A 1,070,608-nucleotide genomic window follows, 5' to 3' on the forward strand; every position below is an offset into this window, starting at 1 on the left:
TTCCATTACGAACATGAAATTTGTGCAAAATCATTGGAATCTCCCTTCTGGAATAACCCTGCTCGAGTACTTGCGTAAATATTGTATCAAATCTTAATAGCGTTATGTATAGCGGCACTTATCAATGGTTATTAGAGCTTGTGTAAATATGCACATGCACGCGTGCGGTTGTGTGTTTCGCGATAAGCGGTGTCGCATGCAAAATTGTGCGTACAATTTCGTCAGCGTAATTGAGCATCGCGTCATAATCATTTCCTTCAAAAATGCAAATCACAATTGTTTATTTTGATATGTGAGTTGAGTGATTTGCAAGTGCAAGTTATTTCTCTAATAGCATTTTTAATGTATCGGTACAATTGAGATAAAGTATTCATCGATGAAGTATTACAATTTTTTAATGAAATTTTAATCTTCAACGCGCGATTCGATACTTATTATCTTTATTTGCCAAAGTCTTACGTTCCTATCTTTTATTTGATTTAGAAATGTATGTATTTTGTTACCAAACACGTCTCGGTCTTTGATCAGAAACTGTTATTTTAATTGCTCACCGTTGTAAATGATCGATGGTGAGCAATTAAAAGATTATAAAGACAATTATTGACACTTTGCAATACCAAGTATACACGTACGTTACAAATGCCGTAATTATTTGCACATTTTCTGCTGTTATCGCAGGTTTTCCCCCAGATAATCTGGGCATTGACGTTGGGAAGTTTACTTGCTAACAAAGGTCGCTCGCACGCCGAAAATCTTCACCTTTGTTTCTAACTAATTGCTCACCACAATCTTATCTCAAAATCGCTTTAATGCATAGTGATATTAAATAATTTAACTGATATATTTTCAGTAAGATAACATCTATTCCGAAATGATCAAAAATTGAATTCTGTGATAAGTTGTGCTTTTCGTGGATATTTTTTATTTATTAGAAATTTAACGAATAAAAAATTATTACTTGACAAATTTAAGAAGAAAAGAATTGCTATTTTGAAAGTAAACGCTTTTGCTTCTAGTTTTGCTAAGAAAGTACATTCATTCTTGTATTTAAAATACAATTGTAGATTTTTTCGACCTGTTGTACTAGACGCAAGATTTGAGAAATCTGAGCGACAATAGCGTTTCACCTTCAAAGAAAGAAGACAGCGTATAGTTGACAGAGATTTGAACGGAGGTAGTAGATAATGAACGGTTTATTGTCTTAACGTGAGGCACGCAGTGCGGCACGGCATGACCTCTATAATAACGGAAAAACCCGTGGAATTTCTGTGGAGAAGTTTCTTTTGTGTCGTATTGAGGTCGCACATTCGGCGGCGTCGAATCGATTTCCCGATACTGTAAACGACTGTGAAACGTTTATTGCTGTGCCTTGTCGCTTCAAATAGGAAATGTCGCTGGAATTTCCGGTGAGTTCGCGTCGCACCGCTTTTACCGGGGAGAAGCCACAAAGAAAGTAGCCCGATGACCCCAATGTAACGGCAAACACGAAAGTAGCATCAGTCAATGTTAAATCACGTCTAGAGTGTATTTGCTGGCTCATGCGAGAAAGTTGCGAATATCTGCAAAGTCAAGGTATTGTACTTTGCGCATGCATAAAATTATAATATAAGGTTGATTTAATGATTTCTGATCATCGACGCGATTGCGAGTGTTACGGACAATTAGAATCAATTAACTGTATCACACATACTTCTTCGCATTTGGTATTTGTTGGCTCATTTTACAATATTGCCTCGATTATATGTACAAGAGACATTTTATAAGAAGTTTTTTTGAAACAGAGAACCAAGGCTGTTGCATCTAAAAATATCGGATCATCAAGGTACGCATTCAAAGAACATCAAGGTTCTTGTATTTAAAGAATTATTAGTCTTAAAGAGAGTAAAGAAAAGTAAAACTTGAATCGCGACAGGAAGTGGCAACATCTGGCATCCGATAATTTATAATCTATTTTATGAAATAATATTCGCGCACGTATTCTTCGTATGTTAACAAATTTCAATGCCAGATCACGGCAATAAAAATTGATTAAATTTTTAGAATACGTAAAGTTAAATATGCTAGTGGCCAGACATGTCCCAATCTCTACTTATTAACAAAACAGTTATTAATTAATATTTACAAATATGAAATCTAGAAATAATATTAAAGAAACGTTAGTAACATAAAGTTTTATATAAAAATCATATTAAAGTATTAATATTGTGTAATATTTAATTATATAACAATACAATGAGCTGGTATAAATTAATGAGATTATATAATGTGTACAATTTAGATTGATTCTTAATGATCAATTAATAATCGTAATTTTTTGGTTTTATTTCTATTAAGCAAACTTTAATCTTTAATCTTTATTAATACACGAAGAGATGAAGAAAATAGTATTTTGATAGAAAAAATTGTTTTCAATAATGAGTGACTCCTAAATGTCCAGCTACTGAAATATTTATTTTATATATTTTTATAAGAAAATTGCTTCTAAAGTTGCTATTAATATGAGACGTTTGGTAACGTCGCGGTTATGCCGACAAAAACCCGCGATTGCACGCATCTGTCGCGAGACCACGCAAGATGCGATAAGAGCACTTGCAAACGCGAATTACTAAGAAAGAAAGAAATGTTGATAACGCATGATGGAAAATAATATTACGCAAAAAGCTTTCATCAATTTGAAGCGCGTTGTGATCCGCGCATATCACCTCTCGAAAATGATTGGCGGGGGGATATATATAATTTTCTGTTTTACTGTCACGTTTCGTAGTTCATTTGCTACCCCTTCATGCCGACATCTGATTAAAGGTACAATCTTTATCAGTGTTTTTTAGATTAATTTAAAAATAATAGAACTAAATATTTTTAATATTAAAAATATTAAAAATAATTAAACCACATATTTTTATTCTTCATAATTATAATTAATTCTTATTAATTATTCTTTATAATTATAAAGAATAAAAATGTGTGGTTCAATTATTTTTTATTCTTTTTTTACTGACTATAATTAATTACAATCAAATACGACTTTAAGAAGTTTTTTATTCTGTAAAACCACAGTAAATAAAAAACGGATGTTTTTTTTTTAGCTTTAACAGACTTCTTGTTAGAAATAGCACTGTGAGTATAAAATTTTTTTTTTTCTGTTTTCTAGTTTTTATCTTTTAAACAAGCATGCTAGCAGGAAAACACTGCGTAAATAAAGTTTAATTCATGTTGCCAATAGTTAACAAAGAATGTGGTGTTTTTCTCGCGTTTTTTCTACTAAATTTCCGTTCTCTTGAAGTTTTATCATACCGGGTTTTTCTTCACAATCAATCTGTGGTAAAAACGTACTTTGAGTGAAAGATACGAATTCATACTATTGATATCCAATGGATATTCCCATCTACACTCTATCAGTGCGTATCTGGATGTCAATATCTGATCAGTTCAGCGCTTCTATAAAAGCAGTGGAAGTTAATTGGAGCTTTATTTTCTTCTTTGTATCTCGAGATGAATATTAGAATATATAATTCTGGTATAAGTATATAATATTAGAAAAATATTATCGTTTTCACCTAGAGTTGTGCAATATAAAAATTTGTGTTGCAGTGTAAAACACATTTCGCTAACGGGTTTCATCAAAGCGTTTTCTCTGTGGTTTTTAAGTCTTATCTATAGCATGCGAACACGTCTCGCAGCCATGTAACTGTCCCTGCCCTGGGTTTTCCCGCTACTCTGTCCTCTGCGGGAATTATCGCCTGCTTCATTCTCATTAAATGGTAGTCTCGCACATGCGCATAGAGCTTGGTTTCTAATGACGTATCTAGTTGAGTAAAAAGAGGTGTTGTTCGGCCCTTATGATTTCTTCGAATTTATCTAAAACCTTGAATTGATTCATTTGTCAGATATCTTTAAAAAATCAATAAAAAATATCTGATATCTTTTATAGCAGCAACTCATAGCACGCGATAACACACCACACGCGATAAGAAACGATGCGTTTTCCCGTTATTTATTTCTCGAAATACGGAGTTTCCATGTTACTCAGCCATTGAAGTATACACGTCACTGCACTCGATGCAGTGCACATGCGCGAGAAGCGTGGTTCATTTAGCAACACTAGCTCTCTCTGCGTGTCAGTTCGTTCCGAGTGACGAAACGAGCGAGTTTGTTAGCACTTGTACGACCACGAAACGACGCACGATCCATCACAACGAAATAGACCCACGCTTGTTGCTCATGAGCGACGGAAGTCAATTCAAGTGTCGCGTCTAGTTTCGTAGTGTGTAGTGAACGAAAAGTAGAACGGATTACAGCCAGGCGAAAATATGCCAGTGTCACGGAACGAAAGCGGACAGAGATAGAAGAACGGGCAGATCAAAGTGCGGGACCAGCTGTTTTGCGAAAGGTTATCAGGCGACCGCGCCGAATATAAGTACGCGTCGGCGTGATCGAACGAACGGAAGAAAACGTCGGACGCTCCCAGAGTGTACCGACAATCGATCGAACGTGTTAATCGAGAAACGAGGATAAATCGTAATAACGGTCACGAGAAGCGGAAATTAGAAAGTGTATTTCGAGGAATTGTCGCGCTACGCGAATGCAAATGTAAACGAATTGCGCGAACGAGCGAAGTATAACGAGGTAAAAGGAGTCGAGAAATAAACAGAGTCTCGCCGAGCTGATTGATAGTATAATCAAGCTATTGGCACTGCATCGCATCAGTGTTTTTTTTTTGGCATTAGAATCTCGTACTGCTTAAACGTGCAATAGCGCTCGTTATTGCTGTATTTCATTTTGTATTTTGTGACATTGTGTCCCAGATCTAAGACATATCTATCTAATTAAAAAAAGGAAATTAGCGTTTAATATACAGACGATCTGATCGAGGCACGAAAGGACGAAATCTTATTTTCGGCGGTCAAAATGTGGCATCCGACGAGTAAAACCGACCAAATGGAGAAACATATTACAGAGGACGACAGAAAGCAGCAACAGCGGAAGGAGTGGAAGTGCGACGACGACGAGTACGCGACGGGCAACGTCGATTCCGGATTCCTGTCGAGCGGCAATTTACAAAGCGACGAGATCAGCGACCTGGAGCTGCAACCGCGTCAGGAGGGGCGACAGGGAGAGGGGGAGCAGCGAGTCGCGCCGGGAACGACGTTGATCGCAACGGCATCATCATCGTCGGCAGCGATTGAGGAGGAACCAATGAGGGCGATCGACAGCGGTTTGGATCTTGACCTCACCGAGAGTCTGAGCCAACTCTCCCTGAAGCAAGTCAGTCTGAACCGACTGGACAGTGGCAAACTTTCCGAACCAACGACTCCGAAATTAACACGCGTGACCGGAAATCCGGTATTGGACAACACCAAATTAGAACATGATGAACTTCAACAACAGCAAGGAGACAGCGGCAGCTACGACGAGCGTGCGACCAATGAGGAAGCCTGGCAGCTCTACTACGCGCAGGACGACGATGGTGACACGTGAGTGAATATTCTCTTCATTTATTTAATCCTTTGACTCTGGAGCGAATGCTCCATTTGATACATGTCAGTCAATATAATTCTTTTTGAAGAAAAGATTAATGTTTGTTAATTCAATATTGGTTACCTGATTAATATTAAATTAAATTTAGTGCAATTTTTATATCAACTTTGGACTAGGATCGTGTATTTTTTTTTTTTTTTTTGTCAAAGCTGAACTAGAGAAACAATATTAATACGTTTTTGAAAATTGAAACAAATTACGTAATACAATTTTTTTATTAATTATCTTTGTCATCTAATTAATTCTATCTCTTCATTTCCTGTTTTTAACACCGATAAATTGATGTACCGTTAATTCACAATCATGTTAACGGTTTGTTGCGGCCAGACCGCATTTGCGATCACGCGTCAGGATGCTAACAACAGATCCAGGGTCGAATGTATACTATATAAATGCTAATGTGCGATCCAACTCAATGGGAATATCATACGGGAAGTAGTTAAGATCAGATAGCTATTTTCTTGCAAATACCAATGAGCTCTGTTCACTTTCTTGTTCGAGGCCGCGATTAAAAATTCTGAAGAATCATGAATAAATTCTGCAGAAATGTTTAGCAACTTTGTGTAAATGTTTTTGAAGTTTATACACATCTGCAATGGGAAACTCGTTCCATTTTCCGTAGATATGTTTAGCTCGAATTCTTTGTTATCTCTGTTTGACCTGTTTCACATATTGGAATTTTAATTGGCAAGATTGGACCTAACAAATAGCAATTTCTATTCTTATTTCATTATCGCGAGTTGTTTTTTTATGAGCATGGCGCGAGTACGTTGATTCAAGCGTGAGCATCATTATGCATATCGTCGACGTTGGCATTCACGTAATTAGAGTGATATATACATACGTACGTGCACCTGACTTAAGCACGTTGACCGACTGAAACGAGTTTTATTCTTTGATAAGGATCATCATTCGGGAATTTAGCTGAACAATGATAGTAAATTACAGTGACGCACATGAGAATTTCATTCAAGAGGGGACGCATGAAAGAGATAAAGGAAATAAAAGAAGAAACTATGTAAACACATTAGACAATATGAAAAAATAAATATGAGTCTTCTTTTTTAACTTATTTTGAAAACAAACAGTATGTAATGCAAGATGGTTACTGTATGAACAGAGAGAATATAATGCGAAAATATCAATAATTTAATCGTTCGTTGAATAATATAAATAAAAATATAAAAAGTGCATACAAATATTAACAAACAAAGATGCTGAAAGAATTACCGCTCCATTGACTTTGGCCGTTTATACTTATATAACATTTATTCTTACAGGCAATTGCACATCGCGATCGTTCAGGGCTTTGTGGAAGCTGCGATCTGGTTGATAAACATGGTGCCTGATCCGTGTCTGTTGGACACTCTGAATGACGACTGGCAGTCACCTCTACATCTGGCAGTGTTGACCCATGAGCCGTTGATCGTTAGACGCCTAATATTGGCTGGTGCGGATCCATCTGCGAGGAATTTCCGCGGGAACACGGCTCTCCACTTGGCCTGTGCGAGCGGTGATTTCGCTTGCGCCAAGGCTCTCACCGATCCTTTATCTCTGAAGGAGAGAAAACAGTTGACACCCGAGAAGAAAGTGCCCGTTTTGCCTCAGGACTTGGAGCAACCTAATTATAACGGTGAGTCTAGTCGATGAATGATGACTGGTTTTTTTGAAAAATCGTTATTAGCTTGCGACGAGAAATGGATGGATTATTGTGGAAGATAAAAGACGGAAGTTATTGGGAGAAAATTTAGAACGGTGTCGGGTCAAAGAATTCATTAAGCGCAAGAAGAATTGTTGTTCGCCTTGCCTTGTGCTCTTATGATGTATTTGAATGATACAATAGTTATTTGGAAGTTTGCAACATAATGACTGCGCGCGTGCATTAATCACCGTATAACGCGAAGAAAGATGACCCATGTTCGTGACACAAAGAACGCCGAGGTAGCGTTGGAAAATCCTTACTGCTTTTACTGCGGAGAACAAGTCATGCGCGTAAGACTCGAGTACCGGATAATTACGACTATGGACACGTGGAATCGCGCGAATAATTCTTATGATTTCATCGAGAATTATATATTCTTTATCATTTAGAAGTTTCGTCATTTCATAGAATATCGTAAATATATTTTTTTTAAAAGAAAAAGTTATGTTAATCTCTGATCAAGATAATTTAAATTTGAAAAGTTTGCAACCATATCGAGTATCCTTTTTAAAAATGCAAATAGAAGCGTTACTCTTTATTACATTAAGGACATTTTACTTCCATCTGTTTTAAATTTCATCGGATTTACGTATACAGATTATATTTGCATACATTTGACGCTGTTACGACGACAGGTAGTGATATCAATGTAATTTGCATATATCATGACGTGTATTCACATCAAATTTTGTATGACGTATTTATTGACGCGTTAAATGTTGTTTTGATCTCTTGATTAATCGCATTTATTCGATTTCTGATTATTACGATAATGATGTAGCTTCCTGTGATTATCAATCGATAACGGATATACTTATTAGTACATACGTACTTACTCAGGAAATTCCTATTATTATGTGACGAAAATTCGTGCAAATATATCATAAGAATACTTCAGTCTTATCGAAAAATTTTATGGTAAAACCATGACTTGGCCGGATTCGTCAGAGTTCACTGAATTAACGTTAATGTTCAAAAATGAAAGTTTTTGAAAGCGGAAACAGATAAATGTAAAGACACGAGCCTTTAAAAGTTTATATTTGCAAGAATGTTATATGTCTTATGACAAATGTTTGTCCATGCAATTATCCGTATAATGTGAATTGAGTAAATCTCTTATAAAACTTAAAGCAAAGTTTTGCTGTTTAAATTAAGTTTGTTTACGAAATTTTGTGTAAATTCTGATTTTTAAAACCTATATTCTTTTAATTAATATTTTTTATGTTACTTAAACATTGCTATAATGATTGTATTGATATAATAATTACTATCAATATTCATGACATTTTATAACATTTTTTTTCTAAAAATATTGTTTAAGATAATTTATAGATGCTACATTCTTTCCAAATTGAAGAATGCGATAGAAAAAAAGAGAGCGAGAAGAAAGAAAGAGAAAATCGTTTCCGTCGGCAACAATCGATCGTCACAAAATGTTCGCTGACTTTTTAAAAGTCTTGGAAATCCCGCATAGCGTCATCGGCGCGCGTATTTCGCCGCAAGCTCGCGCGATGCGGATAACGCACTTATGGATGCACGTGCAAAACGTGGCGTAATCGATCACTCGGGATGGTGATCAATTAATCGAATGCGAAATTGCGAACCTATGGTTCAACTTTTACGCACGTGTTAGATAAGATATTCGCATATTTGTTCTACATTTATGATTAAGAGTCGAATGATTACGAGTGAGTGACGAATAATTTCTTAGTACTGTTCTCGTGACCGAGAAATTACTGATTCATTGGGAATAATTTGCATTCCAAAGTCTATTGATCATTTTCTTGCAAATGAACTTTTGATTGGAGATTAAACAAGTGATATTTAATAACTGGCAATAAGTGAAACAACTAACGAATTCTGTGGTGACAATCTAGAGAGAGAGAGAGAGAGAGCGCATTAACTCAAATTAGATAAAATTATTATTCCCAGAATTTTATTGAGTTTTAACTTATCGATGAACATGCAAACACGCGACGTTACTTTTTCTGAAATGAAAAGAAAACATATATTTTACGTATATTTTAGCTTTACTATTCAAGAAGAATCTTGTACGCTTAGCAAAACAAGAGCGAATGTTTTGCGTTTACAATGGAATTCAGCACGATCCTACGCTGGCGTGCGCGCGCGTGTTACATTACGCGGCGCGTCGCGACGCCGTGAGACCGAAGAGAGCGCCAGATGTTTTTGATACTTAAAAATACCTGTAGGACTATTTGCGTGCTGCGATATTCTCGCCTCACCTCTCCACGGCTCGTTCCGTCGGGAAACCCCACAGCGGCGTCGACGTCAGTGGCCTCCGGCTTGGATCTTCACCCTTAAAAAAAATCAATTCGCTTTCATACTTGATCTTTAATCAGAACGATATTTCCAGATTTTATATTGCGTACTTTAAGAAACGTAGAAAAATCTTTTACGTCGCGTCTACCGTTTGCGCTCTTGAGAAGCTATACTTTAAGTTAACAATCTAATTGACATTGACATTCTTAATTGAATGTACATATACATATAAATAGCAAGATTGAGTAACTCTTTCAATGTCATTGTAATTGATCGTGCGCGATAAAAACAGGAGCGACGGTATGTTTTATACAGTTGCGAATAATCGTCACAATCTGCTCGAGATGGGAATATTTTTATTCATAAAGGTGGGACGATATCGACGTAGACGTACACAGCTGTGAAAGTATGCTGCTAAATTCCGCCAATGCGGCTGGTAACGCGGTGCAGTTAATTTTAGCAGTTACTTTGATCGGCGCGAGCCTAGTTTGGACCGCGGAACGCCGGCCAAACTTCCGACGACAATGATTCACTGCGTCTTCCTAGTTCTATGTATATCTTACGACGAGCCGAGACATGTGACTCGGTCGTATCGTTCCAATGTACGTCCCCCTCGTCCCCGACGTACATCAAAAGAGATGATTGAAGACTCGGAAGATTAGATTGAAATCAATTGTTCAATCAGGGGAACTTACGGCAAGTTCTATTAAATGCATTAGTGCGCAGTTGTGCAAATTGAAGCTTGATGGATGCTTTAATCTAACTGTAAAAGTATAACATTTTGAAATGGCCAAGAAATATTTTATTAAGAACAATCCTGATCTTTCGAACTCAATGATATATTATACGTGTGATTTCCCATCAATTTTTTGTATACTTTAATGTGCACTTATGCATCAAATCGAATTTTATGAACAATATAGTATTTCAATGACATATAAAAGAATGAATATGCAAAATTGTCCTGCTATCGCACTCACTGATAGCTTTTTGGTCCGTCTAGATCCGGTTTTCGCTTTTGACATCATTTGGGGATTTCCTAATCTCCCAAATTACAGTAGAAAAAATTATCCTCGCATCCGGTTATTTATCGCACATAACACAATCATTTTTTTATTTTTTTGTTTCAGGAGAAGTATGCTTGCATGTGGCCGCTGTTAATGGACACGTGGACGTGGTGCGACTTCTGTTACGTCACGGCGCCGATCTTAGAACGAAGGAGGGTCTGGCGGGATATACAGCTCTTCATCTCGCAGTGGAGCGCGAGTGTCGGCCGGTGTTTGACTTCCTGCTGCATGAATGTCAGCGCACATCTTGTTTGGATGAGCGGACGTATCGCGGCAGAACAGCCTATCAAATGACTCTGGACATAAACAGCGATTTCGCCAGAGAGGCTCGCAGGGAGCTGGTGCGGTGCGGCGCGACGCCGGAACCGTTGCCGGAGTCAGATTTCGAGAGTAATTCCGATAGCAGCGAGGACGAGGACATGACGAGGTCATCATGGTCGATGGATTACTTACCGGCGATTAAGACGCAAAACGCGGTCGGAGTGACAGTCTAAAATTAGTCTAATCATTGAACATATCCAGACGCTGGAATCGTCGGATTGGAAGAAAACAGGAGAGTACGGGTACTGTATAATGCGCACAAAGACTTATCTCGAATCACATCGATCCATCTACGAATCGCTTTAGTTTATCAGATGAATTAAATAACTACAGTGGATAATATTTGCCAGATAAGATGTATCTTAAGTACTAATGCGTTTGCAAAATTACTCTAATCAGTGAGACAAATTCAGACAAACAAATGTCATGTTAAAGAAGATTAAGTGTTTTTAAATTTGATAAGAATTACATTGATTACAATCTGTAACTTGAATTTTGACGCGCTGGTCGCTCTATGTACTACATGTTAAATCAGATAACTAGAACGAAAAACAATGCTGGATAAGAAAATAAATTGCGTGAATGTGTCGATGTATATGATGAATTAATTTGTATCATCGTATATTGTATTGCCCTTAGTCTTCGACGTGCCTGCGACGTCAGCTTAATCTGCTGGATAGATTAAGATTTATAGTAAAAAAATGAAAAGATTAGAGTTAAGTAAATAAACAAAGTTTATAAGATTAGCTTCAATTCGTGTTATATATGACGCGTGATCAGAGATGTATTTTGAGTCTACAAGTATTACTATTATAATACAGTTCTAGACTGTGTACGCTTTTTAAATCGATACTGGCAGCGAGATACGCAAAGAAACGGAGTAACGGAGACATGGAAATTGTAGACTTCAAAAATGAATTTGCATAGCGATCGACGAATATTCGATCGCCCTCGAATGAAGCGACAACACAGGTTGTTCTGTCGTTCGTTTTTCGCTTAACGCTTTGCAAATACGCATGCAGCATCACAAAGTGTACATTGTAAAAGGCTATAAAAATAAGGCATGCAAAGGACAATATACATTTTACATATTGTACATGCAAATATAAGTGTTCTTACAAATGTTAGTCAAAGAATCTGAGTGTAATCATTTTGAAACGTATGATAACGCGAGAATGAAAATACTTTCACTTAGCCAATGCGGTATCTTTTATGATGTAAATAGAGAATGCGTGTCTATCCGCATTCAACAATCATGAATATTCGTAAAGAACGGTGTTGTAGAATATACTTTGATGAATCAGCGCGCGTGTAAAAATAGATTTTCGATTAGAAAAAAGTATATTCTAACATGCAGTTAGCATGATAGCTGTACAACGTATATGCGTTATTAGCATGACGCTTTAAGCTGAGTTAATGGGCCAGACTGCTGTACAATATATATGCATGTACTTACGTCGTAGCAAATAAAAAGATCCAAAATGGTACGATGTTTATCGACGATGAACATTATTAACTGGATCAGTGTTCATTGTAGTAGTAATATAATTGCTTCCATTGATATACAGTAATACGTTTACTGCTTTGTGTATATAGACATCTTCCGTTAGAATCATAAATATATCATTGTCACGGCATATGAATAACACAAACGATAACGATATCATTATTGTTATATTGTATATATATATAAAGGCTATAATTATTTTTAATATAAAACATGTTAAAAATCTAACACTCTTCATTCTTTATTGTTTTTTGTTCCTTTATTCTTCAATAGATGTCTATTTTGAGATTTTTTTTGTATATATTTATAAATCGCTTTTTTCTCTAAGGAAAATGAATAAAAATTAATAATTTATCACTATTTTTAATATTAGATGCTGTTATTGCGCTAAGTTTCTGCTAAAACAAAACGCACACATCTTTAGGCACATCTTTCGACAAAGATATATTTTTCTATCCGTTTTTTTAAAGTATAAATTTTGATACAAGTGCTCTTTATTAAATTTGTGAAACAAATTTGATTTAAGCAGACATTCCAGGAATATTAGATATTTTAGAATAGAAGCCAGAATTAATTTATCAATATTATATGAATTATTCAGTCAGTGTCTTCCTTTTTCAAGAATTTTTGTATTTACAGGCAAAGAATACTAGAAATGACAGGGAAATCCTCTACGTGGGATTATTTAAAAAACGGAGAATCTAAATAACATAGATAATAGATGAGATAGAATTTCTAAAAACAAGAATGAAACGGTGACCCGAGCACATCTGTCGAGGTCGATGACGTAGCTCATGTATGCGCACGAAAGTCCCGCCCGGAGAGGATTTGTCTCTATCTCGACACTGCGGCACTCATCTGCTCAGTTTGTTCCGAGACGCGGGACGATGAGGTTCGTCGATACTCGCACAACCACGAACGACTGTCACGAAGGATTTTGTCAATTTCGTTCGCTCTCTTCCCGCGACAGAAATCAATTGGAGTGCGGGTCTTTTTGACAAGGATATATTTTTTTCGTGACGCACAACGAATGGCATAAAAGAACGGTTTTGAAGCGCGATACGGTGTAAAAATTCAGGACGTAGAAATTTATCGAACTCAAGGAGAGGAAACGGGACGATTTGAATAAATAAAAAAAATGCAAGTGATACGACGCGAAAGCGGAAAGAGGTAGACCACGAGTACACAGGAAGAAAGAAATCAACGCGATATATATATTTTAATGAGCGAAAACGGTAGGAAACGAGATTATTTCGATTTTCAAGCGACTTAAGAATGTCTCGAGACTCCACGATGCAGTAGCAATAATATTGGAGCATAATGACGAAGATTGAGAGCGATTGAAAGCGATTGTGTTATCGAAAATTCGCGCGAATCTCAGTGCCGCAGTGCCGGTGCATTGCGTCGCGTCGCGGTGTAGCGATCGCATTCCTCAACGCATCGTCTTCTTTTCCCAAACGAGTGCTCGAGGAAGGAACACTTCCGAGGCGTCTTTCTTTGTCGAGGGCCTCGAAAATGTGGCGTTCCTCGGGCAAGACTACTCTAATGGTGGAGCACGTTGTGGAGGACAGCAAGAAGCAGCGCGACGACGACGAGTCCGCAACGGGCAACGTAGATTCTGGATTCCTGTCAGACGGCAATATGCAGCTCAGCGATGAGATCGGCGACTCGGGGTTGCAACAGGAACGGCAGCAGAGCAAAGAGGAGCAGATACCCGCACCGATCACGTCGACGATGACGGGTACAGTCGCATCATTGTCGACAGTGATCGCGGAAGACTCAACGAGGACTATCGACAGCGGCATCGTGGATGTCGATCTCAGCACGGGCCTGAGCCATCTCACTCTGCAACAGAATCTGAATCGGCTCGATCGACCCGGCGGATTAATTCAGACCGAACCGACGAATCTCCTGCTGTCATCCGTGAACGCGAGTCCGACGGCGAATTGCACCGAATTGCAAGATCATAGAAACGCTGTCTCTGCACAACAGAACAGTGGCGAAAAGGCGATTAACGAGGAGTTTTGGCAGTTTTACACGCAGGACGATGATGGTGACACGTGAGTGAACATTTCATTAATGTTTATTAATTATTTGCGATCTCGGAGCCAGCAGACGCGTGCATTAATGCGTGTCAGCCGTTGTTATTGTTCGTTATGCCGTAATAGAATTAGGTTATGGTATCCTTTGTGTTTACTCGCAGGAATAAAAACGCAAGTTGACGTAAAGAATATCTTCTCGCGAAGTATGAATTGCTGAATAAATTTGCTGTATAATTATTATTATTATGCATGAGAATAAATTCTTAGAGGCTACTTGTTGACTAGGAAAACCAAATAGCTGAAAGATAAAATAATACGATATTAACATATATTTGGGATTTTTTACATATATAATTTTTAATAATAATATATTTAATCATAAAGAATCATAGAAAAATTCATATTTGCCGTTTCTAATTTCTTAATATTCCATAAGTTTAAGCACCAATCAAATAATTAAAAGACAAAATAACATGGTATCATGCTTGTATAATTGAGAACAATAATCTTAGTCATAATTTATCACGAAAAAATTTGAACTTGCTTTTTCTAGTTTCTTTTGTTAATATTTGAAATTTAATAAAGATTCATAGAATGAGAATAAAAAAATTTAAGTGATTTTGCCATAACAAAATTACATGTCTTTCGATTATTTAAAATTATATAGCAGTACTAACATTTAGCACTTCTTTCATTCAAATTTTAGACTAAAAATGAAAATTCAGGTATTTTGTCTAAATTTTTTAGTTGCTTCTTATATCATAAAAAATTACGAGAAAAAAACATGAACTTTTTCTATACTGCTCTAATCTCAAAATCCATTATATGATCTAATCGATGAATCTAACAAATAGTCATCTCTAATTTCGTACTATTATCGCGAATTACCTCTTTTTTTTTACAAACTTAATACCGATTCAAGTATGTACATAATTATGCGCAACGTCGATTAGTGGCATTATATAAAAACTACTGACTTATATCTACATTTAATATATGATAATGTTTGACGAACCTTGTTGACCAGTTCAATGAAACAAGTGCTATTCTCTGATAAGAATCATCTTCGAAGAATTCAACTAAACATCAACAACGGTAAATTATACAGTGACGCACATAGAAATTTTAAAAGAGAAATGTCCATTTATTTAGAAACAATATTTTAAGAGAATTTTAAGAAAAAAATTTCAAATTTTAATACATTATAATTTCTTATTAATTTTTTTTAGCCACTTTTGTTGCTATCTAAAAAATTAATACATATTTAGAAAGGATACGAAAACTGAAAAATATAAATAAAAAATGAAATAGTACATTAAAATAATAATCATGCAATATTTTTCTTGGATTAAAGGTTAATAAGCAAGAATCGTGTTACTCCAAATTCCCTTATCGACTCTTTATTTTTCTTACATAACATATTTGTTTATACAGGCAGTTGCACATTGCGATCATGCAGGGCTACGTACAGGCGGCTATCATTCTGATAAGGATAGCACCTCATCCGAGCTGGTTGAACATCCTGAATGACGACTGGGAATCGCCTCTGCACTTAGCAGTGATGATGCACCAGCCTCTGATAATCAGGCCACTGATCCTGGCAGGCGCAGATCCGTCTGTAAGAGACTTCCGTGGGAACACACCTCTTCATCTAGTTTGTGCGAACGGCGATCTAACTTGCGCCAAGGCTCTTACGGATCCATTATCCCCGATGGAGAGAAATCAGTTGTGGCCTGGACAAAAAGTACCCGCTTTACCTCAAAATTTGGAGCAACGCAATTATATCGGTAAATATTCAACAAATATTGCTGAGCTTTTCGAAAAAGTAGTCACTAGTCTGTAGTGAGATAAACGACAGAAACGAAAAAGAGCAAAAGTTCTTTTTAGAGATTAAAAAAAAACTTTATTTTATTAGGGCAGAACAATGTTCGCAACTAAAAGATTTAGCAAGAACAACGAAAAGTTATTCATCCCGTCTCGTGTCTTACGTAATTTAATGTTAATGATACTTACGACTTTTCTTGCAATTACGATAGTTATTTAGAAGGTTACAACATAATAACCGCGCACTAATCATCGTAATGTTAATGCGAGGAAAGATGATCCACGTTCGTGACCGCGTGCACAAAGGACGCTGAGATGGCAGCGGAAAATCCTAACTGCTTTTAGCTTTAGCGTAGGTATAAATCATGTGTATAGCTTACATAGTGAACCGCAACCACTTATGGAACCATGTGGGTTTCCTATGATTTCATCAAGAATTGCGTTTTTTTTACGTCCGCAAGATCCATTGTTTCAAAAAAACATTGCTTCTTTTGCAAAAAAATTGTTGATTTGATGGAAGTAATTTGAATTTCAAAAGTTGTATGTATAGCTATTATACAGATTGTCCTACATCCATGTGTCATATTTTAATGATAATTTTTTTTTAATTCAGAATAATTTTTTTTTGTTGACGTCAAAATGCAAAAAAAACTGAGAACAAAAATTTTCTGCAAAATAAATCTCAGAAGTGAGGAGAAAGATTAAATTCTTCATTGTATTTTAAGTAAACTCGATTTTAATAGAAATCTAATATCCGCAACTAAATTAAGGAGAATTTAAACTGAAAATTTAAATACTGTAAAAGATACATTCGGACTTTTTGTTGTTAGTTAATGAAATGACTAATAACACGATATGTTCTGAAGAATACCACAAAGCCGCAGTTTTTTTTATCCTTGGAATTTTTATATTTGTGGTTGCGCTACACTATTTATTACATACATATTTGAACGTGAATTTTCGTCATAATGACAAGGATTTCCTAAACGGATATGAATACGCTCATTATCCAGTTGCAATCATTAATGGCCACGTTATTTTTATTAAAATTAGAAATTAAATAGAAACGATTATATCAAATATAAGCAGAAGCAACTTATGGAATCAAATCCTTATGCAAAATAGGGCGTTCGAGAGAAGACACGTGTCACTAGTATGCAAATCTTATTGTTTCCATGCACTCGCGAATAAAAATTAGTATACAAAGACATAAAGCTGAATATAATGAATAATTGATTTCAACAAAATTAATTTTTACTTCGACAGATTCTTCGACGAATACGCGATCAATTAAGAATAACTTTAGTTACTCGATTTATTCTTTTATCATATCATTTTTTTAAATCATATTATTTGATTTCTTTTGGAAAATTATACGTCACAAAGAGCGAATGCGTTTCTACGGTGTATATGTGTGGTGTGTGCGAATGCGTATGCAATTCAGAGAAATTTAGCTTTCCTTAAAACGGTCGCGGTTTAGTCACAAGACTTTCCCATTGTCGGACTCTCTTCTTCCCTTCTCCGATCGTCGCACCAGAATTTACCGGGTGGTCGGTGCTTTCCATTTTATCTCTCTAGAGGCAGAAAATCACGATCGGCGGCGGTCGTTCATCGAGAAATGTTCGCAGACCTTTTAAAAGTCTTGGAAATCCCGCATAACGTCATCCGTTGCAAGTTTGCGCGATCCGGATAACGCACGTAAGCACGTCCAATTCTTTTAGATCATTCATTGAATCCGAAGGCAAAATTGCGAGCTTATTAACACAGTTCTTTGCACGGGCGTTTCGTTAGATAATTTGCATATGTTCATCTGAATTTATAATTAAGGATCGATAATTAAGGACAATAACAAAATCTTCATCTCTTTATTTCATAAACAAAGTAATTTTCACGTTTTTTGCTTGCTACCGCGATCGAGAAATTAATGATGATGAATTAATGATGATTCATTCGAAATAATTGTGTTGCATTTATATTTTTTCGAGGAAATCATAACTTCTGAAAATAAATAATTGTTTACATATTCTGTAACAGCGATCTAAACATGCTACGCGCATCAACTGAACTGGAATTAGAACTAAAATTGTTGTTTCTGCAAAAGTAATTTTACTGCGATTTCTTAGCAAGTAATTGCGAGTGCAAATGTGGAACTAACCGACTTACTTGTCAACAGTTTTTATTTTTATTTCCGTCGATGAAGATACGACAATATTTACAAAGCTTATCACATCTCGTCGGTAAAAGCACATGAAATGTTTTCTGAATAGTTCAACGCGAGGAAGAAAGTGCAGATGAAATCTTTTACATTCATGATATGGAATTCGATATGGTTCTATGCTTGCGTGCATACGTGCGTTACATCACGCGGCGTGATGTCGCGACGCGACGTAGTGACAGAAGAGAGAGCGAGCAGATGTTTCTGATATTTAAAAATACCTGTAGGACTATTTGCATGCTGCTCGATATTCCCGCCTCGCCTCGGCTCAGTTGGAAAACCCCACAACGGCGTCGGCAGCAATAGCTTCTGTCGAACTTCCAGCATTAAAAAATTGATCTTTCTTCTTCATTGACTCGCACTATCGTGCTTCGTGTTTTAAGCAAAGGGATTTAAATCTTACACGTTATACGATAGCGTGCATCGTTTAAACTCTTGAAAAGTTTAGATTTATGATTTAAATTAACCATCTCGTTGACATTGATACATCCTAAATCTATAAGTATTTAGATTGAGCAACTCTTTCAGTGTCGTTACAGTCGATCTTATCGTATTTCTATCGATCGTAATAAAAATAAAGGCGACGGTATACCACGCGCGACTATATTTATGAATAATCGTAGCGATCTGTTCAATGAGGATATTTCTGCCAGCAGCGATCGGTCGATATCGACGAAATGTGATGTATATATAAAGTTATGTTGTTAAATTCCGCCAATGCAACTGGTAATGCGGCGCGGTTAATTTTAGCAGTTGCTTTGATCGGCGCGGGCCTAGTTTGGACCGCGGGACGCCGGCAAAATCTCCGACGACAATGATTCACACGTCTTCCTAGTTCTATCTATATCTCACGACAAGTCCAGGCATGTGACTCGGTCCCATCACTCTGACGTGTGCACCCTCGTGTCTTGACCAGGAGAAATGATGGAAAACTCGAAAAATCAGGCGTCAGCCGGCGGTTATCCAGTTGTTCGGGGAAGTCAGTGACATGCGACAAATGTGGGATACCTAGAAAGATATATAAATATAGAGTGTCGCTAGAGTATTCTGTATTATGAATAATAACTTGCACTTGAGAAGCTTTCATTCGCCAAGTTTTCAATTGCTTTTACGCAAGTGACAATTTTAGTCTAATTCCAGCTAAGGTGCTTAGATTGTTTAACAAAACGCATCTTCCAACAATTCATTCGTTAAGCAATTATTCCAGACTTCAGAACTGAAAGTTTTCTTGTTCGGATTACAGGTGAGACTTGCTTACACGTGGCCGCCGCTAACGGACACGTGAACCTGGTGCGTCTTCTGCTGCGCCTCGGCGCCGATCTCGAAGCGAGAGAATGTTTGGCGGGAAGGACTGCTCTTCATATCGCGATGGAGCGTGGATGCCGATCAGTAGTCACTTTCCTGCTGCAAGAATGTAAGCCCAGTCTAGACACGCAGACGTACAACGGTTTAACGGCCTACCAGCTGGCATTGTGCATCGACAGCCAGCTCGCTAGAGAACTGGTGCGATTAGGCGCAAAACCACAACCGCTGCCGGACTCTGATTCCGAGAACAGTGACGACGAGATAACGAACGATGGGAATTACGAAGAAGCAAGTTACTTGCCTGCGATCAAGATGCAAAACGCAGTCGGGGTGAGAGTCTGAAGTGTCATTGACAAGTGGATATGTCGATTAAATTGATGAATGAACAGCAGACATCAGGTGATTGTTGAACAAAATGCATAGAAAGAGAGCGTATTCTATACAATACGCGTACGTAGAAGCACGTATCCTGAGTTGCATTAATGTAACGAGATTATCATAATTCTACGAATTTTAGGCTTAATCATTTTCATCAACGAGGCAAATTTAGCAAGCAATCGCCACCAGAAAATGAAAATCAGATAAAATTCTCTGTCAAATTTGATTACTTTAATCAATGGGAACAAATTTAGACAATTGTCGCCTGAAAATAAGACTCAAGGCAAATGTTTTGCTAAACTTGATCGCGACACAAATTGCAGTTTGAATATTGACACACTTGGGATTAGTCATCATATTCCATTGAGTGCATTAAGATGAAAGATAACAAAAGGGTTGTTAACTGAATGGATAAAGAATTGAATTTTAAATAATTTTAAATAATTACTTTTTTGATACGTGTTATATAATGTGAAATCACTGAAATGTATTTTGAGTCGACGATATTATTTTTATAACGTTATTTTCATCAGCGATATGGGGTAAACGAAAGGGTAAACGAATAACAGAAATTAAAACTTTCAAACACGAACTCATATGCGATTAACGAATAATCGATTCCGAACGAAGCAACGACATGTGAACACGGGCCGTCCTAGTAGTCCTTTTCCCTTATTAACCGTTTATAGCAGGCGAACGTGCCGAAATGTATAGAATATTTCAAAATAATATGAGATATCTTGATAATATAAGAGACAGTTCATATTTCAATACAAATATTGATTTTACGATGTTGATTAAAGAATCCATGTATGAGAGGAAGATGTGATTTGAGGAAGATATGATTATGGAATGTATGATGACGCAAGAATGAGACATGCTCTTAGCGAATGCGGTACTTTTGTGGTGTAAATAAAAAAGTATGTTGTAAAAACAAATTCGCATTCGCCGAACGAATACTCGTGAAGAAGGATCTCTTAACAAATCGTAGGGCAGAGTTAGCGCCCGGTGTAATGTATATTTTAGATCAAAGAAAAGTGCACACATACATCTACAATGTATTGTTGTTCAAGAATGTATTAGCACTCAATCAATTTAGTTAATGTGTTAGATAATTGTATTATATATATATATATATATATATATATATATATATATATATATGTGTGTGTGTGTGTTTATATATTAGCGTAGCGAGAGAAAAGAAGGACCTTAACTGGATCAGTGTTCATTTAGTAATATAAGATTGCTTCCATACAAAAATCCCTTTCAGCATTTCGTGTATATAGTCATCTTCCTTATAAAGTCTATCATTATCAAATATATTAATAATTACAAGCAACGATAATATCATTATTGTTATACTCATATGTAAAAGCTACAATTATTTTTAATAAAAAAACATGTTACAAATTCCACCGTTCTCTATCTTTTTTTCTCTACATTTTTTTCTGCCGATTGTCCGGCATTATTTATCGCACAATGACTACACGAGTCGTATTGCTCGGAGATTGGTCAATACATTCCTATAAGGAAATCTGGAAATTCCGTCGCAAATACGAGATATATAGGTGTAGACAGAGGAAAGAATGTCTTTCAGGTATATATATTGTTCGCATATTTTTCTACATTGTAAAGAATTATATGTCGAGAAATATAACGTAAATTTGTATGCACGATATTTAATATTTTTAATTATTCATCAGAGAAAGATATTTCTCCGTTATAAAAATACATATTTGCAGAGACATTAGAAACTTTTTGTACTTATTAATATAAAAAATATAAGACAGTCTTGGCAGACATAATATTTGCATTCGCGTAAGACGCGAATGAAACGACACAGTTAAATCTAAAACGGCGACGAAAAAATGTAGAGCAAGGACCGTCCGTCGTGTGTTATTTTGAGTTTCGTGTAATGGTCTAGGCATTCCAAGAAGCTCGCGGACTTATTCCTTTTTGAGAGAGTTTCATCCACAGAGGCGGAGAGAAACAGAAGGAGAGAGACAGCCCGCACAAGTTTCGGGATATATTTGGATACCAAAGAAACGACGGCTTTTTCGTCTGAGCGTGTTTCCGAACACACGCGGAATAATTATAGTTGCATACAACTTGGAATTACTTGAAAAAGACGCGCGTCTGTAAAAAATCTTAAATAGATCGATTGCCTCAAGCGAGTTAAAGCAATATAAAGGAACATATATTACCTATTTTTCTCAAATAATTATTATGCTTCATACAAGAATATTTTTCCATCGTCGATTCTTCTTATCTGTTTGTGTCATATCCATCAGGATTTACCAACTTTGCAGCATTTTCCTGATTGTTTCCTTTTGTTTTTCACTTGTAAAAATATAATTAGGGGTTTTCTTTTTAGCAATGTGCAAAATATTCCGTGACCGCAATATCTCTAAAAAGCGAATTGTTTTTGTAATATGGGAAATTCTGATAATTCAAACATATCAAAGCTACAATATATACAATATAAATTTAAAGTTTTTAAATGAGATTAAGATTATATAGATAACGATTATATAGATAACTATAATGTTCACACGCGCAAATACGCGGTGTAATATATTCTTTTTAATTTTGCGCCTAAGCTAACGCCACGATTTGCATCAGATTTTTTTTTCGCATCAGAAGTTTGCAGGGAATCGCAGACATTGTGTGATGCGTAAATCATGTATAAAATTTGCGAGTCTTATCTACGCATGCAAATACGAGATTTGCACACAAACGTTCAATGCCATTTTCGAATATGCTAGAACGTTTGTTTCCATCATTATTTATTCACCTACGTATATGCAAATTATACATGGACAATCGCTAAGCAGCATTCGAGAAGTAGTTACGCGATGAGACTGTGAGGGGCCGCTACTCGTCCGTTTCTAGAGCTTTCTGAAATCTGCGCCGGCACGTATCTGAGTGGCACGCTAGAGAATTACCGAAGATTTCCGCGAGTCATCGTCCAGCAAAGCTTTCATACGAAGAAGACATCGGAAACGTGATAAAAACTAATATTCTCGGCCTGCATAATGAGTGATCAGGTAAGTGGAGCACGGCAGCAGCCATGAATTATCGCGCGCGACTGAGAGACGCGCGGCATCGTGCACGTTGCTTCGCCCTAAAGATAACAATTATTCCTTCGAGATTGTTCCCACTTTTACTTGGAACACGTGTTACTCCAATTACACCAAGCAAATGAAACTGACTCCAATATCGTTACTCAACGATTAATGAAAGAGATTCTACGTTTTTTAAATTAATATTTACGAGACGCATTGTGTATATTATATATTATATCTTTGAAATGTATTGTTTTATAGGTGGCTTTGTTAAAAGACAAAGGAAACGCTGCTTTGCAAGAAGACAAATTCGATGAAGCCATCAAGTGTTACACAGAAGCCATTGCCTTGGACAGTAACAATCATGTACTCTACAGTAACCGTTCGGCAGCATATGCAAAGGCTAAGCAATATCAACTGGCATTGGAAGACGCAGAGAAGACTGTTAACTTGAAATCAGACTGGGCAAAGGGTTATTCACGCAAGGGCAGTGCTCTGGCTTATCTGTGTAGATACGATGAGTCTATCGAGACTTATGAGAAAGGTTTGCAATGTGACCCCAATAATACCCAACTTAAGAACGGTCTGATTGAGGTGAAGGCCCTGAAAAGAGCTTCTATGAGCAATCCCTTTACCGCGCCTGATATTTGGTTGAAGTTAGCCAATGATCCCAGAACAAAAGCATATCTATCAGATCCTGAATATTTGAAGCTGTTACAAGAACTGCGGAACAATCCACAGAGTCTCAGCTGTAGGCTCCAAGACACCAGAGTGCTCACCACCCTTAGTGTACTATTAGGAATGACTGAGCAGGGAGAACCGATGGAAACCGAGCCGATGAAGTCATCAGAACCTTCAAAATCTAAATCGGAAACGAAACCCGAGAAGAAGGAAGAGGATAATCTTCCGCCTGAGAAAAGAAAAGCGTTAGAGGAGAAGAAACTCGGTAACGAGGCTTACAAGAAGAAGTGCTTCGAGGAGGCTCTGGAACACTACAATAAAGCCGTGGAATTAGATTCCACGGAAATCATTTATCTGCTAAACATAGCGGCGGTGTACTTCGAGCAAAAAGAATATGAGAAATGTATCGATCAGTGCAGCAAGGCTATCGAGGTCGGTAGGGAGAACAGGGCGGATTTCAAATTGATAGCGAAAGCGTTCACGAGAATCGGTCATGCTTATAAAAAGATGGAGAACTGGAAGCAGGCCAAGGTTTATTTTGAAAAGGCCATGTCTGAGCACAGAACGCCGCAGGTTAAAACCTTACTTTCAGACATAGATAAAATAATTAGGGAGCAGGAGAGGAAAGCTTACATCGACCCGGTGAAAGCTGAGGAGGAGAAGGAACTGGGAAATCAAAAGTACAAAGATGGCGATTACCCCGCAGCTATAAGGCATTATTCCGAGGCGATCCAGAGAAACCCGGACGATCCCAAGTACTACAGCAACAGAGCGGCGTGTTACACTAAATTGGCGGCGTTCGATCTCGGTTTGAAAGATTGCGAAAAGGTGGTCGAGCTAGATCAGAAATTCATCAAGGGCTGGATTAGAAAAGGAAAGATTCTGCAGGCTATGCAGCAGCAGGGTAAAGCCGTGTCGGCGTACCAGAAGGCACTGGAATTGGATCCACAGAACAGCGAAGCGTTAGAAGGCTATCGTTCCTGCGCTGTGTCCGTTAGTTCCAATCCGGAGGAAGTCAGGAAGAGAGCGATGGCGGATCCGGAGATCCAGACTATATTGCGGGATCCGGCGATGCGGTTGATCTTAGAACAAATGCAAAGCGATCCAAGAGCTTTACAAGAGTAAGTAATACATTTACATAAATTTTACTTACCTCGCTCAATTTTATCACGAAAATGTCGAAGACAGATCGATTTCGTGTTAACTTTTGAACAATCACATTCTGAAAGTAATTCTTTGTTCTCTTATTTTATTCAAGAAAAGATATAGATTATCTCTGTATTATATATATTGTTACTATTAAATGTTTTCTCCGTTTTCCGCAAAATAAGAATTATTATATTTTTGCTCCTATTCTGATGGATTTATTCCTCTTTTGTGACAAAACGCAGATGTTAATAAATTTTTTCCTCTTTACAGCCACCTGAAGAATCCAGATATAGCTGCAAAATTGCAAAAACTTTTGGAATCTGGTCTCATAGCTATCCATTGAAGATGTAAGGAACTGTATACAACATAATTGTAATAAAAAAAAAAAGAACATTTTGCTATCAAGTTCCTTTAATGTTAAGGACATTCGCATTCGTGTATTGCAGATACATTAGCCGTATGGGATACTTATCATCGTGTTGCTCTTAAAATCTGTGTTCAAAGAACCATTCGAAGTAGACGTTACGTTGTACACATGATTCTTTCGTGCAGATGCAGTGGCCTTTAGTGTCATCGATGACTTGCATTACAAGACTTGTTATGGTGATCGTACGTATACCAATTACAAATATATACAGATGTGAAACTCTTTGTGACAAAAATGCAGTGTAATTGTGGAGCTGTGAACTCTTGTGTAATATTTACATAAAAAAAAAAACTTGCTCCAATATCTGAACCGTGAATATCATTACCTTGAGAGTAATAGTGCTACGTTTTAGATAAAAATTGTGTAGAATTATTTGATAGAAATATTAATCATTTATAATAGTAAATTCTCCATGAAATTATTTCTGTATATGTGCACATAATTTTATTTTATCAGTGGCTTAACTATTATTGATTATTAGTTCTTACTGATACTAGTTATATGATGAATGCGAAGTCAAATTAAGGCGCCCAGCAAGTATAATACAAGGAATGCTTCGAATAAACATATATAAACTTCTTTTTAAAGCAAATTTTCTACTTGAGAATATTTATTGTCCTTATTAATACATTCCTTAAATCCAGTTGTTAAACTAATTCAGTTTAAAAATTAATCTGGATAGCAGAATTATTCTAAGACTTTGTCAGAAGGTCGATCCATTCTCAAATCAATGTTGTGCTTCTCATATATTGCTTTTATTCTATAAAATTTTTAAATATAAAAAGAGTTTACACCACAAATTTCTACTGTTATTTTGAAATATTTTATCAAAAATTATATTTTACCCCATAATAAAATTCGTAATGTGTGAGATACATCTTTGACATGTTATAAACTATTATAATCTATGGAGAAGATACTCAAATGTGTATATACTGAATGTAAAATCATCAATGATTATTTTTCTCTCTTTATGCAATTTTATGTGTATCAATAATTTTTGCAAAAATAAAATCATCAATAGAGATCAAAAAATAAACTTAACCGATCGACATGCATATATCACATATATCACGTATATATACATATATCCCGGATTCACAAAAAAGGAAATAATTTTTCTTAATAATTTATGTAGAAGATACTCATATATGTGTATATTAAATGTGTATAGTTTTTGCAAAAATTATCGATAATAAAATCATTAACAAAGATCAAAATAAACTTAACCGATCGACCGATATATATCCGGATTTATATCTTTTCCGGATTCATAAAAAAGGAAATGATTTTTTTTTCCAATGATCAGATATTTTATATAAATAAGATATACTATATATTTAACCATGTGTTGTATCGTCCTCTACGAAATCAGCCGCCTCTTCTCGCGTCACACACTCGACGTGTGAAACTTTATTCCTGAACTTTACTCCGTAGAATTTATTCGCATGATGCAATAATTCCGGTCTGCAAAACAAACATATCTTTATTTTTCACATTACTGTATTATAATGAAAATTTAATCATTTAAAAATAATAAATAATTACCAACTGCTCGTTACAAAATTACTTGTTGCATTATGTTACCTGAATGTCGTGGTGATGAATTGGGCATCTGAACTAAGTTCGTGAATCATATCTGCCACTGCCTTCCTGTGTTGCGCGTCCAACGCTTGATCGATTTCATCAAACAAATAAAACGGAGCAGGATCGCACTTTTGAATCGCAAATATTAGTGCCAATGCCACGAGTGATTTCTGTCCACCGGACAGTTGATTCATCTCTCGCATTTCGGCTCTGTGACCCGTGAATGACACTCTTATACCTGAAAACAATAAATACATAAGTATTTTGCGTCCTATAACATATATATTTACATAAATAAAAAACGTTGCTGTAGTTTAAATTCATTTTTGCTTGCAATAAAATATCTAAACAAGCTTTCTTTCAGTATAGGATACTCAAACTAAAAATTTTATTTCCTTACCAACGCCAATGAATCTGTCGGAATCAGATGGTTCCGCTGTTCCGTCATCCCCTTCATCGCCGTCCGCAGTTTTCATGACTAATTGCGCATGTCCCGAAGGTACAAGTTTCTTGAACACTTCACTGAAATACTTGCTCACCTTAAAGAAAAATATTGCTGCATAAAATTGTGCTTTAAAACATATTATCAAGACAAGTTGTTACATCAGTATTAATTTTCCACGTTTTCTTAAACATCACAAAACAGACATACCTGCTTAAACGTAAACTGTATCGCCTCACATTTGCGTTGTTCGAGCACTGACATAAGTTCTTTTATTTTCTCGTCGCCTCGGTCTAACTCTTCCTTTCGTTTCACTAATCTTTCTTTTTGATCACTGAAGGACATGAACTGATCCAAGGCTTTTTTATTTACATGACTGGAAATAATAATAAATATACGAATAATATAGTTTCTAATTTAATATCTACAATTGTTGATATTTAATTAACTTGCTATTAAAATATGCACCTGTATTTCTTTAGATGATTGTTTGCCTTTTCCATTTCTTTAAAGAGTTGTTTTGTAGACATTGTATTAAATTTAGAATAAGCTTCGTGGCTGGGCAACGCGCCGAGTTCAGTGATTTTCTGTGTACATTCCACTATTTTCTGTTGCAGGATATTTAGCTTGCTTGCTAATTTCTCCAAGTCTTTCGCGTCCGCTTCTATTTTCTCCTGTGCTTCTTTTTCCTTTACCTTCCATTTCTCGACTTCAGAAGATTCCGCTTTTTGCTAAACATACATAAGAGCATGAATCAAGGATTGCTTTCGTTTAAACGTACACAATTGCAGCAAAATATTTGTGAACTTACTTTCTTCATAGCACTGGTCACTTTTTCATTCTGTATTTTGAAGTCCTCGTTTACTTTCACCAATCTCTTTTCGATATCTGCCAATTGGGTTTTCGACGAGTCGAGCTGCCGCTGTCGATCCTCGACTGATATCTCTTGCAAAGCTTGAACTAGCTCATCCTTTCTTCTCACCAAGTTGTTTGTTAATAAATTTTCTAATTTATTCTTTTCTGCTTCTAATTGCATTCGTTTCGCAAACGCTTCTTTGTTGTCCTTCGTTAAGCGCCGTATGTCATCATTTAAAGTATCAACCTACAAAAAGCGATATCATGAGTGAAATTTTAATTAAAATAAAAAATAGCAGATATAGGTTTTTTTTTAAAGACCGATTCAATCACAATTTAATCCCTTTTTTTTATGCACACCTGATGCTGATCGGCGACAGATAGTTGGGCCATAAGTTCTTGATGTAATTCACTCTCTAGACCATCTTTAGTCGCGCGCATTGCCTCTAAACTTGATGTGCACTGTGCAAGACTTCTCTCTTTTGGTGTTCGATATCTTTCTATCGCGCTCAATTCTTCCTTCATAAGACGTATTTCTGCTTTCATTTTGTCATATATATCTCTGTAATATAAAAGATAAATTGTTACTATTTCAATTAAAATAAATAACATATTAGTGATTATACCAATAAAAAATATTGCAATAATCAAATATAGACATTCGTAATAAATAACATTTATAAATCGAAATTATAAATCGCAAATATCACTTACTTAGCTTTGCTATTCCTTGTTTCGGTTCTCTGCATTTCACTAACATAAGAGCTAATATTTTGATCCGCTTTTTTGATGTCGTCTTTAAGTGTTGTCAATTGAGTCTCAAGAGTAGAAATCTGAGCCATTAATTCCGATCTTGTTTTTTGTATTTCAAGACGCGATCTGAGTGTGTTGAAATATCCGCCAGTTAAGGAACCCTTGGATGAAACTTGGTCTCCTTCTAAGGTGACGCAATCTAAACCAGAATCTCGCGCCAAAGTCGTCGCTGCCTCCAGATTGCGGCAAATTAGAGTTTTTCCGAATATATATCTGTATAAAATAACAAGATGATATTAATATAAAATCTATACATCACAAAGTCGCAAGAATTTTTCAATTTAATAATTTGTATTTGTATTTTATTTTCTTACCTTAATGCCTTATCAAATTTAGCATCATAATTCAACTTGTGGATCATAGGTATAGCATCAGAAGTTTTCGGATAATCAATGTTTTTCACGTGAAGTCTATTTAGAGGCATAAAAGTTACCTCGCCCGGCAACCGTTGATTGTTCATTTCTTTCAAAATTTTTGTGCCGAATTTATCGGTTTCCACAATGTGGTGGAACAACCGATTTCCAGCAGTTACTTCGACTGCCATATAAACGCTTTTCTCACAATTGAAATTTTCAATTACAGGTCCGTAATAACTGCTCACTTCATGAGCCATGTCCTGCCGCTGCCTAAAAAATTCAAGATATAATTATTACTTACATATTACATGTGATATTTATTATGATAATGTTATTATCGGTGTATTAGAATTTGAAAAAAGTGCTAAAAGATTTGATTTTAAAACTTTTTATCATGTTAAAAAAATAAGTCTTACCGAAAAGTATCCAACACTTTGCGCACGCTGTCTCTACCATTCAAAATAGGTTTGCCAGCCATAGATCTCAGGCTTTGATCCGCTTTTGCTAAATCTTCCTTTAGACCAGATAAATTTAGTTGCAATACGCTCTCTTGTCGATAGCTGCAATTTGATGTATTTATTTTGTAGGTTTGAAAGATTTTAAAACAACAATCTTAAAAATACGTAAAATTTTAAAGATTGCAATTAATCTAATGTGAATTGAACGCACTGCTCTTTTCGGGTTGCTTGACACTGATCCTTCGCTTTTGTCAACTCATAATATTGTTTATTATGATCATCTATTGATGCACGTTGTCGTTCCATCTCGCGTGAATGATCTTCTATTTTCTTCTCTAGAGCGATCTGTTTCTCTCCATCGCGTTTTAAATCCTCACTGATTTTTTTATGATGTTCTTCTTTATCCTTTATCTGTTTAGTGAGCTGTTTAAGCTCATTTTGTATCCACTTGTCTCTTTCATCCTGTGATAAATAAGTTTCTTTAAAATATTTCACTGTAATGTTTTTCAGACATACAGTTTAAGTTACGAGGAAAAGACAAAAAAGGATCTTTTACATTCTCACATTAATTTAAAAAATGATATTTTTTTCCTTTTTACCTTAGTGGTGAACTGACTGCCACGACCCTGTTTAGCATATAACTCTTTACGTTTCTGCTCTTTTAATTGTAAATCTCGAGTACACTCCTCTTCGACACGTTTCATTTTTTCATACTAAAATCAAACATGTTTTTTATTTAAATATGCTTGTATCTCAAATACATCAAAAGTTTAAATATTTTCTTACCTCTGGCTTAAGAGCCCTTAGCTCGTCTTCCCGAACAGCAATAGTGGCTTTTAACTTTTCAAGTTCTTGTTGAGCACGCTTTTTGCTATCATTATCACCTTTCACTTCCTCCAGTAAATCATTAATAGTTAAAGTCAACTTAGTCTTCTCTTTTAATAATTGCTGCTGCTCCGCACTGCATTACAAATATTTTGATATATCATTCTATTGCCATCTAATAGCATAATGTACACAATAATTTTTTTTTTATATTACCTGAGAGTGTCTCTTTCCTCCTTAGCAGTCTGCACTTCCTTTTTCGCTTCTTTTAGCCTCTTTGTAGCAGTACGTACCATCTCCTGCGCATTTTTTGCTTCTGCTCCTAACCTTGCTTGCTCAGCACCACTATTCGCCCTAGATTCCTCAAGTTCGTCCAATTTTCTCTTATTTTCTTTGAGTTCGCGTTCGTGAATTGTATATTCTAGACAACGACGTTGTTTGTCCCAGCGTTGATATTCTTTCAGTTCCTCTTTTTCTTCCTCCAGTGTCTTCAAACGCTCCTCTGTAATAAAATAATTTTTTATTCATATTTCATTTACCTTTTACATATTTTCTTAATTGTAATCTTTAATTACCGATTGTTCGTAGAAAATCCTCAATTTTCTCTATCTTTCCTTCTGTTTCTTTCAAAATGGACTTTGACTCTTCTCTTCTGTCATCGTACACTCTAGTACCTGCTACTTCTCGTAACAATTTTAATCTCTGTGAATCTGGTGCTGTTGCCATTTGATTTATCTGCAAACAATTATATATATTGTATATTATATATTGTAGATATACAATGAATATACTATTTAAAAATATACACATAAATATAAATATGCTACCTTTCCTTGCTTTACAATATAGTAAGGATTGGACCTGGAGAATCCTGCTGACTCTAATAAATTCATTACATCATTCCTGGTCACTATTTTTTTGTTAAGGAAATATTGATCCTTCTTGGAACCAATTACTCGTCTTAAATAAACCTCATCTTTATCAATCTGTGGAAAAAAAGTAAGATATAATATATAACATTTACAAACATTTTAATTTCAACTGAGATATAGCGATTTTTACCGGTAATCTGCCATCAGCATTGTCAAATATAATCTCCACGTGTGCAGATATAACACGTGGTCCTGTTCCTTCGTGCAGCAGTGCTTGCCTCTGCTCAGGTCTAAGATGTGAGAATTCATCGCTCAAAACAAATTGAATAGCATAAAAGAAGTTACTTTTGCCAGATCCGTTTCTGCCAACTAATAAGAAAATATCCAATTATAACATATAATTATGCTGACTATATATGAACACTTTGCATAATTGAATAAAATTTTCAGATACTTACCTACTACATTATGTTTTGGATCGAAAGGATCAACTACTGTCTGCTCACGATAGGACTTGAATCCTTGAATAATTACCTATTTTGACAGAAATTCATAGCATAAACAAAACACATCATTTCTCTCTGCACTGGTCTCACTAAATTCATCACAAAAATTACAATAGAAAAGTATTGATACTTGAATTAGGATAATAACCCCTAAGATACGACGATAATTTACAATGAGAAGTAATCTACAATTGCATCAAATCTCGATGAAAATTCGTAATTTAAAGATTTCGTTAGGTGTTCGAATAGAAAAACACGGGAAATGTCAGCATGCTAAAGCGTTCCTCAAGAAATAAAGCGCAACATGTGAAAAGATTGCGGTGTCACATAATTTTGCTTCCGATACCTGTTTAATGTACATGATGCGACGAGGAATCAAACAAGCGTGTTCATATTAATGTTATTCAAAGATATAATCGGGAAATGTGAGCACTCTATTATAGAACGCGACGAAAACATTCAACCAATTTGTTAGCAAAACGACATTTGTATGATACCCAAGCTGGCAGATACGAAAAACCCCAGGTTTGAGCGGGAGTTGCTAGTTACAACGGTATGTATAGGCTCATTTTATACCTTATGTCTCATTCACTAAATCCATATCATATTCATTCTATATATCATTTACATCGCCAGATCAAGCTATTTTAAAAATTTAATATGAATATAACACTTGATACGCATAATTAAACGATCAGTATAAATTAGACAGAATAAATAATTCAAAGAATCGAATGTGATTAGAATCGGCATATAGAAAGTACATCTCTAAAATACATATTTCATGAATTATGACATGTTCTATGACATTTTATATAAACTGTACATATTTTGAAAGTGTCAATTAGTGTCAATTCAAATTGAATAGTTTGATTCTCTGCAACGGTTTGGAATTAAGCAAATACTCGGCACGTTAAATAATCTCATCGAAAAAACTGGAGCATATCAGAGCATACAGTATGGAATGTGTTCCATATTATTAATCACTTACAATAAAAGTGAAACGTTTGACACGTATAGTGTTGTATTAAGCATTTGTTGAAAAAGTTCATGTCTCTTGAACAATTTGTTTATTAAGCAACAAATCACAATGGCATCGTGTAGAAGCACGAGAGAAGTTTTACTATCGCTTATAGATGATATTGAGTTAATAGCAAAGTAAGTATTACTTAACATGTAATCAAAGTGTAAAAGTACAAACTAGATGTTGAAGAATTTTTAAAGAAATTTATAATTAACATTCTGATTTATGCTTTCTTAAACTATGTATTGCAACAAATATGTTATTTTCTTTCTTCAGAGAAATGATAGAGAACACAATTGCTCAAAAGCCTCAAAAGCTTTCAAGTACAGAGCATGCTCAGTTAACCGAATTATTGGTAGCCAAGGATAATGAATTAAAGACCACATTGAAACGAGCTGCAGAACAAGCCAAAATCAATTTGAAGATGGAGGGTTTGAAAGCTGAGGTAGAGAGACAAGACCAGGACATTCAGCAATTACAGCGACAGTTGAAGGAAGCAGAACAGATTTTAGCTACTGCAATTTATCAAGCAAAGCAAAAATTACAGTCTATTGCACGTGCCAACAAGAGGCCGGTTCCTTCAGAAGAACTTATTAAATATGCACATAGAATAAGTGCAACCAATGCAATTTGTGCACCATTAACATGGCAGCAAGGTGATCCTAGAAGACCTTATCCCACGGGTATGTATTTGGCATTTATGTTTGAATGGATAGGATTTTTGTGTTATATATGTTTTTCCTTAGCTTAAAAAATATATCTATTAATATATTATTACATAAAATTTATATTTTTTACAGATATTGAAATGAGATTAGGTTATCTAGGACGATTAAGTGATATGCCTTTAAATGGTCAGTTGCTTGGATCACATCCTGTGCCATCTGATTTGCATAGAGCAGGACATCCTGCGGGAGGTAAAAAATAAATATATATATATCATTTTTAATAAGTAGAGCAACAGATTTGATTTTCCATTGCTTTTTCAGAACCACCTGTTTCGCAATCGAATCAGTTTGCTTGGCACCCATCAGGAGATATTCATATGTCTGTTAGTGGACAAGGTAGTGTTGCTGTAAATACACATAAGCAAGAAACTGAGGATGTGGAAGTTATGTCTACAGATTCCTCAAGCAGTTCATCTAGCGATTCTCAGTAAATAAGTATTTTTTTTTATTTTTTTTTTTTTTTTTTTTTTTTTTTTTTTTTTGAGGTTATCTTCTGGTTGGAGGCAATAGTAAATAAGTATAATATAAATACAGGTTATCTTATGACTTATTGAAACTGATTAGCTGTCATTCTTAAACGTACATAGGGAGCAAGAAAAATTAAATATAAGAAAATATAAACCATTAAAATTAGCAAAATTTGGCATTTTGTAATAAACGCTTATTTAATAATAAAAATATTTCCAATTGTTTTTTAGTTTATATGTAAATAAAACTGCAAAATGTCCTTGGAAGATATTTTATTTTTCTTGCTCTTGTTTAAAAATGACAGCTAATTAGTTTCAGCAACTTCTCATGGGATTCCCTGTATATATTAAAAGTATAAATAAATTATATACTAAATAAATTATATTTTAAAGGTATACAATAAATATTACATTGTATTATAACTTTATATTTAAGAAATGTAGAAAATGATTGTATTGTGGAAAGAACTTTTGTCATAATGACATTTTATTAATTTAAATAATAGAAATATATGAATAGTGGCAGATCTACATTTGAGCTTAACATTTTTGTGCAACTCTTTTTAGAAGAAAAAAATTTATAATGAATAATAATGAAAGAAGCGCTTATGCTAAAAGTTATCTCTTAGATATACTTATATGTATAAAATATATAATCAACATAAACTATAATTCATATAACATAATTATTATGTCAACAAAGAAAAATTAAAATATTTTAAATTATTCTTAAATTAAAGTTAAGAAAAAAACTGAAAAATATTATTTAACAAGTGGTTCATCTAGAATTTTAAAAACTTGTCGTTTTGAAGTTAAGGTTTCATTAGCTCAACAATAGATCTGCCTATATATATATATATATATGAGATGTGCTTTATATTTTGACAATATTTTTCACTAAATAGAAGTACATTCCAAAAGAATTTTTGGTATGAAGTTACATAACGTGGCAGAAGTATAATACATCTCAGGATTGGCCTATAACATAAAAAAGAATGTTAAAATAAAACCCATAAACAAAATATTTGTATTTTAATACAGAATTAGAAATTAGTTTCTAAATTTTATACTAACCAGTAGAACTTCTTTGTTGAATTGTGATTTTTGAAATAAAACATTTTCATTAGTAAATGTCAAACCAAATAAATGGCAGTCTGCCTGAACTCTATTTATATCTTTGTAGAATAAAAGTTCTTGTAGTTTTAATCCTGGGAATGTCAACACTTTGCTATTGTAACCAGAACTCATAATTTGTAAAACACATCTGTAATGAGTGATATTTATAATTTAATAGATTAGATTAATTTTATATAATTGGATTAATTATTAATTATCTAGTAATTTTTATTATTATTCAATCATTTTTGCATAAGAATCTTTGTATTATAATAAAACACAGAATAATAAATACCTTCTAAAACTCTGTAGATTACAAAAAGAAGCACAAACCAATAGTGGAGGTAACTGTTGAATAAGTCGACAAACATGGACATAGTTTCTTAGATACCAAGCAAGTGATATCTTTATGGCTAATTTGACTGCTGGTGTATTTCTATTAAAATATATTAAAAATAAAAGTTAATATTAAATTTAGATTTGTATTGCGTAAAGATTTGTAATTTCAATTAATTAACTTTTTAACTTTTTCAATAGAAAACTAACGACTTACTTTAAATCTGGTGAAAGCGCAAGAGCTCTTCTTAAAGCCTCTTGATCTCCAATATGAAGAAGGATGTACAATGCTTCCATTTCTGATCGATTATCGCTTAAAATAAGTTTTTCAAAATCTTTATAGAAGCTTGTGTTATCCGTTGTATTTTTACAATCTCGTTGATCATACAAAACTAGTAGTTGCTTGATGCATTCTAACAAATGTTTATTATTTATTTTTGCATCAAATTGCGAAATGTTTCTTTCACATAATCTAGAAAAAAAACTTGTATGATTTTTTTGAATTCTTAAAGTGTATTTTTGTAATTTGTACCTTTGTGCAGCATAAGTATGAAATCGGACAATTGGTTCTAGAAGGAGGATATTTGCAGTAATATCGATTCTTTGGATCACAGCATCTTGACGTATTGATCTTAATCGATCAAATACAAAATCATATATTAACACCCAATCTAAATCTGTTTGTGTGATTATGCTGGAACATTGTAATATATTCTATATTAAATAATATTTCATAATTATAATCGTTTCATTAAAAATGCAATGTGATATTTTCTAATGGCAATATTTAGCAATAGTAACATATATTGCCATAGATAAATCATTCATTAATTCAAATTAAAATTACTTGGTGAACAAATATCGGATAGTGGATAACAATACATATGGTGGACGCAACAAATCCAGATCTGTCATGGTTTGACCAGCAGCAGAACGACTAAAGCACTTTATGGTTTTGGTAGGATCAGCTTTCGGCTTTCTCATGTGTTTTGTATTTTCATCAATTTCATATCTGTGTAATAAACCTTCCCTTTCTCGCCTAAATAAGAAAATGTAAAAATGTAAACTAGATTTCTTTTTATTTCATATTTTATTATATTTTATGACAATATAAAAATATATTGAAAGGTAAACAACCATATTTTCAATTGTAATTGTAATGAACATTTCTCCTATTATAAGTGAAAAAAGCGGGACGACATATTAATATTAAATGTCCAAATTAAGAAAAAATTAAGATATAAGAATTTTATTGACTAGTTTTTATTTAGAAATTTTTTACAGGAACTTACATCCGTCGTTCTTTTTCTGGACACATTGAAAGACATCTTCCCAATATAGAATCGACAGACATCATTGTATTTATTGTTTATACAAACGTGTGATGATATTACATTATTCGTATTATTATTATGAGTTTATGTTCAAAATAAAAACATTGCTCTTGATCTAATGTTTTGATTTAACCTCCTATACGAATCCGTCAAATTTGTCTCAGATAACACTAGAATCACGCCAGAATGGAAACGCTTTGAAATATATGATTGTGATACTAAAATGGAGACGCGGCCTCGAAACGAGACCAGAAGACAGATACAAAGCAAATACTGTTTTTTTTTCTGTCTTGTTTGTATCGAATCGACAACAAAGACAATATTGCTTGCTTGTTTCTTCGATTTATGTATATCAGAAGATGGAAATTCAGATTTTCATATTTAATTATTACATTACTTATGATTAAATTTTATAAATTAACATTAATTTACTTTTAAGAAGATAAAACAAGACGACGGAAACCATTTCAAAATTTCATAACTTTATAATTAATACTGTTAAAACCAATTAAAATGTACTTTAGACTAGAAATTTAACTTTTAATATTTAATTAACAAATTATTAACAATTGGTATTTTAAATTTTATAACAAAATAACCTTCTGGAAACATGAATAATTTAAGAATTTTATTAGCACTTCAATACTATCAACAGTAGCCTAGAAGCGAAAATAAACATCTAAAGAGATTGAGATTATTCTTAGGAACGGCTCGAAACGCGCCATTTTAGACAGGATTTTAAGAATTTGTTAACAGGAACACATGATGATATAAGAGTTCGCTCGAGTATCAGGCGGGCGGAGGTGTGTCTTAGCGCTCTCTGAGCTCGGCAGAGGGGAGCGTAGGCAGTGGAGAGGTTTCTTCGGATTGGCTGTTGCACTTGCATGGCTGTCAGGGCTTCTAAGGCAACAGCCAATCAAAAGAGAGCTTTAGTCACTCCTCTATATTGCAAACTCAGGGCTAACAGCCAATCCAAAGAGAGCTCTAGTCACTCCTCCATATTGCGAACTCAAGGCCAACAGCCAATCCAAAGAAAGCTTCCCACTGCTTATGCTCCCCTCTGCCGAGCTCAGAGAGCGCTAAGACACACCTCCGCCCGCCTGAGGCTGGCGTCACATAGAACCCGTAATCCGTAATCCGCACCGGAAGTCCGCAAAAGTTACTAGGGATTGCGTCCGTAACGTTACGTATGTTTTTTCTCCTTGTGTCCCATGGAGCCGTAAATACACACGTAACGGTATTACTATTTTTTATTTAACAAATTATAATTGTTTATTTGTATTTTATTCATAAGAAAACTACAGAATATATTATAATTTTAACAAAAATTTTAATTAAATCGTCAAATTTAGTTAAATAAATAAAATTAAAAAAAGCATTACTAGTAATAACTAGTAACTTTTAGTAACTTTTACGGAAATTTCATGGAATTACGGCTCCATGGGACACAAGGAGATAAAACACACGTAACGTTACGGACGCAATCCCTAGTAACTTTTGCGGACTTTCGGTGCGGATTACGGATTACGGGTTCTATGTGACGCCGGCCTGATACTCGAGCGAACTCTTATATCATCATGTGTTCCTGGTAACAAATTCTTAAAATCCTGTCTAAGGTGGCGCGTTTCGGGCTGTTCCAACGGATAACCTCAATCTCTTTAGATGTTTATTTTTGCTTCTAGGTTACTGTTGGTAGTGTTGAAGTGCTAATAAAATTCTTAAATTATTTATATGTTTCTAGAAGGTTAGTTTGTTGTGAAATTTAAAATACCAATTGTTAATAATTTGTTAATTAAATATTAAAAGTCAAATTTCTAACTTTGATAAGATGATTATACGATACTAAAGTACATCTCAATCGGTTTTAACAGTTCTAAAGTTATGAAATTTTTGAAATAGTTTCCGTCGTCTTGTTTTACCTTCTTAAAAATATATTAATGTTAATTAATGTATAAAATTTAATCGGAAGTAATGTAATAATTAGATATTCATGAAGATCCGAATTTCCATCTTTTGATATGCGTAAACGAGCAATATCGTCTTCTTTGCGATTCGATAGAACGAGACAGAAAAACTACATCGCAAAGCGTACATGTAGGCAATTCTCGATTATGTACGTTATTCCTGGTTTATCCCCACTATAGTGTACGCGGAACCGCGTTTTTATTCTGTCATCATAGTATAATAACACTGGCTGACGAATATTGACAGGCATATTTTGATAGGCATCTTGTAACTGAATCTTATAACAGAAATTTTCCACAAAGGGTATTCAAATAGTTCCAAACATTGTCTGAGAATATTATTGATCACAATGAGCACTACGGCGGCAAGGCAGTCTCAAGAAGTCCTGGATCCTTCACCACGCACAAGGCATTCACGTCTTGAGGATCCGTTGGCGATTCCCGCCAATTCGATAACGGGTACGCTTTGTATTCCAAATATAATCGTGTTGCATAATTTTCCTGATTTAGTATATAATCATTATATTTATCATAATTCATTTTTGTCACATCTAATTTATGAATATAATTCAATTATTAATTAATACTGAATTAATTACTCACTATTAATTATTTAAATATTGGACTTTAGTGGATTTTGGCAGCTCTATAATCAATCGTAATTTGTCTGAAAAAACTGTTTTTATTTAGAATTTATTTCCAACAGAAATATATATTGCTTATTTTATCTTGTCTACACATTTCGACTTGATAGATATTGGAAATTGTTTTGGCAGTTTATGTAAAAATGTTTCAGTCGTGACTCCCAATACGGATGTAAGAACGGTACAGAATTGGTTGAATAGACTTCCCGATGGCTGGAATTCACCGCAAAGTCCAGATGAGCTTGTCATTCAAAAAAGAGGTCGACGTAAGTCCATAGTATGGTCACCTGATTTTGACACCTACAAAAGACGCAGTCTGCTTAGGTATAATCTATTAGTATGTGTTTATTGTAAGAAAATTAAAGTTTTTAATTTCTAATAATTTTTTTTGTTTTATCAGCTTGAGTGCTAGAGATCACACACCAGTTAAAAATTCAATAACATCAGACATGACATTTAGAGATTCAGCTAGAAAAAGGCTGTCTCTTACAGATACTCATCAATCTGAGTTTTCTACCCCGAAAAGTAGGAAAATATTATCCTCTGGAATGTCATTAGATACCACAGATACTTCAAGAGGACAATCCAATGATAATTTAGTGAACAGTTTACGAGGTCTCAGTCATGAACAACTTGTACACTTAATCATGGATTTGGTGTACGCGCAAGAAGATGGTACACTATGCAAGAATGAAAAGCTTCGTAATATCCTTTTGAATAAAATGCCAACTGCGGATATTCAGCCATTGATAGATAAATTGGCAATCCTCAGACAGAATGTCTACACTAGCCTTGTATTTGCCTCCAATTTGGATGATAATTCTACATACAGTCGTGCTTACTTACATATGGATGCGTTTCAAGTTTGTACAATTTTTGTTTTGGAAACATTTCAGAAAAATTTTTTTTCTATTTTGGTTACAAGAATTTAATCGCAATTGTTTGTTGAACTATTTGTTAAATCTATGCTTGTATAATTGCTTGTTACAAACTAGTAGTGATTTATTAATTTTTTTTATGTTTGGTTTCCTTAGAAAACTGTGGTTGATCAGGGAAGATTGTTGCAAGAATCTCACCACTGGGCTTCATTGATGCACTATGTATTGGAAGCATGGAAAATCACTAGAGAATTACCGGAATGGAAGAGTGAGGACCCTCATAATAATATCACACATAAATGTTTTAAGGACTTGTCGCAATTTTGTACTGAAGCTATAACAAAGGGGAATTTTGAAACGTCAGTTTTGGAGGAATACATTGAAAGGTATGTAAAGTAGGACCATTTTCAATCTCTGTTTTTTAGTACAACATTACGTAGTAATCAATGAAGTTTGTATCAGGCTTAATGTATAATTGAAGAACTGATGATGTGAATATTATTTTTAGTCTCGAGACCATAGTTGGAGAATGCGAAGATTTTCAAATCTGTTTACAGACGGCAAAAGAAGCAAAAGGAAGCAAATAAGGCTTAGGCCTTCTTTTCTAAACACCACATGTATGAGCTTTATTTTCATATTTATTATGTGATAACTAAACTAATATTGACAAGTATCTATATACAGGGTGACATAAGGTAAAATTTACCAGTGACAAATTTGTTGGACACTTCATTTTTTAGATGGAAAGAAGTTTCGTTTGTCTTTATTACTCCAAATATCTTGAATTATCCTGTATACACATACATAACGTAAAACATATATATTTATCTGATTAATGATTTTTATATGCATATAGACACGCGGATAATAAACACATTAAAACTATTATGTAACGTCCGCCATCTGATGAAATATGTTGATGAAACAAATTATTTTATATATGCCATATTCTTTAAATTCTTCGTTTTAAACTACAGCTTTAAATTAATGTCTTTGTGTTAATCCTTAAATGGGGAAAATATTTTTAATTATTAATAACCGTTACTGGTTTTAAAATACAGAAAATAAGTACAAAAATTAGATTTTTTAGTGAAAATATTTAACTTATACAAATAAAACTGCCACTAAAATTAATTAACATTTAATATTTAATAGTAATAGCGATTCAAGATTAATCTTTCCATTTAAGGATAGCTTTGATAATTTATATATTTGTTAGAATGTAAATATAAGAGTGTAACTTATTGATTTCATTAAAAGTACGTTTTGTCTGGATAATATTTATATAAAAAATGTAATTTTGTTGTAAAATTAACTTTATACGCGTCTGTTTCATGTAAAATAAGTCTGCCACAAAAAGTGTACTTCGGTATATATAGAATCGAAAACATATCTTTATTAAGCAGTTGAGCACTCTTCTATGTTGTTGCACGATGATCTTTCTGTTTATCACAATTTTATATGTGTGTTTAAGAGATTTTGGAGACTATTATATTTGTGAAATATTTTTACATATGAGAAACTATTTTTGTACAATCAATATAATCGTAATTAATATTGTAATGTAATTATATCACGACTATAACATATTTATTGTAAATCGCCTAAAGGGAAATGGATGTAGTGGATGTATTTTTTATTAAAAACAATTTATTTCGTCATAATATATCGTATTTTCTTACATAATATATTCATTATTACTTTCGAAAGGCACATATTTTATTTTGACGAGTAGTCAGAAATCCTCTAAGCGACTCGCGTTCGCATACATCACATGCCTGTACACATCTATTGCAAGAGCACACAATAGCAATGGTACTTAGAAAATTTCTGACAGCGGTATACTCGGTCGAGAGACGATCGTTATCTTGTACATGCCCATCTAAGTACTATATGATGCTTCAGGCATTTATCGAAATGGTAATACGATTGGGCATAATCGAAACGTATCATCAATATTTCTTTACATTTTCCAATATAATTGCACATCGTCGTTTGAAAAGCTATCTCGTACCGTTCATCGTGCGCATTGGCAAGATTACGTTACGCGTCGTTCAGGAACAGCTTCGCAGAATCGGAGATCGAACGAATCCGAAGGCCCTTGACATTTCCCACGCAAACAACATAAACAACGTAACAATATATAATCTGACCTCATCTAAACTTAAGCATTTAGGTGAAGCAAATTAAATGATAAAATTCGCGCTGTCGATGCTCACGCGAATTACAGAATGACCCAGAATCGGTGAAAAATGAACATATAGCATTTGTGAAATTACGAATCGATCATTTTTAATGAAAGTATCGCGCGCGCGCGAGAAGTTATTTTTTTTTACAACTAATCAGATCTCAGTATATTTAACTTCTTAATGACTAAGCCTTAAAAAATAAAATTTTATATAAATACAAAATTTAATTAAAGAGCGAGAAACGCTGTTTGATAAAAGTCGATTCTAAATTTCACAGAAATCACTATCTGTACACTTTTACCAATTGTAGACAATCTATATAATAAACGTTTTTCTTTCTTGAAACAATTATAAGTTGCAATATTCGAGTATAATGCACATTAAATACTCATATAAAAGATTTAACGACTTACAAGTGTGTAAACAGTACACGAAACGTCTCACTAATACTTTAAACTTTCGAATAGAAAGTTAAGTTGAGAATATACGTGCAACTACTATAAACCATGGTAAATGTGGTAAAATCGGATAGTCGAATTGTGCAATGTATATTAAAACATTCTGTTGAAATAATGTGAAAAAGAAAAGATTCATTAAGAAACTAATTACATTGTTCTATGTCTCGGTAATAATTACAGATGAAGTGTGTTTGCGCGATCGTTCAACTCGCGGATTATGGCAAATTGTATTTGTTCGCTGAATAAAATCCACGATAATAAACAAACAATCCTTTTCTTTTAAAAATTATTAAAAAAAATTAATATACTGCAATTAAAAGATTACTACATTGTTAAAAAAATCAAATGGATTCCCGCTTTGCGATATCCATGTTCGCTCGGATGGCAATGGGATGCTATTAAATAACGCTACTAATATGCCTAATGTGTCATATGATAACAATTAACAAGATAAAGCTGCAAATCGAATACTGTAATCGGATATCCTGCGAGCACGAAATTCTTTAGTCAATCGCTTTTGCGGGCTGCACTCTGGGATATAACTGAAACATACAACACAATAAAAATTTATTTTCTGTTTTCTGCATTGTAAAAAAAAATAAAAACAATTTCAAACATATAATATCTGACATACAAAAAGTTTGACATACAAATAGTAAAAAATATTTTGCGTTATAAAATATATATTCCATTACATTTGTATATTTGAAAGTTATTGCGTTTTATTTAAAATTTATTCTTATATTTAAAATATTATGTCTAAAATTTACTTTTTACTATTTAAAACTTCTTTTCATATTTAAAATTTACAGTTTGGCATTCAAATACACATCTATTTCTGAATATTTATAAGAAATATACTTTTTAAAGTACTTTATAATTTTTTATATAATTTAAAAAATATACATTTTTATATTTAACTCTGAGAAAGATTAGAATGATTAATCAATTAATTAATTACCCCTAATAGATTCCGAGGTACATAGCCTTCTTTGTGTCCAAGTTTGCTCCACCACCATTCCCGTTCGTTGTCGTCGCCCTTCCGAAGTACGACTACGGAATCGCCGTTCTTCAGCAAGAGTTCATCTGCGTGTTGCGCTTCGTAATCGAAAACCGCGTAAACTTGACCACTATTTATGATTCCCAACTTCTCTTGGACGCCTATATTAAAGAAAAAGAATTTTCTACATAAATGAAATTGCTATTGTCATCGATTTTAAGATTTGTCACAACGATACTGACTGTACAAATACTCGGAACATCCATCGAAGCCTTCCTCGTCCTCTTCGCATTTCTCCGCGGCGGTCTCGTGATCCGAAAGAGTGGTCGCGAAGATGCACGCACCGTGTTCGACCAAGAATCTCACCATGGACAAATTGTTGCAACTCGCAGCGCAATGTAACGGTGTCCTGTGAAAAATATTTGACTTTAATATTTATTCCAATTAGGAATATACATCTTGCAGATAACTAATCATTTATTTAAAATGATATCTTGCGTTGTAGTATTACATTCTTATGTTTCCTCATTGCAATTTTCCAATTTTTTTTCAATATATCTTTATATAATTAAAATCTCATTTGAAACTATAAAATCTACTCGAAAACAACTAAAGATCATAGATTTTGTTATCTATTCGATTATTCATCAAATTGATCGAATTTTCTTCGCGCAAGAAATAACAGTTATTTAATTTACCATCCATCGCTATCTTGGGCGTTGACATCGCAGCCGAACTCTACGAGGAACTTGACGATCTCAAGGTGACCGGCACATATGGCATTATGCAAGGCGGTAATGCCCTCATCGTTGGCGGAGCTTGGATTGGCGACCTCTTTTGCGGTTTTCTTCACCAGCTCGAGCTCACCCTCGAGACTGGCGTCGAGTAATAGCGCCAATGGGTCAAACGACACCCGTCTCGATAGATTAACCTTGCCTCCGCTATTCCCCGTACTCGATGATTTAAGGTTTCCTTTCTTTCTTCTCATCACTTCCGATATTTTCCCTCCATCTATATCTAATTCGCCTCCGGTGCCTCCGGTCAGCTCCGAGTCGGTTTTCATCTTCGTCGGCTTGTCCTCGATGTTGATGACATTCAGAGCGTCAATGATATCCGCTTCTTCCAATCGCTCGCCGTCACCGATATCCTCGCTGAGAATACTCTTGCAATTGTCTGTGGTGTCGATGTTTTGTTGATGTTGCTGCTGCTGTTGCTCGGTTTGCATGAGATCCGCCGGAATTTCCGTCTCCGGGAATAGGAAGGCCGGGGGCATTTCAATTCGTCGATTTATCGAGACGTGAACATTGGATTTGGCGTATCTCAGCTTTGGCTGCTCCGATATCGGTGCCTTCTTCAAGGTCAATGGTCGAGCCTTGATGAGTTGATGATTGCCCAGTTGTGTCTCCGTGGGAGATTCTGGCGGCTCCGACGTGGGAATCGGCGGTATATCCTCGTCCTTATCCGACCTGCAAGAGATTTTATGATATTGAGTTTGAAAATTAGAAAATTAACCGCATTGTGTTGGCATTCTTTATCACTACGAACATAGATTGACAGCAGCGATTGTTAAATTAATAAATTATTTTATTTTTGTCTGGTTAACAGTACTAACTTAAACAATTTGAATAATAGTTGCACTTTTAATCGCTACTACATCATACAAATCTCGAGAAAACCAAAATAAGAAAATATTAACAATGAAATCGCGTGATAAGAGAAATATTACCTCAGCTAGAACTTACAACTTCGCAACAAAAAGGAAACCAAATATAATTTGTAGCGCCGATATCCCATCCAAAATTTTGTAAATCCAAAACGAATATGCCGAGTCGTTGACGAACTGCATACAAGTTGCAAAAAACATGAACAAGAACCAGGATAAAATTATCCTCCAAGTGTTGCGATTTAATTAAATTGACGGTTAATTTGTCTACCGATATCAATCATTCAACAAACATGTGTTATTAATAGCTTTCTAATTAAGAATTAATTTCCGATTGATCGCGTGCGAAATTGTTGACTGGCGAACAAACGCAAGCATCGCGTGTACCACTGGTGTATACTAATCGGAGAACTCGCGAGCACTAAGAGCAGCACGGACCCACGTCGTCTCCGCGGCATACGATTCTATTTCGGTGTCTATTATTCGAGACTTCGATTCACTGGCCAAATCGATCGCGAACTAATTAACATTTATAATTAACCCAGTAATCTTTTTGTCATTCCGCAGCGCGTGCGAATCGCTTAATGGATTCCTCAGTGATTTCGTAATTTTCGTAAGAAGCGAAACGAAGACGCAGTAGTATAAAAATGAATAGGATTCACAAGCTCGTTACAGACATAAAACTGTGTAATACAAATGATACAATTTCTTGTCTCTCAATAAATAGTTTAAATTCGAATTGAAAATAAATTACTCGTTAGCAATTTTTTATGACGCAAAAATTTTCATAATGTAATTTTTAAGTTATTATTTTATTTATATATATATGTATAAAATATTTTAACTAAACATAAACCACTTTTAGAAATCTCTTTTTCGAAAATTGTTTCTCAATAAAAATATTCAAAAAAATATTTTTATTATTAATAATTGATGAAAAAGTAATCTCAATTTTCAAAGACATATTATATTCTATACTGATAGCTTTTCTAATCGAAAAGTGCAAGAACAATATGAGTTCATAATTTCTAAAAGAAATGGAGATATGTATATTTAGCTTCTTAAAAATAGACTTTAGAAATAAATACTTTAACATTACGACTATCTTTTTATGTGTGAAACTTTAATTTAAAAAGTGTATACAAACCTCGAGTTGAGATTTGTGTTGACCATCTTGCACTCGTTGATTCCCTCGGATGACGGCACATCAATTTTCTCGTGGTGAGTCAGTCTCGGTGGCGGATTCGGTTTGCTCGGTTTCGGTGGCAGCGCCGGTTTCGTCTTGTCCTCTATTCGCAATTCATTAAAAGTTTTCCTCTCACTATTGTCGCTGTTCTTCGTCGTCGGTCTGCTATCGAACTCAAACGGTCTTTCTGTTGTTTTTACAGGCATCTCGAACTTGACGGCCACGTGATCGGCCACATGCTTTGTTGTGGAGTTCTGCTCGTATTTGGCCGGCACCTCGAACTTATTTTGACTGCTCTCGTACTTGTTAGACTCCGATTTGTATTCCGCTTTATACTGGGTGATATTCGAAGGATCGTGTTTGAATGTTGGATTATGATCATATTTAGTTGGCAATCTTCCCTCGTGCTGTTGTTGTTGCTCGTGTTTACCATACTGTTGCGAATTCTGACAACTGGGCTCGTACTTAATATTAAGCAGGTGTTGTTCGTGCTTCGCTTGATTTCCGGTCGGATCGTGCTTGCCGCTCTGTTGCTGAGACTCATACTTGCCCGTGAGATTCTGATCGTATCTAGTCTGTTGCTGTTGCTCGTGCTTGTTGCCGGATGATAACGCGTGCTCGAACTTATCCTGATTCTTGCCCGAGGGCTCGAACTTGGCTTTCTGATTGTTCAGGATCTGATTCTGCTCCTGATTTTGCGCGAGATCGTTGGAATTTGGTAGCTGCGACTGGTTGTACTTCTGAGTGGAATTGCCGAAGCTCGTCGCAGCGATGGTACCGTGAAGATTCGATGAACTCTGCACCTGATAAACAGCTGCCGGTGAAGACGCATGAATGCTCGTCGTCTGATTCGGATATTGCTGCTGCTGTTGGGCGATGGAGTAGCCATGTCTGTAGTTCATTGTTTCCTGATTCCCGATGCCGGCTTGCACCAGCTGCGTGGTGGCCGCTTGCTGCTGATTATTGCCGATGTAATTCTGCGCCGCGTTGTTGTTATGCCCGCGACCCAGCAGACTCAACGTCTGCGGCATCACCGGATGGATCTTCGTCGACGAAGTCTGATAGATCTGCGACTTGACGGAGAAACTCGGCGCCACGCTCGACACCGGTTTCTGATGACCGCTTGCGGTCTGCTGCAGGTTCCGATGCGAATTCTGCGCGGTTTGCGCGATCGAAGGGACGGTCACCCCGACGAGATTCGACGTCGTCGACACGCCGCTAATTCCGGTCACATTGTGCTGCTTCTGCTGAGCACTGCCATTCTGATGTTGCTGCGTCTGCTGCTGTTGCTGCTGCTGATGACCCTGATGAAGACGAAGACCTTGCGACAGATTATCCGGACTGAAGCTGTGCGCGTTGCCGCCCATGAGATTGTTGCTGTTATTATTATTGTTGTTATTGTTGTTGTTGTTGTTATTGTAGTTGCAACTTGATTGGATCGTCGTGGGCTGATTGCCGAGATTTTGATTGTGCTGCTGCTGTTGATTGCTTCCTAATAATTGAGATTGCCCTAAACATTCGGCGACTGTTAGATTCGTGTAAAATCGTGAATTTTATTGATAAAAGAAGAGGCCATTTTATTAAAAAAAAATATATATAGGAAATAAGGAAAATGATTTTGTTATATTAACTTTCAGATAAAAAGAAGCCCTAAGTAATTCAATTTCTTTAATGTCTTAAACGTTTTAATATATTGCTTAATGTGTAAAATTGTACATAGCTGCTTGATATCTCACATAATTATTTTACACTTTAAATAATTTCTTTTTAAAACAACCATTATGTATATAATCATTACATAAGACAAAAATCAATATAGAAACAATTAGATTGACAGAACAAAATAATTTGTTCTGCAATAAAAAATCAATTCTTACAGAACGTTTTTTTTTTTTATATTCAGAATTATTCTTTTAGTATTCTCAATTGACGTCACAAATGTTACATGCGGCTACATATAGTTTTTCAAAGAATAAACGAGATAAATAAATTAAACGTTAATTGACATTATTCAAGAATTGTCAAAAACTCCGCTATTTTCATAAAAAATTAAATTACAAATTATGAAAACATTACACAATTTAACGTTATAACTTAATACAGTGCTTATACGAGACACAGCAAGCACTCACCCTGAATGTGCGATTGCGACTGGCTGTGAACAATTTGGTGTCCATATTGCTGAAAGGTCGGCCGCTGCCCCAGCTGGGAGGCGCTTGCCGAGTGTTGTATCTTGTTTTTGTTCACGTCATCCTCTATGGTCTTGAAGTTCACCGTGAACTTGGTGTTGTACGGCAGTGTCTGGTACTTGGGGTCGTTCTTATTCAAGTTGAAATCGTTGTCGTTCGGTATGTGCGAGTAGGGCTCGATCGCGGCGATGTTGCCGGCCGGTCGCAGCTTGCCGCTATTGTTGAAGCCGTCAAGCTTCGTGTCCGGGAATCCTGTATTGTTGGCGCCGCCGACACCGCGTCCGCCACCACCGCCGCCGGGGCCCAGTTGGTGCGTTAACCGCTGATTCAACGCTCTCTTACGCTGAAGCCGGCTCTGGAGTTGAGCTATCCGCGCATCTATCGATGCCATCTCGGCCTGTCGCTGCGCCAGGGCTTGTCGCTGCTGGGACACCACCTGGTTTTGCTGTTCGTTCATCTTGTTGCGATACTGCACAAAAATTGGAAAATCGTATATTCGCGCATCTCATCTTCGCAATTGTAAACTTAGAAATTAATACAAGTTAAAAATCAGATGTGGTGAAACTATAACAAAGATCAAATTGAAATCTTGTTAAGAAATGATCGTTCTATCCACTTTTGGAATATTCTCAACTATCCCCTGTAGATATCATAATCATTGATGCATTAATTAGCGCACAAGGCTGAAAATGAGCCAATTACGGTGATATTCCCGTGCGAGCCCTTTCACGAACGAAGCCGATTCTCTCGAGACGGCGTAATCGATGACGCGAGCTTACCATAAGCTCCCTCCTGAGCTTCTCCAGCTCAGCGCTGGCCGGTGTGACCAAGTGTCCGTTGCTAGTAGTCCCTGTGAGACCGCCTCCAATGCTGCCGGCGCTTCCACCACCGGCGGGAGCATTCTGACGACCCCGAAGTTCCTCCAGCTGCCGCGTCAGCTCCTCAACCTTCGCCACGGCCAGCGAGAGCTCCTTCTCCTTCTCATTGAATAGGGCTCTAATGCAGTCCAGATCAGAAGCTGCGGAGCAGAAAAAAAATAATGAAAATAAAATAAGAATAAGACAAGAAGAATGAACAATAATGCACAATAAGTCAATGGAATTAAAAAAGAATAATAAGCATAAAAAAATACATTCTGTGGAAGCTATAATAATTTTTATTATTTTTCATGTACGAAAATGATTCAGTAATTGTATATGTTGTTAACTGGTTTTATATATAATTAATTAATACATCGTTAATAATTAATACAATTTGATTAGTAGCTTCAGTTATTTATTATTTAATATATTTTGACGCATAAAATACCCAATCGTTTAAATATTTTTTATATATAATCTCGTATAGTGTGTATTCTATATATAACCTATATTAGATATATATTCAAATAATACTATTTAAAAAAATTTTTATAATATTTAGAACATTGTATACGCACAAAAAATGTCACGGAGGTATATCGAATACTAAATCCGGAACTACTGAAATAAGCGATATCCGTTTACATGACCCGTAGCATTCGATATAATAAATTAGGATTTTCAGGGCTTAGATCCAGCACCGTTGTGAAAACAAGTGCCGGGGGATGACGTCGTATTAACAGGCGCATTACTCATCGCCGGGTGACTTCCCCAATATACTTTCCTAGATTCCATCGCCGTATCTCATCTTGAGCGTCAAGCACAGCGCGGTATCCGCGCCTCGTAATTCGTATCAGATTAGAAAGTTATTGTACGCGCGCGATGGACCACCAAACCAACCACATATTGCTACACGGAACTCCATAATCTCTCGTATTGGCCGTGATCTGCCCTGACCTGGAATTCCATTATCGAATTCTGGATTGGTACCCAGTCTCTCTGGCTACTATCTATCTGCTCAGGAACTACAGCCTTTATGATCTTTCATTATTTCCTGACGATCCTAGCCGCCATCAATCGCGATCGAAATTGTCAACGCAATTCTAACTTATACGAAACCAATCTGCTGATAGATCTCTGTACATTCGACTCGGTGAAATTACCGAAGTTTTGCCGAATGATCTTCTTAGTCAAACAAAATATATTACAGTTGAGTTCTTGAAGAAACAATGATCAAACAAATGGTTCGTAGCATATCATAAATTTCTGTAAATACTTAATAAGAAACCAGCGAAGTAATATATTTAACATTACAAATAATATAAGAAAAATAGATATTTGGAAAAAAATTCTCTTTCAACTTTTGCAAATTTTATTTTATTTCTCATACTGCTATTAAAGTGTAGTTAACGACATAAAGCCAAAAACTGTTATTGTTTGTGCTAACCGCACTGCGAAGATAGCGACTACTCGTGAGTTTTTCAACAGTGAAACAATCTCTTTCGCTACTGAATTAGAAAAAAAAAATGGGAAATCGATTGGAACTCGGTTAACTTTTACTAATTCTGTGATAGAACGACGCTGGGATTTCGAAGCTATGAATTCAAAAACTAATCGGCTTTTGTGTATCAAATAGATAATTTGACTCGACTTCTTTTGTTTATCGACTGCAATCCATTAAATACTATCGATACGCATTTTTGGCAACTGGCATAGATCGAGCAACACGTGTCCAGTTACGTGGCAATGAGTTTGCCGATCGAACAAACAATTAGAACAGTAGAAACGTATACCAAAAATAAAATTCTAGCCTAATATTTAACAAACTCATCACGCTACACGAGCAATTTTGAATTTATTTGTTTAATTTTCGAGAATTGTCTTCGATCTTTTAGAATAGAGATTTATTAAAAGTTTATTTTATTTATAAAAAAATATATATAGAATCAACTATATGTGATGGGAATACGCAAGAAAGTTAATAGTAGATGGTTGATGAGCGTTTTGTGACTGTACAAAAGGGTCAGAGATCGATTCCTCCCGCGTAGTTTAACTTTGACCGAAGTTGAATTTAATTTAGAATCAATTTTGCCAACACCGATTAACTTTAACAGTAGTTCAATTGTCTCTCTATCTCTTTCAGACAGAACGCGAAAATAAGTAGCGAAACAATAGAGTTTCAGTTAAACTGTACTTAAATTTAATAGATGTTGGTGTAATCGATGCTAAATTAAAGAACTAATTATGCCTTGATAGTCTCATCAATTAAAATTAATCCGGATTTAACTTATCATTACCCTCCACTTTTATTTTTAGAAGGAGACAGAGAATCAATTGACCACTATCTTGGTTCACTCAAATATATTGGGGGCTGTGTACGGTATTTTTGAAAAGCGTATAAAATAATAAATATACAAAAAAATGTGTTTCCACAGTCTATTTTATTATTAAAGACGAGATAACTAAAATAATAAAGACCGAAAACCAGTTACGATCACAGTTTCGAGCAAAAACGCTCAACGGAAAAGTGGTTAAACCGCAGTTTAACACGCATTTGTAGGAAACTCGAAGAGATACGATGGAGCTTTCGTATGAAAGCCAATCGCTACTGGTTTTGCAAAATCAAGTGTCTCTCATTATGCATGCCGCCCACCTATTCGCATCACTCGGGAAGGGGGATAACATGTACATAAAGTCCGCAGGGCGAATATATTCGTGGAAGTATCGAGAGAAGCGCGCAAGTTCTCAACTTTTTGGAGAATGTTCCTTGAATTCGTTTCCCAAGAACGTCACGTTCCATCGTTAGTTTATTCAAAGACAGTTTCGGGAACCAAAATGCTCCTTGAGATCTCTTCTTTTGGAAAGCGGGCTTTTGCCTTCGTTCACACTCGTTTCACAATGTTTTTCTCATCTTAAATTTATAATATACTCTTGAATTTACAGCAGACTGTTTCATAATCTCATTTTTAATAACAGGTTCTTTAATTAATTTAAAATCGAATTTTCTGCCTATTAAAAATTGAAAAAAACCAGCTAATAGCTACCGTAATTTTTTTTTGCGCACATTTGCTGTATCCGCTCTTCATTTTCGAATGTTATTGCGCGTTTCATTCATTCTCATTAAAGTTCCATTAGGTATGTGAACATAATAAAGTGAAAATTGCGTACTTTGTCTGCAATGCAAATATCTACCCGCTTCGCTAATAATATCGTGTTTCAGTATTAAGACTAAAAAATATAGCAACGTAAATATTCAAAATAATACATATCGATTCCACAAAAATGTTCTTGCGCTTGTATTTTCACAAAAGAATGTTTATTTTCGTTATTTTTAAAAATTCGAGTTTTCGTATTCGATGCATTTTGCAATCTATTTGCGACGTGCGTGGAAATGTTTTTTAACTATATCCTATATAATCGGCCGCTAAAGTATCCATCTTTCTCCGCTGAAGAGCAATCTACATACGCGTTTTCCATCGATCGACACCCCGCGCGTGCGATCGAACGCGTTCTGTTTTGCACGCGCGAATATGTGTAGGATAAAGCGACGCAATGCGCGGCGTTAAACAATAGATGCATCCACATCGCGCCACGTTGCGTCGCTATAAATGCACGGCAAATGACACGTCACGTCGTCGTCGCATCGGAATTTCGCCCGGCATTCACTCCAACATCGCGATAATATTTAATTTCCCTACGTCAAGCCAGCTAGTCCTCTCTCCCACATACGAACGATATATAAAAAAAGTTACTCTGAACATCGAGAAAAATCCTTTCAAAGCTGCAAAACTTTAAATATTGAAAATGTGAAAACGTTATCCTCCGCATCATAAGACTTGTAACTCGACGAGATTTGACGTTAATCTTTTGAAAGTTTTTCAAACATTTTATCTGGAAATTTTAGCAATCTTATCTAGAAGTTTCAGAATAAAATACAAATTTTTGTAATAACCTAAATGCGTTTATTACATTTTTTTCAATAGCAACATTTTTTAGACACCTATTTCTGTAAATTTATACTTGTTGCGGTTTAATCTCTTTTTTGCCTCAAAAACAGATATAATCCATTGTCTTTTAACTAAAAAAAACTTTTTTGTCCCAGGAATGAATAATTTCATGCGAAATAAAGATTGGTAGAAAAATTTCATGAAAAATTTTTCATTTTATCTCTCACGGTATATTTTTTTATTTTAATCGATTTTGAAATGATGATAAGTTTTACAAAGCTCGAAATCGGGAGACCTGAGAGAGATATGCAAAACTGATCAAATTTGCTAACATCGATGTGCACATAAAATCCAACATCAAACTACGAGAAAATGCGCTATGAAAATGCATATGCGTGGGTTTGCTATGTGTCGGAGACTGGGATTTCAACAGCTGCCTGGCATTTTATCTACGATTTTAAATGTCCGGTGTATGTCCGAAATCTTCACTCAAGTACCAACGTTTTATTCGTGCACAATCTATGTATATTACTTTTGTAATTAAATCACTCGGTATTACATACCTTCCGGTTTTAATCCTTATGGCATTACATATTTTGCAGTAAATTTGTGCAGAGAACTGATTATAAAAATGCCAGGTCTTTTTATCATTTAATTATTCTCCATTCTCATTTCATTAAATGAATAAAATAAATTATTGCAGCTATGCGGAAATATGTATATATAGCCGCGCTTCTTACTTTCTACTTTTTATTATATTTCTATTTTAGTAAAAGTATAATACTATCGAATATATCCTCCGTAAATTAAGAAAAGCAATTAACAAACAAAATATTTTGTGCTACGAAATACATAACGTTAAATAGATAATATAATTTCTTGATATCGTAGTTTTTATATTATTATCTCTTATCGTTTTGTTTAATAAAATATATGGATAAATATAAGGTAATGCTCGTAATACTAAAATATACTCCTAACATTTATGTGCAAAGTTATTATTTAACTGAAAAAATCTCGTTCTCCCTTCAACAAGAGTCTGGGATTCTATCATAAAAATTATATCATGTGTAGTGCGTTCCATTGGGTGTGGTCACATGTATTGCGTGTCAGGGCCAATATCATGTAACATATGTACGCATACAAAAGCTAAAAGGGAGCGTCGCATTTGTTTCGATCAGTCCTCGAATTTCGCATTGAAACTTGCTCGAACAAACGGGATTGACGTTCACATAAACTAGTTCGAGTAAATGTCAAGCAACAATCGAATAAATCGCGCAATCAATGCAATAGATTATTAATTGATTCAATTAATTACGGTTGTTATTATTGCGATATAATTGTTCGCCGCGTCAGCGCTTTCTCATCAGTTTACTCAATAAAATTAATATTTGTTCAAGCGAGAGCATGGTCAGAAAACGCCAGAAACTGCTCGTTCAAGCAGGCTTTTATTAATTTTTTTCCACTGACTAGTTTATTTTTTTCTATATTGACATTTACTTTCGTATGTAAATAATTATATGCGCGATAGTTCGTTCTGTCGATGAACCATGTAATTTCGATGGACAAATAAAGCAAAACAACGAAAGACCGCATTGATTTTGCGTAGCTCGATAGACGAATCACGTTAACGAATTAAGAAGTACTTTCCGTTTCCCGTGCAATTTCCTCCCGCTTGTACGTTTCGGTATTTGTCCGAGAATGATTTACCGGCCGATGCAACCGCGGATGAGTTCTGCGCGATTGCATTCGATATAAGCGACGCGCGCGGTCGGCTCGGGTCAGATCTTTCCAATTTATTTTCCGAGGATGATTCTCAACCATGAATAGCGAGCACGCGAACCATTTTCGAACCGTCGGCTTATATTTGGATTTCATTTATATATCGGCAAAGTACCCCGGGGGCTTGGAATACGCTCGATGTCGCCGATCGTGCCGTATCGAAGATTAATCGCGCTCCCCCAATGTGAAGACAGATAAATCTCCCTTATCGCGTTTACCGAATCGAGATGGATTCCCACCGAAATATCCACCAATCTACATAAATAGATTGGTGGAACGATGATCTTTTTTTTTTTTTTATTACCGTGCTTACTGCAATTTAACGCTTCTCTGTGTTTCGTATTTCAAAGAGAAATAAATTGAAACCAACGAGCATGAGATAATTTTGTGACAAATTGAAAATGTTAGAATAATTTTAATTACATTCTATATTTCTTTCTTAAAAGAGTAATTTTACAACGTTTTTCAATCAAACCCAAGATTCTTAAACATAAAATGTTTTTCATCATATGTTCTTTACTTAAAAATTATATAATATTTCGGATAACAAAAAATATAAAGGTAGCTAAAAAGCGCTGTAAATCTTTTGTAAATACTTTTTACATTTTTGTATTGCATATTAAAATGAATATTTTATACATGTGCGTATACTGCAAGTCAATTCTGCAAGAACGTTCAGACATCGAAAAAGCTTTAGATATGGTTAACTTCGTGCATTGCATACTAAATTAGTTCGCTGCGTGTTTCAAGTCTGTCGGGAAATCCGGTGGAGGTGTATGTTCGCGAAGAGTTTCCTTATTCGAACCGGGAGATTTCTTACCAAATCATTTGAGCTTGCAGCAAATTGCAACAAGTTTTGGCTATTGAAACTTTCAAGACTCTGCGAAAGACAGTATAACACGAGAAAGGTGGTCGGGTGTCGTGATTGTAAATTGAAAGGGTCGAAAAGATTTCTTATAGTTTCACGGTGTAAGAGTTTCATAAAGCTTCCGCGGACTATCGGAAGAAGTTTTATAGATTTTTGACAGAAATATATATCGCTGGTTTGTCGAAAGAATCTTAGGGTCAAGAATCAGGATATTGAAACGTAAATCTACATTCTTTCTGCATTTTCCAAATTTTGTGACGAGCTTGAAAAAGGTCCTCTCATGCGAAGATTTGAACGATTGTCCAAACATTATTTTTTCAGCGGAAAATTAATTGGAAATACTCGTTGTTCTGTTTCCGTTACGTGCTTTTACATGAAAACGATACACGGCGAAGATATCGTATAAAACTGCATACCTTTCAATATCGCACAAATCACAGTATTAACACAAATACAAGAGAAAATAATTGTTAAAAGTAAAATTGTTATTATTTTTATAAACAATTAAAAATTGTAAAGAGTATGCAGAAATGCAAATATTTTTTTCACGCTAAATTCACGTTAAAGATACTTTTACGTTTTTCATTTACAAAGCTTACATCACTTTTGCAGTTGCGTACTTTTTAGACTTCAGACGTCAGAATATTTGAAAACTGTCATCTCTCTCGGGAGAGTGCTATGGATGGATCGTTTTTCCTCTTATTCGCTCGAGCGAGCTCACGGTGTGTTGGTTTATTAAATGAGAAAACGCGACACAGATCCCGGATCATTATAACTTTTTCAGCCAGAGGTGCTGAAGTAGAATCGACGGTTTTGCTGTCGCGTCGATTCATTAAAGAATTTCTGTAACAAAGCGTGTACAGCGGGTTTCACCCTTTCTTTCGGAGCTATTATCGCGGCAGCCGCGTGTCGCATTGCAAATCGCAGCTATCGTTTTACATTGCGTCGCATAGGCGTAACGATCTGAACAATGCTCAATTAACAAGGTATGTACACGTGAGCCAAACCATGCATAGCTTTTACGAATTGCATTGCAGTGTGGCGCGGCGCGTGACGACATGAACGCATCCATCGAATCCACAAAGGCGGATAGATACGAATTGAAATTCAAAAACTTTGAGAATGAACGTTTGAACCATTTCAATTTGCAAAACGAACATTTGGAAAAAAACGTATTCTGTTTCTCCATTAAATTAACAATTTTTTGACACGTATCTGCGTCCCCGAGTAAATTTGATTTGAAAAATCTGCGCCTTTCTTCCACAATTTTCATCATGAACATTAAATCAATTTTTATTTACAACATTACAAATTATCATCTCAAAGAGATAGAGTATCGAATAAAATTATTGTTATGTTAATACTAATTCTTTAATGACCATCGGATTTGTGTGATTCTTTGATTGATGGTTCAAAAGCCACTTCTGTTTATCTCAAAGAGATATTATAGGTAAAAGTAAACTTGTATAATTAAATAAATTTAAATGACACGTATTTTCATTTATGTAATATGTACCAGACAGATATTGAATTTCGAAGGATTAAGAGATATGCGAGAGAATTGTTGATAGACTTACTCAATGTTGCATTGTTGACACGCGACTGGTCGGTCTGCGATCTGAGTAATCGCAGTCGATTCAGCTTGCTCTGTTGCTGGTCCAGTTTATACCTCAATCTGGCGAGTCTGTCCTGCTGTGCTGGCTCCTGCCACAGTAAACAGCGCATAAACGCAATTATTATGAGCATACGGTGAATACGGCTAATGATTTGTATATTCCGAATGGGAACAAAATAAGAAATCAGTTGAATTATCGTGGAAATTGTTCGTGTTTGGGAAACTTATTCAATATTGATAAGAAAACCTTTTAAAAATACAGTATGTGAAGTGAATTTTGATTATTCAGCGTTTATTAATTTTCAATATGTTTACGTGCACGCGTATTCATATTTCAGAGAACGAATCGAATACTAAGAATAAATCGCGAAATTAATTCGTGTCAACTTTGACAAAGTAACAAAGCGAGATGACATGTAATTTCGGAGAACAGATCCACCGGGATCATATGTGACGTCTTCGAGAGCGAGGCTGCTCAGGTCGTGAGTGTCATCGTAACGGTAACTACACAACAATACTACCGGTCTCCCTCACTGTGATCTTCGCAGAACAATACGTGACAATCATTCCGATTATCGGGGTTGATGATATTATAGGGGTGACTCGAAAATAAGCCATCAATTTTACGAACGTATTCTGCGATTTCTCTCTCCTTCGCAAACAGTCGGTGTTTCCATATTTAGAGTTTATTTAGCGACGCGAAAATTTCGCGTGTTGATAAAAATGACGGGAGAGAACAAAACTCACCTGTGCGCCTCGAAGCACGGCTAAGCGGGCCTCTTTCTGCTCCAGGAGGCGCCTTTGCTGAGCGATTTCCCGCTGTTGTCTGGCCGCCATGCTTTCAAGCTCGCTGAGCACCAGCACAGCACCACCCCCGCCCACTGCTAACTGAAACAACAAGATTAAGTGCACGTAAGCATATGAATGTGCCGGTGTGCGTTAATGTAAAGCGAGAACAGTGATGACGAACGCGCGGGCAGATACGAGCGATAAGAGATGCGGAATCGGCAATTAATTATATTGCGAATATCGACTTTTCAATCAAGACCCTTCATTGTTTCCTGACCTTGCACAATGTCGTCCAAGTTTTGCAGAATGCACGTGTCATCGACGGGGTATAAAATAATCATGTGTTGCGATGGTCTCCAATAAATCTTCCGCTGGAAATATTTGTAAAAAAATATGTCGCCAAATTTGTGTCGAATGTGACAGACCAAGTTTTTAGCTTTTTTACTTCCACGTGTTCTATTTATCGAAAGAGTGAAAAATTTAGAAAAAAATGTATGTCGCACCGATGCAACATTAATCCATCATATATTGTATGTTAAAATTTTCTCTCGATGAGTAGAAAATTAAAATAATATCGATTTAAATTTCTGTTTTGAACCTTGCGCGTCATATTTATATACGTAAAGAATAAATTGTTAGCATATCTTTAAAAATAAAACATAGGTACATGTGTTGAAGAATTTAAGTAGACAACTGGAGAACAAACATTTCAACAGCTTCATCTTTCACAGAGATCTAATTTAAAAGCAGTATCTCAATGAGATTAATATTCATGTACTGAAACGAGATTTTCCCGCTTATACCGCACGCGATGAATAATTAACGGTTTACTTGCCAAGAAGTGAAAATCATTTTCATTTCCGAGGTAAGTTTTTCGAGCTACATTGTTCAGGCATTTTATTGAGTATTAGGTGCCTTCTCCAAGTCCCGAAAATCCTTTTTTTTTAAAGTAATATATAAGAATTGTTTTTTCAAAAATCCTTTTCTTCGTATATGAGGGAAGATGATGCGTAATACGACGCAGCGCGCAAATCCCACTGCGTCTCGAGTGAGGAGAGCGCTGGACCGATCGAGAGATGTGTGCGCGTTCGTGCCTCTTTTTGTTTCATCTCCCGTGTACCACCATCTGGAGTGGACCGGCCGCGCCGCGCCCGATACCAGGTAGAATCTCAAGGTCGGTGTGCGGCCCTTCGAATTCCATCGCGACAAGGACTTCGCGTAACCTTCGTACGTCAATGAAAGTGTACCTTGACGACGAAGACGGTCAGCGGCGCGAAATAAATGCGTCAAACGAAACGCGCGCGATGGAAACGTCGTGACATTTTCCGATCGGCTGCCCCCGCAGAGAATCGACCGTTGAGCGTCGGGTTTTTCTTTTGTCGTTCGCGATTTCGTTCCACTTTTTAACATCGATTGAAATAAAATGTATCCATGCAGAGTGCACGCTTGCGTTTATTACATTTTTAGATTTACAAAGTGCAGGGGTATAAAAGCAAAACTCGCGTTCTTCGCTTTCCGATATTTGCAGAGGTTGAAACGGCTTCTGACGTGTACAGCTTTGGATAAATTTGTCCATGCCTTTTCTTACCCGATAATTGAATTGAACGATGTCAAGCACTTTTGATTGTACGTTTATAATTGGAAACAATGTACTGTAAGATAAAAAAAAAAAAAAAAAACACTCGTAATTCAATATCGAGAAAAATATAAAAGACCGTAGGTCTTGCTTTTATATTTCTCGAAACAAACGTATCCGAAGCTACTTCGCGAGTTCGAAAAGTTCACCGTTTATACGGTTTAATGGTCGTGAACAACCGGAAGACTCCGACCATTAGCTGAAAGTCCGGCAAAGTATACGGCTTGAGTGTTGTTCCATATATATTTATATATCGATAACGCCGGGCTATGTTAATGTTAATTATCAACGAAATCTTCGTGCAACTACGTTCTGCAGCGCGCGCGCGCGAATCAGCGGCTTCGAAACAGCATTTACAACGAAAGTATCGCGTTGCTCGAGACAATAACACGACGTACTATGAACGAGGAAGATAATACAAGCGCCTTCGGGGCTCGTCGTTCCAGCTTCTGCCTCTTTTCATTCCGCGTACGCTCTCTCGCGTGACAGTTAATTGTTTCGAACTGGCTGCGCGATCGCGGAGAAGGACTGTAACGAAACAGCGAACAACGCGAGATGTCGGACGTATTGCAATCGCCAAGAGAAATGAAAAGGGAGTCATTTTCCAACGGCTTATGTGACAACAGAACGAGCGACTCGCCGCCGATCCCATTCAATTTCATTATCCTGACTTACCGTTATGACACACAGCGCAGAGAATACAGAACTAACAATAAGAGATATCCATTACTCTTCTTCATCCATTATTAAAGTATATCTTTTGTCCTTTTATATAATTTCAGTAATATAAACATGTATTTTATCGGTAATAAATTCTCAAGAACGATACAACTTCTTACGGCACTAGTCTCAAGTAGTATTTTCAATAAAATACAATTGCAATAACGTTTTGCGTCAAATAATTTCAATCGATTTAATCATCCCCTTGAAAGAAACATTAGGAAAGGAAAAGGTAATCCCGGACCAATAACCAACAGAATTCGTTTCCGTACGTGAATGGGCGGGAAAGTTGCGAAAAGATGTTCCCTCGACGAACACATAAACGAAAAAGAATTTCTCATAGAAACGAATTCTTGTAGGAGCGGATAATCCCTCGGGGGATAATCCACCCGGACGATCCCCCTGCAAAATTAATTTCCAAGAGTCTGAAAACAGGTAGCGCGGAAGAAGCCGTAACGTAATCGGCAGTTTGCTCGCCTCGGCGCGTCGCGGCGGTTGCAGTCAGGCTTTTTTTCGGATGCATTCATTCGCGAAATTAACGAAAGCGTGACTAGTCATTTCTGTATGGAAGATGGAAAGCGACAAGTATAACTGCATAATTAATTAATTTTCCATACGCTCTCTTCTCTTCAAGTTTTCTCTCTTTTCTCGATTATAATTGCATCTTAATATAATTTCCTGCTTACACAATCTCGCAATATCTCAAATTGAGAGAGAAATATTTCATGTTTTTTTATAATCTCGAAGTGTTCCGTAAAATTTTTAAATCATTAAAAAATTCATATTTTACGATAGTGACCACAGTTTATCAAGGGATTAATAAAACTGTGAAGAATATAATAATTGAAACGAGAGCACATACGTGCAAGCCTGTTCTCTTTCAGTTATTCGTTTTCCTACTTTCTGCAATTAAAATAGAACAACGCTGTCGCTTTACAAAAGGAAATAAGAAACAAAAACGAATGTAGAAAGTAGTTAGACTTAAGCATGAAAAGAACGAGCTCGCAATTATACGCTTACGCGACTACGTATGTTAGTACGTGAATGAAGATATAATTATGAGAAATTCTGTGAAATATTTATATCTGACCATCCTTAAAACTGGAATATCTTAGACACGTATACCATATTTTATTTAGACTGGATCAACTACAATTTTCTAACGATGATCTAAACATAAACTACTGATGTATATATTTAAAAAAATATTATAGCGTGTACGTCGGATTTTCAGCAAATTTGCAATATCACTTTTAACCCAATTTTAGTAAAATATTAATATTTCGCAAGAAGAGAAATACTGGATAAAATACTAGGAGATTTAGGTTTTCTTAGCTTATATTTATATTTCTAGTACGTTCTATAATAATGCGCACCGTCAGAATAACAAACATACTTTGTTTACTAAGTTCTACATACTTATTTATACATGTGTAAGCTAACTCCGTGTCGGCAGAGCGAAAAGCGAAACGACGAAGTGCACCGAGTAGAACCTTACCTCGTTGCTTACTTGCCCGCCGTTGCTACATTCCGCCTCTGTGGTGTCCGGAGTAAGTTTTTCCTTTACCGCGACGGACTTGGACTTTCTCTTCGATTTTCCAGGATGAAGCTTCACCGCTACGGTTTTCACCTCAAAGTTTTCCCGCGGATAGACGCACGCCAGCATCCTCGCAATAGCACGAACCAGCAAAACCGCGCGCTCAACCAAGTTCCGCTTCTACACGATTTACGTTAACGCAAAAACCAACGTTGTCGGATGCGTTTTCGTTTGTTCCCCTTCACGTGCTCTCGTGGAAACGCTATAGTGACAGCAGTGGTTTAAAAAGAAACGATACCGCGTTGCGTTGACAAAACTGCGAGATTACATCGTGTTGTTAATCTAGGGCAGTATATCCCGAATTTTTGGGGCGAGGAAAAATTTAGGAGCTACAGATCACTAATGATAATAAAAATTATTTTGAAATTCTCAAGATTTCTTCTAGACAGCAAGAATAAGAAGACCAAATTCACTTTTCTAAGGGTGCGTTCGAGGAGCGCGCTATCAGCGCTATTGTGTCATTCTATCCCTGTTTTATGTCTAATAAGCGATAAAGATAGAATGACGCAAATAGTGCTAATAGCGTTTCCCTGAACGCACCCAAAATGTAAAATATTGAGAATAAAAATATAAGTTAAAAGCTTCGTTTCATTTGTCTCATTCAGAACTTATCTAAATAAATATTACTTCAATTAAAATTTTACGAAAAGATTTTTCAACATCTCAAGAGCATTCTGCCATCAATTTCGTTACTTTTCATATTTCTCGAAAATCGTTTTGCCGATTATATAAATCCGATAATTTTATAATTAAAAGTACTCTTGCAATTAGTAAAATGATAAATGACGCACCGGCGACAACATGAAGCAAATGAATATTATCTTCTATTCTTCGATATAATTCTATATAATTTGTCGTAATATAATTAATTCGTTAATTGGAATGGAAAATTGTTAAAAATACGATATTTCATATTGATTTGATTCATGCTTTTATACGCAATAACTTTCTTTTATAAAAAAGATTATTTGATTTCATGTAATGATATTTTTCATTGACATAATTTTAAAAATTTACAAGATAATTTCTTTAAATAATGTTTCATTTTTTTTTTATATTGAACAATCCAGAGCGGTTGAAAAACTTTGATGGATTCTACTTGAGTCTATCTTCCCTCAGACAATGTTAAGGACACTCTTCTGTATCCTATGTAACATGTAATTGTAAATTCAAATAATAATTTGTGGAAGTGAAGAGCTCTAAGCGACCGCCCATCAATAAATCCGCCATTGAGCGATAGGAGTGTAGTACATTGCTTTCCATTTATAAGCCACTTGACACGGATCGACACGTAACGCTTTAAAGATTCAGGACGATACCGTATCGAGTCGCCCGTAATACACGTAACGCGTATAACTATACGAGGATAAAGATAAATCTATAGAGTATTTCGCCACTATTGTAATAACATTTAACGATAATTTTTTCAGTTAATTTCCGTTAAAGAAATGTTTAAAAAGAAATCATTTATCACAATTTTTCAATCTTTAACGTTATAAATTTTGATATTGACATGAAGAATAACTAACTATTAGCTATCGAATAGCAATAAGTTTTTTTAATTTTTCAATTTTTTTGTATTATTGTATTAATTTTAAACTTGAACTTGCGCAGTAATTATTTTTAATGAAACAACAGCAGCAACAAACTTCCACCAAATGAAGTTTTAATAATATATTCGTTGACAAATTTGGTATTGATTTTTCCGAACTGTCGAGTGAGCAAGGCAACGAGTTTCAGAACTTTTCCAGCTGTTCGAGTTTCAATGTTACGTATTTTAGGAACTACTCTTAAATTAAAATCTTGTTAGAGCAGAACTTACTCGAAGTTCAACAAGAAATAGCTTGATAATTGCATTACTTATAATTAAAAATTAACATGACAACTTCATCACTTCAGCAATTGAGAAAAAATTACCTAGACATTTTCGGTAACTAGACTTTAAGCCACAAAAATCATCTGTCAATCAACTGTGATTCGACAGAAAAGTGGGACACTCTCTTTTACAGATGGAATACATTTCAAAGGAACTTGTAATAGTTATTTCAGTCGGTTATCACTGAACCTTTATAATCTGCTTTCGTTCTCTCTCCCGATATTCATTCTCCTCGATATTCAACGTCAAATAATCTATAACTTTCTTGGTAAAAGGAATGAGCTGACGCCACGTGAAATCGATATAAGGCCGGATTTACGGACTTTTCGCAAAAGATGTGGAATGAAAAATGAGCCGCGTTTGACTGTGCCAGAAAGTTGAAATCTTTTCGGAATCTTTACGATTCGGCGTCTCGTCAAGATTGGCACTGCAGAAGAGAGAGACAACTGCCTCTCTACGCCGCGTCTTGTTGTGACCCGATAATTCTCCGCCCTCGTTCGTAAAGTGGGAATATAAGGCGTGATAATGGGCTCTATCTTAGGAGCCGAAGAACAAAGTTACGTTGACACCGCTTCGTTGAAAGTCACAGGCGAAATTTCGTGACAAATACTGTTAAAATTTCATCAAAATCCTTGTTAAAATTTAATCTACTAACCGTATTATTTTTAAATCTAGACTGTGAAGAGAGAATAAATTGAAAGAGAATTGACATTAAAAATGTATTATTTGATTAATATGTATAGAAATCCTTTCCGCCTTTCTACTCGCGAAAGAATCCAGTAACATTTAATGCAAATACAAAAGAAATGAGTATGCATACTTTATTAATATAAGAATATTTATGCTTTTCAAGAATACATAAATATTAAAAATATTTTAATACGGTTCGAGAGTTAAGGATAATGTTGTATCAATGAAATACGATATGAATCACATTTTGGCCGCAATTGCCGGATTAAGAATCGCGAATGCAATCTATTTATACTTGACTTCAGCTAAGAATAACGGACAGAATAATATATGTCGCTCTTAATTATCTGGTTATATGATCGATTTGTGCTTCTGAAAAGTATCAAAATGCGCAATCAATATGAATTTTATATAAATTTTAATGTTAAGATAAATCTAATAATTAAAATATAGTGATAAAAAATATTTGAAGAACTTATTCAAATGTACCGAAAATACTTGACATTAAAAATTTACATAATTCATCTAAATAAAACGCGTTTTATATATGGGGATTATATTTCTTAACATATATGCGGCAGAGTTTCATATAAAATACAAAGCTGAGTTTCCGAGTACCGCTGCTGCTCCTCTCCCTCCCACCCTCTCGTCTCGAGAAATTTATTAAGGCGGCCAAATATTCTCTTTAGATATAAGCAGCACCGTATATAACATGTGCCTCGCAGGATGGTTAAACGAGTTGCCGCGTTCACGACACGACGCAGCGCAGCGCGACGCGATAACTCGTATACAGGGCGACCAGAAGTGCATATCAATTTATGGAAATTGGGGAACACGCCTCGCCGCGTGGCCGCGTCTTGACGACGGTTTTCCGCAACAGCGCGTGTTGATGGCTATCCAATTTGGCATGCAAAGCTCGGATAGTGGGGCGCGCAAATTAGATTTCGGCGTAATTCGTGAAAACGTCGGCCAAGTCGGTCTTCCCGGGGCGTGACGAAACCGTCGAAATTTAGTTGCGTGTAGGGTCCCCGACCGAGCAGCCTAGATCGTCTTAATGAAAGAAAGAGAAGCGAGGATAAATTGCGCGGGATGTGTCCCCAGAACCGCTGAGCTAGTTTTCCATCCGTGAGTTTCTCGATCCGCTTTAAGCCGATTCTTTCTCAAGTAAAAATTTTATAAAACGATATCTTTTCTCTACTTTAGATTTTTTCTTTCCTTTTAAGTATATGGATATGCACGAGCGCTTTGTCGTTAAATCGAGCGAATTCAACAGGTTTTTATCGGGCCCGATTATTATGCGGTACAGATGCGGCTTACGATGTCGTAATCCGTCAATTTCTATGCTGCGATAACGGTATGGCGAGCAGGATTAAATATAAAAACACCTTAGAGAAAAAGCGCAACCAGCACACGTAATGCGGCGAATATGAAACCGATAAATATGCGAATCGAGAAACGTATAGTACAATTGATGAGAAATTTTTTATTTTTAATTCCCGTCGCTTTTAAATTTCGCACATTCCATTAAACGTGAGAGTATGAAGATAGCTTCTCGCTCTACAAAATATTTTTTTTATATATATGATTTCCACCAGCATACATTTTCTGGAAATTGTACAAACATTGTGGATATAAGACCAACGTTTCGTATGCAACAACGTAATGTTTGACATCCCGCTAGAGTAAATTCGATCTAAGTTAGCAGAACACGAGTAGGACGGGCGTCAGTAGAGCAAGCTGACGAGCGAGCTAAACGAGTTTTTAATTGAAAATGCGATTCGCAGTATTCGCGCGCCGTTGCCACTACGTACGTACTTGTCGACTCGGAATGAATTAGACCGGCGCGGACGGAGTGGATCTTTCGAGCGCCTCTCATCGGCTGTCGACCGTGGAATTTACGATTCGTCTGTTGCACGTGGAAGCCGAGAAGGCCAGGAGAGAACGAACGGTAATTTCGCGGCAGCGGGATGCTTCCAAGGACGTTCCTTGTGGCGACCGAGAGCAAGAGACTAAACAGGAAAATCAGATTCGACGACCGCTACTCGCGCACCATTATCGTCACCTCGGCGATTTCCGAGAAGCATCCAAGAAAACTCGACTATGCGAATTCATAAAAATGCAATCGCACTCTACTTCCAATTCCATTCATGGAAAATCAAAATTTCACAAGTCGTGAAAGAAACAGACCCCGCAAAATGTATAATTCTAATTCTAATAAAATGTCAATTCGTTTGTAACAATGTATAATATGTCGGAAATATTTCGTTGCAAAAATATTTCCCAAAAATATTCTCAACGCTCTTTCTAAATCGCTATATGGCCAATGTTTGGAAAAATAGGTTCGAAAAAAAGTGGGTTAAAGTTTGGAGTACACGTAACGTAGCTTTCACATTTTTTCCGCGGTCGAAGTGATGAAATACGCGTAAAAGCTGCAACTACACAATTACGTAAATTATTTTTTTTTTAAATAGAAGGTTTTTCCTATTTAAAAAAAATTTATTTTATTGGATACAATTGTCACACAGTTTAAATTGTTTTTTCCATTTAACATGTATCACGTTCTATTTTTACATTACTATTTTATTATTTTATTATTTTATTATTTTGATATCGTTATTATTATTATTATAGGTTCTCAAATTTGACATCATTATACCATATTTTTTCTGATTTGTATTTTCCAATTTATTATTTTTAATATTACGATATTAATAGTTTGTGTTATATTCTTAAAATAATTTTTTGATTACGTAGAAGAATATGATAAAGAAATTCAAAGTTAATCTCTTTTGAAATGTTCAATATGCATGCCTTTTTAACACAGTCGGAAAATTTTCTCTTTCAGGATGCAAAATGTGCACGATAAAATGAAATTTTCGTGTGCAAAGAGCGGTCAATTTTGTATCGGGTAAAATCGTCCGACACGATTTTTCCGCAGAAACGGCACGCTCCACAGGGAGACAAACTTGTCTCGTCTCTATTTTCTGGCTCATCAAAGTTGTACGTATCGCGATTCAAGAATGTACTCTTCAGATGAAGGAACAGCGGAAATATAATCTCCGAACGCGGGGTGTGCGTTTCAGTTTCGTTTCCACGAATGTCAGTTTGACTTCGAATTCCGGCGTCGTAGCGGAGTACGCGAACAAGGATACAATTTTAGAGCTTAATTCAATAACGGAATTACGGAAGTTCCGAAAATTTCCGGTTCCCGAGTCGCTCGAGTTTGATTTCTCTCCTTCCTTTCCTCAGACAAATTTTAATGCACCCAGATTACTAATGTATTATTTAAGTCTAATCTGACCAACTACGTTGAATTGTATATAACGTTGAGAAAGAGACGAGATAATTTATATATAATTCTTTTTTATAAGATAAAATAAAGTAGATTAGTTTCTGCGTGCGATAAGATGAATTTATGTTTGATAAAATACACTTTCTTATTTTATCTAGCAAAAACACTTCATATTTTAAAAACCTCCCTCAATATTAATGCTCAAACATGATTCTCAAATACAAATTTACGTAAATGCCGTACTTTACAGCTCTTTACATTCGCTAGAAGAGAGGTTTAATGCTATTTAAGGAATTTTATCATTCAAAGGAGCGATTCCCTTAATTGCTTCGAATAATGTAATACGATCCGCAATTGATACTTATACGTATACGGTATCATTACACGACAGAGCGAGTGAACGAAGATAACGCTTTGCAAAATTGTAACTTCATCGAACTTGATAAAGTTATTTCGATGCTACAATTCCAAGTTCTACATCAAGCTCGAGAGAGCTGTCTACCGCACGGTAACATAATTTGAAATAGCGCAGAGATCAGAGTTCAGTATCTGCGCGTGTATGACAGTAATTTACATCTACGTACAGATTATGCATTCCAAATGTGGTTTAACGCATATAGCTCTGCAATTGAACAGTTTAGAGTAACAGTGGTGTAATCCATTTTTCAAAAATTTGCGAAAATCAAACTTAAATCGAGTAGAATTAAATTTGGATTAAAATAAAAAATAAAAGTTATTCATATAAATCGAAATATTTATGGATAGAAATAAAAAATTGCGTTCAAAAGTCTTGAGAAAGTTAAAGGAAAATTAAATTTAATTTCCTCAGGTTCTCATAAAGAGCCCAGTGTTGCATTGGAACCTTGCAATTGCAAGCTCTTTGCCTTCTTCTCTCCGGTATTTAAATGAAAGTCTTTATCACAGAAAATTGAACATAATTTGTAAATAATGCTGCACTTCTATTTCGAAAATATAAATGCCTATAACGATGCGCTCGCAGTTTTGTCGAAGTAGTTTTAAGATATCTCAAAAAATAACAAAGTTACTCCCTTCGGTAGTTGAAAAATACTGTAGTTTCAAAGTTTTTCAGGTTTGTTTCACACGGAGAAATGCGAAAAGTAAAGAGGTCAAATGACGTCAAGGGACTTGACTTATCTCACAAAATCAACTATCTACTTATCATATAATACAAAACAGTACAATTTTTTATTCTCTAAGATGCAAACAAAATTAAAAAGCGGTTCAAATAAATGCAAGCAAAATAAGTATAAAAAAATTATATTTTTTTAATTTTTTTTCTCTGAGATTTTTTAAACTTTTAATTTATTTGAGAGCCTGAGAATCACAATCTTGCAGCTTATGTCATCGTAAAAAGCAAACGTATAGCGTCCCATTATGACACAAAGCTTAAGAGTAGAAACAAATGATAACAAGCTTTTCCTTTTTAATCCTCGCCGCACTTTTTTTTTTATTGCAACTGATGTTCCTAAGAACTAGTGCTTCGTTACTCACTCAGTATTGCGCTTATACGAAGTCTGCGCGAAGTCGATGAACTTGAAATTCTAAAAATAAATCCATTTCTAAAAGCAATGCGAAAACAACTTGCTATTTTCCTCGGTTCGCCGGAAAATGTCGGTTGCCGCGAATCGATGAATCAATGAATCATGGAACTGAATCACGTTCCATTGATACGGAGATTTTGATCGGCAACTCAACCCACGCGTGAAATTGCGAATAGTGAAGCGTCTCAAAAATCGCAACAGAGTCAATCAAGATTAAATTCACAAAATCTTCGATACACCGGCTACTATCGACCGCGAGAGACACGAAATGTCCCTTCGGAGTATTTCAGAATTTGAGATAATGCCGCGATAAGATCTAATTTGTCCGTCGAAGAGAAAGAAGAAATATCGGAGAGTGGAAATGACGCGCGAAAATTGCGATGGAATCAGCCCGGTCTGCCGTTATTGCCTTCGAGATTGCGAAGCATCGCGCTCCGTTGCCAAGTACAATCGGCGTCAACGCGAACTGTCAATTTTACGGAGCAGAGCGAGAAACGGCGAAGAGAGAAAAACGTCGCAAACACACGGCGTCGCGCTTGTCGACGAACTGCGTGGAATAGCTGGCCGCACCGCGCCGAGCCACACAACGTCGCGCATCGCGCATCGCGCATCACCCCGTTGTCTTACAACCGGCCCCAAATCCGCCGCTGCATCGCGCAGCCCACAACTCACAATGTGTTTCAACACAAAATTTTATATGTATATATATAATTATAAAAAATATATACATTTAAATAAATTGAAATCAGATTAGATCAAGAAACGCGATAGTGTCTCGTGCCAAGTTACATATGTATAACAATATAATAAAAAAGCATTGCATAACTGTTTCAGAAGACTAGAATCTTTTTTTGCCTAACTTTTATCGTCATCTTTTCAATTTTTATCATTATCGTTATTGCAAGCGTCTGTAAGTTTCGTTAACAATACAGTCATAGTTATGTCATTAGTACAGTCCTAGACCGTGATTCTTATCATTGACACAGTATTCATTATCTACTCTTTATACTTCTTTTCATTTGTTGCTTTACTTTTCTCAAATATCTTGAAATTTTTACTAAGTAAATAACTGAAGTTGTATCTCCTAGAGAATAACTTTTTTATGAAAAAATGTATACTCGGTATTATTTAGTTCAAACTTACGAAAAGAAAGTTTCAAATGTCTTGCATATTATCTTTTTTCATTTCATATTTCGGAATTTCGAACGAGAAAATTACGAGACCGTGAAACTAGATATTTAACATTTAAAACATGCAAAATATGAAAAACAGTTCCGCGATTATGATACCATAAATTCACGTGAATATTTTCATATTTTATCTTCCTATTTCTAGAGAGAAGAATTATGTAATCGTTAATATGCAATATGCTTGTTAATTATTATGCAAAGCAAGCATAATATTATGCATGTGAATCATTTCAATAATTATTTTTATTGTACTATTTATTTAGGTTTTTTTCCCTTTTTCCGTACAAAAATAAATCGAAATAAAGTTAAATTAAACAAGCAAGCGTAAATCGTAAAAATCCAACGAGCTTATCTCTGTTTTAACAGGTAAAAGTTATAAAATGCGTTCGTAGGAGTTTGCGACAAAAAAAAGTGATAGCGGGATAATTCAAACAAGGAATATAATCAAGCAAAAAGATAAGCCGCTTTGAAACGATATAATCTAAACGACTATCGGGGAATTTCTTCGCGAGAAGAACGCCGCGGGCAAACGAAACGCATTTCCCGTTTTCGAGCACGTGCTAATTGGATACCTTTGTTGTTCGCCAATAGCGCATATGGCACGGATGTTTTTATTCATGCGAAAGATGGTAATACTGCATACGCGCAAGGTACACACGAGTTGTGCTCGAACAAGTGATGCGAATTAATTATCTACCGCGACACGATTTAGACCTCTCTGCAAATGGTATTCAGCTAGTTATGTAATAACAATTTTTCATTACATTCTCAGCTTATTATACATTAATAATTAATATCATATCAGCAATGAATATTATATCGGACAGTTAATAATTAATGAATTGTTATTATAATGAAGTCTATTATATGAGAAATAATCAATATCGCATGGAGTTCGTCAGTGGCAGTCATGAGAAATTAATCAATCGGTATATTGCTGTAATTTTAATGTCTATTGTTACATATATATATATATATATATATATATATATATATATATAATACATATTATAAAAAATATTGAAATAAAAAATGACACATTGTTAAAAAATTTTGAAATAAAAGACAAAAATGTATTCGATATTATAAGCATAAATATTCTATAATAACTTTTGTGTTAACTTGTGTGTGATTATTAATTTTATTCGAGAAATATAGAACAAGACTTGCATAATTTTCAAAATTTATCAGAAAATTGAGAAACATTTTTCAGACTCAAACAAATGTTCTTTTTGTTTAATTTAAACATTGAATGAGAGAAGTGCTAGAAATGTCAATTTTACTACTTTTATCTGAAAACGATGTGCAAAGGACAGAATAACACAAATATAAAATGGGTTGTACTTCGACACGAAATTTTAAACTCCTGAAATTCAAAGGTTGATCCGAAAGAGAAGTAGTGCTAAAAGCACGCGCACATTTGCCCGGAGCCTGTTAATTATGCGCTCTTTACTTTCTCGCGGCAATTGGAGAGCTGCCACGGCGAGCGTCGCAGGCGACAGAAAGTTCAGACGAAGAATCGCGAGACAGAGGCCAACTTCCGAGTCCTCTCCAATTACCCTGTGCCGACCAGTGGCAGACTTAGCAAATTCGAGAAAGAGAGAAAGAAAGAAAAGGGGAGCAAGAGCAAAAGCGCCTGAAGGTAAAAAATCGATAGTTATAAAACGTTTTTAACTATTTTAAATGCAAGATAATCTCGTATAAATAGTTTCTAATTTTTATAATAAATAATAAATAGAAAATATACAAAATAAGTATATTCTATAATAATTGTAATAATGATTATTATGAATAGCGCAAAATTATGTAAAAGTAAACTAAATTCAAATAAGATATTTATACAACAATGGCATTTTTTATAATAATTATTATTTTAAGAATAACTGCAACCTTTGTATGTAGGGCAATCTTTTTATAAATTAATACTTTTCTAATAATTCTTTTTCTTTTTTCATCTCAATGCTTAAGGTTTTGTGAAAAATATGTCACTACATCCGACTCCGATGCACTCATTCTGTCCTCTTGTCCGTTTTTTACCGATATTCTGCCGGTTTAAATCTACGGGAAATCTAGGAAATACGTATCGTGAAATCAATCACAACAAATCGGTAAATACCTTTTTACATACGGATTAATATTTTCACGCACTGCTTCTTTCCTCGCTGTAACATATTTTGTTGTGTGATTTAAGCAAAAAAAAATTATTCGTGTAGTTAGAAACAAACAATTTAAATAATATTTTGTAATGTAAAACATGTGAGAAAACTACACAGATTCTATTACAAATGTTTATTTTCTTGAACAAAGTTTAGGAAACAATTTTACTTTATTAACGTCTGTTCAAAATTTTAAAGTAAAAAAAAGGTAATAAACAAACGAATAATCGTATGATGCACGTTTAATGCAGATAATTTAATTGGAAATGAAATAACCGCGAAATGACAGTAAGTCTCTTTTGTTCTCTGGTGAAAATTACGTAAAATATACTCGGTTACCGCTTATTTAGTATTAATATCCCCATTATTCTCTAACAATACCATGAAAATTTCGTTTCTGTTCTCTGTTCACTCTTTTGGAATATTCGTGCCGAATGTACGATCAACGTGCGGCCGATAAATCACAATTACGTATAAAGAGCAAGGTCTATCTCATCAACGTCAAAATGATTTATCGATCCGGTGTATCCTTTTTCGGCAAAGTAGTCCGCGCAGAAATTTACTTCCACACAGAGAAACATATGATCCCGTTGCAAATTTATAATCTGACATTTGCATACCGGCATTTTTCTCCACAGTAACGAATGCACTTTTTGCACCTGCGTAAAACCACAAGGACGCGGTAAAATCGAAATATCGTTGCCGGATTACGTTCCGCTTGTGGTCGTCGTATTTCAACCGCGGACCACTCGTTCCTATCGGAAAATCCAGCTCCAAGTAATATGCCGTCCGAAATTAAAAATGTATTGCTTGATATAAGAAGCGTACACATATTTTAATTAATTCATAGCGATGATTGAAATTTCAGCTTATTTTTATTCACGCGAATGTTTTATTTATGAGCGTTTATTAAAAACTGAAGCGCGGAGATATAATGGAACGCGCATGGATAAACGCTTAAGCCGGACGTTATCAGCGATTCTGTTTGTCTTGTGTATTAGGCTACAAAATTATTAACACGAAATTATATTAGAAAGTGCTTTATTATATTCTATACGCGAAATAAATCCCCGCGACCTGCGAATAAGCGCTTCAAAGAAAATGTAATTTTATTTAAAAGCTAGAGACAAGATATATTTCATTACTTTAATGCAACTTCACATTCCAGTTGTTCGCAAGTGTATTAAATAAAAGTGTATTTTAGTTGTCCAGAAATACAGCTTCCAACAAAATCCGAAAGAAAAAAAAAGCAAGAAATGAACCAAGAACGTGAAATCAACCATGATATTTCACGTATATGTACGTACAGAAAGTATTCGCGAAATCTCGTTTTACCGTCGTTCGTACGATTCGTGAGATTCCATCAAAGGGACTTCATTATTTTCTCGGTGCCAACGGAGGATTTTAGAAAAGCCAATGACACGAAATTCTTTACCGTCCTGAGTCTTATTTAATCGAAATCAGTGCGTTACAAACCGGTCATTCAGACAGCACATTGCTCGTGACAAGCGTCGTCGGCAACGTTTTCCTGGCACGGTCGCTTCCGCGACACAAAACAGGACCTATCCAATGCGGACCATATGCTCGAAAGGGACTGGGTGAGTGAGTGAGGGAATTTATCTTGACTTGAGTCGAGTCTCTTCAAGCGCTCAGCAAAAATATACGGGGATATAAATGCCCCATTATAAATATTTAACAGCAGGGATGTTGGATGTTGATTAATTCGGTCGATTAATTAAATGTCGGTTTTCTTTTTACTTAATTACAATTTTCGAACATCGATAAACGATTAATAATTGCAAATAAAAATAGCAAGACTATATGCTTCAACTTTGAATATTTATTAATATTTTATGGCAGGTTTTAAAATTTTGTTAAATTTTAACAGAATTTTAATTTAATTTAATTTTAATTCAATTTGCTGTTTACATTGTGAGATGCTTTTTAGCAATTAGGACATAAATATTGCTAATGCAACGCAGAACACTATTATAATGCTTATTTATTAAATAACGGTAAGCTAAGCGAAGCACTATCAGAGGCATTCGCCATCGTACCGCAATGAACCACTGACTTATTATTCAGCGCTTATCGAACAGGCTTGCGGTCGTCATAGAAACGTGACGGTAACAACGGTAATGTGAAGCGTATGGTGCGAGCTTGAAGCATTTTCGATTTCGATTGCAAGCAAGGTATGCTCAGCTTCATTTTAGGAAAATTTGATAGGAGGGATAGGATGAAACTTGGCATATCGTCGCGATACATAGCGTCAGATATGAAATGGCATTCAGCGTGTGATAACGAACGCGAACATCAGCGTGATGTCGCAATTGATGAAGGCACTAATTGTTCATTGCGGCGTTCGGTGAAATATATAGGGTGTTTCAGAACTGCCATTTTATGAATTGAGCAATTGAAAAAATTGAGAAATATAAATAAGAGCTAGTAAAAATTAAATAATTATTTTAAAAGCTACTTGGAATAATTCCTTCAAAATTGATCAAACGCCAGAGATTGGAGAGTTGAGAAGAACAGCGATCTTTAGCTTAACAGCGATCGTAAGCATTTCTGTAATGATCTGTATGTTGGATAGAATATGCAGTGCACAGCTGAGGACGCGCTCTTTTAAAAGATTGTTTTGCAATCCTGTTAGCTTAACGACACTGTTACTTGCAAATTTTCGGCGCGTGATTAGGAGCGAGAGCATTCTGGCCAAGTTCAATAACGATGGGCCATAATCAGTGTCGAAATCCAGCCGAAGCGAAAGCGAGAATATTGCAATAGCCAAAGTTTCATTAATTGCTAAAGTTTTGGTAAGCCGATTATGAAGAACAATACACCGTGCATGGATATTAAGTTGGTATCGTTGAATAGCCGCGACAGCTAGTTAGAACATTCTTTTTAAAAAATAACAACGAATAATTTATGAACACGTCGTAAAGAATAATATGTGACATTTTGCATTAAATCAAACAGTGACTGATTATTTTTTTACTATATCATTGAATTTATTAATAAAACGATGACATAACTGATCATCAATCAATTAAACGACATTAAAATCAATCATTAATCATAACATCATTTGTTTTCGATTTGCAACCATTGTCATCGGTCATTAGAAATATCGGACAATCGCCGTGAAATCAACGAGCTTCTCGCGCAAGGATGCTTCTATAACATCCGGATTGTATTTTATATAACTTTGAACAAAACTCCTGACCCAGAAAAAAGTTATCCCTTTGCCCGCGCTGGCTTATAACGACCTATGAGCTCGGTCGAGTGAAATTCTGTTGTCAGAAATTATTGCCTGCAATTTTATTATCGGGAAATCTAATTAAACTGAATTCCAAACTTTTACGCCTCGTAATCTCGCGTCTTCTTGCAAATGCTGATGCGCGACGCAGCGCACAGTGTCGCCCGATCGATATAGGTGCGTTGCCTGTGGCCCCGTTCGTCGTTACTCTATTATATCATCGCGTGCATAATAGCGGTAACATTTTCCTGAGTGACGTAAATCCTTGTTAAATTAAAAGGAATTTCGAAAAGAGCAAAACACGTAGAAATTATATCGCGCGAATGATGACATACCGATTAAATAAGACATAAATTTTGAAACTTGAAAATGCACGCTGATTGTACTGTAATGTCTCGGACCATATTCGCTTCGCCTGGAATGACTACTACTATTTCGGTTCCGGCTGCAAGCTACATGCCGAAATCGGAATAAATCCGAAACTCGGCGAATTATCGCTACGTCGCGAAGCGAAACGGAAATCTGATAGACGCGCATTGCCGCCGCGTGCGTATCCACCGTGTAACGCGATCTTCCAATAAGCGGAATATCGCAGTCTCTGTTATGTACTCTTGTAACAATTCGTAGCGCGCAGAGCTCGGCCGTGCGAATAATCACTCTTACGAGCATTCATCAATGCGTCGGAGTTATTTTCGATCGCGAATTGAAACGAGAATCTTGGAGTTACACGTAACTCTACCTCGTAGAGACGCCTGTAATCTTTAACGTCGTACATACTCTTGCTACAAGACAGCAAGATTTTCATCGTAGAATCTATTTGACTTAGCTTATTCTTTGTATACCATTTTCCTTTCCTATACTTTATATACTTTTTCATTAGTTGTTCTCTCTTGCATTGTTAAAAAAATAGCGACACTTTTATATCGAGATCTTTATCTATAAATATATCAACATAAAACCATCGTGATATTGAACGCATTAATAAGAGCCTTTACTCATAAACAGCTCTTTTAAAGCTTTCCAGCTATTACACGGCTTTTAATGATTCCTATAACCGAGCGAGGGAAACTGAAGTTCGAATAACAAATGCCGATAAGCGTGATGAAAACGAAGTCTGGTTAAAGCAAAATCAAATAAAAAGTTGAAACGCCACGGATTGGAGGGGGGATACTCGCAGTCAACGAAACTCCTCTAAGAGCCGACGAAAGCAGCATCGATTCGTCGAAAGCTCTCGATGGATATGCTAACGAGTGAACGAGCGAGCGGGGACTCGTAGAAGCAAAAGTTCGACGAGCTTGACTCGCTTCACAGTACCTCGGATCATCGAGAAAGAATGGAGTTTGCGGAGACGCAATTACTTTACGGAAAATGTTTACCGTGAGTCAAGAAGTGACGCCGATATGTGGCCGCGTAAGACGAGATAATATCTCGTCTGGAAATTGACGATGTCATATATTAAGAATAAACACTGCCTAGATAAACCAGCTGATGTTTGAAGAAGCAAAACTCTAAACAAATATTTAGAAGCTAATTTCGTAATCTCACCTCAAGCGTATTTAGACTTCAAAGACGAAGATATTCTAGATTGAAAAAGAGTGATTCGTATTTCTATACCACGACTCTGTTCCAATTTATACATAATGCTTCTGTTTATTTCAATATAAATTTTTATAATTAATTTTAATAAGTTTACAATACAATATAATTATTTTCATAATGTTAAAAGCTTCAAATTTTAATAAGTTTACAATACAATCATTTTCATAACGTTAAAAACTTGAAATTTTTTAATAATGAAAATTTTATCAAATTTAATATAACTTGAAAATTATTATGTGCCAAAATTTGAAGTATATTTTTGTATATAAAAATTATGTATGCTATTTTTTAATATAATGTATAAGTAATAATCGATTATCAAGTGAGATATTCACTTGGCGAGTACATTTTGCAAACTATTAGTTTTTCCACATTAGCTATTCTTTTACGTACACCAATCTAATAGTGCAAATTTACGAATCTATAATATTGGGTTGATTTTAAGATCTTTTATTACAGCCGAGTGCTCTCGCTTTCTCTTTACGGTGTTTACTCCTTGTATCTATTATTCTTCCCTTCGTACCCTGCCCCTGTTCCGATTTCGATTAAGTTCCAGGCTTTGAGCGAGGTCAGGGTTGAACACAAAGACGTACATGTCCAGAATAAATTTCGACTTCTACGTGGGAAAGTCTCTTACTTTACGATGCACTTATTTTCGAAATGGTTCGTTGAATTGCAACTCAAATGGACTCTCAAATGGAATTGAAGAGTTTTCCGTGAATCTCGATCGAAGAGAATGGAGATCAAATAACGGTCAAGTACTAAATATAATATTCTAAATTGCAACAAGAAACATTCTCAATATCGTGGTTGCAGAAGTACCGATGAAATAATTCAAATTAATCGAAATACTTTTATAAACGATATAAAACGATTGTAGGACTTGAAATAATTTACTCCGCTGTATTAATACTTTAATATTACTTTCGTAATAAAATTTATTACACAGCGACAAAACTTTATATAAACTCAGAATATTGTGCTTTAAATTTATCTATTATTTGATGCCCAATTTTTAATTTTATTCGTTTAATCCCCTACACGAATACTGGGAAAAGCAAAACAGTATTAAAACAGTTATATCTAAAAAAATATTGGTAAAACTACAAAAAGTATAAAACAAAGTCATTACAATTTGCGACGCAGATAAATTTCATTATTCAGTATTTTACGAATTTTCTATTTATTTAGCAGTTCGATCAATTGTTCAAATTTTTTTAACGCACCGTATTCTTATACTGTAAAATATGTTATATTATTTCAATATATTTCGGTTCTCATAATCCACAATATTCTTTCTTTCGGTTACAGAGATTCGATTTTATTTCGCACTTCTAGTGCTTCATCTCCGAGAACCGTGATTCGTTCCATTTATTGTCGAAGATATTATATTTCGCTGGCCAGTTTTTGTTCAAATTGGTACCATTCTATTCCAGGCGAGTTCTCAGAAGAATTTTACTTTCATGCGGTTCACGCGTATGCTTCGTGCATTCATGTGTATTTACAAGCGAGTTTTGTCGTTGCAGCATTACGTAAATTGTTATTTCTACGAAGGGTTTCGAACTCTGACTGTCATTTGCAAGTAGAAACTGTTTATTTATAGTAAACAAGTAGCAGCAAATAACAGAAGCGTAAACTATATGTATAAGGTTCAGAAGCTTTGATTTAAAGCGAATGCACTAAATCCAAACAGTTTCATAAATAATAACCGGGATATATTATATAGAGAGTAATGACAAGTGAAGCATATATATATATTTAGATTTCCCTCAAAGATGAATGAAACAAGTCTTCCGAATAGTAACAAATATTTTTGAAGAGGTCACAAATATACATTATTTATTTAAAATAAAATACCGTATTTAAATAATCACATTTATATTGAATATTGAATAAGATATATAATAATAATAAATGCAAATGTTTTTAAATTAAAATATTAGCTAGCTCTAATCCCGCTGCAGCCACATTGACGACGAAATGAATGAAAGGGGCTTTTGTCTTTTTTTTTTAATCTCTCGTTTCATTTCTCATCCTTCTGCCTACAAAGCTTTAATTGTGTTCGCACGACTGAAACGAGTATATATTTCATGTTAACTTTATTTGGCAAAATTACCACAGATGATTTTTCATTTTGATTTATTCAATTTTATGCTAAGAGAATAGCTTGAATATTGTATGAGTTGTTTCTACATGGTTATAAATAATTCAAAAAGTCGTTTGGATCTTCCTTTAACAGAACCTTGACATCGTATCATTTATTGCTAAAATTTGAAAAAAATAGCAGAAAATACAATATCAATGAAATGTTAATAAAAAAGATTTTTATTTTGACCGTGAATATTTTATTATTCATTAAACGGGTCTATTAGAGAACATTTTGTATAGATCACGGTTTTTGTCCCTGTGACACATAAATCACAGAGCCACGAACTCTGTACATGTTAAGGGTGCGAGATTTTACATTGTTAATTAAGTCCGGCCTATACGTAGTCACGCTCTGACTTGCGATTTATGTGCTACAAGCCGAAATGTATCGGAATTCCCGTATATTCGGAAAGCTCGAAGCGTGAAGCAGAGATGTAAAAGCATGAGTGTAGGTATTTCATAAAAAAATCAGCATATCTAGAATAAGCACCGTCAGCCTTTTCCTTTTATGTATAAAATATATAAAAATCGTAAAGTATGCCACAAAAAATTTTATGTCAGGATCTCGTTTGAATTTTTACGCTGATTGTTAGAAATACAATACAGTACAAGAACAGGACTAAAATAGTACTAGAGTCTGACGTAACTGTTTTTTTGATCGATCTGATGCTAATCTCTTGAGCATAAAAATCGTGACTATGATAGATTAGCATAGAAATAGTACAGAATCGTGTAGCGATAAATAACTTGAATTTCAAATGTAAAGATGTCATAATAAAGTTAGAATTATGAGGCATAAAAATCAATGACACTCCGACTTTTGTGTCAAGACGAGCATAATGTAAGATATGTTCGTCGCCTAGCCGTATTTCGTGTCAGATTGAATCATCGAATTGATCACACGATATCTTAAACGATTTACAGACACATTTTTTACTATCATCTATACGTATATCCTGTCGGCATAATTTATCTCGCAACTGCGAAATTCCTCTTTGTATCCTCTTTAGAGTGTTTGATTAATAGCGGTACTTTGCGAAAATCACATTTAAATTTCTTAAAAGTTTTTTAAAAGAATTAAATAAAAATATATGAAGAATTTTATAATTTTGAAAAACAATTTTGTGTGAAGATAAACTTAAAAAGCGGTAAGTAAAAAATAAAGGTTTAATTGATGTACCTCATATATTCGATGCGCTCTTTTACGAGAAACTAATTATTCTTTTCGCTGGTTTCGCCATTGGTTTACTTAAATTTTACTTTAACCGACTACTTTTCTCTAAAAGTACCACCACAGAAAGTCAATTAAGGTAAGATTAACTGGATGTTGGTGAATCGTAAATTTCTTATTTTTCCAGATCTTGTCTTTAGTTCTATATATTCCGCGTTTTAATAACGATAAATTGATCGTAAACTCGGTAAAGTGTCAAGATCAAACGAGAATAAAAATGACTTTTACTTCAACCTTAATAGCGACGTTAATTAAAAATCGGGGAAGTCATAAAATCCCGGTAAGTTATTAAAATCTTTGAGCTTCTAATCTTTCTCTTGGTTTTTTTCTGTAGAAAAAAAATTTTCTTATTTTCTCGGGTTTTCTAGAAAAAAGATCACTAAATTAATATACAGAATAACCTTTTGCTTACGCACGGACGAATTATCTCGTGTCCTAATTTTGTCTTCTCACTGTGGACGGGATATCTCGTGCTTTTTCCGCGAGCAAAACTACGTTTTGAAATATTTCGTGTACCAAAGAAATAATACAAAAGAAATATATCATAAACAAAAGATGTTATCGTTTTGAAACATTTCACATACAAAAAAAATATTAAAAATTTGGTTTTAGAAAAACTAAAAAAATAGTCTCCTAAAAGACACGTACTCGTTCTAGAAAAAGAAAAATTAATACGCGCTTATTTCTATAAGTATATCACAAAAATTTTCTAAAATTGTAGCAAAATTTCCGGTCTTTTATCTCTCGAAATATGTAGTAACAAACTAAAAATCAACCGACGTTTCTCTCTTGTATATCGGCCAGTAATCCGTTTAGAAACGGTATGATCGAACGGTTATCGGGCGCGCAAGAGCGCTACTACTAACTCCTCCTTCCGACATTACGGACAAATCAATCCTTCGTCGAACGTTCCGCGCTGCTGCTGGCGCGTACGAACCGGAGAGAAACGAGAATGAATATCGACGAGTCCGCGTGCTACGGAAATTGCGCGACGAAAAAGGAAACCGATGAATGAACGAACCAGCGCGACAACGATGAGGAGGCGTATGCATCTGAAGACTATCAGCGAGCGATGATGCGAAAGGGAGAAAGAAAGAAGATAGGGAGAGAAGAGTGAGAAAGAGAGAGAGAGAGAGAGAGAGAGAGAGGGAGAGAGAGAGAGAGAGATGAAAATTCTCGCGAGTTATTCGGACGTGAGGGATATGACGTTGCGATAGGCGCATGAATTTCATTTTCCGCCTTGCGACCTTTTAGCTTATGTGTGTCGAGGCGTGTACTTATATGCATATACGTTGCACGCGAGGGAAACGGGCAGCCAAGGCAAGAGTAAAACGCGATATATCACGATATTCTTTTTCCGCACGCCGCGCATTGCACGTTCATATATATATGTCTGCATCAATCAGACTTGAACATACATTTGGAAATTATTAAAAGAAAAAAAAAAAAAAAAAATAAAAAATGCGATAGCATCTTGCATCAAGTGTATAGTACATAGTATAGGTACGTGCTCGTTTAAATATGAAGAATTTTTCGAAAGGAAATTTTAAAAGATAAATAATTAGATAATTATAATGATAGGCGACATACGGAAAATGCAACGTGCATTCACATTAAAAAAAAAAAAGAAAAAATGCCGTCTCAAACAATTTTTATTCTGAATATTTTATTTAAGATTTTTTAATCGGAATAAATGTAAAATTGCGCAACAAACAGTACATACAAATCCAGTTCAGATGAATGTACCTATGTGAATCTGATACTTAAACTTGAAAAATAATAAACTCGTAAAAAAATATACAACATGAAATCAGAGATATTACGATATTTTTTCGCTTAAATTGTTTACGCACACTTCCATATATGTCCAAATTAATTAGACGGTTGAATATACATACAAAAATAATATGAGAAAATAAATCGATTACTTAACCAAATCGAATATTTCTTTTCGGAAAACCCATTCTCTAAATCTAATACGAAAACATTGCAAGATTTTTGCGAAGATTAACAACATTTATCTAGGAAATTTTCAGTCGCATAAAAGTAAAACCGCGCAAAAATACAGCGGTAAATCACGAAATGAGTGCAGACAATTACGTGCATCTGACATTAAAACAATTTAATTATGTGCAATCCAATATACTAGGGCATTGTCTCACTCGTTGTATGTTGCACATTTGCATATGTCTGCATTAATTAGAGAACCACATATTATTCAAAAATAATATGAGAAAATAATGTCGAGCCCTCGATTAACGAGTGAAAATGTTTTCGAGCAAAAGATACGCAAAACCAGTGAAATTTTCAGAAATTTCATGAAAAAATCTCTATTTCAAATATTTATCTACGGGATTTTTGATCAAGCCAAAAAACAAAGAATTAAATGATAAATCAAAGGATTGGTGTACCTATGTGAGTCTGGCTTTAAAGAGACGTCATATGAAATCAGATGGTGTTTTTTCGCCAATTGTACGTTGCGCATTTGCATACGTCCGCATTAATTACACAGCTGAATACGTATGCGTAAATTATGAGAGAATAAACCTGTTCTCCAATTCACACGGAGGTTTTTTCGAATAAAAATGATAAAAGATTGCGCATTTTTTCTCTCTTTCTCTCGAGAATTTATGCGGCAACCTTTATTTTATTTCCTCAAGAATTTCAATCCTAATTATTTTTTTCAATCCGGTTTTTTCTTTGATTAATTTGAAAAGAAAAAGAACGTCGACCAATTAAAACAACTTTGTCTTCTCAATACTCAATACCACCGCAACCATCTCTTTGTCTAAACAACCTCCAATTCGCTTGGCAACATTTGTGGTTGAAAGGACATCCTGTTGCTCCAGGACACCCTGTATGCGGGTGGTAGTTGTACACATGACACATACAACCAACTGCATTAATTCGTCCGGTACACACGTACTAAATGCGCCGTTCCGCTAGCTACGTTTACTCGACTCGCGCTCATTCGGTGCATCTGCAACGGACGAATTGCATGCACTCGATTGTACACGCGCGCTGGTGTTCACAGCGGCGTAAATCGATGCATCAACGCGACGCCGACACGTCTCACAAAATAAAAGCACTCATTGAGCTCTCACAGTCATTAGCGTGTTGAGTGTTATGGATCTGAGTGCTACCTTACGTGATGAATAGGGTCACCGAGATATTTTGAGTCGAGCAAAGCCGGCCACGTAACTTCCTTAAGAGATATTGAGAACAGTAGTGATACGATTAGGCAGACTTGTAGAATACTACAGACCTGTTATATGCATATTATTATAATAGAGTTCACCGCAACACATTACGCACTATAATGAAATAATAAGATTGTTTTAATATTATTTCATAAATTAAAAAAAAAAAATACCTTTCTAACCGAGCGTTACTTTTATTTAAAATAATATTATAATTGCATGATTTCACACATGAAGCAATGCTTATCAGCATACTTCACAATAAAACTAGGATAAAAAAAAGAAAGAAAAATTGTAACTTTAGTCGCGATCAATAGCGCAATACTCTTCGGCTAAAGAAGGCTAAAGAAGGCTTGAAGGGAGATCATGGCGCAGGAGGAATAGGTCATTTTGTATCTAGTAAGACTACTTGGAGAACTAGAGCTCGTGCTGAAAGCGATAAAGAAGGCGCAAGAGTTTCTAGCTTGGCTGGAGAATCGCGAGAGAGGATTGCACTCTCTTTCCTTCTCGCTTCGCCGCTAGATTTTCCTCTCACGTTGCCTCTCGTTTCCGATCCTCTCACTTGCGTTGTCGTATCCCTTCGATCACCCGTGGGAATACATCTCCTGGCAGATTTTTCCTCTCGTCGCAGGAAAAGGCAACGGATAGATACAACCGCAAACGTGCTATTGTGGACATCGTATCTGCCGAATGTCGACGATGTACGGACGGGCGTGACAAGTGATATCGGACGATTCGAAAAGTACGGTTATAAAAAGAGATACGAGGACACGTGCGGTGGCTAAATCATATGATTGGAAGCAAATATTGGAAATATATCCACGTCAAGTTATGATTACACATCTAATTACAAATAAAAGTTTCTAAAATTCTTAGCGGTTTATATTTAATTGCTATATGCAAACAAATTAAACGAAGCAAAATACACATTTGCAAAATTATAATAAAAAAAATTATATCATAATTTCTTTCTCTTTTGTTGATAAGACAAGTAATATCAAAACTTGTATTTTTTCAAATATATATAATATCTAAATGTTCTTTATATTTGATATAAGAATTTTTCATATTCTAGCACATTTCCTCATTTCTTTCTATAATATTATAAAGAACAGAAGTGAGAAAAAATGTAAAAAAATCTGGGTTAATTTTGTAACTGAGTGTAAAGTCACGATCGATAGACTGAAATACATGATCGATACACCGATCGCGGATTACGCGCGAGAGCAGGAAGCTATCCGCTTCCGGAAACAGGCATTTGCACTTAGGCCTCTCTTGCGGTTCTTCCGTCTCTTTAGCCTCGTTGTATTGCGTCGCGTTACATTGTACGTCGTAAACGTCATTCACGAAACCCCATCTGATGGCAAACGAATGGTGTATGCATACCGATCCAAACAACAGAGAAATTCCTAAAAGATCGGTATGGGCAAAGGCAATACAAACAGCGATGCCACCACACGGTATCAAATAGAAAGCGATACCCATTTGCTATTCAATACAGATGCAGGCAATCCATTGAGATAGGCTTGCTTCCATAAACATTAGTCAGAGTTAATGGATTAGCTGATAAAAGCAAGATCCTTTGTCAATTTTTTTTACAAAAAATTAGAAGATTAGTTAAACTTAAAATTTAACTACCATTGAATTTATTTAATTAAGCCCCTTAATTTTTATAAGAAAAATTGAAATGCTATCTAAATGCATTACAGTCGGATGATTCATATGTCGAAATGTAATTAAAAGTTCTCCAAATATAAAATAAAATGGTAAAAAATATTAATTTTTCGATTTCTAATTGATTTGATTTCTATTGATTTTTGAATATTTCTATTGATTTTTGAATATTTCTATTGATTTTCTTGAACGCAAAGCAAACACGATCGAAAATTCTTTTCTACATTTTCAATTTGGATCAAAAACATGAAAAAATATCATTTTTTCATGTAGAAACTTCTTAATTGTACATGTGCCGTAATTGTGATAGATATACAGACGTCACTCGTACACGTGTAAGCGGCAACGTTAAAGCTTCAAAGAGTTAAAGCTATTGAAGATTACCGCGGACGTGTCCAGCAATGAAATTAGCATACGATCGAATCAGCAGCGCGCTGTCGTCGTTGGCTGATTGTGAGAGCGCAATAGGGGCGTATACGCCTTTGATGTTTAGCGCTGACGTTTAGCGCATACCGAGGCGAATGCGAAAACGATACTCGCGTGACGCTCGGAATCACATCCGCCCATCAATAAGCGACTGCTATAGGCATTTCTATGCATTATGGAATTTCCACGTCTACGCAGGGAGCGGATATAAATATCTAGATAGAATGCTACGATAATACTATAAGCCTACTAGCGAGAAGCACTGGCGGAGGCAAATATCATTAAAATTCACCATCACGTTTCATACTTATTTATTCATTCAAACTTTCTGTCGATTATGCCGAGCTCGCAATTTTATAAAACATTTTATAAGTCGATTAAAAAAATATGTATCTCTTTGAAAAATAAATGCATTAATAAAATTTATTAAATTACTAATTAATTAAATGAGAACTAAATTATTTTATTTTCACCGGATGATATAATTAACTGAAATTGGTGAGAATTATTATATCAACTCGCGTTGCAATTTTTTAATTTATTGTAATATCTTTCGCGTTTAATATTGTTGATTCAATAAAATTCATAATTAAAATATATTTCTATAAAAAGATTACAATCGCGCGCGCGCTTTTAAATTTAAAATTTTTAATTAGTATTATTAAATAGTTAATTTCATGTTTGAAAATATTGAAGCTTGAAAAAATAATGATTAAAATTTTATCTATAAAAAAATTTGTATACTAAAAGTAAGATTTTAGTCGTTAACAGGTTGAGCAAATGCAGTTTCGAGTATTCAGAAATTTGCATCTTTCTTGTAAGCCGACGCGACTGCGATAAAAGGCGGTATATGTCTTACGATTGCAACTGCAATTGTCCGTTTCTAACGTGCTAATGGATGCATTCCATCATGGTTGAACATGGGTCAAAATTACACCCATGGAACTTAACTAACTTGAAATTCGCTGACCGTGGAATAAACCGCTCATGAATTCTGACGTACAATGTTAAGATATTAGTTGGAATTATCATGCTTATATTTACTAGACTATTATTTATTAGCCATTATTTATATTAACGTAATTACCGTTAATAAGTGCTCATTTGCAGAGTCGACAATAAACTGCAGTTCTTTGAACTCTTCAGTTTTTAAATAAATACATTAGATATTGCTTCTAATTATCATTGGTGATAGTATATTGAGAAAAAATAATAGTTTGTATGTCTAGTAATTTAAATTAACAATAAAAATCAAAAAAGTTATATTAATAAAAAAAAATATATATATACATATAACTGAGTATGTTAGTTTTATCGATATTTATAATAATTGCATTAAAATAATACAGAGCTAAATTATAATAATTATAATTTTGTTAATTTTAACATTTGCTTCAAACTTCCTTGAACTTTTTTCACAATGTATCACAATAATTTAACAGTGCATCATTGTTTCATTATTGTTCTACACACATATACATTATCGCTTAAAAGCGAACATGTAGTAAACGAACAAACAACACCGAATGTGAATAAAACATTCATTTCGCGTTTGGTTTCATTTGCTTGTTAGCTGGTGCGCCAAAGAAAATTTCAAATAAACTTGATTTCACCGTTGCTTACTCGTTCGCTCGGCGCGTACACCCATTTTGATACCCGCATATTACAGAATTAGTATACATGTTGGTCAGCGCGATTTACTCCTCGATGCTCACTGTTTTCACGAGAAAGATCAACAAGAGAATGTTCTATACGCATCGAGTAGATTCTACCAGAGAACATTTCCCTTAATTAAGGAGCAATATCGAATATAGGTAGTATCAGCATTATTATCGTGGTTCTTGATATTCGTGATTTCCCATAAATGCATTCGAGCGAGGGCAGTCATTCGGAAGAGGAGATTGAAAGGAAAATCGGAGGTCGTTCATACAAATCCGCCTCCGCGTTATCGAGAAGAGAAATGACAAGAGGAGAGAGATGACAAGTGTCATTAAAAACGTATTTGCTTATCTCGTAGATGTATTGACGATCTTACACGATCATTACGATTCTATGTTTTTTTTTTTTATGGCAATAGAAGTCCTAGAGTTCTATCATATCTCGTTTTACGTTACATTTACTTAACAATGCATGTTAGATAAATAGATTAATGGCAGTAAATAATAAGTAATAAATAAATAAATAGTAAAATAGTAATCTCTCTCTTTTTAAAGGATATTTAGTTTTTCAAGAATATTTAAAATATACAATTTGTATATTATACCTATATAAAAATTATTAACATAAATATTTATTTCTTTTTATATTTTGTCATTTTTTAAAATAAAACTATATTAATAATTTTTTATATCGTTAATATAAATTAACGCAAAATCCCGTCCTCCCATCATCAGTAATGCTAGGATTACACAGTATGAGAATAAAGTAATATCCTGTTAGAGGAACATCCGCTAATTCCTACTAATAGACTCAATCCTGTACACCAAAATTCCATGGCGGTTAACCCCTCGGCTATATACATCTAATGCCTAAAGGCAAAGCAGTGGTTACGCCAGGTGCATCCTTTGACTACGTAACTATGAAGATGCTAGTAGTAGCTATATTCAGATCTGCATCCAATCTCAGTGTGCCCTCGTGTCGTAAGAGCTAAAGATAGAATGAGATAGTAAGTTCGCTTCCATCCGGCTTGAATGCGTTTGATCGAAATGCCATGCGAAACTTAAAAGTGTCAGAGAAGTTAGATACTTTGGATACGGATCTCATCGATAAAGTGCCGATACCGACATTTTATAAATGTATGATCAAAGAGTGCATCATGTGCAGTTCCTAAGAGATTTTCTACATCTACAAACGTATATTTGCGATTCGATGTAAATAAGAGCGTTTTACGCGTCGTTTTCTTTTTTAATATTTCATATAAATTCCAGTAAAAGTATTTTTAAATAAAAGTATTATAAATCTTTCTATATTATGTCCGTGATTTAAGTCTTCTTTTGTAACTCGTATTATTAACTTTTAAATATTATCTAAAAGTATTATATAAAAGTTATAGATAAGATTAAAAATACAGAAAATATATATGAAGGTATATAAAAGTATCCAAAGAAGTTAAGCCGCAAATAATGCGTTCTACAAATATAATATACTAATGATTTCTCTCTTAAACAAGCATATATCTTTGCGGTTTGTTTGGTCAAGCAATATGGAATAATATGGTCCACACTAATACACGAAACATATCCAAATCTCGTTTAAGCGCACTAACAAAACAAATGGGACGCGAGATACGTACAATTTACGGCGACGATGCATGGTGTCTCTATATACGCAACACGAATAAATCCGCTAATTAATACCATGTCGTTAATTGCGATAGTCCGCGGGGAAACGTAGAATGCTCTCATGCCGCGAGAGACACGTCGATTAATATCGATTACATTCGTATCCATTACGACACGTGGCCGATTCGATACCGTAAAATCGTACGAGGCGATAACGAGATCTAATTCTGTCGCGCACTGCATAATGAATAGCGAGTATAACGAGCAATGACTGCTGTCACCTGTCGCCTCTCTGAGAACATATCGTGTTTTCTCACCGATATAGATATGAACACAATTAAATTGCACAGTGATACTTAATTATTTTTGCAATTATCCTAGTTATTAATTAATAATAATTAGGTATGTAATAAATAAATACTTAATGACAATAATTAAAATAATTAAAATAATGAGTAATTAGATATTTATCAGGTTTCGAACTAAACTGCTATGTGTATTAAATATGCCTACTAATGAATAAAAGATTCATAGGCATAACCAAAATAATTGTGTATTTAATGGCTGCAAATTATTATCTATTATTTTGATATATTAGTACGCAAATTTGCGCAATTAAAAATGTTTTCATCAGCAATTTATGCCCCGTGGAATCGCAATTGAAACAGATACACACGAGATGCAGTGTACAAAACTTAAATGTGAATTTTTTAACTGTGTAAAAGCTGAAAACTAGACCTATCAAAAAATAATTTCAAGCTTTTTTTTAATAAATATCTCAATTTTTATATAGGTGCAAATTTTTAAAATCAGCTACATGATCGAATAATGAAATACTGTTAAAGATTTTTCTTGTACTTGAAGCGTGCTTTCTCTTTCATGACACGCAATTTATCATATATAATGCAGAATTCGAACAGAGATTTATCAAAGGCGCGATAAAGCGTGAAAGTTTAATAATAGAAACTTTCCACAATCCATTAAAATTAAAAAGCTTGATAACTTTTAACGAGGGAGAATTCACTGCAATGGAATTTTAATGCAAAGTACAATGTTGAAAAATTAATAGATTGACGGGTATAGCTCAAATAAAGCATTATTCAATTAGTTTATTTCAGTATAAACCACTTGTTAATTGATTTTAATTAATGACTGGCTCAACGTGTTAAGCCCCTTGTGATTTTAAGAAAAAAAGTACATAAAATTAATATCATACTGTTTACAATTTTTAATAAGTTTTTTTTAATTTACTAAATTAAAAAATCGTAAAATATCTTCAGTTTCATAAAATTATGCAAACATTCGCATTTCACTGTGAACATATGCGCTGTCTACACTAGCATATTTATAATCGCGCTTCTGTCTGTATGGCAAGTCATTAAATCGAACTTGCAGTGTATATTGCACATTCCGTTGCATTCAGAGACTCAGTTTACTTTCTCAGCATATTATTCTTTCTCAATTATTACGGAAGAAAACGTAGATGCAAAAAATCGCGAACGCGATCGGAATAATCGTACTCGCGGTATTTCATTACGGGTCAATTATGACAGTAATGTGAGATGTTAAATTTCTCTTCGTTTTTCTGCTTGCTTCTCGTGCCAGTCGCTTTTACCCCGTTCCCCTCTCTCTTTCTCTACTGAGTATTAACCCGGTAGCCTACTTCTTGACGCCAACAGCCCGCAGGCTTTCGAAAATACTTCGTGCGGTTGTTTCCGACACGGCCGCTTTGACGCGAAATGCCGAAAGATAACGATGATAACTATTTTAAAATAATTTTGCTATAAAATAATTTTGACCACCAGATATTTGCACAAAATTGTTACATGGGGGGTATAAAGGCGTAGATTCCAAAAGTTTGCACGCATTCCCACGAATCAAAGTAAACCAAAATAAATCCACAGAAAATTGCTATTTGCTTACCACGTCGGCAGCGTTGCCGGAGCCCTCCCTCATGCCATCCCTGTCCGTGTATCCACCTGAAAAATGATAATTTATTTATAAATGTTATTTCTCGGTGTACACTTGAGAAAGTTTTTAAATATTTAATTTCACGCCAATTTCTTTTAATTAATTGTGGAAATTTCTTTTAATTAATTAAATTTGTATCTTTTTGTAGTATGCGGCATTTAATATGCGGTATTTAAAAATCTTATATTTTAGTAAATCTGCGTTTCAGATTTACTGAATTAACTTTAAATCGATGCGAAACCGACAAGGCACGAATTGGTACGGATTCAGAGCTCTAAAGAATAAAATAAAAAGATTGCAGAAAGATGAAGAAAATACGGCTGAGGACAGAAAAGGCTTGTTATCAGTCGGCTCGTGTACGACACAAATTGTCTGCATTTGGTCAAGTTGCCAGAATAGGCAATAAGCGACAATCGGAAGAGTTGCTGATTGGAATCGTGAAACGATCGATTCTGAGCGTAAAAACTTTTCCATCAGGTTTCTGCTGTAAATCACCTACCAACAACCACTGAAACGGAAAATTCCGTTCGTGCGTTTCATACAACATCTTTCGAATGTAAATACAGCTAATAAAGATAAATGGATTTAGCAGTACTGCCAGCGACGAATAGTAAATCTGATGTTTTTTAAGTTGCACGCTTTTATAATTCCTTGCATTTGATATAAAAAGCCTGTAAAAATTAAATTTACTAGAGCAAATGGAAAGAAAGTAATTAGATGAAACGGATGAAAGAATTAATAAGATATATAAATAATATTAGATAATATTTTCGAGAATTATTGAGATTAGTTCGTGTTAAATAAATTAAGACATTTTACAATCTAATTATTATACTTGAAAATTTTTTTATAATTTGTAATACATCACATAAAGAGTAACATTATTAAATGTAAGGGAAGTAAGGCGAAGGTAAATATATATTAATTTCATAAGTTTTCAATTATACATTACTGTTAACCTTTACACACTGAAATCGATAGCTTTCCATATAAAGGATTAAATTCTCAACTAGCACGCGAGTCGATTTTTCTTCGATTCGCTCGTGAAATGGGGTCTCCAGTGGCGGTATTGTGTATTCTGCTACTATGCCGCTTTCTCGCGAAAGTACACTAACCGAAGAGCGTATATAGTGGCGAAATCGTTCGAATCTCGTATTTTAAAGTATCATAGCATTTAAGATAAAATCAAAATGATAGAATCAATGCTCTAATATTAACGATTAGTAGCCAGGATTGATTGTCAGTTGACAACTACTAATTTCCAATTAAAATATTATCGAATAAGTTTCTTTTTAAGAATGTTAAAAACACGTGAAAGTTTGATATCAATCATTTTTAATGTTGTAACATGTAAGAGAAATTTCCAAAAGTATTATTTCTTATTTTTGTTCCATGCATAGTTTCTTATTTGTCTCATTCTGTTTGCGCGTTTTCTCTTGTTTATTAGCGGCATGTTTTTCGACGGAAGATTGAAAGTTGCCGAAGTCTGCTTCGCCGAAGAACGCCATGCGAAGAACTGTACGCGTGTGTGCATGGTGAGCAGGAAAATTTACTATAAATTGTGTGCCTGATCATCGCGAGTTTACTGCTTCGAGTAAAACCGTAGAATGAACACTGTGTATCTATTTTCAATAAAGCTATGTCTATTTTTAACGAGTAAGTTTTGTCCTATATCATATCTCTTGTATTGCAGAATGTAATAGCGAAATATATAAAATAAATATACTGAAATCTAAAATATAAAGATTTTTGCGATCTTGTTGCATTCACATTTTATTTACTTTTATTTATTTTATGTTTTCTCGCCTGGCGATTGGTATATGTACGATTTTGAACGCAAAATGTTTATCAATGCTTTGATCCCTAATTTATGATATTCACAAATGGGAGCTCATTAAAATTACATTAACCAACTTCGATTAGAACAGCTACAATACAGATTCGAACAAATTGCGTGATCAAACTATTCAAGCGGAACTAATGGTAGAATTGTTTGATCAATTAGTAACGCTCGCAAATCCAACCGCCCAAATCAAAGCATCAAAAACAGTTAACTTGCAATTATTACACAAGTAAGAATAATCAGTGTTTATTTCTTTCAAACGTTTGCAACGTGCGCAACTTTATTTTGTCGTTTTATTATTATTTTGTTTATAATTTCAGACTCGTGTTATTTATATATTTTGCTGGGTCCAAAGATTCAAGCGGTTTAAAGTCCGAGCTCGAAATTCAAAACTGTACGAATTGCTCGATCATCGGAAAACTTGGAGCATTAGCACTTTCGATCTCTGTTTACAATGGCACTGTGGCACTCACCTTTTTTACGAATTGGCAAAATCTTGGCGATCCTCGACGCGCCCGCGTAATCCAGATCTCGATCGAGGACTGCCGTCGTCGATTCAATATTCCGTTTTCCTCGCTCGCGCGCACCGTAACACCGATCCTTTCCGCTCTCCTTTTCCCAAGAGAGAAGGCTCTTTCTCTCTTAGCGGCACGATCCTAACCTCGCACTACACACTAACACAAGCACACGACTAACTGAACACGGACGCGAACGGAAATTCCCATCGATTCCCGTAACGTTGTCGTACTTGTCAAATCTCGACACTTTTGCACCACAGTTACTTAATCGCGACAATCAAAAACCGGAAAATTCAGCATCAATCCCGATCAACTCAATCTTCTTTCTCCGTTTGTCACACCTGGATCACTTAAGAAAGAACACTGAACTGATAATCCAAGCTCACTTCACACTCGTACTATTCATTGGAACTCGCCTCGGGATCGTTCTGAACATAGTTCGAAAGCGCCAAATTTTTGGTTAACTTCAACATCTTTTTTGCGCTGCTACAACTATGAAAAAAAGATATTTCATTATAAATTGATATAAAGATCGAAATCACGTTTCATTGAAGTTGGGTGAAGAATAACGACCGAAATTATTGCGTTGTCGATCCACGCGGCACCGAGTTGAATAAAGGGATTCGCGTACTCTACTACTCTCCTCTCGTTCGTTTTTGCTCGCTGTTTTTACCGAGATCGTTTACCTGTCACTGGCGAGTTCGAACTTTTCGCTCGGCTCGTGCGTATTACTCACGCGTTCGCGCACAGGCTTGCACCGACGGGCCGAAGAGACGCCTCTTTCGTTCGTAGTACGATCACCAGTCGAGTATGTTGCGGCGGCGACTTTGCGGCGGACCCGTCCGTCGACCGACGCGACTCGACGGGACCGGGACGGGACGAGACGCGACCGGAGGGCTTTCTCAAAATCGTCCATACGGCGGCGCGCTGTAGCAACGGCCGCGGGTTTTCTTGTCGTTGCCGCGGTTATAACGGGAGAGACGATGAGAGAAAAAAAACTGGGGGGAAAGAGAGCGAGTGTGCTGTGTACGAGAGCAATAACTACTTTTCAAAAATACCACGCACGCGGACCAATCGCGATACATGCGTACACGGCGATTCGGCGCGGCCGCGATACCACGACGAGCGAGAGCAGGACGGAAGGAGAAGAAACGAAGCCGTTACGCGCGCGCGCGCCTGCCCGCTTGTGCCCGTTCTCACTACGGATATACGTGCATACATACGACGTGCACGCGTGAACGGCCGCGAGAAACGTACGTTACGTTACGCGATAAACACAAATACTCACAAACACATGCACACGTCAGTCGAGTTCGTGATGACGGCGAGGCGCTGGCACGCTCGTCCATACAGACGCACGAAGAACGCGCGAGCGCCCGCGATCGTGTCACCGCTGCAGACGCGTACCGCGTCTCGCTCGCTTTCGCGCACGATAGCGACCAACCGGTGTCGGTCCAGAATAATCGCGCGCGCACACTCAGGCCGCGCCGGATTTACGAATGACCGGCGGCGAAGGGAACGGCAATTCCGAGCTTCGGGGAACAGCGTTACGTCCGGTTGAAATGTGACGCGAGCGAGCGAGCGAGCAAATGAGTGAGCGACCGACCGACCAACCGACCGACCGGCCGAGGTAACTTGAACTGAACGCTAGCGCGCCTACGGTAAACGAGATTAAACCTTCGTGCCGGTGGAGCCGCGGCGACGACCAATATGCGCCGACTTTTACGCAGACCGGCCAATCGGTGTGAAGTCTAACCTGGCGAACGGTTATCCCAGGTGCAGCAGTAAGGCGCCATTGCGTTGGCACATTACCTGCTTGAGGTGAGTGGAGAGGGGAGCGAGGTACGAGACGACGCGCGACGGACGCAGAGAGGGAGAGAGAGACAAAGAGTGTTTGGAGAAACGGCCGAATTACGCCGGACTTGAAAGAATTATATCGAGCACAGTGTTTGTGTTCTTTGCTGATCTTGGCGGTGATAGAAGCACAGCTCGCACCGAAGATATCAACGTCCGATGAAGGACTTCAAAGCGCTGTACATTTTTTTCGATCGTCCGAGACGTCGATATCGGATCGACGTGGGTGTTCCGCTTCTTTCATACACATACGCACGTACACGTATGCACACATACACCAAGCATGGCGACAGCCTATCTTTTAAACGCGCTCAGTATTTAATCTGACAATATGTCGGGAGAAAATAGAACTTGAATAAGAGCGGATTGTACGAAAGTAGATGCAATAATAAAAGGAAATTAAATAAAGAAATGAAATAATTTATATTGCATATCTTAAAAACAAATTGCCTAATAATATTACATGACTATACATGATATATTATATCATTTTATATTGATTATTTAATTTTTAATCTAGTGTTGAGTTCAATTAAATTAGTTTATATATATATATATATGTATATAACATATAGAATATACTCAAGATAATTGCATGTACTGATATAGCAAAGTAATAAATGGAAATAAATAAACGTATAAACTGGGTTACGAGTGCTGTTATTCAATATCTGAATATGTAATTAATAATGGAAATTACTATTAATTAATAATTAAATTCCTACTGAAGAAAACATATCGTATGGCAAAACATAATGAATAAATATTAATTTACCAATATTGACTGTATGCCAATTATTCTGTCACCATGTTTCTCTCACCGCGGTTGAATTAATTTAACAAATCTAAAATAAAGGAGGAAGAGCATTTATCACTCTAAAGCAAGTTTTAGAACAAGAAAAATGACGCCTATCTAAATCAAATGGAAGCGATGAAGCCTCAAGAAATGCGATGCAATAATAGCCACGAAGGCTATGCATAATGAAAGCGATATGGAAAAGAAAGATGAAAAGAGAAGTTACGAATATAATAAATCCCATTTTAGCTACCGTTACGAGTGAATTACTTACGAGAAAAGAAACCGGAATGAAAAGACTTCACATTTGCATTTTTCGCCGTCTTCATATCTATTAAAGAGATAGGATCGAGACGACATAGTGGTTGATAGCATAGGAAATTTATATTTAAAATAACATCTCTCTCGAATAACATTGAACGGCAAGTATGCTAACCGTTTAGACTAACTGCGAACCCGTTGTACACGATTACGCGTGTGCTTATGTTTTCGAATGACCGGTAGATTATCTCGGCTAGGCGCCTGGAGAGCGAAAGAGAGATTATTCGTTCAAGAAGTTGCAAGGTAACGCCGTTAGATCGACGGCATAATTCCCGCAGCAATCGATCTTGAGTTTTACGGCTCGATGCGCCGTAACTCGTTTCTTCATACCGCAATTTCGTAGATTCGATTCTGAAATCTGCTCGTGCAATGCCGATTCTTCCGCAGGGCATTCAATCATTTCTTATCCGAGCGAACGGACTTGGGAAGTCGCTACTCATTGTCGTTGATGTAATATTACTTTAGAATCTAACAGGGGGAAGAATGGCATGTTAAGTCTGAAAAATGTTAAGCTTAAAAATGAGCAATCGATTAAGCCTCTTATTGAATATATATTTTGAATGTAATATTATAGCGTGACACACGCTTAAAGAAATCCGTCTCATGATATTCATTCATAATAGGTCTGACAATTACGTCTATCACCTGCGAATGTTCGTTCTTGAAGCGCGGAAAATTGTGGTTTAACTATTTTAACAGGCACACAGTAGTTTTGGAGTGTAATCTTCAAACAATTGCCCGCAAACATGAGATACGACTGCAGCGGAAATGCTTTCAGTGTTATTCTTGAATTGAAGACAGTACTCGACAACGAAATACAATCTAAACTTTCTACAGGAAGCAATGCGAGTGTCAAACCGGAATAAATTTGGAAAACGGGAAAAACTTCGTCAACTTCAAAATACATTATTTCGTCCGAACTGTTTCATTAAAGATTATCCTACATTCCGAGCTCTTTGAATATGCGCAGCTATATATACATATATATTTTAATAATGCATGACAATGAAGTCGAATGCGAGCCGAATCTTTATACTGTTTAGCATAAACTTAGCATAATTTCACGCCATCAAAGGATAGCATTGCCATAAAAGGGAAAGTGCCGCTTTCTTAATGACATGCCAGTTATATTGTTTCCAGATGTCTACCCTATTGTGTCCCGTTGTGAACTTCCTCGTTCGTGTGCGAAAATTTTAACGCTAAGTGCACATTGAATCGCAGACGATGCTGCGACACGGAGGAAGCAGCAATAGATTTCTGCGTCTCGTTATTTTAAATTAGAGAGAGAGCTCGGAATTCCGAGAACGAGTGCACTAGCGAGTGTGGTACCTGTGTTATTCCTGTATTTATTTCAATCTGCTCACGGATGGATGCTAGATGCTGAAATATTCATTTAGAAGCATATATATTCGTTATATACACACACAGCATGTAACAAAAGTCATGAATTTTCTATTGCACAAAATATTAGAGAAATAGAAAATGGACAAAGAAAAAGTAATGTCGGTCTAAAAATTTCTAACAGAAAAAGCTTTTCCAAGCTGAGTTGAAGTGATGTTAAAAAACAATATATTTCATTTTTCAAAATTCCAAATAAACGCTTTGTCATAATTTTCATTTGAGATTCTTTGTTAACTATCATTGAAATATTTAACATTGAAACTAGAATTAATTTTTCTCAGGACATTAGATTTTACCATAATTCTTATTTGAAAAGTTATACGAAAGCGTTTTCTAATCGTGTTCTAATATTATAGTATTTTGAAAATATCGAGAGCTAACAGTGTAGTAATACGCAAGACCTACTTCGAGTTTCTATCTTATGACATGTTATATGGTGACAAGAACGTATCGCATTCTCGCTACCATCAGCAAAATTTAATGTCCAGCTATCACCTGTCACTTTCCTATCGATCCACTTCGACGCGGCTCATTCAATCGTCGCTAGGTAACGTTTCCATATGTAAAGCGAGAATTACAAGCGGATTGCAATTTATACAGAAGATCGTTATTCATTAAAGATATGTCATCCCACACGATATTCTATAATTAAAAAAAGATTACGTGACAACAAATTTCCGCTCTATCCTTTTGTGCTTTCTAAATATTCATAGATTCAATTTCTACAAAGCTCTGAGATTCTAAGACTCGACTAAGAGGTATCTGCAACACGCGCGATTGAGAGATTAAAGCATCTTTCCGGTGTCTTTACGACGTCAATCGGGGATTTACGAGCATTGCTCATCCGGCAGGTCGGAAGAAACATCTTCCTATTTCCCGAAGCGAATTCGAAACGATGATTGACATAGTGGCGTGTGGAATTTAATTGTAGAGACCAGTCGATTGCTCCTGCGAAGCCCCGCAACTCTTCACTAATTGGATCTGACAGGGGTGATGGAGGGAAGGGGAGGCCGGGGTTGGCCAGTAAATCGAATTAGCAGTTAGCTCGGTTATTTACCAGCATCAGACGATTCTCCGCGAGACACGTTCCGCTCAAGTGATTCTCGAGCTCCCTTGCTGCAGGACAGACGTCCTGCGGTGAAACGAGGCGCGGAATTGATCGGTAAAGACATTGTGCATCTCACGGGACGTGTTGTCTCTTGCTCTTATCCAATAAAAGCATCCCTCGAGCACGATTAGAGAGCAAAGTAAAAAGGAGAAAAAGATATAACATATGATAATGAAGAGACAACGCGAAAAAAATCAAAAAAATCCTCATAATCACGGCATGAAGTCTAAAGATTTTATATCAACTTTAGTGAATTCTTTACTCAATGTATCTAGATATAAATAAGTAAAGATATATGTGTTTTTAATCAAAGGTTTTGAAGAGAAGTCTCTATCCAAATCAAAATAGTTTCTCAATTGCAAATTTAGCCTTTAAAGTTGCTTCATATCCTGGGCGGTTACGAAGAGTTTCCTACGAACAGCACTTAACTGGCAACTATCTACTTGCGGTAAGCATGCCAGATAGTTTTGCCGGAAATTAATTGAGAGTCGCAAAATGCGCTGCGTCGCAGACCGGCGCGATTGAGAAGAAAATTCCGCAAACTTGTTCGTTACAAGTCACCCCCATCGCGATCGATCCAAGAATTCCATATGCATAGTACACATTACTAGCACCGTAGATTATCATCAAAAATATATGCGACATAAATAATTTGAGAAAGTTGTGTTTCCTTATCATAAACTACAAAATCTTGAATCAATCTCTTGCAAAAATACTAACGTAGAATCAGTAGATGAACATTCGATATCAAAATAATCACTGTATTTTTCTCTATATTTCTCTCATATTGTATAAAATTTTCTCAAAATTATAAAAACAATATAACAATACAATCAAAGCTATTATCAGAATTAACGATTATTTACTGATAATCGTGTTATTTTATTTTTTTAAATTTTAGATAATATAATTCTTAAACAAAATAAACGATATTCCCGAGATTTACATTTTATGCAACATTTAAAAAATAAATATAGGAAATAATATTTTCTCTCTTAATATAAAAATAAAACCATCTTTTCTTTCTCTTTTCACGCTTTTACTTCCATTTTAATAAAATTTGCTACATTTTGCGCACTTAAAATGAAATAAGTACACACTCGTGTTTTATAGACGTAAAGACGAAAAAATACAAGCAAATAAAATATAGCTAAAAAGCACACAGCTATCATCTTTAATTTATTTTTACATATTAATGAATGAATTCAAAAAATTAATGCATTGCATAAGTGAAAGAATGACAATTAAATTTGATCAGTATATATTTGCAGATTGTAACACGACCAACAGTTGCAATTTACGAGCATAGTTCTCAATTATCATTATTCCTCCAAAAATTACATTTCCTACTGCTAAAAGAAATGGCGTAAGTTTGAAAACGAATCTCAAACTGGAACTTTTGATAAAAAGAATCGTGGCTAATTTAAATGACGATTAATTACTCAGATTACGCGGCTCTCAGGAAATCGCGCGGCCGTATTTTCGGTTAGTCGCGAGGGAGAAACTTCGGTTGGAGAATAGTCGGAAATGTTCTGGGATTCTTCCCAGGATGACGCGCAATTAAAATAACGAAACACAACAGCTCTCACGTAATTCCTAAAGATCCATCTCTTCCCGCGGTTCGTACATTAATGAAGACATTACACCATGGTCTGTGCTTGACCTCGTATTTAAAAATAAGCAAATAAGAAGGTAAGAATATGAGACACTGTATAATGTAATCTTAACTTTCTACAGAAAAAATACATGTTTTGAATGTGTGATATTTCAAACAATTAGCATAAAATATTTAAAATTGTTCTTTGTAAAATTAAACTATCGCTATTCGAATCTAATTTTATACATGTTAGGTATATTCTAAATCTTTCCTTTACAAAAATCAAATTTTTATGACGCAACCTTAATTCTGCAATCAAAGTAAAAGAAAAAAATGTCAACAATGACAAAAATCATGATGTAATTTAATGTAACAGAATTTATCATCCATAAACAACAAAAGAAGTATTCAGATTCCAATAAATTGTCTTAAACATGTGCGAAATTTCTTTTAGGGAACAGTCACAATATTTTAAATTAATTTTAGATGTTTTATTGCTCGAACAGTATTGTTTTTCATTTTTGTTCAATCTTCAATATTGTAAATGACTATAAATAAAATTTTTCGTTCAAATTCATCTTAAAGTTTATAAGAGAGAAAAGATTTCAAAATAATAATTGCAATTGTAGTGGATGATCTAATAATGCCGGAGCGCATCTGATGCTCTTTGAAATTGTTTCGTAATGAATGAAGATTGTTAAAGCGAAATTGGAACTTTCTAAATAACACAGGATTCCATTTCTCGAATTATGTCTATAAAGTGAGCTTTGTCGCGTAAATTTGTACATGGCTATTTAACGCTGAAACGTAGCAAATTGAAAAAGAGAATTATTTTATAAATTTTTCTGCAATTTTGTTATATAAAATGTTAAAGCGAAATTGGAACTAAAGAGGCAATATATCCGAAAAAAATATCTCTCTAATCTTTTTTGTAACATTCTGTGTTAATTTTTTCTATAACATTAAAAAAATCTCTCTATATAAACTCGAAATAGATTTTTATTATAGAAGGCTAGTCATCAATATTTCACTTAAGAAAAAGAATAGATTACTGTGATTATATGATGCAACATAACGATATAAAATCAATATCAATAAAAAATTATCCATAATTTGAGATAAAATTACATATATCTCTTTTGCATTTTTTTGTATTCTTTATGTGCTTCTAGATATAATGTTTTTAGTACGAAATTCGCACTTCAGAGAGATGAATAAAAATGCTGACACGTGAATTTATAACTTTCGAAATATAAACTACTGAGAATGGAGGGTTTTCTACAAATTAAGTTAAAGATAGGATTTGACACATCGTGTGATGTATAAGCCAACAGAACCATGTCTTTAAAATTTAGTGACAACTATTCGTCTAGGCGCAAAACCGAGAGATATGTGTAATGTATATCATAAAGATAAGCCTGTCGTCAGAACAAATGTGAGTGCAGGTTCCATTGCAAGATATCAGAGCAACTGTATATTCTGTGACCATATACATGATATATACTATGCAACACACGAATGTCTTAACATTGGATGTACGAGATGCATTTGTCTCCCAGTATCTTTTAGAAGTTAAAAATATACATTAAAATTAGATACTCATGTATAATAATCATTTGTAAGTCGCCACAGAAGTAGATAACAAAAAAAATGCAAAAATTAATTTCTTTTATACCGCTTATTAAATCAAATATAAGATTAATGACGAAAATTTTAGAAAATATTTATTTTAATAATAAAATTGCAAGAAGCAATATATTGAAATACGGTTAATTATATTATAAAACAATCATAAAACAAATTATAAAACAACATATACATATCTAATAATAATATATTAATATATTAATTGCATATATTAATTGCATTTTTGTTGCATTTAAATGTGAAAATAACGTTCCGTGAAATATATGAGAATTTTAATCGTTCTAGAAATACAGAAACAGATCATCGATACAAAAATCGCAATATTAGCGTATAATAGCAATTATACACGATGTTTATACATTACAATGAACACAATATTTCCGATAATTTTTCGCACGTGTAAGATTCACTTTTAGATAGTAATATTTATGAAAAATGTCGACCGATTTAAATTCTGCTGTGATATTTTATAAATAACCACTATTGGAAATGTATCGAAGCACGATATTGCGATTTTCGAAGTATCAAAAGCACTGATCGCATATTTCACGCCGTATATATACTTGTTTGTTTTAGTTGTATTTTTCTATTTAAAATAAATATATAACTAATCTTTAGAATTATTTAAGAACAACTAATTTTGTGCAACTAAAACTTTACACAAAACTTCAATACAGATGTAAAATTTGAAATATTTTTATATAAAAAATAATCGAAATAATAAATTATTACGGAAAGTTCAATAATAGTTAATTCAATAATAGAATAATATGTAGGACATACCTGGCGATGATCGTATATCCATTGTATTTTGGTTGCGTTTCAACGAACAAAATAACCTCAGAAGTAAGGAACGAATTAGTAAACATGGAAGAAAGATATTAGTTGAATCTAGAAACAGAAATGAGTTGAATGAGTTGAATTAGAAGATTTGAAAGTTAAAGAATATAGCTCAATTGCAGAATGATGATATGTAAACACACTTGACGATGATTCCGATGATGTAGCCATAGTGTTTTGTTTTTACTTCGCAACAAAATAACCTCACAGATGCGGAAAGATTTTGATTGATTTTGAAGACACAGAAACAAATGATCGAAATGCGAAAACAACATATGATAGCGGCTATACTCAGCATTTATGTTACACCAAACAGTTTATAAAACACTTTCGATCTTTTGAAAGTAAGATTTGTCCCTAAACAAGTAAAATCACGAAAAATACGAAACGATTTGAATGCGATGTTGCAATTGCTGTGACACGATCTGTAACTAATCACCGTTTAAAGAAGCAACGACCCAGTGAGTCAATTAATTGCTATATTCACTAATAATATTCAAAATATTTTAATATTATTTAAATTAAAAATATATTATTTGCGCCAAGATATTATGTTATCGATGATGGAACAGAATTCTTACAATTGAACAGACAGATGTCCACATGAACTGGCATGCCAGTTGTTATCAATAGAGAGTTTAGCAAGTATCGATAAAATCCTTTTTTGCTACCAAGTTGCTCTAAAACATGTCAGATGGTGTTAGACGCGAATAAACAGCTGTAAATAGCTTTCTAACCTGCGAGATTACGCACGTGTTATTGTGGAGGACCTGGGAACTTTGAAAGTTATACATAAATTTATTAAAAAAAAACAGGAAGAATAATTGAATAAAATAAACATACTTGCAAGTCTAGATGTAACTGTGTATGAGATAAGTCTTTGAGTTGGAAGCACTCTAAAAAAAAAAAAAAAATTTGCACGTATTATTGTATTGTGGATTTAATAATGCAAAACTTAAAGAATATTAAGGAAAAAGAACTTCATACATTCTTAAGTGACCTGAGAATATTGAAGCAAAAGGGCGAGTTGGATACCGATGAGAAATTGAAGCAACAAGATGTTAAATGGCGAAATACTTTGGAGTATTGTGTTTTAGAATCATGTATTAGGCATTACAGTAAAGAGGTAATAGTTTATTTATGTTGTAAATAATATACGCTTAAAGAATTTCAGAAATGTTTATGCCAAGTAATAAAGAAATAATTTTGCATATTTTTTTATTGCACAGTGTAGATTGGAGACATTGGCACTTTTGGTGGAATCAAAGAAAAGTACATTATGTTTTACACAAATGGAATTGCATATAATTTGTTTATTTCTAAAATACAATTTGTGTGAAAAGATGGAATTTATACCCTTTGTTAAAAAGGTAATAAAAAATATCAGTATTATGCTTCAACAAAATTTGATTTAAATTAAATTTCTTATTTTTTATAGGCTTTGAAGCGATTGAAAGATAGCTTGGTTGCTATGAAAAGACAACTGGCTCAAGAAACAAAAATGATAAATCGTCTCAAAGAACAAGATATTATTTCCGAAACAATTCAAAATGCTTTGGATTTATCTTATCACAAATCTATGGAAATTGAATCCAATATAAAACATTATACTTTGTTTGTCATAAATTTACGCAAAATTTGCGTGAAAAATTTATATCCTGATGCAACATACAATCGTAGATGCTCCAGTTTACAGATACTTTTACTGGAGCAAGAGCTTCTTTCTGATGAATTCAAAGATATTAAATGGAGAAAAGAGCAAGCTGAAACAATATTTCATTGTTTACTTATGGATACTTATGAACCCAATAAGGAAATGGCATATCAAATATTAAAAACTATAAATCCAACATTGTTGCACTTGGATTTAGAATCCCATGTTCAATTAATAATTAAAGTTGCTCTTGAATTGGATAACAGTATACGACCCATAGACAGCATTACAGCTGCATACATGTTAAAAATTTCCAAGTTGTCTCCTGTTATAAGAAATGTACTCTGTAACTATTGCAATGTAGAAGACAATATTAGTGAGACAATAACACTACATCTAGTGTTGCTGTTATATGGAAAATTGCAAGTACATATATATCAAATATAACATCTAATACTATGAAAACTATGTTTACAATATATAGAATATTTTGTTCTTATTTTCAGAAAGCATTAGTTTTAGCAAAAGAAAATATAGGGATGGCAATTGTCAAGTGTTCCTTATATGGATATTTATTCTGCATAAAGAGCTTGCTTCTTGACTGTAATTTGAGGTAACTAAGACATAATATGTGTTGTATTACTGATTTATATAAAAATTTATTTAATACAAAATTATCTTTGCTTTAGGGATACAGGAACAAACAAATTATGGCAAAATACTATAGCCAATATCATATTATTGTGCTTTGAGTTAAATCATACTGTTTCTATAGTAGTAAATAATTCCTCACCAGAAGGACATTTGCCAATGGATTTAAAAACATTAAGCCTAGACGATGATGTGTCGTATCCTGACAAAGAAATTGTAACACCGCAAATGGTTTTACTTTGTTCTTGGCGTACTGTTAAAGAAGTCAGTCAATTATTTGGATTGTTTGCCACCAAGGCGTCAATACAAAATTGTGAACCTGCAGGCGGATTATTGACAGAGGAACAGGTGAGAGTATTCATACATATATTATATACATATTCATATATTTCCATGGTTAAGTATAACATAATATTTTAATGTATTAACAGATTGAGCACATAATGAGACATTTAGTTTCATTATTATGCGAAACAAAACACAGAGGTGCATTTGAACAGGCCTATGTCGGTTTTCATCAATTATGCACTCGATTATGGCGATTAACAAACACGACTTTAAGCACATTGCCTATACATTGTTTGCATGATATCTTAATAGGTATTACAGGATTAATGCCAGGATATTCTAAACTATGTGCAACAAGAAGAAGTGCAGGTGTTCCATTTATGATACAGGTACGTGGGAAAATTAATAGTAAAATTTTATCGAAAGAAAACTTTGAAATATAATAATAAAGCAAATTTATTCCACATACATAGGCTGTGTTATCTTCAGAACCAAAAATCCATGATAGTTCAAAGTCTGCCTCTCACTCAGTTATGAAAATTTTATTACAATTCTCGGAACTCGAAAATACAGTTAACTTATCGCAAAAAGTGAAAAGCATAATGTACAACAATACAATATTTTCCAAGTACGAGGATGTAATGGATATGATAATAGAAAATGAAAGAGAATGTCATTATGAAGAAATTAAATTTAATATTGGCGAGATAAAAACTCATTCTATGAACATTCTCAGAGCTTTATTTAGACATTCTCAATTAAGAGACATGGTTAAGAATTATATTGCTGATGGTTTGATGGTGGCATTTAAAAATTATGACAATAAAATATGGGCGGTAAGTAGAGCTACAATTTTTATGAAAAATGTTGATATTATTTACGAACTACTTTTTACGCAGAGAATAATATTTAATTGAAATATAGGAACGTAATGCGGCCACGTTATTATTTAGTGCGCTTATAGTCCGAATTTTTGGCGTTCAAAGAACCAAGGATCATATTAATTTAACAACAGATAACAAAATGACAGGGAGGATATTTTTCGAAAGATATCCCAGTCTTCTACCTTTTATCCTGGATGAGTTGCAAACTTTTGTATCAATTAATGATACTATGATAAAATCGAACGTGCAGGCAATTTTATTGTTATTGTCACGATTGTATATTAATTATCATGTTGACGAAACGGATATTGGTTGGAAGGTGTTTATAAACAATTCAATTTTTCTGCTGTTTTTTGTTAAAGATGAACTATATAACGACGACAAGTGTGTTTCCAGATAAATGAATTTGTTAATTTGGTATCTCAGTGTGCTAAAAGCCTTGTATACAAAACGCGTGAACTTGCAGCCAGAGCATTGGTGCCATTATTAACAGAGAATACAGCCTACAGCATTGTAAGGAAATTATTTTTAGTTTCATCTACAGCACGAAATACTCGGATCTCTGCAAATTTGTTGCATGGTTATTTGCTACAGGTAACTTTTAATTAGCTTTTAATTAACTTTTAATTTTGACAGGCAAAATTTAATTAATGTTTGAATATATAATTTAGACATTAGAATAGAGTTTTATGAATGTATTACAAGTTACAAAAATAATTTGAAACAATAATTTAAGTGTCTGTTACTTATATATATAATTTCTGATTTTTAAAATTTTTAGATATTAGAGATCCTGACAAAACTGCCGTCTGTCGACATTCAGCGGTTAAAATCTGACATTACGAATTTTTTAAACGCAACTGATTGGATATTAAAAGATTTAGAAAGAAAAGTCGATGGGTTTGGTTGTTTTCCGATTGCTACTGTATACGTCGATATTCTGCATGAATTATATAATTTAGATAAAGACATGTAAGATAATTATTTTACGGAAGCTATAATAATTGAGATCAATTTATCTAATACAATTTTTATGTTTTTAGGATTGAAAGTTGTAATATACAGAATATATTGTATATATTGCAGCAACATTTAATCGAGACCGATTTGTTAAAACAAGAACCAGGCGAGCAAATGTACAAAATATCTGCAATTAAATTTGTGCTGTGCGTTGACAAATATTCAAATATTTTACAAACAGAGTTTAATGGACAGCGTAAAGCATTTCACATATATTCGCAAATTTTGATTACCCCAGAAGCTCAGATACAAAGCATCGCGTGGACTACCATTTTTGACGTACTAAAGAGAGAACACTGTCAACAACAGAGAAAACTATTGAACACTTATGCTATTCGTACAGTCGCTGATTTTACTGAAAATTTATTTAAATATAATCCTGAATTGCAAGATGCGATTTTCGATTTCTTATATAACGGTTTAATAGACATAAATAAATGTTGTATTGCCGACAAACGTGAAATTTGTAGCTTAGTTATGAAAAACATACATTCACGTGATGCAAGCAATATTTATTCCCAACGTGTTAATTATTTGAGGTTGCTAGGAAAATGTATGGCGACATCAATTCACGAGTTAAAGGTTTGCTCATTACTTTGTTTTTATCTATTATGTTGTATTTTTTGTTTCTTGGTTTTTTATTTTTGTATTTTTATTGTATTTATATCTGTTTTAGGACGAGGAGCTTAATATTGAATATAAAGAGAGCGTTTATAGGAAAGTCTGTGACAGTAGTTGGATTGGTTCGTTAAGTGAAGATTTCAGATCTTCGGTTTTTGACATACTATATGATCTTTTTACTAATGATATTGATCTCGATCATTGCCGTAAGTTTGTATTGAGAATTGCTGCAGTTAACAAAATTATCGATTAATTTAATGATATAATAAAAGAAATATTTTTATAGATCCCATGTTAGATTGGTGGACTATGATGTTACAATTATTGATTGATGATAACGCGGACATTCGACAAGAAGCATCGAAGCTGATTTGCAGGATTAAACCATGCAATGAACTGGAGTGTATCGAAAGTACTTTGCCGGTATTTTTTCAGAAATTTAATGCAACGGTCGCTGATAAATATCCTGAAATTGCGATTAGCGCTCTTCTCTGCTGGAGTGTTTGTTTATTAGGAGAGACAGATTATGAAATGGATGAAACGGATGTAAGTTCTAACATAATGACGAGATATAACGAAAGAAATTTAATTATTAATACTATTGTCTGAATGTTTGTTAATAGGTATTCAACAAATGTAGGAATTACGATGTCTTTGAACCTGTGCAGATATCAATATTATGCTTCGATTTGACGAAATCAATAGTGCAACGATACTCTATTGATAGCGTATTACCACCAGACGTTGTGAGATGGATAAATTACCGTTTACAAATTACCGATTTCTCTGAATTATTGTCTTTCAAAGACATTGTTTGCGATTACAAGAATAACATGCCAACAATCGAAAGAAAGCTGGACGAAATTATAGATCCGACATATAGGGATAAATTATTGCAACTTTTAGCATTCGAAAAATATATGTCATTATTATAGTGTCGAATCTGTGCATTTTGTCACATAATCGATAACTTAATGTTATTTAATTATACGCTTTCTGATAAATACACAAATTTGATAAAATTCAAGTGTTTATTATTTAGAATTGAAGAAAATATCACAGATATATATAAACAAAAAATGCGCACTTTTAAAAAATAGTCTTTTAAAAATTATTATAATAATAAAGTTTCACATTTTTATTTTATCGTGTATTCGATATTTTTCATTTTTTAGAGAAAATTATATTAAACTTGAATAATTATAATTAATAGATTATTTCGCGCTATTTCTAATAAATACTGTTTGAAATTTTAAATAATATGATTGACTGTGATTGGTTCATTGTTTCAAACGCTTCGAGAATAATGCATTTCGGCAGACTTCGGACAGATTATAAATGTAGTGGTTAGCCATGAAAAACACGATGCGAATTCATGATCAAATCGCTTCGCATTTTTTGCTTTTGTTATCGCCTAAAGATGAATTCTGCGAAGAAGATATTATCGAAAGTGTTTCATAAAAAAAGGAGATCCAGCTTAAATACTGAATATAATCATACAAACACCATCCTCACAAAATCAATCAGAATACTGTTCACGTATCTGAGGTTATTTTTTCATCGAAAGCAGCGAAAATATTATCGAAACAATCATCGCCAGGTATGTACATTATTATTCTGTAATTTACAGTATTGTTAATTTTTTTATAATAACGTTTTATTATTTTGATCATTTCTGAAGCTTATAAAAATATTTTAATTTTTATTTCTGCGTCAAATGGTAACTTTATTCAATTTAGTTGCACATATTTATTGTCTTTGTTTTTTCTGCCTCCCGAAAAATTAGTTATAAATATGTAAAAAATGCAATTAAACTACATATGATGTGAAATGCATGATCACTGCAATGCTTTAATTATTTCGGCATTCGCAATATTCGCAGAATCGCAATATCGTGCTTTTTTAATGTTAGTTAATTATGGAACGCATCGTGTCGGATCACAACAGAGTCGTGTTCGAATCGATCCGTATTTCTCGTAATCGTTACCGTCTAAAAGTAAGCTTCAAGAAATTATTATAGATCTAATAGAGCTTTATGTTGTTGTAACAAGATGTCATCACCGGCGACAGCCGAGTCAAACCGAATTCGGTCGAGCAAGGCCGACTTGCGTGCGTATTTCGCGACGCGATGTGCTACCGTACGATTACACCTCGTACTCGTATTTTTTCTATTTTTCGCGCCATCGTATCGTGACCGTCCGCGTTTTGTGCGTGTCGATGCTCATTGTCTGCGTCTAACGGATGACGGCGCGTCGACGCGCCTCCCGCCGACTGTGAGCTACGAAAAACCAGGCGCATACCCTCCCCGCGTTCCGCACACGGTGTACGGTGCCCGTATCGCTGGTGGTGTTCGACAGGAGGAGGCATGGAGTGTATTCAGTGCGCCCGTTTCAAATTGTCACGGGCCGTTACCTCAGCCCCCCTCGCAGCCAGGTGAGTGCGTCTCGTCACGCTTTACTCGGCGGCGCGGCGAAGAATTCTCGCGACCGCGAATCGTAGGTCGTTGTCGTCAGCGACGAATGCTCCGCGCGAGACGGAGGGAAATAGAGACAGAGCTCTGCCTTCCTACTCTATCCTATTCTCTGGTGCTCACCGTTCGGCACCTGACCTACTTGCGCGCGAGCTGTCACCCTACCGTCGGTATTCCGGCTGGCCGGCTAGCCCTTCGGAGCGTGTTCCTCTTTGCTCGGCCTGTCTCGTGCGAATCTTGCGGAAAAAAAAAGCTGGCTTGCTTGTTCGTCGTGCGGTCAGTCGTGCGGAGGGTGAAAAGGGAGTGGGGACGACGAGGTCCACGCGGAGCGACGGGAATACGGAGAGAGCGTAAGAGCGAAGGCACGGCGACGACGAGAGGAAAACGAGTTTGAAAACTAGCACCGATCGACCGCACCAGGTGATTCCCGAAGCGTGTTATTTTCCAAGAACGAATTGTTCAAACGGACTCCGATCGTTCAATCGTCTAACGGCATCTTAACAAACGCTTTTTCTTCACTTTGTCTCGTTTTTATTTTCTGTCTCTCTTTCTCTCTCTCTCTCTCTCTCTCTCTCTCATTCTCTCTTCTTTGATCTTTTCTCTCCTCTCCTCCCATTTGCCTCCTTCTCCCGAGTCTTCTCTTCCTTGGGGAAAAGGTCATCGGTCTCGAATTTATCTTTTGTCCGCTCTTCACGCGCACAGAAGACGTGTTTTCTCTTTCGTCCACTCTCATCTCTCTTTCTTTTATATGACAAACTTCTCGGGTTTCGTTTAACGAATGTCTATGCGAGAAATTTACGAGCGGTTACGGAATCGAACGTGTCGCGTCGCGCCGCCGCGCGTCGTATCGACGTCACGTCGCCGGTGCCGTGACGCTGGTTTTTGCGCTGATTATCGTGAATCTTTTACGGTCCAGTTGAAGCCTTTTTACAACAGCTGATTTTGGTAAACGTTAATGTCGAGAACGATGGGTGCGGATCTACGATAAAAATTACCGTGACAACTCGCAATTGTTTAGCAACGAACATGCAATCGCAGCATTTATCATGTTCGAAGTGCGATGTCGCAAAAATTTTCTGTTGCATTAGGCACTTGTAATGTTTTGAACTTTGCATAATTTAAATGAAAGAATTATTTGTTGATATTTTAAAGAAAGAAAACAAAAACATATTTCAATCTAGAGGATAATTTTGAAAGTACGAAATTATTTTTTTATTAGCAATCTATATGATTATTTTAACTTTTATACTGATATTTATTTTGATTTTCATCTGTTTTAAGTACGTAAATATATACTATGTACTGTTTTCATAATATCATATTCTATCTTAAAATCATAGACTGATTATATAATTTCTCAATTTTCTAAGTTTCGTAAAACTCGATTGTCAAAAAAAAACGTTTGTAAAAAACGTTTGTAAAATATTTCATAAAGTTGAAACTTTCAAAACACTTTACATGCAACCATTCGATCGCAATATTCGTGAATATTCTAGCAATGATATTAATTTCATGTACAATTGATGTGCAACGATATTAATTTCACCTACGTAAAGATATCAATGCTACACTGGTCTCGATTGTCCGGAGGGGCAAAGGGGAGCACAAATGCGAGCAAACCGAAATTTGTCGCGGGCGCAATCGGCGGAACATTCTCGCTCGTGGGAACGTCTCTTGTACATACGTTTCACGTGCCGCCGGTCTATTTGTTTTGCCGCGCCTGCAGCGGCAACTCGCCTCGCGGCAGCGTTATTTCGACAATAACGTTGCTCGGACACGCGATCAGTCGGATAGAAGAACGCGTAATTTATGCAAAATGCGAACAGTGGGCTCGAAGCTGGCCAGTCTGCCGGTTTACCTTGCTTCGTGACCGCCGCTAGTTACGCAATGACAAAACAGCATTTTAACAACGGCAATTGAATATCGTTATAGTTATAACAGAGCCGCGCAAAATTTTTCCTATTATTCGCCCATAATAACAACGCAACGCAATTACATGAAAACGAGTATTTAGATAATTTAAGGTAATTAAATTACGTTAATTAGTTTATTAGTTATTAGGATAATTTCCTATTCGATTTTCTATTAAATTATATAATTTAAATTAGGATTGAACGCGCACGCATTCATAATGATAGATATTTCCATTTCATTGCAGCGAGTAATGTATTCTCGTATATTTCTTATTTTTCAAATATGGAAGTTCACTATGTATGTTAATCGCCGATAAAAGCTTTTATCTTAATAAGCAGTTATGCGAAATATCGTCCCATAACTTTGTGCAATTTTCTTTCGAAGAACTATACTGCGTCACAAGACGTTTGCTCTTTTAATTAATAGATGATTTACTTAATGTTAATTAGAATTATGAAAATTAAGATTTTATAATTAAATTCCAAATATCGTGTTTTCTTTCAATTATAACTGAAAAATAGAAAAACATATTACTGTCAATATTTTGGAAACATAAAAGCGTAATTGATATTGGAACGCTGCTACATCTATCAATTTACTTTTATGTCTACTCTTTTCTTCATTGCGTTATTTTATCGTAGCCATTCTTGTAAGTCATCGCTATTTCATGGAAGCGGATTTTTTTGAATGCCACGATACTTTTATGATCAGCGCCGTCGATGAAAGTCTTCCTCGTAATCTCGGACGAGGCTTTACTTAGAGAGTATGCAAGTGAGCCCTTGGTGATATAAAGGGTGTCTCCTCGTAAGAACCTCTGAGATTGCGGAGGGCTTCCGTCGCGCCTCGTATAACGCGGAAATCGTTCGAAAGTTAATTTGAAATTTATTCATGGACACCATGGGGGATCGTCGAGCACTGCTTGCATGCAGGGTATCCTGTCCTTCGTTTATATGGATAGTTTGACTTTTCCTCAGGGAAAATGTCAAATGTACAGCATTATTCGTTCCCAGTTTTTAATTTTCAATATTCTTGAAACTAATATATTTTCTTGTATCTTTAAAGCTTAGTTTACAAAAATTGCTTGTTTTTAATTCCTTCGTAATTACAAAAAGAACGTCTTTATATGTTTTTGCTGTGGAAAAACCTTTAAATTAGCCAAAAAGTACAATCTTATATTGATCGTTAGCTTTATTTTGACGAGATTGAACTTTTAATATCCTTTAAACGTAAAGGGTAAACGTAAACATTTTTTTTACTTTATAAATCTGGTTGGAAATGTTTGTTCTGCCAAAAACCACATAGATATAAATCACGTAAAGAGATCGTCCGACAAATCAACGACAAGTTCGCGAGAGGTGGTGGACGACCTCGCGACCGTTTAAAGCTAATTCTCAGCGTGTCACATATATGTCATATGTCATGACTCACGAGTCACGACTCATGTTACATCGCGAGTGGCACGCCATAATTCGCGGAAAAAAAGTTAGCATTTGTAATTGCTTTACGTCTTACGGAATTAATCTTCTGAAATGAATTCTACGGTGAAAGGACCAGCACGGTTTTTTGAGCAAGTTTTCTTTTAATTTTTCAAAATTAGTATACTTTGTATACTATATGAGATGATAAAATTTTTTTTGTTTCATTAAATGGAGATTATTTTAAAACGTAGCTATTTTTGAGATTTTTATTTTTGACGATCGCAGTCCTTTTTGCATTAAATCCTCTATTCATGCTCGTCATCTACTTCCTGCGGCGGCTCGCAAAAGGTTGGAATTTTTCACAGCCCGACTCGTCGTCCGTAGTAATTGCAGAACCGGACGGGTTGCACTCACTCCCTCCCTCCATCCGGTTTTTCATTTGGCTCCTTTTAACGTCGACCTTAAAATAAACTTTGTAGCCCTGCGTGCCATCTTTCCGCGTCGCACTTTTCTTGTGCTCTTGAGCCTCTGTCGTTGAAACGTCGGAAACTCTCGGCGATAGACGACTTTGAGCGCGCTATAACTTGAGAGAATAAAATATTCACGAAGCGATACTGCAAGTTTTTCTATGTTTTTTAAATTAAATTTTGCAAACTGTTACATCATTAAGTAAAATTAATTGATTAAATTAAATTTTATATAACTATACTATACAACTATAATGTAGAAAGCTATATAGCGTTATAATTTATACAAGGCATTGAAAGACCCAGATCACAAATTTTACACGATAAAAACCGCAATACCTTCTATCAGCGATTCACATAAAAAAAATAAATGTTCCCATCGTTCGATCGAACCGTTTTTACGATATAGTCGTCCCTTCCTATTTTATCACCGCAGAATCCCATAATATTTCTCAAAAAGGGAATCTCCCTTTTGCACAGGTCACAGCGCAAGGCCGATGTCGCGATTGACGATGACCGTACGAGCGTGTGAGGTAACAAGATGGCAAGGACGAGCAGCCCCTGCTCCTTGAGCGCCGATATTGAGACGAATTCCCGCAGGAAGAACACGAAAACCCGAGGTGGGAAGAAGCTGCCAAATGCACTGAGGATCTTTCGGCAGGAAGAGGAAGTGGGCGGGCAGAAAAAGGTGTCGTAATAAAGACGACGAGCAACGACGACGCATCGCGACGAGCGAAGGACAATGGACGAGATACGCGGCTCGTCGTCGACACGCCGCCTCTCGCAGATTCTCGATCCGATCACGCGACTCGCCAGCGACTTCGGCTCCAACTCGGCACCGTGCAGCCCACGGCTGGGCGCGCGCGTGCACGATGCGAGCAGCGGGTCCACTGCTGCCGCGGGTCAGTCAGGCCCAGCCGTCGCCGGCAACGTTCCAACGTCGTCTCGAGCAAGCCCGAGCGGCACTGCAGCGGGTAGCGGCTCCAGCTCCGGTCCCGATAGTCCGCGATTGTGGCCGCGACAATTTCGACAGGCACCCACGCCACCGCCACGGCCTAGGCATGCTTCCGCCGCTACCACCGCCATCAGCACCGCCAGTACCTCGACTAGCACCTCCGCTAATATCAATAACAACAATAACAACAACAACGCGGGAAGTAGCACCGACAGCGGTGTGCCGTCCTCGGTGGTGCACGCGAGAGACTCGCCCTACGTCAACGTGTCGAATCTGTTCTTCCACAAAGACAAGAGCTTCGCCGAGAGCGCTAGAAGCGCCGGCTACATCGAGCTGCGCGACAAGCCCAAGTGTAGCCCGTACGATTTTACGTCCGAGTCGAGCGGTCACGTGGAGTACGCGGACAAGAGGACGTTTGTAAGTCCGGTTCAGTCGGACTTGGTTTACGACGTCGGAAAAGATCCCGGCGGCCCGCTCTGCAGGGGAAGGTCGAACTATGACCCAGGACCCTCCAGCGGTAGAGGCCACTTTGAGAGAGCGTTTTCGTTTTCGAGCAGGCAACCGCCGGAACAACCGCAGGCACCGCGATTGTACGAACCGGGCAGGTTGTTTGTCGATCCGAGAACCGCTGCTGGCAGCGTCGACGTGAAGAGAGATAAACTAGACATCAGGCCAAGTTACAGTACTTCCAAGAGCTTCGATGGATACACGACGACGGTGGAGGAGCTCAACTGGCAGGAGAGATGTCTGGAGCTGCAACTGGAGCTGCACAGGAGCAGGAGTCAGGCAACCAGAGTGAGGGATATGCTCCGAGAAAAGGTAAGTTTGAGACTCGTCTTTTTGTGAGATTTTACTTTTTAGCTGCAAGTACAAAGAAATTTTTCTCAACTTATAAATAAAATAGAAATGTATATTGTAAATTTTTTACGACATATTGCTCAATTTTATTTCTTTTAATACTAATTAGCATAAAATAATATTTTATATAATTTAATTGCGAAAAATTTAATTGGTCGCTTTCTCAAAATTTTTATTACAAAGGTCTCGAATTTAATTGCACATATACATATGATGTTCGCAGCTGAAGAATTAATTGTTATCTCACAGTTTCTCTAAACAGTGTCAAAAAATGCTGTCGAAACAATTCGAATTGTTTGAGCGTGCTTGTTGAACGAGAAGATAAGAAGCATATCGTTTATCTCGTTTAATCGCCTTGTATTAGCCGTCAAGGGTCGGTCGGAATAGTTAACGAATCTCTCGTCCATGTCGAGAATTTTATCTGATACGCGCGGCATACGTTAAACAAATTACGCGAGACCCAAGTACGTGGTACAGGGAACCGAAACATATATCTCGCCGTCTGGATTTAGTATGCACGGCCACGCGCGCCGATTTAACGCTGTCACCGCAGATAAGGCACATAGAGGCATTACATTGTTCAGGTCCCTGTTCTTGGCACTTCAAAACCCACTACATCGATCATTTAGCGAAACAAACTCTCACAGACAACGCTTAATATCATTTTGAAAAAAAAAAATGCATTCTGCCGCACGCTCTGTTCAGGCTCTTTTGCGCATTAAATAATGACAAATGTAAAAACTAACTCAGATACATTTTGAACATCTTGTGTTTTATATTTTGTCAATAGTTTTTTTAATATTAATATATACATATAAATAAGGTGTGTTTAGAAGAGAGAAAGAGTTGAAAAAATTAAAATTTAGAAAAATCATTCTTAAGTATTTCTTTCTAAGAAAGGACATTTTACATTTTTTAAATCCTATATGAACTAATTTCACAATTGCGACATCTAAGTTATTGAAATTATATTTTGCTACGAATCAAGATGAAAATTCTGATCCTTTTCGGTTCTCGGCTCGCACCGGTTCAATGTTTCCATGATATGACCAGGTTCGTTTATTCGTTAGGTGTATACGTGGTTTAACGCAAACAAACTGCCCAAGAGACGGCAGGACACACGGCGACAGCGGAATGAACGTGTATGGAGTATACGTTGACGAGGATTCAACGTCAGGCCGGAAATTATACGTCCGCCTCGGCGGACACATCGTAATATCAGTGACGGTTTTTTTTTTACGAACTTTTCCACAATACATACCACCCACCCTACTGTCCGCTCGCCACTCGTTGCATAACGGTCGGTTTTATTTCTCACCGGTAGCAAAAAGGATCGGGAGCTAAACGACGGATCGGCAAACCGTATCGCGGAAATGTTCCCGTATCGTAGCGCGCGGTTAGACCGGATGATATTATCCCTTTCCAAACATTTTTTACAGTTGCGTCGCGCGGGAGAGATTTCACGGATAAAAACCTTTCGTTTTTGTTATTGCAGAAGTTCGACAGAGCATGATGTATTGACAGAAGGAAAACTGTTCACGAACCAACAATTGTTGGATGTAGATAATTTTGAGCTTTTTTATTCTGCATTATTTTTATCTTAAAATAATGCATTTTAGATAAAGCGTATTTGAAAATATGTAGTTTAAAATTTCATGTCTAATAAATCGTTTCTTGAGCGATGTTGAAAGGTTTAAACACCTTGAAAGGTGTTTAAAATAAATTGTAATTTAGTGAATATTTGTGCAATGTTAGAATTTTTAATTCTAATTTTGTCTGAGAGTGCCGAAAAATTGGCTTTTGTCTTATCTGTTTTTATGACTAGTGCAAACTGATCTCGTTGTATTTTCTTTTACTGCGTATGCTCTCGCTGAAAGCGAGTTCTGTTTATATTATCGAAGCGGGGAGCCGCGTGCCCTGAACGCATGTAAGATTCAAGACGAAATCCTTGATGTATCTTGGGGCTACCTTTTGCACGGAAGGAATCCCAAATGGATTTATGAGAGAAGGCAATAAGTTTTTCTACCCTCGTAAGCGATAATCTCGTTTTGAATAGTAAACATTTTTTCAATATTAAACGGATTAAGTAGAAATCACAGAAACGCAATTATTTGTGTATTAAATTTGGAGAATATTTCATAGAAAAATTTTAAGCTTAATGAAAATTCACATAAGGTTTAAATTATAAATAATAATTTGAATTTGAAATGATAGAATTATAAATAATAGCAAAATGAGTTTTTTTAGAAAAACGGATGATTATGTTATAATCTAAATAAATTTTGAAGATATATAATGTCGGAAAACTAGTAGAAATGATAATTTTTCTTAATATTTTTCTTTTTTTATTAAAAAAAAGTCGATTACGAATTTGTTTTTGTACATTCCGGTATCAATTTGGTAGAAATAAGGCTTCTCTTTGATCAGAATTGAAATCTGTGGATTGGGTATAAATAGCAGTTGTATATTGAACCGGTCGTGATACCTCATTATCTAGGCAGGCATACAATACATGGTACACCGATGGTGTATATCATTCTATTGAATATACCCGGGTAACATGTACTTGCAGCCTCCACACTTCCGACGTACAACGTGTTCCAGATCTAGTGATTCACCTTTCATCTAATCTTTGAGCGATACGGAGTTGATTGTTCCTTAATGAAAAATTATAATCTATTCCAAAATTCCTGTTTTCAATATTAAATACTAGGTGCGCAACTAAGTTTCCGGGTTTCACACATGAATGGCGCTAACGATACATGTAGTCGATATACATGTCTAAAGTTGTGTTTTTTTATTAACTTGGACATCTGTCAACAATAACCAGTCATAATACCAACACATATTGCAACGCAAAAATATTTTTTCTAACAATAAAGATGTCGAGTTTTGTGCCAAATAAACAGCATTTGCGGGAAGCTTTGCTTTTCTGCTTCAACTTGAAAGAAAATGCAGCTGAAGCACGCCGTTTGCTTGAGAAAGCCTACGGCGAACATGCACAATCGAAAACTACTTGTGAAGATTGGTTTAAACGCTTTAGAAATGGCGATTTCGACACTGAGGACAAGGAGCGCTCCGGAAGACCAAAAACATTTGAGGACGCCGATCTGCAAGCGTTATTGGATGAAAATGATACGCAAACACAAGACAACAACAACTGATAAATTTGAACCATGCATTGCTCGAAAAACGGCCAGAATGGGACACGAGACACGAACGAGTGATATTGCAGCACGACAACGTTCCGTGCCATCGCACTTCCATCGTCCAGGACACCATGAAAACGCTGAAATGGGATCTGCTACCGCACCCGCTGTATTCACCAGACCTGGCCCCTTCCAATTATCACTTGTTCCGGTCGATGGCACATGGCTTAGCTGGGCTACACTTGGCCAATTTCGAAGAAGTGCAAAACTGATTGGATAAATGGTTTCGATGCAAAGACGCGTCGTTTTATCGTCGCGGTATTCATGTATTGCCAGAGAGATGGCAAAAATGTGTAGCTAGCGAGGGACGATACTTTGAATAAACCGTTTTTTGTATTTCTCTTGAAATTTTCCATTTTGCATTGATAAAAAAAAACCCGGAAACTTAATTGCGCACCTAGTAAATATTATTGTGATAATTTGATAAAGTTTGTTTGAAAGAAAATATGCGAAATATAGAGGGTTACTTACTATTTGTTTACATCTTCAAGATTTATTGTGGTTCTCGAAAAGTTCTTCGTTATCAATCACTCCCACACAGCACATATCCGAAGGACGTTCGGGAAACATCCCGAAGATATCGTATTTCTCAAAGATATCTTCGTGATGTCTTCTGGATACGTCTTTTGGATATGTATGCTGTGTGGGCTTGTGAATTATTAAAAATGATTGGTCTTTTGATATTTTCAAAGACAACTGACTCCGAATTTATCAAAGATGCTTAGCTATAGGTAATTGTTAGCTCGGGAACACCGTGTATTAATATCGATTCTTTGCACACGTGTATTCCGTGTATTAATACCGATTCTTTGAATGACATTAAAGGAAATCCGCACGTCAATGAAGATACGAGACCTCAAACGTCAACACTGATTTCAAAGAACGTCTGTCAATGTTGCAACAATTACTTTTCCGCGACAGTTATTTTTCCATGTTCATGTATAAAAGCGTAACTATTTTACCGAGTAGAAACTCGCTCGTGTAAGTAGACGGAGAAAAGTTTTTGCTCTAAATTAAAGTAGCAGATATATGGTCGTAACTGTAAAACATAAAACAAAGTTCAAAAATAGATAATTTTATTTATTACAGGTTTTTTTTTACAAAAATGGACTGAGAGTAAAACATTTCTCTTTTATCTTGTAAATTAAAAGTATGCACAACACTAAATCGTGCTTTTTCTAGTATTTCTGGTACATACGAGACGATAATGAAACCACGAGATTAAAATACGGCGGAAAAATTGTTCCACACAGTAATTACATTAATGAAACGTTTACTATCGACAACCGATTTACAATTAAAACTATTAAAAATTTATATTACGCAACATTGATTACAGCTCTTTCTCCTCTGTGTATCCGTCTGTTTACTGGTGCTCGCGCTAATGAGTTTTCACGTTAATGAAGCTTACGTCCTCTTAGAACCCTCCATCGATTTTGCGTCACGTGTTGCAGAAGCGAGACGAAAAAGAAAGGTTCTTCTTTTCTAGATGTGGTCCCTTTTGAGATACAGTTTCAATCTTCTTCTTACTACCCTCTTTGTTCGAAATTTGTCATTTTATGGATGTCCATCCCTTTTGGGACATGATACTACTTTTTTCTCTAATTTTCCGTATCACTTTTCGCGAGAACTTTTAAAAATTGACGAGAAAGCGCAGGAAACACGCAATAGAAACAAGACAAATAAAGACGGATAGTCGACTCATCTCTCTATCGATACAGACGACGCATACGTTCGAAATCCCATAGGACCTGTGCGAGTCAGACACCGGTTAACATTGCCGTGAAATATCCGCCATTATCTTGATTTGTGCGCCTATCTCGAGTGCGTGCACCATATTTCGACCGGTTAATTCGTTGATTCACTCGCACTGTGCTTGTAGTCTTTAACTTTTCACCCTAATGGATTACTATTGATGGCTCTTGCACGTGCCGCTTTGTATTGATGTGGTGCTAAAACAATCGGTTTCCTCAATCGGATTTAAGATGGTACATTTTCTAAACGTGAGAAAGGAACAAATTCAGAAATATTAGGCATTTTAACTGTGAAAAAAATATTTAGATTTTGATATTTATTACAAGATATCGGTAACATTTATTATTGTGAAGATGAACGTCTTTCCGAATATTTGGGATTCGGTAAAAAATTCAATAAAAATCAATACACGATTTCGGAAATCAGAACGGTATTGTCCCAATCAATTATTGCCCCTGATTCTTGGGTCTAGAATAAACTGCAATCAGCGTGATTTTTCAGAAAATAAGGCATTTATAGAAATCCAATAGAAACGTTATTTACAATCTATTTTTTCTTCGGTTATAAAAGCATTTTGAACAATTTTAGAAATTTTATTTTACATTATTAAAATAATTAACTTTTTTATACAAACTTAAAGTAGTTCTACACGGCATTAAGAAACATTTCTAATCATACAGAACATCCTTTAGAACGATAAATATTTCGTCTGCATTATAAGATGGAGAAATTATAAAGAATACGCGATTGTGTATATTACTTGTATGTATTTATGGGCGAGTATGTGTAGATTTGATAAAGTAGGTAGACAGAGCGAGACAGGGAATTACAATCTACAAAGTTCTCGTTGTAACGGACGTCTGTGTCGGATAGCACAGTGCCAAGAACCACGGACACTGCGCCCAATTAGTAGTTAAGCTTACGCGAAACTTCGACAAAATTCAAGTTTGGAGAATTGGCATCGAGGATTAGGATTTCATATTTTAACGCAGCAGTGGCAAGTTTTTTTGAGCTATAACATCGTTTATAGCTGAAGTTTTAATTAGTAATTTTTATTTAAACGTCAAATTATGTCACGCAATATCTCGGACGTGAATATTGCACAAGTTCTGGCAATGCCTTAGTACATTAGTGTATTAATCTTAGCATATCAGACGACTTAATTGCACGACAACGGTTATTTCGGAGAGCTCGATCCGTTTTATAAACGGCCATGAATTTTAATTAATGCGGTTAATTATGAAAGGTCAAGTAGATTAATTGAGCCGCCAGTTAAATAGGACACAATATAATGATTTCTCGATAATAAGACTGTTATAACTGTTCCACAAATATATACACAGATTAGAAATTGGAGTGTTTCATTAGTTCAGTTATTACAAAATTATTCGGATATGAAAATTATAATCTTGTTACTGAACATTGGATTAGTCGTCTAGAAGTCTAGAGTACATCACTTGACCTCACTTTATCATATTTTATGTACATCTTATTGTGTGCGTAACGTGGGAAAGTCGCGGAAATATAGCGACGCTAATCTAGCGTGGCAATCATATTTAATTGATTGCCGTTCTTTTAGAAGTATAAGTAATTTCAAAAAATAAAAATTTATTTCAAATATATTGACAAATTTATTATTTAAAAATATTGGGCAAAAATTATATTTTATATATTAAACAAAAATAAACAGGCAACTTACAGTTTGATTTATGAAATACATTTTATTTGCGGAATATATTTTTTAACGTTTACGGGTGCATCGAGAAGGCGAGATATGTAATATCTCTATTTCGTTCCATTGTATTCTAAGAACGGCGCCGCGATGCCGGGCCGTTCTGTCTGACTACGAGAAAACTTGGACGTCGCGCTGGAATTGCGTCCGAAAAATAGCAACCCATCGGTTAAACGTAGCTTCCTTGACTTTTTCACGTTAGATTGCGATCCGTTGCATTATCGTTTACGACTGGAAGGACAGGCGAGGTATACACGTAGTAAAAACTAAACCTCTAGCTAGACCCTTGGTAGCAAACTTTTCGATATCTTACAAGATGTTTCTTTGACCAAAGTTGTCCAACAATAAAGTAAAGGAAGCAATACCTATCACAGTGACAAAAAACATCAAAGATTACCCAAAAGTGAACAATCTCCGATCGATTGCGATTTTAATATCTTAACAACCGCTTTATTTTGTAATACGTAATTCAGAGATATAATTAGTCCACAGTTTATATAATTTATATTCATAGAGCTTTAATGAATATATATTCGTATGTTAATTGTTAGATAATATAGTTTAAAATGACGGCAGTAATAAATTTTAGTGATACTTTATATGAGTCATTGGGGACAGAACTACGGTATAAGTAATTCTTCACATCTTGAGAAACACGAGAAAGCGTTTATATGACGGTAGCTAATGTAAATATAATGTAATATATGCTTTATTGCAGTACTGCTTTATGATTTCATAAACAGAATTATTAAATTTCGTATTATCGCGGAAGAATAGTGAGACAAGATTAATACTGTTGTTTGCATCAATTCACACAACGTTTTCTTAGCAAAATTCTTACAATATTTTATTTTTGCTGCAATTTTCTTTAACAGTTTTATTTTATGAAATTTTGACTGCCATATTCGTCCCATTCTTTATTTGATCGCTCGCTCGTCGCCATGGAATCCGGTAAATCCGTCTCGTCAATGTCAAGGTACGCGAGAGTGGGCGCGTTTCGGCGAGAATTGATTAAACCCGGTTTAACCCTTCGTTTGAACCCTCTCGTGCCTCGTAATCGTAAATTGGGGCGGTTCTCGTACTTGTAGCGCTACATCACCCGGCCTGAAAAGCGCCGTCTCTTCCCGAGCGCGATTTTCTTAAACTTAGCGCGTATCTGCTCGCGCGAACGGATTTATACACGGTCATTCGTTTATTTTTAAATTACACTGTCGAACGTTATTGTGCAACTCAACTCGCTGAGCTTACGTAACGAGAATACGTTGAATGGAATCTGAAAATAAGATCTTCTAAAAATCTCAGTGGCGGGGATTGCTTTTGCGGAATAGCAATCTACATCCAATGCCGCGAGTTTTGATACCTCGGGTATACTACATCAGGAAACGGCCGTGGAGTTGGGATTGCGCGGCGCGTAAATCTCAAAGAAAGTGTCTCGCCAGGCAAGGGAGGAAACCGTTTTCACAGTCGCGGGCATATAACGGGAAGGGACAACGGAGGGATCGAGGCACTGAGGGGTTGTTCGACCTGACGTACGATAAAGCTCGCGCGTAACGGGCCGAGACCGTGTTCTACGGATGGACTCTTTTTAACCCGGGAATACGCCGCACGGACACGTTAATATCATTTGCGCGCCATGTCGTTGCTTATTCGGTCGCGACGTCTACCTCGCGCTTGAATATAATAAGTAATTTCGTATTTTAATAACGTTAGGATTTTGTTCGTTCTATCCGCGTGTTGGGATAATATTATTAAGAAAACAGACTTTAATCTTTTATTATATAATTATTTATTATATAATTATATAGTTATTATATAATTTATTATATAATGGTTTTTTTCTCTCTCTTTCTATACCACATTAAAAAACGTAAAATTGTATCTTTTTGTTAAGGAAACAGGTTTTATCGTATTTATTTGATTTGTTGGTCAAAAAATATTTAATCTTACGTTAAATATTTTTTGACCAACAAATCAAATAAATACGATAAAACCTGTTTCCTTAACAAAAAGATACAATTTTACGTTTTTTAATGTGGTATAGAAAGAAAAAAACCATTATATCACTGAAAAAGATGTTTTTCTAAATAAAAAGTTATAGGTATTTGTAATATTTCTTCAAATGAATCAGAAACGAAGTAAGTAGGACAATAGGAAACTGATAAGAAATTTTCAACAATATTTTTCTTGTTTATTCATTTTTTATGTCAATAATCTTTATTTAGATATATTCATTTTTCCTTGCGTTTGAATATAATAACAGAGCTATTTGAACTGACATACGATAACATCAAATTATTGGCTACAATTTTTGACATTTTATTGTCGTGTTAAATCGATAATATCGTTTCCCCGCTTGTAGGATGGCTTTGAAGGATATTCTGTGTTTGCCAACTGTGATAGGTTTTATCGGGCAAATAGGTATTATTCTTTTTTGGAAATTCTTCCTTTTTGCTCGTCATCGAAGCTATTGCTCACTTGGATTTTATTCGCTTTTAGCCAAGGATAATATATCTACAATTCATATTTGTGATCATATTTGATAAAAAGATTTTTAGACTAAGTTTGAAAAGTAATGTCAAAAAGTCATGTTTAAAAAAATGATTTTTATTTTTACATGATTTATTTACATGTGGAAACGAAAGGGTTGAAGGGGGGCGGTCGAATTTTCATGGTGTTTATCACGTGCAACCGTTTTGCAAAGCTGCCGTTGACGTTAAGCGTAGAGAAAAAAAAGAATTTGAAACTTTTCGACAGCCGACACGAGCCTCGGAAATGAAAGGACAGGCTCCGGTGATTAAAAGCCCTTGGGCGGCAATTGATTTTTCTCTCGCATCCATTACGTCCACATCCAGGCGATGTGGACACGGTTTGTCTACAGGGTGTACGAATATCGACGAGGCGGTTGCGCAAATTTATTGCGCAACCATCGTTTATTCAGTGAATTTTAATAATTTCATTCAATTAGCGCAGAGTGTAATGTTTTCGGTGAAAATTGAAAAATACAATTTTGTTCAAAAGCATACAAAGAACAATTTAACATGTTTTTAACGTTAAATTTCTCGGCCACTTTTTTGATATCACTTCCATCGATAACAATGCTCGTAATATATTCTTTAGGCAGCATTTTTCAAATACAATTTAATGTTTATTATATGTTGCGTTTATGTGTGCCTCCTCTTTTTTCGTGCGACATGAAGACTATTTCGATTGGCATATCCGTCGAACCGCACGGCCAACCTAAAGCTCACGTCCGGCCGATCCATTTATCCCTGCAGGGGAAAACAAGGAAGAAAAAAGCTCGTATTTATTGGCTTGCGTCGGGACAGTTACATATTGCAACGTGTATAAGCCGGGCGTGTACAGTTCGTGGATCACGAAGTGCGTTCCACATTGCTAGTTTTCCCGCAAGTTACTCTGTGTGCCACTCAGAGCACATTCGAAAACTTGACGTAAAACAGACATTAAGTTGATGCGAATGTTTCTATATATTTCTCAAATAAAAGTAGACGCCCGAGCGCGACAAAGTATATTTTTAAGCAATTTAAGTATTTCATCAAAACAGAATTATTATTTTATTTAATTAATCATTTTAATGCAGTTTTTCTGTAATTGAATTTCTTCTTTTACGCGCTTTTCTCGTATATTTTCTATATATTTTTTAGAAGAGTAATCTCTCTTCAAATTACTATCTCTGACACTTCCTCTTGTAGCCATTTTTCGATATTATTAAAGTTATTTATCAACGTACAGCGTACTCAAGCGTAGCTTGCACGACAGCCGTACGTTTCTCCGAAGAAAGATCGATATTTTATTTTAACAAATAAGTGGAAAGATCGCGCAAACGAATATCTTTTGTTGGATTTGCAAGTCCAGGAAGCTTGTTCCATTGTATCTTCCGTGAAGCATGCATTTCTCGCAGTTCGTCCCGACTTTTCTATCCATCTTCCTTTCTCTCTCTCTCTCTTCTGCGACTGTTCTCTTTTTTGTCTAGCTACCTCCCTTTGCGTCTACGTATCGTCTGTCGACGCCGTGGAGTGCGACAAAGTAGAATTTCAACACGTGGCACTTTCGCCCTCGCGCGCGCGATAAGAGAGCATTTTCTTTTTTTTTCTTTTTTGGACGAAACTAGAAAAAAGGGAAAAATTGCATCATATAAACATGAAGTAGAAATGAATAATAGAAATAAATAATAATATATGAATAAGAAATGAATAATAGAAATAAATAATAATATATGAATAAGAAATGAATAATTAGGAGTATTTGCAACACCAATTTCAATATTTATTTACAATCGTTATAATAAATAAAAATTATATATTTTGGATAATTATAATAGATAATTATAATAATTATAACTGCGAGCAATAAATTCGAGAAGCAAACTGGAGACATTTTTTGAAATAAAATTATTTGCTGTTAAATGGCAGATATATTAAATAATATTTATGTACTTTCCATAATATCTTATGTTTGTGAAAAATAAGCATTACGTGATAACTTTTCATAATAATAACTTAAAATTTTTATCAACGGAAATGAAAGAGTGTGGAACTCACACGTTGCAGAAGTCTCGAAGTAAAACGAAGGCAGCGCGGAATTCTCTTCGGCGTCGCGAGAATTTATTATGACCACGAATCTCTCGATCCGAATCCAATTTTCGAGATATATGAGGCCACGCACAATTTCCTACGTTTTTCAGATATGCCGGACTGCCTTTCCTCCACTTTCACTTCCGCCGCATTCTTCCCCTTGTTTACCGTTCTATTTGTCTGTCAAAAAATGATATACTGATCCACCGTGGTTTAGGTGGATGGAAGCGATCAGTCAATCTTTCTTCTGTTATTTCTGATACGTAGTGATTCATAAAATTTTTGTGCATCTAAATTGTGCAATGCCACTTTGTATAGATCAGACAGACCATCTGCAATATGAAAACTAATAGGATAACTCTTTTGTTTTATTTTCTTATCATATAAATCGTTTGTGATATATTCAAATATATATAGTTTATTTTTTAACAAAATTAAAATATTAGCAAGAATATATGTCCCAAATGAGATTTTGGCATTGTGACAAGCAGTCACAAGCGTGAATAACTAAGCAATATTTGTAATTTTCTACAATATATGATCTCGGAATCAATCGTATAAAAATATCTCATATATAATAATATTCACTCTTTGATGCACTGCGTTTTTAAACGTATGTGACATTTTTCGCTTTTTAAAGTTTCCTGGTCACTTTAATATAAAATGGATACGTGCAATTATCATGAGCCTCTCTTTGTACGGCGTTGAGAGATTTTAAAAGCTTCCGTTTCAGGTTCGATTAACGCACCCCTTTTGTTTCTTGTCCCAGGCTCCGCGCAGCTGGCCGTTAGTCTCTTTTTTTCTTTATTTTGTGAAAAAAAGTTGATCGTACGAGCAGATTCCATTTAGCTCGGGAAGTTATCTCGAGGAACTTTATCGGTCGACAGAGAGCATGCTCTTTCGCACACTTTGTTTTCCACTTATCTTCGATGGCTTTTTTCTCCGGATGACTATTTTCTGTTGACAGCTGCTTTTAATTTTCCAGTTAATACATAGTTAAAATAGCAGAAGTGTTGCTATTTCGTTCTTCGAAATGTACAACTATTTTTGCGGTGTCTCGAAAGAGAATGCGATATAAATATTTCACGTATCTTTTTACGCGAAAAAATATGATACCGTAATAGACTTGAAAAGCGGTCGCAAAAATGAACGGTGAGTGAACGAGGTACGAGTGAGCGGCAGTCGGAGATTTAATAAATCAAAGCCCTTTCACCGAAGGAGGGGAGGGGGGAGATAAACCGCCGAAATTTAGCAATCGCGCGATTCGAGTGCAGGGAATAAAGAAGAAATTGGCTGACCAAATGGGACCCGCGGGTATCGAAATGGGGGGCGGTTTAAATCGAGATAAGATGAGGAAGTGAGCGAGAGAGGGAGAGAAAAAAATAAGGTGGTCGATGGGCTTTTTATCGAGTGATTTGGTCAAGCGGCTCCCTTCGGAGCGATAAGGGTCGTCGATAGTCGTCGGGACGAGAAGAAGAACCTACGGCCGGGCCTTCCTCTTTCTCTCTTTTCTTAGTCATTACTTCATCTCGCCCTGTTACCTTCTCCGTCTGCCGGGAAACTTTGTGATTTAATTGAAAAGAGATTCATCGTAACTCTATTCGCGCGCGGTACGCTCTTAATCCGTAGTCGGGGAACGACGAGCTAATCTACCGGCCGGTCTTGCGGATTGCTCGATACTCACCGCAACTGAAGAGAATTCCGTTAATAGAAAGTTTTCGCTGTATCGTACGTTGTGTACGATAAACGCTGCAGTTCCGTGTACAATGTTGAACAACTGTGAGTTACGATAACTTTTATCTCTGATTTACATTGTCATTTAACGTATTCTGTTTGCGGTGAAGTTTCTAATGAAATGTATTGTAATTATACGCGAGCAAGAAGAAATAAACTGAAATATTATATTAATCCCTTCGAATCTCGAATTTTAATATATTTTCAACGATTTTTTATGTTTTTGAATTACCTGCACTTATGTAAAAAATATTTATCAAAATTTAAACGTTTTTTTATAAAGTGCAGTGCACTTAAATAAAAATTTTTGACTATGGAAAAAATCGGGAAATACGAGAACTTACTCATCCAAAAGTAGCTTTTTAAAATTTTTATTACATTGATTTTTAAGCTTTAAAATAAATACATGATTAAATTTTCTGCGAGATATTGAAAAACAGAATGTTGGAAAACAGAATAAAAACGTAATATACAAATATCCTACTGTATTTCAATTTTTTTTTTTCGTGAATAGGTATAAAATTTTATTCTGTCATAGGCAAATTTGTTGTGTGACGAATGATGTTGCCAGTTGCGAGTGAGTTGTCGGGACAAGTGTTACTATGACGAAAAACCGAGAGTGAGAATGAAATTCAATGAAGACGTGAGAAAGAAATTTTCCCTCAAAATCTCGGAAGGGGCGACCAAAGACGGGAATTGTTCGGGAGGTGGTACTTCTATTGTTTAACTTGATAAATGAAGTAGTCGGGCGGCTCGGAAGCTCAATGCCGTCGGCCCGGTACACAATGCAACGGCGGCGATATATTGTTCCCAGTTAATTCAATGCCGGAAACTCGCTCTGCCTCGCAGGTAGTAGACGTATAGATGCACGTTTAGTTAAATATACAATATATTTAAGCGAATGCACGGCATACGGACTGTCGCGCCTTTTTTCCTCGTTTTTGCGTCCAATTGTGCAATTCCACGCCTCTCCGATCCGCAATTGTCCGACATTACTATCGTATCGCATTGTGAAATAAATGGCTTTTTCTTTTCAACTATTTTCCTGATTTACTCGATTATGGAGTATTTCGCGGAACTGGAAAGGCTTTATTTTCTAGAAATGGTTATCGAAACAAATTATAGGACTGAGCAAAATTATATTATAAATTCTATTTTTCTGTTCTTTAATTGTGCAATTGTGTGCATACATGCAATGAAAAAATATAGATATACTTTTTCTTAAACATATTGCAACATTTTTAATGAATTAATAGCGTTTTTATCTTACACAAAAGATAGCACCACTATCTCAGATTCGCATTCTAACATATATTAAAGGAATGAAAGAGATGATAGTTTTTATGCGGTGCGAGCGTTTATTGGGTGGAGTGGCTGCAATTACAGCGCGATAAAATCGATTCGATGCGGCGGGATATACTATAAATCGGTGAAAAAAAGAGGAGGCTGAGAGAGGACAGGCAGGAAGTGAGGGCGAGTGCCCTATCATCGTACTTGTACGATCGGGCTTTCCTGCTTACGAGCGACCTTTATGTGGATTAGGTGAGAGAATCGTAAAGTGAAAATCCCCCTCTTTCGTTGGGGCTATTCCCTGCGTGAAGGGTGACGGAATGCCAACCTTCTACAGAGACTTTACCGACTGCGACCTGGACGGAAAACGACCATAAGTTTTTAACCGCCCTCTGAAAAATTCAGTTGCACGAGATTAGGGTTTCCCCTAACTTGTGCGATATCTCAGTCGTTTCACTTCGCCTTTTGTCTCACGACTGCTCTGTAAATGTTTCTATATTTTGCTGTATTATTCACGTACCTTGGTAAGGAACAGAGGATTCGAAGCAGCACAATTTTAGCGGCTTGAATCTTTTCCTTTGCCATAAATGTGAAAAAATGATCCATGTGACGGCAACGTCGCGTTTTTATTATTCAGCCAAGATTGAAACGTTATTGATGTGGCGAGCGCGTGGGAGAAAAGAACTCCTGACCTCACTGAAATTATTCAGGCTTCAATCTCTTGTTCCTCTGTAATTTTACTCGCTACTTTGAGCTAACGAACGAGCGAGCGAGAGGATAAGAGAGGTAATGTAAATTGAGATACGAACGTACGCTCGCACCGGAATATCTTGTATGTAAATGACCGAGATGGAGTGCAGGGTAGAGATAGAACGAAGATTGGGCCATGACGTGCGCGAGTCTCGAGTGTCTTAATATCGCGAGGCAGAGAAGCCGCGCGGAAACTTTGTCTTCATTTTCATCTTCGTCATCGCGGTATCTTCCGAGTGTCTCATTTTCTCAGTTGTATTTACCTCCGACATGGATATTTATAATTTTCGCGTACATAGTACCTCGAAAACAAGAAGAATTTTAATAGAACAGTCGACGTGCAGAATTTCAAATAATAAATTTATGTTTATCTCGGCGAAAGTATTGATATTTTCGACAATTTTCTCGTAATTTCAATAATTTTTGTTATTTTTATATCACAAGCTCGTATGAAACAATTTAAATTTTCTCTTTCTTCTTTAGTAACGAATTCAAAGCTACATAACAAGAGAGCTTTCGAGATAGGCTATGCAGAAGCTTAAGTCTAGCAAGCTCACTTATGAATTTTAAAACCCCATGAATTTCTTTTTCATGAATATGTAGCGTGTAATCTTAATTGTAATTAATACAAAGAAGGGTGGTTTCAAGCTTTTTACATTGCGAGTTATAAGCCTATTTTACATTTGTGTCATGAAGAATGTCTATTTTACATTTATACAAGTATATGTTAGGAACATCGTTGAAAGATAACTGTAATTTTTTTCCAATATTTTATGTATTTTTCTCTTTTCCAGCCACTCTTATTGTTTATCGTTTATTCCTTTTCAACCGGCCTTTCAACGTTACGTATTCTGTCAGAACTTACATTTTAGGATGTGAAATTTATATCTCTGCTCTGTACTTCACTTTAATCTACTCTTCTCTATTAGCGGCGCAGAGCGAGGCTTAAAAGGGCTCGGCAGCGTTTTCCGCGCCGGAGGCTTATTAACTATAAGTGTCTGTTCCCGGTAGTGCTATTTATAAAATTAAGACTAACTTTCGTCTCTTCTAATATACGCGGGACGACTATACTTGCGCCGCGCTTTTTCACTCTCTCGTCGTCAGAGTGGGCGCTTCTTACCGGAAGAGCGCTAGAGCGAAAATAGCATCGAAATATCTAGCGGCGACTACCAACACGCCGCGACGGATTTATGACGATATTGTCAGCGAATGTTATCGGTCGTTGCGTTCGACCACCGCGTACATCATGAGTACGTCATGAGTATCCCTTGCATAACGTATCTGAATTTGAGAGAAAGCAATTCTATACGAACTGAGAGCTATTTTGAAATGCGCGGCCAATCTTAAGCTTGCAGAGATTATGATTTCTTAGCGACGAATTTTCACAAGAGGTTGACATCATTAATATTGCGTGATGAGACTCTTTTATGCGATGTAGATAACGATAAGAGGGTCATTTGGAGGGAATTCTTGGCGGCACAAGAGAACATTATTGGAAGGTACGTGTCGGTAATTATCCACGCGTAGAGTGAATGGTGCGATTCGGGTTTGCGTTCTCCATGCCGTTTATGACAGTGACAAATGGCTTCTTCGACGATTCATCATCTCTCTCCCCTTCGGATAGCCCGAGTTGTGCGTGCTGCCTCTTTGGAGGGACGAGTACCAGATAGCTTTCCCGACTGGTCCTAAGCGTCGTCAGACGCTCTAAGGATTTCTTGGTTTCGCACTTTCACCTTCCGTGTCCTTCAACTTCTCTCGCGATACAGTTTTCGTTGTAGATGTCGAATAATGCATATCTCAGAATACGGATTATCCTGTTTTCTCATTTGAGAATCCCTCAGATGGATTAATTTGTTAAGTCAATAGTTAAATATATCAGCAGTGTTCAAGCTTACATTGCAATTTTTACTAGAAAAAAATACACCAGTTTTCTCTCTTAAAATAATATTTGATGACAAACATATTTTGGTGTGTGCACACAGTGTTATTTTACGTATTTGTTTACGAATAAATAAAAATGATTTATTCGTGTAAGTAGAAAATAGTTGAAAAATATGACATAAAAACTCGAATTAAACTTGAGTAAAAAACAGACATACGTATTTTCGCACTGAATTAATGGCTACGGGCGTACATCTAATCTTCTTTACTCAGATTAGTATGGAGACGAATGATGTGTCATTGGTCGGGCTTACTCGTATATGTTACTCGGCACGTGCCGCGGGCGTCGGGAAATTCTCTCGGGATCCGAAAAATTGAGTCTGTATACATCTAATCGCGGATTTCAACTCTGCTTAGTTTTACACACGAGTGACAGTGTCGTAACCGCCTTTTTCCGTCTTTCCCTGACTGTTTTGAAACTTGTTATCCAAACCTTAACCAAAACTTTTGCTCCCATTAGATTTAATTATTCACGAATTATGCATCATTACGTTGCTTAATCGCAGCTTTAATTATAAAGTAATGTAAAACCTAAATAAAATTTTAATTACAAAGCTCTGAAAGCCCCGGAATAACCCCGATAACAGAAAATGGAATCTCTTCTGTGTCATTAAATTTGCATTTGGAAGGACGAGCTAATGTTGTGGAGTCACTCCGACGCTGTCCCATCTCCGCGGTAACGACGGCAAACATAATCAAGCATATCTTGAAAATAAATCAGCTCGGTTCATCGGCGGAATTTTAATTTTTATTTCGACAGAAATTTAAAACGTGGTTTGGTCAAAATAATATAAATTAAACGATATCAATATTTAGAGTCTTTAAAGAACAATTCTCATTCTGCAACATAGTAATATGTTGAATAATAAAATTACAATAAAGCTTGTTGCAGCTTTCAATCATTTTTACGATAATATTATATATTTTGATATTACTGAATTTTTTAAATTTTACTAATTGCTATTAATATGTTGTACAATATGATCCAAGAGAGTTTGTAAAATTTAGCAGATATTTTTATTAAATTCAAAAATTCAAGATAAAGAATAGAACGGCTAATATAATCATGAAGAAATGTTATATTTAGAGTGCATACACAGGGGGAAGTCGTGCGTATTTGTAAATGTGCGCGTAAATAGACTATTTCCGATTCGGGAAGGATTCCAACGACCTCGATTTTCTCGAGTCCTATCGAGTTCCAAAGATTCTCCCTTTTCCTCCCTTTTTCACCCTTTCTTTCTACCTCCCTCCCGATCTTCCTTCCTTCCTTCCTTCCCGCTTGCAGTTTGGACTACGATAAAAGTCCGTAAAATTAAATATTGATTTTGTTTGTGAGCAACGGCGACGGCACCTTGCCTTCTCGTCTCATCGAAAGAAGATCCTCTGACCCTCCGAGAGTCTGTCGCAGGTTCCAAACCAAAATTCACTTAGGCGAACTTTAAAAGGTTCAGACCAGAGGGAACCCTTCCCTGCCTTTAGAGCGAAGCGATTTAGCTGCTATGTATATCTATCGCATATGCGTGTAGTATCGTATTGAGTATAATATTAGACATATTCGAGAGAGTAGATGTTTTATATATTTATAAAACTAATATTTTCTTGTTAAAATAATATTTTTCTTGTCTAAGTTTAACTTTCTCATTTTTAAATTTAACCATATCATTAATTTATAATGTCCAAAAAATTAACTGTTCACCATTCCACGCCTTATATATTTTGATATTTATTTATATTTTAACAGTTAGTATTTTTGTGCAGCAAAATTTGTACAAAGCATTGGATTTTCGGTGTTGAATAACTCCGTACTCATTTAATTCTAGTTTATTCTCAGTGTCTCTTTTTCTCTGGTTGAAAAGGCATTCCACGAGTCTAGAACATCGCGTTCATTATTGGATTAGCTCGAAGCGCATTGTATATGAAGAACTTTCTCAAACTCCCGCACACTATCGCGATAATGCGATAAGGGCCCTAGAAATTATTACGGTCACTAGGAATTTCGCTAAAATTCTCGGCATAACTACCGGTTCGCAGAGAAGGCACCTGCGTAATGATGCCATGCCGGTGGATTAATTCATTTAGACGGGATCAATTAATCAGGCTAAGAGCATATCGCTTGATGACTTATTTTCGGCAGTCACGTTTCGCTATACTCGGTCTCGTCAAATAATTTATGCGTTAAAAGGAAATATTTGAAATTATATATTGAGGAAATATTTGAGATTATATATATTGAGATTATCGATGCAAAACATGTTTTATTTCGATTGTGATTATTATATATATATATATTCGTGAATGATTCGCGAATAATATGAAAGAGAGAAGCGATGCAAGTTTTATCTTATTTGGAATTGGAATTTGTATAGCGTCATTACGTAATCAACAACGTGTACGTCCACCATTGACACATTGCACGATCGTAGACTGTTAAGTTTCTTCTCGCCTAATGGGTACTTCCTGTGGCACGGATGTGCACATCTTGGACTGGCGAGATGGAACGACAGTAATAAAGACACGGGCGCGGCGAAAATTGTCGTGCTATCGTGAGGGAACCAATCTGCATAGACACATAAATTACTGTCATAATAGAAGTTGGTCATTTGTCTATCTAATGTAACATTATTATAAAAGTGTGCGATATTGCGAATTATCTGTGCGAAGACATGTAAAGTCATTTTTGTTATTTTTTCGCAAAGAAAGTATTTGGAAACAGTGCCATTTTGGAAATACAATTACATAGTTGCGAAATAATTTCTATTAGTGGACGTTAGTTCAAGTTTAATATATTTTCTACATCTAAAAATTTCCTATTTTTTTTTTAAACTTAGATCAATAATTTTATTTAAAGCTTGACTGAGAAATTATTTGCGCGAACTTGATATAATCGCGAGTGTCAGATTTCCGAGTTATTTATATTTGTCGAATATAATTTAACTAGGATCGAAATTTCTCGAATTTGGGATTTGCATACGAGTACTTGCATATCCTTTTACGTCAGGTACGGATGGTATCAGTACCATCACTACCGTGTCGACGACTACGGCGGCGGCGCCGCGGTACGCGCATGTGACGTATGCCACCGACGCAACTCCGGCTTCGCCACTGCCACCGCGACAGACGTGACTTCCCTCAGTGGTCCGTGAAACGCGATCGGAGCGTTTACGTCCTTTCTGTTTCTCTAGTGGATTTGCGATTCGTAATCCTGTGATCCGCGTCACATCGATCCGAAAGCGTCGTGCTTGACAGCCGCGAAAAGATCGCACTTTGCAGTGTATAATGTAAAATTGTAAATTATCAAACTATCAAATTATCAAAGAGATTTTAGGCGGTGAACACTTGTTAGGGAGAATTCGAATTTTTGACGTGGATAAAACACTTGTGTGTGTCAATACTTTATTTTTAAAGTGAAATGTAGGGCGGAGAGCATACATTTGAATATTGGGGCACATTAAATATTTTGCATCACAATTTAACGATCTTCACATATTTTTCAAGAGTAAAAATATAAATATTGACGAATATTAAAAATATTGAAAATTCTCTCGAAGAATATTTGAATTATTGTGTCCTAGCGATTAAATGTATCGTTTTCTTTCTAATTATTTAGTATAAAATACTTCGTTTTTTTATTGTTGTAAAATTATTCTTTTTTGTTTAAGTTGTTTTCATTTAGTTTAATTTTTTTATTAACGATTGGATTGAAATTGTAGCTAAGAAACACTGCTTTTGTCTGTCGTAATTTGATGCAAGAATTTGTATAGTATTAAATGAGGATTGAATCAGACTAATAAGTCTCTTAGATCATGCCACATGTATGTACAATTATCATGTGGGCGATGTACATAATTTGAGAGTTAAGTTGTGCGCACTAAATGGCATTCCTATTATGTAAAAATAGCGCTTTCTACATTATTTTTATCTTAAAGAAAATATAAACTAAAAAAATTATAAAGAATTTTTATTCTGTAAAGTTATGATTTTTTAACTTTTCTCCAAAAATATTTTAATCTTTTAAAATTATTGCAGAATTTTTTAAAAATTGTTTCAATTGAATTAGGAACCGTACACTATGTATTGAATGTAAACTCGACCTAGTTTAGTTTAAAATCGATAAACGCGATTTCAAAACATCAGCCTTAACATAATGCTGCAATTACAATATATATAATAAAATTATCACTTTTGTAATATTATTTTTATTAATTATTATTCATAGGTATATATAGACGGAAAATTATTCTTGTTTTCTCAGAACATATTTTCTTTGTCCTATTAAGAAAACATCATTTCTAGAAGCGGTCGGGTTTGAACGGTGGTGTTAAAGCAATTAGGTGGTATTAGCAGCTTCTTTCTACCAAGACGATGTCAATTAACGGATAAATTAGGCAGGTCGAAACAAGGAATCAAAAGAACTTTCAGTCATGATAACTTCGTTTAATTTAATAAAATTACATACGGGTTACTTCTCAATATTGAATTAATTGATTTTAACATTACGATATTTTCCAATGATAAAATTGACGATTATTTTAAGCATTTTGTGATCATTCTGAATATTTTTTGAATAAACATAAAACAATAATATAATAATTATTATTAATAATTATAAGCTCGTAATAATGAAATATGGCTAATAATAATATAATTAACAACTGAATAAGTGATGAAATTGATAAAACAGAATTAAAATTGAAATCATGAACAATATTTGCACATATAGTTTTGTTTTAGTAAGTGCAGCTAGTGCATGCACGAGAAAAGCGCGCGTATCTTTCACAATCGGAATGCAAATACGATAGCGATTTACGAGCATTACGGCGCACGAACATAGTGTTTCACGCTACAACATTAAATTTAACACTCTGTGAGAATATCTTTGATCGTAAAAAAATTTTATAGTTAGCATTTATGATACCTGATAAGTATTTTTTTCTGTTTTTATGGATATTAAAATGTGACACATCACGCATAGATCGAGTATAATTAATAATTTAATTAAAAAATTATTTAATTATAATGTTAAAAAATGTGTGTTAATTTTTTTTTAAAAGCAACATATTTTATATTGGCAAAAAATAATATAGGTATAGGATATTTCTAGAATGAATGGATAAAATTATAATAATTAGTTCTATAATTCAGAATTGATTGATTTCAATATCGAATTATCGAAGATAATTCTTTCTTACAAATAAAAGAGTTAAATTAATAATAGCATTGTATTCTTAAATTAAAGATAAACTTTACAGAATTTTAATTCCAAGGGATAAATTTTTTTGGTATAATTACACGAAAAAATGTCAAACTTGAAAGATTGCGATAAACGGTGACTTCTCTTGACTTTCTTGTCGATTTACCTCATTAAAATTTGACCCGTTTATTCTAGGACCCTTGTAGAAAGTAATTCCGCATCGTACCGCAATTTACCGAAAGTTTGTCCTAGTTGCGTATAGTACTTTTAAAACTTATGCAGTTAATTTTGGAATCAGAATCTATTCATGTTACTTAATTTATAGCAAATTTACATAATTTTCATCCGAATCTTTATATATCATTGCTTTCACTTAGTACCCTTTGTAATAAAAATATTTTTTGCGTTATTCATTTATCGGGACTACAGCCCTCACTTATCGTTATATTTACTTATTTTGCATTCTTTATTATACTCAAGAGAATTTAATTTTCCAACCGAAATAAATATCTCTTCCCCTTTTTCAACACCAGTTTGTGATATAGGGTGAGGAATAAGGGTGAGCGAAAATTAAAGGTCTTAGAATTAGGAGGGGTGTTAAGAATTTTTATGATAATATAGATTAAAAATTATATTTTTTTTCTTTTTTACACAGAATTTGAATTTATATCATGATTTTTTTAAATAGAACTTATTTATAATCCTAGAAATTAAAGAAATATTTGTCGGCAATAATGTTCTACTTGTTTTTACTGAAAATTTTACTGAATTCTCTTTTAATTTTGAAATTTTCATAAGAAATATTTGTCGGCAATAATATTCTATCTGTTTTTACTGAAAATTTTACTGAACTCTCTTTTAATCTCGAAATTTTCATCTCATCTTGCAGCTCAATGCAAGAATAACATAATTCATAAAGTTGAAATTTCAATATTGACTCAGTAAAAGTATAAATTATAAGGATTAATTATAAATTTTTATATTTTAAAAGTTATGTTAAATTACTTTTTTAGATCTTATATTTTTTTATTCATACTTTGTAAAAATTCGTACTCTGAAATTTTTAATCCACTTTTTCCATTTTTTGACGTAGGTTATTATCGCACCCGACTGTTCAATTAATTGTCGGCTCCATGTCGAGCAAAATGCTTCTTGATTCCACCAAAGAAATTACGTCGCTCTTTGGCCCTTTGATCAAAGCGCTAACCCATATATCCGCTTACGGGAGAGGTAAAAGCCGGCGGTATCTATTCCAGGTGGTATCAGTTGCTAGCATTCAGGTCCGGCCTCTTTTTCAATTAAGCTTTGATCATGGGATATCGGGATATATAGAGCGAGTGTGCGCGTCGTTTCGCCAATGTCGGGGTTTAGAGGTTTAAACGAATGTCACTCAATAAAGGGAGAGACGAGACAGACGCTTGTGAATAGAACAAAGAAAAATCTCGTTGGATCGAAATCATATGTCGTTTGATTCGCGTCAACGCGCTAGGAAGCACTTGAAAGATTCGTCTATCATTTAGCACGTTCGCTTTATCTCCAAGTTTTGTATTTTAATTGAGAAACGTGTTTCCGAAAAGATTTAAATCAATCTTTCATTTATTTAACCATCTATACATCCCTATCTATTCTGTTTTTCTATTTATTTTCTTTTGCATACAGACGCGATGTTCCGAAACCTTGCTTTTCATTTCAAAACTAGATTTCTTCGATAAATTAAATTCGATTTTTTTCAATTATAACATCGAGATGCAAATAATAAAACAACTGAAGCGAACGTTATATCAGTTTTTCGATCATTATTAGGTGACGATTTTCTTCTCTTTTAATTCAAGAAATTATTAATTTTAAATTTGCTTAATTTTCCAATGGTTTCACTTGTTTAATTATTGACATAATATCTGCTACTGATCTGCAGACGGTGCAGTCGCTATAGTCAATATTGAGCGAGCTTATCTCGAACAGAGAAATAAGAGGAGTACCGTGCGAGCGAACAAGCAGTGAGAAATTGTGAAAAGTAACTTTCCGCGTGAACTACTTTCGTTCTTTGATACTGTTCGAGCCTTTATGGGGCGTGATAGCGCGACAGACAAGTTGCTGTCGGTGATCTGTCCTTTATTTGCTTACCAAATATCGGAACGAATCGAACTTTAACGAGAAACGTGAGTATCGAAAGCGGACTACACTCTCTTTCTCTCTCGATGATTGGTACTACCAATGGAAAAAATAAATATTGATCCACCCATCTGCAGCTTGTGAAAATTAGAAGCTGTCTGTAATTCTGACTGATATTAGAATACACATAAAGGAAAAAATTATAGAAAAGCAACATGTATAATAATAGATGTCACCACATCGATGCGTTTTAGTAATTAAATTGTCTCTGTGAAAAAACGGACTTTTTTATTCTCGTAAAATTTATCGTCGTCAAAAGATATAGATGCGATATTTTGTATCTGTCGAATTGGAAAACTTATCACCAATATCTAAAAAAAATATATATGTTTTCATATTTCCTGAAACCAATTCTCTCACAAATTGTTGAAACACACGATAAAGTTTATAAATACAAATTTTTATTTGGATATATTATTTGGATAAAAGAGAACCTTATTTTATCGATTTGTAAAGATCGCTTAAAATACCCCTTAAATCATAACGCTTTGTTGGGTTTAAAATAGATTTTTCTTATTCGTCGCGTGGCTCAATTAGTCGAAAACAGACGTGTCTCTGTATACATTCTCGGAGAACGCACGCATGCATGCACGCACGTCTCTCTTGTATTTTCTTTCTCGATTGTCCATGAAGTGCTGCACCGAACTAACTGCATCGTGAAAGGCGACATACGGCGGCAGGAAACGGCGCGTTTCTTTCTTCTAAAAATCGCGCCTTTCGGAACTCCCAAAGCAAAGACTTAAAAATACTTCACGTCTGAAAATAGTCGTGCGGAGAGCGACGTTCTCGACAGTCCTCGATGACGACGCTGTGTAACGTCTCCAGATCTCTTCTCGCCCCCGCTAAAGGATTAGCCCTTTTTTTTTTGTCGCTTTTCAACGTCTCCTTTTCGGAGAGTCTTTAATCCGCTGTTTCTCAAACCTTTCTTACCGCGACTCACAGGAAACACGTTTCACAATACCACAATATCTAGACAAACACAAAAAAGATTAATAATATAACAATACAAAGCTATTTAAAACAAAAAATATTAATAAATGTAATCAATTAATCGAATGTAATGTTAGGAATATTAGAATAGTTAATTAAACTAAAAAAAATCTAAGATTCAATTAAAAAATGAGCAGATAGTTTTATCAGTAGAAAATAGATATAATTTAGCAAGAAACATTGTTTTACTCAACGATATATTTTTAACTTTCAGAAGACTTGTGTACTAGAATTTAAACATATTTCTATGTAATTTATCTACAGACAATTACTGTGTACTTTTAATTGTGATGTGCAATATTACGCGAAACATAATAACGTAGTTACGAGATAATAAGTTTTGACAATGACATTTATGATGCTCGATGAAATCGTTCTAGCGAACAATTTTCAATAGTGCACGCGAGTACAATCTTTTCATCGAGATCAGTGACTTATTTAAAGTGAATTGATAAATTACTAATGATGCAACCCGTACATACCGAAAACAACAACTCCGCTTTCGACATGGAAGCCTTTGAGGAGATGCTTCGTAAGGTAATGTAATCGTAGTTCTTTTTTGATGTAAATAGATCCTCTTATAAAATGCGACTTGCTGATAGCTGCATGATAAATAAAAAGTCGAACAATATTTTTTAGCCTTCTAAGTCTTTGTAATCATCCAATTTTCTTGAGACGTAAGTTGCAATTGATCGAAAGTTATCAATTTCTGTACGAATTCTGAATATTTTCAAATGTCGCGCAGGTATATTTTATCTGATAGTCTGGATAGTTAATATTGAATTTGAAAAAAATAACAAAATATTGTTTAGTGTAATCGAAATTTAAGATAATAGAAAGATTTTTAGGAGGGAATTTTTAGGGTTTTACAAAATTTAAATTTAAATTTAATTTAAATTTTAATTTAAATAAATGATTATTTTTTATATTTAGGGTATTATAGCGTATATTAGGATATTTGATTTCAAGGATATCTGATGCTAAATATTGAAAAAAATTTGAAAAAATGTCTAATAAAAATTCCTTGCTAATGGAGAGTACTCGAAATTTAAGGACACCTTATATACGTCCACCCGGCTCTCTCGTATGTTTGTTTGTCTGTCTGAACGCAGTGAAATTTTCCCTCAAAGAGGGAAGAATTACGCGAAGCGTCGTAAGCGAAAGAGACCTTCGTCGGGGGAGGAGTGAGTTTTTAACTGCGACTTCCTGTAATGTATTCCGTCAGGCATCGTTGAATGGACCACTTAGCCGAGCGGCCACACTTCGCCACACGTATGAATGTCCGTATATACGTTGCGAATAGGGTTAAAGCGAGCTTTCTAGCGCGTTAATGGCCACCTCAGGCAAACAATCCAAGAAATCTAGAAAATACGTAGAGTAATTTTTCCAACGCTTAAATCAGTATTTTACATAAAAAAGAAAATTGCATCTTAAATAATTATTTAAAGCAAAGAGACATATTTTTGATAGTTTTTACATATATTTAATGAAAAAAATAAGTTATTTTAAAATAAGAGTTTTTTTTTGTTTTTTAAAAGTAATTTTTGATTAGTTTTTTATCAGTCTTGAAAAAGAACGATAATTGGATTTAACTTTTGTTTTACGGATTTATAATTTTGTTCTTTCAAGGATTTACGGATTTAAAATTTCCTTCTTTTCAATTTAAACTCTCTTGAAATGAATTTAATCAGGATCTTAATTGAATTAAATATGATCTCATTTTGATTAATAAGAGAGATTTATCCTGCTTCTTGAGCTGAATTTACTTGACATTTATTGTTAATTCGATTCGGTATGCTAGTGCACACTGATGCACATTAAAGTATCAAGTACTAATTGATGAGAAAATTATGTGCATAACGTAGTAGATTTAGAGATGCTTAATGTAATTTTTTATTGGATTTACATTTTAGTAGAATGTATTAGGCATTTCAGAATATTTTATGTTATTACAATCGAATAGATTAAAATATATAACAGACTTTAATCTGCATTGGTGCGCAATACAGTGCATCCAACCGAATTCGCTGTTAAACATTTACATTAATTCCTTCATTAGCATTCTCTCGTTATAATGCATTGTCTGAGAGAAATTCTTCATCGTTTATTGTTCTTCATACTACTGTCAGGCACAAGTGTCATGAAACAAATGTCAGATGTAAACGTAGCGTACTGCTACGTTTATATCACACCGTCCATTCCATTGTCGTGCACAAGTGTCACCAGTAAATGTCAAATAAAAAGCTACTAGAAAGCTAGGTTTGCATTTTGCGGCTTGACATTTCTATCTCTGACATTTTCTTTTTCGCATTACTATTCTTTTACCACAATACAATGTTATAGTATTACAAAAAATCTCATTCTTCGCTAGTATTTAATCATTGACTCATTCTTGATGAAACTTTAAATTTGTGCAATCTAAAATGACTGCATGGAATAAATAATTGCGCGCGTCACTGTTATTTAACTTCTCACAAATTTTCGTTGCAAAAACTCGCGTTGCTGTATCGCGACCACCCTGTATAACAGGCACGATTTTAAGCCCCCGCGGCGGTACCGTCCATCGACCGCACTCCGGCGCAGTCTTTCACGAATTTTAATGTAAAATGAATTCGCGATATAGCCATAGCGGAAGGGTTACGGAATAATAACTCGGCGCGCGCGTTTTCCGCTCGCGGGATGTATCTATAACTCGCGTACGAAATGCATAATCCAGCAACGCATTTGCATACTAGGATGCGCCGGTAAGCACTGCGCTGTAATGTAAACTAAAGCTTAAATAACGTCGGACACATGTACGTGTTTTTACATGTGTTCGTTTGTAGGCATACACGGCCTCGGTGCTGCGGTAACGCGCGCGACCATTTGCCCGCGAAAATGGAGCAGTTAATTGTCCTTCCGTTACCGTGCAATTACGTTTGTCACACGGGATAATACCGCTTATTGTGCCTGCTGCTACTGCTGTAATTACTTTTGTAATTAAGTATTTCTTCTGCGATGTGCGACTCTTGAACGACAGGCTCGCCTCGTAGCACGAAACTGAATTCTAATTTTATTAATCTATGAATATGATTGATATGCTGACGGATTGTTATGACGTTAATCAGAAAGATTTAAATTTTTCGTGTTGAAGACGAAACTTTTGATTGAGAAATGCTTGGCTTACCGTCAATCAATATTACTTTTTTACTTTGTTAAAAGTAATGCGAGGGAATTCAAGCTCTTTCTAGTGATTGCAAAAAGCTCCGACGACATTCGGTATATTTATATCACTCTCGCAACGGCGATGACAAACTCTTCTTTAGTTCTCATCATCGTTGAATATTTTTGAAATTCAGTTATGCTGAAACGTATCTCGTCGTATTCTTATAAGCTCCGATCTCTGATCTCCGTTCTTTCTGATTCATAACACGCAGCCAGGCATGAATTGATCTTTTTCCAACGGAAGGAAGCTTTCGGCTATATCGACGGCTAAGCGAGAAAATATACAAAAGCAGGGGACTCTCAGTTTTATCCCCGAACAGACATTCGCGAGTTTCCCAACAGGGGCGTGGGAACGATCGGAGGGAAAGCTCTCGGCAGAAAGCTTTTTCGGTCGCGGTTACGGGTCTAAGCGGCTTTCTGCTTGCGGCAAGGATGCGTATTATCGAACCCCTTGTCGCTTACCACGCCTGGTCGAAAAAATATTAATCCTAGCCGTCGAACACACTGATGTCGGAATAGGCGGACTCGATGGGGGGTGAATTTCTCCCGTGAAGACTAAAAGAATAAAAGGAAGTTGAGTGTACCGTTAAATAATTGAACGCTATAGGAATAAAAGCATGCTTTGTCACGACGCAAGTTCTGTAGAAAACGAATTTTTACGAATTTCTGAATAAGGATATATTATTGAACTATTTTTTGTGTTTAAAGAATAATAATTTCTATTTATTTTTAATTAGTTACTTGAACGTAATTATTTTTGCTTACTGGAGATACGTGAACTTTGTGCATTTTTCTCCTCTTTTTTTATAAGGTAGCAAAAATTTTTTCTAAGCTGTACGATTACAACTTATTCGTTAAAATTTGATGTGAAAAGTGTGTTGTGTAAAAATATGCAACAATTCGTTTCGTAATTTTAAAATTATTAACATATAAAATAGATTAATTAAAATTATGGATAAAAGAGTACTATATTTTCATTTTATCTACTGGATATCCAAGTTTCACTTACTGGATATGGCAGACTGCGACATGCTATTATTAAACATGGATGGGTAAGACTTCAGTGCTATACTGGCAAGACGCGAGTGAGGGCAATGACTCTCAATGTGCCAATTGGAAGTTCTTGCGCCTTTCAGCGAACTTTTCCGCACTTTTCACCGGTGACGTACAGCTAAAACGTCGACGGCACGATCTCGCGCTTCCATGTAAGATCGTATGTGTGCGCGCACGAGAAACGACGGCGAACGGTCGCTATCCACCACCTAGCCCTTTCCACCCCTCCCCCCCTCCCCCCCTACCCGGGCCGTGGAGCGTAAAAGGGCAATAAAACACACGGGACGCATCTGGGTTACGAGCTTTACAAGGCACTAGCTTCTTTCTTTATCTCGTACCGGGGCCATCGCTTCGGCCCTAAGCGATTTCTCGAACGTCCGTACTCCACTTCCCTGTAACTTCCGTATAGCGTGTCGCTATCACACTCAGGATCGGATTTTCGGTGACCTCGTAGATTCTGGATACTTCAATTTCGAATTGTAATATGCAATATAGGGGACATAACAAATATAACACCTGGTCACAGGTTTGGTTGCATCGTTTCTCCATTTCATAATTCCCGCGTTTTTTATTTTTTAAAGAAAATTCTGTTTTTCTTTCCAAGCTCCGATAGTTTCTTAGATTTAAGATACTTTTATATCGAAATGCAGGATATAATGGATATGTGACAGATATAGATATATAATTCTTCGCTGTTTTCTACTCTTTACTGTTTCCTGTCTTTGCAAGCTCCAAAAATTTTGCAGCCGCGAGGACGGTGCCTTATAGAAGATCCGAACCTGATCTCACTCTTAGAAACGTTCTCTCGTTTTGTCAGGATGCCTCCCGTTTATTTCTCTCAAACTTCTTTTCTCTTCCTCTCCTCTCATCAATCGCAAGAGAAAGTCGTAAAGTGGTACGATTTGGGCGCCCGTTACTGCGCGCATCAAAACAAGTTCCGAATCACTTGTGTCTTTCTAAGTCACTGGTTTCCAAGTTTTTACGACTGTGCACTCTCAACATACAAACACTTAACCCAAATACATTCAAATGAGCTTATTTTAGCTTATCATATTAAAATGATTTTAGAACCGCGTCGAGAAAATGATATTCTGCTTAAACGTTGAAGCAAAGCGATAAGCAAAAGAAATTTTTTATCAAAGTAAGAAAGTTTTAGGAGTTTAAACAACAGAAGTATCTGTTATATTATTATAAAATAACATGAAGCTTGTAAACTTTGAATAAAAATTGCAGATGTCGAAGCGCAAGAGTTATTACAAATTAAAAGAGAGTAAAAGACTTTGTTTTAATTAGTTGTTTACTCTATTTTAATTTGTAATATCTTTTGCATCCCGACATCCACGCTTTTGCTTTACAGCCTTTTTGCTGTTATTTTTTTTTTATTCTTCAAAAACCATACGTTACACGCTTGTAAACTTCACCTGATAAATTGAGTTAAACCGATCGCGTCAGCATTTGGTGGACAAAAATCATGTCGTGTAAGCAGATTGTAAGGCGACTGTAAGCTGAAAATCACGCACCTTTCTAACGATGATTCAGGTGACGACGGCGACCACGGCAACGATGGTATCCTGTGTACATAGCGCACGTGTACCGGCCGGCTCGGCACTTCTATCGGTCGTCCCGCGTATAAATGTCGCAGTTACACGGATTGCGCTGGGAATTGGACACATAGGCACGCGTTTCGCTCTTGCAGTAGGATGCACTGGCGGGTGCAATAACGATAACGACGATCGTACTAACGCCCGCGACAATGTTACGTGACAATGACAGGCGGCGGCGTTACGACTGCGATAATAAAGAGATATGAGAATTAGCTTGGCCGAACGATCAGACGGTATTCCGTTTCTCCTTTTGAACATCCGGTATCTTACGAATGGAAGGACATGGATTTGTCGGCTAAATATTATATTTTTACACTCAAAATAGTAATTTTGGAAAATATGTTTTGTTTTCTTTTTATAGAATGCTCTTATAAAGTTAAAATATCATATTTTCATTAACACAATAGAAAATATATTAAATTTAAAACACAATATAATAAACGTAAAATTAACGAAATTTGTTAAAGATTATTGGAGTTTAATTGTATAAATGTTATATGTAATTTTAGTCAAAAGATACTCCAAATTATTTATTCCATCTTCTTTTTATTATACATTTTCTAAAATTAACACTTTAAAATTGCTCTTTATCATTCAGTAACAGTTACAAATGGATTCAAATTCGACCAGACGGTTATAATAAGCATGATATTATAATTCATATCTCATAACGATTAATAATGTTGATGGAGTACTAAATAAGGGTTAATATAATGAAATGTGGATCAATGGCGAATCTCAGTTTTGCCATACCGACGTCATTCTCCTCCTTTGCTCATGACCCTTGCGGCGAAACGGTCCGTACGTTTGTACCCCTTTTCTAGGGGTTGGCATAGTTAATATACAAGGCACGGGAGAGCGATCCGGCTTTTCGACCCCAGGATTTCGTTATAAATAAGGGTCGTGCGCTCGCCTCGTTGTACCGCAGAAGAAGAAACGCACGAGGTGCTAACGGTTATACGTCCTCGTCCTCGTCGAGCTAATTCCACCGGCCATTACTCTTCTCGCGTACTGAGAGTAAGTCGAGTACTCGATACAGCGAAATCTCTGCGTAACAGGAAAACGAATTGAATCAAATTGTTGCAAGAAAGAAAAATTAATCAGTTTTGTAAACAGTTTTGTAACAAAATTTTCATCGATAAAAATAATAGACTTTTTGTTTAATTTATTAATAAAAAAATGTTAATATAATCTAATGTAATAATTGACTGTTTGAAATACAAAAAAATTGATGTGCTAGGCGGAAATGTATAAGAGAAAAGATTCGATTAACTTGGCAAATCCTATTGCATCGAAATGATAAATATAATACAGAGAAGTTCACATATCTTGATACGAATAAGAAGCTTATCGGTCTCAAGATTGCTCCTCTTGACAATAAAAAAAGATTAAAAAAGGAACAAGAAGAGCATTTCAACGATTGCGAAGCCAATTTCCGGATTTAAGGATTAGACGGCCGTATCTTTGCAAAATGCATCACGATGATTCGTATCTCTCTTCTCTCTAATTTATGTATTTCCTGCAGGGCTGCCATCGCAACCGTATTTAATAACAATGTAGAAGCGTGTCAAAAGAAAGAAAGAGCGCACAAATCACGTAACCGGAAATAATTTCCACATGTACGTTTTTTTCCTGTCTCCTGAAAAAAGAATAAGTCGGATTTGGCGTTCTTTTTCCTGCCTCGCTTCTTTTTTCTTCTCTGTGCTTTCCGTGATTCTCTTTGCCGCACGCGACAGCATCGGGAGCCGGCCATAAATTTTCCTCGGCACAAAGCGAACGAAATTCAAGAAAGTACCGGCTTCTATGTTTCGCGTCACGCGAGCCACCGATAACATTAACGAGCCAATCCTCGCGACGACGTTCCGACGCGCGCGCACAGAGTCTTCCGACGATCGAAACGTGAAAGGGTGTGTTATCGTTCCACGACTTTCGCCCTCCGTGCTTTATGCGCGGGCCTCGACAAGTTATAAGCAACCCCGCTGGCCATAGAAAAAAGTTATCAACTCATCGCACCCTTCCTTTCCACCCTAAAAAAATGTTTTTTTATGAAATACAACGTTGCGAACATCCCTTCTGCGGCTAAAGTAGTCGTTATTTCATTTCTAAATGGAGTTTCTTTTTTATATCAACGTGTTGAGGATCTAATATTATTATTACATAAAAGTAGTGGAAATTCTAAATTCTGTCAGTATTCGAAAGATTGCGAGTTACGAAGTTAAAGGGCCAAATGCAGGTGAAACACATAATAGAATACGAATAGAAGGTATACAGGTTTCGGCAGGATTAGTTGAACATCTTCCGGTGTCATCTCGGCATCGTAAGAAACGAAATTTACGCACTGACGACAGTTTGAGAGATCCTGGTGGCGCATTTTCCCCGCGGCTGATGTATCAGTCGTTCTCCTTTCGTCGTCCACCTTTCCTCCCCCCTCTCTCTCTCTCTCTCTCTTTCTCCACGTCGCAGATTTCCCTTTCTGGCAGCAGCGTGTCGAGAGTGTAACGTGCCGAGAAACTGCGCGCATTTTCCCCTCCGCATTAGGAGGAACGTTTCTACGTTTCTCTTCAGCTTCTCTCCGCGCTTCTCCCTTTCGTCTCTCGCGCCCTTTGCCTTTTTCTTTTCTCTCCGACACCAGATGCTGCTAACTGCGCCTTTCTTGATGAGATCCCGGCCCCTCGCGCGCCTCGCTGCAGCTCGCGCCTCCTCCTACCGATCCATCTTCCTCGAAAAAGACGAGATCACGCTACACGGCCGCTTTATTCGCCCGAGCGTGCGGAGGAGGAACACGAATTCCTTATATTCGCCGGCTGCTCTTGTTATTGCGGCGGAACTGATGATCACTCGTTGCTTGGTGCTATCACGGCTGAGCAAAGTACCGCGTAAAAACGTATTTCAAAGAAGTTTGTATTTGAGACGCGGAGATAAATTCTAAATTATCAAAAATGTTCCGGGATACATTTAGGCTAATCAATTTTCCTCACAACGTGAATAGCAAATTGGAAACTTTGTTTAGATTAAGCGGTAACGTATGCGCATAGACGACTAGGAAGGTTTACCGCGAAACCTCAAATTTCCGCGCCCTAATTACTCCGTATTGATTAATATTGATAATTCTATGTTATTATTATGAAAAGGCTTATGTTACAATGTAAGCTCAATTACAGCTGCTAAATAGGATTATTAGAAAAAAACAACTTGAAATTAATCAAAGAATCTATTATTAAAATTAAAATTGCGAATCGCGAGACATTCTGCATGTTTTTAATGAGATTTTTGCGCTGAGGAGTCACAGTCGCTGACACAGGCGTATCAATCTCGGTTAGATTAAGCGGATCCTCCCAGTCCGATTTAGCTTTATTACCCATTAAACTGTCATCGAGATATCAGTGTGCATCGTCCATGGACTTAACTGAGTTTGACGAAACTTTCCCTCACGAAATTAGATGACATCGAACTACTTGTGCGTTCGTCGAACTTTCTTGAGAATGTCTTACCCCAAGAATATCGTGAATCTGTCACACGTTACCAAGATATTAAAGGCCCTTATCAGTTGCCTCGATAACACCAGGGGCGGAGAGAGAAACGCTTGCGAATAATTCTCCTTATATTTACGCGAATAAGTTTTTGTCAGCAAAGTTGTTTGTAAAACTTGATAGAAATTTTGCGACTAATTGAATAATGACTAATGAAAGAAAAGCATACGTGTCTCAAAATTATATCACTTGAGACTTTACGTTAATAATACGGGTGGAATTATGGTTAAAGCGATCGTTTATTTCGCCGTGCGTCATTAATCTTACACGAAGTGATCTATCGTTAAAATATGAACCTGCTTTTTGTTCCAGCTTTCTGAACTCGAGCAGCGGGTATTAGAAGCGGAGGGCAGGGCGGATGAAGCGGAAGATAAGGTAAGCAGACATCAATATTGATATTATTGGACTAAAAATATGCACACAAAATACGAGAATGGCAGAGAGATAGACTCGAGTTTTATTTTACTATATTAAATCTAATATCTACATTTATGTCTTTGATCTAATTGCATATTAATGGATAGTACATGTATTTTGTTATATATTTTCTTTACCCAAGTTGATCTCTCTACTCCACCTAGATATATTTAGCGGTACGAGAATAGATTTCGGGGTGGATTCCGGTTCACCCTTATCAATTCTCGTATTCTTTCTTTGGGGTTGTTTACCCCTGTTCTATACCATATACTGGCACAATGTTCTTTTACCGACAACCCGTTTCTAGGACTCCGCGCGTTTCTTACCCTCGTACATCTAGCTTTACCGACGGACACGAAAACATCCCTTCGTAAGGGGTGCAAACCCCACAAGCACGGTTTACCAGCCGGGAGCAACGGCGAACTGCTAAATTTTCGCAACTGATGATATCCTCGGTATAAAATGTAGCGTGAAAATATAACATAAAAATACGCGTGAAGTTAGCCCCCTAATATTAGAAATAATTAAGTTATTTTACATGATTCGATTGTTTGCACATGATTGCACTTCTCTTATTTGCACACCTTTAGTAAAAAAATTATTAAAAAAAAATTTGCGGGGGCTAACTTCACATTCAAAAATGGTCAAATTTCGCGAAAATCTTTTTGCAACGAGCTCAACCCATAGATTTTTATTTGTACATTTCCATACAGTTTGAATTTTCGTTTGCACACCTCTAGAAAAAAAGTTATTTAAAAAAAAATTTGCGGGGGCTAACTTCACATTAAAAAATGATCAAATTTCGCGAAAATCTTTTTGCAAAGAGCTCAATCTATAGATTTTCGTTTGTACATTTACATACAGTTTGAATATTCGTTTGCACATCTCTGGAAAAGGAGTTATTCAAAATGTGAAATTGGCTCCCCAAATTTTTTAAAAATAATTTTTTTGCTAGAGGTGTGCAAACGAAAATAAAAGAAGTGCAATTATGTGCAAACAATGTGCAATCGAATCATGTAAAATAACTTAATTATTTCTAATATTGAGGGGCTAACTTCACGCGTATAACAAAACTCTAAAAAGAACGTAATATATTTTATAATATAGAATAAAATTTTCTATAATTACTTTCTTATTATTTTGTGCAGTATAAAGTTACAAAAATAAGAAATAATATAAATTTTTTAATTAAAAAATATGATATAATGCAGAAAATTCGTAAAATATAAAAATTTAGAATATAAGAAGAAAGTTTAGAAAAATATGAAAGTATCTTTTGATAACGCAGTCATGTGCGATAAAGAAAAGGACGATCCATGTGGATGTCAATATCGGAAACCAAGCAACCTTACAGACATTTGTATCCATGTTTCTCTTTATTATAATTAAAGATTGCATCAGATCGATAATCTATTGAATTAAGTGCGTTAATTCGTTTTTGTAAAACTCCTCTTCAAACTTTTTAATGTTAAATTTTGTCTGCTTGGAGTTTTAAAGCTTGGATCTTGTTTTCAACTATTTATTGCAATGTTAAGGTTTTGAATAACGAAATGGAATAATTTATTAAAATAATACAAAAATTTCTTGTTGGAGAAGAAAAAGAATAAGAAACGGAACAGTGTAAGAAAAATTAAAATTTATTTTAGATAAAATTAGGAGTCCAGCATTGTTTAGGAAATATATTAAAACCAATAATAATTTGATTAACGAAAATTACTTCTCATAATTACACACACACACACACATAAGTATAGTTTTGTTTCTTATTTTACTTGGCAAGTTTTTTAACTTACTAAGATTGATCTCTCTCTCTTCCTACACTTTCTCTACTAATTAAAATCGCGCGTAAAAATGGATAAATGGATAGCTTTGTTACCGATATCACCACGAGAAGGGTGAAATATCGATTAACTGCAGATGCGTCGGTGTCTGTCGGTATCCGTCGGTGTTTCGAGAGAGAGGGGCAGAGAAAGGGTGAAAGTGCGAAAGAGAAGAAGGGAGGAAGTGAAAGAGAGAGAGAGATAGAGCAAGAAAGACCGATAGGAGTAGCAAGATGGCCGTGTGGCCGGCCGGCGAAGTCGTCGTTTTGTTATGACCCCGAAATTCGCGAAACCACGTGTGTATCCGCGACGGTGCATCGCGCGACAACGTTTCCGTCGCCCCGTCTCGAAAGCGATCGCCGATCTGTTGAACGATCTGTGATCCGTTCCGTCCGTTCGCGGTCGAAGGTCGAGGTCGTCTTCCCCGTTTCTGTTCCCGTGCGCGAGGAACTATGGCTCGCAGCAGGTGACATCGATGAAAGGTAATCAATGCAATTTCCACCCAGATCATTTAACGATGATATAATTTTGATAGGTTGAATGTTCACGGTGATATGCACGTGCGAAAATGATATTCGTGTTTATTCATGGCAGTGGAGTCGCGACAATTGACGTGAAAATACAATTTCGCGTATATGTAGTGCCGAAAATCGACTGAAATTGAATCAGGAATTCAAGCCGATGTAATTTCGATTAGTTTAAATTTCGTAACTGTACATGTACGGTAATTATTTTTATATTTATTTGCGACATAATATCTGACACAAAGTATATCCATATTATTGAGAATTAAATTGAATAGAAACAGCGATACAAAGGCGATTTAATTTCACCGAATTTAAGCTTTGATGTCGAAAATGATCCCTATATCTATCCGTGATAATAAATGCGACAGTTTACTATGTCAAATATTATCAGATTTTGTTGTACAAATATGAAAATTATCTCTATGGTTAATTACGAAATGAATGGATTGTACGGAGAAAAATACGGCGGTGAAAAATATCATATTTTATTTTTTAAATCCTGGATTATACTTTTGGATAAGTTCAAATTAAATTATACTGATTGTCATTACGAGAGTTTGGATCTCAGAAAAATATTAGAAGGATATTGAATAGGATGAAAATAACCGAGGCTTAAATGTGCTTTTGCATTGGATTCTTTCAAATTTGCTTTAGTGCTTAGAAATGTAACAATCTGAAAGTAAAGGATGACAAGTCTTATCGTCCCGTATTATAGGTACTGTAACGTATTATAACGAGAGCAACGAGCGGCGCTTGAACACGATATATTGGTTGCGACAGCGACTTAATGAGTCGCATCTCGTGTAGAATTGGCTTACGGCCAGTGCGTGTGCATGAGTAATCCTCACTTCCCGCCGACATCCGTGCGTTTAATAAAACGAAGATGCACTCTCCTCGCAACCTGCGCATTCGGAATAAGATCCTATTTCGCGAAGTTACTTTCGTCAAATAAAATCGAAGAGTAAATAACATAGCAAAGTAGTTCTTATTAAAATCGAATTAGTCATGCAATTTTTGTTTTCGCACACTTTTCTGCGAAGTTACTTTTCTGCACTTTTTTTTTATTAAGACTCATATTTACGAAAAAAAAACGAATAAGTTTGTTTATAGAAAATAATATTTTAATACTCGAAAATACACTGAATTTATAATTTGGAATATACATTAAATTTATATGTACCAAAAATAAACTGGAAAGCATATTTAATCTCAGTTATTATGAAGAATTAAAAAATAATTATTGTTGAGGCTTGGTTCGAAATTAGCGATAGAGAATACGGTATTATGACAGGTGGTTTTAATGCATATGTTTATACATATTTCATGAGAAATTACGTGGTACAGCAAATCCATATTTGTCAAATGACTAATATTGACCAAACGCACCATAACGCATGCACATATTATAACATATTTCGTAAATATGTGTGCAATATGCTGCCGAATGTATTAATAGCGTTTCGCGTTGCAATATACGACAGCTTTGTCGTGTACGAGTCATGGGTATCTTTGCCGAGACGGTTGTGTGGTTTTATTGCAACGCTAGGCGTCGTCGCGTCGGACTGCACCAAAGAAAAAAAATAGTACCTATTTTTTGTTTCTACTTCATTAACTATTTCTTATCACATAAATAATAAGCTGGAAAAGTCTGGAGGGTAATAAAATAGCATTAACGCTAGCTAGAATATTAAGATGTTATTCTTCGAATAAATCGAAATAAATTGATCTTTAAATGATAATTGATAATTAAACGTTTTTATAATAAATATGTTTATTTAGCTTCGCAGGGAGATTTTATAGAAATTAACAAAAATTAATACAACTATTAAATTTTACAAAATAAAAAGTGTAAAATGATGAAATAATTATCATTTTATGATTTCATTTGATTTTTGCGACATGTTGACACTGCAAACGAAATCTATTAAATGTTTGTTGTATGGTTTTGAATGCGGGCTTTGAACGCGAGGGCTTTTGAATATACTGTCAATAACATTATTGATAATCGACATTTTGAAATTGTACGCATATATAATTTTCATGTTCAATAAGAATAATTATTATTAATTACATTCTATCATACCTAAGGTTATTCTGGATCATTGTGAGTGACTCACCCCGTGTACATTCGATATTTAAACACAACTGACTTCGGCTTCCTCGAAGCTGATTGTCGAAGCGCACGAATCGTTTTCGTTTCTCCTTTGTATCTTCTTCCTTTAAGCCTGCGCTAACGGGAGACAAGTGGAGCAAATCGATAATTTTCAGAGTGGTCCCAAGACAGAATGAGAGACACACTCGTGATTCAAGTCTATTCTGATTCGCGTTCCTTCTGTAGTTTGACTTTTCTAAAATTGGTGCAGCCGATGTCGAAGTGTAGTAAATTATTGCGTCGAATATTTTTTCTACAGATTTAACGTGATTATTTAACGTGATACGTCTAATATGTTTCTATAAATTTCATGGGATAATTTTGGCACTTGATTATTTAGAAAAACAACTCTCTCTCTCTCTCTCTCTCTCTCTCTCTCTCTCTCTCGTGTCTCTTCATCTCCCGGCGCGACAGACCTTTTTCGCTCGCGTTACCATTATCGCGAGAAGCTTTTAGGGAGTGAGTTCGCTTCGCCTCAGGGTCATCGGCTTGACCCACGGTGGTTGTACGCTCGTCGCGAGTATATGCATACAAGTAGCATCCACAAATTCTCCCATTGGCCGCGAGCCAACGTGACTCACCGCCTCTAGAAAACCCCCGCGGCTTATGTACTTCGGTGTTCGCTTCGCTTCAGTTCGACGCGATCTTTACCGGCGGATAGACGAGAAACTTTCTCTGTGTGTGCATTTGTTTGTGAAATTCGTCATATTGTTTTTATTTAGTTCTTTTATTTGGATTCGCCGACTTCAGAAAGTTGCGTTTCTCGGCGACGGGGCGTTCTTCGTGAATCAGGAGTATTCTCCAACGGATCAGCGGAACAAGAAAAAGAATTGGAGTTGAAGTTAATAAATCATCTATCATGGCAGCGTTTAATTGGGGTAAGACTCCAACAGCAGCGAGAACTGACGATTTAATTAAAAAAATTTATACATCAAAATATACTATTAACTTTATTTTAAAATAGCTCTATTTTAATTAGAGTTTTATATATTCTACATATAGAATCATTTTATTTATTTATTTTCGGGAATATATCATAAAAAGTAAAATTATTGTTCTAATTTTATAAATAAAAAAGTTTAAAAGACAATCTCGGTAAATGATTATCCTTCTCGTTTTGTTGACATAAAGTCAACTTCGAAGTTCGGAGCGTTTGTCGTGGAGCGTCGATGTGATAGCGACGGGATGTTTTGTGTACGCTCAAACTTCAGAGGAAACCTCAGAAAGCACGACTAAAACGAGAATGGAACCATTATCCCGCCAGGGTAAAAGTCGATTCCCTTCTGCCGGTGAACGCGTGGCGACGCGGCGCGTCGCGTCGCGCGAAGACGACGTCGAGGAGAGGAGATGAAACGTGCGCGAGAAAACAGCCGGCACGAAAGAATCAGAGGGAGTTTGCGACAAGGATGGAGAAAGATCGATATAAGTCGAATAGCACATGCACGACGACGACGACGACGACGACGAGGCACATGCTGGGAAAACATTCGGCGAGAGAGGATTTCCCCGTATTGATTTTCTCTCGAGTCCCCTTTCGGCTAGTCGCCGTGGACGCTTGCTCGCTCTCGCTCTCGCTCTCGCTCGCGAGCGTTTACCCGCGTACATCCGCCGTGCTGTTAAGGCGATATCGATTTTTGACAGCTGCTCTGCGAAACGCTCACAAACCGCGTATATACCGTGTACAAACGCCATACGTAACGTACGTACTGTACCGTAAGAAGGGTTCTCCCCGATACACTCACCCTCTCTTTCTCTCCCCTCGCAACGTAACGCACGCAAACGCAATGTGACATCATACGTGTTTGTGCGAATTCGATCCGCGCGCTTTTCCGGAAAGATCGTTTACTTTATCGTGCGGTGAGAGCGTACGCAAATTCTTGCAAATTGTGATTATTCACCATTAATCCGACGAACTTTGACAGTTTCTTTTGGTGTTTCCTTTTTCGATTATTTCCGATCGACCTTTCGATGGCTGCTTGGTATTACGCGATCATTCATCAACTAGCGTATTCTGATAGCCGTATAGTGTTTCTTGGTTCGTGACATTATTCATTACTATCTAGCAATTTTTTATAATAATTGTTGTCATTATTTAGCGTTGACAATTATTTATGACCGAATTTTCTTTAATAATTATTTGAAATAACTGATGATGTTTTGACTACTTTGCGGTTTAATAATGATTTGAAGTACTTTGATGATTATTTTCCTAGTTTGCGATTTATTAATTAGCTTTTTGTGACAGTCTTTTAGCATTTCTGATTTATGGATTTTCTCCGTTTAAACAAGATCTTTTGATTTAGTATCTTTTTATATCTATTTATGGTCAAGCAAAGTTTTTCGGCTATTATCTGATGTTATTGGAATCTAGTAATGATAAAAATACTTATATTACTAGCGAAATTAGACACTTCTGGATATTATTCGACAGTAGATTAGCAAACGTATGTGAATTTATATATTGATTCGATAGGCAATGGTTACATTTATTGTTTTGATGAGAAAATCTGAAATTGTGACGATTTACAAGATATTTAAAAATTCAAATATATAAATATGTTTTATATTTCCGACATCCACATTGTTATCTAATAATTAAGCAAAGTAAAGCAATTATAATTATTAATAGTAAAATTTAAGAGGGAAGCTAAACTTTAGCGGTGCAAATATTTTATTCTCCATTTAAATAAATTTTATTTTAACAGAAAAATTAGTTGTAAAGATATTTGATTTAAACCCTCGATATTTTTATGAAGAAAAGATCGACGTGCTTTGATCAAAGTTTATAGATGGAAAGCGGCTCGCTAAATTTAGCTAGGACATTCCGGATAATGTCGATAATATTGTGCACGTCCATTAATACTGCATTTGACATCTGTAGGAAACGCGACATGAACATAAACCGTGAATGCTCATTCTCAGTCTCTGTCCGCTTCAGGTACGGATGATGGAGGAGCGGCTGGTGAAGGGTGAATACTGCCTGAGCACATCCGGTGTTGGATCTCCGCCGCATTCGCTACCGTCAACTTCCGGTACGCAGAATGACAAGATCGAGGATGTTCATTGTGCTTGCATATCGAAGCTAGAGACTCAAGTCGAAGAACAGGTAAAATGGAGTTTTTACAGTGTCTGAGAAATCGATGTTTCTTTAAACAATTTAGATATACAAAGTAATAGATATTTTACGTATTAGATTATACAAAATACAAAGTGTTTTAAACTTATCAAAGTGTGAATAGAACGTGAAATAATCCTTAGCAATTATAATTGTCGGAAAAAGTTTTACTATTTGAATAAGTAACTATTTGATCACAATGTTTATCTAATAATATTTATTATGAAGTATTTATATTTAGAATATTTATATAATATCCATTGTTTTTTATAGAAAATTAAAGCATTGCCTTTTGTTTTTACTGAAAAATCGTCGTAATTCACGCGTTATTCTCGCAATGTCTTTTCCTGATACTTGAGATTATGATATCTGCTGATTACTGGAATGGGTGGAATCAAACTGTCTTGTCTTATCAATCAGTCAGCATTGTTTATTCACAGAGGCAATTACGGCTGCAAGACGCTAGGCAGGTGGAAGCGAAAGCAGCGAGGATAAAGGAATGGGTCACTAATAAGTTGAGAGAACTGGAACAGCAGAATCAACATCTGAGAGAGCAGAACAACAAGTGCAACCAGCAGCTCGAGTTGTTGCGCAATCACATTACTAATATCGGACTCAAACCACCTGTAAGCGTTTTGAAATACTACCTAAAATCGACATGTTTTTTTCTTTCTTTTTAACATTAAAATTAATCTATATACATTTTAAAAAATTTTTCTTTAGTTTTGATTTACAATATAATGTTTTATTCGTGATTACTTATTCGGAAAAAAGTACCGGTTTAAAATTGGCTTTATAATAGAATTCTAATACAACTTTAATAGATTTTTTAACGATATATTTTGTGAATTTAGGCGCCCACGAGAGCGTCGCTGTCGCTGGAAGTAGATCCCACCTTACGTATCGATCGTAGACGATCGGAAAGCCTAGAGGGTACCCCGCAAACGGCACCGGAGTGCGTGCAGAACATCGCGGCGGAGCCGCAAGCGAGCACAAAGCACCGGAGACATTTATCTGCTTGCGGCACCATTCAACGAGGAATTGCAACCGCCAATATGGATTCGAGGTAAAGCTTCCTGACGATCCCATGAAACACATTCACGAACAAAATCGCGCCGCGATATATTGCCACGAGGCTAATACTTTTCTCGTTACTCTCACGTTAAACGCAATCGCACGATTCTCGTATTTCGATTCTCCTTGGGAGGCCTCACGACGTAATAGCGGCGCCCGAGTTTTCAAAATGTGGTACCCTGTAACGTCCTGGGACTTCCTGAGGGGATCCGTCAACTCTTCTCTCATTCTATTTTCATTATTGAATTCACTATAGATTTATTGCATCTCATATATTTTTCTCCGTTTGTAATCTTTTTACATTTTTCCATTTATAATAATTTTAAATCGAGTTTAATCACGATATCTCTATTTCACCGAACAATAATATCCTTGGAAGAGATGCGCATACGCACATATATACTTATATGTCTTCTAGAGAACAGTTGAATCGGTTCCGTGATTTATACTTGCCGCTTTTCTTTATTCTTTCTTAGTCTGCTGTCCGAGGAATTAGCCGCGGCGGTGGAGAATCTGGTGATGCTACCGAATATACCCGGTGTTTCGGAGGCGAGCAGAGACAGCGGCAGCTCGGAAGCGTTACATGACTATGCTGAGATATATACACCCAGCCGAGAGGGCATGAACTGGCTGCAGGGAGGTGGACAACCTCGTCCGCCGACCCCGCCATTGCACAGATTTCCCAGTTGGGAGGCAAAAATATATCAGGTAGCGACATTGATCTTGGTTTTTCAAAAATATATACAAGTAAAAGCCCGCATTAAAATTTCGAGATAATTAAACTCTTTCGTATACATTTTATTTTGATTAACTTTTGTATTAATTTGGTTCTAGAAAGATACTGAGATGATTATCGTGATATTTTATAGGTAGCAGACGGTGGCCTTGGCATCGGTCCACCGACGAACGAGGAGTCCGCACCCTCCACAATGACCAACACGAGTTCGTCAAAGCATTCCCAGGCCACAGGACACAATTTGACAGCACATAACTCTCAAGGCTACTGCGATATTTCTGTTCCGGTGTACGCCACAGTCAAAGGTAGATTATAAGAATGCTTGATAAATTTTTGATACCGATATAAAGAAAAAATAAATATACACAAAAATATCAAAAATGTTAGATGTAAAAAATTGTATACATTATTGGTGCAATTAATAGTTGTGATATGACGACCTGTACGAATTTATGAGTTTGTTTGCTTTATGTTTTTCAGGACGTGCCAGTCAAATTAGATCCATGCCTTTCGGTGACAGCTCCGATGACAGTTCTGACGGGGAAGAACATCCGAATCAAACTGAGACCAATACCAGAATTACGAATAGTTCGTCCGATAATACGGATTCCTCTCTCGGTAGCGGAAGCAGTCCTTCAAAAAGTATCAAAACCACCAGTAGTCTCAGCCCAGCAAAAAGAAGTTCCAGCGGCTCGCCTAGTAAAAGCGTAAAACGTGGTGAGTTTAATTGACTTAATTGATTTGTCTTTTATGCTCATTTTAAGATAAAAAGTCTTAAATAACGTTTATATTTTATTACTTACACAAGATTCAAAGATTTAGTGTTTATCAGATTCAAACTTTGTTTATCTTCCATAAAAGGAAAATTTATATATTATAATAAAGAATGATATTTTTATCGGATAAATCGAATGTTCAGAAGAAGAAAAAAATATTGAGTTTTGTGTAAAAAATTTCCGGCACTAAACAACTTTAAATTTGTTTGACTTGCAGATACTTCTCTCGAGTCAGGATTGTCCGAGGATTATGCAATACCTCCGGATGCACTTAGTTCGACATCTCTAGAATCCAGCATGCCTAGTTTGTTGATGCGTGTTTCCGGCGAAAGTCCAAAAAGGCTGGAATCCCTCGAAAAGACGGGTCATCTAGCCAAATTAGGTGGCAAGTTAAAAACTTGGCGAAAGCGATGGTTCGTTCTGAAAAACGGTGTATTAACTTATTGGAAGAGTCAAAATGACGTCAATCGGAAACCTCAAGGCCAAATAATCTTGGACGAAGTCTGCAGGTATGCGCAGCATAAAATAATATTATAATTGAGAGATATACTTGAAGCGAAAATTGCTTAGAGAATTAGATTTACGATTGAAAAATTAGATCTTAATATGAAAAAAGTGCCTGATAAATATCACTTTTGTCTCTTATAAATTCATAGAAACAGTTTTGCGTCATCTTCGTGTATTTTTCAGAATTAATAGAGCCGAAGGTGCGGCCACTTTTGAAATAGCCACCGGTAAGAAGACGTATTATTTGACCGCGGATTGCATCGCTACGATGGAGGATTGGATAAGAGTGCTACAGAATGTACAGAGGCGAAACGCGACGAAACTCCTGCTGAGCAAAGAGGATAACAAGCCGTCGATACAGGGCTGGTTAACAAAAGTAAAGAACGGCCACGCGAAGAAGTGTTGGTGTGTGCTCATCGGCAAGATGTTTCTGTATTTCAAATGCCCCGGTGATACGGTGAGTACATATAAATATATATTCCTATTGACAGATACGATTGGAAAACACAGATTAGAAACGATGAATGAGCGTATGTTTGTTGAGTCAACTTAACAAAGGAATCGACTTGTTTAGTGAGCAAAAACCATTTTTTCAGAATCCAATTGGTCAAATCAACATGAGGGACGCCCGAGTGGAGGAGGTAGAACACGTGTCGGACAGTGACAGCGAAGAGAGAGACGCCGAGTGTCCGCATGAGAGGACGATAGGCATCTTTCCGACGCATCAAGGCCCGACGTACCTGCTGATGCCACACAAACAGGATAAGGATAACTGGCTTTATCACTTGACAGTGGTGTCGGGCGGCGGACCAAGTGCGGGCACACAGTACGAGCAGCTAGTACAAAGACTGATGGAGACTGACGGTGATCCCAGTTGCGTGCTGTGGCGTCATCCCCTGCTGTTACACACAAAAGAGAGCATCACAAGCCCGCTGACCAGCCTGACCTCCGAATCTTTACAGACCGAAGCCATAAAGCTCTTCAAGGTTAATGCGATTTTCTCATTGTTGTTCTTTAAATTATGTGAAATTTTCAACACGTTTTTTTGGATGATAAAACTGACACTTGTTTTCAGCACTCTACAGAAACTTACAACGCTATAATTTCTACACTTTTTTTTCTAGCTCTAGAAATTTTCGAATAATTAGATCGTTATTTTAATTATTAATAATATTTGATAATAAGATTTTTTAGCTACATTTTCTACACTTCTCTTTCGATATCTGTCAAAATATAAATACACATATATCTCATTTTAAATGCAGAGAATGTGGAAGATGCGGCTAAAAGAAACAGGTCATTATCATTAAATCGTTAAGTTGAATTAATCGTTGAAATAATTTTCCGCATTTCTGATCGTGTAGGCCTGTCAACTGTTTATGTCGGTGGCAGTAGAACAAGCAGGTATCGACTACCATGTGGTTCTAGCGCAAAACGCATTGCAGCAATGCCTAGATCAGCCTGAACTTCAGTCTGAATTTATATGCGCACTGGTAAAGCAGACAAGTCGTCACACGCAACATCGTTTGGGCGTACAGGTAAAAAAGGCCGCCAGACTTGTGTCACTGGGTACTGCGCGCGTTGTAAGTCCTGCTTATTGTTTAACAAAACACTCAACCATCCTGTACCATTTTTAAAGTTAAAGCGATAGTAATAGATATTCATCGATCGATCATACGTCGAAACCCGGATGATGGATCTCATCTCATCTCGCATTTTTGAATTGTTTCCGGTATTTGTCCGATATTTCTTTTAAAGCAGAAAATGGTACACTGGGTATGCTTAGTCAAGTATTACGGGTAATTCTTCTGGTCGTGGACACACTGAGTAGTGGTGTAGCGGAAAATGGTTTAACATACAGAATAGCACTCGGTAATATTAAACTGACAAAAAGAAAAAAGAAACGTATCGCTTGTCACCGCAATAATAATACTTGACCAAGTTCAATGACTATTTTTAGTTTTAACAATCATTCACACATTTAATTCTCATTTGCCGCTTTAAGTGTGCTGTCTTTTAGGCTCTCACTCTACTTTTAAATCGCATGCGTTTACAGTTCTTTTGGATATCACGATGGTGTTAAGTTTCGTTTACTTTTTATCATATATTTTTATATTTATACATCATACCCAATCAAGTTACCCTAACGCCCTTCATGCGAGCCGAACATATTTCGACGATATCACAAATAGTAATAACAATCGATGTTTTATCCATCGCATCTGTTAATTCTTATTTTTTCACATTACATTACAAAGTATACCGTAATAATAAAAATGTTCCTAACTAAAATCCGTCAAAATACGTTCTGCGCCCCACACACACACTTGCAGAATGGTATGTTGGTGTACATGAGGACACACACAGAAAGACATTTTTAGATTCTTTTTTCTAATTTTTCATAAGTTTTTTTATAATAGCTGCAATATAGTTACTTCGATATTCTTTGTTTGAATGCTGCTTAGAGATTTAGATTCTTATCATCGGAATAGATTAACAAATTGAATTTATAATCCTTTACCTTTTCAAACGAGAAACACAAGCACATAAAAGGCATTGCAAAAATGTTGTAAAGATGTCTAGAAGCGTCTCTTAGGAATGAAAATCTTAGAGACCTCTTTTAGACCTCTTTTAAACATGTGAGTTTTTATATTGCTTGGATTCCTCTTTTCCTTCAGCTATCCAGTTTTTTCTCAAATTTATTGAAGAAAAAAAACACAAAGTACGTGGACTTATTGTTCCAAATTTTTGCAAATTTACGAGAAAAAAAAGAGCCTCACTTGTCTCATGTAACGTCAACAAACGTAAACGCAACGCTTTACGGCTGGTACGGTAGATTCACGCGGCCTAAAAATCTAAAAGCTTTTCTCATTCACACGTTTTAATTTTTTATGCAATTTCGAAGGTTTATATATATCGAATACGCGTTTTATCTGATTAACATGTAGAGTTGTGCGTTGAAATTTCGATTTCAGTGCTTATCTACTAACCGAAAGAAAAACACGATTAATTCAAATAATATTTATTTTCAATGAGTACAAATTTATAATTAAAGAAAAAAAATCTATATATTTCACGTGAGAAAAATACACGAATCAAAGAAAATTAATAGAGATTTATTCTCCAAAATTATGAATTTCTAATCTTCGAAATATCAAGGGATGATCTTAAGATTTCTTTATTTTCCATTCTTTACTGCTTATTTTAGTTTTACGAAATTACAGCGAGATTTAATAATTTAATTCTTTAAGAGAAAAATACATATTACAGTAATTTATTTGTTTTACTTCACACATTGTACGTTTTATATATTATATTGCTACATTTTATTCTGTAAAAGAAATGAAGAAAACAATTTTAAGAATTTGAGAGAATTAAATAGTTAATTTTTTCAAGTTCTTAAATTATAGATCTCTCTCTCTCTACTATTGCACTTACTTTTTTATTAAAAAAATTATTTAATAGCTTGTACGTAACATGGACGTTAATGTAATGAGGATAAAAAGAGATAAATTGAAACTTAAGCATTTTTTAATTAATTCTCGCTTTTGAAGAACAGAAATTCAATTTTTGGAAGAATTAATATAACATCCATTCGATTTCTTGCAAAGTATAGATAATCGTAATGTAAATATGCGTTACTTATATATTCATATATAAAGAATGAATATTTATAAAATGAGATCAGTGAAATAAGTGTCAATTAAAAGTATTGAAATTACATAACGCGAATATTGAGATGTCTTGTCATTCGTTATCGTTCCGCAATCGTAATAGCGTTATTGAAACGTACTGCGTTTACTTTTTGACGATGAAAAATAGTAAGCTAGACTTGGCTGAGTGTAATATACAGGGACATAGTAGTATGCCAGCATACCATTGCAGCAGCTCCTCCTCTGCGCCACGCAATCGCTCTTCACCTGCGATACGCAAAGTCCCGCGGCAAACGGCAGCGGTGAAAATGCGGACGCGCAATCAACGGCCTCGACTTCTCACAGTCCTCCGCTCACGCAGGGCCACTCGACTTCCACTATCTTGGACTGCAAAACTAATCCCGCGCAGTACGTGCTTATCCAAGGATGGCAACTCCTAGCGCTCGCCGTGTCTCTCTTCCTGCCCAGGAACAACCGGCTATTGTGGTACCTGAAATTGCACCTGCAAAGAAACGCCGACAGCAAGTGAGTGAGAGCTGATTCGGGCGGATCAATCATTGCGGAGAGACAAATACAAAGAAGAAAAGTTTTAGGAAGAAAAGAAATTTCTTATAATTATTTTGCTTTATTGATATATAAATAAGCAAAGAAAGATTTTATAATCGATATGGAAAACTTAGGAATTGGAAGAGTTTTAACTTTTTCTAGAGGAAGATTTATTTCAGATAACGATTAACAATCTTTAATAGATTTTCACTCGTTTTTAGTTTGTATAGACACAATTAAAAAGTTTTAAACTGCAAATGAGTGTTGGAACTTATATTGAAAGTTACATAGAGCTTATAAAAATTATAAAAACCGTATCTTCTTAGCAATGACTGATTCGATTGTAATGTTAGCGCTATTTATCTTGCATCACATTTTACGTTACGTTACATTGTTACACCAGAACGGAATGCGGCAAGTACGCGGCTTACTGCGAAAGAGCCTTGGAAAGAACATTGCAGAACGGTGGTAGAGAGGTGAAGCCCTCGAGGATGGAAGTGCTATCGATACTGATGAAGAATCCGTATCATCACTCATTGCCACACGCCATACCGGTTCACTTTTTGAACGGCACGTATCAGGTCGTAAGCTTCGACGGTAGCACCACGATAGAGGAATTTTTGAATACGCTGAATCAGGAGATCGGCTGTAGGGATGTTCATCAATCCGGCTTCACGCTGTTTAGCGATGATCCGATCGAAAAGGATCTCGAACATTTCATCGATCTGCAAGCGAAGGTTTGTGAAGATTGAAACCGTAAAATAACACAAAAATTATACTGTTAAGATTAATGAAGACAAATTCTATCTAATTAAATCTATATAAAATACCGATAAAAAAGTTTTGTATTCTACTTCAACTGATTCAGTGAATGATTCAAGCTTATATATTTCAGTTATGTGATATTATTTCGAAATGGGAGACTGCGTTACGAGAGAAGGGCTCAGGAAAATTCGAGAACACTAGAGTGATACAATTGACGTACAAATCGCGTTGCTATTGGCGGCAAGCTGCTAAAATGGAAACGGACAAGGAGAGGCTTCTATTATGTTACCAAGTGAATCAACAAGTTGTGCATGGAAAGTTTCCTTTAAACCGTGAGCTTGCCTTCGAATTGGCATCGTTGATGGCACAGGTATGACTTATACGCGTTGGGTACACACGATTTTAAAAATGATTATAAATACTTATATCTTGTACTAATTGCGTGTGCGCTAATTAATTTCGTAGATTGATTTTGGAGAGTACAACAATGACAAAGCCCGCGGTAGCGGCGCTGGAAGTAATCCGCATCATCTCGTACTACAAGCTTTGGACAAATTTTATCCGCTCCGCTATCGAACAAACATTACCACCGATCAATTGAGGTAAATGATCTGTGATAAGCGATATATTAAGACTATTTAGATACTATGTGTTGTATTGTGTTTTTTGCTGTGTTTTAACACATTATTTTTTCTTCATCAGGGAATTGCAGGAGAAGCTGCAGGAGAAGTGGATCGCTTTGAAAGGACGTAGCGTATTGGATTGCGTTCGTATATATCTCACATGCACCAGAAAGTGGCCTTTCTTCGGAGCTACCTTGTATCAAGCAAAGGTAAATAAAGCTGTCACAGATATTACATTAAAGAATAAAGAATAAAGTAAAGAATTACATATAAGAATAAAGTAATTACACGTGATTATGATATAATAATTATGTGATTTGATTTTATTCTAAAATGATTTTTTCAGCTAAAGCAAATTGACACTGTAACCGTTTGGATAGCAGTTTCTGAGGACAGTGTAACGTTGCTCGAGTTACAGACGATGGCGATTATGTGTCGTTACAATTATGCGAACATAGTAACGTTCGGCGGCTGTTTGGACGATTTTATGCTTGTTGCTTGTCCAGACGAGGGTGCGGCCGAACAGAAATTGCTGTTTGCACTTTCTAAACCCAAAGTGCGTATAGTTATTTTATGACATTGACAGCTATAATTGAAGAAATTATTTATTTTATCCGTATTTATTATAACGTTTTCAGATTTTGGAAATAACATTACTAATCGCTGATTATATGAACGCGCTGGGCCACACGTTACCGGGCACTCCGCAAATGAACACTCTAACACGCAATGGATCACACCGATCCATCAAATCGACTCTGAGACCTGCGACTGGTTAGTGAAAAAGAAATTTCTATTTTCTTCACACAAAACATATTGCAAAATTATAGATATAAAACTTTAGGATTGTGTACAAAATTTGGAAAAAAAATTACCGTTAACATAAATGCAATAGTTATCTTTTTGAATTATAAGTGATGAAAAATGATGGATGATGTCAGAATTAACTTAGATGTAAATAGATAACAAATTAAAAGTTAAATAATCTTAAATAATTGATGTTTTACGTAACAAAACGTAGTAATTAAAACTCAATTTTTATTAATATTTTACAAGAATACAGTGCTTATAGAACTTTTTTTCAGGTTCAAGCTGTCTTCCAACTCAACCTGATATATTGAAATCGACGCCTGATCACCAAAGACCTTAAAAGCTGGGCTCGTTAATTTTCGAAAAGACGATTTCGAAAGATGGACATGTTTCTTGGATACACGCGCGGAGATCTGATTACAACGCATATTTTCTTTTGTACAAAGGCAGCGTAAAAGTGCAGTATTAATATCGTACATTGCAACGTGCGGCACATCATTTTTTTTCACAAAATGTAGTCGCAGTCGCATTCAAATCATGTTTGCGTTTACGTCATGTATGCATGTAAATTAGTAATGACTTATAAGACCGTATCTGTGTAAATATACTTAACAATAAGCGCAAGAGCTAACTACGAAAGGTCGTCTAGGTGGCTTAAAAAGCGGTGACTGAAATCGAATCGAATCGAATCGATCTATAACACTGCCTAATTAATGTGCGCGATTACACATCGAATAATTTGATCCCGCGGCAAAGTATCATGCTGAGACTTTTGCTACTGTATTTATATATTAAATTAAAGACAAAACGAGACGCATAAAATATTGCGTAACAGTGACATATTCACGTATTGTGTATATATTAATCAAAGTTACTAAATGTTTAGGAGTATAATGAGTGACACAGCGATGCGTTCCTTTCGAATAAAATTGTCGCGACCTAAGCATACATAACTACATCGTTATTGTCATGTAATTCGTAACGCAATTTTTTTCTCATTTTATTGGTAACAATTTTTATTGCGTTTTTATTGCTTCTGCCAGAATTTTAATTTAATTTTGAAGAGTGGATTAAATTTGTTAGATTTATTTTATTATAATTGATTTATTTTGTTACAAATTTAAATTTAAGTTTAAACTTAGATTTAATTGTGATTATAAATTGGAAGTGAGAATTCAAATTTAGCCAATATTAGATTTGTACTAAAAGTTTAAGTTCAATTGTAAATATATATTTGAATTGAGAATTTGAAACTAGAAAATTTAATCGGTACGCTTGAATAAGGAATTTAAATTTGATCAGGATTTAAAAAAATACTAACTCAAAACTTTTGAAAATTTAACTGATGAAATCTGTATTTTAAAAAATAATTTAAATTTATTTGAAATTAAATTCAGTTTTGATATACGTATTTGAGAAAGAAAGAACTCAAGAAAAGAAAGACACAGACAATTTTATTTTGACAATCATTGCAGGCTGGAATTATTTTATTCTGTTTATTTTTTTACAGAAAGAGAGACTGATTATTTCTTACCTTCGGATGTTCTGTTTTTTTTTGTTTCTTGCATGTACGTGAGGCTACTTTGAAATCGATCACAACTAGTCTCATATCCGATATTTATTTAATGTGTAAGCAACTGCGTTTCTTTTCTTTTGTACAAGGACACGACCAAATAGATGTAATATTGGGAACGTAATTTATTATTTAGTAATTGTCATCGCGTTCCTGCGCATAATACGTGTGCAACACTGTGTATTGAAATATACGTGACGGTTATAGCATTGTCTATATATATATATATATATATAATATATATATAAAGAAGTTTTGTACTCTCGTTCGACGTGTCCTACGTAACTAGCAAACGTCTTCCTTCTAGCGATTACGAATTACGAGTGGGGGTTGAAAGTAGGGCTTTCGTGCAATACGTGCAAAACTTCTGCGGTTTTGTAATTTTCGAGATTACTACGATCGTGTCTGTCCCGAACGAGTAAAACGAGCCCGAATAGGGGACCTCAGTTCGAAGGACCTTTGTAAAATATCCGAGACATCACAAAAATCTCCTGGACAGATTTTTGCGATCTCCATTGGATATTACGTTATCTGGGAATGTGGACGGACTAACGCGCATATACCCGGCTTCATTTAGCGTATTGTGAACGTTCAGAAACCTCAGACTACTACTGAGTGCAGTACAAAGATATGCAAGAACGACATTTTGTCCTTAATTTTTTATATATCGCGATATCGAATGCTATATTATACGGGTGACTAGCACCTGTGATGATTATCATGACGTAGTTGGACGAATCGTACACGTACCACATTCACTCATTCGTGTAAATATCATGAAGTACGGACTTGCGTTTCTAAAGATTAGTAGAATCAAAATAGGCAGCTAGTAATTTACACAATCGAGTTCTATCTGGATCGCATTCTATCGAGCCTATCTCTCGTTTTACATTTGTATTTATTATTTATTCATATGAGCAAAGATGCGAGAGCGAGACAAATGGAAGACATTGTGTACTATTGTACAGAAGAACAAATAAACTGCACATTAATACAAACATATCAACGTTAATAATAATCCCTGAACAGTCTCATTTCGTTTGCAAAAGAATGCTGATAAAATGCAGGAAGAAGGATCAGGTAAGGATTTAGGATAGATATGTAGAGTTTATTATCGATAAAAGAAGAAAGTCCGTTGTAAATTCATATATCCAACATATACTTCTTAGTCATTGATTTATAGTTTGTACAGATGTGTTAATTTATTTTTCAGTCTGTTTTGTCATTGCAGAGATTGAACAATTCGATATTTACTTTTCCCATTGCACACAAAAATATTAATGTTTTAGTCCACTTCTTCTGGCCTCACAGGATGCGTCAACGGAATCACAGATTTCTTTTTTACATCTCTTGACAGCGCTTTTCTCATATCTGAAGACAGAATGTGATATTTATTAATTTTGCACACATAAAAATCTATTTGATTATTCCTCAGGAAAGAAATCTACCGTATGCGTCTTCATCTGGATCTCCGTTATAATATTCCAATACTGTTCTATACACAATGTATCCTAATTGTTGATACATTGCAATGGCCACTTTGTTGCTCACTCTAACAAAGAGATCCACAAAATACGCCTGTTTTCTAATTTCAATAAAAATGAGAAAAAAATTAAACATATTCATATGTGTAACGAAAAGATTATCATTTTACATTTAACTAATAAATAATTCTTTACTTTTCCGATACTTCCTCGAGGAACTTCATCAGCATCGCGGCAAGACCCAATCTTCTGTAGTCAGGAGAAACTGTGAGAGCTGTTACATGACCGTGCCAATTTTCTCCATGACCTTCTGCCTTTCCCATGACTGATATTTTTCATACAAAAACAATGTTAATTGTAAGTCAATGGAAAATCTTTGTTATAAGAATTATATGAACTTACTGTAACCCATGATTTCACCGCTTGGGGATTCTGCCACTTGAATGTATTCAGGCCAATGTGCGAGGTAATGCATATAAAATGAAAGTCCATACTAAGTAGAAATATGAATAATAAAGGAATATACATTGAAAGGTTTAAAAATTAATAAAATGCAATTTGTGATGAATACTTTTCAATTTGTTTAACCTATTAAACCTATTAGTTGAGTTGGTCACATTTGTAGACAATTTTATTATAATTTTTATTATAAATAAAATAATTTTAATGTAATTTTAGCAACAATTGATTTGTTTTTGAAATACTTGAAATATCCACCGAACTCTATATTACAACCAATGAATTAATGATAAAATATTTCTTAGTTATAAGTTAACATTTTTTTTTATTATTTAAAATAAAGGATACTGTTTCTGTGAGTGGATCCAGATTCCTAAAATTAATAAATATAATCTCAATGCTAATAATAAATTATTTTTATCGTTTCATTGGATTTTAGGTTATACGACAAACTTTGTATTAAAAATTACTTACACGTTGTTGAATTTAAACAAATCATTGCATGTAAAAGGCCTGAGTGTCGTCATTTTTTTAAATTGTACAAATGTTTAAATTTTTTCACTTTTTAAAGTAATGTCGGGACTGAATAAGAAATGTCCAAAAAGTGAGTACAGTAAATCTGCAGACTGCAGTGAATGCTAGAATAGAGACGTGGCCCCGCGTAGAATAACGCATACATTCGAGAACCGCGTTTCGGCTAACTCGAATGGTAGAAAAGAGCTGATAATAAAGAAAATCTTTTTATAGAAGAATTGCACCTTTTATTCCTTTTGTTGAATTTTTAATTTTTTGAGTTTTGCTTTATAAAAATTAATAAATGTTGATTATTTGATACATACAATGTCATCACTATAGACTCGTTATTATTTCGCTATAGGCTCTATTTGCCGGTAACAAATATAAAATTAAAAATTACTTTTTCAGGTTTTTATGGAATATAATTATTAAAAACTCAAAAAATTAAAAAAATTTAATAATGAGAACAATAGACATTTTAAAAAAGACATCTTAAAGATGTCCTAAAAATTAAAGACGGACGTTTTTTTTTTTATTTTTAAAACAATTATATAATAAATGAAATGTGATATATATTGTTATTTTTTTTCATATTGATAACTTTATTTTCATATTGAAAACGTTAGTATATATACACATACATATATATATATATATATATATATATATATATATATATATGTTTTTTATATTTTAAGAGAAACGTATATTATAAATTATGTTATAATTTCTTCTAGTAAAAATTAAGGACACAATATAAACTAAAAATAATTTTTATTTATATTGTTGTGAGTTGTAATAACAAATATACCATACACTTTCTTATACTGTAAAAATATACTACGAAAGAAACATATCCAAATAATTTTGTTAGCAACATATCTAAAAGGTAAGAATAAATAATATAAATGCATTAAACTTCTGTTTGTCTAGAAAAAGAAGATTTATAATGTTTATTTTTATTTAAAGTATTGAATATAACAATTACGATACACACGGATGCATGGAAATACCTGAACTCTCAGTTTTGCGTATTATTTACAGCGTTACACGAAACTGGGAACGTAAAAATATTGTATTTTAGGATATGATGATCGAAAAAGTGTGAGATACCGAATTGATTTATATAGAAAAGAAACGTTATTCAAAACACTGCTACTTTTCCTTGCGTTGTGATGTCAGACTGTCGTGCATGGTCGTTACAACGGTTTCTATCAGTTCTGGAATCACTACACCATTAACGTCAATGAAGTTTGCAACGGATTTGGTCACAGTCGTCTCGTTAATGTTGCCTGATGACGCACTCCTAACTGACAATACCAGATTATACTTATCATCATACTTTTTTAAATAAGAACTTGCCTCCCAAACCAAATCAGGGTTGAAACCTGCTGGATCTCTGAAAAGAAAAGATTATGGCATTACAATTTTATAAATTTGTATTTTTAGTTTATACATAAAGAGTTAAATAAAGCTCCCAGATTCTCTCAATCTTACATCTTACACTAAAAATAATTTCTGTATCAAATAAGCAAAGTTTAAAAACTAATAGTTGACAAATTTTAAGTATAAGCATTAAATAGAAATGAAAGTACAAGTATCCTACAAATTGCAGATTATTTGAAATTATAACTTTACCTTTGAACGGCGACCACAAATATGCCTTTCTCTTTGTATGTTGTATATATTGTTAAGAGTCCCATTAAAAAGAAATACATAGAAACACAAGCTATTAGAACAGGTTTTGAAGCAGGGAATGGATATAAATAATCACACAATAATGCTACAATGGCTATTGTAACAGCAATTCCACAGAGCGCCAGTCTTCCATCCAAAAGAGCAAAATTTTCTATGTAATTGTATTTCTTCGTAAGTACTTCCTTGACTGCATCGTCCAAAGCATTCTTCACGGCTGAGCCGTCCCATTTATTGATTTTTATGACCTGCAGAATAAATATCATTTACTTTGTTAAATAAAAAAAATATTTTATCTCAGATTTGTATTACAAAAAATTCTACTATAAAAATATCATTGTATTGTAAAAAATTATACAAGAAAGCTAATGTTTAATCAGAACACAAAATGTGTTTTTAATTAGAACATAAAAATGAAAGATTTTTCTTTGTTAATTTGAAAAGTTGAGAGTAATTTACTTAAAAAATATAATACAGTAAAAACACTATTATACTGCTAGGTTGTTGATCATTTTATTAAAATATAACCGTTTACTAGAGGTACCATACGTGGTATTACAATTGGTCGTTTGACTATTATATTGCTGGTAAAATAAAAATCATACCATTTGGCACAATTATATTCATTGCACTATACATACGGTTCATAAAATAACATTTCAATTGTAAAAATAAACTTACAGAATTATCCACTGCACCCATTGTGACTCTAACCTTACAACAAAACACGTAGCTCTTGAATCCTTTCACAGTACACGTCAACGTCAGTCAAATGGAGCTATGTGCCTGAAAAGGCAAATATAGATGGCGACAGTGTTGTTAAGCGGTTTTTTAGCGACAGATTGAAACTGATGAAAATATAATATTTTTTTATTGACATTGGACTTAGTAACAGAAACTAATATATAAATTTGTGTTTTAATGCTTTACTATGTAAACTTTTATTACGATAATTTGAATTCTTAGTCACATAAATAAATTTTTGTATAGTTTAAAAAGAGTTTTTATAGTTTTCTCAAATATTTCTTCATTAATATTCTTGGATATTATATTATATTAAACCATGCAATCTTTATTTTACATTATCTTATAAATAGCATACATTTACACATACAAATACATAAACAACATTAGATGTACGTATTGCAGTGTAGTCATATTTTTATCCCTCGTCATTGTATATAAAGATACATAAAAAAACGATCAGTCAAGCTTTCAATAAACATACTGCTTTGCTAATGCTCTCAGAAATTTTGCTTTTCGGATATTGGCCGCTTCTCTTTGAATTTCTTCGTTGTTATTAGAATTCAATTCCAATAAGCCAATGACTTTGATCTACAAAATAAAATATTCATATTTATATGCATGTACTATAAAAGTATACACATTTATTATTTAATACTATTAAAGAAAAACAAAAACGCATAAAAAAATCAACTAATTATATAATATTCAATTATTTAGTTTAGTTACTCACCGCAAGTTGTTTCCTATGATGTTCCCCGCGTTTCATATGTAGATGAATGAGATATTCGAGTATTGTTGTATCCCAGATGCAATGATAATATGCGTCCATAGCGTCAGCGGTGGAACAACTCTTCTGATCGCTGGCTGCCATTTTGAACGCTAGAGAATAATCCACTTCCTCTAAAAATTGACACAGTACAGCTGCTTGGGTATAGCACTGTAAATGAGCGCAGCACTTGATCATCCTTCTGTAAACAAGATCATCTATCTGTGTGCGTGGTATGGGCTGACTGAACAGATCGCTGGCTACCATGATGGCCTCCAAATAATACTTCATTGCACTTTCGTAATATGCTAGGACTAGAAAAAAATAACGATATATTTACATACATTCAATATTTGTATATTTGAAATGTTAATATTATATATTTGAAATAACAAAGATATACCGAAATTAAGATCGCCCATTAGTCTCAACCAAGGTACATTACATGGATAATATTTCAGAGCTTGCGTCAGTAGTTGGAATAAAAGTTCTCCAATGTATCTGATGTTGTATGAATTTGCGCTGTAAGCATTAATTTGTGTTAATGAAGTATTAAACACTGTTTGTATACACTAATATTATAATAAACGTACTTTGGTACTCCAGCAGGCCAAAGAGACAAATACTGCGTGTGTAATTCCAGACTCGACTCATCACGCAAAACGTTGCGTAAACGTGCCAGCAATGATATCACCACAGTGAGAACCATAGGTTCTCGTAAGCGACCAAGTGAAACAGCGATATTAGCAGCAATCTCTTTTGACGCACCACCGCTAGAATTTCCGCTGTTACTGTTGCTACTGCTGCTGCTGCTGCTACTGCGTTTCTGTGACTGATCTCTGTTGGGACCAAATGCTGCTAAAACTAAAAAAAAAGACGCGATTTCAATTTTTGATATTTATTATTTCTTGTTTTTTTTCGCATAATATTAAGCTAATTTTTTTAAATAAACTATACTTTTTTTGTTTTTAAAAGAAAATTACGTTTTATTTGAAAATATAAATTTAATAGTTTTAAAGTGTGATATAAATTTTATGAAATAACTTTTTTCTGTATACAAAATTTTTATAAAAGTATATACCCAAATCCCATGCTTCTCGCGGAAATTTACGGGTGCCCTTATACTTAACAATGTCTTGGCAAACGCTGCTAATAGTAGCTGCGAATTCAGTATAATTCCAACGCTTTTCCAAATTAGTAAGATAATCCCATTCAGCCATATTTAGAAGAAAGACCGTACAGTATTCTATTATCTCTTGCCGTGGGAGCAGCTGATCGGATGCTTGTAACGCATCAAGGCACTGTTTACTTCGTGCAATCATACTTTGTATATCACCTGAAATGACATTTATATTCCTATATCAAAAGATTATAAATTCGCCAGATATTTTTAATTCTTTCAAATTCTTTCAAATACGTACAGACATTTGTCGCTGGCCAAACATAACAACACTTCCATATCTCGACAAGCAGACATTCCCAGCTCACTAGCTTGCATAGTTTGAAGATTAGCGAACCACCACTTTTCATATGTTCCTGTAGCTCTTTATCCAATACTTTGAGGAGCTCGATAGCACCGTCAAAATTTTTCGAACTCACCAATTCTCGACTCTTTGCAAGCAGAACGTACGAGTAATCTTGCATAAAACCTCTGGAAAGCGACATTACTATGCTTTGCAAAGGAACGGGTAACTCCCAGCAGCTGTTTAAATGCCACAATGGTTTTATACGCCGTTTTCCATCCAGATGGATCAATGTTTCGCGGATTGCGTGAGAATCATATGATTCTATTAACTTTTGTTCTAATTCAGATACTTCAATCCTCGTGCTTTCTGCAAATTATAATGAAAATAGAATTGTAATGTCAGCATGCAAAGTTATAAAATAAGATTTCTTTTAGTATCTCTTCATTTTAACATTTTTTTCTCCTTTTTTTAAAATATGTTATACGTACGTATGTACAATATAGGTGGTATACCCCAATCATTATATAATAATAAGTTTGGTAACTCTATTTCGCCAGCAGCAGCTATCTCTTGGAAAACAGCAAGTTCCATTTCACTGAATAATGACGAACAAAAAGGATTATCAAGTATTCTTGAAGCAAGCCCTTCTATATTAGCAGTATTTATAAGATAAAGAAGATATCGTGAAATTCTTGTTTTATCCGTAGCCGTTGCTTTTTCCAGAACATTGTCTAAAGCCTGAAACATCGAAGATATTAATACAACAAACAGTTTCAACATACTTAATTTAAGAAAATTATTTTTTGTAGGATAATAAAAATAATAAAAATTTGCTCAAATGTATATTTAAAAAGTTATTTTATTCAAGACAAAAAAATTTAATTTAAAAGTTCTGACAAATTATTTTTCTAATTGTGAAACAGCAAATATATTTAATTAATGAATACTCAAAAATGTGAAATTTCTTTTACCCAGAATAAAACATCCAGACCCTTTATACCAGCTGCCTTAATTTCAGCTACATAATCGCCCAGGATTATATTGTCGTCAAGGATTTTCCTAATTAGATTCAAACACTGTATTTGCAGTAAAAGATCCCGAGCAACTACAAATTTCCTGTTAACTGATCCACCTTGTACGTCCAGTTCCAAATTATCTCTATAAACCTGTGGTATCTCCCTAAAAACATTATCTGCTTGCAAAATCTGCAATATATTCTGCAGATTTTGCATTATATTGTAAATATATATTATTCAAAAAATATATATATATGCCATTTTTTATTCATGCACAAAAGTATACCTACAGTATATTGATCTTTGATAGACGATTGCAAACGTTGTGTAAGACTAGGTGTAATTTCTTCTAACGGCACTTCACATGCCAGACAACAGCCAGCTAAATATTCCTTTTGCACTTTACAGTATATCAATTTTTCTTTGGACTCTAAAGTATTATATAAGTCCTTCGCTTGTTTAATATGACATTTTGCCTCTTGATATTCTTCTCTCAGTAAATGAAACATTGCAAGATCATAATGTATCTAAATATTATAAATACAAATGTTATTCCATTAATTCTAGCAGGTAATAAAATAAAAATATCTGTATCTTGTAAATCTCATACCTGACATTTAAATTCATCTATATTCACCAGGTACATATTTTCCCAATTTTGCTTGATTTCTGTACTGTCCTCAGTCAACATTTGAAAAGTATCAAAGGAGAGAACCTTTGGCTTTATATCAGGCATTTGTAAAATAGTGTTTAGAACACTTACACTGTTTGGTATTTGTGCTTCTAATTTCCTAATAATATCATCTACTACATTCAGAGGTACATAAGTCGACTCTTGAGTACCTGGTCTAATTCAAACATAAAATAATTTTAAGTCATTGCAGAAACATTACGTTATTTCATATTAGAATAAAACTTACATATGAAGCAATTGCTGTTTGGGTTGTTTACTACTCAGAGCTCTACAAATAATCGCTCTTAAAAGCCATCTGTGATACAAGACCAAGGTAAACAGAAGTTGATCAGAAGTCGTTTCTATAAAGAATTCTGGAATTGTAGGTATCTCCACCACAACTTCCCCAGTAATATAAAATAAATCTTGTAGCAATGTCAATTGTATCGGTAGAGGTAGCTTCTTTTCCAATACATCCAAGTCCCATTTGAGATATGCTGCTACTTTCAAGGAAAGTATTTTCAATGCTAAATTTCTGTGAGACCATTTAGTTAAACCATTAGGTTTTACATCATTTGTTTCTGTATCAATTGCTTTGGTTTCTGCCTCCTTTTGATCAGAATTGATTGTCATAAATTTAATTATTAGGTCTGTAGGCGATGGATCTAAAAATCATAAAGTTTTATATAATATAAACAGTACTTTAATGCTATGGGTTATATGCTATATAACAGTACTTCAATGCTATATGAGTAAACTATGAACATTTTATGAAATAATATGTATATGTTATAATTATTCATTTTAATTTTCAATACTTTGTAACTAATGTAATATTTCATATTATTTTTGAAGCCAACAATATATTGGTTTAATATCATTAATATCATTCTGTTTTGTTAATATTATGTTTACCTGGAAAGGGTTTTGACAAATGTTTTTGCAGTAAGGAAGGATTCAATAAAAATTCGAACCACAGTATTGTATCCGGCGAAATCGGTACAGTGCCTGGTCTAAGCAAATCCACATCCATGATAATAATATATTCATTAATATATTCACAATTAATAAAGACACTTTATATTAAAGCACTCATAAGCAACCACAACCAACTCGTGACAAACATAATGCCGACAACTACCAACTGTGCTACCAACAATTAAAATGTTTTAAATTCATAAACTATAAAAAAAAAAATGAACAAAGATTGGATTTCTTCAATGTTTCCAGCCAAATAAATTACTACAAGTTCTCTAGTCAATAGCCAATTAGCACGTTTAATAAATTCTCACGCATAAATTACTAAAGAAACGTAGGGATATTTTGATTCATTTAAAGGAAATATTATTTTGAATTAGTGGCGACACTTGTATGTGACTATCTCAAAAACGATTTAATATTTAAATCGCCACTGTCAAATACGCTAAAACTTGATGCTGAGAAGTAATGCAGTCTTTTGGCGATGATACGCTGCTGGCTTGTATAAGTATTGAAAAGAAGCATGGAATCTTACAAGAACAAAACGGAGATAAAGTACTGCAGGAAGAAAACGATAGTGATTTAGGTAAATATTTTAAACAGAGCTTATTGCTTTCGGAGTTTGTGAACAAGGACGATGATGTCGATAAGTCAAAAGTGTCACGTCCCGCGCACAGTACAAAAAGAAGAGCGGAGGAAAATAAATCAGATTTTGCAAAATATTGCGAGGACATACATTCGAAACCCGATGACGGAAAACATTTTCCTTCAACATCAAGTATTTCAAAAGGGAATAGGATTTTGTCGTCTCGAAAAAGTCAGAATTCTTGTAAAACAAGCAATAAGAATGTTGAAGTGAACTATTTGAAAGAAAAGCATCTTGATATAATTAATAATGTCAAGAACTGCGATAAATCTAGTGATCAGAATCTTTATAAAGATAAGTCTAATGATTTCTTGCAAGTTGCAAGAAATGATAACAGTATTGGAATATCATTGTCAAGTAATAGTACAAATGATAAAGAAAACTCAGATGTTATTTTGTCTCGACCTCTTTGTACTCAAGATCGTTGTAAACTGGCATCATGGAACTTGCCACCAAATATTCTTCAGGTATTATTTTATGATACTTTAATTAATAAATATGTATATTTGCAATATAAAATATATATTGGAAAATATGCATTTTTATATTAAAATTTTTTTTAACTTGACAGTTGTTATCATTTTTCAGAAATACCTTGCTCATGGAGTAGACTGTATGTTTCCATGGCAAATGGAGTGCTTGTCAATTCATCCAGTGATGCAAGAAAGAAAGAATCTTGTATATTCCGCACCTACATCTGCAGGAAAAACTCTTGTTGCTGAAATTTTGCTGATTAAGACTGTAATAGAAAGGAAGAAGAAAGTGATTTTTATTTTACCATTTGTTTCAGTTGTTAGAGAAAAGATGTATTACTTCCAGGTAAAACATGTTGCACTTAAATTGTTATATATTATACTTTAAGACACAAAATATTTCTTATAGTAGTTGATAAATTTGACATGCAGGATTTATTGTCTGACATTGGAATAAGAGTGGAGGGATTTATGGGAGGAATGGCACCATCTGGAGGATTTGCTGCTACACATGTTGCAATAGCCACTATAGAGAAGGCAAATTCTTTGGTGAATCGTTTAATGGAGGAGAATGACTTGAGTAGCTTAGGAGCTGTGATAATAGATGAATTGCATCTACTTGGTGATCCCAATCGTGGTTACCTTTTGGAATTGCTTTTAACAAAATTAAAATACATGACTATTCGGTAAGTTTAATATACATAGGTATATGTATACATATGCCTATTTGATTTGGTAAATTTGCTAACATAATTGCAATATACAAAATAATTAAATCTCTTTTGTAATTTCACGTTTTAGTAATGATGACATCAATATACAGCTGATAGGCATGTCAGCCACATTGCCAAACTTAACTTTGTTAGCCAAATGGCTAAATGCAGAATTATATAAAACTGAATTTCGTCCTATTCCTCTGAATGAATGCTGTAAGGTAAGAGAAGTATACATAAATATGTGAAGATTATTTGCTTAAAAACATCTTGAGATTTTAGATATTTTTTAAATTATATTTTTAAGATAATTTTTACTTCTAGATAGGAGCAAATATATATGACAACAAATTGAATCTTGTCAGAACATTAGCAGAATTAGCAGAATTAGGAACAGATGTAGATAATATTCTACAGCTTTGCATCGAGACGATAAGCTCTGGTCATAGCGTCTTGATTTTCTGTCCTACAAAGAAATGGTGTGAAAAATTAGCAGAGCAAATTGCTACAACTTTCTTCAAGTTAGGTCCGTTTCAACTATTTTTCAATCAAACTTATATAAATGTAGGATTACCCTTTTTATCAATGCTTTTTCTATATTTTGATTTTATTCTTTTATTTTTTTCTGCAACCCTTGTGATTGTAACAATATATCAATTTTCGAGTAGGTTCTGAAAATACAACGCTAGGAGAAATGTTGAAGAAAGAAATCAGCTCTACATTAATCCATGAAACTTTAGAACAATTAAAACGGAGTCCAAGTGGTCTGGACAATATTTTAAAGAACACGATTTCATTTGGCATTGCGTTTCATCATGCTGGACTTACTATGGATGAGCGTGATATCATAGAAGGAGCTTTCAGGTAATGATTATTTCTTTTTATTTATCTAACGTAGATCTTCTGTCGTATTTCAAATTTGGCATTATTATTCCAGAACAGGGTCCTTGAGAGTCCTTATTGCTACGTCAACATTAAGCAGCGGAGTGAACTTACCTGCGCGAAGAGTAATCATAAGATCCCCTTTATTTGGTCGCAGTTTGTTAAATACTTTAGCTTACAAACAGATGATAGGACGTGCAGGCCGCATGGGGAAAGATACTGCAGGTAAAAGAAATTGTCTTCTATACGTGTATATTAGATTTTAAAAATTTGGAAGTTGTTGAAAGATATGAAAAAGAAAAAAATGCATTACATTCTGTTCTTATATAAAATTGTCTCCAAGCTAGATTATCAAAATTAGACTGTTATTATCCCTTAAAAATATAAATAACGATAATTTCAATTTTTCAGGAGAAAGCATATTAATATGCAAGCCAAACGAACGTAATTCAGCTGCATCATTGCTCTCCGCAACTCTGGATCCAATTGAATCTTGTCTCAATGATTCCACTCTGTTAATAAGAGCACTCTTAGAAGCAGTAGCTAGTGAAGTTTTGTATACAGTGGAAGATCTAGAACTGTATATTAGTTGTACTTTGTTAAGCTTGAGCGATGAGTCTGATGTACGGATTTTTTCTAACGAGGCGATGAAATTCCTGTTGGACAATGAATTTTTATTGTAAATACACAATTTAGCTATTACAATTTTCTTCGCGATATTGAATGCCATTTAACAATTGTCTTGGGATTAAGATCAATTTATATAATCTTGCCATTTGCAGATTACAAACTACAGAACGAGAATCTAGATGGATAGCAACGGCCCTTGGGAAAGCATGCTTGGCAGCGTCTGTGCCTCCTAGAGAAGGATTATTTCTGTTTGAAGAACTGCAGAAAGCAAGACGATGTTTTGTTTTGGACACGGAATTGCATGTGATATATTTGGTGACCCCACTGTCTTCCGGATGTCAGATTGGAAATGTCGATTGGATGACGTTTCACGAATTATGGAATACCATGTCGGAAAGCGAGCGCAGAGTTGGGAAACTTGTTGGAGTGGAAGAACGTTTTCTGATGTCGGCTATCAGAGGAATTGTTAAACCTGGAAAATTGGTAATTGCTGTTTGTTAGAGATATTTGCGAAATCTCTTTGTCGAATCAGTGTTCACGCTGGTTCAAAGCATTTCTAATGCGAAAATGCTTTGTATCGCAGTTGAACATACATAGACGATTCTATAGTGCATTAGCGCTGCATGATTTGGTTAAAGAGGTCCCACTTAATGCAGTCTGCAAGAAGTACGGATGTTGTCGCGGAGTATTGCAATCTTTACAACAGTCTGCTGCTACATATGCGGGTAAATTTATAAGATTAATAAAATTAACAATGATAATTTTATTATCGGGGCGACTTTTCATAATAACAATGAATTTCATTTTAGGTATGGTCACACAATTTTGCAAACAGCTAGGGTGGGATTGCATGGAATTATTGGTCAGTCAATTTCAAACAAGATTGCAATTTGGCGTCTGCAGAGAGCTGCTAGATTTGCTGCGTCTACCGATGTTAAATGGGTTGCGAGCAAGAAGTTTGTATAAGCAAGGAATAACATGCGTAGCAGACTTGGCTGTTGCTAATGAACTTAATGTCGAACGTGCGCTCTATAATGCTCTGCCTTTTGAAAGGTACGAATTGTTATTTCTATATAAATTATCTTTCATATATAAGACCTATTTATACGCTATATTTGATTGTAAACGATGCTGTTTTGCTCATCTCACACGAAGATATATAATGTTGAACTAAAAAGTACATATAGTTGTATTTAACATTATATTTAAATATTTATATATGTGTTAGTGAGAAAGAATACGAAGGAGAATATGCACTTGAAGCCGAAAAAAGAAATAAAATAAGGACGGTGTTTGTAACTGGAAGAGATGGCCTCACGCCCCAACAAGCTGCGATTTTATTGGTTCAAGAAGCACGGATGTTAGTTCAGGTTCGTAATTCTCACATTTTATAAGTATCCTTAGTTATTCATTTAAGTAAAATAATGATTACACTTGCAGAAAGAATTAGGACTCGAGCAATTGCAATGGGAGCAAAACGAGCAGTCTTTGCAAGTAAATACACATATTGGAGAAAATATTGAAAATGCGCCCAATACGAAAGTACAAATTCGAACGGAATTGGATATAAAAAATTCAAAATCTCCAAAAATAGAAATATTCATAGAAAACTCAGTACACGAAAAACCTGCCAGTAACGAAAATAAAAAAAATGACAATCCGAGATCTGATACGTGTAAAGAAACCAAGGTTTCCAATAAGAAGAACACGATTGAATCAAACAATCGGGATTTAGATAAAGTTAATTTATCTAAAATTGCAGATGATGATAAAAATTCATCTTTCTTGCTAGATTTAAGTTCTTCTGATATAATAGCGAACGATGAACAATTATATACTCCTAATAAAAAGAAAAACTTGTTTGAAACTGATAGTAAGATAAAGAGAAGTAGCAAATGTTTAAAGAAACTCAGTCTGGAAGTTAATGATGTACCTCCCAAAAAATTAAAGATTTCCAGCCCAAATGAGATAAAAAATAACGATGAGAGTTTAATAGATAAAAACGTAAGCTTATCTATTATAAATATAGATATTAAATCGTCATATTCAATAAGTCCCAATCTGTTTGACGACAGTTTGAATCTTGACTCCCAAATGTGCGACATTCTCGAACAAAATGTTATGGATATCGCGCATTTATCGGGCTTAGAAGATTCTAAGACGTTCGCAAACGAATTGAACACAGCAAATGCGATACAGGTAAACAATGATAAAGATGTACAGAAAAAATGTACAAATCCGAATAGTGATAATGCGCAAATCTGCAAAGAAAATAAGGTGAACAGTGTAGATGCAGCAAATTTACAATCGAAACACAGCGTATTGTCATGGGGCGACGATTCGTGGAATTATTCCGAAGTGTTGCTAAAGCAAATAGCTCAAGATAACGATCAAAATATCAGGAAGGAAGTATGTAAACCGGAAGTTAAAGATGTTGTAAATATAAATGCGCCCACTACGCCAAAAAAAGCGAAAACTTGTGCGCAAAGCGATAATGAAAGGGTGTATAAAACGGATGTTAAAAAATCGACTGCCGCAGTTAATAAGAAGACACTACGGAAATTTAATTTACTGAAAACAGCGGATGTGGAATCTCCCGTGGCAAACGTAATCGTGTTCAGTAACGAACGAAGAATATCAGTGGATTCAAATAAAACCGATTCGGAAGATATCATCGTTAGTTCACAGCACACTGTGGAATCCCCGTTTAGCAATAACAAAAGTCGGACAAGGACGCAGTTGGAGAAAATACGTAAAATGCGTTCTCAAAAACTCACCGAAGATTTCACAACGGAAGTAAATAATTATTTAAACTCTCCTAGTGCGGAAATGCCGAGTGACTTAATGAAAGATAAAACTAAGCAGAAAGTGAAGCCAAAGTTAAAGAATATTTTAACACGAAATCTGTTATTCGCTGCAAATCACAGTGCAGACAGTATTGCGTATGATTCTAAAGACGAGGTAACGATTGATTCGAAAAAATCGATCTCTAGGACGAAACAACGTGAAACAGAGTCGAATATCTGTAGCAAAAGCACGAAATCGAAAATAGAAATCACGCTGCAACCAGATAGCAAAAAAGATTTGAGTGAAACGACAGATTGGAATACGTTGAACATCGTGAAAGTTGCGAACAACAGAGCAACTTTTAATCTGTTCAAACGCGAAGTATTAAAAAAGAGATATATTGCATTGGCCTTGCATTGCGATGTATATGTGAATAGTACGAATAAAATAGGCTCGAAGATTTGTGCTTCCGACACGGGAAAACGAAAGTCCAGACGGTCGGGAAGCTATGCGCACGGAAATAAAGAAATTCGCGGTGTTGCGATATCCTGGGAAAGCAATATTGCGTATTATATCTCATTTAGCAATTCACAAGGTAACAGAAACGTTAAAACTTTTTTATTCATATTTTTTTCTAATCGCAAAGCATTACTTTTTCAGCGTCTTTTTATATTTTAATACAAACAAAGTATTATAATTGCTCCAGAATCAAAGGTTTCTGGGAAAGAACAAATAGCTCTGTTGAAAGAGTTGTTTTCCGATACATCTTTGTACATGAAATGCTTCGCGATAAAGGATATTTATAAACTCTTGTATCAATGCTGTGGAATCTCCGCCAAATGCAGATTTCTTGATCCAATAATCGCACATTGGTTGTATACCAACGATTCCGAAAGAAATTTTAATGAAATGGTAAGCTTTAGCAATATTTTATTGTGTGCAAAATAGTTCAAGAAATATTGAATTTAATAATGTAAATGTGTTCTCGACCCAATATTAATTAATCGTTTTCAACAAAAAGCTTCGTTTTTAATATTGATTATTTCGATTTATAAGTTTACATTAAAATAAATTTTAATTCCAAATTTCTTGACTTGTAATTAAAAAATATTAATCATACATAAATTGCGCTAACGTATTCGTAAAATTTTTGAATAGGTGACACAATACTTTCCCCAAGGAAATTTCATAATGAAACGTACAAATTCTTATTATAATGCGGGACCCGGGATGGATGTGCAAAGTTCTTTACCAGGCGAGTTCAGATCAGCGGCAGAAGCTGTGCTTACATGGCACATGATGGATAATGTTATGAGTAAATTAGAAGAACTTAATCCCGTTCTACTTCATACATTTAGAGGTAATAGAGATTCTATAATAGATGAACATCTTCTCCTCTCGCAGTGCACTCACCGATATTTGTGTTTACTTTCAGAAGTAGAAATGAGAATCGTAACAATTTTAGCTTGTATGGAATTATCAGGCATTGCTGTGAGTTTAAAGTCGTTACAAGAGCTATCATCAGTTATCTCAAACGAAATGCAGTCTTTGGAAACAAAAGCTTACGATTCGGCAGGTAGGAAATTTAATTTCTCATCGTCCAAGGAAGTTGGCCAGGTTCGTATAATTGAACTTAAATTGCGCTGCGTATCTTTTTCATAATATTTAAATTGTTGTATATGTTACAGGTGTTAGGGTTGTATAAAGACAAGAAAGTCAGCACAAGTAAAGCCGTTTTGGAAAAATGTGATCATCCGATATCGAACCTCGTAATTTTATGGCGGAAATTAAGTGCGACAAAAACCAAGGTATAATACTTTGTTCTATTTATGCATAATTTGAGAGAATATTTTTATTAGTATATAATTTATATATATTTGCAATAATATTCTGTATTTATAAAGTTTCTATACAATTACATTTTTTTTTATTTTCAGAAAAAGGTTTAATTTGTGCGAAGATGTAATAGAAAAAATCTAGATAATGTTCTTTTTATGACTAAAATTATATTTTATCTAAACATGGTTTTGCCTACAGATCGTCTATCCTTTATTAAAACTGGCTCAAGGAGACTCTCGTATTCATGGTAATTGTATCACTTGTACAGTGACAGGAAGAGTCTCGATGTACGAACCAAATTTGCAAAATGTACCAAAGGATTTTAGTTGCGCAGATAATAATTTCGTCGTAAGTGTAAGAATGGCGTTTGTGCCGTCTTTGGGTAATATAATGCTGTCCGCTGACTATTGCCAACTCGAATTGCGCCTCTTGACTCACTTTTCTCAAGATTCTGTACTATGCGAAATTATGAGGCAACAAGGTGACATCTTTAAAAGTATCGCTGCAAAATGGAATAATGTAACAGAAGAAAAGGTAATTTTTATAATGATATTAAAATATGATGAGAACATTCGTACACATTATTCTTATTTATATGTTATTTAAATGTTTAGGTAACCAATGAAATGCGTCAACGTACCAAGCAATTATGTTACGGCATGATTTATGGCATGGGAGTGAAGTCACTAGCTGAAAATCTGTGTGTAAGCGAATCCGAAGCTCAAGGCTTCTTAGAATGTTTTATGAACGCGTATCCTGGCATATATAAATGGCTAAACGATGTGCTCGAAGAAGCGCATCGTGATGGATATGTGACGACCTTACTCGGAAGACGCAGAGAGCTTCCGGATTTAAACAGTACAAAATCATCTACCAGAGGTAAATTAATTGTAATATCAAGTATTACAAATGATTTACAAGTGATTTAAAAAATTATGTATCTGTTCGATTTCAGCGCAAGCTGAACGACAAGCTGTAAACACAAAAGTACAAGGCTCCGCAGCAGATATCGTCAAGAAAGCCATGATAAGTATAGAAGACAGAATAAGGTGTAGCTTCTCAGATTCAGCAATGATATTTCCAGAGGTGAATACCACGCGCAAACTGCGAAGCAATTTGCAACAAAGAGGGGGTTATCTAGTTTTACAATTACATGATGAATTATTATATGAAGTAAGTATTACATATCAGAGCCTTTGTCTATCAGTTCGAATCTATTGAAGTTTCAGTTGTTTCAGTTTCCGAATCGTATATATTGTGAGAAATATAATTTTATTATTTTATATATGCTAAATTTATCTGAAATATAATATTAAAATATTACAGATAAATTTTTTAATCCTTTAATATTATTTCAGATAAATTTAGCAGATCTGAAAGAAGTTGCTGCAATAATCAAAGAATCAATGGAAAATGTATGCCAGCTTACCGTGCCATTGCCTGTAAAACTCAGGGTTGGGCCTGCCTGGGGCGATTTAACTGATTATCAATTTTAGCAAAACTATAATCGTAACATTATCATGTCTTTTTAAAATCAATATTTCTATTTTTATACATTTTTAATAATTGAAGTATTTATCGTGTTGAACTATTTATGGATCATGTTAACTTTAAGTAGATATTTTATACATTTATCATTTATATATTTATCTTTTATATTTATGAGAATTGTAAATATTCTAGATTGTTTATTTCAAGTCATATTAGTTATATATTGTTTTTTCATACAATGAATATTTAAAATCGATAGAAAATTATAAATAGTAAATAATTGATCATTATGAAATTGCATATGAAATGTAATTCGGTAATCTTTGATGAAGCACTAATTATCATTCTTAAAGATCGATATTTGAATCACATTATTTTTATATAATCATATTGAAACTTTTAGGATTTGTGTTAATATTTAAAATTAAAAGTGTTTTATTTCTTTATCTTTCATATTTATAAAAATTACAAATGTTTCTAATTATTTATTTTATTGTCTACTATTTACATATATTATGCATATAAGAAATAAAGATTAATATATATGTAATAGAAATCGTAAATAGTTTATATAATGAATTTCCATAGTTTTTGATAAATTTTTATATTTACACTGCAGAGATCAAACTATAATAAATTTTGAATAAAAAAATGTTTATAATATACTTCTTCATATTTTTTTTATTAAACTTCTCTTTTTGAAAATAGTTTTCGAAGATTATACAGTATAAAAAGAAGACTTAAATTACCAGAAAAGAAAACTAAAATTACAAGAAAACGCTTTTAAAAGAATGTACATTCCAATATTAAACTTGATTTATCAAATGTATAGTATCTATAGTGTACTAAACTTTATATCGCTTTATAATAATAAGACGATTATCATTAATGCGACATGATGCAATAACATGATTTTTATTTTATGAGATAATATAAAGTGAAATGTGAATTATTTGTATGAAGATAATGCCAATTGCTTACAAACAATAAATATACTTTTCATGATATAATAATGTTTATTACAACGACTGCCTATCTAGTTAACTATATCTGTACTATATCACATCGCAAGGCGGCGCTAAAGATTGATGCAATTTTGTTACCGCTGTTTGCACTATCTGCTGGAAAGTCTCGTCCTCTTTGCTGGTCACCTCCAAATTCAATAGGTCTATGTGGGCCTTTTTGCCATCAACCGTAACGTAGAGTTTCTCACCCTTGAATATCTTGGGCACGGAATCTTCACCAAACATCTCCTGCAGCATTTCTATAAGACACTCCTTAAAGTGCATCCTGTCCATTTTGGTGGGCGCAGGTAACATTTTCGGCGACTGGTCCATTATCTCGGCCTGCAGTATCGCCGTGAGAACGGAATCGGCATACATATCGTTCACCGGCGTCGCTATCCATTCCATCGTAACGATTTTGCCGTCGATCGTAACGTCGACGTTCTTGAACACCCTCAGCTTCTTGTCGTCTATAACTTCCAGGCTGCCAGCTATTTGTGTTAGCAGATGCTTCAGTACGGGCAACGACGCGGAGAAGTACACGCTCTGCCGCTGTATTACCTGACTCATACTCATGTCCGTGTACTTGGACAGATCGCAGGGAGCCAGCATGTGATAATTGAAGTTCCTCTTCACCAGCACGCCGGACAGTTTTTGCTCTGGTTTAGGAGTCTCCATCGCCAATGTGCCCATCACCTTGGCGGTTTTCTCGCCTCTGAAGTAGAGCTCCACTGCAACTGTATTTCGCGGATTGTGTATTTCCATAGTGGTGCTGGGATCATCCTCATATTCCCGTTGCAACGCCGCTTTCAACCGACCCATCTCGTTCTGCTCGCCATGCACTAGCACCACGTGCGGTGGCTTCAAAGTGCGTATAAATTCCGACGTTTGCTGATAATCTGTGTGAGCTGAGAAAGATATGTAATCGACAGACATCTTTAATGGTAATTTTTGTCCGGACATGGTTGTGATTTCCTCTGGTTCCGACAGAATAGTTTTGGCCAGTGTACCCTCCACACAATAACCAGCAATTATAACCCCATTTTTAGCGTCTGTGCACCAAGACTCAAATAATTCTCTTGATAAACCGCTTTGCATCATACCAGGCGAGGCCATCACCACGCATGGTCCGATATCCTCGAAATGATCTATTCCTTTCAAATTGGATATGTGCTTGAACACAAAGGGATTGTTAATGGCTATTTGGCGTCTGATTTTGTCGTTCATGGCATTTACATATGTTTGATAAACAGCCATACATTTCTTTGCTAAAGAGGAAGCATAATAGATTGGTATTTCGTGCAATTCTGAATGCTGACTCCAATATTCATCTAAAATGAGAAGAAGCTCCTGTGCTCTTCCCAAGGCAAACACAGGTATCAAACATCTGCCACCTCTGTTTACAATCTCATGCACAAGATTTGTAAATCTGCCCTCTCGGTCTTCCCTCTTCTCATGGATGTGGGTGCCATAAGTAGACTCTGTAATTAAAACGTCAGGGTGAATATTTGGAATTTCAGCTGCCATCAAGTGTCTGTCTTCCTGTCGACTAAAGTCTCCGGTGTACAGGATCTTTACACCAGCAATTTCTATCATGAACATAGCGGCGCCCAATACATGGCCTGCATTGTAAGCCCAGAATTTGATACCAAACACATCTTTTTCTTCGTGGAAGTTTATTGTCTCTATCTTGTCCATACTGGTCTCCAGGTCAGATTCTGTATACAGCATCTGTTCAGTAGCTATGTTGCTGACTTTAATGTAATCTGATAGTAGCCAGCGATAAATGGCTTTGGTGGCATGTGTCATGAAGCAACGACCCTTGAAGCTTGTCTTTAGCAAAAACCAGGGCAATGCTCCACAATGATCCAGATGAAAATGAGAAATTAATAGTAAATCGATTTCATCAGCCTCAACCAAGTCAACGAACGGGAGAGCGTCCATTCCCGACAAACCAGGATGTATGCCACAATCTAGCATAATCTTTTTTCCCTTAAATTCTAACATAATGCATGATCTGCCGACTTCTTGACCCGCGCCGAGCGGTCGAATCGATAGCAAATCGCTTTCCTCCGCCGGCACTTGCGCGTCGTTTTTTCTTTTCGTCGACATCTTGTCAAAATAGTTGATTATTTTTTCTAAATTATCCTTACTATCACAAAACTTTGTCAAAATAATGTATTAAACGGCAAGCATTTTTTAAGGTTATGTGTTACCACGCACTCGTCACATAAGGAATATATTAAGGAGAATTTACACTATGCTATGTTACTGGATAACGGATGTTACATGTATAGACAGCAAAAAAATGTATACTTTTCTTGATGAGTTTTGGAACTAAAATCGCATTTTAGTGCGTTTCATTAAAAAAATGTAATTTGCTTGGAAAAGGATTATACAAATATATTGAATGTATTAATTGTGGCCAAAGAATAAAAAATATAATATTTTTTATAATATTTCTAATAATGTTTAAAGAATCTTTATTTGATTTAAATAAATATAACTACTTGAATTTCAAAAGCTTTGGCGCGATGGATTAATGATAATTAATATAAATTCGATCTATCAACATTTTTCTCAAGATTTTTTCCTAAAGACATATTAAGAATATATTTTTCAGAATTTTTTCATTTATTTATCCTCCAAAACATAGATAGCAAAAATTTGTAACAGAAATTTATTCTACTTTAAATTTTTAATAATTCTATATTTAAAATTAAAAAATTGTTAAAAATAAATTCCGCAGTTTTACAATTAATTTTTTTTCTTATTTTTAGTAAAAATAATTTAATCACATGCAATTTTATAAATATAAACAAGCAATACAAAATTAATTTTTGCAATATTTTATAAGTCATAGCAGAAGCTGGAAAGACATTGCAAAAATCCATTTAAAAAAAATCTATTTAAAGTTTTTATTTTATTTTTACTTAGCTTTTCCCACACACAAAGTTTGCTATGTTGTAAAATAAAGCTTTAAGTGTATTTTCTGAAAATAAGATATTTGTTTATATGTCTTTCCCAAATGACAATCCCAATTTGTTCAAATACGGGGTATCGGATATATGAACAAAAATGAAAAAAATGAACTTATTTAAAAACGTACCTCAATACATAAATTTTATTAAGGTATACATATGTTGGTTTATTGATTTTTTTTCTTTTAATGATAATATTATCCTATCTTTATCTGCTTATAACGTAAATTGATACTCAATCGCCAAATCAATTCATTTTGGCCCTATTATAAAATAGAACTGATGTACATATTTACATTATTTACAGCATTCGTTATGAATACGTATATGAATCATTTAACTAAACAATTGCACATGGGACGTCGATGTTGGTTACAAGTGGGCTTCTCAAGCTACCTGGAAATTCCATCATATATCAAATAGTCTTAAAACGAGCAAATTTATTGGAGTGACAAAGGAGATTGAGTTTGCAATCGTAGTAATACATTCATTTTATGAGTGCAAACGATTTATACACGAATTAAGCTTAATTAATTTGACGAATAAATAATAAAAATCATTTAACCCTTTGTGCTTGATTATCTGCAATAAGAATAAAATGTGCAAAGATTGTAATATTACAAAAGATATACTAGAATACACAGGGTGCTGCAAACTGTGTATATGAATATTTTAGGGATAGATTATTATTTCTGAATATGACATCGATTTTTTCCTCCAGTGAATATTTATAATTTCTCCTACTTTAATACAAGATGTTTTAACAATTGTGTAAATGTGTAGATTAGAAAAAATAATCTTTTTTAATCGGTATTCTTAAAGTCTACTCCAAATTAAACAAATAAAATTAATTATCTGCACCTATAAAACTTTGATATTTACAAATTTTTTAATTTTTTTTAGTAGATATAAATATCAATTTTAATTTGACGGTTTTTTAAGGAACTTCAATATTAATTTCTTGAAAAAAATTAAAATATTCACGCTCACTGAAACACCCTGTATATCCTGTATAATATTACACATTATTATAAAAAATTTTTTTTTAAATTTTAGATATTCTGACTTTCTCCCATTTTTTTATTCCTATCAAGTATAGATTTAAGCTGCAAAACGTCCATTCACAAATTACAAATTTTCCCATATAAAGTTATATATAATATTTTGTCCTATCTTAATCGCAATGCGCAATTCCGTTATGAATGAAATCTTGTGATAAAAACTGAATTCGTTTATTAACAATCACACTTTTACTTCCATTTTCATACTGCTCAAATACATTATACATTCTACATCTACTTTAATAATTCGTATATTCATATTACACAGACATCCTTTCCTTATTTTATCATTTTCACATTCAACTTTACTTGTTTTCAACGTGTGATTGTTTTTATCAATGCACAGTCTATATTTTTTTTCTAGAACTAACTAGATATCTTTTGTCAAAATTTATTATGTTTTACGATTTTTTTTTATTATTTTATTCGATTACTTTTCCTATATTAATTGTCAACAAGTTGATAATCTTTGCTGAGCATTGAATTTTATGAGTTCAATAGACTTCAGGAATAACAAAAAGTAAAAATATTTGCACATTTTCGCTACACGAAATATCTGAACAATGACAAAAACACTTCGAGTACAAAGGGTTATTATCCTCTTAAAAGAGATTCCATTATAATACATGTAATATGCTAACTTTTGCACACTGTACCATATTAACATCTTTCAATTTGAGTTATATTAAAACATTCACGAGTAATCCTTACAACTGTACTTCTTATGCTTACTAATCATTCCTTATTGGTCGTCTCTCCCAAAATTAATAATTGGAACTCGTTTTAGTATATTTGATAAACAATTAATATGTACACTAGGCATCATTACTTACACTTTCCATTTAGAATTTTTGTTTTGAATTTAGCTTTGAATTTTTTAATTAACTTTTTAACTAGCCAACAAGATTTTTAGATAGCTCTGGATTTTTTAAATAACAGTCACGATGCGTAAATATTCTTTACATTCAATCCGAAAATGCCTCACTGAAAGTGTAAGGCATTAACAACGCCTAGTATATGATAACATTATTTCACAGACAGCTTTATATCCTCTGTTCAATATTGCTCTCTTACATGATGCTCTCAAACGAAAAGAAATACCTCAATTTTAAATTTAATTCGTTATTTCTGTTTCAAAGACCAAATTATTCTCCATTTTTGTGAATAATATACACAAGTACGCATTTTTGTTTAACTTAACATGTATATCATGTATATTACAAGACATTAGTTTAATTTTGCATTAAACACCAAGATATTGTTATTTTATAATCAAGTTTTAATCTCCGAATTCAAGATAGCTTTTTATTTTGAAAGTATGAATAATGATATTTCACTGAATTTACATTTTCTAACTATTTTGATTTATATTGGAGAGCAATATATGATGAACCAACATCGATCAGTCTTGGAATTATAGTAATCAATAAAATACGGCCTTATATACATTGCAAAATATATAAATATAGAAGAATAACAACTAAGATCCGTAATTATTATATGATAGTTGATATTCGTAATATTAATTCATAGGCCCTTGCGTGTAGAAAATTGAACGCAATTCGATACGAGCCATCTTACACTTACATTGGGCAAATGATGTGCAAAAACTTGCAACACGCACATCTCTCACGTAAAATAGACATTGTAAAAAAATTCTTTACAACCATTGACACGTGAAAGTGCTGCATACCTTTGTAAGTATTAATTGGATTAATTATCTTTATATAATAATTAATTACTACTAGTTGGCAAACATGTTCCTTCATTGCGTAGCCTTCCCATCGCAGGAACTACTCGAGAATCTTTGTGACATATATTATAATAATTAATCTTCATTAAAAATTTGTCATTAGCTTAGATAATTGAAGTCTCAAGTCACTGGACCTACGTAGTATGCAAATGTTCAAAATATAGCATGTAACATAATAAAATCCCAACCCCACAATCAAACTTGCTTGATTACATATGATACAAATATATATATATATAGAGTATATGTATATATATATATATATATATAAATGTATAAAGAACAATTTATATTGAAGTCTTAGATACCTTCGTGAGTTTATGTTTTGCAAAAAAAGAAGAATAAAAGAAAAATAAGAAACAGATTTAAATAAATATAAAATTTTTGAAATTTTTAAACAAATTTTTATAAATGTAGAAATCTTTTCAATAATTTTTTATTCTCATTTCTATATATTTTTTTAAATTGTCAAATAGAAAGACTTATTATGATATATGCGATAAAATGTTTGTAATAAAAAAATCTAAGAATCTAAGAATGAAAGAGTTTCGTGTCGAAATAAACTATAAATCACATTTTAATGTACGTTAAGTATCATACATTTATAACGTATGTTAATAAATTTGTTGGAAATAAAAATACTTTGCACTAATTAATAGAAACCTAATAATGTAACAGAAATTTAATAGTAATTTGATAAAAAAAAAAAAGACTTTAGATAAATTAGTTGTCTAAAGCATAAACAAATAATAAAATTAATAATAACACCCGGTTTATTCTACGTATGGCAATGCTTAAAGTGCTATCGTAAGACACTTTCGGATACATAAAAAATTTATATACTTTTAGTGTAATATAATAATAATAAATATTGTAATATTATAATATATAAATTTTGTAAATTTATATATTATAATATATAAATACAATATTATATTAAAAATGCGGCATATATCAACGCATGCTTATACGAAATCGAATAAAAATATTAATAGTAGACCCAGCACTTCAGACTTAGCACTTGGATACCATTATATACTCATAATCTCTTCATTGTCATTAGCTCTGTGCCTGTTCGTTATATATTTTTCCATGTATCATAAAAACGTGCACTCCTATCGAGTACAATAAAACAGCCAGTTGCACTGCCGTACATCAACCAGCGTTAAAAAATTCTTAACTAAACTTCCGACGTAGTCCCGCCAGCAATTGTAGCTATAATTTAGGAAAAAATAGCAAATCGCTAATAAGTTAGCAGGACTGTCTCGTGTAATTCAAGTGGAACCAAGTTAGCGTTTGAAACCGAGATTGATATCGCGTTGCAATTTCGATGAGTTCAGTTTCTAACATGAAGATGCGATAGGAGAAAGTGTCCACAGCATTAAAAACCGAGCTTGTCGTCATCTTACACCGATCTCAATCCCCGTTAAAGCGTAAAAATATAGTTCAAGTCCCTGAACATTCGCTAAATTCTTGCTGTAAGTACAGCTCGGATAATCATCCGACTAGTCTCCATTGCGACAATGAAAAGGGTCAAACGAACGATGATCTAGTAGTTCCTTATTTAGTTCTCGGTATTTACAGGCTCGCGCGCATGATGAATTCGCACGTGCTTGTTGTGATTCGACTTGGTGCCGCTGGACTTGCCGCAAATGTGACACGTATATGGTCGCGCACCCGAGTGCACTCGTAGATGCTCCTTGAGATAGTACGAGCGATGGAAGGTCTTGTTGCACACGTCGCACGAATACGCCTTGTTCTCTTCATGCTCCTTCACGTGCCGCAGGCAGTTGTACTTCCGGATAAACTGCGCGCCGCAGTAGTTACACGTGTACGGTCTGACGTTCCGATGGGAATTCATGTGAGCAGTATAGTCGCTGTGACGGTAGAACGCCGCGCTGCACTGAGTACATTTGAACGGCTTGGTACTGCGTGCCGCGTGCGTCCACTTGTGCAATTGCAGATTCCACTTGGTGCTAAACGCCTTGGAGCAGACCTGGCATTCGTACGGTCGTTCGCCGTTGTGCACTCTCATATGCACCGCCAATGACGAACGTAAGTAGATGCATTTGCAGATGGGACACTCAACGTTCTCGTTCTCGCGCTGAGCGTCAGGAACAAATCTGCGATTGTGGGCGCGACGCATGTGACGCGTCAGGCTGGCCATGTGGATGAAACGCTCGTTGCAGTACGTGCACGCTTTGGGCTTATCGTCGTGAGTCTCCTTGTGCCAGGCAAGCTTCTTCTTCGTGTGGAACACCTCGCCGCAGTGGCATATGTAGTCTTTGAGCTTCTTTCTGATGTTGAGGTGATGTCTATTCTTGTGCTGCGTGAGATTCGAGTATCTGCGGAAGGTCTCGTTGCACAGACTACACTTCACAGGCGCGTTGCCGGTATGCCCGTTGGTATGCTCGTCCAGTTTCTGCTTCGTGAGGAACGCTTTGTCGCACACGGTGCACGGAAACGGTTTGATGCCCAGATGCCGCTTCATGTGTAGCTTGAAGTTTTGCTTTCGGTAAAAATATTTGCCGCATTGTCCGCACTCCAATGGATGTATCTTTAAATGAGCGTTGAATAACAACACCGACGGAAACTCCTCGTTGCATATCTGACACTTGGTGCCCTCGCGTATGCGCTTATTCACCTCGGCGATGTGCATACGTCGGTGATGTATATGCAAGGATTTCTCGCTGCTGAATCGTTGATTGCATATGGTGCAAGTCACCTCGATATTCGACGGTAACGTCAGATTCTCGCCGATCTTCTGATCGGCCTCAGCCTTCGTCAGACCGTCCGCTCCAGGCTGCGATGGCGGTTGCAGCTGGTGTAGAAGCGGCTGCTGATGGTACATCTGTTGCACGTGAAGACCCGGCACGAATATATCGTCGAACACATTCGCGCGACTGTCCAACAGTTTGATGTCTTTCACTTCCGGCTGATCCAATTGATCTCTACTGCTGCTGGGCGCCTCCTTGTGCACAGTCGTGCTGTGAACTCTGCGTTCCTTTGGGCAATCGAACACTTCGTTACAATGGGAACACTTGAACGTCCGTTTGGTCGGTGTCTTCCGGTCTCGGTCCAAAAACAAACTCGAAGTAAAGTGCGTCGCTAACGATCTACTATCCAACAACGGCCCGCTGATCTCGTTGTCTGAACCTTCTGATTCCTCCCAGCTTTCACGTGCCAGTAGATCGTAAGAGGTCGACATACGTGAAGATTCTTGACCCATGTATAGCTACACAGTAGAAACATAATGTACAGAAATATATACCAAAAATATGAGCCTCCATTCTTGTGCATGCATATTATTCCATCTTTGAATATATGGATTGTAAGAAAAGAATTTATATTCATATTCTTAGATTTACATTACTGTTTAACTTGCGTAAGCTATTCTGGAAAGATTTGTCAGATTTTTATAAGATTAATTTACATACGCGCACGAAAGAGATGTCATAATAAAATAATTATGCAATGAATGTAACATTGCATAATTCGAATATGAGAATTTTAATAAAAATAATAATTTCATAATTATTTAAAAATGACGAAAAAACAAAATTATTTTAATAATTGAAATATATGCAAAATACAACTCAACGTTAAATTTTTAAATAAGTAAAGAAATAAATAACAAAATAAAATAAATTTTTATGTATTATCATATTTTTTAATCGCATGCACATTTGTATTATAAAAAATATAGAAAAATCTGCAGATAGTTATAAATCAAAATATTTATACAATAATATCTTTTTGAATATATAAATAAATTAGATTTAAAGATATAAAAAAAAAATAATCCGTAAATATCAAATCAATACATAACACGAAATGTATGAACAAAGAACGTGTGATACATGAAAAAATTTCTATCGTATATAAAAATATTAAAAGAAAAATAAAGCACACACCTGCCATGCAGATTGCTCCGTGCATCCATTGCTCTCCTGCTCTGATAATTCGCCTCTGGGTGGCATGGTCTCATCGGCGCGCATGTTAATACTCTTCACTTCCTCGTCGATACCTATTGCACCTTCGCTACTCGCCATAGACTGCTGGCTAGTCGCACTCACCGCTTTCTGGGACGAGTCACTTATAAATGTACTAGGAACTAATATTTGTAGTCCATCGAACTCAAAAACGTTTATCGGCCCGGCGTGAGCATCTTCATTTATGTTGAGCAATTCCGTCGATTGCTTCGATATTGACGACTTGGTAGAATGAAAACTTCTGGATTCCGTGCTGGTCGTAGGATTCGATTCGGACAGATTTAGGAGATTTTGCGTTTTAGTGGTCGTCGTCGTCGTCACGGAATATGACTCGTGCATCAAGACGGATGGCTGCGAGTGAATCGCGGGGAATGAACTAACGTGCTCAGTGATCACTGATTGATGATACATGTAACTACTACTCGATTCCTGAACTTTTTCGACATTCGCGCACACCGTTGGGCGCGCTTCCTGGTGCTGATGGTCAGTCTTGATTTTCTCGTCGACCTGAGAACAGTCAATCGGATCTTTCTCCACGTTATTATCTACATTATTATCTATACCGTTGCTGTCCTCGTCATGACTTACGCTATCACTGTCCATGTGACGAAACGAATGCACGGATGTCGGTGAACAGGGTTTGCTGAGGTCCTTCCTAACTCTTAATACAGAAATACCACTGATCGCGGATAACGGCGTGTGCGATCTGGCTTCTGAATTATCACCGCCGTATTTTGCGAAAGGTGTGTGCGGGCTAGGAATCTCCTCGATTTCCATGTCTGCCTCGTCGAGATTATCGTCAAGCTTGTCATCCTCGTCATCGTCTTCGTCCTCGTCATCGTCGTCATCGTCGTCCTGCAGGGTCGTCACGTCGTCGAAGTTGGCGCGATGATACCCGCTGAGATTTTCGCTCGATCCGAGCTCCGATCGCGTGCTGTAACGACGTCCTCCTGTCCTGGTAGCGCTCTTCTTTCTCGCGATGGGAGACGCGGGTGCTGAACAACTCTGCCTATATTTATACAACTGAAGATTCTTTTCTAATATTTTCAATTCGTCATCTAGTTTAGGGCGCTCTGTATTGCATGACAAATAATTACAAGTATTTTCTAATGTTCTCAGTTCATTAGCCACATAATCACTCGGGCACCACATATCATTTTCCTCCTGTATATCAGGCAAGATGTGATCTTTCTCGTTGGCGCCCGGAATTGTAACCACAGTATCGTGAATCACGCTCTCCTCCCTGTCTATCATGGATTTTTCCCTCGGGTCCATTAATTTCTCTTCTTGATTGTTCTGTACACTACTTTCTTTTTGAAGTGAGGCATTATTAAGCTCCGTCTCCATTATGGTTATCAAATTCTCCAACCTTTCCACCGAGTTGAGTTCTGGTTGAGCAGGCTCTTTCAGCGCGTCCACCGCCACTGGATCCCGCAACGATGCAACGCTATTGCTGACACTATTGTTGCGACTTGCGGGTCTTTCATCGCTCATATCCGCTTCAAACTCACAAGACTCAACGTTACTTGTTGCATTAGTTTTTCTACTGGATGCTCTCCCGTATCCTTCTTCCATTATTTGTTGTGTAAATTGTTGTATTTCCGGTTGCTCATATGTTACCGATTTATATTGTAAGTCCACATTTGAAATGTTATTCAATGGCTCCTCATCCTCTAGGTCTGGCAGCACACTCTCTACTTTATCATCATTAGTATTACCTATAGCACAAGTGATTGTGACGGGTCTAGGAACAGCATTGTATTCGTGCTGCACTGTACTTTCACTAGTAGGTGTACCTTGTATCTGTTGTCCTCTATGATCGATTGATAACGCATTGTCGTTGCTCTCTTCTCGCCTGACGGATGTATCCTCAATCTGTAGTAAAGGCGATGCTGGGAGATCTGGAATAACTTGTTCAGGATCAGGCTCATTCTCCGGCAAAATCTCAGGCAGAATCTGTTTCGGCTCAGGACTATTTACAGATACCGTCAGAGTGGTTGTTCTGACATTGTTTTCACCGGCCATAGTGACTACTGGTCGGATCCTGGTCCCGCCTGGGATAGCTGCAACTGGCGAGATCATTTGGACGGTGGGTATTTGCTGCTGTTGATACATACCGTATGGATTGTACAGCATCTGCATCATCTGATTGGCCTGCGGTGCCATCGCGTACTGTGGTATCATCATGGTCCCATTGTTCACAAACTGCTGATAGCTAAACGAGGTGAACTGCGGCGGCATCATGGTATTTATGGGTGGATACTCGAATATAGGTCCTATAGGATATGGGGAATGAGTGGTGATGTGTGCATTCTGTGATACTTGAGGCGTTGCCTGAGCCGTCTGTATAGAGGTAGGAGCCTGAGGTGTAGCGTGTGGTTGCAGCGAAGCTGATAATTGTGTTGTTGCTGGTACAATTTGTTGTTGTTGTTGCTGCTGCGTCTGTAATGAAGAGGCACTGGCTTTGATGAGGGCATCTATAACTTGTTCCTTGGGATGGGTATCCAAGTGCTTCTGCAGACTGATGCCCTCGCGTAGGTACAGGGTGCACACGGGACAGGCCACGGCCCCGACGGGTAACGCCGCACCGTTGAGCTCCATCGTTACCCACGACCCTTAATTAGTTGTTTTTACACGCGTCGCGTATAATTAAGCCTAGCGGAAAAAGCGTTCAACACGTCGACCAGCCGATATAACGAACGGATCTTTCATGCATAGACTTCTTGTCTAAACTTATCGCGATCGCCGCTCGTCGTCGTATCTTTTGCCGTGCGTGCGTCTCTACCCGTTCCGGCAGCGCTCCTCTCTACGTGATGAAACGGAATAATCGTCGCCGGGGTGGCAGTCTCGCGTCACATCTCGTCGCCTATCGGGCACGCGGTCACGCACGTATACGGCACAGCTGCACACTGCTGTGCCCCAAAAATATCGACGTCCATGGCTGTCCCCGTAACGCCTGACGGCCGTACGCGGTGCTGTGTGTGCTGTGTGATGTACTTGAGCAGCGGCGGCGGCACACAATAGCGCGGCGGCGGCACTGGCTCGTCGCCACCAGACAAATCGATATCCTGTTAAATCGCCAGCCAGCCGCCAGCCTCCCCAGCCTGCCTGCGCTTATTAAATTACACCTGCCTGCACGCGGCGCGGTCGACGCACGACGGACGACGCGTGTCGGGACGCGCAGCGCGATCGCTCCGAAGTACACACGACACTCGCGCACGCACACGGGCTGGTCTTTTTCCGCGGCGATTATCGCAACGGCATGTTCCTCGACGGCACAGTCGCAGCCCCAAAAACACAACAGAAAACAGCTACGGGCGATGATAATTCCGCCTGGGAATGAGAGCAACAAGAGCTACCGAAGGATACGGGCGAACATGTGGCGCCTCCTGCTGCTTCGCCACCCATGGTCCTCTACATTCGAACACGATTGCAAGACACCTGCCATTTATATGGTTATCTATAAAAAAATTATAACATTTTTTTCTTCTTGGTACAGTTCGAAATGCGCTAAAATCGCGCAAAGATTGACTTTGCCTTAGAATGCTTAGCATTCCTGTACAAAATAAAACGTTACAGTTTTTTTGCGGACAATTATATCGATACATAAGAGACATTTCTACACGTTGACCCTATGGATCCTTTACATTGCGTCTTTTTGTCCCTAGAAGTCTTTCTATTATTGAATGTCGCAAATATATTGCAACATTCATCCTCTTTTGCATTTCATATTTGAATATAAGGATTAAATTCATAAAAGATAGTTTCACAATAATGATACGTTCCAAATCTAAAAAACCAAGTTTACAGCTTTTTTGCAGGTAAATTATAGGTTACGTTTAACCATAAAAAAGGACGAAGAGTGGTAATAGATATTGAAGTTCTTTACTTGTCAATATTAAACGCCATCTATATATATATTTTATAGAACTTTTGTAACTATAAATCTGTTCTTTTTTGTTTTCTGCTGCATCTGTATTTATAAATAAAATACATATATATAAATATATACATATAAATAATATACAAAAAATAAAAATTTTTAAATTAAAAAAAAAAAAACAACAGGAATTCTAAATAAAAATCTGGAAAGCTATACAATTAATTATAATTTTATGATAAACATTCGTTTAAAATACTGTTTCAAGACAAATAAATAAATTTAAAAAAAATGACCTAGACACTTTTTATACATTAATACATTCTTCATTTATAAATTTATATTATTTATAATTACTATGGTAAAGCTGTAGAATTTTCTTTTTTACCATCAAGAATATGACTAACTTAATACAATATGCAAGAAAGTGATTCAAGAACAGTATTTATAAATAAGATTCTATTTTATAATAAAATATCTAATATTTTTTTCAATTACATACAGAAGCATCTCATAAATATTTTACTACAAGATGTGCAAAGTAAATTATTATTTTATACATCTTTTTATATCTATTTTAGTATTTATATTTACATAGATATAAACTTTTACAGTAATAACTCTAAACAGCTTGCAATTTGTAGTTTTTCTGGTAAGCAATAGTAGCAATTATAAATTATGAGAAAAATTAGCAATATAAATTATATAAGAATTAAAATTAACAATTATAAATATATCTAACAATCTTTGAAACATCTATGTAAGGTAAACTATCACTAAAATAATGACTATACATGTAATAGTCATACCAGCAACTAAAATAAATCCGTCTTGCTTAGCTCTCTGTTCTATAAGTCTCATAGTAGTGTTGGAAAGACCTAAGGTATTACCAATGTCTATCAAGCGTTTATGAGCTCCCTTCAATGTTAATCTTTGAGATCTCAAGTTATCCAAAACACTACTTCCCTGATGTAACAGATCGTCTATGCCGTGAACAGCATTGTTCAAACTATTATTATGTTGCGCTGTATGATCAATTAAAATATCTACATGATCATTAGTAGTAAATTGTCTAGCCAGTAAAGCCTCTCTTTCTGCCTCTTCTCTTTGATGTCGCATCACACGATTACACCATGAATTTAGAGCAGCAGTAAGATGACGACTGTCATATTTCAGCTGGTCTACTCTCATTCTGGCATTTTGCCTCTGCGACACAGGACCTTTGAGACATAGTACATCGAGTCGCTCACAATTGCTAAAGAAAAAGATCAATAAAAAACGTTAAAAAAATTATATACAGTGTACACTGTACGTAAAAAATGATGCAAGTTATGCATATTATTCTGCTTTTAACTACCTGTTGATGAAGTTGATTTTACTCTCTATAGCTTCTTTTATTTCCTGCAAATCCGCATTTGCAGACTTTCTCTCCAATTGAGTGAAAAGATGTTGTGTTTCCTGTACTAATTTATTAGTTTGATGATATAACGTCTCCATATCTTTGTTTTCCTCAAAATTTTTTACCAGTACAGCGACCGAAAACCATAAAAATCATAAAATGCAATAATCCAATGACGTGTACTAACCATAAAACATAAAATATATAGATTCGACACTCTTATGCAAAACAGTAACAGTATGACAAACGTACTGATTGGCTACTTGTATAGAGAATTTCTTAAGATTCTAAAAATTTATTGGTCATTATAATAAGCAGTTTAGTTGTATTTAATAGCCAATGAAATAACGTCTTACAAACTATAATTATAGTTTCAACATTTAAAATTGTTACACAATTTAGATATCTATAATTTCTAAATTAAAATTATTTTAATATTTTTTTCAACACAAAAAAGTATTGCAGTTTATTTACTAATACATTTTTTTCCCATATCTATTAAAATATTTCAATTTTATTTGAATGTCAAATAATTAAAATTAGAATTAACTTGTATTACGATTTTGACACTGAAAATCGTGCCTTGATAGATGCTGCAGCACAATTACTCACAGAACGGCAAGCAGCAAAGACGCTTTCAAATCGTTAATCGTATAATAATTGTTTTTCTCGTAAGTATTACTTTCTACAAGTGATTCTCGTATGTGATAACTTATTGTACATATTTCGTAAAATGTCAGATGTTTGTTGTAACACGCTAGGTATCGTGTACGATTGTTATTATAGGTCGACTGTGATCACGGTTTCGACAATCTGCTCTTTCATATTCAGAGTCCCTTTGGCTTTGCGCATTTCAAGTTATTTTCTGCTAGAAGTGTATGAAAAATGCAATGGCTGGAAAATAATCATCTTCAGGTATGCAAATACTACTTTTATCAATATTTTCTAATATTTCTTGTAACATTTACGTGAAAGAAGTACGCAAAGAAGTACAAACAAAAATATTATTTTGCGAGTTTTACATATTGATAAAGCTGAAACCATCATCATGATATAAAGAATTTTAATAGAGTCCTAATTATTTAATTATTTAATCAAATTGAATTAGTTAAATCAAAAATTGCGAGAAGAGTATAAGCCTAAGCAGAATGGCTGTCTTATAATTTTAAGACAGCCTTAAGTCTTTGCTCGAAGTGACGCACAATACTGTCTTGTGTCTCGAGTCTTAAACGTATATACACCGTGTCACGCTACAAAAAGTACGTGTGATAAACGAATATATATAAAAAAGAACTATATATATACACAACTACTAATAAAAGGTAAATATTTCATAAACATTTATAATATAATATATTTAAATCTGTTAAATATGTAATAACAATTTTATGCATTGCAATGTATTTCAATAAATGAATATAACCTAACTTTTTTATAAAAAGGATTTATTAAAGGTTATACTTATTTATAAATCAAATTTTTGATCCAATATTATATGTTTAAACTTAATTGTATATCTAATTATTATATAATTATTTAATCAAAATTATCTTGTTATTTAAATTGTATTACATGGATTGACAAATTAAATCTATATATCTATAGTATCTAGTACATTAGTATACTTTTTTGTTAATTGTTTCAGTCAATTAAAATGGAAGATCATGAATATTGCGAATCTAACATATGTGAATCATATGTATACAGTCAAGAGATATCAAATGAACAAGAAAATATTGCTATAGAAAAAAAAAATGGTGATGCTTTTCTCATTAAATTATACAGAGAACGCCCATTTTTATACAATAAAAGACATAATGATTTTAAAGACAGAATAATTAAAGATAACGCTTGGAATGAAATGTCTAAAATTATGCTAAATAAAAATTATAGTAAGTTACAAATGTTATTTTTTTTAATAATATATTTTTTATCACATTTTATTGCTAATTTATATTATGGATAAGTAAATATGATAATGGATTTAAGTATCTCAAAATTTTCAGGTAATTTTTATACACCTGAATACTGCCAAACTAGATGTACATCTTTAAGAAATCAATACAATCGTGAGAAACGAATCTTGAATGGTCAATATAAAAGTGGAAGTGCTGCTTCAACTCACAAACTCTTTGTATTTTTTTCCCAATTGTCATTTCTTGACAATTATGTCAGACAGCGAAGGTTTGTAGTTATTATTGCTTAAAAATTTTTTTTTAATAGTATAATATATACTTATATATTTTTATATTTTCAGAACGCATAGTAATATAAAAGCGATTGAAACTTCATCTTCTACATCATCTTCGGAGTTATCAGTCAATATTCCAAAATTTAATGAAGTATTTCATAAAATATCAAGCGATTCTGAAAAAGAAGATAATTCTAATAATGAGGAGAAAAACAAAGAAAATATTCTTAAAAAATTAGATACAAAACCTGTGAAATACAAGAAACGCAAAATAGATGAAACGAAAGAATTTGAAAATATGTTTTCATCAGTTACACAAAAACTTGTCAATGTTTTGGATAACAAATATGAAAATGAAGATGAAGCATTTAGTCGGTTTATCATTGCTCACTTGTCAAATCTTCCACAAACTGAAAAAAATATCAGGAAGAAAATGATAACAGATGCTTTATTTGCTTCATTACAAAAAACGTAATATGTCTGTTATATATTTAACGCGTGATTTTTCTTTTTACATTTATTATTGAAACATTCATTTTATACAAAAGTTTTTCATTTTTTTATATTATCAATAATAATATCAAAAATATTATAAAGATTTTGAGTTTAATTTGCTACTGCCATCAAGACAATACTATAATATTTTTTGTAATTAAAATACAGGGCTTGTTCGTTTTAGCTACACTGGGGCTGCTCTGGTTCTGCTCTACACAGGATAATACAGGACAGATAAATAGTTTGTCTTGTATTATCTTGTTTAGAGCAGACCCAGAGCTGCCCCAGTGCAGCTAAAACGAACAAACCCACAGACTTCCTGAATTTCGAGGGCATTGCAAAGTGATGTGCTTCTCATCTACTGCCCTCACACAATTTGGCACATTCCATCTGTTCCAAAAGCCTTCAGCATAAGACTTCCATTCTTTTTCATTTGGTTGTGTTAAATATATTGGTTCTAATACATTTATTAGAACTTGGCATATTTCTTTAATTAGCATACGCACTGTCGACTCGCCAACTCGAAATGCTAAAGCGATAGATAAGGGAAGATCTCCAGTGGCAAGATATCTAAGAAAAATTTGTTATTATAATATCCACATTATTATTACTATTATTGATTATAATGAAATACTATCAAGATACGTTTCGAGTGAGATAGTTAATTATCTGTTTTAAAATCTACATCTTTTCTATTTGACAATAAGTATGTACAAGTAATAAATACTATTTTAATTTATACGTAACTAGTCTAAGATAATTTTTTAATACCTATTTAAACCCTATTTTTGTTACCTTAATAAAATTTGTATTTAATTGTTTTGAAATAAAAAATTAAAGTTCAAGTACAAAAATTGTTAAACTACCTTAACACTATTAATAGTCTTTGTTCTGCAAAAAGTGCTCGATAGTGGTTTTTTGTTAAATAAGGTTCAGTTAATTGAAGTAGTTTGTTAAATATTGGTAAAGTCATTCTTGTATAACGAAAAAATAAATCTTTATCTTTTTTCAAATTTTGAAAAAGTGTTTCATAATCTCCGTATTTGTACCTTAATTGATTTATAGGTCTTACATGCCATTTTCTTTCATACTTTACATGTCTTTTGCGTTTCAATTTGTATATAAACATCCAAAATAAAACAATCAATAAAAATTGTTTCTTTCTTTGCATTATTTTGCACTAGAAATTTTTCTGTAAAAGATTTAATTTTAACATTATAATTGTGTATGAGGGGGGGGGGGAGGAAAGCGCGCGTGCTGTACAAATATTTATTCCTATAATTATATTAATCAAAATTTATATAAAATAAAAAAAATATAACAGTATGTTCTAATTTTAATTTGTTAAGTTAAAGCATAAAATGTCTTGTTAAACTGTTTAGAAAAAAAATAGTTATATAATTTTAATAACAAAATAATTTAGATTACATATAAAATAATTATATATACATATAATTAGATTTAGACATATAATATTAAATCAAAAATTTGATTTATGAATAAGTATAATCTTTAATAAATACTTTTTATAAAGAAGTTAGGTTATATTCATTTATTGAAATACATTGAAATGCATAAAATTGTTATTACATATTTAACAGATTTATATATATTATATATTATAAATATTATATATTATAAATATTTATAAAATATTCACCTTTTATTAGTAGTTGTATATATATATATTGTTTTTTTTTATATATATTCGTTTATCACACGTACTTTTTGCAGTGTGACACGGTGTATATACGTTTAAGACTCGAGACACAAGACAGTATTGTGCGTCACTTCGAGACAAAGACTTAAGGCTGTCTTAAAATTATAAGACAGCCATTCTGCTTAGCCCCTATCTCGTTAAAATTTTCAGAATGCATTGCATTTCTAAATTATATAGTGCTGACATCTAAAGTTGATAAAATTGATTCAGTAACACTTTAATCTGTCGATATCTTATCAATATTATTAATCATTTTATCAGTCGGTATTGAATATTTTTTTTATTAAAAATAGTGAATTTACCATGTGCGCATCATTGCGTATGATTTTCTGTATTTTATATATCCAAATCACAATAAAAGAATTACAATTCTTTTCTTTAATATTTAGATTTATGTAAATATGAATAGATCTTTTCAATTATTGCGATCAAATCTTAATATTAATGTTGAAATTTCCATAAAATAATTAAATTATTAATATTTATCACTATTAAATGAACCGCGCATAAATGAAATATAAAAATGCAAAAACTAATTGTTTCTAGATGTGTATTTTCATCAAGTATAAAATGTTTATCAACTGTAAATACAACTGACAGGAAGGAAAGTATTAAAATTTCTTGTTATTCTATCTACGTATGTACGCAACTCTTTTAGTACCGTTAGGTACTAAAAATAAAGAATGCTAGAGCAAGCTAGAGATTTTTTTACCTGCGTCTGTAGCGTCGGGTATTTTGATCGGCGTGTATTTCTTTCATATATTATAAACTATATACGATACGATCATTCCGTGTTATTTAATAGCTATTAGTTATCACAAGACAAGGAAATCTTTTAAAGAATAAAAGAAGGAAAGAAAGAAATAACCCTATATAATTTACGATAATCTAATAATAATTATGTGATTAATTAAGCGCAATTCAATTAAGTTTGTACTTTATTGCAAAATTCTTTGATCAATTTGGAATTTATTTTCTGTGATAAAAGTGTTAAAGTTTTGATGATTTTTAAATTAGAAATAAGTAAAATAAAGAAAAATTAATTTCTAAACTTGATGAAAATGTATATCTAAAGACAACTAATTTTGTATAATTCATTTATGCGTGATTTATTCTAACAGTAATAAATATTAATAATTTTATTTTTAATGTAAATGTTATCATTAATATTAAGATTTGATTGCATTATTTGAAGAGATCTATTCATATTTATATTAACTGATCAATAAATTTTACTTTTCAAATAAAGAAAATTAATTAAGAAACATACAACGGGAAGGGAACGAAAAGAATTTACACGAAAGACATTTACAATATGTAATAATCTAATAATAAATTATAAATACATGAAAGCATGTTACAACTATAAATACAAAAGGTGACATGAAAATGAGGAAATATCCGCCTATATCGCATACGTTTACGTTCGAAGTTGCCGTGATTTTTTCTTAGATATGGGCTAGGCGATCGTCGATATTCGGTTCGGAACAGCGAAATTTACGATTACAGTTTTAAATGAACGTATTACACACATCACTCTTGTAATGCGCTGTAGGAACGCTCGTTTAAACGAATTCACGTTGTCTTCGGTCAGGCCGCTTTATAAGGCGCAGCCCCAACGTTCGTTCACATCGACTTTCGGCTGCTGCGCGCATCTCATCATCTACGACAAGATGATGAGCAGGCAGGCAGGCGAGCAGGCGAGAAACGAGATGTGCCCAGGCGAGGGCATCCCGCAAAGCAGTAACGGTACATTACGGACTCATCGGAATTCTCAGTATGTTCTATTCTCGACGTATGCTCGTCCCGATGCAGGTTTTGTTACAAGGTCCGGTTTTCTTCGAGGAGCGCGGTGCAAGCAGGGCAATCGCATCTCTATCGCGCCAGGGTAGAGACTCGTGTGTAACACAAGCGGGACAGGAAGTAGTGCGTCCGCCTTTGCTCTCGTCCTTACGATCATGACCCTTTCTCTCTCTTTCTTTCTCTCTTTCTCTGGGTCAGCAGGCTGAAGTCGACGTTAGTGGCGATAATGACACACTCCCAGTAAACGGAGAACATTTATTCTCGGTATTACTATTACTATAATAGCTACTGTCGTAAGAAATGTCGAAAAAAAAACCGTCTGAAGGTGATTGAAAGACATATTACCGTTGCCAGACGTCTTTATCGTATCTCTTAACATTCTTTCGCGTTCTTTGTTGTATGATTAGCAATTTAACGCGAATCATAATAATCAGTATGCTTATTACCGAAAATTATAAAGGGTTTGTGAAGATAGAAGTGCAATAAATAATTTTAGAACATTATCTGTCCATTAATCGTTGCATTAAGTCAGTTTACATATGTAAATTAATGTTATGGCATTTGACGTTAATTAATTAGGGAATAAGTTCTCGATAAAACTATCGTCGAGAAAACATCATGTTCTTATTTCTTGCAGAGGGAAACATTATTGTCTTTTTTTTACATGTTTTTTATGTAACACGTGATAATCCGAGATTCGGATTTTATGTTGTATTAATATTTTTGGACGATACAAAAATCCGGTTAAGGCGTCAGACGGAATGATAAAAATGTAAGATAAGGACGTCGTAAAAACATTCTAAGATAAAGATGTCGTAAAAATAAATTATGTAGCGACGATCGCTCCTTCGAATGAACCGTACTAATCCTCGGCCGATTCTTTCGATCTTCCCGAAACACGTTTGTCTTATTGCGATATAATAGCCATCGCGCGCAATCGTGATATAACTTTATGACGTAGCGCTTAAAGGAGTCGGTCAGTCCGGTGGATGATGTTCCTCCTGTTGGTGGACACCCAGGCTCATCTGAAGCGCTATTTGCACCTGCTCGAAACCGGCTCGGGGAGGCGGCGAGTCTAGTGAACTCGATCGAATTCCGAGACCGGATTCTGTGAAACGACGCGGCCGTCCACTGCCCCGATTTGTTTTTTCACTTGCCGTCGGAATATGTCCTCCCGAGGCTTTTGGCACGAGAAAGAGAGAAGAATAGGAGCGAATAGGATGCTCGAACCGTGTTTGCATTCAAGCTACTCAGAACAGATTTCGGTAGAAATGTTTTGTGATAAGGATCGATATAATTTGAGCATCATTGTGTTTTCCACTGAAATATCGATAGCTAGCGGTAAAAGAATAGAATATCATTATTTGCCAGATTTACTTTAAACATGAAAGTATATCTTATAAATTATAAACTTAAATAATTTTTACTTCAATTTAATTTTTTAATTTTAATAATAATTTATTATCTGCGGCAGTCTTATCTTCCGTAGTTCGCGTCAGACGACGGATTCTAATCGCGCGGTTTGATGGTTTGTCTAGATCTCATGAATTAATGAAACGTCGCAAATGCAAAACAACGCAAGAGATTGCGATTTGCAACGAAGGATTTGCTAGAAGTATTTCTTTTGAGAAATCTTTATTGCATTTCAATTTATGATAATTAAATCATTATGAACTGATTTTCATAATTGCTGAAACTCAAGCATCTTTATGATGCTTGACTTTCAGCATCTTATCTTCTCAATTTCAAGGTCATATATTTTAAAAAGTTTTAAAATAATGATATAAAGAAAAGTTCTTATTTAAAATATAAAAATTTAACAGTCATCATTATAAAATTAAATTATATTGGACAACCAATTAAAAAAAATTATTATTATGTAGGACGTTATACTTGCTTAAAATTTCTAAATTTTGGAGCTATAAAACGATATTTTTTATAATAATAATAAGTAATAATTATATTACTCGGCGAAATTCATTTCATGCCGTCACACACTTGTCAGATTTCTCCCAAGAAATAGTGCTCTAACCGATGAGATTGCCGAGTCATTCGAGGCCTCTAGCGCCCGAAATCGCTTTATATCAAGACGTCCAGGTAGAACGCGGTGTTTATAGCGCGAGTCCTCTCATTCCGACAAAGAACTATTCGAGATATTTGTGACTTGCGGATTTGACGAACGATTAGAAGCTCGGAACAGCTGGCGGCGGCGCGTCGGTAGACGCACTCGCCGAATTTCTCGGCTTGCAAACGCAACCGCTTTCCACCAGCACGTAATCCTGACCGGTCAAGGTTACCGGACCGAGAGGAATCACCAGAAACAGGTACGGTACGTAGGTCTGCGTGCATTCGCCGTGAACCACGTCGCATTCCTTTGATCTGAAACAACGACCGATGAAAGAGATTCTTGCTGGGTTCGTTCACCGGACAGGAGTTTACACGCGTGTTGTGTCAGTGATTCTGTAGTGCTTGGGATACGTAAGCATGTTGCTGACATAACTTCAAGTATAATACGATGTTCGCAGGATTGCGAAACTTGCAATCTATTCGTATTTATTGCACTTTTCGCAGCGATTATCAAAAGATGATTTTCTATAAGTCACAATTAAATAAAAAAGCGGGAGTTTTTTAAAATTATTTCTCATTCAAATTATTTTTTTGTTTTTATTTAATATATTGTTATTTTAAATTCTGTGATTTTTAAATGTATTTTGATAAATATTTTTTTTCAGTAAAAACTTGTACATATTTTTTTTTGTATCTTCTGCTAATGTTGCGAGAAAATGTAGACTTTAACTAAATTATAATTCAGCACGCGTAAGCCGTTGCTTTGCATAGTGATGTTTTACGCTAACAAAGCTATGCTCGAATTATCTGGGAAGGAATTTCGTGTAAAAAAAAACCTCAAAAAGTAGGTGTATGTCGATCACGAACACACAGTTGTAAACCAGTTTGTCTATTGTGCCGCATTCAAATTAATTCAGTGAATAGGCGGTGCAGGTGAATTTCAATTTAATCCGATGTCCCGTCGCTTTTATAAATTACTGTTCAAAATTTCGTGCAATATATCGCGTTGACAAATAGTGACCACACACCACACGAATACTATTTCCATAAATTAACTGCGAAAATCGTATTATACTTATTGTTAGTCAGGCGTATATATAAGGTGTCTTAAATAAATTTTGAGTCAATCTTTACTTTGGCAAAATTTCTAGGCAAGTTTCTTTGGCAACTTTCTACTTTTAACTGCGGAAATAAAATTGCAAAGAATGCAAAAGCGTGTTATAAATTCTATCGAGAATCTCTGTCGCGATACTTACTCGCAGACTTCGAAGACAACTTGTTGTAGGAGATCAGGGAACTTCTGCACGATCGTTACCGGTTGTCCACTAGTCAGACTAATGCCGTACATAGGCGCCGTGGTATTGTACCTTGTTTTGCAGAGTCTGGCTGGCGAGCCGCAACTTTCCTTCGCGGAAAATGCACGGCCTGAAAACCCAGTGACAATCATTTTGTATAATTTTTAATTCAGTTAATTATTTAATTGGCACTTTTTTCTTATTATGATCTACAATTATAATACGCTCTGCGATATGCAATACTTGATGCCACGCATTACATTTCTGCGCTATATTCATCTTTGCAAAACTAAACTTAACGTAAAACGTGATTGCGATTTATTGACAGTAGAACGTTATAAAACGGTATGGTATGAGAGAAAATCCCGTAACAGTACGGGATTTATGCTGGCTCCTATTGGAATCACAAAGATTAAAACAGCATCTTTTCAAGCATGTAATTCATTATTTGTCATTGCTCTATATTCAAAGATGCAAAAAGTTTTTTACTCAAATTTTAGCCCACTCGTAGACCACGCAGACAAAATAGCAGATACAATTTTTTTGTTATCCAAATAATATTCTTATTTTTATTATCAACAAGATTTTTAAAGAAGAAGTGCACACAATATTTTCATAAACTATATGTTTTTATTTTAAATACCGCTCTTCTTTTCTGAATAAATATAGCTATATATAAAGTTTGTTAGCTCAATGATAAAATAAGCTGCAGTTTTAATGGTCAATTTTGTACTCATTTTTTATGCTTGTGGTTTCGATTCTGACATAAATCCCAATGATTAATGTCATTTTAAGCTGAAAAAAATTCAGGCCAAAAAGAGAGTATCGTCGCTTAACAACTGACGCTGGCGCGAAATTCGCTCTCGAAATCAACGGCCTTCGTCGGATATCCCGAGACGAGTCACGTATGTATGCTCAAAACGACGAGTGGGTCGCCGGTCGGTCCCGTTATGAGCACAACGTGCGATAACTGTATTGGCCGGATAACACGGTGCCTTATTACCGGGTTTGTCGGTGTGCCACCGACCGACTATTATCGAGAGAATCGAGCACCTCGACGCGGCGGACCCCCTGGTCGGAAAAACCGACGCGAATCGTCTCTGCGGTCGCGCGAATTTCGCAGAAACCCCGGCGACCGGTCAGGAAGCACGAAGCGGGCTGGAAGCGGGTTTTCGTGTCATAAGGACAGCTGCATAACTCAAGGCTGCAGGGCAGTGAACAAACCGTGATCGTAAATGATTTACTCGCCGGTAGGTACCTACCAACCTCACGACCGATTGTTCCAATTTTCGTGGGGCCTGCTCGCGGAGCCCCGAGCGCGACCAACACACGGTGTGATCGCTGCAAATTTCTTCGAGGCCTCCGCTTGCGTGGGAACAGGGTCGTTTTATGCGAATATGCAAGTAGGAGTGCGCGCGCTTCACGGATAAATTGCATTTGCAAATATGGTTTTGCGTTTGGCTGAATAGAGTTCTGTAATAGATCCTGGAAGTTGCTGTGCAACGATCAGAATTCTCCTTACAGCTCGCTGTTTCTGCAAATAGTCACGTGACTCTCGAATTCAATTTCAATCTCAATTGAGGATCTGTGTGTTTTTATTTATATTCACGATTCATCTAATTTTACACATTTTAACGCGTATATTAATTTAGTTATTATAAATCTTAATTTTATTCTTAAATAGATTTATATATTATTAACTCTCAATTTTTTTTAAGACAGTTGAAAACGCAAGTAATTCCTTTTAAAGTTAAAGTAAGCAACAAGAAATTTTGTTTTTATTGTTTTTATTAATTTTTTTTATTTTTATATTATTCATATACTCTGTCAAAGTCGCTGGGGCGATCACTAATCTTTCCAGACATTTGTTTTTCTGGGCTTAATAATTCTCATCCTCGATTTGTACGACAAAGATGGGAACGAGTAATTTATTTACTTATATACGCGGAAGTAAAGAGAAGTACGAAGTTGTTATTACATCAATCATTGTTAAACTTCCGTTCATATACTTCATAAACGTCAAGGAGGATGCAGAAGGCATAAGAGGAAACAAAGGTTGCGTATATATGTGTAGAACCGGTTAATGAGAGATTAATGAGACTGCAGGTGGCTTCCAGTGGATCATAACTTAATTGCAGCTTAATTTTCTATCGTGGTACTTTTGAATTAAAGATACATAGAGCAGCGAAATGTTACAGTAGAAAACTAAAGTAAAATAGTTTAAAAAATCATTCTATAGTTAATGTTTTGCGCGGGTTTGCAAGCAACGGGAAAATGCAGGAAACGCAGGAAATTCTTAGATACGAAACTAGTTGTATTTAAGCTCGGGCTTACCGTTCCGGGAGCTTGCGGCGATGGAGTACTCCCCATGGGCTGCTTTGTAGTTGTTTAAAAGCACTTGTCTTGTCAGTTCGGGATTAATCGGCCGTGGCTGATGCGATCGCGCGGTTCGACTACTGCCCGGCCACTGATTCTTAAAGTTCCTCGATATCGCGGCGCTATAAGAACGGTACATATCATCCGTTGTTCTCTGCTCCTAGCCATTAAATCTTTTCCTCTTACATGCTACCGGTCGACAGTTCGAGTACAATCTGATTTTCAAAAGAAAGTTTAACAGTTTCCGATTATACTTGATTCATCCGGGAAAATACTTTCCCGTCAAAAAGATCAATTGAAACAAAAAACAGCGAACTTAAAATTAATCGTGCAAAAGTATTTCAAATCATAAAACATTTTTTAATAAATGTATTTTAATTATACTTAACATCACTTAAAAGAGATAAATATTTCCATTTGGCATAAATTTGGATTTTATGAAAGGAATACATTTATTTATCTAGAATAAATTATTTTATCAATCTTTTCTGTTAAATTAATACAACTAATTGCTGATTTTGCTGTAGAAAATATTAAGTACTCAAACTATTGATCGGTAATACATTGTCAGATAACAGAAATGTATGAAAAACGTTCCAATCTTTCAAATATCTTTTAAACATCTTTTGGATTATGTACTACGTTTGAATTTATTCTAGTTCAAAAATATCAAACTTGCTACTTACGAAGGATACTGCATATTATTCGGTCCTATACAATCATTAGAATCGGTGAATGCGTCGCCCCATGCGTATTTCAGACCTAGACCGTTGCCCTGGCACTTCTTGGCACCGTACGTATACGTAAAGGCCGTGATAAGAAGTAGCAGACCGAGATACCTGGACATCTGAAAGCAAAGAGAGAATGTTGTTGTTTTAGAAATAGAACAACAATAATATTCCTTCAATAAAATTTGCAGACAATTGCGCTTTGTAAGATTAAACACCTGTTTTAAAATTTTAAATCACTGTTGAACAATTACGCATAATCATACGAATAATTACATTACCATGAAATCAATTACAATTACATGTAAAATTAAAAACACATCGTATGCATTTAAACATCATTTCTTAAAACTTAATATAAACCGACGCGAGATACTTATAATTTTCTATTGCCCACTTACATTATGTCTAAAGTGATAGTGCAGTAAAGTTAATGTAGATATTCCACACTAGATATTACGTGTAGATATTTCTAGCATCATTTGCAGCGGCAGACCGCTAACATAACGTAACGTCGTATTAGATAAAGTGATAGTCGCGGGAAGAAGCGCTGTGCCGCGAGCGAAATCTTTTTCTTACCGGAAGGGTATTATTTTCTTGTTAATAAGGATTGATACTGCTGGCAATGAACTCACGCTACGTCAACATGTGTAGGCAGGATAAGCACGCAGAATACGACGGAAGAACGCATGAAGCGGGCGAGCGAGCGGTCTTGGAACCCGAGTTCGCAAGAGGTCAAGAGCAAAAGTAAATGACATATGCAGGTGTGAGCACACTTCACAGCCTGAAAGAAGATTCCGCAACTGTTTCCTGTTTCAAGTGAGTCGCTTTATTTTCAATATATGTATATTATTTAATGTGAATTCTCGAGTGTAATCAGTACATATTCGTATAAGAAATTTATTCGCTCTTCGTGACGTGAAAATTACAAGCATAACTGGTGATAAACAACCACGAAGAATGCAGACAAATTTATACAAATGCTACATTTTAGATAATTAAAAAAAAAGTTAAAAGACGTAGTTAAAAAATTCTTTTTATATAATCAAACTTTTATTTATTGCTTTATTTTTTTAAGACATCATTTGAAAGTGATTAGCTGATCAAGATATCTAGTTCTTTTATGGCCTATAAAATTTTATATATTCCTACTATAATATTCCGTACAAAATTACACTTTTAGAAGTATATATACCTAGTTTCCGCTTGTCTTTGATCATACATTCGCAATTATTGCTATACATCTCTCTAATTAATTCTTTTACGATATGTGCATCTTACGAACAGCGATGAGTAATTTGATGTAACGGATGATTATCGGTTCGCCGGGAAATCATCGGTTCTCGTGAAGCTTGCCATCATTTCGCTCTCGAATTCCGCGTTGAAAGGATTTCCGTTTCGCAAGTGAAGTTTACCGTGAAAAAAATCGCATGGATTAAAATTCTTTTTTTCCCTTTCTCGCCGTCTCGTACGTGGCGCGATAAAAATCGGGACGGTGTGTGCGAGAGAAAGATAGAGAGTGGACGATGACTCGACACGCGAATTAGGAATAACGATGAGCTGCGATCGTATAATTAATGCGTGACTCCCTGTATGCAGTTCGGGGTTTCTAGGTTGCTGGGACCACGTGAAATCCGTTATACGCGCTTATATGCTCACGATGAGTGAAAGCAATCACGCGTTTGAGAAGAAGCTCGTCGTTCGTGAGCACGACGTTGCATTTTGATTGCAATTTTCGCGTACCGGCGCCCGCGTTACCACGCCGAATAATAAGCGGCATTGCTTTCCAACGTTGATGCGAGTCCTCGTCTGGCGAGACTCAATTAACCCTGGCACGGTTAAAAGAAATTGACCGGTCTTACAGATCCGTTTCTTAAAAAAATAACTTATTTAAAAATTAAAAAAAAATTAATCTTTTTTATTTAAGATATCTTTTTAAGATATCACGCAATTAATTTTACTTATCAAGATCTATTAAATAAATTCTCTTTCTTTGACTTCACTTACAAAATGGATACTTCAATAAAATATTATAGTAATTTAAATCAAAAGATATATCTCAGGCTAATTAAAACAAAAGACGTTATTATCTTTTCTTATTCTTATCTCTTGTTTTTATTTTTTTTTTTATAAATTACACAATATGTTTTGTGTAATTTAATTACACAAAAGTAAACTAAATGTATATTTGTAACTCACAAACAAAATATTTTTTTGTATCAAAGTCGTATTAGGTTTTCGTATCGTACCATTGAAATTATATAATTAAAGTTGTATTCGATAAAAATTCCGATGAAGATTATTGCCTTTCGGAGAACGAATTGACTGACATTTGGCTAGCGCTCGGACCACGGTCAACAATGGGAGAGCAAGGAAATCATTAACGGATACCGTCCAAGGTTGGTCAATGGCCGTGACCGCCGAGAGCGCGTACGCGCGCGTGTACACTTGATGTACCTGTTACCTCGGTAAATCCTTGATCCCGGCTTTGATCTTCTCAATCTCTCTTTCTGTACTGTATCGGCGTAATTGTAATGATTTATAAACTCATCGGATTAAGCTTCATTGACGATATTGAGAGAAAATTAGAGCGGAGATGGATGAGACCGTTATGGCCGCGCGATTGAATCACATTGAAAAAGCACTTAAGATGTATCGTTAACGCAAAATTAAGATGAGAAAAAGATAATTGCCGATACGGCTACGTAATAAATTTGCGCAACGGTTAATGGATGATTACTCTCGTTACGGGCAGAAGTTCCCTCGAGTCCGCGCACTTGTGATTACTCTTTCGCTTCGCCCGTTTGCTTTTGACATTACTCGTCCTGGAAACGTAATAACAATTGAACGATCGTCAGATTTCTTTTTGCGGACGCAGAAAAAGCGCAATCGGCGCTCGATTAACGTTACGATTAATCAAAGTCCCGGCGGCGCTTCCTGTAGCGCGATTTATTTCGCGAGTCAGCGCGGCGCGTAAGAATCACGAAGAGAGAAAGAGAGATAGAGAACTAAATCGATCTTGTGATTGAGTCTTCGTTTCAATACCATGCTGCTGTATAACGTTACTTATTCCGCCATCGCGACCTTGCGGTTAATTAAAAGCGTTCTCACGCCGACTAGCGTGTTCTCGGGTCCGCGATGCGGATCGAGCGAATCGCGGGTCTTTTTACGGTCTGTCGCACCGTCTTGGATTTTCGCACGAGAATCACGATAAGACGCGGCGTGTACACGCGATTTGCACCTGGTTCGAATTTACGAAACGGGAAAAACAAATGTACAGATCAGTGAACTATTGAACTGGAAAAGAATTTTTGTGGTCGTCAGTTGGGAAGTCGATATGTTGACAAGCACAAATGTGAAATCATTCTTTTTAATATACTAAATTTTGACGCATATGATAAAAACGCTTTTACGCGAAATCTTTCTCTTATCTATTGAATTAATTAATAATCTACTTCATATATATAAATTGGGCGAATCGGCGAAATACGTCAGTACACACGATTCTTACTTCATTACATTCGATTGTCTCATCTTCGCGCTTTAAGAAAAATGATCGAAGCAAAAATAATTAAGACAATATCAATTATTGCAAATTATGTTTATAAACTTCTCTATTGAAAATTCTCTAAGTGCGTAAATGTCATTTCCTTTTTAAATTCGTTGCGTGAGTAGACAATGAGAAGAGGAAGAGAAGCGACGCGCACGTGGAAATCTGAACTTGAAGCTCGTGATCGACATATCCGCCGGCTCCATGCTGGCGGCGATTTCGGATGGGGATGCTCAGTTATTATATGCAGGCGGCAATTTCTCACGACGTTTTATAATCTTCTCGGTTAGGCATAAATGTATTGTATTGCCGCTAAAATTATAATTGCCTTCTCTCTCTTTCTTGCTCATCACGATATATGGAATAACGCTATAAAATGTATTCTTTCGCCGATACATTGTTTCGGAAGTAGATTATTTTTTTTCCATATATAAATATATGTAGTATTATATAATAGAAACTGTCAATTTATAAAATTTCTTGTTTTTTGTTTATATATTGCATGGATTAGGCTTTGAAAGATAACCGCTAGATATAAATCTTTTTATGGAAAGTAAAATTTTTTATAAATAATGAAATAAACATAAAAATTATTCTTTTCTTCAATCCTTATTTTTTTGTGAGAATTACAGTTGTTTGTGTACTGTTTTATCTTTGATTTATCTATAATTGTTAGAATAACATGCAGAAATAATGTGCAGAAACAAAGCCGTTTTATAGAAAGGAACGTGTAAAATTAATGCGAATGTAAACGACGAGAAATTCTCAAGTCAACACCATACATTTCTATCTTACCGCATGTCCCTTATCAGTAAGGGAATCGGTGCTTACGGTTCAGTTGAAGATATAAGAGACACTATTTTTACTTGTCTGGCTTTGCATAATCAGATACAACACTTCACAATTAAATTTAATTTAATGCTACGCGTTCTGTAAAAGCGTTTTGTATATAATTTTTATATTTTCTTTAAAAAACACTTTGTTTTTAACAGTTATAAGTAAAACAATAATATGTAATTTTAGCTGAACAAAATTAAATGATTCCGCGGAAGAGGTTCCAAAAGAGTTTAAATTCAATATCAAAGTAATGTCAATCCAAATAGCAGCAAAGTGGCTTTTCTATTTGTTTTCAAATCTAAATTCAATTTATATTTATTAATTATTTACTTTTATGCCGAAAAATTATTTAAGAGACTCGATTGCTAACAGTTCTTAAGAGTTGTTCAGGACGAGAATCGAGGAATTTTTCGGCTCTTGCCGGTTTTAAGGAACCGACTTCTTACGGTCCATACACGATGCGTCACCGAATCTAACGGGAACGTTGAATCGTCCAAAATGTCGTTTATAAGTTATACAAGCTGAGCGTTATAGTGTATGTTTACTCATCCTTATGCTCGATAACGGTACACACGTTTCGGTGGTTCATGTCATGAATAAATTATTATAACTGTCTATTGCAAGTGCATTTACATTATATATATATATATATATTAAATACATTTTTAATATGAAATCATAAATGCACACGCACAATTTCAAGAACTAGCAAAAGCAAGAAAATTTAAATTTGTTTCGAATATTTAAATATATTTTATTAGCATTTATTTATTATTAGAGAGATATTGAATAACGTGTGTGTATTAACACAATACCCTTAAAAACTATAATTTTATTAAACTCTGACTTAATGCATTAAATATTTTTATTCATCACTGCTTATATCGATGCATTATAATAGAAAGAATTTTTGATCATTAATATTCTTCGCGGAAAGGGCGAAAGGGTTCGAATTATAACTTCGCAATGGTATACTTTGAGGAAAATCCGCAGCTCGTAGCCGGTATATTCAAACCCTCATACTTCATGATAAACGTCCGAAGCATCACCCGGCACTTAAGTACTCGAACTCAACCGTATAAAGATCACTTTTGAAGCGTTTCAGCGCTTCTCTTTCTATCTGCGCGAGCGCGGAGGAATTTCGCATATCACGAAGGGTGGTTTTGCAACTGTTGACTCGCATGACAGTCTAAACTTTGTTTTAATCTTATACGAATCTGATCCCAAGTAATTTTTCTTTGTCATGAGTCGAATCGTTCTAAGTAAGAGTCTGACAAGAATCGAACGATGGAGTTCGAGTTACAAAAAATAAATTTCAATTCTATTAAAAAAAAAAATATTTTATCTGCTGTTACTTACCGTGAGGAACATTTGTTTCAGATTGCGTTACAAGTCCTTTCTCGGCCCGTCCGGCGACCTCCACGTTACATTAAAATCGATCAAGTCGTCCTCGAGACTGGGTAAGTAAAAAAAAAAAAAATGTCCGAAAAAGGGAATATTTAAATTGGAGCACACGAGTCTCTCTTTTTCTTTTTCAAACACCGTTCATGTCACTGCACCGGATGTCGAGCGGGGTCGAGCACCTCCGTCCTCGCAGGTGGATGTCCAGAGGTTGACTGTAGAATCGTAAGTAACCGCTCTCTCTGTGCTTGGGCAGCGAGTTGGGGCGAAAGAGGGGATCTCTCTCTCTCTCTCTTTTTCTCTTTCTTGTCGGGGATACTGGCCCCTATTCTGTCTCTAAACCTTTTTCCACCTACTAATGAAAAGAGAAGATGATCCAGTGTGAAGGAGGATAGCCTTTATCGTAGAGTCCCCCCTTTTTTTTAGATAAGATTAAATCAGGCAACGACGAGTATGAGAAGTCTTTTTCACAAGGACCAAAAGTCAGGGGTTTTTTAAAAGAATAACTGTCCATCCTATTCAAAGGAAACGACAATCAATTTCAGATTAATTAAAAAAGATATAGATTTTACAATTGATAAAAAAATATTTTCTTACACTAAGCATTTAAAATTTTTATTTTATATTTTTTTGCTATAATATAAAAAACTGCGAGTTCTATTAGGATTTCCCGACATTTTATAACTTTTTTTATACTAGCAATAAAGTAAAATCTCCAAGTTAAAAAGAGAGAGAGAGAGTTGTTTTCAAAGATTGAATAAACATAAGTTTGTTTCAAATTTATTTTTAAAAATTGTGGTAAAGAGAGGCTCGTAATTTTAATTTATACAGACGAGAAAATATAATGATGCAAAGTGCATATTTCTTATTATCGTATTACTATAAATTGTAAAAATTCTGTGAATTTTTTTCACACAAAGGATAATGATGAATTGTCTATAATTATCCTACAAACATTTGTTGTTCTGAATAATATATTGATTATACATTTTTTTGCATGAGTACCGATAATTGATAATCAATCATGTTTCAAAATTTGTTCAGTACTAGAATCAAGTTAATTATTTTGGTTGCTAGTTTTTTATTATTATGTAAAATTGTGTATTTTTAATTAATATCAATTATGAAAATTATAAGAAAAAATTAAGTTTTGTATGGATTGCAAGCTAATTTTAATCTTTCTTCACGCGCGCGTATATAAATTCTGAATTCACAAATTTTTACATTAACCGTAATATAACAATATATAATGCACGTATCAACAGTACAAAAGCTGTTAAATATATTCATAATCAAAAGGGAATGTATTTTTTGACCAAAATTATATTGCATTAAATTATCATCGTTATGTAAGATATAAGAAACGAGTTTTTATTATCAATTTTGAAGTAATTAGCACATGTGTCACAATGCGTTAAAATTAACAATTTTGATATACAGTACATAATTACGGATATTAGCGATTACGAGAATAAGAAACATGTAGTTTTGTCAAAATGTAAACATTACTTGCTAATAACAATGAATTGTTTGCGTTCTTTCTAGTAATAGTAAATTCAGTTGAATGCACGAAATATAAAAATGTTACTGCACATAAAATTACTTAATTAAGAAATATAGCCATGTTTAATATTTATTCTGTCAAATAACTAGTGTTAATTTGTAAATTTAATTCAATGCACATATATTGTATACTATACTTAAGACTTTGTGTTAATTCATATATAATAGTATTTTGTACATGATCGTAAGCATTCAACCGAATCTGCTATATAACTCTCCACACTGCTTTTTTTTAACATTCTGTAAACCATTTTTATTTTATATTTTGATATAAATCGTGATAAGCAGTATATTTAACTTAACATATTATCTAACTGATCTAAATTTAATGTGAAGAATTATGAAATGTGTATGTAAATATAATTGTTTAATCGTCGTCAAATTTAATGGAATTAACACTCATATCTATCTGCCCACCGCGATAGCTACCGCGTTTCTTCTTTTGCTTCTCATGGCGGAATGACTTTCCCTTTGTATACTTCAATACTTGATTAGCTCGTTCTCCCCACGATCCACGTGCACCTTTCTGTCAATCCAGGAAGACGAGATTACATATCATGACAATCAAAGTATATCCTTCAGTAAATGCAATTGCGATTAGTTCCTTACCATTATGTACAAATGTTTAGCGATCATTAATCGTCGAAAGTAATCTTTTTATTTTGAGGAGGTGCCGAAATATCGAAAGACTTCCTCTTATCAAAACCACCCCTAAAACCACCACGATTTCCCCTATCGCCGTCCGCGTTGTTTCCCCACGATTTTCTTGGTCCATCGTTATCTCTATTTCCCCAGGATTTCCTGCCGTCGAAACCGCCTCTACCGCCACGACCACCTCTAAAATCACCGCGACCACCTCTAAAATCACCGCGACCTCTACTTCTATCGCCATCCCTGTTGCCGCCGCTCCAACGATTACCCCTATCGTTATCACCGTCCCTGTCGCCGCCACCGCTCCAACGATTACCCCTATCGTTACCGCCGTCCTTGTCGCCGCCCCCGCCCCCGCTCCAACGATTACCCCTATCGCCATCCCTGTCGCCGCTGTTACTCCAACGCCCGCCGCCACCACCACCGCGTCCGCCTCTAAAACCGCCGCGACCACCCCTGCCACCCCTAAATCCGCCTCTAAATCCACCACCTTGTCTCTTAAAACTATGATTGTTTTCATTGTCATCCTAAAACAAAAGAGAAGAACAGATCAATCGCCCATATTCTTAAAAATATTGTACAGTAGTTAGTTTATTTTATTGTTGTTATTCGTTGTGAATCCTAAATCTTTGCCGAGTGAATGCACGGAAACATGGCCTTAAGGATGGTCTCAAGCATTTATAAAAAGGACGAGTGACCTGTACCTCTCGGACGGTTTCCGAGCATTTACCTTTGCTTCGAAGGAATTGTTAGCCAATTTAGGATCCACTTTGACCTCGTCACTTTTTACGCGTTGGTATGTGCGATTTTGCTTGCTCTAAATAAAAATCATAAGCGATAAGAAAATAATAAAATTTTGTTGCATCGCATAGATGCAATAGTTACATTCAGTAAATTATAATTAGTATTTTAATACGTTCAATGAGCAAATGTGAATATCGCAAATAAATTACAAATATATTTACCAATCATTCTGTCAAGTTTCTTTTCAATTAACGTTCACTTTGAATATTTAAAATACATTTTACAAAATTAACGTACCTTGTTGTCTCCATTAAAACTATTATTAGCTTTCACGAAGTTGCCATAATTATTTTTGGCACCTTTTGCTGGTGTTTCATCGTCATCTGTATGTTTCCTTTTCTGTCCTTTGGCAGGCGTTTGAATCGCTGCTTTCGGTGCTTGTTTCTCTTCGCTAGAGTTACTCTCTTCCGAGCTAGAGGCCTGTTTAGTTGCTGGCTTCGGTTTTTCTTTTTCGGATGAGTCTGAATCAGAATCATCTGAAGATTCTTTCTTAGCAGTTGCTTTTGCTGGTGCTTTTAGTGTGGGTTTCTCAGCTGGTGCTTCGTCTTCCGAATCATCTGAATCTTCACTGGAAGATTCTTGCTTTTTAGGTGCTGGTTTGCTGTTTGCTGCTTTTGGGGTTACTTTTGCCGCTGGTTTTTCATCCTCCTCGGAGTCATCGTCCGAATCATCGCTCGATGATTCTTTTTTCTTCATAGGATTAACTTTGCTCGTCGTGTTTTGTTTTACAACAGCTGGTTTTTTAGCAGGAGATTTATCTTCACTGCTCTCTTCACTGCTATCTTCGCTGGAAGATTCTTTCTTGGCAGGTGTTGTTTTCGTTGCTACTGATGGTTTATTGACAACTGGTTTTTTTGCAGGTTCTTCATCTTCGCTACTTTCTTCTTCGCTCGATGATGATTCTGCATGGACTGCTTGTGTTGGTTTACCTTGCTTTTGTGATTGTAACTTAGAGGTCACAGCTGTTTTTGCAGATGTTTTGCTAACAGGTACAGGTTTTTTAACAGGAGCTTCGTCCTCACTGCTCTCTTCATCCGAGGAAGATTCTTTCTGTTTAGCGGCAACTGGAGTTGGTTTCTTAGTAGGCTGTTCTTCCTCGCTACTATCTTCACTCGAAGATTTTTTTTTAGCAGGTACTGCCTTTGCTGGTATGGATGATTTACTGAGATTTGATTTTGTTTGTACAGATTCTTCTTCATCACTACTTTCCTCGCTCGATGATTCTTGTTTTGTAACTGGCTTTGAAGGAACTGGTTTACTCTGTTTTTGTGGCTGTGTTTTTGCAGCTACTTTTGGTGTAGATGTCTTAACGGCTGGCTGTTTGACTGTTGATTTTTCATCTGATGAATCGTCAGAATCATCGCTAGAGGATTCTTGGTTCTGAGGAGTTGGTTTACCTGCAGGCAGCTTTTTACCAGGTTGAACTACTTTTGAATTTGCCGTTACTGCTTTCAAAGCAACAGCTTTCTTTTTATCATTTGTTTTTGCTTTTTGAGTTTCTTCTTCAGAACTCTCTTCTTCAGAGCTCTCTTTTTGAGCTGCCTTGGCATTTGTCTTTACTTTTTGTAATTGTTTCTGAGCTGGTGTCTCATCATCACTGGAAGAATCTTCCGAGGAAGATTTTGTCACCTGCTTAAGTGGTACAGTTTTAATAACTGATCCCTTGCCATTTACTTGCTGGGTAGAAATATTTGTTTTCTGTGATTCCTCCTCAGTCTCCGAACTCGAATCTGAACTGGACTTTTTACCCGACTTGACTACAGTGACTTTTTTAGGAGCGTGTTTTTGGAAATACAAAAATATTTCAGATAATTGCGGACATCCTTTCGTCAATGCAGGCTGAAACATACAAAATATTAATAAAGCAATTTATCCCTCACATCGATATGTTCGCAAAATCAATTTTATATCGATATAAAATAACTAATTGTATATAATATTTGGAAATTTACATAAATATATATATCTATATATATATATATATACAGAGTGATAAAATATTACTATCACACGTGTATAATAAAATAATCGAGACAAATTACATTCGGCGGCTGCACCCACGTGGTAATGAACATGGCGGCGATTCACCGCGTGGTCGTTATTGGCATAAATTTATAACGTCGCTATTAAAACTTACCGCGTTTGTTTTTTTCTGAAAGACATTCGCCAACGATGTATCCGTTTCCAGTAAATACTGGTGGATGAGACCAGATATGAAATATCTGTCGAGATTACTCATGGTGCCGAACAATAATTGCAGTCGTACGCAATTTAAGATTTCGACTTACGCTACTCTTCGTCTGCTGTGAATCAATCGTAGCTGGTCACAACCTTCTCCTATCTCGCAGGTTAGTGTGCCGGTTTCGAAGCTTCTGTGAACGCAACGCTGCTGTTATTCGGCCGTGGTTCACATAATATTACTAGATAGACTATTAAGCTCTATTTGGACTTGCACAGTCGCATAAGGTCTGTTCTTTATAGCTGAACTGGCTGCACTAGTTCAGAGTTTATCTTTTTCCCTCCATATTGGAAGAAGAAAGATAAACTCTGAACTAGTGCAGCCAGCTCAACTATAAAGAACAGATCTATAATGTACCAAAGAGATCCGCCAATCAAGAACGTAATTATTAAGAATGCAATAGGCCGAATTTCCACTGAGCGCGTCACGCGCGACGTCATCCGCACGTCACGAATTAACCAATCAAAACATCCCATTTTATTGCATTATTTGCCGCGCGAATAAAATGGGATGTTTTGATTGGTTAATTCGTGATGCGGCGGACAACGCGACGCGTGACGCGCTCAGTGGGAATTCGGCCATAGTGTAACATTATTTTCATTGCACACAATTTCTTTGTTATGTGCATTATTCAGCTACACAAGTTTGTCTGAATGGACTTTAATAGAGAGTGCCTGCATTGCTCATGTAAATGTTCATTCGGAGCGCGCGATTGGTCGAATCGGTCAGTCAAATCTTAGCCGTTTTCTTTGAAATTCGCAATCCATTACGCGAAATATCGCCGTTAGTTTTTCCTCGAAAAGTAGTGATTTAATTTTATGGAATTATGACAGAGACACAACAAAAGACCAAGTGTATTACTCTGAAAGGCTCCGCTGAATTGGTTACACAATATCTGCGTAAGTATAATCTTGTCAGTGATAATTAATTTACAAACACTTGTAACCTCTCTGATTGTTATTTCATTGCAGTGTATGGAGTCAACAGTATACTCTATCAACGAGGAATTTATCCACCAGAGACGTTTCAGCCTTCTGAACACTTTGGCTTATACATCTTTAGATCCACGGACGAAAAGATCACATCTTTTTTAGATACTGTTCTGGGACAAATCCAGGAATGGCTTGTGCAACGTAAGGTACGTAAGATCACACTTGTCATAACAAATGTGAACACAAAGGAGGTTTTGGAGAAGTGGGACTTCAAGGTTGATTATGAAGATCAAAAGGCAAATGGAACTGATAGCAATATCAAAGCTGATTTGCCTGAAATGGGAACAAAGGATGTGAAAACTATACAGAAAGAAATACGGGAAGTGATTCGTCAAATCACAGGTAATTCCTAGTTACGTGGAGATTTTAAGCAAATCTGTTTTTCAGATTCTTTTTTTACTGTGTTCGGTTTGTAATATAATATATTCTTGCAGGTACAGTGAGTTTTTTGCCACTTTTGGACTGTTTGTGCTCTTTTGACATACTTACATACACAGTACCTGACTGTAGCATTCCTAATCAGTGGGACGAAACTCAGCCAGTTTTTATTGCAAACAGTCAGGAGGTTCAACTGAGAACATTTTCAACTTCTATACATAAAATGGATACTGTAGTTAGTTACAAAAATATTTGAGGCTTTATATGATTTCTCTCGCAATAAATGTAAATATATAAATTGCATTTTGTCTGCTTATGTGCCACTATTATCAACCACTATTGCCAAAGATTGGTCTTTAATTGTTGCTTATATTGTCTCATAAGAATTAGTGATTGTGAATTATACAACATAATTTTTAAAATATTTATGACACTTTAATTAATATGTAACATTTAAATAACGTATCCATTTTCAATATGTTTTGTACAAATATATTTTTCAAAGAAATAAACCAGTCTTCTTTCTTTTAGACATATGTAAAGTACTCAGAGAAAAAGGAATACAAAATTGTAAATACTATTATACATCAAATTATTTTAATGATATGAATTAAAAACTATAATAATAACATAATAGTATATTTATAGTTACTTTTTGTTCTTATATTAATAATAAACTTTATAAGTTCCATTTTTTCGAGTACTCACCAATTATGAATAATTATAATAAATAATAGAGAAATTATATTTTTTGCATATGTGGAAAAAAGAGATGTATCAGAATTCGTAAAAGGAAGTAATTAAATAGTAAAGAAGTATATGCAGCAAAAATTTTAGCAGATTTATTAAAACATGATTGTTTAGTATACTTAATACAAGAGTTACATTTGCTTATTTGGTAAAGCATGAAATACATCTGAAATAAAAAGCATTTTCATTGATAGATGTTTAATTGTCTAATGTTAATGTTTTTCAGTGTAAGACCTTTTATAAATTTATAATTCTCTTTCTAATTTCAATTATTTCTTAATGATTTCTTGCATTATACCATCTTGGAATCTTATGTTAAACATAAGATTGGAATTATATGTAATTCAAATATAAGAGTTATATTCTTTTAATGTAAGCAAAACATATTGTACAAATACATATTTATAGATCTGAAAGATTAATATAACGTAATCTACCTAGTTTGGATATAAATAAAATGTCTGTAATAAAAATTATCTTGTGCTTTATATGCACTGCTGTTTCTTTACAATATCAATACTTAGTATTTTATCTGATGACAAATCTAAATGAATAAAAATATAATGAATTGTATTTGTTTATGCTTGTGTTATCACAATTATATATATATTTACATAATGAATGCATTATAATTATTATGCATCATTGTGTTTGTAAGCTTTTAGCTTTTAATTTGAATTTTTGTTAGTAGTAAATATAATTATAATATAGTTATTTTAAATAAAATATATTATTAATTAAAACAATTTATTAAAAATAGTTTGTTTATTAAAAATGTTTTATTCAATGTTTTAATCGTGAAACTATCCGTTTGTAATATTGCCATATCAAGAGATACATTTGTATTTCGCGCCATTTTCTTGCAAACGTATTTCGGCGCTGCGTGCGCAACCTAAACAGTTTCATTCCGCGCGTCGTTTCAGAACGTAGAATGCAAATGCTTCGCGAATAATTGCAGTGAATCTTAATCGTATTAATCTGTATTAAATAATGCATAATGAGCGTGAATTTTTATCGGGGGTATTGATTAAAGTGATGCGCGATTGTCGGAACATATTATTTATCACGATTGTTCACGATTAATTGTGTTTCGAAACGGTATGTCGATCATTGTTGACGCGGATTGAAATAGGCAGAGTATACCAGTGAGTACAGATTTTAATATTATAGACGTGCATACAATAATGAGTAAAGCGTGATATATTAGATGCAACATTTAATTAGATGTAACATATTGAAAATTCAGCTCATTGGAAATAAATTAGGTAAAACATGATACACTTACATCTAACAACCTTGACGTGATCGCCAAGACAATCATTATTTGTTTCACTCGTTCTGAGTGCACACACAATATCGAATTAACTACGCAATTTTTAAAGTAATAATAATTTACTATAATTATGTACATGGATGTGTTCTGCACAAAGTGCATTTTATTTGGCATTTTATTTTATGTGATATCTTCAAAATGTATTGTAAATTTATTTATTTATAATTTTTGACTGTGAATTGTATAGATTGATATTTCTTTTGCAGATGTGTGACTGACAACAAAATAAATGCAACCGAGTTTTTTATATTCTTTGATGGGGTTGATACAGAACAATTTAAGGCGAGATCTGTATGGATGAAGTAAACTGCAATATCCTGGCTGGTGAGTATAATTATTTGTTTAAATATGCATAATTATTTACTTATGCATATAATTTTGACATACATACACAATTATAATTTATATAAATTAAATATTTATTAAGATGCTTGAAAATGCCTATTAATTTTATACGCTGCTATAATCTGTATGTTCTTTTGTATTTTACAGATCAACTTTGCAGATCAACAACTCCGCTGCTGCTGCGTATTGTGCCGGTAAGTCAATATGACTTGTGTGTTTTATTCTTTAATAATTATTAAATTTAATATTATATCTTGTCTCATTGTAATTTCTCATAGCAATTTATAATTTTTATTCACTCATAATTTCTAGTTAATGATTGAATTATAATTCATAGTTTAATTTAGCAGAATTCAAATTATACATATCCTAATCTTTGCTAAATAACATTAATTTAAAACAATTATATTATTAAGTTTATTAGTAATAAAAATTTATGTCGATTGAAAAGCTAGACAGTTAAGTTGAAATCTCTACTAAATTAATTTTTGCGAAATGATGCATGATAATTATGGTGCGATATAAATAAACACATAAATCTATTATTATTTACAGATTATTTAAAATATACATAATTATGATAACACATATACATATTTACAATTATGTAATTGTTTTTTATTCAAATAATTAGCATGTATTTTAAAGATTTATTCTTGGGGTGTCGTTAGTTTTACAATTTTTTAAACGAAATTATTAAAATTTACTGCAAAAGCTTTTATACATATATCACGAAAAATGTTTAAAAAGCATTATTTTATTTTTGCAATGTTGTTACAAGTATAAGTATTTTCCATTTATTCGATCATGTATCTAGATAGTTACTATTTGTCGTATTATATTTGGATATATATATGGAAGTAAAAATTTCGATGTGCATCTGTTTTGCCCTATTTTGATCACAGAAATATTTTATGAATTTTTTAATCTTGTACCATTTTAATCTTGCATTATTTTACATTAATCTGTAATTACGATTTTATCGTTTATTTTGCATAATAATTACAGATCATAAATGAATCTTGTTTCTTAACTTAGGGAGAAAGTAAATATTTTGAAACACATAGAGAGCGTAACATTTTTTATTGCATATTGTTCATTAGGCGATATCGTCATAAATGTGGCGTTTTCTCCTCAAAGAGTAGCCAATTATCGGAATAAAAGAGTATCGCATCTTCCATTTATATCTGTCCCGAGCGCGTCTCGGTCTTGTCGATACACGATCGAAGAAGATCGTTCCGGGAAACATCGATGCCTTTATTAGTAATTCGCCGTTACGTCTCTTTTACAATAATTTCGCTATTAACGTTAATACTTCGTGCTGCTAGAATTAGCCATATTAGTTCACAGTGCGTAGTCTCTTTGCTATAAAGACTATCGCGGAACGCAAACGTTCGCTTTACGCGATATTGACTCGGTCCGTTTGGCTCATTTTTGAGACATATGGTACTTTTGAGAAAATAGTACTTTCGAATATTCAAAATCATAAAATATATTCTAGACTCTTGATGTAATTTTATAAACATTTTAGATTTCGATGATTTACCTTTGCAAATGTCAAGTATTCTATATTTATGCGAATAACATCAACAAGTTTTTCATTTTTTTATCTTTAATGAATAATTCAGATTTTTATGATTTAACATAGTTGTCTTATTTTAATATCTATTTTTTCTTAAATTAACATTGTGAAAATGATGTAAAGCCAAGAATTTTTTGGTAGATAAAAATGATACATTTTGCAGGAGATAATTTTTATTTCTAACGTTGCGATGTTTCGCGAATATAATTGTGTACAATTAGACGTTTATAAGATTTCCAACTCGAAATATGTATTCTCTTTCTCCTCAAAAGTACGTGATTTATACCAAAGACGGACGTTACACTCGTAATAATTTTCCGCACTCAAGCCATACGCTTTTTAAATGTGCCCTAGACTAGTTTTACTCCGAATTCGTTTTTATCTCACACACACTGCGAAAGCTGCTGAAAATACGCTGCAGTTTTACAAACGTATTTATCTCGCTGATCCGCAACACCGTAAGAGAGCGACACATCAGACAGTTGACGGTAATCGAATTCGCTAGTTCATGATTCGTTTAAAGTCATTTCGCGATGTAAATTAGCGAGACAAGATATACTTCGTTAGAAAAATTCGTGGAAAAGAAGATATATACGTAACAAAGAAAAAAATCATTTTTTAGCTAATAATCACTGAAGTTCAATGTTACGTAGTAAATGTAGAAGTTACAGTTTAATGAGTAAAATTGATACTGATTGAAAGTGAATTTTAAATAGGATATTAATAATAGTTTTACTATTAGCCTCTTAATTGTCGGAATGTAGTTTTATTCGAATTTTTCTCCAATGACAGCAAAAGTTGTTTGGAGCAATTGCGCAAAAATAAGCTCTCCCTTAATTTTTGTATACTTTTTTTATATATTCTATTTTTGTATATATTCTACTACTTTTATTTCGTGATTCATAATAATTTAAAGTGGCGACATTGTTCACGATAGATAGGTCCTTTTGTCGCAACTTATACGATATAACGGTGCAGCACGGTTCGCGTCTTTAGTAACATTATGCGGTAATTCTTCGCAAATACCGTAGAAACGCGTCTCTAGTAAAAACATTGAAAAATAAACAACGCGAAATAATATACAATATTTTACAGTAGCGCTTAGTATACTAGTGATTGGGCATCGTCCTCGCAGAACGGTGATTCGCGGTGATCATTTGAGAAATAGCTTTGATCGTGTCGTTCGATCGTATTCTTCATACAATCCGGGTTCTACGAGTCACAAATACTCTCTTTCTTTCTCTCTCTCTCTTTCGATTGCAATTTTGATCGAATACGTGAGAGGATAGAAATCGATACTATCGTTAAAGTACTAACATCCCGGTCACTATAATTGATAAAGTAAACATCCATCGTTAATTAATCAATTGCCGATATGATGGACGTATGCGCGTGATGCTCAATCACCGTTCCGCGGTCCCATCCATCTCGTGGACCGAAAATCCATTTTCTTCTTACGTGTAAAATTGCGTTCGATCGCGACGCGGTATTTCGCGCGAAACGTACGCAAAACGGCACGCCGCATTGTCATTTTATTTATACATCTCTACTTAAGTTTATCTTGGACTAACGCTATATCGATTTACGATCATTTTTTTATGCGTAAAATATCATAAAATACATTCTTTCTTTTGTTCACTATTCGCAGACTCGCCGTCTTGTCTCGGTAATCGCGCATTCGTGTCGAGTCAATGTTAAACGAATCATTAAAGAATCTTGAAGAATTTAAGAATTAAATTGATTTAATATTTTGACAAATTAAACTAATATTTTGAATAATATAATATTATATTTCTGAATAGTTATCAAAAATTGTTTTGCGTTTTTTCACAGTATATCACATATGTATTTTTAAAATGTATAAAAATTAAAAATACATTTTATGTTTTTATATATTGTTGAATAACAAAACAAATAATATTGCACCAATTTCATACTATGTTGTAGAAATTGAGAATTATATACAAAAATAATATTTTTCAATGAAGATTTTTAATATTATTTGTGCAGCTTTTATCCATTGGCATTTTCGCTGCAATAAAATCAAAACTCGATTAATATCGACTCGCGTGATATCGATTGTTACGGCAAGTCTTACGATGACTCACGATGACTTTCATACAAATCGTTCGATAGGTACGAGCGACGAAATGAATTCGACGAAAAAGCACGGCGGCACTAGTAAGCTTGCACGGACATCATACGCTACGGCGATCTCTCTTTCTCTTCTTCTTGTTTGAGAGTCCTTTCGGTTTACATAGCTAGAATCGCAAAGTACTTTCCGTTTCTCATCACATGAGAGAACGATTCGGAACACTCTGCTCGTTTGTTCGCCCACAAAACTACCTATACATAATTGTATGTTTCTAAAATGTAAAAAGTAAGCGCATGCGTCCACTCTCGTCGACGGAAGCACGAAACGTGTTCGGTCATTATTTGTACTACCAGCAAATGATAAAAAATATCGCTTTGGAATTTTTTGTTAATTTTTCTCAAAGTATTTTACATCATAATTTTGTGACGATTTATATACTGAAAAGTAAAAATGATAGAAAAAGTGAAGAAAGTTAAATAAGCTATAATTATAAACGTGTGATTGTCAAAATAATTTAACAATTTTTACTCCACCATGAGAAACGTATTTATAATTTAATATCAAAAGAATTTAATATCGGAAAATTTAATTTGTTAAATTTTATTTTTGAATAATTTAATGATGCGCGATATAATTCTATAAAAATAATTTTTAAACAATCGTACGCAGAATGAAAACATGAATTATTATAAGAAATTCTTAGAAATCATTCGCATTCGCTATTACGGTCGCGATGAGGTTGAAAATGTAATTACTCGTCTCTTCTAGCAAAAGCTGCTCTTATGCCAATGTTTATTGCGAGCTTCGTTAATTAAAGTGTACCTGGTTTTACTATTGAGTGGCGACAACGTAACTGGTTGAAAATCGAAAAGCACGGGAGAAACCATGTCATCGTCGTCGTACAATTTCACCATGTCTTCTGTTACTCGCCTTTCACGTTTGTTTGTGTTTTCCGTTCCGCGGGCGGAAAACGAGGAATCGACACGTTTCGATCGCGCGAGAGTCGACGCATTGCGCCGGACGCCTAAAAAAGGAGGTACGAGGGATTATTTTGTACAATTGGGGCACCCTGAACGCGTCATTGAGGCCGGATTTCTTTTCGGCGAAATCTCTTTGGAGCACTTTTTCGCGGTTGACGCAGGTCTTCTCTTAGCGTACAAACATTTGTGACATATCTTCCGGCTTGCATACAAATTTTTCGGCTTTAATATATTCACAATTTTAGTGTCCATTTCTCGAGACTTGAGATGTATGTCTGATACTTTGAATTTTAAAGCTAGTATAACTAAGAAAGATAACTTCAAATCACTGTGGTGAAAATAAAGGAAATACGTGACAAAGATAAAGGAAATATAATATTTCATAATATAATTTCGTAAGCGTAAAGAAATTGAAACGTTTTTTCGCAATATAAATTTGTGGAATATATAAACATATATATATATGAATTAACTATCTCGTTTCGTATTAATCTATAAAATATTCTAAAGCCTAATTAGAATTTGGAACTAAAGTGGTTTATGTAACTGTAAGACACTTTTGCTAATTAATGCTATGTTCCGTTTGTAGATGTTGAAAATTTTGCGTTACTTGTTATTGCTTGTCCGGAAGATATCGCGGTCTCCTCTGCGTAAAACTCTGATCCTGAAAATCCTATTACAGTACTCGAGATCATCCTCGTGAGTCCCTCTTCGTGCGCAATCCCGTAAAATGATATCACGACATCTCTGCTGTACTACGTCGATCTGCGCGTGTGCCCTATGGCATGGTTTTACGACGGCTTTTCTCTCTTATTCCACTTTCCTCTCGCTTACAAATCTCGCCGAAAACGTGAGGTTTGAAACTCTTTGATACACTTTCCCTTCTGTCCTATCACAAATCACAAGCGCGGTTTCGTTCCTCGATCGACTTGTACGACGTGAAATGAATTATTCGGCGAGCTCTGAATTCAATATTTTCATGGAAAAAAGTAATATAAGCAAACATCGAAAATTGATTCATGTATTTTTGTTACTTTTTTCTTACTATTGTCTGAAAATTGGAAAAATGATATAATCCTGGTTGAGAGTATTTTTTTTAGAAGTTATTTTGAAGATCATGATTACTTAGAAATATATATATATATATATATTTGAAGTAGAAAATATTCTACAAGAGAATATTTTAATAGTTGTAGGACATATTTTAGAATGCTACACAAAAAGAATTAATTTAATAATAATCAGACAATTAAAGAATGTGTCCTCAACGATTATAGATTTTGTTAATGTAAGAATTCACATATATGTATCTACGATCAATATCCAGCCGCGGTTTATAATGATTTAATTATGATAATCGTCTTAGTTCAATCAGGATTATAACAATTCTCCAATGAATTATAATGAGTGACAGCAAATTGTTCGTAATACTCTTTTTCACGTTTGCTTTTCGTCGTATCCCATGATTTTTTCTCGTCGAACAGAGGGCCGAAGTTTTTCTTGCAGATGAGGTGGCGAGATGCGTAGAGATTCGTTAGAAGTTTTCTAATCCCGTCTATGGAAGAGGTTGGTTTCTTCCGGCCAATATGCGAATATTCAGTGTGATAGTCTGTAAGCAAACAATAAAATTTATTCAACATGGATGCTTTGTGAAATCGTCTTGGAAACAAAAAGAAAATAATCTTGATTCTCAAACACTCGTTCATATTTTATTCTGTCTTGATCCAAGCCAAAATAAATTCTTTTATATTATTTTAAATATTTTTTCATATATTTGTTAAAGTTCACAACACATATTTTTTGCGTATTTTGTTTAATTTCTTATTCGAGAAATTGAAAAATTTAATAAGATTGAAAACCAAAAATGAGAGGAGAAATAAAGAGCAATTGACTTAATAGAGATTCCAGATATTTTCTGCAGGTAAATTTATCTTTTGATAAATTAATAAGTTTTTTTATCATAAAATATACGAACTAGATATTACTTTAAAGTGATGCGATGAGCGATCAACTTAATATAAAAAGAGTATGATAATAAATTAAGGGGGGAATGCATTTGTGATAACTGTTGGTCATTGTCAAAGTTGCGCCGTTTTGTGCGAACTTGGACAATCTCAGCGGTTTGGCGTGTGTAAAGCACATCGAAGGGGAAGCAGATGATACAGTTTTCCACGAAACTTCCTCTCTTGCCGTAGTATCCGTAATATCGTTTCGATACGGTTGTTGCTCGCGGTATCACGGATAATGGATAAAGCATCGAGAGACCAAAAGGCTTCTTCTCTCGGTGCTTCTTCCGTGCCTCATGTCTGTGTCTACCACACGATCTCCGATTCTTCCTCTTCGTTCGTTGCACTCTTCCGTTTTTCTTACGAGGGCTCGGTAGCTATTCGGTATAATAGACTATCTCCAGTGCAGTCTCCCCCGTCTTGTCATTCAACAAACGAACAACGTCGTGGCGGGTAATAGAATCGACGTGCTCGACGATAATTTATTCTGTTTTTAGCTTTAACAAGAGCGAATGGAAATTTTGTTTTATGGCTCTCGCGTACCGGGTTTTCTTACGAGTCACGTTACACGCGTGATCGGCTATTGCAAATTGCGATTTAATGAATTCAGCGCGATAATTATCCGACAATCTTGCCAAGATTGTGAATTTTGATTGAACTTCAAGCATCTATTTGCGAGCTGTCAAATACAGTCAATATTTTGCCGGCGTTATTATGAAAACAAATGATACATTGACTTCCGATTGATAGCCATATAATTCCATTAATGTTAGTCAGCTATTTTTAATGGTTTATAATTGGTTTCTTGTTTATAAAAATATTTGATAAATTGTTTTTGATAAAATTACGGAAAGTAATTTAGAAAATTTTGGGTATTTTAAAAAATTGCACTCTGTGTAATATTGATTTCATCTGTGGGACAACTAACGCTTCAGATGCAGTTATGTTTATAGATTTTAACAATATAATATAATTACACTAAATAATATTTAGACAAAATGTGGAATAAACAATCCGAGATAACATTTGATTATTACATTTATAATGTTTTTATCGAAATAACCTTATTTAAATAACATTTTCTCGAATTTAAAATAATTTGAAATAAAAGTTAGATCTAAAGTTACATTTATTTTATAGCGTAAAAAAATGACATATTGATTATTATTGTCGTTAAATTTGGTTTCATATTCTATTTCCCGAACTTTTTTTTTAATTAACTTTACTATGAGAAGTAAAGGAAACGCGCTCAATAGTATAAATTATTTGACTTTTGATACTTTATTGAATTTGAAATTAAATTATCTCTATAAAACTTTAGAATGTTGGCAAAATATTAAAATAAAATTTAAAAAATTGCTATTATGGCAACATTTAGAAGAATTTATATATTTTTAAAATTAAAATATTGAATTTTTCATTTGTTTTATTTGAAAAGTTAGAAATTTAGATTTATTTCGAGCACTGAATGTATCTTTGTTCGCTTTGAAGAAGAATGTTTTTCACCAAACTTTCCTCGGATTGCATTCTTCTTGAACAAACTCGCATTACCGTGTGTCCGTCCTCACCTTTGTCGCAATCCAGGACGAAGAGTTCCGGGCACAGAGTTGAAACTTTCCACTGCTTCTATAGACCTTCGTCTCACGGAAAAGGGCACTCAACGCGATGGCTTTCGTCCAGGATAGCTCGCGAAATTTTGACTCACGACGGTCCAGGATGCGGTGTGCGCGAGGATGACGTTGGTCGGCGGCTCGCTTCGTCTCCTGAGGCTCTCCTGTGGCAGGAAGCGGTGGGCAACATTATTCCTGTAGCGCGAAAGGTGCCGCTAATGCCGTCGGCTCCTTCCGGCCTAATTAGCCCGGAACCATTAAGTTTATCTACGAGCATCAGGGTCGCCGGCCTTCCCCGAGGAAACTGTTAGATTGAGGGGCGAGACGCAAGGGGGCAGAGTTCGCTTTTGCTGGGAGCTATGCATTGAATGATTAAGTTCGAGCCCGGAAGTAGCTGAGTCATTGGATATTGGGGGTGTGTTAGACACCGAGTCTACGCGTTTATAAATGAGTGCCTGAATCAGAAACAATATACTTTATTTCAATCGATATCGAGATCTTGATACTACGATTACAAGTTGTAAGATAGAAATTTTCAAAGATATAACAGATGAAAAATATAGATACAATATACAAATGATAAACATAAGATATAAATATTTCGAATTTTAATAAAATAAAATAATTATTTAAAAAAGCTTTCTATTTTTTTTTAAATAAAGCAATTAAGTAGTTGTTTGGATTCATCACTTTTCAATTCTTCACGCTCTTCGAAAGAGAAGGGGTTTAATCGAAGTTAGCGAAGTTAACGAGCCAGTGTCTTGAGAGGATTAACTTTGGGAAATGGTTGGGTCGTTGTAAACTTAATTAACCGCTCTCCCAATTATTTAATTGAGGTAATCAAGTCTTTCTAATGACTTTTTTACCGTATTTACTATTATCGTTCTTTTTCTGTTTCCTGTCTTCTCGAACTCGCCAATTGTTGAAAATTACTAAGCTACATACACTACAAGCTAGAATTAGATAATAGATGTAGTCTGTAGATTTGGTTTTGTCAGTACCTAGCGACGATAATGGGCCTTCCTCTAATTAGAACGGACCATTAAGCTACGATCGTTAGATCCGTCGAGTTCGGTTCTTGCGCCGATTGGTGTCGGAAGGGTCGTACGTTTTATTGATAAATTCTTGAAGCGGTGTGTTTAAATTTTTATTAGCGAATCATTGAGTAATCCAAAAACAAAAAACAGAAATTGAAAATAAATTTGGTAATTATGTTCAAATTGAGTTTAAAAAGTTTATGGAAATCAAACATTTTACATAAATTTAATTTAATTTTTTATTGTATTTTATTATTATTAATGCATTCTATATATTATCACTTATAGGAAAATATTAAATGTTAGTAATTTAATATTTTAGAATAAAAAATATCCGCTAAAAATATTTTATCAAAAATTTGTTCAAATTAATACACATGAAGATCGGTACGTTTATTATATCTTATCTGACAGACGTTTTGATCGATAAGAGTCTAATATAATGTTATCTATGAAGATCGTAAAATCGTCGTCAGAATGTTCGCGGTTGAGAATCATCGGCGAATTGTCTGGCCATCATCGTCGCGTCGGCGAGAATCCGGCCGACGATAATTGATGAAATGAATCACGTTGACATCGACGGCGATCGTTAGCAATGAGCAGGAGAACACGGACCGCGAGCTATCGTTAATCACCAGGTCTGACACATCCGAGCCATCGTTTGTTACTTTCGGAAAAGTTGTGCGGTCGCTTGACGCTTCGAGGCGAGTTATCGATTCTATAGGACAGCGCCGGTCGACTTATGGTTAATTAAAAATTAATGTATTAATTATTATCGCGCTTGGGATACTCTACTTGAAGGTTTTTTATTTCTTCCGTGCCATCGAATATTTATAGACTGAAAAGTTTTGAAGATACAGAGCATTAAATCATAGATAATAACGTTAATGAAAAATAAACTTTAATGAATAAAATAGAATGAGATTACGTTATTAATAAATTCTTATATAATATACAATATTTTTTGATTTCCTATAACTAAATTTTATATATAAATATTATAAGATGTTTATAGTATGTGTACATAAAGCTATACATATGTACATATATATTTTTTTTTAAATAGTTATGTCTTTATTGTTAGAAATTAATGAATTCTTAATAACATAAGGTTTAAATTTTCTTGTTATAAAAAAAATTACATAAAACATCTATATATTTTGTTAGATAATTTTTTAAATAAAAATTGCTTTATCTCTTACAATATGTGGTGCAAATTGAAGTAAAAGAAATTATTATAATTATTGCAAAATGAAATTATTACATAGAATTTGAAAATCTTTAAGGATATTTGGATATTCTTGTAATCATATAATTTTTTAGATTATTATTCAAAATAATGTCTATTTATATTTCAGTTATTTTTGCCTTAAAGTATTTTACAATGATTGATTACAATTTTATGCTTTAGATTTATTCTATTTATTTATTGATTACAATTTTATGCTTTAAACTTATTCTATTTATTTATTGATTAAATTATTAACGACCCTCGGTTTCGGCGAAGTTTCCGGTTGGACTAACGGGCGTGGTAACCAGCACTTGTACCGTGTCTCGAGGCTCTCCCTTGCCTTATCCCGGAAGTTAACAACTATCGGCTTTGTAACCGTGCTTAAGTTAACGCGAGTTTCGCGCGCGTTGAATAGTTTGCAAGTCCATTACAGACGCATTAAGAATATATACATATATCTCTGTATATGCATGTGCATGTCTGAATGCTCACTCACCGTTTCCTTCTCTTCAACTACAAGCGAGGATACGTGATACGCACGCGTGCGATCACTGCAGGGCATGACACAGTCGAGACTGACAAAGCTAACATCTCCATGTGCGATAGCGTGTTGGCGAAAGCTCTAACACTATCGGCTCTTAGAGCTGCTTTCGCCAACTCTCTATGAAAGCTCGATTGACTTTAATCACAATTTAACTGATTCTCCTCCTTTTGCAATTACGGATGTTACAGCATGCTGGATGTAATTAGACATTTCAAAATAAGAAAAATATATTTCACAAGCGGAAACTTAAACGTAAATTTCTTTTTAAGTTATAAATGATTAAAACAAAACATCTTTTTACGATTTTAAGGATTTTATGACTAGGACAAAATTTTTAATCTCAAACCGTCACATGATTTTGATTGTATTTTACATGTATATTTAAACTGAATATTCGGTTATTCAAATTACTAAAATCTTGAAAAAAAAAAAATTATGGAAAAAAAATAGAACCAATAAAATTCTGATTTCTAGCTATTTACTGTGGAAAGAAGAAAATTTACCAAGTCATATTTGACATTAATTGATATTCGTTGAGTAGTTATTCATTAACCAATTTTCTACTTATTCGAGCAAGTTATACGCCTCATGTAATTATGGATTCGATAAGACATGCGCCGGCATTACACGCTATTACACGCGGTAGCGCTTTGCTAACTATAAAGCAGATGTATGCCGCGCGTTATGTATGAACTCACGCACGTTCGCATACGTGGTCAAGCGTACATGCCATCGCATCTATTTAATTAATTTGTAATTCAAGGATTAGGATTCTATTTATGAATAACAATATTATTAAGTTGTAATATAGCTATGTTATAATTTTGTTTTGAACGTTATTAAAATGGAAATGTACTTATCTTTTACAGATGAATTTTTCTACTATTTTGGCGCTAGTGAATCTTCATATTTGTTTCCTGCCCTAATTTCGTTTCGTTTTATAATAAAATGCGCGTCGGGAGTATCGTTAATGCCGAGAGTGTCGTTACAGTTCCGCGCGAGTACAAAACGTTGCATTCTAGCGAATCGTAAGACGAACGCATTTCGCCGAATCATGCGATAAATATTGGGACACGATCGCGCGAATCTCTTTCGAGGGGCGGGGGGCTTTCTTATCGACTTTGGACTCGGCTCGGGGGAGGAAAGGATCGACTTTTATCATGGGATCCCGATTGGGACCCTTTAGTATCAGACGTGCCAACATACACTCAAAAAAATGATCTTGCAATAATAGCTAAAATTTTCTAGGTGTAAAAAATTAACTAAAACAGATAAATGATTAGCAACTGTTGTGATATCGCATATGTAATTACTTAATCAGTTTAGATGACAGAAACAGAATATATATCTGTATTGTTTGTGAACTTTAAAAAGAAAGTTTCTCTAAAGCGCCTATCTATATAAGATCAATCACGTGTTAGATCATGCAATGAATAACATTTAGCAATGGCACCTAAATTTTTCAGAAGCTATTGCTAGAACATTACTGCTATAAATTCTGTATGTGACAAACAATGTTTTCACAGATACGAAAAATAGCGATACATTCTTGTTGCGATATCTAGAAATCTAACTACATCAGCGAAATATTTTTTTGAGTGTATGATACATGATGCATGCGATTATTATGTTACTTTTTGCAATCCCAAAAAAAGCGTAATGTTACTAATGCATGATAGTAACTTTTAAATCACATGAACCGCAGCAAAGAAGTCAGCATGTTTTGACTTGAATCCGTTAGTATTGGCACCGAAATGCTACCTGGTATCCGGTTGACCCCATGATTAACCGCACCTTACGTTCTTCGTCGTTCACCATTCTTAGAAATTTTTTACATATTATTTCAACTAATTAAACTTTTTTTTGTATTCAAAAAATATATTTTTGAAAATTTTAATTCTTTGTTTAGACGTGTGCATAAATAAACGAATATAAAGTTTAATGTGCGCAGTAATTATTTTATAAATATTAATTATTTCAAACGCTAATCTGCATTTATTTTTTTATTTTACAGATCAACTTTGTGCGCGTAATCGGTGCTACAAAATATATTCGTTCCGTCGTATAGTATAACAAAATGCGCGTCGGGAGTGCCGTTAATGCCGAGAGTTATAGCGAATCTATAGATGAACGCATTTTTGCTGTATGACAAATATTGGGACACGATTTTTTTTTACTTTGGGCTTGGCTCGGGGGAGGGAAAGGTTAGGTTTCAATCATAAAATCTCGACTACGGCAAAGGTATCTACTCGGTTCTACATGAAGGCCAATAGAATGGCTACCGAATGCTTTTCAGGTGCCTTGTATCTAGTCGGTTGATTGGATGACTAATCGCACCTCATCTTCTTCGAGCTTACTTTGCCCTCTGTTTTGAGAGAATCGTGCCCTAATTTATAAGTGCGGTCGTCTGAAACGTGGACGGGATTCGCGCGTAACGTCGCATTTTGGACAATTCGGTTCGATTCGCTTGCGACGTCGGGAATGCCGTTTAAAGTAAGTCGCGCGATTTTCGTATTTGGATATGCACGCGAGCAAGGCGTGCGCCGCGAACGCGTGTGAGTTAGTGTGGTGAGTGCCTCGAAGGATTGCTGAGAGGAGGAGGAGGCCTAGGAGGCATCGGGCGACAGCAGAGCAACGATATGGTAAGTAATTTATTGCACAAAATGCTTTTTTAACGGTGGCGGTATAGAAGCGAGCTTAATATAGCGAAGCGTTGAGCTAAGCTTTTTTACTTATCAAAGTTACTTATTATAGTAACGTCAAAATTTTTATTTGAGACAATAAAAATATAAAATATGAATTTAATAGCGCCATAATATTTTATAATTTAAAAATAATATTTTAAAAAGATTTAATTTTTTCGAAATTTAAATTGTTTAAGCTTTAGTCTAATTTTGATAGCGCATTTTGATACGCGCGATATCGGCTATCGCGTGCGAATAATTTATTTCTCACCCGTTGTTTGTGTTTAATTCAATCTTGTTAGGCTTACAAGATATTTGAGATTGTATACTGATAATAAAAATGCAAAAATTAGTGAAATATTAAGTAGAAAAGGTTACAATAAAAATTATTTGCTTGGTTTTAATTCTCGGATATAAAAAATAACATCGCCAGTTGAGAAATTATATCGCAGACTTTCAGTCTTTCTCGGACGACAAGAAACAAACTGTCAATAGCGAAGAGAATTTTTTCACGTAACGCTTATTCCACGAGATTTGTATCTTCCTTCTTTAGGTAATATATAAAGACTTCGTCGTGCTTTTTCGTAGTCGGCTACGCGAAGTGTACCTTTTACGCGAAGCGTTTATGCGACGTGCGTTTCGAGGATACGTAGCCGGAGCTTTCCCGCAAAGAGCTTTCGGCATCGTGCAAGGACTGCTACGAGCTTACCAAAGAGCTCCGCAGAGACATCCGGCTAGCTCCGTATCCCTACGGCCTCTTCTCCTACCGCGCGCAGTTTTCAGCTTTTACCCTTTCTCTTTTTTCTTTACGAAAAACGGTCAGCCGTATCGTTTCCGTCCGACATAGCGCTGTCTAAGGACACCGGGGAGCACTGGACGCTATTGCATGAGATATACAGTTAGATATATATATGTATGTTCTACGTACGTGCTTCGTTCGAACAGTTATCGATATTCGATTGTGATTCTCTCACAAGACTGTGGTGGCCATAAAAGTATATTCGAAGGAACGTAAGGTAACGCGAACTGTGTAAAGAGAGCAAAGATCTATACTCCCTTCATTTTTCCTATGTAATATATATCCTTGCTTGTGGACGACGAAGTAATAAAGTCTGCGCAAACTATCGCAAGCTCAAAGGAGATATAATTACACTTCCAAATTTCTCTTATATAAACTAGGAGAGTCCTAAACAAAATTACTTCCCCCCCCCCCCTTTCTCCATCCCTCACTCGTCGCAGTCACGGCATTGAAGATCATTTTCGCCGAGTCGCGCAACTTCAACTTTAGACATAGCACGTGACTCGTGTCACAAGGACTCAGCTACCCTTCGCCAGGACGATAAATCACGGGGAACCCGTTGAGCCCCTTTATTCGCGCCGCAAAAGCAGCTCCGTCTTCCTCCGTTCATCAGCGAAGTGACGTGGCCGTTGCGGCAACTTTTTGCTGTTATACAGGGTGTCACAAGACCGCATGTTCCTTTAGATAGAAAGATAATAGAAAAGAAACTAAGGAGAATGGTAGTCTTTTTTTATTATTGAGGCAGTAATAAATTTTTCAGTTAAGTTAATCAAATAGCAAGTTAATTTTATCTAGATTTTGCGGAATTATTTAACTTTGCGAATTAAGAAGCTTTGACATCGAGAAGAAACCTTGAAAGTATTAAACTTAGCATTCCAATTAATTTTTACTTGAATTTGTTTTAATAAAGAGCTCAGAGCTACTTGCTCGTCGAGAATTTAACATTGAAAATTGCGGTAAATAACGATTTTCTACTTAAGTAAGACAAGATGCGCTTCGAAGTGGTCGTAAAATCTATATAGTTGAAAGAACATTTAGTCGTTCCGGCACACCCAATATAACGTAATACGCGAAAACGTCGTAGGATTCTTCGCAAAACGCGACTCACGATGGCGTAATAAAGTTGCTTAGAACTTACCTTTGAGAAATGATGGTGGTTCCTGATGATGACTGGCGTCGTCGTCTCGAAACAAGTCGAGGGGATGACGGTGGACAATGGGCGAAACGTAGGGGAATGTCGGAGGAGAGAGATGATGACGGATAGGACGGTTCGAGGGAGTGAAATCGGGAAGAAGTGACGAAGGGCGAGTAGCGACGAGTGTTCGAGACGGTTACGCGAATCGGCGGATGGTGGTAATACGACGGGAGGAGGAAACACGGGAGTTCGCGCGGCAAGAGGAGAGCCCGAGGAGAGCGCGGAGGGCGAAGTCGCGGATGCAGGAACCTGTACGGGAATGGGGAACGGGGGGCGAATGGGTGGGTGAGGCTACAACAAAACAAAACACGATGAATGTCCCGATGTGCAAGCTGCAAGCAGAAAGAACGCCACGAAGATGGATGGTTAGTCCTCGTCCCGTCGGTCTCGCGCGGTCGCGCGCGCTGAATTATCTAGATAAATGCGCTGGGACGTACGACATCGTCCACGAACACCGGATTTACGCTTCGGGGTAATCGTTAAATATTTCCAAATTGGTCGCGAATTCATGAAAGCCGCGAGCGCTCCGCTGTACCGCGAGGGATTTGTTTATTGCTGTTGCGCGTTAGTCTATTGATGGTTTCGCATTTCGTTTTCGAGATAATTCGCGCATTGGAAGCTGGCCGCACGTCGCAAATCAATTCTGTTTTTTGTAATCCGTAAAATGGGGTCAAGCGGGACAGCGGAAGCTATCTCACAAATAGACGACATAATAATTTTAAAATATGATAAAACTAATTAGTTTTTTATAATTATATTCTCAGAAAGTGATTTACTTTTCGACAAAGAAATTTGCAACTTATTGCAAATTATTATCACAGGTATCTATAAAATATAATTAAGAAAAACTATATTTTGGTTATCATTATTTGATTCTTGAGGAATTTTTCTCTTCGACTGAAAACCGATTGCAAATTCAGAATTTATATTTATATAAAGAATAACAATAATGCATCGAAATACTTTTCATAAACAAGTAACTTAGCTAAGCCATAGAAATAGATCAATTTACCTTGACAGTGCCGCTAGATGCGCTAGAAGCGGGCAAGCGTCACGTCCTCGGCGAACGAAGAGAACTTATCCATATCTTGAGTGCGAGCAAGAACAGAAAACAGTCTTCCATTAAGTAACTGACGTGAACTAAATATTGTCTCTGTGAATCTTGAAAAATAACTGAGACATAAAGATTAATTTTTTTACACATGGTACTCATTAACTCAATGAGTGTATGTTTCCTTCGTTTGTAATATGTAAATTTGTAATTTTGCATTTAAAAAATGATATATTAGTGTTTCCAATTGTATCAAATTTTTCTAATTATTTAAAACATTTATAAATTGATTAACATTGATTAACATTAGAAAATGATTTACATATATTTTTTAATCGAATTGATCAAAGATTAAAAAGTCACAATGCCACTATTTTATATACGATTTTTAAGTTGAGTTGAAAAAATTCATGTGCTTGCGAAACTACGAGCTTCTCGTCCTCGTACTACAGCGTCTGATTCCACGGGCTCTTCAAGGTTCTTCACCGACCCTGAAGAGGAACGAATGTGAGGGGAAACGGTCATAGTTCTATTTCTGTCGCTCGTGAATCATACCGCTCGTACCTATCTCGTCTAACGCGTATAAGGCCTTGATACGGCTACGTTAAAAGGTGGATGCTCTCGATAACACGCGCTCTTAACGATGATTTCATAAGCGGATTATTCTTGTAATAACGTTAATCTTATAATAATCCTCTTTCTCGTTTTCTCAGTCTAGTTTAAAATTATGTTATTTGCTACAATAATGCCATATTGAAGAAGAAAAAAATTACAAATTAGTATTTCTTAATTGCGAACATTTTCAAAGAAGAATACATAAAATAAAGTAAATAATATTATGAAAGAGTAATTTTTAGTGATAAACGCGACTTGAAATACAAATAAATTTTAGAAAGTAACAAGAGAGACCTATAGAAATTCTAGAATTTAAAAAACTAACATTAGCTCGCAATATTGCTTGAACCAATGCTATTTGGCCGCTCACACTTTGCAGTTGAATTATTTGATTGAGATATTTTGTTGTAGACATAGTTTGGAAGTGTATTCTCGATGTTTAATTAAACGATCGCGTAACAGCAAGGAATTCGATGGATTACTGTATTTCTGATTAAATGAACATTACAACGGAATTTCGCTGATACACCGCATTGTCCTGATGTGCCAATTACCGGTTACGTAGTAACGATGTACTGACGGCGAAATTTAACTGGACTAACGTGAAATGGAGAATTGTCTACAGAACTTTAACATTCAATAAACTTGCGGATAATAGCGCGCCGATACCGGTATTGTGCCGCAGCAGTCAGCTTGACCACTATTAGCGTCGTTTCGTGAATTTGTGCACCGTCCTGGCTTTACTGCATTAGGATTCATGTGTTTAATCCGCGAATGGGAGGATCGTGCCGACGGTTGCGTTTAGGTGTATTACCGTATCGTTACGGAAATGCAACATAACGAATTATTTCATTGTTTCTCTCGTCAAAACTGATTCAAAATTGAAAATTAGGTAATTTCGAAACATTTTCTTTTTTAAATAAAAAGACAACACTCAGAATACTTGAAACATTTAAAAAATTTCAATAAATTTCTGTACTTTTTTCATTTTCTTTGTTTCTATCTTAATGTTAATAATATTAATGATTTGAATATTAATATTTAGATTAAAACATTTCCATTAGAATAGGTATATTTTTCTATTTTCTTGACTTTTTACAAATTGTAAAGCTCATAGAAGCAATTATTTTACTTCCTGCGTGAATAATTGCTTCAATATTCTTACATTTATAGCAATGTTTTCTGTAATGAACAAAAGTAGAAATATTGTGCCTTTTTCACGCAATTTAATGTGTCATAAACGTCGACAGCGTGAAATAAATGATGTACACATTGTTGCAAACTTTTCTGTACAGCGAGACGTATCGATAATACTCGGTTCTATTCAGTACGCTCAAAGTTATCGACGACTTTAAGAACTTTGCCGAGCCTGTTGATTTCAAAAGACACATTGTACGTGAGCAACGACGACTCCGCTCGAGAGTGAGCATCGAGAAATCGTCGAGGGAGAACATTTATTTTCCGGCTGCGAAGCGCGCGCCTCACGTTACCTTCGAAACACTCCTCTATGTAAATTACTGTCGATACGCGAATGCTTCTTTTTGTTTTACATTCCCTATCTCCCCGTTGTTATCGGAAACCATTGAATTCATGATCGTTTCGCGGACGAGGGTGAAGAGAGAGGGGGGGACAAGCGCGCTCTCGAATGAATAAAAAAGGCAATCGGTGCTGGGGCGCGATGTAAATTCATTACACGTGTATGTCGCGCATTCGTCCGAACGCGTTTGTTTGTAGAATCTAATCAAATATTGTCGCATGCTCATTCGCGCCATTTTTTTATAAAAGTTTTATTGTCGAAGTTGGTGGAAATGCGACGATTCGATCGTATATGACATATGCTTTCTCCATAGTCGATATTCAATATACTGCTTGTATATAAACAATTACATTAACGAACTGATTTTTCGAAAATAAAGATATTGCTTTTAATGCAAAAACGAGTCCCGAAGAATCAAATAATATTGTTCTCTAACTTGTTGTCACAAATAGAATGTAATTATGCTATATAAAATCGGTTTATAGCAATAGCAAACTAATTTTTTCACTGCAATTTTCTTAAAAAGATATAAATAAGTAAACTTTTGTTCTCTCTTTCCCGTATTATGTCAATTTGAGCGGTTTATATTAAATTAAATTATGTTAAATTAAGATTAAATTGAATAAATTTATTAAATTACATTTAGTTAAATTTTAAATCTCTTTTCAGGCTATTAAGACAGTAACATATTAAATTTGTAATTTTTTATCAAATCTTATTGTTAGTTAATTTTGCAAAATAGAATGAAAAATCCCTAAACTAGCAGCATTAGTTCCATATGAACTGCTCTCGATTATGACGTCATTTATTTATCGGGGTCAGGTCGAGGCTGCCGCACTAGTTATGTTACGCAAATGTAACCACTGGGTAGTCGAGGGTTAATATGTTACCGCGGCGTCGCGCATGTTCAGGAACGACAAACTACACTGTGCTCGTGCTCAGACCGAACGAGAAATTGCCGCAATTCCGACGAAGGCGGAATCCTAAGCGCGTAGTAGGCTCGGTAATTCTCCCCGTTTGAGGAAGGTAACGCGAAGGCTTGCCACGGTGGCGTACTAAACACTAGACGCCGGGTATAGCGTATTGGGTTGCTCGGTAATACGTATCGGACTACATTTCACGGTTGATCGAGGCGTCCGGGCACAAGCCGGCAGCGCCATAGACTATTTCCCAAAGGATTTCTAGAGCGATATAATGGGTTTGCCAAGGTATAACGTAGCTGGCTACCTAACTCTATCGTATTACCGGGCCGACCGAGCGCTCTTCCGACCGGAGCTCGACCGACCGTGGCCTCAATCGAGTCCTCACGGGGTGAATTCGTCAACCTGACGCGCTCTCGCGGGCCGTCTCGGAGCAATGAGAAAACGCCGGGTTGAACGCGTTTCTGCGCGGGGTTTGATTTGAAAATTACACTTCCTCGCCACGTACACCTCGGCGATCTCGTACTTCTCGCAGCGATTCTTCCCTCGCTTTTGCCTCGCGATCATCCCCCGGGCGTACATCTTTTCGCTTCCGTCAGGGGCGAAACTTCTCTCTGCCTACCTACATACCTACTTACCTACCTACCTACCCGATCGCTTCTATCTCGCAGGATCTGTGAAAAGGCTTCTTCAGGTCGGGTAAAATTGAAAAGTGGAGCTACGAATCTCGTTTAGATCGTTCCGTGCGATTCGGGTAAGGTCGGCGCCCGCCCGCGCGCGGACGCGCGCGCGTGCTCCCCGTACGCGATTTATCGACTTCCCTTCTTCGCTCCCTCGTTGGGAGCAGCTCGATTTGATCCGAGAAAATCGCATTCTGCGCGAAGTAATAAAACGCGAATGTACTTTTGCTACGAAGAGCGGCTATTAATTATCGCGCCTGATAGTCATCCCTTCCCCTTCCTGCTTTTCACGTTCTTTTTCATTTTGAGGCGTGCTTTTCTGGCGTGTACCTTCGGCAGAGCGTACGGAGACTACGGATGTCACGGGGAGCATTGTGTGAGCATACGAGGTCGCGTATCGAGAGTCTTTTGTTGGTGCTACATAAAGAGGGTAGAAAGGAATGAGAAAGGCTATTGTCTCGGCAGTCGTGCCACTACGAGAACGGAAGTACTTCATGCCCGTATTTCAGGCATTTTTTAATACCACGAGTGACTTGTGCCGCGCTGAGCGCTATTAACCCTTTCAGCCCAGATTATTTCTAAATGTTCAAAATAATGCTGGAACATCTTCCGTGCTTTATTTACTTTATTAATTTTCTGCTATATTATACTACTATAGCCTGCTTAATTTCTCGGATATATTTTATATTTTAGGATTTATTAAATTAATATAACTAGAATTGTTTTTTTTTTTTTTTTTTTTTTATATCGTAAAAATAAGATAAGCTTATTGATTTTTAAAGATTCTTTTCGCAAGCAATTGCCATTTTAACGAACTATCTATTTTGGAGCTTACATTTCTGATAATTTCCATAAATATGTTACTTATTCTGATTTACTATTTTAGGGTATTATTTAGCTAATAATAATTTTAGTTCTACTGTCTTCTTGATATTCACATTCAATAAAATGACAATCGTACTTAAATATAACAAATTTGCCTGTATTTTATCAAATTATTAAAAGATTATTATACTCTATAATTCAATAATTTTTCTTTTTAACTAAATGCGATAAAAATGTCCAAATTTTAACTAAATGCGATTATTAGTAAAACACAAACACACATTTGGCGTATACTTAAGATTCAGTCACGGATATCACTCCGATTTCCGAGAGATTTATTTTATTGCCGGCTATTTAGTCAGCGACGTTCTAAAAGCGATTATTACGGTGCAATACAACTCAATACTCGTAGAGAAATGCGTTCACTCGCTCGCTACGCGCTCGTAGTCTGTCACTTAGGTGGATATCCGGTCTGCCGAATGTCCTGGCAGTTGTTATAGTTTAATGCGTCAGGCGCCGCTATAATGCGGATTCATTGCCGGTGAAAGCAGCGTCGGGTGGGCAGTCGTTCGTGTAAACATCGTGTACGCCGGCTAGCCAGCCAACGAGAAATCCTGCAACCGCGCGTCCGCATACGTTGTATATACGTTTACCGTCTTTCTGTCGGCGGCCCTCTGTCCATTCACTCCAAGGACGTGCGCCCTTATTTCGTCTCAGTTGCCTTTAATGAAAGTCATAAAGCGCGTTCTCGAATTTGCGGCGCGCGTGATGCTGGCGAACTGGCGCCGGAGCGGTGCGAGAAGCCTCGTATTCACGTAGGAAGACGATAGGGTTTCCGCAATAGAATGACCGCATCGAAAAGGCGAGTCAATGTGTCGGCGGTGTTGACGTAATGATCACCGAATGGCGCGAGCTATCCGTACAGCCACTCATGTCTTATGCGCGCGCGCGCGCGAACTGATACAGCTTAATCAGGTAGGCACGCATCTGTTACGCTCCGGTCAAATTCGCACGCTATCAAGTTAATTTATTTATTTATATTAATAATTTTGAATAATTTAGCTTTGCTGCCCCGATTAGCTTGACGAAGATGCTCTTGTTGTTGCATTGTTGGAAGATGCGGGCGTTGCTTGGCCGGGTATATCAGACAAATGCCATTGATAGTGACCACCGTCAGGAGATGTTCACATTGGTATGGCTATGTAGTCTCAATGGAATAATATCTATCTGCCGCGGAATAATATCTCTCGACGGAATAATATCTATATTCGAATAGAACGGATATTCAATTTCGCGCAATGCCAGATTAAACTCAGGTTTATCAGAATAAAGCTACCGGCAAATTATTATTGTAGCGACATATGATGTTACAGTGATAAAACGTCTTCTGTGAGATTTGCCAATGAGAGTTTTTCCAGCGAGAAATCTCTGTTTCGCGATGGTTTAATTGTCTAGGAAAAAAAGCGTAATTGCGGAATTTTTTTTCTTCTTTTATCATTAAAAAAAAAGACGTAAACCGACTGCTCTTTCAGAATGGTGCGTTTAAGAATTTTCACTTTTATATTCAGCCGTAAGTGATTTTCCTCTTTCTTTTCGTATTCTGCGAGAATTCGTGTTCTGGAATACGAAACATAGCACACTCCATTCCATTGCATGTATTATAATGTTAACGTATAATGTTACGAAAGTCTATCGCAACCCGCACTAACTAGAAATAGGGCTTCATGGAACAGCTGATATAGATTTAATAGCCTAAGCTTCATGCGGGATGCATTAGTACTGCGATTACTGCGTAAGGGGAGATTTGTGGTTTATGTATAACTCTCCCATATTATGTGTAACTCCCACGATTATAGAGTTCACGAATGTATTAAATCATTAGTGAATGTTTGCCGTATACATTATCGGGTCCTAGCGTCGACTACGTTGCACGTTGTAGTACAACGCGGCAATGAAAATGCGTCCCTAAATTATTTGTCTTAAAATTTTCAGTCTATGCCCTACAAGAATTATGTCTCTCATAAATTATATTAGGTATATATTTGTCGGAGACAAGTCAAAAAGAGTAGAAGGATATTTAAAGAATCAAATCTTTTCAAAAAGTCTCTTTACTTTTAAACTTTTTGACCTCGTGATGACCTCTAAAATACAGCATATGATATTATCTTTTCGAGATTTCCTGTTAGAAATAGATATCGAGAGATCTTTCTTTCCACCTCTTTCTACTTTCTTGAACAAATTTATCCTTTCCATTTTAATTTTTAAAACAAATTTTTTTATTGTGCTACATTTTTATTATAAAAAACCTCATTTTAGTAATATAAAAATGTATTTAAAAAATTAAGAAGCAAATTAGACTATATATCGTAATCGTTCACAAGAGTTTAAACTTTGAAGAATTTGAAAGTTACGAAATTTTCTGCTATCGAGAAACGCTTCGTTTGGTGTTAAAATTTATAAACGGCGAGTATCGTTAATTCCATCATGGTCTATTCATTGTCGGACAATATTTCTCTCTTCATACATTTTAATTTGGTGACCTTCCATCATACGCGTGCGCGCTTTAATTCATTCCTTTTGTTCCGTGACCGGATTCATCATCTCTCTCTCTCTCTTTTTCTCTCTCTGCCGCTGCTGTCCATATTCAGGCCGCGCAGCGGCGGTCGTGCATTGTTGTATGTACCGATCCTTTGACGGTTTTGCTAAGTGAAGTGCATCAGGTGAGCAATTTGCCGTAATGTGCGCATGCTGCGTTGTGATGAATGTGTACCATTGCATAAATATTTATCCCTATCGAAATGTTCTATCGCGCAATAACATATTTTAATTAGGAATTTTTCAGCGCTTATTTCGCGCTGATACGAAGATGCGTTCTCACGGAGTATCATAATTTTCTCAGATGCGTTACTTCAGTATGCAAACTTTTATGCGATCTCTTGTTCCGCAGTTCTTTTCTCTTCCATTCCATGGTGTTTGCATATCTCATTATTTTAGTGCATTAAATGTCACGACGGTCATCTAATCGATTTATATTTTATTATTCATATAATGTTTTATTATCATATTTTATATACATTTAATATATATATTTCCAAAATTTACTAGATTATACACTTTTTACACACATGAGATGCATAGTAAAAACTGATAAAAGGTTATATATATATTGAGTATATTATTATTTAACATATTTGTGACCCTACATAATCTACGCACGTGTACACAGAAATACATTCCCGCGCAAACGGTAGATTTTCCGCGCGCTCGTAAAAGCCGGCAAAACGCGAGAGCGTCACTGCTCGCATAATCACGGACCTGCGTTACTACCCGCGGCACATTTACGAGCAGCCTCGCCTCTCGGCCGGTGACATAATGTAAAATGAACCAAGATTTATATCGCACTCGGCGTATTTTACGCGTTCGTACGGGGTCGATTGTCCGCCGGCGACCGGTGCTTCGTATCTCGTATCGAGTGCGCGAACGTCCGAATTTGCTCTGTAACGCCGGCTTTGTGCTATTTAATTTTCGTGCGGCACAATTATCCACCGGACATACTCCGCGCACTGTCACTCGTTAAACGTTTACCGTTGCGCGCGGATTCCGCGCGAGATGATCTCTCGCGACGAATGACAGAGCCAAATTATAGAGACGTCATAATAATTTCTCTCACGCTCGAAATGTTAAACGCTTTTGTAAAATCAGATGATATCTGAAATTTATAAAATATACAAGATATTTCTTACTTTTAATTTTAGTATGTTTCTTTGAATCATTCTATGAAATATAGTAAAAATTGATTTTACATTTATTTAATAAACTATAGTTAAAATAAAGTTCATTTTTAGAATGCTATTAATTTCATGTGAAAATCAGCGAAACATGTATATGTTGGGTGACATTAATGTTTGCAGAATTGTTAATAAAGATTCACTAATTAGCCAGTATTGCGCGTATGGAGACGTAAGTGCGAATTCGTGTTTCCATCATTAAGTAATATAATTATATAAATAACCATAACTAGAACAAACTTTCTTGAATTGGAGTGGCAAAGTTGATTTTAAGTTATTATTGATATTGCCAGTAACATTAACTGTAATTTCTGCCCGTTTTCTAATATTTCTTGTCTAGAGATATAAATGAAAATATCACTATTATTGGATAATTACGTATCGTTGGCTATAATAGTTTTGCAAATTGGATCGCCCAAATTTATGGAATTATTGCAATAATGATATGCATTAATAGTACTCGTTAATTATAGTTTCTGTTTTTACTAAGTTTAGGAACATAATTCTGTTTTCACCGTATATGAATTTAGTCCATTTTCATATATTCCTTGCGTAAGGATGTAAATGATAATTCATATGCCTCCTATTTATAATTATGTAAACAACAACAGTATGAATAACAGTTTCATGACTAGAATGGCAGTTACTGAATATTCGTTAGTTATTAAATATCGGATTGTACACAGTATGATTATACACAGTATAATTCGATAAAGTGTATAATCATATTGTGTACAATCCGATATTTAATAATTAACGAATATTCAGTAATAATAGTTTCCGAATATTTCTTATTAAATAGTAGAAGAGGATTCGTGTCATAGTTAATACAGGTTCATAAATAATGATAATGTTGACCGGAATAATCACATGAACCGTGATGCACTTGAGCGTCACTGCGTAATCGCGCTGTAACACTCTCTTGCACCGCTCGGCGTTGATTCTCGCTGCGCCGGCCGGCTCGTCGGGCGGATGACAAAATGCAAAATGGACGAAGATTTGCATCCGAACTGGCTTTGCTTTACGCGCTGCCGGGTGCGTCCGTCGGGGCGTAGGTGGATTCGCGGGGGCGCGCGGAGAATGGCGCAGTGAATCCTCTCGTTCGATTATGCGAACGTCCGTATCGTCACGGATGATGTGCGACGCGGCATAATTTCATGGCTCGCACGAAACCGGGTACAGAGACTCGATAGCTTTGTCGAAAGGGAATGGAACAGCGCGTCGTTGTGCCAATCTCTTCTCGAACTTCCGCCGATATTGATTATTGTACGGGAAATGTAACATCTGTCAAGATACGTGACAAGAGCTGATTGATAAACAAAAATTAATCATAGCGAGAAAAATTTGTTTGAATTTACTTTTTTTGTAGCTTGTGTTTCTAAATTAATTAGTTCAACAGTTGTTTAATAATTATTCTAGTAATAATACATACTGTTATTTCTCGAAAGTATGTCTCAGAAGTTATAATTTATGGTTTAGAATATCCAAGACGTGTTTAAAATATGGGTTGGTTGAAAATAACGTTTACATAAACGTATCTTTTATGTAAATCCTCAGTATTATTCCATCCACGATACAACGCGGGACTCTTGGGGTAACTTTCGGCAACTTCGGGCATTACGCGATATCCGTCCGTTGTTTTATCGAAAGTTTGTCGCGTCAGCGATCCGTGAGGGAAGTTACAATCGGTTCGAAAGAGGGAAACATATCCCATTGCATCTTTCTTGCTGAAAGTCAAACAACGGTTGAGTCGCGGTGTGGCCAAGAGCGAAACTTTTGCGACGATAAATCGATATTCGTTCTTTGAAATGCGGCGGGCAGTATTCATCCACGATGTTTCCCGTGTTCCCTATTAGAGACGCTTCGACCTATCCCCGCGGAAAGTTTCCCGTGCTCTTGGAAATTGACGGAATTTGCGAACGGCGCCGGAGAAGGATGGCTCTCGCCTGTTTTTCTTTCTCCTTACTCCAACTTTGCACCGTGTAGAGAACGGTTCGTTTCCGGCGACTATTTACTTTTAATAATAGCACGAGAAATCGAATGTCGATTTTGAATACCAGGCGTGCTCTTTCTTCTTCGCCAAGATAAGATCGTCTATGTGCGAAATTGAATTTCCAATTCAATTCTCTCTACGGCGTGCGATATCACGCGGCGTATTTTTTTATGCGAGATGTCCACAGATGTATTGCATATATCGTTTTATCTATTGATTTCTTGTTAAGCATTTGATTTAGAAACTCCATTTTTTTTCAACGTAAATTTTCAAGCATTAATGATCTCTGAGTTTAGTTTCACGTAAATTTTTCACAATTTACAAGTTGATTTAATCGTCAAAATGCCGAAGTGTAATCTAGCAACGTGTATAGTTTATGGTTCATAAGTTCGTGTTTATCAAGCAACAACAAGCAACATGATGTATTCACGATGAAGTTTCGCCGAACTGTTCGCCGCATTAGGCGATCTTTTCGCTATTAATGCGATTTTCTACGGCGCCATGTGTGACAGGATAAAGTAAAAAAACTGTTCGCGCGTTTCCCGGGTTTCGCAGAGTCCAAAAAAACATCGCGGACTAACGCCGCTCTCGTGTCATCTCTTGCATCTCCTTTTTCCGAGCAATCGTTTCGTCATCAGTGGGATTTTCTTGAGAATGGGCAGACTGATGCAAATGTATCGTGCTGGATTTTTCAATATCATATGAAAAATTTCGAAAACAGGATTTTGCGCCGGGATTTTCCATTCGATGTCTTTAGTATGGAAATTAGCTTTTGTATTTTTAAAAAATTCTCGTTTTGCATTGGAAACATTTTTTTGCTAAAGCTGAGGATTATTTGTTGCTAAAGTAATAAAAAATTTATAATGATAAAATCAAGAGATATTGTTTCTTAGCAATTAGGAATTTATAAACAAAACTTCGTTGGCTTTTTTTATAAATTAAACATTATTGTTTAAACTATATATTAATTTTATAATGTAAATTTTTTATTTTTTTATTAAACAGTCATCGTGTTATTTATGTGCCATGGTTGTTAACTCTCCCACTTGATCTAATTAATTTTGCGTGATTCTTTATATTTTTTTCCTTATCTTTCGCCCAGATCGCAGGTGAATTATCTTCTGGAATGTTCTCTGTAGGTACAATTATATACATTTTTTAATTTTTAATGATATGTCTAAAGTTCGCGCGCGAATAGAATTACAGACAGAAACTCGAGTTCGATGCAATCTCTCTATAGATAGCATCGTGCGTTCTCGCGTGTGGCGTGTAACGCTTTCATTAGACGAGTTATTATCTGCACCGGATATATTGCGAAACACGTTGAATAGCCTTTGTCACGTAGTTTTCGTTGTGAAGGCTTTCATCGATTTAAAATGTTTTGACGAGCTCGAGTAATAAACGTATTCTATAGTTCGAGTTGAGCGAGTGAAAGGTGGAAAATGTTATAACTGATTCAATTGCAAATTACTTATAATCCAAATAAAAATTTCAATCAAAATTTTTTTAAAACTTTGTATCCGATTATGCGATAGTGGCATGTGACTAGAAATTTATAAAATACCGGCATGAATAAACAACGATCCTCTCGTTAATACGAGGTCAGTCAGTGTTTTTTATCTCGTTTTTATAAAACGCGAAGAAATATGTAAACTCAGCGAAACGAAGCTCGCGTAATGTTTTAATCCGATCACCGTTCGTTTTAGCATAGAGATGTGATGTGATTATTAAATTTGCATATATCACACGCACGCAGTTTTTGCCGAAAGTTTCGAAGTCAAAACATTGATTTCTTCAAATTGGAGAGAATTACTTTTCCAGGAATAGTAGCAAAGCTGAAAAAAGAGCATTCAGAATTTCTCTTTACATTATTATTTTATAAACTCTATCAATTTTATTATCTTAGTTCCAGAGGATATCGGAATATTATAACACGGACGTCTCAGTCAGGACGTCGCAAAATCTAAAAATTTAAAAGTTCAGTGATTCTAAAGTCAAATGAAGTATGATTAAAAAATAAGGCAGACGAAAAAGTTTAAGAGCGGTTTCCGTTCACTAGCATTAATTTCTGGCATCCTTGTCACTTTGACTTTATCATCCCCAACGGGCACTCGATATGTCGATACGACCGATCGAGCTTTGACACGTCATTCGGTGACTTGTTACTCGGACCTCGAACCTAATTTGACAGTGAATACGACGGATAGGAAACTGCACAACAAGACCAACAGAAGTAGAAAGCGATCGTGTGATTAATACGAATGTCAGACATTGAGACGCGCGCACATATATTCAAAATTTAATTTCATTTAGGATCACTTCAATATTTGACGCTAATTAAGGCGTTAATGAAAACTCTCGGAGCGAATAGTCTCACGAAATCCGAAGGCACGCACTTCCTTCTTTCACCCTCTTCCTGCGCGAGAATGCCACTCCCGTCTTTCACTCTTCGTTGCGCGCTTTCGAGTAGATCCGAGAAAGATGGATGATCATGGTACGAGAATCAAGTCTACACGCAATGAGGAACACGTACATGTATATAGAGTGTCCCTGAAAGAGAAAGATTTTTTTTTTTTTTTTTTTTTTTTTTTTTTCATAGAGTTTGCTCAGTGAATATTGAATCAAAATTATATTTTCCAAATTTGATATTAAAAATTAGAATTTTAATTGATTAGGTTTTAAAAGGTAATGAAATGCAAGCAAGGAAAATCAATTTTCAATGAAGAATTTAAAGCGAACATTAGCTTAATAAAAATCTTATAGTTTTGATTACAATAATGTATTGAATCTTTTAATTTTGACGATAATAATAACATTTGTTAAAAGGAAGTTTAACTTGCACTTCAGAAATAGATTTCTATTACTGATTCGAATTCTGCTTGGGACACCCTGTATGAAGATACATCCGACGTTGCGTGCAACTGTTTAGACCGTTAAATAAATCATACAATACCCAAATAGAGATCTTTGTTTTAAGACGAGGGTATATTCAACGAAGTGCTCTTACTCCAACGCGAAGTTGATTACTTAGAGTTGGAAGCGTCGGAAGGAATCTCGAAATAAGGATCTGCTTATGATCGCGCGCGTGGAATGCGAGAGCCCGTCCTATTAACGAAAGTCGAGCGATCGAAGGAAATTCATTTTCAGACATTCCTTTAACTTACTTGGCAGCTTAGATATAATCCATCTCTGGAAATAAATTACGGAGCTGGAGAAAACATGGGCTTTATCCCATTCGAAAATACCGTGCATTTCTATGATATTCGTGAGATGCATTATTTAAGTAATTACGAATAAAGAATACACAGCATAGCTGAGCATAATTTTTGTTTGTTTTGTAATTAACTAGTTGCTAATATTTGCATTACTATGCGACAGCATATACAACATTTACGTTTCTCCAAATTAAATTCTATGCATTCTCTCTCTGCATTTTCTCATATATCTGTTAAGCAGTCGCTTTAGCACACGATCTAATTGTAGAATGAATAATATATTACGAAGGTAGAAAAAAGCAAGAGAAATTTGTACAAATTATTTATGCATAAAAAAAATAGTTCCTTCATTTTATGTATTATATAATAGAAGTTAACGCAAATAACACCGACAGACTTTTTTGTTGTTGTCTTGGCTATCTACGGTCTTTTTAAACAAGGTGTTTCTTTTTTTAAAATAGAAGTTAATTTTTATATTAAAACTTTTTTACGTATAACATTAAGATCATTCTTTTATACATATTTGTTTCCGTTTACTTCGAAATCGAGTGCGTAGCCATGTAGTTCCATTCCACATGTGTTCGGCGTTTTTTGGTGTCTCTTAATGGGCGATTCACTCGCCCCTCGATACTGTTAAATTTCGATTATCGGCGAAGAGTGCGGTGAGGGGGAAAGGGGAAGGCGAAGCTAACACAAGGTTCGTGTATGTATCGTGTGGACGACAGAGCCAACGAGAGCCAGCAATCAATTCTCTTTTGCCAAATTAGTCTGACAATAAAACTCTCTCGATCCCCCTTCTCGTCGCATCTCTCCCTCCGTGCCTTCCCTTCGTGTTGTGTTGCAGGTACACGTAGCAAGATAGCGAAGAGCGCGGGCTGGACGGGGAGGGCTCGAACATTGAAAATTCTCTGTGATTCGGCGGAATTGATTAGTCCACCGCGCCGCTTTCGCGTATTTATGCAGGCCGCCTAGTCGTTACTGCTCGTGATTTCAGTTTGCATACGAGCCGGACTAATGCACGTACAAACGCGGGCGCGAGTCCACCAAATTATTCGCTCGTGACGATTAACAATATCGGGACCAGGCTTATCCTGCGGGACCGACAAGCCCGAAGTCGCCCTCGCCGTCCGGCATTCATCGGTCCCTCGATTCCAAATTGATGGAATGTCATTGGTGGAATGTCGTACGACGCGATCCGGATATCGATCGCGTATGTGAAATGCGTAAAATTTCGTACTCAGGTGTGAGGTAGATTAGTATCAGTTCTAATTTGTAAGTTGCAATATCTAACCTAGGGATATTTGAAAATAAAATTTCGCTATTTAACTTTGTGTTGTTTAAGTGGTAATAAAAAGAGCAGCTTTCACAAAATAATTCTTACTATTTTCTATATATAATTTCGTTATTTTTATATACGTTATTTTTAAATATGCAGTTTTAGAGAAAAGAGTACATAATATAAAGTTCCATTTTAGAGATTTATCAAACTTTACGGAGTAAGTAATTGATTTCACAGACTGTTAGTTTCACTAAATGTACATAATTGCGGACGCCGTTACTTTAAACCGGGCATCATAATGTTACTTTTGGCCGTTTTGCCGATCCCGCTGCGTGACACTATAGTAGAATTATTATTATTATGTACAAAATAGAACAGAACAAGGCTGTCGGATTATTCGCTCGCGGAAATCGACATCCCCAGGTGATCGAATTCCCACCGATGTGTATTGTTTTCGCTTGCGACAGCGCGTCGGTTGATCGAAAATCAACCGTGCACCGGACGCTAGCGATTTGCCGTGCTAAATGTTTACGCGCACTTATTATCGCCACGAGCGAATCATAAATATTGCCGTTAAATCCAGCTGTTTGAAATCCGAGTTCGCTATTGGTAAATCGGATGAATACTTTCTGTCTCGATAAATTGCTGCTATAATCGCAGTTATTATTGCCTCAATCGGTACACAAGGTAACCACTCCGCGAATCAGCAACAAACGAACAGTTAACAACCCCAAACGATTTAATCTCTCTGTGCATCGCATTTTATCAGTATTATTGCGTTAGCGTTTTATAACTGTACGTTAATTATCAGATTAAATTGATGATTCTAATGCAAGAATATTTATCGTGTATAATAATAGCTCCATATGATTGACAAAATTGAGTATATATAAAATATCAATTAATAATTAGCGACAATATGTGAAGCGAAAGGCTTACCACAATCAGATGTTTAGAATGAATAAAATTTAGAACAAATAATTTTACTTTGTAATTTTTTACATATCTTTTAAAAACGTTATTATTTTTTTTGCGAAGTTCACGATATGTGGAACCAAATTTCCGCACTGAAGTCTTTGACTGTTATTTGAGATTTCAAGCTTTCGAACGGAATTGAGAACACTTCTTATGAATTTTGCATAGTCAATATGTAGAGCGCGTAAAATCGAGATCGAATGGAAAGGCAGCGAAGGCAATATTCGCTAGTAAAATCCCCAAGGTATACGTTTAAGTATTCGCAAATTTCGGGCTTTCCAATTGTCTTCGCGCTTAGGGGCGATAGCGGAAAATGTTGGGCTGGCAAGAAGGCGCGGGCGAAATGTCTGAAATCCGATTTAAAGAGGAAAGCGCCATGCGGCAGTATCGTAAGAAAGATCTTCACTGTGTTTCCAATAAAGGCGAACTTAGTTTTCGCGGTGTAGCCAGGTTTTCGTAATCTTCCAGTTGTTGCCCGCCAGCCGGTATCTCGGCTAGTTTGCTCCAATTGATTATTCGTGCGTTATTCTTGTTCACTTCTGCTATTATCTTTCTTTTTTTTACGTGATTTTTTTTTATATGTGTGTGTGCACAATTTGAGCTTTATTAATTAAATACTTTAAGGTATTGATGTTGGATCGAGAGATAAATTGTTGATCGAAATTTTTACATTGATTTCGATAATTATCGTACGATTATTAGATATACAATAGTTTCTATCAGCAATAAAGATTAAAGCATTTAAAATTTATGGCAAATATTTTTTATATATTTATTACAAATATATGATAGAATTTTGTATGTATAAATATATATTAATTTATTTAAAACTATGTAGTTTTAAATGAAGAGTGTCTTAAGTAATAAATTGTTTCTCGTAAATTCTCTTTTTATATTTTGATGAGATTTTCTAAAATATTTTCCGGCTTAGTAAGCTGCTGCAATAGGATTTCGGTTTCGATTGTTATCGAAGACGATATTACGCGGGTATCACCTGAGGTCTCGTGGGTTCCCTTAGGAATTAATCTGTCAAAGGTCAGGTTTAGCTCTCCGTGTAACACCTTCAATGTCCGCTGTCAATTAGTCGAACATATCCGAAGGGCTCGTACCGGGTGTAAAGGCACGTTCGCGTGTCAAGATTCCGTTTTGACGGAAGCTGGGCATGAAAGCCTAGGAAGTACACGGTTAATAATACTGAAGGGCATAAACATCGAATAATTCGCAAAAATTATAAGAATAATTGAATTATTTGAATCATCAAAATACAAAGTTTTTCATGTTTCGACTGATATATGTATAGCTTTTAAAATTTTTTTAATTCGATTTTTTTTCGAGTTTAATTCGAAATTTAATTCCAAAAATTTAATTTGAATTCAATTCCTAGGCTATAATAGAGGCTATTTAACATGTTTATTTAAATAATGAAATTTATAATGAAATTAGTTTAATTAATTTATATTTTTATATTAATTTATATTTTTGTTCGTGCGATATCTAGAAGATTATTTTAAAAGCATCAATTTATTTCTCCGACAGTGAGAGAAATTTCTCCTTTTTTTAGAAATTTTTAACTTTCTGACGTCATTATTTTTATTAAATTTTTAACTAATGGAATTTTGAATGTTCTTTGCGCAGAAATAAACGTAGAAATCTGCTATTGACAAAATGCTTTATTCTCAATGTTTTAAAGATATGAAATCAAACGGAATTCGATCGTGTGGATATTTCAGTGAATAGCATTTATCGTTGATCAAATATAATCATCTCTTTTTCTCTGTTATTATTTTGAATATTATTCGTCGACAAATTTAATCAAATTTCTCGATAATTATCGAGACAATTTATTATCCGCTTATTATTAATTATTATCCGCTTTTACCATGCTTTTCTACCGAGCACTCGACTATTGTTGATATTTTAAATACTCATTGGAACGCATTTTGTATTGTTATCACACGTCGACCGAAATATCGTTAATTTTAGATGCTCATCAATAAATAATCATCCTCAGGAATATTTTATTTTATATTATGTTTATTTAAAGCTATTGTTACTTGAACCTATTTTTATTGCGCTATTATTATTTTTGTCAATTGTTCTGCTTTAATCGTATATCTTTGAAATTCAAATTAATTTAATAAAACACATCCTGGGAAAGAAATCTTCCACGATACTAGATGATCGTCCAGAAAATTATTTTTCTTGCCGCGTCAGACAGCTTTAATATGGTGCACGTGTCGTATTGTCCGCGGTATTCATACGTTTTATTCCTTCCCGCGGCGGACGTTATTGTGTATTTCATAAGAATCGGTAGTGCACAAAAGGTACCACCGTCAAGGGTGTCCAAGGATACGTAATAAAAATACATCGGTTGGATGTAAGAAGAATGAGGAAGCAGACGGCGGATTCGTTCGCATAAAACTAATAGTAAAGCGTACGATAAAATTCTCGACAAAATAGCTTTTCTTTGAATATATTTCTATGATTTTCTCTTTTGGGTGAGATGTAATCGAGTGATCATCTTTGATTTTCGATCAATTTCCAATTTCGCGATTGCAAGGTATTACCATTCCAATTTTTATCTTTATTATACTGAACTTATCTGTTGCACAAAATTTTTATTGGGTTTATATTTAAATTCTTATATTAATTATGTTAATATAATGATTTTCTTTATATTTTAATCACTAATTTATAATTAAATTAAAAAATTTATGCGTACAAATTTTATTTAAAAACTTAAAAATATTATTTTATTTATTTTCCGTAATATTTTGTATCATAACATGAAACTTTTGATAGTATTTTTATTCCAATGAATAGTTTACGTTGTGTGTAATGACGTATAGCTTGCTCATATGTATATGTTAAAAATATCTTGTTCTATATTTTAAATTGCATTTTTTTATTTACGCGTATTGTTTGTGTAGAGATTGTGTTGTCCACTTTACCTACTGCATCATGAATTTTCAACTACGAGTTTCACGTGGTTCGTCCATCACCGCAAAGGATGTCCGATAGCATGACACGTTCGAGAACTTTCCGTCGTCTCACTTCTGATAATCAAAGCTATTCGAGGCAAATGCGCGTAAGCAAAGTTTAGGGTAGGGCAAGTCCGCATTTTCGATAAGTTTCCATCGATAACACGTCCCCGATCCTCCTCAGTACATGTTTCCTCCCCTCCTTTATCCTCTCCTGAAGAAAGTTGCTTCCAGGGCACGAAGTTCGATTAAGAGAAGCGTTTACGAAGATCGCTGTAGCGGCAGTTCGAATTTTATGGGCTGTAGAGGAAGAAAGAGAAAAAGCTTTTTACGACGAGACGAATCCGCGAAATACACGCTAGGGTCGAGAGTGAATATTCGTGTATTCGTCCACAGTTATTTACTGTCCAGTCTGCTCCATGCTACCTTTTTGCTCCTCGGTTTCTCCATTTCTTTCAATCTGTGCTGCATCATATGAAACAGTTTATTTAATTATCTGGCGGCGGAATCGATATGCTACATCGAATGCATTTCTCTTGTTGCAATAAGACTGGTGTATAATTAGTTAATTACGAATAGGTTATTTTAAAATCAGTGATAAATAAAAATTTTATACAGTGTCACTAAATTTGTAAGACTTCAATAAATAAATTTACGAGATTGAGTTCTAGTTTTCCAAAATATCAAGATACATTGAGAGTCTTTGAATTATATATAATATATATAATTAAAAATAAAAAGCTGTTTTAAGTATTTGATTTAATAAGTTAGTTAAAACGTTATTATTATTTCAGTAACATTTTTTGTTTTGAATAATTATTATATTTAGATTGCGTTAGAATAATTTTACTTTTTATTGTTCTTTCTTCTTAAGATATTTTTCGTCAATTTTTTTTACGACTGTGATAGATATCTCCATTACAATATAGTGTTACTTTTCATATTTCCATGTTACGAATTATGCTGCCGTTTTACTTTATCGCCAGTTAAACATAAATAAATGTACATGTTTTTTCCCGCATATTTCCACTCCCATCAATTTTCACCCTTCTAAAAGTTATCCTTTGACGATTTAGAAATTTATGTCATTCCCTTCCGTTTGCGTTATTTACGCATCGCTCCCCAGTTTTCCGCAAGAAAATACTTGTAGAGCTATTTCCTCGAGTAGAGAAGTGACTTGTCCCAAAACGACCCGTTGGAATGCAATAAGATGTTGAAAGAAGCAACGAATCGTCCGTCAAGTATAAAAATTTTTCTTATGTTTTCTTGAAATTCTATCTTATTTTAGTTTTCCTAAAATATTTTTCGCGTCGAAAATTTTGTCTCTGGCGAATTTAATAAGAACGATTAGGACGAAGTAAATAAATATTTTGTAGTAAAAGTAATAACAGTATTATTCATACAAAACAAAGTAGATTTATCTTTGCTCTCATTTTGAAAATGAACATTTTGTTTTCGATTTTCTGCTATAAGTGTTTGGTTCAGTTTCATATAACTCCCATTTGAATACAACCTTTAATGTGTTTGTGATATACTTGTAATTAATTTTCGCTATCACGCGTTTCAACTGTCACACGGTTTCAGATGTCAAGGAGAAAATCCGTCGCATAATTAATATGATGCCGTGTAACGTCGCGAAATGAGCCGTTTGAAAATCGACGGTATTTACGTTATGTAGCTCTAAAATTTTCGCATTATATCATTTTGATGAAAAAAATCGAAACAAAATGCAAATTAATAATACATATAGGTATTAAAACGTAATATAACAAAATAAAAAAAATAAAATACACTTACCTGCTTGGTAACAACGAAAGCTTGAAGAGCGAGACGAAAGCTTTCACCACAATAATATATAATAGAATAGAATGGAGCGTAAGATATTTATTTAAGCAAGATCTTTCAGAAAGAAAGACGACTATATTGAAATCGTACTGTCGTAATTTAAAATATCTCTTTTTTCCGTCTATTTATATATGAACACTATTTTCTCTCCTTTTTTATATTAAAAATATGGCAGTACAAAATATTTTATCACATATTTTATCGAAGAGAAATGTCGTTTGAAATGCATGAGATGAGAAGAAAGAACAGAAATTTTGACTCTTGTTTTAGAATTCAATTTCTCAGATTATACTTTGACCTGTTTTGTCTTGGTATTTATGGAAAATTGAGGCGAAAGACTTCGAGTGCTCTTCTTGCGGATCCAGATGAAAAGCGACGCAAATGAAAAAGTGCAGTAGTGCAGAAAGGTCAACAGAAGATTAACAACAAAGGCAGTTGCCGAGGTGGAGATGACGTTTAATCGTAAATCAATAAAATTAATGAATTAAATAAATAAATTAAAAATGTTTATACACATATTTATATATATATAATATATATAATATAATATAAAACATAAATAGGGTCCCGAGACTGCTGGAGCACAGCGCGCATTCCTCGCTTCTCTCGCGTACACCCGCCGTTTTTTACTTACGCGCGAAAGTCGTCATCGTCGAGGTTTCTGACAGATGAGATCATTATCGTCTCTCGATAGAATTTTTCCGGAATTTCGTCCGACTTGTTTCCACAATTTTCGCCTGCCGCAACATTATTAACATTTCTTTTAATAGGAACACTTGCGAGTTTTTAATTAGAACAAAAATAAATGAGCACTTCATAAATGCTCTACATGTCGTCGGTTTTAAGGGCGAAGAATATTTTTGAGATCGGATTATTAATTCCTCTCAAAAACCTCTCGATCAACTCCGCATCTCCTTCCTCATCGAGATGAGGAGTCACTATCGTTCTCGCGATTTTCTTTCCGACTTTCTCTCTTTCTCTCTTTCTTTTATCTATCTTATATCTCTGCTTTTTAGCTAGTCTAATGCATTACACTACTGTATTTTACATTAAATCGTTTTTGCCCCGTGGTCTCTTTCCCACAACTTGCTTGCTGATTGGCCGAGTTCCGTCTCCTCCTTTCACGGCATTATTCTACGCAATATACGACGAACGCGATTCTTAATTTGCATTTGCGCAAACTTCGGAAATATTGCTCATGGGCATTTTCCGAAATTTTTTCTACTAGAATTTACTTTACAGGTATTTTTGTTGTCTTTGTTTCCATATTCCTAAAACGCAAAAGTAGAAAACTTAAGATCTTTTCTAAACGCGCGCGCTTGTTGCATTATTTTACTTTATATACAGCCGACCTCGTAACCTCCCGATAAAATGTTGCGACAAACATGCAACGGCTATAAGTTTCCTAGACTTCCTGCACGTTCGACGATTTCAATAAAACCTTGCCATGGAACAATAAACTTAAAAACAAAGTCGAAAAAAAAAAAAACTAATTTAAAGCGCAAGCTTAATATACCGAAATTACTTTTCGCGGAGATGTTTCTCCGTTTTCTTTAGATACAATTAACGAGTTTTCGTAAGAAATTTTAAATTTAACACTTTGAGTTAGGAAAACAAGAACTACTCTTTTCACAATTTTTCTTCGTTTTTTTTTCACGCCTTATTTTATGGCGCAGTCTTATTAATTGTCGAGGTTTGATTTTGCCGAGCCACTCAACCTGAACATACGCTGATCATTGTGATTTTAAGAGAAAAGACTTTGGGCCAAAAGAAGGAGTGAAGACCTTTCGCATCGTCCTTGTTCGCCTTCAGGCGACGATCTGTCGCATCAATCCTTGATCGAGACCCTGGGCTCTTTGGTATTGTTCTCCTGTTCGCGAAGACTCCGGAAAAGTGTGCGACACACACCACAGACCCCGGCGCGCTTCCATGTCGTTGTTCTCGACGGCGGTTTTTCACGTAGTCAAACACCGCCATTCGAATCCTCGATAGTTGCTCAAGAGCTCTCCTCCGATGATACGACGTCGAAGAAGAGCATTGGGAGAGCCGAGAGACCGACGCGTCCTCGTTTTTTCTTCCCCCTTTCGCACGCTGACACACGCTCATTTGCACATTCATGATCTCTCACACCGCCACCCATTCTTTCTCTGTCATCTCCATTCTCCCTTTCTCTTGTCGAACAACTTTCCGCGGAAGCGCGAGTGCGTCGCGCAGTGACATTTTCTAGAAGGAAAGTACTGGTAATAGCATTCGAAGAAGATAAAGGGAAACAAGAAAAAGAAGAAGCGGTAAAAGAATAAAAAGAAGTAGTAAAACGAAAGAAATAAAAAAAAAAACAAGAAGAACGAATAAAAAGTAATAGAGAATAAAAAGGAAGATAAGTAAGATAAGTAAAAGAACAAATAAAAAGAAAGAAGAGAGTAGGAGAAGTATGTAAAAGTAACGATTATCGTAAAAATTAAAGAAGGTACGAATGCCCGGTCCGAACTGTTGTGGAACCTGCCCCTATATAATAAAGTACGCAGGACCCGTCCTAATGCCCGAGATCGACGGAACCGAAATTCGTCATTTCTAATTCTCTCTTTCTGTCTCTCTGTCTCTCTCTCCCTTGCTCAATCATCTCGCCCTCGTCATCGTTTCTCCTTCCGTGTCACTAAATCGCCCTATCTTTCTCCGTTCGCACGATTTCCCCTCCCTCTTTGGTCGCGCGTTGGCCCTCTCACGACTCTATCTCGTGGGCTCCAAGTACACCGCAAGGGTATATATAAAAAGGGTCTACTCATGGTTAAAGGGCCCCGCGCGATTATTGCTAGCAGTAGTACGAGGTAGAGAGTCCCAGCTTGCAGGAAAAGGGCACCCTATGTCGGTTATACACACTTCCGGTACTGCTGACGTCCTTCGTCTCACACCGCAGTCCCGTGAAGCCCTCCGCGCATCTGTAACAGAAATCCAGTTAATTAGTCCGGGATCAATTGGTATTAAGCGCGTAACGTAATTAGATTTTGCAAAATCATGAAACGACGAGATACTTAGATACGACTTAGATCACATATAGATATCAAAGATAGAAATTATATACTTATTTTATATAACATATAAAGAATAATATATTTTTTTCAATTTAAACGAAATTTAATTATTCGAAAACTGAAATCTCGAAATATTATATAAATATGCGAAATCAATTTAGAATATAAGCATGTGAATTAGATCAAATCTTCATTTAGGAGAAATGATATTGAATGATATTTAACAATATATTTCAATCGTAGATCTATTTCTTAATCCTTAGAATACGACACTGTCTTCACTAGATAGTGTCGTCACCGTGATGAAATTTATTAGCCTGCCTCGAGATTTTTCTCGAGAGAGCGTGCGAAACGCAAGTTTCTTAATTTAACTAAATGTATGCGTCGCATCAGAATTCTCGCGACGGCGTCTTTCGCGCAACGGCCTGCAAAAGCGCAAGGGAGGCGGACGGAGACGACGAAATAGCGGGGATTTCGAGGAGAGACAGCCCGATGCGTCGTTTCTTTGGAAAAATAATGTTATGCCGTCGTCGTGGCTATTTATAGACGGTGGTTAACTAACCGCGACGAGACGTTTGCGCATTCGAAGCCACCGCGGGATTAAGAGCCCGCTTGTTCGCTCCCGCTCAGTGCCCGGATAAATAAATTATAGCACGACCATTTTTTCCACCGTTCTTTCTCGCGCCTTTTGTTTTTCCTTTGACACGCGAGCCTCTTCCTCGTTGTTTTTTTATTACAAACAATGCATTGTTAATTCCATCATATCGTATTTTCGTCGCGCATCGTCAAATTTTGTGCGCACAAAGAGTTAATGGTGAAGAAAACCGCAATTCGTAAGACGACAGCGAGTATATCACGCTGTCTCATATTAATTTCCTCGGTCCATAAGATTGCGGATTGAGTTTATAAGAGGTAATCTAGTTTAAAGTCGTGTCTAGACGTGCGCGCGAGTAGACGCATAAAATATTCGGTAATAATCGCGGTCATGTGTTGGTAGTACGTGTGCGCCCGGACGCGCGTCGAGCACCCTTAATGCGGTACTGCGGTGGAAGCCCGGAGACAAGTCTACCTCTGCCGTAGTGTCTGGGAGCCCGGCGGCGTGCGATAAAGCGTATTTTTGTCACGACAAATTTGGAGCGTCTGAGACTTGGCGTGTCGTTTTTATTTTGCGAAATCGCACGCATAGGTAAAGCGAGAACGGTGAAGGAAGAAGAGGGCGAGAGGGCAGGAGAACAACGGCGAGAGGGAGGGAGGGAGAGAGGGAAGGAGAGAAAAAGAGGGTGATACACTGTTCCAGAAGCGGCTCCGATGAAAAGAGGGGAAATGCTCCGAGAGCGAATTACGTTCCTCGAGACTGTGTTCCTTTGAGCGTTCGCGCGTGAGCATTTGTCGCGCGCGTACGAACGTCGCGTTTTAGACTGTATTAAAAGAGTGATAGAGGACATAAAGGGTTAACGCGGTAAAGATGCGTAAAGACGGATACAAAGACCGCGACGATGATATTTATCCGCGTTGACGAAGTCCGACAGGGAGGCTTTAGATTCTGTTGGGAATTTTTTTGCGAGCGCGAAGTAGTCGCGGCGTATTGCTCGCGATTCGAGAGTTTTTCAAGATTTAGTTGCCTTAGTCGGGATTTACGAGAGCCTATATTAAATGCACCACCCCTTCTACCCGCCCGCTGAATTTACAGCCGAAGAAACTAAAACAGCGGCGTAGATAGCACAATTTACTGTACCATTCACTTAAACCCATTAACGCGCTCCCGCTAACTTTTCCCCCAACCAGCCGCGAGTAATTGGCTTTCCATTGAGATTTATCGTAATCATGCATACGCCCGATGTACCTCGGGCAACTCTTTCGCGTGCTGCCATAAAACAAACCCGACTCGCAAGTTCGTGAATCGGAACCCACGAAACATTCGCCTATTTGCGAGAATAAGTTAGACAGGACATATACGTAGTAAAGTTGGTGTTGGATGGAAGTAATTTGGACTACTAAAAATTCGGATTGGAAAAAAGGGTTGGCAAACAATGTAATTCAAATAACATTTTCTAACGCATCTGAAGTATTTTAAAATCATTATTTGCCTTCGCGTATTAATATATATTTTCTGAAATAATATTCGAGCTGCGCTCTCTGTGTAATTTCAATGAAAATGAGGAGAAGACCGTGAAAAAATTCATGGGCATCTTTAGAGGTGTTAAGTCGAAAATTTTTCGCATTACCGTATCTAAAGTACTTTTATGGCTCGCGGGCGGAAATAAAATATTCTCGGCAAGAACGGTCCTGGACGGTCGTTATTAAAGATTGGTTTTTCTCGTTGACAAATTTTACAGAGGCGCGATTGCGACGACCAGTAGGTGTCGTGATATACACGGTGCTCGTAAAAAATCGTAAGTTAGCACGATTCGCTAATTCAGTTAGTTCAGTATTGTTGATGGAATCGTAAAAGATTCATCGATTTTCTCGCATAACTGTCCTTCGAATATCAATCAGTTTTTCGGCGACTTTTTATTTTATTGGATTTTTTAGTAAGAAATTATTATCGTCTTTTAAATCCCGTCGTAATCACAGACATCGAAAACCTTTTTCGACGTCGTCATCGGAAACTTTTAGAAATCACTGAAGTTTCAGCGCGAAAAAAACTTGCGAAATGTGACATTACGAAAAACTGGCTTGAATTGAAAATTCAGAACTTTTCTCGGTAGAAAAATGTTTCTCTAACATATTATCTTTTTGAATATATACATTGAATATATGTAATAAATCTAATTTAGCAGATTAAATATGGTAAAGTGATAAGTAGAAATGAAGAGAAATCATCAGTTGTCAATGATTCAATGATTTTATGCTTATTTATATGGCATATTTATTGTATTATTTTATTTATATATATTTATAAAAAAATAATACTGTTATAATATATTTTCTAAAAATACATATATTATTGATTTTCAATCATTATAAAATTGAAATTGCATTTGAATAATTTTTACATTGCTCTCGCTCTATATAGGTTTATTCAATTCAAATAAATATCTCAATATGTCTTTTTGGATTATTTAAAGACATATGATGCAATCAATCAATGAAAGTAGAGATAATATTTTAATGAGACAAATTGCGAAATAAAATATTAGGTAAAAATATTAGGTACAAAAAAATATTAATTAAAATAAACAATACATATAAAACATAGAACTGTTATATAATTTATAGTTAATATAGAATTATCATGTAGCTTTCTAAAATAGTAACAGCTTTAAAATTTGAAGCAGATTTCTAATTTATAACAATTTAATATTTTATTTTAAAAGTTTGAAATAAAATTTTTATTCAAAAGAAGTCCATTTTTAAAATTAAGTAACTGTAAAATAAGATTTTCTTGTTTCTGTTATTACATTTTATTCGGAGCTTTAGATTTTAATATGAAATAACTTTTTCATGAATTTCAAAATATTTTTTATTTAATATAATATTGAAAAAAGATGTCAATTAATAAATATTTATTTTATTTCTGTTTTATATTTCTATTATATGCATTTGTTTTATGTTTTATATTTCCATTCCATGATTTTGTATATGAAGATTCTGTCTCCATTCTTTTCCACTCTTTTTCATAGAAAGAAGGTATGTATTTTCGGTAAAGGAAATGTCATTATTAAATAACATGTTGTATAATTAATCTAAGAGAAATACTGGCTAAGTTAGAGATTTCCAGCCTCGTTGCATTCACTAAAATCGTATGCTAACTACTCTGTTTTAACAATGTACGGTTAAAACGTACAGTACTATACGAAGTTAAGTTAATTTTACAGAAAACGATGCTTTAATTACATTTAAGCATCGCAATGGCACAGTCATGACGAGCGCTGACGAAATGCACGTACATTTGCAGTAATAATTCAAAACGTTTTTCCGCGTAGCGGTACGGATAAAGAATAAACAAACCGGACAAAAAACTAATTAAAACACAGAAAATTCACGAGAAAGGCACGGGAGGTATTCCGGCGGATGCTGTCTTTCCTCGCCAGCCTGAACACGCCCGCTTTTTTTTCTAGGTATTAATTAAAAGTAGCAATTCTGAAGAAAGACGAGTCGCTTTTTCCGAGTTCGGCTTTTAAACGCGTTCTTAAGGAGGCGGCTTTCGTTTTATAATATTTTTTGCCACGACGATGGAATTCTGTAATTACAGTTGTAGTGGTGTTACGTAGGCAATTTTGCTTATCGCAGAATTAAAAGTACTCCTTCGTATGCTGCTCAATCGCGAGATCCGTACACAGACAACCGCGCAGTCGACGTCAGTTTGATTCGCGCAAGTGGAAGCGTTGGGGATGAAAGAAGTGCACGGGGATGGTATTTCGCCACGGTATTAATTTTCGACCGGCGGTAGCGAGTCCAAAAGAAACTTCCTTGTGGTTAACTTAATTCAATAACGCCACTGCCTCGCCTCTGCGAAATGCGAGGAGATAACGCTTTAAACGCGATGCAGCGTTCATGACTGAGAATTTTCGTATTCATATTAAAAAATTAAATTTTCCATATATTCGCGGGATATTATTATCGTGGAATATTCGGTACTTGAATTTAATTCGAATAGGTATATTTACGGATGCGTATAGAAATATATTATCCTTAAATTTATGAAAATGGATATATTTAGTCCGTCAAAAATGTTTATTTATATATTTGCACATAAAATATTTAAGTGCATCAGAAATGAATTATTTAGCGATATAAATGTAGATAGTTATATTGGAGCAATAATATGCTCTATATATTTATTTAATTGTACTTTTCAGATACTTTTCTTCCTCTTTTTCTTGTGCAACCTCGTCATATTAAATTATTTCCGACAGTGAAAAACTTCCTTTCTCGTGCATTTTTTCTCGTGCTCGGTACATTCGAATGTACAGGTCGCACGCTCTCGCGTTCGCGTGCGTTCGAATGCGCAGAATCTTCCCAGCTGTAATATGCCGTACTTTATTTTGGAACAGCGCGCGAGTTACACTTTTTCACTCCCATCTGTGCATTTAGTTCTCGCAAGGTAAACTGGGTTACTTAGTTGCTCGTATAGCAGCTGCATCCGCACCTCTCGCGCATACAAACGCGGTTAAAACAGACCTACTAGATCCTGTTGCACCTGCACCTTTCTCTTCTTTCGTTCTCGGCTTTGTTATCGTCCCCTCCATTTCTTTGCCCCCATTTCCACTTCCATTTATTCTTCCACTTTTTTCTATTTTTATACCGACTTAACCTTGCCTACAAAGTCTCTCCCCCTCCTTTACTCTAAGTGAGAATAAATACGGAAATTATCTTTTTATTTAATTTTCAACGGAGAGCTGGGTTTCATTCATCACTGAAGGCAGCGAAGGATGCGAACCTTGATATCGTTAAAGGGTGCCAGCTGGCGGGACAGGCTACTGTCTGCGAAATTGGGACGTCGAGCGCTGGTGCTCGTTCTCGATCATTTTCCGACGTCGTGTGTCGACTTACTGCCGGTAAGGGTGGAGACAGTTGTAGGGAAGACGGCGGTGGGGAGGCGCACGATATCTCTCCGGTGCAGTCTCGGCCAAGAAGTTCGTGCAGTCTTACCTAAGTCCGATGGAACTTGAATTAGCTCGATTGCAGTCAAGCGATGACCACAAAACTTGATTCGACGCGAGAGGTTTGCGTTGATGAGCGCGCGGTAAACGTTTCCTCGGAATTTAATCTCGCTCGCAGCTTTAATTGAACCGTGTAAGCACATAATAAAGAATTAACCGACATTTTGTTGGATTCTCAATTAACGCAAAGATATATCCCGATTGTTACGAGAAAGAAGTTTACAATTTCTGTTTAATTTGCGTCATCATTCCTTTGGTTTTTAAAATGATATAAATTCCTCACTTTTCATAAAATGCAATGATCGTTTCATGTTTCGAACATATTTAGAGAATTTAATTTCTGAGTGAAATAAATTTTTATCCATCCATCTTTATTTAACATCTTAACTCACGAAACAGTAATGCATTTGCATTTTTTTAATTCCGGAAAGTCGCAGCTGCTGCATAGATTTCGTGCGGCACGCGCGACGATTCCGTAAAGAAAGTTTGCCCCGCACGCCATTCACGTCGAAGCTGTTGATCCTCCTCCAATCAATTAGACGGTCCAATTAATTAAATGCTGGCCTACGAAGGACCTTAAAGCGAGATTTACGCCTCGTACGAGGAACCTTCGAAATCGACACTTTATACAGGAGCTTTATACGTATCGAGAGGCCGCTTGCGCAGTGCCGTGATATATCACGACGTCGAAAAACTTTGCCGTAATTCTCGCTGCACGCTTTCAATAAGAACGCGAGTGGAAGAATTTCGTAGGTGTTCGGAAATAAAAGCACACGAAGCGGAAATAACATCGCGGGGGAGGCATAGGACGTATAAAAGCAAAGGGAGTGAAAATTTTACGGCGTCTGACTTGCGATCGTTTCGAAAGCGCGTTCTCGGCTCGGGCAGGCAACGCTTTTGTCGCGAGCGAAACTGTACGATCTTTCTCTAATTAATTAAAGACTCGTTTAATTAAATTAAATGGCTGGATCTAACCAGTCTGACGATGTAATGAAACTACATGTGTGAGACCAACATGGCGAACGTCTAACGATATATATCTAACGATATATATGATGTACCTTTATGTTTATATTGGAAATATTAGATTGATTAAAATTATTTTGCATCGCTTAATGATTATAATATTTTTATTCATTATAAAAAAATTTTTAATTATCTTACGTATTTTGCTGATGCGCAAGTTGATTCCTAGATAAAAGCTTAATATCAATTAAATAAAGAAAGCGATTAATTAGTCTTATCTGTGCGAACGTTTGAAATTCTCAATCTAACGCGACGAACCAATAGCAAAAGAAGGCATTCATCGCTCGCTACATCGAGAAGCACTTCAATTCGATTGGGTCAACGTGCCGGATAATTTGAGCAACTTTCCGTTCGTGTCTCGCTGAGACGAGCGCAATACTTTGGCGAAGTTTCTTGCAAGCAACTCGTTCTCCTAGCCCTTTACAGCTTCAAACTTCTTCCTCGGGACGCTCTTATAAAATCACGGAATAATTTTCTGCTCGACGACTCGTTTGCGGAGATTCATCGCGTGCCTTTTCTGTTGTTATTGAATATTGTAATGCGTTGAGATCGAACGCGGGTTCACATAATATCGCGTTATTATACGCTGAAGAACTAATTACGACGGTATTTGGCACATCTCGATGATTCTGAAATTTACACAATGGTTTCGAGATATTATGCGCGAGAAACTAAAATTATTTCGCGCGAGAAAGATTGATATCTTTTCTAGATGCTTTTAAGATGCTTTTAAGATGCTTTGTACGCGAAGAGATATTTTCCCGAAATAAAAAAACTAGATATGAAAGAAAATTTTACAGGTTATTTTCAAGTATTTTAGATTTTGTAAATTCAATATTAAGTAACTACATTTGATTATTAGAAATATAAATTTAAAATGTGCAGAGATCAATCGTGGTAAACTACAGCGTAGAATTCCAAGAGCGCATCAAAACTGGATAATCGCTACGAATATTTCGTTTTCACTGCGAAGACGAGCATTTTCAATCTTCCTAAAGTTGTTTACGTGAATGACAGGGTGGTTGCCGTGTTGAATGGGGTAGATGGCAGAGGTGGATTTTTGCCGCGATTACCATTTATTGGCACATCTTGAAAGCTCGTTGCGGCGGTGGGATCGCAGTGCTTGCGTCGGACAGCTCTATTTCCTTAAGCGACGGCTGGGGGTAGTTAGAGGGTGGAAATGTCAGGGAGCGCGCAGGCTGGCTGAGCTCGGGCTCGGCGGACGGTTCTAGGCGAGAGACCCGGCTCAACTTCCGCCTCCACGTGTGTTGGCCACATATGTCACTGAAACTAACTTTTGTGAGCTCTCCGTCACCCAGCCCCCCACCTCTGATCTGGCCATCGTTCTCTTTTGCCCATTCTACCCCTTGAGACTGCCCACCGATCACAGGACGATCGCTCGGATCGCCGTGCGAAACTTTGGTCCTCGCAGTAGTAAAGCTTTTGCAGCGGTGGAAACAATCATTTATCGCACTGTTTTTGCTGTACGATCGGACGGAAATAAATGTAGAACGCTAGCGAAGTCAAAAAGCATTAGGCTGCCCCAAGCGCAACCTTTCTAGTGATCTATGATTAGACTGACATCGAATTTTTTTTATTGTGAGTTTTTTATTGTAATAAAAAAAATCAAGTGATATTATCCGGGATTTATTTTAACATATATCTGGCGAAAAGCATACTTTCTTTTTCACATTTTCAATTAAACTTTATTTCCACAAAAGTTGCATAATACCAAAAAGATATTTAAATGATATTTGCTCATAAAATTTCGGTTAAAAAATGATTGACGTCAAATTTATCTATGAAGAACTATGCTATTAAAGAAAATGCTAGTAAAGCCGGAATAACTTGGCTGATCGCAACTGCGACACACGTGAGATCGTAGATCATCGGTCTTTCGGTGAAACGCGAAACGGCAGAATTGTAGATCACGGATGATGAAATGTTTCCATTCGGAGCAATGCGTTCAACATGAAGACGCGTGCTGCGGTGTAAGAAATAAATCACATGTTTCCACGTGCGCGCGTGTGGAGCGCGCAATGCGCGAGGCAACGTAATTAATTAAGGCGAATCGCTTCGGATTGTTCGCGCGTTTTACACTTGGCACACTGAGTAATGGTGCCGTTGATTAATACATTCTGCAGATGTTACTGCGACGTAAACATTAAGACCCCATCGTGTCTGTAATCGTATTATCCTTAACGCCGGTATTACCAAAAAAGAGACCTACGCGATGCTGATCTCGAAGATGATTACCCAGAAATGAATTTCTCGTTCAATCATTACTTCATGGTTGTCACACCTTCAAACTTTCTATGTTTCTGAGTTTATATGAATAATTATCAAATATATGTCTATCATTTTTCAGAAGTCATGGAAAATGGAATATATTACTAATTCATACATATTAAAAATGCAGTTACAGACCAGATTTCTTTCTTTTTTTTTTATACACACACTTTTTTTCATCAATTTATAGTTAATTTATTTTTAAAAACTGTATTGTATAAAAATCAAATTTTGTACCAAAAATTTAACGCTAACAAAACTAAAATTTAGAAATCTTGAGACAGATTTTATATAGATCATATATTTGATATTATTTCATATTGTTTGATATTTATTTATGCTACATAATTTGTATATACAACACCTGACTGAAAAATTCGAGAAAAGTTAAAATTACGGAATTCTCGAGAGAGGGAAAGTCACATGGAATCAAAGTGATTTCCATACGTTACGAGAATCTCGATTTGGAGAAGGGAAAGGAAGGGATGCGGAGATAGAATTCAGATTGTGTCGTTTTTATTAGGTGCGCCCCAGATCTGTTTTCAACTCTCTTCGCCCCGCAATCCTCGCATATTCTCCCTTATCCGATGATTTTTTTTTCTTTCTTTTTTTTACCGCCGATCACAGCGAAGCGCGCGTAACGCCGATAGTCGGCCGTTATTCGACCATAAATTCCGCAACGGCGTTAACGCGAATATACAGGGTATCGTGCAGCTTCGTACAAAGAGCCGAAGCATCTCTACCCACGTCCCCTTTACGCGACGTCTCTTTCTGTTCCGCGGCGGCAAAGAGCCATTCCTCTTTTGGCTTTGCCATGCTCCTCCGAAATTTATTCCTCCCTCTCGTGGCTCGCAACCCCGTTTCTACCTTCCTGCGACGCACATGTTCGCAAAGCAGAAAAATCTACCCCCGCGCGACTCTCCGTCCGGGTCTCGGTATTATTTCGCGAATAAAAGCCGCTGCGACTAGGTGTAGTATCAAGCGACACCGCGGGCAACGGTGCGGCATTTTACGAGCGAATTGCATTTAATTTATCGTTACTCCGCTAACGACGGCTGTAAAGCATCCCGCACTCGCTTCTTTCTAATTCGGGATTTTCCGTCGCGTACGACAACGCGGTGCATGCGCACGACATTCGCGTCGGTGTGTATCTTCGTTTTTAGCTGGCGCAATGAAGAAGTCTTTTTTTTACGAACGAATTAACCTTACGAACATAACGTGGCGGGTCACGTCGGTACTTCTTGCGTTACTGTATTTCGAATAGGAAAAATCTTACAATTCTATGTTTAACGCAAACAATAATGAATTGTAACAATAATTTTTGAATGTAATGTTATCTTTTTAAATTATTCAACAATACTCATATATTTTTAATTCTATTACATTTTTTAGATTTTACATTAAATTTTAAATTGCGTATATTATGCGCAACAAGTATGCTATATTTTAATTACAAGAAATAAGCCACTTAATATGTTAATAATCTTATTTGTATTCGTATTATTACTTTGACGCTCTGATTTTTTATGTGCTGCGATCCTTGGATCTTATCATCGTTTTGTCTGATATTTATCAATTTTTTAAATAGAACGCGTAAACGTTAAATAGAATACGTAAGAGAGTTGGAACATGAAAGTCCGTAATTTTTATTTTACTTGAAATCCTTTTAATGTTATTCTTTGACTTTTACGAGATTTATTTCATTCTTGTTGTATTTACTTTTGTATTTCAATTATAAAAAAATAACAATTGTGAGATAATATTGCAATTAGCGATTAATAACAATAAATGTGTGCGATATAAAGCGATTACATTATTCCATAACGCTTTTTATATATTCAGTTGACTGCGCTTAATAAAAGTACTACACTGCTACAAGACTATAGTTTAATGTGTATAGAAAAAAAGGCTATTAAGGAACAAATTATTGATTGCGTCATCTGGGACAAACAGATATTATAAATTAATAATATATCATGAAATTTATTATATAATATTTTAATTCGACACATTATTCTAATGTGATTTTAAAGTTAAATGGAGTTTACAAGTAAAACGCAATAATGCAAAGACTGAAAATCTCATTTTTCAAATTTAAGATAGATGGATTTCGATGCATAACATTGAAGTTATACGTCATGAATTTGATTAATTTCCATGAAAGTTCCTTATTACTTTTAAGCTTCGAGGCGGTGAACATGACTTCGTAAGTAATAAAGCGCTGCCATGATATAAAATGAAAGTAAAGGCGCGTGTATCACACAAATCTCGCGTCTCATTCCAAGTTTTAACGTTCCACTGCTTGACCACAATGTGCACAGTTTCGAAGCACGAAAGTTTCGTGAAACACGTCTGTATTTCAGAAAAAGCTTAGAACCGAACATTCAATTTCCGCCGACTATTTTCTATCAGCTTCATGACATTTTGTTCGATATAATTAATATATTAGAACAAGTAAAAAGAGAGATGAAGAGATTTTTATACATTTTTATATTATAAAATAAATTTTTAAATAATATCTTTCAATTTAGTATCGGAAGGAAAATTTCTTCTCGGATTTTTGTCTTTTATTTTTATCAAAAAATCTGAAGAAACCTTCTGATCCATCCAATATAATCTTTAACTAAATGATGACAGATCATGTCAATTTCGAAAATCATATAATAGTTTCCAACGCAAAAAAATTTCTTTACTACTTTCAACTCGCTCCTGTAATATTGCTATAAATCTTTCTTATCGCGCAGAATGCATGCACTCAATACGATGGCAAATATTTTTTGTATTCTTCTTCCGATAGCGCGCGCGCCTCGAGGTGTATTCGATATATTCAATATAGTTTTTCCTGTATATTCGCTCGTAAAAAAGAAGGATGATTTTGCCTTCATGGATACGGGAGTTCTAAGAAAGACATCATTTAATAGCTTTGAAAATATTACTTCGATCTTTGTCCTCTTTTTCCTCCGCTTTTGTTAAGAGCAGAAAATACCGCCCGCGACTGGACGTCGTTAATCCACAGTTATCCCGCGCGATCGTCTCTTTACCGCGTGATTTATATCGCGGATCTTAGCGCCACAGGTGGATTTACACTTCGCTTAGTTTATAAAACCGCTAATTCTGTTCTCCAACCACGTATCTATAAAAAAATGCCATATTCTCGAAATAGTTTTCTCAAAGTTTAATTTTTTATCAGAATTGTCTCACAAGCATTTTTTCTCTGGTTTAAAAAAAAAACACTAAATTCGTCCAACAATCTGTTCTTAAAATATCTGAAATTTCTACGTAACAATCTTATTCTTACGATGCTTTAAATTTGTCGAAACATTTGTGCAATAAAATTGAAAGTATTTAAAAATTAATTAATAATTATTAAGTATTTTTCACATCCTATTCAAGTGGCGACCAATTTTCTATTTCGTTAAAAATAACTATAAATTATGAAACTTATAATAATGAAACGTGTTTTTTTCATTTAATCTTCATGCAAATCTTCATCGTTCAAATGTCTGAAAGGCGTCCCAGTCTTTTCGTCTAGACATGATTTAGACATCCTTTGATCTGACATGCTGTCCGGGAAATTACTCCCGGTCGTCTATTTTCCGCAGTCGGGAATACTGTCGATTGCACGGGAAGCGGCGGGAGAAAAAGCTTATCTATGTGTATTAAATAGCGACCACGAGACGAGGTCATCAACCTGCTTTAACGATACTGCTTGTCGCGTGTACAATATAAGCCATGATGGTGGTAGCAAATATTTACGAACGATGTTTGTTCGCCGCTCGCGTGCGCGTGCGAGCGCGTATGCGTATACGTACGTGTTTCTACGTACATAAAATATATGTGTGCTCGTGTCGCCTACGACAAAATTATCCGACGATGACGACGACGGGGAAGAATATTAAGTTCTGTCGAAGCGGCGGAATAACCACGTCCGCGTTATTAAATATCGCGGATTATATCCGCTCGAGAAATTCGCGAAAGGCTGAAACGCGTTTCGCGCGGCGGCGTTAACTTATTCGAGGTCCGTGCGAATTATAATAATGGTCGTTTTGATGCACGCGAGTAAATAAATACCGCGGCTATCGTTTAGTCATTAATATTTCGTGCGCTGTTTATTCACAGACTTCGTCTATATACGTGATGTCGTCTATTTACTTGAAACATTATAAGTATTTTAATACATTCAACGAAACGATTTTATAAATAATCGTGAATCCTTTCATCGACTGGTTTGTTTTATATAATTAAAATATCGGCTATTTTATATTATGCCAATAACATGAAATTTGACTATCTTCCCATACAGTTGTTTACAGCGGAAATGTAATAATATATTTATTATAGAATTGTAATAATTTATGACGCGGAGTATTCGAATCTTTTTATATTAAATATTGAGTAAACTAAGAAATTCGAAACTGAAATAAACTTTTGTTCCCCAAAATTTTTTATAAACGGAGATTAATGACTTTTTTGTTTTTTTTTAGTTTTAAAAGTTTAATTTTGACATTGAATATCATATGTCATTGTGATCTGTTACATATTAATTTACAATTTCCAGATTTCTTGCACATGTGCTTAAGTAAAATTTATCTTGTTGGTTCTTTCTCTTGAATGCTCGACTGTCTACGTCGACCAGGTGTATCTTTTTGGCGGCGAGATTTTTGGCTCGTGATCAAATTGAATGTTTTGGCTAGCCGGTGGCACGGTACCGCCTTGTCTACCATGCTTACGCGCGACGGATATAAAAAAATTTCGTCGTGCACGCGCTTGCGAACAGCAGGGAAAAGTAAGGGGAACTTATTTTATCTTCGTCCATTGGGACGTGAGGGATGTGCTTATGTCAATCGAGTGCCCTGTATCAACATCTTCATAAATAATCTTTATAATCGTAGATTATAAAGATAAAGTAGACCAAGAGTTGAATCTCTACGTATTTTGATAGCCTAAATAAAGTAAAAATGATTAAAAATATTGTTTTACATTTTATATACATATATATTTTTAAAGAAATTTAGTTTTTTACCAATATATAATATATCATTGACTGATCTTTCTGACGTGCATTATTAAACGCCAATTTGACGTATATAATTGATAAAATTTTCGTATTTTTTTATATTATTTGAATTTAATTTTATATGAAGTATTATTCAGGGAAGAACTAAAAACTGAAAACTAGTTTAACATGTAGATTGTCTTAAATAATTAAAGTAAATTTTAAATTACTGACACTGTTAGTAATTTATGCTAATATCTTTTCAATATCAGAATTAGAATTTCGATTTCTAAATCTGAGTATACACTATTATCAGGAATTTATTTAAACTTGTCATACAGGAAGATATTCTAATTTTGATACAAAAATATCAATTTTCACTATTTTTATATACTCTTGGGCAGTTTGATTTAATTCTTAGTAATATCCCTTTTTGTTATCATTAATATTATTAGTATAACCTCTGAATATATTAACATATTTACATATTATATATTTTATTAGTACATTTGTATCTCAGAAATGCATTGAATGATAGAAACAGACTGATAAATATATTTGCGCTGGGAAACAAACTCATTTAACGTCGAATTTATTATTGAAAATTGGAGGCATGTTCTATTCGTGTCTGTATATGTGAACGAATCTCGAAGTCCCCAGTGACATTTACAAATTTTACGCAGCCCAGAAAAAGAATACTTGATGTTCCACGAAACACGAAATCGGATTCGATACGATTCGTGTCTGCGATAAATTTTTAGTCTGCTCTCTCTACTTTAAGATTCTTTATCCAACATCTTATACTTATTTTTATACGTACGAATCGGGTAATTAAATCTTTTCTAAGTAAATTATTGGATAAATGTAATGATTTTTCTCAGTAGATTTTTAGTAATGTATATGTATTATAAAATTTAACAAATTATATATAAGATAACTTTTTGCACGATTTCATTAATGTTATTCTTTTATACACGTTTTTCAAAGTTAAATTAGTGTTCTGGTAATTTGTTTTAATAAATTTATACTCTAAAGTTTTCGAGCCCGATATCACATATTGGGAATACATTTTCTAATGTTTATATGCTCCGAAAACTTTTTATTGGGTATATGTTTGAGGCTATGGAACTTTTGTTGGTGGAATTTTATTTTTATCCCCGAAAGTTGCCGATACAATGTTCAGCCAGTATAACTTTGCGGAGAGTGGTTTCTATCTCTCATGAACTTAAACGTCGCATAAAAAATAAAAAAGCACGTTGAAATTATTTTTGTTTGCTCTACAAATCTATTCGTGAAAACCGGAGAGTAGTGGCCTGCGAATTTCTTGTTATTCGTGATGGCACTTGCGCGCTCGCTCTGTAAATATAATTGAAGCTATTCGAGAATAGCTTCGAGAGAATCCTTAATATTCGGAATAAATCGAAAACGATGATGATTCGAGCAACGCCATCATCGAGGCAGACGAGACACTTTACACGTATGCTCCACGTGCTCCATATAGGCAAGCAAATCTAGCGAAGTGATCTTGACGTGGTACCGCCTCGATTCTATCATCTGGTGAGAGTATTTCTAAGAGAGCGAAGGGGAGACGAGAGGTTACGAGATTTTGCGCAAGGAAAAACGTGAAAGAAGAAATGAAGCGAATGATAGAAACAAAGAGAGAGGGAGAGAGGGGGGAGGGGTAGAGAGAGAGAGAGGGAGAGGGAGAGAAAAAAGTGAAAAGAAGTTATTTTGTCTTCGCGAGGAGACACGTTCGGAGTGAGCGTCTAGCTCAGCTCCCCTCCGTTTGCCTTCTCGAGACGTGCACCCTGCTCCTCGCGTTCTGCGATCTGCCACCTTGTCGTATATTTTCGTTGTCCGGATCCCCCTTTCTCTTTGTCCCGGCATCTACGAAATACGAAGGCCGATTTGTCGGAGTTTTACGTGTCAAAACGCGTTATCGTATTGGCGACGCGTCTGCGACGGCTGCTACGTCGCTTTCATACCGATTCCGCATCCTCTGCCTGCCTCTCCGTTGTCGAAGTATCGCGAGAAGGGGTGCGTCTGACGTGCCAAAAGTTTCCTCGCATACTCACGTCTGTTTCGCAAAATTTTCTATACACGAAGACTGTCGGTGGAAATACGCTTGGTCCGTTTCGCGTTTAAATTATTACGCTTGCAGAATAACGTAATTGATCATAGCGTGAGTCAGAAGGATTAAAACATTGCTCTTTCGTTTATTATAAAATTCTAATCACATTTCTTAACCGTTCGTAAAGCAAATCCACTTGCCCTATTCCTTTTATGGTGTTTAAGGGGATGCTTCGTAAGCGAATAAGGGGGAATAATTCGATCTGCGAAGGTCGGCGCGTCACGAGTCAACGAAATAGCACTGTAAAGGCGACTAACAACGTTCCACGAGCCGTCAACTCGCCACGCCGGCTCGTTGCGCTTTCACACCTGAGCCATTTCTCGCACGCGGGGCGCGCGTTTAAATAAATCATTATTTCGGTAAAGTGCCGCAATTCTGAATAAAACAGTGCGCCGCGAAGTGCCTGGTTTTAGGTCGGCTTAACGGCGCTAACGGAGCGTACGAAACGGGGACGCGCGTGAGCGCTGGTTTTCGTGGATTAATTAGCCATTCATAAGCCACCGCCGAATCCACCGGCGCCACCTCTTAGAGCATCGCATCGTCGTATATCGAACAGCAGGCTGCTGCTGTTGCACGAAAATCGAAAAAAAGCTAACGGGCTTTGCGATGAATTATTAGGTTGCACCTGGGTTTTCTCTGTGGTCGACCGGCACGGCGGTTAAGTTTTCACGACGGACAGGGATTCGCGTGTAACAAGGTTTCTCTTTCTCTTTCCTTCCTTCCTCTTTAGTCTCTCTCTTTTCCTCTCTAACACACAGCTATGAAAGCTACACAGCGGCAACGGTGGCGGCAGCGGCTGCTTTGTGTGTCCGGGACCACTTTCGGGAACGAGTCGACGAGCGAGCGAAGCCGCCCTTTGCGTCACTCGCTCTCGCGAATAGATGCGGAAAGCAACCGACGGAACATGGGGTTTGGTATTTTGTTGCCGCGGCGCTTTAATGTGGTTCCCGTAAAGGGCCGACGCTCCGACTGGAAGCAGCGGTGACGGCGACAAATATTCGTGCGACAGATATAATCGTTCACGTTGTACGACGATTTGGAGCTTCGGCCGGCTGGGATTAATTAATCCCTTCAAGTCCTCGAAACGCTGTTTATTGGAAAAAATTCTATTTTTCCTTCTGTCGAGAAAAATAATATGTATATATATCATCATTAACATATATATTATCTTTACAATATATATGAATTATGACCAAACCTGACTTGTTATAAATATTTGGATGGAAGATGTGATTTCATGTTTATTACTTTCCATATTTTTAATTTACGTGTGGTATATAATCGATATTTTCTTTCCAACATATTTTGCACGCTTGCATGTCACAAATGGAAAGAAAAATATAATAGATGTAGGTTTGAAAGACTTAGGTTAATCGCCGGTTTAGTAATGGTACACGCGCGCAATTTATAAAAGTACGACGATAAACCTTTCTAAACGAATGAAATCTTATCAGTTGCATCAGGCGCGGTTGGAAGTACATAATGACGCACAATCCTCGTTTTAATGTGTTGTTTCATTGCCATGTCGAGTTATGCCTCTAGTTCGTAGTTCATTTCTTCGCATCCGGCGATAAGTCAGTTACTTTACTGCCCGGGTATTTTTTATAACATACAATACATAGAATTATGGATGCGTGATCGCAATTAGCATTGCTAGATGAGAAAGTACGTTTGAACTGCGCCTGGGGTTGTAACATGTCACGAAGGCAATATTTACACTTTCGATACGAGCGTACTGATAAGATGGGACAGATATTAGTTATTGTCCATATGCCATTGTATCGGTTTCACAATTTTCACTTTGCATTTAATTTTCATACTGCGTAACTTATTCTGACGCTTGAAGTCCATCAATTGCAAAAACAGTATTAAAATTTTATAAATGCTTACAGGTATTTTTACTCGTTTATTGCAGATTATAAAATAATTCTGGATTTTATTAACAAATTTAAAAATACCAAAATTAATTTTGACAACAGAAATCAAAATCTGTCGGAGATTTCAAATATTGAATGACAAATGTTTCTGGATTTCACTAAAAAATGTTTCTGGATTTCACTAAAAAATGTTTCTGGATTTCACTAAAAAATTAAAAAATGTTGAAATTATTTATGTTTCTAAAGTTCAATCCGTAAAATGCTCTACTTTCTGTAGTTTGTAACTTAAAAATTATTAATATTTTGCTATTTTCGCTAAGCAATTAATTCCATTTGGCAAAGACAATATAATATTGTAAAACTCTAAAACAATACTGTAATGTAATTTTATTGCACAGTATAAGATTAATGAGAGAGCTATTATATATACTCTTATTATTACATTTTCACCTATTAATCATTTCACGTCTTAAGCAAGTTAACAATTTACCCGTTTTCACCGTTTAGATCATAATTAACATTTCACTGCAATCACGTTATGAGATGATAAATGATCGATTCTTTAAGAGATCAGAGGAAAATTTTTGTTTGCAGAAATTAGAAAACCACGCGAAGAATTCGGTGCAAGTATACGCGACAGTCGGATGGGGGCTTAATTACAATTTTCATAGAACGGTACCACCGTGTATCCGTGCGCAAAGACCATGCCCACTATATTTCCGGCGTGCAACTGGGCGCAGTTACGCGGTACGCCATAGACACAGTGGGCGGTCGCCTTCGCCGTGCAACTATTTCGTGAGTACTTTCGACCATTACCGTCCGTTTGTACTGGGGTTACCGCACGCCATCCGAGCGTTTATGCATCTACACTTGCAGGCGTAATATTTGTTAGGCGCTAGTGGGACAATATGGATACGTTTAGGTTGAGAATTCACTCACGTCCAAGAGGATATTGCGTTAACATTACAATTTACGATGCGGTGTGTATATGTATTCTACTTATTCGTGTCGTTTAAACTCCTTATTGTTTATTAAAAATCGTTAAAACAAAATAAAATGCAATAATTGCATATTTTAATAAATAGTGCAATATTACAGTATTGCAGAATCTTTTTATTAAGTGGAAATAGACATGTGAATTACGCGACAATCGTACTGTAAAGGGGGTCGGGTAAGCAGGCTGGGCAAGGACGATGCAAGCACTTCGAACCGCTCGTTTGCGACTATTCGATTACAACGGAGCTAGGCTACAAATGGGGCACCGCGGCTCAGGCGTTAAACGCTGCCTGGGCCGACTAAACCGACGATTCGCGGTTTTCCAAGCGATCTTGCACACTACACCGAGGTGAACATCGTAGTAGCACCGGAGTAACGACCGGAGAACGCGAAATACATTTGCAGGGTGAGAGAAAGAGAGGGAAAGGAAGACAGCTCCTGTTCCCGGAATGCGGAATCTTATCGCTCCAATAGCAAACCGTCTGCGGGTGACATGTTGCACTCAGCCGGCTTTGCATTTACATGCATCGGTAACAAATTACCATACCGTGCCGTACATCTTGCCACAAAGATTTTTTATTAGAAAATTGAATTATTTCATAAATTTTCGACATGTCTTTCCAGTTCTAGAATTGGCAGTTTCTCATCGCGACGTCGGTTTGATATGTTCGTGTTAACTCGTTCAACACTTTTAACAATATATCACGAAAAGTAATTTTCCATCTTTAATTGCAATGCTTATTATATATATTCTGTTTAAATATCAGATATTAATTTATTTAACAATACTTTAAATTCTACAAAATTTCAATTTTTAATTTCTCAGATGCGTCTTACAAATTGTGTTACGGTATTTTATGGTTATCGATTTTATTAATATATAATTAAATTGTAAATTACAATAAATGGTCTTGGTAGAATTAACGTGTCATACATTTTCCAAGAACTTTGCCGTCTCTAGAATTTGATTAGTATGTCACACGATGGCAATGTGTCTTCTGTTTTATAGACCATAGAGAACGCTAGCGCGTAATTTATATCTCTCTGGAACTTTATGTCGTGCGCGCTCTATTTTACTCGATGAAACAGATGTAGCGAAAACGTAAGCGAATTCGCGATTCTCCCTTCGTTGCAGATGAGCATGCGCGCGAACGTAGCTGTGCACGTAGAAAATGTATCATACCGAGACATTATGTGCCGTGAGAAGTTTCGGAATAACATTAGAAAATTTTAGTCGCCCGCGTAACTTTCTACAAAGTTACGTTCGCGCACGGCGGGAATGTAGCCGGTAGGATTGCACGCTCAATCTTCCCTCATACACTTTTATTCGATCAGCACGACCGCAGCTTAATCTTCTCAAGAGTTTTCTCGCGCTGAAAACGGAAAGCACAAGTAACGACGGGACATACATTACGAACCATCGTCGTCCCGCACTACATTGTACTTCGCGGGAAATATTTCACATCCGCCGTATATTATCGCTACATCGTCCCTATCACCGCCGTAGAAATAATATCATAAATCCTACGATTCGAGGGAATTCACCGCGGAATTCTACACGTTCCGTTCGAATCTTCTAAAAATAACTATTCTGCTTTTGTAAGTTTGTATCATTATCTAGATTCGGTCTCTCGTTGATATTAATCTGCAATCTTTTCTTCTTTGTAGAATAGAATAAATTACACCGTGCGTGATAATGAGAGGGATAAGATTTAACTGTTTAACTGTTAATATATCGTGTATCGAGAAAAATATTATTTGTGAGAGAAACATGAAATCAAATTTCTGTTCTAATTCCGAAAGTTCTGATTGTTGAATGGAGAAAAGTTTAATTTCGTAATTAAATCTCGTTAAAGTTCCGTTTATTTTTCGGTTGTGTATCTCGCTTGCTTTACATCATCATCACGAAAACGAACGACGCGGACCGATGGACGCGTGCATTATTATACACCGTTGCCTTAATGCACTACGATACACAACGTCACCCGCGTGCTTCTTTATGCGCTGCCCACGGGGAGGAAAGCCGCGCGAAGTTTCATCACGAAGTGTCGCGCGAGCCAGGTTGCCGGGCATTTTCGCATAAAAGCTTCGCGCTTCCCGTTAAAATAATGAGCACCTCAAAAAAGATAACGCTTCTACGCTGCTTCCGCCGCGCTGCCGGCACCAGAGCGCCCATGTAGCGACTGCTTGCAACCGTATCGTACCACTCTGCAGCTGCTACGCTTTGTGCGCGATCTTTTGTACGCGCGTGTGGTGTACGCGCTTCACCCATCCCCGTCATATATGGGCCAGGGTTAGAGAGCTTTTTGAAAGATAAAAGAGAAAAACTCTTTTGTCGACAGATCGGCCGCTTCAACAGCGATATTAAAGCGTTTATTTTTTGTTGCGACCAGTACAGGCATGAAAATAGCATAAAGTCACTAGTGAATGATCGCTTAATTAATAAATTCGAGCATTCGTAAATTTTGTTGAATGAAAATATTTTTGTCGTATACAAACTATTCTGGTATATGCTTAAATGATGAAATTATTTAAATTTTTAACAATCGGCGAATAATTGTTTCCATTTGTGACTGCACAATTGGAAATTGATAATTGAGAGTATAATTATATTATTTCGCTATATAATTATATACTTTTTCTCTTATCGTTTTTTTTAAATTAAAAGTTATTTTTTTATATTTATTATGTAAAATAAGAAATCAAGCGCAATTCTCTTAACAATTTTTTGCACGTTTTCGTATCTTCCGATGGCATCATTGGATTTATTGTCGCGCCTGCACATCCGATCTCAGTACGTTTGGCCGAATTACTATTGGTGATCCGTTTTAAATCTGTCTCTCGACAACTACAAACGTGACGGGTGATTTGATGCACCCCAACAACAGTGCTGTCGTAGCGATTTTGCATAGTGTGTACATACATATATGCAATATATGCATATATGCGAGCCATGTCACTGAATATGCGGATTATATGCATGTGTTCTCTTCATTTTTCTTTTTAAGTAACAGTTTTTAGTAAAAGTAAGTAATGATTTTTAAAATTTCAATAGCTATTAAATTGCTTTCAAAATTTTCACCAGAATCGTATTTAATTGGGTTATGTGTTTTCATTAATTATTTTATTTATATTTAATACATAACCGCATGCTCTTGGCTTGCTTTCACTAATTGGCGTGATTTGAGATATGAAGTTAGCCCCACACTTTAATAAAATTAAAATAATCAAAATTGTACTGCATTGTACTAGTTTTGTACCAAATTGTACCGTAGTTAATTTTTTGAAATCATGCGCGGATTTCCAAAAAATCAAAATTTTTGAATTTTTTGAGTAGCCCCACACTTTTCAAAAAATGATTTTTTCTCGACTGTACTACATTGTACTAGTTGTACCGAACATTGTACCGTTTGAAAAAAATTCCTAACAAATTTGGATTTTGAGAAAAACGAGAAAATCGAAAAATTTTGGACATTACGTAATTACAGCAAATCGGCTATTTTTTAAGATATCGAAACGCGGCCAACGGGGTTCGAAAGAGAATCGTTTGTACTGGTTTGTACCGCTTTGAATTTCGTTTGCACCTTAACCGGACCGGAAGTACCGAATTTTGAAATTTTTAATGATACGTAAATACGGTAACTTGGCTGTTTTTTAAGATATCGAAACGCGGCCAACGGGGTTCGAAAGAGAATCGTTTGTACCGGTTTGTACCGCTTTGAATTTTGTTTGCACCTCAACCGGACCGGAAGTACCGAATTTTGAAATTTTTAACAATACGTAAATACGGTAACTCGGCTGTTTTTCAAAAAATTAACTACGGTACAATTTGGTACAAAACTAGTACAATGCAGTACAATTTCGATTATTTTAATTTTATTAAAGTGTGGGGCTAACTTCATACACATTGATTTGAGGGAGCGCATTTTTTTTTTAAATCTCTACATCGTTCAGAAAGTAAACTATTAAATCTTTCGAGCGTTAACGCTAACTCTAACGACACGTACGACATAATTGCCGCGGTGACAGTTACACAGCATCCTTAATAACCCACGAAAACCAAGAAAAAGGAGGTACACAATGAGAGATGACTGCCGTGGCGGCTGTTCGTTGGGCATAGAGTCGTGGTATGCAGAGGGGTTGCCTCGTCGTCACGGCACATATTTTATACGGCAATTTGGCCGTAAGTGGTAAGAACGTAAAGTTAACAAGTCGCGGGGGTTGGCTAACAGAAACAAACGAGAAACCGGGACTCTCGGCACAGGTGGTGGCGGTGGTGGCGGCACGATGGTGGTGTTGCATCGCGCTGGGTCGAGAAGAGTGGAAGTTGCCTTCGGGGGGTGAGATTTACGAGCGTCGCCGGCCGGTGCGAAAAAGTTTACATTTGCTTGTGTCCCAGTCTCTCTCTCTCCCTCTTTCTCTCTCTCTCTCTCTCTGTACGGCTCGCCGGAAGTAGCCGAGGGGATTGACGGCGTTGCGCGATAAAACACAGTCGCGATAAACTAGATGTTGCGGATTCGCAATACAAGCTTTATGTTTAAGCGTGTCGTGTTTCGATTGAGTCGTGTATTCCTTTGCTTATCTATTCGAATGTGACTTAAGGTGATTTATTATATAGTTATAATAAAATAAAAGATTCAAAGTATTCAGGGATAAAAAAAGTTTGCATAAATTGCACGAAAGGATTTATTTAGTAAGCAATGAAAAATAAAGCGGATAGATTAATTTCCCGAAGTAGAAATAGATGACAATGTTTTAATATTCAAATTATAATTTTGAATGATTTTTGAATGATTTTGAATGATTTTGAATGATTTTTGCTTTTAAACTTTTAATTTAAAGCTTGGTGTTAACGAAATACTTAATGCGTTAAAAATTGAGAAATATACAACAAAATTGTAGCAAACAATATTTCATATTATTCTAAATATTTTTATTGATTATTTATCTTCTATTTTTCTTGAGCAAGAGTTAGTTTGCGTAGCCAACAAATTATAATACATTTTATATTTTCTATTTCTGTACGATTTTCTGTATTCGAAGATGCGACTGCACGAGTTGAGGCAACACAGCTTGCATAGAGCCACAAAAAAGAATATAATGTGTATCTCGTTTGCCTTTAGTTGACCCGGTTTCGCGGTTTAATGCCGTAAAAAACCCGATGAGCTCGCCGAATGCATCATCGCCGCAGTTGAAATTTCTGACAAATCGACACCTCTGTGTGCGTTGCGTAACGAGCACGACCGGACGCGAGTGTTGTGTCCGGCTGAAAAGTCTAGCCGGGGAACATTTCGCGAGCAAACTTTTTTAATTAAATGGATACTCGACTACGTGGCGGTGCCGATCAATTTGATACACGCGACGGGAGGGGTGACGGTCGTCAAGAAATTTAATTTTCGGAAGCACTGGTCATGAACGAAAAAAGCGACGGCGGCAATAAGGTTCCGATCGTTTCAGAAAATTCGCATCGAGGCACAATCCGAACGTTTTGCGCACGTTGGGCCGGCCGTAATATTGAAGTCGACAATCGCCTTAAGGCGGTCTTTAATTTTAAAGGGTAAAATTGCGTATTTCGAGTTCGCTGCGCTCGAACACTTCGTTGCGAGATTGCGCTTAAAATTGCTGAGAAAATATCGGTGTATATGTGAGAAATATAACTGTAGAAGATATTAACCATCTCCTGACGCTAACAAAAAAAAAAAAGGAAGAAGCATTAGCTATAGACTTTATAACAATGAAAGCGCGAAAGGTAGAAAAGTAAGCAACGAATGAAATGACCGAGATAAAAATAAAACAGACATCTTATAAGTAATAAAAGCACAGATTAAAAGGAAGATAAATAGAAACAACATAGAATCGGTGAACCACAAGAGAATTTAGGAAAATGCGAACGGAGATATTCTATCGAACGGTGCAGCGAATGGAGAAAAGAGGGAGGTGAAGACGGGAGTCGAGAGGGATACTTGAGAGAAGAATGGAGGCAAGAACGATGGAAAGAGGAGTCTATAGGAAGTATCTATTCTTCAGAGAGTATTGCGTATATAGGAGACGAGGGAAGGGAGGGAATAAGGAACGTCTAGGTGGAAATAGAAAGAAGTGTCCAGGAGAAACGAGGAGATCGCTCTCCGATGTGTACCGAAAAAAAATAGTGGAGGGAGGGGGGGGTTGAGTTAGATCTCGCGCTTCCTGTCGACTATCGAACCTCCGGAGCAATAGACAGCAAACATTTCGTGAAACCTCATCTAACCTCGCGGTTGCCGATAGCCGTTAACTCATTGGTGGGGGCACAAAGAGGAGTAACAAGAAACGCAAGCTCGATTTCTCGTGCTCTTCCGAGTAGAGACGTCGGTGTGAGCAAAACGTTTTCTCGTCGTTTGCACTTTCTCTGTCTCTTTACAGGATGTTTCAGAATAAACAGATCTAACTTTAATGGTGAATTTCTGGATGAATTTAAAATCGTTCTCTTTTTATCAAAAATATCATTATTATTTGTTGCCAAATTTTTAATATCCCTATAGTTAAATATAAAATTGAAAAATTAATTTCCGTTAAATATAAAAAATTGTGCATATAAATAACTCGAGAACAAAAAGCTTTCTGTTTTCGATATGTGTATTCATATATTCATAAATTATTGATGCGTTGAAAATTTTATTGAAAAATAAACTTCAGATTGCTGAAAAAATCTATAATCATAATTTAATAACTGTAGAATTTTCTCTTTTGAAATAATCAACTTATCCTGAGAAATCCTGTACATCTATTTCTATCTCTATTGTAGCATCAAGCAACTATACATTCGCTTTTCAAGTTGAAGCTGCAATCTCGACTTCTCGATAATTACGAGAACCTACGGTTTTCCGATTTCTCGATAAAGTCGGGCTTTGCAGTCTCTCGAGAAAGAGAAAGAAAGACGATTCCTGATCGCTTTAAGTTAAGAAGTGTATACAGAGTATATGTAGGTTTAGATTAGCAGTGTTACTATTCCTCGTGCGAATAAACACAAATAAAGTTAAATGAAATAAAACGTACTATTGTTGAACGCAATGACTATTGGCTATTTGACATCGTAAGCATTCAATTGAGGAATGATCATGCAAAGCTGATTAAATCCAGTGAGATAAATTTTGTGTGGTAAATTTATAAAATGCGTTGCGTTTAAAATATGAACATGTTTCGTTTGAATTGATGGATTTTTGTATACATATTTTTACAGGATATTACTTAATTTTAAGAGCAATAAGAGGATTTATTTCGCCATTATACTATTTATATCTGTGAATATATAAAATTTGCAATCTGTGCCATATAACATTTCGATTTTCCTTTTTCATTTTACTTTAAAAAATACATTTAAATTATTATATACTTTTTCCAAAGGGTTTTTTTGTAGTTATAATAATTTTTTTATATAATTTTTTTTTTAAATAACAACAAATTTATTATATATTAATAAAAAAAGTTTAGTTCTATTATTTAAAAATTTTATAAAATTTTTATAAAATTAGCTCTATTATTAATAAATTGATAAATTTTATATTATTTTATACAAACATTTAATGATTCAAATTTAATGACTGAAAGGCAATATTTATACTTCATATTTTATTTTTTTCCTCCTAAAATATGATTATAATCAGAAACTTGTGATTATTTTTAATGAAGTACTTCACAGTAATATATTTTAATAATAGTTTGTTTTTGAGAGATATCGGCGGCATAATAAATAAGCGAATAGCAAAGTTAATTATGTGAAATTTATATAACATGACAAATAATGATAATTTGCTTACCTGCATGCCGGTTCACCGACGGTCTCGAAAAATAGACAGGTACCACCGTTCATGCAAAAGTCTCCTGCTATTGGACAGGGCTGCTCCTGCCGTATCCATGTTGTCGCTACAATGAAAAAAGTATAACGTTATTATCATATATCTACAATATCCTCGTTATGAAAGACATGCTGCATGAATCATTGCGAAGAATTTCGCGGCTTTATACCAGTTTTGGAAACGCAGTGAGTCTTTCGATTATTATTACTGTCATTATTAAAAAATGTGTAGATTTAGAAAATGCAATTTAAAAAAATTAATATTATATTATCACATGAAAAGTATATGCAAATTATGCGATGAGCACAAAGCGTAAAAAATTCTTTGCGAATGCAGTTGACTATTTTGCAAACCGAAGTTTGCAGACGCGCGATGCATTTTACATCGTTCGTCCGGTGGCTTATCAGACGTAAAAATTTTAAAAGTTACCAGCGCGTTGTATGTGTCAGCGCGACGTTCGCAACTGGCGAAAAACCGCGTTGCGCGTTTTGCCGTTCGAAGCTGCGGTGAAAATTTTCATTCGTTCTCCGGCTGTTACGTCGCATCTCATAATGCGCATTAGCATGATAAAACGAAGTAAGCCGCGGCAAGATGGAAATTGTACGCGGGTCGCAGATAAAAAATACGCGGATTAAATGCAATAGCACATTTAATAAAACTGGAATACGCATCATCGCTACGCGTAATTAATTATTGTGGACTGTTATCTGTCCGATGTACAGTTTTAATGTTCAAAAATTTTCGCGTTTCGCGTCGCATACACTTGGCTCGTCCGGTCGCATACCGATTTAATTATTAATTTAATTGCAACAAACATTAATTAAAATATCGTTAAACTGCATTTACTGCAGGACAACATGATGCATTTTCGAGGGGGTAGCACATAATATGAGGTTATTCCCTGTAATTGCGTAAAATTTTGTAAAATCATTCGACGCGTGTTACGCAAAATAATAGCAACGTATTGGGGAAACGTTGTGTAATGTAGTTTACTCATTACCGTTCACATACGGTCATTTACATTATCGCCACGTTGCATTACCAACGCTTGAATCACAATGTGATCGCAATTAGGTAGAGATTCTTTATCTACCATCTTTATCTTAAACATTTTGCATTTTTACTCATTTCTCTTTGGATGTAATAGTTAAAAGCAAAATTATTGAATAAAGCGGAGAAAGGTGTTCGTTTTAAATATGCATTTGTATTTGAATTTATTTTAAATAAAAATAACAATAAATGACACCCATTGGAGACATCCGCGTAGTTAATCTGTTATGTGGCATGTATCAAGCTTATCCACAGCGACGTGCGAACGCGAATAAAAGAATTGCATCTGCTTCGGAAGTGCAAGCTGTCGACACAATCGATATATCCCATCTCCTGTCCACCGCGCCACGCCGTGTTGTTGCTTTCGTCAGCACTCTCGCCAAGCGCACTACTCGCTCACGCGAATAAAACGCGCGCTAAAATTTTGCCTCTCATAGGAAAAACGATATTCATAATATTCAAATGCCTCGAGATGCCTCTGTGCAGTTTCATTTCGATTGGACGTGTCTTCTCGCGAAATTAGTCTTTACTATGCAAATGCAGCAGTTGCGAAGAACGAAAACGGTCGGTTTGTGAAGATGTTAAAACATCGTTTGCACGCTCAAAACTTTTCCCGACCTTTGACCACGGTTGCTCCCCTTTTCTCTTTTCCTGTTGCAAAACCGCAGCGTCGGCAACGATCGCTAGACGATGCTGACACGTCATAGCTGCCATCGAATGATCGCTTGAAAACGGAAGATAAGTTTATTACTCAAAAAGATGGCCTGGCTGGAGATCATATACTTGGAACTGATTTGTTGCATTGAATAAAAACAGAGAGCTTTTGTGCATACAAATATTTACAATCTAGATTTATTATTAGATAAAAATCTATCATAAAAAATTTTTTCTCGAAAAATTGAAAATGCAAATTAATATTATTTATATTAAGCGTACTATCGTTCTGTAAGAATTTTATGCCATCGATAGCGTGAAATCTCACAGCTTAATTATGCCGCCAAAAAATATTGCGATGTCACACTTAGCCTGCTACAATTAACCCAATTGGCACCATGCGCAAAAAGTGCATTTTACAAAATTGGTTTCAACCGTCGGGAGCACTACGAAAAAAGCTTCCGCTCGGATTTCCGGAAGTTCAGTCGGCAAAAGTTTGCCCGGTGGTGACCTCAAATGTGCACGTGGAAAGGTATATCCGCTAATTGCAAAAAATCTCCGTCTGCTCGACGAACATATCATATTAAAAACCGCGGGGTAAAACTAAAAAACTGTCTTTGATGGGAATAGAGATGAACGTTAATGCCGTACGTGGAGAGCCTGGTCGTGCGTGAGGCTTTCGCCAAACGTAACGACGAGCTTTCGAAAGCGCCATTATTACAGCCGGATTAGTAGTCCGCCGCCATTCGGTCGGTCCGGTATTATCGTGCTTGTAACTGAAATTTTACTCGAGAGCTTCAGAAAGCATTGCACTAACACTCCTCGATTCTTTCCCGTTGTCCGAGCCTCATCTCTTTTTCGCGCGCGCGTTTCTTCTCGTTAACTCGTTAACGAGTAGAAGACATTTCACAGTGAAAGCTCTTACCGGCTGCCTGGCCAGCTGGTGCACGCGGAAAAGCGTTCTGTTAGGCAAAATTTCAATTTTCTCATCGCCGATATGCCAGCGAAAATGCGCTGCCGTGCATTTGCGCGGGCCAATGTGCAGCTTTACGCAACTCTTCGTGACGGCTTTGGCTCCTCCTTATAATCTTTTGTTGTAATAATATTCACTAATTCCGAATTATGAGAAGAGATGATTATGCTGCTCTTTGTCTCATATTATAATGGGAAATGAGTATTAAGGAAGGCAAATTTTTCGAACAATTTGAGCGAAAATTAGTTTTAAAAATATTTCTATGCAAATCCCTAATAATATCTGGCTGTGAGACAACGTTATTGCTTTTTTGTGTTAAAAAAAAATCTTAAAATTGAAAGTCCTAAAATTTTCAGTAAGTTTCCAAGGTTTCACCTACAAAAATAAATTTACAGCACTTGGAAATTAATCGATCACATACGTGAAACTGTTTGGTGTTAATCAGTAACCGCTTCATGTTAACGTTCAAGCAATTGGGTATCAGGTGCTTTCGCTAATGCGTCTTCACCTCGTAGCAGACTATAGTACAATATCAGCAAAGTGCTTGCGTGCAAAACTAGTATATTCATCACCGTCACCGGTACTGAACGTGTTAACCCTTATCTATGCAATGCGAGTTTGTTGAACTTCTAAAAATTAAACTGAAACCTCCTTCCGAAATAAATTTCTAAACTTGCCAAATTTTTCATTGTACAATCTTTAATTTTATAAAGACAAATTCACATAAGTTTTGATATTCTTATTGTATAAAATATTTATCGTTGGTATATAATATCGATATTGTTACAAAAGTAGTATAAGATAGCTTTTCTTTAAAAACTTATGATATTAGTTTATATTTGGAAAATATATCACGGTAGATAAAAATATAAAAGTAGATTAAAAAAAATTAATTTTAATTGAACGATTGAAGTCTTTGGCAGCCGCGACGAAATGTGTGGAATATAAATGAGGTGGAAAATGCTTCTTGCGATTAATTGCATGCATGTTTTGTTATATTTATTTCGATTATGCCGCGTCCGCCTGCCGGTGGAAGCGTGTTAACCGCGCGTAAATAAATGATGCCGGAAAATTGAATCGGCGCCTGAGTTCGGCGGGCCGGTATTCCGCCGTGGCTATTCTCGGGTTCTCTTTCGAGACTGCATCGAGGCGCCGGTTCAATTTCCTAACGTCATTAGTCATCGCGGCGAATTCGCGCTATCGTGCATTACCGCGACATGATCGTGTATTACCTGCGCCGAGTTTCGGCTTGTCGCGAGTTCGCGCGCGGAAATAAAACGTCATGACCTGCACACGATGACGCGCGCAAAAGCCGTTTGTAATTCGTTGCGACGCGGCCCGTTACATTGCGCGGAATTAGTTTGTAAAGACGCGATTTACAAGAACGCCGACAACGACGGACGATAGGGGAGATTTATGCCTGCGGAAAGAGGGGACGCGCGGCATCGAACGCGGCCGTTGGTATCGATTCGAGGCGATAACATGCAGCTATTTGAATTCGCTTCAGCTCGCGCGACACGGCTTGAAATTCAATGAAAATTCGCCGGCAATAAAACTTCTTGACACTACATATATATGCGGAGGATGGTTCATCAACCCTCGCAAGTGTGCTGTTTCATCACAGTTTCCACCATTTCCCTCGATTCCGTATGATTTCGTATGCGCGCGCCGTGCGCGTCCTTCCCGCGAAAATGGTTCCCCGAATAGCTTCTCGAAATCTGTCGATTTTTTTCTTCACAGTCTACCATTTTTTATTTCCAAATGAGAGAGCAAATGTATTGCCGAGCAATTATAATCTTTTGCGCTTTTCTTTGCGCAACGATATCCGAGCAAGTATCGTCACATCTTGGATTTCAACAGATTCGGCAGAGTCACATTTTTTTTTTTTTTTAATGTCTAGCGATATTGCAAGTCCCCGTAGAAATTGCCAACGTGTCGGCTAGCGTGCGACGCATCGGCGTGCTTTGAAGTTCATCGTTTCGATGGTTCTTGTTTTCGTGAATTTCCGGCTGAGCGAAAATGTTTCATCGGGGCGCCGGATCGCCACCGCCGTCGCACCGGTTGCGCCAACAAAAGCGCGGAAAACGGTTTCAATTCGGAGTGTGCCTGACGCGCGCGGACGACACATTGTTTGGACACTATTATCGTTGTTACATCCATCGGTTTTTTGCAGTTACCTACATGCCGGCGAGTGATCGAGAGGATCTGTCTCGTGACAGAAAACTCTTCAGTTCCAAATATAGACAGATGGCCCGTTTTATCATCTATATAGTATGGTTTGTTTAATTAAATATTACATTTTGAAGGGATAAATCGATTAAAATAAACTCTCCTTTTTTTTTTTTTTTTTTTTTTAATTTTGGACGCCGTGCGAATGACAGGAATTAAATATTAACTACATTACTAAATATTATTAACATTAATAATAAACGGTAATCTTGATTGACTTTATCGACTTTGGTAACATCTAGTAACAATCTCGATTTAGTATAATAATCCTGATGCGCTACTGAGTGTTAAATAGCTCTCTCTCTCTCTCTCTCTCTCTCTCTCTCTCTCTCTCTCTCTCTCTCTCTCTCTCTCTCTCTCTCTCTCTCTCTCTCTCTCTCTCTCTCTCTCTCTCTCTCTCCTCTCTCTCTCTCTCTCTCTCTCTCTCTCTCTCTCTCCAGTCATATTGCTATCATTCACATTGCGTTAATCGAGCAGGCGACAACGATAGTCGGCTTTATATCATCACGTTATTACCTCCCAAATCGTAATCGTAACAAGTATTGGAACGTTATTCCATACGAGAGTAATTTACCTTGACATCGTATCGTATGTTGTGATGAAATTCGCGTCGAGAATGTGTTTAATGTCAGTAGCGTCGCACGATTGTCGTATTTTGATGATTAGTATACGCGTGTAATTAACCAAGTTGTCGCGAGTGTTACGAAGAAGCGAGAAAATAGGAAGAGGCTCGGAAACGTCGGAGCAACTGTGAGCAATAACAAATAATTTATTGTTTATTATTTTTGAGATAAATTAATTGTTTTCAACAACACGTTATCGCTATGTGGTACAGTAGAATAAATACATGTAAAATATGAGATACTCAGGATATTTAATAAAATATTTATGATTATTTCGAATATTTATATAAAAATTAATTTTTTTGGCAATTGTATATTTTTTTATCAAATATTTGATGAAAATGAATAAAGAATTTAATGTTCACAGTAATTATTTTTCAGATATTAATTATGTAACTGCTATAATTTGGTTATTTTGTTTGTATTTTACAGATCCATCGAGCACCATTCGCAATTTTGTTCATCGTTGCTCTTCATCGCTACATATTGGTGAGTGTTAAATTAATTATTTCTGGTTTATATATATAATTGTTTTGACATTATCAATTGAATAACATAATGTGAAAGTTGAGATAACTTTCTGGCGAAAAAAAATAATTCTCTTCAAAATAATCGTTTCGAGATAAGTTGAAATTTTACATCAAATTATTAACCATAATCATTAAACATAATAAAATGGTTTAAGAATTGTAACGTAGTATGAGATAATTTACTATACATACAAGCACGAGTATAAATTTATATCGAGAGTATTCCGCCGTTCTCGTTTGTGAAACGAGGTCGATCGAGCTTTCTGGTTGTGGAAGAAAGTGCGGGGGAAATAGGGAACGCCGCCAATGGTGTTACAACGACGGCGACAAGTTGTGTTACGAAAGGCATGAACAAACGACGACGTGTTTGTTTGTCGCTAAAAAGCGTTAAAAGTCCTGTGTACGCGCGACGGCCTCAAATCGAAACAAACGGGAGCGGAAATGTAGGCGCTTCAGATTCCTGGAGAAGTCGCTTTTGAGGACGCGTCCTTCGCACACACGTTGTAGGCGACGATAACTCGCCGCGGTCTAAGAGAGACGTCGTTTATAAGCACGGAAATGGAACGCGAGAGAAACGGAACGTCGATGTCTGAGTGGAGGAAGAGGCGCGTTTGCTCGCGAAAAAAGCCACCGCGGAAACAACGGAGATACCGGCCTTAAACGTACAATCGCGTGCGCGTTCTATATTCGCGCACGAGTCTGTCTATTCATCCGTGAAACGTCGTTTCTCATCGCGGCTTGGCCGCGAAAGAATTCGCCGCGAAGGCGAACACCGGACGCCGCGGCACGAGAACGCGGTATTGTCTCGGAAGCGTCGGGAAAAACGCGGTCTCGTTCGCACGAATCTCGTTCATTGTGCCGTGAACATCGTCGTGCATGCAAAGAGGCGAAAAACTCACGACGAAGAAAATGTTCATCATTATTTTCCTCCGTAATGATGAGCTTTGTGTACACAAGAAATATGAGATATATAAAAAATTTGAATCGGAGACTATGTTATGATGAAATTCAAATAGATTGATTTAAATAATGTGTTGTAAATTTGGGACATTTATTTTTCCATCTATCACTTTGGATCGTTTTTAATTATGAAGAAATTTGATCGTTATTTTTAATACTTACAATTTTCGTACAAAGAAAGTTGCAGCAGATTTCTTTGAATCATCTATCTTTTTTTCTTTTATTACAGTTAATTATTCATATTTCTCGGCATATAATAAAACTTTTATTGCAGTTTCTTAGCAAGAAATAAACTTAGCAATTATCTTTTTTACCTCTTGTGCATGTGACAGTGCATACAGAGCTTCCGTCGGTTTTTAGGGCGTACATCTGATGTATCCCGGCGAACATTCGGAAACGTAGGTTTGCATTGGGTGCAATGCAAATTTCGCGATGCTATTAGTGCGGGCTGTCAGTTAGGTAATTATTACGCGTGCGTTGTAATTTCAAATGCGATTGTACAGTAGCGTCGTAAATTTCAGCGACGACCATTAATAGTCGATTCGAAATGCGAATTTGAGTCTAGAGCTGCGCTGATGAACCCTAGTTGTTAATTACTCATTTCGGATTTCAAAACTGTCGATAGAAGTGACAGCTGCTGTTGCTCTACTCGAATTTCAATGTGAGAATACAATTTTGTATTTCCTTTTGATTGTGTGTGTGCTAAAATGAAACTGTGGGATATAATTTGCCTGGTAGGAAAATTGCAATTTATTGTGTATATCCATGTAGAAAATAAAGTTAAACTTCATATATAGATTTGCAACTGAACGAAATTCACAATTCACAATAATACGCAAATCAATTCGGATTGTTGCTATTAATCTTATATTTAGCGAACGCTATTCAATCTTTCGTACAGTACCGATGAAATCGTAACAATGTACGGCGATTATTAAAATTTAACAACAGCAATATCATAATTCTAATCGATCACCGATTACGCGGTATTAACTTTAATCGCCCTGTTATGTTCATATTGAATTAACTAATTATAATATATTTAAACAAAGGTGATAATTAAGATAAATATTATTACATTTACGTTATCTCTTTTGTATTCAATATAGCTTAAAGATACGATTTATTCGATCCAAGATAAAACAGATGTATAATAAAAAATATAGCGCAATGTTTGGCAGAAGATTATGAGATTTTGCTCCCGTCGCGGCAATAAAATAAAAGTGAACGATGAATCGAGCAAGATTGAAGGGCTATGAACTCAACGATGGAGAGAGCATATTGGCGCTCCCTGTGCGCGCGCACATTTTGGCCGATGGAATTTTCTCGTTTTTCTCTTAATACTCTTTTTTTCTTTACCGGCCACGTTCATTCCCTCCCCTCGAGCCGACGTATCGACGCCCGAACCGACAATCGATCATACGTCGACGTTCGTCACGCGATTCCACCACCGGCCGAAAACTATCGCAGTCATTAATCTGCCCGATCCTTTCGGCCCTCTCGTATCGCTGTCGATCAAAGGATACGAATTGTCTCTGGCTTTCCAGCCAATAGCTTGGTCAGGTATTTCAATCTTATTTGTAAAAATCGCATATACATGTATATCATTATTAATCCATTATGATTCCATCAGTCATTTAGATATGGTGACTTGACTTAATCGACCGATTTTACGGTATTCACATTCCTATTCTTATATTTTTAAAGTAATATTGTGCGGATGGCTAGTTGATATGCTTTCTTATGAGTCATCTAATGGAATGAGTTTTAATTTATTTCGCAATTGTTTCGCTAATAATAATCGCAGGAAAAATTTGGACTAATGTATTACTAATCAATATATTTATAAGAATTGTGTATGAAATATTTAGTTTTAGAATATTTCAATGGGATTTATTTATTATGAAAAGATGCAAATTTATAGGATTATCGTAAATTGTTATTAATTTTTAGCACTTAAAATATTTTTACTTGATAGTTTTCTTGAACATTAGCAATTAATATTTAAACATATAAGTATTATAAGAGAAATATTCAGTATTTAATACGTTCGGCAATTCGCAGCCGGCTGCTATGAATTTTCCATCCGATCTTTCAGGAATACAAGCGAATACAGACGTCTGACTTGCACCGCAGTAGTGCAGTCCGAAACTTATCAGACATTCAGACTTCGTTCTTCGTAGAACAGCATGCTTTTAATATTTAACCTATGATACTTCGCGAATAGCTATATGACACCTGATACCAACTTGGCATATCGCATTCTTCATATTACATATGTTCCTTTATTTTTGACGGAAATAACGGTGAAAAAAACGGAAATAAAAAATTTAATGTTATATGTCAATTTAAATAATCAGTAGAATAAGTTAGATTATTTTGGAAGATATATCTGCAAAATTTTGTTAAAATTCATAGAATTAATTATTAATTATTAAATGTTTTTAATAATTTAAATACATTTTTATAAAAATTATTTTTACAAAATTAATATAAGTAGGAACTTCTTATATAAAATTTTTATTATAAATTATAAACTTTAATGTTATACAGTTTATAAAGATAATACATCAAGTAATTGGATAAATTTTAAATCTTAGTCGAAAGTGGAAAAGAAAATTAATTCTGCGAAACTTATGCAAAATTAGTTCTTATTTTCGCCAAATAGGAAATATTACTTTTGAGATGTGTTATACTGCGCGACACCATTGCCAGATTAAACGTCTGAGTTCTTCGCCACGGGATCTCACGAGCAAACACTAGTAACTAGCTTCTTGAAGAAACAACTCTATCGTAAAACACTAAGCAAACTTTCGAACGGCGGTTTGACGCCATCAGAGACGTCACCTCCGACCTGATGTGAAAAACTGTTGAATATTGAAGGCGTTGCGCTATATTTTATATTATACGTACGCATATGAGTCATTGCTCGTTATTCTCAATCAATCTTTAATAATAGAAAATTAATATCGAATTTGTTAAGTCTTAGATGTAGTTAGTGAAAAAAGTGATTTATTCAACAAATCGTTCAATAGTTTAGCGAAGTGTATATAAAGATTAAATTTAAACTATCAAAAATCTTATTTCATATTTCCAATATTTTTATTTGTTATATTTATCAAATAGCAAAAAAAAGTATTATTTGCTTCGTTTAAGAAACGAAAGTAAAAAATAATTTCTTGAAAATTTGGAAAAAAATTAGAGTGATAATTTTTTTAATGAAGCAATTAGGAGCGTTCGCTAATCAAGCCAAATACTTGTTCGGGTCGATCGGCGGATGATTGCCATCCGTACTTTCGCGATAACGACGACGATCAAGCCGCGCGAGCAAAAAATTGCGATTTAATTGAGTACCGGCGGTCGCCGAAAAAAAGAGCCCGCGCGATATAGGACAGTTCGTTATGGAATTAAATACTTCCGGTCGAGAGGTTGACGGCCGAAAGAGGGGTCGAGGGATTTTTCGCTCGCATAAAAGGCTAAACCCTCCCGTGCCGGTAGTTTTTCGCCGGTAACATATCGCCGCTACGAGTCGAGTTTATCGAACCGCCACAGCGGGTGTGATTAAATTTAAATTTTTTTGTCCCTTTTTCTCTCTTTTCCTCTCTCTCTCTCTTTCTCTTTCTCTCTTTCTCTCCTGTCGAAGCGAGATTAGTAATAACAAAGTGCACATGTATTTTGTGCGCGGTCCGCTTCTCGTCACGAGCGGCAGCTTAAAACATATTACGGTCATGCAACCGTCTTGAGTGAAGAGGTGGGGGCGATACCTCATCGGTGTTTTGCCGATGAAAATGTAATTTTTTTGATTAAACCGTCGGCGGGCGCGCTGATTTGCCTTCACGACGTCTTCGGTGGAAGACGAATGACCGATCGCGATGCACGAAGCTCGGCCTAATGATGCATGCACTGCATGCTGCACGATACCCTTGGCGGAGGTGTACATTTACGTGATACGCGAGATCAACAACATATTTCCATTCCTGAAAATATTAGCAAATGGTAATGCGCCGTCGGAAACATTATTTTACACCTACAGGGGTGACTTTATATATCGCAGTAATATATAAACTTTAACTTTCCCGTGTTCGCGCAGAAGTTATTGTAATATTCTACACTACAGATTATTTTCATTCACGCTAAATGATTTATTATCTACGAAAATGTTATTTTTTCTTCGCGAAACATTACAATTTCTCTTGTGACGATTATAATCGTTAGCGGGAAAAATATATTTTGTGAAGGTGGTGGAGTTTCGGAGGTTAAAATTTATAATTAATCTTGATAGCGTCTCTTACTTTCCGCTGCCGAAAATTGAGCGCAGTCTGCGTGATGAACGCGGTGCTTTGCTCTGACACAAGCCATCTTATCAACGAAGTATTCAAAACTAACAAAGTAGATGCGCCGCGAGACAGGCAATGTACACACGCATAGACGGGAGAAGAACATCGTCGTAAGTGAGGATACAGATATAGCCGCGCTGGTTAGGTGTGCATCGGAACGCGTTTTCGTAACGGTAACTTGGAGAACGGCACCTGAGGGCGCAATCTTCTCTTTGCCTTACGTCGCAGCATCGTGCCGAGAAGATCCAACCGCGCAAAAAGCCTGAGTAACCGCCATCGTCGTAATACCGCGATATGTTGCAACTGCATCCCGCTCGGTTCGCTTCCGGTTTGTATCCGTCGATTGTATTCGGAATCGTCATATACGTGAATGAAACCGTGTATGGCCCTTCGAGTCAGGTACACCTGTTGTCCCGCATTGCCCCTTGAAAGCGAAGCAAACGCGCTGTTTCACCAGTTTTTCCAATTTGTAATCTTAGTGAAGACATCTTATTTCTTCCAACGAGTGCTATTGAAGAGAAATGGTTGAATTGAATGGAATTGTGAATATTCACTGCATATTTGCTTCAAAAATATTGATACTCAAGTGGAATTTTGAACGAAAACGTGTAAATTCAATCGCGTAAATTTTTTTCGCACGATAACGCTTGAATCTTGAGTAAGCGAGAATGATTTCGAAGGATTTCGCGTAATTTTTTGACGATGAGTGACATAACGCGATGCATTGATCTCAAAACACAAAAGCGGATTTCTCTCAAATACGCGAGAGAGCGAAACATTCGCCTTGATTGGATAGTTACACGATTCGATAACGTTGTACTACCGTTTTCAGCAGATTACGACGGGCGCGTTTGCAAATCCGAAATCAAATCGAAGAAATACCCGGTAGAAAAGCGAAATACCGGTGGTGGCGCGTTATCCGAGGTCCGATATGCGAGCGATTTCGCTTGTTAAAAGTTTCAAATATCGTGCCGATTAAAGCCAGTTTCAGGTCTATTTGCGGGTTGATTGCGGGATTAATTTTAATCATTAAGAGGCTTATGGCGTGCGCGTGCGATAGTTGTTCTACACTTGAATAGGTTTTTTACTAATTTCACAGAACAGATATTATTTTCGACTTAACGTCGGACTATCTACCGACCATGTTCCATGATGTTTCGTTTCAGTGCGAGATAAATTTACGTGTATATATTCTGTAATAATTGATTTTGATGCAAATTTTATTTACTAAAAAAATGTACTGGTTTTAAAAAATAAATTATTAGACATTTGATTTTAAGACAATGAAAAATATGTGAAACTCTTAACAATTTTTTACTTTTTGGTTAAATTCTTTAGAAATTTTTTCTCCCGAATTATTGAAATATAATACTTGATTCGAAAGGATTAAATTTAACGTCATTCGTATAATGAAGATCGAATTCTGTCGTTAATATTGATGGGCATCTCTGTACGTGGCGTTCGTTTGACACGTAGCCGAAGGGAGCCATTAGCTCCTGTCTAACATCAGGAATGATCTATCATGCTAACCCGCGGCGATGTTGTCGAAATTTGTCGGTCCGAGTAGCCAGCCGGAGCTTCAATCAGCACGATTGATGATAACGAGCATAACGAGATTATTTTCGACGGCGGTCTATTTAATCACACACCAGAGACGCAAAATGCCTTACTTATGGCGCGCTTTCGGATTTTCGCCAACACTTTGTACAATTGCAGGAATTTATTCGGATTCATATGCGCGCTTCAGAGTCGGAACAAAGCTTTTGAAAATTCTAATTTACATTTATATATCCTATTCATACATAAGAATTTTGATATGGTCTTCTGTTATCTATCGGAACGTGCCCGTCTGTCTGTTCGCTTAACTGTGTGCGCATGCTGCTGCTTCGGCTGCCATGGACATTTTTCAGTCTTTTATCGCGCGGACATATATTATGAATGATAAAGAGCTTAACACGGTGCTCATTATGGGCCCGTTGAAATAATCCCGACTGCGTCGTTTTTATCCGCTTTCTCTTTCTCTCCCTCTCTCTCGTCGGCAGCCACCGGCGACATTTTCGCGTCGGGGTATCGCCAGTATCGTTATTCACCGGTGTTAAACAGGGAAAATTTCAACAAAACTCCGCGCCGTTGTTTCCCCTCCCACGCGATATACAATGAATATCCGAGAGCGTTTATCCGGACTCGGCGGCGATCACGGAACAACCCCACATGGAAGTTCCGCGGAACTTTTAATCTATCCCATTCTGGAGCAGGAGAGATAGGTCGACTGCGAATCTGCGATACTGCAGAGAAGCACCTCGGTACTCCCTCTCTTTCGCGAGAGAGTATTTCGCGTATATAAATCGTTTAATCCCTTAAAAATACGATCCGACTTGTACACTGCGCACGATGTAACCACTCGATAGTGTACATTGTGTAAATCTGCGTAGTTCCATGCCATATTGATAGAAATGTCAACGACAAAAAATCCAGACACCTGCCATGTTTTTTCAGCTGGTTGTCGAACGTTAAAGCGCCGCCGTTAAAACGGAGGATGATAATCGAAATTACAAACAGATAGAAACAAATATTTTGCGAAGCGTATTTTTTTAACGGGATGTAAATCGCGAAAATGGTTGCTGCGACACATTTCGCGCAAGTATCTGTGCACATGCTCATTATTATTTTTGAACGTGTTCAATTTTTACAATAACTCTCTGCAGTTCTTGTTTAAAGCCGCAGCGGTTAGCCGAGTAACGAGCCGTGTAATGTCGATTAATCGCGTCTAGTGGTTCACCAAAACCAAAACGTCGATTTGCGGCGCGACTCGTCACCGGTTAAACACCGCGGAACTCCAAGACGGTTCGCGCGATGCATTCAACTCGATGCGCCAACTCGTTTTCGTGCTGTTGGTATTGTGCCACGTAATTAACTCTTAAATGTAATTCGTTGCGCACCATTTCCGATCTAACTATTTAAACTACTTCAGCTCGGTGCATTATTTAGTTATTCCATTATTTTATATTATTTAAAACTTGTAAATAATTTAACTGTATTTCGGAACGAATCTACGTGGTTCTTTTATTTCAGTTGAATTATTTTCAAATATGTATTTATCTATAATTTTATTTTATTTTTTTTTTAAACAAAAAGTTAAGTACAGAAGCACCGATAGAAGAAAATGGAGTATTTGTATTATTTGTTATAAACAAATATTAGATTATTCTAGGAATCATATATTACTACTTATAAATATTTAAAACATTAAAATTATGGAAAATACAGATAGTGCAAAATATATAGTATATTCTAGTATAGTATGTTTAAAACTAAGTATTTTAGGGATTAAAAAAAATAGAAAATACTTAATTTTTTGTGCAATGATCAAAAATAGATTAAAATTAAGCAGCTTAGAATTGGTCAGTGCTTCTTGAGCAACTGTATACGACGATGTCTGCTTTCAAAAAACGAGAAACTAGCAATTAAGTAGACAGAATGCGCACTCAGGAATTAATTGCGTTCGTAACTCGTTCGTTGAATTATATCGCGGTAGTTACGCGTGTCAACGTCGCGCAGGCTCGTGCAAACAGACACGAGAGATTCGATTCCGCGATTGGCTCGCGTATTGTTGCGCCGAGTTGTCCCATTTGCGTTTTGCGAAATATCGAATTTCGATCGGGCGTGTATCTTTCTTTATTGGCCATCACCGGTTCGCAAGTGACGTTCACCTCTCTTCGCTAGGAGTAATCGAGCGTGATTTTGCTCAATCGAGGAAAAATATTTGACAGAAGACGATGGTTCGATATACAGCGATGGTGCGCTCTATAACAAGGTATTTCGATATTTGTGAAACTTATTTTTACTTAATTTTCTTTTATTTATCAGAAGTTTGAGAGAGATTCGGTCGATCTAAATTTCTATATTTTCTAAAATTGATTGGACTGTATTTTATAAGAAATACAGTTTTTTCTTTTTTAAATCGCTAATGTAATAAATATTTAATGTTTTTTTTTTCAATATAAAAAACAAATAAAAGCAATTATCGAGAGCGATCATCACCATTGTTACGGTTTGTTATAATAACAGAAAAACTATTATTTTCTTCATATTTTCACTAAAGAAAAACGGACTCTAAATTTTTTCGCGGAATCTCTCCCTAAAATATCACCCTTGCGTTCCGGGACGCCCCGCATGCGAGAATGGTCGCAGCTCAATTCCGCGTGTGTGCCGTTCTGCGCTTTAATTCGTTTAATGGACACGTCCTTGTGTGCACGGTTGCTCCAGCCGGTTGAACGAGCATGCGAGAAGTTGGCGAGAGGGCGAGCGGTGCGGTGTGAAAAATAGTGGAAAATGAATTTTTGTCAAATAAACGTGTCGGAATATTTTGTTATCGCGAATGACGCACAGCACATAAAAACAAAAAAAAGGGGGAAAAAGGGGAAAAAAACCGGACAAAACTTGATCCCGGCGCGCGCCGTGAACGCGCGCGACTCTATAAAATATTCGCTCGGAAGCGTTTATTCGGGGATTTTTACGTTGCGCGTTTGCGCATGCATGCGTTTGCCCATGTATGCCTATATGTATGTGTGTAGGCGTCTCCAGTAGTTTTTTTCTCGTTGTATATTTTTCCCGCGGCGTTTATACAACAATCCTGTAAAATTTAGCATAATAGCCGAGCGACTGATGTATCGATCGTTGCTCTAAAGTAAGTTGAATCACAACACGACGACAATTGTTTACGATCGGATTTTGAGTCGCGCTGTTCTTTGTCTCTTTGAGACGGAAGTGGATTAACGCTGCTTTCTTTGTACAATCGGATAGGTAAAGCGAGAGCAAAATAAATCCTCCTTACGTGACCGTGTGCGGATTCGTAGCTCGCGGCGACAGGCAAAAGTCACTAACTCGAGTCGAAAGAAAGCGTAGACATAAAAATCCGAGACGAGCGGGAAAGGGTGGTGGGGTCGGGGGACGGGGTCAGAATCGCGCGGAATCTTCTGGTACCGGTCCAGGTCTGGAGGAATGAAATTGTGAAGTTTCAAAGCACCCTCGAAGCTTTAAGCACCGGCGAGGTTCTCCATGCTGCGCTTTACCGAGCGGAATTTTGCTCCCCTTCCGCCACCTCGCCCCCTCGCGCTCACCCCTTCTGGAAGGCTGTAGTTCTTTCCTCCCGGAAGAGGACGTACGTTTCCTCCCTTTGTTCGGTGCGGATTCCAGCTCGGTGGGAAAAAAAGAGGAAGTAAATTGAATAGATCTCGCAAGCCTTACAAGAAGTGCAGACGAGGCAGACGGAGCAAAGCTTGGACACACGCTAAAGATAAGCGAGGGATGAGAGAAAAAAAGGGAGAAAGAGAGTGCGGGTTACATTTCTCAGCGCTGAATACACTTTTAGAAAACCTTCGTTAACGGAAACGTCGGGATCGTTCGGAGATCTCTTCGTTTTCTTGCGCGACGCGGAGATCTCGTAATGACGCAATCGCACCATTTCTCGCGAGCACTTTTTCGCGGGATGTTTGCAGAAAACCCAGGACATCTTGCGTATACGCGTATGTAGCTGTGACGTTTCGCATTTTTTTCACCCCATATTTACGTGTCAACAATGCAGCATGAAACGTCCGACGCGCGCGATATGCAAATGCATCCTTGCACAAAGGGCGACTCGAGCACGTCGGAAGTACGGTGAATGGTGCATTTCCTGAATTTTATCATCGCGTGCGAATTGGTTGAGCTTGATGGAGAAAATAAATCGAGATGGACGAGCGGCTTGTAATGTAATAATTATATATCGCCTGTATATTTGTACTGCCCAAAAACGAAAAAAAATAAGTTCGCGGATTGTTAAAATAGCAGCGCTTTGTGTGTTTTCTCGATGAGAACCGACGCTATAGTGCTGTGCATGAAAATTTCACTACGTCGTCTAGAAGAAATAGTCGAGGTCGTGCAGCTGAATTTCTTCGCGTTTGCAGTTTACATTGTAGTGCTTTGCGTTCTTTTTCAATGCGCGGAAGCATGAGCGAGCGAGGCGGTCATTAAATCTTTATAGAGAAGCATATATATCGCGTGTTCGTCCAGCAGATAGTTGCAGATAAGATCAGCGTTCAGTTTCCGGACGATACTAGGGAGTTATCCTCTTCTTCTTGACTCCGTCTAACAGGACGCGAGTAGGTATTCTCACAAAGAGGATTTCGTTGCTGGAAGAGTAACGACAAAGAGTTTCAAAGAGAAAAGTTTTCGTAACTCGCGGGAGAGGTGCAACCAGCCTTCCGTATGCAGCTGTACGTTCAATACAGCTCTCTTCTCTCTCCAACTTTCTTTCTCCCGACGTGCGCGCAGCGCAACGTTTCATCATTCCATATTACGATGAATTATTTTCTGACGTCCACAATTTCGTTGTACATCATTGGCGAGTTTCCATTTTAATAGATTCTGTCGGTGCGGGACAAGTTTTCACGCACAAAATATTCCCCAGTAACACGGCTTGCGAAAACAATCTCTGTTAACCGAAGAATTTTCCCGAACCGCTTTGCATTTACATCGCGCGACGTATAAAAAAAATATATCCTGTTGTTACTTTTATTTCGAAGCAAAAATATCCCCATGTGAATGATGTAGCACGCGGCAGGTCGCTCGCATAAATATGTATTTTTTAGTTTTAATCCCGAAAAAATATTCCGTGTAACAACGTTTACACGCCTGCAGAAAAATGGAGTCTGGATCGACAGTGTTTTCCCGAGCAATTTTTAGACATAATACGTCATGTTATTTCATGCAGAAGGGGTATTTTATCTTTGAAGATTAAAGAAAAGCGTCGATTTTCAACAAATGAAAAGTTGACATAAAATAAACCTATAACTTACATTCTTAAAATTATTTCATGAAATCAGTAATATTGCAGGATACAATGTAGCGTTGTGAAAATACAAATGCCAGCGATACAAACATTTCTAATACTTTTGATAAACGTAATAAATATACATATTTTTTTAAGTAAATAATATTCAGAAAAAAGTACATTTTTATTGTTGCTATTTACGTTTCTTTTTTCCGTTAGATTTTTATAACTGCTTTCAGCATATAAATTGAAATATCGTTCTCCCGATATTTCAATTTATATAAGAAAGAATATTTTATATATTGTATTTTCCGTGTTCTCCGAAATTTTACTATCGAGAAACGTCTTTAACGAGGCGAAACGTGATATGAGATTCGTGAGCGTAAAAGCTACTGTCGGCGTGTTTGGGATGCTAAGAAGAGTCGATTCGATTTGGATTATTTCCCGGACATCCGTGCATGCGTGCGCGACCGACCGGTATCGCGCGGGCAAGCGGGTAAGATTCAATAAGACCAGGTAGATATTGCTGACCCGAACTTACGTTGTCGAGCGGTTCTGAGCGGAATTCGAAATTCGCCCTCACGGGGCGATACTCGCCCCGCTTCTCCCTTCCGTCTTTTTTCCTTTACCGTGCTATTTCTCACGAAGCGTGCTCCCGTTCTTTCTCCCGGCCGGCGTGTTGCCGGTGAAAAGTGAGAGACAGCTTCGACAGTTGGAGAAACGGCGCGATAATGCGCGGCGTTTTATTCGCCGTGAATAGAAAGACCCGGATATTAGCGACGTTTCGTTATACCGTGAAATGGAACGAACCGCATCGTGCTGTGGCGACGAATGAGGTCGGAATAATTTATAGTTACAGTATGTTAAATATTGATCTCTCGTTTGTCTTTCGTTAATCCCGATTACATTTGTGTACAGAAAATATTTTAAAAATAATTAGAAATCAAATTGTTTCTCTACATTGGTTTATGTATGTGCATTTATTTTTACTTTGGTTTTATTTAAATATCTTGCAACTATTAAGATTTCTGTTCGGAGATTCGAGAGAGAGAGGGGAGTTTATTGTTTGGAAAAGTGAAGGAAACCAGTGTATTTCCGAATCGTGTTCGTGTAGTAACTTTGGCATTTTATTGTTACACGAGCAAAAGTGTTTTGTGTCGAGTGGACCGCTATATTCCGGCGCAAAATCGTGCAACGTGGAAGTGCGTAAAAGCAAAGCGAGTGCGTCCATCGTTTGTTTCGTTGCTTTTTGTTACCGATTACACGGAATTCTACGGCACGCGAAATTCTCTATGGATACTCGTACGCCCGCGAAAGAGCCGCGATGCTCTTTCTATCCATGGCCGCGATTTTGACGGGAAAGTCGAAGAGAGATGGAGAGAGCGTTGAAAGCGTTGCAATAAACACGGTGCAACAACGAAATCGCTCGGTGTTTCCCGGAGCGATGACTTTTAGTTCTATGGCTTGCTCGTGGCCGTTGTCGGCGTTGTCGTTTACACGGCGCGCGAATGGAAAGAGGAAAACGAAGTTAAGTACCGACGCGAGGAATTTATAAATAAATTAAAAAGTTTGCACCACGCCGCGTCTCGAAAATACGTCGTTTTCCTATCATTCACCGTCTGCTGCGGATCGGAAGTTTTGTTAATAAGCAACCATGAGATGGATTAATTCCTTCTTAAAGCTCTCGCTTTACCTATTCGCAAATAAGCAAGATTCGTTTTCGAGATATCATTTCTGATGAATCTCGACGACGAAATTTTCATCGTTGACTGTACGTCGGAAACCACTGTATTTTCGCTTCACAAGAGCAGTATACAGCATTTTTTCTTTTGACATTTCTTCATCTTGAATTCTCTATCACAAGCTTTTCTATTTTTCCTTTCTGTGCCCGTGCGTAGTTTAATTATGGTTTAAAAAAATATAAGACGGAGAGCACAATAACTGTGATTACAGTGTTCTACTAAGCAGGTATAATAAGGACAAATTGCAGATGAAAGAGAAAGAAAGAAAATTATAAAAAATTTATAAAAAATATATATATTTGACAAATAATATTAATGTATTTAGGTAAATAACTGCGGTTGAAGGATTTAAAAATGATATAAAATTAAAAATGTTATTTAAATAACAGTTCTCTAAACATTAAGTAAATAACTTGGTAAACAAAAAACATAATATGTAATTTTAGGTTACTTATGACAAAATTAAGGTGGTAAGCTAATTTAATTTAACTTTTTTTAATCCAGTAAAAAATTTACATTTCTCAGGATAATAATTCCATTCGTCGCGTATATGCAAAGACTAACTCCATTTTCATGAGCTTCAAAATTATGCATGATGCTCTACACAGGCAAGGAATACAAAAAAAAAAAAAAACTCGCGCAAACTAAATATATATCGCAGTAAAAACAACGTCATTATTTAATTACACATAGAATTATCCTGCAATTATCCTGAAACCATCTAAATTAGTTATCTCGGTTTGAGTAGAACAGTGCCCGTCTTCCTTTGTAGGAGGATCCCGTCTTAGACACTTCGGAATTGAATATTTCTCGGAAGCTAATGAACCGGGAGTGCAGTCATTGGTAATTTACGCGCGGCGTGCAGGTGCAATCCGTAGAAGGCGGACGCGCGCAATGTGATATGTATATATGTATACTATATACTATTCCGCCGGCAGTTCTGATGACGACGGGGCGGCTGCACGCTTTCTCGCGCGGCAAACAGACCCTATCTATTCATCGGGTCGGTTCCATTGTCGAGATTCTGGGCCGCGGGAAATTCCCCGCACAGCGAACGGCTGGTGTGTCGCCTGCCTGCTCTCCTGCAGGCTAAATCGCACGTAGGCGTGTAAACGTTCCTTGTACCCTGCACCGTATGCCGCAGTACCATCGCCCAACACACCACTGCTGGACGCCATTGAATTTCACCATCGCGCCATTTGTGTGTAATATGCATGCGTGATGTGTGCATGTGCTTGTGCTGCAGTAAAATATAATAAAATAATATTTTCGCATGCGCGCGCGCGCGCTTTCTCTCGCACAATATCGTCGCTACGTGCGCACACATCCTGATAGGGAAACGAGATTACCTCTTAAACGTATGGGTTTGCTTTCCCTTATAAATATATATAGGTCGCGCTATGTTTAAATCTACAATTTCAGAGTTAAATACAGCTGAGCATATGAGTAAGTAAACAAGAGATATGCAATATGAGTGGTATTTTGAGCGTAGAAAAATGACGAAAGGAATATCTTCCTTGTTGAGAGATAAGCCTTATGCAGATATATTATGGGTCCTGTGAGCGCAGTTTCAAGAGCATATCCTATAATACACGAAATGGCTACTATTGTTGAACATCTGAGAGCTTTGGTGATTATATACTCGACGGACTCGAACGGTAGTTTGAAACTTCGAAATTTGTATCGTGAAGATTCATAAATCCCTCCTCCCTTCTATCAGAGAAACACCATAAAGGTCATTAGAATATAGGGTCGCTATGGGAGATGTTTTTGCTACGTAGTTGAATTTCTCACAGATGTAATATTCTGCGTGAGGATCTTCTGTAAATTATGAACAACAGCACTGTTTCGTTACTACGTACTAATTATATTGATATTTGCTAAGCCAATTAATTCGATTCTTAACTGAATTATTAAAAATTAGCAAAGCTAGCACATATTTTTTGCGATACGCGTTGGTGCGGTGACAAATCGCGCGCGAAATTGTAGAGTGACATATTCGCAGAGATATTTCTCGCCTTGTATCTCTGCGCATAGAGATCGTCGAGTTGTTATACTTCGCACTTACTATACACGCTAACCTTTGCGCGGATGAACGCACAGAGTTCTCTCTGCTCGGCGTTGCCTTCATTTGTATGTTTCTGCGCGACACGTTTCTCCACCCGTAGAGACAATGTGCCCGAGGTGCCTTGAGGATCGGCCTCACGCTTCCCCTTTCCTCTCTCTCTTTCTTTCCCTCTCTGTGTATCCTCCAGTGGTCTCCGCGTTCAGGTAACCGTGCATAACGCGCCTGCTGTTGCAGTCGCCTCCTCGGAACTCACGCGAGACTCGTGCAAGTAGTATAGCAGTAGCGCGCGCGATACACTCGGTCCGTCTGCCGCATCCTTTTCCACTTCGGTCCGGTTTGTTTATTCAGCACGCTCAAGCGAGCCTCACATAGAATTGTGCATCACGGTCGCTGGCTTTACTTTCCACTTTGATGCATTTTCTTTGCAAAACAATGCTACGAACGACAGTTTTCTACGATATTTGAGACGCACCAACTGGACGATTCCTTCGTCGTCTTTTTCGCGACGAGGAACATACGGCACACAAATTTAAATACAGATCAGTATTCTTTTATTCAGCTTAGATCTCACAAGGCAAAGACCTATTTCTTAATTTATAAATTTGCATTTAGATTGCAACCGATTTTTTATTCCAAATTATCTGTTTCATTATTTATTTAAATTCTATTTTAAGATGCAGTTACTATTCATAATATGTTCAAGGTTTAATTAATATCAAAGAGGCTATATAAATATATAAGTGTATTTCTTCCACGAAATGGACAAATATTATTTAGAGAATTAAATTGTTCCAAAAAAAATGTTTAATTTTGACACTTATAGGTTTTCTTGACGTCAAAATATTACTCAATGTGTTTTAGTGATGATGCTTTTCATTTGACTTATAGCTAACGAGAAGTCGCTTTGGATTTCTAAAAAAATGCTAAAAAAAGGAATGTGATGGTTCTAGGATAGCGGCGAAGGAGGAGAGGAGTGTTAAAAGTTTGGTGCGCTTCTCTGTTAGAAACTAGGGGTTGAATCGGCCCGTGGAACGTTGCTTAAGCGATTCCATCGATCCTCTTAATTAATTCTGCAAGAACAGTGAGTCGTATATCCGTGACACAAGTCCCCCGACCTTCTGGCGCGCCACTATGCGACCCTCTCTCTCTCGCGAGACACAATAGCACGAAAGACGAGGCAGCGACGGGCACTATCGCTCTTCTCTCGCAGCATCCGCGCGAAGCTCGCCGACACAACGAAGAAGGGCTTACCTTCCCGCCGTAATTGCTTCCATCTCGTCATACTGCCTCGTGCCCCGCTAGTCCTGGCTCTCCTAATTGTCTCTGTTTTTCCTCTCTGCACCTTCGAGAGAGAATATTAAACGTGCTCGGCAAAGTGTCCGGCGTTCTCGTCCTACGCGGCCTTTATCGCTATCTGTCGAATTATTTTTGATCATTCTTGTCGTTAGTGCGCGCGACCGGCATCGTAATTTCTTATAAATAATGCATATTTCGTTAATTCAAATAGTGCTAGATATTGCCTAATGTGTTTCTTTCGTCCTCTCTGTTTTCGCGGTGTATTTTTTTCTAAAATAATTCCTTTCTTATTTCTACAATATGTAAATGTGTTAATTATATAATCGAAATGCTAAAATTAGGTGTTGAGCTATTATTAATTTTTTTGCAACTTTGCCGTATTTACTATAGAATATTATATATATTTTTAAATTTTAGACACAATAAATTGTATTATGTATTATTGATTCATTTTTTGGGACGAGTAAAAAAAATTTTTTAATTTTACGATATGTATTGTAAATTGATCATATATTTTTTGAAAATTTTTATGAGAAGTAATTCAATTTTTTGAAATTTTATCTCGCGCGCAAATGTTATTATTCTTTCTCTTTGCATAGTATGATATTCGTTTATAAAACATAAATTATATAAACTTTTATGCTTTATATATAATCAGAATAATCAGAATAAAAAATGTGAATGTACCATATGTTCTTTTCCAGAAATGTAAAAAGAGTAATTGAATTTATGTCAGGAAAGGAAGGAGAGGAAGAGATTTGCTGGTGTTCGGCCAGCGAATAATATAACACAATCAGCATAATACGTGAGCGCAAATGTAAATCTACATTGATATAATACCCGTCTGTTATTAAAACGAAATTATGGCACACCATAGCGATACTAGGAGCGTATTCTCGCGTTAAATAATTTGATTTCTAAATATAGAATACGATTCTCTTTTTATCTTCAGTTTCCTTATTCTTGTATACTCAAATTTTGCACATGATATATTATTTCACTGCGAAACCATCTCGCTTCGTAGTTTTTTGTTATTTACGAGAAACATTACAAGCAATATCGTTTTTATTAACCTCTCGCGCGCGACTTGTTATTAAATTAGCATAACGTTCTTTACACAAAATCATTTGTATATAATAAATTCACCGACCCCTTCTCTTGATTTTCAATGCTTCTTTCACTTGAAGTATTCATTCTCGCGTGTATTCGCGGAATTAAAAACTGCGTTTTTTCTTTTCGATTTTCTATCCCCTCGGCACTTTCCTCGGGGATATAATATCAAAACTGTTTCGGTTTCGTATCGTTTCGTAACTTGAAAAAAAAAAAAAAAAAAAAAAAAAAAAAAAATTAAAAGCTACACGTTTATTTTTTACGCGTTTATTAAATATATATTTTGCCATCGAAATGGAAGGGAAAAAGAACACACATCAGCGTAGATAGATTTTCATAATTTCTATGTCATGCACCATAACAGAAAATTTTTTATGCTTTTTGGATATATTAGAAGAGATATTCTTATGTATGAACAGTATAAAGAACACTTTCTGCGTGGATGCATGATATTTAAGTCGTTAAGTGTGTTCCGATGTTCACATTCTCTTCTTCCGTAAATAACAAGGGGGTTACTAACGGAAGGTGGATTTCTGTTCGTGCTTTCGGTTCAGCACTTTGCAGACCCTGAAAAAACGAGAGAGAGGAAAAAAAGAGAGAGAGAGATAGAGCTACGCGCTTCGATATTGGCGGCCAGGCGAGCGTATTAATTCCCCTCCCCTCCCAATGAGTGGAAGGCTCGATTGTGGTAACAGATTGTGGTAAACTTTATAAGCCTAGAGTTACTCGAAAGTGCGCTCGCGGTGTCGGTCCGCTAGACTGCAATAACATTTACCACAAACTTTTACTACAGCTCAAATGTTCCTGCCCTACTCTTCCGCGCCGCGCTGGGGTATTCTCGGGCGGGCGGCACTACGGTTCTAACAATTGCCGCTGTAGCTACAATGGCACGCTTTACTGCCGCGCGGTGGCGTAACTTGATACAATAATGCGCGTTCCGCGTCGTTTACCCGGAAAGAGTTGACTTACGCGATGGAGAGGAGGGAGGCACGGCCTCTGACACCTCTCGGATCGATAGGCATATCGTCTCGAGAGATGAACTGCACGTGTTCCATTTCGATTGCATTTGAATCATTCTTAAGTGAGACAATAAATAAAATAAAATCCGGTTAAAATGTCTATATGTAAGATCGATTAGATTAATTGTAAATGAAAGTACTGTAATAAAGTAACTAAAGTAAAGTAAAGTAAATGAAAGTACTGTAGCAAAGTAACTAAAATTTAAACTAGAACCTCTAGATTTTTAAAATAGTTTTCGAGATTAAAAATTTTTAATTAGTACGGTAATAGAATTCTTTTATATTTAAAAAAGAAAAGAAATTGTACTATTGTTTTTTTCAAGAACGTATACTCATATATGAAACTTACACACAGATACACACTAATTCTGATTTTATTTTATAGAATAGCACACTACATATTTAACTCAATATGGCTAAATCTAATTAATTGTTAAAAAAATATTTCTCTGAAAATTTTATTGTCGGCACAGAAATTCCAAACTAACGAAATAATTTGTTTGTGAATTTGGAATAGAAATGCACAATGTGCGGTAAAATAGAAAATATTTTTTAACAACATATCTCGTTTGAAACAAATTATTTAACCGTAATAATTTTCATTTAATCAATTAAAAGCGTATTTTTTTCTACTTTTACATTTCCGAAAAATTAAATTTATATGATTCATTAGTTGTGAGACATAAATAAAGAAAAAAATGCACATATAAAAAAAACGCGATTTTCAAAAACAAATCTCTGTTGATTTGAAAATCATTTACTTTGAGGACAATTAAATTTCATGTAAAAAGTTTGTACCATATCACTTACATAAATCGCATTTTTCAAACGCAAGATTTATTAACCTGTACTTATAGCAAAAAAAAGGGTTTTACGAACTGTAGCCGTGTATACCTCGTTGCTATGTTATACTTTTAGTCTACTAGCTTAATACTTTACTATACAAAAAGCATTATAGTTTATTTCCCCCTCACGTCACTCGCTAACATATGATTTTCTACTCGTTCACAAGAGGGATAATTTGTAAATAACGTCTCTCACGCGATTTAATAATTTCTCTCATGCAAGCTGCACGGAACTTATAAGAAATATCATAAAGGAGTAAAGAAATGAGAGAAATGAGAAATTCACTCATATTTTGACAAAATCGAGTTATGAGTTAAAAATGTTTCTTTGCCTTCTAGTTTGCATCTATAAAAGTTAACAAACTCTGAATGCATTAACTGTATGCATATATAATAAAGATGCAATTTATGCAAATGTTAAATGAGCGGAGAAACTTTTATCTTTTCGGTAAAAATTTTTTAATAAATTTTTTTAAAGAGCCTTCTCATTTGTCTGATTCAACTTTTTCCTTTGGCTCAAAAACCCCTAAATTCGTCAAATGCATCACTCGATCAAAAAGCGTCAGGATGTAAAAAAAAAAACTATTTGGAACTTTCATACTGGTGATCTGTTGACCCGTAACAGCCAGAACCATATAGAATCATCGTGCGCGAAAACGTACTGCCGGCGGGCTGCCATCAGCAGGGTTATATGAAACCCTGACGTGGCTGGCAGGGTTGTAATTGTCGTCCTTTGTCCGTCATACGAGCTTGCGGAACCGCTCAGCGGTGAACCGCAAGCTTTACTCCGCTGGAACCACTGAACCGTACAAGCATTATCACATCAGGTGCTTAATCCTTGGTTTATCACCTGCGATGCCGACTCTCGTCGACTCGTGCGCGAACTCACCGACGGTCTTCGCTTGCTGGTTGCCACGAATTTACTGCTGACGTATCGTATATGTACTGCGAATTGAATGAAACTGCATGTTGACGCTCTCCCGTAGATAACAGAATAGTAGTATCCAGTTTTACGTCCTTAGAATGTGACAATTATTTTTTTTTTATCGATTCTTTTTATATCGTTTATGCAAAGCGTTATAGGAGTATTATATTCTCCTTTTAGCTAAGAATTTCGTACTCAACGTTTTCCATTATTTTTTAATATTTAATATTTAGTCTTTTGCAACTAAGCTTAAAATTTTACTAAAGAAAGTGAAATACGTTTATAAGAAATTAAAGAGTTGCTTCTTAGCACGTTCGATATTAACTAAGCGATAACGGGTCGTAAATATCGAAGTTATATATAATAAATTTCAACTCGCTCTCGTAACATTTCCCTCAGGTAATACTTATAATTTTAGTCGGTGGGGCAAGATGTGAGAAGTAGAAAGAGGCATCGATATACTCGGTACGTTGCACGGAATATAGCTGGAAATAACGTAAATATCGCTGTAACAGGCGCAGTCCAAATATCGTATTATGAAAAGCCATAAACCACTGCCCTAAGGGCAGCAGCCGCACGGGGAGTGCAGGATCGATATCCACGCCGCGACTCGCATACCGTGCTATACGTATCGCGAATGTAGTGCATCGTTACGCGAGAGTCGGCGGTCGTAAAAAGATGCAACGTCAGCGAAGCAATTGCTCGTAGAGTTCATAAACGGATGTCACTCGCGTTCTCGCCGCGGCGCGATTGCGCGACGGAACTAAACTCGTTTTCGCAGGAATCGCTTTGAATACCGCTGTCGGAATAAAACAGTCAGTCGCTGTCGCAAGATCGCGAGAACAAATGTCCCGCCAGACTCGGCCCTAGATGCCAGCTAAGCGAGGGAATGTACCTGTAGCAACACGTTTCCGGAGTTGGCATACCAGACATCTCGCGAAGTTTCGTTTTCATTAGAATTAAATGCGTATGCTGGTTGAATGGTTTCTCTACGTAAAGTGGAGTGAAGCAAATACCTTTGTGTTAAAATTCAAACTTTCTCTAATAAGAAGAATACGGTAATTTCTTTATTTGTTAAAAAAATATAATGTCAGTCTTAATCCGTAATTTCGTATGATAAATTATTTCAACTTTCATTTCATAAATATATTTATTCGTGATATAAATTTCAAATAAAACTTTTTTTTTAAATATAACTCTTGTGATCAAAGTGTAGCGTACGTAAATATATATGTATTTTTATAAAAAATAATGAGGTAGCTTATTCAGTAAATTATTGCAAAAGAGCAGTGAAATTGCAAAGAAGAATAATAAAATTAATAAAATAATAAAAGGAATAGCGTTCGTTTCATATATCTCTAATGAGCAGTCTTAAGGCGGGTTTACTTTAAAATTGGTATGCTTAGTACTTTTTTTTTATAAAAGCTGTTCAGTTAAGAATTGTTTTGCTTCGTTAATTATAAGTTCTTTCCGTTTTCTTTTTCTTCAAAGCCTTCGCTGATCTATAAAAACTGACATGGATAAAGCTCGAAAGTTATCTGAAGAAAGAAAAAACGTAGAATCAATGCAACTTTTTTGTAGAATCGATTCTCTCATAGTTCTCTAAGTTACGAGTAATCGATTTCGAATGTTATGCGATACTATCATGTCAGATTTCAGTGCGCCAAAAATTGTAAGTGGAAAATATGTGGCTTGTGTTCGAGTTTTGGTTCGTTGCGCTTATCAAAAGATAAAGGAAAAGGGCCAGGAAGCATCCGAGGATCGTTGAAAGTGTGGCCAGATTACCTCGCACGTTTGCTGTAAAATCACTAACAATAAGTCGATATTTCGAAGTCAATACAGCGGAATTATCGCACCGTGTCGTATTATTTTCGAAATGGCCAATCGTGCATCGCGTTGCCCTTTTCCGTGACAAGAATATCGGCGGTGAAACTCCATTTTTCGCTCATGTCAAATTATACTTGGGAAAACTCAGTCGAATATTGATTAACTCTTCGATTGACATCCACTGATATTATATTCTCGATAATGCTCTGCTCGTCATTCGTATGCGATAAATTCAATGTATTTTCTCAAAGTATTGAAAGATCATGGGGGTTTTCTACCGTCAGCACGATGATTCAAGATGTACAGATTGGTGACTTGCAGCCTCTCGTGCTTTTGCCTATCGTGACAAGCGAGGCTATGATAACGTCAGGTGGAAATCCGAAACATTTCCATCCGAAAGCTCTGCGTAAGGTATCGACAGGTATACGCGCCCCGATCGGCTCACAGAAATCCTATATTCAGCGGTTAACAATCTCTGATCGGTTTTGTCGTATCGAAAACATACGATCGATAGTATCGATAAAACTTGTCATTTTTTAGATCTGCTTTATGCGACATTCCGCTTTGTGAATATTATCTTATATTAATCTCATCTGTTATAATTGAATGAATATTAATTATAACAGTTTTTTTTTATTAATTGCATGAAGACGAGGAATTGCTAGTTTAAGTTAATTAATTATATTAAATTATAATCATTATATCTATTTTATGATTATAAAAAATCGAGTTCGTCACTGTTGCTAGCACGTCCTTACATAATCACTTTACGCAAGATTATTCTCAGAGAGAAATGATGATCGTGTACTTACTTGTTTCCGGAATTTTGGTATCATGAGTAGTGACTAGAAGTTGGGCCGCTAGTGTGGCCTGATGACCGGAAGTACTCTCAGCCACACATTCGTATCTGCCACTGTCCTCAAGCTTGGCGGAGGATATCACGACTTTCGATCTCCGCCTGTAAATCAAAAGAGCCATTTGTTTCAATGTATAAGCATAAATTATTACACAATAACTAATTATTCGTAAATTCTACGCGTTGTAACCTTAATTAATAATATATGAAAAGTAGTAAGAACATAGGAAACTGGAGATATTACAAATTATTACATTAAAAGAGATAAGAGAGAGGAAAATGAAAAAGATAACGCAATAAGCTACTGTGTTACAATTAATTATTTAATTATGTAAATATACAACTGCGAATTATTACATTCGCCCAGATTCGATTGTCAGTCGTAACAAAATCCGGACTTTAATTATCACGTTCGCGAATCAGTGCACGCACGCTCATCAATCGACTTGGCCGATTTTCATTTCGTCAAGCGCTCGGCGCATGGAATTAACCGTCGCGGGCGGGTTCGCATTACATCGAATTTATTGACGCGTCGATAACGGAATTAAATAGTCGATTTGCCAGAGCGGCGAGCGGAGCCGTTGACGCGTGCCGTGGTAATGGTTCAATAAGCTCGGTCGGCGAATCGGAAATTCGCTTCGTTATTAGTCGCGATGAGAGTTTCCGTTGCTTCGGTCTTCGACATTACGGATGAAACCGTTGAATATATTATTCGCGATTTTCGCGTAACTACTGAATTTTCTATCTCGTATGATCTTTTCATGAATCGCGGAAACTGCGGTTATTATCGCGTTACAAAACCTCACCGTGTAACTTCAGGCGTCGCTAATACCTTACGCTTAGCAACGGGACGACGACCGTGTGTGTGCGTTTCTAAGTTACATTTCAATTACTGAGTTGATTGCTCGTGCCGAAAACTCTGCGACTGCGGGGTTACATCGAAAGAGAGTTTGCAGGTAATACACTAACAAAATTAAACAGAGTCGCATGATCGCAATGTGATTCTCGTTAAACGTAAGAGAACGTGAGAGAGGAGAATTAATTCGCAACCGGTACACAGAGAGTTTCGTGAGACACTCACGCAACTAATAATTGCATGCTGTTCTTATTATAGACATATCGTTTAAATAGGAAACGCAATTCTAGAATATGAGAAGTTCTTTGATCAAATGGACTTTTGAATGGACTATCTACCGTTGTATGATTAATTTTGTGAAAATCGCGAAGGTTTATGGGAGAAAAGAAAGATAAAAATACAAATGCTAATTTATTTAAAAAAATATAAAAAGATTAATGTAGTAATCGTGTAGCTTTCACAATGACGAGTTTTATAATTTGTCAATTACACTCGTCGAACTATTTTAATTAATGATTATCTAATTGTTCATATCGAAACAGGATTTGCTCATCCTAATTTCATAAGTATTCACTCTTTGATTACCTTTAAATGGACTAATATAATCAGTGCCTAGAGTGGAAACACTATTTTTCTTTTTAAAGATCGGTCTTCTCAGATTTGTACGATACAATGTATCGGTTATAAATAAATTGATTAACAGCTTCACATGGCATTTGACACTTTAGCTCTCACGAAACTCATCGATTCTTCTAATGTGGACACGCCTCCGTAGCTTTATCCACTCGTCGGCCGCCAAATGGCGCGTTAACTCGTTTCACGGTTAGGTCGAGTTTATCGGTGTCGAATAATGGAATTAGACGGCCGATTTGTCGAAGAGGGAGAAGGAGGAGTTGCAGACTCGCGCCATATCGTCACGTCTGAGTAACTTTGGCTATCGGAGTACCGTCGAAGGCGGGGGATTAACTTATTATTATCTTCGTCGGGATTTTGAAATCCGAACCATGCCGCTCTCCCGGTTGCTCAAAGAGATTCCATAAAGTTCGGGGGACAGGAAGTTTTCGTCCTTTCCCCGGGGAGAATCGGCGACTCGAATATCCACGCGGCGTAAGCTTACGCCGTAGAGAGCAAAGCGACTTGAAATTTCTGGGCTCTTCCGAAGCAAACTGATTCTTCCGTACGAGAGAGCTCGTGCAACCTCCATTCGCGAAAGTTCCATATTTTCGAACGTGCGAGAAGAACAAATTTAATAAGTTTAAGTGCGCACGTATGCTGAAACTTAGTGACGATGCCGACGAAAGTAATTCCAATGGTCGAGAAGTCGATCGCGCGTTTTTGATTCACGTATCTTTTGCGGATGTTTTTACCATAAATATATGTATATATCAGTGAATTCAATTTTTAATGCTACTGGCTTGATGGAAAAATATACAGATTTATTGTCGTACAAATAGACATAAGTAGACATAAAAATTATTCTTAAAATTTAAACTTTAAATTTATTGAAATTATATTCTAACATCTTTCATGAATACATATTATTTTTATATATACGGAGAAGAATTTTATAAGTCATTGATATTTATAACTGGCGGATATTTTATTTTTAAAATTCCTCTCTTAGCGCAAAATTGCAACTCACAAAAATAAATTAATGCATAAAAAGACGTATGTGGATTATATATAGATTAGGAATGGGATTAAAATAGAGGTTGTAAAAAAAATGCAATTTTCCCAATCAATTTAGATTGGTTTGTCGATAATCTATTTTCAATTTTAGGAAATATAAAAATCGAGAGATCAATCTCATTTTTTTTTATACTTTTGCTCATCAATTTTTTGTGGATTGTTATTTTCGATTAAGGATGTTGCAGAAAAATGTGAAAAACACAAAGAGTAATATTGTGATTAAATATTTATACCGCATGCTGGAAATTGCAACCAAACATTAAAGCTTACAATAATTACAGATATTTTCTATCTTTTATAGTAGTCTTAGCTGTATTTATAAGATTTTATTTCTATATAACTTTCCAAGAAATTCAATTATTTTGTGAAGTTTGAAAGTTTTGTCGCAAATCCTGTGCGATTAAAAAAAAGTGTAGAATATAATTGAGATTTTTTGTATCAAAATGTGATAAAGAAGAAATGGAAAGAGTGAAAGAGCTTCATCTATCCGAAATAGCAGCATTTCTCCTTGAAAGTATGATACTGCACCACGAAAGGTATGTCGCAATGCCAGAAATTTCTTTAGTAACAGATTTCATTTCATTTACATATCTCTATATTTCTTGCCGGACCTGAGAAAGATTTCCGTAAAATTCCTGAGAAAGACTGCCGTTTTATCTTCCGTCGCCATTGCTCGGCGTATCAACGTCAAAGGTCGTGGAAAAGGGAGCTCTAAGGAATATGCTACGCGTTATAATTAAACGTTTGCATTTTTTAACTGCCTTTACTTGACACCGACTAACGAGCTCCTACCGGTCGTAGCGGAACGAGTCGCAAAGCTATTAACTTCAGTTTCAAGTGAATAGATTGGCGTACGATAAAAATGTCTTATATTCTTGGCTACGCCTTGCAAAGATTTTTCACATCGATTACACGACATTTTTTGAAGCGTGGACTGTAGATTGAATATGTAAAGCATTGCAAGTACAAAAAAATAGTAAATGGAAGAACTTTGTACACGATGAAAGTATAAATTACAACACGATTATAAAATGTATATATATATATATTACGGTTACAAGAATAGTTTTATGCTGCAAGCGTGCAATAAGATTTATGAAATTGTGGAAAATATTAACAAGATATGTCTTGCATTTTGCATCTTCAGTTTTCGCTCTTAGCTATCGATTAGTTTTATTATTACGGTATTATTTCAATTAATTACATTCAGTTATATCAGAGATTGAGAAATGAAATAAATAAAACTAATTAATGAAATAAAACTACGTGGAAACAGAAAAAGAAACGTCCTCGATGACATATATCGTAAAAAATTTACGCATATCATGATGACGTATGTATACAAGGCTTTATAGGATTATTCTCGGTAGCAGACATCAACTGTGAATATTACATAGCGTTCGATCATGATGAGCGGATTGTGCGATGCTTTTTTCGCCGGGCGCAATGAGATGAAATCCGCTCGCAATGTAGCCATAAATTACGCAGAAAATCGCGAGTGATATTGTGCAAAATATTGTGGGAGAAGAGCTGAAACAGTGAATATCCGATTGCGATCTTCGCAAAGAGATAACTTCGATGTGAGATTAATTGCGATGTAAACGCGCGCAGGGAGAGAGAGAGAGAGAAAAAAGAAATAAAACGGGAGAGCAATGGGACGTATTCTAATTGTGCCGAATCTTTGTTCGGTGGGTGCTGTAACGGTTGCAATTTGTGAAATAAGCTTGTCATTGGATGCATATATGCGAACGTGCAAATATTGTAACGGGTAATTGGCGCGACGCAACTTTGCGGATGGGTATATCCTATCATGACATTAAAACGTCGATTATTCGGCCCGACAAGACACGCAACGCCTGTCATTCTGAATTGCTTTTACTGTGTCATCGTTCCGAAATATAGTTGACACGTGCTGATCGTTCTTGAGTAATCATATTTTCGATCGCGCAATTTAAGCGGATCAAAATGATGATTGATATAACAATTGCGGTTTGATCGAATGGTATTTCCACGTTCAATTGTTGCGTTTATTTAAGCTTACGATTAATTAACATTTTTTAAAACGTAACAAATACAAGAGTCTCGTTACAATTTTGAATTTATCTTCCATCACATCGTTTTACACTGTATAAAGTTTATTTCAATTAGTTAATCACGATTGGGAAAATTAACAGTGTGAGAGCACGCGAAGTACAAAAAAGTAGTATTTAATTTAGGATCACAGATTCGGAATTACCAGCAATAGAGATCACCATCTCTATCATTTAAATAGCACATTTTATTATTTATAATCTACGTAGACAATTAATTTAGATAGTTTCTAATTCTGACGCTTTCAGACGCATCTTCAGTAAATAGTTCGCGATAAGAAACATCGCAAGTATTCGTTCACTACGAATAGGATTTCGATAAAGAGCATGTCTGTTCATCCCCTTTAAGCAATTTCACATGCACGCGTTACGAGATACACACACTCGCGACCGAGGGAGGTAGTGTGAAATGCGTGGATGCATAAGGAGGATAGCGCTCTAGCTGGTGAGATACGAGAGAGCGACGGGGGAAAAAAAACAGCGATGATGGCGAAGGAGAGCGAGCCACTGTGCGACTGATAGAAAAAGCGAGAAAGAGAGAGAGAGAGAGAGAGTGGGGAAGGGGAAGAGCAAAGTTTCTAATTCCGTGCCGCGGCAAAAATCGACACTCCGTCTAGACTACCGGCACTCTCTGCTCAGCTGCCTTGTATATCTCGCCGGTTAGGGGAGAGAAGAGTCCGAAGAAGAGGCGGGGGGGGGGGGGGGAGGGAGAGCGAAAGCCCGTCCGACGAAACGAAAGAGGGAATAACGCAACGAGCCGAGTGTAGAGGGAAGAAGAACGATGGTGGACTGAGAGGGATTAGATTTCTATTTATACGTATACCGTACACTTCGTTCATGCGGCCTCCGCCCCCGTCTCTCTCTCTCTCTCTTCGCGCGCTCTTCTTTCATCTCGTTACGTCTCTGCGGCTAGTTACGGCGCTCCTCGCCTCGTTCCTCCGCCGCGGAGCTCGCCTTCCTTTGACGGTAAACGGAGTCGATCCATTTTCTAACGACGCGCCAGGCAGATCGCCAAGATATCCCCTCTTTCCTGCTGTGTACGCATCGCATTGCTTCGATGCGAATTCGGATGAGCAAAGCATCGCGCGAACTGGACTCCGAAGTTATCGAAAACCGCGCGAGAGTAAAAGAGAGAGAGAGAAAGAGAGAAAGAGAGAGAAAGAGAGAGAGAGAGAGAGAAAAAGTCAGCTTATCCGCGCCCTCGGGGCACGCTGCGGTCGAGGGTTTTCGTCGTTATGACGAAGGCCCGAGAGATCTCGTGGTTTTCAATGAAATGCCACGAGAGCAATCCCGTCCCGCCCTCCGTCCATGCTCTGCACGTGCAGTCGACTCGTTTAAATCTCTTCAGGCTATTCCGAGGCTGCGTTTCTCCGCCGGAGCGTCGGAAAAGGATCGCTCGAGTGTCTACTATTGCCCTTCTCGCTCGAGAAACGCAGTGGATCACACGTGTAGGGAATTTAACAGGCAACTTGCTCGATAGTCTCGGCTAGCTTTCAGAGTTGGCGATTCACTGCTCCCTTCAAAGATATTTCGAACATCGATAAATTGTTAAGTCAATTGGATTAGTGCCTGCTTCATTTTTGGTTATCCGTTGATCCATTTTCCACTGTTCGAAAGAAATTGCTTGAAAATTTAATGAAGAGTATTTTATTATTACCATATTAATGATATATCGCTACTATTATGATTACTATTTTCAAAACACATTTGACGTTAACTATAGCCGAATAAATTTTGAAAAACATGAAATGCAAAAACAGATTATAAAGTGATATTAATTTCCAATAGAACCGTAAATTGTAACGAGCGGTGGCGGTTCGAAAATGTCTATACCGGTTGTGTGTAACGTGCTAGTAAACGCGGTAATTAAATCTCAATTGCAATTCCGCTTGTTTATCGTATAAATATTTGTTGCAGTTTTGCGCGCGTACCAAACACCGACGGAGAAAGAGAGAGCAGTGAATTCAAATTTGCGAGATCTCTCGTTCGGCGATTAAAATTCATCTCGCATAATTGCCTATTATCCGGAAAATAATTAGTCACGTAGTTTCATAAGCGCGCCGTTTGTTTTTAATTAAATCCCGCGAGGGCGACGCGACGACTTTCGGCTCTCGCGGAGTCCCGAGTCGTTCAAATCTCTTCGGGCTATTCCGAGTTTCCGTTTGCTGATTCGCGCAAGTTGCGGAGCCTCTTCGTCCGGGATCAAACGCAGACTATATCGCTCCCGGATACGCGGCGAACGCGATGAGCGGGAGAGTGTACAAAGTTATCGGCTGGAAGTTGTCGAAAGTTACGCGGAGCTTTAGAGACGCCACTCGGATTTAAGCACTTAAGCGTCAAAAAGCGAGATATCTCTGCCGATGACGCGGGAGTTGATGGTAGTCATCGATTCTGCAGTCGACTGAGAGATTTCCAAATGAAAATGGCGTCATACGGCATTATTAATATTTCAACACTGAATAATAATAAATTATTACGATTTGATGATATTACATACGATTTAATATGAGCAATATGATGCTAGTAATAATATTTGTTATTGATTGTTATTTACATATCTCTAATATACGATATTGGTAATAGCCACATTTGATAAACAGGACAAAGCTTGCAATCGAAACCTAATTGTAAAACGATTATTGCTCTTATTGCAATTTATTTACACATTGCTCTTCTCGCATTCTTCGATGTTGCAAGTACTTTTATTGAGGCGTAAATATTAAAAAATTAAAGATTAACTTAGAAATAACAAAAGCTTGCCATTTATTCGCACTTTTGAAAATCAATTCCTTTCTTTTTAATTATTTATAATTCAAGTATTTTATTTATATATTTTTTTCTTGTAAAGAAAAATTATTTCTCAATTTTCAACAAGAAGCATCGTCTTTAATCATATGTTCTTATTACTGAATATCCTGTATATGAAATACAACAAAATTATATATTGTATATTTAATTTAAGAAATGACACATATTGAATTATATTGTAGAATCGCAGGAAGATTTTGGATTATATCTGCATATTCCGATGTTCTGTTGAGTTGCATCGGTGGTAGTAGGATTAGACAGTAACTTCAAAGCTTAGGTGGTATTAGTCTTAAGAATGGATTTCGCGATGATCCTAAGTGAATACACTTCGCAAACTTCGCGAGCTGCGTGATAACTCGCGATAACAAAGAGACAAGTGCGAATTGATTATCATATGATTAACCTAATGGATTTTTCTAGTAAATTATTTTTTGAATCAGGATTTCAAATTAAATAATTTTTACGAGAGCTCAGACGGCGAGATTACCATTAAAAAGTAAATGCGAGGAGAGGGAAAGATCTGTTGGTACAAGTTCAACATAAAGTAATTTTCGTCAGACTTCAGTAAACAATTTCCGTACTCTTTAGTTTGCATGCGTTGATTAGTTTGCTATAATTTATTAAAGATGCTTCATAATTATGATTAAGGTTGTTATATTTTAAATTGCGCTTGACGAAGCTGCTGAAAAATCTTAACGTTCTACAAATTATTGAATATTTGTCATTCAAATCAATCTTTAGAAAAATGATAGAAGCTTTTTATAGAAAACTATAATACAATGGGTTGAGTGCATTGTAAAAAGAATAGAACTTTCTGAAAAGATACTTTTTAATACAAGGGCTGTTTGTATAAAATTAAGCATTTCCAACTCCGCGTGTCAAAAGACTCAAAGTTCTTGAATATTTCACGGAATTTTACTTACCGTAAAGAAAGTAGTTACAAATGCGAATAATTATGGCTACTTTGTCGTGAGTTTCGCGTACGAACGTAAAATGGATGTCGTTCCACAATCCCGAACACGAGACACCGGTTATTACCGTATTTAGGTTTCTTGTTACTCGCTCGCCTTTTTCCGATGATGCCGTCTTTTTTCTCACTCCGCTTGGATTTTCGGTGAGGTGGAAGATGAACACAAGAAAGGATAGGAAGAAAAGAAGGAAGGAAGGAAGAAAAGGAAAGGAGGAAGGAAGGAAGGAAGGAAGAAAGGAAGGAAGGAAGGAAGGAAGGAAGGAAGGAAGAAAGGAAGGAAGGAAGAAAGGAAGGAAGGAAGGAAGGAAGTGGGAGCAGAGGCTGTTCGGAAAAAAAACCGGGCTGACAAAAGGAAGAGGGAAATAAAATGTCGAGCCGCCGGACATTTTGCCGCGAATTGCGGCCGCCGTTCGCACGCCAATTTCTACCAGCAACGTCGGCGTTGCGACGCGAGCATTACGCTTAATTTGCCTCTTGCGTTCTCCGCCGTTTGCTCCCTGTCTCTTTTTATCGTTGCTAGAAGATATGCTGCAGCGACAGCACCACTTTAAATAAAGCCGAGATAAAGCCATCGTGAAAAATATCGCAAAGTCGGAAACGAATTTTGATCTACGCGAATGCTATTACTGAATACTTTTTACGATAACATTTTATTTTGAATCGGACATATTAAGGCTCTTATCGCGAATTACCCGCAAGTTGTATGTGTAAAATATAAATTAGATTTCAAAATTCAAAATTTGTTTGGTAAATTGGATTTAAGTAGAATGAAATTGATATGAAATATTAATTGTAAAATAACAGTGTCTGGATTTTAATTAACAATGTAAGCTTTTCGTTACCATACATTTTTGTTTTTCATCATGAAAGAAACATCATCTGATCCAATGATTCATAAATAAATTTAAGAATTCAACGTTACTCTTAAAGAGCCCTGTGCTATTAATCTAAAATGAGCGATATTTTCTGCACGCTTTCATCCTTTTATAACCGTCCATCGACTGTAATTCTGCAGCGGGCTTGATAATCTCCGCGACTCTCGGCAATGCTTTTAAGTTGTCAGGACTAGATAGAAAATGTATCGCCTGTTGTGAGTACATCGATGTACCCTGTTGTACAGGCAGAAGTTTCTCATCCTCATGCTTCCGCGACGGTCGCGCCAAATGCCGCGGAATGTTGCAATTCGATTGACCGGCCGAGGAAATGGATTCCTAATGGCGAACGTCACTACGAACGGCACGGCAGAACTATCAGTCTTGTAATGGAAACGGCATGTCGTGGAAACCGGCAGCGACTGGCGAAAGGAAGATACATTTACAAAGGGACGGACTGAACGAACGGAGGCAGAGAAAGGGAAGGAAAAGGGGACAGAGAGATATCGAATGAGAAAGAGAGAGAGATAGAGAGGCAGAGATGGAGAGGGGAAGCAAATCTTCCTACGTATCCTCTCCTCGACCCCCTAAGTCTGTTTTTCTTCTATCCTGTAGGAGTAGTTAATGGTTTTCTTTTGGGTGACTTGCCTCGCTGTGTTAATGCCTCTGCAGGTTGAATAGAATCCCCCTCTCTCTGTCTTTCTCCCCTTCCCTCTCTTTCTTCCTACTCTTTTTTTCTGACTCTTCTGTCGTTCCTCAGCACCGGTTCCTCGTCTTTCGTATGCTCGACTTTTTTCCTTTTGCACATTGACGTCCATACTGCGCGAAGGCGCAGTATCCTTCCATCTGTTCCGTCTTATCGACGCTCCCCCGAGGGCGATTGTATCGATAAGTGGAAATCGTTTTCAATGTGGCAGAAAGCATTTAATACTAGCTCCACTATGCCCGCGCGATATGTCAAGAGTAGCGTATGCTCTTTGCAGATAGCAGAGATCGAAAGAAAAATCGGATCTCTATCGATATCGGATTAGTGTAACGGTGATTTAATTAATTAGGTAATCCTTTGCTTGGATTAGAATTAGAAATAGAAAAAGAAAAAAATTGTCTTCGATTATATTTAAATTTAATCGTGTCGTTTCTTCTTGTGATTTTTGTTCTAACAAAATTGCAGTTCGTGAAAACGTATTGAAAATTGAATGTTACTGCGTTGTGAGAACATAGCGACGACGAACGTACGTGATTTTTGATAGGTTCTGTACACGTGCCGATTGAATAGTTTTAACGGAATACTCAGATTTTCCATGCTCTCCGCGAACGTAATTTAATGAATTTGCTTGACAACAATTTTCTTTTATTTTGCTAGCGGTTTGAAATAATGGCCGACCACTCGTCTACCTTTATCACTTGCTCTGATAGTCGATGAACATCAACGTAAATAAATTCGCATTCTGACTTTGCAACATTTGCTGTATTATTCATGATTAATTTTCCGAATTAAATTTACACACGTTGCTGTCGAATGGATACTTTCATATTTAAATAATCCCGGTTTTAATTAATATTTAATCATAAATTTTCCCAAAGATGGTAAACGGAAAAGTTAAAAATTAACGGGATAAATGCAAATTATTTCACAACATCGTATAATTTATGTTCACGCGATTGCATTATAGAACGAAATTTAATTCTGCTGTCAGCTAGCGAGAACTTTTTGCTTCATTAGCGCAAGTTATTCAAAGCTTACGCTTTGACGCTTAAAGATTAATATACTTATTTCGAGTGTTTTCACTCTTATAATATATGAAAACCCAATAAAATATGTAAGTACGTAGTACATTGTTAAAATTAAATCTTTGTTCTATCATTTTTTTCTGGCTTCGCGAAGCAAGTTGCTAGTCGTTGACTCACGCTATTATTTCAGAGAATATCATCGTCTTGATTGCGGATCAGTTACGTTAGTAAAATATGAATAACCACGGCTAGACAACGCGACGCTTCTTAGTAACCGCCGACGCGACTCGGGTGCAATTTCTAATTTTAGGTGCGACACTCCAGGGCCGTGTCTCTTCCTTTGCCCAAGGGTATACTCTGTTCCTCCGTCATAATTTTTCTCTTTCCTCCTTTCTCTCGTAATGTCTGATCAATACTTAACCACATACATTATTATTCAAAAGTCCTAAAACAATATATAAAGATATACGATCGTAATATTGTAATGCATATTTTATTTTAGTTGAAAATAAGATAAGAGAATAATATAATCACAGTTTTCCTTTTTATTTCAAATACCTGTGGAATATTATTAATTTTTGTACATAGATTTTACATTTATATGTGATTATCATTTTATTGGCAAGCGAATTGCGTATTTTTGGTATTCGGATGAAACAGCGCTGCATCAGAAAGTACCGTTTGCTCTTTCGTCTGTCAAGCGAAACACTCCAATCCGCACGAATCGATTTACAGTAGCGAAACTTTCCGCTGCTGTAAAAGAGGAAAAAATTTCAATGGAAATACGCGCATTATTATTTCACAATCAGTTTTACAGAATCGGTGCCGCGGTGCAAAATTCGTGTTTGCGCGATGTACTGCGTGTTATGGAAGTTTTGACGTGTTTCGCGGACTAACACGGAACTAAACTGATAGACCGCGGAGAATAGAGGGGAAAACATCCCCGCCGCAGCCCAAGGGGATATTCCTGAGGAATGGTCGGGATCGTATTCCGATGGGAGGCCAACTCTTGTCGCGGTGCCTCGTTAAGCCGCACGGATTTTCCTACTGGAATCTCCGCGGCATCGCACCGGTCCCCGAGCGACGCGAAAGTCGAGCAAGTTTTGCTGTCTGCACACGGGGCGATAAAGTGCTCCGATAATTGCCGCAAATTCCCCGAGCAGCCGCAGCTCGAATTCGAGAATCTTTACGCTTTTACTTCAAATTTCAAATTTATCAAATTCCGTGATTGTTTACGTTTCATTGTGTAACGTTTTGTTTAATACCTCAATATTTTTAATAGCTATTTTAGAATTTTTAGAAGAATTTTAGAAAAATTGTATATAAAATAACCCAATGAGGTTATGAATCAGTTTATTGTTTAATAAAAGACTAAAAATATATATTAGATTTTTAGATACAATAACGTATTATATGTTACAAAATTTTAACGCATGCGAGTATTTTAAAGCGATTTTAAGCGTTATACGAAGGCGAATCACGGTTAATAAAATGAAAGTTGTTAGTTCGCCGTTGCATCGAGCAATCTAGTCTATAGCGGCCCTCTTTGCCGCGGGGATCATCGACGATAAATCAATCGTCGTGCTGTTCGCGCGATCGACAGAAATTCCAGCTGGAATTCCGCAGTCTTCCTCGAAGTCGAGTCACCCGAAAGTCGAGGAAATTCTCTCGTACGCTATATTCAGCTTCGCGGTTGGACTTCTCGCTGTGTTTATCAAAGGCGCCGGTCAGCAGCGGAAGTGGAAAAGAGCTTTGATTTATAGCGCTGTTTTTGCTGCCACGACCTTAAAGGGCGATTTTCCGTTCCGACGAACCAAGCCTAAAGGGGCAAAGCGGCGCCGAAATAATATTAGCTTGTCGTGCGCTTGCGATCAAGCACAGGTAGTCAAAAGCTTCACCGCGCGGCATGTTCCCGACGAGCTTAACGACGAGTTATAAATACCGTGACCCATCAATGGCGCAACTATGGCCATTCAGAGCCTCGGAGAGCGACACTGACTGAGAAGTCGGATAAGAATAGAGCAGAGTGTGAAATGTATGCAGAATAAATATATTTGTAAATCTCGTCGTTAAATTTGTGCTTAAAATATTGATGGAAATTTTAGGCAAATCAGTGTCTATAATAATTTGAAGAGAGATAGATTTGTACCAAAAATTAATTTGTGTGTGTGTGTGTGTGTGTGTGTGTGTGTGTGTGTGTTAGGAATACGAATCGATAGAAAGATGAAAATATAATGTGCTTTAATTTATTATACAACAAACATCCTATTTTTTCCACATTTTTCACGCGATATTGAGAAATTGTTGGTAATCAAAATGACTGAAATATCTTCACTTGATTGAAACATTGAAAGCTTAATATCAGTTATTGACAGCATTTGAGTGGCATTTAGATCAATTTCACACATACAATACATATATGTTCTTAATGTGGACAAATGGCTATCATTTAAAGCATTGAAACGCTTCGATATCAATATCGTAGAAATTGCTCACAAAGTACAATATCCTTTGGTAAAGTGTCGATACCACTTGTGGCGAATTTCTCTCATCACAATGTCCGTCGGAGAGAGAAGTTCGCGAAGGAAGTCGAACGCTCCCGCGAGCAGCTGCGCGATTCCCAGCACTTCGTTAGCAGTCGTATAATTACGCGAATTATCCTCCATCGAAGCACTCTTCTGCGAAACACCCGTCTCGCGCATCGCGCACAAAGTGTCGCGCGGAAAGAGCCCGGCGGAGTCGCGGAGTTATCTTTTACAGTCGAGCGTTTCCAGCGCTTCGTTGAATATTTTATAACGGAGAGAAATGAAGAAGAGCCGCGTTGAAGACGCGGGGCGGCCGGGCGGGGGTTAGTTCTTGGTATCTTTGGAGATAATCACTCGCGCACATCGTGAAACTTTCTTTCGCTTTTGTGCTCTTGCTTTCTTTCTTTTTTTTTTAATTCGCAGATACCACGATCCTGATACAACTCTCTGAACTCGTCCTTCGTTCTCATTCCGTTCTCTTGTTTTACCGTGATGCAATAAAGCTGCCTTAACGCTAATTGATTAGTCTCGGTATGAAGGGGAGGGCGGGGGGCGAGAAAAGGTAAAAGGGTATCTTCGCATGGGTATCTTCGCGAGAAAGGAAAGACCGCGACGCACCCCTTTTTAATTCCCTTTCTCCATTGTGCCTCCGTAGCGGATACCTTAATTTTGTCAACGGCCCCTTCCATTATTCGAGAAGCTCTTCTTTGATCCTTTGAAGATGTCCTCGCTCGACGATACGGAAGTCTCTCCCGGAACTTATACTCTCATCGAATGAGAAGACCCGCAATATTGCGTTATTATATCTACACCATTTGCCGATCGGTTCTTGGCAAAGAGGCAGAAACACCTTTATCTCGCGAGAACGCTTTTCAATCCAGTCGTTCTCGGTTCATTGATTTAACCGGAAAATGTGATTCTTTCTGAACACAATCGGTAATGTCTGTTTGTTTATAAAGAATATCTTCGTCAATAATTATATAATAATTCTATAGATAAAATGTGAATATTTTCTATGCTTTATATAAGGAATAATTCATTTCATGTAGAAATGTAATAATTAAAGTATATGTAAAAAAATTCTTACAAGTGCAAATTTGTGTAGAGTAGTTAGATTTAACTAATTCAGTAGAACAAGACACATATATTGAGTCAGACATGATATAATTATAAAAATAAACCTTAGATGTGCGAATAGCGTTATAATTTTCTAAGCAATCGTACAATTATTTGGCTGAAGATATTTGTTCTTATCATCACAATTTAATCAGCCGTTTTGCGAAAAGCTTAACGATAAGCTTATCTCTTGTTATCCACAAGGTCGCGGGACCGCAGCGGTTTTCGAGGAAAGGTCAAATGATGGTGGCGCGATGTCAGATCTATCAGAACAAGAGTCCCAGACACCCTTCGGCTCCGAAGGATGGCCGCCGCTCGGCGGGAAAGAAAAGACGACGAGGAATTCGGTATGGTTCTTAGCGAGGATGAAGTGTTCGACGGTGAAGTCCTCTGGAGAGTTTTCAAGTGCTCCCACTCTACATCCGTACACTCTTCACCTCCTCTTTCGTCTCCTCTCGCAACTCTTTCTCCTCGTGGTCGGCCGACCTCCAACCTCAACCTCAACCTCAACCATCGAAGCACTCCGAAAAAGGTACACGGTCCTCTCGCCGCGTGAAAGTCTTAGCTCTCACGTGATATATATCGCGCTTACACCATGATTCGTCAAGAACTACCCTCCGTATATCCCGTCTTGCACCACGGAACTTTTCGCGATCGGTCCTTTTCACCTCCGCCCGACGTCCATCTTCGTTCTAGACTTCCACTGCGCCTTCTGCCCTCGGGGATTTGCGCCTACTTCCGCTATTTTCCTCCGCCTTGAGGAAAAATTTCTGCAGGATACGCGTCTCGCGGATAAGTTGCGATCGTACTGTCCTTCGTCGACGAATTATGGCACGCCTTGTGGCTTTCGTACTTTTTCGCTTGTTTTATCGCGTCGTTATTTTTTTCAGGTTTAACTCTCTGAAGAGCAATAAGCTCACTTTTCTTTTTTACTTTATACTGAGACAAAATTTTTAAAATATTAAATGTCTCATCAGATGATTGTTTTGAGCAATGTGTGTTTCTATGCGTGTAGTGAAATTTTGGCGCCGTAAACGTCAGCGCTTTTCAAAGGTTCGTGCGTGTTCCGAAGATTACGGCAGCTATGGAATATTAAATCGCCGTTAATCCTTAATAGACGGCACGTCAGTTGCTTAAAACGCGAGCGTTACGCCGCCACGCCGCGGTCCAATTTTCCTGAAAGGCGCGCTTCGCACCGAACGCTTTACCAGCATGGCATGGCGATATCGCATTACAAAGCAGTTTTTGAATCGCGTCCTCTCCAACCTAGCTCTGAAGTTGCCGACTATTGGGCGGCCCTCTCGAAACGTTTTCAAAATCAAAGGCGTAACGTGCCCTTTGACAATATTTCTGCCAAAGGGCCCACTCGAAGCTCCCTCAGAGACGTGTTGCAAAGGGCGTCTTCTCTCGAAGCGTCAGCTTCTCGAAATACGGTCGATGAAGGGAGTAACTTTACCGTTTCGGATAAAATGCCGGAATCATCGGCAATATATCTTTGAAGATCCCGTCGAAAGATATCGCCGGTGCAAGCACGAAGGAAGCAGATGGGGCATATGCGTCGCGCGCGATGCTCCTTCTTTTCCCCTTCCGATATCTTTGATCGAATACTTCATACACAATGTATAGACTTGTAGCTGTTTTGGAGATACACGAAATATATTCTCTATAAAGAATAGAGATGTTATATCAGATTCTAGTCAAGCGCTAAGCAGTCGAGTACGAAACCTATTGATTTTATTTCCGAAATTATTTCCGAATATAATTTCTTATATTTTCCACAAGACATACATTTTATTTTTAAAATACTTGATTATTTACTGTCTATTTATGTAAATTTTTTATATTAATTCTTTAAATTATTCTTATTATAAGCCTATTATTGACTAACTCAATTTTTAAAAATAAATTCTAATTTATTTTTCTTCTCTTTTATCATTTTATCTCGGCTTTTTTACCTTGCCTTGGATCTTGCCTTATTCCCGACAATGTAATCTTCCTATTCTACTACTTTTCTATAACGTCAGCTTAATACACTTCCAACGCGATGCATAAAAGCTTGTATTGATTCACAATGCAATTTTTACGATGGTATTCACCGGCAAATCTCGCGAGAAAGAAGCGGCAGTTGGCGCGAGAGAGAATCGACGTGTAACCCTCGAGAAATATCCCCCGCAATCGTTGAAATATTTCTGGAGAATCCGCAGGCAGAGGTGCTTTTCCAAACGGGACAGATTTAAATCTAAGCAGTTTTGGCAAGTGTGCCGAATCGCGATGGAGGGAGGAAGAGGATGTCGTCTCGTCTTCTCACGAGTTCTCGTCGAGGATGAGCTTCTTCTTTTTCTTCTTCTCCTTCTTTTTCTCCTTCTTCTCCTCTTCCTTCCCTCTTTCACCTATCACTTCAGCTCTACCTTGCTCCGTCTCTCGTCCCTGTATATATCTCTCTGTCTGACTCATCAGGCACGGTGACTCATCCGAGGTAAGCGAAATGGTGGACCTTGCCGCAGAATCTAAATAAATACGGACACGTGCGCGAGGAGGGATGAGAGGGCGGGTTGGGCACCGCTAGCGAGACATCGCTTAGAAATGCGTGAGTAAGAACCTCAAGCTGCGGTAAATTTATATCGTCGTCCCGCTGCCATCGCCTTCTAGATGTCTCCTCACGATCGTCGATCCGTTTCTATGAGCCGTAAGCTAGATCGATCGATCACTTCGACGTCTACGCTAAGATTCTCGTTCTTGTAATGCACCTTTCGAGAACCGTCAACGATATTTTTCTTTAAGTAGAATTTGAGATAAATTTTTTTTTTAATTCATTGTTTGTAGCTTTTTATTTGTGACATTGATAGAAAGCTCTGGTTGTCTCCTACCTAATGGACAGTATTAGTGTATTCGAAAATGTAACAGAATTTATTTTTCTTCTTGTTTCTTATTTTATTCACAATAGCTCTTACATTCACATAACAGATTAATCAATATTTTTTCAAACTTCAATATTAAACATTTTAAAAAATATAAGAAATTTCAATAAGATAGTCATCATGTTTTTTAGATTTCAGAAAATTAATTTAACTGAAAGCTGAAATTGTTTAATTTTCAATATTTAATAAATATAATCTATAATGAGGTATTCATAAAAATTCTCGTTAAGGAAATATCGCTATAAAATATGCTGAAGAGTTTGCCGTGAGAATTTCATTCAACGCCGATGGGACGCTCCGTGCAGCTTCCACTAAATAACGCGTTCGTCCGGGGAACTCCGAATTACGGACTTTACGTTGTAATTTACACGTCGTATACCGCACTGTACGCGTTGCCCCTTTATTTGAGCCCGCATCGTGGCGGCTGCTGGCGGCGTCGCCAACATTGCGCCATAAAGTTGCATTGGGTGTAACGAAAACTCAGCGAGGCGGAAGGGAAGTTTCGCGTGCGAGACTGAAGCCGAAACTGGGAAAAAGGGACCGCTGGGACATCGCGTCGTGCTGCGTCGGTGGCGGCAATTAGCGACGAGCGATTAATTAGGAATATCCGTTTCTCATGCGTACGGCAGACGAGAGTCACGATCATAATAGAAATTTCTGTCCGGCGCACGGCGGCGGGAGGGCAGCTAATATTCGTGATGAATCTCTCGCCGGCGAAGTCGACAAAGAGGAAGAGGGCGGCAACTCCCGTCGACGGGACGGAAAGATAGCTGCAGGGGAGATCAGTGCGGCTTTGTTCGCAAATTAATAATTAATTAAAACTGATGGGGTCGACCGAGTCTAACCAGACACTCGGCGTTTACGCGTTTCCCGGCAACATATAAACGTGATTATTCTTTTTGCAAATAAAAGTGTGGACGTGGTTGTAAAAGCAGCTCGTGAACTCTCTTCCATCCTGCAAAATTTCTTTTCTTTCCGTGAGATTTTTCATTGAATTACTTCAATTTATAAATGTACTATTTTAATTAAAATGTTGCGTTATCTTTTATCGGTTTAATGTCCTGTGATATTAAATTAGTTGCCTCAAATTAATTTTTCTTTAAAATATTTATAATGAATATATAGACCTTTCAGACTTTTTCAATAGAATTTTCTAGAAACAATATTAGCAAGTCAAATAATTCAGTATAATTAATATTTTTTTATGTTTTTAAAGAATTTCTAATATATTCTTACGTTTCCGAAGAACCATACTTTACAGTAACTTAATAGAAAAGACTTCTTTCTCAATGCTATTATTTTTCATATCTTGAAAAATAAAAGCAATACGGAAGTTCCCCAACGCAGGATGCCTATTACTCACGATCGAATCGAGGAGAAGCCGCACGGTCAAGAGTTTAATCACCAAGATAGAGGGGCCCTTCTAGCGAATTCCCAATATCGATATCCCCTATGTTAGCTATACGTCTCCTTCCCCAGCTTATAAATATCTTAGTCCTATCTGAGAGTGCCGCAGTACGTCACCGAGCGGTCGGTCTCGCCGTTGCCTCTTGACCGTTGCGGACCGTTCATTGAAAATCGCCAGTCGATCCCTTGAAGCCTGGCACTCTCATCTCATCCACATCGCGTTCGCGGTTCAAGGCTCGTTTTCCGCGCGGCGGCGTTCTCATCGGGGTAAACTCGTCGATATTGCCGGTCGGCGTGCCTTTGGATCGCTTCCAAGGCGCCTTGCAATTTCGAGACGATACGAGAGAGGGACAAAAACCGGGCCGGTTCTCTCTCTCTCGAGAGAGGGTCCTCTCGATCGCGCTTTTCGACCGGCTCTCTCTTTCTCTCTCTACCTCTCTGTCTTGCTTCCTCTTTTTCGTCCTTGACTCTTCATTCCTGGCTCCTAGCCGGTGGCCAGGAGTCGCGACTTAATCGCGTTTGGCCGATTTCCAGGACACAAGCGAAGTTATCCGGGAGCTTGCCGTCCAAATCGCCGGCCATTATCCTAAAACTACGTTTGTTTCATCCGCTGGTACATGTACACGACGCTCATTTAGTCGTTAAGCTCGATCTTTTCTTTTTCGCGCGCGAGCCCTTCCATTCCTCCGACACGCTTCCTTTTGCAAGAAGCGCGCAGAAACTGTTCACCACCAATTTGGTTAAGTCGTGGTATGTTTGTGGTGCAAATGGGAATTTAAAGCTCGTGGAAAATTAAATTCACTGGAAACTTGTTTAGAACATAATTTTCATTTTATTCCGAAACTCTTACGCCAATGTCCGAATAGATAATATTATTTAATATTATCACTCGACTTATTCATACTTGTTGAACACGTATAGCACATACAGCGCGGTTATCGCCGATATAAATTGAAATTCTGGCATAATGCGCGTAAGAAGTTTATACGATGGAGCACAATGTGTTCATTAACGAATTTCGGGAGTGTCATAAATGTTGCAGGCAGCTCGCGACACGCGGAGAAACTCGTCGCGAGTTGACGATCGATTAACAATGTAACGAGTTCCTGGAAGTAGCCGAGCGTAGGGGTTGGAAGGAGGAGGAGGAGGAGGGGGCAAATAGGGTGCTTGCCGAGCTTCGGATTTATTCGCGCATATAATCAAAAGTACCCCGCGGGGTAGAACTTCGCTCCCGTTTCCGTTCCCGCGTTAATATTTAACAGCGGAGATATATAATTTTCTCGTTTCCGGAGCTCATTACAAATTTTCCCGAGCCCTCGCGCATTCCAAGTGTTAAATTAATAAGCATTGTTCTCGAGAAAGATCTTACGGATGCCGGCTATTAAAGTATCGTTCAAAAAATTCCCCGCTTGAAAATTATTCGCGCTTGTTGCGCAGCTCGAGTTCGACCCGTGTAGATTATCGCGGTGCACTATATCAGAAATTTTGCGAAGTTCCGCACCAACGGACGCGTAGTCTCAACAACATTACAATTAAAAAAAAAAAAAAAAAAAAATGTTGAGCGTAATATTATTGTATTAATTTCTTATTTTATCATTATCATTATTTATTTTGGGTGTAATTTGCTGACACAAAACTTGATAAATACTCATGTTGTCCTCTTATTTACAAATTTTATTTACATTAAAATAAAACGTGCAATGTTAACTATACGCGGGAGATAGTTTAACCAGTGCAAATTTCGGAAAGAGAAAGAGAGACATTGAGAGTCGAAACATAATACGAGAACGTGCGGTGCTTGTACGTTTGTTCGTGCCGCTCGCAAAACAACAATACGATGTATTTTCGCAGTACTTATACACTGGACGCGGCTTGTTTAGAGTAACTTTTTCACGACGAGCGTACCGCCGTTGCTGTTTTACATTGCGGCGCGCGGTCGCCGAGATTGGCACAACGCTGCCTTTATTTCCTTTGTCCAATTACACGCTGCCCGTTTTAGGTAATTGCACCGCCGCCCCCGGGTTTTCGGAGCACCCGGGATATGGCGCCGGACGATAATCCACGTAGCCAGATGATAATTCGTCACGCGTAGCGCTGTAACGATGACCAGTTTCCGCGGGAATATCCTCCATTCATTTTGCAGTCATATTTACGACGCGAATTTGTCGTCGTCGGGTGCACGTTGATACGCGCTCGTATACGCGGTGTACGTTTTTCGCGTCGGCTAATAAAAAGGCTAATAAAAAGGCTAATAAAATACAACATTCGCGATTTGTGAAATTTTCTCGGATTCGAAATGTTTCATCGCTCGTTTATTTAGGTTGTGAAAGAGTCTAGCTTTGGAACTTTATGAATTTTAAAGAGATGCAGTGAATGATGACGATGTGCGCTATATTGATTTTTTTATACACGAGTAGAGTATTCCATGCTGGATCGGACAGTTTATATTTTTTTCACGTTAAAATTAAATACGCGATGATTCTCCGAAATATTGCTCGTCTCTTTAACTACTTATTTGATACGGCAAGAAATATGGAACTATGAAACTATGGAATTAAATGGTTAACGATGTAATGGCTTAATTAATGGCATTTCTTCGAGCGAAAGTTTTTCTAAAAGAGAATTAGAATAATCACTTATTCGTGCATATATTGAATAATTTGAAGAGATATGTGGTAACTATGAATCACCCTGTGTATAATGAGGCCAAGAGAATCTAAGCCGCCTAAGGGGTGCAAGTGGGTCGTTTAAGCAATTTGCAGCTGCACAACCGACAATTGCACCATTAGAGTTAATTAATCTCTGCGGCTGAAGGAATTATTTGCACCTATTTCACGGCTTTGTCGCGTTCAGCAAATGTGCGATTTAACATGGCGATTTGTTCCGCGCTGTAAAATACGATACTTTAGTCGGCTCCATTACACTTTTGAAATGACAAGATGACAGTTAAGAAAATAAAGCCGAGCCAGATTGCACTCAGCGCTGTCAGAAACGAACAGAAATTTCGGCGCAGACGCGATGTGTGATTCACAAGATCGTAAAACGATTTCTGCCGGCGCGTTACACCGATCGAGGCGCAAAGAGGGAGCGACTTTTAATAGGTCGTCGAAAAGAGTCTCGCGCATACGGTAACCGAGGCTTTAAAAATAATCGGTGTCATCCTCAATGGCCTCACGATCAAATGAACCAAACCGTCTATTCGTCGTGGTTTTTCCCAGCAATTTGTATTTATCTCTTCGATTCTGCGAAATAATTTTTTGAAATAACATATAGCGATGCATATATACAAATATGTTTTGGTGCACAAATTTACCAAACTTTCAAGGAGAAATGTTCTTTCGAAAACAGAATTTAAATTTGATTTTATTAAAGAAATTCGTAATTTGTATAAAAATATTTTATCGTGGCATAAACATTTTATTTTACGAAGAAACTTTTTGTAATTTAATATGCTTTCTTTGGGTCAAACTAAAGAAAGCTGTCGCAATATCTTTCAATCTTGTGTACAATTATAATTGTTTCTTATTGTATTTGAAAGTAATTTAACCAGTCTTTTTTTATTTTTTATCGCAGAACCAGTAAGAATCTTATTTTAACAATTACCGATCATAAAAAGCAAAAGTCCAAAAGATATTCACGGCATTTATACTCCATGATGTTCGCGGCGAAACAGCGCTTTTCGAGCAGTTTTGCAGCTTGAGACTGCGTTTTTTTGCCGACACATTTGCATACGCGCTCGGCCACCATCTCCCGCGTTTTTCCGATAAATTATATTTGCCAAGTCGGTGCTAGAAACTCGGCTTCGGCGAACCCGTGCACGCGCGAACCAAGAGCCGCGGCGAATGCAGATTTACGCAAAATAGGAGTCCATTTTTGAGAGACTGTCGTCCGGCAGGATAGAGAGAGAGGGAGAGAGTTCACACTCTAACGGCGAGCGTGGCTGCGTATCCGGTGGACGTCGACGCCGGATACAGGAAAACATATAATTTAACAGACAGGGATAGAGTTTGGTGTGCTAAACGGGCGTTCGACCCACTTTCGCGAGCCTCTATTATTACCGGGATCTTTGTCGAAACGTCGACGTTGCGCGTTGAATTTGCGTGCAATTTGCGTGGATAATTCACACGCGTGGAGTAACTGTTCCAAAACATTGAAGGTAATGCGGTTTATCACGGTCCATATATATTACACAATAATATTTACATGTTAATTAGAGATTTCATAAAAACGCGCAAGATGGCGAGAATTTTTACTTCTTTTATGTCTATTATATTTTGTTTTAGCAATAAACGTTGTACTAAAAAGCATACATGTGTTTAAATATTATTAAATATTTTTATTCATTTATTTGTAAACATTTTTAAATTAAAAAAAATTTGAATTAAAAATTTATGTGTGTTCCGATGAATTATTATTTCAAGTTTATATTTATGCAATTTTTTTATATTAAAACGTGAACATTCGGAGTATGTATTTATACAGCTCTCAGCTCTATACATCAGCGTAAAAAATAAAATTGAATTTAATCGCGTTTTTAATATATCCGCTTATTCAGAGAGGTTGGAAGAATTCGAATATAAAATTCGGGAAATTGCAGTCCGTACGAATATGCAGTAGTGCATATTGAAGTACTGACCGGTCTCGGATGTGGAAACGAATATAATTCAACAACGTTGAACAGTCTTGCAACGAATAAGTGCACAGAGGTGTTCGTCCGAGTTTTTGTCGGATGCACCGATTGTTCGTCGAAACGCAAACGTGAAATTCTCTATGAAATAGCGTAACGTTATAAAACGATTCTTCACTCGTGCAAACGCCACTTTGCCGTCTCATCGTGTCGGCAAATTGTGTTCAACGCATTAAATTTTCAAAAGGACATTCTATTCTCTGCTTTTTCATATTTGCATGCTTTACATTTTGATGAATTAAGTCGATTATTGCAGAATCCAGCATATAAAGCGCATAAAGAAACATTAACACGATCGCGAGAGTATTAATTTGAGGCCGGAGTAGCGCATCCATAAATAATTTTCGGATTCAGGACAGTAGATTCTCCGGAATTATATACAGTCTCGCCTTAACGGATTTAGAAACGCTTGTGTGGTATCGTAAATGAACGACGTAAATCAAAATTCAAATGATGTTCCGGCGTGATACATCGTGTAAAAATTTCGCAAAAATTATCGTGTGGCTTATGCCGAGCCGGGCCGTGTGCAGCATTATCCGGCATTTTCCGCAAAAAGAGGTTTCGAGGAGAGTTGGCAGCTCGTGGCAACTTCCGCGCCGCACTGCAACCACGTTGCTTTGGCCAAGCACATTATGTGGCACAGCTCGATGACGTAACACGAGAACGGCTTTAGAGGATTTTAGCTGTATTTTAACGAGATAATTCACTTTGTTGCATGTTATAAACTCGATATGATTCCTCAACAAATCTCTTGTCGATCAAATTATCCAATCTTTGTACAATTGTAAATGTAAGATCAAGTGTAGATTTATATAAAAAAAGAATTCATTTTCCGATAAATATGTATTAAAAAAATTTTTTTTTGAGAATTAAATTTAAATATTTAAGTTCTGATGGTGTTTTTTGGGGGAATATCAATTTGTCACGCAAACAAATGTCTCATCATGCGTATGAGTTCATTTTCGAGCATAATAACTCTTATTTGTCCAGAATCAATTGGCAGGTAACGTGCTTAAATATAACATTGGAGAGTTTCGTCGAAGTCAATAATTGATTTTGTTACCAATCGTAGGGGAACAATCGGGATTCCGTGGAATTACGACTCGCGCGCGACGCGATGTGCCAATAACAATGTGTCTTACTCCGCGAGAGCGGAGAATGGTCCGGAAAAGAGAGAGGCTCGGGAGATTAGACGTCTTTCTTCGTTTTAGCGTTTTTCTCGCTCGCTGTGCGCGGAATCCTGTACGCGAAGGTCCTCCGGGGCATCTCGCCGTGAATTCTGACGTGCTGTTCCGTGAGCCGCATTACGCCACGACCAGCACGTCGGCGTAATCCGTCATTTTCGCATTTGCCCGCCGCGACCGCATAGAATTTACGTATGCGCCGGCGTCAGTTGACGCAGATTGATGTTTAATAAAAACATAGCTTTCGAAATGCATTAGAGTGTAGTCGACACGCGCGTGAGGATTCTAATAGTCAATCGAAAAACAATATAAACTATTTTCCCTTGGTCATAGTTATGTTACAAAATAATAAAGTATTTTTCTCGCTGCTTTTTTAATATATAAATAGTTTGAATACATAATTTATAATGTATACATTGACGTGTTCTATAAAGAGAATTCTACTATTTATTAAAACATTTTAAATTTTTTGAATACTTATTGAAATTTTCAGATATTTACGCAATTTGTTGCATACAATTATGTTTTAAGTAAAATGGAATAATTAAATAGTACATAATAATATACATGAAATGATAATAATTATATGATAATTTAATAAGTAAAATATATATTATTTTTTTAGATTCAGCTGGAGACGTAATTGATTAGTGCTACAACGTTTGGTGAGTGAATTTATTCATTATTTTTGCACAAATCTATCTATATAAATATTTTTTCAACAAAATTATCTCACGTCTTTCACGTTGTATTTACTGTTTCCTGCTGTCTCTCATTTTGTAGTCCAGAGCCATATGATAAATGACTGGTCGAATATCAGTGCGGCTTTCAAAACTTTGCAAGCGGCTTTGCATTGCTATACTTGCATAGTCGCGCGTCCAGCGACAAATCCTTCGGTATCTGCGCGATCTACTTGATCTGGAATCGACCGTGAAACAAGCGAACGAATGTGTGCTTCGCCCATGGCACTCTCCTCGTCTCTCTCAAAGCGTTTCAATTTCCTTGTTCGGCAAATTTCAAGCCGCGTTGTACGCCGTTGGCCCAATGTTTGCCGGTAAATATTGGCGCCGTGGCTTGGTCAGAGTGAAAGCAACGAGCATTTATTTTAGCCGCGGTAGTTGTCGTCGTAGATCGGACGAACGTAAAAGCGTCGTGAAATAACGGATGTCGCGCGCTTGCCGAGATTATTGCCGATATATCGCAGTGCATCCGTGATTTTTAAGCACGACTTTTTGTTTATGATTCGCAAATCGAGATTATTCTAGATTTCTATGAAAATCGACCTCACACAATTCTGTCTTCGTGATAATTGTGTGATCGTTAAATTGAGAAATCATGCGATATATCGGTGTGTACGCACGTGTTCGCCGATACACGAGAGGCGAAACAAAAGAATAATCGATGCGTTCGAAATTAATTAGCAGCGGATCAGATAGGTACGACTCGTCGTTGAATTATTATTCATCGGGAACCTGAATGACGCCGTGTGAATTGTTTTATATTCCGATTCACACATGCCGCGCACACAAAGCTTTATGCAAGCGGCGCCGTCGCCATGCCCATACACATCATTGTATAAACGTGAATGAAAAGCTCTTTATCCCAGCAATCCTGTCTGCGTAATTATAATTAAAAGTTGAAGTGTCGGCCGCGTCAAACGCGCTAATGAGCGCCAGAGATGAAACTGTGAAAATTTATCGTTCCGACATGAAAGTCTCGTAGCGGCAATCACTATGCGATGACCACTTCATTTCGCCATCGAATTTCTATCGTTGCTTGAAATTTAATAAATTTTGTATTTGTGATTGAGGTTTGATTAATGTTAAATGCCGCGATAATTGCGCATTTTGTCTGTGCAAAAGTAAGATCGCGACATTTTGTTTATAACAATAATGATAATATTTTCATTTCGTACGATAAATTGATAAATCAGATACATGTTATATTTTTTCATTATTGTAGAATTTGTTTATTCTATTTTTACTTTTTGTTTACAGTACTTTTACAACGTTGCCGCGTATTTTCTCTCTAATTTGCATTTATTTATACAATAAACATACAAGATATATAAAATATTGCGTAGTATCTGTCGATCATAAATATTTTAAGCATAATTGTACAGATGATGTGCGCGTGCTGCTTCTCGGTTGTCTGAAAATTCGGCTCGGATTTCTTAATTCGTGAACATTTTATTACCGACAATCTTTCCTCGGTCGGTGTGCTGCCTGCGATTAACTGGCGGAAGTCGGCGAGGAAACGTAAGTACGAATACAGCTCAGTGTAACGGCGAGATGAGTGCAGCACGCCTGGGCATGGCGGAGAAATAAGTTCTTCCGAGGTGCTTCCGTTTTGGGGAGGGATGGCAGGAACGTGAATGGAAGTGGAAGAGATTTGTGAGTGGAAACACGGAAAATACGAGGACGTACTTCCACGACGTGCAGATCGCCGGGGGCAGGGCGGTCGTGGCGCGTGATTTATTCACCTAACCGTATATAGAGGTGAGATCGTATCGGGAGCATCGATTTTTCGAGCGGCGCGGATTGCGAGCGATTTGTCTTCCGCAAAGGTGTCCCGCATTAACGCTAGAATCGGCGATAATAATTACCGTGGAATGACGGCGCGAAATCTGTAACAATAACCTTATTTCTTCATCTTGCGAAAGTAAAATCCGCGTATAAATAACATTTCGGAGAGTTTAATGTAGCCATTCTTCTTATTGCCGCATGTGACGTGAAATCCCAGATGTTCTGCGCGTATCTTCGCGACACCTGGTAGTTATAGCAAAGGATATTTTGTTCCACTAATGTCTTCTATAATATTTATGGTTCACGTATATAGTTCTGAAGCTCATATTTTACTCATCATGCACAGTTTATAAGAGTGAATTAATTTCACTCGCACCCATCGTTGCGATTTATTATACTTTATCTCAACCGGGCTAAAGCGGATCTCAGCCATGCGTTGCATTTTTAACACTAATATGAATGAAATTCATTAATATTTTCCGCAACATTTGTAATTTCGCGCGATTATTGAAGAATATGGTTTTACTCGGGCGTATATTTTGTAAGAGAAGGAAAAATAATTATTAGACTTGACACGAGTGAATTTTATTTATTTTTCGTCGGCGGTCAAGCGGAAACCAGTTCGATAATCTGCAAGAGGCCAGAGCAGTTCCCTTACGGCCATTGCAGTTTCCCTTTACCACTTAATCGTACCTAAAGACGGTCTTTATGTCCGCCTTATCGTGGCCACGTGGTGCAACGTATGGATTCACGCCCATAGCATGTATAACGTCGCGATCAAATACGAGATTATCGGATATACATTTTACGGGAAATCGATGATTTAGAATAGAATGAATATATCAGTGTAAACGCATGATTTCAGTTTGGTAGAGTTATAAATTGTTAATGTTTGATATATTAACGTGAATTAAAATATCCTATTTTTAGGATACGAAAAAGAGTCAAAAGGGAATTGAAATATTATTGCCAATATTTTAATAAAATATTGCCTGATTATTAATCTATTTGATGTTAACCAAATTAAGTGAAAAAATAGTAGGCAATATATAATTTTTATCACAAAATGGTTATTGAAACACTTGACTTGCTTTTCATGATTTGTTTTAATTTAAAATTTGTTAAAATCTTTTTAATAACTCTTCGAAAAAAGTAGATTTACAATATTATAGTTTATATAATTTTTATAACTTTGCTTTCTTTATCTAGAAATTATTAATCGATTTAATCTTAAAGTCGTTTTCAAAACAGGCCATCCTAATTTAGTTCCTTGTCGTGAGTTATTTATCAACCATTGACAACTTATAAATTGGATTGCTTCACGACTTCGTGGAACTTTGATAGCTGTCGATAAATTTCATTTAACCACCATGGGAATCGCCGAGTAAAAAGGGAAGAAGACAGAGGGAAATAATTAAAATTGGCTCATTAAAATTTTCATACACGCAGCTGCGTTATCCGATTGATGCACGTCAAAGCTAATGAATCAGTTCGAAAGCACAATAAATTCAAGAATTTAATTTATTCTCGGTTGAAAATATCGTGTTTAAAATTTAGGTGTTCAAAAAAATAGAGGGATTTATGGAGGGCCATGGAGACGTAATGCGAACTTATATCTCTTTTGCAGAAGCTGTAAGTCTTCGTTTCTGAAAGACGTTGCATTAGCTGATTCTGTTTTCGAAAATTACGGACTTGCATTGTTCTCAAACTGACTGGTTCAAATGATCGTACGTACTCGGACGATGGGATTCAGAGAGAGAGAGAGAGAGAAAACAGCAAATACGTTTTGCAATCACGCAATCACGTAATGGCCTGCAACGTGTCAGACAGCACGACATTGGATGGGTATAGTGCTAACGCGGAAACCCGATACCAATACGCTGGTCGTTAACGAGAAAATGGCAAGTTGGTTAGAAGCATCGAATTTCAAGGCCGGTGAATTACATGACATTTTTCGTCAAATTCCGCCAGCTGCTTCGCAAGAATTTGAGTGACGTCTAATTAACTGACCGTTAGTGTCTTTTCGTTTGGAGACAGATGCGAAGTAACTCAGCAACCTCATAATATTTATGTATATTATTTGAACAAAGAATGTATGTGGATATAGATCTAATTATATTACTTTTTTTAATGAGGATACAGAAATCGCGAAGAACGCATGTCGGTCGATGTTATAACATCGACCACTTTCAAGTCACATTCTTCCCGTGTATCTGCTGAATTTCATCTGTAAAATTTTCCGTACAACTTCGTTTTGGTATTTTCACCCTCGGAATGATCCAAACTAACATGATGTGCCATAATAATTTAATGACCCGCGCGATTACCGCAGTCGCTCCTGCACTTCGAAGAAAATAGATAATTGGGATCTGACGAGATCCAGAACATTCGGCGGAAAACGCATTTCCCCTCCGTTCCATATCGCGGTGATTCACCGGCGCCATTTGCGCGTTTATTCCGCGATAGGATACCTGGTATATATCCGCGGCAGTCTTGATATTCGATGCTCGACTTCGACTACTCGCACCCAGGGAAATCTCTTTTCCGTTCGCGCCATTACCGCGTAACGGCACTTCGCTATCTCGATGAAGTCGGTCGAGGATCCTCGGACAGAAACGTGTCCTCGCCCTCGTCCCCGGGCCGATTCCGTCCGCGTGTTGAGGACTTGCCGTTTTACTTTTTCCGCCTTACGCTCTCCTTCGTCCGCAATCAACGCGCGACATCGCCGATTCGAAGGCGCTTCCTCAAACAACTTTCTCGCTCCTCGTCCGCGCGTCGACGTAGATCGCGACGATACCAGCGACAGAGTTGTCACCATCGCCCCTTTCATTCTCTTTATCCCTCGGTTATTTCTATCTCTTTTTGCACACGACTGTTCCTTCTCAAATATTACTCGATATCGCCCGAAAGAGCACGGAAACGCGATACAGAACAAACTCGATTGTCTCGCCTCAATCGTTCATTCCCCTCGGCTGACGTTTTTTAAAATGCTTGACACCATCCTTGGAAACTGTGCGTTCCGTTTGAAGATTTCTATCCAATGTGTTCCGTTCGTGTAAATTTTACAATTCTCAGTTGCAGTGCCAAAAAGTTTTCTATGATATTTTTAAAGTTAGATTTTCTAATTTGTACTTTTTCTCAAATACCACGATAAGTGTTTGATAAATATTCATGTAAATTAATAACTTTTAAAATAAGATTTCTGAAATTTACAATTCTTTTCTGTTACGTTTTTATGAAAAAATATATTTTTTATTTTACATTCAAGCTTTGTAAAGCAGTTTTCAAAGTAGAATATATCTATGTTAGATCAGACGTATTTCAATTTACATTTTATTAATTTAAGTGCTTTTTTTATACCTGACATAATTTCATATAAAAAAAGATGTCGCTTAATTATTTGCTATTAACCTTTTGTCTGGAAGATCATTTATATTTCAAGAAAAATTCAGACTTAAGATTAAAGAAGCTTGCCAAAACTGGCACAATCTTGAATGAATAACGCTAATTCCTCTTGTCGGGTTATCTGAGATTTTTCTCGTGAATGCAGTCACGAAATAACAAATGTTGAGAAGCGACAGAGAACGTCTCGCTCGCTGATAAGGCTCACTCTCGCACGGTACTTTTGTCAGTGAGCTTACGCAGTACCTCGGCGGTACTTAGGGATGACAAATTAGCGAGATAACTACTGCGGTTGGATAATAAACGCGGCGGATGGAACGCGCTCGCTGTAACGCGGCGCATGAGCGCGATAATTCCAGAATAATTATCAAGTGCCGGACCGCGCGTGTATCGATCAAAAGCTGAACGCGTGCACGTCTTCTCGTATCGCGCGTCGGGGTCGACTTTGTCATTGTGCGCCGAACGGGCGCGATTAATTACTAATAACAATTATCCGCGAATATTGCCGCGCACGACTTTCCGTGAGTGTCTGGTTACGTTGGCGCTACAATCCCGCCGTAATTCCACCGATGTCGACGCTCTAATTCCAACTAAACGGTTACCTAACCGATCGCGCCCTTTGATACAACCGCCGCTGCGCCCGTATCAATTTGGCGTCAGGTAATTGCCAGCTGCTTCGCCCCGCATCTAGTCTTACGAAAGTTTATATAATGCTGTAATAATTTGATAATATTGTTATTACGAGTCGCTTGCTTGTTATTGCTCGTGCAGTATTAATTTCACAAGTGCTTCTTCTGTAATTGAATAGTTAGGGTTTGACGGGCTGGAAAATGTTATGTGCTTACCTTTCCAACATTATTTCTAGATAATACTAAAAAATGAATTGAAATAAAATTTATTCCGTAGAAATAATCGCATACATAAAAGGGAAAGAAATTTTACATATACAAGGGATTATTGCAATTTTAATTAAAATTGTAATTAAAAAATTTCTTTATGAAATTATAAACTTTTCATGCAGTCTTTTTATATTCAGCTCGATTCACCTCTATTTTTGTCTTCCTCCGTACTCGCAGCGATATCTGTCGCGCGACGAATATCGATTCGCATACAACTTAATTCGAACTTCCTTCTTATCGGAATTTTTACCGGGCGAGCTTTTAAACTAATTGCGCGACCCGATGTAAGGGACAGATTAAGAACTCAAAGGAACGTGAAAAGTTGTGCCAAAGGACCTCGTAAAGGACCCGGGCTTTTTTCATGCTCTTTCCTCATCCGTTTCCGGACGCACCCTTCCGGACGCCCCTGATTTTCTCTTTTTCGATCTCTCCTCGCTCCTTCGCGGCAACACGAAGTTTTCTTTCCGTTCCTTACTGCGAGGTAAAACTCCATTACACGCGACATCAAAGCTGCTTTCCCTGATGGTCAAAGCGAACTATAAGTCCTTCGAATGCGGCACCGCGAATGTTGGTGTCCTCGAGAGGGTTCGATTCAGGTTCGTGTAAGTTGAATACGATTCGACGGAGTTCGGGATTTGATTTGAACGACATTACGTCGTGATCTCACGATGCCTCAGAGTTAATTTCGTGGAAATCATTAAACCACCGCGCGAGGAACGCTGTCGAATCCTTGGTTTCGATGCATCCGAAGTTCGTGTTCATTTCCGTATCACTTCGGGAGGATCTTATTGATGTTAACATAGTTATACGCGATGACTGTTGTCTAGCAGAATACACTTACATTGAATCTATTTCAAGTATTTTTATTGTATTGCGTTTCGGTGCAACAGTTTTAAATTTGCTTATCTTGCTTTATTGTTTCAATGTTATTATATTTTTCATGTTTTTTTTTTTAAATTGTTTGTTTTTAATTTTTATTTAAATTTAAATTTATATAAATAGATTTTATGTAACTATATTTTTTTATGTTGATCCTTTGCAAAGCAACTTTTCAAGTCTCGATTTCTCTATTATCCTCTCTTGCAGTTGCAAAATACGAGGTAAATACTTATATTTCTATGTGAGTTTCGGAAAACAAAAATATGACAATTGCTGCAGATAAAAATTCAATTTCCCACGGGAAGTATATCTTCTGTAGACAGTATTTCGAAAACAAAACATGGCTCTGTCAGCTTTATTTTATTCTTGAAACTAAATGAATAGAAAGCTCGTGTCTCTTTTGACTCGTCCTCGTATATTCGTTTTTTCTTTCTTTTTTTTATATATCGCGTGATTTGACAAGATTACGAGTTTATTTTCGAGCCAAGCACCGGCGTTCGTCATTCGAAATTCCAATATCTCTGCTGCTCGTTCGACAAAGGCGACGGCGATACCTGCCAAACGGCGCGCGAGAGCTATCAGAAAGAGAGCGGGAGAGATTTACCGATATATCGCGCGGACACAAAAGCTGGGAATATATTTCCGCGTCCGGCAGGACGATCGTCTATAAAATACACGCCGCCAAGTCTAGACAAGCTTAAGCGGCGGATGACAGTTTTACGTCGGCGTTCGTTGGTTATGCGAGCGGAGTGGCCGTCGAACGGCGCGCGAACGGGAGCGAGAAAGGCGATCCGCGGGCATATGACTCGTATCAAATTGCGCGAGCACGTTCGATTTTACGACACCCGTTGTATCCGGTAACGATTACGAGGCGAATGACATTGACAGCGCGTTCCGGCACGAGACACACTCCTCGGTCATCTCATCGCGGAGACAGTAATTGGAAATTACGACAGAGAACATTCTCGACACGAGGACACGACCGCTACGACGTCGTAAGATCGCTACAGCGAAGAGGCAGCATGATGCTCGTCACTGCAAGGATGTGTTTACGACTATCGGATTTGCCTCTTCCTTCCGATGTCCTCCTGCAGTGGTTCTTAATCCTCTTGAGCGCGTTTTATATTCTCAAAAATTTTCCGCGCGTTCTTTTTGACAATTTTCGCATTTTAGTAAAAATATTGATATCTCATGTACAGTATTCTGTATAGGTATCTTTTAAAAATCTGTCACAACGTGGAAGAGACATTTCGTAATTCGAGGAATTAAATCTCTCGTCAACAACCACTGCTTTATAGGAACGGAACGCCGTAACTTTGCGTCTTTGTGAGTTCGGATCTGACAAGGAACATTCATCACGATACTTCATTGATTTTTACGAGATATCATGCGGCAATTTTAGATAAAAAAAAACAGAGAAAGTTACGTATTATAAAATACCTGATTTTTCGCACAATATTAGAATGTTTAATTAATGTGTTTTAGGAACACAATTTAAGTGTTTAGTTAAAAATTATGCGGTTATAAAAAATGGTCAATAATATTATGCAATATAAATTTCGCTACTATTTTTTTTTTGCAAGTGTTAATGTTTGGGTTTTAAATATCGAAGGCAAGAAACAGAGCTAATCCGATATTGGAAGCATCGCGGTTCGGCGGCCGAGATTTACAAAGTGCAAATCGTCTTAGCGTTTTCGGCGCGAGATCACGCGCCGCGTAAGAGCGTCTTCAGAGGGCTCTCTCACCACGTGGTCCATTTCTATCGCGGCTGCAATATAACGGGTGGCCCGGTGAGAAAGGCGAGCGGCGGCGAATTTATGGGCAGCTCCGAGATTATTCCAAGACTTACGCGCCGAGGAAAAGTGCATCGCGCTAAACAAATTTATGGCACGCCCGAGATTATGGCCGACGAGAAGTAGCTGGAGAGCTCCCCGGCGAGTTTTCCGAACCGAAATTCTCCTCCCGTCTCGGCTGTCTTTTCTCTTTTTGCTCGGAGCGGCACCGCACGTTTTCACGGAAGCGTCGATCGCGGCTGGATATCCTCTCGATTTATTTTCTTTTCGTTAAAAGTTCTCTCTTCTCGTAAATATATAGAACCTAATACGGTACAGGCCCCTACTGTGAAACATGTTGTACTTATATCTGAGTAAGTCCGCCTTAAGCCTGGATTGTAAATATGCGTGCAATAAATAATATTTTCTTTTAGATCAAAAGATTTAAAAGTGACTAAATTACACAGATGAATATATATCGTGTTTTTGATCAGTGAAATCTAAAATTATCAATGCATTGTTTCAATATGTTTTGCAGTTCTTTTGTCACATAAAAAATTATTTGGAAAAGAAGATTAAAAATAATAATAATAATAATAATAATAACTGACCTTAGTTTAATAATTCTTTTGCAGTATCTTGCAGAAATGCATCAATTTCTTAATGTCGAGAATAAATCGATAAATAGATACGATTATATTTTTTGATAACTAATATGTCGCATCTCATGATTACGTCATTTTCAAGATGATGATTATCATTGATAAGTAATGCAAATTAAAAAGCAACGTGTACCAATCATAATTAAATTTCATGATGATTGATCATTTATGTGCGAGCGAAGCTTAACGTGCGATGGAAATTCGCGGGCGAGTAAATTTCTATAAACATTATTCATCATCATTGCGAATAATCCACGAAATGCGATTAAATCGACGTCTCGCGAATCATTCGGGAAAACGTCATGTTCTATAACAGTTTAATGAGCAGGGCTGTCTCGCAACGTGGATAAAAAGCCGAAAAATGAAGCAGCTAGCAAAGTAGTGTAATTTAATGAATTCATATCAAGAAACTGAAAGCTTCGCGTTTAATCCATATTTAATGACGCGACGTCGCGGGACTTTTCTAATGTTTGAATCGCGCGCAATGATTGTAATTAATGTCGTGTAATGAATCGAAAGTAGACGTGCAGGCTTTAGAGATTATACCGAGCACGCTTGTGATTATGATAGATGAAAAACATCACGCCGCAATGAACTTAAGCTAATGTCATGATTGATTAGAAACGGATGTTACATTCCGTAATAGTAATTACGTTCGCTACGCGATATAAGTGTACGTTATATTTTCTGCGCACTTGTTGAGCACGATTCCGATCGATACACAATTGATTAAATTTATTTTATAGCTTCCCAGGCCTGTCATTATAAATCCGGAAGCAACAAGCATGTTTACTGCGCAAAGTAATGACTAAATAATCAATGTATCGCATAACCGTATACATTCCAAGTAATTACTTTTCAGCTTTTTAGTAAATAGCTTGCGGGAGTAAAAACGTAATTAATATTTTCACGTAAAAAAAAAACCCTATTTAGGATTTGGCCGAAAATTCTACTTTGACTCCTTAACACCTTTTAATATACATAATAACGCGCCAGATAATATTGTAATGCAAATTTTCTGTTCACGGCGCGATTTTTCCACTCGTGTGAAGGCAAATAAGAGTTTTATAATAAAATCAAGAACTTTTAGCAACGCACTTAACTCAAACTAAGATATTGTTTTCGAATCGCAATACAGTAGCGTAAGTGATGATGCCTGTAAGTTTCTTCAACACATACGTTGCGACTTTCACGATGATTACTTTTTGCATTTCATTCGGCTAAGTGCGCGAAAATTGGACACGTGCTGTTTTCGAGGTTGCTAAACACGAGAAAAGTTGTCGCTACGCTACTTGCAATTCGAGTTCGAAAGCTCATTAAAATCCATCGAACTGTGAGAAAAGCACACATTGCTCTCTTCCTAACTCTTGCAGTTTCCTAACTTTCGTGACGACTTGTATCTTAACCGTTCCAAGATATTCTCTGCATTCGTCTAGCAGTTTGTACATTGCCGCTGTATCGAAGTGAATGATAGTACCGTTACTTAATAGATATTGTTAATTATTTTGAAAAATTAGCAGTACACAAATTAGTACGAGTAATTTGATTCAATTTGATTAAAAACGTAATTCTCTCTCTAAAATATTAAATATTCTTATTTCTTTTTACCTTTGCGAAATATTTATTACCATCTTTTATTTAGTTTATAATTAATTCAAAATCTAAAAAATTTTTCCTTGCAACAATCTTGTGTGATTCCGTTTTATATATTTATATATTTATTAGCTGTCTTTGTGCATTTATATTCTTCATAAGTTTCGCAACAAATTATTTTCTTGCATTCATATGTGAATTACAATTCATTATTTTATCTTATATTATTATTCCATTACAAAATACATATCTTCTAAACGATATGACGTCACTAAAAACATCTAGATCAAATTTATTCTAGTCTGTCTAATAACAATTACAAAAACTACTCTCGAGACATATAGACACATCTAATAGTGTACCGATAGCATTCAGAGTTGTTGGGGCGGGCGTTAAGCGGGCTATGCGAATTTGCGGGAGCAATGTACTCTCCGTTGTTGCGGATATCTAGAATTAACTGCTCGTCGTCGTCTGAGTAGTGTTATTACGGAGTGTGCCGTTGCCGAAAGCTGACGTCGAGAGGAAGGAGTCGGGGAAACCACCGCGAATTAATGGTAAAGTCGATTTGGGCTCACCGTTTGTGCTGAATCCTGAGGCCTCTTCGGGGGTGCAGTGGTACACCGTCCTTCAGCCAGTGTACTTTCGGGGGTGGTGAGCCCCTCGTCCTGCATACTAGCTTCACTCTGTCCCGTAACCTCGCTATCGAGTCCCTGAGTTCGGACAACGTAACTTCTCGCACTGAAATCATAAGTTAGAATTTCATTAATATCTCGCTGCGCATATTTTGGGTATATCTCCGATAGAGAATTTTAATTAACTCCTAATATTTAATACAAAACTGTATATATATTTAGTCATAATTTTCTGGCTACGAGGAACGATCGTGTATATTTTATACATTCATTCAAGTTCCGAAATTAAACCAATTTTAATCAATAATATACGTAGGATAGGTTTTAATAATTTTTTTTTCTTCTTCAAACAAAAATTTCACATACGCAGAATAAAAAAAATTATCTCGTCTTGCTTGAAGCTCTCTTCAAAAGTGAATGATGCGCAATTCGTATTCGCGAGCGAAATAGAAAAATACCGAAAATACCGCGCGTTATTTTTGGCAGATCGTATACTGCAGAAGAAGCTTTTCCTTTCGGCAACCGGATACGGCTATCCGTCGGTTTTGGCAAAGGCTGTCGCGTCGCATTTCGGCCAGAGGCCGTGCGGCATATCGCAACTTGGCTATCGAATATCGATTTACAATTTCGTTGTTTTAGGATGGAGTGTAAAAACGATCTGTAGAAAAACACGCATTTATATTTATACACACAGGACCGATCCGACGTATCTACGAATGGATATTTTTCACAAATGGATACAACATTCTTGCTTGATGTCGGGTAAGTTGTATACGGGAAATACGAGCACAAATGTGAATATTTATTAGAATCGTAAATACGTATAGGAAAATCGATACATAAGAGATGATGAATAATTTTATAGTTTGATATGAGCAAGCAGATAAGATTCATATCTTTGAGAAATTAATATTTGATTTATAGTCAAACGTTATCTAATCGTTTATAAATTTTGTGTATTTATTATTATTTAATTAAAGAAACAAATTTAAGGAACAATCATTCTTATTAATAATTTACCAAAATTTAATATTTAAAATTATATGGAAAATAAAGTTTTATTATTTTATCGATTTATCTGACGCTTACTTTGTAAAAATATGGATATTTTTGTTAAGAAAAATATATGCAAACTTAGTTTTAAATATCTAAAAGAATGAAAGCGAGGAAAACCCGTGACATCTCGTATGAGCTCGTATAATTTTTTTCCGACATAAAATATGACCGCGCGAAACAAAGCGACTCCGATATGAAGGATAAATGAAGAGGAAGATTTGCGTTAATAAAAACGACGGTGGTATTCCATCCCAGATCACATGATTTCGAAGATATGATATAAAATTCCTGGTAAAAGTACAACAGGGAACGTTCAATAAGTTCTCGTCTATTATATTCATGTCGCATGACAGAGAATGATAATAAGGCGCTGTTAGCAAAGATTTCTTTGTCAGACTGCATGGCACAGGACGTCGCCATCACCGTTTGATTTATTATGTTTTCACGTGCATACGGTAATCCCATTCGCTACTAATATATTTCTCTTCATGTCGCGTGTAAATAAAACTGATGTCTCTCTGTAGATGCGTTTGAGAAATTAGAATAGAGCGCCCTTTTGTTTGATAAGATTGACCGTTTGATCTTCACCTCGTTAATACAGTTGATCAATGGTAATTAATGTAGCGCGTCATAAAGTACGAATCAATAATACCAACCAAGGGATTACGTTTTGAAGGGTTATTATGCATATTGTGGACACATCAAAGTAAGTTTTTAAAATTACTTGAATATTCACTAAATTGAACAAAATCATATTGATTAAGCAAGAGAAATAACGTAGCGCTGTAACAATTTGTCTACAACAATCGTCTGTAGCAATTTATTTACAACAAACGAAAACGTAGCACAAACAAATGCCAATTCTCTAAAACGTTTCCTGTCAGTTGCTTTAACGCGTTGAAATATAATAGCTGTTTTCTATATATTATTCATAGTAATCGCGTTGAGGAAGTTAAAGTTACGCTTCGTTATCGTCGTCTCTCGAATACTTGTCGTAAATTTCATCATGGCGTTTGGTCGAAGGCGTAATCAATAGCTCTCGATTTGCATAACAGATTCTTTACTTAATTGGAACACGACACGCTTACAATTCCTTTGATTTAAATCGAATTGTCTTGCTCCAGAATGCGAAATATCATGTATTGTATATCTTTGTATTGAAAACGATACCTCTACACTATAAACATCATGAAAGTATTTTCTAATAATCATATAACACAAAGAAATCAATGTAATGATCAGGTATATTGCTTTAGATATATTACTTTTTTATATCATACAAGTTAAAATTATTAGATGATTATTGAGCATTAATTATGTGTAAAAACATCATTATATTATCTCTCTGACATAATAGATTATGATATATAATATGTGCAAAATTTGGGCAAACACATACGAAACGGAAGCATCCGGTATTTATTCGCGAGCATCGCTTATGGATAGGATTCTTGCTTGATAGTTAAACACGTTACCAACTGCTATTTACTCGGTGAACATACCGCACCGCGACTGAAAACCGTGCGGGATAATTGCGTCACGGTGAAGTTTATCGAAAACACGACGCGACCTGATTATCTTTGACGCGTCGTGCCGCACGGAAAACGCCTACAGCGTTTAATATGTCGCCCGACGCGCCGTATAACAGACGCCAGATCTGCGACATATGAAATACAGAATATTACGGGACGGGTTAGCGAATAGAGCGGTTTCGCGTCTCGGAGCTTATTAGCATCGCGACGCGAGTGCGCTTTATTTTAATATAGCCTAGTAACAACGTAGCATAGTTTTTTTAAACAGAAAAAACGATACTATTTTCGATACGTAATATTTGTTCGCCCAATATTCCTGACCGTTATTAGGGACTGTAAATAGAGTGAAAAACTGAATAGAAATAAGTGTCTATGCTCGCTTTTGCGGTATAAAAACGAAGAAAACAGGTAAAAAATGTGAATAAGTGAACGTGCGACTTGTACAGATTTTCCAGGCGCAACTACAGTGACTTCGATCGATGCACAGCCAGACGGCGCAGTCTGGCGACGGTTATCAATGCCCTTTAGCGACAAACCATGTTATCGAATCCTTGTTCAAAGACACAGATTTCCCTGCTTTTTATTCGCGTGTCGTCGAATAGGCGCTTTTTCTTTGTGAAGCGATGTTGGCGCAGCTCGGAGATAGAGAAGTGAGGACGATACGGGTAAAGAGAGACCATTGCCAATAAACTCGGTGAAACGATATTTTATCAGCATAATATTATTGATGCTTGAAATTAAATGAAATTATAATGCGATTTTATTATTCTCTTTTGTCTTCATTGATAATCCACATTTGCAGTAATACATCGCGTTTATTTTTATAACTGATAATTAATTTCACTACCTGTGACACATGTTAACTTTACTGCCTTTATAATATATCATCGTTAATTAAACCTCAATAGAATATTTTATCTTACGCAATGGATTAATGCGTTTCATAAAAATAATTAATACCTATGATTATAATATGGATATGCCAGAGAATTTGGTATTGTATGTAATATTGAAGTTTGGTTCATCATACATGTATTAATTTTAAAATAATCGCGTTGCGCAGTTTCGGGCTTCAGCGAGACGCAGAGAAAATATTTTTCATTCGGAATACGAGTTTCAGAAAAAAGGACGAAAAGAAAGCGGTCTGAAAGGGATTGCGCCGCAACGAAAGCAATTTCAGTATGTATAAAAAGTGCTGTAACGCAGTTATGACGCCGTCGTCGCCACCACCGCCGTCGTGCCGGTGCGTATCATCAACGGTAAACGACGATCGCGATGAAATTTGTATAATGCCCCCGCTAATGCTCGTCGTATTTTTGCGCGCGGTATTAAACCGGATTAAGCCACACGGCGGTATTCGCTCCGTTCCGTCCAAGCCGGAAGTGCTTTTGCGCGTCTCTCACTGAAAGCGTGGCGGAAACTGGTCGGTTGCGGTCAGTGCGGTATCTGAAATTCACTTCGGAAAGGAGAGGATTTCGCGTTTGATTTCAAGCACTGTATTTATTATCATCCTATTATATATACGCATTAATGTCAGTTTTTCGACGGATCAAAGGCATAATTTCTGCAAGCGGGGCTAATTATTGTAAACATGGCGAGAAGAATATTAAGGAGAGTCAAAGAGTAGAGATATTTTTTTAAATCTTTTTTAAAAAAGTTGCTTTATCTTCTGACTTTCCTTTGTAGAACCACAATTATAATGTATTAAATTATTAACACAGCAGACAAAAGTTAATAATAATATTTTTATTACTGATATGTGGCATGTTTAAATATCTGTACGAAAAGGATTTTCGCATTCATAAATGAATAAATAAATATTATGAAATTAAAATATTGCAGAAATGAATAATTAAAATGTAACAATCGAAATAGGATACATTTGGAGTTACAAAATTTCTAAAAATTATCACTGTGTATTAAAATTATATTCTTTATATTTTCAACAATAAAAAAGATTAAGTTCTGTTATATATACATGTATCACACACAAGGATGTATATCCATACAATTAGCCGAAGCGAAAAAGAATAAAATTACGAACGGGGCACAGAGAGAAACGAAAAACGAAGAGAAATAGATAGATAGACATACCCATAGTATTCCCATGGCAATCACGGAGTGTCCGAAATGACATTTAACGATTAGCGGGGCGGTGCGATGCCGAAATTCGAATTTAAACGGTGGAGTCGATCGGAATGGAATTCGGGACTGTGAGGATTTATACTGAAATTTCCCGCTCGAAGAACCGGGCAGGCTGGCGAAAAAAAAAGGACGACGGAGCGTCACAGGTGCAGAGCGCCGGATAATGATGCCCGACGCAGATCAACCTGACGAAAATGCGGAAAACTGTTTTACCGTACGGTCGGTCCTCGTCGTCGCGTCCTTCGACAGGTTGAAATTAACTTTTCATCAGCGTAATGCATCTCGAAATTCAGGAATACTTTCGCGAAGAAGCGGGAAAAAAACATGCTGAGGATGTTATCTTGAAATTCGTTTAATTTCGCGCTTTAAGCGGCGGTTTTATCAGTTTTGGTTAACTTTACTTACAGTTCAACTGATTTTTTAATCTGTATTTGCATCACGGTTTGATTATTCAAGAAATGTTTGATCCTGATATTTATGGCAGAAAAGTACGATCTGAAAATAAACTAGCGTAGATTACATTTATTAATAAATATTATTATATTATCAATAATTATAATAAAAAACAAATTTTCCAAAAATTTAGAAAGCTACAATTGATTTATGAATAATAAGAAATATTTGTGCTGGATTATCTGATAAATCCATTTGTGAAATTTGCCTTTAAAAGCCGATAAATCTGATATATTAAAAGTAATGAAATCCGAAAAAGATGAAGAGTTAGAGATATCTTGACAGAGCAAAAATTGGAAGCAATGTTCATTCTTGAAAGCGTTCGGAAATAAATCGATTGTGTATCGGAAACTTACTTTTCGCATACGCCGTTGCAAAATGTACATCACTCACAGACACAGATTCAATATTAAAGGACATCTCCTTGTAAAACAGTATTTGCGTTTCGCATTGTAGTGAGGCAAATTTTCGTCAAAGCGAATTTCTTGGAAGCCCGAATACCTTTGACAAAATCCCGTCGCTTTCGGATTCGTCGGGCCGTCTTGAAGCGTTTGTGCAGCGGGGGTGGATTGCGAGGCAAAAGAAAAATCAAAAGCGAAGGTGGAAAAAAGTGAAGTACAGCGGCCGCCAGTCGCAGCATGTCGTATGTTGTCGCGGGTTTGAAAAATGCCGAGGACGAGCAACGAGGGAAGGGCGTTTGATTAATGAATGCGTCACCGAAAGAGCAAAATAACAAATAGCGCGCGCGCGCGCGCGTAGCGGGGGTTGTAGTCGCCGTCACCCTTTCCCTCGTTCCCGCTGCGCGACTACTTGATTCATAGGTACGGCGTTGCATGACGAGACGCGATGAGGGCCGGTCGAATGCGCACGAATGTGGCCTTTTTATCATAATTCGAAGGCAATTTATGCTAAGTCGCATTGCATGGGGCTTTAGTTTCATTTTTATGGCTATTATTTTAACCGGACTTTAATCTGACACGTTACCGACATTCATAATGTATAATAGTAGGTACGTAAAGAAGCGGTAAAAACAAGAATTCTGTTCAAACAAAAATAGTTTTATTTCTTTTAATATTGTTGAAGTGGCTGCTGCAAAATGTTTGACATATATCAAAGGAATAACTTGAAACTTATACGATTATAAGAATCTTGCACCGTCTTGTCGATTTCTATCAAATCTTTTTCGATTTCGCGGATGAAAATTTTCGATATCGCGTCGACGTGACGATGCACGCGATGTCAAGCATGACGTTCAATCCGACGTCGAGTCACGTTTAGGTGTTCAATTTACCATTATTTTATCATGCTGTCTTATCCCGTTTGCGCTTTTATCGATAACATTCAGATCTTTCAATCGCTACATTAACAATTTTATTTTATATATGTTACATAATTATCAAACTTCATTCTACAATGAAAAAGTATTTATCTTTTTCTTTCGCGATTACTGTATAAAAATTCTACAGATAAAATTCCAAGTAAACAAATCATAAGATATGCGTAAGAGATTCGGAAAATTGCAATATTCAGCGACAAAAATTATTTGCTTGAAGATTTCTATTCCACAAATGCAGTTGCTTGAAAAGCACTTGTAACAAGTAGCTATTTATTCACATCGCTAATTAAGACCAGCTGTCTCCAAGTGATAATGATAGAAATGCGTGCGACAATTCTCGCGGCGGGGCAATTTTCAATCCGCCGGAAAATACGATAGCACGATGGCGTGGCGTGCTTATTTGCTTTGGTGACTCGCGAGACGATTAAATGCGGGCCCGCACCCCGTCAGTATGACTCTGTGAGTTTGCACCTTTGTCCGATGTGGATAATCATTTCCAGTTCAGGGAATAGTTCGGCCGTACAGAGAGTGGTTCCGGTTAGCCGGTCTGTAATCGAGTCTGCACGAGTACACGCTGATGAGCTATGATCAGCTGTACGGGGTACTGTGGTTACCGATCGCTGTCAACAGATATTTAATCGTTTGCGTCGATTAATTTTCCTAGCGCATTTATCCGTCCCGCATCGTTTGATACCGGCGCAGGTAATTACTACGCTAATAACGGGTTAATCGAAACGCGCGGACTTCTAAAAGCTTTCCATTATCAGTGGACAAACATACGCTGCGAGTTTCGAAATGGAGTTTCTTTCGTTTACTTTTTTTTTTTTGCAAGATAGAATGCAATTTTTCTAACACAGTTCTTAAAAAGTAAAAGTATTCTACAAAGTATACACGTTCAAAAATTTTGGCAAAGGTAAATGAAAACGATAATGTTTCAAATCAGAGGATTAACGTAATTATATAACAATACAATATTTGCCAGATAATTGTTAATTTTAATTATCGAATTATCGAATTATCGAATTATCGAAAATTATACATGTAGAAATATGGTTGTGCAATACATTTCACACATATACACATATATTTGTGAGAGATAAATAAGATGTGGGCGCAGTTACAATTATAGTTGCAATTGGCGCGAAAATCGGGACAAGGTTTTTTTTTTTTTATTGCGCGGTTGTTACTCAAGCGATCCAATTGTTCACCATATTTTTTCAGTCCAGAAACGCGAGCGGATTGCAGACAGCGGCGCGAATGACGTTGTAAAATGTATTTACGGCGTGTTTTCCCGCGAAAGCCGTGTTGTTACGTTGATGAATTCGCTGCTTTACGCTCGCAATATTCACCGTACTGTTTCGCGCACATATGCGCATCGAAAAAGTTAGACGTAAGAAACACGAATGTAATAAAACGTGGAATGTCATTGGCGCAATAAAATCGCTGCTTATTGGGCCATCATGCGATATCAATTTTTAACTTTCAGAACTATAAATTTTTATATGAACGTGTCAGATGCATATGCGAATGCAAAATTGTGATAAAAAATCGTTTTATGGGAAAACATTATTTCGATACCTAGTATTTATCTTTATTTTTTATTATTGCTTTTTATTTTTATTTATCACTATTCAAAACGAGCTTGTTAAAACTCCATTAAAACGCGTAATAGAAATGACATAACTAATTACAGTTGTAAATGAAATAACGAGCTCGGAACGAACTTCCTCTCCTTTTCACGACCGTCCCGTCCTTATCGTATCGATCCTCCTTCCGCAAAAAAGATTGAGCCATCTTACTGCACCGTGAAAGTTATCCGATTTGCTCGCGGTAATTTTCGAACTCGCCTACTACTAGCCGTAAAATCCGGAAACTTTTTTGGGGTCGTCCGTTGGTTTCCCGGCTATTACTCTGCGCCGTATACCGTATATACCGTGTACGATGGCATACGGAACCGTGGAAACATCGTAGCTCGTAATCAGTCGTACGTGCCAAGCGTACGGGAAGATTAATATCCTGGGCTGAAGCATCACATAAATATCAAAGGTTCGCCGAAAATTATATACGAATATAATTTCCTCTCTAGAGGCACCTGCTCCTGATAGAAGCTATCGCTGGGGACTGATTTACAATGTTGTGCATACAGAAAGCGACAAAGGTGGACAGATAAATAAATACTTTATCAGAATTCTGGACAGATATGTGTAGGAACAAAAAGCCGTACTTTAAATAAAAAGATAAAAAAAATTGTTAAAATTTAGAAGTAATGATGCAAGTATCGCGCTGAATTCTTTAATATAAATCCACCAATAAATATCGTGCGGCTTTGCGGCTGTTCCGCTAACCATCAATGTAGCAATCACGATTATAGAGGCTCATTCGGGACGCGCCAGACACCAACGGCGCCTTCTTTTCATTAGTTCGGAGAAAGAAGATTACCGCCATGGATGGAGCGAGCCGCCGGGAAAAGGAAAACGCAATTTCTTGCCGGTGTTTTTCGTTTTAATTGCGGGCGGACAAGTTAACGAGATAGCGCGTTACTACGGCCGCATTGAGACAAACTTATTCTCGTTTCGCTTTCATGAGGCCGCGATTAACGTTTACGTTCGTTCAGTATAAAATGATTTAGCGCAATTCGCTGATCTGTACACCAGTTCCTTTAACCTTAGAATCCTGAATGTGTATGAAGTTAGCCCCACACTTTAATAAAATTAGAATAATCGAAATTGTACTGCATTGTACTAGTTTTGTTTAGTTTGAAATCACGCGCGGATTTCCAAAAAATTAACTACGGTACAATTTGGTACAAAACTAGTACAATGCAGTACAATTTCGATTATTTTAATTTTATTAAAGTGTGGGGCTAACTTCATACACATGAATCCTGAGCTTTTTTTTATATTTGTTCATTACCATGCGCGTCTACGCGTAAGTTTGAAGAAAACTGAAAAGAAATCACGCGAAGATGGATCTGGTTAATTAACTTAATCTCTAGTTTATCTAATTTAATTATTAGACATAAATGATCACTCTATTTAATTTAATAACAAAAGATTCCATCGGCCACTAGCGTTATCTCATAGATTTCACACAAATTTGATCTCGTCTATTTATATGTTTTGATAAATTTATTGTGCATCCGTTTATTTTTCACGCTTTCTCGCTCCACGAGAATTGCATCGTAAACTCAAATTGAGAAAGCGATAACGCGATATTGCGTAGTATTGTCCGTCCAACCAGCACGTCACGATCGCGTTAAGTCTTTATGATTAATATCCCGTATTCCACGATCAGCGTTGAACATCAATAAATCGAACTGTCATTAAAGCTGGCATTTTGCGGTCCATTAATTTCGGAAATTTAATAACCGATATTTTGAAAATCTAATTATGGTTTATTCGACTTTTGGTACACGCTATTTGACACACGATATTATGACAATATAATAGAATTCGAAATATTGGCTAATTTCGGCATATCCGCGATTATTGTGATTGTGTTTCTGTTATTTATTTTTCTGCTCGCATGACGTCACAATCGACAATCGATAATTTATTCTCTACAAAATTTGTTATAATGTACAAAATATTATTATTACAAAAATATATACAAAAAACTTTTTTAAACATACAAAATAAACTTTGAATATGATAATCAAATAAAAGTACTTTTTAGTCTTAATTGCAATCATATACGCGATTTTATCACTGCGTTTGTCTTGTGATTTTATAAATATAGATTAAATAATGCGGAATCCCGGCCTGAAAATGAAATTGGATAAAGATCCCGGTGACTTGTGAACATTTATATATGCGGACACGCGGGCGTCACGCACGTTTCTGGATGTTTCTGCTGGAGAGTAGTAAAGTCCTTTTTCACGAGCGCTATTTCGCGCGGCGCCCTTCCGCATTGTCACCGCGCACGATACGCATCTTATTGCCTTTTGTCGCGCCACGGACCCCCATAAAAACACAACGTAACAGTCTAATTTGTCGTCCACAGAAATGGTTCCTGCGCGATCGCGGGAATAAAGTAATTTTTACAAAGATGGAGCGGTTTTCTCTTGCTATCGCGCTCGCTCCCTTCTATCTCCTTTTTCCTTTCTCTGTACCTGAACATTGCTGAAGTGGAAAACATTCTACTATGTTCGAGCTCGAATAAACAAAGCGAACGAGCGGGAGGAAAGCGCGCGATGATCACCGGCCGTGGTTTTCATCGTTTACGGCGCCGAATGCGTTTGCGAACCGTTTTGCCAATAATAACGCGATAATTGCGCCCCGTGCTTTATTTTCTGTTTGCCAAGCGCAACGCAAAAATATCGTTGCCGTTTTTTCCGCGGAAAACCATCCGACAATTTACCGTGAAACGTAGCCCGAAAATACGGTCGACAAAATCGAAATAGACGCCCGATACGTGACATTTTATCAAATGTGTTCTAATTAATTTTCGGAGTTTTAGTTAATTACTGGGCGTGAATTGGACTATTTGCGAAAACGTTATGATACTCTCGTGAATGCGAGAGAAACGGATATAAGGATATGAAAGCAAATGCGGTTGCGTGCGTTCGTGAGATGCGTCGTCGCATAACAGCAAATGAATGTGATCCTTCTACAGTACTTGTCTTAACGGGCCGCGATTTTATGATAATTCGACGGTGATTTCTCATCCGACGGTGATTTTTCACCTAGCAATTTACGAACGCGTTGTTCCCGCGTTTATAAAGAAGAGCGAAAGAGAGGAGGAAAAAAAAATGAAAGACATGAGGACGAGGAAAAAAATGACAACGGGACGCCACCGGATGGCGGGAGAACGCGCGCGCGGCATAACTGTAGCGCATAGACGTTCGATAAACTGCCCGTGGGTCCTTTTTGCACGACCGCGATATTTTATTTACCGGCAAAGTGTGTTTGTGCATCCGCTCGCACCGTCGAAACGAGGAAAAAATGCCGCAAAAGCGCGACTGTCCATCGTACTAGGTTTTCGAGTGCTCTCGAATTCGTCCTCCACGTGTGCAATCCACTTTCACCATTCGCTCTACGAATCTTTCTGTCATCCTTTCCTCTCTGATTCTAATTTCCTTTTATGGCGAACGATGAGCAGCATATTAAATGTAGTATATACTTTGAGATTAAAAATAAACAAAATTGTCGAGTCAAGTTTGTTAAAAAAAATATTTTCCTTCAAGAAATGAGTAGCATATTAGTTATATTACACATTAATAATTGTACTTTAAAATTATTGAAATTCTTTATCTTCTTTTCTTTCAACTCAGAGCACATTGATAATCTGATCACATAAGAGACTTGCGAGAGAAATTTGTAAGACTTTCTCGTAACATCCTGCGCATTCTGCGCGACTATTCGATGGAATTCTTCAAAGGCATTCACGGTATTCAAGAACACGTAAGTTTTCGCCGTGATATTACGCAACAGCGAAGAAGAATCCAGTCTTTAAAAGAGGAGCGAGCTCTTTCTCGAGCCGGCCAACGCCGAGGCCTAGAATTCTTTTTCCCTTGTCCGTAATGAACTTGCTCGTTTGCACGCGATGTCTCTTCTACGGTTCGCGGATGCAATTTACTGGGCGTACTACTATCTTTCGACGTCGCGCGTGAAACCACATCGGCGTGCATAATTCGAGTCCCCTCGCGTGTCCACAGAGTCGGATACCGGCACTTCCGTCGTCTGTAATTTCGCCGAATTTTCATAGTAAATTCCATTACACATAGGGGAACGCCCGTCTCATTACGTTATACTGACTTCTGGTTCATGGTGATGCGAACCATTGCGATTCACATGTTGTGTACGTCATTGACTTGATGCGCATAAGAATGTATATAATTGAATGATTTTTAAAGAAGAATAAGGTATTATTAAATTAAAAGTAAATTTTTTCTAGGAAGTTAAGTATTTAATTGTAGGACAACGTTATTAAAGAGACCTAATAATATTACTTAAATGTATTAAAAATACTTAATCTTCTAAGAATATATATATTTTTATGTAAAGACTGATGTGACAAGTTTAGATTAAGAGAAATAGAGACTTAATTTAAGAATGATCCATCATAATTTTATTGCAATTTTTCTTTGCACTATATTATCATTATTGCAATATATTTGCTTCAATGTAGGATATTTAATGTAAAATTTGGAAATGTGATTTAATTTCAAAATAGTTCTCACACGGTACATATTTCATTAATACATATATTTCAATATTTTTAAATTACAAGTGCAAGTATATTTTGAGCTAAAATCTCTTGTTTCCTAAAATCAGACGAGCTCTCTGATTCTACTTCTTAATAGCAAAGCTTATAAATAAGGGAGTAATAACAATAATGCTGTCCAGTAAACTTGTTCTAATCTAAAATTCAACAAACTACGTGTAGAGCGATATATGTACGTTGCGCTGAATTATATGGGTTTACAAAATTACGCAACATGGCCACGCGAGCAGTAACGTTCGTAAATAATTAGGAATGAATTATCTTGTGAAGAAGGCTTTTGATCACTTCGCATATTCTAGACTGCTCAGAATATATTAACAAATCGCGATTTTCGCGTGATTCTCGTTTTGCCGATGCAAATCTGAGAATTTACAAGTGATCATCACTGCACAAATATTTTTTAACATTCTTTATATTTGCATATTTAAGTGAACTTGGAATGTTCATAAGAGAATTATGTATCGTGAACTCGTCTTTTCTCTTCGTATGCACTTGTGAGTAAAAGGATGGGTTTTGATAATCGTATGTACGAAGTGTAGCAATTGTAATTTATCGATGCGCCAACTCTCTTACAGAAGGCGCAAAAATATGCGTATCTTAACTGGCGAACTCGAACTATTCTCGCGCATTATTCTAATTAAACGACGCGAGCAGCAGCAGTCGAAGGAAGACGCAATGTAAATTTACAGAAAGTTTGTGAGCGTTTCCGCTCTTAAACAATCAGCTCGAATGTCGTGCATCAAGCAAAGGAAAGTCGTAAGATAACAGACGTTTCCGTTAGTTAAACCGCGTGCATTGTCTCCTTGAATTACAGCCAATTATGCAAAGCTAAATTCATCGTGCAAAATGGCACAAATTTACTACAAAAAAGCATGCGATCGAAATTAGCTTGAAATAACGAGAATTATTTTTCACTCACTTTTTCATCATTTGTTCACTATTTTGTTAACAAATGACAATTAATTTCCACAGCAATTTAAATATATTATTTTGTACCGCTTTGCGTGACTCTCCCCGCTTGCAGTCGACGCACATCTTTTCCTTCTCCTTTTCGGCGCCTTTCTATTTTAGTTTCTCGTAGATTACAACCGGTAGCACGAACGTGAACTATTATTAGGCGACGCTGCTCTCTGCTTCTAGATCGTATTATTTGTTTGACCTCGCTTTCTCGTATATCTTCGTGTTTGTGCAGCGCGTTTGTGCAGCACCCGGTTATGCGTCTCGTTGGCGTAAAATTTGCAACTATGTGATTGTTTCTATGTTAGTGTGCGTTACAATGTTTCACTACACTGATTCCAATAATCAAACATTTGACTCTATTATTGCAGCAGTTAAAGATGACAGACGAAGAACAGGCTAAGCTGTGAGGATATTTTGATTTATAATTTCCAAGCGGTCTATTTTGCGTCCATTCTTGACAAAGTCGGAAGTGTGTTTTCTTTTGTTACGCAAAGTTAAATTTAATTAAATCATATGCTTATCATTAGGTAGAAATCAAGACAAAGTTTATCTATGATTCTGCGAACGGAGAGCGTTGTTTGCGAATCCGCTGCGGTGTGAAACAAGACCGCTCCTTTATATCTCACGATTAATGATGAGGCGCTTGAGCGTCGTTATGCGTTGGGATACGCGTTGGGATCGTGCTTACATGATCTAACAATAAGATAGAGGCAACCCGGAAAACCCGAAGAATGTGACGGAAGAGATAAACTGCATAGAACCAAGATGGAAGCTCTACGGTGCAAATTAAATTACATTTAGTTGCTCCCTCTTTCTAACTTTTTTTTAACGAAAGAGAAACGTTCTTGCTGTAATTTGAAACTACGATAAAAAGTCGCATTTGTATGCTGCTGTATGTTAAACCCTCGCTACTAAAAAGGATTACAATAGATAAGACTCAAACAAAACTTTGAGATGGCAAATGCGAGCAAATTATGCGACGAATACGTATCGTTGTTTAGTTGAGGAAAAAGTTTCTAATTTAAAGATTATTATTTATTTAAAAGAGCTTTGTACATTAAGTCGATTTTCACTAATTGTTTCACACTATAGCGTCTGTGTGTTTAATATTCAAGAGTGATGTCGCAGAAATATCGAAAGCAGTATTTAAAAATTTTTTTAAACGTGGGCGTTACTCCGAGTTGCGGAATACACGTTTAGGCCGACGGTAACTCCATTTCGACCTGACTACAAGCTTACTCACGTCGTAGTCAATTCTTGACGACACTTCGTCGACGACATTTTGCGAGACATCCTCCATTTCGGGGTTTGGACCGCGACTCGAAAGCTCGGCCAACCCGCAACGTGACTAGGCGAGACACATTCGGAAACATGCACTTGACACTTTTAGCCTAATCTCGACAGTTCCATTTTGCCTCGAGAAGTACGTGATTTCGGATCGAATTTGACATCAAACTGAATTTTGAACATTGATCAGATTGAATGAAACGACAACGTAAAGTTCTAATCCTCTCTGTCACTATATTAAAAAAATAAAAACAATTTTACGCGTTCGATAAAACAAAATAAAATATAAAAAACTGATGCATTTAAAAATCAACTGATTAAAAAGATGCGACAATCCCGACAATCAGTTTATCAAATTTTCTCTTTTCCTTTGCTATTCGCATCATTGGTCAGGACTAATCAGGGGACGCGCGACAGGGCAAACCTCGTTGATCCCCCTTTTTCTTATTCCCTTCGCGCACTCGTAGTAACGGAGCTAACCGAGAATAAACAGCTCGCCGAGTGCCATCAGGGGAAGCATTAGCAAGCGTTAAGCTAAATAAACACTCGACTGGCGAGGATCGCGTTTACAACAGTAACGAGTGCTGAAGCGCGCGGCGGCAGCGGCTTTTCAACTTTGACGGTTTTCCACCTGCAAAAATTCATGGCGCACCCAACTGCGATCGAATGGTTCGCGCCAACAACGGGCGCACCTCCTCCCATTGTTTGTCCCCTTAAAAAAACCCCCGCCATTAAGCCGCCCTTGGGTCTTGCGCGCCAGGTTGGAAGCTACTGCGTTTTTGGGCACCGGAATGCATTAGAAAAACCACGTTGGGTTAATAAAGACGACGTTAATGGTTAAGTATTGCGTTTGCCTTAATAACATGGTTGCAAAAGCACGCGCGCCTTTTCAGCTCCAAAAAGGTTTTCGCCTTTTCTTCTTAAACTCGAGAGGCTACAATTTTAGCGACACACATGTACAGAATGTTCTAATACATACAGTTTTTAAACGCAAGTTAAATATGAAATAAAATACAAGTATATAATTTTATTAAAGATCACAAAAACATTTTTAATTGTGTAAAGATTACATAATTAAACTAAAATTACAATCTATATGAAGATTAAATTTTAGTTAAGTAAAATTAAAATGAATTTTCTCTATTCCAAGACTAAAATAATTAGCCGTTCGCTTATTTTATTTGCTTCACTCACGCGATACTCTTATCACATAATTATCCATCGCTCTTAGTACTTACAGCTTGTTTACTGCTTTAAGTGTTTCATAATAAAAAGCTCTTATCGGACGGACAGGCACGGCTCTTCCGACGCTCTTTTCCGCACGTGCGTTTCGCGCTTCAAGTATTTAACCGATTAAGACCCACGGGCGGCGTTGTGGGAATGCGGCATGCACGCGGCGCGCAGCGGGATGCCGCTCGGCGTCGATTGCTTAATCGACGCTACTCGAAATTAGCGGCCGCCGGTGCTAATGCGCGCCGTTCCCTATACTGCGATGCCATTAAGCGTGTACTTAACGCTGTGAGCGAGTAGACAGAGAGAGAGAGAGCGAGAGAGAGAGAGCGAGAATGCATGTGAGTGGACGGCGAGGTGAGCGCGATAGTGCGGCAAGAGGACAAGAAGAGAGGGGGAGGGCAAGCATGAGAGACGCCGTGGGTGCAGTAGAACCGGGAAAGGAGGATCGGCTGAAAGCTCTTTTAGCCGGTTTCAGGACGTGCGAGAGAATCGAACGCGGCATCGTCTCGACAAATCCATTTAGCTCGCTCTCATTCTACCTCTCGCCACCTCTCGCTTTCGCTCCTCGCCACGCGGGGCTTAACGTCCACGTCCGATGTCGACCACGGCCGCAGACGCGATGTCAGGATTAATACGTACGGAACCTTATTAAGTAGAACAAAGAGAACTGCGCGCGAACAATTCCGTACAATGCGTTTGCTGCTGCATTCGCGGCAGCTACGATCGATTTTAACGTGAAAGCGGCAATGCGAGGCTGAGATTAAATCGAAGACAATCTTAAATAAGTCTAGCAATTGCGGTAAATAACACTTTCTAGATTCGAATTAAGTTAAATCGTAATTGATTTTAAAACATATATATTAATATTTTTCAATTAACGTGTATACAATTTTCTTCAATTTTGGAGTGCTTAATATTTTAATATAAATTTGAACACATATAATAATTGAATGTCTAAATTAATTTAAATTTTAATTTTAATACATATGATAATTAAATGTTTAATTAAATGTACTTCCAAAAAAAAAAAAAAAAGAAAAAAAGACGATTTCCAGTCCGATAATGTCAGGTGGCGTCGTGACATTTTTTTATCAGCGCCGACCACAATTCTGGTTTTATTCAACGACTGGCAGAGTGCAAAATGCACCCCCACCGTCGCCTATAATAGCCGCGAAAATTTGGTGCGGGACATTCGAGCCGTTGAATAGGATAATTGGAATGCTTTGCGGAAATCTGTATGCGCCGACATGCGCGCTTCATAAGTTTCGCGAGAAACGGGTGAGCAATCGTGTTGCACCGCGCATACGATTGCGTCACACAGTTAAATATTTTGCAAGATACGAATGATTACTAGTCGCGCCGGAAGGTATAACAGCCGCTGTGGTCGCGACGCATGGATAATTGAATCTGTATTTATTCGGCGAGTCTAAAAGTAGAAAACGAGATAAGTGGACGCTGCAGTAGTCAATTCAACGCTTTTGGAGACAAACTGCATAATTTTCCACAGATATTTTTACGTTTAATTCTTGTAGCAATTCATGTTTTACATCTTTCTGTTCAAATAAATAAATAAGTTTCGAATTAAACAGGAAAGTAGCAACAAAAATAATAATGATCAAAATTTGGTATTTTGTTATTAATTAATTTTTTTATATAATAATATTCAATATAAAATAGAATCCTCTCTCCTTGATATGTGATATCACATATTATATATAATTCGTGAATTTCGTTGCGAATGCAGAGTGTGTAAAATAAGCTTACCTAAACGCGACTCGATTTCACATCCCGTCCCGACGCGACGGGGCTTATTATACACGGCAGAACTTTTAACGAGAAGTTTAATAGAAATTGCAAACAAGCCCGTGAATTCGCTGGAGATGATATTAATTAACGACCTCTGTGATGAGCTATGTAGCGAGCGATGTCGATGTGACTCCGTAATTCCGATATTGGCTAATAAAATTCGTGATTATTTCGGCGATTGCAGGCGCGCAGCTGGGCTATCCGATCGTAAGAATTTCTTAGCACGTATCCGGCGGGACGGAGCTGGCAAGCTGCGCGTTCTCGCGTTCTACCAAGGAAATTAGTTCGCGCACGTGATTCCTCGTGGAGGCACGCACAGTTCCGGAGCGACCCGGGAGAACGGCGGCGAATCCTTGCGCTAAAATCGGAGTTGCGAGCATATCTCACGGCGGAGGTCGGATAGGTGGGTGGTGGGTAAGCGATAGGGTCGGCTAAAAGCTGCCATATTGTTTGCTTAGGATCAATCCAAGTTTGGAGCGACCTAATAAAATTCGAATCGCCTTTAATCCACGCGGACGTGACGGAGCCGTTACCTCGACGCTTTAGATCGCCGCTCTGGTTCGGTTATTATGATTGTTCTCATAATAGCTATGCCACATATCTGTGTTTCAATCTTCTTTCGAAGAAAGATATTGTTAACTCTTTATTTAGCATTTTCAGTGCGATAGTTCTTAATAATCTTTATTTAATATTAATACTGAAATATCGATGCTTACTTATTGTTCAACATAAGTCTTTAGTATCAATATTTTTCTGTTTACATTTAACATTATTCTCTTTCTCACACAGATAATACGTTATCCAATATGATGAACTACAACAATTGCCATATCGAGTGGGAAGTAAGACGAAAAGTAAATCTTTTTTATGAGTAGCAATTTGATCGCGACGAGACGATGTTTGCGCGAACCGGAGTGAAAACATAATTTAGCGTAATCACGAACGGCATCTAGCCATCGAAAAGCAGGCGGCCGAAAACTATTAATACCGTCGGCTCTTTCCAATTTAAGCAAATTATGTGTGTGGATCGGAGAGATTAGAGGTAACGGGGTTCGCTGTATTGCCGTTTACGGAGATAAAGCACGCCGTTGGAGAGCGCTTCACGAGAGCGGCGGTCGGTGAGAGTCGAGCGTGACGGGATAAAATTGCGGAAAAAGAAGGGAAAGGGTGGGACAAGATACAAGATACGTATATATACGCGTCCCGAAACCACTGTCACATTTGTCTTGCGCGCAATCTCATCGAAATAATTCGATTGGGGATATTCCGCTAATTCCATCGTAGCGGAATGTAGCAACAATCCTAACTGAGCGATGGAAGCGTGTCTTGATAGCGTCGTAGTTGATCGATCTCTCGGGATCGTTCAACGGATTCCAGATATGAGATTCTTTTTTATATAGTCCTCATTCTCCATTCACGGATTATCGAGAAAATTGATCCTTCGTATTTTTGTATGTATCATATTTAGGATTAATAATGGAATTATATATATATATCAACCAATTTAAACGACGATATTAGAAGTCTGAAAATAAATGAAAGAGAAAATTGCATTTTTCATAACTTGATTTGAATAAGTGATTTGTCGATAATGTAAAACGATTAACTGTAATCTGTTTAAAAAATTATCGTTGAATACGTGAACATATATGACGAGCAAAAGTGGATGCAATTTTATTTGAGCATAAAATATATTTGAATTAACAAATAAATAATGAACATCAAACAAATAAATAATGACATCAAACTATTCCGAACAAATTTCGAACAATTTATTGAAGATAGTTTCAAATTTTATAAAACACATAAATTGAATTTTATACACACATAAATTACCGCAACAAAAATAGCTATTCAAGCAATTACTCGAATAAATGACACATTGAATATTCGAATAACGCTGAAATAATTTATCGTGGATATAATTATTACTTGAAGGGAGCTAATATTCGCGAACATTTTTCGAATAATTAATTAATCACATCAAATCCGAGTAACATCTAATTTCAATTGACTGATCACGATGGATTGTCATGAGTCGCTCGCGACTAGATTAATTCACGAAAGCTTTGCGACCAACGAACCACAGCAAACTAACTAACGTGTTAACTGTCGATGAGCGACAATCAAAGCTTGCGTTACGAGAGCGCGCTATCGTTTCACCGCCGTTTCCTTTGTGCGGCCGGCGGGGACATCGACGACTACGACAGCGACGACGGCGGTGGCGCAAAGTGCACTCGGCTAAAGTGGACGTGGATGGGTAGCCGGCACCGAAATTAACGACCCAGGATCCATAAAGGTCCTGAGACCAGCACTAACGGCCGACCCGTGGAAATAATGCAGCTGGATGGTACGCTGGCTTGTGATCCAAAATTTATGCGGTTAGACCGATCTAAATCACAATTTATAACACTGGGAGAGCCCCGGGCTTTCTCGCCCTACGACCTCTTCGCACACCTTTCCCGATTTATTCCAGCCACTGTGTATAGATACGTATCGCGTCCACCGAGTATTGACAATCATCCTCCACTCGTTTATCAGTCAACGCGTACACACTTCCCAAAAGTTTGCTTGTCAATTAGTTCGATTGGCATAAATGTTTCTACGCCGTCCGTTTGTAACGTCTGTTCTATTTGCAAAGTCGCGAATTAATTATTCAACGTTGCAATTCTAAATTGAGCTACATCGGCGAAATCTACTTGAACTACTTGGGAAATAAAATATGCATCGGAGCATCGAGACGTTCTAGACGTTCTATCTTCGGTACCTTCATTCTAATTTTATGCTCTTTTTCCATTTTGTTAGTTTTATTTATTCATATTAAACTAGTTCCTCATTATCACTAGAAAATGGTACTTATCGATTCCAGTAATATGTCTGTTATTTAGTAACGTTTTCTCGATGTATAATAGAAATCATAAAATCGAACGATTTAAATAATGGAAAATCGCGATTCATTAATTGTTTTATCTATTATTAATTTGAGAAATACAAAAAATGGAATATTAAGCATAGATGAGTTTTATTATGGGTTAAATATTTCGTGGCAGAGAGAGGAAAATTGCCAGACGTCGCGGACGCTTAATTTTTTTATGCGACGTACGATGCGCTGTTATTATTTACGGCGGTGACATTATTGTTATTCGCGTTACGAGACAAGCGGACAGACAGCGGTGCGAGTCGTCCCGTCTGTGATATCAGTTCTCTAAACGCAGTCGCGGCAAGTTCCACTGAATGTTAAGCGCGATTATTCTCTACACAATTAGAGTTTATCAGTCTACGTGATTAATTAAATTTCGCAAATAACAGCTCATAAATGTATTAAGGCAACAGCTATTTCTCGACGTAGATAGTGAAGTGATAGAAGAGAAGCAGAATTTAGTACTATTCGTTTGTTAATTTATTATTTTTATATTTAACATTAAAAGCACGTAAAGAATAATAATAGTATAAAGATAAAATAATTTTGATTACAAAAATCCATAAATTTTATGTTTTTTGATAAATGTCAAGAAAAAATTATAGTTATTATATCTTTGAAAAACTAAAAATTGAGAAAAATTAAAAATTTTTTTCTACTAAAAAATTATAGGAACTTTACAATTTATATTAATAATGCCATCACAGTGTTTTTAGCTTTTAGTTTTTAGCTTTAGTTTTTAGCTAAAAACACTGTGATGGCATTATTAATATAAATTGTAAATCGTTGTAATATATAAAGCCAATAGAGCAAGAGCTGGATCGATTTGCTCAAAAATTCCTTTTTTTATTATAAATTTATACAGACGTTTTGGCCAAGGTACGTGGCCATCTTCAGTGTAATACAAAAAATATATAAAATTTAGTACATAATTGTATAAATTGTAAAGTTCCTATAATTTTTTAATAGAAAAAAAATTTTAATTTTTTTCAAAATTTTTAGTTTTTTAAAGGTATAATAACTATAATTTTTTTACGGTTATTCTTTGCGACAAACACGTGCAATCGACCGACTATCAATGGCACTATATTTTAAAAGGTGTCAGTTGGATAATTCAAATAAAAGATTAATTAGAGATTTTTCAAACTTTTTTTCCACTCGTTGTAAAAATCCTTAATCGGGATATCGACATTCGACTCTAGATTACGTCCGTGTTATATTTGATTCAACCAGATGTGAAGCGCGAATCACGAACTCAAGCCGGAAATTTAATTAGCGCGAGTGGTAATTTGCTACTACTAATTGTGACGGGATTGAAATCGCGTATCGCGTTTATTCGATAAAAAAATCATTTTTCCCAGTCTGCTTGCAGACGCCGCTCTTCGATAATTACGTTCGCGCGACGCGGATAACGATTTACGTGTGGCTCTCGACTTTGCAATTGGCGGAGAAAGGGAGAATATCGGACAGACGTACGGAACAGGCTCTCAGATTGAAAGCGGCTCTCGACATGCAAGTAGCGTATTCATCGCGGAGGTTGTTATCCCATGGAATGGTAGCGAGAACGAGAAGAGGAGAAGGCTTGACGCGCGGCAACCGTGGATGCAAGGGAAGCCGTCGAAGGGTTGGCCCCGATCCGAAATAACAAGCGACGCTGCTTGCGAAAATACGAGGCAAAGATAGATGTGGTGGCCTTTCCGCCTCGGGCAACAATTTCGGTTTCTGTCGGTGGCTAAAATCAAATCTCCTTAGGGCGGCTGTTTTCCCTCCGTGGCGGGTAAGCAGGCATCCTCTTGGGAGGATTGTTTGCTCTTTGGCGCCGATGGAAATTTTTGTGCGATTGGAGAGGCGGAGTCCAGACTTTTTTTGCGCGCGCTCTCTCGCTTGGATCTTCAAGCGGCGAACGAAGTGGAAATATCTGGCAATGATCAGACCGCGCGTCGGGAAAACCGGTCTCCCCACTGCGGTCGATGAAACGTACTGCTTACTACTTGAGGTGGGCGCAATGCGTATGATGTATACTTTGTATCCTTCTTCCGCGATTTGTCATATAAAGTGAAATAAATAGGAAGTATTTAGAACTTTTTAATATTTCATAAATTATATAATATCTTTAATTAAAAATGTTGCAACATCTTGTTACATCAGATTTAAATTTTTTAAAAATATTCGAAATATTGCCAATGACGTTCATCTCTTTCGAGCAATTTCGGAATTAACGCGATCGAAAACGAATGACTTAAGTGAAACTTCACGGATTATCTTGGACGTGTTGGTTATCATCGCTAATCGCGTGTACGCGCGCCCAACAGTTTCTGGTGGGCATCCATCGCGATTATATCGCAACGGCGGCGTTTCAACGTCGTTCGCTTGGCGTGCCCGCGAGGTATTTTTAATAAAAACGTTGCCGAGGCGCGAGTAGAACAGGAAAAGACTTATCGTGCGACTTCGGCTTTAAGGGCGCGTTCATACTAAGACGAACGCGGCTGGTCGACGAGCGAGCGACACGGTGCCGTAGAAACTCCCGTAAACACTGGGCGAGGAAAGTAACAGAAGTTTTCGCGGAGTGTCGCAATGAAACGAAATAAGAAACTCTCGAGTGCCACTAAACCCCCGGCACACAAACCCCCGACTGCTCTTCGACCCCTTCCGCCTTCCCGCTTCTCCTCGCAACCGCTTCTCTCCTTAGTCTTCTCACTTTGTTTTGTCTCGTTGCACAGCGGCGTCGTGAGTAGGTGTGCATTTTCTTACGGCCTGCAGTTACATTTCAACTTCTTTGACTACCGACGTCTCGGTGGATAGTGAACCGATGCGCTTCTTCGGCCTGAGAAAAAGTTTAATTGGAAATCGTCCGCGTTTCGCCTGGCGCGTTATACGCGCCGCCGCCTTTCAGGACAGACGTAATTCCTCCTAAGGGTAAAAAAAAAAAGTGATCGGTCAAGCATTGAGTTTGTAACTCTGTGTGCGAGACGCTGCTCGCTGGATACGCTAACTCAGTTGCTGGGTCTTCGAAAGGAATTAGGCTCGCGAATTATAACTGCCGTAGTGCCTGACTCAAATATGAATGCGTTGCGGCGATAGAAGATTTCGAATTGACTTATATATGATATTCTCATTATTTACGTGAGATTCACAGAAAACATCTTTTTGTCACATTCTTTTCAAGTAAATAATATTTTTTTTCATTAGGGTGCGGTTATATTCTATTTATCTTTTAATAAAAACGTAGTTTTTGCAATACCTATTTTTTCAAGACAAATCTTTTACATATTTCACTGTTTGCAAATTTTTTCAAATAAACTTTTGATGTATAGTATTTTGCGAATTTCCTAGATTTTCATCACATCTTTTACATAATTTGCATTTTAATTTTTAAAAATTTTTTCGACTCTTTACAAAACGTTCTTGTTTGTTTGAAGTAACAATTGAAAAAAAAAATATATATATATAGTATAAAAATAGAAATAAAATTAAAAATAATACACAGAAAAATTCTTATCGATATCTCACTTAAAAACGAAGAATTCAAGGATTAAAGATGAGCAGCGTTTTCTCAGTAACTGGGGGAGATTCGGTTACGCCACGAGAAGCCTCCCTCTGTTTATTTTCTCTCAGTAACGTTCCAATATCGATACTCTACCTCGAACCGTAGACGCGAATACTATCGGTACCGCGCGCGTCGACGACAAAGTATCGGCAAACATTTCGTCGGTAATTCAATATCCTCGTTCCGACACGTATACAGGATGGTTCAGAACTATCACATGCTCTTTCAGTCACAGATTCTATTTTAAATTTAAAGTCGATCTTTCTTTATGAAAACTTCGTTTCAACATTAAATTTCTCGATTATTCTTCAAATTGCTTTTTCGTCCAGTTAAATCAATTGGAAAAAAATAGCACAATTCGTTAAAATTTCTATATTGTCAATGCTCGGCCACTAAAGTAATTAAATATATAAATTTATAAAAAATACATGTATAATTTATTTATTTCAATTCATATATTTGTATGAAACATATAAGTTTTTAACAAATTTTTTCAATTATCGATATCATCATTTTTGTTAGTTTTATCCAATTTTACTTGCTTCCAAAATAAAATAAAATCCGAAAGCAAAGTGATTCGCGAATAATGAGCCACTAATTAATCTACGTTAGTATTCCGCTTTTTATCCGTATAAAGTAAAGTAAGATTGCTTACTTAATTACGTAGCGAGTTGGACCCAATTATCGATGATGTATTCGCGCGATAAAATATACCCTTAAAGACACCTTAAGAAGGTCACAAAAGTGCCCTTTTCTTCCTCTCGATTCCTTTGCTTCTTGTTTCTGTATGATTATGGAAAGCGGGTGCACGGAGGAGATGAAGTCGCACCGCTGTACATAGCATCGTGAGACAGTAAATGGCGTCTGTTGCTTGTAAACTCGTTCGGTTGGAAGTAACATCTTATGAAATGGAAGTAGTTACGAATAGAAAGACGTAGGAGAGAAGAGAGAGAGAGAGAAAGAGAGGAGAGACCCGAGACGCTCGCGTTTCGCGAAACGTTATCCCAACTAAATACGCCGCGTACACATTTGTGCGTTTTGTTAATGCAACTTGACACCTTTGGTCGAGTCGCTTCTCGCAAAGTGCCGCGGAACAGAGCCACTGCGCGTTCTCTTTATCGTTTGTCGTCTTTACACTCCCTCCTCTTTTCGAGAAAGGAAACCTCAAAATGCTCGCCGTGCGAGCGTTTCCGCCGCGATAACTTGCCATCTATGTTAATTACTCTTCATTACAATGCTTTAAAAATTAAAGATACATCAGTCGTATGATGTAAGAGATAGAGGGGAAAGCGCGTTTCGTTCGCGTTCTCGTCGCTGGTAAGAGAGACGGTGAAATTGTGGAGCTGGAGCGCTCGACGAAGTGCTCGTTCAATTAATGCCGGTCCTCGGGTTTGTTTCTGCGTTTCTGCGAGCACTTCTCGGAGAAATTTCCAGCACCATTGACGTAAATTCCATTTAATTAACATTTATTATGCGCGCTGCACACCTAAAATGACGATCGAGTATTTTAGTACGTTAATGTAATATTTGTCAGTTGCGCGTTGATTATCGTTGAATTAATTTTCGATATGAAATGAAATAATGACTGCGGTGACAACAGTGTATCAAAAGTAAATATGTATTACTACAGAAAACAGTGTATCGAAAGTAAATTTCGAAAATCGAAAAGACACGTAAAGACACGTCTAAAAGAGAGTTGAAAAAAATTTTTTTTAATTTACAATTTTCGGATGTACCAACATCTTACTCAGTTCGAAGGATTTTATTAAAATAAAAAAACAATTTGTTACAATGATATTTGATTCTGCAAATGGAAGAGTTACGATAAATAATGATAACGTAATTTCTACGATATTTCTTGCTAAGAAAAACTCGACCTAAAACTCAGTCAAGAAGTCCATCTCTGAAGTACCAGCGCTTTTGGAGGACCCTATATAAGAGGACGCGAAGGAGGATAGTCGTCCAGAGGGGTCGGCACCGACGGAGTGTTTGCCTAGCCGGGGCACGAACCCCGTAAATAGAATCCCATTAAAGCCTTGACGCGTTACCTTTCGTCCTCCTTCGCCGCGGATATATACGACTCTGTATGCGCGTACACCACGTACAAACATCCACACGTACACGAATGTGCGACACATCGACCTCTTGTGTACCCGCGTAAGATGTCTTGGAAAACGAGACGAGGAAAGTCGCGACCGAGCAGCGCAGGCGGATGCGGTAATGGCGCCTGTGTGTGCAATGGGAACACCGAGCATTCACCGGGTTTCTAAACTTTCCCATTTTCTTTTTTACTATCTTCATGGTGGTCAGTGGCTAGAAACGCGGAAACGGCCAACCACTGCGGGGGATAAACTGCAAAGGTGTGAAAGGGAAGCATTGAGCGGTATGGAGGACGTCTCCGGGCGAAAATAATTATTGCGACTTCCTCGCAACGAGATTTTTGGGAGGAAGTTGCGATTCTGCTGGGAAATCGTGAAAAATAGTAAAATGGCCGGTCGCCGCGAATTTTTTTCTTAACTTACGCGATCTAACGTAGCGATCGTTAATTTTCTTCGAATTCTGTAGGTTTTCAGATTTCTGTTGATGTAACGGCTTTGTCCATTATGCGCCAATTGTCTCTGCATTTCTCGTCGACTTCTTCCCATTGACGTCATCTCGCTTCTATCTCGTTCTTCTCCGTTTCTCGCTCGTCTATCTTCACTCGCGAGCAGAATCTCGTGGCGTTTCCTTTTCTTTGCCCGCACGTCGAAGCTCGCTTTTACCCTCACAATGCTCTCCCGCGTGGCTTCGCATTACGGTACGTGTGCATTACCGAGAGTTCACGAGAAGCGTCAGCTCTCGGCTGCTGCTTATCTGCGACGCGCCGGGTCGACGATGCCGTCGCTGAAAATTGATAGATCGACCGCGAGATCCGTGCGCGATGTAACGCCGCGAGTCAACTTGTTTTCCCGTAGGACGTCCCGCCGAGGACAGTTTTTCGAAGGAAATCCTGCATAGTTCTTGTTAATCGCCAGTGAAGTGGAGTCGGTTTATTGGGTGTTTTTCACATTTAGATGTTTTTCTTTTCGTTAAACAAGTTCAGATTTATCCGCTTTCAAATGTTGAACTTGTTAACTTTTCATGGAGTCGATATTCATAGAAATTTCTGTAACTATTCGCTGTGCCGAAGCTGCACCCGTAAATTTAACATTCAGAAGTAATAGTACGATAAAAAATATAAGTAGAATATGTAAGATAAAATATACAAGTTTGATGCAAATTTCAAATAATAAATTTTTCAACTTTAATGATTTTAAATTTATTAGTTCTTTAGTATATGCTATTAAAAGAAAAATAATTATAACAGATTCGAAGAAGTCTCTTTGACCTAAATATTGTGGATAAAATAAATATGAATATAACTTACACGTGACTTTAAAACTTTTATATGGAAATTTTATATGAAAATTAATCTAGGTAATAAAATTTATCTAGATAATAAAAAAATACAGATATATTTTGTAGTTTACCATTGCAAAATTTTTAACTAAGAGTACATATTGGATTACATTGCTTTGTAATTTCTTCTTGAAAAACTGACGAGAACGTCAAATGCTTCGTTATTTACTTTACGTCAGACAATTACAGCCCCTTTGAAATGCGACACAGAAATTCCGCACCGCGCATTTATCCTAACGAAATTCTCATTAACATCAGAGTATCGCTGCTGGTTACACTATGCGTTCTGAATTGCGCTCTGCTTCTAGTTTCTCTCCACCATATTCCGCTGTAAATCCAGCTGAATTCTTTCCCGGAAAATAGACGTTCAACAGACCCGCTACCAATTTCAGTAATAATAATCGCAAATAACGAAGCCTGCCGCAGTAACCGCGATTCATTTAATCATAATGGACTATAAATTCCGCGACGGTATGCTGCACCGCTTCTCAACACCGTCGCATCCGCACGGAGTTACAGGAAGTACAATTTAAGTCTGATTAACCATAAGGAGTCCAACCGCTCAAAGAAGCCCGCGAACTCTCCGCGTCCGTATATCCTCTCGAATTCTCCAAACTGAACATAAATAGCAGTTAAGAGCGAAACTACGTTAAGCGAAGGCTCCCCGCCTAACGAGAACGTTATCTTTCGCACATGAACTCGCTTGGTTTTGGCCCGGCTCAACTGAAACTGTAATTAAAGCTGCACTTAGCGAGCGACATTTATCATTTAAGTCTTAATTTTTCCCGACACTCTCTTGGCGCGGGATTCTCTTTATAATTACTATTATCTCATGATTTCTACATTTGCTAATAAAGGCGACGTCTTCTAATTGCATTCCTCACATGCTTAATAAAATCGATACCAATTTTTACAAGCTTGAAATGATGGATAGCTTCTTGCGTTCTATATATATATTAAATATTCTAAAAGTTAATTCTTTGTTTATTTATTTTTTATTGACAATATTTCTTTTCTTTAAATTTTCTTTAAATAATTGGCACTTGTTAATCAAAATTCGACTCTTTTCATTAAAAAAATGGATATTATTTCTTGTCAAGTTCTCAATTTTCAATATTTTGATAGTTTAATTAATAAAATTAAAATTTTATTTAACTTAAATGCATTTGTGCATGTAACATTGATTAAAAAGTAAAATTTTGTTGTTTATTTGCAATTAGCGAAAAATCATTCACTTCGTTTAATACAGAAATTATTGACATTTCAATTTTTTGGTTAAAAAATACATCAATGTTAAATTAGTTCAAAAGTTTCGATAATGCTTGTAGATATTTATATTAAAAAATTTATTATTTTAATGATGAAGAATTTATTGTCTCTTTTTAACGAATGTAATTAGCATCAGTTTTTTAAAGATGTTACGTAAATGAAAATGATACTAAGAAATATGTTTCCATACATGGAACGGTACGAAGCATTAACGCGCGATGCTCGTTAGATCCGAAAAAGGTTTCCATTCGTTTCTTCTCGTCGAGCTCCCGTGAAACAGACAAAATTTATTTGGCCAAAAGACTCAGTACTCAGCAAGAGAACGCAGTTTATTCTACGTTCTCTCGCACGTTCTACCTTTCCACCTGTTATGGCGAATCACGAAAAAGAAGTGGCCGATGTGGTCACGTGCCATCTAAGGGAACTTAATAAGCGAGAGCTCCGTCGGTTCTTTATCGTCGTAAAAAAGTTGTGGTTATAAGGCACTTGGCTAACAAGCATTCCGTTAGTTTCGCGATCGTTTTATCATTTTCCCGTCGTAATCGGTCGATCTTTCCGTTTAGTTTTACTATAGTCTCTTTTCTTTTCTTTTTTTTTTTATCGCCATCGACGCCATTATGAAACGGAGTCGCGATAGAGTCAAAGTTGTGCCCGTAAAACCTTTGGCATTTGCGAGAAGATAAAAACACTAATTCTCGAAAGCGCGTCCTCGCGATTAACCTTTCGAGAAACATTTCTGTCACAAACTGTTGCTGTGCAATGAAAGACAGTAAAACAGTCTTTTGTGAAAAGGCTTCAAGTTTAATTAGTACACAACGCAATAAAACGAGCGAAAATGTTTTCTCATTGCAAAAATCGCGCAGAATCATCGCTTGACAAGTGAAAGTTAATCGTTCTATTACTATCTTTGTCGTAAAAGAAATCTCTCTCCAAATGAGCGGATTACATTCATAAAAATGAAGGCGGGAAATGAAGCCAGAGTTAAATGCCAACAAGGATTTGGAAATAAATGAGACACATAACATTTTATTTCAGCTCTGCGTGCGGTAATGTTTTATTAAAGACCTTTAAAAAATAATAATATGCCATGCGTGTGTAATATAGCATAATATATAAAAAGAATTTTCATATAAAAATACAAATTCTATTTTTGTGGTTCGCATAACGAAAATTATATATATTTATTTTAAAATTATTAATATACCTAGTATAATATTTTTACATATTGGACATTAAAATATTGCATTTTACATATTATGCATGTACATTAATGCGGGGAACAAAATCGCTCAAGGTACATTTCGAATTTGTCGTTAAAATCGAGTATTTCAACACTCGCTCGGTGTTTCGTTCTCCTTCCTTTCGATCGTCGCGCGATTTTTCCGCGCGATTTCGTCGCGTATGTCCAATTTCATCTACGACGTGGCGGATTACACGGGACATCGATAACCGGGTCAAAATAAGAAGAGGAGCGTCTGCCACGATAAATTTGCCGGATTAAGGGAAGCGCTTCGTTATCGGCGAGCGGTGGAATCCCGGCGAACATGTTCGACGCGCCTTATTCCAGCTCTCTCTCTCTCTCTTTCTCTCTCTTTCTCTCGCTTACTTTCGGTCTTCTCCAAGGAAGGAAAGGTAGGAATTGGATGGAATTGGGTTCGCCCCAGGTTGCGGCAAACCGCATCTCTCGCATCGCGCGCGGAAAAGGACGGCGGGAGCGACAGAGTTTCGTGAGAGGACCGGGAGTGTCTCGGCCAGTGCGTTAAATAATGCATACGCTGTACCCAGCCTAATATTTTAGACCAGCCTGCACTCGTCGACTGCGACGGATTAAGCTCAATATTATTTATGAATGCTAAAACATCACCGCACACTTTCGCATTTATCCTTAGGGGGGGAAAAAAAACGAGCACTGAGAGGCTGACGCGTGTGTGTGCCATGAATAAAAAGAGCTGAAATTTCCATGCGATTTTTCAATGTCGTTATTTTTGACAAAACGCAATCATATGTTGCAGTTACAATACGGGGATATTAAAAGCAACTGGTAATATTACGTAGTACACGGAACACGAGAACATCCGAGATTTCGTGTATAATGCTGCCTGTGAGTTATTATGTCAGATAAACACTTTCAGTAGTACAAGCATAGCAATTTGGCTCGCTTAATAGAAATTCAGCGGTTCACATTGCATAATTCCAACAATTTTGTGTAATACTACTTGGCTGCATTCGCCGTTTTTCCGCGCAGTTTCCCGCGAACATTTTTTTGCGAGGGCAATGATGGGTTATTCGAGATTCTTTAACGTCGACGTTTACATATAGGAAATGGCCGATCGACGACCGGCACATACCAAGCAAAGAATCGCTCGTTTCTGGCAAGAAATCCATTGGTCGCGAGTGCCAAATCGAATCCCTTGCCAAAGGAAACGAAAGGACGCATAGGGAAACGGTATCGACGCGTTTCGCCAGCGGATGCGGTGTAGAAGGATAAAGACATAGAGTGGAATGGTAGACGAGACTGGCCCAAAACAAAGGAGCAGCTTCGGAGTTTCCAGAATAACGACAATGATGTGCAAGGAACCGTAACGATCAACGGCAACTTTGAAATCGCTCTCAATCAACCCCTCCGCTAAATTTACCGCTAAGAGCGATTTGTACTCTTGCATCCCGCCGCACTTCTCTGACCCAATTCACCTCCGCAGGTGAGAAATTTTAAACCATGTCGTGAATAACTGAGTCGAATTCGGTGGATCGATCGCTTTCCTTCTATAATACATGATCGAATCGGTAAGTTATTAACTGTAAAACACGTTTAATTATTGTGTGACAGTTTCTTTAAATTTTGCTCAAAAAAAGCATTTAATCATTATACATTATTTCATGCAATCTGCTTCTAAAAGTAGAGAGGTAGAAAATGAATATTGTACACAATGTGATGAAATAACGATTTTTTTCGATTTTAAATGAATTCAATTTTAATTCAATTTGAAGGGATGAAAAATTAATAAAAAATATATATAAAATTCACTGACGATTACTCGATTCCGACTCATATAATAAAGACAGTCGATGATGTCGACGTCTTTGTCGAGAACTTTTTCGCGAGTTTGAATCTTTTCACTCGACCGATCGTCATTTTGTTAATTATCGGTTTAATTAGCGTTCCCTTGTGACCGCTTAATTACAGCTAACGTTAGGTTACCGCTTTTGATTGGGACGCATCATCTCCATGGTGAAAATTAACAGCTTAATTCGCGACTGACACGGAGAGCGGTGCGCGTTGTCCCGTGAGCCAATTAAAAATTGCGAGGCGAGACAGTATCGCGAACAATATGCTTCCGCGATAATTTCGCGCTGACGCGTCGACGAGAGGCGCAGATTTCCGTTCCAACAATGTTTGGAAACGGAAAATGCGGCAGCTGTTTACACGCTGATCAAAGCCCTCATACTTAATGAATTGTAAATAGCAGTGGCGCGCTCTGTCCTTCTTTCTCCGCTCCCCTCGCGCCCGGTCTCTTTCTCTCGCGGCGTTTAGTGGTACTAGCTGCCGGCAAATGAGTGCGCGACAGAGTTCTTGATGTCTCATTGCCGTGAAAATAAATGAAAAGCTTCCTAAAGAACGATGTTACGCTCTTGATTGTGCGCCGTGCGCCGGCACCGAAATGAAATTCTATGCGCGCACAAAGAAATTGCGAACGAACTCGTTACACTCTCCCGTTGCGGAGTGTAACGGTAGGTAATTATCCGCCTGTTAAGATAGCCCCGTTGTGCGAAATACGGCCGCGTTAATCCACCATCCGTCTTTATAATCTTGCACGTCTCGTGAAAATGCATCTCTCTTTTGAAAACGCTGCCGCCACGGGTATCGGAATTCTATCCGTCATCGTCTCGCGATGGAATCGGATAGAAAGAAAGTTAGACGACCGGGCTAATGGCTATTTAACGGCGCGCCTTTAAGAAGGCAAAGTAGGCGACGGATGTTTGAATCATCAGGATCGTCTTTTTTCTCTCTCGAATCCAATAATTACACGAACTAATAATTCGCGAAAATGATTCTCGATACGTTTGAATGCAGCTACTCCGAGAAGCAATTGATTCAATTGACTTTGCGCGGGCTCGTTCTTCCTCTTTGACTAATAAAATTGATGACATTACTTTTTCTATTATCGTCGTTAATCTACTTTTGCTGTTCGTCAAGAGAAAAGCCGGATTATAAATTCAAATCTTTGAAACAATAAGCGCAAGCATAATTACGAGATATTTCATTAACAGATGGATTTGTTACAAATAGTAACTGTGCCACTGTGTGAATTCATCAACGCTAATTATTGATTTCACACAATGAAACGCTTGATCGAATTCCAATGAGTTTATTGAATGACTACATTATAGCAAGGTTCATCATATTCTTTACAATTTTTATTTGCAATCGATTTTAGTGGAGTTTGACGAATTTAATTTCTCCGCAGAGAGAATTTAATTGAAAGCTTTCTGTAACTCAATGAAACTTAATTTGAATGTCTTATTAATTAGTCACAAATTAAATTCTTATTAAAATCACATTTATTTAACACAAAAAATATTTTAAAATTAAAAAAATTTTATGAATTATTTCTACTTTTGAATATCGATTTCTTAAAACTCTTCAATTTATTGAGGAATTTTAGAATTAGATCTTGCTTTAAATATCCATTAAAATGAATATTTATGTTATATTACAAATCGGTTCGTGTAATATTATCCCGTTTTTCCTTCTTATACTAAAAGCAAGGATGATGAAATTTTTCGCTCTTGTATCTGCTACCAAGTTCCATATGTTAAAATATTTAGCAAATACTTCGTGTATACACACTGTAATTGACTCCGTAAGGCAACGGCAAGTATCATCGATGCAAGGCCTGCGGCGAAAAGTAATAGAAATATTTCGAAGCAGCTCGATAACTTCATCAAATAGTAATAACTCAGAGAGCGAAAAAAGCTAGGGATGGGCAATAAAGTAGGAACAATAAAGAGTAGAGAAAAAGAGGTTTGCAGTTCACCGAAACATTCCATATACAGTGATCTGAATCTACCGTCTCTATCGTCACAGAAGATAACAAAATCACGCACTAGAAGGCAAATCAAAAAGAACGTTTCAATGCAGCATTTTTGAATCTAAAATAATTAAATATATGTGTGTGTGTGTGTGTGCTTAAAGAATTTTTTGATATTAAGTTTGCAAATAGATAATAATCTCATTCTTCGTTTGTTTCAGTAAATTTCAACCGAATTTTTATCCTTGTTTCTAAAATATTTGAAATCGAATATGAAAAGTTGCTCTGTACAATTAGAAAATATAATAAATGATAGCGTTAAACTAAAATTTTGTAAATAAAGAATGGATCCCAAAATAAAGGAATCCATAATTTCAAGAAATGAGAATTGCGAAACACCTTGTATACACCGGCAGCAGTCGGTTCGATCGGCATATGCGAATCCGACGTCGCTGGCGGTTCGCCAATTTTTGGGCCGATAGAACACTTCACGTGCGATAAGTGCGCTCACGTTTCAGCCGCGCCAATGAAAATTCGAGCAGCCGCTATTATCCGTGATTCGCAAATCCGAACGGAGATAGCGCGTGGCGAGACGGTCGTTTAAACACTCGCGAGTGCTTGCGCGGATGGCTTCATTTCGCCGGGCCATTTTTTGCCGGACCGCATCGACCGCGGATTAAATCCGGAAATGAATGCCGGCTCGTTGGCGACTTTGTAAATGCGCTCGCGAATGCTGAAACAACAATTCGCGGTTGCATAGCATCAGAATTAAAAAAATTTTGCCGCATCCCGAAAACACTGTTGGTTGCCTAAATATGCGCGAAAAACAATGACACTGTGTTATTCCACGGTGAAAATTCATTACATTAATTTCGTCTTGTTAGGTAAATGGTCTGAAAACTCAATTTCGCTACTGCAAAATGTTGGTATTATCTTGGACTTATTCCAAGTGTGTGGCTCTTTTATCCGTATAATATTTGTACATTGCATTACAAGTATTGCAGCACGTTTAATCCTGCAAAACACAATTGTTTAATCCTTTTCTTTTTTTTAAATAATTACACCGAAACACTAAGATTACGAAGGTATTAAGAAACGTGAAAAACATCATTTATAGCGCAAACTACACATATACATAAGTATTTGTTCAAAATAGCTCGACACGATTTTCTAAATTTATCATGAATATAGACGATCTATATTTTTAATATCTATTCTATGTAACTAACAAACACTGCATATAAAAGCAAAGAAAATAGTTTTTCGCCGCTTGAATATATATTGGAATATCGATTTATTACAGATTTATATTGCTGTTTTCAAATAGCTAAGAATAGATTTATTGGAAAAACATTGTTCTACATTTACACTGCAAGTAAATTCAATAGAACCGTCCCGAATAATCGAGATCACTAGGAATATCAAATTCCGACATTTCATGTTGTCGCGTTTGAAATGTCGTGGCGAATTTCATGTCCTGAAATCGAACCTTGATCCAAGCTAACTCGCGTCTGATCCGCGCGCGCTTTTACCACTTTCGGGCAACTGTCGTGTCTTCGTAACGACGAAACGTCGTTACATCTCTCGCAGTCGTCTTAAACGATGAATTTAAATAAATTGTAGCCGACTTAAATGCGAGCCATTACCGATGCGAAAGTGTTCCGGTACAGAGTCCGTGCTGCTGCTTCAACGGGCCTCATCCCTCGCATCGACCCCATTCGTAGAGCCTTTTTTTGCGCCGGAGCCGCTTGTAATTTTATTTCCTCGCCGTTTCAGTCGTTCCACCCTTGCCTCGGGCGTCGTTGGATTCTTATCGGAAATTTGTACCGTACGACTCGCCTCCTTCCCCCCTCTCCCCCTCCCCTTTCCCCCATCACCTGCCGTTGCCTCCTTCGTTTCCTTCTCCGCAACTTTCCTTCGCCCTCTCGTTCCGGCTAACGGGATATCTCGCGGAAGCGGATATGGAAATGGGTGGAAACGATGGGTCCTTACTAGTTTTGGGCTCGTTTTGCTTTGTTTTGCCTTGCCTTCCGGGGAATAGGCAATGTATATTTTATAATGCTGCGATGTCTCGCTGTCCAGAGGCTGTTTGCCGTCTGCATCATCTCCGCCTTACGTTATCTGGGACGCTGTTAACCCTCTTGATAAACATTTACGATGGAACAATCTCGATTATTCATACATGAGTCATATTTTTGAAATTCAAGTTAAATTAAACACATTGAGTTTCACATTTTTAGATGAAAATGAATTATAAATATCTTGCGAAAGGTAAATTGCCGATAAAAAATGTATGTGTACATTCTGCGGTCCATAATATATTATAGATTTATCTCTGCGGTAATAATTTTATTAATATTTCAATTAGTATTTTAATCTTGCACACAATTTTTCCTGTTTTACTCCTCGATATTTTTTCAATATCAATATTTTTCATATTTTAATATTAAAGTTAATTCAATGTTTATTTTGTAGTTGTTTAGTGTGGCAAAAAGCGGGAAGGAATATTGGGAATATATCGATTCCGTTATTTATCGGACGGCATGAAATCTGCATGAAATTATGCAATCCCTTCTTGGAGCATCCCGGGATCATTCTTAGCAGTTGAATTCTTGAAATTGCTACATTGTGATCGCTAACGAGACGTTTGCTGCAAAGTTACCGTTCTACAATGCGTAATTAAACAGCCGACTGTTCTACTTCAAGATTTTCTATAGAAGATCACTGTACATGCATAAATGCGGCGGAGACGGTAGTTCCATGACGAGATAGTTCGGCGGCGATGCGCGTATCAAAAGGCAGGGAGATGTCGAGTAGGGCGTAGCGGTATATAGCGTTGTGCCAGTGGGAGTATAATAGAATGCATTTGAGTCGGCGTTGGGGCGAGGGAGCAGGGAAGAAGCCCTATCCTTCCGTGGATATTAATGGTGCAAGATATTGCTTTCGCATCCATATACCCCGCTCTGCCGTATATCGGGTATACGTATTATTGATGTCGTCACCGAACAAAAAGGGATTTACAGCCGGAGACAATAGGCGCCGTCTTTAAGCTGCCCGATTTCGAGGAAAGCACATCGACTGATCCTCCCCCGTTTCGCGGGAAAAAACCCGTCTTCACATCTCCTACGATATTTATATCCGTCTCTTCTTCCTTTTCTCTTGATTTTTCTTGTTCCCCGTTTCATGTTCCCCTACCGATAAAATCGCAATTACATTTTTTCCCCTTCCACGTTGAACGCGACGACTTATCGGCGTAGATTTACCGGGAAAAACATGATTACGACTGCGACATTCGAGTAATTACGCGAGCCGGTTTGTTGTCAATAATAAATTCCAATGTTCTGTGATATCAACGCAATATATTTGAAATAAAGTAATTAAAATTTCGCTTCACGTAATTGCGCGAATCATACGATCTATCCAAGAAATGCTCATTGGACACCGCAATATCGATGTAATTCGAAATGAAGTAATTAAAATTAAATTATAATAAAATTAAATAAACGCGCGGTGCAATTGGTATATGTAGATATGTCTGACTCTTCGACGAATTTGAGAGATCAAAATATAACTCTGTCGACTCGCTTACTTTTCTCACATAATTTTAAAAATATCTCTTTTATTTTTGCAAATTTTATATTAATATCTGATTATTATCTTAAATTTTTAAATGTTTAAATTTTAAATCAAATAAAAGTCTGAATTATCACTAAATCAGTGAGTTAACTTTTCGAATCTGGTTTTCTTCGCATATCAGAAACGACATAGTAGTTGACGAAATAGTCACAGAAAGAAAATTCATTACTGCTATTTTGTATTGCAAAAGCGCAATATACATTTACACTGTGCATGAGCAAAGTTAAAATATTTGTAAAGTTTACGATCATGACTATCTGCTTGTCCGCATTTCTCAGGTTAGACTAACTCTCTGAAAACTTTGTTAAAAGTAACTCACTCTTTGAACGTTGTAAATATTTCTCGATAGTTTAAAATAGTTTACTGAAGTTTGCTAGAAGTGGAATTTTTATGAAATACTTTTAATAAAAATGTTTTCCACTAACTTTATGATGCACGATTGAATTTCAGTTTTATTTAAAGCTATGCACAATGTATCGCTTGTTTGTCGTAATATAGTAGGAACAAAGTAAATTGATATACTCAACAAGTTACAACATATATAAAAATATTATCTCGCTAATTATTTTGCTCAACACATATCTCTTTATAATTTCCGAATTATAAAGTAATCCTTGAATATAAACGTTGAAAGGGGAGATAGAAAAGTGAAATGAAGACACAGATGTTATTCATTATCTATTAACCTCTCATTCAATTTGTCGAGACTGATCTGTCGAGACTGATCTGTCGAGAGTTTCTTCAGCCGCGAAGATCTTCACCCGGTATAACAGGAAGGCGCGAGAGACGGAAAGAGAAGAAGACAGAGCGGATATCTGTCACTGAACCGGGTGGGCTGAAAGGTCGAGGAGTTTACGGCGGGGAATCCGTGAAATGCCTGCTGCAGATTAAAATCAAGCGGCGGAACGGAAGAGTCAGATCGACGGATTAATTTACGGTGGAGTCCTCGAAATAGATCTCGAGATTTATCGGCGAAGGATGATCCCGCTGTTTTCCGCGTCTCCCAGCAGAAAGGTTCTCGATTCTTCCCCTTTTCCTTGCCACCCGCGTCTCCTCCATCTTATCTTCTCTCTTCTTCTGGTAATCTCAAAGCTCCGCTAACGAGATACCGGCTTGGCAGACTGGTCCTTCGATGTCGCTTGTCGACGTCGCTCCTCGAGAACTCGCGACGCGGATCATTTAATAGGAGACCTCGCAGTTTCCTCGAACCACGCCGTAAGGACGTTTTCGACTTCGCGTATAATCGCGAGCGATTCGCGAAGAGTGCCGATCGGAGATCAAACGTCACGACGAGGCGCGAGCTTAAGAGATCGAGGGAAAGATTAATTCGGCAAAACTCGGTAAAGGTATTCTGAGAGAGGCTCCTAACGAGAACTTCTTCTGCAAGACGAATCTTAATAATGATGATGTTCGCGATCCACGTCTTTAGTTTTTAAAAATATTGCATTCCCAGAGAGAAAGAAAGAACGACCGAGAAGAGCGAATATTTGCTTAACGAGCCATTCCACAGTTGCACTGAAAATAAATTGCAACTAAAATCACTATTGTTGTCATAAATCGATAATCGATTTTTCATTCAGAAAAGTGAGCTAGTTTATAGCTGTCGTTCTTGCCGAACGTAGTATTATTTTCCTATCAATCTATTTGCATGATTGAAAATAATTCTTCTCTTTTCATGCTGATTGTGATTTATGGCAAAATTAATTCTTAGTGATTTTATTATCTTCAGTCAGAGTTCAAAGTACTCGTTGTCGTTGTCTCTGTTTAAAAATTTGTTGAAATTTAATTTGCAATATGTAATAATATAAAGCAATTAGCGTCAGTCAATATCAATATTTTCAATCTAATTCTGTATTTGTTATTTATAAATGCATTATACTGTTATCCATTTATGGTAATTAAATTGGTAAATTAAAAGTGAAAGAATTATAATTTTGTTATCTTGTTGACTTATTGAACAAAAAACGAAGATAAGCATAGTAATGGAACAAACAACAGACTGCTTAAATTCTAATTCGATCGAGTGCCTTCATTTGACGCGATGAGAAGAATTGCGATCAATTAAAATCGCGTCCCAGACGTCCCAGTTATATTTTAAATATTTTTAACACGAGAGAACGGATTTTCCCGGGATCGTGGAACCGTGTCATTTATTCGTTCTTTTTGCACGCGTAATTCCAGGCGTAAGCGGTTTCTTTTATCGTGTGATATTAAATGGAAACACGGGACCCTCGTATACGGGCAAACTGACGGTGACCATAAAACGGAGGTTATTATAGTTGATTACTCGTATCGTGTCAGAACGGCCTTGGCAGCATGTAAAACCGAAGGACGACGATACGGCTTCATTATCGGTGTGGAAAAAAAATTGTTCCTTGCGAGACAATTTTGCGAAAGTGAATGCTATTATTCTACGTACGAAACAATATATACTCAAATTATTCTTCTAATATCACGCTTTGAAACCTTCGAATGTCACGTTGCAATTTTAATCATTCGTCATTTTTCTCGAAGTTTGCAATTATTTAATTTTCATCATTTTACAATACGATTCCTTTCGATGATTTTTTCCTCGATTTAGGGACTTTGTGCGAATTTCAAAGGGGAGCATTCTGAAATTGCGGTGACACGAAGGCTTTTTTAATACATCGTACATCTCTGGGTTTCCGTTCGTTTGCTGATCTGCGAAAATGAAAAAAATATATTCTCATCTTACAAAGACGGACCCTTCTTCGCTTGTCCGTTTCTTTTTTATGTCATTCGTAATCTCGCCCCTTCTGCGAAACGCTAGATAAGTCGGCCTTGATTCCGCGTGAGTTAAGTGAGATTTCGCCGCCGACCTCTTACCATCGATAAGAAAAAAGAAATGCGACCGATATTGCATCCGTCGCCGGACCAGCCGCGATTTTCCCCCTTCTTAGGTATAATCCACGCTTTTTTGCGCGGGAATCCCTTATCGAATATTCCGGTGCGTTTCTATATCGCAATATCATCAATGGAAATTGAGAGCGGAATCAGTGGCTCTCCCATTCGTCTGTGTCCGGGAATTAATTATTTCCGCACACGAATAATTACCTATCCGTAATTGCATGGGAAATAATTCTCTCGCGTCCGGACAGAAACACGGCGAAACATTGCAGAACGGTAAATTCTTAATTACGAACTGTTGTCAAACGTTAGAATATCGTTTGAATAAATTTGCGGCTTCGAGAAACTCTCCTCATCCGTCGCCTCGCCTCCGTCATTCATCGTCGTACAACAAAAGGGGTAATCTTATTATGCGGCAATTACAGTTACACGGTTCAATGAAATCCGATTATCTCTCATTATTCATTTCACTATCGACGCCGTTCTGAGGACTCATTCAGCGTGAGGGCCCTTAAGTTGGCGCGCTTAAAATCGAGTTCGACTCGGCTGAGTAACTCTAACGTCGATAGTTGCGTTCGTGGAGGTTGCGTCGATCGACGGAGAGTCGAACATCACCTGCTGTTAAACTTCATCATCGGCTCCGCTGCGCATCGATTAATCCTTTCACCTACGTCATACAGTTTCGTGTTTTCGAAGTCGTATTTACTTAAAAGTTTTGAAGAAAAAAAAATGAGACGGAAAGGTTTTAATCTATGATTCTATCAAATAACATAAAATACTTTTTATGATATTTTTTATCTCTTACACATTTTAAGCTATAAGCAAAAAGCATTTAGCTTTCTATTCAATATTTAGAATTTTATTGAGACATTTTCTATATTTTGATTATTAAAGAGTGGGATTTATTCGTAATATTTTCAGAAAACAGATTGTTTGCCATTTTTGCGAATTATCTAAACATATAATCTTTAAAATGTTTCGCTTATAACAGTGAAATAATGAATAATGTATTTTATAAGTTAATGTTCATTAATAATGAAAATTAAGTAATCATTATAGATGTAGCAGGAAAGTTATATCATAATTATTAATAACATAATTTAACATAAAATTTGGTATACGGGAGATTCGCACGTTTAATATTCCTTTAACATTCCTCAAGGGATTAACATGGACGGTGTTAATTAGGCGGCTTCTACTTGGGTCTGAGAAATGGAGCGCCCGAAGGGAACTAGTAGGGACCGCTTTAACGGCTGTCACGTGTCATCAAAGACATACCGGACATACCAGCGTGTAGAATCGCCGAATTAATGACCGTGGCATGTGGCGGGCGTTAATTATCGAGGAGGGCAGCCAAACAAGGTGTCGTCGTCGATCGTGCGTGCATGTTCGGCGAATGTATGGCGTCCCGCATACGCTTTCAATGCGCGTTCGCATGCATGCACGTCCCCGCGGGAGGCACGAACATACAGAAACAGTATACATAATTGTAGAAAGCGCAAATCGCGCGCAAGTCCACAGTAATTGACGACCCCTCGCACAGGAGAGCTGCCGGGAAACCACAAAACGCAATGCTTAAACGCTTGTTCCATTCGATATATTACCATTACATTTCAATAGGTGTTTTTATAAAAAAAAACTAGGATAATTTTCGCAATTCAAAATCATTAAATTTTTTGCAAAGCATACGCGATTTTGATACACATTTCTACGGCGTTTCATAAAAACTTCATGAAAATGTACAAAGAAAAATAAAATTTATATAGAATCTGACAGATATTCCGGGGTTCATATAACAATTGCGTTACTATATTCGCTTGTAGACTTCGCCCTGTTATTGCGAGGTGTGCATTTTTGCGTTATAGTCAGCGCGTTCAGCTTTGAAGACAGCTGAATACTCGCACTCGAGCGCCATAACTTCAGTTTACATAGAGACGCATATGTGCACGCCGGCGTGTGTATGTGGGTATCCGCTACGTGCCTACGAGCCCGCGTTACTCACACAGAAATAAACACTTACGTACGACGTGGCGGTAACCCCGACATCGGGTTGATTGACGCGCGCGTGCGAGGGTGAGTTTAGACGTCGCCGCTTTGCTTTGCAGCCGGTACGTTACGCGTGGCATGTAAATTGTTCTTCGTGACTGTCGGGGTTGAAGCCACTTCGACTGTTTTAACGAGGCTCCAGAACCATTGACTAAGTAGGGGCATCCCGAGATGTTTATGCGTAACCCGTTCGCTTTAAAAGAATGACGTCTGCTTGACACGCGGAAAATGACCGTTTTTTTTTTTTTTTTTTTTTTTTCAAAACCAGAACAAACAAGCGAAGTTTATACGAGGAGTCTCAGAAATGGCTCGGAGCGAAGAGATAGCACACTGTTTCTTGTGAATACTTGTGAATTAGAGAACGCACGCATTATTCCTTTCGCGATTAATTATGTCGTACTAAAATGACACAAAATTAAAATTAACGAATTAAAATTTCCCAAAGCGAAGCACCAGCATATTTTAAAAGCGAATGCAAATTTATCGTAAAATTTACTCCCTTATAGTTTCCACATTTAAAATGAAACAGATGTATTATTCATGCTTCTGGTAGGAGAAAGACGCAAGAAACAATGTGGAATTAAAACGGCTAGAGAGCCATTGTCTAAAAGTTAAGCCGTGCCGCCGAAAAAAAAGCGCGGCACTTGGTTGAAATCCGCGGCCCACTTCGGTGCCTGGCGCTTAGATTTCGTGCGCTCATGCGGAACGGCGCCATTTCGAAGGGGCCGCGTTAGACTTTACGTAAATAGGCGCATTTCATGTCATCGACTACAATTATTCCGACTGCCGTGGTCCCGCAGTTTACCTTGGTGAGTTAACATTGGCCGGTAACACGCTTGGTGTGATGCATTCGAATTGGCCGGTGCGGAGCGCGGTTTATTGACCCATCGAGTTAAGTGCTCGGCCTGATTAGCGGAAGTTTCCAATACCGTATCTAGATTTGGCCCGCCGCTAATAAGGGTGAACCGAACGGAAGCGGACGGTGCGGCCACATGCGCACGCGAGAGCGCCAGAATAATAAGTCCGCGACGACATGTTAATCAATCTTCCGATTAATGCAGTCGCGACGATTAGCGCATTTGCGCTCTCTCGCTTCTCTTCCCCCTTTCTCTCTCTCTCTCTCTCTCTCTGTAATCTTTTGATTTAAATATTTAACACGCGTGCAACTATTTGCTGCGGATACGCAGCCACGTGCTAATTGGCGAAACAGCCGGAAAACGAATGCTGATTAGTCCAAGTTTCATGAAGCGACGCGATGTGACGTTTAATTGGGATAAATATTTGCAATCTTTATTGATATAGTTCGCTACGAAAAAAAGTCTGTATATTTTATAAAATTATTTTGCTGAAAAAAAATGAAAAGACAGAGCGTTCTAAGAGTAATGCCAATCGACTTTATCATATTAGCGCCATTATCATCATCAATAATATACGATATTACTTTCATTATTATTCTTCCCCGACACTTTCCGCGCGACTTAGAAATTTGCATCGCGTAAACGAGTCATCGTCGCCGGATTAATCTCTTTTTTGGCGCCGGCAAACTCCTGACTATGTTATCCCTGAGCGATTTGCCCTACAGGCGCAACGAAGCTAGAACTTCGTCACTAAAACTCGCGATCTACGTGCATGGGGGGCATTTCGCGAGAAGATGATGCGGAATCGAGCGGGGAGAGCGGGGCGCGTCACCCGTGATTCTGTCGACGTTCGAATGGATTTCGTCGTAATTTGAATAATTGTCAAATGCCGCGTGGTACTGCCGGATCGTTCGGCAGCAACCTCGGTTGCACCTTCTTCGGGTGCCGCCCAATCTCCTGTCTATCCCCCTGTCTGCCTTCTCTTTCTCTCTCTCTTTCTCTCACACCTCTCTCTTTCTCTCTCATTCTCTCTCGAAGTACTCCTCTCTCCCGCCATTTCAAAATCAATTTGTCTTTCGCGCTGGCGCGCTCGCACAGCGCGACGGCGCCTCTCTATTCCCTTCAATTTGGCTTGTAAATGTCGTCTGAATATATTTCGGCGCCCCACGAAAGTCCCCCCGTCGTCCGCGCGGATCCCTGTAACCATTTCTCTAAGCGGCGTGATAGGGAGGGGGGAGGGACGAAGCCGCAGCTCCGGAGCCGGAGGAGAGCACGCGGGATGTATTTCTGCGTATCGACACGAAAGAGACGTTAGAGCGTTATCGTCCCTCGGGACTTCAATCTCAGCGAGCGAGCGAACGAGCTTCCGATCCTAGAGCGCGTCTTCAGATTCTTCCGAAGGATCGCCCTAGGGTCGGTCCGGGCCAACCACTTCCGCCGCGTTGAGCTTCTCTTATCGAGAGAGCGGAAGCTCCTTCGCCAAGGAAATTCGAAGCTGAGGAAGTTGAATATATTGTAATAAGAAAGACACGGAAAATTCAATTGTAAACGCTCGAATATGTAAGAACAATCTCAAAACTTTTCCTTTTTTCATAATGTTATGAGAGTCATATTTATGAAAGAGGAGAAAAATATCAGAAAAAGTTAAGAGAGAAATGCATAAATATAAAAATAGACATTAAGAGCTATAAAACATGTTTAAATTTTATAAATATCAAAAAGAATTATGCATTAATGTAGAAATTCTTAAGAATTTATTATGCTACACCTCAGTGTTATTAATAATTAATATATCTATAGCTTAAATACATTCGTACAACTTTTGTAAAATATTCATTAATTCGCTTTCTACATGATTTATGAATCCATGAGTTATTAAGTAGAGAAGAATCAACATTAAAGAGCCATAATTATAACATACTTTCTTTTAGTCATTTGAGAGAAGAAAATTCAAGAGAAAGAAATAAATAATAATAGCACAGTGACGATGCAATGACAATACATCATAGTGCGTCTGTAAGATATATTTCTCGCGAAAATGAATTATGACTTGAAAGATGTGGACTTGGAGAAAAGGTTGAAATTTTTTTGAACAAATTTACCGACTAATTTACTCGTTTTAAAAGATCAATTAACGTTTCTTGTTGTATTACCTCCTAAGTACTTGAGGAAACTGCCATGAGCGACCTAGGAACCTCGTCTTCGCGAGTCTGTATTATTACTCCGGCGGGCTTCCTCCTAATAGAGCTGAGCGCTCGAAGGAGAATGGCATCGTCTTCTTGCTAGGAAAGCGCTCTAGTCCATTGTTCTTCAAAGAAAGAACGTTTGACGTCTTTCACAGTGAGAACAGAATGATTTAACTCCGCGAAACACTGCGGATATATCGAGATTGCTTTCACCGATAAAAATTTCAGTTTCGGATTCTAATAATTATTTACCGAGTCCATTTATTGATATTAAATAAATCAACAGCAGCTGTAAGATATTAATATAAATTACTTTTTTCCCGTGAAATATTACTTTTGCAAAATTTTAACGTACAAAAACTTGCAATTGTATTATTTTCTAAAGAGTTGTAAATATTTTTTACGCGAAGTAGACTGCAGGACTAATTTGGACTTTGCGCAGCCATGATGATACGACTTTCAGCAATACTTTATGCTTACGGCAAAAATACGCAACGCAATCCGATTGCGTTTCCACAATGGCCGGTTTGCCTGGGCTTGCATTTGCTGGATAAGCGCGTTCTTTCTTGGAGGATTTAAAGGCGAATTTAATTATCGTTAAGATTCGCGCGCCGCCACTGTCTTCTCCGGTTATTAATTTCAATTACCGCCTGTCTTATATCTCGCATCCGCCGAAACAACTCTTTATTGTTTCGCGGTCGTGAAATAATAAATTATACTTTCGTTATCTTCGCCTCGTATTTCCGTTCTCCGCGCGAACTAGATCCCGTCTGCGGATTTTGCGCTTTTTCCTCACCGCACATCGACGTCGTTCATGATATTTCAGCGTGAACTCCTTAAATCTTAATTTTGTTTTATATCTTTATATCAACGTTATTTTTCAGGATATAACACTAATTGTCAGTTTAATAAAAATTGCAGCTATAAATAACGTCGAGCTATAATTCAAAGAGAAATAAGTCCACGATTTGAAACATGCGAGGTGAAAAGACTTGGCTGACGTGTGCATTTTCGGTCGTGCTGTAAAAGCAGCAGTAAGTTCTCGCCTACGCGTTTTCGCATGCTGAAATAAGCTGCAGCATGGTAACTGGTGCACATCGTATCCTCTGGCATCGAATTAGCCGCTCTCTGTTCTTCCGCCTATCTTGCCTCCGTGCCGCGTTATATTTCTCTCGCCCTTTTGCCCGGCGTCTTATCTTCGCGCTCTATTCTCAGATCAAGAGAACGCAGATCACAGATTTCGCTACTTTATATCGCCATTTATTGCCCCTCCCTCCCTTATTCTCCTCAGTGAGGATAAGGCGTCTCTGATTTCTCATTTTACGCCCACGCTCAGATTTTCAGATTTTCTCGCTTGCCTCGACTATCTTCACGTTGACTACAATATATTTCTGCAACACTTTATTTTCTTCGCGCTATTTACATAAATAATATTATATAACTATTTTATCAAAATTGCGCGTGTCTGATTGATTTAAAATGCAAAGAATAAATAAATAAAAATTTCTACTTTGTCGCGTAATTTACCGAAATTTTCTATTTTCGACAAGAATAGTTGTATCTCGAATAAATAAAAAAATTTTTTCTTTCAAAAAAATAATTTTTTTTTCTCTGAAAGAAAAAACGCTAATAACTAAATGACCGACGAATTATTCAAGGTTTTCAATCGCTAATTGTCGCAGTACGTCACACGATCGCGACCGATACGTCTTTGTCGCGACTATACATCGTCGACGCATTGATAACCGAGAGTTAGGGGATTGTTTTGGGGACGACACGAGGACCAGTCGAGAGGAGTGCGGACCGAGTGGCGCGATACCGCAAAAGCCGTTCGTCATCTCTCGATACCCGGCACCGTAACGTCGATCTCGTCAATCACGCAGGCAGGACGCTTTTTTTCCTCGGAAAAATAAGCAAAGAGAATTTTCCGAACCGAACGGAAAAGTTTCGGCAGCCGCTCGTCGCGATCGCAAGCAGTGGCGTCGCGTCGCCCGCGATTCGCGCGCGCGTTCGCCATTTTTCAAGATTGACATGCTTACCGCGCTCCGCTTTATCGCGGAAGCGTCGGTTAGGAATTGTAAGCGTTGCACTTTCGATGCACCTGGTTTTTCGAGACGACGACGAGGAAAAAGGAGATGATGAAGACGAACGATACCACTTCACCATCTCCTTAATTTCTCTTTCCCTCCTTCACTTCTCTCTATTTCTTATAATATATAAATCTTTAATTTACTCGCATTTATTATGCAATGCTGATTATTCAGATGACTCTAGAAGCGAATCTTCGCAAAATTTAATTACTTTGTGGAATGTAATTCTAAAGTTATAATTCGAAGTATCTCTATGTTAACTGTTAGTGACGAAATTTCTCACCACATCGTTAACATTAATTTAAAAATTTATTGTTACATACAATATATTTTATATTTATTCACTCATCCTACGTACACATGTACACGGTTTTAATTCACGATATGGCGCTTCCTTATTCCATTTCGCGTAATATATTTCTTTTCTACTCGCGTCCCCAGAGGGCTCGCCCTAGGATGATAAACTTCCTGTCCCTTTCCCTTTCTTCACTGTTTACGAGATATCATACAAAGACGAGATCGATTGAGCTCGGCGCCAGAAGGACGCGACGCGAATCAAACGAAGCGAAGGAAGAGGGCGACCGCGCGCTTTAATCCTGGCTGCCGGTGCTCTCACCCGCCGTTTGCGTAAAGGTCGCTGATGATCTCTCGGACGGAGGATTTTGTATAGCGTAAGGCGTCGAGACGCGACGTCGTAAAGACTGTAATGACAAGTACATTGTTACGGTGCGTTTATTTTACGTTGCCAGTTTCAGCAAGAATACTTACTTCTTTGCGGTTTTATATATCGAGATGAGTTTAAACTTTGATCGATTCCACTTTCGGCAAATTTCTGAAGTTTAACACCCAACCACATAACTACTAGCGCGAATTTCAATTTGCTCCTCTCTCTTTATTTCACGGAGTTGATCAATTTGGTTTCTGCGCGAGGTTCATATATCAAAAATAGTGAGTGATTACAACTGCAATAGAGCGCTATACATTTTTTAAAAGTACACGGTGTCCAGAAACCGATTGGTTTATGCGTTAGGCAATATTTCATCAAATCTAATACCGCCGGAATTTAAAACATTCTACCGGAATCGCTCTTAATCGATTTTGGCCAATTTGACAAATATGGCTTATACGTCGGGAGAAGCACTTACTAATTCATGTATTCCGCTCCCCTACGAAACGGAATGCGTACGTACGTACGTATACGGTATTTCAATGGATGAAAGATCGAACTCCCGAACAACGAGTGCCATCGAATACCGTACGGCGGTATTTTTTTTCCAAACAGCTTGACGAAGTACAACACGAAATTGAAATGGACATATTGCAACCGTACGGTCCTAAATCATGCGTGTATCTCCGAGCGGAAGTTACACGCTCGAATAAAAGGAGCGCGGATTTCGTCAGCGGAAAAAAATCCCAAATCCACGTGAAATATTCCGTACGTAGCTCGATTGCGAATAAAATCCGATGCGCCTTGTGTAATTTATTTTATTGTGCATGTGTGCGTTTGTGTGCGTGCGCGCGCGGTGTCCGCAAACGGGCAATGCTCTGCAAGTTATTTATCTGCTCTGTTAGTTAAAAATTCGAATTTGATATAGACGCGATATTTTTCAATGCGGGAAGGATACGCCGAAAATCCAGCGATATCCGCGATCGCACCGCAGTCGTACTAGATACCGCACCGGTCATCGATTTTTTTTTTGTATTTTTTTACCCTCTGAATAATCCTCTTACGCCGCACACGTGAATGCGCGGCGCATTAAATCACGCGCCACGCGGCGGCTCGATATTCTCGTGTTGAAAGCGCGAGTATTACGCAGCATCGGTCACGTGGTACGACAATGGGAATCCGTATATGTGTACATGCATACTTCGACGACACGATACATTTCGATAATCGATTCGCAGTCGCGCGTAACGATCCGGATTGTCAAAGCCGCATCGTGCCGCGCCGCACCACCGTCGATGCGAAGCTTTTCCAAATCATTCGACCAACAATCCAAAGCGAAAAGGATTTCTCTGTCTTATCGAGCAAAAAATTGAGCGTGACAGAAACTCCCGCGAGCTGGTTTTCTCCGCGGTAAAAATAAGCTGCGCAAAGCGTAAATGCATTTTTAAGTCTTCCAACCGATCAATTTTCAACTCTAATAACTTATAGAGAAAAGCATAAGAAATATACAATGGAATATTTGATGTGTATGACATAACCTTGTTTAGAAAATAGATTTTCGATGTAAAATGGTCTGCATAATTTGTGGTTGCATCACTAAAATGCGAGCTAGAAAATTCCGAGCGTAAAAATAATAAATGTAATAAAATGAAACGTCTAATTCTATTTGCCAATAGGCAAAGAACATAATGTGTATCTGATGTTCTTGAATTTTAAATGGATATAACGGTGTCACGGCTTTCGAAATTAAAATCGCTTTTAGTACATAATCGAATTTCGATTTTTGTCCATTTACGTCGCGGAAACTGACCATTTCTTGAAAAAAAAGGAAGGATGTCACTGCGCCTTTCTAACTGCGCTAGCCATCCCCCTGTCGTTACCCATTCCAGCTTTACTTCTGAAGGTTTATTTCTTTCCTCAGTGCTCGCGGTACCGAGGGTTAAGGGTTTCCGCAATCCGAATGGGGCGAGAGATCGAACCCTCGGGGCTAGAAAGATCGTCGGAAAGAATACGCTTTATCGCTCCGCCGTTCGTGAATCACGCGACTCGTTCTCGTCGGCGGAGAGAAATTCGAGGTCTCGAGCGGCCGACCTACCTCCCGCTTTTTGCCCATTATACTTCCGCTGTTAATGATCCGCTTCCGCTGTGAATTATTATGATATCGAATCATGTCAGTCCATAACGGTCACTTAAATTTTATCGCCGTTTCTTAGTGACGCCGATCCCATTTAATGATAGCGCTAATCGCGGAAGGTTAACAGGGGTTATGGGCGACCACCCGGGTAAACCGCCGAGGAGGAATTAGCCGGTATTACTTAGATGGGAATTAGTGTATAAATTATTGTTCAGCGGTTTAGCTTTTGGTTTTAAGGAAAAGTTAGCTGAGTTGGTGTAAATAGTAATTAAAAATAATCTGAGTTTGTGATGCAGGATAAAAGAGTAATCAGCTAATTTAGTATTAAAATGAAATTTGTAAATCTCTATGTAAAGATATATTTTACTTATCTCTACTCGGTAATTTTGTAAATTATCTACTGAATTATTGTAAAATTGTATTATTCTTAATTGGCATTCTAGAGTGTTACCGTTTTAATACCAATAACAAGATGTTAATTATCATATCAAAATTAGCTAATATTATTAATTGTATTGCATATTACTAATACAAACTACATTTAATTAATTTAAGCGAAATATTGATCCGTTTAGATTAGCAGCATTGACAAGCATTAATACATTAATACACAGAAGTGCACATGTCAAATTGTATCGACAGTGACATGTTACTACGTTATTTCCCATAGCTGGATAACTCAATTGTGCGCGCAATGGACAGTATCTATTTCTATATTCTGTGAAAAGCGAAACGTATCGGCCGGTAAGTTTTTCTCGGTTCGCCAAATGTTCCGCTTCGATCGATGGTGGATGTGCTAGGAAAGCTCCGAGGTCGATTTATCGCCGCGGTCGAAACCACGAGAAAACAGAAACAATGAAATTTCAACTAAGCTCGCCCGACTGATTCGTGAGGGGAGAAAAAGAGAGAGGGGGGTGGGAGGAGGGGAGAGAGGGAGAGAAAGAATGGGCCAGGGAGTTCGGCATGGATACCTCCGAGATTTCGCCGGACGCTTCCGAGGGTCCGGCAGAAAAATGATAAATGTGCGGGCGCGGTCGTAACAAGCCCTCTCGAGGCGAACCCCACTTTTTAATTGCTTCATGCCCCCCCCCCTCCGCCCCCTCCCTTATCTCCTCCAGCGGCAACGCAACGGCGGTGAGCGGAACGGGACGGAAGCGGAAAGTGAGCGAGATTTATCGTGTCATTGTTTATCCGCTCTCGTGAACGCGCCGCTGCTCCCGAACGGATTGCAAGTGACGTCGGGTATACGTACGATCCCATCGCGAGCACACCATTCCGGGAGCTTTCGAGCTTTCCCTCCGATCGGGTCGCGCCGCGGATCTATGAGCGTTTCACGGTGTCGTTACTCGTCGGAATCTCGTATCGCGCCGTACTTTTCACGGCTTCAAAAAATGCGATCAATGAGCGAAAAGATTGTTCCCACTTTGGAGCTTATCGCAAATCCTGATCTTTCGACCATGAGACTTTTTACTATCAATAATTCTTAGCGAAAAGAGCAAAAAAATTGTATTAATTTAATATAATCTTATATAATAATCATTATATCAGAAAAGAGATATAAAACAGTGCATATTTCTCCGTAAAATTTATTTCGTGAAATGTATTTCGTATTAATTTTCTTTCGAAAGTTTTGCGATATAAATATATCCCGAATGTAAAATTTCTCCGCAAAATCTGTACACAATTTTAATTTGTGTGTTTTAAGACGTAATTACAGATTAAAATGGTTGTTTATGCTAAACGAAATAAATAGCGAAAGAATTGTGCCGAAATAAATAATGAAAGAAGTTGCATATTTTTCTTTGACGCAACGACGTTAACAAAGACTAATAGCATCACGCGTAGATATTGACATTAACGTAAGCTTCACCTGATAAGATGACTTGACGATCCATTAAGCTATAGTGCTCGTTTTAACGCAAATGAAACGCGCATCAAAGATATTTGATGTCACAAAGTGTGGCACGTGGAGGACGATGAAACACTTCGCTAGACTATCGTCGGATAACGTATTATGAGAAATTGCGATTCGCTCGAGTAGAACATTTTTTATAATAAAATTTGTAATTAAAAGTAATTACATATATTGTTAAATAAACAGTAAAAATATAATCGAATATTTTAGCACCGTTTAAGTGTCGAATTGCATCGTTAATCGAAAATATATTGGTAGAACCAATATCAGCAATTAAGCTGGTCTAGTTACTCAAGTACTTCAATTGGTAATCCGATGATGCAAACTTTGATGCACAAACCAAGAGAGAAAACGGCATGTGTAGTTGAATGTAGTAATGAAATGCCTATGCAGTAGACTGAAGCGTATTTGAAAGGAAATCGCTTTTGATATATTGAGTCGAATTAATTCCGTTAATTATTTCTGATTATTTGTAGCAATTATCAAAACAATTTTTCTAATTTAAATGGGTAAAACGAGCTTTATTTATTATACTTACAATTCGCAACTAATTTAGTGCACTAATAATTATTATTTACTAAAATCTGATTAATGATTTTTATGTCTATCGGATTATCGTGATAACTCTCAATAGTCATCTAACACAATTTCTGTTTTTAATTAATATATAAATGATCGAATTGTTACACAATTATTTAATAATATATCGTTTTGTGCTATTTAAAATTTTGTACATTAAAAACCAGTGACATTTCATATAAAATTTACTTGCAGTTGTGTAAATAGTGAATTGACTCACATCCAGTTATTTCCACAGTCCAATCGCTCCAGTTACAGGAAAAATCTGAATTAGCTAACCCAAAGTTAGCAACTCGTAGTCTTTTTCTAAACTATAGAACACCTACCTAGAACAGAAAGAAGAAAAGAAGGATTAAGTCAAGCGTAATTAATTGAGTAAAAATCAGATCAATCGTAAATTAGCCGCAGTATCACATGTTAAGCGCAACACTTAATATTTGCTTAATATATATAATTATTACATATGATTTGTATTTTTATTATTCATGTCTTTTCGAAGCATATCAACTTCTCACATGTATCAACTTCAATATTTCGAGCTTGAATATAAGCAAAAGATCTAACGTCTTTGCTCAGGTTTTCTTCTAAACATATGCGTTTATAGATAGCATTTTGAGTATTTATAGCGTGTTTCATCGAATATACTCGCCGCTACGCATCGGCCATGTGCGCATGATCTCAATACCGGCGGACAGGCGGTCCCAATTAGCGGGCCGAGTTGCCGGTAAACGTTCCCGTGCGGTGTTCGCCGGCGCGCAATTAGGGATACCAGTAGTAGTCGCAGCGGTAGTCAGACTCGGTGCGGGTAATCCGATGATACTAGGGCCCGATACATTATCGAGCTAGACTACTACACGCGACACGCCGCACGCGGATGGAGGAAAGGGCTCGTCAACGGAATCGCATACGGTGACGTCGGACCCAGGAACGGCAATTTCTCCCTCGACGACGGTAATCCGACCGTTTCTCGCAGCAGACGCACAAGAGCCTTCACGGACGACGGGGCTGTTTCCGCGGAACCGCCCACGACAAGGCGCGTTATCGAGCACCGCGACGCCGTTTCGCATCGTGAAAGCCCCCGCCAGGCCTTGCCTCGTGTTGTCGCCGTAACAAGCGCCTCCATTAACGGTACGTTAGACGTGACACGTCGGCCGAATTTCAGCCGCTCGCAGCCGTGGTACATTTGCGCTGCGTCTTACCAGCGCGCGGTCGACCGTCAGCCGTCGACGTTGACGCGGCCGACTCGACGTTTTGTGTTACGGGCGTAGAACCAGCGCTGCGACAACTTTACGAGTCGATTTTTCCTTTACAATAAACAACTTTAGGCCAAAAATTATCTAAATCTGTAATTTGCTAAATTTAGTTCACATTGTTTTATGCTTCAACTGGAATAAGTGTGATAAAAACTCCCGAGTGTTTTCTGCGGACACTTGATATAAAATAAAACGATTCATTTAACAGTAAATAAATCAGGAAGAAGCTAAACGATGATTTCCGAACGCGGCTTTTTATATCGTCTCTTCGATCTGTTTGCGAGAACAACGTCGATTCATACGCCGTAATTCACTTGGTTATCGCGATGTAAAAGTGCAATTTACAGCGTCGCGAAAGTGGAGTTCGAGGTTTTATTTTAAGCGCCGATAAAAATCGACTCGTGACGCGCAACGTATGACATAATAAAACACATTTATGAGCGTCTGCATTACGGATACCTATAACGCTGCTTATCGCGACGCGACATACGATCGCACGGTGTTATTTATTTCTAATGCTGTTCTCATCTATGCGCATATAAAAATCACTTTTTAAAAACGCCGAATGTTATTTCAGCAGTACTGATCAAGCACGGACACAATGCTGTCGCAGAAATAATCGGTATCATTGATTAATAACAAAACTTACAACATTCCGTTTTTGAAAACAAATGCGAGCTCATGCAAAATGGGCCACTGATCCTACATCGATGACAAACGTTTGACGACAGCGGCATTTCGATATATGAATAATGCAAATGTTATATGTGATCTCTCGTGTGATATAACTTGCGAATTATGAAGTTACTTGTCCCAAGCTCTTTAGTTATGATTTGCGAATCCCCGCCACGATTCGCGATGGATTCCGGAATACCACACATATAAACCTGTATACAAGTACACGTATACATCGCGACGGGCTTCTGACTGGCATACAAACCGCACCGGACAAAGTCAATATACACTAACAGTATACTGCACCCGCACGTAGCCAGGGATGCAATCGCATTACGCCTACACACACACACACACACACACACACACACACACACACACATATATATATATATATATAGAAACACATATAGCAATATACCTATATAGCAAAAGAGATGCATGCGCTGTATGTTGTGTGTCGGATGCGGAAGCGTCAATTCGTTGACGGGATTAAGCAACGTAGCTAAAGACACGATTACACTGCCAAAATCGCACACGAACAACGTCGCTATTAATTTAATTGCATTTCTTTTTTAATTAAAATGTTTTTTTTTTTTTCAAAAAGATTGAAATCGCGAGAGATCTCAAGCTCGATCGTAATTGAGAACATAATAGTTCTTCGAAATCTATAGAATTTTCTTTTTGCTCAAAGAATACTTTGAGCTTTTATTCTACTTTTATTCTATTATAAAGTATAATCACACATATTTTTCAAAATTAATATATTCATGCTATCATAAACACATGTTGTTGCATCCGGAATGAATTATTGTCTGTTGTTACTAAAAATATTCCTTCAATAATAGCATTATTATTCCAATAATCAAGCCGGTGCAAATATTGACTATTTCAACGTCCGATATTGATATAAAAGTGCTCGATTGTAAAAATAATATAACAATTTTTAGAACGCATCAAGTGTCTAATTAGGCAATAAAGCTCGAAATCAAGGGATATATCCCTAAAATTGACATGCGTCGCATGCGAGGTACGACGACAACGACGACGTGCCTCGTTACTAACGACCAGGCTACCGGGATATACCTGTCGGACGTCGCGACGCGTCTAATTGGCGGAAAATACGGCAGAGACGTCTCGCCACGCGAGGCGGACGTCCAAACGGCGGACGTGTCGACGTCCGGGGGTTATATCAGGAATAGACACACGGTCGAAGGGTCGCTGTAGCCCCAAGAAAGGGAACTTCCTCGCCGCCGCGCCGTTTGTCATCGTGCGAGTACGCGTGTCGCGCTTTCTCCAATGCTCATGTCCGAACGTGATCATCGATCGACGCCGGAACGAGCCAGTCGGTGTCTCGCTTCCGCTTCTCCGAGAATTCTGATTTAAAGATTTTACGCCACATTACTTGAAATTATGAAAATAAAAGAGTTACACAAAATATTATAATAACATAATTCGTGTAGAAACTCCATGTAGAAAACGTAACGTATCGTTAACGCGAAGAACAGTGGAGCGTGAAAACGATGAAAGACTTGTTTTAAATAGACGTTTAATGTACACGGGGGGATACCGTGTTATCTGTGTCGCTTGGGAAAGTTTCTCTTGTGTGTTCACTTACATGGCGGTTCGTCGATGACTGAGATACGCGGAATTATTAGCCGGTGCCGAGTTGAAGTTTAATCTCACGTGAACACGCCACCCGATCTTGTCGCGTCGTGCGGAGGCGCGCTTAATGCGGGACGGGACACTTTGCGCACGCGATTCCACCAATTAGGCTTTTTATTACATGCGCGTCTAATTCTTTGTTTGAAGTTCCGCAATTACGGCCGATACCGACGCGACGAACAGCGGCGGCGCGAGGCGGGACAAAGTTGCGAGGACGCCGCTAAGAATAGAGAACCATTGCCCTCTTCCGGGACCAACAGCCTCGAACGTCGGCCACCGATTTATACGTGTCCAGTGCGATTAAATATGTTTTGCGGTCGCTTCCGGATGCGTCCTATATTTGTCCGTGCATAAACGCGCGGACTAAAACCGGCCGAATCCTAGCCGGATGCTGCTAAATCGTATCTTAATAGCCAGAAAGCATCAAGTTACCAATCGACGTAGGTAGTTGTTTAATAACGACGAAGAAGCAACGCAAAATCGATAATTTATAAAAATGTCACATGTGATATGAATTATAATATAATCCAATTAAGTAATTTGATATAACTCGATATTATTTTTTATTATAACGCTTTTTTTCCATCGATACTATTTTTTAACAAAATTTGACTTCTCTAACTTGTCGATTATTCTGTAGTCGAGAGATAGTTCGACGTTTGAAGTATCTCATAAATTTTTTTTCTATTTTTGACGATAAGTCTCTTGCACATTCGACATCGCGAGTTTACGAGTCGTCACAAATCGTGACGAATGTAAAGCGCGCGCGTAATCTTTTCACCTCGCCATACAAATCGGGCTTTACTCTAAAGATCTCCCGTAAAAGCAGTGTCTGAAAATGCAACAGACACCACCAGCAATGCCGTTGCTCGTGCGAACGCGCGCACATTCCGAGCTTTTCGTGGCTTTGATGGGTCTCAGACCGCCTTTTCCCTGTAGCCTCCTTCTCGAGCGCCTCCACGACGCTGGCTTCCCATCTAAAAAGGGAGCGCCATCCACGTTTTTATCTGCCATTCCGCATCCTACTTGCGCAAGTGCCGCTGCGAGCAGCTGGATCCGTCGATCTCGCGATTAGCGTTCCACATACGATAAACGTCAAACGTAAGAGTCATGAATGCTCGATAAAAATGCTCGATAAAAATGCTCGATAAAGTCGACTTTTCCCTAATTTCAGAAAATTTTTACTTCTCGACAAAAATACTCGTTAAGATCTTTAAGAGCTGTTCCTTACACGATCGCCGATACTTGAAAAACAAAGAAAAAGAAAAAAGTTGGAAGTAAGCGAACTTCGTAAAGTTCACTAGACTCTAGTGTCTATTTAATGATCGTATCAGGAAGTATGCACTTTTACGGTTAACACAATTTCTTCCTTCGAGTAGTTTTCAGTTCTCGCGAAGAGTTTCGTCGCGATCGTATGCCGCGCCGCGGCGAGATTTAATGGCGAGCGCGCGGTGGCTTTGCTGGCCTTAAAGTTTGTAATTTGCATGCATTTGCTCGCGGCGTTGTGTACGCGTGTAAAAATCGCCGGGGGTGAAGGCTGCCTTTTTTTTCCAACACCGAAAAGGCGGACCGGTAGAGAAACGTTCACCGCAATGAGAACGTAGTTTAAAGTTAGCGCTGTACATATTTAATAAACCGACTTTTTGAAATCTCATTTCTCAGGATTTCTTCATAAGAGACAAAACGATGATGAAAAGAACAGTTAAATTAATTCGTAATTCGAGTAGAGAAATCGAAATATCAAATTTAATTTTACGTGTCAAATTTAATATTTTCATCTTCTATTTCATATAAATTTGGACAGAATATCGCAAAAGAGAATGAAATATGCATAAACTATTGCAAATTTTTATTAATTTCAAATATATTTGTTTTTTATTTGAACTAAATCGTGTTTTGAAATTCAATTATTGAATATTTAATATTTAAAAATCATTAAAAAATTTGAAGTAATATATAATAAAAATTGGAACTTTTGAAAGACAAAACACTCGAAACGTTCCTTTTACTTTTAAACTCGATTTTACATTAATCAAAATATGAATCAAAGAAACAGTAATCATTTTTGGACACCCTATATATCATGTTCCTAAAATAGCTGAAAGATAAAATCTTCATCATACGAGAACCACACGTACAATTAATGCATTAGCCACATTAACAGGTTTGGGCAAGAATACAGAATGTTCCATAATTGCCGGAAAGTGAAAACATTGTTCAGCAAGGAATGTAGAAGTTTATAATTTTTAAGTCATAAATCATAGAAATTGTAAAGCTTTAACTGTAATTAAATAGTAGAATATTACTCGTCCTTCTCTATTTGAGGTAAAGTTTAATAAAATTTCATAGAATAACATCATAATAATATATAAGAAACACTTATTGTTTATCATAAAAAGTCATTAATCTTTCTCGAATTCATCAAATAATTATGAGTGAAATTAATGATACAATACAATCGCGTGTTCACTTTTCGTCAATTCTGAGACACCGTGTATTCGCATTTAAACTGACGGTGCAATACATCGCGCGATTATAGCTGGCTTGAACGACGGAAGGGTTAACGCCCGGACGATTTGACATCCTTGGAAATTCGGGCGCGATTGTCCGCCGAGGGGCAGTAACGCGTTTAATGGCGGGCGGAGTCTTGCAAGTTTATAGTAAATTCGCTCGGTCCCCGGTGCGCGCTCTCTTCGCACAATTTGCATGCGTTTATGCGTTTACGCGCGTGCACGGCGGCGACATGCCGATGAATGGAGAGCTGCCGCGTGCAAAATTAAATTCTACGAGCCGTAAGAAACTACGTTGCAGTTTCACGCCGCCGCTTTTTTTTTTTGCCCGCGTTCGTGCGACTCATAAAACTAAGAGAGATCCAGATTTTTACGTAAGGCAGGCGTAGAAATGAGAAAAAGAGGTCTCGCGTCAGCGCACGATTTTGTTCTTTCTAAAGAAATCTTTAGAAAAATATATACTTATGCAACATATGCCGTAATAAGTTAACATTGTTTCGCGATACGTGATGACTTCACTTACAAGTTGATGAAAATTTAATTCGCCACAGTATGAACAATAATTGAGAGTAAATAAACTCGTTTGTTGTAATAACAAAATATATTTTCATAATAATATTACAGAACAGTTCACTGAATTAAACAATATAATATTTGGCATAATTGGAACAATAAACTTCTGTGACTAGAATAATATGGATAAATAATGAAGCTCATTTAAATCGAGGAATATGAAATGTATGTATTGTTATTTTTATTTTTGACACAATAGGTATATAGAAATTACAAATTCAATAAGATGCGTGAAAAAAAGATGACATGATTGAAGCACAATGCATTGTGAATAATGCATTTAGAGCATCATTGACGAACAAATGTTACAACTAAATTTGCATATTGAATTTCGATATGAATAGAGAGACAAATTTAACTAAGTTTTGGCAATCCATTGAAATATAATTGTGTTATACGGTTGTCATATCACTCTGTTATATATCAAATTGCATAATTAACTATTAAATATTACTATAATACGCGCTTTGTGCTTCAATGTGGTCCATAATAAATCATCAATAGACCGAGTTAATGACAAAAATCACAATGCAGCATTTCCAAAATGACGTGTCTTCCTCATTCAGAATAATATTCTTTCCGAATGAACGTAAATGAAACTTCTGTATTTTAGAAGGAACAGAATTTGGGCCATAAAAGATGAAATCGCACAATTGGAGTCATTGATCAATTTTTACGACACTTTTTTCTTTATTGATGTGTTTCTGAAGAGGGAGAGACTGTTCGGCTCTCTGGATTTCTATGGATATCATGCGGTTTTACGTTCTGGCCCGACAAATCGATCTTTACATGGACAAATTGAAAAGCTTGATTGATATACGGCACGAGGTCGTACGGTAAACGAAGTAACAGAACGGCGCGCGCGTGGCGGCGGAGAGATCGGTTGAGCAGAATACAGAGACGGGGAGGGGGAGGGGGGGGGGAGTCTCTTATTGCTGCTGTCAACAGGGGGGAATGAGGGTAAGAGACGGACAATGATCATGTGTACACGACGCTGATAGTGCTCGGGGCGGAAGTTGGTTTAGGGTTCGCCTTTTTGACTGAAGTACTGTCAGTTACATCTGCACATGGATCGTGCCATTGCCTGCCGGACTCAGAACAGGCGGTAGTAGATTGATTGTCAAAAGCGCCCCGAGGAAAACCGCCAATCAATCGAAAAAGCAACGGATCGATGTAGCGGCTCGCGCAATGTCAAGTGCCTCGCGTGACGAGTCGCTCTAGTCGAGAAACGCGGGATGAAAAAAAAAAAAAAAAAAATGGAAAATGGAGGAACAAGTCGAGAGCGCGGCGTGTACAATGTTACACGAGTGGGCTTGCTCGCTTGCTCGCTTGTTCGTTCGTTCGTTTCGCTCCTATGCGCGCTTCGTTACAACGTTGTTCCTGGATAAGGGCTTTATCAGCTTTATTAGTCGCACGCGAAAACGCGCTCTCCGCCACACAGCCGGCCTGTCCGTCACGATTACGTCTATCGCGATTATGCGGCATTGTCTAATTTTTATGAAAACGACGATGATTGAGATTACCGTTCTGTCAGCATGCGGTAATATGGATACAAGTACTTTTGAAATAGTGAATTTTTTGTTTATTTTTATTCTCGTAATTTTATCTTGTTTCATTTTGTCAATATTCATCTCTCTCTTATATTAACTCTAATACCGTTATATTACGTAACTGGAATTATTCAGTCAGCTATTAATCAAGATTACTCGAGAATTTACATCTTGATTAAAAAAAAAAAAAAATGCATAATAAGATAATATTTTTTCAACAAACAGGTTGAATCATTTAACAATGTCCCGGCTGTTCGCTGGCGCATCTACTTGTCAGCGCCTCGTTTTTACTTAACGAATGGAAGCAAGATATTTGTAAGATTCTATCTGCCCCTTCTCTCTCCTTCCTTCTCGGCACATCTCGCGTTTATCTGGCGCGAATAAATCTCGTGCTCGATCAGAGCCCGCGATACACATAGACATCGCCGAAGGCGGCTAAGCGAAAAGGCGCTTACTGAAAGCCCGCAAGCTTGCTCGCTCGCTCACTCGCGGCGACTACGATGCGGCGACTATGTGGGGACACCAATTGGCATTCATTGGCGCCAATTTATCTTCGCAGACGTGGGGCGTGGCTGAAACTTAAGCGTGCTCCCGCGTCCGCTTAATTGTACGCCGGTACTAATTAAGTGACGACGAGCCCGCTGCGAAGGAGAATACGCCGTGGTCACTTTTTCTCTCTTTCTCTCTTTCTCGGGTATATATAACGACGTTTTCAAGTTTACTCCCACGAGTGCCGTGGAGTTTCTTTCGACGCACTTCGTCCCGGCGATCGCGTTAGATAAAATGTATTGACGGTCGTTTCAAAAGAAGGTTAATCGCATCAAGTTAACCTTGTTTATTCGCAGTCGCAATATTCGAAAAAGCTCCAAATTTTCTCGTCACATCACCTTCAAAATTACTCTCATGCTCGAAGTATTTGCATGCATCTAAAAAAACGATCGAGAAATACGCAGATCACGATGCCAGCCACACATTCGCCACGTCATTATCGCGTGGCGAAATTATTTTTCTGTCTACGTTGTTACGGAAGGCTGATAACTTTTTGGTAGTTGCCGCTAATCACGTACAAACGTCAAACTTCTCGGTATGCCGACGGACGTCTTCCGTGCGCGATGAGTGAAAATTAACCTCGTGGTTGAGGGAGGTCCAAATTCAACTTGCGGTTGAGGCGCTGATGTAGACATTGATTCGCCAAATATATCGCGAGACCAGCTGCTTCCGTTTCCCTACCTATTCAGAGATGTCAACATATATTAATGTCAACATATAAGCAATCGTGGGAAGTACAAGTCTTTCGTGAAAGACCTATCCACGCTACTATTATTTTTAAAACAAGAAACTTGACCATGTGCTATAATTAATTGTAACTTTTTCTTTATATTGTAAATTTTTCGCGATCTCTAATTTTTATATATCTATTTTCCATTCATTTATATTTTATCCAGATCTATCGCTATCTATTGTCATACATGTTTTAACCTAATCTATACTCTATTTTAATATTAATTTCTCCTTTTTTTCTTATTTTTTTCATGCTTTAAAATTTGTTGGATAGCTACTCTCAATGATTATTTAAAAAATTTCAAAAAAATTTAGATCCATTTTGAGGCTGAATGATAATAATGTAAAATTTAATTAAAGTCAGTAGAATTTAATGTAAATGTTTCACGACAAAATTCATGCGAAGCATAATTTAAAACGTACTTCCATACTTCCATTTAATGTCCGTTCGCCGTTATAATTCAGCCCCGGAATTTGAATATGGCGAGTTCAAGTTCGGTAGATACCGCGAAGTTCGTCCGCACACTGTGCTTCATACCGCGACGCGATAAATCGAGACCATGAACCGCGGCGACAAAAGGGTCAAGTTATTAGCACTAGTAGATTACACGCAGTCTATTATTATCTGCGCATCGGAACGTGAAGAAGATCGAATTCCATCACATACATTCATCGCTATATCGCGGTTAAAAAGTCGACATAGAATAAAGTCTGAATTATTCAAACGAGAAATTCAGATAATCGAGTTACTAAAGACCGATATAACTTTTGGAATAGCTGCAATCTTCTCAAGCTTTGTCAACACATGTGATATCTGAATATTTGACCTAAATTTTAACGTCAGATTTGTCAAATTTAATTTGTGATTTTATAGAACGAAATATACGCTAAAAATACGTTAAAAATACGCTAAATAACTCTTCCTCAATCATTTCTCGAATTAAACTTTCAGAACAACAGAGCGCACATTGCATTCTAAAATAATTTATTTTTATCAAATTGTTTTACCGATAATTTTTAAATAACTTAAAAATCTAGAAATTAAAGATTTACAATTAGTTAAAACAATGCTTAACAGCAAACGGTTAAAGAGTTGCAAAAATTACTAAAAAAATTTTAAATTTATAAAAAATATAAAAGGTAAAAGAAAAAACAGACGGATAGTACAAGTATCTCATATGCTTCCGTGATAAATGACCGTCATTTCACCAACTAACGTGCATGCCTTCGGGAGCAGAAATCACTGTACTTGCACAAGCAGCGAGTGATTGCAATCAGGCGAGAAAGGATAGATTGCCGGCCACCTCGACTTACTCAATTAATTATTTTAATTTGATTAAGATTTATCCTGATGTGGCGGTTCACTCGCTTGCGTTTTGTTCGCTTCTATCTACGGAATATCGCCTTCGAATTGGCCAGTTCGCTCGGTCTGTCTCTTAAACTTAATTACGAGTTGGATCTCTGGCTTTTCTCTCTCCCTTATTCCTTTCTTTCTCCCTTCCGCGCGCTCGGTTCCATCTGTGTCGGTTCACCTCCTGCCTTCTGCCGTCTGCTGAGATACTTCCGCGGAATTATCTCAGAGTCGGTGGGTGCACACGTGAATGTTGCATATATTGCATTCGATTTCGTTCAGTGGCGCATTTCCTTCTCGATAAAGTCCTACCAATATCCGATTGTGGTATGAGGCATATATTGCGTATAAATAAATCGAACGAAGATGTATCTTTTAGCGGAAGAGCGTTTGATTCCGGAGAATGCTTACGAGAGATCCGTGGATGAATAATCTCGCATTGGCATTTGCCTCGTGAGAGAGAAAGAGAGAGAGAGAGAGAGAGAGAGAGAGAGAGAGAGAGAGAGAGAGAGAAGGGAACGTTGAACTTATCGATCGTATTTTCTCGACCTGTGAAGTGGCGATTCGGCCATCGAGGGACTTTTAATTGCAGGATGTCAAACGTGAACGCGCTATTAACCGAAACGCGATCAAGCCGCAGCGCAGCAGCGGCTCTGCTCTCTAATTAATTCTTCGTAGGTCTTTCTTTCTTCCGCCGATGGTATGCGCGTAATATTCGAATTCATGGCTCTCTCTCGCTCAATGAAATATTTTTTGCGCTCGATAACCGCGATTTTCATTCGGATAAACTGTCTCTCTTGATTGCTGATTGAGGGAAATCGCCTGATAAATCGAGCAGCGAGTGACATATAATAATCCGTATTATCTATATTGAACTCTGAAACCGCATAAATAGAGAACTTGAAAGTCACTACGTTATTTATTTCTTCATCTTTCTCTCCTGTCCTCTTGAGAATTGCATTTAACGCACTATTGCGTTACTCCATTCTTACTAAATTTTCCACGCGCAATTTCGCTGTGATACTTGCCATTACGAAGATTCGCGCGGAATGCAATACGATCATCTTGTAATAGCGCGCCGCGAACAGGAGACTCGCCGCATCGAACTCTAAGTATAGCAATTGGGCCGATCGCGTCCCCTCCCCGCGTCATCGTTAATTAAATCGAGCCCGGTGATTCAGGAGGGACGACCTTTCGCTCGCGGGGACAGGCCGTTTGCGTACAGTCTCTCGTTCATAGCTCTCGGATGGTTCTGCCAGCCAACATTCGAGTGCGCGCCGAATAATTGCTTTATGCACGTTCGACGGTCGATGCGCAAATTTCTCATCACATTCTAACGGCTGCAACGCCGGTCGGCATATTGATCATGTCTCGCCGTTAGGCGTCCAAATTTTCGCCTCGTCGGCATCGCTTTCGAAATCAAGAAGCAAAAGATATACATTTATTATGCATTCGAAAATTTGCGATTTATTAAAACTATTCAATTTTTAAGTAATCTAAAATTAATAATCCCCCCTTTACATTAATAACTTTGAGTTTTTATCGTCAAAAATTTGAAAACATTATGTAATCATTAAGAACAGTTGAAAAAACAAAGGGCATATAAATGATGTAAGAATATAGTGAAACTCGATAAAATGAAACTCAATATTATAAACTGATTTTTACACGCAACAAACATTGGTAAATTTAATCGTGATTTAATCGCGACAAATAGAATGTGAAAAATGTGAGTGTAAAATTGCAAAAATTTCACTGTGCTCTACGCTAAAATTAAATAATTTTTTACACGCGCCTGCATCTCGATCGTGCAATATCGCGTAACAGGTTGCTTTGCAGTCGGTGCATGTGCACTCGCATATGTAACAGGTATGCATCATTCGAACGGCAAATTTGAATGTAATATGAAAGCCCGGCATCGCGGCGCATTATTTTATTCCGCGAATTAAACACGGTCCATTAACGACGTGCGCATTCGCTCATGCTCGCGTAGCGGAAAATCATCAGACTGCCGGAAGTTCACTGAAACGGTTTTAGCGAAGGTTCGCCGACCTTTATTTCGCGCGAAGCATATTGTGTACTTATCGGCGGGAAATTGCATGGGAAAAGCGTTGCGACGCGCAATGATTTTCGCATTCGATCGCGCCGCATTCGAGGCGCCTTTTTATATCGACGCTTCGTTCGCGCTTGCTGCATTCACATTTCGCTTCAAATGCACGTTACTAAACATTGATACGAACAAATCGAAGACGATTACGGGTGGAATGAGATAGCGTCGTAAATATCCTGCTTCTTTTCCTATTTTCTGTTGTATCGGTGTTTTACTTTCGGATTTTGACGTATTTGCTTATTTCGTTCGTTCGTCATTTTAGAAGCTCGATTAATTATCATGATTATGGACATTAGAGATTACAAAAAAGGTTACAAAATTAGTAAAAAATTTATTTTAATACACGGTATTAGTTTTCGGTTAATAACTTATTAGAGAACTTTAAGAGGATTTCTGTGAATATGTTTTAGAGATATAGATTGACAAAATTACACTTGCAGTGAATTATGAATAGAAAATATATCTGTTCTCTGATCTTTACCGAGAAAATTTCACGTTTAATATCGTAGAGACTTTTATAGCCAGTTTAATAAATCAACTGCTATTTCAAATATCAGTAAATACTTGTAAATTTTAGCATTATTTGATAATTATTGATATTAGTCAACTTAAAGAAGATTAAAAAATATTCGACTTCTCCAAATTTGAAATGTTTTATCGTAATTTCATAGAATATTAACATTTTATAATAATATGATTTATATTTTTTTTCAATAAAAGCAGTGCAACTCCAATTTCTCGATTATTGTTGCTTTTTTGATTATTTTTGATTATTGAATAACAAGATGTAAATAACTGTCACCCGTTTCTCCCGCAGTCCGTCACACGGGTTATATATTGGTTCCGGTTAGGGGTAAAACCCTCTGGCCTACTTCGGATACATAACCGTGAAATGATTCGGCGGCGGACTCGGCCACCAGGCCACTACGACCTGGCACGATAAATCTTGTCCGTCAGTCAATCGGTCAATCGATGAACCGACCGATCAACCCATCCATCTATCTAAACTCGAACATCCGAGCATATACGCACGAATGCACACACGCACGCGTTTATACACTAGCGCTTACAGCTCGTCGTCGGAAGTGATTCCAGGTCGGCGTTCCGCGTCGGCGATGTAGTTCATAAATTCCCGAATTTAAGCGAGCGACGGCCGTCATAAACGCCACGGCGGTGGCGGCCGCAGACGAAGACGTTAAAAATCGTAACTTCTCAGAGAGTTAAAATAAACAAACGGAGAGAGCAACGAGAGAGACAAGAGGGCCGCGGTGGAAGGACAGGCCGCGGCGGCTGCGACCACCCGTGCGCGCCGATCTGGAATCGTGTGAGGATCTTCCTCCGGGAGTAAACAAATCAATTCCAGCCCGGGACACGTTTATGCCCCCGATCGTAAATTATCATTAAGGTGATTGCCTGCGCACATATGTACGCGCGCCCGCGCGCGTACAGCGGGCTGCACCAAGCGATTCTCTGTATGCAAGAGAAGAAAATTCATCGGGTGACGAGCGTCATCATCGCTCCACGGCGGTAGTTTAAATGCCATCGCGTCTGATCCTTGCGTCTTGCTCTCGATTCACATTACGAGAAGCACTTATGTAGAAGAAATTGTGTTTGGTGTGCGGGATTTCTCATACAAGAGACTTAGATGCAAAACTGACATTTCTTAACATCATTTTCTTAACATTGAATTATACAGGATATTGCCGCAATCTGTAAATTAAGAGAAAGAAGACCGTATAAAAATTAAATGTAATTAAATTAAGTTTAAGTAAAAAATCCAGTAAATTCTATATTTTTCTTGCAGTTTTTTACCCGTGTTTTAAAATGGGAAATTTTGAATTTTTTGCATCTAGACCTCTCATATGTTTTCCACAATATTTCACAATATCCTAAAATAGTTTTAAATAGAAGCAGCACGCGCAAAGAAAATTATCGGAAGAATTACGTCGTCATTACTTAGCGCGATCGTTATTACTGTCGTCTTCTGACAGAAATATGATTTATTATGAAATGTGCAAACTTGATTAAGCTGCAGAAGCAGCTTTTCGATAAACTTGTTTTCATATTTTTAATTAGAAATTCAATTTTCCTATTACAATGGTATTTCGATAAGAATTATAATTTCTGTATTTCTCGGTTTTATTTCTTTTAAAAGAGAAAAGCAATCGCTTCAGCTGACAACATCGTTAGTCGAGTTCTAAAAAGAATGTTCGCGCAGAGCTGAGTCGGTATTGATCTAAAAGCAGCGTTCTAGATTTCGCTTGCATACATTTATCGATGTTACTGTTTTGATGTCCGTGTTTTCTAATGTTACAGGTGGTTTCAGAACGCGGAGTCGTTGCGGCGTAGCGGCGGTGGTAAGTTGAAAACGTATGATAATTTCGTTGGTAATATTAATTTCCGGAATTATCTTTGATAAAATAATTAAGAATAGATAGCGGCGGCTTTGGTTTACATGGCGAGCGCGATCTCTCCGTTCGCAGGTTAGCCGTGCGCCGGTTCTCCCGGAGAAATAATGGAATAATGGTCACCGCGGTTTTACTGTGAATTGTTTTTCCTCGCGTAGCTTCGCGTACATATTATTATGCCGCGTGTACGCGTGCCGACTTAAAGACGAAAAGAAAACTCCGTCTGCAATTTCCCAAGCATCCTGTTGCTTCTTGGCGTCGGAAATTAAAGTGAGCGTGTGCATGAAGCTAATAAGCAACGTAAAACAAGATGCGACGTGTCGCGCATGATGCGAATGTATCATCAGCGGTTCCCAAAGCGCAACCGATTCGTCTCGTATGTATTCATGGCACAATATTGATCCAGATAGGATTTGCATAAAAAGGATTTATATAAAATAGCAGATAGATGGGAGACTTTTGAGACATTTTTCATAACAAAAGTAAAACGGAAGAAAATAACATATAAATTAGGAACTTTATCCAGGGGAAGGATGTGTGCAATATTACTTTAGAAAGAGTTAAAAGTTTAAAAACCTCCTGCATCTTTTAAGAAAGACATTATGGCAGACGTATAACGGTATAAGTTAGAAATATATCTTTGAGAATAATGTTGGAACTTGGCGAGTGAAAAATAGAATCATATAAATTCTTTACATTTTATATTATTTCGTATATAAAATTTTGTGGATATACCTTTTACAAACTGTATTGCAAGAGACTTGGAAAGCCACGAACTGTTACAAAAGTTGCGAAAAGACAAAAGAAAAAAAAAAAAAACAATTACAAAGGAAAAAGTGATTTAGCACACAATTGAACAATTATTAGTACGACAGCAACAATACGCGTTCTTTTATTTAGCTGACAGCAGACCGATTAAAATTCCCTTCAAATCTTGATCGTACGGCGCACGTATCGAATCTGAAAGTTTCGATATTCTTCGGTCGGGCAATCTTAAGTTTTAATCCAGTTAGAATACGGGACCCATTATTCCAGCCGCGTAATGAAATGCGGATTGGAACGAGGAGATGAGAACGTTGTCGTCGTCGTCGTCGCCGGCGTCGGCAATGGATGCCGAAGACGTCCCACGTAGAGAAGCGGAACGTTACAACCATAAGCCGGTAATCGATTTAGTGGTACTTAAGTCGGAAGCCCTCGAGTGCGAGTGCGAGTGCCTGCCGGTTATCGAGGCGAGGCATTAAAGTTTAGCGAGGCGAGTGTGCTTGCTTGAGATCGCATCGCGAATGCGTTTGTCTAACGTTCAATTAGACGACTTTGAAAGATTATTCGAAGAAACAACCGAGGAGAAACCACCATCTAGCTCTAATTCGCACGATGAAATAAAGATAGTGATGTGATCTTAATTTTCGAAATATTCATTAGGAGTGCATAATTATAGAAGCTTATGAGGTATAAGCATTAATGAAATTATCGCGGCGCGCAAAGTCGTCCTTTATCGCGTTGCGTGTGATCGATTGCGGAAAATGCGCGTTAGATTTTCTTTTTCCCGCTACGAAAAAGTCGATAAAAAGAGATTAATTGCAGCCGGCCGATGAACTAATAACGCAAAGAACTTCGATTAAATTGCAATTATATTATTAGAAGATAAATATTATATCAGGAAATCGTAAGAATCGTAAGAAATGAAATTCACAATCAAACAGATAAAAAGCGCTATTAAATCTTCAATATATTGAAATAATATTATTTAGACCAATTACGATTTTATATCACTAACGTATTCAATTACTGATTGTAAACTGCAGAGAACTTTATCATAAAAAACGGTATTTAGTTATACAATAATGTCGATGAATTCAATATTCTCTCATGAAAGACACAAAGAATATAATAGCGCGTATTGTATTAGAATTTATTTTAATGCGAACAATATAAGCTACACAGAAATGAAGGAATGAAATTTCTACTTCCACATTTTTACAGACATTACAATAATTCAAAATATCAACTCGAAGACAGTATAATTTCAAGATTGCGAGCGCACGGCATTTTGTCAGATCAACGCGAACGTGAGGAGTGGAAGCGGATCCACTCGACTGTGAGAGGATATGCGATGTCTGCGACAGTAATCCCAGCATTCGTTTGTTCCCCAAAGAAACTTCGTTTACTCCGTAAGAATATCCGCGAGAATAGATCTACCGTCTCCGTGAGCCCTCGCAGTCACGGGTGATACAGTGTCACGGACTGCGTCACGTCGACCGGGCTTTTTTTCTATCCGCGCCCTTTAAAAACGACGACATGTCCCGGGAAAAGTGTGCGGAAGTCACCGGTCATTTTTCAGACGGCGCGGAAATAAGATGTCGAGAACCGGGTTCATACGGGGGGGGGGGGGGGGGGGAGTAACCGCAATCCCGTGAAAGCTGTGCGATTGTTATCCATGAAAGAGAAAAAAAATAGTGACATACGTCACTTTTCATTTCCCGTCGATGCGAGATTTTAGAAGCGATTGTGAATGAGCACGGACGAATTATTTATCAAATTAATCATAATCACTAGCGGATCCTGAGGGAGGGGGTTTTGGGGTTAAACCCCCCCCCCCTTCCAAGTTAAAAAAAAATCAATTTTGCTGAATCCGTTTCAAGAATTCACTCTTAAAAAAGGCATGAAAGATCGATACTCGAATGTATCGAAAGTATTGTTGACGCTTTTCCGCGACGCTGATTGGTTATCGCGATTATTCTGATAGTTTGATAGATTGAGAGCGAAGGTTATTTTGACGGTTATTTAAAATTAAAAAAATTTATTAAAATATTTAGATTTCTTAATTATTAAATTACCGTAATAAGTGCGCGCGCGTAGCGCGCGCCTGTATTGTCCATGTTTGGTAAAAATGCATTAAAGTAGGTCAAAACCCCCCCTATTATCGACATCAGGATCCGCTAGTGATCATAGTTATACAGGTTTATAGATATATTTTATTTGAAGCTTTTATTTTAGAATAATCAATGATATCGAAATTGATGTCAAACTTTTTTTCTGCGAAAAAAAAAGAGAACGTTATAAATATTTTTGGACATTTTTGTTGTGGTCGTAAGAAGAGTAACGAGTAAAGCAGCTCGTAATCCGAAATATCTAGGACAGATGGGTTGCACGTTTATTGCCACCGATAAAGCGATAACGATCGAGTTCAATCGCACGTTTATGAGACGTTTAATTCAGTGGCCATCACGGTGTGTTATTGCGCGGTGAAACGTGATTTCGCCAACAGAGAATATCTCCGGTATTTCTTCAAGAGATTCCATTCACTATTCTTACTGAATATTACAAGCTTACGACTTTAATGCGCGTAAAAACGTAATGAAAGATTCGACGCTTTCTTTATGATTGCAATTCGAGAAGGGAATCAAGCAACTCAAATCCGACATATTTAGAAATCAAATTGAAATTGTTACGAGATCCCACTTTCCTGCGAAAGCAGCCACACATAATCTCGGAGTTTGGGGGAGAAGCTTTAACAGTTGAATCAGAAACGCTAAATCTGCTTTCTGAGCTTAGAATGAAGTTTAGTGTAAAAGTCAGTTTAAGAATTATCCTACATTAAGCCCTAAACTTTATCCTTAGCTTACTCCTTATCGTTAAGGAGAGTAGAAAGTTAGGAAAAGGAAAGAAAGTTAGATGCCCAAATCTTCTAAGGCAACACAATTTTGAGGCAGACAGCAGAAAATTAAAATAATTATATATATTGACATTTTCTTTATTTATAAACAATTTTATAGTTTAATATAGATAAACACTTGCTTTTTTGCCTTCAAATTAGACGGCTAATGACTAGATAAATTGAATGCGACGTGAATGTGAACGTTTTGAAATATGCAGTTAATGTTTTCTAGAATATCTTGCACTTATTCATTCATCATTTTTTTAGAACTGTGTAGACATCCGCGTTTATTCGCGTCTGTTATACGAAATATCGCATTGCATCGCATTTTATCATGCGCTTCCAATCGCATTTCATGTCATCCTGAACGGGCAAAGTGAAAAAGAAAGTAAATCGTAAAAAAAAAACGCAAAAGAAAAATGGGCGTACGTTGGTCTGGATTGTCATTCAAGGGTGGCATATGAAAGCGTTATCAATCTTAGGTGGTTGTTTACGACGAGCGTTTGAGAGCTCTCGATTTGGCGTCGATCCAGACCAGATATGAATACGCGAGCGTCGCGACGGCGTGGGTGGTCGAACGAGTATTTGATTACAATCGGCGGAAGGAAATCCCTTCATTCTACGCCAAGTACAACAAGATATTGTCCCGCGGCGGATAATGCTCGTGAAATTCGTGAAATTTAGGAACAAAGCGCTGTCAACTTGTTGAACAATAAGCTTTTTTTCCATTTTACACTGTCCCATTTTAACAAATTTCAATTTTTTTTCTTTTTTCTGTAACAAAAAATTTTTTATTTGATAAAATTCGTATATCATACGCATAACTCGCGCTACGAGGTGCGCGTGAAGTGAAAACCTATTTTCCTTCACGATAATTCGTGTGTTTCACATTTACGTCTTTTTCCGACGCTATTCATTTCGATCGCGTTTAATTCCGCTTGCACGCGTCACCGAACACGCGTCAAACGCGAATAAGATCGCGAGAAGTCACTAAAAGACGTTGAACGACTTTCGATAAGCCAGCAGTAGAATCCACTCGGAAACGATCGCATAACAATGACTTTCGTGTTACACACTCAGCACGAGGAAGTCGTCTTGCAACGTGCTCGCCGCGAAGTAAAACTGCAAAAGCTCTCGTTACTCTCCGGAGGAGTTCTCTCGCTCTCTCGCTTCTCTATGGGAATGCCAGTATGAGTCTCTCTTACGAGTCCTGGAGGTGCAGGTGCACACGTTGGATATTCCGGTTAATACCTCCACGTGTCATAGGTGGTGAAGACAACGACTTAAAGGAGAGCAACGGGGAAGAACGTACTGCCATTTCGATAGATAGCACTGCGTACGGTGTATTATGAGTCCTATTGACATTTAAATTTTACATGCAAAGACGACTCGACAGCTGCAAATATTCGTACTCGTGCATTCCTGAAGTGCCCGAAGGACGCGAAGCGCGCATGTCCATCGTAAAACCGCACGCCTTTTCATATCTAAAGGAAACTCCGCGAAGATTTATCTCTAGATTATCTCATACGTATATATTTCTCGTGCGGTTTTTCCGCAGGAGAATTTTACTTTCGGCAGTATTTTTTTCCGCCGATTTTATCGGATCATTTCTTGATAACAATTTTTTAGTAACCATTAATTATGCAAAATGCACAAATTGCAAAGTTCAAACTTCCTCTCTTTTTCGATTATCTTAATCTTAGAGAAATCTTACAGTTTGACTATTGTTAAATATTATTCTTCACAGAATAAAAAAATATATGCCACTTAATGGAATCTGCATTATTTAGTCAGGAAATTTGCAGTTACTCTTTCTTTCGTAGTTTCTTGACTTGAGAAATTCTGCGTCGCAGAAGAGATCGCGAGATTTGCAATTTGCGTGCACTGGCGAATAAAAGCGTTCCGGATGTATGCACGCGGAACTATTTCCTGCGGCGAAAAACGTCGCCGGTCGTCATGTTTTATTCGCGATGAGGCCTCCGGTCGTATATACAGTCTACTGCTATGAAACATAAACCGTGTCTGGAGCGTTTCGTGAAAAGGGTCGCAATGCATTTTTTAAAATCTGCCGGAACGCAAGCGTCATTAAAGCGTAATCAACATACGGACACTTTACATCACTGCAATTTACATCTGCGTCCGCCCCGACATGCCGGAACGCAGGATTTGAGCATTAAGTTTCCGGCACGTCGACAATTGCCGACTCGTAAAGACGAAACGATTAAGAATACGCGGAGGGTGGGTTTACGGATGGAGATTTCCCGTTTACGATTTTCCATGAAAATTGCACGGGATAATCGGGGAAAGGCTTGCGGAATGTTGCAACAATAATTGATGCAGCTATCCTGGAGAATTCGGGCACGCGGATCATGATTTGTCCGTAATTCAACAACGTTCGGTCATTATTAATTTGAATAATCGGCCGGTCGTAAACAGCGGTCTTTGTAACGATACGTGATAACGCTCGACATGAAAACAATTAGCCCGAGCGTAAATGCCACCGATAATAACCGTTTCAGGTGTACGTTTCCGTAAACGATCTCGCATTATCAATTCTTTAGAGCCGCCAGTCAGCGGGCGCCCAAAACGGAGGGCTGAAATATGCAGAGCCTGTCAGCTCCTCGTTTCGGCCGGTTCGGTATTTTCCATGCCGACGATGTAACGCCCGGCACATAGATTAATGATTGCGATAGCCGCCGCTACAATCGCGTAATGCGAATGTAATGTCCAATCTGTCGCGCGCATACTTAATAATCCTCTGGCCTGCCGATCGATGGCCCGCGCGCGAATAATGACGCGCCTGAGCCGAATAATACACCCAATCTGCGGGCACAACAATATTTCGTCCGCGTGATTAACGACTGCCGATGAACGGCCGCGCGCGCGGTCGACGTAAATTACTCATTAGGTATTCTACCGGGCGATAAGAATGAGAGGCCTGGGGCGGGGAGAATATAAATTTCCCAGTCGCGTGAAATACAAGATTCGTATTTCAGCTACACTTCGTAATTGAACCACTCTGATCGTTGACATTGATATCAAATCAAAGCTTTATCATTTTGAGGAACGGAAAGTTTTCGCGAAAATAATATTTATTCATATAAATATTAGTCGACGTGGCTTGCGAACAGTCTGCATATATGCGGGGTCGTATTGACTTACATGTCAACGTTTTATGGAAAACTTTTGAAGAGAAAATAACATTGTAATAATATAGTTACTAATTATTCATCCGTGAAAGCATGTGTATTTACACAGCATTAAATTTCACGGCACTTCAAAAGTAAATGGCTGTACAATAATAATATCGCCAGTGATGCCAGTCTCGCTATCACGTTTTTTTTTTTTTTTTTTATCGTCGTATCAATCATCCACGACCGACTGTATAAAGTACGATAAGTTGAAAATACCGGTGCTTGAAGGAAATATCAGATCCGGAGCGATGCGTTACACCTCTCTTTAATACAGCGCACACGTAAATTTACAAAGCAAGGCAACAAGAAGAAAGTACTTTCTACATAGAAGAATATACATTTTAAAAAAGACGTACCTTTCGTGTGAAAAAGCGGTAAATTTCAAAGAAATCTCTGCGATGTGCTCTGAACTGAGTCCAAAAAAGTCGAGGAAAAGCAGCGGATTTACTTTTAGGTGTGAAACAGGAAAATAATATTCCTTGGTAACTTTGAGAATTTTTACGGTAAGATACATTGTCTTTTAAAGAAAGTTTTCTATTTTTTATTTTTATTTTTTTCTAAATTAATTTTTTTAGTAAAATTTTACTGCTTTTCTTTTGTTTTTTCTAACTATTTACATTTGCGAATTAAAGAATTGATAAAAATGTTTAAGAAAATAGTAGCAGAATCAACCATTTCATCTCTTTTGCAAAATTCCCAAAATCTACCGAAGAAGGGAAACTGACACCGCAACCAAAATTTTTACTACACCTTGCAGAGAAAAGACGTCATGTATATGGGAAAACCGCGCTGCTGCCTCTTTAAAAAAAAAGAAGAAAAGAAAAAAAGCGAACGACCCTTCGAACTAGGAAATAACCAACGTTTCTCACGTCGCGAACATTCCGCTCGATCGCATTGCAACCCGATGGCGGTGCACGTGAAAGACGGCGTCGTCGTCAACGTCGGCGCGAATGAAACGATAACGGCGCCGGCTGAGGGGCCATCAAGCAGCCGCGAGTCCATTTTTCGTGCGACGAGCCGCGTCCGTTCGCACGTAGCGCACAACGTCGTAAAGTGAAAAGTCGCCGTTTCGACTGGGAGGCCCTGAGAGAAAAAGAAACGGAGAAGAAAAGGAGGAAAGAAATGTGAGGGCGGCGCACACACCAGCAGGGAGCTGCCTTCGTGTCGGAACTATTGTTGGTTAACGAGGTAACTCGACACGTCCGAAGATAACAGGGTTCGTGCTCCGCACGAGTAACTCGCTGCAAAAAGTCCGTTCCGTGGTCCCGAGCCGCCTGCTCGAAAAGCTTGTCGAGCGACAAAGCTTGATTACTACTTAACCGAAGAGATCTGCGAGAGTCGAGCGGGGAATGATCGAATACAAAATTCGGCTCGCCGTTCTGACTCTTTCGAATTTCAACGTGACAGTTTCATCGGATGCGAATGATTATAATGTCTGTCATAAATCGATATCTCCTTCCGGAACATATTCACTCCTCTGTGTTCAATATAATTGTTTTAGACAAAGTTTTGTGTATATTAGCCGTTCTCGAATTAGTTATAAATTTAGTAGATGATTTGTGCAAAACCTGTCCACAAGGCAAAGCCATTCATCTTATGAATAAGCGTAGAGAAGGATGAAAGAAGAAAGCAGAAATTCATTTTTCTTGCTTTTATTACAATCATGAATAAAAGAATCGATCCATGTTATGAAAGAAAACATAAGATCTGTATATCAGAAAAACAAGCATAAGAAGAACATTAAGAATGTTGTAAGGAATTCTAATAAATGAAGTAACATTAATGGTTAAGATTTATCATGATTAATATTGTGAATAAATTTACAGCATTAATAGCGTTGATAAAGTATAGAAGAATAAGAAAAAAAGTAATAAAACGGAGCGTTGAAATTGCAGCTATTAAAATCAAATATAAAATTCAAGATAATTCGTATACATCACGTTGACACGAAAACGTAAGTGAATAATGTATGTATATGAAATATTGGGTTTCAAGGAAAATGTCAAATTAGTTTGAATTTTTCTCTTCGTGTCAACAACACTTCCTTAACATCATTGTTGCCAATTTATTATATTAAAGGTTAAGTAATATCCGATTACCGATATCATTTATGAAAACTCAAGCAAGATAAATCGAATGAGAATACGAATATAATGTCAGCGAAAAAAGAAGAGATGTAGATAAAAACAGACAGAAAGAAACAGTTATTGTTGACGAAAACGCGAAGATGGATATGGCTGATCGAAAGCGCAGTTGAAAATGTAAATTATTCGAACAAAAGCCAGACTGGTAACACGTGCATCAGCTGGTTACCGTGTCGTCGTCATCGGGATCGCCGAAGAAGACGCTGCGACATCGTCGTTTTCTCGTCGACGAGAAATGTACTTGTACTCTCCGCGAGCTCGTAAATCGACGGAGTCGCGCACGAGCACTCTGTCTTCGGGAAGCATAACGCGAACGCATCGATTATTCTCGATGACAGGCAGCTCATTAGTTATTGCCGAGGGAAGAAGAGCCCGGGCGGGAATAATTTCAGGCGGGACGTCGCGTCGCAAGTTCCGCAATTTTGCGAAATGAGCTTCCCTTTCTGCGCCCACGCGCGCGCGTGAACGAACGGCACGTCAATTACAATTGTTAACTCTAATTTAATAAAGGCTGCCGTTAATAATGTCATTCCGGACTCCTCGGATTTCCGAGATTCCCAGGCTTGTCGGTAGATCTTGATGTCTTTAAAATCTTGGGAGTCTCAATTTCTGGAATGTGCGATTCGGATGTTTTGAGAATCTTAAAATTTTTAATTAATTATGCAATGTTGTTAAATACTACGTTTGATTGTATTTTTATTTAGAGATTTTTTAATTATTGAATATATATTCAATAAAAAATATTTATAATAGAATAAATTTGGAGAGAAATTAATTCAATAAATATGAATATTTGAAATATAAAAAATATTTATTTTATTATGTTTCAATGAAATATTCGAGATTTATGCAGTCTTAACATTACTAAATCTGTATACGAAAAGATAAGGAAAAAGCATATTCACTTTTGTGAAATCTCCGAGATAGTTGGATAGAAAATGTTGCCCGTCCATTCATAAATAAAATACTTTGAGAAAATTCTCGAGGTAGAACTCGTTGTCGGCATCTACTACAGGTGTTACTAAGAAAATCTCGTAAACACAGGTGTTCAAAACGATAAAAACTAATACACACTTATGCAAAAGTTTCTAGGAACCAAGAAACTTCCACATAATTGTGTACAAACAAGAAATACTAATAAACTCCTTATATTTGCTGACAAATTGTTGCAAATTTGCGTAAATTCTATGTATTAATTTTTATTTAATAATATCAAGCAAAACAATGCTACCCACAATTTCAATAAATCTATTGAAAATAAAAATATAACATGTAAAAATAATAATTGTAAATTAGCATTGATTGATTAAACTTAGCTTTTAAATATTTCTTAATATAATAGATCGCTATTATTTTAATTATCAGTAACATAAAAGTATTATTAAAATGCGTGTTCAAGATTTATATTTTTTCTTATATTAAGAATATTGCATCTTTAACAATCTTTCATCATGTAACAACGCCGTGCAGTTGGGTACTGTTGTCTAGCATTTTTGCTGCAACGATTAATTAACGCGCGGGTGCGTCAGCGGGAACTTCCGGATAATCCCGATAGTTCACATTAACGACAGCATAAGCAATTTGTCTTGGCGATTAATTACCCTGTACTTGAACAAGAGTTTTAGATAATCTCCGTAATCCGCGTGAACGACTACACAACAGTCGCCGAGGCGTCGTCGCCATCTAAAAGCCACCTGTATTGAGAACAAAGGGTCTGAAAATGCAACAAAACGAAATAATATCATAAACGTTTTTCTCTTAAAATCTCTTAAAATAAAAAGAAATATTTGTGAAATAGATAAAAGTTATTATTTTCCATTATTTATAAGACGATAATTAAAATTAAAATTTGCTTTATGGAACAAAGAAATAAAGAATTTTTTGCTCAAAGGAAAGATACAAAAGCGTAGAAAAAAGTGGAATAAAATACTTTGTGTAATTTACTTACACAATTACGGGTTTTAAAAAAAAGTGGTATACGCTTCAAAAAGTAGCATACGCTTTGTTGCACCATAACTGTATCGTCCCTTTGTTTAATGCTTTTAATCTTACGCGATAAAATTCGGATGTACATATATTACATCGCGTAAAATAAACAAAGAAAATATTATCATTCGCGAAACGGTTGAAACGTAAACCTGAAAACACTTCCGTGCGCGAGTACGAGTGCCGCTGCAGCGCTCTGTTAGTTAGAAAAGCGACGTTAATGTAATCGTATCACCATCAAACGTGGGTTTGTCTCTCCGCCCAGATATGTTGATATCCTGAAGATAGAATCGTCGCGATACTAACGCGAGAGGAAAGGCTTCGTGCGAGCTGACAATTTACAGAGAATTTACATAAGACGAATAAACGTTACGCTACATATTCCAATGTGAGTAAGGACTCGTTGGGAGGAGGTGCAGGAAGAAAGGATGGGTTATCAGCCCGCCTTGGGAACGCCATCGGCACTTTGTTGCCGCGAAATAGACGTATATGCGACGTGACTATAGGATAACTCTAACTTCATCTGCCACGGAAGTGGGTAGCTTTTCAGGCAGCCGTACGGTAAAAATATACGTAACGTTCTCAAAAGCTACACGCGCTATAGTGGAAATTGATTCGGAAGCGACATTATTTGAAAATTTATGTCGCGAAAAGCTTTCCTCCAATTTATTAAAATTTGCCGGGAGCTGAAAAATTACTCGGAACGTTACGACATGCTAACATAAAGATTTACTGCGCAGAATTGAAAGATTAAAAATTAGTGGTCGCTCACAGTACTTTAATCAGCGACGTTCCTCAGACAGAGTTCTCAGAGTTCTCTCAGAGTTCTCTCTCGGTGTAATCCGTCTTAATGCATTCTGTATAAAAAATATCTCCTCCGTGCGTTTAAAAATTGCTGCAGGTTCTATGCCGAGCAGCCTATACATTTCCAAGCCACTCCACTCCGGCACTCCTGGTACTTCAGATCTTCTCTTTCCACCTGAGGATCTCTCCAGCATCCCCGCGTTCTGCCTCAGCCCCCTCCCGCGGCTTGGCTGGCTGCTCTACTCCACTCTCTCACGAAGCCATATGGATCCGTCGAGGTATTCAAGAATTTCTCCGGAATTCCCGCAACCGGCCAGGTACCTTTCCCGAAGGGTCGAAATCGCATGAGAGACGCGAGACAACCGGAAATAGATCGACTCCATTTCAGCGCGGAATTACCGCCTATACCTCAAAGACAAACGCGACGGATTACCGACGTTGCTACCAAGACTGACAGAAATAAATGATGGCGAGGCCATGGTTTTCGAAAGACAAGAGAATGTGGAGCGGAATGAAATCGATTTATCTTTTAACGCTTATGCGGTTTCCTTATTTGTTGTGCGCCCATCAACACGGCCGTTGATCTGCATCATTGAGAAAGACGAGTTGCTTTATTAGAAAGATCAATACGCATGGCTATTTTGAATTCCTTAGAATTACGATTCACTTAACGAGATCTGTCTTTAAAAGGATATATAAAATTATTATAGTCTATATTATAAATAATTGAGTGCGAATGTGTCATGCATTTCGGATCATTAATGACAAACCAAACTTAGTTTGCCAGCCATTTTCAAGCGCAGATTTAAGTTAAAATAAATTTAAGTACATATAGCCGCGGATATATATTTTGTCTGTCCAATTAGGTATAGTATTGTACCTGCAGTTTCATAAAACAAGATATCTAAAAGATAGATATAGGTGTATCTATTCTCGCTGTTTCTTGAAATTTGAGAAGCATGTTTCTTGACGATCTTATCTGTCCGAGTATTTTCAGATTTTATCCGATACAAAAGCAAGAAGTCATGATTTCCAATTTGTTGAACCTCAGTCGAGGCGGCGCTTCCACGCGTTTATCTTACCTCGATAGGGTGAAATTTCGTTAGGGATAGAATTGGATCGGTCGCGCTTTGTTTCAATTTTATCCTTCTGGCGCGTTTGTCTTCGTGTCGGGTAAAGCGAATCGCCAAACTACGCGGACGGTGAGGAAGGAGCAATCATGAAACGCGCGGAGAGAAAACGACAAATGAATCATAAGACTGCTACAAGAAGTGGCGCGAAGAAACTGGCTAGAAGAGGCATGATTAGTTCGTTCTACCTTCTTCCTCGGAAAGATTGTAATTGCAGAATTCAAGATGAAGAAGGAGAAGAGAAAGAAGAAGAAGAACAAGAATAAGAAACGCAAAAGAACGTGCTGACGAGAGAAACAGAGCGAAAAGTAAAAGCATAAATTAAAATCATTTATATGAATTTTTCGAATTAAAAAACTTATTTTTTTTTTAAATATCAACAATCGTGTTAATAAACACATAAATAAATTAAAAAATCGTATATGTATTAATACTGTACGATTGATATTTCAGCGTCAGTTCGTAATTGGCTAATAGATCGTTAATAATTTTTTTTAATTAATTTTTTTTTCCTGCTACCACACTTGTTTTTTGTTTATTTTATGAAGCATTTAATGGAAAAATGCCCGAGGATATTAAGCAGAACATTAGCGACAATTGTCTGACTTTATTAAACATTTTTTAAATACGTTTTTGTTGTCACTGCACGTTATACTAGATCAAGAGGCAACGTTAAGCTGATTTCTCAGAGTCGTCGCAGAAAAATAACACAACAGCGAGCGAGCGTGCGTGCGTGCCCGCGAGGACGCAAATTATCCCGGATGTTATATCCGTATTTTACACACCCGGCGCCGCCGCGCGGCGGCAATCCGTAAAGCTCTTTCCCGCAATTTCCTCTCGCTCAAAGAATTTCTCCTTACTGAAAAGTGCAAACGGAGGCAGTGGCGGCCGCCTCGTACGAGCGAGCAAAAGGGATATTCTCCGGTTACTATCTCGACTATTCAGGGGATTACGCGGCGAAGTGGTCCAAAGCAGGAGGGTGGAAAGTGTGCCGCAGGAATCCCCCCGGAAAATCCTCTCTTTGCGGTTTAAGGCCATAACGTACTGCACGGGATACATCTTGCGTGCCGTATCTCACTCATTTCGCGAGACGCTCAGCTAAATGCGACCATTCAAATCAGCGTAATACCTTGCCGCCCGGCCGGCGCTGAAGAAACGAGCTAAGCGGATAGCGACGTCCGGAAGGTATACGCGATCCGTCGCGTTAAAATTAATGAATCCTCAGCTCGCGGACTCTCTCTTCTCTCTCTCTCTCTGAATCGTTAATTCGTTCTTAACGTCTTTAATGCCACGCTGTTACCACCGGAACTTTTTCCGCTTTACACCGCTTAGATCGTCACCGATGACCTGCTATAAATGTCTGTAACACGTCGCATCTAGAAAAGAGGAGCTTTAATAACGCGCAAATAATATTAAGCAAATTTTTCGAACGTTATGAAATGAATCTGTTGAAGCGTCAAGTATGATTTCTTGACTTCCTGCACTTCGCGTGAATAAATAATTTGCTTCAACGACTATCAACCAGTATTATCATTATTTCTGCGAGCAATGTCATCTTGACGTTTCGTTTTCTGGATCACTCGATACTCATGGATTATTCATCATTAACAACTCAGTGATCCTTCGCTGAGTATATCTACTCTACTGAGCTAAACCGAACCGCACTCGACGGGGCCTTCTGTTACAAACCTTTGAGCCAGTCGGTCTCGAAATAATTATTTCATGAGCCGTTTTCGTCTGAAACGAACTGTCGCAGCGTGACTGGGAAAGTTTCCGGGAAAATCGAAAGCGCACAACGCCTCGCCGCACCGTCGGCTTGCAGGAAGAGACCATTCGGAAGCCGCATGATTCCCGCAAGCGGTGCGATGCGGACCGCGTACGCCGGGAGCATAGACCGTACGCTGGCGTCCGTTTATTACCGTTTTCCTAAATTGATTTCCAATTCTCGTGGGACGACGAGGGGGATGAGTGGAACGGGGGATGTCGGTGGCGTCCGCGATTGGGGCAGCTACCGGAGAATCGACTGGTGGAAAGAGGTGGGGGGGGGGGGGGGGGGGGGGAAGGGAGGAAGGGAGAGGAAACGGACAGGGGGTGAACGAAGGAAGGGCGGCGGGAACCTCGGCCGACCGGAGGTTCGACCAGGCTCTATCGAATGCTCGGTGACCCATGAGGAAAACGCGAATGCACGAGTTCGGCAAACAGCGTCGGCGTCACGTGCGCGCGGAAAGAACGAAAGGCGGCGGGGGGAGGAGTGGGAGAACGACGCGGACGGCTGTGTGACTGCGAGAAATGTGAGAGAGCGAAGAGCAAGGATTCGAATGGGAGAAACGGTCGGATGAAAGCGGAAGAACGATCGAAGATAGAGCTAAGGGAAGATCGAAGGAAGGGATAGGACATCGCATGGTTCGCTGGATACAGCAGAAGGAAAGCAAAAGGAAGAGACACAGCGTTTTGTCGAGATACGTGAAATATGGAAGATCGATCACAAAGTAGTGAATTTTTTTTCTATCGTATATGTAAATATTTAAGGGCTGATATGAAAAATACTGTAAATACCACGATTGTCACAAATATTTTCATATTGGAAATACATGTGCGTTCTCTTAGCACTATAAAAAACGAATTCCGAGGTTTATGACGACAAAACAGATGCAAAACGTATTTATTATTTTTCTTTTCGAAATAAACCGATACGACTTGGAAAGGAATTTATTTTTACACTTGCAAAGTTTTTGGATATTTTTCATCTTTTTATCGCATCGTAAATTTGTGTTTAAATAAATATGAATAGAATGTGCATGTAAATATTTTTATCATTACACATTCGATCGAAAAGGCGATTACATCGCCTGCTATGAATGAGAAAAAAGGTTCGAGCGAGGAGGGGGTGCAAAAAATATTTCCATAGCGCGATAGAAAGAATGTGACAAATCGCTCAAAGAAGTTAGACTAAGAAGTGGGAAGCTTAGATGGCTAGAGAAGCGTGGATAGACGGAGCAACGATGCGTCGCACTGCATTCGCTACCATATTATTTTCTTCCAGTTTGTCTCTCCCCCCCCCCCCACTTTTCGCACCGCGACCGCAACGGAAGAATGCATGTACTTTTCCCTCGGTTTTTCCCCCCCTCTTTCTTTCCTTCCCATCTGGGAGCTAGACGGCGGCAGAAAAGAAAGAAAGGGTGAAAGGCGACGCCGTATCTCAGCGCGCGTCTCTTCGGCCCTATTTATCCCTACTCGCTTTTCTACCGCCACTTTCATTCTGTTTACGGTCGAAGACGGGGAAAGAAATAGGCAGGATGCTGGTAGACAGGAGAGAAGTCGGGAAGAAAAGGCGCGGTGCGCGCTTGCAAGTTTAATGATAACGCAACAAAAGACGTGTACATCCGCACGTATAACATCGGGAGGATACGAAAGCGGAGTATTTTCGAAATAATGGACGCGCGGCGGAATATCTCCGGCAAGAACGACATATATTTTCGAAACGCTCTTTTCCTCGTGCAAAATTATCTCACGCCGTTTTAATTTAACCGCCGCGGCACGTCGCGCATCCATTCCGACCGAAATGAAACCGCGATCTCTCGCACTCTTTATAACTTCGTAACTTCATCTTGGTCCGAAACGTTTTCTTCACACAAAATATTAATTCTTCCAATAATTTTAAGATGACAGATAATTTAGGACACGAGATTAAGAGTGAATAGTCTTGAAATAAGTTTTGCCCCGGTCAGGCAGTAATAACGTTATATCTCAAAATTATCACACATATCGTATCGAGAAAGATAATGTTAATTCTCATGTAAATATTTGTAAAGATATTTAAAATATTGAAAAGTATTTGCACTTTGAGCAAGTGCTAATTTGTAATTTACTTGAACATAAAGTAATATATAAAACAGATGTTATTATTATTCTTTGCTATTATTATTAAAATTATTCCACACACATGCGCATTTATTCATTAATTTTTATTATTTATTATATCAGATAACTCAGCCATATCATATTTCTGCATTTAGATACAAATTAATAACGAATAATAAACACCGTATCGTAATAAGAGTAAGTTTTGCCTCTATTTTGTTAGTCAATGCTTTTGTAAACTTTCAAAATCGAACAACTCCATTGACAGCTATTGCGGGAGGCTACCATTGTTCTTTTCCATACTCTTCATTTATCTCATCGCTCGCATAAAAGGCGCTTTAGAAAGGTGGAATAAAAGAAACGGCGGCTGCTCTTTGCATTTATTTCTAACTTCGAGCTTTTCTTCGGCCGCTCTTTCTTGCACTTTCAAATCGTAGACGGGCCGTCCTAGAAAATCCGGCAACCGCCGACTACGAAGCACCTGATTTGCAAGAAACTTTAAACTCGGAAATTTGCTGCCCCTTTACAGTACTTCTTATACCATCCTCTTCCCCCTCTCTCCCCCTCCCCCCTCTCTCTCTCTCTTTTCGGAGTATTTCACGACTCGTCGGCGAAAACCTGAGAATTTCATTCGGTGACAATTTTACACTTCAGAAAGTCGTGACGAAGTGCTCCGCAGGTGCGCATCGCGCACCACGAAAGCGGCGGCGCGGCTAATTTGCGCGTAATACACATCGAATTTTATCTCGGTTATATTTAGCGGTGATATTTAATGGCAACCGGCGCGCGGCACCGGAAGATATTAAAGCTAATTAAAAGCACGAGAAGCTCCGCCATGTGTTACGCGAGAAAGTGTGCCGAAAATTGGAGCAACATTAAAGACCAAATATCATACGGTCTAATTAATTTGTTAATTGCAACCAGACCGATTGTGGTTTAATATTTAATCGTTTAATATTAGCCGTTAAATGAATCGACTCGAGAGATAATTATTCTTCCGGAACAATAAATTATAGCCTTACCAAATTGTGGCAGAAATATACAATTTCGATGGCAACGATCCATAATCTTCGATTTTGGACGAAACATATTTTTGGTCAAAAGGTTTTGCCTTACGATTAATACTAATACAGAATTAATACCAATATTCAGATGATAAAAATGTAATTCGAAATTATACAACTAGTCACGAAAGTTCACCCAGAACTGTCTGTTTTAATGGTAACATAGTTGAAGGGCGCTACTTGACGGGCAATACGATACGCGATCGAAACGAGTAATACGAGTCCGTCGATCATGATACCCAGACCATCCTGGGAATATCCTGATAAAAATGCAGTTTTGTGCGAAAAGACGTGACCGCAATATCTGTACGTCGATGAGGTGCCCGACCGCTTGCAATTTCCACACGATATATGCGTCGTGATGTCATCGGGGACAAACATTGTGACAGATTAGTATACTTAATTTTCGATACAGAGAGAATAAATCTAAGGAAGTTACTGCAGCTATTTATGGATACAAATCAATTTTAAATAAAATGCGAATCAACACGTTTGCATTGTTTTGCATTCCGGATAGAACAATAAATTATTATTGAATTAATATTTATTTTTGTGTGATCGCACAAATAATTAATCAATCTTTTTCACTTACGCATTGATTTTAGAGAGCATTTTTCCGTCAATAACATCGAAGTCTCATTAAAATTGCATCAGTTTCCATTCTCATATTCGGCGGAGGTCGTCATTATCGCTGTACGAAAGGAGCACTGATATACGCCGACGCGAAGCGTGTGCAAGAAGCGGCGGTAACGCATCGCCAGGAAGTCGGGCGATGGACGCATACGTTACCGGACCGCGCGCCCTCGGTCGCGCCAAGTTAACTCTCGTGCCACCCGCCCCTATCGCCGCGGGTAGTTAACTGCGGTGAATCCTGGCACCCAGACCGACCGTACGTCAACCGTACGATGCTTCCCCGGCACGATTGCTCCTCCGGGGATTGCGTACTGCTTGTCGTACCTGGCTCAGGAAGACCCAAGTCAATTTTCGGCAAATTCGCCATTTTTTAATAATATAAGAAACGAGGATTGGAAGCGAGACTCATATTTCCTAATTTCTTTTAAAATTGAATTTTTAAAACACAATCATATTTTATGCCTTTTATTGTATTATTTCCAGCTAAAAAAAAAGAAACCAAAAGTAAAATCCGACAATATCAATTTTGAGATAAAGTACAGGCAACACGTATCCATTGAAATCTTGTATTGTATGTGTAAAAGATTTTTTGCAATAATTCATTGTTTCTCAATAGAGTGAAAAAAAACCTATACTGTTTACAGAAGAAATAAAATATTTCTGAAAATATTTTCTAGATGTCAAATATTTATAAAAAAATAGTTCTAACGTATTTTTTTATACTACTCGAATATATAGAAAATATGTCCCGAGGATGTATTCACTCAATAAAATCAGAAACTATGTAAAATAAAAAGAAACTCGTCCCGCAACAGTTTGATGGTTCTAAACGTACGTTGCTTTACAAATTTTAACAAAATTTACTCCTTAATGTCCCTCTTATTACGAGTTTCCATAAGTTTTTAAAATAATTTTTTATTACGTTTCATATATTATATATAGCTACTAATTTCTTCTGTTTTATCATCTACATATAAGCGGTACGTGGAAACAATTTAACGATACAGTCCATTAAAAGAAATCACTCAATTAACGAGTGCCGGCGGCGAATAATTTGAAAATTCGATCTGGTCTGCCTCTCGCAGGCTCCACGCAGAGAAATTTCGCGGTACCATAAATCAATGAGATAACAAATCGGCGATATTGCGATTATTCCAGATATTTCCCGCTGGAACCACCGTCTAGATACCGCGCGATGATGATTATGCAGTTTTGCCGTGGTAATTTGCACACCCGAAGAATTGTCGCAATTAGCAGCATTGCTGCGTGATACTTTTATTTACCTTGCAAACCAACGCCGGTACATTTCCATTTCGTCGTTGTGGCGATATTTCAAAACGTTTTCAAACCAATCACTCTTTACGATCGACGGGCAAAGTTGAATTTAAAATTGTTCGAAGAGAAAATCACACACGCGCTCTTTAATAACGAGTTTGAAAACCAATTGCGTGTTTAATAACAAGCAATCTGCCCGTCGGTACTACATTTAATCGAACGCGCGCGTATTTCGATGTGTATACATGTAAAATATAATAAATGCGCCAGGAAACGTACGTATGACGATTAAGAAATATTTTTACATTTCCATCACTGAGTTTCTTAATACAATTCTATTTTTGTATTCAGCAGACATTCGATCGCAGTTGATGTAACTGGCGTGTGCAGAAATTATCTGCAAGATGAAATTCGATGAAATCGCAAGCCTTATATTCTTCTAAGATAAAATATCTTTCTCTCATCAGTTCGTTTATATGCATAAATTTTTGTAAATTTTACATTAAATATTCTTAAATATTCTTAAAAAGAAATGTTGCAATGGAATTCCCATGTCGAAGAAGATATCTACTTCGAATTCACCGAGGAAACCTTTCGTCAGCCAAAGAAACGACTTCCGAGACACCTTGTGTGTGCAACGTGCGAATAGTCCGAGCTGCGCGTGCGAACACATGTGAACTCCAAGTGGCGCGGGGCTACACGTGTATGCGAGTAGAATCTTAATCCAAGATTGCATCACGAAATCTCGCGGGGGGAAGTGAGAAGATGGGAAGGGCAGCTCCGTCGCGACGCCGGTTCTCCCGTAAAGTTAGGACGACCGGGGGGACAGCCAAGAATTCCGCCGATTCGCGAGAAGGAAGTCGAAGCCGCTCCCTCCGCCGTCGCCGCCGCCACTCCGGGGATCCATTCAGGAGCAGACGGTAGGCACCTTGGCATAGATATCCGATAAGATTTCTCCCGAGACGTGGCCCAGGACGTCGCCACGAGAATCTCTTCTCGTCTCGGAGCCGAGACGAGACCGACTGATTGTGAAATCGCGGCACGTATGGCGAACGCGTGCGCCCGGCATTTAAAATTATCGGATAGACTCTCTTTCCTCCTCTTCGCGCGGAATATACAGGATAATTTGATTGAACTTTACGACTTGGAATAATCTTTATAACTTTTACAAATGAAAATTGTGTGCAGCGATTATGATCAACTATGTGTCAATGTGGTGCGAATAACGTTAATATGGCCAATATTTGATATTTTATTGAAGTTTATGTTCAAATATTAATATTTATATATACATTTATATATACATTTATATAATATTAGAATAACATGTTTATTTTAATATATAACTATAATGATCAAATAGTTATTAATTTTTGTTGAAATGGTAAATAGATTTTTACAGGAATTTTTTATTTTAGGCTTCATATCCAGATTTTATATTTTGAGCTTATTTGAGCTTAACTGAATAGATCTGTCATTCTTTTAAATTTTTTATATATACGGATACGATTGATGAATCAAAGTACGTGCTTCGTATAAAATTCATAATGTTATCTTTCGAAATTTACATAAACAAAGATTTATATTTATACAAAAAAATTAGCAGGAATGGCAATTTTAATCTACCTTGTATTCGCGACCTAAATATATTGAAACAATTTTTACACGGATCTCACAAAAACTGTAGCCCCGGGTCTCAAGGGGTTAATCTCGGGATCACAGCGACGTGGATTAATTCGCCGACGTGTAACGCTCGCACGTGTCGCGCGAGTAAAACACAACATGGTCGCGCGTATCGCGCTTTTTGCGATTCAAATCTCGAGTCGAGCGGACTAATGACCGGGGAAGGGCTTTTCCAAGTGTGAGTCTCGCCGAGAAGCGAGACAGGAGATTGCTCCACGGTGAGATCGACGTGCGAGTCGTTAAACTCACCCCGGGGACCGTAAACTACTGTGAGAGGGTCGAGCCGAAGGGACAACAATGTCCACCTCGCAAAGTGCGAGGGACACGAAGCGACAGGGCCGAGCGAATCCTTTCGGATAGGTCGAACAGATAAATACAGATCGTAGGTCGAGATCGTTCGGAAACAAATTGACACCGAATAAATGGTAAGATCGGAGACAAATTTATTGCGACTGAAACTTGGAAATAAAATTTAAATTTTCGGCACTGAGCTAGCAATAAGATTGCGTTTAAAAACGTTGATCAAACATCTTAAAAATTAAGCAAAGTGTCTTAAGCTTTTTTCTTTGTTTTTGATGTATGGACATTTCTTGACTAATCGGAAAATGATTCCTTTTTAAAACTTGAAAAACTTGGTTGGAAGTTTAGATGTTAAATCGTTTCTTTAAACGCTATTTATGTATATTAATATTAAAGATCTGCTTAATATAAATTTAAAAATTATGTAAAAAAAAAAAAAAAAAAAAAAATACAAGAAATTTGTACACCGCATAAAATAGCAGTACGAGAAACTATTAACCTCAGATCTACAAAAAAGTTTCCATGCGATAAAGGCGAGAAAAAATCTTGGCGATAACTCTGGCAAAAAGCTAAGAAGAAAGAAAATGAGAGAAACCTGCAGGTCCGAAGGGATTCTGAGATTTCATTACGTCACAAGGACAAAGTTCCCTGCGAGACGGAACAACTAAATTAACGTCGTTAATTACATCTCGCGATAAAGTGCGGAGTAAGCAAAGGTGCGAAAATAGCAGAGTTAGACGGGAATCGAATTGAAGACGAAGGTTGAGATGAAAGGAGCGGTGGAATAAACATAATTTATCGTGTGCTAAGCGCGGAGGGAAGACGGACGACGGGAAAAAGCGGTACGTGTAAACGTGAGTGTCAAAAGGGGGCCGGAATGGCGCTGTTTAAGTCCGGACAAACGCGGAAATGAGGGAGAGAGGAATAAAATGCGACGCGGAGTGGCACCCTTGGTACGAACGAGCCGCGTAAAAAGTGTTACGCCAAGCGGAGGCCGCCGTGAAAAGAAAGTAAGATTAAACCCAAAGTCGAGGAGTTCGCTTAATCTCCCATTTGAATAATGGCAACGGCTCGAGTCACGAACAGTCAACCTGCCAACCAGCCAGTCGGCTGGTCGACCAGCTGGAGTGATTCTAACAAAATTATTCAGCCCACTTTTGTAAATGACCCGTCGCAGACTCGTCCGGGCATCGCTTAACAGACGGCTCGACCTTTTTACACGCGTGCAGCTCTTATGACTTCGAAAGACCTCATCAACGGCCTGACATTGTTGCGTCGCGACATTCATTCTGCATTATCTGCTCTTTACGATCGAATTGAAAGCCAATATATCACTCGTAAAATTGCAGAGAAATAAATAAATAAATAGATAAAGAGAAAAGAGTTCGTTACAAGTCAATTTAGTTATAAATATTTAAAAACCTAATACTAATAAATTAATTTATTTTGATATCTTACAGCAAATGTTATTAGCGATAATTTGTTTTGAATCAGAATATTGCTATAATCATTATAATTTAAAATAATTCAAAAAATGTTATTTATTTCTAATATTTATTAAAAACGCTACGTGTCATTCGAGATAATTATTTTCGCCAATAAGCGCTTCTGTAGAATTAATAATAATTAAATAAGCTATTTCACTTCGGTGTACCGTGTGGAACTCGAAACACCGTCGTCGATAGCTTGCATTAAGTTTTGACCAGCACCGTGACGCGTGAGCTTCGTCAGCTCAGGACACGGCTTCGCTTCAGCTGGCAAAGTCCTGCTGGCCGATCATTCTCGGAGATCCTTCCCGGGCTAGGTCGCTCGAGCTGACTAACAAACCGCGCTTCATTAAAACGTGGTAACCCGCCGAATCGGTGGTAATTGAATCGACGGCCGTCCATTGAACTGAGTCCGCCCGGGTTGCGAGCCGCGGAGTAACTTTCGGTTCGGAAGTTCGGGCCCGCGCATCGCGGCCGGAAGTATGCGCGCGCTGGCTGGCGCTGGCGCTGCATCGTTTAGGCGAATCCGGGAGATCGGAATTCGAAACTCCATTCAGTTCCGGTCTGCGGCGACAGCCTGGAGGGATACGGATGGATGCCCGTACAGCTAAACTCAAAAGTCAGCAAGTGTTTAGAATTAGTTCTCAATCCCAAACGTTTAACCGTATAAAATAAATCTGTGTGCGGAATTGTTTCGTTATTTAACGGCAAAGTTTATTTAATCTTATGAATATTTTCTTATGAATATTTAATCTTATTTGACAAGAAAAACCATAGAAACAATAATATTAGAAAGAAAAAAACTTTTGTGTGATCTGTAAATTCTATTATATTGGTTAACGTTTGATACATTTTTTATAAATTTTAAAGAGTTAGAATGAAAGTAATTATTCCTGATTCACAACAGAAAGATTAAATAACTGTGAGAAACAGTAGTTTTATTACACCGACATTTCTGTTGTATAAAAGATGTCTTATATTGATTGTATTCCAGATGAAAAGTTAATGATGTATGTTTATTCTCGTTTATTCTGACCTTCGGAGGATTACGTAATCAGATCCGCGTTTCGCGGAATTATTTATTTATCCGTTTATTCGCAAATTCGCGAAGATACGTTTGGTAAATTGCAACGCACGCTTCCCATATCAATTTTCGCGAGAACCATTCCGACAGAAGCGCGGCGGAACAGCGATGCATTTATTTACACGGCACCGCTAACAATATCCGTTGTATATGAATCGTATATGAACATCCTCAATGTTACAGACGGCTCACTGGCGAGGATATCAGACGATACAGCGAATGCACAATATCGATCTCCCTCTTTCGCTCCCTTTACCCTTTATTCCTTCTCTTACAGTTTCTAACACAAAGCGATAGCAAGCAGAAACGCTTCATTCGTATATAGTAGAACTACAGCGTTTAATAATAGAGGGGCAAAAGTTCAAAGTACAATAGCGAAGTGGACGGGCTCTTCAAAATGCTCGACAGACATCGAACGCGAGAGATTTGGATGTGGATACGTATATGAAGCACAAGCCGAGCACCTCTCTCTTAACGTCGCTCCGGATTTAGAATATTCATGAGGCCCGCTCGCAGCCATCGAGAATCCGCACAAATGTTTCCGGATTAATATTTGAGATCTTACGTCGGTCGGATCCGCATAGACGACTCGGCAGAAAAAAAAAAAAAAAAAGACGAAGCGGAAGAACTCACCGCCCTCGCTCGCTATGAATCACGGTGCTCGCATCGATCCGAGCTCTATTTCTCGTCTTGTTATTTAAGGCGCCGGGTTTCATAAGACCAGCCGAGGAACGGCTTGCACATGCCGGTATTCAATATTTTAATATGAGAGATTGAACTGAGCGATTTTTGTAGACTATTTAAAAATTACCTTCTTTATTCAATAATTAAAGCTTATAGTAATTTTTTTTTGACGTTACTGTACGTCAAAATCACGCGTATAATTTTTTAACAATTTGTATTTAGTTTTTTCTTCATAAAAGTAGCACAACAGCAATATATAATTATATTTTTTATTGATTATAATTAAAAACGCTGCTCTTCTAATTTTATTTATAATTTAACTTGAGTCTTAAACAAGATATTTAATATTAGAAACTAACTTGCGATGAATGAGTATGCTGCATCAAATTTTAATTGATATGTTTCTATATTCGTTTGGAGATGAAATTACATCTAATTATCATTTATCGCATTATATATTTTCTGACCGTCGTTATATAAAGATCTTCGTCGCAGAAAAGAGATTTTTCATCAATCTCGCCCTTAGCAAACATGCAGATGGTGCAGCAATCTTCTTCAATAATTCCGTTATTAGTATGCTAGAAATGTACTATGATGATGCGCGCCGCGATTTGCAAACGAAATGAATGCGTTTTCTACTACATTTTTTAAAATTAAAACCAGACCAAGATGAATTTAATCAAGAATAACGTATCCTAATTGAAGCAAAAGCGGAAACCATCGCCGACGACTTGATGTAGAGTCAAAACACTAATATCCAGAAATTGCTATGCCAATTATTCCTGATATTTGGAGAATAGCTGCGCAGCTCTGATTTTCGTCTATCGCCGCCACGTTCATTTCGTATTTGGAACTCGCCGCAGCGTTGTGCGTGAATAACGGCAGCCAAGCGCCGTTATTCGTCGAAGAAATGTCGAAAATTTCGGCGCGCGCGCGCGCGCGAGTGCATCTACCTATCGCCCGATAACACCATCGTGCTCCCCGCGTGCGAAACTCCATAACTATGCAAATAATATACGACGGGATTTCGAGCCGCTCGGAGGTAGCTCTGTACCTCGTGCAAGAACGCACGCCGGTTTAATTGGAAACTTGGATATTTGCGAAATCCACTTAATAATATTACGCGCGGGCGCGATTTCGTTAGAAAATTATTGTTTTTGAATTATGGGCCGTAACGACATAAAATCACGACTTATGTTACGAATCCGCTAGATATCGATTTCGCTTAGAGGAAATTATATCGCGCGAAATGGAAATGTATCATTTTCGAGCGCCTGTTATTATTTACGCTTTGTCTGTGGATTGCATGCAGTGTGGATGTATATTTTGAATGAAAGCGAGGGAATGGTAAATTGAGTTTTGTTTACGCAAAAACATAAAAACAATAATTGGAAGTAAACGATGTTTAATATAAATAACTAACATTTTGCATCAATTTAATCAATAACAATTAATGTTAAATATTAACCTTTATTATAACATATAACAAATTTAGAAATATCAGTATAAACGAGAAAAGTATAAACATATTCTCCGATTACTTAGTCTGATATTGCAAATTTGTAATGAAATGGCTCGTGCGTGCTTGATTCTGCAGAATTATTAGTATAATAATATTTCTTAAATATAAATAATTCTACAGTAATTTATTAAAAGAAAAATAAGAACAGTAAAAGAATTAAGAATTGGTTCGTAGGTTGTAGAGATTGTTCCATGTATCTTATGGATTTTGAAATTGTTCTCGCATTCGGCTCGATTACACAATCTCGTACATTGCGAGCTCGTCAAGTGGCCGATTAGGCAGATGATCTCAAGATCGGCAAGATTCTCGATGTATTCATATCCATTCGTCCGATCGGACCATCCTGAAGGCTGACCCACTAACGTCCGCCAATTAGGAGTAGCAGACCGCGAATTAACCCCTAGCAATTGCCGCTAATCCCAGTAATTACGTTCACACCGATCGGTCGAACTTTTCCCGTGCCTCTCTCCGTTTCTTTTTTGCCACGCCAATGGCGAGCACATGAAAGAAAATTTAATTTTGAAGTGTTAAACGTACCAGAATTCATCAAGCTTTAAATAAAATAAATGTTAATTAGTTAAAATATTTAATTTTGCATAAAAAATATATTGACAAAGGCTTTTTAAACGTTTTAAAATTTACTTTACAATGCAATATCGAAATTTCCAGCAAAACATATCTGACATATAATTAATATGTTCAACTTTCTATTGAATTAAAAATTGCTCCTAACAAAGGACTGCATTTGTTATACTGTGCTGTTGCAGAAAAATAAAAAAAGCTTTGCAGCGTTAAAATATATCGAATTCAACATACGATAGAAATTACAGATATTGTAATGGAAATTGTTACATATTTGTTTTAAGTTATTTCTTTTTTTTTTTATCCAGATAAGCTATTTTTCGCATCTACAGTCGCATATCTTGTTCTCGCAATTTTCAGAATTTGCGGATCTCTCTTAATAAAAAGGGAATGAGTTTCCAGAATCCTCGCCTCCTCTCCTAACGTAACAAAAATGAGCTTAATGCCTGAAAGGGTTAAGGAGAGTGAGGCACAGACGAAGCGGATTAGGGCCGCCGGATCAAGGAAAAAGTTTCTGCCGGCTTAAACGCGGCACAGTTACATAAATGCATTCGCGCTCTTTCGCTAATAGAAATGAATGTTACTCCTCACCGGTAGGGAATTTCAAGGATCTCAACAGTGAAATAGCATCCTACTCAACATTCTTACATTGCATCCGTTTTTCACGAATTTCTCTGCGGGATTGAAATACAATATCGCGAGTTATGCGCGAATTATCTCAATAAATTACGGATCTATTTAGATATATAGATTTTACTATTTTTTAAATTATTTAATAAATATAATAATAAATATGTAAAATAAAAGCCTAATATATAAAAAGTATGACAAATAATATAATAACTGCAGCGAATATAATACTTAATAATTTATTAATTTTATTTTTTAATAATATTAAGCATTTAGAATTTTTTTTCATTCTTTTTTAAAGTTTATTCAGTGTCCCTGCAGTCTACAGAAAAGGATAAGGAAGAACTAACATTAATTTGTCGGAGAGAAAAATTTTTTGTACTTTTCGAGGTAGTTGCGTGTGCATATTAAACGCGGACGAGCTAAACATGAATTAACATCATAATGAAATCTCTCGGAGAGAGAGATGTACCTATTCTGCGCTTAATTCCTTTGGTATTTATTATTATTATGGTATACATGCTTCATACGTATCATGGATTAACCATACGCAGTACACTACATTACTATATTTTCACTTTATTTATATAAATTTTTCTAATACAGCGTTTCTTCATTATCTTTTATCCCGCATTTGCTCCTGAAATCTATTATTTAATTATCAAATATAAAATATATAATATGCAATATATTATATATATATAATGTTATAATATATAACGTAATATAATATATAACGTATAATATATAACGTTATATATATATAACGTTATAAAATAATGGAACGATTTAAATCGTTATTTTATCTCTCGTTTATAGCGTGGAAATCTGAATTCTCGAAAATTGTAGCACTTTCAACTTCTACAATTTTTATTATTTTCATGTGATTCGTTTTCCGCGAAATATGAACTCACATATCCTCGTCGTTCATATCCGTTTCGTAACGAGTAACCATTCTGCTTACGTAGAATGAATGCGTAATTTAGGCCGATAACATGTACGCTTAACGATCCGATCATAATTAGTATTCATTCCACTTTGATCTTTTCTGGCTCGATCAGATCGGGATTCTACATTTTTTTATTATTCCATCGCGAAATTATTCTCCCTTCTGCTGATCGTATGAAAAATGCAGCGGTATGAAAACGAGCAGTTTTATAATTCCCACGACGTGTCGATGCGCTCGTTTCTTACGCGATACAACCAGGTACACCTGTCGCCGCGCATAAAGGGTCGTACCACTTGCGCCATGAAACTCCAGTAGCGTGGAAAAGTCTTCGGCGACGAGCTCGGACATTTATTAACATCTCGAAGCGGCAAACCCACGTTCGCGTTTTTATAGAGCATAAATGAAGCGCATATTAAAGACAATTTTAACTCTTATTTGTGATTTAAATAAGTTTTTTTTTTGCGCAAAACAATTTTACAATTTGTTAACACTAGAACGGTTTATTTCATATTTTTATGATACACTTGTTCAAACATCTGTCGCTCTGCATGAAGATTCATATCGCTTACGAGACTTCAGTAGTATAAAAAAGTTTACCCCGACGTGCTCGGACATTTATTGATGCCTTGAGACTGGGAGACCGATATTCATAGAATTTTATCGATAGATTTAATCAAACATATTCTGAATAAATTTTTATGCCTCCTACATAACGAGCAGCGAACGGTAAACGCGGGTAACTGCACAGCGTAAATCGAAGATATTCGCATCGTAACGTTCGTTCGTCGAGCACGAGACCGCGCGTTGCATCCGGTCACGTACGGGGGCAACACGCGTATTCATGGCTACGGTGAGAGGATAAACATCGCATTACGAAAGTCGAGCACGTAAGGCCCGAGAAGCCCTGGCCAGGGCCGAGGAAAAGTGTACTACCACTACCGGCTTCTTCCTAACGTTATCGATGAGGTAAATAAATAAATAATACACGATCATCAGTGTGTGTCATCTGTATGTGTGTATGTATGTGTATATATGACAGCGTAGCCGCGCGCACGTACGATTCGCGCGTCTCTCGGCGCCGTAACGTCCGAGCAGTTCCGTGCATTTTTTTCATAGGCGCGTCGAATGGACCATCGTAAAATCGTACGCGCGCGTTTATCTCTTACGTGCGAGCGCTTCCAGCGCTCCGGCGCTCTATTTCGGCCGCGTCGGACAAGACACATCGGCGCGCCAAGATAATGGAGCAGAAAAGCAGGTAACGCGGTGAGCAACGGCCGAGACTTATTCCGCACGGAGTATTTTGGGACGAATGGGAAGATCGGACCTGGTCCGGAACGGCGACCGGGTCATCCTAACTCCTTTTCCTCCCTTTTTCTGTTCTTACGTGCTCGGCAAGACCGGATATTTGCATACATTTTAGAACTTCAATGTATCTGTTCTTGTGAGAAAAATGGGCGAATAAACAGAATCGTTTTTAACTAAACAGTACAATGTACAAATCTTATAATAATAAAATCACGATTTTAATTAATTTTATAATACTCTAACATATTGTATCTGCACTGATTATCATGAATTTAGTAAAGACAAATTTTACGAATTATCACGAATAATATTAAGCCTGCCAATTATGTGTCGTGTAGCAATAAAATAATTAAAATGTTTTCATGTTAAATTCAAGCGTTTCTAGATCGATACGATGGTTATCTAGACGGTGAGCTACCGGTAATGCATCGAGAAGCGATCGGTCGGATTCGGCATAACCGTCGATACCGAAAATTCCAGACCACAGTTTCCGGTAAAAAATGCCGGATTGCGTGGTACCCTTCGCCGCCGAAACAAAGTTAGAAACAGCATTGTTCGTACGAGCATCGTATCGTACAATTTTATTGCACGGTACTTTCACCGATTGGATGGACCGGGCGCATAGATAGCAGCCGCGCCGTCGCTGTTCGAAAGTTTGCCGCAAGAGAGAGAGAAAGAGGGGCAGGGGGGAGAATGCACGCGGGACTAGCGGAATGACCGGCGATGTTACGAATTTTGAGTAAAATGCCCGCGGCGAATCGCCGATTCAGTCCGGGTTTTTTACAGACGCAAAAATCTGCTGAACCGGGGTATCGCCATTGGCACGATTTTGTCATACGAGTCTTTTGTCATAAAAAAGAGAAAAAAAAGATGAATTGTTTGACGTACATGTGATGAATAGTCCGTACGTTAATTGATTTATCTAGATAACTTTTATACAAAAATGATCAACTCTTCCCTAGATCGGAATTCAAAAATATCATAGGTTCTCCAGATTTTATGTGAAAGATGTAACATCATACGCAGTAAAAAATAACTTGGTAAAGTCAATGTTAAATTAAATATTTAATTACTGCATTTGAAATTTAATCACTAGTGGTCCAACAGCTGTTGGATTAATCAACTGCCGGAAGAAGTTTCTATAAGTATAATTTCGACTCGCATAAGATAAGACTCGTAAATAATACAAGATTATATGAATACTTAAAATCCATTCAGAAGTCGAGATTGAATTTCTTCCGAACGAAGCGTATTCCCTTTTATGATTGATTTTAATTATAAATATGATCCTTCGTTCCTTCAGGATAAATAATTTAGACACTTAACTCTTTTTCAAGTAATATAATTATTTCGTTGCTATAGTATCAAGATATTCTATTCCGTTTAAAAGCAATATTTGTTTAAAATAGCGTTCTGGGAACAACTTTTACGGTTGTCTGAGCAATTTCATTTCGTAGACTTGGGACATTTAAAAAAATGACCAATTTGCTTACGTCGCAATACATTTAAAACGAGTAAGAAAGAGTGAATCACAGTTCTTCCCTTTTCTTATGTAAATAATGAAGTTGAAAAATAATCTCGAGGATTGAGAGAAGTTTTTCTCTTAAGGGAAAAAGGTTGCTGGTTTTCGCGGCGGACGCGGGGCACCGGCGCGGCACACCCGACGACTAGCAACCTGACTGTGGCGCCGTGGACACGTGGTGTCATTCCCAGGGGCGTTAAAATTAAGCCGTGAGAAGCCTCCTGTTTCCCAAAAGGGGAAATCTTAGCGCGGTGAACCGAGCGAAATTGCGGATTATGCGGACTTTCCGCGGGTCGCGTCGCATTGCCCGCGTCTTTTCCGTCCGCGTTAAAGCGGCCCGCGTTTTTGCATTGAAATTCATGGAATAATAATGCGCTGCTCGATCGCAAATACCCGTCCCGGTATTCCGCTTATTCGGCTTAGCGGCCGCGCGCTGAAAGAAGCGATCCTCGCACCGTCAAAACAACAAGCAAAACCGAAGAAAACATTTAACCCTGAAGTACAAATCTTTTCGTTGCAGTAACAAGAGCGTGAGATCGCGAGTGATAAAATCTTGAAATACATATAATATTACTAATATACATGTCTGATATATAAATTATATTTTATTCTATTCGAAAGTTCAGTATTTTAAGCAAAAGAGTCCTTAAATTATGAATGCTTTTTAAAATTGGAACTTTAAATTTCGGAATTTCTTCGGCCGCGGGACTCCTACTTTAGTGCACTGCTTTAGTATTAATGGACATCTAATTCCAGTTTTCTTTTCTGTCTCGTCGTTATTCTCTGATATATCAATCTATTCCTCCACAAGTGAGCGAATAATGTCGAGCGAGTTCGATAAATCGTCTCGCGACTGTGTATACGTGACATTAATATTTGACGGGGTCGTTAAATTTTATTACACACTTCGGATTATTGTGCCATTAATACCGAAGAATTTAATCGTCTTAAGTATCGACAACGCGATTACTTCGCATTGCGATAGGAAAGATTAATAAGTACATTTTTATGTTTTGAGAGAATATCTTAATGTAAAACGGTATTTTGATGCAATAAATTAATACGTGTATATCATTATTCACTGAATTGTTATTTTCACACCGCGTAAGAACAAATATAAATTAGCATTCTATGGAAATTAGTGTTAAAACGTTTATAGGATTTGTATATCATAATTTCAAATGTTTATTGTTCCGCTATAATGATCGATATTACATTGCTGATTATTCGTTTTCATCCATTAGCCGCGCAATCTTCTTTAATTATGTATAATATTAATAGATAAATATAATAACATTAATTATTAATTATTTCAAATCAGTTTTCCAGTATTAATATCACAACTGGTGTTATTCTGTTACACGCATTGTCAAGGAATCGTTCGACTGGCAAAAATGGCTTACGAAATCGTATTATTTAAGCAACCGAAATAGAAATCGTATTTCCGACTCTTTCTAATGGATTTATTGACGTGGTCAGTTTAATCGGATTTTGATATATTTGACGTTATCGTGTTCTGCGGCTACATGACGTGACGTTCTTTCATGTCGATGAATCGTTGCCATGACAACTTTACAGAAAAGAGTTATTGAAATTAAGTCGTTACAAGCGGCTCCGACGCAATCACTCAATAGATATTTCGGCCAAACCGAGATAAGTATTCTATAGAATGAACGGTGTAACGTATCACACAATGTGACAATGTAGTAATTGTGTGTGTCTAGATAATCTATTTATCTGTTCGCGCAACTGTCAGATAAAATGTGGTACATTGAAATTTATTCTACGTTTAACAAGACGTTCGAGTTTATCTTTTAGTTACGCGTTCGCAAGTTAAAATGCTTCTCAATTTGTTTATTTATATATTTTATTATATTATTATATATATGTGCTCATGTAATACGATAATAGTGTGTGTTCCACCCTCGAGCATTCCTAACAGCATCTTGATTACAGAGGGAAGGAAACAGAGACGCACAGCCGCTCGCGATAAGCAGGCAGCAGACTTGGCTCGTGTCGTAAATGGGAAACCGATGCACGCGACAAATGCACGACAAGGAAACGAAAAAGGTGGAGGCAGGGGTGAGTTGGATTGAGTATTCCATATTTTCCGCGCTCGGCCGACCGGAAGAGCGCCGGCCGGCCCGTCCAACCGGAAGATCCGACAAAAGCGGCTTATTGGCCAACGTTAGCTCGTAGGTTTCCTCTAAGATGTTCCGACGCCGAGCGCACAAGCCGCTACGCCCGTACAAAGGATTATTACGATTTACCGGCGAGTTTTTTGCCCTCCGTTCGGCGCGCCCCTCGCGAATTTTTTCGACTCGTTTTCTCGATCGGCCGCATCTCCCTCGGTCGCGTTCTTTGACAGATTGCAGATATTTCATCGTGTCAACAACGTGGCCGGTGAGGAGTAATCATTCCTACGTTATTCTAAGCACGCGCCCTTTACCCGACGAGCGCTGGAAATTGTTTATCGATGGTGCGGACGTCGAGCGGATAACGACTTAAAGATTACCAGCCCCCATTTATTCGCTGCCGTCCCGAGGAGACGCAGTTTGTTATTTAAAGTGTATTCTTGATTTAATTAATCGGCGACCAATGTCTTTTGTTTTACGTTTAAACAGAATTATCAGCGCATTTGATTCTTAATTGATATCTGTTTAACGTTGTATACATTCCTTTTCACATATTTGACTATAAATCTTTAATTAGGTCTCCCCAAAGTTAATCAAAATTAGCGTAGTAATTGGTAATAATTTGCAATAATGTAACAATTAAGTAATGTAAATTATGTTGTGAATAATCAGTAAATAATTAATCGGACAATATTGTTAGATAATTTAATGGCTTTGTGAAATGAATATAATATGCGCTTTATAATCATATTTTAAGCGTTACTAAAATCCTTCATTTTTGGAAAAATTATATTATCATTTTGTACAATCATACGAATAAGGATAGTTTGAATGAATATTCAGTTATTTCATCACGTCATAAAAAATTATAGAATTAAAAATTGCAGCATTTACATTTTGAGGCTATTCGTTTCCATTATTTTCTTCATAAAAATAACTATTTTACCTAAATTATTTCAAGAAAATAATCTTATTCCTATAAAGTCATTAAACAATAATTCAGAAATACTCGAAATTGTCTTTATCATACTTGACGAAAATCTAAACACGATTTTCCCTAACAAACTTGATGAGAGCAAAAATGTGGCACGTAAATGACAGGAAACGTTTAGCCGGTTAATCGCGCCGCGATCGATACTATAATTAACTTAAATCGTTGAACCTTTCGTTTTGTCGGCGCGGAAACGTTTATTATCGCTTAATCTTAAATAGGATGTACCGTTGACTCGTTCTCGAAATTCGTTCTTTGTGACTTTTGGTGGATTAATTATTGGTTTTATATCCGATTATAGCGGGGGACAAATCGAGCACGAAAAAAACAGCACTCCGCGTATAATCGGAATCCGATTATTTTTCGATATTGATCACAATGGTCGGCCACTTTGCCGCACCGAGAGTCATTTTGCGGTGCATTTAGAGACAAAAAATACATAATATACGATATAATATGCTATTGTAACGGATTTAAATACGAAAATATATACACATTTTAACAATTATGGCGATAAAAGACGTAACGTTGCGTCGAAAAACTACGCGAAGCAACGTTTATTTGTAATAAACCAATTAGCAATCATTTTCTCATATTCTGGAAAATCTCAATTCTATCAATCCCATTTGATCGTGCACATATATATGCATAATCACGCTGAAAAATGAACAAGAAGGTGCGGCGAATCGTTAGCACGACACAGTCGGTCGCGTTTCAATTCCGCGCTGCCGCCTCGATTCATTATCAGATGCTCACGGTATAAAAATTATCAGCGAATAAAGCGAAACAGCGGTTCGCAGTGCGCTTAATGGTTTTTCACGGTTGGTGCGAATGGACGCGATAACGTGTCTGTGCTCGTGAAACGCGGTCTTCACATCTTAAGCAAGATCGTCGATGTGCTCCCTGCGGGAGTCGCGCAGCTGAAATCGTCGGGAGGGGGGGGGGGGGGGGGGGGGGAGGCATTGCGTAGTTCTCATGGCCACAAAAGCTTATAAATGTGCAGGAAAATTGCGGTACGACAAAGCGCTTCGCCTCCGAGGAGCGGCTTCGTTTGAGAAAGTTCTTTTTTTTTATCCGGGTTAATTAAGGCCGGGTAATACAGCAGCGAGCAAGAATCAAAAATTGACAAAGGCGCGGCAGAACGAAGGAGTTGAGAGGAAACAGTGACGAAACACGGATCGATATTCGTGTCAACGAGTTCATATTTTTTCTCTTTCTGCTGGTTGATATTATGTATATTTTTTGTTTTTCGCCTGAATCTATACTATAATGATGTTGTATTATATCATGTTGTTGTTTTCGATTTCTCATTACTTCGTTTATATACCGTCCTTTTTAGCATTCGCATAATATTTCAAATTAGAGATAATTGACATTTCTAATTATATAAAAAAAGCAAAAGACTTTTTTAATAAAAGGTTAATTATTAATTTTTTTGTAATATTTCTTTGGTGTCATGTCAGTACTCGCTGCCTTTTCATAATTTTCTAATGATTATTTATTTGCATATCAATTATTAATTTATACAAAACCCATTTGTCTATTTTTTTATTACAATTAATTTATTTTATTGATTTTTCAATACGCATTGACGTCTATATTATTACATTACATCGTTATTATAAATAACATATTGTAGATTTGCAAAAATTGCGTATATACAAATACAAATTTTGTAACTGACTAAAGCAGAAAGCAATATTGCGAAGTATAAACATGTAAACCACTCTCCGAATTTGCTCTCGTCCCGTGGGAACAACTGTGACATTGCGTAAACAATCGATCACATCGATACCTGCAATAGTAGTTTATTCGTCCGAGTTTATGAATATTGCATAGCCATAAAATTGTCGCGTTAGCTTAATCTGCTGTATGATTATTGGGAATTTTAGTGCAGTCATTAATTTCGTTATCTACAGGTCATTATCTACATTGACATTATTATCTAGACCGAAAATCAGCTATATATTGCCCAATAGAATGCTCTTCCAGTCTAATGAGTCCGGAATTAAGCTGACAAGAAACTCGATTTACTGTTACAGAAATTGACTTGAACAATACATCTTATATCGCTTTTGTATCTACTATATATTAATTTAAATTGATATTTTTCTTTTTCCGCATCAAATACTTCAATATACGAAATCCATGCAGGCAACATCGTTATTTCGCCTGCAGCCAAGATAAAGTCGATGCGACCGCAGGACGGATGAGCCGCATTTGTGTCTCACGGGACGCCCGTGACGTTGGCGTATGCCGCAGTTGCGATTTGTCGATGCCGGATTTCATTAGCAAGTTTGATTTAATTGCCAAGCACGGCCGCCGCACCGTCTGGTCCGCGCGCGAACCTTTAATTACACCTTCCATTTATAAATCATTAATTTTCCAGATCCGCGAGTCCCGGTAACGACGCAGCGTGTGTCCTATACTCTCTGTACTCATATAAATTATCTCTAGTTCCCTAATAAACCATGCTCTATCTAAATGCGCTTAATAACTCGAGAACCTCTTCTCGACGTACTGAAACAAGGCTTACAGGTCTTGCGATACGTTACGAAATTACAGAGAAAGACAAGTTTTAGAGATACAAATCATACATTATTTATTTATCATGCTTAGATGTATAATATTTATACGAATCTGCTTCATTCAAGTATTATAGATGATTTTTAAAAAACATATTTAAAATATTTTTAAAAATTATTTGTAACAGAAATAGAAACAATTATTAAAACAATGTGAAACACATAAACCATATTTAGATATGCCTGTTTTTAACGTTGCAACATTTAATTAAATAACTCGAAAATTGAGACCCGTTTGATTTATTATGTATTTATAAATTTATACTAAATAGTCATTAAATGTATCAAAAAATAAAAAATTAACTTTATCACTGCAACATTATTGATTTACGTATATTTACTATAAAGCTTCAAATACCTTCATCTGACTTTGTAAATAAAACCATTTCAAAACTGATCGAATGTCGCTTTAAATCATCGCAATGATACATTGATATTTTACTTGATACATTATATTACTTGATACTGATATTTTCTACATCTCGTTTTTTTGCAACTTATATCTATCACGCAATGAAACCCGACCTCCGACGATTCGGATTTTTAGAAATTTTCACGAGCAACCGCAAATGGAGGAAATCGAGAAAAATGCAATAAAACGGCGTTCGTACAATTTTCGCAGCGCACGAAGCTAGCATAACAGCGGCGAGCGCGACAATAAAATGCGATGTATATCACGAAACGTGTAACCAGCTTTTATAGTTTCCATCGGCCGGTCTTTTTGCACAACAGCCAAATATATATTTCAATTCCAGCGTTAAGCGTTCGATTCTGGTCCATATCATATAAATTGTGCGACTCACGTCACGTCTGTATATGGGACCCCTTACTCGAATTCCCCTCGCTAACACCCCTCCGTTTCTCCCATTATCGATTCTTATCGAGCGCTCGATGAGGTCGGCGAAGCCTATTCAAAGCTTCTCTTTCAAGGCGCGCGATTGGCTCCGCGCTTGTCGATAGATTAAAATTGCAATCGCGCGTTGCATCAAGAGGAAAGAGAAGACCTAGATCAAGATCGGACGGAGGCGGGGGGATTGCGCGGCGTATTTGGATCGTCTTTGATCGACATTGATCCGATCTTATCGAATCTGTGGAGATGATGCGCGGACGATGGCGGACGAGAGCGACGCGCGCGCTGATTTGCCTCGCGCGTTTCCAATTTCTCCCCGCCGATTTAAAGGAAAACGCTGTCGAGTGCTTAACGAGTGCTCTTTCCGACCGGTTGGCTCGGCGACTCTTCTCGCGAGATTAAAATTGCCCGTTCGCTTTCTTCCGTTAAGATTGACGCGGAAGTGTAAGATGGACATTCTACAGTGGATCTACTTTATCTTTGACAATAAAGCTGATTACTTTTTTTTACAAACTTTTTTACAATCTTGTCAACCATCATAATTTTTTTATTAACCCTTGCAATTTGTTTTAGTAGTTTTTGTAATCTTTTTACTGCTGCTCTGTAAATTTCCCTGTAAATTCCTAGTAATCTTTTCATTAAACTTTGTAACTTTTTTTTTATTAATCTACTATCGTCTTTTTATAAGTTTATTTTTTGTGTAATAATACGTATCGATTAAGTATTATTTGTGAAATAAAAATAAGATCTAGTATTTAAAGTTTTTAATGATGAAAAAAACTTCTTTATAAAAAAATATCTTAGAAATAAAAATTTTGTTCTAAATAAATACAGATTTTATACTGAAAAGTGATTAAAAGATGAAAACTTTTCAATAACGTAAACTGCGATAGCGCTTCGAGAGCGAGACCTTACATAAAAGCCGCGTGACGTTGGCTGGTTGCGTGAACCGTCGGGGATCGATAGCTCAAATAATAAGCCGTTCGGCGAAACAATTAGAGCATCGATTACGTCGGCGCGCCCATTTGGCTCGTCTTCAATTCCGTTCAAGTTAATCCCTGATAACAGGAGGTGCTCATCAAATCGGTATCGACAAAGACATTTGAGGGAAACCACGTGAGTCGAGAGGCATCGTATCGGAAAGGTTCTCATAATAGATCAGAATTGCTCGTCTGACGATTCCTGTAAATCAAAATCCCGGAAGTGAATATTATATTCCACAAAAAGTTCTCTCTCAAATCTATTCGAAAGACCTGCTTCTTTTAACTAAAACCGTATATTATAATAACTAAGCAAATATAATTAAATAAGATTCGACCAAAAATTTCGACTGTGCAAATATTAATTTCGACAAGGCAGCCAGAAATTTATCAAATCTGACGCTGCTATTATCCTCGAAATAGAGCAATCTGGGATCCGCGGCAGAGTGTGCGCATCTGGCGAATAAAATTACCAGGCGCACTTCCTCGAGAGAGCCTACACATCTTGCGCTTCCTCAAAATTCGATATTGCTAATCTTCGATAATAGGCGATTTTCTCATCGGGTCGATTTGAAACCGACAAAGGCCGACCGAGGCCTAACGAGGCCCGCTAGCGAGAGGCCCGCAATTGGTTCAGTGCTCGGCAATAGATTAAAATCGCTCTCGCCATCCCCGTGCATCCCCCTGTAGAAGAGGGTTTCTCGGGTTGTAAACGACGTCCATAAATCATCTTTAATCGATTCCGCGAATCGGTTCCTGGAGAGCCTAGAACACGGCGCCACTGTTTATTTGTTATTCAAACTTCAGACAGAAAGGAGAAAGCCGGCGGCGGCATCGTCCACCTTCACCGTGCCTCTAATTTCTTCGCCCCCGCGGGCCACTATCAAAAGATTTATGACAAGCTCGAACGATACTTGGCAGAAGCTGTGAGGTCTTGTTTCTCGCTTTATCTGTGTTTCGTTCTCACCTACTTTTCTATCATATCATTTTCTTCTCTCCTCTTTTCTGTCTCTCTGTCTTTCGGAATATTAAAGATATCTCACTGTGGCGAACTCTTTTAACGAAAATGTGATTAATTTCCAAAATTTTCGAGATAATAAAAATTGCGAAAGAATCAAAGTCGCGAAATCCATAATTAAGCCTAATAATATTACATTATTTTTAGAAGAAAAGGGTATCTCTCTCTCTCTCTCTCTCGTTCGTACTTCACACGGTTTATAAAAACGCGTATATAATTTACATAGTGCCAATTTGTAAATTTGTGTAATAATAGAACAATTTCAATTTGTAATATCAATTGGCCGAAAAATTGACCGCTTATCATCGGAAGGTTGCAAAATCATAACTGCGTGCGAAATTGTTGAGTCTATCGATCCATCGAATGCTCGTTTGCAGAGTGCAGAGACGGCACACAATTTCGTCGCGGACCATGCCTGTAAATTGAAATATAACAATGCCTGTTGTCGGATCAATTAAAATATAAATTGAACAAAGTTCGTGAATCACTCACCATGTGTCACGAAAAAAAAAAAAAAAAAAAAAAAAACGAGACTGTCGCCCTCGGAAATCTATTTTACGAAGTCCCGATAATTATCGGGACGATGGAAAAACCGACTTTTCCATGTCGCGAGAGTTTTCCGATTTTTTAAATAGTCGCAAATTCAGTTGATGTGTCGATAAAAAATTCTAACATTTATGAATAAAATATGCTCAAATGTATAGAACTGCGTACAATTTATCAAGAATTCATTAAAATGAAATAAAAAAGAACCGCTGATAAAATGTGAATTTTTTATTCTAAATTTCGAAATTTCATTATAAAAAAATTACTGTTACAAAGATAATATCTTTATTTTGCGGCGAAATTAAACTATTTGATAATGTACCGTAATCATTTATGGATTCATCTGTCCCTATCTCTCGCAATAGCAATTGATTACGCAATGCGAAAATCCGCGAGAATGAGAAGAACGAGACGAGCGTGTTCCCGAGTAATTAACGCTACACAAATCGAACGAAATGAGTTTCAAGGACGGTCGCGGTTGCAATCGCGGCACGCGATGTAAAACAGTGCCCAAAAACGCGAGTGGACGAATGGCCAAATGCCACGAGGGATGGTAAAGGTTGGTGAACGACCTTCGACCCGCTCGAATGCGCCGTCGCTTTTCCGAAAGCCATTAAAGCCGCTAGCACCGCGAACTTTTCCAACTTTTCGGATAATGGGGCCGCGTGCCGGCGCGCGGCCACGCGTGCTCGCGGTAATTTCGCGCTTATTCGGCTTTATTACCGTCGTGGCAATTATTGAAAAGTTTTCGCGCTCACCAAGACGGCACCCCGCCCCCGACTGTCTATCGTCGTTTCTACTTCGCGCCGCGAGTGGATTCACTGTGAAACTTCTAACTTAAACGTTTCTTTATTAGGCACGAATCCCCGTCAGAATTGTCACTCTTCTGGAAAAGCTGGCTTTTATGATATTAAAAGCGCTCCGTAATTATACCTTTACATATTTTCGCTAAAGTTTAATTAAAAAAAAAAAAAGTTGAACAATTTACAAAATTGCATGTTAACGTATGCTTACAAAATCTTCAATATCTTGTGATTTTAGTAAAATTATTTAATGACGCATATATGCAAAATATACTTGGTTTCGGTTTTTATCAAAAATCTGTACAGAAAGATGTATCTAAAATATGCTTTGAGTAATGAGAGTAAGGGAGAAAGGAAAGAAAGGTATACATTCTTTTCTTGGAACAATTCCAGAAATACGTAATGGACGTTATATTGCGGAACAAAACGTATACCCGTTATTTTCATTTCAGCAATGTGTGTTTCGTGATGCGAACTCTCTCACGAGTTATCGGGTTCCAGGCGTGCGCCAAGCGGATGATCGTTGCAAAATCGCGAGTGCAACGCTCGAAATTGCCCGCGAAGCAGTTGAATACCGGTCCGGGACGAATCTGAAACGGCGTCGCGGCGCCGTGCGCGCGCGGCGAGTAGGTAATCAAATTAAACTCGCAGCAGGGAGAGCATAAAGAAAGCCGTAAATGTACGATGCATAAATTAGCATCGTGCGCCGCGGCGAGGCGAACCGTCACGACTCCTAAATGCAACATTACATACCCGGACTCACACCGCAAATTGCCGGCTTACGCCCTTTCCATAAATTAAGGGTGAAATGATAACGACGGGCTGGGTTGTCGATCGCGATAATCATGCGGGAAAAGTCCGGGGCACCGATAACGCCTCTCCGATCGCACTCGTTCTCTCTCTTTCTCTCCGCCGCAGCGCTGCGAAAATGCGCGATCCGATTTTCGCAACGTGCGTCGCGGACGGATTATGGAAACGGCGCGCACGATCAAGGAAGATTTATCGCGATTGTTACACGTGGCTGTCAAAAGCTATTTTCGTCCCGCCCGCTCTCTCGCGGCGTGTGCACGCCATAAGTCATGCTGGTTCGCCCTCTTTTCCGAACCTGGTAGGAATAATTTAATATTCTTACATTCCAAGGTACTTGAACGTCACGAATAAACATTAAATTTATGTATAGACATTCGATATTATTGCTTAAGCGAAGTATCCGCACAGTTATTGCAGTGGCTACGTATTTTGATATTTCATGAGTTGAATATAAAATGCGTTTTCAAATATTTATTTCGTACTTCCGTAGCTTTTCAGCGTCTAAAGTAAGACAAAAAATTAAAATTTGATATTATTAGTTACTAGAGATTGTGTAGTCGATATAATATAAGCGTTATTTTTATAACAACATTCAAATTTGTAAAATAAGCCACAACAATTATTATTTCATTGCAGCCAATACTTTATTTGTAGATATTCTCAGGGGCAAATGAAATTTGTTCAAATAACAGCGACAAATTGATTTAATTTCCATATTTTGAATGTTTACAAAATACAATACTACGACAACTTGCAGCTATCATATTCCGCAAGCATATCTTTAAAAATATAATAAACTAATAAATAATAATAAATATTTTGAAAACACAATACATAAAATAACGTTATCGCGGCAAATAACTTAATCGCTAAATTCCCAATATCGGTACAAACGAATAATTTGTAGCCGAAGCAGGTGTCTTAAGCGCGCAGAACGTCGATTCGTTTTACATAACTGTCGAACTTGCCTAGCGCCGATTATAAAATGCAGCTTAGCTTAATATAAAAGGTCGATTTTATCTTAAATTTATCTTAAAAAAAGTAGACGTGTTTTATTTTCCAAATATAATCGTAATTGATTTCAGCCATTGAAAAACACATAAAATCAAGAAAAATGTGGTTGGAGTAATCGTGATAATTAATCCACTCTTCTCTTTTAATCCTGTTTGATCTAATAAAATCCATATTAAAGTTTACAGATTTCCGTGCAAAAATATTAATCGTGTAAAATAACAGTCTTCTATTACATACACATCTTGGCATATACATTACATAAAACTTGATATTCTTTATGATAATTTCTGGCAATCAATTACGGCAGTTTATCGTCGTATCAATAAGCAATGTTTGAACCCAATATCACAATTATCTTAATCGACCTACAGAATGTATCTCAAAGTTGCAAATTTACCCATGGAAATATTTATCGTGCAAAATGGTAGACTCTTAGTACACTTTAATGTTGCATTAAGCTTAACGTTGTTTATGACAGCTTCTTGCGATCAATCGATCCTGACTCCTCGTCGTTTATTATTAAACGACGTTTCGCGAAGGAGATACTCGGGATCGATCGGCCGCCGCGCACGAGAGGTCGAAGAGAATTCTCCGGCGAATCCAGGATGGGTCGGAAATTGGCCAATCTTTGGCCGTGCAGACGGGCAAAATCTCTCTGTGGCAGCACTGAGATTGCCAGAGCGCGGTTTTTCTCCACGCTTAACGGTCCGCGTACCACGATTGGCTGCTGCGACGAGCTTTTCGGCCGAGCACATTGACATGAACTCTCTTTCACGTTTTCTCTCTCGCGCTCTCTTTTTCTTGCCTACAATTCGGCCACGCAATCTCCAATGCGAATGGCAAATAGATTACCGTTGTTTGCGCATCGACCGGATATTCGACGATTTCGTGGCATTTTATCAAGAAATGAGTTCCTTAAATTGATCAGAATTGTTCGAAAATTTCTATCTCAATTGTGGTGTATTACGCATATTTGAAACAGCACAATTTGAAATGCCAAATTGATAATGTAGAAACAATACTTAATAAATTTCATGATGGATTTATTTGTACTTTTTATATTGGAAAATAAAGTAAAAAATTTCTTTTGTAAAGAAAAGAAAGAAGTGTAAAAAATAAAAGAAAGATAGGCTGCTAAAATGTTCTTTTGAGAAAATATAGTAATAATATTTTGTATATAAATTTATTTATTCAAACCAACTATTTAAAGTCAAATTGATAATAAATCAATAACAATAGATATATTGATATTTGAATAAATGCATAATATTAACTTACCGTTTATTCATTGCTAGATTGCTACAAAAGATGTATAATAATTCCTGCTTTCTGCATGTATCCATTTCTAAGATATGAAGATTATCAAAATGTCAGAGACGACACAAAAGATACTGGCGTTTAGTCACTTTTACATAAAAGTCGTCCACTTGGCACGAGAACGAGCTATTGGCGAGCACGCTGAAAAGCGAGCTGCTTCCTCTTCGTGGAAATTAAAGATCGACAATGTTTCGCTGTGACACATCGCGGTGCCAGGCATATAGTCATACATGCATACACATTCCATAATCTGACCTAAATCTCAAACGAGTACGAGAAGAATCCGCTCATTCTGTCACAGATGTCGGTCTCATCTGCCAAATGAAGCGCGACGCGGGGCGCCAGTTAAGAGATCGCCGTCGCGATTCTCGCTTGGTTACTCGCGCAAATGATTTCGCCGTGCTCTACGCACGCACATAAACGACGACCGACAAATCAAAGCGTTGAGAATAATATAAAGAGACTCAGATAATTTCTGTTAGAAAATGCTTTCTAAATATTTTTATATAGCAACAATTTTCTAAGACATTTAGCACATATTATTTTAATTATTAAACTTTACGTTTTTGTTCCTTATTCATAATTGCTTTCGTAACAATGCCAAGTTGAAGATATATCTCTCAGTAAATGCGCAATATATTTTCTTGTATTTGTAATCTTTATATAATCCCCCCTCTCTCTCTCTCTCTCCCAAGACAGAGTTTCTGAACTCGCTGTTTTTCCACATGAAACTTCTCACTTGCAATTGTTCACAGTTACTTCGCCATTAAAATCCTGTTACGCGCAGACTGCTTGCACAGGCGGCACGTAATTAAATATATTTTAGCCGGCCCTAATATTAACGGAATAAATCAACGGAATCCTGATAAGCACCCTTCGCGGCGGTAACGCGGGGGCAAAAACTTCAGTCAGTCATAAATCAATCCCGGCGCGATTTACTTTGCTGGCGGCGCGCCAGCCGAACGACGAACGGAATCCTGGGGCCAAACGATTTCTTCATCCTTCTTTCATATACCTGCCGACAGAATCTTTTATCCGGCACTTCGTCATAAGGCTCACTACCGGCAAATCCGGATAAGACGCATCATCGACGGAATAATCGATTAGTATCGCGACAACCGGCGTCACGTTATAAGCCGAACGAAATATGGCGTTCGCCTAACGATGCAAATTTAATTTTAGAATGACACTCGACATTGTTGATTTTTGCAAATAATACCTCGTGAATGGTACTCGATATAATTTCAGCGAGTTCAAATTTCGATGTTATATTTTTTACGTGATATTAGTTGAAACGTCAATCGCGGCTATTCTTCGAAAAGTCATATGGTTTCAAACGTAACATATAAATGTAAAAAATAATTCGTGTATCGAATTTTCCACATAGTATCAGACAAGTATCATTCAGAGTCAAACTTCACTTTCCAACTGAACGAATTGAAAGATAAAAAAAATACATCGACGTTATTTTTCTTTGATTTACAAAGCTTATCAAGTTTTATGAAGGGAAATGATTGATAAGTATTTTTTTACAAGCGCAGCAATAAAATAAAAACCGGCTGCGTTCCCCGGATCGCTATTTCTTCTCCGATCCTTTGGCCATACTGATTACACTAATTTTTACGACGCGTCTCGCGTTACTTCCGAAACGCTATCGCGAGCGAATATTCATCCCCCGGGCCATTACGGCGTCTTTGCATTAACACCGCTGCTAATTACAGCTCGCGCGCGTGGCGTTATTAAAATTGCCGCAATTACCGCGGGCGTTTGTAAAAATGGCGCGTTCGCTGCCGGATAAAGCGTCATCCAAGACAGTATTTCAGGATTAACGCGAGACAGTCGCCGCGAGCAACAAAAGCGCGGTCGCGACGGAAGAGATATCGCGTTTAACACTCTTTCTCTCCGCCGCCCGACCACCGCGGTTCCCGAGAGACTCAATAAAAAAATATCACTCCGAGTTACTCGTCCCCCGCCGATATCGATCGGCCTCGGAATTAACCGCACATACATCGCGACAGGGAGGAAGAGAGGCAGAAAAAAAGAGAGAAAGAGAGAGAGAGCGAAGGGTCGTAACGCAGGAACGTCGGTTTTATTTCGTTAGGCACTATGGATAGCCTACGAATTTTTCGCAAAAAGGCGTACCATACAAAAATATTGGCTAAGGAATTTAATGGAAAAATTGCAAAATTGAATCTAAAAAGAATTTAATTAAATATAATTGTTAAACATCGTCTAGTCAATTGCAAGGCAGTTCGAATATTTCTAATTCCAACGCGAATGTTTTATCATAGCTGGCATCTTGACGACGTCCTCACAGCCAATAAACGTGAAAAAGGTAAGTTCTGCTTTAAGGGCGACGAGGAGTCGTCGCCTGCGGCACCGGGCCACTGAGAGCACGAGGTGGCTGCCCTTTGCTCGTGCCTCGAGAGCGCAACCGGGTCGAGGAGAAGGGAAAGAACACGAAGAAGGGGGAAACATATCGATAACACTGTACAAGAGGGCCGCAGGTGAGAAGAATATAATAAACATTATTTTATTAAGGACGAAAAAATTCTCTTACTTTATATTTACTCTTAATGGAATTACCACGATTGTCATAATTATATTTAATGTTAAAATGAAAAAAATACTTTGTGTCTTTTGTAAAATAAGCAGTAAATTAAAACATTTTAATATTAGTAGCGATATTAAAATGTCAGAAATATGAAAATCTAAATTCTGATACAAATATTGTGACAATATCGTAGTTGACTAAAGTCAAACATGACATGTCCAAATTTAAATTTGTAATATGATGTATATCCAATATCGCTGCACGAAGATGAATGTTCGATAAAATATATAAATATATAGTTATGTAAAATTAATGAAAAAGAGATATCTAATTCAAGATACGCTTCATAAATCTTCGATGAAAACACATAAAGTGGAAGACCGCTTTCATATTTTTTCTTCTTTATAATACAACTCGTTGTTTCCAGCAATTGTTTTCGGAGTATTTACACATAAATATATTTGAAAAAATTTTGTGTGCCGAGAAAATTTATAACGTGCCATTAAGCGAATCGTCCATAATCTAACTCGCGGCAGCCACTCGTTTATTCAAAACGCTCGAGCGTAAACTTTTATAATGCGTCTACAAACATTCCATGCACATAAATCCGTCGCGCGCGCCTAAAGCTCCACCTTCGCGCGTCTTTAATAAAAACTTACGGAAACATTTGAATATAAAAATACACAGCGTTTACTCGTTACGGAAATTGAGTAAATAGAATTACTTATGTGTGACGTGTACGTCGAGCGCGATGGAAAATGTCGCGTCGAAAGACTTTTGCATCTGGCAGTATTGTCAGTTTATGTTAACGCGGCAAATTGCCGGCTTTATACGATATAGAAATCGATGTCCGGCCGAGGAATTAATCTCGTTTTCTTGGAAAAACGTGAGGAGAGAAAGAGAGAGCGAGAGGGAGAAAAAGAGGGAGGGCAAAGGGAGACAGAGAGAGAGAGAGAGAGAGAGAGAGAGAGAGAGAGAGAGAGAGAGAGAGAGAGAGAGAGAGAGAGAGAGAGAGAGAGAGGGAGAGAGCCACGATAATAGGAATGACAGCCGACCCACTTTACTTCAATGGCCGCGCGCCACGCGTACTTAATATCGGCGATAAATAAGCATTACGTCGCCCGTGCTCTTTGCGGGAAAGCACAATCAGCGCGATGACCGGCCTTCGTTGACTTTAAAGTGCGTATCCTTCGAAATGATTGTCGCATGCCATGGTTACAGAGAACCTGCTCCTCGCATTATTTTTCATTACTTTTTTATCTAGCAAGATCAGCACAAAGCGCTGAGAAATCTGTATAATTACGATGGAAATTATGAATAATGAAATGAAATGGGAAAATTTATGGATAATTTGACGATGAAAGATTGATAACAAGAACGATAAAAGGAGCTCTGTATGATAAACATCACATATTTTCTTATGAAAAAATTATCGTGTCCTATAAAGTGAATTTTTTTATAAAAAATGTAAATATTTCTCGAAGTTCTATAAAATGTATATGAATAGAATATTATTTTAAAAAACTGTTACTTATGTATGTTTTCATTGTAATATCCACATTATTGTAAAACTCCATTTTATTTCTTGGTGTAGCAAATTGGATTGATGAAGCAAAATTAGAAACATCAAGATATCAAACTGTCATGTTTTATCTAAAAAATAAGAATTTAAAACTGCTTGAAATCAAGTTCTTTTTAGTACCGAAATACTGCTGTAAAATAACATGAGTATCACAAATATTGAATTTCTGCAAGTATTCTGCAAAAAAATCATAAATGCTTAAAGTGCTTAACGCACAATGTTTATTCCTGATTATTTTACAATACCATACGGAGACAATGTTGCGAAAGAAAGTTATTTTGCGATATTAAATAGTATGTGTATGTGTGACAATATCTGCTCGATAGATTTCGCGTCGTGTTGGATCGATCTTGAAGTCGGCACGGATTTCCTTTCACAAAGCGCAGTTCCGAATAATGTATACCGCTTATCTCGCCCGCGTAATAATACGATTTTTCTTTATCGCGCGACATATTATCCGTTACGCGATACACCGCGATAAACGGCCATCTCTTGCTACATAAATTGCTACTCGATTACTGCTTCCATAACGTAACTCTTCTACATCAAGCATGTTTTACCACCAGCAAAGGCTAACTGTTTGCAATGCGAAAGCCATCTGTGAAAGTACATCAGTGTACTTAAAGTATAGACTTTTAAGAGTTTATAATAAAGATATATTTTAGTAATATTTTTACTTAATGTAAACAATATTAATAGACAATATATTTTAAATGAATCTGTGTGTAGAGAATGCATAATCTTTGACAATGTTCATTTTTTATGCATATTTTCTAAATAAAGAATTTGAACTTTTATATAACGGTGAAAAAAACAAAATTAAGAAACTATGGTTAGTTACTTTTTATGAATGGATCATTATATCATTACATAAATTATCATTTATCTACAATAATGATACATATCCTGCAAATGAAGTGTGAGGTGTAAAATGAATTTATATTCATATAAAGATTTTTTCAGAGTTTTATCTGTGCATGATAAAGTCATCTGTATAAATAATTACGTAATTTCAACGAGGGATTAACAACGTTGATAATAAGAAGTGTTTAAAAAATATGGCGCATAAAGAATGCGGCGCAAGTGGCGGAAGCATATCAAATATTCCAGTTTAATACAGTCTAATCGCATTCATCGTCGCATGACGTGCCGCTTCGTCGTAAGTTTATATTTTCTGTCATGCTGCGAGGTAATTTCAACTGTGTCGCTCGTTTTCCTATGTATTTCGCGAAATGTAGAGAAAAGTGGCGACTGATCTACCGATAAAAAGCGATCGTCTAACGGAAGTTGTTTTGTGCTGATTTATAGTTTTGCTTTTTTCAAAACATTCGATCTGTATTTTACACGCATCTCAATGCTTTGAAATTTTCTCTTCTCTTTGTTATTAAGTATTTTTATAATTATTATTATAACTTTTATACTTTTCTTCTTCGTTTTATTATTATTGCGCTAATTAATATCGTAAAATTATTTGAACAAAATAGCATAGAAAATGCTCTTACAATTGTCATTGAAAATATACATCATAGGGCTTTTAATGTTGAGCAAGGCGTCGGAAAAAGGCGAGTCGCCCTTTGTCGAAGGGCACCGCACTTTCGCAACTTTAGATCTACTTTAGATTGTCAGCAACGAGATTCCCGACTAGTAACTATTCAATTCTTCTGGTGAACGGTCGACTCTTTCGGAGTCACTCGTACCTTTATTTCGCGCGCGATTAAGGACACTCCGCCAACTTTTAACAATCATCCAGACTTGCTTCTTCTTCAGGTTTTAAGTACTCAGACAAACGTCAGACGAGCACTTCCGGAAGTGCACCTCATCGAAGATCCGACTTTGCTCGTAAGGTCTTTCAGGAATGACGGAAAAGCATGCAAGACAGTTAGATCCAGAACGAGACAAACTATTTTGTAATCCGCTCCATACTTTTTTTTCTTCCTTTTGTGACAAAAGATAGAATATGTAAGCAAATATGAAACATCTAAAAGAAGTATAATGGAAGCTAACGAAGTACACAAGATCAAAAGTCAAAAGAAGCCTGTAAAAATTTCTTGAAAGTAGGAGAAAGAGTCTCAATTAAAAGTTAGGAAAATAATATATTTATCTATTTAAGACACCTTTTAAAGAATATTTTTTATGATTTCAATAATATTGATTATAATCAAATATGTAGAATTGAATTCGAAGACAATTTCTCAAGTCCTAAAACTTCAGTCAAGTACAAAATATATTTATCTCCCGTTTTAATTGTACTCTACAACTTATCTAAAGCTCATTAAAATAGAAGGAAAGTTCTCGTTTGCTTCTGTTAAAATAACTAGTCCATTTGAATTTCAATGAAGAATAAGAATAATTTCGTTATTTACTCGAAGTGCCGCAGTTTAAAACCGCTTCTACAAAAAAGCTTTTTATCTTCTTACGCTTATAATTAAAAGCGATTCTCGGCACATTTTGTATAAAATATAATTACAAATTATTTACAAAAAAGGTGTCATTCATATCTGATCTGAATTAATTGCTCAGATGTGGTCCTGCTTGCGCACGATAGAGATAGAAAAAGAATTAAAGAGATCGCCGCAATACTATAGCGTTCGGCGAAACTTTAGCAATCTCACCGGATGTTCCGCGAAGTGGACATGCGGTGGACGACCCTGATGATCTGATTATCAACGATGATGGAATTGGCGAACGCACCCATGGGTACCACCCACAACCGGTGCAGACGGCTTCACTATTTTCAACAGTCGACTGACCGTTGCGAGTCCTGGAATTTTATCGTCTTTTTCTCTGATTCGTATTCTAACACACATTCTATTCCATCGCGTTATATAAATTGCTCTTCATAATTTTCCATGTTTTTATTATATTTTTTTCAAAATATATATATTAAAATTTATATATATATATATATATATATATATATATATATATATATATATCTCCATAAACGATGTGCTTTAATCTATGGAATATTGCCTATAAGCCATCGCTTACACATTAATAAATTATTATTCGTTTCTTATTATACTTCTGCAATGTGCGGAAGCGACGGCGATGTATCTTGCGCAAGAGAGCCGCGATAGTCGATCGATCGTGCCGGGGTCGTACCGGACGCAATTTAGCGAATACCCGATGCAAGAGACTGTGCGTGTAACGCGTACGGGCGATGGGTCCGGGGTCCATAAAATGCGATGGACCCCACCCGATGCGCAGGCTCGATCGAGCGTGTCGCGGGCATTATTGCGATCGTCGTGGCGCGTCGGACACGATGCCTGCAGATTTTCCTTCTCTCAGAGCCCGGTGTGCTCTGTGCTGCTCTTTCGGGCGATCACACTTGTCTTGTCAGTATGAATTCACACGGCAAATACGCTATGGCGAGCCAATAAATTCGTGCTTCCTTCGTAGAATCAACAAGAATTGAGTTTATTTCTAATCAAGGATCACTTTTCAGACGCTTTAAATAATACCGCAAGAGATTTTGTAGTAAAATTTATGACAAAAGGATAATTAAGAATTGTTTTCAATTGTTGGAACCATCGTAAGATTATGTTAAAAAAAGCAAAAAAATCTGACGTAGACATGCAAATCTTATTTGAAGATCATTATGTCTAATATATGTATTAATCATAATGTAATACACGCAACCTGTCATAATTATCAGATATGTCATTCTTAATGCCGCGAGTAAAAAGTTAACGCCATAAAAATTACAAGAGTTCGGGTCATTTGTCGCGTAAATGGCTATATTAAAAAGTTTGCATATTTCTTATATCAACGATATATTTTTAACTTCTTGCCGTGATGATTATAAGGAACTTGCCATGATGATTATAAGGAACTTTTACTTCCGATAAGATTATCATATGATTCTCCTGTTATGATAATTCCTTTAAATACGTCATTATTATATGTATAATAAAATTTGGGTGTAAAATTACACACCAATCATTATTTTATATAAACTTAAATAGTGCAATCATCATATCATCATTAAGAATAAATAAACATAAATATATTGGACTTTCTTAATTAAAACCTTAGAGGAATCTTGAATCAATTTATCTTTGACGAAATTTGATACAAGATGTAGTTACAAAGTTTAACATCGGCACTTTTAAGCCGTTAAGTTTAACCGTATAAATGAATAACGATGTTCTTCTTCTTGATTAGTTAATTAAGTAGACTTTAGTAGACTTTTAATGCATAGCATAATTAACGAGACGTTTAACGTCTAATCAAATATTTGGCAAGGAAGAACCGATTTCGCTTAAGAAAATTAGAATTGAGAAAAATATGCGATTTTCAAAATATATATATATATAGCCTTGCTATACATCTTTTAATTAATTATACACTGCAAGAAATATACGCATTCTGGCAGAAATTTCTTTCTTTATTTAAAAAAAAAGTGCATATCTCACGCATGCATAAGTTAAATCAAGAGCAGCGTCATCACATTATAATTTCAATGGCATAAAATGCGCCGCTCGCATATTATCGTCTCTTATAGATATATATATGTATGCATAACGAACACACGCAATGCGCAAAACACATAGTCTTCTACACCGTGGCACGTGACCGATCCTTCAATCTGGTTCCGCTTTTAACCTTCTTTTCATTAAATCCTCTCGTTATACGCCCTCCGGCCGCGCGCGCAAACATCGATGCATATAAAAGCGAGCACATCGGCGGTTATAACCACATTTAATTAAAAGTGCTCGTTACCGCCGCGTAGCCGTGAATCCGTCGCCGGTTAACGCGACGACGAGTAGCCGCTCGCTCGTAAAAGTTCAGCCCGCCATATCGCGATTTTCGCAGTGAAATTATGCAGTCGTCGGCGGTGCAGTCAACGCCTACCCGCACGTTCTCTCTCGCCGATAAAAATTACGAACAAACGATGAGCGCGCGCGCTCACAGGCGCGAGGGCGATTCATCGGATGCGAATATAATTACCGCGAAGCGGTTGCTGATTGAAATCAGCCGGTCCCGGTAATTCACTCGCACCGGACGCCCCGTTGCAGATTTTTCACCTCGCTCCCCGAGCGACACGCGAAACAAATATTTGTGGCTCCAGCGGCGGAAAATTTGCGAAAAAGCGCATCTGTTCGCGTATCCGGGCATGTGTACCGTGTCATTCTCCTCGATATTTATTCGTATTATAAACGCATTACGTATCCGGGACATGATAATCAACCAGGTTGAACTTAACAATAAATGGATTGTTAATTATTTAATAATTAGTAAATGGTAGATTTCTTTTTGTGTAATATTCAAGATAATGGATAAACGATAACTCCGAATTATCTCCCGCATTATTCCATTTTAACGATACAAAAATTTTTGCATATGAATATTAACCATTAAGTAAAATTGAATGGATATTTGCATAAATCAAGTCTGCTGTTTAATTATGAGCGCCATTTCGTCGGTCAGCTTCGCGGCGCGGATTTCGCGTAAAATCGCAACGGCGATTGAAATGCCCAGGCACGTCCAAAGGACTTTTTTAATGCAGCACGAGCAAAAGCTTTACCGAAATCTCGCGTACTTGGGCGATCCCAAGTCGCGGAGATCCGAGCGGTATAGCCGGCCGAAAGTACGTTGGTACGCTTTAACGGCGAACGCCATTATTTATCCATTCTCCGGTCACGGGGAATCCCGCGGGATATCCGACATACGCGCTTTAATCGCAGCAGTACCATACTGCCTGCAGCCCGTATAGTATATGTTTGTACGCTACGGAGCGAAAGATTCGACCTTTGAGCGGCGCGGAACAAAGCGCGAAGCTCTCGCCATAGAAATAGAATCCTAATAGAAATAGATTGTTGCCCATATTTGCATTGCGCGTTCGCCAGTAGTAATCTACGCTCTGTCATATATTATAACGCACTATAGCAGAAACATAAATATAGCAGCAATTTTTTTTCTATTTTAGTTGTTTTACCTACGATAGGATATAAAAATCAAATAATCGTATTTCAATTGTGTTTAAGCGCGTGCCGGAATATAAAGTAAAATCTAAATAAAATAACGCAAGTCGAGAGAACAGAATTAGACTAGTTTTAACTAGTTTCCCCGCGAAACGACGACTTTAGATTGCACACGCTGATATCTGCCGCATCTCTTTTGTAACCTTTTATAGGATTCCGCATTGAATATCGCGAAATTCAATTTCCGCGTATCTCGGAAATAAAACTGGCAAAGAAGCAGCTATTCAGCGAGACCTTCCACTCTCGCGTTATACCGCGTTCCTTTCGCGTTATCCTGTCGCGAACATTGTGTAAAGCGTGTGACTCCAGCCGCGCTCTCGACCTAGCCGATGTCCGGAATGACGCCAGAGCGCCAAAGGAGCCGGTGACGTTAAACGATCCGTGTATAGGCGGGAAGGACAGTGTCGCCTTCTCCGGGAATCCGGCGTACACCGCGTCGATCGCCAGAAGAGCACGACGACACGGATATCTCTTATCTCGCGTCGCAGGCGCGTATGAATCAGCAGGCCAGGTCGCGTCTGGCCTAATAGAGACAATGGGCAGTGTTGTAGGAGCACAATCGGCGGGTCCCGATGACGTATGACGTGCGTAATCTAACACCGGATGGCAAACGTATCGTGAAGTCACAACAATCGGTCACGAGAGGGAGAGTGGCGACCGACGAAAGGAGAGCGAGTCTTCGCGACGTGGGTGATCGGTCGCGATCGAGGAGCCGCATTGTCAGTGTCGCAGTGACGCGATCATCTGGCACCTCGAATGATGAAGTCACCACCGTCGTGGCGCCGCGCCTACCTTCGTCTTGAAAATTCCACGGTGACTTGAACGCGCGACTTTTCTTTCTCATCGCGCTCAGCGCGATGCTCGCAAATCGACTGGCACTTACGTCGTGTGTGAACGAATTTCAAATATCAAGCTTGAAAAAAAATCGATGATAACGGAAAACAACAATGTGTTTGCGCGAGATCGAAAATAATATTAATCTAAAGCGGGAACAGCAATTCTCGAATGTCAGTGTATGAGAAGGTATTATTCCGTATTTACTGTAAGCTAAAAATTATTTTATCACTAACGCGCATTGTGCGTGCCTTTCACTCATTTCTCGTATTCACGTTTCTGCATATGAAAAATATTTCGAAACACATACATAGCATTTCGTAAAAAACAACATTACGATATTGACAAAAGAGATGCCAGATATCTCGGGCAGAGCGTCGGACGGATAACACAGGAATGACGGATAACTCGTCTATAAATACGAAGGAGTAAAGGCACGTCCCGTTGAAATGGAGAACCACTCGGCGCTATCGAGAAATTGTGAACGCCTCAGCGGAATGTTGGCGATAACGCCGGCGATGAATGAATTATCGAAGACTGATATCTTATCTCGCTGAAGTCGCGAAGACAGGTAACCGGAAGGTGACGGTTCACGACTATCGGCAATCTTATCGGGCGTTTTGCAGTTCGTCGCCGCTCTCGTCAGGGTCAGAATCGACATACCAATATCGGCAGCTGTAAGGCTCTCGACCGGGAGAGTCCCGAATCAGTTTTCGGCGTGCGACAGTGTGCGCAGCTGAAGCCCATTAACACGTCGTGTCGCCAAAATTGCTGGTAGTCCAATTTCACAGAGTTCACTTCGCGGTGTATGTACACACGCATTCGCATATTAACCCATCAAACCTTTAGCGTGTTAACATGTGCTCCGTGGTTTTACGTTGAGGTGGGCTCAATGCGGGATTATCTTCAAATATATGTATACCGATATATATACCGTAATATATAAATGCTCCTAAATAAAAATTTGTTTTCAAATTTTTCTGTCATCGTTGTTGTCATTTTTCTGTCGCATTTATGCAAAAAAAAAAAAGAAAAATTTTATATTAAAAATATAATTAAAAAACGAAAAGCATTGAAATAAAAATTTATCATTGTTTTTGGCTAGACTGTTAAACAAAAAAATGCGCGAAAAACATGATGCAACGAAAGATTAAAAGAAAGAGAAATTGCGATATGGCACAACTTAATACACATCGAAAGTAATTTGGACTGCGAAGAGTTAAAGTTTATTGCGCGTAAAACAACAGAGGAAAGAACAATGGGATGAAATAACGTATTCGCGTGCAGATGAAACGTCAAAATTCGACATATATCACCCGCGCCAGAAAGCGGCGCGGGAGATATTGATTCTACAAGAATTTAATTGCATTCCCTTGTAAACGTCGGATTAATCTTATTCGACTGGCATCGATTAAAAAGACGTCTAACGGTATTTGTCCGATACGAGGATTAATCGACTTTTCCCCAGTCTATTTCCCAGTTAACGCTTGGACTACCGAATCATGCGAAGTAACTCAACGTTTTTACATTGTCTTGCACTCATGTGTACTTGTGTTGTTTGACGCGTTTAGATTTCTCCTTAACGAATACATTTTTAAGTCGCAAGCAACTAAGAATCCTACGAATTAGAGAACGCAAATGGATAACAAAATGCTTCCTGATTCTTTTTCGTTCAATTTTATTTAGTTTCGTAGAATTTTAATGTAAATTTTAATTTCAAAATCAAAGATTTAATGTATTATAAAAACGTATTCGAAACGAAAGCAAATATTATAAAAATCAGAACAATCAAGCAACTGTTTCAAACGGATAAAATTCCTAATTTTTTAATATCCTCCGAAATATACATCAAAAGAATCAATTGAGCGTAGATGATCATAGATGATCGGCGCCGAAAAATATCTCCAACGAGGCGGGCGAGAGAACGAGAGACGCCGTGAGCCACTAAAAAGCGCGGTGTAGCAGAAACAGCCGCGGACAGGTTTATCGCTGACAAACTGTTATTAGAATAATCATCGGCGAGTGCGCTAAGCATTTACTTGGCGGCGGAAGTCGCGGAGACCTAGCGGAGAAAGCAGTCGCGGGGACGATCGAGGGGAAGAACCGAGAATAGAGGGAAAAGAAAACAATCCCACGCCTCTCTGTATGCTCTCCCGTCATGCGCACCGAGGAATTATTGCCGCGAGATCGATTTAATTGATACGGCTCCGCTTCTAATGGCTTGACTACGATTAGGTGGAATAGATTGTGTCTAGTACGCGGACATGCGGCCAGATTAGTCCCTCCATCCCGTGTACACTCACCGGGCGTCTCAAATGAGAATGGCGGCGCATACACCGGCAATTTGTGCAGCGCGAAAGTGGGATCACATAATCTAGTTACTAGTTCTGCTACGAAGCGATATAAATCTACATATACCGGGTGTCGCCGTTGCACCGCAGGTCGTAATTCGCGTTTGTAATTAAGCCGCGCCGTAGATTGACCCTTCGAACAAACAGCAACCAGACTATCCTTCCAAATTACCTAGATCAACGCGTTAAGCTTAAAATTTAACAGTTTTTCTTAATCTACAAGAAAAAGTTGAATATTTTTTGTGAGAACTTTTTTTTGACGCAATAAAATCACGTAGCGTGAGTAAAAGTACATTCAAAAAAATTTAAAAATTTTAAGTTTATACAAAATCAGGGATATGATCTTCAAATCTAATTAATCTGGCAGATTTAAATAAATCATCAGAGTAGAATGATCACGAATTTATTTATCGAATCATGCAACCCGACAATTATTTATTATATTTATCTATACAGTAATTAAATTCTTTTAATTAAATTATTTTATTAGAATTTTTTCTAAATTATTCTAATTTAATTACTGTATAGATAAATAACCGATAAACTGATGTAAATTAGAATAATTATAATAGACGTAAATTAGAATAATTTACATCTATTTATCGATAAGCAAGTATGTACTGCGGTGTAAAATGCCGTCTGGTAGCGATGCCTTTACCATGCTCTCAACTTTTTGTCGTTCAAACTTTTAGCTTTTACGTCCCTCCATTGTTGGTTGCTGTATTCGTACATGTATGAGTTTCCTCGCGCACCGCGCCGGAGAGGCGGCAGAAAATAAAACAAATAAAAAAAAATATTGAAGCATGATGAAGCCAGACATCATTATTGCACGCGATTGTGCTGTTCCCGATCGTGAAAGATCTTCGTGAAAGATTCTCCAAAATCTACCAAAATTCACAAGACGGTCCAGTGTGCGCATAAAAGGTAAAATAATGAATACGTGGAGGTACGGAAATCTTTTTTTTAAAGTCATATAGGATCTCGTGGAAAATAAAAGCAGTAAAGGAAATGAGATTCACGTTGTCAAAACGTGCTCTGTGAGATTCGTGGGATAAAGGGATATAACGGCACATTATATAGGATAAGAAAAAATAAGAAAGAATAAATTTATTGCATTATGGAAGAAATTTCATACTTATGGAATGTACAAAAAATGTACAACAAAAATAGCTGCATAAGAAAGAATAATTAAATAAGAATTTTAAGAATTGTAATATCAGCATTTAAAAACTCGCAAGAGCAAGAATTTTATCCTTTTACTCTGGAATTTTTAACATCGCCGACTTTTTCCACATATTCGGTAATAAATTCGATAATAAAATAAATTTTAAATGAACATTTAAAATATTAACGAAAGCAAAATGTTTTCTCATTTTCAATTGACGTTTAACTGATAACTTTATCATTTATATTTTTATTATTTTACATTTTGGAGAAAAGAATTTATTTAATTGAAATCAGCTTCTAGCTCTTCAGATAACATTAATGTAGCCAAGAATTAAATTATACGCGATTATTTTAACGTCTGTCAAAAATATAATAGATACTTGACACGTCTATCTTCTCTTCTATCAGTCAATTGATAAAATTTGCATAACACAAACTTGAGTCACAACATATTCATGCAAACGGTCTCGCAGAAGACGCCGAAGATGTTGTGGACGAGACCGACGAGAAAAGGGTAGAGTTTCGTGGTGACGTGGGGAGAGTCGGTGGAACTCGATGATGAGCATGAGGAGAGGGTGCGGAAGACGGGAGAGAGACATGGAGAAAGACGGTGGGACGAGGAGAAGAAGACAGGAGAAAGGGGGAAGATCAACGAGGCCTTGGCGAACGCCGCGCCGGCCGCTGGCCCAAGTAGAATGACAATTATTTCTGGCCACTGGGTACATGGCGCTTGGCGGCTCTCCTTTGCCCCGTACTCATATGCATGCCCGTCATGCTTAAGTAAACCGAGTTTATTCTAAGCCCCGGGTACAGTGCCCTAGAATACTCCTTTCGATGGTCAGGTTACCCACCGGCGCGGCGTGCGTGCGTGCGTGCGGTGCGACGTGCGATCGGAAACACGAACGAACCGCACCGCATAGCATGCCTTCCACACTCGCGTGGAATCTAAACAGTGGGAAAACCGAAGATCGAAATCGCGAACAGGCGCGCGTCGATATGTGTGCGCAGAAATTGAGACTGACATAATTATAGCGACGTTGAATTTTCGTATGCCATCGCTCAAAAACTCCGTGTGATCTGTTTATCTGGTTTATCATTTTCAACGATTTTATAACTTTCACAAGAAACGCTAATTCTTCGCTGTATTTTATAATTGTATAAATAATTTGCAATTGTAGTTTTGTAAGAGAGAAATCTGACAAATTACATTTTATGAATGTAAATAAATATCTACGTTTCACTTAGTTTCGCGATAGCTTTTAACCTGAGAAAACCTTTGTTCAAGATTAACTTAAAGTATTTAACAAAGATGACGCAAAAGAGTTTGGATTGTTAATAGTATTCCACTCAATTTTTGTTAAGACAGCTTCAAATTAATCAGTGAGTCGGCATTCAAACTGAAGATTACTTTTGCAATAAGAGTCACGTCATATGTAAAACAAAGTTCTAAAGCGCGAAAACTAACTCTAATATCTCAATCTTATAATATTCCTGAAAGTAATCCCAACACACTATGAAATCCCCGAGAAGTCGCAGGCTGACACGTTGAAGTATATATATAGATGCGAGGGTCTATATGAAACTGGAAGGACGATAATGCACAAACGACGAAGACGCACGCGCGAGTCTCTCCGGCTTATTTGCGCGCCTTCGCGCCGAAGATAGACCCAGGAAGGTGCAGTGTCATTCGCTTAACTGCGTGAACTATGATAAGGAGAAATAATTTCAAGTTGAAGTTCTGGTTGTAGGAAGGTGTTGCGAATCGATGTGGCTGGCGCCAGGAATTCGCATCGTCACTCCTCCATTCGTGCTCGTATACGCGCTCGATCGCGATCGAGAGGTCGTGGAAAAGTCCGTCGAACGGCGATAAATCAATTCCACACTCGCCCAAAACGCTCGCCGCAGAATTTTCATTAGCTGTCGCCGAGTGACAATTTTTTCTCGCGTCCTTCAGATTCAGAGCGACCTTTGACACATCAAGCGAATATTGCTATCTACTTTGCGATAATTAATCGATCTGCGCATCTCACTATTATTCTTCCTCATTTCGCGGTGTTTTGCTACCACGTTCGCTAAAAGGCGCAAAAATGAAACTGGAGTGACGATGTAAAAAGAGAATGCACGCTTCACGTGTCTGGCGCAAGAAAAACATTTACGCTCGTTGTTCTTTCATTTCCACAAACGTGTGATATGTTGCAGAGTTGTTTGACATAAGAAATTCGTACATATTTTTTCAAACTTTTTCAAAGCAATTTTATTAGTAAGATTTTTTTATTAATTGCTAAAAAATAAAAATAAAAATCGATTGTGGGTGCTCCATTTCAATATACATCGATTGTGGGTGCTCCATTTCGATATACATCGATTTAAAATAGAAAATATAATCGTAAAAAATATAATATTGATCGTTCTATGCAAATTAAAACGATTAAGTACGACTGAAGTCATTAGAAATTTCACATACTAATAAAAATTCATAGAGATCGTCTGAAATAATTCGAACAGACGTCTGAGACGATTTATTCAAAATGCGAAAATTGAGGTTACATTATTTCTTCTACAATATTTAAATTTCACGATTGAATGTTTTTTAGATTAAGATCTTTTAAAAATAAAATTCTCTTAAAATCAGTCTGAGACCCAAAGTAATAATTTTAAGTTAAAATCAATTTCAATTTTCGATTCAAATAAGTGCGTAATTATCTAATTTCCAAGAAAGGATCCTTGTGAATTTGTCGTGTAGAGCGTACTCTGGAACTAACAAAGTAGATACACCGTATAGTTGCACAGTGCCTTTCACGGCTCAACGATCCACCTGTACGCGACAATCGAAGCATGCTGTTGTTGGAATCTGAGGAATGGCAAACGTAAGTTACGCTGCGGTTGCAGTACGCAGACCAAGTAGCTATAACGGCGTCCACAATCGCCAACGTACATCACAATTCCTATGACATTTCACCGTTATTGTTGCATCGATGGAAAAATGTTATTCACACTTAAATATGCAGAGACAAAGAGGATGCGTGCTCGACGAGTATAATTCTGGACGCACACAGTCGCGTCGCGTTCTCTCGGAAACGCGTTATCGCATCTTTCACCTTTCGCGAATGATCGGTATCGGGCAAACCAACATCGGGCGCGCGAACGATCGCGGCGATAAAAATATAATAACGCGGAAAAAAGGTATATAAGTATATGTAAAGTTGGGAAAAGATCGGGCGAGCATCGACATCGTCATCATCGTAACACGCGCGGTCAAGCTGTAATTATTCCGTCTACCGGCATATCATTAAAACCGACCGTAAATCTTGGCACGAGAGATCTAGATCGCGCGCACGCGAGACCGTCGCGCTGACACTAAGCAAATAAACATCGGTAATGAAGAGAAGGGGAGAGCGTCTCAGCGAGCGTCGTTCCTGATAGAGTAGCGTGATTATACTGGATTTTTCGCCGCGCGACGCCTGACGACGGACACCGGATTTCCGCTCTGCTCTGCGAATATCCACAGGAATGCGCCGATTAATATATGTCGCCACCGTAATGAGGATTACGCGCTCGCAATTACGATTTTAATGATTTTCGACGTCTGAGCGGTTTAATGACATAATTTTTTATTTCTACGCCGTTAAACGTTCATCAAGATTATCGCGGCGGTAAGAATTTCTTAAAATGAATTAAAGGAATAAAAGTGGAAATGGAAATGGAAAGTTCAAATACCAAGTAATTTTCCCATTAAAATGTATACAAAATAATATAATAACAATTATCGAGGAAATAATATGAATATTGTCATGGGAAAAGATAGTTTATCAGTTTCTCGCGAAATTATAGCGACTTAGCATGCCATTGCAGAATGATATTACTCCATTTAATTAGTTCATATACTTTTACATTATTGTTCAATGAAACAGAAGTGCCTCATTAGATTCCAACACCTTTAAGCTCGCTTCGGGCGAGGACCGGCAGCGCGACCTGCAGCACGACATCGCAACGGCATCGATCGTCGTATCGATTAGGATTATTGGCTCACTCGGGGAAGGCTAATTCCGCGGGGCAAATAATTGATATCGCGTAGCGGCCGGGCAAATAACCGGCGCTCTCATGAGACCGCATTCCTCGCATAACCTTTTATCAACTGCGAGGACTCAACGGGCCACAGCTTAGCGCCCCCTCTCACCTCTCACACCTTTTACCGCGCGTGCGAATATCTCGCGCATTCTGTACGTGTATATTATCTTACTCACTTTCGTGCAACCCAATAAGGCGCCTATCCAGTCTGCGAGCGCGGTCCATGAACGCCTAGCGCCGGCTAATAATACTGAACGCGCCGCAGTTTCACGGAGGGATACGCCACCTCTCTCTCTCTCTCTCTCTCGCTCCCACGCACACACCCAGTAAACACGCACACACGTAATCGGTCTTTTTACTGTCTCCTCATTCTCTTCACTCTCTCCTCGTATATCTATTTAACCCTTTAAACACAGTATATATATTAACTGGAAATATAAAGCACCGCGAGTTTGTTGATTAAAAAATTCGTATTTTTGTTTATTAATTCACACATTATGCGTATGTGATTACATTTTCTCATTATGAAGTTTTGTAAGGTAATAGCTGTACCGTCCCGATAATTAATGCATTAAAGATCATTCGAAATTTCATTCAGTATCATCACATTGATCGCGTATCGGTCAACAGCTCCGGGCATAATCAGCAACGAAGCGGAGTGCCGTTAAAAACGATTTAGCCGTTAATAAATTCATTATATCATGGCCATTGGAACATGATGTTATGCATTATATCACGTTACACATTGTGTTTTCATAGCGCAGCGAATTTCAAAATCAAATCAATGGCTCCCGTCACTAATCGATCTGTACACTTCACCGAGTACCGGGCTCTGGAAAAACAGTTTTTATTTTGTTTCGCGATCGGCAAAAACTCTATAGTATACGTACTACGTGCATGAGATATGTACTTTACGTAATTCGAGAGTTTGGTATCGCAATTCTCGTGTTTTCAATTCGCTTGAACGGCACATATTTTGCAATTTTAATTGCGCGCATGTTACCAGATATATTTTGAAATTTTACGTTACAATCCAAGCTGTGACACAGTTTGTAAGATAAACGTGTTTTGTCAACGGAAATTCATCAAAATTTTCCGATTCAATTTTTCAACGACCGTTCTTTATTAATAATTTGTCGGTTCATCCACCTTCATCATTAGAATCTCTACTTGATCGCTGCGAACACATTCCGACAGCTTCTCGAATATAACACCCCCAATCCGCCGTCCACCAGACTCGCGTGATATGCAACGTGTCCCGAAGATTATCGCCTTGCTCGAGACAATCCTCCTAGCGGCGCTCAAGGATTTACGCGAGGCATGGCCCCGTTTCGTCGGACAGTTCCGGCTCTAGTCTTACTCGCTGCGGCCGGCACGGAGTGCTCTCAATCAGCAGCAGATTCCGCAGATACGAGCTGCGCGAAACGACGCAGAAAATACAATCTCAGTATGTGCGAGAGAAAATCTTTCTCGCGCTCAAGCCTGTATTCGTGTCCCGACCGGCCGGCTGATTCGTTCTCGCGTTCTGTCGGATCGCAGCAAATCGTGCGCGCTGTTACATTCGCCTAATCCCGCCGCGATATCTTCGTCAAACGAGCGAATAATTTCGCGGAGCGCGGCGTTCTCACGCACGGGATCGGCGCAATTCCACGCGCGATTGACGCCGTCGCGCATTTAGATTCCTGTGGTATGCTTGCAATATTAGAAATACCTTCAATATTTAATTGCACCGATATTTTTAGTTGAGCTGTATTTAAGTAGCGATGTTATAGATAGATATTTATAACTGTTCATGTATTAAATAATGGAAAGCGTCAGATAAAAGCGTTGAAATATTTTCGTGGACGATAATTTTGGACTATTCTATACACATTTCTTGAACCACATTAATAAATGCAGTCGGTTTTTAATGATTTTTTGTGACCATTTTTACTTTTAAATTAAATTTTTACCTGATTTTTTTGCTAGCTTTTATATTTTACTCTAATTTATTGCAACTTTTCTTTTTCTCTCGCTTCCTCGTTAATAAATATTCTTTATTGATTATCACGTGCGATATCTGTGTTTGCAAAACGTCGAATTTGAAAAAGAGATATTGGTATCTCAATACCCATAATACTCGACGCGAAGTAAATAACAGCATCAATATCCCATTAAATTTAAGCACCCCTAATTACGAAGTCGCCTGATCAAAATATGTCGAGTAAAATGCAGCACCGACGTGCAGTAACGCGCAATTTATATGCGGGGCAGCTCGATATGTATTAAATAAACGCACGGATACTTTGTGTGTACGCGCGAGCAAACAGCACCTTCGACCGCGAACAAGCACGTGGAAACACGCCCGCGGCGAATTCCCGTAAACCTGATAAAATAATCAATTGGGGCGAAATTAGCGAAGACGTTCGATCCTCGTGAAAGGCCGCAGTCAATTTTGATGAGCGAATAAAGTTTTTCAATTATCGCTGGTCGAAATTCAGTGAAATGCATCTATCCGATGTCTCGTAAAAAAAAAAAAGATTTTTAATTACAACTTATAATTCTACTGAAATTTTATAACTTCTCGAAAATTTTATCTTTTAAATCAAATTCGTAATTTCATAATTATCGACAACGACGCTTGATGAAATATTTCAGTGTTCATTAAAGTAATGAAGAATATTTTTGTCGAATATATCGTTTCGCATTTAATTTTTATCAATTTTCGTCGGAAATTTTGCCAAGTCGTCAACGACCTGCAGCTATTCCGCAGACGATACGCCGCGACATTTCTTTTCCGCGGCACGGAGGATGACGCGGATGAGCCGACGGCGGGAATCTTACATTCCGGGCACACGCATTCGAAATTTGAATACTCACGTAAAGTGGATTCACCGCGGACTCTCGACTTACCTGTGCCGGCTGTGTGACTAAGCCATACGCGAAAAGAATATCGAGGTAGACGGAGAAAGAAAGAGAAAGTGCCGCTACGGTGGACAGAATGAGAGGGCGGAGAAGACGGCGAAAGAGAGGAGTACGTGAAAAGGCTGAGAGAGCGACACATCGTCCCGGTGCGGTGCCTTCTCTTTCCTCTCTTCTCTCTCTCTCTCTCTCTCTTTCTTTCTCTTTCCCTTTCTCTGTCTCCCATTTTTTCACAAGACCGGCATACATTAATATTCATCAGAATTACGAAAAACAATGCCGCCTACCTGACCTGTTGAGCCGCGGCCGTCAAACGCGGATTATGGCGGATTACAAGTTTATAATTGAATCTCCATGCGAGAGAGACCGCCGCCTCCGCCGCCGCCGTCGTCGCAAGCACCCGGGTCCACCTACACATCTCGCACGAGAATATTCTCGAGAACTCGATTTCGCGGAGTTACCAGAATGGCAACGAGTCTGTCCTCCGAACAACTCGAATCTGGTGACTTGAAGCACCTGAGAGTGAAGAAACTGCAAACTTGACATTCGCAAAGAAATTTCTGTTTTGTATTCTCCGAAAGATCCATCATATTTAGATGTCGAAATTGAATTGTTTTTCTATTTTTTTTTTCTATATTTTTCTATTTTTTTTTTGTTTATTTCTGAAAAGGCCTTGCATAAATCCTCTTTGCAATCATTCGACCAGTCCAATGCTTCGTCACGCGATGTCAGTATCGGAAAATTAATCGACAACAGTGATAGGTCATTATATTTACAGAATATCTTACCGTGCCATAAATAGTAACGCTGCCGTAAATTAACGCGGCTACGTAATAGCTGAACACAAAGAAGTTGCAACGGTAATTATTTCGTTCCTAGCTTTTGCTGGGAAAAAGAAGGCTTGGCTGGGTCAAGGTTGGCGTTTACGGATCACCGTGTATACCAGACAGACCGCACCTACATAGTATACCGCAGTAATCGGTATTATATTGCCGATCGAAATGGATCGTCGATCGTTTTCCTGTGTTAACTTTCTATGAACCAAGTATGCCAACTCCCTTTGTTGAAACTCGATCATCAGTTCTAAAATCTACTAGAGAGATATATATGTTTTCATCTATTTTTATAATTATTAATATTTTACAAATCTTCAATTTGACACAAATCAAGACAAAAATAAATGTCTATACAAATCTAAAAACTTTTCTTAGATGTAAAGTATTCATACTTGCGTAAATTTCAAAGATTTAACGGCACCTATCATAAAAGGGTTTAAAAGAATTATTGGCTGCTTCTTTCCCTATCATAAATGTCTATATTTATGTAAATTTCAAGGATTTGTAAGTAATACTGGTAAAAGTTAAAGAAAATGTCGAATGTTAAATTACAATTAACATCATGAGTAAAAACAGCGATCATATAAAATAACTTACAAATTCGTATAATTTTTAAAATAAATTCTTTAACACATGGAAAGTCAATTTTATCGTAAGAATATTTTTAAGAATTAAACTTTTTTGAAAGAAGTAAAAATGACTTGAAACTAATTGGAGAATAATTGCTTCTGTTTTTTTGTAAGTTACATTATTAAAGAGATAGATCTTCATCAAACATCTTAATTAGGAAGACATTAACTCCAAGCTGATAAAATCTTTATATTGTTTGTATTGCAACTCATCCAGATAATTGATGGAATACGGTTGAAGATTATAACCGCGCGGAAAACTCTGTTCGGAGATACAAATTAAAGATCTGATTTATTAGTTCAAACGTGAATGTACATACTTGATCAAAGCCGCTGGGTTACTCGCGTAATTAACTTAAGCAAATTATTCTGCTTTATTTTTAATATTAAAGCAACCCTTTAATAGCTAATTGATCAATTATCATTTCATCATTTTTCTGATATCTCAAAAGATAGCTGTGTAAAGTTGAATTGTGAATTTCTCTTATATACTACTGTGCATCGGTATAGAGTACAGTTTCCCTGCAAAACTCGATTTGCTCTATTTCCAATGAAGATACTGTACGAATAAAACATCCGACGTGACCGGTGTATCAACTAAAGAGTCCGACTGGATGCCAAACATAAATTGCAAATAACGACTGCCAATATTAATTAACATTGCGCAAATTGATAAAGTAACTGACAGAAACGATCGTGCAACCATATTACTTGTCACTGAGAAATTTCGATCAAATAAGCGAATATGAATGTATAAAAAAAGAAATGGATGTCACAATATTTTTAAGATTTATTTTTAAAATTGCACTTAACGTGTGTAATCTAAGATTAAAATAAATTCTTTATAAATACACAGAAATATATAGATTATTGCAATGTACATTAGAATTGTCAGTCGTGAATTTCTTTCGTTCTTTTTTCAAACTAAAATTTCATAATTCCGCAAAATAAACTCTCATTGCTTTTTTATTCACTCACATCTCGTGCAGTGGAAACAATGCAACGCTGTACGACACATTTCCTCGATCTATCTGTCCACTACAATTACTGTGAGTGAAGCTCTATAATCACTCGATTAATCCCGGAGAATTCTCGCGAGCGAATGTCTAATCCGTTTTCGGTTTGAATCGTAATGCGTCGCGGCGTATCGATCGCGGCAGGACCTTAGTGCGCTGCACTTCCTGTCGCTACGACGATGCAGTGACTGGTCTATCCGCGCTGCCCGCGTACACCGGCACGCGTGGATGCACCGACGGCATATGCATCGCAGCAATTGCTGTTCTCCACGACGGGCACATATGCGCGCGTGTGTGTTTGATGCTTGCAGCAAGCACCGGCACGCCTCATTACGACAACGAATCAATAGTTTCCCCGCTGACAAATCTACCGTCGCGGTTTTAAGCGAAACTTCTCGCTCTGTAATACGGGCCGTCCCACAATAGGACGCCCGTAGCTCAATTACGTGTCTCTGGAATTATTCCGAGCGGAGAAATCCAAATCCGAGAGTAAACCGAAATTACAACAGAATCAATTGAAGTTGAATAATAAATGTTCAATGTTGAAATAAAGGAAATATCGGAATATCAACAAATATCGACGAATATTAGAATAGCGCTGCTTGAACTCCAACTAACAATTTTTAAGCTCAATAAACAATTTAATATTTATATCGTTTCACATTTTGAGATTGGAAAAAGGGAAGTTCATCGTTTCGATGTTTACGAGCGTTTGCGAGATTTACGCGAAATATAGATGTTTCGCTAGAAATACGACGGGTTAGGCGTTAGAATATTAGCAGGCATAAAACAATATTGCACCATCTTCGGGGAAAACACGAGAAGCAACACCCTTTAAATACATGTACTAGCCATTCGAGTATCGGCAATCCCGATATTTTCCTTTCGCCGTCGGGCGTTTAGTTATGCGTGCGTATTTCGTGCGCGCGCGAAACAGCGCCTGTCGTAAACTCGCGGATTACCTGAAATTCCGGGATCAGAAGATAAACGCGTTCTCTCGCGAGCGGCGTTAAACAGCCGCCTTTAAAGCGCGAGACGTTCCGGCAAAGAGCGCTCCGGGCGCGGATGATTAATATTCATGACCGCGATCATATCGTACGACGGCGTGGCGATTAGGGTAAGACGACATTTCCAGTCCGACGATTTCTTTCCATTTCTATACAGTGACTCACGTAATGATACAACGATCACATACGTACGACCTACATAGAGAGAGTCCTCCCCTCCTCTCTGCAGAGTAACGAGAGTCGCAGGACCACTCGAGAAGCGATTATATCCCTGCGATCTTGATGCGATTAAGGCTGCTGCGAGGAAAGAATCGGCGAAAGTTAGACGTAAAATAAATGCAACATTGAACAGCCCGAAGGTAAAAAGACTTTTAAAAATATAATGTTCGACGAATTTTTTTACTGGTCAATTTTACACAAAAAATGCAACAATCTAGAATTTATTCAAATTTGCATAAAAGAAAACTATTTGAATAAAAATGAGTTGGAGTTGGACGAATAAAAATGTTGGGTTTGAAACCAGAAACGAAAATGTGGAGCTCTCAAACTCAAATTTACTTTCTATTGACAATCATGATTTTCGACAGAGGAAACAAATATCTGCGCGTATTGAAAACTTTCGGCGTAAAAAGGGGCGTAATGTGAATTTGCATTCAGATTACACGACTATCGGACGTACCTGGCTGTCGCGCTAATTTTGGACAAGAGGGTTTCAGGTTCCTATGAATAATGTTAAACGCTGACGCACGCTAGCGCGTCCTGTTTATGCAAGCTGTATGCATATTTATGCCTATATATATACATGATATGTTATGGCTTAATAATATTTGAGTTTCGAGTGCGTATGTGAAACAATGAAAATCAGTTTGCGTTTACTAGAGCATCGAATGCAGCTCGAAATTGTACAAACGAAAAGTTTCCTCCGGTTCGTTTTCTTCTAAATTGAAATTAAAGCTATGAAAAATGTAGACATAATAATTTCAACAAGAAAAAAAAAAAAAAAAAAGAGAATATATACCCGCGATATTTTGCTTCAATAAGATCATAGGAAGGGTCAGGAAGTACGGGGCTGAAGTTAAATTCAGAACTTAATATAATTATTTCGTAAAGACTGTTGTCGATTCTGAAAGAAGCTGCGCTTTTAATGGCGACAATGTAAGAAGCCGTTGGGTAAATGTGCCCCGATCCCAGAGCGACCCTTTCCGAAGTTCACCGACGAACCGGCTGATAATTAAAACTTTTAATTATGCAACGAGGCGCTTGCCCTTACATAAGATCCACAGAATTTGCAGTACGGCTGCAGACGGGAGACGTTAAAAGGTAGAATAGGCAGGCACCGTGTTTTACATGTGTAAAATTGCACATGCGAGAGGAACTTTCGCATTGTCTGGAATCGCCGATTGGCAGGAGAAATTCAGTATTCTACAAATGCCGATATCTCGCGAAGAGTAAAACATCCGCTCAGATAAATTGCTAAACGAGCAAAATTGGTTAATTAACTCGGTGTTTTCTACGCGCCTAGCGCACCTTAATTAATAATATACAACGTATTAATTTACACCAAAATGATAATCTTTTTGTAATTTTATATTATCGATACGCGCAATGTTGGTGTGTGTGTGTGTGTGTGTGCGTGTGGTAGAAATATTCAACGTTAAACAGAGGATCGCGCAGATTTTATTACGCTTTCCTGTGATCTCTGTTGTTTCATTGCAATAAAAAAGCTCGACTTAGCACTTACGTGAGCGCTTGTGAGGGAATTCCACGAGTGTGGAAGCGAAAGCCAAAAGAGACAGCTACGGACTACTGGAGCGTGAAACGCTGGTCGACTGGTTAGAGCTTTCACATATGGACTTTTCACTGTCGGAAAGCTTTCAAAGTCGCGTACGGGCAAAAAGAGACACAACACGTTTTTTCCCCCCCATGTACAATGCTGCATCAATGAAAACATCGCGTAATTGTATCGATTTCCGCATGCCTATTAATTTTTCGATTACTCTAGTTTTAAAAAAAATGTTTTAATGACCAGGATGTAGATATCTATGCACGCGCGGATAAAAAATTTACTCGCGAAATTTTTATGAAAAGAGCAATCGTGCGAGCATAACCGCGCAACCTTCCTTTTAGCTAATGAAAGCACATTTTAATGCGCACGACAACATGGTCGGCGAATAATAATGGACCTAATTAGTTGCTCCGAGTTTCTGATATGTACGAATGAAAGTTTTTTTTGCCTCTTTTGAAGCATTAAAACACGCGTACTCGTTTTTTTTTCCGCAGGAAGATCCACGCCTGTTAAAATCTCCCCTAGGTCATTTCGTTCGCAATTTTCGTTTTGCATTAAGCTTCACGTTGTTTTCGTAAAATCTGTTCTGTGAATTTGTTTTTTCCCCGAGTAATTTTTCTAAATGAGACACATTACCATGTCTTTACATAATTTCTTCATGGCTCGGAATTCTCATTTGAATATTTATGCATGTGAAGAAAAGTGAAAGAGGAATACAAGGCAAAACGTGACGCGTCCTACCTGAGCCGAGCTTAGCAATGCCAGACCGACGTCCCGGCGGAGAAAGGAGGAATTTTCGCTCCGCGCGAGCGCGGTGAATCGAGAGCGGTGGTGTTCGCGCGCAGTTCCGTGTCATTCGCGTGCGTGGCTATGCGCGTGTACCAGGCTCTCATACGCGGCGCACTCACAATCAGCGCCGATCCCGCTCTCCTAGAAACGGTGCGCCGCACACATCGCGCGGTCCGCTGGGAATGGTCCACAGCAGCGTGACAATGCGGATCCCGCGGACGCGGTGTTCCCATCGATTCGCAATATTCGACGATATCGGCGGCGGCGGCAACCGCACGCGGTATCGCGACCGGATCGACCGCGACAAGGCGAAAGATATTGCACTACTCCCACGAGGCAGGCGATCCGGCCGCGCTTTCGCCCGGCCCGGCCACCATCTGATCCGCCGTGAAATCGCGTTCGCGATCGCGACTCGACGCTGCACTTTATCGCATTACGTACGGAATGTAACTCTCACGAATAATCCGGCAATTTTTATTGACAGATTCTTTGACTATTTTAAAAGTGATTTCGCCAAACAAAAATTTGTTCCAATAATGTAAATTACGTGTGAACAGCTTGTAAAAATTGTAATTAATTTAGAAATTTAATATTTCTCCCGTTAAAGTTCCTCATAAAAGAATGAGCAAGACTTTTTACGAGGGGTGTTTGACTTTTGCACTCGCACCGAGTGAAAAACTCGCGTAGAGCAAACGACCGCTACGCGAATGCATTTTGCGTCGGAATTGGTCCCGCGCCAACTTCTCGCCTACTTCGTGCCGCCATAAGAATCTACGAGATTATTGTATAATGGTGCCGGAATAATTACAGTGGAGGCTTTTCAGAAAAACGAACTAGGAGTAACCGAGATATACCTATCTGCATAAGAGACTGCAGAAAGACGCCCGCGCTCCAAGATTTATTTGTTGCGTCTTTCTTTGGATTCCTTTAGCGCATCAATATTGTTGGGACTTACAGTTTTCTCGATAACTTTTAACGAGATCCTCGCGCATAAATATTGTTAAAATCCGTGCCTGAGTTTCAGCTTTAAAGAGATCAGACGAGCTTCCGGCTCTGTTTTCCAACGTAATATCTATACTATATTTAAAACAAAGCACTGATAATGATATTTTATACAATTCTTCTGTCCTTTATTCCGTATAATTTTCTTCTTTTATAATGAACTCATGCTTCCGCGCTTTGTGTATTCTTTAAATTACATTACAGAGAAAATAGCATCATAGAATAATTTGAATTTGTTACTTCGTAATGGAGAAATTATCATCCATGAGATTGCAATGTTAAAAAATAATATACTTTCATGAAAACTTCGCAAATGATGTCTCTCTAAATATCAACATATCTGAATCAACCGTGAGCGCGCATTTGTTCTCGTCGTTTTGATGATTAAGGAATGAACAAACAGCACTGCGAGTTCTCTCGGAAGGAGGAAATTCATCTGGAAGGTGCAAACCGCCGCGAAGATTCGTTGCTGTGTGCAGAGTTCTGTTGCAAGAAAGACATAGATAGATAGATGAGTTTATTTACCTTGGGACGAGTCGCCTAACGCCGCATAGTGCAATTACTCAAACCTTGATCCTTTCCACCCACGGGAATCGCAAGAAAGATCGAGTCCACATTTCTCAAAGAATCTGACATTAAAATTGAGGCTGACAGTTCTGGGACGCTATGCAATTGAAGAAAGTTTGTTTGAAATAAATTTTATGTAAAGAAATTTTTGTAGAAATGACACATTTTGCATTCACCAGACAGAGCGACTACCATTTTTCTTTCAATCGTACATATGTACATGTTTAATTCATAGCTTTTATTCTTTTTTCAAAAAGTGGCAACATATATTCTAGATACAATTAATCTATTCTATCTCATTTTATCATTTCGTTACTCGTAAGTATCAAGAGAAAAAATTATTTCCTTTTTTCACATATTAAAAAAATTACATTTCAATTATCATTACTATATTCGTACGAATATTCAGCATTTTTCGTGCATATTTTTTTATAATATAATTTTAGAATATAATTTTTTAATTATAAGAACAATTTACCGCGTAGTATAACTTATTATTAACAATTGCTAACACCGATACCGCATTGATTAATTCGTTTTGTCATTTTAGGCGTACAATGACACACGGTGCGCGGAGCAATTATGTATTACAATGCTGCTAAATAAAAAAGCGACGTTCGAGGCAAACAATTCCCGCGGATAGACGGCAGCCCGAGTAAATAGGCATTGTGCATTAGATCGCTATCGGTGCAGGTAAAGCGTTTGAACGTTCACCGTTCGGGTTCACCCGTGGCCCGAACCACAGGAGTACGGGTTTGGCTCGTATATCACGCCAGACAGATAAAAAGTTTAGCTCGTATAAGCGCGAGGTTATCTCGCGAATTCCTTGGTAAATGTTTTCGAACCACGGGGAGAGACCAGGCGTCGCGATGCGGCGCGCTTAATCCGCACGGCTATTACGTTAACCCCCGGGCACCGGTAGTCACGCACGCGGCGCGGCGGGCCTCTGTTTTACGTAGAACAATATTAAAGAATTCTCCAATCCTTACATCCGCACTGCGGTACGGCAAGACGTACACGTTATTATAAAACGCGCCGGCACGTGTGCGCAGCTTTTTCAACGAGATCGCTGAGAATCTTCTTTCTCGAAGAACGTATCAGGCGAACTCTATCTTTTAAAGAAAAAAAGAAGAGCTAAAATTATGTATTTCTTATTTTTTCTTATAAAAATTATTTTGAGATTTATCAAATTAATTTATTATAAAGATTAATTGGCAAATGTAACGCGTAACATACGTATACATTTATTACCCCTTTTTGATTGAAATTTTTAAATAAGACAAGAAAATAATCCACACGAAGTAAAATGTCAAATTTATAAAAAAAGTTTATTCTCCAGTTTTTTATTTATGCATTAAAAATAAAACAAGAGTAAACTAGAACAAACTGTAGAAATTAAAGGAATGTAAACCAGAAATCCTCTTAAAAAAGAAAACATGTTACGTTAACTAGGTCGACATTCTCAACAAAAACACATTATGTAGATATTTATAAATCATAGTGGTAAAGTGGACTCTCGCGGTAAAGAAATAGCCAACTCAAATAATAACAGCCAGCATTTGTCAACACTGAGATATATTTCAACAATGTAAATATAGTTCACCCGACTACAATAGAAAGTTTTTAATTTTTTCCGCTGCACATAAACTTTCATTGTGGCGCACGATGTTTGACTTGTTTTGTGTAGATGTGCGACAGAATTTTTAAATATGGCTCTTTTCCTCCTATTTACAAATTATAATTCATTGTAAAATAATCAATGTAGTAACGGCATTTAATATTTTATATTTTAAACACGAGGTTAAAATATAAATAAGGACTTTTCCATGTCAATTAAATTCACAAAAAATAACTTTTAAAATAACAGATAACTTTTCAATTTTATTTCATGATTTGCCTGCTTTTTCACTCAATTCACATAAAAAAAAAAAATAATGATTAAAATCAATGTGGTAACATTTTCGAATAAAACAATTCTCATACCGCTGATATAAAAACTAATAACGTACTGATCAAAATAAATGTTTTATTCGATAACGTTTTTACATTTATTACCTGGCAATATCAATGTAATATACGCTAATTGAAATAAATGGTTTACGCGATGATATTTTCTTAATTATTACCATATTTTAACTGCTAACATTCAATAGTGCTAATATTACTTTTTAATATGATAAAAAAAAATATTTATAAGATAAAAAGAGATCACAAGAATCCGATAATTCTACTCAATTCGCTTTAATTAGAAATTTATATAAAATTTTTAAAAATTTTTTGTGCAGAAATAAAAAGCATCTTTTAGATTCTATGATTGGTTTAAAAAAACAAGATACAGACGCGTGTATCAGCTTTTAAAATGTTTAGGTTTAATTCTACTTTTAAAAACTATAATGCACATCGTTAAATAATATAGCTTCTTATTCGCTCAAAAAACAATTAGAGTGTTTTGAATGTCGTGGCTACTATTCGGGGCAATTCCGACCGACGGAAGTCTTGGCAGTCATCTTAATAGTAACATTCGCAGTTTGTTAAGGAACAAGTCGCGCGAAGCGACGCCGAAAAGGGAATGAAAATAGGCAGGGCAGGATAAACGTCGTTTGCCGGTCTTTGAAAGTGATATCTCGCTTTCCACCAGCTCTCGCGCCGAGCCGCGGAGAAACGTGAGATTGTATATCACTCAGCGATACAAATTTACTACTCGTTACTAGAAAATATAGTAAACCGCGGGTCAGTGATCTATGGGTGATTCCAAGAGGCCGGCGGTGTTATAGACTTCTAACGCTGGCTCGTGCTCTCGATCTTGTATTATACTTCGTAATAGCCGGAGAGCCGCGCGTGATCGCGATGTATTTTCAGCTTCGCGCGCGATTCGTGATTTATTTGGGCGTTTTCGAAACACTTCTCCACCAAACGAAAATTCGATACGACGTTCCCTTAGAGTCGCTACAGAAAAATTGAAAGTTCTCCGACCTTTCCTATTTTACCACATTTTCAATAAATTTTTTTTATCTTCACGAATTAGAATTTTATGTATTATGTTTAGTTATAAAAATAAATTTCACATATCAAAACTCTTACATAAAGTAATAAAAAAAGAAAAAGACACTGAGTTTTATATAAGATAACATTTACGGCTGAATTTTTTGGACAATTTTCAATTTCATTTATCTTTTAAATTTCTCAGACTTGTTCCGTTCCGTTCCTCGAAATGGAACATTCACAAAATCAGATTTTCCATTGAAAATTCAAGAAAATTGGGGAATTAAAAATTAGAAATATTTGCTATTAATATTAGTTGCATGCGACAAGCTCAAGATACTCCTCTTGTATTCCTTTAATTGTAGACGCTAGTCGAGTTATAGCTTTCTCGAAAACTTGCTTAATATAATTTCTCTCGCTAATGTCCTTTGTTATTTCGCCAACAACCGAGCCGCACAATTTAGTAAAATTTGATATTTAGTAAGTTTGCTCTAGAGCTTATTTTGCTAACACGTGCCAACTCACTCCGTAACATGTGCCAACTCCTTCTGGTCAAAGGGTCAACTAAGCCGACGAAGATACAATGAAAATACAAGATGCATACGTGCATGCGTGTCAACAGCATATTACATGCAACCGCTGAATTTTTATACCTTCTGGTAATAATAATAGTACCAATAATTCGCTCTCTTTCCCTATACAACTTGTAGTGACTCTACATATAAAACATGTATTATAAACAGTAAATAGTTGTGTTTTATAACTTCTCTATTTAAGAAATTGTTCATCATTTCAATGAATAAATTTATCCTTTATTTTTAGGCGATTTTTCAAAAACACAATCTTCAATTTCAACTACACCATTAAATTTTATTAAAATAATGCGTCTCCAGGTCGGAGACTCTCCCTTCATGCGCGCGTACGCGCGCGTACGCTGCTCTGCCGTATAGAAGCGGCGCACGCTCGGCGCTCGGCCGACGCACCGAAATAGAATTTCGAAATAGACCCAATATTTTCGTCGTCTCGCATTTGCGCCACCTCTCGCCCTCCCTTGCCTGCCATCGCCGACGTCGTCGTCGTAGTCGTAGTCGTCGCCGTCGTCGTGGTCGTCGTAGTCGTCTTGCTCGTAGTTTCTCGTCGTCTACGTCGCAGCCGCCGCCGCAAGCGACGAGGGCGACCACGAGAAGAGTCTTTTCTCCGATTCTCAGACTAAGTGGCTTTCGTCATCGCTAGGCGCGAATACATTTATCGACTCGTTTATCGATGAATCGAAGCTTCGAGCTTTTCATTGAGCAAAGTGGCCACTTGGCTCCAATATGCGAAATGCTTACAAGTTCACGTTTTCGATTTCCCTCTAGATAGATAGGGAAATAAATAACGAATATGTTATATCTCGTATGTAAGCATTACTACAAAATCTTTTACAATTGCAATTATTTTTTTAATAGATATCACAATATTAGCAAATATGTAGATAATGTTCTACAAACATTAGAACTTCAGTTGCAAATATTAAAATAGTTTAAAAAATAAACAATTTCTTCTACAATTTGATTTCTTTCTTTCTTACAGTTCAAAATTGATGAGCTATTTCATTTTTGTCACAGCCTTTAATTTAAAAGTTAAGAGGTTCTCCACAAAACAAAGTATGATATTAAATCACGTCTGCTTAATAGAAAATGTAGAAATTGACAAATTCCTTGAATCGTCACCGTATTTTACCGTATCTCTCTCTTTTTCCCATGTGAAAATACTTTCTTAGGAAAGTGGATAATAAATGAAGTGCTTCCCTTCGCTGCGCCTTTTACGGCGGCATACGCCTGCGTGCTATTAGCGCGCGCGAGAAAATATTAGTAAGCGTCGTTATGCCGATAACGTAATTGCCCGTAAATCATAAAACAAAGTCGCGTGCCCGGACTACCGCGCCGTGTAGGAGCGAACAGCCGTGGAGAGATGCAGCCACGGCGTCCCTTCACAAAGCAAGCACATTCCCAAGTCACTTTCTCGCGATGTCTCACCGCAGAAGAGTCAAACTGGGTTCTTAAATACTCCGCGAGTCAAATATAATTTCCTGCGTGATTGGAGATCGCGATATTTATTGTCGATTATTTTAAGATAATCGCGATATAAAAGCCATTATTACTGATAAAATCATAAAAATTTACAAAATATTTCATTTCATATATTTAGGGTGCCTACGACAGATCAATTATTTAATTCGGCGAAAAGCTTTTAAAAACACGCATATGTGCGCGCAGAAAATTAAATTGCTAGAAAAATTTCATGACAAAGGAAAATATATGTAATATAAAAGCAAATATATATTAATAGAACTCGGTGGATATTATTTAAAATATTTTAAATAATGGTAATTTTAACAAAGATAAAAAATTAAAGTATTATTCAATCAATGTGTCAATCATTACTCAAATAATATTCGTACTTTTCACACTTTTTGTTTTCAAGCGGAGCGAGATTCGCAGCCAATCCTAGTCAATCTCGCGTGGCTCGCGATGATTAAATCGCGGTTCCGGAATCCGATGTGTTTCTTTAGCGACGACGGCGATGACTGTGATGGCAACAACAACGCGTGCAGAGTACGAGTAACGTGGCGAGAAAATCGCGGCGACGTGAGTGTCATAACACTCCCGAGAGGATTAAACCCGAAGCGCCGGTAAATCGAGTCCCCGCGACGGTAACGATAACGATGACACTGCGCGTTCGAATTACATCCAGCGGCGGGCGTAAAGCGCACCGTGTCATGAAACAACTATTAATGACCGGCGGATCGATACTAATAATATTTACCGCGCGGTAGGTTCTCCCGACAAATTGGCGAAACTCCGATATGAGTTGTCACTGTCGGCCGGCGACGTCAAATGAAACCTGCGTGCAGTCCGATCGACGCCGTTAAATGCGGTCATCGGTGCGAATCATTTATGGGTAGACCAGAATAACGCGTCACCATTTTTGAAAATGAATAAAAGATAAGGTTAATAGGTAAAAATTCTCCAGAATGTAAATTTGACAAAACAAAAATGGAACTTTGCTGCTAATTATAAGTAAAATTCTTGTTTAAAAAAAAAAAACCGAATAAACCAAAAACAAAAACGTCATTTCGTGGATTAAAAATTGAAAAACTAATGTCTAAAGAGGATTACCGCTTGTTCTAGTTCCAAGTCGATCGCATATTTCAGAGGAGAAAAAGAGGCTGCACGAAGGGACGGGGAGACGACGAGGGCAAACGAGTTTGTTTTCTACGGTTTTCCCACATGGCGAACATGGCGATCCGCGATACGGCACGGGAGAAGCGAGTATACGCGCGCGGAAAGATAGGTACATACGCGGAATAGCAGAGAGGACACCATATAAACACCCGTAGTACAGTTCCGCGAGCCAGCTGAAGGGAGAATCCTGGTCGCCTTCTCCGGATCCGGCCGCGGCCACTTGACCTTATACGATGATCGTTCGCCATGAGCACGCCGCCGCGTCGAGTTGACCACTGCATTTCATGCGAAGAAAGTAAAGACGCGGAGATCTGCCGATTTAAGAGCGACTGCCACCGTCCGTCCATCCGTCTGTCTCCAAGCCGTGCTCGCTTGATGTCTTTTCTGCGCTCGAATCGCGACGTGCAAGACAGGTCCAAGAGGCATCGAGTCGACTCGCGAGTATCGGCTTCATCGAGAGCCACGAGATTTTAGAGTAAAACACGGGGAAGGCACGTTAATTCAATTTCTTTTCTCCACTTTTAATCATTTAATTTTAAATAATTTTACACTAATCCGTAAATTAAATTTTTGTTGTCGTAAAATCTATTAGATTAAAAAAGAAAAGAAAGTCTCGTTACGTTTACATCTCTGATTTCTGAAAATCCTTTTCGATCGTCGTAATATGAGATTACTGCAAATTGATCGCAGAATCCATAGATAAAAGAAAGTTTGAGAAACTTGAAAAGTTCTATATATTTTGCGGGAATTTCTTTAGTGCGCTTGCAAAATCTTTATTGTACTTGTAGATTAATACTCAATCTCTCTTTCCCTCTGCAATTATTATCAAAAATTAATTACCGATAAATTCATATTGTTCCTTTAACACTGATATACGTATTTAAATTTATTTGTAAACTTCTGCTGCAAAAACATTATAAAGCCTTTAAGTAATTAGAAAAAATAATTCTTTTTCTTTCACATCATTTGGCTCCAGATTTCGTTCCTTTTCACGAATCAATCGCGATGCTATTTTTCCGACCAATCGCCCAAATATCCCAGTGATTCCGATCTCGGCGAAAATTCGCGGTTCGAATCAAACCTACAACAGCGGTCGGTTGCTCACCGCCCGTTCGCTCGCCACGTGCATCTCCTGGAGCGGACAGAGTTAGCAAAGCTTCGGAGTACATTTGCGTGATCATTACCGCTCACGGTACAAGAGCGATTATGCGGGTTATCGTCTGGTTAACCAAACGCCCGGGACAGAACTACGTTTGTACGCTATTATTTGATCGGCGCACGCGCTATCACGGTCACTACGAAACGATCTCGCATGCAGCGGACTGCGATATCCCGTCGAATTGTGCGAAACGCATGTGGACAACTCGTCAAACGAACGGCGAATACAAGAGGGGGAGGGGGTGTATACGCGGCGCGAAATTCCCATCACCATTATTATATCGCGCGCGCGGGCTTCGCTCGTTAACGGTCGCCGGGCCACCGCTTCGTGCCGAAGCGCAGATCGCGCGAAACGAGTTTCTAATGATCATTCTTTTTTACTTTTCTCTTTTTTTTTTCCCCTCCCCCCGAGACGGAATTTATCGCGCTACACTTTACACGCGCGTTTCTCGCGCGACCGGCACGTCGCACGTTCGTCGTTAATAATGAATGGACTTTTTATTGTTGCCGACGCGTATCTCGCGTGTCCAACACTTTCTACGATTTCACCGTATGTCCGACTGTGCGCGCACACGCCCGCATACGACGGGTTATCTTTTTACCATGAAAAAAGAATGCTTTGTGGTTTATAGTCTGTAGCACGTCTGTCTCTCCCGCGATAATAGTTTGCACGGATGAGTAACCGGTCGGCGAATGCGAATGCGTGAATTTGATGAGTTCCATCGCATCGAATGGTTATTAATTCTTCGCGCATCACGAAATGATTTCCAAAAACACCAACAAAAGATGTTAATACATTTTAAATCCCTCTTAAATTTGTATTGTTTTAAAATTAATGCTAAACAATGATAATAATATAATTCTTGGAAATAAAATATAACTGATGAATCCTCGCTTTGCGCTTTAATCCCTCAGTGACTGTTCGAATTCCCCCCAGGATGAATTTAGGTTTGTGAATTTCATAATTCAAAATCAAACAAATGTTGCCAGTGTCCCAGAGGGAGATTAATTGAGATCATGAAAACGTCTCCCCGAGTCTGACGAGAAGATCCCTCGTCCGCGCGTTTCGTAAAACCGCTCAAACAATATATTTAAAGAGTTAAACGATCCTGCCAGCCGGAGTTTCGAGATAGCGAAAGGGCGGGAGAGGCCCCGAAGCGTTGGGATCATCCATCGTCTTGGCAAAAACTAAACCACCGCCAAAAATAACTTAAGCGTGAGCGCCACATTGTTGGTCGGCCCTCCGTGTTCGCCGTGAGACGGACACGACGCTACGTTCCCGAAAACCGGACAAGAACGAACGCGAGCTGCCCGGCGCAGAAACCGTCGCGATTTGTTCGCCGTCGAGCGGTCGCGGGACCGTGCGGCCGGTGGCCGCAGATCGATGCAGCCTTTCGAAGAAAGGCAGGCACGCTTTGCCTCTCCCTCGTCCTCTTACCCTTCCTCCCCCTCCGACTAGTGTACCGATAGGTGGTACCGCCGAAATGCAAATAGCTGTATAAACGCGACGACCAGAAATACGAACAATCACGGTCGACGTGCGGCATAAATATGCATGATATCTGTGTGACGGCGATTTCAAAATGCCCGAGATGCGTCGGGCCGAATGTAGCAGAATTCGCTTGCACAAACGTCTGTCAAAATCCGCGATATAGTGGCCCGTTGCTGTTAAGATATTGTAGCAGCACAATGGACACCTACTGGTATGAATTATACGTATCAACGATAAGTGTCAAGTGCACTGACCGATCGGATGATAGCCATCGATGACCGTTTCACTTTTATCATTTTGCCGATTAATTTATCCTCTTCAGAGAAGTAAAAAAAAAATCAATTTGTCATTTGACCCTGTATTAATATTTTATTAACATTTAAAATGACGCATTAAGTGCGACTGAACCGAGAGTCATCCTGTGGTTGCGCCACCCACGCGTATCAAACATCCGCAAACCAAATAACAGCGATATCTCTCCTGCGGTATGCAATCTAGTTATTGTTGTGACTAGCTCGCGCCTCGGTATATCGTGATGAGGAACTACGAAATGCTCTTTCTTCTGCAGGGAGCATACGTAAGCCATACGGATATAGCTATAATCATACATCTCATTTGTGGCAATTTTCTTCACAGTTATAACTTTTCTTTCTAACAATAAAAGAGTGCGACAAAACTTTGTAAAAATACACTATACATATTTCTTATTGACTGCTCGAGGAATATATTTGATCATCGTTGCGAAAGTATTTTGATACAAAAAATAAGATAAAATTTTATGCAATTTAATTGCATAAACACAAGTGATATTAATATAAAACACTTTTTCCCACTGCATCTCGTATATTTTCATCCTCTTGCTTCTTCATTGCAACAAGTGCAGAGACATTTATCTTCATTTAAGCGTAAGAAATGTAAGAAAATGTAACTATTGAAAAATTATTGTACTGTTGAAATTTATCATCCTTGTCACGCAGCATTTAAATTCAACGTAGAAAAAAAAGCTAGGATCGTATCTTTAGATAGTATCGATCTTTAGATAATATCGAACAATTTTTAGCGATGGCCAAAGATGATTGCCAAGATGAGAGGCGACGTCGAATAATGTCGACGAAGAGAAATTTGCCGCGGTCTGGCGCGCAGCCGGGCAACTACGTCGCCTTTTTGGCCGCGAATTGGAGGAATTAAGGCATTGGTAGGCGGGGGTGAGGAGAGAGACGATAGAGGCACTCGGGGGCAATAACTCGCAGCATGTTGTGACTACGCGACGACGGCCAGACCGCTGGTCGCTGTTCCGTTTCTCGATAGTACTGTCCGTCAATTTCTCCGTCGGCATCTCTCGCCGCTACTCCCGTCTATCTCCTTTTTTTTATTGAACTTGCAGTTACGATTTCTTAGCAGAAAATTGTGCGAAAATAAACGATATCGAATACGATTAAGATAATCGAGTAAGGATCGATTGCATCAATATTATTTTAAAGTAATAACCAATTTAATTTCGATTTAATTTCTAATAAAATGCTCCAGATATATCGTGAAAATATAGTGTTGCAATAAATCACACAATATTGCATAATTCAAAAATTATGTAAAAAACAAACTTAATTGTAGCATATGGAAACGAATATTTTTTTCATAAATGTACAGAAAACATTTTATGATTTTTACAGCTGATAGAAATTTCACCGGAAAAATTTATCAGCGTCACGCTTTCCGAAATTTCATTTTAAACGAGAGTGTGCTGAATTTTTTTGGTAGCGTAGAAAGTGCGCTCGCGCGAACTCCGAGAACGACGAAAAATTAAAATACTCTCTCGTGTTATTTCCCCGGCGCTGTGCCACGTTTTCCGGGCTGTCCGACCAAATATTTTTAGGAAAGGCGTTATTTTTTGTAGGTCGCGGTGATGCAATTCCATCAGGCCGACGGCTAACGCCAGACTAAACGCGCTATTTTAATAATGGCCTGATTCCTCGTATTATTTCACACCGCGTGGGGCGCGCAAAAATCTCGCATTCACGATACACGTAGCACGAGTATAATTTCTGTTAACTTGCACTTTTCCGTCGAAAAACGTAAAAGAAGAATCCTCTCGAGCGCCCCGCAAGCATAATTGTAAAAACAAATTTTTCCATTTTTCTATTCGTAACTATGTATGAATTAAAAATGTTTCCAAACATGATTTTTCGTTCCACAAATTATTTCCCATATATTTATCTCATATTTCTAAAGCGAAAATTTACATTGTTTTGTCATCACCAAAATAGCATAAATTAAATTATAAATATTTTTCCCTGACAGAATTATATTATGTTACGATTCTTAATACTTAATGTGGAAAAGAGCCAACTCTAAAATGCATGAGTTTCAGAATTGTTAAAATAAATTAGCATAATGCACAACAGGATTTTTAGACACAAACCGTACATCAAAAAATAATCCTAATTTCTTTTTTAAGAGCATACTTTAAGAGCAAGTCTAAGTTAATCCGACGATGTGTCTTTTCATCTGAATAAGAAGACTGTACTCAATTCCATTCGGATAATATAGCTTGAATGACATTATCTTACATTGCATTAAGGATTTTTTCGGCGCGATCGCCGAAATGGCGAAACGATCGTCGAAGGTGGATATAGAAGCGTTCGAGAACCGGATGTAACATGCGAAAACGGCGGAAAAGAGCACGATTATCATATAGAGTACGTACTTACTAGCGTCGATAATAGCCGCGCCGAATACTTTCACGAGTCCGTTGTATCTCCTTCCGGCAATGAGTGGTAAGCTCTTGGGTCCATGCGGCAAATCGCGAGTCGTATCTGGTGCGGACGGCGAGAGTTGCCGGACGATCGTGACTAGCATCGAAAAAACGGGAAAAATGCTCAAAGGACGAAAGCTAAGTGCGGTAAAAGCGCATAGGGGAAAAGAGAAAAGGAAGATGTTATTTCTCCGAAAAATCCGCGATGCCAGGATTAGCCGATGGGATTACAAGACCGTCGTTCGCGAAATCGAAAGATGTTACGACAAACCCTTCGGAGAGCCTTACCTCGATCTCGCAAGAATGTTTTCTAAGACTGCAAAGCGTCTGCAAATACAGCGAACGATAGTCAAAGCGCTAGTAATGGGACATTCAGCCAAACATGCAATGCCTGGTTAATTACTCGACTCGATGACCAATCGATCGGATTTGGCCGGGCTTCTCTCTGTCCTTGTGATCAAAATGCTCGCAAAGATATACTCTGATTGGTTGCTTAATAGGGACCATGAAGATATATTGATAAACTATAAGTATGTGTCAATGCTACTCATCAGTTTATTATAATCATCGTTGGGTCATCAATATGGGTTTCTTCGCTCATTTAAAATATCATCAGCAATTGCATAAATATTAAAGGACCATTAGATATTTTCCTATTCGATTAATTATTTTTATTATAAATAAATTTATGACAGAGTTATCTTTATCAAATTTTTTGTCGAGTCTGTTTAGAATCTTATTAAAACTAAAATTCGTACGCTGAAAGGAGCGAGTGGTTGCGAGAAATCATGACGAGCTCATCCCTATCGCAGCAAAGGTTTCCCGCTTCCTTGTTTTTTTCCACGTATTACGTGACCTCTTTCGGGGATAGGAGTGTATTCTGGAGCGTTCGGAAATAATACTCCGTGAGTAAGATATTTATAACTGCGACAACGCGCGCGGTCGAACCGTCTGATCTAACAAGTTCTAGGCGCGCGGCTGGCTGGCTGGTTGGCTGCGCCAGACTCGGCGCACTCGCCGGCGGTATATTTTTCAACGCTGCAAATGCTTTGATCGGCCTTGACTATTTACGAATTATCCGTCCGTCGTTCCGCGAAACGCCGATCGATTCGCGTTACGCGGCAAACGAGAACATCGACGTAACGAAAGCAACGCGCGTTACTAATTCGCGGTAGCGAACAGTTCGTCGGGATACGCGCAACGCTCGTTAAATATCGGCAGATGCATAATTCACGCACTGCACATCGTGCCGCGGCGGAGTGCACCGCTACAATGTGGCGTGCGTGTAAAACAACGATGAAAGGCTATGACAACGTTTGTGAAACGCAAACGCGGGAATAAGCTTCCCGGAAAGTTACAATATACATCCGTTTCGATCCATCGACGCGATAGTCACGTTCGTGGCTCTTTCGGTGTAGGGAGGAATGCTCGCCGCCGCGTAAACCAGGTTCGAAAATTGAAAAGCAACGCAGCAGGCGATGCAGAAAGAGAAGAGCCGAAAGGCACGAAAACGGACGACGGTTGCAAGCGTGAACGGCGCATAGATACGAGACAGGCGGAATTATCATTTGTTCGAACAATCGCTGACATAACACGATCGCGTGTTGCTGCCAACAGCGTCGATATCGAATTTAGATATTTACATACTGCGCCCCAGATATTCCAATCCATAATTCTCGCCCGAACTATACTTCAAATATTTAGAATATCACATGTAACGAATATTTTGTGATTTATTAGTGCAGTGTGTAAAACATGGCAAAAAAGTTAAACGTTGAAAGGGATTAAACTAGATTCGACTAATATCATAAAAGCAAAATATTTGAATCAAAAAACAAAATGTATTTACATAAAACAAAGAATTCTAATTTTTCAGTTTCTTTTCATATGAAAAGCTTGTTTGGAAACGAAATGCAGTAAATATCATGATCATTGTAACATGCCAAATGTCATTGTGGAACGTCAAATCATTCGTAAATGCCTATAATTTGTGCGCTTCAATTAACATTCGCTTGCGTTACAGTTGTGTACTCGCACTATTACGTTACGATTACAATACGATACGCAATGGTCCATCAATACGCGCCAATCACTATAATTACAACCCGAGCGGAGTATGGGATGTTACGTGCGATCATCCGGCAAAATTCGAACGCCGGTGACCGTTCGGAATGAAAAGTTATGACACGCCGGTCGGCTACATTTTCGTCTTTGCAAAAAAATGTGTACCCAGTCACGTAAAATCCGAAGGGAAAATTCGAAAACTCGAACATAATGCTGCCACAACCGCCATAATTACAAACGCGGTGAGGGTAAAGGGATGTTGCACTCGAAACTGCTCCATGAAAAGTCACAATACGTCCCCGTTACGCTTCAGCTACATTTTCATCCTTCGTAAAAGTATGCCCAGTCACGTAAAATCCAAAGGGAAGGTTTAAAAATTCAAACAGTGTTGTAAAATCGAAAATAAGAGAGCGTAAACAAAAAATAAAGTAAATAAAGAATTTATGGATATACAAAAAAAAGCAATATATATATATAACATTACAGAAACTACAACTACCGTTTGTCTACAGATTTTTCCTACATCGCACGTCTACAGATTCTTTATATATGATCTCTATATTTTCCAAGTACCAATGAAAATAATTTATGAATGTCTAGACATCTTCATAAATCGATATAAATAATAGAATTTTATTATTATTTTTAAATTAGTGAACGAAAGAAGTTCCTGGTATATTTCATATAACAGGTATAATAGGGCAAAGGAATTTCCTTCCAGGAACGCGCTCGTATAAAGCAAAAGGACGAGTGCGTGATTTTGCAAGTTGATGCCGAATTTACAATTCTTTAAGCACGTACATGACTCCGCCGAAGAATGAAGGAACGGAAAGGAAAAGAGTCTTATAGTGGATGATGTCGGCATATTCACGGAGGCTGTGGGAGTCGTTCAAACAGCGGGGAAAACACATGTTATCGACAGACCGCCCTTTTTTTGCCGAGTCGTCCACAGCGAGGGCGGAATGAAACAGCGGGGATGGATCAGAGGACGAAGGGAAAGGGAAAAATGCATCGGGAGAGGGAGAACGAAAAGCTAGCTGGGACTTTTTGTCGACTTTTTAACGAGATACCGGAGCGCTTTGATAGACAGCAAAAGGAACGAGACAGAAAGAGAAAGAGGGTAACGGAGAACAGTTGTGTTTCGATGAACGCGGGGTGTCGCGCTGGGCGTTCAGCTTCTCTGCTTTAATTCAGCCGACAGAATCCTTTTTTTCTCTGAACGGGAAATAAATTCGGCGTACGTATCCACTTGCTGGATAATTAATCGTAATGCAATTATAGCTGCACGACGCAGCTCGCAATGTTTCAAATCAATTTCAAACTAGTTGATCGCGAATGAATTGACTATCGTAACTTGACTGTCGTTTTCAAAAATGATGTGTCGTCTAAATACTTCTTGATTTGAAATATTTATGAAATAATATAATCATATATGATGTTATTAATATCTTTACTTAAAGCATTTATCTTCAACTCCGCGAAATAATAATTTTTTATTTATTGTTACTTTGTTCTGTAGAGATTTAAAATATTCTTGTTATATTGCATGTATTTTAGAGAATTTAAAAGAAACGTGGTTACAAAACTTTGCGCAATCGCTAGCTTAAAAAAAAAAGCATTCTTCATTTCGCGACGCGACTAGCCATGCGTATCCGATCGAACTCCCGGCTCAAGTCCTCAAGTTCGGAGCCTTGAAATTTGGCGAGGACAACGATGGTGTGCTTTCGGAGTCGTGCCAGCGCTGATTCATTGCGGAAGATTAACAGCCGATGCCGCGGTGGCAGACGCGACAGAAATGGCGTGCTCTCTATTGCCAGAAGATCGGGTTATTGTGCGACGCCGACGACGCCGATGACGAATTTCGAGCGCCGTAGATTATCTCGACGATTAGCGGGACGACGCCGCGCGTTCTCGATGTGATAATTGGCACGGATCGGCGATAATACCCGCGTCCGGGCGAAAAATTGCTGAAGATTGCCGATAACGTCTTGAGGGAGAACTAATGCACTTACCGTGCAGCGAGCGATAATCCACTTGCGGTTAAGTGTGTTACTGCATCGACTCTACTTCATTGACCCTCGTATTACGTTTGCTCGCGCTGTAACGCTCTCGCTCTAATTCGGGCTACACTATCGGAATGTTTTTTCGTCGGTCAAGCGGATACGAAGCGAGACGAAGGAGAACGCGAGCAGTTTTTATTACAAGAATTGTGTAGAATATATTTTGTTATTCATTTTTTATTCATTTGTAAGATGCTGGAAAGCGTGCACGTTCAAAAACTGATACACTTTCCACAAACCAACGACACACACACACATACACACACACACACACGCAAATAGTCTTGTATGAAGAGTAATGGCACATGTGTGTACGCTTTAACCGGAAAAAGTTAAAAAGAAGATTGACTCCTCTTATACTCTATTTCTTACAAAAGCAAACGCTTTAGCTTTGAACGCAGATAAATGCCCTAATGCCTTTATTTACAGTTTTTCGAAGCGCTCTCATCGATAAATAATAATAAAGTTCTCCACTTCATTCGCCCTACTTCGCTCGCGTGGCACGTCGAGTTCAACTCGTGAGCTCATAATTCAATCCGCGACGGTAACGCATTATCATATCGCATCCAATTATCATATTCGCGTTCGAGCTCATTGATCGTCGTACAACGATGAACCTGTCGGTCCTGCCAATTTCGGAGACTTGGAACGACTAGTAAGGAAGGAAGGAAGGAAAGAAGGAAGCAAGGAAGGAAGGAAGGAACAAAGGAAGGAAGGAAGGAAGGAAGGAAGGGAGGAAGGAAGGAAGGAAGGAAGGAAGGAAGGAAGGAAGGAAGGAAGGAAGGAAGGAAGGAAGGAAGGAAGGAAGGAAGGAAGGAAGGAAGGAAGGAAGGAAGGAAGGAAGGAAGGAAGAAAAGAAGAAACGAAGGAAGGAAGGATTTGGCGAACGGTGGCCTTTCGGCAAGTGCTGTCAACTTGCGAATAGCGTTCAATCCTGAGATAGAATGGCGACCATAAATCGCCACGGGGAATGATATTAAAATTTTTTTTGGAAAAAATACGCGCGCGCGCGCGCGGATGCTTATCGCCTTACGAAACGCGGCGGATATCTATCGGAGACATTAATCACGCGCGTGTTCCTTCTGTTAACAAGAAAAATAAATAAAACGCCATCCTTCGACGACGACATAAAAGATGTCCTCGTTCCCCTCCTTTCTTTGTTCTTTTTTTTATATTTTTTCTCACACGGTTCTCATATCTAATTTTCGATTTTATGACAGATCGCGAAAAGAATCATCTAATAAAAATTTCTCCTGATCATTCTGTCTGACGTTGACGATATATCTCCGATAAATCTCTAATTTAATAATTTATATCAATGTAAACTAGTTGAACTTGCCGATAGTGTTTAATCCTGAGATAAAATGGCGACCATAAATCGCCACGAAAAATATTAAATTTTTTTCTTTGGAAAAAATACGCGCGCGCGCGCGGATGCTTATCGCCTTACGCCTAATTAATTATCGCCCAAAGATAACTGTTTATTTTACATCAGCTTGTTGTTATCGTGCTTGCGCTTTTACCTGTCCGCTAATAATCAATGAAATACGAGGCGGCGAGGTAACAAAAATATTGCATAGAACGCTCTAACGCAAAACACGTGCGCAGTATTGAAACTCAAACTCGCTGAAATTATTATTCTGATTTCAATCCGCGAGTAGATAGTCGTGGAATTTGTCTGCCTTGGCTCGAAAATGCCGTGCGGTGAAATGAAATCGTTAGAGTTGTCCGCGAGGCGAAATAAAGGGCGTGCACCGCACGATCGCGTCGCGCGATACCTCTCGCACTTCATTACGGCCCACCGAAGAGAAAGAGAGATAGATTTTCCACGGTCGAGCCGCGAGTTTAGATCACAGTTTCGCTGTGCACTCGCGTCCGCCACCGCCGCCGACGCCGTTCACTGTGATCGCACGGTCGGCCAGATCGCTAAAAATAATCACGCTCTCCGAGAACGGTCGGACACGTTAGGAGATCGGCCGGCCGCCCAGCAGTCTACATGATCTTCGAGGCATACCGAACCAATACACGGGGCAATTAATTCGCCTTGCGCGGCTCGCGAACCCGATTTAATCCGTCGATCGCGATCACGGAGCTGAACTCTCGTTTCGCTGTTCGTGTGCCACACCGATTTCTCTCTCTTTCTTTCTGTCTGTCTCGAGCACGCTGGAATAAAATTAATACGCCGAATTATTAACCCTTTACAATATTGCCAGCACCGATTGCACGAGGTTCGAAAATGTGAATTTGAACGGCCGGCATTGTTTCCACGATAGTTATCTACCGAATTTTGATAAAAGCAAAATAGCGAATAATTTGTGATAAATTTTGATAATATTTTATAAATTATTTCATATATAAGATTACTAATTATTATTTTATTATATTATATTTTTAATTATTTTATTATAAAAACATAAGTGTTATTTATTACTCACAAATATGAGTTCACTTAATTTTGATTAAAGTTGATTTAAAGTTTACCGGAAACTGAACTTTTATCATTTACATATCATATATCCTATTTTTTGTACAATACACTTCCGTCATAATTGCATCGAAATTTCCGCTAAGATAAATTCAAAATTCATCGAGTAATCTGCTTAAAATATAATTTAGTTCTCTCAAGTTGTGAATAAATCAATATACCAAATTATTAAAGTACATAACGCATGGTGTTACATGCTGAAATTGGATCACATGGTGCGTTAATATAACATAAATCTTCGTATCTGGCTATGCGATCAAGCATCTCTGATCGCACGCGAATCGATAAATCAAGCGAATCTCGAGATCACTTTGTTACATAGTAATATTTTTGCAATATAATTCACAATTGAAATCCATCAATCAATTAATTTCGTAACTGCGCGATGCGGCGATGACGATGACGATAATAATAATAATCGCGACGAAATGACTGTTATTATCGACATTGTGCACATCATAATGCTGATTGCGACCTACTAATTTCAAACAGTATTATCCACTTAGTTCGAAAATTTGGCAATAGATGTGAAACGCGATTTATTTTTCACGACGAATGTTCACCTCTGAAAATACACATGTCAGCGTGTTTTGTGTCGGTGAAAATGATTTATTTCTGTGCAGTCGGCACAGGCATTCTACATTGTTTTTTTGCATCAGTGAACATTCTTTTAAAAATTGCTTCACATCATGATACATATTTTCTCTAATATTGTATTCTTTTCTACAAAACATCTTGAAAATAATAAAATTTTTTACTTAAAAAGATTTTCTAGTTGCAATCGTACGTTATAAATATAAAACACGGCTATTCCATTAAATTGGTTTTAATTTAATTCTAGATATGCAATTTTCTTGCGAGATATGCTTGTTACTCAGCTCATTTCAAACACAAACCTTAATAAGGAATGTTACATTACTTACTATTTACTCTCATTTTGCGCGGCACGATATTGCCTTTTCAATTAAAAAATTCCCGGAATTTATTAATATGTAATTTCATTTAACATCAGTCTTTTTGCATCTGCAGTCCATTGCTTCCGCCATCGTGACGCGCGATAAGATCCCGCACGCATCCGATCGATCGATCGATCGCTCCGCGCAACTTCTCGAGCGGCTCGAGCGATCCTCGGTAGACCTCTCTTGGCGTGTTTGTGTTCGGCGCGCGTTGGATCGGCGACCGCCCAGCAGTCTACCCGGTCGCCCCGCACGCCGGCACGGTGTATACACACACCACACGTGTGGTCCCCCACCAGAGAGAGGGAAACGCGACGGTGTCCGTCCGCCCTACCTCGCGCGCCTCCACCTGCGGGCCCACCGGCGTATGCGTGCCGGACTGCGTGCGAGCGTCCAGGGAGAGTATATAGAGCGTGTACCTGTGGGTTTCTCTCTCTCTCTTTCTCCTTCTCTCTCTCTCTCTTTCTCCTTCCTTCTCTCTCTCTCTCTCTCTCTCTCTCTCTCTCTCTCTCTCTCTCTCTCTCTCTCTTTCTCCTTCTCTCTCTCTCTCTCTCTCTCTATCTCTTTCTTTCTCTCTCTCTCTCCCCCTCGTTCTCATTCTCTCCCCTTCTCTCTTACTCTCTGGGTATGGGCACAGGGCCGTACGTGCTCTGGATACGTACGCGCCGATTTCCTCCCTCCCCGCCCGCCCGTTCCCGCGGACCCAAGATGGCACAGCCGAGTGCACCTCACCCTGCCGGCCACCTCGCATGATACGACCCAATCTGGTGTCCGTTTGGCTCCCGAGCTCTACTATTCCCGTTAACATTAAGTCGTCGAATATGCCTCCTCGCCGTTACATTTCTCTCTCTCTCTTTCTCTCTTTCTCTCTCTCTCGCACGTGGGATTTGGAATTTCCAAATTCAAGTGGCACGATTAGCAGATGGTGTATGCACGTTGGGAAATATTAATGCGCAACATCGAAATGTCCGCAGGAATCAATAGATTTCGCGGCGAATTCTTTAGAAGCTTCGTATTAAAAGACGTATAAATTAAAAGACACGAGCGCAAGAATGTTGTGTAAATTATCTGGCTAGCTTATGCATTACATTCCTGTCTCGTGTTAATTTTATTCCAAACAGTCTAAAATTCCTACATCGAAGGACGCGTTTATCCCTCCGTTGCAGCCAGTCCTCGCGCCAGGTGGCCGTCGATTTATAAAACATCGCAGACGGCGATATGCGCGTCTTAAATAAAAGCTACTTGTCCCGCAGCTTATAACCGTCGCGAGTATCTCGCACGTGGATATCCTTTCGATATTTCCGAGTCGGCTCGATATCGTCTGTCGGAATATGCACGGCAGTAGCATCAATATCCTGAAAGATGAACGACGTGTTCGATTTTCGAAGCCAGCCGGCGTTGGCTTCGGGACGCGAACATGAGTGCGATTCTTTCCGGCGATCGGTCGAAAGTGTCACGACACGGCGACGGCGACGGCGACGCGCCATTATCGAGGCGCGCACAACTCTCTCAGCTATTTACCCGAAGCACCGTTGCGTCGTTGCATCGCGGTGCACCGTTGCACCGAGGCGAGTCGTGCGATGTGCGCGCGTCCTACATACGGCCGTGCGTCGAATGCAATGATAATTGGTATCAATTAATTTCGATAGTAATTCGCTGCCAGCCGCAGGAGTTGCGTGCCGCGCGCTTCGCGAGTCAATCGAAGATTCGACGGTTTAAAGTCGATGTGTGTTCCGTGAGATTTTACGACGTCGAGTGTATCAACGCGTTCGCATTGCCGTTACGACACTAAATGCAATGTGATTGCAAAGAATTCTTTAATCAAATGTCTCAAATTCAACTTCAACAGTTCAAAATCAAATGTCTCAAAGCTAGCAATTGTTACAAGAACGTTCTTCGTGTTTGATTATATAAAATACGAATCGTTACAATCGTTAATATAAAGATTTCTAGAAATCAAGACTTTAAGCATATAATTGAATCGTATTATGCAATTTTGGATAAACTTCGTATTAATAGAAATATATAATTTGCGTTACGAGCGTTGCAGCGAGTCTGGTAGCGCGCGGGAATGTCCGTGGAAAGACGAAAAACACATTCCCACGCGGCCTCGCATATTCGCGATCTCGAAAGTTCGACTTCGCAAACTCGCTTGAAATTTCGCGGGATTCGAGCGATAATACGGCCCAGCTGGCAAAATTTTGCAAGAGTTCTCACCGGAGCACTAGGGATAGAATTCGTCCAAAGTTTAATTCAAATTGGTGTTCCGCGAACTGGCGCGTTTGCGGACGACAGAACGCGGACGTAGAGCCGGCCGAAGGTGCGAGAGCGGTCACGAAGAACGAGTAGGAAATGACGTATAGTGGGTAATTTATTTCCGGAAACCCGAAATATCAGCTTGATTACCTGCACGCGCATTTCATTTCACACATTAGAACGACACGCAAAGGGGACTTCGAGAAATCACTCGGTTTGTGCGTCGGCGAGCTTTGTGATGTTTCTAAACGATAAAGTATAAAATTGTTAAAAGCGTCAAAAACGTGTGCAGGATTTAGTTTTATCTAGTAGTTATGCAAAAACTACATAATAAATTTTGAGACACTTTGTATATTAATATTACTACAAAATAAAACCCATCTTTCTCATCGTATTTTTGTTAATGAAAAAACCCACGGAAGCTACAGTAAAATAAGAATTATCTTAAATATTAAAAATATTGTAATTGTTTTGTGGTAGATCGTGAAACAATGTTTGTGCAAGCAAAGCTTTACGGTAATTGATCAGTTACGTTCCAAGTAGCATACACTACACATCAAGCACACTCATTTTCAGACATACTGCGGCGTGCATTAACAAACTGTGTCGTTGAGCTCGGCGAAACCGAGTTTGCATCCAAGTCGCATGTTTAATTCGCAACATAATGCGCATGCTAATTCATTTACACGACCTCCTGCCTGACTCGGAATCCCTTATGGCGGCTTTGTACTTCGCAGCTCCTCGACAAAACGGCAGGAAGCGCTCTCACGGTTACAAAAGAAGGCGCGCAAAGAGCGCGAAGGGCGAGCCAACATCGATATAAATGGATAAGCATGCAACACAGAGGATTGGAGGTTTACCGGAGGTGCAGCTAAGAAGTTTCGATAAAGTGTAAATTGTACGGTCACTGGTCGCAAAATAGGTTTACTTTACAGTCTTTTATCGAGGCATCGTAATTCGTGCGCGCGTACGCGATCGGCCGGGCCGCGCTTGAGCACTTAAAAAAATTGCGCGCGCCCGGATAACGAGGTCCCGCGGAAAAGCGAAGTAGCGAAAATGGCTGTTACGGGTGCCACGCGATCTCTCTTACGAGCCACTTACGTACGTAAGAATGCCGCCCTACCGCGACCCTATACATTACCGTAATGGATATCGTTGAGCCTAACCAAGGTTGTGTGTTCTTGCACAGGTTATAATATCAGGACGTTGGTTGACACACGAGGTATTTACCACTCGCCAGAAAAATTACGGAAAGTACTTGCATGATTGCCAAAGGAGATACGGATCGACTGACGAGGTAGGTGGAAGCCTAAGAAATCAAGGGGCGATCGGGAAAACAGGAATAAAGAGAAGGAAGAGCGATGTGCCGGTATCGCGATATTCTCGATGCTCTTCTTCGATTCCCTTTATGCTTCTTTCCTTTTCTTTGTGCCTCCTTCGTTTTGCGTCGCTAGAATATAAACTAATAGAATGTAAGAACGGGTTTTCGATTAAGGCCTTATAATTGACGCTGCCCCCCCCCCACCCTCCCCACCCTTCAACTGCCTTAATCACCGTCAACTGGAAAATATGTAGGCCTGCTCTCGTGGATCGCGGATCACGGAACCGTCACTGAAGAACCGAAGGTTGCGGAATCTCGTATAGTGAGTTCCGAATATCTGACACCGTGTGACTTTTTTTTCTTTTCTTCGCATTCGCTCGATACTTGAGAATATTTTGCCCTGTAATATGTATAATCTAAGAATGAATAAAAAATAAAAAATTGTATAATATTAATGAACATGAATATCGCGCAATTAATATGCGCATCGTTATACGATGATGACTTTTTAATGGCAATTCTTTCGCGCGCAGGCGACGAAAATTTTCGAATTACGCGTCGCGTCTCGTATCGGTCGATACTAATGACCGCGTTGCTAATTAGTTCTTTCTTGAAAAATCCCACCGCGTCAATGTACTCCATCGCTTCACCAGGATCCATTCGTAATTAGAGTGCCGGCTAATTAGCGCGTCACACGATTACAAAGCGCTCGGCAAAGGCACGTATCTCGGAAAAAGAGTCAAGCTAATTATTTCGTCACGATAATTCGGCGAGATTGTTAAGATTATTAAGATTCGGGAAACCGTCGGAGATCCGATTACCCTCTGCCGCACTCGCACGTGATAAATCTACTTAACGAAGAACACAGAGCGGACGAAAGTAACGCGGATACTGCGCGCAGGACCGACTATTTCTCGTATATTGTGGATAAAATATAATTCACGCGATCCTAAAAAACAAATCTATAAATTTATTTCCAATTTTTTTCTTACTATTGCCACAGTTATTATCACTTTTATATGATCTGTATAAAAAGAAATTTATAGGGTTATTTGACCGCAAAGTTTCGAAGGACGTAAGACTTTCATACAACAATCCCTCAAATTCACCACCTGAGCCAACCCTGCTTTTCGCCGTTCTCTCTTGTATTCTGTCAGAATCGCGACACTTTCGGGGAACGATAATGGGATAAGTCGCGAAAACTTTCGATCCACCGTCGAGATGGATGTAATACCGAGCACGGAGCTGGTAGGCGCTAAGCAAACGAGCGCAACAGTTATGAACTCTTGCGAACGAGACGCGGGAATAAGGGCGACGATGATGATGACGGCGACGACGACGAAGACGAAGACGAACGATAGGAACGCTAACGACAACGACGGATAGTACTAGTCGGTAGTTTCCGGGCACGTCAAAGGGCCTCGTGCTCATTTTCTCGGCGGAATTCGCTTATATCTTCGCCGAAACTTGGGCGAACAATCAGTACTGAGACGTAGTACGCGCAGTGTCTACGCGGCCTGATTAAAACGGCGTTCGTGAAAATCGATACGCCGTGATAATCACGAGACGTCTGACAAAACGGAGACGCGTACTCGCGTTTCGACGCGCACCTGAGGACTTTATTCTATCCGTGTTTACGACTAGAAACTAGCCATAAAATGTAATACCGTTCAATAAATAAATCTTGAATATCAATTCACGACAATATATTTGCAACTGCGATTCAACTGAATAATTTAAGAGACAATAATCTTGTAATAATAAATTCTATTTCAATGTTGGGCATTTCAAGTTTTACTTATTGTTAGATATTTCATTCTGCTTTTTGTCTGAACCGAAGCGCGATTTATGCTTAGAATATACATTATAGAATATGATTTGCCTGTCGATATTTTATAAAATTTGCATCGTAAAATGTGGCTTCGTTCGTTATCATAAAGCTTCAGCAAACTAAAGTTAGTGGGATTGCGAGAGCGGTAACGTCCGTTACAGGTTACAGATTGCAAAATCATATCTGCATTGCGAATTTAGGTCGTTTATGTAATTGTTTATAAATAAAAATTAACTTATATCAAAGTAAATTGAAATGAAATAATACAGAAATATTCAGTATTTGTATTAATTAATATTATTATTATTTGAAATGGCATGACAATGTACTATAATTTTTATTTGAATAAAAATTAAATATTCCAATTATCAGATATTATTAAAATATTAAATCTTTTTCTCTCTCTTTTTTTTATGATTTTGTATCACAGAAACTTTATCATTTATTCCCCAAACATTATTTCCAACAAATGATTTATTGACTAAATTACTCAATCAAAGATTATGTTATATAATATGAATGCAACTGTGCTACACAAATCATGAAAATCGGGAATGATATTTAGTAATATAATCGTGTATTATTGTGTATTATTAGCGAAAGTGCAAATTATTACCTAATTCTCTAACATTGCGTAATTATTGAATTAGTGTACAATTCTTGATTATCAATTTATCTCTCGTAATTAAAGGTTTCCGAAAGAATGTTATTTTTCCACCTGTTTTTCTAGCTTCTACTTCAACGCTTTTTTTGCTCGATTTTTGTAGTATAAATAATTGATCAGATCGAACTTCTGCAACAAAGTGCCGCATTGCTTCCGACTGAATTTTTCCCGATGTTTACGATCGCAGCATCGGTTATCTGCAAGTGTCCGTATCGATTACGCCAGCAGCTCATTATCTGTTTCATCAAGAGCCAGTCTCGGTAGCGGTTGACCTGACCTCTGCACGTCTACGGGGTGTCCCAGATACACACACACACACACTTCCCTTCGACGGCAGATAGATTCTTCAGCGCAAATTATTTCATATCGTTTAAAATATACATCAAATTATTATTATCAAATAAATAAATGTTTTATTTTACTTGATAATTGTTAATCTCCGTTTGCGCTCAACAATTAACTTGCAAATTCTTTAAAAACTAATTTTTAAGAATTAATAGCAAATTATTGATCTGAAAGAGACTAGCAATTATTAAAATAAGAATCAGCTAATTAAGCAATAATTTCAAATAATTGGAGCATTTTGCGTGCCGACAGTTTCCAGCAAATTAAACTCTGTCGGAAAATGAACGAGCGGGAGAAAATCAATAAATATTTGGAACGTATGTGGGATAATAGACGCGAAGCTAACTATCGTGTTTCATTAATGTTTCTTATTCCGTTAACAGACCGGAGCGCGTGCGATTCGCTCGCTCCGACCTGTCTGTCGTCGTCGCGATTACACGCCGCTTGTTAACTGTTAAGGACAGGTGGAACTGACACGCGCGCGCGCTTACGATTACCGCTTACGTTCCGACACGACGCGAGGTTCAAGATAAGAAGAAAATTTGCAAGCCTGCGACCTCTCCCGTCATCCTCCAATGCTCGCGCGGAATTTGTCGTACTGCCGGCGGCTTTCTACTTTTCCGCACCGAGCGTTTAAGGTAAATCAAATCGGATCGTTTCTTACTCGTGTCTCAATTGCGTCAGCGATTTCTACCGCATTGAACGAGCAACATTGACATTTTCAGAGTTTCAATGTAGAAAATAGTTTCTACGTATTAATCTATTTTCAGTTTAAATCTTTAGCTATATAATGTATTTAATTTCTATCAAACATTTTCCATACCTTTAAATTATGTTGATTTAATATCTGTATGAAAAAAAATATCTTTTCTGAGAAATAAAAAGATTAATTAAATATAAAATCTAAAAGTTTTAAATTTTCATTAATACTGTATGTTTTTAAAAATGTTTAATACGGATACTTAGAGTATATTAGAGATACTTGTAGATTAAATAGACATTTATTTCTTGTTTAATACGTTATTTAATATCTAATTACTTTTAAAATTGAGTAAATCTTGAAATGTCTTAATGAAAAATGCAAAATATCGCATATCAGAATATATACTTTTTCATCTACTCGTAAGAACTCTCTATAATGCAGAGATTCACGAAATAAATCGATTATTCTATTTAAGCATTAATTCTGTAATACAATCATCATCGATACAATCTACTAAAATAGATGCTTCGTATTTTTTATTTAGATGAAATAGTTAAGTTTTAAAAGGCAGTCAAGAGTATAACATATATTCCTTAATTTTTAAGAAACCTAACTTAAGAAAAGAAACCCTATAATTTAAAAGAATCTAAAGTAACGAAATCTAATAAATAAATAAACAAACTTAATAAATTAAAAAAGCAAAACAGAAATGCACGATTGTAAATTCAGAGTTACTCGCGAGGATCTTACGAGCGCGGTTCTCAAGGGAGAAACACAACACCCTGCTCGTCACGTTCGTCACGTTCAGCGCGATAAATAGACCGCGGAAGGTCGTCATGCGAATCAAACGGTAGAGTCATCCGGCAACGGTCCATGCAGCTACTATACGATAAAGTGAGGGCCAGTGGTCTCGTCAACGCCGAGATCGCGCGGAGAGGTGGAAGCGCATTGAACCGCCGTCGGCGGCAAATTGGACCACCTTCAAAAACTCATCGCTCGTTACGCACCGACGCGACGCGACGCGACGTCGACGGGAGCGACGGCGCGCGTTACTAATCGGCGATTACGAAGCGCTCGCGTGCGAATATGAAGAAGGCGCTTACTGTGATACACACGGTCCAAGCCGACGCGACGCGACGCGTCGCGGATTCGCAACTTACGTGGCAGTTTAAATATAAGCGCGACGCCGTGCGTCCCGACAATCGCGCTCGAGGAGCGCCTCTTTTCCACGTAGGCGTCGTAGTCATGGCGAGATAATCCGACGCTTGGACACTTCACACGCCAGCGATTACGACGTCCTTGAAATTCGCGGAAGCGGAGGGATTACCGGTAGAAGTGTTTCTCTCGTACGTCAGCTTTCACGAAGCTTCCTTTATGACATCAACGTTTTTCGAGGGAACTGAAAACTCGCGAGAATTATGAATTTTATAAAACAATATATTACAGCATTATCGGATTTTCAATAAGAGCTAAAATTTTATCAAGAGTTTTATTGAAGCTTCTTGATCAAAAAATCTAAAAGCGAGAAGCGCGTTATAAATTCTACGATTTTAATATCATATAGGTCTCAATTTCGTCTATTATAAATTATCAATGGTTTCAATATCAATTAAAATTGTATTAAATCATGAATATTGCACGCAACTGCAGGAAATTAAAACGTAGCAATTCCGCGGGGATCATCACATTGATCGTAAAAGTTATTCGAATTGAAAATAAATTCCGCTAAATTTCTATACAATTTTTATTTTTTTCGGCGTAAGTTCACGTTTTAATTATCAATTGAAACATGTTCTGCAAATTAGTGAATGTCATTACCTAATTTCTGCGCGGAATACGCCCGTACATATCGCAGTCCGGCTATATCACGTGCGAATTAAAATATTTACGTGCGTTTATACAAGTTAGTTGCCATATTGCCGGGCTATCTGCAAAAGGGAAATATGTACATACGTTGGGGAGCGTCCCTCTCGTATTAACAATATTGCCATGCTATATCCCGGAGCTGATCGAGAATTCTACATCGACGACACGTTTCAAAAAACTATCAGTCGTTCGGCAGAGTGCACTGAGCTCGATCGTGCCCTCGAGTCATCACAAATCGATCGAAGCGGTCGCTCTGCGACGAACAATTATTGGATAAATGAGAAATCCCGCGGTGTACTCCTGTTTAGTCAAACTCAAACGCCCTTAGGGACGTCAGTTCTTTTGCTTATAAATGTATAGCGATCTCGCTTATTGGTGCATTTCGCGGATCGATACATGTTGTAGGCTATCGAAAGACGTCGGAAATAATTTCTCCTTACGTTTGAACGCAAAATGGCGAACATTTTTCTCGTAGATTTCAAAATTAGATATCTTAGTAGTTAAGCTATTTTAGCTTAGATATCCTGGCACAGCCAAGCTAAATTATATGATTCGGCTGAAGTGAAAAATTGGAGATTTATCAAATAAGATTTGATTATCTCATTACATTATTAATTAACTTTTGCATTGATTATAACTAAAGCGTCATCGATATCTTTGCGTTTTTGTTAAGGAAAAATTCTTTCAGTCTTTGATAGAAATGTTGCACCGTATATGATAATAAATCTTTTATAATTCTTCGATTATCACTTTTTATCGGCAAACGACCGACTGACTATCTCAATCGAGAAAGATAGATAATATAATTTCTGTGACTCACCGTAATCAGGCCGAACGACAGCCTGCACGGCCTGTTCGTTCTTCTTGCTTCGGATCACCGGCTCGCCGAGGATCGTGAAGTTCCTGGGTCCCACGCGATTCACAAACACTAAATACACTTTGCCCCTTTTAATATTGGCTCGCACCACACCACTCGGATTATCGCGCTGTTGCTGCTGTTGCTGCTGCTGCTGCTGCTTGTTGCCGCCCTTGCCGCCGTTCTCGTGGCCGTTGCACACGGTCGACTTGCCGGGCGCCAATTTGTCACGAAAGTGCAGTCGCACGCTGTCGTTCTTCTGCAGCGGCTGGAAGCCCGGTTGGCTCTTGTAAACCTGCTTTACCTCGAAGGTCACCGCGTAGTTCGAGCCGGGCTTCCTCAGCGAGGACATGCTACGAGCTTTACCCTCGAATACAGTGGGCGCCAGGAAGGCTCGATTGCCCACGTCGACGGCGGGGCACCAGTTCTGACCGCGGCAGCCTTTTTCCTTGTTCTTGCATCGGCGTCGCTGCTCGCGCGGCGAGTCCGCCTTGGTGCGGTTCTTTGGTCGTTGCTTCGTTGATCTGACGATTCGCGGCCGCTCCATCGACGATTCCGTCGGCGCCGGTGCCACCGCCGGCGGATACGTAAGAGGTGTTTGCGACGAGGAGTGATGAGGCGCGCGAGTCAGACCGGACTCGTTCATCTCTGGGTGAAGGACGCGGGCGTTTTCCGCCGCCTCGACGGCAGAAAGGATATTCTTCGCGAACCCCTCCATTTTCGGCAGACTCGATGTGATCGATCGAGTCCCGAAATTCTTCTCGGGCGACGCTCCGCCGTGGAAGTATTGCAAGATCCGTCGCGCGTCATTCTGCAGCGGATGTTCTCTTCCGGTGGAAAGATCTTGCACCTGGTTCACCGAGCTTGGATCAACCAGCAGAACTTTGTCAAGGTCGCGACGCGCGGGATGCCCCCCAACTTCTCCTCGTGATTGATAATCCTCGCCAAGGACTCGGTCCACGCTCAGCGATCGTGGACGATAATACCTCGTCTCGATGATGCCCGTGGCCGCCCTGGATGTCTCCCCGAGGGTGTCCCGAATGGCGGGGGGTGCCGCAGCGAGCGCCAGTGCGCCCCACCAGCCGCTTAAGAACCCGGCCAAAAGCAGAGGCGCCCACATCATCCAACCTGGTTAAGCGGTGTGATCGGGGGTGAGGTCGACACCTCGGTCACCCCGACTCGCACAGAGGCACGTGCTTCTCGCCCCCTCCTCCTCCTCGAGCTCGCAGAGCGAGCCCCTTTCGTTGCCGCGAATACTCGCGAGTCTTACGTCAACGTAAAGTTCACTATGCCCGATAACTCTTATCTCACGGTCACTTGTGAATCGAGGCGCGACTCGACTCCGCGACTCCGTCCCCACCTCGTCGAATAGCCAAATCGCTTCTTTATCAGCTTCCTCTTCCGAATCCTCACGAGATGTTGTACCACCGGTAATGGAACGTCGGGGCTTCTTCCACATTTGTCTTCATCCTACGCGACACCATGCTCTTCATCCTTGAAGCCGGCGGAGGCAGTCGTGGCGAACCGCACCATGCGGCCCGCTTCTGTCTCTCTTCCTGTCCCTGCGTCTCTCTCTCTCTTCGTCTCTTTTTCGGAAGAGTGTTGTATTATCGCAAATGATCCCGTCCGGCGGCTGCGACGATCGCGGACGCAACAACCAGCATCGATCTCTCACAGATCCTGATCATTATGATTCGCGATCGGCACGATCATTCTGATCCGACTTGAGCCTCGTTAATTGTTCTACCGCGAATTCCGAGTCCTTTCACGATTCCGAACGAGGGAGACTTTGATTCTTGATAATCGATGAACTAAAGAGCCGGCCGAATGATGAGTAGCAGTAGGCTTCTAATCCACGTGTTCGCTCGCGTTCGCAGACAGACAGAACTGATCGACTTCGCAGCAGGGAATATCCGCGACCGTCAAGAGCGCCGATCCCCACCGATCCGTCAGTAACATCGAGCCGAGCGGGATTCCGCGAGTGATTATCTCGTCACCCCCTCGCGCTGTCCGAGCCTCCTTATCGCGTTGCACTTCAAAAACAACAGAGAGAAAGAGAGAGCAAGAGAGAGAGAGAGAGACAGGGAGGGAGTCAAGCCGCGGACTTCGAAATGTTGAAAACGAAAGCAGAAATACGAAACAGACGGCAGTGGCGGTAACGACGACGAAGACGAAGAACACGACGACGACGAAGGAAGCGTCGGCTTCCTCTCTGACCAGCCGAGACACTATTTAAATATACCCACGAGACGACGCGCCCGCTACTCTCTCAACTCTGCGGCCGCCCGTCCGCTCGCTCGTGTGCGCACTACACTCTTTTCGGTCGCTTGCTTACCACTCTCTCGTCGTGCGCATTACGCTACGCACGGTTTTCGCTTTTCTAGCGGGCCATCCTCTCAGATCCGCGCGACAAAGGAGAGCCGAGAGAGGAGTGACGAGTCGGGGAAAGGAGACGGCGTGTAATTTGTACTCGCTGTCATCCGCGCGTTACTTCTTCTTTTCTCCCCCTGCTCTATTTTTCGAAACTTTCTCTCTCTTTTCTTTTCTTTTTTTTTTTTTTATCTCCCTTTCTCTCGCGCGCGTACGCTGGGAACCGTCTCCTCTCGCGAGGATGGTCGCGCGGTCCCGGACGAGATTTCCACGACGGGGGATAAAGTCGCGTGTGTCGCACGCGGCATGCACACACGAGGCGGCTCGCGTGTCACGCGTGTCGCGAGAGCCAGAGGAAGGGAGATCGTCGGTGGCCCCGCGTGTCGGGCGCGCGCGACGGTTCAAATTAGACTGAGCGACCCGCTCGCACAGAACCGAGGCCGGCCACAGCGTCAGCGGCTCCTGGTGGATGCCGGTCGAGGCTTTTGCGCGCACCGCAACCGCGCCGAAGTGAGACGGAGCGACGACGGGACCTTTAAGAACCTGTATAACAACGACCTAACAACCGAAGGAACCGCACGCGTGATCCTCACGGTCCTCCTCTGCACCCCGCTCTCACGCTCGCTCTTTCCCCTCTATCTCTGTCGCTCTGTCGTTCGCCGCTTCGTGAGTTCCCTCGATGGTTCTCTCTGTCCTTCGCACTGTCCTCTCTTTCTGTCCTCTCTTTCTCTTTCTCTCTCTCTCTCTCTCTCTCTCTCTCTCTCTCTCTCTCTCTCTCTCTCTCTCTCTCTCTCTCTCTCTCTCTCTCTCTCTCTCTCTCTCTCTCTCTCTCTCTCTTTCTCTCTCTCTCTCTCCCTTTTCGGTCTCCCGCCTGTTCGCCGTCTTCTCTGCGAGAGACGGCGCTCTTTATCTCTCGCGTTCGGTCGTACTCCTCGCTTGTACGGCTGTTCGTCATCTTTTAAATTGTATTCGGAGTTGCCCTCTTCTTCTTCTTCTTCTTCTTCTTCTTCTTCTTCTTCATCATCTTTCTCCTCCGCCTCGGGTTCTTTTCTCTCTTCTTCTTTTGCGCCGTCGTCTTCATCTTCTCCTCTTTCGCGCCGGGACGCGCTCCTCTTCGTTTGCGCGAGAGCTGGTGAACGTCATCGGACTACCGAAAATAAAGTCTTCCTCCCCGCTTCCCTGTCCTCTCGTCTCACTCCCTCTCTTCACGCCACTTCCGAGTCGAATATACGCGCGAGCGAAGAGGCTTTATAAGTGCGAGCGCGAGAGGGACGCGTACCGAGACGAACTCTATCTTCCTTCCCATCTCTTTCTTTCTCTCCTTCTGTCTGTCTCGGGAACTGCCAATCAAACGGTCCTCCATGAAAGTCGGCTTCTTAAACGGATAGTTTTTCACGCTCGCCGCGTGACAGATTAATCCTGGGCTAAATGGCGACACTTAAGCGCGCCGCGCGCCGTAATTAACGCCGCAGCGACTCTCGTCTTCTTTTTGCACTTTTCCGCGCGCGAGCTCTGCGCGCTCTCGGATCTACCGAATTCAAACGATCTGTCGTTACGACGGTGATTTACTGCAGCCCATCAAACGCGCAGCCGTTGCACCGTAAATAACACATATACTCATTTAACAGTTAAAAGGATTACATTGATTTCGATCAATTTCAGGAATCTTGTAATTTACTCTAATAATTTAATGAATTCCTTTAAGGTAGGAAGAGCTTTTAAGCGTCTTTACGCTACTCTGATTTAACTGCAAAGCAATGTAATTATTCCGCATAGCTAGACACGATATTTTACGCCATATGCTTAAGACATGCAACAATGCTCCGCGAGTACCTTTACGAAACAATTTCGAGCGTAAAGTTCCTGCCCTTTTTTTTCATACGCGTATGACATACAATTATCGGAAGTTCGATTTACTTCATCTATATAGAAATATTTGAAACGCTTTCAACTAATCAATGGTTTAATGTTATAGAATTTTGTTAAAACGTCACTACCGCACAGACTGACATTTTTTTCGACATAAATACAAATACAGTCACGGTGTAATTGGGTACCGTTGACATACATGTTAAATGGCCTCGGATAACAAATGATTGCGCGTGATTTATTTCGGCAGATTTAGTTTTATCGTTCGATATTTATCTTTCATCATGTCAATTTCTTGTATTTTCTCCGACAAGATTGATATCGTTTTTTGCAACTTTAGTTTTGCCATTAACCATGAATTGTTTCCAACGATTTATGTAGCAATTGTTTCTCTAGCAAATAGAAATAACTTGTTTTATATATATATTTGTAATGTATATATCGCTCGCTCATGTTAGTAAAAGAAAATATATTTCTTGTGTTACATTTTTTGAGAAAATAGATTACATTCGATATAAAACTGATAGTATAAACGATAAATAATATATAAATAAATAAAAATTTATACATTATTTATTCTATTTATTAATATATGTATGTATAATATATATAATAAATTTATTTACATAAAATATAAATTTATATAATTTTATCATTATTATGTATCATCGAAACAACAGTATTCCTGCTAAAAAAAAACTTATTAAAAAATAAAAATGCTTTTAAATATATTTAATGCACTTTTCGTGTATTGTAATATTATTTGACCTAGTTTTCTTAATAGACAATGAGTCTGCGCTACATAATTTATAAATGGCGATGTTCGAGTGTCGTTATAAGAGATTTCTCATTCAGCAATAAATAATAGCGATGAATATTGAGATACTAGATTATTGTATGATATATTGTAGTACGTCGTTTAAGAATAATAACATAAATAACTAAATAATATCGAAATATCGGCTTTTTCGTTATGGATGACAATATTTCTTTGCACGATTCTTCCGCGCTTTCGAGCTGACGCGTACTGTGATCCGATGATTACAAACGGAATGTTTGCGCGGAGGGTGGTTAAAGTGCGTTTGATGTCCGCGTGCGTGAGTCGGTCAAAATCGTAATCGAAATTCGATTCAGTCCTGCGAAGCGTGAGGCATCCGCTAAGCGTGCGATCGTTGACCGATCGATTACGATCGATCGGCAAGGTGCAATGCAAGCGAGGCGCGCAGTCGATCGGCAACGCTTTGCCGAATATCGGATTGCTCGTGGACAGAGCTAAAGAGCAGCCAGCTATACGCAAATACGCAAAACGCATGCGATCATCCCGCCCGTTGGTTTGGGTGATGCACCGACTTTGGGGATGGCCTATTGTTTCGAGTGCGACCTTCTGTAATCACTACGTCCGTTTTAGCGCGCGGGCTTTTGTATTATTACCACAACAACATTCCACCCTTACCCCGAAAATTTTCGATCACGATGAATGTTAAAGGAGCGAATGCATGCTAAATTCGCATCCATCAATTTTATTATTATAATATATGTACCCTTATTCATGTGATATACAGAGATATTTATATTTTAGAATCACGATATTTGAACAATTCTTTTGAACTCGATAATAAAAAGTTTCAAATGTAATTTCAAATGTAATGGAAATTCATGAATTAAATATTTATATATTATATGTTATAAAGGTAATTAAGATTATATATAATTAATTTTGATTCGACATTCCTGTTAAATATTCCTCTTTTCCATTTTTTAAACTCTATTTATAAAACCGTATGTAATCTGTATACCATCGTGCTCTTGAATTATCAAAATATTTAATAAATTATTCAATTATTTCAGATGTGTTTTGTCAATTACGGCTGATATTAAAAAATATTCTAATACTTTATTCGAGACAGTTTGCGTGATGTTTTATCAACGTACGAAAAAATGTAGACGATAAGCGGAGCGAGTTTTGTAACAGAATTCTAGCATATTCCGCGTGTAAACCGTAAGGTAGATTTTTATCGTAGATACCAGTTACGTTTTTGCAGTCAATAGGCCAATAAAGGTTTCTTCGATCGGACAAGTTTCTATGGCAATGAAGGGCGCGAGTTTTGTCGGGATAAAGCCTCTCCATTCTGCCAATGCAGAACCATGCCGACCATCTGTCCATGCAGTAACCCTTTTGCGGTCGAGGCAGACTTTACATAGTGGTTTACGACAATCGTATATACATTTTCTTGAATCCTTGAAACGATGAATGACTTAATTTGTAAACTTGTATCTTTTTTTTCAACATTTTCTTTTATGAAAATACAAAGTACCTTTATGAAAGCGGAAATAGAGTTCTCTTAAGTAGCGCTGGTAACGCGTTGCTAACGCTTTGGTAACGTGTGTGCGTGTGCAAAGGAATAATAAAATACCTTATATCGATTCTTCACAATTATTTCAGACTTTAGAAGTTAATGTTCCATAGAATATTCCAAAAGTCACGTATTTTCTTGGTATGGCAGAGAACTAAAAAGAACTTATTTTCTCATTTTTTGTAAGAAAAAGATATTTTTACATTAAGCACTAATAAAGAATTTTGACTTAAAAGCTAAAAAACCAAACGTTTCTATACTTTTTCACTAAAAATTTCAACAAAATTTTAAATTTAGATCTCGATTTGAAAAATACTTTGTAAAATAGAAGAATTGTGACTAAACAAGAAACCAATAACTCAAATTTTATGCTTTCATCGTTGACATATGCAATTAATGTATTCCGTCTGCATCGTAAATTTTGAATCCTCAAAGTGATGCTTATCGTCGTAAAAAAAATAAAAAAGTAGAAAACCAAACATTTTTATACTTTTTCACTAAAAATTTCAACAAAATTTTAAATTTCGATCTCGATTTGAAAAATACTTTGTAAAATAGAAGAATTGTGACAAACTAAACAAAAAACCAATTACTTAAATTTTTGTTTGTTAGGAAATGAGTTGTGTATTTAAAATAGCCTAAAATAACTGATCGTAATTTGCAGAAAATCCACGAGCAACCGTGTCGCTTTTCGTAATATGCCGTATAAATGATCAGCTATCGCGCGTCTATAGAAATGCAGCTTTGCTTGCAACATGAAAATACATTTGCGGATGCGACTGCGGCGGGAGCTCTTTCACTAACAGCAGTAGCGAATGAGCGACGCATCGGGCGAACGTGTCCGGAGGACACACAGAGATTCGATTCTATTCGAGAACACTTCGTGAAACGCGAAAGGGAGACACGGAGGAGCGCATTTCCCGTTGACTTGTTATAAAAGTATCGGGAAGATGCATGGTGATACGTAAGATATACCTCTCTCGAGATTCTCCACGCGGGGAAAACATGAATAAAAATGGTGCGATGCATACTCGGAAGCCGTAAGTGTCTCCATCGACGGGGAGGATTCTTCGCAAATGTGAGCAATGAAAGACGAGCCTTTATCAAGGTATTTTTCATCGATGGACGATGTTACTTCTTGACCGTTTAGACTACAAATGAGGACGTTATTTCAAATAATAATACCCCGCCTTCTTTCGAGACACGAAGCCTTGTGATTGAAGAAATGATAAAGTAAAACATCAGCAAAGTAAAAATCTTAACAAAGTATGTTCACTTAAGTAAACTTCTTTAATAAGCGTGCCTAGTATCTCAGAAAACATTTAATGTTCAATTTCCGCGGTTCTTTAGCTTTGATATCTCGAAACGAAGAAAACGAAAGAAACGTATTGCTGTTGAACTAACATTTAAAACAATCTCTAATATACGTAACGCGCAAGCAACCGCAGAATACTATTAAATAAATTTATACTTTGATTAAATTGCACTAAATGTTACTTTTAAATTTTAATTTTATATTTAATTATTAAACTCTCCCTTTCACTCTCTGTCTCTCTCTTTTATTTTATATCGAATATTAAAAATACAATCCTATTAAGATATAGTTACATGAAATGTAAAATGTTCTGTAACAATGCCTATTAACAAATAATGTAGCTTTTAGAAATGTGAAACACGCAATCATTAAAAATTGTTGATCGAAAGCCGCAATAATTGGCTCCCACTGAAAAGTTCATAGAGCGCAGCGAGTTCTGGCTTCGAGGAGCTTTTAGTTCCTGTCATTAATTGAGACGCACTCGGAACTATTCTCCATGTCTGTTCGCTCTCAATCTCCGGTAAAATCCGCCGTCATTCGCGCACACAGATCGGAATTTCCAGAAAGTTACGGCGCCGTAACCGCGTTATAGCGTGATACGGTCCCCAAGCATGCGACAATGCGGCATGATTTACCGGGTGAGATAATCGGGCTAGTTCGTTCGAGAATCAATTGATTGTCGCGGGGAATCAAGATCGCCAATATACAATTTACATACATTGTCGTCATACGATCGAAAGCGCGCAAGAGCGGTTTGAAGTGCTTTGTACATTCCACGTAACAAACATTCGTAATTAATCTACGTGAAAATTCGTCGAAGAAAATAAAAATGTTGTCATAAAATTTTCTGTACAGTCACCGAGAGAAAAAAAAGATAAGTAAAAAGTATAAATAATAATAAAGAAGATTAACCTTCTTGCTATTAATGGATAACCAACAGGTAATTACGACAGTGTTAAAGTATTTTTCGTGACACATGTTGCATCGCGCGGCACTAAGCGCAATGGATAAAGAAACAGTACTATTTTTACAAGTGAAAAACAAGCTGTAGATTTTTACAATTGCAATAAAAATGACAGTTATAGAGATGGCCGTCGAGAAAATAATTACTTCGGCATGTGAAACTTGCCGGTCGTTGCAAGAGCTGATAAAGGACCGATAACATCGCGTAATCGTACCGATAACGGCATTGTAATTATCGGAGAGAGACCAACTGACACTTAGCAATCGAATATTTTGCTGTGTGCCGTTACACGTAATCGAATAAGAATGACAGGGCGCAGTTATCTCGTTTTCTTAAGATAAAATACAAGAATAGAACAGATAACATTATATTATGCAAATCTAAAAAGTGCATAAACCGTGAGTTATAAATAAATAGTGCTTATGAGAAAATAAAATTTAATTTTAACGGAGTTTGTAAAGTCAATTTTTGTTAAACAAAATATTGTTCAGAAATTTATTTAAATTTGAAGATTACATTTTTGCATCTCTGTCTCTCTAAAATCTCTAATTTCATTTACTGCTTTGTTATCAAGATGATATTCTGTAAGATTCTAAATCATTTAGAAAATAAATACTTATTTGTTTTTACGAGCGTAGATTAATTATATGTGAAATATATAATATTGAAATATAAATTAAATGTAGAAAAAAAACAGCGTCTGCCTAAATTATTGGTAAAAAATTAATTAAGAAATCTTATCACCTGAATCTTGTAATATTCTGTGTTATATTAGTACCATACAATAAATAAAGAAATCACACAAAATATACTTTTACTCCTCTCTGTACCTTCTCCCCTTCCTCTTGCAAAAGCAAAGACAAGGTGCGAACAAGAGATGGAAACGGGAAATCCGCGAGAGATAGGAAATGGCCGGTAACTAGCAGCGACTGCCGGGCAACAGATTATCGACAAACACTTTCGATATTGGCAAATTGCTGCTGGCATTCCCTCTCCTCCCTTCCTGCCCTTTCTTCGTTCCCCCTCCCTCTCCCTTTCTCTCTTCGTCTTTGGTGCTATGTCGCTTGCCCGAAGGAGAAGTTAAATCGAATCCGGTAACTGCAGTCTAAGAACAAACCGAGCCGGGACGAGGTACAAAAGCGTGGCCACCCTCGATACTAGCGCGGCTAACTTTCACGAAGTTTGATGCCTCGCAAATCAATGGCCATTCGTTGAACCGCGTTAAATTACTCCCGGTTTGGTGCACTCTCCCGCCTGCGCGCGATCCAGTCGATAGTCGGCGCGACCGGGAAAAGGGGGAGGGTGTCGATTATCCGCGTCGATCGTCCGCCGCCGCTTCGCCCCTACGGAAACTCCGACGCAGCGAAAACAACTTTAACCCTTTCGCTACGAAATTAAATATAGGAGTCCGGAAAAGTGTTGTTCGCCTTTGACTTCGCTTCGCTCGGTTTGCGGTGCCGTTAGCGAAATTGAATCTGCGATCTATTCCCCCGCGAGGGTTAGACATTAATTGGATAACTACCTTAAACAAGGTATTAAACTGCGCTTGATCTCACGGAATGTATAATTTAATACGTTACACGTATATTGAGAGCATTCAGATAACTTCTGTCTTTAAATCAGTATCTAAAAGCTCTTTGCGATCACGTCGTTTTCATATATTTTTATTATTTCAATGTTCAATGTTTGTTAAATTAATTATTTACTTTAAACACGTATTAATTATTAATATATTTTGCAACCTTAAAATCCGATACGACGCTTATCTGACTTATCGTTTTCTGGCGGTTCTACGCGTAACACTTCCGTAAAATTCACGGTAACACTCTCCTGGAAAAACATTCTAGAACGAGATATCCAACCGACCCAGGATCTTACTCAGCCTTCATCCAAAAGCACATCGTCAGAATTTCAGCACAACGCACATAATAAAAAGCAAATAATGTCATTTTTATTTTATGAGGAAAGGAAAAAATATGCAATAACGTTTAATAAGCGCTTTAGGCGTTCATTTGAATAAAAAGATCAGACTTAAAAATGTTTAAAGTTCTATAGCGCTCTCGAATATTTGACGCAAAATAGAATAAGATCATACTCTTAGATTTTTTTTGTAAGAGTATTCAACTTTATTGTTATTGTTAATTTTCTAATTGAAATTAAAATTGCGATAAGTAGTACAAAATTAATAAAAAAGCTTCTCTAATGTCGAAATACTCCATTAAAAATCTTATTTCGGGGAATATTTTCCTTTCAGTTTTCAAGTTGAATCATCGATCACTCCGCATCGGGTTTATGACCTTAATACTCGTGAAAAATTTAACACGATCATCGCCATTACTTCCGACATACAAGTCCGACTTCTCGTAAATTCTGTACGTTGGATTCCGGCCAATGCTGTAATTTATATCGGCGGCTATATCAGGCCGCTTGTGAAATTTGCCGTTTTTCATAGTATTCATGAGAGAGGAAGAGAGACAGGCAAATTAGAAAAATAGACTTAGAAAGATGGGAGAGGAAGGGAGAGGAAGGGAGAGGAAGGGAGAGAAGAAAGAAACAGAAACGAGCATCTATTTAGGCGTAACGGTTTACGTAAGAAATTTTGACTCGGAAAACGAGGACAGGCTTCTAATCACGATGCTCGACTTTCCGAGATCTTATCTGACGATGCTCATAAGAGCATCAAAGAAGGCGTTTCTAAGTGAAGACACCCCGTGGAACCTCTCGATGATAACCAACATGCTCAAGTTTAATTAAAGACAGAAGCGCAGAAAACGAACAACGCAATTTTTTTCAATTTTCGGTTTTAATATCAACGCCCATTAAGAGAAGACTCCTTCAGATGATAAAATGAAATAACAACTTCGTAAAAAGGATATGTTTCGTATTAAATTATTTCACGAAACTTTATTAAAACTATAACTTACCGCTTCCTTTATTAAAATTAAAAGCAGTGGTAAATATAAGCAGCAGATCTAATAAATGTATCGCTGTATCTGCTTTTACAGTTACAGACAATTAAATCTAATATTAATATTTGATGCAATAAATCAAATCTTAATTTTTCTTATTAAAGTAAAAGAATTCATCACAGAAATATTATTATAAAGCTTCAATCTTTAAATGAAACGGAACATTTCAAATATGTCAAGTACTAAAAGGATGTATCGCGAGATATCCTCTTATAGCATGAAAAAAGCGTGCCTCAGCAAGTAATTTTTAATTATATAAATATTATGCTTATTCGTAATAATATTCCACAAAGAACCGCAGCAATCGGTTGATATTTAACTTTGTACGGTTTGCCGACATCACACAATAGCATCTTTTCCCGAACTAAAATTGTTTAATCTGCCACTGAATAGCGTTTGAAACTTTCCACTTCAATTATGAAAAAAGTATATTCACTCTTTCGCCTGACTACCCTTTTCATCTAGAAATCCGTGAGCTTTAGCGGAGGTCACGTCGCATTTGCAATCTGTTCCCAAAACGCCGGATGAATGAAAAGCGATTTCAAGGTGCGCATTCTAAATACACCGCTTTTACGGCCCTTTCCGCCGGTGACACATTTGCCGAAAACGCGCTAAACATGCGGATGGAAAAAATAACAACAAAAAGAAAACAGCGAAAAAGAAGACATGGGTGAGGCGTTGGAAAAGAATAAAAGGATGAAGAAAAGATAGAGGTCCTATATTCGGTTCAACCGGCATAACACGACCCCCGCGGTAGAGGGTAAAGGCGGCAGTTTAGGTCCATTAAAGTATTTATGGATTGGCCTTCCACAAGGGGGGGGCGAGTGTGCAGCAGGGGGCGAGTGCGAGGGTTCGACGGCTATTCGGAGGCTCGTCGGCACGCGACTTTGTGCCCGCTTCCACCCTTCCCCCGCCCTCTCCCCTCGTCCTTTCTCTTTCTCTCTCTCCCTCTCTCTCTCTCGCACTCTCCTTCGTAGTCCGCATCTTCGTCGCTCGCACGAACCTCCCAGCAGCGCACACGCACACCTTTCGGGGGTAGTGTGCCTCGCTTTTCACCCGACCGACGACTGAAAAACAGGACGGTGATTTATGGGATAGCGCTGGACGGAGGCATCTCTTTAATGGGCTGCCTAAACGTCTCAATTTTGTCGCTGATCCTGCTATCCGCGCCGGCTTCCGACCCGAGGCTCCACGCTTTCGAGGCGCTGAGCCTTGGTTTACTACCGTAAAGCGGAGTTACTTCAACGCTTCGGGCTAACCCTAATAGTCTAATAGCTGAGTAATTGGTTAAAAATATTCCTTTGCGCTGCGGTCCGTTCTGATGTGTTTTGCCAGGATCGATAGATAAATTCGATTACAGAATTTTACGGAAGATCACGTTTATCATCTATACACAATTAACTCCATGGTTTGAAATAACCTTGTTAATTTACGATATGATATAACACGTTTAATAACCAAATATAAACCAAATATAACCAAATATAAATGACAAATTAAAAACTAAATTGGACCGCAAAAATAAATATTAAACTACATATTATAATAAGTTAAGGAATGCATTAAAATCGAGTAATGTGGTTAGTTGTAAAAAATCATTGTTTAACTATAATATTTCACTGGAATAATTTACATCGCTATAAATTATTTATTGGACACGGTAAATTGTTAAGGCATTAATCGAATAATTTAACATCATAATTTATCCGAATTTAATTATTCGGTTAATATATCTTTGAATAATGGCGGACAGAAGTTAATACAATTAATTCGTGTAACGAACAAATAATTATTCATATATTCCATAAAAGACTTATTTGTAAATCATTCATTAATTACAAACAAATTTTTAACCGTCTCTTTCTTTTTCGTAACTTATTGTCATCATAAATTTATATTTCGATTCTATCGTGTCGCTCATTTTTTTTATTAATCTTTGTAATAAGTGGAGATAGATAGCTCACAAAGTTATGAGGAAGTTAGGAGAACAATAAGATGAAAACAAGTTCTATATTCTTGTGTGATACTCTATAAAGTGCCTGCCTGCACTGCTGCCAGATTTAATTCTACTATAGTAGCTGAGAGCTAAGTAATGTTTTGTGGGATTACATTTAACTCTGGCGGTTTAATTTGCTCCTTCTGTTTGCATCCTGCTTCCTATCTTATCTCGTCACACTCGTTGGTAATTGAGAAACTTAATCCTCAAATGCAATTGCGGCGACAATCGATCGTGCCGCCGTTCGCTACGTTTAACATACATATTTTAGAGCGTACATTTTTTTACGCTCTTTTATTTCTCAAATATATTTAATCTCTGAGATAAGCAGTTCCCGATATAATTGTAAAAACAATTTCGAGTAAACAATTGCGGTGTATTATTATTCACGTCTGTCCGTTCCGTAATTTATCGCTTCCGACGAGGTCGGCAATTTCATAAGACGCCCTGAGGAGGCTCTTCCCCCCCGGTCGGGCGGGTCCGGCGAGTATCCGAAGAATTTCATCAATTAAGCAACTCGCCCACGCAGAGCACGATCGACACGGCGCGTCACGTATACGGGGGGGGGGGGGGGGAGCGCGTGCAGTGCAAACGCACCACCGTCGTCGTCGCATCGCATTAAAGTGCACGACCATTTGCCAGCCGGAGCATGAGGATCGCGCATTCTGCGGACGCGCTTCTTTCTTCCTCTTTAATAAGAGCCGCCTGTGCACCCGCCCGGCCGCGTTTTGACTTCCGGAGGCTCCCGCCGCTCTCCTCCTCTCTCCTTCTCGGACCTAACAGAGATGCATTGTGCGCAACGAAGCACCTGGCACGCGCCAGCTCCTGTCTTTATGTAGCCGCCTATCCTCCTCCTCTTCCACGATCTTCTCTCCTTCTCGTCTCGTGCTCTCCCCCTCCCCCCTCTCTCTCTTTCTCTCTCTCTCTCTCTCTGTCGTCCTCGTACGCTCTTCCCTCCTTCCACCCACACGTGCGCGAAGAGTCGTTATCCCCTGGATATCCTCCGGACGTTTGCCCCCTCCGTTTCGAGTTCCTAACAAGATTTCCATCTCAGATATCTCTCTCTCCGTGCCCATTCCGCTGCACGCGGACTATTAGCAGTAAACGTTGTTCGGTAATTCGACATGGCTTTCGAGAGAGCACGGACTTTTGTTCCTTCTTCTCCCTCCCCCCCCCTCCTTTCCTCTCCCTACGTTGGGGCAGCGAGGCAAGGCATAAGTATGGCACGCGAGGTAATAAAGGGTAATTGTATTTCGGTACGTGCCGCCGGTCCGAAACTCTCATTTGAAATTAATATCTTCGGACACGCGGGACGCGCAATCGTCTAATTTCATTTCTTGACCACCTATTAACTGTTTTAAAGGATGCTGAAATAATTAGAAATCGTATTCGAGATTGTGATAATGTGATAAATGTTAAACGCGTTCGGTATAAATATATATGTACGACCTCGCGAATAATTAACAAATGTACAATACATTTTCACATTCAAACGCTTTTACTCTACTCTTTAAATAAGTAACTAATATATATATAATTTATATATATATAATAATATACATAGAAATTTAAATAAGTAGCTAATAATAGTATTTGATCTTAGAAGTTGATAGAATTATTAAAAACATAATTAGCACAATTCGAATCAATACGGAAAATAATCCGAGAACGATTGCAAATAATAAGTGCACGAAATTGTTCAAAATTGTTCAAAATGTAATATTCCGAAGAATCGTATTTATACGTATATCGAAAAAGTTCTGTATCACTTTAGAATAGATTTGTGATTAATTATTACTCGCAGAAGATCTAAATCGTAAAATTAAAATTTTAGTTTTACTTTAAAAGTATTAATATATGTTTATATTCTATTAGAGAAATATTGTTCGTATTCCAGTCATTTGTCCTTCGACAGCAAAGAATCCCAGTTGCTGGCACGTATCTACGTGGCTGTCAAAATATGCGCCCTTCGTCCGTCCTCTTCCGTCCCCTTCGCTTCTGTCATCGTTGATCTTCGCGATATTCTCGCGCAGCAGAAGGCGCATCCTTGGCCTTCGAAGAGGCCGATTCCCTCGTGTCTATCGTCGAAATCGTCTTGGAGTTCCTTCGCTTTTCTGCAGCTCTAAACGCTCCACGATGGCCAAAGACCTCTTACTTTTCGATTATATAAGCAAAAAAAAAAAAAACTCTCGAGCTTTTTGTACTTTCCCCTCGTGTAAGCCTACACGATGGCGTGAAAAAAGGTCAGTCTCGAATTGTGACCCTCTGTTTACTGATCTGTTGACTTCTACTAGAACGTTTTATCGTAAGCTTTTAATATCGGATGGTTCACACGCGTGTGAAATAAAATTTTAGACTTACAAAGTGAGAAAAACAAGGAGAGAGAAGGGGGGGGGGGAGAGAGAGAGAGAGAAAGGAGACGAGAGATTCGATATATAAGAACATTATAAATATCGCGCAGTGATATTGTGATTAATATAAAATATGAAATATCAATATTAAAGTAATATAATTCATTATACTGTATTTTGTAACTAAACTCTATTTGGAAGCGGAAAACACGTAACCGTACACCATAAATACAAAACAGATTCGTATTTCTATAATAACAGGTAACAGCGTATGCAAGATACATGATATTACGCGATTGCATGATACACTACACATTTTGCATAGTGGATATAATGACCTTTGAACTTTATCGCGGATCAAATCATATTAATTATTTGATTTGATTCAATATATACTTCTGTTGATAGTATTACTTGATATTACATTGATTTTACCGAATCTATATTTCGCGAGCAAATGTGCAGGGTGCAATTTAATCTTGCGCGATTTAATCATCATCAATTCTATGAAATATTGATCGCAGATTTTCAGTTCAAAGTTTTACACGGCGAATCTCCCGGCCCCACACTCTCGGTTTACACGGTTTATCGCGGACAGCTCAAATCGTTTTGATATTTTTATTACTCATACTGCGCATTCTGTTAAGCCAATGTTACTCTGTGAGAAGGATGAGACGCGATTTAATTCAATCTCGCACGTTTAATCCGGAACGCAACAAATTCCATCGCCGACGATCGTGACGCCACGAGATGTTGCACGTTCAGGATTTTCAATTTCGAATTTCTGGCGAAAACGTCCAACCTTGGAAGCCTTAGAACTTTATCGCGGACAAATCGTATTGGCGATCGCTTCCGGCGACGTGCAAGTTACGTGACACGCTGCAAACGACAGGCTGGCCGATGCAACGGCGGCCCTTCATCGGAAGCGAGGAAGGAAAGGATGAGAGTGAGAAAGGGAGAAAAAGTGTGAGAGAGAGAGAGAGAGAGAGAGTGTGTAGAAAATGACGATGCACTATTGCACACGGCGCGCGGCACGACTCGAGCGCGCGTTGTCCCGCTCCGGCTGGCGCGATGCGTCAAGGGGCTTCCTTCGCAAGATAAGCCCCGCCGCAGATCGAATCGGAATCTTATCTAAGCGCCTGTCGGTGGCCTGCACACGCTGGGGCTTGCACACCGAAAATACCGCGACGTGCGCCTTCGCCGAGGAAGATCGATAACAGCGACCGAACGGTGGCACCTTCTCTATCGCGCGCGCATGTGTGTGTGATTCACGCGTGCCATCACGCTGACGCCTAAGATCCGATTCCGTAAGTAATTTCATCGCTTCGTTTCTGATATCGATCGTTATCGCTAACCCCCCCCCCCCCCAACGCTGAATTGTTTCTGTCTCCTGCGGTGGGCAGGACACGTGCCACGAATAGACGACGATAATGACGATTTGCCGGACATCCCTCTATATGTCATATGACAAATCGATCACAATTTACTATTGCGATAATAAAGATAATGATAATCTGTTTATCAATATAATAATAATTGCAAAAGAAAGAAATATTTCTCGCTTTCGAGGAAGCGTGCATCTTTTTCTCTTCGTGGAGAAGCACAGTTTTAACTCGTTTCGCACACATCTATCGCGCAGGTTCTTAGCATTCTTGCACTTTATCGAGATAACAAAGTGTCATTCCTAGATAGATTCCGATAGCAATAAGAAAACGTACAAACCGGTTTCTACCCGGGTTCGATGTGCTTCAGACGCATTGACGAGGAACATAATGAGAGATTAAGTTACGTTATCTGATTGGATACGTCGAGAATTGTGATAAGCCTGAATCTCTAACACTTTAATCTCTAGATTTGCAAGTAGCATGTATGGAAAAAGAAACATTTGCTTCTTATTTATATTCTACAGCGCATCCTCTTGACAAAATCGGTTTGGAAAAGTCTCGATAGAAAGTTTCCCCGATAGAAAGTCGCGTTTCCTCAATGGACAGAAAAATATATGCACATTTGTGTATCGGCGTTCGGTGTCGTTCTCGTTCTTTAAATCTCGCATTCGAATGATAATATTGCACTTCAATTTTGTTTGTTTTTTTTTCTTTTTTTTTCCGAACATAAATTTCAACGGGCCTTCCGAGTAGATAATCGATATCGCAGTCGCGATAACCGGTCCGAGCGTCTTATCACGCTAATTTTACAGAGACTTGCAGAAGATAGGTCAGTGAGTAAACGGGGAATTTACTAACGCGGAATTTATTACCTCGGGAAGAGTTATTAGGCGATGTAAGCCACGAGAAAGGAACATAGGGGCGTCCCACGAGGGTTTCTTTTCGATGCAATTAAAACGGGGCGCTGCAGCTTTATCAACAAGCGTTAAAACGTTGCCTTTATGCACTGATAAACACAACCGCGTAGTGCTTAATGAAATTTATTGCAACCAAGTGTGTCAAGTGTGATATACCTACACAGAAGCATTCCCACGAACCGAGAGCGATAAACGAAACGAAATCGCGGCGATCGTGTTAGGGATAATTATACGTGTACGTGATAGCGAGGATATAATGCAAGAAAGAAGTTTTAGTGGTCTTATAGTGACTTTTAATCCGAGAATATTGCGCTCAATCTACGATCGACTGATGCGATCGTTACCGCTATTAGAACTTTCCTATCCACAATGAGCGACGGACGTTGCTCGCACGACAGATTGCTTGCTCTGCGACTTAGCGGCAGGATCCATTCCCGGAAGGAGTGGCCCGGTTAATGGATTTGCCGTCACTCATGTCATTAGTCGCTCGTATAAACGATAAATAAATGCGTCCTAGTATCGTTTCGGGCCTTCGCGCCCCGATACGTCCAACGTTTATTATCCTGTCGCGAATTAGCGGCGCCAGCGCGAGCGATCGGCCTCGATACCTTTTATCGGGAACTATCGCGATCGATCGATCCTTCGTGACACGCGCGTGGTTTGCTAAAAGAGAGGCGAGCTAAATCGCCGATGAGCCATAGCCGGTCGTTAACGCTAATGACACGTTTTTCTATCGTCTGTTTATCGCGCGCACGATACATTCATCAAGGGATCTATCTTAAATCAATTCCTCGTGATTTCTCGACGGTTATTTCACCATTCGACTAATACTTTTTTTCAATAATTTCGTCATAAATCACGTTACGTCGAAATAAGCTCTGATGTGTTTAAAATTTGTTCAATATCAAAAAATTCAGTATGACGTATTGTAGAATTATATTCGAATCATGAGATTTAATGCAACACAGTTTTATAAATTTAGTCTTCTTTTAATAAATATCATGGAAATGTTTTAAAACTCGACTTATACGTGCTACTTTCTCAAATAAACAATTCGTATAATAATTTCTAGCTTATTTCACTGGTAATTAAGGTAAGATCTCTCAGACACATAGTGACCGGATTTTAGCCCTAAAGAACATACTTCATGTCTTCTTTTAATTGTTCTAACAAAAGTACTCGGCTGTTCCACCTTCTTTCGGCAGAATCTACAGGGTGATCACACATATCTGTCTATGTGTTTAATATATTAACTTTTTCTTAAAAATATCAACGTTCTCCAATAATATATACATACTGATAGCAAGTAAAATAAAAAAATTTTTTACTAACTAAATTCTCTAAATTTTAATGCTATAATTAAAATCTTACATTTTTTAATTATTTGTGAGTCGTATTGAAATAAAATACAATATTTAATTGTTAAGATATTTAATAAAAAATATTTGTATTCAAGTATTTTATGTTCAAATATTTTTAAAAATCTGTCTAATTAAATTTTTATTAAAGAAAAAACTTCCGTTTTCATTCCAAAAAATCCAAAAATCACAGAATTTTTTTTCATATGCATATAACAAATATTGCTTATATTGTTGTTTTAAAAATAATATTTTTTTAAAGGATTAAATCGCTCAGTATTTAAATAGCGTGAACAGTAAAAGCACAAAAAAATATATTAAAAAATGCATGTTTTGAAATTTTTTTTACATTGAAAGTAAATTAATATTTGTATCAATATTATTCCAAAATGCATACTTATGTTTCACTAAAAAAATTAATCGCTTCATTGACTATTAGGAGCAAAAGTTCATTATTCATGGTATTACTTATTTATCCTCTATTTTAATCGTACGATTCGAGACACACTGTAGATCCCCCGGCCGAGTTTCAGTGGCACTGGAGCGGTCCACGGTCTTATTCGCGTTTTTCGTGACATCGCCACTGTGATTTGTCACGTGGTGGGTGGCGAACGATTATGTTGCATTTGCGATTTCACGCGAATGTTTCTCTCGTGCGAGCGGTCACCGCCGCCAAATCTCGTTCGTAAATTCCGCCGACTCTCTTACTTTATTCTTTCGCTTTCGACGATCTGGCTGCAGCAACAGCAGCAGCCAAATCACTACGAATGATTGTCTCGCAATCAGTTTCGTTGTGGCACAAAGTTTCCTTTCCAAGACATTTCTATATCGCGACTAAAAATAATAAGAATAAAAATAATAAGAATAAAAAGTCGTAATATAGAACTAATAAAGCAACTATACAAATTAAGCGCTATACTTTTAGATTCTTCAATTAAACATTTTTTTTTTTAAATTAGCTTAATTAAACAGATAATCTGATGCCTTTACAATGTGTCTCAGATATATTAGAATGAAAGTTGGATTTGATTTTTCTTTAGTGAGAAAATATATAAAAAGAGATAGAGTATTTGCCGAGATATTTTCATTTTGTTTTGTAAATCTACTCGTTGCAAAGTTTCAATATTGAAACATGCGACATTATCAATATTATTTTCAGTCATATTTTACATATAAAATGTAACTTCAAATTTGTTATATTTTTAGTCATACATTTTACATATTTAACAGTGCACTTCTTTAAAGGATCTGTATTCTGACAAAAAAATATTTATATGGAATTTGATACGTAAAAACATTAAAATAATTTCAATTATTTAGAATTTGTAAAAATATCTTCACAACAATAATATGAAATGGAAATCTATCGGCGAAAACTCTATTGCCTCTTTTCTTTTTCTAAAATGTGGCGACGACGAACAAAGTACTCTCCTCGCTACAGATGACTGTCTCCATTTCAACAATGCATTCCCTATTCTTCGCTTTCCTCTTTATTTCCTAATTTTATTTCGGACGGATAGAGAACATGATCTTTGATAGAGTGCACAAACGGTTGTTGATCTTTGGCGGAATTTGCATTAAGCAAAACCGCGCGGATGAAAAGGACAAATGTGTGCGAAGATCGCTTTTTTGTTAAATTTTAAGCCAATGTTTCATATTCTGATTGTCGCAAAATAATTAAGCAATTAAAATTGGGAATGAGAAAAACTTACCGAAATGCTGCGAAGTGAACGGCGAGAATTAAGGTGCAGATTAATTCCTTGTGCTGAAACAGAAAAGTTTGGAATTTTTGATAGTCTGTTGAAATCAAGAAACAGAGAATTATTCTTTTTATCATTGAATCAATTTTCACAATATTTGATTACAACTTTTCTGAATAAAATTATAACTAAACTTAATTTACAATATTTGCGATTTATTTTGCACGAAAAAGTAACATCGAATTGATTGTTACAGAATTCAATCGTCATGTCGCGTATTTGTTACCAGTTTGAGCGCTCTTACGGGGAAACATATGCGGAAATAATTTCACGTATGATTGCGAAGTGAGCGAAGAGTATAATCCACTAACCGAGGCTTATATTTTGTCGAAATGCGCCAATGAATCGCAAACAGCTCGCGGTGTGCACGAGAGGGATGGTGAGAGCGATGGTGTTCGGTATGTATTGTATATCGAGAATTCGACCGGATCAGTAATCCGCGTTAAATTAATTCGACACTTCCGAAACGGCAGTCGGCAATTTCAAAACGGCGATTGCGGGACAAGTGAAGTCCACGCAAAACCGATTATCCGTCTGAAATTTCGCACCGCCATCGCCGCCGTTGCTGCCGCAGCCGCAAAATACGCTCGACGAGTTTCTGGCGAAATTGCGCGCGTCGCAGAAGATTGTCTCCGTTTGGATCCGCCGGCTTCTCCGACAGTTTGCCAGGGGGCCCGATGACGGGATTGCGGGGATGGGGAGGAGGGACCTCGGTAACGCGGTACCTGATAATCCTCCAAGGGACCGCCGAATCTACGGGTGGGTCTCGCTAAACAAAGTGGTCGAGAGAGCGCGAATGGGAGCGAGATAGGAGATAGCTGCTCGTTTCACCTAACGAGATACCACGAGGAAGAGGATGAATGGCGGTGCGAATCGTGCAAGATTTGATTTATATCAGGTTCGTCGGAAGTGGAACGAAGCCCGAGACGCGGGATAACTCGGTAAAATTTTCATTAGATTACGGGGACCAACTGGTTTCATCTATCATTGGCTCCGTAGTAAGACATTACTCAAGTAGGTGCGTCGATGAATGATTTCTCAGCAATGAATAAGCGAATCCACGTTTATCTCCGTCATCATATAAAGTAATACAATTACATTTGTCTTTAAAAATAGAAAGAAACTGACATTATCGAAACTGTAGAAATGTCCTAGAATATTAAAATGTATATTTCATTCAATTTTAGGCACTGGAATTTTATATTGGAAAATTTGATAGGCTTAACATTTTAAGATTTATATTTTCTTTATTGCGATGCATAAACATAAACATTCCTTATTTTGTTGTATTAATTATAAGTAGATGTAATTAATTGTTAATAAATTACATTAACACGACCAACTACTTTCATTATACAATTTAAAATTTTTATGGTAACAGATTATTCCGTTATTAACACATTCAATCTTCTTAGCAAGCTTCTTTAAATCAAGCATTTACAATTGACAGAATTAATATCAATAATTACGCGTTCATCTAAATATATCTCAAAGTCAATCTTTACTGCCTGGTCAAACGCAATAAGTAATACCATTCAATTGACGTAAAGCTTCGCAAATAGACAAACTTGGTTGATTTTGCCAGTCTCGCACTAGCAGCACTCAAGAGATATGCGCGTCCCGATAGATAAATAAAGCCCGTCCACAGTGTGACGCGAGAAAACAGGGAACCCCGGAAGTCAGCGCGCAGCGTCTTATCTATTTCAGGTGCATCGCATGCATCCGAGCGACGATACGACGGAGTGCTCGCGCGCGAGTAATGTTTATCAAACGGTCTCGTCGGAGCGCAATTGCGTCGAACAGTAAACCTCTTTCTTTCTCCCCTTGTCCTCCCCCCCCCGTCCCCCTCCTCCCCACTTCACTCTCTGCTCCTTCTCTAGAGATTATCCTTGGGATTCCACTGGTCGTCCCGGTGCGTTAAGTTAATAATCGTCGTTTCACGTAGCCCGATTAAAAGTTTTTCCGTTTTTCCTCTTCCTCCACTTCTTTCACCATCATTTTTTCCACTAACGAGGGTCGTTTCGTAGAGATTGCTAGCAGTTCGCCGAGGATAAGAGCGAAGGTGGTAGATTGCGAGAAGAAGAAGAGAAGGGCTAATAATTATTGTCATTCGGACGAGTCACATTTAGCAATCTTCATTTTTTACGACGAAAATAATCCTCGCCATTCTACACGTGTAGCGGCCGTACTCGCGCTATGGATTAAGTAAGAACGCAGAAAGGGGAAGAAAAGGATGGAATACTGTCGAGCGTGGCACCTGCCGACGACTGAGCAAACCGAACGGGCTGATCTGCATTCCACGATCCTACATTCCCGGCCGCGTGCGTACGCAAAGTGCACGCTCGCCGCGCCGAGACGAATCTCTTAACGCAAACACGCTGCGAAGACTCTTTCTCCCTTCGTCGTTGAGGATGTTGCCGTCAAAACCGCCTTCGACATCTCAATCAGGACAAATAGTCGTTCGAAAAAAAAAAAAAAAAAATTGAAAGTCTATATGCAAAACTTTACATGAAAATTTTGCTCAGAATGCTGGATAAAAGATGTTGACAATCTCTCGTGAACGAAAACTGGATATAATTATGCGTTCGTTGAAATTTTTTCTTCCGTTTCACAGAATAAAGTCTGAAAGTGTGCGAAACTTCAAGAGCCAAGTGTGAGAATTATTCCTTCGCACGGATAGAATGACGATTACGTATGCAAGGTGAAAGGAGAAAACTATTCTTTCCACAGACCGCTTCTGCGAGTGCATAGCTCGCGAATTAATCTCGATCATTTGTCGTCGGCGACACCTCAAGCGTACGCCGACCAATCTCGCGTTGAGGCGCAAGTTGCACGCTGAGTTAGGGTCATGGAACGTGTGCCGTGATGCTGCTGCAGGGAGAGAGGCACGTACATATGCGCGCGACTAGCTGATGCTATTCACGAAGAGAAATAATCGGTTCCACTAACGAGGCGATTCCCGAGATCGTCCGGCGAACAGATCTGCATTCCCGGGCTGAGCGGGAGGGGAGGGAGAAGACCGGGAGAAGGGCATGCGGGATTAAGCGGTCGCAGTGCGACCGCGCGGCTCGATTATGACCTTCCTCCACGTGGCACGTGCGTGACTGCCGATGCTTCCTGACGCGGCGCGCTCGGCTCCCCCAGGAATGACGCCGCGGCGCTTAGCCGAGGATGATAATTGCTGACACCTGCGTAAGGGAATGATAGATCATTACCCATACACATGTGTCGAGCATACGCGTACGCCATACGCTCGCTGATGTAACCGCCCCCGGTGCACACCTAACCCGGTCGTTTCGGACGCCGCCGATTTCGGCCCTGTTGAACGCGACCGGCATGCGTCGTATTCGGGTAATTCTACTTCAAGCATTCTTGCAGGTGTTGCGAGAAAGAAAACAGATTACAATTTAACATCGAATCGTTAGGCGAATGATTACGATATTAATCGCATCAGACGTGTTGACGATAATGGTAAAGTTTTTTTTTTTCCTAATTAAATGTTTAATGATTCGCTGAATAAAATAAACAAAATCGACAAGGTGATACGTTATCGCGTGACTTCGTATTTTAGCTTTCCGAACATCGCAATCCTCGAGGTCGCGCTTCAACCGAATAGCGTGCAATTAAAATTCTGCCTGGCAGCGACTCATTAGCGATTGCGCTTCCACGATTTTGCCCGTTATCGGCAGCATTACCGTCGCGAGTAATCTGATTCAATCAGTTTTTGAACGAATTTATTTAACGCTTTAAATTTGACAGTTTGCGTAGCAAAATGGTAATATAAGGACACGTTACACCGTTATATTATTTTTAGAAAATATAATTAAAATGCTACGCTTAAATATTTTTTTAAATTTTCAGTTTTTCTTAAGTATTTCGTAAAACATTACATTTTACATAAGAAATATATAAAATTTGAGCTTCTATTTCAATATTTCGTTCATTTGTTGGTAAAATTTTTAAATACAGGATATCATTGAATCTCGTACAATTTTTTTCCCAAATTTTCAACATGAAATATTATTAGAAATTTGTTAAAATTTCATATTGATATCAAATCCAATAAATATTAATAATTACGCACATAAATTATTGATTGCATATTTATAATTCAGTATTAATTTACCATATATTCAGTATAAATGTGATGGCATTAACATTTAATGCGTTAATATATTTTGCTAATTATTAAACATTACGCAATTCTTTTATTTTATGAAAATTATCAAAATGATTATCGCAATAATCGTCGCTGTGGAATGTCGGGCACTCTTTGATGATGATTTCTGGCTCACTGTAAGCCGATAACAAAGTGAAAATAATACGGGCTCTTTCTGTATGTTTATATCGCGCTCATGGGGCGCGTGCAGGCGTGCAACTGCAGCCGTCGACGCCTTCGAAGGGACGCTATGGTGCATTTAGGCTTAGGGTGATAATTGGCCTTAGTGCTGCCCCTTGACGTGCACGCGCCGCCTGCCACCATTGCTTGAGCAGGCAGCGCGCAAAATGGCAAAGCACGCACATATGCGCTTTACCACTTTGCGGTTCTATATGAAGGTGGAATTTGCACGGTGATTCGTAAAAACCGCACAGACATATATCGGTGTATTATATAAAACGATCAATATTCAATAATTATCAAAAATCTATAAAACGATTATTCTATTTAACTCTGCTATTTTTTTTTTTTTTTCTTTGTGACTGATTGATTATTGTGCTCTATAATATTAATAGCGTCGAGATAAAGATGGAACGGATATTTAATTCTACGAGATTGCTCCCAATTACAAAGAATTTTTGTTACTTCCGCAATAGTTTGTGAAGTTTAGTTAATTCTGTATAATAAAGATGCCATCTATTCGATTTATATTGCAGCGCCGAGTTTTAGGATGCAGTCGCACGAAACGTCGAGCAGGTCGAAGAGCAAGAGCGAGAAAATAGGGACGAGGAGCTCCGAGAACAAGGCGGCGGCGGCCTAAAGGCGGGTGGGGGGGGAGCTTGAGGGAGCAGGATGACGAAGAGGTCCGATAACAATGTGGCACATTCTCGCAATAAGATCCTCGCTCTCGTTCCCACCCGTTGCGACGGAGCGCTCCCGCTGCTGTTCTCGTTCTCTTCTTGCCTCCTAATGCGGCGGCGGCGGCGTCCGTCCGGCGATGATTGGTGGCACTCGATCCGCTAAATCGCCGCGCGACCAGGCGTACATTTATTTCGCGTGCTTCGAAGGGCGCGCGGCGGGTGGCTGCCAGAGGGGTAGGGGGAGGAAGAGAGGGAGGAAGGAGGACCGAGGGACCTCGCAACAATGCAGCATATGGCGCGTGCTCGTCCCGAGCAACACGCGATGCAGTTCAGCTGCCAGCTGCATCATCAGTCGGTTCTCGCACGAAGCCGCGCGCACCGAGCTACCGGGTTGCCCCGCTCCTCCCTTTCGCTTCCCTATGCCTCGTATAATCGCTCCGCTGCGAAAGTGGCCCCTCTTCTCTCTCTCTCCTTTCTTCCCTGTCCGAGTTGCAAGGCGCGGATTTTCGGGGATTAAACTTGGGAGAGAGCACAATTTCACTTTTTTTTTTTTTCGTTCAACTCCCATCGGTCTTTACTCCGGCGGAATTTTAATTTAGAATTTAGTTACCGAAATGTGTAATGTTTTACGTGTTGCGGGGCGAACACCCCTTATCTCTCGTAACCTCGTTTCACCGCGTTCTTTTTTTTTTCTCTTCTCCCCTCGTCTCTAGGTGCTCATCCTTCCTCGCGTTCTTTCTTGCATTCTACGTCGTCTCTTTCCATTTGCCTGTCGCGAAACACAAACTTCTGGCATCTTCCGATACATCGGGCGAGAAACTTGAGGGATTCCGGGACCAAACATTGCGTGCGCTCGTTTCACCTCCCGTTCCTCCTCCGCTACGCGTTCTGTCGGCGGAGATACAAGAGGTCCTCTCTACCTACGCGTTCGTTACGTACGTTAGCCAGGCCGCCGCCGTCGTCGCGGCCCACCCATGCTTGATGGCGAGACGAAAAGCATTACTCCGCAGGGCAGCCGCGAGCGATACCTCACACTCCTAAAGCTAAACCTTTTCCGACTAAGAATGGATCGATGTTTTGATACTAGGAAGTATCTCTCGTCCTTCTTTTGGATGCCTCAACGCTTTAATATTATTGCGACAGAAAGCGATATTCTACGATACGTAAATATTAATATTTCCAGGCATACCGATTGTATCAAGTAAGTTAAAATTATTTTTTTAATGAGAATAAGTTACAAATGTAAATTATAATTTTTCAAAGCGAAATAAATCATCCTACGGTGTTAAAAATAACCATTTTTTATATTGCGCTTATTAAAACTTTACGGGCACGTCTGGAATTTCAATTCGGCATTAAAGTTATTCCGCTAATTAGATCGTCAAACAGTGAACAATAAAATATAGAAATTATTGGGAAAGCCAAAGACTTTATTAATAAACAGTTACGCTTACTTTTACACAAATTATCCTCCTTAGTGGCATTAAAGTTTAAAGGCATATGACAACAGACAATTCTGGGTCGTTGAACTCATTTTCCTTCCGAGCTCTCGGATTAATTACTCCCCAGTAACATTCGCGGCGGCGAGTAATTCAGCGACGCGGCGAAGCACGAAGTCTTGCAATGGAGACATCGGGAGACCGGGTTTGGGTTGAAGGAGGACAGTGCGCGGAAGGAGGACGCTCGACCGGCGGGGAAAGAGAGAAAGAGAGAAAGAGAGCCAAACCACGGTGTAATGGTGTTGGCCTCTGCATCGAGAGCGCGGTGGCTGGTCGCACCTGTCGCGATCACGGTGGTCTGATGCGACTGAGAAAGAGACGCCCCCACGGCTGGGCGGCGAACGCGTTTCGAACTCGTTCGTTCGTTCGTTGGTTCGTTCGTTGGTTCGTTCGTTCGTTCGTTCCTTCGTTCGTTCGTCCGTTCGTTCGTTCGCTCGTTCGTTCATTCGTTTCTGCGCACGGTGTATTTCGAAAGTTCGTCCGCCGCGAGAGTTCTTCCGCCAATGCATCACGCGGTTTGGCCGAGCTTAGAGCCGCGCCCTTGTAATCCCGGAGATTAATCTCGTAAAACCGGCAAGTGTATTCTCCTGCGCCCCCCCCCCTCCCCTCCCCCAACTAAATTAAATTTGATAGGATCTCCGAGACGACTTTTGCCGATTCCGTAATCTTTTTCTTACCGCCGCCGATGACGTTTCGCATACTTCCTCGACTCGGCGATAAAGAAATTATGCTTGCGGTTCAGTAACACCACCGGGCGATCCCGCGATCCTTAAGAGACATAAACGATTCTCGCGAGAATAGTCATAAATCAAATTGCGCGTTCTCGCTTTCTGTAAAGTTAATTTGCCACAACCTAATCTTCATCCAAATTTTGATTTCCGGTCCAGATGGTCCAGTTTATTACATATTGAATTAAGAAATTAATTAAGAATTAAAAAATTAATAGTTAAGAAAATGTCTGTAATTCCATTTCGGATTATTACTCAACGACGATAATAAAATAAATACATTTGTGAATTGATGCAATTAAAAAGCGGATATTAGATTTCTAATTGTATGTATAATATTAGAATTATGTCCATCGTGTCTATCATTCTACTCAATAAACCATATTTAATTTTATATAAAATATTATTAAAATTAGTAAAATAAAGAAAATATTACAAAAGTTGTTAACGTACTTCGCGCTTGTCTGATGATATTCAATTTCTGCTAAGCAATATTTTTTGTGCATTATTAATGTAACAATAAACAAATATTACAAAATGTAGAAGTATTCTTCTTTAATTGTATAATTTAAAAGATTCTCGAGTAAAGGGTTCATATTTCGGCAATGTTTGCAACAATATCCTATTTTTACAAATCCTACGCATCCTACAAAACTATTATGGCATAAGACCATCTCGTTTTTAAATCCGTTACAACGGCCTCACTGATACACTCGCCTTTCTTTCGCATAACGAAGAGATTACGTGCACCATTTTCTTATAGTTCTGTCTATCTCCCGGCTGAGTCTCTTCGTCCGCCTTCTTTTCCCTGACTTTTCCCATTGCTCCTTTGACTTTTCGCTAATTTCTTTCTCGCCCCGCCTCACCCCCCGCTACGCTCATTCTTTCGTAGCCATTATTAGAACTGGCTGGAATTTTTTCTCAGAACCGATGTCAGTCATATAATTCATGAATCTTCAAGAACAAAATAACTATACGAACAAAAACAATTATTATCTTTTAATCATTGCATTTTAATGTCTCGAGTTTTGTTGAAATAATATTTAAAAAGTTCTTTTTATATAATATTTTAATAATTAATATTTTTTTTAAATTGGATTGAACAACGCAATACGACAAATAAAATATTTGGATCTGTCACATAAAACATGAAACTTAAAATTATTTTTGTCACATACCGCGTATATTTAATTTAAAATTTTAGAATCGATTATTTAATCAGTTTTTTATAATAAATTTGTTTGGGACAAAAATATTTGAACTTCCTATTTTCAGAGATAAAAATCCAGAAATTTAAAAAAGTGTAACTTTACACGTATATTAAAAGATAATAAAATTGTTTTTATTTAATCTCAAGTGGTTTTTATCGTAATTAAAATCTAATTTAGAGTTTATTGATCGAAATATTTAATGTTCAAAATTGAAAAAATATTGTACAGTACTTTTAAAACGATTTATTTTATTATTCCGTATAATCCAGCAGTTTTATAAAATATTTTTCCTAAAATCGATAATTTCACCGAGATATTTAATTAAACGATGTATATAACTTACGTTCTATTATTCCCCTTAATTATTATTTTTATTCTAAAATGTGTACTAATACGAAATTGGGCTAATTATTTTTTACGGATATGCAAGTGGTAGTCCAATAAACTCAACTACTCAGCCGACTCTGTGCCATTACGAGCTCATCGTTAGCGCTACTCGTTGTCTCGAGAGCCAACTGGATAGCGACGAGCCAGCTAAAAGTGTTCGTTGCGATGCGCGCCGCAAAGATGCGCCGCGACGAGCGCTACGGCACGGATTTCTCGAAATTAAATTGGACCGGCTAAATTGCACGCACGCAGAATGCCTGCTCTCGAAACGGCAACGCGCCGTGCAAGTCGGCGACGGTTGGCTAAATCCGGACCGTCGCGTTTGTGTCTCAATTAAGCCGGATGCCCGCGGTATTAACCCAGGAAGGAGGACGGAGGTGGCCGAGGGGAATCGATCGATCGCGCTGATTGAAACGGCTGTCTTCGATCTTAATGCGGGGTTACCATTGTTGGCGGCAAACACACGCGTTTGTGCAATGTGATATTGCTAATCTGCCGTGCGGTACTGCGCGATATATCGCGCTACGGTACGGTAGCGATGCGACATTACGATAATACAGACGATCTGTGTTCTATGCGTTGCACGGGGATATTCTTATCTCTGCAAACTTGACACAGTCATCAATTTTGAAGAAGCTCCTATTGATGGAAAATTTGCGATTTATAATAATTTAATTTAGTAAGCGGATACATACATATTTATGACATTTTTCATCTCTTCAATAAGAAATCTTGAAAGAGAATAAATACTATTTTTCGAATATAAAAATGTTGTAAATTTTGTATAAAGCTTGCTTATTTGTGTGTGTTAATTTTTTCACTATTTCAAAATCTACCTTTTATATATCCAGATATATTACTTATTTTTCAATTGTCCGATAACGAAAATCGTCGACTCCGTCAACGCGAATTCGCAAATAGGAACAAATCTTCCACGTAACAAGCGTTTTGCTGCGGAGTGCGCTGGCATATTGGGCATCCTCGTAAAGCACCTTCGACCGCCGCTGTCAGCCGCAACGTCGTCTTTATCGGGCCCCGCGGGGCCTTTCTCAGGACCTTCGATCGAATCGGTCGAGTCGATCGATCGACGACAAAAGGCGCCCAATACATCGCGCGCGATTGCATAGCGGTGCACGTGGTGGATGCGGCGGCGAGCAACGAAAATCAGAAGGAAGAGACGAGAGAGTGGGAGCCTGAGAAGGAAGAGAAGGAGGAGGGAAAGAAAGAGGGAAGAAAGAGAGAGGGAAAGCGAAGAGGCTGTCGCGTTGCGGCGAGTTGCAACGAGTTGCACAAAAGGAAGCGATCGCACGTCATACTTAACGAGGGCCTGCTGCGTTTCCCCTCCACCCTCCCTTCTCTCATTCTCTTTCTCACTCCGTCTCTCCTCTCATCCCTCTCTCACGGTCTCTCTCTCCTTCCTTCTTTCCTTCCCTGCGTCCGTCCGGCGTGCCTCCGCTTTATTCTTCCCCCCCCCCCCCCCCCCGCCCGAGCTCTGGTAGGCCCGAATCTCTGTTTATCTTTATCTCTTTTGGTTTGGTTTGTCGGCTCGCGGCTCGGCACCGTGATTACAGAGTACCCGCCACTCACCTCGGGAACTCTGGTGGTCCTCTCTCCGCCGCGCGCTCGTCTACTGCCGCCTCTTCGCCGCGCGCAGCTCCCCGTCCCTACGAGCGCGCCGGGACCTACGCAGGATGACGATGGACGGTGCACGGCCAGGAGCAAGCGGGACCAACCTACCGTCGCCTCCCGTGGCTCCTCGTCCTTCGTCCTCTTCCTCTTCCACCTTCGCGCGCCGCGCTCCTCGGCACCGTTCTCTTCCTCGTTACTTTATCCCCTCTTTATTCCCTTCTCCCTTTTCATCCTCTCTCGTCTGTTCTCGCTTCACCTCATCACCGAGCCGGCTCTCTGTCCCTCTCACACCTTTCCATACTCTTCCCATTTCGTCTCGTTTTACTACCTCCTCCTACTTCCCTCCCTTTCCTTTCCGTTCTTCCTATCCTTTCGCTGCCGCGTCTGCTCTCTTCCTCTCTCTTTCTCCGAGCCTTCTCGTTCCTTTATTCTCTACCCGTCTTCCTCTTTCCTTCGCTTTCACCTCCCTGCTCTCCGCTTCGCTCACTAACTACCTGTGTCTTATTAGCGATACAGTCGACGCGAAAAGGTAGTCAGGCTCGGGACGGTGATGTGTTAATCAGATGACTTCGAGCGCCGACGCGACGCGCCGACGTCTTACACGCCGACACCTCGGTCGTGTTTACTGTTGCAGATAATTGACGCAACTCGATAGAGTTTCGGAAGCGATTGCAATGGCCAGAATAAAAAAAATTGTATGGTCATAAAGCAATGTGAAAGTTGTTTAAGCTAAAGAAGCACGACAGAAATTAACAACTTTTGTTGAGAGATTTAATTTTCTTTTCTTTTCAATTTAGAAATAGCAAAAAACATTTTAGTTTCTCTTTACAAAATTTTCCCATGAATGTTGTTTGTGCTTTATTGCAAGAATTAGATTTTAAAAATATAAGTAGTAATACAATCTCATTATATATTATTCCTTGTATAATTTAAAAATTTTTATTTAGAAGTTATTTAGGCTTAAATATAAATAAACTATAATAAATCTTTGTTAAAAAAAGGTACACTTTCTATTCATCGCGAGAAATGTAATCGACAATGCAATAAATGCGCAATCTGTCTGTCGATTGTAGGAATTACTTAAAAGCAGATACAGACGAGCATATCGTGTAAAAAATTTATAGGGAGCAAGAAAATAACAATCGGCGCGGCTTTCAGATATTCCTGAAAACGCTTTCGGTTTACTTGATGATGGGCTGTGGGTTGATCTTATTCTTGAGTCTGGGTTACCGTTATCGACGCGACCGTTCATGCGAGACGCTTTCGAGACGCGAGTGGAAAGCGGATGATAGCAAAATAAGAGCAAACAGAGTGGCATGACGGTATTGAAGAATCGAGCGTGAAGTTAATCAGCGCCGGTTTGTGGTCGAGCTGGCAAAGTAACACGAAAACACCTTCGAGCAAGCTTTTACATCCCCTTTCCCATAATATAAAAGTGGACAGGATTTATTATAATTACAGGACTTTAAAAACTAAAAGCTCTGGTCTCAGAGCTTCAGAAAAAAATAATTGCAAATTATACACAGTCCTTTCACTTTTCAGTAATTTTGTCTGTCATAAATATGTATTAGCTCAAAACTCAGACATAAAAATGATTTAAAAGATTTCTAAATTATCTAAAATATCAAAAACTTTTCAAAAAACTTGATATTATTAAAAATAAATATACATTTAATTGGAAAAACTAAAAATTTCACTGGAAATCTATATTTATTATTATTGCCAAATATATTTCTAACAGTTATTTTTATAAATAATTATTTCCAAATAAGTAATAAGTACAGATATTCAAAAATATATAAACTATCTTTATGATTAAATTAATCCTAATGATTTATAAATATCTTTGGGCAAAAATTAATGCTCTGTTTTTAAAATATACTAGAAGAAAAAAAATAAAGAACTCTTGCGAAGAATGCTAACTTTATAGAGATATAAACATTTTATTTCATCTTTTGTGACTTTTCGCAAAGAAACGTCTCGCACTCGTAGAGCACATGCAGAAAGCGCGCATTTCGTTTCTCAATTCTATTCATTGAAAAGCGAGCTGTTTACGGCGCTCCGACTACTTGCGTTACTCTGGTGGTGAGCCTAAAAGTTAATATGAGGAATAACGTGGGATAAACGTCCAAAGAGCTATTCGAGAGCGCGAGCGCGCCGGCCGTGAAGAGAGCGAATTCGAACCGCAGCCAGACGCGAAAAGAAAATATCGTGGAATATAAAAGCCCGAAAGCGCACGGAAGGCCGTCGGATAATATTTCGCCGAGCGTAACGCGCGCGCTAGCTAGGATACGGGAGTGCGACGGGGAAGTGAAACTAAGCAGGATCACCTCCGTAACGAGCGGCGTGCTCGGGTCTTTCACCTGGCCGAGAAAGAGGGGTGGTATTCTGGCTTTCCATTTCCTCTCCTTCATCCCTGGATCCTATTAGGAGCGCACGCGGCGATGCACTCGCGGTCTCTAACGACCCGTGAGAGAAAACTGCAGCGCCGCGCAATGGCTACGACTGCTCTAATCTAAAGTGAATTTCGGCGCGACGCAGGCGATTTATTTTCACGATTTTTGCAGCGTCCTCGCCTTCCCGTGACTACAGCCGGTGGTATTATACGATTAATGCGTAGTCGTGGCCACTTTTGACTTCGCGGTAATTCGCTATCTCGATTAAGATGTATCAATAAACCTCGAATGTTAATTGAGTCGAGGAAAAATAAAGATTGCATTCACAATATAAATCGTTTCATTTGTAATAAATAACTGAATGCCTATTTCAACACAGATCTTAATCAAACTGTGTTAGAAATTCATCAATTAATTCCTTATTAGTAATTCATTTCTAAATAAATAAACTTTCATCGTTCATAAACAAATATAATAGGATTAGTAAGTGGATAAGATTATACGAACCGGGCTTATTTCAACTAAAATATTGATGCACCTTAAAGGTGCATCTTCGAAGGTGGGCTTTTTCGATCGCAGTCCACGTTCAAACCTGCGCTATGAGGAAGCTCTCTCATGGCGATAAGCTCGTAAGGAGAGAGTCTACGACTGTTGTTGACCATTTAAGACCCGCACGCGGTTACCGTGACTCCCGCAGTCGCTTCCGTCCGATAAACTCGCGCAGGTGCGACGATTCGCGGGTCGACACATAAAAGTAGCCGGGCTTTATCGGTAGCACACGCGATTCGACTTCGTGAACGCGCGCGCGCGTGTGTGTGTGTGTGTGTGTGGTGTGTGAGCAACACGAATTGCGGAAGTATGGGGAGGAGCGTGTGCTACCCGCGTTGGATCGTCTACGGAATTAGATAATACAGCACGGATTGCAGACAAAATAAAAAAAAAGTTTTTTTTTGTTTTGACACTGAGATTTGGAGAATAACACGAATTAAAGTAGAAAAAAAATAACGTAACAATTGTTATTTTAATTGTCCAAACTATTTTTATAAAGATTACTCTTTCAACGCGTGTCTCGCTTTCAGCTCACTGTTTATGCGGCGACAAACCTCGATTATTCCCTGTGCTTCGCGCAAAGCAAATCGTGCTCACCCATCGACCCCTTTTCAGCGATGTCGTACGTTACATTAACGCCGCGGAATAATTTAGCTGCGAGCTACAGGTCCTGGCACGGCCGTAAAGCCGTCGTGTACTTGTTAGCGCTCTCTGCGAAACTCCTTACGTGCCGTAAAATAATAATGCAAGATCGCAGCGGCTCCTCCGCCGAAAAGAATGCGATATGTAACAATTGCTAATGACGAGATGACCGCTTATCACTGTAATTTACACTTGACCAACTAGATGTCGAGCAGCTGGCGTGAGATCAGAAAAAGGAACGCGGCTAATTATCGAAAGAATAAAACTCGAAGCGAGAAACAATCTCATTTTTTTCAAATCGCGAGCAAAGTCTTGAATTGCTACATACATTTATAAATGATTAGGCTTAAAAATGATGGAACTTTTGGCTTGAATGCTTCTCTTGAGAACACGTCTTCGAATCCCTGATTCTTCGAGATGCTAAAAGGCACTGACGTGTCCTGATACTCACGTTGGAATGACAATTTCCATAACAAATTCGCGGGGGCGTACGAATTATGGCGCGCGGTTCTCCGCCGAAAAAGAGAAGAGGCCACGGAGTACAAGGGAGGCCGGACTCGTGCATAAATTCACGGTGCGGCGCGGAATACTTTTATCCCCCCCCCCCCCCCCCGCCCCCCGGTGCGTTCGCATGTCCACATACGCAAACGAGGGGGTGTCGAAAACGAACCGAATGAGGAACGAGGGGGGGGGGGGGGAGAGCCTCGCCGGCCTTCCGACGAGGAAGGTGCAGAACGTGTAAATTCCTGTGTGGTCGTCCTCTTTCTCTCTCGCTCTCTTTCTCTTTCTTTCCACTCTCTCCTACCCTTTCGTTTCCCTCCCCCTCCGCCGTGTCGGTCCCTGATTTAAATATCAAAGGCGGCTTAAATCTGACCTATACCACGCTGAATCATGTTACCTCTATAGGTTTATAAGGGATTTACTGGCGTGCTATTCCGAGGGCGAGATCTTCGTATAGCACCGTGTTGACCGAGGCGCTAACATCGTCCGGGACAAAGGCTCGCACCAGGATCTCAGCAGGGGAGAGAGAGAGAGAGAGAGAGAGAGAGAAAGAGAGAATACGAGCGAGAGGAAGGAAGGAGGGAGGCGGAGGAGGAAGAGACGTATTAGTCCTTTGGTCATCCTGTGAGAAAGTTCCTGATTCCGTGTGTGTCTGCGAACTGAATTTACGCATGGCACTACGGCATTCAACAATTTATGTTATTTACCGATCATTCTGAACCTACATTACATCCCCACATCTCTGAATACATCGCCACAAATACGTTTCGATGATACATTATCTAATTATGATTCCTAAACGAAAAATGAACAAAGATTAATATGCATATAAGGGCAATATATAATTACATGTGATCATATTAAATTAAGCGAATAAAGAATAATAGATAAATCATAGCGTTCAACTGTTAAGATTATTTGTTTTATGTAAAGAAATTTGAAAGTAAATAACGAAAAACTTATGCTATTATTTGTACTCTTGAGGTTTAATTCGCGAAAATCAGTTACTCTTCCGCTTCCGCTTCTGCAACTATCCTCGAGTCGGTCGAGAAATTAGCCGTTTGCGAACGCGCAAACAGATCTATTTGACAGACGCTGTTGACAGATCTTAGACGGCACCGGTGTTAGGACAAGAGTTTATACCGGAATCGCATTGACAGTCAATTAGGCTACCAATTAAATCCTCGAGTTAACCTATGCTCCAAGCTGCGGCCGTTGTTAGAGGCTCGTGCCTTGTCATTGTTCTATATCACGCTCCGTTTGGTCTTGTATGTTCGAGTCGAAACAAGCGGGACAAAATTTGTTATACGCAAACATAAAATACTCCGATAACAATAATGCAATATATTCAATTCGAGAGATTAGTTTATGTGAAATATTCCAAGTTTATCTGTCGAACTCTGTAGCATTATTCCACAAAGTGGATAAGCCTTCTTATTTTTTTCTCATTGTTGCACTTGCTTTTGAATTTTTATAGTGGAAGCTGTTATATTGTCGTTTAAATCTGATTAACCAGCCCCGGGAGAGAAAATCCTTCTCTAAACCCCGACACCACTCCGCGTCATTCAGGTGAAGAATTTCGGCTCGTTTAGCGTCGATCTGAGCGCGCTGGACATATTTTCTGCCGGTGCTGTACCTTATTTGCCGATAATCACGGATCTGGATAGGTCCCCTCCTCGAGGGAGACAGGGTGATGGCTATTTTAGTGGGTGGAAAATTATACGGCGGCTTCCACAGGCTCTAAAATGGGCAGCTCTTCGGTTACGAACTATAATAATCATTTCGTCGGATGGGTTAGGGAGCGGGGCAAAGGGAGGCGCAGGAGGAACGTGGAGACGGCGAAGGAGGCGGTCGGGACGGATAGACAGGCGTATATACGAGCCGGCTTCAAACCGTTCCGATGTGGTAGTCAACATATTTACCGGCTCGTTAACGTCCCGTAGAGAAACGACGACGTTCGGCCCCCTTTCCCCGCGCTTCCCCGCTGCTTTATCCTTTCCAAAGTCCCACGACTTCTCATTCTTCCGCTCTACCGTTCGTAATTCGCGCCCCTGATTCTCAATGCGGCTGGAAATAAGGTCAAGTCCTTTCACACTGCAGCACGCGTCGAATAAATCTTGTTCCACTTTTTTAGTTCCCCGCCTTTTCAATCTCCGAATTATTACCAAGCATTAATCACATGACATATTTTTATATATCGATACGTTTATGACATACATATAACATTTGTTCGTTTGTTCGATTTTTATATACCATGTCTTTTAAAAAAATAGATATTAAATTTGAAAAATTTATGTTTCTTTTTAGCTTACTTTTTCTCTCAAAAGTTTAAAGAATACTTTAATATTTTACAATTTGATAATTAAATAATAAATGAAAAGAATATTTCACAAATGTGTAGAGTTTGCAGACAATATCAAATATCTCAATTCGCGATATATTAAATTCATTCTCTTTTTACTTTTAATTTTTGCACGATGACAAGAATGACTCGTCGTTTAATTCCCGTCAATCTGTGGCGATGTCGTGGTAGCAACTCGTCGACGGCGTAGCTTGAATAAGACCGACGGAAAATCAGGGAAAGAGAAGGATGTGTGCGTCTATAAAGAAGTCGAAAATTTACGACTCCGCTTGTCGTCGTCCGAGATTGCCCGTCGTAATGTCACCGCCATTCCCGACGAATTCGTCCCGCGGGATGCACCAGCGCTGCGAATATCTACGATTTTTTTATCGCCGCGCTATCGTGCCATCGTGAAATCGAAACAAACTTTCTCGCAATAATCTCGTCGCCGCTTGCTTCTCGCAGAAGCAGAGGACGGTCCGCATTTCCGGCTTTATATACTCGCTTAATTATTACCAGTCCGTCTACCTTCACGTTTATCCACTATTTTTTCCCACCTGTTTTCAATGCGTAAGTTTTTCAATTTGCATGCGTTAAGTGTCAAGAATTAAGAGAAAGCTTTTGTTCTTTTATGTGCATTCTTGTGCGCACCTTTACATCTTATAAATCCAATCTAATACGTAAGATCATGAGTGATGTAATTTAGGAAAATGAATAATATTTTCTCTACTTAGAGAAACGGCTTCTTTCTACCACCCATCTTCATTTCTCCGCTCGTTCGCCACTGATCGCGCAGGGAACGAAAGAGGGTACGGGCTGCCGAGACTGAATAAGCGGGAGGCCCAAAAGGGGAAAAGAGAAGTTTCGGTCCAGCAGTGGTGGACCAGGAGGAGCGACGGTGGCAGAGAAGGTAGGCGAGCGGAGCGGGGATGGCACGAAGAACGACCGAAAGCGGGCAGTGTGTAATTTTGCGCCGGCTTAGGAAAACACGGCGGCCACCCGCGCGTTTCGCGAGCGACGGGGATTTAAAAATAGAAGGCCACCGAAGGGTGGCGGAGGGACGCATGCCGATCGCGCCGTCGGCCACCTTGTTCTCCATTCGGCCGTCCCTTTGTCTCCCGATGGCGAGAAGGGGGTCAGGGCGGCGAGGAGCGGGGGCCACTTTGCATCCCGGCGCGGCGCAGGGATTTCGATAGCGCACAAGTGCGAATTGGAGATACTTGAGTGAGAAAGAATCGACGGTATGTGTGAATAGTTATTTCTCTATGGGATTAAGTTTCTTTGTTATCTCGTTGTAGAATATCTAAGGTGATATCTTTTGTGCTCTTTTGTGAGTCAAATGGCGAAGTGGCGAGGAAACAGTAATGGCTCTTTAGATGAAATAAAAAGTACCGATCGATATCAAATCTTCGCTATACGTACATTTTTATTAAATTTCTTAATGCAAATCAAATAATGCCTATCAATAATTAAGAATTTTTTCAAGTAAATTAAATTTCCATCTTTTTAATGTTAAAATCATCATGCAGCAAGTAATAATACGCGCACGTACAGTAATATGCGTAGCACACAGTAATCTCAAGAAACGTGTACTCCAAAGAACATCTCGTTTCCATCATTTCTGCGATATAACTGTTCTCCATTGTTTTCAACGACGAGAAAAGACGCTCCGAGATCTCCTGCCGAGACCCTCCCGCGCCTTGTTCTTATCCTTCTTATCAGCCGCGCCGGTCGGCGTATCAAAAACTTCCTATCGCGCCCTGAAATCTTGCTGAAGAACCCGGCACGCCCTTATCACCCTGCTACCCTCTGTATTCCCCGGGGAATAAATCCAGCCTTATTTTTTTTCTCCTACCGTTCTCCGCCTTATCGCGTGGAAATCCTTCTTGTCTTATAACGTTGCCACTTTGCTTGCTGTTGGATCTACTTCACCTCGATTTGATCAGAGTTAATTGGATTGTAATACGATTATCGGACAAGAGTCTTTTTATCAATAGTTTTTAATCTGTTTCGCTTATATATTTTTCTTCTACATTCTACGTTTATTGCGTATTAAATGATGTAAAAGTTTAATTATTTTTATTAAATCACATGTATATATTTTCCTATGTCATAAAATATGGTTCTTTCCGATTTCAAGAAATCATTGATTGCATTACTCAATATATCGGTCATTTTACACAAACATGGAAATAAATATCTTAAAAAATTTAATAAATTAGAAAAACCAAAAGCAGCACAATTGAATCATTACTTAATCGTATAATCAATCCGCCAGTCACGATCATCTAAAGTTACTCCAATCGATCATCAATAAATGTGTGTACGTCACTTTAACCACTCTATTCAACTCGTCCGAATAATCAAGTTACTGCAAACACGTTCGAGATCTCGGTTTCGCGGACAGATTTAGTTCGTGTCGCGGCCTCGCTCTCCCGCTCCCTCCCTTTCTCTCGCTCGTTCGCTCTTTCTCGGTCGTTCCTTTTTCGCATTCTCCCTTGGCTGGGGGACCAACGTAACCAGATACGGCGACGGCGGCACGCCGTTAGTGCCCAAAAGGGACCCCCGGGGACAGCCGATAGCGCGGTGGGTCCGCGTACCGCGCGCTGCTGCCCAAAAAGGGCTTTCGATGCGCTCGCTCGGGATAGAGACTTCGTCGTCGTGTCCCGATCGTCTTACTGTCGAGCGCTCGATCGATATTCCTTCCTCTTTAGCTGTTCTCTTAAGAACAAAGCGGGGGCTATCGATTGACCGCGGCCTGTCCTTCTGCAAGCATGTTACCCGGAATTGCTGCTAGCTGCCAAGCTTACCTACAACTTCCTCCTACCTCCCATCACTATCCATCTTAGATGTCATCGACCTCGCCCTTAGACCCTTGTGCTCCTCTCTTGACCAATCTCCGTGCATAATAGAATAAATTCTATTATTCCATCGCTCGGAATTGTTTCCTAATTTTGCGTCTTGTATATCCGAAGAGTTGAAACATTTTCAAGCTCCAAGTGCAAAATAACGTAACTCTGATAAAACCTACAATATGAAATATATGAAACCTGCAGTGTGAAATATTTAAAATTTATCGAAAGTCGTTTAATTATTCTATCGATCAACTTTCTGACTGTACTATTTATTTCGAGGTTCCTTTATGCATAGCGTTTTGGTCTCCAGCTTTTTTTAACGGATAATTCGCCACTGTTTGCTTCTCATGCAATTTTGCGATCGCACCAAGTTATGCGGTCTACATCGGAAGAGGAGGAAACATATTATGCGCGCTTTCGCCAGCATATTACGAGGTGCGGCGAGAATAGTATCGATCGATTTCGGGCGTATTCTCGGAGGCCATCGCACGCGCTTCCATATAATGCGCGAAATCAAACTTCCTCCATTATAACTACTACCGTCTAAGTGTAATGGAGGATTGTGCTACTGTAGTATCTCTCTCTCTCCCTCTTTCTCTCTTGCGCGCGCGCGCGCGCGATACAGAATCGATATGCGTTGGCGTAGAATAGTAAGAATGGCGACGATGTCTGACTACAGAGGAGCAAGTTCTACTGCCGACGCGATAATGCGGTCTCGATCGAGGATGCGAATCTACGGCGCGATGAGAACACGTGACATCTACAATCTACGTGCGTCACAAGCAGTATCTGCTTATACAAACTTAGGCAAGTGAACTTCCAACTATTCGGAATGATGTAATAAACTCATTATGCTCACGAGATTGCAGGAAAACTAGCGCAGTATAATTTACAGAATTAACATTCCTGTAAAGAGAGGTAATCTTAAAAAATCAGTGTTCACAGTGACAACATTTTATGAAAAATTTAATGCTTTGAAAGTCTCTGCATTTTTAAAGAAAACAAAAATGATATGGAAATATAATATGAAAAAAAGTTTGAGATTATTATCAAATATATTAATTTTATATATAATTTTATTTCTCATTTTTTCCGAATTTATCCTCAAAGAATAATGGTCTTACATTAAATTGTGTTTAATTGCTTTGTTTAATTGTGTAACATTGTTGTTAAAATATGGAAAATTCTGACTAATGCTTTTTTTTAACTCTATCTCCGCATACATTATGAGTGATTCATAATGTTACAAATGGTATAATCGCGAGTATCTTTCATGGCGTGACCTGTTTCCGAGAGATTCCAGATTCCAGCTAGAAAATACAAGCGCACAATTCATCCTACCGACACCGGAAATGTTATTGTACGTTGGCAATGTACGAAGTCAATAGTCCGGTCTTATCTGCTTCAAAATTATGAATAAATGAAAGGCTATGTTTTTGCATCAAGTCGGCGAATTCAGAAAGGCACGGACTACGCGATCAACCGGGTGGATCTGGAAACTACGTCCCAGTTGGCGGTAGGAAAAAAAAAACGAGATGTCGGCGGAATGTGATATGCGATCAGTGTTTCAGATCTGGAAACATTGTCCGCAACGGGAGAAGTACCATCGTCGAAATGCAACGTGTAATCGGCACTTTAGATCTCGAAGCGCCGCTCGACAGAAATGAGCTCGAAAGCTCTCGCGTTCGTTTAGAAGAACCAACAGTACGTTGTAAGTGAATAGAAATTAAAATTAAATACATCGGAAATTAGAAAAAAAACCACGTACACAGACATGAGATAATATAATATGAGAAAATATAACAGCGGAATGATATAAAAACGGATAAAAGAAAGAGAAATCGAATTATCACAGAGATAAATTAATTGGAGCTCCGGTTCGGTAATACTCTAATAACTCTGTAACAATATCTTTATTATATCGCTATATCATTTCAATACGATTATAATTATTGCTTTAATATTCATTTGCTGTTAAATTTTCATCGTTCTAATAGAAATGTATTTCGCGCGTGCAGGAATATGTGATTAAGTGTATCTGCGGCTGGAGATTTTGACACTGAGTCAGTAATCCAGAAGATGAAAATATTATCCACGCGGTTCGTGGGAGAGAAGATGGAGAGAAGAGGGAGATAAACCTTGATGATTTATAATTCACGATTTTCTCGATGATTTCTTCCGGCCATAAACGAACGTGGGGCGCTATGAATATTTCATTGTGTACAGCGCGCCAGCAGGTTCACTGGTAGATTCTCATTTGTATCGCGCTTAATTCCATTACAACCCCTTTCCTACCGTTGCCGTACCCCTCTTCCCCCCTCAGTTAGGCCCTTTCACCGGCGAGGGTCGAACCCGATGTTACCTAGCTTCTCTTCGGGTACATTTGCATGTATCTGCATAAGTACGATTGAATATGTCTCTTTACCCGCATCTCTCCCTCCGCACGCGTTAAGCGAACATTTTTTCAGAGTTCCCGATAGCATCGGTAATGCAGTAGTGCGTTATTCGGCTAGAAAAGCCGTCGCATTTCACGCACGGCCTTTCTCTTTGACGCTCTCATTTCAGGCGGTGATTATTCGAGCATCCCGAATTCAATTTTCAATTTTACTTTTATCTCGAATCGTTATTTGACTGGGCACATTTCGATCATAATTGTAATTTTTCTTTAAATTCCACAATTTAATTATGAATTTTTTTAATCAATGGGCTAATGAAATCCCGAGGAAAATTCAAATATGAAACTAACTACAAGCGCAAGATATTAAGATTATTAAAATATTGAAGATTAATCTGGGAATACAAATAAAACGCATGGCAAAATTCTTCTTTATGTTCCGCTTGAAAACTTAAATAAATTGGATAGTACAATACGAAACTGTAACAAAAGACTAATTGCATTTTTCATTTAAACTAGGTACATTACAATGTAAATTATCAGAGCTATTTGAAGTTTTCTTATAAATATTTATTTAAAAAAAAATTTTTTTTTAAAGAAATGTAAAATTACTTGAAAGCATGTAAATATGAAATAAATTATTTACATGCGTAAGGTGCGCACAAATAACTAATCCTAGATTTAAATCCTAGATTTAAAATACAACAAGTCTTTTGCTGTGCGCACTCTTTTAATAATAAAATAGAAGGTTAATTCTAATAGCGATATAAGAATGGAGGAAACGGAAGAATGAGGAATGGCTAGATGTGATCTTCGGCTGGTAGTCTTGCTACGCTGTTCACGCCATAGTCTTTAAACTGTACCACACGTTATTGGAATTTCTTGGAGTCTCTGGTTAGAAACTATACACCTACATTAGAGAGGGTGGCTTAAAGCTTGAAATTTTGAGCATACTTGAAATACTTAAAATATTAAAGCGAAATATTCCTATCGCTGAAAAGTTTCGGCGATATCGGCGTGCAACACCCGAGAACAGAACTAATTTGCGCGCACGCAGTCTAATTGAATATTATCTCCATTCACAGGCCTGTGTTCAATTTTACTACACACGCGCACACGCGTAACAATTAAAAAAAATGAGTTATGATTAAGAAATATCTAAATAATTTTTCTTGATTACTTTATGATAATTGGCAATTTTTTGATAAAAATAACAATTCTGTGTCTTGATTATTACTTGTAAAAATTATTTTAATTAGAAAAATTTCGAAACAACACTATGGAATAATTAACAATTAAAAATTAATGAATCAAAATTCAACAATATTTATTATAACTCTCTAGATAAAACTTTTATTTTTTTATAAAAAAAATGTAAAACTAGACACTGATGAAACAATTTGCTTCGCACCCACATGTAGAATTAACCAAATGAAAAAATGTATATTTGTGATGACGGAGATTTCATTAAATTGCTTCAATTATCTTTTTCAGTAAAACGAGAATAGCGCTAGGATTTGCGGCTCACGGACGAATTAATACTGAAGAACTGAAAGATTGACGGGCTATCGCGATGACGGGCTCATTTTAAATTAACTACGTCGATGAGGTCGCGCCTACGAGCGCTGATTAAGCCTTAGCGTGACCTTAGTCGCTTAAAAGTTATCCACGATCGTTCGCGAGCGAATAGCTTCTTAAGTCTGTGACTACCGAGCAAGCGAGCGAACGGGCGAATTGTGTTGCGACGGGGGGATGCGCGGTTTCTCTCGGCAGAAGAAAAATATAATATCATTATTGTTGCGACCGAACGTGTTTTTAATCTGCAAAACAATCCCTTATATTATTTGCGCCGCTTATTACGACTCTATTTTGGTTAAAACATCATTGACCGTAAAAGTTGTATGAGAGAGAATAAAGATGTTATCATAACGTGACCTCCGCGTGGATACAAGCGAGATGAAAACTAGGAAGACGGAGATAAGATGAAGAGAATGAAGGCAGAAGCCGCCGCGAGATTACGCTTTTACGAATTTGCCTCTTATGCATCTCAAGCTGCTTTATAGTCTTCTTATGATCTTCTACGTCGGGGACGATAAACATATGCCCGCGTAGTAGAAGCAAGAAATTAACTCGAGAACCGTAGAACAATTGTCGCTCAATCGCAAGCACAGAAAATTTCTACATGAAAATATTCGGGTTTTTTTATCACAATCCCCTAAATGTAGATTTATATAAAAATTAATGTAATAAAAGTTCAGGAATTTTCAAATGTCAAAAATCAGCAAATATGTAGAAAATAGTTGTCTTCAAATACGTCTGTTAATTTGATTTGCACATGTATATCACGTCAAAGTTGATCAATTTTTAATAGAGTTATATAAAATTATTATATATGTTATGTAGAAAATTTATCTTTGGAATATTTGACAAAATATTATTTTATCCTAAAATTGAAGTATTAAAATGTCACGTCATGTCAGAGCTTGTTGTTTATAGAAAAAAACAAATTTATTATTAATTTCCCCATTATTATTTACGTATTATCAAAGATAAACATATAAGCTTTAGACATCTGTTAGCGAAAAGGTTCAAATAAATCGAAAGATCGGTAATAACTTTATATTCATGAACACTTTGTAAAATCGTATGCTCCTCCCGACTCGGATTATTAAAGAGACGTCGGAGTCGAGCGCAACAGAGAACTTAATAAAGCATCGGGGCCTCCCGGGGTAAGCGAATAATAACACTTTTACGAGAGGGCGCCCATTCAGTTCTCTTGACACCGGAGAGCGCCGCCGATGTGAGTATGCCGGTCAACTTACTCGCCTTCCCCAAGTGACATTGTTGTGCATACCTCGGACATTGGCCGCGGCAATGCGGTGCCCGCGGGATCGCTTCTGGAACAATTCCAGAATAGAAACTCATGTTGCAGCCCGCCGAAGACAAAGCCGTTGCCGTTTACTCGTGTCCGGTAACGCACATTTTTTTAATAGACCACTTCAAGTCCGGAACTTAGAGAACGCAAAATTAACAATAGCTTTCAAATAGTATAATTTTGAGAGGAAACAGGTATTAATAATTTCTCGACTTATCCAAATATATTCAAATTAGTTAGATTAATTCAGTTATATCTCTGCTAAAGTAAATTTGTGCATGATATTTGGAGCAACTATTTAATTTAGCTGACAATTTAATTAATATTTGTTCGAGTACTTTGTTACACATTTATATTTTTTCAAAATTGTTTAATTGAATCGCTATCTACTAGATAATTTGCATTAATTGTATTTTTACTTATCAAGAAAATATTTCAAAATATAGTAAGAAATATTTATCAATTGAGAGGTTTCATAAAATTTGTACCGGAAAATATTAGTGTCGCGAGATGTATTGTAGATACAGCTTTCTGCCAGCGGTCGCGAGTCGGGTTTGCGTTCGCCTTCAAATAACGAGCGTAATGTTTCGCGCAGTCACGACAGCGTGACAGAAAACGAACAGTCGCGCTCATTAGCGGATACGAGCCCGTGAAATCTACATGAGAATTCTTGGCTGAAGTGGAAATGAAAATAAATGTTTAAATATCAGGAAAACCACACGGAAACGGTGCGTATGTTTGCAAGAAACGTTTCTATATAATTTTCAGCAGTAAGAACCGGACGTTCATGCACGCCATTCTTTTTGCGTCCGGCTTTGGTTAAAAATTGATAACAAACGCTGTATCTTTACTGCTTAAATATGCGCTTGATATAAAAGACCACAGACATGTACCAACGTGATCAAACATAAAAATAAAACGAATTAAACTGACTTACCGACGCGATGCGCAGCAGCGGAGTTGTTGGTCTGCAAAGTTGATCTGTAAAATACAAAAAAACATTTAGATTATAGCAGCATATAAAATAATTAGTATCTGAGAAATATATGCGCACTTTTTATGTCTTTTAAGCAAACAGCTGATAAAAGAATCATCGAAAATTTTATTGCTCAAAATAGTAATAAATATGTGAAAAAAATCTAATAACTATAAATACAAATTATTGTAAATGTTTACTTGAATACCTATTTCAAATATATTTTATATGTATTACACTACATAGTTATTTACGAGCAACATTTTGCAAATAAATAATTTATTACCTTAAAGTTGCTCCGCCGACACCCGATGCCCTTCCCGAGCCTCTTCCTCCTCTCAGTCTTCAATGTATTCACACGCGTTCGCGACGCGAATACGAAAATCGCCCGATGTTTTAAACGCCACTCTCGACACGTACTTTGTCATAACAAGACAAAGATGTAACTCGAATTTTATCGCACGGAATACACGTTCGACACTTTCTGAAATAGAACGTAAAAGTACGAGATGGAAAACTGTGGGAAATAGTAAGGTTATTGGAAAGGATAACGCGCCGATACGGAATAATCTGCCTCGTACAAGTGCCGAATGATAAACAGGACAATAGCAAGCACAAGGTCGCACCGCTAATGACTTGAAAGAATGCGGAAAGTAAACAGCGACAATGTGTATGTTGATACATAGCGCGCGAGAGAGAGAAAGGGGTGATATAGAGCCCAAGGATAACAATAGTAAACGGGGACACACGTATGTCTTCCTTCCATATTTACTATCATGGGGGATATTAAAAACGAAGACAGACGTCTCCGTCCAGTATAACTTTCTCTTTTTCACAGTGGCCCATCCCCACTTCTTCAAGGCTCTGTACGGAGCGCGCATGCAAAGTGCGATGACGAAAACAACCGCACCACAATCACCATTTTAAACTCGATTTCGATTGCGTTCTGAAATTCATTGCCAGTACTGAAAATCTACAATATACGTAACGTAAACTATAGATTTTCAGTACTGACAGTAAATTTCGGAACACAGCCTTCGTCTCCATTTCGATCAATGCTTTAATGTTAAGAGTTTCGAAATCGACTCGAGGCGTTTAATGTTAAAAGTATAATTTTTATTACCCTTAGCCTGCGTGATCTATATCCCCCTCCCCTCTCTCGCTCTTGTGTTATCTATGGCACACATATTGTTGCACTTTACTTCCTGCATTCTCGCAAATCGAAATCGGCACGAACTTTGTTCTTGATATGTTTATTGCAATTTTAAATCGCACCACGGCATTTCGAGGCCGATCGTTCTGTATCGGCGCGTTATCCTCTCTAATAATATTATCCTTATTATTTCTTGCAGTTTTCGATTTTACTCTTTCCGTTACTTGTTACGGACGCGGCAGTGCCAAACGTGTAATTTATGCAATTAAATTCAAGTTTTATTTTGTCCGAATGACAAAGTACACGTCGAGAGCGCCGTTTAAAATATGAAATTTTCATATTCGCGTCGCGAACACGTATAAGTACCTTGAAGGACGTCGCAAGAAAAACTAAGAGGAGAAGGAGGTTTAGGAAGCTCCAGCGCCGACAGAGCATTTTTAGGGTAAGTAATTATTTATTTATTATCTGTAGTTTGCAAAATGTTGCACGTATAATATTATGTAAATTAACGCACATAGAAAGTTTGAAATATTCAGTAAAAGATTTGCAATTTTTAATATTTTATAATTACTAGATATAAATATAATTCTTTTATTAAATATTTGCATAAAAAATAAGTAAAAGTTTTATGTGTCTTATTATGTACGAATACAAGACAATTGTCGTAGATACCATCGCCATGATCTTTCATCATCGTGATAACGCGGTAAAATGTATTTTATACATGCCTTCTTCGCTGTGATCTTCGTGTCATATGTCGATTTTTCACGTCGCGGCACGAAATGCAAAGATATCGACTTTATTTAAATTATTCTCATTTCATATTATGTGAGGAAACAACTCGTAGATATTTTTCTAAAATCAGACTGACATATTTCTTGATATCAAGTGATAAAATTGAGAAATTTGGCATAATGTAGTGATTACTTTCAATTTTACGGGAAATTAAATTACTTTTTTAAAGAATGTTTCGCGTAATTCTATATGTATTTAACCATTTTGATAAGAGTTTCATGGATAAACAGTAAAATATTGTTTAAATAATTTATATTATTTGAGAAAATCACATTTATTAAGCAAGTGGAAGTAGATAGTTAGTCATTCAAATTGTTAATAAAAATACAAATTAATGTTTACAGCAAGTTTGTCTGTCCGTGAAATGAAATAAAAACTTCTAATTCTATTCATTGTTTCGTCATAATTACTAATTTGATCTTATTAGATACTCATAGTCATCACTTATTAGATATTCACTTATTAATTCAACAGTTTTAAATATTCCATTTAATTTTTCTTTCATATTTCCTTTCTTAAGCGAAACATTTCGGATTTACTGTAATTTATGTCCTCTATATTACAAATTATTCATTTCCGCTACTCACGACGTTTTTCTCACTCTTATCGATGTTCTTCTGTTGGAAAATATGAATATTGCGCGGTTATTTCGCTATCTCGTAACGCAGGAAGCCACATTATGGAAAATAATGTTGGAGCGAGACCGAAAACCGCTATTGCGAACGTTGCTGCTACTTGTAATGATCAATGGAATCCTATTTGCTGTCGTACATTTAATTTTGTGAAATATTGTAGGAAAACGCTGATAAGATTAATATTCAACTTCTGCGATTTTATTTCAATAATACGTAGAAAACAGGTATTTCCGCTGCGCGCTCACTAAATATTCAAATGAAAAGGGACAGCGCAATAATCGTAGCGGAAAATGGAAATACTATGAATGTCGAGGTTCTATTTTTATCGTCGTCGTAAGCGGCCATCTCGGCGATACGTTCACCTTTTTTTTCCGCCGAATGGCATGGACCGATATCGGAAAAATAATTATATCGTCGAGTCCCGTGGAAAAAAGACTATTAAAACATTTTCAGGAGATCGTTGAACCGGTGTAACGCGGCATATAAATAATCGGAATAATCCAAAGGCTCCAAAATACAGCCATCAATATCAGGTAAAGCCGAATCGTAGATATGACAGAGCGTGGGGTACTGTTCAATAATTCATATCATCCGATTGAAAAGCGTACCACGATTCCGACGCCATTCACCTTAATGCCGACACCCCGTATATGAGGACTGAAATAAAACCGGAAAGACAGAGCGAATATCCGCGCATGCGAAAGTTGACCTATATGAAAGATTGAAGGTCTTCGAAAAATTTTACCTCGCCCTTGGAACATACACACGAGTTCAATAACTCTTGTTGCACACAAGATTGTATTTAACTCCAACTATTTTTTTTTTTAATTCAATGCATGATTATATTCACAAAAGATATTAGATTATATTCACAATAGATATTAGATATTAGATAGAAGAAATTATGTTGCAAACAATTATTTTATAATATTTATTGTATACACACTTCTCTTTATCCTTTTTATTTTCAACTTCTTTCTAATTCTCAAGTCTAGATGTTTGTAACCAAACCTGTCGAATGTCTGTAAACTCCGAGCGTAGGTTAATGAGAGGAAGAAATAATATAAAAAAATTATTACTAAAATAGTTAATTTAAGTTAAAATAACAAAAAGAAACTTTCTTTTTGTGAAGTTTCCTTTAAAATTAGGGGCGCACGCCAATGGCGCGCAGGTCGTCCCATAAAGCAAGCGTAAATATGCGTGACGAAGCGCATCGTAACGAGGAGCGAGAAGCTGCGTAGAAGAGCCGGATAGGTGTGTGTAGGAGGCGGCAGGTAGGCAATCTCCTCCGGTGGAAGCTTGCAGGAGGCTAGGGGCGAGCGAGAGACCCGATCAGGGAAACGACAAAGGCGCGAGAGAGATAGAAAGAGCGAACGGACCGCGAGCGGTCGTCAGATTAAAATGTTATTCGCCGCGGGCGGTCTTATCAAACGGGCCCGTTGCACCGACGTGGCCCACCATGGACCGCTACGCGAATAACGATTTCACTTTTTGCTGTGCCCTGTCTTCTTTTTCTCCGCGCGCGCGTTGGCTTATGCGAGCGGAGTTGGCCAAAATGTAATCAAGTTAACGATTATCAAGTACGAACACCAAGTATATTTGTATATTAAATAATTAAAAGATTTAAAAATACAACTAAATTACTTTTTAAATATTTGGCTCGTGTGAGAAATAAATTACTGTTATTAAAAACATTTCTAAGAGAAATAAAGTTTCATTTTTTTAGAGAAACTTTATTTTAGTGAAAATATTTTTGAAACATTTACACACATTATTATAATTTTGGCAATTAATTATGCTTTCAAAATTAAATTAAATTACCGTGCGGACAAAAATTCTGTCTCTCCAAGCCACATCCGTCTGATATGAATTTAGGCCAAATGCTGCTCAGTTTTTATCACGCGGCAAATATCGAGCATGACCATAGAGTTTTCCTTTCCTTTTTATTCACTTCAGACGTACAGCAGAGACGTACTTATCTAGCGAAAATATCGATCCTAAGGCGGTTATACGTAGACGTCGATCGAAATCACAAGTCGCGTGAGCGATGACGGCGACTATTCCCGCAAGCGATGAGGTATTTACCCGCTGTCACTCAATTAACGTACGGTCAACACCGACGACGCGTGTCCACGTCGTCGAAACAACGGCGGCCCATTAAACCGTCCGCGGGCTCCAGTGTGTTCCGCGTGTTTAGTCAGCAACCGGGGAAGTAAATATCATTTTCCCGGTCGCGCAAAAGTGCGCTCCCTCGTGCAATTTCACTGTGCACACCCGTTATGCCTGATTGTTTCTCTATATATGTACGAGATATGATTGCATATCAATGCGGAATTGTGCCCGACCAATCGTTGCGCTGGCGGAGGTAGTGCGCACCGATTAGCGCGAGAATTTTCACCGAAATGCGCACGACAGTTTCGCGGATTTTCCAGTCACGGAAAGTATGTATTTCGCGATGGAAATGTTGCCAAAAGTGCAAATATAATTGAAAAATCGCTGAAAAAATTTTGAACGTTGAATTCATTCGATTATAATGCTTTTAGAGAAAGAGAGAATAATTTGAAATTATTTAGATAATATGTATTTAAATAGTTATTCATGATTTACATAAAAATTTTTTAATTGTATAATACTATGTTGAAAATATAATAGTAATTTTGTATCAGAGCTAAAATAAGAACGGAAAAATATCTCAATATAAAATTAAAAATTTTGAAAATATTACAGAAATTGATCCTTTCAATCAGTAATTAGTTTCTATATCTTTCGACTTGTTGTATTAATTTTTCAAAATAATACATTTATTAATTAATACATTTATAAATGAAAAAAGACTGGCTTACACGCATAGTTTAGCTTAAAGATTACCGAGTAACGATCCGCGAGAAATATTTCTCTCGTTTATAATTTTGATTAAAATCCTTTCGAAATAGGATTTGGTCCGGATTGAAATAATATTAATGAGAGATTTAACTGATTTTGGGTAATATCATTTTAATTATACGACTTTTTAATTCAGCTTTATTCATATGATTAATACTTATTTATAATATAGAATGAACAACAGTTTATGCAAACTGCAGAACGAATCGTTATTTTCTCATTGAATGAGCATGAAATTTGCGTTGCGCCAAATTAAACTGAATTAAATGTTGATAATATCGGATAATTTTAACTGCATTTATCGATGCATAAAAAATCAAGGATTCCCCTGCATTAAATGGTGCAAAGTATTTTTGTATTTTGACAAATAGTACTTAGGATTTAATTTTCTATACATTTTCTAGCCTTGTAGCTTCAAAATTGACAGTCATTAAAAACTGCAGAAAAAGAGATAATTTTATTTGACTGCAGGATGACGCAGGAACGCAAGGAGGTTATTGCTTGTATAGGAACGTGTAATCCGGCTTAACAAATCCTCTTACAACCTCCCATCGGAACTATGGAAGCGAGCGTAACGTTAATTCCTCCTGTTAAACAGGCCATAGGTGCGTTAATATTCGTTTACGGCAAGTCGATACAACGATAACGCTGCGGGGTCTTTCTTAACTTTAAATTGCACGACGTTCACGGCCTTTGCGTGTATTCTCTTGTTAAGGATGAAATAAATGCTACTGCAGCGCTACGCGTTTGAAGTTTCCGTTAAACGTTTGATGGCCTCATTAAACCAACTTCGAGGATATGTTAATAACAATTTGTGACGTAGCGCCGTGCACATCTTTATGCATGTAATATTCTCTTTCGTTCAAGTGCAATTTGCAAGGAACGATGGAGCAACAGCAGTGCGTGAAAAATCGAACGAAAAACTTAGAAACATATAACGATTGCTAAAATTAACTTGGGCGAAATAAGTTTAGTTCACTTCTGCGAAAGCCAACGGAAGAAATTTGGGCGTTTAAGAGTTGTTCACATTCGCTTCAATTTTCGAATGCGCGAGGCTGGAGAACTTGAAGGCAGGTAAAACCACGTCTCTTAGTAAGGCAAAAGAGGTGGAGGTACGCTTGGGAGTAGGAAAGGAGGTCGGAGGTGGTCAAAGGATTACACCGCACTCCACCTCGATTTCAACGTCCTCCCACATCGAGATCGTCTCTACTTATCCTCACCTCGGGATGCTCCTCTTTGAACCTCGTCTCATCTGCAAGCTCATCAAGCAATTTGTTACTCTCGGAGGGTCTTTAACGCCTCCTGCCTCCTTTCCATCTATTCCCCGTTTACGCCCTCCGCAAATATATCGCGCAACCGGTGCTTTCGGAACGACTGTAGTGTTTAATGAAATTCCTGATTATTTATTAATCAGTTAACAGCTCTCGATTAATTTGTCTTTGATGAAAAAAGTGCGCTTAAAATATACTTCGACGTATCAATTCCGTAAAGTAGTAAAATTTGTACCGCACATTGCAGTGTTATTCATGCATATTGTGCAGATAATTTAATAGAGAGACATCTTGAAATTATACTAATAATGTATAAATATAATGCAATAATGATGCATAATTAGTTATTTTTTAAAAATGGTATATAATCAAATAAATTTTATACAATAAAAGGCGTAACATATAATATGCAATTATAATAAATCAGAGAATTGTGTATATACATAATTGGACAACAGAAGAACGAAAAATGCAAGAATAAAATAGATAAAAAAATGAATAGATGACAAAGTGACAAGACACGATATTTAAGGATGGCAATTTCCTTTAAACTTTCTTCTCGGAGTTAATTCTCTTATGTCAAAAACTCAATTTTTTGTCTTTTTCTCTCCATATATGCGGACATCATATTATTCAATGTATTCATTGCTCTATTCGTAGCCCATTTCAATGTGTGTTTACATTATGATGTCATCTGTCAAATTTCTTGACATTATCAAAAAATGCTTGTCTTGTTCATACAAATCATGATTGAAGATAATGGAATAAGGATTTAAGTACGTAATGCATCTATTGATTTAAAAAAAGTTATGTAACTTTCTTCTTCTTCCATTAAATTATTTGAATAATACACCCAGTTTTATAATAAAATTAACAAATTTGATTCATTACATTTATTCACTTAAAACTTCTTTATACTTTTTATAGATTAAAAAAACTGATGTTTAGAAAGAGGTGTGTATCTTCAGACTTTGCATAAAAAGAAATAAAGGAGGATAAAAGTTTAGAAGTGTAACTAAAGCGAGTGAAACTTACTGCTAGTGTTATTCCCAGAAAATGTTTCTGCATCGACGTTTCGTTCGCACCAGTTTCGTTTTATCTCGGGCATTCCCATCGATCGTAATTGGGGATTCCGTGTCGTCCGGCACGGCACTCTCAAAGGGCCACCTCTCCACTGACTGGCGGACGGAGAGAATAGACGCCGGGATCGAACAAGTCCGTACGCGATGCTCGGACCCGCTCGAGATTAATGGCGGGAATTAGTATTCGTCGCCGTACGGTTGAATTACAGAAAGTTATCTCGCCGGCTACAAGCGGACGTTTAGCGCCGCCCTCGCACCATTGCCTATCCCGCGCACCTACTCACCCTCCTCCATTTTTTTACCCCGCGATCCATATTACCGGCCCGTTGAATAATGCGACGATTTATTTTTTTCGGGTCCGCGATCGCTGATTAAGAAGAAGCCCCGGAGCCACGTGGGGAAGTAGAAGAGAACAAAAATGAGGAAGAGAGATCGAATTCAAGGGTAATTTTCGCGAATAACGATGACAATGGTACGCTTTAAATAAGCTTAAAGTGTTAAGAGTGATCAAAGATAATTATGGAGATAATCCTAATAAGAGAGAAGTGCTTGAATTCGTATGCGCGATAAATCACTTGAGCGCTTTAATGTGTGTAAGGTTGAGATAAGTAGTAACATCTCCAAAATTATTAGCATCGCTAAAAGTTTGATGGTACATTACAGTGTAATAGAAGTTACCGTCTAATATTTGTGTATTATGCAATTAGCTTACAACAAACTTTTGGTCGGTAGTTTGCCCTCACAGAGTTGTAAGTGACGGATCACTCTTTACTCGTGAGAAAGCCCTCAGGGATTCTCTTGAGAACAGATGAGTCACAGTACTGTTTATGGCATTCGTAAAGTCAGTTATAATACATTTTGTTCTAAATAATGACATATGTTTGAAATAAAATAATATATAAGTATATAAAGTAGTTTTCTTGGCGCATTGTCCCTTTCAGATTTATTTATCACTTTACAGAACTGATAATTTTTCTCTTCTTAGATTCTAAATTTCTTTATGACTTGAAAACAAGTATTTCTCGAGAGAAATGAGGTATAATTTTCTGAAAAACCTAATGTGTAATAGAGTACAACGCAAAATTATATGTAAATAAATTGTCATTGATAATAGATTATGCAATAATCTTTGTATTATAAATTTTACTGGACATTTTTGCAGATGAACTATTTTATGCGCAACAATTTAATGATTATTAAGCGCCAAATTAAGTAAAAAGGAAAAAATAAAAACTTTCCAAAAAATTTTTATTCTTGAATGACAGTTGATTCAAGCAATACGTTTCTTATGAGCCAGCATAGGGATCTTGTTCCTGATGGGGTCCTATTCTCGGAGTTGGGACTTCTCGTTCCTGCCATTTTCGCCGTCCGAGCGATTTTTGCACGAAAAAAGAAACGAGGCGAGTCGTTTCTTTCGGACTTCAGTCATTAACTACGAGAGGAACCTCGGGCAACGCCGCGCAGAAGAAGAAGACGACGACGAAGAAGCGGCCCGAGAGATGGAGAAGAAGGGAGTAGAAGAAGAAGAAGAAGTCGGACTCGCGGGTGGTCCTACCGCGGTGAACCGCGATGGTAGCAACGGGCAAACTAGCCGCGTGCCTGAAACGCCCACTTACTTCCGTTAAGATTTATTCTCCGTCGCAACAAAATAAACCATTAATAAGAGATTCGGCTAGAGTCCATCTATATGCAAAATGAAAACGAGACCTACAGACAAGAGCGGTATGAAGTGTAATTCACCAATATTTCGAAGCCGCTTAGATATACGGCTAAAATCAACTATTGGCACTAAAACTTTTAATAGTTTGATAGTAAAACGAATAATATTAACAATATCATATTTAATCCTACAATCTTCATTCCAAATAATTTTACATATTTAAAGAAATTTGAATATTCAAAATAGAGAGAAAATGTTATAAGTCAGAATGACAATGAGAAATCTGAATTTTAAATTAAAATATTTGTCTTCTAAACTTATAATCGGTTAATATAATCTAACCGACTTACGCATACTTGATAATCGTAAAAATAACGACAAGACTTGACGCAACGAAAAACGCTTTACGGAAGCGAGTATTCAACAGCTCTTTGGAAATAGTTTCAATCTATTCTCAGGGCCGAAAATATCCCGCCGAAATTCTGGGCAGTTTTAATCTGCATCGATTCGAATCTAATTGGCAATCTCTGCGGTTGCGGCCGACACGGCGTCGTAAATTCCGCGCAGTCCGCCGAGATATTCGGGCCCTCGTTAATTCGCGCGAGCATCTCGATGAGGCGCGATCACGTCTTTTACCGCGCCGAAATTTCGCAGGGAAATCGCGGACGATCGAATTCCTCATGTTCCTCACGAAGTCGGTAACGGCGATGGAACCTGATTTTAACTCTCATTCTGTTCATTACGTTTATTTCAACTTATGTCATAAACTCACGATTACTATATAATCATGTTGCATCTCATTTAGCGCTTGTTCAAATGAACTTTGTTTACTGCGGCAGTTTTTAAAAGACGCAATTGATATTAAAATATTAACACATAATTCAAACATTTGAGTAGCAAATGAGACATGCGTATCCTTATGTTTTCCGCGCAAATCAAACGTTAATTGTGCTCGTATTTTCAACTGTATATCGAATATAACGTTGTTGAGATAAATATGTAACAAACAAGTTCACGGCAGTTACATTACTGCGTGATTTTCGAAATCTTAATTACAAGCATTTGTCAAGCGCAAGCACATTTCTCCTCGACTACAGTCGCGGGGGTGATAATTACGGCGCATTGAAAAATTAACGCGCACTTGGCATTGTGGAGAATTACGAGACGTTGGATACAGCTGATGTCTTTATCTCTCCCGGCGCGCAAATAATTTCTTCGAACAAAACTACGAGAGCACACCGCGCCGTCTTGCAATTTCACACACACACACATACACACACACACACACACACGCACACCCAAGACTTCGCGCAATCTCAAGAACAAGTATTTCGCAATATCCCCGCCTCGTTACCGGATGCATCCAGCATGGCCCATCGATCCCGGAAGTGAGATTAAACTGTTACGCGCGTCGCTGATACGATCCGATAACTGCTGTGCGTTTAACCGCGACGACGACACCGAGGAGAACAATGAATTCGCGAGTTGCTTGCGAATGTGGCCTGGCACAATAGAAAATCGCCAGATGAAAAGATAAGAGTCCCGATACACTCGTTCATCCTGTCATCTCTATTTCGACGAAGCGATATGTATGTAAAGTCTTACAGAGATATTTATAAAATATACCGACGGGTTCACATTTTAAATGTGTGGTCATTTCGCGAAAGAGAAAAGTGTCAAGAGAGAAAGACAGAGCGAGAGAGAGAGAAGACAGAATGAAAAGCAAGCGAAATGACGACGTTTCTGGAGCAAACGCGATTTACACTCATGAGAATTTAAGCGCAGACTTTCATTGGATTAAGGGCGCGTAAGTGAAATACGTGCAGCTTTTTCTCGTAAACACATGACCCGTCGCGAAATTGCGCTGCTCACAACTTTGGAAATGAACCGTCGGTACGACCTGTTAAGAAGATAGAGACGGTTATGCTTTTCGGGTACTTCATCTCTCCCGCATTCCCGCGGTCACGCATTCGTAAATGTTGGCCCGCCGGCGACCCTCGCGGGCATCGTTCTGGTTTAGTTGTCGCGACGTAAATTGGGGTTAACTTGTTCCGTAGTAGCTTCGTTTAGCCGTGCTAATTTTTCTACCTTTTCCATCCTCTCTGATTCGCTTGCGAATTTCGAAAAAATTTAAATGTTTTATTGAATATTGCTACAATATTATTCCAATATTATGCTAATTTCATCGTATATGAATAAAAGTATAAATTGAAATTAACTTGTGTGAATATAGTTCAAATTAATTAAAATATATTAATTGTCTTGAACTGTGTGTTATACAAGGAATGCTTTTTCTCATGTTCAATTTTTTAGCAAGTGTTTGTCGAATGGTCTTGTTTATACTTTGCGCAAGTTTAATAAAAATAAATCTTGTTGTTCTACAATCCAGTTCTATTTGTAAATCTGTATACTTTTAATTGTCACTGAAGTTTAAATAAAACATAAAGTACTATATTGATTCTTTATTGACAAAAGCAAAAATACACTTCCAAAAATATATAACACGATAAAAGTGATGCCAGATATATCTAGCAGAAAAGAATATCAAGTTTAAAAATGTGATTATTTTAGAAATTGATCAAGTAACACAGATAAATAAAAATATATCACTGATTTAAAATTTATTCAATCGATATATCTGATATAATTATTATTGATTCAATTCTCTGATTAAAAATTCTTATCGCATTAGTTATTTTGATCACTAAATTAATATTATGCAGGACATCTTAAAAGAATTATAATTTCTCGAAAAAAAGTAAACATTTTTTAACAAGACTTGACTTGAAAAAAATCAGAAACTTCCACAAAACAAATTCTATAAATTTTCGTTAAAAAATCTAAGCATATAAATATTGAATCGATCAAATAACGAAATAATTTCGTTCATCGAAATTAATCGTGGAATATCACGCATGGAATATCTTATGTGACTCTAGAATAATGCGTTAAATAAAGACAGTATTGAATAACAACTACGGAATAATAGACCGTGACGCAATCCTCGTGTACGGTAAAACGAAACATTTATCTACGAGGACAGCAGCACTCTCGTACGTGCTTTATCCGCTTGTCTCGCGAAATCTTTTCGCGCGGCTGCGAGAAATCGTCTGCCGTGAGAATTTCCGGAATTTACAAAGCGCACTCTCGGCTACGAGACGAGAACGACGCGCGTGATTGCGTACGCATCACAGTGCACCCGGTTTTGCAGCACCGGCGTGTCCTGTTCATAAAGCGAACGGGCGAGAGAAGACGCATCCATTCTTTCGGCACGGAAGGCCCATAGACAGCAGCGGGTAGAATAAAGCGGAGTCTCCTGGACAGTCTTATTTTGGCGAGGACTACGTCGCGTCGCAACCCGGGAGACGTGAGAGCGAGGGCTCTCCTCCGTCCGTTTCGAGCTCGCGGGACGGCCATCATTATTTCTTCAGTGTCGACAACTCCTTGCCGCGGTGCCCTTCTGTCTTCCCTACGGCCCCTTATAGCCACGGCAAAGCCAACGCCAAATACAGAGAGCAGCAGCGACGGCACCACGATGCACGAGACGGAGAGACAGAGAGAACGGGAAAGAAGGGGGACGCGAAGAGAGACCGAGAGGCAGCGGAGGAAGAACGGCAAGGACTACGCCGTTAAGCCGATGGTGGCCCTAAGACCGCATCCCGCGGGTGCCTCTTTCGTTGACAGGACTATGAGAACTCGCGCGCGGTGATTTATCGAGGCTGCCCGGCTTAGCCCTTTGCGGCGATTCGCGTTATCCGCCGCCGCCGCCGCCGCCGCCGCCGCCGTCGTCGAGTAAGACTTACGGGAGCTTACAATGCACGCTCGCACGAGTCAGCGCGCGACACGTGCGCGTTCGCGCGTCCTGCTTCTCGCAGAACTCAGACCTTTAGGATATGAATCTTTTTCATTTCTCACCAAAAATTCTAAGAATTTATTTCTATATGGCTAATATGAATGATAAATCGCTCAATAATAAATTGTTGGTATAACTTGCATTATTTCTTTACCAAAGCGTGGAAAATTTCAGAGAAAATAAATTTGTACAAATTTGCGAGAAACCGCGTGTGCGAAAATATCAAACTGCATAAAACTCACAAAAACGAGCTTTAAGTAATAAGATTTTTTAAACAATTTTTTGGATGTATAAAGTTTCTCTATAATGCAGAAATATACATTTTATTTAAAAATGTAATTTAGAATAATTTACTGGCAAATTATACCCATCAACTCTTAATTACAATCGAGGCATACTACAATTCCAAAAATGTACAATTGCGTATATAGCAAATAAAAAAATCGATTGTAAAACAAAGCAAAACACTATTGTTTCTATTTTCTGTTAACAACGTTTGCCCTGTTTCGGTCGATATGGTTTATTGTCATCCCTTAATTCTATTGCATTCATTACAGTCCCGCTCCCTTCGTTCCAATTGCATGCACCACCGGAAACCCCATTAGACTAAGATATTTGGATACAGTCGATAGTAATTAATATTTCGCGGAGCTGTAATTCCGATTATGATTGGCGAGCGTGTCATGAATTCCCTTGCAGAGGTCCCGAACGAGAGAATCGAATTCCCTGTGCGCTTGTATTCCAGCCGAATATTTAATGTACCTCAAACTCAGTGGTAAGCCACTCTCGGCGCTAATTATGCTACGGTGAAAACATAATCGTCGTGACGCGCGAGTGCATTTAAACTTGTGCGCGAACATTGCACCGGTGTGCGACGCGCAAAAAGCGATGGTCTGAAACGCCGATCGGAGAGCGTAGCAAATTCTCGCGTAATTCAGTCCACGCGAACTATACTCTCGTTCTTCGAATAGTTTCCATTTCCCTGGTGTTCCTAATTTTACTACCTGCTTCACTAAAATAGGAGACTAAAGCACTAGTAAATAACTAGCAGATAGAGAATAGTCACTGAACCTTCGCTTATTTCCGTAGTGCTCAAATAATGCAATTGTGCTGTCTTCGAAGTAAGTTGATAATACTAAAACTATACAGCAAAAACTGTCAAAATCTTAATCTGATTTTATGAGTTCGAGACTTTGTTGAAACTGCTATAATATAATGTGAAACTCCTTTAACTTAGAAAATAGAGTTGCAAAGTACTTTGAAATAAATATTTACAAAAAGATATCGCTAGAAATGTTACACCTGCTATTTTACAATAACTAGTGTCACAAACACTTGTAGCTTTGCAAATCGAGACGCCATGTAGTGGCCAGTAATTAGCTAAAACTGAAATAACAAAATTCCGCGTGAAAGAGTTTTTCACCGTAAGAAATAAAACGCGCTCTCTTGTTTTTTTACAGACGCGCCGCTCTGATTCTCCAGCTAATTCGTTCGACCACAAATACATTGTACCTGCGACGTAAATTGCTGAAAAATCGAAGACATCGTCGGCAAAAAATGATGTCGATCAGACCGGAATTTTGGAGTAAAACGCGTCTTAGCAATCAGATGAGAGAGAAATCGATCGAGCGGCGCCGCGCTTAAAGAAGATTCGGAACTCCATCCTTCGTGTCTGACGCGGAGGAACGGGCTAAGGAGTCGGCGGCGGTGCCACGGGAAGAAACGTTCCCTCATGTATAATAAAATATGATAAAACGCGGCCAATCCCACCCACCCACCGGAACTTGGTTTTCCCTCGGAAGTGGATTCGTGGTTGGTCGCGGCGCCACCGCCGGTAGAAGTCCTGCTCCTTTCCAAAGAGCGAGTCCTTCGTGCACACGTATACCGTTTGTGTACGTGCACGGACTTACGCCTACGTAATATGTACGAATTCTACACAGATATATTTATATATACGTACATATATTCACGAATATATACAAGGTGACGGAAAAATAATAAATTTTTTAGTGAGATTCTCAACATTGTATTCTAAACTTCGGGCTCTAAATATATTGTAACATTTAATTTACCTTCTTTCTCATCTATTTATAAATTGTTAGATATTCGAGGGACTTCCTGTATTTTTAGCAGAATATACAGTGTACTTTTTCCCCATAAATTATATTATCAATCAATAACAAATAAGAATCTTTGGTGATACGGTCAGGCAAATTTCGAAATATCGAAGGGAGGGCGTATTTACCAACACACATTTATGAAACACCGCGTATATACACGCGCATGTATGTACACGTACATAATGTCGGTTTGGTATAACCACCAGGGCCCAGGATATCTGCGAGCCATAATTCAAAGGCAGAATCGGGGAAGACGAGAGTCTCGGGGCCAATCCTGCGAGGGGGTTGCTTCCCCTGGGAAGCCGGAGGTGGGGGAAATGGAAAACCTTATCGGGAGGATGCGCCCGGAGAACGGAAGGGAGACGGGAGGCGACTGCAGGAGGGACATGACACGACGATCCACCGATTTGCTGTGGACGAATCGCTCACGATTTTTATCCCTTTTTACCTGCCAAGCCGTCGCGCCGGCCGAACACTCCGAGGGAGCTCCCTCGAGGACGTGGCAACAAAAATCCTATTGCTGAAGTACCTTAAGCGAAGTTGGTAAGTGCTGGTTTAATGACTTTGTACGCTTCTGCTGTGTGTCGTCGGTAAATTTAAAATTAACATTAAAAATCTATAAAAGAAATTTAAAATATCGTATAGAAAAAAATAATTTTATCATCATACTTTTAATCAAATATTCTAACTGTTGCGATTTATTTCTTAGTCTAGATTGAACGCTGCTGAACAAATTAAGAAGACAATCAAAGATCATTGACGATATCTCGGATCGAATTCGAAACGTGGTGTTGAATCGATAGCACCGTTGCGCTTATGCCCTATCTACACCAAAGGATAATCCTGCTTGTGGCTCATCCGAGCGAGTAATATAGACGACCGAAAATCATACTGAAGTTGGTTTTCAATCGTACCAACTCAAAAAAACAAATCACTCATTAGAATATTTGCATATAAAAAGTAAAAATATTTCTATAAAAAATAATTTTCTGTCGAACAGAATAACAATTCGAGTTACCTTAGATCGGATGAAAGTTTGTTTTATAGGTCAGGTATTGAAATTATTACCGGTTTTTAAGTCAACGGTACCAATATAACAACACTAAAATTGTACTTAGTGTAGACGGGCGAAAGTGGTCGGATGAGCCACAAGTAGGATTATCCTTCGGTGTAGATAGGGCATTATGATTTAAGCGTAAGATGGCTGGTCGAGCGGTTGAGAAGGATAGCCGCAGATAAATGGGATCGGTTATAGTCGCTTCGGTTCTATCGTACCGTCAGCGTGGAATGATGGGGAGTATCGCATCTGCAATATGTACGTGTGCCTAGTGGTCGCCAGATATCATACGATCGTTTGTAAGGGCTACTCTAGAGCAGCGTCAAATCGGGTAGATGTCGCGATGGACTAATAACACAAAGCCTTGATGCGAATATTGAATAGCATCACTTAACTTTGAAATACCGCTGTACTAGATATCCGTCGAAATATTTCAAACTTAAGTATCATTCACATGAGGATTAGATACGACGAAGTACGACAATGACGTGCTCAACTATTCATGAACAGCTAAAGCATCGGAGATGTGATCAACAATTGCGTTTCATATGGAAACAACATAGCTGGAAAATTACGACTTCCGAATCGGAAGCGTATCGCAATAAGCGTATTCGCAATAAGCGGAAAAACGATTGGCAATTTGTTCAAGTTCTCGAATAGAATTTTCCCAATTTTATATCCGAAGAAAATATTTCGCTTAAATTATATACGCTGCGATACCATTTCCCTCCATGCCCAAAATTATACTGGTATATCGACGATAATTACCATATCAATAATTACTGACTGGATTTCGTAGGATGCGGGATAGCATTGAAATAAGTAAAATAGGGAAATTTGCAATGATCAATGCCAAATCGATTGTATCGGATACCAGTACAATGATGGAAAATCTACAATGATTTAATTCAACGCGCATCGAAGGGAGGCTAATTGAAATTTGATGCACTCTCTCTCTCTCTCTCTCTCTCCTTTCCTCTCCCCCTTCTCCCACTCTCTCTCTCCTTTCCTCTCCCCCTTCTCCCACTCTCTCGCTCTATCTCCATCTCTCTGTTCACGGAGCTCGTTAGCCGAACAGCTAATTAGATAAATATGGGCGCAGAATCCGCCCGGATCGGAATTCGGACTCTGGGACTGCGGGATCTTAATTATCCGACGCGGGGAATTCGCGAGAGAGCGTGCCCATTCAGAAACTCGATTTTGACGGAACCGCGCCCTCTTCGGTCTTTCGCGAACGTGTAATTAACGTTTGTCAATTAGCCACCAGGAGGGAGAGGGAGAGAGGGAGAGAGGGAGGCGGACTGTCATCGGGTCTCGCGTCGTTCGAGCATCGCGGGCGTAAATGTTTATATCAATTAACCGGAACGGAGGAATGGGTGGCGATCCAACTAACCGGAGCGCTGTTGCTGAGGGAATACATTGTCCGGTTAATTTGCATACCTCTCCGTTTTATGCCAGTTCCTTTCACTCGCGATTAACACTTACTAATTAGCCGGACACGAAAATTACCGGACTTGGCTGTTCCTCGTAGACGCGACCGCGAAGATACGCGCCTCCACAAGGAAAATACGATCGTCAAGTTGTACGAGACGTATAAAAAATTTATAAAGATTTATATATTTACATTTTGAATTCAGTTTCTTAAAAATGAGAAATAAAAATAATATCATACAGATAATATAGAGTACGATGTAATATATAACATATATAAATATATTTTTTTCTAATTACTGCAATTTACAATTTAATTTATTTCACAGAATCCTAAAGAAATCACTAATTGTTTTGAACGACAAAAAGAAACAAACTTGAATGATTGCACGCGATTGATTCCGCATAAACGTGTAGCGCAAAGTTTTCATATTCCATCGATAAGAAATACTTTTCACCATGCAAATGATATTAGTAATAAATTGAAAGAAGGAAATCTACCGATTTTATTAACTTTCATCATCGATCCCTCTTCGGTGCGAACATCTTATTTGTATTCAATGGATAGGGCCGTGCTGTCGTTATGGTCGGTGCGGGTAACCCAGGTCCGCGATAGCAAATTTGTGGGAGAGATAAAACTTGCGCCATGTTTTCGTAATCGTTGCCACCGAGTGGTCGAACTTTGTGCCAGGAGGGGGGGACGAGAAGCTAAAACCGTAATCCGACGAAATTCCGTCGCTTACGCTGTTTTATACTGCTAATTGGAGGACGCCGGCAAGTGCGAATCCTCGCACTCGTTGAATAATAACGATACGAAGAGATTGGCTTCTACAGAAAAAAATCCGCAACGAAAAAACTTCAAAATACTTCAAAATAAATAAAATGACGCTGGCAAATTGCGTTGCAGTGCGTTACATTTATAAAATAGAAAGTAATTTCAATTATTAATTGAGATAAGTATATATAAATATAATTAAATATACATACAACTTTAAAAATTTTTTAAATTTAAGTATAATAAAGAAAGAAAAATCTCAAAAATAAAGAGCTAAAAGTATATATTGCCAAGTTTAAATTTGATTTAGCTTTATTATAAATATATTATTCTCACGGTTTGATTACTGTTTAAAGAGGAAAATATAAATCGTCTTGGAACTTCGTAACATACATCGTGCAATTGCTTATTTGGAAGAACATCTTTTGTCTCAAATAATTCACTAAGAGTTCTTGCAAATTCTTGCAAAACGTCTTACTGAACGAGGTTAATGTCATCACGAGTCTCATGGGAATCGCGAACGGAAGATTAATGGCCACGCTACTTGAACTCTCGTCTACGCGTTAAGTGAAACGGCTGTACGGTAAAGTTCGTACGCGCGCACGTGTACACGCACACGCGCGCACGCATATATACATATATACACGCGGAGCATGCACATCGAAGCGCGCGCTAAAACAAACAAGAAGCAGAGTCCTATCCCAAGACGCCCAGGGCGACGCATGCCTCTACCCTGACTTGTTCTTCTTCTTGCTCTTCTTCTTGCTTTTCTTCTACTCGATCTTGTTCGTCCTCTTTCTTCTTTTTCCCGCTGTCGTGCTGCCGCGCGCGGTCGGATATTATGCGAGAATTTTAAACGCCGAATATTATGAAAGTCTTTCGCGTAATCTGCCACCCTGTCGCCCCGTCGTCTAACCTCCTCGTCGCCGCCTTTATCTCCGTCGTTAGCGCGCCGTAGCGCACCGTTCCTCCACGGATTCCGCACGATTAATGCACCGCTACGTTTGCCCGAAGGAGTCGCGTAATTAAAACGTCCGTCACTCTCGGCGTGTCTCACCGGTGCGCGGAAATGTGTCTTTACATGTTTGACTTTATTTCGCCGCCGAAGAGCAATCCGAGAACGCGCACGCATGGATTAAAACGTGTCCGCTCGGATAACGCGCGTCAGGTATCATTACACACTACACAACCCCAACTAACGATAATATAATAATTATTTCCAGGCAAAGCAGTAATGAATATCCATCTCCGAATTATTATCGATGGAAAAATAATTATGCGCGTATTATGCAAATAATATATTGGTACGGAGTACTTTAAATGCCATCAAAATTACCAAAAAGAGGATGTGCAGGAAGCAATGTAAGCATGAAAATCAACTCGGCATCCCGGTCAATTTCTTCATGATCAACAACAGCCCTGATCTAAAAGCAACTCATTTAAAAATTCCAGAAACACTGTGTATAATCATGTGTCTTCTCCGAATGGAAACATGTTCTATATGTTTAACTTTGTTTCATCATCGAAGAACAACATTCCAAAAGAATGTAAGGCTTAAAACATGTCCGAATAATACGCGTCAAATAGAATTACATTGTATACTTTCCAGCGATAATAATTACATTCTCAATTTTAGTAATGAATATATTTATTACTGAATGTTATTTTCGGTGGGAAAATTGTAATGCGCATATTATAAAAATATATTGGGAGAATATTATATTGTAGTGTAATCACCGAAAAAATGGAAGCCACATAAATATGAATTATCAAACCTTCCAGTCATTTGAGTAACAAGTATTTCTATTTGAAGTTTATATGACATTATTAATTTTTAAAATATACAAAACAATTTCGTTTTGATAAAATAATTCTTAAAATTACTGTAATTTCACGTATGAAAATTTATAGGAGTAGCATATATCATCGCTCTAATATTAGTTTGGTTCTTTTAAGTTGCTGCTTTTTCATCATTTATCTTCCATTTTTTTTTACCGCATAATTTCTCAGCAAGCAATTTCTATACACATATAATTTCTTTCGCTTTATGTATTTAGAAATTATATTTCGATTACGCAGCGCACGACATATGGAGCGCGCGCTCGCGAGCCGTCGTAGCGCCGTTTAAGCAGACGATGAATCGCGTTAAACGTGATAATTAATTTTCCTCATTATCGTGATATTATCCGAGCGGCGTTTTGCCCTGGGCAGCGTTCTCCCGGTGGTGGGCCCGGCGATCCGGCCCCCGCGGGCACGCACGTAGGGCCCGAGACCACCTTTGCCGCCGACCGAGAAAACGGCCCGGGCGGCCTGGTCGCGTCGGGAACGCGGTGATTTCCGAGCGAGTGAAGAAATGCGGCCGAATTAAAGCTCCGTTTGCTTCGAGGGGGCCACCGTGGCGGAGACCCACTCAACTTAATGTTAGTGACCGCGGGAACGACGGTGGTGGCGGTGAGGCCCGGGCGTAATTGGTTCTGCATATTTATGAAGGCGTTCCTAACCGAAACCGCGTGAGCGCGCGTTCTCCGTCTGCATCCTCCTCGTCGTCATCGTTCGTCGTCGCCATCCGCAGCCTCCGCTGATTGCGTCGTGCTCGTTTCTCGCACGCGCCAATCTATTTCGCCACGATAAGTATGTAACTATTGATCAGTATTAAAGCAATTAATAAGTGACATGAAATTGATAGCATAAGTAAGAGCAGAAAATTAAATTATTGTTTTTATCTAACAAGGAGATATCAATGATTTAGCAAAAACCATTATTTCTAATGCGAAATTAATTCCGAATTTGTGACCTGTTACCATCGAATACTCGCGTGTATACGTACATATACGTACATATATGCACACACATATACAGTCATGCACGCCCAAGGGAAAGAGTTTTGTTTTGTTTTCTCCCTATTGGTGCCAGTGAACGTCGTCATTTGTATCGTCGAACGGGTACATTTTTCAGTTAACTTCGGTTCGTCGCACTCGCCCGAGTCGAGCAGTGGTCCAGTGAAGATGTGATTTTACGAGTTGCGATCAGATCACTGTTTTGCAAATCGTTTTTTGTTTTCGGAGAGTGCAACCGCCACACGATCTATCGAAGGCAGCGCTCAATAACTAAGCGGGCGCGGCCTTGCGGTGATTCCCAGCGGAACTTATTTGTTTCGGGAAAAAAAAAAAATGTGAGAAAGAATTCACGGCTGCGAGAATCACTTTTTATTTCCCTTCGACCGGTGAATTAAATTGGAAGACGAGTGGAAATAAAAAATATTTTTTTCTATTGACAAGTGCACAGTGTAATACAGTGTAACGGCTTAAGTTGGAGAAATCCAATTTGCTTCTCAATTCCGTTTATATACCGTTAGCGCGCACCATGTTTCACGGATGTCCCGAGAAGATTCGTGCCACAAATATGAGGAGAGTGATTTTTCCGAGCAAGTCTGCGCGATCGCGCGCGCGAGAAAATTCTCTGGAGTAACGGTGGCGCGTGTCGCGAATTTTCCCGCGAAAAATTGCCCGTTCCGCGGAAGCAAGAGGCGAGAGAGACAGGAGCGAAAGGGGGTAAGCTGCGGAAGGGACAGCGGAGAGAAGGAATGAAAATCCTCCCGGGGGGGCATCGAACGTTCGCGAGACACGCTTCGCACGGGCTGGTACCACCCACGGGGATTCCCGTCCGAAACACGAAGGCGCAGCGCGGGTTACACGTCGATGAATCGCTTCGTTTACGTGCCGTAAAGCACTATGATTTAAGGCACACAGAGAGCAATCAAATATACCTATCCCCGCCGCACAATCGGAAATCGCAGTCGAGACCAAGCGAATAAGTTCGAATTGTATAATAATAATAATCCACAATGTTCATTGATTCATTTCGTTAGTATCATCCCTGTCGTGTGGATTGCAAATTTCCGAATATAAAATGATTACCCGGAGACTTTCTCCGAACCCGAAGTCAATCCCATCGAATTAATTGGTTATCTAAAAATTTAAATACATTTCGTTTTGTTTAGTCGCAGATTTTATCCACAATGTACAATTCTCTAATTCTTTCTTTAAATTATATTTGTGCATGAAAATGATATAAAATTAAGGAATAAAAAGTATATTTTTAATGCGTACTGTACATGGATCCTAGTGTCAGAATTAAAATTTAATTCTCACATAACACTGATCCTTCAGTGTAACTTCACCATTTTTAATATAAATATTTTTTAAATCTTACCTTTTCAGTTTTTTTTTTTTTATGAAAACAAGCTTTGATAAAAATGAATTAAAAACATGGGTTTTTCTTCATCTATGTATTTATAATCCGCCAACGTTCAGTTTCGCCAAAAGTTATCTTTTAACGTTATCTTTTATTAATGAAAAGCCGACTAAAAATTCAACACAGAATCCCCGCGAAAGGAAATGCGATAGCTCTAGAACACGCTATACCGACGTTGTTTTCACAACGATGAAGGAGGTTGTAATCGAGGTTGATCGCATTAAACAAGACTATTCGGTTACGTGGAAATTTACAAACTTTTACTCCGCCTCACTTAGCGTATACTGTGCTGATGCTTTGAAAATTATCGCTGGTTTATCCCGGTTTATCCCGGTCACATAGGAGTAAGGGGGGGGGGGGGGAGTAAAATACTCGAGCGCGAAACAAATATGGATAATCCAAATAAGCCGAAATGACATTTCACTTACAAGACACCGGCATGACATTAATTTACCAGCGTTAGCGGCACGCGGTACGCGCAAAGCTTGTTTGATATTTCTTCCGATGCGGCAAGAATAATAATCTGAGAGAGGGTTGTACGCACACCTACCGCACCCCCCCCCCCTCCTCCCTCTCCCCTTCTGTAAACGTTGCGCGTAGTCTTTCAACGACGACGAGAGCGGAGTGCGCGCATCGCACTCCTATAAATCGCGTTTCCATCTCGACGAGGAAGCTCATAAACTTAAAGCGCGCGCGCGCTTTCGTCCTCAAATGTATTTTGCTCGAAATACACTCCGGCCAGGTTGAGACGCGATTTACATATATGTAAAGAGATGTTAGAATTTGAGGTTGAATATATTTATTTACAGGCGAATCAACATGGAAAAGACTGTAAATGCCGCATTCGCGGCAGATTATTTCATCAAAACAAATATGAGAATACTTAATAAAAATAAATGTTATTAAAAAAGTAGCTTTTTCCGCAAATTGCATTTTTATGTGTTGTTTTTAAATGTAACATATTATTGCTTTTTTCATAGTATATTTCTAATTGGTAATACATGTACGTGATAATGCCTACACACATGTGCAACGTACGTAAATATGCATACATAAATGTCGTAATTAGAATTTTCACACATATTTAGAATTATTAACAACATCATAAAAGTGTATAATGCTATTAATTATACTTAAAATTACATAAAGAGCATATTTTACTTTATACGACATAGGTTAAACTGTGTTTTGTCGCTGTATGCTCGTTACCAAAGTTTAGCAAACATATGCACGTATGGATAAGCACGAATACGAAAAAACGACCGCAAATTTATGTCCCTTGCTTGTGCTACGCGATAGCCATAAACAAATGTATCTACCACGACATTGAAATAAATTGCATTATCCTACTTTTTAAGTCGCATTTTGTTTTGCAATATTTTATTTCAAATGCAAAATTCAAAAATTTGTTATTAAGTTTCTATACTTTACTACGTCTTCCTCATTAAAGAATCGTCTTTTAGAGATGAACTTAAAAGACTTGACGCCGATTTTAAACCGGGTGTATAAACAAACACGAAAATGAACAAGTGATATACAAACGATCCGAAGAGAGACACATGCCAGGATAGAGTGGAATTATCTCGACAAATGTTTTACTGCGCTTCAAGCAATATAATTTATTTTTACTTCAGTAGTGATTATCCTCTTCTGCCTCAACTAAGCGTAACACATCTTTATATTTAAAACTTTATTCGTCAACGATGTAGTAATCTCTTTTTTAAAGATTTATATGCTATGACGCTGTCCTGTCGAGCAAAAATAGTAAACGCAACCCGATTATGAGATATTAAAATATTGTTATTATTTTTGCAGATATATTTATCGTTTTATGTATTGTGATTTTTATTTTTAAATATAAAAAGTTGAAGGGAGCTTGCAAAAATCTAGAGATGGCTGAGATTCGCTCCATAAATTGTCGCATAAAAAATGCATTCGCGGACAGGAAATCGATTACGAGTTGAACATTCAAATGAGAATAAAGTTCGTAATTTACTTGTTACTTACTTAAAGAAATCTCCTATTTACTTCTTCACAACTCGACCGAGGGATATTCAAATTCGCAGAGATTTCCTCCTCGGAGATGGGCGTATTCCGGAAACTCGATCCGAGGACGGGAGAAAGATTTTTCGCGACGTCTCTATCATGAATTTCTCATGGAACACCGCGTCGAATATTTAGATATAGGGCGCGTCACCGCTCCCTCCCGGAGCCATTCAATTTGCTTATTGGACGTTCACAGCCGGCTCACGGCACCGTGTATAATATGTACGCGAGTTGGCTGAATTTACAGGATCGTAGCCGAGTAGTACGAAAATTTAACGCGGTAACTCGCTGACAAATTTTACGTCACCGGCAGCTATTGGCGCACCTGAGACTCGCCTGGGGACGCACTTACATCGAGCTGTAAGATTTGAAGAGCGATTTTTTTTCCTTCCTCGGTCTCCTAGGATAGCTCGAATGCAGCGAACAAATCGACAAATGTCTTGCGTTAAATCACCGAATAATTCGATTACACTTGTGAGAAATCTTTCGTTTTATGTGGCACTATCAAACATGATACTCATATACCTTAAACTATAAATTTATGTATCTTCATGTACCTTTTATATATTTATACGAGACACTGATTTGTAACTTTCTATATAAAAGAGTGATATTTTTGCCTTCTTAACAATTTTGCATAATTTATTTAATTTAAAGTAATTATATGCATTATCGATTATAAACGTATGTTTCATAAAATATAGAGTACAAAATTATGACAGCGATTGAGCTTAAAGAGAAAAACAAAAAGCCCGATATCCGGAGAAGATATATCTTGGGATCATATCGCGGAGTTCACATAGTCTCCGATATTCCGTATAAGACATATGATGGTAGAATCTTGGAAGAACAACCAATGGCGCAAGTAATAGTTTGATCTATAACAGTGAATTCTTTGTTGACCAGTAAACTCAAAACATTGCAGCTAGAATCAATATTTTTAGAGAGATTGCTAATAAAAATACGATTGTTTTAAGTCGTATCTTCGATGAATCGCCGAACTCCGATCCTACAACGAGAAATCGTTACGCCAAACAATATCTGCTACCTTTGGACTTCGCGAGAGCCTCGAAGAGCTCGAGAAGGAAGGACGAATTTTTGCAAATAAAATTCGATGCACTTCCGTACCGTTCCAACTTTCCAATTTCCAACGTTCTATCGGAAAAATAACGGTAGACGTAATGGGACGGGAAGGGCATGATGTAATGCACAAAAATATTGACTTTCTTGTTGATCGTCGAGAGCGGGACGAGTGGCACCGTCGAATTTAAGTACCTTTAAGAAAGTAAATCCAGTCCGGATAAGAAATGCTTAATGCGTCGAGAAATGGCGGAAGCTGTTTCGCAAATCCTCTACTCTTTTTCCAGAACGAAATTTATTCGTGTATTTCTTGTATTATCCGTACATTGACACGTATCCATATATTTATTAAATATATCATGCTATTGTATGCGATATAACAATAAATGATAGATTCGCGAATATAATAATTAAAACGCGATTGAGTTTCTTTTCAAAGTATTACTTTCAAGTGTTATTAATTTGGAAAAGTAAAAAGTGTTTTATATCATTTAATCAACAGTTGCGTTAGTTATAATTTACGCATGCTTTGGTAAGTTTGGCGCTTGCAATTATTTCCGCGAACCAATTACCGCGTTAGCGCGAAATTTGATACATAAAGTACAAGGAATCCGCTAAAGAATGCGTGAATGCAATTTCACGGAAATTGCACGTTTTGCTTCGCAAATCCAAGACTTTCACGAACACGCGACACGATTTACAGACTGCCGATTCCATTCGTCGTCGCATCGACGCGACGGAAAAAGAAGAAAGGAAGACAGAGAAATGCAGTGAGCAAAAGATAGCCGCGCGGGCGGGCACCACGGATCTTAGAGCCCAATTATTACTAGAGGTCCTTAAATGCGCGCGTGGTCCTTAATATGGCGAGGGCGGCCTTAATAAAGGAGAGGGAGTTTCGGCGCGCTCGGCGTGTACACTGGGACAAAAGCCGAAGGAGCGGCGCGGCGGAGCGGGCCTCCCGATACAGGAGGTCAAAAATGCGCTCAAAAAATTGCCGCCAATTTGAATTGCTAATAAGAACGATGCGCGAGTCCTACCTCGGCCGGAGTTCGGCCTAACCGGTGCAAAACAATGGTCTCCGCGATGTAGCGGTATACACCGGCACGAAACGAGCGTTCGCCGGTGACGAAGTCCATATAAGTGTTTCGTTTGGCTCCGCAGAAATGCAGTCTGAAGGGGAAAAATAAATGGCCGTGAAGAAAGGATGGAACTCTATTTCTTTCTTTCTCTCTCTCTCTCTCTCTCTCTCTCTCTCTCTCTCTCTCTCTCTCTCTCTTTCTTTCTTTTTCGCGACAAACGAAACGAAACGAAAAGGGAGGAAAATATCAAGGAGAAAGACACGAAGATAGAAAGGGAAGAGCTCGTGAAGCTCACCCTAAATAATTAGTCACTGCCACATCCGTCGATGAGAGGGTCCAAGAGAGGCCAGGAGATACAGAGAAGGGGGAAAGAACGGGGATCAAAAGAGCAGATCGAGAGAGAGCAAGATCGAGAGATCCCCGAGACAGAGTAAGGGGAAATGTCAACCCCCGTTTTAGCCGCGACCTACCCAGTCGGGGAATCCGTAACTTGAATACGATCAAAGTGCACCGCTTTGCAACGGGTGGCTTCCCTCCCTGCGGGCCTTCGGAATCTCGAGTTGACTTGAAGTTTAGTAGTTATTTAAGGACAAAGCGTAAAATTAGGATCCTTTAAGAGAAATTACCAACTTTAAAATGGCCATTCCTTCAACTAATATAGAAGTTGCTGCACTCTTTGTATATTGTTCAGTCTGTGTTGATATTTTTTTCTACAGTACAAATAATTCTTTTTCTTCTTTAATTTATAAGATCTCTTTCAAACAAAACAATTGCGATAATAGGATGAATAAATATGTTTCTCGACAATAAAATGAATTATTACAAATCTATTAAAGAATAATAAATATTAACTTAATACTCGTTGTAATATCGATAAAAAATTATGACAATCGTAATAAGCTTTGTGATAAAATAATTTTTTCCTCAACATATCTATTCTAGACAGACAGTTTGATAAAATTTTAGATACGCATCGAACTGCTTATCAGGCTATCCGTAAGGCAATCGATGATAGTCCTATCAATTAATTCCCATAATTTATCCCGCGCGTCAGGATAGCTCGTCCTTCTTTGCTTTACGCACGCGAGAAAAAGCGAGTGAAGACAGATCGGTGCCGCTGATGCGTGTCCAAGCGTTCGTCCTTGATAGGATACCCATGAACCTAACCGCCGACGTGTGTCTACTGCGGATAGGAATGGCAACCGGTAACCGTCACGAACCGCGGACCGCATTCCCGCGCTAAATACTACCAGCAGTACGAGCGCTGATTCCACGACGAGGACACGTGCTCCTAATCTGACTTCCTGCTAACGTCAGCACGACCTCGGTTCCGTTTCTCCGTCGGATAATTCCTCGCCAGCGGTGACATCGATGTTTTGCGGTAAGTAGTGATTGAAATAGCTCGGTTCGGCGCGAAAATGATTACATTTATTAACTTATATTCCACCTATTTGGATCTGAGATCCGTTCCGAGTATCTATATCTCTCAAAGTTAAATATATAGTTATCTAAATTGTGAAAGAAAACGAAATGTATCGATGCGCGCTATTTATTTCATCGTCATAAAAATTTTTTTCTGTGCGATGAGGCGCTTGACGCAATTTCCGGATGCGTCACACGCATCTTTTTCGATTACTGGTTTTCTCTCCCCCTTTTGATCCTCCTTCACCACCCACTGAGAGATTGCTCGGACAATTATAACGCTTTGTGGTTATCCGCGACGACGAGGGAGGCCTCTCTTATCGATCGATACGTTGCAATATCGCCTCGATGACCGGTTATCTCCCTTTGAGCCTTCAACCACTTATAGCCCTCCTCCCGTTACCCACCTGACGTCCCAACGTCCCAACGCTGGAGATGTTCAGCACGCATCGCGCGTATGTGCGATTGTGTTCTGTGAATACGTGATTAAGATCCGCTCGATCGAACGTCCGCGTATGAGGGATTCGATCGTTACTTAACTGTCGCGCACGTTTATGGTCTTCATTGGTGCATCAAATAACCGGTATATAGTCACGCGCGATACGTCAAAGGTACAATTTTACGATCCATTTAGTTCTCTAACTCAATAATGATTCCGCGTGATTCTACGACGCGCGGTTTCATATCGAAGAGGTGTACAACACGATAAATAAATTAAATGAAAGAAAAACAATTTCGAGATATCCATCTCAGACAAAGAGAGATTTCGGTTCTTTTTTATACTTTCAGTTTTCAAATTATCCACAGCTTCACATTTTTTATTCTATCTTTACATTTAAAAAAAACTTTTGCTAATTTTCTGTTAAGATTTTAGTTTATGTCTCTCAGCGATTTTTACATTTTATATTTATTTTTTATTACATGTATTTTTGACTTTTATATTTTTCTTCTCTTTTATTCTTAGAATGGACTTTTTACAGTCTCTTCACAAGTCCAATTGATTGCCGATCGCCGACTTACCCACCCGCTCGGACCGACACCGAGTTCACACGCGACAGGGACCAGTCTGGTTGGATAACGACATAAACTATCTCGGCCCAGTTGCTTGACTTTTTTCATTCTCCTTCGATCATCCCTTCCTCTCTCTCTTCCTACGATCTCCCGGCAAGCCGCGGTGAGGTTCCAACAGTGATGGACCTCGTAAATATTCGATTTCGCGGATGTTAAGTGTATAGCGGTTCTGCGCGACGCATTAAACGCGTGTATTTGAACCCGTTTCTTACGTCATTAAATATATTACAACGTTTAAGATAATATCACCGCGCGGTATGCTTGCATCTTTTCGAGTACCGACGGCTGAGGAAGTAGTGGGGACTTATTTGCATTTCGTTTTGGACGGCGATAATTATACGAGGCAAAGTGATGCCTGCGGCTTGATTATTCGATATAAAATACAATGTTGCGCCGCGACGATTATCAAAATAAGTATCACGCTCGCGTCGTTGAGATAATATATCGGTGGAGACCGCGTGTACGCAAATTAACGTTGATACCACATGAGAAAAAGAGCCGTTTTAATTTTGTCGATCGCGATCGTTATAGTTCCGCTCGTTTCTCATGGTCGCCCAAACGCCCTCACATTCAACAAATTCTGCGGTCCATCAAATCCGTTAATTGCGCGCATTCAGAATCACAAAGTTAATAAAAATTTCGTGCACTTTTTTTCCATTTATGTTAAGCGTACTCATTAAAGCTTTATTAGTAAAATTCAATTATCGAGATGCACGCAAGCACGAATAATTTATAGGTTAAGGCAAGCATTAACTATATCATATTATAATTATAACTCATTTTGATTTTCAATAGATAACTTTTATTTTAAATATAACTCAATCAATGTGTTTCTTTATTAAATAATAATAGAAAGAAATTTTCCCAAATTTTAAGGATACTTCAAATACTTTTCAAGAGCACTTTCAATATTCAAATTTTCTGGTCTAAAAATTAATTTAATATAAAGAAGAGTCATCAAAAATTTTGCTAATAAAATTATATGCATAATTACTTTTTGCATTATGATAATCAAAATTCTACTGTAATAAATATTCCTGGAAAATCAATCTAACGCAACAGTTCGTTATGATTATCGATAAAATCACCATAGATAGACACAGGTCGGGCAAGTATGCTTAATGTGTCGTACACGCTTCAAGTAACAGCTGCACGCGAGTAGCGTCTGTCTGACACGCGCGCGAGTGCTTGCGGAGTGCGTGTATATCGCGTGGAAGAAAGAGATTCGTGTAGCCAATGGACGAAGAGAAACGCATCAGACTGGATTGCAGGCGTGAGCGAGAGAAAATATTATAGCTGTCTGTACAAGGACTTACCTCCTTGGAGTGATCTCTTTTCGCCGTTGCAAACGCAGGGACGCATCCGAGAATCCGCTTGCGATCGACCGAAGCCTGGTTTTATTCCTGAAAAGAAATATATTTTATTTAAAAACATAATGGATTTAAATTCATGAATTGAACATTCAAATATGATTTAAGAAAGCTACTTAAAAATTAAGAATAAAATTTTATCCATTTGCAGTATTATATCTGACATCTTTTTAAACATACATATGACAGTTGAATAATATCCAAAAATTAATATAGAACGCAAGTCGCATAATTCCCGCAAGAAAAGTTATGCCGCTTTAAACATAATTGTCGTTGAAATATGCCTTTTGTAAATTAAACAGAGTAATACGAGTTTTTTCCACGTACGGGACGGTAACTAGGATCATGAATAAGGTTGCTTTCATTTCTCCACCGAGCTGTCAACACGTTGAGCAGTATTTTTCTTTTCGCTAGCTTAACGAAAGCCAGTCTTTTCGACGGAGATTTACGGAGAAACAATGATGTTTGTGAATGCATTAAAACCAGTTGTATCAAATTATATTAAATTGTATTAAAAACCATAACCTAAAGAATGTCATGATTGTGAAGAGATTAGAAATATTTTGAAGCATACACGCGTAGAAACATATTTTTTTTACTCTGTCTTCAATTATTATATTATTTTATTATCTATTGTATGTTTTTAACTTTAAGAATTTTTCTTATTAATGCGAAGTTACTTATATGTAAATGTTATATACAAGTACAAATTAATTTATCTAAAAATTATGTAAGTGAAGGTTTAAATTAAAATACAAACATCTAATTTAAAAAAATTTTTTTTAAATATCTGCAATTTTGATAGCAAACGATGTCGTTTTCAAGATATATGCGCAATACTAAAAACGGAGAAGAATAGAAATCGGAGAGAATCACGTTGTAAAAAGGATTTTTTAGATTTCGTCGTGATCGCACGGAGGATCATTAAGGATTTTAATCAAACGCCCGGGCCTTGGAGGAGGAACGACTCGTCCGGTACTAGGAAAGTTCTGGCATAAGATACCGGACTTGGACTCTCTCGGCACGCGGTCCCTGGATGGCAATGGCCACCGTAAAAGGACATTTGTCGCTTTATATGGTCGAATCGGCTACCAAATGCATCGCGCGAGCCGGCCGTAGAAAAACAAAAGGAGTCCGTCCGTGTGTGCGGCTCTCTCGCGACTCTCTCGCGCAGAGGTTTGCTCTGACGCGATGCAACTGCTCGAAATAATACCGTATCGGATTTCAGAAAGCGATTGAAGCTGACACAATTTCGCTGAGTTTGATTTTCGACGCTATAAATATAGAAAAATGTATATCCAACACAATTATTTCACTTCTAATCTATAATAAGTATACATTATCTCTCTATAATAAAAGAGCATGGCATTTTTTTAATGAGACAAACACATTTACAAAACATTTCACGAGAAATAATGTTCATACATTCTTCCTTGTAATAAAATAAGATAGTGTTAACTCTTTTATTATTTAATGTTTTCTTAATTAGTTAATTTTACTAATAAATAATGTTTTCTTGTGAAAATATATATGCTTTGCTTCATTCTTTATTGTGTTTCTTATTCTGTATTTCATTCTTTACATGCCAATAAGAATATGAAACGAATATGCTCAAACATGCTTGAGCAACTCAGAGAAATAGTTAAGCACTCCGCCACCCTTCAATTTCCTCTAAGTTGCTTTTGCAATTATCCTTCTCAAGGATTCATCATCTCCATTGGCTTATCCTAATCGCGTCGTGAGCGAAATCCACGAGGAAGACTCGAACTGCAAACGCGAGATGTACGGTGCACGCGCGAAACTTTCTGTCGTACCTTTTTCGCGGCAAGACGAAACTCCGCTGAAAGAGGGCACAGGCGAGAACTCCTCAGCGCGGCTCGCCGGCTTTACACGCTTCGCGTACTTCGGCGGAGGCGGCGAAATATGCGCCGCCGCGCGGAACCGGGAAATTGAATTTGCGAACTTCCAGTTTTGGGTGCGACGCGACACGACGCATTGCCAGTAGTCCGCTCGACCGTGCCTCGCGATTTCTTCGTTGATTCCTTGCCGAAGATTCCGCTGAGAACCGTAAAGTTCACCGTAGAATAGAAAAATGCATCTTGCGATAAAGATTAGTGCTCAAAAATTTCAAGTAATCGAGCAGTTTGGACAGCTACACACATATTTTAAATAATATTAAATAAATATAATATGTATATAATAAAAAATCGATTTATTACACAGAAGAACTCGTAACGTCTTTCCAGAAAAAAATATTACCTCACTTCACCCACTTATACAGAAATAAGCACAGATTCAGCAGTCATTTATGCTGACACATTTACCCAAGTAACACTCGACCGAATTATGTCGTAATATTTCATGCGGTACGTTGTAATGGTCGCTCGCGACGCGGCTGCAAACTCGGATAGAAGAGTTAAAGACGGATGCATGGTAATTTATTAGCCTTATCGTCGGCGGCAGACATCGCGGAGATTTTTCATAGTTTCGCTGGAAAGGAACAACGTCGCGTCCGCGCGCGAATGACGTTAAACGCCGCCGCTTCCGCGGAGTTTCTTTCACGTCGCAAATTACGGAATCGCAGCCGCCGTCACGGCTCCTTCGGGATTTCAATTTATTTCGCCGAGTCGTAGAAAAGTCCTATCTCGCATAGTCGCGGTTCCCACTGTCGGATTCGTGTGAAATCCCCGGAACGTCGATATCGCGTCTCGTGCGGAAAATCCACCGACTATAGTCAATCGTATCTCGGAGGTCGGAAGGGGAGACCAATCGGTGCTTCTTCGCGCCGTATGGATCGCGTTTTAGGGGATCGAAGGTTGAACGCGTCGCGAATAGATAAACGCGCGTTCGCGGAAAGACTGTGGATTTCATCGACGATACGTAGAGTATGAGGACGGGGCTTACGGAGAGAAAACCGTGAAATCGGCGCCGCGATTCTATTCTGTTCGTGACGCATCCCGGTGAATCGCTCTGAGAAATAATCGTCTCGAAGCCTAGAAGGAGAAAAACGGAAGCGCGTTTAATTTCGCGGAGGAAGAAAATTCTTCCGTTAAATTTATCTATCGGCAATGCTTAGCATACAAATGAATCATTCATCTTGGAAAAGATTTAATCAAAATGTATACGTTAACAAAATCTCTTCGTGCAATTATATTAAGTGTTTTTTGTAAAAAATGTATGTGATGTATGTTCTTAAAAACAAGTAATTAATATAGTAATAATAAAGTTAATGGCTTAAATGCAATCGTGTCATGCAAATATTTTTCGATCGCTCAGTTACATTAAGTATGCTAAGTGCGCGGATAATTTTTTGCAACTTATAACTTATTGCTAACTCCAAGCGCGTTACATTATGTAACGCATATTTAAAAAGTTTTTCGTTTTTTTCTCCTTCAAAATTTCCACAAGAAACTTATAAATCTATTAGTATAAGTCTATAAAGCGACTCAGCCATTGTATACCAGAGGCGTGAAAATGACAGAAGAAGAGCAAAATAAAAAAAGGCAAGAAGAAATACGACTGACAATATTGTAAGTCGATGAAGTCGAGAACACTGTTGCAAAAGGGTCGCGCGTTGTCTGCGAGAAATGCTCACTTTATATCAACGTACTACAAGAAGTCGCGATGGGATTTATATGCTCAATTTGTAAAACTTGATCCGAACAAAAACGGACAATCGCGCAAGTTATTCGCGTGTGCATTATGCTACATCAGCAATTTCTAAATATTTGAATCATAAGATATTGTATAGGTTTATTGCAAATTAAGCTTCCAGAATGCAAGTAAATTTTATTTTATAGTATAATAAAGTGCTTAATGTTAAACATTAAACGCTGCATCAAATAAAATGAGGTGTAGCGTTTTAGATTTCTAGTTATCTTCAGTCTTTTCTTAAAAAGAAAATTATTTTCTAATTTTTTAAAGAATTTTTTATCTGTTGTGTGTATAGTAAAGATTGGAATTCTGAAGTATATTTTATACGTGATTCGTATTTTATTTCGCTTTCCTAAGTAAAACTCTAAATTTCTAAGATATAAATAAGAATTACTTATTTAACAAAAAACTTGGTGATTTAAGGTTGTTTATATATTTATATATTTATAAGTAATATTATCGATGATAAGTGATAGTTATAATGACAAAATATTGATTCACACAATTCATGATTTATACCAACATCCAGATAGCCCGAATAAAATAATGAGTTTCAGCACACTGCATGAAAGAGAGAGAGAGAGAGAGAGAGAGAGAGAGAGAGAGGGGAGGGGAGAAAAGGGGAGAAAGAGTCTCTGAAATGATCAATCAAATATTCATCAACCAGCGCACGAATTTTGCGCTCGCATCTCATTAAAACGACTGAATCTTTCATCAAACGTTAATGCATCTCAGAAATATGAGATTAACGGCGGTATCTAACCGCGTTTCCTGCTCCGGCTATCTGTGCGGTGAGCGGCGAAATTAATAAGTCATCTCGCCATCCGCTTTTAACAAATGACACAACGTGGTTACTTAAAAACGCACGGAGCTAATAGCAATTTATTATCCAGAATCTGCTCATAAAATAATTATGACAAAATACCGTGTTCTTTGTAATAGGAGAAACGACACTGAAAACTTTCTGCATTTATAAAAGAATTTTTGAGACTGCGATACACTCAAAAAAATATTTCGCTGATGTAGTTAGATTTCTAGATATCGCAATAAGAATGTATCGCTATTTTTCGTATCTGTGAAAACATTGTTTGTCACATATAGAATTTATAGCAGTAATGTTCTAGCAATAGCTTCTGAAAAATTTAGGTACCATTGCTAAATGTTATTCATTGCATGATCTAACACGTGATTGATCTTATATAGATAGGCGCTTTAGAGAAACTTTCTTTTTAAAGTTCACAAACAATACAGATATATATTCTGTTTCTGTCATCTAAACTGATTAAGTAATTACATATGCAATATCACAACAGTTGCTAATCATTTATCTGTTTTAGTTAATTTTTTACACCTAGAAAATTTTAGCTATTATTGCAAGATCATTTTTTTGAGTGTATAAGACTGGAGGATGCTGCTTTCTTCACTCAAGATAATCGTATAACTATTTGCGTGCGAGTAACGCTCTCCTTAATCGAGTCGTTTTATCTGCGCGAATCTCATATCTCCGTGTTCCAACAATTAAGAGCGCACGGGGTCACGTTCGAATTTATATCTGCTATCCAAACGGGGCATCTTTATCGGCTCGCCGGATAGAATCTCGCGCGTAGGATAGAGCACGAAGAAATCGACGGTTACCGCGCGCAGGAATCGCCGTCGCGCCAGATTTCCGAAAGAGTCCTCTCGTTATCTGGCCGTTTCGCCGGGAGCTAAACTACGTTACAAAGATTCGCGGGAGGGTCGAAGTTTCTCCACGAAAATCCCTTTACCGCGCTACCGTCTGCCGCTGTCGCCGACGACGACGGCAGACGCTCGCGTAAAAACTCACGAGAAAGTCTCGCGGCATTCCTCCGGTCCCACGAATCCTCCCCCCGCCCCTCCACGATATCGAGGAACTTCCTCCAAATAATTTCCTCCCCGAACTATTCCGCCTTCCCGTCGAGACGCCGCTGCGGCGGCAAATAACGAAACAAACTTCCGCCCCTGATCCGAGGAGAAAGTTCATCTCAAATTGTCCGATAAGAAGCCGAACCCATCGGATACGATCCGGGGACAAACGAGTTATTTTCCCCTCCGTTCGCCGTCGCCACGTAAAACTGATGAATCAGCCCTACCAATGGGCCTCCTTCTTTTTGTCGCCCGCTTCCACCACCGAATCTTTTTCGAAGGCTGTATTGTCGTTTCGCAAACCAAGCAAATGAAGAATTGTTACTTCTGATCGTGATGTGAAACGACGCAATGTTAGCTGCGATGACGACTAAAAATATGTGAACACTTGTAAAATACGTAAAATCCAATATTCTAAAAAGTTTCGGAAAAAATTGATTGTTAATGTGATTGTAAAAATCGAATATCCAAAATTAGCGGAATATTCTCCATTATTTCTACTGTCCGCTAAAAATAAAAACTTGGTTCGCGCTGTGACAGCATCGCGTCTATCAAAGTCTATCAAAAGCTTCCTTTATGCGAAATTGTCAAATTCGATGAGTTACGCAAAAGACGAATATAGAAAAGGCTGAGATAGGAAATGTACGTAAAGATTGTCGTGCTGATCGTATCAGTGATTGATATTTATTACCAATGCGACTGACATGCGAAACAAATTAGGTTACCGCTTGCGCTTTCATATGCAATATCGACGTCTTACAGAAATTCCGCTTCTAAGAGAACCAGGGAAGGTAACGGTATCACGCGCGAACCACTATCGGGGACATGGTTCCTGTCTTATTTAGCAAATAGCTACTCTCATGTCGAGTTGCGGCAGAGTTTAATTAAATTAAGTCTTAATGTTAATTCGTCGCGCGCATCTTTGCGAAATTCACGCTCGGAATAACGCCCAAAATAACATCAACGTAACATTGTTACACTATCAAAATTGAGACAATGTCGTATTTGCAGAGATATAATGGTGTTCCACTGAGCCACTCGTTATTTTTGCTAAAAAATTTCATGACAATTGCTAGCGAAATCGAGTGCAATGTTCTTTCTTGCACAACGGCAAAAATAACTCGAATGATTATTGAAAATTAGTTCTCAATTAATCTGTAATACCTTCGCGCGTTGTATTTTTCATCACTCTTTCCCTCCAACAGAGCATCGATATTTTTTGTTGCGAAACACCGCGAGGAGAACCGTGTAATCGAGGAGGCGTACTCAACGCCGAGGGCTGCTACGCGCGCTCCGGTAAAGTACAAAGTTCTTCGCTCCACCTTTGTGCCTGATAATATAACGAGAGTTTACTTTGAGGGGCGGCACGGAGCATCCTCAAAACGAAGCCAAGTGTGAGAGACGCTCCGACCGACGAAACCGACGCGCCTTATCACGAATAAAAGATGAGTGTTCAAAGTTTGCCGGGCACGTGCTCGCCCGGCAGGCAGATGCGTCGTCAAAAAGACGAGTGATTTTTTCGCCTCTCCCGCGGTAGAGAGACAATTTTTTCTGCTCCTATGTTGCTGCTAATTTAATTCGGAAACTCGTTTTAATTCGGCAGTTTAATTTGCAGCTTTCAATCTCTACTAATAAACTACCATGGGAAAGAAAAATTCACGTTTCTCACTCGCAATATTGTTAGGCAATTTCTTTTTATGAGGAATAATTCAATTTCACATACCTAAAAATAATATCTAAAAGTTAAACGTTGCCTAATTTGCCTTGGAGTTTCTATTCGCGTTTCAAGTGCGAACATTTCTTATCACGCAGAATGATACCGTAACTAGCAAACATATAGCGAGATGGAAAGCGTATAATAAATTGTCATCCGATTCTAGAAGCCATCGTAATGGAAAACAGTGATAAAACAATGGCTCGTTTACGACGCGTCCCCTGAAATGACTCGAAGTGTCCAACACTTTCTATGCAATTTCTCGTCGTTGCGCATCGCGATGTCCGTCGCTGACTTCATACGGTCGCGTCGAAACGAGCAATAACCTGGTTTATTACGTTCGAAGATTTAAAGCGGGCGAATTAATTTAATCACGATCCGTCGCGTCGCGTCGCGCCGGCTTGTGACAGTCTCCGTCGCGTATTTTTGTCACCTCGTATTCCGCGGTTATTTTTATCGCAGATAGAAACCGAATTTATTTGTTCTCTCTTTCTCGTTTGCTTCATCCAACATGCCCGCGAAAACATTCGGCCAGCCGTCGTGATACGCGCGATTTATCATTTTGATATCCACGCGCGCGCGTTACGCCAGCGTAAATTTACGGTCGCCTCCGCCGCGACGAAAATTAACGTTTCCTAGCACTCATAACTTTCGTTAAAGCGGTTTCTGCGTTGTCGCGCTTGTTGTCGCGTTGTATTTTATATTTCTTATAGAACATCACTAGCAAATAATTTAAGAAATCGCACGACCGACACTCTCATAATTTGTCTGATTTGCGCATGCATGTGTACAGTTTTTACATGTTTTTTCAAATTTTATAATAAAGTAAAATAAATAAGCATTTTTTTAAATTTATCTTCATAAAAACTACAATTTATATATTTTAATAGAAAAATTTAGAAAAGAGATTAATAATTTTCATATAAAAACTCAAAAGATGTAATTACGCGTAGAGCGTGGAAACCAATTTTCACTTCCCATCCGAGCGCTCATCAAAAAATCCGCCGGATGAAAAATAAAGATCGCGTTCTCGTTCCTTAGGGAAACGCGGATGTGGTTCACCTGAATTAACGGCCCTAGTTCCCAACGGGAACCAACCCGTTCGAGGAGATGCCATCGTGGACGGCGTCGCGGCACGGCGCGGCGAGACAAAAGTAATTAAGCCCAGAGGAGTGCTCGATAATTTAACGCACGTACAGCGGCGCGTCCGAACGTAACCACCCTTTTCTCCTTCCGCAGCCGCGCGGGCGCGCCAGCAGCATCTTCCACTCTGACGCACCCCAACGGATGAAACAACGGGCGAGAAGTGAGTCCATAGTAGTCCTTCTACGAGCGATGAAAACACCGTGTAAGGACATTATGCATACGGTACGGCGGCACGTACACGGGAATACGTTCGGAACGAGGATGTTGCCCGGGACGAAAATGCAAATTGAACGGCGGCACCGCGGCGACATGAATGGCGCGGGGGTGGCCGGGGGTTGAGCCAGTCGTTAATTTTTTCCAAGGGAATCCGACGGGGAATGGCGGATGATACAGCGAATTTCGTGGTCGGCCATTCTGCTCGCTGTTATTGCCGCGTCGTAATTATTATCGCCGCTAACGACTACGACGGAGAACGACATCGATGAAGATGACGACCGCGTCACTATTCAGTCGTTACGTGGCTGTTTTTGCCCATATTTTTTCTTTACGCATGCTGGAGTTTATGACTCGCACAATGTCCCGGCTTTATTTCACAACCTATGCTCAGCTTGAGGGTTCAAGTTTATTTTCACGTTTAGGAAATTTGGTTCATATTAATTCAACCGAATTGTTAAAGAAGTAGGTCAAGCTATTGTTACGCCAGACTACATTTTCTAATTTTCGAGTTAGATTAGCAACGTTCTTTTTAAAGTTTAAGCAGCAAGATTACGTTACTTGTTAAACTTCGTATAAGTGTCTTATTAATCTAATTCTCTAAATAGAGTGAATTTAACACCAGAAGCAAAATAAAGTCAAACAATCTCTTGTAGATTAAAAATCTTGCGTAACATGTGAAACAGTACTGTAATATAAAATTGCAAATTCAAAACAAATTTTTTGCTTTATAATATCAATGTAATCTTTAAACATAATAAATATGTTTACATATATAATATCCATAAAAATTAGCAATCACGTTGCCCGTTTGCAGTCGGAAAACAGATTGCTCGAATAAAAGTTACGAATGATTGAATAGATCATTAAATCCTACGAAACGAGAATTTCGTCACGCATGCACAAATTGCTATTTGTTGAAATTTCGCGTCAACCAGTTGATATAACTGATAATTAAATAAGTTAGTTGACCGTCATTACAGTCGTTTGTCGCGATCGGAGCAACGAGAATAAACTTTCCATGTTAAATTTATATAAATACACGCCGGCTGATTGCCGTTACACGCTGCGCGGAATTGTACGTCGGCATACAAGCGTCATAAAATATTTATCACGCGCTATCATGCGAGATCTAGGCGCACATAAATAGCACACCGCGCTGAAAGATAAATCCACTGGGGTATTCATTTTTGCCGGCCGATTTCCTTTCTGCTCGCTGATGGTGTTGCGGAAATGTTTAAACACAACCGCGGGTGGATTTAATTGCGGTATATAATATAATCGCTGCATCGGGGGCAGTTGTTGGTGGTAAACGAGCAACGAAAGTTGCTGACAACTCGTAAAACTCATCCGAGCCACTGATTAGCAAGAAATCGTTTGCAGTTGTGTCTTGCGATTTTTATCAATTTCGCCTGTGCAGCTCAAAAAACAGCTCAAAATAAAAATCACATGAATTTTTGTGTTTGCACAATGAGAAATGAACAAAAACAGTATTTTCAAGTTGAAGCAAGTTGAAGGTAATATTTAACTCTTCTTCATTAAAAACTTTTAAAGTCATAAAATATATTAAAAAATAGTATAAAAATTTAGAAGCACACGGAAAATTTTATATAAAAAATTATTATATACGGCAGTAGCCGCGGACCATAAGAGAAATTATAAATTTAAATGCTATGGCTATTATGTGAAAAACATAGTAAAAATTTTTATAATTCTTCACGAGGACGACTACTGCCCCCACGGCTACTGCCCCCACGGCTACTGCCCCCACGGCTACTGCCGTAATAATTTTTTATATAAAATTTTCTCCGTGTAGGTTCGGTCAACAAAATTTCAAAGAAAATATATATAGAAAAAATACGTGTTTCTTATATTTTAATTATTGTATTGTTAACGATATATACGCGTCTTATTAAGATTAGAGGAGTAGCTTAATAAAGAAGCGAACATTTCCTTAGATATAATGACGCAATGTGTGTGCGTTCATGTAACGCGAGCTAAAGACTCCAGACGGGCTTAACGGTCTCTCAGAATCGTCGTGGTAGATCGACTAAGCCACTTGGCTAAACTAATCAGGGTTTAGTGCGCACGGGCGACCACCTCGCTCGATTACCGCGGAGGATTCCTACCGAAAATCCGTGGCACGCGGCAAAGAAAGTCGCCCGGCCAGACTCCGGCAATGCAAAAACGACGAAATTCGGGCCCGCATGCAGACGGGCTCCCGCATACTCTGTCCGAAGGACCGTCACACGACGCGGCGCAGACAGGCCTCAGAGAAACTTATTGCCAGTGTTACGAACTAAATAATAATTGCGACCTGCGCGTCGAGAAATTTGAAAATTTCGAAGTATACGAAAAGTGTAAGAGAAAAAAAATAGTTTGAATAAATTGCGAGGAAAAAAATTTGACGTGTTTATCGCCCACCGCATAAATTTGGTACAAATTGATCTGATAAATAATGAAAGAGTAGTAATTAAATGTCACCAAGGGACTTAACGTCGGTCTACCTCGATAATATAATTAATATTCAAATTACGATGGCGGCTGTTTAATGTTGAAATGCGCTGACTGAATAGCAGCAAAGGTATTCGTTGCGCGTGTATTATTTGTTATCGACGTTATTATATATTATATCCCAGCCTGATTTCAATATTCATATCGATAATTCAGTATTGTAATTCTGCCAACAATATAGAGCATGTCGAACACGGAGCAGACTATTGGATAACATCACAGAAAATATTGTAAGCAGATGAAACTTGCATAAATCTGGTCCTGTATAACATTATACAACCAAGTATTATGCGACCTACATGTACCACCTACATTTCATTCGGTAATTGTATTTGCAAAGCGCATCGCAAATTCTAAGTAACACACTTTGCCTCGCTCAAAGACTCCAAAGAGACACAAATTGTGTCTCTTTGCTGCGAGCAAGAATTTATTTTGAATCCCAATTTTGGTGTGATGTCAAAGAGCTGACGTCGAATTTTGTACACGTGAAATTACATATCAGATGTGCTTTCTCTTTATAAATTTGCTTCGTGTAAATAGTATAAATTATACAAATTTTGACATTGGTCTTCTTAGCACAAAAGCACAAAGCACAGAATATCTTTTCGTATCATGTTAATTTATTATAATAATTATTTAAGAGAATTACTCATTTCACGTATCGAGAAAAGCAAAAGTTTTGCACATTTATTCGCACACTTCACATGTTTGGCACGTTAGGTATCAATCTTACGCCCAAGATCGACATTTTTGACATCGCAGCCGTCACGTTCCAGGCGATCTCGCATCAGCTTGCGACGCCTGAGACGCCTTGGGTAATAACCGGCCCATAACGTTGCCCATGGCATTCTGAGACCTCGATCGGATGCGGCAGGTTCCCGTGGTTCGTGGCCACCACGATTTGGAATTTGCAGCGTCGAATCTGGAAGACACGCCAGGACTGTCGAATCGTGCGAATGTAATACGAAACCAATTCAACAATTCAGCCGTTACAAATGAAATTCATAGCGTGCTAAGAAAACTAGAGTACAAACTGTCAGTTTCTGTTTAATTTATTTCTTTCACAAAATTAGAAATAAATTTAACAAAAATTTCACATTATCAATTTTCGCATCTCGTTAATTTTCAAAATTAAATATTTTGAAAATTGTATTAACACATCACATAAATATTACTAAATAATTTTCTCATAGTTCTATTCGTATTATAACAATATAAAATCAATAGATCAAATATATTACATTCGATCACGTTGCATCTAGTAAGAAATTATTCAACAACAGAAGAAACTATAAAGATTGAAAGTACTAAAAAAATTGAAAATTTTTTGAAAGTTCTAGTCTCGTTTCACCGTTATTTCATTAGTAATTTCGCTTGACATTGACCCTAGTTTCCTTATATTATTACTTCACTATTGATTCACATTTTATGACGACACCGTTTATTTTTATGATTATATTCCTGTAATCTTCCGTATCTAAAATTGAAGTGGACGTTTTGATAAGATACTTCAGTAGTAAGGTTTGGGTAATATACTTCGTGAGTAAGTTATTTTGTCTTGCGCGTGGCAAACTTCTATGATAAGGGGTCACGCAGCGAATGCACGCACTTGAAAAGTTTGGACAGCGAATGACGCGTAGCAAAGTTGCTACACGGCAAATAAAACTTCGACTCGATCTTCTAGCCACTTTCCTCCTATATGACTCGCGTCACTCCAGTTCGCCGAGGTAAACTTCGTTAATGTAAGTTTGTTTGCGCTGCGAGGCAATTTGTATGCTTAACCTCTCGCTTCGCGGCGTCTCGTTGGAATTACACCTTACGATTGTTGTACTGAAGTTCGTTATCGAAATTTGTTAAGTTTCGACGAGCTGATATACGCCCGCGATAATAAAAGAAAACATTGTCGTCGCATTCGCCCAAAATTGATAAATATCTGCCACAACAATCGATTACTAAGGAATTGTGGGAAAAAACAGGGACAAAATTTAGTGAAATATTTTCCGAGATAATCCTAACTTCCCATCTCACGATATAATGTACTTATCTCACACACTAGAGAATATATAGATGCTTCAATTCAGTAAATTTATAGATTTTGGAATGATTGAATTGTCAATTTGATGTTATTAGCACACAAAGTGTCTTATCAGAGTTGGAAAATATTTTTATAGATTTTTGGAGGATATTTTTACAACGTTAATCTATCCTTAACAAAAATTTAATAAAATGTTATTATTGATTATCCTTTAATTAAGCCTCAAATTAAATCATCGTTTACTAAGTTAACTAAGTTTACTTAAGAAATAATGCCTTATTATTTACATTCATGAAATCTGCCTTAATAAGACTTTATAATTCTCGATATTAAATATCTTCATAATTATATTTCGTCATTCATTTTCGCGAAAGGATTGACTCTCGAAATTCATCAAAGAATTATGAAATTATGTTCTAGGAAATGTGCACGGAGCATTCCATACACGTACATTATTTCCTTTGTACGCTTAATTAAGCAAGACAGCGTGAATGCATGAGTGCGACGAACATGACGCACAGACGGTAATTATGCAATATTACCGGATTGACACACGAAACCGGCCACTGTGACGTGCAGTGCGTGCAGTGACAAGGAGATTCAACTGTGAGGGCCGACGAGCCGAAGGAAGTCAGAGAGGATGTCCTCCGCGTGGACGATAAACTAGAACGCAGCAGGAAGACGAGCTGGCTTTACGACTCTGACATACGACTTTCCTGGCTGCTACTTACCGGGTACAAAGCCGTCGTCGTCGTCGGCAGCCCAACCTTACCTCCGCGGATAACTTAAGCAATGCCCAACCCCGTTCGCGTCTCATACCATCGGTCTCAGACCGAAACATTGCCTAGGAAGAAGATACTTTTCCGGAAGGCCGGTATTCTGCATTGTGTCTTTGCACGATGCACAACTGCATAAGTGTCGAGTATAAATTCTGCGCGGACCAGCTGGCACGGATTCATTATCGGCAACAAAGACGTATGTCTAGTCAACTGATTTACTCGTATTTCGTATTCGTTTTCGTATTGTCGGCGAACAATGGTTTCTATTCGGTTTAACTATTATCATCAGCGAAAAGAATTCATATTAATTGCTTTCTGTCGAGAAAACTGAATGGTATTCCGCAATTACAGATTAATCAACCCTCGCGCTCGATAAAACGGCAGAGCAGAGCGAACAATTGGAAGGTTCGTATCGCATCTGCTCCTCGATGTGCAGGCGCGGTTCGTTCATCAGCCACGAACACGTCTGCTAGCTTCCGTAAGTCCTTGCACATTCGTTAGCCTGGTTATTAAGCTGCAACTCGAAAGGACGCATCGCGCGCACGAGAGAGCAGCATCCCTTCGCCTTGACGTCCTCTGCTACCTCCCCGATCCTACCTTGCCGTCGCTACTTAACCTCCTCCTCCGTTGCGTCCCGGGAGCGCATCAAGTCTGTTCTCTTTTCCAGCAACTCCGTAGGAAACCATGATTAAAGCGGTGTTAAGCCACGGCAAGGCTGCTGGCTGCAAGCTCGCCGAGATAATGACTCGAGGTTGGAGGATGGGTTGAATGAATCGCGAAGGATGAGAAGACAATATCGGCTCTAAAATTGATCAAACAACGAGCGCAGGATGCATTTCAATATATAATCAAATTCTACTAGTTATAATGTTTTTCTAAAGAAATATTACTTGCACAATACAGTATATTTTTCATGTATGTACGACGATAGATAAGATTCTTTTTATCTTGACATACGTATCTAATTGTTAAATTTTTAACTTTATATTTTATAATATTTTTGTTATATTTATTACGTAATGTCATATTATTTTTCATTTAGCGCGTTTGTGTGCCGAAAGCCAATGCTGCAAGGAGTCAAAGTTGGTGCGCGGTGATACGATAGATGAATGAGATAAGAATGACATACAGCAACGCGCGTGAGAATTTTTAAAGCGACGGCATCGGCGCATATTGAAAGAACAGTCATATTGGCTGCTCGTGCAGGTTGGGGCGAATTTCAGCAAATTGAATGGGTCCTGAGCGAGTTCACAAGAGCCGCACGCAACGATTAATCTTTGTCCCGGGACTTCCGGGTCACTTTGAATAAGCCGACTGCGGGACGTCACGTCGGCCGCGCGACGTCATCTTTCAACGGAAGTGATATTCGTAGCGATATTTGTTAAATATTAATTGCAGCTTCTCGTGCAGCTTGTCATTGTACGAGTGGCACGAGAGAACGGAGTATTGCGAATAATTTCTCGCGCGAACAAATTGCGCAACATTCCTTTCTGATGTCTACGTCGACGAGAGAATTCGTTGACACAAATGGCACTCAATGAATGTCGTTAATTTCAAAAACCTGCGAATTATCTCGCGAAAATTATAGTCTTTGCCAAAAATTCTCAAAAAATCCCTTAACTATTTATAAATAATTAATGAAATTCAGATGAGAAAGAAATTAAAACGATTATCAATCAGTCTGCATTGAAACGGTGTAAATAGCACCTGTGAAAGCAAGCCCTTTGTACACGCTTTCAGTCCTGTCTATCTCAGTTCGGAACGGATCGACGGAGGTGAAAAATTGGAGAAAAGAAAAATGACGACGTGACGAGGAAAGGTTGTCGGCATGTTCATCCTAAAGAGAGAAGAGATCGTCGGGACGACCACCCCTGTGCTGTTTCCCGACTGTGACATTCCCGAAATGTTCCGACTCCGGGTAGCTCCCGCGGCCTGACGCGTACCTTCGAACGTCGAAGCTTCTTGTTTCGTTCGAAACCCTCTTTTCTCCGCGCTCCCTTCTACCTCGGCTGGTATTTAATTTAAAATACAGAAGGATGCGGTGTCACGTTCTTGCCGAGGCGTTTTAGCGCGCGCCCCGATGACGTCGCCGTCGCCGCCGCCAGATGATCATCCGTAACTGCAATTTAACACGCGTCGACGCCGACGTTGGATGGAAAAGCGGACGGCATATGCATTAACGTTTAAAGTGCAGTCGCGTGCAAATAGGTTTACCGATGAAAAATGTCGTCTACCGACGTCGCGCTGCCGGGCGGGAGAGATCCCTCGGACGTCAGCGCGATGAAAATGTTGTATTGAGATAAATGGCGAAAATTTTATCTTCATCATTTGCACCGCGCCGAAGATTAATTCAACGCTGCTAGACAACACTTTCAATGTGCGCGATAGCATTTAAATCTTCCATCGATTTAAGAAGCAGCATAATAACATTTAATAAAGATCGCTAGAAATACCGCTTCCGTCGAAAAAATGATATCGCGCAATCGACGCAATGTTCTGTAATCGGTTTATTTAAAGCAATCGTAACGAAACAAGTATGTTTCTACCATTTTTATTAAACATTACTTAGATATCAAATTGATTCTTTCTAACTACATATTAAATTTTGATCCTGTCAAGACGCACTTAATATACATACTTTGTGCGTAAACAGAAATGCAAAATAATGAAAAGAAAGGAACTGACAAGGATGATCTAATAACGCACGATTTGTTAAAACGTCACATTCATCGATGGACAGGGATTTTATTTTAATACTTTGGGACGAGTCGTGAAACTAGTAAAACGTGAAAATTCATTTTCTAAAGTATTTTCATAACAAAGTTCGGCTAGAATGTTCAACGCGCTGAGCCGCGCCGCGTTGCGCTGCGCCAAAAAGGTGTAAGCTTTCTGCAACCTCGAAAAAACCTTTAATCCCGGCGCTAACTCGCAACCGTTTTTCCCCCCCACGAAGAGAAAGTTTGAGTTTTGCTAATAAACTTCAGCTACCGCCGCCGTGGCTCTCTTGGCAGACTGGCAGCGTAATCACTTAAATAAGCGGTATCCAGTGGCGACGATAAACCGATGTTTCGTCTTTCTTGCAACGAATCGATCATCGATAAGCCGAGAAGCTGCATACGCGAAAGCGTTAATATTTCATATTGCAAACTCCCGTGACCTCCTTTGTCGCGAACGCGTACGAATACTGGGATTATAACGCTACTTTAAATGTAATGCATAATTTAGTAAATGTCGCGAACAAGAAACATCTGGAAAAAGGATTCGATAAAAGAAGCACCGATTTGGAAAAACGGAGCGAAAAATATGAAAGTCAGTTTGACAGCTTATCTTCTTTTATAGCGCTGATGCAGTGCTAAAAATGTGGCAGAGTGCAATTCCAAATTCTATTTGGTGCTAAATGTACAATAGATATGACAATATTTTATCAGAAGTTAATTGTGGAACAGTAAAAATAAAATAAACATAAAATATGCAGAAAATAAATAATTCTCGAGTATTTGTGCCCATGTTCAAATGCCAATTGACAATTATGCTATTTGTCATGAAGTTTATTAATAACATTTAGAAGTAAAATACTGCAAAGTGAGAAGTAAAATGTAGCATTTTATATGCATATTATATTTGCATAAAATTATCCGTCTTAATTAATTTACTTATTTTATTACTTTTATTTGCTTCATTTACTTTTTCAGAGTTAATGTATCAATTCGAAGATGTGACGATAATTTTCCATTTTGTATGAAAATAAATAAGTGGAAAGCGATTATATTTATAACTACAGGCAAAAAAACAAATTTGCAATAAAATAATTAAAGCGTGGTTGAGTCTTACATTCCATTGTGTCCAATAAAAGTTTCTTATAATTTCTCTTCTTCGCTATCAAGATATCATTCCACTTGGAAACAACACAAATTCCGAACTACCAGCCCAGTTTTCATTGTTTCCTGAACAATTTCAATTGCGGAAGTTACAGTATTTTCAAACCGACTGACTCAACTGTAAAACGGGGCAAAGGTAAAGAAGGAAGTAATATAAGAAAGGCCGGGGAGAACCGAGTAAACTGAATGCTTTTCTTCAATGTTACGCGGCTTGTAAATAATGCTGGTAAGAATGCTCGAAATTCAATCGGTAACATAACAGCCTTGTGAAACTTGCACCAATCCCAGATTATCTCGAGAATAGCGCGCAATTGTAACGCCAGTTTCGTCTCCCAAAACGTATGTTGTATACCATGCGCGCGCGCACAGGGTCACATAATACGGTAAGGTGATTCCGGGTCGTGGATTATCCCACGGCACGATGTAATTCCGCGAGGAATCGAATTACTGTCGGTATTATTGGAGCGCTGTCGCAACTGACTTGACTGTGTAACCGGTAGTTCGTATAAAATAATATTAACATTTATAATATATAAAATTTAATGTGATTTCCAAACTGTCAGTAAGATTTTTCCATACAAAGAAGAGATAAAAAGTTTAAGAATCTGTATATTAAAATAGTCGAGCTAATTGTACGCACAGAAATACGTTATGTAATTAATACAACGAATTATATACATGTCATCAAAATTTCATTTAATGTTTCATCAATTTATAATTTGTAATCAGAACAATCGATAATTTTAATCATTTAAGCCAATTATTTCTTTAGACATGAATAGAAATACTATTTGACCGAATGTTACCGAAGTCAGGAAGGGTGAGTTGTTCGCGCGAGCGAATAATTCGAGGTCCCGGCCGCTTGACCGACAGTATTATTTTAACGCCATGACCACGTAGGCGCGTTGTTTTCGTAACCGTCAAACGCTCTGCCGCGTCGGACGCGGCGCATGGTAATTGCATGCAAATTACGGGAAACCCATCCGGTAATTGTATGCATGGATATTAAAATTAATATTAAAACAAGATGAATTAAATACAATGTTGTGCGCGGCGGACACATTGATTGCTTGCGCGCGCTCTCGCCGCGTGCGGGCCCACGAATGCGAGTTCGAATATTAATGACCTTACGATTATGGTCCGGGCCATTGTTATGCCGCCAATTATTGAGCAATTCGAGTGGCCGCGCTACTCGTTATGGCGCAAGACTTGCGCTCGTTGCTCGACGCGGGAAACACAATGCGACAGGACGCGCAATAACGCAACGCGCGCTGTAAAGTATCGCGTCGGTTCGCTTTGTCACGTAATTAGTGTATTGATACGGTACATAAAGCGAAGTAAACTGATGACTTTTTAATACATTCATTGTTATAGAAATGTATTGTTCCTTTATTATAAATATTAAATTGTTAACAGGCTATTATACTAAATTCCTACCGACTAAATGTAATCAAATAAAACGGAATAAAACAATATCGACCTAGCAAAAACCCGCAAAAATAAGTCAGCAAACGTTATTTGAAAACAATTTTCGCATTTTTATTTCAAATATGTAGAGTATTATAATAAAAAAATTATGAAAATATATCCTTCTTTTGCTGAAATGTGACAAGCCAACCATATTTCGCAAAATTAAATAACTCACATTTTTGTGCACTCATGTTTATGAAGAGAATGTAGCGACAATTTGATTTAAGTTAATAAGCATAAGTGAAAAAGTATACGGTCGAACAAGAAACAGACTACATTTTTTTATATCTCGTATTATTTAAATAATTTTCACCACAGTGAAAATAAATCGTAATAACATCGCATGCAGTGATGCTATCGGGTTGCAGTTTACCATTATTGAATACCACGTTACCTATCGTCTTTAAACAATGAATGTCAATTACTGTCAGTAGTCTATTCGCGGATGTCGATGATACGCATGCAGAATTGATCAATATCGCAAATATCTCTTCTTGGTTATGTTACATAAAATATTTTGCATGAGTCTGTTAATAATAAATTTAATTTAAAGAAAATATTCTCTCTACGTAAACATATAAAATTATTATTAGTTATTATTATTAATATTATTATAATTATTATATTGTGTTGTGTGATAACTCCATACTTTTCTTTTTATAAATTATGAAGCGTTAATTTAATATATGAAATGTATCTACGCATTTTCCATTCTGACGAAATTTTTAATAATAAAAATGCGAAACAACTGTGGATTATAAAAAAAAAATAAAAATAAAACATAATAGGTATATGAATTTTGTTAATAGAACACAATTATTAATTGATTTAAACCTAAAATATAAATGCGATGAATTTCGTTACAACTACGATTCAATTGTGTTTGTGTTACGTGAACAGCGTATTGTTTCTTTTAACAATGGCAAATATTAGCTCGCGTAGTTGATTGGCACTTAATTTGTGTTATTTTCATAAATAAAGAGTCAACCGAGAATTAGCTAGAGAGCTCCTTGTCTGCCTAGTTGCTACATATTCGCAGATATACACCGCGCCGGTGAGCTTTATTATTACAATTAGTCCGTTTTCCGCGGAGGGACGCAAGCCCATTTTGGGATTTATAAAATAGGTAACCGCTTATTGTGTTGTACGAAAAGAAGAACAAAAGTACTGGGACAATAAAAATATTCATGGCATGAATAGATTGAAAAATTGCTTGACTACAATCAAATTATCAATTTTTTTATGATTATCGATTTTTCTGATCCGCTATTCCAAGAATATATCAACCGTTTTTTGGCTTGGCTTTAATATCATTATCTCTGAAATCGAAAAAAATTGTATCACGATAAAACACGGAGAATGATAGAAATAGATTTAAGCACAAAAAATACATTTTATAAAAAAAAAATTAAGAAAATTTAAAAATCTCTATAACATAAATCAATAACCAACAAACCAATAATTTGTAATATTGCAATATATCTTTAAATTATATCTTTAAATTTCTTCGTATCCCAATAGAATCTGACACAAGTTACATTATCCCCGCGCGGTATACTTATTCACAAGCTTTAGTTAGGCCCATAGACCGCTATTATTGGCCGTATGTCGCAAACGGCATATCCAGTAAGCCGTAGAATTAACCACGATGTGTTTGCCGAATATCGAAAGCACTTGTCGTCCCGATGACACGCAAATTACGGAATTTCATGTCACCTAACTACGGCGACGCGCACCGGTGCGCCGCACCATAGGGCGGTCCAAGTGTTTGCACGGCGATTGTTTGCTCATGCAACGTGGAATATGTCGTGCGGTCGATAAATAAATATCAAACACAAATCTCACGTGTCCAGCTGGGATAATTGTGAGTAGCGGACGATCGACGTGGCAGTCGCTCGACGAAGATCGATGAGCGAGTCAGATTACCACGGACAGTCCACAATAGTCACTCACGAAGCTCGTGACTCGAATCGCCCGCATGTTTGCAGTTTTCCGATTTGCTGGACGAATCGTGACGGTAGAAACAAAAGGCAATTCTACCGGAAGTAAATTAATCATGTAGGCGGTGTATAAACACACTTATTTCTTATCGACATATCTCTTATATCATCTCGATTAAAAACAAAAGAAGAAAACTTAAAGCTTTAATGAAATAAATAGTGTGACTATAATTTGATATTAATTAGTAAACTATTTTATTTAAACTTGAATTAAATTCGTAACGTGAGTGTGATATAACATGAACATAAATTTTAATATTTTATAAATAATTTGTTCCTTTTCTCCAAATATTTCTGTTAATAATATCTTTATACAACTTTAACACTCGGTTCTTTCAAACAGTGAGAATAACCTGTTTTGTCAACTATTTTCTATTGGCTATTTGCATAGTAAGCAACATTTTAATTCAGGAATTATCGAACAAATAAATCCGCTCGCTATACTTTATCGTATCCTATCGTAAGTGGTTGCGCGTGAACGGTGCTAAATAACATTTAAAGTCTGTTAAAGTTGCGCTGATATTAAAGTTAAATTATTGTTCACTGTACTGTGATGTAATGTTGTACAAGAATCTTTCATCCGTGCTCTAACTTCATTAAAAGCTGTCGCAATACGAAATTAATGATATGTATATTAAGAATCAGAATTAATATATTGACAAAAATCAACATGAAAGAAGAAAAGAAGTTTTTGAAAAAGAGCTATAGATAATATCCAGATAATTTAGTAAGGAAGGAGTTGAAAAAAGAGAAAAGCTGAGAATAGCAGCAGGAGCGAGGGCAGCAGAACAAAAGCATAGTAAGAAGGGATTACCTAAGGAAATGCGGGGTGAGTGAGAAAGCAATTGAGGCAAGTGAAGATGGAGAACTAGAGATGAGAAAAGAGGACACAAAGGTGGATGCGCCAGAGAGAGCAGAACAAATTGAAAAATCAAAACAGTGCAGAATATACAAAGAGATTAAAGTAGAGGGAATCCCAAGATATACAAGAGAGGCGGAGAGAAGAGAGGGAAAAAGAGTGAAAGTAGGGGCGAGAATGAGATGTGGAAACGAAACAAGAGGAAACAGGTACTGGATAAAATGCAGGCTGTGTGGGAAAGCGAAAGAGGAATTGATACATATAAGCGAGGAATGCGAGAGAACAGAGCAGGGCAAGGTTAAAGATCTATTGGATGAAGATGGTAAAGGATATGAGTGGATGAAAAGGATAAAGAGATGAGGAACGAAATCGAGAAGAAAGGGAAAAAGAGAGAGTAGAAAATCAAATGTTGTAAGTCTGGCTGGCTATAAAGCTATACGTATATGCCGAAAGGCAAACACATTAAATAAAATATAAATCCAGATAATTATATTTACTTTAATCAACAGTGATTTTAATTCGCAAAAAAATATCATGCCCATGAACATTTGTCCGCATTATTGCGGCAACATGAGCTTCGTGAAATTTATTTGAATTTTACGCAACACGACCAGCTTTACCATCGGTATGCTACTTGCACTATATCGCGCGGCTATTTCCGATATTAATTACTTAATTTAATGAACAGCCAGCGCAATCCGCTTACGGCTCAATGACCGCGTAGAAAGAGCGACGAAGAACACCTAACGTTATACTCCCTAAATACGATAATGCCGCCGCAGCCGCAATTTTCCCCCTCTTTTATTTTGGAATTAAGTGATTCACCCGATATTGTCTTGCCGTCCAATTTACCGCGCAGTGACATTTATCTCATGCTGAATGTTGTGTAATAAATTTGCATACATGTGACCGGTAAACATATAAATAAAACTATACTTCAAACTTACGATATCACTCCAATTATTTTTTGTGACACGAGAATCTAAACTTGTATCATCTAATATTCGTAAAAAAAAGTCATAAATAATAAAGTTGGCAAAATGAATAAAAGTCATTTTTTTAAATTGTGCAATTTTTCTAGTTTCAAATTAGCTTTTTTACAAAAAGTACTTTAATTCGATACTGTTAATTACTGAAACGTGCCACACGGTATTCGGTGATTTCTCCGCGCTTAGGCGATCGCGTACGCAAACGTAACGCGGTAACGGCGAGGAGAAAAACAGCGCGGCGGATCGCCGTCGTCTTAATTGGTACTCCAATTACTCTGTAATTGTGTATCGATCCGCTTTTAAGTGAACCAATTACAGAGCTGCGTTTGAAGCCGCTCTGTCTGCCTCCTCTCTAGTCAAGAGGCGCTTTCCACCGGAAATAATATAGTTCATCGTCGGGTACGAGGAAGATTTCCTCGCTGCATGCGCCTCTCTCGCCTATTCCTTCCTACACTTTCTCTTGTTTCTCTTGCGTCTTTCCCTCCCTGTTTCTATCTTCATTCGCGGATGAAGGAGTCTGTATGCGATCAGTTCGTGAATACGTGTGTATGCACGCCGAGTGCTTTTACGGTTAATCGAAATCGCTCTTCGAAACGGTTCGAGGCGCCTCAAACCGGACTCCATTGAACCTCGTTGGTTCATTGTTTCCGAAAGTCTTCCAGTCTCCCAAAGGAGGCAATTTCGACGCGCCATTCGATGCTCGTCGACGACGTGAAAAAGAATATCCGGATGAAACTCGAGAGATTCTCGGGATGAGTCTCGTTCTTCCATTGGCTTGATGCGAAGAGAAATAGAGAGCCGGAAGAAATGCGGTATACCATGACAATTCGCATTTTAAAAAAACATTGTAGCAAAATTAAATTAAATTAAGAGATGCAACAGTAAAAATTACGTAAAGTAAAATTTTAACAAATATATCATAAATTATTATTTTCTCTTTTTTTAGAAACAAAAATTATAAAAAACATTTCTCAAAACGATAAAGATAATAGATACCAACATTTTGGTTTCATATATAATTGACAAATCTTTTGTTCCATAATTATGTACAAGACATTTTTTTATCCTCTTCGGAGGCGATACAGCGGTAAGAAAACAACGTGTCAGAAAGAATTGTTAAAAATACAATCCCCTACTTATTAAAATTCTGATAAATAAAACTTGGATAGCGGGAGCAACTCGTCACTCAAAGAAAAATGCCGTTATTATCAGACGCTTTTACCAAGACCATTTTTTCCATGCATTTTGTGTCGTTAGAAGCAGAGAAATTTATTCTTCAGCTTCTCCATCCCCGCTAAACACTTAAGCTATTTTCCATTAGCAAATAGCCAACTGATTCACTATAAGCAGTCTCTATATTTGGCTCTATATTGCATATATTTTATATACGTATACAATACGTGAATAACATAAATTGTATATTTATTTATATTTTATTACTGGCAACAAATATTTGGAATTTATATGTTAACTAAAAAAGAAGCAGTCTACATATATATTTGTGACTCTATCCCTTATTTCACAGATAAATTACAATCTATAAATAATTAATGGTTGTACTGGAAGGTATGCATTTCTATAATTTGTAACATTGCGGAATAAATATAAATTAATTCTCTCTCTTTTCTTCTCTCTCCTCCCCCCTCCCCCCTCCCTTCTCTCTCATTCTCTCTCTCTCTCTTTCTCTCTCGCTCTCCCTCTCATTTAACAAACACTCGAGGAAATCCAGCGTGGGAGTTACAACTTCGATACAACGTATTAAACATTTCCAACTCTAACGAAAAGGCTGCACGGAGCCGGTGCGTCAAATTGCATCCATATATATATACAGTGAATGCTGCCGACTCGCGCAATCGGTAATCGTAGAACAACCCTTAATTAAGTTAACCCCGGCTCGTGCGGTATCGAGAAACTATCCCTGATTGCCTTGTTAACGGGGTAGGTTACCTGGCCCGCGATATCGATCTACCGACACCGATAAGGGCTGCCGCCCTGCCTCCCTGCCCGTCTCGCTAGCATCAACCCCGGCAGATTTATGTCTGTACAGCTATAACCATCATGCTGATCCTCAACGAAAACAAATTAATAAAAGCCATTGACGTGCGAGGTTACAACAACCAGTCATGATCTCACTCATGACGGGCGTATATAAAATGTATGCAATATTTTCTTCTCTAGTCATTCTATGTGTCACGGATCGAATTCAAATGTATCAGCTTTTAAAGCAAGAATTTTGTTTTTCTTTAAAAAAGATTCTACGATAAAAGAATATTGTCTCAAAAAAAATTTTTTTATATACTAATTTTTATTATTATTTATTTGTTTTTACACGTAGATCTAATCACAAAATCAGAGATCGATAAAAAAAGATGGATGATTACACGAGCGATTGATTTTCAAGAAATACGATCTGGTTCACGCAAATTTCCTCAAACGTCGCGACGAGTCGAATATACGAGTCGAACGATTTGCCATGATTGATGGCTCTCGGGGAAGCGAATTAATGATGTCGCGAAAACGGAAAATTCGTCGACGAACGCCGCGATATATCATCTCCCGGACGAAATCATTTTCGGTCGGATAATATTTCTGCGAGCTGGTGTGTGAATTATGTCACACACCGCGCATATGACAAATAAAGGCTTCAGAGGCGCGTCGAGATTATTATACGGGTAAACGAGGGTGTGCACGGGAAAGACGGATCGTTTCTGCTAAGATTTACGTATCTACATACATCTTCGTGAAAGACGGCGATTTTAGAACGCGTTAATTTTAACGGCAGACATATTCGGATTGCTTCTGACGTCCTTGAACTACGCGAACTATCGATCCGACGAATAGCGAATACGCAACTCTAATGGCTGCACGCCAGTTTTTTTCAATCTTTCGCGCAGGTTCATCGACAAACTAAACATAGAGCTACATTTGTTGGAATTTATATATCTTTTAAAATAATTTTAAAAAATACAATAAATGTATACGCGTGTTTATAACAGCTGGAAGAAAATAGCGCAAACAATACTATTCGTGCTATTGTTCGATTCAATAATTGAACAAAAACAGAAGTCGTATAATTAATACGTGTAATGAAAACAAAGTACAAACAAAATATATGAGATATGGTATACATCACGGAAATAATTTACCCGCAATAAAAATTTTTCAGATTGCTCTTTTCATTAGCATAGCGCGTTATCGCAATTCTCATCCGTCGTCATTACGCAACGGCGTAGACTTGAAATTCATTGTCAGCCCGGCTGACTTACATTCTTTTTCCCTTGCTTGAAAGGACTTAATGCCTAAAGTGCTATTGTATATGCGGAATATGGGATCAGTTTTCCGGCCTGCTTTGCATAAACAGGCACGACAACTTTCGTAGAAGTTTTGCGAGCGAGAGAAAACTCGGATGATCGATCTTTACAGAAAGGCAAGGACACGAGTTATCTTTAAAGAAAATCCTCTACCCCGTTCAACTGCCATAAATTCTCTATCGATCTATCCGATAGCGAGGCTATTCGCAATGGCTCGTTAGAAAACGCTATTTATTATTTCATATTTTATCATTCGCTACACACGTCATGTAAAATCGAACAATAAATTCTCAAAGAGTGAGACTAATAAATTTCCAAAGACTCAGTATAAATATAATTAAACAACGATTCGTTAAGAAGTGTACATGTATCCTTCGATGGAATAAAAATTAGGGAAATTACAAGATAACTTTATCTATCAATTTTATCAGGGAACAAATAATATCAGAATTGAATTAGGTCATTCGAAGGTTATCGAGAATACATATCACTTCGAGATGACAACATCGCCATCGGCGAGGTGCAATTGGTAGGGAGAATATCACGAGGTCGACCCTCCGACACAAAGTTTATTCAGGCTCGTTACGCGATCCAAATATTATGCAAAGTGCCTCGTGCTGCCGGTCAGTTAACCGACAGTATCGGCGGTCGAGGCCCTGCATTCGTTATTTGCAGTAATTTTGCATCGATTTATACTCGAGCCGATACGCGGTCTGAAAAATAACGCGGCCTACCTTTTCCACAGCGACCCGTACGCGATAAACTGACGCATTGCGCACGTGTAATACATACTAATAACGCAACGCGAGCGATTCTCGAACTGGTTCCACTCCTCGTGAAAGCGACCGGTCGTTTCTTCTTTTGCTGTCATGAAGAATTAACCCCGTGGCCAGCAAAAGGATGTAAGGAAGACTTATTTCATTTCAAAAAAATATTACAAAAGTATAAAGTAAATGGACTGTTTAATAAATGCATTCTTAATGCACTAGAGAATCGATGATTTATGCTCAAGAAAATACTATTGCAATATATACATATATATGTATTTGACGAAACAAAATTATTAAAACACGTTTATAAGAATAAATCTATATGGAATAAAATTTACAATCATTCAAAAAAGTTTTCAGCTATTTTGGCGCCGAGAATAATATTAATTTGATCAGTAGCTTTGTAATTTATATAATTTAAAAAAATTTTTTAATATGTAATTATATAAATTATAAAATAGAAATGTTTAAATTTAAATTTTTCTTACTTTCGTAAATCAACCGTATTTACTGCAAATCCAATTGTCTCGATTCCGCTTAACGAAATATTACCGAGCTTATTTCTACAGATAAGAGGTACTAGAGTGCAATATCTCGTCAAAGAAAGAAGAGGTGCAAATTTTTAATTAATTCGCAGATAAGATTGGTATCGTTTCATGCTAAGCAGACATTTTAATCCCGGCTGAGGACTTAATAACAAATTGTGCCAATACGTTTACGCCATCCCTTCTTTTATAATCCCATAATCCCGTTTCTTTTGTACCTCTAATTAAATTCTTAACTCCGCCAGTAATAAAACTTTTAGTTCCTGATTCCAATTTTTGATCTTTGGAAAAAATATTAGATTTTTCTGCGAGCAATAAGTTCCAGTACTGATAGCGATACCAAGTATTTCTCGCCAAAGACTTGTAAGAAACTTGTTGACGAGCGGAGTCAATAATCACGAAGACCGATAAAGATTGCGAGAAGCAAGGTTTCGCGAATTCGCGTACTTCGTCGCGGCGTGACAGAAAACGTCCCGCAGTCCGGTCACGTTTGGCTTTAACGCCCAGGATAACCTGGGGGCCCCGCAAATAATTAGAACCAGCCGAACGCGAGCTATTAAAAAGCTTTTGAAAACACTTTTCGCTACGGACACACCGATCTTTTTACAATTCCATGCGGCAAACGGTTAAATTGCGTCGCGTGGGGACGATTAAATGAGAGGCGCGCGTCTTGAACACTTCCAGAGACTTACATTAAAATCAATAGGGAATTGAAAGCTCTGTGAACCAAACTAGCACAGTGTTTAAACATTCCTTCTCCTGCGGGTATTAAAATGTTGGAAACAGTGTACTCCATGTTAATGTTTAGTCAATATTTTCTTTGCTATTAAATTATTATTTATTATTTATAACTATTTATAACTATATATATACAAAGCTGTTTCTATTGCTTATTAATGAGTAACGATTTGTTGTTACTATAACAAATTTACTATAACTATAACAAATTTAACTTACTCATTAATCAATGGCAATTATTAAACAGTTTAGTAATTTATACGTTTTTATTACGTTATTTATTTACGTTATTTTATAAAATTATTATAAATTATTATTGAATTTTCTATGTAGTTGTGAGAGAAAAATTACTTGAAATTCTTCAAAAGGCCTTCGAGGTTATAAAATCTCTTACAGAATGATATACTTTTATTTCCTGCATAAGTAAGTCTTCAGTGAAAATTTCTGAAAAATGTCGTGAGACGGAATCACCCGATTTCCGCGTTGAGTTCTCGAACTCTTTTTATACCGGAACGCTGCTGATCCCGAGAGCGTCGTGCACTTTGGCCAATTTGAAAGGACTACCACCGCGCCTTTAGCTCGAAACTTCTTCGCGTCGTCGAGTGCGATTTTACGTTCGAACTTTGTAAGCTACAGCCCTCCCCGGCACGCGCCGCTTATATGTAATCTCGTTTAGGGCGCGCTTTAGCCTTCGTTTACTCGTCAAGAACTCGGTTTTGAAATCCGAATGTCTCGCTTAACGACTCTGCGGGTAAACCGGCTACACGTGCAATTTCACGTGTTTTCTGTTTAAACAAATCTTCGCCAGACCGATGATCCGCTACGGACGAAAATTCAAACATCGTGTATTTCGCGGTTTCAGTGCAATCCTTTATCTCGATAATATTGTTCTTTCATCGCGCCATATCGTTTCAACGAAAAGTACTAGAAGATAAGAAGAGATAAAGAAATATTTTTGTTATTAGAGAATTGTTACATTTCTAGTGCGCGCCATGCCGCAAGTAACAATTAGAGGAATCTCTGCTATGGTAATTTTGTACATTAAATAAAAAGTTAATTATTAAAACATTAAAATATATTTACTAAATGTTTTACTTTAAAGTAGAATGTCTACTCGTAATAACATAATAAATAAAAGAAATTTTTCCGAATCACTCAAAATCTATCTATAAAATATTAACGAGCTGTCTCATTAATTAATAATAATATTTCCTATGTAGTTCGGTATATTTTGCATTACACAAAGATTTGAAATAAGATATTCAAGAGCAGGTACTTTAATAAATAATAAATCTTTTAAATATAATCCGTGACACTCTAGCTTGCAAAGTATTCTTTTTATTTTCGATTAGAGCGCGCTTTCGCGAATATTTAATATTTAAGTTTAAATATTTAAGCGGAGGTTCCTGTACGTCTGCAGTCCGACAAAGATTTACAAGAGATGCGCGAATTTCGAAGTCTCGCAAATATTCTTGCAGCATAATGCATCCCACTTTGCCGAAAGGCAAAACGGATCTCTCGTGCGCGCCGAGTTCTACGCCCTACCGAAGCAGGAATTACGCGTAATCCTCTTTAAAATAGTTCCGCCGTCATCGCCGGAATTAGAGAGAAATTTGAGCGTCATATTCCTCCGCGCTTTGCAAGCGAAACCGTTCCGCGAGAGACTCACAACCACTCTTTCGCCCCTTCTCCTTCGTTTTTCTGCCTGAACTCGGAAGATTTAACTGCCACGCGGCAACTACCGATTCGCCCCCGTCTGCTGTGAATATTTTCTCTCCGCATTAATTCATGCAAAACGTACACAACGTGATGCATTGGATAAGTACTTTTCTCGCGTATGTACTTTGACGCTTGGACTCGTGCGAATTCTGCGCGTTCCAATAATCGCAGATGGGAAATACAAAGTGCGTTAGACAAATGTAAACAGCGACATGAATCAAATAAATATCATGTAAAAGAAATAAACAAAATATTTCATTGAGAAGTAATAATGGTAAAAAAAATATATAGAGATATCAATTATCATATATTTTATAATCGACATTCGTTTTAAATAAATGTCTAAAAGATGGAAATCAAAAATGCTTAACTTCACTCTTTACGTACATATCAAGTGCGTCTCTAATGAAATATGAAAATAACGTGTTAAATACTTTAGTGTACGATTTAAAGAAAATTATCTTTGCGCATAACTGTATCTGTTTTCTCTCTATTTTTTCCTTGCATTCCCCGGTTTCAAGGACACCGACTGAGAGGAATCTTGTGCGTTCGGCGAGTTCGTGACGCGGGATAATACAGGAATAACGTCCCGCGAGACGTCGCATCGCGCAGTTGCTTGTCGAGAGCGGGCTGCATAATACAGTCCGGGCGTAGTTGCATTCTCGAACTGAAAAATGGAGGAAACGGCCGGCACCGCCGCGCCAGAGACCGCCCGGGGTCGAAACGTGCTTCTCTACAGCCTCTCACGCGTTACTTATTTAACGTCACTAGGCTACGAGAGAGGACGACGCGCGGTAGCATTCATAAAGTCCTCCTCCCTCTTGCCCATTCCTCCATCCCATTGCCGATGGATTTCCCCCGTCGCGTTTCATCCGTCTCATCCTTGCGCCCTATTCTTTCTTTGCACCCTCTTTGATTCTTCTGCACCTCATTCCCTTTGCCCGGCTTTTCAACTTCCGTCTCAACTTTCTCCCGACCCGTCTACGCGCTCGGCGGGAGAGCGGCTTAGCGCAGCCGGCGGGCGCTGCCGACTTGTTGCAAGTTTGTAAATTCGAATTAAAAGAGCTATCGACGTCGGCAAAGCCCCGGAAAATTTATCGGCGCGTCTGCTTTCATGAATATAACGTTAGCTCTGCTCTCTGTGCCGTGATTGATTGAAAGGTATCGGCGATTAGCCTATTAGTTATGAAGCATATCGACAAGTGATAGACGATTACCTACGAATTACGCACGCTACTCGTTTCCATTCTCAACAATTTTCGTTCCTTTTATAACAATGCTATTTTTATAATTGCAAATAAATTTTAGAATTATAGTATTTAATTAATCTTCAAGGTTTGGAGTTTGTGATTATACTAAATATTAATTTTTATTAATCTGTAAAAATTCATTTTTGGAAACATAAATTTATTATTAACATACAAAAATAAATTTTATACATTTTCTTTCCGAAAATAGATACGTATGTATTAGTTATTCATGAATGTTTAATAGTATCGCACTTAATCATGCACAAAGGATGGATTCCCCATAAATTTTGTAAAGGACAGCAAATCTTTTAGCTTGAGCCAATTCGCAACAAGTCAATGGAGATTAACCTCTCTTCGTTACTTTACCGGCAACTTGTGGTTTGTGGACAGTCGAGATGGCGATTTAAGCGGAAGCGAAAAAGGTATAGAAAAAGAGAGAGAGAGAGAGAGAGAGAGAGAGAGGAAGGTGAAAGAAGAAAATAAGAAGAATACTTCAAAGGCGGAAGCCACAAAAGTCCAGGTCGATCTTCACAGAGTCACGTATCGCTTTCTTGCAGGCGAATTAATTTCGATGGTCATTTTATCTTGACGTGAATCAGAAATACGTGAATCATGTCAGAAATAAAATTGCACATCTTCAAATGCGGCAAGAGATATATATTTGAAAAGATTAACAAACACATTCATGGCATTCGTAACCAATGAAGGAATTAATTACCAAAAGATTTGAATACAAAATCAGCGTGCGAGAATCAGCGTGTTTCTTAAACAAAATATTATTTTATTAGAATGTTCATTTGTAAATAATATCGACTACTTTATTACAGTAAATGATTGATTATAATTTGACATCGCGATGAATCGGTGGACTTTTACGATGCCAAATAAGTCGAAGATTGTTTGAGAACCGATTGATAAAAACGATATGGCGCGGATACATGACTTTATTCCCCACAAAGGCTATAAATTTCCGCTGAGGCTATTCGTTCCAAAGAAACTAGAAGCGTAATACTCACGAAATAACTAAAAGAATCTGTTCAATGATACGTAAAGTTATGATCAAGCAGAAAACTCCGAAACGAAGAAAGTTTTTGAATCGAACGCAGCGTAGTCGTCCATATCGGTTCGTTGCTTCTACGATAATAGTTTTTGAAACTAATCGGAAAATGTGATTGTGTCGTATCCAAAGAGAATCGTGGTAAATATCACAGTGCTTTCAAGATCATACTTTACACAAAATTGATCAATTGTATAATAGCAATTGCTTTTATTATTAAAATATTAATGTGGTCGGATATTCAATTTTCATACCGAAATAATTTATAAAATTAAATATCTTATAATTCAATAATAAATAAATCTTAATTAATCAAATATTTATTCATATAATCCAAATATTACAAAATATATTAATTAGAGTAAACCACCTGAATTAAATATTGAAACATTATTCATCTATTTCGGGACTTTATACGCCACGCTTATGATAAATATTTGTTTTCCCTCTTTCGCACCCCATATAGGTAGGTATGATGATCTCCGACCCTACCTCAATAAATCGTTCAACCCCCGAAAACCCTCATGTGACCTTTCGAGCGGCGGATGCCTATTATGTTACCAACGCGGAATCGTCTTGCCGCTCGTATAAACGAACGAGATCTCATTGATGGCGGATCCGAGGCGTCAATTATCGCGGCGGTCGGAGAAATCGTTATCGTGGCAATCAGAGTGTGGCGGCACACCTCGCGCTTCATCGTAAATCGTATCCGTCACTGATTAGCTTGCTCGATCGACGGGGAAGGAAAACGCGGTTTCATAATGCGGGCGGCGTGTCGGCGTTGAGACTCTTTCGACACCGTCTCGCATCTACTGACATCGAAGAATAATTTTATCATATAATAGAATTTTGCGCACCTTATACGAATAAATTTGTAAAAAAAGATCATACACTATATATGCTTATGTTTTTATACTCATTCGAATAAAATTATCGAAAAATACGAGCGAGAGAAAGGAGAAAGGAAAACACTCTAAATTGCGCTGAATTGAATTTGTGAAATTCGTCGAATCGAATTACTAACGTATTAAAAACACATCGACAGAAATTCTCGCAGTTAACTCGAGCGAATGCGTCCGATTTCTCTTTGATAGAGACGCGAGAATATGTTTTCCATACGCTCTCAGTCATGATTACACGACTGGTAAATATCAGTCGTTGCGTTAAGTGAATTCGATAGGCCGCGTTTGCCGTGTGCGCGACCGTTAATCTTAATTAGCAAATAACGTGCACGATGTAAATAACATATACACCAGTAGTGAACATCGCTGCGTCGGTTGGTCAATTAAAATAATATTACATTATATCCTTCGTCAAAACAGCGGTACGACGCGATGCAATCAAGGATAATGCACATCACGGTATCATTCATTACTGATTAATCGGGGATGGTAACCGATGGCGCTTTTAAATGCTCTCGAAAACAACAAAATGTGACAGAAATAAATACAAGAACAAATTACTTGAAAATATATGCACCACTGTAAATAAACCGTACAGAGATTTCAAAGTATCTTTAAATATATTATATATATATATATATATATATATATATATATATATATATATATATATATAAATATATAAATATCCCGAACACAAATCAATATTAAATATTTGACAATGCCAATATTAAAGATTCCTGGCTGTGGTTCTCAATTGATTTTTATGTAGTAAAAATATGATGTAGTAAGAATCAAAGCTCAACTTTCTTCGTCAATGATAGAGACAAATTTCCGTCGTCTGTACATTTCCGGCGGAGAACTGACGGCGCCAGTCTCAGACGACTTCTGTCGCATCGACGTCTACGCCGAAACGAGATAAGGATAACTTGCCGTCGCGAAGGGCTGGCTTATGCTTTCACATCGAGAATACTTTTATATACGTCGTTCCCGTCGCGACGAACTACCGAATATCGCGGGATACAAGCTCGTCTCTTCAGCCGACGTAAGCGTCGCCCACAAAGAGCGAAGTCGTCTCCATCGAGAGATGAATCTTCGCATAGACAAGATGGACGTCGTAAAGAAGTCTGGCGCCGCCGCGAAATCAGTTAAGGGAAAAGGAGTTATTTACCACTCGTGGAAAGACGGGTAAAACAAGATTTCAATGCAAGCAAGATTCCAAGAAAAAAATAAGAATAAGAAAATCAAGCTTGACAGCACTGATAATAAACTAATATATCAGGTGAACGACTTTGCCATAAAGCATTCATATACCATAAATATGCAAAATTATAGAATGCAATAAGAATTTATTGCTTTAAAATATAGTGATGACTTTAAAGATAAAAAAGAAATATTAAAAGTTATTTTTATTTTGTTTCAATTTGAAACGGTCAATATTTAAGTCACTATTCAATTGTAACTTTCACTTTTTTATTCAGATTAGAACAATACAGTATGCGCGCTACGCGCGCGCACTTATTACAGTAATTTAATAATTATGAAATCTAAATATTTTAATAAATTTATTTTATTTTAAATTACCGTAAAAATAACCTTCGCTCTCAATCTATCAAACTATCAGAATAATCGTGATAACCAATCAGCGTCGCAAAAAAACATCAACAATACTTTCGATACATTCGAGTATCGATCTTTCATGCCTTTTTTAAGAATGGATCGCGTAATTCTTATAAGGTGACTTTAAGATATAGGCTTATTAATTATTAAATTATTAAATATGATAAAATCATTATTATAATTATTAAATATACGTAAATAACTAAATGATATAATAATAGTTACTAAATATTTGGTAATAGTTACTAAATATTTGGTAATAGTTACCAAATGATTTGGTAATAGTTACTAAATGTTTGGTAATAATTACTAAATATTTGGTAATAGTTACTAAATATTTGGTAATAGTTACCAAATAATTTGGTGATAGTTACTAAATATTTGGTAATTGTTATTAAATATTTGGTAATAGTCACTAAATTATTTGGTAATAGTTACTAAATAGTTACTATCGGGTGTACTTATCGGGACCCGATCACTAAGGGTGAAATTAGATGATACGGAAAAGAGCTGCGGAACGGAGAGTGCGTCATTGAGACAGCCAATCACAGCTATTGCGTATATTACGATTGTATTCCGCAAGTGATTGGCTGTCTCAATGACGCACTCTCCGTTCCGCAGCTCTTTTCCGTATCATCTGATTTCACCCTAAGTGAAGCCTTGCCTGATCAGTTTGTGATAGGGTCCTGATAAATACACCCGATCGAGACCCGAGTAAAAATATCAATAAGGTCCCGATAAACAACTGATCAGTTTGTGATCGGGTCCTGATGAGTACACCCAATCGGGACCTGAGATTTGGTAACGCAATGCCCCTAACGGGAACCGATCGAGCTGTCCTATTACAACCTTACTTTTATTTAATCAGGATCCTTATCGGGTGATTATAAAAATTAATTAATTATTATTATTTTTGTGAGGCAGCTAAAGGATTCACTACAGTAAAATTAGTATCTGGAAAAATAAATTTTAAAATGTAACTTTATATAATTGTAGTAAGGTATGTTTTCTTTATCAATTCCTTATCGTGGCCTTATTAATATTTCCACTCGGGACTCAATCGGATGTACTCATCAGGATCCGATCACTAAGTGAAGCCTTGCCTGATCAATATATAACCTTCGCATCAAGATACTAATCGAACTGTCAATCTTCGCATAAAAAATTTTGTGAGGTCAATTTTATTACACCTTATACATTTATATATAATAAAATTCGTAAAAAATAAGTAATTCCAAAAAATAAATAGCTCTTCTTCAAAATTCAATACCGAACTTATAAATAGTATTTTAGAAATATTTCAAATTCCTCGGATTTATTCGTAACGCCGCTTTTTCCGCGCGAAAAATTAAACGTCAAACATCTGTGCTTTTTCTGAAATGTGAGCGTCAATATTTATGCGCATTATTGATCTCGGAATTACGGGTGGAAAAGAAGATTCTGCGGTGCAACGTGCGTTTGATGTCACCGCGTAGAATCAACGACACGATACGACATAACCCTATCGATTTTGGGCCTGACATTGCTTACAAATGCAACGCGCGCATCCTCGCGATATTTTAAAATTGTGTGATCAAAGAAAAATGAATTATTCACAAGCAAAGAACCGCTGTTATTAACTTGCGCAAGGTGTGTTTATACTACGCAACTTTTGAATATCTTGTAAGATCAATTTATATCAACATTGTAATAATTAAATTAGATTGATTAGAGATGTGTAATATTCATCAAAAATTTTTGAAAGTAGTACATATGTATAATTAAGAGGTAAATCATCATGTCAAATATCTATATACAAATAATATAAGCTGAACAAATTTGAGATAAATGTGCGAGAAATAAGTCAATCGTGGGTGATAACATGTCATGCTGAAGTGTGTGTCGCATATAAGTATCTATTATCGGAACTATCATTTATTGAAGCTAGATTAAAAATAAATAAAAAAATTTAAGCTTCAAAAACGCAAAAATAGCAGAATTTTTTTAAATTCAAACTTATTATTAAAGCCATCGAATTTTATGGAACTCCATTTAAAATATTATTTTTATATTATATTATTTTTGCGCATAATCTAAAATTTATAATCTTTACATTTTTACTCTTAAATAAAATCTCTTCGTTATCATCGATTTGATAAATAACAAGTAATAGCTTAAAAATGACAGCTCCGCACTCATATTAGCCTTTCCACTGTCACCAAAAAATCTGTATTTTTTGCAATAATTTACTTACCGCAATGCTGTTCCGACGATGTTCTCTGGATCTCCTCTCCTTTCCACAATGGTTCTACTCTTTCATAACACTCACACGCGTTCACGAAAACACGATTAATACGATACGATCACGCTCGCATTGCTCGCGAGCGCATCCGAATATCGCGCGAACACTTTAAACGACACTCCCGTGAGTTTATACGTAACGCGCGAGACATCCATTTTATAGCTGGCAAAACACTACTGTATGTAATAGTGTGTAATACAGTTTGCAATATTGCATAACTCGCTCGAGTAAGTAGAAAAGTTGTATAAAATGTATTAAATGTTAAATAAAATATTATCGCAATGCAGATCTTTATTTAAATATATATCAGAATAAAAAAATATATCTGTAATTTAATGTTGAAAAAAACGTAATATCAATTTTTAAACAAACTGGATTACACATTTAAAAATAGCCATAAAATTGCCAAGATTCATATTTAACCATAATGTACATACTTTTTAGTCGATTTTAAATTTCAGATTTTGTGTTTGAATTATTCAGTTTCTATATATCCAGCCTCGTATTAAAGTAGAAAAAAAAAATCGTATCATGACAGCATCGCAAATGTATTTAAAAAGATCGTGTAATATAAAAATGTCTTTACAAACACAGCGATACAGCGCGCAGACGATTTTTACTCTTTGAAAAGAAGAGATCACCGCGGAAAGACGAGCCGCGCTTTTATGCGCTGCTGGCAGAGAGAATAAATTAAACAGACGAGTCGGTGGCGACAGGAGAGCGCTTGAAAAAAGTCCTCTGCAACGTTACGCTCGTACGGTAAAAGCGCGGATAACTTCCTGCCCTTATGTTTGAAATAATTATCGTTTTTCTGTAAGGTGATACAAACATCAGCTGTCAAAAGGTAAAACGAGATCGTCGCACTGATGGAAAATAAATTCGGGCGCTCGCGCGTGAGATGTGCTGCTTCGAGTGTCTATTTAATCTCCGCGAAGACGTGCATTACAAAGGACCGTGTGTGTATTCGTACGGCTCCGCCGCCGTCACCGCCGTGCGAAATGACATTCTCGACGGAAATTAAAAGGGTGCTTCTCTCGCTCCCTCTCACATCCATTTTCCAGCATTTCGCGTAGAGGCTAAATCGCGGCTCTGTGCGCTGCGCGTTGATAACGGTAGCTTTATCGCGTGGAAGAACTCACGCGAATTCCATGCGGGATACACATGCGGGGACAGTGACTTCTGTCAATTGTGTGACTTTTCAATTTTGCCTTTGAAGACAATTTTTTTCGTTGAAGAATAAAATACGATCAGTTTGTCACTTGACTGACAATGAGTGGCAGAAAAATAAAAACAATTTCAGAAAGGGAGAATTTCTATTATCCGCGTGAGAAATCAATCAAGTTATATCGCCCTACAAATAAAATACGTTCGCGTATAAACGTACGCGCTAAAAGCTTTTAAATAATTAAGATCTCAACAAATGTCGCTAACAGTGTACAAAATATTGCTACTGAGATAGATCGTTTGTACGGTATACGTGCGGTTACTGGCACTTTAATGGCCAATCAGATAACGTTGATTACACTTTCTCAAAGAAACGGTGAAATGAAAAATGAAAAGGTTCTCTTATTGCTAGAACAGCGATACCGTATTCAGAGTACGGAGATCATTGGATACGCGAGTCCCTTTTCTTTCTCTCTCCGGAACATGAACAGCGGTAAGTGGAACGGGTGCTCGACCGTTAATTTCGGCACAGAGATGCTTTTTTAAGGAACACGAACAAACGCCCACTGAAATAAAGTAATTCCGGACGCGCAAGGCAGTGCGGCGGGAGTCACGCGAACGCTTCCAGTTAAGAGCGGGCGGCGGTGCTCTTAACGGGTGGCACGGAAGAAGAGAGGTGGAGTTTTATATCTCGCGGTATTAAAGGCACCAAAGGCAATCAAAAGACTTCTACACGACTGCGATATTACCGCGTCCATAATTCCCGCTCAAATTCCCGCTCCCGGATAAAAAAAAAACTCATACGAGTTGTTATGAACATCGACTGTTATTTCAAACAATTCGTGGCGAGCGTCTCGACACTATCGACGCGTCGCGATGACCGCCGCATACACCTATCGTGTGACAATTCGTCGTTTGACGAGAATGCCGATATGTAACCGAGAAGTGGCGAACAGCGAAATAACACCCGCGAGGTGCAACAATCTCAATTCCAAACTCTGATTAAGACACATTCTAACTTTCTAGACAGTCAGAATGTAATTAGAAATTAAAAAAATATACATCTTCAAAATAAAAAATTAAAAATTATAATTGTTCCACGCAAGCTTTCTTGGTATGTGAAAAAAAATTGTTACTGCAGTCATCAATTGAGATATTTTCGGTCATCGACATGTTCGCTTTAATCGCAATTTATCGCGAGAAAAGTGTGGAGTCATCGATTGAGATTTATAAAAAGGCTGACGGTAATTGCCACGTCGAAATAATACCATGATAATCTTTATGGGGCGAGTTAAAAATCGTCCAACACCGCGCGATTGCGGTTGTCGCGAAACAAGCAATTTTAATAAAGTGTAATGGATCGAGATTAATAAAGAGTGTAATTAACATACGAGGCGCGACGCTAGAGTAATTTCTATGCGCGGCATTAAAAAATCATTTATCACTTTATCAAGAGTTTCGCCACGAGACGACTGGAAAAAACGTATGAAAAGTTCGCGTACCTGTATATAAACACGGTACATATTACATGCATACATTTTTTGCATATTCTAAACATAGCAGTGCGACCTTTGCCACTGAAAGGGTAAGATGCGATCGCTGTTACGTGGCATGAGCGTGACTCATTATGGTCGAGCAAAGGGCTGATCCTTCGCAGCTCATTTATCAGGCAAGTTCAAAGCTCTCTGCGTATATTTTCAAACCCTCCAATATTATAGAAATATTCTTTGTTGTACATGCAAAGATAAATGACATCATCACATTATCATAAATAATGTGCAAGTGTATAGATGTCAATTTTTAAGGTTTTACTAAATATGAAATTAGGGCAAATTAGTTACTACTCAAGAATTAGAAATTATGAAATTAGCCATTTACGATTGTTCTTAGCCTTTTTAACATAAAAATGATCAACGGTCGTAAAAAGAAAGCGCTTTAATCTGAATATGCGTTTTATGATAGATCAGTAAATCCGTGCATTATTGCGATGCAGTTAAATTCGACGGAGTATGTCACGACTCCGGAACGAGTAACTCGACAAGTTTTTGTAATGAGTTTCCTCCTTGCGACGTGCACTGAGAAAGGGTGAAAACTCGTCGGAAGAAGCCGGGATCACCAGACGGGCGGCAAATCTCGGCAGAAGTTCCTTTTGCAGGATTTCTCGCGGAACGGAAGGCGAAAGGACGAATGCCGGGCACGATCCGACGACTACATCATTCACCGGGCTATCGGCTCTAAGACGTTTCCCTGCGAGCCGCACTGATCGAATAAAGAGAACGGAGGAACACGGAAGAGAGAAAGAAAAGACAGAGGGAGTGAGAGGGAAGAGAATCGGTACATCGAGCAGAGAACACGGTGATTAATGATTCGGATTTTGGCTCCGACGACGCGCGCGTCTTCGATATTTTACCAGCATTTTTACTTCCCGACGTATTCTCGATTCTCTTGCAAACGATCTCCTGCCGCTTCTTCTATTTCATATCTTTCATCTCGGAAAAGAGAACGTATCGCTTCTTGCGGCTATCGAGTAGAAGCACATTCTTTGAACATACTCGCGCAAATATGTAATAAATTAATTAACTCACCAGGTAGACGAGCCATCCTCTGCTACTAAAGCTGCATTCGTGACGTGTTGCGACGCAAAGTCATCAAAGTCCATTAATCACACAATTTCGCGAGTACATTAAACAACCACTGACCGGCGATTTATTCGGCATTATTGACATTTACGAAATATGTGTGTATCCGTGTGAATAATAAATTACTATAATCGCGCGAAATATAATTCGACATTCCCGATAGATATTTAAACACCGCGTTCATTTTTGCAAGGTTAAAAACAAATCACTTGTTCACGGAGTATTTAACTTTTCACTTTTGGAGGTTAGAACGCGCGAAAGACACCGATATGAAATTCCAATGCACAATTTACGATTCATACGATACAATACGCTTAAATGAACGAATAATTAACTATAATAATACGTAATTCGGCTGTTTACTCTCCAGATTATAAAACGCGAAACAAGGCCAACGTGAGATTCAAACGCGCACTAGCACTCTCGACGATTGCGCGATTTATATGATATTAAATGTCACGCGATTTGGCATCTTCAATACTTAATTGTACATACGAATCGTTTTTGGCAAGTGTGAAACATAATCCGACACACAGTTTAGATTACACGATAAAGACCGCACACAACGCGTAGAACATCGTTCATTAACGAGCGACGTAAATATGGCGATATATAATGAGTACGACGCAAAGTTACTCACAGCAGCAACATTGGGAACCTTGCCAATTGAATACAGTCAAGATTCTTATTTTAAAGATCCAAACGAGCACACGAAGAAACTGAAATCAAAATAAATAATGATGTTATTATATTAAAACAAAATATAAAAAAAAAATTATACATGTTATAAATAAATTTCGAATGAATCATCAGACTATGCGTTGCGTTATTATCTACTTTTCAAAATCGTGTTGCTGTTACAAAGCAAAAGATTAAAACATCTATAAATATTGCCGGTTAAAATTCTTTGGGTCATTTCTGCCTATTCTCATAAATTTTGCAGATTTCTCGGACAATCTCTTGAGTTACGGTTCTCTAGATTTATGGTAATCTTGAGCGTTCGTGACACGGTCAAAGACAATTTTTGCGAAAAAGATAAAAGGAACGAGGAAAAGTCTAGACCGAGAATGTTCAGAGTCGATACGTCGAGCATCCTTCGCAGTCCAATGAATCAGGCGCACGGGACCCTTTGTGTGTTGCCCGAAATACAAGACCCGGTCGCCCCTGCGGCTCCGCCGTCTAAATCTAACACGATAAGTAGGCGGTGCCGATTAATCATGACGGTAAAATCGACCGGTAACGATTCGACCTGGCCTTCTCTCTCTTCTTCCCTTTCCGACATCGTATATCTTGCATATATGTATCTATATAAAATATGCGAGTCTACAGGGTGAACTACTTGTAATCGTTTCGATCTTATTCTCATCTGGGCCTAATTGGACAACCATTAAAAAATCGTTATTCTTGATCCGTTTCTTCCATAAATAGATAAAAAATACACGCGATATCGCCTCCGTTAACAACGATCATGACTTGACTGGCTCTCGTCCGAACGCCTCTTCCTGGACGAATCAAACGCACGAGTTATTTTAGGTGGTGAAGTCGATCGGACCACCCTGTATGTATGTATGTATACACATCGAGCCTCGCGGCGTATCCCGTGAGATTGAGACCTCCTCGCGTCGAGACTCACGCCGGTCCAGCCGGAGCCCCGTGTGAGGCCGCTCCCTTGCTCTCCCTTTCTTTTAGGGCCCTGGGCCCCACGATGGAGGTCCGCTGCGCCGCTGTGCCCACACACCGCGCAGCAATGTTATTGAGCCGAACGATTCCTTCGATGCGACCTAAAAGTCGCGTTTTAGATACTCGTTACACGCAAGTGTCATCGTGCAAAAAGAAAAAAAATTAATAAACAAAAAAAGCTAACAAATGCTTGAACTCGTATATTGCGCACATGTATATTTAATTCACAAATAATCATTTTAAAAATAATAATTAATTCAAAGTATTCAAAGTATTAAGAAAGAAAAGTATTCAAGATTAAGAGAGATTTTTAAAAATCTTAGAAACAAAGTAATAAATAAAATTGTGATAAACGTAAAATGTACAACTGTAATTTAGAAATTAACTTTTCACTCTGTGCATACTTTTATAAATCCTAAACTGACTAAGCTAATTGCAGATTTACAATTTATTACATAAGTGCTAGATATCGCAAGATTAACGCTGGATATTTTTCAACTAACACTATATTTCTTTGCAATTACAAATGTAGATAAATTAATATAACATTGTAACGTTAAGATTTACATAAAAGAAAAATGCAGATTATATGCCCGATCTTATTTAGTTTTTCGACTTGCAATTAACGCAGCAAAATTGTTTTACAGTCGCTCTTCGAGATAATAACTTGTTTCAGGAATGCTAATTTCGTATTCTGAAGACCAAGATCCATTGAGAAAGCAAAATAATCTTGATATTCTGAGTTCAGCAAGTACTCGAGTACGTTTGCAAAACAGCAAAATTTTAATTAAAGATAAACTGTTAATATCTTTCGGAAATCTACTATGACTATTATTGTCTTTCTGGTATTTAATGTAAATTTGCTAAATGCTTGCCTGAAATGGCGCAAAAGAGATACGGCGATACGCTTGCTGATTCCCGTGTTTCGGCGTTCCGCTTTTCCGCTCGAAGATCAATCGCCGTTTTAAGGCACCCGATCGTTGCGGTTGCCGGAACCGCCGAATCGAAATTGCATTCCGTCTAGACGTGGCCTCGTAGAAAATGTAATTAACCGATTCCACCGCTTTAAGAAGGCACGCTGGCTGCTTGAAGTTGCGAATCCGCACAATTTCGTGAAAAGAGTTTTTTCCCATTTAACCCAGCAATAAGTCTTTATTTATGAAGGAAAAGATAGTCTGAGTTTTTGCAAAATGTCGATAAATAATTTTTGCAAAAGTTTAACAATAAGAATTTCTAGATAACAACTCTGAAATTTTCTTTCATCGTAGATAAAATAAATGAATATTATAGTAATTTTTGTGTTTTGATTATTTACTAAATAAATCATTTTTCAACTGTAATTGTTCATATATGAAAAATATAAAAAATAAATGAGAAATTATAAAACTTTAAGTTCTCTTACTATATATCGTAATTTTTTTTCTCCATTTAATGCGAGTTTTATCCGTCGGAAATTTAAAAACTTTCCGAGAGATAGACAAACCGTATCAATACCACTTGATTTTCTTCCGTAAAAGTTATTGCTCCCCTCGAGCAAAACTTTCGATATCGTTTTTATTACCGTCAGACAGTTTAGTACGTATCGCATCGTATGTACAATTAAAGGAGTCTGATAAGCGTGTTAGATCGCGCGAATGCCAATTAAACTATTGCGTGCGCGTGAAAACCTTTTCCTCGTACGCGAAGCAGGTGCATAAATCTTACCGTTAGAAATCTCGCGGTCCCATCGATTGCCATTGAGGTGACTGACTTAAACCTGCATAATGTGTGCGCGTGCGTTAATAGCACAGCGCATAGCAATTATGAAATTTATGTATACTGTAAAGGAACGAACATTAACGTAGAGATGACAAGTATCATAAATCTAAAGGAATATATTTATTTTCCTACACATATAATTTATATAAAACTCCTAATCTTCTATAAAACTTCTAATCTTAATAAAATTAATTAATATCTTTGTAAAGCATTATAGTAACTCATCCTACTTCCTTTTTATAACTATTCTAAATCTAAATTCTTTAATATAGATTTCTTAAGCATTAATAATTTTGAATAAATTAATTATATTTATAAATGCATATTATATTAATTAATTGCACGTACAGATTTTCTCCAAATAATATATTATAAATTTCTTAGATAAAGGCTATTAATATCTAAAGTATTAAACTCCCTACATCACTCTTCCAATAAATTTAACTTCTCTATTGTAATAACTTAGAGTGCTTCAAACTACCCTTTACCCTCGAGAACTTACTTGACCTCATCTTTGAGCTGTCACAAGACGTCTTAGCCTGAACAGTCTCAAAGGTCAAAGTTAGTCTTCGAAAGACAGGTACAAAGGTTGTAGGAGACGTATAAGTGAAAATTGAAGGGCTAAGCAATTGACTGACCGTCCTTCGCTTATACGCGCGCGTACACATGCTGAAGTTATTTATAAATACATGTCAATGTCTCGAGAGATCTAAATCGTGCATCGATTAGTTCGTTTATGAAGCACTTCTTGTATCGATTATATTTGTCTATGCATCATCTTCTACAGCATACCAGACGACGTCGCTATTAGATAACAAGTCTCGATTCTGTTATATATCCTACGCGGCCGTTTAGTGTGCTACGTTACTTGCGAATAAATTAAGCGGTCCCTTCAAAGGGTGCACAATAGCGGCGTCGCGGTACTTCTCGTCTTTAAGCACAACGCAATATATATAATTATGACATTAGCGAGCAATTTTGGTTGCCGTGCGGAGTTCCCGGTTTCGTTGGTAGCTACGTAGCTACCGGCGAGATGGCTTACGGCGCCGTTTATAGCTGTGACTACGTTGTCGATAACGGTGGCGAATTGGAGAGCGCCCCTTTGAGGCCGCCCGGTGTAGTTTCAACCTGAAGCTCTCTCGTCTCCCTTCTCCCCTTTTCACTCTGCCTTACGCGAGTTCTCTATTCGAGTGTAATACCCAATCCTATGAATATTTACGCATCGGCATTCATATTCATATATATCGATGCTATATTTTTATTTATATTTATATTTTCATGAATATTGAAGTTAGCTGTTAAGAGAGGAAGGAGTATGAATAGGTCGGCCGCGATAGCGATGATATAAGAAAATTGGTGAAAAATGCGTTTCTGTCGCTTCAATTGGAAACGACGCAGCGTTCCTGATGAACGGACAAAAAAGCAAAAAGAGACATTTTTTCATAACAATATGACAAGAGTAAAAAATTGAGAAATACGATTGCTTTTTGTAAATAATACTCATTTCCATTTGCTTCTTTGTATCATTAAACCATATAGCAAATAATTCTATTCATAGCCTTATATACATAAAAATTTGCAATGCACTATCTTTTCGTCAAAGATAATTCTCCTGTGTTATTTTTAATTACTGAAGCACTTCCAATTACGAAAGAAGCAAAACCAAATTTTTATAGCAAAGATTCTGAAAAAATTTTTATTCCGCTTTATTTCAATCATAATTAGCCTCAATTTCTTGTAAATAAATTTAACAAAGATATTTAAACCTACCACAGATAAATTCAATAATTTATAAAATTGTAAAAGCTCCGATAATTAAATATCAAAATTAAAATATAAAAGATCAAAAACATGTATTAAAATAACATTTCAATACATGTTTTTGCACGAATAACTGGCATTGACTCCTTTCTATATCAATTTTGATATTTAATAATTTATATATTTTTTGTTTGTAATAATCAAGCATTAGTAATTATACACATAAATTCTATAACCAATAATTTGTAGTTATCAAAAAATTTAAATAAATAAATAAAAGTTTGAGATCCAAAAAAATATGAGAAACGAGAAAAATGGTTTTATTAACTTTTAGCATCTTCTTGATTACTTTTATTTTATTATAAATAGAAACTTGAAACAAAAGTAAAGAAAATTGTAGAATAATTGTTAGATCAAATTTATCTCCGTATTACAATAAATTTGATAAATCTTTATACATTCTAATAACTAAGATTTTATCATCTAAATGCGCATGCAACTGATAAAGATTTGATAATATATAATGTGAATAAGGAGTCTTTGACAGATAAGTAGCGTGGATTTAAAAGAAAATCAATCCGACACTCTGATTTCGTCATTTTCGTGCAAAGATAATATATAGCGGCATGCGCCGCCCGTATATACACAAGCAGAAACCCACCCCAAAAGCCGGCACGGCGATTAAATAAGCCATCGTATGCGATATCGGAGCGTAAGCGATATCGGGAACGTGACCCAAGAATTAATTGCGGCAGCAAATGTCGCCGTCGCGCCCCCCAAATGATCGGAACTTTCCGAACTTCGGTCGTATAGGGATAGAAGAGGCTATTCGGCGCTGTGTATTGACAACATTAAGCTCGATCCTCACGTACATAGTTATTGATAGCCAGTCGTACGGTAAACTGATCTAGGTAGCTCGAACGGCAGCGTCGACGAGAGGAAGAAGCGATTGTGCCACCGAGTCGGACAGAAGAGGACGTAGATAAAATCGGAAAAGAAAGAGAGAGAGTAAGAGAGGCGAAGGCGTAAGAGCACGATGGGTCTCATAATGCCACGGTATTCGATGTGGGAACTATAACCCGGGTCGAACGGCGATTAGTCTTGGGCCACCGCGTTGTTTATTCTGGACAGGTCCTGCCTGCCACCTAGTTTACATTATTATATATGTCAGTCCGAGCGGGTGCGCACGGCCACCGACCGCCAGCGTGGATTCAGCCCACCGCCGTAAGGTTCTTTCGAATCGCGTTGCCGGGAAGTTTAATGGTTTCGCAGAGATCCGTGTGGATCTGCTCGGCCGGACGAATGCATCAAAACTCTATGTCCCGTCCAGTGAAATAAACTACTTTATCATAATATAATTATCATTTATAAGATTTGCATAATTGATACAAATATAAGACTGTATAATTATGTATAATACGAGGAAAGTATATCTCAAAAGTAAAGTACACTTAAAAAAATTACTTATTTAATAATACATCAAGATAAAGCTTGATTTTCTTATTCTTTTCACATAATTTTCAGATAAATTCGTCATAAATATTAAAAAAAAAAAAGAATAAATTATTAATCGCCTCTTTTATAATAATATAAGGATCAGTAAGTCAACGGAAATTACCGAGTTTACCAAAGTAGATTAAGACTCGAATTATCATACCATAAATTATTCTTATGATATAAGATATCATATTCCTTTCTCTGTGGAGAGAACTTCGGAACTTCAGTTTCGAGAAGTATAATGTCTTTTATATAAAAGACATAAATTTTATATCAGGATAAGTTATTCTCAATATGGAATATAAACCTGAATTTGTGAAAACACTGGTGATATAATTTTCAGTAAAAAATTGTTTCAAGTCGCGAGTAAAGATACCAGAACTTTAAGACGCGATGTGTGATTTCATTCGTAGCCTTGATGCACTTGTTCGGCAGAGTAAACGAGTGTTCGTAAAGTTGTAAAATGCAAGGGAAATGCTAGATGAGAAAGAATTTGTTCTTTCATATTACTCGTAAGCGTTCTGTTAGCGAAGTACGGAGATGCAATTCTTCCGTACTCCACCGTCTGATTGGAGTTTGAATAATAGATCGATGAACGCTGGCTTTCCTCCTCCGGTAAACTGAAGTACGGCCAATGCACGGGTACTTTTGCGCGACACTCGTCTTTTCGATTTTATCATGGGGGCCAATTGTGACGAAACTCGTGTCGACTTCCCCCCGATATCGAAAATCAATTCAAGAGTTTGTTTCCAAAAGGGTTTAACTTGGCTTTTTTTAGTAACAGAAAGTCAGTAATATATTTTTATCTACGTGTGAGCATTACTTCCCTTGAATCTTTTTAACAATGCACTTTCCGATTAATGCATTAACATACATAAAAAGAATATTAAATATTGAGATGGCTAAAAAAATTGTTAAACAAGAACGCTGGTTAATTATGCATTAGTTTAACAGCCACTGTCTGAATTATAAATTCCACGCCGCAATTGCACTCGGTCGCTCATATATTTATTAATGTTTATTTATTAAAATTCAAACGTAGAGGAGTCGTGACATTCGCGAAATTAAGTGAACTCATTGTCGATATTCTAATTCGGGGAATTAGATATAATGAAAATAATAGATACAATGTCGCGGTCGATTTATGTAACGCACGTAAACTCGTACGTAACGATTTCCTTTTATTACGCAGGGATATGCTTCGCGAGCATATCCTGCCTTTTCCTTAGACTCGTTATGCCAGTTTTCTCGTTTTGGCGGAATTCAACTGAGAAATGGAGACTGGCGCGTACGTATGTATATTTTACATATACATATATACGCGCGCGATTCTTTTTTTATCTCCTACGCTTTTCCCATTACAGCCGCGGCACTGTATTACTCCACCTTCTATCCTCCGGCTTACTTTATATGCATTATTCTTTGTAAATACGTATCCCTCTATTGCGCCATGCATTTAAAAAGATTTCCTAGGCGGCGGCGAATCTTATCGCTTAGCGGTTCGCAGCGTGACGGATGACTTTTATTTCTTGATAATGATCTTCGATATGATTATATCGTATTCCTTAAGCCAAACAATATAAAATCTATCAGACGTAGAATATAATTATGCTGAATTGACGTTACAAATATTTGATTCGCATTATTTGTAATTGTAATTGTAACACTACGTACTTTAATATCATTGAAGTGAATAATTAAATAAAACAAGTAATTGTAAAGAAGACTACAAAAAAGTTATATAATTGTACAAGTTATAAAAGTTGTATAATTAATTCAATAAAGTTTGCGATAAAATCGTGTGACAAATTAATTCTTGCGAAATGTTTATTCTATCATTGTCAATCGAAAACAACGATGTTGCAAATCCAATTTCAGAAGATCAGACAGGTGTAAAAATTATTCCTCGCACGATGTAACGTATATCTCGTTATGCGAGACACAATTAGTCACTGCGGAGCCTTTAAAGCTCGCTTATCCAATTAGGGATGAGGCAGAACAGACTCGTGATCTACAATATTACCTCGAACCCTTTGAAAAGCCGCTCTCTAACGAGATGCGCAAACGCTTGAAAGAGAAAGCGAGAGAGGAAGGTGCGCGTCGCTCAAGAATGCAGAATTCGTGAGGAAGACGAAGGTCCACGCGGCGGCACCTTCCGCTCTTCTCCGACGGTTCGGAAGCTTTGAATCTACATGCAGACGACATCAAGTAGGTCTTGAATTTCCCACGTCCCGGCGGGAACGAGTCAGCAGCATTCGATCGTAGTGTGTGAGAACGATGTTTGTCCAAATAATTCCCGAATTAGTGGGGATGTTTGAATAAGAGTGAGCCCCGCGAGAGTGTGAACATCGTCGCTAGACGATTTCGAACGGAATGTCCGTTCTCACAGGAAAATCTTCTCAACATGTGACACCCGGTGTGTGGTGCTTTTTTATCTCTCACTATCATCCTTATTATATTCCTTTTATTTTACTCTGTTCTACTAAAAAGTAATTTTGCTCTTATCAACTTTTCTCTTTTCCAAATTTAAGTAGGAAAATAAGTTTTTCCATCACACATCAAGCCTTATTTTCCTAATTTAAATGTCATATTGAACGTCATGCTGTTAATATCTCCATAATATCTTGTTATTGGAAGTCGAAATCCATTTGCTCATAGATTAAATTAGCATTTCAATAGCGTGTTCGATAAAACGGATGTTTTCGGATGTTAGCGAAAAATATTTTTTGAGCATTCACGAGCTGTTTCAGTTTTCGATTTTATTTGTCTCGTTCCTTTCGTTTCGCAGCGGTTTCGTCGACCAATTCCATTCCCCGCAGTATTCGCAAATGACTCGTGTGAAACATCACATCGTACGGAATGCAATTTTTTTCGACCAATTCTACTCAAACGAACAAAAAGAATTAAAGTGCGACGTAGATGATACTGACGTCGGTTCTCTCGAAATGGGGAACCGAGAACACGGGGGTAAAGACTCCCCCCCCCCCCTCCCTCTTTCGGTAATATCGTCGACGCAGTAAACTCGATAAGAACGCTACCGTGGAAAGTTACGGTAGCTTTATTTTATTACGAGAAGAACCGGTGCAATCCGGACGGATACGTTCGGGAATCGATCTATATGGCGCACATAGGTGATTCGAAAGGGAACCACAATACCTGAAGAATATATCCAAGGGGTGAAAATAAAAATTCCAATAAACATATCTCGAATTTTCCGCTGTTTGAGAAATGCAGTGTAATAGCAAAAAATCTGTAGAACAATTCTTAAACTTATTGCCAGTTTAATATATTGTCAGTTTTAAAATTTTGTAAAATAAATTTTACTGATATGTATTTTTTAAATTTAATTTAGTTGTAATATTAATTTAAAAAAAAACTTAATATTTTGTTCTCATATATGAGCAAATCGACTGATTTAAAAATAATCTGATATATCGTACTTTTCACAATTAAATTTTACGGTTATAGGAACTTTTTCGTTTCTTTTAACCCTTTAAATTAACATTTTTCCAAATGTTGTCTTATGTATCACCCTATATAAGATTCATTCGCTACGGTGCAATTCGGTCCACCGCCACCGATCTCGCGATCTCACCTCTTGCCGGCGGCTCTTACTGTCTTCGGGAGCATCAATCTTACTGAAGCGAATGCACTGTCTTTGGTCGCGTGAAAAGTGCTTCTCGTCGTCACATCGCGTAGAAAAAGCTTCGGCATTGCTAGAACGGGTTTTGTGCCTTAAAAGCTTCAGTGCGACGAGGGTTGCGGTGACGCGAGAACAGTCGGTTTGACAGATGAGAATTCACGTCAAATTATCATAAAATAAATATTCGCGTGCGTAAATAAGGCTCTTTATTTCTCTAATTTTTAGTTTAATTTCGAATTAATTGATAATTAAAGAAGAATTATATAAATAGAATTATATAAAATTTCTTTTATCGTTTTTCCGGTGACCCTTAAGCTCTAATAAATTACACTAAGATTCAGCTTTCTTAAATTGCAATATAAATTTGTTATGTCTTCATATTAAAAATTAAAAATTATATCATTATGACAGTCATCACACAAACTTACAATTCTAAAATTTATGAAGTTAAGATATTGTCTTTCCTTCCGAAACACATTGTATATTACAGCAATCGCGCGTAACACGTTGATAAGGTAAAGACTTCCTTCACGCGGAATCTCGTTAACAACTGGAAAATAGTTGTCACAAAATCTCTGTCGTCCTCAATGTATTGTTCTTGCCCGTAATGACTATGTTCTACTCGAGGCTATCACCATACATTTCCCGGAAATTTCGTAGATGGTAAAACTCGAAGGATCTCAGACAAAGGCCCACGACGACCTAACGCCTTCTAAGGTGCATCGTGGTGTGCACGCGTGCCAGAAACGGAGCCATGGAGCCACCTGAACGTCGACGAGGCCACCGCACCATCGACCACGAGAGAACGAGAGCGAGAAAGAGAGAAAAAGAGACTTCTTTTCTTCCTGCCTTTTACGGATTTAGATATATGTGCGTGCCGACCGTCAAATCTTGTAGCATAAATTTTTTTCATGCACCTCCACACGTACGACAGATCTTCGCTGATTTTTCTTAGCGATTATAAGCTAATCGCTTGTTAGCAATTTTAAGTAATCGAAATTGACAAAAATAAAACTACATGACCTAACTACTTTTATTTAGTTTTTTGCAAGAGAAAAAATTTAACTGATACACAAATCACATGCAAATTATAAACTATAGGCCTTTGAGTGGCACAAATAAGCATCTTAAAATGTGCTTTTTCAATTAAAAGTGCTGTTACGCTATTATGGACAAATAAAAATTTTATTTTTATAATAATAATAATATAAAATATAACAAAAATATTATATATTGTGTTTCCTTTGCTTTTGATTTTCAATGTAGAACGCTGCAATTATCAATCTCTCTAAGCACTTTATTTAGAACCTGCTTATGCCTATTAATTAATTCAATGGGTGCCGAAGGTTTTGGCGAATGAATTAACGAGAGCCCGGGACGAAGATCACGAGACCGAGGAACACCGCGACGGGAATAGAGAAAAAAGAAAGAGAGAGAGAGAGAGAGAAAAGCGGTTTTTCAAGCGATATACCATAAACGGCTGAAGACAAGACTGACTCTAAATGGCCGCGGACCGGGAGCCGCGATGCCACGTGTATGCTCGTGCTCATAAGTCCTGACGTAGCCCGCGCCAGGCTATCTTTTCGACGAATCGTCGTCCTTTTTTACGTCTTTGCGCCGCTGAAACGGGCTGCATGCGCTCCTCGTGGCGAACGAGCAGATGCCATGCGAGAAAGGAAACAGTAAAATGAACATGTACGCGAACATCGCGGCCTTCGTTGTATATTGAACAAATGTAACTTTGCGAGAAAAATTCGGGCATGACAGCGCGCGAATTCATGCAAGTCCCTACCATGATTTATTCATCTCTCGCCGATGCCGAGACAATAGTGATATCTTAGAGATTTATAAAACAATAAAAAGCGTTTTGTAATAATAAAAGCGAAATAGACAAAATTGTAGCAATATCGTCATTCAGTAGTGATATGAAAAATCGTTAAAAAATAATACTGAAAGTCAAAAAATCGTATAAAAATTACAATATTTAATTAAAAATTGTTGATGCCTTGATTAAAAAGAAAATACAATACATCCATTAATAGAATTACATCTGCAATCAAATCACAGCTACTAAGTTTTTCAGAAATCGCAATTAATTTTTCAGTGTATGAAAGTCTTATAATACAATTGCACTGATTGTGCGAGAGTTTTGATGCGATAGCGTGAATGTACACAAGTGATAACTCAATACGCAAATACAGAAATGCAAAATACAGTAGATACGAAACGTAGTAATATTTGTAACGTAAATTCACGTTTGGAGCAATTAATCCATTAAAATATAGCCCGCGGCACAGCGAATACGCTATTAGATGTACACAAATTAACTTCTTTAGTAGCTAAAAAGTTATAAAGAGGAAAAAAAGGACATTGTTTTAAATTAAAGCAGTATTGTGTATGCCAGAAAACTATTACGTATAAAAATTCAACAGTGACATTTCGTTGAAATTATTTTTTCAAATAAAAAAGTAGAGATTTTGCAATTTTGCTTTACTATATTTGCTTCATTACAGCATTACATTGATAATCTGATAAAAGCATTATCAAATTACACAAATAGTAGAAGATTTCTATGTATTACTATTTTCTATCTAGTGATGATAATCTATATTATTCTTTTTCAGATGAGAAAGTCAATTATGTGAAACGGTTATAATTGACGTTCTAACCAAAAATTGATGTTTAAAAAATTTTTTTTCATCAAATGCGTGATATACTGACATTTAAAATGATCGCAATGTGTAACATCCATTACAGAAGTCAGTTTTTTTTACAGTTTTTTGCCATGGACGAAATAAAATTCGCAATCGATCTCTTTACGAATATATAGGCATATAAAAGATGCAGAACGGCGATGTGCACATATACGATCGCGACGGCCCTCCTGCATATTTGATCGCGTGGAAACGCTTCGTTACGCTAATACCATCAATACCGGCGTTTAGTGCGGAACGCGAAACTGCCAATGGGACGAAGCTGAAATGGGCGCCTATCGATCACGCGGCGTAGCTATTGCATTATTATTATACGCGGCGTATTATTTATTAAAAAATAGTCGTTGAAATGGACATACGTATCATTTTTAACGAGCTGAACGAACGACAAAGACGCGCTCGTACATAGAGATGTACAGGGGAGGCCCTATCCCAGGAGATATCGCGCCCCGCTTTGAAGGGATGTAATCAGGTCTGACACGTCCGGAAGTCTGCTCGTATGTGCCGACGCGAGCTCGTAAGGAACACCTTTGTACCTAAGGTACGCAAACCGGATGCACAACCGCCTCTTCCGTGTTCTTCCTCCGTTTGCCCAGCTGCGCTACGCGGAGCGCGCAAATGCCATTAAAAATGAGTAAGAAATGTAATTTCAATGCTAAATATTAAGATTAAATAAATAAAATATTAAGATTTCTATTTAAAATTTAATATAATTACTATAAAATGAACGATTGAATCGCAGAGTATAAACTTCATATCGTCATTGCAGACATTCGGAGCAAAAATTAAATTTTGTTAAGAAATAAAGACAAAAAAAATATAATATAATTTTGAGATTTTTAAATTAAAGCTGCAAAATTAGGGTACAAATATTCGTTCGCAAAGAATGCAGCAAAATCATGAACAATAAATCGATTTTTGATATTTGGATTCATAAACAGAATTCACTTTCGGCGAATATAAGGACGAGATGGGCATAGACCCGCAATCCCGCAATCCCGCAATCAGTAACACATGGCGTGCCGATATATACCACACATCGTACACATCTACGGGGTGTAGCCTCTCAGAAACCGCAGCATTTGTATCTACAGTCACCCTTAATTACCGCGATAAATACAGAATACATACAATACCAATGAAAACTTTGTTTGGGAGCATCCGAAACTTTCCATTATAACCCAACACGACAGCTATTACAAAACTACGCATACACATTACAAACTACATGATGAGTGAAATTAAAGTAAATTAAGATAATCGTAAATGATAAAGCCATCAAAAGCAGTGTAATTGCTGCAAAATGATTAGTCTCGGGAAATGCTACAATTGCAGGAAACAATTTCCGAGGTGATAAAATTCCACGAAGCTTTCTATATATCGTATTGCACACGCAAAGCACATAATGAATGGAATTAAATTAAATTAACATAATCGTACAAATAGTAAACTATTGAAAACAGTATAATTGCAAATGAATCTTTTCTCTTATAATTATATTCTCGAATATCTTTTTATCTAATTTAATACTAATTAAATATATAACTTTTTACGAATGTATATTAAATATGTAATGTTCGTTATATAATATTGATATATATTTTTAAATATTTTAATAACAATTCTATGATTGTATATGGTAAATTTATATTTTGTAGTCTTATACCTTGCTATTTTTACTACATAAAATTTTAAATAATGCAAAAATATATTAGACAAAACTCAGCAAATTTATTGTACTTAAAAAAATGTAAAAACTGTAGAAAATTTTTCAGATGATAAAATATCGCAAGACACCCTGTAGATCAAAGCATCAACGAACTAGTATAGAGAGGAAATCGTTCGAACAACGCGATTTCTTCGAATGTGTGAAAACCAACCGTGCTTGGTGCACCCTAAGCCAGCTTTCGTCTCTAACTCTTTCGATCTTCGGCGACTCTCTCGGTACAATATCTCACGCGGATATTGAATGGTCCGGTGATTCGTGTTGATAGGCAATTTGCCAATTTCCACCTCATTCTACCTCAACCTCACATTCCGCGCCAACGTGTGGTCTTTTCCCATCCACATGATTCCTTTTCTCAGTTCGCGCACTGAGTACACTTTTCATTTGGATTCGCACACGTTCCATTCATGCGCATGAAAAATCCTTACGATCAGAAATAAACTCGAGACGACATTTTTTTATACACGATATTTCAACGTTACCACTTTGTTGTTTTATTGGCTCTTATTAAAGTACTCATAAATTTTGTTCAATTTTATATAAAAATTAAACTAAAATTTTAGTTTCTAAAATAAATTGTTTAGTTTGTAAAATTTGATACTAGACAAAAAATTGTCATCAAAAAGTGTGCTTTAATTTTCCACCATTTATTTTGCGTTCTGCATGGATCGTTTAATTAAATCTTATTTTTCTGCAAAGAGAACAACACTCAAATATGCACTCGTAAGTACACGTTTCGCATAAAAGACCAAACAAAATTACCTCCTCTCTTAAATTGCAGAATTAAACTTTAACAATCTTGCTCAAGTGTTTATCTTTGTATTACCATTTGTCTTTACAAGAATCACATAAGAAAAACAAAAAATATCAATGAAAAAAGTTGCAATTGTTAGGATGCAATTAATAGGCAATTTTTTAGAAATATTTAACGGTAAAATAGATTTGGTTGAATAGATATGCAATATACAAGATTAGACAAAATATTTACGAAATAATCGATAAACAGAAATATGCATATTTATGTGACAAACTATATTATTCTACACAATCATAACATTGTCATTATCATGTATATGCATTACCAACTTCATCTACAGGATCAGATAGGTTTGTTGCAATGACAAATATTTGTGAAATAAACGCATTATATAGTGTCATCTTTAGTTGAAAATTGTGTTAATTGTGCGATAAACCATGTCTGTTATCCATTACGTATGTATATATATACGCGTTGAGCAGCTTTTGCAATCTCTATTTAAAATATCTGATAGCGGGCGCGGCAATTTCGCATGAACGGTCATCGTGCCGTCGATGTAATTTGTGGATTAAAGTTGGCAGTCTCTAATTATCGAATTAACTCAGTCGCTTGATTAATTAGTTTAATTATCGATTCATACCTTTACTTCGCGTATTATTCGCATAGACTAAAAAATAGTAACAAATCTGTCAGTATTACTAGTATTTTAGTTTTTAGCGAATTATTTGATATCAACGTGATGTTTGGTGATCCGTTTTTAGGGGATTAATTGATATCGACGCGCGGAAAACACAGTTTATTTGTACCCTCTTCAAACGTGATCATAATTTCGTGCAATGAAAACATGATTGTACGTACTGTGATGTTTATTTTAAATTCATGAAAGCTCTGTTAACATTGTAAATTGATTAAAATGTTTTATAGCAAAATTATTTTTACGATATTTTATCGAAACGCAATGCAGAAATTATATTTTCTAAAAAATATAATATAAAAATATGTAACAAGTAAATAATTAAACAACTAAATTAAAAAATAAAAATATTCAAAATATTAATAGCCTCTTTTAAATTAAAATGCAAAATAATTAAAAATAATTATAATAAATTTGAAGTATTTTAATAATGTATATAACATTTCGTTTTTTGTATTAAATATTCATAACTGTGACAAATGATGAGTCCAACCCTTAACAAACGATGACATAGCGACATCTCTTAAGAGTATCATACAAATAATCATCCCTTCACCAAGTTAGAGTTTGCCAACAATAACCTTGTCATTAAAAATTTTTTCTGAAAAACACAAATCTAATTTTAGAAATACACACATTAAGATTAATTTCATAAAAATAAGAAATACGTATATCTATTATTAAAATATCTCTTACAGAGATTCATATCACTAGCTGCGAGTAAAATGGAAATCTTGCGCGGAAAATTTCTATTTCAACATTCCTCTAGTTGATCAGCTTATGGTTCGATTATTAATACTCGGTGTATATCCTACAGTCGAAAAAAACTTCTAAAAATTCCTGTGTAATTGTTAACTGCATCCTATATCTTTATACAGTTATCAATCGCGACTAAAATCGATATTTTCACAAATAGATTTTAGAAACAGATATTATATATAATGAATTTATAGATAATGACTGAATAAATTTTAGTAATGTTGTTTATATTTTAAAAATTTGAAAAATAATATTATTTACCGGCCGTGTCGAAAAGTGGATGTAACTCTGCAGTTCCAACCCTCAAATGGATGCAGATAACGGTATGAACAGGGGTCGATAAGCGTCCTGCGTAAAACATCACACAGGGGACGCTTATCGACCCTTAACCGCTCCTCTCTGCAGAGAGCTTTCAAGCGAACTTCATCACCAACAATCGATGCAATCCTACACTCGCTATTAATATTTTCCTCCTAAATTTTCTATGAGAAAATAATAATATCAATCCCACCCTTTTTTCCTTCAAATTTTCGTCTCAAGAATAATCAATATGTGTCAAACAACGTCAATACGTATATATTTTCGATTTCCCTCGAAAACAACGAATGTCAGGGTCCTCATTAGGCAATCAAGCAATCACTTCCAGGAGACAAAAATCGACGGCGGGATAAAAATACGGCGCGAGTGAAGGGCGGTCTTTACGGCGTGACACACGACTTCATGCGCCGCGGAAACGCGTTATTCAAATTTTATATTCGATTATGCAAATTAATGTGAAACGCATAAAACTGTCTCCGGAATTCGTTCGGACGGTGAGGAAGAGGGAGAGGTCGTACGGGGGAACGATCTTTATGTTTCTTCGGAAACAAAAGTCTACCGACATCAATCTATCTCTTTCTGTCCTTCGTCTCTTCCCTTAAATCTGATTCCTCGTTCCCTCTCTTCCATTCTTTGGCTCGCGAACGCCGTAACTTCTGGCGAAATGCCCCTGTTCCGCAGTGGGGGTATGCAAAGGGGGTAACGCCGGGTTCTCTTCGACACGTCGTGCATATGTCTCCCGGAAACGGGAAATATTGCGTCAGAAGTGTCGCGAGGCGTGTTTCCAACTTCGCGACTTTCGGTGCGCTTCTATTTTTCTTCTGGAGTTCTCATTTCTATAATATCGCGAGTCCACTTGACAGAATCAAACGAAATATTCAATAAGAATTTACTTAATAAAGACAAAATATCGTGTATTAACTGCAGTAGTATTGTAACTTATTAAATCAATGTTAAAACATTTTGATAAATAATAAACTTCACATATTATCTTCTTAAAAGAAGAACATTTCTTCTTAAAAGAAGAAAATTTATCAAAAGATCTACGTAGTCAAAAACAAATACGCGTCTTTGAAGGCACTCTATGTACCCGATGTTCCGCCGAATTTCGACCGAGAGTATTGAGGATATCTTGATGTTTTACACGTCGGCGATGGATTTCGACGGCGTCAGGATATCCAATTTCAACACCGGTTAGAATAAAGCGTGATATCGTCCCGCGTGATGGATGCATTTAGATTGCGCTCGGTAAATCGAGTTCAACGTAGACGCTGCCGTGGCGTTCTGCGAAGAGAGAAGGAGAGAAATACAGAGAGAGAGGAGAAAGACAGAGTGAGAGAGGGTGTGGTAGAGAATGGAGGGATTTTAACGAAATCGCGGTGATGCCATGCAAATGGCCCGGTAACAGCTTCCGCGCCTGTACTCTCTCCGCGCGACGGACACGCCGACTGTGTTGTGCGCGGCGCGGCTTAACTCAATTCCATACATATTTTAACACCGGCAAAACCGTAAGAAAATTGCGTGATATGCATAAATGACTTCGCAAACTCGGTTACAAAACGGGGATTGCTCGCCCGGTGTCACGCGCGGCTCCACCGCACAAAATCATTTCGAGCGGAGTTGTTACCGGAAGCCTCTTTCTATTTGGCCCCCGATAAACGGTAGACGTATAAACGGTATTCATGTTTATTTCTTTTTTAGCAATTCAATACCAAAAAAATCAAAATGAGTCAATTACACTGAATAGCTTTAACTTTAAAAAAAGTAATAGCGGTCAAAAATTCGACAGATAAAATACTTTATCAAGCAAATTCTACATTACTATCACATTTTCCTACAAAATTATGTATGAAATCTTTTATTGTAGCTCTTTTTCAATAAAAAATAATTAATTAAGCCTTGGTTTCTTTCTTAATAATCAGATGTATCTTTTCATTAGATTTTTCTTCTCTTATGTAGAAGAATCCGGTAAACTGGTAAAGCCTGTGTTACAAAAATGAATTCTAGTTTCTGCCACTTTATAATAAAATTTTAAATGCACGCTCTGCATTGTTATATGTCACGCGTGTACACGTGCGTACCGAGAATGAAAGAACGTTGAGCTTGATAACGATCACGACCGTCCAGCTCCAGTCGCATCCGGAGAATGAATCGGCCCGGCGCGACGCAGCAGAGCAACGTGCAGCCACATTAAATTATCTATCGCGCAATTATTCATTTATGCTTATTCGCCTTGATACACCCGCGGATCTTGAATTATTACCGGCTTAACCGGACTTTTAATTCCAACGTATTACCATACTTATCGTAGCGTACGAGCGATTCGCGTCTCGCCGAGCTGCGCCGGGACGACCCGGTCGCCCTTATGACGCACTTTTTACGAGAAGCTCTGCAATAAAATATAAGAAATTTTATCAAATTTTATCACGCAGAGTATAAAAAAAGTTACTCCTCAATATCTGTAAAAAAAACTTGCACATAACTGGCTAATTTTATTTGCTATGCAATTAGAGGATAGAGATGTATAATGTGCTTTTTTCAGAATCATATTTTTTTCGTTAATCTTGTAATATAATTGTAGTGTTTTTACGATTTGGTTAGCAAAAAAGTAGGTTAGAAACTTTCTTTATATAAAGAAATGCTGTAAGAAACAAAAGTATATCGCAGATTGTGAAAAAGCCCACCAATATTCTCTCGAAAAAAATGTGATCGTAAAATTTTATAGTAACAAACATAAAGAACAATAAATTGTATGAAATTTTTAAAGAATTATTTTTCCGAAAATTGTAATTTCGTGGAAGATTCTGTCTAGAAACTCGACAAGGAGAAGTTGGGTCCCTCTTGTACACAGCATCCATGGTGGTTGGTTGCAAGGAAGGCATATTTAGTACATAAATCAAAGCCCGAGTGGCCCTTGCTGGAGGCTAGGAGTTTATATGCTAATATAAGGTGGAGCACACTGTGCGCGGGTCGCCATCTTGACCGCAATGTAACGTCTTGGAAATTTACAGCGCAAAATGTTCTGAGATTACCAATATGGCCATTTATTTATTTCTCAAAATAAAAAATATTTAAAAAATTTTTTTCAACATTTCTATCATTTTAACATCACTTGTAATGATAAGTATGATAAAGTAATAAAATCTTCCACAAAACTAGACATTAAAGTTTCAGTCTGCAAATTGAATCAAACAATGCATTAGTTCAGCCTTGATTTTAATGCCTTGAAAATTTGCAAAAATATGGTTCTTAGAAATTATAAATTTATAAAAGCATAATCTTTACAATTACAAAAATTACTATAATATTTCGCAGAATGCAAAAAAAGTTAATTATCAATCTGTCCTAACGAGAGAAAAATGCATAGTATTTTTTCCAAATTGCACGTATTCAAAGTGCCTTCGCTTCTCGCTCGTAAAAGTGAAAAACGGTTTCTCGGGTCCGGCGTGTTTTGTATGCTAATACAAAATCGAGCATGCTACGGACTCCGCCATCTTGACCGCGATAGCGTCTTGTCAGGGCTGGGGGCAAGAGGTGGCAGAAATATTCTCCGCACTCGAGATTACCAATATGCCCGCGACACAGCAAGTCCATTCTTTCTCGGTGAACGAAAACGGAAACAGAGTTACCGTCGAGATATTTCCGAAACTTGGCGTGTTCGCAGATGAGGTATCCCGCTTCAACTTTGCGTATCGAAAAGTTTCGGTCAGAATTGTCAACGAAGAATCAGAAAATAGACTTGTCGACTCCCCACAACAGATTTTTTTTGTAATTCTTTTGTAATTAAGTAGAAATAATTATTTCATTTTGTTAAGCAAACTCGCTTGATACACATTGTATAATCTGCACTCTACTGATCATTTGTTCAAAATATATCTCTATAAAAAAGTGCAAATATTTTGGAGCTTGTAAAGTTTTTGGAAAAACTGATTCAAGCAGCTACCTGTACGCACTTGTAAAATCGAGCAATAATCTCGATTAATCGACGCTGATAACGTCGCAAAGCACGCAAGCTCGCGGTGTAGAGCAGGCGGGAGGCGGTGCTATTCGAGACTCAACCCTAAAGCTCGAAGATCCAGACGTGCTTTCTTCGGCGGTCTTTAGTGGTGGCGTTATGGCAAACATTTAATTAAACTTGTAACAATGCGCTTTCCCTACCGCGACCCCCTTCTCGCGGTTAAAGGGTTTTCTCCGTTGTTATGCGCGAAACGTAGAGGAATCCGACCCTGCGTCGTATCACGGTATCGTAAAGACGATTGCCGGTTTGCTGCGCCGTGTTTCGTAATGCGGGCATCTTCGTGTTCGTGTTACGACCCGTCGTTTTCTTATCTCGCCCCGGACGAACGTGTCATCTGCTCCCCAGCTCCTTCCACGCGCGCCAATGCCTTCGCCCGACTGCTACCTTCCGGTGACAACGGAAGGTTTGGCTTTCTTGTGCCCGGACCGCCACGAAATTTTCACAAGTGCGACATTGTCGTCGAATTATCATATCAAATATTTAAACAACTAAATAATTGACACAATCGATAAAAAGTTGTGAACTGGACACTTCCAAATTTATCCATTCGTTTAATTCTTATTTCAGGTAATATAAATCCGCTCGATGCTTCGTAAAATTTGAATTGTAATTATCTTCTAAAATTAATCCCGTCAAAATTATGTAATTGTTAATTATATAAAAAATAAGTTGCGCGAGTACGAATTAAACATCTCCAACAAGCAGTATGAACAACCACGTAAAGATATTCTTTTTATTGCCACTGTTTTTGTGAGATCAGAATATTTGGCGCAACTGCAAAAAGTAGTTTCTTTCACGCGGGAAGCTTAATCTTGTAAGGATTTCTGGTTAGACGGCGACAAGTATATTTAGCTTCCGCTTGTGTAGCGGCACCGCTCGAGGAAAAAATTCTTTAGCCGCTTAAATATAAACGATGTCGACGGGAAGACCGACGGGTTCGCTATTTCCATTTTTCATCAGGATCCCCGTAACGCTGAGGTAGAGGTGCTGCGGCGGCTGGCAGAGCGGGAACGGAAAGAGGAGGGTAGAAAGAGGGCGGCTTTGGAAAGGGCGGGAACGGGTGTTGTATAAAACCGCTCGCGACATTACCTCCAATATTCGCAAAACGGATTCTCCGGCAGCCGCCTCATCCAGGGCGCACCCGCCCGGCCCCACGCAGCCCTCCACGGTCCGCCGTGGTAATGAGGTGGTTTCAATTCTGGCCTCGGGGCGCGCACCCCGTCTAGTGGTGTAGGTGCGCCAGCTATTGCCATGTAAATGTCCAAGCGAGAGAGAATGATTGCGCGAGATTGATAGGGGGAGAAGAGGGGGAGAGGCGAATGAGACTTTGGCCCATTCGCGAGCTGTCGCACCTACACGAATCTCTCGAGAATCTTTTCGGGGTATCTGCAGGTAACTGCGGAAAGTGACAGTAAAAGCGCGACAGTGCAATAAACCGACACGTACGTGAAAGAGCTATCGCTTTCAGCTGTACTTATTTTAAAGAAATTTATACAATTTTATCTTATTTTATCTTAAAATATTGCGTTTTCTGATAGCCACGCTGTGCAAAATAGTTAAAAGATCTTTAATTTTTTTGACAATTTGTACTACTTTCTCAGAATTTTAATCAATGCAATGTTAAATATTAGAAAACACAAATGATGATTTTTGCACACACGAATATAATTCAATCAAGTATTCACCTGCTTTTGATACAATATTTTTTTGAAATAATTAAATATTTAGTTGAACGTTAATCGAATATATTTGTGACCCGACTTTATATTTATCCACATTAAAAGTAAAAATTAATTTAGTTTCTTTCGTATAACTCATATCGAGTGACCAATAAAGCTTATAAACTATTCCGATAATCAAAAGTCACACACAACATAATTTCACATAACAACGACAAATATCAGCAATCTCAATTTTCGAACGAAATACTCTCTTTCTATCGCGATCGCCAAACACCGACATAAAACAGCCCGACGAGCGCTTTATTGTCACGAGCCAATAGGAAGCCGTATCACGTAATCTTCGAACACTTTCAAACTTTTCACCCCGTTATCGTCGCCATGCCGTCGTCAACTGGAACTTCCACAAAGAAAGTTTGCCGTTAAGCAGTACGTCGCCGTAGCAAAAAGGAGAGGGCGGAAAATCGAAGGAACGGAAGGAGTATTGAAACGAAAGACTTGCGAGAAATAAAGTACTCGGTCTCACCAGACACGGAGTCACTCGAGTACCCGAGGCTCCATTGTTGGACCGAAGAGCTGGAGAACGGACACCCCTCAAAAATAAATCGCGAAGGCGCCGCGGCTCGTAATTTAAACTAGCGCAGTTTCGGTAACTAGTTTGTCCCCTTTCGGACGAGACTGGGGGAGACCGATGGAAAATTGGTCGTACGAGTAAAGGAGGAAGTTACGGTACAAAGCGGGGTGGAGATAGGTGCCGTCATAACCGACGGTTGTAAAGCGATTCACGATAAATCGTCGAATGAGTTTATTGCGCTCATTGACCGCCACAAACCCCGACGCGCCGCGCAGAAACGTGTGCGAGTTAAAACCACCGAGGTAGATGTGACTTGAAACCGCTGAATTGCGTACTGCAACCAATATGCAACCGCCGACGGTCCCCTGATTCGCGAATGTCTCGTTAAGCGCGGAAACAAATCTTTAATTAAAGCAAATTTCAATAAATTTGAAAAGTTTGGAACAACTTTATTATTAATATATTCCTAACTTAGAAGCTTCTATAATGTAAGAAATATAAGACAATTATTTTTCTTCTACAAAAAAATCTTCTACAAATAGAAGAAAAAATCGTGTCTATATATGTATACTTAAAGAATTAGAAAAGACGGTAAAGCACCCAACCTACAGAAAGTTATTATGTGTTTATAAGCGCAACATCCGCTAGTCATATAGGTCATCACATTCTCGCTCGCAATCACGTCATCGTCGAAGGACCTTTTAGCGATTGGAGCCATGTATCTGCCTGAGAGTCGTCTGAGTTATCACGCTATAGTTCTGAAACGACTCTCCCCTTTCCGTTCTCCAAGTAATTGAAACGCGAAACTTTCCGCTCTCGTAGGTGCCGATAGCGCGACTATATCGCGAGGAGCAAAGAAAAAGCAGCGACGACGAGTCGGCAAGCGCGTCCGACGGAAGTTGGCGACGCAACCTGGCCGAGAACACTCTTATTATCGCCCTTCCCGGGTCGCGTAATCTTCGATCCCGAATCAGCCGGCCGTTCGCGGCCGATCGTTCTCTATTACCGCGTGCGAATCGTCCGGTAATTGAATAACCCGTTATCACGCTCTTCTACGTGATTGCATCGAACGCGCGACGGCGAATCGCTCGCATTTATCTGCTTCGGCAAGAACTTCGCGATCGAAGAGCAACGGCGAAGTGCCGTCCGAAAACCGCCGCTTTTTAGCCGATCCTCGGTGTGTAGTCGGCGACTTAATCGAATCTGAGTTACGGGAGACCGATCTCGTCGCTGGCATTACCCGCCGCGCCGCAGATAAGACGGGTCAACCGAATACTTTAATAATTTGTGAATTCATTTCTGCTAGTCGAATTAACGCGCTGCAATTCAACGAGATAGATAGAGATAGCTACAAAGACTTCGCACTTTTATGTTCCACGTGAATATGCGTCGCTAAGAGTATCAGAAGTTTTAAAACACCGCGAATGGTATCGATAAACAAGCGTTTGCAAATTTTCTTTTTCCCGAAAAGATTTCTCAATGATCATAGAAAACAGGTGACGTTCTTACATTTCGATGTGTGTGCGAAAGCAGATTATTTCGTAACAACCGTTTTACTCGAGCAAAAAAAAGTAGACAAACAAGTGTCTCCGACTATGATTCCATCATCGAAGTACGTTTTCTCCGTTGAGCAACGGTGTTCCATATTTTCGCCGCGAACGCTGCCGAGGGACGGCGACGGATCCATAAGTATTTTCTCAGATTGAAAAGCTTTCGGCATGAAATATGGGTCAGAGATATGGGTGCGCAACCCTTCCTCGCTTTAATGGAATTAGTATTTAATACTCGAGGGGCAGACGCACGCGAAAGGGCGTTCTCTAAAAACTAAGTGGATCTGTCCGGGCTGGGTCGCCAGTGAACGGCACGATCTCGTTTATCGGTATTGCCTTGCAGAAAATTTACTACTCGCTACAACCTTCGAATTACAAGCCGTGTCGGAAAAATAACAGCCAAAGAAAAAAATTACCGGCTACTGCGGCTGCCATCACGGCGACAAATCTTTGCTTCCACCGGCAAGTAGGAAGAGAGAAATCGACGAAAGAGTATCGAAAACAAGCGCTTCGGAGAGTTACGATTTAACCATTTGTCGTCGTGTGCCATCTATCACGAAATGAAAGATTTATTGCAATGTTATATCAAATTTAATTAAACTATTAATTAGATTTTACACATTGAATAGCATAAAAGATACAATGCATTATTTTATATATTATTTGAACAATTTCTATTAAGTCTGAAATTTAGACTAATACGTCTAGATAAATATTATTTACATTTATATAATATAACAAAAAAGCATTTGTAATTAATGTCAAATTAACATTAATAATGAAAAAATAAATATAACGTCAAAGTTAAAATAAAAATTTAAAGAATTAAGACAGAGTAAATTTATAAAAAATTAAAAGATCTTTTAGAATTATAACATTGCCGCATAATTTAATAATTGAGACAAATATTATTTATATCAATCAATCAAATTAATCAATTAATCAATTATTACTGATTTTCATATAATAAAATGTAAAATTGCATCTCATATTTTTAAACTTTTACTTTTACCATTTAATCGTCAAAGCTTTCGAAACGTATCGGAGATCCTAAAACCTCTTGTGACAGAACTATCAATTATAACGAGAGATTCTGGAAATGAACTACTAACTTCACAGAGATAAATCCCTAACTGCATGATCACAAATGATTCCGAACAATAATGATGCCGGACACGCTCGCGTATCTGAAATATCTGAGCCGACCGCTAACGACAGCCCTGAGAAATCGGGCACAAAGTCCATCGTGCCCTATGCGCGACGAGTATTGTGCTCACGACCCCCTGAGACAACGGGGTTCGCACCCTATTGCCTCCGACACGGACGTCTCAATTAAATGTATACGAGGCAAGTGGGGTTGATAAAGCGTTCGGTCATAAATATGAATTATCCGCGGTAAACGCTCCCTCGAGGGCGAACGGAGATCGGAAGGAGACCGAGAGTCGGCTACGATTTTATTCTAAGACATCATGATTGAACTATCGATAGATTTCGGTATTTAACAAGCGAGCGAAATCAGAACTAACGAAACATATCATCACTTTTAAAATTATTAATGGGATATTAATTAACGTAGTAATATGTATTATTAGAGAATATGCGTTAATAAAATAGTATAATGAAAGCAATCATACAAGTTATATCAAAAGTTATATGTTTATAGAGAATTACTAAATCTAATAACGCGATTTATATTATGGCGCGAGTTATCAAATTAACGCGTCATTACTACATTTAATAATGTGAGTCATTAAATAAATTATTGCGGATTTACTAGATTTAATAAAGCGAGTTGTTACACGTAGTTATTAAATTTATTAACGCGGTATTAATCGCTTCTCAATTGCGGTTACTGTGTGTGTTTGACACCATAGAATTTGACGTATTTTATTTCTAATTACACGCACGTGTGTGTGTGTGTGTGTGTGTGTGTGTGTGTGTGTGTGATATATATGGTAAATGCTAATTAAAAATTTTACGCTGTCGTTGTTTCCTAATTAGTAAAAATATGTGATTGTTTTCTAAATTTTCTCTTAAAAACTAAATTTGTTAAACGTATATTTCCTAAAATTTATTGTAATTTTTGTTAATTAAAGAAAAATATATATATATTTTGTGAAAAAGACTTGGTCTATTAACTAATTAAGAATTTTCATATTATAATTGATGATAATGATTGTGAATAGTGAATTAGAATAACATTTAATCCATTCGAATAGGAAAGCCCGTATTATCATCGCCCATTTAGCTAAATGCAGCTGTTCGATTGTAAGCCTTCGTTAGCATCAAATATGCACAATATACTGCGACTATTTCACTAGAATACAGATTCAACTAATCGCGTTTAGTGGCAAATGCGCGGTGAAAATACAAGTTAAACAGTTCGCAATTTCAATATGAGTATCGCGCATGGAAGAGTATCGATTCACCGGTTGTTTGATTCAATCACTCTAATAGAAAAGTAATGTCGACCCTCTTTATCAAAGCTTCTGGATTGTAATACGCCTTACGACTGCAGGGGTGTTTATGAAGTATGGCGATGCGTTTTAGCAGATTGGTGACGATAGCAACGGCCGATCGTAATAACGCGAATCGAGTGAATCTTTCCGAATAAGAAAATCTTATTTCGAGAAAATCTGAGCAATAATTTTCCGTGACTCATGTGAAGATTTACCGACATTATAGATGTAATAATATAGATACATGAGTGAAACAATAATTATTATTTGACTTCATTATAATGTTTGAAATTAAATTTAATAATATTTTATATCAAAATCTTACGATATTCGGAATAAACGTAAAAATTATTTTCACGTGTTTTAGCGCCAAAACTCATTAAAATTATATCGATATCAATCTCTGATTAATTATCATAAAAAGCTTTGAAACTTGTAATTAACTCGATGAATTTAGAAAACGGAAGATCACTATACAAGTGACGAAGCGAGCAAGGAGTTAACTCGCGAACACGCGAAATCCGTAATTCACTGAATTTTCGACGTCACGTGGAGTCGTCGGTGCGGAGCGTCCCGACGCTCCAAAGGAAGAGAAAGAGGGGGCGACGGGAAACGGTGGAAGGGGAGGAGGGCGCGAGTAAATTCGTAGGTCGGAGGCGGCGGGTTCTCTACCCTTGCGCCGAGATTAGCATAAATATGGCGTCTTAGAGCGGGGCAGTTTGTCATCGTTAGCAAAGCACACGCTTCCTGGGACTCGCCCAGTCACACTCCTATGAATCGCCGCGCTGGTATGTATTCCCCGCGGGATACCGCAGACGGGAGTCCCGCAGGAAGGAAACCGCCGATGTAGGTTGGTAGATACACGGAGTCGCAAAGGCACCGCGGCCGCCTGTATACGAGGTAACCGCCCCCCCGAGAGAAAACCACCCCGGGACCCTTCCTTTCTCGAACCGCCGGAGTCGGAGACAGATATTTCGGTACCCGAACTTCCCGAACGCAGATTCCTGCAGGTGTCGTGCTCAACGGATACCGCTTGATGTAGTTGCGCTTGCAATGAGTTTTCACCGGCGAAATTAATAGGTGCTATTTATCATGATTTTACGTAACATCCGCAATCAGTCGTCACGTAATGATATTGTATCGCTACAACCATGCGTTTCGAAGGAAAACACTGCGGATCGAAAGAAACAAGATTGCTTATACCGTGCGGCGGCGTTCGCGCGACACGGTCCGAATACGACAGGAACCGTGCGTCTACCTCCGCGCGCGCGACTTCTTGTCGTGCCAGAAGCATGTTTTGCAGTTCGCCCGCATCCCGGGCGGGAACCACTTTCGCCCCCTCGAGCCCCGGCGGTCCTCTCGCCGTTGCGCTTTCGGAGAATATGGATCGGCCCTGACAATATTGCCGTCGGAACCACCCCACGTCTCCACCGGCATGATATACGCGGCCGCATTTCATATATTCCATTGTTTCCAAGTTTTCGGATCCATTTGTAAGATTAAATTTGTAATGCGGGAACACTCCGCCGCCGCCCCTGCTGTCCCCGCGCATCACGCCGCCGCCCTCGCACCCTGCCGTCGCCACCTTTCGCCGCGCGCACGCCGAGAGTCGACGCATATGGCCGACCGACCAATTTCCTCGTGTGCTAAAACACCAACATCGCGTGTAGCGAAAAGATTTCCACTTGCTACTAAAGCCCAGGTTTTTCCCTGTGCGCAGTGTCAGAAGTCGCGCGATTTCCGGCTCGAAATTTGCAGGTCAAAAAATCTGCCTAAGAAACCTTATTTGTTTTCAAAGATGTTACTTCTGATGATAACAATGATAATTTCTGATTCTAAAAAATACAAATACATGTACTCGATTCGTTTTGTCAAAAGCACTTATAATATTGCTCCCAATTCTAAATTTTCCGATTGTTAAAACTGAAATCCATGGAAAACACGGCAATAATAAAGAAGTAAAGAGTTTCTCAATAAAGTTAACGTTGCCATATTTAACCAGAGAAAAGAGTATAAAACCGGATAAGCAGTAATTCTCATTTCCATCAGTGGTTTCCATGGCTTCTGGCCGAAAACACGACAGCGTATGTACGCGTACATGTGTATACGTAACGTATGGCGCATAAGCTATTCGCGTTAACCGGCCACTTTCAGATTGGATGGCGTGCTTTTCGGCATATGGATTCATCGCGGATTGAGCCGCGGTTTCCATCCCCTAATGGGAAATTCATGTCTACGATTGCTCGCCGCGGAGTAGCCGAGATTACTCCGCGACTTTCGGACTTCAGAGAGTAAATAGACACAAATCGTCGCGCTGTACTCGTTAATTACGTGCACTTTATACAATCAAACTAGCAAGTTAACCTGGTATGTTCTGCACCATTTCGCATTTATTTTTGGTTTATGAATACTATGGTTGGTGAATTAATTCCAGATAAAATATAGAAATTATAGTACAGTTTGTAAATCAGATTTGCAAAATCAATGAATTCTAGATAGGATAAACATCTAAATCATAGAAGAAATAATAAAAATAATAAAAAATCTTTCAAGCTGATCTAAACTCCTTGAAATAAATTTATATGATAACATTTTGCATATTTAATATTTTATAAAGACAGTATATATTTTTTTAAGACTTTACTTTTTCCATGTTTGCAAACTACTATTGTACAACAAAAAAGAAGCGAAATTTACTAGAATTACATAATTTCAACATCTGGACGAAACTATAATTCTAAAAGTCGAAAATTTCTTCCCTGAAAAAAAATCCGCAGGCAGTTCCCTACGCGAATGACCTTCCCTCACTCTGACATAACTCCAATGCAGAAACGAGCGGAACATGTTCCCGGCGACGATACCCGTACGAGTGGACACCTAGCGCACGTTCTGCCGTACGCGCGCAGCCGACGGGCGTGCTCTCTCTTTCTCTTTCGCAATTGTCTACCGCGAGAGCGCTGGAAACTTTCATAAATTTCGTCACAGAGCGAGCAAATGGCTTCCGGTCCAGCGGTCGGACATTGTCGATAACAGGCACGTCGCCAGGGGGCGAATTCAATATCGCATTCGCACCGCCAAACCTTCCCCCGCTTCCTCCGCCGCCAATGGTCGCACCGGTACCCTCCGCAGCCACCTCTGTGTGCCGGTGCCCCCCTGTCACCCCCGCCGGCACACCCTCCCCCTCCAGGCATTGTCCCTCGCATTGTCCTGAAAGTTTTCGTCGAGCCGGCATAGCGGTTGAGCCGCGTGATTACCATATGAATTAAAGTAATGTGATATATGATCACGGGATACGTCCAGCACGGCCGCGTTTGAAGAAGACTTGCGGCTCCAAGAAACGTGAAATGCGGAAAAGGCGCCGGTGAAGCGGAATCGCGAGTCAGGAAAGCCTGGATCTTTCACCGAATCGTCACCGAGAAAACGCACTTCCGATAGAAAATAGTGGTCGGAAGAAAAGTTAGTTCACGTCACAGAAAGATTTAATGATAAAAATTTTTATGATAAAATTCGCTTTAGATGATCTATAATTTATGACAGACTTTTAAAAAGAAATCTATTTATAATTGAAAATATTTAAAGAAAAAATTTAACAAAATACATATGTACGAAATATGTACCAATTTAATATTTATTGACAAATTTGAGAAAGCTTGGCGATATCAGCGAACGATCTTTCAGCTATCCCCTGAACAGTTTTTAGGCTTTCGTAATGCTTGAGCGTTCACCAACGCGTGTACGGGACACAAATTTGTCGCAACAAAAAGTTTGCCGAAGACAAATCGCGCGCACCCTCGGGAGACGCTGCACGTGCCGCGCACTTCGATACCGCGATAGCGTCTCCCCGTTTTAAAACGAGCCGCCCGTGATCTCCCCTCGGCGCCTCGTCGCCTGCCCAGTCTCATTTTGTGCGATTTGGGGCCAGTTTGAAGCCGCTCACAATGGAGCAACCATCGCGGGCATTACCGCCGTGGTCGGCTATCGGCTTGACGGCGCGCGCGTAGCACGCGACTCTGCTTTCTGGTCGACGCGATATCTCGATCGCAATAAATTCACATTAAACTATCTGCTTCGCTATAGTCCCGGCCGCAGCTTTAATACATCCCATCCCCGCCCGCGCGCGCTATCCCCCTCCGTGCCCGCCTGTACGAAGCCATCCCCGCTCTTCGGACGACGGACAGTCTATCCGTTTCGTTGTCGGCGCCGATTTTAATTTTCTGATTTTGCTATGTGCTTCGCGTCACTCGCGTGCTTTCTTAATCACATTTCTTCCATTCATCTTCGGTTATAGAGTAGACGCAATGACCCGTAAAAAAATTGTTTTACAATATATATTAATTAATCTTTAGAAAATTGCTATTTTATTTATTGCCAACAGTTACATTTAACCCGCTCAATTTCATTAAAAACGGTAAAGTACTCCACTAACAAATGCTTAATTCCAAATATAAAAGAGAAATTCGTTTGGCATGTACAATAAAAGAATTGCTCAATCCGTTCTGCTCTTCTTTCCTTTTTCTCTTTCTCTATTTTTTCCCGGCATATCCTATCTTCCTGCCGGCAAGCAGTAGTAATTAATACGTGTTACGAGTGAACCTCACTAATCTGGTGTTAGAATCGTGGCGATTACCGCCCCTAACGCAGGTAAATACGAGGTCGCGTAAACTCGACCGCCGGTTAAACTCGCGCGCCGCTCGCTCACAATGGGCGGCGTGTGTAAGGCTGCCGCATTAATTTCTAGTAATTATCAGAGGTGTATTTCATCCGGGGTGGGTCGCGGGTCGTGTCCGGGGTCGACCACTGCGTGTTAACGCCGTTGTTATGCCCCATTATATTGTCCTACCAACACACGCGAAAGGAAGGAGAGACACGAGCGTCATGGGCTGCGAAAAGGCTGGTCGTGTAGGCCATTTTTACAAAAATAAAAAGTAAGGTGTCTCTTTCTCGCACGATACGTTCGTTTCCGATTCTATTAAATATGCGATTCTTGTGAAATATATAATTAAATTGAAATCTTTTTATACTTTTAAATGTGACGAACGTGTGAGTTGTCACTATTTTCATGTCAGATTTGTATTATCCGTAAATATATATATATTGTTCGTGCAAACAAACTAAAAAAACAATTCTTCAAATATCTCAAGATATTTAACGTATTATTTCTTTATACTTCATATATTTTGATTATTCTGAACATTTTCAGACAACGTGATTCATCGATGCGTAACGCGCAAAAACACGCGATCAAAACGGTGTTTTGAATGAGTGGCATCGTAACGAATCGCAGCGAAAATTGATAAAATATTTAATCCACCCCTACACTTCCGCGGCGCGGGAGATAGCATTACTAATTTATTTAAATGGACTTATCTTGCCGAAGTCCCCCCGATAGGAATGTAAATTGGAACCTCCGAATCAAGGGGGTAATGGCACGAGTAAGATAAAGATATTTTATTGCTTTGCGGTCGGACATATTTAAGCAGGGTCGAAAGTCTTTTTTCCATTGTCGAATGATTCGACGGTGGAGAGACAAGGAAAGAAGACTTACCTTTATTAACTTTCTACCATTGCTCGTGAAAATGGATCTTCGCAGATTAAGAATTCGCGCCACGCCAGCTGCTGATTAAAAACGAATATATACGATCGTCTCGGCATAAAAAGAAAGATAACACGAGAGCCGAACGCGAATCCTTAGCATTGCCGATCTTTTCCTCATAAATTATAAATTTATATCATGATTAATCTACGTAGTATAATTGATATATTTTTCAAAAACTCTTTATATCTTTTATGAGATAGTATAAACTTCAAGCAAAACCAAGTTACGTTTGCGAAAAGTTGATTCTTTCCACAAATCGCACTTGATACAAAAAAAAAAAATCATTTTTAATTATGCACCCAAAAGAATTAAAAACATAATTGCTGATGATTAATTCTATAAAATGGCAATTAAAATAAGAAATAAATATTTGAAATTATAAGACTCACTCAAGATGAAATCAAAGATCCGAGCGTTTGAACCAAGCGTTTCTTAGCGATGTATTGTGCCAGTTTTTTATGTTTCCAGTTGAGAGATTAGTCTCTCAGGATATTTATGACATCTGTAACACAAAAATAGCGATATTTTGCGGTTAATAAAATATATTTCATAATTTTAAATACATTCACATTCTATTACCATACATGTACACACGTCAGGACGTATTGTATTTGTCTTATTTATGTCTCACTTATCTTTAACATCGAGACGCCTGCTTGAGCGGTCATTCCTGGTGTAATCACGATTATAAATCTGTACTACAAGTCATGAAATTCTGGCGGATACGCGCCGACGTCGCGCAACGGCACAACAAAGAGCGAGCGGCTGCCGAAAAATAACGCGACTAAAAAAAAATGTAAAAAAAAAAACAAACAGGCAAAACAGAATAAAAATAGAGCAGAATAAAATAGAGCATTGTCGTGCTCGGTAGAGAAGCGGTCGGACCGGTAAAATAGAAAGGACCGGCCGCGCGAGCGCGGGCAATAATTCGAAACAAAATGTCAAGCGGGCCCACCATTGTCGGGCGCGGTAGTGCGGTAGGCGCCAACTAGCACCAACGAGAAAATATCGTCGACAGTAAATCAAGGTGCTCCGGCAGAAGAGAGAGCAGGCCCTTTCACCCCTTTCATCCCTCCGCCGTGCCGGACGATCCGCTTCGGGCGGCCGCACGATCGCACCGACGCTCGCTTCCGTTTTTCATCATACGTACGTCATAAATAAGCCGAGACGGCTCAACATTTCAAGGTTGCCACCACGAGCTTCGATCGCCCCCGTTGCTCTGGGAGGAAGGGGGAAAAAGCAGTCAAGAGTATTGCAAAAACTTGTGATTGAAAATCCATGACAAGGGAACGCAAAGTAATAAAGTTTTGATCGTAACATTAAATATATGAAAAAGAGGATAAAAATACGAGGTATCTATTATATCGATACAATACCAATAAAAATTCTTGTAATCGCATTTCTGAACTATCTTGCTAGAAGCCGATCAAATCGTAATATAAAGAATATGAAGAACATATATAAAGAAGCTATTGGTATAAAAAAATTTCTTTGTAAAATTTTGAATTTTTGTAGTTTGAAAGTTTAACAAATAAAAATAAAATATTAGAAATTTTAGATTGAAGACGCAATATAAAGATCTCACAAACACTATTATCGTGTCGACTAACATACGTGCGAAGCTCTACGAGCGAATCGCAACATATGCCCTAGAAAAGCGCTAGCTTGCGCGAACGAAATCGTTTAGCGACGCCTGGTTGACAACGAAACACTGTTACGAGCGGCATCGTGAGACCGGTGTAAGCTGCGTGTTCGCAGTCAAGTTACATACTCGTACCGGAAGACCGTGACGAAGCGAGAATCGGGGTGGCCAAAAATAAAGGGACAGATAAGTACTTAACACATAAAACGAGATTCGATTAACTTTGGTGTTCGCGTTTTAGTTAAAAAAATCACATCAAAAATAACATAGAGTTGATCAGAATATTTATAGCTCATTGCATAGATTGAATTATATATGATACATTGGATTATATATAATACAGTTCCATATTTTGTAATGTTATAATTGAATAAAGTAATTAGTTCTACTTTTAGATACATAGATTCATGTGTGTAAATTGTGAAAATATTGTAATCAATTAAAATTCTAACTAAATTAGAACTGAAGAAAGATAAATTATATGAACGCAAACAGTGACTCATATCTTCTCTTACAAAAGTCCCCCGAAGAAACCGCGTATCCGGTGATCAAAGGTACAATAGTAGAAGGCAATGTGGACGTCAAGACGTGGCTCGTCTGGCGAGAATCGGTAAACCGAGAACTTAATGTCTCGGAACGGACGCTATATTAGCATATCCGTGTCCAATCGTCGCCCACGTGGCAAGGGTGCCGTGGCGAATCGGCCCCGAGCTATGACATTGTCATTATTTCAGTGACAGAACAAGCATGCGCGCGATTCTCCACGGGAAGTATCGCTAACAAGGGTGGGAAGCGCGACGGACTGATCGCGAGGGAGAAAGACAGATACATGTTCGATTTAAATAAAAGAGTAAAGCCCTGATATCTCGCAGTGCCTTTGTTTCATTAATTTATGCCATTTGTTTATCAATCGCAACATTGTTAATTGATTTATTTTTTATAAATTTATTATTTTCATAAGCGTGACAAGCTTTTATCTCTTGATTTTTTATCCTCTGTTTTAAACAAACAGATAATCATGATTTGTTAAATAATTATTTAGTATTGCTTTGAATTTTATGATTATCACACTTTGCGCTATTATATATAAAATACAAGAAATTTCTAAAATATAACTGCAAATCTCAAAAATCTTAAAATCGTAGTCGGAAAGAAGCAAAAATAAAAAAAGAATAGGAATAGAGAAAACAATTTCACCATGATATAAAATGCAAGTGAGTGAGAGAGAAAGAGAAAGAGAGAGGGGGGGGAGGGAAGGAGAGAGAAGAAGAGCGAAGAGATGATAGGAGTCCTCAAGGGGCCCTTCGTCGCTCTATAAGGGATACAACTACCATCGAGATCCGGGTGCTCCATGTTATTTATCTTTATGGACCTCGGGCAGAGGGCAAGTACACTTACTTCGGGGGTGGTGAAGGGGCTAGCTTAAGCCGGAATGAGGGTAGTAAGAGATTGTTTGTCGTATTGGCCGCGGTTTCAACGAGCTTAACGTTACCCGTTTAAGAGATTTTGCGGTTTTCTCTCTTCCGATAAAGTTAAAACCAGTTGGCTCTCTCTTTCAACGAAAGAGCTTTGAGATATCTCTTGTTCATGAGAAATTCAACAAGTCAACGTGTAAATTTATGTCAATTTGCCAGCTAGTAATTACATGTCACGATTTCTTATATTTATATTTCTTATATTTAATTCTAGAGTATTGGAATATATAAATAATGATATTAAATTTTTACCAATTTCAAATTTAACATTGAAATATTAACTTAAACGTTAATAAAATATACAATATAAATACAAAAGTTTCTTTTTTTATTAATCCATTAATGCAAATAACTTTTCTTAAGTTAAATATAATTAATAAATTTAATGGCTAGCATAAAAATTTGAAAGGATTTTTCTATATTAAAAGTTCTTTAATATTTTAATTCATACAAGTAAATTTATAAGAAGTGATTTGTATGTTTACTGTTCTGTACGCTATTTTACGAACGTAGGATGAAACAATCGATTCAGTACTCACAGATCGGATGGCAGGGAGAGGTTTCTGAGTGGCCAGAAATTAATCTATTGCCGCGTAATCGGCTTTCAGTGATTTAGCACGGAAGAGACAAGAGGAGGACGGACGACGTCCATGAACTAAAGAGCAAGATCGATTCTCTATCTAGAAAGTCAATGCGAACTCCTATAGTGTCCAACAAAGTCAGTTAAAAACAAACCTTTTCTAAAGAGGACAAGAAACAGTTCTGCTTGCATATCTTTAAAAAATATATAATAAAAATATAAATAAGGTAAAACAGGTATATTATGATATGTATAAATATAAATTACAGCTTTTTAAAAAAAAAACTAATAAATTTATGAATAAAACTTATTAATAGACAAGTCATAAAATTAAGAGTATATAAAATACGACATATTTAATGTCACGGATATTCTTTTATTAATTAACAACGATCTGGATTACATACAGTGCTTATGTACAATGTGATATTTACATCGAAGTGATACAACGTGATATCGGGATAAAACAATTCTTATAAAACGAAACAGAACTTTAATATTTCTATATACAGAAGAAGTTAATAGTTTATTATATATATAATACAGACTTATACGTTACATTTAATTCTGAAATAATTTGGTATATGTGTCGTGATATCTTAATTAATATTTCTGTCAGTAATATGAGACAATTATAGAATGTGTAATATCGAAATCTTCGTTAAACATCTATATGGTATTTGATTTTCTTGCTTTTTCAATCGATACATCAACTTACTTACAGTCCTATAATTTATAAACGCAATCTGTTTGGTATTAAAAGTTTTACTACGAATATGTACATGCTACTGTGATTATTGCTGTACAGAATACTGTATATGTTATCTTAATGATTACACATCTGTCTCCTCTCTCAAATCTTATAAGTAATCTTATGCATAGATTCATTATATCGCAACATGAGCTATAATTAAACGATTGAAACAAAATAAAAAATAATATTATAGCTATAATTGTACAAACTTTTTTTGGAAGTACTTGGATTAAAACTGGATTATGCCTGCTCAGATAAAATTCCTTTGTTGGGGAAAGCGGCGCGATAATTCACGTAATTTTCGGACAATATTAAGCCACTCGGCGACAAGTTAACCCTATGCTAAGTTGTACACCGTCGACGGAAATGCGATGGGGGTGACGGCGGAGGCGGGGACGGCTCTTGACGGTGGTTGGAGGCCGGGCTGTATTTAAAACGCGAATGCGCGCCGGCCGATTCGCCGTTTGAAGTTAAATGGAGTGTAAATGGCAGATAACAAACCGGCACTGTTTCCGATTACGGCATTCATTGTTTCCTACCATTATGCGCGCTCCGACGGTTTGTGTGTGACGCGGGTTACGGTTTACGATCTATTTATTGCCACGCCGCCCTCACCTCCGTACACACGACCGAAATGCGCTTTACACGCTTGCAACACCCCCGCTCTCCCGCCGAACACGCAGCCCTTCCGTACCCACGGCTGCCACCAAGCCCCGCTGCCCATCGCCACGCCAGCGCCCACCGCCCGTTTCACCTGCCCGCCGTCGTAAATACACGGCAAATATTTTAGTTTCTACATTGTGGAAATCGAGTCGTTCGAATGGACCGTATGTAATTTGTGAGTGTATCGAAATACGACCGCGATTATTTTCCCCTTGACAATTTTAGCACGCTGCTTTTCCCCAAATATGCGTGATTTTGGGATACTTTATTGCGACAGTTGGTTTCGTGTTCAGAACTATGTTGTTATATTAAATTGTTTGAATCTCAAAAATTGAATATTCCTGAATTTATAAAGAAAGAGGTAGAAATATATACTAGTCACTCATGTGATATCTTCATTCTATTGTAACAAGTATAAAAAGATATAATACGAGAGATTAAACATCTATAAATACTTTGGAATTTATGTATAACAGTCATGCAAACACGAATTATGTAGATAATTACGTATTTAAAATTTTTATATTTTTTTCAAAAAAATCAAAATTAGACGCCGAATTTTAAATCATTTGTCCTATTTGATATTTTTGCCTCCTTCTCTAAAAATGCATAAAAACGCATAAAAACTACTGTTTCTCGCATATAAATGCGATATTTAAATTGGATTGTATTTAGAAAGTGATATTGAACATATTTTGTTATATCTCACATAGATATTAAATTTATATTTCTAGAAAATATTTTTATGATTATTTTGTTTTCCAAAAATTATTCAGTATTTTATATCAATCAATTTTGTTATTGTTTGCTGTAGTGAAGATATTTAGGTCTAATAATCTTGATCAAAGATATATGCTATTGACTTATTTACACTTTACTCTTGAAGTATCGATAACTCTTATACTTATTACTTATTTCAAGAAGTTAAATTTATTTACAAATTGTTCCTACCTAATATTGACTAGACAGGGAATGTCTGATCGCAGTGCGTAAGTTAAACTAGAGTATGCGTTTATATCGATCGATGTATTCATAGATATTAATTCGCAGCGAATGTGAAATTTCTTTATCATACACGTATACAATGTAAGTGTCGCAATAGTACATCTATACAAAGTTTTGCAAACCAAGCGAGTCATTATTTATACATAATTCTTTGTCCAATTTTAAATCAATTCTTCCTAGATAAAAATTTCTCGCAAACAGTTAATTTTCTATATTAATATCGTTGTAATTTTTTAAGTATAAATCTTTCAAAACATCCTGAAATCATGAAAACTTCTGAAATCTAATTCTTGAAAGATCCTTTGTTATTAATTACTTATAATTAAAAAAATTACTATCGTCGTTTTTTGTTAAAGAAAAGTCGATTCCAAATTAGTGAAAAAAAATACATAGATAAAAAATGACTCAATAAATCTGCACACTGCATATATTTGCAATGTAAAAGATGTGTAAAAATTCGTTTAATCAGAACTATCGAAAAGATAACATTCAAATTATGTATTTCTGATTCGTGTTTAGCTCAAATATCTTTCTTTTTCTCGCCGAAAGCGATATTTCAATTTCTCTCTCTCTCTCTTCAATCTAATGAAACGCAATGATAAACGAACAACGACTTCATTACCTAGAAATGTCTTGGCTTGCTGATTTTCGTTATCCCACGCAATTCAATTCTCAAAGGAATAGCCAGCCGTCAGAATATCCTCGGTCGGCAGTTTTCGTCGTCACTTACTGTGAACGGGAGTAGCCCTCCTCTTGACCTCGACCTGATCGACGATACCGTCGCTCTCCTTGTCCTGATGAGCGGTCATGTGTCTGGTGAGGTGATGCCTCTCGCGAAAGCTCTCGTCGCAAACGGGACACCTGAGCTTCTCTTCTCTCCTCCTCCTCGCCGCCTCGCCCAGGCTCTCGTTTTTGTGATGAGAGCGCATGTGATAAACCAGATCGGAGGTCATTCGGAACGACAGATTGCACTTGGCGCAGACGTTTTGCGCCGGTAGAGTTAGGGCGGCGAACGACGGCGGCAGGAGGCCGGCCACCCCGGCCGCCGTGGCCAGGAATCTCGGCCTGGCGAGAGCGTCCGCCATCGGCGGGAACACGGAAATAGGATTGTAGGAGAGGTTGGGATAAACCGGCGGGAGATCCGGTCGGAAAGTGGCCACCTTCGGGCTCGGCACTTTGGGCGGCTGGGCGATTTGTGGGATCTTCAGGTTCTCCAGCAGTCCTGTTTGACCGGTCTCCGCTCCTACAGTCAGGAACGGATACGTCATCTTCGTGGGAAACGACGCGTACTTGTAGCTCGTTGCGCCGGGCAACGGCACCACCGGCGGGCTAACGCTGCTCTGATAACTCGCGCGATCGTCCGGCGATATCGACGATCTAGGTGACGCCTGGCTGTCGTCGTTGAAACCGTTCCGCTGCGCCGCCAGGTTGACCTTCGTGAAGGCGCTGCGAGATTCGCCATGACGATCCGCGCAAGTGATACCCGTCTCGTAAACCTTCGCGCAGGCCAAAATCGACGGATCCGTCGACTCCGGACAGCCGGTCAGCATGGATTGATGACCGACAAACGCAGGCGGACTCGGAGTCTTCTGAAGCCGACCGCCGACCGGCGCGTATCTTCTTCCATCGGAGTCCGGAGACAATCCTGGCAAAGTTGGCGTCAAAGTCCTCGGAGACACGTAGGGCGGACTCAACGAGTTCTCCGTGCATTGCAACAATCTTCTTCGGTCCAAGCCGCCGGAATCGTTGTCGTAATGTTTGATGGTAAGATTCTGCGGTAGTCTATCGGTATCTAGAACGTTGTCCGCAGGAATGTCATCTCGCAGACGGTCCTTTCGGCTAGATATCAATCGCAACTTTTCGCTCTGACGACGCACCAGATTCTCGTCGGGCGCCATCAGGAAGGCGACGTCGAAGGAGCGCTTGCTGGCGCGTTGAAGGGGATACGAAGCATCGGGCGTGACATCGCTGATGGACGCGGGGCACGCCGACGTCAGTGCCGTCGTGGCCGGTGTCGAGGTCGCGGGGGCGGCGCGGTCGATGCCACTCGTGCGATCTTCCATTGTCATCCTGCTCGCTCCGGATGATCGACCTGTGACAATGACGACGGGTGGACGGTGAGTGCTAACGTCGCATCGCGGAATGATTGATCACTCAAGATTCGATACACTCGACCCAGATGTCCTACATTCCGCATAAATAGAAGCAAAGCAAAACTGATCGTCGGGATAGTCGACAAAAAATAAGGTACAACGTAGACATTTTAAACTAAATGTATAATTCAAATAAATCTCTTGCATTTCATACAACAAAATGCAAGTTAAAGAAATATTTGTATAACTGTCATTAATAACAACGCAATATTTTTTGAAAACACAAGTTTCTCATAAAAGAAAAAAGTAAAGAAATATTGAATTTACAATTTAGCATTTGACTTATTTATAGAATTAACTTTTCAAAGTGTACTCGCATTAATTCAAATATCAAAATATAAATCAGATATATATCAAAATTAAATTTGATCTTTGAAAAATATTTGTACAATAAATATGAGATTTGCCATTTGTGTAAAATTGTTGTAGAAAAAATTTCAATTTTAAATACTTTTTTTAATTGTAAAAACAAAAAATTCTAATAGAATAGAATCAGATTTATCATATTATCACAATATTTCTTTAATTATACAATGCAATTTATTAGAATGTTATCTGTTTATTTTTAATAATTAATTTATATCACAAGAATATGTCAAAAATAATATTTTAAGAATTAATCAACTATCCCACAATGAGAACATTGCAATACAAGAATGCTATTTAAAAATTAATAAGAATCTCTAAAAAACTTCTTAAAAAAAATATATAGAAACTACTTAAAAGATTAAAATCTCTAAAAAATCTTTGCATTATTATTTGACAAATTTGGTTATATATAATAAAATATATAGAATAAGATTTACTTACCAGATTATAGCAGCAAGAGTGTTTTCTTCCAAACACACGAGGTCTTCAAGCTATGCTAGCTGGGTCACGTTTTCCATCTTCCTCAAGATGCCCCTTTTAATCTTCTTTAAGACATCAAACCGCACTTTTTCTCACAAAGCTCTCTCTCGCCGAGACTGATTCTCGTAAGCACGCAAGCCCGAAATAAGTCACAGAGGGCAAAACTAAGCCCCTAGAGGACCCACCGATCTGGTGTACAGTCCGGGGCGCACTAAAGTGGCGAACACCCGGAGTCGTATCGGCGGTTCGCGTTAAAATGAGGGTGCTGTTCGCGCATCCCCCGTATTTAGGGGTAGCCGCGGCGGAGGGTAGCACAAGCGTGGCAGGTGGAGGCGCGACAAGGGTGGCACTGGCCAATGACGATGTTCGCTGCGTTATACAGGGGTGGAGCGTAGCAACGGGGTGAACATATTCGCTCGTCGGGACGCGTCTGCTAGCACCGTCCAGACCACGCCTACATATTTCAGGTTCGACACATGTGCCCGGGATCGTCGTCGTCGTTGTCGTCGTCGTCGTCGTCGGCGGCTCTTGCCACCCCCTCTTCCCCCTCCCCCTCACCCCACCTCTCTCAACACTACCTTACCGTGTCCGCGTTGCGCAACGCGTTCCGCAGAATCCTGGTCTCCCCGGGGTGGCAAACGGGGTGGCAAAGGTGATGGCGGGAGGATGGGTATGAGCGGAGGCTGTAATTCAGCCTGACAAACGATCTTGAATATTTTTAACGCCCGCGCTCCAGCCTCCGCTCTCTTTTTATGGCCGACTCGCGGCTATATTGGACGTTCGGCAGACGTCTGGACCTGCTGATGAAGGTACGACGACGACGACGGAATAAATCGCTTCGAAAACGCAAAATATGAAGAAGCATTGATAAGATAAGCGATAGAAGCTTCGAAAATTCTTTCGCGAAAACGAGCTTTATCATTTATACTGTGAGTTGATTAAAACACATATATAATGTTATATATTCATATATCTATTCACAAATTAAGATATTAAATTTTTTTCCAACGTTACTAATTATTTTTTTAAAGAAAATTGTTATTATATTCAAATACATTTATCTTATCGTCTTGAGTGAACCATGTGATATATGCCGATATAGCACTTGAATCACCATTAACTCAAGCTAAACTGAATACGAAAAGAAATTATTTTTTAAATAAAGATATCATTTCCTTTGCTTTATAATTACGATTGCAACATATTTTTGACTCAATTGATTATTTTTCAATTTCTATTATTTCTTCGCCTTAGATATATTTGAAGTACGCAATTATTGGAATACAAACTATTGCAAATATAATCATTTTATAAGGTTTCGCGCGTAAATCTCGAAATAAGTCAGGACGGGTGGCATCGTAGTCTCATGCCGGAAAAATAACTCGATACAAGTAGGTGCAGCGGGCAAGAAGCACCGCTACCCGCCACGGAGCCAATAGGCGATCAATCATACGCCGGTGATCTATTTTACCGGGCATGTGAGAGCCGTCGATTTCTTACGCGATTCCCGAGATCCCGGCAAATCCTACGGGGAACGCCGCGAGGTTAAAGGACATTAACTTCTTGATTGAGTCGGCAAAAAGTTGTAATGACTTTTCGATTGGCGCGATCCTACGCTCGGCAGAGATTCGTGAACAAGTATTTGCGAAAGAACGTCGCCGTTTTTTACGTCTTATACGGAATGTCTCTGAAGCAGAGAGATGTTCTTTCGTATACAGATACTCAAGATCAAACTAAGAAAAAAGTTTTAACGAGAAGGAATCAATGATTAAAAAATTATTCGATACTGAAAATTGAGAGATTTTGATAAATTGTTTGTAAGTATATGCTTTTCAATAGACAACAAAATATTCAATTTAATTGATATTAAATGTTATATAATAACATATAATAAATATAATTTGAATTGTTATTTGCGTTGCCGTTTAGTTCAAGAATGTTTGTTGAATTTTGTTGTTTAAGAACTCTCTGCCTCATAAAAAATTTCTTAAGAATTCCGAGGAATCGAATTTTCAAATTAATTCCATGAAATATATGCCTTGTACTTCACAATGCATTCGTATTATCGCAATAAATTGCAACGTTACGTCAAAGTTTATATTTGTGGTAATAAAAAATAGCGTGAATAATATGAGACAATCTCGGTAATTCGATAAACTGAAGTGTTCCGACGAGACACTCTGCTCTCGGCAATAGTTCCTTAGCGATTCATGCTTAGAATAAATTAAACGATCCGCCTCATGCGTAGCAGATAGTGTGGTGCGCGATACAACCGAGTCTAATCCTAATTCGAAGTCGTAAAGTCGGGAGAATCGTTACGACGATGTTACGTATGACACGCGTCGCACGACGGGGCGGCTGCAAAATGTCTCTGTATCTTGGCGCAGCCATTCCTGGATTATGAACCATATTTATTGCCGATCATACAGCACCGTTCCGCGCGAAGTCGGAGAGACGGCGATATACCGATCCCTAATTCCATTTTACGCCCCTCTGGCGCGCTTCGCGTGAGACAGCGTTCTTGCGGAGAAGCTTTGCTTTTTCATCCTCCTTTTCTACTTTCTCATAATAATGATATAATATGTGAAACGACAAAAAGATGAAAAAGACGTATCGCGCTTGTAATATAGTTTTACTTTAAATTATTAAAAATATTCTTCGTTTAAAGATAAAAGTTTTGTGTATCTAATAAAAAAATATTGATTAATTTAAAAGATAATTAATTCGAGGTTTTCTCTCGCGTCACGTTTCCCTCTTTTCTATTTTATCTTGTCCCTTCAGTGATTCTCACGAAAACTGTAACGCTGAACATTCGTCTCACTTGATTTACATTCTAAATTCTCAAGTAGAAAAACACGTCGCGCGTGAGAATCGCACTTTGCCACCATCTGCCCATGTTATCCTGCAAATCGGCCAGAAAGGGCAAGTTTCACGTCGCCTAATTCGACTAAGTTAAACGCACGAGCGGACGAGCTGACGGCGCTCGACACGTGGCAGACACGCGTGAGCTGTTAGCACAGAGTGTGGGTTCGTCGAAGGGCCGTTTAACGCTGGTGCTGGGTGCCGTGAAAGGCACTTTAACACCAACCAGTATCTGTTACATAGGTCCACGAAAGGGACACCTTACATGACGCGTGTACTTCGGCTCGATTGACTTCTGCATGGGAATTAATATATCGTCAAGTGAATGATTCTACGTAATCGCGTGTCACCTAAATTTGCATTATAAGAAATTGACGTATTTCTTTCCTTATTTCCTGATTTATATATAAAATTAATCATGTATTATTATCATGTATTAAAAGTAATCATGTATAATTATATATTTATATCTAAAAATTCTCAACAAGTACTAAAATTTTTTTATTGTACTGTTAGATGTAATATTTTGATAATTGCTATCAGTATCGATATTGTCTTGCATTTCTCGTTTAAACTTAGATTTTGAAAATATTTTATGCAATGCTTTGCGTTTCGCGAAGGGAATGTCATCCGCTTCTCGCATCGCTGACGTGGCTACATGGGGCGGAGTGCATGCGCGTTTCTATCGGCGCTGCATAGTGATAAATATGCAGCCGATGCAGTTGATGAGAAAAGGTCGTTTATCAATCACCCATTAACGCAACCCCGCCGAAAACCTGCTCGCTCCTGAGCCATATTTCACAGAATCATCGCGATTCCCTTCCGGCCGCTTTGGCCGCACGCTCGGTTTTCCATTAAAATTCACGGTCTGCGTTGTTCAAAATCAAAAAACAGATTAAAGGAAAAATCACTTCTTGGTAGTTAATTTATCAATGTAACAGCTAAATATTATATTAACAATTTACTCTTTTATAAAAATGTAAAAACAATAGCTATATAGAAATTTATAAATTAAAAATATAAAATCCTACAATTTAAAATTTCACAAATTTAGTAATTGAAATATTAAAGAAAATAAATTTTCATGGATAACATTCTTCATCTACATTTAAAATAGTAATTTGACTTATAAAACGTAATATACGTGAAATAAGAAAATACAGTGAGAGAAGAGAAAAGGTTAGTGCTTCACGAATTCTTGAAACAGGGTGGTCTTGGCCTGACAAATTGAATGTGCGATAAGTTTAGAGGATTGTTGAAATAACTGGGCGCGGTGTACATACTCAGGAAAGAAGAGGGAGATTCCCGAGATGAGTGCGGGAGATTTAGACTTTACGGACGTTTAGGCAATTCTTCGACTTATAACCGGCACCATGCATACCAAATGAAACAGTCGCTGTTTAAACGTTTTCGTAATTCTGCTGTGGCAAAAATCTTTTGAAGCAAAGCCTCGATTAGAATAAATTTGATAGACGTTATCGATAGTTTGTCCAGATAAAAGATTTCCACATTTTAACAATGAACTTTTCGAACGCTTTATCGAACGACAGCTAACTGATTTGGCATTGTATTATAGACAAATTGCATTCGCGCGGCAGCACTCTCACTCTACCTACCTACCGCATCAGAATTCTCAACGTACGCCATTCCTCCCCCCTCTCGTACCCTTTTACTCCCTCTATCTATCCGTCTATCTGTTCTACGAGAGAAGTTTGTTCCCGCATCCACTCTTGTTGATATCGTCCCGACGATATCGAGTAGCTCTCTCTCTCTCTCTCTCTGTCTCTCGCTCTCCGCGAAATTTAATTCTATTCGAAGCGCCGCCTAAGATGCCACCTTCGGCTCTTATCTCTGTGCACACAGTGGGTTGCGCGTGGCGGTTGCTTATGTGTTACGTGAATACCTTACCTAAATGCCGCCGCCGCCGTCGCCGCGGGAGAAACGTCCCTTGCGTGCCCGTTTCGTGTAACCAGCCACCCCCGGTGAGAGAACACCTCGCGCGATGCAAGAGCGGCGGTGCCGCAGCGTCGCGCAAGGGAGTCGACCGAGGAAAATTAATGCGACTTCCAGCCGGGCGCTATCGGACACCGCTATCTTACGCCTCGACCCGCCTCGCGCGCCGTAAACGTGAGTCGCTTAGGCGAGAAGTTCCCGAATTTAAGCGGCGAAGTCGCGTCGAAAGCGGCGCGCGATCGTGGCCTTACGCGGACCGAGAACGCGCGAGGAACGCCGCGATATCTCGAAGTCCTAATAGTTGTGTCTGTTTAAAACAATTCTATCATATGACAGACTTAGCCATTTAACTCATTACGATCTAACTACTACAAACTAATATCGACATTGTCTTAATAATTACGAAAGATATTGGACGGATTGTGATTGAAAAAAAAACACAATACTAAAAATCCATAACACTAAAATCATTATTTTAGAATATTGAAATACGTCAAAAATATGATTGTTTGAAAATCAATTTTTAGAATTGTACTTGTATCATAATTTTACACATTTGAAAAAGTGTATTTTAATTTAATTAATTTTTATAGAATGCATCTCAACGTCTCAAACTAGAATATATCTATTAATTCGCATTTGTTGCCAAAATATTACGTCTATCTATTATTTTACCAAGATCGTATATAATGGAACAAAGAAATTAACGAGAAAATACTAAGCAGCTCGTTTATCATAACGATGACTCGGTGGTCGAGAGCGCCATGTGCTTTTAAGAGCATTCTGTTAACGCCGGTTTAATTCGTATTGATGATCGTAGAGAAAAGAAAAAAATGCGCCGACGTGTATCGACATAATATACAATACACGCCGATGTATGTTCTATAGCGTATACTTGTCGAGTTTTATTCGCAATTAGCAATTAATAAATAAATATAATAATTGCTACTCGTACTTGATACTACATAAAATTTCTGAACGTAGGATAAAAATTATTAGAATTCGAACGATCGTTATTCTATTCAATTTTAATTACTATAGCGAATAAAGACAAGTAAATGATTTAGAATCATTCATTGAGAATTAGCAGAGATTCCCTTTCTCTTCATTAGTATTTAAGGCCAACGCGATATATTCCACGTAACGTTTATGGGAGGGAGAACACGTGACAGTCTCTCGTTGACAGTTTTACGATTATATTTGCCAAAATCTTACCCTGCCGCCGGGGTCGGTCGGTTGATTCTTCCCCTCAGCGGCGGCAAGAGTCGGTTGTAGGGTAGGATGGTTGGCGGAGAAAGGTTGGCGGAAGAAGGTGGATATGGTAGGAGGAGGGAATTATTAGAATGGTCCGGAAAAGATGGCGCAGAGTCGCTCCGTATTTTTATACTGTATGGCCGCTGCTTTGCATAATCCCGCACTTAGCTCGCTCGTCCCGAGATGCCGGCTCGCGCTATGCAGATCTCTTCTCCGCGCTGAAAACCCGAACCTACCGAGCGTTTCGCCGTTCCGACGAATGATAGACGACGCTGGCAGACCCAACGAGGGATCCACTCTTGTGGTTTCTTTCCTCCGAGGAAGACGCGTTCCAGCCGGAACGACGAACGAATCGCGCCACGATCTTTTTACTACGATGCGTTTCTGCGATGAGACGGAAGCTAATAGATATACAAGATTATTCACGTTTAAAGTGTTAAACGTTTGAGGGCACGTTAGCTCGCGATATTTCTCCCGTAATTTACATATAAAATACGTTATATTCCGAACAAAGAGCCTATTAACGTGAAATAAAGAGTCTGTTAAAAAAACCTAATTAAACGAATATATGTTAGAAGTTGTACGAATCTTTTTTTATTATGCTATTGAATACTTTATTATAGTTCTTGTAAAATTCGCACGATATTTAATGTACTGAATTTGAAAAACAATTATCAGAGTTAAGTCAGAGTATCATAAGGCGCTGTATCAAAGATTGTTATTTCAAGATTCAAAAGGAAAAAACCAAGAAAATTCTATCAGCCTTAATATAGTTTAAGGCACTTATTTATGCCACACGAAACGGATGGACAAAGATACATCATGAGACTTCCTGCACCAATGTCGCGGAACATTTGTCACGGCGTTCCACTTGTTCCAAAGATCAACTGCGAGCTCTCCGGCTGCTTGTGCGAGCGGAGATGTCTCATTTGCACCAAGAAATCGCGTCTTTCCCTTACTGCTGCCAAGTCTCCCTATATCGCGGTGTTCCGGCGTTAAAGGAGACGAAATGGATCGAGAGAGAAAGAAGAGAGAGAAAAAAAGAGAGAGAGAGAGAGGAGAAAACGCGCGGCATCATCAATCTTAGCGCGAAAAGACCCAGGACGAGCGTGGCGTCGCTCCGGATCTCACAGATGCGACCTTGATTCTCTTCCGGCATTCCCTGGAGGTACGGACGTAGATTAAGTCTGGTCTCGCGAGTAATTTGTCCGAGTCTCTCAATTCTCAACCGATTCTCGACATGCTCGATGCGTCGAAACTAAGCGAACACCTGCGTTCTCCCGTATTTAAAAAAAAATCATCGAGTTACGATAACAATTTTCGACGATTTTGAATAAATCTTTAAAATCTTTAGTTTAAAAAATTATTTCTATTAACGGTTAAAAATAAAAAATTTTAGTTTTCATTTTCTAGAATTAAATACAAAATACACATTCATAAACCTCGAAATGCACATGTAATATAAATAGAAATAGTTGCAAACGTGTACTTCACGTCGAAGAGCGCAAAATACTTGCCGAGAAGTTGAGGAACAAGATAAAAACTACCAGATATTCCAAAAGTCATCCGCATGATTTAACTTCGCGAAGAAACAAAGTTTTCAACTCAGATTGTAAGTTCTTTTTAAGTGCAAGACGGAATCCTACTACAGAACATGGCATTAATAAATCCAAAAACAAAGTAACCATATTAGTTGTTAAAACCAAATTTCCGTATTTTACTTGCTAATACCGTCACATGTTTATTTCCTATCAGAGTCAGTTAAGTTTGACGCAGAAAGAGAAAGAGTTTTAGTTGCCGAGTCCCTCGCCCTAAGTCAGTTTATTTTTTTTCTATTTATGTTAAAATAACTATTAATTTTTTTTTAAATTTCTTCTCACATAAAACATTATTAAACTCAAAACTTAGCATTCAAAATTTTATACATCTTTATAAAAATAACTTTTCTCGTTACATTCAGCATACATTTTAATTATAAAACTGAAACATACAGCGTGAAACTATAATTCGGTCGTAGCGACAAATAAATCCCGTGTCCGAGCGAACGTGGAGCAATAGCGAATTTTCAGAGATTGCTCTCAACGGAACGCATGCATGATCGGCTCCCGGCACATATGCTCGTTCGTACATACATATGTATGTATCTCGACGTGATGCGTGAAGAACATCGCATACGTCACTCGGTTTTCCTGCGACGGTCAGGTCATACATATTCCGCGACCGAGAACGGATCGAACACTCACACCCTTTTGACATTTCGATTGGCGTTGGATTTTATCTTCCTACACGGTACTCTAAAAGCTTGTCGTATGCTTGTTATATGTTTGTTGTTCATATATCAGAAGCAGATAAAGAATATCGCGTGATTTTAAAATATTTATACATATTTTCTTTAAACAAAATTTCCAGTCTTATATTATTTCTAGAATATAATTTTTTATACATAATTTCGTACGTAGCAAATAATCTCAAAATTATATTTATTTCAATATATTAATATATTGAATACAACAATATATTATATAATAAACATGAAATTGCATTTCATGTTTAGCTCACATATATTTCCAACATTTACAATTCAAAAGCAAAACGGAGAAATATTTAACAGTTAAACGATATTTTTTAGTATATGCGATATGCAATTATTACAATTGGAATTTTCTATTTATCGCGAAATTTGGAAATGTTCAGTATATTTCTTTTTTGAAACAAAATTTTTTGTTACGTCAGAACAAGAGTGAAAGTGATTAATCCTCCGCCTGTAGGACGTAAATTTGTAGAACATATTTCGCGAATGCATTTACGCCCGAGCATATGTACGAGATATCGGGTTTCGCTATCTCTTGATCCACTGATTGTCCATCGCCCCTAACAGCGCTGTCAGAAGCGATCACGTTTGATCTTCGAGGGACTCTTGTCAACCTGATGTGTTTCTTTTCAATTTTTATCAAACCTGTCTGTTATTTTTGAATGTTGGAATATAGATATAATTTATTTCATGTAGCAAAATTTTTCGTGAAATAAATTCAAATTCTTAAAGCTTTTCCCCAAAGTTTTTTCCGTAAAGAAAGACTTCGCAAATTGAATAATTAATTCATATGAATATTACACCGAAATTGGGGAAATTTTTATCGAAAACTTAAATGCTTCTTATGCAAAGACAAAGACGGCCACCAGTTGGTAGCTGCTTAGTTTCCGAAGGTTTACATGTAGCATCCCGGAGGCAGCGAGTGCGACGGGGCTCGGTCACGGTGGATGCGCCAGGCTTTCCAGGAGATGCCGGGGTATAAAACCTCTGGCCCGTTGCGGCGGCCGCATTACGAAAGATACGGCGGTTACGGTAGCCCGAGAGGGGGCACGGGTAGGGTTGAAATCCGGAGCATACCTTAGTTGTCCGCTCGTAAAGCAACCCCGTATGCCTGGGAGTGCGTGCCGGAGCTATCTCTTTCTCCGTTCCGTTTCGTCTCAGCAATATTAGGTTTCCCTCTCCCTCTCTCTCTTTCTCTCTCTCTCTCTCTCTCTCTCTCTCTCTTTCTCTCTACGTCTACGTCTACGCGAAGTGTTTGTTAAACGAGAAGGAATATGCATGAGGTAGGAAGAGAGCCGGCGGCGGAGTTATGCTACGGTGATCTTAACGGTGGACGCGACCTTAAATATGTATATGCGCCGCGCTGGAAACACGGTAATCAGAGAGTGTCCAGGAACGGGAGCCAGCAGCAGCTCGTGCGCGCTTGATACCGCTCCAGAACGATTCCGTTCAGGATACCGCGTCGCGACGGTCTTGTATCCCGTGGCATTAGATTTTATTCGAAAAAAGAAAATGCTCACCGAGTCTTATTCCAGATTGTTCGCAAATTGGATATAGTTTCATAGTTTTTTTTTTTCTATTATTAATAAATTTTACATTGCATCTGCAAATATTAACATAAAAAATAATTACGATCAAAATCTCTATTGGATTATTTTAATCTCCAGCTAATAAATCGTTTAACTTGCTCGCAGATTCACGTAATCCCGAAACGATTTCCCGGCGATGCTCGAGATAAAAGCGGCGCGTATTCGACCCTTGCAGGTGAAACGTGACGACGTGGTATCTCGATTGTGGATCATGTACCCTTGCCGCGCGAGAGGGGGCACGTATCTAGCTACGCCTGTGTCGAAGAACTCCGCAGCATATTCTCGTAAACATGCATCACGAGCATACACGAGTATGCATATACGTAGGACATATGGTGGTTAGCACGGTGCTTGGGTCCCCACGAAGCGAGGAGGGCCTCGTCAAGACTTCTGGGGCTAGGCTTTCACCCCCCCCAGTACCGCCACGACTACCCCCCAGCCCGAGAGTCCTCATGAGTTTTCAATGAGATTAGCGGCCCATCTGTGCCGAGACCGACCCCATCGTCATCATCGACCATGGACAAAGCTAGTCAACCTGCTCACTGCCCGTACGTTCTCCATGGGGGTCGCGCCACCGTTCCCTCCCCCCTCTTTCGACTATTCGGTGTATGCACTTGCCGCACAAACTTATCTCCGCGCTTTCACTGACCGCGCGCGTATCCGTGTTGCGTGACGAAATATAGAAAATAGCGGGTTTTTAGTCATTCGGTATCAATCGTGTTTAAAGTTCTCATTGACTACATCTCTGTCTAGATGTTATCTGGATACGTTAATGTCTGGATACATTATCTTCGATCCATTAAACTTGGAAAAGTAAAAGTATTTATTTGCCGGATTTCAAGTCTGAATTATTTTGTTTAACTCTGTGATAACAAATTGAAATACTAATTTTTTTTGCTTTGCTTCATCTATAAATGCATTAATTAATAAGAAGTCTTCCAGAAATTAGATTTCTTAATAATTATTAATATATAAATATTTGGAATTAGTTCCTACGTTAAATTCTGTTGCAGGAATAAAATAAAAAAATTGAACAAAAAATTGTTTTGCTGCATTAATTGGTAGATGAAAAGAATTGGTAGATTAAAATTACTGTTGTAAAAATTCTTCAATTGTTAATTACAATGGAAATATTCAGCTAGAATGCATTCCGGATATAGCGGCGAGCAGCATTGAGTAAAGCCGCAAAGCAGACCGATTAAGGAGCGAAATGGTATCGATCCCGCGTAAGGGGGTACCGGGAGCTTTGGATTTGGGTCCATGGTAGCCCATATGGAGCCTGCCGAGCGCATATGTTGCGACAACGCCGCTAACGACCTGTCTTGGGCCTTCGTAATGCTAAACTGCGGTTCGATCCGCACCCCATGAAACTAAGTAACCATTCGATTGTCATTGGTAAATAGGTAATCATGGTAGCGTCGACAAGCTTCTTCCTGAAACGCATCGATCTTTTTCACAGCGCGAATCAGGATATTTTCAAATAACTAATAAAAATAAGCAGTATTTCGTTTTAGCAATATTTTTGTTTCTGAGAAGCAGAAAGATAAATCTGAAAAGATTAATGTGCAGAAATCTCATAAATGCACATTTTAGAAATAATTTAAATAAAAATTTACGAATAGATCTGATAAATAAAGTAATACCGACTCTTAATGTTTGATATACATTCAAGATTTTTCATTGTAACGTGGACTTACTGCATTGTTCTGAAATAATTATATTTGAGAGCTTTTCAACTTATATTTCACTGTTTTCTAAATAATAAAATATATTCCAAATATATAAAAATTAATAATAATTATTACTTTCTGCTTTTCAGGTATAAGTGTTCACCTTTTTTGTTATATAGTTTATACCCGTGAATATATAATTTCGTTTTTTCACATTCAACAATTCATATTATAGAATAATCATAACGTGTTAAAATGTTTCGATGTTTGACGTCGCAAGAAAGTAACGAAAGGGATGCCCTAAACACTTTGGCCAAGCAAAACCCCACGACAATCCTGCCAGTCACCCCCCACTCCGGCTTTTTTGCCAACCTGCAAGGCTAAACGAGTTACGTATTATGCCAGGGGATGGTCGAGAAGGGTGGACTACTCAATACCAGGTTGTATGTTCTGGTCGTGCCATCTGGCACGCTATTATACGAGTATTTTAATTTAATTAACTCAGCGCGCGCATCGATCGATCGATATTATCGGCGCCCGCGCGCGGATTAAGCTTGTACGTGGTCCGCCGACGATTTCGAATCTGCCGTTTAATTAGGATTTCGGGCGTCGGTGCGAGCAACAGATTTTATGGAAACGAACCGCGTTCCTGGTGCGCCGAATCAGGCCCGTGCCATGAACCGACCGTTTATTTCGATACTTTCCGCTGTTGGGCAAGCGTCATCCAGTCGGGAAATCTCTCTCCCGCGTGCGGCAATGATTTAATATCAAATAACAAATTTTAAGCCGGCTCACACAATGCTTAATAAAATAGACTGGCAGAATATGGATAATACAAATTTTCATAAAAGTTATGGAATATCAGAAGCTTGTATCTTTCCTATTAGGTCTTTTTAGCCAATCTGCAAAGCTTTTTAGAAGAAAAAAGCTTTTTATATAATAATAGAAAATGTTATTAATATATTAAAAGATTATATAATATATATAAATTATAATATAAAAATTACGTAATAAAACTGCTTTTAAATCTCACTAAAAATTTTTTTCTATTATAAATGTGTATAAATTTAAATAATCAAGTCTCTGCATCGAATATTCGACCTATAAGATAGATAGTCAGAGGTATCGAATTGCTGACCAATCGATACTCTCTTCTTGGCGCATTTACGGCATATTTGCGGCAACGCGAACATGCCTCTTTGTCATAGACGAGTGATTTTCGGATTGGCAGCGCCGCGGCTCCGAGAACTCGAGAGAGTCGGTGCGCCATTGTACTTCTCTTGCCGGGGTCATTGTAAACGACTGTACCCTCATCTCCACACTGCATAGTGCAGTTCCCCTTCTCGTGCATCTGTCCTCAATCAGCGGCCTACGAAAATGGGATATACACGTCCTCATCGGCGTGAAACTATTGACCTATCCTGTGTACGAGGGACCACTCCAGTCGCCGTCGCGAGCGATAAATAAAGATGAATGAATGACAGGACAGCGTTGTGATTTACAGCTTTCAATAACTAACAAATATTTTTGGAAAAATAAAGAAAGAGAAATAAAAGCTATTTTTGCAAACGTGATAAAAGTTTCTTTGCAACCAACATGAAATGTTATATATTTACAAATTGCTAGAATTACTCAAATTATTATTGTACTTTAAAAATCGTAAATTAATTGAACCGGAAACTGAAAAGCTCTAAAGAAAATATACAGTTGTGTACAACGATCCTTGTGGGGGCCAAAAATATCTCTGCCAACGGGTGCTACAGAATGGAGACAAACGGGAGCGACATGGTGCTCGTGAAAGAATGGAACGCACTTAACTCGGGACTGCTTAAACAGTTGTTTGATCGGCATTATATATTAGCAGAAAGGAAAGCAAGAGAGAGCATGTGGCTGGTGCCACCGTTTATTAGCGACGCGATGTCAAAAGATGTGTGTCATCAATAATAATCTCGCGAATCTTTTGATTGACAGAAAGAAGCAAGCAGAAAAATTTGACTTCCCTCAAAGCCAAAGTTCTGAAATTTACTTACTCAATATGAGAATTATGTTAATAAAACAAATATTTAAATCAATACACGTGATTCAATATATAAAAAAAAGGAGACTTATCTTATCTGTAGAGTGATGTGCAAAAACAAGTATTCAAATCATAACAGAATCAATACACGAAATGCCGAAAGTGAGGTAAGAAAATCACCGTCGGCGAATCTATTTCAACGCGATCGCTATTGTTGAGTATTCGCGCGGCGCGCGGCGGCCAGGTATAATATTCCGGATATTAAATCGCTTTTAAATCGGCTTAGCGTTAACTAGTGGCACTTTAAGCTGCCCGGTGAAATGATTATCAGGGCTTCCCACTCCGTCGAGAGAGCCGGCTAGCTGTTATCGCCCGTTGATTAATTGTTATGCAATATGACGTCACACACGCCTACCCGGCCTACCCGGATTAGAATCCCGCGGTGGAGCATCACACGGTGGCGAACGCCTGCCCCGGGGTCCGCCTACGCGCGTCTCCCTCGGTACAGCGCGCATCGCGGCAGCATCCCTCTCGTTCTCGCTCTCGTCGCGTTTGTATGCGTGCATTTCGCCGCATGCCGCACAGGCGGTTACAACACGGAGGGAGCGGCGCGAAGTTTCTGGCTAATCCTACGAATTTGAGCCAGCCGAACATAGGATGCTGATGAATATTGATACTGCCGAGTCGACGGACCACCTCTAAACATAGATCGCGCGAGCGGCTCTTCTCGATTTTCACCCACGTCTAGGGAGGATGCGAAATGCAAGGTGCTCTCTCTCTCTCTCTCTCTCTATCTCTCTGTCTCGAAGACCTCTACTACTATTGCACGCGGAAGACCTAGATTGCGCGGAAATGTTTGTTTGATAAGATGAAGATTAGAGAGATTATTCAAGTAAAAGAGAAAATTCTAAAATTTGCAAGATACAAATTTCGCAAAATATATTATCGCATATACAGACAAAATTTGAAAGAAAAAAATCAAAAGTTTTATCGACGAGAATCAACAAATTTTTGAAGGGACGAATATCAAAGTTTTCTCTGTAAAAATGAGAGAGAGATAAAGCATTCTTAAGCGTCTCTAGCTTTGCGACACGTCGCGGTTCGCTTTGAAAGGCGAAAAGCTGACGGCTTGTGGCTCGATGCTCCCCGGTAACCTTGCACCATTATTCCCCTAAATAAAAGAAACCATAAATCGCGAGTGCACAGGCCCGTGGAGAAGCCACGCCGCTGCTCCATTATATCTTTCACGATGAACGGTGCCCTTCTTCGTCGGCCATTATGCCACGGAGATAGTAAGGAAGCAGCCACCCCTTTATCTCGGTAGATTCCGCGGTGAGAGTAATGCGCGGAAATCAAGGGTTAATTCCTCGGCGTCGTAAAGCATTTTATCTACCTCCGGTAGTGCCGTCGGAACGAGAAATATTCAAATATGGCAATAGATATAGTAGATCGCGGACGCGTCAATCGAATGCCAAACGAAATCCGTACTGCTGTTTCTCCTATTCGCATTTACATATCCATTTATGCCGGTGATTATGAAAATAGATTAAATCGCAAATATGGAAGAGAGAATTTAGAAGATATCATATATTTTGTTTTATGCTCTTATACACGCAAAAACTCACAAAACTTTACCATTATTAATAATTGTTACTATTAATCTCTCTTAAAATACTAATTGTAAGTGTAATTTTTAAAACATTTAATAACGTATAAAATAATGTTTATCTTTTTGACAACGTGATGGAATTTAAAGAAAAAAATTTATCAATAAATTTTGATACGTTTTCTTCATGTATAAAAAAGTATTATTAATCAATATTAAATGAAATATTAAATTATATACATATAATAATTATTTTTAAAAAGTCATGTAATCTAGAATTAAGTATAATGAATCATTCTTGTATGTTGCCATAACAGTTGCATAATGATTGCTGTCTGAGAAAGAGATAAGAGTTCAAGTGATCGAATGGTCCATCGATCGCGAAAAAGAGAGATTTGCTTACGCTATGCGAACATATACATTACAATGTATTGCACAATGTGCATGTGTGTGAATACGAACATACTACGCGAGGACCTTTCGGACCTCTAACACCTGATCCCTACTAAAGATCCTATCGGGAAAATTGGATTCGGTGTCAGGGTGACCGCTGAAACGTATAAGCAGCTCGTAAAATACTTTTTAGCGCACGAGCGCCTCCACGTCGAGGGATTAAGCTTTATGGTTAGATAAGGATCCGGGATTCGGTTCCCCGTGTTCCTCGCGCCCGCCGGGCTTCTATCCCTTGAAAAATAATAACCGCGACAACGATCTCTCGAGCAGTCAAAACGAATATTTCGCGAATCAGAATCCATCCCTCCTTCTAGTTTTTTTCCCATACGAGAGAGAGAAACAGAGAAAAAGAAAACGTGAAATATTCCGAGCTATGCTTCACGAATCTCCTAATGTTAATGCGGATTGATTGTACAAAGTCGGATCCGACGATCTAAAAAATATAATTTAGTCGAATTTGACTTTCTGATCTTAATATCCTGCCTAAAGTAAACCTGACAGTAGGATTAAAAAAAAGATTCAACAAATAAGATTAGTATAAGATAAAAAATAATAAAAACCTTTCGGAAATTAACGATTGTATCTGTAACTAATGTTTTTTAAATTTTGTTTTATCAATATATCTACAATAAGTGTCTTTTGTCGCAAAAGATCTATTACGTTGTCTTATTCAGCCAACAGTTTCAATAACCCCACTCGACCTTATACCAACAGGAGGAGAACTAGATTGCTACATTTAACGCTTCTTTGTAGCGTCGTCGCAGGGGCATCCTCAATATTTTCTCACGGAGTGAAATATCGTCCCGAAAGTCATTCTTCTCCGGGCAATGGGGCCAATTCGGGTCAGCGAATTGCCTTATTGACGGGCAGGCTGGACGGCCGGAGGGACTTTCAGTGTCTCAGATGGAACGCAAAATCGAGTTACGGCCAACGCCATCGTCGTCGTCGCTGCAATAAGCGACGTAGGCGATGTATCGAGGAGATATATGGCTATTACGTCTCCTAAGTAGCTTGAGCCTCCGCGATCAAGAAGATCGACTGAAGATCGATCCGATTTCATTTATCTTTCTCTTGGCCATCTTAAACGTTATCGCAGGATTTCAATCAGAATAATACGATTTCTGCCAGAACAACCGGCGATTATAATTCAAAAATGATCAATATATTATTTTTCATAAGAATTTTCGTCTCACATCCAAATATGAATCCTAACATTTCGTACATCAATAGCGAATTATCCTGTATACTTTCTCGACTACTCGATTGTAACTCCGTCGTATCAAGGAATCGACAATAAGAGGGCGAGAAAAATGAAATTGAGAAGCCGGGCGAGCACGTTGGCCGATAAAATGCTGTCGGGACGACACTCGGGTCTCTCGATGACGTAAAAAAAGTACCCTCGGGGAGTGGCGACAAGGGGAAAAGGGGGTTGGCGTGGAATAAAACGCGGCGACGTTTATTCGGTCGGACAGGAGCCGAGTGACCGAGTCAAGTAGAACGTACAGCTTGGTCACAGTCCGTTTGATCTAATAAAACAGAGCAAGACCCTGCTATCCTTCTTCAATTTTCTCGACACCGTGCGTAACCGATCATGCAAGAATTCGGCATTGTTAAAACTCGCGTTTGCTTTTTATCTACATGTACAAATTTAAAGAGTTAATAAAATATAAACAATGCCCCATCTTTATCGTAAGAAACGATTAATAATTCTTTATATAATAATAATAGATTCTTTAATAAATTTAGTCAACTTCCTCAATAAAAATATCGAAAGTGATCATTATTCCTATTACTTTATAATTTATTTTTATAATTAAATCGCAAATTAAAATTTTATTACATAAAAGTCTAGTTGACATTAATTAAAAAATATAATTCGCTATTTACATCTCTGAAATTTAGTTCATAAAAAATGTCTTATTTAACAAACGTAATAAAAATTCAACGTAATAAAATATGACATTGTTAAAATCGTTGCAGATCGACTCTTATAAAATAAAACTTTTAAAATACAAAGTTCTGTCAATTTTTATTGAATGACGATTACAATGATATAACATTGGCATCGATATCAACTGATCCAACGCAAGACGTTCCAATTTTACGAAATAAATACGATACGCCATACTTCGTTCATAGTTGAAGTCGCACTTTTACAATGCTGGAAGCTCGTCAGGACGCACAAGATCGTCTCTTGTCGCGCTGCAACGATTTTTTTCCTCCTCGTCAGCGTGCTGTCCGATATAATCCGCGCTTGATCAGATTAAACGTTGCACAGAGGGAGGGAGAAAGGGAGCGAAACAGAGAGAGAGAAAGACAGGAAGAGAGGGAGGCAGAGGTAGAGGCGGAGGCAGTTGCGAGGGTGTGGCGGTTTGCTAGAAACCACCGCGCCGCAACCATCGCCATCGCTACGACCACCGTGTCGCCGGATGAAAGAGGCTCAAACTCACCGCGCCGTAAAATAACATTGTCCCGCGATACGGAGCACGAGGAGATGGGGGAGTGAGATGACGGCGGTGGCGAAAGGGATGGACCGGGCGAGAGAGCGCGGCGAGTGGTTTCTTTATTTTCTTCGCCGAACTCCCGGCGTACTTACGTTAAGTACCGCGGAAGCGTAGCCGTTCGCGCCGCTGGCGAGCCGGCTGCGAAACGGCGCGCGCAGTGCGTTTTAACGAAATCACGGCAAAGAAAACTAACTTGTATATTTAACGCTTTTAACACCTCAACACTTTGCGGACCTATTGTCGGTTATATTCATAGTTTTGCCAAGATTATTGAGAATGCTTCGTACTTGCGAGTTCTTCGCAATATTTTACGAAGCTAAAATTTTATTCCGTAATGTTTCCGCAATTTCTCCAAATTTATTTATTTATTCGATTTATTTTGTCCTTACAATATACTTTACAATTATTAATGCTTTATCGTTTCTCTCGTGCAAGGACTAAGGACACGAGGATTCTATAATTCCTCTACATCTGTGTGCATGCGGAAAATGCAAGGCTTCCGGTGCGAAGAGGATTACCGGCGAAGGAAAAGTCCGACTACGTTACTGGAAGGTAGGGGTGGAGGGCGACGGGAACGTAGTGGAGCGAAACACGGGGGTGGCCAGGGGGATGTGCAGGGTGTAACAGGGTGTCGGGTGTTGGAGATTACGGCGGGACAAGCAATATTAAGCGGCCAGGAACAAAAAGACGATCCACCACGCCGGATTACCCGCGATGCACCGCGTTGTTCCGTGAAATTGATACGCGAGATGCTTTTTAACGGGGAATAACGGTGAGCGCCGTCGCCGCGGATTTCCCGCGAACCTACCGCGGAAATATTCGACACGATTTAGATAACCCGCCGTCGCGACACATCGGGCACAAAAGAAACGATTTGTACCGGCCTTAGAAAAGAAGTGGGGGAGGGGGGTGAAGGTCTGCTAATGAAGAAAGTCTGAAAATAATTAGATCATTTGTCACTGGTGTCGGAAGCGTTTTTTAGCAGCATAGACGGCGTCGAAATAGGTAAGATACTTTTTCGTAAGTGCTATCTATGCATTTCTTTTTGCAGCATAAGTAAAAAATTATAATATAATACAAAAGGTAAAAGATCAATAGAGAGAGAGAGAGAGAGAGAGAGAGAGAGTTGAATATAATAAATTCTCCTACTCACAAAAGCAAAATGTTATCTGTATTAATTGTATTGTAATTAAATGTATGCAATAGTAAATATAATAAAAACATTTAGTATATTAATAATTAGCATTTAGAAAAAATGGTATAATTAAAAATATTGTTGAGCAGTAGAAACGATATTTTTTTACTATGCATTGTGTGTTATGTCCAGCACTGCTCGACATTGGTCTCCCAGGAGAAAATGATTCCGAGGCAAAGTTGGTTACGGACCAATAGAGGATGGGACCGTGGGGGACAGTAATATATAATGTTTTACAACATATCTCTTCTACCTGCTCTCTAGTCGGCACACGTAGCAAGGTTTATCTAAATATTGCCATAGGAAAAAAGAAGCAACTCTCTTTCTGCCTGGGTAGAGTCGCCCTATCGGCCGCGTGGGAAACATTATTCTACAGAAGCGAGCGCGAGGTGCGATCTCTCTAGCATGGCGCAAACCGATTGGGTCCGGGTAAAATTTTAATCTTTTAAAACGCGCCAAGATTTGCACGCTCGTATAGCGCGTCTCGCATGATTCAAGCCCGATTTACATTCTTAAGCGCTTGCGTTAAGGCTACGAGTCACGTGCTTTCACGTGCAATAGCAATCACATTCAACAAGAACTTATGAAAATTGTAATGGAAACAGTAATTGCAAAAAGAAAGTATTGTTTTGAGAAAAATGCATAAAGTTTTAACATTATCATATAAAATTGCTATAAATGCTCATCGATTAGCTATCGATAAAGTCGATATTATATTTCCATATATATAAGTTGCAAGTAAAATTAAATAGAAACTATGAATATATTGTTTTCACAACACAGTATTTTAATATTTTTCATTCTCTCAATCGACAAAAAATAAAATAATTACCTTTGCGGCAACAAAAAAATATCAAATCAAACCTACTTATGTAAAAAATGTCGAAGCTGTATGCAATATTATAATACTAAATTTTAATAAAAGAGTTAATCAAGAATTGTGAATCAGGAATTGTGAATCGCGATAATACGAACGCAGGTATGAGTACGCGCGAAAAATCAAGTGAAGTTTCTTTGTTCCGCTGTGTAGAAGGATAAAGGATGCATATCTTATTTTGATCGGAAAACGCATATATTTTCATATCCGAACGAACGGCACGGGAATATTGTAATTTGCATCAGAGATGGCGGAAAGAACTAAGTCGTGGACTGTATAGAAGAATCGCGGGGAACGGGAGCCACCGGCGGAATCGGCAGAATATGCAAATGCGAATCCACGGTGCGTTCCAAATCTTTAGATCTGGACGAATAACTCGAAAGTGCCGAACCAACCCTCTTTACTTTCTCATATCACCGCCAAAAATACGTAGAAGATCCAGTTCGAGAAATTTCAACTTTAATAACGAGGTGCTTTATCGCGAACGCTGACGATTTCGTATTTAAATAACTCTGTAATGATTTGAAATATTCATCAATAATCAATAAGCGATTATTGAATCTAAACCGATCATTTTTATATGTTCGACTCACTCAGACTCCATTTAATTCACGATATGTAATTTATGCCTCTAATTAATTCATAATTAGTATAAGTAGCTATTTCATTATAATACGATATTTCTGTGCATTCATCGATTATTACATAGAAAATATTTCATCAATTTGATTGCTATTTGAGTGTAAAAGCATGAATACAGAAACATTGTGAATACATAAGACGCGATGAAAACGTCAGGCGGCGGATGCAGGAAAACATTTCTCGAAAGCGAGCGAGTGTCGCGACGCATCAGCCGCGGTGCGATTCTGAAAACCATTATCGGTCTCCTTCCGCCCTGCGCATCGCCGTGGAAAGGACCGCGTAGGATTTATGCCCGCGTTTTGTAACGATCGGCTGTGTCGCTACACTATTGTAGATCGCGGTTGTGTAGAGGCGTCACGGTGCATCGCGCGTGCACCACGTCGCCGCGACTCGCGACGAAAAAATCGGCAAATCCAATAAAGGGTGAATAATGCCGGGCGTTACCGAAGTGCGAATCCGTAGGTTTGAATGGGGGTCGGACAGGGAGTAGGCGATCGCGTATTTATCGAAGCGAGAGTTGAAGAATGGGGACGAGAGAGTAGGATTTGTGATGAGGAATGCTCGAGACGAAGCGAGATGAACGAGAGAGAAAAGATGAACAATGGCCGATTATCCATTTGACGCGCCAATTGGTACATATTGGCTTAAGATCTCACATGTGAAGGGGTTGTAAAGTGAGTCATACTAAGAAGCTAAATTTCTGAATAACAAATTACAGTGTAAAGAATAGTTACACTTGTTTCATTTGAAAACTTAAAACTTCTTCTCTTGATTAAGAAGATATAAAAATATTAAAACGTATACAATATTTTAGAAATTGTATCTCTTTGTATTTTTTTGCAGGAAACACGTAGACATATATCTAGGTTTCTAAATTATATCAAAATCTAAGGCTTTAAAATATTTGGATGCATTATTGGAAAAGAGAGAGCACGAATGATGAACTCGCAGAAGAGAGAAAACGCGAAATTTGTAATAGAGAGAAACACGACCGATGGATATATGTGGTCGGCTTCCGTAACGCCGACGGGTTTTACTAATAACCGATATACCCCAAGCTAACCGTGGAATATTATAATTGATTTATCGCGCTAACGATACACACGTCGGATTTATCAGCCCATGGTCCCGTCCCGTCGCCGTTCCGCCGAGCCGTTCCGCGACGCACCGCGGAACCGATCGAACGGAACGGCGATCGACGATAGACCGCATCCGGTCGACTCGCCGCTGCCTGCGGGTGCATTCATTTGACACGGCTCGTTCGGATATGCAACGTGCTCGGCAACCGCGTTAAGTGTCGTTTCATTTAACGTGTTCATTTAGCCGTCGTGTCCGGAATAGATGCGTCGGCGAACAACCGATTAACTTTGAAGAGTATACATAGGTTCAAATTTGTAAAAGATATGTCTGATACGTTGCTTATCTGTTAGATACACACTGAGAAATATAAGCTAAAAGTTACGCTGAAAGTTATCTTCTATTTTGCCGACTTCTCTATTAGCGATTTAAAACGCTATTACGATAATATTCTTACTCAACTGAGAAGAAATTATCCAGAAAGATATCAAGGATAAAAAGAAATGATATTTTGGAATATTATATAAACAAATCAGTTTGTTTTTCCTAAGCTCTAATGATTTCAGATATAATTCTGTTTCTTTATAATATTAAAATTCTCAGTCTTAAAATTTCTCAGATAAAACTGCATACACGCGACATTAGATATCGCAACAAACTGTATCCTTTGCAAGGTCGATTAAAAGTGCTCGATTCTATCTTGATGAGAAAATGATGATCTGGGCATTTAGAAGCTTGAGCTGCCGGTGCCCGACGGAGCAGGCGGCCACGTCGCGATTGGTGGCGAAGAGAAATTATTCTTTCGGCCGTACGATCGCCATCCACCGCCGCGCGGCACTCCGTCGGGCAAGGGTTGATAATAAATTCAAATTTAGGGGTGCGCGCAATCTGTGATTCAGCGCCATTAAGCACAGGATCTCTCTAAAGGACGCCACCCCGTACTTCCTCCTAACTTGGCACATCCGTGAGAGTGCCCCGACTCTTTAAATCCGCTAAGAGGTAAGGGTCACTTTGGCAATCGAAGGACCGCATAACGTCAATTTTTAAACTTTATGCAGGACTTTTTCGGCAACATAATTCTTCATCATATTTTAATTTTTTCATTAGTATTTGATAAAATTGTTAAAAAATTGTGTTTTGTTCAAGTATTTAATTATCATTGCAAAAACTTACTATTAAGTACCGTAAAAATAAAGGAAACACTAAGAACATTAAATTTACTTTTTTAATAATTAACTTCGTAATATATTTGTCCTTTTTAAAATTTTTTCCTCCAAGTTATGTTTAAAAATTTTCATATTTTAAATCAAGTAAAGAGATAGAGACACGTGATCGTAAAACACGCAAAATAAAATCTACTTAAGTACCCCAGAAACAGAATGCCGAACGAGGACACTTTATGGTTGTAATCGAACCAAGTTTTTTAACTGTCTAGATGGTCTTTTCCTTTCTGGGACATAAAATTTCTGCGGATATTCACGTATCGATTGCCTCTGGGACGAGAGCAGAACGCGAGAGCCACGTTTCACCATTGATGGCCGACGATTAACGTGCTCGTCTATCGCGATCAGTGATGCGTTTCGCAAACGCAAAATCGCCAGCAACAAGCATTAAAGTCGTTCCTTCGATTGCCCGAGAAATGAACGATTTCGCGTTCACGTCTATTTTGCGAGACAAACCGCGACGATTATCGATTGGTGCCACCGATAACGAATGTGGAATAGGGACGAGAAAAAGAAGGTTTCTAGGAGGCTTTGATTTATATCGCGCCGATATTTTCCGCAAGTCTCAGTGTTTCTTAATTCGAGGTTTCTCCGCGTGCTTGCCGCGGGGGTAATTCGATTTCCTAGCGAATCGGTTGGAAGTAAATCAGAGTACAGTCGCCAGCAAAATTCGCTGCAAGACACTATCATAATTTCCGCGAGATGCATAACGCCGATTGTCTCACAATATTACCGTAATGCTTGTGCAAAATCTTTTTTAATTATACTGGATTGTATTTTGTGTGTTTTTTAAGCAATTTTACCATTAGAAATAAATTTCATTAATTATTTGATGAATATTTATATGTAAACATACTAATAAACAGTTCAGAAAAATGATATTAATATATTATGTCAAATAAAGAGATGCTTGTTAATTAATTTTTTATAAATTAATTTCTTATAATACTTAATATGTTCACACATTTCGCAAGTTATTAATTTTATATGACAATTAGTCATTACTAATTCTTTATAAATTTTAATGTAAAATTTTCATAAAATGAGGTGTTCAATGCTTTATTATAAATTTTTTCTCATTTCTCAATATCTTTTGTATCAAAACATAATTATTTAAAAAAAAAAGACATAATCATATATGTATACCATATTATAAGATTAAATTCGCCGTTCATGATCAGATTAGAAAATTGAAATCATAATGCAATTTACTCTATACCCTCGATTTGCCCAACAAACCCGCTAATAATTTTTATTAGATTTAAATTTTACTTTTACAGTTTTGGAAACTCGTTTGCGAATGCTAGTAAAAGTATGTGTTGGATCAATATCGCAATAATTTTCGAAAAGTACCAGCAACCGAATGCAAATGATATCACTTCACACGTGTTCGCAAATGTTAAATTGAGAGATACGCGAGAAAGTTTCGAGACGACAGACCGATATACGTTTTTACATATTAGTTTTTTCGGTAGGCTTTTCAACGGCCTATATTCGACTAAGAAACGAGACTAGTGCGTATCGAACCATCCCCGGGGAAATCTTCCTACTACAATCCTTAAATAACGTCGGTCTGCGACAGACTGATAACCGAAAGATCGATCAATTTTCAGTGTAAAGACCTACTGCTACATCGGGACAAGATATTGCGTAAGTTGCAAATCGTAATCTATTAAGTTTTAGTGACCTGGTTAAGATTATTCGAATTTTTAGTTCGTGTCACACGATTAATTTGAATTTTTCGTCCGTATTATACGGTTAAAGCCAAAAACGTTAATCTCTTATAAGTTATACTATATGCTAAATAAATTCCGCACATTTATATGCTATGCTAAAAATGTCAGTAATCTTATAGCAACTTTTTAATATTTAACAGTTGAATGCCTCAAGGCACAGGAATAAAATTTCAAGCATAAAATTTTCAGTATGGTTACAATATATTCCGTTAATTCTGTTTAAAGAATAATAAACATACCTGTGTGCAATGCATTTTGCAAATATGCCCAGCAACGCGCACGAAGAGAAATTGTAATTGGGTTGATCATAAATTACGCTGGATTCTGGCGATTATTTCTACTTGGCTGAACATACGCAGGTTTTTCCACTGTGGCGCGCAATAAGCCCGAATTACCTGTAACACAGTTTTCGTTTCAGTTTCATGGTTGGTTCTATTCAAAATTAATTTATGTTTTCTATCTACTAATAAATCTTATCAAATTTATTAAAAACAATCAAACACAATACCTTACACAATTTATATTTTCCTTAAATTAAAGATTAATAAATAATGCATTTCGATAAAATTTGTGTTATATAGAGCAATATTTGGCGCAGTGATCTGTTTATCTATTACTGAGTAATCTGTTTTTTATAGACTTTTCTATTTTCTTGAGAGAGAAAAATTTTTAAACTATACAAAAGTATAATGAAAAAAAGCCGTTTCACTTCTTTTCTGTTAGTATTCTGGGATTAAACGATCGTCGGGAAGCGATTTGAGCAACTTTAACGTCGCTTACTCCGCAACCCATACCTAGCACGTACGAGCACTCTTGCCCGGTACCCGGGACTAAGGTACTCCTTCGCAAATCCGTCTGGCCGTTCAGCAGCGGGCAACGGACTGCATACCAATTTCCAATTTGTCCGGCATATCGGCCGGGCGCTCAAGAGCGTGACACAAATGCCAGATGCAATCAACGGATTGCGAAGGAAGGCGCTCTTCAGCGTTAATCCACGATTATCGAGCGCGATTACTTTGCCCCCTAAGTAACCCTCCTTCCTTCCAACTGATGAAAAGAATATTTACCCAGATTATAATATCTCTTACCCGTATTTCGAGATTATATATAAAAGCTCTCCATTAATTTTAATTCCTCTTTTTGGTGTAATATCTATTACGTTTTCTTTTTTCTATGTTTATCACTAAGAAAAAGTAACAGAAGATGAATTAATCTTTTAATATAGTTGAAAGATTATTCAGTAGTTTTGAAATATTTTATAGAAAATATGTAAACGTGATACGTATAAATAAGACAATATTATATCGTATTAAAAAAAATATTGAAAGGACGTCGACCCGATGTTGCAACGAACGCAAAGCAAGATTCACTCGGTTTTCTTTGGGACGCTCCTACCGCTTCAATATTGTCGCTATCTCTTGTATACAGTTGCCGCCATATTCCGCGGAAAGACGCCATATTACCGGAAACCACCCCCTTTTATGTTGGCTTGTCGCGGACCGTCTCCGCGAAAACTACCCCCATAAAAGTTGACGACTTAAATCGTAGGGCGTATGCCGTGTTAGGGGGAAGGAAGAAACCTCTAAGACTATCGCGGATACTTGCGAGATTCTTCGACATATCCTAGAATACGTCGCTTCATTTTAGAAAGACCAACAAAAAATTGAATAATAGTTAACAAAAATATCTCGAAAAAATGCAATCTTTCACAATACACTTGAAATCACAAAACTGATTGATATTGTATTACTTTACAAGTTATTCTGTAAAATACTAAATTATTAAAGATATAATTTTCTATATTTTTGTAATATAATTGTTCATAAATTTTGATTGTATATTTCTGTCAAACCCTGTGTATAATTTTTTTTCAAAATTATTATACATTCTTTCAAATTAATATTTAAATTAAAATCAAACTATCTCTTTTGAGAGGTTCAATATTCAATTTATTATTATTGGTTAATACGTTAATTATATAATTATTATACAATTAAATATTATTACTAATAATATTTAATATAAAGTAATATTATTATTTTATTATTTAATAAATAATTAAAATTATTTTTAAGAATTAGACATGCATGTGGAGAGGATTTTCAAATAATAAATCTCTCGAACTAAAAAATTATGATATGACAATTTTCTTTTTGCTTGCTTTGAAAATGCAAATCCAACAAAATGAGGAATTTACAGCCGTCATCACATCGGAAACTTCTCCAACGGAATCGCCGTGAAAGACATTCGATTACGATTCGCGGGACTTTATCATCGCCGTCCATAAATTCTGAGTTCGCGCAAAAGCAATCTGCGTCGGCGGTGATCCTAATAACCGCACGGCCATTCGTTCACCGAGGAGAGTGAGTCGTAATCCTAACTGAAAGACACTCGGCGGAAAAGAAGACGGAAAAAGAAACGCCCGAAGTGGCCGTAATGAAGTAGATCGAGATAAATATGGAAAGGAGGGCTTAAAGTAAATGGTGATCTCGGCCGCGGATCCCGCCTCAATATGCTTGAAAGTGTCTCTCGCTGACGTGGCACTTCGGAATTGAACGTTCAGAAGATTAGTCCGACACCAATATCTATAACGATTGATGATGATACATAACGTCGACGGAGTTCTGCTATTATGTTGGGGAATTACGATAAAAAGGCTCGTAGTTGTGATCAAGATGGTCACTTTCTATATGCATAAAGTTCAGAAGAGACTAATATGAAAAATTAAATACAATAAGAAATGTAGGATATTTACTTTTAATTACTATATACCGACTGTGCTAATTTCAAAGAAATATGAATGCTTTTAAATAAGCGAATGCACTTCTCGACGTCGAGGCGTTCGGCTTTTGCGGCTAATATGACCGATGTATGTATGAGGCTGCGATATGTAAGGGGCAGGGGTGCATAAATATGTGCGTATGCGTCACCGCGCGCATAAGTGCCGATGAGGGGATTTGTAAATGATCTTAACGTTTCGCGTCAATCACTCTTATGCCGTTCCGACACGCACTGGCACGCTTGCATGCAGAAAATTTGGAAGGTTTCGATTTTCAAAGGGTTTTGTTAGCCGATCAAGTATATAACTCAATTTTTCTCTATTCCGCGTATATTTTCCGCGTAATATTTTCACGTCGAGATGCAAATTGAAGAACAAACTTTAACGCTTATTATATCTTCTTGAAAAGACAATTGTACGAATAATTTTTGCACGCTGTAAATAAATTTCTTGCAAACATATTTGATCGTTTGCAAAATGACAAAAACATATTTTGTCTTATAAAATTATTATAAATTATTTTCAAGTTGCTCAATTTGAGTTCTTCACATTAATTAATTGGTACTTATTGCAAAGCTATCCATTATTCTGGTATTTTATTCTGACAAGATATTTTGATCAAGAAAAAAAAACTGCGCGTCGAGTGCGACGCGACACGAGGATCTACGATGATCTACTGAGAAAAGTATATCGCTTCGATGATATATGTACACTGCGGAGGGGGAGGGACACGTTACGCGGTAAGGTAAAGTTCTCTCAAGACGCCGGAAAGTGCGCGCAAAAAGAATCTTTCGGAAGACGCTACGGCGGCGGCGAGAAGGGGCGAAATTACGTCAAAAGTCTCGAGAATTTATCGGAGCACTTTTTAAACTCCGCCTTCGCGCGATTAGCATATTATTTCTATAGAAACGGAGAACGGTGAGAGAGTGTATGCGCTTGCAGTGCGGCTTTTCTCTATATCGGGCTAGGAACAGGGTGAATGTAGGGAGCATATCAAATATGTTGATAAATGATCCCTTTGAGCGATGAATAGACGGCGTCGGGTTCGTACATATCCTTTTTCATCGGCGGCGGCCAACATTTGAATGTCAGAAGAAACGCGCCCGTTGCGTTCTCTCGATCTCTCGCCTTGTCGAAGTATCAAAATCACACACAGGCACATAACGTCATAGATTCCCGTCTCGTCGTAAACGCTCGGGCGGAACAAAACGCGATGAATTACGCAAATAGATATTCACGATGCAAAATTCGCCGAACTTTATGTGGGACGACAGAATCACCGCTCATTCCTGTTTTCATCATTCTTTGTATTATGTTGACTGACTTCTTATAATTGTCGCAACAATTTTAATCTTTATAACTTTTATATATTACCAATAAAAAGCAAAATATTTTATTGGCTTCTAAAATAAAAATTATAATATTATCCTCTGTCTCTCAAAAGTTTCTGCCAAACTGTAACATTTTAATGTAATACTTTTTTGCTAAAGAAATTGCTAAATAAATGTTTGATATCAAGAAATATAATTTACATAGTAAGTGCAAAATAATCTGTCATTTTCAATTCTAAAAAATGTAATATTTTTAAGATTAAGCGACAAAAAAGCGAAAGTTGTTTATATCTCTAAAAAAATTTAAGAAAATCCGCTTATTTGAGAAAGAAAAATTTGTGATGTTAAACTTTGTATCTTTGTTATTACTTTTACAGAGAATCTAGATATGAAGAAGTGTAAATATAATAAATCTGATCATAATTATATTATTCTACATAGTTTATAGATTTATAATGTTCTATAAAATTTCGTACTTAATTGTATTTTTAAAGCAAATTTATAAAATGCAAAAAAAAAATTACGAAATAAAATGAAGTGTCTTTTCACAATAATTTCAAGAGAAGAACAACACTAAATTCCTTTGATCTTAGATTCTCGCAAAGCCCCCGTTCATGTTGGGTACTGATGCAAAACAGCCGTATTTCCGTTTTGCCAATCAGTTTTGACCGCTTCGTCCTTTGATAATCTACGATTGATCAATAGGCCAAAAGATAGCAATAATCCGGAATTTTTGGCACGGCATACATATTACAATATAAAATACAGTATATTGATGTGTCACGCTCCACGAATTAAATGCATATTTCAATAATTGCAATTGTTAACAGATTTTATGCAATATACGCGTTCTCGTGCATTAGTAAATGTGCGAGATTAATATCCAGAATTTAATTAACATAATAAAAGGAATATTGCGGAAATGCGAAAATAATATAAATGCATGTGAGAGAGACTGCAAAATTAATTCGTGTTACAAAAAAAAAGAAACAATACGTATGCATGTATTATCATGCTGTATCTGAACTTATTATTCTTTAATTATAATATTATATTGTAGCAAATTTACTAACAGATTTTAGATTTTAATCAATTTGAGATTACTTTTCGTTTAACAAAAATATTGTGAAATGTTATAGTTCATTAAAACTTTTTTATCATTATAAAGTTGCTAAAAATTATTTAAAAATTATTGTGTATAAATAATATAATTATGTCATCTACTGTAACTCTTAAAATTCAGAGTTCTAGAAGTCGTTTATTTTTTATCATTAATTATTTCAATAAAACCTACAATATTTTTTTTCTTTTTCTTAAAAAAAAATAAAAATTAATTAAAAAATATGATATTGAAAAATAATACAAAAGAAACAATATATTTTAAATATAATGTTACATATTAAAATAGTTATTTTTTCTCAAATTTCTTTCCTACTTTATTTAGAATTATAAATTGTCTCTCTTTTTCTACACATTTTTTATGATTTTTTATTAAAACAATTCTTATATGTGCATAAATAAATTAATTTAATAAAATAATATTAATTTTCCCATTTTACTAATGTAAAAAATATAAAAAAATGACAATATATAATCAAAAAAATATTTTTTCACCAATAAATTAATAATTGTAAATACTCAAAAAAATATTTTTTAGCAGTAACATTTTTCATTATTAATAAAACATTTTCTGTTTTATAGTAATTGCTAAATATATTATACTTCCATACCAAATTATTATCATTCAAATATATATTATATTTCGCCGAAATTTATTTGCCAAAAGTATATCATATGCAAATAAATTATCTATATTTTCTAACCTTATCGACAATGTTGATAAATATTAAATGTAGATAAGTTATCTACATTTCTGTCAACTTACCAACAATGTTCATTACCGACAAGCAATTCATACGCTATTTGCATTTGTGATACTGTAATTTTCGCAAATTTCTTTACAGTCGTCATCTTTAGATCAATAAATTTTATACTCATTTTAACATAGAATTCAAATAACATATTATTTTTTGTCTTATCTTTTATTGCCACCTTACAACATCACAAATATCATAGCATTCAAATAAATTCAATTAAAAGAAAGCAAAATTGAGTAGCACTCACCAAGTAATTCACACGATGAATACCGCCTCAAGCAACCGTAAAATGCTGGAGAAAACTCACCGCCCCCCATAGAATTCCACTCGATTGCCGTTATCGATCCGTGTTGTAAATAAAGAAACTTTCGACTTACGCGCTTGAAAGAATCAACCGGCGCGTTGTGCGCGTGCGGTTGAAAATAGACGCGACGATACTTCGCAATAACCACCAACTATTTTCGAACGACGATCACTCGGCACTCCCGGACGACGGAATCGTGACTCCGCACATACGTCGCGACTAAAGAAGCGCCTGTACGACGTTAGGCTGCTTCTTTTCATTGTCGATACGCTACGAGACTCTTCAAATCGAGTCAGTACGCGACGTGAGTTCAATTGACGTGAGAGAAACTGACTCGTGCGAATATACAGACAAACAATTCAAAGCGTTTCGTTTACGATACAACGTGCTCAACAATAATAACTTTGTGCAAAGAGATACATTCGATACATGGCGAGATGTTTTACACAACACTTTGAGTCGCGCGACGCAAATTCAATCCAGACTGTTCCAAACGGCCATTACGTATGAATTCATCATCGTGAAAACGTAACAAATATCAGACAATTACCAACAATTTCGCGCGAAAAGAAATACATTCAGCTTATTTGAGAAGACCAATCATCATACGCAAGCGTGCGCGCCACATTTGAAAGTACGAAATATTCAATTTCTTATTTATTTCTTTCTCTGTATCGTTAACAATATCTGTTCATTACTTTTTTATAAATATGCGCAAATAAAATTCTTTTTTATTTTTCTTTCATTATTTATTAAATGTCAAGAGAGTACGTTAAGTAAAAATAACCTATTTTATAAAGCAAATAAAACTCAAAATAATTCTAACCAATATAGTCTTTTAAAATTATTCTTCTATATTTCATATTTTATTTTAGAATATATTTTAATGTTTTAATTTACAAAGCATAAATAATCCATCCCAACATTTTACACACGCTTCTCGTTAATGCCGCTTTAGAAGCAATTAGAACGTAAAGTATCTATGAAAAATTTCTTGTGAGATCGCGGTGTCATGCGTAATGGAAAGTAATCGATAATATCCGTTATAAGGGTAAGCGCCGAACACTAGTGAACAGTTGATCAGCGCAGCGCCGTGTAGCGGCTGTCAAAATCTGTCCCTATTCGGCAGAACAAGGTTATGCATTGTCGGTGCTCATAAGTTTGCATTATTTTCAGTCTTTCAGCCACACTCGAAATTCGTGCAATGGCTGTCCGAACACACGTAGTTCTGTTCATCATTGCTTTCGCCGCTTCGCTACCGGTTTCTCAAGCCGCCTCTGCTCATATCCACACACATCAACACAGTAAGATTGAAAACAATGAAAGGATGCAGGATGGAGCATTCAGCCCTCGTGACGCTGACCACTACGTGGAAGGAGAACATCATCAAGAATTTGATCATGAAGCTATCCTAGGTATGAAGGGATAACAAGATATAGCAAATTTTTAAAAATATTTTTTTAAATATTTTAAACTTCTCTCGATACGTATACTTCTTGTACATTTCTTGTACATTTCTTTATTCTTGTAAATATTCTCTTTTGGGGAGAATTTTCCTCATATCTTATAACATGATTACATTTATCTTAGTTTCATATTTATAAATAATTAAAACTTTAATTATTTTATTCCATATTTATCTTTCTGTCTTATTGGAACTTTATTCATCTTTCAATTGTTATATCTAATTTACTAAATTTTTTATCTTAATAATATTTTTTATATAAAGGAAGCGTAAAAGAAGCAGAAGAATTTGACAAACTTCCAATAGAAGAATCCAAAAGAAGATTAGGGGTTTTATTGACCAAGATGGATTTGAACAATGACAAATATATAGAAAGGAATGAGCTAAAAGCTTGGATCTTGCGTTCATTTAGGTACGTGACTGTTGTAATCTATAAATATCTTTGTTATGCACTTGTTTGCAATGGAAGGGATACTACATCAATTAAATTTTGCATACAGCATGCTGTCTGCAGAGGAATCTCAAGACCGCTTAGAAGATGCTGATATAGACGAAGATAGCAAAGTGACTTGGGATGAAGTCCTGCAAGATACATATGGCAGTGATCCTGAAGATCTAGCTCTTGATGACAACTTGGTTCAAAACGACAAACAAACATTTGATGCTGCCGATTTAAATAAAGATGGTTATTTAGATACAGACGAGTTCAAAGCTTACACTCATCCTGAGGAGACACCCAGAATGTTTCCACTTTTGTTAAAACAAGCTTTGGAAGACAAAGATACAGATAGAGATGGACACATTAGTTTCCAAGAGTTCATTGGTGACAGAGCTAGGTCAAAAGATAAAGAATGGTTACTGTCAGAGAAGGAGAAATTTGACTATGAACATGACAAAAATGGAGATGGTAGACTTGATTCAGATGAAATTCTTTCTTGGCTTGTACCAAGTAATGAGTAAGTATGCTAGATTACATGCAATGTTATAAAATCTAATGCAATATAAATTATCTTTAAATTTTAGATTAGAAGTTCTCATTATCTCAAATAATCTTTCATTGTAAATTTAAAGAAATTTGTAATGTTAAAAAAATTTTCTATTAGTATTTGTGCTTATTTTGTAATAATATAAGCTTTACTGAAATTTCATAATAACAATGTGCCAAGAATTTAAATCAATTTTGTATTATAAATTTTACTTTGTTCGTATTTTTGATATTGCTGTTATTTCATATATTTTATGAATGTTTATTTCAGAGAAATAGCAAGTGATGAAGTAGATCACTTATTTGCGAGTTCCGATGACGACCATGATAACAGATTATCATTCAATGAGATTTTGGATCATCACGATATTTTTGTAGGTAGCGAAGCTACAGATTATGGTGATCATTTACAAGACATTGAGCGTTTCAGTGACGAACTCTGAGAATCATTGGCCGAGCTCGTGATAATATATGTTTCATAATGTTCACCAAAGTTTTGCGTGACTGAAAGTATTATTAATACACTACTCAAAACAATAATGGAGCCAAAGTTTCTTCAAAGAACTTTAAATTGATAAAACAAAAAATGGATCCAATTTGTGTGCTTAAGCGACTAAAATATTGTGTTCCAAATGTTTTAACATGTGCTGAGATTATTATTAAGAGAAATATTCACAATCAAAAATTTATTATATTATATATCTATTGAAAAAATTATTCCATTCATTGTTTTAAGCAGTATATTTTTCAATGCACTCCTTTTTCAGCTTTTATCTATTTTAGTCTATTTATATAATCTTAACGACAAATTTGTATTAAGATGCAAAAGATTAATGAGATTTGCACATTCATATAAATAGTTACATTCACCTATATACATTCATATGTATGCATTCACAATAATTTTCAAAGTGTTGCGCTACACAAAATATTGTCTTCCAATTTTTACCAAACATGAGTGCCATAATAAAAAACGGAGAAAGAAAATAGATTAGAACAAAAATCATATTTCTCATTGCAAGTGTGAATAGAGTCATTAAGTTTAATTGCTATAGGTGTCATTATTAAATTGTAAATATTATTGTATGCATATTGCATATAAAGCACAATTTTCTTGAGTTTATAAGATAATTTTTGTAGTTGATATTAAACAACTTGTATTTCTTTTATGATTGCATAAATTATTTATAGAAAATAAATCTTCAACAAATAATGTGCAAGTGATTTTTAATAAATTATTTTAATAATTCTAGGTGCTTTTTTTGTTAAATTTTTAATAGCATATGATATATTTTTTTATTGATAATATTTGTTTAATGATTATGTTTTAATTCCATGTCAATGTCATGTTATGTCAGTTTATTTTGAAAGAATTATTTCTATAAAATTTATATGTATTTAAAAAAATTAAATATATATGTATATGATTATAATTGTGAATGTTATGGCAATTATGTACATATCTAAATAACGACCAAAATAATTACACAAGTAGAATGAAGGTACTCACCGATTATTACATCTCATTGTCAGCTATATCTCAGACTATACCTAAAAAAAATTAAATACATATATTAGTTATTATATATTACTATTACTATATTTTATAGAGCATTATATTTATCATTTAATTAATTCTATCTTGGTTGAAAGATAAATATATGCAATAAATTGCATAAATAATTATTCAATAATTTTAATAAATAAATGGTAAGTGTCTTAATAAATATTTTTGAACATCTGAATAGATATTTAATAAGTACAAACTGCAATTTGTTATCACAATTATATATATATATATTTAAATAATGAACAAATAATTGTATATTTACCAGCTAAAGTATTTATAGTTTGCATCAGCTCGATTGGAGAATCTGAGGAAACTTTATCGGTGAATATTCGCACTTAATTATACGCACAACCTAACAAAAATACAACTACACACTTCATTCTTTTTGTGAAAATCACGAATTCATGTCGCGAATTTGCGGTATACGAAATGCAAGAAAAAATACTTTGTATCAACATATCCGTATTCATCCGAGTATGAACTCGATACACGATTAACGAACTACAATTAGCGAAACGCCGTTAATCGCGAATACGTACAACAAATAACACATTCTTAGAATCGCCCGTCACTTTAATCGACACTCCCAATAAAAATTCGTCATTGTTATGCTTTAATACATATGAAAACATACGGATAATTTTCGTAGAAGATTCGCGCTTCGTGTTCTGAACTGTTGTATAAAAAAACTGTCATGGCGCCGCGAAAGTGGCGCGTTGAAATAGGTTTGTTCAATATTAAGTCTGTTTTTGTAACTTTTTCTCTTTCTTTCTTCCATTCTTAGGCTGCATTTTAATTATTCACTATCAGTTTTAAAAATTTATATAATATATGCGTTTATTTACATAACGCATACATTTTTTATACGACATTTAATATTTTTAGTACTGTAAGGCCGAATTCTCCCTGAGCGCGTCACGCGCGGCGTCATCCGTCGCGTCACAAATTAACCAATCAAAACATCCCATTTTATTCGCGCGGCAAATGATGCAATAAAATGGGATGTTTTGATTGGTTAATTCGTGACGCGGCGGATAACGCAACGCGTGACGCGCTCAGTAGGAATTCGGTCTTAGGTTCTATCCAGACAAACTTGCATAATCGCATAAACATATGCATAAGAAAATTGGATTGGTCCATTTCCTTATGCATTTTCTCATGAACCAATCCATTTGCTTATGCATAAGCATATGCACCTATGCAAAGTTGTCTGGATAGACCCTTAATAAACTTCGGACTATCTCACAAACAAAGCTTAATGCAATAGAACAGGATGTCCAACCTATCCAGTGCAAACACCATAATAATAATAATGCAGAAAATACAAGAAGACGCTATTGTTCACTTGTTTAGTACACGAGAGGAAACAATTTTGTTTTAAAAAAGTTAATTGTGATATTTGATAAAATAAGATGCCGTACGCTAATCAGCCATCCGTTCATATCTCAGATTTAACTGAGGAAAATGTTAAATTTCAAGTCGAAGATACGGAATTAAGGTGAGTTAAGGTTAATAAAATCAAGATTAATTCAAGAAAATTTCGATTAGTTTATAATTAATGTTTTTTTTCAGTGTTGCAAATAGTATGAGGCGTGTCTTTATCGCTGAAACTCCGACTATGGCCATCGATTGGATACAACTGGAAGCCAATTCTACTGTTTTAAGCGATGAATTCTTAGCACACAGGATTGGAATGATACCTTTGATCAGTGATGATGTATGTAAAATATATTTGATACCTATTTCTTTATACAATATTTTTTTATTAAAACTTAAAATAGTTTTTTATAATATGGAAAGATGAATAATGTTTGTGGCATGTTTAATTGAAGAAGAAAACATTTTACTAAATTAAATATCAACAATATCATCAATGGAATTATTGAATATTAAATATCATCAATGGAAATTAGTAACAAAGTTTTTAATTATGAAGTTATAAGGCAATAAGGTATCTTTATTCAAATAAAGAAATATTTTCTTGTTTAGGTGGTTGACAGAATACAGTATACAAGAGATTGTCAATGCATGGATTTTTGTCCAGAATGTAGTGTAGAATTTACTTTAGATGTTAAATGTATCGAAGATCAAACCAGGCATGTAACCACTGCGGATTTTAAATCAAGTGATCCTAGAGTATTGCCTGTTACTTCTAGACATCGGGAAGATGATGCAAGCGAATATGGAGAGACAGATGGTTTGTATTTTATTTTATATAATATGTATAGTTATTTTAAATGAAAAATATAACAATTTTACAAAATTCTTTAGAGATATTGATAGTAAAGCTAAGAAAAGGACAAGAATTAAAACTTAGAGCATATGCAAAGAAAGGTTTTGGAAAGGAACATGCAAAATGGAATCCAACTGCAGGTGTAAGTTTTGAATATGATCCAGATAATTCTATGAGGCATACTTTATTTCCTAAACCAGATGAATGGCCCAAGTCAGAATATAGTGAATTAGAAGAGGATCAATGTGAGTATAATATTTATCTACAATTTTTTTTTAATTACTAGTTTATTATACACATCATGTTTTAGATGAAGCACCATTTAATTGGGAAGCCAAACCAAATAAGTATTATTTTAATGTGGAAAGCAGTGGCGCCTTAAAACCTGAAAATATTGTCATGATGGGAATTGCAGCATTGAAAAATAAATTGTCGAATTTGCAGACACAATTGAGCCATGAAGTCCAAAGCGATGCATTAAGCATTCATCATTAGATTTTAGTTTATATTTATATGTAAGATCAAATGTATCTTATGTATTTTATGAAATAAAGCAAAAAAAAATTTTATATTTATATTGATTAATTCAAAGCTCGGCGTTAGTTGCACATTTCGGCTCGATTCTTGAGACGACGCCTCCCGCTCTTTCGCTAACGCGCGGCCGCTGGCGGCCGAGCCGCCGATAGCCTTGACTCAGGAGCGTCTGTGTAACAAATAGGCTGATGATGAGCGGGCACCTTTCGGAAAATAAAATTTTCTTTGTTATAAAAATAATATTTATTTTCACTAATTATAATTAAATATCTTTATTACATTCATTATAATAATTTACCTAGACAATAATATATAATATTTAAAAAATAAAAATAATTAAAATAAATCAAATTATTAAAAAATTTAACTTTTTAATAAAAATTGTATGGTTTTTTAATTAGAAATTAATAGCTTTTCACATTACCTCTGAGATACAATTGTGAACGCGTTTTTTAAAAAGTGGTTTCCCCAATAGGCGTATTTTATTAAAAAATAACAAAGATAATTTAATATCTATATAAATATGGCTAGGCAAAAAATTTTATATAGGGCTTAGATGATATTTTATATTTAAGATAACAAAAGAGAGAAACAAATGAAAAAATTAAATAAATCTACTCTTAAAAAAGGCATGAGAAGTCGATAGTCGAATGTATCGAAATCTCGAAAGTATCGAAGTGTATTGTTGCAGTTTTATCGCGACGCTGATTGGTTATCTTGATTATTCTGGCAGTTTGATAGTTTAAGAGCAAAAGTTATTTTGGCGGTTATTTAAAATTAAAAAAATTTTTTTTAAATATTTAGATTTTATAATTATTAAATTATAATAATAAGTGCGCGCGCGTAGCGCGCGCTTGTATTGTACTAGTTTAAAAAAATAGAAATAGTTAATTTATAAAACTTTTGTTGAATTTTTTTGGTCATTTGCATGATTTTATTAAGGACATCCACAGAAATAGAAGAACTAGTTCGCATCAAAGAGAATAATGATGTATTGCTCACAAAAGAACGTCTTTCCGTTTTTATTAATTTTATTTTACAGAAAGAGTATTTGCATAAATATGTACCGAAAGCATTTATTATCAATATTCGAATTACTTTTATGGTAAATTAAATTTGGTAATTTAAATTTTAAAATATGAAGACAAAAAGAAATGTAATTGAATTAAAGTACTAAAATTAATTTACCATAAAAATAATCAGGGTATCGAAAGATCTTTCAATCCCTCCAGGCGGTTCTTCGAAATTCCTAAATTTTTGAAAATAATTTGGGGTGTTGGGGGTTATGGGTCGCCACCATTTTTCGTTTGAAACCGAGTACCTACGTCGATGTGTCTCGTTGAGACGGGAATGAGATTGAGATTTGGAAATTTCAATTCATTAACCAAAGGGTATTACAAGTGTTGTCCATTTGAAAAATATATGAATTTGATACAATTGTAAAAAATTTTTAAACAGAACGCTTTGCGCAGCACATTTACGCTGTTTTTCGGTGTGTGCGTATGGAGCTCGGAGCTCGAAATGGCATCACTGAATACAGCTAACATAAGTATAGCGTGGTACAGCGGAAGTGTAGTGAAGCCAAAGTAAAGCATTGCTAATATAAACGAAATTTATACATCAAAGCGTGAAATATAAAATTACATCAAATCGTGATCATTATAATTTTTCGCGCAATGTATTTTAATAAATATAATGACAAATATTGCTAATGCAATATACGAAATACATTCATAGTACATCGTATATTTCACTCATTTCTCAGTTGGGTTAACTTGGTATACGAATAAATGACTGATTTTATATAAAATGGCTGTCAAAGAAAAACAGGAAAACTTATTTGACGAAGTAGAATGGAACGTGGATAACGAGATTCAACTTTTCTTTGCTATGAATGGACACAAGCCAGTTGGTAAGATGTGAAAGCCGGCATAATGATTTGAGGTTATATTTACTATCTCGATGATTTATAAATTATCGCTTCAACTACAATTTAATTATTTTTCAGGTATTAATAAATATTTTCACATGGTGTGCATAGCAGAAAAATTTCGTGCTGCTGTTCATAAGGATATTTCACTGAAAATGATTTGGGATCACTTGGAGTCGATGTACGACCTTATGGCTTTGGTAAGAACATTAAAGAAATAAGAAATAAGAATATAAATGTTTAAGAAACTAATCTATAGATTTTTTTATTTAATTATATATCATTTTTATAATAAAATCTAAATATCTCTAAAGTAAGATGTGTGTTAGTAAATATGTTATTACTAAAATTTTTGAAACTAAAATAATTTTTATTATTTTTTTACATATATATGAAATATATTTAACAGGATGACATGGAAGACTTACCATTTCCCAGTCAAGAAATAGAATTTTGTCTACCAGAAACAGAATTTGTAGGAAAGCCACGAAGGAAGGAAGAATTAGAAATAAAACTAAAGGATCAATATAAATACAAAGAAATTAAGAAAGAAAAGGATATTAAAGAAAGTTCAAAGAAAGATAGCATGCTACGTGAATTTAAAGGAAATAAAGATATGGAAAAGAAAAAAGAGGAGATAAAGAAATACACGAAAGAGATAGAATTAAAGAAGGAAAAGTTTAGGGATGTAAAAGATGTGAAAAAGGAACATAAATCTTTGAAAGGACGGTCAAAAGGGAAAGACGATTCGGAAGAGAGTGGTATACATACATTTTATTCTTTCAACATATGTTGATTATAATCGATTAATTGATTGATATCTTAATCTTAATTTTTTAATGATCTATATTGATAAATCATAAATCATATTTATATATTTTTTTAAGCATCAAATGGAAAGAAGGAACGTAAGGATTCCGAATCTGGTCGTGAACTTTTAAAAAGAATTCCTAAGAGGCCAACAAGACAAAGCATGGACAGTTCTTCTAAAACTTCCAGTCCACGTGACACACCTCCACCAAAACGAAGAAGAATATAACAGTTGTTGTAAATGAAACATTGTTCATGTTGCAATTCGTACATTACATAATTAAGTATATACGAAACTATTACAATGTATCATCACATTCTTTTAAAATTTTAGATATATAAAAAGAACTTTTATAAAAAAAATCGTACATCAACACTGTAAATACATCAATGCATTTTTATAAATATCCATAAATATGTTTAATATTGCTAACAATCTCCTTATTTATAGCATTTAAAACAATGAATAGAACATTTTCCTATTTTTTCAGAATAAAAGTAAAATTCAAATTTCAATACAGCCTTTTACTTGCTACAATATTAAATCAATTTTTGTTTTTCTCTTTAGACCAAAATATATTTTTCTCGTTTTAGACACCGAAAATTTGTGCAGCTATAATATATATATATATACATACATTTAAAGAAGAGAAATAAATAAATATAAGAAACCAAAGCAAACTGATTCATCACAGCACTGACAAGGTTATAAGCGCTCACGTGTTATAGTTTACTACTAAATTTTATAAATTACGATCATAATGAATATAAGGAAAAATACAATAATGACACTGTGAATTTGTGGTAACCAGCCGAGATTTATTGCAAAAGTAGTGGAATTCTTGTGTGACAGGAATGTTTCCAAGAACAGAACATGTTCTCGTTTCGCGATCAGCAGTATCTTCTCAAACCGTGTCGATATCCATTATCCACAATTGTCCGTGGTGTGGAATGATCCAGATAGAAAATCCATAGCTGATGAAGTCCGATGACGACAGCTGGTGACCGTTTTTCGATGTTAATTAAAGCTGATGCATTATCGAAGCCTTCTCGCCTCACGTTCGGACTCGAGCAAGGTTAGGAGATCGCCTTCCCGTACCGGTCCTTTCACGTTCCTTATGATCTGCCGGTTTTGTTCGCCCAGAAATTCTACCTTCACCTGGGTACATTGTCCCTGGGAGCCAGTGCGACCCAGGACTTTAATAACACGTGCTAAAACGACTGGTTTGTCCATAATAATTGTCTCTCACGTGGCTTGCGACTTGAAAAGAGTATCTAGCGCAAATGGAAAGAGGATGTGAGAGGATGTGTAAAAACAGATTAATTACACGATTCTCCGTTCGAGTTCCGGTAAGTCGCTACTGTCAATTTGAAAAGCGCAACAGTTGTACAACTGTTGAATGAACTTAAACACAATTTGGAGCTGTAAAGAATATGTATTTCTATTGCTTTTTTTCATGAATAACATGTATTTGTACATATTTTCTTACAATATATCGAAATTTAATATATAACAAGTACAACACATATTACACAACATTACTTCAAACAGATTAAAAGAAAATTTGTTAAATGTTATCTTAAAATGCTGTATGAATCTTTTTAATTTAATATTTCCATGTTATAATAGTATCAAAATATTGTAATAATCCCATAGTTAAAAAATTTAATACATAAGATAGATGAAAAAAATATGCCAGTAACAATCTCCATAAGTCATTATCAAGTTTGACAAGTTTTTTTTTTAAACATGTCTCTTAATGCCCCAAATTTTACTTACTTTAATATTCTCGCAAATAATCAATAATAAAAATCAATTTACAATAAAATGTAGTTATATTTAAATGCACACAAGTACACTATTTTATAATCACTTATAATAATTCATATAAATAACAGTTGGATACTGTAGGCAACAGTTAAGATGAGCTTTGTTAAGTCTCTTTTACTATAATTTCTATTGATTATCAGTAATCACATAGCGTGATTTATCTGGATTTTAATGGAAATACTTGGCCAAAAAAATACCGCATTTCGCTGTATATATATATACAGTGTCTTATGTACTGTGCATTTTTTCCCAGTTATAGATTTCTTGGAAAGTTTAGATTTGTACTTACATATCAGTAAAATTAAAGTTTACATTAATTTTATTAGTAAAACCATAAAGAACAAGAGTATCCTTTCATTTGCATTCTTAAGTTATTTTAAATGACCATTAATTCTGTGTAGAAACTATAACTGAGAAAATGTGCACATATTTAGACTGTCTGTATAAAAAACTAGCATTGTCGGTATCTTGAAAGACCAGTTGTGATTACATCTAAGTAGTAGTACCTTTTAATTAAATGAATTTATATATGCAATACATTAATAAAAACTGTTGTCTGCAATTGATTTTTTCAGATGAGTTGTAGACAAAAATAATATAAATAAGATAATACAATCTAATTATATTAAAACATCATTATTAATTTAAAAGAAACATTAAGTCTACACATAGATATATAAAAGAATCAATCTGCATTCCTGCAATAGCATAGTATCTTCTCAAAAATTTTTGTTCAAAAAAACACAATGTATACAAGGCCAACATCACCAATACATTACTGTTTTATTAGATGTCAACTAAATGCTTTAAAACTCTTAGCACCAATGCGTGATTCGTAGATTTTTCTTACAGTTTACAGATACTGCTATTAATCAATTGCTGAACTATTTTAATCATTGTCACAACAGTAATATTTCATATCTTACTCAAATAGAATGCGTTACATCTCGCATTTGTATTATCTTGCATTTATTCACCAATAATACAGAATAAATGTGGACACATATTGCACGTGTCGGTTATAGTACCTTAAAAATAAGTGTTGAAGATTTAAGTCTCTTTACATCTTTGACGAAATTTGTAGTAGCATGTAGATATCTCTTTGTATCAGTATTTGAAATTGATATAATTTCAACAAATTCAATTTTCGATGCTATTATATGAGAAAATATGAGAAGATATGAGAAAATGTACTTTAATTGTAGGACTTCCATTTTCACGAATAAATTTGTGAACACATTTCCACATAGAATTTATAGCAACGAAACCTGAGATAACCAAAATTATACCGTTTTCCGTTACTGACCTCAATAAACATTTTATTACGTTGAAAATGGACCCTGGTACATACATCAATTGCAATTACAAAAAGCTCATATTGTAACAACATAATGTGTACCATAAAGTACGTATTTAATGTCACAAATAATTCCTTACAATCAGTCAAAGATGTGTTATTTTTATTATTATTCCTGTTTATTCTTCAACAATAACGTTGAAAGCCGATAAAGACTTCCGAAGAAAAATATTTACCAATTCGAAGCACTATACACATTCACAGATTCTGTTTCACGAAACAGATTCGAAACATTTATTATTTCTATGCTTCAACATTCAAGTAATTTTTCTTTCTTTTCATTTTTTGGTGTCACCATCACCAATTTTATTACTTCCTCAAGCGACGCTCAACAGAACGGCATAGAAACGTTATTACGTTGGATTATAAACTGCCGACGCTAATATACAATACTGAATGAGATAATCAACAGGCTAACAATATCCATAATATCTTTTACTGCCATAAGTTGGTGGAAAGAGTTTGCCCGGGTAACGCGGCAGTGGCAGGTTTGCCCGTTGCAGCGGCAAAGTTCATATCACCCAGAGACATTTGCGACATTTGTTGCGGCAACTGAAAATTGTTACAAATTGTAGTATAAAAGTATGATATAATTATAGTATAAAAATAACATCAATTTTAAATTTAATTTAATGTGATAGTAGTACTGCAAAAGTACATAGATAAAAATTAGTTAACTTATATTCATATCTAATACACATGTGGATGTCTATTTCATAAAACTATATTAAAACGTTAAAATTTACATACTTGAGTACCAAAGGCAGCAGTTTGTTGTTGCTGCGCTGTTAAGTTGAAGAAGGGATTGTTTCCAGGAGCTGGCTGTAGATTCTGTGTTAACATACCACTCCATCCATTATTACTAGGAATATTATTTTGTCCTAATTGCATCATCTGTGAAATAAAAAATAAAAAATTTTAAATCTACAAAAAAGAGATAAAGAGACGATGTCAAGATAATTATTAATATGATTATTTAATAAAGTTATACAAAAAACCTTTACATACCATTTGAGGTGGCATTGTAATAGCAGCATTTGGTATACCGTTTAGTTGATTCATTTGTCCTACGTGTAAGCCTAAAGGATTGGCTGGTACAGCGCCTATCGAATTAGGATTTGCCATAATTTGATTTTGATTGACAGACTGTAATTGATTTGTAACTTGTATTTGCGTAGGAATTTGGCCGAGTTGGCTCAAGGAATTTTGTTGTCCAAATGTACCAACATTTGGTACTTGCTGTTTATATGGAATAGAGTGCTGAGAATATACTCCTCCTGAAAAATTTACAACACATAAATTAGAATAGTGGTTATATAATTCTATCAATTTATAATTTTCATTGTAAATGTCTGTTACCTGGAACGCCATACATCGCTGGTTGATGACTCGGTGTACCATACAATGCTAAAATACTGTCTTTTGTCATCTTGCTTTTTTCCTGAGGTAATGGGGTTGGTTGGTCAAAGAAGCTTTCCTCCTCGCTTTTACTCGTAGTAGTGATCGCTTTGCTTCCATTAGTATCATTTCCAGTTGAAGTCGTTGAAGCAGGTGGTGCGGATAAAAAAGAGGAAAATACATCGTCCCCAGAACCATTTACACTTGTTTGGTTAGTTGCCGGTGCATCTGTTAATGACAATGTATTGTAAAAAAGCTGTACATAAATTATATGCGTAATGAGAAACTTACCAAGACCTAAAAGATCTAAAATTGCCGAACTTTCTTTTGTTCTACTCAGTTTAGGACTGACGGAACTTCGTGGTTTTGGCAATTGAGGCACTACTTCAGGTTTTTTTACAGGTGGGAGTACAGCAGCCACAGCTTCGGAATTCTCTTTTTTTCGTCTGCGTTGTCTCTCGGCTTCTTCGTCAAGCTCTTTGTCCCAATTAACCTATATAAAAATATATTATTAACATCATCAAATTCTTCTACATATGTACATGTTTATACATTAATCAACATTAAAAATGCTAAGAAATTAATACTAAAAAAGATTTTAATGTAATGATCATACTTTTGGTAGAGGAGGAGGCACCCATTCCCTGGCTATATATTTCTTATGTTCATATTTTGCACGAATAAAACTTTCAAGACTACAGTCTGTTTGTGGTCTTCGAAAACTATCTGGAAGATTTGCTTCATAGACTGCTCTAGCTCGAGAATTGCCCATTTGTTGTAAGCTCTAAAAGTTTTAATATAATTGTTTCTTATATAATCAGAATATTGAATCTTAATGTATTATTGCATAAATTATAAAAAATTATATGATAATTATAGCAAATAAAAATAATAAAATATAAGTTTCTGTATAAAGTATTTATTTCTTTATAAAATACAACTTGTATATTTAAAAAAGTATAAAACATAAAGCTTAAGCAAGCAAGAAAAAATAATCTGGATATAATTTTATATTATAAAAATAGAAATTTAAATTGCTATGGAAAATCCACTGTTTTTAAAAATTATTTAGAGAGAGATTGATTTAGATTTAATCTTTCTATAAAAATAATTGTATTTTATAATAAGATTTATAAAAAGTTTATATTTTTAGATATTTTATAATACAAAACTTTGAGCAAACTTTAAGCAAAATTATTTTTTTTTATTTTTTTTTATTACTTTGAATTATATTTGTATTGCATACCACTACTTGTTCTGGCGTCCATGTGTCTAAATTAACAGACTTGACTTTGCTTATGTGCACTCCAAGATTTCTATGTATACCAGCACATCGAATACACAAGAAAATTCCCAAGTTCCAGCTAGCCCATCTTGGTCCTATACAATGCAAATTTATTAAGAATATCATAAATAATTATGTTATCTCTCAATATATAGAGTCTATTTGGAAAATAAATGCAAATGTAATGATAAATAATTATCATACATCCTGTCATCACAGACTGAGTTATTTATATGTAATATTTATGACTATTAATGATGAGTTTTGAATATGTGATAAGATAAGCCATATAAAAAAATTTTTTTTTACTAAAATTAAATGTTTATTAATTTGCAAATTAAAGACCGAGCCTGTACGATCAATGTAAAATTAGGAAAACTGATGACGTTATGCGTGACAGCGCGCTGACAGCATGTCAAGCGGAAATTACAAATCCATAATGCCTCGGCACGCTATGGAACTAGGTCGTTTCATGATCGATATCGATGAGCTGACTCTGAGAGGGCAAAAACGCTAAAATACGAATAATACAATATAAAGCGCTCAATATGTATTAAAGAACGACGATGAAGGGAATGACATAGCATCCATAGAGGTGTAGTATCTTGCTGTCGTTAGACGAACCTTTCGCATCGCAGTCCACGCAGTACTTGTTATCCTCGTCGCGAAGCATTTGCGTCAGCAAGTTCTGACATTTCTCCTGTATCTGCTTAGCACGCTCCTTCTCGTGACGGGACGTCATTTTCGTTGGAAGCGTCTTCGTGAAATTAGAGACCACGCGCGACCACGACTCCCCGGTGTCGCCTCCCCGCGATAACGCTGGACAAAAGCGCGACGCGACAATACCACGTAACGGATTCCGAAGCTCCGTAAAGATTCCATTAGCTTCGGCAGCCGTGTGGAGCGACCAACGAAGAGATAATGTATTGGAGATGAGCAGCCGTGGATAACATCGTTTTTCATCGTTATCAAGTGAGAAGTGATTCGAGTATTGACGAATTACCGACCGATTCTCAACCGTCCTCAAGGTTTATACCAAAAATAATTGTGTTATTTGAACATGTGCGAACGATTCTACAAGTCACAAGTCATTTGGTGTTACTCTGATTAACTGAATGCCACATAATCTGGAAAAAGATTCCAAGATAAATATATTCTAAGGTAAGCAATTTAAAATAGCGTTCGGAGTTTGCGGCGATCAAACAATTCGAGCAGTTCCTATTTTCTGTTCGGACCAACTCGAACTTCTTGAATTTATAGGTTCGGTATACATTCTTGAACATGTATCGAAGTAAATGATGCATAAGTAAATGAGCAAAATAAAGTAATATATTGAAGCAAAAAAACTGATTATTGATATTTCTAATAAAGGTTATATTTATTTGAATTTTTTTTTGTCGATGTTTAAACAATCTTCAAACGTGACAAAAGGATAGATTGATAGCAGATAACACATTTCCTAAATGTATATGAATACATTGAATACGTTTAGGAAACGTATATGAAGCGACGTGTGCTATCTCGGATCATTGGTTATATTCGATTATATTACAACTGTTCACACAAAACAGAAAAACAGAAACAGAAAATTCACAAATGTTTTGACGACAATTTTCAATAACATATTTCATATTTTGTAAAATCACGGTCAACTGACTCTGGCGTGTTCTAAAACTCATCAATAAAGATGTTAAAAATTTTTGCGCACAATTAATGCGTTTTGGGACGTTAAGTTAAATATTGGCACAAGCGGTGGTAGCGTCCTCGAACGGCCACTTTCACTGACGGCCATGTTTGTCTATCGCATCAGTCACAGATGGCTACGTGAAAGTCAACAACCGGTTCCGGCAAACTAAAATCGCGATTGGAACAATCGTGTTTCCGTATTGTCATCGTCCATTTTTACGTTCCTTTTCGTTGCCGTTTTGTAGAACAATAATCGTATGCAGCTTTTCTACTTTTTCACTTCTTCGACATCACGCCTCTCCCTTCGCTCATCTCGTTGACGTATTCAACAAACGCCGAGCGCGAAGGAGTCATCAAGGATGAGCACGAACAATATTCAGGCACTCTTCGCATGCTCCCGGTGTTTCTCCAGACATCCTTTCGAGGATCTTTCACCTGGACAACAGCTGTGCAAGGTATATATCGCAGTATGTTTATAATCATTTCGCGAATTCTTCGAACGCGTCGCTTTTTACGACGTAATGTTGGGACGAATTTGTTTCATCGTAATATTGAGAAGGTACGCGATTTTTTTACTGCGATGCGAATTAAAAAATCGCTGCATAATAAGATACAATAGAATAACGAGTTATACGCTAAGAGAAAAAAAATGATCTTTATCTTCTAGGAGTATCGATAAAGTTTTTCATGACATTGGAAGATAAAATGTGTGTATATAAACATTGTATTTATATATAACTAATGATAAAAGAAAATTTTTTAAGCGTGACTCAGAACTACAACGTGCATCCTTGTCTCCCAAATACAAATAATTTTTCGATTTTTTAAATGTGTTGTATCTGAAATGAATATGTAATTGTTAATTGCTTGCGATGACGCAAATATTAATTATGTTTTAAAATTCAAGATGTATGATTTGAAAATAAATACTTTGCTGTACGAATTTTTGTACAATAATATCAAAATTTTTTATTTCAAGATTGTTTTAAAAATGCACAATTAAATCATAAAAACTGCTAAAAATATGTTATAATAAAAAAAATATGAAATAGACATTTAGAAAAATAATTAACAATGTAACTGTTGTTTGTATAGGAATGCAGAGGAGCGTTTCCTGTGGTAAAATGTACATATTGCAGATCAGAATTTCAACAGACCATGTAAGTATAAAAAATTATTTTATTTCTACAAAAATAGTTTGTGAGATAAAATAAAGTTGCTAGTTAACTTGTTTGATTTTACAGAAAGGGTAACACCAGCACTATATGTAAAAAATGTGAGCAAAACGTAAAGGCCTATGGAAAGCCATCAGCTTGTGAGTACTGCAATACTATTGCTGCATTTATCGGTAGCAAATGTCAGCGGTGTACAAATTCAGAGAAGCGCTATGGACCGCCAGTTACTTGTGAACAATGCAAGCAGAAGTGTGCCTTTGATAGACAGGATGAAGATAAAAAGGTAATACAATATAATTATCGCTCTCAGTATATGTTATGTTCAGTTATATATATGTTACGAGGAGACGATCTCTAGCTGTGCACGGGTGAAATTATCTTTAAACAAAATCTTGTATTGAAATTTATGTATTCCCTTCTTCCTAATGTTTCATATATATTAACACAACTTACTCCCGCTTTTCTAAGAATATAGATGGATAAATACTCTTTTGAAAAATTTAATGATGTATGGGACAAGAACATCTTTTCTTTCTTTCTTTTTTTTTTTTTTTAGTAAAGCTTATATACATATTTTCTCTTACACGCAATTTTACGCAAACTTTACAATGCTATTCTTATCATTCTAGATAATCGAGAGTAGCTGTGTACGCTATTCCGCTATAATACTTATATTTTCTGAATTCATACATTTGACCTCCTGTCACGACTTCTTTTCTTTTTTTAGAGAGCGAATAAGCATCAAGTGTAATTTCTACAGCTAAGACCTCTCTCTTGTTGGTACATGGTAATGAATCTACCTCACTATAATAATACTAAATCGATTACGGTGATGTTTCGGTTTTTAGGTAGATGGCAAGTTATTATGTTGGCTCTGTACACTGTCATATAAGCGAGCGTTGGCAAAGACAAAGCAATCAGATGCAGAGAGGAGAGCGCATATGAAACTGGCACAGCAGCGGGCCGCGAAGCATAAAGAACAAAAGTAACTATTCAAATACGTAATGTCACAAGGTAACTTTGTGCTAGTAGCTTTAATATTGTGCGTACATCACAATTTTTAAAAAAATATTTCATACGAGATTATTTGGTTTGATTAACAAGCACTTTGCGGATTGCATTGACGAAAATTTTATTTACGTTTTTTTTTCTTTTTGTAGATTGAAAGGCCACAATAAAAGACCACATAGAGTTGACGTGACGAAGCTGCCGCCGCAGTCCGATGGTGGAGATACGAATGGTCCCACTCCTGTCAAAGCAGCGCGAATGGCCGGCGTACATGATCCACACGATCCAAACAGCTCGGATCACGTAGTTGCGGTCACACAACTTAAAGAGAAGATAGCGCATCTTCAAAAGCAAATCAGCATAAAGGACAGCCAGTTATTAGCAAAGGATAGACAAGTATGTGAAAAATTTCTCGGAAGTTATTTTCCGGAATAAGTAAACAATGAAATGAACAATGGAACAAATAACACGTAACTTATTGCAGATTACCGAACTGAAGGCGAAGAACTTTACGTCCGAAACAGAGCTACGTAATAAAATGAAAGCGTCGGAGAAGGAGTACGAGGCGAAGATCTCCAGCATGCAGCACAAGATATCTAGTTTACTGAAAGAAGTAGCGTCGTTATCGAAGACATCCAAGCGAGGTGATCGTGTAGCTGCTACCAAAACAGAAGCTGGGACCAACAGTGGGAGTGGAACAGACAGTCCCATACCTTGATAAGGTATGTAAATCTCATTTTTGCTGCCTTTTTGTCAGACCATTCGCATTTTAATGGCACGTTTTAATGTGTTATACGAAAACGCATTGACGTAAGAATTGTGTTCTATCCCGCATAATTGTTCGATATATTCTATGTAGGTGGATGATAAGTTCCGTTTTTCGTATTGTTTTTAGGGAATTGGTTAGCTGACCACATACTCAAATGTCCATACCCGCATAAGTCACATGTGGTACATTATAGTTAATTGTTTCCATTAATAAGGTTAAATTGTTTTATTTTTCTAATTACTATAGGAATGTGTATATTCTCTCAACGTATACTGAAAAAAAAGTATTGCATCTCCGTTTAGGAGAAATCGACGATACAAGTGCAAAATTTATTATTTAGGTAGCTATCGTTCGTTTTATTCTTCCGCAAACGTCAGTCTGAATAATTGTTTTGTCGATAATATTTGACTTTTACGATTAAATTAGCGAAATTTCTCATAAACTGAGCAGTCTTGTTTGTCGTGAAATTAAAATTCCTGTGAAAAGTTTGAGGCAGACTCAAATTCGCAGATTGTGACTGTGGATATATGAAGTGACAACAGCGTTGCTGTGGCATTTTATTATTTATAGCGATGACGATGTAAACAATGATGAATCAGGATATGGTGATTGTAGATCAATTTACAATAAAAGTCTGAAAACCAATTGCTTCCATGGGTTCCACGTATCCACGTGTCCACATATCCACATGTCCAAGTCCACGTCTGTTTTCACGTCAGTCTTTCTTTTCCTCTCATATATTATTGTCGTAATCAAATATAATTTTTCCGTTGTTCCAACATTAGTGATGTAGGATTACAGGATAAGGATGTAAAGGTGCGGTAGTCATATGTGCATATAAATATCCAACAGCCATATATTTATTTTTTATTTTAAGAAACAAATGCTAATTGAGCATTACCTATTCAATAATTATAATGATAATAAATGCGTAACAATTTCACTATGTATATATATACGAAGTGTAAGGATAATTAACATTTAATTTATAGTCGTTTAAATACGTACGAACGCGTGCACGCGTATGCACGGTACAGTTGGATCGTTATCATTTAATTATTAAGGAGATGATAAGAACTAAATATTGCTTGTTTGTTCTCGAGGCGATTATTCGCCCTTGCTTGTCATTTCCTCTCGACGATTTTACTACTTTCAGCTTATGTATTTACATAGTCTTCAACCATCTGCCTCTCTACGCGCTGCGCCTGTGTGCTGCTTTTTCCTCCCGTTCTCAACATCTCGCTATTAGCTCTCGCGATTCAAAACCTTAAAGCGTCTAGGTTTCTCCTCTAGCTCTGTTTTACTTCGTTATTCGTATTATAGTGCTCTCAAAATGCAGGCAAGGCAGGGAATCGGGGCAATGTACATAATGACACCCGCTATAAAGAACGCCACTGGGAACCATTAATCGTCACGGAAGAAGATTAGAATTTATTGCGATATTATTGCACAACGAGTCTTGATATTTTTTTTTCTAGGTCGCTTTTACTTCGTCTTGCGTTTCTCGTGTTCTTAGTGTCGTTTTTTACAGCATGATACTGCACGCGGACTCCTTATACATCACGACCGGATGTCGAAATAGCAAATGTAACGCGCTTTCGCTGGTTCGTAGAAGTTCCTGGAGCGTTTTGCGCGTGTCGCGGAACAGTCGCTAGTATAGCGTACGCTACATCGTAGCACCATTACATAGAATCATGTTTCACTCGGCATCTCGGAAAAAATGCCCGCGAGTCGTCTATGTTGCCTGATTATTAAAGGGTTACATTAGCAAATCAGTGTAAAGGCCCTGCGAATCTACGCTACATCGTTTCGCGTTCGTCCCGCGAGTCGAGTTTTGAACGCTCGTTAAACAGAATGATTGCTGGGACAGTCGAGGAGAATCTCGTCGTTCGAGTGCGTTCGACAGTGTCCTGCGGGCAGGTGGTGGATAGTACTCGGTAGGTACTCGGGGATGGGGAAAGAGCATGGAGAAACGCGAGGATCCTCAGTTTCGCAAAAAACTTACGCGCGATTACCGCGTATTTTCAAGGAAGGGGAGCGGGAAGAGCCGCGTTTCCTCAGCTACATTCCGGAAGATGAAAGATTCGGTTAAGGATGGATTTCTTTGGGTTTAGATTGCCGCGGCGTGGTGTCGGTTACGAGGGTAGGATTTTTGCGGAACCAAAATCTGGAGGAGGATCTTGCGAAGGAAGCCGAAATTGAGAACAATAGTGTATTCTAACTTCGCACTCATGCTTTTTTAAAAATCGCTCATTCTTTCATTCTCACTTTCTTTCTCTCCCTTTATCTCTCTTCTTTTCTCTTTCTCCTGTTCTCTCTCCCTCTCCCCCCTCTCTCTCTCTCTCTCTCTCACTCTCTCTTTCGCTCTCTCATTCATTCCCTCACTCGCTCGCTTTGCACAGAATCGTATCGCGATGCACGTGGCTCTTTAAAATTTCACAGACTCTGGATAGCCGTGTGTGTATATCAGTCTGCGATACGTTCTTTAGATCGATATCGTTATGGAACGGTGACTCGGGAAGGGGGCTCAATCTCGCGTTTAAAAATTCTTATTCTTCGTTTATAAAGTCTCATCCCCTCGCGATGACGAAGCCCCGAAATCATCGTTCGATAAAGATAATTTGTCTCGCATTGCGTACGGTAAGCTGCGCTCAAGGATAACTAGAGTTCGACTTATCTTAGCATTAATGGAAGTATAAATTCGCCGAATTTGCATTTTAAAATCAATGGAAGATGAAAGAAAGATAGTAGCATCTTCGACGATTACTCGTTAATTCTAGTGTTTACTCTCTGTGCTATGTACAGGAAGCACGATGTGACCGAAGAATCGATTGTTCACGTGCGCGAAATGATTCTTTAATAACTCGTTTCCACCGAGATTAATTCGAATTCGAAGTACGCAATTGTATCGTAATTTTTTCAAAACATTTTGACTAGATTTCCTACTATAACTTTTCTATGAACAAATTATCTTCCTTGCTTTTAAATTTTGATTGAACTATATGTTCATCAAATGCACGTAACAGGAAAAGATTTGTTCATACATTTAATTTGCAAAATGTATTCTTTTTTAATTAATGAGAAAACTAAATAAAACACCGTGAAACAAAAAACATGCTTTAATATGATAGCTAATTGGATAATGTTATAAATATATATTTTAATTAAGAAGTAAATGCTGAAAAATGCAGAAATAATGTGCGCAATTAAAAATTTCGAAGCACAATTTAACATATGATTATTTTATCAGTGTATTCCACGATTGTCTGATAAGAATGAGATATCATTTATATCATTATACTAATGCATTATCATATCGAGAAAACGGATTTTCGATAAAATTTCAATATAAATATTAACACAATATTGTAAATAAAAAATCTATCGTTTAAGAATTCTAAGTGAAAGACGATAAGAAACTACATGTGCGAATAGTAAAGTATGAGTATAATAAAAGCATTGTCGATAGCTTTAACGTTTTTTTACACATGCATCAATAAATTACTTAAATAAAAATCATATCGCGAGTAGTTATCGTAAAGCGCAGTCTATCGTCCACTAACCGACGACCATGTGTACACATGTATATGCGTATATACGCAAGTACATATATGCATATTATGTGTACACACGAATGTATATACACATAAGTATATATATTTATTCATATATATATATACATATATATACACATATATATATATATATGTATAAAGGTGTTCATAAATTAGAGTTCCTTATATTACTTTTTTTTAAATTATTGAATAATTAATAGTAATAGTATATACAGGTACAGGTCTCGTAAAGTTGCAGTCGTGTCGTCACTAGTTGTTGTTCGGATATTTCTTGTTGCTCCTTATTGTTGTTACTCGAACACCATGGCGGGTGCCGACAAAATCCGCCATTTTGCACGCCGACCTAAACTTTAGCACGTCGAAGAGTCGCATCGTGATATAGTGTCTTAAGAACTACTTCAGGAATATGTCAAACGCCGAATTTTTTCAATATATTTGAAACCATAACGATCCTTGCGGTTTCTTAATAATGTCTTATCAGTAATAAATTATATATTTCATATATTGCACAAGTTCCACATATCACCAATTAGAATTAAAAAGAAATAGTGAATATATTTACAAAAATTGTAGAAAGTAAAAATTGTAGAAGTAAAATTTATAATTAAATACTATTTATGCAAATAGTATTTAATTAAAATTAAAATTTTTATTTTCAATTTAAATTATTCAAAATTAAATTTCTTAATAGCTCGCAATTTAAATAAGATTTCTGCTATATTAAGTAAAATGAATTTTCTTAATAACTTGCTCTTTTAATCTGATTTTTCATTAAAATTAATTTTCCTAGTATTTAAAAATTTTAGAGTTTTGCAAAATAAGTTGAAAATTAAATACAGCAAATAAACAACTGAAGAAACAGTAATGTTTTCTTCAGGTATTCCTGAAAGTAAAATTGCAGAGTGTATGTAAAAAATCTAAACGATTTACAAAGATTCTAAGAGAACCATCGGAATCAATTGAAGAATTAACATACTCGAGTCGTTGGGGATTCGTTGCATCATCACGATGCCTCTTCGGCATGCATTTTTAGGATGCATCGTGGAAAAGTAATCGAAAAACCCAAGCGAATTTGATACCATTGCTTATGTTAGACCTTTCGTCCCATTTCTGCTTTTGAAATGATAGCATTATGACTTTGTCGTGCAATGATCGATTAAATCTAATTACTTCGAATGCCACTTTTCTTTTCGTTGATAATACTACGATAGAAAAAATATAAAAATGATTATTTACAAGGAGCTTTATGTGTCTTTAGACGAAATTTCATCAGTTTCTCACAAAAAATCCATTTTTTTTTAAATATTATTTCTATGAAAGCAACAAAGTTCGAAATGTTTACTAAAACAATTAGATTACTTTAGGCAGTTGTTAATCAATCGATTGTATAATTTCTATTAATTGATTAATTCTATTACTTTAGCAATAATCGTTTTGCCAAAGATTTATCCATATATGTTGCAATTTTTTTTGCGTTTTTTCGTTATTTTCCGAAAAATGTTCACAAATTGGCTTCTTCAAATTTTGATGGAATATTTGTAGATTAAGTAAAAAATATATACAATACTGACACAACACTATTTCTTCTTTATTTCTGTTAATATTAAGATTTGAAATTAAAAGTTATGATGTAATTTAGAAGCAATTGTAAAAAGTTAAAAGTAATAAAATTTATAAAAGGCAAATAGAAATTTCTTTTTTAAATGTTTCAATATATTTTGTATATTAAAATCGCTTTTTTAAAATGAATTTTTTTCTCAATAAAAATATTAGTTTATTAAAAATTATTTTATCACTTTGTAAATTTATTTTATTTTACCAAAATCAGAGAGGAGAATTTGTGAAGATTTATCGTGCGACTTTATATATAAAATCTCGATTCTTTGCATTTCCTACCATTTCAGAGGGAGAACTCCTCTCTTTTTCTTTTTCGTTTTCTCGTCTCATTAGTCGCGAGTAACTCGCTTACATTTCCACGGATACATTTTGCGCCGGAACGAAAGGAGGCTTACACTCCATCATGCGGCTTATGTACATTCGATAATATGTGGCTGCGACGTTTCTATGACGCTCGGTCGACCTACGGAGTTTTCCAGGGTGTGGAGGGACGTAGTGTGCGGACCATGCGCCGATCCGTGCCTGTCATAATTATCGATGTGTTCCAGCTCGCATTCCTTCGGCATATTTCCTGCAAATGTGATAGAGTTCCTCTAAAGTGCTCTTATTTTCGTCCCTTTATTTATGACGTTTGAATAATCAAACAATTTTGACAGAGTCCTCATGTTTGTGTCGACAAATTTATCGATTAACGAGAATTTTCCTCATTATAATAATTGTCTTAACGACGTATAAGGAGTTATAGTTAGTTAAATTATTCTTTGGTTCGATTTCATAGTTATCGAGAGTTTGCACTTACCAACATTCATATCGGGACCGTATTCATAATACGTCGGCGAACCTACGGCGGCGAGCGCGAGCTCGTCCTCGATGTTGTTCGGTCTGCAGCTTGTTGTCTTCCAGTGGGTCCTAAGGCCGCTCGCGCTAATGTATTTCTTGTCGCAGCCTTGGCAGGTGTAGGGCCGCTCGTTCGTGTGCAGTCTCTTGTGCAGCTTTAAGTGGACAAACTGGGTGAACTTGGCAGGACAAAGGTCGCAGGCGTACGGCTTTTGGCCAGAGTGTAGTCTAAGGTGGGTTTTCAGGTTCGAAGTCGAACTGAACCTCTTCTTGCATATCTCGCATTGATGCGGCTTTTCGCCTGAAAATAGACAATATCGACATAATATAAATAGAAGCATCATATTTGTGCGAATGCAAATAAAATGAGATTGAAATTATTGACATATTAAGAAAAATATCATTAAACGCTTATTCAAATTACATCCGTATTAAATTGGACAATTCAAACAAATAAAAGAAATTATATTACATAAAAAAGTATGTAGATTCTTAAAATTTTGTTTATTATTCATTATTGTATGTAACTTTTTTGAAATACATTTTTTATAAGAACAGAAAACAAAAAACGATTATGCTATAGAGTGATATAAATATATTTTATATAAATTTAAAATTATTTGATATTGAAAAATGAAGATTTTGTATAATGTATTGATAAATTTTCAATTTAAAAAGATTGAGAAATTGCAAGTTGATGTATTTACCGGTATGCACGAGATGATGCTTCTGGAGGTGCGCGAGTTGCGTGAAGCTCTTGGTGCAAACGTTGCATTTGAAGGGCCTCTCGCCGGAATGTGTTCTGAGGTGCACTTTAAGGTTCGATAGCTGACCGAACGTTTTGCAACAGACATTGCACTCGTAGTGCATTTTGCCGTCTTTCTTTTTGAGCGGGTAAGGCAGCGATCTGTAGCCCCTCGAGCCTTGGGAGTTGGGGCTGAGAGAGCCGCTCTGGGAACAGCCGTGATCGTCCGGCGACAGGGAGCTCGCCGGCGAGTATCTGTTGAGGGACGACGATGAATTGGGGTGGATAGTGAGACCCGGATGGTGACCCAGGTGGAGATTGTGCGTGCCGGCGATCAGCGCTTGGTTGCCGTCGATCTGCATGGTCGACGAGGTGGGTAGCTGGTGGCCGCCGCTGCTGGTGGCTGCCTCTAGACGTCTGCCGTCCGTGGTTCTCTCGTAAACCACGTTGCCGCTCGGCGTGGGCGAGTAAGCGGTGCAGTTGATGGACAACGGCGCACCTACGTTGTGATGCAGCGAGCCGTTTTGATGACCGTATAGGCTACCGTACGGACCGTAGGACGAGGGCGACTGGATGGGCGAGATCGGCGAGACACTCTGATTGCTGCTGCCGCTGCTGGCGGAGTTCGGGTAAACCGGACTGGCGGACTCGATCTGGCAGCCGGGGCCGGCCGAACCGCCGGAATAGAGGATCGTTGTCGGCGTGGCGACGCCGTTGTGACTCGACGACGGTGACGGCGACTTCGTCTTTCGCTTGGGCGGACAACCGTTCGCCGTCGTGGACGCCGAGTGTGGATTGCTGGTGGATGTCAGTATCGTGCTGGACGAGAGCACGCTCGTGCTGGAGTGAATGCCGCCGACGTTGCTGGACGAGTGCAAATTTCCGGGATGCGGCGGCAGGCTGCCGTTGCTCGCTCCGGTACTCGAATGCAGTCCACCTCCTGTACTGGAGTGTAGATTGCCGGTGGGGCTTTGTATGCTGGGCAGCGCCGTGCCGTTGCCGCTGGTCGAGTTTACGCACGAGTCCGTCTGTAAGGGTAGATTTGAGCTGGAATCCGGACTGCAGGGCAGGATATTGCCGTAACGATGAGATTTCTTGTAAGAGTATGCCATTTCGGTGGGGCTGGAAGGCGGCGGCGTCACCGAATCCACGTGGGTCTGATGGTGCAGCTGATGATGGTGCTGTTGCGAGACGCCGTTATGATGATGATGATGACTGTGACTGTTATTGTTGTTGTCCGTGCTGCTGCGCAGCAGAATGTTCTCCAGGATGGAACTGCTGGGGCTGGTCAAGTAGGCTGGCCTGCCGGACATCGGCAAATTGCCACCTTTGACTTCCGGCTCGTAGAAGGGCTTTTTCTCGGATATCTCGTCCTCGTTCGCGGTTGACAATACGGTGCTCTTTTGCAGGATGATGGGCGACACCGGCTTCTGAAGTTCCGGAGTAACCGCCCGACTGGACAGCTCCGGGTCTTTCTCCTTCGTCGGACCGTCAGATATGCCCTTCGTCGTCTGGAAGTTGCCATAGGTCTTGGAGATCTTGATCTTGACCTTCCTGTATTCGTTCTTTGCCGCCGCATTGTCTTGTTTTAGAATCTCGTCACTGCACACGGGCGATTTGGCGTTCTTGCTGAAATCCAGCACGTAGTTATTCTCGCTGTCGGACTCGCTGCTCTCCTCGGGCGGAGTTAGGATCTCGTCGTGATAGCCGTTCGAATGGTAACCCTCGTCCGACCTCACAGAACCGTCCGTCGGCGTCATTTGACGTCTCTCGTAGATAGACGAGTCTTTCAGAGGCGACACCACGTCGACGGTAGGCGAGATTTCTGTCGGCAGCGTCGATTGTTGAACTTGTTGTCCTGAAAACATTCAATGGTTAATATGTTAATGTATATTCAAATTAGAAAAAAAGTATATAATAATTTAATAGTAAATATTTGAATAAGATTTAATACAGGAAGATAGCAGTGTAAATATATGAGTAAGAATAATATTGGACGCGAATAATTTTGAACTTTTTGCTTGTCGAACATTTTTTTATCATATTTTTTTACAAAATTTATTCAATATTAACAATATCCACATTTACATATCATTGTAATCAACCGTGTGCCACATATTAGTTCAAGATGATTTGCTTACGTATTCTCTGAAGCATCAGCTCGCCGGTGAGCGGATAATTGAGCCTTTCCGCGAACTCTCTACAGTACCAAACCAGTAACTCTTGATTCGGTAGTATCGGCTTGATCGTGTAAAAATAAATGTTCATCTGAAACAACAAGTAGCGCAACAACAATAAGCTTCTCTTCGCTCATAATCCCGATGCGGTTTGAAATATATGCTCCTTCGCGAGATATGCTCCGCGAAATTGCTTTACCTTATACTGGCATGCTATTAGGTTTTGCGATTCGGACGAGTAGGCGGGATTCACGTAACGCATCCAATTCGATTTCTGGACGTCATAACCGTCGATGTAGTAGAATAGCTCGTTGTTCTTGTACACCTAATAATGCGAAAGTTATTTTTGCGTTAGGACCATTAAAATGCACAATTGAAACAGATTAATGAGAACATCACAGTTGGCTGGTTTTTAATCAGTGATGATTTGTAATTATGCGTACATTGAAAAATTATTATAGCAATCTCAGACAACAAAAATGTCTAAAGGATGAGTTGGAGACATTTAAAACTTTTTTTGAATTAAAAAAAAAATGTCAGAGCCTTGCGTTGGCGGCTTTCATAATTACAACCGATTATCTCTTGTTATGTAACTTATATCGTTATTTACGTAAGATAACTGTGTTGCTAACTACTAACATATTTTTTTTAATAACATGGCTAGCATATTTATATTTTCTTTCATTTAAAATTATAATTCAGATTTTTTCATATTAATCACAGATTACATAATTAAATTTTTATTTTGCAATTTCTTATTATAAGAGAAAAAGACATCTGTAAAAAACGATATCGGTCAACATTCACATTCATTAGCTTTCATCGCGATTATGCATCATATGTTGCGGAGATCGCGGAGGAACCAAGTAACCATCGTAACGAATTGATGAGTTATGAGACATCAATGGCTTCTCGCGGGTTTTGCTTTAAGCTCGCTAGATCGGTTGAAACCAGTTTCTGGCCTTTGCTGGCTTCTCCTTCCATCTTAGCTTTTCTTTTCCGCGTCTTCTTTCTTTTTTTTTTTGTCGACGTCGCATCGAGTTTATCTATGTTAACCACTGACTCGATGGAAAGTTACTCGCCGTATAATCGCAAACCCGAATACCTCTGTAATAACAAACGTAAACTTAGCCTTACCCGCCAGAAATACTTCCGGTTCGCGTTCTCCGGTACCGAATCCTTCGTGTACACCTGGCCGACCAGAGGGCCGAAACGTGTCCCTTTGGGAATGTAACTGGTACTCCATACACCCAACACCTGCCACATATGTAATGTTCGATTAATTTCAGGTCGACTGAAATCGAGGAGTTAACACTAATAATTAATTAGGACTAATATTGAGAATTAATGTTAAGACTAATGTATATTTGAAGTTTAAATATCAATTTAACTTCTTGCTTCTCATTCCGCAATTTAAACATTTATACAATTATCAATTTTACAGTGCTGAGAATTTTCTTAAATAAACTATAACATTATATATCTTAAATATTTGGAGTGCTTTTTATTTTAAAATAAAAAGATTTACAAATGTATGAAAAGATAAGTGAATTAGGAAGAATTATCAAGATGTTACTTGCGACGTTGATTTTAATTTTCGAAACCACAGATTAATTTTTAAATTATTTTTAAATACAAATTACTTTCAAAAGGCACTGTTGCAATCGTAATGAAATTGTGATTTGAAATCCATTAGAAAAATTGCGCGGTCGACAGTTTCTTTCATGAATTCTTTAAGCTTTATTCGGGAGAACGCAAAAACTATCAAAAACGTATAAATGACGAGTGATTGACAAAAGCGCATTGTTTGCTTCCTCCGATATTCTCATCGCCCATTCTCTATTCCGGCGTTGTGTTAAAATACGCGGCAGAAGATAGAACCTATTTTCATTCCGGCTTACGTTAGAATAGAATCCGCCTATTGCATAGAAACGTTCGTTCGGCAAAACTAATTTAACTCTTCGGTGCTTTCAGACTGGCGCACGTTTCCGATGCTTTTGTTTCTCTTTTGACAAACGGAAGCTCGATGGACGAACGTCGATTAGTCTATTGCGCGTTTCTCGTTTTCAATATAGATATTACATTGTTGCAATTTGCAAATGTTTCGGTTCCTACACCAAACTCCAAAATTTCATAAGCGGCGTTGAGAAGCTTCGGGCCAAACCCCCGCGCCAATTACACTGAATGTTCTCGATTCCCGCCGCGCCGAGGAAAGTGTAACGATCGTCAACTTCGCCTCTAGGTCATGCTTCGTAAGTTAATTAGTCGACACTCGGTCAAGTTTGATTCCGCGGCGTCGTCTGGCCAGAGCCTTCTCATCAATGTTTTTTGTGTCCAGAACGCATTAAAAGCCGTGCTTTTGTATTAATTCGTTAAATTTATGTCGCGCATTGTTTATCTTTCTTGACGCAGAAATTTTAGGTGAGAAAAATTAATACAAAATTAGAAAAGGAATTAATACTTGAAAATTATATAGTAGTCTTTCTGTTTAGTACAATCTTGACATTAAAGTTACAGGATTCAAAAATGATTAATAATATTGAAAGATTTTGTTCATTAATTGTAAAATATGTCTAACAGATGGAAAAAATTTCAACGAAATTTTAATGCACAAGAGAATGAAGATTTTTAATTATTATTAAATTTATTCTAATAATTATATTTTTGTAATAAAAGATGCAATATATATAAAAAATGATTTACGATTATCGCCTTGCTTTATAATATCTGTACTAATATCCGCTTAAATCTTAAAATTTCTGCATCTTGACAGTTTAACATTTCGCTTTAACAGATTGGAATTTTTTCTTCGGAAGTCATCAGTTTCCTTGCGTGACTTTACGCGGGCTCACAGTTGACGTCGTAGGATTAATAACTCGGTGCGATTCGTGTGCTTGCATTTACGGCTCTTATCGAGAAGGTCTTGAGATAGAATTTTTTAGTGAGAAAACGTACATCATTAAGGGCCTGAGAGGGCTTGAGGACCAGGTTCCGCGGCAAAGATGCCTCTGCACGATTGGTATCGCCTGGCGATGCCGCCACATCCGGTACCAAATATACGGCATGCTGCTCGAATTCCTCCTCCCTCAAGGTCGCGTGATCCCACTCGCTGGCCTCCATCCTTCGCTGCAAATAGAACCGAAAATACTCATTAATTTAATTCGATAATGGAAAAATGAGAATAATGTTTCCTAATACATTTGTTAAAATCTTTTTAAGTCAATACACTTCTGTATTATGTTTAAAATAACTGGTGTACTTGCAATGCATCAGAATATATAAATTTGATTAACAAGATTATTTTACTGAGGTACTTGAGTAAAAACTTTATTTAAATTCGTACTACATTTTTATCGTAAAATACTTTTAAATAGGATTTCATCATTATTAATTGACGCAAAAGCCACATGCTTTGATGTCAGCTTAGATACTCTTTCATAATTATATCTCACAGAAAGTAATTTATCTCTATGGCAGCCGGAAAGCTGCATACAATTGAACGAGGCGAGTTGACGGATTATATGTCCTTTTAAACGGATTATACATTAGAAAAGCTTCGAATATTTACGATGTGTTTTGTGAGTATTGTTAATCTTATACACATTGCTATCGCGTTTTCCTTCGCTTGCCGTTCGATTTTATTTGTTACAACGATCTTTGGGAAGTGAGTTTGTGTGTTCTATTGTTGTTTAGGAAGAATAATTTTATTGTGTTCTGGAATAAAAAAAGATATAAGTGAGCACAAATACATCGACAGGAATATTGCTATTATGAGGCAAAATATGGAATCCGATATAGTAACACTCAAATGAATAATCGAGGCGTCGCCATTGATGTTTCACTATTTTTTACCCGTATCGGGTTTTTTATAGATCTATGTTTTTTTTTTATTTTTATTATTGAGCAAGCGATGGGATAAATTCAGGCGTCATCATTAAATGTTGCGAAATTTAACCAACGTGATCATTCTCAGGGGAATAATTAAGACTGCCAGCGTCTCATAATTCTATTTCTTGTACATATATTCATCGGACCTTTGCGCAACTCCAGGAAATGATAAATTTGCAACAAGCTTGAATCGAGGCTCAGGCCATCCGGAACCGAGTCGATCGATGCATACAGAAATAAATAGCAAACACATAGAAATAGCCATATCAATAATCAGCTATATCAATAATCACCGGATAGCCTTCTGATGATACGACGATTTTTTGTAAATTTGTTTTTAATACGAATGGGGCTTGTTTCCACGATGATAATTTATAATCGATAATTACATAAACGAAAGATAATTGCCTCTATTCACATGCGTATGCAGGTAACATTATCATCAAGATTTTTTTCATGAATATTAATTAATGGAAAATAGTGATTGAGTTGAATTGAATTGCGATCCGCGATCCGGTTTTCTCGCCGACTCTTCAATTTGCGGTGGTGCAACACTTTAACACCGCGAAAGTGAAACCCGTCCACGCATTGATCGACTGCAGGGGTGAGAGGGAGAGAGGGAGGAAGGGAGGAGAAGAAGGGGGACGGGGGCATAAACTCCGAAGTCTTCCCCGCCCGTCACCACCCGCCGGGGATTTTCGCTACCCGATGGATTTCGATTTCCATGAAAATCGCGCACCGCCGGCATCGCAAGCCGCTCGCTCGCGTGTACTTTTGACGCAATTTTCCAACCAAAAGCGTTTTATCGCGTGTTCTTCAAAAACAGAGAAATACATTTTTGAAATATATAATAAAATAATAAAATAAATACCGCAACTTTGACATCTTAATTCTCTTATTGAAATACATAATTGCCATAACTTCATATCACAAGTTTCATGATATTCAAACAGAATTTTACGGTGCTTCTTAAATTATCAATGAAATTCAATAATAGATTATTTTTGAACATTTAATTATTATAAATTACAGGCGCTTAGAAGTCTTACGATTTGTCGTACAATTCTACGACAAATAATCAGTTATCTTTTTCTTCTTGCAAGTTTTCAGAGTTTATTCGTTATTGAAAGCTCTGTAGTCATAGCCGAAAAATGTAGGAGTATTGCATGCAATTTTTCATTTTGACGGATAAATATTTTTCTCGATTATCTATATTTCATGCCATATTTATTTTTCATCAAATTTCCATTATTTATGTATTTATTTCCACTTTTGTTGAAATTGAAGAAATAATTTCTTATAACAAATCAATTTGTTGTTTTGATATAATTATTTTAAATCGCTTCTTAATTTATATTTGTCAATACTCTAGATTATTGAATCTTTACACGAATAAATGTTGTCGTAATGAAATTCTCCTCCTCTCGAATTTTTCATCTTGTAATGAGATTTCCGAAGAAAGGTCTGAAAATTGTCGTTTTAAAAGTTATTCAAATGCTATGTATGCATTTTACTCAAAGGATTGCATTCGTAACACGCAGAAATGTAGCCGCGACAGGATCGATCCTTGGAGAAAGCGCATATACGATGTTTTGACCGGCCGCTCATTGCAAATTTGTTATCCTTTTATATTACAGTTATTAATTCTATTAATACAAATATTCATTGAATCTATTTAAATTTGCTATATCTGATTTGTGAGATTAATCGTTCACATATAAAAGAAAAAGAGATTTGCATATCAGGAAATTTATTTTCTTCGCAGTACTTCCATCACTATAGAATAGCAAAGAAGCAAGCCGAGTTTCATTCTTTTAGCAAAGAGCCACATACATTTTTGTATTTTTCACCATGTTAGATTGTAGGAGAGCAAAGGACTCGCGAAACTCACAATCAGTATGTTTCATCATTTTGAACACTCTAATAACAAACGTACTCCTCTCGTTGTACTAATCGCGCGATCTCTCTCAATGACGAGCCGGATTTGCGGTACTCACGGCTTCTGGTGCATCGGGTGTCGACAAACAAACACTATGATGACAACGTTGTTCCTCGAGGTGGAAACGTAGGTTCACCACCCTAGGTCACCTCGAGGATATCTCTTCTGTCGCGATTCGTTTGCCGTTGCGCGACCGTGCGTGCGCGGTGCGAAGGGCTGTGTGAACCGTTACGGGCCGGCGGCCGCCCTTTACGTGATTCTGTGATTTCTCAGAGAGACCGGCATCTTGCCGGCCCCGGTAGTCGCACTTAAGGCCCGGTCCTCTTGGCCTCGCGCTGGCGGGCGACGCAAAGCGTCGCTTATCCTCAACATTTATCTTGCCCGATTTGATCGCGCCGAGGATCACGCGGAGGGCGAGGGTGAGAAATTACGTCGGTAAGGCCGATCGCTGCCCCGGCTCTGCCTAGGCGGTCCCTACGCGGCCACCTACGCGGCGACGATGCTTATCGATTATCAGGACATCGGGAAAAGGGAATTGCGATCGATTGCCACCGATCGGCCGATGTTCCCCTATCTAATTCGCCGTCGTGCGCGTTGTTTGTCAACAACGCCAATTCTCGCCGCCGCTGAGCGAATCGGCAACCGGAATCACCGTCCAGAGGGACGTCTCCCTATACTCCTTTTTTTTCTACTGCTTCCCCCTTTTTCGAGAGAGCGATCGATTCTGGCTTAGTGGCCCAACACACGCGCGTGAACACTCGCGATTATTCACTGCCGATCGGATTTTCCTCGTGTCATACTATCGAAGCGTCATTCGACGATGCACACTGTCACCGGCTTTCCTGAATGGTCACACTCCTCGGCACCGATCCGCGTCGAAACTCTCGGCGAGACGCGTAATTGGCGAACGCGAAGGAAGTTGCACGGATACTGTTTTTTTTTTTTCCAAAAAATCGTGACGCGCTTTCGAGAATCTATTCGCGAGCACCGGGAACTCGCGGCGACCCTCTTTTTCGCGAAGGGGTTGCGCCTCCGCCTTCGTGTGGTTCTCGTCGGCGGGATGGCACACGCAAGAGAGCGCGGTGTGTGTGGAACTCGGGTAGACCTGACCTAGCCCAACGCGACTCGGCTTGGCTCTCCTCTCATCCTCTTCCCCCTGCGCCGGTATTGGTCGGCGGATATACGTCGGTCTCCCTTCCGCTTCCGTCGGTCCCTTTCTCTCTGCCTCTTCCACCGTCTCTCCCTCTCTCGCGCTCTCGCTCTCTTTCTCTCTTTCTGACGCACGCGGACGCGGTGGTGCGCCCGCAAAGCTGCCAGACCAGAGCAGAGGTGGTGCATTTCTCTGCGCTGCGCTTTCGATCGACCCGTTGCCAGAGGTTTCCTCTCTCTCTCTCTCCTCCTCTCTACCACCCTTTTCACCCTCTCTCTCTCCCCCTCGGTCCTCGCCCTTCCTCGCTACCCCCGAATCCTCCCGTTCCTCCCTGTTTTGTGCGTCTCGCTTCACTGTACGTCACTCTTCGTCCCCATCTACCACCCTCCCGGTGCATTCCCCGCTCAGTCCTCCTCGTTCGCTCCTACCACCACCACCTCCTCCTCTTCTCTTTTTCTCATACATTTCCCTCTTGTATCCTTGTCTCGCCGTTTATCGTATTTCACCCTCCTCGTTACTCTTCTCGATTCTCCCGTTACCCCTTGCAACCCACCCGCCACCCGCTTCGACGCGCGTGCAACCAACCCCCTCGGCGCACTACCCCTGCTCCGTGCACCGCTTTCTCCCTTTCTCTTGTTGTCGTCGCAGTGCTTGTTTGCTCGTCCCTCGTTGCTGTCGATGTGACGACAGGAGACATGCGCCGGTCAGCTCCGAAGTTTAATTCTTTCGGCAACTTCTCGCGATTATAAGGCATTACTCGTGCTGGGAAGAGCCGCGACGAGAATTCAATTAGCAGTTGAATGAAAGGACGGTGTCTTTGCACATTTTTGCAAAGCTCCAAAATATCTGTATTTTTAGATTTAAATAAAAATTTAATTATTACTTGATAATTTTCTTTAATAATTATTAAAATAGTATAATTGAATATATTTTAATGGATGATACGCGTTTTTATCATTAATTATTATATTTTTACTTTTTGACTTTATCACACTACTGTAAAGTTGATATGTTTTACCCTGCCCTTTTCATGTTTTTCTTCGACGCATCCCTCTCGCACCATTTCTCCTTGTCTGCCGCTCTCTAGTAACCCCTTTGCGGGAACGTGCGTTTAACCCCTCCGTCTAACTCAGACTCGCCCCTCCAACCATCTATTCTCATTCACGACTTAGTGCATGAAGCGACCACGTACGATATGAATGCAAATCAGTGGGGAACTTACTACTACATTTAAATTGCTATAATAATCCAATGTTTTCAATTTAAAATTTAATTTTTTTAAAACGATATACTGTTGGCGTTTTCAATCAATAGTTTTCGAGTTACGTACAACTATAAATATTTTCACCAACACGAGTACGTTGTTATTAAACACGGTACTCAGCTGTGTTGTAGTAAACCAACTGCGTCTATTGTACAAACGAGATCGGTCAGTCGTTTCGCGTACGAAACACATCGTAATTTATTTACGAATTATGCGGAGACAGCAACGGTACATATAATGTCTGTACGCCACCGGCATACAAATTCTCGGTTTTTTGCGAGTCAACTTCGCGATCACCGGGTACATGGAATCCGACTGGCCCAGACCCTGGCCCAGAGTCACGGCCATTCGAGATCGGTAACCCCGTTCACTTCGACTATGCGAGAGCGTGCGCGCGACTCGAGTCTTTTCGAGTCATCGCGAGATTAGTCGGCAAGACTGCCGACATATCGCGGCATGAGAAGAAAGGTCGCTGAACTTTCGAAGCTCTCAGACCCTAATCCGAGAGACCGGTCGCGATTCTATCGCGCAAGATTACGTGAACGATCACCGGGGACCCACGCGTGTATCGTGAAATTTTATCATTTATCTGAAAAAATGTACACAAGTCGATTACTGCGGTTTTTTGAGAACACAGACAGTTTTCGAGAACACTCTTTGTAGCTTAATTTTTCTTTGTAGATTTTTTTTAAATGTCATTACTTTATATACTTTTTATATATTATTCTTATATACTATTCGTATATCACGCTAAAACACAATTCAAATTCTACAGAATATCCAATAAAAATTCAATTTCTACACAATATTTCAATAAAAATTTGATTTTATATTTTATTTAATTTTTATAACTGACTCTTAAATTCTACATTTGCAGTTATTATATTACTTTTTATAATAATTGTGCGTAGCACTAACGTTGAATTAAGCTTTTAATTTTCGGGTAATTTAACATTGTAAAAATTAAAAATAACAACATTTTAATATGCTATTGTACAAATCCTTTATATCAAATTTTTCTTGAAAAGTTTAAGCCTTCCAAAATTGTAATTTAAATTCGCCAATGAAATTAAATACTATACGTATTTTTTTGCAGCAGCTATATTAATCAGATATTATCTCATGCGTTATGAAATAAATTCATATAAAAAAAGTATAGGAGTTTTCAACAAAGAGCAATCAGAGAAGCAAAATTCATATTTACCGCAGGACGATTTAGCACTGCGATATATATTGACTCTCTATAATTCACTTGGCGTTGCTCCCGATATTAATAGAATATTGGGTTGCGCGTGATTTATTCGTAATTTTATCGAAATCGCGCGCACCGTAGAATTTCATTTACGGGCGAGACACAGCCCAATGCTTTTTTTCCCAATGCTGCTTTGTCCGTACATTTTATTCCGACCTCCAAAATTTACATTTGACCGATCGTTAAATCGCGCCGACCGACCATACGATAAAATCCATCGCTTGCGGTCCACCAAGAAAATTAATTAATACACGAGCGCATGAGAGTAATCCCCTCGATAATTTTTCTCTCACGGGCGAAGAGCAAAAAAATTGCTATTTGAAAATAAATAAATATATACCACAAAGCAAAGGAAAAACCTGAAAATTACGTGCCAATAAAATGTGTCGTTCGCGCACACCGTGGCGAATCCGTTCTACGTGTAACTTCACCGAACCGGGTTTTGTACGCTATGATTATGGCTGACGAAGCCGTTGACCTCTTCGTTCGGTGTGACGAAATTTCGGCGTGGGTATACGTGATACGGCAACTCATGCCGAATTTCACTTTTCGACGGAAGAACACGTGCGATTCACCTCGATGCGATTTCCACGACGGTGAGCCGGTCGGCGGCGGTCCCGCCTAGCGAAAGAAGTTTCCGCGTGAATCGCCGACGACTACTAACCCAGATACGTTCCTCGGGGTCGTCGATCTTTTCCCTCCTCGGCAGGAGAACGACTGTGTACCAGATATATTAATTTCCTACGGTACGCGGACCGCTTCTTGCACACGAATCGCAGTCGAACATCGGTGACTGCGAACTTTCGGAATAGTTCGTTTTCTGTAGGTCAGTACTCTCGGATGCAGAATCCAAGCATTGCTGCAAAAATGGCGTTACGATGATACTAATGATAACCTACTACAAAATTTTTTATAATCTGTCATGATTTGTTATATGTTAATTATTATGTGATTTTACTTTAATGTCCCACTTTTAAAATATTATAAAATTATTTAAATAAAATTAATTGATCAATTGAATTGATGTTCAATGTAATGGCATACTTTTTAATTGAGTTAAAATTTATTTATAAAAGCATTAGCTGAAATTTATATAACATTTTAATAATCTTTAAATTAGATTGAAAACGTATTTAAAACGTATAAAAAATTTATTTATTTAAATATCCTTTCAAGTTAAATTACAATTTTTTATATAATTAATGAATAATTAATAATAATTAATTTATTTAGATTAAACAATGATTGTGTTACTCAGTTAAAGATATATTTTTTGAAGACAAAAATACAGTATATGTGATATAAAAATTAATTTTTTAATCGATACCGTTATCCATGATTCATCTAATAAAATAGATATATATTTAGTTCAAAAAACTTCATTCAAAATTATTTAATATTGATTATAATTGGGTCATTTAACTTGTAGAATCTCGTGGATGACAATCGCTACTAAAAGTGTCTCATTAAGTTACCGACGTCGAAAATTTCGTCTCATTAAAGTACTTGATAGATTCCGTATAAAAATGTCTATAATATCGATTTTCGATTGAGAGAGAAATCGGGATGCTACGATGGCGCGCGAAAAAAACCAGAAAATTAGCGGCGGCATGTTGCACATCACTCATCATAGGTTTCTAATCAGACGCGTAATAGTGACCAGCGCGGATAGAAAACCGAATGTGAACCGGAAACGCCGTTTCCATGGAACCCATTCGGATCGAAGCAAGGTGCTTTGCTCCCCGCGTGCGCCTGCCGTTCCGCGCACTCGTAACTGTTACTTTAGGAGTATATAACGGACCGTCCGACGTACGTATATACGCGTGTTTATCAAGTGGATTGCGTGTGCGTAAAGATCGCGGCGAATAACGGGGAGAAATTTGTTTGCCGCGCGAGACAACCCGAGAGCTGAAGATGACTACGAAATCGTATCATCGAATTCACGATTTATTTCAAACGGAACAATATTCCCGACTTGATCAAATGCGCAACGTAATTATACTCGTTTGCGTAATTAAGAAAATCGTAATTAAATGTAAGCAATTTGTTTTTTTTTTAAATACCTTAATGCATTTTTAATTACATAATTAAACACTAATTCTAACACTATTATTTCCGCCCCGAAGGGCTGACCAACTCGATGCATCATGTGTGTGTGTGTGTGTATCCGCATAGGTACTTGTTTACGTCGAAGGACGAGATAATTGAAACTGCGGCGAGTTACACGCGAAAAACGGTAAATTATTCCGCGGCAAGCCAGCGAGGATTCACTTTAATATAAAAGTAACGCGAAGTAACAGCACTTTCTACAAAAAGCTTAAACGCAACATGTCCCGGTTCAAAGCCTTATGGGTCATCGACCTCTCGCGCAGTCGGCGAAGCATCGACCTTCTTACAGACATCCAGACCTTTCTTAACCGCGAACGACACGAAACGAATATTTGATGCGCTTGTTAAATAGCTGTCCGACCTTCCGAATATTAAATTTCCGATTATTTTTTCATCATCTGTCATTATAGATGTCATAAATCTGTAGACGATCGTTGAAACGCTGGTTGGAACAAGTGGTACAAATAATTTTCTCCATTTCGAGAAACAAAAGGAAAGTTGATGAAAGTAACTAACGCAAAATTTAATTATTTTATTGCGATAGCTTTTGTACATTTTCATAATGAGAAAGATCTAAATTTTATACGTCTTCTTAATTATATGCTAGAATTTGTATATACTAAAGTTTTATTTCTTGTTTTGACTTTATACTGTTATATTATAACTTTATACTGTTATATTATAAAATATATATTATGTGGCTTAATCCGTGCTAATTACGTGATGGTTTCAATGTCTTGAAGATTTTCTGCAAATAGGAGATCGTTACCGCGAGGTCGATTTAACACCGAATCTGGTTTTTGCCCGCTCGGACGCTCCGTGTACTCTCGCCTATCGATAACGGTACATCAAGCAGGAAACTCGTTGAAATATTTAGCATCCTGAGCATCAGAGAGCTACCAGCCTGCTGCTGCTTCCTGTCGTTTAAAAAGTTTCCCGTCTGAAAGTGCTATGCTGTTCATGACACTTGCAATTCCGAATGAGTTTAGTATCAAAAACAGTTTTCGGGGAAATTTACTCGTTATGCGGATTTTAATATCTTTCAAATATCTTCTTTTTACGTTATGAAAAATTATTAACATATATTTACAACTAATCCTGATATTAAATCTTTATTTGGCTGAAAAATCTGCGCACAGATTTGCAACTGCTAACAGATTAGATTAATTGCATTGTAATTATGTAATTACTTTCAACTTGAAACTCGATCTCGACGTTTCGATAAAAAAGGTCTATTCTAGTATACAAAAAATTAAATTACGTATATTATACAATTTAAACCTTTGAAAAACAAGAGAGAATCACAGTTTTGCAGATTTTCACGAATATGTATAAAAGTGGAGATATGTTACAAGTGTTAGCACCGGGATAACGCGTTTTTCCAAATTGCTCTATATTTCTCCCCTTGCCGACCTTTTGGGGTGGCGGGCAAAAAAATCTGCGGCTTTGAGTTCGGCGAGTTCTCATTCATCGCGCGTAACATTGAAAATCTCGTTTTCCAGTCGGCCGAGTGCGGCTTTAAAGGCCGTCGTACCCGGCTGGTAGCAAAATGTAAACCGGAAAAGCAACGAGCAAGTGAATTAGCAAAGTGAGTTCGCGATTGCCTCCACCTCCTTGTCCCCCTCGCTCGGCCAATCTCACTCTCCCCACCCCCCACCCCTTGAGCGAGCGAGCTTCGTCCTTCTTTCTCCTCGTTCGCCACGGCACCTTCTCCATTCTCTCTTCGCCACGGATCTGAAAGAAGGTCTCTGCCGGTCGTTGTCCCACTTGGAGGTCTACTTGGACTTGGACCACACCATAGGCATGGTGCGCTGAGTAACGAGGTTCCGATACCCCCATAGGGGACCCCCTTTTGCGCCTGCATAGCATATACAGGGTGTCCCGGAACTATCGCTACTATTTTTGGCACACGTAGATCTTTCGATGCATTTTTAGTAAAAGGCGCTGAAGTGTCGAAAATTTCTTTCGATAGACACGAGAAACGAGAAACGATAATGACATCTTGTCCTTCAGTGACTCAGAAATTTGCTGCGACAGAAATTTAACTTAATATGTTAATCTGAAAAAGGATTACACAAAGAGGTGCTTAATAGATATTTAATTTAAATGACAATTGTAAAAAGATTTTGCAAATATAGTCGTAGAGAATGGAGATAGTGTTGTGCGCGCCGGTGAACGAACTTTAACGCGTGCAAATTTGTGCAATTTCCGTTACCGTTGTCGGCTGTCGATTATTTTTTCAGTATTTTTATCGTCTCGCGATGAATAAAGTGATGATTAAGTAAAACATGAATGCATTACAAAGATTTAAATATAACGTAGAACTCTGAATGATTTGTTTTTAAACTTTTTTTTTTTTTTTTGAGAAAATTGATGAAAAGTGTATCTTAAAGCTGCGAGTTTCTTGACCCTCCAAAGGTTAAAATTTTTATCTTCTTTTCCTTCTCTTTATCTATGTGCCTCTTTTCTAAATTGTATTATTTTATAGTTTTGAAATCAACCAAGTAAGATGAATATCCAGGATTAATTTGCAACTTTTGATTGCAAATTTAAAACAAAAGAACAAAGAGAATTTAATATTTTCGTATCTTTCGTTATCTTTATAGAATTATCATCTATTGCAGTCACGTAAAATAACATAAAATAATAATTCGCAAATATTAATTTGCAACGGGGTACTTGCTTTCAATTGGAACAGTTTTCTTTATTTATTAAAGGGATCGCTGCGAGAACTGCGGTTTATACACAGGTCAGGATCTCATATCCTTGAGGATGACGTGAGGCGCGTTCAAACGCGAAAAACCGACGCGTCATAGAGGAGGCGCATTGGTCGAAGAGAATCGGGCGCACGAACGGTACCGCTGTATTTACTCGCGACGACGATGGATAAGATCGCGTGGGGTGTGTGTGTGTGTGACGTGAGAAGATTTTCCAGTGCAAGCGTGTCTCCTATCCGCCCCTGCATACTGCCACGTTCCGGTATCGAATCCGAACCGATGTGGACAGCGCGCGTCACTCGCCTAACTGTACATATCTTGCGTCTTGTGTGTATATATCGAAGGTACCGTATAGATACATACACATGCCGAGTACCGCAGCCAAACGATCGTAAAACGCGTGAATACGTGAGGACGGTGGGTACACGTGGGCCCATACACTATGCACGCGTCGCGAGTCTATGCGTGTACAGGTGCGTAAAAGCACCGTTGCACGGCGAGGAGGGAAAAGAAGGAGGTGAGAGGAGAAGGGCGGGAAGAGGCACGGCCAAAAGTAAAACCGAATTCGTTTTCGGTAAGGCTTGAGGCGGCCGACTCTCGGGCTTATCTCCAGCTCCTTATCACAGACCTCTTCCGGGTCTTCCACATCCGCGCGCCTGCGTTTTCTCTTTATGCATATTATATAAGCGAACGTGCATACGATGCACTCTCGCAACTCTACTCTGAATGAGGAGTGTATATTTTTAACCCTTTCTGGAGACCGCGCATAACTTGTTTTGATCGTTATTCAAATATTCTTTAACATTTTCTGTGCCAAATAGATTACATTCTATAAAAGTCTTCAATACTATAAATTCCTCAAGTTGTCTTGATTTTTTAAACAGAGTTATTTTGCAAAACGCATGGTCCGAACAAGCTTAGTTGTCTTGCGACTTAAAGTTAAGTCTTTCATTAAAAATACTCAAATAATAAAGTTTAAATATATCATTACATATTATTTAATTTATTATACAAATAATTTATATTAAAAAGGATCAGTCGGAAGTTTAATAATAATTTAAAAGCAGTTAATAAATTAATTTCTTGCTAGAGTAAACTTTTGGTTGGGTTTGTCCATACTACGCACCTACACATGTAAGAATTGTATATCGCGATTCACATTCTACTGCTCGAATTTTTTATATCAATTCTTACAAAATTTGGATCAAAATGTGTAAGAAATTCCTTTTATGAGACAACTACCTTAAGTGAGATCGTAAATTTTTAATTATGTCATTTTTGATAAAGTTATAACAGGTAAAATTTATTTGCGTATCTATGTAGTATTCACTTTTGTTGTGCAAATATTTGTACATTTGTGAGTTACCATGTCGGTGGAATGTGATACAGTTAAATCGATTTCTAGGTGTTGAATTACTTTGCTCGTGGCGTTATGAATTCTTTTTCATAATCACTTTTCCGAAGGTCAGGTTCTTCGTGCAGCACATCGCGCGCGGTAATTTCGATAATCATATGCAAGATGTTGTAGCTTTCGTATGCTATGCGGATGTGCCTTAAAAGGTAACGCCGACATCCGTTGGTTCTTATGTAATGCAAAGGCAAGAGATTGAGATGCCAGGTTAGAGTTATTGCACTGAGAATATTCAGATACACTTGAGACATTTTGTCGAATCGCGCAAATATTATATCTTTTATAAACCTATTTTATAAACTTATAAAACTTGTAATCCTGCGAGGTAAAAAATAAATTATATTTAGATAGCTTTTATTACATTTATATTTTACACGAATTTGATATGAATTTAGCCAATTTAAATGATGAAAAATGTGTTATTTAATGTACAAAGTATTAAATTGCATATTCTTTTACTGAAAATTTATTTTTTGTTGAAAAGTAATAACTATTTTTGATTAATTGTTTAACTTCTGTGCAATTAATTCATGTTTAATCAAGAATTTGAAACAAATTATTTAATAAATAAAGGGGGTTTTTTTTTCATGCTGAATTACTCACATTTTTCGAGTGCATTAAGGAAATAGGAAACATCGGTTAATTCAAAGAGTGACGTGCCTGTAATTTACATCTGCGTTGCTCTTACGTGCACTTTGCTTTCGCGAAGGTCCTTATACAATAGCACTGGCAAAAGACGAACATCGTTTAATCAACGAATGATGGAAATGAGACAAGATGCAGTACATTAATTGCAACACGAATTGTTCTCTTTGAATACATTACATTCGTAAAATAATCATTTTTTTTTTGCTAATAAATTTTAAGGAATAAATATCAAATATTTTGAATAGTATTTAAAATCAACATTAAGTTTTAATATATTTTAAGAATATAAGAAAATTTAAAAATTTATTAAAAGTGTACGATAAATATTTTCGTTACGCAATACGCATCTTTTCAAATTTTTATTTGCTATAATGAAAGTTAATGCTAATTATAGCTTTAAGAAATTTATGTATATGTTACATATGTTTATACTTTGTAATATTGATCAAAGAAATCGATTACATGGTTGACCGCATTTTTTTGGTTTTTCAACCATTCAAAGGCAGTTTCATCGCTCGAAAGAGATCCAAAACTACATTGCCTCGGGACATAACAAATTGCCATTCCGTTCAATACCTATATGTTTCTTCTCGGACGTCGATTCGTACGAGAGAGCACGACGAACACGCCGAAACTGATCTCCTTCGGCCGCGAGTACATCGACCCTCGCGGCCGCCGCGCCGTTTTGCAAAAGTACAAGTGGAAACGGACGTCGGCCGCGCCGGCCTCGATGAGTAGTGCGACTCGACGTCGGACCGTACGGCTGCCGCTTTCAGTAGGAACATGTGATCGCGCGTACTCCTGATTCCTGGTTCGCCGTCGGCTCTTGGCCGCGGCGCTCACTCATGGCCGACCACGGCGTGTCTTTCTCTACTCGCTGGCGCGAGCGAGCGCGCACAGTCACGGACGACCGCTATATCATTTTCGCTACCGGGCTGCGCGCCTCACGGTTCACCGTTCTCGCCGGTTGTTGAACCCGACTCTCTTTGCGCGCTGCATAACCTATTTTGTAATAGCACACTTCGTGCCGCGCTAACCGGCACACCAGCGCGGCATCCTCATTCCGAAATGGGCTGCGTGCGAGTGCGCGTTTACGCTGTTTGTCGTGGCGTGTTGCCAATTAAGCGCCCTTTTTTCTTCTTATCTTCCATATATGGGTCCACAAATTGAGATTTTTTTAAATACAGAAGAAACATATGAAAAATACTGAACATATAAATTTTATGAAAGTTTGTATTTTAATTTTAGATTTTGAATTTTATTTTAATATTTATTTTTATGTTATTTTATAATTTATTACAATTTTTATTTTATTTTTTATCTATCAATTTTAGATTGCACTTTTATATTTGTTTCATAATATCTTTTTTAGATATAAAGTATCGAAATTTTAAATCTCTTTTTTTTAAAATCATTATTTTTTCAGTAATTAAATATTGGATAAATTTGTATATGTGCAACAAAATTTTGCTGAACAATAATTTTGAATTTACGAGAGTTAATATTATATCTTTTTATAACAATTGTAATAAATCGTGCTTTGCTTTAATGAATTCGCATAGTTACTAGTGTAACTGTTTGATTAGAATAAAGTTAGTAGGTCAAATGCACGTGCCCGGTATCGATGCATTTCCGCTTTAGCAAAAGTAGAATATTTGACTTTCGCGGTTAGCAAAGTGGCACAAAAGTCAATAACAGAAAGATTACATTAAAAAAAAAACAGCTTATTTAAACATAGTTTATTTTTTAACAGATAAATAAAAAATATTTAAATAGTTTTTTACATAACTAATTTAGAAGAAATGTATTCATAAAAAAATTTATGTCATTCCGTGTTCTTTTTCTTCTTATATTAAATATATTTAAATATTTGTATAAAAATATTAAAAATTTTACAATTCTACAAAATAAATCAGAATTTATTTATTTTACTAACGCATTTGATAAAAATTAAACGCAAATAATAATTTCATTAAACTTCTTTCAATAAATTTCTCAATAATAATTTTTAATTTATAATATTACTGAAAAAACAGGTGTATAAAATTATGGGAGATAATAGTGTCACACAAAGCAGCGCGAGAGGAATTGTGAAAAAAGAGACGAGATTGGTAAAATTAAACAACGAAAAGTAGATAAGGCTCCAAACATGTAAAGGTGCATGTTTAGCTGTGCCGCGAATATTTGAGCTTCCGTAATGGTTAACATGGTTAACACGTGAGTCATAAAATTTCCCAGACGACACTGATAACCAAGGCTAGTAGTGGCACGTGGTACGTTGCAACGGAGAAATTGTCGCGGACAGATAACAACGTCGGTTATTCGGATATTGTGCCCGACGTGGCGTGAGAGAGTGAGGCAGGTCAAGCGTTTCTATATCTCGCGTACACGTTTCTCGCTTTCAGGATGGGGTTATCGAACGCGCGTGAAGCTTCTGCGAGAAAATTGAGACTTTTTATCAATTCGCGTCATGCACTCCGTAGCGAATTATCAAATCTCCTTTTTTGTTTGCGAATAATAAAGTACTGTAACGATGTATTCGACCGCACAGACGAAATAAAGAATCTCGCGAAATCCTCTGCAATATTACTTAAAAGCAAAAACGAATTTGTAATTTGTAGGAAACTCCAAGATAGATTTATTTAATCAATTAGAGTCAAACTTTTCCAAAGTAAAATGTTGAGGTGTTAATAGTTCTTGAATTATAGAAATTGAAATGCCAGAATGTCATTAAATAATAACATTTCGTTGTTTATTTAAATTTAAATACACGTTCTATTCTATACATAATTTTAATATTTAAAATATAATTTAAAGATACTTAACACTAAAAATAAATACGATTGTGATGTAAATAATAATTTTTCTTAAAAATTTTTTTGAGGAAGAATTACTGTCAAATTGATTGAAGAATTAGTTAGCAAAATCACTGTATTATTATTATATACATTTGGTATAACGCATATTTTTAATTATTGACAATACGAGAAATATCTGTACAAACGATTCTGTTACGCCAATAGAGCGATACACCCCGTAATCGTTGCGAAAGAGATTAAATAACAGAGTTTATGCGTTTCCGCATTGAACGGCTCGGAACTTCAATGTCAATGTCAGTCGCCCTTTCACCTTATATAACGAACGAGCGCGCTGACTCGCCGCCGAGACTCAGGCATATTATCCGTTTAATGCGATTCGAATGCACACTGTGGAACACGACGAAATAATTCTGCCGCCTGTTTTACTGCTCGCCGAAGAATCAGGAAATGCGAAAATTATGCATTCTCGCACATCTAATCTTTCCTAATTCTAGAATCTTCTCTCATCTCTTTTTCTCTCTCTTTTGCTCTCAGCTAGAATCCGTTTCGGTCGGTAACCTCGGCTAATTGTCCAGCAAGTGTAACATTACTTGACAGTTAACCAAAACGAGTTACGGTCAGTTTCTACTTCAGGAGCTTCAAAGAATTTTTTAATCTCTCCAATTTTAATCATTTTTTTGCCGAAATATTATCATATAAATTTGATTGCTATTTTATTCAAAAAAATATACTGTTTGCGTCGCTTTCAAATAAGTATCTTTCTAATATTGTTATTAGAATGTTTATGCTATATATAGAAAAAATACTTTGTTTTAAGAATTAATTATCGAAATAAAAAGATTGGTTGTGTGGTAATTGCGAAAGACAATTCTCACACTAATCGAAAGAAGTACATTAAAACTTTTACGTTAAAATTCTTCTCTACTGTACAGAATATCTATAGTAAAAATTTTAAATCAATTCTTTTCATTGAAGATTAAAATACCAATCACGGCTGTTATTGATATTTGGTTAATCGATTCCTCGGATTATCTGATTTCTTATATTTAGATATTCGAATTATCTGGATAATTTAGATTTGAATAAGTGAATAATAATTATATCTCGAATAATCTAGACATTAAATTTTTGTATATTTGCTACTTTAATATATTAATGATTATTTTACAACTCTCAATACTATTTAAAATTTCTTAAAAATTTAAAAATGTTTCGAATGTTCTGAATTATGGAGAGATTAAAGCAAAGTTACAAAATAACTTTCGAAATACATTATTCTGTCAATTTATTTGTGGAATCACGTTTGTCCAATAATCTCAGCTTTTTTGAATTGCCAATCGATCAAGTCTCGTTCCTCTTGTTCATATGTTTCAGCGTTTACAGGTACTTGAGAAAATAAAAATTCCGAAAGGTATCTTTCTAGGTAAGTGTACCTCCTTCAGTGCAACATGGCGATAGTAAAATGCGTTTATGACTATGGTGAGAGTAAAGAATATGTTCACGGTGCGAGCCTTGTATCGCCTGACGAACTAAATTTAGCGTCGCTCGAAAGACGGACGATTAACTTTTCAACATTGACAGCGTGGAAAAAGTCGGCAACCGGCTGAGAAAAGTAGGTAAATTTGCGCCGCGAAAAATTCCCCTCGCGCGACACGATTCCTCGCGACAACGGACTATTTTCTCGCGGCGTTTTGCACTATGGCTATCTCTCATTCTGAAACTCATTTGGAATTCTTTAACTATATGCGAATCTTCTTTGCTCGAGTTCTTGAAAAAGTTTTCATGATTTTATAACACTCGCATACACAGAATATTTACTATTTACATATGATATTAAAATAGAGAATATAACAAAAAATACTTTTAAATGTTTCTAATGTCGAGTGTCTTCTAAACTAATGTAAGCTTTCAAGATTAATCAAGATTAATATTCAATTCGCGTCTGATGTTGTTACGACAGGATCAGAGTTATTAACGATTCACAATTTGTTTTTGTTTGCGCTTCAGTGTCGTTCGTGTATCTTCCTACTGGATTGCTTCCTGCTTTACAGTCTTCTGGTTTTGTGTACCCGCTGGTCGCAGCGGGATCATACAGGTATTTCATCCGCTTTACTGCGAGCATACGTCGACTTTAATTATTGTCGCATTCTCGCGCATTTTTCCGCGGAATTTTTGAGAAAACAAATAGTCCTGAAACTGTGCACGGGGGACCACTGAGAAATTTGCTTGTCTCGATGAGATAATCGCAAAGTTGTCCGTAGTTCCTCGTGGCGCAAAAAGCGACAACAAAACAAAATGCAAATCCACTTTAAATTCGGCAATTACGAATTGCGGCATTAGCATTAAATGAATAAAGCGTATACATTGAATAGCAGTCAAAGAGGAGCGCGTGTTTATCTTTAGCAGGGCTAAGAATAGATCTATACGAATAATGAAGGATTATTATACAATCCAAAGTTTCATAAGAAAACTTGCGCCCGCACCTTCTCACCGGTAGCGGCGGTACGTTGTTAAATTGAATCGCAAAGAATTCCGCAGCTCGCTTTATTGAATTTCTCATCCCACGGTAACGTTGTCGGTAACAACCTATCGCCGCCTCTCATTGCCGCGCGGCCTTGATACATCGATAATACCAATTTAATTGTGCTCGCGGAATATAGGATGTTTCAGGCGTACTAATTGAAGTCGTGACATAAAAAAGACGTAGGTATTTTTAGAAAATCATCTTCTTCCCGAATAAAGCCCTACGCGTTTTAGAATGCTGCCTCTCTGCTTTATCTTTTCTAAAAAAAAAAACTTCTTCGAACTTCTCTTCGAATGTTCCCAACTAATTGTCGTGAGATATTTTTTATAATTTTCGAGATATTTCGTTGTAACAAAATCTATTAGTATGTCGCCTCAAAACCGATCATTCGCCAGTCTATTGACTTTGTGCGCTACAGGGAAAAGTGACAAGTTTATTAGAGCGAACTTGCGTGCGACTCGTCGCCGTCGCTAGACCGGCCAGCAAGGCTAAAGCGAAGCGAAGTGAAGCGAAGGGAGGGAATCTCACGGCTGACGGCTGGCCGTGACTTTACTCAACTCAGCCGGCACTCGGGCCGGCGCAACGCGTCAATGTAGAACGGTCATTGACTCCTCAGCTCGCGAGCCTCCTATATACGTGAGCGCCCGACTCGACTCCGCGCCACCCGAGCCTTCCTTTCCATCCGCAAACTTCATCCTTTCGCCGGTGAACACCAGGTATATGAGCGCGCCGCGCGCGTCTCGTGATACTTCGACGCTTGATGCGCGCTTTGACCTCCGCGATTCGATTTTCTGCCGATTTGTGATTATTTTTATCTAGAGCGCGAATTCAATCCTACCAGGTAGCGCAGAGTTTTTGTCTGGATTCCTTGTGTTTAGATTAACTGCTTATAACAGTTTTATAATGTTTTTTTAAAGTAACATGCTGGTCTTACTTTGTTATTTAATGTTATATAAAATATTTCCTTCATTATGCTTTTTATCTTAAATGTAGAATCCCGGATTAAAGTCCATCGAACCGTAATTGAATTAAAGCGCATCTTTCTAATGCATCAAACTTTTTAAATTTTTCATTAATGAAAATTTTAAATTAATGCATTTGTAATTATTTACTATTTGCGATCAACGGAGAAATTATAAATTAATCAAGTACTAAATATATTCTTAAGAATACACGACACATCTTGATTTTTCAATGAGAAATAAAATTGTTTTCCATCGCTTCTAAATATTTACTATTTCGCAATTTTGCCACCGGATCAACGATATGCGCGATAGTGCGAATTTAATAAGATTTCTGTTCGTAAAGAAGCTAGGATTTAACGATATGTTCTTACGATAAACACGCGTATAACTCGGCTCGCGCATATTCTGAGATGCTGACGATCCAAGGTGCGGTGCTTCGCACGGGCCGCGATGGGAATTTTATCGCGATGAATTCCGCAAGCTGCGGGATAAGTGAGAATGAGCAAGCGCACATAATGATTGTACACAACCATGATGCACCAACATGGCTCATTTCGACTGGATAAATCGACAACAGCTTTCACTGATAAACTTCAAAATTTTAATAAAAATTGCCCATTGCATCATTCTAGATACGTTAATTAATTCATTAAATGCTACTTTGATTTTTATTCGATTTTTATAATATTTTCAATGCAATCTGCATCGGAAATAGGCGCAAATGCGCACAGATAACAAAATTAAGTGATCGGAAAAATTACAAAAAATGTCGCGTTCCAATATTTCTTGAAAAGAATTTTATCAATTTACGTCTCGCGATAAAAATAAGAGCAATCTATGCTCTCATTGAAAACATCAACCATATCAACTTATGAATTAAAATTTAGTTTGTAGGCTGATCGACAATTAATAAGGATCGCACAAAATTTTAATAATAGATTAAGTAACTTAGTAGTACGTTTCTTTTTTGTGATGAAATCAGTTCCAAATTTTGCAAGTGATGCCGGTTTTATACGATTCAAAAGAACCATAGTAAGAGAACAAAATACAATTTTAACATATTTCCATTTGTCTGCGACAACTCGTGTATTTTAAGATTGTTTTAAATTTCTCAAAATAGAGAGAGCAAAGAGAAGAAAGATATAGGATTTTTATTTTGAAAAATAATACTGATATAATCTTGCTCTTTTCCTTCATTTGGTTAACGCCGATTTTTTCACGGATGTGCCACATAATCATCACCGTAGATATCACGCTGATGAGTTTTATTTGTTATGTGTTGTGTCACATTGCGTGGCTGACATGAATTCAGTTTAATTTCTATTGTTTCTGCATTTATCTCGACACACTGATCGTGCGTATTATGAACGCGTATTCACGGGTAATCTAGCGGCACCCGGTAGACACGAACGTAACACTTCCGAGCTTTGTGCATAGAAAAATAGAAGAAGAGAGGGAGGAAGACGGGGGAAGGGGGAGGGGGCGGAAGAAAAGAGGGAGATTGACCATGAATATTTTTTTATGCACAATTTATTGCATCGCAATTGCAGATTAGGCTTAGCACATTTGAGAGTCACCCTGTAGATAGTATAATCGGGGTTATGGTACCGCGTAATACTTTGGAGAGTCTAGCCTGTGCGCCGCAGAAAATGCAGGACGAGTTTATTGCACTCCGGTCGCCAGGAGAAAATTTGCACTAATTCGGCGTGTCGGTCCGCTAGATTCTTCACGGCGAACGAGAAAACCTTCTTCCGTGAAATAAATCTTTGTTTTTTCATATATTAATAATAAATGTATGTGGAACATGTGTTTTTCACCGACTTAAATAAAATTTAATATTACCATTCTAATGAGTAGAATATGAAAATAGTAACAAAATTGTTGCTTCATGCTATGAAAATATATTTAAATATTAATAGTAATAATAAGTTAAATTTAGCTGTTTTATTAGGTTTAATTATAATATGCAATGACTACTATCTAAAAATAGTAAATGTCTAAAGCTAAAAATTTATGAAGCTGCATTTTGCATGTCTAATTGAAATCAATTTGAAAAATGTAATTTTCGTAACCAACCACGATTTTTATTATAATTTTTTAATACATTGATAAAACACATTGCTGCAAAATTTTAATATAATTGTATTCTTTTTCATTTATAGTATGCAATAATTGTATAATTATTTCTATTCTTATTACTATTCATTCATTACAATTCAATCTCGAAAAATTCTGAAAAATTTGAATATTGAGGTCTCTCAATTGATTAACAAAATGAGATTTAGAAAGTCTTGACAAGGTAAGGATATTTTGTCACTGAATTAATATTTGAAATTAATTTCAAAAATTTTATTTATTTTATCATCACAAAGTGATGGAAGACAATAATTTTGAGACGTTATTATGAGAAATGCGTTTGTTCGACGGATATAAGGACATGATGGTATTGCGCCGAACGGGACACCCCGTATATACGCGACGGACGGTCATCGTTACGGTAGCGCGTAATACTTTACGGTTCGGCGTGTGTATTATCGCGGAATCGCGCAGGACAAGCGCAATTTTTGCATGGAAAATGGCGCTACGGTACTTTCAGCCTCGCCGCTCGCCCGCGGCGGACGACGAATCTAGGCTAGGCCTAGGAACGACACGGTCATCGACCACCCTTGATTTTTTCCTCTAAAGACGGAGAAAGCCGCACCGCGCAGTCCGATTTCCCGTTGATTAGATTATGGCACCGTTGCGGAATGTTGCGCCGAACAAATCATGCCTATTATGATAAACCGAATCGGTTCAACAATCGCCAATTTTTAATGGCGAAGCAATTTGTAGCACACGTTTTAGCGTCATTAATTATGTTATAGTAAAATATATTTATATATTTATTTTTTTGCATTCTTGGAAAAGTATTACGTTCTATTTTTAGAATAGAAGAAACAACAACAATTATTATTATTATTATTATGATATTTTTTATCGCCGTTTGATTGACGATCGTCAATGGTGGAAAAGATGTCGATAAATAAAACATCGGGTTAGATCGAGTGATACGAATTCGAGAATATCCTTCAATCTTCGGTTGCCTCGCGGACGCGCAAGAAAGTACGAATCTTTTCGATCAGTGCCCCCCGTACGAAAAGTGCAACGACCGTTCCAATAAATCGACCGTCCCCTCCCGCTCCTCTCCTCTCCCTCTATCTCACGAATTGCCACCTCTTCTTTCCCCCCGCCCTACCTCCCACCCCAAAATGATTACATATACGCAAGTTCACAGTGACCGCGGCTACGAACCGCGGTCTGCGGATACCGTTATGTCACATTAGTAGGCACCTGCAGGCGTCATTATCCTCTCCCACAGCGTGCCATTCTCAAAATCGAAAAGCACTTATCCTGTAACACGCGAGAAAACGGTACCGACATCGATGTCCATCGAACGCACCTGAAAATATCCTAGCGTGATCTCATGCTCGCAGGATATTTTGACATTACCGTGTAGCGGCGAAGGCTATTTTTAATCGCCAGTAACTGAAAGTGTGATTTCAGATTTTTAATGTTGTTTTTGATACTGTAAATATATAAAATGTAAATATTTTAGAGTTTTACATATGCGCATTGCATAAATATGAAATTTATGTTCCTAAAATTACATAGAAAAATTCGCAAAAATGAAAAATGGCGTATTAATTTTTCATATGCTGAGACAGTATGTTTCAAAAGCTTTTTTGAAATATAAAATACTTAATCATATATATATAAAATAACAAAATGTTTGTTATGGATCTGTATTGTGCATTATGTTGAAATTATGCAATTTTAATTATTATCTGATTATTTTAATGCTTATTAATTATATTTTCTTTTTAGTTTTAATTAGTTTGTTTATCACTGAATGTCTTAGCAGTGTATATATCAGAACTGTTGCATAAGAAAAGAGAAATGAGAGGATTTCTGGAAATCTAATCCCTTTTCTAATTTAATACAATTATTAGTATAGTTTGATTTTGAAATATAGATACTGTTGTCACAGATCACAGTACATATCATCTATTTAGTCTACTTAATGCTGCATATTTGCGATGCATGGATTGGAAATGTGTAACCTAATGCTTTGCGATATTAAAACATAATGCACGTTCGTTAAAGATAAGTCTCTCCGTGTATCACGAATCAACGACCGCAAGGAAACGTGGCTTGTAAGTACAAAGGGACTCGTTTCCGCTCTCGACTTCCTTTATATTTCATAATCCTTTGACGCCTCAACAATTTTCCACTTCTTCATTCTTTTTCCCTTCCCGAGCTTTCGCTTCCTCTTTCATTGCGGCGCGCAATAAGATTTCTTTCCAGATAAAAACGTCATCTTTTTAAAAGATGCAGTTTCCTCGGTCGGATCGGTTACATCGACGAAAATTTCGTTCGGCCGAAGAAAAAGTGGGGAACTGCGACGAACGGGGCACCGTTATGTCATATTAGGAAATACATGCGTTTAACGGTGTTCCCCCCAGCGAACCTCTTGTACCTGCGACAAACAGATGGTCCCGATCGTTCGTTCCCAATCGCGAGTCGGTGTTACATTTGCGCGGTTTAACGATTGCGCATTGAGATGCACAGCGGATGACATAAAAATCGATCGTATATTTCTGTAAAAAAATCTTTTAACCTTTAAATATTTTAGCGTTTCGCTTTTTTGTGAGAGATTATGGTCAAAAGTGTTGCTCTGCAAATTATTATCTCTTTTTAGTGCAATAACCTTTTAGCGAGTTCAACAAGTCGAAAAAGATTATCCTTTGAATTTATTTTTTATATTTTTTATTTAAAAAAATGCAGAATAGCATCGATTATAGATACAAAAACCGATCGGCTGTATGTACGATACCGCAATGCGCTTTGCGAGACACAAAATGTAGCATTGCCTTTACCGTTGTTTTTTTCCAGACTTTCGGCTTGGTCCTGGTACCGTTAGGGACTCGGAGGCTCTCGAAGAACGAGCGTGAAGAAACACTTTCTGTATTCGAAGAGCATCTCCCGTGACGTAACGCGTATATCGAAGGGTTCAAAGTACTTAAGATTGCCTCGTATATATTCATTTTCGTTCTGCGCGATTATGCGCGCCGTTTTATTTGAACTTTGCCGATGTCTTCTCGATGGACCGTTATGCAAAATTGCATAATTGTCGGACTTCACTGCTGTGTTGTTACTAATTTATTTATTTTATTTTTTTTCCTGTTTGTTGGTATACGCTGATTTTGCGATATTATTAACCGCGCATAATCGCGCGAAGAATTATAAAACGATTAAGCTAATGTAATTTGGACAAATTAGTGTATGTCGATAATTCTTGATTTATTTACGACGATCTGCATCATAATGATTTTCCGATAAACTCGCGAATATTAATAACGAGCGAGAACGATTTGCGCGAATTTATTCGATAATCTGTGAGAAAAGCATTTGCTTTTAGTTAGTTCTTGACGACAATTACGCTTTATATTCATCATTTTATTTGCTAAATTAGATGACTGATATCGCGATTGTAAAATTCACAAATTATTAGAATATAATCAATTAACTTTTCTCTGAATTTTGCATGCAATTTGCAACTATTATTGATCACCTGAAAAATTATTATACTGTCTCGACCTTGCTCGTTGAGTAAAAGTTGAGCATTATCAGACGATGTGTGCACTTATAATTTATTTATTATAATTTAATTGTAAGATGTTATTGATTTTTAAACTACTCCATAACAATGCAAATGTCTGCGTTCAAGAATCACCGCAGTTATGAAATTGCTGAATAGCATCCCATTTCTCAAGATCTGATAACTTGTATATGCTTTTCATAAGCAAACAGTTCACCTATTATCTTGTTTAAGTCATCAACAATTTTCAATATTTAACCTTGGAATTCAAAGAATACAATTCTCTTTAAAAAATAAGTTATTCGCAACTGTAAAATTTGAATTCTACCTTAACATTAAAAAAAAGAGAAAAATTTCGAGGAATATTTATATCATATATCATTTCACGTAAAAACAAATAATTTTTTCCATGTTATGTCGATTTGATTATTAAGTCTTCAGTCACAGATGTATCTCAGCCCTTCGCACTGATATTATTGCACAGATTATGAAACTCACCTTGCTCGCTCAGACCGATGTCTGCCTGGAAGCCGGTGGATCCTCTCACGAACTGTCAAAGTTCACACGTTAAAGTCACTGACATATCTCCAGCCCGGTAACGTCCGATTGATAATCCACCATATCGGAATGTGATATAACCAATCTTGTCTCGTAAATGTTTCTTCAAATTCTTTCACACTAAAGACCCACCGGACAGGATGAATTTCTTAGGACAAAACGTCACGATATCTCGCGCTCGCGGTGCACCACGTAAGAAACAGCCTCCCTCGGCTCGACGTTGCGCTATCGATGTTGGTTTATTATCTCCGCGGATCGCTTTCGCACCCTTCCGCGCGTGCCGGCCGGTCACGACGAGGTGGTCGAACTGGGAGTGCGGCTCTCTCGTAATCGCGCGCGTCAGGACCTCTTTCTCCTCTCTCACTCGATCTTCCTCTCCCTCTCTCTCTTTCTCTCTTAATCCACGCGGGCAGTCGAAGAGGACTGCCTCGTCCTTGACGTACGGTCGTGTACACCGTGCGGAGTCGCGTGGTTCCAACTGACGAGTATGAAGCGGGTAAGGTGAGTCTAGGTGTCTCCTTGCCCGTGCTCTCGCTCTCGCACGTGTGTGTGACCTACGTAGGCAGGCTGTGAGCGGGCGTGCGTGCGTATCGCGCGCGTACGCCTTCACGTGTGTGCGTGTTGCGTATGCGTGTATTCGCCGGGACGCGGGGACCGGCGAGGGGACCAAGGAAGGAAGAGGAGGCAGAGAGCCCACGGTGACGACGATGGGCCGCCGGCTCTGTCGGCGTTGGCAAGGCTGTTCTCTCTCTACGGCCCCGCGATGAACACCTCGCGCGCTGGCCTCTCCCGGCTTCTTCGTCGGTTCGCTCGCTCGCTTACTCGTTCGTTCGCTCGCTCGTCCGTTCGCTCGCTGGTTCGCTCGCTCGTCCATTCCCTCTTTTCCTCCTCTGCGCGCCGCGCGTTACCTTTCCTCGATCGTTCCCTCCGCGCGTTGCCGCTCGCGGTGTACGGCCGGCTATTCGTTTCGTTCGTGCGCGCTCGCCGGCATTCCCCATCGACAGAAGCAACGGTACTCTTCCCCACCCCCGTTTCAACATTCGCTTGGGCATCGAGTTCTTCTCTCCCGTGTGTACGCTATACCACCCGCCTCCTTCGCCTCTTCCTGCACCTCTTCCTCCTCATCATTTTTGTCTCTCTTTTGCCCATCGAATCATCCCCTCCTCCCTCTCTCTCTCACCTTTTCCCCACCCCTCGTCCTCCTTATCACCCTGTGTTCCTCCGATCGTCGCTCCTTCTTCCCTCGCGCTCATCGCCGGCTCGCTCCGTTTCATTCTTCGCCGCGACTCCTCTTCGACCGGCGTTCGGTTTCCCTCTCCTTCCGCGGTAGCTCGCGTTCTCTTCTCTCTTTTCTCTCTTGTCTCTTATCTTGTCTTTCCTCTGCTCTTACGCTGCTTTTTTTTCCTCTCTTTCTCTTTCCATCTTTCCCACTCTGTCACTTCTGGTCTCTTTTGCTCTGTCTCTTGCTCTATCTTTCCTAGTTCCTTTTTCACGCATTCTTCTCTGTCTCTCCTTTTTTCCCTTTCCCTGTCTCTAACTTTTTTTAGCTGTCTCTTATTCCGCGTCTTCTTCTCTCTCGTTTATGTTTCTTGTCTTGTTTCTCTTTCTGTCCTTTTCCCTGTCAATTCGTTGCGTCTTTTCTTTTTTTCTTCGTCTCCGTCTCTGCCTCCTCTGGTCTGAGCATTTTCCTCTGTCCTCGTTGGAACGTTCCTCGAATGTACACGCGCGTACGACTCTTCTTTCGTCTCCCTCCTTGCTGAGCGGCGAACGAACGCGTCTTCCATATCTCCTCTGGTTACTGACCTCCGAAAATACGAGCCGGCCGATGGACGCCGCGGCCGTGGACGATTCCGTCGTGTGTGCCATCAGTTCCCGAATCTTTTAATGATCGAAGGGTAACGACAAGGAATTTTTGGTGGCCACTGATGAGACGGTTTTACGACCGATAACGATGCCATATTGCAATTATATTTTTAACTTTCCACTATGTGCAAAAGTTTCCTCTTAACTTCCACTGCATTTTTGATCGTTGTATCTTAATCTTAAAAAAAGCAAATAAATAATTACTAATAGTTGCCGATAGTTATTATATTTTATTCAATTTTTACACGCGAGAAGCGCAGTTATAAACTTAACGAATAGAACATTAGAAATTTTGTAATTTCATATTTTTGCAACATTACACTTTGATTTGTGGGATTGTATTGTTGCAATGTAGCCAAAAAATTGTGTTATTAACTTACTTGAGCTATTTCAATGTAAACAACTTGTAGATAGAATTTAAAATGCTCATCTTTAATTTTAATACCAAATTTGTTGAATAATTTTGCATAGTTAATCTAGATATCTAAGTATTCTGAATCTTATTTCAGCAATTTTGTAGTGACAATGAATCATAAAACACATGTTAAATTAGAATTTTTATTATCGCAGTAGTCTTTGGCAACTTATGGCCATCGATATTTAATTATTCCTTTTTGTTTTCTCTTAAAGCTCTCTGCAGAGCTATTCTCGATATATTCTTATGATCATGATAAAGCAGCCCACAGGTCGAAGATGGTCGATTTTGTGCCATTCACATTTTTTGTAATAGCACAAAAACGTCAACCTTGTATCGTGTACAAAGAGATATAGAGATACGGCTATGGCTTCATCAGCATCTGGCGAGGTTCGTACTAGCGAAGGTTTCATATCTGGCATTGAAGTCTCCGGAGGCGACGCCTACGTAATTTCTCGCGCGGCCAACGAAACTGACTTCATCTGATTTATAAATCCCAACGACTGTCCCGAGTTGCGTAACACGTACAACGTAGTAAGATCATTGTGCTGTAACGACATATTATTCATTTTGAAACACTTGGCAATATCTCACTTTTATAAATTAACGAATTTTTATTAGACCTTGGTAAAGGCATACTTAAGTGAGAGTTTAAGCTTCAAAATTCAGGAGGCTGGATTCTGTTTTATCGGGAACGTGTATCTAAATAATTCCAAATGGATTTTTTGTAGGTTACGCATTATCAGGTTTTAAAATTATGAAAAAACTCGAAATTAATTATGGAAATGTAAATTGTTAAATTATAGAAATGTGTTTTTCAAAATACATTTGAATACGTGTGTTGTTTGTGAGAAGGTTTAATTTATAGTCATTGATATTGCGCATTAATTGTCATACGACAAGAATAGGATGGGCACTCATGAAAGAAAGATGCGATCAGAACAGGAAATCGTAGCAGTCGTAACAGAATGTCATTTAATGTAATACTCTCAAATGGAATATCGTTGTACAGAGAGATAATCTTCCGATCTTCTGTAGTCTTTAATTTTTTTTATGATCACTAATTAAACTCAGAATTACATTTTTATTGAAGTAGACTCGACTTGTTGAGGAATAAGGTAGCGCTGGTGAACATTTTCTTCCTGTTGTGCGGCATGTCGGATGAATGGGATCGAGATGAATTGAATTAAAATTAAAACCTCTGTAGAAAGCAAAAAAACAAGATGGATATCTCTTCCATAATTAGAGCTTTGAGAACGTTAGTGCATTCTCATTGGAAAATAACAGCTACTAAAACTAGTTCTCAAGAAATCGTAATTAACAAAAAGAAAAAGAATTACGTTCAATTAGTTAAACCAAATAGTTAAGAAACAGCATTATACATTACGTCATTTTCCGATTGAAGAATTTGATACACTTATGACTAAAATATTCATTGTGCAGCTAAAAAAAAATTTTTTTATCAATTGTATGAGATATAGATATTCATTTTATTGTAATATTATTTCATTTTAAAACTAAATTTATCTACGTGTAGAACGCAAAACTGCGCTTTGCATTTTCCTGGGATCGAGCAGACCTCCCCGGAAGGACTGCGTACAAATGGGGACTTAGATACTTATCATATCCGAATAACGGTCTCGCGAGGGAACTCTCTGACGTTATTATGCGGCGTAAAACTAACTTCTCTAACGTAAAAAGTTGGAATAGACCCCTGTTTTGCTTCGAACGCGAAAACGCTAATAGGTGAGCTCTAGGGAGAAGGTGGAGGCGAGCGATCGCCCGTGCCGTGTCGGAGCGGGTAACCGGAACGGAACGGAGCGATCGCGAGTGGTTACTGACCTCTAGAGCGCTGAGCACTCTCTTACGCTTGCACTACTTAGCTAACTTATCGTTACCGCGCGCGTTGCGTACGGCCTGCCGATCATCACGCTGAATCGCCACTTTTCACGGCGATATCTACGACTTTACCTTCACCTCGGACGCAGCTGCGGTATCCGCGTGGTTCCGCGATTCTGCATGGGTCCGAATACGATTGGGGTTGCGAAAGGAATCTCGGATATATCTTTACAGCGGAGGGTTTGAATTTTTAAGTAATTTGTTTGAAATAGGCTTTAAACAGCCAAAGCTGTCAGTTGCTCAAAATATATTAGCTACTCAACTTCTAAATTTAAATTAATATTTGTGAATTTATTAAAAAAGACTCGGTTTAATTTCTATTTTAAGCCACAATATACATCTGAGCATAGACATCACGCCATAATCGGAGCATCCAGCGCGTATACGAATGAACTCTACATCGCGTCGTAGGTTTTCTCGTGGAGATCGACTTTCGAACAGAACTCAAATTAAAATCATGTTCGCGGAATCGGGAGAAAAATGGTCGATTTCCCTCGTCGTCTCCGATGCTCGCGTCGCCTGAGACGCACATGAGTTCGCGGGGAAGCCGAGGACGCGCAAAGTAAGACGCGACCGGCGGAGATGGCCAGCGCGGCGCGTCTCGAGTTCGTTAACCCCCCTTGAAAATACTCTCCTTACAACACGTCGTTACGTGCCGCACACATCGCGCGCGGTTCTCTGGCTCCGGGATGCACTAGTTTACTTCGCGCATCGCCGCCATCGCCGCTCCTCCTCTCATCTTCTTCCGCTTCATCCTCGTCTACTACTGTAAACGCGGAGGCGGGCTCCGCGGCCACGTGGAGGGCGCGTGAGATACTTCGACGCGTCTCCGTTGGCTCGCACACTTAGTGCATGTATCATTAGAAAAGCCACTTCACCTACATTGAGGCAAAGAGGAGAGGACGGCTCTCTCACGAGATCGCGTCTCGCTTTTAGACCGCCGCGGAAGAGCGATTACGGTCGCCGTCGCGCGCGGCCACCATCCTCGAAGGCGATCTTCCCTCGAAAGCGATTAGCATTGAAAATTTGCCCGAGCGAGAGATCGCGCTTCGCCAAAGCGCAATCCAATTAACTAACGCGATTCATTAACCTCCTAAATTACAGGTTTTCTACTTTTTTGGCCAAATATTTGCCTGCAATTCCGAGATAATCAAATAACGCGCTTCATAAATTAGATTGAGATATTTGTAAACTTTTATTTTTTGTTCGGAGATTTTAAACATATTTTTTTTTGTATTTTATTAGTATACATAATAGAAAATTAAAATTATTGATCAATTGTATTAAATTTACATTGCTTAATTAAATAAATGTGTAGATTAAAATTGTGCGGAAAACGAAAAGAAAGGAATAAGGTATGATGACAGATTTTAAATCAAAAGGACTATTGGTAAGAAAGACTCTTCTGTTCAAGAGAGGCTCAATATCGGAAGTAACTTTCATAACGGTAAGAACGGTAACTGCCGAGGATATTTATAAAATTGTATCATCGTTGATGACAAGCTCCAGGCGGTGGCACGAAGTTTATCTCATCGCTGTCCTTGCAGATGATGGTTCTCGCCAGATCAGGTCCCGCTCTCGCTATGGCGGAACGGTTAGAGTGGATGTAGCTACCGTTGTCGAAGAGATGAGTAGCGCGATCTTACTCTCCTCGAACCTCTGACTTGCATTGTATATTTACTGCGACGCGTAACGGAGCGCGTTACAAGCTCTCGCCTGATTGTTATCGAATTTGACTGACTTCGATCGCGAACAAGACTCGAAAATCAAAAATCGCTGGAATATTCTGCAAAAAGAACATCACTATAGCAAAGTAATATTCTAAAATTTTATGTGTATTATTCTTTATCGGTAACTTTTCATTTGTAATAATTTTATCAAGACTTTTCATTACCATCCGTCACAAGTGGGACGATACAGAAATCTATCATTTATGGAATCTTTTAACATCTTGTAAAGAAAAGTCAATTAAAATTTTTTAAAACTAGAAATTTTTCTTTAAAGATTAGGCTGAGAGAAGTCGCAGAATGCATTAAATCTTGTTTAAGTCTTTAACTGACATTTCTGGGAATTGTTAGGTGAGTTCTTTTAGAGGTAAGTTCTTCCTATCGTAGACAAAGGTATTCCTCTTATCCCCAGCACACGGAAAACTCACTTCACCTACATTGAGAAAACGCTTCTCGAGATCGTGTCGCATCCGGGAGACTAATTGACTACTATCGAGAAAGAAGACGCACGTTCAGTCTATTAATATTATTGTAATCATGCGTAAAGAAAGCGCCTTCATAAATTGTCGTTAGAAAATTATGCATTTATAAATAACGCAACGACTGAAGTGCGTTCTATTAGGTAATATTTTTAAAGTAAAATTTTTTAAATTTTAATTGCTGTTTTTTTATCTAACTATTTAAAGTTATAGTCTCATTTTTTCATTGCCATTTTGAGAAACGAGTCTTTAATATTATAATTGCTTTATTGGAAATATGACATATCTCGTATGATATATCTCGATATATCTATATTTAGCTGCATACATATAATATTATTTTCCATTTTCCACATCAATTTTATTAATCTTCTCTTTTCCTCAGGGTGCTGAATAGATATCGTTTTTAGATATCGAATATGATAATTTCAGAACGTACCAATTTCGAAATATCTGTCTAGTCGGTTAAATTGAGATTTCGGTCATTTCTGTCTGAATTTGCTATTTTGCAAGGAAAGAACGGTATATCATCGATCCAATAGTGGCGTCTAGCGGTCGAAATACACCCGTCAACAGCTTGTCATAAATATGACGAAGTGTGTGAGCAACAACTTTTTGATTTGTAGCTCTTTTCACATCAATCGAAAACAATGAAAATTTTTTAGGAAAACCCACAGTTGCAAGTTTTTCGATTCGCAATATCAAGTTACATTGCAATTTATATCAATCGATACTAATATTTTTCTCATTTATTTTTGCCGAAAATTAATTCAGCAAAACTTTATTTTTAACCCTGTCTCGCTCATTTAATGTTGATTAAATGCCAGCGTTCTTCAGTCTGTCTCCTGTAACAAAAAGGATATCCGGTGCTTTTCAGACTCTTTATAAAAAAAAAAGAGTTTGCTTGCCATTTATCCCTCGTGACTAGTCCCGTAATAATCTAATAGGAATACGACTCTCGTATCCGCGGAACCGCGTCTAAGGCATTCAATGCGCACTCGATCGTAGATATTGGTGGTGGAAGGGTCCCGTTTCCCGAAAGCCGATACCGTAGGCCCATCTGCGGCCTATCTCGAGCTCTTGGGCTTGGCGCTGCCGCGGAGGGAAGGACAACGGATAGGTGAGCCCTGAAATTCGAGCGGTACGTTACTGACAGTCTCAACAGTCCGGACTAGTCTAGCCGACGGAGTACTGTTAGCTCTTCGGGGGTCTAAGCAACGGTCGGTGCGAGAGGGGGCGTCTCGAGGGCCTGAAAGATCGAGGCACCGGGAGACAGCATCAGCGCGCTTCATACGGAATCCCTATGGTGCATGTGTGCAGCCATAAGTAATACCGAACGTATCGGTGAACGCCGAGGTTTGTTCCCGCTGCGGGCTGGCCGAGCGAGGACGAGAGCGGGGCCCGTTCGTTCACTTCGAGACCGCTCAGAAGTGAAGTGGCACACAATGCGTAAGAGTATTTTCAGGGGTCGACGACCGCTCTGTTTCCTCGAGGTTGCCACCGTCCGTCCCCTTCTCTCTTCTTCCCTCTCTCTCTCTCTCTCTTTCTCTTTCTTTCTCCTTTATTATTCGCTCTCCCTCTCGCATCCTTCCCTCAACCCCTCGCGTCATCATGAGTTGGCCCATCGCTGGCGAATCGTTCACATGCGAGAAACACGTCCAATGAACGGCGTCGCGCGAAATCGCCCTTTTAACCGTCTGTTCTCGCGGATTTTCTGCATCTACCCTTTTCTTCGTTTTTGCAATTTTTTTTGCACACGTGCAGGAAAGAATGCATCGGACTGGATGAAATTTAATGCATAAAGAAGCTTCTCATTCTTTCGCGATTTTCTAATTCGGGTTGTCTTTAACGGATCGGAATTAAATATTTTAACAGCGACGAAGTCTAACCGCGACTGTCGCGGAACGGAAATGAATATCAAGTATTATTATCATAGACCTCCTAAAATACACCTAAAATACAGCGGATGATTCCACTTTTTATTTAAAAATATCCGAAAATATGTAAGGTACTTTAATATGATATATAAATTTGAACATGATATTTCCGAATTAGTCTACGTCGCTCGCTTCTCGATTTTCGCAGTTGATTTACACCGCGAGATTTCAGCAGTCCAACGAGATACAAATACGAATAATGAGAAGATAAAATCAAGATATTGCGAGGAGGTTACAGTAAAAGACGATCTTTTTCGCCCTTTTTGGCAACTGGTTCATTATATTTATTATATTATCAACCACGCGCGTCAACTGGTCGAACGGCATTTCATTTTACGATTACACGTAAAATATATAACACGTGACTCACGCTTATTTACTTTTTTACTTTTAAGTAATGAACTCGTAAACCGTTTTATTTACACCGTGAGCCAGCCGACAATCGCCGTCGAATTCACATTACTCGACGTCATGTGTGACCTCATTCGGTGAACTATACGATTTTCGCGGTAGCTTTTTCGCTAAGAGGTCAATGTCCGATGTAAAAGTTAACGCCTTCGCTAAGAATTCTACATTCTCCATTTATCAATGTACAGCGTCATTAAACGGTAATTACGTGTGAATGTACACATATGTCATAAATAACATTGTTATTTCGCAAAGAAAAAGAGCTGATATTGAACCACAATATAAAATATAATTTTTTTACATTTCTAATCAAATATTAAATGCGCGCGAAAGTAATTATTTCGCGTGGATTGCTCCGTGTCGCAAATAGTGGCGGTGGATCCCAATGCGCGAATCAGCGGTATCGATTATGCTTTGAAAAGGAAATTCTCGTGACACATTTGTTTTTATCGCCATCTGGACTCGAGCATGAATCTGAATCTCAGGTGAGATTTCTGGGCATACCTTTACGGAAAGTCGGCGCGGAGGTATACTGCTCCGTATAGGAGGCATTGACCCCCTTGTAGTTTCGTCGCGAGTCTGCGGCGTTAATACGTATTCAGCTACGGGCACGCATATCGTTGTACGTAGTATAATACACAAGTGAACGTAAGCAAATTCTAACGGTGCTATCCTAATGGCAGCTGACTTAAATCGGTTGACCTGCCTTACATAACCGCTCGCTTCAATATGGCTTCGTCCGTGGATCGACGCGAATTTTGTATCTCGCAGGGAAAATATGGCGAGACGAATTGAACTTTTTTGTCCCCTGTGCGTGAAACGCTTAAAATTGCGAACGTGCAGCGAGACAACAGACATTTTCTCTCAGCCTACTAATTAAACGTGAAAACACGAGCGGTTCTTGCGGGGTTGCGGGCGAATTAATCCGCGACAGCATTTCCGACTGCGTACGAATGCTAAATTGTTTTCCGCGAAATCCCAGCATTGCAAGTGCCACTTCTGTTTCTAAAACTTCCGCGCTTTCGATTAAATTTGTTAATGAAAATCACGTTATTCGCTGAATAGAATTCGCTTTTGATGCGGATTGTTTGATAATTTCCACCTAGTTGTAATTTAATTGTGGGCAACTTCTATTAGGGTTCATTCAGAGCCCCGCTTGATTTTCGCGCATGTGACTTCGCATTATTACGTTCACCGCTATAGCCGGGTCTTACTATAATTTATTATCGTCGCGTGAAACATCCGCGTGTCTGCATGAACGTGACCTAGAACCGCGTGTGCAATGGGTTTCGCAACAGCTCTAAGCCGCGACGGGGTCAACACATCCGAGAGCGTTCATCGCGCGGGTACGCGCCGCATTGTCCCGGCCGTGTGCATCGGCCCCGGATAATGCGCTAGACAAGCGCGCGCGCGCGCGGTGGATGCACCCGCGAGAAGCGGCCGTCGCCGTATGGTGCATTCTCGCCCGGCCTTCTACGCTCATTCGCCGCCGAGCGGACTTAGTTGGGAACGAGGAAGACCTAGTTCGAAGGTAGAACACCGTCGCAACGGCACTAGGTCACGCATCGCAGTTCCTGAACGGCTTGGCCGTGCATGTCGCGATAGCGAACGCGTGAGCGTGTATGTGCAGCGGTGTGCAGCACACGGCTCTATACGCGGCACGCATACGCGACGAGAGAGCTCCGACGACTAGCGAATGATTCTTCTCTTCGATGCTTTGTCTATCGGAGTCTCCGCTATCTCGACAGGCGTGTCTCTCGTAACCTCGGGGTATATACCTCGCCTGTCTAAGGCTTCATTGCGCTGTAGGATTTTCTTAGATGAACGATTTAATGCCCTTAAGGAAGACGAGATAAAATTCTTTCGGAGAGAAGAAAAGAAGGAGATGGTTGTCCTGTTCTTTTTCTTCTTACATTTTTCTCTTCTTCCCTTTTTATGAGTTTTTTCTATCATACTCATACATTTTTTAACATATAATTTTATATCATTTATACATATATTTATTTAATATTCAGACATCCGTTATGTAACCTAATTATTCGATTCTATTATCGCTTTTTCTCTTAACGTTTTTATGAAATTAGTTTTTATTTTTACAAATTGTTAAAATTATGCAGCAGTTTAAAAGAAGCCATTCAAAAGAAGAAAAATATATATTAAATTATAATCGATCAAAGATGTAGAAATGGATCCGAGTGTGTGCTATTTAAATAAGAGAGAAATATATTTGTCAAGGATAACATAAAGTAATCGAGATAGAGTTATCCAACAGGATTACATCGTTCTTAAGTTCAATGATCCTGCCTTAGAATCGACGTTCACGCGCGCGACGATAGAGCGATGTCACTGTCTCGATAGGAGGCGTGTCTCGTGACCGAGGCGATTGTCACATATGAATCTGCGGGTGTATTCTGTGTGCAGGAAATATCAATTCGATATCTTTCTCAACGGAGAGCATTTCTATGCTCCTAGAATATTCGCTGTGACTTTGCGTGTTTCTAACACCGTTATCCTGGCAGCATCCGTAAAGTGATACACTATCCGAGACAATTAGCCGATTGCCTCTGTAGATATACAATATTTGATACGGATATCTGATACGAATACGAATCTCTGAGAATATCTTTAAGCTCCAACCTCGAATTAACATGTGAAATGAATAATGAACGGTTCTATTTAATACAATAAATGCATCTATAGAAATAAATATTTTCTACAGAATTTTTTCTTTACAAAAGTTGTCCAAGAAACCAATGTTTCTTTTTGTCACGATTTTTCAACTTTTAACATTTAATGTCTTAAATTAATTGTCTCATCGCAATCCCAAGTTTATTTAAAATTTAATTTAACTGGATCTTTATTATTTATTTCTATATTCTATTAACTTTTAAATTATTTAATACTTTAAATTAATTTTCTGTCAATCTTTTATGCTTTAATATTGAAACCATTGTTATTCTCTTTCGCTTTCTTTCAGAATTTATAATTCTAGTGAAATGTTTCGAACATTCCTCAGAGCGTACGTGTTCCAACGGTATCGAAATAATTATTCCTGTTTCACACGGAAATGCTCGGAGGAGCTCCTTCACAGTCGAAGGATTAAGACATTTCGACTGGCATTGGGGCAACTTTTCGCAACCGCGACGCGTGTTGCTTGCGCGCAGCATGATTTCTACGTCAGAGTCGATAATGATAACGGTGTCGAGAGTTTGCCGGTCCATTCATGTCGAACGTTCTCATAGCGTTTCCTACTTCGCCTTCCGCTCTCTTCCTTTTGTGCGCAACTCCTCGTTGCTCGACGAGGAGCTGCGATCACCTTGAGGGCTAACGGTATAACGCTCGCGCCGCGCGTTTATTTCGCCCCGATCGCGTTTAGGGTACTTTTCCGGCTCGGCGTCAACGAAAGTATACAGTCGGCGTAACTGTATAGGGATGAGAGTGAATTTCGTCACGACGACGACGACAACGAAGCGGAAGTCTCTCGGACTTGCAGCATTTCGCTCGGTTTGTTCTTTATCGCGTTGACCTTTCGTGCCAGAAACTTATCGCCGATGTGAGAGTGTGATCGCTTTTAACCAGTGTAAACGGCCGATTTGCTTCACATTTGCCGCGCGAGTAACGGGACTTCGAAGTTAAAAGTTTTCATTTGACACTGTCTGTTTTACGTCAACTTTTTCAAATATAATTAATAAATCGTATTGCATATATAAGTTAATTACAATTAAAATTATTTTGAGGTTTATATTAATTTTTAAATTAAAGCGATAAAAATAAACAGTCTCGATTATGTGCCTTTTACATCACGATTCTATACAATATTCTATTCTGTATGTATCTTGCGATATAAATTTTCGCTACATTACGAGCGTCGCATGGCTGTTACTATTTAACAATTTTAAAGATCGGCATGTCCGTATCGCGTCGATTTCAAAAATTGAGCGAAACTCGATTAAAAGTGAAGCTTCTTGACCACGTGTCCGCGGCTCGTAGTGGCATAGGCAGACGCGTGTTGATTCTCCTCGTCTGGCCCGTGGAAGGTCCGTACACTAACGCTGCCGTTGGCCTCGTGCAGTATAGTAAGTGTGTTAACAACGTAAGCGGGTTGAACGACCTCAGTAGACCTAGACCCAAAAAGCGCTCTCGTAGCGAGCCACGAGCACTGCCACTGACACTGGGTTAAGGCGAAGTCATATAATGCAGGCGCATAAGTCGCGCAACACATATACATATGCGTGCACACGCATTTACTTTCACGCAGGAGCACACGTGTGTGAGTGACGTTATTCGGAACATGTAGCATTGTCTTCCAATCGAAGCTGCGAGTCCTATCGGGTAGAATGTTCGGCCACCGTCCATAACCGTATCATAAATTGGTTGATAATGTTGACGTTGATTTATACAATTTTTTTTTTTAGATTTATTATCGAGCACGGTGTACATTCTTTTCGATTCTGTCTTTCTCTTTAACGGTAATTTTCTCTCTTGTGATTTTGAAAGGTTTTGTGCTCCGTTAATTTTTCACAATTACGCGCAACTTGCACATTTCTTTGGACGATCAGAAAATTGTATCCTATTGGCTTAATTGATCGAAAATTATTTTCATGAAAATATAGTATAAGAAACTCTAATTAAAAATTACAAATATATTTAGAGAGTTTTGTATTATTATTATTATATTTATCGAATATTGACGATAATATTCGACACCAACGCAAAAAATGCGAAATACTTGCTAGAACTTATTTACAATTCAATTGCGCATTACGGTAAAAGGACAATCTCTCTCTCGCTCTCTCCTCAACTTGTTGCGTCCAAATCCTCGATCTGGATTACCGTTAATTAACGAAAGTATAGTGTGACTAAGACTGATTTTCGGAGGAACGCGTACACGCGGTCATTACGACATTCGTGAATCATTAGTGCTCCGGTTATTACCGCAGCACTTTCTTCCGGACGGTCAAGTTCTTGTCGTCGCTTTGGGAATTTCGTCTTCACGCATACGTGATTCTCGCTGTAGAACGTAATCGGTAAATTTTAACATGGCTGATGTCTTTCGAAATGACAAAGAAATTGATTTCATTGATTTTAAAAAAACAATGACTAATATTGATTCTTTACAGTTGTCAACCTCACTTGAAAGAAATATTTGTACAATTAAAAAATATTTATTTTATAAAAGATACTAGTTTATTGTATATAAGCAGAGTATATGTTTGGAATATCCTACATATTTAAAGTTTCTGAAATTATTTGTAGCAATTACAGGTAAAAAAAAATTATCTTGCAAAATTACACGATAAATTTGGAAATCGAAGAGATTTTGGAAGATTTCATAATGATCTGAAAAAAACATCCGATTACGAGATGCTGCGACCAAATGCTCTTTTTTTGCACAATTGACACATCCGTGTATGCACATTACGTTTTTGAAGTTCGTAAAAATTCGAATATATATCCTTTAATTATCGAGATTAAGAGATAGCAGCATAATGAGTACGCACGTTCCACATTCTTGCGCTTCTGTTTACTTCAACGTCGAACGTCAGCAAGCATTGACCTCACTTCTCGTTTCATGCATTCGCCGAAGGGAAACACCGGAAATGCCGATTTACATCGTGCGTATGTATTCGCTCGTTATACGTAAAGTACGCGAGTGTGTGTTAATTGTTTTACCTCATTCGCGTAATTGGGTGACGGTGCATTAAAATAAAAACTATAATTAGGAATGGAAATAGGAGATATGCAAGCGCTAATTTATCGTTCATGAAATTTTTCAAGCATTTTTTTTCTTCGTTATTTATACACATTGCTAATTTTTGTATATTAATTTGTTAGCGTTATTTAATGCGAATACCTATTTACCGAGTTTTTTTATTATTTTCATTAAATATTAAATTTTAGATTATTAAGTGAATTCAAAATATTATACTTGTATATATGTATATTATATATCTCATTAATTGTGAAAACATTGAGAAAAGAGGCCGAAATCGCTCGAGTAATCTCCTAGTTGAAAGAAAGTACGCGAATTCTGGGACGCCCCGTATAAAACTCCTTCAAAGCAGGGTTTCGATCGGTTCTCTGGCATTCGTTGAGGTGACCGAGCACCGCGGGCAAAGCACTTTTCTCCGCGAGGAGAACTCGCTTTTCCGCGCGCAGTTTCGTCTTCTTGCGGATCGGGGCCGTTCGTTGCAACACAGTGATGGATTTAGCAAGTATCAGGCCCAAAGTAAGAAGTTAATCAATGAAAGAAGTCGTCAATTTTAATGACCATGTGAAAAACTATTTGATCTTTGTTGGCACCTTGAATATTTTATTCATTATTCCAACAGACAGGATTATTATTATTATTATTATCGTAATGAATATAAAGCATACTTGTGTAAAAAATAAATAATAATCACGAATATTAGCAATTTAATTGAGAAATATTGGTACAAAGGCATTTTCGGGTATAAAGTATTATAAAATTGTTATCAAATAATTTCTTATGCGCATTTTTTAGAAGTTCGGAATTAAGAATTAACATTTTTCTTCATCTATTTAATCTTTTTTCACGGGAGTTAATTGAAAAATTCGCCAAATCTATTACAAGATAATTGTTCAAACGTGTGTAATTTGGCCCGTTGAGAGGTGTACTGCGCGAATGTATAGTGCGTCCCCGGGGCCGGCGCTGCCGCCGCTGCCGCCGCCGCCACCGCCGTCAGTGGATGGTGGAAGTCCATCCTTGATGGAGGTTACTTCAGGGCATCGTCCTACATCTCCTTGGATATGAACTTGCGTCTTCGTTCGACTTGCCGGTCGTCTCCCTTCGGCTTCTCCTTCCTCATCTCCTTCGTCCTTCTTCCTGCCACCTCCACAGTGTCCGCCGGCAACACCTTCCTGTCTCCCTCCATCTTAAGCCGAGCTCGTCTCCCCCATTCGTCGTCTCCTGGTTTCTCCATCTCATTTCCCTTCGCTGTCTTTCTCTTTCAGACGTTTTCTCTCTCTCTGTATTTCGCACAGAAAATAGCAAGCAAAGTATTTTTTTTTATCTTGATGGATGGAATTTATTCCCTGCTGTAATTATTTGTAATTATGTCGATAGAATCTTTAATGAAATACAATCTTACAATTAATAAGTCTCTATTTTTTTCTCACTCTCTCTTTCGCTTCTTTCGTGTTTCCGTTTTTTTTATAATCATTCTTTTTCTCCGTTTCTTGAAAACCGTTTAAAATAGTGACGCGGAAAGAAAGAAAAATAAATTTTTCAATGAAAATTTGACTTTTCTTTATCATTTTTATCCATTATGTGAATCAACGAACAAATCTAGCACAGCATGATTTCAGTAAGATATTGAATTAAGCAAAGACTGTTCAAGGTCTACTGAAATTATCCTGAGCGCAATGTCCTTCGATGGTTATTGACTTTCGGTCTGCGCCATCTTCACGAAGGTTTCATGGTCCAAGGGTTACATCACTGAGTCTCTCCTCTCCGTTCTTCCTCCGGTGGCGACGGACTCCCTCTTGCATTTCTGTGCGAGTGCCACGGAAAGTCAACGGACAAGGTAGCACGACCCGGATTACAAGGCATCGGTTCCTTCGCACTTTTCTTCTTCGTCCCGAAGAGGCTCTGTTGCGCTCGGCTCAGGGTCAAGGCACTCTCTCGAAGGCAGCTAGCGGAGACTGCCCTCCCCCACCCCGCCATTCGCGTCCTTCCATGAAGCCGAAAAGAGAAGCTGAGTTCCTGCTTTAATCCTTCTCTCGCTCTCTTCCGCCATTCCAGCGCCGGTCGTCGATAGATGAGATGCCGGGGAGGTCATCTCTTTCAATTTCATGAGGATTGTTTAACCCGAGGACGAAACGGCGAACGCGTAGGTCGCTTCGTGTGTCATTCAACTCATTGAGCTACCTTCATTCCGACTGTATGACACGTTTCGTTTTCGCTTGCGATTGCTTCCCATTGTTTGTCTCTCGGATTCGCGAATAAAAATCCCAGAATATATAATTCCTCAATTTATTTTCTTTTTTACGTATTTTATCATGGAATTCAAGCGGTGATCTTCTAAAGGAATTACGAAGTTTTGTGTAATTAAATACAGAGGATATTTATCTCTCTCCTCAACGCGAGGTAAACGATTTATCTCTCTCTCCTCAACGCAATGTAAAATGAACAGCGAATTATAAATATTATTTACAAAGTGTGAGTGTCTTAAAGTTTTCGTTTTATTATCACTTTCACTATTCTACTGTCTGTTTAATGGCGATACCTTCTTTTCGACATAATATTATTTTTGAAAAGGAAAACTTGTTTGTTGTTGCTTGCATTATTAATGCGTAGCTCTTCATGATTCATATATTCGGCATATCCACCCTATTTGTCACTTAATTATGACATCGGTCCCTCAGTCTCTAAGGTGAGTTGGTCGCACGTAAGCGAAATGCTAATGTCACTCTCCACAATGTCAGCGGCCAAGGATTCGAGTTGGCGGACAGGTAAATGGCCCGAACGTTGAACCGACGAATGACCTCCGACAACAACGGCCCCCATTTTCGGTGTCGAAATCATCTCGCGCTAAAATAACACCGCTACAACAATGCGGTGATTATAATTATGCCTCGCTGCTCGCGATCCAATTTTCTTCTCTGTTCGGCCCGTTGTAAAAAATTTAAGGTTTGTTTAAAAAAATTTAAGGCAGTACGCTAATTGATCTAAACGTGTAATATTATGACGTCGGAAGTGTGGAAGTTTTCACGCTGAGCTGCGCTCTTGTATAACCACGTGTAACTATGGAAAGTGATTAAAAATAAAAATAATTTCTTGAAAATAGATTTGCCTGTGCGTCATGCTTTGCCAAGGCCTCGGGTTTTTTGTGAAAAATAACACTCGATAGTCATCTCTCACATTGACATCTCAACGCATCTGCTTGTATAAGCATCTTGTTTCCGAATTATTCTTTTTTCGACAGTAAAAATGTTGAAATGCCAAAAATATTTCTCGAGAGGTATTTTTGATATCTTAATCTCGTCTTCAATTTTTTTTCCGGAATTGCAAATAATTTTATAATATTATATATCATAGAAATTTTTTTTCGTTTTTTTGATGTCGTACATACGTGAACTTAAATTGATTAGTACACAGCATTACGCAATACGATAAATAATTCCGAATTTTGAAGAATAAAACGTGTCTTTAATCTCGGATAATAGAATATCAACGAGGTCTGTAATTAACTATGGGCGATACACAGTATGGGTGAATAATTAATAGAGGTCGATGATACAATTGCGTGATCGAAATACGTTGATTTGCAGTAGGTTTCCTTAATGGAGAGTTCGATAATAGGAAAGCGATATAGAGTGCTCTAGAACTGTCATCGGCGACATCGATTTTACGAGAAATGAAATCTGGTAGATTAGTAGATCAAACAAACAAAGATATTTCTTATGTTGATTACTTCTCTCAACATTTAATTGTATGGTCGAAAGCATCGTGGAACACATCGGAAATTGTTAGAAAACAATAAAAACATTCCTCACGAAACTTTCATTATTTTTAAATATACTATAAAAAATATTCACGCGTAAAGAAATATTTATTTTTAACAATTTGACAATTATTTAGCAGTTATAGATTTAAATGTTGAAAAAAAGAAACGCGTTGGAATTAGTTTTGTGCGTTTCACAAACCTACCAGGTTTTTTAGAAATCGAATAAGCACGGTTTGAGAATATTTCTTGTCGAAACGCGAAAATAGATAATTTTTATTTTTATTGATGAAGTCAAAGCCGCGCATAGCACAAGGCCATGTAACTAGTCATTGACCCTAAGATCAGAGATTTAACACAATCATTCTTCAATAAAATCCCAGCAGGTTGAAATGAGACGGACGAAAGATACGGGTGGGAAGTAGACCAAAAAAAAGGGAGACAAGACAGAAAAGACGGAGCCAGGACCCTCAGCAGCACAAACCGGCTAGCCAAGGATGTAACGTTATGTCTGTTAGATTCCGGAGAGGATCATCGTGATCGAAGTTTATATATAAGTTTATATAAAGACGTGGATGACGAAGGTAGGAATTCAAATAAACTGCATTTCAAACCTTTTCCGAAATAAAGGCCGATTTAAAAGAATTTTCATATAAGTTGATGTATAATATAGCATAAACTGGTTACATTTTGTTCTGTTAATCCGAAATCACGTGTGTGGCAGTTTACCTCTAATCTTAAGAAAATTTATTTTTTGATATATCATAAACAATATTTAAATACAACGGCAATTTTTTGAAGATTTTATTACATACAATTAAAATGAGTAAAAATATAATATTTGAGAGAAAACATATGTGTGTTGATAAACATTGTTGAAATGAGTAATCACATAATAATAATAAAAAATTAATGTAGCCAAAATAAACGAAGCAAATGAATTGCGAGTCTCGATCGTCTCTCCTCAGTTTTAATTATTTATTTAATTTTTTTTATACAGAGTAATGCAATTTTCTTGACAAAGCCTCTTGTCTCGTTTTCTGCGCAATAATTACAATTACGAGCGAACGCCTATTAATCTCGCGCTTGCACAGACGAGTCCCGTGGAGGGATTTTCAGGGACAGTGTCGAGCAGAGCGTGAGCGGGACAGAGTCAAGGCGAACGATGACGTACGTGGGTGACGAGGAGAGTGGAGAAGAGCGAGCGGTGGAGCGGCAGCCTCTTCGGAGAGAGAGGCAGAACTCGCGCTCTCCCTCTTCGAGACGCGGTCGAAGACACGAGACACCACCACGGTCGCTCGTTACATAAGTAAGGTAAAGGATCTCCTCTTCTCTGCTCTCCTTGAGCCGATCCACATTCGCGATTATACCACTTTCCATCGACCTCTCTCTACCCCGAGCGCGGTGCCCGCTCGCGCGTGTAGATGCGTGCGAATTTACGCGAACGCGTGTGCGTATAGTAGATGCGTGCTCGCGTGCGATTAATAACACGACAAATATCGCGCCAACTGCCCGCGGAATTTTTTAATACGGGCGTGCGTTCGTTAAAGTTAGTAACAATGTTCACGAACGATTATGCATCGGGGACGAAGTTGTTTCATTAACAGATTTAAGCGCAATTGAGTGCATAATTTCGACAAGGAGATAGTTTTGTAGAAACGGTAGTGTATACGTACATAAAAAAGTACCGTTCCGAGATTATCTTCAACGCTTTTATACATATAACATTCTAGAATCGATTTGGAATTTATTCCTTTTTTTTATAAAATGCAGAAAAAGCATTCAAAGTGAAATTCCTTTTTTGATAATAATAGATCGAAGATGTATAAATAGTAAAACTATTTATTCCAAATTCTGAGCTTTATTTTAAGCTGAAAACACTTGAAATTATGTAGTTCAGAAATTAAGCCTATTATTATTCTATCTTTAACTGAGATAACAAACATTACATTATTTTATTTAATATTCTATTTATAAGAAAGATAACAAGAAACATGATAAAAAATATTAATAAAGTCATAATTACAGAGGATTTACGTTATTTTCAGAATGTACGAACAAAAAATATAGCCAGAGGCTATAATATAATTATTTAATATTATAATTCAAGCTCTATATAGATTTTCAAGGATGATTCATTCAGTGATCTTTCGAAATTTTTTTAACGATCTCTCATTTTCTACAGGAGACCTCGAAATTCCATAGCGCTTAAAGGTTCCATGTCATATAAAAAAGCCTTCACAAAGTAGAACTCCGATACATAGACGTCGGAGCCGGAGAAATAAATTGTAATTTGAAGGTCATGATCCAACGGGTAATTCGTTGTCAGGTAGGAGAGTCAAGCGTGCGTTGACCTATCGTGTGACTTCCAACAATATAATCTTAATACCAATGATGAAGTCAAACGCGAATTTACGTACAGCGATTCTGCACATGTCCAACCGTGTATGCCGAAATGAATTTGCACTTTTGCGATGCATGCAAAAGCCTTCGTCCGAAACCAGTCGTTACTCTTCATACGAATTACTTAAATTGAGCAAAGTGCAGGCGCAAAAAATGGAATACCTAGTAAAGCGAAAATTATAGGTTTATTAAGATTGATGCGAATATAATTATACGGTCTTAAATTAGTGTCCGAAGTTTTTTCATCTACTTCTTCACGTGTCGGGAAAATTTAATTTACTTTAATTTAATAAAAAAGTAATTAATTTTATTATACTTTGTGCATTTGCTAACTTTGACATAAATTAGAAATTGTTAGTATTTTATTTTAGGAAACCGTATCAAAAAAATTAAAAATTAATTAAATTTGATTAGCAAGATTAATTAGAGAATTATGCTAGTTAATAATTGGATTTTGTTATAAATAACTGTTTTGTTATTTCATAAAGAAATAGTGTGGACATCTAGAGATGAAGGAAGGAACTAAATTTTACGTCTGTGGATAAGAGACCATCGACACAAGATTACTTTATCCTATTTTTTTTTTTGTTAGTAATAAAATATGTCATCTATCAGATTAATTATATTTTTGTTTTAATTACTTAACAACATTTTTATTCTAATTAAGCATTTTAATTTATTTCATGCGTGTTGATAAATTATTTATGCAAACCAAAATATTTTACTGTTTTAAAACAGTAAATTTTAATTCTCTAAATGTATAAAATTAGCAAATAATTATTCTTTGCTAAATAATTAATTTATCCGCTTTCATACAAGAAATTGGACCAATTAGAGAATTAATTCTGCATAAATCGCTATTCTATTAAGTTCTATTAACGAATCTAATTCTATAAGCGAAGAAGAGTGGCTGTTTTCTCTAAATTAATTCAGTTATCAGATTCATTTAATATATTCAATTTTCGTGCATTGATTTATTACATAAATAACTATTAATTCATATTATATATCTACTAACATTCAACTTTGAAAGTAAATAAAGTTTATTAGCGAATTGACAATTCGTTGTTGTCATCTCTTCGTAACATTCTTGATTTCAAAAGAATTTTGGACAATATTGCGATTTGAAAGACGGGATGCGAAAATCCCGCGCGAATAATTACATTTATTAATTACATTTATTTATTTATCAATTTTACAGTGTAACAGTGTATAGGATACGCTGAATATAGAATAATCTTTTTTTTTATCGTTTACTAATTAAGACGATTAGTGTGTAAGTGACTCCGTCGGAACATACATATATATTATAGCACTTGTGTGACTTGTATTGGTCGCGATTAAAAATTCGAACGTTTGCGGGTCGAACTTATCTCGTAGTTCGTGGATTGAGTTCGCGCGACATTAAAATAGATTCACGTTATCGAACTGAACCTCAAACTGAATTTTATCGAGCCGGCCGCATTATCGAGTCACTTCCCAAATCGAACTTTGTCGAGAAAAATAATTAGAACAAAATTGTAGGAATGCTCGTGACAGCACAATTTTGATACAAGTTTAAATGTTTGCAAGGAGACTCGGCTTGAAACGCAGCTCAAAGCTCAGTTCAATAATGTAAACTCAGATTTACATTTACTTTCGTTCGCGTTGTATAAGAATAGATCTGATATTAAATATCTCGTAACGAAATAAATTATTGTAAGGCGTTAGTTCCTTTGTTTTTACTCCTATGATACTCGATGCAGATGAGGCCACAATTACTGTTTCCGCGTGTGCATCCACCGCACACTCGTACGTCTGCTTGTGTATGTATGCTGTGTACGTGTATATGTGTGTATACGTGTTTCTGTTTAACTTTTGCACATTATCAATCTGCGTCCCGCACTAAATCTTGAGCAAGTTTAAAATTCAATCGAGCTAAACTGTCGCAAACATTAATAAACAGTAGATCCTTTGCTCGACATTCAGCGCGCGACGAAACTTTGATTTTAAGGCTCATTATCAGTTCGATAATGCGATGTGTTGGGTATGTATGTGTTTGTTTCTTTTTTTCTGCCGTTTTTCTTTTTTTTCACTAAAACTCTTAACGTGTTAGTGCAAGAAATGCTTGTCAGCGTTATGTGTGTGTATGTTTGTGTAAGTATGTGCGCGATTCATACGGGACAATGACAGATCCTCACGACGATGCGCGCCCGTTTCTCTCGGCGAGCGAGAAAAAGTGAGAGAAAGACTGAGAAGAGAAAAGAGCCATCGCCGAACGGAAAATTAAAATCATATTGTTTATCCTATTCTTCTTCGACTAACGACACGCATGCACGCATATAACTTTCAATTGCTATCACATTATGCACGCGTGCAGAAAATTAATGAATTTTTTAAATAAAAGATCCGCGCTTGCTGATTCTTCGAACGTCAAATAATTTTCGTCGATAACTCAAATCCAATTATTGATTTTCTTTCGAAAACATTGTACATACGAAAAATCGGTAGATCGTTTTTTATTGAAAACACGAGGGTCCACAAATTAATAGTGGATACTATAATATGGATGTTCTAATATTATACTATTGTATAGCATATAAGTACGAGAGATTTATGGCATCATACAGAGAGGGAAAGAGAGAGAACAATGACGGTGTTCGGGTCGGGTAGGTTTATGTCGCTGTGTGCCGTGTATTTGTGTGTGTGTGTCATGTTAGAATGTTGTATTTTTCGCGAGTGCGAATCGAAAAGAAATAATATATATGTAGAAATATATATTTCTATATCGATTTTAGCTCTTCGTAAGAATATATATATATATATAATATTTATAGGACTCTCTCCGCACGCTTGCGCGCGTACCTCTATCATTTAGCAACATGTAGAGTAACATTTAGAGTAACAGATAGTAACATAACGAGAGCACGTGGAACGCTTAGGCTTTATCCATCATCCTAATCGACACGTTCGCATTAACGACCATTTTATTACGATTTGATTTCTCTTCATCGGACTGCTTACGTATTTCTTCTCTTTTTTTCTCTCTCCGATTCTTATTTTTTTTTTCGCTCTTAAATATCCTGACGTGATGATCGAGCAAATCATCTCGAACACGGGTACATGTCAGTGTTCTCTTTATAGCACACGTAGAACGAAATAACGAACAGGCTAATATCACTACGACTACGAAGATAGAAACGACCCTCGCGTTCTTTTGCGCCGCCCTCCTTTTTGAACGATCAATCGGTAACTGTAAAATCATTATGCTGACCCAGTCGAGAAATTCATCAGAGAATTCTCGAGCTTTGTTACTCCTCTGTAAAAAAAAAATCGAAAATTTTGTCGGTTGTCCGTAATAAAAACTCTTACGAGCGCCGCTGGTGCTCTTCTTTTTATTTGCAATTTTTATTATATTTCTCCGCAATCTCATCTTTTATGGCTCTATAAAATGTTTTATTGTTTGCGTGCAACATCTATCCTCATTTTAAAACCGGCTAGGTATCATGGTGGGTTCGGTATCATGGTAGAATCCGTCTCGAGGATTAGATATAAATCTCTAATCAAATTTTGATCAGCATAATGATTTCACGAATCTCGCATCGGAAATCCATCCTGTTTCCCGTCCTATCCCTCTCTTCGCTTCTCCCCATCGAGCCTGTTGTCATTTTAATCGTCGTAAAATCGCGCGCTTTACATCAGCTTCAACTTAGCACACTCGGGGCAGATGATGTCCTCGCCGTCGGTGATAAAACCACGTCCGACGAGCGAGGCTTTGCAACCCGCGCAGATGAAGCAATCATTATGCCAGTGCCTGTCCTCAAACGAGATGAAGCGAGTGCCGCCGATGCCTGGAAATGAATTATCGAGTTTGCATAAAATTCGATTAATTTTAACTCTTATAAAAAAAGCTGTGTGCTCGGTTGTTTGAAATCTGCAGGAAATTCCGGCGAAAACAATTTGCCTAACAATTTTAATGCGCGTATATTTTTTGAAGAATCGATTATCATCATCGATCAATGAACAGACATGCATATCTATTCATCGATTAATTATTGTCGAAATATCGAGCATTCTCGCATTTAAATTCTTGTAGATTGAATCTAGAATTGTAGATTGTTGAAATATGCGCATAAGATTGATACGTACCAGTAATTGGCCTCGAGCAAGCAGTACACCTCTTGGCGAAAAGCTCGCCAAAGCAATCGGCACAGTACGGTTTGTCGTCGCGCGACGTGAATCGTTGTCCCGCTAGGGAGTTGTTGCAGTTGCTGCAGGTAAAGCAGTCTCTGTGCCACGGCTCGTTCTTGTATGTCACACCCCCGCTAGTGATGATCTGCAACAAACAGTTCTTAGTTTATTAGATAACCGCTCAGTGATTATTTCACAAATTTATTCAATTGAAATGGTCTTTATCTGTCTTGCGACGAGATCTTTTAATTTGCTTATTATAGTCAATAAAACTTTTTGCGTCACGCGCAATAAACGTACGCGAGACGAGATGCGGAGTAGTTGTTGATATAATAAAAGGAGTGACCCACCTTGTTGCACTTAACACACCGGGTGGCGAACTTGTCCTCGTAACATGCGGCGCAGTAAATCTCCTGCTCGCGCGGGATGAAGCTTTTCGTGCCGATCGGATTCCTGCAGACCACGCAGCAGAAGCACTTCTCGTGCCATTGTCTGGTCTTATATTCCATCTTCTTAGTACCTGAAACATGCAAATAGTAAAATGATGTAAAGTAGTGTATAAAGAACTCCACTTATGATAATGTATGTTTCGAAACTAAATGTTTAATTCACATTTAAACAAATTTGTCTACGTGGGAGAAAGAAAAGGAAATCTGAATTGACATGACTTTATTGAAATTTCAATTGATATTCAAATACTTTCATAAAAATGCGATTCTCGCTCTTAGTCGTTTTACAGGACTAAAATCACAAAAAAATTATTGTAAAAAATGCAAAACAAAGTTTCAAATAAGTATACTGTCTAGACAAACGAATCGCGTGCGGGATGCATTGCTGCAAGTTTGCAATCGCGTGCACGCTTGCCGTGCGCGCGTTACGTCTGAAAGCTTCTCGAAACGGAATATATTTTTCATGAATTTCTTTGCGAGCTTTTCTATTGGACACTCGCTCATAAGACGCGAATTAGATCGATTCGCGGAACTTCCTTCATCGTTACGAGTCTCGTTCGACATTCCGTTTGGTTTCCGTGTTGATAGTTCATTTTCGCGATCCGCAATTAGCACATGCACAGATGCAAACAGTCTCATGGGAACAGGAACAGCCGGACGAAATTAATCGCACTGCGGTCTTGTGATTTTGATTGGCAAACCGCGTGATTACAAACTACGATAAATCGGGAAACTTAAATTATCTAAATAGTATGTAATATGATTTTCAAAAAAAGTCTAGGAACAAAAATGTCTATTTAATCAAATGTGATCAAATAATTACAAAAATAATTTAATGGAGATAATAATTTTTTTAAAATTAAAGATTTATTAAACTCAACGTTATATTTGTTTTCCATAATTATTCTATCAAGATGATTCTATTTGTATCTTTGTCATTGAATCCTTAATGCTTTAGTCTTCGGTATACATAATACGATTCAGTGTTAATTAAGTCATACGCGAAAATAAAAGTGTCGCTAAGTAACGTGAACGCTCAAAATCAGAATTAGTCACATGGTGATATCTTTAGAGCTGTTTGTCCCGCTTGTCCGCCGCGAAATTACTGTAATCTGGAGTCAGAAATGAGACGGTCTCGGTTACTTATTGTTTTCATTAAGATTAGGAACATTATGCGAGGAACGTGACGTGACGTAACGTGACGTGACGTAATTCATTCTGTCTAACAGATGAATATTGTCGGCTCGTTATCATGGTCACGTTTTGACGTGCGATTTGAGAAATGATGTACCAATTACGCTGAGAAATGGTAAGATAACGCCGAAAAGAGATCGTTGACTAGAAAACGGAAAGGTATTGTTCCTGTTAATGTCTTGCAAATTGCTTAAAACTGAAACTTTTATACCAGCTTGATTTAATGTAACATTAATTACCGTAGCATGTTATTTTGTACACGAAATAACTACGAAATCTAAGATTTTTTTTCCGAACTTTTTAGAAATACTTAAAAGTTTATATTCAAAATTTTTGTATATAAAAATTGCTCTAAAAATTCTCGCGGATAAAGATCTAGCTCTGCTTATTTATATTATAAATTTGATTATACATTATATATCCCTTATTTATTGTACATATTACGTAATTTAATTTTTTTTTTACATTTAATACATATTTTTTTTAAGATTCTTGGACGTAATGCACAAATCATGTTACAAATATAGAATCCATTTCATTGTTACACAACGGATCAAATTTATTCACGGACTGTTTGCAATGTAGAGGTTTGCCTTGTCTCTTTTTGTGCGTTTTTTTATTTTTCCTGTCGTGCCGAAGAAGACAACAAGATGGATTAATAACACGTCTCTCTATTTCGAAAGGTGATCTAAGGCCTGGCAAACGACACACTTAAATGTGACATTAAGTATGATAACGCGTCTTATGAATCATCAGCTGGATCCTAAATGTTTACGACGGAAGATCACGTCTGAAGGATGACAGTCCCGGTAATTAAAAGGCTTGTTCCATTAAAAATGGTCAAGTTCTTGTTCTTTTTGCAAAACATACATATTGTCGAACATAACACGTCATATATTGAAACGCGACTGAGTCGAAATAAATACTAAGTCTTCAATGCATTTAACGTATTTGATGAATGCTCAAGAATTGCACTCGTATTATCATATATCGACATAAATATCGATAATCATCTCCATTGTCATCGATGTAGATATTGATTACTACGCGATATGCGTATCTGCTTATACCTAGTAGCTCATTAATTATCGCGGATCAACTTGTTAAATTATTCATATTTATTATGTCGAACAGGTAATCCATTCGAATTTTTCAACTGCAACATCGCCAACCATTAACAGTTAATTATTCAGTCGTTAATTAATTACATCATTAAGTTATTAAACGACTAATTACTTAGATTGCACATTTGGTGCATTAATATTATAATGATCTCGTAATGCAAAATTAATTGGATTGAATTGAAACAATTTATTATAGTGGAGTTTACTGTGCAGTATCTATACGTTAAAGATAAAACGTATATACAACTTTCTATACAATTTACATTTCTATTTTTAATGTTTTTTTTTGTATGTTTAATCATAAATAAATGTTTATAATTTTTATTTTTGACTTACAACTTTTGATACGCCCTGAAATGCGTTTATTTCATGTTTTGATGCAATATGATGCGCTCCTCGGAGCGCACTAAAAATGGACATTCTTCTCCGATGCCCGCGTATCTTTCGTATACGATACACCGCCTTGTGGACCATTATGACTCAAGTGGAGATTCGTGACGTCACATCAGCCAGGCAATACCTCCGTATATGTATAAAGCTGATGGTCCAAGGCCGATGTGGTAATCTTTCGCGCGTCGCGTTAATCCGTGAATTATTCGCGCTATGAACGTTACGCTCATATTAAAAATTGGATATTTGCATAAAATTACATATCAACGCGATATAAAATATTTTTCAGCAAACACCGTATAAAATGTCGTTTTACGTATTAGCTCATCGTTATTTAAATATTTTAGGATTAAGATAAAAAATGTTTCAAAATCAGTCATTGATATGTCTTAGTCAATTAAGTAGAGAGATTAAATCCCTAATCGATTGAATAAAAATGTACCTACTAAAAGTTGGTCAAGGAATCTGCCGCTATAATAGAGTACTTATACTTTTAAGTAGTATAAATGCAATTAAATCTACAGATGTTTAGTGCAATATTTACCGTGTTTCAAATTAACGCAATCTTCTTGACGCAACATTACACGTGTTAACGCGTGGCACCATCCTTCAACCGTGTGCAATTACACACCGTTGACGGATGGAGAGATGCGCTTTAAAACCTACTTACGAAGCGTCATTCACGCTTTTAAATGACCTGTTCAGTTCGTCACGGTAATAAAAACATCTTTTCCTGCCAGCGTGACGAGGGAGATTTTTTTGATTGCCAATTATTTTTAATAATATCTATTTGCAATATCGCAATTTTTTAATACGGATTATAACAGGACTTTCCGCCGCGTTCTTTAACTACGGTTTCTTTGATAATAGCGTATTCATCACAGCTTATTCATTCCTTCCTCGATGAGTAACAAATTCAACAGTGGCACCGTCTATTTTCGCATCCGCGGACGCCGCCATTAATTATCGTTATTCCTTTTCTGGCGCTCGCGTGATCGTCAACGAGATCGTTCGGATGCATTTTACGATTATCACTCGTCATATTGGTAACGCGCTCTCGTAGGCCGACTATCCGGAAGCCGCTTTCTCTGCGTCAAGTCTAAATATAATCCGACGAGAAGCAGAGGCTAATGGCTCCTAAAATTTCCTGACCCAGGGCAAACCCTGTTCGCCAAGCGCATGGAAATCGACCACCACGTTGTAAATTGCTTATCTCACGCTCGCGGATTTGTTTATAATTAAAAATTTACTTCCGTTTTATCTTCGGCTCTGACGCACATTCTTAGTTCTAAAATGTAACTTTCGATAAATTAATGATTTCAATCGGTAAACACATATTCGTATTTTTTATACGAACGAATAACATCTCGGGACATCGGTCTTTGTCATTTGATTAATTAGTCGAGCAGTAATTCATAAATTAATATACAGCCGTACGCACAAATTCAATGTCGAATATTTACATTTTTATGTAAATGAGGTGCGATCTTTGTGTCGGAGATCACGGACTTACGGAAGAGATCGTAACTCGATACGTTTGGATATGTCATACTGATTGATATTCAAAAATGAACAATGTACCGATGTACGATCTGCCGTTACGTAATAATGATATCATTGATATTAATACATCACTATCGATATCGAAATCCTTAGTTGAACGAAGTCACGTTTTCAGTAATATGCAGTTTCGATCATTTCGCGCGTGTAACTGTATCACTTGCTTTTTTCCCATCGATTCATCTGTGCACTGATGTTTTTTCACCACTTCAGCAATAAGATGTGTACGAGACAGTACAAAGTTGCATAATTATCTCCCAAAACACTAAATAATGCGCGTTCAAAGGTCTGACGAGGCGATTGAAACGAGGCGATTGCATAAATTTTTCCATTACAAATTAAACGCGTCGTCGTCAATATACATATCTTTTTCATCATCAAAGCAAATTCCAAGATTGTTTGATGTTTCACAATGGTTTAATCATCGCCGACGTTTGATTACATATTCGCAAATTATGGTGTATCAAGAACAAGCGCGTGAAATACTTACGTAATTGAAAAAATATAACATTAGTAAATTTATTTTTTATTTAATACTATATACCGAATAACTAAATGAGCTCGGATAATTGTATATTTCCTTTTAATTATTTATCAATTAAAAATTAATTACACATGTTTCTTTGAAATTTGATTCACACAATAAAACCGCAATAAAGCATAAATGCAGTTCAATATTTTTAACTACATCGTACACGTGCTGACTGCTTCGACGTTTATGATGTCGTGAGTCACGTTTGCAATAAAATCAATCATAGATACGCGAGCATAGATACAGTCCTCGTCCAAAACAATTTATATACAATGTTCAATGTTTTTTTGCATTTCTTTCTTGCGATCTATCAATCAATTTTGAGTTACTTCATTATTGAGTTGTTTATTAAATTAAAGATGATCAAAAATTTACAAATTTTATGTAATGACGCTAAATAACAAAAATTATTAGTTTTTAATTAATAAAGTTTAATTTGAGTTTACAGAAGCGCAATAAAATGCATTAATGAGAGAAAAAATATAGAAAAAAAAGAATATCTTGTATTTTTCTGACTATCAGCGTAATTCATTTTAATCTAATCACGTAATTACTCATATTTATTATTGAAACGCGCACTTACGCAATATTGCAGTGCAGTAAGGTATTGTGTAAATATAAACGTTTCCATAAAAGAAAAGTTAAATGCAAATTAATCGAATATCATCATGATTTAACTATTTGCTTCATGATCGTGTCTTATACAATATTTCGCGTTTGCACCTGAGCAGCGGCCCGTTAAACGATAATGCAATTTAGATCCGATTACAATTAATATTTAACGTAATTGCAATTTTCTCTTGTACATCTGAATTTCATCTAATAATTAGACTTATCTACATCAAATATCGATGCGGCATAAAATTTGAACGGTGATTTAATAAGTACGGCAAATTAAACTAGCATCATTATTGATTTTACGCCTGCCTGCTAAATGATCTTCACAAAGAGACAAAAGTAATTATTTAGACGTACAAAGCGATCAAAGGAGTCTATTCATTTTCGCGAGACCTATTATGCTTATCGAATTAAATTATCTTCCCCTAACTGTTTTTCAAGATTAACTCGGACTCACGCATCGAGCTCGTTCGTTTCGAAAAATGGAAGCTATTTTTACAGATGATTCCCGCGTGCCTATCGCTGATGATACTATTGAGTGGCTGATTTGAATAACCATATTTGCGTGTCACACTCGCGTTTGTGCCACGTGATTAAATTAAAAGAATAGAGACGTGTAATGCAGCATTCTGCGTCGCATAACCGTGATTTTTTTTTTTCGATTTTTCTGTCCGCTGCGATTCCGTGCAAATATTTGTTCGGCTTAAGCGCAACCATGCAAACCCACACGCAGACGTGCACGCGGAGGAGATACTCGCTGGTAATCTTCCGCGCGGGTATTATCATCGCCGATAACGAGAATGGGGACCGATAATTACAGAACAAACGCATTAGCGTCGGGGTAAACTAAATCTTGCGTGAAAGTCGAGCGAACGCCTCGCATCAGGCGCATCGATCCGATGCCGGTTCGTTTGGGAACTAAGACTTTGCATCAGGTGGCAATTAGCGAAGTTAATCGAATCCATTGTACACAATCAAACAGCCACACGCGTGTTTGTGCTTCCTGATAAGGTCACGCTCGAGGCCTTTCTTCTCTTTCTTTTTCTCTCTTTCTCCGCTAAGCCAATATCGACTACGTTCGACTTTCTGGCAGCTTTTACTACCAGCTGGTTCTTTCGGCGTTAAATAGACCTTGAACGCAAGGCGGAATCCATCGCCCCCGCCTTGCATTCATTTTGCAATGTGTGTACACAGAGACAGATAAAAGACTCTGTGACCTTTAAGTAAATCCTATCAGGTGCATTAACGTGGACATTTTTTTATGTGTATCTTCGTTATATTCTTTTTTAATTTTGATATTTGGTCGACATGTTTAGTCAAATGTGACTTTTGATTTTCCATTTTTTTAACGTTAAACGTAATTTTTGTCAGTCGAATAAGAATTATTAGATTTGCGAGTATTTCACATGTGGTTAATATATCCCGATAAATATTCAACGACACTTATATATCTGCAGCAGTTTGCGACCGCATCACGGCAATATATTATATGAATACTGCAGTACATTGAACGACGTCCGTAATATAAAACCGCTTTCATTTCCGGCGAAGTTCTTAAAAATTACTAGCATGCTGCTACCATAACGACGAAACAAGTTGACGTCTCGCGTGTTTTTCAAATCGATCGACACAAAAAATTTATTATTTTACCTAAAAAGTCGTCCTAATTTCTTTCCGCCATTTTTCCCCATCAATGCAAATTCGGTGCAAAAATGTATATCAAATATGGTCCTGATATTTATATTACTTTGATTATAATATTAATGAATATTAATTTTACGGCGCTGCGTTATATAAATTACACTTGAGACAGATCAGTGCGATCGTCACCTGGATCTGCTTTTTTTGGGTCCCCGAGCAGGCAATCCTTGCCCAAACAGCATCTAAACTTAGGGTCGCCCTCCATGGGGAACATGCTGAAGATCGCGACGTCTTCATCCTTCTCTTTCGCCCGTCTGATTCTCTCCTCGCCCACCGTCTTCGTTTGCAGGTGCAGCTTGCTCGACAGTCGCTCACTTAACGCGTCGGTGGCCATATTTCCTCTCGCAATTGAATTTCTCTCTCTCAAATCGTTATGCAAACAAACACGTGCATCCACCGGCCGCCGCGAAGTTTACACGAACTTTCAGAACAGCAACAGAACTTTTGCACGTCTCTTTACTCGGCTCTTTGCGACGAACGTAATTGCATCTGATTTGCGATCATGATCAACGATCTGGAAATAAACCTACGCGAAATATTCGCGAATATAATTTCTGATTATTTTTAATCGAAATAGTTAAGCGGAAGCGGACTGTTTGACCACATGTCAAATTTTGATTCGACAAGCCTCAATATTTCCAAGTCTAAATATTTCGTAGATGAAATGTATTAATGAAGGCGCGAAATAAGTGGTGTGAAAAGAGAGGAGAGAGAAATCGTGGAGAACTGGACGTGCGATTGAGCCGAGGTCTTGCGAGTTACTGAAGACTGAAGGCAGACCGCTCTTCGGCTCTCGTTGGAGTCACCGTTGCGAGCAGGCGCAACGTGTGTTACCGTGTGATAACTTGGCCGCTATATAACCAACGAGAGAGGCATTCTACCATCCCTGGTTATGACCGCGGATTATATCTGGAAGCACGCCTCCAGATTTCGACCGTGAAGCCGCGCTGATCAAAGACGCACTGTAGAAACATCCAATTTAGTATCCGACCAATCCGCCTTTTCAGCCAAGAAAAATTAACATAACCAGAAAGTTAAACGGCGTAAAGTATCTATAGAATAATTCTATATGTGTATATATGTGTATATATATAATATAATAATTTTAGTATTAGTTATAAATTAATGAAAAAAATAATTAAAAAATTCTTTATTATATATCGTTTCAATATAGTCAAGTTTATCAGAGCAAAGTGATAAATATAATAACTGAATATCTCTAACGCAGTGGTGACTAATGCCATATCGCGCATTTCATTTTTAATTAGGATGTTTCTATCGCAGTCACGTTGCATGTAGTTTCTTATGGATTCCACATATTACGAACTTCGATTATCGATCGAATTATATTCGTTTGACGCAACACGTTTCCATATACGGAATTGCGCAGAACCCCGACCTCAATTTTAACGATAGGTCTCTACCTAATTTGGAATCAATTTTTTTTACAACAAACATATTACACGACTTTAACAGTTTTCGAATTCTAAACGATTGAATATGATAAAATTTTTTCACGAATTAAGTTTTTAATATCAAAGAGATTCAAATTAAAGGTCTCTATTGAATCTCATCTTAAAAAAAATAAATTCACTTTTTTAACATTCATTTATACGTGATTTTCAGCTTTTATCATTCCAATTAACATGAAAAAAGCTATATAAGATATATTTATGTTAGCAATTCTTGCATTTAAAAATTACTGGATAATTAATGATTTGTAATTTTTTTAGTTAGTAGTTTTCTGTAATATTTCACCTGTGGTTTTGTATACAAGCTTTTTTAAATGATAATCTCTTCGGTCAGCATTGACACAGGAAATGTGGCAAAAACATAAATGCCGAGAATAATCTGGGAAATCTTAAAGCGCGAACAGATGGTATGTTCGTAGTATCACGAATTCGACTCAAATTTAACAAGATTAATATGTAGCTCGCGAAATGTTGAGTCCCGTATACGGACACACGCTGGTACCAAATCATTTGCGCCGACGATTCCTCGATTGGCTCACGTCAGCTAATCCTTTTTATCTGTCAGAAGTGAAATTGGGATTCGCTCCGACTCCCACGCCGTCTGACCTTCCATGTGTCACGCGAATTATTCCTAACGAGCGGTTACGGGGCGAGAATAGCGCGAGGTGGATCTTGATGAAGAATATATTCGTCTGTTGTTGAAATGCAGCTTCTTCTTTTTTAACGTCGAATTATATTGGGGAGAAATGATTAACTGCGATAGTTCTACGAATCAGAATGCGTTTTAAAACTCGAACATAATTACCTCGCCAGGCGAGAGCTTCCGTCGCCTACACACGTATCGATTCAATTGTCTATCATTAATCATTGCGGACGGAAAAGTGCTTGCGTTCAAGAACGCTGACTTCGAAATTGTTCTACGAAGGGATTCCATTTCAGGAGATGTCGGACAAGATCTCTAAGAGCGCGAGACACGTAGACGCAATTTAATCAAGATGTTTATGCAAAAATAATTTAATGCTATTAGAGAGCTGGCGAATTAGGCGTAGAAATGACGTACTCAAAGTCTTAAAACGGCTGACAATAATTGGCCCGTGTCTGGAGTCGGAGCCTTGACTCCGTTACCTTAATAAAGAAACGCCGAATGCAAGATCTATCGCTTCTGTCTTTCTCCGTTGCTCGCTCGCGCTCATACCCGACGCCATGAATCATTGTCGGGGAACGATTCGCCAGTGATCGATCAAGAACAGGTGTTAAGACAGTCATAAGTGGCAATCACTGGAAGATTTGTTTTTAACCCGATCTTTCATTGTTTGTCATAACTGACAATATTCCGCATTTGTCTCACTTCAAATTCTTCTCACGTTCATTTGCGTTTCGTGATGTAATTGGCGATGTAGTCATCCAGTGAAAAGACAAGAATAGATGATAGTCTTAAACGTCTAAAGCGCTTATCGTTTACGTTATGTATATCGATCAAGTTGATGGCTACACGTCACATTGCGTATTTATTTTTATATTCGCATTTATTCTCGCGTTACCGATTTTACCGGAATTATTCAAACTCGTTCGATCTTAACAACGTGTCCTCAATTTTACGATGCAAAAAACTATAGAGACTACTAGTATGAAATCTATAATCATTTTCAGAAATATAGATACATGTTCCTATTTTCGTATTTTTGCTTAAAAATTTTTTATGCAAATTATGATTATAATATAAGCATATAAGGTATCAATGTAGATAAAAAAATTTCTTTTTCAGAAATATTTAAATTTTATATCTAATTTATTCAAAGTTTCACTTTTAATGGTTTTTTAAGGAGGTCGAATAACAATGATAATATTGTATTTTTCTGTTTGTGCATACTATGAACAGCTATAAAGAGCTGCAATATCTTCAGACATAAATAAATCATGAAGCGTGTTTACATTTAAAAGAACTAACTCAAGTCCCGTGACATTTTAAAGACACCTTTTATCGTGAGGAATGTTGACTTACAATTAGCAATGTTAAGAATTACGTACCGGCACGGAAGATATCGCCGCATGCATCGCAACGGGTGGCGAATTGGGCATCATAGCAGTTGCTGCAGTAGATCTTGTCCACTTTGCTACCAAACTGTTTGTCCACCAAGGACACTTTACATTTGGTGCAGAAGAAGCAAGCCTCATGCCAATGTTTATCCTTGTACGACAGATCCTGAAATTCAACATTCAACCGCGTTAGCTCTTCACGTTTTCTTTTTCTTCCCATTTTTTTTTCTCTTCGACTAATATTTCTCTTCGATTTTTATTTTAACTCTTCTCTGCAATTATTTGAAAGGATTATTTTGCAATTATTTCATCAAACGTATTTGAATAAATTACTGCTTTGTTTCTAGATATGTAAAAATAATTACTGAGACACTTTCAAATATATTTCTTTCAACAGATAAAGACTCGGGTCATAAAAAAGTTTTTAAATTTCAACAACTTACAAAAATTCCTTTTAGAATCACGATTAACAGTTTATAAAATCGTATACTGCAGAAGGATTTAATTAACTTTTTTTTAAAACACTATCATATGCGGTATATCTAAATAAAGTTTATTTCTCGAAACCGTTGCGGATGCGCTACGATTGCAAGAATTATTAATCACGTGGATTACATAATTCGCGTGGTGACGATGGTTGTGAGGAAAATAACTCACTTCTATGCTCACATTGCCGCTACAGGTCGACAATTTTTATGCGTAGGAGTGAACGAAATATTACAATAACTGCGGCGATCGCGCGCGCACGCGAGAGCGGAAATCAGTGCTCGGAGCCAATATACGGGTAGCCGGCACCTGCATCATCGTTTCTATTTCTAGAAGTGAGTAAGTCAACGCCCATACCTCTCTATCTATTGACACCTGGTCTCGTAATCATTCAACGGTTACTAATTGCGTCTTTAGGCTATGCGATGGACAACGGAGTAATTTATGGTTCGCGTATACATCGCGAAATGTATAATCTAAGCTGAGGAATGTTAAAAAGAATAATTTTGTGAGCGAACTTAATTCTCTAATCTTAATCCTTTTTATTCCTGTAATTTGTCACCATAATATTAACATGTGAATCGTGATTTTTCTACATTTAGAACTTTAGAAAAGTTTAGATAATTTTTTTTAACAAATAAAGACCCGAGTCTAAATACAATCTACGCATAAAATATTTTTGGTATAACAGAGATATAATAATAAAAATATTTTTTATGTAATAGAATTACCTTAGATTCGATGCCGATGATTTTGCTACACTGCTCGCAGCTATTAGCGAAAACGCTCTCGTAACACTTAATGCAGTAGGGATGCTCGTCCCTGAGGACATAGCGCTGTCCTGTTAGGGATTCGTCGCACTGCCAGCAACAGAAGTGACCGCTGTGCCATTCCTTGTTCATCGCCTTTGTGAATTCACCACTGAAAATCAACTGCAACGCGAATACCAAGCATTTAGAATACATGACACGTTCGTACAAAGTCGTCTCGATAATGTTACTTCAATCTATTGTTCAATGATTTTGAATCAAATTTAATTCTAATTTAATGCTCTTCAAACTCTGGAATTATAAGAAGCTATCAAAACTCATATTGTGCTAAAAAATTTACTTTTGTTGTATAAAATATGACATTACTTCAGAGAATAAAAATCACATCCACACATTTATAATATTACAAAAAGTTATTGAAATAGTGAACATATAATTTCACATAATAATCAAATTTACAAAAAATTTCTAAACTTTTATATTTCAAAAATAATATTCAGCTTCTTATAATTCCTCACTCCACAATTATATTGCGTGTGAGTAATTGAAAAGAAGAAACGTTGTTTGCATTGCTTTGTATATCTTTATGTAAATCATTATAATCGGTTTTCAGAGAGAATATTGCCCATTGTTTGCGTAGTGATACTTTGACTTTGGTTGCTAATAGCGTAAATGTGCACGATGTTCACAATACATATTGATGGTTCTGTTTACCATGTGATGCTTGTCAAATGTATTTTTCATGTTAAACTTTTGTAACTAACTACAGTTTATGTTTGCAGTAGTCATATGTGAACGTATTTTATGTTCTGTATATAAGAAAGAATAGATTAACGACTTGAATTGAGGTGACTTGAATCCAGGTTCTTCGAACTCAATCCGATTGAAAAGCTGCTAAGTGCTGCAATTTAGCTTACTTGCAAAATTTGTGAATTCTAGTCGTGAGTTATGCCTTTCAATATTCAATTGATTAAAAACAACTAAAATATTTATACACATTTCTGACGGTCTGCGCTTCCACGTCGATTTATGAGATTTTAATGATAACGGGTGAAGAATCACACACAATAGTCGTTTTCATTTTCTCGTAATTTCATGGGAAACGATGCAAAATATCCGAAAGTTCCGAAGCAGCACAGAAAGGAAATTGCACGCTTCTCTCACAGTATCGTGTTTTCCATTGTATTTGACTGGTAGTTCGAGGGTTCCTCGATCGCCTCTATCGATCGTGTACCGTGCGCAATTATGTCGAACGAAGTCGCTGGTTCGTGCTGGTAATATGTACCTTGGATGAGTGCTGTTGTATGTGCTGGCTGAGTATTTCTGTACAAAGTCATATCTATCGTGACACGTATATGACTGTACAAATCTTGTCTCGAATGTTCTCATCGCGCGAATTGAAGGAGCGTTCTTTTTTGCTTTCTCAAGGGCATCTACTTTATCAGTTTTTGAAAAATGTTAATCTGCAGAAAAAAGCTGGAGGTATTCCCATTGCGCTCTTTGAAGAATAAAGTATACTTGAAAGCATTTTCCTTCAAAAATCTTTGTGAAATGGAATTTTCCTTCTCTCGTTACTACCGTTTTGGGAAAATAAAATACACTTTTTCCGGCTTTTTTTTACAGTGGAAAAGGATTAATGGACTTTAAATAATGATAAAATGATCGGCTTGTGAGAAGGGAACGTCTCTTTTCTCGAATGATCCCAGAAGACTCGACACTTTGATTCTGTGAGCGACTTCCTATATCTCGTCAAGATAAAAATCGTCAAGATACGGTAAGGTACGTTTGAATTGTTGCCCGCAGTCACGAAATGTCAGAGGACATCCGGAGGAGATCATTCGAGGCGAGCGATATCATTTTAGATATGAGAAGCGCGATCTTCGCGTGACGAAATGAATACGCGATATCTGAAGTTAATCTTTCTTCACTCGAGTATTTTCGGCTGCTCGTAAATCGCTCCGAGTTTGCTGCGAGCGATTGGGGTGAAGGAGGATGTTTGGAATTAAACGCGCTACCGTTTTTCAAGCACGATCAGGACGCGAACAGAATGAAACATAGAGCGGAGACACGCTGTTTCGATTTCCGCGCGATACGATTATCAGCTTGTGCAAATGAATTCTAAAGAGTGTAACAAGACTGGCAATTAAGATTGATATAATTTCAATGAGATCGGATTCTGATGCTCTAGAATTTGAATTGCCGTGAGACGAATTTTCCCGCGTAACATTGAAGTTATCAAAATTGTATCGAGCACAGTTTTTCAAACAACATTAAAGTTCAAAAGATATCCGAAAAAGACATTTAATACTAGAAACATTGGAACGTCTTTTGGACATCTTATTTTAAGCTGGTTGCACCAACAGTCTTCGTTAAGTGAACTTAGCTCGCTATCCTTTCATCCTCTCTTCGTTAGTGCTTTGTTATTCGTTTTTCAAACTGTAGTCTTATTTCAGACGGACGAAAAGATTCACTTAACGCTGAAGATCAGCGCTGAGCTTAGCGCTACCAGTTTTAAACGTCTATGTTGTTTGAACTACATTCTCGCTACGCTTTCGAGACAACGCTTTCAGGATTTCGCTCCCGAAGAATACGCGAGGCACGGCTGCGATCGCGACGACGACGACAACGATCGCGGATCGCCGTTAAGAGGAGCAAGAAAGATAAGATGATAAAAAGGCTATGCGGGTCTGCCGGACTATATCGTCAGCCAGCACATACTCTTCGATGGCGTGGTGGTTGTTCTGCGTGCTGTCGACCTCCGTGATCGTGACCTCCGACGCATTCTGGTCTTGGCTCTCCCGGCGCTTCGTCGTCTTCTTCACTTTGCGCACCTTGCGCTCGGTGGTCGTGTACACTACACTGTCTACGTCCGCCATCTCTGCGTTCTACCCTCTGTCTGCCTTCTGTCGTCGCGATGCGCTCTCTCCTAGGCGACAGAATCAACTGAGGACTATCGTATTTGGGCGGCTCTCTCGAAAGGGAAAAAGGGACACGAGAGAGGAGAGAGGGAAAGAGCGAGTAAAAGTGAAAAAGAGAGAAAGAGAGAGAAGAAAGAAAGAGAGAGAGAGAGAAAGAAAGAAAGAGACTGAGGGAGCCCGCGAGTTTTTCGACGGTCGCTTTGGAAAAAGAAATCGGAGCGGCGGGACGACTACTACTGGTCCGGTGCTTACTACTGCTCAGCGGCTTTCGAGCTTGCGAACTGACTGAAATCTAGGATCGGCCCGCTCCGGGCGTCATCATATCGGGACGCTATTTTCGGCGTCCCGACGACTCCAGAAACGCGCCGCGCCGCGCGCGCCCGTCATCGCCCCTTCGCCACCTTCCCCCGTCGTCCTTCCGCACCCTCCGCCCTACCGTCCGACCGCTTTCCTCCCTCCTTCTTGCTCCTTCGTCTCTCGTTCGGCGTAACCTCTCCTCCTTCCGAATCTCGGATGCAGTGTGCCGGGTGCAACTTTTCTACGCCCGTCTGCTCTTTCTCTTCGTCTCTCTTTCTCTCTTTCTCTCTCTCTCTCTCGCTCTCTTTCTCTCTCTTTCTCTCTCTCTCTCTTCTTCCTCGTGCTTCTTGGAGCTTCTTTGAGCTTCTTCGTCCTGCTCGCCCCGTCGCTCCTGTCGCACGTTTCTCACCAGTCACCGATCTTCTCGATGACATCTCCGCCCCTCCTCAACTTCCTCTTCTTCTCTTCCTTTTACGAGTATTCTTGGAACGCCCTGTACCTCCAATTTACGCGGAGAAGTGAAACAGGATTGACATAGTTTGATGCGAATTCCGCAGGAACGGGGGGGGGGGGGAATAAGGAAACACCGACGCGAGCTGACGCTTCGTTAATTTCATCTCTCTCCAGCTTTACCCTCTTCACGTTAAATTGTTGATGCCGCGTCGTCGCGTCGTCGCCACTGCGGCCAGTCGCGAAAATACTCGGCGAGAATCCATTTTTCATGAGTACGAGTGAATTGCATTTTGAATAATCGGTTTTAATAGTTTACTACGACTGCGAGCTTCTATCGATCGAACAATTCAGTCAAGGACTCGTGAACGAATCGTTCCTATTAAAATCTAAGAAAGCGATTGTACCTCGCTTTTCACGTACAAAAATAGGAGAATATTAGCATCTGACTGTCGCTTTATCGCTATAAATGACTTATAAAAGTGCAGAGCATTTTTAAATCCAGGTTGGTTTTAAATAAGTTTTAAATAAGTGTTTTTTATTTAGGGATTATTTGCAAGTGTTCTTAATGAAGTAAGAACTCTTATTCAGCTGTCGGTTTTGCAAATGAAATATAGAGCAGTATAAATTTCGCGCTTGTCGCATTTTAATTCATTCGTAAAACGTAAGCAATAAATTAGCCGCTCTATTCGCATGGATTGTTTGCGATAAAAGTGGCGGGCGCGTCGTGGGGCAAACAACAGATTTCTGATAGTTCGCAACGTATAAATATTTAAGAGTGACGGCGAGCGACCATAAACTAACCCGTTTACGATCAACCTTCCACTCGACTTTTGATAATTTTGCATTAAGATGCTCTATGTCGTAACGTTGTAATGTTTAACACTTTATCTTTATTTATTTTTATTTTACGTATCTAGCTCGTCGAAATAGATTGTCCTTTATTCGCACGTTGTTTCGGGAAAAGTATCAGATTGCCGGTTATACGACACGACGATAAAAACGGGAATGCGCGATCACATCGTGACTCAGAAACCCTTGTCGAATTTTTCCCTTTGGACCTTCCGAAAAAAGTGCCGTTGCGATGTCTTGATCCGCTGCCAAACAGGTGGTTCCGAACCGCGCGCGTGGGTGTGCGGAAAAATAGAACTCATACGAAAAATAGAGACAGAGTGAGAAAGAGAGAAAGGGAGGGAAGCAATCGAGAGAAGTAATTGGGTCGGAATGTTTCACACATCACCAATATCTTCTGACCACCCACGCACAGAGAAAACTCACGCGGACGTTAATCCGCGCAACGCGAAATGCTATCTGATCGATTCGCGCGTGAGAATATTCCAGAAAAATATATAAATAACCATTATTTCAGATTAATAATTTCCTTTTCCTCTGCTTAAAAGACCAAAGAATGATAATCGTAAATTACTAAAGAGAAAGATTTTAAGAAATAAATTATAATTTGTATGACCAAAATTACATTAATCTATCAATATTGCAAATAACATTCCGAAAACTAGCTCAAACTACTGTTTGTAAATAATTGAATTTGTAATAATTAAGACTGAAACGTCGTGGCGCGGAGCAACGCTATTACCGCAACCAGTCGGTAATATAATATTATAGGGACCGGAAAATGGTGGATTAAAAATATTCAAGTAGTGTTACGTGTGAAAAAGAAGGAGGCGTCCGATGAGCCCCGACGTCGACGGCGGGTCTCGTCGTCGTGCAAATGTCGTGCTGGATACGCGCGCGCGATGTATACGTATATTATTTGCAGACGGGTATGAGATTGATATTTTGGGAGACCCCACGCGAGAGGCACACGGCACCAATAAACGCCGCGGCACCGCCGAAAGCTTCGTGCAAATATCAAATGCGTTTTGTTGCGGCGCTTGCGTTCTGTTTCGATGTGAAAGCGCCCGATTGCGAAATCCATTCCCTCGGCATACTTGAGAAATGATTGATATGAAGTAAGGCGGTTAATTAATTTCAGCGGTGATTGCTTCTGAAAGCACCCTGGATATCATTGCTTTACACCGCGGATAGAATGCGTTCACGCGTGTTGTTAATATCGCTCGATTCATAGAGAATTGGCGGAATAATGAAGTAGCTGTTGAAACAGCTGACTGTCTAAGCAAACTCTGCTGTCGAGAAGTTTCAATTACTCCCTCTTGCGTGACAAGAGGCACAAGTGTTTAAATATTTTATAAATAATTTATTGTAGCTATATGATTTATAAATATGAAAATATTTATCTTTCCATTTGGTGTAACATGTTTTTAATTCTATTTAATATGTCAGATATTGTATTGTATATTTGGGTCATTGCAATATCAATACTTGGCCAACGATTTCTCGAAAGTGGACGAAATGTTTGACGAAGCGCGTGGGACTCTTTAGTAACGAATGCTTACTTGCTTAGCCAAATATTCGAAATATTTTGGGAACAAATATTGCGCAAAATCGGAAGCGGCTTGTGAGAGATTTCCACGCGACGTTGAATGTGTTTGAACGCGAGTGCGACTTTCCTCACGGCGATATGAAAAATAAAGTAAGACAATTGACTCCGGTTCGTCGAATGCGCCTTGTCGAATAACGTTTATTGATACGTTGGTATCCACGCGAAATAAAAAAAACCAACAGCGATTATTCTTAGTTAGTCACCAAAACTTCAAATACGCTGGATATTAAAAAACTCCATTCGCTGTGATGCCCACTCGTAGCTATAAATGTATAGCCAGCGGTACGTCAAGCCTTGCTTTTTTAACTCAACTTGTAGATTGTAATGGAGGATCGACCATAGCTACGTCAGTCATCACCGACTGCGAAGACGGAAGTGAAGAAATTCAAGCAGCTTTTTATAACTCACTTAAACGACTTTTCGTCAACCACGAACTACTTTACTTCGATAAATAGACATGAAGTGTTACACGTTTTCATAGAATATTTTTTAACACCGTTCAATGTCTTGCAGTTCTCTCTCGCGAACCATTTTGATATAATTACTGTTTTATCATTTTTTATCCTTTAAAATATATATTAGACTGATAAAAGAATTTAATTTATTAAGAATTTAATTTAACCTAGATTTATTTTCACGGATAAGTGACTTATCTGTACATAATTGCAAGCATCATTCACGTTAGAATTTGTCATGATCTCTCATGTCGTATGTAATAATATTTAATCCTTGGATTCAAGGTATGATAAAGTTTAAATAATGTTTGAAAAAATTTAAATGCCAGGAAAAAATGGAATTTGCGAAGAGTCTGGAAATATCAAGAGAAGATTTTAGAAAAATTGTCGAAATTTTTCTTCAAAAGACTATTGAATTAAGAAAGTCTCTTGAAAGGAGTAGGACGACTGGATGATTTGACTACACGGGATAAAATTACAGTTAACCTGAAATACATTGCATTTTTGGATGACTGCCAGAACGCAATTTAATCGCACGAATTTTCCACATTCTTCGTGTTCGATTGCGCATCTGGAAGAGTCTAAGCATAGACAAGAACGACAATGCAAGTGATTTTTACATTTGTATACTTGCAACGTGCTGAAGATGTTAAATTTTTATGTACGTGCTTGGAAGCTTCGAATTAGGAAGACCGTGATTCTGTATTGTAGTGTAGTCATTAGAAGCCGCGAACTTCATAACTGCACGAAACCAATTAATTTAAAAAATAAAAAAGAATTAATTACTATCTTAATATTTTTGAAGTATAAAAATATAAAATAAATTATTTTATAATTGTATAATAAAATAATCTAAATTAATATTATATCTACAATTAATAATATTGACATATTAGAAAATAACTCTTTTAAATATCTATTAAAATTATTAATTACAATCATTCAATTACTGATTTATTTATCATTTAATGCAAAAATTTGTGATATTTTATCTCTTATTTTATAACATACAATAAGAACTTAAAATATATTCTGTTTTTATCTATATTATTATAGATCCAAGTTTAAATAATTAAAATATTCATCGATTTTCGATTTGTATCAAACTATAAATTTGTACAATTATGGAATGCACGGCTTCTACTGTCAAGTGTATTACCCAGAATGCTTTGTTCTGATCGGTGTCGCATGTTGTGTAGTGTACAGGTGGCCTTCCGGAACTCACATCCTCCGCATCCACGTACTCGTCGTACGACGTCATGTCCTCTTCGAACGATGACTTCGACCTCGAGTCCTCCCTTCTTTTACGCCAGCCGTTCGACTCCTTCGAGGAGTCAAAAATAACACTTCTGACTCTCTCGTAGTCGTCTTCGTTGGCGTCTTCGAAGCTGGACACTTTTAATTCTTTTTTGTTTCTTCGCGATTTCTCCACGGAGCCGACAGCATTGGTCGTCGTGTAAGGTTGCCTGTCTTGATCGCTCGACTTATCCCTCGAACTGGACCGAAATCTCTTGTTCTTGAAGGATTTCCTGGCGGAGTTGCCTCGAGAAGACATATCTCTTCCGCTCTCGGAGAGTCCAACGACACTGTCCTCCATTTCCTCCAAGGCTTCATCGTTCGGTATGTCCTCAAAGGTGGTTTGTACTTCCACCGAAACGCTCTTCTTGCTCTCCGACCTGGACAACGGCGGGCTGTTAGTCGGCGACGTGTTCGTCGACATGTCTCTCAACAAATCACGCATTGTCTGCACGGATATGTCGGACTTGCGACGTTCGGGATCGCGACTTCTCTTCGACTTCTTCGTGCTTAAATTCTCCGCCGACTTACTGATCTCCGCGTTTTTAGATTTCAATCTGGTGGGCTTCCTCAGGATCGTCGTGGAGGATTTTCCAGATTTGGGTTTCTTCTGGCTGACGAAGGTCCTTCCGCTTTCCTTTTCTTCGGTCACAGCTGGACCGGCAGCCGAGTCGATTTTCGGAAGATCATCGGCGAGCGTCAATGTCTTGGAAACCTCGACGCTCTTCGATTTTCTTTTCGAGGGATCCGGAGACTTCGAGGGCGACTTTCTCGGGGCTCTTCGCGCGAACGTTCTTTCTTCATGATCGGACTCGTCAACCGACGAGGCCGACTGCGAGTCTCTGTATCTCTTGATAATCGGCAGACCGTCGAAGGATTTCATGGTGGGCGCCTCGTTGCCCGAATCCTTGTCGAAGGACGTATCCACCTCGCTCGAGGAAGCGGCCATTTCCCCTTCATCGACGGCGAGCGGAATCGGTGTCGGTACTCTGACATATTTCTCCGGCTCCGGCGGATCTAGCGATCGCGCGACTTGTTGCAAGCTTTCCCGGATCTCCGCATTGATGTCCTCCAAGGATCTCTTCGTTGCAACATATTCGTCATCGTCGTCGCGCTGTTCGACGCGTACATTCCACGTTTCATCCTCCACTTGAACGAGATAATTGAAGTCCGGACTGAGCCTCGAGTCCGGACTGAGTCTCGAGTCCGGCCTGGAGCCGCCGAGCAAGTACCTGGTGCTGCATTCCGACAGCGTGCTTCGGCAGTCAAAGTTCTTGTCCAAGGACCGGAGCTCGTTTCGCACTCTCAAACTGTACTCGTGCAGATTCTCGAGCTTGTGCCGGGCGCCGCGAGGAAGCCGCGCGTCGGTCGAGTGGCTGAAACTGCAGAGGGAATCGTGGATGCTCTGAATGTCGTTATTACCTGGATCGTGATACGACAGGCACGGTGTCGGCGGATTGATGCTGATCACCACGCCGTCGGACGCGTGTCTCATGCACGCTAGTAGCTCCAACACGCCGACGCAGCCGACCAGCACCGATAGCAACAAGCCCATCTTCGGTCGCGGTAATTAATTCGGTTGAGAATGATGCGAGTAACTTACGAATGCTTCTTCACATCCTCGTAAGAAATTTATCACGCATAGATTCGTCGTTCGAGAAATTCGTGAAAATTTGAGTAGAGAGAATCTTTTCTTTCCTTAAGAATTTGTATCGGCCATCGATAGTGGCTTTCGACTTTCTGTTTATTTTGGTTACTGGATGGTTACTAGATGTGTTAGCGTTTCGTTACATAATCCAAGTCCTCTCGTACCTTTAATTAGCTATAAATAATTATGTTCTGGCAACATTTCAAATGATGATCTAATTCTTCACTTTTCATCAGGTAAAATTGCTGTGTCGCTAATATTAACTTCACTGATGTCTTTAAATAACATAGCGAAAGGCTTCTATGCAACGAACAAATTCTTTTTAGATCAAACTTGCGAAAATCGGAATTGAAAGATTTCGTTCTTGCCGATCGACGAAGGCTGTCGTCAATTTGTTTGTATCTCGATGGAAATTCCTGGAGAATGACGTCACGCGCGGAGAGAGAAAGAGAGAAATCTCTCGGCAGAAATTATGCGAGTCTCCAGAGTTGCACGCCTACCTTTTCGTCGTCACGATTTCTACATCGTGCGAGATTCGGACGCATATATCTCTTGCCATTAATTATTCCCGCGAGAACATCCGAGTCTTCTCTCTCGAGAACAGTCGCAATTTGTAATATACAAGGTTAGCTCTGTATTCCGGTCGATGAAGGACAATTTGGCGGACGTCATGCGAGCGTGAAAATTGCAATGCTCGTCTTTTACTTCGGATTCAACCAGAATTCTCAGACTACTCCTGTCGATATCCTTCGGCGGGAATATTTGACGTGAGACAAATCCGAGATATTGCGGGAGCCTTTACAATCGCGTTCAAATAGAGAGAAATATTATTCGAAGGCGATTCCACTTTGAGTAACACTCTCCAGGACATTTTCCTGCATTCCCCCAAGGACTCATCGGCATCCCAACGCTCGTTTCTGAAAGCATGATCCGAATTATAGCCTCTGACCTGTCGCACGCGGCAACCTCGTGGTCTCGGCGGCGTGAGCACCGGTCTCTCGTAAGCACGGTAGTAATTCTTGGTGTCGGTGACGTCACCGGGAAGACAGACGACGATTACGCGATCCTGAGAGGGGGGCCGGACCACCCACGCATCACTCTGGTCCACCGACACGTAGTAAACGGTCTTCGCGCGTCGACGAAGGTGTGATGCGACGTCTCTATCTCTCTCCCTCTTTCTCTCTCTCTCTCTCTCTCCCTCTTTCTCTCTCTCTATTTCTCTCTTTTTCTTTCTCCGCCTTTCGGCGCTGACCGAAACGAGTGAGCGACGCGCAGCGTCGCGTCAACAATCGGAATCGATTATCGGAACGCGAAGGCTCACGTCCGATCACGGGATTATCGGTTTATCCATGCGGCCGGATGGCGGCCGCAACACTGTTTTATTTTGCACGGGCAAAAGCGGCTAGCCAGGCTGGTGGCCGTCGGCTCGTTATGTCCCGATGTGTCGACGTCGACGTCGCGAGACGTCGGTGCGATGCGCGGGACCCGGCTAAAGGCTAAAGTTAGCCGAATGTCCCTGAAACGCGAGTCTGTGTCCTTAATGACGATACGATGAACGGCGCAATCGATCAGCGCGGACGGTAATTAGCGATGTCGATCCGCGGCAGCCACCGCCGCGGCGATTGCCAAACAGTCACCGTCGGCCATTGACGTGCGATCGATTGTATCCGATCGATAATGCGACTTGTCCGCGAGGGAGCCTCGGCAGAGGCACGCTCGCCGATGCTCGAGTATGAGCGCATCGAACGCGACTCTTGTTCGTTAGAACGACCCGAATATTCCGACTGCGGTGACGCCGGTGATCTCGTATAGCTGCCAGAAGCGTAGATCTGACGTGTACGAGAGGTAAACGGAATTTTTAGGCTTCGGTAATTGCGCGCTGTACACAATTAAGGTTAATTCGACGTGTGGCGTTCCCAGAACATCGTATCGACGTTGATTATCTGATTCGAGTCCAGACCTATTGATAGTCCGTTTCGCTGAAGTCGGTTAACTTTAATTGTAATCTTACGGATGCCGTGGACTTTACCAGATTATAAACTGCGATTAGGATTCTTATTGCAACGTTAATACAATATAAAATATAAAAATTTCTACAACGACGGCATAACTAATTACCATGCATATTAAGTTCCATATCGCGTAATCGCACGATTTCTCATTGCGATAGGCATATATTAATCATCTTTAATTTTTTAGTTTTAATCGTTACAAGGCGCTAGGAATCTACAAGAATGCAGGAAATGATTAAAGATAATTTTCAAAGAATGCATTTAAAAATTATATTAAATCAAACATTAATGTAACTTATCTAATTCAAAGAATGTGGAATTTATTGTAAATCTTAAAAAATAAAGAACATTTGAATTCCTATATTTTTAAATAATAATGAAGACCAAATTTCATTCATGTAATTGCTAACAGGGTCAAGAATAACTCGATCGCGATTCTATATTAGCTCCACGTTTGATTCCTCAGATATGCTGTGCTCTACATACGCGACATAATTCTCGCGCGCAGCGCTTAAAAGCGCGTCGTTTACGCGCACGCAGTCAGCCGCTGTCGGTCGTCCGGAGGCGAGAGCTTCTGATGTCACCCGATAGATTTTATTTCGGTTACCTCATCGGTTTTGCGAATCAACGTCAGAATACGATCCCTGATACGCGCGTTTTGCGCGCGGTACCTCGCTCTGGCGCATCTCCAACGAGAAGATATCGGAGCGACGGCAGAACGGGGTTATCGAAGAGCCACATTCGCGTAATGCGATGCTGAATGAACGGTTCAATCACAATGGCATTCGAAAGAATCGAATTTCACGGAAGGCGCCTCAACCGCAGTCTCGTTGATTTATCGCCATCTCGTTTCTCGACGCGAGTGGGAAAACAAAATAACGATGTGACGGTCGGAGCAAACCTCGGGCTAAATTTAAAAAAGGAAAAGTCGGAAACATAGTTATCTAATGAATTGTATTTACAATTGTTATTATTTAAAAAATTTGCCGCATATTACTGGTAAATATCTAATTCTTATGAACGTTGTAGTTGAGTTTGGCGTAGCTTATTACGTCAATTTATAAAAAAATAACGCGGCATTAAAATTCTATGAAGCCACGCGCGCGATGGGATCTGAGGATGAAGAATCGCCGCGAAACACGCCGTCACGAGTGGATGATGGAGCATCGGCTGCGCAATCCACCGGTCCGGACCACTTTCCCGACCGGCGCCGAAAATAAACGTACACGTCGACAGCGTATTGGGATGCAAACCAAAATAAATCGGCGCTGCGTCTTGCGGGGTCTCGCACCGCACCGCAGATTTTTCGACGTCAGATTATTCGACGCGTCGGGTGTCCACCGAGTGGCGGACAATCATAATTAATCCTCTTTTGTTTGGACGGGATCCACAACGTAAAGAGCCATAATGCATGACTTCATCTCATTAAACTCGAAGCGACTGTGGTATAAATGCAGCGCTTGGATAAAAGATTACTTTTTTTTTTGCACAACATAAATATTCACAATCGCTGTTAGCCATGTGGAGCGCACTTCTAACTTGATCGATCGAATCGGCTATTATTAGTGGTTTTATGAATCGTTCGTGGACGATTGAGCCATTATTTTTAGCGTATAACAAGTAGCGTGCATATTAAAGAGAATATACATTTCTTTTAATAATGTTAAGAATATATCTCCCTTTAGATTTCCAAACACTAATAAAATCCAATTAGTACAAGAGAAATCTAAAAGATAAATAAAACATACTAATATAAGAAAAAAAATGTAGATTGACCGTTATTACTACGCAAATTTTATTGATTTTAATTGCTAATTTATAATCTAGTTGTTTTACTGTGTTTCTGTCTGAAAAAAATTTTATTACAAAAATTAATCAATAAAATTTACGAGGCAATAAATATTTTTTAGTATCTAAATAATACTGAAACTAATTTTGAAGAAAAAAGTGAAGCATGTTATATTTAAAAATTTATTATTCTGATTTCTGAAACTGTTTCGTGATACTCTCTAAAATATTATCACAAGTGTAAATTTTATGTCTCGTTGTACATTGCGCAATTATTAAAGTATATATATCTCGATCATGTAGAACGGACGCGGAGATTACAGTCTCTTGCATAACATATATATTTGCTTGACGTTGCCAAAAATCTCGAATGAAATATAGAACATTATTGCTGATTTATTATGCGATTTTAGTTGCTACAAAAGTTAGAAATTTACATGAAAAATAGCCAAGTAATTTATAGTTTTTTATCCTACACATATTAATGAAAATTATAAAAATATATGAGTATAAAAAAGCAGTAGGTATACAGAATAAATAAAAAATAGTAGCATAAAAAATGAATATTAATTTGACGGCTACAAGTAGTGCTGTAGTTTTAAACCGTTGAAGCGTACAACCAGATTATTTCTTATCGAAAAGTGAGTTTGATTCGTTGGACAGAGGACCTTGATTCTGTCCGAAAAAGAGCAGGTTCGGAGCGGTACCTTCCTACATATGGATTCGCAGGTAATGGCTAATCGATGAGTCGTAAAAACAACGGCAAACACATCGAGATCTCTCAAGAGATTGATCGATGTGTAAATCCCGATCGAGCGAAAGAGCGCGGATCCACGACATCGTATCCTATCAGCCGTAGTGGCGCGGTTGCGACGGCGGCGGCAGAGGTGAAGGGGTTGAAATTAGTCGACCTCCTTGTCCGCGCTCGAAAGAGCCGGTTCTTCTGGAGGGAAACGGAACAATGCCAATGCTATTTCGGTCGGTGATCGAACAACGGGCAGCGTGGCCACGGTCGGAGAAAAGCGTGCCACCGGATCTGAAAAGCCACGCAACTCGTTTGCGAGCCGACCGAAATTAGACTAAGACGGCGGAACTTTGTCTAGTCTGCCGCCGGGATCATTCCCTCAGGACAGCGAACGAGTCCCACACCACCTGACGCGAGGTGTGCCTGCACCGAATCGACCGTGATCTCCTTTCGCACCACTCACAGCAACGTTAATACACTCCTCTTTCCGTCTTTCTCTTCGCTCCGTCGTTTCTTTTATCTTAACTTTAATATATGTTGATGGCGCACGACCCAAATTGTGCCGTATATTCTCGCGAACTCGTTTTTGTCCTTCATTTTTGTCACGACGTATTTATTATCAGTCTGTTATATATAATTCGTTACCTTATTGGACACGATTCTCTGTGAAGAAACTCGAGAACTTTCTCAATCAAATGCATTTGATTCGCAAAACTCGTTAACTGAGCTATTTACGGAGTAAATTGGCTATTTGCTACGAGTGTGTAATTTAATTATAGGTACTTCAGAATAAAATAAGATACATTTAAAAAATAACATAATAATAATTAGGGCGCGGATGTTCGTGCACGATCCCGTGTCGCGCGCAGAGAACCGCTGCGTGCGAGTGAGTCGAGTACTCGCTGAGGTAGCATTTCTCGAGAAAACCCGATTGTCAATTCATCTGAATTCAATATATCTATCGTGTATAATGTGTATACTCGTCTCACTCGCACGCAGCGGTTCTCTGCGCGCGACACGGGATCGTGCACGAACATCCGCGCCCTAATAATAATATATGTTGAAATAAAATTTTATGAAAATCTAAGTTTATAAGAATTTTAAAAGAATCTGAAATATACAACTTTCAGATGTCAGAGATTGAGCAACATAAATCGCTGAAAATGTTCGTCGAGCTCGAGACTATTTCTTTCGCTCAACGTGTCGAGAGTGATTAACAGTGAGAGACTCGACCTGGCTAACCCGACGAGGACGTAACTCTGGCAACCAGGAAGTGGTCAAGTGCAAAGACCTAGCTAGAATGTCTGGCGTTCGAGACGCGCAACCCCTCGCCGTCACGTGACGTTCTGTACTAGCAAGGCTTTCTAATTATTTTCGTTAGACGTTTCATTCATTTGTAGATTTGCAAAATGTTGGCCGCTTATATCGAAAGCACAACGTTATTTATACCATCCTACTCGAGCCGTAATAGTTTACTGTTGATGTATAAATAAATCTCAGTACTTAAAATAAATTAAATGTCGAATCTGTAAATTATTCTAATTGCACGAGCGTAGCTTTCATGGAATCGAATTACAATGCAGTGAAGCGAGCTATAATTAACGTGAACGAGTACGAGTATATAACATTTTCAACTGTTTAGGTTGGCATCGAGCTTGTAGTGAAGCTTGATCTTTGATGTCATCTAATGATTTGCTATTAAAAGCTGTAAGATAAAGACAATGAATCACATCTAAAAGCGAATCTAATCTTGCAAAATTGGCACTGCAAACGAAACAGCGGATCGGTGTATTTATTGCTTGTTGGCGTTGTTTCTGTTATATGTTCAGTTTACATGTTTAACTAACAATAAATTAGTGAACTTAAGAAATAATCACTCGATAAATCATTTTAAGCCTCTGCGATTTATCTAAATATCTCTACAATGTGCGACTTTAATGTACTAATATGACTGATTTATGAAAAGTGAAAATAGTTTCAACAATATCTTGCGCATTGCGTTACTTATGCAAATCGTTTATAGAATGGAAAGAAATTTATCACCGAACTAACACTGTTATAATTTTGATGTCAGCTAAATTTTGATGCTATATTTGTATGAAAATAATCTATGCAATTAATGTGTGACAATTAAATTGTTATAATTGACGTGAGACACTTTTATCAATATGTTTTTAATCGAAAATCGAACGTTAACGATTTATTATGTATTAACATTTCCAGAAAGTCGTTCCTTCAAAGATATACATTAATTAAAGCTTGTAATAAATTAACTATATAAAAAAGTAAAACAATGTCGTTATTAAAAAACATTTACAGCTCAGAAAAACTGTCACAGATTTGTGTAGCAATTTTTGAGTGGTTACATGTCGCAAAAACGCTGCTCGCCCGAAATAGACAATGTGCCAAAAGTTTACGGTGACCCTATTACGGCACGTTACGTCATTGTTACGCTGTGCTTTCGTATAAAAGCTTTCGTATAAAAGCCTGCTACTTGCTTGTTTAAAGCTCAGAACATTCGCAAAGCCTCGACAAGACTCTTCAACCGTATCACGTATCTCTCCGCGCAAAAATCAACAAAACTTTGCTTACATCATACACACTCGATGCGAACCATGTCGTAAATGTTTTGCAAATTGGTGGATTTAAATTTCGTCTTCTTTCGGGTGAATCAAGTATTTATTAGAATATGTTAATTTTCCACGATAATTTAAATTGATTATTACTATATATATTCCATATATATTACTATATTATTACGTCGCATATTTTATCATAAATAAATACAGACACCGGGATTATTCTTAATTTACATCGTCGCGACATTGTAAATATATTGTGTCGAGAATTGTTTTCGTGTGAATTGTCCTGTATTCTTCGGCGCATCGTAATTTCGCGAATGGCTCGCGCGGACACGAGTGGGAGAAGGAAATATGTGTGTTGTTTTGGGTTGTGTTTGCGTACTTTATTATCAGATAGATAGTATGTACAGACATAACTCGATTAGCGAATGGGTCATCTCACCGAGTCCTTACCATCCGCGTGACTTTTACGCGACGACATTTCTTTCCGATTGTTCGCAGTTGCGGACATCTTGGCAGCCGTACCCGTAAACACTTTTCCTTGCGCGATTATCGCGCAACCGTGTCTGACTACGCGCTGGCGCACTTCACTTACCGAAATTCGAAACCACCTTTCTCGAGTGACCGCAGGCCGTGGTTGTCACGAAGGATTTTGTATCAAGGATAGACGCGGTCACTTCTTTTTTTTATTCAAATTCCCTAATTGATCAACAAGAGAAGGCAATCGCTCAATTAAATTTTTTTTACGGATCAAAAGTATGAACTGCGATAGGGATATTACGTGGATTTATTCTCGCGCTTTCGTCGTCTTTCGTTCCCTTCCTGAAACTCTCTGACGGGGTCTAATAAAAGACCCGAACGGGTCAGTCTCTGGATAGAAACTCCCATCGTGGTGGGAGCTTCGACAAGGAATCAAAATAGATTACTAACTGGCCAAGGAATTAAAGAGCGCGAGGTTTCCGGTTGGATTAAAACCAACTTGAAACGACACTTTGTGAAGTCACTGATGCTTGATATTTCATGAACGCATTTGAAATCTCGAAGATTCAAAGAAAATGTGATATTTTTGTAAGCCACCGTTGCGTAACGTCGAATTATACGAGATTACACAAATTGTGTAATAAATTCTAAGATAAATCAGTGTCCAGATTAGATTTATAATAATGTATCGCACATTTGCTAGCTTAAACGCTGTTATCAATTTTATTGATAGAGTTCCAGAGTTTCCTTTATCTCTGCAACCCCTTTCCCCTTCTCTTTATCTTTTTAGCAGACTCTTTGATCAAGCTGGAGCCGTCTTCGCAAACAAACAAAACAGTAAAGCAACCACATAACGTTTTTTCGAACGATATAAATAAGTTTATGATGAACTAAGTGATGTGTTCTCTTCGGAATTAGTTTCTTTATAATGCTTATTCAAGATATGTATATATTATTATCGGTTTTATGGATGTAACATTTTGTGTAAATTATTGCAACGTGCCAAATGTGTTGAGAGATTCGGTAGATCGTAATGAAGAATTGAAAATCTTGGCGAACGGATCGGTGGTTCGCGTTGTCGTAACATAATTTGCATTGCGCAGTTCCGAAAGTGACGAATAACTATGATGTTACTATAATGTTTCTTCACTATCCTCCTCGATTTCTATTTTCGTTCATCTAAATAAAGCCGAAAGTGGCCCAGTTTCTGCGCAACAAGCGAAACAACAGTCTCGCGATCACGCGACATTTATTATTATAGTTTATAAATTACAAAGATGGAAAAAGCTAACGGTTCGTATGTATGCATTTTATGCATTATTTCGTAATATACAACATGCTCACACAAATTGCAATGAACGTTATATGTTAAAAAAAAATAGATTTTCCGAAATTTATGCAAAACGTATGTTTTTATTTTTGTATGTATATTCTCAATTTTCTTCTTTCTGAATAATACATTATATTATAAATACATATTTAAATACATGTCAGTCAGTCAGTTAGTCTTATGTGTATCTTCGTGCAATGCAAAGAAAGACGCGCGTCTCTATAAAGAATCAATTGAAGCTTACAGAAGCCCGTTCATTGAAAACCAAATTGCTGAGTCGCTTATATTATATTTAGGTCAATAGAGTTTCAGGTTTTGCAAAAGCAATGTCGATGTAATAAAACACTTGGCAAGATGATATAAAGTACCTTCGCGCGAGATACAGCCTTAGAGTCGCAGCAATGCCTTAAATAGACAGAACGACTTCTTCGATATCTCGGTAAAGAATGCACTCAGACACAGATACCATCGGATTGAGCGAAATCAATTCTATGCAGTCTTTCAATTTTAAATTATAATAGGTAACCAAAAGCAGTTCATGGCTTCTCGTTTTTACATTTTTATTTTTTATGTTTTTCTCTTTTATGTTATTCGCAGAATAACATGTTTTTTATGTTTCACCAAGCTTACATTTCGTGGATACTTGTACGAACCGCGAATGCCAGTTTCACGGACTACTGCTGCATGCAAAGAGATACATACACGTACAGTCGCCGGTAAGAGAGATGTCTGTGGATAAACTTACTGTTCACTGCGGTCTGACGATTACCTACCTCGACTACTTCGACGGTTTTTCTTCGTTAACGTTTAACGATAAATCTACTCTTAGCAGATAAGTAGTAGTACATAAGTAGATATTTTTAAATAAATATTTGTATCTTTGGTTTCTCATATGCATATTTCTCTTGTGCATATCTTATGAAGAAATTCATATAATTATTGAATAATTTTGTTTGTGAAGCTCGAACATATCGACTGAAACTGATGCAATTTTCAAGCATACCTTGTAAATTATTGATCTATTTTTATATAAAATATAAAATTGAATCAAGATTTGACGAGAGAGAGAGAATAGGTAAATAATATATCTCTCTTGACTATTATTGATTTTTTTTTCTTAAGAATCTTTTTTACAATATACTTTTTTAAAATAATTCTTTTATCAATCAAAGTTTTAATATTATATTTTTTTTACGAAAGTAAATTTAATTTTCTCAATCTTATTTAATTTATTCATATTTAACGGATTATCTCAGCTTTTTTTTAGAATATTTTTACTAACATTTTATTTCGTAACGAGATAAACACATTATCTCGCCAATAAAATTTCTTACTGCATAGTCAAAGTACCATAAACTCTCTACGCAAATTTTACGCAATCATGAGAAGATTGCTTCTCGGTTCAATTATAGTTATCGTACTGTGCGTGTTGATTATACTGTTTCACATATAATGGAAAACGTTTTTGTAGATGCGTGTACTTACCTCGTCACACGCAGCGCATCTGGGCTTGAGCTGTTCCGCGTAATGCCTCTCGCAGAAAAGCGTGTCGTCGTGCACGCAATAAGCGAGATCAATCAAGAGCTCTTTGCAGTCCGTGCATCTGAAACATGCCGGGTGAAAGAGTAGGCCCACTTTACTGGCTGACACAGCTAAGCTACCATATTTCAGGGACGATCCGCACACACCGCACTCCTGGAAGACAAAAGCAAATGTTAGAAACTTCGATACTGCTAATAGATATTCGTTCGGTATTCAAAATTAATTTAAATTCTATATTTCATTAATTTATCATTTAATCAGAATTGCTACACAAAGTTCTAATAATGATTTGGATTAATCTTTTGTGTTCGTATGTTGATCGAAAGAATCTAATCTCGCGATTCAGCATCTTTGTATCAAATGTTTACATTATATAATTGATTTTTTTTTATTTTTGCACTTGTTGCTAAAAGTTATACTTACGAGGCCTTTCTCGGAAACTTCTTGGACGCTACCAATGTCTAGAGCAATCTCATTCCTGGCGGCCATGAAATCGTCTGCACTACTGGCGTCTTTGGGATCCAAATGACGACAGTAGGCCCTTGCTAGGTCCTGTTTAGGCAACTGTATCGCCAATTGACGATCTCTTTGTCGTTCGCCAGGTGTGCCCAGTCTTGGTACAGAGATCTCCGGTAGCATCGATAAATATTCTTCCACCTGCGAGAAGCAGTCAATTAGCATTCCGTTTTAATGATGTCAGCTACAAAAATATTTATTCATGAATGTTAATAATGTTTCTGTTATATGCAAATGCCGATACCTAAACGAATAATTGATTATTCTTTTATAGATTTTGAGAACAAATATATTAACATCTCTTCCAATCTCTCATATTTTACATTCAATATAAAACAAAAATATATTATATTAATTTAGAATTAATAAATTTTTTTATTTCATAAGAATAGATTGTTTTTTTACAACAGAATTATTTTATATAAAATTGATTTAAATATATCAAAACATAAATATATATTTTGCAACAAAAAAACTTTAGAGTTTATTTTTTAAATATTTATGTGAGAGCTTGTGGATTTCGTAAAAATAAAAATATGCAAATTGACGTGCAAATTAAACAATGTTATAAAAGTGACAATAAAGATTATGAAAAATTATACAATACACAGAAAGTGACGATTCCAAATCTTACAAATGTACAAATATCTTCACGATGAAGATTCTGATTACAATGTATCGATATCCCTCGGAAAGTATCAGTACCATCGCAATTGTATTTTTCCAGCTTTTACATGAGAACCATGATTTTTTGTTTCGTTCGTATTTCTTGCGGTGAAAGGCGTGGAAACAAGCTTCGTGGTGAGGTATCAATATCCCGCACCGGCATCGAAAACATCATAAATGCATCACAGCACTGATCAACCGCGAGTGGCCCGAACTCGTAAAAAACACGAGAAGCGTCCATAATAAAGTACATCGTCGGTGATAAAGACCAGCTCTAGGCCGTAAAGCTTCACGCCGAGACTTTTTGAAAAATATTGAAGGTTGGCAGCTTGCCAAGATTCTCATCGGTCGTCAAACGTCCCGCGCGTCCATTTCGCTATGCACATTCTGCTCCCGCCTTTCTTCCGCCCACAACAACACATTATTATCCTATTCGCTTCGCGATATAAACCGCAAATGATCGTTTAGGGAAACCACCCTATCCATTGCGCTTCGTGCACAAATTGCGATAGATGCATAAGCATTTTGTGACATCCAAAAACTGGAAAGCGACAACCACAGTTGTATCAAATTGCAAGATAAAAAATTGAAAACTGAGGAATACTTTAAGAAATAAAGATGAATTTTGCAGAATATTGAAAAGAATTTTAAATGATGGCGCATCTAAAAATATATTTATAATTTGTTCACATAAACATGATCTTAATTAAAAATATTTAATAGAAATAACAGATATCTATGTTTTGATGCAGTTCGTAAACCAAGTATGTAAGTAAAACATAGTGAATCGTTTATCTTTTAGTGCAAATCTATACACATAGCTCATACATTTATATGCGATATTCAACTTTAATAGAATGACAATAAAATATTTACCTTATGCCACGGAAGTCCAGGAGGTGCCCAAGCGAGACCCTTTTCTCTAGGATCCACGCCAATGGGCCCGCGGGACTCGTCGCCTTTGAGTCCCAAACGGGACCTGACGGACACCCATTCCTCATGACAGACATCGTGATCCTCCCGCGGGCACTTGCAGCTCGCGCAGTTCTTTCTGGAAGAAAATAATTCCTTCAGCACGCAAAATCTTTTCCTTCACATCAATCGATATAAACTCTGATTTAATGATGAAAATCAGAAAAGAAATTGGGACCTCGCGGCTCAATTAAGGACTTTCGATTTCTTTCGCCTAGAGACTCTTCGATAAATATTTGCTGCGTGTCATTCATTAACTCTGAACGTGACACGTTGTGATGAGGTGTCCAATAAACTTTTATTACCTTTATATATCGCGTTCGTGCGTCGATAATCGCCTAATTAGGCCGAGCGTCAATGATTTTTTTATGTCGCATTCACATTATACTTCCCCTTTGATCTTACAATAACTTTTTTATTTGCAATATCATTGCTTTCAGCTCTAAACGCTTATGACTGGCCTTCCAACAATTATCGCACTTTACTAATTAATATCTTGTCACGCTGTGTCGCTAAACGCCGTTGTCACATTAATTAATTAAGTCAAACATTGATTAAGTGAGACATTAATTAGGTAAATGTTAGGAGAAGGCGTTCAGCAAACGATGACTATCGTTATAATTATTATACAATAACATTACGAGAATGTAAATTGATAGAAATTAAAAGCAAGGAGATAGATTGAAATAAACTTTGAAAAAAAGTTTGCGTATATAAAAATAAATACCGTTCGTCTGTACATCTGCATCGCGTACTACATTTTTAATTTATATTTTATCTTATTCGTGACAGCCGATAAATCGTGTGTAAGAACAACACGAATAACTGAACGAGCAAAGAACGAGCTATTAGCATGAGGTAATATATTTGTGGCAAAGGGCAAAAGATATAGGCGATGCGCGGGTGTGACAGGAAATTTTTGCTCGCGAAAAGAGCGCGTCCCGGATCGATGCCAGCGCTACCGTATTGAGCGACGATCGTATAATCAAGGGGATGCATTTGCGGCAGACATTTATCGCGGCTTTACCGCACCCTTCCGGATATCAGTCTCAAGGCCAACGAGAATCTTGTCGCTAATGCGAGGAAGGTCTTGTCTTTCTAACTATATCTGTGCTTCTTCGATAGCGATAAGAGCTGAAATTAGCGTAGCGGTAAGAATTTATTCCTTTTCTTTTTTTTTTTATTCCCGTACGTTGTTCTTACTTTAGGGATTGCTTTTACGTAAAAGCCGAATCTATGAGTCAGTGTTTAGCATTTAATCCACTTTTCTCTTTAGATGCGAAATACAAGCTTTTGCTTAGTTTTTATTGCGACTATATCTTTTAATGCAAATCTATACACATAGCTGATACATAATTTACAAGCACGAGATGCCAAAAAGAACTGTTAACTCAATTTTAAATGTGTAACGTGCTTCTGTTAGCACGCATACTAATATTTATGTAAATAATGTTAATTTTCGCAAAATTTTATTTCAGAGTTTCGGAGTTCGGTTTAGTATTTTCAATTCACAATAAATGCTCGCCACTTGCAAATAGTCTTATTATAAGAATACAACGAGGATAATATATTTATCACACAATAATAAACTATTTTTTTTAATTTTGTGTTTTAATTTTTTTATCGTATCTTTTACAATATCAAACTTTTAATATCAATAAAATGCTAAATTTATGACAGCGCATGAAAGTTCTGGATGTCAAGGACGATCATATCCATATCTTCTATCATATCTTTTTTCTTTTCCAAGAAGCGCTCTTGAGGGCGTATCATCGGCGATTTCCGTAATGTCACGCTGCTAATGTCAGTCGTGCAATTATCCTGTTTACCAGAGAACCGTAACTCGGTCCCATGAGGAATCTCGTGCTATAAAAAGTCCTCGCGTGGAATCCTGGAGGTTTATTCGTATTCCCTTTCTCCGATATTCTCGTTACGACCCGACCAAATCTTACGCCTTGTCGGGCGCCTTCCCATATTTCACGCAAGGGTGGGTGCCAATTAATGTTGACGTCGCGTTAATTCGGCGAATGTGTAACGTTACACTTGCGCTTGACACATGATTCACCCAAACTTATGTGGACAATCGGCTGCGTACATATGTGCTTCCTGTCATTGATTCAATACAAAGCTCAAAATTTTAATATTTTTAACTCTTGCGTTAATGGCAAATAGATCATATATTTAATGTTACAAATAAAAAATATATTACATATATAGAATGATAAATATGTTGTTAAATTTTATGCTATTCTATTATTTGTCATCTTTTTAATTAGTATTGCGGATTTGATAACAAACTTTAATGATATATGAAAGAGCATAGAATTATTTTTAGAAAACTCATTATTAAATTATGATAATATATCTTATAACATGTATCCGGTTTATTTTATGATTCCATAACATCAAACAGGAACTTTACTTTCGCAAACGTATCAGATGTGCCCATTATCGATACGGTAAATTAATTTTACAAGTAGGAGGCGTAACGCGTGGAATAAAACGCGCGATAAATTCCACGTAAAATTCTTTTTTTATAGAGGTAAGAGACGCTGAGAACGTGCAAAGAAAAAAAAATGTGAAAGTCGACTGTCACGATGCAAAAAAAAAGAGTGAAAAATGCGACCATGCTGTCGTCTTATAAGAAAAAGGAGACACAAAAACATCTTTAATGTTATAATAAAATTCTGGCCTGACAATTATAGCTTATAATTATGATAAATTTATAGTTAATTTATAATATTTAAAAAAATTATTTCTCCAAAATATTAGCCAAAGTTGTGTGCAAAATTAGCGATAAGAGAGTTCTGGTACATCTTATATAAAAGAAGAACGATAAGAAAAAGTAACAATAAGAAAAAGTAAAAGGGCACGCACGTGTGTGTGCTTGATGAAATCTGGTTCGCAAGCAGACATAGCAACGCGAAAAATCAACTTCGTTAACCTACAAAGCCCAACATAAATCATTCGACCAAGTTTAACTTGGCGCAGCTTTCTCACCATTTTACATCGTAAAACAGCCGCTGGGAAACTATTAGAGGCTCCGCCTAATTGATACTAACGGCGACTAATTGCGTTCGCGTCGTGTTCACTGACCATTAGAACATTAACGTTTTCTTAAAAGGATAATAATGACTGGATCTTTCGTAAATTCAGTTTTGAGTTATCAAAATCAAAACTTGATTTGATTTTAGTAGAATATCTCCAAAAAATTGTTTTAATTTTTTTCTCGAATATTGAAAAGTTTTTATTTACAAAATTTATTTTTAAAAAAATTTCCGAATTGTGTGAGAAAAAAATGTATTTTTTCAACTAGCAAGTACACTCGTTTCGTACAAATCACGTACATCATCAACCGCCACATGCAATTACCTAACGATCAGCTCAAACAGCTCGAACTGGTCGAACACCTTGCAGTAGAGGTGCAAAACCCGGACGCAGGCCCACTTCATGCCAGGCCACGGGGCCAGACTGAGATCCAGACCGTCCTCGAGAGGACATTTGCCGATCGCCATGCCCCGCCGAAGCTCCGCACCGGTGATGGTCGGGAATCGATTTCTCCGATCTAGCATCGGATTCCGCCTGCGCGTCTGCAACGGCTCCGTGGAGCCGGAAATAAGGCCCCGCTTGATCTCCGCGCCGGACAGAGTAGGATAACGCTCCCGTCGATCCAGAGACGCGGTCTTCCGGTAGAAGTCCTTCTCGGAGACGGACGGGCATCTGGTACGCAGGGATTCGTGAAGGGGAGGGCTCATGGGTCGCTTCTTCGGTTCCGGTATACGGACGCGGACGCCCTGCGGCTCGGCGCCCGGCGTCGGCACGCATGACACCCGCACCTCCATCTTCGGGCTGTCCTGACTCCCGGGTCCTTTCGGGCTCATCCTCGTCGGGCCCGTGCCCGGCTCCGACAGCAAAGTCGGCGTCGTGTGACGCCTCCGCAGCCGCTCGTTCAGGATGCCGACTCGACGCCCGACATTGCGTTTTCCGCAATTTCTCACGTTGTCGTCTCCGTCTTCGAAAATACTCTTCCGGAATTAAAGTTCACCTTGATTTGTCACGATTAATCGATTTGCACTGTCTTTCAGGTAATGGCAGGGTAGTTTATTATAGTACGAAAGATTGTGCCTGCTTCGCCCGACATCGGGAAAGTAACTCGATTATTTTTCTTCACATTTTAATGGAAGATTTAGACATCGAGGTAATTGTTGTTAAAAATGCAGCGACAATCGTACATCTGAAGAAAACGAATTAATCGCTGGAGAATGATATACTATTTAACAAAACAAAAAAAATCGACGCGATGAAGTAATTCCAGGTTCGTGAAATTTGGCATGTAGATATCTTGTGGCTAAGTACGCAAAACCTATATTTTCTTGAATAAGTGGGTTTTGTGTGTACTGTGATAATGTTATCATTCCTTTATCTCGTCATCAACGTAACACATGCAAAGTTTCACTGGATAATGAGACTTGCTTTGAAATACGTCGATATTTTACGTCAAACAATGTAAAGTTCAATTATTAATCATAAACTTGGCAATGTATTCTGTATGATGCATTTGCATTCTCTAAGATTTATAATTTTTTATTTATAGTTGTAATATGCTTTTCAACATAAATCCTGCACCTATTTCCGGATTAATCGTGATCGTTACGTCGATATCTCAGCGATACCGCGCGAATTAAAGCGGTCAACCGCTTCATAAATTCTACGAAGAAAGTGAAAGCAACGGAATAATGCATGCGCATGATCTCGATATAGAATATCACCATTGTTGAGAATATTCGAACACACCTATCAAACGTGTTTCGTACAAGATAATCTGATTTATCTCTCCGCGTTAAACGGGACGTCACAACGCAAACACCGCGGTGTCATACATCGTGAGCGTAGTTTATAATTTAGGCAAATCGATATTCGCGGTTTATTTTATGATCGGCGGCGAGTGGGTGCTGGCTGTCTTCGCGAAAATAATTGCAGCGCACTATGCGTCCGTCGTACCGAAGATGCACGATGGGACGAGCGGAAAGCAGGCGCACACTCGTTCGCTTGCTCGCGCACGCACCTACATATCGTTGAATTTATTTTCATTGCGGAAATCGCTGCGATTCACAGTCGTCCGGTTATTTATAGTGGGGAAAGATCGTCGGCCCCTCGTCCCGCCCGAACGCGTGGCGAAAAAGGATCCAGAGAAGCAGAGATCGAATCCCCCTCGACATCAAAGACGAATATCGTCAGTCACGAGGCTGACTACCAGCCAAGTTAATAACTAGTCGTTTATTTGATGTTTCGAGGGTAGCCTCGTTTGATCGGTTACATCTTCTCGCCCTTTCTTCTCTCTCTTTTTCTCCATGTGTAACTGAAACGCGCGTTTCCGATCGACCGATTCGATGGAGTATACTGGATCACGTTACGAATGGGAAATGACTCGACGGTTAACAATCTTGAAATCTGAATCTAATTTTTTTTCTTCCATTTTTGGATATATCATATTTTTGAATCTAATATTTTCTTTATTAATTCCTAATATATATTTTTTTATATCTTTAGATCTACAATTTTTTTTACTTACTCGTAATTCATATTATTTACAATTATTGTTTTCAAAATACTTGTTATTACTTTTTTCAGAGCTATTATTTTTACAACCAGTGCGCAAGAAGTAATGAGTTCGTGCAAAAACTAATGTGATATAGCAAGAAGAGGAATTAATTTATTCGATCTTTAATATTGCGTTCTACAAATCATTTGCCTTTCAAAGAAACGTTTAATTTTTTTCCCGATATCTAATGCGCGTGTATTATCATATACAGCTGCGCGTTGAGCACTTATGTCATTTCGAGTAAATCTCAAGAACGCATGCCGTCAGTTTATATTGCTAATCTTTCGATCGATACACGCGATCTACTCCGTCTTCTATCAAGGTGGAGGACGTGTTCACAATCATACGTGAATACCGAAGAGTGCTGTACGCTGTCCGGCTGGCGGATTATCCCGATAAATCTGACGTTATAGATAGCGGAATGAAAGAGCGCGATTGACTTCTCGTATCACCCCACTTTGATTGGTCCGAAAAGCAACGACGGAAATCTTTAAACCCTAACAAAATGTCTTCGCATGTTGTAGCAAAAGTGCATATCATTGTATATCGTTAACTGTTCACTCTTCGCGAGCTTACATTAAACTAAACTCAATATATTCAAGATAAATCGTAATTGTTATTCAAATATATTTTGCATTGCTAGAAATGGTAATATATAAATATTTAATAATCGTTCATTCATCGGAATTAGTTTGAATCGCAGTTTTTCGAATTTCGTAAAAAAAATATTTGCGGGACTGACGGTCACGCGTGGTTTTTCGAGGATTCGGTTGCAGAAATGCAAACGAAAGAATGCGATCTTTCGATGTTGACATCTTACGTGATTCATGGAAATGCCTTAATACGAATCGCTATTTTTGCGCAATTCTGTTGCGCGCGCTGAATAAAACATACCGATCGGCATTGATGAAAGCTGTATAAAGAGAACTGACGTAAGTGAGAGAAGGCGGCGGTTCTACATGAAGCGCAACGATTAAATTAACGGATTACTATAATCGAGAGCAATGAATACGAGTCCAATAGAACACGTCTTTCCGTCTCGGAAACGGCTTTACCTGGAAAGCAGCTATTTCGCCGGTAGGTGAATCATCACGGTAGAGAGGGTGTTCGTTAGTCAGTCGCAGATTAGGTCTGCCAAGAGTAAAATCTAAATCTAGGACTCCTCGTGAATCTTGACGTACGTGTGGAACAATAATTGTTATTATATACTCCGCGAAATGCATCGCGCGTCGAAAGCGGCAAACTGTGCTTCGAGAAAAGAAGCTTCTACTTCCCGCGGAGAGAAAAAATTCTGTACAAAATTATATTTAATTACATACGGAAATATATAAGATGACGTAGAATTCAGTCGGGTAGATATTTCAAAGCGGATAAAAAAAGAAAGGGCGAAGCTCTCGTGGCGCGGTAAATCCTCGTAGATCGCTCGATATGGATAGTAGTGTGTAAATCGCTTGAACCACTGACAGGTGTCATGCGGAAGAAGGCAGACGTCCGGAAGCTTTCGGCTTAGCACAACATCTCGCCGACATGCCGAGCGGGAATCGGAGACCGCGCTAATAGCTATTAATTAGATAAATGTACGCTATATTAAGCGTGGGTAATAGTCGTCGTCGGAAATAGACGCAATAACGCACGATACAACGCAGCTTCTCGCGTCCCTCACGAAATCTCCCGAGCGTTCTCATAAAATAAAAGTAAGCCACAACTCGCAGTTGTCTGGCCATACGCGTTTTTTTCACTTCTACTGTATTTAGGTACAATTACACATAAAAAAGAACTGTGACGATGTAATATCAAAACGATTGTGATGGTGAGATAAATGCGAATTTTATTTTTGATTAATTTTTTATAATGTAATAATAATGATTCTATCACATCGTAAAATACTATAGCATCAGATTTATCAATTTCTTCTACTTGTACTGATTGATTCTATTTTTCACTCATTAATTTTATATAAAGAGTTGTAAATGAATTACTACTCATCGAAATACTATTGTATTATTGTATTGGATTTATTTATTTTTATATATTTGTATCTTTTTATGTCAATAAATCATATCATGTTAAATGATAATCCCGAGAAAATGTGTGTAAAAGTTAATAAAAAGATATATTTTATATTCTAATAGAGTTACAATAGAGTTGAAAAGAAGATAAATTTTGTATTTTTTTAAGATTTAATTCTTTATCAAAATAACTTTAAGCGATTTAAAAATATTTAAGCATCTAAATTGATAGACATTGATCAACATTGTTCTGAATCATATGACATGATCCATAACTCAAATCAAATGTGTTGATTAGTATGCACACATATTCTTTCAGACATCTTTTAAGACGCAATTATACCATAAAATAATGCAATTTCCACGATTACGTTTCCCGCCTATCTGCCGCTATAAATCTCGGCGATCCCGACGCGTATAAAACAACGCCTTCTTTAACGTCACTGTCATTTTCTTCGGAGACGTCGATCGTGATATAACTATCTTTCCGACACCGCAAACGCGGAAAAATCGTGCCCGGCGACGTGAATCTTAAAGAAACGCAATGAGATTACGACACGCGCCACGTAAGAGTGCATCCGCAAGAAGAGCGTACTTCAAACTGGCGCCATGCGGTTCGACGACGACGGTAGGTGTGTACCTATAGTTAATACCGGGTGGCCACGAGAAATAGCGTGCCGTCAGGATGGCGCAGGCGCGACTCTGCTCGTATCTGTCGCTCGTAATGAAAAGCTCGAGCAAAGCTCCCACCTTGCGCTTGGGCGAGTTGCAAGGTAACCTGCAAGCCTCGATCCGATGTTTCCGAGTGACTTGGAACATTTGGCGCAAATGAGACTCGTTTGTCTGACGAGACGACGTGTCGAGCAGAAGGGAATCGCGCAGGATGACGAGGCAACGTCCACTGCATTATGCATTCTTCTCCTCATAATACGGAAACGTCTGATCCTTTTCCGATTTAGTTCAGCGAGCAGTCCCCGATAATTCAACAGGCAGTGAAGATTCAATGCATTCAATGTAATAATAGGATAAATTGAAAAAGTATCTCACGTTCTTTTCGATTGCTAAGAAGTTACGATTTCTTCAGAAGGTTCGTAAATTACTTGAGTCAGCTTAATAAAATTAATTCTAGTGCAAAACATCGTGCAAATGCGTTGCAAACTGCTTGTATACTTTTAATGTATTTTTCTAGATAATTTTTAAATATTTTATTTAGTTAATTTTCACGTATTTGCGCGTATTATAAGTAAACAATGCAAGACCGATTGTATCGAAACTAAATTCATCATATATCATCCGCGATGGAAAAGTTAAATCGCAGATGAAGGACGGTGATACGAGTAATTTGTATTCTAACAAGGATCGTGTTGCAAAGCGTTTAGCGCCAATTCCGACTAGTGTCGGGCATGTAAGTTGCCATGTAAAATGACACTACGGCATTTCACTCTGCTTGTTAAAGACGCGCGTTTTCGATTTACGCGCTCACGATGTGAACGCACATTTTCAACGGCATGAAATTTTGTGTTTTTTCTATATGCCGCGAATGGATAGTAAAAAATCTCTTTTTGCTGTTATTATAGTGTTTAAATGTTTTAAAGTATGTGAGAGTATTACTACGTGGTGCGAAACGTATATTTAACGAAAAGTTGCCTTACCCTATTTGCAAAATATGTAATTTGCACGTCGCTTTTACGTATGCAAACTACATTGTAGTCGGTGTTTAACTTCAAATCGTGTTCATCGTAAAGCGCGTTATTCGCGAGTGAGGAACATTTTGCAATATTTCACGTTCATAGAAAAAAATCAAGCGCCTCTTTTATGACGGAAAGCGGCAAGATCCGGAAGTTGAATTTACGGTAATCCATGCTTTCATGCCATTAATTTGTATGATTCCGCGCGAATAGTTGATCGTCTTAGCACTCATAGTGACTTTAATTACCATCGTTTCGCTAATTTGCCGCAAATCGTTTCACACGTCGGAGAAAGACCGTGATATTGCGACGCACCTTTCACTGCCGCCGCCACTTTAATCGTAAAGGATTTTACTATCTTTAAAATAACGCGTAAAGCCCAGGCGCGCTTACGAGGGAGAGCATCCGTCGTCACGCCTTGTCAGGACTAATTAAAAGATTATTACAGAGGAAAAGTTTTATGCAGTCAAGACTAATCATCAAATTCTGAAATAATATAATTTACCTACGCTTTTTTATTCAACTTTTTTTTCTTTTTTTTCTTCAGATCTTTGTGATTTAACGTAGTCTTCTTTCTCAGTAACTTTCTCAGTAATTTTCTTCTCAGTGGGAGTCTCCTCAGTACCGTTAACAGTGACAATAACTCCGCGGATTTTCCGGAACGCGGGACACAATTGCGAAGAAACGTGTGAAAATTAATGGTTACGCTAACACAATCGCGAGAGACACCCAGGAAACTTAATTGGCAGGTGCACGTTAACGAGTGCGCGCGTAATTATAGACTTCGCACAAAATGGGTCCGTACATTGCACTAGACAAGCATATACTAAACTCTGAACATCGAAATTGTCTCATTATCCGCGTTGAAAATAAACCCTGATGTGAATATTAAGATCGCGATTAGCCGGTGGCGGGATTAATATTCGATTCGAGTGCTGAATCTTGACATTCAAGCAATTAAATTTTAATAGATTTAGTATTTTTCTCTGATGCTACACAATATTTTCGTAAATATGTATAGACATCTAAAATGCAACTTGTATAACGGATACCTGAGTTCTTCTCACAGTGCGTTGTTTAAGAACTAACTGGATTTCGCGTAATTCAAGCAAGCATAACGGCGGCCTTTCAGCGTAGCGCTACATTGACTATGTTTTCGTGATAAATGGCGGCCGTGCTGCGGGCCATGCGCTCAAAAATTTGCGTCACATTCGTCGGGAGGACGTTTGAGCATTTAATTCGTTCGGGTTTATGTAAGGAACCGTTGATAAGTAAACCCGGTGCGAGCGCATTAGCCGTCCCACCAAGTTGCGGCATAGCTGCGTAGTTCCGCCGACACGAGTCTGTGACATAACTTGACAAGATTTTGGCAGACTCGCTTTTTCGGCCAACGAAGGCAAACTCTCTCTTTCTCTTTCTTTCTCGATCTGGCCTGTGAACGAGGCGTCTCTCTCTCTTTCTCTCTTTGAATTTGGACGCCGTTAGCCGATGTACAAGATTTACGAGACACATGACATGTGCTCGGAGGTAATCCAAGTAGTATTAACAATGATATAGCGGTAACAGCTAAATTATAATAATCAGTTTTTCATCGAAAAAGAGCGCACTTTCCTTCCAAATTTTATTTCATATTTTTGTAATTATTTGGAATACTTTCTTTCCATATTACTTTTGTTAATTTTGTAATTATTTTAGTGTATAGCGCGTTAAGAAACATTACAAATTTAAAAGTCATTTTTTGATAATATATTGCACATATTTTAGATGTTTTCTCTTTGAAAAACAGGGAAAAATAAATCTTACCTAACTTTTAAAATTTATTTGCAATGGCTGCAGATGTGAATTATCAATATAGCACTTTCATTCACCGTTCGTTTGATTTATCTCACTGTAATTTCACAAGCGCACCTTTCCGATATTCAACCGTCGCGAAAATTTTCCATTATTTGGTTGTTTGTTATCTTTTTCCGTGGTTTCTCGGCGAAAAATATGACGAGCTTCGATAGGATCGAAAATCAAACCACGATCCACCGAGAACCGGACTTGCCGGATCACCTTGGCAATGAGTCCGTAACTTATTCTGGTTCACGAACACGCGAAGATTTATCTTCCGAGACTTTGACGTCGCGCTGCGTGTGGTGGGTGAGCGACGGCTAACTCTCCTAGTAAGACTTGGAACGCACGACGTACTGTGACTTTGTTCTAGCTGGCCCCCCTTCAAATAGTAGTTTAATTACTAATTAACCGCTCTATTTAGCACGACCGCGCTGTAACCGCATAGTTCGCAGTTATTTCCGCCCACGATTCACGAGGACATATTTGCAAATTTTATGTTTGACACGTATGTTTATTATTTAGTGAAAATTGTGAGGAACTATGTCAAATTTAGAGTAAATTTAATAATGTATGGGCAAAGAGAAGTTCAGTAAATTTTTAGCAAAAAGATTATACGAAAAATATTAATACGATATCTTTTCATCCTTTTAACACTTCAATTCCGAAAAAACTATTTTTAACGCACACGCTATATTTCTATGCATATTTCATAAGCTTTTATCCGACTGCATATTGAATTTTGAAACTCGTAATTAATTAACTCTTATTATTATGATAATATATATATATAATGTTTTCACATATTTGCAATTTATATTAAATCATCGAAGTGAGAAATTAATGCGTTTAGAGATAATTAAGACGTTTGCTTCGTGTTTTGAAAATTTTGCTTTCACTGCCAAGAGAACGAAATAATTGGGAATGCATTTGAAGATGTGCCAACTAAATGCGCGATCGAGTAAAATACGACTCGCTTGTATTTTTTATTAATTGAAAGCTCGAAGGTTGGTGATTCAGCTCGACTATCGCGTGGCGATATTTCGCCTATCACATCCGTCGACAAGTGGATGTCCTGTTGATCAAAGCGGCCTTTGTATCGTTTCCCTAACGAAGACACACGCGATGGCGCCGTGTGAATTTATGGTCGCTCGTGGTGGTCTTACAATCATGGACCCGCGAACAAATTAGTCGGTCGACCGATCGCATAAATCCGAGGAGCCGCACATGATGAGAAATTCGAAGACTTCCGCTCCTTCCACTCTTATCGTCACCGTTCGTCAATAAATCACTGTGCGTATTCATGAACCGTGAAAAGCGGACGGGTTACTGGGTCCCTCGGGTTTCTGCCGACACCCAGTATAATGAGGAGGTTTCATTAATGGCCTCATTAAATCAACGAAAGGACGTACATCCGCATCTTTATGCGTGAGTGGTCGATATCTCGTTTTCTTTCGCGACGATAATTCATCTCGACAGTCGCCGTCGTTGTCGCCTCTGCTGTCAATCGACTCGACAAGTTGTTACGCGGCGCGTATAATTTGTTATGCACTCTTCCTTGTATTGATCGTACAAGATTCGAACGAGATTTGATTAATCTCTAATTAATTGCACTGTCTATATAATGCGCTGTTATAAATTTATATTTATTGACAATTGAAATTTGTATTTATATTTGTTGATTATTATGTATTTAATGTAAATAAGTAACTTTTGTATATGCTTTATGCAAAATTATTCTCGTTTTATTCTCTTAAAATAATGGCTAATTATGAATATATTCATTATGAATTGTATATTCACTCGAAAATAAAACTTGTTAAAAATTCAGCATTGTACAAACAATTCTTTGATTTATACTTTACAGAATTTTCGAATTCAGTTTTGCATGCCACGATAAACAAATTGCAACATGCATCCTCGCGCGAGCATGCATGATGCGATGCGCGATAATAAAAAATAAAAAATTTTTTACGATGGTACAAGATACAAAGCTTTGCATATTTCTAATTTACCATAAATTCTTACACGTTGCGATATCTGTTGTATGAATCCTCGCACGTGCAGCGATCAAGCTCCACAGCGTTTTGTGGCTCAACCGGAGGGACGCCGATCGGCGATGCCCCTCCAAGGGAGGAGGACCTACGAGGGCCGCGTCTTCTCATCGCGAGGTTTCGCTCGCGCGAAGGGAACGGCGGCGTTTTCTTCTTCATTTCCGTCACTTCTTTCACCGAGAGCCCGTCGTCCCAAACCATTTGTCGAGTTCAACTGCACTTGGTGAAAAAACTCGTGAAAGTTCGATAAAAAAAGTTTTAACGAAACACCTTGTCGCGCCGATGTAATGATAAGAAGTATCTACGATAACGAAAACGTGATGACAATGCTTCGATCTTTAATTCGATAAAATTGAAACTAAACTAACGCAAACGTGCGATTGCGTAAAGCTGTGGTGGCGGCACTTTGTCGAAACACACGTGACCCGATAAATTGAGTTAAGTTAACGCGATTACGAATCGATTGTGGTTAAATCTTCGTCATCTTCGCCGTTAAATTTGCTCGCTCACAAAGATTTGGAAGCAATATTGAACTTTTTCTTAGCAAAAATTTGATAAAAAATTATTGATTACAATTTTCTAATTTTTGATGTTAAATATATTAATAATTGATAATTGATCTTCAGTGATTCTGTTTCTACCAAAGAAATTTACTTGAACATAACTACAAAATAATATTTCCATTATTTATTCTTGGTATTTAATTTTTCAAATTTCTTAAATATTTAATGTTTAAAGTTTAATTCACAAGCAGATGTTCCATAAATTTCATAAATTTTTTTATTGCTAAGAAAAAATCCGTTATAAATTCGTTACAATAACAGCTCCGACGTAATAAAAATTAAAACTCTATTAATATTCTTGTGAGGCATAAGTATAATATAATTGCTTAAAGTGCGTTTATCCGTCAAAAAAAGAACACGTGGATTTCGTTAATAACATGACTTTTTCATGCAACTCCGATATTCCGGTATTGACGTAATTGATGAATCATGTATTTCTCAAGCGTGAATTGCAATAAAATGTGAATCGATAACATCACATTAGCAAAAATATAATCAAAATATCATATCTATATGTTTGAGCGTATTTTTACCTCTACGATTTCGAAAACCACAAGTTTGAATACTAATTAATAAAATGTTGAAATTAACAAACAAGAAATTAAAAAAAATTATGTTACTAATTATACACTCAAAGAACTTTGAACGCACAGCGCGATAATCTTGTCTTTTATATTCAATTATGCGCGATACGCGTTTCGTTATACGTGGACTTTATTGTAATCCACGCAATAAACATATCAAGATATTTTTCTATCTCCTCAAAATACCGATCATTATCACTTGGAGCGAATCGTAAATCACTTTTTCAGTCTTCATTATTTTTTCAATGGCATTGAAAGTATTTAAAAAACTCACTTTTTAAATAATAATAAAGTTATTATGCAATTTATTAAATAAAATAATGAAGTAATTTGATGTATTTTTTCCAAGCTTTACAACTTTTATTTGAAACCTTCGAATTATATTAACCTCATTATTTCGAGCAATTTTGTAACAGAAACACACTTCGATCTTTACCAATGTTTTCTCTAATATGGACGTTATATTTTATGTTGCGCACAATAAATCAGTCTTTTGCCAAATTTCGATCGTGACGTGTGATTTATGACTAAAATCGTGCGTAATCATGCGAGAATATGTTCCCGACTTCGACGTAGAATCTGTTTACCGAATCGCGCCTGCGAGCTCTGACGATTATGCTAAATCACCTTCCACACAGATCCACACGCGAGTTTCGACTGACTCGTGTCCTCCGCGAGGCAAAGCGAGGCGACGCGTTCTACTCACAGAAGAAGGCACGATGATGACCTTCGGACGTTGGTTTGCATTACAAACCATTGTCCTGGATCGTGCTCGTCCGTTTCATGTCACCGTCTTCCGCGCATAGCGCCGTTGCTTCTCTTTCGCAGTAAACGAACACTCGGTCAGTTATGCTCGATACACCATGCACGTATATTTCACAAATTGACAAATACTTTATATACCATCTCAACTTTTGTAATAAGAACAATAGTTTTAAACAGTATTGAAAAAAATTAAAATTAAAAGATTTGCTATTTTATATATTCGAATATTATGAAAAAAAAAAAAATACATAAACTTGACAGATTTATCAAACAATTAGTGTGTTTGTTACATCAGATGTAAATCATCCTCGAAGATTACTCAAAGATCCTCGTTTGTTCGCGACTGTTTCGCATTACGGCTACATTAGCCTCGTCTGCGTTTATCTTTATTCGCGTGTTTCTTCGGCGCGCGTGCACATCGAAAAGACCTTCCATGAATCGCAGTTTCAAGCGAATCCACCGTGTGCACCAATTATAGCACTCCGAGCGCTTTCCATTAGGCAACTAAAGGGGAAAACCTCGCCCGACATTCGAGTCGGGCTATGACACTACGTAAACGATAGCACCTAGAAACGATATCGATACTGTTTATCGAGGCCCCTAATATTTCACAAAAACAAATCTATAAGACAGCTCGTCAAAATATTTTTTTAGAAAGTCATATTCTTGACCTCATACCTCACGATTCTGAATTATTTCTGTCTGTGTAGAATTCTGCAAATCCAATTTTCGAATATTTCCGGAAAGCGTCATTACACGTGAAGAAGAGAAAGATGCCATGAGCCGTCTACATCGCGTGATACCTCAGCTCGTCATCGTTACCTATGCCTCTCTCTATGATGTTATGCACGCTATCGCCGCGTTTATGCGAATTTAATGGCAATAAGGAGTCTCGGCTAATTCGGTTAACGAAAATTGCGTGCCTTCTAACAGGGATCAACCCTTCTATTTTTGTAGCCTCTTAATTATACTTCTTTTTTGTCGTTTTTTAGTGACAACATAAACGTTGAATCGCACAATGTTTAATTAACATTAAAAATTAAGTATATGAGATAAAAATAATGCCGCACCCGGAAGCGTATGATTTCACTAACCAAACGAATTTAAACGCGTTTCACGCGGAGGTTATTGCAAATTCGCGGAATGGTTTGATGGACGACGGACTTCGTAGCACTCGCGGAAACTTGCACGATCTTCGCTGTGAAATATTCTCAGCCGCATGGAACACACGGATCGCGTCGCGTCGCGTTTGCTTCGACACTGAGCGACTGTCACGACCCAGTCTCAGTCAGTAGCATCAGTCAGTCGATAAGGATTATCACGAAGGAATGACCTCGTTATCTCGGAAGCCCTCAACTAGTGTGCCGGCGGCAATCAGACAGCCGACTGCGTTAATCGTAAAGCAAATGTCGCGAACAGCCTGCTTGGCGTGTATCTCACGCGCGCTTTATGACCGCTTTATCATCGCACTGTCTTCCTATCTCGCGCGATACCACTTGCGCGGTCGTGTTATTTAAACCCGCGAGTGAATTGGTGCAAAGTGTATCTCAATGAGATGCAACACGGGACGCTCGTCATCTAGGCGGAACCATTCCAGCTGTTTCTTATTCAGCGTAGAGACAAGTCATTCCCACTAGGTGTCCCGTGAAATTTCCAGCAGCGAAATTTCATTCCTCGCGTATAAATAATCAAAATATTTTTTTCTTCTCTTCCGAATATTTTTTTTCCTGAAAATTCGCATTGTGCATAATGTACGATTAACATTAACGTTAATAGCATTTCTGTTACTGATATACGCGTTTTATTTTACATACTACGCATTTGTAGCACATCGTAAACACTGCATTGTAACGCATTTAGTTATTCACGCTCCACTCTAAAAATACATAAAATACGCGACCTAGATTCCGAATGTTTCGATTCATCTTGTAAAATCGATTTGTCCGATCGATTCGTATTCGGTTTTACGATTCTTCAACTGGAATCATATCGTCCGTTTTGTATTTTATCGCGAGAAGTGCATTTCGAAGTACTGTGCGAGACGACGGTCTCATTAGTAAGCTTCTTAGGCCGAGAATCCTTAGCAGCGAGACTGCTAACTGACTTATTGCGTTTTACTGTGCGGGAGGGACGTTTAGTGCGGATCTCTTGCCGTCTCAGAGCAATAACTTGAGACGATTTACGTAAGGTGGAGAACTCGCGGCGTTTCTTAACCCGGTTTCCGCGGAGCTAGACTGTTTTATCCACCACGCTCCGTCTTTTCTTGCTCTTGCTCGAGGTAAATGATATAATTATATATAGCGGGCCTATCATAGGATAGGATAAACACATTCATCATGTCGGACATCTTTACGCGCGCAAGATTGCCGCGCAGCGACAGAAAATATTGTCCGACTCCGAGTTTGGAAGAGTTGCGCGAAGTGCAGTTTCGGACAATGACGTGCGCTTGTCACAACAAGCACGATGCATTTATTTATCCCGATCGTAAAGACGCGCGCTCGATCACGAGCGTGGCGCGGTGCCAAGAGCCGCGCGAGCTCGAACGTGATGCACGATGTGTGCATGACTGTCACAAAGAAACTAATCGAGTCTTCGGTGTTTTCCAAAAACTAAAGGTAGCGTTCAGGTTCAGGTTTACACGAGGTCGAGAGAAAACCAAGAAGTTGTTGAGTCACTTTTCCACTAAGGTTGATATTATTTTCACGAATTAGAATAATTCATGAGAATAAGATAAATAAATGCTACGTAAATAAGCAGCAATATAAGAGCTTTATCATTCGTAGTTTTATTCTTCACAGTTTCTTTTATGTATATGAAATATTTATGTTTATGAAATATTCATTCTTAGTTCTAAATTATTTGTAAATACTGCGTTTAGCGCGGGATGTTTTAATTAAGTGTCAAAGTTGTTTCGAAAACAATTTTCGCATAGTCACTCCAACAACGAATATCTGTTGACACGATGCTATCACGTTATGGTACAGCTGTAATATAATGTCACGATGTATAACTGTGTTCATGTGTTTGTGAAGGAGCCTTAAGCGACCCGCTGACAGATACACGCATAAATCGTCTTGCATCCGAATGCGTCTATAATGACACGTGTAGAAATCAAGCGTCCGAGAATAACCGCTGCGAAAATGCTTTCCGGATTACCTTCGAGCAATATTCGCGAAATGTATTGCGACGAAAATACATAAGCAGATCTTCTAAATAGTTCGTGCAACCTATCTACACCCGGGATGTCCCAGATCCATCAGATATATCTATCTCAGCTATAAAATCCTTAAAATTTGTAAACGACTTCCTCTTAACTTTGTTTTGAAATATCGATAGCCCAAAATAATTTGTCGCCTAATATACAAGTCACGGTTTTACAAAGAGATAAACAATGTTGAACTAAGAAAATCAACTTCACGAAAGGACATTCCTGTAACGTCAAAGTTTCTTAGACTGATACTTTTATTATTTTTTTTTTCGAGCAACACTCACCGTGCGTTATGGCAAATCTCATCCTCCAGATGCATTTCATCCTCGAGAATGTCGTTCACGTGCCTCGAATTCTCCCATTTAGCTCCCATCTCGGGCACAGCGAATGAACGGCCTGCACGTGGCGGCCACGTGGAGAAACGCGATGAGAATCGCGAAGGAGTTCACCGGTCAAGTCGTGAGTCACAATCAGCCGATCGATTAATACGACACTATGAGACTAGTAATCGCGACTGCTAGACCGGACGAAGGTAGAAACGAGATTGTTTTGTTGAAAAACGACTATGCTTCTATTCACAAAAGCAATTTAAAAGCGCGAGAAAGCGTCGGCGGAAGGTTCAGCGACTACGACAATCCTCCGCGTTCTCGCTCGTTGATTCGCAGCCTGCTCTCGAGCACTCGTCGAGTGACTTTATCGCCGGGCTATTTGTCCCGATAGCGCGAACAACCAGTCGATCATGCTCTAAATTTAGCAGCGTCGTGTAAGAAAGAGAGAGAGAGAAAGAGAGAGCAGCAATGATATTAAAAAGAGTAACGCATGCACGCATGCCTGCAAGCAAGCACGCATGCCTCCAGCATACGTCCAGAAGAGAAGACGCGAGCGCACGCACTGAGAGGAGACTCGAAATGTGAAACGATTCGCCGGCGATGCGCTGCCATGCTTGTGCGCTGTCAATGTCAGCTGATCGAGCTGACAACCGACTTTTGCGTCGATGATTTATCGATTTGTTTTGTAATAACCTTGTCATTTGCATACGTAACCATGTACGGATACTGCTTTTAGTCATTTTGCAAATTCTTCCGCGATGATTTGTTGCTTATTTACATCGCGTTGTTTACCATTATTATATGGAAGATCGGCAGAAGATAGAAATTCAATGAAAGAACGATTTGATGATAAACAATTCTATCCCGGAATACTGAATTAAGAATTCCTTATAAATAAATAAGCCTGAAAATATATTGTATATATGTTTGAAATGTTAAAAACACTTGCGAGAGCTTTTGCAATTCAGAAGAAATGACATTGCAGTAAAATAATACACGTCAAAATGTACACATTTCCAGTTATGAAACCGGATACATTGGAATTCGAGGATTAAAATATAAAGTCAGCTGATGTACTGCGAAATACATCATAGTAAAAGAAAATATTGGCGATAAAGTACTAGCCGACAAAGCAACATGTTTCTTGCCACGGCTCGTGCATGGATTGCGCATTACAAATTTCCGCGGCGGCACACGTATAGACGCAATGTCTGTCGCGAATGAATGGACGCCTACGCGCGCGTCTATCTGCCTTTCAATTTATATAATAAGAGGAATTTATCGATGTCTGTCGTGGATAGTGCCTAGCATCAGTTACCCGGTAATTTTAAACTTATCGAATGCGTACTCCGACGTTCGCGCGCCGTTAAACATTTGCAACGCTATTTTTGCTTATTTTTTATGAGAACAGCAGATTGCGGTATGGAATGCACTAGAATATTCGTTTTGATGCCAATGCACAAGCCTTTTCAATTATGCCGTGTCATGGTCGCCCCCACTGAGCATCATCAAGGTTGATTTAATCGTATTCTTCCGTTCCTCTTAATTTTCGCTTCGTCTCGTGTGGCATTGTGACATCCGTGAAATTTACTTGGTACGTTTATTTCAATGCTTTCGACATGTACAGGTTATAAATTGTTTGCGCGCGTTTCATAAATTACTTTAAACTTACTACATGTATAACTTTGCAGCAGATCTAATGAAAATCGCGGACAAAAATATCCTTTTGGTGATTCGAATGCAATCCCTTAAAATTACATAAAGATCTTTTCCATCGTTACGTTTGCTATTTTGAGAAGATCGAGACACAACTAAATGTTTTGATAAATCGTATAAATAATTTGCTGCGAGGGAGAAGAGATCTGCCTTCGACAAATGTTCCCGATATTTTTCTAAGTAAACGTGGCAAGCTCGTGTAAACTGAGGACGACACGCTTTCTGCAAGGAATTCTAAACTCCTTCGCGCTTCACTCACCTACGCATTGCATTCTCATACGACGACGACGTGATTATGCGTGTGCACTTCGTCGAGCAACGCGCATACACAGCGTGTCGCGTGTCTACGCGCGAATACTGACACGATGAAGTACATAATGCTCTGCGATGAAAATGTGCACTTGGTATCAAAGCAAGCAACAGCGATATGTCGAAATAACTGCGCGATCGGCGAGTTTAATATACTCTTGCATTAACAATAAATTTATAATTGATTTTATAACCGCGTACGATTTTCCGATAAGTTTATTAAAATAAATTATGATAAAAGATCACACTTATCAAAATCTTTTAGAAAATAATTTATAATTGATTTCTCCATTTCTCTCTCTCGCAGTAAATTTCTTTCTTTCTTTCTCAAATAAATTTAATAATTTTATTTATTTATATATGATTTTAATTCGTATATCTTTTTATATCTTTCCGTTTCTAAAAAGAACATCTATAGATCTTTTTCGTGCTGGACATATATGAAACGATATGAAATCGCTGCCAAGTCGCCATCACAGTGGCTAAAATCGCGTCCAATATTCATCCATCCATCGGACATCGCTTGAAAGTTAAGAATTATTCTGTTTATTCCACATCCAAGTTGCCATTCGGCGAGACTATTTTGCGCGCGACGGGCGCGTGTGCCGCAATCTAAATCCGATACGATGCAATTTCGTCGGCAGAAACGGTCGTGAGGAAAATCGTAAACGCGCGCGCGCGCGCGCGCGCGAAGATCAAAGATCCGCAGCGATTATTTCGGATCGTGATATTAAGAGGCGATCGAGCGAGTCGAGCGTAAAGTTAAGTCGATTATGTCTCTATTACATGACACGCGGCGCACTAGGAATTCGTGACGGGGCTATTAACACTGAGCATTAGACGCGATAAATAGGCTAACAGGCGCGTCGTGCTGTGATCTCCAGAAATAGTTCTTCCCGAAGCGAAAGATTGGCCGATTATATCATCATACGGTTGATAAACGTACGGCGTAGTCTTGTTCGTTCATCGCTTCATCCGCGCGATGCTGTAACGGTATCGCGCGATTTTTGCGCCCAAGAATGATAATCGGCGATATCTTCGACGTTAATTGCACCGGGTACTAGTTTACGATTTCGCTCGATTGCGATTTTTTAAAGACATGCCGTTTTAGTTCGTTAAGCCACAAGACTTCAATTGAATGGCGGCGTCTGCTAATAAGGATAAATAAAGTAGGAGGTAGATTATTAGGCGATAAAAAGTGCGCCGAATAAAAGTTCAATCGTAAATCAAGCGCTACGAAACTGCACGAAATGTTTTAACGAGTCTTTAATTCTATATTCAAACCATTCAGCGCTAGCTTCGAATTTTATGTATAAATACATCCTTTACGCTGTTCTCCACACGCGAGGATACACATTATTTATTTTGATAAACGCGAAGAATCTTCCTAACGTCCCTCGGCGCGCATAAAAGAAAATATTTCTCGCGGCGCGAAAATACCACGCGTTCCTTGGAAAAGTCTCTCGGGTTTTGGTTTGTTTGGCATATGCCTTATGGCCTTATGGTCTCATCGCCAACAGCGTAACCCCTTTTTCCACGACGGCGGCCGGTAATGTGGCGAGCGCGATATTTACCAGAAATGTCGCTGCCTACCCTTTCCCTGAAGCTCTCAAATTACATGGGCCAAGAACCGGCCTGTGGGATTACAACCGGCCGCGCCCAGATTGCCCGTAAATCCGACGACGGCGCTTTTAATCGTCCCCTTATTTTATCCTTGAACCAACACGAATAGCCATCGTAATATATTCTCAAACAGAATTAATATTGTAACGAGATTCTATTCTTACAGTTTCTCAAGAAACGACTGAATTTACGGCATCTTTACGTCTGTCATTGATTCCGACGGGAAGAGAACGAGATTTAAATACGTACAGGGTCAATATTCTTAAGCTTCCTTTACGGAGACCCGTTTATTGCGTGTCACGTCCCGGACAATGTCCCCGCCACGCGTCCGTAAATTAAAACATCCGAGCACAATGACGGCGTAGACGTGCGCGAGCACAAATCTAGTATCCGACGCCGTGCTGGAGTAATTTGTCAACCTGGCACGTTCGCACGCAACAATATCGCATCCGTTATCGCACGCAAATTCAACTCACCCTTTCAGAGCTTAATCTCGACATTTTCAATACGGAAAATCAACGTCGTAAAGATTGTTAGGAGATTCTTTTTTTTCTAATGAAAAACGTGCCGGAAGTAAGAAAATGTACGAAAGAATCTTTTTATGTAGCTACATTAATCTCGAACGTGATGCATACATAAACAGACGACGAAAGTGTGACGTCAGGCTATTTGAACACGGGTTTTCGTAGGTGAGTAGGTAGGTTCCTGCGAACCCGTTTCGCAAAGACATTATTTTTCGCTCAACGACACGACAGCGCGGCACGGCCATGACTAAGGAGTTAAAGTATAAAGGTGATCTCACTGCACGCGTGGGTGAACAGTATCCGAGACCCACACGGACTCTTCAGCACACCTGCGTGTAGCCGCCGCTTAATAATCCTGTCGTGTAATTATTGCACGAGCCTTTCCTCAAAACAATCGTGAAGATTGCTGTCGCGTGCGGCTCATCCGCAAACAAGTCGGAAAATTTTCGCTTATTGCTGAAGAAGCTCTCTATTTTGTCGTGCGTTTTTCTGCCGAGTGATTTTTATTGTAAAATGGAAAAAATTACGAGATATAAGCGCATTTCAGCTTTTAATCTTATAACAGATCGCATTCAAGATGCTTTCGACGTGTAAAATTCTGTCTGCGTTGAAGATATACTTCTTAGAATATATTCCGCGCTAGAACTATATTAGTTACAGCTGCAAGTCGCACTTGTTAGGTGCGTGCAAGATAGATCGCCGCGAGAGAATGCAAATCGGCCTCCGTGGCACTTAGCCGTAAGTTGCAGCGAAGAGTGCATGAACGTCGTTATTGGTCTGAGACCGAGAATAGTCTTTTATCGTGCCTTCGGAAGGAGATGGGGTATCGTAAATCAGCGTTTAGTACGTTTAAAAACGCGATAGGTGGCCGGATTTAAGAATAGCCGTGGGTCGAGAGAGTGCGGGAGGCGCACATGCGTGTCGAACGAGATGTGCTCTCGCCTTAAATCGTGCGGCACGATTTAAAACGCAAAGAAATCTCTATTTCCATGCACTTTCTGTAATTCGCTGCTCATTACGAGAATGCGAACAGTATATCATACTTAAAAACTGTACAATATAACAAAAGTAAAACAAATGATCACTATGAGACTTTGAATATCATTAAAAGTAAAGGTAAAATAGTAATTTTAAGACACAAAAATTTTCTAACAACCAGAGATTCAAAGAGTAAAATCGGGACATTTGTACAAATATCAGAATTCTGTATTGAAAGCAAATATGACGTTTCTCTGATAAGAAAGCTACGATAACATAATGCGATTTGTGACGCGTATTATGTAAAAACGTACGTTGCTAATCGCATTAAAACTTCGGGTCAGGTGACCATCGATCTATCGACCCGTATCGATTCCCCGTTAGATTGATATCATTTCCGCCTTGCGCGGGAAAAGAGAGAACCGTTTAATTAGTTCCTAAGAGATTCGATATCATCCAATGCAATCTTACCTAATTGTAAGTTTAAAAACCTGATATAATCTAACTAATTACAACGTAAATTAAGAGAATCAATACGCAAGAAACAATATTGTTGCAATTAAAATAATGTTAAATATAAAATTTATGCAAATCTTGAGAATCTAAAAATATATTTTATATCTAAAGGATTTTACAATCTGTGCAATAAAGAGTATCTAAGGATATATTGCCAAGTGTGGGAGTAAACATTTAAAGAATCGGTTTAAAGTTTAGTGAAAGGAGACTTTGATGAAGATTGGCGAAAACATACCGTTATATCGTTTAATCCGCTTCAACTCGCGGACGCATAAAAAAGCTTGCCGGCATAAAAGAGCATTAAATGCGCACTTTTCCCCGGACAGGGCAGCATTGCAGAGCAAATAAATACTTAACTGTATTTTGAATGGTTGAGTTAACGTAAATAATACGCGGATTCAGAGATCACTTACGAAGCGCCTTACAGTGACATATGAACAGTGACATATGCGCGCGAGAGAATTCAAGCGGAGTCGAAAGAAGTAAGACCCAGTTTTTTTGAGTCAATATAAAATTATCTCACTTTCGAATTTTTTAAAATTTCATTCGTCTGTATATACAGAATGCCCAGTAAATCGTTGTAATTCAGCAGGCAAATAAATTTTTGTATAGAAATAAATGAACAATATAGAACATACATATCTTTTCAATTAACTGCATAATTTTTGAGAAAAATAATTTTGACAATAATGTTGGAAAATTCTAATCCTAGAAATATATCAGTGTGTTCGTGAGTACTATCTTATCAATCTCGAAAGAATGATAAAAGCTAACAATGATATGAATGCCTGGTATCATAATATACATAGTGTTGTGTCAACAAACTCTAAGATTGCACGTAACAAATATATTAATTAATGGAAAATATAAATATCTCACCATCAAATATTGATACAAGCATCAATGATTTGACAGGCATTCTGTAATAATTATTAATTTTTATATTTGCCTTTTTGTAATAATACTTTGCAATAATAATCACGTAGCATATTATCTCAAATGACAAATTGCACAACATTATGCACCTGTTAAGTGTCGCATACTCACATGCATAACTTTTGCCATTTAGATTAAGAGTTCACTGAACGTAAAACGATAACGACGCTCGCGTCATCAGCTGATCTCACCTGTTGCATTCTACGCGTAACACAATCGAATTCGCACATGTGGCAACACTCTTGCGCATTTTTTCTTTTTATTTCTCTGGTGTCTTCCAAGTATTTTCTTCGTTCAGAAGTTACGACTCGTCTTCACATAATATAACGATTAATTTTTGGGCACTTGCAAAAATTAAGTTCTTGCAATAAAAAATATTACTTTATAAGAGTTATATAATTTTTTAATTAATATCCAATTCTAACTCAATAAAAATAATAATAATAATTTTTTTATCAAGATTAATATTTTTAAATTGAATAAAAAATTGCATCTATTTTATCGCATCCAAAAAATATTGCAAGTATTCACAAATCATGCTACTGCGTTACGGCAGGTCAAGTTCGGCGACCTTCGAAAAAAGACAAACGAATTTCAAGTGTTTGCTGTCATCTCGAGGAAGAAGAGGATTCGACACACTTCAAATAGAGCAATTTATCAAAAGACACATTAATCAGATTGAAAGTTTAAGCTAAAATAAAGTAAATCGGAGTATCTTTAGATGAAGCATGTTATTTTTTCAAATCTCGAAAATTCTAATAATAAATATCCATTTTTTTTTCTCTCACTCGTTGTCAGTAATGAATCACTTCATATTTCTTCATATTTCTTTTCTACCTACTACTCAAAATAAGAAAACAGATCGATCTCACACTCAAATCATAATGACAGTCACTCACTTACGCGCATCACGTATAAACTTTGTTTTCAAGATGTTATAATTATCGTATTATCGTATCACGTCTTGTCATTCACTCCGAAACTGTTGAACTTCAATAAAATTTCATTATCGTATACTCCAAAATCGACTAAACTCGACAGAATCATTACGTCTCCGTTATTCACTCTAACACCGTCCGATTTGGATGAAACAAAAACAGATTGTGCACATCGAGATATCGTTCACGCTTCGCGAAGAATGCCAACCGGCCAATATTCGAGTGCGGACTCGATCAAGTGGGAATTTGGAGCAAGCGCGATCGGAACGTCGACGGTATGGCACGCGGAGCGTCGCGGCGCGGTGCGTCGCGACGACGGCGACAGGTGCCGAGGAAGCGTGTCGTCGCTTCGCGCCGAGTATACGAATCCGGAACGCGGTCGTGTGCCGACGCGCCTGCCAACCGACCCTACACTGGCCGCCACATATATCGTTGTGTCGGAGCACGTGCACGCCCGCCACCGAGATCGCCGGAGAGAAGCCGCGATGCAAGCGAGAGCGAGCTGTGGCCCGCGCAAGAGTGACTCACGGCCTGCCGCCGTGTTTCGCACACGAGCGCGAAATACACGCAGTTACCCTACGCGTGTGCGTGCGAGTACAAGAGATAGTGTATACTTTAAGTAGTATAAATTAAACAGGTATGTGTAATCATTGTGTAAAATATGCAGAAATTGTGAAATTTTATGACAATTAAACTCCTCAATTAAAAACTCTTACAAACAGCGCAAAAATTATTAGATTTTTTATTCTGCTTATCAAATCGTTATAGTTCAAGGATACACATCCTGCATAAAAATATAATTTATAAATTTTATAAGGTAATCTTAAATTTTATAAGGATATCATAATTCGTCCATCTGGACTGATGGTCGTGTTTTTAATATGTGGATGATTGGATGATTTGCGTGGACTGCCGCATTATTCGATCCCGCTATTACGGTGCTCGTAGAGGAAAAAGTATGTACTTTATGCGCACTTAAGTGGCAAGACGAAATACATGACGCGCGCGCGTTTTGCACGCGTGCCAGTAAACGATTCGGCATCCGGTACCATATTCGTTGCGGTTCATAAATAAGGGAAGCACGTTCGGGGCACACTGATTTCTCATTTCCGGAACCACATTAGCTATCTTTTTACTAACGGCAGAAGGTAATATTCTGAGATCGTCGTTCGCCGTGTATCGAGATCACCGAGTAAATTTAGATGCACGTTGTAAATAAGCGGTAACGCGTGTATCATTTTGAGGAACGGTTATTTACGAGTTTTCAAAAGGTACACGTCAACCATTGCTTGCTCCGCGGTTTGCTGTCAGTCGGCTGTCGCGTCCGACGATCGCGCGCGAAGATTTCGAAATAAACCAAGCCGAGAATTTTTCATAGAGTTTCTTTGACGCGATGCAAAAAACGAAAATAGCGATAGGTACACGAAAGATATGTTTAAAATTCGTGAAAGATATGTTTAAAGTTCCCTGCCCGTCCAAGCCGCGCCAAAAAGATGTGCACGAACGTATCGATTCACTTCAATCTTAATAGACAATAATTTCACGCACAAAGCGTGTGCGTGCTTTTGCATATATATTGTATCGCGCACTAGAATGCACTTTAAGTTACGATGTCTTGACAGAGTATATCGTATCGTTAGCTGCTATTGCATTTGCATTTGCGAACGGGCTTGATACGTTATAAATCTATAAATACGGGCGTATGGTCGTACTTGAGGAGACGCCGATCATTCATAGTCAAAACTTGGAGAGCCAGGACCAAGCCGCATGCTAGATCTGGCAGGCGGCCGCATGGGAGTTTTATTTTGAATCGACACAGCCACTGTATATCAATCGTATTTTATATCCTGGACAAACGACACGAATCGGCAGAGGACACTCGCAGTTTTACGCGCGCAATTTTACGCTCGTATAACGGATGACAGTCCGGAGATGTATATGAAGATATAGAGTCCTGTCAGCGTGTATTTTATGCATATATTATTGACGTCTATTGGCGCAGACCCCATTACTCGTTTTAGAACGACAAGACTATGACTTTAATTTATTTACTTAATAGTTATATAGGCTATAAAGAAACGTAACACATGTGCGAAAAAAAAAAGAAAAAAAAGAGACGTTAGCGTTGGACGATTTTTCGCTTCTCTTTCTTTCGTCTTATAAAAAGATACTAAAACAGTATTTGATAATTAAATATTTAAAACGTTTATATTAATATCTCATATAAATAATAACAATGAGATTCTTTTATCTAATAAAAAATTGTCTAACATAATTCTTTAATTGTCTATTCACACTGGTGAATCCTACGCTATATAATCTTTGAGATATACTAATTTGCATCGTACCGGCTACCGGGAAAGATAATCATGAATGGTCTGCACGAACAGAGTATTATGCAACGGTTGCTTATTCTAAGACAACGGTGATCGACAGTTATTAATCATTCGAGACCGGAACGCGGGCGGAGGAAGATAAACGTCTCCGAAAGAACATCGCGCCGTAAATGTCAACGATTTATTTTTACAACGCGCGTTCCAGCGTATCACGACTTCGGGCGCAATCGTGCACATATTTCTTACTTATATTCGAGTTTGTTATTTTTTTTCTCCGATCTAACGAGACCAATATCCAACAAGCACAAAACAATGACATTTATTGCCAACAATTTTACGCCTTTGGACGGACACATTTGTTCTTTTTCGAGTGACATTAATAAGTATTTCTGCGAGAAATCAATAATTTAGATAGCTTTGACAGTAAATTCTTCTCGAATCCTACTTTTTTATATAGCAAAGAAAGTTTTTTATGCGATTCTAGAATATGCTCTTTCATGAAATATTTTTAATATTTCAGCATTGATTTGTAAAAATTCTGCACATATTTTTTCAACTACTTAAAACACAATGGGCAATTGTAATGTGCAAAATTGTTGTCAAATCTTTGTAAGCTTTACTTTCATAAACTGTAAAATTTAACTTTTAATTAAAAAATGGCAATATAATAATATTAATGTAGCAACTTGAAGAATTTATTCCAACGTTTTTTAAATATCAAATTAGTAAAGAAAGATCAGTTATCTTCATCCCGTTATAAAAGATGGAATTTATGTTTCACGTGTCACATTCCTTGAATTAAAATTATGACACTAACGGATATAACATTTATTCACGACGAATCTACAATGACGCGAGTCCACGATTTCTTCCAATTATTGCAATCACAATCGCCGCGGCATCTCCGTGCATCGACTCATCCTTACGCGAGATAACTGTGAATCCATCTCCATGCCATAAATGCACTACACGACACGGCGGGTCCGCCTTTCTCCTTGCAGCAGAGAGATGCTGGAAGGCGGCCCCGCCTTCGCCCTCTGAAGCCTCAGGCAATTAATTCGCTATTACCGCATTGCTGGACCGTAAGTCACGGAGGGTAATTACCGAGCAGTAATTTCACCGCTGCTGAGTTACGCTACGGGGGTAATGGATACATCGTGCGGTTTCCCGAGCCTAACAGTTTCAGCATAATTCGGCAATCGGATTTTGCGATCCGATTTACACCAATTTCACCCTATCTCTCTCTGTTCACCGCATCATAAATGCGAAAATTATTGTTATGATTACGTCGGAATGCTTCATCGCAGAAACTTTATTTCCACGGTTAATACGAGTATAATTTTAACTTACACTTTTTTTACTTACATTAACGGCAGATATTTAAGTATGCTTACCTCCAAATATGTGGTGAGAATCCCGGACATGTGTCTCCGCACTGCAAGCAGGGCTGCCCATCTTCCATGTCTGTGATAAGAACGCCCTGAAAAATAAGCAAATTTTTGTAAGTATATCATTGATAAACAATAATCTAACTAGACTCAGTAATAAATTAGTATCTTTATCTTAAAATGTTAATATTTTCTTTTTTGCTTATAGCAGTCTTTTTTCGATCTTTAAACTTAAATTTTGTCAATTAGGCACGTTGAAAATATACGAAGCAATTATTAAACATGATCGTCCAGAGTGGAATAACTCGGAATGTGATCTCAACATTGTTTATCTGCAGAAGTCAGATTATATTTACGCAATAAAAATAAATATACGCAAAATTTAACCAAACAATTTTTTTCAAGAAACCAGTTTCTAGATTGTAAAAGCATGTTAATGACAGACACAGTAAAATTATCTGCAACATCGGTCACAATGCAAATTTGTGCAGTGATTAATTGTTCAGCTGGAAATTGCATTGTGTATCCTACGATGATGAATAAATACGAATGTCCTCGACCGATGAAATCACATTAATTGCAAAACGGTGAAAGGTCTGGATCATCCTTGCAAATGTCAGTTGCCATGCAGGAGAGCATTATTTTATAAATTCGCGATGACAATTCCATCTTATAAAGACGCCTACATTTAACGTGAAATCTTTCTCAATTGATATCAAGTGGCATAAATATCAATTTTATTCAATATCTCAGCTTGATTATAAGGAAAAAGTTTCTGCGACATTAAAAAATATTATCGCAATAAATAATGACTCTTATGATAACATTATCTTATATTTTACATGTGTATGTATATATGTGTATAAAATATAAGATATTCCAAGACCATCAGAATTACGAGCGCTACGATACTTTTTTTCACACTGTCTTTCAAGCACACTGTCTTTCAATAACTAAGATAATATTAGTGATCTAATTGGAAAGATAAATATTAGTGTCTAAAATATTCACTGTCAAAAGCAAAGTATTAACACCTCAATAACGTTACAATATGAGTCTTTTTTGTCTTGTGACAAAGAAAAATAACACGGGAAAGACGACGTTGTGGTTTCGCATGCACATGACGCTCGCTGACATGTGCGAATGAGGACAAGGTCCCGGTGAAACGATGAGCCACGTGTAATTGGAAAAAGTTTTTAATTGTGCGAGCCTTGTTATGTCACGATACCTCGCGATGTTTACCTCGTCCGCGAGCGGACGATGAACCGCTAATGAGTGCTCGTCGCTAATAATAGCACGTAATAATAATCGTTCTCTCGATGTGCCGGCGAACTTGACACGAAACACGCGTTACTTAAGACTGAATAAACTAACTAGCTACATGTAAAAATAATTTGTAAAACTTCATTATACTTGATATTATATCGTAATTCCTTTTTTTATTATATGGAATATTTTATTCCTTTCAAATAATTAACTTGTGCGTATTAATTGAGACACAACTCTTACATTTTATATAATACATATTTATTATAATAACACAACTTTTCTTTTGTCTTTTTTTTTTCTGAAAGTTTAATTTTGCACGGCTTTGCCTTAAGTTTGAACAAGATGTAAAAAATATTGTTATAAGAATCAAACAATCCCACATGTTGCGGATGTTCTACATCAGACAAACGATATCCGGAAATTTAACGTCGAACATAAGATGTTGCTCAAGCTATGAGTTACGGAAGAAAGCTAACATTTGTTAACACTTTTCACATTAGATAAATCGACAAACGGGCAGAATGTAATAGGCATATTACATTATCGTCAGACCCAGTACCAACCGCTTCTGGTGCAACTATCATCTCGTATTACCGTCTGCGTTCAGGAAACATTAATAATACGATCGATTTCCTTGTACGTTCTGGAAGCTGAGATTACTCAGACCCGAGTAACATAAATAATGGACTTTTGCCGCGCGTTAGTCACTAGTTACCACCGCATTTTGAAAAACATTTCCGAGTATTTTCAACGGTACGTTCATTCCACCCGCTTATGTGTTCAATTATAAATTTATACATTTTGTTTATTGTTAACTCTCTAACTGCTTATGTATTTATAAAAAGTATTATTATAATTAAATATTTAAAACAAACAAATTTACAGCAAGAATCTGTAGAAAGTAACTTTTGAAAAAAAATATACGATTGCCAAACGATTAGTAAAGATCGTTGCTATTTAAGGAACCGTGAAATCTCGAGTATTGTTCGCGCCAGTTGAGTCTACAAGCGGTCTCTCAGACTCTGGTCCCAGTCATCGGTTTGTCTACAAACGGTGAGGAGGGGAGAAAGCCGCCGCGTTGGATGGAAGAAGGCTCGAAGCGCGTTGAATGCGCGTTCAAGAACCTTCCGGCCGGCATATATGGTCGGTCCGCCTACGCGAGTTCGCTCGCTCTCATCGCCAAATATCGAATAGACGCGCGTTGGAAAATGTGCCGATCGTCGCCGACCTGTCTCTAGCCACCTATATATAGTAATCCCGAATAATGATGTTCATAGCCGAGAGTGTCGCTGTCTAATGAACATTTATTTCGCCCTGACTCACCGCGCGGTGAAGGGTTTGCTCGGTTCCTCTCGATGTCAAGGCAAATCGCATTTAAAATAAATAAAGGGAATAAAACAAGTACTTTATCATCATCTGTGGAGATATTTTGAAATACGTCAGCAAATTATATTAATTTTAAACATGACTCCATTAATTTGAAGTCACTTGGAAAGATCGATATACAAACTTGTATTTAAAAATAACTACAAGAAGAGAAGCATGATTACCAAAGACTTGACAAGGAATTAAATATTGCAGCTAATATAATTTTATGCAAAAACTATTAAATATACTGCTTTTTGCATCGCTGTAATTCTGATTAATTATCCCTCACATTAAAAGACGTATTAAAAGACCTTTCATCCATTCACCGCGCGCGTGTTTATGCGCAAAAGTAGCTCTGGAAATAATTAAACGATGCTTCTAATTGCAAACATTGCTCAAGAGGACTTATAATTAATAGATACTTCGATTCACTAGTATTGTGAAAAATTATTCCAATAATTTGCGGTTAGAAATAAACAGCGCTGCTGCAACGCAAAATTGTAGCGAAAATGCAGTTTCGCGATTCTGGTTTGATTCGATGGCTGTACACTTTCGCCTGATCGTTATTTTAGCAAATCATAGCCATCGTTAAAGTTGCTGGCACATTCGCGGCGCATTTAGAAGTTAGCACATTTTCTATCGATTGCATTAATATTTCCTTAAAATATTTTAATAGGATAAATGCGAAGAAAAAAATAAAAAAAAAAATTTTTTTTATGTTGCATGTCTGTTGCGTATTCTGAAAATTATATATGCTATTTTGAATACCAGAAGTTTAATAGATGATCCAGAATATAAATGATAAAATATATAATCGTTTTCTTTCTAAACGTTAGGTTGCAAATTTTAAATTTATTTTGCTATTCTAGTTTAAGCCAATTAATAATACAATATTTCACAGATTAATAATATTACTAATTCTTACATTAATATTAATGTTAAATAATAATAAACAATTACGTATATTACTTCCGCATTCAATCAATAATTAATATCTATGTTAAACCCATAACTCTTGTGGAAGATTGATTAGAACCTAATAGGTCAATACTCATACCTACTCCATTAACGATCACTCCTTGAGCGATCACTCGATTATCCCGCGGACAAAGGCCGCGTTTTTAACGCGGCGACCCGTTTAAGGAGAGATGTTATCCGTAACGACGTGTCCTACGCGCGATACTGGCCATTCAGCTCGTGGGCGGTTCGCTGACATTTGCATGACGCGTTGGCCAATAGACAAGGCGATTGCGAAAGTCCGTTGAAAATCTGTGCACGCGGCGAACCCGACGACAAATTGATAAGTATTCGCTGGTGCTAGAAAATCGCTCGGCCTGCCTCGCGATGTAAAATGCGAAATCGAATTACGTAATCGAATCGATCACTTTCGAAAGCAGCACCTGTCATTTTTCTCAGTTACAGCCGTTTTCGCAAACTTCAACTTTTCTATTAATTAGTTACAAGATACGATTTTCTTACACAAAGAGCATAAATTTTCAGTCGTTAATCATGAAGGTATTATGAAAATTATTGGAAAGTGATATAATTACTTAATCACATGATAAAGTAATAAAATTAATTTCACAAAAATTTCACGATTAAGGTCGCAACGAGTTATTATGTAATTGCCATTTAAAGGATTAGCAACGGTGGCGGTCGAGCTACCGGTATTTAGCTTTCACTTAATCCGATTGAACTGCGGTAAAGCGTAATTTGTGCGCCCCGTAGACGTAAATAGGCGTGGATGATAAATGGGGATTATATATTGCTTATGTTCTGGATGGGTCTGAAACGATTACGAAGTTTGTTAAGAAACACGCATACCATTCGCGAGCGCCAATAAAGTTGCATTGATCTTATCCTATCCAATCTTGAGAGAATGATTGCTTGAAAACCACATGACATGATTTACGATAGAAAAATGAAAACGGAAATTGAAATAATATCAAAGCGGAAAAACAAAAATTAAATTGAACAAAGCTTGCCAAAAAATTAAAATATGGACATTAAGGAAAACAAGAAAATGTATAAATAAAATTAAAGCAAATGCACTGTGTTTTATATGTTTGAAATATTTTCATGATTTTATATAAGTTTTTGAACAATTTTGCATCATAAGAGCATTAGATGTAGCGCGTTGCGAGGGTTGGAGAATGAAATTAAAAAGACCGATTACTTAGGACAATTTTAATAAAATGCAATACAATTCGCTATTGCGTTTGTATTCACGCAAGTTATGAAACTTATCGTCTCCACAATATAGCCACTTAATTTTAAGGTATCGCGCTCTCTCGACCGTAAAACGGCCATCGCGAAATTCCAGGCAAATTGCAATTTTAGTGCACGAGGCCGTGCGATATTGCGTAAAAGTTTCCATTGCCGATTCGGTCGCTCGTACTCAACCGAGAGATAACAATGCCGCTCCTCGCTCACCAAGGATCGCGGAAAATCACCGATAAACAAGCACACGAAATGCCTACGTACCGTAACATTGCAAACAAAATCAATACAACGTGTATTTCATCCTTTAAGTGGTATCGCGCAAACCCATATATTTGAATCGTTCGCGGAGTCTGTCCTCGAAAAGTGAGCGTATCGGTGAAATAACCACTAAATTTATACTTCTTTTTTTTGTGACCATCGTATATAAGGCGCAATATTTTTAAGAACGAGAGTACAGTATATAATAATTTTCTATAATTATGTAGCTATAAAAGATGAAGGGTGGACTCTTCTCTTTTCTCCCTATCCCTCTTTAACAACACTTGCGCATTAATTCCATAATATCCATGTATTAAATCGTAATAGTCCGTAATTATGCTTATTAGCTATTAAAAGCTAATAATAATACATGTAATGTTAAGCGATTTCTGTGATTTATTTATTTGAGATAATATATGACGTCCCATCAAATATATTGCAGCTAATTTTTTTCAATACTTAAACAATTTTGCCAGCGGCTCATTTCTCGATCAATTAAGGAATTAGTGATTATTCGTTAATAATGTCGTCAATTTTGATTTTCCAATCGCTATATAATTTTAAGTGAGATATCTATCATAAATAAAATTAACGATATTAAAGAATTTGGACTGAATTGTAAGTAATATCCTTAGCAAAGAGATTGAATTATCAAATTGTTTCTTAATCGACGTATACAGGACGAGGACAGAAGGAAAATTACGATTCTCAGGACGTCCACACGCGACATCACAATTTCACCTTCTCACGAACGAAATTTGCTCGGGTCGAATTCCAGGGACGGCGGAAAATTGACACAATCGCCTTGACTATAAGCCGATCGTTCTTGCGAATGGCGGAGGGGTCGAAAGGATAAAAGAGCTGAGATGTGTGTCTGTTTCTCTCTTTCTCTTTCCGTCAGAAATTATCCTCGACAACCAACGCCACGTCGGCCGTACCCAACCACTGTCGTTCCTCTCTCATCTTCTCCAGCGATTTATGAAAATCGCCTCGCGCCTCTGAACCATAAAGGACCGATCGAACGCAATTGACTCATGAAAGTGCCATACCCCTTCGCGGTAATTCCAGATCGTTCTCGAGGGCGTCGTGCCGCCGGCGTCACCGCCACCTCTCGTCGGCAGGATTCCGCCGTCCCTGCGAGTCCTTCGCCGACGATCCTCTTCTTCGTCGTCGCTATCCTCGTCGTCGTCCTCGTACTTCCTACGCCTCACCACGCACATTTCCTGCGCGGGACGGCGCCGACGGCGTCTCTCTGTCGCACTGCCGGAGTCCTCCGATCCTCGGATCCTGATGATCGTAGCACCGTTACGATCGCGAGTCGACGAAAATTGCGGCGACTCGCCGTCGCCCGAATCGATCCTGCCGCACGTCTCGATACTATTCTCTTCGGTATTGTTCGCCTTGATCGCGCCACTTCTCGTATCCTGCAGAATCGTGTATCCTTGCTCGGGCGAGGCAGCGAATCGTTCTTCCGGAGTTCGTAATTTACTGTGATCTCGTAGATATTTAGCGGAAAACATCCGGTTGCTCTCGTACCAGGATTTGGCGCAGAAGTTCTTCGAGTCTTTCGCGTTATCCTCCCGGCATAGCTCCGACTCGTCCTTCTTCGGCGGCGTCAACGGTCTCGTGTGTCTGTCTAATTTCCTTTCGAGTGCTTCACGACCGCGGTTTCGCAAGGGTGCGCGTCGCTTCGTCGAAGAAGCGTCATGTTCCTTGAAAGAGCTCGTTTTGACCACTGTTTCGTCGTCTTCCTCCTTGAAAGGACTCGAAACGCGTAATTCGTCGTCTTCCGTCTTGAAGGATATCTTGCCGAATTCGATGTACCGATCGTTCGCGGTTTTCCTGTCGATATTATTTTCATAATCGCGATAAGATGTTCGTCCGAATTCCTCATCGTGGTTCTTGAAACTGTTCTTTCTCCTGTCTGAGTCACTCTCGCGATCCTTGTAGGAAATCCCGGCGAGCTCGGTGTTCTTTTCCTTAAACAAATTCTTCTTTCCTGAATCTTCGCTCGTATTCTTAAACGAGTTGCTCCTGCTCGGTTCGTCATCAAAGTTTCTCAGAACGATCCTGCTTACACCACCTGCGTGTTCCTTGGAGGAAACTTTCTTTTCCGCATCATCGTGCTGATTCTTCACAAGTGTCCTGCCAAATTCACTATCTTGTATCTTGAAGAAACCCTTTTTACTTACTTCTGCATTTGCATCTTTGAAGGAATCCTTGCGCGATAAATCTTCCTGATCCTTACCAAAATATCGAGCGGAACTCTCGTATTGATCCTTCGAAACTTGTCTCTTGTGCGTTGCGTCGTTATCTTGATCTTTAAGCGACATTTTTCTAATTAAATTAGATTCGTCGCGATCCTTGCTGGTCGCTCGCTTGCTGGAATCCGCTCTGAAAGAGCTTTTCTTAGTCACCGGATCTCGATCGTGTTCCTTTAAAGATTCCTTTCTCACTACATTCGGTTCTCTGGGTGAACTCCGTCTAGGCGAATTTCGTCTGGGCGAGCTTCTGTCCAAATCCCGCCTCGGCTCGACGAGAGCCCGATCGTACCTTTGAATTTTTACGTCGAAGTCCTCGGGCGAGTCTTCGTAAGTATAACTTCTCCTTTTCGAGCTGTCTCTCGACCGAGACTGATCCTCCTCGTCCTCTTTCGATCTTCTTCGGTAATCTCTCTCGACGCTATAGGTGTCGCTCCTTTTTCGGAAGCTGTCGTCTCTTCGTGGTCCGCGATCCTCGTTCTGCCGCTCGATGCTTCTCGATCTTCGATCGGCCGATCGATCGTGCCGACCCGCATCCTCCTCTCGTTCGGACTTTCCATACGGCTTGGATTCGCTCGGCCTGCGCTCGTCCTCGCGATCGTCCTTCGGCTTTCTGGCTCGATCGTTGGATCGATTATCGAGCGCGTGATCGCTCCTGCCGCCGCTTCTCGTCCGGTTGTGTGCTTCCTTTTCAGGACTCGCTGATCTCTGCTCCCGTCTGGACCGCAGCTTGTTCTCTTCGCGCGATTTTAATCGCTCGATCATCGCCTGGATCCTGCGATCCGGCGACTGACTGCCATCGGTGGCTAAATTTTCTATTTCTTTAAGCAGGATATCCCTCTCGTCGACGGGCTGCACTGCGTCGTTGCTTCTATTAATCTTTGACGTCCTTTTTCGATTCCTCGATTCAACGTCTTCCTCCCAAGATTCAGTCTCTTTCGGTCTGTGAGAACCGTTGAGCTCACGCTCGACGGATTCGCTCCTTTGTCGATTCTCCCTCGGCAAGGATCCCACGTATCCTTCATCTCGATATTCCAGACGATCTTGCTGCAATTTGTTTACTTTTGCAAGTTCTTTTTTAAATTTGCCGTTCGTCAATCGCGTGTCCTCGAGATCCTGTCTTCTTGATTTTCTCACGTCGTCCTGGACGACATCCTTGATGTCCCAAGAACCGAAATGTTCTCTGCTTTTCTTGTATAATACGTCAGCATTATCCTCTTCCGTCTGTTTGTTACACTCTCGTCCGTTTCGTTCCACCTTGTCATCGTGCTGCTTCGACATGCCAAAGTGATAACGGCTGCCGCGCCCGCCGTTCTTGCATGAACGAGTGGAGTGCACTTCCGCCTCGCTTCGATGGAAATGGTCCTTGGCGAACGAGGAGGCCCTCGGCGTCTCCTTCACCGCCAAAGGGCCTCGTAGGCGAGACGTCATCTTTGCGAGGAATGGAATGTTGAAGACGAGGATTGTCGTGTCTTCGAAATCGCTTCTGGTGTTCGCACGACAAATTACCGATATACAGTGATCTCACACTACAAGCGTTTCGATTTTTCGCGAAGAATTTCACATTTAAATAAAATTTTTTTTCGATAAACTCACGGCTTCTTCTCTTCAATGAATGGTGTCGTTACTTCTTCTCGTTACGCGATATCTCCGTGCTTGGAAGAGGAACGTAGGCGCGTTGCCGTTGCTGAGACACGCACGGTTAAGCGTACGTGCGCTAACCTATTATTATTCGCATATATCGAACCAGCCCAACGGCTACCGTCGATTCCGATCGATCCCTGATCCTCCGTCATCCGCCGCGCGTACGTGTTTGTAACTCGCGCTCGATGTCGGTGTACGAGCTCTGAAACCACCTAGGCTTACATGGATTTCTGAGATCAACACTAGAAGCACCTAAGTTCATTGAAAACATTGAACATGTTGTATCACTTTAGAGTATATCTTTTTTTTCTTTTTTACTACAAATCTAACACTCGGAGAAAATTTCTTCAATAAGAGAAAATTAGCCAGTGTTCTAATACAAAATACAATCTGAATGAGTTTTGCAATGATACAAAAATGTATCGCACTAATAAATTAACTTTCAACGAATGAAACTAATCGAATTAATTAACCGCACAAATGCTTCACAGGTTTAAATCGTTTTCTTATTTCAAGTAAATGCGATTATTACAGATTTTCGCAGCTTTCACGGGATCAAAATTGGATTTTCTTCCTGAAGTATTGGAATCGGAGTGTCACATTGGGATAAACAAACATAATAACGTAGACAATGATCACAACTGATGATGACGCGCGTCCGAATCCTTACTATCGTCACGACGAGTGCTTCGCTCCCGCCGAATCCTTTGCAATACTCGTCACACAAGGATACACCTCCCGATCACATTTGCCGTAACGTTTCGCGTCCGGGCACGTCCTTCTGTCTTTCTCTCTCTCTCCTTTTTATCTCAGATATTCCTTCGGGAGAGAAGCGGAGGGGAACGATCGGCCGCGGATTCTCGCGAGTCCCTGCGCCTCGCCGAAACTCGCAGGAGTGCGAGAACGTCTCTCCTCTCGAGGTGGCTTCTTCTCGGCGAGAAGCCAGCCGGCTCCGGGACGAAACGACGACGACGACGAGCGCGCGGAGCAGACGACCCTGAAAGTCGTCTGTGGACTTTCACGAACGCGAGCACTTTGCCGGTCGGAGTCACCACGAGAGTGTGCACCGGAGGAGAGCGTGTTCCTCCCGCTCTCTCGTCCCTGTCCCCTGTCCTGCCGACTCGTCCCCTCTTCCTCCCCAGCCTTCTGCCGTTCGCGAACCGTCCCCTTCCTCGGTGTGCCCTCTCTTCCCCATCCTATCGCCACGTCGTCCCCCCTTTTCGTCCTCCTTCGCACAGCCGCCGGCTCCTTCGCCCGTCCATGGTCCTGCGGTCCTCCCTGAGGTGAAGCGAGGCACCGCTCGATTCTCCCGTTAATCTGAACGATGGGTTGCCGATGCTTTAAGCAGCCATGAAATGTGTCAAGCACGTAAAGCTCGAAGTCATCTCATCGACTTTTAAATCAGTTAAGTCTACGAGACATCGATAGAAAGCTCGCAGTTTTTCCGAGAGAAAGCTTATATTCTTGAGAAAATATATGCTAATTTGCGAGAGGACTCAAATCTTCAAAAATTAAAAGCTTTCAGGCAGTTTTAGGATATTAGTAATGCAGCAAATAGTGTGCAATAATTTAATTCTGAATTCACTGCAAAAGTGGGACAAATAACAGAAAAATGTCCGACGACATCGTTGTAATAACTAGTGCGAAAAATGGATAGCGATTTATTTTTTTCGATGGGGACAGAACGAGAGCGGAAGCCTCGTCTTTCACTTTCGAGGTGTAACCGAGCGTCCGTGCGGAAATTAATGACACACTTTGAACGTGAAAGAGGCTAAACGCGAAAATGTAAAAAAAAAATAAACGATATATGAGATTCTCGTTACACACTGATAAACTACGAGATATCACAAGTGAATCGTTTGCAAACTTTCCTTTCAGAGTCGCGTTTCTAATGGCATTGAGTTAAGAAATTAACCAATTTCGAGGAAACACGTCGGAAAATTAATAAATTCTCGAGAATTAATTCGGCATGAATGCAGTAATGAATTAGGAGCCTTAACGCTCGAGCGTGCCGTATAACGAGTCTCTTCGGCGCGTAGATTTGCGCGTAAAACTCAGCTAAGCGGAGGTGGACGTCGCGAATACTTCCGCAGGAACTTCGGGAATGTCGTCGGTGTTAAAGACGCCGCTGTCCGCTGTCAGTCGCGGTTCGCGGCTTAATGAGATCTTAGCCATTCCTTAATAAGGCTGTGGCTGCGTAAAAAAAAAAAGGTTAATATTCCGCGGGAACATTACTTAGCGCGTGTTTACGTTCGCGCCGGGGAAAATCAGGCGACATAATCGTTGACGAAGGGGGGAAAACCGGAAAGGTGAGTGGCTAAAAAGGAGAGAAGCACCCACAAATCGTATGACGTGGTCCGACTCGTAAAATCGTTTTTCCCTTATCTCGCAGAAAGTCACGGGAGATTCGATGAAATTGCATGCTGGCGCGGATCGCGATATGCCAGAAATGGAAAGTTGAAGCTACCACTGATCATCAGCAGGAACGTTTTAAGAACTTTTCGGGCCCGCAATGTATGTAAAATTATTTGTAAACTATACATATAAATGTATGAGAATGTGGTATATAAGCTGCGTATATCGATTTTGTGATAAAATATATATAATGTCAGAGAGATTTCCAATTAATTTGTATTGATCTAATAAGATCTTCGAGATTTGTAAACGCTATACGTATTGCTATACGCAATAATTTTATACATAAATTTGTGTAGATTACTTTATGAGTAAAACTCTCGATTTATGTGCGTTAATAAGTTTTACTCATAAAGTAAAACTCTCGATTTATGTAATTTATACAAATTTATGTATAAAATTATTGCGTTTAGCTTGACAAAATATTGCCAATTTGCAATAACTATGCAGAAAAAACGTTTATAAATCAAGTTAAAAATTCCAGAACTGTAGTCTAACTGCGCGCAAGGTTAACGAACGACCCGTTGCTGGCGAGGGGGCAGGAGTCAACCCGTGAATCACCGCCAAATAAGCGTTGACCTTCCATGACACGAAAGCGCAACATAAAGGAAGAAAACGATATTTTCTTCGACGAAACGCACAATCGAGTCATCCGTGCGCACCTAATCGCTTCTCTACCTCGCGGCTGCAGGGCGGGATTTTATTACATTGTTCTCTCGTCTTCAGTAAATGTAAAAATTTCTTTTCATGTATCTTGACGCGCTAAAAATTATCTTTATGCATAAAAAATGGATGATGTAATACACACAATACTTACAACATTGCTATATATAATAAAATTGGCTTGTATGTAAAAAGTGCTAAATTTTAAATATTAATATTAAAAGAAAAAAATGCCAAAACAGACAATATTATTAGAAGATTAAACATGACTTTTGATTAATAACTATGATAATATTATGTTCTACAAAAATATGATAATATTATTATTTACAATTATAAAAACAAACTTAATAGTTATTCACTGATGATCATTCACCGATGCACCCAAGCATGATATTTCCTGGTGTACAACGATTTTTCCACTATACGAGAGAGACAATAAAAGCCACGGCGGCATTGAACGAGCGAAATATCACCGTTCCCCGTTGCAGCGTGAATAATTGCTAAATTAGCTGAATCGTTGCTCGCGCGCATCGATGATTAGCTATCGCGGAATAATTTATATCTCACGGCGAGCAGCGTTTACAGCGATTAAAAGCCGTTGTGCGGCAAGCCGATGCGGCTCGATGGGGTCTCGATCGAACGTATTTCTTCGCATTTAATTCGACTTTTCGAGCGCGCGAATCGCGAACACGCGTTATTAATCGCGCGTGTCCCATAAACGGGCTTTCACTCTTGCGTCACGCCAGTAAAGCTAGACAATCGGTCGATGTTTTATATTATACATGTATCACGTCTCCCGTTTCGAGCATCGGACGTGTAACAATGACACGATGATATCTTGATCAATTGCGTTGCGCGCGCTCTGCAACGTGTCTTTTTCAGGATAATTCATTAAATCCTCGCGCAATCGCACGAATGCAGCAATATTTGCTGCCGCCGACAATAAAAGCCCTGATGTGTCATGTAATTAATTATTGTAGTTCTCAAGACGATAATTTTCCTGAAATCGACATAAATAATTTATTGCTTATTTTATTGTGATTGAATTCCAGAGTGTATTTAAATTTGAAGAAAAGAGGGGGCAGATGATCAAACCGAACATCGCATGCCGTTTCTTGTTCTGATCATGGACATCGTGAAATACTGACGTGTAATTTTACGATTCCGGCCGCGAGGCCGGAGTAGAAGGGCTGGTTATCCATAATCGGAGAGGACGAACCGTTTTCAGATAACATGCCCGCTGTTTCATAGATCCAAGCGCCGCAAATGGACACAATTAAGTTCCGCTTTACGCTTCGTTCGCTTTTAATTGCCCGATGAATTTTCAACTACATGAATCTACCCACAAAGATATGAGAGAGTAAGAAAGAGAGAAAAGTGGCAACGAGAAAGAAGAGATCGCATTTCACAATGTCGTTTTATAGACGGTATAAATAATAAGCAGGCTCGTGACTTGAGAATTTTTTGATCAAGTAAATTCGGTATTTCCAACACACACACACACACACACAACTCCTACGCTAAATCTTAAAATCTCCCGATTACTCATGTAACGGTCGCTAGTCATTTGATAGTCGTGTCCCAACCAAGGAATTATTACCGTTACTACTATTATTATTGAATACATTATTGTAATATGTATATAATTATCCTGCCTACTGATAAAAAATAATTTAATGTGCATTAAAATTATTTCAACTTTCACAAATTATATTTTTAAGTGCAAAAAACGAATGGCATAAATAAATATCATTTTAAATTGATAGTGATATCGATACTGCTATTTCTTACGGCGCGCCGAATACTTTTAAAAGCATTTTTGCCTGAAATGTCTGCCTAATTAGAGCGCAGAAAATTAGTGCAAGATAACAGTTGACATCTAGAAAGTAAAATAATTGAAAAGTGTCGCGCGCACTTCGCGAAGAATGCGATGTAAAAATAAATTGAGTATCACGATTACCTGTTCAAGTGGCGTAAGACGCGTGTCAGATAAGAACTTCATAGCTGGCGAAGTCATTTCGTTCCGCAGCATGGAAACACGGTAAAAGTGCTGTTAGTGGTATCGAAAGCTGCGATAAAAAGAAAGCAAAAACGGAATCACTTTACTTGCTCTAACGATCCAGTTATATTTTAGATGCTTCAATATAAAAGACTCGTAATTTAATGCTCCACAATTAAAATAATAATATTCTATTTCAAATTTTACAATAATTTCTTATTAAAATTATTAATGCATGAAGCACTATCAAAATTTTTATATTAAATTTTGGATGCACTTTTGAAAAACAAAGTAGACATGTTCGTTACAGCATACGAGAAATATAGACTTATGTAAGACTGAAAAAGAGTTCTGCAATGAAGAATTTCGCAATCTCAAGTAAATGACCGAGGCTAATGATTTCCTATTTTCCCATTCGACGATAATCGCAGCGAATACTTCCTTCGCTTAAAATCGTTTCTCGTAAAATCCTCGGATATATCCCTGCGTGTGGGCCGCGACATGGTCCTGTCGCAACGCCCCCGCATTTTTGCACGCCGAGCTGTGATCACACGGTGAACGGAGGCCCCTTACACGCGTGTACGACCGCGTATCGACCTTTTCGCCCGAAATGGCAAGATCGAGGATATACCTTGAATCGAATTGATTAACACTTTGACTATCCATGCTTTGTCAAAGCGTTGATTTCGAAGAAATCTGTCAATTAGGGCCGTTCACGAATTTAATCTGCATTTCTAATTTTCTTCTTTTATGCTTATTGCGTTTTCAGACGCAAACTTTCAATTAATAAAAACAATATTAACATCCGTAATTTTTTATGAGTTATTTTATTTACACGAGTGTAATATAAATAATTTTTAAATAAACTAAGTACTATTTCAAAGTTTATAATATGCCATAGATTGTGATAATCAGACCTAAAAGTGTTAACTAGAGTAAATGAACACTCGATATAGAAATATTCTCGCAATGCTCATCTTTGGGCGTGTTTTCTTCGAGAAAGCGTATGAAAACGAGAGCTCGATTTATAAGTAGATACAGACGTACACAGTTGTCCGTAAGACAGACGTTGCCCACATATTTCTCGGGATTCAAGGGCGCCACCATACGCGCTGTGCAACAGTTTTAAAACGTCATTCACACCGACAAGACCCTCCCAACTAATCACCGGAGGAGTTAATGAGCGCGCGCCGATTTCCATCCTACCTAGTCGTGACCGATATTCTCTGCGTTCATCAGCGAAGAAACGCAACGATGACGACAATCGATGCCTTTTATATAGACTTTACGACTCGCATAAATAATCGAGTATTTCATATTTTTTTGCAGAAGTTTAAACAAATTTTTTTATAGCTATACAATCTTTTAATTATACTATTAAAATTTTTAATTTCTCGAGAAATAATGGCGTTCCTTAAGTGCGTTAAAAAAATTCTTCTTATCTTGTTAAAGAAATCTACGCTATATATCGAGAGGAAATGAAATAATCAAACCCTAAAATAAACATTTTCCTCAAATTTATCGACTTATATATATCATCACTCTCAGATGTATTTACAATAACTCATATTTATCTACCACTCGTCTGGCACACTTACATCTATCTACATTTATCGCATGACACCTACGCGTAAGGCAGAAAAATATTAGCGCATCGGAGAAGGCCGTCTTCTTTCTCGAACGCGTTATATATAAAAAACTGTTTTGATATGCAAAGAGTAGCTCAAGATCAGCTTAAGCATGACAGTGTGTCGGCGGATGATCCATTCTGTGCGTCATGTTTACCTCAATTTACAAGTTAATTGTTTCGAGAATATATCGAAACCGATGACAAATTTTTTTCGCCTCTCATTATATCATCGCGTCGCTCGCGCTATCATTGCTTATCCGCGACCTCGAAATACATCCGACGTGACGGATTGCGCCGGATCCGGGAACGACCGTTCGAGGCGCGCCGCGCGAAAGAAATGCTCTAATTGCATTTACCGCGAGCGACCCGTTAAGCATTTAGCGGTGCATGTCACAATTGTTCCCCCGACCCTCGCGTAATGTATAGCGGTGACTCACTTACGCCGCGTTCTCGTTTCACTGGAGAACAGCGATTCCTGCTCGTGCGTTCTGGCGCAACCCGAAAGTATCGCGAACATATTCCGATCAATATCGGAAACAAGCGTTACATATCGAAGTTCTTGAAAAATACTCAGAAAATAATTGTTTAATAATTAGTAAAAATATATAACTAACATCTCTTCACTTTCCTTATTTTATTGCTTAATTACTTCTTTATTTCTTTGCAGAAAGACTTTTGTTACGTTTTTTAATATAATATTTATATATATAATTCTGCTTAGTATTTTAAATTGAAAAATTTTTTAACGGCATTTTTATTTTTATTTTGATCTTTAAACCAGTGATAGGAGATCTTTAGAATTTTGACATTTATCTTAGATGTTTAAACGTCACTTAAGATATACTGTGATGATATACGAAAGTTCTAAAAACATACTATGTTGAGATATTTTATGGTTCCATCACATCTGGAACCATAAAAAGCAAAAGGATAATACTGAATTAATATCTTATGAGAGGCTTATAACGACTGCAATTCTGGTCGAACAAAAATACTCATTCTACCACCGTCTAACCGACAACTGCTTTTTGCTAGCAATGCCGTTATGCCGTTTATATAGCGAAAAACTTGGCGGCTGTCCGAGAAACGTAGTCGATGTATTTATTAGGAACATATCGCGTTCTCGAAAATGATCAAAGTCGAATAACGTGTTCGAGAGTTCGGTCTCTCATTTAATCGCAAAGGATTATCTATTAAAATTTTATACCCGTCAGTTAAATTTATTAGCCGTACACATCTTGAGTTGATTACAATCCTCTCAATCTTATTCCATTATTTTTGAATGAAGTGATTGCAAAACATGAAAATAAATAACATGGAGTTTAATCTTCTTAAAAACTAGATGATTCATCAAAATATATTATATCAAGCAATTTTATAAAAACACATTATGTCTAAATTTATATATTATTTTGCAAGTTTATTTATCGTGAGATTTTTATTTCACGGAGAACACAATATCATAATGGAAGCAGATAGAAGCTTGAAGCATCATTTGCGGTATTTTTCGTAGAACGTTCACCGATTCCTGTTCCGTTGTTTGCATTCATTTTAAAGCTGAATTATCTATTAATAGGATGAATCAATTATACAAGTAATATCTATTTCTAACTCTAAAATAAATGCAGATACTTTGTTATTGCGATAAATTAATCACGAAAATGCACTTTTCTATTAAATAAATTGAATGAAATCTGCACGAAAAAGAAATCTATTAGATTTATCACTCGCCGTTAGCAACAATTTTTTCACCTCGCTTTATCTTGTCATCACTTGCGTATCGATCCGATCGCTTTCAAGCAAAGTAACGTTACTGACGCCTACTCATAGGCTACGTAGGTGTCTAATTATGCAAATATATTTAATTTAATGATAGTTTTACAATGTATAAACTGCTTTATTAGTCTCGGTTATTCTAGGCGCCAATTGGTCGGCACATAAATACAGATAGCAGTACTGAACAGGGGTCGGTAAGCATTCCATGAAAAACGCCGGGATGATTACTCGTAGACTTCTCTCTGGTTAGTGAATCAGACTTCTCTCTGGTGGTCTTTACGTGAGGTCTGATGTTATCGAAAGCCGGCATTTCAGCGTTCTGCAAATCAGAACTCGCAATAATTGAATCGCATCCCGCGAACATGTAATCGATAATTCTCTACGTAATAGATTAAAACAAAAGAAACGTATCATATTTTTTGCAAAAGATAATTTTAAGTGGTAAAATAATTTAATCGTATTATGATTTTAAATTCTTAGTTCGAGATCCAACGCACACATTATTTTTTTTATTGAAAAAATAAATAAACGTTTTTTTATATTTTTTAAATATTTTGATCTTACATTTAATTTTCGTTTTTCAATATCTTTATAAAAAGTAAGCAATTGTAATTGAATTGCCTGAACTTTCAAAAGCTGCTGCAACAGTAGCATTGTATTTTCGGATATACTAAAAAATACCTGCAAACTAGATCATAAATCTAGTAATCGGATTTCATACCTATCGAAATCCGATTATATGACCTAAATCATGCATAATATTTGTTCGACCTATATGCGGTACTCAATTGAAATTGTTAATTGTTAATAGCCGCAAGTTATATCGGTGTTTTGAAGTCATTAAACCGATACGAGAAACAGAACTTTATCAATAATTGATTTACAGTAAAATTAACATTAAAATAAATAAACTGAAATAGATATTAATTAAATAAAAATATTTAGAAGATTTCTTGTGACGTTACTCGATTCTCTACGTCTATTGCACGAATATAAATATATATTAATACAACAAGCAATATTTTTACTTGAAATACAGAACTTTTCCAATTTTTTGTTTGTTTTATTTTTCTCTTGTGGCCTAAGATCTATGTTATCCTCTAGTTTCTTGAGGGAATACACAAATATGTCGGAAGTCTCTGAGATTACCATAATCTTGCTACTCGTGACAGCTGCAAACCGAGAAAGGACGAATTCTCCGGTGAGCAGCCATTGCCGACGCGAAGACAAACATTGACATTGAGCCGAGGCGTAATGATGTCACTCGCACGGAAGTGACATCATTTTGTCGGCTCTTTCGTCTGACCCACGAATAATTTGCAGCTCGTCCAGACTGACCTTTATTTAAATTGCACGTTCGATGTGCATGACGAATTTAGTGTGCATGCTAGATCTCGAATAAAAATGAATAATATACATTTACGCAAAAAATTAATGTAAACAATAACTGTATGTAAATGTAAACAATGTAATGTGAATATAATAATTCTACATCAATCCTTATAATGCAATTCTGACATATTGTAAACTCTGCAAAATTATGACATAAATTAGCAGTTGTTCGCACTTTGAATTTATCCGGAATCCGTTTTATGAACGTATTAAAAATAATTAGCAATCCGAAAAATGAGAATTTTCAGTATGCGATGCACGCGTGATATCACTCGCGATAAACCACAGTTGGCGCCATAAATTTATATGGTATCCATCTATAGTATTTTATAGTATTATTTATTTTTCATCCTTGAATTATAATATATGACCGAGGTTTTTACGGCTTCCGAATACAAAATCCGCATTTCTCTGCAATGCGATTCTGAATTTTCGATGCGGCTTTTCGTCCTGATTTCCGACAGATTCTACCCTGAATGGCGAGTCGCCAAACTTTCATACACAAGCTTACAATTTCCTCGTTCCCTCGTTTCTCCCAGTCGTTTTAATCACTGTCTCTCCCGAGGTTCGCTCGCAATGCGGCTGTAATGCACCGCTCGCTGCTAATGCAACGAACTTATTAAGTTACCCAACTCGGATTCTTAAGAATCGAATCATCAACAAGGAAGAATTTATTAACGCTGCACAGCGGTCGTTGATTGCCGACTCACACTAAATTAAATTTAACACGATCATGATTGCACGTGTGCTGTTGCCTGAGATAATGCCCGTTTCACTTGTGGTATGTTATGTTCTTTTTATTACTATCATTTAATTTTTTGTCTACAATCCCTGTGAATTTTAAATTGCTTCACTAAACGCACGACTCTGCGTCATTTGTGACTCATAACTTCAAAAATCGTTCCTGAAGTGTGCAGAATAAATATTGCAATAGTAAAAAAAGAGAATGTAATTTTATGGATATATCATTTCTATTCCACGTGAGTACATTCGATTTGACGATGCCTTTGATGCTAGAAAAATCCTTGATTCGTTGTGGGAGCAACTGCTATCGATCTGAAGGACTTCGCATCCTACATGCATTACTGCCAGTTGAGCTAAAATCTGGCCAATACAGTATATCGTAAGATCTTGGCATGATTAACCGTATTCCAAAAATTAGTTATAATTCTTTTATATACTTAGCTCTTTAAATTTACCGATACAGTCTAATTCTTATGTAATATTGCTTTTTAGCATACTATGTCGTGTTTAGTACACTAATTAGTAGTCTTATAATTTAGAAAAATATTTTATTATTTTATTTAATTATTGTGGAATTAATTGATTTGACAAGCGGCGCAATTTAATTGAAAAGAGGGAATTCCTGACCAATATATCTTCAACACGCATAAACGAGAATTGCGAGGACCAGAGGTCTTCCGACACTGACATTCCCAAACGATTGTGTCACGCGTACCGATAAACTCTCGCGCTTTGCATGTCGGTCCACCCTATATGCATCGACTGTCAGATCGTAGTCACACGCTCCCCGGTTACGTGTCAGAATGCGTCCTAAACGATAGTATTAAATTCGCGGCGTGTAATGTATGCGATCCGATGAAAGCAAACAATCGCTGAGCGCGTTTGTGAAAATTGTTAACACGATATCGTTATCAATCCAGTATTTTCTTGCGAATTGTATCATTTGATATATATAAGTAGAGATGCAATATGCTTTTAAAGTATATATATATACAAATACAACGCAGCATTGGATAATCTGAAAATTATTAATTTTTAATTGTTTTCTACGATCTCTCGTAAGAATATAAGCAGAAAAAAATGCGATACACATAAAAGCGAGCGAGACTTTAATAAAAATTTTTTTAATTCAAGAATTATTTATAAATAAAACTTTTTCTAATTATCTAAAGTAAATACCGAAGTGAAAAGCTTTGGTTTTACGGTAGATGAGTTCTTGAAAATTATCATTGGAATTTTTGCAAGTGGATGTGAAGAGAGATGTCCTATAATTAATTCGCGAACACGCATAAAGGTTCGCGTGTGTTCAACTAACCAATGTCCACGATCGGAATGCCGTGCCACTCGATCGCTATATTTAGATGCACGAGTTTTAATTAAGTATGTGACAACCCATCGTGTGTACGGTGACGGTACAACGGTAGAGAAACGATCGATATTCCTGATAGCCGATAATTCTAATAATTGTACAGCCGGATTTATGCTGAGGATTACATTCGGTTTCTCTGTGGTAAAAGTCGAATTAGCCCGTTGCAAATTAGCCCATCTATTATGTATTTTATCAAACAGTTATCTCTATTTATAGCCTTCTATTTAAACATTCCATTATCTATTTAATCATAAAAATCATTGACGTTGTTAATAATGAAGTGTGCATAAATTCGACTGTGCAATCATATATGACCGCTATACATTTTTAATGCCTCTGATTTATACACAATTATAATGGAATAATAAAATACAGAACAAGAACAATAATCAAATTATTAAATTTTAAAAGATAATTCACTTGCAGTTTGACGTGATAATTAAATCAATATCTGTTTCTACACATTGTTAAAAATAAAATTGTATAAAAATTTATTTTTAAATGTGGGGTCATAAGTTACTCAGTAAATTTTACGATCATCATGGGATCACATTAGACACATTACATGGTTCTAGAAAACGGACTCCGTTAAGTGGAGTTTAACGTCAGACGTCATGCGGTTTCAACGGCAAGATCGCCTCTCATTTCCCATTTATGTCATTACATATGCGATTCCACAAACCCCGAGAGATTACAGCTTCCCGTAATAAACATAGTGCAAGTAATTACTAGAAATCTTGATGCCGCGATGGCGCGTCACTATTCATGATTAACTTATTTCTAAATATGAAATTTATCTGTAAAATTTCCGTGTGATATTAAAAATAAATATTTTTCAGATATGAAAATGTTTATAGAAAAACAATTTTTAAATACAAAAATTGATTCGGTGTTATTCGATAAACACAAGTAAATAGATTAAAATTAAAACTTTTCATACTCTTTATCTTTCTTTCACTTTAGACACCTTTGTCTTCTGACGAATCATTTCTTATTATTTTATTATAATTTTATTTTGTAATAAAATAATAAGAAATAATGGCAATAATATATTTTATACCTTATTCATCATATCAAATTTTTAAATGTTATTGCGTTTCGTTTGCGTTATATAAAATCGTTCGTTCTATTGTAATGATCTCTGGGGAAATATACACCTTCCGCGGCCGCGTAAAATGTCATAAGAATCGCGCAAGTTACGTAAAAGTGAGATATCGAATACGCAATTTCAATCTAAATTGTGAACCTCGTAGATTTATTGCGACGGAAACAACGCGCGGGAGGATTAACTTTTAAGCTGCGACGCTCGACGGGAACATTTTCAGGGGCGGTAAGCCGGAGAAAGGATAGACGGAGTCATAATTCGTAAATTATGCAATGACAGCTAACGTGCTTGCCTACAGGGCAATTGACCTTTATTATGTTAAACGACGTGACCCTAACCGAGAACGATGGTCATGCTTGTCGTAAAATAATTTAATAACGTCTTCCGTGTTCCGATTTGTAAAACAAAACTGCGTAGCAGCTACTAAAATTCAGCATCATTCTATTATAAAAAAACTCCATAATAATTTTCGTATATCTTAATCAGAGATTAAAATGCTTTAATCATCGTTTTTAATTGTTGAATTTACTTTATAAAATTCTAAATGCAATATCTAATATATTATATTCTAAATTAAAAATAATGGAACGACCATTACAAGATTTATTTTTGTGGATTCTCATTTTTGTCATCTATATACTTCTGACAAATTGCTTGTAAAAATATAACGAACACTATCTAAACGCTTCTTTCTTAACTTTTAGTTGCGATTGTCAAAAGCATGACGCAAACCATGTCGACGTATTATTGTTTCCTCACGTAGTGCAAGATAGAAGAAATTTGCACCGACAAGAAGAATCTCGCACTAGGATAAAAATAAAATGTTAACTTACCAGTTAGATGATAGAACCAATTTGTTGTTTTTTTTTGTAAATTGTGCAAACGTACCTGTAACATAAATAGAGAAAGAAATTAATTAATCTATTAAGATGTTATAAACGCGTCTATTAAATATGTTATAAATAACATTAATTCATGGATTATTGTATAAATTATGAAATAAACTATACATTAAATACAAAACCAGAATTTATAAAAAAAAATTTACGGATAGTTTGATATTTATTACCACATTAACAAAAAAATTTCTATTTATAATTATTAGCATCTGTAGTCTAATAAAATGGCTTAGATATGTTTTAACCCAAAAAGTTAGACCACAGAGAACAGAATTATATTTTTTATGGAAAATTGAACATATATAATTATAGTTTGAATTAAAAAATTCTTCTTCTCTTGAAACGCTAGAAAATAAATATAGAATTGATAAAATAGATATAGAATTACTGTCTACTTGAAAGTCAAGTTGCTGCTTTGTATTACACGAGAAAGAGTTCTCAAAATATCTGTGAATTCACGAGAACTTCACGGTGCTTGGGCAAGCCGAATTTAAGCGTAGCGCATTCTCCCATGTCTCAAAATGAGACACAGGAAGATAGATAATCATTTGTGTGTTGCCAGCGACTGTTTCCGGCAAACATAGCGGCTGTAATTAAACGCGATATGCGACTTAACTTAAACGCGATACGGCGGAATGGTGTCGCATTTTTAGTGATTGCTAAGAAAAAAAGCTAACAGCAGTCATACATATCGTCAGGATGGATAGTTGAATTGTGCCCCAGATATACTCCACACACATTCAAAACAATTCTTATCAACGTTTACATGCATTTTTATAAATCTTTAGAAAAAAGAAAAATAATAATATTGTTATTAAAGAGTTAAGAATTAAGATCAATCAAGAAAGTTTATAATTTCAAATTTCACTCGAAAAGTGTAAACTTTTGTATTTTACAAAAAAAAATATATTCCAGAAATCATACATGTCCATAAATATATAAAGCTATATTTATGATGACGTAATTTATGTAACGTACAAGTTTTGTAGAAAAATACAAAGTATATTTTACTGTGTCTGACTCGTCATTAAGAAGCACAATAGCTGACGAGCCGTCAATTTTTATTACGCCGCGAGTGTGAAACACGTTGTTCTCCAAGTGTCGCGTGAATAACAACAGATAGGAACACAAACTCTTCTCTTGCCTCACTACTCGGCTAGAACAATGTGCGCGTAGGTTAAACTTATCAAGTTGTCTTGGCAATGCCGAGGAAGAGGATCTTCCTCTACAGCGAATGTCCGTGGGACGCGTGTTCCTAGATTTTCAATTTCAAATTGAAAAATATATGTCGACACGAGTTCTTAGACACAAGCAAAAGTGCAAAACAGCAAGATATACAATAAATATTTCAGTCTGTCATTAGACCATCTTTAATGTAACGAGAATATACGAAAACCTTGGCTCTTAATTCTCAATTCTCAATTTATAATTTTCAAAATAATTATTGTACATTTATATAAATTGTTACATTTGCAAATGTTGCAAAATTCTTATTAATTGATTAAATAAATTCTGATAGCAGAACAAATTTAAAAAAAAAACTAATTGTAAAATAGGTATACGAGAAGTCGTACTCTTAAAAATTGTTTCATATATGACATCTATTGAAACATAATATTTTTTTGGTTTTATCAGATTGTATAGTTTCTCGCCTCGTTTAACGTTATCATTTAACAAACACAGCGATCTTCAAGGATACACTCGACAGTTATTTCTAATTTCTACTCCCATCTTTAGTAAAGAAACATGATCTCCCTCAAGACAGGTCTTACACACAAGACCATGTCTGCTTTCAGGGCCACTGGAAGGGGAAAAGTAAAGGGGTAGATCAGAAGGGTGCAGCCTAGATAAGAGCACCCGAAGGGTGCGGTCGATTGTGCCGATGTCGAAGTTAATACCACGGAGGCTCACCTTTTCATAGTGGGCATCCTGTTCCGAAAGTTCAAAGCTGTTTAACCTAATAGCCAGCTGGACGCCAGTAAATTTAGAAACCCTTGTTAGGCTGTTGCCTTTAACCTTATAACGACGCGAAAATTGCGAGAATTTAATTTTAATAATAATGGAATTTTTTATGAAATTTTTTATGGAATTTTTTCAAACTCGATTTCTCGTTAATAATTTTTTCGTGGAAATCGTTATTTATTAGAACGTGCTTGATATTAAAAATTTTAATAATTAAACCGTAAATCAAAACTCACAATGCTCAAATCTTTTATGAGGAAATAGGATCAATTTGACAAATCCGATAATCGTTTCACCGTGAAAGAAGCTCGCTCGCGGTAATCTCACGTAGAAATACGCGGCGTTTAAAGCCAAGTACCTTACCGTTACGTGTCTGACGAGCGTTCACGGTAATTCGCTTCATCCGGATATTCCTTATATATGTCGTTACAATTTCGAGGGGACTGCAGCCTTCCATGCGGATTTCCGCCGAGGAATGCTCTTGTGTCGCATCAAACAATGCGTTACAAACGGCTTTTGCAATCTGAATTGGATGAACTGTATATTGAAATTATAGAGATTAACATTTTTTACAATCCCCGTATTTTAAAACTATTTTTTTAGACTGACTGCATTTAACGTAAACAAACGCAAATGTACCATTTCTCTTTTTTACATATTAAAAGTACTAATGGTCAAACATTTATTTCCGCACAAATTGCATAACTTTTGTTTATCGGAAATAACGAGACAGCAAAATCTGAACGAGTGTAAACTCAAATCGTAAAATTATACGTAAATCAAACAAAATTGCCGTTCGTTCGATTCGATATTAATCTATCACTGTTAAGGTAATCAGCCAATTAATCTGTTTGCATCGCATACATTTTTTTATATTTTGCTTCTTTTCAATCATATCGCACAATTACGTTCCGTTTGAAACGCAAAAACGCTTACGACAACAATGCTATGTGTGTTCGCTAATAACACAAACAGACATTCACGAAAAGAACTCGATTTACTGCGATAAATAATCGGAATCATCGCTTCGTTGCTGTTTAATCACGGAGCGTGACTCATATCGTTTGCGCACTTTACTCTGTTTACACGGTCCATGCAAATTGCGAGTTATTATTTTCTCGCCGCTTGTCATTGCGCAAGGCTAATACCGACATAATTAGCGAAAATATGAAGGACTATTATTGAAAATAACTAATTGTGAAACTGACAAAATCCACCTTCGCAAATAATGTATTAATTAAAAGAGGCTATAAATGATATGGTATATTTAATTTGATCAAGGTTCTCCAAGCTGGAAATACATTGCACATTAAAATAAAACGAGTTGTATTATTTGCTATACGAATTATGATTTGTCTGCATTATTATCACGCCGAACACATCTTGATTTAACATAATACGATGTATTATATTCGTTCTACTTCGTTTATGAAATTCGAGGCTGAAACGCGAGGCTTTAATTACGATCCTTTCTCAGCATTAGGTAAATGTCCCTCGGGAATTTCACATAAGTTTCAGAGGATTGCAAACTATCGACAGTCACGCGATCTTAACTGACTGCCTTTTGCACGATAATAACTCTTACCCACTTCTTTTGAAAATCACGAATTGTTAATTCCGCGCATCACAAATATGAACAGTTTAAACAAATTTTGATTTAAAAAAATAACGTATCACGATACGTGCATTAGAAAATCAGATATATTTTTTTATCTTCTTATAGAAATCTATAGCTTTGAAGAACAATAATTGCTAATAAACTCGTAATAAAAAATTCGGAGATTTGTACAATGCCAAATGCAGCCTTCACACAAGAATAAATCTCGTTAAGGTGGAACTGTCACTCCCTATTTCCTGTTTATAGCGTTGCGTATCACAAGCTCATTCTGGGCGTTGATTGCGATCTGTATGAATGAGAAAACAGCGGCTCGAAGTGGCGCAATGCGCGGGAAACGTCGAATCATGGTATATGAGCTTCGTGAGGAAACGTGATTTATCACCGATATTTACCGCGATGCCAGTAGCGATAGTTGCGTGTTTGTATATCGTGTATGTGTCGCAGCCGGCAACTGAAATTTCCATTTGATTACGGCAACGCGCTTCGAAAAACGTTGAATTTCCCTAATTGCCTAACTGCAATAATATACGCAAATAGCAGCCGTCCGGCATAATAAATATTTTATGCCGTTTAAAATACAATTACCTCCGATATATTCGCACGACAGACGATGCGTAACGATAAATGACAATAAAAAAAAGATGATGACGCTACCGTACGCCTTGGAGTGAGCACCGCAAACGCGCGCTAAGCACCGATAATTGGCGTCTAACCGTCTATCCACTGTTTATGAAGAACTGGTTTCCTCGCAAATGACGTTTCTTTCTCACGTGTCGAGATAATCGTCGATACTAAGTTTCCCTTAAAGCGGAAAAGAGCACCGGTGAGGCGTGAAGAAAAGCTATTTACTCATATTCATTTGCATGAGTAATTCCGAGCTACCGTAATGCGATGCACCATAATCATATATTGTAATACCTAATATGAAAATGAGCATTTCACATGGCGCTTAAATGTAGAAGAATGCAAAAACACGCGGCGTGGCGCGGATTACCCCACTTTCCCTCTTGCGATTATTACGAGGTCATATCGCCGCGGAAGATCGTCTCGCGATACGTCATCATCCGCGACCGAGTGCACTCGATTTCTTTTCCAGATGCATCACGAAACGTGATCCCGATAACTGATAGGTTGCTGCGGATTAGCGCAGAAAAATATATAAAAAATAACATCTATATTCAAATAAATACGTACGATTTTATCAAATAAATTTGATAAAGCTCTTGGAGTTATAAAACAACTTTTATGTATATTAAATTAAATTTGAGAAATAACACTGACAATCTATAATTATAGATGTTGTATATAATATTTTTAATTTGAAATATATTATATATAATGACATGAATATAATATATTAATATTGTCTCTTCTATATTGTTATATAATATACAAATTCTCTTTCTTCATAGAATTCTTCTTAGATAACAATGAAAGTATATAAGAATTTGTAAGGATTGCAGTGCGAGAACTTTATTACTACAATAAAAGAATGCAGAAAACAGCAATAACCGCATCATTTTTCTTCGCAGACGAAATGCGAGGAAAATGTTACTCCACGTGTCGATCGCGTGTGCGAAATTCACGCGTCACTTTACAAGCTTGAGTAAACGATAATAATTGGTCTAATTGCAGTGCGGCATGTGCGTCTCGTCGATGATGTGTAATTTGTGACTCGTCTTTTACCGTAAATCGTGTAACTTTCGGGAAATTAAGACAACCGCAATATTCAAGAAGAAATTAAAAGCAAAATAACTGAAAAATTCTCAATAATTGATTATTTGATACAAAAAAACAAAAACTATAGAAATTTTCATTTAAATATGTAAAATTATTAGAAGAAGAATTAAAAGGAAAAGAAAATACTATATTCAAGATGTGATAAAATCGCGATATTTGCCCACTTTTCGTGTTTTTGCTCCGTTTCGCAAACTGATTGCAAACCGGCTTTACGATCACACATATTGTATCGATCGAAATGATTCTGGATCACATCGTTAGCCATAATCGTTAGCTTTCGTTCTGCCAGTTGAAAAGGGATTTTATGATCGTGCTAATCAACGACGGCAGCGCACTTGTTTTTCGACAATGTTCACGCTGCCGCTCGTAAAAGTCTACTACGTAATAAAACCGAAAAAGTTCTCGACACTTTAAAAAAAATACTTGTACACGAAAGCTTTCACTCAAGTTTTAAAATATTGATAATTATTAATATGATTTATAATTATCAATAAGAGGAATGATTAAATAGACATATAAATTAATGATGATTAAAACCTACACATAGTGCAATTATTTCCGAAACTTTTAATTATGTACCGAAATATAAATTAATGACGCGTGAATATTGAGGCCAACATTTCAAGGTATTAAGCATCATGTTTTCCAATATTGAAAATAATAATTCAATATTACCTAATTATCGAGAAATGGAATTGTACATAACGAATGTAATTAAAACTATTTTAATGTCGTAGAATTGCGAGAAGGAAATGATAAAAGACGATTACGAAACAGGACGAATCCGTGGAAGCTACCATGTAATTATTGCCTTTTTGCAATTAATTGCAATCAACAATCATGTTAACAAATCAAGAAACTACGGAAAACATCAATAATAACACGTGCCGCAAAACTTTAACGAAGCCTTAATTTCTTAGAATTAATAAGGATTCGATTAATTAAGTTTGATGTTTAAAAACTAAAAAGTAGTAAAAATAAATAAAAGAAGCCCGATTCATCTTATGCGTTCTTCGGTAAGACGAAATCGATTCTTACTATTTCTGTACATCTTCCATCGTACCTAAGAGGAGAATAGTATATGGTATAATCAGTACACGTGTAAAATTAGCCGAGAAACCGTTTTTACCGAATTATTCACATCGCTAATCGCAGAAACGTCCCGATCGAGCACAGTGAAACGACGCCGAGGCGTCGAAGAGCTGCGCGAGGAATGCTAATGATCGTATGAATCGGCGTGCTCTCTCTTAGGAAAAAAAGTCCCTTTCCAATTAGCACAATCCCATAACGGCGAAACTGGATACCCTCATATAGCCAGGGCGGCGTACACACGCTCGTGGAACTGGGTTGGTCCAACGTCATCGCTCATACGACCATCACCGTCTCTCTAAAGAAGGCCAAAAAATGCCGAGGACAATAAACCTGTCTTGTTTAGCCCCGCTCGTGCACCGGAGACGACGGCGAAATTTCAAAGTACGGCATCGATATGATAAAACAGCGATCGGTTAATTCGATTGAAATTAATATGCTCAGTTACGACGCATTCGATTCAGCATAAATCTTTTTTTTTTTTCGCTACTGCGCTGTCGCATGCGTTTCTCGCGTCATTGTTAAAACTATCCGCCAACTGAGATTTATTCTGAATTTATAATTTCGTTGTGCGTGATAAATGTATTCCATGCATCGCAATTATAGTACGTGAGCAATACAACGTAATATTATATATTAAAAAATGTAATATATGATACACAGAAAAAGAGAGAGAGAATTGACGCTTTTTTTCTTTAAAAAAAAAATTTTATAGAAATATATTAATGTTTTATATCTATCTATATCAGTCTTTTGGCTGTAACAATATTTGATTATCATTTTTAATTAATCGTGTCTGAATCGAAGAAAGGTTAACGACGGACGTGGCAATTCTGAATGAGCCTTTACTTCTATCGCCTAGATATCGCGTTACATCAGTGCACCGGCCTCGACGTGCGTTAAGACACTTAATTACACGTTACGTTCAACCCACACGCACGCACACGCCAACAGTTTACCGAATGATAATGCTTTCCGCCGCTGGCCACCTTGAGGGACAAACCGAAGGAAAGTGGGTGAACTCGGCTCGATTTTGCGGCGAGAAACCGACATGCTGTTCGCTCCACCTGTCCCGTTTGTCCTTTCCCGCCCACAGCTAGATCTTGCGTTGCGAGTTAAGATTAACAAAGATTCACGTCGAATTCGGGTTTGTCCGCGAAAAAAACTAAAAATGTTGTAACGGTGTAATAAATACGTTTTCAAGAATCGTATTAGAAAATGTAGTACAGTAAAAAATAAAGTACATTTATCTTTGTTGCCCGTGCGATCCTATCTTTGCGATTCTTAATCACGACGTATAAATAAATGCGTGCACATGTAATGGAGATAAAAACACTTAATAATAACGATGCGATAGTGACATTTCAGCAAACACGAGAGACTTAAAACTTCGTAAATACGTCATCATCGATCAGAAACGAGTTTTATTTGTCATATTCTATGAAGTTATACACGGTATGCAAGGTCGCAGATGTAATCTAAGCACGATCGATGCTCCAGTAGAAAAGAGCATCGTGCCATTTTGCCAAATGAGCCGACCAAAATCAGACATTCTTGCATAATAAGTCATTCATCAGAGTATAAACAGAGTATGACCGATGGGAGTACTTTATGATAACGTTGAAAATTTTACCAGATTAAAGTTTCTAACACACGATTATAATTCCTTCTTTAATTGCAACCATCAAAGCGAAGTAAATCACCAACATTTTTCTACCAAGTACATAATTTTCACATTTTTTGCTTTTTTAAATATTATTTTTAGATTACTTGTTCCGACACAATGAGACAACGTCTATGAAAATAGTTCGTTTGAAATTAAAGATGCATAAAATATCAGTGCGATAGAATGTGTACAGATCCCGGCACTATCCCGATAATTAACACCGCTAAAAATTTTGCTTCTTTTTCGATAGCGATAGAACAATCCGGTTCAAGGACGTTGCAGGTACTAGATTACGTAGGCCACGGTCATCGTGATCGTATTGCACACGTGTGACATTACGTACCTTATACAAACTCGGATCGCATCGATTCGATCTATTAGACACGAACCTTCAGTGAGAATCGCGCAGCGGCCATGGAAAAATACGCGCGCAGGGAATGTTTCGATCTTATATGTACTCGTACATACGTTCTGATAGTTCTAAATGCATGTTTTAAAATGTTTTCAACACGAATCACTGTTTGTACCTTATCTACTTTATTTTACTTATATGTGTGTTGCGTGTAAATTTGCCGATGTGAAAAAATACGTCTCGTATTGTTGCCTTGTTTGCAAACAAAAGTGATCTTGTGTTTCGAAGTACGTATTTGAATCTCATAGACATATTGTCATTGAGTTTTCGCGTATAACGTTGCAGCAAATTGCTTATTTTCATTCAACAATTTATAAGGCACAAAAATGACATTTTTCATTCGGCAAATGTCAAAGAATAATAAAATTTAAATAATTTGATTCTGAACAAACTGAAATAAATGCGCAGCTATAGGTTAGCTAAATATACAATTGCGTGCAAACAAACGCGCGATCAATAAAAGTAGTATGCTAAACCATACGGTTAGCTAGAGAAAATTGCAAGAGACCCTGGTAATAAAACTGGTAGTAAAACCTAATAGTTAACTAATCATTTTGGCATAAAATACCTATGTGCATTTGAACGACTCTTGTATGCTAATACATTTTTTTAATAGAATGGAAAGTTATTCAAATAACAGTTTATTGTCTAATGGGTTTTCACTAATCGTATAAATCATAAAAAGAAACTTTGAAATATTTTTATTAAGGAATAAATTTAGTATACCACAAAAAATGTCTTAAACATTTGACCATTCAGCCGCAAATCGAAGGATTATAGAAACTTTTGAAAAACCCATAAGACAAGTTAAGACAAGTTAAGAATAAAAGAAAATTAAGCTCTTGTGAGTTTTCAAGACGAGCTAACCTTGATGTCGAAAGCCTCGACGGGAGTCCGTTGCACACCGTTCATTTTTCGATTAGCTGGTGTTCCCGATATTCGATTAATTCACAATCTTTCACGTAGTTTTGTTCATGCAGTTCCTTATAAAAAATTCACTTCGACCGTGGACGACAAAAGAATACGCTTTTAACTGCACTTTTCACTACGCGACCGAGAGTTTGCGTTTCGAATATTGATGAACTCCATGTTGATTTTCATTGTATCACGAAATTTAAGAGTTCACCCACACGCGTATTCACTCATAAATTTTGCGGATCTGTACACGCAAATATTACACAAACACTCGAAATTCACAACCGGTAAAATGCAATTTAATTAACCGCACAAAGTATCTATTAATATTAGCATTAGTTCAATATTAAATTGTTTCCGTCTAGATCGAAAATGTTGAAAGATAGAAACAGCTTTGACAAACAATGATTGGATGATTTCGACGAAAAAACACGGGCCAACTCGCGGTTTATTCGATTACTTATTGCCGACTGACATCGTGCGACATTTAAGCGAGGAACGCATGTTTCCGTCTGCAAGACGCGAGTTTTGAAACAAGGTGTCTCGAGATCACGCATGCGTGCCGCGATGTTCGCGAGCACGTGTTATCTGAACATGCGCTCCTTTCTGCTGACTTGAAGGAATTATTTTGGAAGAAAGAGCGAAAGATATGAAAGAAATATATATCTGCATTAAATATAGCTATAGCTATATTAAAACAAATGACTTGTTATATTTTCCGTTCGTTAACTATTCTTAGAACACAATTTTTTCCGATTATGCTTCCATATCTCATTAAAAAATAAAGTAGTGTTAAACTTTAAAATCTTTTTTTCTCAATATATCGTTGTATTACGCATTATAATTAAATATAATTATTTTAAAGCTTAATGTCAAGAAAGCCCTTTCCTCAATAATTCAATAATAATAATAATAATAAATCTCGCGTATTCAGCGATATTAAAATCAATTTTGACAGAAAAGTTAAATTATGATTCTTTAATACGTGTTTTTGCGAAAAGAGAGAGTTTAATATTTACTAATCGTTATTATAGCAAACCGCTATCGGAAAATACATTAACGATAATTTTTTGTTGTTGTCAACTCTTCCCAAGAACACTTTTAAATCGTTATCACGAAATGCGCTTGTATGCTCCACAATTTTTATCTGTTCGTAAAACCATGATGTCATCGTTGATACATCATGGACAAAACATTTTATGTAAAACAATTAATGTTACCAGCGCTTAAATCGAATTGTCTCTATTGTCACAATTGTACAAAACTACTCATTTTTCCAATATAATGAAATTAATGTCCTCATTATTATCACCAAAAAGAAAAATAAATAACGTGAACAAAAATTAATCTAACAGAAAATAATTGCATAAACACTATCAAAACAATATTTCTCTCATATGTCAAATATTTTCAAAGATCTAATAGACATCGGCATTGTAGTGTACGTAAAAAAAGCGCGAGACGTCGCGTTTAAAGCGTTCGAAAGCGCGAGATAACTCATCCGCGAGTACGCAAGAAAGTGTTAATGAGAAAATTCTGAAAGAAGAAGTTCCCGGCGCGAAAGACTTCAAGAAAGACACGCTCTCGGATGCGTCGGCTGCTCGAAAACCCGTCGATGTATCCAATGTCTGAGGGGGAGTACAAAACAGGTTTAAGAACGCTGCGGCTGACCGAACTTCAAATCCGCTCTTCTACGGCCGACGTCGGAAACGGCGCTTTAAAATCAATTCGCTCGTTTTGCAAGGTTTCATTAAGGAATTCAAACTATTTCGATGAGTTCGAATGTCGATCGTAAAGAAGCGAGAGTAATTTTAAATTATACCAACAAACAGAAGATGATTCTAATCGCGGTTTGAGTTAATATAACTTTAGTTAGAAAATTACATTAATAATTTCAGTGAATCAAATTCTGATGTTATACAAGTAGGATATTCTATAAAATAAAATACAAAAATATGTATGTAAGGTGAGAAAAATGTATGCTCTACGCCAATTATTGCAAATCAATGCAGATTACTTTCGTACTTTGACAGTGTAGAAATATGAACTCACCGAAATTATACCGGTTTCAATTCACGATTTCTAACATACAAGTAACGCGAATAAGACTATCATGCGTGACGGTGTTCTGTATGACCCACGCAACAGTTGTGTATTGTGAAAATAATCGTATGGAATTCCAGAAGGGACAGCCGTTGAAAAGAGATATTCACTATGCAATTTTTGCACTTGTCGCGAAGTAGAAAGATTTAAAAGATTTTTTTAAATGTAGCTTGTGTTATAAACGCACATTTTTTTTCGCGAAAGCAATGTTAAATTGTAGAAGTAAAACAGAGTACTTGATTATAAAAATAATCAATAACTGACCAAATCAGAAAGTGATTCATTTTTTATCGAGATTTAATGAGTGATAAAGAAGGAAAGAAAGAGAGAGAAAGAAAGAAATTTGCGTGTCGTTTTTTGCATTGCATGGGCAGCAATATTTTTTTAAAATAGCTCTTTTTTTGAAGTTTATTTTGTGACAGGTCTCACTCACTTTCGCATAATATCAATACCAAATATCCTCCATATAGAAAAACAAATTTCCATTTCGCTTTGTAAAGCGGATCACATTGTCGATCACGCGAGATCGAAATCGTAGTTTTGTGCTCCGAAATGACGCTATGCAGGTCCTTCCGCAGGACCCTCGGATTTAGGGATTCGCCCCGGTGGGGAATCTGAATAGGATTCGCAGTGTTCTTTCTTAACCGTGCAAAGAGGAAATAAAGCCGGCGGAAAAAGCAACAAATATCTGGGCGATTTTGTCAGAAGACGATCTAGGTGCACTCGCGGGCACGCTGAAATGCACGGCGCCGTGGCACGTGGCACGTCGTCGCATGTCCCAGCTCTCTTTTTCTCTCTTTCTCTCTTTCTCGATCGCAGGACCAACCGCTCACTCGCGTGCGGTGGCAGCGGGAACGCGTGCAGCAGCGGCCGGCGTTCGGGCGCTCCGCGTCGCGACTGCCGGCACACAGCGCGGCTAAGAAGCCATACGATGACCTCATCCACGCCGGCTGTGCTCTCCTCCTGCCCGTGTCACTACGCTACTAGCCATTCTGAAAACGTGGCCGACGCCGACGCCGACGCCGTCGTCTCCTGCAGGTTGCCACGCGCCGCGATACCACTTATCTACCGTCGCGAGGAATATCGCGAAACGGATGTGCAAGGGATTGCATTGCCATAAAGTTAGAAAATATTTGAAAAGATAAAATACTTTAAAAATATAGCAAAGAGAGATATTTAATAAATACAATATCGCGAATCTTTAATTTGTTCGCTATTCTGTATTTATTTCTTATAAAAGTATATAGCGCGTTCCGGATTCGAAATACTTTAGAAAACAAAATTTTATAAATAGTACTAACATAAATAGACTGTTGACTAGGAGGATAGTAATCAATTTACAAATTTCTGAATATCATTAAACGAAATCGATATATCTTATTAAGTAAATAGTTTCCAGTAAGCAAAAGTATACAAAATATCTTCTACCAAGCGCATCTTCTTTAAGTGGCGCAAATTCTTTATCGAATTTAATTTAAGAAATTTTATAACATTATATAATCAATTAAAGATAATAATTTCAAATAATTTCCTGCTTATATAAACTTACTATTTTCTCCTCATTTACATATTTATTTTAACGAATTTTCATCAAGACTTTTCATCAGAACTTAATTCTTTATAACAAAATACTGTGATTGTAATTATAAGTGCCTCTAAGAATCATATCTCTCAAGTGCCTCAATATCATACTTTGTTCATGATAAAGAAGTTTAGCATATTGCAATTATTGTCTTCCAATGCTTTTTGACGATCTTAATGTATCACATGTGAGACTTTCGTATAAATTTTATAACTAAATAATACAATTGCATTAAGAATGCAATTGCTAAATAACTGCATTTGTTCTGTCATTATTCATGTTTTAATTACTTACTAAAACATGATTTCCCAAATTAAGATTAATATTTAATTTTAACTCAATAATTTCAGCTTAGTAGCTTTCAAAAATTGTGGTTAGGTTAGATTACGATTTAATTAAGATTTTTCATATTATGATATGCAATAGCGTTTCGCCAATGTGCAAAGTATGCAAAATCAAAAAATGTCTGTCAGCATTCAAATATTGCAAGAAACATAATAAATATAACTAATTGCAGAATAAATGCACATACCTGAGAACAATTATGTGCCGAATAACGCATTTTGGCAAAACATTAACTTGAAATATGTGAAGAGGATTTCACACGAAAACAGATTGTCGATACCGGTATCGCAATATTAGCACATAATAATAACGATTGTATGCAGTTAAAACATAACAAACGTCCAACACTTTACGAAAAACTTGCAATAATTTGTCGCGCACAACGAGAATCACTTTTCGACAGTAACAATCACGAGAAGTAAGCAGAGCAATTTTTGAATACGACTTCGCGAGCAAGTGTGCATTGTAACGCACTGTAGCGACACGTTCCGCAACTAAATGCAATTAAATCTGTCGATATTGCAGTTCTCGCAATAATGATCTAAGACTGTGGTTTACATAATGCTTCGAAGTATTTGTAGCATCAAATGGACCGCTAATTGCATATTTCATAATACAATTAAATGTTTAGTTGCATTTCTTTAACATAAAATGTGTAAACATTTAATCCTTGAAATAAGAACAAAAAAATTGATATAAAAAGCGCAATTAAAAAGAAGAGTTATAATTTAACGTAGAAATAAAATTTGAGATGTTTTATAAATAATCGAATAAATTATAATAAAAAGCATAATTAATACAACTAATTACAAAACGGCAACATATATTTACGTATCTGATAATGTGCAGTGATGTACAGTGATGATGTCAAAGTAGTGAATTATTGCAAAAAGAGTAACACAATTAATTATAAAACAATAAAATATAGTTACGTACCTAATAATGATGATTTTCGATGCATTTTGATGTGAGAAAAGAATTGGATATGTGAAGACTGTCAATCGTCTCTGAGCACACAGAAGAGGTTCGTTCATGCCTAAATCACAATATTGGCGATTGTACAACATTATTGCGATTCTATGCGATGTATAACACTTTTCACGATGAATATTCGATCGAAGAAACTTTACACGACACTCACGATAATTTTTCACACGTAATATTCACTTTTCAACCGTAATAATCATGAGAGATACACAGAAATTTGAATCCGTTAACAAACCGTGATTAGTCGTGGAATAAAAATTACGTAGAGGAGACAGCGATTGTAAGTCTCGAACTGTCAACGTATAACGGAAGCTTCAGACAATAGTTAATATAAAAATATAATTCAAAGTATTTTAATATATATAAGTATTAGCAGAGAGAAACCTGAGAGGGGTCACGCTGCCGTTTTTCGTACGACGCTTTTACTAGACCGTACACTAGCGGCGCGTACATCCATTTTTTACAGTTTTTTTACTTTTACAGTACTACCATAATTTTATAGTTAAATCAACCATAATCCATTATGGTTGATCCAACCATAATTTTATAGTTAATTCAACCATAATCGATTATGGTTGATCCAACCAGAATTTTATAGCTAAACCAACCATAATCGATTATGGATCAACCATGATTGAATCTTGCTTTGCGTAGAAATTTGTAAATTCATGTGGAACCTCGCTTCGCGTTGTAAAGTGTATTGGCCGGAGCACAGACTTTTGCATAAAGCATAACGCATAAGCATAAGGAAATTGATTGGTCCATTTCCTTATGCATTTGCTTATGCTTATATATAGACCAATCAATTTCCTTATGCTTATGCGTTATGCTTTATGTAAAAGCTTGTGCTCTCGGCTTATGCGTAGATGCAGTGAATGCCGCTCCTCCTACGGGGGCATTTACAGTTTTTCTAATACTAATGACTAAAATATTGGAGTTAGGTAAAATATGTATAGGACCTTATTTGTAGAGTTTATTATGAGCTTCATTTTTTGTTTAACAACTTTTTCCGTACAATAAATGTTTTCTTAAAATATTAACTAAAACAGTTTTACCTTTGAGGGATTGTTGGGGGCGGAATGGACATTTGCTCCAAAAATCTATTTAGGAATATTATTTACTAGATAAAATAAATATTTAGGCTGAATATTAGCCAAATCGGGGGTGATAGCTTTTCGGAAGTCCACCCAGTATTAGAAATGATTAGAGTATTAAAATAATTGGAACGATTAATTTACTGTGTCAAAAGTTCTTATATATCTTACAATAAAATAAATAAATGAACGATGTCTTATATAGTTTGATTACTACATGTCGAGAGGGCGTTAGTGTACTAATTTTTCTCATAAGGTCAGCTATCTTGAATGATGTATTGTTAATGCCGAAAATCATATGGGAAATATTCTTAGAATAAATAGTACGAAGCACGTGTGATATTGTATATGAGCATGATTTAAAACGTGAACGTTTGATGTTTTGATTGCACAAATTCTACTATGTTTTATTTTTTAGAATCACAGGTATTTTAACAGATCATTGCAACATTGAAAAATTATATTATATTAATAGTGTTTAAAATTAATATTGAGGTACATTAAAGTTACAGAACACACACATCACTGCTTTAAAAAAATAAATTGAGAAATATATTATAGCGTGAATTCTACTGTGTTTATCAAACATGGCTTCAAACAAAAGTGTAACTATCGATTCCAAGAACACAAATGTTCAAGTGAAGATAGAACCTGGCACGTCTGCGGAGTCGTCAGTGTCGTCGGTGTCGTCAGTATCGTCAGTATCGTCAATATCGTCAGCATCATCGGTATCGCTTTCAGAAAGAGTGCGAAATATTAAAATGGAACCAGGTGTGCCTATTACTACACAGAGACTAACATCCTTTCGACTACCACGAGACCTGACACTAGGTGGAAATATTAAGACTGAAAAGCCGAAAAAGGTGTACACACCAAACCTCAATGTGCAGAGAAACAAAAAGAAGGAGTAGGTTACTTAATTAACCGGATTATTTTGCGATATATGCGTATATAATTTAAATGCTAAAAACAATTTCAATTTTAGTGATGCAACAGCAGTGAAGGTTGAGCATGCAAGATCAAGGGATATCGATCGTGGAAGAACGCGGGGAAGAGGACGTGGGAAGACAGATAGAAGCAATATAATACAGGTAAATCTTTATACCAAATATTCTTCAGCATTTTGTAGCATACATCACAAAAGTATCTTATTTTTAGTCTATGGGTATATGGTCAGAAGGAATATATGCGGCACCTACTACTAGAATAAGATCTGAAAGTTCCAGAGATAGTACAGATAGTGGGAAATATTTGGAAAAACCAAAGATAAATTTGAACAAAGTTATCGATAAAGCAGAAGAAGAGAAGAAATTAAAGAATTTATTAAAAGATGATTTTATTGATGATGATGTAGACTCTTTAGATGAGAAGATGGATCCTTTCTTATTGCCAAGATTGCAAAAGATGCATAGTGAAAATGTACATAGTGATGAAGAGATTGACAAGAAACCAATCATCTCAGTAAATGGTCAAGGCAAGTGTAGAGTATTCTAAAAAGCTTATAATGTTATTATTTCTTATACATGTTAATTCTTTTTTATAGTTATAAAAAATGAAATCACTTTTCAACACAAAGAAGATAAAAAGGAAGAGTTAAAAATTTCTCAAATACTTGAAAACAAAGCAAATTCTTATATATTAATACAGGTAAAAATAACGTATATTCCATTATAGTTGTTAATATAGCTATTGCTTGATTCAACTGTTGATTAATAGTTTCCAGACTGTCTCCCAGGCTTGGAATCGTGCAAAGAGGAACCAGCACCAAAACGACCAAGTGATTCCAGTACTAATAGTGAAAGTGACATTAAAGCAAAAACTGAGCACTGCACTTTGAACAATTTAAAAAGCGGTTTCTTAGGTAAACTCGAGATTTTGAAATCAGGCAGAGCAAGGTTACGGTTTGGTGAAAAGAGTTTTTTCGTTGATGCTGGCATACAGCAACAATTTCATCAGGTGAATAACAATTGAATAATTCGCACACCTTAATTTACAGAATACAAATATTATATGACAATTTTTTTATTACTTTTCAGGAGCTTTTAGCTGCAAAAATAGACACTGCATCATTAACAGGTGATCTTATCAATCTTGGCTCAGTAAACAACAAGTTAATTTGTTCACCAGATTTAGAATCTATGCTGGATAAATCATAAATTTTTATTTATGTAGTAATTTTAATAAAGAATGTTTTTATAAAAGAAGGATATTAAGATTCTTGGGAGATTTTGGATGAGCAATCTGTAATGCAAGTTGTAATTTTCAATATTTTTATATTTTCTTTATCAATACTAGAGAATTACGTAAATTATTAAATAAATTACATAATGTTTGTGTAAATTCAGTATCGCGTTTCTGACCTCTAGAGGAAATTAGGAGTCACTGTAAAACAGAAATTATAGTATCATTTAGGAGCATGAGGTTTTTACTAAATATGTTTTTTGCAAATTATTATATAATACGTCGTTATTAAGTATGCTATTTATTGGCTTTTAAACTGCGTTAAAAACTAAACTTTATACAAATTAAGATAAACAAATGGCTATTTCGTACAATTGTTCAATTTCAATTGAACGTGCTTAGGAACTAAAAATGTCAAAGATATTTTCTGTCCAATTATTCAAAAAAAATTTTAAACTTTTATATTATATTAGTCTAGACGAGTATTTGTATCAGCTGAATAATATATTGTGAAAATACACTGCAAAAATGAATCATCACACAAACATATCCGACTAATGTTTATGAAATGTGAAAATTAAAGAATATTTTTTTTCTCAGTTGTATGAAAATGATTTGCGTTGCGGTATGAATGTCATTTGATCTTGTTCCGAAGGGATTGAGTAGTTATGTATATATCTATAGATATATATATATATATATATATATACATGATACATACATACGTATAGATATAACATATATGTAATATACACATGTATATATTATGCATACTTGTATATATATCCATATATGTAGAAAATAATAATTCAATTCTTCGTACAAAACGAAAGTTATTCATCATATTCATATTATAATTAGCTTTGCGATACAGAGATACACGCACAACACATTCTTCATGAAACGTTAGTCTCTCAATCACTTCGTTCAATGCTATGCCCCTTTTTCATGGACTTTAGTGCTTTCTCTCGAAGTTTTTTTTCCAGTTCTTCCGTATTACCTTCACTTACGTCAGATTCATCTGAATCGGCGACCTTCTTCTTTTTGTGCTTCCTGTGCTTCTTATGCTTCTTATGTTTCTTATGCTTCTTCTCTTTCTTTTTCTTCTTTTCTTCTACTTCACTCTCCTAAAAAAAACAGAAACTCAATAACGATTCTCTAAAAATTATAAATTAGTTGCCTACAAAAATCATTACCTCCGATTCGCTGGTGCTGGTTTTTGCCTTTTTCTTACGCTTCTTTTTCACCTTTTCGTCGTCCGTACTATCGTCGATTTTCTTTTTCTTTTTTGTGTCTTTATCTCCAAGATCGTCGTCGTCCGAGCTAGAATCTCGCTTGGATTTCTTTGATTTTGATTTAGATTCATCTTCACTTGTCGATTCTTTTCTGGATTTCCGGGACTTAGACTTTTCCTCATCCGATGAAGTATTTCTCCTCTTTCTCGTCTTCTTGGGCTCTTCATCGGAACTCGAGTCTTTCTTTGACTTTCGAGATCTGGATTTATCATCTTCGTTCTTATCTCTTTTAGATTTCTGCTCTTCTTCGCCCGAAGAAGAGTCTTTTCGTGCTCTTTTTGATTTTTTCACTTCTTCTTCTATCTCTTTTCTTGAACGTTTTCGCGAATCATTTTCGGTAACTTCGCGTTTTCTACTGTCCTTTCTATCTTTGCTGCGATCATCTGGATCTGTTATAAAGTAATAAAAAAATTATATTTATACACATATTAATATTTTATTAAGTTTGCTAATTATTAAGCTCTATTATTGTTAATGAAGAATTTACCGGTTCGACTAGTATCTCTTGCTTTTTTATTTTTATCTGAATGCTTTCTATCATCCTCCGAATCTGAACTGGAGCCAGCTTTACTTTTGTCAGATTTATCGTCATCTGTCGATGCTTTCCTAGATTTCTTCGGTTTCTCCAGCTTTCTCGATTTTCTCTTACCTGTAAGATAAAGATTGTATAAGAAACAAAATTGATTTTCATTGATTATCATCATGTTTTATTAATTAAAATATGCTTTACCTTCAGCATCACTATCTTCACTATCTGTGGAGCCATCACGCTTTTCTTTCTTTGTTTTTTTCACCGCTTCTACAGGTTTCTTGGACAATGGGAGTTCCAATGATTTTTGAACAGGCTTTTTATCTTCTGCTACTGACTTTGCAGTTTTCAAAGATTTGTCATCTTTCTTTAGAGGGAAAGCATCACTAGCGGCGAAATTGGTTTCTCCAATCTTCGGTGATTCATCCTTGCTATCTTCCCTGGAAGTAGAATATATACAATTATATACACATATATACAATGATAGCACCGAGAATATTATTCATAAAATATTTTACAACATACTTAATTGTCTGCTTAATCTTAACGGTTGCGGCCACAATATCTTCAGTCTTCTTAAAAGGCGAAGGTGTACGCGATAAGCTCTTCGAGAACTGAAAAGTTAAAAGGAACGACCTCGTGAAACAATGCGTAACGTAATCTGTGTGTGTATATAAATATATTATAAATTATATTTTAATAGATATAAATTTTATGAAGTTTAAACTTTTACCGTTTATCTGAAAAATAATCAAAATGAATTTGAAACTCACTCTGTGTCTTGTAATAGGGAGAGAAGTAACTTGAAGTTTCTTGGGAGAAACGCTGGGCTCCGACTTTTTCACGACAACAGGTTCTATCTTCTTTACCTCCTTCTCCGGCCGTTTAGCGGATTCCTCTTTCAATATCTTCTCCTTTTCCTTTTTCTTGCCATCATCCGCATGTTCGCGTTCTCTTTCCCGCTTCTCCTGTGATACCTTGCGCTCGATAGATTTCCTGTAGACACACATCACAAATACATTCTTTTTAGTGTCATTCAACGAACGACGATCGAATACGCCACAATCGAGTATCTGCCGAGTTTATTATTTATCCACCGATCGCAGACTCTGTAAAAGATAGTATTGTGTAGAAAATGCATATTTTACTCACCTAAGTGACTCGTCCTCATTGCTAGAGGAACTACTCTCGCTACTTTCCGAGCTACTCGATTTAGACCGGCCGTTTCGCACCTCTTTTCGCGACCCTGTATCAGACGGTCTTTTAGGTTTCTCATCTGCTTTTTTCTCCCTCGCTTTATCCCTGGCATCCTTCGAACGATCGGGAGACCGTTTCCCGTCTCTCGAACGATCCATCGATGACCTCTGATCCCTGGATCTCGATCTACGATCCTTGGATCTAGATCGACGATCCTTATCCCGTCGTTCTCTGGAGCGATCCCGCCTACTTGATCTGTCGCGTGAGGAAGATCTATCGTACCTGCTCGATCGATCCCGTCCGTCCGGCGAGCGACGTCGGCTGCTACGGCGATCGGGCGATCGACGTCTGTCGCGTCTCTCCGACGAGCGTCGCCGACGATCCAGCGATCTCCTACGGCGTCTGTCATCGGGGCTCGGTGACCTACGACGATATCTTGCCGGACTCCTGCGCGGGGGACTGCTGGAACAAGCATTTTCATGCACGCAATGCAAATGTAAAATTATTTGATATGAAAAAGAAACGCTTACCTGCGCCTATTAGGCGGTCTGCGCACTGAAGGTGGTCGCATGCTACGGCTACCGCTGTACCGATCCAATCTCTCCCTCTCCCTCTCCCTTTCGCGCTCCCGTTCACGTCGCCTGTCGCGTTCTCGATCCAATGATCTCCTAAAGAGAATCAAAGACATTAAAAATTTATATGAAGAAATATCAATTCTCTTTGCACGCAAAGCAAATTTGGATACCATAAATGCATTATTATATATAAGATTCAAATATATTTTTAAAATAAAAGATCGTAATTGATTGTAAAAGATTAGATTTGTAAATCTTACCTTCGGTTCCTATCTCGTGATCTATCGCGTGATCTATCTCGCGATCTGTCTCGCGATCTATCTCGTGATCTGTCCCGTGATCTATTTCTATCTCTATCCTTGGAGCGTCCTCTGTCTTTACGTGGCGAATTGCTTCTTCTCTTAGGAGCTGACTTTCTCTCACGACTGGAGTCGCTATCACTGCCGCTGTCGTCCTTATTGGTCTTACGATAAGATCTCTTAGCTTGCACACCGTCCTTCTTTTTTCGTATCTCAAAATCATTCTTATCCTTCGCGCCTTTGTCCTCCTCGGATCCTGAGCTGCTGCTCGTGCTACCATCGCGTTTTCTGTTCGAGTCGACAGCGTCTTTTCGTTTGTCCGGGGATTTCGAGCGAGACTTGGACGATCTTGAGTCGCTCGAGTCAGTTCCCGACTTCCTCGACTTGCTTCTGTCGTCGCTCTTGGACCGCGATTTCTTGGATCGCGAACGTGATCGCGAACGAGATCTCGGCGACTTGGACTTGCTTCGCCTTGATTTCGTGCGATCCTGCGAGCGCGATTTCGATCTTTTGGATTTAGATCGCGATCTTCGAGATCTCGATTTGGAGCGAGAACGCCTCGACTTGGAAACGAGCGATCGTGATCGACGCGTTTTCGAATCCCGGCTAAGTGACTTGGATCTAGACTTCTTCGAACGATTCGCCGGCGATTTAGATCTAGATCGTGATTTCTTCGCTGACTTGTCCAGCGACTCCGGCGAGGGTGTGCGATTGTTCTTTTTCTTTCCATCAGCAATGCTCATCAATTTGGCTTGCAATCTTGATATCGCTACTGCGGCTTCCCTGTAAATATATCAAATTAAATTAGTTCTTGTCTTATGTAAAACTTTATCTCAATAATGTATGCAAATATGATTAAATTTGCTTACGGTTTAGTTTTTACTGGCATCAAAGGTATAGCATTTTCCGGTTGCGGCGAGTCTTCTCGTTCGACCTTAGCCTCAGGCATATCCTTTCCGTTATCCTTCAGCGAATTTTTACTCGGTGATCTCGAAGCGGACCTTCTCTTACGACTCGATCGATCACGATCCCTGTGTCGATCCCGCGATCTGCTCCTTTTGCTTCTACACAAAGTAAGACAGATTTCAACATCGTAACCATTAAATTTAAATAATGTAACCATAATTTTTCAAAACTATTTCTCTTGATGATATTACCTGTCTCTATCACGATCCCTACTTCGATCCCTTCTACGCTCCTTCGACGAGCCACTATCTTTTTCCTCCTTCTTCACTTTACTCTCACTGTCATCTTTTTCTTTTTCACGCTCCTTTTCCTTCTCTTTCTCCGCCAACGATGCTTGAAGCTTCTCTTGTTCTTCCTATAATCCAATATATTACATAATGTAAGCCTATGTTTGTTACAAAATATCGCTTATTTACAGCTAAATATAACTAAATTGAAATTGATTTCATCCATTTTGTTATATTCAATTCAACAAAATTTTATTGAATATCAAAATATAGTTATTCAATTGTTACTTCATCTTTGGAAAACTTCAAGATATAAAAGTGCAATGACTGCGTTCAGAAAAACATACGCTTAGTAAGCAATAAATAATTATCAGATCTGGTTAGTATATTTTCAGATTTACCCAATCAAATCTAAACAATCATATCGTTTAAGCACTGCATTTTGCTGATCGCAGTCAATATTTGTATACGTATAAAGCTGTGCATGCACATTTTACATATTAATGCTAAATGTGGCCATTTAATTCTGAATTATATTTAGTTAAACAATTGTAATGATATAATAAAAATTTGTCACATAAATCTTTCGTATATAAATTTTTCTGATATTTGGCAAGCAAAAATTGCATGCAATGTTATCAAGTAACCATTAAATAGACACATTTAACAATAAATATGTTACATATATATGAGTGCAAGTATTTGTTACGTTCAATCATTACGTAAAGATAAAGCTGATAATTACCAAACGTTTTTTAATCTGATCTTTTTTTTGTTGCAAGAAAGCCTCGGGAATGCCCGTAACACTTTCTTGAGCAGAGACCAGAAGGTCCCATAATTCGCCCATGAAAGAACGAGCATTCCTGCCATTCAGGAACCCTGTCAGGTTGATCTGCATTTTTCGGGGATCGGGAAACTGTAAAATATAGTGTGCTTATTTAATTCTCCGTAAAGCAACAAAAAACCGCGTCTAAACAAACTTTAATAAGAAAATAAATATGTTACGTTCTGATTGGAAATTTTGAACAAAAATTAATCAACATTTATATGCCTATTCTGTTTCAAACTGCTTTTCCCCCTCGAAAAAGCAGATATTTTTTCTTTTATCTCTAAGCCTTATGTCTTACCACCAGTGCCGCCGACCGCATATCTTTGTACCTGCGTTACACATGCTGAGAAGAAAAGATAATTATTAAATTATTAAATGAACAAGTAGCACACAAAATAGACCGATACTTTGCGCGCCCCCCTTCATCGATCATAATATTCACACCGTTAACGGTGTGAAAGTGAGGTGCTGAAATGAGAGAGAAGCATATATTGAATATCCGGCGAAAGCGTCAGTCTGAAAAATCAGAAAGATAATGTGGTATAAAAGGATCACCTTTTCACCAACCTGTGACAGTGACAAAGAGTCAAACCGAGTGAAGGAATACCTCCGGAAGCCGTTTTCGCCTCAATCATGCCAACGCGCTTGACCGAACAGTATGTCTCGGGGAATATTGAAGTCCTTCGCGAACCGAGCTTCGGCGGTAAGTAAGCATCAGGGCAGCGCTCCGTCTCGCTCTTTGACTTCGACGTCGGCGATTCCAATGTGGAACCCGATAACGTAGCTAGCGGCGGTGTTGATGCCATGTTGACACGCGAACGCCGTCGCCATCGGGCAGCTGAAGATCCTCGGGCGGGCGAAAGCTGCGAAGCTTTCGAGGTCCTGCGGCTCACGATGATAAACTACCTCGGTCAAGGTAGCGGCACGAGCAGAAGTGATGTCCACCGAAGAAGACGGTGATGATGACGGTCGGTACTGCACAGCAACGTAGATATCAGCAGGACAGGCTCGCACGCTGCTCCGGGGAGGGACGCGAGATGCAGGAAGCGGGAACACGGCGTGATGTATCGCGTCTCATGATGCCGGCGGTCCCGCGACGATGATGTCGACGGTGTGTCGCGGCGTAGCTGCGAAGATTTGTTGGCGGTTCTAAGGTGACGTTGAGATACCAACTGCCACCACAGTTGATGCTAGGGTTGACGGCTGATAGAAAGGCGGCCAATCGGATGTAGAGAGGAGCACATCCGAATGCCATTTGGACAAAAGGGTTGAGCCCCACCAACGGTCTCTACTTATACTAACGGGGAATTCAAACATATATGATAAAGACTGACTTTGTACAGTTTGATATGGCAGGATCAGCTACAGATCAGTTTCTTTTTTTTTTGTTTTTTTTTTTCTTTTGTTGAAAGTGGATATGCTTGGAGGGGAATATGTGGATTGATTAAAAACAAGGGATATTGAAGGACGATGAAACTTATGGAAATTAAAAAGAAAAAACAATGCGGCAAGTATGGTTAAAAGAATATCTGCCTCATTGCTTCGTTTTATCCAAATTCAGCACGCTGTGCTGCACAGTGTGCCGAGTTTGGATAATGTAGATTTGCGATTCATACGAAAACATCGTGCTGAAATAACGCATATTTATCGAGTTCCTATAATGATGAGGGGAAAAAGCCAAGTGAACGCATTTACTGACATTACTGTTTTTTTCACACAAGCTAAAAACCTATCTCTCTAATTAAATTGCCTAATTTTAATCGATTGAATGCGATGCATCTTACCTTTTCCTCGAGCTGATTATTCACAAATTCTATCACAACATCATCTTCCATTCCTAGAATTTGTGTAATTTTCGTTGTGATCCATGGTTTAATTACATCAAGTTTTACTTTACTCATATCCACCTTTAATGAATACATTAAAGTTTACATTATTTTAAATGTTCACAACTTCATAATCTCAAATCATAGATTTGTATACGATACAGACTATCTAATACTAATCCACTAATCTATTACACTGATCATTAATAAGAATTTCTTCAATAAAATTATTTTTAATATTCTTTTAGCAAAAATATATAATTGTTAGAATTCACAATATACGATAGAAAATGTTTTGCTAATTTAGATTGCAATGTACAGTAGACATAAAATAATAATGACTTTTATAAAAACTATAAATTACCTTTTGCGTCAACGAATCTCCAAATTTCATTTGCTTAAGCAATTTCTTCTCTTTATCACTGAACCTCGTATCCTGCGAAGCAGTTGTCCCCTGCAAAATTAGAGGTAAATAAAATCCTATATAAAAATGCATTCTTGATATAAACAATAATCACAATTAATTAATTTATAAAAATGTTCATATTTTTGGCTAAATTTAGAATCAATTACTTCTCAGTAAAAACATAGCAAATTATAATTTTTTCTTTTTTTGTTAATTATTCCAAATCTTCAGTTTTTTAAATATTTAAGTTAGAAATTTAAGTAAAATCTCTGCAAAATTAAGTAAAACATATTTTTCAACTTTGGACCTTACAATATGCAAAATAACTTATTTTTAGTCTAAGATAAAAATTGCCAATGTTTCAACATTTTCTCTGAAAGAAAGTCAGAATTTTGAATTTACTGAAAATTATATAAAAAATAATGCGATGGCGCGAAGCATTGCGTGCTGAACTACTTACTGTGTACATCATCTTGGCAACGTGCAGCAGAAGCTAGCAGCTCAGCCAAGTAAATTGTACCCAGACGGCGAAACGCCAATCGACAGCTTTTTCTCTGTGATAAAATACAAATAGATCGGATTACAATCTGTGAATGATGATATTCGAGTATGAAACGCACAATTCTTCACAAATGTAATACCTCGCTAATAGGCATACACAAACGCGAAGACGGCTCAACTATTAATATGGCGGTCGCACTGTTAGATCATGCAACAGCAGCGCGCAACGATCATGACGTATAAATATCTAGATAGGAAACTGTGTTTCCAAGTAAAGTAATATCAAATCCACATGGTTTACTTTTCGGCATAAAATGTCCGGCATCCAATAAGAAACTTTAATATCTAGGGATAAATATGGCATTAAATAAAGCGTCTAGAAAATATATTTTCATACAAGATATCGACATATCGTATATCGGACATCGATCGTCGTGTGAATCTTGCATGAATTGCCAGTACAAGTTTCAAGAGGTGAGTTTAACAAATTAATACGATAGAGAGAATATGTATATGTATTTGTAAGATTAACAATTTAAAGAATGTTGTAAATTTAAACATTTTAATTCAAGAACTAGATTTTGACATTAGAAAACGATTTGTTAGAAATAATGCAAACTAAATTTTGGAGTACAAAGTTTAAAATACAAATTTTTCCAATATATTAATAAAACATTAATTTTTATCAGTCATAAATCTACACTTTGAGCAAATAATCATACAAAACCATATTTAAAAGAATGTTAATTCCAAGAACTAAGAAAATAAACAGCATTTGAAAGTTTTCTCAGTTGAATATTTTTATTGAAAAGAAATACAAATTATATCTCAATCATTAAAGAATAAGTGTATAATCACCGAAGCAGTTACATGCATTTTTTTCATTTTATCATTATCACAGTTGACCTCCGAGTAAAGTAACAGATCTTTGATGAATATTTAAAAAAAAAGATACATAAACATGAGATTTATGTTCTTTTAATATTGCCGTATTGTGTATTATAAAAGAGCTTTTTACATAGCTAGAGAAAAGGAATTCTTGCAACGCTATTAAAGAAAACAATTGTACAATATCAATATAATTTAATGTATGGCAAACTATGCGTAATATTTGGTTCAGGAAGATCGCATAGCGTTTATCGCTTTTATACGACATTACTTCAATGCTTCCATATAGCAGAGATTATTATAAAAAAAGAATATTATTTATATATTGTAACATGAAATAGTCTATTCGCTACGGTTAAAATCTCCAAAAGTCTAACTTCCAATCACGGAGCGCAGCACATCACTCTTCTTTTGCATTGTTGTTAGGCTTGCTTTTAATTTACAATCGTGTCGCCCGCAATTGATACGACTTACACAACTTCACCACTCTTGCGGTAATCTTCACATTGCTTCGTGACCTAATTCAAAACAGATATTTAAAAAAATATTGTTTCATCATTAATCTTTAATAATGCAGTCTCGTGCATTCGTATACGTACATTGCAAAGTTTAGCTACTTCCTCATTTCCGCATACAAATGATTTGCCCCATGTGCACTTCTTGAGCTCTGGGATGGATCGCATTACACGTGAGCTCTTGAATGACATTGCAAAATAATCATTGGGAGAGCACAGAGCCATTTTGTTGCACATTTTTTCACTTTCCACATTACTTTTCTGCATGTTTATCATACTCGGCCCGTAAATTTCTATCATCCTGTCGCACTGTATATATTCAATTAATTAGCTTCAAATAATTGGCTCTTGGAAAGTTGTGAAATAACAAAATATTACCTTATCTTGTTTATTCACTGGAAGATACTTGCATACTTTTCCGACAATTGCCTCGATTTTAGCATCACGCGCAACAGCTGAATTACTTAGCTTATCAATTTCTGATATAATTGCTCGACATAAGGCACATTCCGTTATGGATTCTGTAATAAATAAATATGTTTCCGCATATAATATTCTGGCTGTAATAGTAAAATTAATTTTTTTAGTTTTTTTGTACCTTGAATTTGTACCATGCTGGTCTTGCAAAGGTTAATCATGCTGCAAACTTCTTTAGGACTGACATCTTCTGAAAGAACGCTAATTAAAGCGTCAGCATATTCATCCACAAAGTGATTGCATTCTTCGGAAACAGTCTTTGGTAGATGATTGCATACACCGTGCACCGCCTTTTCAATTTTATCTCGCGTCTTTTTGTTGCCGATTGCTTTATCAATATATTGCATCGCAAATTCACAAATTATGCACACTCCATCGTCTAAAATACTTGTAGGTTGAAATATGTGTAATGGATATTTAGGTATCTCATTGCTTACTGAAATATTTTTAAAAAATAAAGCAGTTATTTTTTTGTAGATATATTTGTCACAAATTCGCTTCACTCGATATAAACTGTAAACTGTGCACAAATAACTCACGTATTTCTCCATCCTTCTCAGAAATATAATTTTGCTTCGGGCCCGTATCTTTGGATGGGTCGCACAATTTAAGATAAGTGCATACTTCCTGAGGTGTCAAGTCTGCAAGTAGCATCTCCACGAGTTCCTTGCTATATGCCTTCACGAAATCTGTACATTGATCAGTCAAGCTCTTTGGCAAGTGGTTACATAATTTATCCAATTCAGCTTCAATGTTAGCCTATAATAGAAGCGTTGCATTAAATGCATGAATTGCATTGCGTGTGTCGCAAATATAGGTGGCAAATATAGGCAAATATCAAGAATAATACCTCAGTTTTGTTATTCTTGATAACATCATAGACTTGCGTTACAGCAAAAAGACAAAGTGGGCAATTTGGCTTATCCTGTACTTCTTCCTCAATGGTGAAACCTTTAGGAATTTTTTTCAACATGTCTAAAAATGCCTCCGATGGACATGCATGTATCATAGGGCACACCTTAAACGATTGAATGTTACTTTAGTGTGATTTTTAATTATGTTTTAAATATAAAAAAAAATATTTACCTGTGATGGATCGATTTCCTGTACGATTATAGCCACAATTGCATCCCCGTAAGTACTTACAAATTCTTCGCATTTACCTTCAAAAGAAGAGAATTTTTTACATACTGTTCGCAGGGCTTCTTTCACTCTTTCCTGAAATTTTAATAAATTCATATAAATATAATTTTTACATAAACTTATATATATTATATTCTTAAAACTTTAATATTTTAACATATATTACCTCGGTTGCAGGATTTGTAGCACTGTCTTGTATATAATGCAATACATATTCACATAGCGCACATGTTACTTTTCCATTAACACCTCCACCTCCTTGCAGCAAAGCAGAAGGCATCATTCTCTCAATTGGCAATTGCATTTCTTCAGCTTCCGATTTCGGACGCTCCTTGCCAATGGCAACTTCAGCTTCCCTTAGTTGTTGTCTGCTTTTCACCATATTTAATCCTATTTTTGCTGCCTCTTCCGGGAGTAAAGGCCAAATTGGTCCCTTTAACACAAAATCCAAAATAAAATATAGCAAATTTTGTTCGAATTCCTATGAAAGATACATTATTTATCTCAATAATATATCCTTACTTGATTAAATTTCCCAGGACTGGGACAAATTCCGGACAATTGACAGACAAGACTGCTGTCAAGTCCTTTTGTAAGATATTCGTAAATTTGTGGATAATATTCGTCAACTATAGCTTTACACTGAAAAAGTTAGTTTCAATTAGTACTAAATATCTATGGCATAATATAATGACTTCATTACATTTATACTACAAACCTCATCAGCAAAAGATTTCGTTTGTTTACAAAGACCTAAAAGAACGTGTTGAAATTCTATCTCTGTTGTGTTTGCAACCAGAAGATCTCTCAAATGACCCACAAGCTGTTCACAAAGTTTGCATGGAAGATCGTCGGTAACGTCTACCATACCCACGCTTGACAGTGGTGTTATCTCCACTTTTGGAACCTATTCGTCATAACATACATTAAAAAAAAACACAGTTAGTTTTTACATAAAATATAATTAAATATACTTACTGCATCTGTATCTTCGTGTTTATGGTATTTGTCGCTGCACTGGCCTGATAAGTGACATATATTGTTCGCATTAAAATTATCCTGCAGATGATCGTAAATATCATTAAAATGAGTCACAATAATGGCCGAACAGGCATCCGAAAAAGAGCTAAATTGACCGCAAATATTCAAAAACTGCCGGAGCATATTGTCCCGCGTTGTGTGGTGTAATTTGTTTTCCATATACTTTGCTATTGTGTAACATTTAGTACACTCATCAGGTTCGAGTTCGTCATTCTTCAATAAAATCTTTGTTTCATCTCTCTAAAAATAAAACACGTATTCTTTGTCAATGATTATTTCGCCAATCATATTGATACATAATATTCTTTGTCTGTTATTTACCAAATATAAAAATTTAACATTTATAAATTTTATTGGATTAATTAATTAAATGAAACGATAAGTATAAGCATGTGTGAAAATATTACTAAGGCGTTGTTTATAACAGAATAAGTAAATAATCTAATCTCACAAATTATTTCGAAATACTTAAAAGTGATAAATATAAATGCATGTACGAATGTATCAATAGGTCATTCAATAACGACTGAAGGATATTTGATTCATTTTGAAAAATAACGTTAAATAATTTTTGCTGAATAAGAAAATATTTAAAAAATAAGTCTGAAACTACAAGGTTAATTTTTACCTTTTCCGGTGTCTCGTACTGTGAAAGCATTTTATCAATGTGAGCATTGTTGCAAAGTCCAGCAACAGAGCAAACAACAGATGGATTCATTTGAGATGCTAAAGTTTCCACAAGTTCAGGGATAAATTGATCCACAATGTTGATGCATTCATTCACAATTGGTTTGACATGGATCAATTTGCAGCTACCTTCGAAAACATCTCTTAGATCTTGTTGAGTTTGATTACTCTCTAACTGATCCCGCGCCTGTTTCACCATATCTTTACAAATACCACATACACTATCATTATCTTCTGGAACTTCCATCTGCTCCCAGTAACGTTGAATACAGTGCTTGACAGCACTACATCCCTTAGCTGTCCTATTAATAACAATAATATAAATACAATCAGTATTATCACATCTTACAGACATTACCATGATAAATATTTAATTAAGATAAAACCTGTTTTACAAAAATCAGAATTTTGATATTTCAAGTATTCTATCATAAAATAATCATACATTGCATGCATATTTTTAACAAGAGATTTGTTAAGAATGTTATATAAATAACTACCAAAACTTACTTTAGATTCTCACACCAGTAGCTTGGACCCCATGTACATTCATTTGCTCCCAAAAGAGGCTCATCTGTTGATCCAGCTGTTATAATCACACTAGCTGTAGATACTGAAAAGTAAAAGGAACATGCATATAATTTTTTGCTTTCACTTTATCAATATTGCATTCTTTATACAAAGTTGAAAGTCATAAAGATAAAAAAGACAAAGAGCTCAAAAAGTATGCCTGATTGTTTTCAACAACTTAATAACTTAAAATAGTGATAATGTAAATAATACAGGAAGTGTCAGAGGTCTCTTGTGAATTCTGATAGCCTTATTTGATTCATAAAAGCAGATAAACTCAATCATATACTATTTCAAGACAATCTTACATAAACACATAATTATCATACAACTGATATATCGGAAGCCATTATCAGACCCTTTATTACAATCAATTTCCGACAATATTCAGCAATATTAGCAAATTGCAAGTTCAAATTAACTGAGTCATTCTATTCATCCTAGAAACCAAAGTTCCTTTGCAATGAGTAATGAAACATAATCAGCCGGCGACGCAAGAAAGACAAAGCATGGGAGCGAGACAGAGAAAACGAATGAACAAAAAAAAAAAAAGAGCCTGTGTAGAAAGTGAAATTCCATAGTAAAGGCAGCAGGAAATATCCGATAAAATCAGAAGCTGTTATATACGCTACAGGTAAAGCTTAATATTAAATTGTTTACAAAATCAACACTTTGAAGTACGCGTGCGAACGCGTACTGCCAACCGTAACATTCCAAACAGAAGTGCGCATTAGAAAAAAGGTCGTGACGAACGTCAAAATAATCAAGCGTCAAATAACATACGACATGACGTCTCGTTGAGAAAAATGTCGTTGCGTACGAACAAAGAAAAAAAGTTTCACAACGAATGAGATATTGGTCGTGTGTCGTGAATAACTCACCAGCTAGAATCGCGCTGAGCGCGATTAAGATCTCCTTCATGTTTTCTTGAAGGCTCTATCGTCGACTGCCAGTCCGAAGTCGAAGTAACGACGATCTGCGGCAATAATGCGCAATTGAATTCGCGTACTTGACTATGCGTAGTCCACAATAAAATGACAATCTTATCCACTGATGACGCTCAACTGATCAGCACTAACGTTGGACGTGGACGGTAAAACGTTGCTTCCCCGAAAACACTTCTCGTCTCGATGCGGATCGACGATGAACAATGCTTCTTCGGCAATACTCGGTAGCGCTCGCCTGATGCTTACAGTGTTCACACCAATTCATCAGCATACACGTATGCATGCACACACTGCCGAATTATCGCAATATCCAATGACACATTTCATTCCAGGACACTATCTAGCAGAAACAAAAATTTTTTCTTCTAGAATTTTATCCTCTAAAACTTTTAGAAGACTATTTAATTTAATGATAATTTAATGAGCACGATATTCTATGTCATAGATAAAATATCGGCATTTGAATGAGAAAAATTATGTCCGTTTCACAATCTTTTTTTGACTGTTATTTCAATATATATAAAATTACTATTATAATTCAAATTTGAGTCTAATTTAATATAAGTATGTGAGATTTGAAATTTTTCAAACTTATCGTTAGAAATAGCTTATAAATATGCGTTTGGAATTGCGAAATGGAATAATATTTACATAGGAAAGTGAAGTGTTACGATCGATGACGAAATGCGATGATATTTTTCCGCTTTGATTCTATATCGATACAATTTTATCGAGGATTTTATCGAGGAAGTGTGAAATAATCTATAATGTTTTGATCAAACGTACATAAACACGAATAATTTCTTGATATACAAGCAAGTTTTCCGGTAAGTTTAATCGACTGATACGTAATCGACTGATACGTAATCGACTGATTGACCTGTGAATCAGCTGTTCAAATGATTCTTATCACGATGTTTATAAAATTTATTAATAGTAAATAATGACAGAATATTAAATGTTAATGATATTTAAATTATGATGTTACACGCATATTATGCTATATGTGCATTACGAATTACATAATGTTTTTACAGCGATGTATTTCAGGCAGTAATATTTTTTTGCGTTATTTGTCAGCAACGGTCATAAGGTCAAGCCATAAATAACATGTCATATTTGCTACATAATCAAGAAAATCATCCTACAGAACACATGTATAATACGAACTTAGTCCAAGCAAGTTTCCGTGGTGTAGTGGTTATCACATCCGCCTAACACGCGGAAGGTCCCCGGTTCGATCCCGGGCGGAAACATTTTTTTGTTTTAATTATATTTTTAATTTATTTTTGGATTTTTTCATAAATAAGGATTTAATATAACTTTAAAAGACATTGTTCAGCAATAAGATTGGAAAATTGTACACAACAGCACGTTGAATCCAATATTATTATTTTAATTATTTCTATTCAAAAAATTGACAAATATTTATTTTTTTTAAATAAGAAGTTTGTCACAAATGAAATGAATTTTTAAAAATATGTGGTCTTATTATATACAAATACATGATATATTTGGGAACTTTGAAATTCTCTTTCTTTCTTTATCATACAAAGAAATTAAATATCAATCAACTTATCACAATTGATAAATTTATCACAATTGATAAATTTATCACAATTGATAAATTGTGGATTAAACAATTGTTTGTTAATATAATTAAATTCTATACTTTTACATGCAATAATGATGTAGTGGAATAGAATATGTCCCAATTTAAGTAATCTCAGTTTTATATTCTACTAGTGTTTCTGCAATCTTGAAACTTTTACATATAAAAATAACCAGTGATATCTGGTTCACTTATAAACAACAAGAATTTGAGAAACTTTTATCTGTCCCATTAAGTTTATCATTTAGTAGGTTTTATAAATTTCTTTTTATTATAAATAAGTTCATTATATCCATTTACCAGCATAGTTTAGAATAAAATAGAAATTCAGAATGTTTATTTATCGTCTATCAATAATATTGAAAACTGTATTATCAGTATCCTTTTTTATCTTCTGAACTCAAGAACATTTAATTTCCCTAGTTGCCTACAGATAGCAGCTTCTTCATCGTATAGCGCCATATTTCATACGAAGGAGTATGCTAATGAAGCGTGTTTGTAAAGTTTTTAATTGAAGCCAATTAGTGAAGAATTCAATTAGATATATTTAGAGCTGCTGTTTTTCATCTTGGTATGTATATTAATGAAAGATATTCGCAGGATATTCAATACTATAGTATTTTTAAACTGGGTGTAAAACTTGTTATGGAACTCAGATTTGTCAGAATAAGTAAACATCTTTTCCGATGCAATATTTATATATAATACCTAAAATAATGGAAAAAAGTTGTACACTAATTAAAAATATAAAAATACCATTCTTGCAAAGATCTATACATATATTCTAATGATCTATTAAATATTTCTTCTCTCTGCATTAAAATTTATACAATTTTTTTTTTTTATTGGTTATGTTACAAATCAAGCTTGAACATTTGAAGCTAATTTAAAATATGTTTTCTGTATATCCTTGGAAACATGGTTAGTTATATATGTTCTGATCGCAATTTCTTGCCACCGTAAATATTCGTAGACAACATCTGCCAACGTGAGAACGATAAATCAAGAAACTTAACACGGCAGTGTTATTAGCATTATTTTGCAAAGCAACAGCGACACGTGCTTCGGCATGCACGTATCTGCAAACTCGCCGTGCACAAGCCAGCAGCTCGTGTATCCCCGTCGTTCGTTACATAAATTTATTCGGGCCCTTCGCAACCGGCGTTGTTGAGATGTTGTTGCGATATCGGACCAACAATACAGTTCGCGGGACACTCGGACGGTACTGCCGGTGCGGGTGAGAATGTCCCGTTTCGCTAGTAGGAAACGCGGTCTCTCTGAGAAGCACACTCGTATTTTCCTAACATTATTCCGGAGTTTGAGCTTCGATTATCTTATGCACGATACGACGATTCTGCATTTGGCCGGCACGCTGGTATTCAGACCAACAATATAACATTGCTTTATTTGTATATGTTTATTTTTCAATTATTGAATGTATTATATTAAAAAAGTAGTACAATTATAAAGCTTTTAGAGTTTTGGATTTAGTGCAATTGAAAACTGGGACGCAAATATCTAAATCTTTAATTTCACAAATTAAAAATTTAATTTTTCAGGATTCGTATTAGTACTCTTTAATTTATTTGCATTGAAAATAATTAAAAGATTGTTTTTTGCAACTCTTCTGTGAAATAAATCACATGTTAACAATAGAAAAAATGCTTATCTAAACACATTTACTGAGAATTTAAAAAAGCTTAAATACAAAAAAAAAAGATTAAAGCAAATATCTATTAGATATTTTAAAGAAATTTAAAGAAACAATCTCTTAATCATTTACAATTGTATAATAAATATAGTAAATATGTGCTAAAAGATAAATTGAAAAGTTTAAAAATCGATTATTTATCTCTTAAAGTTCGTAAAAATCGATTTACTTTTATTTATTGATCAAAAATATTGTACGTGGTATGCGAACATTCACGTCGCACACGAGTTTCGCATAGGAAGAATGCTGTTTCACTCTTCGTTCGTAGATAAACGATTCCGTTCTTCCATGAAGAACGTTCCGTTCGGATCTCATTTCACTTGTGAGTTGCGTGCGCGTCGTGCATACATGCGCGGGTGTTGGCCCACGCACTGAGAAACCCACGCGTTTTCTTAATACAAGACGCGTCAGCTGCGTAAAGAGCCGTAGGCTAGATGGTATATATGGGATAGATGCATACACCCCCGTAGCCTTTGTCCAGCGCAGGATAATTGTCCACGCGCTTGGCCGGCATGATATTGGTGTCGGATTCTGCCACACCTTCAACCATTGTAAATCAATCGGCGTGCACCGAACCCTTCCCGGTTCATTCGTGCGTATCCGTGTCTTACGCGTGTGGAGTCGCGTCGCGTTGCGTTTCGCGCTCTCTATTTCACAGAGGGACGGATATTACGTGCGGATCTCGTGGCGGTCTGACGGCGGCCTCAACGGAGAACCGTCGTCTTTGTGTTACGCGGTACGTCGCTTTAACGGCTAAGCAGATAAGCGAGAAGATTTTGCGGTAACGTTATTTTACAGTAGAGAGCGGATATAAATATTTCAAACGTGACTTACAAAAGCAACTCACGCTACGCGGATGTAAATATTATACGCGAGGGCCCCGCGGTTTCCGGTCCGACGTGCAATCCCGATGGTAATCTCGACGGAGAACGCCTCTGCGCTCTTCCGCGTCGCTCCGCTCGCGAGCTACGACGACGTCTCGAGACGTCCTCGGGGCGATGCGCATATGTAATTAATTTTTCGCGTTAAGCGAACGCGCTTTCGCCGTTCCACGTGCGACACAATGCGCGCGCGCGCGCGCTCGCGCCAGGATGCACACACCGGCGCATCCTCTCTTGCCGGTCTCGTGGACGGTCGTTTCACTTCATCTCGCCTTCCCCCTCCCCCCTCCCCCTTTTTCCCTCTGTCATTCCCCGCACCTTTGCCTATCGAAAGCGCTCGCGTTCACCGTAGAAACTCGAAATTGGAAAACGGTCGGCCCAGAACCAGCGAAATTAATTGAAGTCTGAGTGGCGAGCGATGAAGGGGCTGAGGCTGCAGCGGCCGCGTGCAGAAAGAGGAAAACTCGAATGTAGGCTCAGCGCGGGGCGGGAAGGACGAGGAGGGGGGGGGGGGGCGGGAGGGGCGACGGAATATCGGGAGAAAAAGAACGATCGGTGGGCGAGGGGAGAGGTAGAATGGCGCGGGAGGGTGGACCGATTGCAGGACTTGGCGCAACTTCGCGCAGGCAGACTGGACACGATGCACGGCCAACCAACCGGGCCTTCCTGATAGCCAATACGAGGTCTCTAGGCGAATTTCCTGTACATCCGCGAGCGAACATGCATCCCGGTCGACCGCCCCCTCCCGCCGCCATTTATTGCGGGGAATTTAGGTTTCCCTCCGTTGTGTTTTCCCGCCGGTGCGACCATTTGCAGATTGGCGGCGGATAAGCAATAATCTATAACGGATGTGAATGGCGTGGCCTGCAGTCCACGCGCGAGTCAAAGTTGTCAAGTATTACCGTCGCTGATAATACTCCCGCGCTCTCTCGCGCATCCCTAATTTAATTTAATTAAGAGCAACGCGAATCCCATAATACGAACTAATTAATCTGGGGACGCATTCGGATTATTGCGCCGTTTGAACTGTTAAATTCTAAGTACGTGATATAATATCGCGCGTCACGTTAAAACAGCAGTGACAGGCGCCGCTTTGAGCAGAATTGATTCTTTCGTAAATTTGAAAATTAACGTCAAACGGAAATTCCTAACGTATGCGTTACTTGTTATTTTTCACGCGATACATAAATAAAAGGGTGCAAACTTTTTAGAATCAACAAGCAGTCGATAGAATAAATTTACACTTCTCTCTTCCTACGATATGATATGGCCTTATGTATATGTGTTTCGCCGAAGAGTCTTCCACGTTTTCACATGAAATCTCAAATATTTTCTTACGATTGTATTATAAGGACGATCTGCTTGTATCAATTATAGGTAACTCTCTGTTACAGCCTGCGCGATGGAACGTTTCTCGGAAAGATAATCTCTGGAAATGGCAAACAAGTAGCAGCTGGACGCCCCGATCGCCGAACGGCAAATACCGATAACCAATTCGCGAAGGATACGACAAGAGGAAGTGGAGAATCGCACGGACGGGGGTGTGAGTGGCCGATGCGCAGATATGACGTCGCACACCTTCCATACGCGGAACTGCATTTCCTATAATCTGCGAGCAATCACTTGATAATTGGCTAACCCGGCCCTACGTATATATACACACGCGCTTGTTCATCTGGACACGTCCTCAGACGTGGCTGATTCGTAGAATGGAAATCCGTCGCGTAATTATCGTCTCGCTCTTTGTACACGCGACATCGGCGAGCTTGCATTTCGCACTGCAAGGAACCTGGTAAGTCTGCTCGTTTCCTATTTCCTAATATTACTAATGCCAATTCACCGCTTCGTTTGTCGATTTTTAAAGTTGGAGCATCGAAAATTTAATTAATTCTTCTCGTCATTAAAAACTTACTGTTAGAGAATTAATAAGCATATAACTTTCTCGGTATCGAGCGCATCCTCTGCCGATCCTTTTTACGTTCGCATTGAGATTAACGCTTGTTACATTATGAACCGTTCGTAAATCAAGCGGTAAGTCGACGGCGGATTGCTGGGGAATGTTGCGCGAATGTTTCGGAGACCGTCGCGGGGGAGGTTTTCGATGCTCGCGACGGTATTATGCGCCGAATTTATGGCACTTTCTTCCGCTCTTGATGCCAACAGAAAGCGAATTGCGCGGGCTGCAACTCGCGGCCGCGAGAGCTGTTGCATCCGCGTGCGAACATGTCCGCGCGAGCGGAATCTCATATGTGAACACGCGTATTGGTGAATTGTTGCTACTACTGCTGCTGCCACGAACAGAGTTTATTTCAGTAACACAGTTTCGGCTGTTCGCAAGCGAGTTTGTTTGAGTCCATCTCACTTAAGAGTAGGCGGTTCCGCGAAGGATGCAGGAATGCCATTCTATTGTGGAATTGTTAGAATTGTCGGACTTATTGGCAAAGAATCGTAAGTATCGCGCCTATTTTTCATTTTTGACCGTATATCAATGCGACGCCGGAGAACGATTCCGACGATTATCATCATCGTATGATAATAGACGATTTATACTGATATCTCAAGTATAATTCTTCGCGGTGTATCAAACTGTGCAACTAGAAAAGCGTTGACTGAAAAAGTTAATTTTTAACAAAATGAAAAAGTTATGCATATCTATAGAAATACAGTTAGGAAACATTTTATTCTGTTATAAAAATTTTTAAAGTAACAAATTAAATAAGAGTTTATAATATTTTTATTTTTAAAGGCTTTGTATAGATATATTTTATATTCTAACAGTTTTTCCTAAAAAGTTGTAATGTGATTTTTCTTTTCCAAGATATAATAATTATATTAATTTATTATCGCGAATCGTGAAATTAAAAACTGCGTAATATAAGACACGAAATAGAAGCGGATACTCGTTTTTTTCTCACTCGACTCCTGTTTGCTAAACTGATTAGCAATAATTATCGTCACCGAAAAATTATAATAAGCTTATAATATTCGAAACGGAGGAAATCCTGCGAGCAGGCGCGCGGACGAATCTCGGGAAAGGGCATCGCCGCTATTAAATTCCTCGGCAACTCGTGGATTTGTATAACGGGCTGCAAAGCAATTATGCTTTTGTAGCTCTCTAAAGTTAGCTTGGCGCGCGATCATCAGCAGAAGTAGCGGCGCACTCCGGGACTACCACGCGCGTTTCCCCGCGCGCGGTGGACATTTCCATTCAGAAGTTGCAACTGCGGTCGTAGCGATAAATAAATTCGTTTACGCGCAACGCGCGGCCCCGACGCCATTGACGAAAACTGTTTATCGCGTGAGCTACGGAGTCGTTTTGATACTGATAAAATACGTGCGGAAATTCGCGCACGGGTGCGATATAATTAAATTCCCGCATTATTGCTCGAGATTTTAAGTTTGACAAACTTACGATTTTTTTTTTAAATTCTCAGTTACATCTGCTCGTGGCGCAAGGTATAATTTCACGAATAAAATCCGGCGCTAATTAAACTCCCCTATTATCGCTCTAAGTATTGATTTTGTTAAATGGCCGATTATAACTCTTTTGTCCTCTATAATTATCGCCCTGCAAAGTGCGATATAATTTACGCGAATGGCATTTTGGAAAATGCATTATCTCACGTTCGCCGGCACGAACAAAACTTGAGCATATTTTTCAGAGTGCATACCCATTGTGAGCAGCGAGGCATTTATCTTTTAAGTTGCACAGGAGACTAGGAATTACAGCCAGCTATCCACTCCTGGCTCCTCGCCGCTTTCCACCTTAATCTTGTTTAACTTTTTATAAGCACACCTCGGCGGTCTCTGTAACAACCCGATACTTATAGCCGCTATTTAATTTCGCTGTTCCTTGCCCAAATTCCGTTAGCGTGCATTCTTTATGGCGGAAAGCGGCGGGGTCAGTGATGCAAATTATCAGTTTTTCAGCGACCAGCGAGAGTTTCTCTCTCCGCGCTCGGTAACATTCATCCCGTAAATTTCTCAAGAGCGCTCGTCCGGACGTCTTAAAGAATATACACCGCGGTGTATAATAAAAAAATAATAATGTCGCGCGACACGGGTCTGAGACACGGTAAAATTGGTTCTTAACACAGTGGCACTCGTCGGGCTTGCCGTTAATTCAGCGCCGACCATAATTCACTCGCTACCTACCCGCGTACGGCACAAAGAGCAAACTCTCCGCAACAAAGTTTTAACACATGCGACCGCGTGTAAGAGGACCCATCCGCGCATGCTGAAAAATTGGATCGCCGCTCTTTATCATTTTCCCCAAAACGCTACTCTCTCTCTCTCTCTCTCTCTTTCTCTCTCTCTTTCTCCATCTCTCTCACGCCGCAAGGGAAACGAGGTACGGGAGCGGACGACCGAGAATCCGTGAGCGGGCTGGCTCGAAAGCTCGTTCGGAGTCCGGCGGTGTAGGTTGCGTTTTCGTCGACGAACGGCGATCCTACACCGTTGCTGACGTCGAGGGGGTTGTTGGTTCGCCGAGGGGTAGGTTAAGGGTTGGAAGGCGGAAGTGCGGCAAGACGGTGCCGGCAGCGGTGGAAGGCAGCGGACGACGACGATGTAGGGGCGCGGGTGGGCCGAACGGCTACGAAGGAAGGCAGAGGAAGGCTCGTCGAGGGGTTGAAACGCAGCGCGCGGCGAGGGGAGGGGGAGGAGGGAGGGGGGGGCAAACCGTCGTGCGCGGGGGGGGAGTGCGAGGAGGGCGCAGCGGTGGTCGGGGGAGGCCGGATAGTGAGTGGGTGTGGGGGAGAGAGGAGGCGAAAGGGCGAGGGTTGGAAACCGGCGGCTGAGACGCGAGGGGGATGAGAAGGCAAGCAAGACCACTACTACCGCCTCACCTCGCCTCTTTGCTACGCCACGCCTCGCCTCACAATGCACCGGATTAGCGATTGTATTGATCCGCCCTCGCGCTAGTCCCTACTGAACACCCCTCTTCGTCCTCGTCCTCGTCCTCGTCCTCGTCCTCGTCGTCGTCGTCGTCGTCGTCGGCGTCGTCGTCGTCGTCGTCGTCGTCCTCGTCCTCGTCCTTGTCCTCGGCGTCCTGCTTGCGAGAAGGAGCCACATTTTGGACCGCGTATAGCCACCCACCCTGCTCGGCCACCCGTCGCTCGCTGCTGCCGGTCCGCCTTGTCACGACACCACCGACACCAGCGTCGACGGAAACGTGTGAAAGAGGAGACACTAAGAAATTGCACCTCCCTCCCACGATCAATTATGCGGATCTATCGTCGTGTATTACGGCGGCAAAGTTCCGCTTATTGAGATGTATTGACGTAAACTCGTTATTTATTCCTATCTTACGTATTTTACTCGATCGACGGCATATTAGAAATTAATTTCTTCACAAATCAATTTCTTTAATTATTGATTTTTGTTTCATCGGTGATATTATAAAAGATATCGTACGATTAGATGAAATATTTTCGAACGGTGAAATCTAGGATCTGTGATTATCTGAAATATATATTTTTTATAGAATTATTCATCCACGATTCTATTATTCTTCCAATCGATAATCATCAGTAATTTTTAATTAAATTTAACAGTTTTCCATTGTTGAATTCGCAGAATTTCCCATCGTCACACACTTGCTAGCGTTGCTATATACGAGAATCACGTTCATCCTATTTTGGTTCGTTACCCGGTGCCTGACGCAAGGAAAAGTGCAAAGCAAAATGCCATCGGAAGGGGCGTGTTGCTGACGCGCGTACGACGCGTCAAGAACTCGAAATAATCGTGGGAGTTCCCGTGCTATGCCGACTGAATTTATCCGCGCGCCCGCATTATTGTCGGAAAAACCGCCGAGCTGTATTTCCGTCGAGCCATTCCGCCCTCGTCGCGTTTTCTACGTGTCGTAGCCGTCTTCTATCTCGCCGTCCTGGACCGCGACCGGAGAAGAGTCGTAGACGCCGAGTAGAAGTGTATACAGAGTAAACGGTTGCTGACACTGGCACGGACCGCGCGGTTCGCCGAGTTTACGCGAATCCTTTTTTTCTTGTCCCGCGAAAATCACCTCCCGTAAACGCTGCGTTTCTCTTTTTTTTTTTTTTTTTTCTTTCCTTTTCTCGTTTCTCCCTTCTCTCGCGTGCGTTCGCGATTCTCAATCCTCCGCCCTACGCGCTGATGTTAAGCGAAAATCAGAAAAACTTTAGCACGTGTGTGCGTTAGTACGTGCGAAAAATGCGAGAGACAAATAAACGAGAAAAAAAGACGCGCGTTCATGCGCGCGCTCGCGCACTTGACATGTACACCTCGAAAGTATATCGAAATCCCCGAAGATTTCGTCTCGTGTCTCGATTTTAGCCGTGCCACCCGAGAATATTGACTCTCGGCAAGCGCCAGCTTTTGGTCCACGTCGCGTCTCCGATTCATCCACTTTTACCGCGTCGGGCTAACATCACCACGAGGGAAGCTATGTGAAAAGCGTGGGGCGCGGGAGAGCGGAGAGCGTCGCTCTGCTGACATTCGCTCGTCGCGCCCAGAAATCCGAAATTCTCGCAGAAATCCCTTTTTCACAGCACGTAGCGCCAGCGCGACTGTTCTCGAAAAGCCGTCGACGACGACGACGACGACGACGACGGCGACGACGACGAGGCGTGGTTGAGAAATCGAGGTCATGCGTCAGGAGTCATCGCAGTGGCGTATTATAGTTTAGAATGTGTTATTCGCGCCGTCGAGAATTCGTGACGAAAGAAGCAGCTTCCCGCTAAAACGAACGAGTCGGACCAGAATCTGGGTTGATCGGTTTCGCAACTGGAATGGGTTCAAGGACGGTATATTGTGTTCCCGCATAAAAGGGCGGATGATCGATAGCCGGCTGGAACGTTGTTTGCGAGTTAAACGCGATCAGCCCAATTTCGCCCGAGGCGAATCTTTCGCGGAGCGATAATTTTTATGCGGTTACCGATCCGGTATAGTTTTTGTTTACAATAGGAATATGAAAAAAATCAGCAAGATAATTTAAGCATGACGGATTTCAGAGAAGAAGCAAACATCGCGAAGCTTGGTAATAATTAAATCGCGGAAGAGTTTGGCGCATCTTTTGTAGAAACGTGAAATGTAGTTTCGCGCGAAAAATACATACTACGTGGAACAGATGAAAGTTACAAAGGCATTTGATTATTTTTCGGTCAACGTTGTGACAATAGCGTGACGAATAGCTGTCGGATCTCGGGGACGCCGTATACATCACCTAGTTACGAACTGGGTTGAAGTCAGATAGCGGAAGGTCGGGTGGCCATTTTGCCGCGGAGATACCATGGCAGAACGGTTGCCAATGGGGTTTCAGGGAGAAAACGACGGGGGCGTACGAGGGCGATGGGGTCGCGAAGTAAGCGCGTAGCGAGCGGCCTGAGCGTTTAAGCGTTAGCGTACGACGAGGGGTTGTGCATCACACACGAAGAAGGGCTCCTTTGCGCCTCGCCGAGGCAATGCCCTTTCGCTCGTGGGCAGGAGCCTGTACAGCGGAGGGTGTTACGTGCCTATAGGTCCTGGCGATACGGTGGGGAAGTCAAGGGGAGGTTGCGAACGGGGGGGTTGACGTGGCTCGACGTAGGGTCGGGTACGGAGCGCGGCGGGTTGGGGGCTGATGGTCGGCGCACTTACCATCCTTCCTACGGACGCCATGTCTCCGTGTCTCGTTTAGTCAATGTCGAAAACCGACTTAGACCTCTCACTCTCTCCGTCTCTCTCTCTCGCTCTCTCTCTCTCTCTCTCTCTCTCTCTCTCTCTCTCTCTCTCTCTCTCTCTCTCTCTCTCTCTCTCTCTCTCTCTCTCTTTCTCTCTCCCTTTCTCGCTCCAACGCATTTTCCCGTTCCTCTCTCGCTCTTCCTTATCCCTCCTTCCTCGTCCCCCGCTGTGGGTGGAAGAGGGAGGTGTGCTGCTTCTGCCCCTTTTATCGGTCTCTCTGTTTGCTCTCTTTTCCGCGTCCGCCGCGGCGCCGCTACTTTGGACCCCGAAAACTTTTTGGTCGTGCTCGTAGACTGCTGATAAGTTGGCCTCGTTTATCATCTTCCGGGTTGGTATTAACGAGACGCTACTCGAGCCGCAGAATCCACCGGATTCGAATCGCGAGAGATGTTCCAAACACTTTTTCTCGAAGGCGGGCAATTTATGCGATCGGCCATGTATGCGCGACAAATCTCAATGTTCGTGAATAAATCTACACTTGTTGCGAATCGATGGACGCGAACGAGCTACTCTTTCGCGCCGCACTCGGAAATTCCCATAAAATCGGGACGATTTATCGGAGCCGATTTATCGAATCGCGGTATGCGGTTCAAGAAACAAATAATTGAAAAAAAACCTCGTACAAAAAAGATTCTTCGTGCATGGAACTTTTTGTGGTTTTCATATAGCGAATCTTGTCAGAATATTACTGCATTTTTTCATCGTGATAAGAACCGTGCGATTTTCAAATATAAACAATTTCTATCCAAAACAATATTACGCTTTATATGTGTGTACGATAGACGAGTTTAAATGTAACATTATGCTTCCTGCGTAAATATCTGTCCCTGAAAGCTGCATGTATTTTTGGAAGAAGATCGCGCGTAGGTTTATACCTGTGACGTAAAGACTGAAATAATTATTGCTTCAACAGCCTCTCTCGCGGGTGTCTCCGTCTCGACGACAATAGCGGTACATTTATATGCGGAGACGGAACGTCCTTTCGTCGAGATGAAAAGCTCCGATATGCAAACGATCGCGCGGAGATACGAACGGGAGAGTTTTTCGCGACGCGCACCGAGAGGTTGAACGAGCGCGTCATTAAGATCGCACTTCCTTCCTCTCGCATCGGGGAGCGAAAGGGACCGAGGACCGTAATTCCCTTCGCCGTCGGTCCGTTTCCCGGCCCGCTTTGCCCGCGCGATAAAACTGAAAGGTCGCGCGGAAGTGACGGGACAGTCGCGCGTAAAAAAGACAGGCCAGACGTCTGCCGAACTTTTACTCTTAATGGAACGGGTCAGGTTCCTCTTATCAATTTATAGTTAGACCCGTTTCGTGACCCATTAATGGCCCGAGGCGAGACAGCGCTGTCCCCGGCCATTTCGCCCGCTTTACTGCCGTCTGGATGTAGTTTATGGTCGCAAAGCTAAACTCTGTATTAATTCCATGAAAACACACCTAAAATCCTGCCATAAACTCGACTGCGCCGGTGTGAGCTGAATTCTACCCGCTGTTGTACTCTCTTCGTTCGCGCGGGAGCACCGCGCGGGAAAAGTGGCCCCCTGGAAATGATAAACGTTGATAACGTCAAATTATTGTATTTTTCGTTCGTTTTAAATTCTTACTTTTGTAAAGAAAATGGAAGAAAGCGACGTATTTGCACTTTATACTTTTACTTTTACTTTGACGTCTAAAACAAAATTTATACAATTGGATTGGATATCATTATCATTTTCTAAAGTTTGATTTAGTGAGCGCTTCAGATTTTTTTAAGAAAATATTTTCGCGCGGTAACTTGTAAAATAAAATTTCAAAATTACGGAGACGAAAAAAGTATTTATTTTTATTTACTCGGTTTCTCTTTATCATAGATTTTTGGACGATTGTAATTTTTATATTGAAAGTTTGAAATAATATATGTCACATTTATTTCAGTATTAAAAATATAGAATATTTCGTGGCTTAAATTAATTTTATTAATTTATATTCAGGTGAAGCTTATAACACAGCTTTCTATCGTAATGTACTAGATTATACAAATTGTTTCAAAGTGAAAATCTTTATAATTATTCCTCTCCATTAAGGAAAGTTTGCATTAAAAATTCTTGCGTTAGTTGAGGAGAAAACATTTTTATTATATTATCGGAATATAATTAGCATCATCCGTATCCGTGAAGAGTACTATTGCATTATTCTCCGGTCAAGCAAGCTTCCCGAAGTGTTTACTGTTGCCGTGATCGCCGTCCGTTGCTGTAAAACGGCGATTTGGCGAGGAATTCTCGTAAAGAGTGATAATTATTCAATCAGGCGATCGAGGGTCCTTGAGGGGGGTTGGTGCGATCGAACGAGGGCGCAATGTCTCGCGCTCGTGTTCTGGCAGCCGCACGTCACTAATGTCGCCGTGAAAGATGCCTAATTACTATTCGAAAAGTTCGAGAGACGAGCGTTCTTAACGAATCGTCTGGAGGAATCCGGACGAAGGCTGGGATAGGCAGGCAAAGCAACTCGTCCCCCGACTTCATTCACCATTCGGCCGGCCCCCTCGTGGAAGGGGTTGCCGTTTAACTGCTCGAACCTCGATAATTCTCGACGTAGACTCGAACAATTTCGCCGAAACGAATTCGTGATCCTGCCGCGCGCGCGGCAGAACGCTCAGCGGGGAGGGAGCGGAGCGCGCGGGGGGAGGGGGGGGGGAGGGGAGTCGGGCGCAGGGGGTGTCGGTTGGCGTGGTACCACCGCCGGTGCCGATGGAATTACGTTCTTCCCCACACCTCTTACGAAAGATCGTATATACTCACATCTAGACGCGTACGCGTGTGTGTACGCGCTTGTAGGCGCGCGCGGACGAGCCGTGTTCGCACGCAACGTACACGTCCACAGGCGCATCCGCGCACTTGTGTTAGAGCGTACGGATGTGCATGCGCACGTGTATGTGTCTATAATACGTGCTCGTATCCCAGCGGTAGCGGTGGCGTGCGTGCGTGTCAGACAGACGATGAGAAAGAGCTGGTGCATTCGAGGTATCCGTGCGAGCTTGAAGGGACGAGGGTGGGTCGGGTCGAGGGTGGTCGAACGAGGGCGAGGATGGAACGAGCGAAAGGACGGAGGATCAGAGAAAGAGAGAGCGAGAGAGAAAGAGAGAAAGAGAGAGAGAGGGAGAGAGAGAGAGAGCGCGCGCAAACGAGACAGAGAGGGCGGGAGAGCAGGGTGCAGGTTTACGACTTCGGTGTGTGCTAGTCTGGCCGAAGGGGGTGGAAGGTCGTATAAGCGGGTGGGCCACCTCATGGGAGGACGAAGGGTGGCCGTCGGGTGGATGGTGGGACTCCGGCAGTGCCGGAAAGGGGGTGGATAGCCTGGAGGCGGCTAGACTTCCGAAACAGTAAAACCACGTCGGTGTGTGCGTCCCCGTAACCACCACCATCCTACTCCATCCAACCCGTCCTCTCTCATACCCTTACCGGAGGCCTCTGTCCTTCTCTCCCTTCGCCGCATCTCCCGCCGTTTCTCTGCCTCTCTCGTTCACCTTCTTTCTCTCTCTCTTGCTCTCTTCCTGCTCTCTCTTTCTCTCGCTCTCTTTCTCTCTCTCTCTCTCTCTCTCTCTCTCTCTCTCCATCGAGCCGCCATCCCTCGCTGTGCCTGCAGCAACCCTATAAACCCTGGTCGTCCGCTGGCGCTAGCTCGTTCACTCGAACGATGTATCCAGACGTAAGCGAAGGCCGTAATTTCGCGAGTGTCTGCGTGAACCGTTCCTCCCTCTCTCTTTCCGCCTTTCTCTCTCCCTCCTTCTATCTTCACCGCTGTCTCCTTCCCCTGTTAGTTTCCTCCGTCCTCTTCCTTCACGCGCCTCCGTTCTTGTAAGGTTTCAGGAGTGTGTAACACGTGACGGGCACATTGCGGCGCCCACGTGTGCGAACCGCGTACACGCGCGTTATACCGCACATGTATATACACACACACACACACACACACACACAGAGGCGTACATACACACACACGCGGAGGAAAATTCGGTCTGTCGGGACGTTGGATGGCTACGTGTCCGAGAGATATCCCCCGGATGACGGTACCTGATCAATCGAAAGACAACCGAAATCCCATGCGCGCGGCTATGTTTGTACGGACCGACGACTGTGCGAGCTGGTCGATTCGCGCGAAATTCTTACGACGTCTTCGGAGATTTTCATTGTTATTTTCGACGCGGCAGTGAAACGGCGAGAGAAAAGATTCGGCGAGTTAAGAAGATTGTCTCGGAACGGATCTCCCGCCTTAACTCTTTTCAGTGGTCCTGGCGCTCGCCGGTCGGGAAGAGAGAGAGAGAGAGAGAGAGACAGAGATCCGCGGAGATTAAACTACGTTTAATCATTCAGATAAATATTCATCGAGCGAAACTTCGTCGACGGGATCCGCGCGGCGACCGATTATCGTCCCGACGCGATTTTATTTCACTACCGATTCACGTCGCTCGTCACGGCCGTTATTCCTCGGCCCCCGATATGTATATACGTTTTATATATCGGACTTATGACGCGCGACGAAGCCTTTACCCGGAGCGAGGACTCTCGATCTCTTTTTTCGCGGCGGCTTTGCTCTTTTGCGATTTTATGGCATCGCTCACAAGCGGGAGAGCGAGGCGGGCGAACACGGGCGGGTCCGGTAGAGCCGCGATATTTCGCATATCAATAGCGGATGGCAGGGCCGCGCTTGATTTGAATTTCAAAACCTTAAATAGGAGGCCGTAGCTATAAGATAGAACAGACGATATACCAGTTTTAATAAAGCCCGGATCTCCGCTCTCACAGCAACGCGGCCGCGTTGACGCAACGGGAGCCTCCTCCCGGTACGCGGACGTAATGAGGCTAACGGTGGCGCTTGACAATCAAAAATTGCCGCGTCCCCCCGCGGCGGGCGATCGCTCGGTTTACGTTCCCCGCGTCCTTGGTCGATTACGCGCGTCGCATGTTGGGCAATTTAATCCTTCGGACCCCACTTCAGTATATATGTATATATAAGGTGTCCTGCATTAATCGTCCGATTCTTCCTTTACGAAAATGTCAAGGCACCCATATTTTTGTAACATTATAGTTATATCGTCCCGCCTCATCTATTACTATCCCACTATTACTTAGCGTGAATAGCTAACGTAATTAGCGTGACCTCTTTCGGTCATTTCTGCATCCTCACTCTCTTTCATTCATCAAATCGATCGTCAACGTGACGTTAAGCAAGGGCGCTTATCGCCGATCTGACAATTTTAACAAGTTAATTCTCTGTCAATGAAAATTAATATCTCTTCGATAAAGAAAAAGGAACAAATATATATATATATACGATATATTACGATACGTATTCGTACAGCTTATAAAAGCGAATAAAAGATTGTTTTTGAAACATCGTAAATTTCAACGAGACGTTGCGTACGAGGCGAAACGACATATCGATTTTAGCGGAAGCTTCGAAAATAAGTGTTCAAGATAAACTCACTTTAAAGTCGCATTAAACCTTAGCGCATTAACAGCGTACAATTAACGTCCTTTCCGAAAATTATCGTTCTTGGACCGCTGAGTTTTCCTCGTTTGGATTCTTCGTCGTCGGCGGCGGCTGCGGCGACGACGACGGCGTTGTAGATCGTAAAACCGACCTATCCCAACTCAATAATTTCTACCTCCCTGCTGTACCTTGCATTTTCTCGGCATCTCGAGGGAGCGGCAGGTGGATCGGACCGAAAGCTTCGAGAGGAAGAGGCGGGTTCATCCTCCAATCGTTTCGCGTCGCACTTGGCTGTCCTCAACGAAAGTTTTTAATCTGCTTTTCATTACGCTCATGGAAGACGTAACGTCTCTGCCGCCGTCTCCGCCCCCCCCCTCCCCTCCGCCCCTCGCTCTTCGCGCCTTCGCTGGCTGGCTTGGCGGCGTTATCGCGTATCGGTGGTGGATCGTCACGTACACATACGTACGTATACGCATGCACATGGCAGAATGCACGTCTTCGCGCTTGTTGGGGTTTACGGTCCGTATCTTTATGCGCGTGTACGTGTTCGAGAGTACGTGGCGCGGCATTAACGGCGCGGAGAGAGGCCGAGGAGGGACGGGAACGCTGGCAGCGGCGGCGGCGGCGGCGGCGGGTGCCACGGCAGTAAATCCACGTCTGTGTGGGTGAGGAGAAATGGCTATGGATGGGTGTCGGTGAGATACGGCTCTACGAGGGAGCGCGAGGGCATGAGAGAGGGTGAGTGCGTCTAGACCGGGGTGAGACTGCGTCACAACCCTGGCCCCGTATCGCGAGGGGGTTCTGTTTAACGACAGACGATCGAGGGATGGGGATTCACCTGCCGGCGCTACGCTCCCTTTTTCCCCTCTCTCTCTCTCTCTCTCTCTCTCTCTCTCTCTCTCTCTTTCTCTCGTTACCTCCGCCTCTTCCTCCGGATCGTCCGCGCTCTTTACGACAGTCGGCGGCGACGGTGTTAACTGCCTTGTTGCCGCCGACATTTCGCTCCCTTTAAACTCGCGCCACTACAGGTGAAAGGGCGAAACGAGAGGGGGCCGTCCGAAACTGCCCTCGCGCAACGCGATTTAACCCCAATCGGTTAGGAGTTGCATCGCGATAGATACGTCGAGACTGCTCAAAAACCGCGCTTACCCACCTCATTAAGTATCGATTAGGAGAAGAATGCGTTTTATGCTGGAACGTGAATTTTTCGAAGCGTTATTTTATAATAATCCTACTCGCAACGCAGAACTTGTTGCAGTTAACTATTAAAAAAGAAAACAAAATGTAATGTATTTTTCTTATAATGCGTAAATCGTTTTTCTTTTCGTGTATTTTACGTTCGTATTTCTTCAATTTTTCAATTTATTCCAGCCACTTATTTTAATAGTTTTTCTCATCAGAGCACAATAGCGCTATGTTAAGTACGTACTTATCTAGTTAGATTCTGTTACTCGTCGCGTATTATATCTCAAATCGATGATTCAAATCAATAATTAAACGCTTTTTTTCTTTAACGCTTGAAGCTTTATTTTTTCGCGATTATTTTTATACAACAAGCAGTAATATTTTAACACGCCGCGCGCAGATAAATGATACCGCGGCCGCGAATGAGATTTTACGACGCCGCGGTGTTCTCGGCCCTCGAAATTGACGTCGCTATGAGTGCTCCTTATAAACTTACTTTACTTCCGTCGTCGTTTTAAATAATTACGCTCTTAATGGGGAAGCTGCGTCTAGACTAGGGAGAGACTGCATCATAAACCTGGCCCCGTATCGCGCGCGAAGGCTCTGCTTAACACACTATCGAGGGGATGGCAGACTCATCCGCCGTCCCAGCCGCCCTCTTCGTTCTCGCCGCCCCTCTCGCTCTTTGTCCTACTCTTTACGACTACCGGCGCGCGGCGTTAACTGCCTTCTTCCCGCCAATATTACGTTCCCTTTAAAGCCGTTTCGGGGGATGGTGGTCAAGTGCTCTCGGATATCGCGTTTCAAGGTTTAGCGTGTACTTGCATATATATATCTACGTCGCGTCTTTAAAGCCGTCCAGGGACGACACTCCGTGATGCACTTAACGAGGTTAACTCCATCAACATCCACCGTCGCCTCGTTCAATTTCTGATTATATCGTATTCGCTAATTACCCCTGAAAAATCGCATTAGTGGACTCTTACTTCGCTTTCTAAGGCTCGCGACTTTGTAGCTTTGAAACCGAATATCTTAATTCCAAATGAAAGCTGTTATCTAATTTTGTATAAATTTTATTTACTAGTCACTTATCAATATATTCCGAATTACAGTGAGCTAATTTGTATTGAATACGCGAATACCTGAGAATATCAACGTAACGAAGTCTGCCGTGTAATCTCGTTAGGATATATGTATCACTTAATCTTAACGTGGGATGTGTTTAGACTGTCGACAAACCCTTCCATACAATCCGTGATAATGATGTATCGCGAGAGAGAGAGAGGACCCCCTATCCGTTTGGCTATAGACTATTAAGGGATGAGAATTTACCTGGCAACCTTACCGTCCACCCACTTCCGCCTCACCCTTTGCCGCAGTCAGCGGAGTGTTAACTGCCTTGTTTCCGGTGATATTCCGTACCCTTTAAAGTTATGCCGAAGGTGTCGACGGAAGGAAGACAGAGCAAGCTCTCAAGCGACTTCAGAAGTCACATAAACGATATTGTCACTCGTCTTATATTTAATGCGAAACATGATGATCTCCGTTTCTTTCGCATTTTCGACTTGATGTCTAACATATCAATTCACGCCAATAACAATTGTTTTTAATAATCTTTCACGCGTTTTCTCTCGGCATATGTTATGATAATAGATATGAAATTTTATACATTCTGGCGATATTACGAACTGAACGTAAACGAATGCCTTGGTAAACAATGATTAAAATAATTTTCAGCCGGCTGTTGCTTAAACTCTCGTTTAATAGCTAAACGCGTACATTATTATATAATTTATGACTATATTTTGAGAGTGCATTGTGTTTTGATACGATCGTGGCGGTGCTGAGCGACAGAAAAAAATACAATCTTCGGCTTGATCCGATAATACATTTAATCGACATTCGGATCGTGATTTAATGACCATCCCCTCCAGCGATGCGTATCGCGGGCATAATCGCGGCGGCGACCTAACGCGAGCGTCATCGGCGCGTCGCGCGCGCGTTCGCGCTCACGCTCGCCCCCGCTCAAGCCGGTGTGCGAGAGCGTGCGAACGAAACGCAAGACGGTGCAGTGTGGTAGTGGGGCAACACGGCGGCGGCGGGTGGCGGGTGGCGATGTGGCGGCGTTGTTAGAGAGCGGCGTGGGGCAGGTCCGGAGCATCGGTCGATACCGCCGTCTGTGCGCGCCTCCTTCTCCACGGACTTCCACTTCCCTTCCGTTACGCCACCTAGGTCCGGGTCCGGTTAGCGTCATCAGAGCCTCCCCAGCCTCCCGACGATTCCGTATCTTAAACGCAAGACGTAAGATGCCGGGGCGCCCGTCAGACGCGCGATGCTTCTCCCTCCCCGGCCGCCCCCCCCCCTCTCCGGCTCTCCCGCTCGCTCCGCTTCCCTTCTATCTCTTCTTCTTGTCTTCTCTTCTCTATTCGCCCATATCCGGGTCGCCTTGGATGCCTTCTCATCGACATCGCGCGGCGCACTCTCTTCTGGCGAAATACGTGAGGATTTTTACGCGAATCGCGCTCCATAAATACCACTCATCTGCAATTCCGATCGGCGCACGATCGATCGCTATTGATTTTTTCATCGGGTTACGACATGCCCGGCTATTTTCGTTGCCGTGTCTCCTACGTATACCCCGCGCTTCACGCGCTGGCCGAATGCGACGGGAATTCCTCGGGACGCAAGAGAAGCTTCGTCGATTATTGCGTTAAACATTCACGCGCGTCGCATTTCAGGATCGGATTCGATCTTTCGATTTTCGGCTGTAATTGGATCTTTTCGCCAAATATCCGATATCTTGGCCTCGCGTAATTGCATTATTGTTCGCGTCTGTTTGTCCTAACCGGATATCATTTACAGAATTTCTCGAGTGAATTCTCAAGTTTCATCGATTTACGCCGGTCCTTTATCTCGCGTGATACGCGCAGTTGGCTCCGATTCCCGCCATCGGTATGCTCTGATTCCTTTCGATCTATATGTTCCAAAACTTTCGAGGCAGCCAAGTAAAAGTACGTATATGTATTTCCGTCCTACATGTTTACCTTTCCCAAGTCCACATCTCGTTGCGAGATAGATTTAATTTAATCTAAATTGTCGCGAGTAAACATTTCCATGTTTTTACGCGTTCTCACGTATTTTCAAATTCCAATATTGCAAATGTTTACTCGTAAAAAAGTTAATAAACGTTTTTACACCCGCAATACTTGGCCTCCCTTCACCTCCAGCGTCAAAATTCAATCACGAGATTGCACGTAGTCTCTCTTTGTACCGCGACGCACGATGCACACCAACACACACCAAAGGAGACGATTCTGTACTCTTCCACGCATACTCTCCTCTCATCCCCCCCCCCCTCTCTCTCTTTCTCTCTTTCTCTCTCTCTCTCGTAGCGTTTCAACCTTCGCACCATCGATATGACCTCATCTCCTCTCGCGAGAAGCGGATGCGTGAGAGACGATTTATCAGGCCGACGCGTCGGCCTCGTCGTTTTTGCGTTTCTTGCGCTCCGCCGACAGGCAGGCAGATCTCGTGGCATGAGAAACGCACGCGGGATAACACGTGTCGAAAGGCTACGAACGCACCTGAGCGGATCGGCCGATCGCGAGAAGCGCGACCAATCGATTTCGTCGTGGGCTCCTCGCCGCCCGTCGTGAGCGGCGCTATTCTTTGTCCGCCGTCCTTGAAGTGTATTGACCGATCTAGATGTCCCGCGATCGAGAGCTGATCCCAAGTGTCGTACATTTTATGTATAGATCTTGTAAGAATAATCAGGTCGGTTGATCCCATATCTGTGCCCGCATCAGTCCGACGATCTTCGCTCGCGCGCGCCTGAGCGTACGTCTCGAAAGCATTCGATCGAAAAATAATAAACGGCGCGATTGCGCGACGAGACGTAGATCGTAGACGTGTATTTAATTTTCACGTAGACTCCGAAGGCGTTTATCGGCTCGATGAATTTCGCGTCGAGCGTTCTCACGCCGATCACATCGCGTCGAACGTCGGGCCTATAATTGCTCGCGACGGTAAGGCGGTAAATCCGCTTCCCACTTCGCGGAGCGTGAGGCTTGCTACATGCATAACGCGTAGCTACGCGAGCCGGCTGGCTGGCTGGCTGGCTGGCTGGCTGGCTGGCTGGCTGGCTGATGCACACGCATGTAAACCATGCATCGCGGCCGATGCATACACGCGGCGGGATGATGCAGAGGGCGGGCGGGTTGGAGGGGGAAGGAAGAGGCGAGAGTCGGCGGGGCCCCGGGGTGGCGTTCGCGGGGGGTTGATTGTGGCGCATGAGTAGATTACGCAATTATCTTATGAACGCGGCGCGTACGAGTGCTTACAGCCGCTTCACGTGAGGAAGGATGATAGCTCCTGGCCCGCGGAGCATACACGCAGACACCACGTATGATCTCGCGCGTACATGCATTCGTATTCGCATCGCGCGGTACGAAAAGAAGTCCCCCTCAAATTGACGGCATTACGCAATTACCTCCCGTGCGCCTCTGCGGTCTAACCTCGCGCGCGATCTAACCCCGCGTAACCCCGGCCTTATAAATAGGTGTTCTTCACCGGCGCGTATCGTACGCACGACTCCGCGGACTACCTACTCGGGCAGCGAGCGCGTCTTACTCGCGATGCACTTAATTCAATGCCTACCCAACTTGCGCTCGGTCGATTCCACGATTCCTTTTAATTCCGACTTCTGACGTTTGTTCGACGAAACATCCCGCGGTAATGATCGAGCGGGTGTGCAATCGCGCGCAGTATCCTCCACTTGCCGCTTACGGCAACTGCGCGCCTCAATTTAATGATAGATAAAAGCAAACGAGCATGTTAGCCGGTGCGATTACTAGTCCAAGCGGTCTCATCTCTGTTCATTCCCTTGTTGTTATCCCGTTTAAATGTATTTTTAACAATATTCATTCGGGTAAGAGTCGAAACATCTTAATGATATAACCGTCGCGATCGCTATCCAAAATAAATCTTGTATCGTTGCGGATTAATTATTTTTATTCATTTTAGTAACCGCGGAGAATCGTCGAGGCGGCTATGTTAAATGGCCCGTTAGACATTCAGGTACTAATTAAAAATTAGCAGGGACTTTTTCCTCCGATTTCACGAAATTCTCGTTGACAATCGAGGGCAGGAGCTAAGTATATCTTTTCACGTTGATCGCCACCTCTACCGCTCGTTGCTTGTCAGGTCAAATAAACGCCATCGCACTCCTGTCGCGGTTAAATAATCATTATCAGATTATCATGCCATTGTTAGAATCACATCATGCTCCGAGCCTGAATATGTCAGTGATATTGATCGTTTTAATGAATTTTACTAGTAATCCGCACATGTATCTCGACTCGATAGAAGAAATTTAAACTGAAAACGTAGCTAGCGAAATAATTTCGTAAAATTTACGTCACTTAAATACGTCGCGATACGATATTCAATCACGGTGCTAACAGATAATCGGCACACACGAAGGACTTATTAAGAGATTTTTTTTTTGTCACGCATAAATGACCAGCTGCGCTTATTCCGACGAGACGGATTATTTGAAACAATCTTGCCTCATACGTTTCTCCCCGTGTGTATCTCGAGCGTGTCGCGCGATTGATTCACCTGGTGCGAGTTATTCACCCCTTTCCCACGCACTCACACACGTACGCACGCACGCACGCACGCGATAGACACGCACACGCAAACGCGACACGACGATGGAAAAGGTAGCGTGCGTCGTCGTTCCGAACACAACCCTCCTCCTTCAGCGCCCGCTTTCTCTTCCTCGCATTCTAATAGAATTGTCTCCATTATTAATGAGACTGCACTCGGTTTCACTGGAGAGCCTCGCTTCCGAGTTTACGGTCTTCCGCGTCGGTGTGCGTCCGTGCGTGCACCGGACACGTTGCTGCGTCCGGGACGGTTCCTTATTTATTCACGCACGCGGTAGAATATAACTGCTGCTGCGACACGAGACGCGCAGAGGAAAGTTTCCTCGCGATGAGGAACGTATATATGTAAGTTCGCCGCGAATACGTAAACGTTACCCACATGATCGCACAGAAATAGCGAAACAAATTCAATTTGAAAGTAATAACGGCAAATTAAGTTGCATATCGAAGCGCATGATAACGAAAGTTTGTGGGAAAGTAGTCCTCACCCTTTGTGTTTTGCGAAAAAAATAAGTTTTGCCAGAGCAAACATTTGTACAGAGAATATACTTGTTTTCTCAAATTTTTACTTCTATAAGTTTACGCAACACAGTTAATTTTCTTTCCTTTTTTTTTTTTTTTTTTGTAATGTATATATATAATTGAATTTTCATGAAGATATTTTTAGCAGAATAACTTTTTTGCTTACCAGAAATTTTGTCAAAAGGAAAAGGCATACTAAAGATCGGAATTAATGTGAACTAATAATTTTGTTCAGTCCCAATTATTAAGTGCCTTTTCAGGAGACTTTACCACACGTATATATACTGACAGATATCTTACTGCCTATTGTCAATCCTTTTTCTTCCGTAGTCCTGAGCCCGGCAATTTCGCGACCTCCGCGTGCATCGCATCGACGATGCGGAACGTCGTATCGCACGTAAGCGCGCCGTTAACTCAGAAATCGATGCACCTGCCGAAAGTCTGGCGGGCCGTAAATCGCGATATATTGACGTGAGAGCTCCCCTCGTTTTCTGCGATCGCATCACGTATCCGTGTCGGCGTAAAGATAGGATTAGCACGAGCGTACAAATGCAGGCGTGAGATGGTAGTTAAAAATCACGGAAAGTGGCAGTGTTATATCATCGATGTTTTAAGCCAATCTATCGCTCAATGTTTGCGCCTAAAGGCGATTTATTGACGCCGTTTAGAACTAAAAGGTTAATTTCGTTAAAATACCTAAACTTTTGCTAGACAAAGATTTTTATTACACATTTTCATTCGAATAAAAATCGTTCTTTTTGTTTTCATAATGTGTATATTCGTTGCATATTATATTATAAAACTTGATCGCCTTTGTTCTTTTTTCAACTTTAGCATATTTAGCGCTCCACATAGAGTATATAATTAAGAATGATATATATACTTCTTTAATATTGAGTATATAGAGGGTTAAGAAAAATTCTGGCGGCGCCCGTGCTTTCGTAGATAACAAAGAGATGGATCGCGGACGGAGACGAAGGGGGAAATATAGATTACTTCAGTAGAGACCGTAATTGTCTTTAATATCACGGGCTCTGTTGGACATAATCAAAGATCGACCGACATACCGTGCCTTTTTCCTTCCTATTCTCATTCTTTCGCCGATCCGCACATTGATATACGTTGTTTTATGTATATATTACTATATCGTAACGCTCACATAAGTAATCATTAGAAAATTGGATTTTTAATAATTAAAGAATATGCAATTTGTTGGAATCATGTATAAAAGTATTTAGCTTCTGCAGAATTTAAAATTTATATACTAATCAAATGTATATCAAAATTATTTTTCAGAATAAAAGCTATCTTATTTATAATAAGTTTTTTTCTCTCAATTTGTACGCGGATTCTTTTCAACCAGAATTTCATTGATTATTAAGTTTTGCAATCGATAACATATCAATTGAAGAATTGTGATCAAGTGACATCCGCATGTTGAGTCCGCTGTACATGGAAAAATCGGTGGCGAATCGCTCAGAAATTCATATCCATTGTATTTTAGGATGCTCGCTACATCCACAAACAGTCGCGCACACATTTGCACGTGTCTACTTTCGTCTCTCTTTCCGAAGGAATCGCAGAGAAGCAGAATAGAACGTGTACCTGGTTGCACCTGTAACCGCCGATCCGGAACAATCGAAGCCGAGACGATAATGAGAACGACGGACCCGGGTTCGTCGACTTCCCTTTTACCCCGACTGCGCTCGACGTAATTTTTTTTCCGCTATCTTCCCTCCCGTCCTGGCCGTCGTTCTCGTTTCTCACTGAGGAACAGTGGCTCGTCTCCATCGGACGGAGATAAAGACATCCTTTTTTCTAAGGACACGGCCAGGGAGGAGGACGCGGCGACGGACGAAAAGCTCCTTGTCGTACTTTCCTCCCTGTGTAAAAGACCAGCCCCACGTACGATCGCACGGATTATACTCGTGTTGGTGAACACAGTGACGTAACCAAGAAATACTTTGCTCGTTCTTGCTACGCCGCGTCGTCGATTCTACAGAGACGGTAGAGCTTTTCTTCCGGTCGCGGATATTGTGCGTTCTAATTCGCAACGAAGAAATTAATGAAAAAAAAAAAAAAAATTCGGAATTTATCGCATAAAAATCTGTAACGTCATTGACTGATAAATAATTAAGATCATATCGATAATAGAGAGATTTGGTTTTTCTTCTAATTGGATGTTTGAATTCGTAATACTAAAAGCATTATTCGTAAATCTTACATACCTAAAATGGAACAGTGTTATGTGAATAATTTCTCAGATTATTCGTGAGCATTAACAACGATTTCATATGCAAAATGATATTGGACTAATGACCAAAGTAAAATGTTAATTCAACCGAATATTGCATAATTAACCAAGTATGAAAATGTTACGAGAAGAAGTGTTTCCGATAATAATCTCGTAATTAAATCAACATGTCATACTGCGAAATCCTCGTCCATCCTGTACTCCATAAGACAGCTTTTCGGAGACAATTATGCAATACTCGAAAATAATCAATCGCTGACTTTGGCGCACGGCGAATTTAAAGCTCGCGAATCACGGTATTAAACGATCCCCGGTCTCTCCAACACAACTCGAATTTCATCGCATTTCTGATGCAATCTCTCGCTTTGTGTTACAGTAGCTCGAAATTCGTGCGCTAACTACACCACTGTGCCCACGACGCACACGCATATACGAATTCGTGCGCGTGTGCTTTGCGTGATGCAAAAGCGGGAGAGCGAGCGCCGGTTCACAAAACCCTTCGCGTCCCGTAAGGTTAGATCCTAGCCACTTCTATCACTCGGGTCTCGCCACCACCGACGAAAACCGCACCGGGTGCAGCGGAACGAGCGAGCAAGCGAGGGAGAGACGGGGGTGAGCGTCCCGGAAGGGCAAGAAAGACAGAGCGCGTCGTGTCGGGCTCCTCTTGCGTCCCTTCGCGCGGCCCTTCGCGTCTCCCTGCGCGCCTCGCCCTTATTTCGCCGCGCCAACCAACCGACAGCTTTGAGCTTGCAGCTTTTTGCGGGGGTTCAACCACCTCGCGACTCGGAGCGACGCACGCAGAGGCCTCGTCGGGCTCTCACGCAACCCCCCCGGTCTCGGTTGCCGAAAGCGGTAACCTAACATCGTGGCCCGCCGTATCGTTCTGTGCCCCGCTGCCACCGTTCCCCGCGCGCGCGCGCCAATCTCTCCCCGTGTCGGCGTGTCCTGCCGTTTCAGGTTCGCAACCGTGTAACCCCGTGCGCCCCGTCGACCACCGCCACCACCATTCGCGACCGGCACGAAAGACGTTACGAGAGAACCTCACGCCTGCATCGACCACGCGAGAAAATTGCGTCGTTGCGCTTTCAGCGTTACGAGTGGCGAGTGTGGCAAATCGCTCGGCGGTTACTTTCGAGACTCGCAAAGCTCGTGGGGATCGACGCTTGCAATCTACTCGTTACGCAAATGCGGTATCGTTGTAATCGCGGCAGAAAGAGAAGGACGATTTCCAAGGGGTCATTTTTGAAAATTTTTTCTTACACAATTAAGTGAATCGAGAGATTGTCGCGCGGAATTAGCGTGTATAAATATATTATATTATATATATATATATATATATATAGCTGGCAAAAATAGCTTCAAGAGGAATCAATGAAGTCGTCTTTTATCAGAGTATTCTTCAATCAATTAGGATTACAATCAGTCAAATTTTGTTCTACGACAAAGACGTCGATAGATCAAACTGTCAATAATGAGCAAAATCGTTTATCTCGTTTTAAGTTCTCCACTTTTTAACTGATTTGTAATCTTCAAATCTTCCGTTCTTTCTTATTATTACAGAGAGAACTCCTCACTGAGTCGTACGATTATTACGGCTCGAAGAATATCTGTAACATCGGTTTCATTTCCCAAAATGCTATTTACACATTAATGAGAATGACGAAATCGGTATAAAGAGCGGGACGATAAGGTTCCGCGGCGAGGTGTGAAACAGGGGGAGGGCGGAGGGTGTATATGCGTGGTGCAAACGGGGTGTGCACACGTGCGTCGCGCATCGCTCCGCTTTCCACGAGAGGTTACGGGCGGAAGAGAAGAGCGAAGGACGAGGGTGCGGAGAGGGGTTCTACGTGAATCGCGATGGTGAGAGAGAGAGAGAGAGAGAGAAAGAGAGAGGGGGGGAGAAAAGGGGGAGCAGAACCGAGAGTAAACAGAATTTGCATGGAAACAGTGTGCCAGTGGGTCGCGTCGAGCTGCGGGTATTTAACGCTGTTCACTTCGCCCCCTCGCCGAACCCCTCGCCTCTTCATTGCCACCCTCTTGAACCTTCACCTCTCTGTTCTCCCCCTCCCCCTCTATTTCTCTCTTTCTCTCTCTCTCTCTCTCTCTGTCCCTTTCTTTCTATCCGCCAGCCCGCTTCACTCTGCCCCCTTTCTCTTTCTCTCGCGAGCTTTTCTCACTTTAATGTAGCCGCGAGGAAATTGCTCTTTTTAACCGGTAGCATAATTCTTCCACAGCCGACGCGGTAAACGCATTACGGCGGCGACATTATGCATGTAAACGCGGCATTCAGGGGAATGAATGGGCGCGCGCTCGTCCGACTCGCATCGGTTTCCGAGGGGGAGACACGACGTCGCGCGCGCGACCGCCACCGACGCGTTCTCGTGATGTAATTCTATTTTTGGGGTCATCCGCGGACCGGAAAGATTGGGCGGCCGCGAAGGAGGATTTTTCGGTCGTATCTAGGTCGTGTTCGGCGGGAGTGTTGAATCGGGGACGAATCCGCTCGTCGGCGATGATTTAGGGCGCGAGGTGCGAAGGACGGCCTCGGGAGAATTTACGAGCGCATATTTCCGCGGCATCCTCAACGTGTGTATGCACACTTTACGCCCGCGACGCTTTTTCGCGCGCGTCGCCGCTCTCGTCGCTGGAGACGCGAAATAAGGGAGTTTACGTAAAGGCTTTGCCGGGCCGAAACAGTCCGGTCCGGAATATATCAGAATAAGTTTTACAGAGTTTGCGCGCATCGGAAATTTACGGTCGCGCTACGGTCGACTAAACGGCCGCGAATTTTCAAGACGTCGTCGCTGTGCATGAATGGAGGATTTTTCCGTTTTCGCGAGCGGAAACGCGACGCGGCGTGGCAAACAGGGCGAAAGCGCTTCCGCGACATAACAGACGATTACAACGCCTAATAACCTTGCTACTTGACTGGTATACTACTACTTACTGGAGAGTGGAAAGTTTCGAGTTTGAAAGCTACTTTGACTAGCAGCTAGTCGGCGAAGGAGGCAGAAGCGGTGGACGCGGAGGCGATGGCAGCAACGACGGCGGCGCGGGTGTAACGAAGTTCCTTAACGAGGCTACCCATTTTGTCGACTTAACTTGATCGATAACTGTTCGCCTACAACGTGCTTTTCAGGTACGAGGGCGGGCACGTCGCGCGAGCACGGCATTATGCGGATTTCAAATGCGAATTAATCTGCTTACCGAGCGCGGCGCGCGAAGGAGAAGCGCTCGACCGTGTGAATTAATAAAAGGGCGAGAGAGCTTTTTGCGCGAGCATTTTTGTTCCCGCTTTAATTGCACCGTCATTTAGGGCGTTCGTCTAACGTCCGCCAGAATTTACCAAAGACCGCGATTATCATGGGATCGGCAATTCAAAGTAACCTTCTTTTTCTTTTGACCGCGTTCACGCGTTTTTCGCATTATCATTGACTGCCGGAATTACGAAGTAATGACAAAGTTCGATTTTACGATCGATCAATTTTTAATCCATATAGGAGATTTCTAATCAAAGCAATTATGTAATAATAATATCAAGAATAACAAAAATGTAACAGTGATCAAAAGAGCGTGAGATAAAATCTATGTATAAAATGATTGCGCTGTATGCGCTATAATGATTTAAAAGACGAGAACAAAACTCGCCGATAAAAGGTAACGAAGTAACCAGTTTAAACTCCGCCGAAGTTTCTCGTGAATCCTTGCTTCATCGCGACACTCACGCATACCACGTTTCAACGGTGAATTCGTCGTATTTGTGTTTTTCTCTTTCTGCATTTCAGTTAACAATGCGAGTTCTAAGAAAGTAACGGAAAATCCGACGTCATGAGGTTTTCAAGATTTATAGGTCATTCTTTTCACCCAAGTATTCTGATTCCGCGCGTACTTGTTTACTTTAATATGCCATCCTTTTTTCTATTCTTTAATAATGCTTATTGACGTAACTTTCAATGCCATCAACCCTGTCCTTGAATGCTCGGTAATTTAATTAAGCTTAGTTAGTCTATAATTAGTCTGCTTATATTTTTTCCTAGTTTACTATCGCTTTCCCTGAAAATGTAAATATGGACAAAAAATTTGAAATTCAAACGAAGAACGAGGTATGTCGTCCCGGGGATCACTCTGCGGGATTAGCGCGTGCACGCATCTCGAGTTCTGCACTCACCCTGCCGATCCCGCCGTATCTCGAAGAGGAGGCGCAGGCGACGGCGGTAGCGGCGGCGGCAGCGCGCGCGACGGCGGCGGACACATCAATAATTACCCATGGCGGCGCGGGGTGGGCAAGACGCGGTGCAGGGCATCGGGCGGGCGGGGGATGGACGACGGAAGAGAGAGAAAGAGAGAGAGAGAGAGAGAGAGAGGGGGAGAGCAGAAGAGAGACAGAGTGAGAAAGGGGGATGAGGTCGGGGGGAACGGCGCAGAGAGGCGCGGGAAGTTGGGGTGGAAGAAGAGAAGGAGGGACGAGAGGAGGTGTAGGAGGAGGAAAGAGGAGTCTCGGGTCAACCGGGGTCAAGTCGCGCCACCAGACGCAAGCCGCGCTACCACCCTCCTTCGACCCCTCGCCCCCTCTCATCCAAACGACCCTGCCACACTTCTCCCTCTCTCCCTCCCGCGCCCTTCCCCCCTCGGTTTCTCCTCTTCCTCCTCCGCTTACCTCCCGTGCCGCCCCCCCCCCCTCCCTCCGAGCCCTATCCAAACCTCCGCCGCGCTTCTACCTTCGCTTCCTTCTAGCCGCAAGGGCCGCGAGGGGTGGGTGGTGGTTGGTCGGGTGGGTGGTCAACCACCCCCGCGCGACGTTCGGCTCTCACGCACGCACCACAGTTCCGCGTCCGACATCTCCGTCGGTGCGGAGCAGGCTTGTGAGGGCGGCTTTACGACGGCCTTACGCCGTATAAATTCGGCCGGATGAGTCTAAAGAGTGTCCGTTCCGCTTTTTTGCCCGATGACATTTTTCTCGTATCAAGAAGGAAGGCACACTTCTGTCTGTAAATAAATTCTGTCGTAGCGTACAGCCTAGCGGTGGAAAACGGGAAAAATAAAACTGCGATATTTTTGTCGGCTACATAAAAACAACTTGCTCTCTCAAAAACTATAATTTAAATAGCGTTTTTTTTTTTCTTTGCACGCTTCTTTCCTTCATCTTAAACGCATAACAAAGACTGCGAATTATCATAAGACTTTAAATCATCTTTGTGTAACTCAAGCGTAATACACTTAAAACTATAGAATCGTTCTTATAAACGTTGGTGGAAGTTGACTGAGGATAATCTTCTATCTATCTTCAGGAAAAGAGAGAGATAAAGAATCAGTTAAGCTCCAGTTAACTTTAACTAATATTTATAGAAATGAGCCATAAACCTAATGAATGAAACAAAGGCGAGCGGTGTGCCCTTTCCGCGTTATCTCGCCATGTGCAAAAAAAAAACAAGAGCGCTCTTGAAATAATTGTGTCAAGCGTTTCCGCTGAATTTCGTCGATGCGACGGTACTATCGTTTTTCATTTCGTTAGGTAGACGTGGCGAGTCTCTTCGTTATTCTATCAAAATCCCCGGACGGTTCATCCTCCCTCATCCTCCCGGTCTGCGCTCTAGGTAGACGATATATACGCGTGCACACAAGGGGATCGGCTTGATCTGTGTGCCGGTCTCACGCACGCACGGTGGATATGCGTCCACCGGGGTTCTCGATTTTGCTCGCGCGGCACGTTGCCCGTAAACGGAATCTTCTCGGAGCTTTCACGAAGCTCTGCGTACGGACAACACACTATATACCGGGGGCGAGAAATAAAATGCCCCACGTTTCTCGCTTTTTATCGTTCGTCCACTGTGGCCGGCGGAGCGTGTCCAGAATTCCTTCTCCGTAACGTAAGTCAGTGATACCGTCGAGAATCGGACGATCCTCGCGTCTTCGCGACCGCCTCTCGGCGCATCGAAATTTCATCGCCGTTTTCTTCCCTCTTTTCTATTATTTCTTTTTCTTTTCCTCAGAAGCCCTAAACACGAACGGCAATGTTTTTAATGTCGCGCCGTTATCTACAACAATATCATAACAAATGTATTTTGCTCGTCAGATATGATTCGGAAGATATAACAGTGTCACTCTTTTTATACGATTATAATGTAAAATACTTGAATATCAATCTCGAATTCGTATTATCTTGCACAATCTTCGTAATACGCTCGTGTTTTTTTTTTTTTAACTCTGCGTTAAAAAATGCGGAAGAATAATCCTTCACGATTGAGATGCAAACATTCCCTTTGCTTACCCCATTGATATATCTATCCCGGCGCGTTCTCGAGAGAATCATACACGTCCGGTCAATTACTCTCCGAATCGTCAAAGGGGGACGCCCGGGTGTGCGGACTTCGTGGAAGAGAAATGACATAATTACGATAATTGATCCAGAGCACTCGGCCTTTGTCAACCTCCGGCGCGAGGTCGAATTCCGTCGACAAACGCGAGTCGCGCGCTTTCCCCGCGGTCCTGCTTGATCCGCGCAAACCCACCCTCCGCTATCAACCACCCTGCCCTCCCCCCTTCCTCTCCGCCTCCTTGGGGACGACGGGCACGCACGACTTCGAATATCCGTCTGGCCACCCAACTTTACTGCGAGGGGCCGACTGACTGGAAGGGGGAGGGAGGCGATAACCGACCGGAGCGCGGGAAGGAGGGGATTGAGGGACAGACCCGAACCAGAGTTCGTTCACACCGGACTGCTCGTCAGACAACGGACCGGAGGGACGATAATATTCGGGATCGGGGCGTAAAACTTTGCCCCGGGAAAAGAGATAATCGGTCTCTCAGAAATTGCCCGCCGAAGTCGTCGTCGTCGTCGTCGTCGACGTCGTCGTCGTCGTCGTCGCCAACTCCTCGCCATCACGATTTCACAATTCGTCGGAGACGAGCGAGACGGTCGGACGCGTCCCGCAATAAATCGCCGTCCGTCGCGCGCTTTTGCGTCCCGCGCTTTGTCGATTTGCACGCTAAAGTGCCGTCTACCTATTCTGCGTTCGCTGCCACTTCGCCGTCGGCATTATTTTTCGAGAAAGAAAAAAAGACAAAGTAAAAGTGAGGAATAAGTCTATCGAGCGAGATATCACTTGTCAGTTTGAATATAGCAGATTCTTCGAATTTAAATAGAGTTTTTTTTTTCTCAAAGAAATCGTTGAAAATATTTTAAATAATTTTTCATGTTCAAATTTTTTTTAAAGATTAAAAAAAAACATTACTATTGATAGCATGGAGGCAGGACTAAATAAAACAGTACACGCTGATGTCTACTTATTTTCCATTTTTCCTTATTTGAGAGGTGTTTCCACCGTGTTCACACGTGATGCATTGTTTCCACACTGTGCACTATAATTTTTCGCAAAAGTCTCTTATTATAAACGCAAAGACACTAATTTTCTTACTTTTAAATAATTCAATGCTAAAAGTAATTCCTTCTTAAAAGCATTCTACTGCCGATATGTGTACCTGACTGGACATAATTATTACGACTGCGCGTGTTCCACACCGACAACGGCTGCGTGTACAGAGCAATAACCGACGCGTTCGCGCGTCAACGCCACTTGTCTCTCGGGGGACGCGTTGGGACCCTCGAATTTTCGAGTGCTCCCGTCCGAGGGTAAACGCGAGGGTTCCACTGCATCAGTCCGACTCCGCCTCCGTCCTCGCACCACGCTATTTTCGGTTGTTCCGTGCACGTTACGGCGCGCAAATTAAAGCGGAGAAAGTGATTTGGCAGCCGGACGTGCATCGTTGCGTGGCGAGCGCTCGTTCGTCAGTCGGCTAACGATCGTTTTTTTTTTTTATACATTTAATAGACCTTACGCTCCCGTCCCTTCATTTAAAGGAATTTTCTTGTAGAGCACTCTTCTGCGCTATTATTAACATCCTTAACGATTCGACACCTTTACACACTGATTCGATCGCGACATATTTTTTCATTCTTTTCTTTCTACGACTCTTAGTCTTTTTAATAAAATTGATAGGAATAAAAGTCACATAAGTACGTTAACTCGTTTTTAATCTTTAAATAAAACTTTAAAAATGAATGAATATTTGATATTGGAAGATATATTTTTCTTATTTCATTGTTTAATACGTTCCTACATTTTTACACAATTTGACCTGTCATATACTATTATTTTTAGTTCAGTAAATTTTTGATAGCTTTTGATAGCTGTAATGCATCTACTTGCTAAAGTTCTTTAGTCTTAAATTTTTCCCGATATTGAAAAAGAGCTGGTATATTTTTTTTGTTTACTTTTTGACAAGTATCTACAGTCGAGACGAGCGGCGATTGACTTCGAGACACCGCGATATAAAAAAAGCCACGCCGTCATTGCGTATATCAAGACACAATATCATAATCGAAACGTTAGTCGATATCTCTCGCCAGCAGAAGTAGCGCTTTTATCCACTTCCTCCCTCCCGATGCAATAAAACAATCGATTCGCTTGATATCTTCTCCTTTCGCGGCGAGAGCGCGGGTTACCGCCTCGACAGGTGGAAGGTAAGAAAGAGAAAGGAATGTAGAAAACAGTACGTGGCGAACGTTGAGAACGTGAGGCGGGGGCTGGTGGGAGGGCGGAGGGCCGGCGGGGTATATCGCCGGTTGGTTTGGAACACGGCATCGGGGATGGAGGTCGAAGGGATGGCGACGGGTCGTTGCCCGAAAACGCGCGGCACTGTTATTGTCCCTCCCTTCGCCCCTTTCTCTTCGTTGCCCCTAACTCCGACTTCGGTGTACACACGCTCTCGCACGTACGCACGCATGCACGGGCAGAGTAGTGAGGGACCGTCGAGCGCGTGAACGAGCACCGGTTGCGGCGACGACGCACACGCATCGCTCGCCTAACGATGCGTGCGAAATACCCGCATGTGTATGTGTACGTCCCGCATGTGTATGTGTACGTCCCGCAATAGTAGTGGAGAATATATGTCTCTGCGTGCGAACGCGCGGGAGTTTCTCACAGAAATTCCGATGGAGGTCCCCGCGTTAAATAAACGCGAAAATTCAACGTGAATTTTGCCGTTCAAATCACCACACGTTTTCGTTGTTATTAATCGAGCTAATTTAATTGTTCCTAAATGTCAAAAACAACTAAAAAAACACGTACTAATAAGAGCGTATTTTTAATATTTTTGAAATAAGACATTTCTCAAAACTAAGTTATTCTTATAAAACTGATTCATAAAATGGCATTTAAGGAAAAAAGTTGATCAGAAAGACAATTCATCAATGCTTTTCGAACGACGCATATGATGATTACACTTGCTGAGACATGTTCTGATGCGTTTGCTGTGATAAGAAAAAATTCATGATTAATGTACGAGCGGTAAAATATATCTGCGAAAATGCGTAATACGCGCAATCATCTGCTCGATACATTCAATAGCCAGTAACGCGCGAACGGAAATTAAAGAACGAATCTGCCGCGAGACTCAACGTGACGAAGAAGAAAAAAAGAAATCCTCGCGCGAACATGTACACTTGTATTTCCGGAAAACTTGCACCGTTCGCCGAGCCCAATCCGACTGGCTCCATAGAGAGATGGAAATATTTGCGGATATATAATCGGAATTTCCGCGCCGGGCCGCATAAAATCTGGCCGTCGCGATCAATGGTTAACCAGGATTGTCGGCGCGTTGCGTAAAATTCCGTATCTGCATACTAAAATACGTGCGCGCGCGCGCGCGCACTCGTTCGCTCACTAAGCCGCTGTTCTCCGTTTTTTTCTCTCTCCTTTTTCCTCTCTTTTCAGTTCAATCTGCCGGAGCGCGGTAAGCCGTGCTCTCTCCACCCCTTTCCGTTACTTTCCGTTATTTCGCGCCCGACGAAACGCGCCAACCGCCTTAATCAGATCGCGAAATTAGATACTCCTTCTAACCCGCGAATAATATCGCGCGCGACACTCGCGGTGGCTCATTACGTTCCCTGACGTAAATACTATTCATGGAGGCTTACCGAAACCGAGATAAGCGAAGAAAAACATTTAATGTATTTTTCCATCCAAGAAAGATGATAGAATACGTTAAAAGTGGCGCACTTTCTCTTAGACACACATTCAGTGACAAATATCATAACTTTTGTCGTCAAAAATGACATTGGAGCTAATATTCGGGACAATTAAGTTCATAATGTTGTAGGTAATATACAGAGTGCTTTTGAAATACCTAGACAAACTTTAGGAATAAACTTGCAACAGAGCAAGGAGAAAAGTTCATATGAATACATGTTCGTAAACGCTTAAAGTTTCCGAAGTATAAAGCTCAACAACGTGTTGCTTCTCATTCACTTAGTATTATTAGCGTGAATATTAGAAACTCAATTTGATGTCTGTAGAACAATTCGCAGATTTCTATGATCTTTAAGGTACAAAAGACATTACACTTGTTCAGATAATTCAGGAACATTCTAAAGATTATCTTAATTAAAAAAACCCATGTTACAAATAAAATAAATCCATTGCGCGCGGGCGAAGAAAACAAGAAAAGACATAAGATAACGAGTGTTTTATAACAGAAATATATACGCTTCTCTACACAATGATATAATCATTTTATAATAAGTACAACGTTGTGTCTATTATAATGATTAATATATAATTAAATGCAAGAATTTTATATTGTAGATATCTTTAAAACAAAACGTCGCGTGAATGAAATCGCGGGCGTGACGCAAAAAGTATACGGAAGGTGTGCAACGAGACGACAGAAGGAAAGTGGATTATACGAAACTCGTAGGACACGTGTGCAGGGTCGTTTATAGATTCGTCGCGAATGCCAGCGACGAGCGGAATTATTATGACAAGCCGTTTGGGCCGCGCACGTTTGTGCAGTCGATAACGCGGCTGCACTTCGCATTGTTGGCGGGAAGCGAACGGCGACGTTTACTGCCGGCGACGTGTCAATCTATACCGGGTTTTACGAGCGGCTGCGTAAATTCCGCGCGCGGCCTTGCCCCGGCTGCGTCTCGTCGCGTCACCACCCTCGCCGTGATCGTCGTCGTCGTGGTCGTCGTTACGGCGGTCGCAGACCGACGTCTGCGCCGTCAGCCGGGCCGAGCTGGTGCATCGTCAACGACAACAAATGCATTAGACTTTATGGCGGCTGGCTCGTTAACCCCCACCGACCTCCGCACCGCTCTATCTCTCAGCCGCGCTTTCTCTCTTTCGCCGCTGTCTACACCCGTGCTACACCGTTCCGAAAGCGTCCAGACTTTGGGCAGACGGCCGCACCTGGATCCGATCGTATACGCGCGCCCGCCACCGCGAATTTTCACGACCGTCTCTATCCCCGCATCGCTTCCACTCACCAGCCCAGCTATGCCCTCCCTTCTCTCTTCTTTGTGTGTAGCGCACTTAAAGCGGAAACACCGAATGACGGACTAGGTGCGCCGTCGGGATGTTCTACCGGGTGACAGAGAGTACTTTACCACATATTACTTTAGCCAGATTACAAACACACTTCATTCGACGGGATCCAAAGACTTCTCATTTCATGATATATTGTTATCTGAGATTTTCGGACGAGAAAAAAAAAATATTTCACTTGCGGATTTTAAATATCGATATTTAAATTATTATTGGGATATCACAATTTTTAAATCAAATTCTATTCTAAATATAACATGAGTATGTTATCACTTTTCAATATGGACAATGTCGCCTGCCGAAAGTTCTTTTCATTACATCATGTGCATTGGATTTGCTCCCTGCTGATTAATGTCTATCAATGATCACATCGGCTGTCGCCGATTATTATCGATTAAACTTTGTTATCCATCAATAATCTTAAAATGTTATAAACATGTTTTCGCCCGTTCAGCCTTGCATTTCTAATTGAATGAAGCAATGGTATATGTAACACGTAAACTATCCACTGTATTCATTCCATTGCACTCATATTATGCGCTTACGTGCTGTTATGAAATGCAGAGCCGCGTGCCGCGAACAGGAAGCAAGTGAAAAGCGGCGCGTAATAAATGTGCTTTAATGAAGTGTAATATACACGTGACGTGAAAACATATTATTTCAGTAAAAATATTTTTATGCAGATGGACCAATACAGATAAATACAAAGAAATCTATCTACTGTCCGTTATAATGTCATATCCTATTTATATCGTATATAAGCACAGTAATAAAATATAAGTGAGACGCGACCGAGCAGATAAAACTGTTTTTACCAAGCGTGAAAAACAAGCGCTAATAATTTTCATTAAAAATAATTGAAAGATAGAAATGGAAAGCAACAAAAGTGTTATATTACATTTGTTTAATTATTTCTTGGAAACTGCCAGCAATGTAAATATGATTCAAAATATCAAAAAAAAAGTACATTAAAGAATATTCAAAACATAATTACGGCAAAGATTTTTCTTAATGAACTCCAATTAACAGATTTTTTGAAGCATTTTATTATCATTTTCGCGTAGCTGGTAGCTTCCGTTTACGCGTATCAATTTTCGCATGTGAAAAATTTGGTTTAACTCGCTTAGCCACGTGTAAGCGTGCGGGAAAGGAGGTTCGCCGAAGACCAGCAAAAAACGTCCCGCTCTCCGTCAGAAGGCGAGAGGGGCGACGGAGGTGCGCGGTTCCGTCGCGCCCGGAAATTGTTCGAGTCGCTCAAAGTAGCGGAAACGCCGCGAAAAACCTCGACGAGGGATGAGGGGAGGTGGGATGGGCACCGACCGATCCCTCAGGAACCCTGTGATTAGGCGGCCGGAAAAATGCGACCGACATTAATAGACCCCCTTTAAGGGGCATGACCCGGGATAGCCGGCGCGTCTGTTTTTCCTCCGTCTTCCTGACTCCTAACAAATGCCAGGCTATCCCCGTCACGTTCTCCGCCCGATAGATTATCGTCTCTCTCTCCCTCCACCGCTCTCACTGCGATGGTGGTGCATCGCGAAAAATCGGTTATCGGCAGCAACCCCGTGAGCAGCATCACGAACACAATGGTCGAACGGATTTCAAATTTAATTCGCGCCCCGCCACCGACAGCTAACGCTAAATTTGGCAATTTACCGTGTAAGATATATCCTTTTTTTCTCGTAACTCTCATACGTGCAATTTTCCTCTCTACTTCAACTTAAGTGTTTCTATATGTTCTCAAGTTTGGAATATTATATTCCATTTCTTCAATAAATGTTTCATTTAATTATTAATATTAAGAATTATATGGCTAATATATATTTGATGAAAGAAGTTCCTAAAAACGGTTATTTAAATCAAATAAGTTTTGAATTTTTATAAGATGTAAATTTCATTACGTTTTCGTTGTATTTTTTTCGTTGTAATGCAATTTTAAGTTTGCGTTCTTAGTTTCAATATGATAATAATTATGTTAATATAATTTAACTTAAAGTATGAGTGAAAATTGTAATGAATTAAGTTAGCTCTTATATTGCATCAAACTGAGCCAGATCAAATTGAATTAAATTAGATTAAATTAATGCTGGATTTGCGTGTTAAAAATATTTCAATATTGCGGTTCTACTCACTCGATTAAGAAATCCAATATCTTCTTGCCGATTCGGTGGTATCGCGCATGCATCAGAATGTGACATCGATTTCGCCGGAAATAAACCTGAAATACAGCCTGCGATTATTAAATGCTTCTGCCGATAAATCGCGGGCCGGACGCGTCGCAAAGCACAGCTTCTATTTCCGAACGTTTTGACCCAAATTTTCATCGTCGTGAATGTATATGAGCGCGAACGAATATTGGATAACGACGAGACCTGCTCTCGCGAATACGGCGAGTAATTAAATTTCCGCGGCGCATATTAATCCAGTTACATCGCGGCGGGTCAATGCAGTCATTGTAATGTTCGCGCGATTCTCAGCGAATCGTGCGCGAGCATCAAACCGATAACGATCTCCCACAACGCTTTTCTCTCGCCGAACCCTTATTATCGCGATTATATTCGCGATTGTACTCCCGGTCATCGCTCAAAATCGTATACTCGATTAGAAACTCGTCGGACGCTGTCAACGAACTATATTCGTCACCGCCGACGACACTCATCCGTTTAGCAATATCGCACGACACGCTTCAATAAATTTATTGTCGAGTACATATATGATACAGATTTATAAATTTATGAAACTTTGACAGTTACGTATTCGTCAAAATTTTATTTAACTTTGTTTTGTAATGTTTCTGTGATTTGTCTAAGATGCATATCTTGTGCATCTTGTATGAATCTAAAAACAAGAATAGCTTTAGTGCGGAAATCAGATTATTGTTATGCAATTCATCATTCTACTTTCATTTTCGTAATAAAGCCTGTAAACTTGTTCAATTCAAGAGAACTGAAGAAATTTAACAAAAATATGAATTCTTAGATGAATATGTCTTGTTAGATAAATACGTGTCTTAGAATATGCGAATCATAAATCAAATTGATTGATCCAAACAGTATTTAACAGAAAGATACATTTATCTCAACTATGTTATATCAATTACAGTACATATTTTCACGTTTGCAGCATAGATAAAACACAAAATAAGTTGTTATATGATGCATATAAAGTGGCACATGTTACACTTTAAATGCAATTTCATTTAACATAAAAAAAACGAGTGATACATTCCAAGATTAGTAACAAGTAACGAGCACCGTCGTTCTCGTCATTGAAAGAGAGCGGAGATAAGACGTTTGATCGCCGGGCAATCAGTTCTGTCGGCTACGCCGCATACGTAAGATCTGGCGCAACGCTGGAGGTGCACGTACGGAAATTAAAGCCGAGCGATATTCCAGGGTTAAGGTTACCCTTGTCTTAACTAACACCGGTTACGATTCCTCAACGCGGCGTGCGCTCGCTCGCTCGGGGTTGCCGACCTCCGCCGGCTCGCGATCTCTCTCTCTCTCTCTCTTTCTCTTTCTCTCGCTCTCCCTCTTTGCGCTCTCACAGCTAGCCGGGAGAGAGAGCCGGTTGTTTACAGTCTTCGGGTATATCGCGTACCTCCGCGCACGCAAATTACAGTCAATTAAAGGCTCGCTTGCTATACCTACTGCGGTACCCCGTGATATCGACCTCGCGAACCGGCAGCATCGTGCCCTCTTCGCCGCGTACGAGATACAGACGGCCGTGCGTATAGCGGAGAACACTGTAAGCGTTCGCGGAGAACAAATAAACTATCGTTAATTATAATTAAGGATACGTAAACAGGCAGTTTCGAACAAGGGAATGCGAAGATCAATGTCTCGAGTGAAAGTGGTGAAGACGGCGCGAAACCATTTTGTCATTCGCATATTTTTAATTCCTTTCCTGATTCAAGTCAATTGCTCGTGGAAGAATTGTACAAAGATCGACTGAATTCAAGCGACAGGAGTCAGATGTCGAATCGGAAGAAGCGCGCTTTGTTCGTCGGGAACCGTTTCATTCGGTCTCGAATTCAACGGCGAACGGTGTGCGGGCGACCGCGCGGCGCACCGCGTATATTTGCGCGAGGTAACTCACGTCCGCGTGCGCCTCGCATCCACCACGTACGTAGAGACGTATCTACGTAGAGACGTACTTACGTGCGGCGCGTGAGATAAGATATCCCGGTACAGTCGCGCCGAGCGACGGGGGTGGCGAAGGGGAGTATAATTGCGGAGGGCGAATGAAGGCAGGCAGCGAGAAAGAGGGACAGCGAGTGGAACGCACACGCGGACGGCGGGCACACGCACGTGCGCCCGCCGTGCGCGCGACGAGGAGAGAAAGATGCGCGCGGAGATGTTCTCGCCGGGTCAGCGCGGGGTCACGCTTGGAATCCAGAGCAAACTATCCCCTCCCTCCTTCTCCCCGCACCCTTTCCCTCGGACTCCGTCTCTTTCTCCCTCGCTTTTCTCGCTCTTCTACTTCTCCGTGTTTCTTCTCGCTCGGCCAACCGACCGCTCGCCTACCCACCTATCTATCTACCTGCTCTCTTGCCCGCCCCCCCCTCCCCCCTCTCCCTCATCTCTTTCTCTTTTTCCTCCTCCTTCTGCTTGCTCCCCTTTTTTTGGTCGAAGCCAAGTAAGAAGCCTATATACCATCGGACCTTCGTATAACCCTTCGTCCCCTTTACCTCTACTCCCCCCCGTAACTTCCTCATCCCTCTCAACGATCTCCCTTCGCTCTTTCGTTCACGAGCTCTGATATAATTCTGTCTCCCTCTTTTTCTCTCTCTCTCTCTCTCTTTCTCTCGCAATATAACTGCCACGTGAAGTCCACGTCTTCCGCATCATTGCGGCGCGATTTTTCGTTGACGTTGACGAAACCACGACTGACCTGACCGTAAATCGAACGTACTTCGCGAACGAGTAGCGTCAAGTGGACGTAGATAAATAAGTATATCACCATTCCGCGATTTTGCATAATATAATCGTTGTTAGATGAGCATTTTCTTTTTCAAGCTAAATAGCGGAGGATGGATGGAAATTGTAGCGGCAAATTAATTACATCATCTCATTATACCTTAAGGCATCTCCGACCAGGCAAAAATTAATCCTACATCTTAATTTTACGCTGTTCTACTTTACAATACCGCACCGCGTTTAATCGCACGTAATAATACTTCACCGTGCTTCGCGAAGCACGCGAGATTACATCCCTCTTGCCTTACGAGAGAAGATTCGCTGTCGCGCGATACACGCGCCCATTCGATCTACGGCCGCGCACATTAACCTTTGCGATTTTTAATCAAGGACGATGTCAAACGCGGAAGATTAATAGTCGACGCGCTGAGAGGCGAAAGTTCGAGTGCAGCCGCCATCGTGCCCCGATGCACGTTTAGCGCGTATCGAGCCTAATGTCGGAGAACGAAGCGTGTCGCATAACACGCTCCGAAAGTGCGGCGCCGCAGAAACGCATTTACGCGCATTTACGCGCCACCGCTTATATGCCGCAAATCGTTTCGTCTCGGCATATACCTTTATGGGCGCAACGATCTCTCTTTGCAACTCCACTTCGGGGCATTCGCGAAAGAGTATCGTCAAAAAGGATATGGAAAGATCTATTGCGAGATATCAAAAACGCATTGTTATGGTTCTAGCAGTGCTATTACGAACTATACGTCAATATAATGTGCATATTAATATTTGGCCGAAAATCTTCGATATATAAATATTACGATCAAGTAATTCGATGATCATTCATATAAAGATAGCTGAACATTCTTCGATTCAGCAAGACAAAAACTCCATCAATTCTTTGTTTTCAAATAAAAAAGCTTACGTGCGCACGTGTTTTCTCGATGTATATTAACAGAAAAGTAAGCCCCAACTTCAGTCTTTGAATTGCTGATAAAGGCGAATCTCCGTTTACAGTCGTGTTCGACTGTATATTCTCGTGTATAATTCTTCCATTTTCATATAATTGTAATAAATCGAAAGACTCCGAGATTAGAAACTGTTGAATGTGAGATAGCACGAATGAGATAATGAGTTTACGTAAAAGTAACCCTTCTTTTCTTTTCTATTTTAATGTAATTAACGCGCGCGGATCAAAAATGCGCGAAGACAAAAACTATTAATTTTTTTAACAGCAAATTAAATATAACTGAAATATATAAAAAGTGCTTATATTTAAAAAGTAAATGTGGAAAATTCAAAAATACCATATTAATGCATGTGAAGTCTAACAATAAGTAACAATTTGAGCATGAAACGATTATTGAAAAATTGAAGCAAACTCTTCATAGAAAATTTTAATTATACTTTTACTATACAGGCGTAATCGATATTAAAAATATCGGATGGTAAGTCGATCCGCGGGCGGTGACCGCACAAGATGAGATTTTCTTAATAATTTTCGTAATGAAAGAGCGCAATAATTATCTCGGAGAATCGCGTGGATCAATCATCAGGAAACCGAAGGTTTCCCGGGTTCATTCTATTTGGTACAACCGCGAATTCTTATCGAGCGATCTCAAATGAATAGAACCTCGCGGCGATAGGACGCGGCGCGCGCGAGGCAATATATCCGCCAGCCGTTAATTATAGTGACACATCCGCACAGTGCAGCGTTACACGCGTATGAAGTATTTCCATTTCCATGATTGGACGTGAAATCGGCGGCGGCGACCGGTGTAACCAACGCCGCGCGTGCGACAGATGCGGATTCGTGATTCCGCATGCGGGGAGAACGAGCCTGACGGAGGGGAAGAGGGGGAGAGAGAGAGAGAGAGAGAGAGAGAGAGGGAGAGAGAGAGAGAGAGAGAGAGAGAGAGAGAGAGAGAGAGAGAGAGAGAGAGAGAGAGAGAGAGAGAGAGAGAGAGAGAGAGAGAGAGAGAGAGAGAGAGAGAGAGAGAGAGAGAGAGAGAGAGAAGCGCGAAATGGATAGGGACGAGGGGGAGAAAGATGGGAAGGGAGAGAGAGGGATACCGAATGGGGGGTCGCAACGTGTTAGGGACCCGCCGCGTGTCAATTAAGTGGCTCTGACCGGTGAGATACGGAGGCTCCTTGCCATGCAGGATATACATACGCCCCGACTCCGAGTTCGTCCGACACACACAGCGGGCCCGACCACACGTATGCACGCGCGTGCTCACACGCTCACGCACGCGTCGCGCGCAACACGCTGCATATCTACGAGGATGTATACGAGTTCGGCCGCGGCGCAGTATCGTTTGCTACTGTATTCGGGTGAAGTTGGAAAATTTACAAGTGCCCGACTCCCTCATTTGTATGATCGAATTGTGAGAGTAACTTTCTTATTGGAAAAACAAGTAAAAGTGTTTACATATTTATTCCGAAAGAGTTTGCATATTCATTCCGAAAGAGTTGAAATGATCCATTTGTGGAAGTTTAGGGGAATCTGAGTGAACATCTCATTTTATGTAAACGCGAATTAATTGTATCATTTATTATCCAATTACGTATTTATGCTGAATTATTAACTACTATTGGTAATTTTATTACGCCTCTCCAGTCTAACTGTTCTTTGTTTTTTCCTTAAAAACTTTCCTTATTTTCGGAATTATTAAGATTGTTTAGCTGCCCTTAATTATCAAAAACAATCGAGGATACGTCTTGCAAAAAATTTTCTCCAAATAATAAGTTTACTTCCAATTGAAGAATCCTTCTCTGTTGTAGTTATATTAAACAGCAGGTGATGAAACGGTCGACGGTTTTCGAAACGTCTCTTTCTCTCTTCATATTGTACTCGCCGTAGAATTAAATACATATACATCTGTATCTCTTCTATTTGTTGAGCACGCGGTGGGCCAGCGACTACACGACGAGCGAAAGGTAGTGATCTCGCTCATCTTCTTCTTGCTCTTCTTCGTCTTCCTGCGTCCCATTACGAAAGCACGTCCTTCCCACTGACTGCCTCTCCCATCCCCCTACTCTATCCTCGCCCTTACTCTTTCTCTCCTTCCCGACCTGGCATCCTCCCATTCTCCGCGCATAACACGAGACCTCGTTATGATGACCCCGGCTCGAAACATTCACGGAGGCCCTATCTATCGCGATCGAGAGCTGATCCTTGTTTACCTTCGGTCTCAATGACCGAGCTCGTACGACGCATTATCCTCCCTCGCCGTGGAGCTCGCTATTTTTTCGTATTCTGACTTTGTGAACCCGTCGTTCTCGCAGAAACATTTTCTTCCGAGCGAACGATACTTAACGAATATCGGCTCCGGGATTATAAAAGATCATGATGTAATAAAAAAAAGAAAAGACTGAAAGTCCAGCGTAATGGGCGACGGTCGTAACTGTTTGGCATAATTCGTAGCATGAAGCGAGCACGAAGTGTAAGTAGACGTTAGACGCATTTGTTAAGAGATTCGGATCGGCGGTGTTTGACAAGCGCGTGTTTGCCGATCACGCCGCGCATGATAATATGTAAATACAGACGTTCGCGTTATTTAAATGCGTGCGCGCGCGGCGCCGCGCGGCACGGCGCGCTATAACAAGATTAAGATTTACGACGTTACACCGGTACGAACTTATGAAACATCGGTGCGCTCGTAATGCGGCAGCGAAACTATACGCAAACTTGCTACCCTTGATATTTCATGCCCTGTTATTACGCACGCAAGGTTGCGCACATTGTAGGCAGCATGCAAATTCTCATGCATCCGGACCGAAGGAAATGAATAAGCCCGGCCGGTAATCGGCATTCCCTATTTAGATAAGGTCACGATTTCATTCTGTCTGTTTTCGCTAAGTAGAAAATGGTTCGCGGATAATCGACCGATATCATTCCTCGTTATCTCACGCGATCGCCTATGCCGCGATAAATTGCAACAACTATCTCGTTCGTATGCAAAAGAACCAAAATCACATAAGGCGAAAAATCATATTTTTCTTCAATCTTCGTTTTCGCCGGTCATAGCACCGGAAAGGGCTAATGCCGGCAAATTCTATCAGCGTAGTGCCACATCCACGTCAGAATGCATTTCGTATTTCTTTTCGAGTGGATACAATCGCCGCATCAATCTCGGCCATTAATAACATCCGCGAAACAATATTAACGGATTGTCCATATTTATTAAACCATCTCCCATCTCTATGAATTTATTTTTTTCGCGGCGCAGCCCCGGCGTATAATATAATATTCAAATATTTGTTATCGCTGCGTTTGCCGCCGGTATTACGTGCCATTATCCAATTTCAAAGTTTTCCGCAGACCAGAGATTTTTACGCAACACTCATTTAGCTTTTTATTTTTTTTTTGTTACAAAACAAAAATTGAATTTGTTCCAGCTATCGTTATAACCGTCATATCATGTAAAGATAATGGTCACGGCATTCCAATTCTCACGGAAAAGACAAAGATCGTTTAATTTCTAACTTATTGAATTTTCCTATTAACGATTCGCTGCGGCGATCACATTTAAGCGAGAAAAAAAAAACCTCGTCTAATTAAGCGCGCTAATGGAACGCCGTACGCTTCAGGTGGAAGCCCGCGCCGTATCGTAGCGTCAAAGTGCAAACATTAAATATGCCGTGGACGATTTTTAAGGACACGATACGGCGCCGGGCTTACGCTGTTAATGGAAGGATAAGAGGACGAGGCGTACTGGCGGCACGACGGCGCAGCGAGAGCGGATGGGACGCGGTCGGGGATGGCGTTGAAGGATGCGAGAGGACACGAGTATGAAAAGGGCGAAAGGGTCGAGGACCGGAAGTGCACGAGTGTAGGGTTGATGCGCGCACTAGGGGGATGGCGAGGGCTGAAGAGCGGTTTAACGCGTTTCCGCGGTAGAGCGGTTTAACGCGCACATACTGTATCGTGTGTGTGGTATCTATGCCGTGTGTACGAATGCGTGGCGCACGATTGTGGGCGTTAATGCATACGTATGCTATACGTGCACGCCGTGTATACGCCGTCGTGTGTTACACGGTAGAATCGTCGCAGCCCTCTATCGTGTTTCAAACTGCGCTCATATTATTTTCAATAAACTCTCGACGATCCGGTTAGAAAGGCGCGAGATTAATCGTCATAATGTTGATTTATCAGCTTCGAGAAGATAATTCTAGCAGCCAGCGCGTAAATAATTTCAAATTCGACAGTGCAGAAGTTTCGCGAGGATCGCTCTTCATGAATTACGCATGCGTGGCTCTGAGCTTCACGTGTTTCTTTTAAAAATGAACGAATGATATATATCTTTTGTCGTCGCGCTGCATAAATTACACTCTATGGATTCTCACATTTATTTCTCGTACCTCGTAATATTTTTATCTTCATCTGTCTCGATGCTAACGATGTCCGAATTATCTGTGCAACAACCTCCACGAGATTCTCTTGTTGCATACTCGTTTATTACATATGCGAAAGGTTCACTCGCATCCTTGCAAATTTGCCGGCGAGATTAGAGGACCTAATAAGTTCCTGCGCGGACAGGAACACGTGTAACCCTGTAACGAAGAAAGCTTTCTTGATTATGCATCCTACGCAGCTTTTCTTAGTTATACAGAGAGGAAGAGAGAGAGAGAAGAGGGGGGGGGAGGGAAAAGAGAGCTTTCTCGATTATACGTTGTAACCAACCTTTCTTGGTTATGCAAAAAGCCCGCCTTGATTACGCGTCGTAATCAAGAAACCTCTTCTGATTGTGCCGGTGAACGTGTTTGCGTCCTCCTACGTTGCTTCTACGTCCTTCCTCTCGACATGGGGTCGACCTTATCTCGCAGATATTTTCTGAAAGTGAAAATATCACCACGTCGTACATCGTTGCGATAACAATCTCTTAATAGAACCGGAAATCCTTTAATCACGAATAAAAAAACTGTTTCATCGCAGATGGAAGTTTTTATCTAAATTATTTTTAACATAATTTTGACTCACAACTTTTTTCCCGCGAATAAAACGAGAAATTTATCACTGTATCGTTGATCTTACACGACGTCGTAAGAATACGAGTTGTTCCCTCGTGTATCAACACATACGGTGGTGGCGCGTGTGGGCCACGTAATGAAATGCTAAATGCACAGCGGGGGTGCGACGGTAGCGTAAAGAACGATCGTGTAAAACTTTCGTGACGACTCGCGCGCGCAGCGTCGCGCCGTATTATCAGCGACGTGATTGCAATGCTGATTCATGTAGCGGACTAAAAAAGATCGTTTATATGTCTAAAGTACATCCTTGCGAGAAAGTATGTACATTTTTTTTCTCCTTTTCAAATAGAAACAAGTGTTCAAATATCATGTTTGCAGAATATTTTTTTGCGCGATATGCAATAGAAATATCCACGTTTAAAATTACTCGGCATTAAAGAGTTTTAGCGCATAGAATAAAGCCTCAGTCAGTGCGCGAAACGGAAGCAATCAATGCTATATACACAGTAAAAGTATAGAAGAAAGAAAAAGGAAGGGAGAAAGAGAGAAAGAGAGAGGGGGAGGAGAGGTCATACGGGTTTCGTTTAAAACGGCGCACTACCCGGTCTGCAACAGCCGATGCACATCCAGTAAGTGCATATTATCGAGTTCGCCGTTTCGCCTCCGCCCGTCGCCGAGGGAGGTTACGCTGTCCGCAAACGAATGCACGATCACGAAGCAACGGGGGGAACGGCACGAATACGGCCCGGTTCGGGCATAATGTCGAACAGGGGCGGATTAGGGCTAGCCGGTGCTAGCCGCGCTGGCGCGATTATCCGCAGCAACGAGCGCGAAGAAACGGCCGCGGCCGCGGCCGCAACTGTGTACTTAAGCACTCGGCGCTCGCATAACGCTGAAATTAAGTATTTATTCGGCCGTCGGCGGTGCGCACGCGATATTCAGCGACAGACGTTTGCATTCGACGTTAAATGTGCGGTAAACATGAAAGCTGCGGCGCGCGAAAATACTCGCGCGACTGGATGGACCGTGACGCACGGTGTATACTTGCTTAATTGTGCCGTGCGAATTAATGACAAGTTATTCAAAGGAAACGCAGCGTTTCAGAGAAAATTAATTTCTATCGCGATTTGAAAGATGATTACTTGTATGAAAAAATATTATAGTATATTTATGAAGTGAACAAGAAACTTAAAAAGTTGCGATATAAGAAAACGTTCGTGTAAATTAATATACTTGATTAACAACAAAATTACATATAAAATTGTATTACAAAATATGATCTCTTTTGATTCAATTAGATGTTTTGTTTTAAAGAACAGAAAGAGAAACCCTTTCTCAATATAATCAAGATACATCACTGATAATCGATTAACTGTAAAATTCAATTTCAATCTAGATTGTAACTATTCAACTTTTCAATAATAACGAGCCCAAAGGAACGCTAACGATCGGATCAATTGGGATCACTGTTCGCATCTAATTGCGGCGCTTAAATATTCATCGTCGCGGAATGTGGACGAAGAACATATGTAGGTTGCTCTTATTGGTCTGCGGTTGTCGGCGGTGCGGCGGTGCGCGGGAAAGCGATAAGAACGAAAACGCGGGGCGAGTTAAAAGGACCGCGCACACAGGCGACGCTGGTAATCCGCGTGTGATGCTCGTGCGAGGAAACGAGCGAGAGCAGAACGGCAGAACGACCATCCGCCCCTGGAGGCGGGCCGGGTTAGTCAGGACTAAGCTTGGCACGATCTATCCGCGGTCGTGCGTGTTCGTGACTTGGGTCAGGCTGGCCTAGCCTGGGCCAGGCTGCATGGGCCCGGGGTCGTTCTCTCCACCTGCCCCCCACCACCAACATGCGCACACATACACACACACACACACACACACACGCGCGCACACATACACGCACACACATACATACGTACTAACCAGCGCATCGTCGGCGTCGCGTTGCCGCCGCCATCTCCTCCTGTTCCTTCTGCCTTCGATCCTGTGGACCTAAGGAGCAGTCACGGAGAGCAACCCTTGCCGTGGCGGGCGTTAGAATGCCCAAGGGGGACGGGCGAGGCCGTGATGCAGCGGGGGGAGGCGGGGGGGGGGGAGAGAGGACGAAGGGCGAGACGTCGGTGCGGCAAGTAGGAGAAGGAGGAGGCGGTGGGCAAGAGGGTCGACTTGGTTTGGAAAGAGGAGGGCCAGGGGGGAGGCAAAGACTCTCCGCAGGTCGATACCATCGCTAAGAGCCACCAGGTTCAGGTCTCCCGCTGCCTTCATGCACCAAGAAAGGGGACAGCGGAGGGGGAGGGAAGGCGGGTGGGCGAGAGTGAGAGGCGGCGGTGAGCGAGGGCGACGCGAGCGAGAGAGACGCGGAGCTTCCCCGTAATTATTCAGCAAGGAGGACCCGCGGGTCAAGTCAGGTTATCTTAGCACTAGGATGCAGGGTTATCTACCCTGCCTTACTCCCGTTCCTCCCCCGGCTGTTCGGCCTGGGAGTAAACGAAGCGAGAACGAAGGATGGAGGAAGAGGGAGAGAGAGAGAGAGAGAGAAAGAGAGAGAGAGACGACAGGACTTTTCTCCATGTCCCGCGAACGTCTCTTACCTCCGCCGCTTTCACGCTCGTAGAACGTAGATGCATGTAAGTATTCGCGACACATCGAGCTGCGATATTCACCGGCGACACACTGGATATAGGAAAAGTGGTCCCCCGTCTCGAGAAAGGAGGAGCGGATCGTCGAGAGATTTACGAGATCGCGGTAATATCGTTCGGGCGCGCGCGACACATTATGCGCGTAACACGTGGTAACAGTTCGACGAAGCGCGGGAGAGCGAAAGAAGGAACAATAATAAAACCGAAACGGGTCTCCGAGCTCCCAAGACGGGACTGAGGCGAAATTTCCGACCCGTGTCCCCCGGGACTGTTTCCTCGCCTCGAAGATGCGGTACACGGATGCACGCACGTACGCGCTTCCACATCTCCGTACGTGCTACGCATCTGCATCAGTACGGACAGAGAGGAAGAGAGAAGGAGAGAGAGAGAGAGAGAGAGAGAGAGGGAAACAGAGGGAGAGACAGATAGGGACTGCCTCGGATAGCTGCTTCGTACAGCCGCGACAATTGCGGGCTACGCGTCCGCGAACGTGCCCCATTCGCCCGTTCGGCGGTTCCCCAGGATCCGAAGAGTATTACGTGGCTTTACGGCGCGAGCGTGAGGGATGCAGCGCAGCGATGCGGCAGGAGGGGCCAAAGGGGGGGCTACAACGCATATGGCGCGATAGGGCGTAGCGCACGTAGGGTCTCTATGCGGAGACTCCAGCTGCGCCATGCGCGTCGTTTGCCGCAAACGTGACGCTTGCTCGTCATACGACGAGCGCGTGGGGCCCTGAGAAGACGACGATGCCTTTTTATGAAACTTGCCGGAGAGAGAGAAGGAGAAAATGAGAGAGCAACAGAGACAGAAAGAGAGAGGGAGAGAGAATGTGAAACGTCGTCACCGTGTCTCTACCCTTCCTCGGGCTGCAACGTACTCGGAATAATTTTTCCGAGGGTACACCGCGCCCGGTACACGTGGGAATCGAATTACTGCCGGCTTTCCGATATCCGGTTAGTCGCGCCTGGAGTGCGATTCGCGAATCGCTCGAACTCGGTTCCCGTCCGTCCCGCTCCCCGTCTATCTTCCGCCTCTTGTTCGACGCGCGAATGAATCTCGGTAAATATTGATTCGACTTGACGCCCGAGACGCCGAAGGTGTACCGGTGCCGAAGCATTTAAAATCGCTAAGAAACCGCACCGACGATATTTCGTCAATACACACCGAAAGATTTCCTCTATCTTTTTCGCGAGAAAGCCTAACCACATAATCTGTCTCGATTGTGATTTTTTTGTAGACTTTTTAATTTTAATTTTTTAAAAACTTTTAATTACGAAGTAATTACAAAAATATGTGGTGTTAAATCTAAAAAAATTTTTTTAAATGTAATTTCTGCTAGAAAAACAGTGATACATGCATTGTTGATTTGTGAATACATCGATGTAAGAAAAAAATTCTAAAAATACGGGAGCCAAAGCACGAATAAATGCGCGTAATTTGGCATAAATTTATGCCGAGCATCATCGGAGGATATCGAAGGAAATTTCTCTTTTCATTTCCGCGTCGCGCTGCCGTAAGCTCCATTCTCTCTCCACGGAGGCTGACCCCCGAAATGCGATTTTCGACGAGCGCCTAGGATCTTCTCAGTACGGGTAATAGCGGCCGTTCGGGGTTTCCAGTGAAAATTAAAGAGCAAAAGACGGGGAAAGGAAGAGAGAAAGGAGGAACGAGCTTAAACGAAGCTAGAAGGGAAAGACCAAAGAAGAAGAAGAAGAGGGAGGGGGGAAGGCGAGCGGGAGATCGCTGGTCTGATTTCACGCTCGGGCTGTTTAGCGATGGACGTAGATACGAGACACCTTCACGAGCGTGCAGCAACAGCGGGATACCAATCCTCCGGTTCGCCGAGATCGTGACCTTCCATCCAGCGAGAGGGTTTTCGCGAAAAAGTGACGAAGACAGAGCGAGAGGCCGAAAGCGACACCGAATCCAACCACCGGATCCCGGCCGGTCGTTGCGTCCATCGCGATTATTCCCACGCGTCTGCATCATCGTTCATTGTCACCACGTTTTTCATACCTCGTTGGATCTCTTTTCGATTAGTTTTTCAATTATAACCGTGCTCGTCCGCGAATTCAAACGTGACGCTCGATTCTCTTGTTCTTCCTTGCCGAAAAGAGACGGGATCCTGCGTCAATTTCAGACGGTTTCGGCTCGTTTGAGCGCGCCCGCGCGCTGTAATGAGCCCGCGAGAAGAATCTTTCCGTCTTCCTTGCGCAACAAGGTCCACAAGACGACGCGAGCACGTTGAGTCGTGAGACAGCGGCGCGATCGCGAGAGCGCGGCTAGATCTTTGCGCGGCCAGATCTACGAGCGGCGTAATGTATCTATGTATTTCGAGTCGGGATGCTATAGATAATCCGTGCGCACACCGCCGGCAGAATCAGGCCGGAGAAATTACCTGGCCGCCCGCGATTTCCCACGCAGCTCGCCCCAACCGCGAGGGAAGAAGTGTTTTTAGAGAACACGCTGATGAGGGAACGGCGGCGGAGGGAGCGAAAAAGGGAGGGAGGAGAGGGGGAGAGAAGATTTCCGATCGAGATTAAAGACCAATCCTATCGCCGCGCGATTGCCAATGGTCGTAACGTGCAAAGTGTTTGTTGTTCCTGCCGCGATACCGATCGCGCGCGATCCCGCAGAATATCCGCAGAGAGTGCGTTCACCTTCGATTAGTTCCCGACGCGAAGTCGACGCTGCTATTCGGATTCTTCCGAATCCCTTTGCAAATCTCCTGCGTGCATAATTGAAAGGGCGGATATGAGAATCCAGTAGCGATGTTTTCGACAAATGTCGAAGAAAACCCGGAAAATCTGTTCAAGATGTTGTAAAATTTAATTTTACTGCTGGCATTGCTAATTATTGAGAGAAGTATTTATATTAAAAAAACCACTTTTTCTTTCTTTTTTCTTCTCTTCTATCTCAATATTTAGTTTCTGCTTCATAATATTATCCATTTTTATAAAATCTTTTTATTTCGCCTTAAACAAATTTTAGATCAACTTTGAAAGTATCGTTCTATAACAGTTGATTTAGGCTTTCCAAAATTATGCTCGCGTGTTAGTTTAGTATTTCCAAATTGCGTGAGTCTCCAGCGCAAAAGTCCGTGTACTCCAGATTCTTCTTAAGAATCAATCCGCATGCAATAATTCGACGCGTGAATAAAGTATTTATAACTTATGGAATAATTGATCATTTCTCAGTACGGATACAGACATCTGACGTATTTGTCCCAATCGCGTCGCGACGTAACGATCGGACCTCCTCCTCCATTTCCGCCCCGTCCTCCTCCGCCGTTTCCTCCTCGGAGAAGGAAAGCGGCGCGTTTCCGCAACGTTATCCGCGGTGAATTAAATTAATCTCTCTCGCAGACGGCGGGATTGTTGCGGGAATAGGTAACGCCGCGTCACTCGTGAGTTATTATCGCGCGAAAGGCGCGTCTGTGCATTCTCGCATCCGTGAGGAAGACGTCACGGCGCCATAACCGCCGCCTGCGACTGACATTGCCCATGGAAACCGCCCGCGAGAACCGTCGGAAATGCGTTCGGGTTAAAGGCGATTGCTCGCGGTTGCATTCGAGGCTGCGGTTAACTACGGCTGATATCATTTACGTATGTCGCGTCGAAAATCTCCGCGAACGTCAAAACAACGTCATACGGTATAATCATATTTTTTTTTCTACCAAGCCTATAAAACTTAAATCCTACAGACAAGTCCAACAATAAGTCCGACGAAAGAAGAAGGATAAAACGAATGACGCGAGATGTAAGAATAAGTTGCCGAGTTATTTTTAAGTGGCATAAATACAAGCGCGTATAGCGCATATCCGTTTTTCGAGCACCTGCAGACGATTGGTTTTAATTCGCATATCATGTGACGTGATATTAAAACGAAATTAAAATGAGATGTGTACGATGACAAGCTGCTTAAGTCGGCAACGCGACGTCGCGCATTTGATTATCTTTGCACGGCTTGGCTTTCTGAGAAGCTCAAAGACTTCCGAGTTGCCGTCTTGCAGGTCGCGCAACTACCGGAAGCTGCAAAAGGGCTGGCGAAAACGCGGGGGGGGGGGGGGGTTGCGCGAAACAATGGTCGGAATAATGGAAACTAATGCAACGTCGGGAGCCAGGCCCGCGATCTCGCCCGCTATTGAAGGAATACCGTCCGTTCCGAGTATCGTCTCATTGTTTGTCGGATTCTGCGAAGCCGAAGTGGGCGGTGACGGTCCTCGTTCTTGCCGCTCGCGCATTTCGCGGCTCAAATTTCGCAGACGCGTTAGCTGCGGGCACCTTTCTTGCCTTCTTGCTTTGTGGCTCGCAACTACTGAGTAACGCAAGAAGCGCATCCGAAAGAGAATCAACTGCTGAGGCACGTCCACGTTCTTAACATCGCTGTACTAAGAACTCGATCTGTATGTATGTGAGTGTATGTCGTAACAAATAATGCAATTAATTAAGCGAAGCATTAAGTAAAAATAAGAATACATTAAATGTAAAAGTATAAGTGACTAATTATATGCTAATTAAGACTATTTATCCTTCTATTAAATGTATTTTGTACACTTTTTTCTGATTTTATATACTCATTTAGTTCAATCTAAATTACAATAACAGAAAATAATAAAAAATAAATATAATTCTAAAAATGATAGTGTGTTATCGCACTTATAAAACGCTATCGTTATTTTATTAGATCTCTATCCATTTGTCTTCAGGTGCCACGCGTAACGGAAGGATCAGAAATAACGTGCAAATACATTAGCATAATTTCTTCATTAATAGTGATCGACGTGCGGGCGGAAGTTTCGGTGGCATCGTCGGTTTAAATTGTTCACTGTTTAAACTAAGAAACTACTATTCGATCCTTGGGAACGTAGCAAGCGTTCGCGGTCGATCGTATACCGTATACGGAACGCTGATTATCGCGATGCAGCCGCACGTCGGCGGCGCGGCCGAGTTAAGAAATAAATCAGGGCAACGGTTTGGCATTAATTGAGCCGCATTGTATAACAGCGCGCCGGTGAAATACGCTGCTCCATCGATTTACGATAGATAAAACATACTTTATGGGGATGTTTCCAGGAGGGCAGCCAAGTTGTTTACAGCTCTCGCAGTGCTTCACGAAGGATGAACGAGGAGAGAGGAAGAAAAAGGCGCCGACGAAGTGGCAGATCGGGGGAGGGAATCGCGGGAGAGAAAGGGTGAAGGTGCGGGCGTGAAAAATGTCTCGCGTGCGCGATAACGAACGAATGGGGGAGAGGGAGAAAGCGCGTTGGTTTCCGCGAAGGGTTGGCGGTTTCGTTTTTGATTTACTTCCTTTGGTGCGACAATGCATTTTATATTTATTACCTAGATTGATATCTCGATTAGCAGTCGCGTCACGAACTTTCTTGAACCTTAGTTATCTTCCGTAATTTGCAAAAAGAAAGCATTTATTTGCAAATAGGATATCCTTTTAGATTAAACTTCCTCTCTTCTCGTGTTCAGTTTTATACCCGTAAATATAATAAAATATTTTATTTGCAAATGTGAGACTCAAACACGTAAACACGCAAAGTTCAAAGCAAATATTACCCGCTACTGTAACATTCGCGGGCATAAAAAATACCATGTTTGCGATGCACATAATCGAAACAATCCCGATATTTCTAGTGTTAAGTTTGACTTGAATCGAGTTGCGCGAAACCCCACTCCGACGTAAATTTCCGTAATTTTACCCAACGTATTCGCACACGTACACCCAACAAATAGTTGCGGCGGTATTGCAACGTGTTACGGGTTACACGATAGACGCGCATGGATGCAGCTACAGCGATGCGTATATACGTGCACTTAATGATCCGTGCCGTTGGCGCCCTTTCGCTCTCTCCGTCACGTTAAAGCCATATATCAAACGACTAATTAATGCCGTGCGTAATTACTGCCTATCATAATGTGAGCGAGAAAGTCCGCGAAATGGAGGGGTGTAAGCACCCCCTTCAACGGAGCAATGAGAGGCATTCTTGTGCGAAAAAGCGTTCCTCAAATATGCTCTTGCGGCTACTTTACATTATTTTCCAGCCACGCGATTGCACTTAAACGGTAAACTTGATGTAAGTTTAGAACAACATGTTATTAATTTGTAGCGAGAGAAATATATGCTAAAATATAAATTTTAAAATCATAAAAAATCTCTGTATTGCAATCAAAATAAATGCTGTTAATTATACAGAATCAAACTTTCATATTTTTTTTATTAATATTATTAAACAGGAATCGATAAGCGTCTCAGGAAAAACGCCGGAATGCCCACTAGGCTTCTCTCTAATTTATATGTACATTGCATCGGTTCGGAACGCAGAGCACGAACGTACCGCGATTAATCGCGTATTTTATCCGTAAAATTTGCATAAGAGGGAATTTTTATCAGAATTTATTAAAGTTACGAACAATTGTTGAAATATATTAATAGTGATCTGCACCATGTATTAAAGCCGGTAGACAATCCCGAAGAGTACATAGATTCTGATGGCGTAGAGATATGCTACAAGCGCACGATGTACTTTTCGTCAAATGTAATATGTTGAAAATTTACTTTGCCGGAATTGAACGAATAAAACGATGCTCGTATCTGCATCTGGCAATCTTTACGTCATCACAAAGATAATCGTCGCTCATCTTTGAATATGTATGAACTAGACAGTATCAACTAGATCGCCGAATATGTGAGGCAATAACGACTAGTTCGCATAAGTCATACATCCTATCTTAGATAACGGACTCTTCGATCTCGAAAAATCCATCCTCGCACTATCCCACGTCTGAACTACTACTACACACTAGGTTGCGGAATTTTCTCGTAACTGTTATCGCGGCACCCCGTCATCTTCGTTTTACTTGTCGTGCACCATGCGGCGTGGCATGGCGCCGCCAAAATTCTTAAGCGCTCCTGAACGGTTTTCCAATAATCTATTTTCGTGTAAATGTCTGCAGGACTTTCTGCCTTAGTTCCTGGTGACTGCTGACGAAGACAGCGCAGGAACGATGCTGAACAAAAATTGACAGTCAGATAATCGATTATGAAGAATATCTACTATCTGTAATTCGATTATTTTCTAAAAGAAATCATTCAAAAAAATGATCTTGCAATAATAGCTAAAATTTTCTAGGTGTAAAAAATTAACTAAAACAGATAAATGATTAGCAACTGTTGTGATATTGCATATGTAATTACTTAATCAGTTTAGATGACAGAAACAGAATATATATCTGTATTGTTTGTGAACTTTAAAAAGAAAGTTTCTCTAAAGCGCCTATCTATATAAGATCAATCACGTGTTTGATTATGCAATGAATAACATTTAACAATGGTACCTAAATTTTTCAGATGCTATTGCTAGAACATTACTGCTATAAATTCTATATGTGACAAACAATGTTTTCACAGATACGAAAAATAGCGATACATTCTTGTTGCGATATCTAGAAATCTAACTACATCAGCGAAATATTTTTTTGAGTGATGAAGACTTAAGATTTAGAATTAAGATTAGAAATTGTAAATGTACTTCAAGCATCTGGTTTCTTATCTCCAAAACTATTAACATTCTCATAGCGCGTGTACAAAATGCAGTAAACCTTCATGATTCAAGTTAACGATTAGGCAAATATCGCAATAAAATGCATGTGAATTTTGAATGCTCTTCCTCTCCTCAATTTTTATTGTTGTATATTTTTTTTATCTCTCTTGACTTTCGTTTCCTCACATTCACACCGCCACGCACGTGCGTCTGGCGCACGTGTATGTCGGCAGACGCGGTTTACGGCTCTGCACCGCTGGGACTCGTTTACGACGCCATATAGTTCGTACGCCACCGTCGCCGCCGTATCGTTTCGTACACTGCTGTCGCGTATCAGTTTAACGTGTATCCGCATTACGTATTCTATTCCCAAATACATGTAAACATTTTCCCATGTCTGGCCGTCGAAGAGCATGACCTAGACCAAACGTATAAAACGCTGGCAGGATTACGCGTCGCTAATACGCTTTTTCGATCTTATCAGTAGCTTGACACGATAGGAAATTTTCCTCCTCTCCACATGCCTCTTATGACATAATAAACATAAAAAGCAACATAAAAAGCGAACCTTTAAACGTCGCTTTTCTGCGATTACAGAGCAGGCAGCTAATATCTAGCACGTTTCCTGCATCGACACGCGAGTCGTTTCGAGCGAACATTCAGAAATTTATTCGCGCGACGAAACCGTAATCATAAATATATTTAATATTTTTTTGTCGCAGAAAATTACACGCCGATAATATCATAGATTTCGCGCGATATGAGAGCTCGCAATCTCGGAAAAGTGATAAAATTATCTTGAAGAAAATTCATTATGCATCGATATATTTCAAAAATAAGACCGATAAATGGTCTTTGAAAATGCACTAATGCAATAATAACACATGTTAATAAGCGATGCGAAATGTGCGACAGTGATTAACGCGCGTTATCAGTAAGCGGATTCCGTGGTCCGTGCTCAGCGTCTCTGGCGGTGCTTATCTTCGCGATTACGTGGACTTTCCAGCGACCCCCAGTCGCGACTAATCGAGCGCGACTATCGACTGGGCGTAAAACATCGCGGCGTATTCGATAAATTATACATTCCGTCTCGTGCGTGTGCGCAAGCTTGCGGAATGGGCGGCGCGTACGTCCGTACCCGCTTGTTCTCCCGCATTTTATAGAGTTACACGCGCGTAGTGTAAAGTGTATATACGCGGACGCGCGTAAAAACCGGCAGAAATATTTACACGCAAATTGTGCAGTTTCGCGCTTGAAAGCAGCACGGGTGAAGGAGAGGGGAACTTTATACCCCCCTATCAGCTCTCTCCGCTTCCTCTTTGCCTATCCTTCCACCGGCCTTTCCATCCCTTCCATCCCTTTCTCCCTTTCCCTCGAGCTCCTCGCGCTGCTGGACAACTGTTGCTGGTACTGCATCCATTATTACAGCATTACGATTTGCCGTCGCGTATGTGCAGTCTTATGCATGTATGCAGGAACGTCTGTGCATGTACTTCGCATACTCTTCCCACGTGTACACATATCGAAGCTACGGTGCCGGTGCGTACGCGTTAACACCTTTCTTCGGCGTCACGTTGCACTTATTTTAGCGTGCGTGTCCGCGGCACGTACGCGACATTAGTCTCGTAACATACACCGTATACGATTTCATTGTATTCAGACGCTAAATCGCCGTCGAGAAAGAACACCACGAATCACATTCCCCCTTGCTATCAATGTATCAATTTTATAATGTAAAAATTTTTTGTAAATTTTCAAATTATGGCAATTTGTGATTAATGATGCAACTCGTAAAAAGCCAAGTACTTTTTATACATTGCATAACGCTTTAGTTAAGCATAATAGTTTTAGTTAATACGTAATCATTTTCCGGCTATTAATTGCGAGATCGCATTTCACGGAGGTGAACGTACGCGTGCTTCGCGCCTTTCGCAGATGTGTCATTAGAGATACGTATCTGCGTGCGCGTGCCTTTATTCGCCCGCACGAGAATGACAAATGTACGTGTATGAACCGTACACACCACACGTACCATCGTCGGGTGGCCTTATGCGAACGATCGAAGCGACCAACCAACCAACCAACCAACCAACCAACCGGCTTTATTATTACGCGGTGGCACCGTGCAATTCGCGCGGGCCGGAGCTTAACGTCCGTAAAGCACGTAGGCATTATCGCGCGAACGAGGGGTTCCTTTAATATTTCGATCAGCGCGGTCGCGAGTTATTATCCTTGCAAATCCTGCCGCAGGCCCGCCCGCATGAAGACATTACACGAAAGCACCAAACCACTGAAACGTCCGAACTTCGTAATTACGACCTCAAAAGGCGGAGACGAGTGTCGCGTGTGACACAAGTGTGATTGTTCTCATCTTTTAACTCTTATCGAATGTTTCGACGCCACAGGCGTCATAACAGGCGCGTCATAATTCAACGAGTTACTTGGCGAGAAACTCTTAATCTTAATCAACCGCCATCTGCGTCTAGTAGCTTTATCCGTTATTGCAAATTTTTATGAGCTGTCTACGCTCAAAGCTACGCCGACAGCAAAAACGGTTCCACCAATATGGGACGCAGATTAGCTCATAAATGAACGAACAGAAGATCTCATGAGAAAAGTCATAAAATTGGAAACCGATGTTGTCGCATTAAGTTATTGAATTTCGCAATAAGTATTCGCCAAAAGTATTACAGAACAATAATTGAAAATATTATTATAAATATTAGAGAAGTTTAAATATATTAAACAATTTAAATAATTTAGAAAATTTCCTTATTTTTTTGTAAAACTTCATTATTTATAATTTATAATATGTCCTGTATTGATTAAATTTGCTGAGATATAGCATTCCGGTGCTTTGTAAAAAAAAAAATGTTGAGATAAAAATTATTATAACAATCATTATCTAAACACAGCTGCGAGTGAAAATTCAGCAGCTAAAATTTCCGTTAGGCTTTGACAAATTAATAAGGTCATTTATTCTGAAGTGCGATTCTAAAATTTTACAACTTTTAATGAGATAAAAAGCAAGATGATTAAATACATCATAAATATATCGCTAAAGAAAGATTAAACATGCAAATAAAACAATTCGATTTATAAATTCTTACGTGTAAAAGGCTAACGGTGATTCGATGCGTCTATTCGCGCTTAGTTATGCCCGGAATGATCGAAATGTTAACGCATTCTGCGTATACAACGTAAAATAATGCAAAGTACTATTTATGTAATATTATAGAACCATTATAAAACCATTTGCGAGTATCGTTTACGTCTTTAAATATCGTGAGATCTTAAACATTCTACTTGCATTTTAGAAGATTTTAAAGAATTTTAAAACTAAAATAAACGCCTCCTTTTACTTCCATCATCGCGCATTCTAAAATTAAACATATGTTGCGAACATGAGCTGAGAAGTTTCTTAGAGCCGGTGATGAGATTAATTGGTTCAGTCAGTCGTTTTATCATCTGATCTATGACGGATTTCACGATGATTGACGCGATTCGCAAAGTCGACGCGGCAAATGCGCATACACACACACGTGCATACACACGCGTACGCAGTAGCCATGTGGAAAGGACATTGTTCCACCTACTGTGCGCGAGGAAACTACCGGTTCTCCGTGATTTATGGAGAGGGTGTCCGCTACGCTGCCGCGCCGCATCCACGAGGTCCTCCTCCTCATCGTCTTCGAACTCCGTCCTCCGTCGCAGTTTCACCGCGAAGCATTCTCCGTATGCAGAGAGTGCTCCAGTTCCCACGCGGCGAGGTTACGCTCCTTCCTTCCATCTCCGTCTCTCTCGCTTTCTGTTTGCCTCCCCGAGAGCGTCCTCGCCCGTCCGCCCGCCCGATGCGAGTCATACCGCGCGCTGCGCGCGGTTATCTATGCGCCGCGCTGCACATGCATCCCGACTACGCACACCGGTACCCACCGATGCTACACGCGGTGCATTAACATCGCCGTCTGCAACCCGGAAATCCGGACGTAACACGGGGCTCGATGAAGCCCCGCGTCCCGCCCGTTGATCTTGCCGAAAGCTCGGCGATGCAAGACGCCGCAAGATCTTTAGATCTTCGTGAAATTAACAATGCCGACGCGACGATAGTTGCACGAACCGCATTACATTCGGATACGTAAAATCGCAATATTAAAACGAGATATACGTACGTACAGAATACTATATAAAATCAAATCGAACTTTCTTTCAGTTTCTTTAGTAATTCAAAAATGGTTTCTCCTTACTAAAATATCTTAAACAGAAAAGATAATGCGTATATAAAAAGACAGATGTGTACAAAAAGTAAGTATATACATATGTATGCATCAAATATGACGCAACGTTATAAATAAATCTTCTCTGTTTCGTTACTGCGAATTTTTCCGCAGCGCACGGTCATTCTCTTCGTCTCAATACGCTCTAATGCTAAATCCGAGGCTTTGTTTCCTCGGTGGTGCAACCATCGGCAAGACCGTCAAATCACCGTGGCCGGAAGAGAACGTAAAAATCAAGAGAATCCGGAGCGCGGCACGTCGTCGATACGCTACGGATCACCTGTCCGCCGCGCTTCGCTAGCACAACGCCCTTTTGTTCGGCGAATAGAAAAAAGGGACAGGGGAGGAAAGGGGGTGGCTGTGCCTAAGATGAAAGCATCGAGGCGAGCCTCGCGGCCGACTGGAACCCCGCCAAATAATATACTGGCGCCCTATCCGTGCTTTCCTCGCATAGTTCCCCATCCACCTCCCGTCCCTCTAACGAGGCCACAGCCGTGTTACTATCAGCTATACGCGAATGCCGTTGGCCCGCCGGGCTACTTTTATATTTATTACGAGGACACGGCAGAACGCGGGAGAGATTGCCGACTGACAGGAACGACGGGATAAATGGCAGAAGAGGAACGAGCGACTGTGCCGTTGTTGCACGGCGCACAGCCGAAGAGTTCCGAATGATTCAACCTATATTTCGGCTTTTGTCATATCGCGAAACGGTCATCCAGCCTTCTCGCAAGAAAGGCTACACAGTTTTCTTTTCCATCCCCTGCATCCCGCCGACATACTTCCATCCCTAACTGTCACTGACGAGCGTCTGTCCGTTGAAAACGCGATACGAGAGATACTTACGGATTCGACGTTGGGATTGCGATGCCCGCGGTTTTTCTCGGAGCTCGCTTAGTTTATTCGCGGATTTCATACTGTTTTAATGATATTTGTCAGCATCCTAATTATCGGCAAAACGTCGCGTGAAATAACAAGATTAATGAGTTATATAGATTATCTAAGATAAGCAGAACATATCAACTTGACGTAATTATCACAAGTGATATTTTTGATTATTTAAGGCACTGACAGTTTCGCTGGCACAATTTACTATATCACATATAATATTGATAATATATTCTATTTGTATGAACGAATCTAACATAGTAACAACATTGAGCGACGTTCGTTATTAGTAGAAAAATAGATCGGAAGATACGAATGCGAATTCTGGAACGACGATTGCAGCTTTCCGCAATTTTTTCGCGCCATCCGCTCTCTTTTTCCGCCTTCGTGTAACGAAATGTAAAAAGAAAAGAACAAAAAAAAAACACGGGAAAGAAAGTAGTTCGCGGCGTGCACGAGCCGGCTCTCTCGCGTGTAGCTGAGTTAAACCGACGCGGCGGTGATTGATGACGCTTCGGTGTAACGATCGCCTCTGCACCCGCGAACGTGGCGCCGGGTTAGGCTCCGGGAGACACGGACGAGAGAGAAAGAGAGCCAGAATGAAGGGAGAGCGAGGAAAAGAGGAAACAGGAGCAAACGAAAGAGACGGACATAGGAACGAACGAAGCCCCTCGTTATCCTCGATTTTACAGGAATTAAAGGGCCGATTACGCGCGACCGCCACACCCGCGATTAAGACAGGCGCGGATTAAAATCATGCCTCTTGGCGATTTTAAATCCAACCGGATGTCGTTCACGAGAACCGAAGGTGTATTTTGGCTAAACCGGAAATTGACGTTTAACAAACTTGAAACTAATTGGACATTAATTATTATCATTAACATCGCACTCGACTATGCTTGTAATCGATATTATATTTTCTCGTCTTTTTTTTTGTTTGCCTTTTGCGACGATAAAGCTAACGAAAACTGTAAGCAAATAACAAAAAATAGAAGTGATATTATATAATAAATATAAAATATTAAAAAAATAGAAGTAAAGTGATACAGAAGTGACTTTCCAACTAAATGTAAATTTATTTATCGACATCATCCATCACAATATTGAAATTTAATTACAGCAATCGATAATCGAAAATAGAAGAACCTAATCCAGTTTCTACGCGGATACAATTGCGAGACATCGAAAAAAGTAATGAGTGACCTCGTGTCACTCCGAAACATGGTGTGGATCGTATTACAGTTTATTATGTATCGCGTTATAGAGGGAGATTATATGCGCAATGAGAAATCTCTATAAAAGCACTCGAGCGTCTTGCAGTACGTAGGATGGTAAATTTATGGATGAAATTGAAAAATTTATCGCGCATAGAGGAAGAGGGGCCGAGTATTTCGACGGGCGAGAAATTTATCGCCCGTTCCACCGAATTCGCCGGAGGAGTCGTCATTCGGGCTGTTAACTGTCCCATTGATAATGGGAAACTGTCTGAAGACAGTCTGGTGGATACGTATATAGGTATATATATAAGGCAAGACAGTGACGGCTTCTCAGGAGAGGACACGACCGGGTCGCCAGTAACTAAAGCCATTAATCGCCCGCCATACTGCCTACCTCGTCCAGTCATTCCTCCCTGGCGGTTCCACCACCCGTCTGAGCATCCACTTGCAGTATCCCCATCCCTCTCGCTTCCGGCCCTCCCCCATCTTCTCACGCTCTCCATCTCGCATTGAGTAGCAGCCACCGTGGGCCTTGAGCTCGTCAAGTCGCCAGCTTGGAAATTGCTTTCCTCATTTATAACCGGGCCACTGTCCGACCCTTGTTCGCCTTGCCCCTTTTCTCCACGATCTTACTCCTCCTTCCAACCCTTCCTCTTCCCCCCCCCCCCCGAATCTTCATCCCCGAATGTTCCTCCTTCCGCCTTCGCACGTCTCTTCGTCTTCGTATATCGCCCCCGTTTCCCCTTTCTCGCCGCTTCACTCACCCTCATCGGCTATCGACCCGTATAATCTATGTAGTTCTTCAGCACCCCTGCCTCTTGCAAGTCGGCCGATTTTTTATTACGTTCCTGGTTTGAATTAATGGGTGGTGGTCGCGCCGTGAGGTATTGCCGCGCTTTTGATAGAAGGAAAATTATGATCCATGGAGAGATCACGGAAAGTATCTGTTGTAATGCAGATACCTCCGGTATTTACTTTCAAATTACGTAATATTTTCCGCTGCTGTACGATTTAAAATTTTTCTGATCGATTTAACACAAATTTCGCAGTGTAAAAATGAATTGGGAGGTGGTTCTTTGTTGATTGAGATACCAGTTGAATCTGGTTATTTCTGAGAATGTAACTTTGCCTGCGGAAATAAACGACTTTGAAGGAACCAAGCAGAAAACATTCCGTTTATACTCAAAAGAGATCGGAACATTGCTTGGGGTTGAAAAAGCGCGCGTAGAATATTTGCAGCTTTTCCGTACCCGGTCCAAAAATGAGTTTAACTTCAGATTACACTCCGTCCGTGTGCAGTCGCGATTATCCAAAGCCTCGTGTCTGTCTAATGGACTTAGGTTAACTTGGTAAACAGGATTAAGATTTCAAGCGGGCCGATATGATCTTTCCTTAAGAACTCAATTACACTGTGCTTCCCGGCACAAGGGGCAAACACAACGGGGGAAAGCTCACATACAACGCGACACAGGCAACCCGATTACGGAACGTTATGTTAGACGGTGGATTAAACGCGGACGCGCTGCGCTACAATCAGCCGCATCAAAATTACAGAAGACCTACGGCCGATCCCGATAAAAGCATCGTCCCCCCTCGCGTCGTCCTCTTTTCACCGCGCCTCATTTGCATCTCTCCATTTGCATCGAGCATCGTGAGGTTCGCGAGTAAACGTCCGCATCAAAGTCCCACGATCCCTTTCCCTAAATCCCATCGTACTCGGAATATCATTTCCGAACAGCGGATTGCCGGCGAAGAATATTAGGTCATCGCACTTGAAACGTCCGATTTAAAAGACCTGTGTTCCGTAAAATGATTTCATAAAGCAAGAAAACTCAAATCCTTAATTTTCGCTAATTATTAATAAAATTAAAAAAAAAATCAAAAATGCATAGAATACGAATGTTAAGTAGATGTATTAAGTAAAATTTTAATTGTACCTAGATAGTTAATTTTAATTAACATTAAAAGCTTTTATTTGCATGTGACGATTGTTAATTTTTTTCAAAATCATTTCGTGACCATTGAAAAATGCTTGAGCAAAGTTTCTCGAATTCACGTTCGTGAATGTGTTATCCGAGCTCCGGCGAACTAAGCGCAAAGACATACGCGTGAGTCAGGCACGAACGAGGAAATCTCGCTGAAGAACGCGTTCTCGGCACTGCATCGCGTTACGTGCTTCAGTCTCGGACGGAGAGCAGAATGAAGGCGAATGCTGACAGACAAATCCACGGTGAAGAGCACCGGGAGCGGGAGAGGAAGAAGGATCGGGCAGTGAGTTGTGGACAATTATGCGCGCTCTCGGTACCCGCAATTACGCGGTAACAGCGCGGCAGAAATCGGCGATTCCAGCGCAACTCGACTCCTAGCCGAGTGCAAAGAGAATATTCTTGAAGGGACGTTCGCAAGGCGCGAAAGAAAGATGTTTTGCTCGAGTAGTGCCATTCGAACGAGTCGACGGGACGTAAAACACTATCATCAAACGTACTAAACTATCGAGCAATCGCTACTAACAATATTTTGACTCTCTATTAATTCACGCTATGCATAAAATATAAAGTATCTTTTAATAATCTTGTAAAGATTATTCTGCAAGTTATAAGAAGAAAAAAAGTCATGATTATGATTTCATTTCAAAGCAATGTATATGAATGCTATAAATAAAATCTGACATAATAAAAGAGAACCATTCGAGTCATTATGTAAAAGTGTAATAATTAAATTACGTTACCGAATAGCATAATTCGACGCATTGCACAACTTTGATCAACAAGTTATAATAATTATAAATATTTGTGGATACAAATACAACATGACAATTTAAGTTTTTGATAGATATATAATATTTCAATATAAAGCGGAAGAGAAGAAAAGGAAACGAAACGGAGAGGACGGACAAACGAGAACTGACTACTCCAGTCAATATCTTCCGAATCAATATGGTTCGATCATCGCCCACGATCGTGCGAAAGAGGATGAAAAGCGACATGCGAGCGACGAAATAGCAAAAGCGAGTCGTCGACAAAATCGCGCGTGCACATCGCCGTGAAGGAAGTCAAATCAGTCCCGAAAGAAAAGGACAACACGACTGGAGATACCGAAGAAGATACTATCTACGTTTCTCCTCGGAAATTGGCGATTCGAGAGACGCGAGTTGCAAAGGGACAGAAGAAAGAGCGAGGGGCAGAGACGAGGTAAGGAAGGGATGAGAGAGAAAGACGGATTGACCGGGTAGCGTCTGTCGGGCGATCAAAGGAGGAGAGTAGGTGGCCAAAGAGCGGGTTGCTATTTATGCCGCTCGGGAATCGAAGGCGCGAACCGAAGCTACTCCGCTGCGTCGTCGATCGAGCGTAGAGAGCGACGCTTTTCGAATCGAGAGGGGAGAACGAATCGAACGAGCGAGCGGCCGCGACGAGACCGTCGACTGCGAGAGCGCGAAGTCAAGCGAAGGTAGACAAAGGATCGCCGAGTCGCACGGTTAGGTCGGGAAGGGTTGAGCCGGGGTGGCGGGAGGGGAGGGTTGGTAGGGCAGAAGAAGAACGAAGTCGAAGAAGATACTATCGACGCCTCTCGGAAATCGACGTGCCGCGGCACGGAACGAAGGCGCGAAGAAGACGAGGATGAGGGATGAGCGAGCTGAAAGAGAAAGACAAATTGACGGAACAAACGGCCGGTTCGAACGGAATAGAAGAGGAAGGGGGATGAGGGAGGCTGCTATTTACGCTCCGCAGAAGTCGCCGACTAAGAGGGCTCGCTCTCCCTCGACGAAGAACTGCGGGGGAGGAAGAGCTGCAGGGAAGGGAGATCGAACTAACCGCGTATCATGGTAAAAACAAAATCAATCGGAAGGAAAGCACTATAAATGCTTCTCAAGATTCAATACAAAATAGACGTAAAACATGGTTGAATATAAATTATTTGCACAGATCTTGCGCAATAATGCAAGATTATGAGAAGGTAACGACTTATTTGAGGAAAGAAAGACGAAAAAGAATAAGAAATCATGAGTTTTGTGTGATTTTTCAAATATTCTTAAAAAATACTTACAGCGACATAAATTAATAATCAAAGGATCTGGAAAAATTAATGTTAAAGCTTTATAGAATAAAATTTAAATTACAATGTTAAATGATTAAATATTTTGCAAATGCAAATACTGCGCACATGAAAGAGTTAAATACTGAAGAGCTATTCAGAAAGCTGGAGCTACTCGAAGCTAACCGAGCGTCTCTAGGAAGACAGAATATGAGCAAACACAGACATTGACAAAAACCGGCGGTATAAAGATAGGCGAAGTTACGCACGAAGATTTCAAGACTCGGGGCGCTTGATTAAACGCGGGAACGGTGCGTGATAAACGAGCCAGCGCGCAGCGGCCGGGCAGACAGATAGAAGGAGAAAGAGAGAGAGAGAAAGACACGTCGGCGGAACCGCACTTCGTGAAGAGCAGCCGCGTCTGACTGAGGACTATGAGAGATGGAAGATGAAGAGAAGAGAAAGGGAGACGGGAGCGCGCGAGGCTGCTATCTAAGAAAACGCATACGTATTCCATCGCGCGCCTCCGAGGCATAGATTGCAGCTTACGAGGAAAGAGCGCGGGGAATGATGAAGAGTAGACGCAGGGAAAGAGCGCGAGAAGGGAGAAAAGGTGCGCGAGAGGGAGGAAAAAGAGGAGAAAAAGAGACTGAGCGAAGCAATGGGGAAAGAAAGAGATTCCAGCCCGATAGTACACACCGTAGCCTCCCCTCCCCTCCCCCCTCCCCCCTTTCCCCCGTCCCTCTCGCCCCTCGTCCTCGTGGCACACACGTTCCTCCGGAATGAACCAGATTATTGGCTGAACCCTGACCGTGGAATTACGTATTCGATAAAAAATTCGCTCTCGTGAGGAGAGCCGGGACAGAGAAAGCGAGAAAGAGAGAGAGAGAAAGAGAGAGAGAGAGAGAGAGAGAAAGAGAGAGAGAGAGGAAGATAAGGACGGAGGATGCGTGCACGCCGATGTGCCCCGGCGAAATCGCCCGCCCTCCGCCCCCTCTCGCATCCATCGTATGCCCCCCTTTCGTACATGTATCGCGCGAAAGATTTCTCGTGGCGGTATACGTGAGCGTCCGCTGGATGTGGGTGAGCGTCCTGAGAGCTATAAGGTGAAACCCGTAGCCGGGGTTGCTGAGGTAGGGAGGATCCGGGTCACAGATCAGCGGGCCCCGCGTGAGCCAGCGTCGGGGAACCCGCCGCGGCGGCGGCGGCGGCGGCTGCGGCGGCGGCGCAGGGGCCCTCGTCTCATCGAGAGCGCGTATCGCGAGCAAAACTCGCGCTCGGTGTACGGCCCGACTATCTTGCCTGCCCGCCCGCCTGCCTTCTTCTCTCTCACACTCTCTCTCTCTCTCTCTCCCTTCGTTCGTCGTTCGCTTCTCTCCGTCTCTCTTCCGCGCCGGAGATCATCTCGGGTTCCCTTTCTCGGGCGCATTTCCATCCTTTTCTCCTCGCTTCCATGATATCCTTCGCCTATCATGCGTGCGCGGTCCCTATCCTCTTCCGTTGTTCGCGCTGCACTTTCTACTACATTCCGCTCTGTCCTCTCTTCTAGTCTTTCTTTTCTCCCCACTTTCGGTCCCCCCCCCCCCCTCTCTATCTCTCTCTCTATCTCTCTCTCCTCTCTCTCTCTCTCTCTCTCTCTCTGTTCTCCTCCTATTCCGTCGTTCGTTCTTCGACTCCTCTACCAATACGCCCGCGCTTACTACCTAGTACTCGGCACAGGATACTCGGTACTCGGTACTCGGTACTCCGGTACATAGCTCGACCACCACGGGCGGCGAACACACGGCGATGGAACGCGACGCCACCCTGAGGCCACCGCGTTCGTTCTCTTCGTTCTTGCTCGTTCTCCTACTCCCGCCGGCCGGCTGGGAGATTCTTCGTCTCGGTATCTGGAAGAAGCAGCGCATCGAGTCGAGACACATCGTGAACTCACGCACCAACCTCCTCCCTCGCCTCTTCTTCTCTTCCTCTTTCGTGCCGTTGCTTCGTCTTTTTCTTTGTGCTATCGTCTCCTCGTAGCCTCGTTACGAGAATCCTCCTCCTCGCATCTATCCATCGCCGCCCCTTCTTCGTAGAGCAGCCTCATAAACGGACGTGCCTCTTTGTCCGAATGACGTGATGATCCTCTCGTTGGCGTTATTCGGGGTTACCGCGAGGGATGATGACACCCCCGACTGCCGTGAGGCTTTCAACGTACATTCGATCCGCGCATCATTGACATTTGCAACTTTTCATTTGCCCGTAAATTCTCATCAGTACTTTTTACATTGATTATTACATATACCGCATTTTAAATAATAAGTCATAAATTTGTTGAAAAGTATTAAACTTCTTCTCCAAATTAAATTACATTGCATTACCAGTATTTTTCATTTCTAATGAGAAAAGATTTATGAAATATAAATGCATTATTTTGTATTTATCGCTATCTACGCGTCAATTTCATACCCGAGTTGGTATACTTTCTTTGTGTCTTGCAAAATCTTCAACGGCAAATTAGATCAGGTACACGTTACAGTGTATATTTTCCCACGGGTTGACCGGGCACTCGGCTATAAAGCGAACAGCACGAAGATTTTCTCGCTACTCGTTAATTGGATTGCTATATTAAAAGGTCCGCGTATACATAAATACGCGTATACGTAATACGCACGTATATTAATTCCATGCTGCGTGCAAGCGAGCGTTCGTTCTAACGTTCCGCCAACTTCGCTCCGGCTAGAAATGCGAGCGGACCCCTGACCTTTCGCGATATACCCGTTACGCCGTGCCTCCACTACGCATTGCGCTCCTTTTTATTGCCGATCGGCGAGCGGTAATAACGTAAATTCAGTGCCCCACCGCCGCCAGGAAACGTAGGAGCCCCCTCCCCCCTCCCGCCCGACAAGCAAATCCGCTTAAAAGCGCACGACTAGAACTCGCGGTTCGAATTCCATCCGGACTTTGGCGTATCGATAACGGGAAATCTTCTATGAGTTATCCAGGAATGCTCACGACATTATCTGTTTCAATGACCGGAATATATAGAACATATCTTTTGAGACCAATGATATTTCGTTTTAAGGATACTGCAGGTTTCTTCAGAACTATTAAATAAACCGCCATTCACGCAGAAGGGAATTTCAGAAGCATGCAGGATTTTACGAATTTAGAAGAATGGCGGAAATTTTTTAATTTATCTTTTAGTTTCGTATATATAAAAACTATCACTAAATAAAAGAAATAATTATCTCTCTTATCAGACTGTAACGTATCTATGTACATAAGCTAAAAATACTGTTAATAAAAGTAAAATTTTTTAAAAATAATCGCCACATGTTGAGCGAAGCTTGCTTTATGCAATATTGTGATATTTTCCTTTTATAATATTATGCAAATCAGATAACTTTTAAATAATTATTTTAGAAAAACTTTTGAATATACTATTCATACATACACAAGTCTTGCATCATTTAAATTTAGTTTCCTACTTTAGAAGTTTGGAAAGCAAGCACAAATATTTTTCGAAAATAATGTCAATATTGATGTTATTTTACACAATAAACTAAAAAGAGGAAAGATTCTAGTTCTACAGATACATCTTGATATGATGGAACATATACTGCAATATCATTCTAATTACGAATAAATAACGGAAGATAATCGAAATTCCAGACGCCGTTCTCGAGGCAGAGATGCGTAGATAAACATTTAAATATAGTATAAACCGCGCGAATCAAACTGGCTTCCGCAATGCGTGACTCGAGTCGCATTCTTCGTACTTTTGCGCGCTCGCTCACCTTGCGATTGGCGGGATGCCGGAACTCTTTGATGCGATATCTTTGCATCTGCAACGCGGACGGGACAGAGGAACTATTCAGTGTATATTGATACGATAAAAGCGCCTCGGGATGTTTGATAATGTCGAAAGAACGCGCGATTATATCTACTTATAAATTATATCTGCCCTTAACTCTATAACGTTATTGATAAAAATACCTTCGTAGATGCGTATCATTTGTGTGCGCCTTCGTAATGACTGCAGATAAGATTCATATTGACCACTAATGATAAATAATATAATTTTATTGGTCATCACGCATTGAACGTTCTATTCTAATTTTTCAAAGAAAAATTTGTCTAAAAGAATTATTCTCGTAATTTTTCAAGCATCATATTTGTACACTAGAAAGACACTTCTATATTCAGCGCAAATTGCCGAGCTAGAAAGCGAACTGTAGTATTAAACTTGCAATTAGTGTGTATCAAAGAAATTTTTTCACGTTACCAAAAAGGTTCAATACTCCTAGAGCAAATGTGCACTTCTATTCGTAAAAAGAGAGGCATGGGAAATCCAGGAAAATCGCAGGAAATATGCACCGTTAATCACGAGCTTTTTCTGCTAGGTCTTTTTACAACGACAAGCCGATATTTTCGCTACAAGCTTCTAACGAATAATTAGAGGTGCGCTTTTACGAGCGCCGACGTATATACAAGCATACTAACGGTACTGCAATGGTACCAAAGTATCCATAACTTTCGCTTCGATATTCCAATACTTTAGGTACTCTCCGCTTGATACTTTCAATGTATCGATAATTTTTTAGCTATGTGGTAGCACGGATATTGAGTAGATATTATGATACGCTATAAAAAAAGAACACTGCACTTTGCTTGCAGCAAAATATTAATATAGTAGCAGCTAGCGGTGAAAAATAATATCCATTCCAAACTTTAACTTTTGTTTAACCTTTTCATATTTTATTAACGATCAAAACTCTTAATGATGAAATATCTGAAAGTTCTATGAGTTATTGTCATTTTAATTTTGCACGCGTTACCCGTCTTTAACGATATCAATAAATTTCTTTTCAATTCCAAGTATAACGCCAACATTTTTTCTAATATTACTAGTCTCGATATCGAGTATCGATATTTCGTTTCGATATCCTTCGTCTTAATAACTCTGCGCATACACAGCCGCGAATGCATCGCATACAGAAGCGACACAATGCTAAAATTCGTCCGTAATGCTCGTATACTCGCACGCGCGGCATTATAGTCGGCGGATCGGACAAGAAGAAGTCGATAGTTATAGGCATACGAGATCATCGAGCGCGGGGATCTCGACACGCCCGGAGTTCACGCTCCGGCCGGCGGGGTCATTGGGCAGCCTACTCGACAACAAATCATTGCTAATGATCTACCCGTACCTTTGCAGTTACCGTGCCTTATACCGACCTGAGGCATCCCTCGCCAGACCTTAACAGACCTCTCCTCCTCTCCTCTCCCCCTTGCCATACTCGTTCATGATGGTCATGAGACAAAGTATGACAAGCTTACGCAGAAGAATTACTCAAGTTAATATGATTTTAAAGGAAGATAAAAATTGCCTGGCACGTTTAAAACAGTATTAGTATTTAGTAATTGTTTCGGGAAAAACATGTATGTAGGTTTGAAAATACAATATAATTCAATGTCGATTAATTTGAAAATACGAGCTCATTTACAAATGAGCGAAAGAAATTAATTATTCTTTTTCTATAAAAGTGCCATTTTACGTATGTAACGACCGATTGTCAAAATCAATTCCATTTAAAATATATTGAATTTATAATAAGTCCAACGAAACGAAAGATTTAATAATAAACAATTACGAAAATTTTCTCTTGTCACCGACAGTTTTTCCTTCTTTCTAAAAACAAATTCTTTTTGAAATAATAAACTCAGTTATCAGCGACACCGACAAACGCACGGCTAATACACCATTAACAAGTCTCCGATGTATCACTTGCTCGTAAATTGTCGCGAAGTGCTTAATTAAAGTACAAAAGAAAATAACTTGCGGACGCGGATGACGCGGGGGCGGAAACAAAGTAACAATTATGAGCGGGAGATGACCTCGGTCGTAGCTCTCGAGGCAGTGAGCAAGAATTACGAACTACCTACCTACTACCATCGCGCGAGAACGAAGGCGGAAACGACGTGGACGACGGATCGTCTCGGTGCGCAAATACGGATCTCCGTACGCGGGCGTCCCCGGGGGTCAACCCGGGTCAAAGAGAACTTCGCGGCAATATATATCGGCGCCGCAATGCCTCACAGTCCGGTCCGTCGGGAGACCGTCGTGTTCTTAGGAAAACAGATCACGGGCGTCGATCAGCGTCGAGGGGGCGACTTACCGTCCGGACCTGGTCTTACGACGTAAGAATAGATCCGTTCGTTTAAATCAACGATGTAAAATATACCTTACTTTCAACACCTAAGTACACACAGCGTACTTGCGACAAAATGTTATATAAATGCTTTCAATGCACTTAAACACGGACAATCGGGTCTGCTTTACTCCATCGTGCTTTCAAGGTATGTGAATAATACCATATCATGACTCACGAAATAGCAGTGTTACGTAAGTTGAGTGTGTGAACTAGAATTAGAAAAAGTATAGCGCTTGTAAAATAAAGGCGTAACATGCGAAATATTATAATATTACCTACATGCTATACATGCTAAATTGCCGATGTAAAATATAAACATTTAAATATATTTAATAAATAGATATGCAAAATATACTCATTACATATAGATATCTTAAATCAGACTGCGTATAATAAAGATATCAAACATAATCAGAATCTCTAAAGAAATAAACACAAGATCGAAAACCAGGAAGTGCGACTGAAACAAACAGGAAACAAATTCCATTTCGTTAAAGCACTTAAGAATCGAGGAATAAGTGCTACTTTAATGAAAACGCGTTGAAACCTAGAAAGTGGTGCTGCGCGGTCACGCTAATCGGACATTCCGCATCGCGCTCGTCGATCCGAGATATCGGCAGCGGTCGGCCGAGGTTACGGCGGGTCACGGCGACGTTCGTTCGAGCGATTCCACCTACGCGCCGTTCGCTCTCGCGTTCGCCGGAGCTAGCGTGCTAGATGGGGGAACGGAATCAAAAAATGTCCGCGTGCACCGTTAGTCGTGCGCGAGGAGCGTGCCCGCGGTCACGCGTGCGTACGCGCTTACGTATGGAGCGCCCCGTATGTGGGTGCAACGTCGGCAATGTACACTCGCGAGCGAGTAAATGTCCTTTGTGCTCAGTCGCGTAAGCGAGACCCGCCGCGTTAATAACGAATGCGATATTCGCACAGACAGTCGCGATCGATATACGATCAATCGTGCAGCGATTCGTTTTTGTACAACATCGAGCGATGTAATCGGCGTGTAGTCGTGACGAACGACTAATTTACAAGCTAGACTGAATTTATATAGAAATATCTGTTATATAATATAGAAAAAGATACGAGATATATACACGATAAATTGGCACGCAAAATATTCGATCATATTTGTTAAAAATGATAATAGAAAATGATACACGGAACGCAGGCTTGTGATAACATATTAATTTCCGAAGGAGAACCATGATAAGCGGATTCACGCCTCGCAGCGCGCATTGCCCGCTTCGCGCGGCATTATTTTCCTATCAGGCACACGCACGTGCGTCGACGCTTGGAAAGAGTAGTCGGAACTCAGGGCGAAGGGTGCGGAAGGGAACGGCAAAGCAGGAGGGTCTGTGGAGAGGGGGGGGGGGGACGCAGTGGGCGGTTCGGCGTGCGTGCGTGATCGTGATCAGGATCGTGAGGTAAGATAGCGAGGTCGCCATCATAAGGCTCTCGTGTACTATACGGGGTGATCCAAATCTCACGGTCGGGCTCGGAATCGTTCGGCGAAATCCCGCGCGGGAGAACGTGCCGTCGTATTTTTTTCGAGAGCGCTTTACCGTAGTGCAGCGCGCCGCGGAATTATCGATCTTCAACGACCGCGCGTCGATCTCGCGCTCTTTCGCTCGTCGAGCGGATAAATTCAAATGCCGTGAGCACGAACGGGATAACTGGCAATCGGTTATCATCCAATATTCGCTCATTTTCCTAACGATAATGCAATTCCAGACGTCCGGGCCGACCGGTGATAACTTTTATCATTGAATTGAGAGAGCGAAATAATCACAATAAAAATTATTAAAAGCCTAGTTGCGAAAGAACTAGTTCAGAGAAATGCTAGCAGTTTTTTATCAATTTAAATTATTCAAAACAGTTAAATTTTTGAAAATTATAATAGTATAATAATTATACCTTAATTTACGCAAAGAAAAAGATAGATAGCAGTAATAATCATGTTATTCATACGAATAATTATCAGAATTCAACTATAAAATAAAATTATGTCGCTTAAAACATTTTTGACAACCAAATAAAAAATTGCGTAACATCTTATTTGTCTTTAACACATATTCAAGCTATCAATTTATTTTCTGAACAATTGAATGCCAATTGACCCGCTCCTTAGTGCTACAAACTTTCTCGTTGCTGAGCATGCGTCCGAAACTCGAAACAGCATGACATGAAAATTCACAACGTTGCTGCGCACGATCATCCAGCATTGTTTACGTTCGCGTTCGTAAATTACAGCAGTCGGCATAAATTCGTGGTAATACGTGATAAATCGGCCAGCGATAAATAGCGGACAGTGGGCCAGTCTCGGGAGCAAACCTATGGTACCATGCGCTCTCGAATCCCGTCAGTCAGTCTTCGCGGCGTTTAATATCGCTGGCGCGTCCACTTTTACGCGAACGTTCGGCGCCGATTTATAACTCCGAATCGGCACGTCACGACCGGAGAGTGGAGAATTGGACGTCGCGTTAACGGATTCTGGTTATCCTTGATGCCGCGAGTCACCGCTGAAATGTCTTCGGAGATCGTTTCGCGGAGAGTAAAGATCGCGGGTGAGGTCGGGTCGAGAGCGGTAGGCAACGAACGAGAGGGAGTGAGGTGGAAGGAAGATGAGATTAAGAGAAAAGAGAGGGATGGTGGAGGTGGGAGAGGGGAGAGGAGAGAAGGAGGTGGAGCTGTGCGGCGTAGAGAGGTAGACGGAAAAGAAGAAGAAGCGGCGGCAGAAGAGACGAGGGTATTGTTAGGAGGGCGGACGAAGGGCGGGTGGGCTCTGTCACGTTTCGCATTGCACGCACCAGAACTTTGTGTAGAGGTTGCCGGGCAGGGAGAGAAGAGGATCCTCTTCCCTCTTCCGCGCAAGCTGCCTTCTGCGAGAGAGGAGCTGATCACAAGCGCGATCTCGCCGTCCCTGGACGCCGCGGAGGATCACGACTTTCGACGTGATCCGTCGTGACGACTATATACCCCACCCGCACTCGCGTTCGTGCCGATATTATTATTATATCCCTCGCAAGCCACGTACAGAACGAACATTCCTGCCGCGCGTATCTGATATTGCTTGTCTTTTTTACCGGCCGTCAGCCCGTCCGTCGATTCGTCGTTTCGAACTTAATCGCGGAAAACGGATGCTCGAGCGCGAGCTCCGGAGCATCCGCTACATCCAAAGGCGTTTCCGGAAAAACGTTGCGAGCGCAGTTTTAGTGGAAGTAAGTTTTACTTTGTTTTACTAACTGAAAAAAAAGTATACACTTTATCCGTCTCCGGTTCATGAACAGATTATTCTCGTACGGGATTTTAAAAATTTAATGTAAACATTGTTCTGTCATTAATATTTTAGTTTAGCTGTAGATTTTTATTAATTATATTATGTATTCACTCTCTTGCAAAAGTACTGAGAGGGGCTATTGTATTTGGTTTAATAATATTAGATATATTTAAAAAAAAAAGGAGAAAAATGTTTCATAATTAAAAATTAAAAAAAAAAAAGATATACATAACTCTAGAATTTTTGTACAATATTCTTAAATTCCTTGATTTTTACGTAATCTATGTTTCATTGTTAATTGTAGAACATATCGAAACTAAGATATTATATTAGAATTGTGTTACGAGTAGAACCGTGCTGAGGTAAAAAAGGACGATAATGAAAACGTGCTTTATTCGTTAAATACTATTACGCTTGTCTTCGGCATGGAAAATTATGCATGTCTAGCGACAAAGTGGTATTCAGTCTCGCGAAACCGATCTTGGTCAGCAGATTTTTAATGGCATACATTAGAAAACGAAATGTAGAGGGAATGTGGAAAAAATGAGGTTTCTCGAAATGTAATTTCTGGAAAACGTCAAAGCTTTGCGCGCCGTTCTCTTGGAGAGCCTGAAGTTTTAACAAGCTCGGTTCATAGAACCCTCGTATTTCTACTGCGAAACGAAGTCGGGTGGAAAGCGGATTCGTGATCTCGGTAATAATTCATGCCCGCCGCTCGATTTCCAGAAAAATGAAAAAAGATCCCGTCGTCCTCTCATCGCTCGCGATTACCAGGGGTGGGTTGGTGACCCCGCGGTTTAACCATCCCTGATTTAGACACAGAATCGTCACAGATTTCGCGCATGCGGTTCTTTCAATAATTTAGCATCAATATCACTCTTAAATTTTAATTGAATATTACCTTTTTTATTTAATCTTTTAATATTCAATGCTTTTTTTGTAATATCTTTGTAACCAAACTTTTAATGAAAGTTCTTTAAAAACAAACCTACATTCGAGCCTCGTCCACGTGCAAGCTTAAAATTTAATTTGTCACATAATATCTTTGTAATTAAAAAAAAATTATTTTAAATAAGCGATCTACTCTAAATCGATCTAAAATTCGTACATAAAAAAGTACGCTGGTTATCACATTTTGTGCATACCGGATAAACCGGTACACGCTGAGCAGAAAGGCCAGAGCGAAAGAAAGGGGTGGAGTCTAGCTTACACCCATAATTCACACGATTCTCTGTTATTCAGTCGAGATCGCGGAGTTGTTATTAAGAGGACACCAATAACGTTATATACCGATACAGCTTTATTATGGCGTTCGCTTAATGGATCCCAGTAAGTTGAGCTATCGATTTATAGCCCTGATTTATAGGGATTCGGTCATTTGCAAGCGCTCTCGCACCAAGATTCTTCGAGCCGTCAATGCCCGCGCGCGTGTGCGCGAAACGCCAAGAATTATTCGCGATACTCCCGAGGCGTGCAAGGGTTAATCAAGTCGACCGTTATGCGCCTTTGAGATCGATTGTGGTGGATGAAGACGTGACGCGAAACGATCGACTCGTGTTCGATAATGCGAGCATCGTGTACATACCTGTGTTCGTCCTTATGCAGGTGTAGCTCCGATTCACAATTCACGGCGGATTAATGATGACATTTCTATGGACCACTTTAGACACTTCCATGGATCGCTCGTGACGGACAAGTGTCGGTTTCTGTAAACAAAATACAAAATTAAAAATAATGTCCTTTAACAGTGTTACGTCAAAAAATTTATATTTTACATATTCGCGTCAACGCGTAAAATAATTATTTACAAAATGATATTTTTCCCTCTTTCGTAAAAGAGGAAAAGTTCTGTTTTCAAACCTAGGTCAAAAACGATTTTTTTATATCACAGAATTAACAATGTAATTCTGCCGTAAATTGTTTTTGTGAGTTATAGATCATATAACGAGCCATAAACCGGGACTGTTTTTGCTCACGAGGCAATGACCTTCCGCTAAGAGATCCCCCGGCGGCTACGCTTCTGCTCGGCAGATCGTGAGTCAGCTCTAGTACGGTTCGCGGCTCGATTGCAGTCCGCGCGCAGATCTTCGCTCGATTTTAAATTAGCCGACTTTTAATACGCGTGCTATTGCATGTTCCGCGGATAAGCTTCGTGCACGCCCGCCTTTTCTCCGGCCTCGGCGCGCTTTGCGCGGCGATTCATTTATCCCCCTTTTTCACCACGCCGCACACGTATTGTTGCATGTGTGTACGCTCACACGAGATATACAATGTATATAATAGTATACCACAGTTCGCGCCCATCTCTTTATACGGCAATATTTAAAGGACTATTTATCGATTGACCATCAACCGGCCGGTAATATCGATAATGCAATATCGTAAATTTTCACCCGCTGTCGACCTATATTGCATATTATATTATGAAGCGTGGAAAAGCACCGAATAATCCTCAAAATCATATTAATGTTCTATAACATAGCGCGTCATGTCAAATTTTTTTTTTGGCTTTACTTAATCTGTCGGAAAATTATGCTTATATGTAGATACGTATTTTTAGTTAAAATTTTAGTTAATAAATAAACTATTTTGCCAGCTAACGTTTTTCTGAAAACTAGAACGTTTAATAGTTATTGCATCATATTTCACAAAGTTTATTTCATTATTTTTATATCGTAGCTAAAGTACAACTTTGTCGGAAAAAAATTATACCAAAGGATGGAACTTGTTCCGGTCAACTACCAAAGGATTAAACTCGTCAACGCGTAGTCTCTGTTTCCTAATTACACGAAATGAGATGGTCGCCGGCTCATTACGCGACTGATGAAAAACGCAAGAAAATCTCGGATAAAAGAGAAAAGGTATCTACAGCCGCGCTCCGATATTTGCACGGCGAACGCGAGCACGCGATTATGATGGTGCGGCGCAAGATCTTTCTTACGATCGCTCGAAGGCACTCGCCGCGGTGCGCTCGCACTTCGCGAAATAATAGCTCGCGGGCGGACTCGCTCTCGTGCTGTATTTGATTGTGGCAAACTTGAGGCCGCAATTCGCAAACCGACGCACGAGCTACATTATGTGCAAAAGTTGGCCGCCCGTGCCGATAATAATCTCGCTGCTCTTTCTGCTCGGCTCTTTCTACTTCGCGCCTTGGACGCGCGCGATGCAATTCGCAAGTGAATTATGTGGCGAGGCGTGTGGAATTAAAAATGCACGCACTAGTTCGCCTCAATTAATCAGAGTAATTTACGCGCGCAAGAGTCTGGAAGCAATTAGGATGATATCGTGTCGTGCACATCGCCTTTTTTCTGATTTTCTACCAACACAATGCTCTAAATTTTTGTTAACATGAAATCGTGCTACCGTACATTCATCACTTGCAAATTTGGCTCTCCCATTATTCAGCCATTACATCAAAAAATTTGTACGACAAGATATTGTACTTAAATTTGTATGATTTGTCAATGTTACATATATTTTTATGATAATCAAAAAATACACGTGCGCATATATTTTTTGTTACATTTTAAATCTTTCACTTGTAATCTTGTGCAACAAACATCGATCAAACGAATAAATCATTATTGAATAAAACTCTTTGTCGATTCCTACGAGGTCCGACGATCTCTCGGCAAAAGCAGGCAAAATGGCACGTCACTGGCGCATACATTAGCCATATAGATGCGTGCATCGCGCTACATCACGCATCGACACTTACCGATGCATCGTTACATCGTGCGCTGCACCGTGGTAAATGTTGCAGATCTGTGCGGCGCGATTAGAAAGTCGGCTCGAGAACGTCGGCGAGAAATTAACACTATGATGCACGTCTAATTAAGGAATACAAAAATCTTTATTAAAACTGTTAGTGCGATCGAAACGAAAGCGATGCCTCTGACATTCTATTAAAACCTCACTTCAAATTCAACCTACTTCCAAAAATATGTCATACGAGAATAATTCAGAATCATTCTTGCAAAAGTCAGCATATAAAACCAACAAATTTCAAAAAGAACATATCTTTATAATGATATAATTATTGAGCATTTTAACCTTTTGATTTTTTTAATTAACTGTACGATTAATAAAACATTGGAAAAAATATAAGTAAAAAAATTTGTTTAATAGAACAAAATTGCAGGAATCAAAAAAGTTGAAAAATGTATTTTTATGTCTATCGATTTTTGCACAACACAATTTTGTAAGTTCTGTAACTGTTGGGTATTGTACAAACGATTCTCAATTACCAGATAGAAAATACATGGATGAATCTACATTCTTCCACGCATCCGCATACGCATCCCCGAAGCGATAGAGAACGCACGGCGGTTCGTAGCGTGTACCACTGTCGACCTATGACACGCACGCTATAAACAATCCTCCAAAGCAGTAAATGGATATGTGCTGTCACGCGGCGCCGAGTTGAAAACTGACCCTGTCCGATCGACCCCCTCGCCGCGGAACGCTTATTGGATGCACGCCATGCTCCTGTGCCAACCCCACAGGGTCGTCGGTAAATATTTTCCGCTTCATGGAATAGATTTTCCATAACAGCGGACAATGCAAATTGATTACTGGCATTTGTACACGCGTGTCGCGAAGACAATCTTGTGACATGTTTACTTTGCTACATTTATGTCGGGAGCGTAACGTTATCTGAAATAAAAGATGAGCGAAAGATACGACAATCAAACGGGGCTTGACGACTAAACTGTCACAATGTTGTTGTAATTTTGCAAATATATCGCAATAATGAAACGCAATATTTTAACCGCGTCTGAGTTGCTTTGGGCGTGAGACACCGCGCGTCTTAAGCAGCGTAATTCCGCATTTATCTAGATTTTATTACGGAAATTCGTACTTTACCGAGTTCCCCTGCGCAGCGGAAATCATATCTGCCTTGACTTAATAGTTTTAAAGGATAGTCAGCATGCAACTTTAAGAAGACTTCCCTCAATTTAATCCTTGCCCGTCGCGAGTTTGCAGACGTCTCCTTACACTTCGAGAAGAGCAGCCCCGCGAAGTTTCTTTCGAGAAACGGACATGAAAGGCGTAATGCTATGCCACTTCGTGGGATAGTATGTAGTGGTAGCTTCTGCCAGCCCGTCCGTAACGAACGCCCTGCAAGTTCTTAATTCCAAATAGGCCCGGAGTTTGTCCCCGCGAGACCGTCGTCGTCGTCGTCTCTCTTGATATCGTTCTAGTTATGCTAAAATATACTCAGCCAGAAGAACGAAAGTATCTATCTCACTGTAAGCATAATCTCTTATTAACCCACTTTATCCAGAAGCCCCGAAAACTGATTATGGCAAAAGTTAGCAATTAAACGTTATTATTTAATATCCATATCGCGTTTATGTCTTTTTTTTTGCTAATAACGTAAGATGGTTAATTTCTAATTTACAACATCAGCTCGGTGTGTCATTCCTAATTTATAACATGCATCTTAATATTATTGAGTAACGTATCCGATCCAATTTATTTCAAGTACGAGATTTAGCCATTTTAATCCTTTGCCATCCCGTTCGACCCTAATTTCGTCCGTCTTACTTCTCTTCACACTACTTCCCGTGAAGTTCGCCTTTGAGAAACGGACGCGAGAAGAGAAGCGTAATGCTATGCGACTTCGCGAGATAGTTGGCGCACATGGAGGCGGTAGTTGCTTTACGGGAGCGAGTTACAAGCGGGATCTTCGTAAGCTGTAAGATGATACTCTCCCTGTAGGATGGGCCCGAGACGAAGGTCGTACGAGGAGAAGGCAGCCAGCACGGCGAAACTTTTGTTATTAAGACTCTCTTGAGAGAAGGATGGAGAAAGAGCAAGAGAGAGGAGAGTCTCGTTGAATACCGGGGACGAGTACAATCGCGTATATTAGGAAACGAAGCCGCCGGGTTTTATCGCAGCTCACCGCTTCTATACATATATCGGGGTTAGTCCGATTAGTTTGTTAGTTGTTCGTGTTTCAAAAACGTCACGCGATAACGTACGCGAGCCGCTTCGCATTAAAATGGAAATAAACAAAATAATATTTGAAATGTCTAATTTGACAAACGCTCTTTAACAAGATTTTGATTTAGCGCGTGAATTTGCGACTTATGTATTATATATGATATATATTTAATAAATAAAAGAATTGATTAATCAAAAAACTAATTGCAATTTCAATTTTAATTGGTCGAAAAATATAAAAAAGAAGCAATGATAAATATGCGTAAGCGCTATATACACAATATTATTCCTGCAGAGGACAAACAACTTCTTCTCTCATTTTCCTACCATTAAGAAATAACTATTCGAACGGCAATTGCATTTGTGTCCGTGTAACACATTATCGTATGATTATTACGGTGCGCATCGCATGTTTCCCGTGTCACCACAAAACTCGCCATTGCGTCCGCGACGAATCGGCGAGAAAATTACGACGCGGATGGCCGCGGAAATCGGCGAGACCGAAAGGAAATTAATAGTTCGTCCCGGATGCCGTTCTCCTGCCGCGGGACGCGACGCAACGTTGACGTTACCGTTTCCCGTTGCTCTGCCTCGCTCGGGGAATCGAGCGAATCTTGGCGCTCGCACAATCGCATACTACTTCTTGTCGATGTTTACAAAATTAAAATAGCGTCATAAATCAAATTAATAATCAATCAATTTTATATTTGTTTATTCAAGTCAAACAGAGAGAGAGAGAGAGAGAGAGAGAGAGAGAGAGAGAGAGAGAGAGCGCTAGAAAATTGTGCAATCATATCTCAGTGGACTCTCTTCAGAAGAGAGATTTGCCTCGATTAAAATCCATATTTATATTCCATATATAACTCTAGACAAATAATATGATGCAAAAATAAATTAATCTATCCAATAATCATCTTAAGCACTTAAGTTAAGTTTAAAACATGATATCGACCAAGTTATAAATAAGTTCTACATATAAACTCATATTTTTCGACATTGTTGATTTATTTCTGACGTCTTTGCTTAAAAATAATCTGATTTTTCAGTCGGCATTACAACATGTGTCAATTAAAACACAGATTCAGATCAAGTGCATAATTACATCAAGTGCTAAATGTAAAATACGAAGACGGATCTAACTTTTATATTAATTGTCTCATAAATCTTACATTTAGTATTTTTGCATATTCTGCTTGATATATTCTGAGAATACTTAGAACTGTTTGCTCAGGTGACTAGAGCGGATTCTGAAGAAGATTAGAAGCGCGTTTCCCTCACGAAGGTAATCTCGAAATTGAGAAGCCGTCAAAGTCGGACCGCTTCCAAAAACCGGTCGCAGCGGAGCGCAGTTTGTATCCACGTCCGCCGCGCGTTCTCTCGTGCGTCGCGTGCGTGCGTTGCGTGCCCGCGCGAATCCGTCTGTCTATCCGTCCGCCCGTCCGACGATTCGTTCGTGCGTGCGTGCATGCGTGCATACGTGCGTGCGTGCGTGCGTGCATGCGTGCGAAGAGGATTCGGTCGGGATGAGTTCCTAGAAATGGCGTGCGGTATCATCCCGCTCCATCCCGCGTGCCGTCAGCTGCGTAGGTGATACAGACACGCACGCCTCACACGCGCGTATCGTCCGTTCTCGCTCGCACACGCACGCGGCGCACATATACTACCTACATAGAGGTGCGCGGACGCGATTCCTTCTCTGCATAGGTCGATTCCTATACGGAGTCGTGGCGAAGCCACGAGAGGGGCTACTAGGTAGGTACGTTTCGCCGTCTGCGGCGATACAGGCGATGCGAACGACAGGAAGGACTCTGGGAACGACTCGGCGGAGATGGTGGTGGACGAAGAGGAGCTTCGAGGAGGTCGAGAAAGCACGAGAGACGGAGAGTCGCGTGGGGACCATGGCGGGCGGCGGGAAGAGAAACGCAGGAGGGAAGAGTAGAAGGGCAGCAATCTCGCGGTAATCTAATTTCAGCGTGCGGAGGGTTCTAGGAACGCGGCGTGACATTAGCGAACCACCTTCAGCATCGTCCGTCCGTCCCGTTCTTCTCCCGTTCTCTCCGTCTCCATCTTCGTTCGCCGTTCTTTCTCGCTTCACCTACCGCGCCATCTCCGCCACCTCCATCGGCTCGCCGAGGGAGGCTATCTTCTCGTCTGGTTACCGATGCCGAATAAAGCGGTTCGACGTTTACGCCAACTCGGCCTAACGAGTAATCCCAACGCTCGCCCTCCTCTACGCGCAACCCCCTGCGTTTGACACCCTCCCTCTGGAGATGCTTCGATACTATCGGCGTATCTGCGCCTTCGCCTCACGATATCGAGCTTCCTTCCTTCACTTTTGCGACACATCATTACGGAATTTGTCTGTTGTTATTAATAATTCAGATAATTCAGATTTAAATCAATGATTATACGCGCAACAATGAATTAATAAGCAACACGATTTTTATCATGATTTTCTGTAATGTAGGAAAGCTGCGTAAATAATTTTTGCTTGTAAAAGATTTAACTGTGAAAACTTTACAAAAATATATCGATATATTCTGTGTTGCGCAATCTTGTTTAGATATTCTTGTTCTCGATTGCAAGTTGATTTGACTTGATAATGCTGCACAAGATTTTTGTTGCGATCAAACCGCATTCGCGAACGAATGGTCTCGTTGTTGACGCTACGAGAATTGCCGGGACTAGACAGGTGCACGCATAGGTAATTCACGCCGATTCCGGGATCGTCGTGAAGAATGGCAGCAGTACGCGTGGGAGATAAGTCGGACGGCTGTGCGGCCATTAGAAGGAGTAATAGCCAGCGCTACGTCAACCCGCGCACCTCGATTCCCGGTTCCTAACGAGATGTGAATCCGTATTTTCGCTGCGTGTTTAGTTGCCGTCCGATTCTCATCTCATGCTGTCACTCCGCGCTACTGATATCAGACAGATAGGCACATCGTGCGGAATTTCGTACTACATAAATCTCGGTATATGTTTAACGGTCATGTTCGGACTATAAACGAGTTATAAACAATATCACGAGTGCTATAAAATGAACATAATAGATTAATAATATTTAAAAAGAATCGAATCTGTGGCGCCTGTGAAAGCTTATTTTCGAATTTAGAAAATTCCATGCAGATCTTTCCATGCAATTTTTCGTCCAAGAACTCATCTTTTAAAACGCGATGTTTTTAAAGTTGGGTATAATTTATATCAAATAATAATGCGGAAAAAATATTGAAAAAGTGGAAAAAATATTTCTAGCAGATTTCTTACAGCGTGTGGGTATATGTACTTTATGTATAATTCATCAGACTTTTTCATCCACTTGATTTTCATAGTTCAATTAATCTTGAAGTAAATTTGGAAAAAAAAACGAGAAACGTTCGCGTAGTTCTTCGATAGGGTGCATAGTACTGCAAACAAAGAGAGCTTTCACTCGCTTTTATCTTCCGTCCCAATGATTTTAAAAATCTCTGCGGTCCCAATCTTTCTATAGTCCCCGAAACGCCAATGCGCTTGTACGTCTGAAGATCTACGACCACCTATAAATCTGGGTCTAGCGACCGTTAAGTGACAAGCGTATTACATCCATACACGTGGTATCGTGACATTCGAACCGAGAAGGATCCATAAATCGCGCGAACCGGCCGCGCGCTCTTCCGCAAAATCCATAAATCCGAAAATCCATAATTCGTTGCACCGCGCGCAGTATGAAAGATATATAAAAAAAATTTTCACGACGTGTTTACAGCAATATTTTATGATTGTCTTGACCACACGTCTGCCAACGCGTGTCCGCGTATTTTCTGAATTTCTCTTTTCCTCGTCATCGTTTCTCATTTCATTATGCTGTGTAACAATTCATAATTTTTCAGTGTTAAATGAGCAAAGATAAGAAAAGAGAGAAAAATGTAATTCTCGTCATGATTTTTCATAGAAAAAAACAGATACTTAATCCAGATTTCTTACAAAACAAATATGTTAAAAAAAAGAAACGCAAATAGAAAAATTTTATGTAAACTATATATATAAAGTTGCATATATGTATAAAACTATAAAAATAAAATTGTAAAACAGTCTTACATAAAAAGTTCTCTTCATTTTTTTCTTACATGACTAATTTTTGTTTGATTCGTGACGCGATAGACGCGTAGGAGAAATAGTGTTTAGAGACGACTATTTTCAACAACGCTTGCGATCGACGAGAGAGGAGAGAACGCGCGTGAAAGAGCATTCGGGTTCGTAAAAGTGGCAAGCGATCACGTAAATCACTGCGACGAGAGGGTTAGGTAATGCCGATTAGATGGATGCACTTTGAGACGCCTTTTATATACATTGCCGCCGCCGCCGCCAAACAGTCAGATTCCGCGTATGTAGGTGCGAGAACATTGCGCGTTTCCTGCTCGCACGCGCTTCTCTCTGTCTCTCTCTCTCTCTTTCTCTCTCTTTCTCACTGTGTATTCTCGGTTCAGCAACGATTTATGCCCAGCAATGTGCATACTATTTTGCTCATGAATGAAAGTATGCCTCATTGTTAGCAATAAATTAATTTATAAAATGTAAATTGATTTTGTAAAGAGTGCTTTTTAACAAAATTTGTAATGCTACATTTGTTTTCGTGTGTGTAATTTAAGTGTTTAATAGCACTAATTCAAAATCGTTCTCTTACCTAAAAAGCGTATGTTTAATAATGATATTCTCTTTATGTGACGATTATCAAATTACTATGTTGTTTAAATTCTAGTTTCTCGAATATTCCGAGCACACTTTAATATTAATACTTGTTTTCCACCGAATCAATCGGTAAATCATCCTCGTGTGCGTGAGATTATGAAATCGCGATAAACATTATCAACATCGGGTGATGGCAGCATATCTCGGCTGAAGTGCATTTAATTTTCAAACTATAAAGCGCAACGTAGACGTAGTTATACAGTGATGAGCAAGGAAAATAGTGCCAAATATATCCACTCGTCGCTCTCAGCTTCATATTATTCCATCACTGATTAATTAAGGTAACTCGCTTCAACGATCGCTACCACTCGACGGTAATGCTTATTGATCGGCACTCTGAGTTTCGTATTATTACTCATAATTTCGCGAACGTTGACGTCGCGCGGTTTGCGCTGATCTGCGTTTGCCGATCGTTCGGCCCGATGGTTTCGATCGACGGACACGCAGCCGGGCGGTCGCTCTTTTGTTAATTAATCGTTGCGATTCTGTCGCCTCTTTCGATTCCGTCGCGATTTGGAGAACAGTAATGCTCGTCCAGCGTGACGGCCGTTTTATTTGCTCCGCTTTTTGTATTATTACTCCGGATTCCATAAATATTGACGCAGGATTCCACGTTTGCCGTTAACGTTTACTCCCCTTCTGTCGTTACTCATCATTCTCGTTTCCGATGCGCCATATTCTCCGCTCGCTGATTGACAACGATCGCGATGCAAATTTATTTTGTCGTTCGCCGTTATGTATTTTACTGGCTTGAGTAATTGATATAAGACGAACTTGTTTAACAATCATGAAAAACAATTTAATTACACGTAAAATAATACAAAATAATGTAAACAAAAAAATAAGTAAATACGTAAGATACATATATATTTTTCGAGAAGCTAATTGATTGAAATATTAATGAAGAAATTCAAATAAAGTAATATATTTGAAAAGTTGAGTATTTGAGAAGTAACACTAGAGGAATAACCTAGTCTCTCACGTTGCATCGTTCCGCAAACAAGATTCTTCGGGTCGTTCGGTGAGGCGAATGGCGCACACGGATAGCAGCGGTTTGCGTAACCCGCGTAAACGCGTAAATCGCCGATCCCGCGGCGCAGAAAGTACGAGAGACCTCGCAAGTACTCGAGGCAAGTAAGTGCGGTGGGGGAGATCGGCGGGGCGGACAGAGGAGGACAGAGGTGGCGGCCGTTCGCGCGGCGCTCGTCCCTAAGGATTATTAATGCAGAGTTAAGGGGGCTACGCGACTTATCGTTAGAGCCGCGTGTCTCCCGGGTCTCCCTCTCCGCTCGGCCGTTTCTGCCGTGCCGGAGGTTCACGATTCTCGCGTGACCCGTGAACTCTCGCACGTAACGAGATCTGTGCCCTCCCGCGTACCTCCGTGCCCCGTTCCCTGGCCAGCCAGGTACCACCATCACGACACGACGACGCCACCGCCGCCGCCGCCGCCGCCGCCGCCGCCGCTCGCAGCAGCGCCGTATCGAAGCCCCGCTGCCTCGCGCGCTCGCGCTCGCGGCGTCGTGTACACCAGCTTGTTCCGCAGAGAAGCACGCCTCGGCCGCCTCCGGGCCTAATAAATTATCCCTCTTATATATCTCCCCGGCCCGGCCATTTGAACTCCCGCGCGCCTCTACGGATACGTGCGAGAGAGGACCCTCCGCCTACTTACTATACACCGCCTGACGGCGCCGCGCCGATTGAATTGCCGCTGCGACGATACGCCATGCGCGTTTCTCTTTACGCTCCGGACTCGTTCGTAACATGTCATATTGCTTCGGTAATATAACGACCTTTGGCCGTTGAAACGCTTAACCCAACAAAACGCGAATTTTTTCATTATTTTCTCCACTTTTTGATATTATGTATGTTAATGTGAAAAGTTAGTTTGTTTGAAATATGAAAAGTATTCCTTTGTTCTTTAATTTTTGTTATATGTGAAGCGTTACGCGAGCTACACTTAAAACACGGATTTTTTTTTATCTTTCGCTTGAATGTTTTATTCCTTTTATCCTCCCATATTACAGTCTTCTTCTCTCTTTTCGTCTGCCTTTTTCTTAGACCTTCTCACGCACCGTTATCTGTGAACACGTATTTTTCCGCAAATTTCGCGGATAGTTTGCCGCGGCATTTTCTCGCGTGTCTCGCTGAATGCGCGACGCATTTCTCAACAGTATTCCCAATACAGCGCACCGTCTGAGGCAGTGCGATGACTCTTCAAGAAGAGAATGCTCGGCGAGTAGTTGCTGTTAAAATGCGTTCCCATCCGAGGTATGCACGCGCGCCGATCGAATAGCACATTTCGATAGATCTTGATCCTCTTCCCCCCCACCCGTTTGCATTAACGTCTACCGGCGATTTTCCAGCGCCGAGTTTCCATTTTTCATATCCGCGCACGGTCTTGCGTGCGCATCTCTCCGTCGCTTAAGTATTTGCCGGGAGAAAAGGAGAAAGAGAGGTAGAGGAAAAGAGAGAAAGAGCGGTATGCTTTTCCCGAACGCTTTTTTACGCGTTTTCCATCTGCCAGGAAGATTTTTCTCCTCCCGCGGTCCCGTTTTCCTTTCCATTTTCGCGTATCCGCTTGCGGCTCTGTTCTTTTCTACTTGCAAGAGAGAAGTGCGTTTTCTTTCAAGACTCGCGAATTCCCCATCCTCCGCCTCTTTCTCTATCTCTCTTCCTTCTTTTCCCCTCTCCGTCCGACGAAACCAGTCTCCGTTCCCTGGCTTTTCCATTCTTCATATTTCTTTCTTGCGCCTCCTCCCTACCTCCGCAATTCCGCCGTCTCTTTCCTCCGGCTTCATCTTTTGTTTGTGCATCTGCCTGTCTTGGAACCGAGCCTGCGTTTACTCCCTCGGCCAAGCGATGCGATGCATCAACAACGGGGGTGGTCGCGGGCGATAAATCCTCGAAATCGACACAGCGTGTCGATGGTAAACTCCCGCGAATAATAATCTCGAGAGATACGTCATTTCTCAAGAAACTAATGAATATGCATGGGCGAGCGCAAAAAACGCGACGTCACGTGAAATTGCACTGCGGCGAGCCGCAGTGTTGTCGAGCGAGAATTAAAGAGATGAGTGGACTCGATTCGCTCGGGCCGGCTCGAAATCGGCAAGCGCTCGTCCGTAACATTCAAACCGGAAGTTGCGCGCGGAAACGCCGGTATTCGGGGTTCGTTAACTGTCGGATGGGTAGTTCAGAAGTCGGCGGTTCGATGAGAAGCGAGTTTGCTCAAGAGTCCCTTGTTCCAGAAACGTACACAACTGTGCAAGTGCAAAGTTTTCAGCAACGTCTCGTCCCTTCGTCTCGCCTCCTCCCTCTCACCTCACTTGACTTTTAATAATCCGGTCGCACGTCCCAGTTCCTGACCCGGAAACGTCAGGTCGTTACGCCTTCTTTTCTCTCGCGTTAAGAAATTGACGAGTCCTCGAAGTGACTTAAGAATTTTTCGCCGCTCCCAGTCCAAGATTAATTATTCGCGAAAAACGTCTTCTTCCCGTAACTTGAAGATTTTTGTTCAGCGATATGACAAAAAGCAAATGTCCAAGTATTTCGCAATGAGTAGTGGAATATTAATTCGTCATATACGAATTAATTTGATAAGACAACACAACTTCTCTGAGCAGATTTGTAATCTTCTCGAAATTACCCAGCATGTATTAAAGTATTATTTCGTAATAGCTATTTCGCCAAATATTTTCTTAAATAGCTAATGCTGCTCATTCATTTCCATATTAATCGAATAACGACGTTTACAACGTTTCCGGCCCGAGAAACCTTTCAATTAAGGGCTCTTCGGTATCCTCTCGGCGCGTCGTGCCAATGCTTGATCCGCATTCCGTCGAATTGATTTCCATTCCCAGGATTTTATCGCCCTAAGGTCTCGCAGATCTTTCTTTTTCTATCTTTATTCCTGTCTCTATCGTTCTCCCCCCCCCCTCTCTCTCTCTCTCTCTCTCTCTCTGGATGTATAGAACTGAGCGCAGCCAAGTATCGAGGAATACGTGTATATAAATGAGACATGTATATCGACGCCATTGTTCTAAAGTCGTGACAGCGGCGGGTCAGGAACGCGTGTTGTTAGCCGCGCGGATCGGAGGGGTATAGCCGCGCGGGGCCGAGAGGGCTCCTCTCTCGTATTAGCATACTCCCGTCGCTGTTCTGCCTTCACGACCTACCTCTCCTTCTCCTTTCTCCATATCGGCAACTTAATCTCCCTCGATAACGCCCAGCTACGTTACGGCAAAAATATTTTAACGGGAAAAAATGGACCAATAAAAAAATATCGTTCGCCGTTCATTACTGTGTGCGAATTGACCCTCTTTTTTAATCCTACAAAATTGCATAATGTTATGCAAAGGGCAGTTATAGTTCCGAAAGTCGGAAAGCGAAATCTTGTTAATGTCCAGTGAGTTTCGTGTTAACTGACGATTAAATAGATTTACTGTCAAGACACTTAACGTTAAAAGCTAAAAGGTCGCAACTCGTGATAATATCTCATAATTTTTTTCCAAGGAGAAATCAACTATACGCGTCCGGCAAATAATGCATCGATAAATGTTTTCCGGTAGCGATAAATCATGTTTTGCGAACATAGATATAATTTAAGAATACTCTACTTATCGTCGTCGCTTGATACTTTCAGTGACTTTAATCCGAATAACTCGTACATCGATTTTCCCGTCATTCGTAAAAATCGCTCGTTATGAAAGATATGATTGATTGATGCCGCAGTTAGACATATCGTCCGCCGTCGAAGCTACCATTTCTAAAATGGCGTTTGCGGGCCGGCACATGTGGTCGTCTCCGTAGCGCACCATGGAACTTAAAAGCGAGGGGAAAGCTTATGACCCCATGGGATCGCTTTACTCCGCCTTCCTCTATTAATAATACGGAAGACTACTCGGCTGCGTGAACGAGTTTTTCGGTCAGTAACTTTTTCATTTCCCAAGTATGAAATATTATAAGAATTGATGAATAAACTTTCAGATAATACTGGTTCAAAGATTAGCGACTAAAAGATGACACTTTTACATTCAAAGAGCAGAATAGAAATTCTAGCAATTCAAACTAAAAGTACTTTGAACTAAATTTCAAATTTTTGTCATATTTATCTTAAATTTCATAAAAATCGCTGTTTAATCCATTTTTATATAAATGTTTGTGAATTATAATAACTAATTAACTGAATTGTCATCAAGATTAAGATGATGGCAATTAAAAATTTCACGCAAACTTTAATCACGCGTAATCGTAACGAAACGTAGAACGCGATAATTTGCGTGACGCAGGACAACGCGAAATCACGGCGTGGCGCATTATCGAGGAGACAGCGCGACGCGGCGAAAGAGGGATGAAAATAGGACGTGACGAAAGCGAATGTGTACGTACATGTAGGTGTGGGTGTGTGGATGTAGGTACGTGCCAGAGGACGGGCGCAGAAGGCTCGCGAGGGTTGGAGCGCAATTTTGCAGCGTAAACCCCTGGCGCCGGGCCAGGGGCGTGTATCACTCCGCATCGGAATTCGTTGTTCCACGCCTGGTTACCAGCAGAAGTGTTTTCCGCACTCAGCCTCGCACGCTTTTACCTCGTCCCCCCCCCTCCCCACCCCCCCTTCCATTCGCGGCTATTTACCTGCATAACATTCGCGGAGGACATGCGGGAGACGTCCACGTGCCTCTGTGCATTCAAGGTCGCGTCCCAGAAACCTCGCACGATCGGAAGAGCCTCCGCAGGATTCGATTCTGTGTAAACCTCGTACTTTTTTCTGAAAGCAAAACCAAATAACGTATTAGATTAATCTGTGATTCACGCAATTTATTATTACGCGAAAATAGACATCAAACTTTAACAGTAAATCATTATCTTTGTGAATTTTTACCAATAGCCAATTATATTGCAACTTTCACGCATTTCTTGTTATACATAATTTTCTATCGATTAATCAGTATAAATCGTATAAAAAAGATATTTGTTTCACTTCATAAATTAATATATATTTCTGTGATATTTATACAGAAATTATTTGTAAGATAATCACAAATGACTTTGCAGTTTTGAAGTCATTATCTGATAATCCTCTGAGGAAGATCTCGATAATCATCGACTATCAATGATTGGCGTGAACTGCAAAGCTAGACCGTGCGCATTTTCAGCGTATATACAAGTGGCACTAGTGGATTGTGGAGTGTCCCGTGAACCAACCGCTATTCGCGTCATCATTGAGTGGTCTTCGCGTTCGTTTTGGAGCGGGGTTTACCGCACCCTTCGTGGCAGATAAATGATGTAATAATGCCAGCATCGAAACGTGCCTCGATATGGTCGGTGCGCATTAATGAACGAGGACAGGGCAAGGATATTCCGATGTGGATTTTAATCTGATCTTGTTAAGCGACTTTTAGCGAGAAACGCTCGGCAATAGCCAAGAAGACACGTGTTAAATTAATATCTTGAGGATTTAGTTATTGGAGATGGAATCAATCTCTTGAGCAAGTCTGAGAAATCGAGAAGATATAATTTCTAAGAAGAATAAAGAGGATTATTAAAAATCCATATGGCCATGTACTCTTAATTGCTTTAAGCACTCGAGATATTTCTAATAAAATTGTAATAGGACATTATATTATTTTATTCAAAAAATTTACTTGATAATTTCAAATTAAATGAAATAAAATGTAATTAAGTCTGACAAAAATCTTGTTAGAGTGGATGATAAAATTAAAAGGATTTTAACATTTGACGCAAAACCGTATAAATTTTTCGCACAATATCGGAATGAGAAAATGAAACAATTTTAAAATTCCCGATGATGAGATTTTATAACGCTACCATAATATCGAATAAATCAAGTTACGGAGTGAAAATGCGGTGCGCAGTTTACTAATATTTTTCGATAACTTTTCGGCAGTGCGTGCATCGCGCTGCGGCGGTCTCCATTTTCTCCCCTGGCCGTTGCCCGTTTTATCGCGCCCACGTGGCAGCCACGTAATGTAATATAACGGGGTCGACGTAACCTACCCCAATGGTACGCGTCGAAAGCGAGGGAGGAAGAAGGGTGGGTGGTTACGAAATACGGGACTGGCGCAGAGAACCGTAACGCGATTTTCTCGATTATCTTTTCGACGAGAGCTCGTGGAAAACTTGAGCTGGATTATTGTGCCCGAGTCACGTTTTGTCTGTCGCTTAACCCTTTCGCCACAGCAGAATCGTGAAATACTTGTTACAGACCGAGAGTCGATAATCCATTAATGTGTATTACAGTTGAGAAAATATAAAACCAAACCCAAATTTCACCGTAACATAATTACGTAATAATGAAATAAGCAACGCTAGATTTCGCTGGCATAAAAATCACAAAATTTTGTTTATGAAGAAAGCAAAACTCTTTGTCTATAAATAAATAAAATAATGGTAATATAAAAAAACTTGAAGACTGTCGACGACTTTCGGTTGAAGTTTTCGGATGCGTTCTTTTCTGAATGTCGACGAAAATGCTCTTAACACCTAACGAGTTAACTGGAACTTGCAGATAACTTGCAGAGCATCGTCTTTTCAGCGAATCGTCCGCGAAATGCGCGATTGGCCGTGATCGCTCTGAACTACTTCGAGCCCTTCTTATGCCCTCGAGCTCTTCTTGTTCGTGTCATATGCTCGTCTCGAACTTCCCTTTCTCGCCAGCGATTTACACCGACCGCGTGATATAATAATGGAGACTGACATGACCTACCTCAACGGAACACGCGGTGCCGAGTGCTATGGATGGGGGGGAGGAGGAGGAGGAGGAGGGAGGCAGCTAAAGGGTCGGGGGAACCCCATCCACCCCGACGCGAGAGTCGAGGGTCGTAAAACCCCCTACACTCCAACTCTCAGACTCGTCCTACCGCCCTACCAGACGGAAACCCTAACCTACCTCACGTCTAGCTGACGTAGGGCGGGCTAACGGGGCGACGAAATGTCGCCTCTCGTGCCACAGAGACACACTTTTGTCGCAGCTCGACCCCACAACTCCCGAACCCTCGTCCGCCCCTCTCCGTCCGCCCGCCCGCCTTTCCTTCGTGCCCCATCAATCATCGTGTTGCGTTTTTACTCATTGTTGAGAAAATTGGCAGCTGTTTGCGAAGCCGCGACTTTTGTCGCAATTAAATTCCCCAAAGTTTGAACGTTTTAAATGAAACGTGAGTTTCTATTCATTTCCACCGATCATTTCCTTGCTCGATAACGAGCAAGAATTTGCCATGCGCACAAAATTCGGATTAAGAATTGAATGAAAATATTTATCAAGTATTATTTCCCTTAAATATAAAAAATAATTAAGAGATACTTTGACATACTATAAAATTTCTGTGCTGTATAATTGCTCGTATAAAAGCTTTTTAAAATCAATATCGAAACTGATGAATGTAAGTCAAAAGAAAGCAAGATTCATAAGCTGTATGATGAGATAAATAAAATATGTATACAATCTTTTCCGCGGAAAATTCCCCATTGCAAACAATGCTATTTACCTGATAAATACGAAGCGATCGAACAAGTAGCGGTTCGATAGACGCGAACAGCCGCGAAAAACCTTTCGCTGCGTAATTCCGGGCAATTAATGGAGCAGAGGTCGAACCAGTAGGTATTTGATGCCGAGCGGAATTCGTTAAGTTTAATTAGACGCGGCAGCTCTACGGCGCACCACAATGCGGTCGATTATCGGACTTATTAAAGATCGTTATGTTATTAAGGATCGCTGGAATTCGTGCGGCGTGCAAATACTTTTGCGTATCTGGCCGGAATCAGCGATCGTGCCGGAAGAATATAAATAGGAAGTAGCGGAATGATGGGCGGGGAGTAGTTTGGCCAGAAAAAAAAACGCGCGCGAGCGAGAGAGGCCACTCTCTGCGCGAACTAATTTATCGGGCTTCGCCCCCGTATTCGCGCTCCTTCGGCGCTCCGAGGCGAAGTTTCCGCTCGACAGGCGGGGAAGGCAGGCAGGAAGGAGGTCACGACAGCGCTTTAACCCTTCCGAAGCCATCCGAGACGATAGCGGGCGTCTTGACCCGTCCTATCTCCACTTTGCCGTGCCCTATCCTCCAACGTAGCGTGACGTAATTCCACTCCGTGAGCCCAAGTTCGACCTACCTACCAAGACGAGAGAGCGACATACGTGTGTGCGTGTATATATATAATATGATATATATATATATATATATATATATATATATATATATTGATGGATGTATATGTATATGTATATATGTGTGTATGTTCACACATATATTGCACGCAAACGCACACGCGCGTATCCAGCGCGGTGTATCCGAGATTCGAGCGCGCAGAGAGAGAGAGAAAGCAGAGAGAAGGGACGACGGCGTCGTCGTCGTCGTCGTCTTGCTTGGCTATGTGTTAGCCGCGTAGCTGCAGCCGTCAATACACTTTGCCGAAGGTAGACGCGTTCCGTCCTGTGGTAGTCCCCGACTACTCCCCCGCAGAATCCTGCGGCCTGGGCGACTCTCATATCCTTCGGGCCTCTGGGCATTCACCGTCGTCGACGTCGTCGTGGGGCTCTCTCTAGCTGCTCGCTCATCCGACAACGTCACTAACGACGACGGACATATTGGTATCGCGTCTCCTTAAAGAGAACCCTCTTCGACGATGTCACCCGAATTCGAAGAGACAGTTAAATAAACGAAAACATGCTTATGATACTAAAAACGAAACTAATAATATGAAATGTTTGGAAATCTCTTATTTCGGTATAATGTATCCTAAAATATGTTGAAATTTTCACATAATAGTCTTAAATCGACCAAGAATCTCGAAGTATTACATAATTTTCTAAATTTTTCATTTCATATACATACATATATAATGCAATGATAATCTTAATGAGTGTCTCTTAAGTTATTTTCAATATATTACAGTATAATTTTTTTTATTGTCCCCGCTTTTTCTCTCCCTCTTTCTCTTTGTCGCCTGTATTTTTTTTTCTGTCCACATCTATCTTCACCACACAGAAAGAAATCAAGCGGGGATAATCCGCGCTTAAGTATCGGAAATAATTAACGCTTCGAGAGAAAGCACAATCATAAATATGCTTCGCGGCTCATTACAGTATCTTCTAACCGGAGTAAAACAGAGCAATTTGTCTTGGCGTAACTCCTTAATGAAGTTTTAATTACTCGGACGCTTAAAAATTTGCTCGCAACGGGATGATCCGGCGAAAAATCGATACATCGATGAATTTACCGCATTAATGATTCGCGCGTTTTTGTTTTTTATTTCCCGTGAAATCTCAGGCAGCCTAGTATCGGACAAGAATTCCACGGCGGGCAAAACTATCGGAAAAGCGCGGGGGACGCCGATAGTTGTTCGTCACTCGTCAATTTAATATCTCACGTGCGTTACGGATATTTGATTCAAACTTTCGCACACTCCATATACCCCACACCACCACTCTCGCGCACCTCCTCTGGTGCATACAACATCGGCGGCAGTTACTAGCGCACCTCTCCTCCACCTCAAGAAAGTTTCCTCGCTGTTCTGCATAAACATTACGAGCAAAAGTGAAAGTACACGGCGTCACCGTGGCAAAGTTTCGCCGCGAGGTGGGACAGCACTTGCACCCTCGATATCGTTAGAAATATCCTATTCGCGCTGCGGCGCGCCGTTGTCCCATTTACCATCCAGCCATTAAGTCAACCCATTACCATATACAACGTTGTATAACCCGCCGCCGTGAACTTCCATTACCATACGCCCTTTCCAATTGATCGCCGATTGCCACTAATTAGCCGAAAATTAAGTGGCACTTTGTAATTGGAGTTCTCACGCACTCGAGAAAATATCACGCATCTTTCTTCCTTTAATCTCAGGATTAATTTTAATTTTAATTTTCTTAAGCAGTGTACGCTTTCTTATCCACGTATTATTCCCATTAGCGTAATTCAGAATCACTTTAACGATAAAAATGTGAATACATATTTTGTATGTAAATATTTGATATTTTGCCCTTAGAAAAATATGAATATGCACGGTAATGTAAACGAAACGCGGTGGATCGCAACTGGAAAAATCTTCGCGCGACTGGCAGGAGCTGCATCCGTTTTCAAGTCCGCTTGGAAATTACCCGCCGGCCGGAGTGCTCCGCAGGGAAGATCCGACGCGTTTTTCACGAGGCTCATCTTCCTAATCTTCCTCGAGAGCCGTCGATACGCCGGGACGGTCCGGCGGAAGTTGCAATCCAGCATCGGCGAACTAAGCACGGAGTGTTCGGGTTACACGATGAGGCGGGGCGGGTGGAAGGGGGAGCGTTTGCAACGGAGCCGACTGCAGTTTTTCCACGGTGAGAAATAGGGTCTTGGGGTGTGTAAACCCGGTTACTTATGGAGGCCATTCCGGTCTGCGGGCTCGCCGGCTTCCGGCTGAGGGGTTTTAAGGACTTAGCTCGACATTAGCGTCCCTGGGGGAGGTGGCGGGCTGGGCGGTGGACGGCAGGCGGGTGGATGTGGACGTCGACGATGTGGATGTGGAAGCGCCAGTTGTCGGAGGAGGAAGGAAGGAAGCCGAAGTTAGACCAGCGGGAAGAAGCGAGAGAGAGACGGACGAAGAGCCGAAGAGAGTTGCGGAGAACGAGAGAGAGAGAGAGACAGAAAGCGAGAGGGACTCGTTCTCTCCGAGGGAGTAAGCTCTGGATAGGGTTGCGAGGGCCGAGAGTAAGGGTGAATGGTTGGCGGTCGGGGGATCCCCCGGGGGAGAGGGGGGGGCGGGTGCGAGGGGGGTGGCGGAGAATCGCGGAAGCGCAGGGTGAGGCGGCGGCAGCGGTGGCACGAGGAGGGGGATGGATGTGCGGCGATTTGGTTTCCAATCATGGGACGACGGGACGCGCCTCTATCGAGCGAGCAGAGGCCCGGCCATCCTACCCCATCCTCTCCTTCGCTTGGAACCATGTCGGTGCTGGTGTGGTGCTGGTGCAAACCAACCCAACCCAACCCACCGGACTCACTCTCCTTCGCCTGCACCTCCGCGTCTCAACCGACCGCCCTCTCCACCTCCTGCTCCTTCGCTCTCCACTTCCTCTTTCTCCTCCTCCTCTTCACCGTCTCCTGCTCGTCCTGGTCCTCTTCCTTCTCCACCTCCTCTTACTACTACAACTGCTACTACTACCACTACTGCCGCCGCCGCTGCTCTGCCGTTACTCCTTTGCCACCCACTGCTACCTACCGCCGTCCTTTGCCTCCACCTACTGCTTCTCGTCCTCTTGCCTCCGTCCTTCGGCCTCCCAAACCACCCCCTCCCCTCCCCCCGCGCCTCCCCCTTCATCGTGCCCAGCTTCCTCTGAAGCAACGCACACACGCGCATACATCTCGCCTTCTCGTCTTCTTCATCGATGTCGTCCGTACTTCCCGTAGCAGTCCCTAATCTAAGCGCGCGAAATCTTAATGCTTTCTTCGACTGTCGCATGTGAAAGTGGAATCTATTGTATATTCAACGCTTCGAATAGTTCGCAAAGCATTTTAACATCGATGGAATTGTCGCTTCTGACTTACGAATTTTGCAGAGTGCTGTTTTTTAATTCAATGTTATTTTATAAAGTTTCAAAGTTTCATGAAATTTAATATATTCTGCATGAGTACAATTGAAAGCGATATCCGTAGATATAAAATATTTTATTGTTTTGTAAAAAATTTTATTAGTTTTTATTTTTGCCGTGTCATTTGTAAAGATTTCTCGAATAAGATTTTGAAGAAATAAGACATCAGATCGATAATTGAGTTTTAATTATTGTGCCGAAATCGATCCACTTCGATAAAAGTAAAATTTATGATACGTATAGTTAACATCAATCGTTCACGAAGCTCGCCCATGTTTGCACAAGTTTCCGCGGTATACTACCGGCTAAAAAATATAATTCCAGCGAGCATCTCTCCGCGGTGTCGTTTATTTATACACGCCGGCGTTTTGGATGTGTACGCCATCAAAATAACGCGTAGATTCATAGCGGCGAAATGAATGCGACGCTTCCAGCGACAGACGTGATTAGTACAAGAGCAGCAGGAATTTTTTCCGTGCGCCAGCGTATGCTATTCCGCGCGGATCAACGATTAGCTATCCTCTGGTGGCACCTTTCAAACTAGTTAGAAACAAGTTTCCGCGAAGCAAACAGTTCCGCGTAAGCATACCGTTCCTAATAGCGTAACTGCGTTTGCCGCGGGTGACAATGCAATTAGAACGGGAACATTAAGGGGTTAAAACGCTCGTTCGTAACTCAAGGCGCCCGACTATCTATACGTGTGACATCGTCGCGGTTAATCATCGACGATAAAAATCGGCGGAATTAAAATATGACGTTTGCTACATTAACATTATCGAAAGTGATAGTGATCAGATAATTGGATTTAAGCGACTTGATTTTTATCTCAATTGTTTTTCACGACGATTTATCAAATAGATAAATTGTTCAATAATTAAGTAATTAAATGTAAATTAATAAAGCAAATTGCAGCTAAATAATTAATCAACTATTTCATTACATTGTTATTTTATGGCGATACGTATTAGCGCACTATTAGCGCTGTTAGTCGGTGCTGCACAACCTATTCTTTTCATTGATAATGCATATCGAGGGAACGAGAAGATTCTTCCGATACTTTTCCCGCAAACGGTTAAGTGCGTTTCCGCCGCAGTTTACGTCGTTTCATTGTTTACGGAAGGATGCTTTACAAGCATTTCTCGCGTCTCAGCGAGGCGCTCCCGACCAACCGACCACCACCCCACCTTTTACTCCCGCCAGGAATGTTTAATTAACACACTTCGACCCGCTTTTTCTTGGCTTTCATTACTGAAATTTTTCTGCCGGAAACACCGCGGTCCTTCCCACGAGGGACCATCCAACTTCCTTAATCGCGTGCCCGGTGGCTCGCTCTTTAAGCATTATCAGTATGCACAGAGTGCAAAGTTTCGCGGCGGAAGCCGCGGTTGGAAAATGTAAAAAAAAAAAAGCGAAGACGAGTTCGCCATATTTCCGCGGAAATTTTTTCGCGTCGCCGATAATAATGTTGAGCTGCCGTAACTCGTCCAAGCGGATAGGTACTCGCTTTCGTGTGGATTCCGCGCGTGTTGAGAACTTAGATCGATTCCGCCACGACGAGTGAGTATAATCGAACACAACCACTTTTACAATAAGCGAGCGAAATGCAAACAGAATATACACGGAATGATTAGCGGCGATAAAATATTGCGATGAATCGACGCGGCCTGCCGTAATTGATCTAGCTCTTCAGCGGTTCTCAACGAGTAACTTGGTCGAAAAGTTTTATCTTTGCCAACTACGTGCGGAAGGAGATTAATCGCCGCGCAAACTCGCGAGAACTGCATCTGCTATGTTAATCACGGAACTCGCTCGGCGAAAGGAAGAACCGCAACATCGTGTTGTAGGCATTACGATCGCGGAGAGAATTCTCGATTTTCGATTATTCTGTCAATTGTGTTTAAAAAATTCTCCGTAATCTGTGTATTAATAAATTATAATTTAGTTAATATAATAAATCATAAATTAATAAATAATAATTATAAATTTATATATTAAAAATAAACTATGCCTGTCTAGATATAAACTTAGATATAAATCTATGCCGCATTAAAGCTTTAACATTAATTATGATGTAACATGTTCATATGAAAAATCTCCTTTATATTACTGCGTATAAAAACATTATATTAACTCAATTGCATCTGACTTATATATCTATTATTTTTGTCGTTTCGTTCACGTTGCGTTTAGAACGGCGAAAGAGCAGGTTCGAGAGAAAGATCTATCGAGGCAAGCGTGAAATGCCGATATCGATGACGCGTGCGACTTAAAGCGGAGGAAGCGCGGAACTCGTAAAAGACATCTTATCGCAAAGGCGACCTTTCCATTCGATAATTTCCTCCCACGGGAAATACGCGTGGGCTGCTGTTGCTGCTTTACTAGAATGTTCAACTTCGACGTCCCGTGACGTCATGCCGGGCTTATCCACTATTATCACCCGTAACCGGCATGCACGTTCGACGATCAAGAGGCGGCGGCGGCGGCGGCGGCGGCGGCGGCAGCGGCGGCGGCAGGGAGAAGAGGCGAAAGGAGGAGAATGCGCGGAGGTTGACAGAGTTGCAAGAGGCGGCTCGTCGTTCGTGGACAAGACGCTCTTCCAGAGTGCGTAGGGGGTTGAGCACCCATTTGATGCCCTACATAGCGGAGAGTCTCGGAGGCCGCGGGTGGAGAGGGGGTGGGAGGGGGAGGGGGGGAAGTTGGTCGGGGGGTGGTCTGGGCAGGAACGAGGAAAGTGGCGTGAGGATGGTTGGGCGACGTAGGAGGTGAGTTCCGTGGAAGGCGGTAGACGAGGATCGAGGGCGGAGGTGGCGCGAAGGGGTGACGGGCGAGGGTGGTGGTGTAGGACGTTGGAGCTCTTTGGGGCTCTGAAAATGCAGCGTAATTTGTCTTTGTCTGGCGGGGGCGAGCGCGTAGTAACGGCGAGAAGGGCGGCTTGAGGCGGCATGGGGGAAGAGAGGCCGGGAAGGCTGGATGAGGGCGAGGGAGAAGGCGGTGGGCCGCGGTTCTCGGTGGCGAGAAGAGTGCAACGGAGGGCTCTGGTGGCGGCCCGTAGAGAGTGATGAGGGGAGGGCTGCGCGCGGGGGCGAAAGAGAAAGAGGAAGAGCGGCTGCGACGCGCGCGGGGGAAACGTGGGCGAGGATCGAAAGAGAAAGAGGGAGACAGAGACAGATTCCGTGCTTGACCCGCCTGGGATCGATGCGTTCGTCTGCCAGAACGCCGAGACGCCCGCGTCCTTCCTTCCTTCCTTCCTTCTCTCTTCTCTGCTCTTCTCTTCCGCCGCCCTCCTATCTTACTCGTTCGGTGGTCCCTCCGTCTTCCTCTCTTCCTCATCCCGTCCTTGTCTCTGTCTCTCTTTCTCCGTGTCCCTCTTTTCCCATCTCTCTCTCTCTCCCTCTTTCAGTCGCTCCTTCTCGCGAGTTTCGTCCTCCGTGCTTTCACGTCGTGCTGCTGACGCTGACGCTTCTGGTATAGCTGCTACCGTTGGCGCTACCACCCACACCCGCCCCCTTCCTCCACCCCGTTCCGCCCGTTGCCCCTTCGCCCTTCGGCTCCTCCGCCCTCTCTACTCTTTTCGAAAAGCAGCGTCGTTGGCCGTCGGCGCAACGCACACGCCGTTAACCGCACTGCACAACGCGTGCAATCCGCCTCACCCGCCCAACCCAGCCACCCACCGACCGACCGACTGCCACCCGCTCTCTACCCGCCGCTCTTCGCCGCCTCGCCCTCCGCCCCACGGTCCTCTCTTGCCACGCTGCCTCTTCGACCCTCTTCCACTGGTTACGACACACCGAGCGCACACATACACACACACACACGCACGCACCACAAACACGCAGCACATATACATACATGCATGCATGCATACATACATACATACATGCATACATACATGCATACACACACGCGCGCGCGCGCACACACACACACACACGCACACACATACACACATGCCTTTCCCCGCACGCACGTATACCTAGTGTACGAAGTAACACGCACGTATCTGCTCTTTCCAGCGGTCGCCTCGCCGCCTCTCCTTTCCCCTCGCGTTTCTGTTCTCTTTTCCTATCTTGCTCCCCCCTGTGTCTGCCCTCTCTTGGCCTCTCTTGGTCCCTTCAGTATTTCCTCTCTCCCCTTCTCTCTCTCTTTCTCTCACCTTCTCTTGGTCGCTGCGGACGTCTCTCTCTTACTCTCTGCTATGCTTCGCTCCCTTGCTCACGCAAACCCAGGACCTACGGACCTAGGAACCGCACCCCGAATATCGAGCCGCTCTCTCCGACGTCGCCAAATGCTTTTCGGGAATGCGGCCCAGTCCGATATCCCTCTCGCTGCCTGCCTGTCTGCCTGCCTGCCTGCGGGCTTGCATTTTCGAGAGACACCACGCACATGTCCGACGAACCAAGTGGGAAATCGTAAATTCGCCTCTCGCCGACAAGCACGATTTCGAAGTCGGGATTAGCATCGCGGTCGTCCTCATTTTTTGCACACGACTAAAGAATAAGCCACTTGTATTCCCGCTTTCAATTTTATCTTATTTTATAATCATTTGTTTTGTCTTTGCGAAAACAGTACTGGCGCTGTATTTAATATAAATATGTTTATTGATCTATCACGATGACGAAAATATTTTGTTAAAAGAGTGAAAGTAATATTCATCAAATTCGATTATGTCAATGCTACTTAACGCGGACTCCGGTTAAATAACATTTCTTTCGCCACAAGTAAAACTGTAATCTGTAAACGTGGTCTGGCAAGTCATAAAATCAGATTTCTACTTGTGAAAGCGTTCGATATGTAAATGTTACGATTAAATAAAGTTATCAGTGCGCGAGATTTCTCGCTGTCAAATTTTCAGATGAAACAACGCAAAAATCCCGTTGCAGCGATCGCATTATCGCGATTCGAAGCGAAACGTCGCGACGCGCTCGCGGCAAAATGTCAAGTCTCGAATGGCTGCGCTGAATTTCGAATGCGTTGAAAGATTTACACAGAGTTGTCCGCGAGTTGGACGCGAACGGCGGCGAGGGTAGAGGGCAGGGGGTCAAAAAGTGGCAGATACCTACCGTTCGATGTCGTCGACTACGTAGCCGCCCGAATTACGTAATCAAATGGCTAGTCGAACGCTTCGCGTACTGGAGCGTCCCGCGGGTGCACATTGCGATTTCCATTCGCCCGCCAGCCCACTTCCATCCCCTCGCAATCGCGTTACATATTCCAACCCGTCCGATCCTCCGGCGCTTTCGCGAATCCTGTCACCGATCCGCGGCGTTTTATTCCCATCGATAATTGTATTTCCGTTCATTGCTATCAACGTGGACCGCAGACGCTCGTATACGAGGATATATTTACAATCCGATGGTATGGAGAGGGTAAAACCGTAACATGTAATGAACACGGGAGAGAATAACGAGAAACGCGTCTCGAAGCTATTATTTTTATTAACGTGAGTGAGCTTTCTATTATAGAAAATATCTTATGTCTCCGTTTAATCATATATATATGTAAGTAAAAAGTAATAAGTACATCAGGATCGATTGAAAAAAAGATTGATCGTGTAAAATACAATTAAAAGATTTTATTGATAATATTTAATCTTTGATAATGTAAAAGCATCTGTTGTGTACTAATTATATTTTTTTATGTAATTATGTATATATAATTATGTTTCCATTTAATTATATAATATAATTACATATTATTTCCATATATAATTTATGCTTCTTCATATAATGACATTTTTTACGAGAAGTGTGCTCTTATCATTTTATTAGAAAATATGTGAAGACGTATATATGCAATAAATTAAATATTGAATAGTTAAAAATTTTAATAATTCAAATAGTTGTAAAATAAATTATTTTAATTATTTTTATTTATATTTAATTACTAAAATATATACACAAATATTTTGTTTGTTTTAAAATTACGATACAAAAAGATATACGATTCACGAATACGATTTTAAGAAAAAAAATACTAACGCTATAACATCGGAATGTTATCTTGATAGCCTTAAACCGTCTGTGTTAAATGTAAACTATCTAAGAATTGTATTGCGGTTAGAAGCGGACAAACGAGAATTGAAGCAGTATCGATAAGAGTAACGAGAAATCAGCATATTTGCTGTCTTTTACATGGTATTACGCTGGTCAGGTAAAGTAATCCGACTGTTTCGATTCACTTAACGGGTAATATTAAGCCGCGTAACGTATTACGTCGGGATGTAAATACACAGTAAAGTATCTTTACGACCGCCGTCTACGAGTCCGCTCTTATCCAGGCGATAAAATTTACAGCGCCTGAAAGCAGGCTTGCACCGTATAGACGAAAGTCTGTGTGCATGTGTACGTGTGTGTATAAAATATCCATGCATATTTCACTCGGCACTCGCGACTTCACTGTCCCGTCTCGTCCACTGTCTGCGCCTCTAACTCTTCCCATGTTCTTACATGCGTCAGCTGCGACCTGCCTTAATGCTTCTCGATTTATTAACTTGTTTTATAGGAACTTTAACAAGCAAGTTGTATAATCTTTGAATCTTCGAGAACTCGGAAATTGTAATTGTTCGAAAAAGTCAGAGTTATATTATTATATATGTAGCGAAAAGCGTTACAACCAAATATTTTTTATGATCTTGCAGTTTCAGTGAAAGTATCTTTCATTGTGTTTCGGAAACTTTTATAATTTTAACTGAGGCAAACTTATTTGTATTCTAGAAAACAAAAATTACGAGTCGGTATAATATAAAAGCAACTTTTGTGAACACGTTTTCTTGTAATAAGATTTTTACGAGAAATATATTCCTATTCTTGTTATTAGATGTTAAAACGTATGTGTATAAATTGCTAGCAATCGCAAATGCGTGAAACGAATAAATGAGAAACATCGACATAGAAAAATTAAATTTCTTCTTAATGTATAAATGAATTAAATATTAACAATAATAAATTACTCGTACTTATAATCGCACCCACTTTACTTATCTATTATGCTATACATTTTAGAAAGGATTCGCCGTTCGATCAGAAAGCCTTCGCGAAGGTTAACGCGATTATACACTTAAGATCGCTCGATTAATCCTTAATCATCGTTAAACGAACTACTGCTACAAAATGTTTTATCAGCTCTTATTTGCATCTTGCGAGCAAACTAAAAAATTCTATAAAAGATTTAGGTTATATGCATATTATACGATATATTATTGTATAAAAAAATATGATTTTAGTAGAAAACCAAACAACGAACAATAATGTTTTTGGAATAAAAAAAGAAAATGTTTTTCCAATTTTTTGTCGACACCTGAAAAATTCAATGTCTAGCTTAATAAAAGTCAATAAAAGATGTTTGAGTCTTAAAATTTATGTTTGAAAAGTTTAAAAAAAAATAGTCAAAATTTAATTTTTTTATCCTTCAAATTAATTTTCTTAAGTCCTTAAGAAAGTCGTTTAAGATTAAAAATATTTAAACCTAAAAGCTTACTTTTAAAAAGTTTAACAGAATAGCCGAAGTTTAACTTTCCTCAACGTAAAGACGAAATTTTCTTAAATTTTTAAAAAAAATATCTTACGCCACTCTTGTGTCGAATCCCTCAATTCGAGGAGGATAAATTCCAGATTGGAGGCGCGTAATCACTTTTGCGCGTGTGACGAACGAAGAGGACGAGCGCGGGAAGCGAGACGGGAGGATGAATGAGGACAAGGGAAGAGGGCCACAGGTATCGCGTTATTAGATACCCGATCTCTGGTCGAGCGTGCTCCCAAGCAAAACGCGCCGCCAGCAAAACGGCGCCGGTTAAGTTCCGAGAAGAGGCGCGAGTTCCGGCTACGCAAGTATGTATAAGATACAAATACAGGCCGGTACCTGCGAACGACCGGTCTCAGGTTGGACCCGCTGACAAACCTAAAACTTAAAGCTTCACCGTTCCAGGAGGCCGCGGCATAATGCGCGAACGGTTGGAATGCACCCGGTTAGATAGATAAAGCAGACGATAGTAGTTTACGTATCGTGTGTCGTTACAACACGAATAACAAGGATAGCGAGTAGCCGGTGGACAACGAGCCGGCTGTCGTGCCCATACAAATTGCCAATTTACGAAATAGTTTCTCCCTGCGGAGACTCGTTACGCAGTTTGTGTGACATAAATACGCTTTTTATAAAATAAAATTTTCAAACCGTACGAATAATCATTACGGCTTTTGCAGCAAGGGCTTTCTATTTAAGAGGCATTATATAATATCCATAGATATCATATGATGATAGCAGTTTATCTATATTTAACAGATAACAGTGAGATACTGCACAGCGGTTTGGTTTGATTAATAAGAACGGATGTAATGCTTAAGTTGCTGGCGTTGCGTACGTAGTCGTATCGCCGCGAGGCGATGCGAGCGGCAACGTATGTAAGGGGATGCACGAGAGGCGGAGAAATTCCCGCGACGTAAATGGAGACGAAGAATCCGATCGAAGGAGTGCGTCTCCGTGGCGCCGTTGCGTCTCTGCGTAGTCGAGACGATAGTCTGGGAACGTGCCGGTCGCACAGAGCGTCCGTTTACTTAGAGCTTGGTCCAGGACGGGCGAGGGAGTTGGCGAATAGATGGAACGGATGGATAGATAAAGGAGGAGCGCAGTCTTACGAAAATGCACTTGTTTTCAGCGACTCCCGGGAGGGGAACCGCGGGTAATCGATAGCGCTGTTGTTACAAGCCGCAACGTCGCACGCGTGCACGGTTTTTCTCGCCGTAAGATCTTCCGACACGTCGTACCGTTAACTCCGCTACAAATGATCGATAACTCCTCGCCAATAATATCTTACCTCTCTAAATCTAAAAGCACTTATCATGGAGCTCGCGGACGGTAAGATATTTTCCACAAATCGCGATAGTATTCCGCGGAAAATATTCAATATGCTGCACAGAGAGAGAGAGAGAGAGAGAGAGAGAGAGAGAGAGAGAGAGAGACACGACTCCGCCATCGAAAAGAAATTTATTTGAACGCACTTAAAAGATATGAACTAGCATAGGCGATAACTTTGCATCATATTGCGTATGAGAAAAGTATAGATTCAATGTTCTTGTTGGCGCATTTTAAACTCGTAACGATTAAACAATTGAATAGTCCCTGAATACATCTCTGCCTGTCTAACTTTAAATTTAACGATTACAACATGACCCTATTCTGTCTTTCGGAATATCATCTGAAAATTGCGAGCCATAAAGAAACGTAACGTGTCCGCTTCGGATCAGACACCGTCGAAACTCCCCAACTGGCGACATCGACGCTGGCTACGCTACCGACGACGCGCAGAGTTTTCACGATCGAGATAATATCAAGCATTCGAGTCATGGATTTCCCGAGAGGAAGAGCCGCGTTGCGCGCGGCTAAAAGGTACGCGCAACGCGATCGGTCCGTGGATTCGACGTTTCCTCCCCAGGGAGACAGACGCCGAGGCGAAGAAGCAGCTCGCGCGGCCGAGAGAGGCGGACGGCAGCGAGAAGAAGCGACAGATAAAAGGAGAAAAATAAAGGAAGACGGAAAAGCCAGTGAGGAACGTTGGAAAAGGGTCGAGGCGCGGCACGGGGAAGAGAGAAGTATAAAGGACATGGCTATTCGGACTAGACAGAGAAAGAGAGATCGGCACCGAGAGTCCGAAAGGAATTAGATTTGCTCGGCGCTAGCCAAGCGCGACGGACAGAATGCAACGCAATCCGCTGGTAATTCGAAACGCGTTCCTCGGAAACACGGGGAATTATTCCTTTGGCGCTGCTGCTGCTGCTGCTGCTGCTGTTGCTGCTGCTGCCATTACTGTCTCGACAATCCTACCTCACAACGCCGTTTCTCTGTACTTGGAAGATGACCGGACAAATCGTTCGTCCTCGCGTTTCGCACGATGCCGGCCGCATATCGATCCGATCAGTCGAGGATATTCACGTCAAATACTAACGATGGCAAAGCGCCGAGAATAAAAGAAACGTTTAATCAAATACTAAAAATATCTAAGCTCGATTCTAATATGTGATCGATTTATATTTAATAAACATTTTTCTTATTTAAATAGAAAATCAAAAATTAATGACAAAAGTATTCTAATATATTAGAAATATTAGACAATGTAGCTTAAATATTTATTATATTTATTTACTTCAGGCAACAGCTGTAGGTACGTCATGCATTTATAGCACGTATTGATTTTAAAATGATATTATAAGTCATAAAAATACTGATTTTGATCTATGGAGAGATAATTTGCATTTTCTTTTCAAAAGATAGAGATATACATACATTTCTTTCGATAAAGAACGCTATGACTTTTTAACGATTTTTCGGCAAAATTCCGAAAGTGGAACAGCTTGATGCGATAGCTGATTTTCCTGTACAAATTGATCGAGCGAGCAATGCAATCTGGTTAGCCGCCGTGCTCTTCATTTACGAGTCCTTGCAGGCACTCCGATGCGTCGAAGTTTCCTTTACGCTGCGGCGTTCGCGTGTGCCAAGCTCGAGATCGAGGGATCTCGCCAGAAGCGTCGAGGTCAAGTAAGCATAAGTGCTTGGAGTCTAAACAGCCGAGCGCTCGCTAATTGTCTGGCGAAATCGATTCTGATTAAGTTTCAGCCTATGAACGCGAGCGAATCAGACCGTTGTTATGTTCCTTCAGTGCATTTGCAGTGTGCAACGACCAAAATTTCGCGATGTTTATTTAAACTGTATTACGATATTTTCGCACGCAATCCTACAATCAGTTCTCCCCTTCTTGACACTTGATCTTGTCAATCTCAAAATATAAAACAAGTTTTCGTGGATTTGCCAGTTTGAAATTGACGAACGCAATCGATGGGCAATATGTAGTGGTTGAGTAACGGGACGCCAAGAGTGGCAAATCGTAAAACGAGCGATAATCGGCGAGTGTTTGTAACCGTGTTATACTACATAGTTACATAACTACGGCGTCGCGCGACGCTAATAAGATCAACCGGTTCATTAGCTCATGGGGCAACATTACTTCCGACTTTATCGCCTATCTTGCGAACTTGAGAAATTCTCGCGAGTGAGTAAGCGGGAGACATCGGGCTGCATTGAAAAACAGGTTTCAAGTCTATTGCCGATCGTGCAATTGCCGCTACGCGGACTTCCCTCCGCGTTGATTAAGTAATTACCGCAAATTGGGTTGCGCGCGCGCGCGCGCTCACTGCAGCATAATATTAATTAGCATTCAATTAATTACAGTTAATCGATTCGCCGTTGGGTCGCGACGGTTCTCTCGCGTTTATCTCAAACGATACCGATCTCTGTGACACTATCTCGCGAAGGGGAAAAAGAGAGAGCAGCGCTTATGGCACTTTACCCCGTCGACGATAAAATTGCCCCCGATATTTTCTTTCTCCGCCTTTCGTAATGGACGTGACGGATTTCTCGGATACTTATGTGGCATACTAAGCACTAATGACGGCGTAAATGTTATCGATGTATCGCGCGATATTCGATCGTTCCGTCGAAACCACCCATAAATTAAGACGCGGTAACGGGAGACGGTTTAGCTGGCGTAACCGGAGATCTTGCGGCGCGCGTTACGCGTGCATCAAGTCCGAATCAGACTGCAGTCAATGGCTTGCATTATGACAAACAGATTAGAACAGGTATTTATGCGCTCAAAAATCCATGATCCATTTGATAAAAATGGATGAGTATAATACTTGAAAAAAAAATTGTTCAAAATATTTCAAAAATTTATCATAAAAATATTTTTATAATGTGTCGCGATTTATTGAAATATATTAAAAATTCTCAACTTTACCGTGCTAAAATTTTCTGTAATATATAAAATATGAGTTCTTCGCATAAAACGACATAAAACAAAGTGCACGATATTAATGCAACTCTCCTGTATTCGTGACTCCTGTCACTTTCATGAAATACCGGCACATTTCAATTTTCAACATGTACCGCACAACAAAAGATGTCGGCGAGCGAACACTTTATATACATCTAATATCACTATGTAATAGCGGTGGCAAAGTGCCGCAAAGAAACCAACAGAAGTTTAACTTTATCATCGTCGAGCTCGCTCGTCGTATGTCCGCTATACTTTGGCATACATCAAACTATAGTCGTGCTGGCTAGACAGAATAGAGTGCGGCCGCCACATTTAGCGTATTTTTACACTGTGACCGCGCTCTCGTTGCGCCACGGTGTCCCTTCGATCCTCTTACTCTCTCTCTCTCCCCCTATCTCTCGGCCTCTCTCGTTTCCTCCCTTTTGCCGGCATCTCTTCCCCCGTTTCCTCCCGTGTGTGTACCAGGTAATTGGGTGTGAAATGAAATCTAACGAAAACCCTTTTAGGCGTGTGCACAGTCGCTCGGCTGTCGGCAGAGTAGCCCAGCCTCATCCACCGCTCGCGCCACCCCGCCCCTCCTCCGTTCGTAGCCGATACTGCACACCTACGCTTTTCCTCCTGTTCTCCATCCGCTACCAGCGGCAATAGACGTCCTGTGTGTATCACGATCGCAGCCAGGTGAGTGTACCACGTCAGAGGGTGTAGGGGGATAGCGGTAAGGGGACAGTGTAAACGTCGAGGGAGAAAGACAGACGGAGAGAGCGGAAGAGGAAGAGACAAAGAGGGAGAGAAGGAGAGAACGAGAGAGCAGGCGGTTCACGATCAAATAGTTTCCATTTTTTGTCAGCACCGACACCCGCCCTTTCTCATCTACCCGTGCCGCCGCTGCCACTGCCGCCGGAGCAACAGAATATTACGGGACGATGGTTAAACTCCACTCTTGCACCCATCTCTCCACCGCCGCCCACCGCCGTCCCTCTCGCTCTCCCCCGCCGCCTTCCTCTCTTTGTCCGTACCTCTCTTTCGCTGTCTATTCGCGTAATACGTACCGTTCTTGCTGTGGGTTCCTACGCGACGCGATCCGACGCGACGAACGCGCGCGGTAAAGTCGAGCTACGTGAAACGCATCCCGAAACCAGCGACACCGTCGGATTAATTCCTGTCGACGGCATCGACCGCGCCAGAAGGTTACACCGGAATCGTATAAGAACGCACCGGCAAATATCCTGACCGCACCGGCGACCTAGCCTCCGCTTTCTCGAACGAGACGCGACGACGGAGAACAACAGAAACGAAACAAAGAGTTCGCGTTGAAGCCTGTGATTGTCATGTTTCATTCGCAATGCGGTTTTGCGTATATATAATTCATATTTACTTCATTATTCATATTATAATTTATAACTGATATATAGAGTTAATAATTATAATTAATTAATAATTATAATTTGCTTCCAAACGCACCGTCAATTATTCGAAATACACGATACTTTTCTAGAATGTGAAACAATAGCGCTAAAAAGTTGCAAAAGTAGGTATTACATTATAAAAACAATTCGAATATCAATCCATTGAGCAAAGAAATTCTGTAAATTATTTTCAAATAAACTCTCTTTTTTGTTGCCTAAGCTAATTGCAAAACAGTAGTTTCACTGTCAATGTTTTCCACTTTTATTTTTCTCAACAAACAGCATCGTGAATTACTCTCGCCTTATACTTTCGGCGTCTTTGCTTAAAATAGGTCACACATACACATTTTACGCGCGCGCGCAAGAACGCATAAAAGTTTATGCGGTGATGTACCGTCAATATGTTTCGTCATTTTTGGAAAAAGCTACAGTAAGCCCTGTGCATGTGCGCGCCAAAAATTACGCTTGTAAAGCAGAAAGAGAGCTTTACTGGTGCTGGCCATTACTATTACTATAGCGCAGCGAAGGTCTTACATCGATAATGCATAAAACTTTGCTTTTTCGGTCGCCAAATCAAATGCTAAAACAATCCGATTTTGGAATTTGACGTTTAAGCAATTAGATTCAAAGTAATCGAATTAATTTGAAAAATTAACAAAATTGTATCTATGATTAAAAAGTGCTGAACGAAAACTGAATATTGGTACCAGGAAAACTATGTAACTTTTAGATATGAGAATTATATATTTTGTTCTCGTTAGTTTAACATTTCAACGCATAAAACGAAACACATTATCTTCCTATAATATTGAAGAATCGTGAAGAAAATTGCTTCTTGATAAAATAGGATTCAGGATATAACTTATATCGCGTTAACGTCACTTTTATATCGTAAAAAATATTGAAATATCTCAGAAATGAATATATGTAGACAAGAAGCGACCGAAAACGCGGGATGAGACGCGAGCATGAGTTTTATGCGTGGCAAACAGTCGACCTGCAACGACTTTTAACGCAACCGTGAACATGTCTCGAACAGTAAGAACGACACCGAGAATGGGGGGGGGGAGGGGGAAGGGGAGAGCAAGACCTCTGGTCAATCCGGGTTTTGCTTTATTGGCTCGTAAACGGCGGGGCATGGTGAAGCGGAAGTCAACAGCCCTTCTGGCCGCAATGGTATATATATATATAGATACGCCTTTACGCGTATTTGTTTGCGGCTCTCCAATTACGTTTGGGTTTCACGAGGCGCACGTAAGAATGGATACGTTGCATAATCACATATCCACCGGCGGGACGGACGAGGCAGACGCAAGTGGGACATGAATCATTGCGAACGAAGTGCTTCGTCCGTCCAGAAGCTAAATCCCCCGTTAAATTTCAACGGCTATACGGACGCGTCTATAAATTTGCGTAACGATCGCTGTCGCCTACGTCGTTTGCGTTACTCGAGTGTATGCAACTACTGTAGCTCTTGCACTTGCATTCATTTTCAATCGAGCAGTTTGAATATACGCATTAAATAACAAATCGTTCATATACTAACAATTATACGCAACAAATACATTTCATGCTATTATGCTATTGTATTCATTAAATCGATAATTATATAATTATTAATGCGTAATTTAGTCTATAAATTGAGTCTATAATTGGTAATTGTAAACGTTTCTTTTTTATAAACTATTAGGAATTAAGAATTAAATGTTTCAGGCATCTCTATTTTTTGTCAAACATTAAAGCAATTTTAAAAGATTAGGATAAACGCGAGGACTAATAGAAAAAAAGTGATGTAAAAAATAAGTTGCCAATCGTTACGCGACGTATCCTTTCTTATCTGGCACAAGAATATTTCTGGATCTTCGCCTCAGAGATCGCACGTCCGTGAAATTCCACCGTTTTTGTCAATTTTGCCGTGTCGAGAATGGCAGCATCCGGCGAGGATTTCGAGGCCAAATTTCACCATTTTTCGCTATCATGCATTCGAATTCACCGCGAAAAAAGCGAATTAGAGTTACCGTCTCTTTCTCTTTCTCGCTTTCTATTCTGTGATGCGCAACGAGATCTTGCATCGATAAAACCGCGTAACGATTGTCGGAACTATACTTGATAGTAAAGATAAAATCAGCATTTCGTTTATTTTAGTGGGATATTCTAGATTAAGACTCTTCAATTTACTGTTTTACAATTAATACTACTAATTGCAATAAGCATTAAGCTGTAAACTGGCACTATTCCCAACTATTAAGTCATAAACTGGCATAATTTCCGAGTTACAAATTGGAGTATAACAATGCAAAATATATGTAATTTTAAGTGTGCCCCGTCTTCGTGGTTCTGAATTATAATCGTCATGTAGCGAGATCGCATATCCGCGGTGCATATCTAGAATGGAGCCTCGAATGAATGGAAAATTCCAGCCAGACTAGACGGCTCGCCATAACTCTACGATTCTGGGAGTGCGGAGGATGTTCTTTATCACTCTCGTCGCTGTTATCTTACTACCGGCGTCGGTAATAAACTCGAAACCTCGATCGATCGAACGAAATATCTCTGTCCCTTCCTCCTTCTCCCTTCCCCTCTCTCTTTCTCTCTTTCGTCCTCTTTTTCGCTTTTCCGTTCGTCTTCTTCGCCATTCTTCTCTCATCGAGTCGAGTGCTAGCACCTGTGCGGCAACCTTCCACAGAGAAATCGCCAAGCCGCCGTGATTGCACTTGCCGTAACGGCGAAAATAAAAGCTGACTGCCGCGCGAGTAATGAGCTGCGTGAGACGTGGAACGGACGATTCGATAATATTCGAACTGGGAAATTGGAGAGCTCATACCTTCTTTGTCGATAACATTGCTACAATGCATTAATTTATTTCAGTTCCGAATGTTTACTATGTTAAACCTATAAAAGAACGATTTGAGATACCGCCTACGTGTTTATCAAAATTGGACATCAAATTCAGAAAATATATTAAATTTACTATCAATACTATCAATACTATCAATACATATCATGTTTTTTACCCACATATGTTTTATAAATATAGCTTCAAATAATTAAATTTTAAATTTAAAACTTTTTTCAACATTACACTTTAAAAGCCTATCTCGCCTGACTCACATATCGACACCCAAAAATTGTAGTATATTTTACGAACTTGTTTTCTATAATAATTCATAAGTTATTTGCTACGTAATATTTTTCTGCATTTTACAAACTTTACGTGTTTCTCTTGCAAATAAGCTGTATAAATTATTGTATCTTATATCGTTAGTCTATAATATCATTAAGTATTGTAAAATTTTGTTAGTAATATATAATAAATCGTTTCTTTGAAAAATGTTCGATTATTATTAGATTGCAATTGTATATTGCAGCTGCATATATCGATAATATTTCTATACCTATTGACAATCCACGCTTAATCTTGTTCATGCTCTGAAACGTTATTTTGGAATTGCGAACAAAAATACCATGTAGTAATTCGATCGGTCGTCCGAACTAACCCGCCGGATATTTATCTCGCTGTCGTTTAGCGCGTAACCTCGTTTTCGGCTGTATTAATTGGGTCGGACCGCCGCGTTAATCTTCGCGCGATGATTCGGCAATCAGCCCGCGCCGCCGATCGTCATTAAATCCGCCAGCCACCAGTTCGTCGCGCTCGGCGGCCGGGACGATTCAGAAATAGGTCCTTCGGCAGTCGGCGATTGGTCGAGCTACCGGGGCTGCCATTATTGATAGCAGCGTATATAAACAGCCACGGAATAAACGATAAAATCGATACCTTCAGACAACGCGACAAATAATGAAAAGGGAGCGCACGCCTCTGACACGAAGCTTTGAAACGCCGCGACACGACGCAAGCCCACTACGAGAGAATTGCATTACGCCTGGCGCTTCTCCGTTTAAATGCTCGTTACTCTGAAACGCTCAAAGTGGACTCTCATAAAGTGGCAGGAGAATCTGACGTTTCGCTCGTTGCAACGGAACGACGTTATGCGCGACGTTTCCGAAAGTGATCCGAACGAACGTGAACGATAGCTACGCGAAAAGAACTCATCGGCGAGTTTTAATCCGATTTCGGAGCTCGATTGCCGAACGCGTCGTATTTCAAGAGTATGTACACTCGCTATATACATATATGTATATATCATACGATCGAGCCGCGACGATTCCGCCGACTTAATCCTTGCCGCACACGACTAACGCCGACCTCGTTACCGCGAATCGACGGCGCTCGATTTAGACGATACGTCGTCGCGCCGCCGTCACTCGTGTATCACCTAAAATCCGAGATATATACGTACACATGTAACATGCGGTGTATCTCCGCCGCCACCGCTTTCACGTTGCGCCTATACCGCCTATGGTTATACGCGTTTCTGCACTCGGTAATCGCATCCGTTTCTCCACGCTCCCCGAAAGCTCTCCTTGCACGTCTTTCGCCGTCCTTCTCGTTTGCGCTCGCTCTTGGAAATCGCCACGGAACCGTGAAAGAAAAACGGAAGGTGGCGAGAAACGGTATAGGAGCGAGAAAGCAAGAGCGAGGAGAAATGGGAGAAGCGTAAGACTCGCCCACGATAGATTCTGTCTTACCTAATGTAGGACAAAGACGCAAGATCAATGAACGGAAGAATTCATCGGTAAAAACTTCACAGCCGTGCCTAATTCATTCATCTCCCTCCCTCTTTCTCGACCTTTTTTTAAATTGTAACCTGAACACAAAGCTTTAATCCTTGCCAGATACAGAGTTCTATGACTCTTCTCAAAAGAATGGCTATTTGTAAACGATGAAGAATTTTTTCTTTCCTCTATAAAGAAAGACATTTGTTAATTATGTGTCTCCTGTTATAAATTGATATTTATTTTATTTATTACACACACAGAGAAAAGGAAAAAGATGGAGTAACCCATTTTATTCTGTTTCTATTTTTAATTCTGTCGAAAATAAGATAATAAAAATAATTACTTCTACATTTTAGACGAGAAGTAAATAGAAAATAGATTATGCATATTGCACATGTATAAAAAAAAAGGTTAATTAAAATTAGTAATGTCTAACAATCTTGAAACATTCGACGCGCGATAGAATATTCTCTCTTATATGAGAATTGTTTGCAAGCAAACGAAGAAAACGGTGTCCATGGTGACGTTTACCTTTGAATCAGCGGACAAGCCCGGTGTTCGCTCCTATATAATGCTTCTACGACAACAGAAAATTGTCTCCAGCGAGATATAACGTTTCAATTACGCGATTCCTACCCTGTAACGATTGCATCGTTAACAGTCGCAAGACCGTGCGTGAAAACGCGTGAAACAAACTCGCGCGGACTCGTCATTCATAAAGAAGAAACCGTGCGAATACCGTTATAGAATTGAGCGCGCAAAGTACGCTAAAGGATCTCGCGCGAGATATCCAATTACAGTTCGTTATAAATTTCCCGATCGCGAGACTTCCGGTGATGATCGCGGACACCGACAAGCACGCGAGGAGGCGAGTCCGATCGACGGCCGTCGCTTCTCGCACACCTGTGCTCCCGGGTTACGGGTAAATGGCTGGTTGTCCGGCCCTGCGGACAAGACCAGTAGCCCCCGTGTACACGCCCATCTCGCCCATCGCCCATCTCGCAAAGCTCACTCCCGGTGAGATACACAACGTGTACACACACGTGGCGTCGCGTCGCGAGACCGGGAGGTGGTAGCCCGGGATTCTCGCTCTCACGCGCGCTTATGCATGCTCGCAGCATCTGTTGGTACAAGACGAACGTTCCTCGCATCGCGTTATGACGTTACGTTAGCCTAACATTTAGGGTAGCGCCCTGAAGCGACGGTCTCCCGATGATCGTGCTATAAATCGATGTTTCTTAAGCAGCGCGCCGCGGGCAATTTGCCGGGATTCTAAGTTTATGCACACATATAACACATACAATAGATTGTATACATAAAACAATTAAGTATTATGTAAACAACTTATTATTTCATTTCACTTGCCTATTTATTATTAAAAAATTCTTTTAACGTTCTACAGAAAAACTCGAAAATATCAATCAAAATTAGATATCGCCTAATCGTTTGTTTTGTGAATTAATCTCGTCAAAAGATCCTTTCTTAAAGATTCGATATAGAAAATATTAAAGTCTTCTGTGACCTAAAAAAACTTTTGGAATATCCGACGAGACACTCGTCGTAGGATAAACACAGTTTTATTTCTAGCTACGCAAAGAGGTCGCGAAACTGTGTAGTAAACACGTTGCATTTTGAAGACGACCAATTTTTCCGGCGGCGATTACAAAGGCATGCGAGACGCATGTCGGCAATCTTTGCTGTCTTTATGAAACGTCAACTGCGAGGCGTACAGTACCAGTACCTGCAGTCATCATCGCACCGTGGAACATTTCTCTTATCATCTTCCCTAAGGGAATAGTCATAAGCACGCCTTACGACTTTGATCGCACTCGCGTCAGATGGAATTTCCAATAAAAAAAAGAGACAAAAATCAACATGCGAATAATGCATTTCTAAATTATTATGTCGTGAAATATTAACGAGACTGAAAAACATAATTTCTGCTTTGTAACATTATATTATAGTAGATTAAGAAATAAATTTCGCATTTTGCATAGTCATATAACATGTTTGGATAAAAAGGCCAGTAATTTATACTCCATTAATTGTTTGGTTTCCTACTTTGGTAATCAACGATGAAATAATACGAAAGGAAGATTTCACTTTCGAACTCGATTAATTCGTCCATTTTCAGTGGTTATTGCTTGCCCATATTCAGACATCATTGGAAAATACCTGAACGACACCATGCCCGCAATTGCCGGACACTCACGCAACTCTGTTAACTAGTTCAGAGTAGTTTTCTCAGAATATATCGATTCCACATGCATGGTGGCACGGTGTAGAGTTAACATTTACCCATGCTGCGGATATTCTTATTAAGAAATTATCGATCACCACGCTGTCAGATATATGGACATGTTTTTTATTTGAAAATTTAGTTAACTTATTCTTATTAATTTCCATGTATTTAAATATGTAAAACCTTCAAGACATTTTTTGACTTAAATTAATATTTCTTTTATTTAAAAATATTTTAAAAAGATAATAATTTTATACTCTAATATTTTTTTCATTATTTCCAAAAATTACATCAAATAAATCTCAAGCAAAGAATTTACCGAAAAAAGACAAAAGATTAAAGTTTCTAAAATTCTGTGTAGTAGTTCAAAATGAATTTTCAAATATGCTGTAAAAATTGTCTTTAAACAAAAAAAGGAATAATCTAACTAACGTTAAGCTGCCTCTCCGGAAAACTTTTCAATCGCTTAACACTGATATCGTAATGGATAAAAAGATCTTTCTGCTGCGGAGAAAATGGTTTCAACGATACCAGTTTCTAAAAGTGAGAAAAAAAGAACGAGAGCAGGCATATGACCGGTCGAAGTTCTGTGGCATTCGTGATACAATTCCGCGCAACTTTGTGACCCAACTTTTATTCCCAGAGAAGTTCACCTTCGTTTTACCGTTTGCTAGAAGAAAACAGGTGGCGCCGAGAAAGAAGAAAGAAAGAAAATATCTTTAAAGATGTGGAAGATTTCGCGTCTCTGTCAAGTTTAAATACAAAACTAGAAGTTTTCTTTCAATGTGTGTCAAAATAATTGTAATTATTCTTATCTCATCGTCGGAAAAAATATACATATATTTTACAGTTATTTGAAATCTATTTTCAAATAATATTAAAATAAAACACGTTAAATTTACTCACCGGTACGAAGCGCAGCAGCGGAGTAGTCGTCGTTCGTTGACGATGTTGTTGATTTGTAAAGTTGATCTGTAAAATAAAAAAGTAAATCCAGATTAGAATACTGTTCAAAATGATTGTTATTTGTGAAATAATTACTACGCGCATTGAACTTTATATTTGTTTATCTTTTTATATATGTAAACAAAGAATTAAAATATAATTTTTAAAACAAAATCAATAGATAAGAATCAAAAGATCAAGTAAGTAGCCAAAAGCCAATGCTGGATCTATTTACTTCTTCTTATAATTTTTTAATAAAGAAAAAAGTTTAATTAGTTGAAATAGTAATAAATATGTAAAAAATTTCTAAGAATGGTAAACTATTCTGAATTTTTTATTGAATATTTAAAGTATTTTAAATATTTTACGTGCGCTACATTATATAATATTTTATGTGCAATGTTTTGTGCAAATAACAGATAAAAAATAAATGATTAATTACCGTAATGCTACTCCGCCGACGCCTGATCCCCCTTGGGTCTCGTCCTCCTCTCAGTGATCCTTCAAAACACTCACACGCGTCGCAACGCACGCCTTGCTCGCGCACGTACCCGAATACGAAAATCGCACGACACTTTGAACGACACTCCCGACATCGCAGGCGAATCGAACCGAACTGTCCAAGCTGCGACGTTACGCGCGAATTCCGTCCACGTTTCAGACGACCGCATTTACCAATTGGGGTACGATTTTCTCAAAATAGAGGGCAAAAGGTGAGCTCGAAAAAGGTAAGGTGTGATTAGTATCATAGGGTCGACTGACTGGATACCAGACATCAGCATTTCGGCGCCAAACCAACGGAACTGGCAAAGCCGCTGAAGGAGCGCGGTCCAGTAGGGATCCCATGATAAAAACTGATCCTTCCCTTTCTCGAGCCAAACCCAAAATCGAGAAGAAAGCCCCTCTTGAAAGGGGTTTGATCGTATCTCAATATTTATCGTATCATTCAGTGGAATGCGTTCGTCCTATGATTCGCTAGAATACGGCGTTTCGTACTCGCGCGAAACTATCACGGCACTCCCGGCAAAACGGCACTCCCGCACTTCCGACGCGCGTTACGAAATTACGGTGGAACGAATACGACAATTCGAAGCGCGACACGAAAGTTTGGATACGTTAGCTTCCCCTTCAGGATAAATTATCCGGGTACTGAGCCCTCTCACCGTGACAAGTACCTGCGGGAGGGATAATTAGAATGTTAACATTTTATATATCAGAAATATTTAACCTCAGAGATACAATGAGAGTATAAAAGAGTAAAAAAAAAAGTATACAAATATAACGTTTATATACACGTGCTTTCTTAAGTCTATTACAACACGCTTGATCGTATACATATTTCGATGAAAAATATTTTGTTCCGCATAAATTTCTTAAGATGCTTGTAGAAAGTTAATGCACTGTATTCGTCTCCAAGTGACTTCAGAAATCTATTAACAGGCAATATGGTTGGTCCGGAACACTTTGTACACATATATCAGAAATAACAAATTTACTTTTGTCTTCATTTTTCGAAGAAAATGGAGTGGACTTCTTTTAACTCATAATTTATTACACTTTTTCCTTTTCTTATCTTTAATTTTTTATATTAAATACATCGTTAGCTGTATATTAAATTAGCCTTGTTAAATTTATCTACGTAAATTAAATAAAGAATCATGTTTTATTATTTATTTGTGTCAGTAAAGCGTAATTCGTTCAAACTTTTAACTTTGAATGTTACGAAAATAATAGACACCGAAAAAAACGACACTGTTCTCAATTTAGTCGCTCACACACAATTTGGAAAATACATATGCGATGAGTAGAATATCTTGTACGTACGCGACTTTCTATAAGCAACTCTCTTATCTTCAACAAGGTTTATTGAGCGAGATTTGCGTTGCATAATGCGCGGAGAGAAAAGAGCAGCGAGACCGAAGAGAAGGTGAGATAAGGCTTAGAAAGAACAGCGGACCCGGACGGGGTCTGATATTTCTGAAATCGTCGTGCCTATATAATGAGCGTACAGCGTGTGCACGACGAATAAACGTGTATGCGCGGCGTGCCGTGGCGCGAAGTTAATACAGGTGCATTCTTCTTCTCTCTCTCCGCGTCTCCCTCCGCACCGCTCTCTCGCTTCTTCTTGCCTCACAATAAGGAAGCAGTGGCGCGGGTCGACCTTCAAAGATTGCCGGTGCTGGGCAGCGCATGATAATTATCATCGCGCGCGCGCGGGCACAAGCGCGACCGGCGCGCACGTTGATCCTCGCTGCACGCCGCTGCATCGCACCGGTGCCGACATGCCTATCCTTTTTCGCAGGAGCGCGGTAATGCGCGGATTTGAACTCAATTTTTGAAATACCATGCACTCACCTACTTGCAAACTTTCAAATTTACAAATTTTGCTAAACGTATGAAACTAATTACAATCCGTCAGTGCCAGCTTTATGCACTTTATATAGCTTGTGTTAATTTAACGTAAAACAATTTAATTATTCAAAAAATGTAATTATTATTTTTAACTCTTAGTTGTATAGAATAATACATATTTAATAATTCTGAGTAAATTTTTCTGAGTAAAAATTTAACTAAAAGTGACTTGGCACTAATTTCTCAAGTTTTCTCAACAATTTGGATTTATTGTAAAATATTTTAATCTTATTTAATCAATTACAAATATTTAAAAAAATGTACAGTTAAAAATTATGGAATTTAGAAATATGTACATTCTCCTTCTTTGGTCTATTTAGATAAATAATGCGCGTATTATATATATAAAAAGCTTGCTCTGTTATGATTTCGCATCAAGAATACAGCGTTGCGTCCGTTGCGAAGACGGTTACGGTTCGCATCGCATACATCCTCACGTACGAATGCACCGCCGGTGCAGCGTGCGTCGAACGGCTCTCGGCCGCTCATAGAATCGCGTTGCACCGGCTTCCGTTGCGATCCGAATCGAAGATTCGCCGAAATATCTGTTAGATCGTGCGATCTCAGTATTATATTGACTGGCACGCTCATTTGCATTAATCGCACCCGATTTATCTTGTCTGACACGAATCAACCGCTTCCAATGTTCGCTTTAAATAAATAAAACTTCGAATTATCACGAATTCTCGATGAAATAGACGAGTTAAATTCTAGAACGTATTCCAACGTAATCTAATGTGTCTCGTGCAAAAAAAAAGATATTATTTGCAATGCACCTGTGGTAAAATGGTAATTAAAGTAAATACGAATTCATTAATCACATATAATCGAGAAAAATGGAAAGCTTAATACATATCTTTTTCTTTTTTACTATATCAAATTTGCGTATATGTTTACCAGTAAAATAGAGTAAAATAAAATCTATTTCGCGCATTTATTATGCAGTGTGTACATAATATATAAATCTTATACGCGACAAATGAACAGAATACAAATTGCGGAGAATTCGATCGATAGGAGTCAGAGGGTTAAAACCGAACCGTCAAATATTACAGGCGGCGCGCGGTTTGGCAAGATTGAGCGAACGAACTCCGAGAATCTCGCGAATACAGAAGCAGCGGAGTCCACCGTGGCAATTTCGTCCGGGATTTACTGGCGGGTGCCGAGGTATTACTTTTCACGGAGGAAATTCCAGAGTCTAACGCCGCTCCTGACGTGCATACCGTAATGATCGTCTCGGTTTTTGCTCGAACGGAGGATCTAAGGCCGATGTCGATGGTATACGACACCGCGCGAAGTTTTCTCGGCTGCCTCGCGCACTCTTAGCGCAGAACAACTCTTTACCAACCGTTAAATCGTTTACAACCTTCGTACCTTGTAAACGAAGGTTGCCGATACGCAGCTTAACCGACTCTTCTACGCGTCTCTTCCCGTTGCTAATGATGGACGAGAAAGAGAAAAAGAGAAATGGTGTTCTACGTGCGATCTATATCTACCAAAGGATTTGAAGAATCGCGGAAATTACGATGTACCATGTGACTCATGCATTCTAAATCATTCGCATTGACTTTAATATGTTGTGGATTATGTTAATAAGCGTTACATAAAACTGTCGTATAAAAAATAATAAGAAATAAAATTATAATATAATATATAAGAGAGCATATTACAATAATATGTATAATATGTATAATAAAATTATGATAATTGTAATTTAACCGGCATTTTACGTATTAATAAGTATCATTTATATCAATATTAATAAGGATCTGAGAAATATAATAGCAACATACACTTAGCATACTAATTCGCCAAGTATCAATATATTAAAATAATGTTTAAGAAGCATCAAGCGTTGCTTCCAACATCCCATATATGATAATCAATTTTCAGGTTTATGGTTTATGGTTTCAGTACCTTCCGCTCGTGACAGCGGAAGTCAATCCGGATCTATCGCGTGAAGTCGACAGAAGGTGGCTGCGGACCTCGGTTGCTAAGTCCGAGGAATTACGGTCTTCCTGTACTTCGCGAACGATGCGTATCTGCTTCGCCCATCTCATAATTTCCAAGACGGCTAATTGCTCACGCACTGCGAATACGCGCGGATATACGTGGGAGGAAGTTAGTTCGAAGCATCGGCTCGAAATTAATTTTTCAAGATGGTGAGCTATCATACAAGCATACATATATACATACATACAATGCGCATCGCGTCCGCGCTGCGCATAATTATGACAAGGGGCAGCTGCAACACACTTGTCTCGGCAGAAATTATACATCTACCCGATAATTGTCGAAAAGGCCTCTAATTACTCTCGGTTGGCGTACGGCGGTATTTGATCCATTTAATTACAAGTTGCGCATATATTTTTTTATTATTCAATTCATGATGGAAATCGCTCGTCTCATATACCACGCATCAGTATTCCGTCCTATTTGAAGAAAATTTAATCGGTTTGAAAATACTTATAGTCTTGTCAACATTGTTGTCGGTCACTGTAATTCGCAGTTAATAATTTTTGACGAACTGTGTTCCAGATTCCAGATAAATTTACCACTATTGCTGCTTGCTACTGCACTACTACTGTAGCAAATATTACTGTTACTAACACACACGAACGGATTCCGCTCTCGTTCGGCTAAGATGCATTGCGCGCACCTGCGAAACTACCGACGGACAGATATTGGCATTTGAGAATCCGCTACGAGAGCCGCGCGCGAAGGGTAAGGAAGGAGGGAAATAATTATTCCATGACCGAGTGCGCGTATCGAACGCGAGCCGAGGTCGCCAGGCGGTTATCAGGCCACAGGTCCAATCAATTACAATGTTGTGCAAAATGTAGCCTACCTGCGGACGCGAACGGCGACGCGGGCCGGCACATCAGCGCAACTCCATCGGAAATCAATGAAATTCGCCAAAAACTACTGCTTTATTGATACCCGGCGGTTTAAATAGCATCGTCGTCGCCTCTTCGCCGTTGCACGCTGACGCGTTATAAGCGAATATAAGCAACTCACGTTGAACTATTGAGAGAAATGTCTTTATTTTTAGGTACGTCTTATATTACTTATTTACTGAAATAAAATAATACAACTGACGCGCAAATTCCATTTATAACAAAATTGAATAAAACTGATAAAAAATTTTAATTTAAAAAATCCATTTTTTAAATATAAAAAGAACAGAACCTTAATATTAATATTCTTTAATAATTTACTTTAATATTTTAAAATATTCATGATTTTTTAACTAAACTATCAAAATATATATGATAATATATATTCATATAATACAATTTCGATAAATCCATCTACGTGATACACGATTTCACTGTCGAATAATTATTTTCGATAATTATTTGCAAATGACATAACCGCAGTATCAGAATTATCAAATGTAAAGCTATTAACACACTCTGATGCTCATGAATAGATCGAAAAGTAGAAATTGAATATGAAATGAATCAGTGATGCATGGTAGAGTCATCCCTATAATGACGAACATCACTCGATCCCCAGTGCTGGTGATATTACATTTTTTTTTGCAAGTCGCTCAGCGTCTTTGTTCTTAGCGTGTGGATTTTCAGCCAAATGACAACGGAGGGAAAAGGAAGAGTTCCGGCCGGCGCGGCGCACGCTTCGGCGAGCTTCTTCCTCGCCGTGTGTGCTCATTGGACGACGACGCTCGCGCGCAACGAAATTCAGCAGAAAACCGTGCACCGGTCCGCGCGAATCCCCATTTTTTGCCACAGAGACCGAAAGAGCGACAAAGCGAGAGGGAGAAAGAGAGAGGAGGCGCGCCACATACTGACCGCTGAAAATAATCCAAAATAAGTCGTCGGTATCGATCGGCGGCGGCCAGAAGGAAGGAGAAGTCAGCCACGCGGTAGCGTGTGTTTTGCAGTGCACGCTAACCACGCGCTATAAGCGCTGGATGTGCACGCTGATGTTCTCCTCCATCCACCCTCGCGACAGCACCCTCCCACCGGTCCGCTTACTCTCTTTCTCTCTTTCTTCCTCTCTCTTTCTCTTTCTGCACTTTTCTTCTTGTCCCTTCGCGCCCTCTCGACAGACTTTATAGTCTTTCCTCTCTCTCTATCTCCCTTTCTCTTTCTTTCATACCGTCTCGCTTTTGTATTTCGTTTATCAGGCTTAACATGCGACTTTACCTAGCTACCTCTTCGTCCGACGGACGACGTACCCCACGAATAAGGATTATGATGAAAATAAATGGCTGCCTATCATACGAGGTAAGGCTCGCGTCACAACAGCGATCGCGCTTTAATTAGCAATGTAATAATGCGAATCACGTATAAGCGAAGAAAGAACGTAGCAGATAAGAAAAATGCAGAAGCATTTTCCCCAATTCTTTTCAAGATTTAGTTAAAACAGCATATTTTGCATCTTATATGTATCTTGTATGTATTATCAAGTAAAAATATAACGTAGTGTTTCTACTTTCATTTTAAAATTAAAAAAAATAAATCTAAGCAATTTTTAACTTTACATTGACAAATCTTGTGAAAAAATAAAAATGTGAATTTTTAAAGATAATTTCCATCGGTTTATCAAAGACGTCAAGACGATAAACAAAACGTAAGTAAATCGAAAAGTGTAAATTTTATCTTATAAGACTGAAGTGATATTATCGTAGATTGAATTCAGGACACTTTATTATCTCGTTTCAGAGTGCATTTCGCTCGATGAGCGCAGATAAAAACAGTCCCCTGCCTTTGCATAAAAGACGAAATCCGCGTCTGCTATCCTCTGTTACCGCGATCCGCATAATCTGTTTCAATGAATTTGGCGTTAAAGAATGCACGGGTGATTGTTTCGAAAGCACACACGAGGGAACGGCTTTGTGCCAGCCGTTAAAAGCGAATCCCGCTTTTACCTCGTAATCGTTACGCGTTCTCCTCTCTCCTGCTGCCGCACCACCGCTCGCGTCATCCGCCCGCGAGCATCGAAACGGGTAATCGTACTATTTCGTGGAGAGCACCGGCCGGTCAAAGTACGTAATTCGCTTACCCGCCACCGACCCGGGGCCGGCACACCGGAGAACGGGTGTGCATTAAAAATTAACGAACTGTAAAGCGACGTACCGCCGCGCCGAGTCGGAGCGAGCGCGGGCAACGCGCGCGTTTGCTAGAAGGCAAAGAAAAAGCTAAAAAAAAAAGAGAGAGACGAAGAAAAATCGGAATGCACGATTTGAGTGCTCGCGAATCTATTAATCGCGTATTGCGATTTTATTGGAATCAAATAAAATTATAATCGTCGATTCGCAACGATCGCGTCGTTGCCAGACGCGTCGTGTCGTTTCTCCGCTTTTTCTTTCTGACCGACGACGTGCATGGCGATTGCATGCGCGCGAGCGAGACCAGTCGCATGTAAATTTGATGATCGCGGATGAAAAACGAGCACCCGGGCACCGCGCGCGCGAAGAGTGACAAATACGCCAGTCACCATCTGTCTTGGCCCGATAGAATTAACGTTGGGGCACACCTCTGGGAAATCTAGCCTGGGAAACGGAGGGGGCGCCTCCTAACGCAGACGTAAATTACGCGGTTCCTTAAAAGATACGGCATAAATCACGCTAACGGGGCATCAATTCCGGGCGCGAGCAAGCGCGGGCGCGCGTGAACGCGCAAAAAGTCGCCGCGCGGAACGAACTATACGTTACAATTAAACCCGTGGAGAGAATCCCGGGGTAGTCCTCGGCAATTAATAATCCAGCCGGACACTTAATCACCATTTACCATGACAAATGTGCGGCGAAATGCATCCGCGCCCTTTCCGCGCGGGACGCAAGCGTGCAAAGCGCATTTATCGCAGATCGTAAGACGAGAAACGGTCAAACAGGACTTTCGACTCTACGGTTCGATTTACGTTACATTAAATTAACGGAAACGAAAGCATTAATATTCTGCATCGCTTCACGCCGATTAAACACGTATTACATAAAAAAAAGTTTGTAACCTTCTCCAACTTTTTGCTTTCATATTCAGACACGGCGATATCCTACACGTATGCAACGGATATCACATGCTATCCCTCACTCCGTGATTTCGTTGAGTTCGAGGACGACCTTACGCGTCATCTCGGGGACGCGCACGTGCGGGCCTCCGTGTGTGTTACACGCGAGCATCTGTGTATACCAGAGAGAGTGTGTGCCCTATGTGCCAAGAGAGTGTAAGAGGGACACGAGCAGTATGAGGCGGGGGAAAGAGCGTGGAGGGCGGATCGATATTAAAATAGTGACCGAATTCCAGCGTGCCGCAACCTACCCTAACGCCCTCGACTCGCCCTTAAACTACCCGCTTTCCTCCCGCATCCTCCTTACTCTTCCTCCCCCCTCCCCCCCCCCTCTTCCGTCGCTCCATGAAACCGCGTTCCCATTTTACGCCCCTTTCCGGACTCTTCTCCGAGACGTACGCGCGCTTTGCTATAGATCCAAGAAACTTTTCCACCCAGCCGGCGGGAAGGAAAACACCGTCGTAAACCGTCGGTCGAAATTTCCAGCTATGGCGCAAAAGCTCGCCGAAGGATAATAACGAAGGAGCCAGCGTAAGCGAAGACGTGTGACGTAAAAACACATGGCGCGTCGTGAGGATCTTCGGCGAGCGTATATCTCGATATATGGAGCGGAAAACCTCTTCGGAGAGGCCCTCCATGAGCTTCGACTAAAATTCTCGTCTCTGTACATCGCATTGAATTTATACGCGGGTTTTTTTCCAAAACGGCAACGACCTTTTCCATTTCTGTCGCGTAAATATTTGAACGTATAAAACTATTCGCGTTTGAACTGTCCATCGTTCTATAAACGCAAAATTTAATTTTACTTTTATAGTATAGTATTTTACTTTTATTATTATTCAAGCTATAAATTATTGGTAATTGTTATTAATTATAATTAGACTTGTTCTATTCGAAGCGCCGGACCTTAGAAATTTAATTGCGCGCCGTTGTTGGTTCTAATTTTTTACTGAGGCCGTAACAGCGCGGAAACTAGCATACATAGATGTTATTTTGCAACTCTGAATCGCGAATGAGGACAACTCCCCAATGCGAATGCGTGAAAAGACACGACGGCTCGGAAGCGTTGCGCAATACTTTGAGACAGAACCGTGCCTACGGGCCCGCATCTATCACACGCAAGAGCGCACGAACGCGAGAAGCGAGAAAACGCTGGGTCGAGAGAGATAAGTATTGGCTTCTTCCAGTATTTCCCACGTCATTAGTATATCGCCAGTATGAACTTTCGAGCATCGACGGGAGAGCGTCGTGATTGCCGCTGGTAGAAGCAACCGCGTGTTGCTGCATTCCCCGGACGTACCGCAGAGTCTCGAATTCCGTAACTCTGTTTCGCCGTCGTTCACGATTTTTAACGAAAAACGCCGGCGCGCTGCGCCGGCACTCGTTGCAATTTTGTACACGCATGATCTTTCAGCACCGTGCGACCATCATTTTACCGGATAAACGGTCGAGAATTTATAACTTCTACTTTGCATACGGATCTGATTGATATTAACAAAAAGCAACTAAAAACAACCGCGTCGAATCGCTGTAGCTTTTATTCGCAATATCGTCGCTGAAAAATTCGGTCGCTTGAATTTAAAACGAGTATATATTCAGCACGTACACAATTAACGCTCGTGAAATTCGCAAAATTGCGTTTGCTGCATTAAATTGCGCAGGTTACTCGAAAAGAGCATCTTTCCTTCGAAAAGGGCACTTTGCCTTTGAAAAAAAGTTTGAAGGAAGAGAAGTGATATCCGTCGACGCGCGATATCGCGCGGATCGATCGAAGCCGCGGACACAACTGTTCGATAACGACGACGGCCGCTCGACGCGCTTTCCCGACTATAGAAAGGTCTCTAGCAGGTCTCTTCTGGGTGTGCGTTAAAGAGCCCGTTTAACCTTTTACAAGGTGTAAGCGGGTCGCATGCCGCGAGTTCCCACGCGGCGGATCTTCCGCTCTGCTGAGGACTGTGCATGTGCGCGCAACGCGCGCCCTGAGAGAGCGCGAAATGTGACGTAACCGTCGTTGCCGGTAAAGCACTACGTACTATCAAGCAGAACAAATCACCATATTATATTGCACTATTATTTGCTTAACGTGCTTAAGACCATATTATCAACGAATGTCTCTCCTGCAGTGGCAGTTTTCTTCCTTAGGCAATTTTAACGCTACAGTCGATTTAAAATACTTGAATAGAGCCCGCTTATACTTCTTGCTTGATCAAATAGGATTAGCGGAAGCACGCTATTTTTACCCAAGATGCTTTTTATTTAAATTAGAATGAAATGATCGTTCATTAATAGAACAGGAAAGAATAGACACTAAAGTTTTGCAAGGAATTAGGATATTTTAATGTGACATTGAAATATCCTCTTATCACAGAATTAATAATGATTATTTGTTATACCGATTAAGTAAATA

The 1,070,608-nt window shown here is 38.5% G+C and overlaps 33 protein-coding genes, 5 long non-coding RNA genes and 1 other non-coding gene across 93 annotated transcripts; 17 read left to right on the forward strand and 22 right to left on the reverse strand.

The window, feature by feature from the left end:
- Positions 1-3,187: 3,187 nt before the first annotated feature.
- LOC105678482 (NF-kappa-B inhibitor cactus-like) lies at positions 3,188-12,643 on the forward strand. Its single transcript, XM_012377872.2, has 3 exons — positions 3,188-5,474; positions 6,819-7,171; positions 10,651-12,643. The coding sequence occupies exons 1-3, from the start codon at positions 4,909-4,911 to the stop codon at positions 11,079-11,081; spliced, it is 1,350 nt and encodes a 449-aa protein (XP_012233295.1). The 5' UTR covers positions 3,188-4,908; the 3' UTR covers positions 11,082-12,643.
- Positions 12,644-12,789: 146 nt separating this feature from the next.
- Positions 12,790-21,595, forward strand: LOC105678483 (NF-kappa-B inhibitor cactus-like). Its single transcript, XM_012377873.2, has 3 exons — positions 12,790-14,475; positions 15,892-16,244; positions 19,740-21,595. The coding sequence occupies exons 1-3, from the start codon at positions 13,931-13,933 to the stop codon at positions 20,141-20,143; spliced, it is 1,302 nt and encodes a 433-aa protein (XP_012233296.1). The 5' UTR covers positions 12,790-13,930; the 3' UTR covers positions 20,144-21,595.
- Positions 21,291-22,964, reverse strand: LOC105678534 (uncharacterized). The gene is made up of 2 exons (XR_001101717.2): positions 22,387-22,964; positions 21,291-22,318 (listed from the first exon to the last, which is right to left on the reverse strand). It is a non-coding gene; the product is annotated as an uncharacterized lncRNA (long non-coding RNA).
- Positions 22,965-23,045: 81 nt separating this feature from the next.
- On the forward strand, positions 23,046-26,096 carry Stip1 (Stress-induced phosphoprotein 1). 2 transcript variants are annotated; one of them, XM_012377964.2, is made up of 4 exons: positions 23,046-23,229; positions 23,509-25,049; positions 25,348-25,424; positions 25,524-26,096. In XM_012377964.2, the coding sequence occupies exons 1-3, from the start codon at positions 23,218-23,220 to the stop codon at positions 25,418-25,420; spliced, it is 1,626 nt and encodes a 541-aa protein (XP_012233387.1). In that variant the 5' UTR covers positions 23,046-23,217; the 3' UTR covers positions 25,421-25,424; positions 25,524-26,096. The 2 variants fall into 2 exon arrangements, with proteins under 2 accessions (XP_012233387.1, XP_067214987.1); XM_067358886.1 differs by having other exon boundaries at positions 25,348-26,096.
- SMC3 (structural maintenance of chromosomes 3) lies at positions 25,471-32,728 on the reverse strand. Its single transcript, XM_012377963.2, has 19 exons — positions 32,565-32,728; positions 32,171-32,246; positions 31,903-32,081; positions 31,668-31,826; positions 31,416-31,575; positions 31,057-31,342; positions 30,802-30,976; positions 30,615-30,728; positions 30,227-30,477; positions 29,974-30,117; positions 29,516-29,827; positions 29,103-29,414; positions 28,749-28,950; positions 28,345-28,635; positions 28,002-28,264; positions 27,744-27,909; positions 27,492-27,630; positions 27,092-27,329; positions 25,471-26,971 (listed from the first exon to the last, which is right to left on the reverse strand). Exons 1-19 carry the CDS (start codon positions 32,577-32,579, stop codon positions 26,845-26,847), a joined length of 3,609 nt encoding a protein of 1,202 aa, XP_012233386.1. The 5' UTR covers positions 32,580-32,728; the 3' UTR covers positions 25,471-26,844.
- A 115-nt stretch (positions 32,729-32,843) lies between these two features.
- MED4 (mediator complex subunit 4) lies at positions 32,844-36,014 on the forward strand. Of its 2 annotated transcripts, XM_012377968.2 has the most exons (5): positions 32,844-33,376; positions 33,519-33,925; positions 34,043-34,159; positions 34,232-34,397; positions 35,866-36,014. In XM_012377968.2, exons 1-5 carry the CDS (start codon positions 33,309-33,311, stop codon positions 35,906-35,908), a joined length of 801 nt encoding a protein of 266 aa, XP_012233391.1. In that variant the 5' UTR covers positions 32,844-33,308; the 3' UTR covers positions 35,909-36,014. The 2 variants fall into 2 exon arrangements, with proteins under 2 accessions (XP_012233391.1, XP_012233392.1); XM_012377969.2 differs by lacking the exon at positions 35,866-36,014 and having other exon boundaries at positions 32,849-33,376; positions 34,232-35,845.
- Positions 34,694-37,574, reverse strand: LOC105678531 (SAC3 domain-containing protein 1). The gene is made up of 7 exons (XM_012377966.2): positions 37,182-37,574; positions 36,737-36,928; positions 36,422-36,583; positions 36,107-36,361; positions 35,849-35,989; positions 35,512-35,701; positions 34,694-35,415 (listed from the first exon to the last, which is right to left on the reverse strand). The coding sequence occupies exons 1-7, from the start codon at positions 37,244-37,246 to the stop codon at positions 35,335-35,337; spliced, it is 1,086 nt and encodes a 361-aa protein (XP_012233389.2). The 5' UTR covers positions 37,247-37,574; the 3' UTR covers positions 34,694-35,334.
- A 1,267-nt stretch (positions 37,575-38,841) lies between these two features.
- Positions 38,842-42,373, forward strand: LOC105678489 (uncharacterized). The gene is made up of 6 exons (XM_012377890.2): positions 38,842-38,967; positions 39,491-39,646; positions 39,984-40,155; positions 40,232-40,694; positions 40,866-41,095; positions 41,218-42,373. The coding sequence occupies exons 1-6, from the start codon at positions 38,955-38,957 to the stop codon at positions 41,294-41,296; spliced, it is 1,113 nt and encodes a 370-aa protein (XP_012233313.2). The 5' UTR covers positions 38,842-38,954; the 3' UTR covers positions 41,297-42,373.
- ASPP (Ankyrin-repeat, SH3-domain, and Proline-rich-region containing Protein) lies at positions 42,340-104,979 on the reverse strand. Of its 7 annotated transcripts, XM_067358862.1 has the most exons (13): positions 104,829-104,979; positions 104,629-104,736; positions 95,077-95,613; positions 92,713-92,768; positions 59,214-59,354; positions 58,429-58,555; positions 50,174-50,412; positions 49,338-49,863; positions 47,167-48,715; positions 45,055-45,822; positions 44,599-44,765; positions 44,318-44,517; positions 42,340-43,898 (listed from the first exon to the last, which is right to left on the reverse strand). In XM_067358862.1, exons 4-13 carry the CDS (start codon positions 92,743-92,745, stop codon positions 43,860-43,862), a joined length of 3,789 nt encoding a protein of 1,262 aa, XP_067214963.1. In that variant the 5' UTR covers positions 92,746-92,768; positions 95,077-95,613; positions 104,629-104,736; positions 104,829-104,979; the 3' UTR covers positions 42,340-43,859. The 7 variants fall into 7 exon arrangements, with proteins under 7 accessions (XP_067214963.1, XP_012233305.1, XP_012233308.1 ...); XM_012377882.2 differs by lacking the exons at positions 104,629-104,736; positions 104,829-104,979 and adding an exon at positions 96,410-96,948; XM_012377885.2 differs by lacking the exons at positions 104,629-104,736; positions 104,829-104,979 and adding an exon at positions 95,808-96,948.
- Positions 104,980-105,281: 302 nt separating this feature from the next.
- THADA (Thyroid adenoma-associated protein homolog) lies at positions 105,282-110,825 on the forward strand. Of its 2 annotated transcripts, none has more exons than XM_012377887.2 (14): positions 105,282-105,811; positions 105,915-106,055; positions 106,124-106,765; positions 106,846-106,952; positions 107,029-107,338; positions 107,422-107,667; positions 107,752-108,114; positions 108,203-108,481; positions 108,559-108,756; positions 108,944-109,134; positions 109,206-109,764; positions 109,859-110,009; positions 110,090-110,349; positions 110,427-110,825. In XM_012377887.2, the coding sequence occupies exons 1-14, from the start codon at positions 105,632-105,634 to the stop codon at positions 110,736-110,738; spliced, it is 3,939 nt and encodes a 1,312-aa protein (XP_012233310.2). In that variant the 5' UTR covers positions 105,282-105,631; the 3' UTR covers positions 110,739-110,825. The 2 variants fall into 2 exon arrangements, with proteins under 2 accessions (XP_012233310.2, XP_012233312.2); XM_012377889.2 differs by having other exon boundaries at positions 105,670-105,811; positions 105,920-106,055.
- Positions 110,826-111,902: 1,077 nt separating this feature from the next.
- On the forward strand, positions 111,903-172,724 carry LOC105668465 (uncharacterized protein CG43867). 9 transcript variants are annotated; one of them, XM_067358848.1, is made up of 21 exons: positions 111,903-112,236; positions 116,553-117,846; positions 152,945-153,007; positions 160,487-160,654; positions 161,104-161,289; positions 161,518-161,729; positions 162,214-162,445; positions 162,607-162,778; positions 162,954-163,190; positions 163,467-163,758; positions 163,940-164,213; positions 164,353-164,742; positions 165,121-165,339; positions 167,642-167,934; positions 168,359-168,692; positions 168,851-169,090; positions 169,186-169,322; positions 169,423-169,552; positions 169,690-169,899; positions 169,982-170,117; positions 170,429-172,724. In XM_067358848.1, the coding sequence occupies exons 2-21, from the start codon at positions 116,815-116,817 to the stop codon at positions 170,491-170,493; spliced, it is 5,022 nt and encodes a 1,673-aa protein (XP_067214949.1). In that variant the 5' UTR covers positions 111,903-112,236; positions 116,553-116,814; the 3' UTR covers positions 170,494-172,724. The 9 variants fall into 9 exon arrangements, with proteins under 9 accessions (XP_067214949.1, XP_067214954.1, XP_067214953.1 ...); XM_067358853.1 differs by having other exon boundaries at positions 167,771-167,934; XM_067358852.1 differs by having other exon boundaries at positions 165,121-165,294.
- A 137-nt stretch (positions 172,725-172,861) lies between these two features.
- Naa20A (N-alpha-acetyltransferase 20 A) lies at positions 172,862-174,344 on the reverse strand. The gene is made up of 6 exons (XM_012360476.2): positions 174,144-174,344; positions 174,018-174,042; positions 173,613-173,703; positions 173,406-173,535; positions 173,175-173,311; positions 172,862-173,097 (listed from the first exon to the last, which is right to left on the reverse strand). Exons 1-6 carry the CDS (start codon positions 174,194-174,196, stop codon positions 173,012-173,014), a joined length of 522 nt encoding a protein of 173 aa, XP_012215899.1. The 5' UTR covers positions 174,197-174,344; the 3' UTR covers positions 172,862-173,011.
- Positions 174,345-174,942: 598 nt separating this feature from the next.
- Spase25 (Signal peptidase complex subunit Spase25) lies at positions 174,943-176,710 on the reverse strand. The gene is made up of 3 exons (XM_012360485.2): positions 176,562-176,710; positions 175,824-176,128; positions 174,943-175,584 (listed from the first exon to the last, which is right to left on the reverse strand). The coding sequence occupies exons 1-3, from the start codon at positions 176,580-176,582 to the stop codon at positions 175,341-175,343; spliced, it is 570 nt and encodes a 189-aa protein (XP_012215908.1). The 5' UTR covers positions 176,583-176,710; the 3' UTR covers positions 174,943-175,340.
- Positions 176,711-176,926: 216 nt separating this feature from the next.
- IntS8 (integrator complex subunit 8) lies at positions 176,927-181,704 on the reverse strand. The gene is made up of 12 exons (XM_012360920.2): positions 181,464-181,704; positions 180,796-181,213; positions 180,486-180,723; positions 180,166-180,402; positions 179,831-180,076; positions 179,348-179,597; positions 178,815-179,225; positions 178,475-178,729; positions 177,987-178,257; positions 177,797-177,915; positions 177,358-177,707; positions 176,927-177,215 (listed from the first exon to the last, which is right to left on the reverse strand). Exons 1-12 carry the CDS (start codon positions 181,579-181,581, stop codon positions 177,096-177,098), a joined length of 3,033 nt encoding a protein of 1,010 aa, XP_012216343.1. The 5' UTR covers positions 181,582-181,704; the 3' UTR covers positions 176,927-177,095.
- A 224-nt stretch (positions 181,705-181,928) lies between these two features.
- PolQ (DNA polymerase theta) lies at positions 181,929-191,363 on the forward strand. 3 transcript variants are annotated; one of them, XM_067359419.1, is made up of 21 exons: positions 181,931-182,639; positions 182,761-182,991; positions 183,078-183,331; positions 183,447-183,579; positions 183,683-183,884; positions 184,027-184,222; positions 184,296-184,465; positions 184,652-184,919; positions 185,023-185,353; positions 185,454-185,595; positions 185,680-185,923; positions 186,099-186,240; positions 186,311-188,252; positions 188,364-188,569; positions 188,816-189,017; positions 189,093-189,274; positions 189,346-189,465; positions 189,695-190,030; positions 190,111-190,375; positions 190,452-190,669; positions 190,855-191,363. In XM_067359419.1, exons 1-21 carry the CDS (start codon positions 181,995-181,997, stop codon positions 190,990-190,992), a joined length of 6,567 nt encoding a protein of 2,188 aa, XP_067215520.1. In that variant the 5' UTR covers positions 181,931-181,994; the 3' UTR covers positions 190,993-191,363. The 3 variants fall into 3 exon arrangements, with proteins under 3 accessions (XP_067215523.1, XP_067215522.1, XP_067215520.1); XM_067359422.1 differs by lacking the exons at positions 190,111-190,375; positions 190,452-190,669; positions 190,855-191,363 and adding an exon at positions 189,595-189,619 and having other exon boundaries at positions 181,929-182,639; positions 189,695-189,828; XM_067359421.1 differs by lacking the exons at positions 190,111-190,375; positions 190,452-190,669; positions 190,855-191,363 and having other exon boundaries at positions 181,929-182,639; positions 189,595-189,838.
- A 212-nt stretch (positions 191,364-191,575) lies between these two features.
- Positions 191,576-194,255, reverse strand: Cpsf73 (cleavage and polyadenylation specificity factor 73). The gene has a single exon (XM_067359424.1). It carries the CDS (start codon positions 194,101-194,103, stop codon positions 192,043-192,045), a length of 2,061 nt encoding a protein of 686 aa, XP_067215525.1. The 5' UTR covers positions 194,104-194,255; the 3' UTR covers positions 191,576-192,042.
- An 829-nt stretch (positions 194,256-195,084) lies between these two features.
- LOC105668415 (uncharacterized) lies at positions 195,085-205,583 on the reverse strand. 3 transcript variants are annotated; one of them, XM_012360790.2, is made up of 3 exons: positions 203,575-205,583; positions 201,701-203,496; positions 195,085-201,021 (listed from the first exon to the last, which is right to left on the reverse strand). In XM_012360790.2, the coding sequence occupies exons 1-3, from the start codon at positions 204,377-204,379 to the stop codon at positions 199,351-199,353; spliced, it is 4,272 nt and encodes a 1,423-aa protein (XP_012216213.1). In that variant the 5' UTR covers positions 204,380-205,583; the 3' UTR covers positions 195,085-199,350. The 3 variants fall into 3 exon arrangements, with proteins under 3 accessions (XP_012216213.1, XP_012216214.1, XP_067215524.1); XM_012360791.2 differs by having other exon boundaries at positions 201,701-202,285; positions 202,367-205,583; XM_067359423.1 differs by having other exon boundaries at positions 201,701-205,582.
- A 517-nt stretch (positions 205,584-206,100) lies between these two features.
- Membrin (golgi SNAP receptor complex member 2) lies at positions 206,101-207,239 on the reverse strand. Its single transcript, XM_012360490.2, has 2 exons — positions 207,016-207,239; positions 206,101-206,913 (listed from the first exon to the last, which is right to left on the reverse strand). Exons 1-2 carry the CDS (start codon positions 207,153-207,155, stop codon positions 206,415-206,417), a joined length of 639 nt encoding a protein of 212 aa, XP_012215913.1. The 5' UTR covers positions 207,156-207,239; the 3' UTR covers positions 206,101-206,414.
- Positions 207,240-207,612: 373 nt separating this feature from the next.
- On the forward strand, positions 207,613-210,489 carry LOC137001140 (uncharacterized). Its single transcript, XR_010891264.1, has 6 exons — positions 207,613-207,728; positions 207,844-207,972; positions 208,166-208,379; positions 208,703-208,949; positions 209,064-209,241; positions 209,315-210,489. It is a non-coding gene; the product is annotated as an uncharacterized lncRNA (long non-coding RNA).
- On the reverse strand, positions 208,822-210,786 carry LOC137001141 (uncharacterized). The gene is made up of 2 exons (XR_010891265.1): positions 209,497-210,786; positions 208,822-209,424 (listed from the first exon to the last, which is right to left on the reverse strand). It is a non-coding gene; the product is annotated as an uncharacterized lncRNA (long non-coding RNA).
- A 1,980-nt stretch (positions 210,787-212,766) lies between these two features.
- Positions 212,767-225,967, reverse strand: LOC105668253 (uncharacterized). The gene is made up of 5 exons (XM_012360498.2): positions 225,479-225,967; positions 219,691-219,851; positions 218,963-219,126; positions 216,590-216,758; positions 212,767-215,645 (listed from the first exon to the last, which is right to left on the reverse strand). The coding sequence occupies exons 1-5, from the start codon at positions 225,488-225,490 to the stop codon at positions 215,450-215,452; spliced, it is 702 nt and encodes a 233-aa protein (XP_012215921.1). The 5' UTR covers positions 225,491-225,967; the 3' UTR covers positions 212,767-215,449.
- An 898-nt stretch (positions 225,968-226,865) lies between these two features.
- On the reverse strand, positions 226,866-230,951 carry Nopp140 (nucleolar and coiled-body phosphoprotein 1). Of its 3 annotated transcripts, none has more exons than XM_012360903.2 (4): positions 230,676-230,948; positions 228,776-230,377; positions 228,465-228,551; positions 226,866-227,609 (listed from the first exon to the last, which is right to left on the reverse strand). In XM_012360903.2, exons 1-4 carry the CDS (start codon positions 230,775-230,777, stop codon positions 227,451-227,453), a joined length of 1,950 nt encoding a protein of 649 aa, XP_012216326.1. In that variant the 5' UTR covers positions 230,778-230,948; the 3' UTR covers positions 226,866-227,450. The 3 variants fall into 3 exon arrangements, with proteins under 3 accessions (XP_012216326.1, XP_067214937.1, XP_012216325.2); XM_067358836.1 differs by lacking the exon at positions 226,866-227,609 and adding an exon at positions 227,693-228,261 and having other exon boundaries at positions 230,676-230,951; XM_012360902.2 differs by lacking the exons at positions 226,866-227,609; positions 228,465-228,551 and adding an exon at positions 227,693-228,261 and having other exon boundaries at positions 230,676-230,950.
- Positions 230,952-231,406: 455 nt separating this feature from the next.
- On the forward strand, positions 231,407-232,450 carry mad2 (mitotic arrest deficient 2). The gene is made up of 3 exons (XM_012360484.2): positions 231,407-231,676; positions 231,749-232,111; positions 232,204-232,450. Exons 1-3 carry the CDS (start codon positions 231,604-231,606, stop codon positions 232,401-232,403), a joined length of 636 nt encoding a protein of 211 aa, XP_012215907.1. The 5' UTR covers positions 231,407-231,603; the 3' UTR covers positions 232,404-232,450.
- A 1,975-nt stretch (positions 232,451-234,425) lies between these two features.
- LOC105668497 (uncharacterized) lies at positions 234,426-472,966 on the forward strand. The gene is made up of 7 exons (XR_001100114.2): positions 234,426-234,554; positions 234,723-234,769; positions 247,675-248,302; positions 307,786-307,842; positions 357,158-357,197; positions 437,396-437,436; positions 470,941-472,966. It is a non-coding gene; the product is annotated as an uncharacterized lncRNA (long non-coding RNA).
- Positions 235,642-544,937, reverse strand: vn (membrane-bound neuregulin protein vein). Of its 2 annotated transcripts, XR_001100113.2 has the most exons (9): positions 540,092-544,937; positions 368,840-369,002; positions 331,636-331,781; positions 301,786-301,891; positions 274,920-274,978; positions 251,351-251,425; positions 250,282-250,670; positions 242,807-243,012; positions 235,642-240,841 (listed from the first exon to the last, which is right to left on the reverse strand). XR_001100113.2 is itself a non-coding variant. In XM_012360915.2 (5 exons), the coding sequence occupies exons 1-5, from the start codon at positions 541,248-541,250 to the stop codon at positions 274,852-274,854; spliced, it is 1,701 nt and encodes a 566-aa protein (XP_012216338.1). In that variant the 5' UTR covers positions 541,251-544,930; the 3' UTR covers positions 269,702-274,851. The 2 variants fall into 2 exon arrangements, 1 of the variants encoding a protein (XP_012216338.1); XM_012360915.2 differs by lacking the exons at positions 235,642-240,841; positions 242,807-243,012; positions 250,282-250,670; positions 251,351-251,425 and having other exon boundaries at positions 269,702-274,978; positions 540,092-544,930.
- Positions 544,938-656,054: 111,117 nt separating this feature from the next.
- Positions 656,055-733,614, reverse strand: LOC105668494 (uncharacterized). 2 transcript variants are annotated; one of them, XR_010891154.1, is made up of 5 exons: positions 733,414-733,614; positions 727,419-727,574; positions 693,479-693,591; positions 659,853-660,625; positions 656,055-656,265 (listed from the first exon to the last, which is right to left on the reverse strand). It is a non-coding gene; the product is annotated as an uncharacterized lncRNA (long non-coding RNA). The 2 variants fall into 2 exon arrangements; XR_001100112.2 differs by lacking the exon at positions 656,055-656,265 and having other exon boundaries at positions 659,852-660,625.
- LOC105668492 (uncharacterized) lies at positions 699,575-702,421 on the reverse strand. The gene is made up of 2 exons (XM_012360912.2): positions 702,172-702,421; positions 699,575-701,300 (listed from the first exon to the last, which is right to left on the reverse strand). Exon 2 carries the CDS (start codon positions 701,275-701,277, stop codon positions 699,931-699,933), a length of 1,347 nt encoding a protein of 448 aa, XP_012216335.1. The 5' UTR covers positions 701,278-701,300; positions 702,172-702,421; the 3' UTR covers positions 699,575-699,930.
- A 24-nt stretch (positions 733,615-733,638) lies between the features above and the next one.
- On the forward strand, positions 733,639-737,133 carry LOC105668493 (reticulocalbin-2). Of its 3 annotated transcripts, none has more exons than XM_067358839.1 (5): positions 733,639-733,774; positions 734,647-734,885; positions 735,200-735,347; positions 735,436-735,891; positions 736,192-737,133. In XM_067358839.1, exons 2-5 carry the CDS (start codon positions 734,675-734,677, stop codon positions 736,361-736,363), a joined length of 987 nt encoding a protein of 328 aa, XP_067214940.1. In that variant the 5' UTR covers positions 733,639-733,774; positions 734,647-734,674; the 3' UTR covers positions 736,364-737,133. The 3 variants fall into 3 exon arrangements, with proteins under 3 accessions (XP_067214940.1, XP_012216336.1, XP_012216337.1); XM_012360913.2 differs by having other exon boundaries at positions 733,673-734,104; XM_012360914.2 differs by lacking the exon at positions 733,639-733,774 and adding an exon at positions 734,503-734,521.
- Positions 737,134-738,773: 1,640 nt separating this feature from the next.
- Positions 738,774-740,292, forward strand: Polr2C (RNA polymerase III subunit RpII33). The gene is made up of 5 exons (XM_012360487.2): positions 738,774-738,988; positions 739,063-739,207; positions 739,480-739,687; positions 739,762-739,968; positions 740,034-740,292. Exons 1-5 carry the CDS (start codon positions 738,903-738,905, stop codon positions 740,216-740,218), a joined length of 831 nt encoding a protein of 276 aa, XP_012215910.1. The 5' UTR covers positions 738,774-738,902; the 3' UTR covers positions 740,219-740,292.
- A 1,447-nt stretch (positions 740,293-741,739) lies between these two features.
- MrgBP (MRG/MORF4L binding protein) lies at positions 741,740-743,404 on the forward strand. The gene is made up of 4 exons (XM_012360932.2): positions 741,740-742,169; positions 742,266-742,387; positions 742,597-742,948; positions 743,075-743,404. Exons 1-4 carry the CDS (start codon positions 742,067-742,069, stop codon positions 743,224-743,226), a joined length of 729 nt encoding a protein of 242 aa, XP_012216355.1. The 5' UTR covers positions 741,740-742,066; the 3' UTR covers positions 743,227-743,404.
- Positions 743,405-743,795: 391 nt separating this feature from the next.
- Positions 743,796-744,307, reverse strand: LOC105668509 (small ribosomal subunit protein eS28). Its single transcript, XM_012360933.2, has one exon. It carries the CDS (start codon positions 744,229-744,231, stop codon positions 744,034-744,036), a length of 198 nt encoding a protein of 65 aa, XP_012216356.1. The 5' UTR covers positions 744,232-744,307; the 3' UTR covers positions 743,796-744,033.
- A 507-nt stretch (positions 744,308-744,814) lies between these two features.
- LOC105668431 (stromal membrane-associated protein 1) lies at positions 744,815-749,761 on the reverse strand. Its single transcript, XM_012360818.2, has 8 exons — positions 749,493-749,761; positions 748,830-748,963; positions 748,200-748,367; positions 747,875-748,076; positions 747,545-747,811; positions 747,194-747,462; positions 746,936-747,079; positions 744,815-746,737 (listed from the first exon to the last, which is right to left on the reverse strand). Exons 1-8 carry the CDS (start codon positions 749,608-749,610, stop codon positions 746,621-746,623), a joined length of 1,419 nt encoding a protein of 472 aa, XP_012216241.1. The 5' UTR covers positions 749,611-749,761; the 3' UTR covers positions 744,815-746,620.
- Positions 749,762-749,897: 136 nt separating this feature from the next.
- On the forward strand, positions 749,898-810,481 carry LOC105668432 (protein FAM76A). 5 transcript variants are annotated; one of them, XM_067358838.1, is made up of 8 exons: positions 749,898-750,029; positions 750,800-751,009; positions 751,650-751,714; positions 751,799-752,012; positions 752,578-752,714; positions 752,890-753,133; positions 753,222-753,459; positions 753,633-754,151. In XM_067358838.1, exons 2-7 carry the CDS (start codon positions 750,914-750,916, stop codon positions 753,453-753,455), a joined length of 990 nt encoding a protein of 329 aa, XP_067214939.1. In that variant the 5' UTR covers positions 749,898-750,029; positions 750,800-750,913; the 3' UTR covers positions 753,456-753,459; positions 753,633-754,151. The 5 variants fall into 5 exon arrangements, 4 of the variants coding, with proteins under 4 accessions (XP_067214939.1, XP_012216243.1, XP_012216244.1 ...); XR_010891153.1 differs by lacking the exons at positions 749,898-750,029; positions 753,633-754,151 and adding exons at positions 790,076-790,198; positions 809,918-810,481 and having other exon boundaries at positions 750,632-751,009; XM_012360820.2 differs by lacking the exons at positions 749,898-750,029; positions 753,633-754,151 and adding an exon at positions 809,918-810,481 and having other exon boundaries at positions 750,632-751,009.
- Blimp-1 (PR domain zinc finger protein 1) lies at positions 754,349-792,048 on the reverse strand. Of its 2 annotated transcripts, none has more exons than XM_067358834.1 (8): positions 791,280-792,048; positions 765,413-765,583; positions 763,595-763,714; positions 762,657-762,782; positions 762,422-762,548; positions 760,243-762,138; positions 759,498-759,836; positions 754,349-759,269 (listed from the first exon to the last, which is right to left on the reverse strand). In XM_067358834.1, exons 2-8 carry the CDS (start codon positions 765,575-765,577, stop codon positions 759,109-759,111), a joined length of 2,934 nt encoding a protein of 977 aa, XP_067214935.1. In that variant the 5' UTR covers positions 765,578-765,583; positions 791,280-792,048; the 3' UTR covers positions 754,349-759,108. The 2 variants fall into 2 exon arrangements, with proteins under 2 accessions (XP_067214935.1, XP_012216240.1); XM_012360817.2 differs by lacking the exon at positions 791,280-792,048 and adding an exon at positions 768,343-770,658.
- A 2,384-nt stretch (positions 810,482-812,865) lies between the features above and the next one.
- On the reverse strand, positions 812,866-917,179 carry Lmpt (Limpet). Of its 15 annotated transcripts, none has more exons than XM_012360507.2 (10): positions 917,135-917,179; positions 880,504-880,589; positions 850,503-850,677; positions 848,868-849,101; positions 848,388-848,597; positions 828,402-828,602; positions 827,176-827,350; positions 816,458-816,627; positions 816,066-816,252; positions 812,866-815,767 (listed from the first exon to the last, which is right to left on the reverse strand). In XM_012360507.2, exons 1-10 carry the CDS (start codon positions 917,162-917,164, stop codon positions 815,610-815,612), a joined length of 1,626 nt encoding a protein of 541 aa, XP_012215930.2. In that variant the 5' UTR covers positions 917,165-917,179; the 3' UTR covers positions 812,866-815,609. The 15 variants fall into 15 exon arrangements, with proteins under 15 accessions (XP_012215930.2, XP_012215929.2, XP_012215927.2 ...); XM_012360506.2 differs by lacking the exon at positions 917,135-917,179 and adding an exon at positions 912,870-913,364; XM_012360504.2 differs by lacking the exon at positions 917,135-917,179 and adding an exon at positions 894,562-894,633.
- A 2,035-nt stretch (positions 917,180-919,214) lies between these two features.
- Polr3D (RNA polymerase III subunit C53) lies at positions 919,215-921,921 on the forward strand. 3 transcript variants are annotated; one of them, XM_012360521.2, is made up of 7 exons: positions 919,215-919,454; positions 919,590-919,935; positions 920,014-920,119; positions 920,187-920,502; positions 920,572-920,675; positions 920,745-920,984; positions 921,065-921,921. In XM_012360521.2, the coding sequence occupies exons 2-7, from the start codon at positions 919,616-919,618 to the stop codon at positions 921,182-921,184; spliced, it is 1,206 nt and encodes a 401-aa protein (XP_012215944.2). In that variant the 5' UTR covers positions 919,215-919,454; positions 919,590-919,615; the 3' UTR covers positions 921,185-921,921. The 3 variants fall into 3 exon arrangements, with proteins under 3 accessions (XP_012215944.2, XP_067214938.1, XP_012215943.2); XM_067358837.1 differs by having other exon boundaries at positions 919,216-919,454; positions 919,541-919,935; XM_012360520.2 differs by having other exon boundaries at positions 919,217-919,454; positions 919,535-919,935.
- On the reverse strand, positions 921,282-930,120 carry LOC137001005 (serine/arginine repetitive matrix protein 1-like). 7 transcript variants are annotated; one of them, XM_067358830.1, is made up of 17 exons: positions 930,000-930,120; positions 929,819-929,912; positions 929,317-929,406; positions 928,911-929,033; positions 927,043-927,213; positions 926,262-926,425; positions 925,974-926,168; positions 925,066-925,887; positions 924,761-924,898; positions 924,186-924,692; positions 923,807-924,029; positions 923,559-923,647; positions 923,235-923,473; positions 922,992-923,153; positions 922,406-922,893; positions 922,220-922,336; positions 921,282-921,410 (listed from the first exon to the last, which is right to left on the reverse strand). In XM_067358830.1, the coding sequence occupies exons 2-17, from the start codon at positions 929,828-929,830 to the stop codon at positions 921,408-921,410; spliced, it is 3,543 nt and encodes a 1,180-aa protein (XP_067214931.1). In that variant the 5' UTR covers positions 929,831-929,912; positions 930,000-930,120; the 3' UTR covers positions 921,282-921,407. The 7 variants fall into 7 exon arrangements, with proteins under 7 accessions (XP_067214931.1, XP_067214930.1, XP_067214929.1 ...); XM_067358829.1 differs by having other exon boundaries at positions 922,210-922,336; XM_067358828.1 differs by having other exon boundaries at positions 921,282-922,336; positions 924,186-924,689.
- A 513-nt stretch (positions 930,121-930,633) lies between these two features.
- Sap-r (Saposin-related) lies at positions 930,634-936,290 on the reverse strand. Its single transcript, XM_067358835.1, has 14 exons — positions 936,062-936,290; positions 935,121-935,223; positions 934,552-934,912; positions 933,861-934,163; positions 933,601-933,789; positions 933,405-933,524; positions 933,049-933,315; positions 932,826-932,957; positions 932,590-932,757; positions 932,279-932,498; positions 931,861-932,175; positions 931,641-931,783; positions 931,347-931,571; positions 930,634-931,265 (listed from the first exon to the last, which is right to left on the reverse strand). Exons 1-14 carry the CDS (start codon positions 936,099-936,101, stop codon positions 931,218-931,220), a joined length of 2,634 nt encoding a protein of 877 aa, XP_067214936.1. The 5' UTR covers positions 936,102-936,290; the 3' UTR covers positions 930,634-931,217.
- Positions 936,291-937,310: 1,020 nt separating this feature from the next.
- On the forward strand, positions 937,311-937,383 carry TRNAV-AAC (transfer RNA valine (anticodon AAC)). The gene has a single exon. It is a non-coding gene; the product is annotated as a tRNA-Val (tRNA).
- The last annotated feature ends 133,225 nt before the right edge of the window (positions 937,384-1,070,608 follow it).

This window comes from Linepithema humile, chromosome 7 (assembly GCF_040581485.1).
Source record: "Linepithema humile isolate Giens D197 chromosome 7, Lhum_UNIL_v1.0, whole genome shotgun sequence".
Classification (NCBI taxonomy): Eukaryota; Metazoa; Arthropoda; class Insecta; order Hymenoptera; family Formicidae; genus Linepithema; species Linepithema humile.

What these genes read in the sequence shown, in the direction of transcription:
- PolQ (XM_067359419.1), top strand. Translation starts at nt 181,995, where the DNA reads ATGCAGTCTTTTGGCGATGATACGCTGCTGGCTTGTATAAGTATTGAA. An exon ending in TTGGACAATGAATTTTTATT is followed by an intron (nt 184,920 to 185,022) that starts GTAAATACACAA and finishes TGCCATTTGCAG; the next exon opens with ATTACAAACTACAGAACGAG. An exon ending in TCTACTTCATACATTTAGAG is followed by an intron (nt 189,018 to 189,092) that starts GTAATAGAGATT and finishes GTTTACTTTCAG; the next exon opens with AAGTAGAAATGAGAATCGTA.
- Membrin (XM_012360490.2), bottom strand. Translation starts at nt 207,155, where the DNA reads ATGGAGACGTTATATCATCAAACTAATAAATTAGTACAGGAAACACAA. An exon ending in AAAATCAACTTCATCAACAG is followed by an intron (nt 206,914 to 207,015) that starts GTAGTTAAAAGC and finishes CTTTTTCTTTAG; the next exon opens with CAATTGTGAGCGACTCGATG.
- LOC137001005 (XM_067358827.1), bottom strand. An exon ending in AGGGATCGTGATAGAGACAG is followed by an intron (nt 926,169 to 926,261) that starts GTAATATCATCA and finishes TACTTTGTGTAG; the next exon opens with AAGCAAAAGGAGCAGATCGC. An exon ending in AAGATTAAGCAGACAATTAA is followed by an intron (nt 923,474 to 923,558) that starts GTATGTTGTAAA and finishes TTCTACTTCCAG; the next exon opens with GGAAGATAGCAAGGATGAAT.
- Sap-r (XM_067358835.1), bottom strand. Translation starts at nt 936,101, where the DNA reads ATGAAGGAGATCTTAATCGCGCTCAGCGCGATTCTAGCTG. An exon ending in TACTGGTGTGAGAATCTAAA is followed by an intron (nt 934,913 to 935,120) that starts GTAAGTTTTGGT and finishes TGTTATTAATAG; the next exon opens with GACAGCTAAGGGATGTAGTG. An exon ending in AGTACGAGACACCGGAAAAG is followed by an intron (nt 934,164 to 934,551) that starts GTAAAAATTAAC and finishes TTTTATTTTTAG; the next exon opens with AGAGATGAAACAAAGATTTT.
- LOC105668465 (XM_067358848.1), top strand. Translation starts at nt 116,815, where the DNA reads ATGGACGAGATACGCGGCTCGTCGTCGACACGCCGCCTCTCGCAGATT. An exon ending in GGGAGGCAAAAATATATCAG is followed by an intron (nt 162,446 to 162,606) that starts GTAGCGACATTG and finishes GATATTTTATAG; the next exon opens with GTAGCAGACGGTGGCCTTGG. An exon ending in CTACCTTGTATCAAGCAAAG is followed by an intron (nt 169,553 to 169,689) that starts GTAAATAAAGCT and finishes TGATTTTTTCAG; the next exon opens with CTAAAGCAAATTGACACTGT.
- LOC105678483 (XM_012377873.2), top strand. Translation starts at nt 13,931, where the DNA reads ATGTGGCGTTCCTCGGGCAAGACTACTCTAATGGTGGAGCACGTTGTG. An exon ending in CAGGACGATGATGGTGACAC is followed by an intron (nt 14,476 to 15,891) that starts GTGAGTGAACAT and finishes TTGTTTATACAG; the next exon opens with GCAGTTGCACATTGCGATCA. An exon ending in GGAGCAACGCAATTATATCG is followed by an intron (nt 16,245 to 19,739) that starts GTAAATATTCAA and finishes TTCGGATTACAG; the next exon opens with GTGAGACTTGCTTACACGTG.
- IntS8 (XM_012360920.2), bottom strand. Translation starts at nt 181,581, where the DNA reads ATGGATGTGGATTTGCTTAGACCAGGCACTGTACCGATTTCGCCGGAT. An exon ending in AAACAGCAATTGCTTCATAT is followed by an intron (nt 180,724 to 180,795) that starts GTAAGTTTTATT and finishes TGTTTGAATTAG; the next exon opens with ACCAGGTACTCAAGAGTCGA. An exon ending in CTATCAAAGATCAATATACT is followed by an intron (nt 180,077 to 180,165) that starts GTAGGTATACTT and finishes CAAAATCTGCAG; the next exon opens with AATATATTGCAGATTTTGCA.
- Stip1 (XM_067358886.1), top strand. An exon ending in GATCCAAGAGCTTTACAAGA is followed by an intron (nt 25,050 to 25,347) that starts GTAAGTAATACA and finishes TCCTCTTTACAG; the next exon opens with CCACCTGAAGAATCCAGATA.
- LOC105668509 (XM_012360933.2), bottom strand. Translation starts at nt 744,231, where the DNA reads ATGGACAAACCAGTCGTTTTAGCACGTGTTATTAAAGTCCTGGGTCGC.
- LOC105668253 (XM_012360498.2), bottom strand. An exon ending in AATAATATGCAGTATCCTTC is followed by an intron (nt 219,127 to 219,690) that starts GTAAGTAGCAAG and finishes CCGTTCTTATAG; the next exon opens with CGCCGCGATATCGAGGAACT. An exon ending in GTTGTCTTCGAAGTCTGCGA is followed by an intron (nt 215,646 to 216,589) that starts GTAAGTATCGCG and finishes TCGTTGTTTCAG; the next exon opens with ATCAAAGGAATGCGACGTGG.
- Blimp-1 (XM_067358834.1), bottom strand. Translation starts at nt 765,577, where the DNA reads ATGGAGGCCAGCGAGTGGGATCACGCGACCTTGAGGGAGGAGGAATTC. An exon ending in CCTCTCAGGCCCTTAATGAT is followed by an intron (nt 763,715 to 765,412) that starts GTACGTTTTCTC and finishes CATATGTGGCAG; the next exon opens with GTGTTGGGTGTATGGAGTAC. An exon ending in ACCGGAAGTATTTCTGGCGG is followed by an intron (nt 762,783 to 763,594) that starts GTAAGGCTAAGT and finishes TCGCATTATTAG; the next exon opens with GTGTACAAGAACAACGAGCT.
- Polr2C (XM_012360487.2), top strand. Translation starts at nt 738,903, where the DNA reads ATGCCGTACGCTAATCAGCCATCCGTTCATATCTCAGATTTAACTGAG. An exon ending in TACCTTTGATCAGTGATGAT is followed by an intron (nt 739,208 to 739,479) that starts GTATGTAAAATA and finishes TTTCTTGTTTAG; the next exon opens with GTGGTTGACAGAATACAGTA. An exon ending in TGAATTAGAAGAGGATCAAT is followed by an intron (nt 739,969 to 740,033) that starts GTGAGTATAATA and finishes ATCATGTTTTAG; the next exon opens with ATGAAGCACCATTTAATTGG.
- Spase25 (XM_012360485.2), bottom strand. Translation starts at nt 176,582, where the DNA reads ATGGGTGCAGTGGATAATTCT. An exon ending in TGGGTGCAGTGGATAATTCT is followed by an intron (nt 176,129 to 176,561) that starts GTAAGTTTATTT and finishes TTTATTCTGCAG; the next exon opens with GTCATAAAAATCAATAAATG. An exon ending in TTTGTGGTCGCCGTTCAAAG is followed by an intron (nt 175,585 to 175,823) that starts GTAAAGTTATAA and finishes TTTTCTTTTCAG; the next exon opens with AGATCCAGCAGGTTTCAACC.
- vn (XM_012360915.2), bottom strand. Translation starts at nt 541,250, where the DNA reads ATGATGTGGGCGCCTCTGCTTTTGGCCGGGTTCTTAAGCGGCTGGTGG. An exon ending in CTCAGGATTCAGCACAAACG is followed by an intron (nt 331,782 to 368,839) that starts GTGAGCCCAAAT and finishes TTTGATTTACAG; the next exon opens with GCGGAGATCGAAAGTCGTGA. An exon ending in GTCGGTGAACCGGCATGCAG is followed by an intron (nt 274,979 to 301,785) that starts GTAAGCAAATTA and finishes TTTCTGTTACAG; the next exon opens with ATGCGCGGAGGGCTTCACGG.
- Cpsf73 (XM_067359424.1), bottom strand. Translation starts at nt 194,103, where the DNA reads ATGTCGACGAAAAGAAAAAACGACGCGCAAGTGCCGGCGGAGGAAAGC.
- LOC105668492 (XM_012360912.2), bottom strand. Translation starts at nt 701,277, where the DNA reads ATGACAATGGAAGATCGCACGAGTGGCATCGACCGCGCCGCCCCCGCG.
- LOC105678489 (XM_012377890.2), top strand. An exon ending in TCCCGCCAATTCGATAACGG is followed by an intron (nt 39,647 to 39,983) that starts GTACGCTTTGTA and finishes AAAATGTTTCAG; the next exon opens with TCGTGACTCCCAATACGGAT. An exon ending in TACATATGGATGCGTTTCAA is followed by an intron (nt 40,695 to 40,865) that starts GTTTGTACAATT and finishes TGGTTTCCTTAG; the next exon opens with AAAACTGTGGTTGATCAGGG.
- Polr3D (XM_012360521.2), top strand. Translation starts at nt 919,616, where the DNA reads ATGGCTTCAAACAAAAGTGTAACTATCGATTCCAAGAACACAAATGTT. An exon ending in CAGAGAAACAAAAAGAAGGA is followed by an intron (nt 919,936 to 920,013) that starts GTAGGTTACTTA and finishes TTTCAATTTTAG; the next exon opens with TGATGCAACAGCAGTGAAGG. An exon ending in ATTCTTATATATTAATACAG is followed by an intron (nt 920,676 to 920,744) that starts GTAAAAATAACG and finishes GTTGATTAATAG; the next exon opens with TTTCCAGACTGTCTCCCAGG.
- Nopp140 (XM_067358836.1), bottom strand. Translation starts at nt 230,777, where the DNA reads ATGAGTAATCTCGACAGATATTTCATATCTGGTCTCATCCACCAGTAT. An exon ending in TTCAGAAAAAAACAAACGCG is followed by an intron (nt 230,378 to 230,675) that starts GTAAGTTTTAAT and finishes TGTATGTTTCAG; the next exon opens with CCTGCATTGACGAAAGGATG. An exon ending in GTTTTAATGGAGACAACAAG is followed by an intron (nt 228,552 to 228,775) that starts GTACGTTAATTT and finishes ATTTTTATTTAG; the next exon opens with AGCAAGCAAAATCGCACATA.
- MED4 (XM_012377968.2), top strand. Translation starts at nt 33,309, where the DNA reads ATGGCATCGTGTAGAAGCACGAGAGAAGTTTTACTATCGCTTATAGAT. An exon ending in AGCAGGACATCCTGCGGGAG is followed by an intron (nt 34,160 to 34,231) that starts GTAAAAAATAAA and finishes TTGCTTTTTCAG; the next exon opens with AACCACCTGTTTCGCAATCG. An exon ending in AGTTCATCTAGCGATTCTCA is followed by an intron (nt 34,398 to 35,865) that starts GTAAATAAGTAT and finishes AAAACTCTGTAG; the next exon opens with ATTACAAAAAGAAGCACAAA.
- LOC105678531 (XM_012377966.2), bottom strand. Translation starts at nt 37,246, where the DNA reads ATGATGTCTGTCGATTCTATATTGGGAAGATGTCTTTCAATGTGTCCA. An exon ending in GCGCTTTCACCAGATTTAAA is followed by an intron (nt 35,990 to 36,106) that starts GTAAGTCGTTAG and finishes ATATTTTAATAG; the next exon opens with AAATACACCAGCAGTCAAAT. An exon ending in TCAACAAAGAAGTTCTACTG is followed by an intron (nt 35,416 to 35,511) that starts GTTAGTATAAAA and finishes TTTATGTTATAG; the next exon opens with GCCAATCCTGAGATGTATTA.
- mad2 (XM_012360484.2), top strand. Translation starts at nt 231,604, where the DNA reads ATGACAGAGACACAACAAAAGACCAAGTGTATTACTCTGAAAGGCTCC. An exon ending in ATTGGTTACACAATATCTGC is followed by an intron (nt 231,677 to 231,748) that starts GTAAGTATAATC and finishes ATTTCATTGCAG; the next exon opens with TGTATGGAGTCAACAGTATA. An exon ending in AGTGATTCGTCAAATCACAG is followed by an intron (nt 232,112 to 232,203) that starts GTAATTCCTAGT and finishes ATATTCTTGCAG; the next exon opens with GTACAGTGAGTTTTTTGCCA.
- LOC105678482 (XM_012377872.2), top strand. Translation starts at nt 4,909, where the DNA reads ATGTGGCATCCGACGAGTAAAACCGACCAAATGGAGAAACATATTACA. An exon ending in CAGGACGACGATGGTGACAC is followed by an intron (nt 5,475 to 6,818) that starts GTGAGTGAATAT and finishes TTATTCTTACAG; the next exon opens with GCAATTGCACATCGCGATCG. An exon ending in GGAGCAACCTAATTATAACG is followed by an intron (nt 7,172 to 10,650) that starts GTGAGTCTAGTC and finishes TTTTTGTTTCAG; the next exon opens with GAGAAGTATGCTTGCATGTG.
- THADA (XM_012377887.2), top strand. Translation starts at nt 105,632, where the DNA reads ATGCAAAACTTAAAGAATATTAAGGAAAAAGAACTTCATACATTCTTA. An exon ending in TGTTATATGGAAAATTGCAA is followed by an intron (nt 106,766 to 106,845) that starts GTACATATATAT and finishes TCTTATTTTCAG; the next exon opens with AAAGCATTAGTTTTAGCAAA. An exon ending in TATTGATCTCGATCATTGCC is followed by an intron (nt 110,010 to 110,089) that starts GTAAGTTTGTAT and finishes ATATTTTTATAG; the next exon opens with ATCCCATGTTAGATTGGTGG.
- Naa20A (XM_012360476.2), bottom strand. Translation starts at nt 174,196, where the DNA reads ATGACGACACTCAGGCCTTTTACATGCAATGATTTGTTTAAATTCAAC. An exon ending in TTGTTTAAATTCAACAACGT is followed by an intron (nt 174,043 to 174,143) that starts GTAAGTAATTTT and finishes TATTAATTTTAG; the next exon opens with GAATCTGGATCCACTCACAG. An exon ending in CGGTGAAATCATGGGTTACA is followed by an intron (nt 173,536 to 173,612) that starts GTAAGTTCATAT and finishes GAAAAATATCAG; the next exon opens with TCATGGGAAAGGCAGAAGGT.
- ASPP (XM_012377880.2), bottom strand. Translation starts at nt 63,277, where the DNA reads ATGCTGGCGTGCGTCTATCCGCGGGAAAACTTTGAGGTGAAAACCGTA. An exon ending in CCGTGCTTCGAGGCGCACAG is followed by an intron (nt 58,556 to 59,213) that starts GTGAGTTTTGTT and finishes TTACTGTGGCAG; the next exon opens with GAGCCAGCACAGCAGGACAG. An exon ending in GCCCAAGATAGCGATGGATG is followed by an intron (nt 44,766 to 45,054) that starts GTAAATTAAATA and finishes TATTTTTCACAG; the next exon opens with GACACCGTTACATTGCGCTG.
- LOC105668431 (XM_012360818.2), bottom strand. Translation starts at nt 749,610, where the DNA reads ATGACGTCCCGTCACGAGAAGGAGCGTGCTAAGCAGATACAGGAGAAA. An exon ending in TTACAATGCCACCTCAAATG is followed by an intron (nt 747,080 to 747,193) that starts GTATGTAAAGGT and finishes TTTATTTCACAG; the next exon opens with ATGATGCAATTAGGACAAAA. An exon ending in CTGCTGCCTTTGGTACTCAA is followed by an intron (nt 746,738 to 746,935) that starts GTATGTAAATTT and finishes AACAATTTTCAG; the next exon opens with TTGCCGCAACAAATGTCGCA.
- LOC105668493 (XM_067358839.1), top strand. Translation starts at nt 734,675, where the DNA reads ATGGCTGTCCGAACACACGTAGTTCTGTTCATCATTGCTTTCGCCGCT. An exon ending in TGATCATGAAGCTATCCTAG is followed by an intron (nt 734,886 to 735,199) that starts GTATGAAGGGAT and finishes TTTTATATAAAG; the next exon opens with GAAGCGTAAAAGAAGCAGAA. An exon ending in TGGATCTTGCGTTCATTTAG is followed by an intron (nt 735,348 to 735,435) that starts GTACGTGACTGT and finishes TTTTGCATACAG; the next exon opens with CATGCTGTCTGCAGAGGAAT.
- SMC3 (XM_012377963.2), bottom strand. An exon ending in TACAGTTTACGTTTAAGCAG is followed by an intron (nt 27,631 to 27,743) that starts GTATGTCTGTTT and finishes TTTTTCTTTAAG; the next exon opens with GTGAGCAAGTATTTCAGTGA. An exon ending in TTCATCACCACGACATTCAG is followed by an intron (nt 26,972 to 27,091) that starts GTAACATAATGC and finishes TTTGTTTTGCAG; the next exon opens with ACCGGAATTATTGCATCATG.
- Lmpt (XM_012360499.2), bottom strand. Translation starts at nt 889,307, where the DNA reads ATGACGTCTCGCCTACGAGGCCCTTTGGCGGTGAAGGAGACGCCGAGG. An exon ending in AAGTTTCCGAGAAAGGCCTC is followed by an intron (nt 848,598 to 848,867) that starts GTAAGTATAACT and finishes TTTGTCTTCCAG; the next exon opens with GAGTGCGGTGTGTGCGGATC. An exon ending in GATGCGCTGCGTGTGACGAG is followed by an intron (nt 828,603 to 848,387) that starts GTAAGTACACGC and finishes TTCGCGTTGCAG; the next exon opens with TTGATTTTCAGTGGTGAATT.
- LOC105668432 (XM_067358838.1), top strand. Translation starts at nt 750,914, where the DNA reads ATGAGCACGAACAATATTCAGGCACTCTTCGCATGCTCCCGGTGTTTC. An exon ending in GACAGGATGAAGATAAAAAG is followed by an intron (nt 752,013 to 752,577) that starts GTAATACAATAT and finishes TTCGGTTTTTAG; the next exon opens with GTAGATGGCAAGTTATTATG. An exon ending in GCGAAGCATAAAGAACAAAA is followed by an intron (nt 752,715 to 752,889) that starts GTAACTATTCAA and finishes TTCTTTTTGTAG; the next exon opens with ATTGAAAGGCCACAATAAAA.
- MrgBP (XM_012360932.2), top strand. Translation starts at nt 742,067, where the DNA reads ATGGCTGTCAAAGAAAAACAGGAAAACTTATTTGACGAAGTAGAATGG. An exon ending in TGTACGACCTTATGGCTTTG is followed by an intron (nt 742,388 to 742,596) that starts GTAAGAACATTA and finishes TATATTTAACAG; the next exon opens with GATGACATGGAAGACTTACC. An exon ending in AGACGATTCGGAAGAGAGTG is followed by an intron (nt 742,949 to 743,074) that starts GTATACATACAT and finishes TATTTTTTTAAG; the next exon opens with CATCAAATGGAAAGAAGGAA.
- LOC105668415 (XM_067359423.1), bottom strand. Translation starts at nt 204,379, where the DNA reads ATGGAGCTCAACGGTGCGGCGTTACCCGTCGGGGCCGTGGCCTGTCCC. An exon ending in CGGAGCAATCTGCATGGCAG is followed by an intron (nt 201,022 to 201,700) that starts GTGTGTGCTTTA and finishes TCTACTGTGTAG; the next exon opens with CTATACATGGGTCAAGAATC.